Source organism: Ochlerotatus camptorhynchus, unplaced genomic scaffold (genome assembly GCF_037179485.1).
Source record: "Ochlerotatus camptorhynchus isolate MF236.1 unplaced genomic scaffold, CSIRO-AGI_Acam_v1.1 ptg000045l, whole genome shotgun sequence".
Classification (NCBI taxonomy): domain Eukaryota; kingdom Metazoa; phylum Arthropoda; class Insecta; order Diptera; family Culicidae; genus Ochlerotatus; species Ochlerotatus camptorhynchus.
The window spans coordinates 2965001-4010000 of record NW_027040536.1 but is presented as its reverse complement, the minus strand read 5'-3'; the positions used below and the strand labels follow the sequence as shown (position 1 = coordinate 4010000).

Sequence of the window (1045000 nt, the reverse complement as noted above, 5' to 3'; positions counted from 1 at the left end):
CTCTAGCAGATTTGTTGGTTGCTGACGTCCTGCAAAATAGAGTTGATTGCCCAGCTGTATTGGACCAAATGAACCTCAATGTGCAGTCGAGGTTTTTGCGGAACAATCTGATACCCCGCTTGCCACTGATTCGTACTAACGGACATAGACATAGTAGACTGATGATGTAGAGTTTGACCAGAACATTTTAACAAAACATTCAAACAAAGCTTATTTAATTTACTCCAACATCAAGCATTATACGATGCTGATAAAAACCAGAAAGCTCGTACAATCACACAAGCCCGCGAACAGAAAAGAAGAAACGTCCCGCTATTTAGAACATGAACAATGCATACCCACAAACCGCCTAGAGGAGATTACAAGATATGTACAAAGAGCTAGAACACAAGAGACAACCGTTACCAGTACAAACCGAGATATGAGCAGTCGATGTTCTGGTTAAGCACCCCGCTAATTTAAAGATGGAAAAAAATACACATTTAAGTCCGGGTGCCGGTGTTTATTAACGATCATAACAATTGCGCCAATTAAATGCTCACCTTTTCCAATCAAGCGACTTGTATGTATTTTAGATGGAGCATAGCTTCTCAATAAATTACGAAATTAGGAATGACATTTAGAAGACAAATGTCCCAAAACTGTTGGCTTGGTGTTCCATTCTACCACATTCTAAGCGTGAAATCATCGCGTGATTATCCCGATTATCCGCGCCAAAAGCCTAATTTTGCGCCATTCAAACAAATCGGCGTTCTAACTTATCAATTCTTCCTGTTTCCCAGGCAGTAGCAAAATTACTCAAGCGAAAAGAAACGATGACCATCATTATTGTGGCGTGAAAATTAACTCGATTGCTGGGAAACTTAAATCTACACCACCTTCCGGTCAATGGAGGAGCACTTCACCAAAATTGCGAACCATCCTCGCGGAAATCATGACTCGAAAATAGCACCTGGTGGTCCTCCTATCACTTTTTGCCAACGATGGCTTGTTCAAACATTGAAGTTGATAGCATGCTAGTGCATTTCGAAGCTCGATTACGCAAATTAGGGTGAAATATAACTAATAATAATTTCACTTTTCACGCGGCTATGGACTCGAAAGAAGCAGTTTTACTCTTGATTTCTTCTGGCTCGACGAGTTAAAAGTTTCAATTTCACTCGGCAGAGACTGCTCTAGGATCGGTCGGTTGGCCTGCGCATGAGCGCGAACTCTCGCAAGACCAATCTGGGCTAATGGCATCGGCCAGCAGAGAGTGATCTGCGAAAAGTACGCGCGTACATATGGCTTTGTCTATGCACGTGAACATGTGCAGATAAAATATTTTCACAAAATTTTAACGAAAAACAACACGATAAGTGAAATTGAGCGGCAATTTCCACGCATCCAATTACCTCCCAATGGCCATTATGAGCATCATCGCTTTGAGTAGTAAATAGTTTTGTTGGTACCACCGCTCGTGCGTTCATTCATGAGAAGAGATTTCGCCGTGTAATTCGATGATGGCTTTCAGAAGACGACAAACGATTTCCATGCTGCCATTGTCAACCGAAGAGAGTAGGTACCAGTTTTATGAACAATTTTATGGCCTATCAGATTCCCGTTTGGTTGATGACAATGACGACGACAGTGACGACGGAGCGACAAGCGAAAGTAAATCGTTCTCGAGACTGTAGCAAACGGACACCGTAGCACGATGGGGATTTGAATTAGATTATTAGATGCTACAATTTTAGGCCTATCGCTAACATTTTTTTCCATGATTTGTTTTCCGTCGATCTTGTTTTCCGTACTGAGTACCTGTGCTACCCACGCCAGGGAGGCAGCTCTCTCACCCGGACTATCCTATAACTGATGGAACGGGGACCAACGGTTTCACTTCCCTGATCAGAGATTGTATGCCTCAGAAAACCCCGACGGCGCCGCCTTCGATTGAACATCGCTAAAACTTAGACGTGCATTCTATCTGAGCTATCTACTAAGCTAAGATTAATATCACATCATATAAAAATAGTGAATCGATTAAATCCTATATTCCATACATAAATCCAAAACAAGCGAATAGGTCAAGAATACATTTCGAGACCCAATTCTGAACTTTAAGCAGAAATTTATGCAATTGATGCAATTCACACTGATGCGTTTTCAAAGTATACGGTGTCCCAGAAAGTATAAGCACACTTTCAACTCACCGCCATTTCTAACCCGATGCAGTTTATCAGCTGTCCGTCGATTGGTGTTGTTGTTTACTTATTGCTCAACAGCTTTGTGTGCGCAAAGCGCTTTTTTATTTACAAAATCATCAAAATGCGAGTCATTTCCTCGGAAGAGCACAAATGGTGCGCTATTCCCAACCTATCAGTAAGGAAGTTCGTGAAAGTGGAGGAAGTAAGTATCGGAGCAATCCAAACTGCCATCCGGAAGTTCGGTGAAAAAGTTACCTTGGAAGTGACTCATCGAAATCTGGCCATAAACCGGGACCGGCAGACCGAAAAGTGGACCAGAAAATCACCAAGCATTCGTCAATAAGAAAAGTGCCTCTGCTCTAGATTTGGCCAAAAAATTAGAACATCGAAAAGTAACGTCCAACATACCAACATACCAAGAAAATTTTCAAGAAGCAGAAGAAGCCGAAACCGAGTCATAAACAAGCCGCATTCGTCAAACCGAGGGCTCAGGAGGTTACATGATAGCCTGCCGTGTGGAAAATTGGCATGAAACAAACGTCAAATTTTACTCCAAGACGCTTCCGGGAGACCAATACTACACAATTCGTGATGGTCAGGAAGTTGACGATGCCGATAAGTCAATTTTTACCGAACAATTTCGGAAGAAGGCCATGGTTTGGCAAGCGATATGTGACTGCGGCCCATGATCCGTCAACCTGATGACCCAGTACTATTTTGGTCCGATTTGGTGTCAATGCACTACTCGAAAGACACGGTACCTTGACACAAAGCAAATAATGTGCAATACGTGCCAAAAGAGATGAATCTTGCGAATTGTCCGGAGGCCCGGTCAATTGAAACTTGTAGGGCCCTTTCCAAGGAATATCTACGGAAACACTTTAACGCATCGAATTCAATCGAAGAATTTGAAAAAGACTGGACAAAAGGGGCCAAAATTATCGCCAAGGTATCTGTCCTGAAGCTCATCGGCAGCGTCAGATCAATTAAAGGAACTGCGGATTATTTTCATCCAATTGAAAAAGAATACTATAGAGAAACATATATAGGAAATACAAATTTGAGTTCATTAACATAACGTTGTTTTATTCCAATAATAAACTGTGCTTATACTTTCTGGGAAACCCTATATACCCTGAGTTTCCAGTTAATAAATTATATTCCCTGAGATTCTATGATTTTCCAGGTTTTTCTAGATAGTACTCTAACTCCATGGATGTCGAGAAATTTTCCAACCCGAAAAATTCCAAGACCGGACCGGAAATTGAACCCAGCCGCCTCCAGCATGGACTTGCTTTATAGCTGCGCTTTTACCGACTGAGCTAAGGGAGGTCCCTTAGTAAAAATGTATGATGCAGAATTTGAAAACGTGTTGACTTGACTTCGACATTTCAAACCCTGGCAACGGTCTTTTAAGCAGGCTTACCGTCTCCGAACGCGTTTGGAATAACGAAAGCAAAGCATACATTCCTGAACGAACCGAACGGTGCCATTAACGTGAGTCTCCGTGAGTGACATGTGTGCGAAGAGCGAGATGGGAAATGACAGGGAGGTAGGAGCTCACGGTCTCCCAGTGTTGGTGAGTTCTTTGCCGTTAATGCTCACGAAAAGTTCACTATTTTGCCATACAGAAATTCAAAACAAAATTTTTTATCTATCTATCGGATTATGACAGTTTTTGACCTGTTTCATACGACCGGAAGGTGTATGCTAGGATTATATTTTTTAACATTTTCTTCCAACCAACTTTCACAACCCCCAGGCTTGTCATCTGATCACTCCAGGTGTGCAATGTACTGATTTTCTGAAATAAACAAAGTGAGAATCAGGCAAACACAAAGTTTGCTTGTCTTTCACCCTGTGCAAGTGTAAAGCAGCGGAGAAAAGAAGACAAACACACACCCAGGAATAACGAAAGCTCAATGTGTAGCTATCGCTCCGACTGCTCCGACGCAAAGAGCGCTACTCAGTGTAGGGTTGCAAATGGGAAACCCAGCAAAAAGACAAAATTCTTCTTCGTTATGCCCGAGGTTATGCCCTTCTTCATCTCCTATGCATGCAGCCGTGGTAAGCAAAGTCTGCAAAGAACTCAAAGAAGACATTAGCGCATGTTGTATTATATTCGCTCTCTGCGCCGCACGGAGTGTACCGCTCATTGTGTGGATAGCTTTCTCACAGATTAGTTGGAAAAGAGTGGGCGAAGTAAATGGGAGAACCACACACTCTTTGTCGAGTATTGTGAGATGCATGTACAAAGTTGCTTTGCTAACGCTCTGAGGTGCTTTCTCAATTCCCAAATTTTCTAATTCAAAAACCAACATTGGAATGTCAAGTTTATCGAACGCTTTACTGAAGTCAGTGTAAAGAGCTTCCATTTGGTTTTCTTTGTCCATTGCAGTTAATGAGTAACCAACAAATTCCAGGAGGTTTGTTGGGGTTGAAGGTCCTTTAAAAAAGCCTTGTTGTGCATTTGTTATTCTATGTTTTATTTGGCTGAATATATTTCTGTTTATGATTGATTCGAAAAGTTTAGAAATGTACGAGATGATGGCAATCCCACGATAATTTCGGATATCAGATGTTATACCGGATTAATAAATGGCTATTAAAAACGATTTTTTGTCATAAAATAAGCGTAAACAATTTTAGCTTAAAATGTTCATTAAATATTTGAACAGGTTTATGAAAGTATTTTTGAAGAAAAACGATTAACTTACTTTCTATACACACTTAGAAATGATTAGCGACTTCGGTCAATTTCACCGAACTTTCAACAGCTGAACCAAAGAAGAATACTAAGATCAAACAGTCCGAAGAAAAACTTTCTATTTTAGTGTCCTCTTTCACGGTCCCTTTCATCCAATGAATACCCCCCGTATGCAAGGTTATTTTGTGGCTTTGCTGCCCCCTCGATAGAGATGAAATTTTGCGCTCTTTTTTATCAAAACAATCTCACCAAAATGAGAGATGTTTTTTTTTTTTTTTTAATTTCTCGATTAACAACTAATCGATTATATTTTGTTCGCTGTGCTGTCATTTTTCCACCAATGAGAGCACAGCACATGTTTGAAACGATGGGTGATGATCCTCTGGAGAAGTTAATGCTTATATCGGCATGATATGACCGATTACAAATGTTTTACTTTTCGGTTTGTTAATCGATTAATCGATTGTTCGAATATAATCGGCCATCACCAGATCAACGTGAAACATCATTTCAAATATAAAGATCGTACATAAATTATGATACAATTGAAAGGGACCGGGCTAATCACAAATTACGTCCCCACGGTAACTGAAATAAACACCAGTGCTGACCGGTTGGCTGAACTGTTCGGTAAAAATCAGAAATTTTAATTGATTAGTTTTACAGTGTTCACTCGGCTGTCGACAAAAGCAGGCCACTCTCGATGTGTGCTACGCGATCGTCTGTTTACTCGGCAGCAACCATTGTGTGGTCCTCCTCATTGTTCTTCATCAGCAGTTCTTTCGGTCGATGCGTCGTCGACTTTGGAAAGCAACCGTTTCGTGATGAGTGTGTGAGTGCTGACCACGTTTTGCGTCCATTGCTGCAATGGACGCGCTCTGACCCTCGTTGGCGTACAACAATTTGCCATACAATGAAACTACTGGAAGCGGCTCCAGTTCTGATGGAGGAGGCTTTTTGGATAGCGGAAGATAAAGTGTTTATTGTGTTGTACCTTTTGACTATAGCTTTAAGATGTATTGTATAGTGACCATGAATCCTCGGCTCTGTTAAGTTAATTCGGTTGAGCCTTATCAAATAAATTAATATACAAAAAAAAAATTGATTAGTTTTAAGGCTTCAAAACAAGGAAAACTTCACCAGAATGGCAGGATACGATGATTTAAACAAGACTGACAGTGCTTTGAAATTAGTGAAACAGGTCATAGTTTTACCGATCGCTTAGCTATTCACAGCAAAAAAAGTTGTTGAATATTACATCGAAACTGCTGCAACCAGGTCAATCCATCGTTTGTGTAATATCACATTGTACGAAGTACATCGATTTTGCGAACCAAATTACATACATTGATGTAATATTGTATCTGCGTTTTGCTATTACATCATTATTTCATACATCAGCTTGAATTACGTTGATCGATATTACATTTTTTGTTGCTGTGTTGAATGTTCGGTTAAAAATTACCGAAGTTGGTAATAATTTCTAAGTGTGTATGTTTTATTTTTCTCACCCTTCTCTGCGCTGGTAGTATATTATGATATAGTATATTTATGAATTGTCTTTAGTATATTATTTTAGTTCTAGGCGAGTAAGAGAGGTGACACAGTCGGAAGAAGTGTTAGTTTGTTTACTAAAATGAACCATGCCCATGGCAAGTTTGCTATAAGAAATGCTCCTCGTGTTTATTAGCGAAATTCACATCAAAGATTGATTCATTGCGTAGGAAATCAGTTTGGCAAGGCATTTGTGACCACACACTTAGAAATACTTAATCTTACACGTGGCGGAATCCATCTTTGACATACAGGATGAAACGTAAACAAACATGTCATGTAAAAGTAAGTGCTCCGAGACTGAAAAGTTCGAAAGTACGTTTGATTGAGCCGAATTTCGCGTCTATTATGACTCAATTTTATGTCAAAATTGACGCTCGTATATGTCAGTCTCAGAGCACCTAAATTTACATCAATTTTTTTAAGTGTGTAGACCTAATATGCCTCTGCCAAAATTTGAAAAAAATATTTCCAAGCACTACGAAATCATAGATTATAAGTTATAATGTTATTATGTAGTCTACGTTTTTGAATGACGAGTAAATAAGTTAATAAATAAATAAATAAATAAATAAAAACATAAATTAATAAATCAATAAATAAATAAATAAATATATATGATCTGCAAAAATATGCTTACTATTTCAGCTAGCCATCCTATCAAACCGACCCCAACCTACGGTACCCACTCGGGTAAAATCCCTCCATGAGCGCAGGCACGTGGGGACACGATTTGAATATCAAATAAATGAAATAATGGAACAATCAAAGACATTTCTCCGCAGTCATTAAAACAGCTAATGCTCCGATATGAACGCCCATATGGTGGCGAATTCCCCGGCAAGCGGAGAGAACCACACATCAAAATCAATTTTTATTGGTTTCTTGATTAGATCGCGGAGCCTTTATTTACTACTCTATCACGATCGCCAGTGTGGTGGCTTCGTTTTCTGTACTATGTCACATCACCTGCCACACCGCGGCACCGTGCGCAAGTTAAGATTATGAGATGTTCATTAGCACGAATGTGTATGCTCTTTGGTTAGTTCGGAAAATGCCGTTGTTTGGGGAACCGCCCCTGGCCTAGCAGTCATCGAACCCGGCTACTACCCAGCCCAATTCCGTACGGAAACCGCACGTCTTCACCTCAACGCATCACCACCGGGGGATAGTGTTTGCTCGTAGTATGGGATTCACTCCAATTCAAAGTGAATAATTTCCTACTCCCATTCAACCAGTCGACTGGGACTAACTAACTAACGAGAAAAAACGAACACAGCAACGCAACCGACAAACATAATAAGTGAAGAAATTAGAATGGCAAGCAGGTGGAGCAATCATCAACCACAAGGAAATGAGAATGAGCGGTAACTCTTCTTTTTTCGACAGCAAGAAGACCTTCTTCCTACAAATCTAGGTACCAACGAATCGCTCAGAACGCATGCGTGACAAGCTTGAATGGCATTTTGTTTTTTTTGTTTTTATGTTGTGTTGTTTGAGGGGGAAAAAACAAACCCAAGCGACAGAAGAACGCAAGCCGTAATCTTTCTTGGAAAAATACGATTCCCACGGCATAACCGACTAACTGCACTTGGTTTGCAGAGCTATGCGACTTTTCCGTAGTGATCTATTTGTACTGAACATGATCTTAGGTTACGTTGCTCTTGAGCTGGGGCGTTGCTAGATTATCTAGAAGCGAGTGAGGTCAAGGCTCCCATATGTAGTTTGGAACAAATTTAAAAATGATTTATAGGTTATGGCGGCAAAATCTAATATAGCCACCTCGCACTTTGGTTATATCCCATGAAAGGCTTTACTTACCTCTTTCCAATGATATGCAACATTAGAGGTTTTCTCGAAGATTTCAGAAGAAATAGTGATTTAAATTAGAAGCGTATTAAGGCTCTGTATGCAAAGACTGTATTTCTCCATCGTAATTTGAACTGTATCTTATAGGAAAAAGTCTCAGCTTTCTAACAGTGAGTTTCTTTTCAAAATCGGTGGGAGGTAAGCTCATAAAAACGCATTTTAAGAAAAAATCCAATATTGCTGCCAAATTTTTAAACACGCTAAATGAAAGCCCTAACTTTCCCCTTTTCAATGATATACAGTGGTGGCCTTTAAATGAGCACAATAGGCCGATTTTCATGTTGCCACTATGGCATGTTGCCACTATGTTTTGTTATGATCAATTCTATATAGAGCTGGAATTAGGGCGTAACAGCTTTTGTAAACAATGACTTCTATCAATGATTTCTGGAACTCAAGGCACGCCTACGCAGACCAACATAACCATCTGATAGTCTTTCTCTACCCGATGAGGATGTTGGTTTGCGTGAGCGGGCCTTGAATTTCTAGAAATCATCGATAGAAGTCATTGTTTACAAAAGCTGTTAGGCCCTAATTCCAGCTCTATCTAGAATTGATCATAACAAAACATAGTGGCAAATTGAGCTAAAATTTTGACACAGAACTACAAATATCCTGTATTTTGCGTGTACGTAATATCCAGTGCTGAGAATTGTCATTGTCATTTACAGGCTTTCACGCGATATTGACCAAATTGTTCGTCACATAGTCACTGACAGACTTGATCCTCGAAAAAACCTTCGTCAAAATCTCATTCATTTTTTCGTCAATGACAAAGAATCACCTGGTAACAAAAACTGTAATTTCGTATATTCTGTGTCACATTACTGTTATCCAAGCAGTTCAGGACGTAGATGCTTGTTCACATTAACGGCTCCATGTAATTGTGTTGCTCAAGTCATTTAATTTCGTTACAAATTTAACTAATAAAAAAATATGTACATGTTCGTCACTGACAGAATTGTCACTGACAATTGACATAGTTGGCCTTGACTGTGACTCTTAGCTCAAATGAGTGACCAAAGCGGAATTGTCACTATCACCGTGCATTGTCGAGATTTTGCAGCACTGGTAATATCAAATTATTGGAAGTTGGAGGCGAACCAGCCTAAGGCTGAAAGCCTCCTAAATAAAGCTAAATAATAATAATTATTATTGGAAGCGCTTGCCGGAAATTGACGGGCTGTTTGAAAATGGCCAACTAAAATTTATAATTCAAAATAAATTTCCTAAGCACGCCGTCGTTTATTGGCAATTTGGTTGAACATTTTAAAACTTTAACACTTCGGAGCCTCTAGTTACCGAGAGGTTTATCAATTTGACCTTAACTGATCGTTTTTTCTCGTTTCATAACTAGAACTTCTGCAAGGATGTAAAAAAAAGTTGGTTTTTGAGAAGCTCGAACAAATAGTGGGTCGGATTCAGCGAGAATTGCTCATCTATTATTTTCCTAACTGAAACGCTTTCAGCAAAATTTTTATAATCATTAATAACAATAAATGTCAATCAAATTTTCAAAGTGCCACAAAGTCCACAATCCTACAGCAATATCAACATTTCTGTTGGTGTATCCGAATTTATCTGCTAGTTGCACTGCAACCTAAAATCATGTTAACCGAGCATCCCGTTATAAAATTTGGATAAGCATCAAGCATACGCCCACTTTACACGCGTCCCCGCCTAGATCCATCTAAACAAATCTTTAAACTTACCATTTCATTATCATAATTAGGAAATTCATATTAATCAACAACATCAGCTGTTGAACTCCCTCCGCATACCTACTGACAGTCGGACGGGACAGAGAATAGCGTGGTATCGTGGTATGGAATGATTATACGAAAACAACGAACGATTGGGTGTGGTACGGCGCGGAGGAAACTAGAATGTCTAAACTGTAGAGTTTTGTTCGGTAAATGAGGTTTTAACGAAAACGGTGCTTTACTGGGTGATTTCAAGAGCCTTTCGTGTCTTCACCATCGCAAGGTGTCTAATTATAACACTTTATGCTCCGCCGAGGAGCAATCTATTTTGATTAGCACAGTTTTGCTCTGCCTCTGGTTCTATGCTGTGCGATCGTCTTGGTAACATTTGATTAGTCGATGGTTACCTGTGAAGACTTACACAAAGTGCCGCTAGCCGCTAGTTGTTTTTTTTTTTCACAGCAAAAAAGGGAGGTTTTTTCGCACATCACTCTCGTGGAGGAAGTAATTGTAGAGTGCGCCGCGAGAAACGTGCACACATTGGCCCTTTTGCTCTCATCATCGACCATGATCTTCATCTTAATCCGCGGCAAGCTTCGAACTTCTAGGTATAGAGTTTGAGAAGTTCACGCGGGCCAGTCACGGTCTTTGCCGTTAACCAGATACACTCAGTTTTAACAGAAAGCAGCAGATGATGAGATGCCGGCTGGGGGTGCATTAAGATTAACGTGAACCGTTTGATATTAATGTGGAGAGGAAAGAAATCGACCCAAAACAAATTTTTTGTTTGATTCTTATGTTCCCATGATGGGGTCCGCTGTCTGCGAATGAGCTTGATACCAAAACTGTGGAGATGGGCGGTAACCACTAAAAAGCACTTTCAATTCCAACGAACGAGGATTAGCCGCTATCTTGATCTAGCATGAGTAGGTGCTCCGTGGTAGGTTAAACGGGAGATTTGTTTACTTTTTTTCCGGGAGATACAGACCAGTTGGCGTCTGACTGAAGGGAATAGCGGATCTGTCGAATTAATTATAAGCCTAACGATCTTCATGCTTTCATAAATACTGACGTCTTAAATCCTAACAAGTTAATAGAAGCTCCAAACGAGGTAAGCCTGAAGAAGTTTAATACAATTAATCGATCAGCAATAAGTATCTGAAGTAAATAATGATGTTAAAAATAGAAATCAACGATCGGAAGCCCACCTCAACCGTACAATCCGCAGCTTTCCGGGATGTGAAACCAGTACTGGGAACTCTTGGTGGCGCTTGAAACACCTTCGACCTTAAAAACCATCATTGTGCGGTTTAGTCATAAAGCTGGCTTCCTTTGAAGAGCCACTAACAATAAAGCGTGGTTAATTAAATGTAGCTGTAAAACGGAAAGCCTCTCTCTGTTCATCATGCATGTATCTTTGTCATGTGAGAGTATGCATGTGAGGGACGTTTTTTTGTTCTCTTGCAAACTGTGTTTTATTTTGCTGATATTCTGTTGTTGTTAGGTGGAGCGAATTACAGTAACTTTTTCAGGCTGTTGATGCTGAGAGAGATAATGCGCAAATCCTTCTAGATCGGGCCTACCCGAAAAGCGGGTTGATTCATGTTTGTGGATGTCGGTAACAGTTTTTCGGATAAATTTTTCAACGAGTGTTGGAGAGCAATTATCAATTTTAAATTTACTATTGAATATCTAAGATGCTGACCGCTGTTATCTTAAAAACTAACAAGAATAAATAAAAATATGAAGTTTGAAACATTGCTGAACCCTAGTAGCACGCTTGTCATAACATAATTGCAGAGGCATCTCTATGACTTATTTCAATTATAAACAAGTCGCTGCAATTTTGTATGATGGCAATGAGCTACTTGGAAAGATCCTTCCTTTGTTTTATTTATTTATTTTTTTAATTTTAATGCCTATTAAATGATACAAAAGTTTCTGATTGTGTAAAAATGAGGGAAACCGCGGTAGAACCGACAAACCGAGACCGATAATTTCTGAAACATTTTCATATGTTGGATTTTGGTAGCTCATGTAATGATTGCGTGCTAGGAACAAAAAACACATTTTTCATGTCTGTGGATTTACACCAAAAATTGTTAATATTTTTATGTGCGCATTTTTATTAATCTTGGCCCACATTATATAATGTGATGGGAAAATGTTAAAAACGTAACACGTAAAAACCGACTCCCAATGGAAATGGAAAGCTGATATGGATTCTATCATTTGGCCCCCGTTCAAAAACGTTGGGCAGGCCTGTTCTACATAGTGTACTTATAAGATGCACACTTAGAAATAACTAATTTTACACGTGACGGAATCCATATTTGACATAAAAGATGAGACGTAAACAAACATGTCATGTAATATTAAGTGCTCCGAGACTGAAAAGTACGTTTGATTGAACTATATTTCGCGTCTGTTATGACTCAAATTTATGTCAAAATTGACGCTCGTATATGTCACTCTCAGAGCACCTAAATTTACATGAATTTTTCTAAGTGTGTGGTTTAGTTATTAGACTAAGTCAAATTACGCATTTAGAATGAGAGAGAGATTTATTTTTGATTTAGTCACAGTTTTCATTCTAAATATTGTGGCACTCAATTAAAGTTCAGAAGTCTGACTTCCAACTTCTGAACCTACTTCCGACCTTGTTGGAAATCATGATTAAATATACACACTTAAAAAAATTCATGTAAATTTAGGTGCTCTGAGACTGACATATACGAGCGTCATTTTTGACATAAAATTGAGTCGTAATAGACGCAAAACTCAGCTCAATCAAACGTACTTTTCGTCGAGTACCGAACTTTTCAGTCTCGAAGCACATAATTTTACATGACATGTTTGTTTACGTCTCATCCTGTATGTCAAAGATGGATTCCGTCACGTGTAAAATTAGGTATTTCTAAGTGTGTAACATTGTTGTTGTTGTTATGTTTGGCACTTTAAACAATTATTTTCAGCACCACCAGTCGCGTCAGAAGCCAATTTATGCTCTAATTCTGAGGATAATTTCTAGTGAATTGTAAGGTAAATTTCAAGGGAAGTCTAAGAATATTGAATAATATCAAAGACCTGCTAAGAGTGTCCCAATGTAATTTTGAGAAGAATTGCAATGGAATTTGGAGGCAATGTATGGGGAATGTTTGAGGGAAATCCCTTGAAAGTATCAGGATAGTATTTATCAATTAATCTCTACACGCAAAACAAATTTCTCTTGCATCCAATTTAAGGCTGGATTTATTACATCCTCTGCATACGTTCCATACAACAAATGCAATGGCAGTTCTTGCAATGGACTGCAGGGGAAACAGCCCTATTGTTGCGGTACGTTAGCAGCGTTAGAAGCCTATTGTTATGTATGGAGGTCTCCATACACAACAAGAGGCTTCTAACACTGCTAACGTACCGCAACAATAGGACTGTTTCCCCTAAGTAAGTTTTTCTAAAGGGTGTTACGGTCAAAATTTGGTCAAGGGAAAACGCGTGTAAATCGGTGAAATCGTTTATTTAAAAAATCAAATTAAATTTCTTTTTCAAGTTCAATTAGTATAAAATTCAGGAAAAATATTCAGTTAGGCTTCCGCTTTTCCAAATCCGAATTGCCGGGCCTTACGCTTGACCCCTGCCATCAGATTTTGTACAGCCACCTTGTCCACCTTCTTCGCCGCAGAAAGCCAGTTTGCCTTGAACTGCTGCTCGCCCTTAGCAGTTTTTTTGGTCTTCTTTAGGTTCCGCTTGACAATAGCCCAGTATTTCTCAATTGGGCGGAGTTCTGGCGTGTTGGGAGGGTTCTTGTCCTTGGGAACCACCTGCACGTTGTTGGCGGCGTACCACTCCATGGCCTTTTTACCGTAATGGCAAGATGCCAAATCCGGCCAAAACAGTACGGAACAACCGTGTTTCTTCAGGAAAGGCAGCAGACGTTTATTCAAACACTCTTTCACGTAAATTTCTTGGTTGACAGTCCCGGAAGCTATGAAAATGCTGCTTTTCAAGCCACAGGTACAGATGGCTTGCCAAACCAGATATTTCTTTGCGAACTTTGACAGTTTCATGTGCTTGAAAACATCTGCTACCTTTCCCCTTCCTTTTGCCGTATAAAACTCCTGTCCCGGAAGCTGCTTGTAGTCGGCTTTGACGTAGGTTTCGTCGTCCATTACCACGCAGTCAAACTTCGTCAGCATCGTCGTGTACAGCCTCCGGGATCGCGCTTTGGCCGTCGTATTTTGTTTATCATCGCGATTTGGAGTCACTACCTTCTTGTAAGTCGATAGTCCGGCTCGTTTTTTGGCTCGATGCACGGTTGTAGACGATACACCCAGCTTATTTGCGGCATCTCGGAGAGAGAGGTTAGGGTTTCGCTTGAAACTACCGGCAACTCTCTTTGTCGTCTCAGCGGCTTCCGGTTTTCGATTTCCCCCCGATCCAGACTTCCTGGCTGTCGACAAACGTTCCCCAAACACTTTAATTACATTTGTAATTGTTGATTTGGCAACTTTTAGCGATTTTGCCAACTTTGCGTGCGAGTAGCTCGGATTTTCGCGATGCGCGAGCAAAATTTTGATACGCTGCTCTTCTTGCTTGGACGGCATTTTGACAACTGAAGAGTGAATTCCAAAATCAAAATAGGAGCAACATTCTACACACACACACACACCTTCAAAATGAGGGGTGTTCAGGTTTTTTAAATGCAAAATTGAAAGAAATACGTCAAGTTGATATTGACCAAATTTTGACCGTATCACCCTTTACAACGCACATTTTTGTATTAAGGTGATTTCCTGTAGCGTATTACACTTCGAAATTTTACATGTAAAAATAATAATGTTTCCGTGATTTCATTTAGCTGAAACTACTACTTGTTGCTTGCTGTCTGAAATTTGCAGATGTATAAACGTCGTAGATCTTGAGTTGTGTGCTCTTGAAATTGCGAGGTGTGATAAAAAAAATGAACTCTACAAGGAAGCACCTCAAACCTCCACGATATGATTTTCTAGAAGCAATGTATTTGGGGAAACAAACTTTGTTTGAAAAATAAGCTTACATAAAATTTACAAAATTATTATGAAGGAGACGAGTTTCGAACCCCTTCGGATACGGTTGTGTCTAAAGTTTGCTCTCTGTTTTGTGTGTGCTTTCGCTTTCATAGTTTTCGGCTGCATTTGCCGGATTAGCGCTGGCACTCTGCCTCCCGGACGGTTATACGTGTGTGGTGGATTGGTGATTTTCTCGCTTTCCGAGAAGTTTTAGAACCGGGAAAGAAAATATATGATTCATCATGTTTGCAAAATTGCAAACATCAGAAGATTTGGCGCTATTTGCGTGGTTTGATTTTTTCTCCCGGACTAGAAATTTGTGGCATCGCGAGTAAAATTTTAATTTCAGTTTATTTACGCGGTGATGAGAACGGCGCTGATCTATTGTTAGGGTTTTGCGATGTGCATTGCTTTTACGCACAGAGTGACTTGAAAAAAAAACGAAGAAAAGTGATATTTGGTTGTTGTGTGGTTGGAGTCGCTGGAGGAGGAGGAGGAATACAGATGTCTAGAGAAAAATATGCGTGGAAGCATCGGGAATGCGCTCCCGGGTGTAGTGATTTGGTGAGTACGTTCCAGTTGAAGATTGTTGAAAAGTGTATTTGTGGTGATGCAAATTATGGTTAAGATGACGCATGGCTTCAAACATTTTGTGTATCCAAATAAACCATATAACATACTAAATACGCACAGGGCATCGTCTGCTGACCATTGCCGCGGGTATATCGTGGGAGTCCCGGGTACTCGGTTCAAGCTTTAGTTGACGGCGGTGGCTCTTCTTGACCTTCTACCCCCTGAGTAGTTAGTGTGAATAAGGGCGTCTATGTGATGTTTTGCTGTACCTGTTGTGGACATCTAGTACATCCTGTTCCCTTAACTTGTTGAGGACACCCTGTCTTGTCTCAAAAGTTACCCTTTATGAAGTACTAGTCTTCACAACATAAAGGGCACCATTACGGAGCATGAGATTTGATCAAATTATTCGCAGTTCTACTTGTCCAACGCCCCCGGCTGGGTGAGGGATAGAGGATGACACACACACACACATAACATTTACAAAATTATTATAAAAAGCTTCCGGTGACCACATTACAAAATCTGTTCATGTCACGGAACATTGCAAATTGTACATACTTTTCATGCAAATATATAATAGAATCTTACATTTCCCGGTTGAGTGTAGAGGCATTCCAAGGAAATTTTGAAGAGAATTCCAAAAGATTTTGATGATAAATACCTAAGAAAATCTGAAGAAAGTTCCTAGGGAATTTACAACTGAATTTAAGGTAGTTCTGAGCATAATCTCCAGGCAATTCTGCGAAAAATTTTATGCTTTTCTCGTGAAGAGAAAAAATATGCAGTTTTTGCAGGTATGATTACAAATTGGAAGAGAATGCTAGAGTGCACTCAATACACTTTCCAATGAGTGAATTCAATGAGAGTGGCAGAATTACAAAACTTTAAAGAAAATACCTGAGAGAATCCTAAATTTATACTTAATTTTTTTGACATGAACTCTGAGAAAACTGTGAGATTATTCTAATTAAATTGTTGAGAGAACTCCATAGCAAATTTGTGAAGAGTTCCAACGAAATTATTAAAGTGATTCAGACATAGAAAAAAAAATATTAAAAAAAAACATAATTACCCGACATTCTTGAACTTCTAAAAATCAGAATTAATCCACCTATGGTGAGATCTGACCCATGTTACTAATATAAATTCCGAAAAAAGTGCTCATATGATGATGATACATTCTCATGCGACTTGAGGTATCACATGATGGATGTTTGGGCTTCCCTTAGCTCAGTCGGTAAAGGCGCAGCTACAAAGCAAGACCATGCTGGAGGTGACTGGGTTCGATGCCCGGTCCGGTCTAGGAATTTTTCGGGTTGGAAAATTTCCTGGGCATAGAATTATAATTTTACTTGCCACACAATCATACTATTGCAAAAATGGTACACGCATCGAAAGCTCTCGATTAATAACTATTGAAGTGCATAAAGAACACTAAGTTGAGAGCACGCAATAAGCCAATATGCGATAATCAATAAGCGAAGAAGAAGAAGAAGAAGAAGAAGAAGAAGAAGAAGAAGAAGAAGAAGATGGATTTTAACCTTAATCAGAAACCTACCACTTCTCCGGGATACCCGGAACAGGTCCGGACAGTGATGGATCGCTCTTTTTGGGCTTTTCATCACTTTTTGCTAACGTAATATCCAGTTGAATATTCAGTTAATTTTAGTTTAATGCTACCAAACAAACATTGAATGTTGAATATTCAGGCAAAAACAAGCTTCTTCAGCTAAAAAAAATAGCTTATTGATAGCTGTTGATCAACTCAAATTGAATCCTGATGAATGTGGGCATCTTAGTGGAATACCTGTATAAAGAGAGAGATAAAGATTAGTAATTTCCATTTAAGGGAGTGGAATTAAATGGAAATTACTAATCTTTCTCTCTCTCAACTCAAATTGTTTGTTGGGTATTAATCTCCCTAACAAAGTGAACATTTTTCGCACCGTAGAGCCACACTATATGTTTCCACTGAAGGTGCACTCGAGAGTGCTCTCAAGTGCACCTACAGTGATAACACAGATTGTGGCTCTGCGGTGCGGAATTTTCGATGGCTCCAAAAGAGCCATCCATTTCTGTGGCCGGATGCATCCAGCGTAGTCATGGACACTCTAAATGACTTCAATTGACCTGGTTTTTGAATTCTCATGTCATTTGATGATGTGACACATGAAATGACATGAGGTCAGGTTGAATTTAATTTCATGCTCCATACAAATTGGAACATCCCAAGTAACATTTTAAGTTTTATGAAATACTACAAAGCAACTATAAAACAACATTCATAAAACCATGGTCAAGGCTATTTTGTCAATAATGCATCCACCAAAACCTCATTAAGACTAGAACATGTCTAGTTGGCCCACCCTGAAGAAGGTTCTGAAGGGTGTATTCTCGAAGCTCTTCAAGATTGATTTGCTGCAAAAGGTTGTATTGCGAATGCATTGAGAACCAATTGAAAGCTACAATAAAAGCTATTTAGCAACAATAAAAACCCTTTCCGAGCCATTTCCCCTAGCCGCTTGCTAAATTCACTAGGAAAGCATCAATCAAGGTAGAAAAAGATTTATGAATCCGATCTTATCAAAATAATTAAAATAAAAACTGATGGTGTAAAAAACTTGTTGAATATCGAAATTAATTACAATACTTCTCTTTAAGTAGCCTTGTTTTATGTGCCTTATTGAATGTTACGTGAAATGTACGTGAAAACATCGAATAAAATAAGTCCGCCCTCGTAAAACTTCGATTTTACTAATTATTTTAAATTGTAAAAAAATTCTTCAGATCGAGCTTGGCCGAGATTTTTTTTTATGATTTTTGCATTTAAATGTTGGCTCCTTGCTAAATTTACCAAAATACAGTTATAACCAAGAAAATATAGATTGAAAATCGAAGATTGTAAAAAACAAGCAAACTAATTGTGGCGGTGGCATAAAAGTTGATTTTCATGGGTCATTTGTGAAAAAGTTGTTTTGCTTTCTAGAAATCCTTAACAAATTCATAAGGTTTCAAAATGGCTTTTATGAAGAAAACTTGCAGGCTGAATTGTATTTATCTAAAGCCATTTTGCTTGATCCTAACCCGTTCAGATTTATGGCAGCATTTAAAGTTAAACGTCAAAGTTTGTTTATCTTTCGATAGTTGCGCTGTGGGATCCAGGGTTTTTCCAGGCGGTTTTCACCCGATGGATTGGGAGCAGTTACTCAGATAGTTAGCGATACTGTTTTGCAACATTTCGCATTTCGAACAGCTGGAAACGCAATCGTTCCCGAAAAAGATCCCCTTCTTCCGGATGGTTACAGAAGTGCATTATCCAAAGATGCAGGGATGTAGGCTTGAATGAAATTTTCCAAGATTTGATTCTTTCGCCGAATAAAATCGCTACTATGGTTCGGAAACCAGCTAATCTCCGCTAACTAACAGTTTCAGTGGTTCTCTGTCGGTTGTTATTTCGATTGTCATCTATTCGCAAGATCTGGAGAAGGCTATTATGTTTTTAAACTTTCGATAATGTTTTATGAATTCGAGGGCCACGCCCACTTTACTCTTTTGCGCCAGATGGTGTGCTGGTTCTTGTAAAGAAGTAAATTTTGCTGAAATCGACTTGCATTTTTTATCCTACTTCGTCTATCCTTCGAGATTTCCTTGTCATAAATTTGGCTTTTATCAACTATGAGGAGCCATTTTTTAAGCTCAATTTGTAAACAGAGCAATTGGGGAGTTTATGATGCACTTTAAAAATCCTAAAAAGCAACAATAAATGCTTTTTGCTCTAATGCAAAACCTAATGGTTTTATGGTTACTTTTATAATAATAGAACACGTTTGTAAAGTATTATATCAATACATTAATAAACAATTGCTAATGATGTTTATGCTTGAATTACAGCACAGTTTTAAGGAGGAATTGAGAACTCTTTTAAATTTATTTTTAAAACAAGGCAGTTTTTGACTTTCTTGCCAGACTATAAAAGGTTTTTAAAACAGCAAAAAGCTGAATTACTAAGCAGGAACGTTTTACTCTTAGAAATGCTGTATTTAAACTAAATGAATTGTTCATTGCCGTTATAAAACCATCATAAATCAGAGTGGATGCCAAATGATTACTGAATTATTACTTGGGATATCTCGGCCATACCTCAAAAATATTTCGTAGTACCTTTTATTTGACGATTGCTGCATCCAATACGGTTCGCCGAAAAACATGAGTCCTTATATTTTGTTACACACGCACACACAGACATTTGCCGATCTCGTCGATCTCTCGAAATGTGACACTCGGCCATTCGGAGCCCGTTATGAAAATCGCACAAAACCATCGTTAATTTCGCAGAAGTTAAAGACAACAGTTGTTGCAACCCTATGACCGTTTGTTTAAATGCTATTGAACGTCCGTTAAATACAATTGAAAATTATGCCATAAAATCTTTTTTTTTTGTGACTCGCCATTTCTCAACAACTTTCTACGTGAACACTAAAAACGCAACGCATAATGATCACTATATTATTTTTCGAATTAATTTGCCCATTGATTGCACTGACTCATATTTTGGGGTTATGAATTAAACTGGAGGATGGCCTATAGGAAAACTAACAGTTTTTTTTTTTAATAAAGCACCCTAATGGCCATTTTACCCCCATTTGCCCTATTCATTTTCTCTTCATATGGTTTTATTGACTATGTCACATGGTGATGTGTTCGATGGGTAATTCAAATTTTGGTTTTTAAATGTTTGTTGAATGTGTTGACAACTTCTTATTAATCGCTTTCTCCTGTTATATTTTTCATTGCAACATATAATTTAAAATGATATATAAATCATATCTAGCAAAATGCTCCCTGGTCAAATTTGTAGTTACAGTTGTGAAGGAGTACTGATTTTTGATAAATTGACGCTCCGAACACGATGCGTCTGGTAAAATGTGTAACGGCAAACTGGCAATTGAAAAATTGAAAAATCATAGCCATTTATTGGCAAATTTCAAATCTAACGGCACCTTTCAAGTGATTTTTAAAATGTATTCGGTATCAAAAGATTTAAAACACGGATTGTAGGTCTGCGGTGCGGAAATTTCGAATTTTAATAAAGATATTCGTAGCACTAAACTATACATTTTAAGATGAAGATGGAAATTCAATTGGATTTATCTTAAGAATGCTATATTAAAAAAATACTTAAACAGCCCCAAAAGAGCTTCGGTATCAATAGATTTAAAATCTTTTGATAAATTGCTGAGCAATGATTTTTCATACATTGTCAATTTTCCGATACACATTTTATCGGAGGCGTCGTGCTCGGAGTGTTAATATAATCTGGTATTTAAGGTGCTCAAATCGAACCATGATAGTAAACTTTCAAAGAAGCTATAAAATGTTGAAGACGTAACCTTTCTAGTGGTCTAAAAACATTGGAAAACGAATAAATAGAATCCGAGATAAATCATTTCAAAAGTATCGACTTCATTTACAGTTTTGTAATCAAAGACTTAAAAAGTTCAATGTGTACTTGTCGAATGAGCTATGAAGAAGCTAAATTTGATGTAATTTGAATCAATCAAGAGCACCAATTTGGATACTACTGGGACATCACACATGAAATTGCTACTCTAAGTTTCATTGTTGTATGTTTTGTGGGATCTGATATTTCTTGATAGAGCTGGAATTAGGGCTTAACAGCTTTTGTAAACAATGACTTCTCTCGATGATTTCTCGAAACTCAAGTCACCCCCACGCCAACCAACATAACCAACGGAAAGGGGAAGTTTTCCCCTACACGATGGTGACGTTGATTTGTGTGGGCGAGCCTTAGATTTCTAGAAATCGTCGAGAGAAGTCATTGTATAAAAAAGCTGTTACGCCCTATTTAATTCCAGCTCTATCTAGATTTGTGCTCTTGAAGTTTCTAAGTGATAATGAGATCCATCAGAAATAAGGCTTTCTATACAATTTACCTTAGTTATAGATGCCTTACACTCAATTGATATGCAATTAAATGATGTGCTATCCGAAACCCACGTGGACAGTTTATAAGAGATTTTAGGCTATCCTCGTCCCTCTGCTAGGATAATGCAAAAATTAAAACTCTAATCCTTATTTCTTTCTTTTCCCCATATTTCATATTTTCCATGAAGATTTAGATGCTCACTAAGAAAGCATAGAACCCTAATGTGTGCATAAGAACTTGGAAACAACTTGTGCGGCATATTAGGGGTGTAATCACGCAGGTATTGTTCTGTTCAGTGCAATGTAATAAAATAATAAGGTACTGAAATATGGCATATTCATAGCACAAGTATACCCAATTTCAATACGATGACAGATGAGGAAGAAACTGATAAGCAGGAGGTAGCAACGAAATACAACGACAACATCCATATACTGCAGTGATTAGTGAATGTGAATTAGTATTTATAATATGAAAACATATAAATCTCAATCGCCTGTCTTGTCTATCTGGTCGTTTCTGCCTGGATACCTCTTCCCTAACATTTGCTATGGGTCACCAAACGACTGTCAAACAATTTTCTACAAACTTCGAGCCCCTTCAGGTCGATTTTCTTCTCTCTCAATCTCAACTAACCAACGGCTTAAAAGCGCCGAAAAGCGGTTATTCACGTTTTCTCATTTTCTTCGTCAAATTGAAGTTCATGATCATTATCTTCATCTTTTATTTTCGTTCACCTTTTTTTTCGGGCTCACGCTCTCGGACTAAACGAAACAATACAGCCGGCAACAAATTGCATCAATGGATGCGCGCGATAGCATATTTTCTGCTTGCTCTATGGCTCGCGATGTTCGGTCAGCCGGACGGATGATGCACTCAATTTTTCAGTGAAAACAACACGCAGCTCTTCAATTTATGTCTCAGCTCTCAACTGCGGGCATCGGTTCGACAGAATTCAATTTTCCTTTTGTTTGAGTTTTCCTTTTTTCGCAATTAACAATTTCGGAGAAAAGGAACGATTTGCGAGCGAGCTCATTTCGGAAAGCAAAAGACTCACCTTTGGGCTCTGGGAAAATGCTGGGTGCAATTGAGCTATTCGATTAAGGTTTCGAATGATGAAAACGGAGACCGCACACCTATAGGTTGATCCAGAAATCGCATTTTTCCCGCGCGTCAGTTCCTGTTTATGAAAGTAAGCCGATTTCACTTGCACTATCTAAATCGAATACGTGATCCGTTGCGAGACCTTGGACTAGAGGCGATCAACTTCTCTTAAGATATGCAAATCTAGCTCTTCCCGTCCAAAACTGGTTCCCACCTGGGTAAAAACTGGAGCAAGTCAAATGGGTCCACATGTACGGTAGGTGTTTACGGATGTGGACTCGCGTGATATCCAAGGGGCAATCTCACGCGCTCGCTGCGATGCTGTTCCGGTGGGTTTCCAATTATGAGGTATCATAATCGATTAATTACACGCTCTAGCTGCACAGGTTGTCTTCGATGAAGCATGCTGCTACCAGCAGCGGTGACCACAAATGCGGTAGCGGGAAACAGGGCTCGTGCCAGAACTAATTGCTGATGTGTTCGAATAAGTCAGATGTTTTACCTGTGGATTAAAATTTGATGCGACGCAGTGCAGTTCCTGTCATCGACCTGGATTCGTTTGCGACTCAAAGTCGCCACCGGGAAATGTGTTTTTTGTTCTCAATTTATGCACACGATAAAACAGGAAGGGCTTTTTTGAAATGTGGTTTTGTGCAACAGCCCAATTGTCATCGTTAGATCTGTTTGGCGGTTCCCTTCAATTTTGTCTCCCAATATGGATGTATTTGGTTGCAGCTTGAATTTACACAAGCACTCCAAAGATTATATGGAAAAACGTATGGAATAAGCCTCATTTCGGTAACGGTATTGGGCAGTATCCGCCTTTTTGATATATTATTGCTTCAAAGTTGTAAACGTAGGATGAAAAATGACGCCGAAAATTATGCAAAATTGTACAAACACTTTGTTCTACGAAATTCGTATTTATTTTAGTTGGTGTGCATCATCTTTTAGAAGAGCTCAAATAAAAAAATATCTGGCTTGATACAATTGCAAAACTTATCCTGGTGTTCAAGTTATATTGTATATATGAGTATAAAAATTGAAATATCACAACGGAATCTCCTGTGAAGACCAATTGAAGTGACTTGAATAGTTTACTTTTACTTAAGTTATACATGATGACCAGCAAATAGCGATTTCCGGATTTTCACAGAGTTTTTTCCCAACGATAGCATTTTTTAAAAGTTGAATTTGATTCTGCGTTCGAATGTTTGATAATTCGCTAAGAACTTTTCCCAGAACTTCTTCAGAATGATCTCAAGAACTTTTTTAGAATCATTCCCATTCTCTTAAACTTGTCTCAAAAATAAGCCTTTACAAAAATAATATTGCACTCATGAAATTCTTTGCAGAACAATCAACAAAATTAAAGTGGACATTTTATACGATAGATAAGGAGATGAAAGTAAAGAGTTGATAGTTCCGTTATAGTACGGCAGTGTGAAAATTGTATATAGCAAGTAGAAAGCGAGGAAAGGACAATTTTGAGCAAGGTACGAATCGATAGAGCATCTCCTTTATCAAACTCATCCGTTAATGAGGGATATTATTATTTAACTTTATTAGGGAGGCTTTCAGCCTTCGGCTGGTTCGCCTCCACCCTAATGAGGGTTAGTAAGGGGTGTTCCGTCGCGTTTTTCAAATATACCTTATACAATGCTTATTACATTTTTCTTAAACCCTCTTCTCCCCATAGAGCGCGACGTACTTAATGGGTCGCTCGTAAGGCTCAGGATCTTGAAATGCCTCCATGATTGAAATGTGTTCTAAGTCTAGGAACTCCAATAATTTTCTATGGCAAAAATCTATAAGTATTATTTTGAAGTCCCAAAATCTGGAAACATTAAATTTAGAAGACTTTCTCAGTATTAATTATGTATACTTTTTATTGAATCTGTAACAGAATCGTACATGTCCCGGCTGGGTGTACATTTGTGTTTACATATTTAGAACATTCATCTTAAATGTTCAAGTTCAAAACCTGGCAATTATGAAGTTATCATAAGTCATATTCGAAACTCGAGCAATATAGGATAAGCAATTAAGGGGGACACCTGTTGAGATCTCTAAAAACCCATTAGAATAAATGCACTTCTGGTTTTCAGTATGTTGTTAAGCAACATTTCAGCTTTATTTAAAAAAAATTGTATGTATGTATGTATGTGAAGGATACCACTTATTATTGCAGGGTGCAGCCAGTAGACAGTGGAATGTCCACCTCGTATGACTTGATCAAGTACGATACCTGTTTATATTCAATTTACCATTGTATGAAGGGCCAAAACCGGAGGGTGGATCCGTAATCAAAGACACTTACGAGTGATCCACGGGAGCAAGAAGAATCTTCTTCCAATGATAAAAATGTTTCAACCCGATACAGAACAAGCCATCATACGAGGGTATGTCCCAATGAGTGGGGAGAAGAGCCCACCATAAATTCACGAAATGTTAACAACAGGGAGTTGGTAATTCCACTCTCCTTATCCAAATCGCTTCAATCAGGCGATGATCCCATCCCTACCCAATGTATTTATATGTTTATATGAAAATATGTAGAATATAAGAATATAATACTACACATGATTTTTTGCTCAGTAAGCAAAACCTATCCTTCCACGGTAATCGAGCATCTCAAAGCCATAACACTCCACGACCAAATATGAGTAAGTTCTCGCATGGTAATTTGGTAACACTTTTGCGAGGCACCTCCGCTGGATCGTTGTGTCCATCATCTGTCACTGTCTGCAAAAATATCTAATAGCAATTACCTGTGTTGTGATACTTCCTTCAACGCAGCTATATTTTTGAAAAATTCAGATGAAGGCAATGTTTTTGTCGCTTGCGGGACAGCGTTGCTAGCACTGTAACATTGGAGAGAAAAAAATTAGTGTTTTGAGCTCTTCATTTAAATATCTAAAATCTAATAGGGTTTTCCGTTCTACTAAGCACAACCCACGCTTTACCTCTCTTTTCTGAACGAGTTTAAACAAAAAGTGGAATATTTATGTCGAAGATGACTTCTAAATTTATTCACCTTTCCATACGTACCGTTGGATTTGATAAAGAGTCACCAATTGTTGAGATATTGTGTAAAATCTAATACTGTGTCTTGATTCTAAATTCGTTCTACGAGTTTCAATTCCGTCCTAACGCATTGAAACGCCATCAGATTTTCTTCGTCCTGCGGATAAACGTATAGAAAATGGGGATTAGCTAGGAGCGCTTCTTTTGTTTTGAGAACAATGAGCGTAAATATTCAAACACTGCGCTCTAACAGGATTTGTGTTGTAGCTAATGAACTAACGCATCGGAACAAACCTATTATTGATTTGTACACGGTGAAATCATTGATATTATTGATCTTTTCTGATGGATAGAACGGAAATGGCCGATTACGACGAAATAGCCCTCTACCCTATCGATTTTTCGTTGAAAAAAGCGCTACTCAAATGCGCGTTGAAAATCAAAAATATGGAATATTTGAAAAATCCTATGTAAGATCTTAGATAATTCATTTTTACATCGTGGACAGAAGAATCAGCTAAATTAATCGAATAGTTTGAAAGGTAAAAATGTGGTTTCGAAAAAATGAAATGATGATGATGATGTTGATGATAGTGGTCTACCGATAGCGAAACTCATTGTAGCACAGAAACCGATAGCCTCACTGTTGAACTCGATTGACCTCTTATTGTCATCTGAAAATCGCTGTATGAAGGGCCAAAACCGAATGGATGGATTGATAAACAATTCCCCTATTCATTTCCTTGGGACAGTTAAGAATCTCCTTCCAACAACTTAATTAGCCATTTGGTCAGAAAACGAGCCATCCAACAGAAAGATGCCCCAATGAATGGGGAGAAGAGCCCGCCCTTTATCCACGAAATTTTAGCAACAGAGAGTTGACATCTTCACTCTCCCCATCCAAATCGCTTCAATAGGGTGGACTGATGGTCCCTCCTCATTCCGAATTTTTAATATATAGTAATATGTAATATAATAGGGGGAGGTAGCTCATCGATTCTTCCGGTTCGCCTCCTAGCATCGTGCTATAAGGTACCAGGCGATAACCAGGGTAGTTGATCGATAGCTCGATGACGTCATTTCGTTGGCGTCTGCTATGGGAAATTCTCATAGCAGGCGTTGACGATGGGACGTTGTCGAGTTGTTGAATAGCAACTATCGTGCTAACTCACCGATTACCTGTCGATCTGCCAAATTTGGAAAGACGTCTGCATTGAATTGTCTCATATAATAATATTCCGCCCACTATATCACACGAAATTGCGAGTAGTTGAGTGGAATGGAGATAAGTTAAGCATTGGGTACAGGACCAAGTCTCCCCTGGGTGGTGCCAGAAGATGAGCGCAATAGAATCATCAAGTTGCCATAAGGCACGGAATGAGACTATTGCATGGCTGGGTAGTCAAAGTCTTCCATTCGTTAGTCATTTCAGGTGGATTAGAACAGGTTTAGGTTTAGGGTGGGCGTTGGCCAGATTTGGATTTTTCAGATATAATCCTAAATAGGACCTAGATTATTTAATACACTAGTAACCTCAACTTCTGTCACAATGTTTCATTGTGACTAATCAACACTCAATGGGTAAAATATCAAATTTGCGGTAGATTTGAAAAAAAGGGAACTTGGAGTGTAGAGTGCACTGCCCACTGGACGATTCTGAAGCCTGACCAAGTGAGTGGGTTACGGGTTTATTTGATTGTACGTCATTTCCAAGTTATATATAGATACATTCATACCATTGGCATTTTGTATTTGAGATAAGACAGAGACAGGATGCGGAGGGCCCGCTTAGGGGGAGCGTAACCCATGTTATGGCTTCCATTTATTAAATAGTTCAGATTAGAGTCGGTGTATAATGAGTCACGCCAAGAGTGAAGCCAAGTCTACCTATTGAACTGTCAAACCGGCTACCTATCGTGCAAAGTAAATAAACATTACGATGCTATGAAAGGTCCGTGAAAGGTATTGCAATAAAATATAAAATATAATCGAAGAAATGAGCATAAACACGCAGTGAGTGTTATATTGTCATGGGATACGTTTGGTAGCGATCATTAATGAGAATTTCTACTACTTTTTGTCAAGATAATTTGACAAAATCACTGATATAATGATTTACTACAGCCGCAATATTTTTTCTCTTGCTAGAAGTCATTTGAAGTTGTTGTAGAAGTCCTCTGTTGCCAAGTGAAAAGAATGGGAATCGTTCGAAAACCGTGATGCGAGTTCAACTGTTTTTCTCTTGGCGTGACTCATTATACACCGACTCTAGTTCAGATAGGCTGGAAATGATAGGTTCATGGTGAGAAAATGTACCATATGGTGCCCGTTCACTGATCAAAATTAGATTCAAATCGTCAGGCCCTGCCCTGGAATAAGGGAATTGACGATGATTTGTCAAGTTTCATTTTGCATTTGCATATAATTGTAAGTTTAGGTTTGCTTTTGTAATTGTAAGATAGATAGTTTGCCTCAATTGAAACATTGAGTTAAACATGACGAATCATACCTCTAAAATAGTAGTAGTTACAGTGCCGCATTATCTAACTTTTGTTTTGTTTGTTTACATATAACTAATACTAATACCTCCTTGTTTTCTCTCTAATTTGTCTACTATGTCCCACCATCACGATGAGAGATGAGCTACCGTACATGGTACACGCTCATATACACTCCCAAAATAGTATGCCGCAAGTAAGTATATCACAGAGGCAACTAAAGATCCAGAAACAAAAACCGAAAACGCTGAACGGCAGATTGGTTTACAGTGGTCGACCAGGGTGTGTGCGGATAAATTACAAAATTACAATTAAGGTAGATGTACCAGTTATGGCTGTGCGTTCCTGTTGTGGTGTGTTCCAATCATGGCCTATGGAAATCCTATATGCCATGATTGGAACACATCATAATAGGAGCGTATAGCCATGACTGGTACATCTACCCTACATCATTATTCCATACATCAGCTTGAATTACGTTGATCGATATTACATTTTTTTTTTGCTGTGCACTACACCACCGGAGCCAGCAAAGTTCAACAATCCATCGTTGCTTATGCCTTTGTTGTCGTTTGGAACCAGTTTTGCGAGGTAGGTGACGATTGTGCGTATTTTTTGCGTAAATTTTGAAAAGGGCCTAGCCTGAACAATACGTGAAGAGCAAATTGAAACATTGTACGTCGCGTGAATGTGGAACTTAATGAAGGCCTAAGTACTTTTTCGTAGTTTTTAGTTTTCGGATTTGAAAGATCGTCGGTTACAGTGGCCTGCTTACTGAGCAGAAAAACGCGGTCCCAGGTCCTTACATATCAAAGAGATTTATAGTAAAATCGCTTGTGTATCGTGTATTTTGCGAAACTCGTTGTTGTCGTTGGTTCCGGGTTTGAATGGATACAAAAATTTGAGCAACGGTATTATGTGATATGAGGGGCTCGGTGGCCTTAGAGCAACCGTTTTTGCTTACTGAGCAGAACATCATGAGTCTAATCTCAGGCCCATCCACAATCAAGATTCGTCAATCGTTTTATTTGTTAATATGACTACATGGTAATAACAGCAACTCGGTGATTAAAAAGGTGCTCGTCTGCCTAGTGGCAAACGTTTTTGCTTACTGAGCAGAAGACCGTGGGTTTAGTCCCAAGCTCCTTCGCGTTATATGATCGTTAGGACATTAATTCAGCTTATCGTTTACCAAAACGAACCCTGCTGCAAACCCAACCCTCTTATCCAACATCCCAGTGATTCCTCGTGGAAGTGCAGAGGTGTTCTCGGCTTCCATCAAAGCGAGTGTCATGTCAACACAATCCTTCCCATTCCTTTCTTGACCTGTGTTCGGGCGCGGCCGGCGCTGGTATTGCCTAATTCAAGATCACCAGTTTTTACACATTGAGGATGATTGCTAGTCCCAAGCATCGTCTATTGGTTCTCTGTGTAATTACAGCTGATCTGGCAATAACAGAGTAGCAACCGTGGGCGGTCAATCAAGCTCAAGCAAGCTATAGTAATATGTAATATAATAATCAGATAAGCAGAAGCATAACGGCCACAAAAATATGCGAGTCGATTGAAATCTGCTGGCTGAAGGCTAAGTTAATTCTTAACATGGAAGCGTAGATGCATAGGTGAAAGATAAGAGAAAGGAGAGTCATGTATAATTAGAATTCGTCTAGATTGAATGCGCATGTTTAAATATCGTTGATCCAGCTACCTATCAGGTAAATTTGCATTACATCTAGTTATTATTATTGTCAATATTACTTACATTTCTATGAAGATGGTGCTACCTATTTTACCATTTATGTGATACCAATCATCATAGAAGCCAACCTTGAATCATAGACCATTAACAATACACTCATTCCGTGAAGGGGCTGTATGGTACCACTCATAGTGTATAGTAATCTTCTTCTTCTTCAGGTTCGCTTACCATCCGGAATGAACGCTCGGTGCATCATAGATTTGATATGGCTAGTAACATTAGATTTGATATGGTTAGTAGCAAACTAAAAAGAGATAGGGGAAATGTCTCTAATGTTGGCCTATGGATCTAAGATTGGGCCCATCGCTAAAAACCTGCTGTTTATCAATTGTATCTAGATGAACGCGTTATTGGGACGTTACTAATGGATATTTTTGGTTGCTATTGAAAATTTAGTCGATTGCTGAATTTTTGTATGGGCCCAAATTAGGGACCAGTGCTGTAAATTTTCATATCATTCGATTGAAGATGAACCACTACAACCATTCAATCAATTCTGTGTAAACGAATTCTCACATGACCATAATTTGAAGAGCCCCTTTCTCATTCGAAGCTCATTGTCACTGTCAATTGAGTCACTCAGTATCATTTGATATACGACAGTGGAGTATGGAAGAAATCCAGGAAAATGGTCCCGAACAGACAAGTCGACCCGATGTCGGATCAATGTAAGGCTAATTTAAGGTCGATGTCGACCCAATGTCGTGTTAATGTCGGGTCAATTTTGGGTTTATGTCGGGTCAATGTCGGGTCAATGTCGGGTCAACATCGGGTTGGGGTTTGATAGAAGTCAGGTTGGTGTCGGGTTGGCTTAGCTTTTTCGCCGGAATGTCGACCAGAGCTCCGTTTGTGTGTAGGTTACACTCAATCGAATGATATATAGCGTTTCTCAAATGAGAATGATCCATGCCTTCGTCAAATGACTAAACAACTGATATCACCCATTCGGAGGAGGTCCCCTTTGATAGCGAATAGCTACTTTTCTCATTTTCATCAAAAATGTTCAAATGATTTTGAGAATTTACAGCACTGTTAGGGACACTTAGGCCGACATTACCTGCATTTCCCCTACAACCAGTATTATAAAACAGCAAAAATGTTATCTTCCATTTAATTCCACTTAATTATTTTGGTATCTATTCTTCTTCTTCTTATTCGCATTTCAAGCTTATTGCTTAGCGCATATTAGCTTATTACGTGCTCTCAACTTAGTGTTCTAAATGCACTTCCACAGTTATTAATTGAGAGCTTTCGATGCCAATACCAATGCATGCATTTGTATATTGTGTGGCAAGCACAATGATATTCTATGCCCAGGGAAGTCGAGAAAATTTCCAACCCGAAAGATTCCCTCGACCGGACCGGGAATCGAACCCGCCACCTTCGGCTTGCTAATACCGTGCCTTTACTGACTAGGCTATGAGGCCCCGTTGATATCTATTACAGATACGTATTTCGACTACAATGTGCAGTCTTCATTAGTGTCATTCCCACTAAAGACTTATCAAAATCTAACCCCTTGAGTACTCATCCCCTAGTTAAAAATGTCAAGATTACAGGTATAAAAATGAAACTATAATGTGTAGAATCTAAACCTACCTTACTAAAAAACCAAAGATTTAAGAAAAGTGAAGGAGAAAACATTATACAACTCCCTAATAAAGAATAAAATCAACCAGGATTAGTTTTTTAAAGTAACCCGACCAGAAGGGTATAACAATAAAATAACAAGATTCTAACAAGCCTTGTTATGGATAACTGATTATGATGTAATTAAGTTAAGGAAACTTATCACCAAGAAAATAATATAACAAATCTTAAACAAATTTAAATGCATTGATTTTTTTATGATTTTGTAACTGATTCTTAACAAGATTTTATCACAACCAGATATTATTGACCAAACCCCAATAAAAAATCAAATATATTTTTTCTTGTGTCTTTCAAGCATTATATTTTCTATGAGTTTGATAATGTTTTGTATTTCTGTTAATCAATCTGAGTTTTTGATTTACAAAGTGAAATATATGATTATAACACGATTTGATATAATTTTGTAATAGCACAACAGAATTGTGTTGCAAAATTTGTTATGTTTTTGTTATGAAAGTAACATAGTGAAATATATTGTTGTTGTATCTAAAGGAAATTTTTGTTACATTTTTTGTTATTTTAACTACATCCGGGATCTTAAGTGTAACAAGCTGTGTTACAAATTATAGTGAAACAAAATAACACAAGCTGTAATAAATGTGTTATTCCCTTATGGTCGGGAATAGTTTCATCTGAATACCCAACTAGCCATATCGTTTCTCAGTGACATTGTTTCACTCTGAACTCACATTTAAAGATATTTTGTGATTTTATGGTTACTTCGATACTCACATAAAATGTTGTGCAAGTACCACAAGTTCAACAACGCCCAACTATGGGCAGCTCAATGTTTATCCCATTTATTCTTTGAATCAGCGAACACCAACATGATTATCTGCTAGGAAATACACAAATGATATACATATAGAGATAAAGCTCAAAAATACAGCTAACCCATATTGGACCTTGCCGACCCACGGCGCCTGCATGGTAATGGGGGCCATCAGAATGGTATTATCACCCATATGCCCGGCCACATCCGAAACCCATCCCCCACACAAAATCAAATAAAAAGGTTTCTGTATGGCAAACACGCGCGGATATAAACGAGAATAAGGGTATACATCTTCACTATCGCAACTACGGGTAATCATCGAAAATACTTGCATTTTACCGAAGACAACATATTAAGAAGACTGGCAACTTTGCCTGAATCTGAACGACAGACACAGTAGCGCTGCGCTCGAGATAAATGAGCAAACACACAAATCTTTCTTCTGAGGATGGAACCTTTGCTACCCAATTTGTTCGGAGTATTTACCTTTGAGCGGCAGATGATGCGATTGTGCCTGTGTCATACTGGTCGTTTGTAAAATACCGGTCGTTTGTAAAATACAGGTCGTTTGTGAGTTGGCAGTCTTCTTGATATGTTGTCTTCGATTTTACTCAGGCACTTTTGATCAAACTGCAATCACCCCCTCCTACTTGAAATGTGCCACGACCTGGCACAACGATGCCCTATACGGTCTCTGATCAAAGCACAGCGACAACATTCTAGAAGGTATAAGGTTGACAGAAATACAAAAATCAATTCGATTTTTGAAACCCACCCACAGGTGTCCACAGGTTGTGGAACTGAATGGAAATTACTAATCCTTCTTTATAATCTCTACGAAATTAATACTGAAGGTCATGTTTTGTCCGAGGGGGGCGACACATCTTAATCTCAAGTTTAGATGCTTAACAAATCTCCAACTAGCGAATCAATCTTCGAAAAATCTTATTTCATTTCTCGCATCTACTTGCATCGCGCATCATCTTTTTGCAGGAAATCTTCAGAATCATCGTCAATCTTCTTTCTATCTACTCAGCGTGCACGCAGCTAGCCACAGCAAAACACAATCTTTCCTGCCTCGTAGATAAAGTCGTCCACCTCGGTTTTGTCCATGCAGTACATTAGAAAGAGATTACAATGTTAAATTTCAATGTTGAATAGAGCCTTCTGAGGATACTTTTTTTATTATTATAGTCACTTTTACGCCATTCGTACCTTGTCGGAGGATGAGATTTTCCTGCTCTTTTGTTCAGTTAGGGTTAGAGCACGTTCTTCTAGGTTGGCCGAGGCAGATTTCATGTGTGAGTAAGTGATGACACTGGCCATTGTTATGTTCAATTAACTTTAAAAGGTGCGTTTCATATTTCACCACATGTAGTTCCAAAAAGCCTGAGTGAAATGGCAAAACATTGATACTAACGGATGTTCAATAAAAAATGAGAATGATTTCAGTGCCGTCCAGCGCTCTTGTGAGAGCATCGCGACTAAGTTGCGTCGTACGGCTTACCAGGGGCCCTTCTAAAATATTCATTGACGTTTTTTGAAGAATAAACATTATGTTATTAATAAAAAATACTGAATTCGTTGAAACTATATCACTGAATTTTTTACTAGCTATATGACTGAAAAATTCTCATTTTTTATTGAACACCCGTTATTTGTAGAAACACAAGTAAAGCTTCCAGAAATTAGTTAAAATAACATATTGAAAAATGGATTAATTTTTAGTCAAACAAATTAATGTTGCATTTAAATACTTTAAATGTTCCCTTATTTCACATCCGTTGAACCATTTTGAACGGCTATCCCGTTGTGGTTATATCACAGTCAGTGATGGAATTCTCACCAAAATATCATTTTCGCTTGCGATACGTTTTCTCTTGGGAACTTTCCCTCACTAGTTTCACACTCCAATATTTCCTGAGCGAACTTTCTGGGATGAGAGAATGAAATATCGCGAACTTTTTTAACTCGAATCACCAACGTGAGGATACGAAAAATATCAGATCATTTTTTCTCTCTATCTCTTTACACCACATTCGTTCTTGAAAATTGCACTGCACATTTCACAAGGGAAAGATTATAGACAGAAAGCTATCCCGAGTAAATCAATACAATCTCTAAACTGGCTGTCTACTGGCGCCTGTTGTTTAAAGTAGCCGTTATCAGGATGATGTGAACAGTTTTGTGCAACTGATTGATTGGTGCATTGGTTTCTGGCAAAAAAAAAATGAATGAATCAGCACAAGTGTCAACGCGACATTAACGAGGAACGGGGAGGGTAGTGTAAGATTTTGTGACTAGCAATTTTTATATTAAAACCGTTCCTCAGGATAGGGGGTTGCGGAAGGAGGAGCGCCTAATGTATCCTCATTTTCACGAAATACAGTTAATGCATGGCTTCTCTCATGACTAGTGTTCGTAATATCGTTCCTGTAAGCTCTTATGCAATAATTATATGCAGGGGGATGGTTGGGAATATAGGTGGTGGTGAACTTTTTTACTGTGCTATTACCAGTGCTGTAAATTCTCAAAATCATTTGAACATTTTTGATGAAAATGAGAAAAGTAGCTATTCGCTATCAAAGGGGACCTCCTCCGAATGGGTGATATCAGTTGCGGTCGACATTCCGGCGAAAAAGCTAAGCCAACCCGACACCAACCTGACTTCTATCAAACCCCAACCCGATGTTGACCCGACATTGACCCGACATAAACCCAAAATTGACCCGACATTGACCCGACATTGACCCGACATTGGGTCGACATCGACCTTAAATTAGCCTTACATTGATCCGACATCGGGTCGACTTGTCTGTTCGGGACCATTTTCCTGGATTTCTTCCATACTCCACTGTCGTATATCAAATGATACTGAGTGACTCAATTGACAGTGACAATGAGCTTCGAATGAGAAAGGGGCTCTTCAAATTATGGTCATGTGAGAATTCGTTTACACAGAATTGATTGAATGGTTGTAGTGGTTCATCTTCAATCGAATGATATGAAAATTTACAGCACTGAGTTACAAGTATCTACTATTAGCTGGTTGCATTGAGAACTAAAACTATAAATAAATCCGGAAAACTTTGAGATTAGGGCGTAATTTCTTTTGTAAACACACACTTAATTCGCCGATTTCTCGTGAATTAAAGTTCAATCTAAAAAACTAACAACACAGACAGGTAGAGGAATGATTCATTTGGTATAGTATAGTTCGCTAGATTGTGCTTTGATTCGTGAGAAATCGCTGAATGACGTGTTTGTTTACAAAAGCAATTACGCCCAAATCTCAAAGTTCTCTGGAAATGGTATTTAATGTGAAGGATGCGAAAAATATCTGTCGCCGCCAAAAGCTACTTTCTTCTCCGGTTAAGGAGAGTCTTTCGCTTTCAGGTCAGACACTGTTTCTCGATTCTAGGAGCTACTTTTTTCCCCGGTTAAGGAGAGAAGTTTTCACTTCTAGGCCGAAAGTTCTTTCGGATTCAAAAAAGAGAAGAATCTGGAGTAACCTATGAAACTTAATTTTATTCAACAAAATTGTACAAAGTGATCTTACAGCTACGTGTTGCATTAGCAACTTATAATTATGTAAAACTTTTACTTGGTTCGTCCAGGGTTTTACATATCCCTTTCAATACCGGACTTTTGACCTAATTTTGCCTATTCTATTAGCTAGGATTTCGATCGCCCTTGAAAGGGTAAATTTGTGTTATTTGGATCTTATATACTATGCCCTCTCAGATCTGGGATTTCTCGGGTTATCTTGTAAGTTTATTTCTTTTTGTAACTCAGATCTGATATGGCTCTACAAATAAGAATGAGACATTTGTAACGTTTAAACATTATAATTATATCCTTCGTTAAGGATAAACAGAGAGGGAAAGCTAAACGTAACCTAGATGCGCAAGCATGCCATGCGTGGGCGTGTTCATCCTACTTGAACGCAGAAACGTTCCTAAGTAAATACTGCAGTTAGATTATGTAAAACGAGCTCTCGCTCCTTTTGCCCTACTTTTCATTTCATATTCTTGGCCTTGGTATCAACGTCAGCTAGGGCTATGCAAACGGGATGCAACTGTGAGTATCTTATGGTTTTGGTTTGAAATTAATTGCCTCGCGGTAACATTCCGGAGCCCGTAAATCCTTCTAGGTTTACTTATATATGATCGTTATTCCGCGAGTGTTTCGTCATTTACTTTGTGTATCATTCCCACAAAGCAATCTTTTTTAATGATAGTTTCAACATCTTGGTGTTTCAACACCCGTTTTGATGCTACTTGTTCTTTTTTATTGTCTTCATTTGAAGAAGCTTCGCCTGGCGGCTCAACATCCATAATAGCCAATTTGACTACTGGTCGAGTGTATTCTCCAGAGGCTGTTTTCACAACAGCCGATCTTACCTGACCATCCTTGCCTACATGTGTTTTCAAAACAACTCCCTTTTTCCACTTTGCCTTTTGATCATCTTCCGCAATCAGTAAGTTTTAGCCATAGACTGCACTTTCTTCCATTGTTGTCTAGTGGCCTCTGCCTTCGACACATCATTCAATGATGGTTCGGCACCGCCGGCACAACCAATTAGGAAGTGGTTTGGAGTGAGTGGTTCGTCATCCGTGGCATCTAAAGATATTTTCGTCAAAGCTCTACTATTTATTATATTTTCGATTTCTGTTAATAACGCACGGAATGTGTGTTCTGGCATAGTTTGATTTGGTAAAAGACTTTTAACTTCTTGAACCAATCTTTCCCATGCTCCACCAAAGTGTGGAGATGATGGAGGGTTGAAATGCCATTCAATTCCTCTTGACGCAAGTCTGTGCTGAATCTTTTTTAGTTCATTGTCAGCTCCTACAAAATTAGTACCGTTGTCGCTATAAAGGAATTTTATTCTGCCTCGTCTGTTCTGCACTGAGTTCAAGCATAATAAAAATGCATCTGCAGACAGATCATGGGCTATTTCAAGATATACTGCCCTTGTTGTCATACATGTAAACAATGCTCCCCATCGTTTTTCTGTTCTCCGTCCGATGGACACATTGTACGGCCCAAAGTAATCTACTCCGGTATGGGTGAATGGTTTCACGAACGGTTGCAATCGACACTCAGGTAGAGGTGCCATTTTAGGGGTATTTATCTTCGCATTTTCATTTTTACAATGTTGACATTTTTTTATTGTCCTCTTCATTCCAGCATCTATTTGGATAACATGATATTTTTGTTGCACTGCTGCTATCGTAGCCTTCATTTTTTTATGTTTAAACTGTTCATGTTGATTTTTCAATATTAAATCAACTACATGATGCTTTGCTGGAAGTATGTAAGGATATCGAGCCGCATAAGGAACGCACTCTGCATCCTTATATCGTGTTTCTGATTTTATTGTACCATTTTGATCTAGGAATGGTGTTAGCGTTCGTATTTTGCTAGATTTGTCAACCGTCTGTTTAACATTGAGTTCCGTTAACTCATCTGGAAATGCATCCCATTGAGTTTTCAGAATCAGCAAAATTTCTGCCCTTTCCATATCAACAGCACTGATGGTCTTATCGAATCTCAATTCTTTGTTTGTTTTAGACCTAAGCCACTCTATATATTTTATTGTAATGCATACAGACCTCTTTAAACGGTCCCAATCCGAACACCATTTAACGTTCAGCCAATCTAAATTTGGTTTGCTTATGCTCTTTATCGAATGTACGGGACGTAATTCTTCATGACTTAAGTCTGAATTATGATTGTCCCCATTCACGGATGGCCAATGTTTCTCGTCCAGCTTCAAAAACGCGAGTCCTTCAATCCAAGACGATTTCGATTGCCTTACTTTAGTTCCTTCATCAGCCGGGTTTGCTGCTGAACTAATATATTTCCATTGTGATTCAACGGTGCTTTCGAGGATTTCACTAACACGGTATTGAACGAATTGTTTGAACTTTCTTAATTCAGATTTGATCCAACTTATGACTGTTTTTGAATCGGACCAGTATATAACCTGGTCTATTTGTAGTCTTAATGCTCTCTGTACTGTATTAGATAATCTTGTCCCTAATACAGCAGCTTGTAGTTCTAAACGAGGTATTGACATTATTTTCGTGGGAGCAACCTTTGATTTGGCAGCAACAATCGTTACATCAATGCCGTCTTTGCTTACTGTTCTCATATATATAACAGTAGCGAAAGCGTTCAGTGAGGCGTCGCAAAAAACATGAAGTTCTCGACGTATCACGCCTTTAAAATAAGAGTAACATCTTGGGATTTTTATCTTAGATAGGGAAGACAATCTATTAATCCAGGTTTGCCAAGTCTTATTTATGTCATCGGGAATTTTATCATCCCAGTCTATACCACGTCGCCATAAATCTTGCATTATTATTTTAGATTCGATTGTTATATGTGCGATTAACCCAAGAGGATCATACACACTCATAATAAAAGACAACACTTGTCTTTTTGTCGGTTCCAACATTACTAAATTGGGAATGTTGATTTTAAATGTAAGTTTATCGTTTTGCGTGTCCCAATACATACCCAGGACCTTTTCATATACATTTTCGTTATCATCCAGTTTCACTTCCTTTATTGGAGAGATTCTGTCATTTGGTAATTGCTTCAAGCAGGACTTCGAATTTGATATAAAATTCCTTATTCGGAAGTTAGCTTTATCATGTATCTGAATGATGTCTGATACAGTTTTTACAGCTTCTTTTACTTCGTTGAAGCTGTCTAAATAATCATCTACATAGTGATTTTTAATTATAGCCTCAACTGCTTTAGGTCTTTCATTTATGAATTGTTTAGCATTTTCATTCTTGACAAATTGCATACAAGCTGGTGAGCAAGTAGCTCCAAAGGTCATTACTTGCATTTCATAGATGTCCAATCTTGTATTAGGTTGCTTTCGAGATACCATTCTTTGTGATTCTCGATCTTCTTTTCTGATTTTCACCTGATGGAAGGCCTCCTGAATATCCCCGGTTATTGCTATTGGACCTTCTCTAAATCTCATCTTTATATCAAGAGCTGACTCTGTCATGTCAGGTCCTGCTAATAATTGTGAATTTAAAGAAACTCCATCAATCTTAGTTGCCGCATCAAATACCATTCTTGATTTAGGCGGTTGTTTACTTTGGTTGATAGTTATAAAATGAGGTATGTAAAAGGTTCTCGCAGTATCAATCATATACTCATCAGGACTTAATTTTTTAAGATATCCTTTCCTTACATACTCATCAATTTGTGTACTATACCATTCTTTTAAAGAAGAATCCTTCTCTAATTTCTTCTCTAATAACAGAAAGCGATTCAGAGCCGTAGAAAAACTATTTGGAAATTCGACCTTATCATTTTTCCACAAGAGACCGATTTCGTAACCCTTATCAGTTGGTTTCCATGTTTCTTGCATAATTTTTAGAGCGCGTTCGTCTAATTTTGATATTAATTCGCTCTGAGGTACCTTTACGCCAAAGGCTTCTGTAGAGAAGTAATCTGCCATTATCTCCTTCATTGTTTTTTCTTCTTCATTCACCTCATTCATTACAAACACATGATTTTTGTTTTCGGTGTTATTTCGGCTGGTACCGAATATAACCCATCCCAACTTTGTTTTCTTAGCAATAGGTTCAGAAAATCCACGCGATCTTTCTTCAATACCCTTAAAGAGATATGCATGTGGTAATCCTAATAATATCGTTGGGACTGCCTTATCGTAAGATTGCAGTTCTATTCCCTTTAGATATGGGAACTGTTCTTGTATTTGTTTTGAATCAATAGATTGCATGGGTAAAGCCAGTTCATTAATTGTACGTAAATCCTTAAGCAAAAACGATTTCTCGTTTTCACCTTTGATATGGACTTGAACGGTCATACTCTTAGTTTCTTCTTGGACCTCTCCGTTTGTCCAAGCTATAGTCATAGGCTTATTAAATCCTGAAATATTCAATCGTTCAACTACGCTATTATGAATTAAGCTTACCGATGAACCTGAATCGAAAAATACGTGAGTTTTTAAACTGTCTTTTCCGTTGTTCAAAGTAACAGGCAAAATTTGATAATACACCATGTTGTGTTTTTGTACGTGACAGTTTACTTTGTCAGACGCAATAGTGGTTTCAGAACTTTTCCTTAATTTTTCTTTTTTATCAGTTCTTGGATGTAGCAATCGATTATGTTTACTGGTACATCCGTCAATATTGCATGGTCGTACTACTCTACAATCCTTTAATATATGATTTGGATTGCAACATGAAAAACAAAGTTTCTTCTTCATTATAAACTGTCTTCTTTCTTCGGAAGACAATCCTCTAAATTCATTGCATCCTGTTAATCGGTGATTTTGTCCACACTTAAGGCACTTAGGATACCCTGTACTGTGGTAGTTCACTCTATCGGGTCTTTCCAATCTGGAAAACTTTTCATTTTTAATCCCCTTATCAGCTATCAACATTGTAGCCAGTTTTTCTTGGGGCTTTAACCATTCATAGAAATCACATAGTGTTGGAGCGATAAATGGATTTAATATAGTTGACAATGTCTTATTTTCATTTACATGCATCAACCATTGTTGATGCAGCCCATTGGGTAATTTTCCCGCCAGATCTCTAATTAATCTTTGATCATTTAGATATTCCTTATGATCAAGACACGTCATATTAATTACCAAATTCCCAATTGCAGAGATGAAATCCACCATTGTTTTTGGGGTTTCAAAACGAGGATTTCTAGTTGCAAGAAGCTCTTGCAATAATCCAGAATAAACCAATTCTACACTTCCAAATTGGTCCTCTAATTTTCGTATTATCAAATCCACATTATCGGAGTCGAGAAGAAGTGCGCTAACCGCGCGCAATGCATCTCCTTTTAGACTTTTCTGTATACGGTGTAAATTTTCAAGGTCCGAAAAATTTCCCCGCTGTGTGGTTTCGAGGTATGTTTTTTTAAATCTTGGCCAAGCTTTGAAGTTTCCATCAAAATATGGCAACTCCAGTAATGACTGTCTTAAAATGTATTTTTCCGTTGTGTTTTGTCCGCTAGCATTGATACCATTAATTTTTTTAATGATCGCTTCGAAAGCTTCTACTTGGCTATCTGCATTAGTCTTGTATTCTTTCCTGTTTTGAAGAGTTTGTATTTGCTCTTCCTGTGTAGCCAAATGGACTCTAATCTTAGTACATTTTGTACATGTCCAAGGCTCTTTTTTCTTCGGTATGTGATCTAATCCTACACAGGTCAGGTGGAACCAGCGATCGCAATCGTCGCAGGCCACCATGTTATCACTGTCGTCTTTCTCAAAACAAAGACGACAGTGTCCGTTTTTATTAACAACAAATTTTTCACTCATCTTGTTTTTTTTTTTTTTTTAATTTATAAATTTCTACCTGATAATATAATAGCGTCAACTCTGATTTTACTCACACTTTAATTTGAACTTTCGTTGATATTAATGGCCTAACAGCTCGCCATTGGTCTGCTCCTTGCCACTGGACGTCCTTCTAGGATTTCGGTTGGCCTATAGCTTTTGTGATATTTTCGGCCTTCAGCCGTGGGAGTCCGGATTTGATGAACTTGTAGCCTTGTTGCTTGTGGTCTGCTTCTGGCCTTCAGCCGTGGGAACGTGCGGCGTTTTATTACTCTGGCTTGAGCTACTTCTTTGTGGCGTGGTGTAAAGTGAATTTGCTAATATGTTGCCGGAACACTTTTTCTTTATCGGTTCCGCGCCACAAGGTCACTGGAAACGCCTTGCTTACACAATACACTCCCTTTGGAAAGGGTTCATTTAGCCACTTTTTATATTTCTTTACTTTTTTTAATTTTGCAACCTGAATGTCGATTTCGTTGAAATACTCGACCAATTCATCAATTTCTTTTTGCAAATCGTTCATGTCCACTTCCACCGATGTCCGGATTTTCTGAAACTTTTCAGATCACTTGGCTATAAGCCTACTTGGCTTTGACGAGCCCAAATGTTCGCACTATCTGACCTTTGTCAGATTTGCACTTTGGCTCAACGGCCCACTTAAAACGCCAACTTTGCGGTTCTTTGCAGTCAGATTTCGACTGACTGCTATTTGGCTTAACGCCACACTATTTGGCACAAAGGCCCACTGGAACTGCCAACTTGCGGTTCTTTACAGTCAGATTTCGACTGACTGCTATTTGGCTTAACGCCACACTATTTGGCACAAAGGCCCACTGGAACTGCCAACTTGCGGTTCTTTACAGTCAGATTTCGACTGACTGCTATTTGGCTTAACGCCACACTATTTGGCACAAAGGCCCTCTGGAACTGCCAACTTGCGGTTCTTTACAGTCAGATTTCGACTGACTGCTATTTGGCTTAACGCCACACTATTTGGCACAAAGGCCTACTGGAACTGCCAACTTGCGGTTCTTTACAGTCAGATTTCGACTGACTGCTATTTGGCTTAACGCCACACTATTTGGCACAAAGGCCCACTGGAACTGCCAACTTGCGGTTCTTTACAGTCAGATTTCGACTGACTGTTATTTGGCTTAACGCCACACTATTTGGCACAAAGGCCCACTGGAACTGCCAACTTGCGGTTCTTTTACAGTCAGATTTCGACTGACTGCTATTTGGCTTAACGCCACACTTTGTCAGATTGACACTTTGGCTCAACGGCCCACTTAAACCGCCAACTTTGCGGTTCTTTGCAGTCAGATTTCGACTGACTGCTATTTGGCTTAACGCCACACTTTGTCAGATTGACACTTTGGCTCAACGGCCCACTTAAACCGCCAACTTTGCAGTTCTTTGCAGTCAGATTTCGACTGACTGGAAGTTCGCGGGCTCAAAACGTCGGAAAACGTCCTCCAAGATTCCTCTCTGGAGCCACCATGAAATGTCGCCGCCAAAAGCTACTTTCTTCTCCGGTTAAGGAGAGTCTTTCGCTTTCAGGTCAGACACTGTTTCTCGATTCTAGGAGCTACTTTTTTCCCCGGTTAAGGAGAGAAGTTTTCACTTCTAGGCCGAAAGTTCTTTCGGATTCAAAAAGAGAAGAATCTGGAGTAACCTATGAAACTTAATTTTATTCAACAAAATTGTACAAAGTGATCTTACAGCTACGTGTTGCATTAGCAACTTATAATTATGTAAAACTTTTACTTGGTTCGTCCAGGGTTTTACATATCCCTTTCAATACCGGACTTTTGACCTAATTTTGCCTATTCTATTAGCTAGGATTTCGATCGCCCTTGAAAGGGTAAATTTGTGTTATTTGGATCTTATATACTATGCCCTCTCAGATCTGGGATTTCTCGGGTTATCTTGTAAGTTTATTTCTTTTTGTAACTCAGATCTGATATGGCTCTACAAATAAGAATGAGACATTTGTAACGTTTAAACATTATAATTATATCCTTCGTTAAGGATAAACAGAGAGGGAAAGCTAAACGTAACCTAGATGCGCAAGCATGCCATGCGTGGGCGTGTTCATCCTACTTGAACGCAGAAACGTTCCTAAGTAAATACTGCAGTTAGATTATGTAAAACGAGCTCTCGCTCCTTTTGCCCTACTTTTCATTTCATATTCTTGGCCTTGGTATCAACGTCAGCTAGGGCTATGCAAACGGGATGCAACTGTGAGTATCTTATGGTTTTGGTTTGAAATTAATTGCCTCGCGGTAACAATATCGGAGAACGAGAAGAAAACAAACAGACACTCTCGCATGATCATCGCCTACCTTTACTCGCTGGAAAAAAAGAACAAAGCTGAGGGGATATTTGGTTGGTTCGAATCACGAGTACGTGTGAAATGATGTGAGATGGAGAGACGAAAGATCTTTCGCGATACGAAATGAAAAATTTCTCTCGCTCTACGCTTTCATGAACTTTTTATCATCTCTCGTTCGCGAACTTTTTGTGAGAAGTTCCTTTGGGATTTATCTCTGCAATGAGCTGTGATAGAACTTTTTTTGAAAATGATTTTTCCAACACTGATCACAGTATTGCTAATAATTTATACATCTATATCTTTTCCGGTACCATGGCGTCAACAAAGTAAAAGTGAAAGGAGAGCAGCAAAATGGAGCACATGCGATACGACAATGGAGTGATGCTCGTTAAGGTTAAGAAAATACCCGAAGGCGGACACTGTATATTTTCTGCGCTGGTGTTACAGTTTTTTAACACACAAATATAATGGACTTACATCGAAATGTTGTGGAACACATCAGAAATAACACGGGAGACTTTCGGGAGACTTGCAGTGATTCTGACTGGGGAAATACGAATCGATAGAGAGAAAAAGTACAAGGGATTCCAAAAGAAGCAATAAATGGCCTCAGACGAGTGGCACATGGTGAGAGCTGTCCAATTATTCTTTACAAATTTAATATCAAAATCAAACTAAATGCGTGCCAGGTTTGAAAATAATATTTTCGAACCTGGAAGTGTGCATTTGACACCAATATCCATTTGATAACGGTGATCCATACATGCGGGACTTATTGTGAGTGAAAGTGACCTTGGAATGGGCGTGACTCTCCAGACATTCTGAAATGGGTTGCTGTGCAATAGAGCTATCACCTGCTAGCTCCCGGACTAAAGTTGTTTACAATTACCTTAAACAATAAATTGCAGATGCCTTTCTTCCATATACCACGGTCAGTGGAGGCTAGATTAAACACACACACACACATATTCTTAGCTTGTCCAGGAATGAGATTTGAGCTCGTGACCTTCAGCGTGAAAGGGATTGATGCTAAGTGCAAGGCCAGCCCATCCCAACACAAATTTTAATACATTTAATATTTGCATACACACTACTAAAAAGTCATAAGAAATGTATGTTCCCTGAGACCAACACATGTAAGCGACCCTTTTGACATAAGAATCAATTGAAAGAAACGAGAAAATCAATTCAATCAAACCTTCTCTTCATCGACTTGCTTATGTTTCGGTTTGAGAGCACTTAATTTTACATGAAATGTTTACGTGTAAACATAGTTATTTCTAAGTGTGTAATGCTTATCTGAGTATATCATAATTTGTTTATTCATTGCTTTAGATGATATTTGAGTGTTTTGCGTCATTTGATTGAATAACAGTTATTTTATATTAGAATAGAATTTTATTCTACAACTTCAGTGCAACTTCTAAAATTTAGTGCTTATTTTTTATGAAAATTTCTACAAGTTCCTGTTCCAGAAACTCAATCAAAGAGAAAGTCAAAACATTATTACATTGATCCAATTGAATCATCATTGTCCGTTCGAAGATCAGAGCGCTGTCTTTCCAAGTCACTGCTAACGGTACTGATAAATTTAATTCCAACGTCGTGACATTCCTCTCTGCAGGCCAAATCGCTGTAGAGACAATCAATCGGGATGACTCTCCAGAAGAGTACGTTGATGGAGCGCAAATAGTAATTTCTCAATATAATTACATCGACAAGCTATAAAAGTGACCTCACGGTGAATATTTCCTGTAAAACCATGACGCTCTGATTAGTGCTAGGTTTTTACCACGGATTACTCGGATGAAGATTTCATCTGGCTAAAGTTCCTCAAGTGGTAATTTCCTGCTTTTCTAGCAACTTTCAACAGGTGTTCACTGCCAAATGCGATGCTCGTGTTCGAAAATTGCTTTCACAAAAAGAGGAAGCAAACCTTTTATTTCGCATCTTGCAGCAGCAACCCATAACCCCGCAGCCGGTTGGCCGTGAACTTGGAAAACAATTTTCCATCCATTCAATCCATCGCCGATTGTGTTTCCCTCTGTTACCACTAATGAGAGGAAAACCACCAGATTCGAAAGAACTTCCACTCTTCAAGTGGAACAGAACCTAACCAAACAAACGATTATCTATCTAACAGTATTTGTCTCGGCTAGCGTGTTTTTTTTTCTGTTTCTTGAGGGCAGACACATGCGCGCTCCCCCAACACGGAATAAGCTTCTACAAATATTTCCGGTCACATCTCCATAACACCACACCCAGAGTATCTTTGGAGCCCTTGCTTTGTTCGTTAGCTGCCTTCATGTAGCGGCAGACCATCACCACCAACTGGAGAGACCACCAACGGGAATAAATCAGAGATGATTTAATTGATAAGCAAATAATGAGAAACAAACGAGCATGAAACATAATTTTCCTCTCATTTCCACCTTCATTCCATTTGTGGAACATCGGGCCAAAAATGTGGGCACCGCACCAACAGCTGGGTAAGCGGGCAATGATTGGCGAACAAAAGGTCTGCACAGAACGGGCAGGCTGCCCACCGCGACTAGATTCTTCACGGAAGTAGAATGGATATTTCTCTTTCTTGGTATTTTAACGATTGTGTACGTTCGGAACTGGCCTTCACAAGGGAGCCACGAGCAGACCCAACTGTCTGAAATACGAACTAAAGCTTGTAATGTCCATTGTTGATTTTGAAAACAAATTCAATGACAATGAATATTTGCCGCCATCACACCTTAATCCATATTTCGAAACTAGTTTGGAGATATGACGGCTATGGAAATTTTAAATGTTCGTAAAATTCGAAGATAATATTAGGTGTAAAAAGTTCATTAACTTAAAAGTTCACCTCGTCTTAGAACAATACACAATGAAATTTCAGTGATTTGCCATTTCCTCGACTTGACATATTTTTTTAACAAAATAGAACTACAGTTAAATACTCAATATTATAACAAATAAATACATCAGTAATGCCTAAAGCTTTCTCCTCAATTAACTGAAATCGATGCCCTATTCTCTACTTCTCTTTATTTGATAACGAAATTCCCAATGTCATCTAACCACCACCGACTTTTCTAGACCAAACTAATGGCATCCCAGTTTTTAGTGCGAACCAAATTTCCCCCATAATCATCAATCTAAAAGTAATTAATGTGAAAGTGCGAGTATTAGGCATTCAGTGGCCAACAAAACGAGCGAACAAAAAGAACCACTTCAGAAAAACACAATAATAAGCCCCAATATTAGGCCACTTCCAGCAGCATTTCGTACTGATTAGACAGTCAACAAATGTAAAATTTGCACGTCCACACCAGAAGCCCCCCGATTAAAGAAAATACACAAAGTAAAAAAAAATATTTTATTAGGTCAACAAAAGAACAGTTGCTCATAATCGCTCCCTCAAGTCGTGTGGCGTTTTGCTCAACCACCGAGCTCGTGATGGGGCAGTTGTAGTGTAGCACTTTTGTTTCGGCAATTTTTGGCAGTAATCAATCCCACCAACCAACCACCATGGAAGCGTCTCGTAATGTCGGATGCCCTCTTGGCGAACACAATGCAGGAGCGCAAAATTTTTGTGGTAACACCATCATTCATCCCGGTTGGTAGCAGAGTTCCCACAATTACGGCCCAATTTGACTCCGTGCGCCGCTCAGTCACTACTCTTTCATTTCGATGCCATTGTTGGTAGGTACTTACGCTTCCGTGCGGGGAATTGTTCCCGAGAAATATATGGGACTCCTGTGACCACAAGGCATCTTTTTCTAGCGTGTTGTTACATTTGTTTGGGCGCACATTGCAATGCACGACATCACCGTCACTCACCTGCGTGTGAGATCAGAATGCAAAATAGTGCTGTTAGTGCACCAGTCACCACCACCGTTGATGATGATGATGACGATGTTGAAGAAAATGATGATGTTAATTACCTACTACATCTTTGCCGCATCTTCCTCTTGGCACAGCTTTCCAGTGTTTTTTTTTTTCGCGCAATCTGTTGTAGATAATAGTTGCGGGGAAATTACTTCGCAGGAAGTGGCCGTGGTTTTGTTGCATCTGCTCACCTCTCGGGTGGTTGAAACACTGCTAAATGTTATGATGTGAGCAAGACTCAGATGGGTTGGTACGAATTTGTGTTGACAGCCGTCAGTGAAGCATTCTGCTGATTTACAAATTCAATGGTTAGTGAAAGATAATGCCTAAGGACAGCATCAGTATTCTTTTGAAGACTCGTCACCTGAATAGTGTCGCTAGCTCATTCCGATAGATATACGATACATTTACATAACCCCATAATTTGTCCTTAGGCGCTCGGTTGCTTTGTGGCTTTCGAGTGTCACCATCCGACGTCTTCTCATATATCGATAACGGTTCTTTCGCGCGCTAGCTTTCACCCTATAATAGAGGTGTCGTTTCATTCGAGTCTCGGTGAAATGGAATTGATGCATCTAAAATATACACTAAGAATGCTATTGAAAATATCTTTTCCATATACATACATGCTGGGAACAAGCAACGTTTATGATGCCTTCTGGTTTCAAAGACACCGACGAAGAATACCATCCCACACACCCTCAACATAATCCAATCCAAACCAGCCTGCTTACAATGTGTCGGGAAGCCACCCAACTGGTTCCCGTTGGATGCTTCCTAACCTATCTTTCGCTGGGTGAAAGAATTGATCTCGACTGTCCCACTCAGGCCCCTTTCCCTTATAAAATGGTATAATGCCTTGAACCGGTAGAAAAGACACTGTTGTTGTTCCAACTAATGACGCGCCTCTAAACTGCCACATCAGGAAATGCTCCTACAAACACACAATTGTGTCAACAACAACATCTTTAGCTGGCCGCACACAATACGTTCCACGGACGGGGGCTGTCTATTGAGGAGGCGGCTCAAGATTCGCTGGTGCGATAGACTGATACTATTCAAACCGGCGTGCTGCGGCACAGAGGGAAGAGAAGTGATTTTATCCATAAATTAAACGGACTGGAAGCGCGTTCGGAATTGGCAGACGGAACGAAGAGAGTATAAGTATCTATCTAACGACTGTGTAACGCGGTGACCGGCAGCATGATGACCTTTGAGTTTTGATTTAGGTGCTAATTGTTTACTTGTACCCCGGAAAATGGTGCAACCCACGGATGATCGTGCACAATCCACCTGGACCGGTTAAAACCGACCATTGGCTTGGCTTTTCGTAATTTGAGTTGATTTGTTGATCATTTTTTGATACACATACCTTGTAATAATGTTCGAACTTCAAGCTCAAAAATGAACCAAATTAAACTTGTTTTATACATTATCAGAATTCCTCTATTTTGATTTTGGATGCATCTGACGATTTGAAAAGAAATAATCATTGGAATTTTTTGTAGTGGGTTGAGTAACCTTAAATTTGTAGAACAAATAGGGAAGGAGGGGCATAATGAGCAGGCACGTAGCCATTTTATTTTTCATATTATATTAAAATAATTTATGGACGAGGCTACAGGCCTCTAGCCCCCTCTAAAATGAGACTCGGGCTGTACCTATATAGTGTGCATGAACAATTTATGTTTGCAGCGATTCTGTTAAAGATCATGGGACCATCGAGTTTTTATGAAAGATCAGCCTCGTTTCACTTCCGTAGGAACTAGGGTGTAGACCCAATTTGTAGCCTTCTAAACACAATCCGCACTGTACCCCTCTTTTTCAAGCAGGATTTCATACAAAATAGAATGTTTCTACAACAAATGACTTCTTAATTTATTTACCTTTTAATATGAACCATTGGATTTAACAAAGAGTCACACATTGTTTCTATTTAGATTTTAACTCTTTAATTGTTCAAAATTCAAAATAAATTACTTTTCGTTTTAACCTTATCTGCTGTAATTTTTATGATATAAATCTAAGTGATTTTACATTGTTCCTGCCTTAGAAATAAACCTGCATGTCAGTATAACAATTCACATCAAAACTAAAAACTAAAACTATATCTTATCTATTATAAAGGTAATTAATCGTTGCAATTGAAGATTCCAACGATTTTTCCCTAAAATTATTAATTATTTTGTTGGACATTTCTAGATAGAGCTGGAATTAGGGCATAACAGCTTTTGTAAACAATAGCTTCTCTCGATGATTTTTCGAAAGACATGGCTCTTCCTGGCAAATCAACATTACCATCGAATAGGGGAAGACTTCCCCTACCCGATGGATAAGTTGATTTGTGTAGGGGTGCCTTGAGTTGCTAGAAATCGACGAGAGAAGTCATTGTTTACAAAAGCTGTTACGCCCTAATTCCAGCTCTATCTAGATTTGTTCTAAAGTCTCAACATTCAAAATTCTATGTACTTCGGTAGTACCAACAATCAATACGAAACTGACGATTTCAAATTGGCTCACTACTTGACTACCCTATTGGTCCTAACCAAACGATTAACGTACCCCATTCTAGTCGAAATTCTAGTACTACTCAATGTTTGTTTTGATTCGCTATGAAATTTTGACAGATAAAATGAGGGGTTAGTGAATTTTCCTATGTTTCGAGGGGTGAATCGATTAGCTTGGGACCGAAGAAAGTACCAGAGCTGAGCCAAAAAGTTGAGCACGTTATTTCGGAACCTTCTAGTCTTAGAGTTACCTCTATGGTAGTACTGTACCAGGGAGGCAATTTCAAAATCATCTGCAGAACTTTGTTCTTAATCCTTTGAAGTTCTTTTTTCCTGGTAGTGCAAAATCTAGACCATATTGACACAGTATAAATCAGGACCGGTCTTAAAACTTATTTAAATATTAGAAGTTTATTCTTCAGGCAAAGTATGCATTTTCTGTTTATAAAAGGATACAAACATCTTATATATTTATTACATCAATGTGATCTTTCAACACAACCACTTTCAATAGGATTACAATCTAAATATGTGGACCTCATATCAGCTCTTAATCATGCGAACAGTATAATACAGGTTTTTAAGGAGAGACGAGCTGACGCTGAAGCAAAATTTGCTGAAATTTTTAATGCAACCTCAAAGCTGCATATGTCTATTTTCGAATGCGCAGTTACGACTACATCCACGTGCATCCAAGTAAACAATACGTGCAAATCAATCAGTAGAAACACCAGAGGAATACTATCGAAGAGCAGTTTTCATTCCATGACTCGATGGATTGATCCAAAACATGATGGGACATTTCACAAAAAATGATGACATGCTTCCGGTGTTCCAAATATTGTTGCCTGGTTTTACAGATATTGGAGAGTCATCCCAACTTGACAAACTTAACTGTTATCTCTGTGATTTCACCAGCGTGGTTGCCAGAGTTGCGACCTATCAAAATCACGATCGCCAAACAGTTGATGGTAGTAACGCTTTGTACATTCCTATAAATGTGCTCGTCAAAGCTGACCATCCATCAAGTTGACGAAAGAAGTAAAAAGCAACTGTTGAATGTCGTCTTCTGTTGTTATCCATCACCGATCTGGTCATTCCCGACAATCACGACACTCATCTGTGCTCGTTTTGAAGCAGTTGCTGGTTTGCTTGCTTATTTGAGTGTGTTGGTGAGTGAGCCCAACAGCTTCCGTTTCATGTTGCCTGCTTTGTTTGTAACTCACACAGTCGCACCTGCCGAGACGAACTTGGAATGCGTAGGCATTGTTTTCATTTTCTCCTGTCGCTTCGCTTTTTCTCATCATCGTACTGCAGAATTCTTCACTGTTTTCGTTGTGCTTTTCATGATCAACAGCGAGTGTAACGTTTTGCTTGTGAGCAGCGACCATTACTGGTGATTGTTGTTTGCCATAGCTTTAACTCTCAGAGCGTGACAAAACGATCTGTCAGCGATAGTCGGTTGATGCGAAGACGAGTGTCACGTGAGTGTCATGATATTTTGCATCACTGGTTGGTTGCAGGTAAAGGTGGAATACGAGCTCTGGTGAAGGACATCCATAAATATTAACAAGAATTTTGAGGCATTTGTGCTGCTTGATCAAGGAATCAAAAATATCCCCAAATGAAAAAATGACAAGCGATCAACGAACCGAATAATAACGCTATGTCAGAAGTTGAAAGCAATAATGATATAATCTTCTTTGTACTTTTTCATGACAAGCAGCCCGTGCGACACAACTCATTCGGGGCGGTAGAAGGAAACGAGCAAATTGTTGACAAGCTGCTTCACGAAGTAAAACCGAAGATGATACACGTATGTTAATGGGAATTTTTTTGTTATGTCTTTTCCCGATTCATATCAAGCTGTGTCCTCATCCGTGTATATTGCAACAAAGCAGGCAAGCAATATATCATTATCCTTCTACCACTCGGATCGAGCTTTGTTACAGAGTGAGTTTGTCATGGTAGTCGTAGCAACCGTTTTGTCTGTATCGTTGGTTGCTTTATGTGTTTGGATTCGCTGTGCTTGATAAATGTGACTCGACGTATTTTCCAACAATCAATGTTTTGTTGAAGATTTTGTTGACACTACCGGTCACTACAGCCAGTGTGGAAAGATCTTTCTCCACACTGAAACGAATTAAAACTAATGGGAAACCAGCGACTTTCGGTCTTGGCTATAATATCAATTAACTGCTTAGAGTAAAGCTAGAAGATTACTTTTGTAATAACCAGGTATAATGTCCAGGATATGGCTCTACGTTGTGTTTAATTTGTTTCTCAGATTTTTGGACAGCAGTTTGGAGATCGGCAACTGATTCAAATGAAGTAAAAGAATACATTTCTCATTCACTATTTATTACCTCTTTCAGGCAGCACCCTGATCGGAAGTCAAATTCAAACTTAATCTACTTGCATTAAATATTTGCACTTATATAGCTAACTGGAACAATACAAAATATCACAGAATAACGATCAATTCAAAAACAAAACAAAAATACAGTGATGCTAAAACAAAAACTTAAAAACGTACAGAATGATGAAGGCAACAATATTCGCTGTTCGTGTTTCGTGTGGATCACATTGCTACAACTGCATCGAGGGATGTTTGTTATTTACCGCCTTCATAAATTTAAATGAATTAGGATCCGGTGCCGGTGATTTTACGATTCAACACCATTAAAATCTTAAAATAATTATGTTTATAAAATATGTAACAAATTTTTAACTTTCTTAACAGAATGCAAATCTTGATCATCATTACCAACAGAAAACAATTAAAACTACAAATATTTTCTTGAATTTCATACATTTGTTTAACTTTTCTCATAACTGCGTATTAAAGAGTTTGAAAAATTATTATTTTACATTCTGATGGTTCATTAAAAATTCCGATTAAAGATTAAAACGAATTAAAAAAAAATGATGACACATGATTTTGAACGATTTTGGTTAAGGTAAAAAAAAACAGTGTATCAATCGATGTTCAGTTAGGCGCACATTTTATAAATCATTGAAGTTTTTATGTCATAAAATTAGCTCCCCCCGAAACCAAATGCTGGCTACGGGCCTGAATGAGCATCCTGTAGTTTTCGAATTGTTCTTAGCAAATTAATTGGTAGTAGGTTTAATATCAATATGATATTGAGCCTACTGAACAGTTGAAGGCAAAATAGCAAAAAAAAAATAGATTTTTTGAATCGACGTTCTCCAATTTGTATGAAACTTAGAGTAAATGTTTGTTATGAGAAATGATTAACATAAAATTGTCGTTATTATGATTTTTTTTATTTTCTTTACTTAGGCTAGTTCAACTCAGGTCATTGTTATGAGTGTTTTCTCAATGAGTATGTTTTTTTCATTATCAGTATTGTTATATGTATCCGTGGAAGTATTTGTCACTTTGTAACATATACAGTGTATCTCAAAATTGATCGTACAGCTGTACTTAAATTTTAGAAAAACGACTCTAAAAGCACAAGTTAAAAAGTATGTCTCTGAATTTACGACAGCTGACTCAGCATACATTTATCAATTATTGGCTCATTTTGTTGAGTTTACACAAAGTTAGAGCAATTTAAGAACAACGCCTTTTTTCTTGAAAAACCTTATTTTCTTGAAATATAATGATCTTCTGCAACTTCTTTAATTTTGCTCATTTTTAGTGGTAATAAAGATCATTGATATGCCACTAATTTTACTAAAATTCGTCCACTACGTAAAAAGTTAAAAATCGAGCAATTCACTAAAACAAATCTAACTTCATACAGGCTCTTCCAATAATGACCAAAACTGTAGCAATAAATCAATAAACATCTGTTCAACCACCAGCCACGATTTAAAAAAATATATCTATTCACCATGTTTCAAAAAATTGCCATCTAGGATGTACGATCAAGTTTGAGATACACTGTACATATGTGGATTATATATTCACCAAATGATTATACTTCTAGCTAATCTCTTACTTTAAACTGTGTTCATCAATATTTTACTTATTTTAGAACGTGGTACAAATTCATACCATAACATGTTTAACTTACCACCCTCGTCACTAATACTAAAATGCAATTTCAATTTAAAGGCAAAAAGTTCCTCAAAATAACAGCCCAATGTCTAAATAAGTACTAACAAATATTACCTAGGTCCAGGCATAGCAAATCATTTAGATTCATTTCGTGCATTCATTTACATTCATTTGCCTCTAACTTTTTTCATCAACAGAATTCCGTAAAAATATGTATGAAGCTTTTGTAGGTTTTGATATTAGCAACTACTTTTGTCAATAGCTTAAAGCTGCATCTGCCTGCCTAGGTATTCTCTAATCAGATCAAAGATGATAAAAACCAAATCTACAACCCTAGGCAACGTATCGATGTGATTGTAATTTGACAAGTGACTCTATTTGTGACCTCTCTTAGCTCAGTAAAGGATCAAACAACAGCGACGTGGCTAAAAGATGTGACAAAGGTACTCACCCCTTGGGAAAATGCCGAGCTTATTGCCCTGGACGAAAAAGAGGTCCCTCGTCAGGAAATATTTCACGCAGTCTTCCCACTAAGTGCAGACTTCAGCGATGAGAGGCTTAAGAGACTCATTGAGAGTCAAAATGATGGTTTAAGCACTAATGGCTGGAAAATATTGAATCGCTCCAACGCAAACCTCCATCATACAAAAGGTGCTACTGCTGTATTGAGTCGGAGGTTCAAAAAGGTGGAGCTGGGCATGACGCTCATTCAAGAACCATGGTCCAACAGAGAAAAAATACAAGGAATTGAAATAAACGCATGTAAGTTATACTATGACGAAAAGCAGACTTCACCTAGAACTGCTATTCTGGTTAATAAAACATTGAAATGCGACCCTATTACAGAATTCATCAAACGGGACATCGTCGCAGTCATGGTTGAGGTACCAACCACCAAGGGAAAAACCGAGATTGTAGTTGCTTCGGCTTATTTTCCTGGTGATGCTCCTGAGGTACCTCCTCATGAGATCGCCTCATTAGTCCAATATTGCAGATAATACAACAACTCGTTCATCATTGGCTGTGATGCAAATGCGCATCATACCGTGTCGGGTAGTACGGACATCAACAGTCGAGGTGAGTGCCTTTTGGAATTTCTCTCATCTTATAATATAGACATATGCAACAAAGGAAATGAAACTACTTTTTCAAATGCCATTAGACAGGAAGTTTTAGACTTGGCATTTTGCAACACTGCAATTTCTGACTTACTTACTTACTTACTTAAGGGTCCTGTGCAACACCAGCGGTGAAAAGGGCCAACGTGAAAGACTTCCATCCTGGGCGACTGCTCACTTTTGCCTTGACCTGGGCCCAGGTCAGATTCCTATCGACTTGCTTAATTTCTTTATTGAGGCTCCACCGCCATGAGCCCCTGGGTCTGCCTCTGCTGCGATGTCCCGCCGGATTCCAATCCAGCGCTTGCTTGCAGATTTCGTTTCCGCCCCGTCGAAATGTGTGGCCGACCCACCTCCACTTTCGCTCTCGAATTTCTGTTGCTATCGGCTTCTGATGACATCGACGATGGAGTTCGGCATTCGAGATCCAGTTGTGAGGCCACCAGACACGAATTATATACCGCAGGCATTGGTTGATGGAGACTTGCAGCTTTTGAGTGTTCTCCGCTGATACACACCACGTCTCGCTGGCGTATAACAACACAGATTTCTCGTTCGAGTTGAAAATTCGGATTTTGGTGCGTTGACTTATCTGGTTGGATCTCCATACGTTTCGTAAACTCGCAAAGGCAGCCCTAGCCTTCTAGATTCGTGCACCTATGTCGCTCTTGATCCCGCCGTCCGACGCTATTTGGCTGCCAAGATATTGGAAACTTTCGACCTTCTCCACTGCTTGTCCCGCTACCGTAAAGTTGGAAGGGTTGCATGTGTTGATATCCAACGATTTGGTCTTGTTGACGTTGATGGTGAGACCCGCCGCAGAGGAGCGTTCGGCTAGTTCATTGAGCTTACTCTGCATATCAGAGCGCCGCTGTGCTAGTAGAGCAACATCATCAGCCAAATCGAAGTCGTTGAGATGCTCCATGGTAATAGGCTGCCAAAGCAGCCCACGGTTCGGTACACGGTCAATTGCTCCGTTATGCAGAACTCTGCACGTAAAAGCCTCAAACTGCGCTTCGATGAGGTTGACGATTTTTTCCGGGACTCCCTTGCGTCTCAGGGCGCCCCACAGATTCTCGTTATTGAGACAGTCGAAAGCTTTTTCGTAGTCAATGAATACCAAATAAAGGGACTGCCAAATTCCATTGACCTGCTCCAGGATGATGCGGAGCGTGACAATATGGTCCACACAAGATCTTCCGGCACGAAATCCTGCCTGCTGCCGTCGGAGAGTCGCGTCGATCTTCTTCTGTATCCGATTCAGGATAACTTTGCACAGAACTTTGAGAACAATACACAGTAACATGATGCCTCGCCAATTGTCGCACAGAGTCAGATCCCCCTTCTTTGGGACCTTCACTAAGATGCCCTGCATCCAGCCGGCCGGAAAAGTCGCGGTGTCCCAGATATTACAGATGCAACATTTGTGCGGATAGCATGGGGTCAGCTTTGAGCATCTCTGCTGATACGCGATCGACCCCTGGAGCCTTGTTGGATTTCATGCTTCGGATAGCTGCTTCAATCTCCTGCAGTGATGGGGCCTCGGAATTTACGCGAGTGATGCGCCGCCGAAACTTGAAGAAGTTGTTCGAAGTGCTCAAACCAGCGTTTCAGCTGGTCAGTGAGGTCGGTAAGCAATTGTCCAGTCGTGTCCTTCACTGGCATCCTCGGGATCATCCTTGCTCCACTCAGGCGTCGTGAGATATCTTAGAGGAGGCGTATATCGCCATTGTTGGCGGCTTCACGCCGCTTCACGCAGAAAACAAGTAGACCCAATCTTGATACCCGATCCAGGTTGGAACTGAATAATAAACGAATTCGCTATAAGTTGAGAGCACGCAATAAGCTAATATGCGATAAGCAAAGCTTGACATGCGAAGAATCAGAATATACATTACTGATGCATAAAGCATGGCCTATTTCAGTTTTGATTTAACGGATTTGAAAACGATTTTCACTCATACTAGCTTATATTTTAGAAAACAAATACGAAACGAATTATTCGTTGCGGTTTCGAAGGAATTCTCGAACTTTTTCCTAAATACGACGCATCAAGCGGCGATTTTATCGCACCAATTTTTCATCTGAGCTGCCGTTTTGATGACTGTACCTTTTACCTTCAGTTTCCTCTTCATAATTGCCCAGTAGTTTTCAATGGGCCTGAACTGGGGACAATTGAGCAAATTGAGGGTTTTCGGAACAAACTGGACTTCGTTGTTATTGTAACTTTGTTGTACTTCCCGGCTGTAGGCCAAAATGTCATCGGATCATCATTCGGTTTTGTAAACCTTCGAGCAGTGATGGAAAAGTTCGCGAAAAATCACTATGAATCACGAACTTTTCCCATGGTGAACTTCGATAAATATCGCGAACTTTTCCAACACTGCCTCCGAGTTCATCATTTTCTCAGTGACGAAAACATTTGTCTTCTAACCGCAGCTGCAAATTCCCTGCCAGATCATATATTTGCGTGAGAATTTATCCGCAAAAACAAATTTGAATCTGCCACCTGGGGACACCTCGTCGAGCCTTCGCCTTGTAAAAATTTGGTCCTGAAAGCTGTTCGAAATCGTCCTTTACACAGGTTTCATCATCCATAAGTATGCACCTACCGGACTTGGTCAGCAGGTTGTCATACAGCTTTCGAGCACGGGTTCAAGCTACGGTATTCTGATTGAGTAATGGATTTCGTTGCCTACTGGCGCGGTATGATTGGAAACCTTAATGGTAGCGAATTCGCTGCACTGTACTACGGACTATTACCTTCATAACTCGGTATCAGGATCCTAATTATCAAGTTAGGTAGAATTGACTGCATTCAAAATTTAAAAAATATGCATTGTACCTATCCTCTAAAATCAGGCAAATAAATATGTTTTCAGAAATAAATCACAGTTTCAATGAAATAAACAGTTAACTGCTATCTTGACATTGAGATCTGCAATCGAATCACTTATTTATAAGACGGTGTTTCCTGTAGAGTCAATTTTTCCATCACACCTCGCAATTTCAAGTGCACAGAACTCTAGATCTACGAGGTTTATAGGTACATCTGCAAATTTCAGACATTGCTTGCTTCTCCGCAGCAAACAACAAGTAGGGCCTTATTACGGGTGTCACTACACGGTGATAAGGAAGTGATACTCAGAATAAGAGCCGTGATTGCCATACAAATCAAATGGGAATCACTTCACCGTGATGGCAAGTGACAAGTGTTCACCGTGAAATGACATCCCTAATAAGCCCCGTAGTTGCATTCACAGAAACCTTAATATTTTTACATGTGAAATTTGCAAAGTGCAACACATTCCCTACTTTTTTATTGAAAAGCTTTTGCTCAATTTGTATTTTGTTCGGTTTTCTAGGCGCCATTTTGCTCTCATTTAACGATGATCAGTTTTTAGGTTTTAGAAATCTTGTTGTTGACATGACAACATAAAAAGAATTGTGTTATAATAGTGACTAGTAGTGATTAAAAAAGAAAGCAATAAGCTATCTCGTTTCATGCACTTTATTCGAGCGAACGAATTTACATCGATTTATCAGCAAAAAATGGAAACTGTTGACCGATATTACTTCCATTTTGAAGAAAAGTTTACAATTGATAACTAAAACTTTTAAATTGTTTATTAAAATAATAAGCTTATGTTAACACCTATGTTGCAGTAGGATTTCGTCTGCAGGTCGATTTTTTTTTAGATATGATTAAAAATGCGACCGATGGCTGATTTTTTGGACAAGATAAAAGACACATATGCCATTCCGTTCTCGCAAGGTTCCATTTTTATGCAACTGAAAAACGAGAAGTATCTCCATGTCTGCCAAAACCGAAGCAATACTATAATTGCTTTAAAGCTTTTTTATGTTTACTTCTTTAATGTTTCATCCAAATCAAATAGAATCGATTCCGATTTTAAATTTTTCAACTTAAACGTACCCTACAAATATAAGAACGAAATACATAAATATAATCCAGAGTGCTCGTTGATAGCTGCGATCACATAATCACATTACGGTACATTCAACCTCATCCGACAAAGCCCTATTAGTCAATTATTGTGTATGATCGCAAATGTTCGCGTGTGAAACCACATATAGGCCGAGTGTGGTTAATGCTGATACATTTTTTCCCATTTCGATTCCGTTGCCCTTGGGGAGTAAGGCACTAGCCTCACGATCACGTCGCAGCGTGTGGTGCTGTGCTACCCGTCATGGCGTAGCATAACCAACCAGCTAGCTAGGATTGGTAATCCGCCAAATGCCGACAGCTGATAGATCTCTGCTGCTTTTTCTCCAACAACGGTTAGAGGGAATTTAAACTCTATCTGTAGGCAATCAATTAGTTTTGTAGTTTTGCAGTCAGGATAGCGATCGAATTTAAATTGAAACTGTACCATGCTTGTGGTTAAGTCCTCATTCAAATACATGTGTGGCACGGAATATCATGCAGAAACACACAGTACAAAATCAGAATATTACTTATGAAGTAAAAATCCATGTATGTAAACTTGTATTTCTTTCCACGTAATATATTTCATGAAATGTCTCATAACTGTGCATGGCATAGAATGTAAACTTGGGTCACAGACAAACAGAGGAAACTATTTGAATAAGCTTTTCTTGGAAACATTGTACCTCAAAAAATAGGACCTAAGTAACGACATCTCTCGAGCTCCTCGTGGAAAACAATGTTGTTCGTTAAATCGCAAACAATGTTGCAGGCAAGTTATACATAATATATAGAAATGTCAAAATCATCCCATGCAAACTTCACAGAAATGACAATATTCAAATCAATCGTTAAATGCGTGTACGATTATCCAGAATGAAGTGTTACATCTGTTTGTCTGTGCTTGGGTGATTTATAACGCTCCATATGCATTATATTTAACAGAAAATCAAACTACTTTTTCGAACTGTGCACGACAACCTAAAGTAATACTGGCGCAGTATTATCATTGGGGAATGCATCAAAGAAATGCGCAACGATTGCATTCACACATAAAAAATGTATGCCATATGATTGATAACCAAGTTCAAGTTCAAGTTAATCCAGTTTAGCGGTCGCCGCCGCAGTGATCCACGCTTGGTAGCTTTAGCCCGCTACTAAACCTGCTGATGTGAATCGGTAGGTATCCACTGCCACTTGCATTTTGTTTTGATTGCGGTTCGCTCTTTCCATAAGAAAATCTACGGTAGGAGCAAAAAGATGCGGTGGAAAGCTTGAAAAACTGTCGGTAATATTTCTTCTCGTTGTAGGTACCTACCTACATATAGACGACTATCTTCCCCAAGGGGTGGAGGGGGAGGTGGGGGCATTTCTTGTTGTTGTTCCATGCGAATTGCGTTGATGGGTCAGAGCGGGCGCAGATGAGTCCAACATTGCACCCCAAGTCGAGTGTGTGAACATTTTTACCGCTACAATGGACATGAATGCGTAGTGCAATGACGAACCCGCTGACTGAGGAGGAAATGTATCGTACAGCTGTTTTATTTATTAGACGCGAGTTTTATTTTATGCAACATTATGTAGATTATGTTCTTTTGCATAACAGTTGTATTCTCTTGTTTAATCGCGGTACAAGGGTATAACTAGTAGAATAGTAGGTCAGATATGGCCTACACATATTACCTACACAGAAAAAAAAATTACTTATGATCCATGTATGTAAACTTGTATTTTTCTTTCCATGCAAACAAGAAACTTTCAAGAAACGTTGCCTACAAAATTGTAGAATTTCATGGAATATTTTATATATTACATTAGATTAACTTTAAATGATATATAATGTAAAATTGGTTGATTACGTACGTTTTATTTAGCTGTATTTCTCGTCTTTTGTGGTTTAATGTGACAATATTGACGCTCATGTATGTCTGTCTCAAAGCACCGAAATTTACATGAGTTTTTCGTAGTGTGTACCATCATGAAGGCAAGAAAGCAATTTTTTTAATCGATATGATATCAACACTGCGACATGTCGCGTTCATTCTGCCGGCCGCCTAAATGTTTCTCCAACGTCCGTACATTTTTGCTACTTTATACCCTATAGGGGCACGCAATAAGCTTTGACTCTGACGCAGGCAAGAGATGTAATTCAATTAATTCCTTTAACTACTGCTTAAAGCACTGTAGTGCTTCAGATACATACTTCAGTATGATATTTTTTTTAAATTGCATCAATTAAAGCCAAAATTCCGTAAGAGTTCTTTGCGCACCACTCTAAAAATGAACTCGTCATTTGTTTCAAAACTGTTTATCTCGGATTCTATTTTTCCATTTTCTATAATTTTTACCATTCGAAAAACTACTCTCTCAATTTTTAATTATTTTGTTGATTATGCTACCTGTTATTGTCGTTAAATCGTAAATCCAATTTTTTTTATCAAACAGATTTCAGCGGTTAGTTCTCTTTCAGTAGTGCAATTAAAAATTTGGTAATGGACTATTCTATTACACATTTTTATAAGCTTCCCCAAGCTAAAATATGAAAGGGGAAATCAATCACTTGCTAAACTTCCAAGAGCGGCTTGTTTACCGATTGGACATAGATTGAAAAACCAAAAATTAAATTAATATTCGTATCTACCGCCATTTAACATGGCCAATTGTGGGTGTGTATAGTAGAACAATATTACATAAAGAAAATCATGAAATCTTCACTATTTTACTTTTTACCATTTGAGACCTGTTTACAAATAATCCACCGAGGGATAACGAACAAATTTTTGTATTGTATTTTTTTACCAAGAAATTATACAAGGCAGCATCACAAAGAAAATCCCTGAGCTCTCCGAAAACCGGTGGCCGCCATCTTTGATTCCAAATGACATTGGACATCGATTTTCGGCACCTTCGCATCGTCCCCGTTCTGATAATACCCATATTGTAGGGTATTTGAGACTTTTCCTGAGCCCGATGCAACATGGACTCCTGAATGGCCTCGTTAATTTAATTTTCGGTTAATATAAAATAACAATTGATTACTGCCTGCATATATTATAATCCGGATGCCATCCCTATCGGCAACCAGATACTATATTTTGATGCCTGACGACGAGACACGTGACAAGTCATTCATTACAAGTCTTTGCTTCAAATTAAATGAACGTATGAACTTGACGAACGAAACAAGCGATATATTATATTTGATAGGAAGAATGTTAATCGTGATTCCTGTCGACTCGATAACAAGAAATTCTTTTTTTTTTTTTTTGTTTCGAAAATGCAGACCCTGATATAAACCATTGAACCTCGAATGAACCGGCAATAATCAGTCCCATCCCTAGACGTAGATTTAAGTGATATTTGTATTGTGTTTTCTACGAATATTTAGACTTCCTCGACGAAATTTGGAAGCTGCCACAATCTTCTATGGCTTTTAGATCTCTTACCATTACAGCTTTTCCTTGACGTTTTCGCGCGCAAACGAATTCATCAGCTGGTTTTTTTTATGTAAACATGATCAGCTGGAAGCTTGAGAACAAAGGGGTCAAATGTTAACATCCGAAGAAGTGTAATTGAAGTCTAACTGGAGATAAAATTCGCAATAATGCTTCTAAAAAGATTCATCGGCTCCGTAAAGCTCCCGCCATAGAGCCATTTAAAATAAACAAATTTAAAAAAAAAAGTGTAGTATAATGTAAGGTAGACATACAACCTACTAGTATTACAAAAACTCATTACGGACTTGATCGGATTTCTCTAGTCGGTGATCTACCGTATATGTGCCCTTTCTTTTAAAGAGTGTGACTAATAAAATCACTATACTCAAATTTCATTTTCATTTCATTTTCATTTTGCAGCGTTTGGTGGGGCAATGGGAGCGCAAGTCAATCCAAAGCCGAGGATAAAGGAAGGGTAATGGCTGAATAGTCTATGCGGACCACTTGAACGCCATGGGAAAAGGAAGGGATTGAAAAGGTCGGTTGTTGGGGGGTTTTGAGGAAATGACACATAGTAGGGTAGATGTACCAGTTATGGTTATACGTTCCTATTATGGTGTGTTCCAATTATGGCCTATGGGAATTCCATAGGCCATAATTGGAACACACCATAATAGAAACGTATGGCCATAACTGGTACACTCACCCTAGTATAATTCCCTTGCAAACCCAAATAAATCTATCTGCGTAAAAATAAATAAAATAAGAGTGATTTGCGGCAAAATCCGCCAGTATCGCACCCAACGTCAGTGCCTATACGTAAGCGTACTACAACGCGGCTTTCAAATAAAGGAGTAACAAGTGTGATACTGACACTTCAGACTAGAACTTTGGTTCTCTTATGCAGTGGTTCATCAGAGAGGGGAAGCTCAGTAATCCTCATCGCATGCTATTCTGTCACGGCATGTGCCAACGATGCCGGACCTAAACCAACCGTCTCCAACGCACCACTATGAAGCATCAGATTAGGCCCGCCCACCAACGTCCTGGTTAAAAACTAGCCAAAATCACTATACTCAAATTTGGATGAAAATAACGATGCCAGTTAAACATTACATTGACGAGTTTTGCAGACAACCTGGACCAGATGCAGATCCGCCGGTGGACAATTATACCTAGCTAAAGTTGCCCCATGATCCACAGTAACACATCATACTCTAAATAATGTTAGTTCGTAAGCTACATTGAATTTCTCTTGAGCTGTGTCTGTTTTTAACGATTTATTGATTTATATTTGGCTTATTTTTAAGAGGTCTTCAATTAATTTAAAAATATCAAGTTCAGCACTGGGACCTTTCATTGCTTCATAAGTCCAAAGCAAACCTCACACACCAAAGGTTGAAAGTATGTTCCAGCAAAACGAATTGCATCATGTCCATCAAAATCTACACGGCCAATGAGATCAACCAAAATGTTAGTTCAGTTTACTCATAAATCGAAAAAAAAGTGCAGGAACTAAGCGATGAGTAAATTTGCCTTATGTTTTTCCAGGAAAAAAAATCCCAAATATGAGAAAAGTAAAGATTGGATTCTTGGTACTATACCTAGACTGAGTAAAATTTTCGTCAATTCTCCTCATTTTGTAGTTTTCCACTAGCCAGATTTTTGAGAAAACAACTCTGCACACGTCAATCAGTGCCGAATGTTTTAGCTGTGCCGAAGTATGCCAATGTTTGTGATTGTGCTAAAAAAAGAAGCTTGATGTTTCAAGATTCGGACCGTTCATCCCCAACAAAACAAGATTTCTACACACAACATAAAATGACGGCATTTTTTTAGCACTAACTTAGTGAATCGGACGGAGTATGACATTCTGTATGTCCTATTCTAGTTGTATATCCCATGTAACTACTGTCTCGAGTAAAGTCACAGAAGGTTTTTCATTGTTTTAAGATGCTAACATGTGTTTTTGAAAAAGATGCTAGAACAAAAGATGTATCACAGACAAACAGACATAACACTCTCAAGTTGTTTATCGAATAAGCATTTAACGGTCAATTTAAAAGTATCGTAGTTGGTAGTACCGCCACCTGTGGCGCGCATAGCCATTTTCCTTGCGTTTGACGTTTACACACTACCGCCATCTGTTCAGCGTACTACCCACCACAGTGTGCTCAACAGATGGCGCTAATGTTTCAGCGACGATGTTTTACAGTGAGAAATATTCAATGTGTTATGTCTGTTTGTCTGTGGATGTATCGTAATTCATGTAATACTGTAATCGTAATTCATAAAAAAAAAGTTTTTAGTCAAAATCAATAGTATTTTAATTGGTTTTCAATAGTTGCTCAGTTGAATTTTTATACATGTGTAAGCGAGAATAATGACCAAACAGAGAAGCTTAAATAAGTACTGATAAGTATTTAATGGTAGATTGACAAACATGAGACGGACCGAAAAGTTGTGGATCACCTGTGTTACCATGAGAAGTTCACAGCCAACAACAGACCAAAGTGTTACTGGAATACTTATCAGTATAAGAAAGTGAACGGGGAAGTCATCGTAGCGCATTCATTGCACAAGTATGTTCCTTATTTTTATTTTTTAACTTCTGTATTATAAAAAAATGAGGTACAACTTTCCCATTTCTACTTCAGTTTACATCCTACCTCCATTCGCCTTCGCTTGCGTTCTTGATAATCCTTGATGTTATCGAACTTCTTCTTGAACAGAAAAGATACCGAATCTACATAAGGCAGGCAATCGGATTCAGTATTACTGGTAAATGCGTCTATCATAGAACTTGAACTCTGTTCACTGAATTTGCAATTTTCCTTATCAAATTGATACACTCGTAAAGAAACCTTTTCAGTGCTCTTTGCAATGACCAATGTTAACAAATTGAATTTTTCATCAAATGCAAAGCTCGAAAATACTTCATCCTGTTTCAAGTTCAACGTTTGAATCGAATCACATTTCAAATTTTCCGCGTTCAGCTTCATGATTGCTATCTTAGTCGGTTCATAGCAAAGAATGGCAGCAATTACACTTCCGTCGTTAACCGATTTCGTCACGATGCGATTTCCGGGCTGATCCAACTCTGTTTTCGCCAGCTCTTTCCCATTCATATAATCCCAAAATCGCAATGTTTTGTCCCCCGACAATGACAGCAGATACGATTTCTCCCCTTTCATCAGAAAAGTCAACTGCGACACGAACTCCCCATGACCAAGACAAAACGTCTCGATCGTGTGGCACTCCGGATGGTTGGTAACACGGATCTTCTCGTCTCGATCGCATGTGATGATCAATCTAAAAAATCAAGAATATATATATTTACACATTGATCACTTTCCAACCCGGAAGCGGCTGCTACTTACTTCTCATCATCGGTGACAGCGACATCCAACACCTGACTCATGTGGCCCAACAGCCATCGACCCGGCTTCTTGCAGTCGTCACAGTCGTAACGGTAACAATCACCGCCCTTGTCACAAACGATCAAAAAACCTCCGCTTGCAGCGAAGCACATGCAGCTGGAAGCTCTCGATACCAACCTTCGCGAAAGGAACTTCAGATTCCCACCTGCACCATTAGTATCAATCTCGAACAGATACAACGACTTGTCACTGGTTGCCACCGCTAAGAGCGACTTTGTCTCGTGTACCTCCAAGGCAACAATTTGTACCTTTTCCGCTTGGTTTCCATTCGACTGTTGTTGTTCCGGCTGATTCTCTGAGCTCTTCTGTTTGGCATCATCATCATCCTCATCGCTATCACTGTCGGCGTCGAAATACTTTCGTGGACGACATTTTTCCAGCGGTAGATCAGGTTTAATTTCGTAAGACCAGCAGCTATCACCGTCCAAAAATAGCAGTTTTCTGTTGAATGCTGTTATAACAAATTGCTTGTACACTTTTATAAACGACATGTTTTCCACGCAGCTTGTTTGAGAGGTTTTAAAGATTACAATGTGGTCCGAGCGAGCGGATTGTTTTGTTTTGAATTTGCGCGATGGTACTCGTTGTCATTTTTTCACCTTTACACTGGAAGAAAAAGCTTACTGAAAAACGGGGGAGTGGTGAGAAAGAATAGAACGTGTTGTTTATTTACACACTGAAAACTAATTGAACTTTTCTCATTTTGCTTAATATTTAATCAATTTGACATTAAACTCAGTTAATTCGGGACCTTCTAGAGTTACCTCTATGGTACAACGGTTTAATCACATCGAATGATTAAACATTAATTATTTCTTGCTTAAAAAATAAATCATCTGATATTAAACCCAGCCTATAATCATGGTTGATTAAATCAAAAGTTATCTTGTGTGAATAAATGTTAATCATTTTTCATTCTGTGTTAATCAGTTTTGATTGAAATTTAATCTTTTTTGATTGAATTTTTATCATTTTTGATTATATACCGTTCCGATTCAAATTTCGGACGATTCAAATTTCGGACACTTTCATTTTTAATTAAATATTACATCCAGTTAGAAACAAAGTAATGATGTTAGATAATCGTGGAGGGCACTAGTCAAAAAAATTTAAAATTTACAAGACATGTGGATCATATTCGACCGAGATAATCAACTTTTAAAAGTGTCCGAAATTCGAGTTTAAGTGTCCGAAATTTGAATCGGCACGGTATTAATATTCTGAAAGAATAATATTTAAAACTGAAAAGAGAATTTTTTATCACAACCCGCATAAACGCAAATCATAAGTTGACCTCACCGGAAATGGTTAAAATTATTTATAATCCCTGCTAAACTTTAACTTAAATGGTTATGGAACTTAACATGAACGTTTGTGTGATAAAGTTTTAACCTCATGTATTGTTTTTTTTTTTTTAAATTAACCTTATAAATAATGGGTTGCTAAGAACCATTAACATTCAAAATACTTGTTTTCTCCATAAATTTTCGGAACTATATTAGAACCTTTTTACTGATTGTTTGAGAATTTTAATGGTTATGGTTATGGACAGTAAGGTCTATGGATGGTTTTGTAACATCGATCAACTTTATGTGGAATATATCGTGAATAGGTTGCCTATAAATTTATGATTACTACTCGCGATATATTCCACATACACATAAATAAAATCCATTGGGAAAATTACTATATTGATGGTTTAAATTTAATACCCCCACCAATATATATGTGCAGAAACGAAATTCATTTAATTTTACTATTTTTTTTCTATCAAAACTATACTATCATAGAGGTAACTCTAAGACTAGAAGGTCCCGAAGAAACGTGCTCAACTTTTTGGCTCAGCTCTGGTACTCTCTTCGGTCCCAAGCTAATCGATGCACCCCTCGAAACATAAGAAAATCCACGAACCCCTCATTTTATCTGTCAAACTTTCATAGAAAATCAAAACAAACATATGGTAGTACTAGAATTTCAACTAGAATGGGATACGTTAAACGATTTGCTTGGGACCAATACACGGATAGAAATCTCCTTATACCTTTTGGCAAATTTCTATTGCTGATTATTCATAAAATGTATAAGTCAACTTATAAGCAGACGCCTTGCAAAAAGTTAATGAAGATCATATGTCAAATGAAATGTGTAAGTGGTCACACATACCTTTTATGCATTCATATACGACCTATGTGGTTTGTCTTATGGAATGTAGAAGGCTGATGTTTTGGCAAAAATGTATAAGTGAAACACATGAATAAAATAATTGATTTTCGTTTCGTGTAGGCTAGTCAAGTAGTGAGCCAATTTAAAATCGTTAGTTTCCACCGGTTGCTTTTACTGTAGGACTTAAACCGTACCTAGTAATAAACCCTCCCTCCTGTGACCTTTGTGGCGACGCAGCGGTAAAAACGGTCCCCAAAATAACAAAGGTCATTGTAATATTCCTTCCTCAATCCCACCGGACTGCCAGGACTATTGGAGGTGAAAACCTAGCAAGGGAGAGTAATCACAGTAGCCTGGAAATAAATATATCAGAATAGATTCAAAGTGTTTTTATGTTACTTCATACGCGAAGTTTGCGATTTTCAAAGTTGGTTGGACATGCTATCTAACATGAAGCTTTAGTGTGATAATTTATGTTATGGTGGATAGTTCCGTTAGAGTACGGCAGTATGAAAATTGAATAGAAGTTCAAAATGAGCGAAGGGCTCCATGGTAAAAGTATGGACGTCTGTCAAAAGTTGTTCCAATCGAACCGTCAAAATGCACCGCTTAGCTCAATTCAGGCATAACATTTGATAACGGCACAAAAGCATTTGTAAACAAACATTCTAAGGCCCTTACGCGAACCAAAGTACGACCAACAAACAACGACCAACGAATACGAAACTAACGATTTTAAATTGGCTCACTAGTTAACTAGCCTATTGGTCCCAAGCAAATCGATTAACGTACCCCATTCTAGTTAAAATTCTAGTACTACGCAATGTTTGTTTGAGGGGTTATTGGATTTTCCTATGTTTCGAGGGGTGAATCGATTAGCTTGGGACCGAAGATAGTACCAGAGCTGAGCCAAAACGTTGAGCACGTTTCTTCGGGACCTACTAGTCTTAGAGTTAGGTACGACCATAGAGGTAACTCTAAGACTAGAAGTTCCCGAAATAATGTGCTCAACTTTTTGGCTCAGCTCTGGTACTCTCTTCGGTCCCAAGTCACGCAAACCAATACCACTTTCGGAAAGGTGATAGTTGCTCCTATCCGATGATGTTGATGGTTTGATTGGGCGTACTTTGGTTCGCGTGTAAAGGGCCTTAGAAAGTTTGTTTACAAATGCTTTTGTGCCTTTATCAAATGTTATGCCTGAATTGGAACAGCTTTTTTTCAGTTTTATGGTGACAGTCGTCCATACTTTAACTAGAGGGCTTTAGGTAGGGATCGTTCGATCAGAAATCACCTTGACAATTGATAAAGGTTCGGATATGATGACAATGTGATAAATTTCGACGCTAATGTGAAGGAGTTTGGGCCACGATATTTTGCTCAGTAAGCAAAACGGGTCACTATTAGGCCACCGATCTCCTTACACAACTAGGGCTAAAGGTGGTCACTTTTAAGTGACTGGCTCAAAATTGCAGAGAAGAATACGTCCACTCATATCGTACATATTACCGATTCTCATGTTCGAGAAAGTGGGTGTATGAATTTATGAGTAGTGTTAGTACAGATAAAAAGCATAATTGTCCCATATGGAAAAAGTAGACATTGAGAAAATAGCAGACGGGTGGGGATTTGAAATTCAATGTAATTATTTTAAAACAAATTAATAATTGTATTCATATGTTTTTCAAGTTGAAATCAAGTGAACCTTGAATGTTTTGGTTTCAGAGATAAACCAGCCGATGGCTGAAAGTCGCTTTAATAAAGAAAGCTACTTAAGATGCATGTTTTGTGATATCAGTGAAAAATGAAGCAGAACTGTAACTTGGCAACTAAATTTCAGGATGGGACTGATATGCGATTACTTTGCTCGATAGGACAAAATGACTTGATGTTTAATAAAAAGAGAGAGTGAGAAGGATTAGTTATTTCCATTTAATTTTTCTACCTTATTTGCTTATCCTTGACAGATACGCGTATTTCGTTTATAATGTGCAGACTTCTTCAGTATCTTGTACTAATACTCGACTCGAAATACGCGTATCTGTCGAGGATAAGCAAATAAGGTAGTGGAATTAAATGGAAATCAATTAATAATCCTTTTCTCTCTTTATACATGTTGTTTTTACATTTTTCATGATCTCCATAGTTTTATCAAATGAAAGCAAATGTCAATTGAAAGTGAATTCCGTTGTTATCTCAAAATTGGGATATATATGGGATTGATATGCGATTATAGGCAGAGTAGGAGGGTTCAAAAACAAATGCTTTTTTTTATCAATAGATGTTATAGCCGTTTATAGCGTAGATTATGCATCACTAGAGTGAATTGTGCGGCGTTTCCAAAATGCGAATAACTGTCGGAATTACCCCCCAAAGAGCCCAAGGGAATTATCCAAAACACAAAAATCAAAAACTCCGAAATTGTCTTACTCTACCAGAAGTAGTGGGACTTTATTTTCATATTTTTCTGCTTTTTCATGTTTATTATCATGTTTGTTTTCATATGCAATCCATTTGATTGGTATTCAGTATTTGTTTCATATTTCTTCGCCTTTTATTTTCAGCAGTAAGTAAGTAAATCGTACCTTAGGGAATATTCTTTAAAAGACAACTAAAAAACTATTCAAACTCTATTTTTGGTTGAGCCCGTGCCCTCGCGCAAAGCGTGCCGTGGTACTTTTTCTTTTCTTTTTTTCTTGTCTGGTTTGGGTTATATTTTCTTTTTGTTAAAGGTATTTTTATATAACTGGCGTTAAAACGTTGGATTTTTCGTTTTGATAAAATTTACTATTGTAAAAACAAAATACAGTGCTCTTAGGAAAGTATTTTGTGTTTTACTCTGCACACTTACTGAAATAACAGGTGCAACTTCCTACAAGTGAAATTTTAGCAAAACTTAAAGCACGCTAACATTTATAAGCAGTTACATTTGCTAGTTTAAAAAAACTTAAATTTTCTGTAGTTTTTTTTTTCTGATTTTTTTGTTGTACCACATCGCACCTTTCAACCATTCAGCGGACCGGAGTGTTTTCGAAATGGCTCTTTTCCACAAATAAATTCCTTTGCGTAAACACAACACAAAACGTGTATGAACATGTGAAAAAAATAAACTTCGTAGCGTGTGGATTATTGAGATTATTGAACTGAGGACAAGCCCAGGATCGATGCCGACCAGTTTGCCATCCGGATGTAGGTTCCAAAAGCATGAAGAACATGAAGAGGATCGTACAACTGGACCAGATCGGTGGCATCGGGGCCGCCACTTTGGAAAAGAAGTATTTGCATTCCTGATGATGAATGAAATAGTTTGCAAAGTGCTACTTTTTACGCACTATGAAAAAATATAATGTTCTACTCTGTGGCTTGCTGTGTGGCCCTAGAATTCAAATTTATGGATTTTGAATTCTAGAAGTACATCAACCTACAGAATGAGGAGATTCCATTACAGTTTGTGTATTGCTAAATCGGAGCAGCGTGTTAAATCTATTGAATGTGTTTTACACTATGATCTAATCAAAACCAAAACTGGCAGTTATTTGATACAATTCCGTTAATCTTGTCAGACCTGAGAGTACGGCTGTCCCATGGTTTGCAAATTGTGATGTCACCTTTAAGGCTTTATCCAATAAGCACCATTCGATTCTTAAACGTTATAAAGATATTGCCGTCATAAATGCTGATTTCATGTCTATGGATGGACACGCTATTTGATGTTAAGTGATAAGTTTGAAAGAACCAATTGAGTACTGATCACTGTTAAAGAGCATAATCCAGATTCAACGAAGTTTTACCTTGGCAAGTGTTTCATATTCTATATATTTTAGTTTCAAGCCTTTCTTCGATTCACGCTTGCAACATGGCAATGTCGAATCTTACGTACCTTCTCCATGTTTAATATCATGTCCCTAGAATCCATTCACCAAAAATATATATCACTATGAAACGTTTGAACTGATTCTTTTCACGTCATACAACGAATTTTGCAGCAGGCAGCACTTCCATAGGTCTTACGCTGGAAGCGCACTTGATGGGGTTCCTACTGTGGCCAACCGAATGATCTAGCTTTGCCGAAAATTCACGGGATCCATTTTATACCTAACCGCATCGAGCAGCGTATGTTTCTACTTTTTTTTGCTTTTTTACAGTTATTTTTTGTATTTGTTGTGTACTTTTTGTAAACACTATGTCACTTTTTTTGTATACATACTACTTTTTGTTGTTTTTCTCAATTTTGAAAGAGTGTAATGTATGTGTATGTGTTAGCGTACAAACTAATTGTAGAGACATTGTTGCGATTGTTACATTTTTCTTGCGGTGATTTTGTGTAAAGTAAGACTGGGGCTAACCAACGAACAAAGGCGGCAAGTGCGAAGAAATTCTTTTACAATTTTTTAACTCTATAGATCACGTTTCCTAAACTTTGTTTCCTACACGATTCGAATGTTCTAGACTGGCAATTTTGATTCACCTTGAAAAACTCATGTAAACTGGAAGGGTAATTTACCTCGCATAAAAAAAAATACAGGAATCACATTGCCACACAGACAAACATACACATTGAAAATATTAACTATTTTCTTGCGCATAAATATGACACTATCCGGCTTATTGACTCTGAAAGGGCAACTGAACTAATCTATCAGCGTATAGAACTTACAGCTGTCACGGGAACTTAAGACACTTACACTTGTAAAAAGAAAATCTGGCGAAAAACTTTGTTTAAAATAAACCCTATTCATGCTCGGTTATACTCTTAAACGTCTAGCTTGGCTTTTTTCGAAGCGACTGGTGCAACCTCCTCGCTGCTGTCTGCGGTATAAGAAGCGAGCGCTTCGCTCCTACTACCGCAACCAACGGTTGGTGCTGCCAATCAGTTCATCACCAATTCCTTGGGTTCCTCCCATGGGAAGCCTTCGCGTCCAAAGTGTCCATATGTGCTAGTACGCTGGTAGAATGGTGTCCTCAGATTTAGATCCCTAGGAGTAAGGAAAGATTATCAGAGTCGTTTGGTTGACTCACAATGAAACGTTGATAAGTCGGTACTCACTTGACAATTTTTCCCGGACGTAGATCAAAGTTCTTTGAGACAATGTTTAGCAGTTCCTTCTGGCTGTATTTGGAAGTTCCATAGTCGAATACTGTGATCGAAAGTGGTTCAGCGAGTCCAATTGCATACGCAACCTGCACCAAACAGCGCCGGCAGATTCCAGCCTTCACCAACGACTTGGCCACCCAACGAGCCGCATATGCAGCCGAGCGATCGACCTTTGTGAAGTCCTTGCCCGAGAAGGCACCACCACCGTGAGCGCCCCAACCTCCATAAGTGTCTACGATGATCTTACGACCAGTTAGGCCAGCGTCACCCTAATAAAAAAATTTGATTGTTAGTTCTCCAGCAGCTTCAGCAACACTAAATTTAACAAACCTGTGGTCCACCAATGATGAACAGACCACAAGGGTTGATGTGAACGATGGTGTTCGAGTCAAAGTACTTGGCTGGAATGACATCCTTGACGACCTTATCCATAATATTCTTGCGCAATTCATCCAGGCCGATCTTTTCCGAGTGCTGCAGCGACACCACAATGGTGTGCACTCGCTGTGGGATGCATGCACCCGATTCAAAGACGTATTCGGCTGTGACCTGGGTCTTGGAATCTGGGCGAGCCCACCAGAATTCACCGCTACGGCGCAGCTCAGCGATCTTTTCGTTCAGGCGATGGGCCAGCACAACGGTCAATGGCATGCATTCTTCCGTTTCATCGGTTGCATATCCGAACATCAAACCCTAGCCGTGGATTAGGGAGAAGGAGTACAGGTCAATGAAAATGGTTTGGTGTAGATTACCGCTTGTAGTGTGTACATGCAGTAGAGGCAACTAGGTATACTCGGCCCAAGTGCTAATCTAAACGTTATGTTAGTGAAAGCGAGCAGTGGTCACGATCATCGTTAGTGGGAAAGAACAATCTGTTTCATTGAATGATAAGCAATAAGTTGCAACTGCATTTGAACTGGAATCTACCAATACTGTCTCTATTGGATTTAGAAATAGGCCAACAGAAAATTTCTGTAAAGCAATCTGCCCTTTTCAGCATAGTTGTCCCATTCGTGAAAACAGTAAGCTGAGAAAAACGGCGTTGAATTTTTTTTGTTTTCTATATGGACTCTTATAGACGGGACAACGTACTATAGTTTTGGTATTATTCGTGATATTTTCTGACTGAAACTTTTCCTGTTCATTGTGAAGTTAAGGAACTCGACAATAGATTCCAATCCATTTTCGTCAAAAATGCTAATGAGAGTGTTGTGCCGCACAGCGCAGTAATGTAACGTACAAATGAATGGTTCTTTCTTGGAATTATTTTCCGGTGACATTAAAACTAAAGATCTGAATTTAGAAACGTCAACGGAAAATAACCACCCGAGCGGTCGATGTTTCCATCTGCGTCATCATTCTTCCCGACACTGATAATCAAAATTACACTATAATAATAAATTACGCGTGAAGCTTCGCTGATCACGGCCAGTAAACAAACCCCTCTGCAGGGGTCAGCAAATGAAGGTACCCATGTCGAGGCAATAGCCAAAACATTATTCAACAGATTGTTCGCCAAATGATGATTTGCTGTTCAAATCGATTCTGCTTCGACCACCTCGATTGATCGCAGACCACCACAAAGTGAGACCATATGATATTTTTGTTTATTTAGTATATGAGTGTGAGCATGATTTAGGTTATTATCCGTATTCAGCGGCATGAAGAATTTAAATGGAAACGTCTGTGCAAAGTCGATAGGTAGGTATGTTTACTTTTGGTCAAGCTTATTTCAAAACATGCGATCATTTTGAACCACCACAACCCGATCATGCCACGCGCCGACTTTATGAACCAGAGCAAGATTCAGTACGACATAGCGAAAGATCAACGCGTGTTTCTTTCTCTCGTGATTTGTTAATTTGGAAACGGAATTGAACCGAGATAACCCGAAACCGACAGTTTAATGACGCTGTAATACATGTCTTGAAGCAGTTGCTTGTCAGTCAGATTTCTTATCGCTAATAAATATAGAAAGAACTTTCTAGTAGGTTCGGAGAATTGTGAATGGTATGCAATAATAACTAGGTTACGCTAAAATGTCCTAACCTGATCTCCGGCGCCAACTTCCTCCTCCGAACGATTTACATGCACTCCAGCTGCAATGTTTGGTGATTGTTGATCCAGTGCAAGCAGTACGTTACATGTTTTATAATCGAATCCTGTCGTATGTTTCAATTCAAAAATGTGTGTGATTGTTACACCATTTTTTCCCAGGATGCATGCGATGGAAAAATAGGAAAATACGTGCAAATACAGACGATGAATAAAAGTACGTTATAAATCGACTGAAGATATACTGCGTTGTTTACGAAATCGGAATTGCACATCAGCTCGCGTGCCCTTAACATTAACAAACACTCCGAGGCGTCGAGAGGGAACGAACATTTTATGTAATTTTGATTCGCAGAAAAATACAACCATCAGCAAAACTACCGCTTCTCCGATGACCAGACGACCGATAACATGGTGAACTAAGATTCGATGACCGAGGTTTGCAAGTCGCCGAAAGACGAGGACGATGTTTATCCAAACCGTCTACCAAAGCGATACTTGATGCGAAGTGGCATAAATGGCTTCCTCGGAATCCAACTGCGGTGCATGGCAACAGGGCCACGAGGGAACACGTTTTACTGAACACACGAGTTTCCTCTCAACACGAGACATATAAACATAGCAACAATGGATTTTACCTACTGAGACGTTGAAGAAAACTGAGACCCGTGAAATCCGTTATGCAACCATGGAAAAGTGCCCTACTAGCGTAATTCTATTCTGCTAATAATTTCCAATTAACTAGAAAGCAAAGCGATAATCAGCGACAACGTGTGTCAGTTGGCTGTATTTTTTGTCAATGTTATCATGCGGCCATCACGTTAATCAACACTGTGGTGGGAATACCCTGAGAACTTTTGAAACCTGCTGAGGCTACACGCGCAAATCTACTCGCTGACGTGAACGGAAATTGAAAATACTTAAGTCATAGAATTGGAGACTAAAAATGAAAAAAAGCGTTTCAAAAGACGCTCTCAACTCAACAAGACCCTAGATGACTCTTTTTGTAAGATGATAACCCTGGTGGCACTTGGAAGTTGCACAACAACGCTGGTTGGAAGAAGCATGCTGGTGAATGGAGTTTGATGTTTACTAATCCTTATCGTCGCTCTTTACAGAATCCATGCAAAATTATCGCTTCCGTTAGTTTTCGTCACAGTGTCCAGCTATAGGCGTCAATGAGGATGATCATGATTAGGTGCGGATTGAGTTTCAAACACGACGATCACAACGAAATATATGAAAAGTCAAGGCCTTCATCCAATCAATGGGCCGATGTGCCACCACTAAACATCGATTTTCCCTAGCTGTATCCTATCAATAGACCAATGTAAGGTACCTGATCACCCGCGCCAACGTTATCCTCGTCGCGGTCAATGTGTACACCTTGGGCAATGTTCGACGATTGCTGTTCAATGGCGACCAATAAATTCAACGTACGCCAATCGAAGCCTAGGAGGAGGATTGCAATTTAACATCAAAAGGCATACACAGCCAATTCATCCCGAATCTCAATCGAGTTCAGATAAACCAACGAATGTGAATATACACGAGAAATGATGAGTCAGAATGATTTGAACCTACCTTTTGAGGAATCATCGTAACCGATGTGCTTGACGGTTTCACGAACTACTTTCTGGTAGTCGATGACAGCCTTTGAGGTGATCTCTCCGCACAGCAAAATCATTCCAGTCTTTGAGATGGTTTCTGGATGAAGTATGGACAAATTGTAAAAAAAAAATTTGGCTTCCAGACATGAAGTTTGAATCTTCTACTTACCACAGGCAACTTTGGCGTTCGGATCCTGCTGGAGATGTGCATCCAGAATGGCGTCACTGATCTGATCGCACATCTTGTCTGAAAATTTGGATGAGAAAAACAGAAATTGACATTAATTTCCATCATAAGCATGACGCTGCTATGTGTGGATTTCTTGATAAGCTTAAATTCAATTACATAACCAGAAAGTTGCGACCAGCTAGAGCACTTTGAATTCCGTTTCCTACTGGAAACAATGCGACTTTAAGGGCGGTTTAACATTGAATCCCTTCCCTGTTTGAATGATCTGCAAAATGTTTGCTTAGAGTCGAGTTGATTAAATCTGCTGTCGACTTCAAAGCAGCCGGACATTCTTGATCGAGATTTAATCCAAGGATAATACCGGTTGGAGCAACATAATTATTATCAATTCAAATTAGGTATCTATACCTAGCCCTAAAACCAGAAGAACATAACAACATTTTTCGTTTTCTCATTCTTGAGGTTTTCTCTATTTCCTCCCCTTTCGTACATACATCTCAGCCATATGCGATACACAAAACATCATGCCGGAAAAAAAGAAGAACCAAAACAAAACAAGCCGAATGCTGTGGAATGGGGCTCTGTATTGGTTTCCACGAAAGCCTTCACAAACACCCCGCGAATAGAGCGCGAAAAAGGTGAAAATCGATATCTATAGATGGATGACCGGCGCAAAGCGAGGTGAATCGCATGAAATCACACTAAACCATATATGTAGTTCCCCCGAATCAACAACCAAGCAGCATACACCATTGCACGACGACTACAAACAATACGTTGGAGCTGTTTGGCTTCATACCCTTCTCGGTCATGAGGATCAGTCCAGATTCTTACTGATAAAGACTACAACGAGGTGTCAAGCAGCAGCATGGACAATGTGTTTTTATTTTTATTTTTCAATTTCCGTGCCCTTTGTCATGGCGCTGCTGACGAAGATCAGTCTCATGCAAATGGGTTATAAATAGTTTTTCTACGAAAATAGCAACGAGCTAGAGCGCTTTGGATTCCGTGAATATAATTATTAATCGTAGCACACCACCACGTGGTTCCCATGCCGCGCGGCTTTTTTCGCTTTCATGGTTGGCACAGCAACGCGCGTGAGGAGCACTGAAAATCAATATTTTATTTAATGCATCCATCGTATCGTGCAGTGCAATTCACTACCACACTGCCCACTAGCACCGTCGTATTTTTCCATTGATGGCTGCGATAAGTACTTTATATACAGTGTACCTATATGCTCGAGAATCAGTGTTGCTAAAATAGTTTACAGGCTTTATGGACGCACTAAAAAGTTTATGCATCAGCGATGATTACTCAGCTCTTTTGATATGATTTTGATTTTTCACATGCTAATAAAAAAAATATGCGGTTCGTAATTATAGCACAGACAAACAGACATAAATCATTGAATATTTTGAATATAAAAACATCTTCGCTAAAACACTGCCGCCATCTGTTGAGTATGCTATGATGGATAGTACGCTGAACAGATGTCTGATTGTCTGTGATTATATCATGCGTGTCCATATAGTCATGTTTTAAAATTTTCTGTATTTACACCAAAAATTGTGTTTTTTCAAGTATTTAGTTTGATTACCTATGGCTTGATAGGTTGTATCGTTATCGAGAAATCGTTGAAAACGTACCATGTGAACTGCGACTCAGCGGTGCCAACCGTAATAAAAGACTTGAGTTATTATAATGGTCATGCTATCAATTTTTAGACTACTGCGAAGATTGTAGTTCACATGTTACTATTTCTCAATCATCACCTCACTGATCATGATCTGTAAAATGGAATTAAACCACAGTATTCATTTTGTTTTATTTGATTCCAGTAATTTAATTTAATTTTGTTGGTAGACGCAGCGTTCCATGCTCTTGACAGATACTATTTCCTAGTTAAACATTCAATTTCCTGTGTAAATTATTTTCATGTGAAGCGCTGCTTATGAGAAAAACAGATTTTTCTCCCAAACCGAATATGAGCACGATCCTTGGCCAGGAAAGTTTCAGCTGGATAGTAGGCGAGAGGCGAGCCATTCATTGGTTGGCGTTTGGTTTGCCTCAGATATAATTTTAATCAAATGGGATTATGGCACTTTCGGAATAACAACCAATGGTCTCCGTTAACTGCAACTTTTCCTTGACTTTGGCCTTTGAAAACCACGAAACAATACGAGAATTCTTCTTCACATGTTGCATCATCATTCTCAACATATTCTCAAACGAAGTAGATCGGAAGCCTCGGCACTTGATGATTAGATTGTAGCAACAAGAAGAATATTTTGAGGATGATGATGGAACATGTGAAGAAGGATTTTTAAGAAAACTGAACGTACCTATTTCGAATCGTTTACGCCAATCTCAACTAATTTTTTCCAATAATATTCTGTTCGAAACGTTGAATAAAATTTAAATGCAGTAAAACAATCACTTGAACACATTTTAGGTAACTAGTGACTTGTCAGGGGATGATTTTTGAACTCGTGACCTTTAGCGTGAGAGGTATGTTAGCCATTACGCCAGGCCCGTCCCCCGATTCCCGAGTAGAAAATAACAATAAGAAGTGACTTAATCAGGGTTTTTGATCCCAACATTTTGTGATCATAGGTTGCCTACATCCTCTTCGACTCCAACTCTAATGTGGCAACATTTGAGCGTAGATTTACTGAATTGCATTAATGGATCACGTGAGATTCGTTACTGTGAAAGATTAGTAATATTCCATTGCTCTTAAATTGTAACAATTATGCTACCTGTGTCTTTTTTTTTCGAGTCACCACTGCCGACGAGGATTGCTTCGGATGATGGATGTCCAGTGGAGCTGATTGAATTATAAGTTTTTATGTTTTGACTACAGTTGATATTTATGTTATGTTCACGGATGTGCTTGTTTTGTAATGTTTGTACTGTATGGGGTATGGGGTTTTTACGCCAGTTAAATTGGCTTTTCCCCATCACATTCATTCCGACGAAATTCAAACCATTAAAAAATAAGTTCCAATAGCTTTAATTTTTTTTTTTTTTTTTTTAAGTCCATGAAATTTTCTGAAATCTCGGCAGCAGTTGGTCCAGTTTAGGAACCAACCGAACTCAGCTGAAAGGTCTTGGTCACCTGAACTAATTTTCAGAATACACTTCGGAATACTTCCTGAACGACCAGGATTTTGAAAAATAGCTCATCCGAAAGTCCTCAATCAGCAGCACAAGTATATCGAAGGGAGTAACATTATAGATTGTTAGTTTGCGGATAAAATCTAGACCAACAATTGAAATAGGCGGAACAACCAAACGTAAACAATGGATTTAATCGCAAATTTCTCGAGAATCAAAACACATCCACGCAATCTAACACCACCATCTGATAGAGCAAATTTCCTTTATCGAATGATATTGTTAATTTGCATGGGTGTCTTTTGATTCTCCAGAAATTTGCGATTAAAGCCATTGTTTACGTTTGGTTGTTCCGCCTATTTCAATTGTTGGTCTACAAATCATGTTCATAATCAAAAATTAATCGGTGAAAAGAGATCATATACTTTTAGCGAATATGAGAATTTCGATTTGCCAGTTTGTCTGAGAAAGAGTTTTCTTACATGTATTTTAATGGTTGTTTCAAAATAAAATCTGCGAGGTGGACTAAGATATGGTCTTAGCCTGTCAGAAAGACAAGTCAAAAAAGATCTGTACGGGTGTTAGAAAATCACAACAAAATGCTGGATTCATGTATTATTTCGTACCTTTTCTCATAAATTTGTTCGCGTAAAGAGCCAAATGCTTTCAATACGAATTGGATTCATGGCCATCGAAATACTGGCAGCACTGGATGACATTTTGGGTTGTATTGACCACTGCGATATAATGCGAACGAACTTCTCCAAAGCACAACATCGCATTTATTCATAAGAAGATAGACAAACGGCGCAATAACGGATGTGTAGCCGATTCTGGCACACGAGCTGAAATTGAATCGAAAATAGCTCTCCCTCAACCCGACTATATTGATTAAGAGACCGCGAAGATGCAGTAAATCAACAAACACTTCCTACTTCAACCAGCAGACTGGATAATATCCGCCATGTTTTCTCACCTCAAAACAAAGTTTGTTTTCCGATGGTTCTGATTGGAAATACCAGTTTCAATCAAAATCGCTTTTCTAGTCGGAAATTGTTCGATCAAACCCACAATTTCCGCGTAGTGAAATCGTCCGCAATATTGCGTAATTAAATGCACTCGCGAGAAGCACATTTTTCAATACTATTACTGCGTGCTTGTAAAGTTTCGAACCGCGAGGAGCGCTCTCGCCCAAGAGGAAAAAATAAAGATGAAACATAACCTCCAATATGGCGAGGTAGAATTTGAAACTATACTGCTCCTTGCTATCTGCAGCTCTGTATCTAATGAGATGCGGGTCCTGCTATCTACGATGCATGGATACATGAATGGTATGAAAAGGTCAGGGTGGGTAAAAATTGCCTATGAATAGATGCCCTTGCCTGGTTTAGAACCTACCTGGATGACCCTCGCCTACAGATTCTGAGGTGAACAAAAACGAGCACCCGTCTTCCATTTCGTAGCCATTATGGCCATTGGAGGCAAATCCATTTGTTGCTTTGGTCTGCGGCATTTTCAGTCCGATTTTTCAATGATTTGCTTTCACTTGACTGATTAAAAACTGCAGCAGAACTTCTTCGACGATTACTCTTTTTCACGAGCACTTCCACAGGAGACCGATTATTTGGTAGTCACTATTTACGGTTTGTTTACCGATTTTTCTTCCTTTATGCACCTAATCACACGGATAGAAAAAAATACACAAAATCGATTAGAAAATTAATCTATTTTTAACACCAAATCATCCAACACTCACTGATTAATTACAGTAGGCAGACTTTTATCTCCTATTTTTTATATTTGAAAAGCACTCGCGGGAGCCTCGCTTGGGCCCGTCTTTACTTTGCAAAACTTTGTGGAAAAGAGACTGAGCCGAATGAAAATTCTTGACGGATAGCCAAAGAGAGCGGATGGACGATTCTCACCAAAATAGAAGCAATAAAATTACTCACCAGGCGAGAAACGAGAGCTTAATCGATTTTCTACACTCTAAATTTCAAACTGCCATTCCTCAAAGATTATTCACTTCCAATACAGAAAACGCACTATCACTTTCTAGTTTCCAGATCTCGAACACTTATTGAAATAATCAAAAAAAAAATACTAATGATCTTCAGCAATTGAACTCCTTCCTCCAGGAAAGCTACGGGCTGAAGCAGAAAATGCTGATGCTTTCAAATCCACGGATGATCACAAACTGACGACTGAATTCAAATTTGCGAGCATTTTGTATTCGCAAAACGTCTTCCAATGACGAACATTGAAGAAAACAAAAAAGTTCAAATATGGTGTGATAACCGAGGGGCACGCACAAATCTTTCAATACTACGCAGCTTAATCAACAATTATTTAAAATCTTATCATTGTTGTATTCATTACGTTAAATACACTCTCCAATTCAATGAATAATTAAAATACTGTCAAAAATTAGTTTTTAAAATACATTCAATGCCACACAAAATATTATTAATGACATTAATTATCACAGAATATTTGTTAATTATTTTCAATACTGCTTAAAATATTTTGTTTATTATTTCAATACCGCTTGAAATATTTTAATTATTAATAAATATTTGAACGGTATTTTCATTACCATGCAGTCAAATCGATGAGTGGGCGCCCCTCGGTGATAACACGTTACTGTTCTTATTTGTATTGCTGAAATAGTTTTTTAGAAAGTTCATCTATGTTATTAAAAAATATTAAATTATCTGCCAATTGACAAGCGAAATCACCATTCATTTGATCTCCGAAACTTAATCAAATATAATTGAACATTCACTCCTGTATTCACCCGCGTATTATCCTTATCCTTCGCAAACTTTAAGTGAATCGATCTCGGCTAACAACAACAGAATGACCAATCACAAATGCGCTTATCGCATTAACACGCGGGTCCTACCTAGCGGTTCCTACTTTACCCCCGTGCTCTAACGGCGATAGAAGCAAAATCTCGTGCTCGTGCCCACTCGCTCAAGCGATCGTTTGTCCTGAAGTCTGTGGTGATAAGAGCATGCGAACGCGCAGTTTCAGCTGAGTGATCTTAACGACGCGATCAGGCACGTTAGTTGTTTTCGTTTGGCGCGCGTTGTTGATGTCCGATAGTATTCAAAAAAAAAAATTGAATAATCATCTTTCGCGGATGCTGGGTGGCACACTGCCACGATTGTTATGAATTTTTACTTTCGCTGTATATAGCTTGATGGGTTTGAAGCATGTTTAAAGCGTTCTTTTTCCCAGCTAGTGAAGGTGCATCCACACGAATATAGTTTGGTTTACTTTTAGGTGTCTACAATTAAATTATCTACAATTAAGTTTAATTATAAAAATAAATTTGCCAAAAAACATTACGGTCATAATATACTAGTTTAAATAAAAAGAACCTTGAACTATGTCATGCATGCAAATCAAGCAAATATTTCAAAATTCTGTTTGATAAACATTTTGAATTTATCTGCATTTGTCAATAATCTGAAAATTGCACAACACTGCAGTGGTAGCTAATCGGATGCTGTAAGCTACCCCAATAAATTTCTTATGGTTATTTTACTTAACGAAGTGATCGGGGTATCATCCAAATAATTTGAGGAATATTTATATAATTTGGGTTATCATACGTTTATGGAATTTTTCATCAGGATACACTGACCAAACAAGCCCAATACTTACTGCACGCTTTACTGTTATCATTCTAGTTTTCATTGTGTGATCTCCTAGATTAGTAATCAAATGATACAACTGAAGTGGATTAGTAAGCATGATTCAGCAGCATCAGCAGTGATATTGCGGAATCCGAGGCAGAATCGATGTGTATAAGTCTTCGTTTAGACGTCATTCACTGGTTAGGCACAGCAATAACGTCATATAGCAATTTGTTTAATAAACGGATTGGAACTAGTTCCAACCCAGTTCGAACCCATACATTTTGTCAGGGCTTTGTTTGGTCTGAAATAGGTTACATACGATCAAACTGACATTTTTTAAATCAACCCGATCCAGATTGAAACTGAATCAAACACATATTTGGCTATAGTCCACGCTCGAGTCCACGTAATCAAAAACGTTTAGAGGCATAGTATAAACTATATAATTCCTAAGGCAGTGATAGCAACAGCAAAAAAAATCATTCAATGATCATTATATTATCTGTCCTTAAAATGTTATTACCTCATACAATGATAACTGGATTACATACTTAACATCGACGATATGTGATGTGTGCTGTAAGCATGCTTTATGTTTGTTTTGATTTTTTAGATTGGATTTGACAGTCAGATTAGCGATTCAAACTCTGAAAGTACGGCCATGATTTTGTCGGATGAGTGGGGGATTATTGTTTATAAAATGTATTCATATAATCCTTTAATGTAGTTTGGGTAACAAAAGTTGACTAATAGATACAATACATTTATAAGAGGGTTTCATGGTAGGTATTCCTCGAGGTATTCAAGGTCAGCAATAGAATGTGTTGTACATATTTTTCAATTTGATTGTCTATTAAGACAACAACCTTCGCTAGTAAACTTTTTCGCCATTCCACTGGCAAACCGAGTAGCATATTAGCCCCAATTTGGTTGCTGCTGTATTTTGTCTTTTGTCCAGCAGTGCACTCTAAGGGACCATGCACAGATAACGTAGTACATTTTAGAGCCATTTATAGCTGGTTATCACTTTGAGTAATACAAGGCCGGTCATATCTTGTGCTGACCCCTCCCCTGTTTTGTTCTTAATTTGGATTTTTATTATTATTTTGTCATTTTACGTTTAGCGTGCATATTTTGCAGGGCTGTACTAAAAGCTTCTCTCTTAATCGATTATTATGGTTTGCATGCGTGTTTCGTCAATCGTTATGTCATTGTGGTGTTTTATGTTTTTCTCGAAGCTGCAAATCGCGACAAGCCTTTCCCGATGATGGCCCCGTCAAAACAATATCGCTCGTCAGATGGAACAGTTTGCCCGTTTTATCGCTCGTAAAGTTAATAAATTAGTTCTTTCGGTCACGGTTGTCGGTGTGCCAGATTATACACAGTGAAGTGACTTTCAAGTGGAGCCATGCAATAGAAAATTTTGGCTGGATTCGAGTGGAATTTAAAAGCCACCCCAGAGCTCTACATTGTTCCCCTTTCACGAGCTATGACTCAGAGCTTCAAGGACGCAATGAAGTCGAGATTGATCTATTTTTTGCTCATTTGTGGATTTCTTTTCACCACTTTCTATAACGTTGCATCGGACGTTCAGCTCCCGACGGCTGGAAATGGAGGAGCCATTGGAAGTTTATCAACTGTTACTGTAGCGAAAGATCCAGATGTTAACCGAACGACAGTTCCAATCGAAGAACATCAGCCGGTCAAGGAGGATTTGGTGAAGGAACTCCCGAAAAATGCCACGACGACTATGTCACCGGAGAAGAATGCGGTCGAACAGGAACACTATAGTTCGATGTCAATATTTTTCGTTCTGTGCGTTATCGCGCTCGGGATCCTTTTAATTCACATGATGCTGCAGACCGGATTCCAGTACCTACCGGAAAGCATCGTAGTGGTATTTCTTGGGGCGTTGATTGGACTGATTTTAAACAATTCTTCCGTAAAGCACGTTGCCAACTGGGAACGAGAGGAAGTGTTCTCGCCGACGGCGTTCTTCCTGGTTCTTCTACCGCCGATTATCTTTGAGTCCGGATACAATCTGCACAAGGGTAACTTTTTCCAAAATATTGGATCGATTTTGGTGTTTGCCATCATTGGAACAACCATCTCAGCGCTGGTAATCGGTTCTGGTGTGTATTTGTTGGGCCTGGCGGAAGTCGCTTATAGGTTGAACTTTGTGGAATCTTTTGCCTTTGGTTCACTGATTTCGGCTGTGGATCCGGTGGCAACGGTTGCCATATTCCACGCGTTGGATGTGGACCCTATACTGAACATGTTGGTGTTTGGTGAAAGTATCCTGAATGATGCCATTTCGATTGTGCTGACGACAACGGTAATGCCAATGGTTTCCGGATCCGGCTCGGAGGGTACCGGGGAATCGATCATATCGGCTTTAAACACTTTCTGCCTGATGTTCTTCGCGTCGGCTGGCATTGGAGTGGTGTTTGCGTTGATGGGTGCTCTGCTACTCAAACACGTGGATCTTCGAAAGCATCCGTCGCTTGAATTTGGACTGATGTTGGTATTTACCTATGCACCGTACGTTCTCGCCGAAGGTATTCATTTATCAGGTGAGTAGAGATAAGAGCAAATTTATTAGTTTTGAGTTGATTGCACATACAGGGTTTATGAATTTATGTTTTCTCCTTTATAGGAATTATGGCAATTCTGTTCTGCGGTATCGTGATGTCCCACTACACACATTTCAATCTGTCCACGGTAACTCAAATCACGATGCAACAGACGATGCGAACGTTGGCCTTTGTGGCGGAAACGTGCGTCTTTGCCTATCTTGGATTGGCAATATTTTCCTTCAAGCACCGCTGCGAGCTCTCGTTCGTTATCTGGGCAATCATCTTGTGTCTGATCGGCCGAGCGTGTAACATTTTCCCTCTGGCGTGGTTGGTCAATCGATTCCGCGAGCACAAGATCACCAACAAAATGGCTTTCATAATGTGGTTTTCCGGCCTGCGGGGTGCAATTTCCTACGCGCTTTCGTTGCACTTGCAGTTCTCCAGTGAGGAAACGAGACATGTCGTGATCACTACCACCCTTATTATCGTACTCTTTACGACACTGTTCTTCGGTGGATCAACCATGCCACTGATGAAGTATCTGGCCGGTGGAAAGAAAAGCAGAAGAACTGTTCGCAGTAGCCGGTTGGGAAGGAAGAAGAAGGAGAAGGTTCTTTCACTGAGTAAGACGCGCGAATGGGGGCAAGCGATTGATTCGGAACATTTATCGGAACTGACGGAAGAGGAGGAAGTGAGCTTTACGCAGTCGAAGTTGGTTGGGTTCGCTCGGTTGGATAGGAAGTATTTTACACCGTTCTTCACTCGACGATTCACACACCAGGTAAGTGGACAATTCTATAATATTCAGATTACGACACGATTGTCCTTCATCTCTCTTGTAGGAACTTCACGATTGCAAGAGCCAGATGGCTGATCTGACGAATAAGTGGTACCAAGCGATCCGAATATCGCCGGATGATCTGGACGAGGAGGATGACGAAGATGGGGATGCTGTTTCCATTGCAGCATCCGACCGGTCGACCAACATCCTGGTCGACAGCGGTAGTGCTGTCCGAGGGAAGCAGAGCAATGCCACGACGGCATCCGCTGGTGGTCCCAGTAGGGCAAAATCCTGATTCCGACAGCAACTGCAGGAGCAGGATGACAGCTCACTGTACAACACCTCACTAGACGTGGGGTCGGAAATATTCCTGTGAACTTGCACGGGTCGGTAGATATGGTTATATTTATAAATATTTATCGAAAACAACATAAGCTAAAGAGGCCAAGTGAAACGATTAACTATTTTGGGCAAGTGTGCTGTGAAGAAACCTTTCAAGAGGGCAAACACAATGGGAAAGGGTCAAAGTTATATAACCAAAAAACAGTCACTCATCGCTGGTTGAACTGTAATTAATGTAATTTTTTATATCTTGTAGTTATAATGTTGTAAACAAATAATGATTCAACTTTTCTCATTCTGAAGTTACCTACAACAATAGACACTAATACTGGCGCTGAAGGGACAACATCCCGATAAATTATTAAAAACGTGATACGAAGTAAATCAAACTAGTCGAATGATCAGTAAAAACTGCACTGTTTTTAAAAAGTACTCCACTATTAATGAATTGATACTTAGTAGGAGATCATTCCAGCATACAAAGGTAAAGTCTATTTGCACAATACATCCAAACGGACGGAGGCAGTCTGGGGTTGGCTTGTATAGATAATGGCATAAATAGATAATTTAAACAAAGCAGTATCTTCATCACCTTGGAATGCCGCGATTTACGATAAATTTATCCTATTGTTTTATTGATCAGTGATATCAGCTGAAATCCTATGATGAGTTATGTTTGATCGTTGTTGTAATATACGATGTACTATTGTGGCGTGAACCTTGGCGTTTGTAGCAATCTTTATGTTTCGAAATCCTTGTTAAGTGGTCTCATATTCAAGAAGTTTGGATTTTTTTTCCTTTCTCGTAAACTTCATACGCGTAAAAGTCCCACGTTTTTTGACAAGTTCATAGAATATGGCACTGTTATGTGTGTAAATGAATTCTATGTGAAATAAATTATTCCTCTGGAAATTTTGGAACAAAATCACCTGAAACGTCAACGAACTCATAAAGGAATTTTGACAAATTCAAGGAAGCTGAGAGTTGCTCTTTTAAAAAAATCTGTTATCTGTTATAAATTGTGAATTTCTGTAAATTTGCTACCGTGCAGGAACCATACTTGGGCCCATGCATCAATTATGTCACGCTAAATCGAGCAAAAAATTACCCCGTCCCCCCTATCGTGGCGTTTTTCCTATACCTAATGCATTGCTTGTCACAAAATCGTAGACCCTCCCCCCTTAGAGCGTGACATAATATATGCATCAACCCTTTGCGCGGTTCCTAACTATGCACAATCACTCATTTTTTCATCAGTATTTTCGTAAATTTGCCACTGCAAACATGCGGATACAAGTATTACAAACTTATGGGAAGCATCTCATCAAAATCGAGATACATACAATGAAAAATACATTAGTGTGCAACCATTCGCAATCGCGCAATGTGTGTTTCAGGCACGTTGCATGACGTTAGAAAATATGTTTCAAAAGTGAGTAATTTATACATACCCATACAATTAATGGCTTTAATCACAGAAAAAGGCACAACACATTGAATATTATCATTCGTTAAAAAGATTGTGCTACCCGATTGTCGCTTCCCCGAACGCCATCTGCTTAAATCCCATTAGCCTGAATAAAAACGAGCAGCAATCAAAAGAAGGCAGAATCTCATTCATATTCGGGGAAGTGACATTCGGGGTAGCGAGCTTAATGTAAGCTCAACGGCAGAAACCAATAGGTTCAGTGAAGAAAAAAAAAATACAAATCAGCGCAGTTTTGATATGACTCAGTTGGGTTTCCAATTTTAATGAAACTACTCACGCGATACAAGAATGTAAACAAACTTTATTAAAGTCATGACGGCTCGAGTAGTTCTTGACCTTGGTGGGGTTCAAATTAAGAAGAGCAAAACAATTCGATACTAAGGCAATGGAAAATAAGATGATACATGCGACACCTGGCATGAATTATATAACGCAGGCAGCGATTGTTGAAAACAGTTTTGAGTGTTATCCGCTGATACACACCACGTCTCGATGGCGTATAACAACACTGATTCCACATTTAAATTGAAAATTCGGATTTTGGTGCGTTGACTTATCTGGTTAGGATCTCCATACAGTTCGCAAACTCATAAAATCAGCGCAAGCCTTCTTGATTCGTGCACCTATGTCATTATTGGTCCCTCCGTCTAACGCTATCTGACTCCTAATATATGAAACTTTCGACTTTATCCAGTGCTTGCCCCGCTACCGTAAAGTTGGAAGGGTTGCCCCACGGTTCGGAACACGGCCAACTGAACCTACCATAATCTCGTCGATAATATACACTGCGCTTCGATGAGCTTATCCGGGACTCCTTTGCGTCTCAGAGTTCCCCTCAGATTGTGGTGATTGAGTCGATCGAAAGCTTTTTCGTAGTCAATACCAATACCAGATAAAGCATGGTGGAGCGTGACAATTCTCTTTTGGTTTTTATAACAATGTATAAGATGCGGAGTTAGTAAGTGATCTTAGATGTAGCTTCCGGGACAGAGCATTCCTTATTAAGCCGCTGTTTTGCTTGTTGTGTTTACAAAAGCAGATACGTCTATTTAAAAATTCAACCTTAATTAATAATTGATCAAACCAATGTTGCTGTCAAATGGAACCAATTTTTGTTGACTTACGAGGAAATTAAAGGAATTGATTCGATAATAACTGGTTTAATGAACAACTTAAAAGAAACTTTATTGAACGTCTTTCTCTTCCGGTAGTACAGTAACGAATGAATTGCATCAGCCTACAAAATGGCTGATGTCGGTCGCTGCACGCATCGTAGTTGGCTGCGTCAGCAAAGCTGTCAAACGTGAAAAACATCGATTGGGCACACACTTATTACCAACAATTTTTTCCCTCCCGGTATGAAGAAACGAAAACAAGTAGGTTACAGTCCATCAATATGAAACTTATTCAAGTTCACCACGAATCTTTCTATTAATAAAGGGATATCGTGAACATGTAAGCCATATTATTACCACCGACAAACCGACATGACATTTAATTCTGCCTTATGCCCGAAAATCGTAAACGGCTGATTTAATTGTGCAGTGATCCGAACTGTCAAAACCATAGAAATTTTTTATCTAGATAAAAATAGTTTGTCCAGAATAGATTAGACACTAACCAATTCATAACTTTTGCATGCGGGTTCATGGCTTAGCTAAATATTTCCCGCAAACACGGAGCCAGATGTCAGTAGTGTGCTTTGGTCAACAAATTTATTGTTTTTGCTGTGGTCATTCATGTCGGTTTGTCGATGCTATGAATATAGCGACTATAAGTCTGTGGGCTGGGGTCAAGGGGCCAGCTAGTGGGATGCTATCCTCCTAAAGGCTAAAAACGTGCGGCGAGAATTTTTAGGTATTGAATTGGCGTTGACGGCAACTCTGTAGCTCTTTACTCCAATGGTAAAATCCATAAGCAAACGTCAGACTATGCGTGAAACATGGCGGGCTTCGTACTATCCTTTCACTCCACTGAAAATTCCCAAAAGAAACTGTCAATCTTTGCTAGAAGAGACGCCAATTTACTTATCGAAGTTTTTCCGTGTTTCGCTAATCTTTTTTTTTCACAGCTTATACCCTGGACAGACTATGGCTTATATCATGTAATATAGGCTGTCTTGCAATGAGCACTCATACATCTAGTTTTCACTGGAAATCCTATGTATGAGTGCTCATTGCAAGACAGTCTATATTACATGATATAAGCCATAGTCTGTCCAGGGTATTAGACATGAATGCTATAAGCTTTTCTATCTTTTTATCTGTTAGAAGTGGTCAGAATCTTTAGAACACTTTAGAACGATTAGCAACGGATGTTTTGGAAAGTTTCAGCTTAGATAAGGTTCTTCAAAATGATCACGGTTTTTAATATGTTCTGCCCGCTTTTCCAGCGAAACCAGTTGTGCCATCCCCTAGCATACGACAAATAGTTTTTTGATGAGAAAATTAAACAGCAGGCCCAAATGTTGCCTGTAGCTAGAGTAATCGGATGTCTGGTAGTTTTGTAAATCTCAATTTGTTTACATTTGTACTCCAGATTTGTTCCATAATACGATTTTAAACATGACTGAACATCGTGGACGTTACATCAGCCTGTCGCGCCTCACGTTCTGTTTGTTTCCGAAGGTTTTGACTTTGTCAGATAATCATAATAAATTTTTATGGATGCACAAAAACCACTGCTTATTTTCATAGGTACGTTTTTATTATATCTAACACGATAATGCATCCTATAGGCAATCTGCTGTCCTATAACAATGCATAACCAAACATTCCATTTTAGTGTATCATCGTCATCAGCATCATCATAGCTTATCAATCATCACAATTAAAATCTACAGAAAAATAAACAGAAACAGGGAGAGCGCGTATCCTAGTAGTTATTTAAAGCATCTTTTCCGTTACTATCAAAAATTTTACATTTCACCTTACAGCTCTCAATTTTGTCCTTATGCTTCACCTCTTGATCATCAGAATACGACTGTTAATTCAGACGGTGCGTCTATTAACAAATTTAATCCTGCTTCTCATACTGACCAGTTCGAAGGATTTGGTTACTATTTAAGTAATAGTCGTCGTCGATGCTCCTGCTTGACTGGCTCCGGTTTGGTCCAAATTAATCAAATCAACGGCGGTTGTGCTACTGGGTTTGCTCGACTCGGATTTCTGAGTAGACTTGCTGGGAGGAGGTGGCAATGGAATCGCTGGTCGATCGATTGTCATCGGGAAGGGTAGGAGACCCACGCCGCCGCCACCTCCGTGATGACCATGGCCGTGATGGTGCCCGTGATGATGGTGGTGATGCTTTCCAGAAGCACCCGTCTGAGGGAACGACTTGGGTAACGTGTTCAGACGACTAGAATCTGTGGTTTTGGATAACCGCTCGCTGAGAGCTTTCAAAGCGATTTGTCTGCAAAGAATGCAAGTTGATTACTTCCATTCGAACTAGAATTTGGCACTTCTAGCTAAATACATACCTTCTTCGTTCCATATCGTGAGGATCGACCCCCGCGAGCGAGTGGACGCTGACTGATTGTAGCGACGATGAATTGCTTTGCTGTGGTGTCAATCGCTTGACCATCCCGATCCGCAGACAGCCCTGGTAAACGGGGTTTGCAATTAGGCCTACAAACGGTTGCAGCACATTCGGAAAGAAGCTGGCGAAGCGAAAATTTTCCGCGCTATCCCCGCGAGTCCCGTTGGAGTGTCGTTGATAGAAGCGCAGGTACACCCACGAAACGTACAAGCCCGAGGCAAACATCGCCGGATACGTGCCGTCCAAAAGCCCTATTGCCCACATCAGTATCGATACGATCACTACTGTGAGGGGGACGTTTCTACGAAATAATATATAACATGAATTTCTATCATTCCAAAAGATGTGGCACTTTTACTTACCTATTAGAGAATTTTCCCAAAGGTGTGCGGGCAATTAAATGATCCGGCATAATTTGTGTGACAGCTACGCTAACAGCTGGAAAATAAAGTTCAGTTTACTTCTAAATGTGTCACAGAATTGATCTATAAATTACCTGCATTCATTCCAGCCAACCCATGGATGTGAACATCGAACAAAAACTCGGCGTCTTTGGTTATCATCGAGTAGAACAAGTAATAAAAACTGGTCAAAATCGCCACCCCCGTGTTGGTAATGGCAAAATACTGCAGCATCTCCATCCCACCCCAGGACGGTTCGATGAGCTTCCCGCACAGTCCTACCGTAATCAGATCCACTAGCACTTCCCAGAAATGCAGCTCGATGAAGCAAAATGTGAATATGGTCCATATCCAGAACGTTGGTGGCATAAGATAGCCTGGCGTCACGCTGAGGATGTCCACAGCTCGATCCGAGAAGGACAAAGCGTAACCGACCAGCGTCGAAATGCAGATAAACTTAATCGATGACGAAGTGTTTCCCAGCAGAGCAGAAAACTGCTGCCGCAAGTATATTGCGTTATTGCTGCTGCTGCTCGCCATGGCCAATGTTCGGAGATGCTCCGATGATCTTTACATGGAGAATAGAGTGTTTCGTTAATTTTGGATCCGATCAGTTGAATTTTGTCCTGCGAAAACACTACAATCGAAAAATTTCTCAGGAATATATTTTGCAAACGTGAATAAAAATAAAGGATTATTTTCCGTTTTGACAGCTCGCTGTTGCGCTCATGTCAGTCGTTTGCGTACGACCTCAGCGCCACACGTGGTGCCTAGTTGAAACATACTTTCGACCAGTTTAATTCACGGCCGTAAACAAGCCATAAGAAACCTACAGCGTTTGTTTACGTTTGGAACCAGTTTCATACAAGTATGATCAGTAGGCTGATTTGACAGTACGTCCCCCCCAGGTTGAAACTCACTAATATTAGATATGAGGATCAGGGGATTATCAGACTGAGTAAATTTTTACTCAATTATAAGCATACATTGAAACAAAATCCATTGGCAAAAATACTATATTGCTGGTTTGAATTAAATCGAAGACAACAAATCAAGAAGACTGGCCAGTTTGCTAGAATCCAAGCGACAGATACAGTAGCGCTGCACTTGAGTGAAGGTGGAAGCAACGCATAGAAAAATGAGCAAATACACAAACTTCTTGATTTGTTGTCTTCGATTAAATACTCTCACCAATAGATTTTTGCAGAAAACAAAATCATTTAATTTAACCACAAACGAAGTGGTGGTTTGTGGTAATAACATGTTATAACGGTTGTCAACTAATTGCAACACAGAAACCACCATCAAGATAGCACTATAACAAGTTATAACTCTGTAGTCTGAACGTACTATTGGCTTAATAAAAGAATATTGTTATTTTTACAAGAGTTGCAGTTGAAAAGTGGCTTATTAAAACAAAAATAATCTTATTTTGAATTTATTCGTACAAGTATTATCGAAACAATAAAATGCAATATAATTTCAACCGGATTTGTTTGTTTAAATACAAATAAAGTTTTTTTCTGGTTCAATGCAAACAATTTTGTCCGTGAATTTGTCGGATTAGCGGAGGCATACTGTATTAGCTCGAGAAACGTATACTAGTCTAAAACATTTGTTATGCTCCCATAAGTTTCCGTTCTTTCGATAGGGCAAGCTGTCAGAAGTTTCGTTCCGCGGGCTCGCAAACTGAAAGAGGAAGCCATCGCGCATTTTTGTTTGCCGAACGAGGTCCGCCGTACTGGCTTGTTAAAGTGAAAATTTTTGCTATAATTGCACTCTTTTTCCGCACAAAACGTAGCTTCCCGGTTGCTGGAAAGTCTTCCAGTTGTGAATTTGGTATTTTGAGCCGGAAGTGACTGAACGGTGAGTGTTCAAATACAAGCAAATATAGCGGCGTTCTGGACGGCATCTTCCTTTTTTTTTTTTTTTTTGTTCATGCTTTTTATTTCCTTCGTTTTCCAGACAGTTCAGCCTGTGCCAGTAGCGCCACCATCGATTTTATTTTCCACAACACCACTGACGCTTTGGAGGTGAGAAAACAAATTTATTTTATCGGAATACAAATTCAAAAAGATCAAATTCTACGTTACAGAATGGGCAAGGTTAAGGAAAATAAACCGAATTCTGATAGCGAGTCCAGCGAGGAGGAGGAGTATGTCGTAGAGAAGATCGTCGATCGACGAGAACGAAAGGGTAAGGTCGAATATTTCCTGAAATGGAAGGGATACGATTCGTCAGCAAACACCTGGGAACCGAGAGAGAATTTGGAGTGCCCGGAGTTGATCAAGGCATTTGAAGATACTCGCACTGCGGCAAAGAAAGAAGCCGCCCCCAAGGAGAAAGAGAAGGAAAAGGAGAAAAAGAAACCTGCCAAACCGTCCTCCACGAGTAGCTCGAAAAGAAAGGCCGATTCGGATGCCGAGAATGATGGATCAGACGATGATAAGGATGGCTCTGCGTCGACCAAGTCAAGCAAGTCGAAGACTGCTGCAGTCGATAATGATGCTGCTGCCAGCGATGATGGAATGAATGGATTCGAAAAAGGTTACGCCCCGGAGAAGATTCTCGGAGCCACCGAAGCAAACAATGAGCTTTTATTCCTGATCCAATGGAAGGACAAGGACAAGGCCCAGCTTGTGTCGTCCAAGGAAGCGCGCAAGCACTGTCCCCAGCTTGTCATAGACTTTTACGAGGAGCGTCTGATCTGGCAATCATCCGATTCGGCGGAGTAACTCGCACGAGTTCAATTTCCCTACTTTTTTTTTTTCTCCGTTACAAATCGAATGGGGCTGAACGTTTTCCTTGATGGATGTAAGCTTAGGATTTTCGTTTTAAGTATGTCAACAAATAATTATTACGACCCGGAACTATGTATGTCCAAGATAAATAAGGCTTTTATTTACTGATTTTGTAATTGATTGGCTTGAACTGTATTGATGGATATAATCGTAAGAAGCTTGTACGAAGTAATGCAAGGCCATAGAGTAACTTTACAGCAGAAAAATAAAAATTTCGGACAACCACAAAAGACCTGTAATCCATTATTACAATAGAGCATATTTTCTCGGATAATAAAGTTTTGGATAATTAGTATTAGATATCTACGGCTTGAATTTTATTGATCAGTAACAAGACTGCTGTACAGTTTTATTTATAACTGATCAGTTCATTCGAGTAGCTATTCTCGTTTTCGGTCAAACCGTTTTTCCATAAAAAAAGAACTGTTGCAAGACGGTGAGTAGCTGCCCATTTAATGTACATCAGATTAATTTTGCTACCTGTTTCCTTTTTTGTGTTCCCGATCAACTCTGCGATGACGATTTCGTAATTAAATTTTTCTTCCTTATTTCTTGTGAACCGAAGCTTGCCTTGCCAATAAGCAATCCCATCAGGCAGGGAAAATTCTCTGCTATTCGATAGTGGTGTTCGATTGGTTACGTGAGCTTCGGTATGCAAGATAAGGGCATTACAATTTGTTTGGTCCGCCCTTCGATGTTGTTGGTAGAGCTCGAAAATCTTTGTTCTAAACAAATCTATAGATAGAGCTGGAAGTAGTGCGTCGGCCCATGTGTGTTGAATGGGTGCGATATACTACGCAGGTGTGGAAGCTGCCTTTCTGCATATTCGATTACCGGCAATGGATAGCAATCGATGGAACAAAGACCGACATTAAATAAATAAAAGAAGAAGAAGAAGAAGTGCGTAACAGCTTTTGTAAACAATGACTTATCTCGATGATTACTAGGAATTCAAGGCACGCCCACACAAACCAACATTATGTAAAGGAAGTCTTCTAGAAATATTAAAAAAGAGGAACTGTATTCATCTTTGCCTTGGGTATAGTCGCTTCGAGATCACGGACTACGGTTTGAACAACCCTGGCATCCGGTGAACATGAGCATCGACACGGCATCTATGGTTTGGTCACGTTTGGATAATTGAAATATGAGCGGTAATTGGTACACTGATGATATATTCACAGACAAACAGACGTTACTCTTCTTTCTCGATCTTCACTCACGCATTAAATGACTGATTGGAATATTATCATTTCCGGGAACTTCTCACCGCAGCGCTGGCATCGAATTACAATATTTTCTGATTTTCGCGAGAAGCTCGTTACTGCCCAAGTAACTATAGGCACGTTATTTCGCCTTTTTGGCTATATACGGGCCTCATAAAAACTTGCAAACACAAAATAGAGCCAAAAAGGCGTGCCTATGATTACTTGGGTGAGGTCCTGTTTTTAGAGGTACAATGTTTACAAGAAACACTTATTGAAAGAGTTACATCTGTTTGTCTGTTGTATGTTGCCTCCTGGCAGGGTTGCTTCCACTCACTTTTCTGAATTTTGAAATCATTAGACGTTTTAATGATATTTTGTACTGGTTAGATACAAGAAGATGTTGAAAGGTAAGTATCTGACACATAAAACCTGTCAGTTTCACTTCCTTAGTGTTACAATCAGCGATTTTATGATTCGTGAACGTTCACTCAGAGTGAGCGCTCGCGAGTAGTATAATCGCTGATTGTGACTATCTGAAAGCGAATTTGACAGGCTTTATGTGTCAAACACTTGCCTTTTAACCTCTTCTTGTATCTAGCAAGTACAAAATATCATTATAACGTCTAATGATTTCAAATTTCAGAAATTCATTTTTTATAGCAAGTGAGTGTAAGAAAGCCTGGTTACTATTTCACTCTGCAGAATACAGTATTGCCCACAATACAGCTGCTTAATCATGCCATAAGATTATCGATCTGTTAATCAATTCATAAATATTTAGTTTGACGCTGGGCTGAAAAACGATTTTGTGCAAAGTTGTAGCTGAGAAGATTTCCTATAATAATAGCGATAGAACTTGTTAACAGTGCAATATGGAAAAAGGCTAGAAGACAGTGAACAAAAAGTTTCTGTCAGTTTGTCTGTCTGACCCTTATAGACTCGGAAACTACTGAACCGATTGGCGTGAAAATTTGTATACAGGGGTTTTTGGGGCCGTGGAAGGTTCTTATGATGGTTCGAGACCCCTCCCCCTTATGTAAGGGGGGGCTCCCATACAAATGAAACAGAAATTTCTGCATAACTCGAGAACTAATCAAGCAAATGGAACCAAATTAGGCATGTGGGGGTATAAGGAGATAATCATAGGGGGTAGCCCCTTAGATAATAGGGGTGGGGGGCTACGTACAATATAGCATGCTTTTTTTTAAATCGGCGCATAAACTCAAGCTAATATTGAATCCCGAGCAAGACCGGGCACACTCAGCTAGTTTCCATATAAATTTCAAATGGTTTGTGCCAAGTCAGTTTCTTACCAAATGAGTTTAAATTTCGGGAGGCTAATCAGGACCCTATTTGGAACCGTTTGAGCACTGTGGAACGAACATTTCAAATTTTGCATCAGTCTATTATTCACCCATATGCTTGTAGGAACCGTTTTTCCGTACACAAAAATATATGAAAAATACGGTTCGAACATAAGCAAGAATATGGGTGATTATGTATATTATGTATTGAAAACTTGAAGTATGAGTGCTCATTGAAAGACGCCTATAAACGTAGTATTAGCACCGGTTGGAAGCTAACGATTAAAAAATTGGCTCACTACTTGACTAGCCTATTGGTCCCAAGCAAATCGATTAACGTACCCCATTCTAGTTGAAATTCTTGTACAACACTATGTATGTTTTGATTCGCTATGAAAGTTTGACAGATAAAATGAGGGGTTCGTGGATTTTCCTATGTTTCGAGGGGTGATTCGATTTGCATGGGACCGAAGAGAGTACCAGAACTGAGTCAAAAAGTTGAGCACGTTTCTTCGGGACCTTCTGGTTTTAGAGTTACCCCTATGGTATTAGCGTATTAGAGTCTTTGATGTGGGTTTTTTCTCTATACCAATGGAAATTCAAACAGAGAGATTTCTCCAACATGTAACATTTTTATTTTCGTATTTTTGTTTCTTTCATTCCTGCGGCCAAATGGGAGTTTCTTTCTTTCGTTTACATCTTTGATAACATTCATGATAACATCATATGATCCCATCGATTTCCATAGAAATTACACTACCATTGGTTAACCATACCTTCAGAAGAAAATAAATAAAAAATGCGCAGCAGGCATAATTTACCTTCATTTAAAGAATGTGTTTCATATTTATGTTGGTAATGTTGTTGAAGTTAAAGTAATAAATTTAGTAAACATTTCTCCAACTGAAAAAAATAAAAATAACTCGTTTTTTAAACCAATTCAATGATAAGAAAGTTTTGAATGGGCATTTGGTCTATAAAAATAAATAAATAAATAAAAGGGTGAACCGAAACTCTTCTCAGTGATTAAGTGAAAATTAAAAAAAAAAACAAGCAGAAAAAATGTACAAAAAGCTAATTATTAAAATATATTTGTAAGTATTTTTAAATATACAATTAACATTAACAATGTGTTAGACTTAAGCTCGTACAATCTACTTTTGTTTATTTCCAGAGTACGACAAAATTCAGCTGTCAATACGTAACAGTTGGTTCTTTTCTATTTTTTTTCACTCGGAAGCCTTCGTCGAGTTTGGCACACAATAATGCAACCTCTATCCGAAGTCTTCTGCTTTGATGGCTTTAATCCTAATAAGCTGCGGGATGAAAAACCACACTAGAAACACTCTGGTAAACGGGAGCTGTCAATGATTTTGGCCGATTAGTTTCCGATGGTTGTTCATTATTTCACTATTGACTACATCTAGGTATGTATAACGAACATGATGGTGGTGGTGATGGTGACATTGTTGGTGGTGTAATTTCGTAAATTTCATATATTCGTCTTGTTCTCTACAATCCCCTTGGGGGAAAATGGCCTTCCGTATGTTTGGCGGCGATTCTGGCAGCACGTGGCCGAAGTGGCGTCGGTATGATGTGTTCGCTCTCTATACTTATCTAAATAGTTGTCGGTGGATCGTGAGTACCTGATTTTTTTTTTCGAACGTTTATCTCCACACCATGGGATGGTTTCTTTTTTTTGAGAATATCTTATCCGAAACTTCATTTCGGTTTGCAGATTGACTATAACACCTATAAGTTACACGCAGGGAGAATGAATATGATCTGGATAGAAGGGGTTCTGCAGTTCGGAAAACACGGTAAAGCTCGATGGATGAACGATTTTATTCTTTTTCATTGCAATCTTGCCGTAGCTCGACTAGTTCATGGGGTTCGGCGTCGTGCTGAAAATGGAGAAAATAGGATTAGATTGCTTTTAGTTCAGTTGCGAATTAGGCTCAATTTGTTAAAAAGAAAAAGGAACAAGACTAAATTAGTTTTACTCAAACAATAGGTCTGTTCCTGTACTTGCTTTTTTTTGCTTTTGATGTAAGTTGCTGCAGCTTTCTGTTAGTTGCTGTAAGAAAATAATATGATATTGCTGTACAGAATCTAACAGAAAAGCAAGTACGGGAACAGACCTTACCTTTTATACACTCTTGTTTTTTGTTAAACTATGTATTTGTATTAAGATGAAATTACAATAAAAAATGATAAACCGATTGTAAGCATATGTTTAGTGTGAGACAAACTACAAACTACATACCCCCGCTAATTCGAAAAAAAAATGTGTGGCCGGATTAGCCGGGTTGATCCGATAATCCGACTGTCAAATCATAAAAATCAATGTTACCAACCTAACAATGCCAAAAAGCACCATTAGAGACCGTGATGTCGGATTATCGAGTCATCGGATTAACAAGAACTGGATTATCGGGGAAATTGGTGTTTTTTTCCTTAGTCAGTAACTGTTCTGCAATCGAGGGCCAATTTCCGACTAGTGTCGATTGCCAATTGGTAATCAAACCAATTCCATGCAGTTCTTCACCACGACTGTTCAACAACATTTATTATTTTAAATGTTTCTATTACTTTAAATTGAGCCTTACTTTAGCCAAAGCTTGCAAACATGTTTGAAATTATCTGAGTAACATCAAAACATTTTTGTTTAGCGGAAATTTATATTACAACAAAGTCGAAGTCGAAAAAATGCTAGTTTTTGGTCACGTTGTCACGTCACGTCAGTATTTTACCTCTAGTGGCATCTATTAGTGGCTATATATTCCGAGATATTCATAACCTTTTTTCCTCTATCATAGAGGCTTTCAGCCAGAGGCTGGTTCACCTATTTAAAATAGGAGAGGGCTTCAAATGAGTGCCCCCTAGTGTTGATTATAACATTGTAACAAATTAACATAATAAGTTTGTCCACCTGCCATGTTGTGGGATAGCTTGATGTAACCGGTACGCAATCTGAAGAGGACCCGCTGGTCTTTTAGCTCTCCACATCCACCCTTTCACCAGTTTCTCCTTTATTTTTTAAGCAGTAAGGAGCTCCTATCATTGTGCCATTTAGCCCCATATGCACTCCAATCTACACCTCTGACCCATGTCATGATATCAGCTGCAGGGATTTCTCTTGTTGTGAGGGCAGACTCTCTGCCTAAAGCTGCCAGTCTGTCCGCTTGCTCGATTTCACAGTGACTAGGAACCCCCACGAAGGTTGTGTTTCGGTCGACTACTGTCCTAATTGCTTGTGCACATGGGTGACGGATTTTGGATTCTCTCAACACACTGGCTGAGTCAGAGATAATGATTTTCCAAGTGGGCCGGATTCCGTAACTGCCGAAAGAATTGCTGCGGCCGAAAAGATAGACGCAACGTTCGGTAATCTTTGATGGATGCTCAACTGGGGTCCCGATACTTTGAAACCTACTTTACCTCCAGCTTTGGATCCGTCTGTAAAAATGAGTTGTTGATCGCTAAATTTGTTTGCTACTAACTCGTTGAAGAGATGAACAGCTGTTGATATACTGCGGTCACTGCTCCTTATATGTTCCAGTGACCAGTAAATATGCAGTGGAATCCCACCCTTCGAATCCAGTGCTTTGGACCCTTTACACTGGAGGGGTTTGTTGGCATCCTTGAGGAGAAACACGCTCTCATCATTGATTGGTAACCAAAGTAAATCATGTCTACTTTCTATTGGTTCACATAACCTTGCCATATTATAAGACTTCCAAATCTGGAACCTATCCAACCCATCAACACATTTTTTCGCCTCACAAAAATCCCAATAACGTCGGCTGGGGATTGAACCTAGACACACTGGTATTAGAAAGCAGTCACGTAGTAAACTCAACCACCTTATGAAAAAAAATATAGCTGGTGCCAAGTTTTATCCTTCATGAAAAATCTGATTCACAAATGTTTATGATTTTGAAGAACAGCAAAACCGAGATGTGTACTTATTTCGCCAAATAAAAGCACTCATTGGGAAGTTAGTATAAAACGTGTTAGCTTGCAATACCTCATAAAGCACACTGATCTAATAGTTACCTAATCTCTATAAACTAGTACAACATTCATTTTTTCCCTTCTATTGGACTGTACGCTGCAATAAATTTTGAGAAAACGTCATTGTATTCCAATAGAGCTCAAAAAGCGATAAGTCGTATGATTTAGGCACCACATCCTGCTTCCATAACCGATATTTACAGTTTGAACTAAGGTTTGAACAATACTTACAATTTCATTCGGTACACCGGCTAAGTCATTCTTTGAAAGGGAATTCACTAGAATCGTTCCTAGGGCGTCACACATTACGTTGATGGTTGTGCGGAATCGGTCACTGAAAATGTCACGTTTATTTAATAATTCTTGTTACATTTCCATCAGCCGGACAAACTTACAGTAGCCAATCGACGGCAATAATGATAGTCACATCCTCGGCAGGCAGTCCCACAGTGTCCAATACCATGACCATAGTAATCAAACCGGCTTGTGGAATACCGGCGGCACCGATCGAAGCAGCTGTAGCCGTTACACTGAAAGTAAATCGCAGTTAATGTTTCAAGACAAACATTCAGAAATAGCGATAAAAAAATTGCACCAATTACCTCACGGCAACAATATGACCAAACGATAATGGGATGTGCCTCAGCTGGGCAATGAACAATGCAGCGACGGCTTCGTACAGGGCAGTTCCGTCCATGTTGATCGTAGCACCGACCGGAATCACAAACCGGGTCACACGTGGATCAATGCCCATGTTGTCCAAGCATCGAATCGTAATCGGCATCGTGGCTGAGCTGGATCCAGTACCAAAAGCTGTGGCAAGCACTTGGCTCATTTGAGCGATATAAGGGAACGATAGCTTCCGCGTTGTCATGAAGAAGATTACCGAAATAGTGCCTTTTCAGATGATAACGTAAACAGTTACATGCGGTACACAATTATGATTGATGAGGAATTCCTTACCGAATCCATGCAGAAACAATCCCAGCATCACAGTCATAAAGTACCAACCGAGCTGACCGAGCACTTCCATGAAGGATGCCATCTCGAGCAGTTTGGCAGCGACCAGGAAGAACACACCGACCGGCGAGATCCAAATCACCCACGAGGTAATGATCATCATGGCTTCGCTGAGCGTTTCGAACAGGGCCTGCAGGGGTTTACCAGCTTCCCGCATCTTGCCGATGCAAGCACCGAGCACCACGCTGAACATGACCAAACCGAGCACATTGGTGCCCTCGGTGAATTCGGAGGTGATTTTGTATGTATGTAGTGGAACTGGTGGTGAAATTGGATGGTTCAGTTTAGTAATTTAGCGAAATTGGATTTGGGTTAGTGAGAACGTTTCAGTTATGAGTAATGTTTTTCTTTACTTGCAAGTACATTTTCCTGTTGAATGATGACGAAATAATTTATTTACAAAAAACAAGCTCAATATTTCTCACGATATTGCGACAGCAGGTAAATAACTTTGAGCTTTTGAATGCATACCTTGCTAAAACTCTACCGGAACAACTCGTTATTAGAATTGCTCCTACACAACGCGTAATTTGAGCTGTAAAGCAATTCCAGCTCGCATTTACTAATACAAATCATAACAAAAAACTGCATAAATTAACCGTCAACAACGATTGATATTCACGATGCAAGCTTATACGATTCTGCTTGAACAAATCACCTACGAATGGAAAGCGTAAACGGGGCAATGATGTATGATTCTATCCAGTGGCATCATTTTTCTTTTAGCAATGTGCATCTCGACGCAGATTCTATGTGTATGTCACTTTGCGACAAATGGACATAAAATCGCTATTTAATTGCACCTCAATGGCATGAAGGGGTACTTGAGAATGAGCAGATTGTGCCTAACAGTTGTATGTACGTGATTTGTACACAGAGCTGCATCTACTCACTTCGCTATAATAAATGTTTTTCGGAATTATGAAGTCATTAGATGAAATAATAATATTGTGTACTTATTGTAAGATTGAAGAAGAGATTGCGAAGTATATAAAACCACAGACAAACAGAAGTAACTCTTCTCCGTTCCGCATTTAACGATTGATTTGAATATTGTCATTTCCGCGAACTATTGACGGCAGGTGGCATCGGATCATATTGACGTTTCTATGCAAGCTTGCACGCATTTAACGATTGATTTGAATATTGTCATTTCCGCGAACTATTGACGGCAGGTGGCATCGGATCATATTGACGTTTCTATGCAAGCTTGAAAATGCTCATTACAGCTAAAATGCAATTTTTCGGATTTATGAAGCTATGAGATATTTTAATGATAATTCTTATTTACAAGATGCAAGAACAGAAAGTAAAGTGTGTGTATGCCACATAAAACATGTCAATTTAGCTTTCAGAGGGACACAATAGCGATTAGCTGTAACGATGAGCAACGCGATGAGCGAGCAATCAGCGATCATAAAATCGCTAGTTGTGACCTTCTGAAAGCAAAATTGATAAATTTTATATGTCATATACAAATTTTACCACCTCTTCTTGCATCTTACAAATAAAAATTATCATTATAGTATCCTATTGTTTCATAATACCGAAAAATAGCATTTTAGCTGTAATGAACAATTTCAAGCCTGTTTCTATGTATGCATTCTGTTTAACTTGTCTGCAACAATTTTTGTGACTTAGCGAGCAAAATTGTTTACCGCGAAAAGCTCGAGAGATGTCGTTACTGACGTCCATTTTTTTAGGTACAATGATTTCAAGAAAAGCTTATTCAAAGAGTTAAGTCTGGTTGTCTATGATAAAACTTTTCAATTTCGCTTCCGGAGAGTCACAATTATCAATTTTATTATTCGTGAGCGCTCACTCTCAGTGAACACTCACAAATCGTAAAATCGATTATTGTAACTCTCTGAGAGTGAAACTGGCAGGTTGTATGTATAAAGAAAGAAGTATTAGTAACTTACATTTAATTCCACTTCCTTTATTGCTTATCCTTGACAGATACGCGTATTTCGTCTACAAAGTGCAGACTTCTTCAGTGTCTTATACTAATACTCGTCGTACTAATGGTAGTCGAGTATTAGTACAAGACACTAAAGAAATCTGTACATTGTATGTACCGTAAAACGGGGTATCTTTGATAATGCGGGTAACTTTGATAGTATAATATAAAGAATAAATTTACTCGCTGTGCTTTCTCCAAATAAAAAACATTGGTTCCATATTGTAGCTTATGGTATTTCCGTTGATATGGCATATAGTTTTTGAATAGTATGTGTCACATATTTTACAAAAATATTAAAAAATCAATTTCGTGTTTTTCGCCTTTTAGTAAAAGCACTCAAACCATCACTTATGAAATGTATTTCCAATACAGCCATCACAAATTCAATGTTGTATTCTTATTGCTTATGAAGTTTTCTGATTAAATACTCATTCAAAGTTTCATATTTAAAGAACTAAATTGTTTGAGTTTCATTCATTTTTTTTCTACATTCATCGAGCATTATCAAAGTAACCCCAAATCAAAATACTGAAGTTCGGTCACAAAACTAAAAAAAATAGTGCAAACGCTTTAATTTTTGTTAAACATATTACTAACAAATTGACTCTTGGATCCTCAGTACTTGTTTTAAAAATATGAAATTTGAAAAACAGTCATTGTTGTAAAAAATATTTAGAATATACTTTAAAAAACTATCAATGTTACCCCGTTTTACGGTATGTATGTAAGGTAGCCACCATCCCTTCGAAGATCTTGTCTTGAATGCAGCTCCACTTAATAGCACTGAAGAAGTCTGTACATTGTAGACGAAATATGCGTATCTATCAAGGATAAGCAATATAGGTAGTGGAATAAGATGAAAATTACGAATCCTTCTCTCTTTCTTCTACAGGTATTCCACTATAAACGCTCACATTCATCAGTATATGTTATGTGTCGAACACATAGGGGAAATGGCTCTAATGTTGGCCTATGGATCTAAGATTGGGCCCATCGCTAAAAATCTGCTGTTTATCAATTTTATCTAGATGAACGCGTCATTGGAACGGCAACAATGGATATTTTTGGTTGCCATTGAAAATTTAGTCGATTGCTGAGTTTATGTATGGGCCCAAATAAAGGGCATTTAGGTCGACATTACATCCATTTCCCCTACTTCACAACCTTTTTCTTGTAACTTATAAGTATACCATTATTACATGTAATGATTTCATAATTCGGAAAAACATGTTGTATAGCGAAGTGAGTGGAAGAAACCCTGTTGCACGTTGGTTGGGGTGTCGAACGGATTAAGCCAGACCTACCCCCCACTACTCCAAGCATGGTAAACACAATGGTCATGTTTTGCAGCATGATATGTAACATCGCATTTTAGGGCATCTTTTGAATTTGTTTTATCTATAGTTTGTTTATTTTAAAGGCTCAATAACGATAGCGCGGAAGAACGCGGTGGGTGGTCTATAAAAGCTCAAAATATTAATATTTACAACCATTGTTCTCGAAAGCAAAAGAAGCGCTTCAAAAGAATTAATTTTCCTAGCTTCATCCGAACGACGAAGAAAATCCAATGGTGTTTCAATGCGTGTGGATGGAATTGAAACCCGTATGACGAATTTAGAACCAAGAAAGAAAGAAGAGGCAAAACGCGAGTTTTGTTTGGTAGGACGGAAATCGGATCAATGGATGGGACCGATTACTCGCAGTTTACTCGAGGGTTAACTTTTTTTAGGAAAATATCAGGGAAGGAGCATGGGAATGAGATTTCGTTTGTCTCATCAGAGAGTAGCATCTTTTGGATAGGTAGTCGATTAATTTTCTTGAGAAAAAAAAACCGTGAGGCTTGGAATCTAAATTGGAATAGGGATTCGGGGGGCCTAAACCGTTTGTAACCCCCTAACCCTATCTGTGTCAATATGAATGGAATTGAGAATAAAAGGCACCAGGATATATTTACCATCAGTAGAATTTTCTGGTGGTACTAGAATGGTACGGAACTGAAATTAAAGACAAGAGACAAATAGTACCACGTTTAATGAACCGTAAAATTGTTGTTGTTGATGGCTGGAAAGGGGCCTACCTGGAACATTGTGGCCTGGATAATGTTTGGCGGGAATAAATTTCTGAAAAGTAGGGGGAAAGTTGAGACTACTGATTGTTGAAATAATAAAGAAGGGAATGGGGTTTTTACCGGATTAAATCTAGAAGCGTGTCGACAGTAAGGACTTGCCGAGTGGTAGCTTTACCCTTCATACTGCCAACATTATGCCCGGCACCGGGCCTTATCGTGCTGACGAGAATGATGCCCAGCACCACAGCACAGACCGTCGTTGTGAAGTAGTACACTATCGCTCTAAATGCAATCTTTTTCGACATGCTGAGATCCAGCGAGCCGATTGCACTGGTGATGGATGATACCAACAGGGGCACGATCAAACACTTCAGCATCCTGAAAAATGACAATGGATACCGGGTTAGGAGCAACCCTGCACGGATCAGTCGAATCTGGCGTGTTGTTACTTTGAGCCTACCGTAAGAACAGATCTCCTGGATACTGAATGTACATCACTTCACGCTGCGTCCATGGCGTGGTGGAGTTTTTGAGCATTAAGCCTAGCGTGGTGCCGCCGAACACACCTACCACCGTGAGGAAGGTGAGTAAGTTTGACTTGACAAAGCGCTTCCATCGTGCAGTCGGTCTGGCGCCGGTCGTCGTATACGAGTTGGACATAATATACTGTCAGCGGTGCCGGGGGAGGGTTTCTGAAAATAAAATAAAAACAAATATTAATAAACTGTTTCACTTGTAATTTACACATTCTTCCCAAATGCAATCACTGATAACATTTAGATTTGTTTACATTAGTTCTGAATGTCGAAGAGCGATTTTTTTTGGATTACATCGTTCTACGCTTCTGTGAAACTATCCCGCGTAGCAGCTCTACGGCTATAGGTCATATGTACTTCCATGTAAATAATAAACAATAAATAGATGAAGTCACAGCGCCGTAGTCCCTTCGACCAAACCGTACCAGCAAGTGCTAAGCGAGTAGACGGCAACAAGTTACAAAGCGCGGACGGAAGTTCACACCGCAAATTGGTACTAAAATGCAATCGACACGAGCGCTAGCGGCCAGTCAAACAAGATGATAATGAACAAATTGATTGCGGAACGACATTCTCCCGACGATAGTGAATGAGTGTCAAGTTCACTGTGCCATATGATCTCATAGTAGGTATTGATAGGTAGTGAGCACTTATTCCCTTTACGCTCTAGTTACGCTAATTTACGATTTGTATGCGAGCGAAGTCTATATGAACGTCCACGTGAAGAACGGGATGTACCTATATAAGTGATTAAAAAAAAAAAAAATCAAATATAGGTTAGTTTACTCATTTATGTCGATGATTGCCTCATTTTTGAACTTATTTAAATAATAAGGTCACTCCCCTGGGGGTACCCGCAACATGTCCGGATATGACCAATGTGGGCTGGGCACTCACTTTGACCCCCAATCAACTTGTTTTTCAATTCTCATGTGATTTGAGGTGTAGCATGATGGGGTTGGAAAGTTTTAGGTCAGTTCTAGTCTTATGACCTTTACTCACTGGAACATGTTCCGGCAATATTTCTTCAACCAGTTGACCGATTCCAAAAATATTCAATAGAGTTCTGTGAGACCATAAAACCTGGGTTGTTACATCGAATTCGTTTCAGTGTTTGCCGAGAAACACAACTTACAAATTTGTTGAAACACACCCACACACACACACACACACACACACACACTCACACATACAGACATTTTACGATTTCGTCAATCTGAGTTGGCTGATATATGACTCTCGAGCCGAAAGACCCAGTGACGTTGATAAGAGGGCTGGGCCAAAGGGCTTTTGGTGTTAATGAAATGAGCAAATTTTTAGTGGTGTTCGTAATTCATTGCAATGTTTATCTTTTTTACACAAAAGAGCTGTTGGCAGTGACGTATTTCTATCTGTTAGCAGTATGTTCAGCAATGTTTAACATTTTTTTAACTCTTGATTTGTTCCAAATTAAAAATAAATTACATTTCATTTTAACCTAGGTGCTCCAGCTACTACAGTAACTTACCAGCCTTAAAAGCAATGTTTACAATATTTTTGCTTCTAACACCAGAAAGCTGCCTGTTTTCCCAGACCTTGTATAAATGTCATTGCTAAAGACCTAAGATTGAAAGTAGGTTTTCCAAGCGGTATATGTACAATGACATTTATATAAGGTCAGGGCCAACAGGCAGCTGGTGTTAGAAGTAAACATTGCTGAGCACTCAAAGGACGACGTCACTCTACCATAACATTCCATACTGCGAATAGTGAGATTTACGTCATTGCCAACAGCTGTTTCGTGTAAAAAGATAAACATTGCAATGAAATACGAACACCACTATTAAGTACTTTCCCTCAATTCCGGGGTCCAGCCCAATAACCGAAATTTTAGTAAATCGCATATAGTAGTTTCCATTTAACGCCAGAAAAAATACCTACTCTTAAGTATATTCTACCCAAAATTAAGTTTAATTCACGTAAATTTGAGAATCTGCAATTTACTCAAAAGTAACTTATTGGGCTGAACTATATCGTTGGGTCGAATCTCTCGTTTCTTTTTTGACAACAATAAAGAGTGCAAGTGAGAGGCTTAACTCAATATTAAGTAAAAAGAACTCCAATTTTGGGTAGTATTTTTTCTCCGTGTACTTTTCTTTGTAAAAATAGTAGAACAGGTAAAACAGTGCAATTGAATTATACTCGCTTCTGCATAAATCAAGTAGTGGGACTTTTAAATTCAAACCATCAATATATTGCTTTTGCCATTTTTGCCCATGTTCTTGATATGAATGAAATTTTACATCGTAAATTGACTATTACGGTCTTATTTTTTAACTCTTGATTTGTTGTAAGTTCAAAATAAATTATATTCCATTTTAACCTAGGTTCTCCAGTTACTATAGTAACTTACCAGCCTTAATTGTTATGATATATTTCTAAGTGTTTTTACATTATTCCTGCTTTGGCAATTCAGTATTTTAAACAGGTTTTTTTTTTAAACCTGCATGTCAGTATAACAATTTACATCTTGACTATTACGGTTTGTTCACATCATGCTCATGGTGGTCAGTGAATTTTCATTATAAAATTCCCGATTTTTTTCGAGTTTTCTCGGTGCATACCTTGAAAACTTCCGGTTGTTCATATTCAACAAGAAACGATATTGTTGGAATAAACACTATCATTTTCTTTATCCTACCGAATTCTACTTCAACAGTTTCAGTGAGATTGACGCGCCCTTCTTTACAACTAATCCTGTAGGAAGCTTAATAAGTATTGCGAATTTTGCTAAATTCCCGTGGATTTCGTGTAAGTGTCTCTGCTTACGGGTCCGCACCTTCGTTTTTGGCCCTTCATACAGCGATATTGTGAATTCAGATCGGTAGCTCAAATTGATCTTGCTATTAAGTGGAGCTGCATACAAGACAAGATCTTTGAAGGGATGGTGGCTACCTTACATACCATACATACATACAGAAACGACATTGTTCAGTAGATTTGGGATTTAATAAAATTTGCAAGATTCGTTTACACACACGTTCAGAGTTTTAAAATATTTTAGAAAAAATCAATCTGGGAGAAAATAGTTAAAATGTAGGATCTTGAAAAAAATCAATATCCCTCCTAAAAAAAAAGACTTGAAAGAACTTTCAGGGATCTAACAATGATTTTCTTTAAAATTCTGGCGGGAATGTCTATGGAAACGTAGGGTAAATTTAAAAGGACGTAAAGTGTTAATTTCAAGGAAACCTGTTGAGAATTTAAAAAAAAACCTGGGCTAAATTCGAAGATATTTTTGAGATATAGTACGAAGAAGTTTGGAGATAAATTCCAAGGAGGAAAGGATGTTCAGAATTGACTTCCTAGGTTATTCTGAAGAGAATTGTATATCGTGAGGAGGATACCTGCCGAGATAGGCAACACCGAGCAGTTTGGCATTTTATTTTGCTGGATCTCAGTGAAAAACTAACAAACGTCAATTTTGCCGAGATCTCAGCTAAAGAACATAATTTTTGCTGAATCTTGGCAATTTTTTCAATGAGATTCAACAAAATAAAATGCCGAGCTGCTTGGTGGTGCCCATCTTGGCAAAAATCAAAGTGTTCAGATAAATCTCAAGAAGAATTCAATGAGATTGATAAACAGAAGTGAAAGGGTGTTCTGAGGATAATTTCAAAGGAATGCTGAAGAATATTCAGGAAAGAACTTTAAGGAAATTCTGAAAAAAAATATCAGAAGAATTATATTCTGAAGAAAAAAAAAGAGCGCAACTGAAATTAAAAACTTAGGAACGATTCAGGAAAATTCAGAAAAAAATTTCAGGATTTCTGAGGACAATTTTGTATTTGAAATGGATTTTTCCTTATTAGAGATTTGAATAGATTTTTCTCCTTTACTTTACTAAGACCTTTGATTATTATTAGTTAGGTAGGTTCCGATTCTACACATTGCAGTTTTATTTTTATACCTGTGATCTTGACATTTTTACCTATGGGATGAGTTCTTAAGGGGTTAGGTTTTTGATAAGACTTTAGTGGGAATGACACAGATGAAGACTGCACATTGTAGTCGAAATACGTATCTATCATGGATACCAAAATTATTTAAGTGGAATTAAATGGAAGATAACCCTTTTTTTGCTGTTTTATTTCAAATTGGTTACTATAATAATTAACTAATTGGAAAAGGAACACAACTTTATAACATTGGAATCTGAATTGCTCAGAAATCATGACAAATTCTTAAGTTTAACTTCGTAAACTTTAAAATAAGTTTGTGTTGAAAGAATGCATAGTAAAAAAAACTTGTGCAACCATAAAAAAATACAAGCTATATTTTAAGGAACCGACGACCATATGATAAGATTCAATGATTTTCCCCGGTTCTCCCATCGAATTCCTTGTTTTTTCCGGATTAATTTTGCATTTACCGGTTTACTGGCCACAAGACTGATGCAAATTTTTGAAATGTTCGCTCCACGGTTCCAAATCGGGTCTTGATTAGCCTCCCAAAATTTAAACTCATTTGGTAAGAAACTGACTTGGCACAAACCATTTGAAATTTATATGGAAATTACTATGGAAAACCCAAACTTTTTGTTTACTGCCTTCTAGCCTTTTTCCATATTGGACTATAAACAAGTTCTATCGTTATTCTTATGGGAAATTTCCTCAGCTACAACTGCCGAATATCGTTTTTCAGCGAAATATCAAATTCAATTGTTATTAATTGTTTAAGAGATTGATAATCTTTTTGCATGATCAAGCAGTTGTTCTGTGGGCAACACTGTATTCTGCAGTGTGACATAGTAGCCATGATTTTTGTGACCTATTAATCGCTCCAGAAACACCAATGTTGCATGTTGAACTGTTGATTGAGCATAATCATAAGACATCAGTGACTGGAATCATTAATAACTTATGTTCCTTACATTTAATCGAAAAGTGATCTTGAACAAAGTTGTAGCTGAGAAAATTTTCATCAAGCGCAGCTATCATTTTCTTAAACAGACTAAACTGGTGAATTTTGAGATAGATATGAACCAAAATTTTGGTTTTCCCATACTAATTTCTATATAAACTTCAAATGGTTTGTGCCAAGTCAGTTTCTTACTAACACACTTAGATTTTTTCGCCGAGATGGGCACCACCGAGCAGCTCGGCATTTTATTTTGCTGGATCTCAGTGAAAAACTTGCCGAGATTCAGCTAATAAACGGGAATTTTGCCGAGATCTCAGCTAACAAACATATTTTTTGCTGAATTTCCAGCAAAATAAAATGCCGAGCTGCTCGGTGGTGCCCATCTCGGTAAAAAAATCTAAGTGTGAAATAAGTTTAAATTTTGGGAGGCTAATCAGGATCCAATTTGGAACCGTTTGAGCACAGTGGAGCGAAAATTTCAAATTTTGCATCAGTCTACTGGCCACCCTGCAAGCTATTAACATCCTTTAGGATGAGTGGACCGATTAAAAAATGATCAGTAGGTAATATATCACTGATGACTGCTAACAAATTGAATTGTTTATGAGTTAGACGAATAAATCGTTACCTCCACGTCCCCCCATAGTCCGACCATAATTTTGCATGCACACAAATCGACAAACGATGGTTCATTGATTGCCATTTTAAGAATGAGACTCCATCACTTTATTTTGATGTCCACTTTTCAGAGACGACTAATCAATATTTGCACGATAATTGACAAACCGCACTTTCCAAACCGTAATGAAATACTAGATGCTTAAAACCACAACCGCCTTCTATAAATCACTTGATCATCAGTCGATAGGAATCCTCTTCTCCGGTATGTACAGTGCAATAGACGGTAAAGTGTTTGCGATTCAAGAACATATATTCCTCCCACACAGTATTGGAGAATGTATGCCCATTCCGGATCTTCTACTTGTGGGCAATTTACTTTATTTGTGGTGACTGGTTTGATTTTATAATTGCTGTTTGAAAAAGGGCAAATGCTTGATTATTCTATCTGACTCAAATCTCTTATCGGAAGATAGAATGCTTCCTTTTGTCGGTGTGGAATGATCTGAAGTTTGCAGTATAAACTGTAACCCACTGATATAAGATCAAAGTTGGCCGCGCTTCTAAATTAGCGTATTGTTTTGTTTTGCTGCGTGATTTTTTCGTGAAAAACTACAATTGAATTTGAAACAATTAATAATGTGGCGCGGAATTGTAAAAATAAATAGTGGAATTGTATGTGTATTGCATGACGGTGACCAAATGGAGGCCCACTCCTTTTAGTTGCTGGCGAATAGTGGAACTCCGGAAGATAGCAGTTTGGTCCAGCCGTCGCTGATTCACAGCTAAGTTACGTTTAAAAAAAAATTAACTGTTGCTCATTAAATACGCGTCAATCAAGAATAGAACTTCTGCTTGATTGTAAGTTTCAATACTTTATCAGTTGTTTATTAACATCGATAATGTATTGGGGCGGGGCTTATCGTGTGTGAAAATAGCTTCGAAATGCTTACGTTCTTTAATGCTTTACGCCCATGTTGGATCTGCGGTAGAGCTGTAACCTTCTAACTCTCGGATTCAAGCTTCTTGCAGTCATAAGACATGAAATCAGGGAGATTTTATCCATAATATCACTGTCAGACAGTGGGAGTTGGATTGTAAATACATACATACTGTATGCCACTGATATGAAATGTTAGATCAAATGATTTGATTCCTTGTGAAAAATAATCAATATTTCATATAGGAATTTGGTATTTTAAAAATTATATTATGCAGTGAACTCTCCTTAAATCTATATTAAAGCGACCAACAAGCTAGGATGTTTATATGGGTCCTGTGGTTTTCAGCAGAGTTGTAACCGATAGAATTACCCGTAAAACGAGGTAAACATAAATTAAACTTTCCGTGCCTGATTCCCATAGAAACATTACTTTGCAAGTAACCGAATTAAATTATTTTGACGTTGAACGTTGCGATGGGTAATTTTAAACACCCTCAGACACTATACAGAGATTATTAACGCATTGACCAACTTTAAAGTCAATGGGAAAGTCAGTTTCAAAAATCAATCAAAACCATTATCAATGCCGTCAGTTCCTCGTCAACTCGAGCAATCTTCCTGCCAGCAATAACAAAAAATTAACTTTCCTTCCAACTCGATTAGGATTCATCCATCTACTTTGATTCATTTGAGTCCTGTCTTTGTGTCTACCAACTTCATAGCAGAAAAAATCGACTATCCTTCGATGATTGAATGCTCACTCATTCGTATCGCCCAGTATCAAATAAATCTTTAGTCTCATCCTCCTTCAAATGTCCACACCATGGCCTCCCTCGTGTTTCACAACCCTCACAAATCAGCGCGCAAAAAATGGCGCGAAAAAAAAATCCCATCATATCTCTCCCTGCCAAGTGTGAAAAATTACACCCTCGCGTGCGACATGGATGAGGATGTGCATCATCCCGTTTCATCGTCGCTTCACATCCAACAACGGGCGAGGGCACAATCAGTCTCACTTGTTGAACGGTAGGCGTGCAGTCTGTGTTGAATGTTGTTATCCCTCGGTGGAAAAGCTTTTAGCTTTTCCTGTTTTCTTTGATTGCTGTTTTCTTATGTCGGTACATTTTCCACCAGATACGGCTCCAGCGGTCGTCCTCTCCTTTCACCCACGCTCTGTAATGGTTGGGAAAATGGAAGTTTATATTTTTCCGCACTCAAATCGCAAATCAGAAAAGTAATTCAAACGCAATCCGGAGCAGTTGTTCTTACGATGATGGGCCTTCGAGTCAAAAATGAAATGCAAAGAAACTAGTAGACGAAGTCAATTACGATATCATTAGTCGGCGAGCGTCGCTTCCCATTCATCCCCCTTTGGTGTTGATTTCCAATTTGATCTTCCTTGTCCGGCTAGGTCGGTTCTTGTCTTGAACAATTTTCCGCGAATTATTTTTCTCTTGCTGGAGGTGCATGTGATATTTCCAACAGACGCTAATTGATTGTCTATGGCCCAAGGTTCAAGTGAGATTGATTTGATTTGCACGATTACAGACAGCATTTCCTGTTTTTCATTCGTAATGCTCATTAGTTCCAACGATTAAAATAAAATGTAAAGCGAATCACCGTGCTGCTCCACCAGTGGAAACGAAACTTCGCCTTGTTACGTTGCCAAAAATCTACGAGTTCAAACACATAAACTGCACATTCCTCGCTAGTTTGGATTCGGGTAGCGACGGCGAATGTTGTTTAACTTTGACAATTTTGTTTTGAAAAATGGCGAACCTATGAAAGGAGACATGTAGATACTTTAACGATGCTCTGGGGCTATATTTTGCTTTTAGAAATTCTCAGAAAAATGTTTCATCTCTCCGCTACCGAATTTGCATGTTCGCAAACAACCAGTTAATGGTTGCGGGTAACAATTTACCACTGACAATCCGGTCCGGATTTCGCCCCGGCACCCCGGCCATGGAACCTGAGCAAATATTTTTTTCCACTAAAGCAAATTATTTTCATTTTACGTACAATCATAAAGTTTAGTTCTGAAGAAAAGTTCTCCGAAATAAGCCCGGGAAAGTGCTGATAATGTGTCCGTCGCGAGTTTTGGTGGTGATTCGGTGGCAAAGGTTGCCGTGAATCAGCAAGTTTCCCGCTTGCAACAGTGTTCGGCTGCTGGTCTCTTGTCGGTGTCGGAGATTGCGACTAATCTGAAAGATGCCTCGCTGGATACGCCCAAGACTAGATGGGGTGTAACTGGTGGCCGCGACCGGTTCCTGGGGAAAGCACTAGACGCGAACATCCTCCCAAATGACCATGGCAGTGCAAAAAAATTTGTGTTCGGAACTACGGAACCCATTGATTGGAGGGTCAAATTAACTTGGTAATACCAGTCCAAATACTTTTTTCAAAAAAAAAAAAAAAACACAAACTAAATACGTGCCAGGATTCAAAAGATCATTTTGAAACTGGAAGTGTGTGTGTAATACTAATATCCAATTGATAGAGGTAAAACAAACATGCGGGGCTTATTGTAAGTGAAAGTAACCTCGGAATGGGCGTGACTTTCCAGACATTCTGAAATGGGTTGCTGAATCTCAACCCATTTAACCCCGGTGATCAATTTGCCGCTGGATCACAGTAGGGTAGGTGAGCCAGTAGTGGAGGTACTAAGCCAATTTATCAATTAAAAAATAAATATACCATGTACACACAATTGTTATACGTCAATCTATAGCTTCCAACCTCAATTTTGATAGAAACATATTACATTGTAATGAAGTAATGAAATTGGGTTGTTAGCGGAATGCTTAAATAAAACAGCAAAAAAGGTTATCTTCCATTTAATTCCACTTAATTAATTTCGATATCCACGACAGATACGTATTTCGACTACAATGTGCAGTCTTCATCAGTGTCATTCCCACTAAAGAACTTATCAAAATCTAACCCCCTTAAGTACTCATCCCCTAGGTAAAAAAAAGTCAAGATCATAGGTATAAAAATGAAACTACAATGTGTTGAATCGGAACCTACCTAACTAATAAAAACCAAAGATTTAAGTAAACTAAAGGAGAAAAATCTATACAACTCTCTAATAAGATGGCTACCAAGCCGTTGGGGATTTTCCTTTAGTTGGAATGACACTGATGAAGACTGCACATTGTAGTCGAAATACGTATATGTCGTCGATATCGAAATTAATTAAGTGGAATTAAATGGAAGATAACCTTTTTTGCTGTTTTATTACATTGTAATAAAATTGCATAAAATCTTAGAAAGATCGACCTCCATTAATAGGAACACTGTTCCAGTAGTTGTGGTAGTTGCTAACTTTGGTTCCTATAATAGTGGAATGCGTTGGTTTCTTATGGGTTCCACTATTATAGGAACACTACCGCAACTATAGGTGCAAAGAAGTGAAAATCTTAATGAAAATTAATTATTTTCCGTCACTTTTGAGCATATTTTAAGTTTGAAATATGCAGATATGGTTTATTTTAGGAGAGCTACCGATGAAAAATAATCTTATCCGGATCCTCCTCACTATTCCGGCACAACCTCCATACCGCAACTAAAGGTACGCCACTATTACTGGAACACTTACCCTAGTTACATTTTTTTAATTTTAATGTGGCAAAATGTAGATTCCATATCGCTACAATCTCTCTAACATAGCACATAGCAAAAAAAAAAAGATTCCATATCTCTATTTGTTTTTTTTTTCTGAATTTTTTAAAACAAATTTATATATTGTCATATCAGGATTGTAGGAGGAAAAATACGATCTCGCATTAGAGATTCAAGCTTCGAAAACATATAATATGCCCCCTCCCCCTAAGGATAGCAGCCCCGGCCCCCAGAGCCTAAATCCGGCACTGCTGACGAGTAGCCAATATGTTGTAACTACGAAACTGGTTGTTATTTTTTCTAAAACTTCTTTGCATTATATCGCTGCCAGGAGCTATCAACATTTACCTCTAGGAAAAACTTCGTCTCACTCCACATAATCATTCCTCCCACATTGAATTAACGCACACCTCGTGTTGGAAGTAAGATGGGGGAAAAACTCATTCATCAAGCTCTGATGACTAGAGTGAGTTGTCACTCCTTGTCTTGCCGCGATGAGATGTAAATAGGTACTTCATCAGACTCACGCAGTATCGAACCGCGTTCGTTCACATTATTATGCTACGTCTATGTCTATCTACATATCTGCAGCCGCGTTGGTTTCTCTTTCGCTGTTGTTTTGGCAGACGGTGACCTATTTTCCGAGACACGGTTGTAAGCTATTGCAAGATTAGTTGTGAAAAATGGATGAGTATTATGACGACACCTGTTGCTTACACTAGTAGTTGGAGGGACATTGTGCTCAGTAGAATTGTACTAATACTGCGATTGGCTTACTATTCATTCATTTGGGTTCTGCGATGACATTTACATAAATGTAAATGTACTCAATGTACTTTTTCACATCCTCAACAGTCAACATATCTGTAGTGTAGACAACATATCTGTTCTCATGGGTTGTTCATAAACTACGTATGGAGGAGTTGACGAGTGTCTACGGTCCATATATGCATTTCTAAAAATGTTTATGGACGATTGTCTACGCAGGGGGAGGGAGGTCTAAAACCTCGGAGGTCTCGACATCCGCGAGAAAACTGTCCCGTTATTCTTGTATGGAGAACACATGTTTTACAGCAAAGCTAGTAAACCAGTAAACTACATAAAACAACGCCAACATCAAGCTCAATTTTTTTGTCTGCTCATGCGAGCTTTGTAATTATTTTTCAGTCGGTGGATGTGCAGACCAATGAACATCTAAAAAAAAAAATCATTAATATTTCGGAAATCATGAAGCGAGTGTAAAACAAAACATTTATTTAGTGTTTATCTTTACAGCCTAACCTGGTGAAATTTAATAGCAAGCCCATATAGAAATGATAGTACTGCAGGGTCATTCTTCGACCCGAATGGACAAGTACATTTCACAACATAATGTTGTGTTTCACACATGATCGAACATGTTATCGTTAAACAAACGTTGAACAGATCAAAGTTCTAGTCAAAACTATGACTTTAAGATTCGTAAACACAAAACAAACAAACGAAAATTGCTTCCCTTCCAGCAAAATGATTACCAACCCATTTCACATTTTGTTGGATTACAAGTTAAGTGCTGTCAAATAGGCACTGGATCAATTTTCTGGCCATTTTGCAAATATATTTTGCTGGAAAAATCGTTGGATTTACAGCTCAGCAAAATCTAGCAAAATTTCGCTGGTTTCCAGCAAATAAAAATAGGTGTGTAAGATGCTAAGAATTTATACACAAACCTTCAATATACAGTGTTTATTATACACTGTGGAAACATGACTTTCTAGGAGAGAATTTTTTATCATATTTGAAATTCTTGTGATCACGTGTCGTAAGCAAGATCTGTACACGCAAAAAAACGAAACACTCAAAAGGTCATATCAAACAAAATGTGTCGGAGGTATTTCAATGAATCTGGTTTTATTCATGTCCAAATAACAGAAACAATCTTCAGAGTACTCTGGGATGAATCTGTTAGAATTTTTCAGATCTCTGTCCGAGGAGGGGTATTGAAGAAGGCAATGGAAGAATCTGTTAAAACAATTTAAGATCTCTGCCCGATGACGCTTACAAATCTTGAACTAAGGAACATTTCCAAGATTTTCAATTCTCATCATTCTATCTATTGAACAAAACATTTAAGATGCCTTTTCATGGAAAAAACGGATCGCGTAATTGATCCTAATTATAAAGGAATCTCAATTTTCAATTTTTAATTTTTAAATAATGGAAAAACAAATTCGTGACATTGCATATGGAAACAATCTATGCTGTGGAATTTTTAGCCTGCGATTTTTTCATAGTTGATTTCTCATTCTTTCAAACATGAGCAGTTCTTTAGAGTTTAAATGTTTTCCCTTGAAGACATTACTAGTTGAAGATATTTCATAGTTTCTTTTTTGAAACATGAGCAGTTATATGAAGCAATAATTTTTGACATCTTGGATGAAATATGCTCCAACATAAATCCAATAATGTGTCATCGTTTTGCATTCATTATATTTTAAACTAGAATAATACAGATGCAAGATGATGAAAATGCCTAGTCCACTTTTTAACATCAAGCACTTCTTAATATCAGGAAAATTTTAAACTTCCCACTAGCTTTGAAAAAGGATACTCTTCAGAAAACTCACATTTTTATTCGAAATCCACTCAAACAATGTTAACGACTATTTTCATTTTGTGCAATTTTAGAATTTTGACAACAAATTGCAATACAATTGCCACGCTTGTATTTTTTTGCTAAAATATTTTAAGCTTTCGGTCTCCAATTGCGTCGGCTTTGAATGTATTCAACCCGTAGCTGTTGATTTTTCTGGGCAAAGTCATGGAAACCAGGAAAAACTTCTCATATATGAGGAAAATCCTTGAAAATTTTACTCAGTCTAGGAGTATACTAACAGAAAACAGTGAAACCTCTATCGATTTTCTTCATATTCCAGAAGTTTTTCCTGGGAAAGCCCGGAAAATTCAGCTCACTTTTGACGATATTGAGTCGACTCGACTACACTCGCTGCGTTGTCGTGCGTGACAGTCTATTTGTATTCGTACACTCATGCTCTACCGTCGTCTCACTTGCACAACGCAAACGGTAGAACAACATTCGAGAAAAACTAAAATTATAAAATATCTATCATGACAATGTGCGATTTTGTTTTATATCCTCAATTTTGTGTAAATTAAACCATTTCTGATAATAAATTTAATTACTAAAACATCGTTGCTTGCTATTTTCAGAAATTCCCACAAGCACAACATTACCATATATCTTATTATGAGAAAAACTAAAATACATAAAAACGTGACGGTCTTCGGCCACAGTGTCGTATGACCGAGACTGTCATATGACATTTGACTTTGGTACTGTACTTTGGTAGCTTGTTTTGCTAGTTTCGGAAGGAAAGGCAGTAAATTATCACAGAAAATGCGTCAACTAAGGTGACCGCTTACAAAACTGCCAAGAACACTATCAGGAAGAAGATAATTTTAAAACTTAACTTAAATTTATTTTCGTTCTTGGTCACAAGGCTAACTATTTCGACTGAAGTGTAATAAAGAATATCCGTCAAACACTTTCGAAAACATTTTTTGATATGTCAAACTCTAGAGCAACCGTCAAACTCTAGAGCAACGGCAAGCATCGGCAATTCTCGATGAACATTTCAAATGGTCCCATCTGCTTTGAACGATTCTCTTCATCGACTTTCTCTTTTGATAACCATTGCTATTCAAACAGGTTTTGCGCTATTTTCACCTCATAGTTTGTTAAAGGAGGATCTTATCTAGCGTCCCCAAAACGTTAAATACAACAGGGAAAGGTTGTGCAGCTGAGTTATTAACGAATGAGAAAGTCGACAAAGAGAAACGATCAATGCAGATAGGACCTTTTGAAATGTTTATCTAGAAATGAGATTTGCAATTGGCAAGAGAGTGAGAGCGAGTAATATTTTCTCTTCCTACGCGAGAAAAGGTGGAAAAAATTAACATTTCTAGATAAACATTTCAAAAGGTCCTGTCTGTATTGCTCTTTCGATAATAACTCAACTTCAAAAGCATTCCCTGCTGTGTTCAACGTTTCAAGTACAATAGTACCTTCAGCTATCAAACTATGGTGCAAAAATAGCACGAAAAGTGTTTGCGTAGGCACGGTTATCAGATGAAAAAGTCGATGAAGAGAATTGATCAAAGCAGATAGGACCTTTTGAAATGTTTATCGAGATTTTGAGAAAGCTTTCGCAATCCCTTTCTCTGTTCCTCTGTTTACCTACAATCAGATATCTAAGTGCACAGTGAGAAGTGCACGGTTTAGGCACCTATACATCACCAATGTTCTTCTAATTTAAACTCACACATTCAAGCTGTTTTGCAAAGTATGATACACGTCCAAAGCGTACCAGACTTCTGTTTCCGTGTTGCTCCCGTTTATCGCGTGCTTGTTTGAAAGTTTCAATTAAGACTAGTGGCGCAAACCAGGTATTGTGGACAATTTGTGGTATGTTTAAAGCATGATTTAATGTTATCTCCAGGGGATAGAAGATCTGGCAAACACTTAGCTTACAGCACAACTTGCCACCCACCAGTAAAAAAAAGCTCGCTTTTGGGTGCACTATTTAACGAGTTTTGTCATTGTAGTGATATTGACATTTTTATAAATCGATGCATTAGGGTCATCGGCAGACTATCCGAACTGAATTTAATTTTTCTTGAAGCAAACCAAGGTCGTACATTTAATTGAGCCACACTATAAAATAGTGTATTCATGGTAATTTCGCGGAATAGAGTAAATGAGAACGTCTCTGTTGTAATTGATGATGAGACTATTGATCGCGTTCGGGAGATTAAATATCTTGGCGTGATTATTGATGACAAACTTAAGTTCAACTCTCACATTGACAATGTCATCAAGAAAATTGCCAAGAAGTATGGAATTCTATGTCGATCGAAAAACGATTTAACTATTGCCAGTAAAATACAGCTATACAAATCAATCATCTCTCCTCATCTAGACTTTTGCCCTTCGTTTTAATTTCTGGCCAATGCAACACAAATATCCAGATTACAGCGTTTGCAGAGTAAAATAATGCGTTTGATTTTGAGATGTAATAGATTCACTTCCTCAAATTTGATGCTAGATGCTAGAATTGTATATTTGACTATGGTGTTCTACTTTTAAAATGAACACCATAGTCAAATATACAATTCTGAGTTAACGGTTTGCTGCCTCGATATTTGTGTGATCGAACTGAAAGAGGAAGTGACTTTCATAGATATAATACTAGAAATGCGGTTGAAATAAGAACACCACATTTCTTGACTTGTGCTTCACAAAATTCATTATATTATAAAGGAATAAATGTTTTCAATTCAATGCCTAGACATATCAAACGTTCACTGACACACTGCATTTCACACGTTAAAACTGTCTTTTGAACAGTTATCCAGTGATTTTGTATGAATTGACAAATTGTGTATCTTGACGAAGTTATCTCTAACGGATAGCTGTCATAACAACTTTTTTTTTTAAATAATTATTGTAGCACTGCAAAAACTATTTATGTTCGCCACGATGGTGATTATGGATTTTTAATCTTTGATTTAATAGTAGATTAATTTAAAAAAAAAAGTAGTCTACGAAGGTTTGAGCCTCGCGCGCGTATTACGGATATAGAGGACTGAATTTAACATTTGATAAAAAAAAAAATGCAATTTTGAAGCTTATTTGGAAGATAGTACTAAGTTTAGGGTTAGTTGGGGCAAATGTTGGAGGCTCGTGAGCATTCCTGAAAATTATGATAGCATCAGATTGCGGGGTTGCTAGTGTAATAGGATGCTTTGTTGATTGTTCATTAACTCTTGATTGCTTGTAATACTTATGAATATTTTAGGTGGACAAAAAGGCGAACTAAGAGGTGGATGCCTGAGCTTTTCCACAGTTATATCGCTGTGAAGTAACTGTAAACTCTAGAGGGAATATATATCTATAACTGTAACCAGTTCGATTTTGTTTGCAAACCTGGTTTAAAATGTCACATTTAATTTTCTTAAAGATAAATCGTCCAGCTCAAACCTTTGTAGGGGTAAGAGGTGGGACCATCATCATCATTATCATCACTTGTGGTCTGCAGCTAAGAGCGTTCCACTTCCTTTTGAAAAAAAATGTTTAAATATTCGAATCATGCGTTTTCTGACTTGTTATTTCAGTTTTTGAACTTAAGTATCGTTTCAAACGTACTATTGATTTGTGTACCGTGATACTCGATCGATAGGACGAGGACGACTGCAACGAAGCAGCGCGCTACCCTACTCCGATGACGTAGAGCTAATCGTTGGCCCAATCCACACTGTCTCACTCTTAAGGGCCACCCACAATGGCTACGTTGCGTTTGCGTTTGCGTGTATCAGCAGTTAACCCAACAGTCAACAAAACGAAAACGTATCCAGTCAATTCCGATGATATCGATATCGTCCACAAAACCAAGACGGTATCGTTACATTGCACACCAGCTCTCTTAATTGTTTCTTCGTGAGCAATGTTGAATAGTAACTTCGAAAGTGCATAGATCTGCTTCAAACCGTCTTATCTCCAGAATAGGACAATGATGGATTAATCAAATTGATATCTAATAACAGTTAATAGTTGAACGTTTCAACTAAAGTGTTCTTTAAAGCATTTGCACAGTTAATAATTGGGAGCTTTCTATGCCAACCAATGCAATGAATGAATTTATATATTGTATATGCACTCTATGCCCAGGAAAGTCGAGAAAATGTCCAGTCCAAGAGATGTTCTAGACTGGACCGGAAATCGAACCCGCCGCCTCCTGCCTACTAATACCGTCGCCTTAACGCTATTTATTCTTGCATTTGCTGAACAGATTGTATATTTAATTTAATTTAATTTAATTTAATTTTAGTTACAGTCGTATTAAATCAAGTTCAATTGAAAATCAGCCCATTATGAACGCTAATTGGAATCGTTGTTTGAAGCATTTTTAAACCATCCTGACAGAGCCTCAGTCTGGTTGTGCCTGAACAGCATTAGCTGCCTAATGATTCCAGGTAGCTGCTTGCAAAAAGCTTAAAACATTCGTTACAAAGCGTTATGCCCGGTTTACACTTGCGCTGGTGAGCCTGTCGTGCACAAAAATGGTTATCCTCATGATGTAAACACTTTTTTCGCAGCTTATTTATATTGCCGCATCAATTTCTGGCACACTTTTATCAGCTTTACGAACCAGCACTAGTGTAAACCAGCCATTAAAAATTCCCTTATCATTTTTATCTTGTTCCATCTCTATTATCTAATAAACTGCTGCTGTCGTGAAAAACAACGAAGTCAAATTGAATTTGCCCCTCCCATTACTAGGCGATGAGATAGGCGTAGGAAAATCATAGCTTGATTGTGTTCAGAACAATTTAAAGAGTAAAGTTCAGTAGTATGTATGAATGCCATAAAACTTGTATCTCTGTGACTTAAAGTTTTGGTCGAATGTTAAAAACTTACATTATAATCGTATGTAAACATAAATTTTAAAACCAAATGGAGCTTTATTTCCTTTTAATATCTAATCTCCATGAATTTCCACTAATCAATAATTAAGGCCAGAGCTGGTAAATAAATAGAAATTGTATGGGGGAAAAATGTCACGACATTTTTGCCCCAAACGTTTTAATAGGGACATGAAAAAAAAACAAAGCATCAGAGCAGCTCCAAGTCAAATGACAAAAAATAGACACATTTTTACCTACCAGAATTAAACGAATCTCCACATAATTGTTCACTAGGAGCAATGAACCAAGTTTGTGCTGGAATTCAACCATTTTGATTTTTCAAAATGGCGTGTTCGATGTTTTTCAAAAAAATTTATAAAACGACTCATCTAATCGAAATGACGTCTGAAAGTTGTAGGAAAATGGATTGCCTTTTCGGAAAAAAAATCACGCTGTAAAAAGATCACAAATGTTCGCCAAAAAATGAAAAAAAAACTTCCATAACAAAAATGTGCATTTTTATGGTTATTTGAAAGCTTATCAAATATGCAAATTTTTCTAAAATTAACACAACGGACTCTTCAAAATTGACCAAACTCGTAGGATATAAACTTTATATAAAAATTTAGAACATTTTGACCACTTATATTTTTTATTGTATTTTATGCATAGTTTTTAGTTCAGAAAATCGTTTCATGTGCACAACAGCTTTAAATGAATAAATTAAAAAAAAAAAACTCTTAAATGTGCTTCTCTTGTTATTGAAGTTTTTTTCATTTTTGACGAAAAGTTGTGATTTTTTTACAGTGAGTATTTTTTTTCTGAAAAGGCAATCCAATTTTCTACAACATTGTTACAGACATAATTTTGATTAGATAAGTCGTTTTCGTGTTATCATTTATAGAAAAATATAGAAAACGCCACTTTGAAAAATTAGGTCAGAGTGAAAATGGCCGAATTCCGGCACTAGCTTGGATCGTTGCCTCTGGTGAACAATTATGCGAAGTTTCATGGAATTCTAAGAGGACAAAATAAAATCGATTCGTCAGTTGGCGTGGAATAGGCAAACCGTTTCCGGTGTCTTGAAATAATCACCACTCTCTGCTGCTCGATTCACGTGATCCATTCCATTGACATAATCAAATTCCTATGCAAATCAAGGGAGGAGCAAATTGATTTGCCAGCGCAAAGGTGTAAGCAGATTGTTGGGCAAACTGACAGTAAAGAGATGGTGATGATAGGAGTAACCAACCGGTAGATGGATCTGACTTCTTTTCTGTACGTTCTTGGCAGTCTCACCTATACTTAACAATTCGCATCACATTCCGTTAGACATCGGATTTTGGATTCGCGATGTGGGAATATTTTTTAACTGTCCGCTTTGGCTGTTCTTACGCCTATTGAAGGTAATAATACGTCAGGTCCAAAGGGCCGAGTGCTGAGTGTCTTTCTATCGATTCAGCTTACCTAAATGATATGCGGTCTGTTTTTATGTGTATGTATTATAGAAATACCTGGATTATGTTAAGTGAACAAATCGATGTTCAAGACAAATGACCCACGTGTGTAACTTCATTTGCCACATGTGTAAGAATGGTCGGGTCTAACCGCAGATGGATTCACTCAGGGTGCTATTTTGAATCCGAAAATGTTGGAACGTCATGGAATATTACCAGTTACTTTCCATTGCTCGGAGATCAGATTTGTGGAGATTAGTCAAACACAAGTAGGTATTCACTGTGAGATAAAGGCTAATAAAAGGCTAATGAAGATAAAATTGTGATTATTTGCTCATTTGGATCATCACTGTCGCGGTCGTCGACAGTGCGTCTTGACTGTCATGACCAGGCTTTACTTATATATGATGACCATTTGTAAAGAACCTCCGCTTTGCATAAAGCGTACGATATAACAATGGAACCAGTTTGTGCGAGAAAATAAAAGTATGGTTAGACGTCATCGCGCGTTGAGTGTCGTCTTTCCACCATTCGAGGATTGCAGAAGATATTGCTAGGTACACTGGAAATTAATCTAAATTAAATAAGTCGTCGTCAAACGACGACAACGTCAACAAATTTGATGATTTGGATTTGTGCATCAGTCATTTCAGGAAATTTAATCTAAATGAATTCAATTGGTAAAATGCTTTTAGGATCTAGGCATAGGGTAATGATAAATTTCATGTCAATAAAATGCATGATTAGATTTTGAATTTAAGGTGTACTTAAACAACTTTTTCTCACACCCAACCAGTTAATGTTGCATGCAGGAAAAACTACTCAATTTAAGTTTACTAGATGCTTAACAATAAGCGCAATGCTGCTTGCCATAGGATATTTGGAGATATTTTGCGATTCTGGGACTCCTAGACAAAGAAAATTATTTCGCCTCTCTACAATTTAAAAATAGCCAAAAGTGTTGTCATGTGGCACATTTAAAACGAAGAGAATTAATTTTAATGTGACAAACGAAAACGTTATGAAATCGGTTATGGCAGTGTTTTCCAACGTTTCCCGAATTACGTACCCCTTCGCATGAACACAATCGGAGTGGTAGCGGCAAACGTTAAACTTATGATCAGTGTTTCAAATAAAATCCATTGACGCATCCATGGGTAGGTGAAACCACCGACCTATTTTATTTGTTTTTAATGGTGCTCGTTTTATTATCATCTTCACATAACTCGCGCAATTCAAAGAATAGTGCGAATAGGTCGGTTAATTTCCACGAATGTGTTTAACGATTGTCAATTTGGCTTACAGGGTTGAGCGTTGAAGCACCCATTAGTGGATGATTTTAATGGAAGTCTTGAAGTTAATTTACACGAAAGGACATCAATCATTGAGAATGAGATAGCTCAGCCACCTAGGAACCCGAGTAACGTCATAAATAATGCTTTGTTGAACATTTTAAACAATCATCACTTGTAAAGGTCTTCCTTTTCCACTTGTGTGGTACCTAGGTATAGAGAGAAAGGAAGCCAGACAAACAAATCTGTTAGCAAACAGTATGGTTCGGTTCACTTTGGATGGCCTCGGGGAGAGGTGATTCGATCTCCCCTCGACAACATTACTGCATGTGCAGGATACTGGCCAGTCATTCGAGAAATGGGACACACAGTAACAGTATCTCGCAAACAGTAAATAATTTTAATCCTGAAGGGAAAAAAAACGATTACACCCACTCAAGCATAGGAAGCTGTATATGGAATGTGCAGCCACAACGAATCTGAATTGCGTTGTGGTCGGTACAGTTTCAAAGACGACTCTTGAAGAGTCTTCTTCACCGACGTCGTCGTCGTTAGCATAATAACAAATCATCATGACGGATCTAGGTTCGGCCCAGATACAACAGGATGTGAATTTGGTAGTATTTTCATGGATTTTTATTAGAGCAGAAAATAGCTATACATCCCATTGAAGAGTATATAGAACTAAACACTTGTTGGTATCACTTCCTTCGTTCTGAATGGCAGTGGTCAGAGAAAATATTTAATCAAAAATATTATCAGCGCACTGCTCCGGACAATTTTATTATGAATGGAATAAATGTCGTTGAGTGCACTCCGGGTTTCACAGAATTAAAACGACAACAGGCAAGCTGGATGCCACCGATGATGACGGGAGAGTTATCAATTGCATTTCTCATACTTTTGTGTGTGGCAGTATTGCTTGCATCCTTTTTCACTAATAGCACTTAATGAGGCGTTACATTTTGCATTTTGTTATAATGATGATGACATGCATTGAGTGAACCCTCTGGGCGCCTCTGGAATGACAAATGATCTGGGTCAAGAGGTCTCTCGCTAAGCTGCCCTCTCGACGTTACTTTTCTGCAGTGTTGTACATATTTCAATGAGCAATTTCGAGAAGATTATATGGTTTGAAGTATTTGCTGGTTGAATTTTGCACGTTTGGTGCACGGATTCGAGAGAGAGCAGTAGGTTGAGTTTTTTTTAAACACTACTCTCATCGAGGGCATTTTGATATTCTATAAAACCTGGACATGCTTCATTTTGCAAAAGTTGTTTGCACTGTTGTCTGCGACCTTCAGCTTGATTCATTCAAAAAATGTGGACCTATGCTAAAAAAGGGTAAAGATGAATTAAGGCTTAGAGATTGTTCAAAAGGTTTGAAGTTTCTATACAGAGGTGAATTAATATGGACAATTTTGAGATTCCTTAAATACAGTCAACTCTCCACAGCTACCATGTTACAATTCTACAGTCCACTTAATCAATTAATCGATATCGTGTTATAGAACCACACAAAATAAGATTTTCATGGCTACTACGATGATTTTTTTTTTTAAGGTGAAGCTCGGAGTCAACAGTTTCCGCTTACTTATCAGAAGGTCGTGAGGTCAATCCCAGGCTCACATTTGTCATGATGCCTAATTCTAACCATGTAACTAGTCGTTTATCCCGGCAAGTTCAGTGACCGGAGTGACCGTGTCAAGAGGGAAATGCTCCTTACGGTTAGGGGATTCGACCCGTGCGGCTTAACGGGAGCCTGACAGTGAGGTTGGAGTTGGTGCGGTTAGACGTAGTAAACCGAGGTCTGCTACGCCGGATCGCATTCACCTGGTTGAGCTTCTGACCAGATAAACCGGCGGCTTCCGTCGAATCAACAGAATAATATAAAAGGTCCTTCTCTAATAACGGGAGGTATTTTCCTTTGCTGGATACCACTAATTTGGTTCTTCTTTCCTTGATCTCTTTGTTGTCAATCTTGTTTTCCGTACTGAGTATCAATGCTACCGACGCCAGAGAAGCAGCTCCCACACCTGGATCCTACCTATCGACCCTTCAACTTATGGAGCGGGGACTAACGGCTTTATGCCTCAGAAAATCCCAGCGGCGCCGACTGGGATTGAACCCAGGCCCTTTGGGGTGAGAGGCAATTACGCTTGCCATTACACTACCGACGCCGCTAAAATGTGGTTCTTGTGCACTTCTTTGTTGCTGATTGTGAGTTTTAGGTGGTGTGATTCACCCCATTTGTTTTGTACAAAATTCAAATTTTATACTAACCTACTAACATTTTTAATACCCTACTCCCTACCACCAAATATATTATGTTAACAATATGGTCCACTCTTTCATTCTGCATCAAAAAAAGCAGCTAATGTATTATTAAAACATTACGAGGGATGCTTCAATGCTTCACCAAAAAAGTAAAACCAAACGTGTTTGAACAAATATTATCATGTTCCAATGAGTATTTAGAGATCTTATTAACAAGCCAAACTTTATTCCTCGATTGTAATAAACAAAATAAAATCGTATGTTTGTAGCGTAATAATTGCTAATAGTCCCTGGGCTGTGATCAAACTCTTGCTGGGGACCTTTCCTGATGCTATATGGTGTTACATTTTTGTCAGCTGTGTGATGAATGGAAAAGTGAAGAGTGGACTATATTGTTAACATATTATATTTATTTGCCTACCACAGTGAATCAAGTTCAAAAATAACCCGACCTACTAAATAGCACCGCTATCCTTCCCATGACAATTGTGGAGATAAAAACTCGGTCTCTAGTAACAACAAAAGATCTTCCTCCTCCCCATAGGACAGTGAGTACATGGCCGGCACCGTTACTTATCTATAAATAGATAAAATCTGTAAAACTTGTTCATTGAAGATGGAAATTTAATCCCAAGCAGCTTCTATGTGGTTCTCTTTTTCAGTAAGGAAAAATCATAATCTGATATTGCGATTAGACTCCTGTGCAAAAAATAATTGCAAAGTAATATTTTCCCCCGGACCTTAAAATTTGAAAAATTTATTTTTTTGAAAGCAGTAGCAGTTTAGAACAGTATTGGCAAGCTATACTAATGAGTTTTTATAATCTAGACGTAATATTACTGTGTAGTACCGTAAACCGGGGGCAAATTGATCAAGATTTTCAGTACAGGTTGGACTCGATTATCCGGAGGATTGAAAAAAAAATTGAGCCAGTTTTTTTCGTTGTCGCTTATCAAGGACAGCCTAATAGATGATTAAAACTAAATGCACTGGATTTATGTGCCCTAAATGACGTGTTAAAACTACGTTGGTCATTTTTTCCTGATGATGGCTACATATTTATAATATTTGGAAAACAATTTTCGATCTACCCAATTTTCATCTCACTTTCTTCAACAATGAATGGAGCCACCCAAAATTTTGAGTGGATCTATGAACACTCTATGCGCTCATCTGATGCTTTGAAGCCACTCACAGTGCTAAGTGGATCCATGAGCACTAAGGTGGGTCAACTTAACAACCCTGCTCCCCACATCTATTCTGAAAATCTTTAACTGCCCAACAATTCAAATCACAGCTCTCAGATATTATTTCAACATATCAGGTTGCTCAGAAATAATGAAAACGACCTCCAGATCTCCAAAGAGTCTTCAAGATATTTATCAGTTTGATCAAGAATCATTCTGAAGATCTTCAACTGCCCAACAATTCAACTCACATCTCCCAGATATTCTCTCAATACTAGATTGCTCAGAAATTATTTCAAAGCCAGGTGATCATAGATCTATAAAAAGTTCTCATAATATTTGTCAAGACTTCAGCTTGATCAGGCATCATTAAACATCTCTAGGTGATCATAGATCTCCAAAAAGTCCTCAAAGTATTTCTTCAAGACTTCAGCATGATCGGGAATCATTCTGAAGATCATCAACTGCACATCAATTCAAATCATTTCTCCCAGATATCCTCTCAAGCCGGCGCTGGTTGTGTAGTGGTAAGCGTGACTGTTTTCCCATCTGAATCCCAGCTGAGGTCGGTGGGATTTTTCTGAGGCACGTCTTCCTTCGGATTGGAAGTAAAGCCGTTGGTTCCGGCCCATGTGTGTTGAATGGGTGCGATATCTTACGCAGATGTAGAAGTTACCTTCCTGCACATTCGATTGCCGTCAATGGATTGCAATCGGTGTCCGTCGGTGATTGGCTCTAGATTGCGGATTGCGGAACAGAGACCGACGTTAAATAAAGGAAGGATATGCTCTCAAGATACCAGGTTGCTCAGAAATATGTCCCATGTACATCCAAGTGATCATAGATCTCCAAAATTTCCTCAAGATTTTTGTTTTAGACTTCAGCTTCATCAGCTATCATTCTGAAGATCTTCAACTGCCCAACAATCTAAACCACATCTCCAAGATATTCTCAAAGATTCCAGGTTGCTCAGAAATTATATAAAATAACACCAAGTGATAAGAGTGAGATGATGTTTTTTCAAGACTTCAGAGTGATCAGATATCTAAAGATGTCCAAGTATTCCACAATCCATATCGCATCTCTTAGATTTCCTCTCATATGAAACACGGCAGTTTAGAAGTTATTCCAAAATTCTTCATGTATTTTAAGATCACCATAAAATCGTCTGGATATTTTTCAAGACTTCAGGTTGATCAGGTTCTATTGTACTGAAGATCTCAAACTTGTAATCAATTCAAATCACATATCTCGGATATTCTCTCATGATGTAAGGTGGTCCAATGACCATCAGGTGATCAAAGTTCTTTGTTTTCTAGGCTTCTGGTTGATCAAGTTTTGATCTGAAAATCATCATCTATGCAACAATTCAAACCAAATGTTCAACCAAGCAATGAGTTACTTGGTATGGTCACGTCATCTTACCTTTCTATATCCCGTTGTTTGTAGGTCCCTAAAACGTTTTCATCTTATTAAAATTCGGTGAGGTTGAGTTTATTTATTTGTTAAGCACCACACTAGGTCACGCTGAAAAACTGACGTGCTTAGTTGTTACAGAATTTTTGTTTTCTTTTGTGACGTTAAGATTTATAACTTAATTACATATGTGAATTGATTTTCTTACGGATCTGATTGAATTTGGCAAGTGCTGGAACCGAAACTGGATCCACTTGGCTCATTTTGATACATACTGAGCAATGCCGAGTCATTGTTTGATCTCGACGCACTACTTTCTGACAGCTGACATTTTCTCGCGGATAAGGAATCAGTCAGACAAACCGACACCAGCATCTGGTAGAGGAAGTTTGCTCTATAAGATGGTGTAGTAAGTTTGTATGTGTGTATTGTGATTCGTTAGCAATGGGCGTAAAGCTATTGCTTACGTTTTGTTCATAGACCCTTTTCACATAATGCTTGATAAATATGAACATTCAGATAGGGCCAATTAGAAAATCACTAGGAGCCAAAGACTGGCACACTTACGCTAGTGGCAAACTACTAATTACCGTTCTGATTCATAATTCGGTCAGCGTAAAATTTTATCTTCAAATAGCTGTAATTTAATGTAATATAATAATATAAACATTAAAAATATATCACGCTTGTTTCTTTAGTCGCCCCTCGGTTTTACAACCATATTTATCGATATAACTATAGAAACTACACAGCTAAGACAAATAGTGTAAATTTCCGTTACTATGATGCACATAAATGGAGCGTCATATATCATACAAGTTTAGATTATAGATCGTGTAAATTTATGAGACATGTCATGCAATATTCCCTATATTGTATGCAACTGTCCATTTTTGTTTGCAACATTTCTTGCAAGCTGCTAGTTAACGTGAAAAGGAAGTTTACGTGTATGAATGTTTGCATGCATGGATGTTTACATCGCCAGTAAAATTCAAAATTTTCTGGTGTGTATACAAAAAGTTGTTTTGGCAACCATGAAAAAAAAATATCTTACTAGCATCCACGAAAAATGTTCATAATAGAGCTCTACGTTGTACAGTTTTGTTTTTTTTTTTTGCATGAGGACGTCATGCTCCTTTGCCTACACTAATAGTGAATTTGTTTATTATTCAGTTCCAACCTGGATCGGGTATCAAGATTGGAACTGCTTGACAATCGTCAGTTTGATTGTTTGTTTTCAAAACCTACCTCAGGTTGAAGTTCGCACTGACAAAAAGTTCGGTTTCGGAACTGGTTCCAACCCCGATACTAAACAAATTCAACAGACAGTTCGTTTGGCTACATTCTACTTTGCCTCCGTTTATCTACACGCTAACTTGAAAGTACCCTTTAATTGGTAAAACAGATCCATTTTGAAGAAAGATGGCTTAACTCATTAAATGAGTAGATTTTATAACCATTAATGAGTATCTGTTACCCATTAATGAGTAACTGTTACTCATTAATGGGCAACAGATACTCATTAACGGGTAAACATACTCATTAATCAGTTAAGCCACTTTTTTACTCGTTAATGGTTAGCGTGTATGGAACCTTTAGTATCTGTAGCTATAACCCGTGCATAGTGTCCAAAATTTGGATCTTGGCAGCCCTGGTTAATTAACACTTATTCTCGAAAAGATTTGATTTTTTCAATAATAATGTGTTACCATCAATTTTAAGTCCGTTGTTTGAAGAACTTTCCTTAAGTGTCCGAAATATGAATCAGAACGGTACAACTTCTTAAAAAACCAATGATTTTCCTGCTTTAATCCAGCTTAGATTTTGTTTTAATTAATCTGCTGAACAATTTACACTAATCACATGTAATTCAATCTTACCACGTAATGAGTCATCAGATCACTGTATTACCTCACTCTATTATAATCGTTGAGTTGATATCCGTAGTTATTATTAGGTATGGTCATGATGCCAATAGAAACAAATCTTGCTTCGTGGGTGGTACCTACACCAGATATGAAACACCCTGATAATTTCAAAACACAGATGATGTAATGTGAACATGATGTTTGAATAAGTTGCTCAATCAACACCCTGATATCCTTGTCATTATACATTATTCTTCACTCGGTCTGGGTGCAAAATAAAAGCGTAAAATCCCAGGCTGCCCATTTCAATCATCACATGCGCTGGCGGAACATGCAAATATGCAAACTAATGAAGCCACCGCCGATCTAGTGCATCGAAGCATCAAAAGCGCACACGTCTGGTTTGATCAGGAATAATAGCGTCGTCGGGTCAGGGTTGCAGCCTGAGAGACACAACAAATATTGAATGATCTGCAACAGCTTACTCAGGTAAGAAAAGGTTTATTCAGCTTTCCAACAACGATAGATCAAAGAAAGCCCATAGTATTTTAGACGAGACATGCCAGTTGCAAAAGCAGACATAAATCGAGGGGAGCGACTCTATCGATAATGCAGAGATGATTATGTTTTGGTGTCGTTAGATGCTTTTTCGATGAGTAGATGGAATAAAGATTGATGAAGATTCTGCAGATTTGCAGCAAAAATATAGAACACGATGCGGGACATGGATATAGGCCCTTATTACCGATATCACTTCACGGTGGAGTGACAACTTATCACTCACGGTGAAGTAATTCCCATTTGATTTACACGACAATCACTTGACCGTGAGTGACAAGTGGTTACTTCACTTTGGCCATAGATGCGTGATTAGCTAGCGTGAGATTTTCGCGCATCGTAGGATTTAAACTTGGATGTGTCGTTCCCCTAGGTACAAATTAAACTTGGTTAATGTACAGGTTGCTTACAACATCGGTTGAACTTGAAGCCTTGAAGTCACTGAACTTTTTGTAAAATTCATAGGCCAAGGTCAACTTTTCACTGCGGTCCAATGAACAATGATTTTTATGGTTCATAAATTCAATGAATATGTGCATGAACTGAAAATCCTGTGGATGAATACAACAAAAAGGAGCACCAATATGACAACCATGAATGAACTCTGTAGATTCATGTGCATTAACACAATGAAGAGCAAAACAAAACAAGCAAGACAATGAACTCTGCGAGTACAGAGATAAAAAGAAGAAAATTGCGGACTGCGCATAATATGCACTGAAGTAATTTTGTATTCATATTCAATATGTTCTTTCGAATTTTTGCAACTCTGCCAAGGTGTTTAGGTTGACCTGTATGGACTTGATGACCAAAGCACCACAGTTGGTAGTTGACAGTACCACTCCGAGTTTGAGGTATGCTAGCCGTCATCATTGTATCTTGGTACTTTTACAGTACTCGGTATACTTTTCAGTATGGTGTTTTACATGAGGGAACCTAACGTTTCTGCCAGCTCAAATTCGGAACACTTTGGGTTTTCCAGACGATCGTGCACAAATACTTTTCTCCTACACTGACAAAAGTTTTCGCATAGTTTCTATTAGGAACGCACATCATATTTTTACAATAACAAATATGTAAGTAATAATAGGTTCATGTGATTTAGTGGTTCCATTTCACATTTATGGGATCACATGAAAATTATGTGTAATTCACTTGGTTATTTTCCACTTTTATAATTCGAAATATCCGAAGTCTATTATTTCGGAAATTTTTGACCATATCGTAAATAACTTTTTTAAACACACCGTCGTTTATTGGCAATATGGTTGAAAATTTTAAAACTATAAACGTCGGAAATTTTGAATTTTAAATGTGCTAATTTGTTGGCTATTTTCAACCAACCCGTCAATTTTCGGCAAGCGCTTCCAATAATTTGATATTACGTACACGCAAAATAGAGCATATTTGTAATTCTGTGCCAAAATTTCAGCTCAATTGATCGTAACAAAACATGCCAAAGTTGGCTAGTTTGTATGAAAATCGGCCTATTGTGCTAATTTAAACGCCACCACTGTATGTTCTACACCGGTAATAAATTTGGTATAAAGATTGAAGAAATGGAAAAAAAGAGAAATTTAAGAAAAGGTCAAAAACTTGCGCATTTACCCTATGCATCAAAGATCTTGTTGAGGAAAAAAGAAGAACTTTGGTACGTCAGGACTCATCTACAGCGCCAAGACTTGGACCCTGACTGCAATTCGTCTTATGGAAACGTCCTTGCCGCAAAACAAGTTGCTCCTCTATAGCGCTCCAACCATGTTACATGTAGAAGATGCAAGCAGGGAGAATCACCACATTCACGTTGCGGTTGGTAATGGTATAGTATCGAACCCACTTGTTGCTATGTTTACACTTGCGCTTCAAGTAGGAGATGTAGATGTATAAATATCGAACGCCGACAACGATGTTAATGATGACGCTCGGAAATAAATTTACTTTGCTAATACAAAATATGAATGTGGTCAGCAGGTAGTACTTAGTAGTTGCAGCCCGCAACGATTCAGAGCTTGATTGGATTTTGGAAACTATTTTAGGATGTACGTAATCTAATAGCCATAACATTTTTATCAGCCATCGCATTTCGAACCAACCTACATATCATTTTTGGAATCTGCTACGCTTGAGGCTTACTGCAAGCGTACCGGATCGTGAATGAATTCGACAGTGCCAAGTGTTCTAGACGCCTACGTGCGGATATTCGTGCCATGTACAAACCGTGTGCTCGTTGCACTAAGGATCGTGACCATTTTTGCAGTTTGCGTAGGGGTTTACAAACTCACTTAGATTGCACGTTCGTGATTTGGAATTAAATTTGCATCGCTTGCACAAATTGGTCAATTTCGAGATTGAAATACCGACCTGCATCAACAATATCATAAAACGAAGAATCATTCTGCTTTCGAATATGAAAGCTGATGCAGATGTTTTTTAACAGACACATGTGAAGCAAACGAAAACGACTGCTTCGAGAACTCCCATGAATGGAGCTTCCTTTATGACTAACAGTGCTGTGCAAAATGGTATAGATAGAAAGATCCATTACAAACACAGTCACAGTTTAGTGGGTCGTCTTGCAAAAATTCTTCCCGGTTCGGTAGTACAGCGTCGTCGTCGAGGATTGTCTGTTACTGTCACTTCGGCATATGTTAACTCAGGCACTTCAGACTTAAGGCTGAAAGTGTGCGCCGTTGATGGGCGTGTGGTTGGCGGTTGGGGATGTTTTGTTTACCCACTAACCGCCTAAGTCTACACGGGTTGGAAACTGCATTTATGGTGGTCAGTGCGATAGTGTGAATGGCTGTTTAACGAGCTAACACGATGGGTTATCACAATGCAGGTGGATAGTAGCACCTACCGTTGATAAATTAGTTTTATTAAAATAATCATTATTCAATGAATCCTGATGAATGTGGGCGTCTTAGTGGAATACCTGTATAATGAGAGAGGAAGGATTAGTATTTTCCATTTAATTCCACTACTTTATTTGCTTATCCTTGACAAATACGCGTATTTCGTCTACAATGTGCAGACTTCCTCAGTGTCTTGTACTAATACTCGATACCAATACCAGTCGAGTATTAGTACAAGACACTGAAGAAGTCTGCACATTGTAGACGAAATACGCGTATCTGTCAAGGATAAGCAAATAAAGTAGTGAAATTAAATGGAAAATACTAATCCTTCTGTCTCTCATTATTCAATGTCAAATGTCAGACTGATGTAAACTTTGAAGTTTCGCTCCACAGGGTTTTAGGATTTATATGGAAAATTACTATGTTCAAACCTTTTGAAGTTTATGCGGTGATAACAATTGAAAAACCTACTTTTTATTAGCTTTCTTTTCATCTTTGACATTTGTTTACATTACATACATATACTGATATTATATTTTCACGTTAGTGTCACTTAAAAGATTGTGTGGACCAAATCAAACCAAGTGACCAAACTGTTCGATTTTGAGTTTTTTATTCATGTACTTCTAACTTATCACCATATTGCTCTCAGGAAATGTTTTAAACTGAAATTTGAACTCATTTGATTAGAAGCTGGCTTTACAGATAACATTTGAGGATTATGTGCCAACTTATTTTCAAAAGTTACTTTTTGGAAAGAAACAATTGACGGCAACCGGAACCTACGGAACTACGGAAAAACCAAATAATTTCAAACGACAGACGCATAAATTTAAATTTAATTTTTTGTGTGTATCTTCACCTGATTAGTAGATTTCAACGATTTTTACACCTTAGCGAAAATCGCATTTAAAAAAAAATGCATTAGTTAATAAAATATAAGCATTTTAAAAATTCAGTCCCAAACCTCATAGTGAAAATTTTTGAAATCATCATCATGTCGATTGTTCTTATGTTCGCCACGAGTGCCAACTTTTACTCGTGAATTGTAAACTTCAAACAAACATTGACAGCATCCACAATCGAAATATGTTCGGTACCTATTCCTTTCAAACTATGAATGGGTCTTTTATAGTTGGTTAACGAGAATAAAATGCAAATATTTAGTCAGGCGCTGACACTTCTCAACGCAAACATCACCACAGCACAGCATCCCCTGCTGTATATGAATACAGTGGTTGACATTATGCGTGAAACGCAAATGAGCATTCAAAGTGATAAGATCTCGTGGCTCATAAAGCTACCGTTCTGTACGCATGGCAAGTAAAAACAATATAAACCATTGTTATACAAACTTTTCCGGTCGGACCAGAGACCCGTTAGTTTTCCGTATCACATCATGAGAATTGCGTGCCAGCGTACTATTAGGATAGTTTTCACAGCAATGGCATTAATGGATGAGTCAAGTTTGCCCATATTAATGGGATGCGATAGACGTCACTAATGGGTTCGCTAAAATCGTCAAATACAAAGCGAGTTTGGAGTGATAATTGGCTGAACAAAGAAGTGAGTTCAATTATCGAGTTTATTTTTATGATTTGATTGTTCAGTTCAGTTTGGGCCTCCTGTTAACATAATTAGTACGAAGAAAGCGGCGACTTCTATTACCGGTCCTTCAACAATTTTTTTTCGGGACGAAATATTTCTCGGAAAAAAAAAGTATCATACGTATGCAGAAATGGTATTTTCAATAAATAAGTGTAGAAATGCTCGAAGAACGCGTTACACGATGAGAGCGTAACGTTCCAGTTGGGACGTCACAACAAAGAACAAGATAACAATCAGTAGAAACCTTACCTTAGTTTACGGTAAAGACCAATTTTTATCGAACACCCATAAATTGATTCAATTCGCTATGCAACAGACCAACATCAAGAAATTACAATTGATGGGCCGTTATCGAACGCCACCCAAATCAAACAAATCAACGATAAGAAGACGAACACCCTTCATGCACTGCGGATTCACGGTTTCGCAATATCGATTCAATTCCGATCCGTTCTTGGTTTACCTTTTTTAATATACGTTTCAATGAGCTAAGCTTTCTAGAGATGTTTCTTCAAAAATAGTGGTCTTTCCTTAACCCATATTCAATTTATCTAGGGAGGTATTTGTTAAAACAAGGAAGCTTCCGCCCACTTCACTATAAAACATGTTTTTTTTTTTGAATTTTGAATTTATTAGATGTAATAATAATATTTAGTACATGTAAGTTCCAAGAAGAGGTTGTGAGGTATGTGCTTGACACAAAAAAAAACCTGTCAATGTAGCTCTGAGAGACTTAGAATCATTGATTTTACGATTCGTTAGCGCTCACGAATCATAAAATTGCTGATTTTGACTCTTTGAAAGCGAAATCAAAAGGTTTTATGTGTCAACCATATACTTCGTATCTTCTTCTTCTAACTTACAAGTACACAATATCATTATTACATCTAATGATTTTATAATTCCGAAAAACAATTTTTATAGCGAAGTGAGTGGATGCAACCCTGATCAAAACTTAATCTTTGTGAACATTGTCAGTATTAGTTGTAAATATTGAAAAAGTCTGCACATTTAATTCTAAATCCGCTTTATGCGCTCTCTCTTCATTAGAACCTAATATAAAAGTTCAAATATAGGGGAAATGGATGTAATGTCGACCTAAATGCCCCTAATTTGGGCCCATACATAAATTCAGCAATCGAGTAAATTTTCAATAGTGACCAAAAATATCCATTAGTACCGTTCCAATGACGCGTTCGTCTAGATAAAATTGATAAATAGCAGATTTTTAGCGATGGGCCCAATCTTAGATCCATAGGCCAGCATTAGAGCCATTTCCCCTATATATGTTTAATATTCGAATGTTATTTTACAAGCTGTTTTTATTTATTCCATGGGTACAAAGATGACTTTGTCTTACATTTATCATAGAATCACGATAAATCAAGATTCTTATGTACAAAATATGGAGCAAAGGAAAGTTCATGGTATGTTATAGTAGATTTACTTACTCGGATTAATCAATCTGCCTTCGAATATTGAACTGAAGCTCGATTGCCAATTTTTTCCGTTTACCGAAACACTTACGCAGGCAGTTCAAGTATAGGGGATAAATCACACAACCTTCCACGTTTTAGTCACTGATCCTCAGCGGCCTCTGCACGGTTTCGTTTGCTGAAAAAATTACACACACGACTTGCTGTGTCTCGATTGGTTCAGTAAACTGGGTTTACTCTTCCTTCCCTTTTTCACCACCAACCCATGAAGCTTGACGATGATAAAAACAACATTATTCGAATACGAACGATTTTAACAAAAAACAAAACTAACACCACACTCTCTTCGATGTGATCATCTGCTCATAAAAACAATGGAAAACGAAAATATAAACAATAAAGCGCCACACACCAAACAAGCCACAAATCCAAGTGTTTCGCAGATTTGATATATTTGAGTCTTATGACTGAAACGATTTTCACGACCGCACCAAGATCTGAGAAAATCCTTGTTACTTTCTGACGCTTTCTTGAATTTATTTTTATCGACCTTAGCACTATCGTCAAGCGCCGAAAGTAAAACTCTGTCACACACTGCCGAAACTCGGTCAACTCCCGCCGAAAGATTTGTTTTCAGCAGCCGGCGTTTAATCGAAACAAAAAATGAATAACGTAGCACCGGCTTGTCTCGTGTCACTTGAGAAAAATCCAGAAATATCCTAGAGACCTCAGTTCGATTCTATACTGAGCACACCGAGTGTAAGTTCTGCTGAACGACGATACCAGTAATAAATCCACCAACGCTAGAACCAACTGCGATGAGACACCAGCAAGTGAGCGAGCGAACACACCGAGAGCGACCAAATTCACTCTTGCCACGACAGCGATTAAATATAAACTGAAAGATTTTCAATGGACTTCATGCCGCTAGAGCTATACTCTTTCCGAACCGTAACGTTCGCGTACACATAATAAACTCTGCCCCTGCTTGCCGTGTGTTTTCGAATCGAAGCACCCAAAAGTAACAGGGAGCGAGCGGCTTCATTCGAAGCTTCTCCCATAGCAGCATGGCAAGTAAGTACGGACCTATGCACAACCATGTAGAAGCCCACGTACCTACCTACCTACCTATAGGATGTGAGAAGCTGTTGCTTCCCATCTATATAGCAGGCCCATCAACGGATTCGCATGGAAACGAGAGCGCGCGCTTTTAGAGAGTCATCATCATCTAGCCATCATCGCACACAATCATAAGGCAATCATTTTCAGCAAAGCCGGCGCGAAACTAAAACCACTAGATCCACGGTTTTTCCCTGTATAGAACGAGCGAAACGTTTCTTGCTGAGAGATTACCGGATCGAGTTGATCTGTTGGTGTTGAAGGTTCTCTGTGAAGTTGACTCTCGCTTCAGTGGGAGTAGTAATGTCTCGAGCTGTAAGATACTGTAAATGATTCGCTTATATTTCGAGCAATTTGATTGCAATAGACTTTTCCACCGTAGAGTGCGCCAGGCGAGTTCGAGAGTTCACAACGCAAATTGAAGCATTTTTCATTGAACATCTTGCTATTTCTATCGGTAATTGTCTTATTTTATGATTTTCCATAGATCTGAACTGATTTGTAGCTCAACTCCTACTCCTACGCTATAAGGAGAATGCAGCACACCAGAGCATCGCGTCAGATGGGAAACTTTGCCCTGGTACGCCCGCGAACAGAGTTTGGACGTAAGAGAATTACGTACCTAGGTAGCAAGTTGTACAACGATTTACCATCAACCTTGAAAAATCTACATCGAATTGATGTGTTCAAAAAGGATTTGAGAGCACACTTCAAGCGGAAAATCACACAATATATTTTTTGAAAATGTTCCTTTTATTTTTGGCATTTATTTCTGGTCGCACCTGTATGATATGGAGTTGATTCTTCTGTGGAGCAAGATTTAAAGTTTTCATAATCATCGATCGACGACACCCGTTCATAATAACAATCATCAAATCAACGTTTTGGCTGAACCCTGGTACTTAGAACCACCAACCATATAAATTAAAGTTTAAACTTAGTATCCACTTGTATGTGTTAGAATAAGTTTATTGTTTGAAAGTAGGCATCCCCTTTAAAGAGCCTTTGCTCACTGGGAGATGTATCATAAGCTAACCGATTAATGAGAACCACAGAGCCTAACCCCATCGGCATACAGAGAGCCCGGGGTAGGTGAAAGTTTCCAGCTTTCTTAGTTGGAAGTGCGAAAAAAAAATCTATATATATAAAAAAAAACTCTGGAGTGCATTTTGAAAAGATAGTATGTAACAAACGTAAACAAATTGACACTACCCGAGCAAAGTCGGTTAACAAAATGAAAGCAAATCGATATTAAAGTGTGCAGTTCCTATCATAATGAAAACTCATTTTAATTTCAAATGTTGCGACATAAGTCTGATATCATATTGTGCTTTCATTATGCAGTCAAGACGTTTTAAATGAAAGCAACTTAACTTGAAGTTCTGCTGTTTACGTCTTGTTTAAAATTTAATTGAAATTCATCTGTCGTTGAACTAATGATTATCGTTTATCTGATTTGTTTGACACATTTTAGGTCATTCGTGACTTGCCCGCGGTGAGATTGGAGCCTAAGTCTTTCAGCTTGAGAAACATGAATGGTAGGCCCGTATTCAGTTAAACATTATGAATGCAAAATCAGTAATCAAATTGATTTCATTGAAAGCAGGATTAGTTTTCCGTTTGCTTCAACAGTGTAAAATTTTGCTCTCATTTTTGCTGTGTTAACCGTTAAGTCAACCAAAATGAGATCAACTGGAGTATTCAAAATAAGTTACATCATAACAGCAAATTTTGATTTCAATTTGATGTTCAGCTTTGCTCGGGTACTCTGCTTACTCTTCCTAAAGGCAAAAACTGATCAACACATAGCTCAATGTTACATACGACACTTAAATTCTATGGGGATGTCAATCGTCGTATGTAACAAATTTTACAGAAGCGCGTAAAAACTGTCCATACGACCTGCTCTTTTTTCCTAATAATCTTCAATGTATTACGGTTGTGGGTGGTATATAAAATGTTAACTACGCTTTCCGTGAGGTATTACTCATAATAATACATTTTTAAACCACTAAAATGCACACGGTCGAATGTAACACCACAGCATGCAACAAGTCGTATAATATTGCTTGGTTGAAAAAGGTTTAGTTTTTAATAGGAACGCAATCAGTACTTCAACTACAATATTCCTGAACACCAGTAGGATCCTTGCGAAACGATACCGAATTACATTTTTTTCAACTATGGATCAAGCTTCTCAGATGAATCAATGTATTAGGAAAAGTGAAAAAGTGTTCCGTTTTCCAAGTCTCACGGCAAAACATTCAGCTTACAACACTCTTTTTGAGGTTCTCCTATTAACCAGCAGAGGTTAAATTGATCGCTTAGTTTCTATTCAAAACGCGCATAATTAGATAAAATCAACAAATTGCGCCCCAAATTTTAAAGATTTAGATTTATTTATATCGTTTTTCGCAAACGAAATTCAATACAGGGACTTATGTTCATCAAATCTCTGTTACACATAACCGAGTTCTATAGGCCAAATAAATTACCATTTGGCGATCACCATGTAAACTATCAACAAGATGCGGAATTAAAAAAAATACGATGGTGAGGCATAGGACAGAAACATTACAATGCTTATATTCTATAAACAAAATGTTACTACGGGAGATACATATGAGGCCTCAAATAGTCTATACTCCCAAGTAACACAAATGCATAGAATTAAATTGAGTAAACTGTTATAAAACCAAAACCAGTCATACAAAGGTTATATAACTGTTATATAACTGTTATATAACTTGTTTTCGCTGCAAAGTGACGTTCATCGAACATAAATTCTCAAAATTAAATTCATGTTTCCTGACATTTTTTTTTCATTAACCCTATCATAATTATCGATTGATATCAAATAGCGGTGAAAATTTACCCTTTTAAAAGCCCTGAACAGAAAATAGCTTCTCTTGGACCATTTTGATTTCGGTGTTTACGTCACATTACTGTTACATGGCAGTATAGCCAGTTAAGGGCCCGGTATTGCTATTCCGGATGACCGATTCTATGAGTGCATTTGTTCAATTTTTTTATTCTTTGGACCGAACATCAGTATTTTGATTTGGGGCTACTTTGATAATGCTGATAATTAATGTAGGAAACATGCGTGAAATTAAAACAATTTAGTTCATGAAATATGAAACTTTGAATGAGTATATTATCAGAAATCATCGTAAGAAATAAGAAACAACATTGAATTCATGATGACTGTATGGGAAACACGTTTCATAAGTAATTGTTTGAAAATTGTTTCGAAAATATGTAAGACATACTATATAGAAACCTATAGGGCAATACCCTATGCTACAATATGGAACCAATGTTTCCTTTTCGGAAACGATGCGGAGAGTAATTTTTTCTACTATCAAATTTGCCCGTCAAGGCTAACTCGTTTTACGGTATCTGTAAAAAAAAGTACAAGTATTTGGTAGAATCAGAGGTGAAATCAGAAATGCTAATCATTTGTTTGACCGATTATGTAAATTAAGATATCCTTAAATATGAATGCAGCCAAGTTATTAACGAAAGAGAAAACCAATGATGAGAAGCGAACAATGTAGATTTATCGATTTGAAAAGTGACCCAGGAAATGTCATTGCAAATTTACTATTTTCCGACTTTTGTAAATACATAAGAAACACCGAGGAACTGTAAAAACACTGAAGTTCAGTAATATTACCTCCATTTGCGTGAGAAGAGTTTGTGACAAGAGTGGAAACTGTATGTGCGAATTCGTAAAAATAAAAACAAGTTTGTTTTAAATAACCATATTATATGCGAACTGATTCAGATCCATATTGAGCATCCCCTGTAACTCGGGTCAAATCGCAATTCAGGAGAGAAAAAAATATCTCTGGATTTGTGCAAAATCTTCGGCTACGTCTCCCAATATGTCTGTCCCGTTTTGCAGTATTCATTTTCTATAGAAGGTAGTGATGATCTTTTTCAAAACCTTCTCGAATACTTCGCAGTCAACCAGTCACAATATCTCCCATGAAAGCTGAAATACACCTTACATCTCTGATAATAGAATCGGTTGATTAACAATACATAGTCACAGCATGTTTCATCATCTTTGTCCACGCGAAAAAGTTCATTGTCCTGATTTGCGAATTCAGCAGCATTTTTTGAATGGAATGCAACGGGGGTGGGTGGAAGGAGAGTTTCCTCACCCACGAATTGTCTTCTCGTCTTGTGTGTGCCATTGGACTAGCCCAAATCCTCAAAGAAAGAGGAAACATTCACATACGATGAAAAAATGTGTTTACAACCAACTGAAGGAGAGCTTCATATTTGCAGTAGCAGACGTATTTCATCAAGTTGCTTTTCAGTTGATGGAAGGGTCGATTTAATTCCAGGGCATTGAAGAAGTCAAGTACATATAAGGGTAAACGAAATCACTTACGTTGTGCGGATATTTCGGAACTTTTGAAAAGGACCAGCTATTTTCGCTAATCATATGAGGCAGCATTGAACATTAAACTCACATCAATAACTTGCCCATAATCAAGCTTAATGATTGAGGAGCGTCTGTAATCTGTCAGAAAAAGTCAAAAGTATTTAGAAATTTAAAATGAATATAGAAGCTAGGAAGTTTATGTTTGAAAGTCAGTAAAATTAAGTACATATAAGAAAAACATCAGTAAACTTAATATAATTAATTATAATCAGACAAAGGTAACTCAAAGCCTGAGGGAGAATCATTTATATCTTAAACGGTCGCATAGAGATTAACTCAGAATTAAGTCGAAATGGGTTTAAGATTGCAAAAAGTGGGGTTACTCAGTGAATGAGTAAAATGTTCGTCGGTTTTCTTCAAAAATCAGTTCGAATATAGTTTATAAGTATACTCATAGACTGACTAAAATATTCATCCTTTTTTCTGATGTTCGATGTGATTTTTGAGGAAATGTTACTCATCCACTTTTTGCCATTTTGAGTCGAACTCGTCGAATACTTTCGTCAGCCGTGTATAGTGCTACAAAATATCGACCATACACGGGGATATTGACAAAACAGCATTCGTAACGCACTCGAATTAAAGATTATCTTCATGCACGGATAGGAATCCCCTTATACCTTTTGGCAAATTTCTATTGCAGAATATTAATAAAATGTGTAAGTCAACTAATAAGCAGATGCGTCGCAAAAAGTGAATGAATATCATGTGTCAAATAAAATGTAGCTATATGGTTTGCCTTATGGAATGTATAAGGCTGATGATTTGTAAAAAATGTATAAGTGAAACACATGCATAAAATAATTAATTTTCATTTCGTGAGGGAAATCATGTCAATTGCCAGTAATAATGTAGTTAGTGACGAAAATGTGCAGTTTTTGAATCAACTAAATTTATAACGAAATTGAACGAATTATGCCAATTAAATCGGCTCCATGCGTCAAAGTGAACTAGCATCATTACGTTCGTCTGTCTGCCTAGATATCAATAATGTGAAAACAAAATATTGTACGAAATTGCAATTTTCGTTACCATATGAATCTTTGTCATTGACGTAAAATGAATGAGTTTTTGATAAAGGTTTTGTGAGAATCTATTCTTCCAGTAACAATGTCAAAAATAATTCTGTCGATATCGAAAACATTCAATGACTATAATAATAAATAACTCATCACTTTTACATAAACAGCACGAGTTTTCAGATCGTGCTCCATGGAGCACTTAGTATTCCACTTAGCATCTACTAGCGATCCATACAATTTGAGTACTCCGTTTCTTAGTAAAAAATGTCTTATTTTAACATAACAGATTTCAATTGAAACACATACTTTTCATCAATTCAATCATGCAGGCAAAAGAGAGAAAGTTTGGAGTAGATTTGAAGATTTTTCAAGATCATACAGAAACCCTTTGTGGTTCCTTTGTGTAACGATCTTCTATTAATCTTCTCAAAATTCAATCATCTATCCATGTCATTGAGACGTAAACATTCGTCAAGGACCTGATTTTTGTTAAATCCAGTCTTCATTTTTCAAATTCCAGTTTTTTTTTTCACCAGGTTCTTAAGATTTATTCTATTCAAACACCAAGTCTCACCAAGTTGTTTTTGCTGACCACTGAAGAATCCATCTTTTATCTACGAGTTATATACTAATCAATAGGTACTAAAAATCAGCAGGTATCCACTGCCATGTCACAATTTACCTAAACAGGTAAGACGGGGTAACATTGATAGTATTTAAAGCATATTCTAGCGGCGCCGGTGGTGTAGTGGTAAGCGTGATTATCTCTCACCCCAGCAGGCCTGGGTTCAATCCCAGTCGGCGCCGCCGGGATGTTCTGAGGCATAACATCTCTGATCACGCCTTCCTTCGGATGGGAAGTAAAGCCGTTGGTCCCCGGTTCATGAGTTGATGGGTCGATAGGTAGGGTCCAGGTGTGGGAGCTGCCTCCCTGGCGTCGGTAGCATTGGTGCTCAGCACGGAAAACAAGATCGACGGAAAACAAATCAAGGAAAAAAAAAAAAAAAAAAAAAAATAAAGCATATTCTAAAAAAAATTTTACAGCAATGAATGTGTTTTCAAATTTTATATTTTTAAACAAGTACTGAGAATCCAAGAATTAATTCGCTAGTAATACGTTGAACGAAAATTAAAGCATTTGCACTATTTTTTTTTTTAGTTTTGTGATCGAACTTCAGTATTTTGATTTGGGGTTACTTTGATAATGCTCGATAAATGTAGAAAAAAAATGTGTGAAACTCAAACAATTAAGTTCTTTAAATATGAAACTTTGAATGACTAAATAATCAGAAAACTTCATAAGCAATAATAATACAACATTAAATTTGTGATGGCCAATGCACTATGGTCCGAATCGACAATTTAGCAGGAAAAAATTGTTTTCTCCGTTGTTGGTCATTTTAGATGCTAAGTGTCGTGAAAAAAGTTGTTTGTTATCATATCATGCGTCTTTTGAGCAAAAATCCGGTTAGGGTGGTCCTCATTTAAATCCAAATTCAAGTTCTAACTTTTTTGTTTCAGGTTATAGGTAGTTACATTGCTGTGCAAAGTTGTAGAAAGTATTATTTTAGACAACTTTGCTCAACACACCATTTATCTATCTCTTAAGTTGACTGTTTTAAAGCATTTATTAAGTATTTAGTTAGGGTGTCCCTAAAAAAGCAGTTTTTTTATTCTATCTTTTTTGAACCATTTTCTTTTAGAAAATAATCTTCAAAAAACTTGTAGAACAAATATTGGTGCACGTTCTTGCTCAACAAAGCATGTTGATAAGTCTTAACGTTAAAACATTATAGACTATTTTGCTCAAAAAACCAAGTGGTGTTAAAATGCTTATATCACATGGAGTTGGATCGCTAAAATTTTTCTTGTGGTATCATCTGAAACGCCATACTTAAAGAAATATTTGAGGAAAAAACTGCGAGGACAACTTTCTTTAAATTTGAATAAATCAATTTTAAAAATTCCCTAAAAAAACTTGAAAATTACCTGTAACTCAAAAATGTCTAAACATAACAACATATTGTCTTCATCAAAATTGTAGGTTTTGAATAGATCTTAAAGTCTTCATTGCATAACTTTTTTGTAGAGGGTAAAGTAAAAGAGATAGAATTAATTATGTTTTTTTTTTCTGTGAGACACCCTATATCGAGTATACACGGATAGAAATCTCCTTATACCTTTTGGCAAATTTCCATTGCTGATTATTCATAAAATGTATAAGTCAACTAATAAGCAGACGCCTTGCAAAAAGTTAATAAAGATCATTTGTCAAATGAAATGTATATGCGGTCACACATACCATTTATGCATTCTAATAGGACCTATGTGGTTTGTCTTATGGAATGTATAAGGCTGATGCTTTGGCAAAAATGTATGAGTGAAACACATGAATTAAATAATTGATTTTCGTTTCGTGTAAATTATCATGGGGAACAACATTTTAGTAAACTGTCATTGTACGGATTGACTCTGAAAGCTTTAAATGTAACGAAGCATATATATTTACGAAACAAATATTATATTCTCGAGGCATATTTCACAAAAATAAAGAAACAAGCGTAATAACACTTAACGAAGTACCAGATGTTGAGCATTTTCTGGCAAAACCAATGTACTATTTCTTGTTCTTTTGTTAGTCAAGGGTACCACCGGGTTAGATGTGATCAACAGTCTTTTAAAAACGTCCTCGATGATACTCTGTTAAATTTTCGGGCATGATGTTCTCGGAACTTACGGATACTCTTGTTCCGTGTCTCTTGCGCCTCTTCGTTTAGCATGCCTATCGGTAAAATTGCATGTCTGATTATGGTAGATCCATGTACCAGCAATTTATGGGCGGTTGGCGAAAGTGGGTACCACCCATACAGTTGACATAAAGAGCCCTTGTTTCTTCGGAATTGCTTTGAAATGCCTCAATGTTTATGTCAGATCTACTGTTAATTATTGTGAGAAGCACATCAAATTGCTCCACTAATCTTTCATAAAGGCCATTGATTTCTGAAACGATTTAAAATACCTTAACAAATATTCGGGCAGTGTTGCCGTCATTAGAGTTTCCTCCAGACGTCATTGGTTCACTTATGCACAAACTCAACTGTTCCCTGAATGCAATTTTCATACTGAGCTCTCGTTTTTTTTTTCACTTTCTCGTTCAACTTGCTAACTCTCCATGTTGGTTTTTCCATGGCCAACCTGTTTGAAATTTTAAGCATCAATTCCATACACTGGATATATGCGTGGAGAGGGAACATCCCAAATGAATAGAGCATAGGATCGTTTGCATCCTCTTGCCGTACTGGATCGTTCAGCTTCTTTCCTGTAAAAACACGCGTGTATTTAGCACGGAGAACAAGATCGACGGAAAACAAATAAAAAAAATACAATCATTGAATATTACTGTTTGTAAGTTACAAAAAAAAACATAATTAATTCTATCTCTTTTACTTTACATTCTACAAAAAAGTTGTGCAAAGAAGACTTTAAGATCTATTCAAAACCTACAATTTTGATGAAGATAGTATGTTGTTATGCTTAGACATTTTTGAGTTACAGGCAATTTTCAAGTTTTTTTAGGGAATTTTTAAAATTGATTTATTCAAATTTAAAGAAAGTTGTCCTCGCAGTTTTTTCCTCAAATATTTCTTTAAGTATGGCGTTTCAGATGATACCACAAGAAAAATTTTAGCGATCCAACTCCATGTGATATAAGCATTTTAACGCCACTTGGTTTTTTGAGCAAAATAGTCTATAATGTTTTAACGTTAAGACTTATCAACATGCTTTGTTGAGCAAGAACGTGCACCAATATTTGTTCTACAAGTTTTTTGAAGATTATTTTCTAAAAGAAAATGGTTCAAAAAAGATAGAATAAAAAAACTGCTTTTTTAGGGACACCCTAATTAAATACTTAATAAATGCTCTAAAACAGTCAACTTAAGAGATAGATAAATGGTGTGTTCAGCAAAGTTGTATAAAATAATATTTTCTACAACTTTGCATAGCAATATAACTACCTATAACCTGAAACAAAAAAGTTAGAACTTGAATTTGGATTTAAACGAGGACCACCCTAACCAGATTTTTGCTCAAAAGAAGCATGATATGATAACAAACAACTTCTCTCACGAAACTTAGTATCTAAAATGAACAACAACTGAGAAAACAATTTTTTCCTGCTAAATTGTCGATTCGGACCATAGTGCAATGCCCCTAATTTTTTTTCTTTATTAATTTATTTGATAAGGCTCAACCGAATTAACTTTACAGAGCCGAGGATTCTTGGTCACTGTACAATACATCTTAAAACTATAGTCAAAAAGTACAACACAATAAACACTTTATCTTCCGCTATCCAAAAAGCCTCCTCCATCAGAACTGGAGCCGCTTCTAGTAGTTTCATTGTATGGCAAATTGTTGTACGCCAACGAGGGTCAGAGCGCGTCCATTGCAGCAATGGACGCAAAACGTGGTCAGCACTCACACACTCATCACTAAACGGTTGCTTTCCAAAGTCGACGACGCATCGACCGAAAGAACTGCTGATGAAGAACAATGAGGAGAACCACACAATGGTTGCTGCCGAGAAAACAGACGATCGCGTAGCACACATCGAGAGTGGCCTGCTTTTGTCGACAGCCGAGTGAAAACTCAATGCCCATAATTTGGACCAATACAAAAATTCAGCAATCGACTAAATTTTCAATAGCGATCAAAAATATCCATTAGTACCGTCCCAATGACGCGTTCATCTAGATACAATTGATAAATAGCAGATTTTTAGCAATGGGCCCAATCTTAGATCCATAGGCCAACATTAGAGCCATTTACCTAAATTGTTTATTCCGAAAAGTACATAATTAAACATTTTTGGTGCCTGTAAAACTTTTTTAAGCCTCACAACCTTGAACATTTAGATAAGTACGATAAAATTATTCTTCTGGGATTTTGCCTTTCATTCTAAATCCTGAATCTAACATTAAAGCCTTAAAAAGGGACCTTGAAAATGTTTGATAGTTCAGGATCTTTATTTCAAGTAGCTTATGATTTATTTTATTTTGACAGGACGTTCAAAAACCAAAAATTGATGTTCTACGATTTTATTAAATTTGGATCCAAAATTGGGCCTATTGCTAAAAATATGCTATTTTTCAATTTTATCTAGATAAACGCGTCATTGGAACGGTACTATTGGATATTTTTGGTCGCTATTGAAAATTTAGTCGATTGCTGTATTTATGTATGGGCCCAAATGAGGGGCATTTAGGCTGACATTACATCCATTTCTCCTACATATATATATATATATATTTTTTTTTTCAAGATTCAATATAACCGAATTTCAGAACAAATGTGATAGTGATACAAAAAATACCTAAGCAAAGTTAGTTTCAATCCAATTGGGGAAGGTTGCATCTGATCGAATCTTTTCTTGGCGTAGATATGCTCCCTGTGCTATATTCACACTATCTATCGCTGTCCAGAATCCACGTGAACAGTATTTGATAGATTTCAGACCAACTTTTCCCATATTTTTTTTAAACACAGAATGTATGGACACTTATCAACATATATACCAACACATCCCCCTCTCCACACCACAACCCCTTGATGTAATTTCCCATGTCCATAATGATTATAACATGTTACTACAAGGGCTCTAGTGCGACAGCCTGCGCATTCATAAGTCATGTTACGCTTAATATTACGCATTCAAATGTTTAGTTACTTGACTTCACCGTGACAGCGAAGTTGAATCTAAAATAAAGAGAACCATCCCCGTGGTTATGACTGAATTAATCCTATCCGGTTGCTCTTGATAAGGTTCAATTTATGCGGCAGCGCTTCAATGGAGCCAGTTTGAAGTCCTGTACAAAGTGCATCATCATTATGTTTTTTTTTTGGTTTTCACTCCACCCGGTACGGTTGCGAGAGGCAAGTTTGATGTATGTGTACCCGCGATACGGGAGATGAAATGTCACCCCAAATGGTAAGGGGATACTTGGTGATACGGTCCGTGTTAGGTAGATGCCAAAGCAGTTGCCGAGGTCCATATTCGGTCAAGTGGGAGATCGTATTCATCATATTTATGATGGACGCGTCCGATGGAGACGCACGTCACGTTGTAGGTACACTCGGAACGCGGTGTAGATACTCTTGATGTGATCTGAGAATAAGCCATAAATTATCCCGCATCTATAAATATGGTACAAATGATGTCAAATAACGACGTGATGATATAATGTTCTGCAAACGGTTTGAGTGCGTTACCAATTAATAAAACTTCACTTCATAGTAGCTGGATATCCCAAATGTGACGATAATGAAAGATACAGGAGGTGTGCTTATTAAGCCGCTGAATAATCATTAGAGCAATCTTCCCGGGAAATATGCGTAACAGTGTATGTAGTAGCATGTTGCATTCAGTGCAACTGAATGTATTTCAAGAGGCCATTAAATCGTAATGGAATTTCCTGTGACAGGAGATTAAACACTCGCCCTCCGTTTGATGAATGTGGGTAAATCGAAGATACCGTAAGTAGTAGTTTGTGTGGTTAATTTAATGTAATTTGTACGGTCCAATAGAAACAACGCATGGGTCGAAACATGCAGCTATGTCCAATGTACTACGGCGGAAGCGACCCTTCAAGCATATTAATAGAGATTTGATGAGCTGTGAATGGAGCGCATGAAGTTTGCCAAAATTTTAGATTGTCGCTAATACGCTGATCAGACGTGTTCAATTTTCTAATTTAGAACGTAACGTGTGGTGACTTACTATGCCATCCCACACAGTATTACAAATTGACGAAAATAGTTTAGTAGTTTGAAATCAGTTCACACGGATTGCGTCTATGTGAGTATTGAGTAATAAAAAAATTAAATGATAATTGAATTTATACAAGTGGTGTGACTTGGGGGTTGGTGGACTTGTGGGACAGAAAACCTATAAATTTCTTCAGATTGCCATTAGAATGTGTAAATTCGTAATGATCTTATTAAAAATACAGTTGAAGAAAATTGTAGCCAAACGCGATAGTATTTTACAAAATCACTGATTCGGAATCTTTAAATCGTATTTTATTGCATTTATTTCTGATGAAAAACTGCAATATTGTAAGATTGTTAAATAGAAGAATTATATATTCCACATACCATACGTTATTTGGGACCGTAGAGGTGAGTGGGATCAGGACAGAAACGAAGCTTTAAAAACCTTTCGTGGTAAATATACCTTGTATACAGCATGACTACACACCAAAAAATTCTGAATTTTACTAGCGATGTAAACATCCATGCATGCAAACATTCATACATGTAAACTTCCTTTTCACGTAAACTAGCAGCTTGCAAGAAATGTTGCAAACAAAAGTGCACAGTTGCATACAATATATGGAATATTGCATGACAAGTCTCATAAATTGACACGATCTATAATCTAAACTTGTATGATATATGACGCTCAATTTATGTGCATCATAGTAACGGAAATTTACACTGCTTTTTTTTAGCTGCGTAGGCCGCCGTTATCCGGTCGGTATCGACTTGCACTGGTGTGGCTTGCATTTGAAAAACAACCGACCCTTTTCAGGGTCACCTATTCAAAAACGGAAAGAGTTAAGTACTAAATGATCAACATATTTGTTCCGTCCACTGGTCGCCCTACGTCAAGCTTCCGTTCGCGCCCTTAGACACAGACCCTTCTGCTTTTTTTGACGTCTTACGGGAAGGTACTGGGTGTAAATCGAAAAACTAGAATTGCGACCGTCACGAAAAGGTGTAAGGTTTTGAGCGCTTATAACTTTGTTATTTATAGATGAAATTAAAATCTCTATACATCAATCGATAGGAAATAACTCTCACAATCTGCTACAATAAAGGCTTTTCCAATTTTCTCAACTAAAATCGTTGAAAAATGTACAAATAAAAAGTGATAATTCTATCACTGTTTCAATGAAATAAACGTTCTCCCCAAACCAAGCCGTCATAATCGAGTACCATTTGGTTGCGCATCGTTTTGCTTGAACCTGTAAAACTATATAAGAGCTCTGCTGTCGTTCCTTCGTTCATTAAAGCTTCGGACGGCGTGGCCATCAGTAGCAGGAGCACATCAGGAAAAAGTGAAATCTTTCCCTCTGTTTCTACTGAACATTGAGAGGAGAGGATGTGGAATTTGTGGAGATCGAACAATTGACCACACATATTTAACAGAAAGAATTATTGAGACTGTTTGCGGTCCCGTTCAAATAATATGAAACGCGACAAATGTTTTTTTTTATATAACAAACCCCCTCCCCCCCCCCCCCATCCTCCTATAACGACAGCCTAAAAAGAATTAACGGTAATTTTTTCACCTGTCAAAAGAGCCAAAAATTCAAGTTGAGAGATAATTTGCATGTCATGTATGCTGTACCTCTCACAGCTACAAAATAGTGTAAAACATGCCTGGTACCTCTTTATATACAATTAGATTAACATCTAAAGTCCATTATTTGTTTAGATATTCCACACAAAAGATACTTTCTGTCCCGTCCCATTTATTTAAAAAAAAAAACGGTGGAAGATCCTGTCAGGGGCGGGACTTAGAAAGTATTTTTTTAGCAGAATATGTAAAAAGGAGGGACTTCGGAAATTGTATACAAATTACAGATGCATTACTGTAAGAACTGTCAACATCCTACGCATTTACAAACTAGTGTTCGTGAGGTTTTGCTTGGCGGACTGAATTTTGTTGATTTTGGGCCGTCACTGTGTGGATGTGGGATTCAGAGGGACGGTATAAATTCATTTACATCTTTAAGTACAGCTTTACATTGCTGTTTGTTACAAAATGTATGCACCAAGTGGATTTGCGCGTTTCTGGGTGGTGCTGAGTTTAGTTCGGTCCAACAAAAATTAAACCTCTGAAAATGGATTGGAGCGTCTTTGAGTAAATGCCAGAATGGCAAAAAGTTAAGAGATATATTTCTGAATACTTGTAGTTCTAGTTCCTCATTATGTGCTTAAGTGGCGGATAAATTCTGACGTTAAGGTGTTTCCTTGTAGAATTCATTTTTCCATCACACCTCGCAATTTCAAGAGCACACAACTCAAGATCTACGACGTTTATGCATCTGCAATTTTCAGACATTGCTTGCTTCTCCGCAGCAAACAACAAGTAGTAGTTTCAGCTACGTGCATTCACATAAACCTTATTCTTTTTACATGTGAAATTGCGAAGTGTAACACGAAAAAGGACGCTACAGGGAATCACCTTAAGCAGAACATTTAGAATTATGATCTTGCTTGAATGGACGCATTTCTGAATGCTTGAAATAGCAAATTATGATTAAATATTGAACTCAGGGCCTTATGGACCAAACTTTCTAATTTTGTGAAAGCACAACTCTGAATATCGAATTTTCGATTATGCTGATGGAAAGAAAGTGAGGGGGCAATCCCAAGTAACCAACAAGCCTGCTTAGTAATAATCCTACTTATAATGCGCCAAAGCCCTGTATAAGTCGTATGTTAGCTTTATATAACAAAATCAATCCAAATAAGCGGGCTTATTGGTTACCTCCCAAGTAACAATTTAGGTATTATGATGGTACTGTAGACCATGATTTAGACTTGTATAGTGCTTTAAAACCCCAATAAAACTTACAATGTTACTTGGGCTGGGATGTGCAATACGTGCTTGTGCGATTTCCCACCGGAGGTATCCCACTGCGATCAAGCGTTTGGTTAAACGTGTTATCCATAACAAATGTTCAACGGAGATGGGATTGGCATTGAAGTATGCACGGGGAATATATGTTATAACGGAAGATTACAGGCAAGTGTTTCATATGCGGAAATATCCCTAACGGAATGTTCAGAAACAGTCAGAAAAATAACTAATATGGGTGAGGAAATTGACATGTCAAGGAGAAAAAAAAATGGAGTAAATTGAGGAAATAAGTTACTTCTACTGTATTTTAAATCAATATCCAGCAAGTTCACTAAACATCTCAACGTAGTCTACGTCAACCATGCGGTCGTGTCCAGACTCTAACTAATGAAGTCATTCAAAAGTATTATGACATTGTATTTTAATAATTTTAGTAAAACTGAAGATATTTAGAATGCATGATCGAAGTAGGCCACCCTGTGAAAATGACGAGTTTTTGTTTTGCTACCTCTTTTTTGCTCTTGTGAAAATGTTAAAAATGTACAATTTCAGTTTTAAAAAGTTTGAATAAAAACGACTGAAACAACTTCCCTTTCCGTTGCAGCAGATACCGTTTGTTCCAACTAACGCGTTGCAACGCTCAGCTAAGTTCATTTGCTTTTTCGTGCATCTATAGATTTTATTCAACTAAATTAAAACAATCATTTTAAAACTTATTATATTATTCGTCAATCAAGTATTGCTTGTTTGAATGTTTCAATGATGATTTTTAGCTGAATCCCAACTAACAATTTTCACAATTTTCGGGGCCCGATCTGGGGCCGTTTGAGCGCTGTGGAGCGGAAGTGTTGGATTTTGCATCAGTCTAATGGGCACTAAGAGAGTAGGTATATCCCATTATTCAGGTTCGTCTGGCATACGTCAGGTATAGATTGGACTTCGTCTTGTGTATTGATGTTGCGTTAATCGGCGGAGCGGCCTTTGATGATTCGAGCAGACGTTTAATATTTTGTGGACAAAAGTAAAACGTTGGTTCCAATCGTTAGGGCTGCTGCGAAGATTACCGAATTTACTTCTATTCATGTCAATGTCAATAGTAATGCTCGTCTGCCAAACAACGACGCTGTCAATGTCAATGTCAATTAGTTATATAATAAGCTTATTAATAGAAATGAGTGTTAGTCAATTCTAAACTTCATCTAACATTACCCAAAACACACCTTTAAAATTCTATACTAGTTAGTTTGTAATGTGTTTTAAGAAGGTATCATAAGCATAAATAAGAACAGGTAATAATAATTACCAGAATTTACAAATGATAAAAATTAGTTTCGATAGACTTTTGATAGGACGGCCTTTAATCATATGTTCATATGTTGGATTTTCATTTTTTTTTTCAATGACAAGCCTCAAATTTAACGCACTAAAGTTACATCTCGTATTAGATCATTTCTATAGGAACTTACTTATAAGCTTATTAATAGATATGAGTGTAAATCGATTCTAAACTTTATCTAACCTTACCGAAAACTAATTTTTAAAATATTATACTAGTTTGTAATATGTTTTAAGTAGGTATCATAAGAATAAACAAAAATAGTTAATAATAAATACCAGAAATTACAAATGATAAACTTTTGATAGGAGGGCCTTTAATAACATGTTTATATGTTGGATCTTCAAAAACAAGACTCAAATTTAATGCTCCAAAGTTACATCTCGTATTAGATCATTTTCTATAGGAACTTACATATAAATATTAGCAATATTTATGTTTAAGTATCACCTTCTTTCCTAGGTGATTTTTTTTTTCTCTGCACATGATTACAATCCATCTCACATCACATAAAATCTTATTTAATATCAAATCCAACAGCATCGTTAAAATAAGATGATAAATAGCATTTTGAAATCATCACCATCATTTACTCTCACATTGACTCCACATAAACAAAACATCAATCATGGTTACACTGTATTTCAGTTTTTGCATACTTTTAATTATGTTTATTATGATATTGATTAATGCTAATACTAATGTTATCTTTTGTAATTATTTTTATTATTTTTTTATGCAGTATAACTAAATAATTTCTCCTCAATATCATCTACCGTATAACACTACATCGACCAAATTGAATTTGAAATCGGTTGACCATTTTATTTTATTTTTACAGAACATTACAGTTTAATTAACACCCTTATTTTAGGACAGCGATCGAGGCCTCAACCCTTCAAGTTTATTTATCTACTTGGTCTTGTTGGTTTGAAAGTTACACTATTGTAGAAGTATGCAAATATTAGCAAATTTGTTGCAGTATAATTTGTATCTTTCAGATTAATGCCGATCGCGATGGAACCTTGAAGACACCTCAGCGGGAGTTCTGCCATGCCATCTATCGTACATGTCATCCATCATCTTGAATCTGCTAACTTTATTGCTTCCACTTGAAAAATGTTTTATTGTTGAAATTTGTAACTGATTATGATTTAAGTTGAAAAGACATAGAGGTTTTGTGCCTACGGGAGAAGAGGTAGTTAAATTATTTTCACTCCCGCGGGTTTTCCCCTCTATCAATAAAAAAAATATATTCAACACATCATAATTCCTTCCTATTATTCAGCTACGAATGTAACAACGATGGTGAGTTCACCATGTTATATCTTCATTTTATTCCAGCAGACAGCAATTTCAAATTTATAAAAAAAATCTACATATGCCAGCAACACTGACTGGGTGTATCCTATGGCTTACCTTCCCTACTAACATAATTCCTAAATTCCCGAGACATTTATGAGGGGTCGTAGAGTTCTCTGCATCTCTCTTAAGTAAATGTTGGACTAACATACCTTTCCTATCCTTACCAGTTGTAAGGACGTGGCCAGGACAATCCTTAACTGTTGGAGTGGGATGTTTCTTTATCTGGGAGATAGTATTTATTTCCTACTTACTATCTGTCCAGTTACAGAAATCCGTCTTGCTCTTAATAGTTTTGAATTCGTACCACCTACGATATTGTGCAACTTGTTCGATGCTAATGCTAATGCTAATGCTAATCCCAACTAACAATTTTCACAATGTAAACACTTTACTCATTTCATTTATACAGCCTCAAGCTGTATTCAAACGTTATACGATATGAGTAAACCTTTACTCAACCTCTATACAAGCAAATCTGGCGAACTTAGTGAGCTACTTATGGCTGTTGGGACGGTTGGGAGAAGCTCTTATCGCATATCGCTTCAATACATCTGTTATTCTGCTGTTTAGTTGTGTGTGAACTTGAAAGGCACTTATTCATTCTTTTCCCGTTTATCCAATAATCACTACACAGCTTGATCCTGAAGGCGGGTTTAATATTTATTGAGTTTATTTAGCTGGGAATCAAATTCATCGAAATAAGTTACAAGCACACCACCAACTTATTTACCCTGCAAACCTTGACACTAACAACTGTGCTACGCCATCACTTTGAACTGATGTAAAAAAATCAACATGCCCTTCTTCAACAAAACCGCTGAGTAGATAGGCTTTATAATATTTAGTGCACATGAATCATTTTTCTCGACTGGTTACTTAAGTTTTGTAAAGGAGCAGAGTAAAATAGCTTCCAGAGTAGCGCTAACACTCAGCTGTGTTGTTTAGTTGTTGAAAAACACTTTTGAGGTTATTCAGCAAGAGTGGTTGGTTGTGTAGAAACCATCAAATGAGTAACATATTCACTTTATTTACTTTGTTTTGCAGCTACAAGTTGAAAGTTGATTAGCATGTGTATAAAAGTTACATTAGCGTTTATTGGCTGTTGTTATACAGTGCGACTGACAAATTGAATAATGGTTGTGAAAAAGTTGATTAAACGCTCTCCAAAACTATTTTTCAAACTTCTGCTTGTAGCTGTATCTGCAGCTTTTATCTGGTTACTTTACAGCACAACGCTGCAAAAGTTGGCTTATAAAGCTGAAAATGTTAGTTGGGATATCACATAACATAATAAATTCCATGTGCGTAATCATATAGATTCGATTTTGTGGTGCAGTTTTCAATTATGAGATCACATTAAAGTTATGTAAAATTCACATGGCTATTTTCCACTGGTTATGTAATTTATTTTATGAGTGTTCAGTATCAATTATGTATATTAGCATCGGTAATGTATTGGAGCGGGGCTTATCATGAGTGAAAACAGCTTGGGAATGCTTGCGTTCTTGAAATAAGCTATTGGAGCTACGGTAGAACATTCACGTTCTTACTCCCGAGTTCAAGTTTCCTGCATTCATAGGAAATTATTGCAGGCAGAGTTACTAATATATGTATGCGATACGGCCTCAGATAGCCTGGTCAGTTAAGGAACAAGGAAGGAAGCGGGTTCGATTCCCGGTCTGGTCTAGATCTTTCGAGCTGGAAATTTGTTTAACTATCCTGGGAATAGACCATTATTGTTTTTCCACGCTGTATAGATACAAATTCATAAACTCGTTTAAGACTACATTGAAAGGAAGAAGAAGTGTGCTTTACTTATAGCGAATTCGTTCGTGCGAAACCAAACTTTTTGTCAGTGCGAACCTCAACCTGAGCTAGGTTTTAAAAACAAACGATCAAACTGACGTTTGTCAGAAAACAAGCAGACCCAATCTTGATACCCGATCCAGGTTGGAACTGAATAATAAACGAATTCGCTATTAGAGAAGATCGCCATAGAATGATGAACGCTGCATAGATTGACAAGAAAACGTAAATTACCCCACCTACTAATAACATCTAATAAAATTGAAATTTTCTGTATGCAGCGGTACATGCAAAACAAATGGCATGAACATCAAATGTAAGGGTCATTTACTTACATCACCTGCATTTTTCCTAACAACAACTGTAATGGCAGTTCTAACGACGGACTATAGCGTACAAGCAAGTTTTTCCAGAATTAATATTATCATATAAAACCTTCACGATATGCTTTTCTAGCCCCGTCCATTTGGGGAAACAAACTTTGTTCAAACATTTAGCAAACATAAAAATAACAAAATTATTTTAAAATCCTTCCGATGACCACATTACATTACAGAATCTGTTCATGTGATGAACCAATTCGGTATGCAAAACTGTAATAGAATCTTACGTTACCCGCTTGGATTTATGTACCTGAATGCGTTGAAATAAAAAGATTCCCATCATTTCAATCCCAAAGAATCGATATTATTATGAAAAGACTTACTTAGTATTGTCCAATAAATAACATAAGATCAGAGTGTCATACATTTTAAATTTATTGCAATCGCATCCAATCAATTAACCCCCAATAAATGGTTCTCTCATTTTATGAGTATTACAAAACATTTAGCTAACTGCCACGAAGAATGAGAGATCGAGCAGAGCTCACAGATGTCAACCGAAAAAAAGCCGCGGGTTCACAACCATGAACGCGAAATGATCCACCACCTCTTCAAAACGGGGTTTGCAATTGATGATGCGCTACGCTGTTATAGAATTTAGAAATAAATTGATTTAAATGGGCGGATGTGAACTTATAAGCGGTATCAACTGACAAGCAGGGTTATATTTTGAAGTGACATGTAGGGAAAAAGAGGTGGGTATGAAATTGAAACCCCACTTTGAGTTATGGAATATGCTTTAAGCTATATACTTACATTTTGTGTGCGGATGAATATGATCATTGGGTGCCACTCACCCGGGTGCCATTGGGGATGCTGAATTGAGCTATGAGCGCCGCCCATGCGGTGGTACCGCATTTTCGCATGATGATGGACATAAATGGATACACACGTACACACACATACAATGGGGCGTGTAAATTAATATCACGATCAAATTCCATTCAATTCCACGCTTATGGGTAGAGTTAGAGTTGTTGGACACATCAATTAACAATCTGAATTAATCTACATGTGAGAACTATTAACCACCCGTACTGCCACTGCACAATGGTCCCAAGGCCGTATTTAGGAAGTCATAAATGATTGCAATTAAACCACAAGTTTTAGGTAAATGGTATCTTCGGTAAAGTTGTTATATATTTTTGGCCAATCATTTGATATGAGTGAAATTTATTTATTAACTAATATCGACTTTTAAGTTGTTTGAGATATTCCAGCGCAATGTTCTACAAAGATGTAAAACAATTTAATTAAAGCAACTTTGCTCAAGAAAATAATGTTCTATTTCTAAGGGAACTCGTGTTATCCCTGGGCATTGGCATAACCGTGAGGATTGCTTAACTGCAACCAGGTCCCAGGGCTTGTCTGTATCTTTACATTTTGAAAGATGCACACTAGTGATGTCAGTTGTGATGTAGCGGCCCAAAAGTTTATTGGAATTTAACTACTAGTCAAAATTACATAATTAGCAGTGCCGGTGGTGTAGTGGTAAGCGTGATTACCTCTCACCTCAGCAGGCCTAGGTTCAATCCCAGTTCCTTCGGAAGGGAAGTAAAGCCGTTGGTCCTTGGTTCATGAAACGATAGGTAGGGTCCAGGTGTGGGAGCAGTCTTCCTGGCGTCGGTAGCATTGGTGCTCAGCACGGAAAACAAGATCGACGGAAAACAAACCAAAGGGGGAAGATTGTTCACTGAAATGGTGGAGTCCGATCCGAATACAAAGACTCGGAAGATACTCAATAAGTATATATGACAGTATACATTATCATTGCAACTAATTCATTTAGGCATACTCAATTGACCTGCATTGAGTTATTATTTTTCAGCATAGAGAGTGTATGGGAGCCGTTCTAGGGGTTGTTTGGAGCATGTGGTTCATTTTAGACATTATAGTTTGACATGATCATGTTCTGGAATGTGGCCTTGAGGCTTGAGATTTGTCCTTCATAAGACCCCCTTCTGTCTCGCAAAATAAAAAACAAATCAAATTTCTAATGGATCTTGTGTTATAAATCGTTAATAACTTTTCAAATAAAAGAGGTTGCTCCGACTAAAATGTGCACCATCAAAAGTTCTAAAACTGTCTAGAATAAATCATTTGCGAGGGGATTTCCAAGGGTCACCCTAACTTACTTAAAAAACCAGTATAAAACGAGCACCGTTTGAGCTTAAAAAATGCTTTCTGCAGGTGTTAACAATAAATAGTTAGGGTAAATGACGGCTTCGGCAATACCTTATTCTGTTATCGTCAGGGGGTAAACAAAGTCCTAGAGCACTCAAATTTGGCCAATAGATGCTTTGGAACACATTGTATCCACATGCCAAAATTGAGCTCTCAAGAATGTTGTTTACCCCCCTGATATTATCGTCATAATAGAATAAGGTATTGCCGAAGCCGTTATTTATCCTATTCAACATTGTCAAGCATTATGCTGGTATATCTTAAAATAGGGTGGTTCCCAAGGTTATTTTAAGTACAAAATACAATTATTTGGTAGCGGACCAAAGGGGTTGGATTTTGCTTTGAATCAAGGTGACTCAAAAGTGCATTTTGCTTGGTTGATCGGAACCTCATAAGAGCTATGACGTCGTAGGGCTAGTTTCAGCTGACTGTGAAATATAAATAAGTTGTGAATATTGAGGGGCAAATGAATAGGGCAAAGAAAAACACCGTTACATAATGCAGAATGTAGACGACAAGATAGGTATTGATTTTTTATAACATGCTCCAGCGAGATTACACTTGCATAAAAAAAAAATTGGTGGGCCAATATATAATTTTGTTGCTGAGGACACAATTTACCTAAATTTTAAGATTAGCGCAAACATTGTTGCCTTCCTAAAAACGGCTTTGGGACCATTGTCCACTGACAGGAGGGTATCGCCATCTGCATGAACACTTGTTTTTAGTCGATTCGTTATCTCCGATATCGCATCTCGCTGTGTAAATGCTGAATTGAGTAATACTGAAACAGAGTCAATTAAACATTAATTTAGACCCGCTGTCGTTCTTAATTGGTTTCAAGTATGCAAATTTAGTGGTGTCAAAAGTTTTATTTGTAAAATTATGTCACTGATGACTTCTAGGTTCTCATGCAGTACAACATAGGAAAATCAAAATCAAATGTCTGATTTTCCGTAACGTACCATCAAATCCGGATGCATTGTGCGCCGCTGTTTACTATTATACTACACGCGCAAATGTTCAATGACGTCAATGTCAATTATCATTATCAATATGCATATACATATTTACCAATATCTCCTATTAAACCAGCGAAATGTTAATGTAACGACTATAGCCATTAATCATCTCATTTGCGGAGACCTGTGGTGGAGACGATTAAGACGTTTGTGTATCGCATTTACTAAGGAAAGAGTGGAAGATTTTACCGACTGATAGTATTAGATGCTGCATATAATTCACGTTGAACAATGCATTAGGTCCTAATTTATGGATTCTCTTCATCGACTTTCTCTTTCGTTAATAACTTAATAAGTTAATAAGTAACTTTGGCACTGAAATGTTTCTTGTCGTGTCTCGTATAAATGCCAGATAATCACCCCTATTCTGTATTTCGTTCGAAACGAAATTCCTATACAAAAAATAATTTTTTTGTATGACAATTTCGTTTCGAACGAAATACAGAATAGGGGTGAATAGCTTGTTGCATCGATCTGTGTGCTGAAATAAGCTGGAAATGTCGTAACATGGTCGTGAGGATGCAAAGAGAAACTCGACGAAGAGAATCTGTCATTGTTACTTAGGACTTAATGCATTTTTCAGTTTTAATTGAATTTTACACGGTTTTTGACGCTGAAAATTATGTTCTATAATTGATTTCAATTAACGGATGATAATTTAATTACTGTCAGGTGCTGAAAACCGAAGCTTAGGCATTTATGCATTTCGACAGTGAGCTTTCATATTGGCCTAACTGCAATGATCGATTGTCTTGTTTGTTAATAACTCGCTTGGATGAACATTTCTCGATACGTTTGCTGTTACTTTTGATAGCAAAAACAACCTGTTACAGCATTGGACAAATGCCAGAAGATTGTTTCGTTTAGCTGTAGTAATTTAAAGAGAAAATCGATCATCGCAGTCGATTTCTTGTACTTATTGTATGACAGTAGCTGCAATAGATATAACTCCCAGGATGTAACCTGGATTTTCTCTCAAACAAGGGCCAGAAAAGAAAAAAAAACAATGGACCTTAAAAATTTAAAATGTTTATTAAAAGTAACTTACTTAGAATGATTGTATTTTTTGTTTCCATCTTTCTCAAGACAATAATAGGCACCCACACACTCATACTCTCTTCTTAGGCGGTTGCTGTTGGCAGTGAGACGAGCCCGCGGTGGAAATTTATCTGTACAGTTTTGTTTTTGTTTCAACCTAATTTGCTTTCTACCGCTGCTTGGCCCTGTGCCTCTGTTTTACGTTAAACATTTTGAACTATTGTTACAGGTAGAGCAATAGGTTCGCTATGTAATTTTTCGAATCCATAATCCCTACACCCTAATCAGCTGACGACAGTACAAAACACGGAACTTAACCTAAACCGACCGAGAGGGAAGCTATAGTCGCCCTAGCAGATTCCATTTGTACAAGATCATAATCATAGAAAATTTCCAGAATGTTCTAGGTATTTGAACTGTAACTGAAACACTGTAGATCATGATAGCGCAGTAAGCGTTACTTTTTTTTCCGGAATGTAGTGTCGTTACGCCGTCGTCTTCGGCCGTCGAAACAGTAGAATGTGAGGTTCTGGTTGATGGATCATATAGTGTATCCAGCCGCGGGATTGCTGCACACCGATTGACCGCCACTCATTTTCCGTCATTAGGTGGGTTTTGGGCACTAATTTTGCAATATCTTTGGGTAAGACAACGTGCCTAAAACCAGTATATAAGGATAATTTACATGTTATTGAGATGTAGTTCCAAGGACATCGACGCCATTAACACAGGTAAAAAAGCCGGTACTGATCTTACCTGTACTCGTACTCGTCGTCGTAATATTTATCAGAATAATAGATGTCTTTCACACTCATCTTAGGGGTAAAACTATGTCTAGCAACAATAATATACAACAAGACACGCAATAATCACAGAAAATTGCCAATTTCTCGTACTTTAAAGATCATTGAGTATTTGCCTGTTGCTTTGTTTAAGAATGTTTGAAAAGGTCCTTTAGCGGTGGCGGTTGATTTTTGTTCAGCCCGGTTAACACCAAACGCATCGAGAGTGCGTTTTTGAAATTAGACTTTTGACATAAACAGTGACAGAGAAAAGTTAGGTTGATATGACGGGTAAAATTCAAAACAGGATGCGTTTAATATTTTATTACGTAATGCAGTTTTCCTGTAGTTGATGGATGGCGTACGGCTCATTTTGGTTAGTTTTGTTATTATCGCCAGGAAAACTCACTGAATGAGATTAGAGAATAATGTTCTCAACACTGATTAGAGTAATAGAGAGCTGCACCGTCGGTTTAACTTAACATTTTTTGACATCTGACAGTGGTTTGTATACATGGACTTAGAAAAATTTAAAAAATGTATCAAATGTTTTTTTTTTGATTTTTTGGAGTGGAATATTTTTCATAGGAACATAGTCGGATATCATATGTTTTAGTTCTTTATATTTAAAACCTAAAATCCACTTGAATAGCCTGATCAAAAGGTCGTTTTGATATGACGGGTAAAATTCAAAACAGGATGCGTTTAATATTTTATTACGTAATGCAGTTTTCCTGTAGTTGATGGATGGCGTACGGCTCATTTTGGTTAGTTTTGTTATTATCGCCAGGAAAACTCACTGAATGAGATTAGAGAATAATGTTCTCAACACTGATTAGAGTAATAGAGAGCTGCACCGTCGGTTTAACTTAACATTTTTTGACATCTGACAGTGGTTTGTATACATGGACTTAGAAAAATTTAAAAAATGTATCAAATGTTTTTTTTTTGATTTTTTGGAGTGGAATATTTTTCATAGGAACATAGTCGGATATCATATGTTTTAGTTCTTTATATTTAAAACCTAAAATCCACTTGAATAGCCTAAAAAGCATAGGTAAACAAACCACCACTGGATGTCAAACTGATGAATGCGGGTTCATCGCGTTCATTCGTGACGTCAGCGTGCAGCATCCTATGTGAGCTCGAGCAGCTCAGAGGCCAGATTGAAGGTGATATCTCGGGTGAGATATTCCTGTTGCACAAACCGTTCACACTTAGAAATAAATACCCTAATAAATAAATACCCTAATAAATAAATACCATAAACGAACTGTACCCCGGATGGGTAAACTATCTCACAAATGGTTTGGATGATACCCCGAACACGTCGTTAAGCTCTCTTTTATGTGAAGAGCTTTGAGTGGGTTGGTTTATTTCCTTTAAATTCCGTTATAATTGCTTATCTTTTGACAGATACGCGTATTTCGTCTACTACTTGCAGACTTCATCAGTGCCAAGTACTCAACACCACTGAAGAATCCATCTTTAATCTACGAGTTATATACTAATCAATAGGTACTAAAAATCAGCAGGTATCTACTGCCATGTCAAAATTCACCTAAACAGGTACCTAAATTCAGTCTCCTGACTACCATAACCATTACCATTAATGTTCTCAAATCATAAGTAAAAACGTTCTTATATAGTTCTCTTTCTGAAAATGTATGGAGAAAACAAGAATTTGGAATGGTAATGGTTCTTAACAACCCATTATTTGTAAGGTCCATTTCCAAAAAACCATAATACATAAGGTTGAAACTTTATCATTAAACGTTCATGTAAAGTTCCATAACCATTTCAATTAAAGTTTAGCAGGGATTATAAACAATTTTTAACCATTTTAGATAAGGTCAATTTATGGTTCGCGTTTATGCGGGCGCTCAGAGGTGTAAACAAAATGTCATAAAGCGTGGTCACTCATTTTAAAAATCGAATTGTGGACAAACGAAATGCTCCAGTGGCATGTCGGTTCGTCGGTGCTATTACCATAGAGGTTACTCTAAGACCAGAAGGTCCCGAAGAAACGTGCTCAATTTTTTGGCTCAGCTCTTGCACTATCTTCGGTCTCAAGCTAAAGCCCTCGAAACAACTCGGGTATTAAAAAAAAACTAGAATGGGGGTACGCTTATAGATGTACTTGGGACCAATAGGCTTGCGAGGGGGGCGACACATCTAAATCTCAATTTTAGATGCTCAACAAATCTCACACTAGCGAATCAATCTTCGAAAAATCTTCAATCATTTCTCCCATCTACTTGCATCGCACATCCCCCCCTATTCTGCGAGTCACGTGACTCTCTCTCACCGGTGAGGTGACAATAGTCACCTCGTGTGAGGTGACTCTCCATTTGATTTGCATGGAGAGTCACCTCACACGAGGTGACAATTGTCACCTCACCGATGAGAGAGAGTCACGTGACTCGCAGAATAAGGGGGATCATCTTTTTGCAGGAAATCTTCAGAATCGTCATCAATCTTCTTTCTATCTACTCAGTGTGCAGGCAGCTAACCACAGCAAAATACAATTTTTCCTGCATCGTAGATAGAGTCGCCCCCTCGTAGGTTTGTCAAGTCAATATAAAATCGTTAGTTTCCAGTTTTATCGGACCGATAAATCTTAAATTGGCTTATAAACTGAAGATCGAAAGATTTAATATGTAACAAGTTTAAAAGAGTGATTCCCAAAGGACTTCTTTCGTATGGGAATAGCTTTTTTAAACAAGTTATACATCAATTCTGTCGGTAAGAAAGTAAGAAAGATCAATTCTGTCGGTGTTATTCACCCATATTCTCGTTTTCGTTCGAACCGTATTTTCCATACAAAAAAAAAGGTTTTTTGGATGATTATCATATTTATTATCCTTTTGACAACGAAAACCAACCTGGGAGCGTAGAAATCGTTTCTGGAATAAACCAGCATTAAACTACGTATGTATATTCAAAATATATACTATACCCCTTATACTTCTAGTTTGTACTAGGCTCGTATTGCTGGGGTCAACCAGGCGAATAGCGTTTTAGTGTGAATTACTACAAGACGAAGACTACATATCATACGAAGACTGATGTCTTCGCTTTTATACTAATTAGTTTAATTTTTTTTCTGAGTGTACAATAGAGTGATGCAAAATTTGAAATTTTCGCTCCACAATACTTAAACGATTCCAAATCGGATCCTGACTAACCTCACAAAATTTGAACCCATTTGGTGAGAAACTGAGATGGCACAAACCATTTGAAGTTTGTATGGGAATTACTATGGAAAAACCAAGATTTTTGTTCATGTCTATCTAATAATTCACCATATCGGTCTACTTCAAAAACTTTCAACTATGCTTGTAGGAAATTTTCCCAGCTACAACTTTGCTCAAGACCACTCTTTGATTAAATGCAAGGATCGAAAGTTATAAATGGTTCAATGCACTGATGTCTTATGATCATGCTCAATCAACTGCTCGGCAGGCAACATTGGTGTTTCTGGGGCGTTGAATAGGACACAAAAATTATGGCTATTATGTCACACTGCAAAATACAGTGTTGCCTACAGAGCAGCTGCTTGATCATGTCATAAGTTTACCAATCTCTTAAATAATTAATAACTATTTCCTGTCTCGTTTTACATAGAAACGATCTATAAGAATAGCTATCGAGCTGTCTTACAGCTCAATATGGAAAAAGACTGGAAGGCAATGAACAAAAAGTTGAGATTTCCCATAGTAATTAACATTTAAACTTCAAATGGTTTGTGCGAAGTCTGTTTCTAACCAAATGAGTTGTAACTTTTAGAGGCTAATCACGACCCGATTTGAAGCCATTTAAGCACTGTGGAGCGAAAAAGTCAAATTTTGCATCAGTCTAGTGTACAAGCTATTTCAAAATCACCCAAATTTGGGAGAAATCCACCCAGATCGATCAAAACTGAACCTACCCAAAAATGGGTAAACTGTGTTGGAAGTGACAAGTTGACAAATGAACAACATCGACATGAATCCGATCAACATTGTTCATTTGTCAACTTGTCACTCCCAACACAGTTTACCCATTTTTGGGTTGGTTCAGTTTTGACCGTTCTGGGTGGATTCTACCCAAATTGTGGAAGTTTTGAAATAGCGTTCTCGAGGCAATTCAGTTTTCAACACAACCACTGGGCACTAAGCTATACGCACGCTCGAAACCGAAACGCCAAGTTTAATTTTGTCAAAGTGTGATCGTAGCTGAACCAAGTGTGCGACTGCCACGCTCTCACGGTCGTCAGCTCGGCAACGTCGGTCTCTTTCGCTTCAAGGCACGCAAACGGCGTGTAAGTCGATTTTCGGTGTCGTGCAGAAAACCTAGCAGAAACATCCAAAATGGTGAGTTTCGTGATTTTTTCACGGTGAATTTACTATCAAACGACGGAATCTGCACGGGAATGGTGGAATATCGGTGTGAATAGTGAAAAAATCGTTTACGGTGAAAAGTGTTCTCATCGTGGTGGAATGCCTCGTTGCCAAATCAAAATGTCGGATGATTTGCAGACCGTATCAATGTGTGTGAGAGTGAGGGAGAAGGATATGGAGAACACTGGAGGTCTCTTTCTTTTTCCGGCCACCACAGATCGTTGGGCCAGACAGAGTATTCAGTCAGGCCTAAGGTTCGCTTGTATTGCGTTCCCTCACCGTGTCTCGTGTAGTGAAATAACAGTCATACATCGAACCGAACGAGAAGAGAGCAGTTCATAGTGCAAAGAAGAGGAAAACACGTTTTTCTGCTCCTGCTTTTTGCAACACGGGCGCAGTAAAAGTTGAAAGTTTTAAATTGGTTTTATCGAGTGGAATATCGTCACCTAAAAGCGGAACAAAATGGTAGGATTTTGCTTTGAATCAGGGTGTATCAAAAGTGCATTTTGCAAGGTTGATCTGAACCTCGAGAGTTATGACGTCGTAGGGCTAGTTTCAGCTGATTGTGAAATATAAATAAGTTGTGGAGGAAGGGAAGTCGGAGGAGGCGATATGGCGCAGGAACATCATCGTATGACGTGTAAAGTGTTCCCCCTCGGTACTGGAAACAAAGGAAAGGGCAAAGAAAAGCACCGTTACGTACCGAATGCAGACGACATGATAGGAGAAATTGATTTTTTTTTAACCATGCAGCTCCAGCGAGATGCATTTTCCCAGGCGCATGTTTATTGATTTTCTTCCTTTTTTCATCTCCTATCATAGGTTAACTTCACCGTTGACGAAATTCGTTCCATGATGGACAGGAAACGGAACATCCGTAACATGTCCGTCATTGCCCACGTCGATCATGGTAAGTCGACGCTGACCGATTCGTTGGTCTCCAAGGCCGGTATCATCGCCGGTGCCAAGGCTGGTGAGACCCGTTTCACCGATACCCGCAAGGACGAGCAGGAACGGTGCATTACCATCAAGTCGACGTGAGTATTGTACCAACTGTGCTACGCTACTTAACTGGAATCGTATGGAACTGCAGGATGCTACGTAGTTACATTCACTTTATTGTTGATCAATAATTATTATTCAGAAATGTTTCATTATTAGCAACAAGTACCAAAATTAAGATTAGTGTAATGTTTTATTCATGTAGATATTTCCTGCAAATTCCACAAGATTCCTTTAACCTTCGGACGTTCTTAATTTTATTGTTAATTTCGGACTTTTTCTCCTTTTACCGCTAGTGCCATCTCGATGTACTTCGAGTTGGACGAAAAGGATTTGGTGTTCATCTCCAATATCGACCAGCGCGACAAGGATTGCAAGGGATTCTTGATCAATCTGATCGATTCTCCCGGACACGTCGATTTTTCGTCGGAAGTAACTGCCGCGCTGCGTGTCACTGACGGTGCCTTGGTCGTCGTCGATTGCGTTTCCGGTGTGTGCGTACAGACCGAAACCGTACTGCGTCAGGCCATCGCCGAACGTATCAAGCCAGTTCTGTTCATGAACAAGATGGACCGTGCTCTGCTGGAACTGCAGTTGGAGGCGGAGGATCTGTACCAGACCTTCCAGCGTATCGTTGAAAACGTCAACGTCATCATTGCCACCTACAACGACGATGGCGGCCCAATGGGTGAAGTCCGCGTAGACCCATCGAAGGGTTCCGTCGGTTTCGGTTCCGGTCTGCACGGATGGGCCTTCACTCTCAAGCAGTTTGCTGAGATGTACGCCGTCATGTTCAAGATCGATGTTGTGAAGCTGATGAACCGCCTGTGGGGAGAAAACTTCTTCAACCCCAAGACAAAGAAGTGGGCCAAGGTCAAGGATGACGACAACAAGCGTTCCTTCGTCATGTACGTGTTGGACCCCATCTACAAGGTATTCGACGCTATCATGAACTACAAGACCGAAGAAATCCCAAAACTGCTCGAGAAGCTGAAGGTTACCTTGAAGCACGAGGACAAGGACAAGGACGGTAAGAACCTGCTGAAGGTTGTTATGCGTACGTGGTTGCCAGCTGGCGAAGCTCTGCTTCAGATGATTGCCATCCATCTGCCATCGCCAGTCGTTGCCCAAAAGTATCGTATGGAGATGCTGTACGAAGGACCACATGATGATGAAGCCGCTGTTGCCGTCAAGAACTGCGATCCTGAAGGTCCACTCATGATGTACGTGTCGAAGATGGTACCGACCACGGATAAGGGACGTTTCTATGCTTTTGGTCGTGTGTTCGCCGGTAGGGTCGCCACTGGTCAGAAGTGTCGTATCATGGGGCCGAACTATACTCCTGGAAAGAAGGAAGACTTGTACGAGAAGTCCATCCAGCGTACCATTCTGATGATGGGACGTTATGTTGAAGCCATCGAAGATGTCCCATGCGGTAACATTTGCGGTCTGGTAGGTGTTGATCAGTTCTTGATCAAGACTGGTACCATTTCCACTTTCAAGGATGCTCACAACATGAAGGTCATGAAGTTCTCCGTGTCTCCCGTCGTGCGTGTTGCCGTCGAACCGAAGAACCCAGCTGATCTGCCCAAGTTGGTCGAAGGTCTGAAGCGTCTGGCCAAGTCTGATCCTATGGTGCAGTGTATCATTGAAGAATCCGGCGAACACATCATTGCCGGTGCCGGTGAACTGCATCTGGAAATCTGTCTGAAGGATTTGGAAGAAGACCACGCCTGTATCCCACTGAAGAAATCCGACCCTGTTGTATCGTACCGTGAAACCGTTTCGGAAGAATCCGACCAGATGTGTCTGTCCAAGTCGCCAAACAAGCACAACCGTCTGTTCATGAAGGCCGTGCCCATGCCTGATGGTCTGGCTGAGGATATTGACAACGGAGACGTCAACTCGCGTGACGACTTCAAGGTTCGTGCCCGTTACTTGGCCGAAAAGTACGACTACGATGTTACTGAAGCCCGTAAGATCTGGTGCTTCGGACCGGACGGTACTGGCCCGAACATTGTTGTTGACTGCACTAAGGGTGTGCAGTACTTGAACGAAATCAAGGATTCGGTCGTCGCTGGTTTCCAGTGGGCCTGCAAGGAAGGTGTCCTGGCTGAAGAGAACATGCGCGGTATGTTTTTTGAACCCATTCTACATATTTTTTTTTAAGAAAACTATCTTTCAATGATGATATCTTTCTAACCACGAAAACAAATTTGATGGATAAACAATTTTTCAAGCTCAACAGGTCTGACGTAAATCGCACCTAGTTAGACCTTATATCGTACTTTGTATAGAACGGTAACGCTAAGTTTATTTTTATCCTCCAGCCGTCCGTTTCAACATCTATGATGTGACCCTGCATGCTGACGCTATCCATCGTGGTGGTGGCCAGATCATTCCAACTGCCCGTCGTGTCCTGTACGCTTCGTACATTACCGCAGCTCCACGTATGATGGAACCTGTCTACCTGTGCGAAATTCAGTGCCCTGAGGTCGCTGTCGGTGGTATCTACGGTGTGCTGAATCGTCGTCGTGGACACGTTTTCGAAGAAGCTCAGGTCGCCGGTACCCCCATGTTCGTCGTCAAGGCTTACCTGCCTGTCAACGAGTCGTTCGGCTTCACTGCTGATCTGAGGTAAATATATTTGAAGGTTGCTTATTTTTATCCCGAGGTTAGGGCAAATTTTGTCTCTTATTCCAACCAACTGCTCGATGGTGGTTGGCTGTACAAAGTTTGCCAGAGTAAAATGTTGTTCGAAAAACATTGTTTTTTCTTCCTTTGTAGAATTTACAATACCTGTCTTGCAAGACATTATTTTATCCTTGTGTCTGGAACGGGATTATTCAGTAAAATGTTTCATTGAACTAACCCGTGAAAATCCACTTTTTTTACGCTTTAGATCCAACACTGGTGGACAGGCCTTCCCGCAGTGCGTGTTTGATCACTGGCAGATCCTGCCAGGAGACCCAGCTGAGCCCGGAACCAAACCATACAGTGTCGTTCAGGATATCCGTAAGCGTAAGGGTCTGAAAGATGGTCTCCCAGATCTGTCACAGTACTTGGACAAGTTGTAAACGCATTCTTATTACAATATCTTTCTTACGATTGAAACACTAGAAGAATGAAGCGTATCCCAGCTCCAATCAAATTAATATAAACAAACATAATTTATAAATGTTTACAAGAAAATCCACACTACTTGACACATTCGTCAGCCAAACATCTGAGAGACAGAGAGGGACCCTCCCTTCGCTGGTTGCTTTCCATCAGTGCACTATTCCCTTCGCTTGTTTCGCGTCGTGCGTCGTTCTTTCCCCTCCAGTGAAATCGCAGCTGCAACCGTCGTGACACAAAACAACAACTAAAAGTTTACAAAACAATATAAATTCGGAATGGGATTAACACCAACTCAGATCCCCTCGTGAGAAATGCAAGCAAACATTGAAAACAGAAAAGTATGATCAACCACAATAATGGAACACAGTGATATACACATAACACAAGAGAATACAGAAGATGAGAAATCATGTTGAAAGAAAACTGAAACGGAAACGCGTGTAGTTTTACTTATTCTTAGTTTGAGTAAATTTGGATCAAATTTATGTTTTAGATGAGACATTACTATATTAGAACCTAACTCATCATACTCATTCGGTAGAGGAAGGTAGGCTTGCATTTTTTGTCAACTTCCAATTTTCGGATGATCGAAGAAAACAAAATCGGTTATTATAATTTTCATCTATTTTTATTATTTTGCATTGGAAAACATGATAATCTTTACATAATAACGTTTATTTTACATAAAACAGTGCGAATGGATCGTGTTGTTATTCCTATTGATTACAGCCAACATTCCTCTATTCAGTGTAGTATTATTAGCTTCGCCTGTCGGCAGAGATGATCGATGATGACCGAACTAAAAATCCTTGGGCGAATCGGAACCGGATCTTCAATGAGGTGAATATGCATTTTCTTAACAGAACAGTTACTTTTTGTTTATCACGTGATGAAAACTTGTCCTATGATCTATGATTATACCATTTTACAAGCTCAACAGGTCTGACTTACTTGTTAAAGCTATTCCGCGTATTATTAGATTTTGATAAAATTTATTTTTCTAATCAGTTCGTTTTCTCTTTGTTTTACAGTCTCTTGTTCGTTGTCGCGGAGTATTTTTTTCTTAAGGTAAGCATCCAAAACAATCTGAGATTTTCACATATAAACACTTAACTATTCTAAGTGATGATTCTTTATCCTATGATAAGTGATTATTTAACAAGCTCAACAGGACTGACTTTTCTGTTGGACCCACCTAACTTTAATAACTTGAGTAAATGTATTTTTCTAACCAGTTCTTTTTTTTATTGGTTACAGACTCCTGTTGTTTCCGAAGGGCAGTTTTGTTCACTTAAGGTAAGCATCCCGGACACGGGTTTACAATTGCCTAACCTACTACTTTGAATGATGCTAAAAATCATGGACCTGTTCTGATCAACCATGAATTGAAAAACCGATTGCTTCTGACACCTCTTCTGACATTGACCAACCAGAATATCAGTCAGCAATCCAATCTACACGAACGTCAACTAACGATTATTTGTCTTCACATTTTGCAGGTTGTATCTCGTTCTTCCTGGTCGGATCTCATCCCTTGGTGTTTTCTCTAATCGGTAAGCATTAAAAAAATTGAAATATTTTATATTAGTGGGAAAAAAATCACACGAATGATGCCAAACAATCATGGACCTGTTCTGAATCATAATAAGTTGAAAAACGATTGCATTTCTGACACCTCTTCTGACACTTGTTGATTTTTTTTTTGTTCGGTTCATCGAGTTCCCTTAAATTTGTACTTGCTGAATGTGAAGTTAATTTTTCGGTTTTCCATTCCTACATTTGCAGGTTTGTCGTCCATTGATTCACTTCGAAGTATACGACTTTGGGAGGATTGGTGTGAAAGGTGAGTGAACTCTTTTATTCGACTGCTGTTAAGAACAACGTTGTTCATACCAATCCCTGTGGTTTGCATTTTATCGTGATGAAATTAATATTCACGGACCTGTTCGTATTAAACCGTGACCGAGTTGAATTATTCTGAGCTTAATTTGCAAACCAACAAAGATTGTGTGTTGTTCAATCACATATGGACTGAGCCAGTAAACTAATAAGTATTTTTCAAATCTCTTTACAGGTCGCTTGGGTTCTGTTCCGTCATGGGATTGATTAAGATGTGGTGGGAATGATCGAAGATATCGACATTTCAAAATGTCCACCTGCTATTGAATGATGTCATACTGCAATTACATAAATCTGCAGGAGCTTAAAAAACGCATCAGGAATGTTTCAGGTTTTCGTCGGTCGATGTCTTAGTCTGGGGAAATAGGACAGGCCATGCAAACATGTCATTTTTTATATTATCATAGTCACTTTTAACACTGTTGGGTCATTCGTGACTTGTCCGGGGGAAGAGATTTGAATTAGTGACTTTGGCGTGAGAGGTATGGATGTTAACCACTACGCCGGGGCTGTCGCCTTTTTAATTTTTTCATTGCAAAGTTTCAATCACTGAGGCTGTTAATAAATTATGGAGATGACCAATCTAATATTGCCGGACTTGTCTTCCGTTTTTAGAAGGGGCCATGTATCATTTACGTAAAGCAGTTTTATGGATGTTTTTAAAGACATATGCTGAAATTTAGTTAAATTAAATTAATGTTCTATGTTCGAGTCCCTTAACCACCTTTATAAGAAAATTTCTTATGCTTACGTAATTGTTGCATGGTTCCTCAGTAAGATGGATATTGTTGCTGCTAATGCAACTTTTACAATGCAAGAAATGGCACAAATAAAAAGTAAATAAAATAATTATTATCTTCCTATCTTTAACAAAGCTATCCGAAATCCTTTTTTCCGAATATGGTGCACATTCCCTTTATGTTTTTTTTTTTTAGCTTAAGCCCGATTTAGCGTTCGACTTACTTGAACGGCGAAATTAACGTCCAGAAAGCTAGGCGATGTCGGATTTACTCTATTCGATGTCAGGTAAATTGAACGCCGACTATGAGATCAGGGTTGAATCAACTCATTTTAACCGTGCATTCGCGCTGAAAGAAAAAAGTAATGATGTTATGTTGTAGTTGCTTCTAGGTGCACAGTAGCAGTTTTTGGAACTAGAACTAGGGTAAACTGGGGCCACCCTAACGAAATTCCAATAAATTTCCACTATTTTGACCAGAAAACAAGTCTTTCCATAAGCTTACAGAAACCCTATGCAAAGAACAATTATACAAAATTGTTAAATTTTGATGAAAAAACAAAATATATTTTTGTGCTAGTTTTGCCAACACTACCATAAATAAATCGCCCAGTATGTTAATCTTTGATATTTTTGCAGTACAGTGCATGAGAATGTACTAACGAAGTGCCATATTGGGTGTTATTCCGAGAGTCGAAGTGACTTTTGTTATGATTGATAATAGCGCTATGTTTGATACTCACTTTTGATGATTGAATGCAGTGATGTATTGGACACAGAACATGCCGTAGCAATTTTTTCTCTTATAGTTTTGACCCTTGGGAATCTTCGAAAAATATAAAAGGGTGAGATTTCACTGAAATTTAAAGAACTAAAAATATTTATTGGATAATAGCTATGAAAAATGGACTTTTTTCAAAAATCTCGTCGGGGCGACCTCTAAACAACATTTCCCGAGTTGCCGCCATACAAAAGTTTGTTTGTAACACTCTTAGCTATTAATTTTGAGGTTGAGCCCCCAGATTTCCAGACATAGTGCAATTTTGGGACACCCTACTGTGGACTATCCTCGCTGTTCGACTTGATCATGTTTAATAATCGCTAATTGTACTCAACCTGCCATTGTATGAAGGGCCAAAAAGAGTTAAGGCCCACGCACATTAGATCCAGATCGGACGCGTTGCGGCAAAGTGACAGCTCAATCTATTGTCTAACTGTCAAATTTACGTCAAGGTAACGCAAACGGATCTAATGTGGGTGGCCCTTTAGGGTGAATCCGTGGGCAACATCGCACACGTGATGAATGAGAACCAGGATCATACAATTGGTCAAAAACAGGCCATCCAACAGGAGGATGTCCCAATGAGTTGGAGAAGAGCCCGCCCCTTTTTTCACGAAATGTTAAAGACAGGTAATTGGCATTTCCACTCTCTCTATCCATTTCGCTTCAATCGGATGCCCTCCCGTTCCCAGCATCTAATGTGTCGTATAATAATGTAATGAAAGTTAAGAGAAAAATAAAGGAAAGATCTCACCCGATATGTTGCAAAGGAATCCAAGACATCACGATGATTTCGAAGAGCTACCATGGATATGCTGCCGCTACTTCTTCAACCGGTGTTAAAAACAGCACTCTCGCCTTTCCTTCCTCACACATCAGCGTAAACCCCCATCGACCACAAAACACAGTCTAGCTGCTCCAACTAGAGTAGGGTTACCATTTGGTATCGTAAAGAAGGACATGTCTTCCTTCTTCAATATTTTTTCTACATCCTCCTTTTGCCGGAAAATGTCCTCCTTTTTAATCCTTGCATTTGTTTTTCCAGTAACACATTCATAAAATTGTTTTCAAAGAGCGTTGTTTGCAGAGCATGTTTGTTTAACTATGTCGTAACCTCATCTAGCAAATGCCAGTCGATACTGGGACTCGGAGTATACTACAGCTGTCAACCGCCCTACATACTTATAGATAGTTGAGTGCTATTAATCTCCCTATCAAAATTCAAAATATCCACACCGTAGAGCCACACTCTGGACCTTATTCTGCGAGTCACGTGACTCTCTGTCACCTCGTGTGAGGTGATTCTCCGTGCAAATAAAATGGAGAGTCACCTCACACGAGGTGACACTCTGTCACCTCACCGGTGAGAGAGAGTCACGTGACTCGCAGAATAGGGGGGTCTGTATTTTCACTAAAGTTACATTCGAGGGCTTTCGCTCGGTCGGTACAGGCGCAGCTACAAAGCAAGACCATGCTGGAGGTGGCTGGGTTCGATTCCCGGTTCAGTCTAGGAATTTTTCGGGTTGAAAAATTTCTCGACTTCCCTGGGCATATACAATACCACTCAATTATACTAATCCAAAAATGGTACAGGCATCGAAAGCTCTCAATTATACCTGTGGAAGCGCATCTAGAACACTAAGTTGAAATACGCAATAAGCTAATATGCGATAAGCAATAAGCTTGAAAATGCGAATAAGAAGAACACAAATCCGAGGGATTATTTTAAGCGCATGAGTCTATTTTGGTGCAAAATGCGCATTACATTTTTACCAATTAAATTAGTCAAAGATGTGGTTTAGAGATGATGATCTTACCCCATATGGCCATCTTACCCCCACCCCCTAGGGAATTTCAATCAGGCCTATTTTGCGCGGCGTGTGAAGTGAGGTGGTTTGCTGTAACTAGAGAAGTAACAATTATCACCCCGTGTGAGATGACTCCATTTGAACAGCACGGAGTTCGTAAGGGAATTCCCAAGTCAATTAACCGTGCGATACGCTGGCGCAATGGATATGCTGGGTCCACTTCCCTCTGGTGTATCCATCCTGGTTTTGATTGAAATGTATAAGCGATACAGAGTAACCGAAGTTCTTTCGACGACTACTCAAGTCAATTCCGTCAACAGTCACCTTCATACAACAGTCATAGCAAGTTGGTCGAGAACTCTGCGTGCCTGAAGAGATTATCAGCTCCTGGTGAAGAAAAGCAGAGCAGGAAGAGTGCTGATTGGGCAATTGTATCTTCATCAAGCCATGGAACGAGTACGCTAATCGTCAGATTGTTTCAGCCAGAAGTTCTGGAAGACCAAGACGTGAAATAAAGCATCCTCTGCGGTTTGACGAATACGAGATGTCGGTAGGCGCAGCTATAACGCAAGACCATGCTGGAGGCAGCTGGATTCGATTTTCGGTCCGTTCTGGGAATTTTTAGAGGTAGAAGTTTTCTAGACTTTCCTGGGTATATTTCGGTACTTTGCAAAAGTCAAATTCAAGTATATTTTCCTTAAACTTTATTTACATAAACAGATTAAGTGGGATTACTCAAATACTCCTGCATTATTTTCTTTCGTCATTACCTGAAGCCTACTCACGCATAATTGTAGATTCTTAGTTTTGTGAAAGGCAATTATTCGTCATTTACTCCAAACATATTTCTAAAGCATTACTTTTCACCCAAGTAACCTGTCGCTCGCGGAGACTACTCTGAAGGCTTGCCATCATTCCTTTTCGACACAGTTTCATAGGTTGTACTTTCCATGCCTTCTATCGGTTGTATTTGTTTCGACGGTCTTGAAAGACTGTTGTAGATTTGCAGGGCTTGTCCTACCATGGATGAAATGTCCGCGGCATTAGAAGGAACGATCAGAGTATTGTTTTCCTTGGCCAGATTTTGAAAAGCATTCACGTATTTTTCCGCCACGGCCAACGAAGCAGCATCCCGTCCGTGTTTGGAAAGTAACGATTCAGCAACGACTTTCAGTCCCTGGGCGCGGGCATCAGCCACCGCAATGAGAGCAGCAGCTTCACCATTAGCGCGATTGATTTCCTCTTGCTTCTGGGCTTCGGAGGCAAGGATCCGAGACTGTCGTTTACCTTCTGCTACGTTGATTTCCGCGGCCCGGACACCTTCAGATTCCAGAATGGCAGCTCGTTTTCTACGCTCGGCTTCTACTTGCATCTGCATGGCTTCATGGACACGACTTGGCAGTTTAATGTCACGAATTTCGTATCGAAGGCATGAGATTCCCCAAGCCTCCGAAGCTTTGTTGATAGAATCGACGATGCTTATGTTGAGCGATTCACGTTCCCGGAAGATCTTATCCATAGACATCTTACCCAGCTCAGATCGCATGGTAGTCTGTGCTAGCTGGGTGATGGCAAATTCAGGATCCTCAACGCCATATGACGCCAAATAAGGATTGAGGATCCGCAGGTACAGCACACCATCGATGCTAAGCGTGACATTGTCCGAGGTAATGGCAGATTGCTTCGGAACATCGATAGCAATTTCCTTCAGACTTTGAACGTACTTCACCCGATCTACTATAGGCAGCAACACGTTCAAACCGGGTTCTAAAATCCGGTGAAATTTACCCATTCGTTCGACAACCCAAGCCTAAAGCAAATAATATTTTTTAACTTTCTATCAATTTTGACAATTTACTCACATCGTACCTCTTGCTGCGGGACGAACATGATAATGGTGTTAATGGGTGTCGATTTGTATCGGACCTGAATCTCGGACAGTCTTTCATTGTAGGATTGAGGCTGCAGTAAGTGCTAAAATAAAAATTCGGTTTTGACTATTGGAGGAATCTTAACCCATACATTCTTATACTCACCGCGGCATAGTGGCCGGTTACGCCAGTACTGGCACTCCAACGTAGAAGTGGTTGCCGAATCGATTGTGACACTGCGCGGATCATGTCGCTGCAGAGGGGATTTTATTTCATGCGTTCGCGAAACGGCTTACAATAGACCGGCCGAGGTGACTAGTTCCGGTTAACTATATGCCTGAGAAATTACGGAAAATGTTGTGTAAAGCTGGATTCTTGCGAAACAAGTAAGTTTTTATCGGACGAAGAAAAGAAAGCAAATCGTGTAACTTTCAGATTTTGACGTTTGTTGGTTAGCGATCTGTCATGTACCGTGCAGTTACAAATGCATCAGTTAAGGGTAATCTGTTCTATATTGGCAGCGATGAATATGGTTATTCATCCGTCCATCTTAGCGTGTAGGAGATAGATCGAAACATCTATTTATTTTCGGTGTATTTTGAATTATTTTTCTTTTTAAATTTGTTCATGCAAACCTTGGAAGACCTTGGTGTCATGTGCGATTGATTAAAAATGAATTTTATTTCTTTTAACCTCTGTTCTAGTACTACATTTCACACTATTATCCATTTTTTAAACGCTGGGCCAATCGCGACCTTCGCGCCGATGTAAACATTCGACCCTAACCTCACTCTTCTTTCACTCGTGGTAAACATGTCAAATGCCATGTGCAGTTTTTGAGTGCAGTGGAATTCCAGATTTTTTCCTGTGTAAATTGTCGTAAAAAATCGCGAATCTATCTGCAAACCATGGCTATCGATACCATCCACAAGGCCGGTGCGTTGAAGCAAACCAACAAAGCGCACAAACATGGGAAACACGCATCGAAGCGAGCGCTCGATCGGGTCGCCAAAGGTTTGTTATTGTGCGGCGTTCGGGCTTGGGAAACATTGTATTTCATTTGCATCGTATCAATTTCAGGAAAAACTAATGTGAAAACTGCGACGAAGGCAGGAAAACGGGAACTCGGGCGGGAAGATCGGCGACGGCAGGCAAACCAGATTCGCAAAAATAAGCGCCATGAAGCGATCGCTTTGAAGAGGGCGATTGGAGGCGCTACGACGGCACCGTTTTTGACGTGCATCCTACCACTGAATGCTAATGTGGACCCAAACTCGGCACTGGCCATTATTGAAGGCTGCGATGAAGAGGCTACCGTGTTTAAAGTGTCCAATCGGATTCGGTACATGAAGTAAGATGTTAACATTTTTGAAAAATTGAAGGTTGTTAATTAAATGTCTTTCCATAGCGTACCTCGATTCCGTCAGCGGTTCTCCTTCATGACCCCGGAAGTTGGCCACGGTCATGAACTTTCCGTTTTAGATACACTGAAAGTATGCGACTCAACTATTCTGCTGCTTTCTGCAACCGAGGCCGAAGACGATGTCATCGACAAACATGGCGCCAAAATCTTGAATATGGCACTTAGTCAGGGCCTTCCCACACCGATGGTCTTTGTGATGGATTTGGAATCTATTGCCCCCAAAAAACGAGGACAGGTTAAAAGTAACATTCAAAAGGAAATTTCCGCTGTTCTTCCGGATGAAAAGGTCATGACTCTGGATTCCAACACCGATGGATTGAATCTGTTGCGTAGAGTCGGTGGTCAGAAAAGGAAAGTCCTGTACAATAAAGCCAATCGACCGCATTTATTCGGAGAGAAGGTTGAGTACGTAGCTGCGATGGGTGAGGGCAATGTTGGAACGTTGAAGGTTACTGGATTCCTGCGTGGAGTCCCGTTGTCGGTCAACCAGCTGGTACATATTCCTGGATTGGGAGATTTTCAAATGACGGAGATCTATGCTCCGGAAGATCCATACAAGTTACGAAAAGGTGACGAGGAAATGTCGTCGGGAGAGTGTAAGTTGTTGGCTAAAGCTGACGAACAGAAACAAACCAGTCTTCAGCGAGAAAATATTCCGGATGAGATGGATGCTGAACAGACCTGGCCAACGGAGGAAGAAATCTTAGCATCTAAAAATGAAAACAAGAAAAAGCTGATAAAGAGAATACCCAAGGGTATGAGCGAGTATCAAGCTGCGTGGATTCCGGATATTGAGGAAGTTTCCGAGAATGATGATGACGATGATGAGGATGAGGATGACGAAGATGACGAAGGAGATTACATGTCATGCGAATCGGACAGTGAAAGTAAGATTGGGGAAAAAGAGGAAGCGGAAGAAGATGATGAAGAGTATGAGGAGATCAGCATTTCCGATGGTCCAGTGTCAGCTGACAAGTACGACAAACAAATGGACATGGAAGAAGATAAACGCACGCTGGTAAAGATTCAAGCCGCCAAGGACGACGAGATATTCCCGGATGAAATTGACACACCGGCAAACATCCCTGCAAGAGAACGGTTCCGAAAGTACCGTGGTTTGGAATCCTTCCGGACATCGCCTTGGGATGTGAAGGAAAATCTTCCGTTGGATTATGCCAAAATTTACCAGTTCAAGAACTTTGATCGCACTAAGCGACGAGTCATCAAAGATGCTCAGGAAGTGGATGATGGAGTCATGCCAGGCTGGTACATTCAGATCCATGTGAAAAACGTTGCTCAGGATTCTTGGAATGCTTATATGTCAGCTGGAAACGGTAATCAGGTTGTGCTGTACGGTTTGCTTCCACACGAACATCAAATGTCCGTGATGAACGTCTGTTTGAAGCGAACCCCCAATTCAACCATCCCGATAAAATCGAAGGAGCGTCTTATCATCCAGTGTGGCTTCCGACGGTTCATAGTTAATCCAATCTTCAGTCAGCACACCAACGGCGACAAGCATAAATACGAGAGATTCTTCCGACCCAGAATGACCGTGGTGGCAACGTTTTTCGCTCCAATACAATTTCCTCCAGCTCCAGTGGTTTGCTTCCGGGAAAATCCAGACACTTCACTCGGAATGGTTGCTTCGGGAACTGTGATCAATTGCAATCCAGATAGGGTGGTGCTGAAGCGGGCAGTTATCAGCGGACATCCGTTCAAGATTCACCGCAAGTCGGCTGTGATTCGGTACATGTTCTTCAATCCGGAAGATATCGAATACTTCAAGCCATGCAAATTGCGAACCAAACTGGGTCGGTTGGGACACATCAAGGAATCGTTGGGTATGTTCCTAGGTTCGGCTGGGAATTGTTCTCGTTGTAAAATGTTTGTTTTATTACTATTTCAACAGGAACTCACGGTCACATGAAGTGCACATTTGATACACAGCTGAAATCACACGACTCGGTCCTTTTGTATCTGTTCAAACGAGTGTATCCAAAGTGGACTTACGAGGACTGTATTGTCTCGTGTGCTGCAAGCTCCGGTACCAATGCGGGATCGATTACAAGCCTAAAAGAGGATGAGGAAATGCAAGAGTAACGTAGATTTTCGAAGGTTAGTTTCTCTTTAGATGCAGGATATTGAATATACTATAACAAGTGTTAAAATCAAAAATACCATCATGCATGCCTTGTTGTGGATGCTTAGAATTTGAAGGAATTTCCAGAGATCCGTTAGCTTTAGTAAAATCAATTTCGAAGATTTTTTTTATAAACAAAGTTGGTTTGCATGTAGTTATTTTTAAATCAAGTTCAACACACATATCAAGATGCAAGTTCATCCAGTTTTCAAATGAATCGGTGATCAACGAAAGTTCACCATCAACCACAATCGTGTGTTGGTGAGATCAAGCAGCACTCAATACATCAACAGGTTAGTCCAAACCCACGATGGAAAATGAACAGGTGGGCAGGAACTCACAGTCTCCCAGTGTTGGTGAGTTCTTTGCCGTTAATGTTCACGAAAAGTTCACTATTTTGCTATACAGAAATTCAAAACAAAAATTTTTATCTGCGAATTTGAACAGTTTTTGACCTGTTTCATACTACCGGAAGGTGTATGCTGGTCACAAATGCCGTGCCAAACTGATTTCCTACTCAATTAATCAATCTTTGATGTGAAATTCGCTAATAAACACGAGGCGCATTTCGTATAGCAAACATGCCATAACAAAATGGGCATGGTTCATTTAAGTAAACAAACTAACACTTCTTCCGACTGTTACACCTATGTATTAGCCGTCTCGAACTCGTACTATCTAACATCAACAATAGTGAAGTATTGTCTTTGATAAGACCGATAAGCTGCGTGGTATGTTTTGCTAACTCATTTTCAGTCATAATTCATACAGCACCGAAGGAAAGTTGCCGTAATGAGTGAACAAATCAATTCGCCTTCGTTGATTAACCTCGTAGAGGAACACGATCGAGATTATGGTGTAAGGACTTAAAAAAATTTATTTTCAAATGAAAACAATTCATATGTTATTGTTTTTCCAAAGGTCCAAGAAGTGCGCATCCAGGTCCCATACGGTGAAATCGCCGGGAAGTGGTGGGGTCCTCAAAATATTCGGCCAATTCTGTGTCTACACGGTTGGCAGGATAACGCTGGAAGCTTTGACACCCTGATACCATTGTTGCCGAAGAATGTGAGCTTCCTGGCTGTCGATTTTCCCGGACACGGATATTCATCTCGCATACAAAATGGATTATCCTATCAGCCAATGAATTCCCTCAATTTGCTCCTGTCCTTAATGAATGAGTACGGCTGGAAGAAGGTTTCATTCTTGAGCCACTCGATGGGAGCCGTATTGCAGTACATCTTCGCGGCTGTCTTCCCGGATAAAGTCGACCTGATGATCTCACTAGATGCCATCAAACCGCAGGTTTCTTCCCCGGAAGCCGTAATCTTTCGACTAACCAACTCGATTCCGCAGCTGATGGTGGCGGACCTTCGCAATCAGCAAATGTCCGAACCGCCGTCTTACACTTATGATGAAATGGTAGATAAACTACATGAAGCCACGCATAAATCCATTAGTCGCGAGACTTGTCCGTATTTGCTTCATCGCAACATTAAGAAGAGTTCAAAATTTCCTGAAAAATACTACTTTACTCGAGATTCCCGGCTGAAGTACTCCATGGGAATGAACTTGTCGCAGGAGGTGAACGTCGATCTGGCCAAACAGCTTAATATGCCATTTCTGTTTGTGAAAGCTTTGAAATCGCCGTACTTCGAAAAGAAACAGTACTATGATCAGGTGGTTGATTTACTGAAAGCAAACAATCCGTACTTCGAAATACATACCGTCGAGGGAAGTCATCATGTGCACCTGTCCAATCCGGAACGTGTCGCACCCATTGTGACGGCATTCTTGAGCAAATACTGGAGCAAAGATGAGGATATTGTCAGTAAGCTGTGAAGTTTGACTATATGGGAAGTTTGCATTTTAATGGTGAAATTGTTCCTAAATTCAATTCCAAATTTCATTCGAAATTTTCAATAAATGAAATATACTGGTAATTATTTTTATTATTGGAAGGTACTTTGGATGGCCTAATCCATCAGTTTGTGAAATTTCGCCTCTGTATTTTTGTTTTCAATTCTCTATGACATATACTATCTAAAAAGAGGCTGTTCATAAACTACGTAGACAGTGGCATGGATTTTTGTGAAAATGAATAACAATTGGCACCGATTGTAAAATACCAGGATTTTACAATGTGCCCAAAAAATTACATTATTTTGTTCAGAAAATATCGTTTGTTTCATCGATCCAATACATTTTCAACGCTGTTTTCTTGACTTGCTGTTTATTCGAATGAGACTGACAACTGACATGCTTTATGGGGAGTACAAGAATTCACAAAAAAAACATCTTATATTAGCTTCCGATTGTACTAAAGTACTTGACTAATCACCAAAGAATGATTCAAAGAAGAGCAGTTGCTCCAAGAGATTTAATTTCAAGGATCGTGGGGTTATTATGGACTAGCAATGACACATAAAAGTGGTCACGTACAACATTTGAGTGTTGAATTACAACATTTTTGAGATTGTAGTAGTTGAGATAAGGGTGTGTATTTCGCGGATCAAAACGAAATAGGCAATTTATACACAAAAAACCCTAAAATAGTATTTGCTGCACGTGTAGATAGCGGATTCCAAGTCAGTATTCCTTTCATGTTGGATTAGTTCTAACTAAACTTCAAGTCAATTTTGTGAGTTCCGAGTAGAATTTTTAAGTAGCTCTGTGGAAAATTCCATAATGATTGTGAAGAGAGTTCCAGGATCCATGAACAATACCAAGAGAATCGAATTTTGAGGGTACCCAAAGGAATTCCGAGGATAATTCCAAGGGCATCTTGAAATGAATTTCTAGGGAATTTCAACGAAAGTGAGTTCTCCAAGATAATTCTGAGCAAAGCTTTAAGACATTTCTAAGTGAATTGCATGGGAATCCTAAAGAGAATTTTACCGATTTTTAAATAACATTATGGACGGAAGCTTCAATGAATTCATAGAAAAACTTTAAAAAACAAAGAGAAGCATAGGTTGAGTTTCATGCATTTTTTGGATTGTTCTGTAGAGAATTTATGGACTGTTATAAAGAAATTTTCAAGAGACTCCCAGAGAGAATCTCAAATTTGTTTTAGATTAATTCTGAATAAAAAGTAAGAGGTTGTATCCAAGACACGACCGTAGATTTGACGTAGGATTACGTGCTCGGTATCAATATTCAGCGACTGTGATAGGGAAACCTTTTTTTTTCATCATGGAAACGCCTCGTTTTCTGATGGCAAAATTACGCAGTTTTCGTACACAAAACGCACGGAATTTTCGGTTTATTCAATAGATAATAAAAATAATCGAAAATTGATTGGAAGAATTTCTTGCTCAAATTTTTCATTCGGGAGATATTCACGATCAATCATATAAATTCGAGATTTTTTTTGCATTTTTCTAGCGTCCTGGAGAAAACCTTACCTTAATTCGAAGTGTTTCTGGTTAATTGACAAGGTCATGTGGTACTCGGTCATTGCGAGAATTTGTATATACCACTTCAATACTGTTACGCATTTGACCACAAACGTTTGGTTGCTGGGTACATTATCAATGAACTTTGGAGGTAATGTGGCTGGCAGCAAGGCGAGTTAACGTGCAATTAAAATTAACTCTTAAAAGACATTAAAGAGTATACAGGAACTTCGATAATTTCTTCTTTCGAACATCCTCCGGAACATCGAACATAGGCTTGACAACGAAATATTCTTGCCCGGGAAGTTGACGGAAGTCGGCCTTGACGTAAGTTTCGTCTACCATCACGATGCAACAATATTTGATGAGCAACTTCGTGTAAAGTTTCCAAGCGCGGGTTTTCGCAGTGATGTTTTGCTTTTCATTCCAGTTTGGGGCTTTTTGCACCTTGTTAACATGTAACCCAGCACGCTTCATGGTTCATGGTTTCGATAGACACCTTGGACTTTTTAGTGACATCTCGAATTGACATGTTTGGACGGTTCTTGAACTGTTGCACCAATTTCCTGGCCATTTTACTTGTTCGATGATTTGCGCATCCCTACTGCGCTCCCCAACCGCAAGACTTTGGCACACCCTGTGCGATAACAATTCAATTACAACACACAGTCCTTTTCTGTTCTTTTGTTTGACCGAATAAAGTTAGTTGTGCTCCATAGTCATGAGAATCGAGACGCTTTTTATTAGATTGACTATTGATTGTTCGTAGAAACCGAACCCCCAAAATTTACAGTCCACTCGATACCGTTAACAAAGTGGTCCTTCGAGCCGGATCCTGAGAAACCGGTGGATTTCGACGCGGTTTACGTGAATAAAGTACGTGATTTCTAGTGAGGAATTTCAATCCGAGCATCGGTTTTGTACTGCGGTCGAACCGGTGTTAGTGACGCGCTAGCAGCTTGGCTCAAAGCGGTCGCTACATGTGAAAAGTGAAAGAAGAATTCCTATCTGATCCGTTCCGAAACGTTTCCGACGCTAAGGCGTTTTCAAGTGCATTAGTGCCCTTTTCTAAAAATTCGTACAGCTAAAGCGGGATTTTTTGCAAATGGCGGTTTAGTTGTGTGCGCGAGTGAAAAAGAAGATGCCACCAAAGACACCGAGAACGCCTGTACAGCCAGCTACACCTGTTGCTGAACAAAAAGTGGAGAAGAAAAAGAAAGAAGAAAATAAAAGGATGGAAGAGCAGCTCAAGGGGCTAGTCAATCAGAGAGTGGCAGTTCATGGCAAACTGGCCCGTGTTAACACTGCTTTGCAGTACAGTGCGGATCAACCGAATCCGAACATTAGAAACATTCATTTTCTTCAGTTCCACAAAAAGACTGTAGAGAACTGTTATAACGAGTGCAATAGTATTCAGAATCAGATTTATGTACTACCACTCTCTGAAGACCGCCAAGAAGAAGAAACCGAGAGCTACATCGAATTCGAGTCGCTATACAACGACGTTTCCGTTCAATTGTGTATGTTGATCGAGGCGGTGACGAAAACAGAAACTGATCTGATTCTCCCGGTCGGACATCCGAATCCAGTTCCACCGTTTCCAATCCATCCGTATCTCCCACCGCTACAAGTGCCCTTGCCGACATTCGACGGCTCTTACGAAAAGTGGTATTCGTTCAAGTCTTTGTTTACCACCGTGATGAACCGCTACCAGCAGGAGGAACCAGCATTGAAACTGTTCCATCTGCGAAACAGTCTTGTCGGGCAAGCAGCTGGCATCATCGACGAAGATTTGATAAATAATAATGATTATGATGCCGCATGGATGTTGCTTACACAGCGGTACGAAGATAAACGTGTCGTTGTTGACAAACACGTTGAAAATCTATTCAACCTGCCGAAGCTTAGCCAGGAGAACGCAGCGAACATGAGGAAATTGATCGACAGCAGCACCAAGAACGTGGAGGGCTTGCGGCATCAGAACTTACCGGTGGATGGACTCGGAGAACAGATGCTGGTGAATCTTATCGCAGCGAAGATGGATAAAAGGCTCCGGGTGGCCTGGGAAGCCCGTCAGAAGAAGAATGTGCTATCGACGTACGCTGCAACGATAGACTTTCTGCAAGAGCAGTGTCGAATTTACGAAAAGCTCGACGCGAGTATGAAGCCGTTGACGGAGAGTGCTAAACCGAAAGCGATGGCTAGGAGCCATACGCTAGTGACAAGTGATATGAAGAATGACAAGTTTGAATACAAATGTCCAGTGTGTAAGGCAAGCCATGAACTTTGGAAGTGCGAGGCCTACAAAAACAAAAGTGTCAGTGAGAAATACGAAGTGCTAAAAAGGTGCGGCGCCTGCTTCAACTGCTTAGGGAGAGAGCAGTGCATGTGCATCGTCACGTTCTTGTCGGGAATGTGGCAAGAAACATCACACTACGCTCCACGTTGAAGACGCATTTAAAAACGTGAACAGCTCCACTTCCTCAAATACGACTGATTATTCCACGCCAGTCGTAAAACCAGCTGGAAACCTGATGACCAGCACTACAGCAGGAACGTCAACAACCCTGTGTGCTGAGAATTCCGAGAAGCAGACCCTACTTTCTACTGCCGTTGTTTTGGTCAACGGCTTGTGCAGCACTCCATATCCATGTCGTGTGCTTCTGGATTCCGCTTCGCAAATGAATTTTGTGACAGAACGATTTGCGAACCTACTCTCACTGAAAATGGTACCTGCTAACTTCACGGTTAGCGGTCTGAACGGCAAGAAAACTAGGATTTGCCGTATGCTGCGCACCACGATTAGGTCTTGTCACGCTGACTTCACTACTGACCTAGATCTACTGGTTACCCCACGAATCACTGGTGATCTGCCGGTGAAATCATTCGATGTTTCGGAGTGGCCCATCTCGAGCGAGCAGGTGCTGGCCGATCCGACGTTCAACAATCGAGGACGTGTCGATATGTTAATCGGCGCTGAATACTTCTGGAACCTGATGGAGGATGGCCAAATCGAACTTGGTTCGAATCTTCCAATACTACGAAACACGAAGCTGGGATGGATTGCTGGAGGAATAATCGCGAGCGATGCACCTGTCGTTGCGCGCACTTTCTGTCAAACAACTGACGACGACCCGATCATCGATCTGCTGAAGAGCTTCTACAGGGTGGAGGCTTGTGATGAAATTCGCCCATCCGCTACAGCGGATGAAGTGAAGTGTGTCGAACATTTCCGTCGCACACACCTACGAAATGAGGAAGGGCGGTACATTGTGCGTCACCCCTTTAACGAACGCAAGCACGAACTAGGAGATTCACGTGAAATGGCGCTGAAACGCTTTCTGCACCTGGAGCGGAAGCTAGACAAGCAACCAGAATTAAAGGAGCAGTACTCGCTGTTCATCCGAGAGTACGAACAACTCGGGCACATGCGAGAGATTCAGGAGACAACGGAGGAACCAGGATCGGTGTACTATTTGCCACACCACTGTGTGCTGAGACCCACCAGTACGACGACCAAATTAAGAGTTGTATTTGATGGGTCGGCTAGAACGTCCTCGGGTGTATCGATCAACGATATACTGATGACTGGACCAAGTGTTCAGAGTGATCTCATCGCGATTTTGCTTCGTTTCCGAGGATTCCAGTTCGTCTTTACGCTGGACATTCCAAAAATGTTTCGTCAAGTTGGCGTACATTGGTTAGATACAAGGTACCTACGCATTTTTTGGAGGTACAACAAAGATGACATCCTGACCGTCCGAGAGCTGCAGACGGTTACGTATGGCCTGGCATCATCACCGTTCCAAGCAACGATGGCGCTCAAGCAAACTGCAGTTGATCACAAGGAGGAATTTCCGGAAGCCGCAAATATCGTCGAAAAAGGGACGTACATGGACGACATCCTAACAGGTGCCGATACGCTAGCTGAAGCATGCAAGCTCCAACGAGAAGTGACGGATCTGCTGGCGAAGGGATGCTTTGGCGCTCATAAGTGGTGTGCCAACCACCCCGATATTGTGAAAGGTGTTTCTGAAGAGCTACGAGGAAACTCGTTCGTAGTATCTGACGAAAATTCGAAGTCGATCGTGAAGACTCTTGGCATGACCTGGGATCCGGTCGACGATTGGTTTTCTGTATCGGTTCCGGAATACGACGTTTTGGATGAAGTGACTCGTCGCAAGCTTCTAAGCCAGCTGGCCAAGATTTTCGATCCGCTGGGCTTCTTCGGCCCCGTGATTACAACTGCAAAGCTGATTCTGCGAGAGGTTGGCGAAATGCAGATTGATTGGGACGAGCCAGTCCCTTATGAAGTGAGATCCAAGTGGCTAAATTTTCGCACAGAAATAGCCGTCCTTAACAAGGTGCGAATGCCAAGGTGGATTTCCTGGAATGGTGCGTTCAAGCTTGAGCTGCATGGATTTGCGGACGCCTCCGACGTGGCGTACGGAGCGTGCCTCTATACACGAGCAGTTTTTCCAGACGGATCCGCTCAGATGAAACTGGTTTGCAGTAAATCCCGCATTCTACCGATGAAGAGGGCGAAAACTAAGGCTGTCACGACTCCTCGTGCTGAACTGTTGGCGGCCTTGTTACTCGCCAAGCTGACTGTGAAGTTGCAGGACGCTACGGAATTAGACTTCGCGTCGACGAATCTGTGGAGTGATTCAAAAATAGTGTTAGCGTGGATCAGCAAACCACCGAACGTCTTACATACCTACGTTTCGAATCGTGTAAGTGAAATACAGAAACTTACCCCGAATTGCAGCTGGAAATATATTCCTACGGACGAGAATCCGGCCGACCTTATATCCCGAGGAGAGCGGCCGAAAAAATTACTCGAGTCTAAGATGTGGTGGACTGGCCCACCCACATTCAACGGTTCTGTTGTAGAGATGACAGATGTAGTAGCTATTCCGGATGAAGAGTTACCGGAAATGCGTGCTGGCGTAGTACTGGCTGTGACTGCTCTCACCAAAAGAATGCCAATGTTTGACAAGATTAGCGATTTCACGAAGGTTGTGCGTAGCACAGCCTACCTGGTACGCTTTGCGATGTTCATCATATCCAGGAAGAAGGAGTTGTTAAAGGGCCCGCTCACTGCTGAAGAAATAAAGCGGGCAACAATAGTGATTGTACGGTTGGTTCAACACGAAACGTTTCAACCAGAGATTCTCGCCCTGATGAGCGGCACGGACGCAAAGCATCGACTCAACGGATTGAAAGCGTTTTTGGACCCGGAAGACGGCGTGTTACGAGTCGGAGGTCGAATCAAGCGAGCGTTCATACCATACGATAGTCGACACCAGATGTTGCTGCCAGCAAAGCACCCGATCACGGAAGCACTCGTCCGACACCTACATCTAGAGAACCTTCACATCGGGCAGAAAGGTCTACTTGCCATCGTACGACAACGATTCTGGCCATTGAACGTGAAAAATACAATTCGCAAGGTGATTCGAAATTGTATGGTGTGCTTTAGAGCAAATCCGTTGAAGACAACTCAGATGATGGGTGACTTGCCATCATATCGTATCCGACCTGCTCCAGCCTTTTCGGACACTGGTGTGGACTACGCTGGGCCTTTTTGGCTTAAGTCATCGTCTACTGCTCGTAAGCCCTATATTACCAAGGCCTACGTGAGTCTCTTTGTGTGTATGCAAACCCGTGCCATACATCTGGAATTAGTCTCCGACTTGACGACGGCCGCGTTTCTTGCTGCTTTGAGACGATTCCACAGCCGACGTGGGTATCCGAAAACAATGCGCTCTGACAATGCAACAAACTTTGTCGGAGCCAAGACCGAGTTGCATGAGCTGTGGCTACTGTTCCAGAACCAATGTTCTACAGGAAAGATCGTGAGGTACTGTACCAACAAGGGAATCGAATGGTCCTTTATCCCACCGCGAAGTCCACACTTCGGTGGCATTTGGGAAGCTGGCGTTAAACAAGTGAAACATCATCTCAAGCGTATTGTCGGTGACCGGAAATTGACTTTCGAGGAGCTGTATACTACGCTGACTCAAATCGAAGCTGTATTAAACTCTCGACCCCTGGCGCCTAGCTCGGATGACCCAAACGACTACACAGCTATAACACCTGCTCACTTCTTGGTAGGCCGCGAGATGCAAGCCATTGCTGAACCGTCGTACTTGCATTTGAAGGAGAACACTTTATCAAGGTGGCAGCTCGTGCAGACCATGCTGCAGCACTTCTGGAAACGATGGACAGCGGAATACCTGCCGGAACTCCAGACTCGATCCAAGTGGCTGAAAACGAACGAAATCAAAGAGGGTTCGCTAGTATTGCTTGTGGACCAGAACGCACCGCCGCTGCAGTGGCCACTAGGAAGGATTTCAGCCGTGCACCCCGGACAGGATAGCGTGACACGTGTCGTTACGGTGAAAACAGCAAATGGAGGAGAGTTCAAGCGTGCTGTGACGGAGGTCTGTTTGCTGCCATTTGTCCATGAGACTTGAAATCGGCATTTCAACGCCGGGGAGCATGTTCGATGATTTGCGCATCCCTACTGCGCTCCCCAACCGCAAGACTTTGGCACACCCTGTGCGATAACAATTCAATTACAACACACAGTCCTTTTCTGTTCTTTTGTTTGACCGAATAAAGTTAGTTGTGCTCCATAGTCATGAGAATCGAGACGCTTTTTATTAGATTGACTATTGATTGTTCGTAGAAACCGAACCCCCAAAATTTACAGTCCACTCGATACCGTTAACATTACTATCTATTGGACCACTTTTACGACCTCAGACAGGGCACTCAGACGCTTTTTGAAGGTTCTTATTACACGAGACACAGTTCCGGAGAACTTCGAGATTTGGGCGTAATTGCTTTTGTAAACAAACACGTCAGTCGCCGATTTCTCGCGAATAAAAGCTCAATATTGGAATCAAATTACAGCACATGCTAGATAAATTATTCCTTTACCTGTTTGTGTTGTTAATTTTCTAGGCTGAGCTTTTATTCGCGAAAAATCGTCAAGTCAAGCGTTTGTTCACAAAAACAATTACGTCCAAATCTCAAATCACTCCGGAGTTGTATTTGCAATTCCAAGCTTTTTAGCAATCCATCCGTGGAATTGCACATTTGATTTTGATTGTAAGTGCACAACATTTTTTCATGGACAATTTCTTGTTTCGACAACATGACTGGAACTACTGTATCAAAAACTATGAAAATTCACAGATGTAAACAATGGTTGTGGTTGTGTACTGGGGAACAATGTTCAACGCCACGCGTCGAAAGCACTGCTGCTGTTGCTGCTCGATGACGACCGACCGGACACCACCACACACGGCGATACCGGATGGAATTCGATTTTGAAATCTGTGTTAGGGAAAGTGCTTTTTTGCAGGCAATTGGTGATAATTTTGATCACAATTGCAACAGTTGGACATTTGTGTAATTATCTATAGTGACCCATTGAAAATTTGATAAAGTGTTTAGTTTATCAGAATTGTAGAAAAATTTCCAATCGATTAGCTTGTTTTCATCTAAAATCCACCCGCTATTGACAGAGTTATAAGTGGTCAAAACCTGACCACTTTTGGTAACGCGATCGATTTTGGTTTTTTGAAATTGCATCCCCAATATGTTGCCGAAAGACGCAATCCTACGTCAAAAACTTTGTGAAGGGACATTCTAAGGGATTCGAAAGGAAATGTTTGAAAGCATTCCAATACAATTCTATACAGAATTTTGAGTGAATTTTCAAGGAAGTTAAGTTCAAATTTTTAACGCTTCGAACGCAGAACCATGTTCAAGATCCAAGAAAATTTGTGCTATCTTAGTAATGACTCACATTTAACATAGTGATCCCTTCTGCTTTCGGTTTTATGCTTAATTTAAATGTATTTACATCGCACAACCGCTAATCGGGATTCACTGGTGGTCACCATAAATATCGGAAAGTCCCAGTAGGGACGTCATAAAGTCAAAGAAGAAGAATATACAATGCACAATTCTAGATAGAGCTGGAATTAGGGCGTAACAGCTTTTGTAAACAATGACTTCTTTCGATAATTTCTAGAAAGTTAAGGCTCGCCAACGCATATCAACATCACCATCGGGTAGGGGGAGACTTACCGCAGCTACAATAGCCCATTTCAAGAACGCAAGCATTCCGAAGCTATTTTCAAACAGGATAAGCCCCGCTCCAATACATTATCGATGCAAGTATACACCATTGATAATGTACTGAAACTTTCAATCAAGCAGTAGTGCAATACTTGATTGACGCGTTTTTAGTAAGTTTTGAAATGATCATCTTGAATTAGATGGATATTTCCTATCGAGGAAAGAAGAACGAAAAGCTAAATAAACTTAGCTGAGAGTAACCACGCTTAGGTTAGAACAGTCGGGCACCACATGCAACGGATAAGAATATGAAAATGTTCACTTAATGCACTTTTCAACATCACTTCTGTACTTTCAAATTAACATTTTTTAATAATGAAATTGTAAATTTATAGCATTTTCACTAGAACGAAAACGACGCAGCAAAACAAAAACACGTCATTTTCGCAGCGCGGCCTACTTCGATCTCTCTCTCTCTCTCTTGCTAAGTTGACTATGCAAAATAAATTGTTTTCATGATTCTTACTAAGATCTCAATTTTCGTTAAGGCGAAAACGAAAAAAAAAATCAAATTATACGCGAAAAACGTCAATACTTTATTTTGCCTCCAATGCTGTTAATGTACATCTATTAAAACATACAATATTGTACAGTTTTGACATATCACCTACCGAGATTATATCTTTTATCTATTTTTTATCACTTTATTTGGATAATATTAAAAAAGTTTATAATTTACTGGCAAGCTTATCAGAATGTTTGATCCAATACTTTTTCAGAAATTCATTTATTATCGGTGCAACAAGTTCCGGATCGGTCAAATGCACGTGGTGAGATGCTTTCACAAATTCCACCTGAAACAGCGGGTTGTGCTCCTTCAGTACTGCCACCATAGGTTTGAAACCCTGCCAGGAGCCCGGATACGGTGAATCTTCCGCTTTGATCGTCAAATGTGGCACCTTCACCCGTTTACCCAAATCCCAGTTCACTTCGTCCGACCAACCGGGAATGTTATTGTATTTGACCTTGTTGTCACGGTCAAAGTAGTACTTTCCGGGGAACTTCTTGGATGGTTTTATGTTCCTTTGTAGTATAAATGGAGCGGTTTCTTTGGTCACAGACTCGAATGTAGCTTCGTGCATTTTATCCACCATTTCTTCGTAGGTGTACGAAGGTGGTTCCGACTTGTGACGATTCCTTTTGTCCGCTTCGACGAACTTCATCAGCAAAGGTGCTGCAAACTGTACGAACTTGCCGGGATAGTAGCTGTGAGGTTTTAAGGCGTCAATTCCGATGAGAAATTCAACCTTCTCGGGGAAGAAGGCTGTGAACATAAAAGCGATGATAGCTCCCATGGAATGTCCCATAATTGCCAACTTTTCCCACTTGTACTCGTCCATGATTTGCTGTATAAGAATCACGCTTTCCAACTGGTGATAGGCCATACCGTCTGGGACCCATGAAGAGTGACCGTGGCCAGGGAAATCGATAGCTAGAAAACTCATATCCGCTGGCAACAGTGGTATCAGACGATCGAAAGTACCGCAATTGTCTAACCATCCGTGAAGGCACAGTATCGGTTGAACGTTCTTCGGTCCGAACCATTTTCCTGCGATTTTTCCGTAAGGGATAGAGATTTCCACTTCAGTTACCTACAATAGAGCAAAAGAAGAAGAAGAAGTTACTAGCAATTAACCTACAACCTGGGAATCATTCGGCTTACATTGTGCTTCCTATCGTTCAGCTCTATATATCTAATCATGGGATGTAGATCAGTTGTGCGAAGTTCACTTTCCGATATCGCTGAGTTGTTGTTGCTAGTCATTCTTGAAATGTAATTGTGTCTAATCGTTTGAAGGCTAATTCTAGTGAATACAGATTATTTCGTCCTCCTTTGTACTCGAGTGTAGATTTTATACTGAATCATGGCGAGTGTTGCGCTGTTTTAAGTGAAACAGGCGAACGTCATATCGCAGATAGTGGATCCAAAAAAGTGATGGCCCTTGCAAATGGATTGATTTACGTATAGGTTTCCGTAAATGACTTGTAATTTAAACTAGATAATACGTTTACGTACAGATCCGTTTTTACTGTTATTCTGAAATTTGTTCTAAATTGGCTTTATACCATCAGGAAAACAAAAAAACATTACAATCTTTCATATTTCATGAACTGCTTTGATCACATCCAGTGCAACTTTTATACAAATCCATATAAAATACCGACTGTGTTATATTGAAAAATATGAATGAAGTTCATTCTACGATACCCATACTCATTCCCATGACCATGCTGTTTCTTGTATCGTATTAGTATGTACAGTTTACGAAACTCACGTGCTTACTGCGATTGTGTGAGAAGGAGTTTTTTTTTGTTAATACAGCTGTCAGTCAGGCAAAGAAATTTAGACAGGACAGAGTGAACAACTTTAATGTATGTTCATGCAGTTACGCGAAAGTTTCTGATGAAAAAAGTCTGACGATTAACGCAAGTTTCATTAGTGTGAACATTCGATTGAATTGGCTCGAATATCAATAAATATTAAGCTTGGTGCGTTTTGATACATTGGATAACTGGTGGAAGTGTTTGAAGTCTCCTTGCGCATGGTAATTACATGTTATTAGTAGTGATAAGCGAGAGATAAGGCAATCATCCCAAGTCGTGTACAACTTCCGCGTGCTAAATCAGATTCAAGGTAAGGGTTGCATCCGCATGGTATCTATTCAACAATTAAGATCCAATCTCAATACAACTTTCCGGTCGTAGACAAAAATGACTAAGTTTAAAGCTCTGGTGCCCCAAATCGGCTTCCTGGGACAGATGATTCGTGTACCCAATGTACCAGCGATGACCACGATAAGTCGGCGACTCGTACATAAACAGCAGGAAAGTGATGAATCGCACTGTATTGAGAAACGTGAGGTAAGAATAAGTGGAACGTCATGCTTTGAGGTCACAAGTCCAAAGTTCGATATGTACATTAATAACTCGCGTTATTCCATCAACAGGTTCAGGAAGTTCGGATTCCGGTGCCATACGGTGAAATTGCAGGCAAGTGGTGGGGTCCAAAGGACGTACGTCCCATTGTTTCACTGCATGGTTGGCAAGATAATGCAGGAACTTTCGATAGACTAATCCCGCTTCTACCCCACCATATGAGCTTTTTAGCATTGGATTTCCCAGGGCACGGTTTATCGTCGAGAATTCCAGACGGCATGACCTACCATACGCTTGATAGCGTTTACCTGATGAAGTTAATAATGAAGGAATATCAGTGGAAGAAAATTTCCTTTATGGCACACTCAATGGGATCTATTGTCAGTTTCATTTTCTCCTCGATCTTTCCGGACAAGGTAGACTTCAACATTGGTCTCGATGCCCTCAAACCGCACATATCGGATCCGGCCAAATTAGGTTCACGCTTGGAAAAACGAATACCTCAAATGTTGGTTGCCGACTTTCGTAACCGCGCGAAAACGGAACCACCTAGCTACACTTATGAGGATCTAGTTAATCGCCTTTACATAGGAACGACTAAATCTGTTACTAAAGAGGCTGCACCGTACCTGTTAAATCGTAACATACAAAAGTCAAGTATGCATCCAGACAAATATTACTTCACGCGCGATAGTAGACTCAAATACAGCGTTGGTGTAGGCTGGGGTCAGGACGTGAATCTGGAGCTGGCCAAAAGGATGACGATGCCGTATCTGTTCCTGAAAGCATTGAAGTCCAGCTACTACGAAGATAAGAAATATTTTGACGAATTTGTGGAACTTGTGAAGAAGACGAATCCCCTATTCGAGCTGGAGTTTGTGGACAGCACTCATCACATGCACTTGACCGAGCCGGAGAAGTTGGCACCGATAATTTCGAATTTTTTGTGCAAACATTGGAAGAGAGATGTCGATGGTAGGAAGGAACACGATAATTAAATTTTGTTGAGTTAAAATTGTACCCAAAAATGAGCTTTTTTTTGTTTTATTCCATAAAGTAAGCAACCCTCAACAATTATTGAAACATTTTTTTTCTGAAATTAATGTTCATTAAATGAAAAGAAAGATACATAAGTTGGCAGTGAGTCACATCTCGAGTACTGGGTTTTAACATTTTTCCCTTAACATTTGAAAGTAACGGACCTTTTCAAATGTTAAGCGAGATATTCGTTACACAGTAGTCATAAAATATCGTGACATTTCTGACCTGTTTTGTACCAGCGATAGAACATTAAATTTTGTAGACTATAAAAACCAGGGCTGTGGAGTAAGTGAACAATTTTCCGACTCCGACTTGACAATTTTACGGAAAAAAAGATTGATTGTTTTCAATATTAAAATATATAGGACAGAAAAATCCAACAATGTTTGACTATATTGTGATACCTCGGTTGTTTATTATTTTCCTCGGGTGCTAGCCTCAAGAACTGTATGGAACTCCATCTGAAAAAATGAGTGTGACAGCAGTTTGTTATGTATTTTCTTCGGATTTACACCACCGACGAACCGACATGCCACAGGAGCATTACGGTTGTCCACAATTCGAATTGTCAAACGAGCGAACGGCCTTTGCGTCTCAAACAAAGTGAAACCGATTAATGATTATTTATGAACATAGCCTTTCTATTCTTAATCATGATGGTTATCGGAAATGGAACCATTATGTAACAATGCGGTATGGGAAAAAAGCAAATGGTTAAACCATAGAGGTAACTCTAAGACCAGCAGGTCCCGAAGAAACGTGCTCAACTTTTTGGCTCAGCTCTAATACTATATTCGGTCCCAAGCTAATCGATGCACCCCTTGAAACATTGGAAAATCCACGAACCCCTCATTTTATTTATCAAACTTTCATAGCGAATTAAAACAAACATAGTGTAATACTAGAATTTCGACTAGAATGCGGTACGTTAATCGATTTGCTTGGGACCAATAGGCTAGTCAAGTAGTGAGCCAATTTTAAATCGATAGTTGCGTATTGATTGTTTGTTAAACTTTATCCACCTGAACAACCCTAATAAACAAATACCATAAACGAACTGTATCCCGGATGGGTAAACTATCCCACAAATGGTTTGGATGATACCCCGAACACGTCGTTAAGTTCTCTTTTATGGTTATTTTTATAAGGGAACTTTTTAACTTTGTCGATGGAAGCAGCTATCATTATACCGTATTCCGTTGCCTGGAGAATTTTAGTCAGTATTCAAAGGCTACACCCAACCGAGAAATGTTAGATTCTATTACAGATTTGGATGAAAAGTATGCTGAATTTACAATGTTTTGCGACATGAAAAGATTCTGTAATGTGGTCAACGGAAGGTTTCTAAAATAATAATTTTGTAATTTTTATGTTGGCCCTTATTACGGGTGTCACTTCACAGTGAATATGAAGTGAAGCGAGGGGGACGAAGAAGATTGATGACGATTTTTTGTACATCTAGAATTGAGATTTAGATATGTCGCCCCCTCGAAGTGAAGTGACAACTTTTCACTCACGGGAATAAAAACGGGGATCCCATTTGATTTGTCCGGGAATCACTTCATCATGAATGATAACATCAGGCACAAGAGCATTTGTAAACAAAATTTCTGATGCCCTTTACATGCGAACCAAAGTACGCCCACGCAAACCAATATCATCATCGGATAGGGGCAACTATCACCTTTCCGAAAGTGGTATTGGTTTGCGTGGGCGTACTTTGGTTCGCGTGTAAAGGGCCTTAGAAAGTTTGTTTACAAATGCTTTTGTGCCGTTATCAAATGTTCTGCCTGACATGTCACTTTACTTCACTTCACTACCCGTAATAAGAGTCGTTAGCTTGTTTTTCGAACAAATATTGTTTCCCCAATTGCATTGCGTCTAGAAAATCATCTAGTGAAGGTTTTATACAAAAATTAACATTCTGGAAAAACTCACTTCCATTGCAAGAACTGATATTACATTTGTTGTATGAAACTTTTAGATTTAAAAAAAAAACTTATAATGATCTTGTATTCTTTTATAAAAACTGAAATGATAATCGAATTGCTAAACAAAAATTACTAACCCTCTCATCGATAGTGAAGCATGTCAATAAGACTTTGAAGGAGTGCAATCCGTTTGTCTATCCAAGATTCACAAACCAGGCAACAAACTGCGAGATATAATTTTGGCAGAGGGTTCTCCTACTCATAAATGTTCTAAATGATTAGTAATCTACTCGTTTGGCTAGCAGTACACAGGATTTCTCAATTCAACTTCAAGTATCAGGAGATATTTAGAAACATTTAAAGTTTTTAGATTTACGATCGGATAAAATAGTGTTAAGGTGCAAGGGGCGCAGTACATCAAACAATTGAAAAACAGTTATTTTTTTCCTTGATTTGTTTTCCGTCGATCTTGTTTTCCGTGCTGAGCACCAATGCTACCGACGCCAGGAAGGCAGCTCCCACACCTGGACCCTACCTATCGACCCATCAACTCATGAACCGGGGACCAACGGCTTTACTTCCCATCCGAAGGAAGGCGTGATCAGAGATGTAATGCCCCAGAACATCCCGGCGGCGCCAACTGAGATTGAACCCAGGCCTGCTGGGGTGAGAGGCAATCACGCTTACCACTACACCACCGGCGCCGTTAAAAACTGCTTTTGAATTCTTGAAAATAAAACCGTCATCTTTTCCCTTATTTCATATGCTATCAATAAATAATTTGTGATCAGTATTATTTGTTTATTTGTTATGGTTGCATCAACAGACTAGAAATAGTCTCAATGATGTGTTGTAAAAAAAGTACAGATTATACAGACGACATACATATACTACAGTTACAAACGAAAATAACTTGGAAAGCATTGTCAAGTTACTAAAAATTTATAAGTCTTAAATTTTACACTTAGCTGTTGGGTATCAAGCGCCTTCGGTCAGCAAAAAAGGCAGAGAATCTTCGGCGAAGCATATTCCGTGTCAAGTGGAAATCGAACATCGACGCTACTCGGTTGAACACTAGCTGCAAGCCGTAAATAGCGCTCCCTATGCTATAATTAGTTCGAAGAAGTGGAAGTCTCAGCATAAGACTGTTGCGTAGTGATCGAGGTTGAACATTAATGTTCACTTGTTGCAGAATTGCTTCGCAGTCAATTCTTCCTTGCAGAGTATCGGCGACGGTTAAGGCTCTGAAAACATCTCTTCGGATACGTAAGGGCTCGATATTGATCAATTGGCAGCGATTCTCGTAGCTTGGAAGACGAAGTGGGTATCTCCAAGGCAGCTTACGGAGCGCGAAGCGAAGAAAACGTCGTTGAACAGATTCAATTCGCTCGGCCCCATTATTGTAGTTCGGGCTCCAGACAGCAGAGCAGTATTCCAACGTAGATCGTACGAGAGAGCAATAGAGCGATTTCAAGCAGTAAATGTCCGTGAAGTTCTTAGTAATCTTGAAGACAAAGCCAAGCGTTCTGGACGCTTTGTCGACGACATACGATATATGGTGTGAGTATGTCAGCTTTGAGTCTAGAAAAACGCCTAAGTCTTTCACGCAGTGCAACCGTTCGATAGTCGTGCCTAGTAGTTTGTAGTTGAAAATAATCGGTTGTTTCTTGCGTGAGAAAGTAACTGTACACTTAGCTGGGTTGACCACCAGTCGGTTTAGACTACACCAGTCAGCAAAGATGTCAATCTGATTTTGGAGAGAACGGCAGTCGGCGAGTGAGCGGATGCGCAGAAAAACTTTCAGATCGTCTGCAAACGATAATCGTGTCTCTGTGATAACATGGTGAACGTCGTCGAAGTAGAGGAGAAATACCAATGGTCCCAGATGGCTGCCCTGAGGTATACCGGACTTTGCGCAGAAGCTTGCTGAGCGACAAGTACCCAAAGTTACTGTCAATTGGCGCTCCGTGAGGTATGAACGAAACCATCTCAAAAGATTTCCACCGATCCCTAGCCTATCAAGCTTAGCGATCGCAATTTCGTGGTTCAGCTTATCGAAGGCTGCCGTAAGATCTGTGTAGATAACGTCCGTTTGGGTCCGAGCAATCAAACTGTCTGTGATGTAAGACGTTAGGCACAGCAGGTTCGTAGTTGTGGAACGCCCAGTTATGAATCCGTGTTGATCTGTACTTAGATATTGCCTGCAATGCGCATTTAGGGACTCTATGACAACCAATTCAAAAAGTTTTGATACAGCACCCAGCGACGTGATTCTCCGGTAGTTGTTTACGTCGCGTTTGCTTCCCTTTTTATGAACAGGAAACATATCCGCAGTCTTCCAGCAAGACGGAAAGATGCCGCTGGAAAGAGAGAGCTGGAATATGCGGCGCAGTGGATCTAAAAGACAAGTGATGTTCTTTTCAAGAATAATCGACGGAACACCATCGGGTCCAGCCTTAGTTGGAGTCTTAAGTTTAGATGCTGCTCTAGAAATCGTATCTGTAGTGGCTTCGACCATGCTGAGCGTTTGGTTGATCAAAGGAACATTACTGGCCGCGGAAGTAATGATATTAGCGGAGAGTTGCTCGGCTTCAAACACACTAGCAAATTTGGCTGAGAACAGGTTGCAAATGTCTTGTTGATTTCCAGCAGTTTCACCATTAAAAATCATGGAAGAGGGTAAGCCGACTTCCCTGCGTTGCTCATTTACGAAGTTCCAGAAGGATTTCGGGTGTGATTTTAGCCGCCGTTGAATCCTCCTTTGATAGCGTTGAAAACAGAGACGACTTAACATGACTTAACCGCTTATACTCGTGGTTGAGTCTGACATAGTAGCATTTCAGTGGCAGTGTGCGGAGTTTAGTAAATCTTCTGAGAGCAGCCTTCTTAGTTCTTTTCAACGAGCGAAGATCTTTCGTCATCCACGGGACGCGAGAGTCGATATGGATGATCTTTTTGGAAACGTGTCTGTCAATGACATATGCCAAGACGTGAGAAAAGGTTTGTGCAGCAATGTTGACGTCTACAGGATCTAGAATATGCTCCCAATCTAGATTAGACAGCACATGGACGATACTGCAATGGTCAGCTCTACGGAAGTCATATGACACAGCGTTTGGAGTGCTGGTGAAATCATGGACAATATTATTTTCGATCACGATAACTAAAGCAGGGTGATGATGAACTACCTTGACTAAAGGTTCGGGTGCCGTGGAGAGGAAAGGAGCTGTATCACGAGCACTCACAAAGCAGAGATCCAGGGTGCGGTTGTTTTCATTCATTTTCATGTATTGTAAAAGCATGGATTTTCAAAAATAGCTGTGAACAAAATTCATGCTGTTTTATTCCGGGAAAATTATCTTGTATACACCGGGGAAAAACCCGGAAATTTTTAAAAAGATCAACGGAAGGCTATCCCACACTCAAGACATTACACACGTCATCATCATCGTATGCTGTGAACCATGTCTCAACACTATTGATTCGGATTGTGACACACTTGGAGTCTAATGGCATGGCGATATCAATAGCATTGTACATCATAGTTCAATTTTCTACAATATTCTAAATCCTGATGAATGTGGGCGCCTTAGTGGAATACCTGTATAATGAGAGAGAGAAGGATTAGTATTTTCGATTTAATTCCACTACTTTATTTGCTTATCCTTGACAGATACGCGTATTTCGTCTACAACGTGCAGACTTCTTCAGTGTCTTGTACTAATACTGGACTTGCTATAACTAGTCGAGTATTAGTACAAGACACTGAAGAAGTCTGCACGTTGTAGACGAAATACGCGTATATGTCAAGGATAAGCAAATAAAGTAGTGTAATTAAATGGAAAATACTAATCCTTCTCTCTCTCTCATTATACAATATTCTACTTTATCGACTTCTACTTTACTACAAATTTGAATCGACAAATATATAAACAAAGCTGCCAGAAAGCAGAACTCACACATGCCTTTTTCTTGATGTGTCTGATTTGGGAATTTATCCTGAACTGTTGGGGTGTGCTGCTACCGTTGTCTTCGTTCGAGCTCACTGGGCCACGGTTGTTCTCATATATGAGGCTGGTTGATAAGGATGAAGTCACAACTCATGTTTTCGATGTTTACTTTACAGAACATGCCATTCACATAGCATTGAAATGCAAAACATTTCAAATCCATCTGTTTTGAACAGTAATGCAATACACTTGAATTGATAGAGAAAGATTATCAACATTTCAAAGTTTGAAACACTGGAAATTTATGTGTAGTGTGGTGAAATACACTTAAAATAAATGTGATTGTGCATATGAAAAATTCGATCAGACGTGTGGACTTTTTTGAGTGCATATATGTAATGATTTTTTAATCTCATATTCCCAGTATTAATAGAATAGAAAATCTTGGTAGCTTTCGTTCATCCATTTCGACTTCCCGTAGAATATTTCCACGAAGTTAAGTGATTTGGTTGATAGTTTTCACAGTGATTTTAAGTACCAATTTTTTCAAAGCCCTGTAATACGAAGCTTTCTAAGTTTTGAATGATAATCTCGAAAATTATTCAAATATCTTTCATTTATTGTCTAATTTCGAACATACAAACCAAAAGTGAAGTGAGGTAAACACAAACACTGATGTAGTTTGAATTACATGTTTTTTTTTCATGACAGGAACGCGCCAGATTTGTTGAAGTCCTACACATAAAAATGTTAAAATGTTAGTAATTTGCAAATTGTAATTTAATAGTCACTCACCAATCAAAACAAGTCAACATAACAATCTAATATCAAAACTGCATGGCTGCCATATTGAATCGCACTGATTTTTCATACTTGCAAATCAGTTACCATATATGAGAAATTATGTTAATATCATTGGGCTTGAAAATCACGTAACTTTGGTCTAAATTTCTTGTCTAAGTGACATCACGTTAATTCTACGTGGATCACGTACTTATTATGGACTTGAGTTTATCAAAGGCTACGTGATTTTTTGAGCGTAACAGGTAACTATCCCAAAGAAAATTGTCAGACCAGTTTTAAAGTCCAACATAAATACAGTCAACTCTCTCTAACTTGATATTGAATTGACCATCGAGTTTGGGAGGATATCGAGTTATGAAGGTAAATTTTGTTTTTTTTAATTGATCAAAGAAGTCTGGATTTCCATCGAATTAGGGAGATATCCAGTAAAGAAGAGTTGACTGTATTGAGCAGTAAGCATCAAACAACTGCAACAAATTTATATTAAATCGAAGCAGTTCACCGCTCAAATACATTTATTTAAACCTGTTGCATGACATAGTATGAAGAAATATATAACACATTTGGAAGTTAAATTATGCATAGCGCTTTATAAATGTATTTTTTTTTATAATTAGAGCAATACAATTGAAGATAGCACCACTAATCACCCAACTGCCTCACTAATGCAACTCACCAGATGACGTCTCTTCAAATTTTACTTTTTACTGACTTCTCAAAGTAACCAATATCATTTAGAAATTTTCCTATTTCGGTTGCTACCCGGTCAGCGTCAATCAAGTGGATGTAATGACCTCCGGTCATGTTAACCAGTTTAATAGGAACATTGTTGTCCTTTATCGAATTAACTATACGCATAAACTCTTCATCATCTCCATACGGTATAGAATCAGTTGCTTTGATAATCAATACTGGAAACTTGATCCGCTTTGCAGTTAATGCGCTCGCTTCCGTGGACCATCCCAAAATGTTTGGATATTTGGTTCGATTGTCATACTGGAAGCAGTAGCTCTCGGGCAGTAGCGTCGATTTGCGGATATTTCTCCTAAGTATGTGATGACAAAGATCCTTTGGAATTGTACAGCTTGGTAAATGGTGTATTTTATCAATCAGCTGTTCGTAGGTATATTTATTTGTTGGAACGTTGTTCACATAATCTTCGTCAGCTTGCATTGACCGGCTAATGAAGTTGGCTTGCTGATCAAGAATCTGTTCGAAGTGACACAGCTGCAGCGCATCCAGAGCAATAAACAGATCAACTTTTCCAGGGAACATTCCAACAAAGCAAAAGGAAGCCAAGGCGCCCATGGAATGGCCTAGCAAGGATACTTTAGACCATTTGTATGCCTTCATAATCCATAGGATGACTTGAGCTAAGTCAGCTACATGATACATCATACCGTTGGGAATTCGGGACGATTGACCATGTCCTGGCAGATCAATAGCCAGATAACTGCCGTGTGATGGCAGCAGCGGAATCAGTCGATCGAATGTACCGCAATTATCGCTAAGTCCATGGATGAGCAAGATTGGTCTAACATCTTTCGATCCGTACCACTTTCCCGCGATGCTTCCGAATGGCACGGGGATGTTAACTTCGAAGAACGGCTAAATCGACCATATTTGTAAATGCTTTCGGTTGTTCATAAGATGTTAGGAATACTTACGCTGCTACTTCCAGACATTGTCACACCTATTCAAGTTGACTTGCTCTTTGGGAAAGCTCAATCACAACTGCTGCGTCGTAAAGCATCTTAGTATGTACATTATAATATGCGTTTTCGTGGAAGATGTTATCGAAATCGCAACTACCGGGGTTCATATGAGGTACAAATCTTTATTGCCATGTGAATTGTGCGCAATTACATACCTCCCATGAGATCCGTAGTAGGCTACTGTCCTCTGTTTCCTGTTAGATGCTTGCTCGGCTAGGTAGCAGAGAAGTAGGCATTTGATTAGGCTTAATTTGCAAGATCGATTACAGTAGTAAAAGTGCAATCAAATGCCTTTCAGTAACCGTGGGTACAACATTCTCGGTCACGGAACATTCTACCACTCCATAACAAAGAGGAAATATATTGTAGTGTTTCGTAGTTGATACTGAATTTCAACAGCATGCGCACGGGCGGGATCCCCACGTTGTGTTTTTGTGGTGCGGATAGAAAGAAATATGTAAAACTCCGATTCTCTGGCCGTTCGGCCATGGCATTTTTTTTATTGTTTATCATTGGTATCATTTGTATCTGCTTGTTGATGTGAGTGAGTGTATCGCCGGTATGGTAGGTGAACCTATCTGCGGCATATTGTACAAACAATAGCTTAAACTCTTCAACGGATGTAAATTAAAATTTAGTACATACTTACTTAAGCATTTCGGTGCATTAATAATCCATAAGTAATAGACGCTTTTAGTATTTCTTTTTTATTGACTGTTTATCAAATCGTTTCCTTCAAATCACATACCGTGTTACGATTCAAAGTTGTTAAGTATTTCACTTGTAATTGCGTAATCCCTATCTGCGAGCTTCTCTACAATATCGAAGTGGTCCAAGTCGGGTAAAATGTGCAAAGAACTTGCGATTCCAAATTTGTTTAGATGTTTGTGCAAATCCTCCGACATTTGTTTGAACACGTTGCTCTCATTTTCAGCAACATATACATGAAACTTCATACCGCAGCCAGACAAGTGTTGATAATCGATGGTTACCGGCGAAAGATCCGTAACGTTTTCGTCATTCAAAGAAAGCAAATTGTTCTCGTTTACAGCTTTGGTGAAGCGCAACTCGTCCAAGCGAAACACTCCAGATATTAGATAGACATGTTTTACGAGCTGAATTTCGTCTCCAACAGTAGCAACGAAGGTACGGTCGAGCATGGCTGCCAACAGATGTGCCCCAGCGGAATGACCAGCGAATGAAATGTGTCTGGAAGTTAGTGAAAAGTTAATGCCCAGTGACTGTGGCTTCATTTTAGATATAATTTAACTTGACACGATTTTCCTCCGCGTAGTTGAGAATATATTCGCCGGCGCATTTCATTTGCCTCACTACCTCTTCCAGTGTTATTTTTGGACATAGCTCGTAGTCCAGTACAATCACTCGATAGCCTTTCTGAACGAGTGGCTTAACGCTGTAGGCGGAATCCTTTTTGTTCAACATTTGCCAATAACCACCGTGAACGTACACGAACAGGGGTGCATCTTCCGGTAGATCGTCACCGTAGATATCAAATTTCTCGCTGTCGTCACTACCATATTCTACGTCCAGTTCGCAGTTGAGCTCTTTCCTATTTTTGTCGCTCACTATAAAGAAGAAAAAAAAATACATTAATTACACACTGTTCGATACGCATCGATGCACGTGTCCACTATACCGTCGGTAACCAACTTCAAGTGGAAGTCTATGACCTCGGCTGCCGTGGAAAACCGTTTACTCCATTCGCTAGGAGAGTATTCCTTCTCCCACAGTGCAATTTGCTCAGCAGTTGGAATCATGGCACCAAAAATTTAAACAGCATCCAATCTTGTCGACCGACCGTGTACAACTCACTGTGGTTGCAATTTTCAAGTGTGATCACTTCTAGTGGTGCTTTGCGACAAAAAGAAAACCTTATCACTAAAAGATTGATGTATCGCTCGTTAGGAGAGAGTTCGGCAGTCAACTATGTACTGATGATGTTCCTTGTGTCCATGCGCTTTCTGTGTTGTGTTTTACCTTTTACTCGTGATAGAAAATATTTGTCGAGGAAAAGCGAGGAAGCCTTATAGATTATCGGTGAGTATAGAATATTTGAATGTGATTTTCGGTCGGTCGGCCAAAAGTATGAGGTTGCATGATTACGATTCATGGGGTCAGTAGGTACAAGATGAATCATTAATGTTTTATTATGACATGCATGTTGACGAGCGTTTTATGAAGCTTCATGTAAGATAGGACGAGTAAGTCATTATTGCACAATTCTATTCAAGATCATTACTACCCATAAACGAGTAACAGTTCCATTAGAACAGGAAATCAAACAAAGATGTGACTGTTATGCTTTTATGGGCTTATTAGGACGATTAATTGTCTTTGGAAAATTTCAGGATTAGCAAAGTAGAACGTTTAAAATACACCTTACCTGTCGTGATTTACTACGACAGAAGTCTAGTAACTTAATTTATTCCATTTACTGTATAGCACCACCAGGTCGTTTTAATCAAAGTTTTATTCTTAGTTCACGTGTTAGGTATAGGCTGTCAATTAATTAAATATTATTTGTAAATACACAGGCGTTCCAATATGTTACATACTAAGCTAAAGTTTGTTGAAGGTGGTTGGCTCAGTAGGTTCGTAGAATCCATCAACTTCCGGGTTCGGTCATAATCTTTTCTTGTGGCCAGTTCCGGATTTACGATCCGGGTACCCCCATATGATCTACTTTCGAAGTTTGAATTGCAAATGCTTGATATGTAAAAAAATATTTAAAACAAAATCAGAGGAAAATAAATTAAAGGTAGGGAATCTACATTTCGCCACGAAAAAATTAACGAAACAAATGTAAATATGATCCGGGGGCAAATTGATCACCGGGGTAAAATTGGTTGGTTGGTGAGAAATCTTGATAACATTTCATGATGAGACTCCAATGGTAGCTTTAACGAGTTTCTGGTAAAATGTTTCCAGTGTGAATATTAATGATATTCTGTGAATTTATCAATGATTTAAAAAATGCCTACATTTAGGCGCAACTGCATTAAAAAAATATTTCGGACAAGGATTTTGGAACAGCGGCGCCGGTGGTGTAGCGGTAAGATTGATTGCCTCTCACCCCAAAGGGTCTGGGTTTCATCCCAGCCGGCGACGCTGGCATTTTCTTAGGGATACAATCTCTGATCACGCCTTCGGAAGAGAAGTAAAGTCGTTGGTCATTGGTCCATAAGTTTGAAGTTGGTAGGGTCCACGAGTGGGAGCTGCCTTCCTGGTGTCGGTAGCATTCTTATCAGTACCGAAAACAAGATCGACGGAAAACAAATCAAGAAAAAAAAGAAGGATTTTGGGATCCCAAATTTAATGTCTCACAGAATGTCACTCGAAAGCCATTTTTTTTTTTTTTTTTTTTTTCCTCTGTTCGCGACATAAAACCACTGCGACCAGTAATTTGATCTATTGTAGTATATCCCGTGTCCTTAGTTTAGTGCATGTCGTATTACTCCACCACTATTGAGAAATGATGAAGTATTCGGTTTTGATACAGTTGTCATTCTTGCATTTATCGCAAGGAATCGATTCTAATTGAAAGGTCCCGCTATTTATACCCTTCGGAGTGTTGAAACACCCTCCAAAGGCGCGCCCCTTTGTCAGTCAAAATTGGATTCCTTAGCAAAAAAAAACAAGACATGACACCGATAATGACCATGCATCAGAACCCTAGTCTTAACCACTTCAAACTAGGAAACAACGAATAGAAGATTAGGAATCACATAGGTGAAGACTAACTAACTAATTTTTTCCTTGTTTCAAGATCATCCTCGGTCCACGCAACCCGAGGACTTATCACTATCAACAAGGCATAAAAAGTAACAAGGACTAAGATGTGTTCCTTTGATTACTGTAAAATCCTGTTCCCCTAGTTTGAAGTAGTCAAGACTAGGAATCGGTGGTAGATCTTACATCCCGTAATTTACCACGAAAAGGTGATCTACCCACGTTACGGGGCAGCCATTGGAGGAGTTTATCAATTTCCCCCAATATCACCCACGAGAGCCAATTTTTCGTGTCGGACCATGATTCTGGTCATACGGTTTAGCTGAATTCATTAATAATCAACACACTATTCTCGACGGATCCGAGCACTCTGTAAGGATAAATTCGACAGCAAATGAAAGCGACAGTAACTGCTTTGCATGTGATCCGAGGTCACGATTTCAGGAACGAAAATCACACTTGAGCACATGGATTATGACATCATGATTTTATTTTCTGTTTTCTGTAGCGTTACGAAATCGTTGGTCGCGCTGAGCAGACATGAACGTAGTTCATGGATTTGGGATTACTCAATCACGTTTACGGGAACTAAGTCATGAATTCAAATGAACTAGCAGTTCAGGATACCGTGATTTTTTTGTTCACGAATACCGGTTCGGGTTTCTTTGCGTGTAAGATCATATACGCATTAAATAAACCAACCAAAGAAAATCTGAACTCCCACACTGTGGTCCCGCGCTTCAACGAGCTAATTAGAACAACGCTGAATGGTTACGAGCTCATCTATACCGATGGTTCGAAAACAGCGAGCGAAGTCGGCTATGGCGTATTCGGTCTCAAGCTAGATACCAGCAGAGGCCTTCATACACGGATAGAAATCTCCTTATACCTTTTGGCAAATTTCTATTGCTGATTATTCATAAAATGTATAAGTCAACTAATAATCAGACGCCTTGTAAAAAGGTAATGAAGATTATCTATCAAATGAAATGTATAAGCGGTCACACATACCTTATATGCATTCTTATAGGACCTATGTGGTTTGTCTTATGGAATGTATGAGGCTGATGTTTTGGCAAAAATGAATACGTGAAACACATGAATAAAATAATTGATTTTCGTTTATGTAAGCCTACGTCAACCTTCTCGGTTGAGGCATCTTCTTGACCGTTACGGAGTTCAGCTCTTACCTGGAAGGCCATCATTACCGATTTGGCCAGTATTCCGCACAACCGACACCCGTTGGTGCAAGCAATTAGAATGGCTTCGAACAGTAACACCGGATATGTCTGGGTTCCCAGCCACTGCGGTGTCAGTTGAAACGAGACTACGGACAAGCTGGCAGCGAATGCTAGATCGAAAACCCCAGCGGAACCGGAAGTACCTGCAGCAATTTTTAAAATCTGGATCAAAACGATCATTCGGCACCTCGGAATGCACCCTTAATTCTATACTCGATGTTCGGTACTTTTTTAGCAGACTACACCCAACCGGGGGATGTAAGATTCGCTTACAATTATGTGGGATTCATCATCAGAGGATGTTAGTGGAGACCGCATGAACCGAGGATGCGATATACCTAGCTGCGGTCCAATGCAAGAAAATTGGAGACCGAAAACAGTATTAGCAATAATCAATACGAAAATAACCATTTTTAAATTGGCTCACCACTTTAGTAGCCTATTGGTCCCAAGCAAACGATTAACGTACCCTATTCTAGTCGAAATTCTAGTACTACGCAATGTTTGTTTTGATTCGCTATGAAAGTTTGACAGATAAAATGAGGGGTTATTGGTTTTTCCTATGTTTCGAGGGGTGAATCGATTAGCTTGGGACCGAAGAGAGTACCAGAGCTGAGCCAAAAAGTTGAGCACGTTATTTCGGGACCTTCTAGTCTTAGAGTTACCTCTATGGTATTAGTGAGGTAAATTAGTTATGTCTAAAAAAATAGAAATCAGATTGCCGGGACTGGGGACTCGAACCACGAACGCAACGTCTGATAATCGCAACGATTATCAGACCTGTGCTTTCTCCACTGCTCTCTCCATGCTTCTGATTTGGATAGCCCAAAAGCAAACATGAAGCGCTCATTTTCTCGCATACTCCACTTCGTATGCTTTTTCTGCTGGAGAGATTCGAGGCAAGTGTGTGCGTCGTTCTACAATGTTCTACAATGTGCGTCGTTCTACAAGCTTACTGGTATAGTCGAAAGCGTAGATAGAACACTAAATAAAAAAGACAAAAAACCATTACATCGCCTGCATGGTCAATTTCTAACATTCGTTGCGATGTTCATGAACAGAGGATGATAGGAAACGGAACTAACATTCATTGTAATAGATTTTTGGTTTGCGTGTATACTTAGCAAAGCTATTAAATTGCTACACATTCGGCTATGTTTCCATTTGAATTTCGAAAACAGTAACGTTATTGCTTTTTTTTTCCTTTGGTTTGTTTTTTCCGTCGATCTTGTTTTCCGTGCTGAGCACCAATGCTACCGACGTGCCAAGAAGGCAGCTCCCACACCTGGACCATACCTATCGACCCATCAACTCATGAACCGGGGACCAACGGCTTTACTTCCCATCCGAAGGAAATGTGTAACGTTATTGCTGAAGGTCAGTATTTTCTAAAATAATTTAATGTGTTCTGCTATTTTCTTTTATGATATGTTCTGTAAATTTAAATTCTCTCCTGTGATCAATTATTTCCGTAATATCACTGACAGACTTGTCAGTAATCATGTTACCTTTACTGAATGGTCATCATTTTAACACAGACAAACAGACATAACACATTGTAACACATTGGTACCAACAATCAATACGAAACTAACGATTTTAAATTGGCTCACTACTAGACTAGCCGATTGGTCCCAAGCAAACGATTAACGTACCTCATTCTAGTCGAAATTCTACTACTACACAATGTTTGTTTTGATTCGCTATGAAAGTTTGACAGATAAAATGAGGGGTTAGTGGATTTTCGAGGGGTGAATCGGTGATTTAACTGAGTTTTAGCTCTATGGTTTTAGTCATTCACCGTAAAGCTGTTATTTTACGGAAATTCAGTACTTAATTTTATCGTATTCAGTAGTTTGTCGCAAAAATTACTGAACATCAGTAGTTTTATTAAGAATAGCTAAATTTTTGGTATTTACTGTGATTTACAGATCGAAAACTGTAGAAAAAAATTACAAGGAAACCGTGATTAAGTGCGTACACACTATGATTTTTTTACAGTATACTGTAATTTTTTACCGAATATGGAACAGCTGAACATTCGGTAATCGATTCGGTATTTTTTTTTATTTACAATTCGTTCGGTTAATTTCTCTACACTCTTGAGCTGTCAAAAATTACTGGCCTGGACTGTGAATAATACTGAATGATTGGTAAAGCTTACAATAACGTTCAGTAATGTTTTTACCGAAATATCTGCAAATTATTTTCCTTTGTGGTTATATAAGTTACAATTTAACCAGCAATAATTACCGAACGTTTTGTTCCATTGATATGTCTTATTGTGTTTTCATCAAATTAAATGATTACAACAGAGCAAACGTTTTATTTAACACCAAAAAATCGATTATTTTTAAATATTTGCGGCGCCAAGAAAAGGGTTCTCCAGGTCCAGGTCCAGCAAGAAATCCAAACAAGGTTATCGAGGGCAACGTGCGCACACATGACATTGGCTTTTTACAGCTGAGGGAAACATTAGGTCACCTTAAGTCCAAGATGACTGGAAGCGATGGCCTAGGATTGAATTGAAAGTAAAATAATGATCCACTCCGTACATTCAGCGGACTAAAGCAAAATATTAAAGTAAGTACTTTTCACACAGGAGAACCAAAGAACACTCAACCTCGAAATAGCGGCAAAGCATGTTTTTGACAGTATGACATTTACAAATCTATTCCGTGACTTTTACAAGAATCTGGTACTTTACTATCGTTTGTTTTTGTAAAAGACTATTTTTACAGTACGTTCGCCACAGTATTGTAGAATTGCAGTAATTTACAGTTTAGATCAGTAATTTTTATTTACAGTTTTCGGTAATTTTCGGAAAGTACGGAAATTCATTATTATTTATTGCTGAAAGTTGGTACAGCAATATATTTTACAAAGCTTTCGGTAAAAATTATATTTTACAGAACGAATTCAGCAAAAAAAGTACCGAATGGAATTTAAGAAATTTGGTGTGTATGAGACTAGTACGAGGGGCTGTCAACTTGGGTATTTTCGACTTGAAAATGTGTATTTTGTATTTTTTCGTATATATGTATTTTAAGTTTTGCGTATTTTTGTATTAAAGTGTATTCAATTCATTATGAAATGTATTTTTCGTGTACGAAATATTTTCGAGGTATTTTTGATTAAATACTCAAGGGTATTTTAGTTTTAATCTGTACACATTTACGTATTTTTTGTGTATTTTCTGAAGTGTGTATTTACAATTCAGCTGATTTATGAAGTTCAACGCCCCTCGGACTAGTATGGAAATGTTCTATCGGAGGGTCTAGAACAATTTTTTTCTTCGTATTTTTCAATGTAAATCACGTCCAAAAATTAGCTCTCTCGACCATTGAAGCCCAAAAAAAGAAAGGAAAAATGAGAGGGTCATAGAATATTTTGAAATTAGTCTCAAACGAATGAAGGACACCTAACATTTCATTTAGTGGGTGTTTCACCGATACTGATTTTTTTATAACAATGTTTTCCTATCAGAGACACCGTGAGCCCCGCATAGAACATAAATTTCACTGCTTATCTGCCTTAGCCCATTTTCAGCATTCAGTAAACACAAAACATAAAAATTGAGGTATCTCACTATGCTGCACTGCACCCATACACAGATTTCCTTTGTACCTCAAGGCACTCAATTTTGCTCTTTCAGCCGTGCCCCCAGCATTCTTCAGAATAACAGTCTATCGCGCGACGCCTGTTTGCATGAAGCTCGGTGTTTACAAACAATCCGGTGCAATTCTAGACTGCTTGTGTTTGATTAAAAGTGGTTCTGAAGTGTGAAAAGTTCGCGTAAAATCTGTTTCTATTGAAATTTCGTCGATTCGACATCTCCGGAATGCTTTTGGTGCTAGACTTCATGGACCCATTAGAAGCAATTAACCTTAGCCTAATCCGTCACTGTCGAAACTTTGCTTCTGTGTATATGTTATTCAGCGCGCATTGAATGAGTGCCTGTCTAAATTCATTCATTCAGCACCATACAAATAAAAATCAGAATACATGAAGGCAAAAAAGAGAAGCTCTTCTGGTGTTATTACACATTAGTGCAGTAGAGTAGCAGTCGATGCTCGAATCGGCAGTGTATATGTCACAAGTCGTATGAATTTGTGCTAGTGAGACAGAGAAGCAGGGCGAAAAAAATCTGCAAGATTTTCGAAAATAGTAAATTTTAATGTCTACACGACTTCGTATTGCGTCGTATTAACGCAAGTCATTGGTATATTTTGTGAAGAATTTGGCTGAACAAGATGGATCCATCTTCGATAATCGTATTGGATTCCTCGGATGAGGAGGTAAGTGATGAAAATGCGATTGGGGGGAAAAAATTCTAGGCTTGCTTGATCGCGCTTAAAACACACACTCGGCTGGCGCTGGTGCTGCTGCTGCTACTGCTGCTGAAAACGCCAGTGTCAATTTGGTCGGTGTGCGAAGCAAAGTGAGAGAAATGGAAATGTCAGACTCGGAGCAAGAATCGGTGCGGCTACAGCTAATATTAATGGTTGTTTTCGTTTTGGTTTTTTATTCGATAACTCCGAAAGATTGACGACCTTTTGAAGAGATTTACAAACTTTGAGTGCAAGCTGATAACCGAGTCTTTTGATGACCCAGAAGGGTCAAATTTGTTATGTAAGGGAGATCATGCTGGACAAAATTTCATTAAGGGTAGGGAAAGGTGTTTTATTCAGCATTCTCGGGCCGATGTAGTCACAGAGTAATAAATAGCTGGTGCTTATGGTGCACCGTCCGAAGAGAATAGGTACCTCTTTGTTTTCCGGAACTGTGGGAATGTTTATTATGGAGTAGAGTGGTTCATCCCGGAGTTTAGATTAAGCGGTTGAATGTTAGTACATACCTACCTAGATTTTTTCGCCTTATCTGAGCAATTACTAGCAATGTGAGAATATCGTTAAATTAGTAGCATCTACCAAAGCGCAAGTGAATCTGCCAAATATTGCTGCAAGGCGAATAAGTTGACCCAGTTCTTCATGGTGGATTGCGTTTAGTGGTTCGATTCAATTATACAAATTGAGAGAATTTGTTATCTAAAGCAAACATTTTACCTTTCACAGCCTTTTAAAGTGCAAAGTTGGCATCGTGTTCCGCATACCTTACACCTCAAGTATTGATCACACAAACTTTTTTCAATTGCTTTGAGCATTTATTAAAATTTGAAGAGGTTTTAACAGTCGCAGTTGATTGTACAAGTGGCGGCTGCAAAACTACTAACGCTAGTAACAGATAGTGTTCTCAACAACGGTTGCGCACATGTAAAAAGCATCTGCGCAAATATAGAGTTAGTGATTATCTTGTGACAACCAGATTTTAATGTTTAGGTACATATTTTTTTTTTATTTGTATGCGACAGTCAATAATTCTTCCAGTGACAATGTCAACAATAATTCTGTCAACATCGCGTGAAAATTTTCAATGGCAATGCCCATTCTCAGCACTGAAAGCACCAAAATCAACGTGAGGTAGACGCCAGAAAGAATCGATCAATGTAGATAGGACCTATTAAAAAGATTTGGATATGACAGTCACAGCATAATGGTGCAAGCACCATATTCTGAACGCTCGAGAAGATCTCAACGTAAAATCTCAACGGATCTGAATGGAAACAATTTTGTTATTTATTATTTCTTCTCGTTGTCTTGTAGACTGAACATCTAAGTACCTACTGATGTATAAAATAAATCTGCATGCATAACTAATCCAATTTTATTAAGAAAAAAAAAACATTTAAGAAAGCGACCATGCGTTTCCATGCGAATGCTCGATGTTCAATCCCGCTCGGGAAAGCCTTTAGCGATACATTTTTTAAGAGAGATTTGTATGAAATACTTCACAGTAGCCCTCAATTGACTAAGAGCATATTCTTTCCATACGAAATTTATTCATTTTAGAAAAAAGAACTGCAGTTACTCATAGCTAATGAATAACTGCTGTTTTTTCCCCAAATATGAGTAAATTTCGTATAGAAAGAAAATACTCTGAGTCAATTGAATTCATTCGCTGAGTTGTTGTAGTTGGCCGTGCAGGTTTGTTGGTACTACTCCTAAAATGAGTAAAGTTTTCGTCAATTTTCCTCGTTTTCGGGCAGATTTTTGAGGTTTTCCACAGGAAACCACGAGGCAATTTTACTCATAGCTGCGTACCTGCACTTTTGGCCATTATGAGTGAACTAAACTCAACTTTGGGTCGTTCTCATTTGCCGTATAGTAGGCAAACAAGAGAACATGGGGTGGTTTGAGCGTTTGAGTGTGATGCGAGAATGGTGAATCAGACTTTCTTCTTTCAATAATTTCACATAGCACGCGTATCATTTAAAAAGGGTCTATAATTTTTGGTAAACAAAACTTGCTTAGGCCTATATTGCCGCTATTCGCATAACAGTCCCATGTAGATAGGAAATCAATAGGAAGTATACGCGCGAACGGAAGTACACCCACGCAAACCAACAACATCATCGGGTAGGGGAAAATCTCCTTCGGTTCATGCGTATAGGCCCTAGCAGTTTTGTTTACAACAGTTGATAGACCCTTTTCAAATGTTACGTGAAATTAACCTTAATTACAAATCATTTTCATTCATCTTCAAGATGGATGTTTAAGGTATACTTTGGTACAATAAGACGTCTGAAAAGGCGCATAGAACATTAGAACATATTTTCAAAAAAGAGGCTTACAAAATCGCGTCATTACTGTAGTGATAAAAATAGGGAAAGTATTGTCAATAATATTTGTAGTATTGATAAATTTCCAATAACGTTTACTAAAGGCAATAGGATGTTTACCCTCCCTACTAACGACATTTCTCCACTCCCTGGACACTTATGGGGGGTCGTTCACACCTGTGGGGACGTGGTCAGGACAATTCTCGACCATTGGAAGGTGAATCGCTTCCACAAGATGCAGTGAGGCCTATTCTGTGTCGCGAGTGGGGTGAGGCGACTCGCAGTCATTAGAATACCGTGTGACCAACTATGAGCATAAGCTTTTTTTTTCTCTGTTCGGGACCACTGCGACCAGTGCATATGAGAAATGATATTCGGTTTTGATGCAGTTGTCATTCTTGCCTTCATCGCAAGGAATCGAATCTAATTGAAAGGTTCTGCTATTTATACCCTTCGAAGAATGAGAGCACCCTCCATAGCGCGCCCCTTTGTTAGTCAAAATTGGATTTTAAATGATTAAGCTATGTTCCCATAGTTTGAAGTAGTCAGGACTAGGAATCGGTGGTAGATCTTACATCCCGTAACGTACCACGAAAAGGTGATCTACCCACGTTACGGGGCAGCATGAGCCTTATCTGTACAATAAAACTCATGCTCATCCATGGTCACACCTGTATAATAGTCGTTGTATAGTTTTTGTGTAGTGCTCATAATTATTATACAAATAATGCTCATGCTCATAGTTTGTCATACAAGTGTATCCGGGGCAGCAAGGTGACTACAGTCATCTCATGTGAGGTTACTTTTCGTGCTAAACAAATCACCTCAGTCATTATGGCGCAGATAAGCCTCAGTGATTAATCCTCAATTGCTGCCTATGAGATAACAGATGGACACCTTCATCACTCTTACGATAATCTAGGACTTGTACATACCACTTAAAATTTGTGCAACTTGGTTAATGCAAATAAACAAATAGAAACTAACAAGAAAGCTTTGAAGATTTCTAGACTAACATTTGAAAAGGGCGTAATTCCAAAATGACCATATCGAGAAAATCGCTTCTGAATTTTGATGACCTAAAAATTAATCCTATTTCACGACTTTCCATTTTCTGGATGATTTTATAAGCTTGACATATAGTTAATAGTGTAATCTATCATCATGCATCACTAAAAACTCAAAAAAAGTTTTCTTTGTCGTGAAATCGAGAAGAAAACATCATACGCCCTGATAATTTCATACATGTTGTTACCCCCCGGATCATCCACCCTTTGAACTGCCAACACTGGTGATACGCCGTGGAAGTACACCCTCGGGATATTTTGTTTGTTGTTCCGCCTTGGTTCTTCGTTCGCAAATTTTGTGAGAGTGGAATTACGCCCGGAGATTTTTTGGTCTTCTTTTTGTTCGTTGTTTACACGTGAACTATCAATCGGATGCATTTCAAATGAATCGGGCGTGACTAGATACTACATACTCAATACGTTTGGCATATTAAAACGATATAATTCGTAGTTCTGGTGCAAGGCGTAACAACCCGATGCATCATAGAGTTGAAAGTTTGAAATACGCCATGTAAGAAGAAACGTTTTTGATGATTTGAAGTGATATTTTCTTCTACATTTTCGTGTTTATCGAGTAGTTTGTGAACTATTCTCTCTATATGTGGCAAAATATGGTTTGTTTACATTTTGGCTCTTACGCCCCTTTCAAATGTTAGTCTAGATTTACAGTTTTGCACCTATATAAATAGACCTCTAAATCCGGCTATTTTGACAAAAGACTAGATGATGCAGGTTTCAAAATGTTGCACTGTAAAGAATAAGAGAGAAGTTTCAAAACGCTTATATTGTTCGAATGAAGTACCTTCAATTGGTTTGAGCGTTACTGTGGGGGATAAAAAGTCAAAATCTATCTATTCACCAATATTTTTTTTAAATTTAAATATTTAAGGTAATACATCCGCATTGTCGCTAAAACACTTCCGCCATATGTTGAGTACACTGTGATGGGCAGTACGCTCAACAGATGGCGGTAGTGTGTAAACGTCAAACGCAAAGGAATTTACTATGCGCGCCACAGGTGGTGGTACTACCAACTAAAACATTTAAATTGCCGTTAAATGCGTGTTCGATGAACAACTTGCGAGTGCTATGTCTGTTTATCTGTGATACAACTATTGAGTCGCCTTTGAGTTCTTATCCCGCGTAGAAAAAAATAATAAAAGCTTTTTATGTGATAACTAGATGCATTTTAAAATGGCTGAAATTTCAAGATGGCTTCAAAAAGACTTTCTTTTGATGGCCTATAACAGGCTTGCCCAACCTTTCTAAACTTGCTTTTTTGAATGGCTAGCGATAAACATGTTTAAAGCTTCAGTTTGTCAATTTCGCATTCATTCTGGGCTAAAATTCATAATGATGAACAAAATTGAATGATATCATTGCTGAGATTCAGAGACCACGTCCCGGAGCGCTGACCTATAAAGTATATTATGTGCGGGTCAATTTAATATATATATTTTTTTAAATTACTTTATTCTAGTCTGGAGAGCCCAAGCGGCGTAAAATAGCCCCACAAGTCCCGATTGGCCTGAATGGTGGCACACATCCAGTAAATAAGCCTCCCGAATCGAACAAAATAAGACGCATCAAGCCGACCACGATTGCCATCAACCTGTGCAAGGAAGCGGAAAACAATAATCGGACACCGGTCAACGAAAACTTTGCCATGATCAGTTTCTCGGATGAATGGGAAAAGGATCATCTGAAGTATCAGCAAATAATTAAAGATCATGAACAGCAGAGGCAACAAATGCAGGCTAAGAAGAAATTGCCGCTTTCGTCGCTGGCGGAAGAGGAAATCAACGATCGGAAGACAGCAACCCCGGGAAGCAGCATTACCGCCGATTCACACTCCACTAGCCGATCGTCCGAGAAGAAGGAGAAGCGTACTCATGTGGAGAAGAACCCTATTGGGAAAGAATTTGCCGATCTGCTGGACGCTTGTAGGAAAGCAGATTCATCGAAGGAAATGGAACTGCTCATTCAAAAGAAGCTGATCAGGTATTACGAGTGCGTTCATCCTGATTATATAAACTCCAAAAGCTTCCGGAAGACGCTAGCAGCCGTTACCCAGGATGTGATAACGCGTCCTGAGCTGGTCTATTTGAAGCTGTCCAGCATTGTGGAAGAATTGAACATTCGCAGAAAATCTCGGAACTCTGTGATAACGAATGAGAATGTTACCAGCACCGGAAGTGAGAAAAAAGACAATCAGATTAGAAGATTGAACCGCGCTCTATACATATTGAAGAAGCGTATTGCCAAGTTGGCAGAGGCGGAGGTGGATTTTGACGAGGACATCAATTCTGCGTACATGATGGAAGAACGCTACAAAAAGCGAGCGTTCGAAATCTACGAGAAGATCTGTGATATTACTGGAGAAAGCAAACACGCACATCGAATCACACGAAAGCCGATCAAATTTGACGGAACACACTATCCGGAGTTTAACCGGACGATTCAGACATTTGTCAATAGGACAAACACATTTCCCGATTTCTTCGACGTGTTGAAATGTTTGCAGCACTGTAATACGCAGTACGGCTACGGAATGCGAAGGGATGAGATGACAAAGATAGCGCAGGATGCTTTCATCAGGATCGGAAAGCTGTTGCAAAAACGGCGGAAGACCGATCTGTACGAAATGGTATCCTACTACAGTGGAACGGATAAGGATCCGGCAATAGTTGACAAGAAACTTAACGAGAAGTTGGAGGAAAACAAGAAACATTACGGGAAAATCGGAGACATTATCGACAAGTAAGTGATGCAGTTTGAAGATCTGCTAAGACGAATTAAAATCGTTACTATTTTTCAGATTCGCTCGAGTGCAAGACAACGACACGGACGACGAGGTGGAAACCAGCCACAATTCAAAGCCATCCAGTAGTAAAACAGCGACAGTTGTTAGTAATGATACCACAGCTGGTACCTCCAAAGAAAGCAGCGATCAAGCGACAAGTAGCAAACCATCATCATCTGAAGAACCTGCAGTCGATAGATCTAGTGCTAGTCTCACGATTGACAGCGAAAAAGAACAAGAAGATGCCAGCAGTTCGAGTAACAACAGACCTAACGCTGGTGACAGCATAAACGAAGGCGACAAGGGCTCTAAAATTGCTGTCCCAGAAGACTTGGACGATGACATTGAAGACGATGACGATGATGAAGATGACGAAGAAGACGAGATGTTGATCAAGGAAAATGTGAAGCCGGACACATTTGACGATATCGATATATCGGACGATGAAGAACTGATCGTACCGTCTTAGCACATGACACTGGCTACCAGTTGCTAGAAGAGGAAGAAATGTAAATAGGCATCCAGAATCTGGAAAATCAAGTCGCTTTACAGTGTAAGATATTTTATAAACGTTGCAGTTAATTTCTCACTATTTAGTAATACTGGTCGTAGTTTTAATATATTTTGATTTCACCCGGGCTGCTTTTGCCTCGAACACAAAATTTATCATAATCGTGTTAGGTATTTGTTCTTGTACAATAATTTCGATCTCCAAACAGTAATAGTTTCCAGCTTTCAGAAACATCAATGGTAATTCAATGTCGTCGTTATTTTTATGTTAGTTTTAAGGACCGTCTTGATCTATCAATGCGTTTTAAGAAACCGTAATGAGCCAGGCTAAATAATCACTAGATTGATGTAAATCACATACATAAGTCACTGTACATAGCGAAGTCAATAAACTACTAATATTTTGCATAAAACATCTGTGGGGTGTTTTCTTAGAGTTGTGCACCTGTAGTGTGTTAATGTACCGTAATTAGGGTAATATCGAAGACATCATATATCATGTTGTCTTCGGTAATATCGAAGACATATCATATCAGGTGAAACATGCAAGAAGGGTATAACTCGAATGGTAAACAATCACCCATATTCTTGTTTTCGTTGGAATTTTTTTTTTGTATGGGAAATACGGTTCGAACGAAAACAAGAATATGGGTGAATGACTTTGAACGTCGATTTCTCTTGCATGACCACACACCAACGGAATCTGATTACACTAGCTCATAGAACAAACATTAAATGAAATTTTCTCTGTCAGTTTAGTTAGTTTGAATGGGTATGTAGTTATTCGTTAGAAACCGACGATTCAAGTCATTGTTTACATTTCGAGTTAGACCCTTCTGACATGTTCTTATTTTTTTATTTGCGAGATACAAGAAGATGTTACAATTACAAAGTATGTGTTTGACACATACATAAATTCTTTTTTCCCTAGATTTGTTTTCCGTCGATCTTGTTTTCCCTATTGAGTACCAATGCTATCAACACCAGGGATCCTACCTATCGACCCATCAACTCATGGACCTGGGACCAACGGCTTTACTTCCCTTCCCCGAAGGAAGGCGTTATCAGATATTTTATGCCTCAGAAAATCCCGACACTGCGATTGAATCCAAGCCATTTGGAGTCAGAGGCAGTCGCGCTTACCACTACATCACTGGCACCGCTAACATAAAATCTGTCAATTTCGATTCCTGAATATCGCATATAAGCGTTGATTGTGATGCTTAGAAAGAAATTTTTGTCGAACATATACTTTGAAACCTCTCCTTGTATCTTACAAGTAAAACACGTGCACCCATATTCTGTATGGAAAATACGGTTCGAACGAAAACACGAATATGTGTAGTGATCATAACTGATCACGCCTTCCTTCGGGGGGAAGTAAAGCCATTGGTTCCCGGTCCATGAGTAGATGGGTCGATAGGTAGGGTCCAGATGTGGGAGCTGCCTCCCTGGCGTCGGTAGCATTGATACTCAGCCTTCTTCTTCTTCCGCGAATTTCAAGCTTATTGCGTATGGCATATTAGCTTATTGCGTGCTCTCAACCTTAGTGTTCTATAGATGCACTTCCACAGTTATTAATTGAAAGCTTTCGATGCCTGTACCATTTTTGCATTAGTATAATTGTGTGGCAAGTACAATCATACTCTATTGCCCAGGGAAGTCGAGACATTTTCCAACCCGAAAAATTCCTAGACCGAACCGGGAATCGAACCCAGCCACCTCCAGCATGGTCTTGCTTTGTAGCTGTGCCTTTACCGACTGAGCTTAGGGAGGCCCCTCAGTGATACTCAGTACCGAAAACAAATCAAGGAAAAAAAGTATATCCATAGACTAACACTAAAACCAGGGGGTCCCGAAGAAACATTCTCAATCTTTTGGCTCAAGAAGTAGCAGACCTTCGGTCCCAAGCTAATTGAAGCGCCCCTCGAATCGTAGGAAACTCCACGAACCCCTCATTAAATTGTCTTCTTCTTCTTATTTCCTTTTGTAATCAATAGGACGTCGATTGTCATGCATTGACGACAATCAAATGTGCAAGGGCGGCAGTGGTGGCCGTTATAATAGGACAGTAGGTCGATTTTAATACAAACTAGCCAACTTTGGCATGTTGCAACTACACGGCGAATGAGAACGACCCGTGTATGTTTTGTTATGATCAATTGAGTTGAAATTTTGATACAGAACTACAAATTTGCTGAATTTTGCGTGTACGTAATATCATATTCGTATTCAATTTCAACTGCTTATACTTCAACCATCTACTTAGAGAACGCAAATCTGTTTACTAACTACTGCTCTTTCCTTCTACATTTTGGCTTTCGGGAGAATGTAACACAATCTATGATACTGAGACGTAAGATTAGGGAGTTCTAACATTTTACAAGGGATCATCCAGTCTGAACATAACTTTAAGCGTCTATGTGATCAATTTGATTGATTGAGGATTGCTTATGTTGAATTCGGGGTGGTAGGTATAATCAGTAAATAATCAAAAATGGGATAATTTTTAAAGTAGTTATTTTTTATTCTTTATCCTTAGGATACAGACATTTAATAGTTCCTGAAACAAAGAATAAAACAAGTCAGTTAACATTTTGCCGCAAAACACCATATAAACAGTTTGAACTTACTTGGTCAATAGACCATCCTTCTTGGCGAGACGAACGATGCAGTCGTCCGATTCTCCCATACGGCGGATCTCACCGCAGATGGCGTACACCTTGGAGGTCTCCAGCATACGGCCAGTCTGGGGGTTCACATCGACGATGTTGATCTGGATGGAGGCGTGATCCTTGGCGTGGATGATTCGGTTGCTCGACGAGCTACATGAATGCAGATAGAGGGATAGTCAGTTAGCAACAAAGTGAGGTTAGGGCAGTAAACAAAGTGGTACGTGAGGATTGTCCTGGGATGTGGCTAGCAAAATTCGATAAAATCAACACTTTATGCATTTCAAATTATCTGGAAGTCTTTAGAACCGTAAGGTTTCCCAACTCCTGCCAATTTGAACCATATTCCGAACGACACGTGTTGGTAAATCGAGAGGAAAACATTGCATCAAAACTTACCACTTCCTCGGGCAGTACAAGTCAACGAATTCTCCGGCGTCGTTCTCCATTTTTGATAGCTACAAGAAAGTAAATCAATTAGATCACATTTTCCACGGGAAACATTCTATTTATCAGCAATATTCATCGAAAAAACTCACATTTTAGGTCTGAGCAAATCGTCGGACAACAAACTTGACACAATGGCGGATCAGAAAGAGAGAACGGGTCGGAATAGTAGTACTAGAATGACAGTCGGTTTGACAGCCGGACAGCTGACAGATGCACAGTGGGTTGAAAAATTAGTCTGGTGATGAATTTCCTTGAAGTCGAAATTGAGAAGAGGGACTAGCTCCCGGGAAATCAGAACCCGCATAATCCTAAACGGTAGATGGAAGATCCACAGAATCATACCAAAATGAAATGCATCATATTAGCAACAATCAATACGAAACTAACGATTTTAAATTGGCTCACCACTTTAGTAGCCTATTGGTCCCAAGCAAACGATTAACGTACCCTATTCTAGTTGGAATTCTATTACTACACTATGTTTGTTTTGATTCGCTATGAAAGTTTGACAGATAACATCAGGGGTGTGTGGATTCATGCCGAACATGCAGGGGTGAGTGAAATAGCTTGGGACTGCTTGGGACCGTTGTTCTGGTACTGAGTGAGCCAAAAATAATAATGATTTTCTTCGGGACCCAGTGGTCTTAGAGTTACCTCTATGATATTAGGACTTTAGATCGTAAAAAAACATTAGCTTATCATATAACAAATTGTTTAGGGTATCTCGTACACAGAAAAAAAAGTTGTTGAATATTACATCCAAACTGCTGCAACCAGGTCAATCCATCGGTTGTGTAATATAACGTTGTACGATGTACATCGATTTTGCGAACAAAATTACATCCATTGATGTAATATTGTATCTGCTTTTTGCTATTACATCATTATTTCATACATCAGCTTGAATTACATTGATCGATATTACATTTTTTTTTGCTGTGTATATGATAATCGGCAAAATTTTCATGTATCCTCCACTGTGTTATCTGGAGGTTCGGATTTTGATCCTTGTCTTTCAATCTCTCACAGGAACAGAAGAAAATGGAACAACATACGCCCTCCAGTTAGTGTCCAAAGCAAAGGATACATTTATTCATACAAACAGGCCGCCATTACCGAGCATGGAAAGCTGGATAGTTCTCATACAAAAACGTAAATTTTTGCAAACAGTTTTTTCCGAGGTTTTTTTGTTTCATTATACAGGATATTGTCAATATTGTAGGGTCTTGCCCCTGGATGTAGAGAGGGCTGAACTTGGGGAGAAAGGATGGAGAGTGTAAAACCGGCTAAAGCGGAAGGGGGAGGTGACAGGGAAGAGCGAGAGTGATCGGACGTGCGATTATGTGATATTATGAGAATAAAGATGGAAATGGAAAAACAGGGAATTGAGTGGTTGTATTCATAAGAAGATTAATTAATTAATTTATCTTTATTAGGGAGGCTTTCAGCCTTGGGCTGGTTCGCCTCCAACGTTCATAAGAAGACTCGACAGATATGATTTACATAACATTATTTTTCGTTGAGTAAAAGATCATACCTCATCATTAATTTAAAGTTGGAAGATTATTTAGAAGCAGCTGCCGTATTATCAACAATCAATACGAAACTAACGATTTTAAATTGGCTCACCACTTTAGTAGCCTATTGGTCCCAAGCAAACGATTAACGTACCCTATTCTAGTTGAAATTCTATTACTACACTATGTTTGTTTTGATTCGCTATGAAAGTTTGACAGATAACATCAGGGGTGTGTGGATTCATGCAGAACATGCAGGGGTGAGTGAAATAGCTTGGGACTGCTTGGGACCGTTGTTCTGGTACTGAGTGAGCCAAAATTAATAATGATTTTCTTCGGGACCCAGTGGTCTTAGAGTTACCTCTATGGTATTATCAACCGGTGCAAACTAATAATTTTAAATTTGCTCACTACTTGACTAGCCTATTGGTCCCAAGCAAATCAATTAAAGTACCCAATTCTAGTACTACACTATGTTTGTTTTGATTCGTTATGAAAATTTGACAGATAAAATGAGGGGTTCGTGGATTTTTCTATGCTTCGAGGGGTGCATCGATTAGCTTGGGACCGAAGAAAGTACCTGTGCTGAGCCAAAAAGTTGAGCACTTTTCTTTGGGACCTTTCGGTCTTAGAGTTACCTCTATGGTAATATCATAATTTCGTATTGATTGTTGGTAATATCATAGAGGTAACTCTAAGACAAGTAGGTCCCGAAGAAACGTGCTAAACTTTTTGGCTCACCTCTGGTACTATCTTCGGTCCCAAGCTTGTCGAATCACCCCTCGAAACATAGGTAAAACCAATAACTCCTCATTTTATCTGTCAAACTTTCATAGCGAATCAAAACAAACATTGCGTAGTACCATAGAGGTAACTCTAAGACCACTGGGTCCCGAAGAAAATCATTATTATTTTTGGCTCACTCAGTACCAGAACAACGGTCCCAAGCAGTCCCAAGCTATTTCACTCACCCCTGCATGTTCGGCATGAATCCACACACCCCTGATGTTATCTGTCAAACTTTCATAGCGAATCAAAACAAACATAGTGTAGTAATAGAATTTCAACTAGAATAGGGTACGTTAATCGTTTGCTTGGGACCAATAGGCTACTAAAGTGGTGAGCCAATTTAAAATCGTTAGTTTCGTATTGATTGTTGGTAGTACTAGAATTTCGACTAGAATAGGGTACGTTAATCGTTTGCTTGGGACCAATAGGCTACTAAAGTGGTGAGCCAATTTAAAATCGTTAGTTTCGTATTGATTGTTGGTAATATACCATAGAGGTAACTCTACACGAAACGAAAATCAATTATTTTATTCATGTGTTTCACTTATACATTTTTGCCAAAGCATCAGCCTTATACATTCCATAAGACAAACCACATAGGTCCTACAAGAATGCATAAAAGGCATGTGTGACCGCTTATACATTTCATTTGACACATGAGCTTCATTAACTTTTTGCAAGGCGTCTGCTTATTAGTTGACTTATACATTTTATGAATAATCAGCAATAGAAATTTGCCAAAAGGTATAAGGAGATTTCTATCCGTGTAAGCTATGAAAGTTTGACAGATAAAATGAGGGGTTAGGTTCGTGGATTTTCCTACACTCATAAAATTCGACACATTTTTATTGTAAAATTCCACATGATTTTCATGTGTCCACACATAAACAGACTCCACTCAGAAGTAAACATGAAATTTATGAGTGAAATGAATAGTATGTGTGGTTACACTTGAATTTTATTTGTACACATAAGAACTATGTGTCCAACACATATATATCATTTGTTTATCGCATTGCAGAAATTCATGTGTGGGACACATAAAAATAATAATTGAATTTATATAAGTGTATGTTTCAAGAGGTGCATCGATTAGCTTAGGATCGAAGATAGTACCAGAGCTGAGCCATAAAGTTGAGCACGTTTCTTCGAGGCCTTCTGGTCTTAGAGTTTATGATTGTAGCATAGAGTTAGCTCTAAGACTCTAATATCGTTAGTTTCTACCGGTTGATTGTAGTGCCGTTGTTCTTCTTTAATATAGTACGTCGACTTTGGTACTGGATTCACGCAGAAAAAAAACATAGTTCAACTAAACAAAAAAATTGGCCGGCGCCGGTGGTGTAGTGGTAAGCGTGACTGCTTTCTAACACCCCGATGGGTCTGGGTTCAATCCCAGCCGAGGTCGGTGGGATTTTTCTGAGGCATAAAAAATCTCTGGTCACGTCTTCCTTCGGAAGGGAAGTAAAGCCGTTGGTCCCGGCCCATGTGTGTTGAATGGGTGCGATATCCTACGCAGGTGTGGAAGCTGCCTTCCTGCACATTCGATTGCCGTCAATGGATGGCAATCGATGTCCGTCGGTGATTGGCACTAGATTGCGGAACAGAGACCGACGTTAAATAAAGGAAAGAAAAAAAAAAAAAAAACTAAACAAAATTCGTTTAATTTTTAACAAAATTTTGAATAGAATATAGATCAATAAAATTGATGGAGTAATTCAACAAAACATTGAGTTGAAATAATACTTCAATGTTTATTGAATGGAACACCTGTTTTTATTGATTCAAAAAAAAATGTTTGCTTGCATCAACTTGAAGCATTATTTAAAGTAATTAACGTTTTTAGTTGTCTGGAAACATTATTTTTATTGTTTCAGAATCAAATTTATTTAAATCCCCAGGTTAGGTTAGCTAGTCTTTATTGAAAAAGGAACCAATATTTTTTTATTTATTTATTTATTTATTTAATTATTTATCAATTAGCCTATTGCGTTGCACCATTTGCTGCGTGAATGAGTTTTAGAACGTGTTGTCCTTGTGTGCCTTGATGTGCACCAGGATGTCGATTTATGTGCACCATGATGTTATTGTTGGTGGTAATTTTGAAGCGATTCTTCTGCTAACTCGACTGCCACTGAGCTGCTGATGGTGACGATGCTGCTTTAATAAGGGATGGTTCTGTTGGATTTCCAGAATCAGACGTAGGTTGAAGTTGGCTAGATTCTGTTCCTCGAAGTTCGGTGAGACACAGGGGGTGCTGCATATGCATGCAGCGCCAAAGAACGAATCCGTCGATGTCAGCGTAGCCTTATTTCGCCCTATCACACGTCAGCGCTGAAATTGTAAATGCAAGTTAATAGATTGCTTGTCGAGTAACTTTATTAATCGACCTTATTTTTAAAACTAAAACTTACTTTTGAAGATCAAAGTTTAAAGGCAGCTTTTCCATAAGGAGGAACTTTTTAACTATAAATAGCAACGATGTCGATACAGACTGACAGTTTGAAACGTGCACTTTAAAATTATTTAGTTATAACAATGAAAACAGCTTTAAATTTTTTTATTGGTTTAATTTAAATGAACTTCTGCATTCATTTGAATCTTTTTAGTGAACTGAAGCAAATAGAAATTTCGTATTGAATAATAACAAAATATTTTGTTAATTTACGCCTCAGTGTTTTTTCTGCGTGTTAAAGGAGTACGCCTGATAAAGAGATTAAGAGATAAATTCCGAATATTTTATTAGGAAACTTTATACGGCTGGGCTCGAATTGTGTATAGCAGCAATAAACCTAAGTAGCAATAAACAAAGGCTACCGAATTTCCAATTTTCATAACGACTAAAAGTCGAAAATGTATTTATCTTGTTTTCCCGGAAACAGACACCACTTTTATTGCACACCGCTTTAGCAAACTTGCATTGAACCGCAGATTCGAGTCTCGACTTAAATGGTTCAGTGAAATGCCACAACGCTGCATAACTGCCAGGCGTAGTGTAATGCATGTGCGTTCTGTTGACATTTCCCGACCGTTCTTCAACACCCATTTCCACCACCCACTCGACCAGCTGTGTTTTCATCGTACGCCTGAATCGCGATTATTCTGTATCGGTGTGCACTCTTCGAGGAACAAGAAATGTAAATATTATCGAAAGAAGCTGCTTAAAAAGGCAATATAAATAGAGTTTGGTGATTATTGTCTGTAGATTGACACACCTCACACAGTTCGAAGGAATTGAAGATTTAACTGGAGTGTTTGTTGCACGACTTCTATCATAAAAGAAGGAGAAAATCCGAGGCAGACGAAAGAAGGTAAGCAGAAAAAAAATCAAGTGCATTCCGATGGAGTTTATTTTGTTTTCGATTTTTCCTTTCGTGTTGCCCCTATAAATAGGCTATAGAGGGTTCAGCGACAGCATACGATGCGAAAGGGGGATTATGTAAACAAGTTTGTTCTACATATCTGGCACTTGTGTTATCTTGTGGTTTGGATTGCTGAGTAAAAATTATGTAGTGTAAAATGGGGTAAGATGCACCCTCGGGGGAAAATGACTTTTTGGCGTTTAAAATACCTGTGTTACCTTTTTTTAAAGGATCTGTTAAGGAACATTACTAGTTCAATTTCTGAATATAAATCCACCAAAATATAATCAATTTTTTTTCTTCAAAATTTGAAGTCATTTTGCCCCGGGGTTTATCTTACCCCATCTTACCATACCTATCTTGACAATATTTTTGTTCAGTGGGACAGCACTGCGGAGAGAATGTGAGTAAGAAATTTCGATAAACTTATAGCGAATTCGACAGTGAGCATGCATAAGAGCGAATACGCGATGATCGATTCTCTTCATCGACTTTCTCTTTGCATTGCTACAGCTAAGCGAAACAATTTTCTAGAATTTGTTCAATGCACAGTAGTAACAGGTTGTATTGGCTATCAAAAGCAACAGCAAACGCACCGAGAAACGTTAAATCTAGCGAGTTATTAACAAAAGAGAAAATCGACGAAGAGAATCGATCATCTCGTATAGGCCCTTATGCATGCTCACTGTCGAATTAATTGATTATTCAGTTCCAACCTGGATCGGGTATGAAGATTGGGTCTGCTTGTTTTCAGACATATGTCAGTTTGCTCGTTTTTTTTAAGACCTAGCTCAGGTTGAGGTTCACACTGACAAAAAGTTCGGTTTCGCACTGGGTTGGAATTGGTTCCAACCCCGATAATAAACGAATTCGCTATTAGTAGACAATGCTTATAAGACTAGCGTCAGCTGGTTATGTTTATATGCTTTTATTTCATTCTGCTTCTTCCTTACTTATTTGTTTTCTTATCCGTATGGATATTATACCGACTCTCCAGGGTCGTAGTGGTAGGTAAACCATGTAAATGACGCTCCTTGCCTAATATTTTAAATCTAACATACTAAGGTTATAACTAGCAGGGAGGCAATATTTTTTTCAGATTCCTAATATTTCTTCACGTTTGAGATTCTGAATTTCGGCAAGGCCCAGGACGTGCCCCCTAACGTGGGTAGATCAAATTTTCGTGGTACGTTACGGGATGTAAGATCTACCACCGATTCCTGGTCCTAACTACTTCAAACAAGCGGAACAGGATTTTTCAGTAATCAAAGGAACATATCATAGTCTTTGTTACTTTTTATGCCTTGTTGATAGTGATAAGTCCTCGGGTTGCCTGGACCGAGGATGATCTTCAAACAAGGAAAAAATGAGTTATGTCGTCAACGACATCGGTGGTGTAGTGGTAAGCGTGATTACCTCTCACCCCAGCAGGCGTGGGTTCAATCCCAGTCGGCGCCGCCGGGATGTTCTGAGGCATAACATCTCTGATCACGCCTTCCTTCGGATGGGAAGTAAAGCCGTTGGTCCCCGGTTCATGAGTTGATGGGTCGATAGGTAGGGTCCAGGTGTGGGAGCTGCCTTCCTGGCACGTCGGTAACATTGGTGCTCAGCACGGTTTTGACTTAATATTTTAAGCCACCTTGGGATATTATATGAGGGACGAAATTTGAATTTTTGAACAGGGAAAGACATTCAGAATAATATTTGGTGTTCATAAGTCTTGAAAAATATCCCGAGTACTTCATTGAAAAAATTCGACCAGCTGGAAATCTTTATTATAAGAAGTAATCATCTCGATCAACCTGTCATCGAGGGAAAATATCTGTGGACGTCATTTAAATGTTTGAACAGTTGCATAAATTCAACTTCTGAATAAACTTCAACAAGCTGAAGTGTTGAAAAATCTCGGAATAAATATTCATTATTGGACATTACTGATACTTCCTGATTATTGATACTTGATATCTGAGAGACACAATTTTGTGCATTTGAAGATCTTCAGATCATAATTCCATTATCATCAACCTGAAGGCGGGCAAAATTTAACAGAAACAAATAATTCACATGATAATATCTGATCAACCAACAATCTTGGAATAATAGCTGAGAAACGTCGTTCCTTTTTTTTTTAAACAATTTAAGATCTTCAGAATAATACTTGATCGACCAGAAAATAAAATCACACAGACGAGTTAACTGAAATCTTCGATCAGCTGGAGATCTTTTGAATTCTCCCTGGTCATCCTTCCGTGTTGAATGAATAAAGTAAAGCCCTCAGATGGTGGAACGAGGAAACGAAGAAGGCCCGGCGAAAAGCCCTTCGACGAGTCAAACGGCTTCCCATAGATGATCCGGATAGGGAAAACGCACTCTGTATCTATCGAGAACGGCACAACCAGTTGCGCCAATTGGTCCGAGATGTCAAACGATCCAGTTGGACGGACTTCCTCGAAAGCATAAATGCCTCACAGTCTTCGGCGGAGCTCTGGGGTAAGGTAAACGCCCTCAGTGGCAAGCGCCGTACGGCCACACTGTATATACAGGTGCCACACTGTATATATCTCCGACCCCGCAATCGTTGCAGATAAGCTTGGCGACTATTTCGCTGACCTCTCTGCGATTTCCAAGTACGAGGCGACCTTTCAACGGCTAGCAAACCCATCGACTTCGTCCGTAAGCAGTTTTCGAGTTTCTCCGGACACGAACAACCTGAGGATCAATCACGATTCCGCCTGGCAGGAGCTTCAGTTCGCGCTTAGTAGAAGCAACGGGAAATCAGCCGGCCCAGACGAGATCGGCTACCTGTTGCTCACGAACCTGCCTATCCCGGGTAAAGTAAAAATGCTGGAACTCTTCAACCAGCTTTGGCAGACAGACTCGTATCCAGAGCATTGGAGGGAGAGCTTGGTTGTCCCCATCCCCAAAGCAAACGAGCCGACACGGGACGTGGCGAAGTTCCGACCCATTGCACTCACCAGCTGCATGGCAAAGGTGTTCGAGCGGATAGTCAACCGACGACTGTAGCAGTTTCTCGAGTCTGGCGACTTTCTAGACCATCGCCAACACGCATTCCGGCAAGGCCACGGTACATCCACGTATTTTGCGACGCTAGGAGAGCTCCTCAAGGATGCCAAGGATAATGGTCTCCATACGGTGTTCGTTTCCCTGAACATTGCGAAAGCCTTCAACCGTACATGGACGTCCGCGGTACTGAAGCGACTCGTCAGCTGGGGCCTTAGCGGCCATATCATCTATTTCATCCAAAATTTCTTGACTGGCAGCTCCTTCCGAGTCTCGGTAGGTAATACCAAATCTCGCACTTTCTGCGAGGAAACTGGCGTTCCCCAAGGTTCAGTGATCGCTATCACTTTGTTCCTGGTAGCCATGAACAGTGTCTTCGAGCGGTTACCAGCGAACATCTACATTTTCGTGTACGCAGACGACGTGCTAATCGTAGCCACAGGTCAAACTCAGGGACAAACGAGGATTAGAGCTCAAGCAGAGGTTTCCGGCGTAGTCAGATGGGCCACTTCGAAAGGTTTTCAGCTGTCTGCTGGAAAGAGCGCTAGGTGCCACGTTTGTCAGTACCGACACCGGGTCTGCGGACCTTTTATAAAGATCGGTAATCAAGCTATCCCATTGAAGAAAACTGTGAAACTGCTGGGGGTTGTCATTGACCGGTCGCTGAGTTGTCGCAGCAGGATCAACCTCTCCCGTCCCCACCGGTCCAACAACAGAGAAGTACGTTTCCGTGTTACCGACAAGGCAATACAAATACTCGCTCCGGTGTACAATAGCTACACGCGCATCATCTCCGGTCTCCTACGCTCGACGCCAGCCGATGCCAGCTGTGTCGAAGCCGACACTCTTCCTTTCCGGTACCGCATCTACGCAGCCATTGCCAACAAAGCCGCTTCTTTTTCAGCAAATACCGCCAGAAACGACAGAATCTGCCTCCTCAGCGAGGGGGTGCAGAGTTCTCCGTACTATCGCCAACGCAGAGCTCCCCCCAGTGGCCAAGATTCACTGGTACGGAGAAAAGAGTTGGCAATCTCCCGCACCAAACATCGACAGCCCGATAAAACCGGGGACAATTCCATAGCCCTTGGGAGATCGGTAGCAAAGCTGACCGGATTGTACCCAAACTACATGCATCGTTACACGGACGGGTCAAGATCGAGAGCTGGAGTCGGAATGGGAATCGCTGGTGACATTTCTCCAACGAGTAGAAGTCTGCCAAAACAATGTTCGGTGTTCTCGGCAGAAGCAGCGGCTATTCTTCATGCTGATCCTGTCAGACTCCCACAGTGTTATTCAGGCCCTTTCGTCGGGAGTCCCGGTCCACCCCTGGATCCAGGTCATCTTGAAGGTTGCACCACCAAACACTATACATATGCATGGATTCCCGGACACTGCGGGATCCCAGGGAACATCGAGGCAGACAACCTAGCCGGGTCAGGCCCATCGGGTCCTCGGTACTCGCACAAGGTACCGTTCCATGACGTGAAGAGATGGATCACTTGCACAGTGCGAACAGCGTAGGCAACGGAATGGTCCAGTGCCAGACTTCCGTCTATTAGAAAAATTAAAGGCGGCATCGGAAAGTGGACGGACCTTGCAAACCTGTGAGACCAGAGGATTCTTTCCAGACTTCGGACAGGACACTCCCTAATCTCTGTTACGTTTTATTTGATGCAAGCTTTTTGAGCAGAATCAGAGTAGTTTCGCTTGATCGTGCACATTAAAATTATGCTTCATGGGCAAACGTCACCAGTCAAATTGACGGATATCGCCGCACGGGCGAATGGAATAATAGCACTTCCGACAACAACACACGAACACAACTGCAGATGACGTCGCAACGAAGCCCGTCGCTCAAGCAGCAGCAAAGCAGCAGAACGTGCAAAAGCGTGGTCTGATTCGGGCGGCCATCGCCGACGCGGTAGTGAAAATCGCGAAAACTTTCGCGATTCGATCGCAATAGCTCCAAAAGCAACTGCGGCATTTCGAAGAGGCCATCGAGACAGTTGTGGAGACTGTGAGCGCCGAGTACGGCACGAAAAGTCATTTGCAGTCACTGCCCATATTTGCCGTCGTCGCGAGTGGATTCTTTTGACGGGTGCGCGCAGTATCAGCGACAGTCCATTGTCGGCAGGTTGAAGCGACGTTCGATTCCGACACGATTGCCTTGGGTAAGTAGGCAGCTGGTGGCAACAACATCGGCATCGACCAGAACCGCCGAGAAACGACGAGCGCTCACGCTGTGACCTCGGACGCCATCTTGTACATCAGTCTGCGGGATTCATCGTGCACATCAGACACGTGAGGCAACTTGGGACACGTGAACCACTGCGGGATTCGGGACTCGATATTCACTGCGCCCACAAGTCGGACGGAGAAGAAAAGTCGTGATTCGATACTAAAAGCGCATCTGCTCCTACATACAGTCGGTCGAGTGGGCCACGGCGGCTGGATACGGCCAGCCTCGGAAGACAAAAGATAAAAGCCTTCAATGCGAACTCGAATCGACGAAAGAATCAGCGACATAATAGTTTGACCAGCTCAGGGTACAGCGGCAACGCTGAGTGAACTCGGTCCGAAATTGAGTCGCCCCCTGGTCGGCACTGCACCGTCAAAGGAACTCGGCTTGGACCGTACGTGCCGAAACGTTGTCGTGCAAGGTGTGCGAACTGAAAGCGGACCTACATCGCCAGTAAGCGGGTGACGATCTGAACCCGATCGCTTTGAGGTGGACGCCAACCGTCATCAGGCCCTCGAAGCCGGTCGCGGTGGAGCATGCACGGTGCCTCCACGTCGGCACAGTCCGAAGATCGACGGTGATGAGCTGGGAACGAGAGGATGTGCGGATGTTCCGGTAGCAGTGAGTACACCAGTGAAGAGATGAAGCATTGAAGAAGAAGAAAAAAGAACTAGCTAGGCGATTCTGAAGAACAGGAGCTCAGGAGTTAGGTGTAACATGGGAGGGAAATAAAGCTTGCACTATGTTATCGTATATTTTGTTGTGGTAGTCATTCATGCTTTAGCCGGTACGACCAATGCTCTTGTCTCTGCAGAGGTCGTTTTGCAACATCTCACCGGATTTCATTGGAGGACCCTTCTGGAAGACCTGTGAATTCTGCCATATTCCTTCGACGGTGGAGCACGTGTTATGCGTATGACCACAATTCGAGCACCTTCGTTGCCTCCACGGTCTGCCTGCCAGCGAACGAGACACGCTAGCAGCAAGGTTGCAAATACTCATTTCAGCTAAAATAATGTTTTTCGGAATAATAAAACCAAAAGATGGTATGATGGTATGTTTTACTTGTAACTTACAAGAAGAGGTTACAAAGTATGCGTTTGAAATACAAAACCTGTAAATTTTGCATTCTATGAGTCACAATCAGCGATTTTCGGATCGCTGAGTGAGTGAGTGAGTGAGTTAGTGAGTTTGTGAAAAATCGTTGATTGTGACTCTCATGAAGTGAAATAAACAGGTTTAATATGTCAAACACATTCTTTGCAACTTCTTCTTGTATCCTACCAATTCAAAATATGATCATGGCATCTAATTACTTCATAATTTAAAAAAAAAACATTGTTTAAGCTGAAATGAGTATTTGCAACCTTGCCTAGCAGACGTGCAGACATTATAGTATTAATTCCAGTACTACACTATGTTTGTTTTGATTCGCTATGAAAGTCTGACAGATAAAATGAGGGGTTCGTTGATTTTCCTATGTTTAGAGGGGTGCATCGATTAGCTTGGGACCGAAGATAGTACCAGAGCTGAGCCAAAAAGTTGAGCTCGTTTCTTCGGGACCTTCTGGTCTTAGAGTTACCTCTATGCTTTTACCTTGTACATACATACAAAGTTCACTGTTGTTCTCTCGTTGTACTGCTTTAAGCTAGTACAAAAAAATTTACTTTTTGAGGTACTAGATTAAAGTAGTACAACCAACAATCAATAGGAAACTAAAATTTTAAATTGGCTCACTACTTGACTAGCCTATTGATCCCAAGCAAATCGATTAACGTACCTCATTCTAGTCAAAATTCTAGTACTACACTATGTTTGTTTTGATTCGCTATGAAAGTTTGACACATAAAATGAGGGGTGAGTGGATTTTCCTAGGTTTCGAGGGGCGAATCGATTAGCTTGGGACTGAAGATAGTACCAGAGCTGAGCCAAAAAGTTGGGAACGTTTCTTCTTGATCTACTAGTCTTAGAGTTACCTCTATGGTACAACGCTACTAATTTGTATGTCTGTCTGTGGTATTTAATTATATCCAATCCATGGAGCTTAACGGATGTTTCCAGTGCCCCTATGAAGTTCCCTGGGACCTATGGGCATGTTCTGCAGTAAACTGAAATGTACTTTATGGAAACACATTTTTTAATTTCGTTTCTTCGATACATTGCTGAAATATCTTTAAATTGAGCTATTTGAAATGATATTTTAAAGTAAATATCTGTAATTTCTTCCGATAATAGAAGAACTAATACAGACTATGTTATAGTTATAGCTCACAATGTCAAAAAAGGCAGATTAACCATGGGCGGGAAAGAGTTAATTTTCTATCACTAGCTTTGGTTTCCAATCCGATAATTCGAAGACGCATTTCTAACTGCTGGACTGGTGAGAGCGGACGTCAACTCCAAACGGAGTCCAACTTGGATTAGCTACTTGTGGTTTTATTGGCATACGTACGTACACTTCTCGTGGGGGACTCTCCGTACTTGATATGCACACGGTGTTTGTGCTCGTAGCACCAACTTTTTTCTACATGTAACAATAATAATTTAATCGGAGAAGACAAAGCAAAAGGTGAGTGGAAAGTCTGCCACCACCTAAGGTGAAAGAATTAGAAAAGCTGAATTGATGAAATCACTTAAACAATGTTTCGAGCTGATCATCCATCAATCGAACATTAAACTCTTTGCGGTGTTACCTGTAAAGGTGGTGAGGGAAATGCAAACAATAGAATGTGATTACACGATGTACATCAGCAATAATAACAGCAGACGATCATCCACCAGCAGCCAGTCAGAAGCAGAGAGGGGTAACTAATCAAGCAACAGATTGTGACTACTGAACTGAGTTGTTGTTGGTTTGTTGGAGGCAGAAGCGTGGCATGAAACAACACTCGGAATCAGGCATGCTCTCGTTACGCGCTGTCTGGTATTCCGGGGCTTTGGGTGCGCGCGCAGCTCGCGTGGTTATCGGAAGCTCCCTTTTTGCATGGTATCGACGACGATGATGAAGGAAAAAAGGAGGGATTGTTCAATCTTTACGTAGATTTTCCAACAGTCTGCAAGTGCTGTTCAGCTCAATGATGTTTAAGTTTCCATTGGTTTTAGTTCGATCGTGAATCGTGATTCGTTCGGGGGGGAAACGGACGTCCGTGTCTGCACAAGAGGCTCCTTCTGGTTCTCGATACGGTCGTAGTGTCAACGCATATTTCCGAATCAAGGTGCGACCAAAGTAAGCCGTGACGTTTTAACTGAATGCATCACGTCATATTATTGCATTCGAGTCGTTGGCTACACATAGTGGGCGATGATTTTGAGTGAATGTGTGCGCGCTCGGTCGTCGCCGTCGTCATCGGTTTGCTCCAGCAGCGTGTGAGCTAAGCTGAGCGTGTTTACTCACAAACTCTCGCGCGTCGGTGCGGTGCGACTAAAGTTTAGTCGCGATTTTCTTCTATTATTTTTTCTCGCTTTCCGCTTAGTTTTCATTTGGAGCTCCAGTTATTAGCAGTTTTCAAGTTCAATCGAATAGAAGCGCGGTGCGGTGTTTTCCGAGCTGTGCACCTTTAGTCGCAAGTGTTTTGATATCTGAGCGAGTGAATTTTATCGTTAAAATCGTGACCGCAATCGGCTAAATTGGTGTAACAGGAGGGAGTGATCGTGCGGTTAAGAACGTGTCCAAACTTCTTTCTCTCTGTCTCCTGTTTTTCAACTCTTTATTTTCGCTCTCGCGATCTTTGCTGACTCTTTTAATTCGTCGTCATATCACATAGTTCTTGTGCGTTTTTTTGGTTGCGTGGCCGACTTTGTTTTTGTTTACTGTAACTGTTTATACGAGTGAGGTAATTTAAGGTGCAAGCCAGTTGCATAACTGTTATCATTTATCATAGTGCCTAATACGATTTTTTTTACGTCTAATCCATTTTCAGAGCTTCGAAGCGGATGGAGTCAGCTGTTTGTGATTACGACACGATCGTCACTATATGTGCGAATTTAAGATACCAATGAAGTCAGTGTTTGTGTGCGTTGAAGTGTGTTATTGAAAAGGCAATCAAAACTTATCAAATTGTTGATAAAAAAATTTCAAGCGGAAAAATAAATTCCAAACCGCCCAAGTGTGACGATAGCTTGCGTCACGAGAAGTGCAACAGCGAAGAGTGAGAGGAGGACCCCGGGAAGTAAACGCTGCGAAAAATATCAATCTTCGATAATTAAAAGCAAGCAACACAACACGAGGAAGCACAAATAAAAATTGAATGGAAGTTTATGTGTGCAGAATTTAAAGCAGTTTTTCTATGAATCGTCGAAGTGAAGTGAAGTGAAGTGATACACCTTCGCAGCTGAATGGTAAAAGCAATATAATTAATTAAACTTCAGTTTGAAGTGCTCCGTCCTCGCTCGCGTCCCATCTACGTTTTATCCGTTTGGGCTTGGTTTTGTCGCTGCACTGAAATCGAAGAGTACTACGGAAATTTTCCCTTCTGCTACAAGTTATTAGAGTTATTGGATTCTGCTTTTGTGACTCTCTCTCTCTCCGTCTCTGAATACCGGAGGACGCTGTGTGACGATTGGTTCCCTTCTGGGCTGGTGCACAGTACAGTCACAGTACCAGCGGCGTCATCCACAGCACATCTACAAATCGGATCAGTGAATTGGAATGTCATTGAAGGTAATGTAACGATACTTGAGTCTTTCAGTGCTCTGCTTTCAATTACTGTTGATTAATACTATATTATTCATTTACCGGGAAGGAGAACCTTCCCCGAGGGAAGAAACATTCAAGTCGACAAGAAGGCAATGTTTCCCGTCTTGTGTTATGAGTTATTATGTACGCCTTCGAAGCGAGTAATAACAGTTTGTTCTACATACAGTACAGGTTGGAGGAAAGTAGTGTTCGCTGAAGGTACAGGTACACTCATACATACATGCAATTCATACTAGAAGCAAGCACTTTGAATCGATGGTCCGTGATATGGTTTTGCTGCTCATAAGATCCAGTCCGGTGGGTATAGAGCAGCGTTTTTATTGCTGCTCTTAAATCGCGTTTTCGCTTGCACTTTGCGTGCACTGGTGAGCCTTTTTTTGTAGCTAACGGAAGAATATTTGTGGTATTTGTTATGTTGCTTTACTTGAGATTTCAATTAATTTATTTCGTATGGTTCAACTGTCCTTATAACTCTACGGAGCCGACAGACTTTTAAATAATTTTGCCATTTATTTTCAACACTACTCCGAAACAGTACCGAGTTAGTTGTGTTTCCTGGCCGTCGATTTACCGTGTTTTGAAGGTTTGAAACATATTTATTTTTCTATAGTCATATGCTGTGTTGGGAAAATATCAAAAAATCAAATCTCACCAATGAACAAGATCACGCTTGATTTTGGTAGACAAAAATCAATAAGCACACAACTGCAGTTGATTTTTCAAGCTGTGATATCGCATTTTGGGACTCACCAACTGCAAATCTCAACAAACTGTGGTGAGATTGAGTTTCATGATTTTTGCTTTACACCCGAACGTAACTTTAACTTCCATAACGGCTGGCAGCAGTCACTTCGTGTCTGCCATCGGTGAACAATAAAAAGAGATAGCAAACTATACTTTCTCTTTCTAAGAAAACGATGCGCAACGGAATCATTTTTGTGTCGAGTCAACTCTCAGCTTGATGTTTGCGCGTGGTGAATAGTCTCGTAATATCAAAGGAGCTTGTAAAATCAATATCAGCATGATATTTTGTTTAAATATCACGCGTGATATTGAGAGCGTATGAGAGCAGAACAATATCATTTGATTGATGATATTGCCAACACTGGTCATATGTCAGGTTATCATGACTTTTGATCATTGAAAAAAAGGAAAGCAACCCCAAAGGGAATAATAATTTTATTATTATTTTTTTTTATTTGTACGAAATTTTTTAGTCGTAGACAAGTTTATCTCAGGGAAATAATAGGTCTACTTAATCATAATTAACTTAGATTTGTAAAATAAAGTAAATACTATTACCACGTGCGCTGAGATGTGAACGAGGTTGTACGATTTCTAAACAGTACAGTGCACAAACAGCTAAAATAAAAAAGTACCGATTTAGGTTAGCGACTGAAAGTCAATTTTTATTTGTTATATGCGACAGTTAGAAGATACTGAGAGGTTAGCACATATCATCGGCAAGAGACGTGCGTGTGAGAAAATTTGCGAAAAAATCTAAGGGCACCGGTGGGATACGAACCCACAATTCCCATTCAGTACACGGGTGCATTGCCAATGCCCTTAGATTTTTTCGCAAATTTTCTCACACGCACGTCTCTTGCCGATGATATGTGCTAACCTCTCAGTATCTTCTAACTGTCGCATATAACAAATAAAAATTGACTTTCAGTCGCTAACCTAAATCGAAAATTAATTTGATGATAAATCATCACTATGGCCCGGTGGTCGGAGGTGAGGCCAGCAGCTCATTGCTCTATTCATACTGCATTGGACATCCCGTATCCAACATGTGTGATGTAGAACAGAGACGAGTTGTGTTTGTTCACATCGACCGATACTGAGTGGTTGCGGTACAAGCACATATCGTCGGTAATAGACGATTGTTGTGTATTGAGAACGCTTGCGCAAAAAGACTAAGGGAGGGAAACGGATTCGAAACTCATATGTCATTAGCCAAATACATCCGTAGACCATAGGTCCACCGTTGTATAATTGGCAATGCACCCGTGTACTGAATGGGAATTGTGGGTTCGTATCCCACCGGTGCCCTTACATTTTTTCGCAAATTTTCTCACACGCACGTCTCTTGCCGATGATATGTGCTAACCTCTCAGTATCTTCTAACTGTCGCATATAACATAAAAAAGTACCGTAAACGGGATGAAGTTGATAATTGAGGTTATGTTACTACACCGTTCAATTTTCGTTTCGCAACAATCCTTGTTCATGATACTGTTATAAGATAATTTGTTTAGTATTTCATTGAGTAGGTTTAAGTAGTAATTTTGACACATTTTCCCTAACAAGCGATGCATTCTACTACTTTAAAGTACAATTTTGTGGAAGTGATGAAATAAGTAGCTTTTGAATGTTCCTAAAAATTCTATCAGAATTAGCATTTATTCTGGTGCGGTGTTTGACGTGATTACTTATTTTACTTAATTTTGCGTTGCCAAATCTGAATCTGAAATCATATTTCGTTTAAATTTAGTATAATAAAAAATGATTTTTTTTTGTGATAATTAGGTAACAATTGCCTACATTTACAGTTTATTCATAAACCAAACGTGTAAACGTGAAATTTTAACACTAGGTGATCCTGAATGATCAACTTCATCCCAGATTTAAAAATGTGCATTTTTAATCTAATGAGCTCTATCTCATTAGATCTCCGACCATCTTCGATTTACATGAACCTTTGCATAATTGTTTGTTATATGCAATGATCTAAATTTTTGCTGAAATTGGGCCATTTCGAGTTCAAAAATTTGACCAAATGTTTTTGTTTTTCGATTTTTGTCAATTTCCAAGTGCCCTAATTTTAAACATACCAAAAGATTGAATTTTTCATGAACTTTAAAAAAATCATCGATCAAATTATTAAAAACAATGTGATGTATATTTCTCCCAGGGAAACATTATTCCTCTCTACAACTTTGTCTGAGAAGTCTTTTCGATCAGTGCCGCTTCGTGCTGAAAATTTCACAAGATCCAAAATAACCAAATTTCAGTAAAATAGTGAATCATTTCCCATAACAAACAATCATGCAAAGTTTCTTGCAAATCGGAGAGGGTTGAATTTGTCCGATTCGTCATTTGGCTTGAAACTGCTCAAATTTTAATTCCAACAAATAAACCAAACACCCCAAGTAACACAAATTCATAGAATTATGTATACAACCAAAAGTAGTCATACAAAGGTTATATAAACTGTTATAGAACATGTATGTTGCTTGGGATGGGTCATTACAGCTCAATCCAAATAACATATATTCATGAAAGAGTAATGTTGAGTAAACTTCTTTACAACCAAAACCAGTCCTACGAAGGTATTATGAACTGTTATAGCACTTCTGTATTGCTTGTGAAGTTTATACAAAGTTGTGGTCAATGTCATCGATTTCAATCAAAAATTGTCAAAGTTCTTATTTTGATATTATAAGTAATCGTTGTTTTTCCTTTTAATTGTACTACCAAGTGATGAAGTAATGAAATTGGGTTGTTAGCGGAATGCTAAATAAAACAGCAAAAAAGGTTATCTTCCATTTAATTCCACTTAATTAATTTTGGTATCCATGACAGATACGTATTTCGACTACAATGTGCAGTCTTCATCAAAGTGGGAATGACACTGATGAAGACTGCACATTGTAGTCGAAATATGTATCTGTCATGGATACCAAAATTAATTAAGTGGAATTAAATGGAAGATAACCTTTTTTGCTGTTTTATTGTACTACCAAGATTTTTAGGGGAAAATTCAAAAAGCCGATTTCTTATTCTAAATTGATTGATCTGCGTTTTAGTAGAATAACTGTTCACCTTATTACGTTGTTTTTCCTTATAATTCTACTACTATTGTATCACTTTCCCTTTCACACATTCACTATTTACTTTTACTATAACTTAAAGAAAACTATTGTGACTATGGCATGACCAGACACTCCCGGGTAACTAGCTCAGTAGCATGAGACCCCTAAACTGTGTCGCAGGGCCGGCATGTTACTGGGTATTCGGAGGGGCTACGCGGACAAAGTATGAAACACAGGATTATTCACATTTTCTAACATTTATTTCCCTATTCTGTGGCGTGTGGGTGTGGGTTTTCACATATATGTGGCGTGTATGCGAGAGTTTATGAACGGTACGGTACTCACTGTTGCAACAAATTCTCCTTCGGCGTCGCGACGCTGGCGTTGGCCCACACGGCTGCTCCTGCACTACCGTGTGGCCGGAAACTTGCGGCGCGGGCTGCAGACAGTGTTGTTGCCGCTTTGGGAGAATGGCGGATTTGGTGGCGTTCATCAGATACATACGGCTCAGCAGGCGTTGCTGGCTCGTTTGGCTGGCAGGCGTCTTCCGTCGTTGACGGCATCGGCTGACTGTGGCATGGCCACCTTGGTCGAGCCGAGACGGGACCCTCCTTGGTAATTAAGGCCACCGGCCTGAGGGAATCGTCCCTGACGGACGATCGAGTATCATTTACTATTAGGCTCGGAAGCCATCTTGACTTCCGAGCCGAGCCGTGTAAGACCGTTTTATTTACGGTACGAGGTGTACAAGATGTACAAAAGCACAAGAGGTCCTGAACGGAGGTAGGCTTTCCAGCCCAAACCCAACAAAATGGGGGGGGGGGCAGCGCTGATTTTTATCTTTTCAGGTTCAAGCAGAATGATGTGCAACCGAACCTGATAGGATTTCCCGCCGTTTTTTATGAATGGGGTGGAACAGAAAGTTTCTTTTGTGCAGAATATGTAAAATAGGATGGACTTTTGATGTTAATATAAGTGCATATATAGAGGTACCAGATATGTTTTACAGTCAGTTGTTGGTAATCCATCGAGTGTATGTCTCCTGTAAGCAATTATTTTTTGAAAATGTTGGCTCTGCATGTAAAAAAATAATTGTTTATAGGGGAAATGTTGACTTCGGCAATACCTTAACCTATTATCGTCATGGCCAATAGATGCTCTGAAACACAATGTATCCACATGCCAAGATTGAGCTCTCAAGGACGTTGTTTACCCCCTGACGATAATGGGTTAAGGTATTGCCGAAGCCAACATTTCCCCTACATAATTGTGGTTTGCTTAAAATTTATTTCCCGGAAAAAAATGATCGTCAAAGTCCATGTCTTTTTCGGATTATTGTTAAGGGTTGATGCATATATTATGTCACGCTCTAAGGGGGGAGGGGGTCTAAGATTTTTTGACACGCAATGCATTAGGTATAGGAAAAACGTCACGATAGGGGCCCAACAAACATTGGAAGCTGCATAACAGCTTATTCAGGTAAAAATAAGCTTCTTCAGCTAGAAAATTGATTATTCCGCTCTTAATCAGCTCAAATTGTTTGTTGGGGGGGGGGGGGGGAGTTGTTAATTTTTTGCTCGATGTAGCGTGATATAATTTATGCATGGGCCCTAAGGGGGGAGGGAGTTTTACAAGCACGTTTTTTTAAGTCTCATTCCTCATTGTGGTGGACACGCCGTGATCAACCTTTAGCCGCTTACTGCAGGACCTAGTGCCACGTCGTCCGAAGCGGGAATGAGCTGAGGCAGGAGAGCAGCGCTGATTTATATCTTTTCATGTTCAAGCAGAATGATGTGCACCCAAGTGGTATTCGTTTATGATGACTGGGTTTGGGAAAAATGCTTATTTCATGAAATCAGTGATAAAATTATCATTTGTACATTTTCAATAGTTTAATTACAGAAAAATTGGAAAAATATTTTTTTCAGTAGGTTTGTAATGTAATATCCTATCGATTGGCATATTTGGATTTAAATTTCATCTATAAATGACAAAGTTACAAGCGTTCAAAACCTAACACTCCTTTACCACACATATTTTTTGATTTGCACCCCAGTATAGTCGACAAAGACGTAGTTCTACGTCAAAAGATTTGTTGAAGATTCTGCAAAGCGGTTCAACAAGCGCTCCAATGGTACGACAATACACTGCAGAAGGAATGCCATCTGGTCCAGGCGAGAAGGTACATTTCATTTTCTTGGCGGCATTAGTTACCATAACGGGCGTTATTTCAAAAGTGTTTATGTCAACAAGGTTTGAAGGCACATCTGAAACAGCCGAGACAAGTTCAGTCGAGGTGATGGATTCTGCGGCAAAAACCGACGAAAAATGAGCAGCAAAAAGCTCACATTTCTCCCCGCCTATCGACGATTCAACGTCGTTGAAAAAAACGCTTGCAGGCATTGTTGAATTTTTCCTCTTCGAGTTTACATAGCTCCAAAAGCTCTTGGGGTTTCGCCTTAAATTAGTTTGCACTCGTAAAACGTACGATTTGTAGAGCGAAGAGTTTAGATTACGGTACTCGTTACACGCCAAGTGAAAACTACGCTTATTTGCCAGGGAACGGTATCGCCGAAGTCTACGTTGCGAAGCATTTCTTTTTTGTTTTAGTTTTCGTAGCAAAGCGGTGCCACGCAGGAGAAACAGCAGGCCGACGAATCGGTACGTTTGTATCCATCAAATTATTTAGCACAGCACACAAAGTTTCAGCCATTTCATCAGCATTCAGTCCAACGAAAAGAAGATCCCAGTCAGTGACGGAAAGGAAGTCCATTAGAACATCGAAATCAATCTTGCTATAGTCTAACGCATGCTCATCACTCGCATTCAGCAGCAGTGCACCGTCATCAACTAGAGATGGTAAGCAGACGACTAGTGGCGGATGATGAAGATCAACTGGCAAGAGTGGTGAAACAGATCTCGAGATTTCCACAGGAAAGTCCGTATGGCAAAAGAACAAATCCAGGATGCGTCCTAAGTGGTTGCGCTCGAGATTTCTCTGATGCAGGTTGTGGAAATCCATGCCATCAATCAAGAATGAGCTAGCAACTGGTAAAGGAACAGAGTTCACAGGTCGAATCTCGCCATCAGCCCAACTCCAGGATATCCCAGGTTGATTGTAGTCACCGCATACCAGCAAGCAATCGCTGTCAGAGCCACTGTTACAAAGCTCTTGGATCGATTCAATATGCCCATTCAAAACGCTGAGATCCTTGCTCTTGTCTGGAGGAACGTAAATTGCACACAGCAATTGTCGCTTGGATCCAATCCTCGTCGATACACACACTTGTTCTATCGTTTCTCCGCTCGTTGCAACGACACTGCTACTGATGAAACGATGATGTACGGCAATTAGAACCCCTCCGAAACGAGATTTGCTGCTGTTTATATGGCTTCGGTCACATCGGTACACATTGTAGTTGCTTCCGAAAAGCTGCGTCGAATTGATAGCCTCGTTAAGCCCCGTCTCGATTAAAATGATGACGTCAAATTTGCACTCCAGGACGTTGCAGTAAAAGTCGTCGATCTTGATGCGCAGTCCACGTACGTTTTGGTAATAAACCCATAAACGACTAGCGTCACGGGTCGTGTTCTGCAACATGGAAATATTTGGCGCGGGAATATTTGGTGAATGGTACAGATACTCACCTCTGGTGGAAACCCTAGGGTTTCCACCGTCCACAGAATGTCGCAAAGAATGATTATTGATAATGGTGCTAACCCTAGGGTTTCCACCGTCCACATGATAGAGCCTTAAGTATTTGTCAGTGGATTGCCGTTGGATCCAGACTGGTTTTTTGAGTAGTCGGTGAATTCACGGAATAATATCCCATCAGGCCACGTAGAAGCGTCGAGAGCTAGTTCTTTCAGCGATGGATCCAAGCCAACTTTGAAGGAAATGAAAGTCAGCTTCGTCATATCCACTTCCTTGGGAACGAGACGCACGACGTCAGCAGGTGTTGTTAGATCCAAGCAGCGAGAAGTAATTTTTTGAATGTCCTCAGCAGTTATTAACGGGTGTAATCCGGACAGGTAGAGCCAGAACTTTGGAGGGGAGATCGGTGGTGTTAGACACGGTACAGACAAGTCACTGAGATCAATTGCATTGGTCCCACGCACAGAAGAAGTGCCAATCGGTCCGCCTTCATTACCACGACGACGTTTAACACCAAGTCTGGGCCAGGCACTTCCCTTCCTTGATCGATTCGATGGTCGCTCAGCAGGAATATCCATGGAAATACACTTTATCACTCAGCGATTCCACCAAGTTGAACAGTTGTTGAATCTGAGCCGGTAAGCCATCAGGTGAAGGAGTCGTGTCGTGTGCGAGCTCATCAGTAAAATACTGTTTCACACTTCTACCATTCATTTTATCCCGGCAATTTGAACAAACGAATACAGCCTTGCCTTGCGAGAATAGGTCTTTGCTCGCACGACTGAGGTTGAAACCACAACATTGCATGCTGATGTGGAAGTAAACCTCACAAAAGCCGCAGCGCAACGGCTCGATTTCGTTGATTTCCAACTGGCATTCTCCGCATTGTTTTTTCTCCATCCTTACAGCGAACAAAACAAAACTCAGTGAACAGCAACAAATGATAGCGTTAGCCCGAATACAGGAATGTGGTTGAAAATTAAATCCTTCGGAATCGTAGAAAAAAGCAAATTCACAAATCAACTCCACAATTTAGCGATGAAAGCAGGTCCAGATCGTCAACGTTGAAAAAACGATTAAAAACTACAGTCAAACGAATTAAAAATAACTTTTAGCGGACACAATGTTAACGCGAATGTAACACACAATGGAAGCGTTGCGATTTAATTATCAAAAAAGGTCCTTTTCATACCGCGCGGGATTTGTTGTTTTTTCAAGATATTGACCTGAGACTCCCTCTTCGTATTGGAAAACCTATCGCTTAGGAACAGTGTTCCGGAAAGCAAATGGCCTTGGCTTTACCAAAAGCTTGAGGTAGTTTAACTAGGCTACCAGGTCCCAGGGCTGATCTGGATCTTTACCACATTGGAAAGATGCATACTAATGTTGCCAGATCAGTGTTGATGCTTACCAAAAGTGCATTTGAACCCGCTTGTAAAAGCATATTAACTTTATCATCATCATCACCGCATTTATTTATTTTTGCTCTGATAATAAATGATTAAGCATAGCATTTGACTTTTTAGTGGGAATGCTAGATTTAGTTGCAGTAGAAATCACCTGTTTTTTTTTTAAATGAATCCTTTATTGAATTTAATTTATGTCTATGGGAATGCACGTTTGATCTATTTTAGAGTCAATTCGTAGAAAAATATATCGACAGACGAATCAAGCATTAAACACAAGATCTTCAAGAAAACTAACAACACGACGTCTAGAAAATACAAGAATATCGGGTGATACCAATTTAATTTTTTTTTATTCAATTGAACCTCTCTGGGCTATTATAATGATAATAATCTTTAAAGATTTTTTTTCCTAAATTTAGGGATACAAGGGTTTAAAAATTATATTTTTTGAATTCGGTGTTTAGAATCTAGACGAGCACGCTAAGAGAAGTATCGTCAGTTTTAAGTAACTTAAATTTGATTCAAAGCAGAGCAGAACTCTCAGTAATGAATTCATGTGTAATTAAATAACCTATTCAAATTTCAAATTATTTCCAGCTCACACATTCCATATCATATCGTGGCCAACGAAATAAAAAAAAACAACAAACCTCAATCTTATCATTATCCCTTCCCATGGCGATCATGTAGCTACCATGTGGTGAGTCAGCCATTACCTCTCCTTTACTATCGGCCTTGGATTTAATTGCACTCCTAAAGCCTCAGCCTACGCTGTAAAATGAAAATGAAAAATGGAAATGAGATTCCCTCCACATATTGAAAAACCTATCTAATAGAAATATTGTTCCGGAAAGAAAATGATTTGAACATATGGTTTATGAGATATGGTTGGATGCGTGACTAGGAAATTTTGAGCTTTTCGACCGGGAAATCACTAATTGTATTTTTGAATAGAGCTTATTCCACAACCAATCAAACTATGTAGGGTAAACGCTCCTATAGTTGCGGTACGTTAGAAGCGTTAGGTTCCTATAGTTGTGTATGGAGACTCCATACACAACTATAGGAACCTAACGCTTCTAACGTACCGCAACTATAGGAGCGTTTCCCCTATGTTCTTGACTCTCTATTTTGTTATGAATTTTCTGATGACCGTACATGTTGTAGTTGTTACTCCGTGATTGACAAGAACTAACTAAATTTCGGGGGCTTGAGCTAAGCTAATAATTCCGAAGGTTCATCAATGTGTACCGTCAATAACGGCACCAACCACGTCCTTACTGCCATCGGAGAAGGAAAGGGTTGTTAGCACTAAGTCCGTTGTTATTAGAGACGGGATACACCTTTGCATGTTATACGGTTTTGTTAGTGTGGAGGTTTAATTAGATCAGGGTTCACTTTGAAAAAACGATGCTATTTTATAAAATACTATACGATCCTTTCAATTCAGTAATGTAAAGGGGCTTGAGATAGAATCGAAGATCTTCTGCTCAGTAAGTAAAAACGGTCACCAATAGGCCACCGAGTTTCATTTTTCACAACAAACCATGGTGTCTCACGAGCTTCCCTTTCCTCTTGGCTTATGACGTTGATGTTCTTGACCAAGTGGAAGACAACCATCTTCGGCAAATTTAATTTCGTCACCAAGTCTTACTCAATGTTTAACTTCAAATCATTTTGCCCTTAACTTACATACTGTCGTTCTTTTTAGTTATCTCTAAGATGCCAAATGGGTTAAGTGGAACTTTTCAACTTCATTTCGGCGCAAGCACCGAAAAAGACCTTTCAGTGCGACGAGGATTGTACCACCCGACATGCTTGCTCTACCCATACCGGTTGTACTGTACATAGATTTACACTCAATGCTGTTTTTCAGCGATTTTTTGACGTCCTTATTTTTGATAGTGTGATCTCAATTTTCAATCAAATTCTGTCTAAAAAAATCGGGAAAATATGGTGTTCTTAAAATTTCTGTTCTTATTCTAAATGAGCATAAAACCGGAATAATGAAAATCGCGTAAAACAGAATTGAGTGTAGTACTTTCACCACACCGCACCGCACCGGTCTGATGACAGTCAATGTGAGGAGAATCTTACGTTCAGCTATCCATCGGCGTCCTCCTCATCGCTGCGCGGCTTTAAACCGGAAAACTATAGAAACGGCAGCGGTAAAAGCACAGGGAGCAACTATACCCATTCCATATATAGAGTGTGGGCAATGGGCATGGGTTTGCTTATATGTGCGCGCTCATATCGGTCTCAGCCGGCGCGAAAAAAAAAAACACATACAGAGAGAAAGAGGGAGTGAAAAGCCCTCGAGTTAGTCCAAGTCCAAGAAAAGCCTGAACACTGCGCTCCCCACAGTTTGTCGCTAGGTATGATAATCCGTTACATGCCTCCTTCTATCCGTGTGCAATTGCAAGCAAACAGCGACCCTCGTGGCGGTGGAGAGGCTGGTGTGACCCATTTATTGGCCAAGTTTCTGGTAGCAGGCTTAGTTCTACTTTTAGCTTCATTACATCGCCTTGAGGTATGCTTTCTTGCGACCATCACCCTAGTGAATGTAGCTGTCTACCATGGAAGGTGTCGAAGGAGATGCAAAAGCTCCTTTGAGCCTTGAACGAGCTCGTTTACATGCGTTGAATTTATTAGTGTTATCGCGATGATCGTCACCTCTATTTGCATCGTATCGAGAGTAAGTGATGAGTGAAGGGCAAAAGGTGCCCACCATTAAGGAGAACCGGCACCGGTTATTTAGTGTCGCTATCCGACACTTTCCCTAGGTTAAAGGAGAGAATTCAGATTGAGTCTGGAAAAATAACGCGAGAAGCTAGTAGGTATGTATAGCTTCTGAAAGCTTTGCGCCAATATTGACTCAAATGTTTGCTTTTTGCACTTTACGTTACGATTTTTCCTTTCTTCTCGAGGGAGCTGTAGACTGTTGACTGCCATGTCGCCGCGTGTCCCACTGCGACTGTGTGCTGGTATTGTAGTCATTGTTGACAGTGGTGTGCAGTTGGTGTGTTGTGCAATCACACGCTTTGATGGACCCGAGAGCTCAAGCCGTGGGGAGGCAGACTGTGCGAGCGACTGGTAATTCAGGTTTTGTTCTTCGCGGTTGTCGTTTGCGAACCTCTACGTACCTACTAGAACCGGTGCAGTGTCGAGATCGTTGGGGTGGGATCAAGAGCGCGAAAAGTGTCACGATGGGTTCTTGATTGGCACCTATGGGATTGGCAAAAGTAGGGCATCGCGTCGTCTAGTGGTGGGATGGTCTGGTTTTGATTTGATTGGGGATTGAGGTCAGGAGAGTCGGGGGATTAGTTGGGATTTTCTCTTTATGCCGATTGCTTCGACAAAACGGACAGATTTGTCAAACTACATTAAATCAATTGCATATTTTTAAATCGTGGTAAACTTTTCCTGCAGTACAGTACGTGTGATTACAAATTTAGAGCTTGTAATCAATCGAATTGCTCTAAGTTTTGTTTTAAAACCTCATGCTTACGGTTATTATCTAAGGTATGCAATCTTAAATTGATTATGAGTTCAGCAATTTTTATTGCATTGATTTTTTAGGACAAGATTCGATGCCAACATATCTTAAGTCAGAAAAGGAAACTGAATATTAAATATCACTGTATTGATTTTTTTAAATTCATTTATTTACCAAGGCTTGAAAGCGGAAGCTCTACGGACCTGACATTCATTCAGATGTTTTTTTTAACACTAGAGTTAGTACAAGAGGTTACGGGCTACAGTCTATTAACATGTAAGGAAGGGATCAAGGAAAATGTACAGAGAAATGCGATTGATATATTTATCTGCACCGCCGTTGAAAGGCTGCTCTCGACTATTGATCATGGAACCGTTTGATCTGTTATCTGTTATTATGTTATTTAATAAAAACTGGAACATTCAATGATATTCAAAACTTACCACGTCCTCAAAATGCGTTCTGATGGTTATTTTCCTCAAAGCAAAACTTACGTATTTTCAAGCAAAAAGAGTAAAACTGTGTTATAACACTATCCATTTTGAAAAATGTAGGTCTTCAGCAATAAATTCACAACGAAAGATGTTAAGATTTGGATTAAAATCGTCGTCTAATTTCGAACATTTTAAAAATATGCTCACCGATGGGGTAAAATGAACAGATATATGGGAGATTTTTTTTTATCACTCAATGCAAATGTGATTATAAGAACTGTTATTCATAGTGTCTGTACTTCCTATGAGTTGATACTCATTGTTAGTTAGTGAGAATTAGATGGTGGTAAGATGTAAGACGATTTACATGATTTACGCATTACATTGCACTTTTTACATTAGTGGGTTTGACGCTTACTTAGGGTATTTATAATGATGTAATGATAAGATAATAGGGGTTTCACGTAGCACATCATAAACATTTATACTATCGTAAAAATACCAGGCCCCATTGAAGTGTAATGGACTTTACGCAGTTACGACCCCCTCCTTTCTTCTTTGATGAATTTTTGGAGATTTGGGTTGGTTTTCACAATTCTCTGTATGTTTTGACATATTACATGTTGGATATGATACCGAGCCTTAACCGAGTAGCCTGTCGGAGGCATCTGAAGTCTTATTTCAGTTGTTTAACTTGAGATGATTTGATTAAACGGTGTTACACGACAAAACAACTTTTCAAGTGACCCATTGTAGGACGTTAGTCCAGTCGAGTACACCATGAAATTACATTTGAAATTTGAAACGCAATCATTTTTCAACCAATTTTTAATTTTGGAGGTGTTTGCACAATTTCAAATGTGGTTTGATGGTGTACTCGACTAGACTAACAGCCTACAATAGGTCACTGGCAAAGTTTATTATATTTATTTGTTACACTGTTTAAATCCAATATGGCGACTTTTGGTTACAAAGGTAGGATTATAGACTGGCCCTGCGTTCGGTCGTTTTTTTTTGTAGGACTGATATTAAGAAACTATTTCGTGAGTTTAAGCCGGTGTTAAATATTTTAATTTGATGGAAGTGTTAGCATTAAGTGAAATACAGTACAGATCAACGAGTTTTAGTGAAAACGGTGTCTAAATATGGACAGGAGTCCTAATTTATGTTGCTCTGGAAAGGGAAAGTTTGAGTCAGCCATATTTTTTTTTGTCTATACTTCGGATACGTGGATCGCAGTATAATAACGGGTGTGAGTGTGTGTATTGACAGCAAAATATCTCCTGATGCCATTTCTACCGTGAGACGAAGCTTATGCTCTGGCTGTGAGGAATGTTGTCTGCCCGGAGTATTTGGACTAAATATATAATCGCAAAGGAATCAGCTAAGTATCATGTTTCAAACTAAAATATTGTCAAAAATTCTCGAGTAGCTAATACTGTGATATTGTGAATTAGGCAGATACAAAATTCGTTATGAGTGTGTGATGTTTTGTTTTGTTGGTGTGCTTGATTTTTACTATCCTTTCTCCCAACTGGAAATTCTTATTAGAAACGGTCGATCTTTGCTGGAGTGGGAAAGTGTGAGTGCCGAAATTGTGTTTCGTGGTAGTGGTAGAAGAGCTCATCTAACTGCACTGTGCGCTGTCCTGGTCGGGCGTGTTTTGCGATGGTGTGAAAGAGTAAACTTGCTCTAGTTGCTTCTTTCATACCGGCGTGAGTGCCGGCCGGCGCACAGTGTAGGAATGTAGGAATGCTTTTCCCCTCAAGGGAGAACCGTTACGGGTTAAAGTGAAGAGCTGTGACATCTTTATTCTCGGAACCACTTCGAAACTTTACGTGAATTTTATTCTATGACTAAGAGTGTGAATGAACCCAAAATGCATGAGTGAATGTGAATGGGGCATACGTGATACCAGTATGTATTGTATAATGGTATTTTTACAGTTTGTACCGTTCTGATTCATATTACGAACACGCTCAAATTCTGAGCACTTGTGTTTTTGTATGGGACGGATTTTGAAAAATTTTCTTTTAGGATGTCCATATTACGATAAGTCGTGAGTTTAAATACATTCTGAGCGGATCAGCAATATTTTAGGTAGAAAAGGTGTTTTTCAAAGGATGATTTTAACGCACTGTTCGGAATTTGAATCAATACGGTAAATCGCGCGATGATCGAGACGTTTCCGTCGGATAAGATTATTTTGCGGCCGAGTGTCTAGGAAGCTATGGAAACCGAAATGGCTCTTGATTTTGTTTTATGCCCTTATAGTATAAACCACCATCGCACTTCGTAAGTTGCCCCAATAGAACCCTTGCTTTTGGTTTGAATCAGTACAAATTCGTTCTATTATATAAAAAAAAAAGAAGTATACATATTCATTTTCTTCCGAACTAAATAAACCACCATCACACTTTGTGAGTGTCCCCAACAGTATCCTTGCCGTTGGTCTAAATCGGGTCAAATCGGTTCTAATAATTATTTTATATTCAATCAAGTAAACCACCATCACACTTTGTGAGTGGCCCCAACAGCATCCTTGCTGTTGGTTTAAATCGGTTCAAACCGCTTATAATTTATGTCATTATTTTGGTCATTGATAAAATAAAATAAACCATCATCACACTTTGTGAGGGGCCCCAACAGTATCCTTATTGTTGGTTTAAATCGGTATACACACATCTAATAATGATCTACATCTCTAGACAGCCGGCTGTTTAGAGCATAAATCGAAAACACTTATAAATAACTACACAAAACAAAAGATCGCATCACTTATCAAGGTGAATCCTGATCCAACGAACCTAACCCACTAACAAAACCTCCTTCCTGTGACTTTTGTGGGATGCAGAGGTAAACACGGTCCCAAAACAAAAAAAAAAAACAACAAAAGTCACACACTAACATTCCTTCCCTCTCCCACCTGATTGCAAGGACGTGGCCGGTGACGTTATTGATCTTTAAAGGTAGGAGTCACTGGAACATGTACACTGAGAATGGCAGGTTATTCCCAAGCCCCATTCAGTTGATTCTTTGTACAATTTTACTGGTTCAGATCAATCACGGAGTGCAACTATCGATACGTGCAGTCAGACTAAGCTAAGCTAAGCTAATATGGCGACTTTTGGTTACAAAATGGGGAGTTGACAACCTGGAAGGAGCGGAATACCTACCTCTGGTCCTCACAAGTTCCTACTTTACGCACCCCGAGTCATATGATAACAAAAGACTACCAGCTGAGTGGCGTAGCCTGGGCAATGTTGCAAGTCCGGCAATAGCAAAGTGAAGAGGTGCGACGCGAACACTGGCGCGGTAACCATAGTACGGTGATAGAGGAAATGCTTCACCAAAGCCGAGCGTCTGTTCACCATGGAGGTGTGGCTCAAAACGTCTATTCTCCATGTTAGGAGCGGCTGATCACCGTCCTAGTACCAGCGTGGGACTCTAAACAGTGCTGGGGACAAAAGGTATGGAAAAGCGGGCATCGAGCAGCTACTTTCTACCAGACCTGTGGCACCACCAACGAGCTGGGAACCGGCTTTGTAGTGCTGGGTAAGATGCGCCAACGCGTGATTGGTTGGCAGCCGATCAACGCGAGGATGTGCAAGTTGAGGATTAAGGGCTGTTTCTTCAACTACAGCATCATCAATGTGTACTGCCCACATGAAGGGAGACCCGACGACGAGAAAGAAGCGTTCTATGCGCAGCTGGAGCAGCTGTATGACGGCTGTTCGCAACGGGACGTCAAAATCGTCATCGGCGACATGAACGCTCAGGTAGGACGGGAGGCAATGTATGAACCGGCAATCGGGCCAAACAGCCTGCATGCCGTATCGAACGACAACGGAAAACGATGCGTGAACTTTGCAGCCTCTCTGGGTATGGTAGTTCGAAGTACCTTTTTCCCCCGCAAGGATATCCACAAAGCCACCTGACCAACACACTAATCGACGGGAAATTCTTCTCCGACATTAACAACGTTTGCACGTACCGCAGTGCGAACATATATTCAGACCACTAACTAGTTGCAGTATGCATGCGTTAAAAACTCTCGACGGTGCATAACACCCGTCGAAGTTGAACGCCGCGACCCAACATTGAGCAATTGCGGGACGCAGCTGGAAGTAGCACTACCCACGGAAGAGCAGCTTGGCGCAGCTTCTCTTGAAGATGGCTGGACGGACATCCGTTCCACCATAGGTAGTACTGCTGCAGCGGCACTAGGTACTGCCATCCCGGACCGAAGAAATGACTGGTTTGACGGCGAATGCAAACTGTTAGTAGAGGAGAAGAATGTAGCATGGGCGAGAATGCTGCAACACCGCACGAGGTTGAATGTGGAGCGATACAGGCAAGCGCGGTTTTCCGAAGGAAGAAGCGTCAGCAGGAAGACCGACACACGGAAGTTCTACGAGAAGCTAAATAGTTCACGCAAAGGCTACGTGCTGCAAGCCGGTATGTGCAAGGACTTGGACGGTAACCTTCTCACGAACGAGTGTGAGGTGATTGAGAGGTAGAAGCAGTACTATGACGAGCACCTCAACGGTGAAGCAACAGAAAACGAAGGTGGCACGGCAACAGACCCTGGAGCACGCGCAGAAGACAACAGGCTACCGGCCCCTGATCTTCAAGAAGTTGAGGAGGAGATCGGTCGGCTGAAGAACAACAAATCAACTGGTGTAGATCAACTAGAAAGTGAGCTATTAAAAAAAATTTCGGCGGTGAAGCACTGGCTAGAGCGCTGCACTGGGTAATTACCAAGATTTTAGGAGGAGGAGATATTACCGGAGAAGTGGATGGAAGGTGTCGTATGCCCAATCTACAAAAAGGGTGACAAGCTGGATTGCTGCAACTATCGCGCGATCACACTGCTGAGCGCCGCCTACAAGCCTACCCAAATTCTATGCCGCCACCTGTCACCATTAGCAAGAAAGTTCGTGGGGCAATACCAGGCGGGATTCATGGGTGCCCGCGCTACCACGGACCAAATTTTCGCGCTTTGGCAGGTTCTGCAGAAATGTCGCGAATACAACGTGCCCACACCTCATTTATTCATCGATTTCAAATCCGCATACGACACAATCGATCGAGATCAGCTATGGCAGATTATTCACGAGTAAGGATTTCCGGATAAACTGACTCGATTGGTCAAGGCGACGATGGATCGAGTGATGAGCGTTGTTCGAGTATCGGAGACACGCTCGAGTCCCTTTGAATCTCGAAAGGGGCTACGGCAAGGTGATGGACTTTCGTGTCTGCTATTCAACATCGCGTTAGAAGGTGTGATCAGAAGAGCTGGGACAGACACGAGTGGCACGATCTTCAGGAAGTCCATCCAGCTTCTTGGCTTCGCCGATGACATCGACATCATGGCCCGGAACTTTGAGACCATGGCGGAAACGTACATCAGACTAAAGGCTCAATCTAGGCGGAGTGGACTTGCCATCAACGCATCAAAGACAAAATACACAAAAGGAAGAGGTTCTAGGGAAGACAATGTTAGCCTCCCACCCCGAGTTCAGATTGATGGTGACGGAATCGAGGTGGTCAATGAGTTCGTGTATTTGGGCTCACTGGTGACCGCCGAAAATGATACCAGCAGAGAAATTCAAAGACACATTATGGCATGGAATCGTGCCTTCTTTGAACTCCGGAGGACGCTCCAGTCGAATAAAATTCGCCGCCGCACGAAGTTGACTGTCTACAAGATGCTGATTAGACCGGTGGTCCTCTACGGCCACGAGACCTGGACTATGCTCGTGGTGGACCAACGCACCCTTGGTGTTTTCGAACGGAAGGTGTTGCATACCATCTACGGTGGAGTGCAGATGGATGACGGAACGTGTAGTAGGCGAATGAAACACGAATTTCATCAGCTGCTGGGAGAACCATCCATCGTCCACATTGAAAAAATTGGGCGACTACGGTGGGCTGGGCACGTCGTAAGAATGCCGCACGACGACCCAGTGAAAATGGTTCTAGAAAGCGACCCAACAGGAACAAGAAGAAGAGGCGCGCAGTGGGCAAGGTGGATCGACCAAGTATAAGGCGACCTGCGGACCCTTCGCAGACTACGAGGCTGGCGAAGTGTGGCCATGGATCGAGTAGAGTGGAGACGACTTCTGCGGACAGCAGAGGACAACAAGGTCTTAGCCTGATTGGTAAGGTATGGTAAGACTTTTGGTTATAGAAAAACTTAAGTTAAACAAGTTAAGATTTCAAAATGGCGTCAGACATCCCAAATCCCAAATAACAATTTTTTAACGCGCTAATTCGATTTATGAACCCTTAGTTTGGTTCGTAAATGGAGGTGTTAATGTACCAGATTATGGTTCTATATCGTCAAATTTGTTATCTATCAGAATCATAACAAGTGACATAGACATCAGATCACATCTACTCAACGAAATATGACCACATGGCACACAAAACATAAACCATAGAGACAAAATATCCTCCGTTCCGCCACTGGTTCCGACTAATCCGGATTATGGTTCTACATGGTTAAATTCGATATCTTTAAGAATCAAAACAATGTAACATATCAATTCACATCTACTCGACGAAATATAACCATTAGTGCACAAAACACCGTTGAACCGGTTCCGAATGTTCCGTGATGGAATCCATCTTAGCTTAGCTTAGCTTAGCTTAGTCTGTTCCGTGATGGAATCCATCTTTGACATAAAGGATGACTTGTAAACACACACATGTCATATAAAATTAAGTGCTCCGGATTACTCGGGTTCGTTACTCGACGAAAAGTACGTTTGATTGAGCTGATATTCGCCTCTATTATGACTCAATTTTATGTAAAAATTGATGCTCGTATATGTAAGTCTCAGAGCACCTAAATTTACATGAATTATTCTATGTGTGCTATGACTACCATTGCACTTGTTCCTGAATTTACATGTTATTTTAGTTGTCGTAGTATGAGTTTTGACTTAATTCAGTAATTGACCACAGCCAGCGCCGGTAGTGTATTGGTAAGCGTGACTGCTTTCTCACCCAATGGGTCTGGGTTCAATCCCAGTCGAGCTCGGTGGTATTTTTCTGAGGCATGAAAATCTCTGGTCACGTCTTCCTTCGGAAGGGAAGTAAAGCCGTTGGTCCCGGCCCATGTGTGTTGATGAATGGGTGCGATATATTACGCAGGTGTGAAAGCTGCCTTCCTGCACATTCGATTGCCGTCAATGGATGGCAATCGATGTCCGTCGGTGATTGGAACTAGATTGCGGAACAGAGACCGATGTTAAATAAAGGGAAAAAAGGTAATTGATCACATTCCCGAATGTACCCAAAACTTGCCTGGAAGAGGCCCGTGACAATATTTTCGAATTATAACGTGATCTGATAAGTCGCATGCTGGTTTTTGGACCAAGTCAGAAACTTGACATATCCCTAGAATGAGGAATGAGATCCTGTTCACCTTATTTGACTAAAATTGGTCTTGTTTTTTTTAATTCTAATGTGTTATGGACCCAGTCACAAACTGGCATTTTCCCAGTAAGCATCCGGAACATGCTCGGACGTGGCCAATAAGGTCTTAGGCCCTTCATTTGAAATTGATCTTGTTTTTGGATTCTAATGTTATTTGATGTGTTGAAGCTAGTCAGAAACTGATCACTTTCCTGGGGGCATCTGGAACTTGCCTGGAAGTGACCAACAAGGCCCTGGGCACTTTAGTTGATTGAAATCGATATTTTTTTTATTCTAATGTGATTTGATGTGTCAACCGATGGTTGAAACAAGTCAAAAACTGGCGTCTTCCCACGGCACTGGAGGTACCTGGAAATTGTTGGATGTTGCTAACATGCTCCTAAAGACTTTTTTTTTACTAAAATTTATCGTGTCAATCAATCTTCTTAATAAGAAAGGTAAAAAAGCTATTTATGCAACAAGTTGCAAACAGAAAAAAAAAATCAGCACGAGTTGTACTTTATCCAACGAGGCTTGCCGATTGGATGATTTAGGCTATATACAACAATTTTTGTTCTATAACTTTTTTTCAAAAAATATATTTTTCCATTTCAAAACAACGGAAAATCTTTTGGTTGGGAAAGGGTAAAAATCGAGTGAAAATAGAAAATGGAACATGTAACAAAATTATGAAAGATTTTGAACGTTAATAACTCAGCTGCCTCTGGACCAATTTCAATAATTTTATCACCATTCGATCAGAAATATTTCTACGCATCTGTTAAAATTAACACTTTATAATTTATCGAAATGTCACTATTGAAAATTGCATGAATGTGCAGCTGTTGCTATAATAGTTAAAATTATCACCGATTGCCAGTGAAAAGTGATTTCCCTAACACAGATTTCAAAGTTGAATTCCATCCGGTCTCACCAATCATCTTATTCAATCACCGCGTGGTGAGTGGTGGCGTTCTCCAGTACACAACGAAAGGCTGCCTGCAAGCAGCGAGCTGCAGCCAACATTAGCATCCATAGAAGAAGCGAGAAGACGCACCACTATTGATCAGAATCAAGCGCGTCATACACGGATAGAAATCTCCTTATACCCTTTGGCATATTTTTGCTGATTATTCATAAAATGTATAAGACGCCTTGCAAAAATTTAATGAAGATCATGTGTCAAATGAAATTTACCTTACCTTTAAAATACCTTTTATGCATTCTAATAGGACCTATGTGGTTTGTCTTATGGAATGTATAAGGCTGATGTTTTGGCAAAAATGTATAAGTGAAACACATGAATAAAATAATTGATTTTCGTTTCGTGTACTAAAGAGTATGAACAGAGAGAACCCCGCTCAAATTCCTATTCCTACACAAAACACAAGCTTCTGCTGCAGTTAACAAATAAGATTTATTATATAAGATCACGTATACCTACGTCACTATTGCGTACAACCCCATAGGACTGTTCCTTGTTGGTTTTTTTTTCAAAAACTGAGTCAATTTGCAAACAATTATAAGCGACGAACGTCATATGCAAAGGCAACCAAATTTGTGACATTGTTTAAATTTAGCTTTACATTTATTTATTTATTTATTTATTATTCTCTTCATCGGACTTTAGTTGTTTAAATGAAGATTGATGGGGAAAGCCTATTTGGCAAATATTTGCGCAAATAGGCGTAAAAACCCCATATATTTTCAAAATACAAGGAACAATATAAAAAGAACAGAAAAACACATCAATTATACAAATAAACACCGAATAATAATAATAATACTATGTTCTTCATCATAAAAAAATAACCCGTCGTATGTCATGGAGTTGTCCTTGGATCAGTCGAGGCCGTCATCGCAGAGTTGATCGGGAACAAAAAAGGAAACAGGTAGCAAAATGCATCAGATGTACATTAATGGTCAGCTACTCACCGTCTTGCATCAATTTGCTGATTGAAAGCAGTTGCATGTGTCGAACCGTATCGTCACCTATCCAGCAGACTACGTTGAATCCGTTGACGAAATGTTTCCACTGTGCAGTTGAAATCGAAATAAACATAGAATTCATTGAAACGGGCAGACATGAACCGTATTGGATCATGTAATCCGTAATTAGCTGCACGGGGTCCGAGATGCAGGAAACTTCTCGATCGTAGAACTCTTTCAGGTGCATAGATTTCGAATTCAGCCAAAATCCCGGGAGAGTCGATTTCGTTTATCAGCACTTTTGCTGCAAAAACTGCCTGGATAATCTTCCGCCTACGTTCAAGAGTTTCAATACCCAGTAGTTGGCAACGATCTTCGTAGGGTGGAAGGTTCGTAGGATCGTACAGGATCGTACCAAGGAAGGTGGCGAAGGGCGTAACGAACGAATTTCTTCTGAACAGACTCGATCCTCGCTATCCAAACTGTTTCATACGGACACCATACTGCTACACCAAATTCCAAGATCGATCGCACTAGAGAACAATATAGATCTGTCAGGCAGGTAGGATCCCGAAACTCATCAGAGATCTTAAAGATGAATCCGAATTGCCTGTTAGCTTTGGCTCATAGCCATATCCGTGTAATGTAGCTTAAATGTCAAAGCAGAATCAAGTGTAATTCCTAGATCACGAACGTTGTCCACACGCTGCAAAGGTTGGTTATCGATCGTATAATTAAATGCAATAGGTTTTAGCTTGCTATGGAAAGTGATGATATTGCATTTTTGAACACTCAACGTGAGAAAATTCCTAGAGCACAACTCTTCGAAACAATCGATCAGGTGCTGCAACCGCAGGCAGTCAGTGAAGCATCGCACAACCACGTACATCTTGACATCGTCTGCTTAGAATGACCGGCAGCCAGTTGCAAGTATCAAAACCGATTTCGTTAATGAATATGGAGAAGAGCAGCGGTCCCAAATTGCTGCCTTGAGGAACGCCTGAGTTGTTTGAAAAATATTCGGATTGATCAGACCCGATTTTCACACAAAACTCTCGATAGGTAAGATACGATTCAAACCAACGAGTGAGTTCATGAGAAACACCAAGCTTCTCGAGTTTGGCAATTAGAATGGCATGATCAACCCGGTCGAAAGAAGCCTTGAGATCCGTGTAGATCCGACGTCCACCTGTGCCCCTGCCTCCATATTCCGTAGGCATAGGGAAATGAAAGGAGCGAGGTTTGTTGAGACCGAACGTTTGGGGTGGAAACCATGTTGGCCAGGAGAAATACCATGTTTCTACAGCTGGCATAGTTGAAGATGCTAAGCGTCAAATAACAGACTTAAAGTGAAGCCCTTTAGTTAAAGTATGGACGACTGTCACCACAAAACTGAAACAACTTTCGACACGTCCATTCTTTTACTGTAGGACTTTAACTTAAAGTGGTCATTTTATACGATAGATGAGGAGATGAAAGTATAGAATTGATAGTTCCGTTAGAGTAGGGCAGTGTGAACATTGTATATAGAGAGTAGAAAGCGAGCAAGGACAACTTTGAGGAAGGCACGAATAGGGTTGATCATCTCTCTTTACCAAACTCTCCAGTTAGAGAGGGAAGCTGAGGGGTGCTCCCCTTTTAAAAAGGTACAAGTTAAACTATGACATTTCGCATTATATTAACATTTCTAAAGGTAACTTTCGGTCCTTTGTGAATCAATCAATGGGTATGGAACACCCATCACCCTTACAATAATAAGGGATTCATCGTCGCAGGATGTTAGTGGAGAACCATGAACGGAGGATGAGATATCTGCGGCGGATGATAGGAAATGCAACTAACATTGAATGTAATACATTTTTGGTATGAGTGTAGTGTAGTAAATTAGCAGAATTATTTTTTCTCAGCTGATGCATCGTCAAAATATGTAGCTGAAGAACACTTCCAGGAAAAAATAAACAATTTATTTTTCAATAAATCATAGCATGAAAATGGTGTGTCTAATCGAAATGACGGCTGAGACAAAGTTGTAGGAAACTACTTGCTGTTTCAGAAAAACTACACACTGCAAAAAATAACAAATTTCGACATTTGTACATATTTTTCCACACACAATTTTAAAGCATTAAAATTTTTGAATTCAGAAAACTTATTTTATTTTAAGAATTGTTTCCTATGCACAAATCAAAGAGTTGATATTCCACGATTTTACTCAATTTTGAAGTATCGGTTGTGTCCATTTCTAAAAAGTTACCAAAAATTTAAAAATCTTTAAAACAAACTTTTTTGTTAATGAGTTTGTTAAAAGTTTTTTATTTATTTTTTGACAACAATTTGTAATTAATTTTTTAGTGTGTTACAACTTTATCTGAGATGAGCTGTTTTCGTGTTATTTGTTTTTTTTCTTTATTATAGAGATTTTTAGCCATATGGCTAGTTCATCTCTTTTTTCGTGTTATGATTTATTGAAAAATATTGAAAACGCCATTTTGAAAAATTAGGCGAGAATCAAAATAGCCGAATTTCGACAAAAACTTAGTTCATTGCCCCTAGTGAACAATTATGCGAAGATTAACGGTATGGTATTCGAAGAGGGAAAATTAAAACAAATTCGTCAGTTGGCGTGGAACTGCTATGTAGCAGAATTTTCCTTAATTTGTTTCAACTTAAAGTGAAAAAGTTACTCCAGCTTCGATTGAAATGTGTTCATTTGTTACAATCATGGCACCATGCTGAAAGATAAACTGCACCAAATTGAAATGCCCTCCGGAAACTGCTAACGTCAGTGGGCTAGTTCGTGCGTTTAACCACTACTGGGGGCTGGTCGAAAATTGACCATAACAAGAGAGATATGCCGGCTTGCAGCAAGCTAAACCAGCACCACCAGCACCAGTAACACGTAGTATAAATCTATCCAGACAACTTAAACCACTCTATTTCCGCAAGGCGTAGACCCATTTCCCTTTCGTTTCCATTCCACAAATTGTGCCGGATAGTGGAATAAGAAAAATAGTTGCGTCTGTCGGATGATATTTTATATTTTGAGAAAATAAAATTACACACAACGACGGCCTAGGGGGTGCAGGGTGGTCCAGCAACGGCAACAGCAGAACGAGCAGATACGAATCCCATTTCATATATAAATCATCGGTTGGTGCGATTCAAGGGGCTGTGCATTCTCTACCCACGATGATTGCCCAAAAAGACACCATGGAGGTTGGTTATCTCCTACTGGGGAATAGAATTTGGAGCGGGTTTGAAAATACTCCCAATGCCATCGCAATTAGTCCATGATGTAATCCATTCCGATCTTACTTTTACCCATCCTTTCGTTATTATTTATTTTTCCTGAGAAGAAGAAAAATAATTCTTTAAATGAATCGAGTGGAGTTTGCTGAAAAAATAATCTTACGACAAGGGTCTTTTCTGCTCCATTCGAAAAAAAAAATTGGGGACAATATAGACGACACATCCGGTCTATCGGTGTGTCTGTGTCTGCCAGCTTCGAGGCAATTTCCTTATGCCCGGTTTACACTAGTGCAGGCTCATAATGTTGATGAATGCAGTGTCAGTGAGTGAGAAAATTTTTCCTCACTTTTCTGGGAAAAAATGCTTGAATATGAGGAAAACCGACCAACATATTACTATGTCTAGGTGTATACTAATTGAGTGAGTGATTTTTTTCGATTTTCTTCATATCCAAGAATTGATTTTTGGAAAGTCGATGAAAATTTTACTCATTCAATGAGTAACCCCACTGTTTGAAATTTTGAGACAAATGCAACTAAATTTTCAACTACTCCCACTGGCCGTGTGTAGCGACAGGTTCATCCGCACTAGTGAATCAGCATAAGTGTAAACCGGGCATAAGCGCTGCTGGATGCTGAACCACATTCTCGAGCGACTGATTAAATAAACATTCAAATGTCACAGCAAACAAGGAAAAATACTTCACCCTGTCACTTTCTGAATACGAACGTTACTGCCCTTCATGGTTCTAAGTGGGTGATGGGTTCGCGACGTCAGGACTATGGTAGGTAGGCTGGAGCGAGAGGACCTGAAAATGTTTACCTAACCGAACAGCTCTAACAGCTTTATTTCAGCGAGCTCCGGTCCTGGTTTGTCCCATCTCTTTTCATCTTCCCCCTGTTCGGGGATAAAACTTTGGTCCCGGGGTGAGCGGGTCGATGATAAATTTTTAATAATAAAAATGTATATCATCGCTCAGAATCCAGTCGCTAATTCACGTGGAAGATGGCGAATCTTTTTTTGGAACGAGTAGAGGCTAAATGTGAAATATTCCGACCGTTTTTGGACTGAATTTCGGGAAAGAAGGATGTGCGATTACCTTCATCAACTCTCGGTATACTAAACAGAGTAGTGGATGCAGTGGGTGTAGCAAGGATGTCTCTTAATGGAAAAGGTTTTTTTACCGACGATTTGAGAGTAAAAAAAAAAACATTTATCGGAATGAGGTATAGACGCCGAGATCCATTTAGCCCATCAAAATTACCCCTCACTATGACGCTGTTCATCAGTGTGCCGTTTCGGCAGAAATATGAACACTCAGCTTCCCGGTCAGCCAGCCAGACAGAGATATAGCTTCCGGGAAAAGTGGCGAGAATATTTTTCGCTTCCTTCGCTGTGAATCGTCCCACCAACCGGTCCGCCGTTCCAAGTATGATCGGCGATGATGGTGCTGGTGGAAAATTCGTTAGCGGGTTAGTAATTCGAGTGAATATATGGTCGACTGCGAAACATGAATTCTTGTTCGGGAATTTTGCGCTCCGAAAAAGTTTACCCATCCTCCCCTATCTACTAGGTACGTAACTTTTCCGAGCGTATGTCGTTAAGCTGTCACATTTGGGAGCGATGAAGTGTCAAAGCAGTTTTTGTGGATTATTACACGACCATCGTCGTTGTCGTTAGCGACGATGAGGAACAATGATAGAGCGAAGTTCAGGGCGTAAAAGTGCAGCTTTATATTGTTGGCGAATTGATGGGTGTCCATAGATATGAAGCATTATTTTGGCAAACTGTGTTTGCGTTGGTGTTTGTAATTGTAGTGTACATTCTCAAACCGTCAAACCACATTCTCTAGATCTCATCAATCATACGGTAATCCGATGCATTAAATTTTTCCATCATCGATCATCGTGTGATTTTTCATAAGCTCCTACGCTCAACAAACGGAATTATTGAAAATCTTCTGCTCAAGTTTCCTCCTTTCGTTAGCCCCAGAGTCACCGCACCATGCTATGCAATGTCGATACATTTTTGAGCACAAAAAAGTTATATTGAAACGAGAAAATGAAAACAGTTTGTACACTCAACTCGGTTCGGATCGGAGATAAAATAAAACCGATGATTAAGATAACTGTGATGTTGCAGAAACGGTCCCGAGGACTGCGTCCGGGAAATTTTTGAGCTTCTCTCTACAACAGATAGACTCGGTGTTGGCTGCTCGAGTGTTCATGGAAGCGAAATGAACCATGGCGGAAATTAAGATTAATTACTTATCTCTTAATTTCCACCGTCGAAAAGCAAACGAGATGGAAAACGGTGAGTGGTGGAACTGTCGACTATGATGGCGATATGGGCAACAACAATGTTGGGAATCGATGGCAACGTTTGCTTTGGATTTTGGATGCATGATGATGGTAGAATGTATTTGATTTTTGTTTATGATTATTAAAAACGGTACGTGGATTTTAATTTGGGGATTTAAATGTCATAAGTAATTACACTATTTTAGTAATGATAACAATATCCACGTAGTAGAATCTCTTAGTTAGCATGAATTTTCAATATATCTGCATTTATCAGTTTTTGAAAAAAAAATCGGAAGAAGTAGATCTTCGTTCTGATTCATAATTCGGACACTTAAGGCATGTTCTGCTGAAAACGGACATATACTTTATGGTAACACATTATTTAGTTTCGTTTCATCGATACATTGTCGAAGTATCTTTAAATTGAGCTAACTGAGATGATATTTTAAAGTAAATATCGAAAAAAGTGTTATTTCACTAGAGCTACCAAGGTTCAAACTTCGGACAATTGTCTTAGAGGATACAAATTTCGGACATCCAATTTTGTATATGGCTTTTAAGCTACGTACGATAGCAATGAATTTTATTCGTAAAAGAATATAACTAAATTGTCCGAAATATGAATCACTTTTTGTGACGGTGAAAAATTTTGATTCATATTCGGACACTTAATTTTAAAATACGGGCCTCATAGCCTACTCAGTAAAGGCACGGTAATACCAAGCCGGAGACGGCGGGTTCCATTCCTGGTCTAGTCGAGGGAATCTTTCAGGTTGGAAATTTTCTCGACATCCCTGGGCATGGAGTATAATTGTGATTGCCACACAATATGCAAATTCATGCATTGGTATTGGCATCGATAACTATCAATTAATAACTGTGGAAGTGCATTTAGAACACTAAGTTGAGAGCACGCTATAAGCTAATATGCGATAAGCAATAAGTTATTATTCAGGGGTGATAAATGGTTGGAAAACCACGGGCTGACTAAAGAAGGAGCAAGCTTGTTATATTTTTAATGTTTATATCGTATAGGTGTATAGGTATTTCAATATATAATTAATAAAAAGTGCACGAAATATGAATTAGAATGGTATGCAAAGATGCCTAAGTCGAAACCCAATTAGTGTCATTGGAATCTGCGAGGATAATGCCAACCACTGGTCGAGTTGGTGCGAAATTCGTCTTGTATATATTGGACAACATCCACTTGTTTCTCATCGGCTGAGTCTCCGTGCCTGAGGATGATTTTTTTTAACATATAATATGCAATCACGAAAAAATACATTTCGTAGCTGAACATCGTACCTAACATTCAAAAAAGGTCTAAAATAATGGTAATATATAATTTCCTATTTTAAAAAATTCGCAATAACTTGAGAATGGATGAACTGAACATATTTATATGACCGAATTAATGGGAAATCATTCTTAGAATCCAGTTTTGGTACTAAATTACTTGAACATGCAAAATTTGATTATGTTTTTAAATTTGATGAAGTGAAACATTATTAAAAAAAACTACAAGACCTATGGGGTTGTACACAATGGTGACGTAGGACTACGTGGTCTTATAAAATAAATCTTATTTGTTAACTGCAGCAGTAGCTTGTGTTTTGCGTAGGAATAGGAATTTGAGCGTGATTTTCTCTGTTTGTACTTTATAGTATGAAGCGCTTGACATAGATGCCCCACAGCGACTCACGAAGAGCTACTAATTCCGATCAATAGCGGTGCGGCTACTTCCTCCTTCTATGGCTGCTCATGTGGGCGCAGCTCGTTGTTTGCAGGCAGACTTTCGTTGATACTGGAGAACAATATTCAACGCCACGCCCGAAAGCACTGCTGCTGATGCCGATGACCGGAAACCACCACACACGGTGATTGGAACTGAATGCGATCAGCGGTTGAGGGCAGCCTTGATAGCTTGCTGCTTGCGGGGAGCCTTTCGTTGTGTACTGGAGAACACCACCACTCACTACGCGGTGATTGAATAAACACCGTGTGGTGAGACCGAATGGAATTCAACTTTGAAATCTGTGTTAGAGAAATCGATTTTCGCAGGCAATCGGTGATAATTTTAGTTATCATAGCAACAGTTGCACATTCGTGCAATTTTCAATAGTGACAGCTGAGTTATTAACGTTCAAAATCTTTCATAATTTTGTTACATGTTCCATTTTCGGTTTTCACAAAGTGTACCCCCATATTGAAATCACAGACGTAGTCCTACGTTAAAAAATAGTTTTAAGCATTTAATCCAACACTCTGCACCAGATTACAGGGCATAGCTTCAGCTTTCTTCACAAACAAAAAAAAAACGAATAAGTTTCTTTTGAGAAAATTTGCAGTTAACTTTTAAACATTATTTTACAGTGATTTTTCTTTCAGTGTGCAGTTTTTCGTCATTTTGATCAAAAATAGCATTTTTAAATAATTTTTTTTTGTTACACACGCTATTTAAAAAAATCCAAGAAAATTTACATTTTTTTTAATGAAAAATGCCATCTTGGGTAGCAACCAGCATAGGTACAAAGTTCCAAGAGAGTCATGTCTATTCGATTCGCTATTTGGTGTGGAAATGCTTAAAAAGCTTAAAATAGAATAGTTCCACGATAAATGACGAATCGGAAAACTCAACCTTCTCCGATTTGCATGAAACTTTGCATAACAATTTTCCCACCAATTGGCCATTTTTGATCTTTTCAAGTGTTCATGGTTTTAGATATGCCAAAAGTTTGCATTCTTCTTGTGCTTTTCGTAAATATAAAATTTAAAAAATTAAGATATACTCTTTAAGATATTTGAGTTTTAACACTTTTTTGGAATTTGTACAAAAAATTACTAGAAACAAATCAGTGTATATTTTTCCCAGAAAGACTTTACTTGTCTAGACAACTTTATCTCAGACGTCATTGTGAACAGAAGTGAAGATTTCGTGCTACAATTTCTTGAAAAATAACAAAAAAGCCGTTTTGAAAAAAATAAAGTCAAGATCCAAAATGGTCGATTTTTTTCCAAAAATATAAATCAAAATATTTATTTGTCTTATTTGGCCTGAAAGTGGTCAATAGTTTTAATAGCCAAAAACAAGAAGAAGACGCAACCTGGCTTGACGGCAGGCCAAATTGCGAAACATCTTTAAAATTACAAAGTGGTCTGAAAACACCAAAAGAGCTATAAAATCGTCTAAACGCTAAAATTGCATTGAAAACACTGATGAGAAAACCACACCCAAACGATGTTGAAAACGATGGAATGGCTGCAAAAAATTTCGAAATAGTTGAACTATCCGGACCATCATTACACGCCAATCTCATAACGCCATAGGAACACTAAAATGACCTAGAATCGCAAAAATGTCTACCACTCATTGTAGCACGGAAACTAAGTCCGATAGCAGTGGGAGCTCTTCACTGTTTGATTTGATCAAGCTTAATAACCTCTGATTTTCCTCAACATGTCACTGTCTCCCATGTTATTTCTGATGTGTTCTACGCTATTTCGACGTCCATTATCTTTGTATGATGATCGTGAGTTCCTAGTTGCGTCTTATAAAACCGTAACACCAATGCGGAAAATGGACAGTGTCTCCGGGTATTTTATTAACAAGCATCACTCCATTTTCGTATCGCATGTGCTCCATTTTGCAGCTCTTCTTTCGTTTTTACTTTGTGGACTCCATGGTACCAGAAAAGTTCTAGATATATACATTATTAGCCGTTCATAATGGTTCAACGGATGTGAAATGAGGGAACACGATTTAAAGTATTTCAATGCAACATTACATTTCCGGAGTGATTTGAGATTTGGGCGTAATTGTATTTGTAAACAAACACGTTAATCGCCGATTTATCCTGAATAAAGGCTCAATTTTGAAAACTAATAACACTATGCGGTAGAGGTATGATTCCTCTATCATTTGGTATAGTTTGTTTATAAGATTGAGCTTTTATCACGAGAAATCGGCGATTGACCAGTTTGTTTACAAATACAATTACGCCCAAATCTCAAATCACTCCGGATTTTTTTTTTTTTTTTTTTTTCCTTTGGTTTGTTTTTTCCGTTGATCTTGTTTTCCGTGCTGAGCATCAATGCTACCGACGAGCCAGGAAGGCAGCTCCCACACCTGGACCCTACCTATCGACCCATCAACTCATGAACCGGGGACCAACGGCTTTACTTCCCATCCGAAGGAAGGCGTGATCAGAGATGTTATGCCTCAGAACATCCCGGCGGCGCCGACTGGGATTGAACCCAGGCCTGTTGGGGTGAGAGGTAATCACGCTTACCACTACACCACCGGCGCCGTTGTCACTCCGGATTTGTTCACTAACAATTAACACATTTTTCAATATGTTATCGTAACTAATTTCTGGAAGAATTTACTTGTGTTTTATACAGTTAGTATCAATGTTCCGTCATATCGTATCTTCAAGTGATCATCGCAAGCATCACATTTCGTTCAAGCTCTTTGGAACTACATGTGATGAAATATGAAACGCACCTTTTAAAGTGAATTTCACATATCAAAGTTCATTACTTACTCACACATGAAATCTGCTTCGACCAACCTGGCAGAACGCGGCCTAACCCTCTCTGAACCAAAGGGCAGGGAGAATCGAAAAAAAAAGGCATCAAGATGCCAAAACTGACCATAGAAACGCCGCACTAGTCTAGAACCGCTATGATAATCTCAGCCAGGCCAAAACCCTCAAAAAATCCAAAAACGGCCCAAAAATCTCCCAATTACCATGAAAACGTCAAAAAGCTAAAAAAATAATACAAAAATTATCAAGGGTCACTTAAAAAAAATAAAACGCCAAAATAACCTAGAATCGTAAATGGCTTTAAGGGCTGAGGCCAAACTTCCAACGGTTTAAATCAAAATTGCCACGATTAACTGTTAAATAACCACGTGTTGCCTCTCTCAGAGAGTCTCAAAATATGTAGCGAGACCACCGACAAACCGACATGACAATTAATTCTGGCTTTTGCCCAAAAATCGCAAACGGCCGATTTAAATGTGCAGTGATTCGAACTGTCAAAACTATAGGATATTTTGATCTAGATAAAAATAATTTGTCATAAATACATCAGAAACGAACCAATTTCTAACTTTTGCATGCGGGTTCAAGGCTTAGCCAAATATTTCCCACGAACACGGAGCCATATGTCAGTAGTGTGCTTTGGTCAGCAATTTTATTGTTTTTGCTTTGGTCATTCATGTCGGTTTGTCGGTGGCGAGACCGCGCTGGCAGTGTTGCCAATATAATGGTAAAAAAGGCAACCATTATAATAATTACATTCAAATAGAAATTGGGAAAGCCAAGATCAGAAAGACCTTATCATACATGTTCCGAGTGCCTTCGAGGACATGGTCAGAACCTTATTTGTGTCAAAACTAATCATACGACCAATCAAACCATATGAGAATTTGAAAGAAGATCATTTTTGATCACATTTAGTCACCAGAGCAAAATGGTCACACACGCACATGTTCTGGGTATCCCCCGAGAATTGACAAGAATCTGATAACAAGATGGTTAGTGAAATAAGTTAGTGATATTTCGAGTGCTTCCATAGAAGTGACTCGATGATATTATATAATTCATATCAATATTCAATATCATACCTGATGATATGAATTCCCCCTCACCCCCCTTCAAATATGATAATGGGTACCCAGAACTACATGGACCATTATCGGACTGATGATTTCTTGGCTCAAATAAGAACAAAATCTAATTAGAGCCACGATACCATCGTTAAATTTCGAAAATTCAAAAAGAAGATCTTTAGCGACTGGACCTCATTGGGTGTGAAGTATTTACGGTACATGTCGCTAACTTAGGCCTAATATCGAGGTCTATCGATTGTGGTTTTGATCAAAAATATCTGAACTAATCATTGACCAGAAGAAATTCCAATGTCAAAATAAGTCTATCCTTTCCATAACAATAGATCATGAAAAGCATATTATCTTGTGGCGCGTATTGTCCCACCTTCCTCTGCTTTGAATGTCTCTCTCAACATTCTCTTCCTGCTGTGTTCTGACAGGTTGACGCGTTAAACTCTTCTTTTTTTTCCTTGATTTGTTTTCCGTCGATCTAGTTTTCCGTACTGCATTCCAATGCTACCGACGTCAGGGAGGCACACCTGGACCCTACACCTATCGACCCATCAACTCATGGAACGGGCACCAACGGCTTTACTTCCCTTCCCAAAGGAAGGCGCGATCAGAGATTTTATGCCTCAGAACATCCTGGCGACGCCGACTATACTTGTAGAGTAAGAGTTTTCTCTTATAACTTTCTACTATCGGTTTCTTCGTTGTTCACACCTCAAATGCAATTCAATCCACTTTAACAAAAAGGTTCAAAACATAACTTAATATAATACAAAACTACTTTTAAATACATGCTATTCCAAACCTCAACCCTTTGCTCATTCCAATCCATTCAATTCCCTCCACTGAACCAGTTCAAACTCTCACGGTAGAATCCTGCAGCTGATTATATAGATTGAATGTAAGTAGGAAGCTGATTCCATAGTATAATTGCACGAACAAAAAAGGTACTACCGTAATGAGTTATGAGGAGTTATGCTGCGGTACTACGAAGTGTCTTACTCGAGCGCTTCTGAATGGTTGTAATTTTTCATGAAGATAGTTTGGGCCATGATGTATAATTTTGAATAAGGTAGCACAGCTTCTCAGTTTAAAGAATTCATAAAATGGGCAGCCCAAAAGCTGCCGTTGTAAGTGTGTTACTCTAGCGTATCTTGACAAATTGAAAACCCAACGTACGCAGTGATTTAAGGCAACTCTTAAACGATCCAAAGCATTAGCAGAAGCATTTAAAATCAGTTCAAGTCCATACGAAAAATGTGGTTTCAAAAGAGAGCTGAAAAGCTTGATTTTGGTTGATACCGATAACATAGCAGCCGTTAGCCTTAAATGTCGTAATCCAGCATAAATCTTTCCACATTGGAAATTTACTTGAGAATCCCATTCTAAATCATTTTGTAATATTATACCGAGATTAGAAGCCTTGTTAACAAAGTCAATAATATCATTATTTATAAAAAGATTTGGTAACTCAATGCGTGTCTGCCGTCTGGAAATAAACATCGCTTTTGTTTTAGATGAATTTATCGGAAGCAGATTTCTTGAAGACCATAGCGATACACACTTCAAATCATTATTGATTAGACGAGCCATTTCTTCTACAGATGCATCAATTGAACAGAGGTATAATTGAACATCATCCGCAAACATGTGGATCAAACAGACTTGCAATACTGACGAAAGGTCATTGATGAATAATGAAAATAAAAGAGGACCCAATACTGACCCTTGGGGTACACCTGATAATATATTATTGGGAGCCGAAAGATTACCTTCAATATCCACCACTTGAGTGCGAGCACTTAAATACGAATTGATCAAAGAAACAGCTTCACGACAGAATCCGAACTGGTGTGATAATTTCTTCAGTAGTTTGACGTGTGAGACCCTGTCAAAAGCTTTAGAGAAATCAATCAAAAGTAAAAAAGCAACTCCTTTTTTATCAATTAATTTATGGATATCACCTTGGATACCTTAAGAAGTGATGAAGTTGTACTGTGCCCTGACCTAAAACCTGATTGGTAAGGGCTGAGTAAGTTAAATCGTTTAATATACTCTTGAATCTGAGATTTAAGAATCTTTTCAAAGGCTTTAGATAATGAACATAGGATACTGATTGGGCGAAGGTTATTCAAGCTAGTGCCTGCAGGCTTTTTCCGAATTGGAATAACTTTTGCGGTTTTCCATGCACGAGGAAATCTAGCGGTCGAAATGAACAAGTAGTAACAAGGTAGGAAATCGGAGTTATTACGAAGGGTAAAATCAATTTGATGAACTTTAAAGGAACACCATCCATACCAATCGCGTTGGATGAAATTGATAAAATTGCAGACAAAATTTCCAAATCAGTGCAAGGAGAAAAACGGAAACCTTCAGGATTCAGTGGTGGTATCGTCAGTAATTCAGGATCTATCGTAAAATTTTCACCAAAAAAGGCATTAACTTCATCACTAGTATTATGAATCTTCACACTGCTATTAGAGTTTCTGGCAACATTCAAATGTTTAAGTTTTTTCCACAGCTCTTTACTAGAGTTAGCAGCTTCCAAGCCACTGCTCAAAAAATTTGATTTAGCCTTATTTATCAGACTGGTTACCCGATTACGAAGTCTTCTAAACTGAATATGATACGATTCAATTCTACTTGATATCCAAAGTCGATATGTAATGTCTCTCGCAATCATTGCATTCAATATATCATTGTTGAACCACATCGCATTGGGATTGGACCGCACAGATCGCAGAGGAACGAAATTTTCGAAAAGATCAACTATATGTGCATTGAAGAACTCGAGTGCCAAGTCAGAATCACTAATACTATATAACGGGGACCAATCAAAATTTGTCAACGTACTTTGTAGTAGAGGGTAGTCAATACGATTATTTGTAGGAACGGAGTCATGGAAATATCAATGAAGGAATAAATGAAATTCGTAGGAAAGGGTTTGGTATAGACGGCTTTAATGATGTTGATGTTTGATCGATCCGTACTCCGCCAACTGGTCCACGTAGTAAATCGGCAGAGCTGGAACGTCTTCAGTCGGCTTCACAAAAATGATCCCATCCTTGGAGAAAACATGATGAATCTTCCCAGAACGTTTCAGCTTAAGAGCAGTCCCTTTGATGTAACGAGCTGATTCGGTGAGATTCTCATTTATGTAGATGCGTCTGTCAACGTCGTATCCAAGCTGAGTCAAGTTCAAATTCTTCCTAGCGAAATAGCGATGGAAAAATTCATCCCTGGATGCTCTGAAGGCAAACTGGATCAAAATCGGTGGTGTTGCACCCGCAACAATTAGGCTTTCTATGTGCACTCACACTATCATAGCATGCTGCATATCTTAACTACAGGCCGAAGATGCCTTCTACCGCTAGGTGCGCTAGTGTTCGCAAATGACCAGTGGAGCCACTTTCTGATTTGAAGTTCCACTCCTGTGCCATGGGGCTGTAGGGTACTCCAGTCAAAATAAGATCGTTTGATTTCGGCAATCTGTTAACAGCATCCTTGTTTTTCAGCACATCCAATTCCGTTTTTGCATGAGATTCGTTTAGCCGATTTAAATCACGGGCGTAGTCGGCCTTCAGTTGGTGCACCTCTTCACGCAGTGTAGCAATTTCACAAACAACGGCTTTATTGCTTGACTCGATCTTCTGTTCGATTTTCGTGTTTCCATCATCGATCATCTGTTTTATTCGCACCAACAGATTGTCGAAGGTTTCGTCTTGTTCTTCGGTCTTATCCAAGTCTTCCCTCGATCGTTTTTTGTTTTGGTTGTCACTTTTGGAACCGGTTGACAAAGCGAGCGTAGATTTACTCATCTTTGTAGTAACAGCACGAGTCACTGCTCTGTTTGTGTTCATCCAGTGAGTGTTCAAGGTTAAGTAGAATGAGGTAGCAGATGAACACAATTACGGTACAGAGCCAATATGGAGTATACTGAATAGGCACATTTAGAAATACGTTTTAATTTCACTAGCGTAGATAATGTTCTTGAACTCCACACTATTCAGGCATGTCTTCGCATAACGAGTCAGAATATCGAAGAGAAACGTTGCTTGAGGAGGTATTACAAGCCAAAAAAACTTCATTGAAACGCGACCACGAACAACTCACATGCTACCACTACCACTACGTATTTGGAACACCTTATTCCCTGAAGTTTAATTCATCTGGAATTTAAACCCTATGCTGATTTTCAATTCGCTTGAAAGTCTTATAACACTTCAAGGATTCTATTTTTCATTGCAAGGTTCTGAAAATGACCGATTAACGGGTGTTCAATAAAAAATGAGATTTTTTTCAGTCATATAGCTAGTAAAAAAAAAAATTTGTTTCAACGAATTCAGTATTTTTTTATTAAAAACATAATATTTATTCTTCAAAAAAAAAAAACGGCAATGAATATTGGAGAAGGGGCCTTGGTCAGCCGTCCGACGCAACTTAGTCGCAACTTAGTCGCGGCACTGAAATCATTCTCATTTTTTTATTGAACACCCGTTATGTAGTGTAAATCGCTAATTTTTCAATTAAAGAATGCAAACATGCAGCTGCTGTTTTAAATAGATGCTGCATAACTTAAGGATAACGCCATGATAATATCTTCAATTTAGTGGAAGATAACAGACTGTAGTGTAAATCGTTGACTTCACGCAGAAGTAATACTAAACAGAAAGTCAAAGTATGTTCAATTTATTAAGCATTTCTTGCTGCCTAAGCATGTATTTTTGGTATTTTTACTGCATTGTGTATTGGAACTAGTATTGAACAACCTTTCCTCGCCCTTTTCAGCGCAAACGTAAAGCCTTCGGCGGAGTAGTGCATTATTACGGACATAATTTTTATGCAAGTGAGTGGAATTATATCTGCTGCTGCTTTTTCCGCGCATAACTATTTCTCAAATTAAAACATGATTTAGAAACTTTTTGTTAATTTATTACATGAACATGGCAGAGAACAATTGTTCAAAATCTTTGCATTTCAAAATATTCATGTGAATCGATGAAACAAATAATTATTTCAATCTACAAAAAGCTGTTTATTTTTGACAGTTGCCTAGAAGATACATAAGGTAGCATAATTATACATATTTAAGGGTTTGTTTTAACCATTTGCATGAACAATATCAAATTGGTCGTCAAGTGCGCGGTATATGAATTTAAAAAAACGCCAAAAATGGCCGTTGATTTTCCAAGACGACCGAGAAACAGGAATATTACGAGAAATAATAGCTTAATAGAAATGGGCTGATGCAGTATGAGTCCATATCAAAATGAGCTCAAATTTAATGCAATGTGGTATAGTGTTCTTCGGGATTTTCCTACAAATTTCGTTCCGCTTTCCTAGAAATCGCCTGAACCCAAGGGACTTTTACGCGTTTTGAGGGGGTAATTTTAAATAGTTCAACTCTTCAAAATCACATACTGATGCAATTGATATATGCATTTTGAAGCCGTCGATAAATTCACATTGCTTTTAAAAATCCTAAATGCAATAATTTTCTCATTGATTGCTCTTTGAGCTACTAAATTGCTCATTGCATGTAAACGTTCATGAAATCAGTCATTTGTGGTGATTACACCATCGGAAAAGGCATTTTTCCTTGAGTAGATGATTTTGATGATTCGCCTTTCTTTTTCACATTGTTCGAATGCAATGCAGCATTTGAGGATAGACAGACAAAATGTATTGAGCAATAATTGCAGCGATGATTAAAAAATCACTGCGCTCGTGTTGTGCATATAGGCTGCACCAGTCAGTGCTTTTGATAAGCTAGGGATAGACGAATTTCAGTCGTGACCGTAGAAAACCGAAGCATGTACTGACGAGTGCGTGTGTGGATTAAGTGTGACTGCGTTTGTTAAAAAAAAAAGACCGTACCGAAACGACGATGTGAGGGCGATCACTCAATGATAGAGCTTTCGGCTACAGAAAACAAAATAATAGCACCAACAACAAGCCGGTATCATCGAAACAAAAAAAATTACACGCAAATTGTGTGTTCCCATAATTATAAACAGCAGAGCGGCGCCTTTTCATCGTTGCGCAATATGTTCCGACCCAACCCGTAAAAGTGAGGGTTAGAGAGGCGGAACGATGAGTTTGCTTTGAAAATTGACCCGTGAAAAATGTGGATGACTTTCTGTGTGATAGCGAATGCCGATGGGTTGTTTATACTTATGGAATTCAAATGAATGGTTATTGAATTCCATTCAACAAAAAATGCGGACCTGATAAATAATTATTACTGGAGAATTGTCAGCCATGTAATCGTTGGCATCAAACTGTTTGATTAAACTGTGGAACCAGTCGTCCATATGACTTTTAGCAGAACGTTGTGTTTAGTTACCGCACACATTTGGAATGAGGCGCGCAAACATGCACATAAAACCATTAGCAGCAAACAAGTCTTAAAATAAAGCCTTCCACTTGCAGCTGCCTGTTTCAGTTCACATCTTTGAATCGCCTGTTTGATGGTAATTTTCAAATTAAACAATCCAAAGCGAGTCGGCTAACCGCAGAGAATGGAGCACATGCCACACACACCGCCGAACATACAATCAAACAAACAGAAGAAAATCCACCCATTGACGACTGCAGGTATAGATATATTCCACAGCGCGGATCGTTATCAACACCTATAATTAAAAATCGTCGGAAAGAGCCACTTTCAAACGGCTCGGACTTTCGGGGGCTCAAACTTCAAGTATACGATGGAAGAAAAAAAAAGCTTGAATGGACGTGGACAAATTGCCATTGGAAGGCTCGCCTCAACTCAGTCAATCAGTGGTGGTGGCAGCGAAACAGAAACACTGAACGCAAGCGAGAGAACACTGGAAAATTAATACCTTTTAACAATGTGCAAAAATTGACAAGTTTTTTGCTTCCTTTATTGGCGCCTGGTTTTCCACTTAGCAAACTAACGAGGCGTTGTGAAGATTTTTTGTCTTGCGGTTGACTTGATGGATAAATTCACTTTTGCTGTCATGATGGGTGTTATTGTGCAGATTTTATGGGTGCATTGTTATTCGAGTGGAGGTTATATGAGCATTAGGATGGGAATGAGTTATTTTTATTTTTATAACGATGGCAACAATCATCTGTGTTGATGCAATCATGTCATGATATTTGTAGCAATATACTTGATGAATTTGATTGAGTGTTCATCGGAATGTTTGACGTTTATAGACCTTATATATAATTTTTAGCGATTACGCATCCTATTGCGAGATCAAGCAATGTTGTTGAGGTCAATATGAGGTCGTTGTATCTACAGTCGAAATTTGCTGGTTGGGCTTTTAATATTTGGGCCTCCACTGGTTGGGCCACGACCCAATTAAAAAGAAACTTAATGTCATAATCTCATATCAAATCGGATTTGACAATCAAACATAAATTCTTTCAGGGGGTGACCATATGCGTTTCGGAGTGCGAACCAAATGTAATGAATGTAAACATTTGGTATTTTGAAGTAATGAAATTGGGGTTATTACAAGGGGTGGTCACTCTACACACTTGTTTTGCGCCAACTTTTTTCTCAGTGTACCTCAGTGTGCCGCAGTTGTACCAACAATCAATACGAAACTAACGATTTTAAATTGGCTCACCACTTTAGTAGCCTATTGGTCCCAAACAAACGGTTAACGTACCCTATTCTAGTCGAAATTCTAGTACTACGCAATGTTTGTTTTGATTCGCTATGAAAGTTTGACAGATAAAATGAGGGGTTATTGGTTTTTCCTATGTTTCGAGGGGTGATTCGACAAGCTTGGGACCGAAGATAGTGCCAGAGGTGAGCCAAAAAGTTGAGCACGTTTCTTCGGGACCTACTTGTCTTAGAGTTACCTCTATGGCTGTACCGGCAGTGTCAAGAAGTCATTGAACTGACTTTTGATTGCTTGTGAATAATGCCTTGTTTGGCAACCCGGTATTTTAACAGCTCTTATTTTTGTTTTTTTTTCAATGTTTTCAAAAACGACACGGACTCCAGTTGGGACTACACACTGGATGCATCCGTCTCCAAGGATGCCTGCAACGGACGACGGACGAGCACCGTTGCTACACGATCTTTTCATCTTCGGCGGAAGGCCGACCCCGCTCAACGAACGTCAATCATTAGTCAACCAACCCTTCTGGGAGCCGGCGGAGGAAATGGATTAGCACCGAATTTTTCACCGCCCGAGTATCATCCGTCGGAAAACTGGAAACCAACACCGGACGGAACACACGTCGGACTGATGAAGAACGCACCGCTGATCCGAAACGGACCAGCCAATTTTCCAAGCTAAACTACTTGTCAGAGTCCACCAACCCGTACACCCTACAGGACAATTCGATCAGCTTCAAGGTCTACAGCGCCTCCAAGAACAATCGCTTTCCCGGTCAGCAAAAATCGCATTCTCCACTTCTTCAATAACCCACCCGTATGCCGTCCGAGGATCTGCTGCTGACTGCATTCACCACCAAGGACTGCCACCCGTCGCAAGTGCGAATTTTCCGCTGAAATCGGGAAGTTCCTCCTTCTGGATTGGTCGAATTCCCGAGCGTAGCCCTGGCGGTGAACGTCATCATGAAGTGCAACCACAGCGCGATGATCACAAATGCTCAAAACTCCAGTTCATTATGAAGCTGTGCTTCTCCTCCTCCAAGAAGATGAACGGTGCGAGAATACCGAAAACACGTTAGCTTTGAAAGAGCGGAAGCTTTTTTTTCTGAGAAAGGAAAGGATTTTCCTTTTTCTGTGTAGTTAATGTTATGATTCGGTATTCTAATTTCTTATTGTGTTAGTTAAAAGTGCAAAAAGGAACGAGAGTAAAAATTTGTCGAACTATTTGAGATTTTGCCAAGACGGTCCTCCAACATTATATGTTGGACGATTGAATGGTTGATGTAGCAGCCACCGCCATGGATGTATTCTAGCAGTTCGAATGGTCGGATGGTATAGTTTTTGTTTGGTTGTTGACTTCCCGATTAAAACTCAAGCACCGCTTGTCGTGACCGGCCCAAGATTTCCAGCGTCGACCACGGCTACACAAATTAGCGATGCAGCTCCCACGGCTGCGGCTGATTCCAATGCTGCTGCTGCTGCTGCTGCTGCTGTTCCTTCTGCTGGTCCATCTCCTCTAAAATTCGTCAATAAAGATGGACCAGCAGCAGCATTGGAAGCAGCCGCAGCCGTGGGAGCTGCATGGCTAGTTCGTGTAGCCATGGCTGGAAACCTCGGTCAGGTCAAGATACCGCTGTCAGCTGTTCTTCGTATGGGAGGAAATGTGGATGCGACTGCCGTCACGGGTGTAACGATTTTGAGAACCCATGGCGAGACTTGGTAGAGATTCACGGTTGTTTTGAAAATAATTTGACTAGGAGTGGCCACGTCAATAACACATTTTGACACATGCACACATGCAGAAAAAGTTCAGTGTTGCCAGTAACTTAGAAAATCATAAAAATTGTAACCATGGGTGCCAAACAACGTCAATGACTGCATCCGGGTGTGCCCTAGTTTGATTTTGGCACACTGTGTAGAGTGACCAACCCCTTGGGTTATTAGCGGAATGCTTAAACAAAACAACAAAAAGAGATTATCTTCCATTTAATTCCACTTAATTAATTTGTGTACCTATGACAGATACGTATTTTGACTACAATGTGCAGTAGACTGATGCAAAATTTGACTTTTTCGCTCCACAGTGCTTAAATGGTTTCAAACCGGGTCCTGATTAGTCTCCCAAAGTTACAACTCAATTGGTTAGAAATAGGCTTCGCACAATCCATTTGAAGTTTACATGTAAATTAATATGGGAAATCTCAACTTTCTGTTCATTGACTTCTAGCCTTTTTTTCCATATTGAGCTACGAAACAGTTCGATAGCAATTCTTATAGAAAATTTTCTCAGCTACAACTTTGCTGAAAATCGTTTCTATCTAAAACGAGACAGGAAAAAGTTATTAATTATTTAAGAGATTGATAAACATATGACATGATCAAGCAGCTGCTCTGTAGGCAACACTGTATTTTGCAGTGTGACATAGTAGCCATGATTTTTGGGTCCTATTCAACGCCCCAGAAACACCAATGTTGCCTGCTGAGCAGTTGATTGAGCATGATCATAAGACATCAGCGCATTGAACCATTGATAACTTTCGATCCTTGCATTTAATCAAAAAGTGGTCTACAGCAAAGTTGTAGCTGGAAAAATTTCCTACAAGTACAGTTGAAAGCTTTTGAAGCAGACCGATATGGTGAATTATTAGATAGACATGAACAAAAATCTTGGTTTTACCATAGTAATTCCCATACAAACTTCAAATGGTTTGTGCCATCACAGTTTCTCACCGAATGGGTTAAAATTTTGAGAGGTTAGTCAGGATCCGATTTGGAATCTTTTAAGTATTGTGGAGCGAAAATTTCAAAATTTGCATCACTCTAATGTGCAGTCTTCATCAAGTGGGAATGATACTGATGAGAACTGCACATTGTAGTCGAAATACGTATCTGTCATGGATACCAAAATTAATTGAGTGGAATTAAATGGAATATAACCTCTTTTTGTTGTTTTATTTGGTATTTGTTCAAAACATTTGAGTTTCATTTAAATTCTAGTAGAAAACAAATACAAAAATTGTGCTCATAATATGATTAGCAACTTGCTTCTATCCGCTGTGATTGAATCCGATTTTTATGAGAAATATTCTCAACCACACCAAAGGATGAGCACCCCCTTCCAACAAATTTTAGCCTTCTGTCAGTTGAGCCAACGAACGAATCAAATTCGTTGGTCGGGCCGAGTTGGTGACCCAACCAACGAATTTCGACTTAATAACTGCCGTAGGAAATATGGTGTTAAGACTGTTCGTGCGACACTCTAATCTTCAGGTTCCTTCAGACACACTATAAAATAACGCGGCGGACTTCAATTTACAAAGCTACTTTATTGCGCGAACAGAATACATTTATTTTTGCGGTACTGATAGATGTGTTGTACACGTGACGGTTATCTGCATCCCTTTCTGCTTGAAAGTTTTTAACAAATTTTGGACCCCGTCCAAAGAATTTCGCAACTGATGTTCTCGTTTGCTCAAAGTCCTTAAGTCTTCCATAATGAATCGCACTCTGCACTAGCATTACACTAATAATTCAAGATTCGTACTATGTGATTACAGGATTCACCTTTCTGCAATCTCACTGTACTGCACTGCCACACACCACAATGCACTACCGATCGACTCAACGTACCACCCACCGGACCTTACGACTTGACCAACCTTGGGAGAACCAACAAGCCGACCATACCAGTGAAAATTTAGACCAATATCGAAAGCTTCTCATGCATGATGCAACACGTCACCAACATGCACTACTCCCTGAATTTCCTTTGGCTCCGAATTACACGAATCGCTGTCTTCATCCAGTTTCCTATAGCCTCAAGATGACAATTCACTTGTTCCTGGTCCGATCCTATCCTTGAGGCAGCTTCCAAATGGCTTCACACTGCCAATCACGTGCAATTTCACGATGGCTCCTTTGGCACGAGATCCTGCTCGCGATGGCGAATCACTAGCGTCGAAAATAGTGACACTATTCACCGGGTCACTTATGCACACCGTCACAATAGTCTTACTATGGATCGTCGTCCATCACGATCTGCACACGATCTGTCCACCCGATGTCCGTGAACCTTCTCCGTAATCCGTAATCCGAAGGACCAAATGTTCGCGCGACACTCTAATATTCAGGTTCCTTAGGACACACTATACAATAACGCGGCGGACTTCAACTTCTATTTTCTATCCTCTATGTGCACTATCAGCTGACCGGCTACAGCTGTTGCCGATCGAGAAGCCATCGGGATAAAAGGCCTGTTCGCACAATACTGTTATCTATCGATCGTTTCCTAAAGTGAAACAGTCCGAGAGCCTACGTGAGATAACAAAGATAACAGTAGTGGCGAACTGTGTGGAACCAGTTTGGTCACTCATTTGTCAATTAACCCTGTCCTGCTTGACCAAAGGCATACAGTTGAGATATTCTTATTCTTGTTTGCGGACAACTTTGCTTCTGTTATGATGTATGATCTTGATTTACAGTTTAGTTTTATATCCATTCAATGGCATGAAAATTTCGAAAATAGATTTAATCGTTTTGATTTTTTTTAATTGTGTTAATGTAAGCTACAAATGACGAATCTTTGATAAATGTGGACTGTATATTTCTTAGGTTAATATTATTACTTGAAAAGATTAGTATAGTCATGTTCTCTATTTCATGGCTTCTTACATCAACATTATGGATCTTCACACCTACTCCTAAATTGAGTAGCGTTTTCAACTTCGTACCATAAGTGGATCGACAGTTGTGTGGTTCTGAATTTTCATATCTCTCATTCGTGTATCCTGAGTGTGGTGCGAAGGCATAACGTGACAGACTTTTATTCTGTGTGGCTATGGACTTGCTTGATTTCTTTGTTGAGGCACCATCGCCAGGAGCTCTAGGGTTTGGCTCTGCTGCGATGTCTTGCCGGGTTCCAATCCAGTTCTTGTCTGCAGATTTAGATTCCACCCTTGCGTGTAGCCGACCCACTTCCACCTGAATTTCGGTTGAAATTGGCGTCTGATGACATCGACGGTGGAGCTTCGCACTTGAGAGATCTAGTTGTGAGGTCACCTGGCACGATTTATGTACCGCTGGCAACGGTTGAAGCACTGTAGGGTAGACGTAAACTTGGCATCGTAGCATGCAATGCTGGAAAACTGCCGAATGTCTATAGTTCTTCCTAGACACTGATGGAATTTACGAACATTGGCTCGGCGTACTCGAATTGAATTTCGACAGTGACCGTCCAATGCCAGTAATTTCCACTTTACTGTCCCGCTTTGGAAGCCCACATCAGGTTAATTTGCTATTTGGAATCCAGAAGAGCGCTTGTGAGATATTTTCTTAACCATGCGTCCTTCAACTTTACTAGAAATACGTGTGATTTCGGCTGCCCCACCCAGGGTTGCCAGATATACCGATTTTCGAACTTGATACCGATATACAGCGAAAGTTTTTCAGAATACCGATTTTGGTAATGGTATACCGATTTATACCGTTTTTTTAAATAATAAAAATGATTATATTTCTGCCCCATTGAAGTCTTGATACAAGAGACTTTTATCTTTTTGAATATCTAAAAAAAAATATGTCTTCCTATAAAATTATTCATATTTGGTGTTATGCTTGATACTCTTTCGACTAATCATTTCCATTTCCACACCGTTTTTGGCTACCCAGAAACAGCTGAAGGCTCATCCCGGTAATTCCTGGGTATCGGGAAATACTTTTATTCAGTGAATAAATTGATCGATCAAAATGTCAAATCAATTATTTAACTTTCTAAAAAGTTTATTTAATCTTCGCTTGGAAGTTTCTTCCAACTTTCCAATGGAATTTTTTCCACCTTGCCCTGTAAGTTACGAATCTTCCTGGAAAGTTAATTCAACTTCCCTTGGAAGCTTCTTTTGGCTTCGCTCGAAAAGTTCTTCCGTCTTCTAACACCAGTTTTTTTTCAAGTCCAAAGAAGTTCAGAAAAAAATGGTTTTCAGGACAATTGAGATAGCTTTAGAGAAGGTATTCTGATGTTCCAATAATATCAAGAAAATTGAGAAAAAACTAAAGAAGTTCAGTAATATTCTAGAAACTTCAGGAAAATTGCAAGAACTTTCAAGGAGTTCCGAGGCATTATGGAATATTCAGAAGTGCATTTCATGAATGTTTCAAAAACTTCAGGGACATTGTGGAGTTTTGAGAGATATTTTACGAATATCAGATCCTCCGTATGCCACTCTTCGATTTTTTTTTCGGCTTCTATTGTCCTTCTATTTTTCTAGCTTCTGGCTTCCCTGGAAATGGCGTTACCTGTTAATTGCTTCCGATTTTGAAAACTTTTCTGGCTTCCTTTGAATGCGTTTCATTCCCTGGATGTTTTTTTTTCAGTTTCCGTCAGAAGTTTATTCAAACATTCCCTGGAAATTTCTTCCAACTGGCTTTTTAAATTTGGTAATCATTCTTGATCAAGGGTGCCGGGTCCCGCGGGGTGGTGCATTTTTTGACGTAGGACTACGTCTGTGATTTCTATATGGGGGTACACTTTGTAAAAACCGAAAATGAAACATGTAACAAAATTATGAGAGATTTTGAACGTTAATAACTCAGCTGCCCCTGAACCAATTTCAATAATTTTATCACCAATCGATCTGAAATATTCCCACGCGTCTGTTGAATATAAGACTTTATCATTTAAAAAAATCACTTTTGCAACTGTTGCTATGATAATTAAAAATACCACCGATTGCCAGTGAAAAGTGATTTCCCTAACACAGATTTCAAAGTTGAATTCCATTCGGTCTCACCAAACGGTGTTTATTCAATCACCGCGTGGTGAGTGGTGGTGTTTTCCAGTATACAACGAGAAGCTCCCCGCAAGCAGCTAGCTATCAAGGCTGACCTCAAACGCTGATCGGATTATATCGGATTATAGTTTTATATTTTGATGACGATCTAAAACTTGAAAGACATTCAAAAAATATTTTAACCAAAATTGTGTTAACAGCCCAGTTTATACCCTATTTTGTTTTTACCCTTTTGTGTAATTTTGAATCAAGCTATGTTAGAAACCTTCTATTTACCTAACAATAGTTGTTATAATTTTGCTACCGAGCAGTAGTTTTTTCGTTAGGTTTTTTGTTATTTTAACTCCAAGGGAGATATGAGTAGAATTATATGATAAGTCTGAGGAGAATTCCACGAGAAATTCTGAGGAGAATTTATAACGTATTCTGAGGATAATTTATATGAAATTTTAATGACAGCTCCAAGAGAAATCTTTCCAAAATCTCGACAAAATTCTGACATTACCATAATTCTAAAAGAATGGTGATAAGGATTTCAAGGGAATTTGAATTCAGAAAATAGTTTCAAAGATATTCTTAGGCCAATTCTGAGGATAGTTTCAAGATAAGTTTAAAAACATCGGAGAGCACTCTGAGTGAATTTTGAGGATAAGTTCGAGAGAATTTTAGAAAAATACTTAATAGTTTCTGAACAGGATTCCTAAGACATTTTCAGACGAAATTTAATGAATCCCTGACAATATTACATGGTTGATTTGTGAATAATTCTAAGACAAATTCTGGAAGTTTACTTAGGGAATGCTGAGCCGAGTTCTTAGGGGATTCACAGGAGAATTCTGACGAGATGTCCAAGACAATTCTAAGCAGAATTCCAAGGAATATTTAATGATTTTGCAGAAAGGTATACTTAAGGAATTCTGAAGAATATTTCAAGCAAATATTGAAGGGAACATTGGAAAATAATTTGGACGAGTTCCGAGTTCTAAGAAGCAAGTATTACTAATATTTAATTGGAAAAAGTTGCATAGAGAGCAATTCCAAGTCAACTGACGCATCGATTTTATTTTTCCTTCTACTCCATGAAACTAGTTAATTGTTCACTAGTGGAAATGAACCAAATTTTTGCTGGATTTCGGCAATTTTGACACACGCCTAATTTTTCAAAATGGCGTATTTGTATTTTTCAATAAATCATACCAGAATACCAAAATGGCGTGAATGATTGATTTCTGGCCTTTACATACCTTTCCCGTTCTGGAAATATGTACCCGTATTGTCCGGTGAACCTAGTACACTTTCAAGTTGGTGAAGTAAGGTGAAGTACACTTTCAAGTTTGTTTTCGTCATTTCGATTAGATGATTTATTGAAAAATATCGAATACGTCATTTTAAAGGCGTGAGTCTAAATGGTTGAATTTCAGCACAAACTTGGTTAATTACCCTAGTGAACAAGTTTCATGGAATTCTGAGAGGTAAGGGAGTAAAGCGGGATTTTGTGTATCGAACCATTAGAAGGTACCGTGATACTTCCTCGTTAGATGACCGGAAAAGATCCGGCCGAAGACGTTCAGCTAGGACTGAACGAGTGATTAAGACCGTCAGGGAACGAGTTCGACGAAAATCACAACGCTCTGTACGTAAAATGGCCGCTGATCTCAATGTCTCGAAATCGACCATGCACAATGTACTCAAGCAGGACCTGGGATGCCAAGCTTTCAAGAAACGTAAAGTTCACGGAGTTTCAGAACCTTCCAAGAAGAAACGGCTTGAAAGAGCAACTCTCCTACTATCGCGGCACGCTGGCCGAGACTTTGTCTTTTCCGATGAAAAGTTATTTGTCCTGCAGCAGTCTCACAATGTCCAAAACGACAGGTTGTGGGCGTGTAGGTCCAGGGACATCCCAGATAGGGACAGAAACATTCCACGGTTCCAAAGCGCCGCTTCCGTGATGGTATGGGGAGGTATTTGCAAGTGCGGCAAGCTACCGCTTGTTTTTATCGAGAAAGGGGTTAAGATCAACGCTTTATATTATAAAATGGAAGTTTTGCAGAATGTCGTGAAGCCAAGCTTAGAAAGAATGTACGGGGAGGATGATTACGTGTTTCAGCAGGACGGCGCGCCTTCTCATACAGCAAACTTGGTCCAAAACTGGTGTCGAGCAAATTTGACCGACTTTTTGGCCATTGGATATCGTATCGATAAAAACAGCATAGCCCTACTTTATCCGTAAGAAAAGTTTGCAATGGTTTGAACTTGAAGGCCTCTTTAAAATCGCTCCTTCTTTTCGATTTTGATGTTCTGTAATATCAAGTCGATGACCTCAGATAGTCTTGTCAGTTAAGGCATGAGATTACCAAGCTGGAGGCAGCGGGTTTTATTCGCTGTCCGGTTTAGAAAGTCAAATTTTCTCGACTTCTCTGAGCATAATGCTTGCCACATAATAAACATATTCATGCATTATTTGGCATAGAACAAGCTCGTGCAAGTGCGTCAAAGCCAGGAAGAAGAAGCAGGAATAGCAAGTAAAATAGCATAAAATCAATTACATGTAAACACGTTGATCATAAATTTAGTTACACAAGTTGACAAGTAGGGAAGCCTATTAAAAATGTTGCTAATTGATTTTTAGTTTTATGACGCTCCAGCCTATTTCCACATATCTTCTGAGATCATCGGGCTGCATTGCAGAAACGCCTTTCCAGCTGGTCAAATGTGAAAGTAAAACGTTTCATTTAGAATAAATTGGCAAACTGTTTGCGTTATTTGCAAAACAAAAAAGTTCGCTTTACGTAAATCATCAACCAAGTGACCGTTAACTCAATTACAGCATTTTACGGCCCCACGACAAAAAAAAAACCGTCCATTCATTCATCCATCAAACAACAGTTGCAACGGTGGTAGGTACCAGGTCACCAGATCTAAATCATCGCTGTGCCGTAAAAACCTACTGTGGGTAAGTATGCAAAAAGCAGCAAGAAACCCCGTCTGCCTCGATTATTGCTCGCAATTACACAATTCCACTCAACGATAATTTATCGTCCATTAATTATCAATAATAAAAACACTAAAGTACTACTGTGTGCTCGCTCGCGCTCTCTTAGCAGTAAAGAGGCCCAATTGTCCGGTTCACCGCAGTTCATCAGCAGGGAGCGAAGTGCGAATGGGCATCACTCAACTCGTGGAACGATTCCGGACTGATCTTCACCTTTTGCATGCATACCTACCTACCTACCCAAAACCGTTTAGCAGTTTGCCAGATAGCGTTGTTTTTGCGCTCATTGCAATGGGAATCAGATGGTTCGATCAATTCAACTAATAGACTATTTCAAGCTTCGGGAGCTGACCGTATAGCTTTTCCGTTCTCACAGGACGACAACGTACGTCAACTGGAACCGATCGTTGGCCGCTAGCTGGTGGGCTTGTACCACGTGTTCAACGTCATTGTGGGGAATGAGTTATGATCGTCTATATTTTACACCTCCTCACATTGCTGTTGTTGTTGTTGTTGGGTGGTGAGAGCGAGGATGGCCAAATTTGCAGATACCAATTATAGTTCCTATGCAGCAGTAGCAGCAGCAATAGTTCATCAGTCGCGTCGGCTGGTTGCGTTCCCATCAGGTATTACAGTGCATAGTGGGACGAATCCATTCAAAACCTGGAAAAACATCCAAAATGGGATCTAATGGACTACGAATGGCGCCTTTCGATCAGTGTCAAGGTTAAAAGTATTTTACCTTTCTGACACATCTGGTCATTGTCCCGGACAAGGTACTCCCATCCCATAGATGCGGTTAAATTCCTATGAAAAAAAATTGAATGTTTCGTATTTAACAAAATTATTTTGTTAAATCTCGATTATCGATGGTTGACAGGGTGCGAAAACTATAACATACAGGCTGCAAATTGGTTTGACTTCTATGCAAAGAGTTATTATTTTTAAACTTTACACCAAGTACACCACACATACCTACAAGCTCCTAGGCCAAAAAAAAACTGTTTTTGCACAGAAGTCAAATCGATTTGCGGTCTTGGACAAAGTTGTTCGGCTCAATTACTTGCTGACGCTTTTCTATGCTACCAATAAGAGTGTTGGTCAAGGACATCAAGTTGGAGATTGTCCGAGATTATAGATTGCACTGTTGGATACAACTTGTCATGCAGAAGACTTTAGAGAACTTTGGTCAAACAATTAAGGATCGAGATAGGTCGGTAGTATTCCACGCTGTGAATGTTACCTGACTTGAAGATCGGTGAATCTGGAATACGATCCGGGCCTGCATTGACCGAGCAAAGGGTTTTGAAAATAGCGTCATGGCTGAAGTTAACCTGCTGCAGACGAATGATGTAGTTCGATAACTGGTCGATGTACTGCTGCTGCGGAGGAGTTTAATCGAGATCAAATATTCTTCGGAAGAAGTCAGCGAAGAGGTTGGCAGAAATGGCATCGGTGGAGGAGCATTGATTACAGTAGGTGACGTCTGCCGGAATACCAGCTGATCTTTTGCGAGCGTTTACGAAAGACCAGAACGACGATGAGTTTTCTTTGAAGCCACTCTGGAGGTTATCGATATGCTCACGAAAGCGAAATTCGTGCAAACTGTTGTACTCGGCTTCTGCAAGCTGCGTACCATACATGTTTTCAGCAGTCCTGGGGTGATTACGCAATTTCGGATTCCACCACGGTTGTTGGAAATGCATAGAAGGTCTACGAGCCTTTACCGGAACAGTATCATGGATTACTTGATAAATATTGTCATAGAATACGGACACGGTGGCATCAATGGTAGGTAAGTTAATAGCGAATTCGTTTATTATTCAGTTCCAACCTGGAACGGGTATCAAGATAGGGTCTGCTTGTTTTCTGATAAACGTCACCCTTACAAAAAGTTCGGTTTCGCACCGATAACAAACGAATTCGCTATAAGTAATTGCACCCAATCCAACGCTGAGAACCTCGCATTAATAGCATCGAAATTACACCGTGTGAAATTGTACTCACTGCGTGCTGCTGGATACGATGACGGATGGTCGCTCGACGGAATATCAATTTTCAAAACTAACGGCTTATGATGGCGATCAACTTTCAAAATGGCAGATGGTGGCTCAAACAGCTCAATTGGGTCTGAATCACTGTAAGGACTCGACTACAGCCGTTCCTTTTCAGATGAAACATTGAGACGTAAGAATCCTCATCGAAGTCTCAAGCTAGATTCGGCAGGTTGTAATCATCCATAACTATACTGCCGTGAATCGTATAACTGTAGCATTTGGCATTTTATGGATTTCGAGCTGTAATATAAATATGTATATGTTTGTTCGAAAATAGTAATAAAAAATAGCAAGTTGTGTTATCACATTGCGTAATTAACCGCATAATTGTCACACTATCTTGCTATAACTAATGAACCATGATGGTTCTATTAATTATTGAGTTCTGGAGTGACATTATGCACGAGTTAAAAATGGCTCGAATCGTGTTCCGCAAAGAGCCCCCGCTCCCGTGTCATTTCGTTTTTCCTTGTTATCAGTCCAAACCAATAATCAAATTCAGCATACCTATATGTATTTATCCGAAACCAATGAAACAAATTAAAATCTATTTTTTTTTATCTCAGGAACATTAATCCAATAGGCTCTATCTTCATCACAAATAACAGGCAATACAGTTTGTAGCAAACTCCTTTTTCTTTTCGATTCGATTCCACGTGCAACATGATGTTCCAGTCTAAAATTATCATCATTGACGATTCGTTGTTGCTTCTTGGAAAGCAAACAGCAGCTCCTGACTTCTCCATCATTTCCCACTTCGCTTTGTACTGGAATATTAATGTTCCCCTTTTTAATGATTAGCTTTCTAATTTCATCGATGTATGGATGAGGTTCACATTTGTTCAACGTATACTGGGATACATTAATCAATGGCGACAGAAAATCGCCAGGTTTTATCTTCAATGCTTCGACTCGTTTTTGTTGCGTTTTGAACGGTGGTTTCAAAATCATCCATAGTAACTACAGGCTTCCCGCGGCTCATGCGAGCTTCCACTGCTGCGTGGAAACTATCAGCAGCCATGAAGGTGTGACCTGACTCAAAATATTTCAGTACCACCTCCTGTACCTGGATATTTTCTGAATTTATCTGCAGAATCAAGTACAAGAAAAGATTCCAGTTTTTATTTTGTGCCGAGCAGTTATCCAACCAGAGCATAATTTTGTCCTTATTGTTGAATCGATGAATTATTCGTCCAAAGCAGCTAAGTATTTCATTTGCTGATCTACCTGCAGTTGGTTCATCTCAAATGCAAGCAAGCACAGGAAATACCTTTGTGTAGCTTCCCACAGGAGCAAACGTTTCGTTGAAAACCAGCAACCTCTGGGAAAACACGATAGTTTAAACCCTTCGAGCCGAGGTATCTGGACAACCTAAATGAAATCCAAATATTTAATGAAAACGATTACATTTTTGAATTGTTCTTGATTTTTACCTTCTGTAGATCAACCGTTAGCACAACGCATCCGGTTTGAACTTCTTCACCATCACCACGATAAATATTTCTCGAACGATTTGCCAATTGTACATATGCATCCAAATCCTCACATATTTTACAGGCAGCTTCACCAGGAAGGGGATGCCATTCGTCGTCTGGCTCGAAGTGGTGGTGTCAAGCTCATCTCCGGTCTGATGTACGAGGAAACCCGAGGTGTGCTGAAGGTGTGCCGAGAAAATGTGATCCGTGATGCCGTCACTGAACTAAGATTGGGCCCTTCGCTAAAAATCTGTTATTTATCAATTTTATCTAGATGAACGCGTCATTGGCACTGTACTAATGGATATTTTTGGTCGCTATTGAAAATTTAGTCGATTGCTGAATTTATGTATGGGCCCAAATTAGGAGCATTTAGGCCGAAATTACATCCATTTCCCCTATGTGATATATTTTTTTAGTGTCTCTCCTGTTTCCAAGTTTGGTTACAAGATTACAACTCTGGAGAGCATTTTGTGTGGTTGTTGGGAGCGTGTGGTTCTGAATATGGCGATGAGTGTGCAAAATATGACGCAATTTCATCCTCCCTATTTGCATGCGCCCGAGGATCGGAGGCGAATGCCACTTCGACTTGTTTCGTCTACTTACTGCTCTCTGACGACTGTGCTAGGGAAGCAGCATATTTATGTACGTAATTGGTGGATTTGTTAATTATTTCGACGCTTTTGGACAATGCTTGACGTTTACTACTTTTTCAATAGTTTCTTGTTGAACATAAACAGTCAAAAGCGTTGATATCGATGCGTAACCGTAGCCCTGATCGATTGGTTATAAAATTATTGAAATTGGACCAGGGGCAGCTGCGTTGAAAATCTTTCATAATTTGGTTACATGTTCCATTTTCAGTTTTCACAAAGTGTACCCCCATATAGAAATAAAAGACGTAGTCCTACGTCAAAAAAATCTTCCACATCGGTTTGATTATTTGCAGAAAACTCTTCTTCGGATTTGCCCCGGAAGATTTTTCCGACATTTTCTGGAAGTTTCTTCCAACTTCCCCTTGAAGATTTCAACCAGCTTCTTCGGAAGGATTCTTATGAGTTCTCTGGGAGGTTTCGTTCGACTTTGCATGGATATCATGGAACATCACCCAGAAGTTTTTTAAACTTGAATTTTCATCAACCTTTTGTTTCAACAGTCTTTTCAGATTACCCTCAGAAGTCCTACTGGCTACCGCTGGAAGTGGACATTGATTCCCAGTTCACCCACGGAAAACTTTTCTGAATTAATCTGAAAGTTTCATCTGGCTGCCTAAATTTGAATGTGTCTTCTACCTCCATGAAATTTCTTTTAACTTTTCCTGGAAGCCACTTTTAACATCGCCCGGAAATTTCACATAGATTGTCTCATAAGCAGTCTTGTAAGCGGTCACGGTAGTCGACACATTTTCTGTGATAATTGACTGCCTTTGCCTCCGACACTCGCAAAACAAGCTATCATAGTACAGTACCAAACTACAATGTCGTATGACAGGCTCTGTCGTACGACACTGTCGCCGAAGACTGTCACGAATGTATGTATTTTAGTTTTCCCATAATAAGAGCTGCTGATGGTGTGCTTGTGTGAATTCTGAAAATAGCAAGCAATGATGTCCTAGTAATAATATTTCTGATCAGAAATGGTTTGATTTACGCCAAATTGAGGAATTACAACGAAATCACACATGTCATATGATAGCTATTTTGATAATTTTCTTTTAGCTCGAATGTTATTCTACCGCTCGTGTTGTGTGAGAGAGACGACGGTAGAGCATGAGTGTTCGAATACAAACAGACTGTCGCGCACGACATCGAAGCGAGTGTAGTAAAAAACTGTTTCAACCCCTGCTCATAAGAGTCTATCGGTTTTGTTTGGAAGATTTTTTGCCAGGAAGCTTTCCTAATTTCGCAATAAAGATTCATTAAACTTTCTCCAGAAATTTCTATCAACTGTCCCCATAAGTTAATTCAACTTTCTCCGAAGGTTTCTTCCAACTCCTAAAGACACGTTCGACTTTACTTCGATGTTTCTTCATACCTCCCCAAAAGTCTTATTGGTTTCCCCTGGAAGCGTCTTCCAATTTCTAATCTAATCTAATCTAACACCAACACAGCCAGTTCTTGAAAGCATCCTGGAAAATGGAAATATTTTTTCTTGTCTATTTGGTATATTTTGTACATCAGAGATGCACAAAATATATCAAAACGGCCTGGCCTACTGTGCAGCATTTATGGGACAAGATGATTCAGAAAACATCGAAGATTTAAACACGATGCTTCACAATCCAATAAATGGATGAAACGTGGACATCTCGTACCGTACGTTCCGATTTTGGTAATTATATGATTAGTTGGTTGTTGGAAGCATCAAAGCTAGAAAGGTTAAGTGATGCTCCATTTTCTTCTGACGGTTGGGACATGAGCACTAACTCTTGTCCTAGCCTTTTATGGCTTATGGCTATAGCACCATTACTCGCTTTCTGAAAAGAGAAAAGGGAAAGGAAAAGGAGAAGGACAAAGGGAAAAGGATTATGTAAAATCTATGAACATAGTCAATAATTTTGATTTAAAATATACAATATAGAAATGCATAACAGCGGTGGTCACTACTCGAGTCTTGTCACTATTATCAAGTCATAAAAAGTAACAACCACTAAAATGTAATCCTTTGATTACTGGAAAATCCTGATTCCTTAGTTTGAAGTTGTAACGACTAGGGTTCGGTGGTAGATCTTATACCAGTAACATACCACAAAAAGGGGAGCTCCCAACGCTACTGGTTTGAACAGATAAAAAATTACAAAATGGAACGAACTCACCAAGTTTAGCCAATTGAACATGAAGGCTGCCTGACATGTGTTGATGTAGAAGTCCAAATTGTAGATGAAGATCAACATGAACTAGTCCGGTTTATGGTAGTTGCGCGGAATGTCTTCCGTCGACTTGAGATAAACAAATGTTCGGATGTATGTAGTCGATTTTTGATGGCAAGCCTTTTCGTGGCCAATAGTCAGGTTCAACGCTGCTACTGAACGAATGATGGAACTAATGATGGGACGCCTCGTGGAGGTTCTACTTGTCTTCGGAACAGCTTCTCAGCGGCTAATAATAGGGACTGAGGAACTAGAAATTGTCTCCTGGGCCTGGTTTTGGCCAGATCAGCAACCGATTACCGATTACAACTCTAGACGTGTATTTTGGCTCCTCTGGATAGATTCGTATATTTTCCCCAAGGAAATCCTTGGTTGTGTGGTAATTTTTAATAAAAAAATAGAAAATTATGAAGATGCTAATTTCAAATAACAGACTGTAGTGGTAATTTTTATACGATAGATGGAGTAGATGAAAGCATAGAGTTGATAGTTCCGTAAGAGTACGGCAGTGTGAAGATTGCATATAGATATTAGAATAGCTAGCTAGGACAACTTTTAAGGTGATTCCCTGTAGCGTCCTTGTTCGTGTTACACTTCGCAATTTCACATGTAAAAATAATAAGTTTTCTGTGAATGTACGTAGCTGAAACTACTAATTGTTGTTTGCTGCGGAGAAACAAGGGATGTCTGAAATTTTCAGATGCATACACCTCGTAGATCATGAGATGTGTGCTCTTGAAATTGCGAGGTGTGATGGAAAAACGGACTCTACGAGGAAACACCTTAAGGAAGGTACAAATCGGTTTTTTCATCTCTCTTTACCAAATTCCCCCTTTGGAGAGGGATGGTGAGGAGTGTCCCCCACCCCCTGCCACCACTGGCAAAAAGAGATGAAAACCGACCGCTCAAGTACCAACGGTGTGTTTGAAACAGTTATACCGATTTTTTACCGCACTTCAGTTGTTATTTTGAAGGAAGGCATCCAGTCGTAGGTTTGGAAATTGCAACTATTGTTTACCCCTACCACGATATGTGTTCCTGTCATCGTCGACACCCCCCACCATCCCTCTCCAAAGGGGGAGTTTGGTAAAGAGAGATGAAAAAACCGATTTGTACCTTCCTTAAAAGTTGTCCTAGCTCGCTATTCTAATATCTATATGCAATCTTCACACTGCCGTACTCTAACGGAACTATCAACTCTATGCTTTCATCTGCTCCATCTACCGTATAAAAAATACCACTACAGTCTGTTATTTGAAATTAGCATCTTCAACTATGTAAATCGTTGACTTCACGTAGAAGTAATACTAAAACATATAGTAGAAAATTATGTTTCACATGGTTTTTGTACAAACATGACTGTTTCTTGGGAAGTCAAACTAGATTCCTGGGAATCGAGAAATGATATTTCTGGTAAATTTCCCGGGTCATTAGGCGGTGTGATTTCAAGACCAAGGATGCTGGAATTTAGCAAAATGTTTCCAGAAGATTCTTGTTAACTCATGAAAATTAATACTCAATCTCACAATATCGGTCAAAGAGGTTTCTCATCTTGTTGCGCTACATGCCTGAAATGAGGAAACTCATCATTAATAATAGGGGAAATGGCTTCAATGTTGGTCTATGGATCTAAGGTTGGGCCCATCGCTAAAAATCTGCTATTTATAAAATTTATCAAGATGAACGCGTGATTGGGACTAATTGGGTACTAATGATATTTTTGGACGCTTTTCAATTTAGTCGATTGCTGAATTTATGTATGGGCCCAAATTAGGAGAATTTAAGCCGACATTACATCCATTTCCCTTAATAATTAATAATTACGGTGTAACGTGATTTACAAAATTTTATTTACAAGCATTCATAACGGAAGAGGGATATAAAGTCTGAGTATATTTAGCTAGAAAAAGTCAGAGTTATGGTCAACTCTCTCCAGAAACATCCTTTGTTTCCCTGATACTCCTGCAGAAAGCCATCAATAGACACAAGTTGAAAAAGGGTGAACAGGAGTGGGTTGAATTTTCATCGCCTGATGTTGTTGTGATGATCCATATTTAGTACAAAAGGAACATTGTTAAATGCGGTCTTTTATTTCATTGTTCATCTCTGGTCAAAATAGGTTAGTTCTGGCCAACTTTATAGTTGATTCTATTCTGAAACTCATATGAAGTCAATAAGCGGTCGTCAAAGGGATGCAGGGACCACCACATCTTAATTTTTGATACTGGCATTGTCCAGAATCCCCCTTTGGATTGTTTGAAATCCCCCTGGACTTTAATGAATTCTCCTCAATATTGAGTGAAATCCTCCCTGGGATTGTCAAGAAACTCCCCTGGGATAGTGCATATTACCTCTTTGGATATTGTTGGGAAGCCGTGTTGGGATTGCCTGAAATCCCCCCTAGGCTTGTTTGGAATCTCTTCTGAGACTGTCATAAATCCCCTTTCTGATTGACTGCAATCTTCCCAGGGATTGTACAAAATCCCCCTGGGACTGGCACAAATCCTCCTTGGGATTGTCCGCCAGAATACGTACTATGCGGTTGCTAATGTTTGCAGTACTCGAACGTCATCGGCATGGCAGTAAAGCAAAACAGCTCTGACTATTCCGTAAGATCACCATAAAAATCTTCCATCGATTTTGAGGGGGCAGCTTACAGTTCCTTTCGTACATGTGCAATACGAAAATGCAATTCAAGCATAACTTTTCAAAAGGACGTATGTAACATTGGATTGGAAATAAGAAACATTGGATAGCAATGTTCATATGAGATTATTAAAACCCATTTAAAAGTTAATTCTTTTTTTGTTTTAATCTGTTTCTGCTATTAGTTGGATAAAGGGATTGCTGGTAAGGAAATTGTGAAAAATGTTGAGTTTTTGCAAACATGGACAATACTTTTTTTAAATCAAAATTACACACTTTTTACTTGTGTACTACTCACATACAGGCATGGAAAATCATTTGCATTCATTTCGTGCATTCATTTACATTAATTTTTTTTTGTCCATTAATTTATTTGATAAGGCTTAACCGAATTAACTTTACAGAGCCGAGGATTCTTGGTCACTATATAGTGACAATACATATTAAAACTATTGTCAAAAGGTATAACACAATAAACACTTTATCTTCCGCTATGCAAAAAGCCTCCTCCATCAGAACTGAAGCCGCTTTCAGTGGTTTACTTGTATGGCAGTTACGCCATCGTGGGGCAAAGCGCTTCCATTGCAGCAATGGGAGCAAAATGTGGTCAACACTCACACACTCATCACGAAACGGTTGCTTTCCAAAGTCGACGACGCATCGACCGAAAGAACTGCTGATGAAGAACAATGAGGAGGACCACACAATGGTTGCTGCCGAGAAAACAGACGATCGCGTGGCACACATCGAGAGTGGCCTGCTTTTGTCGACAGCCGAGTGAACACTGATTTACATTCATTTGCCCTTTACTTTTTTCATCAACAGAATTCCGCAAAACGATGTATGGAACTTTTGTAGGTTTTGTTATTAGCTACAACTTTTGTTAACAACTCAAATCCGTATCTCTTATGTATAACGAACCAAAGCGAACAGAAGCCACTACTGTTTTTCAGTGAATGTATTTTACATTCACTGAAAAACAGTTACAAGTTCTGCCCGCTCTAACTCGTGATGCATAAGAGATACAGATTTGGGTTATGAATAAAAGTTGTAGCTAATAAAAAACCTACAAAAGTTCTATACATCATTTTGCGGATTGCTGTTGATGAAAAAAGTTAGGGGCAAGTGAATGTAAATGATTGCATGAAATGAATGTAAATGATTTTCCATGCCTGCTCACATACACCTTGATTGATTCGTCGGTATCATACCTTGATCGTTACATACACCCTGCATGATTCGTCTATTTGACAGAACGGTTTTCACATACGTCAAATCAGATACACCGGGTTTTTGTTTTGCAGTGAAGATACGTCTCTCGAAACTTGCGGTCCGAACAGCGGGATCTTCTTTGGCAAGCGCGTTGTCTTTCTTCTTCTCGTCGGACACTACCTCTTGGCTGACATCTGATGTAGTTCGTGTTGTCGTTTTAGTTATTCCTTCTCAGCATCATCTCTGGGTGGCTACATCTAAAAAAAAAATGTATAATATATATGTTTTAGTCAAGAATATTTAACAAAACATACCTAGCAGTAGCTGAATCCCGTTGAAATCCATTTTGTATCTACTTAGAAACAACTTGACGCATCTGCTGATTGATAAGGGTTGCTTTGTTTTTTCACATACGACGCATCACTGTGAGCGTATCTGCAGTTTTTGAGTTATCATCAAATTTTAACAGTTAATTCATGTTGACAATAAAAGGGTGTATCAACACCATTTTAAAAACAATGAAAGAAGATCACATAGGGCGTTCATTACATATATTTTCCATAATTCATTAAAATTTCCAACCTTGTTTTTCATTAACTCGTAGGAAAAGCATGTATTTTCCATTGCCGAAAGATCTTCCCGGTTAAACATAGCAAGCGCAGCGTTTAAATGTTGTTAAAATACTTAAATTTGCTTTGCTTGACAGTGTCGGTTGTATTTGATGTTGAGCAACGCGACTTACTCAAAGTTACTCAAAATTAACTCCGATTTTACGAATGATCAAATTCAGTCTTGTCCCAATGTTTTGGCTTTAAAACTACTCATATCCAAAACATTTAAGGTGAAAACTGGACGAAGTTCTCTGAAGGAACTATGACAATTCGTTGCATTCTTTGAGCACAACAACCTAAAACGCTATTCGTTAATTTCGGAGGAAAACCTTCTAAAGTGCATACATGCACGACTTCATAAAAATGCAGAGAGCTTATTTTCCTTTCTACAGTTTTCATATTTTGGATGAGTATAAAAACATCAAAGTATTACAATCGCTTTTCATATTATTGGCCAGCATTCCCCCCACTGTGTGCAGTGTGTTATCGCCCGGTGCATCATCGGGCGAAGCAGTGAGCCACCTTTTGATTAAATGGCTGACTGCTTGTGCGCTCAAGCTGGCTGAATTTGGATGGGTGATGATGATAATGTGGCCTTAGCACCAACTACTCGAATGGATGGATTTGATGATGTAATTTTATATTATGCCAACTATTAACTTCAACTGCATGTTTGAATTTACGATGATGTTGAAGGAAGTCAAAACCGTCCGATGGCTATACGATGATGATGATTATGACGGGGTTTTTGCTTTGGCGGTTCAGATCTGTTGATTTTTGCTTAGCTACGATAGGGGGTTCGGGAGGGGTATTTGCATTTTGGAAAAATGCTAACGATGCGGTAGTAGTCTGCCAACAGGCAGCATTGTAACGTGCTAATTATTAGTGTGTGAGTCGCGTTGGATGGGTAGAACGAGTCAATTTGAAAAGTTTGCTGATGTAGATAAACGGGGAGCTTGTTTGGCAGGTTTCCAGTAGTTCGATGACATTATGAGGAAGGTTTTGTGAAGTTGAACTAATATTTACTTGCGTTGCTTAAAATAAAAAAAAGAGGAATAGTAAATACTTTACGTCTCATGCTGTGTCCAAAATGGCGGATTAATCAACATCTATGTACATCGAATTTTTCTTCGCCAAAAGTTAGTTTGGGTCCTCACATTCCTAAATCGGTTCATTTTAAAATATTATGTCAGGGGAAATTTGAATTATTCAATTTTATCATAATTTTTCATTCAAATAATAGGTTATGGCTCTGAAGAGCCAACATCTCCCGATACAAAAATTCACCAATAATTTTCTCCGACAATTTTTTAAAAAATCAATCGATTTAGGGATGTTAGCATTAAAACTAGCATTTGGTGAAAAAAAAATCGTATGTACATAATTGCGGTTGAAAAAAAGCTGCCATTTGTTGCCATTTCTGAATTCTTTAATTAGTTCAAACAAACAATCGTCGTTTTGCTTAGCTACAGGTACTTGTACCAAAAAGCGAAAGACGCCAAAGCTGGAGATACACACCTTTGATGAAGATACTTTTCCGGAAAGACATCTTAATTCACTGTCGACGAAAAGCAATCACGTTTCGCTCGCTGATGAAAATTTAGAACATAGCTACGATATGCATCGCGTGACAATGAAGTTGGGCTGTGTGGTGCCTCGTTAAGATAATTATAACTAGGGCAAGTGTACTAATGTTTTACTTTTTGTGTAAATACAAAATACAGAATTATCACGTTACTTCCCAACAGTAACTGTGGGCCTACACTTCTTTGATCGCTTTCACAGTTTTTAGTTAAGGCTCATACCGTTTATGCATTCTTATATTGTGTGACAAGCACAACATATTTCATGCTGGACCATCCGAAAGCCCAAGCTGCTACTCGGTCGTAAATTAACACACTTACCCTACATAGACAAGAGAGGTTGAACAAGAGTGCACCTCATCAATTAAAACACGTTTTGTTGATTTCACCTCAAATTTACGATTTATCTCGCTGGCATTTGTCTTCTTTCGGAAAGGTGCATATGAATTTAGCAACTTATTTCGTAGACTTGATTTTATAATGCCAGTAATCAAAAGCGCTAACCTTGTTAACAAATTTACTTAGGTACGGCAATAATGTTTCAGCGCATGTTGATTATTCAATTTACCTATTTGAAACTATTGGCATGACTAATAGCGAATTCGTTTATTATTAGTGCGAAACCAAATTTTTTGTCAGAGCGATCAAACTGACGTTTGTCAGGAAAAAATCAGATCCAATCTTGGTACCCGATCCAGGTTGGAACTGAATAATAAACGAATTCGCTATAAGGTGACAATATTCACTGCGTGACATAAAAAAATAGAGAGAGATAGAAGCGATGGCGTAGGAGAACAGCAAAGGAATTAGTATTAAGCTCGCTACGCACCGACAGAATCAGGAAGCAATGCCGATTGTGGTAGCAATCCATATGAAAAGAAAAAGAAAATCAGTGTAAACGGTCAAACACAGTATTGTTGGGTCGAATACGACTTGCAGTTTCCAGCAATTGCATTCAAACCAAACCCGACGCAAATCACGTCGCGTGACCTTTAATTGTAGCAACAAATTAACCTTCGTAATAACATAAAATTACCACCAATGAGCTTGTTTGCAAAGACTCAACAATCCTCGCCGAGGGTCCACGGGGGAGTTGCACAGAAGAAGTAAAAAAAAAACATCCATCACGAAGCATGGGTAGTTTTACCCTCGTCTTCCGCTCCAACTATCCCCGAAATGCTTGTTTTTCCTCTGACCCTAGAAGCATAGCTTTAAAAGTTGAATTATGCTCGTTTCCAAATCAACACTCGACGTGTTTTTTTCTACTTCTTTCGTGTGCTTGAACACTCAAGGAGAATGAGCGAGGTGCCTTGCGAGCAATTTGCGCTCGTTTCATTGTTTGTTTGGAATAATGTGAAAATTTCACACTCCACGAAAAACTTCTTCCTCCGCCGTCACGAAACGGAAGGTTTGATGGCCCCCACCGATTCCAGACGGAAGGAAAGGTGTAAGCGCACAACTTAGTGCCGGTCCTTGTCGCGGCGGCGGCGGATCGAGAAGCAAGTGAATGTTTCCACCCAAACAACAGATATTAAATTAGCGAGTAACATCTTCTTTGCATGTCTTGCACAGAAAACAGAAAAGAAATTTAATGAAGGTGAGCCGAATTTTGACTTCCGCACCATGTGTAGTAATGGGAAAGATGAACCGTGCTCATTCATTAATCTAATGTAAATGTGGCTTCGGGTGATTCTTTTAACTTTAAAATATCATAATGATTGAAAAGCGCGATTCTCTGGGCTGCCACCGGTTTCCAATTGAAGAAGAATAACAGTTGACTGCTTGAGTAACTTTATCTAGTTGGAATGGTATAGGCATTTTACACTCCTTTTGCGACCGTTTTTGCCGGCTCTCACCTTAGTGGTCTAGATGTACTTACACAGTTATTTTGAGAGCTTTCTAAGCCAACCACAACGGCGCCGGTGGTGTAGTGGTAGCGTGATTACCTCTCACCCCAGCAGGCCTGGGTTCAATCCCAGTCGGCGCCGCCGGGATGTTCTGAGGCATAACATCTCTGATCACGCCTTCCTTCGGATGGGAAGTAAAGCCGTTGGTCCCCGGTTCATGAGTTGATGGGTCGATATAGGTAGGGTCCAGATGTGGGAGCTGCCTTCCTGGCACGTCGGTAGCATTGGTGCTCAGCACGGAAAACAAGATCGACGGAAAAAACAAACCAAAAGAAAAAAAAATGCCAACCAGTGCAAGCAATTGTATATTGTGTGTGATACTCTAGGCCCCGGAAAGTCGAGAAAAATTCCAATCCGAAAGATTTCTTCGACCAGTAATCGATCTCACCACCTCCAGCTTGATGCTTGGTGCTTTTACCTCCCAGTGAATAATTCCATTATTAATTTCAAATTAAAGTTGGCTTCTTCCATCTGAACAGCATTGTCGAAGCTGTTAGCTGGTTAAGATGGTTTGCATAGGCGTGACTAGGAGGCAGCCCATATTTTGCACCAATAGAAACGATAAAATGTACCCTAACAATCAATAATTGACCCATAAAAAACGGGCAGATGTGCCAATATTTAAGTTTAACTGTTTCATACAAGTTCAATGTAGAGGCACCTTGAATAAATACAATTGCACCAGTAAAATTAAAAATACTCTTCATAAAACAAGGGAAATGATCAATCAAAACGATAAAATGTTTCCTAAAAATATTGAAATGTTCCATAGAAAGATGAAATGAGCCAATAAAAAATATGAAATGTTCCATGAACTTCGGTGATTTCGATGAAGCAGAGCATCTGTTTTATTGATACATTTTTATTTTAGTATTGCCTCGTTTTATACCTTTTAGGGAACATCTCATACTTTTTAGGGAACATTTCATCTTTTAGAAGCTTTTTTGGACGCTTGTCCGTCGCTCCGCTCCTCTTACTAAAAAAAAACACGGTCAGGACAGTAAATCAACATTTCAAGAAAAAAGATTAATTCCCTAGCTGATAAGACATATACAGTGAGGAGTATTGCTTTATCCTATCGCTCGTTTATGAGTAACGAGTTTTCAAAATATAGGATGATAAGGTTTATTGGAAAATGCGGATGAAGCTTAACGTGAAGTAAGGCATCTCTTTATATTTCACAAATTTTAGTTCTACCATAAACCTTTTTCACGTGCACAATTTAATGGATTGTTTTTATCTTTTTGCGAAAAAAATTAGGGTCGTATGCACAATTTAATTCCGAGATATAATGATTTACGATTAGTTCCAAAAAATAGGCATGATTTTTTTTTCTGATTTTATACAATTCTCGATATATTTATTTTCTTTTTATTAGGGGAAATGACGGCTTCGGCATGACAGACTATTTTCGGCAACACAAATTGAAACACTATTTTCACTGGATTTTCTTACGAAAACACTTCGCTGAATGCATGCAAACGATTCTTTATGCTTTCAGCTTCAATTTGACTATATTTTTACCACTGAGAAAAAGCAATCTAGCAAGGTTTTCTTGAAATGCAACACACGCACTACAAATTGTAGCTGATTTCGAGTTGCCGATAATAGAACAGAAGATTTACATGCAGTTCAAATGGAACGGTTGCCGAAGAAAAACTGGTTGCCGACAATACTCGCTCTCACTAGAGAAGATTGGAGCTTTGTAAAAGCGTTTCAAAACAGTTTTTGACAATTCTTTCGACTGAAATTGTTAGAGCAGCTGGCAGCAAAAGATTGTAAACAAACCAATACTGCATATGTGTGTGTTCCTGAGAGAAAAAGGCTATAGAAAGAAGGTCGCTGCTTAGGTTGCCGAGAATACGTAAATTCCCCTACTTCGGACAAAACAACGAGAGCTTTTTCCAATGTAAAGTGATGTCTCAGAGAAAACCACGTTTAATTTTTTTATTTACTCACTAGGTCAATTTCCCCTTAATGATTCAAAAAATGGTGGTAACGAAGAAAAAGTAGAAGGGTCTGTGCCTAGGGGCGCGAACGGAAACTTGACGTAGGACCATGCTTGGCCGTTACATTTGTTTTTGCGCTAAGCTCTCTTTTTTTATTTAAAAAGACCGTGTGTATTTTTTGTAGTTGCTCCTCCGTGATTGATCAGAACTAATGCACTTGCACAGAGAACCACGTAGATGGTGCATGGGATTAGCTTTCCATCTTCAATGTACAAGCACACTAATTCAATCTATTTATAGATCAATCACAGCGCCGGGCCACGTCCTCACGGTTTTTTGGGGAGGGAAGGATGATTAGTTCGACGTCCGTTGTTACTAAAGACCGAATACACTTCTGCATCTCCACGGCTTTCACGGGGAGAATAGTTGTATTTAGTGCGGTGGGTTAATTTTAGATCAGGATTCAACTGTGGTAAGTTGTGCGATCGGTTGGTTAAAGCAGAATTTGTTTTTCATTAAAATCTAGTGGGGATAGAATAAGGCAAAGTGAAAAATTACTCTGTTAGCAGAAACGGTAACCACTGAGCTACCAAGCCTCGTCATTTGTTTTTGCTCTAAGCTATTTTAATAGTTCAAAAATTAAACAGAGATGAAGAGCCCGGTAGGCTTATCAATAGAAATGTTAAATCAATGTACAATCATAATCAACGGAAATAAACGTAATTTTACTACTACTACGTATTAGGTGCTCTATTTTTAAATGCAAATATTTCTAGGTTTTTTGATTGCACTTACTTCCCATACTGTCAAATTCTAGGACACCCTCGCCTCAAAAGTGGACGTCCTATTTGAATGCGGTCCTGCTTGTTACCCACAGCATCGTTAGTAAATTTTCGTTCCAGGCTTTTTCAGAATTTTATGGGCTTGGTTACCGCTGTTCTTCTTCCGTTCATGTTTATGTGGTGTTTACATCTGTACTGATTTGCTAGCACTAGTGTCCTAGAACTGTATTAAAAATTAGCCAGCATAATGTGAACAGGGCGTCAGCATCTACCAGCATGAGATTTATGGGGTGTTTACACTTATGCTATTTCACTAGCGCTAATGAGCCAGCTGCTAGCAGAAAAGGTCACCAGCATAATGTAAACAGGGCATCAGCGTCTACCAGCATGAGATTTCAGGAGCAACTGAAATTCGTGCTAGTTGCGGGAAAAAAACGTAGTAGGCTCTGCCCACGAATGGTTGGTTTTGTTTTCGCTGGCACTGATTTCATCTGTTTTTCGCATATTTTTTAATTGTACCAAATCAAACAAATATTAGTTTTCGCGTGTGGATAAGTGTAAATTAAGGTCTATCACGTCTTAAGAAGTTTTTTTTTAGTGATATTGTAATTAACGTGAAAAATCTGGGACAAGAATTTGTTTCGAGTAGCTGTGTTGCTGTGGTGTCGCGTCGGTCGGTTTTCATTTCGCTTGTTTTTGGTGCTTTGCCTCCCTCCCAAGAAGAGTTTTACCGGGTATTTTTTTTTCTTTTCTTGGTGCTGGCGTTCTGCCTTCCAAGCAAAAATACGGTGCATATGAAAAACTTCGAATGTGATTCAAAATGTCGTGTTGGGTTGTAAAAAAAACGCGGAAGATTTTTTCGATTACCGCGAGTGAACAAACCGATCCTTTTTCGGAGGCAGAATTTTGTGAGATCCATCTGATTTATAATCAATCATAAATGCACATTTCCATATATTACTAAATACGCGCCAGATTTCGAAACATCACATTTCGAAATCTGGAAGTGTGTTTGCAGTACCATTATTCATATGATAACGGTAGTTTTACATGCGGGGCTTATTGTATGTGAAAGTAACCTCGGAAAGGCATTCTGAAATGGGTTGCCGAATCTGCAGTAGAGCTATCGCTTTCTAACTCCCGGACTAAACTTGCTTTAAATTATTACATCAAGGATTGTTGTAAGCAAATTTCTTCCATAATACCACTGCCGGCCAGTGGGGGTTAGATTGAATACACACACATACACACACAACTGAAATTCGTGCTAGTTGGCTAGTACACTAGCGCTAGCAAATCTACACAGATGTAAACACCCCATTAAGGGACAACTGAAATTTGTGCTAGTTGGTTGAGCTGGTTGAACTAGTGAACCAGCGTTTATGTTAACACTCCCTTAGTCTTTGAGCTGTGGAAGTGAATCTTTCTCAACAATTTGTACATCCCAGGAAATTTGCTTGGGCAGCGCTGCCCTATAGTAATAGGGTGTTTACATCTGTGCGGATTTGCTAGCGCTAGTGTACTAGCAAATTAGCACGTATTTCAATTTCTACTGAAATATCATGCTGGTAAACGCTGATGCCCTCTATACATTATGCTGGCTTCTTTTTTGCAGTGCTAGAAAATCGACACAAATGTAAATACCACAAAAAATTTCGTTGCAGGAATCTTTCCCTGTATAAGTGTTGGCTCTTAGTTTCAACTTGCTCAACTGTCTGGCTGTAAATGACGGTGGGAGCGATTTGGCAGTCGTTTTTGTGGACGCCGCACTTCGTCTTCCTCATTCTAGCGTTACTCTGAGCTCCGATCGACTCGCCAAAATGAAAACCATCGTTTGAGCATGAAACAGTGCGAGTTGGATTTTTGCATGGGCTGGAAAGTGATGACCGTGAGAGAGAACATGGAATCTTGCCTACCCCCGCATTTCTGATTTCTTCACGAAATATTCCTATCTTGTTTGTTAAATTTCTTAATTGTTTAACTCTTTTCACTATTGGTGAATAATGTATCCGTCGAATGACATATTGCATGACATATTCCCCATTAAAGATTTTGAGAAATATGCGTTTGAAAACACCCCCCCCCCCATTTTCGTTACATGCCACATTTTCGATTTCGTAATGTGACCCCCAGTATAGTAAAGAAAGCCGTAGTCGTACATAAAAAAAAAAGTTCGGCAATATGTACTACAATAGAGAAAACCTTTTTTAACCACGAACCACTTGCACTGTTAATAGGAATAATGCAAGTGAAAATAATTAGACATATCCAGGTTTTTCCCGGAATTTCGGAAATTTTTCTGATTGTGCTACATATATGCATTTAAATAAAGCATACAACTGAATGCAATTATACAGAAAGATGAATAGGTTAAATGGGGAATTGCTAAGACTTTAGAAGGATTTTTCCTAAATTACCATGAAAATTAGCCCTTCATTTCCTTTTGAATCAGTTTCCTTTCATTCAGAACTCTTCTAAAAAATATTTGAGCTCCTCTTTGGGAACCCCTAGAAAACTTCTTCATACCAATTCAATCTGCAGAACACTTCGAACAATTAATGAAATGCGTTTCTAAGATTCTTTTTGAATTTGATTTTTTCTCTCTCTCTCTAAAAAAACTTCTTACCATTTTTAATTAGCTTGAATTCTCCTTATGATGCACGAACACTTCATTCACCTCAGAATTTCAGGGCTGTTACAAAAGGCGATGATTTAACGAATTTTGTGGATTTCGCGATATTCACGGATATGTCGTGGATTTGAACATTCAGTCGTGAAATTCGCAGAAACATTAAATATGTCGCGAAAACTGCGAAGAGAGTGCTGTGCTATCACAAAAATTGTGGAATTAATTTTAAAGGCGCGAATTGCTTATAATATTTTTTTGGAAAAATTATCATGATTTTATTTTTATCGTGCATTATTATGTACCTTTGATGTACTAAGCAGTGATGCTAACATTCCAGTTTATATTGGATTCTTCCAGTTTTTTTTAAGAATTCATTCAGTTCTACCTAGTTTCTCGTGTGCGCTCTACATCGTAATATTCGTTTTCGGAAATAACCATCCAGCAAAAATTTAGTCTGATTAAAAACCGAACAAGATAAGTTCAAACTTAATAAGCCTCGTTTTACCTGAATAAGCTGTTTAACAAGCTATTCACCAAATGATTCGTAATAAGCAAATTTGTGTTTAATCGAGTCCGCATATTATTTTAGACTTGATGAAATATCTACGTCCACATCCGCTAATGCTCTCATAATCATATGAAAAATAACATACAGAAATCTTTTTCTAAAATTATATCTAGCATTTAGAGTCCTAAGTTTCAACCTACAATGGTTGATTCTCTCCATTGAATTTTTGTTTTGCTTATAGTTCGTTTGGTTTAAAATTCATCAGTAAATATGCAACTGTTTTGTTACCTAATACAACCCCAACACACTGGAATAATCGGATTTGTTTTTAACTAACTGAGGTTATCCAAACAGAAGCACTATAGAGAGAATCGATCATCGTAGTTAAGACCTTATGATTCTAATTGCTAGACATGTGCGTTCGCTGTTTGCTTCAAGTTCAATTCTCATTGGAAATAAGTAACATTGCGGCCTACAAATGAGCATTTTGTACAATTGATTGAGAAAACGAAAAGCTGATCAAATCATATGTAGTAATAAGTCGGCATCATGTAAATGAAATATGCTGCGAAGTTTTGATATTGAAATGACATTTTGAATTACGAAACAAGATTTTTCGAATTTCAAATGTTCAGAATCATTAGGGCCTACGATTTTCTCTTTTTTTAATAACTCGGTTAAATATGTATACATTCATCGATGTCTTACCTTTTGTTTTTGCTACCCAATACAAACTTTTACATCACTGTCTAGTCTACGACAAATGTCGGTAAAATGGTTCACTAACTCAAAGAGAAACCTGATTAAGGGAATAGATAAGATCAGGGTTACTTCCACTCACTTGCTATAAAAAAATGTTTTTCGGAATTATGTAATCATGAAATAGTTTAATGCTAATTAGTACTTGTAAGTTACAAGAAGAGGTCATGAAGTATATGTTTGACACATAAAATCTGTCAATATTGCTTTGAGTGCGCTACAATCAGCGATTTTACGACTCGTGAGCGCTCACTCTGAGTGAACGCTCACGAATCATAAGATCGCTGATTGTGACGCTCTCAAAGCGAAATTGACAGGTTTTATGAGTCAAACACATACTTTACACCCTCTTCTTGTTACTTATAAGTGCAACATAGAATTATAACTTCTAATGATTGCATAATTCCCAAAAATATTTTTTTATAGCAAGTGAGTGGAAGCAACCCTGGATAAGATTGTAAAGCCGTTGACTATGGGTTGTAATGGGTCGATAGGTAGGTTCCAGGCATGGGAGCTGCCTCCCTGGCGTCGGTAGCATTGGTACTCAGGAACACAAGATCGACGAAAAAGAAATCAAGAAAAAATATTTATTAATAACTACCTATTAAAATTTATTTACAAATAACTGCGAAACAGTAGGCTGCGGAATGTTGACGTCTTGAAAAGGTTCCGAAAACAACTTTTTTCAAGACGCCACATTTTCTCGAGAATGTAAGAGTAAAAAGTTAAATTTAGGCGTCATGTTTTTGAGTTTTGAAGATTTTTTTTTTTATTTTAATGCTCCTTATTATAATGAGAAACTTTGCTGCCAGGACACGGAAATGCAGTGGTGTGGTAAGCGTGATTGCCTCTCACCCCAAAAGCACTGGGTTCAATCCCAGTTGGCGCCGCCGGGATTTTCAGAGGCATAAAATCTCTGATCACGCCTTCCTTCGGGAAGAGAAGTAAAGCCGTTGGTCGCCGGTCCATGATTTGATGGGTCGATAGGTAGGGTCCAGGTGTGGAAGAAATTTGTCACTGAACTATGGTAATGCAAAAAAAAAAAAACGATAAGAAGTATCGATCATCGCAGTTAAGCCCTTATGATTCTGAACGCTAGAATTAGTTAACTAATGTCATAACTCTGTGGTATGAACATAGCTTTAGATGGAAAATTAGCTAACTCATTCAATATATAACACCAGTTTCCGTTTTTTTAAAACTATATAGAATTTATTCAAAATTCAATAAACCGCAAACATAACAAAAGACACCTCGTTTAAGCGAACTCAGATGAATATTTTTTGATATTGAAGGTCATGAAACCCAAAACACTCACCCGCGGGAATTTGTTTGCTTATCCGTGTGCATCGGCAAGGGCCGTCCGCTCTGCCCACAGTTTAATTTTCCATTTATATACAATCGTGGAATCAATCTAATCGCCGCTCCGTTCCGAAGTTTTTCTGTTTGGTTCCATCATTGGATAGGTAACAATTGCGCCACTGCACTTGCTTGCAATTGCTTGCATTTCCATTCACCTAGTTTTTATTCACACGATCCATTTCTACGGACTAACTCCTTCTTATTTCTCTTTGTTTTCTCTTCCTGCTCGTCTCAATTTGCAGAAAGAAACCTTATCAGATGTACAGCTGCACTTGGCTGCATTACGCGGAGACGAAATGTTGCTGAAACGAGTTTTGGATAGCGGCAAGGTGCATGTGGACTGCCGTGACGAGGTAGGTGTTACAGTACATAACGACCTTGCTATTGTAGGTTCCAATGGATATACATATATGAAACTGACTGCCTGATGGTAATCAGAATCAAACAATTTCCAGGATGTGTGACCGGCTTATGAATGTGTGAGTATGAATGCGGGAATAGTATTTGTCGGTTGGTGTTGTGTGACAGGTGCAAATCTATTCTATTCAAAGCACGCCTTTTCATAGGGGGTAGATTAGCGCAAATTAATCTACAGTTTTTTTTGTCGGGTCACTCGGTTCAGATGTGTAGTGAGAGTATTTGTCATTTAGAACAGTAGTGCGAGTAATGCCGCGGATACACTGGGATTATTCCCATATCAGTCACATATGGACCAAAGTAGGCAGGAGGAAATGGCAGTTGAAGTTACGATGCCATGTAAATATATGAAAAATGATAGAAAATTAATTGATAATTTTTTAAAGTTTTGTTAAATCATTGAAAAATATCGCGATCCAAAAAGCAGAACCGTAACTCGACCGCTGGACGGCCTTATTTCAGGATGGGATTGATATGCGATTTCTTTGCTTAATGGAACAAACTGACTTGATGTTGTTTTCACATTTTTCATCATAAAAATCCGTAGTTTTAATATGTAATATGAAAGCCAATTGATAATGGATAACGTTATTACCTTAAAATTGACAAAAATCCATATGGAACTGATATGCGATTATAGGCAGTGCACTTGTATGACAAACTATGAACAAGACCATTATTTGTGTAATAAATTATGAGCACATCCATGGTCACACTTCTATAGTTTTTGTATAGTTGTTGTATAGTGCTCATAATTAGTATCCAAATAATGGTCATTCATAGTTCATAGTTTGTCATACAAGTGTACTGCCTATAATTGCATATCAGTCCCATATGGATTTTCGTCAATTTTAAGATAATAAAGTTATCCATTATCAATTGGCATACATAACAGAACAACATCAAGTCTGTTTGTTCCATTAAGCAAAGTAATTGCATATCAATCTCATCCTGATCTTGATCCTCATGGTCATAGTTTGTCATCGAAGTGTGTCCACGGCATAAGTGGCAAAATTGTTAGATTTAAAATGATTCTCACATTCTGGAAAATTATCAAAACTACTGCAGACATGCCAATATGTTGGACTCAAACCAACACTCTGGACCTGAGAGGGGATGGCCATAAGCTACGTAGAAAGGATCTTTAGAGATTTTCGACCACGCTTCTCCTGCATAGTCATACAAATCGTTCAAAAAATATTTTAAAAATTTTTATGGATCGTAGCCACGAGCCAGCCCCCCACTCCTCTTCCTTAACTATCTATGTGGTTTATGGACAGTCCGTAATGGTTATCTTTTTTTGCTAGTATAGTATAGTCTATGAGTATACTCGAAAAAAATAATAAAAATGCATTTTCTTGGATTTTCGTCATATTCAAGCAGATTTTGGAATAAAATGGAGGATAATTAATGCTCATTCAGTGTATAGGAAGTAACTCCACTTTTAACGATTTTGATTTAAATCAGGCTAAATTTTGAGTTGATCTCATATGACGTGTAGTGCAGAGACATAAATTCCACTGAACATAACAGCCGCAGCCTACTGGTTGATTGCATTTTTTCAAATTGTAGCATGATGACACAAATCAGCTCTTATTCTCTTAAATATTTAAAGTCAAAACTTTTTTCAACCCTCCAGTGCACCCCAAAAAACAATCACCTATTGAAGAAACGACTTATTAACAATTTTATTCAAGTGCATTGTAATACTTGTACTATTTTTAATAATAACTTCTGTTCAGCCTTTGTTCACACACATCCGGAGAATCTATTCAGCCACAACACAGCATTGTATTTTGTTGTGTAAGTTTATTCGATTCGTGTTCAGCTGTAACAAAGCTTATTCAATCAGATTTTTGATTATTCAACGTTTATTAGACATAATTGCTTCCTCAAACAACGATGCTGTTTACCCTTGGATTCTCATGTGAAGTAACGTTTAATTAAAAAATGAACGGGAGACAGGGTTGGTTGTTTCTTTAGTGATTGTTTTCATGTTTCGGACGGGGAACGCACCACACAGATATAACACAATTTATAAGATATATACATGTCATCTGAGCTATCCTAGGATGCATCATATGGGCAGATCAATAGTCAATAAACGCTTGCTTGAAACTGAATACCTATCAGCACTCCCGATAGCAATTTTATAGCTATATCTCCTTCAAAGTCCAGTGGAAATGTTGTTTTACAGTAGACCAATTTTACCATTTCACCTCGCCAATTTCCAAGGAAAGGATGCGGGTTATTTTTTTTAACTAGATCAGTGAATTCATTGTCGTGAGTGATGTGATTGATGATTACGATTTAAATTAATTAGGCGAAGAACACAAATAAAAAAAAGGTTGAGCTTGGGATTGAACTCGCGACCTTCTACTTGGCAACCACTGATTTCGTCTTGTTTTTGGGCTGAGCCAGTATTGTTGAGTATTTAATCTAATACGTCGTATTAGGGGGGCAATACGTAAACAACGATATCGAATACGTTCCAAATTAATTAGGTGGCTTTTTGTTGCCGAGAGGAAGCATAAAGATTGTAACCCGACAGCCTTACGAGTTTCCCGTTTTTAGTAAAAATGGCTTAAGCGCCACTCTCGAGGGAGACCATCTACCGAGACTAGGGTTGCCCGACCGTATGAGACCTCTCAGGGAAGGTTCTGTTTTTTCCCAAATGAATGAGCGGGAAGCAAGTTGGCTGTTGATCGATTACGGTAAGGACGGGAATGCCCTCGACCTATGGTCGTGAAAGAATCCAATAAAAGAATGAAGCTCACGAAAACGATTTCTGCCACCGATGAATCGCTCTCGCGGATTTTATCATCACGGGCAGGCTTGACACAACACTACGAACGGATCCCGTTCGAATATAGATATATCCTGGTTGGTTTCGGGGCCAACTTCCCCAGTAAAACTCTGCAAAAACTTCAAAAGAAAACGACCGGAAACCTGAAAAAGCTTTACATTTGCTTTTCTAGATCACTTTGGGAAATGATGAACAAAAACTTTTTATCTGTAGTGTGTTGGTTTATTGAAAACGCATCCTATTCATATTCAAACTACCTCTTGTTCACCATGGTTTATTTTCGTACTCCTACGTTATCGACAATTTATTATTCTAGGCCTATCTCAAATTCATTCCCTCTAGTTAGCTATCCTTTTCTTCTTTCTTCTGGCGGTATTTATTTAGTGTGCTGTGCGACGAATGGTGTTCATTTTGTGTGTGCTACAAAAAGCTGTTTGGCGTTACCGACGCTTGCGCGGATCGGAATGGGTAACGGCTGAACGAACAGCGGCCACGCTAGCCGTTATGCTATGCTAGGGGCTTTAACTCACCATGCGCATGGGAATTTTGTGAACATGCATGTTACTCACGTTTTGGACTCGCTACTTGCGTGGAGGAATTGGCGGTTGCTCGATGATGCCGGTTGGACCCACGTGTACCACACGCGATACTCCTACGGACTCCGAAACTATGCTACTGCGGACTGCACATAGCCGATGTCGTTTTCCAACTACGCCTCACACGCTGAGTTGTGGTCTTCTACCTAGACGGGGTACGGCCGTCGCATCGATGGTCGTCACCGTCGACGGGAAACTGCGGAAAGTGGTTGCCGCTGGAGAGGAAGCCCACCGGTTCGAAACCAGTAGGTTGCTGCTCGCTGTGCCTATTGGAGGCGAACCAGCCTAAGGCTGAAAGCCTCCTAAATAAAGCTAAATTAATTAATTAATTCGCTGTGCCTAGGGCGCGGAAACCTTTTTGCTGCCCTTTTCCGGCCTTTGGTACCACCGGGAGTTCTTCGAAGCTGGAAAATGGGGTCGAAAACGGTCGCTGACTGATACTGATGTGGGTGGTGTGAAGAGCTTCGCAACTTGCCACAAATCTGCCAAAGAGAAATTCCGTCGCGTGGCATTCAACATCTGCACACTGAACAAAGTTATGCACACAAAATTACCTCGATTTCAAAACACCTTCGCACACTCCTAACCGCCGAACTAACGCACTAAGCGCTTTCTGCTATAATTTCGAAAACTAACGAGCTAATCGAGGGAATTTATAAAGAAAATCTAAATTAACAAACTTAAAGACAATTTCACGTTTACTAATTCACCTTTAAATTCACACCACGGTGCGATACCTGAAACTCGGACCGCTCTCGCCTCTTCCACAAACCAGAACGAAGTGAAAGAATCAATTCTGAAGGTCCTCAGATTAGGCGCAAGAATTGCAATCTTCGTCGCCGGAAATTACGTGAAATCAACGAAGTTGATTTTCACGAAGTTCAAAAAATCGCCTTCACGCATACTAGTTTTTTGTAAAAAACTACGAAGGAAAGCATTCTCCTTCTATCAAGTTAACGCATATGCCAATTCGCTTCCCACCCGAAGTGCATGAAAGGATGGGACGGGTCAACAAATCCTGAAAGCAGAATTGTGCAGGTCGATGTCCGTGCGTTTACGCGTGGTTTGCTTAGACTCTTCGTTTGGCTATCGAATTACGCTTTGGCGCCCGAAATGGTACAAAGGAACTCATTTACCATCTAATGAACATTTCGGTGAGTGAACTTTTTGCGAACGCTTCATGCGTCAAGGGGTAATTCGATGGTGTTTGAAAAATTTCAATTAATGTACAACTTTTTACATTTTGATTTTTATAATATGGCACCTGCAAACAAGATCCATACTCAAGAACTGAAAGAACGGTTGTTTTATACAGTTTAAAGCAAGGTTGTAAATACTCATTTCAGCTAAAATAATGTTTTTCGGAATAATAAAACCTGTAAATTTTGCTTTCTATGAGTCACAATCAGTGATTTTCTGATCGCTGAGTGAGTGAGTGAGTGTGTGAAAAATCGCTGATTGTGACTCTCATGAAGTGAAATAAGCAGGTTTAATATGTCAAACACATTCTTTGCAACCTCTTCTTGTATCCTACCAATTCAAAATATGATCATGGCATCTAATTATTTCATAATAAAAAAAAAACATTGTTTTAGCTGAAATGAGTATTTGCAACCTTGGTTTAAAGAGGTCTTCCGGGTGAGCACCACACCATGTCGCGGAATTTGATCGTAGAAAGTTGATCGTTTTGTTTCAAATACGTAATGTGGGTACCCCAAGTGCATCTTGACTCCAAACACTGTCAATTAGCTAACAGGCTATCCAGGAGTTCCAGATTAACTTTGACCTATCTCACTTGTTTGTCCTTGATTTGTTTTCCGTCGATCTTGTTTTTCGTACTGAGTACCAATGCTACCGACGCCAGGAAGGCAGCTCCCACACCTGAACCCTATATATCGACCCATCAACTCATGGACCTGTAACCAGTTGGTTACAATCCGTGGATTTTCGTCTGTATGAGTTGTTGTTTGGAAAATTCACGAATTTTAATTTCAAAGACAGAAGGCAACACACAGCAGCGAGAGGGTTAGTACCGCTGCAAAAACACTCGAACGATACTAAAGGGAGGAAAATCGTAGCCTTAAGCTTAGAATGGACACTGATCGGCAAAAGGCAAGCGACTGGCCATCTTCTAAAACAAAAACCTTCTAATGAGCAAAAGTAATCAGGCGTCCGTGTAGACCGGTATCGTAAAGTGAAGTACCATTTAGTGTACACACCCCCCCCCCCCCCCCTTGTGGGGTTTCTGGGATGTTGGTCTGCCTCCGTTCAGGAACTCGTACTGTAAATAAAACGGTATCACACGGCTCGGTTCGGAAGTCAAGATGGCTTCCGAGCCTAATCGCAAATGATCCCCGATCATCCGTCAGGGACGATTCCCTCAGGCCAGTGGCCTTAATTGCCAAGGAGATTTCCGTCTCGGCTCGACCAAGGTGGCCATGCCACGGTCAGCCGAAACCGTCAACGACGGAAGACGCCTGCCAGCCAAACGAGCCAGCAACGCCTGCTGAGCCGTATGTGTTTCATGAACGCCACCTGATCCGACATTCTCCCAAAGCTGCAACAACACAGTTTGCAGCACTTGCCGCAAGTTTCCGGGCACACCGTAGTGCAGGAGCAGCCGTGTGGTTCAACGCCAGAGTCGCGACGCCGTAGGAGATCCCGCTGCAGCAGTGAGTACAGTACTAAATTTTTTAAACCCTCGCATACACGCCACATATTTGTGAAAACCCACACCTGCACGCCACAGAATAGGGCAATACATGTTAAAGAAAATGTGAATATTCCTGTTTTCATATTTTGTGCGCGTAGCCCCTTCGAATACTCAGTAACATGCCGGCCCTGCGACACAGTTCAGGGGTCTCATGCTACTGAGTTAGTTACCCGGGAGTGTCTGGTCATGCCATAGTCACAGACCGGCGACCAACGGCTTTACTTCTCTTCCGAAGGAAGGCGTGATCAGAGATTTTAAGCCTCAGAAAATCCCGGCGGCGCTGACTGGGAATGAACCCAGGCATTTTGGGGTGAGAGGCAATCACGTTTACCACTACACCACCGGTGCCGCTGAATTGCAATTACAGATTTTTCACTGATGGCTCACGCATTGATGGATCAATTAATACTCAGCCACCTTCCGGAAACTTCCTTGTCCCGTTTATGTTGCTGAGTGGGCAACAATCAGGCCATACGCCATTACTTCATCTTCTTGGACAGTCTCAGTTCTATCAACAATCAATACGAAACTAACGATTCTAAATTGGCTCACCACTTGACTAGCCTATTGGTCCCAAGCAAACGATTAACGTACCCCATTCTAGTCAAAATTCTACTACTACACACTACACTGTTTGTTTTGATTCGCTATGAAAGTTTGACAGATAAAATGAGGGGTTATTGGTTTTTCCTATGGTTCGAGGGGTGAATCGATTAGATTGGGACCGAAGAGAGTACCAGAGCTGAGCCAAAAAGTTGAGCACGTTATTTCGGGACCTTCTAGTCTTAGAGTTACCTCTATGGTTCTATTGAGGTCCTCCGGTCGACGAAACCAGTGAGGCTGACCAGTTGGTTGAAAGATCATTTAAAATTACCTTTGTATGGGTCCCGTCGCATTGCTCAATAAAAAGGCGGACTCTGTAGCAAAGGTGGGTGCTCAAGAAGGTTAGATTTATGATAGAAGAATTTCACATGATGATTTTTTCCCATTAGTACGTCAAAGTTCTCTTCTAACTTGGCAGAACGATTGGACAAGTAATTCTCTTGAGCGGTGGTTGCATTTCATTATTCCAAATGTTTCTTGGAGAGAGTGGTTCAAAGGTCTGGATGTAAGTCGGGGCTTCATTCGCGTGATGTCTAACCACTACTCGCTAGATGCACATCTCTACAGAATAAACCTCGTCGACAGCAATATATGTAGGTGCAGTACGGGTTATGATGACATCGATCACGCAGTTTGGCATTGCCAGAGCTCGACTGTTGGATACCCTACCCTATCATTGCTTCAGAAGGTTTCAGCTTTCATCATCATCCAGGTATGATATTGTAGGATTTAGCTGAACTGATAATTCTGTATCTCTACTAGTAATGACACCTGCCAAATCATGGAGAAGCCTTCACATACATAGTCTAATCGTCGTAGCCCAAATTCGCGTGTCCATTAAGGATAAGCAATTAAGCTAGTTGAATCTTACATCTAATAGAATCTAATCTTTCGTGTGTATACCACCATAGACAATTTTAAATAACGTTGGAATTCTTCAAATCGGAACTGCCTTACTACACCAGCGACCCAGCACCAACCCACCGTCGGGTCGGTGTGTGATTATCAATCAATTTTCCTAATGCAAGAGTTTTTTTTTGTTTGCTTCGGTGTTCGTCGCGTGGCTCACCCATGTGAAATATTGCATTTTCCAGTTGACACCGACGCCGGCCGAGTGCCGCCGGTGTATATTTATAATCATTAGTGGAATTACGACAAGGGATGTACCTGCCAACATTCCCGAGCCCTCAGCCTCGTACTTCCGGTTCCTACTCGCTGTGCAGCAGTGTGTCAGATTTAGCGCTAGAGTGCATGTTTTGCTGTCAGCCTTCCGGAATGTGAAATTTATGATGGAACGTTTCTCTGTCGGCCGCTCCGGCGCGACACCCGGGAATAGTATCACAATTAGTGTGGCTCAAATTATCCTAGTTCTCGGTGTTCGAGTGTTTTATTGTTTGCACTTGTGACATTGTTTCAATACTCCTGTGTGTTGCCGGTTTGCTCTGTCGGTCTAATCAAATCGGGTTTCGACAGTAGGAACAGGCGGTGCATGCAGTCGGTGCTACCGCTCCTAATGCTAACAGAGCCTAATTTCACGGTTTCAAACCAAACAATAACACACGCGGATACCTTAGGGACCGGGTGGAGTTTGTATCACTAAAACTACCGAGTTCCGCTATGCACGGAACGGATATCATCGAAAGTTTGATCGCGGTTGTATGTATAAAGTGCAAAAATGTTTTCATAATTAAACTAATTTTTGAAATTTTTGCTCAAACATACCGATTTATAATGATTGCATTGCAAACAAAGTGAATGCATTGCATCATGGTGTGCACTGCACTCGGCGGGGGTGGGGTGAACAAGAGGCGACCGACGACGGATTGTTGCTCGCTGGTTCAGTCGCACAGAAGGGGGCAATCGAGCGGCCGCTTTCACGTTGTTGGTTGGTTTCATGTTTTGTTTTGCTGCTTCATACCAACCTGATGCGAGTAAATGCCCTCAAAGTATGCAACCATCCTGACCGGTGTTAAGGTGCTGTTTAATAGTGCGTTGAGTTATTGCATTCAGGCATCATAATGCTGAACGCACAATGCGATTAGATGATGGAACTCTGAATCGCTTGTAATTATATAAGAGAATAAAAACCAATAAGTTGGAGTCCAGACGATTACTAACATAAAAAAAAGCAGAGATTTGTATGGTGCGTCTAATTTCATCGTGTGTACAGCGCTTAATGGAGACGAATGGTTTCTTGTATAGGAGATTTTTGCTGGTGCTAAATTTTATCATTAATGGCAAATTCAAAAACATTTTTCTTATCAGATATCTGCAACTGACTGTGTGCCTACAAAGTCACAAACCGAAAAACATTTATACAGGAAAATGTGTCTGAGGGCACTCCCGGTGGGAGGAAGTATGATTTTTTTTGCATCACCAGGTTTATATAAATTACAAAGTTAAGTGAAGGAAGAAAAACTGTAAAACGACTTTCTTATACACTCGAAAGGATAAATCGAGCCCAGGGGATATGTTCGTTGGGTGTGAAGTGCGTGGCAAAAGACAGAAGATTTTCCGTTCGACTTGAGCTGCATCTCGCTCCCTTCTTGTGTAATTTTCCTGAGAGGGATTCTATTCGCAGTTCATTCACAAAACAAAACAAATGAATGGGGAGAAAATCTAGCCAGGTGTAATGATTTGAGATGGTTTTACGTAATTACTTGGGTGTGCGTCAGCTGAACTGTGTTTTAGCTTCGGTTGCTTATTCCTATAGGGATATTGTTTCTTTATTCGCAACCCAGCTCAGCGCGTTGACTTCCCAATATAACCAGTAATTCGTTTGTTCAAAGCAGCAACATGCGTTGGGTGTAGCGTCACACGCGTCAAGTGTCGACGTTACACATACGTAACGAGCACGGTACCAAGATTCATTAATTTTTGCGGTTATTTGAAGGCGTTGACGTTTCGGAGACGACCAGCAGGGTGAAGACGGTAGAGGTTTTATTATTTTAATGAGCTCGCTTGGTACACGACGGATCCAATTTAAATTTAAGTTTCGTTTATTAAAATTCGCATAAACACATATCACTTATAGAGTGAGTAAAACTTTCTTTGATTTTCCTCAAATATCTTCGTGATTATGAGGAAAATCGAGAAAAAAAATACTCAGTCCATGAGTGACCTGCGTTTTTGTGAATTTGAGTAAACGGAGCTCTAAAAATGAGTCAGATTCAAGGGCCGTGTAGACTGGCTACTCTTGCAAAGTAAGCTGCTTGACGAATGACAACCGACAACCATACAATACAACACGTGAAATAAATGTACAGAGATTGTTAGTTTCGCTTTTATCAAATACCTATTTAATGTTGTTTATATTCGTTTGCAAATAGTGCGTTTTTGTTATAAAATCCTTTCAGTGAAAAGCAACAACTGAAGTCTTTTTTACACGGTTTTTTTTACGCGATTTTTTTTTACACGGTTACGGTTTTCCACGATTTACACGGTACGTTTTTAACGATTTCTCGACAACGATACAACCTATCGACTTGATTCCAATCACATTATCCGTTTCAAGCTATTTGTAATCGAATGGCATACTTAAAAAAAATTCACAATTTTTGGTGTAAATACAGAAATTTTTAAAATATGTCTATATGGACCATATCATGCTTTAATTACAAATGGCATCATAATCCGATTTTTTAAAAACATTTAAGCATGCGAAAAATCAAAATCTCGTAGGTTTTTTTTTACACGGTTTTTTTTTACACGGACCGTATCCCCCGTGTAAAAAAAGACCTGAGTGTACATTAGTTGCCAACAATTTTCATGGTTCGGTTTACAATTTCAGAGGCTCGGAGTCATCATTTTGATTACACTTTTACGTCTCAATTGGATCTTTAGGGCAGACGTAGCTTGGTAATATTTGCAATGAAATTTTTTAACGCATACCGTATGCGTGATAATGTTTGCACCATCGAGCAATGTCAAAATTTAAAAAAAAAATTCTCAGAAATTTCGTTTTCGATGTTTCTCAGAGTCTTAAACTATGTTAATTATCTATCGAGTTTCCACTTGCTGCAATTACGGCCTCCACACGCCTCCGGAATGCACGGCAGGTTCTAATAATGTAGTCTGGATCCATTTCTCTCCAGGTACGGGTCAATGTTTGTCTGAGGCTTGCTGTACTCGGATGGCGTTTAGAACAGGCCTTGGCCTTCATGACGCGCCATATTGAGTAATCCAGCGGATTGAGATCGGGGCTGGATGGCGGCCACATATCCTTCGCCCAGAACGAAAGATGTTCCTGCAATCACTTCTGAGTGCGGTTCGAGGTGTGGCACGAAGCCCCATCTTGTAGAAATACAACATTTAAATTCGGACCGTACTGTTTTTTGATCCACGGAAGAACATACTTACTTAAAAATCCCGATGCAGACCTCCATGTTGACATTGTGACCATTTTTTTGCCAACGGAAGCCACCAATCCACACACTTAGAAATAACTAATTTTACACGTGACGGAACCTGTCTTTGACATACAAGATGAGACGTAAACAAACATGTCATGTAAAATTAAGTGCTCCGAGACTGAAAAGTTCGTTGCTCGACGAAAAGTTCGTTTGACTGAGCTATATTTCACGTCTGTTATGACTCAAATTTATGTCCAAATTGACGCTCGTATATGTCACTCTTAGAGCACCTATATTGAATTTAGGTACCTGTTTAGGTAAATTTTGACATGGCAGTAGATACCTGCTGATTTTTAGTACCTATTGATTAGTATATAGCTCGTAGATTAAAAATGGATTCTTCAGTGGTGTTGAGTACTTGGCACTGATGAAGTCAGTAGTAGACGAAATACGCGTATCTGTCAAAAGATAAGCAATTATAACGGAATTTAAAGGAAATAAACCAACCCACTCAAAGCTCTTCATAAAGGGATTCCGTTAAGAGGTTCGACAAATTTAAAGGATTATATTTACATGATTTTTTCTAAGTGTGCAAACACCATAACGCTAGCAGAATGCTTGGTCAGATACACGTTTTTGTGCTCGTCGGCCACGTCTTTTACCGGAAGAGAACTAATATACCTGTTGGTTCTGGAATTTGATACGGTATCGACTGTAAACATGCGCTCGTCGGTGAACAGGATTACCGGATTTTTTCGCTTAAGGAAGTTCAAGATTTTCTTGCATCGTTCGACTCGTAGCTCCCGGATGCGGTTGGGAGCTACGATGTGAGTTTTTTTTCCGTGCCTTGATTTTGCCCCGCAATCTTCTTTTACGATCTTCCGTGCCGTAAAGTCACTGATCCCGTGTTCCTTTGTCATTTTCCATATTGAACGCGCTGGATTCACGCGAATCTTCCTTTTGATAACAGCGATAACCCTCGGAACCCGAGCTGACCTCGGACGACCTGTGGCCACCTTCGTGGATAGTTGTTCTTTCTTTTCTTGGTCTAAAACCCTTTTGACGGTCCTCCGGGACACTCCCACGGCGATTGAAATGTCACGAATACGCTGCCACTTCGTCATGGTGCAACTGTCAAACTAAGTAAATCATTTTCTTTTATACACAGCCTACTACGGTATGGCCTATAGGTTACGTGCAAGCAACGAAAACCAAGGCATTGCATGCACAGGTGAAACGGGAACCTTATTGGTACGATGGTGCAAACATTATCACGCATACGGTACATCTCAAAAAACTTCCTCTTTTGACGTAGGACTATGCATTTGTCGAAGGCATAGGGTACCATTTCATCGCAGCAGTGTCACGAGATCATGTAAGGTTTTAATCGCTTATAACTATTTATGGATGCATTTACTTTGGTAATACTTATTTTAATGTTGATGGTCTTACATTACAAAGCTACGATTTCTGCAGATTAGTGGTATTGTTGGAACAAACTGGTCCACTACAGAGAAAATATTTACCTTGCTTAAAAATTTCGCTGAAATCCAATTTTCTTGGAATCATGCAAGAAAAAAAAACTATTTATTTACAACAATATCACTAATCCATCTGAAAAATGGTGTCCGGTTGATCAGAAGCAAATTTTTACAGCCAGAGATATCTGTATTTTAGTAAACAATCTTTTTAACGTGAAATATCGTTTTTTAGCTGTATCTAGAAAACTATACTACTGAGATTATTTTGACGACATTTTTTATGTGCTGATTTTACATAAGGCTCATAGGTCATTGAAGTTCATTTTTTTACTTTTATTTCTAAACTATAGTAGTAGCTGCCAGGGCAATACTTAGGGCTGGTAGTGAGTCACTTTTTAGTGACTTGGGCACTAAAAAGTCTCTTTTTTTTAAGGCCAAGTCACTAAAGTCACTTTTTCTTTAATCAGTCACTATTTTCAACTTTTTAGCGTGAATTTATTTCAATATTGACCATTCTTTGCTTTGTGGCGTTTAATCGTCTTTCTCTATATAAAGGGTGTCTACTCATTTTTCGAAATAGAATTACCTGAGTTTTCCAGGTTTTTTTCAGTACTTTAACGGATAAATTCCAGGTTTATAATAAGAAAGCTATTCTTTAAATACGTTAAAAATATGCTTTTTTTTGGTAGCTCAAAAACAACAGCAATTTACCCAAACTTTTTTTTTAAGACATGGCCATTACTTTTAAAGAAACAGATTTACAATCAAATCCATTGAATGTTTAAGTTTAACACCTACTTAATTTCTTACTTAATAAAGTAAAAAAAAAACTTACTTAATAAGTTTGGTATTCCGTGTTCAAGATATTAAAATTTTTCGAAGTGCCAGAATCAAGGAAAAAAAACCCGAATTATCCACCTATGGTGTGATCAGACCCTTCTTACTTATTCAAGTTTATTTATTTTATTGTCATTATCAGTGACCAAGCCCCCCACCCCCGTGTCATCCAGTGACGCTACGCCACTGCCTGGGGGTACCCGGAATATATCCGGGTGTAGTCTATTTGGTGAGGCTACCAATCACCTTATCATCGTATTTTAATGTGATTTAATGGGTTTTAATTCAATTCATATTCAAGCAACTTCCCCGGGGTACCCGGAACATGTCCAAGTGTGCCCAATGTGGTCTGGAACACTTAACACGACTTACATTGATCTTATTTTTGAATTCTGTAGTAATTTGATGTGTCGCATGATGGTTTTGATACGTTTTCCGATAAATCCAGCGTGAAGGCCCATATTCACCGGATCTTATTCCGGCCATATCTCCGGAACCGGTTCACCGATTCCAAAACCGTTCAAAAGCGTTCAATGGGACCCCAAGACCTATCATTTGGCGCCAAGTTTGTCCAAATCGGTTGAGCGGTTGCTGAGAAACGTGAGCGCATTCATTTCGTTACATACACACACACATACACACATACACACATACACACACACACACAGACATGTTCCGATCTCGTCGAGCTGAGACGAATGGTATATGACACTCGGCCCTCCGGGCCTCGGATCGATAGTCGGTTTTTCAAGTGATATCTATACCCTTCTTTGTAAGAAGCGTAAAAAATGATTTTTTTAAGTTCGTAATTGTAGGAACTTTGGAGAAGTTCTAAGTAATAAAAAGAAATGCTGAGCATTTCAGTAAAGCTCCATAAACAAACTGCAGGATCATATGGAAAGTTAATGTGCTGAAAATATGGGAAGCTTACTGGAAGCTTCAAGAACCTCAAAGCGGTTCTTTTAGCATCCGAAAATTTTCGGGAACTTTTATGAAGTTCCTAAAATTTCAGAGAACTTCACACGTGTCAAGCGAATTTGAGAAGTATAGAAAACATGAGGGGTATTGTGCAAAATTTTAAGAAGTTCTAAGTACCTCAGAAAAGCTAGATCTAGAGATTTTTTGAGAATTTCAAATAGTAAGAGCAGTTTCCGTAGCTTTAGTCCAAACTTTTGGAGCAGTTTAAAGATCTATAATCGTAAATTTAAAAAAAAATCAGAATAGTTTCATGATGTGCTGAAAAAAAAATCGAGAACCCTTAAAATGTTCCTAGAATTTCAGGGAAGCACAGAGTTCTTCAGAGAATTTATGAAAACTTAAGAAATATTTCAGAAATTTCACTGAAGTCCAGAGAATTTCAGGGAAATTTAAAAGTGTTTACGGGAATTCCATTTATTTCCGAGCAGAACCGAGATCTTCAATAGAATTGAGAGTTTTAGGGAAGCTTCGAGACAGATTAGAGAATCAAAGGGCAGTTCAAATAATTTCAAGGAAATTGTAGAAACATTAAAAAAGTTGCGAGAAACTCAGGGAATTTGCAAAGCTCCGAGCAAATTTCTGGAACGTGATAAAAATTATATGAACATCCGCAAAACGTGAGAGTATTTTAAGCTTGTTATACTATGGAGATTTCACTTAAAATTTTAAAAAATGCGAAAATTTAGCTAAATGGATAAGAGAAAATCAACGAAGTTCCAACTAAAAAAAATGCAAAAACTTTTATCAAGCAGTTATATCTTCAAGAAATTCAAGAGAACTTCTTATAAATTTAGATACTTTTATATAGTTTCATGATATTCAGCGAAGTTCCGAGTACTTCAAGGACGATCAGATAGCAGAATAATCCCATTAACGTAAGAAAATTTGCAGATATAAGTCTCTCTGGGGTATTCCATGAATTCTATGGTTGATCCGAAAACGTCAGTAGCTTCAGGGAATTATGAATATATATCAGAAAATTTGCCAATTTGCCACAAATTTAAAGAACTTCAGGTAACCATAGATAAGTTCAGGGAAAATAAGTGAGCGTTTATAATGGTTATAATACTTAAGGAAAATTGTCGAAACATCAAGGCAACGGTAGAAACATTGAGAAAACTTTATGAAGTCCTATAAAGTTCAGGGAAGTTTAAGAATTTGATGAGAAGTATTGTGAGCATCCGGCTAGTTTCTCAAACTACAAAAGAATTTCAAGGCAGTTTCATTAACTTCAGGAAAAAATTGGGAACTTTTAAGTAGTTCATGTTTGGCATACACAGTTTTGCTCACGAACTGCTCATTTGCTAATAACTTTGCACAGAGTTGACGAAACATAGTTCTGTTTGAAGCAGCCGATAGAATAGAGTTTAAGTTTTTTATGTATGGTATGGTATGTAAAAAAAGGAGATTTTAATTATAGTAATGAACTGTATTTGATTTTGCGTTGCAAAAATGAAGTGAGAAATGTTCGCTGCAAATCTCGGACTTTAAGTGTAAAAATTTATTGGTGTTGATTCAAATGATATGATTTACCTACTCTTTGCATGTCTACAGTAAACTATGATCCTAATCTATTAATTACTTTAAAGAAAACTAAATTCCAACAACTGAGTAAAAGCTATTAACAAATTAGCAGTTGGTGTGTACAACTGTACATGCCAAGCATGGTTCTGAAGACCTCAGTATAGTCCATTCTGATTATCTATCCTCCTAATTCAATTTTGGAATTCTACTCACATTGAAAGTCTCATAAGAATTCAGAGGCATTTCTCCTCACAAATTCTTTAAATTTCTTCTCATAATTTGTTTGGCAAACCCTCCTGAATTTATTTTCCGAATTCCTTTAAAGATGTTCTGGAGTTGTTCTCAGATTTAATTGTAATCCTGCTTTTAGTATTTTCAAAAAGATTCCAAGGACTTATGCTCCGGTTTCGTTTTCTCACACAACTGTATAAAATTATTCTCAGAAGGCCCTTAGAATTTTGCTCTGAAGGAGTTGTGCTCCTCAGAAAAGTTTTCATTAAAATAAGCTTTTAATACAAAACAGGGTTTCTTGAAATTCTACTCAAATCTTTCAGGCTTTACAAGAAATCTAAAATTCCTCAGAACTACCTTAAAAGCAGATTGCATTTGATGTTTTTCTGAAAGGTTTTTCCCCAGATCTTCCTTGAAATAAGGTCCTTAGGAATTATAATAAAATTAAACGAGCTTTTATAACTGTGCATGGATTTTGGCTCCAGATTCTTGAAAATTTCTTGAAGTATTATAACTTTTAAGTCCAAAACTGGTTCAATTTTAAAATTTCAAAGAAATATGCATATTCCAAACCCAAAAAAGTAGAAGGGTCTGTGCCTAGGGCACGAACGGAAGCTTGACGTAGGACCGCTAGTGGACGGAACAGATGTGAACATTTAGTTCTTTTAATTGATCAATCATCAATTATCTTAACTCTTTCCGTTTTTTATTTGCAAGCGTATCAAATTTGTAGTATTTATTTCAAAGAAAAAGTTGATGAAGAGAATCCAAGGAACTGTCAACTTGAGTATTTTCGATTCATCTACCCGACTTTAAAAGGTGTATTTTGATTTTTTTTTGTTATTTATGATTTTTTTAAGTTTTGTGCTGTTTTGTATTAAAGTGTATTCAATTCCCCCCTCACAGGATTTCCTTCCAAATTATATGAATGGGGCGGGGCGAAAAGTATCGTTTGTGCAGAATATGTAAAAAAGGAGGGGCTTCGAGAGATTGAACTCGTGAGAGCTAATTTTCTCACAAATTTGATTTTATTGACTTTCTGGGGACTGAATATACATCCAAAGCGAATTATTCCCACTTCTCTCCAATTCTATATGGATTTTTAACACTTCCTACCAGCGTATTCTAGAAAAATGGTCGGACGATGATTAATCTCACCATTACATTCGGGCCTACAAATCCACACCTTCTATAGAGACCAGATTGAGCCTTGATAGCTAGTTGCTTGCGGAAACTGATGACCTTAACAAATGTCCAAATAATACTCTTAACAATTTTATGGTGGTCCGTTTCACGACGAGCTACTGATTCCGATCCTAGCCTAGCGGTGGGACTTCTTCCTCCTTCTCTATGGTTGCTCATATCAGCTCTGCAGCTCGCTGCTTGCAGGCAGCCTTTCGTTGTTGTTGTTGAAAGCACTCCTGCTGCTGCTGCTGCTGCTACTACTGCTGGACTGGACACCACCATTTACGGTGATTGAATGGGCACCGTTCAGTGGGACTGCATCGAATTCGATTTTAAAGTCTGTGTTAGGGAATGCGCTGTTTTCAGACATTCGGTGATAATTTTGATCACCATTGCAACAGTTGAACATTTGGTATTTTTCAATAGTGACCTTTTTGAAAATTAACTAAGTGTTCATTTTAGCAGATTGGTAAATAAATTTCCAATCGTTTGGCTTGTTTAGAATTGAAATCTATATGCTATTGGTCGAAACCTGACCTCTTTTCGTAATGCTGTGCATTTTGGTTTTTTTTAAATTGCGTGGATTCTATAGATCCTGTGGAGATCTATCTAGCCCTGATGTATGTGTTGGTAGAGGGAAAAATGTAAACTTTGCGGGAAACGATGTCTTAACACTCGAAAGTAATTTTGTGAAATATGAAGTAAAGCAAATCCTAGCTAGTTCTGCATGATGATTTTGTTTGATTTTATTTATTTGTAAAGTCGTCGGGAAATACCAGCTGGCGATTTGTTTTTTATGATAACTCCTTACTTGAAAACAGACAAAAACTCACAAACAGGCTGCTTTTTCATGGTATACAGTGTGATAACTCAATAATCAATAAATTATCTCAACATTTAGTGGCAAACCATTCATAAATTTTGGTAGCATACAAAAAATTCTATAATCCACATTAAATTTCATATGTAAGCGCCGATTGAAACAATCATTTCGACGTCACTACAAGAGTGATTGATTAAACGAAAGAAACGAATCGTGCGGAATGAAAGCCGAGGAAAAACTAATTGCACCAATACATTCAGGCCTACAATTCCACACCTTCTATAGACAGGTTGAGCCTTGATAGCTAGCTGCTTGCGGGAACTGATGACCTTTGACCAATGTCCAAATAATACTCTTTAACAAATTTTTGGTGGCCCTGAAAAGGACCGTTTTGTAGTGATGGTTGAGTAATTCTGAGCTGGGTGTTCAACACGGATGAGGCTGTCGAGCTGTATGTCGTTTGGAGCGAGGGTGACACGCTTGGCATAGATAACCGACCCGCAACGACTCACGAAGAGCTACTGATTCCGATCCATAGCATAGCGGTGCAGTTTCTTCCTCCTTTGATGGTTGCTTATGTGGGCTCTGCAGCTCGCTGCTTGCAGGCAGCCTTTCGTTGTTACTGGAGAACAATTTTCAACGCCACATGCCAAAAGCACTGCTACTGCTGCTACTAATTTTGACGACCGAACACCACCACACAGTGGTGTGGTCGTTGGGAGCGTGTGGTTCTGAGTATGGCGATGAGTGTGCAAAATATTACGCAATTCCATCCTCCCTATTCGCACGCGTCCGAGGATCGGAGGCGAATGCCGCTTCGACTTGTTTCGTCTACTTACTACTCTCTGACGACTGTGCTGGGGAAGCAGCATATGCATGTAGGTAATTGGTGGATTTGTTAGTTAATTCGACGCTTTTGGACAATGCTGGACATTTACCAGTTTTTCAATAGTTCTTGTTGAAAATCAACATTCGGAAGCATTGTTATCGATGCGTAGCCATATTTCTGATCGATCGGTGATAAAATTGTTGAAATTGGACCAGGGGCAGCTGAGTTATTAACGTTCAAAATCTTTGTTAATTTGTTACATGTTCCATTTTTGGTTTTCACAAAGTGTACCCTCATATAGAAAGTCCACTGTGGATCTATTAAGGTCAAAGTGTGAATGAAAATAACAAGAAAAATTAAATGCTAGTAAAGTTCTGTCCAGTTAGAATCCGGAATCACTTATTGTGTAGCAATGGCACGGAAAGTGACCGCTGCAAGAATTATTTTACAGCGGTTTGTTTACCTAGGCGCCTACTTTCTGTGGTATAAATTTCACGGTGTTTCGTGCAGTGAGTCAAAAATTATTCCAGATGGAAGCCGAGAGGAGAGAAAAAATTCTGCACACCCACGTTGATAATCCAACGTGGTCCGCAATAAAAATCGCAAAAACGTTGAAAATCGCCAAATCAACCGTGTATGATGTGCTCAAACGTTTCAGGGAGCGAAAGAGCGTGGATCGAGTGCCTCAAGGTAAGCGTCGTAGTGGAACATATGACCGCAAGCTGAACCAGAAGGTGTTGAGAACCGTCAGAGCAAACCCTGGACTATCAGATAATGAAATCGCACAAAAATACGCTGCTGCTCGCAGTACCGTTCGAAGAATTCGTTTGCGAGCAGGATATCGTTCTTATCGAGCCAGCAAGCAACCAAACAGAACGTTGAAGCAAAGTCACCAAAACTCGAGCACTGAATTTTTACCAGCAGGTTTTGACGAAGTACCAAGGATGCCTGCTCATTGACGATGAAACCCACGTCAAAATGGATTTCGGACAGCTTCATGGCCAAAAATTCTACATGGCGACGGCACGAGGAGATGTTCCTGCGAAGTTTAAGTTTGCTTTTATGGAAAAATTTGCCAAAAAAACTGATGATTTGGCAAGGGAAATGCAGCTGCGGAGCAAAGGCCAAAGTGTTCGTGACGAATGGACTCGAAGCTGTACAAGGAAGAATGCCTCAAAAACCACGTACTATTTTTCATTAAAGCCCATAAAGGTCCCGTGAAGTTTTGGCCAGATTTGGCGAGTTGCCACTACAGCCGGGAAGTCATCCAGTGGTACCGCGATAATAACGTAGATTTCATCGATAAAAAACATAAATCCACCCAACTGCCCGCAGTTCCAGCCCATCGAGAGATTTTGGGCAATAATGAAGCGGAAGCTTAAGAAAAGTGGAAAAAACGGCTCGGGACGCGATTCAGATGACCAAAATGTGGAACAAATGTGCCAAGGAAGTTGACTCCGGAGGTGTGCAGCGTTTGATGGGAGGAATAAAGAAGAGAGTGCGAATTTTCATTGGAAGCGAAGAGAAATGATTTGTATGTATTGATATTTTTTTTAAAAGTACATTGAATTACCTTTGTTTTGATGTATTTACCTTATTTGTACGTCAATCCGTTACCGAGATACATATGATTTTATTATTCCGGACTATTTTTTAAACTATAAGTTACTATTTGGTCACTTAAATCACTATTTTTGACAGCAGTGATCGCTACCAGCCAATACTATAAAAACTAAACCGTCATAATTGTAGCAACTTAACCGATTTTTTTTCCTCTTTTCTAACAGCACTGCGACCAGTAATTTGATCTATTGTAGTATATCCCGTGTCCTTAGTTTAGTGCTTGTCGCATTACTCCATCACTATTGAGAAATGATGAAGTATTCGATTTTTTTTACAGTTGTCATTCTTGCATTCATCGCAAGGATCCAACTCTATTTGAAAGGCCTCCTATTTATACCCTTCGGAGTGTTAAAACACCATCAAAAGGCGCGCCCGGATTCCTTAGCAACAAAATTAAGGAATCACGCCGATAATGACCATGCATCAGAACCCTAGTCTTAGCCACTTCATACTCGGTGGGCAAAGCCGAGCTTTGTCTCTATCAACAAGGCATAACAAGTAACAAGGACTAAGATGTGTTCCTTGGATTACTGAACATTCCTGTCCCCCTAGTTTGAAGGAGTCAGTACTAGGAATCGGTGGTAGATCTTACATCCCGTAACGTACCACGAAAAGGCGATCTACCCACGTTACGGGGCAACTTTACTGATTAGAGTAGGTTGACTCCTGCTATGCTGACCATTATTGACTTTCCAGTATTTGTTAAACTTCGTTGGATATTTATAATGAACAATCTTATGATTATTATTGATTATTTATGATGATGGGTCAATGCAATTTCACTGCTTAGCACTTAAATAGTGATTCTAGGACAAATGTGTCACTGTAAATCCCTTTCAATCAATGCCACTAAATAGTGATTCCAGTGTAAATACCATTCCATTTACGCCAATCTTAGGATCAGTGAAGGAACGATTTTTCTCCAAATTCATTGTCATGTAGAATCCCATTTAATTGCAAGCCATTCCTATTCCATTCACCGACTGCTTTCAAACAATCAATTCTCCGATATGTAGCTCACAGTCTTGGGTTACAATTCCATTAACCTTATGGGATGTTCTGGCACGTTGGTTGGCTGAAACTATTTTCCAACTACCATGCTGACCAAGATAAGCATGTTGCTGAGGACTGAGCCCGACCGAATGATACTATTTTCCCAGAAACAAAGTGGAGCCACATTGAAATTGAAATGTCGTTACCAGAGGGTTCAGGCAGCAGCATCACCATCAGGGTACAAAATTTCCCCATCAAAAACCCACATCGTTGCATTGGACAAAGAAAGCAGAAAATACACACTCACTCAGTCACTATGTGGGGCGACAACAATAGTGAGGTAGAGAGAGAGAGAGAGAGAGAGAAATTCACAGGGAAAATACAACGACCAGTACAGTTCAGTTGGTTAACCAGATTGACCATTTAGACACCGGTAGGTATCTCTTTCGTACACAACAAACAAACAGTTCAATGTGTCCTGGCAGCGGATGTGGATTCCGAGAGGAAAAGGGTCACCTGGCCACAGCAATAGATCGAAAATAATGCACTTTGTTGACCGAAGCTGCCGGCACACCTGATTTCCCATCAAAAGCCAGGCATATATAGCGATGCAGCCACCGGCATCATCAGCAGCACCATCGTCATCATCTTCACAAACACAGCCCATTGAATACGGACAAATAGGCTAAACAATGAAACTCGATTTTCAAGTAAATTAATAATAAATGCTTCGATAAATACGGCATTCGATTTCAAATGTCTCCATTCAGGTTCGAACAAGCACCCGCACAAACTCACAAGTTCAAAAGCAAGTTATCCCACTTTCCAAAGCTGGAAGTCATCCCTCCACATGTTTATTATATAGACATTTGGGGTTTTCACCTAAAATTAGTCCGAATTGGCCGTTGTACGATGGATTAGAACCTATCGTTCAGTGGCTTGCGATGATCAACGATTGCATGTGAACTTTATTACGGATCATAATCATTTACCTGCTCTGCCTCACCCTAGATTCCCCTAACTATATCCAATTGAAACCAACCAACACATAATGATTTTGCAAATTGCGATATGGGAAAATCAGTTGACCGTCAGCAATTTCATCATTGGCAGCCTGACTCTCGGAATGAGCATGAGTCCGTACCGGTCTGGCCCAAAAGCAGCTTTCTGATACCATTATTTCCATGTCCATCAACTGTCAATCTGCAAAAAGGTCCCAGCACCGGTGAACCACATCCCTTCACTCGTTTTCCCATGAATCCATAGTAGCGAAAGTTTCGTTCATTTAAATAACAAATCCGAAAAACTATTAATATTTTCTTTACCATACCGATATGTCAGGCGGGGAACAAAAAGTCCTGATGGGAGAACAAATGCACCCAACCCCAAGGGAATTTCACAAAGCCATCCGGAAAAGGCACCCACAGTGAGTATTTTTTTCCCACCTCTCACCCTCACACCCCTATCAGATGGAAAACCACAAAGAACCAAATTGCTAAAACAAATTGCTTTCCCAGGGATCCGTTGCGATGGCGCAACTAGCTCCCGGTCCGACAGTAACAACCGATGGTGAATTAGTATGGGGTTGTGTGTGTGTGTGTGTGTGTTGGTATGTATGTATGTTTGTATGTGCTCTAGTTTTCTATAGTCTCTAAACTAAAACCGCATTTAGTATTATTTTTCCTCACTCACCTTCTCCAATGAAACTTTCAATTAAGCACACCGAATTCTATGAATTGTGTGTCCTGCTGAGTTGGACATTCGAGTGGTTTCAGTTTTGATTTATTTGTTGGAGATATTTTCCAAGTGAACTTTCGGCAGATGGTTCCCTGCGGGGGTGTAATGGTGTGGATACTGAAAATTAATCTGCTGGAATTCATTATGGAAGTATAAACAACCAAAAGTTATTTCCGTTCAGAGATTTTTTTAGAAGATTTTATTTACTATGTGGTCAATTACATTTATCAAAATAATCATAGCTTGAAACGATGATGGTAATAATTTAAAAGAAAATGCTTCTCTCAAAACTTCACACAAGCATCAAACCCCACAAACCAGATTCAATATCTGTAATTTTTGCTCAGGCTCATAATTGTGAGCTTTGGATCAATTTTTTTTTTTTGTTTATTAATTTATTTGATAAGGCTCAACCGAATTAACTTTACAGAGCCGAGGATTCTTTGTCACTTTACAATACATCTTAAAACTATAGTCAAAAGGTACAACACAATAAACACTTTATCTTCCGCTATCCAAAAAGCCTCCTCCATCAGAACTGGAGCCGCTTCCAGTAGTTTCATTGTATGGCAAATTGTTGTACGCCAACGAGGGTCAGAGCGCGTCCATTGCAACAATGGACGCAAAACGTGGTCAGCACTCACACACTCATCACGAAACGGTTGCTTTCTAAAGTCGACGACGCATCGACCGAAAGAACTGCTGATGAAGAACAATGAGGAGGACCACACAATGGTTGCTGCCGAGAAAACAGACGATCGCGTAGCACACATCGAGAGTGGCCTGCTTTTGTCGACAGCCGAGTGAACACTGATTTGGATCAAAATGAAACGTTATATTACGAATGTCACAAAAGAGTAAGAGTTTGATTTATTTTCAGCAGGAAATATATTTTTTAGAGCGGAAATGTGTCAACCGGACGTGATGTGTTTTCTGTTGTCTATTTTTTTTTCCTTAATTCAACTAGTCTTTATTGATCATATTGAACTCCTTAAAAAAGTGGCGTCGGTGGTGTAGTGGTAAGCTTGATTACCTCTCACCCCAGCAGGTCTGGGTTCAATCCCAGTCGGCGCCGCCGGGATGTTCTTAAGCATAACATATCTGATCACGGAAGGAAGTAAAGTCGTTGGTCCCCGGTTCATGAGTTGATTTGTCGATAGGTAGGGTCCAGGTGTGGGAGCTGCCTCCCACGGTACTGGCATTGGTACTCAGCACGGAAAACAAGATTGACGGAAAACAAATCAAGGAAGAAAAAAATGAACTCATTAATTCAACAGATTGTAGTAAACACAATACATTCAATGCATTCAAAATGGCAGCCCTAAGTATGCACCTTTGGAATTGATTTTTTTCCCTTTACTATATTTAAATCTTTTGTTTCTTTTAGTTAGGTAGGTTCCGATTCTACACATTACGTACGGTACGAGATGTCCACGTTTCATCCATTTATTGGCTTTTTAAAGCATCGTCCGATGCAAGGCCCGATGTTTCAGAATCATCTTGCCCCTTAAATGCTGCACAGTAGGCCTGGCCGTTTTGATATATTTTGTGCATCTCTGATGTACAAAATATACCAAATAGACAAGAAAAAGGATGGAGGTATATCTATCATTTTCCAGGATGCTTTCATGAACTGGCTGTGTTGGTGTTACATTAGATTAGGTAGGTTGCAATTCTACACATTGTAGTTTCATTTTTATACCTGTGATCTTGACAATTTTACCTAGGGGATGAGTTCTTGAGGGGGTTAGGTTTTGAACATACCAAATCGATAAGATAAGAAACTCCGATGTTATTTCAGTTTGAAACTATACTTCCATTAATATGATTGAGGGGGCTGGAGAGGTTGTTGAAAGCCAGAGACGAACCAGCCGAAGGCTGACAATCTCTTTAATAAAGATATAAGAAAAAGGTTGTTGAAAGCCACCCCCTATCTACTACGTATTTGAAATAGAGCTATTGTTTTCGAATATTTCATCTGAACACACCAAATCGATACGATAGGTCCGATATTATTTCAGTTTGGAATCCGACTTTCATTGGTACACCGGCAGTGTTGCTAGGAAAGGTTATTTTTTGTATTTAATTCTAAACATCGATCTTTGAATAGTTATACCTTGTGTGGAGACATGTTAGCACCGTTTATTCTTCAGCAAAGTTGTTAGGCGCGTCTTGAACTTCTTCATTAGATGGATGGTTCAGGCAAAATTGTGGTCCCTAGGAATGAAAATGCAAAAAACTAGGTATACCCATACAAATTTCAAACGCTATGCGGAAAGCTGGGTTACAACCAATCGTCCCCAAACTTTGTTGTTTATGGCCTCAAATGGAACCAAAACAACATTATTCTGAAAAAAAAAATGTTCATGATGACCCAACCAATATACATGTACATGTAAAAGATATATTTTAAAATTAAATTTAAATTTTGAATTCATAAAGAATATCTTAAGTACGTTATCCCTAATATTTGACATAGAATCTTGAATAACATCAAGCTCAAAATTCTTAACTTTTCCTTAGTTTGGGATACCAAAAATTTAAGAGTTAGATCTAAAAAATAACAATGCCCTTGAGTTTGACTATATGTTTTTAGTATTACTTCTACGTGAAGTCAACGATTTACATAGTTGAAGATGCTAATTTCAAATAACAGACTGTAGTGGTAATTTTTATACGATAGATGGAGTAGATGAAAGCATATAGTTGATAGTTCCGTTAGAGTACGGCAGTGTGAAGATTGTATATAGATATTAGAATAGCGAACTAGGACAACTTTTAAGGTAGAACTGTTTCAAACACACAGTTGGTACTTGAACGGGTCGGTTTTCATCTCTTTTTGCCAGTGGTGGCGGGGGGGGGGGGACACCCCTCACCATCCCTCTCCAAAGGGGGAGTTTGGTAAAGAGAGATGAAAAAACCGATTTGTACCTTCCTTAAAAGTTGTCCTAGTTCGCTATTCTAATATCTATATACAATCTTCACACTGCCGTACTCTAACGGAACTATCAACTCTATGCTTTCATCTACTCCATCTATCGTATAAAAATTACCACTACAGTCTGTTATTTGAAATTAGCATCTTCAACAATGCCCTTGAGTTTTGCTAAGTTTTCAAACCCAAGATGGTGATATTTTTTGTAAATGGTTAAGGGAGAATCGTTAATAATTTATAAACCTTGAACACGTAATTATTTGTCAACTTTTGCACTCTCCAAATGTCGGCCAACGTCAGAATCTTCTGGAACGCTACTCAAATTTTTTAGGAAATAATAATCTAACTTCACTTTGAAATCTCCTCTTTAATACTCTTTCGAGATCTCTTTAGAATTCTTTCGAAATTTTTATGGATTCTCATAGAAATTTCCTCAAATCCAACGTTTTTTCAGTTATATTCAGCATTAGATTCTCTTGGAATTATTATCGAATCCCCTGGGTTTTCTCCGTAGAATTCTTTTTTTTTTTATTAATTGATTGATTGATTAACATTTAAGAGATTTTCTAGGCCCTAAGTGATCATTAGGAGTAGTGTCAATTTTTTTTCATATCATAATTATGTTTGTAGTAAGGTTAGTGCACTTTGAATTCTCCTCCCGAATATCTTTAACGGGTGTTCAATAAAAAATAAAGTTTTTTTTCAGTCATGTAGCTAGTAAAAAAAAATTCCAACGAATTCAGTATTTTTTCTTAAAAACATAATGTTTATTCTTCAAAAAAAAAAAACGTCAATGAATATTGGAGAAGGGGCCTTGGTCAGCCGTACGACGCAACTTAGTCGCGATGCTCTCACAAGAGCGCTGGACGGCACTGAAATCATTCTCATTTTTCATTGAACACCTGTTAAAATGCTGCCTGGGCTTCCATCTATTAACGTCCTTTTAAATAAATCACCTTGAAGAGGTGGATATAGCTCATTCAGGATGGCTAAATCGTAACCAGCACCAAGCCGATTAGCATCCTCAGGTAGCGATAATCACGGGCTACTTAGAGTTGACTAAAACCTATCTATTTGCTCTGTCATCATCATCACTGACACTAGCGACTTATAAACAATAGTGCATTAGTGACGAACGATGATCCCCCGTTCTTGTTCGCAACCCCACCGGGCACCGCGTGGAGGTAAGAATCGGAGTTCAGGTGCACAGAGGTAGCAAATCGCCGGTCAGGGCAGAACCCAACAACCATTGATAGGCGTTCTTATGCACCTGCTTCAGAATTTTCTGGAATTCTGGTTATTATCTTTAAAAATGTCACTTCTGAACTACCTTGTTATTCCTAGAGACTCTTTAGTAGAGAGATAGAGAATTGTAACGGGTGATAGCTAAAAAATGGGAATAGCTTCAACTCTCTCATACCAAACCACAAATCTTCACAAAAAAAAGACAGCTTATGGAAATCAATGCTCTCGCTCTCTCCATAAAACTATAGAATTTTTTATTTTGTTTTTACATGCTCATTTGTAGGATTGGGCGATCTTTAGTAAAGAGCAATCTTGTAGGATCGATCTTATTTACGGAACTACAATCGATCCATCGATTTAATCAGTACATTAGATCGATCTTTTCTTCATAATGCACCAAATACCGGATGGTTGGTTAACCCGGACATTTCAATCATAATTAAATATTACGTCTACTTTGCAAGATAACTATTTAATATGTGCGATTTAGATCGATATTAAGAGGAGGTTCTCATTCAAATGGCCAAAAAGTAAGCAAAGTTTGGCATTTTTTGTGGGTCAATGAAAAAACATAGAAGGACGCGGTTTTTTTTTTTATTATAGTCACTTTAACACTCTTGGGTCATTCGTGACTTGTCTGGGGGTGAGACTTGAACTCGTGACTTTGGCGTGAGAGGTAAGGATGTTAACCACTATGCCGGGGTCGCCCCCAGAAGGACGCGGTTTTGAAATTCTAAGAGCTTAGATTTTGTCTTTATTTCTAAATTTTTACAAGGTGAAAAAAATGGCACTTATGGTCACGTTTTGAGTAAGGTAGTGTACGCCTGGAATTGTCAAACTGCGCACAGCCTGGTACCTCAGGATTGATCTGAAACACAACACGATTGTGAACAAAATTTATTTGAGGAATGACCGAAGAACGGTTAAAAAACTTCAAATTTGACGAAATGGTGCGATCCCAACCTTTTTGGTCGATTTATCACCTCTTTATCCACTTTAAGGCTTCAGAAAAAAAAACAGTGAATACAAAGAATTCGTATATTGCATAGGGGTAATTCCAGCTCAAGTGGGTACACCACCTGTGGTCGATGTCACCGATTTGAGCCAAAATTGGCCAAAATGCTTATTTTGGCATTCTGAACAAACTGGGCTACAGGCAAGGATTTTCGAGGTTTTTAAAAATTTCAACTTTCAGAAAGATTACTCCGCAACCAAATAAGCTATTCGTGATCTTAGAATGTCAATTTGAAGGTTTTTTTTTTAATGTAGATTCTTATATTTGTACCCAAACAACGAAATTGTTTACAAGATAGCTTAAAATATTGCTTATTTAAGCGATATTGCGCTGAAATTTATGCCAAATCTAGCGTTCGTTTCATGTGCGCTATATCTCGCAGAAATTTCCAAGAGTTTTTTAAACGGTATATAATAAAAAAAAGCATTCTTGCTCGCGAGATTGTATCTAAAAAATAAATTAATTACTCAAATAAGGGTATTATCGAAGACAACAAATCAAGAAGACTGGAAGCTTTGCCAGAATCCAATCGATAGATACAATGGCGCTGCGCTTGAGTGAAGGTGGAAGCAACGCATAGAAAAATGAGCAATTACACAAATACTTCTTCTGATGATGTTATCTCTGCTATCAAATTCGTTCTAAGCATTTACCTTTGAGCGGCAGATGACGCGATTGTACCTATCTCATAGCGTTCGTATGAGAAAATGGAAGAGTTGCCAGTCTTTTTGATTTGTTGTCTTCGGTATTATTCAAGTAGCAGCTGTCATCCACAACTGAAATTTTATATACCTGCTAATCTACCTGATTCCATCGTAAGCACAAAGTTTGGGTGTATCCCATAGGAAACTCTTGTACGGCCACCATTAAATTAGGAACAGAAGTAAATAAATGAGCTTGTTATGATTCCATATAATAAGAATCCTGCCCAGAACGTGTGAAAAATATCATTTAAATATAATTGTGCCATCGGCGTGAAGGAATTCAAGAAAAAAATAAAAAATACTATATTATATAGCATTGATTTTCCACTAGAAAAGCTTAAAACCCCAACTCACTCGCCTGAAGATATCTCAAAAACTGTTTTTCCAAATCATTTGCTCTTGGAAGAGTAGAGTAGAAGAGTTTTCCAAAGTGTGGTGAAAATTTGAGACCAAACTATTAAGAAATAAAAAATCCTGCCTATGGTGAAAATACCCAACAAACAATCGTCTATTGAAGAAACGACTTCTTGCCAATTTTATTCAACCGGAAGCTTAATAGTACTTGCACTATTTTTAAGTGGCCATTTTTTGGTTACCTGCTGGTAATCAGCCTATTTACTATAATTACTATAACAAAAACAAAATGTGGGTACATCTATGAGAATCTACCTTAAAAAACCTTCAAATTGACGTTCTTAGATCACGAATAGCTTATTTGGTTGTGGAGTAATCTCTACTGAAAGTTGAAATTTTTAAAAATCTCGAAAATCCAGGGTTGTATCCCAGGAGGATCAGGGCACTTTAGAGGAAAATCAAAAAGGTATTTGTTCACAATGCCAAAATAAGCGTTATGGCCAAGTTTGGCTCAAATCGTTGACATCGACCACAAGTTTTTAAAATTCTGTACCCACTTGAGCTGGAATGACTCATATTCTAATTGTTAGCTCTGGGCCAAGATTGGAGTGTGCCTTAAGTGCTGAAGGAATTACCTGTCCCAACTTGCCCTATTGAAAAATAAAGCGATTTGAAACTTTTCGGTCACTATGAGAGATTTCAAATCGATTAAGCAGGCTTAGGCGGACAATAATTTCCATCGATTGGTTTGCGACTTTTAAAAAATTATTTGGCTGGTACTATCAAAGGAGGTTGTTTAAAAACATCTTTGCTATATTTCAGGATCAGCTATCAAAAAAGGTTTGAGTTTTTGCACAAAAGAAGTCCAAATATTTTTAAGCTATGTTATAGCTAGTATCAATTATATGAGGCTCACTGTTTGATGACAGTAGTAGCTACCTGTACATATGTTTCATTTTTATATAAGTACCTGCGCTATGACGATTATGGGTTTAATTCATGGGTTTAATTCATTCCTAATCTTGTATTTAAATTGTGTAACCGTTCATGACCAAGACGAATACGAAGATATCATATCAAGAAGACTTTCAACGTTGCCAGAATCCAAGCGACAGATACAATAGCACTGCGCGTGAGTGAAGGTGGAAGCAACGCATAGAAAAATGAGCAAATACACAAACCTTTCTTTTGAGGATGTAATCATTTACCTTTGCGCGGGAGATGACGCGATTGTACCTGTCTCAAAGTGAACGTATGAGAAAATTGAAGAGTTGCCAAGAAGATTTGTTAACGGTGCCGGTGGTGTAGTGGTAAGCGTGATTACCTCTCACCCCAGAAGGCCTGGGTTCAATCCTAGTCGACGCCGCCGGGATGTTCTGAGGCATAACATCTCTGATCACGCCTTCCTTCGGATGGGAAGTAAAGCCGTTGGTCCCCGGTTCATGAGTTGATGGGTCGATAGGTAGGGTCCAGGTGTGGGAGCTGCCTTCCTGGCACGTCGGTAGCATTGGTGCTCAGCACGGAAAACAAGATCGACGGAAAAAACAAACCAAAGGTAAAAAAAACAAAAAGAAGATTTGTTGTCTTCGATGAATAACAGAACCATTATTAATTTGTTTGACGTGAAATTAACACATAGGGAAAAATACTCAAAGAGCAATTGAATTCATTTGTGAACTGAATACTAGCTAATCGCACGAAAGAGCGATTTGAGTCGTGTTTTTAGAAGAGGCCTAATGGAGAATTTGGCATTGAGGAATTTATTGAACAGGAGTTGATGCCAAAGCTGACACCATCGAAAAATTAAAAAAAAAATCAAACTAGACCTGAAATTATACCTACTAAAAAATAAAATATCTCTTAAAATAAATAAAAATATTTCCAGAAAAAGTAAATATTTATTTTTTTTCTATTTAACGGTTTACTTTCTATAAATTAAAGTCAAGAGGAACATGTGAAAAGGGCCTATCAGCTTTTCATAATCAAACCTTTGTATGACCCTGTCGTGCCAACCAAAGGTCGCCCACGCAAACCAACAACGTTATCGGGTAGAGGAAACTTTCCCCTTCTTTTAACTGATAGGCCCTTTTACACATGTTATTCTTGAATTGTAAGTTGTCTATCTCCTATAGATTTTATTTTCTAAAATCAAGCTTCAAGCTGTAAGTGATATATTTTTATTATTATTATAATCACTCTTGTGTCATTCGTGACTTGTCTGGGGGTGAGATTTGAACTCGTGACTTTGGCGTGAGAGGTATGGATTCTAACCACTACGCCGGGGTCGCCCCCCAAGTGATATAAAAATGTGTGATTTAAAAATTCAAGCCCTTTTCAAAAGTTGGTCAAGAAAAGTTTTAAATTTTTTATGAACAACGTTTATTGGTGATGATAATTGCAGAATTTGCGTGAAAATGACGGACATATTTTTGTCTGCTTGCTTTTATGCAATTCCCCCATAGTGCGTCGGGATCACAAAAGCATCCTCTGTTTAAAGAGAGAGAGAGAGAAGGATTAGGAATTTCCATTTAATTCCACTATCTTATTTTGTAATCCTTGACAGATAAGCGTATTTTGTTTACAATGTGCAGAATTCTTCAGTGTCTTGTACTAATACTCGACTTAGTACAAGACACTGAAGAAGTCTGCACATTGTAGACGAAATACGCGTATCTGTCAAGGATAAGCAAATAAGGTAGTGGAATTAAATGGAAATTACTAATCCTTCTCTCCCTCTCTTTAAACAGGTATTCCGCTAAGACGCCCACATTCATCAGGATCCTCTGTTGTTATCGTTGGTCCCATTGAATAACGTTGACGAGGCTACGTGAGTAGAAGACACTGACGGTGAAGACGTCGAGAGCTTTGTTGTAATTGTGGCAAGCGTGTCGTTAGTAACTTGACATTTCAATTCAGCGAACTCGAACTCTACTGGTCTGGGAAGTGATACTGCCGGCGCAAGTTGGAAATCAGCTGAACACCCATCGCATAGCCAAAATCACTTTCCGACAGAGCACTCACTTGATTTATTAGGAAGCCTGCACACAATGCGTGATATGATTTGCCACATAACTGCATGTAGTAAACACATTTTCGTTTCGATTGATACGACAAGGGGGCAACTTGCATAGTCCATTATTTCCATGACGCTTTCCATGTTGCATGGTTTGATTTTCTGCGGATTTTAAGATCAAACGTTGATAATTGTTTTCTCCATCAACAGTAAAACGTAGGACGGGGGAGGGTGTTTCCACTAAAGAATAATTTTACTATTGAAGCGACCGAAAACTGCGGATTTTTCGCCCAAAAGAAAGCAATAGAATAAAACAGCATACGGCGCAAACGGCAATACAACGTCAATGTTATATGTTTTCAAATTCAAACTTGATTGGTTTGTGACATTGTGAAGAATTTATTATTAATGCATGTTCATAGATGTTGGTGGATTATATCAAGTAGTAAGTATAAAATTTCAATTCAACCATACCCTGTCGCTGACGGGTCGCTCAAACCAAGGTAATGAATTCCTTTTGAGCGTTGAGATCATTTAAAGCCTTTACAATCCACTCGGGAAACAATCAACCTGTACCCCATAACTAAGGGTCATTTTTAATTGGCATTTGTCTGAAACAGCTTATCCTCGATGCTGGGGCATACGGCCGAACCCTGACCGGTCCGTCCGTACCAGGCCATCTCGTAAGCAGCTCCTTCATCCTATTCATAGCCAAGTTCTACGTGCCTTGAGGCATTGCTCTATGTTGCATACTATGCTCCGCTGGACATTTATATCTCTATACTATGTATTCACCCATTTTAGTTAGGATAAGAATAAGAAGACCAAGAAGCAGTCGTCTTTACACACACACACACACACACACACTTGAGTGTGACATGAATCGAAAGCTTAATAGGACTTGCTCAGTGCAACCGAGAGGAATGCATTTGCATACATGTGTCAGGCATCTTCCTTCGTACATCTTTCTATTGCACATGGAAAACACAGAAATAATTAATGAGAAGCAAGGCCTTGCTCAACGTAAAGAGTTGGTTCTTTTTTTTTGCAAAGCAAAAGAAAATCCTCCCAGGTTTCCAGTGCACCATGTTGCCGTAGGTAAGTGCGTAGTTCACCCACTCTGAACGAGAGTGAGGGTTGTTTTACATCCAACCCTACTCCTTTTTCACCTTCAAGGGAGGCTGGGCTGAGCTACGTGACTTACGTAACTTTCCGGGGTTGGAATGGGGGTGGTGCACTGTGTCTGTTGCGAAGCCGTGCTTGGATTTGTTGAGGTTGAGAAAGTTTCTGCTAGTACAACGTGGAATGGTTTTTAGCTGTGAAAGTTAGAACCCATAGTCACCTGGATGTTGGGGGTACTTGTTTTACTACTTGAGAGAAATGTCAGTTGTGCTATTAGTTGCGAAAAGTTTGAGCACGGCCACTAAGGAGCAAGTTTGGCTTTCACACATGTTGCTATACCGTGTACCATTTCTAGTGATAATAATAATGATCAGAAAACCTGATTTCCACTTCAAACATCAAAGAATCATATATGTAGTTCAAAGAAATCTCCACTTTGAGGGGATTGTGACATATGCGTATGCACTTGAGTGTTCTTTTCGCAATGCGTTAAAAAGCTCTTGTGAAAAATTCATATTTTCTTCTTGACAGCGCGCGGGTTGGCATCTTGGGGTGCTGCTGTTGACGTAAAAAAAATACTTGGAGGCGTATATTTTTCATATTTTTTCTCTTTGGATGAAGTAATTTATATTAAATGAGAGGGTTGCTTGGGATGATCTGCACTGGTAAATGTAACATTATATGTGTTGACGTAAAAAGTGGTTGAAAATTCATAACAGCATGCACCGAATGAAATTATTGGAAAAATGTTGCTGTTTCCAGTTACCTAAATGAAAAAAAAACTGACAATTTACATCTTTGTCCCGAAGGCTTTGGCCAAGTGGATTGAACTTCTATATGAACATTACAAAATGTCCTATCTGTTTTCATTGATTATCTAAATTGACTTGCAAACAGAATTCGTGCCATTTTTTGGGAGGTTCTTAACTAGCGTCCTAAACATCAAACGCATCAGGGAAGGTTTTTGCAGCTGAGTTATTAACGAAAGAGAAAGTAGATTAAGAGGAAGGGGCGCAAGAGGAGCGAGTCGATCGCAGGTATAAAAATGAAACTACAATGTGTAGAATCGGAACCTACCTAACTAATAATGACCAAAGGTTTTAAGTGAAATTGGGACCTTCTAACTAATAATAACCAAAGGTTTACAAAAACCTTTGGTTATTATTAAAGGGTGATACGGTCAAAATTTGGTCAAGGGAAAACGCGTGTAAATCGGTGAAATCGTTTATTTAAAAAAATCAAATTAAATTTCTTTTTCAAGTTCAATTAGTATAAAATTCAGGAAAAATATTCAGTTAGGCTTCCGCTTTTCCAAATCCGAATTGCCGGGCCTTACGCTTGACCCCTGCCATCAGATTTTGTACAGCCACCTTGTCCACCTTCTTCGCCGCAGAAAGCCAGTTTGCCTTGAACTGCTGCTCGCCCTTAGCAGTTTTTTTGGTCTTCTTTAGGTTCCGCTTGACAATAGCCCAGTATTTCTCAATTGGGCGGAGCTCTGGCGTGTTGGGAGGGTTCTTGTCCTTGGGAACCACCTGCACGTTGTTGGCGGCGTACCACTCCATGGCCTTTTTACCGTAATGGCAAGATGCCAAATCCGGCCAAAACAGTACGGAACAACCGTGTTTCTTCAGGAAAGGCAGCAGACGTTTATTCAAACACTCTTTCACGTAAATTTCTTGGTTGACAGTCCCGGAAGCTATGAAAATGCTGCTTTTCAAGCCACAGGTACAGATGGCTTGCCAAACCAGATATTTCTTTGCGAACTTTGACAGTTTCATGTGCTTGAAAACATCTGCTACCTTTCCCCTTCCTTTTGCCGTATAAAACTCCTGTCCCAGAAGCTGCTTGTAGTCGGCTTTGACGTAGGTTTCGTCGTCCATTACCACGCAGTCAAACTTCGTCAGCATCGTCGTGTACAGCCTCCGGGATCGCGCTTTGGCCGTCGTATTTTGTTTATCATCGCGATTTGGAGTCACTACCTTCTTGTAAGTCGATAGTCCGGCTCGTTTTTTGGCTCGATGCACGGTTATAGACGATACACCCAGCTTATTTGCGGCATCTCGGAGAGAGAGGTTAGGGTTTCGCTTGAAACTACCGGCAACTCTCTTTGTCGTCTCAGCGGCTTCCGGTTTTCGATTTCCCCCCGATCCAGACTTCCTGGCTGTCGACAAACGTTCCCCAAACACTTTAATTACATTTGTAACGGTTGATTTGGCAACTTTTAGCGATTTTGCCAACTTTGCGTGCGAGTAGCTTGGATTTTCGCGATGCGCGAGCAAAATTTTGATACGCTGCTCTTCTTGCTTGGACGGCATTTTGACAACTGAAGAGTGAATTCCAAAATCAAAATAGGAGCAACATTCTACACACACACACACCTTTAAAATGAGGGGTGTTCAGGTTTTTTTAAATGCAAAATTGAAAGAAATACGTCAAGTTGATATTGACCAAATTTTGACCGTATCACCCTTTAGTTAGGAAGGTTCCGATTCTACACATAGTAGTTCCAGTTTAATAACTGTGATCTTGACATGTTTACCTAGGGGATGAGTACTTAAGGGGGTTAGGTTTTTGATAAGTCTTTAGTTAGAATGACACTGATGAAGACTCCACATTGTAGTCCAAATACATATCTGTCATGGGTACCAAAATTATTTATGTGTAATTAAATGGAAGATAACCCTTTTTAGCTGTTTTATTTTAGCATGCCGCTAACAACCCAAAAATTAAGTAATTGCACGAGAAAACTCATAGTTAAAACATTAAATGACTCACTTATTAAAATCATATATAAAATATACCTGGTCAGTGAAATAGGTGTGTTGCATGAAACTATAGTATAGAAAGCTTTCAAATAATCGTATAAGTTTTATTAGACTAATGACGCTTAGTAGCCGCTGTGCCCTCCTTGTTCAGTAGAACCTTGTTCGATCTTCTTGGCATTGACCCAACCAAGCACTGAAAAGTTTCATTTGGTATAGCATACCACTCTTTTTGAACTGTGGTCCATAGTTGATCCTTATTTGAAAATGCTTGACGAGATAACTTTCTTTTAAGCTCGTTCCATAAATTTTCGAGGGGGTTGATACTAGGCCATGAAATAACCCACACTTTGTTTGCACGAAACCATTCCTTTACATACTTAGAAGTGTGTTTCGAATCGTTGTCTTGCTGAAAATGCCATGTAAGAGGAATTTTCTCTTCTGCATAAGGGAGCATAACCTCCTTCATGATTTCTTTGTATTCAAATGGGACCAACTCCATACCAAGAAAAACAGCCCCAAATCATGATGCTACCACCTCCATGCTTTAGGGTCTTTACCGTGTACCGCGGATCAAACTCTTTACCGGATGGTCTACGTGAGAATATAGTAAATAACTATTTTGATATGGAAGTTTTTGCGCAGTATTCTTGATTAGGTAAGTGATTTAACAGGTTATAAAATTCGTTTTATTGGCATTAAATAAAAGATTTAAAAACGAAAGATTAACATATGAAACAAAATGATTAGATGGTCGGAGTGTAAAAGCAGGTAAGTACGGAAAGTACTTCATTCAGGTATCCCAAAACTCATCCGAGAGGGATCCCAAGAAAGCTTTTTGAGCCATGCGTTTTGCATTGAGCCGATATCGATATCGATGTGTGGTTTCACCAGTTTTGAAGAATAGCCTCTCTGACGGAACACTTGTTACCATTCTTGATAGATAGTCTCGAGCAATGGGGTTTACATGGGGATATACAATACGGATTTTCTCCCATCATCGAAAACAATCGACAGAATGTTGGAAAACAGGCTGATGCAAGAAATTTTGTAATTCTGCCGAAATGCCCCGATGGCGATCCAGTTCTGACATAGCAGAGGACTTATGAACCTGAAGTATGTCATAAGAAGTGAATGTTTGTACATATGTAGATTAATAACTTTCTTTACCATTTCGTCATGAATATCCCACAGGCCTCTGGTTGGTTTTGGTGGGGGGAAAGATGTGTGCAATCATCGAATACTCTTTCGGTACTATAGATCTGCTCAGACACAATTTTACCTGCTCGAGCGTGAGCTGAATACTCCAGATACAGATCAATATTAAATTGCAAATGCAAATGCACTGGCATTTTGTTGTTGCTGGATCGAAACAAAAATCGAATGAAAACGATCGATCCAGTCGATTTTTGTCGTATTTCAGATCGATTAAAAAAATCGATTAATCGAACCAAAAGATTCGATCTTTTGTGTTTCAATCCAAGATCACCCATTGCTAGTTATGATATAATAGATAATTGCATCTTGACGACAGCGATACAATTTTAACTACCGTAATACCGAACCTGCAAGATACTTGGCGATGCTGAGAACAAGATCGCTCCTCGAGAATAGGACAGGCGTGTTGTGTCACAATATAGATACGCATTTAGCAGGTTCGGTGTTATGGCTGTTAACAGTTCGAGGAGCTTACATCAGAGCGATCGTCGCTGCTGAGGATGCATTTTACTTTAAAAAATGTAGACAAGCCTACGTAGAGATGCATAGATTTCTTCAAAAATCTGTATTCTGTAATACAGATTTATGCATAGAAAATTGTACGATTCCAGAAGAATGATCCTGCTAGGTTTCTTAAAAATTCCGGCTTATGCGCCTGATGAAGAAGTCGTCTGTCGAGAATTGCAGATATATTTGCCCAGTTAGCAGTTTTTTCTCAACCCATTAGAATCCACCTATCAGTCTTTTCCCAACAACTAAACATCTACTCAATTCCCAAGTCCAAAATCTTTAATCCTTTCAATGAAATTTCCAATTTAGAAACCGTAGTAAGTCTTCCAATTTGAGTGATTAACTAGTGAATATGGTGCTCGAATGAATTTATAAAAATCAAGTTGAAAAAATATTTTAAACGTAAGAATACGAGTTGTAAATTTGATGTAAATTTTCCAGGTTTCATTTTAATTTTGTTGGTTTTTGCTTTTTTAAATAAACGAATTTACCATAGAATTTTTCTCTACAGCTTCACGATTTAGCTACATGGGTCTCCCCCAGGGCTCATGTTTAAGCCCCCTTCTGTATAATTTCTACGTCAGAGAAATTGACAATTGTCTAAGTGACAACTGCACGTTGAGACAACTTGCAAATGACGGAGTAGTGTCTATGACAGGGCCCAGAGAGGCCGACCCTTACAGGATACCTTAGACAATTTGTCTACTTGGGCTATCCAGCTAGGTATCGAATTCTCCACGGAGAAAACTGAGTTGGTCGTTTTTTCTAGGAAGCATAGCCCAGCACAACCAAAGCTTCAACTTTTGGGTAAACCGATCACTCATTCTATGTCCTTCAAATATCTTGGGGTCTGGTTCGATTCAAAATGCACCTGGAGATCCCACATTGAGTATCTGAAGCGGAAATGCCAACAAAGGATCAATTTTCTCCGAACAATTACCGGAACGTGGTGGGGAGCCCATCCGCAAGATCTTCTAACGTTGTACCGGACAACGATTTTATCGGTTTTAGAGTACGGTAGTTTTTGCTTCCAGTCGGCGGCTAAAACGCACATCATCAAACTGGAACGGATCCAGTATCGCTGTCTTCGTATCGCGTTAGGATGCATGCACTCGACTCATACGATGAGTCTCAAAGTGTTAGCGGGCATGTTGCCACTCTCTGATCGGTTTTCGGAATTATTCCTCAGGCTCCTCACCCGTTGTGAAATTATGAAACCACTGGTGATTGCAAACTTTGAAAAGCTTCTTGAGCTGAACCCTCAAACTCGTTTTATGTCATTGTACTACGTGTACATAACACAGGATGTCAGCCCTTCGCAGCATACTCCCTATCGTATTTGCTTCTCCGACTTCGTCAATTCTGTTCATTTTGATTTATCCATGACGCAAGAGATTCGCGGAATCCCAGAGCATCATCGTTCCATGATTGCTCCGTCAATTTTCGCTGCAAAGTTTGGCCAAGTTGATTCCGCAAGATCGTTCTTCACAGATGGATCACTAATAGAGGCGTCCGCTGGTTTTGGTATTTATAACGAATTTCATAGCGCCTCTCGAATGCTTCAAGCTCCTTGTTCCGTATATGTTGCTGAGCTGGCGGCAATACATTGTACGCTAGAAACGATCGCCTCACTTGCACCAGATCATTATTTTATTTTTACGGATAGTCTCAGTTCTGTCGAGGCTATTCGCTCCATGAGGCCGGTAAAGCACTCCTCGTATTTTCTCATGAAGATACGAGAGCTTCTAAGTGCTTTATCTTTAAGATCTTTTGTCATCACCTTTGCATGGGTCCCATCTCATTGTTCGATTGCGGGCAATGAGAAGGCGGACTCGCTTGCAAAGGTGGGCGCTATGGAAGGCGATATTTACGATCGACAAATCGCCTACGACGAATTTTTCTTCATTTATCGTCAACAGTCACTCGCCAGCTGGCAAAATAAATGGAGTGAAGGGAGTTTGGGACGATGGTTGTATTCAATTATCCCTAAGGAGTCGAAGTGTCCTTGGTTCAAAGGTTTGGAGGTGGGTCGAGACTTCATTCGTGTGATGTCTCGCCTCATGTCCAATCATTATTCACTAAGCGCTCACTTGTTCCGTGTTGGGCTGGGGGACAGTAATCTCTGTGAATGTGGACAAGGTTACCAGGACGCAGATCACATTATTTGGTCTTGTGCTGAGCACCGTGGAGTCAGATCCGAGTTGTACGATTCCCTTCGGGCTCGAGGTAGACAACCTAATGTTCCAGTTCGGGATATTTTGGCCAGGAGTTTATGCAACTCACATATGTTTTCTTGAAGAATATTAACCATAGATTGTAAGTTTGATTAACCTTGTGTTTAGTTTGTATTTTGTATGTGTGTGTTTTTTTTGTAGATTTGTTTCTGTAATAATTGTATAATTACAGAGTTGATATAACGTCGATAGGATTAAGTATAAGTTTTAGAAATACTGAAAATTTTTGAATTATAAATCATATTCCAAATCTCCTTTTCCCTCTCCCGATCCAAACAATTGTCACCCACTAACCTCGAGAAGACCGCGAGTAATCGGTTCAAATCCTTTAATTTTAGATTTAAGACATTTATAATGTATAAAGAAAATGATAACTTGGCTCTGTAAAGTTTATTTGATTGAGCCTGTACAAATAAAGTAATTAACAAAAAAAAAAAAAAAAACCATAGAATTTATGAAAAATCGGCGAAAGATAATATCCGAGAAAAAAACAGATTCTGGACCTTGGAAACATTTAAGAAACTCGTGCTGAATTGGATTCAGGCTCTCTGCAACATCCAAATTCCATGATGTAGGAACGGTGCGTCACAGATGACAAATCGAAAAATATTTAAAGTACATAAGCGATTCAGTCAAGGGTCGTTTGGGGGTGGTCTGATTTTAATCCCAACTCATTTTGTTAGTCACTAGAAATAACCCAGGTTGCTTGGTTATCCATTTGTATGCCTCTTTTCACACCTACTCGATAACAGTCCCGTGGTTTCACAAAATCGCCATTTAAAATGTTGAAAAGTGACAAGTTTCAATGCAAGTATTTCGGTTAAGGGTCACGTGGGGGCGGTCTGGTTTCTTCACCATTTCATTGCGTTTTCTTGTACTTTCAAATGCTTAAAGAATGGCCTGCTCGTTTTTGCCCGTTTAGAAGTTATTGGTATTGGAAGTTGGGTAATTTTCAACCAAAAAATGTAAATAACTTTTCAAATATTAATGATAGCAATTTGCAGTTTTCGTTAAAGATATGTGATTTGATATTTCTATCACCTTTGTAGAACATACCAAACATGTAGAAATATTGCAAAAACAAGTTACAGGTACAAAATTGATTTTAACGATGTCTTCACAAAAAAACCTTTATATCTCAGCAGTTATAAGAACTAGAAAGTTATAGTCTTGAGCAAAGTTGTTCACAGTAATGTTCTCTACAGCTTTGCGCAATACACTTATTTTGTATCTCCTCATATTAAAAAAAATGCGTATCACTTTTAGGTGGATTAATCTTTGATTTTCTTTTACTATAAGAAGGAGTGTTCTTACCCGAGAAACTTCTCAGAAGATACCTAGTACCTTTAATCAACCATTTCAGCGTAAATAAAAAAGCGTGTGTTTTGGCACCACTGTGCTACGCCAGGGAGATAGTTCCCACACCTGGACCCTACATATCGACCTATGCCTCAGAACATCCCGGCGGTGCTGACTGGGATTGAACCCAGGCCTGCTGGAGTGAGAGGTAATCACGCTAACCACTACACCACCAGCACCGCTAAATAGTAGTTGGTATAGTTTGTATTAATATTAAATTGTATTGCAAAAGAAACCTAGAGACAATTATCGACCAATTGGGAGCAACATTACGAAAGTCCCTTGATCACTACTATCGGTTAGGGGGAAGCTACCGTGGATGCTGCGTGGACGGCCAAAACAAAAGCTGATAGGGCTGGTATCTCATTTAATTGACGGTGTTATTTTGAATTTGAGAATTAGCGGTGAGGAAATGTCTTGACAATTTAAAATCAATAAAAACTTTTATGTACAATGCATTTTTGAAATATGTAATGCTCTTTTCTATATTTTTTAACGATAAATGTTGTTGGCAATGAAGCAATGCTTTTTATAACAGCAATGATTTTTCCAATTCAAAACTAATTGGTCCTAGTAGGGGAATAGGTAGTAAAATGAAGAATTGAACTTTTAATCGTAGAAATAATTTAAATTATATGAATGTATGTAATTATAAATTAAAATGTAAAAGGTATATTGATTGAAAGACCTGTACATTGAATTGATTGATATTTAAATGAATAAGCACTTCAATTGTTCATTTTACCTCGTATGCAAATTTTACCCCCCCCCCCTATTTACATTTCAGTGAAGGGTAAGATTAAAAATTATTCAAAGCGAAATGTTGAGAATTCATGTTTAAAAACTGAAAAATTGTAGTTAAACTTGCTAGTAGGTCAGGGTAGTAGGCCTGCTTTTGGATGAAGTGGTAGATGGAAATTTATTAGGGTCATGAAATGGATGGGACAGATTTGGATAACTTGAGCTAAAGCGCAATGCTACACCTTCCCCCTAAAGGATGAATGGTGCAACCATTCTGGATAGTTGATTGGAATGAAATAGAATCTTGAACTTCGGTTGCTTAGCCATGTAGTTTTTACTCTATTGCTTTTCATATGTTCTTCAGTTAAATTTGATTAATCGTGATTTATGAAAAATCCATACGTGGTTCTGTGATTTTATGACTGATTTGTGCATTTGTTTCACTTATTGCTACTACTGTATATGGGTCTTCTTGTACTCTGTCTAACTTTTTCTTCCTTCTACTTTTAGATAAACCTCATCTCGTATTTCAATATTTGTTTCATCTATTGGTCTATGTGCCACGTATGTTCTATTCGATTTTGTTTTATGTACTTTTCCAAGGGTAAATTTGTGGATTGTTTGAAGTTTGTATTTAAGTTCATTTACGTACGATAAATGATTATAAACAGGTTCTATAGCTGCCAAACTAAATATTTTGGAACTGCCGTATTTATTGTTATTCTAGACAACGCGTCAGCGACGACGTTGCTCTTTCCAGGTACAAACTCCACTTCGAAATCGAATTCTTCGAGGTCCAACCTCATTCGTGTCAATTTCGAAGAGGGATTCTTCATTCCGAAAAGATAAATTAGAGTTCTATGGTCCGTACGAACCACAAACATACGACCATATAAGTAGGGTCGAAAATGCATAATAGCCCAATGTATGGCTGCTAACTCTTTTTCGATTATGTGTTTATTTGTTTCACATCAATACTATAACGGAATGTGTTTATAGTACTATAACGGAACTATTAACTCTATACTTTCATCTCCTCATATACGGGAAATGGATGTAATGTCGTCCCAAATGCCCCTAATTTGGGCCCATACATAAATTCAGCAATCGACTCAATTTTAAATAGCGACCAACAGTGATGTCATTTCACCCAAATGCGACTCTCGCGTACGTATATTTTGCCTCCTCTGAGGATGTATGCATTGCAACTCATGCGAGCAAATCACCACGTTTGCGGTGAGAGCACGACAATCCAAGTGTGAGAGAGTGCTTATTGAGAACTTCTGTGGTGAAAACTAAAATTACTCTCTCTAGATAAAAATGAATTTAATGTGCTCTCGAGTTCACTCATCTAAAAGCTCTCGGGGGTTTACCTCTCGAGAGATATCACTGCAGAGCCCACTCTCCAGAGCATAAGTTTGAGCGCTGACACAAACCAATTCCACCAAGGCGGTCATTTTCTAAACAGGCCCGATAGGACTAGGAGCTGTAATTAATAATAATTGAAATTTCTAAGAATTAAAGTTGAAAAAACGCATCTGCGTCACTTGATAAATCATACATATAAACCACATAAATACAAGAAATAAAGATCATTTTAAGTCAAGTAAGTTACTATATATGAGCGTTTCGCGTCGTGCGTAGGGTTACCATATGTTACCAAATTGATTCCTGGTCTGCGAGAAATAAGTCTGGTACAATAGCATGTTTATTTGAAAATGTCCTTTCTGTCAAATTTAAGTTAAAATTCACCAACACAGCCACACAGATTGAATCCATCATTTGTTTGATTTTGACGTTCTGGTTCGATGGGATTTTAGGTATTTCAATCGTCGATTGAAGAGATTGTTTACAGAAGCAGATACGTCGATTTGAATAGTTACGCTAGATTTGTTTAGACCGCTGCCATACTGAGAGCAAAGAGGCAAGTGAAGCGTGAAATCGAATGTAAGGGATAATATCAATAATAGGAATTCTTTTGTATAGAACGCTAAGCGCGCCTCTTCGCTCTCACTATGGCAGCGGCCTTAGAATCCCATGCTGAACCTATGGTAAAATTAACAGGCTGCTTAGATGTTCCATGTTGGTTTCAATCAACGATTACATGTATCCTGATTTTTGTACATGATAAAAGTTGGGATGGTTTTAAGGCTGTAAAGTTGAAAATAACTGGTAACTACTACAAATGAACAATATCAATTGAACCTTTGTAAATCATGTATTTTGTGATAGCGCACATATTATTTAAACGATTGATAAAAACTCATTGTCGTACTTTAATGTTAAGAAAAGTAATCATTGTCCTTCTTAATCTCCAAACCTCAAATGAAATGTCCTCCTTTTCAAGTTTTTGATATGGTAACCCTAGTCGTGCGTGTCTGTTGTGAATTTGGTCTGAGCGTGTAATTGACAAATAAGAAAAAGTGGCTGACTAAAGAAAAAGGGTAGATGTTGTGACGAAAATTAGATTTTCTTATCTTGGTCTTGTGTGATGAGGCTGGTAAACCATTTAAATGTGATTCTTTGTTCAATTTGTCCCGACATTTATTAATCAAGCATAAGCAAGAAGCGGAAGATAGTAGAATTAGTGCACTAGAAGAGCAAGTGATCGGAGGAGATGCTCCAGTGCCTAATCGAATTACTTGTCATATCCATAAGGCTCAAAGTGAAAAATATCTAGAAAAGCGTTTTTTTTTCAGTTTGCTGCTTGGACAATTTGCTGAAAAGGGCGGTTTTGGGAATCTCCAAAAATGTTTCAAATGGGGTGTAAATATGTTATGCTCTTTAATTTTACCTATAGCATTTCATATGCACCATTCTAATTTCACTGCTTCGGAACCATGCACGCAAGATTGTTGTATGATCAATTTAAGAGTTTTCATAAAATAAGAAATTGTAAAAAAAAAAGTTGTCAAACCCGTTAATTACGCTTTGCCATCGCTGCCCAATAGCGATAGCAGCACGCGAAGCGTTTTTATAAATAAAAATCCACTTGAGTTTGCGGCACGGTAAAATACACACAAGACACCCGCAAATTTATGCCAGAACATAGATCCCTATGAGCATGAGCATGAGCATGATTGACCGCCCACGGTTGTTACTCTGTTATTGCCAGACCAGCTGTAATTACACAGAGAAACAATAGACGATGCTTGGGACTAGCAATCATCCTCAATGTGTAAAAACTGGTGATCTCGAATTAGGCAATACCAGCGTCAGCCGCGCCTGAACGCAGGTCAAGAAAGGAATGGGTAGGAAAGTGTTGACGTAACACTCGCTTTGATGGAAGCTGAGGAGTCCTCTGCACTTCCACGAGGAATCACAGGGATGTTGGGTAAGAGGGTTGGGTTTGCAACAGGGTTCGTTTTGGTAAACAATAAGCTGAATTGATTTCCTAACAATCATATAACGCGAAGGAGCTCGGGATTGAACCCACGGTCTTCTGCTCAGTAAGCAAAAACGTTTGCCACTAGGCAGACGAGCTCCTTTTTAATCATCGAGTTGCTGTTATTACCATGTAGTCATGTTAACAAATAAAACGATTGACGAATCTTGAATGTGGATGGACTTGAGTTAGACTCATGATGTTCTGCTCAGTAAGCAAAAACGGTTGCTCTAAGGCCACCGAGCCCCTCATATCACATTATAGCGTTATTCAAGTTTTTATAACTATTCAAACCCGGCACCGACGACAACGAAAAGTTTTTCAACATACACGATAAACCAGCGATCTTACCATACATTTTTAATATGAAAGGACCTGGGACCGCGTTTTTCTGCTCAGTAAGCAAGCCATTGTAACCGACGATGTTTGAAATCCTAAAACTAAAAGCTACGAAAGAGTACGTAGGCCTTAATTAAGATCCACTTTCACGCGACGTTCAATGTTTCGATTTTCTCTTTGCGCATAGTTCAGGCAATCATAACAAGCTATGACCGACGTGACGATTGTTGAAGACTTGGTTAAACAAGCTATTTAAATGAAATTACGTTCTCTACTTTCACTTGGCATGTAATGAACAACAGAAATACGCGATAATTCATATTTTCAGCGGTTGATGCTTAATTTTAAATATACTAACGGTACTGCCTACGACTACGACGGCGCCTACGACAACGACAACAGAGAATTTGCAACTTACCATTTGTCAAGGATAAACACCTTCGCCCGGCACCTCCACTGGTTTTTCATGTCCGCTATCTGTCGCTGTTTGCAAAATATCTAATAGTCATTACCTTTGTTGTAATACTTCCTGTATTGCCATGGTCATCTGTGAGGAGGCTAGCATCTAGTGCTTTCCCCAGGAACCGTTTCCGGCGACCAACTACCGCCCGTCCAGTCCGACACTCAATGCAAATCGCAGGCACACTTACGCTAGTTACAAAAAAAAAACACACCCGTGCAAAGAAACGGATCCCATAAACGTCACTCTCGCGAAAGCACACCCGTCGTCGTCGAACGGCAAAAAAAGGAATCGGTGGTCAATTTTGTGATACGGATTTCCAAAATCAACCGGAAATGCACGAATTTCACCACACCCAACTGCGAAACACGTTTAGAAGCACGTTTGGTACACTTTCGTTCGAAAACACTTAATTTTTTTCAAAAATAGTTGCGAGTGAACCAACATCATCACCGCGTAAATAAACTAAAATTAAATTATCACTCGCGATGCCACAAATTTCTGGACTGGGAGAAAAATCAAACAACGCATATAGCGTTAAATCTTCTGTTGCTTGCAAACATGATGAATCATGTTTTCTTTCTCGATTCTAAAATTTCTCGGAAAGCGAGAAAACCACCACTCACACACGTATAACCGTCCGGAAGGCAGAGTGCCAGTGCTAATCCAGCAAATGCAGCCGAAAACTATGAAAGCGAATGCACGCACAAAACAGAGAACAAACTTAAAACACAACCGTATCCAAAGGCGTTCGAAATTCGACCCATGCCAGAACATAGATCCATGATAGAAACATGCACGGAAGATTGTTGTATGATAAATTTAAGAGTTTTCATAAAATGAGAAATTATAAAAAAAGTTGCCAAACCCGTTAATTACGCTTTGCCATCGCTGCCCAATAGCGATAGCAGCACGGTAAAATACACACAAGACACCCACAATTTCATGCCAGAACATAGATCCCTATTTATTATTAACTCTCCTTTGTTCTCAGCAGAAACTACCACTCTTTATTCCCATGGTGAAACTTCATAAGTTAACTGTAAATTTACATGAAAAGTCGGTGTCTTCCACACGAATAAAGCACAAGGATGACACGCATTGATCAAAGATACCGGTATTGGTGATGACGAGTGTGTTGATTTTGTATACGGTTTTACGTGAGAAGGTGAAGGAGAGAAGCGTTTTTACTTTTTATTCACACAATAGTAAATAAGAAACACCGTTGGAGTAAAGATAGTCTCCCGACTCAAATACAGTCTCCAACGTTAATATCGAATGGAAAATTGGTAAATTATTCACAATTGCACAAAAACTACACGCACAGTAAGGGTGTAGTGAATGTAGTGCTCTTTCTAGAACGAACAGAGCGAGAAGATTAGAATGTTAGCTCTTGTCTCTCACAGAGGAGAATGACAAGTATGGCGACTAAAAATATATCCATAAGTACCGTCCCAATAACGCGTTCATCTAGATAAAATTGATAAATAGCAGATTTTTAGCGATGGGCCCAATCTTAGATCCATAGGCCAACATTAGAGACATTTCCCCTACCGTATAAAATATCCACTTTAAGGGGGTAGTCCACTCTGGAAATTTCAAAAAATCTTTTTTTTTTGGCTTAAAAAATACTTTGGAATGTCTACTTTGACATAGACTTGACCGCAAGTCCGCAAGTGACATCGTTCCAAAGTTATAGGCCGATTAGTGGACTCGTGTCCAGACGCTCCAAGCGCGCTCAGGTGAGCGCTCGGAGTACCCGCCCGTTACCGGCGAAACGGCATGTCTTAGTAGTTTCAACTGCTGCCACGATTATCTCTAAACGATGTTTTCAAAATTGGCGGGCGCTGTATTTTAGAAACGGCTCATTCGATTTAAACGGCGATTGAATTTTCGAGTTAAGTACCTTTTTTTCTAGTCTTGTACGTAGCCGATTTTCAAAAGAATCAAAAATGGATTTTTGGTGCAAGCTTTTATCGCCAATTTTAGGGTACAAAAACGGACTGTTTTTTTTCAAAACGACGCCAAATTTTTATTTTTCAACCAAATCAAAAACGGCTACGTACAAGACTGGGTCATCTATCAGAGAATAACCACAAAAAATTCGTTGTTCCAGCTCCAGTGGTGTGACCGCCAGACGTTCCGCCCCGCGACGACTCAGACGGAAGGTCTGCTGGAGAACCTGGTGCAGCGGCTACAGGAGACATCCAATCGCGCCGAAAAAACATTTCAATTGACAAAACCATGCATTCCTTTTTTTGAATTGATCGTTATTTACCCTCAAAAATAATCGTGAAAATGACCTATTTTTCATGCCGCCAGAGTGGACTACCCCCTGAAGTCTAATATTGACGTTAAGCATCTCTTCAACTATGTGAAGCATATGATTAAGAATAATTATTTAAGATTAATCGTTAAAAAATCATGATTAATGATGATGATAAATCATAGATCATATTCACAAATCATAATTAATGATTAATTTTATGATTAATCACCAACGTTCTGTTAAGCATGAACACATTTTATTTTTTTAAATCTTATCTTCTTTGTCTTGATTTTCCACGCAATGTGGCCCATATATGGCCATTAGGGTGTATCACAACACCTTGCTCCCCACTGCTCTTTCCATCTATCTTGAGGTCCTCAACAACTGTGCCAAATTTAAACGAATTTGGTTACGATCTGAGGTTGCGGGAAAACTATAACAGAGTTGGTTGAAAATGCTATCTAACATGAAGCTTTTATGCGATAATTTATTACCTATAGAATGGTCTTAGAAGAGGGTAGGTAGATAGTTCCGTTAGAGTACGGCAGTATGAAAATTTAAAAGAAGTTGAAAATGAGCGAAGGGCCATTAATGCGACAGTGCAAGTCAAACGCACACTTCTTTGCCTAACTCGTACGATTGAAAATCGCAAACTTCGCGTATGAAGTAACATAAAAACACTTTGAATGTAAGAACTTCAAACGTTAAGAATGGGAAACGGAGTGATACTATTCATTTGCTTGTCAAAAATTCATGCATAGCTCAAAAATGCGCAATCTTGACCAATTCGTTCAAATTTGGGGTAATTCAGTGGGTATCAGAGTAAAGATGACCCACCCTTATGGCCATAGTATACAATGTACAATGTATTCCAAGCACACCGACTGAGTATGTATCGCGAGATAATTATTTTTACATCGCAAGTTATGTCATTGAAAACCACGCCGGGGCTTTAAGTTTGTTCACTTCCGTTCTCTGCGGTCGGTTGGCATGCATATTTTCCTTTTATCTGAAGCTTGCATAGATTCCTTTCCATCTTGCTGTTTTGCTATTTCGTAGCGGAAGGAAATGTGTGTCTAACCATCCTTGAAAAGGAAACTCATCCCGCAGAGTCATAAGTTTCTCGAAGCAAACCCCCCCTGATCCTCTGGTAGGTTTACTACTAGTGCACATACTTAATTCGAGTGGAAGTGTGGGTGGGAGTGACGGTTGGTACGTGCCATCATCACAGACTTTCTTCTTTGGTGCGTCATTTTTTTTGAAATACAAGCGATCCCGCACGAGAGTCAGTCAATAGGTAAATTGGGTTGGGGAAGGCACTGTGGGGTCCCCATCAAAGCGAGAAAAATATTGCAGCTTTGAAGTTAAATTCTGTAATAACAAGCTTATCGACTTGGAGTGGTTTCCCGCAATGCGTGTACCCTCTCGGCAGCAGGCAGTCACAGTCAGTCACTCCCTTCATCATGAATTATTCCGCGGGAAAAGTTGCTCCCCGGGCTGTGGCGCACGAACGCACGCATTTGTTCCTTGTTTGCCATGCTTGTTACTGGCAAATCAAGACAAATTGAAGTGAGTTTATTGTGCCGGGATTTTCCTTGGTTCCCTCCCAGCAAACGATTCAATGCACTTTGTACTCGTATTATGCCCATTTCACGAGAACGATGAATTGAAAAGTAGACGCAGCAGCTGTTAATTTTAACACTTTGCGAAAAGTGCGAAGTCGCTTTTCACACCATACAACCGGCGGTTATCATCTTCTATCGCTGCGAGAGTGCATGCAATATCGCTCATTTGCTGCGTGTCATTTGTATTTTATTTCTTTTTCGCTCTTTCATGCGTCCTTGCACATCATTTCGCTGCATCGTGTGCGCACAGCTGCACTTATTGCATATTGCATCACTCTCGACAGCCTGCAGCATCTCGGTTCAATCCTCTAGGAACATAGGTATATTTATCCACTCACTCTCGCTTTGTCGTCATCTCAATCATATTCCATATTCCAGTCTGGTAGGGTAGGGCACGATGTTGTGAAAAAGTATTGTCAGGATATTCAGTACAGTGGATTTGTCGAGTTTGCACTCCCACAGGGATATCTGGTTGGGTAAATAATTGTTTTTGATGAGTCATGCCGTAGCATTTTTGTGGATTACGAGTCTTTTTTTTATTACGAAGCACTGAATGATCTTCCATTTCCAATTTTGAGTACACAATCTGTTGTTATTGTTTTGTAACTTTGACACTTTTTCGGAGCTTTTAAAGCTTTCTTTAAGTCTGAACTATAGTTTACTAAAGTTAGATAGACGATGCAATTTTAAATCATGGGAGATATACAAACCCTTGATTTATTTTGCAAAGGGTGTGGAAGTGGTTGAATCCACTCACTCACGTTCTCGCTTTCCAGATTAATGATTTTAGTGAAATCGCGCGTTCCAAAACGCGTTTTACTGTTTTCGTCCCAATTAAGGTGAACCCTGTTTCTCCACTAGGATTCATGTGCATTCGTTTGGCGAGCACGACCGACGATGACGAGTTTCGCTGCCAAATGAGGTGCTACAAAAGGATTCCTCATCTCTCATTAAAGAGTTGTGAATGTTTCATTTATTTAGCGCAGTTTTTTTTTGTTTTTGTTCATTCCCGTTCAAAGCCCTAACACTTATGTGAACGATATTTCATGAGTCCTGCCTGGCGTTGATTTAATTCAAAGGCAGAAACAGCCGACGCCTGTGGCCATAAAAATCATCTTCATTAGTTTGTAGCCGTCGTATGTAGGTATTCACCCAACACACAACCGGGTTCGACGATGATGGCTTGTGACGGACGGCATATCAGCTACACAGGGCATAAAACTCTTAAGTTGTTGCAGAGGAGAAAATCGACTGCGAGGGCTCATAAATTTGTTGCATTTTGCGCGAGCGCGCTTTGTTAAACATTATTGGTGGATGGTTGAATGTATGAAAAAAATTGCATAGCCCGTCCGAAATACTTTGTTGCGAGCAATAAACGAGACTTGGGCTGGAATCTCTTGGCAAGCAGAGGCACTTTTCGGTGATTTTGAGCGATAACGACTGTAATCAAGCTCTCGGGGAGAGACGGAGCCAAGGGTATATAATGCTTGTGTGTAAAGCGAAACTCGTTATAAAATATGGTCATGAAGTGGTTATCGGATCGCAAGCATTCAGTGTAAAACGGGCCATTTCCGTGGACGAAATGAACCGATCACGAACGGGAAGAGTTTCCTACTGACATTAGGGGAATTGGAATGTGCTGGGCTTGCAACAATTCCTTGAAAAAAATCAGACTCTGCAAAACAGGCATTTTCATCGCAGAATATAAAATCAAATGGAATATTCTGAATATAGTTTTTTTTTTTGCTCAAACGTGGCTCACCAAGTTAAACACCAGGAGTGCCAGGTGTTTTCAGCAAAAGTCTTCAATGAGATTCATAAAATGTCTTCAAATGTCTTCACCGTTAGTTTCCTAATTGCTGAGCGGGACTCTATTTTGAAGAACTTTCTTAACCTATCAGGAAAACCGGAAATCCACTGACACATTTTTAAAAACGTCAAACTAATGTCTGAGACATTTCTTAACATGATTTTGACATTCTGATTCATGAATTGTTTTCAGATGCATACTGCCGCTTCTGTTTCACCCTTGCCTCCAGATTAGACGAGCCTTCGCGAGAGTTGACGCTGAATTTGCCAGACTCGTCGGTTTGTTTTCGGTTGCAAGGCTGCTTCTTGGTGTCATTCTGCTTCTGGTACTCCAGGGCCTTCTCTTGACAGGCTCTACTTTGGCAGTACTACCTTTTCGATAGTTGCCCCTCTGCGATTCCTATACAGCGGGTATGGATCCAACCGAAACATCCGTCACAACCAATCATTTGCTCATCGGATGTTGATGGACCACAGATTCGACATGGAGTTTCCGTTAGATTTAGGACGATTCAAAAATTCATTTCTTTTTTGCCTGGAACTGTTCTATAGTGATGAGCTAGTCTAAGGTGAAAAATCACTTTAATAAATTATTTAAAAAATCTTTCTAGACACACTGGTGGTGTTTATTTATGTCAAAGGATCAGTTCAATTCAACCTTCATATTAACTACGTAATTAATGGTTTTTTGGTACGTGGCATGAGGTGGAGTAATTATGGTGTTTTGTATTATTCTCCCAGTTCTAGTGATCGGTGCTTTGTTGAATTTTAAGAGAATAGACATTTTCTTGTTTCTAGTCAATTACATATATTGGCTGGTGATTTTTATATTCTTTGGCGAGATTATTATAATTTGAATCATTTGAAGTGTTAAGAAATTTTGATGTAGAACTACGTCTTTGTTGACTATACTGGGGTGCAAATCAAAAAACATGTGTGGTGAAATAGTGTTAGGTTTTGAACGCTTGTACGCAACTACACCAATCGATAGGATATTACATTATTTTTTTTAAATTTTTTCACAGAAAGCATTTGAAAAATGTACATATGATCATTTTATCTCTGTTTTCATGAAATAAACGATTTTCCCTAACCCAGTCGTCATAATCGAGTACCATTTGGTTGTACATCGTGCTGCTTGAATCTGAAAAGATATAAAATAGCGCTGCTGTCATGCTTCTGCTTATCATTCGCTGCCAGACTGTTGAGCAGTTCAGTCGATTTTAATTCTCTCTAGTTTCGTTCGTTCGTTCGCAAGTCGAATTAGCTCCGCGTTGTATAGTGACGCTCTCGCTGACCCAGCCATGGGTAAGAAATCGCGCGGTAACGCGAGTGCCGGCTTACCGGGAAAACAGACTCTCCCAGGAGACGGCGCGACCACCGAGCCAGCTCAGAAGAAGCAGAAGAAAACCCCATTGCCCGTCCCGACAGGCGTTGCGGACCCGCAGCCGGGGCCTCCCGGAACTAAACGACCCAGACCTGAAGACATCAGCGCCACCGCATCGGCAGCAAAAAAGCTGCTGAGCAACAATCCGTTCTCCGCCCTGCAGAACGGAGCCCAGCCGCAGTCGGACCCTGAGACGGTGCCTAAAAAAGTTAAGTTGCCACCCTTCTATGTGAAGGGCTTCCCTCCCGGGCTATGGGAGCAGCTGGATTTCTACATTAAGCAGGGCCTTCGCTGCACCATTCAACGGTGCACGGAAGGCTACAAACTGATGGTCTCGGCCGAAAATCACTACAACGCAGTCCAGGCCCTCTTGGACAGGATGAAGCTGGAGTACTTCTCCCACGACGTCGAGGCCACCAAGCCGCTGAAAGTGGTGCTGCGCGGGCTCCACGACATGGACACCACCACCTTAATGGACGAGATTAAGGCGAACGGCCTCAAGCCGGTCGAAATCCACAAGATGACCCGCAGCAAGGCCATCAAGTATCGTGACCAGCCCTACTTGGTCCATCTGCAGAAGAACTCCACAACCGTGAAGGATCTCCATACGACACGCACACTGTTCCACATCGTAGTGAAGTGGGAGCGGTATAAGCCAACCCACCGTGGCGTCACTCAGTGCTCGAACTGCCTATTGTTCGGGCACGGCACCAGGAACTGCCGCATGGCCAGCCGCTGCATCAAATGCGGCAAAAACCACAAGATCGACGACTGCGACAGCATCGAGGAAGCCGCTCCCACATGCGCCAACTGCGGTGCTGCCCACAAGGCCACGAGTAAGGCCTGTCCGAAGCGGGCCGAATACGCCGAGATCCGGAAGAAGGCCTCGTCCAACAACCAGCCCGGTCGCAAGAAGGTCCCGGAAAACAACGCGCAGAACTTTCCTCCGTTATCACCGGTCCAACCACGGCCAATTCCAGTGTTGGCGCCGCTCCCGCTCAACCAACAGTTGGCTGCTGCCGCTGCAGTACCCAGTCAAGCCTCCGGCCCATCGACGGATCCCCCTGCTCCGGGATTGGCCGGTACAACCGGTGAAGCTACAGACGATTCTCCGCTGTCAACGGATGAGATCGTCACACTGTTGGCCCAGGCCATCATCATCAAGCGCACCTGCGCAACAAGAACACAACAGCTCCAAGCTATCATCTCCTTCGTCGCTAATTATGGACCGTGAACCCATAAAGATCGCCAACTGGAACGCTCGCTCCGTAGGGGCGAAAAACATTGAGCTTGCAGACTTCCTCCGCAAGCACGACATCGACGTGGGCCTTCTCACCGAGACCCACCTCAAGACCGGTGACAGCTTCTGGCTGCCCGACCACAGCATTGTCCGGCTTGACCGCACCAGCTCCAGGGGGGGCGGTGTCGCGGTCATCATCAAGAAAGGCATCAAGTACTGCACCCTACCGCACTACCGCACTTCCATCATCGAGGCCGTCGGCGTTGAGGTGGAAACATCGACAGGAAACGTCCGGTTCATCGTTGTCTACTGCCCCCGGCAATGTACCGTTAGCAATGGTACAGCACAGCAGTTCAAGAACGACCTTGCCATCATAACCCACACCAATGCCCGCTTTGTAATCGGAGGGGACCTGAACGCCCGGCACGAGGCCTGGCGGAACTACCAGCAGAACCAGAACGGCCGCCTGCTATTCGACCATTCCCAGCATGGTCTCTATTCCGTCTGGTTTCCGGACGAACCAACCTTCACATCACCGACGGGCAACCCATCGACGCTGGACCTGTTCTTGGCAAACACCAGATTAGCCAAGCCGGTTGCCGTCAACGACCTGAGTTCGGACCACCAACCGGTGCTGACCGAGCTGGGCTACAACGTGGCCCCTGCACCGTGCCAGCGGAAGGACTACCATCGAGTCAACTGGGTCCAGTTTCGACGCGTGGTCGACCGCCACATCGACGACAACCCACCGCTCGACACAGTGGATGACATCGACCGGGCCCTGGAGGGTCTCCATCAAGCCATATCCGTGGCTGACGAAGAGTGCGTTCGACGAGTTCCTGTGAGGGGTAAGTTTCAAGCAATTGATTCCCACACCAAACTCTTGATTCGGCTCAGAAATGTTCGTAGACGCCAGTTTCAGCGGACTGGGGATCTGCAGCGTAAATACGAAATGGTCGATCTGAATCGGCAGATCGCTTCCAGAATGGTCTCAATCCGGAACGAGAGTTTCGGGCGGCTCGTTCAGAACCTGGACGACCGTTCCAGACCATTCTGGAAGGTTGCCAAGGTGCTGAAGTCTCACCCCAAGCCCATTCCACCACTTAGAGTCAATGACGAACGGCTTATCACCAACGAAGAGAAGGCCAATGCAATTGGGGAGCACATTGCCCAGTCGCATTTGCTTGGCTCTACAATCCCAAGTCCACTCGAGAACCAGGTTGTGCAGTGCGTCCAGACGTTAGATGCCTCCCCTTGTGCCGTCCCTCCAGAAGAACGGATTACAGAGGAACAAATTTGCTCAGCGCTGAAATATAGTAAAAACATGAAGGCTCCCGGGTTTGACGGAATATTCAACCTAGCGTTGAAAAATCTCAGCCCGAGGGTCCACTCGCTGCTGGCTGCCATCCTCAACAGATGCTTGGAGCTGCACTACTTTCCAAGCATCTGGAAGGTGGCAAAAATCATCCCGATCCGCAAACCTGGGAAAGACCCTTCACTACCGTCAAGCTACAGACCGATTAGCCTGCTCTCAGCGCTGAGCAAGCTGTTCGAAAAATTGATCCTCAGCCGACTAAACAAGTTTGTGGAGGAACATGACATTCTTCTTCCGGAACAGTTCGGGTTCCGCAAGGGGCATTCCACCAATCATCAGCTAGTGCGGGTGATGAATAACATCCGAAGTAACAAAGCTGTATCCAAGTCCACAGCCATGGCCTTGTTAGACGTCGAAAAGGCGTTTGACAATGTCTGGCACGACGGACTTATATACAAGCTTTGTAACTCCAACTTTCCACCATACCTTGTGAAAATCACCCGTAACTATCTCCAGCAAAGGTCGTTCAGGGTGTCGTTGAATAGTTCCCTTTCGGGACAATTTCCGATCCCAGCAGGTGTTCCGCAAGGGAGTCTGCTGGGACCACTGCTTTACAGCATCTACACGTCGGACATCCCTCCTCTAGGAGACGGTTGCGTGTTCTTTCTGTTTGCAGATGACACCGCGATAGCCGTCAAGGGTAGGATGCCTCGTGAAATTACGAACAAGCTCCAACGATGCCTTGACACCTTTACTGATTATGCCACCACATGGAAAATCAAAATCAACGCCTCGAAAACCCAAGCGATCATGTTCCTTCACAGACAATCACCAAAACTTAAACCGTCTCCCTCCTGTACCGTAATAATGGATGGTACAAGGGTCGAGTGGTCCACTGATGTTACTTATCTCGGGATGTTGTTCGATGAGAAGCTCCTGTTCCGCTCGCACATAGAGAAAACCCTAGTTAAGTACTCCGCCTTGGTTAGGTGTTTGTATCCGCTCATTTGCCGCAGATCCCGCCTCTCAAGGCAAAACAAACTGGCTGTTTACAAACAGATCATAGCCCCCGCGATCTTCTATGCCGCCCCGGTGTGGGAATCGTGCGCTCAGACCCACAGGAACAAAATCCAGGTTGCACAGAATAGAGTGTTGAGGATGATCCTAGATCGTCCATTCGACACAAGAATAGCAGACCTCCATCAAGAGGCAGAAATTCCCAAAGTAGATTCCAAAATTGATGATATGACAACTAAATTTATTCAAAAATGCAATCTTTCTGAACATGCTTTAATAAGCAATTTGTACATAGTAGGTTAAGTGTATATAGTAGAGTAGGTTAGTTTTAAGCTGTAAATAGTAGTATTAAGTAGTTCCTCTTTAAATTCTAAAAACAAAACAAACCAATCCCACCAAGGTGGTCGACCGTGTACTAAGTCTAGGACTAATTCTGTAAAACAAATTTTGAATTTTGCCCATACCTAAAGATGAAGAAAGCAATTAAATCACTTAGTAAAAATTTATATGGTAATCGTCCAAGTTAAACAAAAATAAAGATCATTTAAACTAAACTGCTTCTGCTTATCATTCTATGCTCGACTGTCGAGCTGTTCAGTCCGTATTTTCGCTCGAGTTCTCGATTCGATTTTTGTTTGAATGAAGACAAACTGCGGCAAGTGTGCTGGAACTCACTAAACTGCGTCCTGTGAGTAAGTCGATGACATCGAGCTAACGTGTGTCAACTGCGGTGGAAACCACCAAGCCTCCAATCGCGGATGTCCCAAGCGAGTGGAGTTCATTAATATCCGTCGGAAGGCCACAATCAACAACCAGCTCGGTCGCCTCCGTAATCATCGTTCGCCTCCTGTACTCGTACTCCTGTATGTGCAGTCATTGTAGTCGAAATACGTATCTGTCATGGATACCAAAATTAATTAAGTGGAATTAAATGGAAGATAACCTTTTTTGCTGTTTTATTTAGCATTCCGCTAACAACCCAATTTCATTACTTCATTATGATGGCTACCAAGCCTTTGGGGATTTTTCTTATTAGAGAGTTGTATAGATTTTTCTCCTTTAGCTTACTTAAATCTTTGGTTTTTATTAGTTAGGTAGGTTCCGATTCAACACATTGTAGTTTCATTTTTATACCTATGATCTTGACTTTTTTTACCTAGGGAATGAGTACTTAAGGGGTTAGATTTTGATAAGTTCTTTAGTGGGAATGACACTGATGAAGACTGCACATTGTAGTCGAAATACGTGTCTGTCATGGATACCAAAATTAATTAAGTGGAATTAAATGGAAGATAACCTTTTTTGCTGTTCTGTTTAAAATACTGAATTGCCAAGACAGGAAAAATGTAAAAATACTTAGCTATATATCATAACAATTAAGGCTGGTAAGTTACTGCAGTAACTGGAGCACCTGGGTTAAAAATGAAATGTAATTATTTTAAACAAATAAAGAAATAAAAAAAAAATGTATCCTCCGTATTCGCACACGCCCGAAGATCGGAGGCGAATGCCTCTTCGACTTGTTTCGTCTTCTAACGACTCTCTGATGACCAGTTTTTGGAAAGCAGCAATGGTATCGACATGTTTAGTCTAGAAGCGATTCTCTGATGATCGTGTTGGGGAAGCAGTATATCCATGTACGTGGATTTGTAAGTTATTTTGACGCTTTTAAACAATGCTTGTTATTTCCCACTTTTTCAATAGTTTTTACAATCAATGCTATCAATGCGTAGAAATATTTCTGATCGATTGGTGATAAAATTATTGAAATTTTTCCAGGGGCAGCTGAGTTATTAACGTTCAAAATCTTTCATATTTTCGTTACATATTCCATTTTCGGCTTTCACAACGTGTACCCCAATAAAGAAATCATAGACGTAGTCCTACGTCAAAAGGTTCCGACGAATTCGGCGGTTCTAAGAATGTCAGAAAACAATCCCGCAAAAATGATATTTGCCTCGAATTCGGCTATTATAAGACAAAGAGGAGTGCAGTGAGTTGTGTTGCTAGACCAAATGGAGTAGGATCTGGGACGCTCAAGAAACTGGAGACAAGCAACCCCGAACCGAGTTAGTTGGCGTAATATTGTCAAGCAGGTGAAGTCTCACCCAAAGACGTTGAACCAGGAAAGGTAAAGTAAGAACAAACTAGGCAGTTGAGAGAATTATTGGTTGCAAGCATGTTGCAACGATAGACTCTATCATGCAATTTTACAAATATGTCATGAGTTGTCTTATAATTTTAAACTACCCCCGTAACGTGGGTAGATCACCTTTTCGTGGTACGTTACGGGATGTAAGATCTACCACCGATTCCTAGTCCTGACATCTTCAAACTAGGGGAACAGGTTTTGTTTCAGTAATCCAAGGAACATATCTTAGTCCTTGTTACTTTTTATGTCTTGTTGATAGTGATAAGTCCTCGGGTTGCCTGGACCGAGGATGATCTTGAAACATGGAAAAAATTAGTTAGTTAGTCTTCACCTATGTGTTTCCTAATCTTCTAATCGTTGTTCCTTAGTTTGAAGTGGTTAAGACTAGGGTTCTGATGCATGGTCATTATCGGTGTCATAGCTTGTTTTTGTTGTTAAGGAATCCAATTTTGACTGACAAAAGGGCGCGCCTTTGGAGGGTGTTTCAACACTCCGAAGGGTATAAATAGCAGAACCTTTCGTAGTGTTGACTGGATCTTAATCAAATGCTTTAAAACAACAACACCAACGAACAAGGAACAAAACTGGTGAACAATTTTGTATTGATGTAGGAACTGTACTGTGTGCGAGAAGGTAGTCCAAAAAAGCAAACTTCAATTCAAGCTGAATCGAAAATCGATATACCCGTTTTGGGAATACGGACGGCCATCTGGCAAAGTACAGCGCACAGATGCATTTGCCTCTCGTAGTCGGAGAGGTTCGTAAGAGCAAAAAATAATACTGCAATTGCATTAACTGCAGCAGCTCTTGACCGCACAGAGCTTGACTTCGAGTTCAGGTGAAACGACGTGTGGTGGTACCAATTTGGTACGCATATATGTATACAAAAGAGTTTGGAAAACAATTGTTCCACGGTGCCTGTGAGTGCACAGAGTAAAAGTGGAAAATTACATGCAACGAGGTCCACGCATCCATGAATAACAATGACGCCGCGAGTCGGGCAAAGTGAGAATGCAATTGCATTTCCGCCCCAGAATAATTGTTGAGTACCATCTATGCCTCTACGATGATGCACGGAAGTGTGAATTGTGGTCGAACACATAACAGCTCTGCCTACATCCAGGCGCAAAAAGTCATCTTCTTAGTTCATTGAACCTAACACCTATTTAGAATAAATTACACGGTGCTGCTCGCTATTCTCCGATTTCACAGCAGGGGAGCAACGACGACGAAAAAAAAAAAATTATGTGCGTATGTGGCTGACGAGATGGAAGATGATGCTTAAAAGCGCAGAAATATGCGTGCTTGTCGAGTCGAGTCAGCTTTAACAAGATTCCCCCTGCGTTTTCCGTTTGTCAGCTTCTGCTTCTTAACGGCGCCGGTGGTGTAGTGGTAAGCGTGATTACCTCTCACCCCAACAGGCCTGGGTTCAATCCCAGTCGGCGCCGCCGGGATGTTCTGAGGCATAACATCTCTGATCACGCCTTCCTTCGGATGGGAAGTAAAGCCGTTGGTCCCCGGCTCATGTGTTGATGGGTCGATAGGTAGGGTCTAGGTGTGGGAGCTGCCTTCCTAGCACGTCGGTAGCATTGGTGCTCAGCACGGAAAACAAGATCGACGGAAAAAACAAACCAAAGGAAAAAAAAAAAAAAAAAAAAAGCTTCTGCTTCTTGGATCAATGCATGCGCCTACATGCAGGGTGATTATGATGAATGATGATGACGTACGAGAACGGAGAGATGAATAGTCGAATGCGAAGATGAAGGCGAAGGAGAACTTGGCAATTGCAGCGACCACCAACCTGCCACCCGTGCCTTCCGAGCTCGATCCATTGCACTAGTCAACGGCTTATGCAACTCCAACATCCTGCACAGGGGAACCCTAACGTTAATATGCCCTGCAGTACAGATAAAATGCAAACGCATTTTTCTTTGTTTCTTTTGTGTGCGAAACAGGCTTTACACATCCCTTCAGTTTACTTTTCTTCTTCTTTTTCCGCCTACTTTCAAGTGAGTATGTGCTACACATGGAACCATATATCACACACAAAAGACCTGGAAAATTCTGTGGGATGAAAAGCCTTGGCGACGCTCACGATTACGACCACGGTGTATTTGTGTGAGTGGATGTATTCTGTGTAGGGGAGAACAGTCCAGAATGTACCCCTAGGATAAAATGACCCGGCGTGGTTTTTCTTTGCGTTCCCACAACTAATTCTGGGGTTTTATGTGCCAGAATGGTAGTTCATGCACTGAACTAGCAAATTCACGAATTTATTTATTTAGGCTTTCACATCTGAACAACCGTAGCCAGTATTCCCACCAGTGTAGTGTCAATTGGAACTTAATATTAATTGACAATCGGAAAGCTATGAGAACAGCGCGGGGGTGCGTTTTAGACCATCCTACCCTACAAGAGCTGTGATGTTAATTTTCCAGTCTCCCCTAGTCAACACCAGACCAGCAGGAATAAGGAAAGGCCATCATAACTCTGGTAGCAGCTCGGGAACATGTAAGGCTTCCTTACACCATAAGCCACACGCTGCAGGTCGGTCAACAACGCAAATAGCGGACTAGTCAGGAGGTAGGAAAGGATGGACGACCGTCAGAGATTATGAGGGCTATCTACCACCTCCACCACCATCACCACCATCATCGGGGGATCGAATTCTCCTGGGGATTCCACAAGAAATTGATTTCGGCTTACGATATTGCTCCTGTGTGGTAGATAATGACGATTTAATAATTTCCTTGCTTACAAAAGATAAGACCTTATCATACTTTAGTGAATAAGATAAAAGTTGTGAAATCATAGAAAGCCATTCAAAGAAACAGGGGGGGTGCTTATGTCTTATGATTTATATTTTAAGACTTCTACCGATTCGATATCCATTTAAAAATTTTCTTCTTGTTGAGCAACGAGAATCGTAGAAGTGCAGAAAATTTTGCAGAAGCTTAACGAATTTCGTAGAAATTGGAGCGAATTTATAGGAACTGCGTATAACTTCAAAGAAGTGCAGGGAATTTCGCAGAAGAGTAGAGAAAATTCGAAAAGTTCCGAAAGCTTCTAACTTCAGGGTTCTTTGTTCCAGTTTAGGGAACTTTGTAGAAGTTTGATCTTACTACAAAAAAGTTCCTGGAAGTTTTATGAACTTCTTTAAATATCAGGGAACTTCTCAGATGTTCAGGAGTATTCGTAGAAAAGGATGTAGGTTTTTCTAGAAGTTCGGTGAAGTTGATGATAGATGTTCTAAGATGTTGGTAGATTGATTCGATTTCTTAATTATAGAGACTTTCAGCCGTTGGCTGGTTCGTCTCTGTAGATCTTGGTAGAATTAGGTGAGCTTTGAACAGAAATATTAAACTTCAAAGTTTTTTTTTAGCTTAATGGAATTTTGTATATGTTCTCTTCAGTGCTGAAAAATTTCGGTAATACACGGCAATATTCGAAATTCTGCTTTGGTCAATTATTTGAGCTAACAATCATCGTAAATGCAAACCATGTCAGTTTTCAGTGACAATGCTGTCAGTGACAAACATGCGCAATTTTTTGTTAGCTAAATTTGTGCCGAAATTAAGTGACATGAGCAAAACAATTACATGAAGCCGTTATAGTGAACAAACATCTACGTTCTAAACATGGATAAAAAATAATGTGATACAGAATACACGAAATTACAGTTTTTTTTTTTATCAGGTGAACCTTTGTCTTTGACGAAAAAATTGATGAGATCTTTGAGGATCAAGTCTATCAGTGACTATGTGAAAAACAAAAGTCTGTCAATGACAATGACAAATCCCAGCACTGGTTCTGTTATATGTTATGTTGTAGAAATTATAGAATATTCTCTCATATATTTTACATAGACGGCAGGTTCTTCGGGAATTATTCAAAAGATCTCTAAGTAGACGAAAATTTCAGTTTAGTCTCTGCATGTTTTTTCAAGAGGTTGATTAAGTATATGGGGCCTCCTTCAGATCAGTCGGCAAAGACATAGCTAAAAAACACGACCATGTTGGAGGTGGCTGGGTTCGATTCCCGTTCCAGGAATGGAATTTTTCAAATTGGAAAATTTCTCGACTCGCTGTTTATAGAGTTTGATTGTACTTGCTACAAAATTATACTAATGCAAAAATAGTAGAAGCATCGAAAGCTCTCAATTAATAACTGTGGAAGTGCATCTATTTAGAACACTAAGTTGAGAGCACGTAGTAAGCTAATATGCGATAAGCAATAATCTTGAAATGCGACGAAGAAGAAGAAGAAGAAGAAGATGAAGAAGAAGAAGAAGAATAAGATGATCAAGTAGTATTCTGAGGATCTCCAATTGTTCTTAAATACAAATGACATCTTTCAGATATATCTCCAAGACAGCCGGTTGATTAAGAACTATTGAAAAGATCTCCAACTGAACGAAACTTTCAATAAAGTCCTCTGGAGAAATATAATCAGGATAATTGTTCCGAAAATCTTTAACCATAAGCTCTAATGACGTCTCTAAGATATTCTCCCAAAATGGTATGTTGGCAAGTAACACCTCCAGCTGATCGAAGGGTTCAGTAAAGTCCCTTAGATATTTTTTTTCTTCAATAAATAATTAACAATAAGTTTATTGTTGCCATACATCAACAGGCTGGCTGTAGCCCAAATGATGTTAATAATACTAATCATAATAATACTAACAGTAAAATTACATGTCAAATAATCACAAAAAGAAAAAACAAAGTAACATGGTCAGAATGTAAAAAACATAAATGGAAATACGCTAATTTTCTCTGTCAGTCACTGCGGCCGGCGAAAACAGATGAGAATGTCCGACGAAGCGCATCACGTGTGAGGTGAAAGTCGAATACAGATACGACTCTGTTGAACACACGCTGTAGTCCGCAAATCGCACCATATGCCCCATAGTTCGTGCAACGCAGTGGCAGTTCCAGCATGAGGTTGTTACGGAGTGGTCGGGGTTGCACGTTTAGGTCAATTTGCCTCAGAATAGCCTCACAATCTATTCGTCCCTGTAGAGTGTCGGCGATAACCAAAGCTCTGCTGGTGTCCCTTCTAATCCGGAGCGGTTCAAGGTTTATCAGTTGGCAGCGACTCTCGTAGCTGGGCAGCCGAAGCGGATCTCTCCAAGGCAGTCTACGAAGCGCAAAACGAAGAAAGCGACGATTCGATTCTCTCGGCACCATTGTTGTAATTCGGATTCCAAACCGCAGAACAATACTCAAGCGTCGATCGTACGAGGGAGCAGTAAAGAAATTTTAAGCAGTATACATCGGTGAAATTCTTAGCTATCCTGAAGATGAATCCTAAAGTCCTAGACGACTTATCGATGACATAAGAAATGTGTTGCCTGAATGTTAGCTGTGAATCCAACACCACACCCAGGTCTTTCACCTGATTCACGCGTTCGAGTGTCGTTCCAAGCAGGTCATAGCTGAATACAATCGGTTGCTTTTTTCGTGAGAACGTTATGGCAGAGCACTTTGCTGAATTCACTACCATTCGATTTAAAGTACACCAACTGACGAAGACATTAAGCTGATGTTGAAGATTGTGGCAGTCAGCGATCGAGCGAATTCGTAAAAATATTTTGAGGTCGTCTGCATATGATAATCGAGGTCCTTCGATAACCAGATTCACGTCGTTGAAGTACAGTAGAAAAATCAACGGTCCCAGATGGCTTCCCTGCGGTATACCTGATGTGGCAAAGAAGCTAGCTGATTTGCAATCTCCTATAGCAACCATAAGTTGGCGACCAGTAAGATACGAACGGAACCAACTCAAGAGATTACCGCTCACACCAACCCTGTCGAGATTAGCAATCGCAATGTCATGATTCAACTTATCGAATGCCGCGGATAGATCGGTATATATAACGTCCGTCTGTACCCGTTCAGTCATACTATCGGTAATGTAGGATGTGAGGCATAGCAGATTGGTGGTTGTAGAGCGACCGCCAGTAAACCCGTGTTGATCAGCACTCAGATACTGCTTGCTGTGAGAGAGCAACGGTTCCATAATAACAAGCTCGAATAGTTTCGAAACAGCACTCAGTGATGTAATTCCACGATAGTTATCCACGGCTCGTTTGCTTCCCTTTTTGTGGACAGGAAACATGTGTGCAAATTTCCAGGAGGATGGAAATATACAACTAGAGAGGGACATACGGAATAGAAGGTGACGTGGAGTTAACAAGCAAGCAATATGTTTCTTCAAAAACACGGACGGAACTCCATCGAGTCCAGGGTTGAAGGACGATTTGAGCTGCGTTGCAGCGTTAGAAATCATCTCAACGTTGACATCAATTGCACCCAGCGTTTGACCATTTAGTGGGATGTTCCTGGCTGCGAGGGAAACATGGTCGTCACTTAGTCTCTCATCAGTGAGCACACTGGCAAAATTGACAGAAAAAAGGCGGCAAAATCCTGCGGAGTGGAAGCGACTTCACTGTTCAATTCCATTGACGATGGGAGCCCAGATTCTCTGCGTTGCTCGTTCACGTAGTTCCAGAATGATTTCGGGTGTAGTTTAAGGTTACGCTGAATACCTCGTTGAAATCGCAGAAAGCATCGACGGCTGGCTGGCTGATACTCGTGATTAAGCCTCACGTAGTGATGTTTCAGAGGAAGCGTGCGATACTTCGTAAATCTTCTCAATGCTGCTCTCTTGATCGACTTCAACCTACGCAGCTCAATCGTCTGCCAGGGAGGGTGAGAGTCTTTGCGTTGAATTCTTTTCGGGACGTGTCTGTCAATGACATATGCCAAGACATGAGAAAAAGTTTGCGCAGCGGCCTCAACGTCGTCATGATTGAGAATGTTCTCCCAGTACATGTTTGACAACACATCTACAATGCTTCGATGGTCGGCCTTTCAAAAGTCATAAGAAACCGCAGCAGGAAGACTATCGAGATCACGAACGAGATTGTCCTCAACAGTGACAATCAGAGGAGGGTGGTGCGGAACAAGCTTAACTAGTGGACAAGGTGCTGTGAAAATGAACGGAGCATGGTCCTGAGTGCTCACGAAGCAGAGGTCCAAACTACGGTTGTTCTCGTTGACTACGTGGTTAATTTGAGAAAGCGTAGCTACACTATAGTTATCGAGAATGCCGATAATTGATGCATGAAATACAGAACATTCTGGATCTGGATAGAGGAAGCCGCTATGGGATGGTCTCCACGAAACGCCTGCTGGGTTAAAGTCCCCAAAAATGAATAGCTCATCAATTGGAGTCGCTCTTTCCATTACTGTGAAGACTGATTGACATTGAGTTTCGATGAGTTCAAGATCACGAACTCGATCTGGAGGCATAATGTGCGATCGCCCAGTTTAATGGCTGTCCAAACCTGTTCCACACTGTTCCACGATTCATTCAATAAAACCGATTTGTACCTTCCTAAAAGTTGTCCTAGCTCGCTGTCTACTCTCTATATGCAATTTTCACACTGCCGTGCTCTAAACGAATCTATCAATTCTATACTTTCATCCCCTCCTCGTCTATCGTATAAAAAATACCACTTTAGTCTGTTATTTGAAATTAGCATCTTCAACTAAATATACAAGTTATATTTTGGAAATGGAGTATTTTTTTTTAATCTGGTTGCTGCTACGGTGGAAATTAAAATGAAATTAAATGTTAGATATTAAATGTCTATTGTATAGCCCTTGAGTTTTCTACTAACGTAGTAATAATTAGATTTTATCAAAATAATATGTACGCAAAATAAATGCATTTATAAGATTGTACTTGTTTACCTTACACAGCAAAAAAATAATTTTGATATCACGTCAAAGTGGATGCACTACAATCATGTCGAAAATATGATGTAATATTACTTGCTAAAAAGGACAAAATTATCATTAATACAATGCATGAACTGACATTACGCTGCTTTTACTGCATTTGTTTATTTATGTGGTCATAAAAATTACATGAAATTTTCGACATGATTGTAGTGCATCCACTTTGATGTGATATCAAAATTATTTTTTTGCTGTGTACCGTGCAAAATATTGAAATCATCATCACTTTCATAGTTCTTCTATTCTACACGGAGACCAACTTTGATTTTCGAATAGAAACTGAGCGATTTATTCAGCCTCTAGTGGTGAATAGAAGAACCTAGAGCTGAGCTTGTCATCCACATTAATAGTAAAATGTATTGTTATTCCATGGATGCTGCTGTTTTTGATCAATAACTTATGAATAATAGTTGATTGTCTATCAAAGTTTTGAATTGATTTTGCTGCACACACATGAATTCTAAAAAAAAAAAAATAGAATTCATGTGTGTGCAGCAAAATTAATCCAAATGTTTGGAGCATCACAAAAAAAGACAACCAACTATTACCCAAGCTCTTAATTCTAACTTATTTCAACCTTTTCTGAGGCAGTTAAGCATTTTTTTTTTCGATATGCAAAAAATCGTTATTTCATGAAATTCTCATCACTAAGAACTTATCTGCAAAACGGGTAGCTCAGTAGCTCAGCAGATGTGCAAAAAGTATCCGTGTTTGTCAGTACTTAAATGGATACCAAGCGCATACATTTCAAGGTAGGTAGGTATCTACATGTGACTACCAGCAGAATCGGCTTCCATCGATTATTTGCTATGAAATATGTTGATGCAAACAAACGATTTGGTCACGAAGCAGAGGTCCAAACTACGGTTGCTCTCGTTGACTACGTGGTTAATTTGAGAAAGCGTTGCTACGCTATAATTATCGAGAAGGCCGATAGCTCCTGCATGAAATACAGAACGTTCTGGATCTGGATAGAGGAAGCCGCTATGGGATGGTCTCCACGAAACGCCTGCTGGGTTAAAGTCCACAAAAATGAATAGCTCATCAATTGGAGTCGCTCTTTCCATTACTGTGAAGACTGATTGACAGTGAGTTTCGATGAGTTCAAGATCACGAACTCGATCTGGAGGCATGTACAATGCGCCCAAAAATAATGTGCGTTCGCCCAGTTTAATGGCTGTCGCAACCTGTTCCACACTGTTCCAAGATTCATTTTCGATTGCACTCGCCTCCAATCCGGAACGGACAGCCACAAGAACGCCACCACCAGTAGATTTTCGGCTGTTGTTTGGATTCCGATCGCAACGAAAAACCTCATAATCGGATCCGAACACCTGGCTGGAACGCGTTCGTGAATCGAGCCACGTCTCGCATAGGACAATCACTAAGTATTCACAATCAATCATAATCTTGATTTGGAGGCTTGAAATTCAAAAATTCTTCTCAAGTCTTCTTAAATTTCAAATGTCAAATATTCACAAAATGTGAAATCTCTTCAAAACGGCTGTGAGAAAAATTTGTTTTTAACAGAATTCCAAATGTCTTCAAGTTTCTTCTGGAATCTTCATTTAGAAGCCTTTTCTTCAGCAGCTTCTTTTAGAGGCTTATTCTAGACGCTTGCCCTTTGCTCCGCTCCTCTGACTAACAAAACCACGGCAGGACAGTAAATCTGAGTACCTACGCAGTATAAGAGCATTTTTCCAACGTTTAAGGAGCATTTGATCGTTGTAATCAGCGTAGGAAAAGTTCGTGATATTTCATGAACATCACCAAGGGAAAAGTTCGCGAGTCATAGTGATTTAGTGTGAACTTGTCCATCACTGGTTTTAATATTGCAAGACTTTAACTCAAGGGACAATGCGGTCAAATATGATTAAATTGTGTTGTCCTTGAAAAAAAGAAAACAATTTGTCACACAGATTAATTCATACAAGCGCCACAACTTTGCATACTGGTTTCTGCTCAGCATTAATCATGCACCAGCCTTCTGCTATCAGCAGTATCCGTCGGAAAGCAAACAGCAAACCTGAACACATAGATTAGTAGTCAATTTTTACGACCGCTGTCGTAGCCTCCCACCCAGCGCGAGGAACCTAAAGAATCAATAAAACTCCTTTATTACGAGTCCGTTATTGGTCGTTTCGCACCAAATTGGGTATCGCAAAGTGGAGCGCACACCGGCCGCGACAGATAATAATACTTCAAAGCACTATTTTACGACTCGGTGGAACTTGTTCGGGCTCCTCAGTGCTGCCGAGTGAAGCGCGTCGCGTGGCACTTTCGACCGGGTGGCCTTTAATCCTCTAATTTGGGCCGTAAAATACTTTCTTTTATTAGTCGACCTGTGTCTCTCTGCCTGTTCCTTATTATGGGGGATGCATTCCTCCGCAATGCACGCGCGTCAAAATTGGAACATGACCAACACCAAATGAGATGTTTTCGTCAAACGATGATCCACGAGAATTACCTGATGACAATATTCAAATTCAAATGGATGAGGTGAAATAGAGAAATTTCAGCATCAGTTCATCAGCTATGCGCAAATACCGGATCATTTTATTGCTTTTCCAACGCCCCGGTCTATTTTTTATGGTTTCAGCTTTGATTTTTAATTGCTGCTTTTTGAACACATCCAGCACCAGCAACAGCAGCTGGAAAGTGGCGCAGATCTACCTCAATGATCAAAGCGTCGTCGTCGTCGTCGTCGCCGTATCAGTTGTACCGAGTGATGACCAACCACGGACGGACGGGCCAAGTCCAAGTCACCACTCATTTGATTTTTCAACTTAATTAAAAACGAAGAATTTATTACGAATCTTTATCTCGATCTTGAGCCATAAAACAAGGTGATTATTTCCCTTCGCCGGTTGAGCCGTTGTCGTCGGTCGTCTCCCGTTCAATTCTTAACGTAAGGCTTTCGGCTTGTTTCTCCGGTCGGAAGGTATAGTTGCGCGCGCTACACATTTACCAATTTGCGAAGCGTGATACAGTGGGATCGGGCGGGACAGTTTAGGATGAATATTGGTTGCTTGTGATCATATGTTCAAAGTAGCGGTTGATAATTTTTTTGGCAAAATTTTAAAGCTGAAGAATTAACAATCAAATCAATATAGGGGACTGACGGCTTCGGTACTTCGTTACCTATTATCGTCAGGGGGTATATGAAGTCTTAGAGTGATAATTTTATGCTAAACGATGCTCTGAAAGATGCACCTTCAAGCAAAAATTCAGCACCCATTGACTTCCGATTCTGCTCAAGGAAGCCGATTCTGCTGGTAGTCACATGTAGATACCTACCTACCTTGAAATGTATGCGCTTTGTATCCATATCATTTAAGTACTGACAAACACGGACACTTTTTGCACATCTGCTGAGCTACTGAGCTACCCGTTTTGCAGATAAGTTCTTAGTGATGAGAATTTCATGAAATAACGATTTTTCGCATACCGAAAAAAAAAAAATGCTTAACTGCCTCAGAAGAGGTTTTTTTTTTTTATAATCCATTTATTTGTCAAGGCTCAAATGCGTTAGCTTTGCGGAGCCGAATATTTTTTACATTATTGTGTGTGAATATCATTTTCTTACAACTAATGTTAGTAGAACGGGCGCCGATTACTCGCGGTTTACTCGAGATTAGGGATTACATTTATTGATTATTTGGAGGGAGGACAAGGGAAAGCATTTTGAACTAATTTAAAACTTAAACGTAAAGGATGACTAAAACACAAAACATTAAACACATACATCAACAGCTTTAAGAAAGTCGTAAATAAGCTTCATAAAGTCGATATCACGGCAAGCCAAGACGTCTCTAATTTGCTTAAAGGGTTGTTTTCCTCGGACCCTAAGGGAATGACACAGAACGGATCTCGCCTCATGATGCAAGGAGCAGGACCAAACAACATGCTCGATGTCGTGATAACCGTTTCCACAGGTGCACAAGTTGCTGTTGGCAAGCGTAATACGGAAGAGGTGGGCGTTTAACGAACAGTGATTGGACATGAGCCTGGACATTACACGAATAAAATCACGACTCATATCCAACCCTTTGAACCAGGGTTTGATCGACACCTGTGGGACAATAGAATGTAACCATCTTCCCAGATCACCATCATTCCACATTTGTTGCCAGTTGGCGAGGACTTGCTGACGAGAAATCGTGAAAAATTCGTGGTAGGCGATTTGTCGCTCGTAAATATCGCCTTCCATAGCGCCCACCTTGGCCAGCGAGTCCGCTTTCTCATTGCCCGGGATAAAGCAATGAGAAGGGACCCATACCAAGGTGATGATATGCGAGCTGTTTGATAAAGCACTCAATGACGATCGTATTTCCTGGAGGAAATACGCCGAGTGCTTTATCGGCCTCATTGAACGCATAGCCTCCAGGGAGCTTAGGCTATCCGTAAAAATGAAATAATGGTCAGGTGGAAGTGAGGCAATACGCTCTAACGTGTACGATATAGCTGCTAGTTCAGCAACGTATACCGAACACGGCTTTTGAAGCTTGTATGAGGCGCTATGACGATCGTGGAATACTCCAAAACCAGTGGAAGCATTTACCACCGACCCATCTGTGAAAAATCTCTTCTTGGTGGGGACGTGGCGGTACTTGTTCGCAAAAGTAGTTGGGACAATCAGGGAACGGTGAGGCTCTGGAATTCCTTGAATCTCCTGCCTCGTTGTGAGATCGAATCTCACGGAAGAACAACTGAAATGATGGGAGACAGCGCGATTGGGGTTGAACGAGGAGGGGCCGATGTCCAGAGTCATGTACTCGTAGTACAAGCTCATGAATCGTGTATGAGGATTCCGCTCTAGCAGCTTCTCAAAGTTTTCGATCACCAGCGGGTTCATGACTTCACAGCGGATGAGGAACCGGAACGATAAATCCGCAAAACGATTTGTTAAGGGGAGGACGCTCGCAAGAACTTCAAGACTCATGGTATGCGTCGATTGCATACAACCTAGCGCGATTCGAATGCAACGATATTGAATCCTTTGGAGCTTCAATACATATGTGCGTCCCCGCCGCCGATTGAAAGCAAAAGCTACCGTACTCCAAAATCGAGAGAATGGTGGTCTTGTAGAGTCCCCATGAAGTGCCGGTAATGGAACGAAGGAAATTGATTCGCTGTTGGCATCTCTGCCTCAGATACGCTATGTGTTTTCCCCAAGTGCACTTGGAATCGAACCAGACACCTAAATACTTAAACGACATGCTGTGAGTGATTGTTCTACCCATAAGTTGAAGCTGAAACTGGATAAAGCTTCCTAGAAAAAACAACCATCTCTGTTTTCTCCGGAGAGAATTCGATACCCAGATTCATTGCCCAGGTAGACAAATTATCCAAGGTATCTAGCAATGGTCCTTGCAGGTCCGGTGCTGTTGGTCCCACCACGGAAACCACGCCGTCATCTGCAAGCTGCCTTAGCGTGCAATTTTCAGCCAGACATTCATCAATGTCTTTGACATAGAAATTGTACAGGAGGGGACTTAAACATGAGCCTTGTGCAAGACCCATGTAACTGAAACAGAAGAGGTTGTCATCTATAAGAAATAAGTTAGAATTAAGAGCTTCGGAAATAGTTGGACAATCAACTATTATTCATAAGTTATTGATCAAAAACAGCAGCATCCGTGCAATAACAATGCATTTTACGATTAATGTGGATGACAAGCTCAGCTCTAGGTTCTTCTGTTCACCACTAGAGGCTGAATCAATCGCTCAGTTTCTATTGGAAAATCAAAGTTGGTCTCCGTGGAGAATAGAAGAACTATGAAAGTGATGATGATTTCAATATTTTGCACGGTAAGGTAAACAAGTGCAATCTTATAAATGCATTTATTTTGCGTACATATTATTTTAATAAAATTTAATTATTACTACGTTAGTAGGAAACTCAAGGGCTTTACAATAGACATTTAATAAATAACATTTAATTTCATTGTAATTTTCACCGTAGCAGCAACCAGATTAAAAAAATACTCCATTTCCAAAATAAAACTTGTATATTTAGTTGAAGATGCTAATTTCAAATAACAGACTAAAATGGTAATTTTTATACGATAGATGAGGAGGAGATGAAAGTATAGCATTGATAGTTCCGTTTAGAGTAGGCAGTGTGAAAATTGCATATAGAGAGTAGACAGCGAGCTAGGACAACTTTGAGGAAGGTACAAATCGGTTTTATCATCTCTCTCAACTATGTAAATCGTTGACTTCACGCAGAAGTAATACTAAACATATAGTCAAAGTACTTGTATATTGCCTATAACGTATATCAGTCCCATACAGAAAATGTAGGCATTGAGAAAATGGCAGTCAAATTTATACGAAGTGCAATTCCTATGTAAATACTTGAAAAATCATAGTTAATTTATTGATATTTTGACGTAGGACTACGTCTGTGATTTCTATATGGGGGTACAATTTGTGAAAACCGAAAATGGAACATGTAACAAAATTATGAAAGATTTTGAACGTTAATAACTCAGCTGCCCCTGGACCAATTTCAATAATTTTATCACCAATCGATCCGAAATATTCATACGCATCTGCCAAATTTAAGATTTTACTATTTTAAAAATGTCACTATTGAAAATTGCACGAATGTACACCTGTTGCTATGATAATTAAAATTCTCACCGATTGCCTGCGAAAAGCGATTTCCCTAACACAGATTTCAAAGTTGAATTCCATCCGGTCTCACCAAACGGTGTTTATTCAATCACCGCAGTGGTGTTCTCCAGTACACAACGAAAGGCTGTCTGCAAGCAGCGAGCTGCAGCCCACATGAGCATCCATATAAGGAGGAAGAAGCTGCACCGCTATTGATCGGAATCAGTAGCTCTTCGTGAGTCACTGTGGGCCATCTGTGTCAAGCGCGTCATACTAAAGAGTAGAAAAAAGAGAGAACCTAGCTCAAATATCTATTCCTACACAAAACAAAAGCTCCTGCTGCAGTTAAAAACAAGATTTATTACATAACACCACGTAGTCCTACGTCACCATTGCGTACAACCCCATAGGGCTGTCCCTTGTAGTGTTTTAAGTTACAATCAGCTAATCACCTAAACTTTTTTGAGATGCGAAATTGCGAAATGTAATGCGAAAAAGGACGCTACAAGGAATCACTGTGAAGATATAGTAAATTCGAGATTCTAAAGATTTGATAAATCCGAAGATTCTTTAACCCTTTGTCAGTACCTTGGGTTCAATACACTGGAACCACCAGTTATGAAACAAACCGGGGGTTCGTAAATCGAATTAGTGCGTAAAAATAACGTCGTTATTTGGGATTTACTTCGTAAGAAGAGGTTTTGAAAATAATGTCAAATACCCCACAATATGCGTATTTTTGGAATCAGGGTGACATTTAGGATCTGAAAATCCATGTCTGACGCCATTTTTAATCTAAGATGGTGGTATCCGGCAGCAAAAAAACATTCTAAATATACCTATATTGTGGGGCAGAATTTCCATGTTTTTCTCTAATCGGAAGTGGCCATGTTGGATTTCAAAATGGCGTCAGAAATTGATTTTCGGTCCCTACAAGTCACTTCGATTCCAAAAATACCCGTATTGTGTGGAATTTCCAAGTTTTCTGTACCCGGAAACCACCATCTTTCATTTCAAAATAGCTTCAGACATCAGTTTCTGGTCCCCACACGTCACGCCGATTCCAAAACTACGCATATTGTGGGGTATTCGACAGAATTTTACAAGTTTTTCTGTAACCGGATGCCGCCATCTTGGATATCAAAATAGTGATCGACATGAATTCCCTACACGTCAATCCGATTCCAAAAATACTCATAATGGGAGCATTTCACAGAATTTCTAAGTTTTCTTGTAACCGAAAGCCACCATCTTGGATTTCAAAATTGCCTCAGACATGGGTTTCTGGTTCCTATACGTCACTCCGATTCCAAAAATACCCATATTGTGGGGTATTACACAGTATTTCCCAAAATCTCAAAGAAACTCGTTATTCGGGATTTACTTCGTAAAAAGAGGGACGTAAATGAAATACAGCATAAAAAAGACGGAGGTTTCAGTGTGCAAGTCAATCTTCGAAATATTGATTATTCATCAAAACACTACTATTTAGGCACTAATCTGTAGCATTGTTTTAAAATATATTTTGTTTTCCTTTTATTTATTTTTTAAAAATGATTTAATAAAAATTGCTATTTATTCGATAGGTACACCCTTCTTATAGAGACTATGATTCTTACAAATGGATAAGAATGCCGGTTAATAATCTGGTGAGAATCGTTCTCGAAATCGACCTGTGAACTGCGGAATTAGGCAACACTTGCCCGAATGACAAAATAGCTCATGTTTAAAAAAAATCATCAAATAAAATGATTATGTTCCCTCCTTTACAACATGAACAGTTCTTTAATTTTTATACTATTATACCAAACTATCTGAATGATCAGCTCAAGTTTAATGGAAGGGAAAACATTCATTTATTGGGTATTTTTTCTTGCATTAACCATGGGAATTAGTTTAAATACTGTGATTGAAATTCGCATTCAAATCTTTGAGATTTTAAAATGAGCATTTCAAACTTTGGAAAACTTGTGAGTTCAAGAATTTGAGCAATTGATGAAAAATCAAAATAAACTATTTTTTTCCTTTTTTTATACAGGATCAGCTCTTTCGATAAATTTCGAGATACTAAGATGATTAATTGGAATCTCATATTTTTCAGAGGTTTTCCTTCTTTTGTAAGTGAGCAGTGCTCTAATGAAAAAAAAAAAAAATCAATGCAATTCACTCTTCTTTAAAAAGCACTCACTCTTAAAAAACATGATTTTGTTTTTGAATTTCGACCATTTGTCCCCTTCGACCTTTTGTCCCCTTCGACCTTTTGTCCTTTCGACCTTTTGTCCTTTCGACCTTTTGGCATAGATCCGTCTTCAATGGCTATAAATCAATACCATGAAATTTAGCACCTTCTGCCATTGCTATTTTTCAGAAAATTGATTTTTGACTTTGACTTTCATATAAAGATGACTGAAAATGATGATTGACGCTTAACATCCTAAAACTCAAACAACATGGTCTCAAAAGTTGAAAATGTAATTCAACTGAAAACTCCTCAGCCCACTGCGATCCACAGGTGGGCCTGATTTACCATTCGAGTACGTCAGCGCATCCTCTCACCCTTCAATTTGTTTGTGGCCATTCTTCTGTTTTCGGGTAACCAAGGCACAGTATACCCACAATCCAGCAGTAATACTTGCAGTGAGTGGAAAGATCCCCCCGAATTCGCTTCTTTTGTTGTTACCTTTCCTGAAAGCTGACGCGTTATCACCCAACCGTAATCTCGTGAATGGTCGCTCCTTCCCGGGGCAGGCAGGCAGGCAAGCCCACCGCATCACATCCATCGGTCAGTCGGAAAGGTTTAAAATTACAACCTTTTTCGCAACCGGTTCAATAGCTTATGATTACCAACTTCTCACCCAAACTGCATTATAAACTGCTCAAAAGCAGCAACAAAGCAAGAGAAAGATAGCACATGGTCATTTTTCCTCATCATTTGCGAGGAACTTTCCGTACCATCTTTGGAGGGCCTGTGAAACTTGCCGATCTGTGGTGTTTTTTGTTGTTGTTGCTGCCTGTGTGTGATGGATTTCTCACCGAAGCCTCGCGAAAGAAAATCCTGGCTATTAAAACTGAAGAGCTATATACTTTCATCCGGCTTCTGGCTTAAGCCCAGTTAATAATTTAGATTGAATAAGAAAATTAATCACTAACCATTTATTTCCGAGCGTGCTCGCGCCCATCCTCGTCGCTGCTGCCAAACGAGGGAGGGATATCATCGTAACCGAGTCCTCCTCAGAGAAAAGGAACGACCAGTCATAACAAGAGCAAAAGTAAAGAAAACGCAGCCTAGCGTCCGCACTCGTACTCGAATGGGGATACTTCCAGACCATCATTTAAGTAATCATTTTCACAAATCGTCGGGAATTGAATGCACGACGACGTCGTCGACGTCGACGACGGACGGTTGCCGTTGCCTCCCAATTCTGGCGACTAGCGAAAAAGATACAAAAATCGAGGGACGAAACCCCATTTTGTCCCTTGACGAATGTCCGTCGATTATCGTCATTACGATTATTATCCCCCGTGTCGACGGCGCAGAAAGAGAAAATCGGCAGCCTAGCCATTTCCAGAGGAGGGAGGAGTGAGAGATATGCTTTCACTTGAAATGGCCAGCCGTCTGTTTTTCATCGTACTGTGCCATCAAATGTCGTTAATAGCGGGTGGGTCTTCCTTCATTTTTTATGATGAAAGATTTCGTAGAAGCTCAAGAAAATTTGTCAAGGAGGATAATCACTTCTCCTAAGTAAAGAACAATTAATTAAAATTTATTAGGCGCTGCTGGAGTTGGGGTAGATCTATACCAAAACGTATTTAGAAAACATCTAGGAACTACCTGTCTTCGAATTTCAACTGAAACAAACGAATGCATTTCGTTGAGGTAGCTCAACTGGAAGTAAGCGAAGCAAGGATACCAACAGGTATCAATAATCACCGGTTCATAGGATTCGTAAATTTGCATTTATACCTAATCCACAAATAAATCTAACATCGCCCATCTTCGGAAAGCAGTTAATTTTAAATCTATTAGAAATCAACAATGTCTGTCAACACTATCGCAGGAAACTTCCCTATCGAGATATTGGAGCTGGTGTTCGACCATCTGGATCCCGCCACCCGTCAATCGGCTGCGCTGGCCTGTCGGTACTGGAGCAGAGTGCTGTGGTCCGATAAATATATCAGAAACAGAGTGCTTCTCGTTAACCCTGAAACCTTGATCGACGATAGGACGCTGCAACAAATGAAACGTCCTTTTCAAGAAATTCACATAACATCCGGAACTATCGCATCCGATGGCTGGAAGACCGTCTACTACAACCGAGTGAAAGATCTCATCACATCACCAGTAATCACCCAGAACGCGAAGGTTATCAAAATCGATGCCAATGTCAAAGTTCTCAACTATTTGTTTTACGACCAGCCCAAAATTGCCACCTACAGTCAGCTCGAGGAGTTTTCTTTTTTAACCAGAGTGGAAAACTTGTGCAGTGGAATAGTCAACATCAATGCTTCATTTCCAAAGCTCACCGTTCTGAAGCTTGATTCCTTCAGCCGTGGAAGCACCAGACTGATTCGGCTATTTGCGAAGCAAATCACCAAATTGGTGATCCGAGTTGCTTACAGAAGGCAGCTACTAGCGATCCTAGCGATCCGAAACATGGAGAACCTGACAGAGCTGGCCATTGGGACATTTGTACACAGCCGTTCCGATTCAGAATTCCTATCGAACGATGACTTCGACACCCAGCATCTGGCACTTTTACGTCGCCTGCAACGACTGGAAATCAATGATGCAGCCAACATCTTCGTCTTCACATACCATTTCATTCTTGGTGAGATGCTCAACTTGACCCACCTAAAAATAACCGGAGTGGAAATGTTTCCAAACGTACTGATCGTAGTCAACCAGCTAGTTAACCTGGAGTTCCTCCAACTACTTGCTCGTTCCCGGAACAGAAACTGGATTCCGTTGGTCCGATTCACCCACCCGAAGCTTAAAACCCTGCATCTCGCACCGGAGCTGATGGCTTGTGCTGGACATCTCCCGCGATTGAGAACCTTGGCAGTCATTAACCATACCGATGAGAACGTAAGATGGCACCGATATGCCGGACCTGGAGCTCTACAATCTTTCACCACCGTTCCAACACTGCGAAAGCTGCACATTCGTGGAATTTACTACAGTTCCAACAACCTGCATGTCGTGATGCACTTTCCACGGTCGTGCAAGATATTACTGGAGGACAAGGATGGCTTCGATATCGGCACTCTGCACGTACGAAAGTCGATAGATTTTGATAAGCTGCGTTGTCAGCACCGTGGAGAAATCGATGATCTTACCATCAGAACGCCTACAGTTAGGGACATCAAAAGTGATCACGATATTTCCGAATTCATGAGAATGCACGACGGCGGTTGTTTGGCGCAGTTTGAGTTTGGATTCCTACAACGGTTGGAGAAGTTTGGAAAGCGGATTCTGCAGGACTACAAGTCGTGCAAGCGAGCTATTCAACGGAATAACCTTTACAACTACACGAAATTTGGTTGTGATTGCGATTGCTACTATTTTAGTGTAAGGTAAATAAAGTGTGAGAAATGTGACCTATCATATTAAAAAATAAAATCAAAACTGGTACTAAGCATTTTTCTATGTTTGATGTACAGGGTGTGGCGGAAAAATGGGTAGTTTTTAAGCTAAATGTTGACAGTTTTCATAATTTGTGCACATGTAAAACCCTCTTGTGCAAGGTCGCATTAGAAAATGGTTGGTTTTTGTTTGTTTTGTTGATCTACAAATGGTCGGTAAAGAAGTGGCTACTATTATAGCGTTAGCCCAAAGAAGCTGCGGCACAGTAAAAATTTTGCTGAGCTTTCCCATAGGAATTCCCATATAAAATTCAAAGAGTTAGCAGTTAGCAGTATGGGATCGTATCCCAATAAGCTTAAATTTTGGGAGAGTTATCTATTAGCTTAAAGGTGAACCAAACAAATAAAATAAAAGGTACACACTTAGAAAAAATCGTGTAAATTTAGGTGCTCTGAGAGTGACATATACGAGCGTCATTTTTGACATAAATTTGAGTCATAACAGACGCGAAATATAGCTCAATCAAACGTACTTTTCGTCGAGCAACGAACTTTTCAGTCTCGGAGCACTTAATATTACATGACATGTTTGTTTACGTCTCATCTTTTATGTCAAAGACTGATTCCGTCACGTGTAAAATTAGTTATTTCTAAGTGTGTAGATTACATCTGCCATCCTTTTTTACATGCCACATTGGCAAATGACAGGAAATAATGTGCAGATTAGCGGGGTTAGAACTTAAACATTGTCAGAACGGTCAGATTATCGGGGGTCCACGGTACAGGTTATAATCTAACATCTACGTAACTGTTAGAATGACGAAGTTTCTGAACTTTGAAAATCTTTTAAACTCTTTTTTTTTTTTTTTAACTCTTTATTTGTTCCAAATTCAAAATAAATTACATTTCATTTTTAACCTAGGTGCTCCAGTTACTGCAGTAACGTACCAGCCTTAATTGTTATGATATATATCTAAGTGTTTTACATTGTTCATGTCTTGGCAATTAAGTATTTTAAACAGGTTTTTTAACCTGCATGTCAGTATAACAATTGATATCTTAAAACTAAAACCTAAAACTAAATCTTATCTAAGTGTAAAGGGAATTAATCATTGCAATTGAGGATTGCAACGATTTTTGCCTGAAATTATTCATTATTTTGTTGGACATTTGTTCTAAAGTCTCAACATTCGAAATTCTATGTACCTCGGTAGTACTGTACCAGGGAGGCAACTTCAAAATCATTTTCAGAACTTTGTTCTGAACCTTTGAAGTGCTTTTTTCCTGGTAGTGCAACAACTAGACCATATTGGCACAGCGTAAAGCATGGCCGGTCTAAAAACTTGTTTAAATATTAGAAGTTTATTTGTCAGGCAAAGTTTGGATTTCCTGTTTATAAGAGGATACAAACATTTAATATATTTGTTACATTTGGCTTGAATGCCCTCAATGTGATCTTTAAAAGTTAATTTTTGGTCAAGTATTAATCCAAGATATTTCACTTGGTTTGACCAGGAAATTGGAACTCCGTTCATAGTGACTATGTGACTACTACTAGGTTTCAAAAACGAAGCTCTAGGCTTGTGTGGAAATATTATAAGTTGAGTTTTGGAAGCGTTGGGAGAAATCTTCCATTTTTGTAAATAAGAAGAGAAAATATCTAAACTTTTCTGCAGTCTGCTGCAAATAACACGAAGACTTCTTCCTTTAGCGGAAATGCCTGTGTCATCAGCGAACAAAGATTTGTGGCAACCCTGAGGCAAATCAGGGAGGTCCGAAGTGAAAATGTTATACAATATAGGCCCAAGAATGCTACCCTGAGGAACTCCTGCTCTAACAGGTAGTCGATTAGATTTGGAATTTTGATAATTTACCTGCAGAGTTCTGTCAGTTAAATAATTTTGAACTAATTTCATAAGATAAAGTGGAAAATTAAACTTTTTCAATTTAGCAATCAAACCTTCATGCCAAACACTGTCGAATGCTTTTTCTATGTCTAGAAGCGCAACTCCAGTTGAGTGGCCTTCCGATTTGTTTGAACGAATTAAATTGGTAACTCTTAAGAGTTGATGAGTAGTTGAATGCCCATGGCGAAATCCAAACTGCTCATCTGCAAAAATTGAGTTCGTATTGATGTGAAGCATCATTCTATTCAAAATTATCTTTTCAAAAAGTTTACTTATTGAAGAAAGCAAACTTATTGGACGGTAGCTAGAAGCTTCAGCTGGATTTTTATCCGGCTTCAAAATTGGAACAACTTTTGCATTTTTCCATTTATCAGGAAAGTATGCCAAATGGAAACATCTGTTAAATAATTTTACCAAGAAAGACAAGGTACTCTCTGGGAGTTTTTTGATGAGGATATAGAAAATTCCGTCATCACCTGGAGCTTTCATATTTTGAAACTTTTTAGTTATAGACCTTACTTCGTCCAAATCAGTCCCCCAGGAATCATCAAAAATATTTTCCCGAGAGAAAATATTCAGATAATCCCGAGCAACCTGATTCTCAATAGGACTAGTAAGACCCAAACTGAAATTATGGGAACTCTCGAATTGCTTAGCAAGTTTCTGAGCTTTTTCCAAATTTGTGATCAAAATTTTACCACCTTCTTTAAGCGCTGGAATAGGCTTTTGAGGTTTTTTCAAAATTTTTGTGAGTTTCCAAAAGGGTTTGGAACTCGGGTCTAATTTAGAAATATTATTTTCAAAAGTTTTGTTCCTCAGGGCAGAGAATCGCTTTTTAATTTGTTTTTGCAAATCCCGCCAGATAACCTTCATGGCAGGATCGCGTGTTCTTTGATATTGTCTCCTACGGACATTTTTAAGACGGATCAAGAGCTGAAGATCGTCGTCTATTATAATTGAATCGAATTTAATCTCGCATTTTGGTACTGAGGCAGCTCTTGCTTCAACTATAGAAGTAGTCAGAGATTCAAGAGCATAATTAATTTCATCTTTGGTTTGCAAAGGAATGTTTGGATCGAAGTTATATTCCATAAATGTTCGATACTGCTCCCAATCAGCTCTATGGTAATTGAAAGTAGAGCTGTTGGGATTAGAAATTATTTCTTGGGATATTTCAAAAGTTACTGGAAGGTGATCAGAACCGAAGTCAGCATGGGTAACCAATTGGCTACAAAGTTGACATGTATCAGTTAAGACCAAATCAATAGTTGAGGGATTTCTTGCAGAAGAAAAGCATGTTGGGCTGTTTGGATATTGAATAGTGTAATAACCTGCAGAACAATCATCAAACAGAATATTACCATTGGAATTGCTTTGAGCATTATTCCATGAGCGGTGTTTTGCATTAAAATCACCAATAATGAAGAATTTAGACCTATGACGGGTAAGTTTCTGGAGGTCACCCTTTAGAAAATTCTTTTTCTGGCCTACGCATTGGAATGGCAAATAGGCAGCTATAAACGTAAGTTGTCCAAATTTTGTTTCAACAGAAACTCCCAAAGTTTCAAAAACTTTGGTTTCAAATGAAGAAAGAATTTTATGTTTGATTCGTCTATTAATAATGATGGCAACGCCACCACAGGGTCCATCAAGACGATCATTTCTATAAATCAAGTAATTTGCGTCCTTCTTAACCTTATGGTCAGGTTTAAGGAACGTTTCAGTTATAACGGCAATATGCACGTTAAGAACTCGCAAAAAGTTAAATAGCTCGTCTTCATTATCTTTAAGAGATCGAGCATTCCAATTTACAATATTTAATGCTTTAAAATCCATTACTGAATTTTAAAGTCATGACAATATTATTAGCAAATTTTACTCCAGTTTGAATAGCATCAAACATGGAGTTAGATTTAAGCATATCAGAAATCATGTCAATTAATGAATTCTGTAAAAATTCCATTTTAGGAGCAGTAATGCTTCCTAAGTCAAAATTGTCAAAATTTCCGTTAGAACGTTGGTTAGTATTTTGATTTCTACCCGCTGCAATAGCAGCATAGGTAGCTCCATTAACTCGCTGAACATTGTTAGCAGCAAGGGGAGTAGGTACAGATGAAACATTTGAAGCAGGGGTGATATTTGTACCTACGGGTACGAATGTAGAATTTGTTCCTCGCTGACCGTTGTTAACAGCAGAGGAATTTGTACCTGGTCGGAAACGTGGAGCGTTTCTTACCTGTCGGTTAGAACGAGATTGTAGGATCGCTTTGCGAGTCTTACATTCCCAAAAATTGGATTTGTGGTTTTCACCACAATTTGAACATTTAAATTTCTTAGGATCTTCCTTCACAGGACAGTCGTCCTTTGCGTGAGAGGAATCACCACAATTCATGCATTTAGCTGGCATGTAGCAATTTTTAGTTCCGTGACCCCATCCCTGGCACTTACGGCACTGAGTGAGGTTTTGGAAATTTCCTCCAGTCTTCCTGAAGTGTTCCCACTTCACTCGGACATGGAGCATAAGGCTAGCTTTTTCTAAGGCCTTAAGGTTGTTTAGTTCACTAGACTTGAAGTGAACTAAATAAAAATCATTAGAAATCCCGTTGCGCGAATCGCCAGGACGGGATTTCATTTTCATTTTGATTACTTGGAGTGGCACAACTCCAAGTAATTTTGCCAGTTCATCTTTGATCTGATCCAGGGATTCACCACTGGGCAGTCCTTTCATGACAACCTTGAACACACGTTCAGTTTTGGTGTCGTAAGTAAAAAATTTGTGCTTCTTCTCAGTAAGATACTTGAGAAGACATTTAAATCCGTCCAAGGTTTCAGCCAATACACGGCATTCACCCCGACGTCCAATTTGTAGTGAAAACTTAACATTCACGAAATTCAAAAGTTCCATGCGAAGAGCATGGAAATCGGAAGTGGTTATCACAATAGGAGGAATCTTTTCCTTCTTGGCATTAAGCCGGGAAAGTTTACTAGAATTTTTCTTGGATGATGGATCATTCTCATCATCCGTGAGCAAATCAAATTGATTACTCAAATTAATTTCATCAGAAGGGGGATCAAGAGTTTGACCCTTTCTTTTACGTTTAGGCGCCATGGCGGCAGTAAATTTTTATCCAAATCGACTTCCAAGCAGATTACTATAAGAATCTGAAGGATCGAAGAGGAATTTTCTAAATCGATATCCAAGAAGGATTACCTCGGGTAGGGTCCAAACAAGGATCGAAGAGGAATAAGAGTTGAACAAGGTAGAAAAATTTTACAGGTTGAGCACTGAAAAGTGCTGTTTAAAATTGTTGTAGCTTTAGGTAGTAGTAACACTTCCTTAAGCAAAAAGCAAATAGATCCGCACGGCAAGAGAGCACGATGCGGACTGATTTTTAAATTCTTAACTTTTCGTAGTAGCTTATGTAGTAGCGCATTTATGTCCGAAGTCTATTGTTGGTTGTGAACCAATTTACAAAACTCATTCAAAGGCGCATCTATATGGTTAGGCATGCGATACGATATCCCTGCTTGGGAATTGCAATGTTGAAATCCATTTCGAAAACTCATGATTAATCACCTTGATAGAGCCTGGAGGAGCCAGTCGGATGAGGTTATGTTTGATATAGAGCTTCTGCAGCGGGACTCGGCTGATCATGTCTATCAACATAGGTAAAGTTTACCCGGATAGAAACCATAAACACGTCGGCACCGGTGGTGTAGTGGTAAGCGTGACTACTGTCTCACCTCAATGGGTCTGGGTTCAATTCCAGCCGAGGTTGGTATGATTTTTCTGAGGCATAAAAATCTCTCTGGTCACGTATTCCTTCGGACGGGAAGTAAAGCCGTTGGTCCTGGCCCATGTGTGTTGAATGGGTGTGATATTCTACGCAGGTGTGGAAGCTGCTTTCCTGCACATTCGATCGCCATCAATGGATGGCAATCGATGTCTGTCGGTGATTGGCACTAGATTGCGGAACAGAGACCGACGTTAAATAAAGGAATAATGAAGAAAACATCAACATCTGAGTAAACTTTACCCAGTTTTATTCAAAAATATGTCTACCCAGATCTGGGTAAATGCATGTTTACCCATTTTGACCCAACTGAACCGAACTGAGTAGATTCTACCCAATTTTAAACAGTTTTCAAATTGCGTGCAGGCTTTTAAGGCCTTAGTGTGCATTTTTCTGGCTCTCAAATTAAAACAGATTAAACATAACATATTATTTTATGTTTTTCCATACACACTTAGATTTTTTCCAGAAGCCAGTATTTTTTTTACTGGGTTTTTGAAATACGGAAAAACTCGGTTAAAATTCAAATGATCGTATAGCTTGGCTTCCCGAAGGAAAACCAAGAGGGCGTCAGCAGCGGGCGCGTTGTCTCCGAGGAGGTTCCGGATGCTCGAGGTAATCCCGTAGGCCTCCCTGAGGTTGTGGAACTCAGGGCAGACGCAGAGGATGTGCTCGACGGTCGCTGGAACTCCGCAAATCACGCAGCTTTTCTTGAAGGGTCCTCCGCCGAAATTGTGTGTCCGGTTCGGAGCCTGGTCAACACTTTTAGATCCGGTTAATTCCGGAGGTCCGTCCATGCCTCCGGGCTTCCTTTAATCTTCCGGATAAAAGGTCCCCTGGTGCCGAACCACGGATCGTTCCATGCCTTTCGAGTTGTGAATTTTACCCATCGCTTGATGTCCTGCAACGGCACCTTGTCAGTGAACCTGGGACCAGATGGTCCAGATCCAGCAAGGTTATCCGCTGCCTCGTTGCCTGGTATCCCACAGTGTCCAGGTATCCAAGTTGTACTATGCATCTTCCTGATCAATCAATTAGTAGAGTAAAGCGTATCCACAATTCAATTTACAAACGTTACCGTTAACTCACATTTTACTTCATTCATATCCGCATAGTACCGCGATAGAATAAGGACGGTCAGTAATGCATGCATGGTGCGATTGCACATAGCGAACGAACCGAACATGTGTTTTGCTGAGTTTCCTTTTTCTAGACTCGGCGCACCAAAAGGTTTCGAACTAGTAGAACCAGAAAGGGCAATAAAAAATGTCCAATATCACAACACTTATATCGATGAGCGCGTAAAACCAAATCAGCCAAAATTGTTCAATGTTTGTCAACACCTTCCCAGGCGTCTCTTTCTATCTCTTTCTATCTCTTAGATTTAAGGAAAAGTCAATTGTAACCGTAGAAAATATTGAAGCCGTTTTCGGCTATATAAACTCTGTAAATCTTATGAAATAAGGTTAGTCTTGTTCAAGCACGACTCTGACTTCAATGCGATTCCCTTTGGGAAGACCGCAAACTGAAGAAAGCCATTGGCTAGTGATCTACGGTCCATCCAGTAGATAACACTAAGTCTAAGTCTTGAACGTCCGTCGCGACTATTCACTTTCGTATGAAACAAGTTCTACCACGATAAACCACGGTGCTGTTGTGTGATGTAGTTTTGTAACACGCCAGCATCGTATAAAGTATATACATTGCTGCCCGGGCGAACTTCAAGGTGGCCTGGATCCACGGATGTGACGGAGCTGCCGAACGGAGTTCCTGTATGGCGCTGTGGAAATCCGTCAGGATGAGGATAGCAGGTACTGTGGCTGCATGGAAGATTGCAGCGGCTTCAGCAGAGAATACGGAGCATTGTGGCGGTAGGTTGTTACTGGCAAGTAAACCACTTCCGGATACTCCGATGCCAACGCCTGAGCTGGATCGGGAACCGTCAGTGTACCGGTGTGAAAAATCGGCATATCGTGAACTAAGGAGTTCGGCTACAGACCGATGCAAGGCCTGGGAGTTGTCACCTGCCTTGAACCGGCTCTTAATCCTATGGTCTATGTTGGTGTCGGAAGAGAGCCAACTCCTCTCTCCGTGCCAGTGGGTCCTAGCCACCGGGGGGAGGTCGACGTTGGCGATCGTGCGCAGGCATCTGTTCCCTTCGTCGAGGAGGAAGATCCTGCCATTTCCAGCTGTTTTAGCGACAAATGATGCGGCTTTGATGATGGTTGCGTTCATAACACGGTACCGGAATGGCAGGATCCCCGCTTCTAGGCAGGCCGAATCGGCGGGAGTAGAGGGTAGGAGACCGGAGATAATTCGGATGCTGTTGTTGTATGTCGGACCAAGGATTTCGTTTTGTTTTCCGGATGCGAGGCACGTTAGCTTGGTTCCGTAGAGCAGGCGGCTGTCGACGATGGCTTGCACAACCCGGAAGCGGACCGCTCGATTGTTGGATCGGTGGGGCTTGGAAATTGTTTTAAGTAAGTTGATTCGGCTACGGCAGTTCCGTTTGACCTCGTGGAAGTGAGGAACGAACGATAGTTTGCGGTCAATGAGCACACCCTGGAGAGTGTAACCTCCAATTTGAATAAAATTATAATATAAACTATATAAAAAGTAGTGTAAATTTCCGTTACTATGATGCACATAAATGGAGCATCATATATCATACAAGTTAAGATTATAGATCGTGTAAATTTATGAGACGCCATGTAATATTCCATATATTGTATGCAACTGTCCACTTTTGTTTGCAACATTTCTTCCAAGCTGCTTGTTAACGTGAAAAGGAAGTTTACATGCATGAATGTTTGCATGCATGGATGTTTACATCGCCAGTAAAATTCAGAATTTTTTGGTGTGTATGACCGTTTATTAGAATGCTCATATTGAATGCTATTAAACGTCAGTTGAATAAAATTGAAATTTAAACAGTAAAATCTAATTTTTTGTTATGAGAATCTCGTCAAAGCAATCATTTTAGTTTCATAATGAAATGTGACAACGTGACAACTGAAAGCGGAACCCATAATGATCAATTTGCCCCCGGATTACATATTTTTTGTGAGATACAATCGAATCAGTGTATTCAATCACAACAAGCCAACTAGAGTTGCTGTGTAGTTTTAAATGGCAAATTTTGTTTACCTATTCATTATCAATTTTGGCAACGCTGCATCTACCTGTGACCGATGCTACCATTCATTCCAGCTCGTGCGTAAATGTCTTAATCATCAGGCAGTCTTGCCACAGCTGCCGTGCGATAATCAGTGAACACATTTCTATTTTCCTATCCTCAAAATGGTAGACGTGCTTCCAGTGGAGCTGCTGCAGCTAATTTTTGACCTCCTCAGTGCAGTGGATCGGAAATCCGCTTCGTTAGTTTGCCACCGTTGGCGTCAAGTGCTGTGGTCTGATCGGTACCTAAAACGCATGACTGCCATTGTGACTGGCAGGACTCTGTGCTCTCAGTGGGCGTTACAGCGACTGCAACGTCCCTTCCGGAAGATGAACATCGAAGAGGATCTCGGCCTGCAGGAATCGGAGCGTAAACGTTTTCTTACCAGAGTGCGAAAGTTGATATCATCCCGAGTGGTTCGATCCAGCGTGCAAGAGCTGCGGTTAGTGATGAGCCATCCGTCATTGAACGGGATTTTCGGTCAGCAGGTAGCAGTTACCTTTCCGAAACTGAAGGAGCTGTCGTACTCGCCTGGTTCGAGGCTGTTAAATCATGATGATGTGCTTGCCAGAATCAATGCTCATGCACCGCAGCTGCGTGTGTTGAAAATCGATGTCTTCACCAATTCGGCCGTCGAGTTGATTAGGATGGCATCTCGACAAATTCACTCACTATCGATGCGGTTCTACGATAAAAGGACATTTTTACGCGTGATTGAAATTGAGTCGTTCGATTCGTTCCGAGAGGCTACGTTTCTGACGGTATTGAGTGGACAAGAGGATTACGAAATGTTACACCCGACTGATTTCAATGCCACCCATAGGATGAATTTGGCTAAGCTGGACAAACTGGAGATAAGAGATGCGGCTAATATGTTCAGTCAAGTGTACGATATAATCTTCCGAGCCTCAACCAGTTTGAGTCAGCTGAATGTGTTTGGCACGGACATATCCAACTCGGCGCTAGCTTCCATTCATAGCATGAAGAAACTGAAGCGATTGCATCTGTATCTGTACGGTAATAATGGTTGAATAAATGATTTTAGCTTATTACGGTCCATTATGATTGTTGAGAGAATTTTGCGATTTATATATGTTTTACACATAAGAGACGATTGGGAAACCTTGGTAAAATGGATTGATTGTGGTTAGGCTCTAGTTTTGGGATTGTATTTGGGGACGATGAAACGATGGATTCCACATGATAATTTTTTTTAACCATTCCACCACTAGATCTAGCTGAGATTATAAATGCACGGACTCCATTTAAGAACTTTTTTCTCCTTTGGTTTGTTTTCCCGTCGATCTTGTTTTCCGTGCTGAGCACCAATGCTACCGACGCCAGGACCCTACCTATCGACCCATCAACTCATGAACCGGGGACCAACGGCTTTACTTCCCTCCCGAAGGAAGGCGTGATCAGATATGCTATGCCTCAGAACATCCCGGCGGCGCCGACTGGGATTGAATACAGCCCTGCTGGGGTGAGAGGTAATCACGCTTACCACTACACCACCGGCGCCGCTTCATTTAAGATCTTAATTATGATAATTTGATGGGAGGTGTATAAATTGAAATTTGCAATTTTCGTTTGCATGGCAAATGGTTTAAAGATCTACTAGCCAGCAGCTGATCGATTTGCTGCTGAAATTAAAAATGGAGGCTCTTTTTTTTATTTGAAAACATTTGGAGCATCATTGGATGGAAGGATGGAACGTGACATTTGCTTCAATATGCACTCACGGATCCCAGAAACCATTCTTTTACAATTTATGTTGCTGCCCTTTATTTTTTTTTGGGATTCGTAATGACTTTAACAAACGCAAAACAACCGTTTCCCTCGTGAGTAGATGGAAGAAGAGCTTTGTTTTGTGAGGCATCCTCCTAATTTTTCGAAATCATCCCAATCGATGGACCATCCCATTCAATCGGGAGATAAATGACGTCACTAATACAGTATCGATTTCGCTGGAATCTCATCTGCGGGGACGGGATATATTGCTCAATCATGCTTAGTACCTATCTACCTACCACTTTTGCCGGCGAACGTGTAAGCGTGTATGCGAGAAGGTGTAATGAGGAGACGAAACTCAGCTTCCCGCTGCAGTAGAATTGGGCTAGCAGAACGCGCAGGCAACTGCGGCACAGGGTAATGGAAGGCATGGAAAAATATGGCTATCACAAATTCTCGTAAGCCCATTAGTGTCACTCTATTAAGGCCCGCTCATTCGTTCGGGTTGGTTCAGCTCTCGGTTGGCTGGCACACGGCATATAACTTCATTAAAAATTGAAACCATTATATTTTATGAAAAACTATCCACCAATGCCTCGCCTCGAGAGCTCTGGGCCTCCGGTTGTCGTCCGTTGTAGTGGGATCCCTTGAATCCGGATTGCATACACAGTAGCAAGTACCATAATGGGATTGCATAAGCCGAAAAACCACAAAAAAATATAATATCAAATGAAACCTAAGACAATACGGCACTTCATGCCCCCCGCGAGTGCATTTCAGGTCCATGGTCGTCGGTGGTAAGCTGCACGAGTTGCGGTTTCTGCCATTCGTGTCGAGCTGACTCAAGGATGCTTTTCTGTATTCGAATTTGGCTTTGCATGATGTCAGATATTTTTGTCATCGATATTTTTCAAATAGAAATTGATCCAAACTAGTTTCAAATGTCATTAGTCGATTAGATATTTCCTGTGAATAAACTGAGTACGTTTTGATTAATAGTGCTTTATTTGATGCAGCGTCGGAAGTTGTAGATACATTTTCTGGCAACACTGCACTGTCATCGCGGGTCACATGCAGAACAATTTGTGAAATTATGAGAGACTCTTGCTACGTTCGGGAGATCGCGCGACGGTTTCTCGGTAAAAGTCTCGGAACGGAATGTTGTTCATACAAACAGCTTAGCTTGTCGCCATATCGTGTAGCTACGTTTCCCGTGCAGGATTAGCAAGATATAGAGGGACAACGACGACGACGACAACGAAGTGGGACATTTTGGGTATGGCTCGCGGGATCTGCTCTCTCCGTGATTTCGGTTGGCTTATGAGATGGCTTGTTAGTGTACCTTTGTTGCGAGAATGTCAAAACGTATCGTTGTTTCTTTTTGTACACTTGGCTCTTAGTGTGTGGGACTTATTAACATTGGGATCCTAAGGGTGGTAGGGGGGGTCACTCAATAGCTTCGGAATAGGTGCCACCGAAGAACAATAACAGGAAGGAGATTGGTTTTCTTTTCGGTGTGTTATGATGCAAAGCCAAGTCAAGCACGGAGCAATCAATGGGAGGAGTGAGGTGATACAGTGAAGGATGTGGGAACCACGTTTGAGGTTTTGGGCTTCTGCTACCGTCTTCGGTCGTTTCTCAGATAGAGAAAGAGTAGCACATAATCCGAACACCTTGTGGAAGTGGGCATGGGTGCAAAGCTTCTTGTCACGTTTTTTTTCCTTCAGAGCAAAATATAATAATAAACCTTTGGTTAGGTTGGTTGTTTTTGTGCTTCTGTTTTGGTGTTTTACGTACTTTTAATAAATACGTGAAAAACTGAATGGATTATCAGGCTCGGAAGAGAAGTGCAATGAGGGGCAATGGATCGCAAAAAGGTGTTGTTCGTGGTTGGGACGGATCGATTGGTTGGCTTGAATTTTTGCGCCCCTTCTGCTGGATAAGTGTATTAGAAGTACCTCTGATGAAGTTATGTGGCAAGTAGTGCTGTTGATGGTGCGCTTTTTCCTCTTGCTAACCGCAAATAATGAGATTAAGCGGTTATTACCAGATGATTACGACTTCTAATAAGCTTTGCAGATGCTAACCGGGCCGTGATGTGTGAAGAGTTTGATTGATTTTTTAATTGAATGTGTCGGATGCAGACATAATTGAGTTAATACACGGCGAAACGGTCGACTTGGAAGGGGAAATGAATTCGATTTGTGGTTTAAGGGATTGATGAACAATATTGAGTTTAAAGGTTGTTGAGTGTGCATAGCGTTTTATATCAATTTTTAATGGAAGGAAGATAATTGAAGGTTTGGACCAGTAAGAGGTGAGGTGATAGAACATTTTGAAGGTAAGGTCCGAAAATTGCAAATACCACTCACGATAGAGCGATTCCAGGGCAAATAGCAAAAAAAAAAGAATTTCAAACTCTACCTTATCCGGTTAGCTTAGCTTAGCTTAGACTGACTGCACATATCAATGGTTGGTACTCCGTGATTGATCAGAATCAGTGAAATTGTGCAATGAATCAACTGAATGGGGCTGGGAGTGACCATCCATTCTCATTGTACAAGTTTCAGTGACTCCATATTTTGTAGATCAATAACGGCGCCGGCCACGTCCTTGCAATCAGGTGGGAGTAGAGAAGGAATATTAGAGCGACCTTTGTTGTTTGTGGGCCGTGTTTACCTCTGCACCCCAACGAAAGACACAGGAAAGGAGATTTTGTTAGTAAGTTGGGTTCGTTGGATCAGAATTCACCTTGATAAGTGATGCGATCATGGTTTTAAATGAATCAGTGTTATCATGCATTATACTTGGATTTTTCTGAAGCCTAAACAAAATGGTGGATCATTATAATATAAATCTGAAGACGTTCCATCATCGAAAAGCTGAAAATAAACTTAGAGCATAAGCATGAGCAAAATTGACCGCCCGCGACTGCCAACACCAAAGAGCTGAAAACCAATTCAAACAAATCAAATCAGCAGACAAACCCAGGGTGAAAGTATAAATCTAATGATGTTTTGTTATCGAAGAACTGGAAGAAAAGTTAAATAATTTAAATCAATAGATCCAGTCTGACTGATGAATCTGAAAAAAAGAGAATTATTACACAGCAATTACCCCATTTTGTCAGCTAGCAAAGTATTTGTATCTTAAACATCCATCTTGAAGGAGGAAGATATGAAATCACAATTATGTGGAGTTAATGAAAAATAACAGTCTGATGCGCGGAGAGGCTGACAGGATCGGGTCATAACTGGAATGTAGATATTAGGAAGATTTATCATCATCATACTATTCTTGAATTAACATGGAAGAATGCTTGTGAATAATTGTTATACAGATAAATTAAATTGATAAATTAAATGGTTCAAACAACAGCTCCAGTCTGTAGAAAAGCTGAAAATAGGGAATCTTTACAATGTGGATCCTACGCTATTCCACTATCGATGGGTTGAAAGTATTCAGTATAGCTATTTGAACCAAAACCGGAAAAGAAAAAAAATATATACGAATCAATTCCATCGTAGTAAAGATGTACCACGTACCAAGCCATGTGTTCGTCATATAAACGTTAAACATACACTAGAAAAAAAAATCAAATGATGTTACGTTGCATCTTCCAGTTGTGATTCTGTTTTAAATATTTATCATTGAATATATAATAATAATATAATAGGACCTGTGATTTATTCAAACTCAAACTCCACGGTGGTGCCCTTTCCTTGTGTAAGCCTCTACTACCGATGAAAAAGTTACGAAAAAGCGCTTATGCCTTCATTAAATTCTACTTTTAAGTGACTTTCGTTGTTTCGATTTGGTCTTTACGTAAGACGGGAACAGAATCCATAAAACTTTCACATTTTGGGTTACCGTACCCCTTTCTTCACGCTTGCCGATTTTACCAGCGTACACATATTGCACATCTTTTAAGCTATCTCGACCGAACTCTATTGCGTTTTAAAACGACTGTTTTCTCTTTCATATTTCGAATGTAAGAGATTTCGCGTATTGAGAGAATAATATAGTAATCGAGTACAACATACTCAGGGGAATACAATACCTCCAAAAGTTTAAAAGCTATTACTTGTCACATACCTCTACTTTTACTTATTTCCTAAACTATTCCTCTCCTTGTTAATCTGCTAAATGCTATTGATCTGCCTGCGTTTTCTTTTTAAAGTTCAAGACTAAATAAGAAGATTTATTCTACAACTTTAAAGGTTAGTTGCCTCCATAAGCGGACCCCCCGCATCCTAATTCTTTTGTTAATCTACTTAATGTCATTAGACTTTCTGAAGTTTCTTATTTAAGTTCATTTGATGATTATGATATTTAATAAATTATTAAAAGCTCTAATTCACCTAATCAAGCATAACCCATGCTTTATTAAGTTCCTGTACTTGTGCTTGTAATCTAAAATTAAACGTGTTTCAAGTACTTTTGATTTTGACCTATACCTATTTATTATTCGACCCAGGTAACACCTTCATGTGACTAAAAATGCTTCATTTTGAAGTTAGTTTCCTAGCTGATTTTTAAATTATATAGGGTATATGCTCCAATTACGCTCTCACGTTTCCACTATGTCGCACCACAAAAATACAGATGGGTATGTCACAATAGAAGCACACCACAGTGGAAATCTCGAGCCATAGTTCAAACACTTATCCCAAATCAAAATGAAGCACATATAAGATTATACGCATTTCGCGCCAAATCGAATCGAAGCTGGTAGCACCCTCTCAGATTTCAATAAAATTTTCTGGATGTGTAGACTTTGACTAAATAAGCACTTTTGCATACTCAGTTTTTCCAAAATTTATCTAGACTAACATTTGAGAAGGGCCAAAGGGAAAAATGACAACTCCAATAAAAATATGTTAAATGGATGACTTTTAGGAATTTGACCAAATTATCGAAAAAAAAAAAATATTGAAAAAATTTCATTTGAGACCTACACTGAAAAAAATCGATTTTTAAAATTTAAAGTCGATTAAAAAAATGGCCATGTTTGATTTGGATGAAACTTTGCCTCAAGATAGGTAATTATGTTTACTACCATCCGTCGATACATCGCGAGATGGGCACTTTTAAGGAAAAAAAGTTTTTCTTACAAAAACTTTTTCATGTCTGAACTGATTTTTTTTAACGTACCATTTTTACACAAAACTAAACCAGTGAAGCTCAAAATCATCTCAGAACCCAATGAAGCTCCATTTGTGATTTAATTTTGTCTAATCAGCAACTAATCACTTGGATTAATCGAGAATTCCATATGAAAAGGGCTTATATCATTAGAAAATAATATTATTGATTATATTGTCTACTACCTAGGCAAAATCCGATACTCCTATAGCAACTTAGAATTCTTAGCTACTAGTATACATAATGTATGTATTTATACAATTCATGAAAATGTAAAATTAATGATCAACAGTTTAAGAATTATGTCACAAGATGCAGTAATAGAAAAAATGCTTTGTAATATTTCTACTCGAACAACTGATTGCTTTTTCCGTACTTGCAAAAAGTGTGCTTCCAATGAACATATTGAAGAGGAACTTACTTTGCTATTAGAATCAAATAACAAACAAGATGTTGTGTTTCAACAGTGACTGAATACTGATCGTTGTAATTTGGAAACGATTATCAAGCCTGTTGATGAATTTGTTCCGTATCTCATTGATAAAATTAACAAACTTATAACTCATGACTTTATTTACAAACAACAGTCATTTTTTCTAAGAAAAAAAAAATCATTAAAAGAAGGCGAAATTCTAGCAATTTGTAATTTTTCTGAAAATTATTCATTCATTATGAAAACGCTGCTCAAGGATATCACTGGAATAATTCTCAAGCAACAATACATCCATTTGAAGTTTATTATAAGAAAGACAATAAACTTGAAAATGTTAGCTTCATTATCATATCAGAAGTAATGACTCACGATACAGTTGCAGTTCAGTTGTTCATCTCAAAAATGACAGATTTTATTAAACAATCGATAGATTTTTCTAAAATTACTTTTATGTCAGATGGTGCAGCATCACAATACAAAAATAAAAAAAAAAACTTTGCTAGTCTGCGTAGATTTCAGTCAAAGCATGGATTAAAAGCAGAATGGCATTTTTTTGCAACGTCTCATGGAAAAGGTCACTGTGATGCCATTGGTGGCACTCTCAAGCGAATGGCAAAGAGAGCTAGTCTTGCTCGAGATTATGGAAACACCATAACAACTCCACGAGAATTATATAACTGGGCAGTTGAACAAACAGATAAAAATATCACAAAACTAATGTCAGAAGAACTCGAAGAACTATATAACAGCACAAAGACAATATCTGGCACACAGAAATTCCACAGTTTTGTGCCTATAACTGGTGACAAAGTAGCGGCAAAAAGGTATTTTAATTCAGAAGATGAACCAAAAATATTTAACTTGATTGGAAAAAGGAAAAAATAGCTTGTATGAAAATAGGTTTAAAACATTGAAAATATATAAATAAATGATGTATGAAATTTTTTGTCTTTATTCTCTCACATATTATCAAATTTTGCATCAGTAGTAGACAACAGAATAAGGGAATGATATTTTTTTTGACAAGGTCTACATGTCTAAATAGTTTTATTGAACTCTGAGAGGGTGCTGCCAATTCAAAAAAAAAAAGATTTGTCGAGAAATGCATCATGAGCCCTTTTCATATGAAATTCTCGATTAATCAAAGTGAACTTAAGTGCTGATTAGACAAAATTGAATCGCAAATTGAGCTTATTTGGGTTCTGAGATGATTTTGAGCTTCAATGGTTTAGTTTTGTGTAAAAATGGTACGTTAAAAAAATCAGTTCAGACATGAAAAAGTTTTTGTAAGAAAAACTTTTTTCCTTAAAAGTGCCCATCTTGCAATGTATGGACGGTTGATAGTAAACATAATTACCTGTCTTGAGGCAAAGTTTCATCCATTTTTTTTAAATCAACTTTAAATTTTAAAAATCAATTTTTTTTCAGTGTAGGTCCCAAATGAAATTTTTTCCAGTATTTTTTTCGATAACTTGGACAATTTTCTAAAAGTCATCGATACAATACATTTTTGTAGGAGTTGTCATTTTTCCATAATATTTTTTTGAAAAAAATCGGCAGAAAAAGTTTGGCCCTTCTCAAATGTTCTACTTCTTCTTCTTCTTCTTCTTCGCATTCCAAGCTTATTGCATATCGCATATGAGCTTATTGCGTGCTCTCAACTTAGTGTTCTAGATGCATTTCCACAGTTATTAACTGAGAGCTTTCGATGCCTGTACCATTCTTGCATTGATATGATTGTGTGGCAAGTCCAATCATACTTCTATGCCCAGGGAAGTCGAGAAATTTTCCAACCCGAAAAATTCCTAGACCGGACCGGGAATTGAACCCAGCCACCTCCAGCATGGTCTTGCTTTGTAGCTGCGCGATTAGTGGCATATTTAGTCAAGGTCCACACATCCAGAAATTTTTTTATTGAAATCTGAGAGGGTGCTGCCAGCTCCGAATACGATTTGGCGCGAAATGCGTCTAGTTACAATACCATGTACAAAAATGATGTTTAACATTGTTTCCTGAGTAATACTTCAATGAAAACAACAATGAAAGCTTGTCACGCAAATAGAAGGAGCACCGTTGGGCACTTTCTGAAATATTTCAATAGTATAATCCCTTGCAAACCCAAATAAATCTATCTGCGTTAAAATAAATAAAATAAGAGTGATTTGCAGCAAAACCCGCCAGTATCACACCCAACGTCAGTGCCTATACGTAAGCGTACTACGACGCGGCTCTCAATTAAAGGAGTAACAAGTGTGATACTATCACTGCTAGACTAGATCTTTGGTTCTCTCATGCAGTGGTTTATCAGAGAGGGGAAGCTTAGTAATCCCCATTGCCTGCCCATGACGCCATTCTATCGCGGCATGAGGCAGCAACGCCGACCATAAACCTACCGTCTCCAACACTCCACTATAAAGCATGAAATTAAGCCCGCCCACCAACAGCAAGGTGCAAAAACTAGCCAAGGGGAGGGAGAATTTCAAACTCTACCTTATCCGATTCTAATGAAACTTCTTATTCTACTAATAATAGTTTGTTATGGTCAATTCCTCAAAAAGTTTTGAGGAAAAATAATTCCTATTCAGGAAAAACTCACACGGTAAAAAATATCTATTATTTTGGGATAGAGATCCAAAAAAATGCTGAAATTTAAGAAAAAAAAAAACAAAATAACCCCTTTGATATATTTTGAACATTTTTCATTTAAGATCTTTTGAAAAATGCTACCTGGTGTGAAACTTTTAAGATGGATACTTAAGAATTAAAAAAATCTTCAATCAACTGCTTTTGAACAAATGATTGACCTGTTTGTGAAATATTGGACCGAAAACGATTTTAAAGTCTAAAACATGGTTTCCTGTGCGCAATTTCTCAAACAAAGTAAAAAAGTGCATTCTTTTGTTCAATAGCTGTACTTTAAAGAATTTTGTTAATTTTTAAGTATCCATCTTAAAATTTTCACAACTGGTAGAATTTTCCAAAAGATGTTAAACTAAAAATATTAAAAAAAAATATTTAAGGGGGTAAATTTTTTAAAACTTAATAAAGAAAAAAAAAAAATCAAAACTTCTTGGATTTTTAACTTGAAATAATTGCTTTTTTCAACCATTTGAATTTTTCCTGATTAGAAAAAATGATTTTTTGCTTAACTTTTTTCTCAGACGTCATTTCTATTGTAAATGACGTTTTCGTGTAAGGGTTTGTTGAAACATATCTCGAATACACATTATTTTTGCTGAGATTTGCACAGCCGTGTGCTCGGCAATCCGTTTGGTTGCTGAGTCTTGGAAAATGTTTTGCTGAATCTCAGCAAACAAATATATGTTTACTGAGATCTCAGTAAAACTGATTGCCGAGAGCTCGGCTGTGCAAATCTTGGCAAAAAATTGCCGAGCTGGCGAACAAAAAAGTATATTTTTTACAGATACTGTAACAGTTATTTTGGGCGAAGTGAAGACGTTCAAGAGTAGAATCTAATAGCATGTACTAAACCATATTGACATTCATACTGTTTTGCATAAAAGTATACCTTGAAAACGTCGGAATGCAATCTTCATAGACTCGCCCAACCTTGGCATGACGCTTTCGACCTTGGGATGGGAAACAGTATAGCGGCGCATACATTGCTTTTTGGATGCGTCGCAGAAGTCATACGGCGGATGTCTTTACCAGGACAAGGATGGAAACGTCAAGGTGTAACTTTTAACCTCCAAATCTAAGGTTGCTCCTTTAAAATTTGAGTTATGTGGCGCGCTCCGAGTTCGAATAACGCTTTGGGTGGGAATTGGTCTGAATTGTCTCCAAATCCAGTTCCTACACGGTACTGATCCGACGCATAGCAATATGGCATCGCCTAATTCGTCTACAGCGGATTCGCAGGGAAGAGCGTTCGAGTGGATTCCTCACGTCAGAAGAACTACGTCTAGCAGAATTCACTCTAGTAAGAAGGGTCCATGAAGAAGCCTTTCCTGATGAACTGAGAGCGGTCAGGGAAAATGAAATGATTTGGTTCCTAGGAGGTCACCATTATGCTGGTATAGTCCATTTATATGCAAAGACGGACTCTTGAAGTATTCGGAAGAATCTGACGACAGCAAGCATCCAATGATTTTGCCAGCACGTCACCGTGGTACGAGGATGATTGTATCAAGCAGTACCGTCTTCGCATGTTACATACTGGTTTGCAATTGTTATTGAGATCAATCCTCCAACGTTACTGGCCGTTAGGAGGAAGAAACGTTGCCAAGCAAGTTGTGCAGCATTGCCTGAAGTGCTTCAGGTCAAAAGCTAAGCTGATGCAGCAGTTTATGGGAGAGTTGCTGGCATCAAGAATCATGGTCTCTCGTCTATTCTCGAAAACCGGAGTGGATTTTCTCGTCCGGTTTATTGTTACCCGCGGGTAACATTGTTTTCATATGTTGTTTACTTCACGGGATATGTGTTTATATTAGGAAGATAGTTCAATCGGAAACGGTCAATTTGAATTCGTGGGCGGGTGGCATAAGTGGTCAGACGATCCAACAGCTAAACGGTGAGTGCAGGATGGTGGTGGCGATATCCACTGAAGAGGGTGTGGGCGGAAACTCTCCCTGGAGAGAGTGACTGAGACCATGATGGAGGAGAGTAAGCAGATAACGGAGGCTGGGGAAGTCAGTAGAACCACCGAAGTAGCAAGACGTGTGATCGTGTCTCGTCCCGCGGTCAGTCACTGCTAGTGCTTGTTAGAAATCGCGAATTGTGCGATAGTGACGATCACTCAGCTATCAGTGACCACGTGCATTGCGAGATCACCGCACCTACCCTCCGATCGAGCTCCGGTCATAATCCGTCCACCGACGGGCTGCAACTCAGCCGCCACCCGGCCACCGCCCGGATGCCTTCCAGCTGTTCTAAGTAACCGGCCACCCGGCCGTAGCTCGGTCTTCATCCGGCCGCACTTAGCCGCCCCCTCCGACCGAACTCGCCTTCATCCGGCAGTATACCCGGCCGCCGTACAAGCGCCATCCGGCTGCTACCGGTGACCATCCGGGCGCTACCAGACACCACCTGGTCGCCTACCGGACGTCATCCTACGGCCACCCGATAATCACACAATCTCTACCTGACACCACCAAAGCCCAGCCAGGTTTGTTGGCCATCAATCAATAAATCGTTTAACCGTTGACCGTAGCGTTTGATAGGATCCATTGTCCGAATACTCTCCCACGCCCGTACGCCTTGAGACCCGGAACTATCAGAGGTCGTGAGTGCCCACCCCGGGAGCTGTCGTAGGCTTAGACCGGCAGCTTGGGGCTTTGGCAGGTCCTCCTCCAGGTCCTAGCGGTTCCGGGGTCTAAAAGATGTCTTATATTTGGCGCCCAACGTAAATTTCCTTAGAAAGGTTCTCAGGAGGGAACAAATAACTCCGGATATTTTTCCCTTCTGTGCGTTGGTGGAGTTTTCGAGAAATAGTAATTTCTTCTCAAATATTATCCACTCTGGTCGTTTTTTTTTATAAGAAATCAGTGGTTTTTTGGTTAGATTCGCGGTGGTTAGGAAAGCTAAGCCACGTGGTGAAGCCGATTGCTCATTGTTCTGTGACACGAGTGATCCATTCTCAAAGTCACCTTTGATCGCTCAAGGATTGTTGCAGTTAACAGGAAACAGTTCTGGATGTGATCGGTGTTTGAATAGACGTTAGTGATTCTTTCGGTATCAGAGGTAGAAAGTTACATTTGTGTTTTCAATGTCACGAAGGTCCACATCTGGCCCAGATTTCGATGCACTCTACCGCGGCATGCTTGTTGACCATCTTGACCCTGGAGGGCTCGATTATGAGCTGCTCCTCCGTAACATAGTAATCGGAGACGATAAATCACGCTGTAAACGTCGACACAGGTTGAAACAGATCCTGAAAGACGACCCAGAAATCGATTTAGGTATGTACAGAATGATTTTCACAGAACTCCGGCAAATTCTTAGGTCCACACCTCGAGGTCAAACAGAATTTTGCAAAGCGCGCAGCTGGTGAGCTAAAAAACACAGAGCAACGAAGAATTTTCTAAAACCTTACAGTTATTTTCGGAATATTTTTGGGCAGAGGATAACTTCTTTTCCACAGCTGGGGAAAGTGATTCTGAATCGGGTGGATTATTAGATGAAGCGGCAGGAGGTATTCCAGTAGCCACGTCGTCCGCCTAGCTGACTTTAACAGAAGCTATTCCTAAACAACAAAATCTCTCTCAATTTGTGACGACAGCTGATTTCAGCAAAGCGATGACTGACATCGGTAGTCTCATCAAATCACTAGCTACTCAGGTCAATGCGTTAAGGCAGGAGATTAGAAAAAACCACCCACAGTTTCTTCACCTCCAAGACCCAGTTTCAACAGGACTAACCCTTTTTGATTGACGAGGATAATGCTCCACCTCCGAGTATTCCAACAACCTCGTATGGGATTACCATATTTGAGATCAATAGGTACGTCAACAGTAATCACCGAGACCGTTACGGGAAGCGTGCCATATCCAGCCCCGGTTTCACACGGAGCGGGTGAGTATGATCCATTTCACAATTTGGTGGACCGATTAACGTTGAGTATCATTAGTTCAGTGGATGACAACCGATTGCCGAATCCCAACAATAATTATCCCAATGTTCCACATCAACAACCTGTTGTTTCGTTATTACCACCTACCGTACCACCGTATAAAGTGACGCTAGTGTCGCAATGGAAAATTAGAAAGTACTCCGGCACGGATCAGGGGTTGGGGCCAGTGTTGGAAAAGTTCGCGATATTTCATGAAGTTCACCAAGGGAAAAGTTCGTGAGTCATAGTGAGTTTTCGCGAACTTTTCCATCACTGGTTGGGGCTCAATGATTTTTTGTCCCGTGTTCAGCAACTGACCACCGACTCTGATTTATTCGATTCGGCAATCCATCTCTTTGACGGTCCCGCTTTGGGCTGGTACACCAAGAGAAGAAGCAAATACTCGCTGAGAGAAAAAGGAATTCAGACATCCAGATCTTGACTCGGTACTTCGAACCAAGATCTACCAAACCCGTCAACAAAGAGCAGAGACTTTCCAACAATATTATCTCCAAATTAACCGACTCTTCCAAGCCATGAGCTATCCCATGGCGGAGGCCGAAAAGGTCGAGGTCCTCAAAACCAACTTACATTACGATGTCCGTAAGGCTTTGGTAGGTAAAAGGGTAACCAAGCTCAAGGATCTGTTGGCTATTGGTAGGGATTTAGACGCAACTGATGTTTCAGCTTTTTCGAAGATGTTCGATTCGAACAAATGGGAGAGCTGTGCGATCAATGCAGGCAGTGCAACGTATTCGGCGGCTAGAACATTCCCCCCCCCCTCCTTCGAAAGGAAAAAAGCCATACATTTTCGATTGGATTCAAGTACGGGGACTGGCGAGGCCACTCTAGCAATTTGATGCATGATCCGCGGAAAAAATGTTTGCTTTGGATCGTTGTCTTGTTGAGAGAGGAAGTTATTTTCAAGCCCAAGCTCAACAAGGATGCTTCCAGATTTTCAGAGAGAATTCCAATGTCATAATTCCGTCGGCACCAGTTCTCCCACTACTGACCATGCAAAACATCTCCGCTCTATGATGCTGCCATCAGAATTTCACAGTTTTAGTGTACAGTTTACATTACAGTACATTCTTCTTCAGAAGTTCCTCGTCTGGTTTCACCCAAACTCTGGACCGTTGTTTGGCTCCAAATAGCTCGAATTTACGTTCATCTGAGCATACGTTCTTCCAAAAAGAGATGGGTTTTTTTTCCTCTTTTCGGGACCTAACACCACTGCGACCAGTAATTTGATCTGTTGTAGTATATCCCGTGTCCTATTACCCCATCACTATTGAGAAATGATGAAGCATTCGATTTTTTTTACAGTTGTCATTCTTGCATTTATCGCAAGGTTCCGACTCTATCTGAAAGGTTCCGCTATTTATACCCTTCGGAGTGTTGAAACACCCTCCAAAGGCGCACCCCTTTGTCAGTCAAAATTGGATTCCTTAGCAACAAAATTAAGGTATGATACCGATAATGACCATGCATCAGAACCCAAGTCTTAACCACTTCAAACTATGGAACAACGAATCGAAGATTAGGAATCACATAGATGAAGAGTAACTAACTCATTTTTTCCTTGTTTCAAGATCATCCTCGGTGGGCAAAGCCGAGTCTTGTCACTATCAACAAGGCATAAAAAGTAATAAGGACTAAGATGTGTTCCTTTGATTACTGAAAAATCCTGTTCCTCTAGTTTGAAGTAGTCAGGACTAGGAATCGGTGGTAGATCTTACATCCCGTAACGTACCACGAAAAGTTATGAAGTTAGATTTATTTTATTAAAACGCTCGATTTTCAACTTTTTATCTAGTGGAAGAATTTTAGAAAATTTAGTCACAGGAGTGGAACTTCGGATCAGAAAGTGGCTCCACTTGTCATTTGCGAACACTAGCGAACCTAGCGGTAGAAGGCATCTTCTGCCTACAGTTAAGATAGGCAGCATGCTATGATAGTGTGAGTGCACATAGAAAGCCCGTGTGGAACGCTACCACAACACATAGCTTGTTGAGCAGAAAAACGAACCATTTTTGATTCACCGATTTGTTTGCACTTCCCCTTCTGTTCTGTGATTTAGTGGAATATTAATGATCTTTATTATGACGAAAAATGAGCACAACTTCAAGAAGTATAGTTCATCGTAATTCATGATATTAGGGTATTTCAAGAAAAAAGCGTTTTTCTAAAACAGCTCTTACTTTTAATAAACGCAACCAAATAAGCTCAATACTGTACCAATAATTGATAAATGTATGATGATTCAGCAGCCAAAAATTCAGAAACGTATCTCTTTAAATTGGGCTTTTACAGCTGTTTTTCTAATAGTTAATGACATCTGTACGCTCAGATACACTGTATATTAAGCATTCCCTCCTAATAAACCAATATAAAATAAAATAGTTTAGGTGAGATATAATTAAATTTGAAAATAATTTAATAATGTTTACAGTATTTTTGACAGTATTGTAGATCTTTACTCCTGTCACTTCAAAAAGTTGTCTTGAATGTTTTCAAAATACTTGACCTTAGGAAAATTTGAACTTAGAAAGTTTATTGACGTACCATAAATAAAAAAAAAATTATAACTCACAGATTTATCAGTTCAGAGAGCGTTCAGATTATCCTGATTTTGTTTTATTATTCTTATTTATTAGTTTGATACATCAAGCATCATTAATCAGCCCATTCACGGTTACATTTCCTAACGGTACCATCATCAACCCGTACTACTAATCAACCATGAGAGTGTATTTCCCGATGTGCACCTAATGCATTAATTAACATACTCAAGTGTTTATACGGAATCAATTGTCTATTGAATGGGCAAACACATAACGCTTCCTGCGAGCATACTTTCCCGTCGGCGAATATTTTTTTCGTTTGGTTTTCATTATTTTTGTGTGAAATGAAAAAAAAAAAAACTCTGCAGTGTGATAAACCCCCTCATTCTCCGAGCTATTATTTAAAAAAAAGCCTTCTCGCGGTGCGTCTTTCATACGACCGATGTGTACACATAGGACGCTAGAGGTTTCACACATATTTAACACCTCCTGCAGTCTTCCCTCAGGAAGCCCTCCCAAGATATGCACACGACTGTGCTGCACCATTTTTTCATCTTCCCACCCCACGATCCTCACGCTCTGCATGTCCTAACTGGATCAGCGATACTCATTAGAACACCTTGTTTTCTCGTTTGCACAGCACGCATTAGTGTGGCACTGCTACCGCTCATTTTTTTAGCAGCCCTCCTGCCATATCAATGTTCTTCTACATGGATAAGCTTCATCCTTTCGATTTGCAACCGAGAATGCAACGAACGCGGTACATACAACACGCAGAAGTCTGATGCACTAAATAGTGCTGCAGAAAATGCCCAGCAAGAGAGAGAGAGAGAGAGAGAGAGTGAGTAAGAAGGAGTTAACAACACATACAGCGGTACGCAGCTTTGCTTGCACAAACACAAAACATCTTTCCCAACTAATGACATGACCTAGGAAGTTGTACGCCGTGAGGAATTGAGGCACCTACGGTTAAGGTTACCAGATTTGAAAGTAAATTTTGTCCACGTTTTGCACATTATTCTTGAGCAAATCTGGTAAGCCGATCTACGCACATTCTTCTTGCATGTTAACATTGCCGAAGCAGTATTGGTGCATGTGTGTGCATACAACGGTACCGGTACTGCTCGGGATATCAAATATCATTTCACTTTAGCGAATTTTCAAAAGAAGCCTTAGGAGCTCACATAATTTACGTTGTTCCTTGCGTAACTTGTAGGTACTAACTTTACCATTAACGTTGCACTCTCACATTCACCGTAGCAGGCAAGCCACGGAACAAAATGCAGCAGCACAGCAGTGATGTTCATGAAGGCAGCTGAACGGGTGCATCTTGCACCATGCTGCTAGACGGAGGAAGTTGTTGGGGAGGACCACGTGGAAAAACCGCGTGTGCGGGGGAGTAGTGCGTTCTTTGCAATCTGCTTTGAAGCACTTTCTTCCGTTAAGCTGTGGGCATACGACGAAGAAAAAAATATATCTCAAAGCATTTTCATTCATGTGTGCAGGAGCTGGTGCGGATTTGCTCGGTAGTCAACTACATCCTTGAACCCTTGGTTGGAGGCTTCGTGGCTTGGTTGGTAGGGAGGAGGATGCAGTATACTACCGGATGTGCGATATGTTTGAGGGTGGTCATGTGCGTATGGGGTCACTATGGGCTGCGTTTTTGTATGGTTTCGAGTCGGTTGGGAGATGTTATGATGAATGGAGGGTTTTGAGAATCTGACCATTGCGTGAACATATTTATTATAAGTGGTTCATGAGTAAAGCTGCTTAGTATTTTGACTGTGTCTTAGTCTAAGATTTGCTAAAACGTCTGCAAGCAAAAAGTTTTCCATAACACTAGTTTTAACAAAAATTCTCTTTATATACAACACATTTCCTACTGTAAAGACGGTCCTAATCATATGCTTCTTTGCAAATTCGGCAGGAAAATGAATTAGTATCTAGAGGGTACAAATCAGTGAAAGCAGGGTGTTATCAAGTTCAATGAAGGTGTGTTTCTCGGCAAACACCGAATGAACAAAATTGGACGCAACAACCGCTAAAAGGGAGGTATCTCATAGAACAACTTTGAATATTTTTGGAATCGGTCACTAGCTCCGGAGATATGGCCAGAACATGTTTCGGTTTGTATGGGCCTTGATATTACCGTATGCGTAATAATGTTTGCATCATCAAACATTGTGAAAACAAAAAACAAAATCTGAAAATTTTCGGCGTGAAAATAAATCATTCATTTAAAAGGGATAAGTTTTTAAGAATTTAAAACTATGTTGATCATCGATATAATTTCCATTTGCCGCAATTAAGGCCTCAACACGGTTCAAAAATGCTTGCCAGTTTCTGATAATATAGTCCGGATCCATTTCTCTCCAGGCGCAGCTCAATGTTTCATGAGGGCCTTCAAGGGATTAAGATCGGGGCTGGATGGCGGCCACATAGGGGAAATGACGGCTTCGGCATGACAGACTATTTTCGGCAACCCAAATTGAAACACTATTTTCACTGGATTTTCTTACGAAAACACTTCGCTGAATGCATGCAAACGATTCTTTATGCTTTCAGCTTCAATTTGACTATATTTTTACCACTGAAAAAAAGCAATCTAGCAGGGTTTTCTTGAAATGAAACACACGCACTACAAATTGTAGCTGATTTCGAGCTGCCGATAATAGAACAGCAGATTTACATGCAGTTCAAATGGAACGGTTGCCGAAGAAAAACTGGTTGCCGACAATACTCGCTCTCACTAGAGAAGATTGGAGCTTTGTAAAAGCGTTTCAAAACAGTTTTTGACAATTCTTTCGACTGAAATTGTTAGAGCAGCTGGCAGCAAAAGATTGTAAACAAACCAATACTGCATATGTGTGCGTTCCATAGAGAAAAAAGGCTTTATAAAGAAGGTCGCTGCTTAGGTTGCCAAGAATACGTAAATTCCCCTATATTTCGGCTTCTTGCTCCAATTCTGCGTGCGGTTCGAGGAGTGGTATGGTGACCCATCTTGCAATAAATCGGCTCCGATCCATAATGCTCAGTAATACACATCACATCAAAACACAACGTATATTTCAAATTAAGTATCATCCTCAGAAACTATATGAATTATTGCGTATCTCTGTCGTTCATTATTGTCGCCCTTATGTTAAATTCTCATTTGGTGACGGTCGAAGCGCGCCGCTCATAAGCGCGCTGCAACCCCGCTCATAAGGGTTCTACACAGGTGTCTAACTTAGATAGTTTTTTTTTTATGGCGGCGGCTTGAGGAGCGAATCCTGGATAAAGAACCGCCGTATGTTAAATGTTCATTATGATGGCTACCAAGCCATTGGGATTTTTGACTTATTAGAAATTTGAATAGATTTTTCTTAGGTTCAGATTCAACACATTGTAGTTTCATTTTTATACCTGTGATCTTGACTTTTTTTTAACTAGGGATGAGTACTTAAGGGGGTTAGATTTTGATAAGCTCTTTAGTGGGAATGACACTGATGAAGACTGCACATTGTAGTCGAAATACGTATCTGTCATGGATACCTAAATGAATTAGGTGGAATTAAATGGAAGATACCCTTTTTTGCTGTTTTATAAAAACTTAAACTAAATTTTACCTAAATATAAAAGGAATTAATCGTTGCAATCGAGGATGGCAACGATTTTTACCTGAAATTATTAATTATTTTGTTGGACATTCTAAATTCTATGTACCTCCGAAGTACTGTACCAGGAAGGTCACTTCAAAATCATCTTCAGAATTTTGTGCTGAACGCTTTGAAGGGTTTTTTTTCGTGGTAAAGTCTGTTCCATTTAGAATTTGGCCGCACAAAATAGGTAATTTCTCCAAGGGGAAATTAAGTACAAAAACGCTAAAGGTATTTTATAGGATTTTTATTTAACTTTAAGAGAAAAAATACAACAAAAATTAATCATCAGTTTTTCTGATGAATTTTTGAGCTTTTCGCGGAATACCTCTTATCATGTCTTCCACAGTAGTACTGTAAACCTCATCTACCATCCTTTTCCACCACTTCTCCAAATCAGATGGTGTTTTGATTGTTTTGTCCCATTTCTTCAATTTGCAATTGATAATTATTGCCCAAAATTTTTCAATGGGATAAAAATCTGGACAATTTGGTGGATTGATACTTTTCTCAATAAAATCAACATTATTCTGCTTATACCATTCAATGGCAACGCGGCTGTAATGGCAGCTGGCTAAGTCAGGCCAGAACTTTACGGGATCTTCGTGTGATTGAATGAACGGCAAAATTATGTTCTGGAGACACTTCTCCTTGTAACGTTGTGCTCATAGTCGTTCCAGTGATCAAAACCTTTGTTTTCTTTCCGTAACTGCAGATGCCTTGCCAAATCATCAACTTGCGAGCGAATTTATCTGCAAAGACAAATTTGAATTTATCCGAAGCATCCCCGTTACGTTTAGCAAAGTAAAATTTTTGGCCCGAGATTTGTCCAAAGTTCATTTTTACGTAAGTTTCATCGTCCATCGTTTATAAGATGATACAAACATTTTATATATTGGTTAAATTTGGCTTGAATACCCTCAATAAGATCTTTGAAAGTTAATTTTTGGTCAAGTTCTAATCCAAGATATTTCATTTGACTTGACCAAGAAATTGGTACTGCGTTCATAGTGACTATTTGACTACTATAAACTAGGTTTCAAAAAGGAATCGCTAGCCTCTAGCAATCTGCTGAAAATAATACGAAGACTTTTTTCTTTAGCTGAAATGCCTGTGTCATCAGCGAACAAAGATTTGTGGCAAATCACACCTCCCGAAATGAAAATGTTGTACTATATAGGCCCAAGAATGCTACCCTGAGGAACTGCGGCTCTAACAGGTAGTCGTTCAGATTAGAAATTTTGATAATTTACCTGCAGCGTTCTGTCAGTTATATAATGTTGCACTAGTTTCATAATATTGAGCGGAAAATTAACCTGCCAAACAATCATCAAATATTACCAATAATGAAGAATTTAGACCTGTGACGGGTATCACCTTTGCGAATAATCTTTTACTGGCCTACGCATTTGAATGGCAAATAGGCACCTATAAACGTAAGTTGTCCAAATTATGTTTCCACAGAAACTCTCAAAGTTTCCTAAACATTGGTTTCAAATAAAGATAGAATTTGCCACCATCAAGTCGATCATATCTATTGACTATGATATTAGCCAACTTTACTCCAGTTTGGCTAGCATCAAACATGTTATGGAGTTAGTTTTTAGCATATCAGTAAACATGTCGATTAATGATTTCTGTTAAAATTCCATTTCAGGAGTAGCTAGAATTATGTTGGCTAGAATTTTGATTTCGATTTCTACCAGCTGCAATAGCAGCATAGGTAGCTTAATTTACTTGTTGAACATTGTTAGAAGCAGTTATAGATGAAGAATTTGAAGCAAGGGAAATGTTTGTACCTATGGGTACGAATGTAGCATTTGTTCCTCGCTGACCGTTGCTAACCGGAGAGGAATTAGTACCTGGTTGGGGACGTATAGTGTTTCTTATCTGTCGCTTAGAACGAGATTGAAGGATTGCTTTGCGAGTCATACGTTCCCAAAGTTTGAATTTGTGGTTTTCACAAACATTTAAATTTCTTAGGAGCGGCGCCGGTGGTGTAGTGGTAAGCGTGATTACCTCTCACAACAGCAGGCCTGGGTACAATCCCAGTCGGCGCCGCCGGGATGTTCTGAGGCATAAAATCTCTGATCACGCCTTCCTTCGGAAGGGAAGTAAAAGCCGTTGGTCCCCGGTTCATGAGTTGATGGGTCGATAGGTAGGGTCCAGGTGTGGGAGCTGCCTTCCTGGCGTCGGTAGCATTGGTGCTCAGCACAGAAAACAAGATCGACGAACAAACCAAAAGTAAAAAAAAAATCTTAGGATCTTCCTTCACAGGACAGTCGTCCTTTGTGTAAGATGAATTTCCAAAATTCATGAATTTGGCTGGCATGTAGCAATTTTTGTTCCGCGACCCCATCCCTGGCACTTACGGCACTTGGTGAGGTTTACTAAATTTCCTCCAGTCTTCCTGAATTGTTCGCACATGAGCATAAGGCTAACCTTTTCTAATGCCTTGAGGTTGTTTATTTCACTAGACTTGAAGTGAAGTAAATAAAAATCATTAGAAATCCCGTTGCGCGAATCACCAAGACGGGATCATTTTCATTTGGTTACCTGGACTGGCTCAACTCCAAGTAATGTAGTTAATTCTTCTTCGATCTGATTTCAAGACAACCTTGGACAGACGTTCAGTTTTGGTGTCGTAAGTGAAACATTTGTTTTGCTTCTCAGTAAGATACTTGAGAAAACGTTTCAGCAAATACTCGGCATTCACTCCGACGGCCAACTGAAGTGAAAACTCGAATTTAACGAATTTCAAAAGTTCCGTGCGAAGAGCATGATTTTTTTTTCCTTTTTGGCATTAAGTCGGGAATGTTTAATGGAATTTTGCCTGGATGATGGACCATTCTCATCATTTGTAAGCATACCAAATTGATTGCTCAAATTCATTTCATTAGAAGGGGGATGAAGGGGTTGCCCTTTTCTTTTGCGTTTAGGAATCATGACTGCAAATAAAGTTTCTCCAAATCGACTTCCAATCAGATTACTTTAATAATCTGAAGGATTGAACAGGAATTTTCCAAATCGATATCCAAGCAGGAAGGATTACTTCGGGAAGGATCGAAGAGGGTTGTTTTAATGGAGATTTATACTTTTTCTCCAAATCAATTTTCAAGCAGATTACCATAAGAATCCGAAGGATCGAAGAGGAATTTTCCTAAGCAAGGAATAAGAACCACACAAGGTAGAAATTCTGCAGGTAATATCAAAGATGAATAGGGTTAACTTTACCATTTCCGGCCTAAGAAGCACAACCCGCACTTAGTCTTTCTTAATCTAGCGTAGTTTAGCACCAAACGGAATGTTATTATCACTGATGGCTTCCAAATTTATTTACCTTTCCGTACGTACCATAAGATTTGATAAAGAAAAACAAATTGTTGAGATATTGTTCAAAGTCTAACACTGCTTCTTGACGCCAAACTCGGCCTACCGTTTTGAAACGCCAATGAATTCACTTCGGCCTATCGGATGAAGATAAAGATTGATTCGGTCGGAGCGCTTCATTTGTTTTTGAGAATATTGGGTGCAAAAATTCATATCACGCGTTCTTATTAACTTCGTTCGGTAGCATTTGATCTAAAGTATCGTACTAAACGCATAATTGTCCTGTTAACGCCGAAATCATGGATTTATTTGATGTTGTCTGCTAGATAGGCCCAAAATCGGCGCATAGGCCGAAGTAGTTCTCTACCCTACTTAGATGAAACTGTTGGAAGAAAAACTTTCTATTTTAGTGTCCTCTTTCACGGTCCCTTTCATCCAATGAATACCCTTCGTATGCAAGGTAATTTTGTGGTTTTGCTGACCCCTCGGAAGAGATGAAATTTGACGCACTTTTTTATCAAAACAATCACACCAAAATCAGAGACTTCCCATTTTTTAATTACTCGATTAACAACTAGTCGATTATTTTTTGTTCGCTGTGCTGTCATTTTTTTCCACCAATGAGAGAGCAGCACATTATTGAAACGATCGGTGATGATCCTCTGGAGAAGTTAATACTTATATCGGCATGATATAACCGATTACAAATATTTTACTTTTCGGTTCGTTAATCGATTAATCGATTATTCGAATGAAAATCGGCCATCACTAGATAAATGTAAAACGTCATTTCAAACATAAGAACCGTACATAAATAATGATACAATTTGAAAGGGACCGGGGCTAATCACAAATAACGTCCCAACGGTAACTGAAATAAACACGTGTGTTCACCGGTTGGTAATTTTGAGCACTGAAAAGTACTGTTTAAATTAGTTGTAGCTTTAGGTAGCAGTAACACTTCCTTCAGCAAAAAAAAACATATAGATCCGTACGGCAAGAGAGCACGATGTGGACTGCGTTTACCAACAAATTATTATGAAATGCTCCGTAGGCTTCCTTCCACCTGTTTACTCCATCTTATCGCAATCCTAGACTCTTACCTATATAGGGGAAATGGATGTATTGTCGGCCTAAATGCCCCTAATTTGGGCTCATACATAATTTCAGTAATCGACTAAATTCTCAATAGCGACCAAACATATCCAAAAGTACCGTCCCTATGACGCGTTCATCTAGATAAAATTTATAAATAGCAGATTTTTAGAGATGAGCCCAATCTTAGATCCATAGGTCAATATTAGAGCAATTTCCCCTGAATATGAGCAATTGATTAGAAAAACGTAAGAATTTTAACCAATCTGCTTTCCTTTTTTCTTTACAGGTTTGTGCTAAGTCGATCATCTCTAATCCAATCGCTTGTTTGATTTATTAAAAATACAGCCAATGCCTCATTATCTTCTATGGATCAATTGTCAGGTTAGCATTAATTTTAGTATTCCTTTTTCAGTTTGTTCGGGAAATGATCATTAACGACTTTGGACATTTTACGGATGAGTTAATATGTACTTAATTTACTTTTCCTACACAGCAATAAATAAATTTTAATATTACATCCAAGAGGATGCACGTAAATCATGTCGAAAATATCATATAATTTTAAGGCCACAAAAATAAACAAATGCAGTAAAAACAGTATAATGTCAGTCCATGCACTGTATTAATGATAATTTTGTCCTTTTTGGCAATTAATATTAGACCATATTTTTGACACGATTGCAGTGCATGCACTTTGATGTGATATCAAAGTTATTTTTTTGGTGTGTAGTCCGACGTTCCTCAAGATTTGACCTGCATAACAATGTTGCGCACTTACTCGATCCCTGGCTGCTTGTGTCCAATTCCTCGAGCGTCCCACACTTTCTAGATCTTGCTCCACTTGATCCAACCACCTAGTACGCTGTGCTCCTCTGCGTCTTGTTCCGGCTAGATTTGTGGTAAACACCATTTTTGCGGGATTATTCTCCGGCATTCTTACAATGTGTCCCGCCCATTGTACCATAGAGTTGCGCCAGTTCGTGGTACATTCTTCTCCTCCAAACACCGTTTTCATATACCCCACCAAAGATGGTCCTAAGCACGCGTCGTCCGAAAACTCCCAGTGCTTGCAGGTCCTCCTCGAGCATCGTCCATGTCTCATGCCTGTAGAGTCCTACCGGTCTTGTCAGCATCTTGTACATGGTACACTTAGTGCGGAGATGAAGTTTACCCGACGTAAGGGTCTTGTGGAGCCCGTAGTAGGCACATCTTCCGGCAATAATGCGTCTCAGATTTTCTCTACTGCAGTTGTTATTTGACGTCACTAATGATCCTAAGTATACAAATTCATCCACCACCTCGAACTCATCTCCGTCAATGGTCACACTTCTGCCACTGCGAGCCCTATCGCGCTCGGTTCCTCCACACAGTTCGAAAAAGTAGTGTAAATTTCTGTTCAATATGATGCACATAAATGGAGCGTCACATATCACATACGTTTACATTATATATCATGTAAAGTTCTGACACATTTCATGCAATGTAGCAAATATTGTATACAAAAGCACATCTTTGTAAACAACATTGTTTGCAAGTTGCTCGGTTGCGTGAAATGAAATACAAGCCTACGTTAATGTATGTTTACATCACAATTAAAATTCAGAATTTTTATCTGTGCAGCTAACAGGTACTTTGTCTTCGACGTATTCACCTTCAATTCAACCTTTTCAGCTTCACGTTTCAGCCTGGCATACTGGTCCGCCACCGCCTGAAACGTTCTTCCGACAATGTCCACGTCGTCAGCGAAGCAGATGAACTGGTTGGACTTATTGAAGATCGTGCCCTGCATGTTAAAGCCCGCATGTAACATAACATTATTATTATTATTTAGCTTTATTTAGGAGGCTTTCAGCCTTAGGCTGGTTCGCCTCCAATGTAACATAACACCTTCTAGCGCAATGTTAAATAGGAGACAGGAAAGTCCATCACCTTGTCGAAGTCCTTTGCGTGTTTTTTAAACGGGTCGGATAGAGCACCCGATATCTTCACGTAACACTGTACACCATCCATCGTAGCCTTAATCAGTCTCGTCAGTTTCCCGGGAAACCCTTTGCCGTCCATAATATTCCGTAGCTGTTCACGGTCAATTGTATCGTAAGCGGCTTTAAAATCGATGAAAAGGTGGTGTGTAGGACCTTGATATTCGCGACATTTTGGAGGATCTGCCACCGGCTTGATAACTTCCCACAAATCTGCTTGCTAGCGGCGATAGACGTCGGAAGATGATCTGGGAAGCAGTTTGTAGGCTGCGTTGAGAATGGTGATTGCTCGGTAGTTCTCACATTCTAACTTGTCACCCTGCTTGTATATTGGCAAAGATATCTAATTAACAATATATCCCAATAATCAATTCCTTGAACAAGGCAATGGAGACTCCACCTTTATGTGGTCGCAGTGCTATCTGGTGAGTGCACATTGAAACTGTTGGAAGTCCCCCGCTAGCTTTACCACCAGGGCTCAATAAATGACAGGTGCCCTAGCAGATTCCAGTATGACAGATGCCAGCGGGGACGTTGATGATCAGCCGAGGGAAGAGGACGATATCATTCTCGATGGCATCATCATTATAATACGATAGCAAGATTCTCACGTTTATGTGATTGCTCCGAATTTCAATCATCACCACTTTATACGCAACACAAACTCTTGTGAAAACAATGACACATCCAAGCTCGCATTATGATGGGCTTATAGGTAATATATTTCGGTTTTAAATTGTATTCGTTTATTATAGTTTTCATGGTTTGTAGATAGAGGTTTCAATATGTTTTTATTTTTTTCCTTAAAAGATTAGGCTTTTTTACACAACATATCAAAAAATCAACGATGTGTTGTTTTTCGTTAGCTGATGATCAAAATTTCATCCTTGAAAAACTGCGCGTTTATCAGGCAATGGCATTTATCAAGCACCTACAATGGCGACCAGCGAATCCAAATTGCGTATGCCGAGTCGGCAGCCACCCAATTGCGTTTCCTCATAGCTGATTTGAGGCAAGGCTGGATTGTTTGACAACCGGTATATCTCATACGTTCAGAAGTTTTCTAGGAGAAAGCTGTGTCAGACATAATTTGCAAATTTTTATGAATTTCTTTTTTTTTTAGGTGGCGAACACTCATTTTTACCCTGCAGATGCCCTCGATCACATTTCATAAAGGAAGCGTAAAAGAGAAAGAGATATTAGAAGAAATTATTTCTACTATACCTGTTTTCTAAGACATAGAGTGGGAGTTGTTCAACCAAAGACCCGATGAAACAGCTAATAGAAGTTACATTCAAATTAAAAGCCCTGTTTTTCCTTGATTGCATTGAGCTTCGATGAAATTCTTCGAACTTTCTTGATGTTCTTTGACCGTCTCTGAGTTTTTTATCCTGAAATTCTCAGTTATTTCTTAAAGTTCACAGTACTTTCCTAATGTTATTAAATTTTCCCTGTAGTTCACATACCATCCTAAAGTTTGCCAAAATTTCTTCACGTTTAAAGAACTTTTGCAGAGCATCATTGAAATTCATATAATGTTGCTATAGTTCACAGAACTCTCTTGAAGTTCGTAGAACTTACCAGAACGACATTGAACTCCCCAGAAGCTCACAAAACGTCTCTGAAGTCGGCAGAATTTTCCTGAAGTTTATAGAGCTTCTCTGAAGATCGAAGCACATCTTTAAAGTTTTAATAAATTTCCTGAAGTTTGTAGAACTTCCCTGGAGTTCAATGGACTTATCTGAAAGTTGTTGAATCTCTCTGCTTTATTGGATGAAATTATTTAAAGTTTGCAGTTCTTTCCTAAAATTCACTACAGTTCCAAATAGTTCGCAGAATTTCCTAGAAGGTCGCTGAACCTTCCTGAAAATTTCCATGGGAACTGCAATGAAGCTCTAGCAACTCTGTAGTAATTCACGGTGAGGGCTACCTAAACTCACTGGGTAAGAGTAACTAACCTCATGAGAGTTTCATTCCTGTATTATCGACATTATCGGTTAAACGATTTTCAAAAAATATCGTCATGGTTGCCAGAATTTATTTTCGATCTCACCGTTGAGTCAAACATATCTATTTATTTTTAAAAATCCAAGCAAATTTTCCGCCCATCAGGATGATTTAGTGGTAAATACCACCTTCACCAGCTGCTGAGTACAAGACACAAAACTTTCGGATACCTACTATCTCCTTTATTGATCTCCGGTAAAAATCTTTCAACGATCGTCGCACTAAAGTGGCTTCATTTTTTTTACAGAGTCGCTTTTCGAAGCACGACAAGTGAGCTCCCTATTTTCTTCATGAGATTTTTTTAATTTTTTCAGATTTTCTACACGATACATCCATAAAAAAAACACTCGAAATAGGACGAAAACCAATGCCTACTATGATTACGTGGCTGTCTCGGACTGTCCTGCTCGTTTTTTTTTCTCTTTTACTATAATGAGGGAAGCGAAATTAAGCAAGATATTGTGCTACACACAAATATTAATTGATTTATCACAAAGTCGACGAAACCAATATGGATCTTACTTGGAGTCAAAGAAAACTTCTTTAATGCCATTTGGATTAATGCAATCAACTTTTGAACCTTATTTGACTGCATTTGTTCAATTCGTAATAGTTGTATGGTCAATAGTCCATATACGCATTCATAATCGGCTTTGTAAACTTCAAAACACTTGTTCTCAAAAAACCCAAGACGAAATATTTTAAAACCATCACAGATTTGATTGTTAGGATCAATACTTACATCCTGTGAATTAAAATCTGAGGTACATGATTGTTGCAAAAAAGTGCCTTCAGACATAGCGTGTGGTGTGGGTTTGCACATTCATTCATGTGTTTTCTTCCAACGCTGCAGTTGTCTCGTCACAAACCGTTTGGCTGCCTCTGTAAATTTTAAAGAGTGAAGGGGGTCTGATATTATATGCCCAACATTCCCTCTTTCCACCCCTCCGGTAGCTGTTCTGTATCCCAGATCCTGACTATCAGTCGGTACAGACAAGTTGCCAACTTTTCTGGGCCCATTTTGATAAGTTCCACTCTGATACCATCGTTCCCAGCTGCCTTGTTGTTCTTTAGCTGTTTGGATAGCACACACTTTGAAATAACTACTTTTACGCGAGAATGAATACATATTGGACGTAAACCATGGAACGTAAACAAACATTTCATGTAAAATTGAATGGTCTCACACCGAAACATAAGCAACTCCACGAAGACTTTGTTTGATTGAATTGATTTTCCGTTTCTTTCAACTGTTTCTTATGTAAAAAGGGCCGCTTACATGTGTCGGTCTCAGGGAACATAAATTTACATGACATTTTCGTAGGGTATATCCTTAAGTTCACTTATCGTGGGAGTTTATACTTGTACTTCATCCGCCGCACCGATGAAGCCATTCCTCCTGCTGTCTTGGATCTTCGCCTCTGTGCCATTAAGTTGTTCATCGTAGTGCTGCTTCCACCTTTCGATCATCTCACGTTCGTCCGTCAAGATACCTCCAACTTTATCGCGACACATATCGGCTCGCGGCACAAAGCCTTTACGGGATACGTTGAGTTTCTTGAAGAACTTGCGGGTCTGTTGTAAACGATACAGGTGTTCCATTTCTTCGCACTCTGTCTCTTCCAGGCGACGCTTCTTATCCCGGAAAAGTTTGCTGAGTTTGCTGTCTACGCTTCTGTTTATATCGCTTCATATGTTGGCGGATACCTTGCTGCAGCATCATCTACCGCGTTGCATTCTTCTCGTCTAACCAATCGTTTCGTCGATTCCGTTCCAAAAACCCAATGGCACATTCTGCTGCGCTGTTAATGGCTGCTATTACACTATCCCAGCAGTCTTCATGGTTTTGCGCGTAGTCAGTTGCGACTTCGGGTAACTTGAGTCGTTCCAGATTTATTCCGTGGCGGGCGTCGCGTCGGTACCGAATGTTGTTGACAACGGAAAGTCTTTGGCGCACTTTTACCATTACAAGGTAGTGGTCCGAATCGATGTTTGCGTCTCCCATCAATCAAAATGTGGTCAATTTGTGATTCTGTCTGTAGTGGTGATCTCCAGGTTTACCGATCTATGAGTCTGAGGCCTTTGTCGTTCGTAAACTGGTGAGCGTTGAACTTTCCGATAACCGGTCTAAATTTATCCTCTTGGCCAACCTGAGCGTTTAGATCTCCAATAAAGATTTTGACGTCAATGTTTGGGCAGCTGTGCCCAAAAAGCGTCTTTATCATCATTATCACTTCCTAGGTGAGGGCTATGCACGTTTATTATGCTAACATTGAAGAAACGGCCTTTGATCCTCAACTTGCACATTCTGTTGTCGATTGGCCACCACCCAATCACGCGCTTTTGCATTTCACCCATCACGATAAAAGCTGTACCCAGTTCATGCGTGTTGTCGCAGCTCTGGTAGATGGTAGGGTAGAGAACTACTTCAGCCTAATCACCCATTTTGGGCCTATCGAGCAGAAAACTTCAAATAAATCCATGATTTCAGAGTTAACAAGTCAATTATGCGTTTGGTACCATACTTTAGTTAATAAGCTACCGAACGAAGTCAATGAGAACGGGTGATATGAAGGTTTGCACCCATTATTCCTAAAAACAAAAGAAGCGCTCCGACCGAATGATTTTTTATCTTCATCCGATAGGCCGAAGCGCATTCATTGGCGTTTCAATGGCGTTTCAATGCATTAGGCCGAGTTTAGAATCCGTAGGCCGAGTTTGGCATCAAGAAGCAGTAGAAGACTTTTGACAATATCTCAACGATTGGTTTCTCTTTATCAAATCTTACGGTACTAACGAAAAGTTAAATAAATTTGGATGCCATCAGTAATAATAACATTCCGTTTGGTGCTAAACTGAGCTAGATTAAGAAAGACTAAATGCGGGTGTGCCTAATAGGCCGGAAATGGGGTAGTTAACCATATGTACCGACGATCCCTTCCAGCAAACCTCCTGCAGCGCTACACTTAAAAAAATGTACACGTCACTATTATGTGGTTCACACTTAATTTTGCGCAATATGTCAAACACATGCATTTCATGTGTGAATCTTATGATATGAATTGATTTTTGAGCACTAAAAAGCTACTTGTGACACATTTAGATGTTATGTACCTCACTTATTGATATTAACAGTCTCACTCACTACCGTAAAATGATCTATTCTTGAAATTATACTGTAAATCATAACTAATTTGAGTGCCTTACATTTTGGTATTAAATGTAGTTTATTTTGAAACGAAGTTTTATTTTCCAATGTTTATTTGCTTATTGTGAAAGTAGATAATCATAGTAGATAGATCGGGGTTTAATGATATTGGGGGAAGTATGTTAGAAATATATTAATTTTCCATCCGACATAAAGTCGATTCCGATAGAATTGATCGGCAAATAAATCCTGATGAATAAAGAAATGAGTGTAAACAAAATCAAATAACAATTCCTTTTAAGCATTTCCTGTAATATGTCACGAAAATCATAGCTCTCAGAATATTCTCCGAAACCGATTTCTCCGTACATCAATCGACTACTCCACCAACAAACTGAAAATAAATCAATAAACATACTTTTTCCACTAAAAACCCATACCTTACAACACTTCTGGATATATTGGCTGCAAACGTCCGGCCACGGGTTCAAAATTTAACATTTACCAATAGTTGTAGACATTTGGATTCAGATCCAAACCAGGGTTTTTATCTTGCTCTCTTGATAGGTTGATAGGTTGAAAACCAAAAATATTATTGTTTACTTTTGCTAAGCAAGCATCCTCTTGAAATGCAAAACACTTTGAGTTTGTATGTTTTCAATGTAGCGCAGATTCATGAATATTTTAATTGTATGTAGCGTACAATGCACTTGAATTTATTATGTGGGATCTTTCATCATTCCATAGTTAGAAACATACGAAATAAGTGTGTGTTGTGAGTTTTAATCAATGTGGAAAACACAAACAATCATTGAGATTGATCAATTGAACAGACAAGTGTTAAAACACATGAATCTGACGTGCACATTTTTTTGAGTGTACAATGTCAAACTTGCGGTCCCTCAACAAGTCGGAAGGAATGCGGTTACTACCCAAAAAATTGAGAGACTTACAGTTCCATGTTCCGAGTTTCCAATCGCTAGTCCGTATTCGTTGTCTGGGTATGTGCCGATTGTTCCGGTCCGTATTTACATTGTTTGCTTCCAGTACTTTTTGAATTTTACGGTTGGGTTGTAGGGCCTGCACCAATCCCCTGTCTCGCCGGAGGACCATCTGTCCCAAGCTGGCACTAGGACGGCGATCAGCTGCTCCTAACATGGATAACAGACACCGTTTTGAGCCGCCTCTTACATGGAGAACAGACGATTCTATAACATTCCCCAGAAAACCATTCCCCAGAAATCCATTCCTCAGAATTCCATTCCCCAGAATGCACCATTCCCCAGAAAAGCATTCCCCAGAATGTAACATTCCCCAGAAAAGATGATGAAATTAGTAATTTTTACTTTTCTTTTTTTTTTACTATTGATAATACACTATGTTTACTTTTATGGACCTATGTATTTATCATTTCCAAACCATTTATTAGCTCTTTATAAAATGACAACCTTCAAGTTTTCGAACACTTCGTTCATCATTTAATACGTCAAAGGGTCTATTATGCAATCCAATTCAACCAGTCGGAAACTATTAAGCCTTATCGAAAAATTGTTCGACCTGAGTTGAAAAATTTCTCGCGATGGATTAAAAAATCGGTGCATGGAACGTTGAACTACCGATTACAAATTTATAACATTATTCCACTCGTTATTATCCCAAATGGTCATGACCCCGAATCCCTTGCGAAAAGCTATTGATTATATATTTTCCTTATATATTAAAAGATGGGAATATTCCCTTCTTTATCATACATCCAAAGAATTAATTATTTTATCTTTTATATATTCAAAGAAGGGAATATGCCCTTCTTTATCGCATAATCAAAGAATTAATTATTTCCTTTATATTTTCAAAGAAGGGAAAACCCCTTGATCCATTTAGGTCTCCCAAAACCCCTTGACCCATTAAGAAGTTTTTTTTTCTTCTTTTAATATACACGAAAGAAGATTCCAGGAGTGACTATAAACAAAAATAGTAAATCTTATATATGTCATAATTTTCTGGGGAATGGTTCATTCTGGGGAATGGCTTTCTGGGGAATGTTATAGAACCGAATAGACGAGTTAATATGTGGTTGGGTGTAGTATTTTCAAGATGCCTTGCCTCCAGAAGCTGTAGCCAAATATTACATTTCATATTTGTTTGAACGTTATGCTATTACTGATTGTCCGATTTTTGCAACTTTTCGATGCTCTGTAGCGTGCGTAATTTAATCATTGATTTTATTTTTTCAATGATGTCCGTTGTCTACTTCAGTCAGTAGACCCACAGTTGCAGTTTACGGGGGGGACAAACCATCTCTCATGTGTGTGCGTATAGAGAGAGGTTGGTTGGTTCGTCGGCTTCATTCAGCATGCTCCGCTTACCACGTATACTTTTCTTTTGCTCCTTAACTTAAGCTTGAATCCAGTGTGGCAGGATGAGGTGATAAGGAAGCGAGTGAATGGATTTTTTTTCAAAGAAAGCCCATTAAGGACGTCAAATATGCATATGCACTTCACATACGGCGAACACACCCACATCCACACACTTACGCATGTTAGGTTCGTGAAAGGGGTTGCTGATGAGCTCAAGACGGAAGAGATATAGTGGAACAGAGGGTGGACGCGTACGTGGTGGCCATGTGTGAAAAATGGGATGGCGTGTATGCTCATCGTGAAAGATGTAGAGGAACATAGAAAATAATGCGATACGACGAGGGAGAATGTAGAACATAGCACAAGAACCCACCCATGGAAAGGGGTTGCTCCCTAGCCATGTGCAATTGCATCCATTCTCCTTCGGTTGCTTTCGCTTCATTTTCGTTGGTTCACACATGTGTGTATTTTACGCCCTTTGTAACCTGCATGAAAAAAAAAACACAAATTCGAAAAAAAAAGAAATGGTGGTATGTGAGAATGATGGCGGCTCGTTTCTTATATCGTGGTGCACCTTCGTCGAGTTTAGCAGAAGTAATAAAAAAGCAGGGGATGTTGTTAAAATGAGGAAGTATAGTTAGCAAAGAAACATGCCTCAAGAGAAAGGGAAAGAACTGCGTGTACGTGTTGTTATTTTTTGCCACACATAGCTTCACTCTCTCTTGGTTTTTTTTTATTTTTATTTTGTTGGACTGGTTCTGCCTAAGAAAGTAAAAATATGTGAGGGGATGCAAGCCGACAGCCATTTTTCCTTTTTTTTTGCTCCGTTGACTCCCTCGTCCGCTACAAGTAGTTTTTCTTCGCTTGCGTGAGCCTACCAAATTGCGACATGACCTTCTGCGGCATGAATGCACTTGTTCCCGAGGATTTTTCCACGAACATGCTGTGGGCGTTTTGATTCGATGTGCATGTTTTACGTGAAACTTTAATTGAACATGATATGACTTTTGGCTTATTGTTTTGCTTGCTTATCATATGAGAAAGTTTCGTTGCATTACAATGGATGAACGATGTTTGATCTGTTGTTTTTACAGTGATGCTTTACAATGTAAGGATTGACACATCAATGACTTCGGAACGAAAATTGAATGAAATTAACGGCGCCGGAGGTTGAGTGGCAATCATGACTGCTTTATCACCCCAGTGCACAGTGCACAGTGGGGTGAAACCGGTCGTAAAGCAATTTTGTTTATGAGTTATTAATTTTTCAATAATTTTGTTGGATTCACAGATATATTTTAACTTTGGATGCAAAGTTTCAACACGATCCGACAAAACTGAATTGTTTGCTTGGCGACCAATTGCGCGTAAATTAGGTATGAACTATTTGAAAGGATTGTTCAAGATCTTTCTAAATATCTTATCCTCATTTTGTGCATGTTTGCGCTTCAATGTTAAATTTGATTATTTTTATTAGACCTCTTGGAAGTAGACGCTTGGTTAATCATAAGTCGCTCATTTCTTCAACACATTTCAGCCGAATTAGCGGTTGAGTGACAGCCGTATCCATAGAGATGACAATAACAATGATAAAACACAGTTGGACATGAATACAAATCAATCTTGTTGTACTTGAGCTAAGAGGAAGAGGAGACAACTGGCTTCTTACTCTTTTATCTCTATGTCTATCTCAATCTATATTTATCTCTATCTCTATCTTACGCACTTCAAATCGGTCAATCACGAGCTGGTTCACGTTTGACAGAAAAGTGGTTCGTTTTCGCTCCCGTATTGTCTCCTCTTCCTCTTAGTACTTGAGCTCCGTTAACGTTTAAGAAAAATCCTTTGTTTTGTTGTGATTTTCAATTTGCTTGCTCTAAACCTCTTTTTAATGTATGGAAAACGCCGTGGTAAGGAAGTTTTAGAAGCACTTTTTACACATGTTAATCTTTAACCATAAAATTAAAAAGAACTTTCATCTTGAACGCCGTAAACTTTTACGTGGAGCAACAGCACGGAAGGAAGCTATTCAAATGCTCATTTTTGAAAAGTGTCGAAGCAAAATTGATGTACAAAAATCCACAGTAGAAAGGATTGATTCACATTTTTTTTTCACATCGAAGAAGAGGAAACTGACAAAAAAGAAGAGCCGGAAAGAGAAATTGCTTAGCGCCGCAACAGTAAGAGAGTTCAACGCAGAAAAACTGAGGAGATCAGGAAGAAACATACAGCATATGAGTTGGCATTTACAGCGTAAGTGAATTACAGAGCTGAAGGTAACATGAGCACTTTCCCCGTAACGTGAGTAGATCATCTTTTCGTGGTACGTTACGGGATGTAAGATCTACCACCGATTCCTAGATGGAGTAACTCCAAACTAGGGGAACAGGATTTTTCAGTAATCCAAGGAACACATCTTAGTCCTTTTACTTTTTAAGCCTTGTTGATAGTGACAAGACTCGGATTTGTCCACCGAGGATGAAACAAGGAAAAAAATGAGTTAGTTCGTCTTCATCTATGTGATTCCTAATCTTCGATTCGTTGTTCCATAGTTTGAAGTGGTTAAGACTAGGGTTCTGATGCATGGTCATTATCGGTGTCATTCTTTAATTTTGTTGCTAAGGAATCCAATTTTGATTGACAAAGGGGCGCGCCTTTGGAGGGTGTTTCTACACTCTGAAGGGTATAAATAGCGGAACCTTTCAATTAAAGTCGGATCCTTGCGATAAATGCGAGAATGACAACTGTAAAAAAATCGAATACTTCATCATTCATCAATAGTGATGGAGTAATACCATAGAGGTAACTCTAAGACTAGAAGGTCCCGAAGAAACGTGCTCAACTTTTTGGCTCAGCTCTAGTACTCTCTTCGGTCCCAAGCTAATCGATTCACCCCTCGAAAATCCACTAACCCCTCCAGTGCTGCAAAATCTCGACAGTACACGGTGATATTGACAATTCTGCTTTGGTCACTCATTGGAGCTAACAGTCATAGTCAAGGCAAACCATGTCAATTGTCAATGACAATGCTGTCAGTGACGAACATGTGCAGATTAATTTATTAGCTAAATTTGTAACGAAATTAAATGACTTGAGCAAAAAAATTACATGGATCCATTTTAGTGAACAAGTATCTACCGTTCCGATTCAAATTTCGGACGATTCAAATTTCGGACACTTTCATTTTTAATTAAATATTACATCCAGTTAGAAACAAAGTAATAATGTTAGATGATCGTGGAGGGCACTAGTCAAAAAAATTTAAAATTTACAAGACATGTGGATCATATTCGACCGAGATAATCAACTTTTAAAAGTGTCCGAAATTCGAGTTTAAGTGTCCGAAATTTGAATCGGCACGGTACGTCCTGAGCTACTTGGATAACAATAATGTGACACAGAATGTACTAAATTACACTTTTTGTCACCAGGTGAAGCTTTGTCATTGACGAAAAAATGAATGAGATTTTGACGAAGGTTTTTTTGAGGATCAAGTCTGTCAGTGACTAAAGGGTGATACGGTCAAAATTTGGTCAATATCAACTTGACGTATTTCTTTCTATTTTGCATTTAAAAAACCTGAACGCCCCTCATTTTGAAGGTGTGTGTGTGTAGAATGTTGCTCCTATTTTGATTTTGGAATTCACTCTTCAGTTGTCAAAATGCCGTCCAAACAAGAAGAGCAGCGTATCAAAATTTTGCTCGCGCATCGCGAAAATCCGAGCTACTCGCACGCAAAGTTGGCAAAATCGCTAAAAGTTGCCAAATCAACCGTTACAAATGTAATTAAAGTGTTTGGGGAACGTTTGTCGACAGCCAGGAAGTCTGGATCGGGGGGAAATCGAAAACCGGAAGCCGCTGAGAAGAGAGTTGCCGGTAGTTTCAAGCGAAACCCTAACCTCTCTCTCCGAGATGCCGCAAATAAGCTGGGTGTATCGTCTACAACCGTGCATCGAGCCAAAAAACGAGCCGGACTATCGACTTACAAGAAGGTAGTGACTCCATATCGCGATGATAAACAAAATACGACGGCCAAAGCGCGATCCCGGAGGCTGTACACGACGATGCTGACGAAGTTTGACTGCGTGGTAATGGACGACGAAACCTACGTCAAAGCCGACTACAAGCAGCTTCCGGAACAGGAGTTTTATACGGCAAAAGGAAGGGGAAAGGTAGCAGATGTTTTCAAGCACATGAAACTGTCAAAGTTCGCAAAGAAATATCTGGTTTGGCAAGCCATCTGTACCTGTGGCTTGAAAAGCAGCATTTTCATAGCTTCCGGGACTGTCAACCAAGAAATTTACGTGAAAGAGTGTTTGAATAAACGTCTGCTGCCTTTCCTGAAGAAACACGGTTGTTCCGTACTGTTTTGGCCGGATTTGGCATCTTGCCATTACGGTAAAAAGGCCATGGAGTGGTACGCCGCCAACAACGTGCAGGTGGTTCCCAAGGACAAGAACCCTCCCAACACGCCAGAGCTCCGCCCAATTGAGAAATACTGGGCTATTGTCAAGCGGAACCTAAAGAAGACCAAAAAAACTGCTAAGGGCGAGCAGCAGTTCAAGGCAAACTGGCTTTCTGCGGCGAAGAAAGTGGACAAGGTGGCTGTACAAAATCTGATGGCAGGGGTCATGCGTAAGGCCCGGCAATTCGGATTTGGAACAGCGGAAGCCTAACTGAATATTTTTCCTGAATTTTATACTAATTGAACTTGAAGAAGAAATTTAATTTGATTTTTTAAATAAACGATTTCACCGATTTACACGCGTTTTCCCTTGACCAAATTTTGACCGTATCACCCTTTATTTAATTGTAGTTGTTTCAGAAGCTTTCCGGGCAGCTTCCCGGACAAAAGTTCTATAAAACCACTGGTCGAGGTGATGTCCTTAGCAAGTTCAAATTCGTTATTGCCGATAAATTTGCAAGAAAGCTTATGATATGGCAAGGTATTTGCAGCTGCGGACAAAAACCCAGCTTTTCGTGACAAACAAGACTATGGATTCCAAAATGTACAAGCAAGAGTGCCTGCCGACGCCGGTGGTGTAGTGGTAAGCGTGACTGCTTTCTCACCCCAATGGGTCTGGGTTCAATCCCAGCCGAGGTCGGTGGGATTTTTCTGAGGCATAAAAATCTCTGGTCACGTCTTTCTTTCGGAAGGGAACTAAAGCCGTTGGTGCCGGCCCATGTGTGTTTGAATAGGTGCGATATCCTACGCAGGTGTGGATGCTGCCTTCCTGCACATTCGATTGCCGTCAATGGATGGCAATCGATGTCCGTCGGTGATTGGCACTAGATTGCGGAACAGAGTTGTTTTCGTGATATACAAACATATACACAAACAAACAATTCGTATAGAATGCAAATAAATGGCTTACAAAAGTGGAGGCTATATACGTGCATATTTTAAATTAATTTTAAAATTTACGATTTAATTTGTAATAACAAATTCAGTTTGAAAAGGATTACGATGTAATCCGATTTAATTTGCGATACAGTACGACGGAAAAATGAGTCATCGCATATAGGTCGGAAATTTGCATTCTATACGATTTAACTTAAACATAATGCGAGGTATGCCATTCTTATATGCGATTTTGACTTTAACTGTAGCAATTTACGATACTGTGTGTACATTGTTATATGTACGACTTCTGGTTGTCTGGGCCAGGAGTGCCTGAAAAAACGTATTCTTCCGTACATTAAAGCTCGCAATGGACCTATACAGTTTTGGCCTGATTTGGCAAGCTGCCACTACTGCGGAGAAGTTCTACAGTGGTATCGAGACAACGGGGTAGATTTCTTCGAAAAGGACATCAATCCACCCAACTGTCCTCAATTCCGCCCAATTGGGCAGTTGTCAAACAGATGTTGAAAAACAGTGGAAAGGTGATTCGGGATGTGACAGAGATGAAGTGATGGTGGAACAAAATGGCCGCTAAGGTTAGCCAACGGAGTGTCCAAAATATGATGAGTGGTATTCGAAGAAAAGTTCGAGATTTCATCAAAACCAAATCGGAATAAATTTTTTCGCAATTTTTTCTTTAAAGTGCAATAAATTACCTTCAGTTTGAGTACTATTTTTTTTATTTCATTAAGATGTTTCCGTGATACATTCGTTTTTTTTTGCGTCCAGATATGAAATGACTCAAGCTTAACGTTTGTATATGAAAATAAAGTAGAACCACCCTACATTATGTAAACAATCGATTTTACAATATTTTTCATAATAAGTAATGAAATTGGGTTGTTAGCGGAATGCTCAAATAAAACAGCAAAAAAGGTTACCTTCCATTTAATTCCACTTAATTAATTTGGTATCCATGACAGATACGTATTTCGACTACAATGTGAGTCTTCATCAGTGTTATTCCCACTAAAGAACTTATCAAAATCTAACCCCTTTACGTACTCATCCCTAGGTAAAAAAGGTCAAGATCACAGTTATAAAAATGAAACTACAATGTGTTGAATCGGAACCTACCTAACTAATAAAAACCAAAGATACAACTCTCTAATAAGGAAAATCCCAAAGCCTTTCTAGCCATCATAATAAGTAAGAAATGAAAGTAAGATTTTTCATACAGATTTTTTAAGCTGAAATTCGAAAAATATGAGTGAAGCTTAAAATACACATGAAATATGTGGCACCACTGATTTCAAGCCTAATATGTTAAACATAATTGATCGGCTTTTGAATAGAGCCGCACGTTGCGATGGTTTCTACGTGTGCTATCACATTTAAAATTGACTGCAAAATGATAAGCCAACATATGTAGGATACTTGAATTACATCGAAAAGATATCAATCAAGTACAACATAAAACAGCTAATCGAAGATGCTCAAACTGTGTTGAGTATGTAAAATCGTGGTATGCTTCAAGCAGGAATACATTTTAATGTAATAGCCTGTCTGTCAAATGTACGGAATAAATCTATGACAGCAATCTCAAATTCCTGTTTCTATTATTCAATTGTTGTTGTTGTTGTCTTGTTGTTGAAATTTCTAAATTGCCAGGTAAATGGCAGCTTTGAAAACTTGTCAGTAAACTTTTTTAACTAATCTATTGATTGACTCAATTTTAGTGATCCATAACCCATATTGTCAATCAAATTATGCACCATCAAAACCGCTATTATATTAGGTTACAAAAATTCTATCCTAATTTTTCTGACAACTCCCAGCATACAACGATCCCTCATTATAACAACTCACCCAGGGTGAATAATTTGGCTGTTGATAATGGGAAACTCAATCCACGCCTGGATGGTAAAACTCGGTTTTAAAATACCAAGCTGCACACAGAACTATTGCGATCCGGCCAACTTTTTCCGGCCAAGCATTGTTCCATCGAACCAATTATTAAAAGCCAAAAATTAACATAATTATCAGCCGAATAAATTCCGTCTCATTTGCAGCCGAGGCTCGTTGCGGCTACTGTCTGTCAGTCATCGATCTGTTGTTTGACTGGTTGGAGAGAGAGGCTTTTTGGGCTGCCAATTTTCTATCAAAGGCGGAACCGTGGAACGGATCAAACCTGCAGAAGGGAGGGAGACGGTAGGATGTTATTGTTTATTTTATCGCGAAAAGGTTTTCCCGCTTCGTTTCGTTTTCAACTCCGCACCCGTCCGCCTCAATCCTCCGACACGTGTGTCGGTCGGCCTGAGAGACATTCAATCTTGCTGATCAACCGATCCACTTGTGCTCTGGCGATTAATCGCGGAATACCTCTGTGAATGAAATGTTGAAGCGGGGGCCAAAGTTGGCTGCTGGTGGGTGGCTCCCCGGGTAAAAGGCAGATACCACGTACCTACAGCGCGATACACGCGAGATCTCTTTCAGCTTCAGCAAACTCATTTGTTTGAAAAATTAATTTGTTGAAACTGATATTCATGCATGTTTGAAATATGTAGGCATCGGATTGCTCGCTGTCTCGCTCCGGGTTTCTGACCCGTTCCCTCGCCCTCGGCTCGTGTTTGCAAGTGGTTGGCTTTTTCTATGGGAATTCATGTTCCCGTTCGCGTGTGTATGTCTTGTTTCCGTCAGCATGTGCGAAATGGAAACAATGGATAATGCTGAAATCGAATCCAGGTATAATTTAATGCAAATTAAAGGGTCAATTTTCATTAATACTGCACTGCAATTCGATTCGACAGAGATTAAAATGAGAATTATGAGTATCAAAGATTTACGATATTGACAAAAGTCATTGACAAATGATTTGTTGGGAATAATGATTGATTATGATTAAAAATGGATCAAACTTGTGAAACGTTCCAGTCGTTGAGCGTTATTCTTTTACGGGACCCTGAAGCATGGTGATGCTCTTTTTTGAAGTATTGAAGATGAAGTATTCGTTTTTTTTTACAGTTGCCACTCTGGCATTTATCGCAAGGATCCGACTCTAATTGAAAGGTCCCGCTATTTATACCCTTCGCAGTGTTGAAACACCCTCCAAAGGCGCACCCCTTTGTCAGTCAAAATTGGATTCCTTAGCAACAAAATTAAGGTATGACACCGATAATGACCATGCATCAGAACCCAAGTCTTAACCACTTCAAACTATGGAACAATGAATAGAAGATTAGGAATCACATAGATGAAGACAACTAACTCATTTTTTTCCTTGTTTCAAGATCATCATCGGTAGACAAAGTCGAGTCTTGTCACTATCAACAAGGCATAAAAAGTAACAAGCACTAAGATGTGTTCCTTGGATTACTGAAAAATCCTGTTCCCCTAGTTTGAAGTAGTCAGGACTAGGAATCGGTGGTAGATCTTACATCCCGTAACGTACCACGAAAAGGTGATCTACCCATGTTACGGGGCTTGTTGATCCAATATTGACACTTGTAGCCCCTTGGTCGCTTCCTGGATTTTTTGTTTTAATTTGTACTCCACTAATGTGCATGCCGTTTGAATTAATACATTTTCATGGAATGGCGTGAAACCATAAGGAACATTGTGAAATTAAATTCAAAATGGGCGGTTATTGAATAAATCCTAAAAGTAAGATTACATTTTTGAAATTTGAAAATCAGTTCCTTAATTATTCATAATTAGGTTTCAAATATGTTTACCCAACTATCGGAAACATTCTAATGAGAGAGAGAGAGAGAAGTATTAGTAATTTCCATTTAATTCCTCTACCTTATTTGCTTATCCATGACACATTCGCGTATTTCGTCTACAATGTGCAGACTTCTTCAGTGTCTTGTACTTATACTCATACTACTACAAGACACTGAAGAAGTCTGCACATTGTAGACGAAATACGCGTATCTGTCAAGGATAAGCAAATAAGGTAGTGGAATTAAATGGAAATTACTAATCCTTCTCTCTCTCTTTATACAGGTATTCCACTAAGACGCCCACACATTCATCGGGAACATACTAATGTTAGTAATGGTAAAACAACTTTAGAAATCAATGTGACATCACAAATATTTACGTTGCAGCATTATGACAGACAAGTGGCCTTCAACTGCAACGAATTTAAGTTAACTTAAATTTATTTTATCTTTACCAGTGTTAAATAAAAAAATCTATAAAATAGCAAACGTTGTTATTGATTAAATGGAATGTTAATTTAATGGTTACATTGTAGTAATTTAAACTTCCAATAGAATGGATCAAACCCCATGTATGGGCTCTACCGGAAAGTTGTTAGCAGATTTTTCTTTCCAAATCCATAAAAAGTATTTTAAAGTGAAAAAAAAAGGTTCCTTAATTATTTATGTCATGCCTTTCTTAAGAAGTTAAGTTCACAAAAACAAAAAAACACTATTCTTTTAGGTACTTTTATGATATTTGATTGTGGTCTTCTAATAAATTTTAGATAGTGTGACAAAACAGGTTTTTCGCACTTTTTGTACACATCGAACAATTATTTTTTTAAAGTTGTTACATGTTTCATATTAGTAGCTTTAGCATTCATTTAAAAGGCTGTTAAAAAATACATCAATTCTTAATTTAATTTGATTGATGAGCGTTTTAGTAGAATAATTGTATACCTTTTTTGTCGATTTTTCCTTTTAATGCTACTTCTTTTATATCACTTTCAATTTCAATAATGCACTTTCATTATCACTTTCACTATCACTTTGAACTATAATAGATACGTATTTCGTTTACTACTTGCAAACTTCTCCACTCTATGACTAGACACTTAAGAAGTTTGCAAGTAGTAAACGAAATACGTATCTGTTCAAAGTGATAGTGAAAGTGAATTAGTGAAAGCGAAAGTGATTTAAAAGTAGTAGAATTAAAAGGAAATATCGACGAAAAAGTGTTTAATTGTTTTAGCCTTATTTGACATCAGTCATTCTAGTTGGAAAAAGAAAAAAAATAGACCTTTAGATTTTCGCCGAGACTCAATTCAACTAGTTCGCAACTAAAACCTACGCCAATTTTTAATTCAAATTTTATAAAGAGCAGTGTTTCAGTGCAGTGCAGCTCGGCATTTTATTTTGATTTTTTGTGAGAGCGAAGCTGGTAAATGTCGTATTAATTATAAGGAGAAAAAAATTCACGACCGTCACTTTTACATTCGAATGAAGAAATGTCTAAAAGCGTAGGTCACTCTCAGCACTTGAGTAACCTACGCTTTTAGAAATTTATCCATACGAATGAGTAAAAGTGAATCACTCTCTAAGTACCGTATGCGTGATAATGTTTGCACCATTGAGCAATGTCAAAATTAAAAAAATTTACAAAAATTTCGTATTCGAGTTTTTTTTTATTTATTTAAAGAGGGGATGTTTCTCAGAGTCTCAAACTATGTTAATCATCGATCGAGTTTCCACTTGCTGCAATTACGGCCTCCACACGCTTCCGGAATGCACGGAAGGTTCTAATAATGTCGTCTGGATCCATTTCTCTCCAGGTACGGGTCAATGTTTGTCTGAGGCTTGCTGTACTCGAGTGGCGTTTAGAACAGGCCTTGGCCTTCATGACGTGCCTTATTGAGTAATCCAGCGGATTAAGATCGGGGCTGGATGGCGGCCACATATCCTTCGCCCAGAACGGAAGATGTTCCTGCAACCACTTCTGAGTGCGGTTCGAGGTGTGGCACGGAGTCCCATCTTGTTGAAATACAACATTTGGCTTCGGACCGTACTGTTCTTTACTCCACGGAAGAACATACTTACTTAAAATCCTGATGTAGACCTCCGTGTTGACCTTGTCGCCTTCTGGAATGAACACCGGGTCCATTTTTTTTGCCATCAAAAGCCACCAATCCAAACACCATAACGCTAGTAGGATGCTTGGTCAGATACACGCGCTTGTGCTCGTCGGCCACGTCTGCTACCGGAAGACCGGGACAATCCCACGGCGATTGAAATGTCTTTTTGCGACATTTACGCGTGGGACAAATCACGACTACGCTGCCACTTCGTCATCTGTCAAACTAAGTAAATCATTTTCTTTTATACACAGCCTACTATGGTATGAGCTATAGGTTACGTGCATGCAAACAAAACCAAGGCATTGTATGCACAGGTGAAACGGGAACCTTATTTGTACGATGGTGCAAACATTATCACGCATACGGTAAGATTAGTTTTCGGTGAACCTAGCTAGTCAGCGGTGTTAATCTCGGCAATACAATCTTTGTGTACACGGCGTTTAAATTTTGTAAGCTTTTAACCGATTCAAGGGAAAAATGGTATATTATTAATTGGTACAATAGTGCATGAAACCGACGAATTATTGATCTGAGTAAATTTGCCAAAGACTACAACCTTCCATCTAATGGAGATGTTAATTTAAAGCAAACAATAGGTAGCCAAATTGAACTTTTGTGGCGCTCAACTGAACTGTCCTCTATTTAATAAGCCATAGTACATATAAACATCTTTGCTGGTATCCTTCAATTTTTTGGGACATCTGATATCTCGTAGACCTACAATAGCGCCAAACCTAAGACCTATTTATAGAATGCCCACCTTGGTGAGATTGGTTGGTTTGAAGTTGGAAAAAGGAGACTACTTATAACTAATATTTACAACTACAACTAACCTAAAACTACTATATACACCAACCAACTTTATACAAATTACTTATCAAAGCATTTTCTGATGTGTTGCATTTCTGCACTAACCTAGTCTTAATGCCAGCAATTTAAAAATCTAATTTTCTAACGTTCGCCTCTAGGTGGAGTTCGAAAATTCTTGTATCGAAAGGACGATCAAGGACCATCCTCAAAACTCTATTCTCCTATAACTCCTAAATCTCTTAACACACACTTTGAACAATTTGATAACCTTATGTAATACGAATATCTGGCTTCATTAGTTTTCTACTGTAAGTTATAAGATTACATTTTTTAATATTTAGTTCCAACAAACTTTTACAACACCACGTATTAAAAACATGAACTTCATTCTGAAACGTTTTCATATCATCATCATTTCTTATCTCTAAAAATAGTTTCATGTCATCAGCATAAATAAGCGTTAAATATGACTTAATCCATGTGAGGAGTTTTATCTCAGTTCCCATTTTTTTATAATTTAAAAATCAACATTGGAATGTCAAGTCTATCGAACGCTTTACTGAAGTCAGTTTTAAGAGCTTCTATTTGGTTTCCCTTGTCCATTGCAGTTAATGAGTAATCAACAAGTTCTAGGAGGTTTGTTGTGGTAGAACGACCTTTAAAAAAGCCGTGTTGGGCATGTGTTATTCTATTTTTTATTTGGCTGAAAATATTTTTGTTTATGATTGATTCGAATAGTTTAGATGATGGCAATCCCACGATAATTTCGGATATCAGATTTTTTACCAGATTTATACAAGGATATTAAAAAAGATTTTTTTCCATTCTTACGGGAATGTACCAGAGTCAAGTGACATAGGCAGTATAAAGGGGTATGAGCTCAATTGCTAAATTTTTCATGAAAGCTGGTGGGATTTCAGCTGGTCCTTAGCCTTTAGTGGCGTCCAAATCTTTTAGACCAGTCAAAATATCTTGAACATAAATATTTCTAACACCAACATTACTCGAAAAGTCAGGAAAGTATGAAAAATTTTCATAATCACGATCATAATCCGAGAAATCGGAGAAGGTCTCTTGAAAAAATGTTGCAAAAAGATTACATATATCTTCTGAATTATTTCCTACTTTTTCGTCTAAAGTAATTTATGATGGAAAGTTGCACGAATTAATTTTAGTTTTAACGTTATTGAAGAAGTTTCTTGGACATGATTTAATTTCATTTTCAGTTTTTATATTGTACTCATTAAGTGCAGCAGAAACAGCGAAGCAAAACTGGTCACAGATATTCAAATACTTTTCCAAATTACCCTGATTATTCTGTTTTCTATATATTTTGTGAGCCTTTTGTTTTCGATTCTTCAAATTAATGATTTGCTTATTGAACCAAACCGGATTTTTGGAGCGATAACTACGCCGTCTTCTTCTTAAAGGAATTTCCTCTTGTGTAATTTCAATTAAAATTTTATAAAAAAAACGTCTACTGCACAGTCGACATTCTTTCGATTTCTCAAAACTGATTTCCAATTAATTGTACTCGATTTATACTTAATATTGTCATAATTAGCATTATCGTAATCAAAGACATCTTCGTAGTCACAGTCGGTAGGATGGTATGGTAGGAGTGTATTTTCCGACTTCTCTGGAAGATCTTTCCTAACTTTCCAAAAAGTTTACGCCAGCTTCCACTGGAAATTAATCTTCAGCATCAGTATTTGGCATTTAATAGGTTGAGCACACAACTGGGTAATGTAAGATTTTATTATAGATTTGTATGAAATGTTTGCAAAATTTGCAATGCTACGCCGCATGAACAGATTCTGTAATGTGGTCGCCGAAAGGTTTTTTTTTTAAATAATTTTATAATTTTAATGTTAGCATAATTTTCGAACAAAGTTTGTTTCCGTTCCGTTTGCATTCCGTCTAGAAAATCATCTCGTGAAGATTTTTTGCGAAAATATGTATTCTGGAAAAACTTACCGGTATGGCTGTAGTCCATTGGAAGAACTAAAGCGAGAAACATGATTTTTGGAAAAAATAGAGGTTTCTAGGATGTCACTGGCATTCCAATAATAGATGGATTTTTTGATTTACACCAGTTTTACAAAACCTTTCCCAGACCGAAATCCTGGCTCTTACAAGCATTCGATAAAATTTGGATTTTTTTTATAATTTATCTTCATAGTTTACTCCTATCACTGTCAAATCCATTTTCTTTGTCTTCAGATGTAAGAACGAATCAAGTTTTCTAACTCATAAGAATATGAAAAATAGTTAATGATCATTATCACACTACAAAACAGTAATAGTGCCACTGTTTCCTCATTGTTTCCGATACAATATTATCAAAGCAATCGGGCACATGTCAACCATTCCCTGCAACCTAATTTAGGTAGGCGTTGATTTATGAATGTCAAGCTCCTAGGAAACGCTCAGCTATATGCTCATTTCCAACAGTAGCTCTAATAGCATCGAACAACAAAATGCATCCACGCAGAAGGAATCAAACAAAAGGCACACCGAGAACCAAAGTGGAATATTATTTATGCGCATACATCTGAATAACCTACTTAATATTCCGGTTAAATTTATACACCTTCGGATTGTGAAATATTTATCATCCCATTCACTCCGGGCTCGTTCCGTTCTCACCCGAGAAGAACACTCCATCGAGAAGGGAAGGGAAGAAAGGATGAGGATGACGGCATATCCACAGCATTCGTATGGTGTGAACCCTTTCTCGGCTGAAGGATCATTCGAAAAGCCGGGCTATTTTGCAATTCCTCAAAACAACAGCAACAACAACAACAGCTCGAAAGGAAGCTAGTTTGCCACGTTTTTGTCCATTCTTTTTCCTCATTCGATTCCTGCTCCTTCTGGACATTTATGCAAAATTATACGAAAAGGCACCAGATATGCATATATGAATGAATGCGAATGAGAAGAACCATCCGCACTATGAAGAAGCAGGAGCGCAGAAATCCACGAAAACGTCATCGAGATAACGAAAAGGAAATAACACCGACGACACTGAAAAGTATGCATTTCATTTCATCGATACGTCTCTCACGAGGCGCGTTCTCCGGAGGTTGATGGTGTGATTTTTGTGGTGCCAGTTTTTTGCTGCTCCAGTCAAGGGGAAGGTTTGTTTTCCTTCTTGTTTGTGTGCGACAATCGTCTTTTAAGCTCTTGTTCCACGGTTCCATTGCCGCCAGAATCCCAGGGATATCACGGCGGCTCGGCTGCCCCATAAGTGAGTGTTTTCCTTCTTGTTCTTTAAGCCCTCCGTCGGAGCTCATTTCAAGCGCCTCGTTTCGACACATATTTTGTGTCGCTTATGCTAGCTGAGCTGCAAATCCGATCAACTTCATATGGCCGTCGAGATGGGATCTGAGTTGGTTGATGAAGCGAAATCTGGCATCATTGTCGCTAGGGTTGGCAGTTGATAATTAGTTTCACTGCATATGTGTTCATCAATACGGTATAAGCCAATTTAATCTCAAAAGTACATCAAGTCACTTTTATCAACAATCACTCCATACCTTCATCGCAAGTGCCATTCCAGTGCCGACAAATGACCATCTCAAGAACAAATTAGCTCAAGTACCTATACTGCCCGAAAAAAGAATCTCCCCCTCTCTGAGCAGCATCCCACTCGTCGGGACTTGTGCGACCGCGTGTTATCTCTCTTTCCATCCGGGCTGATCCGGCCAGCTTATTTTGCTTTTACAAACTGCCTTCTCACGTCGTCATCGTTGTCTCCGTTCCCCGCGATCTTTCCACCGTCGCGATTCCCAAAAGGAAAGAATCAACACACGAAAAAAAAAGCATCGGAGACACGAAAATAAAAACGCGCGGGTTGACACATTTAAGTCAACTTGTTAAGCTGATGTAAGACACATACTTAACAACGGACGACAAACAAGGGAAGACCTCACCTCACTCACTTGCCTACCCGTTCCCTCACTTCGTCACGCGTGCTACCGGTGGAGCTTCTCCTTCCCGCGGGGCACTCGCTAAACCCGAAAGAATTCCAACACTGAAGAAGAATCACTCGGGCCTATCTTCGTTGGGCGCGGGGAGTCGACTTTGGAGAAGTTTTGCCAACTTCTCTAACACCGTTGATGCTGCTACTGCTGGCCGGCTGATGATGGGGAAGTAAAACAGAACAAGACAGGAGACACCACGTAAAAATTTTCGACAAGCGACGGCGATGGCACGGCTTCTCCCCAGAGGCTGTCAACGGAGGTGCAAAAAAGTAAGAACGAACTAAATAACACAACAGCGACAATCCGCGGATCGCGGTAGTAAAGAGCGGAGCACGAGAATAACCAAACAGGCCTAGGCCTACATCTCCGGCCCAGAACAAAGCGCAAGAAAAGATGAAAGGGGGAACCTCGAGCTATTATATGTATGCGATAGAGAGATAGAGAACCTCAAAAGCAACACTTGAACGACAAGGTGCGACGGATTGAACGCGGGAGGGGGCGGCCTATGTTGGTATGCGCTGTAGCCCCGTAATAAATCACACCAGACTCAATTGAATGCACGCTATTATTGGGGAGGGGGGACTAATGTGCGATCGTCTAAATGCCACGTTCGCACCGATATTGCCCGTTCGGCTGAAATCCGATGAGCGGTTTGGCTGGCAGCACTTTTTTCTCTTGCTTCGCAAGTGTAACTTCGCATCGCAGCTCACTCGCGACTCCGGATTGGTGGTGCGAGGGAAATATATTATGCCGAAATAGGTCTTCTTTGTCCGGAGCTGTCGGATGTATAGTTTTCGTAGAATTATAAAGAATTATTACCATTGATTTGCTGGTCTCTGTAGAGAATGCCTAAATGTGATGATAATTTGAATGAAATTCGGCTGAATAAATCTTCGTTCAATTACTGCTGCAGGCATTGCAGTTTATTTTGGAAATGTTACAGAATTTTAAGTTTTAAGTATTTAGTTTTAAAATAAGCATTAGTTGCAAAAAAAAAAATTGATTTTTGAGCATCAACCGCCTTTTAACTTTGAAATGTATTTTAAAATACCGTGATGGTATTGGGACCTTTGCCTCACATAATGATTATCTTCACTAAACGGTTAGTTTATATTTTTTTTGTTTCTTAAGTTAACCACTGAAATTCATGTCATGTTGGAAATAATTAGAAGATATTAAAGGTAATTGGTAGTGTTGCCACCGGTAGCACACTTTGACAACTACAATGTAGTTTGTTGTGTGGACACTACCACTATTTGTTAAGCACAGTGCCCTCTAAAGTGTAGTTAAAATATTCACAGTATTATATGTATCACTTGAATTTTCCTGCCCAAATTCCTCTTTGTTGCACAGTGTTATTTTATAAAGAACACTTCAAGATTGGGTTTTCATAATTTTAAAAGTAAGCTTATGCCTTTAAAAAAATGCTGGAAGGAGAAAAATGTATAGGATGATCAGTGAGATAGATTCCTGCTCCGGTCTGGGAATTGTTCGAGTTGAAACATATCTTATCTTCCCTGTGCATAGAGTATGAGCACAATCACGGCCACACAATTATACCAAACCAAAAATGGTAATCGGATTAGAATGCTCTTAAATAACATCAGTGGTAGTTAGGCAGGGCCACAAAAATAAAATTTCTAATTTTCCACGGGCTAACCCCTAGATTTGCTCCTTTAGGAGAGAAACCATTACCTGAAAGTTTTAGCTCATTTTATTCCAAGATGAGCTGCTGCTTTTAGTTTGAATTTTATATGGAGAATTTGGATAAAATACACGAAATAATGACACTCTATTGATCATAGAAAAGATTCCTTCTTCTCGAGTTTGATTCAGATTTTAAAAACTTGTAGTTCAAATAATGAGTAACAACTTTGCTGGAGATTGCATCATCAATCCAGTTTGTTTTATTGAGATATTCGTTTTTGAATGTACATGAGTATTTTGTGTATAGGGTGTCCCAGAATATATAGGCACGATTAAAAAAAAAAAAAAAACGATAACGTAACTCTGTTTACAGCAAATTCGATTTTTATTTCGTATTCATGTTCTCTATGGTATTCTCTTACAGTTCAACGTAGAAAATCCGAGATCCGATCAGTCGTAAGCCAAGGAGCGGATTTTTGATCTCAAATTCATCTCCTTGGGATTCATCTCCTTGGGTACAAATTGGACCTTGTTGGCTTTATACAGGCTACCGTGTCCTTGGAGTAATGAAACGACGCCAAATCCAGCCAAAACAGTACTGAGGCGTCGTGTTTGCGGATCATGGGTAACAGACACTTGTTTAAACACTCACGCACGTAAACATCGGTTGTCATTGTCTCCGTTGTCACACGATTGCTTGCACGATTTTCCGTTCCAGAGTTAGGTCAACAGGGTTCGGTTTACGTCCAGATTTTTGCTTGTCCTGGAAAGCTACTTCATCACCATACTTCCGAATCGCGTTTCGAACGGCTCCGATGCTTACACCTTCCAATTTCGCTAATTGACTCAAAGAAATGTTGGGGATAGTATACAATTTGTGCACGATCTGTTTGCGCTTTTCCGGAGAAATGCCTCGCATTGTCGTGGAAATGTAAAGAACCGACACTTGCCATACACGAAACTGTTGTTCGAAATGTAAACAATGATTCAGCGTGATAATCAGCTGTCATCTGAAACAAGCAGGGGTTTTCCATAGTCGTGTTCAGACATTCTGGGGCACCCAATATGAACATTTCAACCAAAACTCCCGTGAAACGTCAAAAAGAGCTGAAACATTCAGAAAGTGGTTATCGCACTAAAAGACACGAGGCTGGATATGAGCTTTTATTTTTTGTGGTAATCTAGTTGATGCGTTGCAGAATGCGCATAATTAATTAACATCTCCATAATACTAACTTTAATCGTGATGCTGTTTTCAGCAAAGTTGTTCCTTGTAGTTTAAGCTACGTATGATGAAATTCTGAGCGTAATCGAGTTTGCTGAACCAGTTCTATGCGCGAAAGAGTGAAGGAATATTATTTCTCCATACATTGCAACCAGTATAAAATTTAAATCAAAGGCGCCAGTTCGTGATCGCAAAAAGTTTATTTATTAAAATACAAATATCTCTGGCTGTTATGAAGCTATACCAACCTGTCAAGCTAATGGAATTAAATAAAAAAAATCTGTGTTTTGCATGAAACACAAAAACACATTGAGAGTTTTCAAATGCTAATCAAAGTTTGGCAAGACTGTTCCAAAAATTCTATTTCCAGATTCATTGGGCAGTTATCATCTTAAAGCATTCAAATGATTAGGTCTGCTTTGGATAATGCCGCAGCAACTCAAGGGGTAATCAACTCTGCACACTGTGCCAAAACACAGCATGGCACGTAAGGGCACACGTTGATAACTATAATGCACAATTCTATATAAAACAGCAACACTGCTGAGCAGTGATGGAATTCTCACCAAAATATCATTTTCCCTTGCGATACGTTTTCTCTTGGGAAGTTTCCCTCACTAGTTTCACATTCCAATATTTCCTGAGCGAACTTTCTGGGATGAGAGAATGAGATATCGCGAACTTTTTTAACTCGAATCACCAACGCGAGGATACGAAAAATATCAGATCATTTTTTCTCTCTATCTCTTTACACCACATTCGTTCTTGAAAATTGCACTGCACATTTCACAAGGGAAAGATTATAGACAGAAAGCTATCCCGAGTAAATCAATACAATCTCTAAAGCCTGATAAGTCTGGTAGCTGGCTGTCTACTGGCGCCTGTTGTTTAAAGTAACCGTTATCAGGATGATGTGAACAGTTTTGTGGAGCTGATTGATTGGTGCATTGGTTTCTGGCAAAAAAAAAATGAATGAATCAGCATGTAAAACCATAAGGTATGCGGGACTGCTGCACTGCTGAACTTAAAAACGCTTTACTTGCTGACCAAGGATCTGACAAAAACATCTTTTTAGTGTGCATTTTAGGATGATAAAAAATTTAAACAGGTTATTCAATGTCCATTAAAACTGTAAAAAATATAGGCAGAAAAAAAAGAAAACGAAAAATTAATCAAAGTAACCATGTACCTTGAGCTTTTGATATAGTGACAGATTGAGAACGATCTAAATTTTTCATGCACAAGTATTGCAAGACTTGAAATTAATGACAATCTCAAAATACTTTCAACTTGCGAAGTGATGGATTCCCAAGTGAATTCACCTGCTGAATAGAAATTATCAAGTAAAATATTTTTTTAGAATCGATGTTTAATAGATTTTTTTTTGCAGTTTGAGATCCATGAAAAAAGCTACAGTAGCTTTATGGCACCAGTGACCAGCAAATTTAATATTTTCATTCAAGGTTGTGTGGAAAGTCAAGCTACCGGGCGAGCTACTGGGTTACATTGCTGCCCTCTACCTAATGCAGTCGAGTGATCAAATCAGAAAGTTAGCAGATTAGAAATCAATTAATAACTAATTTCCTCAACGTTCAATTAAAAAGTGGTCTTTAGAAAAAAATGTAGCTGAGAAAATTTCCTATGAGTACACAAGACTAACTTATTGGTAGATCATTATGGCGAAATTTAAAGACGAGGTGAACAAAATAATCACTTTTCCCATATACCTTTATAAATTTGAGATGGCCAGTGCAGAATGAGATCACAACCCAATAAGCTCAAATTTTGGGAGAATTATCTGGACCTTAATCGATTGAGCTTAGTGAAGCAAAGCCGATATTTTGAACCACCCTAATAAGCATGTTATCAATGCAGTAAGACTAATCAACAGAATGCTTGCTAGCTTACACTAAACATGTCTAAGCGCCAATCTCAGTGGTCTAACTGTACTTCGCACTAATAGCATAGTTCTTCTTGTCGAAGAGTACAGCCACAAATGATGATTTGGTCAACAAAGATTAGACTCTTGGTGAATAGTTACAAGTATCCACTATTAGCTGGTTGCATTGAGAACTAAAACTATAAATAAATCCGGAAAACTTTGAGATTAGGGCGTAATTTCTTTTGTGAACACACTTAATTCGCCGATTTCTCGTGAATTAAAGTTCAATCTAAAAAACTAACAACACAGACAGGTAGAGGAATGATTCATTTGGTATAGTATAGTTCGCTAGATTGTGCTTTGATTCGTGAGAAATCGTTGAATGACGTGTTTGTTTACAAAAGCAATTACGCCCAAATCTCAAAGTTCTCTGGAAATGGTATTTAATGTGAAGGATGCGAAAAATATCAGAGAACGAGAAGAAAACAAACAGACACTCTCGCGTGATCATCGCCTACCTTTACTCGCTGGAAAAAAAGAACAAAGCTGAGGGGATATTTGGTTGGTTCGAATCACGAGTAAGTGTGAAATGATGTGAAATGAGAGACGAAAGATCTTTCGCGATACGAAATGAAAATTTCTCTCGCTCTACGCTTTCATGAACTTTTTATCATCTCTTGTTCGCGAACTTTTTGTGAGAAGTTCCTTTGGGATTTATCTCTGCAATGAGCTGTGATAGAACTTTTTTCGAAAATGATTTTTCCAACACTGCTGCTGAGTGTTGACGTTTTGCCAATCATTGTTGTGGTTACTATAAAGTTTATGCCAAAGAGAAAACTACAACAGTGAAATACAATCCCTTGCAAAGTGGACTTCCGATAGGACCCAAAAGACTAATGTTCCGATCGAGTGGTCTGTATAGAGTCTTCTACATGAGATTCTCTAGTAAGCTTTTTTAGTAGAGTTACCTATATCGTAGCCGGTTTCGTAACAGGGAGTTACAGGAAAGTTGTTTATTCGGTTGTTTAATTATATAATATGATCAGGCAGGAACAGAAAACGGAACATTCAGTCGGCTGAAAAGGATACTTGCAACCGTTGTTGATTAACATGAGTAGCAGCAACAAGAGGAACAAAATACTAAAAAGGTGAAGTTGTCTCACCAAGTAATCTACAACCAACAATACAACTAGATATTGCTCCGATATGCACTGCGTGAAATTGAGGAATATTCGTATAGTGAACCAAAAGCACGATGAAGTCGAAGTTTTGGTGCTCAAGTAATTGAATATTGGACCCAGGTCTTATTTATTTATTTATTATTATTATAGTCCATCTGACTTGATAGTCTCAATGAAACACTTAAATCTAAATGTAGTCACTCATTAAAAATTAAAAATTGGCCGACAGCAAACGATGACGAAACCTGGAGGCATTGATGTCAAAGTCAAATAGGTCAGAGGCTTCGTTGAATTGATGAATCATGGCGACAAAGGAACTGTTTGCAGCATAGTTGGTTGCATGTACTACTTCATGTAGCAAGGTTCTCGGACGGAGTGTTCGGGCAGGAGCATACAGATTAATTTTGGCCAGTAACTCAGGAACATCATATTCTGCGAGTAAAACTTTAGCAACGAAGGCGATACGTTTCGTCGCTCAGCAAGAGTATCTAAACCCAGTAAACGACAGTGGTCAGCATACGGTGGTAAATTCAGCGGGTCAGTGCAGGGAAGATAGCGCAGTGCGTATCTGACGAATTTGCGTTGAACAGCTTCGAATCGTGCACTCCAAACTGCTTGGTAGGGATTCCAGACAACACACGCGAATTCCATTAGTGAGGGGCTTTAAAACACAGAGGATCACGGAATTCCTTAGAGATCTTGAACATGAATCCAAGCTGACGATTAGCTTTGTCGATCGTGGTTGAGAACTGGCGAGTGTATGTGAGCTTTTCATCCAACATGACACCGAGGTCTTTAACGTGATCGACACGTTGAACTGCAGTCCCAGCAACGTTATGCCAGTGTTCAGATAAACGGTTAATGAAGTTGATCAAAATAATCCAAAACATACATACCTATTCAAATTTTACTAATTTGTTTTTAATTTACTACTGTTCATGATCCATCGCGTAGTATTATCATAGAGTCATCTTTAATTCAGTTCAAATGTAGACGCTGCTGTTGATTGTTTCTAAAAAGTAATATTCAACCTTAGGTGACACCATCCGGCAAAATCCATCGTTTTTTTTTCTCCCAAGCCACTGAAAGTGTAAATACCTCATTACAAACTGGACAGCTCTTATTCCAACCTTCTCTGCTTATTTATGAATTTCTTCGATGCATGTGTCTAAACACTCCTAGAGTAATAATTTCCTTTCAAAGAGCTTCCGGGCAGACGTAATACCTTCGACTGGAAGATGATCGTCAACATTTGAGAGAATGCAGGAAAGAATGTCATCGCGTATATGGACGCGCAGTTCGAAAGTCTCGGTCGCCCTTAGGATTCTGGTTAGGTTGGCCATGTGAAGTTGTCATGGAATGACTCATTCGGTCAGCTGTATAGAGACAAAAAGCATTGTTTCAATTGAGTTCTGAATTGTAAAGGAATAACACTTACCTACTTCAACATTTTTTAAACTCCTCTAAACAGAAATCCAATATGAACATAAACAGTCACAAAAGTCATTATAAATTCAGGGTTGCCAAACTAATGACTTACTTTCGCATGTTTGGCACAGCGCTAGGCACAACTTTAGGCACTGCTAAAGTATTCAGCTCAGATTATAGTGTGCAGTTAATCCATCTTTCGTAAAAAAGACTGAGTAACACGATAGTCTTGTCAAAATACATATTATATACAAATATATCCATAAAAATCCCATTAAACTTTTTGTTTGGAAAATTAAACTTGAATTTGGCAACACTGTGATTATTTTTGAGAGTTGCATACAACATTTTTTGCAATTTTGAAAAATACCCTTTGAGTTTTAATTATTTCTGTCTGTATCAAGATTAACTGCAAATCGACATCCATGCATATGTTCAACGCTTTCTGATTCAGTAGGTTATAAAATATGACTGTTACAATTGTGCAAGCTCTCGGTTGGTAGACGAGAGACAAGGCAATGCTCAAAAGCGTGCGCAAAAGTTACTTTTGCACAAGTGCTATTGGGGCGAGGCCGTACTCACTGCTACATACCTCCAGAACCGGTTACCATCGAGATCGGTTCAGTAGACTCCTTACGAACTGTGGTGCGGACGGAAGCCGGAATTGGGGCACCTACGCTTGTTCGGTAGTGTGGCCTACGTCCATGTGCCTTCAGTGAAGCAAGGCACGAAAGCAGGTTTTTGTCGGCTATACGAACGAGCACAAAGGCTACCGATTCGATGATCCGGAGTCAGACGCGATTACGATTAGTCGCGATGCTAAGTTCGTGGAGTTTGGCAACGGAACATCGTCAGTGGAAATTCCTGTGGCGAGTGAACCTTCGTGCGTAGAAGAGTTTGCTGATGAAGATGAGGACAAAAATTCTAAAAATCACGACAACAATAGAGCATCGGACGACTCAGTGCAGGATGATTTCTATGAAGCGGATGAACAAGGTCATGAAGCTGACGCTGAGATACGGAGATCCCGAAGACAGAATCAATCCGCCGCGGTATCTCGAAGATTGCGTGTTGGATGAAGTCGTCGGATTTGCGCCAGTGCTTACGAGAAGCCGAAAAACTACTATGAAGGAACCGAAGTGGCGCAGAGCCATGGAGGACGAGCTTGAGTCTCATCGGCGCAACGGGACGTGGGAGCTCGTGGAGATACCCCGTGAACGGAAAGTTGTCGGATCGAAATGGGTTCTGAAGATCAAGCGGAACGAAAATGATGAGGTGGTCAAATACAAAGCACGAGTGGTATCGCAAGGCTACACCCAACAACCGGGAATCGGTTTTGATCAAGTATTTGAGCCTGTGACACGGATTGCAACCCTACGGATGTTTCTCGTACTTCAACGTTAAGACTGCCTACCTTTACGGTATACATGACGAAGAGATATACATGAGGCAACCGCCCGGATTCGAAGTACATACCTGGAAAAGAGGAGAGAGTCTGCAAACTCAAACGCAGCAATAACAGCAAAGCTGAAGCAGGTTTTGACCAAGCTGGGATTCACAGCTTCAACTGCAGATCAATATTTGTTCGTAAGGGGATCTGGACAAAACCAATCGTTTTTACTGGTGTATGTCGATGATGTCCTCACGGATGCAGAGATGAAACAGATCAGTAAAGGGTTGCAGGAGGAGTTTGAATTGACATTTTTGAGTGAAGTGCGACACTTCCTAGGGATGGAGATAATACGAGAAGCATTACATCAACAAGCCACTGGAGAAGAATGCAATGGATCAGGTAAAAATGTCGAAGTCTCCAATGGATCGAATGTATTTTAAAACTGTCGGCGCGGGAGAAGTCTTCGAAGATCCTACCAAATATCGCAGTCCGTGCTGGTACGCCCTGATATCGCAGTATGTACGGCAATATTGGGAAGACAGTTTAATGCTCCAAGGCAAGGTGATTGGACTGCTGCTAAACGAATGCTCCGATACCTCAAATCGACGAAAGACTGGTATTTGCTACTGGGAGGCTATGGGGATCAACCACAAATTGGACATTCGGATGCCGATTGGGCGGGAGACCCGGAATGCAGTAGGAGTACATCTGGATTCGTATTCGAATTTGGAGGAGGAGTCATCTCATGGGCGAGTCGTCGTCAGTCCTGTGTAACGTTGTCGTCTATGGAGGCTGAGTTCGTCGCTCTGAGCGAGGCCTGTCAAGAGGTCATCTGGATGAGGCAGTTGCTCAGCGACTTCGGAGAGAAACAGGTACAGCCTACGTTGTTGAACGAGGACAACCAAGGTTGTCTAGCATTCGTACGGACAGAGAGGTGCAACCGCAGATCGAAGCACATCGATACTCATGAGCGCTTCGTCCATGAATTGTGTGAAGGCAAGCAGATCGAGCTTAAGTATTGTTCGACGGAGTTGATGGCAGCGGACATATTAACAAAACCACTTGGTCCGCAGAAGCATGAGCGTTTTTGTCAAATGCTCGGGCTCAATAACAGTGAATGAAGTCGCGTCTCATTGAGGAGGAGTGTGGAGTGACAATGAGCATACCTTCATATGTAATGTGCATTGGCACACCCCTCATCGATTGCTATACCTCCGTGAGCGCAAGGTACGAAAGAGAAGAAGAACGCAGTGCCAGCGCTGCCATTTAAACAGATTTATCTGTATTATACAGATTTTTTAATCTTAATACAGACCCGATACAGAATACAGATTTATCACAGATTTTTAAATTACAATACAGATTTATACAGATTTTTATAAAATGCTTGAGAAAAAAAAAATTAAATTTATAAAAACAAAATAACTTGCTCGATTTTATCAGCGTACCCCCTTCTCTCCAAAATTAATTGTTGTGCTAAAAACCATATTTTTTGCAGTGGGATCTGCTCGAGGCGTTGCTATTTCTTTTATGCTTATCTCACTCCCTCCAACGGAAAACGCAGTCACGCCCGTCACGGTAGTTCGTAGCAGTTCGACGTGCTACAATTTGCTTTTCCGTTACGTTTCCCGCGTTTCATTCAAATTTCTGTTGGGTCGCTCGAAAGTGCAAGTGCTGTGTAAATTAAATCGAAAGCTGTATTTTTTAGAATGCCGAGGAAAAAAATGCCAAACGTGGCCTTCAGTACGGAAGACGGCAGCGCCGGAACAAGGTTAGTTTGTTGTACCTTTTATAGCTTTCAAAAGTTAAACCAATCTGTTACCCCAATTTTCAACTACAACTACAGACTGTAAATTTTAAATTGGTTCAAATAGATTTTCTTATTTTGCAGAATGCTCTCTTGATGTGATTAGCAGTGTTAATACGCCAAAACATGATCCGGTTGTTGCTAGCAATTCGGAGACGATGTCAGCAGATCAAGGTTAGCTTTATTTATATTATTGTGACTTTTTCTTAAATTTCCTAGCGTTTGCTAACTACGTTCCATATGCAGTCTGAATACCAGATAGTATTAAAGCTCACAATTATTTTTCAGAAATTTCCAAATCGAAGCAATGTGATCCGGATATTGCCACTTGCTCGATGACGTCGGAGGAAGGTTAGTTATATTAAAAATTTCTTGAAAATAGGGCCGTTGATCAATACTCGATAAAGTCTGCGTTATCATCTGAAAAATGGTGACTGAAGACGCTATCGCATTGATTAATCACCCTGCTCATAAACTATTAGCGTTCACGGCATTAGATAAGCCTGGTCTCTGTACTCCACACTTCATTACATGAAACCTCAAACAAAATGATCATTGTCTTCAACTCAAATTCAATGTTAACATAATTTGTTGCGTTATTTATTTTGTTTGAAACCATTGGCTTCGATTGACATGGATTTTAACTTTAATTTTTTTCAGGAATTTCTCCCGATGCTGAATCAGGGTCAACATCAGAAGCAAGTGGCTCTGATTCTGATGATCATTGTGAACCAAGTAAGTTTTTGACATTTATTTATACATCAAAAAATATTTCAAAAAGATATTATCACCAGAGTATTCAGTAAGTGGCGAAGATAGCATTTTCCAGCAAAAAAAAAAAAAAATAAAAAAAATCTGAGATTCGGAAAAATTAACAATTTTCATAAAGTGCCAAATCATTTTCATCTTCCAATTACCATAATCATGTTTATACAGTTCTTCACAAGGCTTTAAGAGAAATCTTGAGACTTCTTTAAGAAATTTCTTTAACGACTAGGTTAAATTAAGATCCCAAATCTTTCAGTAAGATCCTGGAATTTCAATGTAGTATATTGAACTCCTTTAGTATTTATAATTAGCTACGAAATTCCCTGGAATTTAACAAAGCTTACTAAGCTTCTACAGTTTTGGCAGACTTCCAGAAAAATCTTGAAGTAAAAAAAAATCCAGCACTGTTTTTTTTTGAACTGTTGCACAATTTACATGACTGTTACATAATTTCATGAAGTTTTATGTAGTTTATATAATTTTTACGGACTTTAAATAAATCCAGTAAACTCTACCAAAACTCACGAAGCTGAAAGAACTTTTATTAATTTTCTTAAAACAAACATCCAGTCTTACATACTGTTTTGAATTGTATGAAGTTTTCCTGTTAATAAATTGTATTTAAAATAAAATAGGTACCATGAATTTATGCAAAACCCTCTACAGCAACTCCATTTGTTGATATTGTTCAAACCTTGTATATTTGTTCCTTATCGAAATTTTTTAGACAGGTATTTTTTTTTAATTTGTTATCTAAATAAAATATCTATATCAAAATAAGTTATCAAGCAGTTCTCACTAATATCAATATATGTTATAATTTTGATGTTCTTCGCATATCTTTTAGCTCTCATTTTTGTTCTGTTAGCCATGAACTCTATCAAAATGAAATCAATTTGAGTTATCATTAATAATGAAAACAACATAATTCTTGTTTTCATTTTGTTCTCACCCTCTGCTCGGGAACCTATCAAATTTCCATCGACAATTAATCATGTTATGGTGTTTTTGACTGCATTCACAACCAGAGGACCAACCGCTTTCGTATGCATATGGAGCTGGTAGTAAACGATTTGAGATTGTATGGGGATTTACAGTATTAATTGAATATTTCCAATATAAGCATGTATGTTAAATACAAGAAAAGTGCCAAAGCACATTAAAATGGTACAAATACAAGTACTCGTAAACATTTTACTTGCATTGAAAATGTATTTCATAAGAAATTGAGGATTTTCTGATATTCTCCATACTGCAAAAATGATTTTACCAGCACTGGCGGGGCGACACCTCTCGACTTTTCGGTGTAACTACCACACAAATGATGTAATTGATTGTATTCACCTATATTAAAAATATCAAATAGTAATGAACTCGTGCACTTTTTTGCATTTAAAACTGCTTATCAGGAAGATAATGAATAGAAACTAAAATCTCCATACATTTTCAAACGGCTTCATATCACTCTTATAAATAAGTACGGACGATATCACAAATGGCGCAATTATATCCCGTATGGTTAGAACGATAGCCTGAATAGGCGGTTAAGCACTTTTTATGGTTATTTTGTATGCACTGTATTTGTAAAACAACAAAACATGATTAATTAAGAAAAAAATCGTCAATACAGAAAATACAGATTTTTTAATAGAGTGGATACAGATTTTTTATAAAACCACCTGGCAGCTCTGGCAGTGACAGTGAAACCGAACTAATACAGAACTGAGTAATCGTCGCTCTAAGACTGTATAACGTATCACCTGAATTAAACATTTTCCATTAAAGTATTTTCTCCGCGTGTGTTTAATCCACCCTGATTCCGAAAGTCCTCACCTGTGTGTCCACTGTCCGCCCAATCTGCCATCAGAATAAGGGGGTAACAGCTTTTGTAAACAAAGATTTCTCTAGATGATTTATCAAAAGTCATGGCTCTCCCTGGCAAACCGACATCGAGTAGAGGAAGACTTCTCCTACCCGATGGATATGTTGGTTTGTGTAGGCGTGCCTTGAATTCCTAGAAATCAACGAGAGTTGTCATTGCTTACAAAAGCTGTTACGCCCTAATTGCAGCTCTATCTAGAATTGATTAATTTCTATGCCATCCTATGCATGTATTTGTATATTGTGTGGCAAACACAATGACACTTTATGGCCAGGGAAGTCGAGAAAATTTCCAACCGTCTTCGAGCTGACCAGGCTATCTGAACCTCACAAAAATGAATTTTATACAAAATAAAATCCACCTTTTACGTTACCATTGCATTACGCTACGAAACATACCCTTACCGCTGAACTATAAAATTCTTTAAGCAACACTACAATCGAATTTTGGTTTCGTTAAGCTTCACCCTAACGCGATCTCAGCACAAAGGGAAATCCCTAACCCCATTTCGTACAGTCTCCTGAAGGATCCCAAGCATCCCGTGGTAAAGGGAGCCAACAACGAATACACACATCCCTGTGCTCGAGTGAAAAGAGGAGGCTGAAAGATGTTACGAGCTTGTTAGACAGATAATTGGTCCTATATCGGTGGAAGAAGAAGGTGCGATAATCATCACGCTTTTTGTTTTTACCGTGCTTCTTGGCTCCACTCACGCTGACTGTATGCACTTCTCAAAGGCTTCCTTCGCTATATGTGGTGCCATCCAGTAGGTAAAAGGGGAAGAAGATAAAAAAAATCCTTCATTTCCTCTTGCCACCGGCGGCGGTCCTCAACCACACATCCACAGTCATGGCATTTTTATTCCTTCCTTTCTTCCTCGTAGCGCTTTTTAGTTGAGAACTTCCCACTTCCAGCTTCCTACTTTGGCCCCCATCCCTTTGTTGTATCCTTTCGAGATTCTAACAAGCGCGAGAACGAAAGGCCACGGATTATTGAGCGAGAGGCGTCCGTTTATTGTTTTGTATCATCCTCATCCGCAAAACGTCGAGCTCGTACCTTAACTAGCGGCAGTCGGTCGGCAGCAGCAGAGGCAAGAAGCATCACCTCTAACTACACGACTGGCCCGGCTATCTCATCTCACCACCATCGAGTCGGGCGGTCTTTCGGTTGGTCGGTGGTGTGATGTGGTTTCTGATCAGACCAAAGCTATGTGGTGGGGAACTTAACTCTCGGCGCTTAATGATTATAATTTTATTAGGGCAACAAAACTGTTATAGGTGTAGAACCAGGCTCATTGCCGTGTCGGTTTTCGGGGAACGGTGCCGCTGCCAAAGTGCTGCCAGATTGCATGCAGATGCTGCGATTGGTGTGATGTGGTTGAAGGTTCTGCGTTTCTCGCCTATGCTAATCTAATTTTTGACTACCATCGCCAATGGTTGTCTTCCTGCAACCGTTACGTAATCCGTTACTCACAATGACGACTTTGACCATGCTTTTGAATTAGTTATAAGTAACTCCCATACTTCCGAGAAATTCTGCCATCGCTTCCTGCTTCCAACCAGCAAATCGTCGACAGGCTCCACAATGCTACAAAACACGACGTATATCGGTTGATACGATTAACAGAAAAACTTGTATCGGCCTTCACGCCATAGAGCAGTTCCAGGAAAAATAGCGAAAAGAAATTGAACCTTTGCGTAATTGTTTGTTGTGGGCAATAATTCACATTGTTGCTAAAATTCGGCCATTTTGGATCTTGTACAATCTTCCACATGGCGTCTTTGAAATTTTTCAAAAAATTGTTGTACGCAATCGGCATTTTTGATTTAAAATGACGTCCGAGGTAAAGTTGTAAAGCAAAATTATGTCTTTTTGGAAAAAATAAATAAACAAGAAATGGTTTCTTTTATTTTTTTTAAAAGAATTAATAAAAAAAGGTAAATACACATATATCTCAAAATGGGTATGCTCAATTTAGGATTTTTTTTTCTAAAAAAAAAGGCTTTTTAAGGAGAACATTTTGAGATATTTAGTTTAATTTTTACTAGAAATTACTAAAAACATTTGTTCTAAATATTTTTCCCACAAAAAAAAAATATAATAAGTTTGCCTCAGACGTCATTTCGATCAAAAGTGTCGTTTATGCGCTACATTTTTTCAAAAATTTCAAAGACGTCATTTTGAAAATGGCACAAGATTCAAAATGGCCGAATATTAACAACAATGTGAATCACTGTCCATAACAAACAATTATGCAACGTTTCATGCAAATCGGAGAAGGTCGAGTTTTTCCGATTCGTCATTTGTCGTGGAACTGCTCCATACCAAACACGCGGCTAACCAAAGGACTACAAACTCGACAATAGACAGTGGGCTGGCAGAGAGCCATTCGGAATTCCTGAGCACACTCACTCCGGCAATCACGATAACAACCCGACACCGACGAAATTCGGTATTTAGAACTGTTTACCAGCAAAACGCTGATGAGGCCCCAACGCGGCACAGCAAGACGGAAAAGGGGTAACAACTGTGAAGAACAATAATAAGCTCTATTTAGGCGTCATTCTTGCCGCCATTACACTCACTCCCATTCGGTCCACCGCCAATCGTTTCACCAAAATCTCGATCGCTGTTGGCTGGGGTCTACGACAAGCCTTCTCGCTCTCCGCTTTCCGTGTTTTTGTATCTTGTTTTCCAAGTAGGATTAGAGAACTGGCCCGATCCAACCCGCAACGCAGTGGCACACAGCGTACAAGGCACGAGATTAGACGACGAGACAGGGAATCCTATAAACATTTTAAACATGTTTATAAAGCAAAGTATCATCTTGTCCATCTCGTTGCGGTACGTTCTCCTTGTATCCGTTCCGCAAGGTTTCAGAGCTGTGGTCATAACATCGGGAAACGGTGTATGTGTGGTATGTTTCGCGTGATCGGAGTACTGATTTTCAGACCTCGGTTTGGACTCGCACAAACTTCTAAGTTGACTGGGATTTACCATTAGCAGGCAAATGTAAAAGGAAGATGAGAAAGTATCGATATTTGCCGAAAAGGTTCCGCCACGGTAATTCTTATTGTTGTCTGTAGTAACAACTTTTGAACCGCTCGCTGTTGGTCATTGGTGTGGGGATTGATGGTGCTAACGAGCCGTCGCTCGTCCGGGCAGTCAACATCCGTTCAAGTAAGAAGTAGGGACAGGCAAAAAGAACAACACACACACAAAAGAAAACATAATACCATTTCGTGGTAAAGCTGCTTTGTGTTCTCGATTCGTACAATTAGATTGCAAGATTCGATAAAACCGACCTTAACGAGATGACGAGCGCGGGGAACAGGGTCAAACGGAACTGACGGTCTAAGATCATTCAGTGATAGTTGAATTTTAATTTTTTAACGCACTTGCTTTACCCTGCCAAAAGTAAGTCACAAACAAAAAAGGGGTTTCAGCCATTACATAACCTGTATTTGATCTTGTTCTGATCCAATTTGTCACATTGAGTTGAAGCAGAACGATGTATTTTACATTTGACTATACAGCATCCCTTTAGAAGGAGCGATTAGGAGAGCTGGTTGTCAGAGGAACGGTACCATACCCGAGCAAAGTAAAATATCAAATTGATGACAAGTTCAATTACCCGGTTATCAATTTTTGATAACTGAAAATGTTATAATTATGGTTGAACTAACAGCCAACATAACAAAAATGATAACAAAAACTTGCTCGTTGGATATCACAAAAATAACTAATTTTGTTATCATTGATAATATCTTGATAACAAATTCTGTAAGCCATACAAATTTATTCCATAAATTTCAAATCATGTTACCATTTTGATATCAAAGCCTTACACTGATAACTGCAATATGATTAGGGATTTAAAGCACTATTTTTTATTGTTTCAATGCGAATAATATTTAAAGTTTTGAACTAACCTTGCATCGTTAATAATTATATAGTGCGTTTTTCATGATAACAACTGATAACAAAATTAGTCGAGGTTGATAAGTAAATTAGTTTTGTGATAACAATTGAAAACAAAATGATATCTGGAATAACAAAACTTGTTTTCAGGATGATATCAGGTTGTTATATTCCCGAGCAAATGATTATACCAGATTGATAACAAGTCCTGATACCCGGTTATCAAGATTTGAATATGTTATCACTGTGGTTGAATAAGCAGCCAACATAATACAAATTATAACAAAAAATTACTCCGTGGATATCAAAAAATAACTGATTTAGTTATCATTGAAAACATCTTGATAACAAATCCTGTGATCAATGCAAATATTTTCAACAAATTTCAAATAATTTTTTCGATTTGGTATTAAAGCCTTACGTAGACTATTGAAACATGATAGGCAGTGTGTTTTTTTCTTACCATGCGGATAATATTTGAAGATTTGGTATAAAAGCCGTTAGCTGATAACTGGAATATAATTGGCAGTGTATTTTTTTGGATAATATTTAGAGATTTAAACTAACCCTTCATCATTTTCTATTCTTTCATGATAACAACTGATAACAAAATTAGTCGAGGTTTGTAACTAACCAGGTACCTAAATTCAGTCTCCGACAGGTAGATGCATGCTACGATGTGTTGTTTTAGGTAGCGTGCTAAAGAGTCTCTAGTATCTGTTTCCTTGATCTCTATTAAGCAATGTTGATGGATTATATTAAAATATTTCTAAACTTTCTAAAGTTTAAAGTTTAGAAATATTTAAACATAATCCATCAACATTACTTAATAAAGATCAAGGAAACGGATACTCGAGACTCTTTATCATGCTACCTAAAACAACACATCGTAGCATACATCTACCTATCGGAGACTGAATTTAGGTACCTGGTTAGGTTAAATTGTGACATGGCAGTGGATAACTGCTGATTTTTAGTACCTATTGATTAGTATATAACTCGTAGCTAAAAGATGGATTATCCAGTGGTGTTGAGTAATTGGCACTGATGAAGTCTGCAACTAGTAGACGAAATACGCGTATCTGTCAAAAGATAAGCAATTATAACGGAATTTAAAGGAAATAAACCAACCCACTCATAGCTCTTCATAAAGGGATTCCGTTAAGAGGTTCGACAAATTTTAAGGATCGATAACTAAATTAGTTATGCGATAACAACTGAACACAAAATGATATCTGGAATAAAAAGACTTGTGTTCAAAATGATATCAGGTTGTTATTTTACTTTGCTCGGGATACTCCTAGGCTATGGGGACGATATCGATATCAACGGAATTGCTGAAAAGTGGACAAAAGGTTGAAGTGGCGAAAGGTCGAATGACCAACATGGTCAAATATACCTTACTCAGTTTACCATGTAGTCATGTAACAATGCACAGATAGAATCGTAAATTTTGACACATTACGTCATCATTGACTGATATTGACTCATATAAGACTGGCATACAACGCAATATGTCACACTTTAATCGCATTTAATGCAAATTTTCGACTCTTATGTAATGAATCGTTTTGGTATCCTTAAGTCCTCAGGACACCTAATAGCTGTATTCACAAAAGTCAAATTCGATTTGCTGTCTTCGACAAAGTTGTACCGCTTAGTTTATCCTATCTTTATCTTAGGTACAGTGACCTCACAATTATGGATCACTTCCAATTGATTAAGCTTCTTGTATGAAATTTTCTAGTTTGAAACATAAAAACTTATCAAAATCGTAGAACTGCAACTTTTGGAAACTTGTTATTTTTTTAAAATAATTTTCGTGAAATTTAATTTTGCTGTTGTTGTTCTATGATTTTTTTTTGCAATTTTAATTTTAATCTTTTACATATACACTGTTTTCCTGCACATAAATTACTTTTTCCTACAACTTTATCTCAGATTGGAAGTGACGATTGGAAGTGACGTTTTCGAGGTATGATTTGTTGAAATATATCGAATACACTATTTTGAAGATTTTTGTGCTCAAATGTTAGATTGACCATAGCTGACGATTATGCAAAGTTTCATGCAAATCGGAGAAGGTAGAGTCTGAAATTAATTTGTTTTGCTGTTTGGTGTGGAAATGTTCCATACTAACTTAGTAATTCTCCCGTAAAGCCAGACAGCAACCAAATTTATTGTAATTTGGCTGTCTATTTTGAGCCTCACACAAATTTAAAAGAGTAGGTGGGGAGCGATGGGTTGTACAGCTTTAGGGTAAGTCAACATACTTTGTACAAAAAAAAGGTAAAATAACACTGCTAAATTATTAATTACCATGATCAAGATTACTACCAAATGAATGTCAGCTACCTTGATTATGAAAATACTGTTTCAAACATATTTTTAAAGTACTGTCAACTTCTTCAAAACGCTTGGAAAGTTAAAATTCAGTTTTTGACAACTGAAAACTGAGAAACGTGTTGCCAAAAACGGTACTATACTGTATAGTTATTTTAAAGGATGGCTGCAGTATGTATTTAAAGTTAAAAGACCGGGATTTGATCAAGATATTTAATTTTTTTCTAATACTTGCAGTGTAATCTATTATATGACGTCATGATATAAAAAAGAGAGATAAATGACTTTCCTTGTATTTGCCGTACGGTTATTCAATAGCTTATATTGGTCAGAGAGCTGCTAATGTTTTAAATAACTACTCCGAGCGACATCCAGTTGGTATCCAGTGCAAATGACAGTTTTTCGTAAACGAGTTTACATAACTAATTTATGACAAAATGATTAGTAAAATATATTACAACGCGCTTTGCATGAGGTGGGGTCAATATATATCATAAGTGAAGTTTGATATGATTGACTTTCGTTGCAATGCAATGCTTTGAACATGTTGTAAATGCATTTCATTCTTCCAACGCACAGTGAGCAAAATTTTTCAAAATTGCGACTAAATTGAATATCTCGGTTGACAAACGGTTTCAGCCAACATGTTCTACACATTTTTAAAGGAAAAACTCTGCTGAATCATTTCGTGGCTGTCTCATTGGTCGGAGATTTTTGCCTGTCAATATAGAGAGCTCCCGGTAAAATGGGAAATGCCACTATCTCTCGAAATAGTTTTACATCTTACTTCTGGTATATTACTGGAAATTGATATTACTAAGTATATATGGTGTAAAAATACCATATATGCCCTCAGGAAACCTGTACTGGCCCAACGATCCTGGATGACCGATAAAGTGGTCACATAACTGTCCTAGAACTTTGCGATTTTTAAAATATTATTCAGAATCACACACAGCCAAAAAATTATTTGAATACCACATCAAAGTCGACGCACCTCAATCGTGTCGAAAATATGGTGTAACATTACATGTCAAAAGGACAAAATTATCATTAATACAGTGCATAGATGTAATTTTAAAATTAATTTTTTACTGTGCAAGATCAAAGTGTTTTTCATATGGAATTGATAAAAAAGGTTATCTTCCATTTAATTCCACTTAACCTAGGTAAAAATGTCAGATCACAGGTATAAAAATGAAACTATAATGTAGAATCGGAACCTACCTAACTAAAAAAACCAAAGATTTAAGTAAACTAAAGGAGAAAAATCTATAAAACTCTCTAATCACAGGTATAAGAATGAAACTACAATGTGTAGCATCGGAACCTACCTGAATAAAAACTACAAGAGTCAGCCCTATGGGGTTGTACGAAATGGTGACGTAGGACTTGATACTTGATACTTGATGGGCTACGAATCGCCAGGTTGATTCAACGCCGAACGAAGTACTCTTCTCCATTGGACTCGGTCCTGAGCCAATCGCTTCCAGTCGCCATGAACGTTTAGCGACCTGATGTCCTCCTCAACTGCAAATAGCCAACGTGTCCGAGGTCTACCCCGGAGTCGACGACCTCTACCGGGTTTTCTGCTGAATATAATATTTGCTTGTCGTTCTTCCGGCATCCGCACTACATGCCCAGCCCACCGTAGTCTGCCGTGTTTTATAAGCTTCACTATATCCGTACGGTTATACACTTGGTACAACTCGTGATTCATGCGACGCCGCCAGATGCCATTCTCCTGTTTACCGCCGAGTATTGTTCGCAGCACCTTACACTCGAAGACACCAAATGCTCTCCGGTCAGACTCTTTTAACGTCCACGATTCGTGGCCGTAGAGGGCTACCAGAAGTATCAGCGTCTTATACAGAGCGAATTTCGTTTTCGTTTGCAGGCTACGGGACTTCAGCTGGCTACGTAATCCGTAAAAGGCCCTGTTTGCAGCTGCAATACGTCTCTTCACCTCGCGGGTAACATCATTATCGCATGTCACTAGTGTTCCAAGATACACAAATTCTTCCACTACCTCAAATTGTTCACCATCTAACAACACTACACTACCAACACCACTATTGCTCCCACGCTGTCTACCGGCTACCATGTACTTCGTTTTGGTAGAACTTATCGTGAGCCCAATCCTCGCCGTCTCCCTCTTAAAAGGCACAAACGCCTCTTCCACTGCTCTACGGTCAATTCCGATGATATCGATGTCGTCCGCAAAGGCAAGGAGCATGTACGATCGTGTGATGATGGTACCGTTCCTCTGCACACCAGCTCTCCTAATCGCTCCTTCAAGAGCAATATTGAACAGTAAGTTTGAAAGTGCACCACCCTGCTTCAATCCATCTAAGGTCACGAACGAGGTCAAAATCTCATCTGCAACCCTTACACTTGATTTCGATCCATCTAGCGTTGCGCGAATCAGTCTAATTAGTTTCGCCGGAAAACCATGTTCTAGCATAATCTGCCAAAGCTCATTTCTCTTCACTGAATCGTATGCTGCTTTGAAATCAATAAACAGATGGTGAGTCTGCAAGTTGTACTCCCGGAATTTATCAAGGATTTGACGCAGGGTAAACATTTGATCCGTCGTTGATCGGCCCTCACGAAAACCAGCCTGGTATTCACCGACGAAGGACTCCTCAAGCGGTCTCAATCTGTTAAACAGAACGCGTGACAGTATTTTGTACGCCGAATTCAGAAGAGTTATTCCTCGATAATTGGCGCACTCGAGTCTGTGCCCTTTTTTGAATAATGGGCAAATGAGGCCATCCAACCAGCTAGCAGGCAGTTCTTCGTCCTCCCATATCTTCGTTAGAATACGGTGGATTGCTTGATGCAGCTGCTCACTTCCGTGTTTGAAAAGTTCGGCCGGGAGCTCGTCCTTCCCAGCAGCCTTATTATTTTTCAGCTCACGTATTGCCTTTTTAACCTCGTCTAGCGTTGGAGGCTCCACAGCTTGATCGTCGTCTGCGATGTTTACTCTGTTCCTCGATACTCCCTCACTCTCTCCATTCAACAATGTCTCAAAATGTTCTTTCCACCTGGCAGCCACCATTGTTTTATCTGTCAGCAAATTCCCCTCAAGGTCATTGCACATGGCGGGAGATGGCGCTGTTTTACTCCGCACACCATTGACAGTCGCGTAGAACCTTCGCATATCGTTCTGTTCCATACTTTCTTGCGCCTCAGCAATCACGCGTTCTTCGTATTGCCTTTTCTTTCTGTGGTGGGTTCGTTTCTCAACTGCCCTTGCTACCTTGTACCGCTCTCTGTTCAGCCGGGTACCAGACACTAACATCCGGCATCTGGCAACGTTCTTCTCATCCGTCAACCTCTGGCACTCCTCATCAAACCAGCCATTACGTGGTCGTCTTTGAGCTGTACCTATCACTTCTTGTGCTGTTGTGTTTACCGCTCCGTGGATTGTGTTCCACAGATTGTTGAGGTCCTCGTTCACGTTGATTTCGCTAATCCGCTCATCAAGCTTCTGGCGGTACTCTGCAGCAACACCTTCTACTGACAAGCGATGGATATTGAAACGCATCGATCTCCGGTTCGTTGAATTCGTAACGGTCGATAGACGCGCCCGAATTTTGCAGACAACAAGATAATGATCTGAGTCAATGTTAGGCCCCCTAAAAGTCCTTACATCAATGACATCTGAGAAGTGCCGGCCATCCACCAACATGTGATCGATCTGGGTGCAAGTTTCGCCATTTGGGTGTCTCCAGGTGTGCTTTCGGATATTCTTGCGTGCAAAGTAGGTGCTACTGATGGCCATACCTCTAGCAGCGGCGAAGTTTATCAGTTTCAGGCCGTTATCATTGGTTACTGTATGTAGGCTCTCTGTACCAATGATTGGACGAAAGAAATCTTCCCTCCCGACCTGCGCATTTGCATCTCCGATTACAATCTTCACGTCGTGTTTTGGGCACTCATCATAAGTTTTATCGAGACTGTCATAAAACGCGTCCTTCACGTCATCGGATTTATCGTTGGTTGGCGCATAGATGTTGATCAGGCTGTAGTTGAAGAATTTGCCCCGAATCCTTAATACACAGATGCGGTCGCTTACCGGTCTCCACCACATAACACGCTTCATCTGCTTCCCGATCACTATGAACCCTACTCCATGTTCTGCCCTATCGCCACCGCTGTGATAGATATGATACTTGAAGGAAGTGTTGGCGATGGGATCCACCGCCCGGAATTCACGTTCTCCGGATCTAGGCCACCGTACTTCCTGAATAGCAGCTACGCTCACATTCACTTTTTGCAGTTCACGAGCCAAAAGGCCCGCTCGTCCAGGTTCATTTAAGGTTCTGACATTCCAAGTACCGAGTTTCCATTCATTGTCCTTATTTCGTTGCCGGGTCGGTTGCCGAAAATTCCGTTCGTTGTTTTATCTTTCTTCGTTTTTCTGAGTAATGTTGGGGGTTTCAGTATGCTACCTTACCGGGGTCGCGATACCTACATCATGTTGGTGGGGCTGCCACCTTAGGTGTAGCTGACGTGATACAGCATTTCTTATTCAGCCGCTCGCTCCGAGACAGACGCTGTTTGAGCCGCACCTCCATGGTGAACAGACGCTCGAGGGTCGCACCTCCTCACTTTGCTATCACCACGATCCGGATCCATGTTTTTATCGTGGTGACATTGCCCAGGCTACGCTACCAGCATCTTTTGCTGGCGGTCTTTGTCATCGGCTGACCCGTGGAAGCGTGAGGTAGGAACTTGTGAGGACCAGAGCTGTTGGGACAACACTCCTTCCAGTTTGTCGACTCACCATTTGTAGCCCGTGACGTAGGAGTACGAGGTCTTTATAATATATATAATTTATTAACTGCAGCAGGAGCTTGGGTTTTGTGTAGGAATATGAACTTGAGCGGGGTTCTCTCTTTGTATACTCTTTAGTATGACGCATTTGACTCACAAAACGCTACTGATTCCGATCAATAGCGGTGCAGCTTCTTCTTCCTTTTATGGATGCTCATGTGGGCTGCAGCTTGCTGCTTGCAGGCAGCCTTTCGTTGTGTACTCGAGAACACCACCACTTACCATGCGGTGATTGAATAAACACCTATTGTGAGACCGAATGGAATTAAACTTTGAAATCTGTGTTAGGGAAATCGCTTTTCGCAGGCAATCGGTGATCATTCTAATTATCATAGCAACAATTGCACATTCATGCAATTTTAAGCAGTGACACTTTGAAAAATGATAAAGTCTTAAATTTAACAGATGCGTAGAAATATTTCTGATCGATTGGTGATAAAATTATTGAAATTGGTCCATGGACAGCTGAGTTATTAACTTTCAAAATCTTTCATAATTTTGTTACATGTTCCATTTTCGGTTTTCACAAAGTGTACCCCCATATAGAAATCACAGACGTAGTCCGTAGACTGCACGTTATTGTCGAAATACGTATCTGTCATGGATACCAGCATTAATTTAGTGGGATTAAATGGAAGATATCCTTTTTTGCTGTTTTATTTAAGCATTCCGCTAACATTCTAATTACATTACTTCAATATGGAATTGTTATATATTTAATTTTTATATTTACATATATTTAATTTGAGTAGTGTAATTTTCAAATATGTTTTTTTTATTTGTTAAAGACGAAGGATTATCAATGTTCTTTTTAAAGGTACAAACAACGATAAAGAGTTTTACATTTCCGGAGTGATTTGAGATTTGGGCGTAATTGCATTTGTAAACAAACACGTCAATCGCCAAAGCTTATAACACTATGAGGTAGAGGAATGATTCCTCTATCATTTGGTGTATATTGTTTATGAGATTGAGCTTTTATTCAAGAGAAATCGGCAATTGACGTGTTTGTTTACAAAAGCAATTGAGCCCAAATCTCCAATCACTCCGGATTTGTCAAATCAATTCAAAAATCTCAAATTTTGATAAATTCATTAGATTCTAAATTGAAAACCCTTCAAGATTGTGGACCAAGAACAAATAGAACTTGTTTGGCTGCGGAGTAATCTCTATGCAAGGATATAATTTCTTTAAATCTAAAATATTCCAGGGTTGCAGCCCAGGGAAAGCAAGCTTATTCGGCCAAAATTTGCTTCTTCAGCTAAAACATGGTTTATTCAGCTCTTAATCAGTTAAATCCAACCGATTTGTACCTTCCTTAAAAGTTGTCCTAGCTCGCTATTCTAATATCTATATGCAATCTTCACACTGCCGTACTCTAACGGAACTATCAACTCTATGCTTTCATCTACTCCATCTATCGTATAAAAATTACCACTACAGTCTGTTATTTGAAATTATCATCTTCAACTATGTAAATCGTTGACTTCACGTAGAAGTAATACTAAAACATATAGTCAAAGTAAAGTTCAAATTGTTTGTTGAGATTGATTACAACTTTGTATACACTTGAGCTGGAATGGTTTTAACCAAATACAATAATTTATAATTTTGTTTTAAACAGGTAATTCAGGAGTGAAATACCAATATAGAACTTCAAGAAAATTAGTGCCTATCAGAAATTTTGAATACTTCTCAAATAATAGTATTAAAAGTTTTATTATTGCAATTCATATACATCCTAGTTACAACTGCGGTTTCTATGCTTTTTCATGGAAGATGTTGCAAGTGTTATTTCGGATACACGATATTCAATATTTCGTTTAATTTGCGATATTATACCCAAGCAACACAACTTGTTGTAAAGGTGTGTACAATACTGCCTAATGATATATATAAATGTTTAGATACATTTTATAATACTTCATTTCATACTTTTATACAACTGAAAAAGCGCAAGTTTCGAAGCGTTATTAAAAAAGTTCATATAAAATGTTTTGAAAAACATCGTCATAATCAATCAAATCAAATGGCAACAAGTATTCTCCTTATCAAAAATAAGACAAAATCGAACAGATATTCGGCCTGCTAGGTTTGTTACTTCTCTAGAAGACCAACTCCGCTTGTTGGTAAACCATTTATTACTATCCATCAAGTTCTCACATACGACAGAAAACCAAGTGAGAGGAGGAGCTTGGTAAAATACATTATGGTTTTATAGCATGTTTTGGAAAACATCAGAATAACCAGTGAATTTTAGTGGCAAAATAATAATAAAAACCATTGAGCATGGGATTCGAACACTGTTCCTTGGCGTGATAGATTTGATACTTCTTGACTAGACTAATTCTGAACGATGACAATTATCTATGATGTTCTCGACAATGGAAGGAAAATCATATTCTAGAACAAATGCGTTTGGTTCGTCATAATATGTTTTGAAAAGTACTAGAAGCGTGATCTCAATTATAATTTCAACTCCTTTATGACACCCGACACTTTTCAGTTGACTTAATGTATAGAAATAGTGAAAAAAATGTCAATAATTATTAAGTTAATTTGGAATCTTTTCATGTTTTGTAGTGGTATTATAAAAGTACGATGCACCCTTATATAGCTTTTAAATCAATGCCAAAAATTATCATATTGAGTGATGAAAAAATCTGAGAAGTAGCAAGAAAACATTTACCGAGCTCTTTTAAACACGGGATGTTTTCTGCATCACGAATTCACTTATATTATTATATATTTTGTGTGTAATTTGGGTACATAGGGGAAATGGCTCTAATGTTGGCCTATGGATCTAAGATTGGGCCCATCGCTAAAAATCTGCTATATATCAAGATGAATGCGTCATTGGGACGGTACTAATGGATATTTTTGGTTGCTATTGAAAATTTAATCGATTGCTAAATTTATGTATGGGCCCAGATTAGGGACACTTAGGCCGACATTACATACATTTTCCCTATGTATAATGATTCTGAACGATACTATAAAATTATGATACAATGTACGTGATGTTTTGAGCATGATAAGCTATGATTATCAATTTTTTAAGAGCCTGGATTTGTGGAATTAGTGTACAGATTACGATGTATTACAGTATGTAGCAGTAGCAATTTAAAACTTAATTTTTGTTTTCAGTGGTTGTGGTCGAAATCATCGCATCCCCTTTTCAATTTTATCTACTTAGCGGCGCCGGTGGTGTAGTGGTAAGCGTGATTACTTCTCACCCCTGCAGGCCTGGGTTCAATCTCAGTCGGCGCCGCCGGGATGTTCTGAGGCATAATATCTCTGATCACGCCTCCCTTCGGAAAGGAAGTATAGCCGTTGGTCCCCGGTTCATGAGTTGATGCGTCGATAGGTAGGGTCCAAGGTGTGGATGCTGCCTTCCTGGCGTCGATAGCATTGGCAAATGTTATCTACTTTCACGCAATACAGCGAGGGCACGGCGAAAAAAGTGATTGGGCTGGATCAGCGGAATCTTCCAATGTGCAGCTCGCCCTATTAGATAGGAAGCCAATTCAAGATCCATGAGGCAACTTTTTGTAAATTATGACTACTGCGAGTATTTCCACTGCAGTCCCGCTTTAGAGTTTCTTCTTCCGGACTTCTTTTTAGTTTCCCAGACCAAAAACAAAAACAAAAAAAAAATGCGGAATGTAATAGTTAAATAGGAAACATTTTGAATATAAATTTCTCTTTCTAACTGTAAATGTTTCAGCTGTGTGATTTTTGGCCAAACGACATTCGTCCTAATGACTCATAATCACTCTATTGAGCATCTACCTAAAATTGGATCACTTCATGCCGTGGACCTGTAACCTGTTCGGATCCACATCAAATAATTCAACATCCACCCTTGCACTCTTTCGATGCGCCAAAATATTCACCCTTCACCAGTTCACGCCGCGCTGCGCACAATGGAACGCGTTTTAATTAGCAATGACAACCGCGGGTTAAGACACAAACCTTCGCACCATTCCGCCTCTGCCATCGCCTTGCATTGGTTCGGACAGTTGCACGGAGTTCCGCGAAGTCACTTTGCTGAGCGGCACGGCAGCTTTTCTCACTTCTTGCGCGAGCGCGGTCCGGTTTCAAGTGATGCAAATTTGAGCAAATCTTCGCCTCTCCGGGCAGACCTACCGACCGACCGACACAGGACCAAGCTGGTATCGGGTAGATTGAAATGGGATTGGATTTGTGCCGAGGCAAATGAAGCCGCGACAGATAGACAGATTTCATTCGGTTTAATTTGATCCTGTCGTTATGATGAATCACCTTCTTTTTGGGTCTTGGCTGCGAGAAGCTAGGGTTGCTGTGCGTATTTTGGACCGGTGATTGCAATTATGGTCTGCAGGTTGCACTGGGAGCGGAAAAGATAAGATCAAATGCACATATAGGTAGGTTCACTGCTTCAGGTAGTCGAGAAGTAGTTTGGTCGTTTTTTGGAAGTTTTGTTTTTCTCGGCCATTCGTCTGCACTTTTCAAGCAAAACGCGAAAAATAAGTCAGGCGTTAATGTTTTGGCGAAAAGACACACCGGCAAGCCAAGCGCAGAGGGAAGTAAACAGGCTTTTACGTGGAACCTATAATTTGCCTGATGCCCGTTTTTCAGTCCAGCAAACAAGGTCTGCCAAGATTCGGTTACAAATATACATCAGAGGCTCGTCAGGCGCTAGTCTACCATAATACCAGAGTAGGAGGCCATCAGGGATGCGAAAGTGTGTATGCTAATTTCAGTTTGCCTTTTGCTCATTGGCTTCTTTGAACTTTGAGCCAAATTGTTCGATGCACCGCCACAGTCGGCGTTCACGGTCGATTTACGCTCTCCTTTACCTGGAGTGGGTTCGGAGTGAAGTGAGAAATTATCGCCATTCTAGTGATTTGGTAACTCAATACTTTTTGCCGTCAGCGAAGCGTCAAATTGATGGGACGAACTTCGTGCAGGTTGGAACTCAGGAACGTCAGAGTATTGATAATCATTCTCTTCGAATTCATCTCTACGATCATCCCTTTGTCTCCTGGTCCGCACCCTGTTGGACAGGAAACCGCCATCGCGAGAAACCGGTAGCTCTACCGTTGATGTACATTCTCTCAACCGAACGTGGACAAACATCGCTCAAGCATCTCGGAGCAATTAGTTTGACCTATAGCCGAAAACGACATGCGTGCTACTCACACATTTGCAAGCAGATGAGATAATTCGATTTTTCCTTCGGCTCTGCGGTGAATGCCGGTGCCAGTGATGATAACATACATAAGGTGCGGTAATCGGTGGTCAGCTCCGTTGTGGGTAGATACTGAGGAGTGAGGAAGTTCAACTTCATCGCCAACACCTTGGTAATGAAACATGTTCCCGCATCAACACTGGCAGCAGCAACAACAGCAGCAGCACCGGAGTGAGATCTCTGCAGGAATCGGTTGACAGCCGCGAGTAAGCATTTCCATCTCATCAGTCCTTACGATCCGTAGGATCAGCATGAAAGCAGGTCAGGGAGAGAAGGTGGGAGGACACGTAGGGAAAAATGTAATCATCATCATCATCCATCATAATTTACATCGGTTCGTTGCGAGTCGGTCTTAACATATAGCCAAATCCAGGACGACTACACAGCACGACGACGACGACGACGACGACGACGATGATGACGGACGGGGAGGGTGTACCATGACCAATGCAATGAGTGGCACATAGTGTTACGTGTGCACGACTCGCGGTTGGTGATGTTTAAAAAATATATTAAAATGGCGCACATTGCTCGATGTCTGTACGTTTTAATTCCCATCGTACCAATCTGAACGATGATGAGTGTAGCAGATCAGGAACAGCACTCAGCGGTTCTGCAATCAATGTCAGCACGCTGACGGTGGGGCGAAGTGTAAATAGTACAGTTAATAAAAATTTGTCCCATTCTCAATCTGAGATATCGAAAAGATTTTGATGTACCAGAGTTTCATCAGAGACATAGACTTCAACAAGGTCTTGATAATTTTGAACCCAAAATCTAAAGTCTCAGACACGTGCTTGCAATGTCAATACCGTATCCAAGTTTAGAGAAGTATCAAAAAGGATAATATTGGTCAATTATGCCTATAAGGATTCAATTAAGTTATTAATCATTTCATCTTACTCCATGCATGGGGTTAAGTTGAAACACATATATAAGTTATCAAACGTATCTCCAAATAAGATTCGGGACGAATCTTCTCTAAGGGAAGGTCTAGTTATCAAACGTATCTCCAACCCTACGTAAGCAATATCATCATACTAGCACCGGCTAAGTCCAAAAGCTAATTGGTCAACACATATCGATCAGCTCACCAGCATATTGCTACATCAACATTTCAAGTGCACCGAGTATCATACTGCAGCATAAACACCTTGCGTGCAGTAAACCCAACGAGGGTATTGACATCATAAACCCATCGAACCATCCACGCATCGAGTCAGCATTCTAACCAGAGCGAAGTCCATCGACCACACGACATCGTTACCAAGGAGGACGGAAACCAGAGTCAGCAGAATGGATCACCACAGCCACGCGCCTTTGATAGGAACCATAGCTTAGCTTAGGGAATATTTCAATTAATAAAACCAGTCTTAATCCATCAGTTACTTGAGTCAGTTCCTTTTTAAAAACGTATCCGCGGTCCCCTAACTTTTAATTTATATACTTTTTTCCTTTGGTTTGTTTTTTCCGTCGATCTTGTTTTCCGTGCTGAGCACCAATGCTACCGACGTGCCAGGAAGGCAGCTCTCCCACACCTGGACCCTACCTATCGACCCATCAACTCATGAACCGGGGACCAACGGCTTTACTTCCCATCCGAAGGAAGGCGTGATCAGAGATGTTATGCCTCAGAACATCCCGACGGTGCCGACTGGGATTGAACCCAGGCCTGCTGGGGTGAGAGGTAATCACGCTTACCACTACACCACCGGCGCCGTTAAAGCACATATATAATACAGTAGTTTTTCAATGCAAATACCTTTTAATTTTCCTTCATAACTTGGAGGATTATTAGAACTCCGCTTGGTGGGAATACAGGTGTCTTCCGATGAATGCGGTTGGTGGTGCAGTTCACTCACCGGCGTATGGAAAATCATTTACATTAATTCACCTCAAATTTTTTGAATCAAAATAATTCCGTAAAATCATGTATGAAAGTTTGTTAAAACTCTTATACATGACGAAGTAGAGGGGGCAGAACTTGTTCTTGTTTTTCAGTGAATGTAATTTACATTCACTAAAAAACAATGGTGGGTTCTGTTCACTCTAGTTCATCATGCATAAGAGGTACAGTTGTACGAGAAACATGGGTAGATTTCTGGAGGTAAATTAATAAGGAATATTTACCTACCCAAGGGATTCATACACAATCGGTTTCATTGCCCTCACGAAACATTCTTTTGTGTATCTAAAATTCAGTTAGCTGTTTCTGGACTTGCCTGATGTTTTTAGGCCTTCACAGTGGTCGGAAAATCATTTTCAAATCTCATTTTTTGAGCACCCCTAAGGGGATAAACACGTGTGTAAATCTGGCAAACAATTCTCACGCTTGAGATTCTTATGCAATTTCCCTTACTCAAGGGCAAAAAAAAATTCGCTCAAACATCAATTGATAGCATCCATCCACAGATGCAAAATCAGCAGTCATAACATTGAATTAAGCCAAAATATAAACCAATGATTTTTTGAACATAAAACTCATCGGTGATTTTTGAGCATATTAATTTTACAAGGCAAAGCTCATAGGTAGATAAACTCACGTATGAGATTTGAGTTTTCCTGTTTTCCCGAACACTGTAATCCAATCAAAAACTACCCTATATTTTCAAGAAATTCACAGAACTTCAATTATGTTTCATATTTTTTTCAGATGCTCATAGAACTTCTCTAAAGAGCCAGCATTTTATCAGACATTTGTGGAACATTCCTGAAATTCTCGTAATATTCCATAAATGTTCGGTACATCATGAAAGTTCCTGCAATTAACTGATGGAACTGCTCTAAAGCTCTTTGATCTTTCTTGAACCACTACGACCATACTTGAAAATAATGAAACTTCAAAAAATTCGATGAAGTTCTCTACATAAGTGATGATCTAGCCTCAGATAGAAATCTGAAGTCCTCCAGACTTCCCTGAAGATTTCGGAACATTGCGCTGACATTTTCGGAAATACCCTGAGCTTTTCGGATATTCTGTAAAGATCCTACCATTGCGTTGATGTTAATTGAACTTCCCTGAGGTTCTGTTTTTTTTTAATTTATTTATTGGCTTGTATTTTTTTAAATCGATTATCTCAGTAGAGCAAGCCACAAGAATATATATAAATAAGTAGAAGGGTTTATGACAAAGGGCACGAACGGAAGCTTGACGTAGGACCGCTAGTGGACGGAACAAATATGTTGATCATTTTGTTATTAACTCTTTCCGTTTTTGAATTGGTGGCCCTTTGTTTTTCAAATGGTGGCCACACCAGTGCAAATCGATGCCGACCAGATGACAGCGGCCTAGTCATGCTTCCTATTTCGGGAAACCTTTCTTCCGGTGGATGTGGATGCTTTCGTCGTCGTCTCAGTGATGCCACATATATATTATATTATATTATATTATATTATATATATATATATATATATATATATATATATATATATATTTCGAGGTCTTTTAAATAGAATAATTCTTTAGAAAGCAAACTTAAGTCATTCTTTAAAATTATAAACTATGAACAAACTATTTCCGAACTTCAAATAAACTGAAAGTATATTTACAACGATCCGCAATAAGATCATTTTATAGAATTTATACAAATTTTTTGTCAGCCAGAAACAGATTAAAAAAACTTTTTACGATGAAAATACAGATTGAAAATGAAAATAATTTGGCAACACTGCGTCGTCTGCGTATTGGTGCGATGCGTGCTGTTCCTCTCCGACGCTTATCCGTCCGTTGCTCGAAAGCAAATGACGAAGAAAACGATTTGGCAAGCGTTTTTACTATCGCTGTTTTTCTCCTTCCTTCCTGTCATTGGTGAAATGGTGAGCGATCATCCAAGTTTTGAGCTCGCTTATGTGAGCATGTGCAATGTGTCGTTTGTTTGATTTGCACTCTATCGTTGTGTCCGTGTTTGGGATTTTTTGTTAAATGTCTGAATTTTTATGTTTTTAATGTGACCCCCAGTATAGAAATTGAAGACGTAGACGTACGTTAAAAGTGATATATTTATTCACCCTCCAGTTTGATAACTTTAAAAATATGAGTCTGTGTTAGAAATGGTAAAGATTGATGAAAGTTTAGAGGTCGCTGAAATGGTTTGAAATTGGTTTGGGAATTGCTATAGGAGTATTTTAAATTTCACTTATTATCACATCCAAATGCTGAGAAAAATGTGACGTTTGGACAACTTGAATCAAAGTTAGAGCGATGTATGTGAAATTCAATAATTTCCCATAATAATTTGCAAAAATCTCCATATAAACTGCAAACCATTGGCCTTATCTCTAAACCTTTATGAATCTTTGCCATTTTATTTATTTTTTATTTTTATTGCAAAGACTCATAGTTTGGGGTTATGGTTCAAACTAGACCTGAGCGCCGCCGAAGATTTTCATACGCCGCCGCCTCCGATGAAATTGAGCCGGGCGCGCCACCGCAGTAAAATCGTTCACGCCGCCGAATAAATTTATGTCACGCCGCAACACCTTTTCGGTAAAATGCATCTTGAACGCGTTGAAATTAGAACTTGTGTGCACCCTAGTTCAGGGCTACTCAAAATTGAGTGAAAAACGACTCAATTTCATTAAAACCGGATCTACTTTAAATTTAGTAATAAAGGGTGATACGGTCAAAATTTGGTCAAGGGAAAACGCGTGTAAATCGGTGAAATCGTTTATTTAAAAAATCAAATTAAATTTCTTTTTCAAGTTCAATTAGTATAAAATTCAGGAAAAATATTCAGTTAGGCTTCCGCTTTTCCAAATCCGAATTGCCGGGCCTTACGCTTGACCCCTGCCATCAGATTTTGTACAGCCACCTTGTCCACCTTCTTCGCCGCAGAAAGCCAGTTTGCCTTGAACTGCTGCTCGCCCTTAGCAGTTTTTTTGGTCTTCTTTAGGTTCCGCTTGACAATAGCCCAGTATTTCTCAATTGGGCGGAGCTCTGGCGTGTTGGGAGGGTTCTTTTCCTTGGGAACCACCTGCACGTTGTTGGCGGCGTACCACTCCATGGCCTTTTTACCGTAATGGCAAGATGCCAAATCCGGCCAAAACAGTACGGAACAACCGTGTTTCTTCAGGAAAGGCAGCAGACGTTTATTCAAACACTCTTTCACGTAAATTTCTTGGTTGACAGTCCCGGAAGCTATGAAAATGCTGCTTTTCAAGCCACAGGTACAGATGGCTTGCCAAACCAGATATTTCTTTGCGAACTTTGACAGTTTCATGTGCTTGAAAACATCTGCTACCTTTCCCCTTCCTTTTGCCGTATAAAACTCCTGTCCCGGAAGCTGCTTGTAGTCGGCTTTGACGTAGGTTTCGTCGTCCATTACGACGCAGTCAAACTTCGTCAGCATCGTCGTGTACAGCCTCCGGGATCGCGCTTTGGCCGTCGTATTTTGTTTATCATCGCGATTTGGAGTCACTACCTTCTTGTAAGTCGATAGTCCGGCTTGTTTTTTGGCTCGATGCACGGTTGTAGACGATACACCCAGCTTATTTGCGGCATCTCGGAGAGAGAGGTTAGGGTTTCGCTTGAAACTACCGGCAACTCTCTTTGTCGTCTCAGCGGCTTCCGGTTTTCGATTTCCCCCCGATCCAGACTTCCTGGCTGTCGACAAACGTTCCCCAAACACTTTAATTGCATTTGTAACGGTTGATTTGGCAACTTTTAGCGATTTGGCCAACTTTGCGTGCGAGTAGCTCGGATTTTCGCGATGCGCGAGCAAAATTTTGATACGCTGCTCTTCTTGCTTGGACGGCATTTTGACAACTGAAGAGTGAATTCCAAAATCAAAATAGGAGCAACATTCTACACACACACACACACACCTTCAAAATGAGGGGTGTTCAGGTTTTTTAAATGCAAAATTGAAAGAAATACGTCAAGTTGATATTGACCAAATTTTGACCGTATCACCCTTTATAGCCAGAACTAAATTTTGAGTAAAACGGTGAATATAGGCAAATATTCCGTTTCTTTTCTTTTTTTTTTCTTTATGATTAATAAACCAAAAACTGAAAAGCATTATAATCAAGCATTTTATTTAAAATAAAATTTAACTTTGCGCAGTGGCGATATCGTAACCAATGAGGTACAACCGAGGTGCGATTATTGCTAGTTGAAAACTAATTTAAAATAAAACAAAATGCGAAACAATTACCATTTAATTTGCGGTACGTTTTTATATCCACGGCGACTGTAATTTGCACCATTTTCGAATGATTTCTTCAAAATTTTCAAATTTTCTTCTACGACAGAAAGACAAACTTCGTATTTTTACATTCTCACAATCAGGGCTGAAAAATCTCATTACAGCAAAATGCCACTTTTAGAAGTTATGAAACTATGAGATATTTTAATAATAATTTTCATATGTTAGAAATAATATGAGGAAAAGTTTGTGTATGACACATAAAACCTGTCATTTTCAGTTTCAGATTGTCGCAAAGGGATCTTTGATGGTATGGAGGTGAATGCATATTCGTAATCTGCATTAAAAATAGAATACATTTTTAAAAATTAAAGAACCCAATTAGCTGTTAGTTATAACGAAGGGTACTCACTGATCGAAATATCTCATTTCAACTAAAATTGCTAATTGTGACCAGGCATGGAAAATCATTTACATTCATTTCATGCATTCATTTACATTCATTTGCCTTTAACTTTTTTCATCAACAGCATTCCACGAAATAATGTATAGAGTTTTTGTAGATATTGTGATTAGCTACAACTTTTTCCCGTATTTCAAAACTGTATCTATTTTGCATCACGAACTAGAGCGGGCAGAACTTGTTACTGTTTTTCAGTTAATGTAAAATACATTCACTGAAAAACAGTAGTGGCTTCTGTTCACTCTGGTTCGTCATGCATAAGAGATACGGATTTGAGTTGTTATCAAAAGTTGTAGTTAACAACAAAGCCTACAAAAAATCTATACATTATTTTGCGGAATTCTGTTGTTGAAAAAAATTAGGAACAAATAAATGTAAATGAATGCACTAAATGAATGCAAATGATTTTCCATGCCTGATTGTGAACCTCTAAATGCAAAATTTACAGGTTTTATGTGGTCTACACAAACTTCACCTCATCTTCTTGCATCTTACATTTAAAATATTATTATATTATCTCATAGTTTCATAATTTTGAAAAGTAGCGGTTTAGCTGTAATGAGATTTTTCAGGCCTGCTCACAATTCCATTTTGGTTTTTTTCTGAGTCAACAAATGGGCTGAAAACTCAAAATTGAGATAAACCTTTATTTTTTTATTGTTGCGTCAATGTTACTCATATTCAGAAATCTCAACTACTCATGCTTTGACGTTTCAAAAGAAGTACACCTAACTCATGTTTAAGTAACCTCAAACATTGACATTGAACAATTAAGCTTCATTCACATAAATGTTAGATTTGTTGCGCTACAAGATAATAATGAGTTTATGTTCAACACATGCGTACATTTAGGAATCAAATGTTTATTGTACTTTAATTTTTTTTTAATTCGGCATGCTAATAATATTAATAATATTCACATTTTATGATTTTTCATCGTAAACGTGCACACATAAACATAACATAAAAACTGTAGGCTACAGAGCTGACACCACCAATGGTGGCGGCTTCAGCAACCCTCCTTCTTGGCAGAGGATTGGTCTCGCTTCAGTTACCCATTTGATTTTTGACGTGTTGTTTCTCATTCACGATGACTTCCGCAATGTCGAATTTGAATTTAAATCAAATTCCTTTGAATTTTCTGTCGATTGATACTTCGAGAGGAAAAAACCTTTCAAGAGATTCGTGGAAATACTTTGGAAAAATTATGTATACTAAGAGTGACGTGAAAATACCAATAATGAAGGAGAAAGTGTTCTGCTCGTTATGCATGTCAGAGGCTGAGAAGAGGCCAGGTGATACCGAGGTCCGGAATTGTAAGTCGAACTGGATAAAATAAACAGATAAATCTTAACCGATATCGAAGAATCTGGAGATTGGCTTGATATGGATGAGCAATACCCGTTATCTAGTATGGAGGAGGAGCTAGATGCTCAACTTGCGAGTTTGTGTGTTGTAACATTGTATCCATGTTCAATTTGACGGTGGACCTAAATAAGCCCCAACACTTGAAACAATCAGCGTAACACGTTGGCATTACTTACTTAAGATGATGAAAAGTCTCGAACTAAATAGAGCTGGCGCGAATGCTTTATTGAATCGTCTTAATAAGCGCGATCTCATATTCACAGAACATGAGTGGGCGCTAGTTGAAGACTTGCGAAACTTTCTTGAGCTTTTTTTTCCTTGATTTGTTTTCCGTCGATCTTGTTTTCCGTGCTGAGCACCAATGCTACCGACACCAGGGAGACTGCACCCTCACCTGGACCCTACCTATCGACCCATCAACTCATGAACCGGGGACCAACGGGATTACTTCCCTTGCGAAGGAAGGCGTGATCAGAGATGTTATGCCTCAGAACACCCCGGCGGTGCCAACTGGGATTGAACCCAGGCCTGCTGGGGTGATAGGCAATCACGCTTACCACTACACCACTGGCGCCGCTTAAACTTTCTTGAGCTGTTTGAGGTGATTTTTTTTAAGTCGTGGTTTTGAAACTATAATTCTAGATAGAGCTGGAATTTAGCGGCGCCGGTGGTTAGTGGTAAGCGTGATTACCTCTCACCCCAGCAGGGCTGGGTTCAATCCCATTCGGTGCCGCCGGGATGTTCTGAGGCATAACATCTCTGATCACGCCTTCCTTCGGATGCGAAGTAAAGCCGTTGGTCCCCGGTTCATGAGTTGATGGGTCGATAGGTAGGGTCCAGGTGTCCAAGATCGACGGAAAACAACTAAAGGAAAAAAAAGAGCTGGAATTAGGGCGTAAAAGCTTTTGTAAACAATGACTTCTTTATTAATGACAATGACTTAAATTTTCAAGAAGTTTTCCCCAGGAAAGTGTTGCAGAATGTATTCACACTATGGATGACCTACGTTATAGTGATTTTGAGTAATCTGAACTCAAATGTGGGTAGCATTTTTTGTACATGTGCGATTAGTTTGAAAAGATTTTTTTCTAAATCATTAAAAATAAACTCAAGCCGACCCACGCCGCCACGCCACCGCCGCCGAAAGCAAACGGCGTGACGCTGCCACGCCGCCGCCGCCGGCAGAAAATAACATATCACGCCGCCGCCGTAAATATTTTGATCGGCGCACAGGTCTAGTTCAAACTAGGGGGTGGTCAATAAGAAATTCAACATTTTTTTCAAAACCCTATAATCAAAGTGCCAAACAATTTGTACTGGTGGTAAATTAAATTCCAGTCCTATACCACAGTAAATTAAAAAGTATGGTTCTTTAAGTGGTTGTTTTTTGATTTTCTAAGGTTTAAAAACTACTAGACTTTTGATATCAGTTGTGATACTAGTGTCAAACTAGCAACTCTGAAGTTGGTGCAAACATATGTACCGAAAAGATTTATAGTAGCTAGCATTTGAACCTTTATCATCGAATTGCAGTCGTCACTCATTCCATCACAATGTTTAATCCTGGGTGGTCGTCAGATTGTTGCACGGAAACAAATTTTAGATTTTGCCTCTCAGAATTCTATGAAACTTAAATAATTTTTCGCTAAGTTTGTCATTTTGACTCACGCGATGACTCACGCCTATTATTTCAGAAAGGTGTATCGATATTTTCAATAAATCATACCACGAAATCGGTGTATCAAATCGGAATGACGTCTGATACAAATAAAAAAACTGGATTGCGTTTTTAGAAAAAAAAAAACATACACAACATACAAAACATACATTAATAAATTCAATAACTTTTTTTCACGCATTGGAAACGATTTTCTGAAATGAAATAATTTTTCTGCATTAAAAACAATAAATATTATTTGTGGATAAATATTCGAAATTTGTACTAATAGTTGCTCCGGTTTTGGTAAATTTTAAATTGTCCAATGTGCCAATTTTAGAAAGGTTATCATTTTTTATTAGCTTTCAAATAAACTTTGTACTTTTTTTTGCCATTAAAGGTTTGAACATGTTTTTCTAATTTTTATTAAATTTTTTTAATTTTTTGTTCAGTGTATAATTTTTTATTTTCGAAAATGCAATCGAATTTTTTACAACTTTGTTCAGGGGTCATTTTGATTAGATGAGCCGTTTACGTGCTATGGTTGAAAATATGAAAAATATCGAGTACGCCACTTTGAATAATTGGGCGTTAGTCAAAATGCGTGAGCGAAATTTCATGGAATTTGGAGAGGCAAAAATAAAATCGATTCGTCGGTTGGCGTACGTGACGCAGTTCCTCTAAAGTGAATCGCAGAACCATCGAATCACTATTCTATCACGTGTAATGAGCTGATCATAAACATAATAGAACTGTCAGCGCTTACGAACCCAAACGCCAGTTCTAGATTTTCAACCTGCACATGAGACACTAATGTATACCAAACCACCTAGTGATAACCGCGTTGAACGCGAGCCTCATCATCAGCAACAGCATCCAGCATCCAGTGTTTATTATGGATGGCTTAGCGTGCTAGGTAGGTGACGAGTAGGAGTGCACAGAGTTTTGCAAGCCCTTTTGAAGACATAATCCTAAACTGTTATCATCAGCGAAGCGGTACATAGGGGAGAACAGTCACTAATGCAACCCCTGGGGTAAAATGGGCCCAGCGGTGTTTCATTGCTTTCCAATTTCCATGTGCCAGAATGCTAGTTTTTACTCACGAATTGACCATCGGAGTGCTATGAAAAACAGCGCGGTGCGTTTTAGATCATCCTACCCTACCCAGCCTCAATGATCCTGGTCCGGGATGATGATTTTACTCTCACGTTAGCCGCAGGCAACCGTCATAGGTCAGCAGACAGAGGCTCGATGCGGCATGATGATGACGACGACAACGACGACGACGACGACGACGACGACGATGGTGACCTTCTCCGGTGCGTGTTTCGGGTTTGAGCGCGAGAGCAAGAAATGATGTATTACTTAGTACGGGAATGAATTCATTAGACGTGCCTTGTAGACGTGTCGGGAATGAGGCGCCACAGAACTGAAATCGGCCCACATGGTCTCCCGGTAATTCCGTTCATATAGCCGGCACCGTCATTCGGATGTTGGTAGGAAGGTACATGGAAGGAGATGTAGGACGAATTAATAGAGACATCGCTCCACTGCAGCAGGATTGAAAAGCGCTCATTTATCATCCTTATGAGATGATCGCGTAAGCATCAGGTATCTCAACCAGGGTTTGCGCAGTCTGAAGCTGCAACACGATGACGATGATGGTGATGGTACTGATGGTTGGTCGTTGGTGTGATTGTCTAGTATTTGTGCACTTTGTAGCGATGAGAGCAATTCACGGTAGCACTTTACGATTCCGGCTGTTGTTATTATAGCTCCAACACATAAAACTGTTCGTTTGTCGGTTCGTCGCGTCGTCGACGGCGGTGGCAGCTTGTACGATATGAATCTCGTTAGAGTGTCAAGTTAATGCATTTCCATTTATTTCCCCGCGCGCGCAATAACTTGAAGAACGGCGACGTGAGACAGAGATAGTGCTACATCAATCATATGTAGCTGAGCATAATTTCCGCCATATTCGATGTCGCTCACTCCACGAGATTACGGGCTCCGGAAGAGCAATGGCAGCAGTAGTTGCCGGTGATAATTGTGTAGTCTTGTCGCCATGCCAGAGGATACAATTTGCTTACATTCTAGCAGACAAAAGTGGTTACCGCTGTAAAATGTCGCGATTTAACAGCTGAGACATGTTTATGCAAATTGGCAGCGTACAAGTGATACCATAACCCAGTGCCTGGCAAAGTGGTTGGCACTCTTGACGGCTCGTAAAAGGCGATGTTTCTGCGGTTCGACTCTTTTTGATAGTTGCACCATTTCTCCGTGCTCGTAGCTGTAGACAAGATTACAGCGATTTTTCGACAGTTGTGAAAAGGCAAATGGCGAGGGCTGGTGATTGTAGCTTATTAAAGTTTGATGATATCATGGAGTGGCACGAATGTGGGGACAAATTGCTGGATAATTATTGCATGGTTCGAATGGTTTGCGAGTTCATGTTGATTTAAATTTCTGATCTGTACAATCTGTCGTACTAAATGGAATTACTTTGCAATGTGGGTTGGTAGGCATTCTGCCAAGCCGTGCTGAGTGCCAACATAATGAAAATCAAGTTATGTACATTGCTAAGCATTGTGGATAAGACAAGAGTTGATTGAAAATATCTCCAAGCTCAAGGAAATAACAAAATCTCTGATCAAAAAGCACATGAAAGCTTTTTTAACATTGAATTGCGAATGGAGAGTTATTCCATGTTTTGTTGGTTTGAATCAAGACTTAAGATCGGAGTTTTGAGACCGGGTGCATCTCCAAATGTGTAAACACTTGCTAGATAACCACAAGTCGTTTAGCAAAGTACAGATATTATCGTAAATTTGCTACGTATGTTTAGGTTAAATCGTATAGAATGCAAATTTACGATCTATATGGGAAAAACTACCCTCGTGTTGTTTAACATTTTAAATTGGATTACATCGTAAGGCTTTTCAAATTGAATTTGTTATTACAGATTAAATCGTGTATGATGTCAAATCAATTTTTAAGCATTTTATAAGTTTTTTTTTTAAATATATTTGTTTATCTTAGATTCAACTTTGAAAATACGTCTGGGTTTTTAGTGCAATTCAGGTGATACTCTATGGAAGCCTTAGCGTGATACTTCAAAAGCACAAAAGTCAGCTTCTACAAAACATACAAATACGAAATTTCTACTCCTTGTTTGCTGCGCTACTATAGACTGTTCGCTAATTATAAAATGTGTAGTGTTAGTGAATTAAATTAAACTAGTGTAAAGTTTTAGGCCATTTATTTTCCAATGTTGTTCACTATCATGTTTTCTTTCACACATCAACTAAATTTGCAGGATTTTATTGAGAGTAGCCGAGTTTTCTAACTTTTCCATTGACACTGCACATTAGCTTTTCACAGTACCTTCGCCTGCCATTTTTACCACTTTAGACCAACCTTTCTTGAATTTTTCAACTCTATCCACTAGTCTAACATGTTTCCTAAGCTTTGTTTTTGTCATAGCCCAGAAAGTTTCGCTGGGCGAGCTTCAGGGCAATTTGGCGGATTCATCTTTTTTGGCACAAATGTGAGATTATTGTACCACTCTAGCGAATTCTTGAATAGTACAAGCAAGATCAGGCCAAAGGATTACAGGTTTGTCATGCTGCCTGATGAAGGGTAGTAATCTGTTTTGCAAACATTCCTTTACGTAAACTTTGCCATACATTGTGTCTGTCGTTATAAATGGTCGAGAAATGTTTCCACACTGGCATATCGCCTGCCAAACCATAACCTTCTTGCCAAATTTTTCGGTGTAAATGGCTTTGACCGATTCAGAAACATCCTTTCCTTTGGGCGAAGTGTAGAACTGCGGTCCTGGCAGATTCTGATAATCGAGTTTCACGTACAGTTGTGTTCAATAAATTTAAGCAACCAATTATTTATATGCATACACGGGAAAAAAAAGAGTTCCCATATTCGTGAACCACAGCCGTGAACCAGAGTTCACGGTGTATATTTGAGAAAATTTTGTTCTGGATAGTTGGCCGTGATTTTTAGTTCACGGTCCGTTCCCGTTTTCGGGAATGGATTTTTTTCCGAGTACTAGTGAAATCTCCTTTTAATATGAGACACTGCTTGTAGCGTTACGATTTCTCTTTGTTTACATTTTGATTTGAACCTGTTGCAACGTCCATTTTAAGCTGTTCAAAAAAAAAAATAGCAGTTGTGATTGTTTCTAGCTAAATTTTATTTTCATCCATATTTTATGAAAGTTTATTCTACGGTTAATCAGTCAATTAGTATGCAAAATCATAATATGGGATTGAAAATGTGTCACTTTTATCCCTAATATAGCATAATGGGCCGTGGAAAGCATTGTAGCGAGGAGCGGCGGAATTAGATAAAAATGTTAATCAAGCAAGGTAAGGATACAGAAAACAGTGGGATGCTCCGCTAAAATGATAAGCAATGCATTAAAATGGAAAGCCAAGGCTGAAACTCGAGACCGGAAGCGTTGTACTTCCCACAGAATCAACAGAAAGATAATAAAACTGGCACGGATTGATCCAACTACGACCTCCAGAAAGTTTAAAGATGATCTGAACCTTAGCGTGAGCAATGTCACTATTAGCCAAACTGCCAAACTGTATGCCCGTAGTCCCCGGAAGGTACCAATGTTGACAAAACGTCATGTTGCAAATCGCATGAAGTTTGCTAAACTCCATGTCGACTGGTCCAGAGAAAAATGGTGAAATGTTTTGTGTTGTGATGAGTCCAAAATAGTGCTATTTGGGACAAAAGGTCGTCGTCAATATGTAAGACGTCCACCTGGCACGGAATACCAACCACAGTATACGGTGATGACAGTAAAACATGGCGGAGCAAAAATTATGGTTTGAGGATGTTTTTCCTACTATGGTGTTGGACCGGTATATCTTATACCTGGCATTATGGATCAACATGGGTGCATCAAAATCCTTGATGAAGTAATGCTGCCTTATGCTGAGGAGGAGATACCACTGAAATGGTTATTCCAGCAGGACAACGATCCAAAACACACAAGTAAACGTGCTAAGACATGGTTTTAAGCGAAAAAGATTGTGGTTATGGAGTGGCCAGCGCAATCTCCTGACCTCAAGCCAATTGAAAACCTGTGGGGAGATGCCAAGCCAAAAACTGGGGAAGAGTTGTGGACGGTAGTTCATGATTTCTGGCCCGCAATGCCTGTCTCGCAATGTCAAGCACATGAGGATTCAATGCAGAAAATATGCGTGACCGTTATAAAAAACAACGGTTATGCTACAAAGTACTGGTGTATTCGTAAGTTGAAAGACGTTGATAACCGATTACCGTTGTATTTATGGTTTCCTACTGTTGAACTGAACTACTGCTATTTTTTGAACAGTGACTATTTTGAATGTACTAAAATTCTGATAACAAATAAATGAGTTCTTTAAAGTGAAACCCTGTGTCAGTGTATTAAAACTTCTGTAAATGTTGACTTTGAAATAAATTTCGGAATAATGCATAAACTTGGAACTATTCCACTTTTTATTTGTTTAACTAACAAGTGTTATTTTTTGAACATAACTGTATGTCTCATAATCCACGATTATACAACCCGATTTTTTCCCCAGCATTGAGTCGTACTGTTTTCTAGCTCTCATCTTCACAAATGCAGCTTGCTTTTTGCTTCGTTTTTGTGACTTCTGCTTCCGATGGGTTTCCAATCCCAATCCCAAGTAACATTTTAAGTTTTATGAAATACTACAAAGCAACTATAAAACAACATTCATAAAACCCTGGTCAAGGCTATTTTGTCATTAATGCATCCACCAAAACCTCATTAAGACTAGAATATGTCTAGTTGGCCCACCCTGGAGAAGGTTCTGAAGGGTGTATTCTCGAAGCTCTTCAAGATTGATTTACTGCAAAAGGTTGTATGACGAACGCATTGAGAACCATTTGAAAGCTACGATAAAAGCTATTTAGCAACAATAAAAACCCTTTCCGAGCCATTTCCCCTAGCCGCATGCTGAATCCACTAGGAAAGCATTAATCAAGATAGAAAAGGATTTATGAATCCGAGCTTATCAAAATAATTAAAAATAGAAACTGATGGCATAAAAATCTTGTTGAATATTCAAATTTATTACAATAGTTCTCATTAGGTGGCCTAGTTTTAGTGCCTTATTAAATGTTATGTAAAGCGCACGTGAAAACATCGAAAAAAATAAGTACGCCCTCGTAAAATGTCGAATTGACTCATTATTTAACATTAAAAAAAATTATTCTTCCGATCGAGCTAGGCCGAGATTTTTTTTATTTTTTTCGCATTTAAATGTTTGCTCATTGCTAAATTTACCAAAATATGGTTATATCTAAGGACATATAGGGGAAATGACGGCTTTGGCATGCCAGACTATTTTCGGCAACCCAATTTGAAACACTATTTTCACTGGATTTTCTTACGAAAACACTTCGCTGAATGCATGCAAACGATTCTTTATGCTTTCAGCTTCAATTTGACTATATTTTTACCACTGAGAAAAAGCAATCTAGCAAGGTTTTCTTGAAATGAAACACACGCACTACAAATTGTAGCTGATTTCGAGTTGCCGATAATAGAACAGCAGATTTACATGCAGTTCAAATCGAACGGTTGCCGAAGAAAAACTGGTTGCCGACAATACTCGCTCTCACTAGAGAAGATTGGAGCTTTGTAAAAGCGTTTCAAAACAGTTTTTGACAATTCTTTCGACTGAAATTGTTAGAGCAGCTGGCAGCAAAAGATTGTAAACAAACCAATACTACATATGTGTGCGCTCCTTAGAGAAAAAGGCTATAGAAAGAAGGTCGCTGCTTAGGTTGCCGAGAATACGTAAATTCCCCTAGATTGAAAATCAAAGATTGTAAAAAACAAGCAAACTAATTGTAACATGGCGGTGGCATAAAAGTTGATTTTCATGGGTCATTAGTGAAAAAGTTGTTTTGCTTTCAAGAATTCCTTAAAAAATTAATAAGGTTTTAAAATGGCTTTTATGAAGAAAACTTGCAGGCTGAATTGTTTTTATCTAAAGCCATTTTGCTTGATCCTAACCCGTTCAGATTTATGGCAGTATTTATGGAGGCAAACTTGCCTGCAAAAAGTTAAACGTCAAAGTTTGTTTATCTTTCTCCCGATAGATTGGGAGCAGTTACTCAGACAGTTTGCGATACTGTCATTTCCGAAAAAGATCCCCTTCTTCCGGATGGTCACCATCCACACCATCCAACGATGCAGGGATGTACGCCTAAATGAAATTTTCGAAGAGTTGATTCTTTCGCCGAATAAAATCGCTGCTATGGATCGGAAACCAGCTAATCTCCGCTAACTAACAGTTTCAGTGGTTTGCTGTCGGTTGTCATCTTTTCGCAAGATCTAGAGAAGACTGGTATGTTTTTAAACTTTCGACAATGTTTTATGAACTCGATGGCCCCACTCAGTTTGCTCTTCTCCGCCAGATGGTCAGTCGTTGATGGTGTGCTGGTTCTTCTAGAGAAGTAAATTTGGCTGAAATCGACTTGAATCCTACTTCGTCTATCCTTCGAGATTTCCTTGTCATTAATTTGGCATTTATTAACTATGACGAACCATCTTTTAAGCTCAATTTGTAAACAGAGTAATTAAGGAGTTAATAATGCACTTTAAAAAGCCTGAACAGCAACAATAAATGCATTTTGCTCTAAGCAATACCTAATGGTTTAATGGTTGCTTTTATAATGATAGAACACGTTTATAAAGTATTGTACCAAGACATTAATAAACAATTGTTAATGACGTTTATGCTTGAATTTCAAAACAGTTTTAAGGAGGGATTGATAACTGTTTCAAATTTATTTTTAAAACAAGACAGTTTTTGACTTTCTTGCCAGACTATAAAAGGTTTTTAAAACAGCATTAAGCTGAATGACTAAGCAGGAATGTATTACACTTTGAAATGCTATATTTAAACTAAATCTCGATGAACATTTCAAATGGTCCTATCTGCTTCGATCGATTCTCTTCATCGACTTTCTCTTTTCATAACCATTGCTATGCAAACAGATTTCGCGCTAATTCTACCACATAGTTTGATAAAGGAGGTTCTTATCTAGCGTACAAAACGTCAAATACAACAGGGAAAGGTTTTGCAGCTTAGTTATTAACGAAAGAGAAAGTCGATGAAGAGAATCGATCAAAGCAGATAGGACCATTTGAAATGTTCATCGAGAAATGGATTGTTCATTTCCGTTATAAAACCATCATAAATCAGAGTGGATGCTTAATGGTTAGTGAATTGTTACTTGCGATATTTTCTTGGCCCGCATGACATTTGTTGCCGAAGTACGGATCTTTTTCGTCACATCTCGCACTGATGCTGATGGATGCTGCTTAAAACGATCTCTTATCTTCCAGTCGACTGCAGGGTCAACGGGGCCAGGTTTTCTTCCATGCCTCGGAGAATCTTCGAAAGTGCATGATTCTTCATACTTCCGTATTTAATGCGGTTTGTACTGCTCCAACGCTCACACCCTCCTCCTTTACCAGTTTTCTTAAGGAAAGTCCTTTCACGGTACACCATTTGTGCACAATCCGTTTTCTTTGTTCAGGAGTAAGGCCACGCATTTTTCATCAGGATGCAGCCATAATTTTGTGAAACATTTCACGCAGTTTTAAATGACGGTTCATCGTTGGTGTATTTATAATTATCGGAACGGTCTTTACATACAGAGAGTACTAATTTCATAATTGTAAATTTTGTTGAAGCTAACATTGCTATACAGAGCTGGAAAAAGGGTTTATCAGCTTTAATCGATTCTCTTCATCGACTTTCTCTTTTGTTAATAACTTAGCTGCAATAACATTCCCTGTTGTATTTGACCACTTGAACGATAGATAAAAACCTCCTTTATCATGCAATGTGGCAAAAATAGCACGAAAACTGTTTGCATAGCCGTGGTTATCAATAGAGAAAGTTGAAGAAGAGAATCGATCAAAACAGATAGGCCATTTTTCCAGCTCTGTATAGATCTGTGCTTTTGAAGTTGCATGGTAAGGCTTCTTTAGAGAATCACCTTAAAGGTTATCTAACAGGCAAATGCATAATATTGTAAAACCTCTTAAATACAACAACAACAGCAACAGCAGAAACAATAAAAATTAAAATTATTTTGAATAAGCAGCTGTTCTTACAGTTTGTTATTGAAACATTTTTTCTTTGTGTTTTAAAGAACAATAGAGCTGTTCCACATTAACTGGAACAAGATTCGTTTGGAAATTCTCCGGACATGAGCTTGTTATTTTAACAATCGTGTCGCTTGTTCAGATGATTAAGAAGTTTTGGTATTCTTGATCCAAGGAAAAACAGATCTTATAGGGGAAATTTCCGAGGTAAACATAGTCCTTGTGTGCTCAAATTTAACCAATAGATGCTCTGAAACATGATGTATCGTCATGCAAAAATCAGCGCTCAAGGACTCCATGTACCCCTCTGACGATAGATTTAGCAGTAAGACAAAAAAAATGTAGCTCTCATTGTTACAAAACGATCTACTTTTGATTGACCACAAATAAATAAATAAATAAATAAATAAATAAATAAATAAATAAATAAATAAATAAATAAATAAATAAATAAATAAATAAATAAATAAATAAATAAATAAATAAATAAATAAATAAATAAATAAATAAATAAATAAATAAATAAATAAATAAATAAATAAATAAATAAATAAATAAATAAATAAATAAATAAATAAATAAATAAATAAATAAATAAATAAATAAATAAATAAATAAATAAATAAATAAATAAATAAATAAATAAATAAATAAATAAATAAATAAATAAATAAATAAATAAATAAATAAATAAATAAATAAATAAATAAATAAATAAATAAATAAATAAATAAATAAATAAATAAATAAATAAATAAATAAATAAATAAATAAATAAATAAATAAATAAATAAATAAATAAATAAATAAATAAATAAATAAATAAATAAATAAATAAATAAATAAATAAATAAATAAATTAAATAAATAAAAATTAAATGCGAAATCCTTCAGCTACCCTACCTTCTCAAATAAATTCTCTTAGTATGTTGCAACCAGGGCTGGTAAATCTCATTTTCACTGAAAAAATCTCACGTGATATTTACAGAGAACCCAGCAGGCCTGGGTTCAATCCCAGTCGGCGCCGTCGGGATGTTCTGAGGCATAACATCTCTGATCACGCCTTCCTTCGGATGGGAAGTAAAGCCGTTGGTCCCCGGTTCATGAGTTGATGGGTTAATAGGTAGGGTCCAGGTGTGGGAGCTGCCTTCCTGGCACGTCGGTAGCATTGGTGCTCAGCACGGAAAACAAGATCGACGGAAAAAACGAAAAAAAAAAAAAAAAACTTACAGAGATACTTCTGTCACTATCATCGGATGAGAAAACGGTGATAGATATTTTTATCAAAATCTCATCGAATTTTTTGTCATGACAGAAAGTGAAAGTTTTGTGGTCATCGTAATATCTAGCTTATTTATTGTTATTAAAGTTAATTGTACCGAGAAAATCTTAATTATATATTCACTCTACTACACACGGTTGCTTGCTTAAATTAATCTAAATCAGTTAGAAATGTTGATGTGAAAACCGCATAAGAATTATTCTCATGAGTGCTTGATCATTGGAAAATGACAAGGAATCTCGTGATACGTAGTTCCGTCTCGCGATAGTGAGAGGGCCTGTTTTCTCACTGTCTCATGACGGTCGTGATATTTACCAGCTCTGGCTGAAACTTTGATTTTTTTTTAATATCTTGGATTAAGAGATCCTTTTAAGATTATGAACGAGATTTCTGAATCAGATTTTATTCCTAATCTCTGGTATAGAAAATCACAGGCTTAGACAAAACATCACAACTCTATGACATGACATACTCTTCGAAATCTCGGATGCAGATTTTTTTTTCTTTGATTTGTTTTCCGTCAATCTTGTTTTCCGTACTGAGTACCAATGCTACCAATGCCAGGGAGGCAGCTCCCACACCTGGACCGTACCTATCGACCCATCAACTCATGAACCGAGGACCAACGGCTTTACTTCCATTCCGAAGGATGATCAGTAGGATGGGTCATCATGATCGTTTTTTGAGAACAATGTTTTTTTGGTTCCATTTGGGGTCCCAAACAACTGTGCAAAATTTAGGGACGATTGGTTGCAGCCCGGTTTTCCGCATTGCATTTGAAATTTGTATGGAAATTAGTATGGGAAAACCTACTTTTTCCGTCTTTGTTACTAGGGATCACAATTTTGCACAAAACACACATCTAAATACTTAATCTATAGCCCAGGAAGTGCCTAACAACTTTGCTCCAAAATGTATTGTACTAGAATGCCCCTAAAAAAAAGTTATAGTTGTTCAAAGATCAATGTTTCGAATTAAATGCCAAAAATCCCTTTTTCTGCCAACACTGCCGGTGTACTAATGAAAGTCAGACTCCAAATTCGAAGCTAATTATTTTATCATTTTGGTATGTTCAGATGAAATATTCAAAAACAATATGGGGGGCTTACTGTATGCTTTCCGGCGCTCACTTATATCAATGAAAGTAAAGATAAAGACTAAAATAACATCGGAGTTTCCCATCTCTCGAGTTGGTCGGATGGGTTATTCAAAAACATTAGCTTAATCTCATAAGAGCAGTTGTAAAGCGAGTAATACCATTCTCTTCCCTACTCTTTTGGTGCAATATACAATATGAGATATATTCATATAAATGTCATTGGATTGTAATGATTATATTTCATTTTAATATATTCTACGATTTCTCAGGGTACTCTTTTCGATGCTGTTCTATCCCTTGAAGCAAATATTGCTGTTGAACTAGGTTTCGGGTGGATTTCTTGATAAGTCAGAAATTAGCTTCACCCCTCATTCAGCCATATCGTTGACAACCATCAAGGAAGTAACTCGTTGTATCGAATTGAAATAATCTAACTTGAAGTTAGCCCAGCAAGCGAAATCCGACTGTACCTGTGTCTGAGACGAAACTGGTGAAGGCAGTTTTCGTTTTCTCTTGTGTTTGGTTCTTGATGTACGACTACTTCTGTGTTTTCTATATGCCATTCGGATTTTAATATTTCAAATAAAAGCTCTGTATAGAAATTAGAAATTTCCCAGCTGCTAATAATTCAAACATCTCCTCACTAACAAATGAACCGACAAGTTGATATTAAATATTTACACTACAACAATTTTCGTTTTAAAATCTGCATACACTGAGCCCCCCCCCTCCCATCCCCCCCCCCCAGCCCGCTGTCTAAAAACGCTTATGAGATAGAGCAAATGTTTTTGAATAATTCATCCTGAACATACCAAATCGATAAAATAAGAAACTCCGAAATTATTTCAAACTGAAACTATTGATATGAGTGAGGAGGATGGGGTATGTTTTTAACACCCCCCCCTCCGCCTCCTCTCCAACTACACATGTGAGAAAGAGCATTGTTTTTTGAATAATTCATCTGAACAAACCAAATCGGTAATATAAGAAACTCCAATATTATTTCAGTTTGGAATCTGACTTCCATTCGTACTGGCAGTGTTGGCAGAAGAAGGGATTTTTGGTGTTTAATTCAAACCATAAATATTTGAATCGCTATAACTTTTTAAGTTACATTCTAACCCCGTTGGGAAAGTTGTTACGTACCTCCTGGACTATATTTGTACATAATAAGTTGGACGATCAATGCAAAATTGTGGTCTCTAGGGATAAAAATGCCAAAAAGTTGGTTTTACCATACTAATTTCCATGCAAATTTTAAACGCAATGCGGAAAACCGAGCTACTACCAATCGTCCCCAAATTTTGTACAGTTGTTTGGGACTTCAAATGGAACCAAAAAAGGGTTGTTTGGCTCGATTGGTGCGGTAAAGTTTGCGTGTTTCCATATAACGATGGCCCACTCTAATGATCAGAGATGGGATGTCTCAGAACATCCCGGCGACGCCGACTGGGAGGGTGCAGATAAATTTTAAAAATTTTGGACGTGATTCCTGAACGAAGCCGAATTTTTAAACTTCCCGGACCCTCTCTAAAAATTTCAGATCTACGTGTAGACAATATCATCAACAAAAACAGCACATTTTACCACTCTACATATCTAACGAATTACACAAATAAATAGCAAAAACTGAGCACAATCACCTGGATCTAATATTATGAAAGTATTGAATTTCCCCAGCAAGACCGCGTAGTGAAGCAAAAATAGAAAAAAGGCGAAAGCTCACAACCTTTATATCTAGGATTGAAGTGTTACTGTCAACTTTGAAATTTCATAACTTATTAAATACTGAACCGATGTTCGATCTTTTTTCAGCAAATGAAAAGTTTTTAAAAAGCTTTTGAGAAAAAAATAAATAAATTGATGGTCTAAAAACACGACATTTCCGAGAAATTTGCTGGATGTTTCAGATAGAAAGCTTCGGGATTTTTTTTTCGCAAAAACCGTTTGCAAGAAGTTTGATAAACTTTCCACTGGGTTGGAGGCGAACCAGCCTAAGGCTGAAAGCCTCCTAAATAAAGTTAAATAATAATAATAATAAATTTCCACTGGAAAGCAGATGCTCTTTGAGAATTAGCTGGAAGGTCACGCTAACCTTTATTTTTAGTCGATGAGTTTTCCACCGAAATCAGAACCCTATTAAACAAATACCATTAACGTACTGTATCCCGGATGGGTCAACTATCCCACATATGATTTGTAATGAACACCTCGTTAAGCTCTATTTTATAGTTAATTTTATTAGGGAAGGAACTCGGAATAATCTTAATGTAGAAGTCGAATAAAACCAATATTCCAGGGGAAGTCAGAATTCTTGAATAACCTTTTGTGAGTTGCATGAAATTTCCTAAGGTAGTTTGAAGGAAATTTCTGGAGAAAATCAGTAGCAGTACAGAGATTTGTTGCTATCATTAAAAGACTTCACGCGATATTGACGAAATTATGTTTGACATCGTCACTGGAAGAAATGATACCCAATAAAAAAAAACCTTCGTTAAATCTCATTAATTTTGTCGTAAATGACAAAGATTCATCTGGTAACAAAAAGTGTTCTTTCGAGCATTCTGGGTCACATTATTGTTATCTAGACAGTTAAGGACAGAGGTTCTTGATCACTTTATCGGCTCTATGGAATGGTTTAGCATAATAACAAAAGCTGCACATGCTCACCATTGAAAGGATTTTAACTAACAATTGACACGGTTTTTTGAAGATGTCTTTTAGCTCGAATGAGCGACCAAAGATGTTTTGTCAATATCACCGTGTGTGGTCGTTATTTGCAGCACTGGTCGGAAGAACCATCTGGGTGATCACCGTTTGAAAAGTTCTGTGCGATTCCTTGGGCATGTGACAAGTCACTCCATTCGTTCATTCAGTCCATAGTATTCTTTCTACGAATGGGGATTTATATATGTGTATAGAGGAAAAATCATAAATAAAACCTTAGCTAGCTAGATATTGACTTAATTCAAACTAAAATAATAAATATTAAAGATATATTAATAATAAAGTTCATGCAAATAAATAAACTAAACTAGGTATCATGCAAAAATAATCTAGAAGGCAAAAGACGGCTAACGACTAAATTAAAAAATACAACACACTGCGAAGGTATTGTACACAGCCTCAACAACACGACACACCCACAGTACACCCCTAAACGCTGGTAATTATGGTAGCAGTACTGCCTGATGGGTGGTTGCTACCTACAACAACCACAGAAAAAGGCCTATTCGCCAGATCCTGAGGATTGCAAGTAGATAGGCTCGGTGACTTGCTTGAGCACCAGGAAAGCACCCACACCTTAGCTCACGAAGAAAAAGCTGGTGAAGGAATTTATTCTCCATAAAGCGGTGGAAGGGTTCTACGAAACCACCAGAGTCGTCACTGCCATACAAAAAACGGTAAGCTGACATAAGTGGACGAAGCGAGACTCTAAACCTGCGAATCCAAGAGAACGAGACCAGTGTGATCCGTACAATCAGCGTAATCGACGCACATGGTGGAATCGGGGCAGTCGGCACGATTGTCACGAACGATCATCACCAGATATCGGGGAGGCCAGATCGGCGCAATCGGGGCAATCGGCACGATTGGCGCGAACGGCGAGGAAGGAGACCAAGGATTCGACTAGGCACGGAGACATCGGCAATCCGTTGCGGAACCAACCAGCGAGCGTTCATCGACGGGCCTGACACTGACACCACACACAAACAGAAACTGTGAGTAATTATTGATAGGAAGAGATAGGGCTGTTAGGGACCGTTAGGGCAAAAATTCAATAAATCGCCGTCAGTAAGAAAATTAATTATTTCATGGTTTTTCCTCTAATTTCGCAAAACTCGGTGAAAAGAAGCCGACCCAGAGTGTGGTTAGAGTCACTTGTGGGCTGAGCGGGCGTAACAAAAGGGAGTGTTACAGGTATTTGGTATAAATTTGAATGGGAGATCGCAGTCTGCTCGCGAACGGTTGAGTTTCTTGTGCTGTTACACTGAAAATAAAATTTCGTTTATACAACGAAATCGCTGGTTTGTTCTACGAATTTATTCGTTGTTTTCTGCAACGAAATGGATTTGTACATTGTATGAAGCTAGTTTCGTTAGAACTGACACACTCGCTATCGCTACACCCAACCAGCGGTCCACAAGTGTTGGTTGTGGAAACCGAAAAGTGTGGAGTGTGTTAGTGAGGATGGGTAGAAATAACTTCATCATTGGAAGGAATAAATATGACAAAAAAAATAAAAATAGGCTTCAGACCGAACTCGACTCATGAACCTTGCGATCGTCAGATCTGTGCTTTATCCATCGCTCTATCTGTTCTATGTGTAAAAGTGAAGCTAAAGGCAATAAGAAGCACTCATGGAGCGGTACTTCGATTTCTCTTGCTTTTTCTACTGCTTGCATGTATTTTTTTTTTCTCTAACATAAAACCACCGCGATGATTTATTGTGGTAGCTTGCATGTATTGGTCGTATTGGTATTTCTAAAAATAAATCCCATCTCCAACACAACAACACACTTTAGGAGACAATAAGCGCAGCTGTTGGTTTGATTGTACGAAGATGTATTTGTATATTATACGAATAAGGCGTAATATTTACATTGCGCCAGATGACAGGAAAAACAAAGCTTTCGTACCATTTATGAAAGATGTGTTGTATGTACGATATTCATTTTTACGAAACGGTTTTCAGAGAAATAACGAAAATACATTTTCAGTGTACGAATGTCTTTAGCTTTTCTGCGTGTTTTCCGTGTAAAAATTCAATTTTGTTGTGTGATTCTTTGAAAATTAATATTTTTCATTAATAAATTGATGAAGTTTGTGAATAGTTCTGGTGTTGTATTTTGCATGCGGCAACATCTATCACTGATAGAAGTCCGGGAGATAATTTAGCAGGCCAGAAATGTAGATCTGTATTAGATTATTGTTTTAACTGCGAGAAAACGAGAAAAAAAGTGTTATAATCAGGGCATACTAAAAAAAAGTTCATGTTTGAGCAGGGCATTACAGATAGTACTCCACGATGCACTTAGTGCAACACCAAGTCTTAAAAGAATTCCGTAAATCAGGTAAATAATAAAAAATCATAAAACATACATGAAGATTTCTGCAGAAGAGTTTGCTATGAGAGGTCGAGAAAATATGTGTCGTGTCGTCAATATGAGTCATTTGGCTAAGTTTTTATTCAAGTGAGAGTGTTTTCGAAGAAAATAGAAACCGTTATTTATCAGCTACACGGCAATGCGGTGCTAGTTTTTTTTTTACAGTATCTTGCAACCGAGAAAATTTCAGATAGAGAATACATCGTTTCATTATACCTGCTGTGCGTTATATCGAAGACATCAAATCAAGAAGACTGGCAACTTTGCCAGAATCCAAGCGACAGATACACTAACGCTACGCTTGAGTGAAGGTGGAAGCAACGCATAGAAAAATGAGCAAATACACAAACCTTTCTTCTAAGTTTGTAATATTTGCTATCAAATTCGTTCGAAGCATTTACCTTTGAGCAGATGTTGATGCAGATGTTCCGTGTTCATATTTAAGTACAGAATTTGTGTATTAGCTTTTAAGTATTCATCCACCCTCCGAGCAGACATCATGCCTCTCGGAGAGGAAATAAATAGTACAGTGAGTAGTAAAGGATAGCTGTGAATTATTTGTGCACCGAAAGTGACTTATCCGCTGAACCTATACCCTCTGCAAGTCGCAATTCACCGTAGACTGGAATCCGGACTAAAGAAAACAAATACACAACGTAGGGACTCACCATTAGACGAATCAGACAGTTATTTGTCTCATAAATTAATGTGACACGCCAGTAACTGTATGAACTTCTCATGATTTAAAGAAGAAAAAATAATTGAGAGTTAACCACCCATTTTATCCTCCAACGATTTGACTAGTTCATTCGACTTTTTGTCCATTGCGCTTTTTGTCCATTTCGACCTTTTGTCCATTTCGACCTTTTGTCCATATCAACATTTTGTTCTTTCGACCTTTTGTCCTACCACCGTCTACGACCATGATCATAGATTTCCCAGGTCCCTGATTTTTTTTCCATGATTGGGATTTTGAAATTCTTTTGAAGTCCCAACATAATGTTAATTGTTGTATCTGCTGCAGACCAAACGGGATAAATTTTTTTTTTGACGCGGCTTATTTACATGAAACTTTGCATAATTGTATGTTAAGAGCAATCGTTAATATTTCTACAAAATATCAGTCACTCTAGATCTTGTAATGATTATCATCGTCTTTGACATTTTTCAGTATATTGTAGAACGAAAACGTTAAAAAAAAATATGTGCGTGGAATGTCATTTTCAGTAGGCTGAGATCAGACTGCACTGTTGAGAAGCATTCTATTTTGACAACAAATAGACCTAGCACCATCTGAACGGTGTGATGTAGAACTAAACTAATGAAGTCAAAGGATTGCCATTATCCACCTAAAAACTTTTCCGAAGACATCAAACCTCAAACATGCATGGGGATAGAGTTAGATATGGGCGATCCGCTCCCGAGCTGTTCTGAAGACCCGATTCACTAAAGTGAGCTGATAACCCGCGGTTCATTTTTTAGGAATGCAGCTCACTGATATCCCAAGTCTAATGTGGTGTTTATATATAAGCTGGTTCACTAGCGCTAATGTTGTAGAACTGTACTAAAAAGTAACCAGAATAGGGCGTCAGCGTCAGCAAGAACAACTGAAATTCACGCTAGTTGACGCTCTCCACCTCACAGCTCAGCTCTGGATCCGAATCATCGATACAAATGATTCACTGGGAGCTGTTTAGCTCTCGGATCCATCTAGCTCTTCGGATCTATTTGCCTCTTGATTCTTCACGTTCAGCTCTGGATCCGGATGTGTAGATCTCTCCCACACATTTTTTGCTTTTACTGATATGTTGATGGCACATTTTGCGTTCATTTTGGTTTACGGGGTGGTTCTTCAGTTGTTGAGCTAGTGGCGTTTTCAATTGAAAAGTAGAGTCATGTTGTAAGCTACGAATTTATTGGTTCAAACTACTTTTACGATTTTATGTACTTTTCAGCTTATGGGTTATGCTCTATTGGTTTTGGGTCACCAAAAACACTTATTTCTTTGACGATTTTGAATGTGTGTCAAAATTTCTCCCCTTAGTAAGCTGAATGGTTCTGATCCGCTCAGCCAGATGAGCTGTTTTTCCCTCCTTTGGATAGAGTGCTAAGATTGTGTAGATCTCTCACAATTTTTTTTCATTTTACTGATATATTATTGGCACATATTGCGTGCACTTTAGTTGTTCAGTTGTTGCGTTAGTGGCGTTTTCAATTGAAAAGTAGAGCCATGTTGTAAGCTACGAATTTATTGGTTCCAACTACTTTTATGATTTTACGTAGCTTTAAGCTTATTTTGCTCTATTGGTTTAGGATCACTTAAAAACACTTATTTCTTCTCAGATTTTGAATGTGTGTCAAAATATCTATACTTTCAATGTGAGCTGAAGAGCTTTTCAAAAAAATCGGCTCCTCTTAGTGATTTCTGATCCGCTCAACCAGATGAGATGTTTTCCCCTCCTTTGGATAGAGTGCAAAGATTGCATAGTTATCCAATAAGTTTCATGTTCAAGAAATGTAACTTGATAAGATTGTTTTAATTAAGATTGCACGCTATCTAATTAAGATTCCAGAATCAGTTTTTACATTGTTCAGTGTAAATGTTTCTACACTAATCTTAATAAAACTTGACGATGACGCGATTGTAACTGTCTCATGGCGTTCGTATGAGAAAATGGAAGAGTTGCCAGTCTTCTTGATTTGTTGTCTTCGGTTATATTCTATATATTGCGCATTTCACATGAATCAGGACAAATTAGCACTTTTCTAACTATTTGAAAAGCATAATATAAGTTCGAATTTCCGTCTTATCGTCTTGGTGTTTTTGATGCACCAACGATGTCCAATTTTCTTTGCTGGAGATACCACAGAGTATCAAATAAATGACCCTATTTTGACGGTGCTCAGTGACTGAGGTTAAGTCTGCCATTTCCCACTGGAAGGATCTAAGTAATATTTTGGTTAGATCGTTTCATTATAATTTGTTCTATATTGCATATACCGTAAGACGGGGTGACATTGGGCCAAAATTTAAAAATGTTTATTAGTGCGAATATTTTGAATATACATAAAATCATAACTAGAATATGTTTCTTGAACTCCTGGGGTAAAGTGTAGATAGCATTGACTAATATTGACCCGAGGTTAAACTGAAATTCCATAGCTTATCACATCCACACATTCACAATTTAAGTCATTAAAAAGTGACCAGCAACCACCAGTGCCACAATTTTATTTTACGAAACTTTTGTTTAGGCTTGCTCTCGAATATGTAGGAAATGGTTTGAGTTGTTGCTTGAAATTTTGTCATTTGTTTCACAATATTGGAATCATTTTGACTGTTACTTATTGTGTAATCTAATTCCTCGATTTCATTAAATAATGCCACAATGCCACGTTCAAGAAGCAGTGCTAGAAACATTTTCTTAATGAGTATTCGGAAATCAAAACGAATCAATCAAAACACTTCCGCAATACAATGGTTAAATATCCACTATCATCCTACTCATAAAGTCTTAAACACCAACCGTGAATCCTGCGTCCAAAATTTGATCGGCAATTCACAACTGCAGTTTCCACGCCCGACTCAAGCATCTATGTTCAATTCTGCGAAAGCTCGCAACATTGCACCGTGTGTACATGGGCATGTTTACCTCATTTCGTGCACCAACTCGTTAACTACTAGCCTCCGGGTGTCGATGAGGTAAACACTCACTCAGTTAGTTGTCCTCGCCTAGCTAGTACTAGGCAGTCAGACAGATGATGGTTTGGTCGTCCGAATTTGGAGCTTAAGTAAAACTACTTACACCTGGCCTGCGGTTTCCTGATCGGTCGGACGGTAGTGCTGGTGGCGGCTGTTGTTGGGTCAGACATCCACACAACAAACAAACCACCGACCGACCGACCGACCGACCACTCCATACACATACCGCAAGAGATTGTGAGTCTGCACATTGGCGAAAGCTTCAGCTAGAGCTTGGCTCAACATTCCCTGGCTGGCAGCCTGTCGGAGGTGATGTTAACATACAATGCTCCCGGGGATACGAGCCAGAGCAGTTTTCGATAAGCACCATTCATAGAGTTCTCTTTGGTTACCCCCGGATGCCTATGGCAACAGTCTATTGTGCGTCCAACAAAGTACAAGCCAATATTCCAGTTGCTTCACCATCATCGTGTAAATAAACGCATCGACAGATCAATAGACAGTGAGTGTGTAAACTGGGAAAAATTTTCATCCAGTCTGTGTTTTGCCAGCTACGGTCTAGTGCAACAACGATGTGGGTCTGCGTTGGCTAGTTCGTTTTATCGAAACTTGGAAAAAGCTATCACCAACAGAACAGAAGCCAACAGAGAGACCCGAATGAAGCTACTCGGAACGACATCTCAACACCAAGGGTCGAGCTTTTAACACTTTTGAACACCTCCAGAGAGCTGAGGCTCGGTAAATCTATTTTCAATATCGTTTGTGATGCATTTGCCATGTTTGTAGTTGTTATTTTCGCTGCGCTTTGACTCCTGGAACTCCCCATCATCCCTCCCATAGGTATATCACCCACCCGTTCCACATCGATCCATGTTCGACTGCTGGCAGAGTTCAGAGCTCAGTGAAATTATTCCCGATTATTATTAATGACTTTACATACCATTGTTTTCACTCGCGTTTGCTGGTTCGCTCGTTTTGTCTGCGCCTCACCATCCGACGACCAGCAGACCGTGCTCAATATCAGTAGCACCATCAGAAGCACGGAATAAACCATCCCCGGTGGATCGAACTGTCTGTATATGGATTTAAAACCCAATAAACGAACGCAAAATTGGAAATTGAATAAATTGTATGCTAATGATGTTAACTTGGAAATTAGAATAAATCGCACCTCTCACTATCGGGCGCTTGCAAGTGTAGGTATGTAGTGTATGCAGTGCGAGTATGAGCAATGTTGGTGACGACGCGGGAAAATTTTCGCTGATTTTCAAACTCGTTGGATGCTCCTCATGCAGCAAACAATACGGCGGAGGGCAACAGTCAGGGTCGAGGGTTAAGCCCTGAGTATTCCGTTGTGTGCTCAACGAACCGATAGATGTTCGATGATCACGATGTGCTCCCAGCCGTGAATCGAAGCATATGATAAGCGCGTGAATTAATTCGGAATCCAATTCGTCGAATTTTCAATGGAACCAGCACCAGGGACGGAAATGGTGCGAGTCAGTCGCGCGATCGGTTTCCCTTCCCGGCGTAGCGGCTTTCCACGGAATATATCCGTGTGGTTATCGCTAGGCGTCGTCGAGTGCGGACCGCGAAGTTAAATTCAATTACATGAAAATTAAACATTTTAAAATTAAAATGTTTTGTAATTTATTCGCCTCCGGGTCCCGTTACCGTAATTGCCTGTTAAAATCCATGAAATGAACCATATGCGAAACAACGCACGTCGCGACGGCTGTTGGTGGGTATTTTCGGGGCTATTGTTAATGCTTCCGCGGGAAGCTCTTTTTGATTATGTTGACTTTTTTGATTTTGGATATATATCAGCGAAAAAAAAAACAAATTTTGATGCGGTTTTCGCACAGGTTCACAGGGAATTGTCTTTTGTATGTTTTTAAATATTCAAAAATCTCTAAAACTTATTATAATTTCGGTCAACTACGTTTCTGAAAGATGTCTAAAACCATTTTTTTTTTTAATTGGGAAGACTTGCTCCCCATTTGATGACATTTTTTTTTAAATGAAGGTGGACTCAGGGGCCTTAGTCAAAGGATTTTTTTATTCTCACGAGCTTCTGACATGATATATACATTCCTAAATGTACGGTTTTCTAAAATATGCTTGGAAACGCAATTTTAAGAATTGGGGGACGCTTGATCCCCCCTTTTGAAATATGCATTTGAATGTGAATTTTTACACGCATCTTAACGTCAAATGTACAAACATTCTGGGTAGTGTTTCCTACCCGGAACAACTTCTTCTTCTTCCTCGAATTCCAAGCTTATTGCTTATCGCATAATATTATTATTAGCTTATTGCGTGATCTCAAATTAGTTTTCTAGATACACTTCCACAGTTATTAATTCAAAGCTTTCGATGCCTGTACTTTTTTTTCATTAGTACATTTATGTGGTAATTACAATCATACTCTATGTCCACGGAAGTCAACACATTTTTCAACCCAAAACATTCCTAGACCGGACCGGAAATCGAACCCCTGGAGGTGGCAGGTCTTCCCAAGCAACACCATTTGTTTCTCAGCGAGTAACAACAACCTTAGTGTGACTAATAGACGGTCTAAATTAGGGACAACGCACCGCATATAAAACTTCATTGTACCTTAAAAAGCGCAGAAGGTGGAGTCTCTTTGCAACTTATGTTTGTGGCATAAGGTGTTGCAAATAAGGTGCATGTAACATGATATTTGAATGACACAAGTTTTAAATGAGGTTTCAACTGACTTAACAGCAATGTTTCACTGAAATATTTAAAACTGTACTGTGATGTTTTCGAATACATGTAAATGACATTCAAGTTAACCACATAAATGTTTAGGATATTTTTGTGAGGTGATGCGGGAAAAGCAAACTGATGTTTTTATTCAGACTGCAAAATCAGAGATGACAATCGTAGAAAAAGTCATTGAATAAAAGTATGATATTAATTACTTTAAAATATTGATAACTAGTCTTTTTTTTCAAACGCATCTAGTTTTATGGTGAAATTACACTTTTTGCTTCGATTAAATATATACGCCTTCAAAACTTATAAATTGATGCCACAAATTTGCAGCTTGAAAATATGTCGAAATAAAAATTGATCTGTAAAATAAAATATTTATATTCAAACTATTGGAAAACATTCCAGCTGTAATAAGTATTTTATGTTTTTATGTTAATAAGGAGTGAAACATTAATAAATTGAAAAATAAGTTTATTATGTTTATTTCTGGTTAATTACATATGGCTGCCAATCTTACCAACAGCATTCTAATTGTGTACATTGCGGGTCAACATGTTCAGTACAACCATTGTTGTTTATTTGTATGTGCGGTTGTGTTTGCGAATGTGACTATTTTTTGGTTTCATTCTAACCGAATTAAATTAGCATTATGATGAGTTCTTAAAACTCAAAATTATTTAAAAAAAAGTAATAATCAATGGGATGGTCAGCGGTCACTCTACATAATGTACCCAGGCACTTTTTCGGCTCTCTAAGGCAAGGCAGCGCTCTGTTATGAGCCGATCACCGACAAGATATTTTGACAAGCTGGTAGATGCCACACCCCGTCACATCAGTGGGCAACTAAAACACACTTACCAGACCCCTATTTCATGAAGTGTCCGCAAAACTAAATTCTAATCAGCATACCCAAGTAACCACCAAGCCCGTTAATTACCCGAAAATCGCCCTATTTGCGATATAAGGTAAATATAGGGTTTCCGAACTTTATATCAGTCGTATAGCAGCCTTATATACCAAAAAGGGCGATTAACGGGCTTGTTGGTTACTTGGGTAGTTAATTTAAAATAAATACTTTACAAGTAACAATCAATCAAGGCCAAATAAGCGTTTGTTTTATGCAGTACCGATAGATCCTATTAATTTTATTTTTTTATCTGACAGAAAGTTTATTGAACGCAAAAATGCTTAAAAACTAATTTGAAGAAGTATATTATACATATATTTAAACTTAAACATATTTTTTAAATAAAATAAAATGTATTAATTTTTATCAATTTCAAAAATCACATTATCAATAAGTAAATAAATAAATGAAATAAAAATAAATTAAAATAGCCGCAAACCCCAACTGTCTGATACTGAACAATGATAAAACTTTCATAATTTCGTCATTTTTGAACACAATATTTCTATCTATCCATTGCAATAGAACTGCAAACGTCTCAAGTTTTGATGAGCATTGCAGTATTTAAAAAAACCTTTTGATTCTGAAAATATTATGAACTGAAATAGTGTAAACTTTTGATTTGGGGGTTTGAAAATCAAACAAAAGTTTACCAGTTCGATTTTTTTGATTTTTCTAATAGGTAACCATCCACAAATTATGTAAGGGTTTTTGAATGATCATTAAATCCCCCTCCCGTCCTTGTAAGACTCTGTAAAATTTGCAGTTCGCAACCCTTCCCCCGAAAGTCTTGTTCAGAAGATCGTTAGATATCGATTTGGGTAATTTTTTACATGCATTTGCGCATTTAATGTATTTGGAGGTGTTTTGGCATTGAATCGCTTAAGAAAAATTAGGTTTTACACCTACTAAATTTTATGAATGAAAATGGCAAGCCTCCTCTCCCTTCATTCCATTACTAAATTTGTGGATGATCCCAAATGTTGAAAAAGATATAAATAATCCAAGAAAATCATTTTTTCCAAAGATTTCATAGAAAATTAGCATGTAACAATACGCTTTCAATCTCGTCGAAGAAAGTTGGACTCCCAACAAAACCGAAAGGTTGATTTTCTGCGGCTTTGAGTCCATCTTTGTGCCATGATGTCTGAAAAAAAAATGTAGTTACCCGCCAATATTCTCTAAAAAAAAAATGAAAAAACTTGAGCGGTTACAGATTCCAAAGACGGTCGTTGGAGATCAGTTGTGGGACTCGTATGACTCCCGGAGACAAGAAACAAAAACTCAACTCCAAATTAATATACCAGCTAGCTGCTGCGTATCATCAATTTCTGGTCAATACATAAATCCTTGCTTTTTTACCCCTTGGTGGATCATAATATTACTATCAAATAATTAGTAAATGGGATCGATATTTCAACGCTTAGAGTTCATACTTCAAACCCTAAGGATTTAAACTCCCAGTTTATTGGGCGAGAATTAAAGCGATTTCACTACGTCGATTACGCAAACCGTTAGACTTCTTTTAATAATCATCTAGTCATCATTCACTGATCTTATTATTATTATTATTATTTAGCTTTATTTAGGAGGCTTTCAGCCTTAGGCTGGTTCGCCTCCACTTCACTGATCTTTTAAAAAATAGCTTATAATTATAAAGCAAAGATTTCTATCGAAATTTTGACGAAATACAAATCAAAGCCTTCACCTGAACAATGTTACACCTTAAGAAAATAGAGTCAACCAAAACGGAGAACTTAATATAGTTCTTTAATGTCCTGCATCGATTACAAATCAAAACGCCCTCTCATAACCTAACAAGTGTAAAATTCTGAATTGATTTAATTTTTTAATGTTTGGAATATTTGTGAACATTTTCCATTATAGCTACATAATTTCGGCTGGCAGTGTACGGTTCGTTCAGATATAATCCATCTCACTGAACTGTTGCAAACATGTTAAATAGTACGTTACAATAATGTAGCTATTTTTCAAGACATCATGAAAAGTTTACAACAAGTATTTTTTACGTTGCAGATGAGTGGATATTAAAATTAATGATTCATATTGAACTGCAACAACACCGCAACGATTTGTCAACATAACTGCACCATTACGTATTATCGATGGTATCCATGTTCCAGTTATGTTGAAATTAAGTAGCAAATGCGTAGTTTGAACAATCATAGAATTTGTTGAGTATGTGCGTGCTTTAAACGTCACTTGTCAGTAGCAATGTGACATCGAGTGGTAGCAGCATCGGTGCAGCTCCTCCGCCAGCAGTCATCAGGTTTCAGCATTATAAGCCACTAGTTCTGGCGATCCACCCGCTATTTGGTGCTGTTTCCAGTTCGCCAGCAGTTCCGGCAAATACGAGCTCCGTCTCTAACGGATCCTTAACGGCCACATCTCCGTTCGGCGGTATCAATATATTTGCTGCCCCCAGCTCATGCAACAACCAATCTATCGTCTCTCAGGCTTCTCACCGTTCTATTTAGCTCTTTGGAACACCCGCTTGGTTGAGAGACTACGGCCACGCCAGCCGCTGTTGGTATCGTCTTTAGTCACCATCGTCCCCCGCCATCCGTAATCCTATCGTCCTCGTCGTGGTCTTCCATTTCTTATGCAGATGTTAGCACATGCATTACGATTTCTCCGCTTTTGCCAATGTTGTCCAAAAATGTTTTACAACATCAAAGTGACAAGACATATTTGAGCCATGGTAGATACTAGATGGTTACAACAATCCTTTACAGTGACAACTTGATTCAGTTGGTTGCAAAACGAAGTTTGAAAACTTATAGATTCATACGCTTAATTGGAACAAGATTGCAAATGGGTTCTTCAACACATCTTGGTTCGTCAACTTTTTAGTAACATTTCGAAACAGTTGCTCAATAGGTACAAAAAACATATAGTTCACACCCTGTTGCACCAAAGTTTTAAGAAACATAATGTTTTATGGAACTCCCATTCAACAAACACAACACAAGTTAGATTTGTTGCTCAAGTGTTTCATACAATATCACGTAGCATATAACTTCATACCAATTTGAGTGTAACATGTTTGCTCCTCCCATTTGAGGCATGATTTGACAGGTCATCCAAGCAGTACATTGAAACAGTTGAGTTTCATTATTGTGACCTAAAGTAAATGAAGCAACAAAGTTGAAACTTTGTCGTATCAAGATGTATTCCCTGTACCATTTAAGGGATTTCTGGGCAACTTAAAAAGAAAAATAAAAGAATTGAGATGTTTTCTGTGTTGCTTGGGTTGCTTTGTACCTGCGCCTTTACCGACAGAACTAAGGGAGGCTTCACCCGGGACATCCTTAGAAACAGTTCCCGGAAAACTTACCATAAATCATGTTTCCCGATACCCGGGAATCGGTATCAATTACCAGGTAAACAATTTAAAATAATTAAAGTTATATAAAATTTCTCATAGAAGGCAACAGGAATTTCTATGAAGAAAGTTTGAAGAAACTTCAAAAGCAATCTCAAGATCTTCTAAGGGAAGTCGGAATAATGTTCCAGAAGATATCGGAAGAGTTTTCCGAGGGAAGTCAGGAAAAAGTTTCGGGGAAATAAGAAATTTTCATGTGAATCCTATGATACTCATTAGGGAAGTCGGAAAAAATTTTTCTTAAGCTTAAAACTTCTGATGTAGTTAAAAACGATTAATATATACCGTCAAACGGGTTATCTTTGATAATGCGGGCAGCTATGATAGTAGAATATAATTTTTAACCATTTGTCTGTACCTCTGGGGTAAATTTGACCCCTAATTCAATTTGCCGTATCTTAACAAAATTTCAATGGATTTCTGAAATTTAAATGATTTTTAAAGCAAATATAGTGGACCTTCTTTAAACAGACTTTCTTGGATGAGCGGATCCCTCGAGGGAGGGGTGATTGTAAGAATTTACCCATGAAGAGGCATATATTGATATATTCAACTGATTCTTATTTCAAAAGGGTCGCTTACATGTGTCGATCTCAGGGAACCGAAATTTACATGAATTTTTCGTAGTGTGTATTAAAATGGAATTTTCATGTTTTTCGCCTGTTTGAAGGCACTGTAACAATTACTCATGAAATGTATTTTCAATATAGCCACCCCAAATCCATTGTTGTCTTCTTATTGCTTATGATGTTTTCGGATTATATACGCATTTAAAGTTTAATGTTTGTTGAACTGAATTGTTTGAGTTTCACGCATGTTTTTCTACCGTAAATTTTTCTAAGATTATTAAATTTGTTTCGAAATCCAAGATCATTTAATCAGATTTCACAAAATCATTAAAATATTCATGCTCTTTGTTTTTTTTTATTTTTAGTTTAATTTTTATAACGCACTCGTGGTACCCGATGAATTCTATATTCCGATTTTTTTTGTTAGGCCCAACATAAGTACAAAATATTCATTGGAATCTTCAGTATTTTCTAGAGTATGAAATTTAAGTACACAGATCGAAAAAGTAGTGCAAAATTCTATTACTTTGATGCACATAAATGGAGCGTCATGTTTACATTTTAGATCGTGTTATGTTATGAGACATTTCATGAATCATTCCAAATATTGTATGCAACCGTCCATCTTTGTAGACAAAATTTTTTACAAGTTGTTAGTTTACGTGAAAGGTTTTTTACATGCATGAATTTATGCATCACCAGTAAAATTCTGATTTTTTTACTGTTTATAAACAGACTGAGGTATCGTCGAACGACCGGGCAGGCTACCTTCCTACAACCCCAAAGCCGTATACAATGGAACACAAGTAGATGTACCACGAGAAGCACTTACTTAGTTTAGGACCAAAATTCGAACTCCCAATCACAAGCACCCAACAACTCCCTGCTGGCGGACGTAGAATGCGTGATCACAGCCAACCCGATACAGAAATTCAAGATCGAACTAGATCCGCCGTTGCCAACGCAGTACTAAACTACATACACATAAATGAACACGAAGAACCTTCCACAAAAGTTTGCAAGAACGCGGAAACCATCATCCGAAGATTTCTAAGAGAGAATCCTTACGTTACGTTACGTGCTCAAATCGGACAAAGGCAACAACATGGTTTTGATGGAGGCGGACGACTACAAACGGAAGATGCTAGAACTGCTAGATGATAGAAACGTGTACATCCCAACCGCAACAGATCCTACGTTCAGATTGAAAGGCGAAACAACAACTTAGTAAGAAGACTCCGTGACTTGGAACCACAGCTAACCACGTACAGCCCGGTATGTCCGAGAATATATGGCCAACCCAAAGTGCACAAACCAGGATTACCGCTAAGGCCGGTTGTACCAAGCATATGACCGCACCGTCTCATACCGGCTATCGAAATGCGCGTGCATAATCATAACAATCACTGGTAAGCTCGTGAATTTATAAACAGTGTAACCCTCCCTGCGAACCATGTGCTCATTTTACTGGACGTGAAAGCACTGTCCACGTCAAAACCTAAGTCGTTAGTGTCCAACAAGATTATTACGAGATGGAACGAAATCAGTCTAAACACCAACATATGTTTAGCATCGACTCTAGCTATTTTAAATTCAACGGTCAACACTACGAAAAGGTATTCGGAACGGCCATGGGCAACCCCATCTCACCGGCTATTGCAGATTGGGTGATGGAAACACTGTTAGACACTCTCATCCGTATGTTTAACATTCCATTACCGCAAATACGTCGATGATCTGACCACGGCTATTGCACTCGATCAACTGCAACATGTACTTGACAGCTTCAACAGCTATGACGTCCAATTCACCCATGAGTAAGAAGTGGATAACAAATAACCCTTCTTGGATATGCTCCTAATACGACAGAGCGATCAGAAGATAAAAACACAATGGTATCAGCAACCCATTGCTATCGGAAGATTTCTGATCTACCAATCGTTCCATCCAATGAGCCAAAAGTTGAACATGGCCAACAATTTCGCTAGTAGAGGTAACCAGCTCTCTTCTAACATCGATGATCAAACGAAGGCCAAATTCATCGACAAACAATTTTGCCTGAACGATTGCCCAAAACCACTCAGGAACAGACTCATAAATCGTATGAAAGAACGGCAAAACCAAAGACCTGGACCTGGAATATACTTACCGTTCGATACCATTCATACCTCCCCTGTCAAATTTGGTTCACAAGGAACTCCGCCAGAACTGCAACAACATAAAAATAGCTAACCACAATGTCAGAGAAGTAGGCAGCCTTTTCACTAAGGTGAAAGATCCTGTACCACCAGAGCACCGAACAAACGTTGTTTACAACATTCCGTGCAGCAAATGTGAAGCCTGCTATGTTGATATGATAACTAAACGTCTCAAAACACGGATGAACGGACACCAAACTCACTACAACGCAATTCACTTGCTGAAAGAACTGCTCTAATGCATCACAGAATTGCCGAAAATAGACAGAAACAACAAAACACAAACACTACAGTTCCTAGAGATGAGTCACATAACAAACAGCAGGAACTATGTAAACCGTCGTACAGATACTAATGGTCTACACTCAATCTATGCCGGTATCTTATACAAAATAAAGAACATTCAAGTATTTTCTATGGTGAATTCCATAACATAGAATTACTTTCTATAATATTTTTGAAGGAATAATTAAAAATTTCATGTTTATCTTAAACTGCATTTAATTTTGCTAGGAGTGTCCTGCATACAATTTCTGAACTGTCATAAAGAAAATTTGAAGTGAGTTACAGAGAGATTCTTCAATTTGTTTCGAAAAGAACTTTGTGAAGGGTAATGATTTTAAAGATGAAGTAATGAAATTGGATTGTTAGCGAAATGCTTAAATAAAACAGCAAAAAAAAAGGTAATCTTCCATTTATTTCCACTTAATTAATTTTGGTATCCATGACAGATACGTATTTCGACTACAATGTGCAGCCTTCATCAGTGTCATTCCCACTAAAGAACTTATCAAAATCTAACCCCCTTCATTACTTTATTATGATGGCTATGTGCTGTTTTATGATTTTAAAGATAATTCATGCGACCATTCCAAAGAAATTTCGTGTAGAGTATTACACGTTTGCAAGGTAGTTAGTTCACAGAAAAAAATGGCTATCTGTGTAATGACTCATCTAATCTACTTATCCTTTCGGCTCAATCGCATTTGGTTTCATGCTTAATTTAAATGTGTATCGCTTAAATGATTTGTTTTTAATACTTCCGGTAAGAGATTGGAAAAAATGCTGAAGCAATCTTGAAAATTACTTATGTAGTTTGGCAGAAGTTTTACTTTCGGTAAAATTACTCATTTGACCTAGTGACCTCAGCCTTATCACGTTCGGCCTAATGGCATTCTGGCCTTATCACCCGCCCCTATTTGGAAACCTGGCTACGCCGTTGGATATAAAAGTTGTTTTTCGATGGATTTTTTCAGCAATCCCAATTTTATATAAAACTGAATCCAATCCCTTAGTGGTCTTCTAAGTGGAAAGGGTCCATGAACAGAAAATTTTCCCTTAATCACACTTGTCAATTGCTGGAAAAGTTCGTCGAGGGTAATCGTAATAAGAAATCCGGAAGATGTTGGTGAAATAATTAGAGGCAGCTCGGCACAATTTTCCGATGGTTGCAACAATATTTAAGTTTTGTGGTTAAACTATTTTATACCTTATAAATCGTTAAACAGTAAGTTAAAAAAAAAACAAGCTTTCTGATGAGTGTTTTGAATTAAAATTAATGCAATTCTGCCTTCTTAACTAAAACATTTCCCGATTCCTGAACATTCCCGGCTATTTCCTGTTTCTGGGGAAACAGCTCTATGAACAGAGTTTTATTTTTTCACATTGATATATCAGGTTTAAATGTGTGTAGACATTGAGGGGATCAACTGTACCCCTACTGCATTTTGTAGTTAGTTGCTCCTTCGTGATTGATCAGAACTAGGGAACTATATAATTCAATCTATCTGTAGATCAAAAACAGCGCCGGCCACGTCTTCACGGCCTTTTTGGGGAGGGAAGAATGATTATTACGTCGTTCGTTATTACTAGACACCAAATATACCACCTCTGCATCTCCACGGTAAGGGTAGCTTAAGGGTGGATTCTCTGTGGTAAGTGTTGCGATCAAATCTATTGGAATAGAATGAGGCATAGTGACAAGTGTGAAAGGGGGCGGGCCTGGGATTGAAACTCCCGACCTTCTTCTCGGTATCCAGAATCGGTAACCACTGAACAACACCTAGTATATTTACAGATTTGGAGCAGTATTTATTGAGTTGAAGTTAGAGCAAGTGGCACCGGTGGTGTAATGGTAAACAATTATCTCTTACCCCAGCAATCCCAGTTGGTGCCACCGGGATGTTCTGTGGCATAACATCTCTGATCACGCCTTCCTTTCGAAGGGAAGTAAAGCCGTTGGTCCCCGGTTCATGAGTTGATGGGTTGATAGGTAGGGTCCAGGTGTGGAAGCTGCTTCCCTAACGTCGGTAGCATTGGTGCTCAGCACGGAAAACAGGATCGACGGAAAAAAAAATCAAGGAAAAAAATGTAGTCAGAGAAAGGCCTTCTTAATAACACTGGGCTTTAATTTAATCAGTTGTGAATAAAAAATTTCTTTCAATGCTATTCGGCTCCGACTAATAATTCAAATAAAACAAACGAACTATAGGGGTTTATTAATTTATTTGGTAAGGCCCAATCGGATTAACTTTACCGAGCCGAGGATTCTTCTTCTTCTTTTTTTGCTTTATTATATAGACTTTTAGCCCTTAGCTGGTTCGTTTGTCAAAAGGTACAAAACAATAAACACTTTATCTCCTCCAGCAGAACGGAAGCCACTTCCAGTGGTTTCATTGTATGGCAGTATCGCCATAGAAGGGGGGAGGATAGGCAAAACGTGGTCAGCACTAACTAAGCCGAGTGAACACTGAAATAAATATCCCCGTGTTGAATACCGGTAGAGTAAGAATAGATCCACGGGTCGTCCTTCCCTGTCGTAAAAGGCGACGATCTGGACAAGCACTAGAACAAAGAAAAAGAAAAATTATTAAAGAAACAAAACAAGACAACCACGTCAGAAACCAAAAAAACAAAAGTAATTCAATTGAATATTTGCGGACTTAGAAGCAAAATTCCAGAACTACAGCTACTGACCAATGAATATAAACCCGACATCATAGCACTTCAAGAGACAATGTTCAAATACGTGAAATACGTGAAAAGACAACCAAGTACAAATGGTTCCTAAAACCAGATCTAAACCCTTGCAAGATACGGAGTAGCCCTAGCCATAGAAAAATCTATACTACACGAAGAAATAATACTAAAAACCAACCTACAAGCGCTAGCATGTAGAACCAAAAGAGAAGCGCCCACGACATACACATCTATATACATACCATCAAGAAAACAAACACCCACAGAAACGAAAAAAAACAACTACAAGACCTAATCGATCAACTACCTAAACCATTTATACTCATGGGAGACTTCAATGCCCACAGTACACAATGGGGTAGGCCCACAGAAGACTAATAACGGAACTAGAAGAAAATTGAAGACTGAACCACAACCAATTCGCTTTTCGACCTGGAAAAAGCACTGATGACTACTTCATCGATCTAGAGAATATATTAATGAAATCCACCCGAAAGGGCAAACATGTGGAATGTGCCTTTCTGGACAACTCAAAAGCATACGACAGAGCATGGCGTAGACCAATAATCGATAAACTATGTGAGTGGGACATAAAAGGTACCACGGCACAATACATACAGAATTTCCTAAATGATAGAACATTCCAAGTAGAAGTGGGAAACACGCGATCAAATACTAAAACCCAAGAAAATGGCATACCCCAAGGAACAATCATATCAGTAACGCTATTCCTAATAGCCATGAACTCAGTCTTTGAACAAGTCAAAAACAACAAAAATATCAAGATACTAGTCCACGCAGATGACATTGTCATAATTGCAATAGGCATAGTTAAAAAGAAACTAAGAACTACACTACAAAGCACAGTAAACAAAATCGTAAAATGGGCAAACGATATTGGTATCACAATAGCCCCACATAAGTCCAAGATAATCCACATACGCACATACATCTGGCTAACAGCAGACCACATCATAAGAGAATGCAAAGCGTATGATGCTGAAAGAGAAAAACACAAAACCTCAGAGATATCAATGTACAATAACTCACAAGAACAACCTAATAAACTTCCTAAGAGAAACAGCAACCTTCCACAGAATGTAAAATACAAATTAGAACAACATATGCAACAAAAGCGGTAGCAAATCAAAACACACACACACAGGGACACAATAAAACAATATCTCTTGGGCCTTACTTACACCACAAACACTCACGCGTAACAAATAGAAACACAAACCGAAACCACAAAAACAGGGACGTGGCCATCAAACAGACTAACTAGGCCAGGACCAGCCGGACCTTCCATGGCCATCCCGTGTGCGCCTTTCCAGCTGTACCAGGTTCCGTTACAATTACCAATTACCAGTACCCTCACGGAGACACCCTTGACGAAATTACTCTAGGAGTTAAAAGTCAAGTAAATGTTAATGCCTATCCTAGCCTGAAATAAATAAACGAGTTGAAAATGCTTCAAAACTGTTTCAGCCAAATTTTACCCAAAACACATATTTCGGCTACTTTGACAGAACGAAATGTCAGTTCTGTTTCTCTGTGTTCCCGTTGGTAACTAAATCCGAACGACTAACACCAAAAGTAAGTGGTTATCCATATCGTTGAAGAAGTTCTCTCTTCTTACCTTAGCTGATCGAAACTATTCCATATTGATGAAATTGTAATGATTGAACATTCTTTCCGATTATTCCAAACTCCCCTCCCAAATGTACTCTTATTCATTCCACAGTTCCAAGCTAGAAATTCTCCAATCCTAGTTTCACACACGACAAATGGCTCATCCCTACATATCGGGAAGACTAGTTCAAACGATTATTGATTGGATGTCGGAAGTTGGCCTTTCACCTCCGCACTTCCTTCCATGGTGATGTCTGGTCTGCCTGCGATTGCTCTGTACCGGTGTAAGTGAACCACCACCACCATCACCACCACGCGACGATGATCTTGCGGAAAATACCAAAAGCCAATCTGGAAAGTATGTTAAAAAGTTAAGTGCACACAGAATGTGCTAATATTTTCCACTCCCATGGCGACGGGGCGGGCAGTGGCGGCCGCTTTTCCGCTTCTCATCGAACAGGACATACATGTTCATGCGATTCACGCCGGGTCGAAAGTAGGTGTCCGTGTGCCTTGTTTTCCATTCGATTTTTCACCTCATCCTTCATGGAATCGAGCATTGTGGGAGTCTCTCCGGGTTAGATTACCGTGTATAAGGGAAAAAAAAAATGATTGTATGATGGAAACAAAATAGCATTAGAACATTTTTCGTTGGCTCATCGGTTTAGTAAATTGAAAGCATACATTCCACCTTCCTGTAGCAGCAGCACCCATCCATGTTGGCCAGCCTTTTGTTCGGTTTGCATTCCGGATATATGCTGCAGATACACCCGAACGGACGCAAAAACTTCCTACAAGTCATGGTGTTACAATCAATTTTGAATTTTACCCCGCAACCTGCTTGGTCCAGTTCATTCACTGGATGCGAACCTGCAAGTTCATAAAAAGGCTCGCTTCCGCACCCACTAAACATCGTCACTTCCGGTTTCGTCTCGACCAGTTTTTATGCCCACATCAGACCAAGAACCCTGAAGTGTAACCATAACCATGCCACCGCTCACTGGAGGAGGAAATTCCCCAGACACCAACAGAGGCTTTTTGTTCGCCCTCTGCAACCCGTAGCAGCCAGCGCCACAGGGGGGAAGGGTAGGTGAGATCAAAATTTTATTAGATTACACTTGAATTACAAGGAAAAATTATAGAAAACATATTTTCCTACACCCTTCCAGTCGTCCTGGTGGCATAGAAGGGGGGTGGGGGTGAGGGGCGGTGTTCTGCTTCCACTGTGGAATGCAGGGATACCGAAGCTTTTGTCGGGGAGGGAGTTGCCCACCCTCCGAAGCTTTCCATTGTGTTCGATCGAGAACGAAAACGAGATACATGTTTTTCCATCAGGACCGGGGGACTACACCTGGGCTTGGTTGTCGGGGAAAGTATTCTGCAAGAAATATGATGGATGTTTGAGGATGAGAAAGCACACTGTATTGGATTTTTCCCCCGTCTGTCGGCAGGGTGTTATCTAACGGATCTGGTATGAAATGAAGTTGGCGTGAAAAATTTCTCTTCGTTATGAAGTTTTTCCCCTCTGCTTCGAGAAGGGAAACAAGAACTTTGTAGCTTTTAATTTGTAGAACAAATTTGAACACTTTTTTTGCGGAAAATATTTCGGTGACAGTACGGATGCCAAACGAAGCTCTCATGCTCGGTACGAGTCGGATGCAAACTCATACTTGAGTGCGTGTGAGTTTTGTTGTTTTTTGTGCTTGGAAAAAAACTACACACGAATTCCTACGTGAAAGCGTAGAACGAAGTGAACTTTGTGCTAACAATTGCTCGTCACCTGGAAATATGCTACTACAATGCAATCGACGTCGTCATATGTACGTCTGCCACATATGAGTTTACCGTCGACGGTAGCGCGGCTGACGACAGCAATGGTGATGACCGTAAAGGGAAATCCACCGTGACGTTGGTTATAATTTCTTCAGGACCACTACACGACCAGCAGTTGAACAGAGGGCGGTTAAGACGACGACGACGACGACGACGCTACATGGCACAGAAAATAAAAGTCACCAGAAAAGCAACGGTGACGTTCGTAAGATGTATCAATTGCTAATGGTATTCTGGATTTAAAACATGTCGTGTTCTAAAATGCTAACCAACGTTGGAAAGGGTTCATGCGTTTGGAAGTGACGTTATTAATATTCTTCTAGGTAACCTACCATGATGGTTCTGGTTTATAAATAAAATACCTGAAACCTAATGTGGGTATTGGGGAAGGAAATTTCATGATCAAAATAATCTATTCATGTATATTCAAATTGATCTTACCACGAAATGGTTTAATGAGGAACCGTTTTTAGTTTTGAATAATTAATAAAATGGTGTATGATTAATGATATTATTCTGAATGCGTCATGCACGGCACATTTATTAGTTGCTACTCCGTAGTTTGCATTAAGAACCATATGGATGGGGTTATACTGTCTAGGGGAATAACGGCGCCGGCCACGTGCTTATGGTCGTCGGGGAGGGAAAGGATTGTTAGTTCGACACCCTAGATCTCCACGGTTATCACGGAAAGGACCTTTTTTAGTGGAAAGGGTCAGTAAATGATGCAACCCTATCAACTCAGTAATGTACAGGGACTCGGAGTTCTAACTCACGATCTTCTGCTCAGTAAGCGTAAACGGTCGCTCTACGGCCCTACATCTCAAAAAATTATGATCGACAATCGATTAAGCTCGGTACAAGAAGCTATGCCAACAATGTACAGTGATCCAGAAGGAAAATCTAGCGGAACGAAATTAATTTATTGACTTGGAGTCTTTGGCAATATTTTACTGATTTTGCTATTTTGTTTAGTCATATCGGTTAAGTGATATTGAAAATGTATATTTTTAATTATTCGTTCTGGAGGGTTGGTGTTTTGGACAAATTTGTTTATTGGTCATAAATATGAAACTTTAACGGAGACGCCATAATTACAGCGGCCATAGTTCTTGAGATGTTTGTTTTTTTTTTGGAAAAACGGCGATAAAACATTTTTTACGTAGCCTTCGTCTTACAGGAAGGTGCATGAGTAAATCAAAAATCTAAAACTGCGACCGTCACGAAAAGGTGTTAGGTTTTGAACACTTATAACTTTGTCATTTACAGATGAAATTTAAATAAAAATCTGCTTATATAAATACTTGTTTTAATTGCCATAAAAAAAACTTTCAGCACTTGTTCAAATAAAAAGCGTTAATTTTATCACTGTTTTCATGAAATAAACGTTTTCCCTACCCAGTCATATAATCAAGTATCACTTGGTTGTGCATCGTTCTGCTTTAACCTGTAAAGCTATTGAAGAGTGCTGCTGTCCCACATCCGCTCATTTTTGCATCGGATGGTGTGGTGAGTGGATCGCTGAAGGTATCAACAGCAAGCAGTAGGAAGTTACAAAAACTTCCTTGCCGTGGACCGCGTGATGAGTGAATCACCTTGACAACCAGCGTTGGGTTACCTCTTACATGTTAAATCTACCGATTGAGTTAAAAAATCACTTAATATTGTTTTTTTAGATTTCGTGGGTTTTGTAAACGCACATCCATTATTTTGCTTAAGTAAACGGGGTGTTTTTGTGATGGGAAAAAAGTGGTTTCCCTATCACAGTTTACAGATTTCAGCACGAAGCTGAAATTATCAGACGGTACCTCTATTTATACTTTTAGATAAGCATTGTAAGTCCCTCCTACTTGGATAATTATGCTATGGAATGGCTTATAGTTTCCCAGCTATTTTACTAATGGGGGTGGGGCATAGCAAACCATTCCATTGCATAATGCTCCAAGTAGAAGAGTCTTACAATGCTAATCATAAAGCATAAATATATGTACCGTCCAGTTTTTTTTCAGTACTAGGTACTGAAATTTGTAATTTGCAAAATTGTAGACCCCGTTTTTTGGTGTGCATTTTTTTTTTTGCGTTCTGTAGGTGAATCGCTGGGAAAACCCTATTTCTGGTCAATCTCATTACCACCTCAAAATTTCAAGAACACAAATATCAGCCCTCACATAACATATAACTGGAACTGGAAAATGGAACTTCACGCTTGCTGCAGCGCAGTACACAAGGCGTTCCAATGTCATGAGTGATGTCCAAACAGCGTCCAAGATTTATACTCTAGAAATCTTGAAGTGATAGGGAATATCAGCCATCATGACGGGCATTGTTGGTCGCTGCAAGGAATCACCTGTGCTGTCAGTTTAATCCAGGATATTTATTTATTTATTTATTTATCTGTGCATCGTTAATCATTACAAAACAGCGTATCATTACTTAATTGGGCTGCATCCAAAATTAACGAACTTTTGAGTTTACTCCAGCCATGAGAGTTAGTGCAGACATATCTGCAACTGTTTTGATGCCTTTGTCCAAGATTTACGAAATTTCATTGTTGTTTGCACTGAGCTGTCTCTTCACGAGAACCCAATATCGCTCGATAGGACGTAACTCCGGGCAGTTAGGTGGATTCGTCTTCTTCGGTACAACATGGACTCCCTTCACTTCATTTCGTTAAATATTCAATTTTGTTTTTCGCGATACAACTTACGAACATGTGTTTTGGCCATCACATTCTGCTTATAATTGCGGTTCACAACAGCAGCAGTACGCACCGAAAGATTTGATCTACTCCGTAATATTAGTTTCACCTTCACGTCCTTCTGGTGGTTCCTGAAATCCGTTTTTGTTTCGATTCCCGTCTTCCTAACTGTTGTCAATCGAGCATATAACGATTTAAAACGCTATGAACACTGCTTGCAGGAAAACCAAGCTTTGTGGCAAGTTTTCTGTTCGAGAGATTTAGATTTTCATTGCGGCAGCACACAATTGCTCTTTGGACTTATTCTTCTTTCGACATCATTTTCGACAAAGCTCTTCTAATGTATACAAAGGTTGTATTTTCAGAAAGAACAGACATACCAGCGTTGCCAGATTGTTTTCTAGCTTATCGGTATCAAATGTTTAAAAAATCGGTATTTATCGGTATTCACTATTTTAATTAATTTTATATTTCTGCCTTTTTGAAGGCGAAATTTTAAACTAAGAACGAAAAATGTGCTTTCGAGGTTCGAAGAAATTTCCGGGGAATATTTGAATTAGTCTCTTAATGATACAGGAAAAACTTCCAGAGAAAGAATGAAGAAGATCTTGTGAAAGAAGTTTGCAGGACATTCTAAGAAATGTCGGAAAAACACCCGATGGAGATCTTCCAAAACAAATTCTGAGAAACGTCTGGGAAAAGTCTAAGAAACTTTCTTAAAAAATTGTATGACTTACCCAGAGGAAAGCAGAATTTTTTTGGAAATCCGAAGCCAGTTCCAATACAAGTCGGAAAAACCTACGGAGAAGGACATATGGAGAAGCTTCCAGAGGACGAAAAAAACTTCTGGGAGAACTTGATAGATACATCCGGTAAAAAGTTTATTGAACTTCCTGGAGACACTGGGAGAAACTTCCTAAGGTAGATTGGAAGAGACTTCTGGAAAAGTTGGAAGCCAGAAGGCTTACGGAACAGATGCACGAGTACTTCAAGGAGAAGGTGGGATAAAATCTGGAAGAAATAGATTTCTGGTTGGCACAACATCCCTTACATGTTCAAATGATCCAGCAATACACATGGGCCGGGACCAACGGCTTTACTTCCCTTCCGAAGGAAGACGTGACCAGAGATTTTCATGCCTCAGAAAAATACCACCGAGCTCGGCTGGGATTGAACCCAGACCTATTGGGGTGAGAAAGCAGTCACGCTTACCACTACACCACCGGCGCCGGCCTGAAAATCGGTATAAATACCGATAAATCGAACCACTATGTGAAATATTTCACTCGTTGAAGAGATATTTCAGGAGAAGTATGTGATGGGGGGTGTCCAGATTTTGTCGCGAACAAGCTTTAAATCAATATCAAGAATAATTCACGAGGATTTAACTGAACAGCTTAACGTAGCCTACGCCAACCATGCGGTCGTGTCTTGTGCCCAACCCCACCATTTTTATCAACCTAAGTTGTAGCATTTATATATTTTTTCAAATGTAATCCAACAATATCGAAAACTTTTCTCAAGAAATTAAGCTGTTTTGGCTCTTAGATTTTGAGATACTGAACAAAAACCGTTACATTTGCCACATCTTTCAACAATCATTTCTACGAAATCGCACAAAATCGTACTTGCAATTTTCACGAATAAATGTATTGTGTAAAAATCTCCGCTACTATGGGTAGGCACAATTTTACACAGGTAACATACGCTAATAGAGGACTTGTTTCTCTTTCGTTGCGTCTAAAAAGAAACGGGTAAGTCTGGCAGCCCCCGTCTCTGAAAAATAATTATATTTTAATTGTTTGCTGGGCATCGTGACTAACATTAAACAAAAGTATATAATGTAGGAAATATATAGTATCCTATTGTTGCGCCCAATGCTTTTACGGTGTAATGTAGTTGGTATCAGGTAGATACGATGTTTAATAAGAGACGCGCGAAGACTGAAGCCAAAAGTTCCAAACTATTCTACAAATGGTTTGAATGAAACACGTCGTTAGGCAACATAAGTATAACAATTTCATTATAGTTGCGTATGAAAAGTGTAATTGGATACTATTTGACTTTTGGAATACAAATAAAACGCTAGTAAAATATGTGGAGACTAATTGTTTATAATTTACATCAATGTCAAAAAGCAAATATTTTTAAAAAATTACAAGGCCGCTGATCGACTGTCAAGTTTTTAATAACAAATGAATTTGGTGAAAGACTTCAGAAAAGGGATTTCTCGATTACTTTTTTAAATGGACGTATCTGTTTTTGTAAGCAATGCATTTGATCGTCGCTCGGCGTAATTGGTAGCTCACCCACGCATACTAACACCACTATCAGGTAGTGATGGCAGTGTTCGCATGCGTGGGCGAGCTACCAGTTAAGCCAAATCGACGAGAAAATGCATTCATTCGAGATTTCATTCATACAGGGTAGGGAGCATGAACCGCAGATTGCATAATTTTGCGCAACGCTCTGTAAAATATCCGCTCCAATATGGTATATTTGGTTTTACTCTGTGTTATCAAAAATTTATTATTCAAATACTTCGTTACTACCAAAACGATCAAAAAAGTATTCGCTCAAATTAAAAGTCACTCGAAGTAGACACAAAATTGTGGGCTGCCAAACCTGGCCGACAAAATAATTTAGATGGCCGTGCAACCAGAATTACTTTTATTCTCTCCACGCGTCTCTGGTATCAGGTAGCCGAACCCTGTTAATTGATAGATGTGAGTAGCGCTTGCATCAACACAAGCGCACACTAGCAGCAGTAAAAGTGGGTTGGATCGTAGCACAACCTTTTTAGTGTAGTTAGTCGCAGTTTGATCGTAGCACGAAATAAAATCATTGCATGGAACATGAATTGTTTCTCGGAAGATATTAGGGAAAGAAATTGAAAATTCGGTTGGGTTTTAAACGTGCGTGGATCCGGAAAAATATAAACACACAACGTAGGGCCTGGACAGCCCTCGACAGTACACCTATATATAAAATTCACAATATCTTGAGAACGGCTGGACTTAGGAAAAACATTTATCGAGGTTAATTTGTTTAAAATGATGCGTAGAATCAATTTTTAGCATGGTTTACAAAAAACTGTACAATTCATATAATGAGAGAGAGAAGGATTAGTATTTTCCATTTAATTCCACTACTTTATTTGCTTATCCTTGACAGATACGCGTATTTCGTCTACAATGTGCAGACTTCTTCAGTGTCTTGTACTAATACTCGACTGAAGAAAAACATCGCATTTACCGAATATATATTAACACAGGTACATTTTCACTTAGAAACTAGGTAAACTTAAATTTAATTTTCTATAGGAACAGGTACTCCGCTGCTTACTCGTTGATGTGTCCTAGGTAGTAACTTGAAAAGCCATGTGTGTCCGTTTCCTTGATCCCTGTTGAGTAAAGTTGAATTACGTTGTTTGTTGATCTCGAGGCTTTCTGCAACATCCAATTTCCATGGTGTAGATACGGTTCTTAAAATCGTTATGTCCTCCGTCGATAGTTGGTGATCCTCTGTGAAGATGTGTTCTGCAACCTTTGATTTGAAATCATATGTTAGGCCTTTTTCTTCTTGCTTTTTGGCCTTATTAACCTCCGCTATATGTTCTTTAAATCTAGTTGCTAAAGTTCTCTTGGTTTGTCCTACATATACTTTGTTACAATGATTACAGCTTATTTTATATACACCTGCTTTACCTAAAACGGACACACATGGCTTTTCAAGTTACTACCTAGGACACATCAACGAGTAAGCAGCGGAGTACCTGTTCCTATAGAAAATTAAATTTAAGTTTACCTAGTTTCTAAGTGAAAATGTACCTGTGTTAATATATATTCGGTAAATGCGATGTTTTTCTTCAGTCGAGTATTAGTACAAGACACTGAAGAAGTCTGCACATTGTAGACGAAATACGCGTATCTGTCAAGGATAAGCAAATAAAGTAGTGGAATTAAATGGAAAATACTAATCCTTCTCTCTCTCATTATACAGGTATTCCACTAAGACGCCCACATTCATCAGGATTGTACAATTCAATTATGTTCTAAAATTTAATAAAAAATATTGAAAAAATATTTAAACAAATTACCGGATAACACTTTGCACCAACTTTCATTTCAAAATTTTAGATTTTTACACAAAACATATTACAAAATTCCAAGAAGGAGGAAGAGGGTGGGGGATTCTCAGAGAGAGTCAACGTTTTTTGTGTACTGACACGAATTTATTGATTTTTTTCTTTCAGTGTATTTTTAATCTCAAAGAACATTTTGAATTACCTACACTCGAAAAAGTCCACTCGTCTGATCGAAGCGTTTAAACACTTGATTTGTCATATTCATAATCACATTTATTTTAAGTGCATATCACCATGTGTTCTACACGTTGATTTCAAGGTTTGAAACTTTGAAATGTTGATCATCTTTCTCTATCAATTTAAGTGTATAGTACATTGAATCACTCTACTGTTCAAAACAGGTGGATTTGAAGTGCTTTGCATTTCAATGCGATGATGAATGGCTTGTTCTGCAAGGTAAACATCGAAAACATCCTTATTAACCAGCCTCACCTGCCGGCGCCGGTGCGTAACTTCTCTCTCACCCCAATGGGTCTGGGATTGAATCCCAGCCGAGGTCGGTGGGATTTTTCTGAGGCATAAAAATCTCTGGTCACGTCTTCCTTCGGAAGGGAAGTAAGCCGTTGGTCCCGGCCCATGTGTGTTGAATGGGTGCGATATCCTACGCAGGTGTGGAAGCTGCCTTCCTGCACATTCGATTGCTGCCAATGGATGGCAATTGATGTCCGTCGGTGATTGGCACTAGATTGCGGAACAGAGACCGACGTTTTTTTTTCCTTTGATTTGTTTCCCGTCGATCTTGTTTTCCGTGCTGAGCACCAATGCTACCGACGCCTGGAAGGCAGCTTCCACACCTAGACCCTACCTATCGACCCATCAAACTCATAAACCGGGCACCAACGGCTTTACTTCCTTGTAAATCTTGATCAGAGATGTTATGCCTCAGAACATCCCGGCGGCGCCGACTGGGATTGAACGCAGGCCTGCTGGGGTGAGAGGCAATCACGCTTACGCTACACCACCAGCGCCTCTAGAGTCTGACGTTAAATAAAGGAAAGAAGAACCACCCTCACCCATGAGAACAACCGTGACTCAGTGATCTCGAACGAAGACAACGGGAGCAGCGTACCCTAATAGTACATTCAGACTATAGCTGATATATAATTTAATATAGGCTATCTTGCAATGAGCACTTATACATAGAATTTCCAGTGAAAACTAGATGTATGAGTGCTCATTGCAAGATAACCTATATTACATGATATAAGCCATAGTCTGTACGGGGTCAGTCCTGGATCAATTCCAAAATCAGACCCAATAAAAAAAACGGCTTGTGTAAGCACTGCCTTCTGGTAGGCTTTGTTTATATATTTGTCGATTCGATTTTGGAGTCGATATAGTAGAAGTCGATAAAGTAGAATATTGTAGAACAATGAACTATGATGTGCATAAGATTCACACATGAAATGGATGTGTTCCACAATAGGCAGGTGCTCACTTAAGTGTGAGACACATGATTATGACGCGTGAGTATAAAACTTCTTCCCAGATGCCATTTTGATCAGATAAGTCGTTTTTATATTATGATTTTTGAAACATAAAATTCATTTTTAGATACGCCGTTTAGAAAAATACTCTTAAGAAACATCACATTAAAATGAAAAATGAGCAGTTTTAGGCCCGCTGACGAATCGGAAAAGCTCGATGTGCATAACATTTTGCATAGTTTTTTGTTATAGGCAATCATTCTCATTTTTGCAAAAAATCGGCCATTTTGGATTTTGTATTTTTTTCAAAATTGCGTCTTTGATTTTTTCAAAATCAATTGTAGCACGTAAACGTCACTTCTGACCGAAATGACGTCTGAAACAAAGTTGTAGAGAAAAATAAAGGATGTCTGGGAAAAATATACATGGTATTTTTTTTTTTGTATTTTTGAGTTATCATTTTAAAAAAGTGTTAAAATCTCAAATTATTTATGTACAGGGTGATTCAGAATAACTGTCACCGATTTCACAAATATGCAATTCTCAATGGGTAAAATGGGTATATGTTCAAGTATTTTTGTTTTAAGTGTGTACAAATATCAGCTTGTATTGATAGTAGGATTTGAAATTTCATTCGTTTGTGATTTCAAGCAGCCATTGACGTCAAAATGGAGAATGGCATAAATCTTTAAAAAAAACCGTGTGTTATCTTTTAGAAACTAAAATCTCTTCGAAAGAATGTAACATTTATGTTTGCATCATTATAGAGGTACAAAGGAACCATGCTTGGAAAATCCGTTCAATATCAGAGCTTAAACGCATCACCAGGACTCAAAAAGTGCTGGAACTAAAGCGTGCGTGCCAGCTGTGGTTAATTTTCATGACAAATGTGGCTGATAATTAAGGTAAAGGGAGAGAGATTCGAAATAAACTATGCTTAGTTGAAGATTATATATGTAGAATATCTGGAATATAATGATATCAAAAATTCATGCAAGCGTTCAATCGTTATGACCATTTTAAAAAGGGACAGTTATTCCGAATCACCCTGTACATGGGAAATGGCTCTAATGTTGGCCTATGGATCTAAGATTGGGCCCATCGCCAAAAATCTGCTATTTATCAATTTTATCTAGATAAACACGTCATTGGGATGGTACCAATAGCTATTGTTGGTCGCTATTGAAAATTTAGTCGATTGCTGAATTTATTTATAAGCCCATTTTCCCTATTGGATTTAATATATTTTTTAAATAAAGCTCACAAAAAATACAAACTATATAAAACCATGTACTCTTGCAAATTGACAAACATCGTTGAGCAAACACTTTTAGTCTAATTGTTGAACTTTTTGCTAGAATGGAACTCTGTGGAGCTGTCGTTGGTGCTCATTTATATGACCGGATAAAGAAAGCTATAAACATTGACGTCGCTGTTTCGTTCTTTTGGTCGGACTCTGCTATCACGCTTCAGTGGCTCCGTTCCTCTCCTAACACCTGGAAGACATACATCGGTAATCGAGTTTCCGAAATTCAGCATTTCACTCACGGCTGCGCTTGGAACCACGTGGCTGGATACGAAAATCCTGCGGACCTGGTGTCTCGTGGTATGACTGTAGCAGATTTCATCAACAGCAAGCTATGGTGTAACGGACCCGATTGGCAGGCACGTTCGAATGAATATTGGCCGAATACAATGCATCTGGCGGTCCCCGAAGCAGACCTCAAAATTCGCGCTGTGTCAGCAGCAGTTACGGCAGTTCCATCGATCAATCCGTGGTTCCTACGCTGGTCCTCCTACCCTCGCATGCTCCACGTTGTCGGTTACTGCCTATGTTTCGTTACAAATGTTCGTGCGAAGGCTCGTACGCAAGTATCAGACATCATCAGACCTAATGCAATCTCCCTATCCCCCGAGCAGCTAGAGAGCGCCAAAACATTGCTGATTCGATTCGCACAAGAGGATACTTTCGCTGACGAAATTCGTGTATTGGAACAAGAGCATGCAGTCGGAAGACGTTCCCCCCTCCGAAAATTGAGCCCATTTTTAGATTCAGAGAGAGTGTTGAGAGTGGGAGGTCGGCTAAATCTATCCCAGTTACCCTATCAAGCTAAGCACCCTATCCTTCTTCCTAAAACTCACCCATTTCCTCGCCTCATCGCGGAACATCTGCACAAGAAACTTCTGCACGGCGGTGGGCGTACACTTTTGACGATTCGAGAGGAGTTCTGGCCACTTGACGGCCGTAGGCTGGTCCGCAGCATTGTACGAAATTGCTTCAGATGTTACCGCCTGAATCCAGTACCTGCTCAGCAACAAATCGGTCAATTACCAGCACCACGAGTCATCCCCAACCGCCCATTCAGCGTAGTAGGAGTAGATTATGCTGGTCTCTTCTACCTAAAGCCAATACACAAACGAGCCGCTCCAACAAAGGCGTACCTGTGTCTCTTCGTATGTTTCGCAACGAAAGCAGTGCACTTGGAGCTGGTATGTGAGTTGTCTACGTCTGCATTCTTGGCAACTCTTAGACGATTCATTTCCCGTCGTGGCCGTCCGACGCACATTCACTCGGACAACGGCAGGAACTTCGAAGGAGCAAAGAACGATCTTGTTGAACTATTCGCGATGCTATCCGATGCCAACCAGCTCGACCAGATCCATTCCTTCTGTGCCTCTGAAGGAATCACTTGGCATTTTACGCCACCCAAAGCTCCACATTTTGGCGGTCTATGGGAGTCGGCTATCAAGGTGGCCAAGAAACATTTGTACCGAGAAATTGGATCCGCACGGCTCTCTTATGAGGATTTGCACACTCTCCTGGCGCAAATTGAGGCCATTATGAACTCCAGGCCTCTTCTTCCGCTGACTGAAGACCCCAATGACTTAGTCGCATTAACGCCAGCACACTTTCTCATCGGTACTTCGATGCATGCCCTGCCCGATCCAGATCTACGCAGTGTTCCGACCAGTCAGTTGGATCACTACTGGAAACTTCAAGCTCACATTCAACGATTTTGGATTCACTGGCAGAAGGAATATCTCCAGGAGTTACAGAAGGACACCAAAAACTACATGCGCAACGAGGATATCTTGCCTGGTAAACTCGTTATCATCGTCGACGAACAAAAGCCATCAACCCGGTGGCCTCTGGCTCGCATCGTCGAATTGCATCCGGGAAACGATAGCATCACCAGAGTCCCCAACAAACATTGAATATTGAATAAGAGCTTATTCAGGCAAAACCAAGCTTCTTCGGCTAAAAAATAGCTTAATCAGCTGTTGATCAACTCAAATTGTTTGTTGGGTCGTCTCTCTTCGAACCACTAGAGGAATCATCAAGCGTCCAATTGCCAAAATATGCATCCTGCCGTTTGCTCCAGCGGGTTCCTGACGAAGAAGTATCCATTTCGGTAGATGAAGAACTCCAACAAGTCCAGCGTGCACCAGTTCTAGCAGAAGAAATCTTATTAAGAAAATAATGTTTTCTCTATAGATGTCAATGTAAATAATGTATCAGTTAATGTTAATGTTTACATTTGAATGTCATTCAAGGTGGCGGGTATGGTCGATATAGCAATAACGCAACCAACTTGCATGCAATCACACAGCAGCTCTCGCACCACCGGTTCAACCGTATACATTCACCTGGTTGATCTGGCAGCGCTGCAGTGTCGATCAGCTGTTCGTAATTTTCTCCCAACCGACCGACCTTTAGATTAGTTTTGACAGTGCTACTGCAAGGAAGCAAATAAAAGTGAAAGTGAAAATATTACCTGTGTGTTCTCCGTTCTTCTGCTCGATCAGGATACTTACCTTGCCGGTTATCTGCTGCTTTGCACCAATCCAGGCACATGGAAATAAAAAAAAAAACCACACAACGTAGGGAGACGAATACGGACGGCGGTAAAGAACGACCATTTACTTTTCTGAACAACTTTGTCTCAGTTGTCATTTCGATCAGAAGTGACCTTTTCGTGCTATAATTTATTTGAGATATCAAAGACGCCATTTTGAAATAAAATTCAATATCTAAAATGGCAGAATTTTTGCAAATATGTGAAACATTGCCCATAACACCTAATTATGCAAAGTTTCATGCAAATCGGAGTAGGTCAAGTCGTCAGATAAATTTTTATGCTTTTTGGCCTGGAACTGCTCAAATGCAACCCTGGGTAGTAACCAACATACAAGCAAAGTTTCACACAAATCGGAAAAAATCATGCCCAACCGGTTTGCTATTTGGCATGGAAATGCACCATAGATATATCTTCAACATCAGACAGGAGCACTAAGCACTAGCCTCCTCCATCTATTACTGAATTGAATTTCAGTTTGATAGATTTCAGAATTCTAATATTCAAATAAACTCCTCCACATGCCACGTGGAGCAACAGGTAGCAATTTCAAATATATCAGGTTAACCACGTAGGCTTCAAAGGTGAATACATAGAAATGGGAGTTTGATTCAATATGACTCTTTTTTACCATTCTATGGAATATTTTCTTACGGTATTGCTATTACCGTGGAATCCCGTTAATCTGAACGACACATATGCTTATTATTAATGGGGTTCATTTTTAATTTGAACTTCTAGTAACCCTACGAACAACAGAAAAACGAGTTTCTGTTAGTCTTATTTGCTGTTTTGTTTTGATTCTACTTTCCGCTTCGCATCGTTCCATTCCGCTTTACTCCATTCCTGTGAGCAATTTTTAGTTTGCTCGGCGTACAGATTAGCGGAATTCAAATTAAAAACGGTCAGATTACCAGGGGTCCACGGTATTGCCTTGGAAATCTGCCCATAACCATGCCGATTTTTCGATACCAATACGGATCTAATAATTGAAGTCATTCATTGGTTCGTGCGAATTTGTGAACTGCCACTCCGAAAGTCAATTCTTTCTTTTTTATTGCCAAATCACATCCGAAGAAGAACTGCAAAAGGGCACCATGTGTAGAATGATGACTTGGAATGGAAGGGAAGAGGTTCCCAGTTGGTAGTGTTTCATCTGCAGATGTGCCACTGTTGTTGCCGTTGGTCGTTTCCTACAACCGGTATCCTAGGAAACCCCCCTTTGCTGGCTATGTGAGGATTCCAGGGAACCGAACCCATCGGTTTTTCTTATTTTTAAATTGAACAGATTTCTTCTGGTTGCTGTTCCGGTAAATTGTGCTATAATGGGATTTGGATGATGCGTGCTATGATGTCGATGGTGGTGCCCTAGTCAGTCGTCGTCGCTATGCCAACGTCCCGCACTTGTGTGCCGTCGGTAGGCACTTTAATGAACGGGAAAAATCATTTTCCAGCTGACACGACACGTGATTAATTTACGGGATTTTTTTCCCCTGCTTGGTTATGGTAACCATAGAGTGATGTCTTACTTTCGGCATGTGTCTGTTAGTCTCTCTATCATCAAGGATGACGACGACGTCGACGTGACGTTTGACTAAATTAGCAACTTTGCGCTGAAAAGTGTACACATTTTTTTCCATCCCCAACTTGATATCTAAAATTGTATTTTCCTCTCCATCTCTGATTCGTTGCAGGTAGGTAAAATGGCAAGCTGAGGAGGAAATTGAATTCGGAGCGATTCGATTTTTATTTCCATGGAAGTGGTACAAAGGACCCTCCGATCAGGACACGCGTAGGTAAATCAAATGTAAAATATCGATTGGTTCACATTCGATTTGGTCGCTTTGATTGAATGGAAAGTAACGAAAATATTTCGTATGGCTTGAAAAACCAGGTATCACTGATTGATTGCGAGGAGAAATTGTTCAATCAAATGTTGTAGTTGATGTCATTGGCGTAACTACAGGGGGTTATCTTTAACTCGTAGTTGAAAGTGATAGATAGAAAGCTATCAAATAACCCTGTTATCCGAGCGTGGTTATTTATGTCAGAGAAAAAATGTTAGATTTTGACAACTGTAGCTGAGTTCTGTTCGAAAACCGGTCGATCGTCGGTACAAGGATTTTCGAACATTGAAAATAACTTTCTAAATGTTACATTTAACTTCGAGTTAAATTTAACTCGGCAATCGGGATACAGCCTTAATGTTGTCCAATCAGCATCTCATATATTCTTCAAATCAGTAATTTTTTGTTAATTTCCTATGTCAATACCATTCAAATTTTGATAATGAATGTATTTGACGCTTAAGGAATTTGGATTTTGTAGCTTGCTTATAAAATCTTAACGAGAAGCTTATAGCGCCCAGCGATGCCGGATATAAAGATTGATCGGTATTTGTACCGATTTTTTTAACTTGATACCGATATACAGATAAGGTTTCTCAAAAATAGTATTGTTCTGAAAAAGATTGTATTGACCAGTACCGATCGAAGAAAAATTATAAAAATGTTCATTTGAACAATTTTACAAAACATAATACTAAAAAAACGTGAATTTCAGATAAATTTTACAAAACTTCATATTTTGCAGTTATTTGAGGATGAAAAGATTTTATGTTTTCGGGAACTTTTGATGCCATTGAAGTTAAATATTCATAGCTATTGAATTTCGAGCAATGTGCATGCCTTTGTAATAAAAAATTACAGTTTTTAAACGAACTTTCATCTTTATCGCTATGTATAAAATTCAGTTCTTGTCGTATTATCTTGAAATGTTGCATATGAGACTAAAATTTACTAGGAAATCTGAAAAAAAAAAAAAATTATAAAAATAAGGATGTGTAAGGGTGCAAAGTACGTGGCAATGCTGTGACGCGACACGCCTGTCCCATTGCTGAGAAGCCTGCTCGTTCACAGCATCGCCATGCATTTTGCACCTTTGGGGTGCTGTAAATGAAAAGTGTACCCACTTGAATGCTTAGGGTGGCCCCTCTGTGATACAGGTAGGCTTGTGGCTGATGAGTTATATATTTGAAATATAATAAATGATCACAATTATCTGTGTTAACAATTATTGTTTTCACTGAATGTCAGTATAGAAGATTTCACATCCTTAGGGAGCATTGGGCTTGATTCAACAAATTCATGGAAACTATGGAATTGTAAGTGCTCCTGTTGTAATGTGAGCCAGAAAACATTTGTTGAAGGAATCTGTTCTAATTTATTGAAACGAATTTCAATACCACGGTTCGACGATAGCATGCTACATTTTACATGCTATTTTGAACATAGTAAACATTGATTATCAACTTTTATAAATATCCGGATTTGTTGACTAAGGATGCTCCAAGCCGTACAGATTTAAATTGGATATTGTAAAGTAATATTACTAACTTGCTATACCCAGGAACTTTGTGATGCAATAGTAACGCACATAGCTACGCAGCTCTTCAACCATAAAACTAGGGCAGTTTTATATTGTGCTCTCTATCAGTCCTCCTCTAGTATCGGCTTATTTGATCTATGTAAAAGAAATCCACTTGGTGCAGTGGGGAAAAGTTTATTTAAGTTGTGTTTACTTCTTGGTAATTGCTTTCTCGTTGAATAAATGTGGATGAAATAACAACGGACAGAAGAAAACGAGATCTCTTCATTTACTGACCACCTTCTATATAACGAACACAAAATCAATAGTAATATCATAAAAGTGCAATCAAAGCAATGGAATATTACTGCATTCCAAGAATGGGCACCCTCCACTATTTGCCCGTCTACGTATGTGTGCGCAATAGAAGACAAGTGGCATGGAAAAGTGCATTGCTTAAGAGGGTGGCAAATCGTCATGGCAATGATGCTGCGTGATCCCTTCTTCTTGGTTGGGAGAAAATTAAATGCACAGGCAAGCGAAGATAAAAAAAAGGGGGGAGAAAGATATAAATGACGATGGGATTTATGATTATTGTGATTCCCTCGTTCTTTTTCTCTATTTTCCCGGAACCGAACGGTGAAACTGTCCACTCGAAGTTGAATGGAGGAAGAGGGAGAGAGAGAGAAATATAGTGCCAAGCTCGTAAAAAACCTCCGACATGCGAAAGGCACAAAGGTCGTCCAGGGGATCAACGAAAGCAACTCGGTCGAATCCGTCCACGGCGGGGAAAAAGTACGCTCCCTCTAGACGGTGAAATGGAGAGGCGCGAGCAGAAATGTTTGCAATTTAACAAGAGTAGAAAAATTATAAAGTGTTTACTAACCATTTCTAAGCGGACCTGTCGGTCATAAATATAAACTCCGGCACCAACTTTAGTCCGACCGCCCGACCGACGATTGGCCAGGTTCATACTGACTAGTCGACACTCTTTCACTTCCAGGGCTTCGTAAAGTTTTTTTTTTCTTTGCATCTCTGTGGATTTTCGTTCACAGTATCTGGGATATGGAAGGTTTGTGTTTACTGTTATTATTAAAAACTTTCGCAGGAAATCTAGCCAGGTGAGCATTGAATGCCATACTTTTTTTTTATATTTATTTACCTGATGCGGAGAAGATGTTTTTGTGCGAGCTCAAATATCATGAGACGCTCAGTTTGTTGCGTAAATCGTCTGATATCCTGCTGGTTAAAAGGTAGTGAAATTATATTAGTCGCTTTTTTTTTATTTGTTTTATTATTTAGTGTCTCAAGCATGAGAGTGACATATTGACTCCTGGTGCAAAAATGATCGCTGTGCGTAGACAGATGAGCCAATTTTTTTCTTCATCCAGATGTCCTCTTTGCATGTCTGCGAGGGCATTTTTTTTTATTAATTGTAGGAGGCTTAAAAAGGGTTATTAAAGCGGCCGCCTTATATCTAACTTAAAGAAGGGAAAACCCCCATCGATTAATGCGAAATTAACAATAAAACTGCCTACTCAGGAGTAATAAACTATTGCAAATGAGTGTAAAGAAGCAATTAAAAATTAAAAAGATGCGTAAGAATTTTTTTTTTCGCCGATAAACCACAAAAAACATCATTACATTGAACAGCTTCATTAGAAAATTCAAAACAGCAAGAGAAAACATATGCTAACTAATCGATTAATTTACAATTGAACATCTGAAAGTAGAAATAAATAAATCAAATTAGCAAATGAGTGCTAATAAAAAAAATTAAAAAGTGCCAAGAAAACCATCAAAATTTTCCCATAAAAAATTATTTTGGCTACTAAAGGGTGATACGGTCAAAATTTGGTCAAGGGAAAACGCGTGTAAATCGGTGAAATCGTTTATTTAAAAAATCAAATTAAATTTCTTTTTCAAGTTCAATTAGTATAAAATTCAGGAAAAATATTCAGTTAGGCTTCCGCTTTTCCAAATCCGAATTGCCGGGCCTTACGCTTGACCCCTGCCATCAGATTTTGTACAGCCACCTTCTTCGCCGCAGAAAGCCAGTTTGCCTTGAACTGCTGCTCGCCCTTAGCAGTTTTTTGGTCTTCTTTAGGTTCCGCTTGACAATAGCCCAGTATTTCTCAATTGGGCGGAGCTCTGGCGTGTTGGGAGGGTTCTTGTCCTTGGGAACCACCTGCACGTTGTTGGCGGCGTACCACTCCATGGCCTTTTTACCGTAATGGCAAGATGCCAAATCCAGCCAAAACAGTACGGAACAACCGTGTTTCTTCAGGAAAGGCGGCAGACGTTTATTCAAACACTCTTTCACGTAAATTTCTTGGTTGACAGTCCCGGAAGCTATGAAAATGCTGCTTTTCAAGCCACAGGTACAGATGGCTTGCCAAACCAGATATTTCATTGCGAACTTTGACAGTTTCATGTGTTTGAAAACATCTGCTACCTTTCCCCTTCCTTTTGCCGTATAAAACTCCTGTCCCGGAAGCTGCTTGTAGTCGGCTTTGACGTAGGTTTCGTCGTCCATTACCACGCAGTCAAACTTCGTCAGCATCGTCGTGTACAGCCTCCGGGATCGCGCTTTGGCCGTCGTATTTTGTTTATGATCGCGATTTGGAGTCACTACCTTCTTGTAAGTCGATAGTCCGGCTCGTTTTTTGGCTCGATGCACGGTTGTAGACGATACACCCAGCTTATTTGCGGCATCTCGGAGAGAGAGGTTAGGGTTTCGCTTGAAACTACCGGCAACTCTCTTTGTCGTCTCAGCGGCTTCCGGTTTTCGATTTCCCCCCGATCCAGACTTCCTGGCTGTCGACAAACGTTCCCCAAACACTTTAATTACATTTGTAACGGTTGATTTGGCAACTTTTAGCGATTTTGCCAACTTTGCGTGCGAGTAGCTCGGATTTTCGCGATGCGCGAGCAAAATTTTGATACGCTGCTCTTCTTGCTTGGACGGCATTTTGACAACTGAAGAGTGAATTCCAAAATCAAAATAGGAGCAACATTCTACACACACACACCTTCAAAATGAGGGGTGTTCAGGTTTTTTAAATGCAAAATTGAAAGAAATACGTCAAGTTGATATTGACCAAATTTTGACCGTATCACCCTTTACTGCTGCTAACCAAGTTTTGCTATTGTAGTGAAGTTTTTGTTATATACTTATTACATAACCATAAAATAATTAAGTTTAACTGTCTAAATGTAACTGAACATATCAGCAGTTTAGATTTCGGTACAAATTACCAGAATCGGTCATATTTTTTAAGAGTGTATATTAATTTATTAAAGATAACGTTTCAAGTTTTGCACTTCCTAACCAATAGGAATCACCTTGTACCACCTCGATGAAATTAGATCTTCTGAATAGGGTAACTGATGATGGTTGGACCTATTTAGGCCGGTTTCACACGACGTCAACATTCATGGCGTATTTTTTTATGAATTCAACATATAATTATGAGAAATGCGTGATTAGGGGAAAGATCTACCTTTCTTGTTTCTAATAATAACATAAAAAGTTAAATATTATGAACAAATGATTTTATAAAACGTTTTTATTCAGCAAAGAATTATGATGTTGGTTGGTCCTATACTGATCTTGGTTGGACCTAAAAAATGATGATGGTTGGACCTATTTTTGCAAATGCTAGTTTAGCCCATATTTGTTCAAAAACTTTGTTTAGAGCTTATTGGTATCATGAAAAACCCTTTTTATACAGTTTTTTTTTATGAATTTGCTTTTTAAAAAAAAAATCAAGAAATTTGAGTTTAACTTCGTTTTTAAAAAAGTTCACTTTTCCGCATTAGCTATTCATCATGGCTCATTTTCTCGGAAATCATTGACCCGATTTGGAAATTTTTTAACGTTAAGCTATAGGTTTTGTGGTCCCATTTTAAGCTATCAAATATTTTTGGAATCGGTCAACATGAACCTAATTTTGGAAGGAATAAAACCTATCATGCAACACTTCACATTACTTCCAAATTCGCTAACAAGATCAATAACAAAATTGAGTGCCTTGGACCACATTGGCCACTTTCGGACATGTTCTGGGTGCCTCCGGGGAATTTAGGGGCTCAAAATGACAAAATATTAGAAAACCGGAATTAGTTTTATAGTTTTTTTTTTTCTTCTAGGAGTTTTTTTTTTCGAAAATAAGTTTCCGTTAGCAATTTTTAGTTTGTTAACATTTTATTTCATTTTAATTCACACTTAACTCACACATAACTCATACACCTTGAGAAGTGCTTAATGTAAATTCATATTAACAGATTCTTTCGGCGCTTTCGTGGTAGTTCGGAAATCGGTGGTTACCCTTTCAGCCAACCTGATGATGGAATTCCTCCTTTAAATTTACGCCCAACTAGTGACGCAATGTCTTTAGCAGCTTCCAAGATCTTTTTGGTCGTCTGGGGACTGCCAGAAGCAGCGCACATACAAACCCAATCCCCTAGCTGGTTCTCCAAATCAACACTCAACACTATTTCCCTTCCATTTTTCTTGCCGTGGCTTCCCTTAATTTTTGCGTGAAGTGTCGTTTTCGGAATATTGTACCTTTTCTGTGCCTGATACGCGGTAAGTGATTTATGTCTTGCTAAAAGAACAGCCTTTTGAAGATTTTCGATAGTATAACTCTTTTCTTTAGCCATTTTTTCAATCGAAGAAACTGAAATCGAGTTTCAAACCAGCTGCGCATGAAGGATGTAAACAAACCGAAGCGCACCTAGCGGCCGTCTTAGGAAACACATAGGTCCAACCATGATCATATTTATCTGTTCGAATTTCGTCAATTATTCAAACATTTCAGTGAAACCAATGGATAAATGGCGTACTAACGTGTTGTTTACACCTTAAAGCAGTATTTTACTGCATGAAAATAAAAATAAATGTAAAAAATATTCCTTTTTTGTATGTTTGAAAGTAAGACATGATGACGAGCTAATGCGTGGAAAGCGAACTGTTTTGAAAACACATTGAAACTCAATTGTTTTGAAGTTTTTTCAACAAAACACCCATGCAAATTGAAGAAAACAGAGTTTTTTATGATAGTAAAGTGATCTTTGAAAATAAAAAATTAGCGAAGATTGACTAAACTAGCGATTGAAAAATAGGTCCAACCATCATCAGTTTTTGGATAGGTCCAACCAGAATCAATAACCCTACTCATATTTTATTAGGGAATTGTTTTATCATGTTCAAAGAAAATAATCACTTTTTTTCACGGTGTCTTATTTTGCTTGTTAGGATCATCGATGTGTTCTTTGATGGTGCCAATTAATCATGCTACCATGCTTCTGCGTTAATTTTCCTTCAGATGTCACTGCTGTTCTTAATGGTGACATCTTTCAGAAATTACGCATACACTTCCCAAGTAGCAATTCAGTAACCATTTGACATTTACTCTGATTTATGATGGTTTTATAACGGCAATGAACAATACGTTGTGTTTAAATACAGCATTTCAAAGTGTAAAACATTCCTGATTAGTAATTCAGCCTTTTGCTGTTTTAAAAACCTTTTGTATTCTGGCAAGAAAGTCAACAACTGTCTTGTTTTACAAATAAATTTAAAACAGTTTTGAATCCCACCTTAAAACTGTTCATTAGCAATTGTTTATTAATGTCTTGATGAAATACTTTAAAAACATGTTAAAACATGGTTCCTCAAATTTATGACAAGGGAGCCTCGAAGGATTCGTCTAGGATGAAAAATTCAAGTCGATTTTAGCAAAATTTACTTCTTTAGAAGAACCAGCACACCATCAACGACTGACCATCTGGCAGAGAAGAGTAAAGTGAACGTGGTCTTCGAATTCATAAAACATTGTCGAAAGTTTAAAACCATACCAGCCTTCTCCAGATCTTGCGAATAGATGACAATCGAAATAAAAAGCAAACCACTGAAACTGTTTGTTAGCGGAGATTAGCTGGTTTCCGATCCATAGCAGCGATTTTATTCGGCGAAAGAAGCAACTCTTCGAAAATTTCATTCAAGCGTACATCCCTGCATCGTTGAATGGTGCACTACTGTAACCATCCGGAAGAAGGGGAACGATTGCGCTTTCAGCTGTTCTAATTGCGAAATGTTGTAAAACAGTATCACAACTCCCAATCCATCGGGAGAAAACCGCCAGGAAGAATCCTGGATCACACAGCGCAATTATCGAAAGATAAACAAACTTTGACTTTTAACTTTTTGCAGGCTTCTTTGCCTCCATAAATGCTGCCATAAATCTGAACGGGTTAGGATCAAGCAAAATGGCTTTAGATAAAAACAAGTCAGCCTGCAATTGTCCTTCATAAAAGCCATTTTAAGCCTTATGAATGTGTTAAGGATTTCTTGAAAGCAAAACAACTTTTTTACAAATGGCCCATAAAAATAAACTTTTTTTTGCCACCGCCATGTTACAATAGGTTTGTTTGGTTTTTAAAATCTTCGATTTTCCATATATATTTCCTTGTATATAACTATATTTTGGTAAATTTAGCAATGAGAAAACATTTAAATGCGAAAATCATTAAAAAAATCTCAAGCCTAACTCGATCGGAAGATAATTTTTTTTAATGTAAAATAATGAGTCAATTCGACATTTTACGAGGGCGTACTTATTTTTTTCGATGTTTTCACGTGCACTTTACATAACATTTAAAATGGTTCACAATGCGTTCGTCATACAGCCTTTTGCAGTAAATCAATCTTGAAGAGCTTCGAGAATACACCCTTCAGAACCTTCTCCAGGGTGGGCCAACTAGACATATTCTAGTCTTAATGAGGTTTTGGTGGATGCATTAATGAAAAAAATAGCCTTGGCCAGGGTTTTATGAATGTTTGTTTTATAGTTGCTTTGTAGTATTTCACAAAACTTAAAATGTCACTTGGGTTTGTTCCGTTATGTGTTAACAGAGGGTAAGGCGGTCAAAACATGAATGATATCTCTATATATACAGTTAAATTAAAATCCGAAGTTCCTCCTTTTTAACATATTTTACACAAAACATAATTTCTAAGCGCCGCCCCTGACAGGATTTCCCGCGGTTTTATAGGAATGAGGCGGGGCAGAAAGTGTATTTTGTGCAGAATTTGTGAAAAAAAAGAGGTATTTCGGATGTCAATCTAAATGCATATAAAGAGGAACCTTACATATTAAGCAGTAACAGGTACTCTATTGTGTAGTCTGTGAGAGAGAAACAACAAATAGAGTGTTTTCAGCATACATGGCATGTAGAGAGATTGGCTCTTGAGAGCGAATTTTCTCTCTCACATTATATTTTTTGGCTCTCTGGAGACTGGTAGTAAAGCAGTTAAAATAGTATGGGGAATTTTTTTGATTGAAATGAACGACAAAGTCTACGAATGATGTCTTTATGCTGAATACTTATGTACCAATAGAGAATTATTCGCACTTCTCTCAATTCTTGTAAGGAGATTTTTAGTACTCCCTACCAGCGGAACAGTTCCATCTCTGTGGGAAAAGACCTGACGATTTGATTAATTGTCTTTTTTTCTACGGACCTTCTACTGAACTGAATATCTTAATCTTATCTTAATCAATCTGAAGTTTGGATTCCAATTTTCCCGGGAATCAACTTCCTGAGAAACTGTAAAGGGTGTCTCACATCAAATTGCATCACGGAAAAAACGCTCTAGAAACTTACCTAGTTGACCGATCCTTTTTAAACTTTCAGATAGTCCCCAAAATATAACCCATTAGTAAGCTTTGGGCATATTTATTTCATTCAACTCAATACCATAACCGTACTCTCTCACCTTACGCTGAACTTCACTCATTAGGTTCTGTACAACATCTGGCTGCAGCTTTTCTGTACGGAAACCCACTTTTTCTTCATCTCTTCCTAAGATTTGACCTCCTTGGGATGCTTCCGTAGTGTTTGCTTCATAATAGCCCAGTATTTTTCGATGGACCTTAGTTCCGGTGTATTTTGCCGTTCGTCATGATTTGGAGCCTTCTGCACTTTGTACGTATGCAGTCCCTCCCGGTCTTTGGCTCTCTGAACGAAAGTCTTGGACAGATTCAACTTTTTGGCCACATCCCTGACCGAAGCATTGGGATTCCGCTTAAACGCTTTCACGACACGTTTGTGATCCTTATCACTGATAGAACATCCATTCTGAACGCATTTCTCCTTCCGTTCGATGCTCAGAGTTTCGTAGCAACGTTTAATCACACGATTGACTGCACGATTCTGAGTTGTTTTCCGGTGTCTCGATGAAAGAGTTGAGGATTTTCCAGGTGTTTGCGCAAAATCAATTCGCGACGTTGCTTTTCGGGTGACGCAATTTTTTTTTCAACTTACAAAAAAACTGACAGCGATAAAAATACAGTGTAAACTATACACTCTAAACTACTTCTACCCAAATTTCCAAGAGAAAATGCCCAATGGGTAATTTTCTACAGCGTTGTTTTTTCCGTGATGCAATTTGATGTGGGACACCCTTTAAATAGAATGATGGACATGAACAAAAAAAATGGAGGAACATCATCCTTTAGTTATGGTACAATTTCAATTTTAAGGGAATTTTTATTCATTAGGTGCAATTTATAATGTTTGTGGGTATATTTTCTATTTTTTGTGGTAAAAGAGCTACTTATTTTTGGTACTTGGGACATTTTTTATGGGTGCGAAATCATTTTTTTATGGTAAATTCTACATTTTATTGATACTTTAAATCAAAGAAGAATAATAAGATGAAACAGCATAAAGAAAAAACTTTCAATTTCAGTGTCCTCTTTCAAGTCTCTTTCCAGATACCACCCCCCGTATGCAAGGAGTTTTTTCTTGTTATGCTGTCCCTTTTTTGGAGTTATCACTTTTATTAAAACAATCACACCAAAAATCAGTGATGTCTCATTTTTTAAATTAGAAATTTACAAATAATAGATTATTTTTTTGTTCACTGTTCTGTAATTTTTTCACTATTAGAGGGCAGGACATATTTGAAACGCTGGGTGATGAGAAGTTTTTTTTTTTCCTTGATTTGTTTTCCGTCGATCTTGTTTTCCAATGCTACCAACGCCAGGGAGGCAGCTCCCACACCTGGACCCTACCTCTCGACCCATCAACTCATTAACCGGGGACCAACGGCTTTACTTCCCTTCCGAAGGAAGACATGATCAGAGATGTCATGCCTCAGAACATCTCGGCGGCGCCGACTGGGATTGAACCCAGGCCTGCTGAGATGAGAGGTAATCACGCTTACCACTCTGGGGAAGTTAATACTAACTTGGCATGATAAAACCGATTCCAAATACTTTACTTCTTGATTCGTAAATCGATTAATGTGAATCGTCATTTAAAATATGTGGGCCATTCATAAATAATGCAATAATTTGGAAGCGACCGGGGCTACTAAAAATGCGTTCCCACGGTAATTCAAAAATCCCCGAGTGCTAACCGGTTGATTATATCCAATGTGTTCATAGGAGTAAAAAAATAATTACCGGAATAAATTAGGTCACTGCCATAGGATTTTTGATTAATGATTAATGATTAATGATTAATGATTAAACTGTAGCAAAAAAGCTGTCATTAGACCAATTCCACGCCAAATCGGTCAGTCACCAAACTTGACTATCTTCGATCTGGATGATACATGGCACATATTTTCAGTATGATAGACCAAGTATTTTCCGCAGGAGAGGAGACCCTTTTGACTCAAGGGTATTTTTTGAAAAGGGCCTATGTGTTTTTGCACACATACTTAAAAAAAAATGTAGTTCGAAAACAGTTGGTTGTAGAAAAAAATTACTAAGAAGGAGTTGTAGGAAACTAATAAGGCTTTATAAAAAAAAAAGGAATTTTTTTTTTCGTTTTTTTTACAAAAAAAAATTAAAATAAACCTCAAAATTCAAATAACAAAAAAAAAGTATTTTTGATTTTCTTTATATTTTTTTAATAAAAACTTGAATAGAAAGCAAAAGTTTTGAAAACAACTCCAGGATGGACACACTTTTAATAAAAAAGTTTTCTAAGAGCAATTTTAAGGCATTTTTGAAACTTTCATTATTTACGGCAAAATGCTCAGTTTGATGTCAGTATATACTTATAAAAATCATTTTAAACGATAATGCTCATATCGATAAACTTCCTACATGTAACAGTTTTCGAGATATTTCAAATTTACTTTCATCATAATAATTTTTTTTGTAGAAAATATGCCCTTTTCATAAGTTATACGTGATTGTCCATCAAATATGATAAGTTTTGCAAGATATGCATGTACTTACCTTCAACTTAACCTTGCACCAATAGACTATTGGAAAATTGGTTTTAAACTTATAAGATAAATAAGATAAATAAATGAAATACCCATGCGTTTTTATTTGCATCTTACATTTATAACTTTCAATCGTCTTTAATAATAATAATTTGTACATAAACCTTTTCGTTGGATATATTTTTATTTGATGAACTTTTGATTGGCATGTTTTTATATGTTATGAATGGTGCTTTCTTCGTCATTCGAAAATAGTTTCGCTGATATTTTATTTTCGGAAATCGGAACAATACAGTGATATTTTCTTGTACCTGGGATCGTTTTGGCCTTTTCAAAAATGCTTTTCCATTCTGCAGCCCCCTGTTCGTATTCCTTTTGTGACACAAAACAAAATGACATTTTTGTTAAATAATCATTACTCTTCTGGTTAGCCCATGCATATAACTCTGCTGCACTTGTGATTAGATGTTCGTGTTCTACAGCCACAGTTGCGTTCCTTGCCATTCGTTTTAATGTGCCACCAATCACGTCACATGGTCCCTTGCCATGCGAAGTGCCATTCAACATCAATATTGTACTTCGTTTTAAATTTACAAAGACTTGCAAAATTTTTGCAATTTTTATATTGGGATGCAGCTCCATCAGACATAAACATCGCTTTTTTTACTTGTATTTTTGTTTGCAAAAAGGTCAGTAATTTTGAAATAAATACTTGCACCGCAATTGTATCGTGTTTTAAAACTTCAGAGATTACGATCAAACTTAAATTTTTAATTATACCTGATTCTGAATAATAAATGCAAAAAGGATGAATAGTAGCTTGTTCATTATTCCAGTAACTACTTTGGACAGCATCTTGAAGAACAAATGAATAATTTTCGGAAAAATCACAAATTATGACAACTTCTCAATTTTTAAGAGTATTTTTTGTATTTCTCAAGAAACTAGACTGCTGAGTTTTAATATAATCATGGGATATCCAGTTTATCCAACTTTTCGCAAAAATAAGGAACAAATCCATCTACTGGTTTTACAAGTTTCTCTAAACTACATCGATCAGTTGAAACCCATTGTTCAAAACATATTTCAGACATACCCTGTTCCTCGAATTTTTCTGAAAAACTTCTTTCAAAATCTGAGAGACCTGGACAACGTTCGCATTCGTGGAGATAACAATGTCTAGTTTTGGATGATGAGCTGTATAATATTTCTTCAAAATAATGGTTGAAATCTTTTTCGAATGAATATTTTCTAAGACAATGAAGCATTAAATTAATATTTTCATGGATGGTACAAACACAAATATTGTGAGAACCTGAACTACCAAGTAATTTGCAATGCTTTGGTTTTAGTGCTGCAAATTAACTAAATCCAATGCTATTTTTACTAACTTCTTGAAATGTAATAAAAGCTTCTCGCAATGTACAAACTAAAAGTCGCTTTTGAATATGAATCTTCTTACCTTCCTTCTTCACTGAAACGTAATCGTTTAGTCCTGGCGTGGCTCTGCTTATCTGGTCGCTTTCGAAGAACTGCAATACCTCGTTTTTAATTTCGGGATCCAAACCGTGTCCTAACCTTTTGTTGGGGGTGGCCAATACTCCTTTCTCGTTTGCCAAGCATCGAGCTTGCAATACAATGTATTTATTTGTTTCAAATTCGTCCATTACCGTTTGCGTTGACCAAGATTTCGGCAAAATCGTCAGAATCCTTATTTGATCGTCTCTCGATGAACCTGGATCAGCAAATCTCTCCTTCAGTTGTCCGATCATCTCATTGTGTTCCGCAGCTTTCAATTTTAGTTGCTCCAGGTCATCTTTTTCCGCTTGAAAACCGAAGATGCGTTTCTTAATGCCATTGGTAATGTCCATATACTTTCTCCGGGGATAGTTAACATTCTGGAATTTTTTTTTGTCGATATTGGCGATACGTTGATACCAGCTATGCCCTTGTTGAATAGCTCAATGTTATGCGTCCTGGAAAATTGTTGCTCTCCACTATCTTGAGATGATGCTGTTGTTATTGACGTAGTTGATGGTATTTCTTCGAGGCCATGTCGAGATGTAGATGACTGCGGCTCCGCGATGTCCATGACTGACGGTTGCACTTCTAGTTCCAGATTTTCAGCACATCTTTCGATTCTATTTAAATTCAAGCGATACGTATCACAGGTTGATAGAGATGTATCCAAATTAAATTTCCACTCTAGGAACTTATGTTTTTCAATCAAATTTTCGGATAATTTACGAAGCTTTGACGAACACCGTTTATTAGGAAACGGCTTGCAACACTCGACCTTCTTGAATTCCATATTCAAATTATACTTGTTCAATCAAAAAGATTTTTTTTAGTGATGTTTGTTTTCAAAAGGATGGTCATGCTTATATACAAACGTAGGTACCATTTGGATATTCAGGTATAAATATTGTTTTGGTATTGAAGCTACTCTAACAGAGAAGCTCTTTTGGAATGCCATGGAAGACATTATAATGTACCTAAAATAATAAGATGGATAGGTACATCAATATTACCAATTTAAATAGGATGAAACTACGCTTGATAATGAAAATAAGTGCAACATAACTTGTGTTGGTTTCAATATTTAAAATAATAGTGTTTTCATTTCCCCTGTAAATTCTAAACGGGTTGTCTGATCGTTCAATCGTCAAGAGACAAATTGAAGGTAAATATATGTGTATCTTGCTAAACTTATCAATGCTGATGGAGAATCACGATTAACTTATGGAAATGGCTTATTTTCTACAAAAAAATGATTTTGATGAAAGTAAATTTGATAAATCTCGAAAACGGTTATATTTAGGAAGTTTAATAATATGAGCACTATCGTTTGAAATGATTTTTATAATCATATACTAGCATCAAACTGAACATTTTGCCGTAAATAATGGAATTTTCAAAAATGCCTCAAAAGTTGCTCTTAGAAAAACTTATTTATTAAAAGTTTGTCCATCCTAGAGTTCTTTTCAAAACTTTGGCTTTCTATTTAAATTTTTATACAAAAAATATAAAAAAAAATCAAAATTTTTTTTGTTATTTGAATTTTGAGGTTTATTTTTAATATTTTTTGTAAAAAAAAATAAAAAAAAAAACGCGTATATTTTTTTTATAAAGCCTTATTAGTTTTCTACAACTCCTTCTTAGAAAATTTTTTTCTGCAACCAACTGTATTCGACCTACATTTTTTTAAGGTATGTGTGCAAAAACACATAGGCCCTTTTCAAAAATTATCCTTGAGTCAAAAGGGTCTCCTCTCCTGCGGAAAATACTTGGTCTATCATACTGAAAATATGGGCAATGTATCATCCAAATCGAAGATGGTCGAGCACGATTTCAGGTTTTTTCAGCTCATTCTGAATGGAATCCCTCAGTAGTCTGTGGACTATCCTCACTGTTTAACATGATCATGTTTAAAAACCTCTAATTGCTCTCAACCTGCCATTGTATGAAGTGCCAAAAACGGTTTCCAACTACAAGATCATACAACCGGTCAAAAGACAGACTATACAAGGAGGATGCCCCACTGAGTGGGAAGAAGAGCCCACCCTCTATCCACGAAATCTTAAAGACAGGGAGTTGATATTTCTACTCTCCCCATCCATTTCACCATAGTGGACCATCCCGTACCCTGCATATAACGTTTCATATAATAATGGAATGAAAGCTAAGAAAAAAAAAAATAAAGAAAACTTGGAACTGTGATATAAGATAGAATTTATGTTTGTGACATAAACATGGACTCGGATTGCCAAGGGACCGTCTTCCAGGAGATTCGGAACATCAGTAAAATGGTTAATCCATGAAACTGATCCTAGAGCTCCGTATTTTTTTAACACTGTGAATATAAGAAAGAATCTTGGGTTGTGACATACACATGAACCCGAATGGCTCTGGGAGCGTCCTCCGGGAGATCCGGAACATCCATGAGAGTGCTAATTCCATGAAACTAATGCTAGAATTTCGTGATTTTTTTAAATCGTCTCCTGAAATGTTAACATTTTTCGATCTACCAACACATACATGAGGGCTAGATCTCCACATCTTATATAGACCAGGTTGCACGAAAACAACTGTATTGCTAAATGAGCACACACACACACATGCACACGATCCCAAATTCTTTCTTATATCACAGTTCCAAGTGTTTTCGTAAAAAAAAACCGTGGATGACCTTTCCGTTTTCTCCAGGATCGATATAAAGGAACTATGACTGTATTCAGGCTAATTATGAACATGAGCGGCGCCGGTGGTGTAGTGGTAAGCGTGAGGCCAGCAGGCCTGAATTCAATCCCAGTCGGTGCCACCGGGATGTTCTGGAGGCATAACATCTCTGATCAAGTAAAGCCTTTGGTCCCCGGTTCATGAGTCCAGGTGTGGGAGCCGACTCCCTGGCGTCGGTAGCGTTGGTGCTCAGCACGGAAAACAAGATGGACGGAAAACAAATCAAGAAAAAAAAAAATAAATAAAAATTATGAACACTTGTGCCCATTAATCTTAATTATAGATCTTATACCACTTGCAAATCCCAAAAACCTATGCAACGTCTCTTTTCGCTTTTAGAAAAAGTAGACGACCCTTTTTATGAATCTTTTTACAATCAAAATAATCTTCAGACCCTACTTAGGAATTCTAAAGGTACCACAATTTTTCAAATTCAACAAGAAATGGCTAAGTTATGTCATTGCAAAGTTGCCGTTACACGTTTTTCGGAGGACTCGTAGTCGGGGTAAAGTTTTTTACCCACTAGATTTGGAGTGTTAATAGAATATTGCAAGCAATATTGTACGCAACCGCCTTTTTTTTGTTAGAAATATTTCATGAATCCTGGTATTTCTTAAATTAAAAATTAAATTTCCAGTAATATTCAGATTTTGTGTGTATATAAGCTAAAAGAGACTCAGGCGGACTAGGAGAGTTTACTGTCGATGATGTAGTGCACTGCTGAATGTAAGTAAGAATGCATGATGTGTTTGAGCAGAATGTTTGTAAAATTGCTATTCAATGGTAATGGTATCGTGCAGCTCGGGCTATGTACATTGTAATGTATATTGTCGAGTGACTCACCGATTATTCATTTACGGAAAAGAAGCACTAAACTATTCAGGATGTATCGATATACACTACCGATCATAAGTTTAAGGACACCCCCGAAAACCATGCAAATATGTTTTGTTCAATGATCTCTCATTCTACGTTCAATTTTCGATCTCCAAAGGTTATTTGAATAGTATGAAAGGTATAAGCATAAGTGTTCTACTACTACTTTTATATCAAAATTTGGCCAACCCAATTCTGAGAAAATCAGTCACGATTCTTCAGAGTAAATTTTGAAAAATATTGCAAAACAAAATTTAAAAATTATATTGAACAATTGCCTACGAGGAAATATGACATGACAGACATATGAACATAACAAATTTGTCATGTTTTTTTGGGGGTGTCCTTAAACTTATGATCGGGAGTGTAGTTCCTGGCTGGATTTTATGTGAGTAATTTTAATAAACCGTATCTGTTTAGATTATCGTATAAACATGCTATTTATTTTTCATTACATTGATTTAAAAAAAAGCTTCAAGTTTTCTAAATTTACTCAGTGCATTCGGTGTTCTGTTTATTCTTTATACTGGAGGAATGGTTTAACTTAACATTCAGCCTAAGTGTGTGATCCCTCGGGCTGAACATTAAAATTTACCGTATCTCATCATCAACATCTTTTTCTTTTCCACGTATCTTATTGCAAATTCCCCCGCCCCCTTGAACACTTTCAGCATCCAATGCAAAACTCAATATTTTCCAATAAAATTGGATCAACATCAATCATTCAGGCTTTTAAATGCTAATCTTCTGCTAAGCCGTGGTTCCTCCACGGCTGGCTGGTCATCAAGTTTTTTTTTTTTATGACGCCCCCACCTGAGAAATCGGTTATGGCTTCGTATTAAATCCATCGCATTGAATTTGTGCACCACCGACCGTACCAGGAGAATCCAAGAGCAAGGGAGATGTTTATGATTATTAAAACCAACTTCACCTACTGTGCCCGATTGTCAGCAGGTCGTCAACGTCGCTGTCGTCGCCATCACCACCGTGTTGGGTTCTAATTCCTTTTATGGGCCCTTCCTGTTGTATCGCACTGACGAAAATAAAATGCATTAAATTCTTTGCCTCGCTTGGCGGGCTCGATTTACCGGATTTCGGATGCAGCCGGCTTCTTATTACTGCCATACCGAGCCTATCGCAATTATGCTTAAGCCTAGCCGCAAGCCGGACGGTCGGTGGCATGAATCTGCAAACGTTCCTTCAAGAGCTGACCATTAATAAATCTCGTTATGGCCCAGTGGGACTTGTAAAAAAAAAACACGGATCCGGGAGGTAATATCCGACGAAAAGGTGAAGTGGTAGAAGTGAAAGAGCAGTAAATTATAAACAGGGGAAAAATGAAACCATATAAGACTGGCAGGATTCGTATGCCTAAGATGTTGCGTTATCGGGCAGGCCGATTCCTGGAGAACACTGCACTACGGTGGAATCGTTTTCCGAATGCGTGTTTGAACTTCACGGCAATTTTCCGCGGTTCAGGCATAGTTAGTGAGGTATGTGTTTCAAGTTCATATGTGAAACTGAATCGCAGCTCGATTCGTATTCTTCCTTTTCTGGAGCAGCAGCGAGCTCTCGCGCTGCTATCACTTCATTTCTATCCCGGCAGCGGTTTCACTCCATGCTCCGGTCAGTTTCAGAGTGTGCAGATATTGTACACACCATCTACGTTCGTTTTTTTTTTCGTTGAGGAGCGAAAAGCAAGGGTTGTTAGCTGAGACCTTTCGTGCCGAAGTGGCCTCACCGATTTATGGTCTTCTTTTGCAGTTTTTCGCGCCTTGCTGTTGCTGCTGTCCCTTCCCGACTGCCTCTTGTAGACGGGTAGGCATTTGGTTCCATAGGCATGCGAAGGATAGGGCGCTTCTAGCAGGAATCAAATTTTAAATGAATTTAGTGTAGCAAATGTTCAATCTCTCATTACACAGCTTATCTTTATTAGTGTATTTAATAATTGTTCCCCTTGTTATCAATGATCCTGTATACGTCTGTGAAGATCTCAGGGTATCCGTTTAAAAAGAAGCATATCTTCCGCATAGCGTTGCGTTTCACAAGATTCCCTTAAATTATGATGTGAGAAAATTTAGCATGTTCATATAATAAGTTTAGCGTGTTATGCAATTTATTTCATGATGAATAATAATATATAGGCATCAGTTGCGGGATGAGTGCAGATCTTGCTGATCCGGAGGCGAAGGATGCTGGGTGTAGTTAATATTTCATGTTATGATTATCACCTACGGCTACCACCATAGGGATGGGCATGTAGTGGCTCTTAAGATTCAATACATCATCGCTTTGGCACCTTCAATGTTTTGCTATGGTTCGCCCACATCACCATCGCATTGAGAATCGAACGATGTGTCTATTGTTTGCTATAAATTTTCAAATAATCGTTTTGCTTGCATTAAGCTATGGTTTCCATTTCGGTGAAAATCGATCGCTCCCCGCCAGTCTACTTTTATTTGCCGGTGAATTATTGGAGGAAATTGTTATTGAAATTTATGAACCGACCAGTTTCCCCCTCTCCTACTTCCCCAATATCATCTTCGTTTATCTTTGACCATATTTTAACGCTTTTCGAGCGCAACGTTCCCGTGACCTCCTCCGCCTCAAGTCGATCCCGAAACACCTCCCTCGTCGTTTGTCAGCCCCATTCCCGTTCCATCGCATGCCAGCTGCAAGACCCGGAGTCAGAGAGTTACCTCGAAAAACCGACCGTCACCTTTTGACTCATCAACTTTTCCTCGCTGTCTGTGGCTGACCGGGCGGTCGTTAGCGGCGGTGGCAGCAGCGGCGGCAAGGAACACTTTCATAATGTACCACTCTGATGTGGAATGCAATCAACCAATCGCGCTAAGCAGAGTGTGTACCAAGGCAGCGAAGTACCTACGACGGAGATATGCACTTGGATTCTGCTTCTACGCTGATCCCACCACGATATCGCTCTGTTGATGCTGTTGCTGGAGAGTGAACCCTGCCATTAAACCGTGAAGGAGGTTTAGCACCGGCCATCAGCGCTGGACCAGCAGCTCCGGCAACACGGCACTTATCGTGTGACCGAAAAGCGTTTGCGATGTTTTCCATCTTTTCCTCTGTATGGTTTGATTTTCACCCCCTATCGTGTTGAACTTATAGACGGGCAGTGATCCGCGGAGCGAGGTGCTGGTGCCGATCGCGTGAGCTTTGCAACTTTTTCCGCCAATCGTTTTTCCTGTTTGCAGATTAGGAGCTACGACTTGATGGATGCAGGGATGACGTTAGGTTGTGTGCAGAGAGGTTGATTTTTCCTTTCTTTTGGAATCTTTTTTTCTCACTCAATCTTTTGGAATAGGATTTTGTTGTTTACTCTTTCTTTAAACTGAGTCGATTTGTGAATGAAAATACGAGATAATAGTTCAATTTTATTCAATCTTTCAAGTACGAATAGGGTAGGTGTTCCTGTTATGGGTGTATGCTCCTACAATGGTATGTGCCAACTATGGCATATGGGATTCCCATAGGAATACACCATAATAGGTACGTATAGCCATGACTGGTACATCTACCGTATTCTATATTTCTTTTAAAATTTTATAGAGATGCAATCCGTTTGTTTCCTGACGGGATGACCTCGATCGCGCGTGATCTATTTTACGGTTTAAGATAGAACATAAGAAAAGCAATACTGTCGGTACACACTTCGAAAAAAAAATACCGACTTCGGTAATTCATTTACCGAATTCTTAACAGCTGAACGGTAGGTAATATTTTCGGTAATCGAGAATATTGCCGAAAAATCTGTAAACTGAATCAGCAAAATTAGCTGTCAAATTTACCGACCGATCGGTAACGTTTACCGAAAAAACAAGCTTGATTTGTAGTCGACTTTACCGGAGAACTGCAATTTTTGAGTCGATATGCAATTCGAAATTTACCGAAAGGTCCGTAATTTTTTTTAAAAAAGTTACCGAATCAATTGTTATTTGCATTATGTATCAAGATATTTACTTGGTTTTAACAATTAAATAAAATACATTATTTCTTAGTCATTTTTTTACGGACGCGTTTTAAGTAAATCGCATACCAAAAAACTTACATTATACTGGTGGTCACTGCAAGCCATGCACAAATTTAGCTGCAGTCGTGGTCAATATGTCACAATTGCTCCACTGATGAACAAAACGAAGTTTTTGTCGGAAGGATTCGGCGTTACACTGAAAACAGGGAAGCATTGGATGGAGATTCCAAGTGCTGTTTTCAGGTCGTCGCCAACTGGAATGGAACTTGCGACAGCAAAAACAAGTAACAACATCGGCAGTCTGTAGCAATGGGTAGCCGGAAAACAAACGATTCGCTCATCTTGGTATTTCAGTTGATATAGAACAGCCTCCATCATTTAAATTTTTATTTTTCATAACACACAGTTTCCACTTATGGCGGATAAGACGTTTCTCACTGTGACCGTTACCGAACTCGGTAATGGAACGCGTCGTTTTCCGATTCTTCAGTACAATATTTCACCAAAGTCAGTGAAAATGTAAAAATGTTTACCATTTTCGTTAAATTGATTGGTGATTTTACCGAAATTCTGTCATTTCATTAACAATTTTCTAAAAATACCGGAACAACTGTAATTTGTAGGATTACCGATCTAAGGTGCCATCCGAGTGCAGGAACATAGTTGAGTCTTGTGGGGAAAATACATTACGATTTATCCCAGGCCACTATTGTAGAAACTTGTACCACCAATTGTAGATCATGGGCGGAACGCTTCGGAATATTTAGAAAAATAGAGTGCACGCTTGATCCAATTTAGGATACATTATTGACTGCTCTCAAGACCGTAGTCTCACTTCGTTTTAACATCGCGTTTAATCAGGGCCTTAACAATCGTTACGTCGGTCATAGCTTGTTATGATGTAAGAGACACATAGCCTGCAAATCGCAATCGAACGTCGCGTGAAAGTGGAACTCAATGAAGGCCTAAGTGCTTTTTCGTAGCTTTTAGTTTTTGAAAGATTGTCGTTTATAATGGCTTGCTTACGAGGTTCTTTCATATTAAAAAAAAAAAATTATGGTCAAATCGCTTGGTTATCGTGTATTTTGCGAAACTTGTCGTCGTCGGGTTTGAATGGTTACATGAACTCGAGTAAAGGTATGATGTGATATGAGGGGCTCGGTGGCCTTAGAGCGATCGATTTTGCTTACTGAGCAGAAACTCATGAGTCTAATCTCAGGCCCATCCACATTCAAGATTCATCAATCGCTTTATTTGTTAAAATGCCTACATGGTAATAACAGCAACAAAATGATTAAAAAGGAGCTTGTTTGCCTAGTGACAAACTTTTTTGCTTACTGACCAGAAGATCGTGGGTTCAATCCCAAGCTCCTTCGTTAGGACATCAATTCAGCTTATCGTTTACCAAAACGAACCCTGCTGCAATCCCAACCCTCTTATCCATCATCCCAGTGATTCCTCATGCAAGTGCAGATGACTCCTCGGCTTCTGTCAAAGCGAATGTCATGTCAACACATTTAAAAATAAGTAAAAATAAGTCTTTTTGATAACGGCGCCGGTGGTGTAGTGGTAAGCGTCATTACCTCTCACCCCAGCAGGCCTGGGTTCAATCCCAGTCGGCGCCGCCGGGATGTTCTGAGGCATAACATCTCTGATCACGTCTTCCTTCGGATGGGAAGTAAAGCCGTTGGTCCCCGGTTCATGAGTTGATGGGTCGATAGGTAGGGTCCAGGTGTGGGAGCTGCCTTCCTGGCACGTCGGTAGCATTGGTGCTCAGCACGGAAAACCAGATCGACGGAAAAAAATAAACCAAAGCAAAAAAAAAAAGTCTTTTTGATGAAATTGTAGGTAGGGTAGACGTACCAGTTATGGCTATACGTTCCCATTATGGTATGTTCCAATTATGGCCTATGGAATTCCCTAGTAGTTTTTTATTAAATTTAATTTTTTCTGCAGAAAATACTTTTTCCGTTTAATATTTTTTGCTAAAGCTGTTCATTATTGACCCTTCATAAGTCCTTATGAGATCAGAATATTCTTACCGGGTGTTTATTAGGGCGCTCATAGCATCCCAATATGGTGCTCATTTTACCGTTACAAAACGATTTTTTAAAATCTTCTTTCATACGAGTATAAACAATTTTTTTCACATTCAATTTGTATTTATGATGTACCGTTCGGATTTATATTTCGGACACTTAAGGCATGTGCTGCAGAAAACTGACAAATAATTAATGGTAACGCATAACTTAGTTTCGTTTCTTCGATACATTTCGGAAGTATCTACGAAAGGACTACCAAGATTCAAACTTCGGACACTTGTATTTGAGGAGATACAACGATTCTCAACAATATTCCGGAGGAGCTATGGGAGACATCCACTGAATTAGAGCTCGATCGATCACCAGCAGTCGAAACTTTGGGATTATTGTGGTTCCCGCAGCAAGACGTGTTCAAGTTCAAAGTCCCTGTGCTACCAGATCTTGACATCGTTACCAAGCGAATAGTGGTGTCGGAAATGTCTCAACTTTTCGACCCACTTGGACTTCTTGGACCCGTGGTTGTAAACGCTAAAATGTTCGTACAAAATCTTTGGGCCGCACATCTGTCGTGGGATTCTGAGCTTTCCGCAGAATTGGAAACATGGTGGAAGAATTATCGTAGTGATATCTCCAATCTCCAGTCACTCGAAGTTTCAAGACGTGTCCTTTGGAATACTCAACGCAAGTATACGCTACACTGCTTCTGCGATGCGTCGAAGAAAGGGTATGGATGTTGTGTTTACATCGCTTCCCCAGATACGCACGGAAATTTACAGTCCGAATTGCTCACGGTGAAATTACGTGTCGCTCCTTTGCGTGGACAGTCGACCTCACGTCTGGAGCTGTGTGCAGCTCTCCTCGGTAGTCAACTGGTCGACAATCTTCAAACAACCACTGATTTTACCGGACCAGTAGTATTTTGGAGTAACTCTACAATTGTCCTACACTGGATAAAAGGTAAGTCAAACTCCTGAAAGATCGAGTCGCTGAAATTCAACGTCTTACGAAGAGTTCGCAGTGGAGACATGTATCGACTGAAGTCAATCCTGCTGATCGAATCTCCCGAGGGACACATGCAACCCAGATCCTTAACGACAAGTTTTGGTGGCATGGGCCAACATTTGTTACCTCTCCCATCGAGCATTGGCCTCAGGAAGTAATTTCTTTGTCATCTAAAAAAGAGCTGGAGGGAGAGATGTGTCCAGTAGTTTCGCTGCATTCAGTCAACGTCGATTCAACCATATTCGACAGATTCTCGGAGTTGGCGAAACTAATACGAACTGTCGGATACTGACTTCTATTCTACAACAATTGCAAACGTAAGAAACACCAACGAAACGTTTCTGATCTGTCGCCAGAAGAAGCCAACGTTGCTCTGAAAACATTGATTCGCCTCGCTCAGCTCCAAGAATTTCCCACGGAAGTTCGCCTGTACGGAAAAATACAAACGGAAACGTCCAAATGGCGTCGAAGTCACCGCTCAAGAACCTTAACATAACCATGGACGACTTTCGTCTTCTTCGTATTGATGGGCGCCTGAGAAACTTGGATGCACAATTCGACACTCGCCAGCCAGGCATGGAAAATCATTTACATTCATTTCATGCACTAATTTTTTTTTTTGGGTGTTAAGCTGTAATCCCCATTGCCTGCCCATGACGCCATTCTATCGCGGCATGAGCCAGCAACGCCGACCATAAACCTACCGTCTCCAACACTCCACTATAAAGCATGAAATTAAGCCCGCCCACCAACAGCAAGGTGCAAAAACTAGCCAAGGGGAGGGACATTCATTTCATGCACTCATTTACATTAATTTGCCTCTAACTTTTTTCATCAACACCATTCCGCAAAATGATGTAAAGAGTTTTAGTAGGTTTTGTTTCCATTACTCAAATCTGTATCTCTTATTTATCACAAATTAGAACGGACAGAACTCGTTACTGTTTTTCAGTGAATGTAAAATACATTCACTGAAAAACAGAAGTGGATTCTTTTTACTCTGGTTTGTCATGCATTAGAGATAAGGATTTGAGTTTTTACAAAAGTTATAGCTTATAACAAAACCTACAAAAACTCCATACATCATTTTGCGGAATTCTGTCGATGAAATAAGTTAGGGGCAAATGAATGTAAATGAATGCATGAAATGAATGCTAATGATTTTCCATGCCTGCTCGCCACCCCATACTACTTCCAGCTGATCACCGATTAAGCTTGATGATCATGAGGTCCATACACTCGCAAACACTCCATGGAGGACCTTCACTATTACTCGCTACGATTCGGCAAAGGTTTTGGCCACTCTGGGGTCGAGACTTGGCTCGCAAGGTTGTACGGATGTGCGTAGTCTGCTTTCGCTGTAGACCTACACCAACAAGCCAAATCATGGCACCGTTACCATCCACTTGCTTGAAGCCAGCCCGAGCCTTTACCTATTCTGGGATGGATTACTGTGGGCCCCTTTTCGTCCGTCCATTGAGTGGGAGAGGAGAGTCGGTCAAAATGTACGTCGGTTTATTCGTATGTATGGTGGTGAAGGCCGTGCACCTCGAGGTCGTCGCTGATTTGTCGTCCGCCGCGTGCATAAATGCCGTTAAACGATTTTTCGCGCGTCGCGGTTGCGTCCTCGAGTTGCACTGCGATAACGTGACCGCATTCGTCGGGGCGAACCGCGAGCTACGATCGTTGCGCCAACAGTTCCTGCAGCAATTCCATGACAAGCAATGGGGCGATTACTGCGCAGGAGCTGGCATCATCTTTCGGTTCATTACTGCACGTTCTCCTCATTTTAGAGGGAGGGAATAAAGTCCTTTAAGTATCATTTTCGCCGTATTATGGGACAAAACTTTTAGTCGGTGGACAAGTTTCTCACTGTCGTAACGCAAATTGAGTCTATACTAAACTCGACCTCTTGCTCCCGTTTCTGACTCTACACCCGCTTGCAGGATATGAAACGCTCGATCCAGCATCTGCGGCGTTGCTGGTCCCGTGGCTACGTGAGTCAGTTACATCAGCGTAGCAAGTGGAAACACCCATCCGTGGATATCCAGAAGGGTCAACTAGTACTGTTGAAGCGTGACAATTGCCCTCCGTTGCAATGGCCACTTGAACGGATCGTAGACACTTTCACCGGAAAGTATGGAAGAGTTCGCGTAGTGGTGGTTAAAACTGCCACTGGTCAATACAACCGGGCAGTTCTCCCAATCGAGCCCGAAAGTGCAAACGAGAAGGATGACTCGGATCTGGTTAGAATTGCTCCAGCAACATCATCGTGAAACAACAAAGAATCATCGGTTGAAACGGACGGCTTCAACGGGGCTGGCATGTTAGGAAACGTATTATACTAACCTGCAATAGGGTAGATATGGGCAATATGGTCCCCCTAAGAAAAACACATCATAACACATGAAAAACATTCATAAATGTATGATAGCTGTAATCATGCTCATGCTTTGGAATATGTTTGATAATATACATTATTCAAAATATGGATAAAATACGATGGACTCAATATATTATTATGTTTGAAAAATTTCAGCTTTTGCTCCGATCGGGGCAATATGACCACCCTAGTAAAAGTTAACGTTTTGACCTAACAAAAGAGGTGACAATACGGGGGCAAAAATGAACCACTTTTCTGTCAAACGTGAACCAGCTCGTGATTGGCTGATTTGATGTGCGTAAGATAGAGATAGACATAGATAAAGATAGAGATAGAAATTAAAGAGTAAGAAGCCAATTGTCACCTCTTCCTCATAGGTTTTGACAGGTTTTCACTAGAAAATAACATTCAGGAATCATGTGAAATAGAAACATAAGTTCTTTTAGCAACAGTTATTGCTCGCTGTTGAACCAGCGGATCAGTAAAATGTAATATAGTGAATGCAATATTCTTGAGATTTTGAGCTAATGTTACATTTCCATTATTATCTTAGACATGTAATTGAATTTTGATACGGTTTTCATGGAGATGTATATTAGAAGCATTTTCAACAAGTTTGTAAAAAAATTAGATTAGACTAAATAGGTATTATGCCCAAACGAACGGTGGCCCATCTCGCCCCGTATGGTCTTCTTGCCCCATTCACCTTCAATTCGAACCACTTACATAAATACCGGGCTCATTATTTTACCTATGTCTTCAACCCTGCGCGCTAAACGAATGCGCGAGAAGCGTCAACGAAGTCACCGTCGAAGCAGCGGTGCCAGACATACCGATTTCCGAACTAGATACCGATATACAGATAAGGTTCCTCAAAATACCGATTTATACCGATTTTTTAAATAATCAAGATCAAAATTTTTGTGTGAGACTTGTATCTTTTTGAATATCTAAAAATTTTTGAGTCTATAAAATTCAATAAAAAAATCATCTTCTAAAAAAAATCATCTTCAAAAAGATACTCTGTCAATTAATGTTTCAATTTCCCCACCGTTGTTGGCTTCTCATGAATCGATAAAAACTCGATGGCTCTTTCTGGTAATTCCGGGGGAATCGGGAAATACTTTTTAAACATTATTTGACGTCCTGGATTTTTTTCGAACTTTCCCCTGGAATTTTCTATTCAGTCTTCGCTCGAATGATTCATCCCGGAACTTCTAGATTTTGATTGCGGATCCACACTAGCCGCAGAAAATTTTAAAAAAGTTCTGAAACTTCAGAAAAGTCCAGACTTTTGAGTAAGTTTCGATAAATTAAGGAAAGTAGCTTCTGTTAAAATTCTAAAACCCGGTCCAGCGAACTTCAGTGAACTTAACGAGACATCACAAATGTTTTGGATACTTCACAAGGCCAAAGAACTTCTGGAAAATTTAATGGGTTTCAGGACAGTTCCATTAGTTTCAGGAGAATTGAGAGAACATTAGGAAGCTCCGAGAACATCAGGACAATCAGATCAGATCAATAAATTTCAAGGAAATCGCTGAAATTTTAAAGGAGTTCCGAGAAACTCAGGCAATTGCCGAAAACTTCAGCGATGTTCCGAGGGGCTCATACAAATTCAAGAAACGTAAGGGAAGTTACACGAACATTAGAACGTTGTGAGAACATTTTATGTGAAGTTCCGTGCTTATTGATGGCAGTGTCGATAGCTTTTTTTAAATTAGCAAAATCGGGAAGATCAGAGAACTTCAACGCTGATGTTACAATAAATTCAAGAAAATTGTGAGAGTGCTTTAAAAATTTCGTAATCTTCAAGAAAGTCTAGAAAGCTTCAAAGTTGATTAGAGATATTCTGGCAGTCTCATTATAATCAGGGAAGTTCCAAGTATTTCAACATCCCCCAAGAGCTCTTTCTTCTGGAATTATGTCCTTGTTTCTTTCGACTGTTCCGTAAGCACTCTGGCTTCCGACTTCCTCAAAAAAAAAAAAAAAAAATCCAATCTACCTTAGGAAGTTTCTGCCAGCGTCTCCAGGAAGTTTGGTCCGTCTTCTCCAAGAAGTTCAATTAAACTTCTCGCAGGAATTTTGTTCGTCTAGTTCTGGAATTTTGTCCAGTTGGTTTTTTTCGACTTCTTTCGGAAGGTTTTTCCGTGGGGCACTCAATACAAAGAACCGGTGCGTTGAAGTTAAAATGCAATCATAAGTACATAAAGTAATTCATGCGTTTTGAAGTATTACTGACGGTAATTAAAACTGTCTATCCGTTATTAATGTAATTAAAAGTATTGACAATGTAATTAATGTTCTTTAATTACGAAATTTCAACTGTTGGAGTTACAGGTTATTGCATGCCCCTAGGGTTTTTCCGAGCTTCTTCTGGCTTCCCCTGGTACTGGCTACTTCTGGCATTTATTTCCGGTTTCCGAAATTTTTTTGCCTTCCTTTGAATGTGAAATCCGATTTTTTTTTCTGAGTTTCTTTAAATTTTCGCCAGAAGTTTTTCAATTTATGTCTTGGAAGTTCCGCGGATGTGTTTTCCGACTTCTCTCAGAACCTTCCTCAAATTTCCTCCAGGAGAGTTTCTTTCTCTGGCTCTTGTTTTCAGCTTCCTCCAGAAGCTAATTCAAACATTCCCCGGAGTTTTCTTCCGGAATGTTCCAATCATAGTCCAAAAGTTAAAATTTTGGCTTTCAAAACGCCAAAAAATATAAAATTAATTAAAATAGTAAATACCGATAAATACCGATTTTTTAAAACCATTGATACCGATAAGCTTTAAAACATTCTGGCAACGCTGCGTCGAAGAGACACATTTGACACATTGTTGTTTTTTTCTTTCGCGTACCTAAAATTTATTGTACGAATCATACGTAATGTTGTCATTGTGAAAATTATAGAAAAATCGTAGATAAACGAATGGCATTTTTACTTAAGAAAATTTTCGAAAAAAGTTTTTCAGTGTTGATATCTCTAAAAAAAATGGTTTTTAGTGCTCAGTAAATGAAAAGCTTAATTCCCCTGGTTTTAAAAAGAAGCCTTAAGTTTTGCAGTTGAAACTTTACTTTTCATTATTCTAAATTCCATTCAGACATATGTGACACATATTTGAGTTAGTTGAGAACATTTAATATTACGTTCATTTTAAAGTCTAAAGTCCAACCATATCGAATTTCCTAAATTATAAAACAATGTTTCAAATATTATGCTGTGCAATTATCAAGTTGGGAATATGTGTTATTTTTCTCAATAAACAAGCAAACAATTTTTCAAGAAAATAGTTTCCCTAGAAGCTCTTCAATTTAGTGAAGAGGAAGAAAGTGCTGAGTGGTTGCGATGATGCGCGTTGGTGTAGGTAAGTCGCTGCTCTCACATCACATTTAATTTAATTCTTATTGGATTTTGGTCTCAAGATGACGAAGCATGAGTTTAGGGACATGGGGAGGTTCTTAAAGAAAACGGTTTTATTGTCTAAGGGATTACGTTTGACAGTACAGTTAGATTGTAAACCGACTAAGATCACCAAAAAGACATTGGACCAAATAATTAGTAAGGTAGGAAGAGGCAACGTTACAGAAGAAAATGTGGCAGACTTTGAGATTATAATTTACGGATTGTTGGTGGATTTGGAAAGGTTGTACGACGAAAAAATAGTAGACTCTCTTCAAGAGTTTATAAATACATGTGATAATTACATGAGCAATGATGACACAAAAATTCTATGGTCAATTTCTTACATTCTGGAGTGCGAAATAAAAATCTTCCTGCTAGGAGGCAAAGTAGGAGTAGTTGGAAAAGGGAAAGTAAATGAATTGTTTGGTACACTTGAATTTTTTGTTGAAGAGAAAGGAAAAATTGAAAACGTTGTGGAAGTTAGCATTCTATCAGATAAATCAGAAAATGGTTTAGGGCAAATTAATATTTTAGGGGATGTAAATATGGATGGAAATACAGATGCTGATCCTGATAAAAAGCTGCTCCAATACACAGGTGACCAGAAGCAAGACAATACAAATTGCAATATTGAACTACTTCCATACACATTAATTGATAACGGAATCAAAGAAGTTGAATTTATGCGGGCAAATGATGGTAATTTAAAGGAGGGATTGATTCACAATGCGATACAGAAACGGGAAATAGGAGAAATAGGAGAAGCAGATTTGAAAGACATATGAGATCTTATTGATAAGTTTTTTGAACACAACAAGGAAGAAATAAGTAGGGGTTGGAATGAGGTGCAACAAATATGGAAAGTTCTAAGCAAACTGGCAGCTAGATTAAATAGAGAAATAATTATATTCACGAGCGGTTTGGGAGAAGTAGTGCTAGGAGTAACAGAGAGAAGGTTGAAATTGTCACCTTTCAAATTAATTGCAGAAGTAAGTGGAAACTGGATTGATTATTATGCGATTCAAAGTTATGAAGAATTGCAAGACTGGAACTCAATAGATTATTGCGTGAACCTAGCAACAGATATATGCGATGAAACACCGGAGGTAGAAAAATACTCCGTAAAATTCAGGCAAGTTAATGAAGTAGCAAAAATCAAAAGAATTGCAGGAGATGGTAACAAGCTTTGCTTGACCAGATTGGAAGGGTAAATAAAACTTATCACATGTCCAACTATAATGTCCAGAAGTTAAGAAATATTATTGCAGACTACGTAAAACACAATAGAGAAAGATTCGAAAAGCCAAGGAAAGGGATCATGTGGATTAAACTTTCATTAAGTGGGTCAAAATTGATAATCATAAATGTTCATGCGCCGAATTCTAATCAGAAAACTTTTCTTGCCAGTCTTAGTGAGCTGATTGCTGAGCACGATCGTAAAACCTTAATTGTGTTAGGAGACTTTAATGCTCAACTTGGCTTAAAAGATCAACAACCAGAAGATGAAGTATGGATAGGTAAAACACTAGTTCATGACTATTGTAATGAAAACGGAGAGTTATTCAAATGTTTCTTACACCTTCCGAGGCTCAAAAATGTATTGTCCAAGATAGGAAAGGATGTTAGCAGAACATGGAGAAGCAAGGATAAAAGTAGCCAAATTGATCACGTATTAGTATCACAATATACTAAATTCAGAGTAAGATATATTAAGGGATATTGGACAAATTTGAAAACGGATCATAAATTAATAAAAATAGGTTTGTTATTCGACAATTATTCCAGTAAAACAAGGAAGGGAAAAGAGACAACTAAAGTTCAAATTGATTTGTTTAAAGATCCAGGAATTAGAAAAAATTACAGGGAAGCATTATCAACCTTGCCTACTAAAACAGACGTTAAAACAGACACAATAGATAAATGCTATGAAGAACTAGCTAGTAGAATGAGAATAGCTGCTCATAAAACCATTAAGATTTCTAGAATTCCCAACACACCACGTAGAAGAAAAGCCTTAGACAATCTAAGAGTGGCGATAAAGGTTTCTCATAAACACCCAGATATGCAGAATTATAAGTACAGAGTTGGAAATCGTAGACAAGAGTATCAGCAGGCAGTCAAAGAACATAATGAAAAGGAAGTCATGAAATTTTTCAGAAACCTTAAAGATTTTGATGCAGGCATAAGAATAAGACAAACCTACAATTATCTTAAACAGTTTGTTAAGCAAAAGAAGAGGAAATCTGCAATAATTAGTACTAGAGTTTGGGAAGACATTTTAAAAACTTGTGAGGGCCCAGAAATAGAATTTGGTTCAAACAATGATTATACACCATTGCCAAATCCACCAACATTATATGAAATTGAGAGCATACTTTATGCAACTAGTGATGGTAAGTCATCAGGAGCGGATAGAATATTTACGGAATATATTAAATATGCCGATGAAAATTCAATACAAAGATTAGCAGAGATAATACAGGAAGTGTATATTAGAAATGAAATGCCTAACGAATGGAAGAAAACAACGCAAATACCCATTCCCAAGAAATCAGGAGCTACAGAAGCAGATCAATTTAGAAGAATATCCATGTGTAATGTAGCTTACAAAACTTATGCTAAGTGGATAGCTAATCAGCTAAGGAAATATGCAGGTGAGCCAGGATTGCATCAGGCGGCTTTTACTGCAGAAAGGTCTACAGATGATCATATATTCGTAGCTAGACGTATTATGGAAGAGTATTGGAACGCAGGTCAGGATCTTTATTTACTAGCTCTAGATATTAGCAAAGCGTTTGATAATGTAAAATTACAATGTTTATCAGAAGTTTGATTAAGATTGGAGTTCCATCGAGACTAATAGATAGAGTATTATTATGTGTTAAAGATGAGATTACAAGAGTTTTGTGGCAGAATCAATTTTCCAAAGAAGTAACGAGAGGAAAATGAGTAAAACAGGGCTGCCCTCTTTCACCTCTGCTGTTCAATTATATAATGCAAGATATTTTAAACAGAGTTGTTGCAAAAATACCGGAACTAAAATTGTTGGATATTAATCAATTAAAACTTCCTTTGCTACTTGTTTTTGCAGATGATATTCTAATTATAACGAAGTCTAAAGCAGAGATGGAAGAGATACTTAAAGAATTAGAAATCCAGCTGGAGGTCGTAGGACTAGAAATAAACTGCAAAAAGAGTCAGGTATTAATTAGATATCCTAATGATAAAGTGCAACATCCTAACGAAATCATCTTAAACGGCAAGTCATTTAAAGTATGTGACAGTATAACATATTTAGGAGTTTGTTTAACATCTACATTGAACAGAAAATTAACTTGCAGGCAGAGATGTTTAAAAGCGGTTAAATCATCTAAGATTATAGTAGAATTTTGCAAAAAGTTTAAACTAAGCTGGGAATTAGGTTAATTAATGTATAAAACAGTGATATCACCGTCCTTACAATACGGCACCAAAGTAGCAGTTTTGACAAAGGAAAGTAGAATTACAATAGCTAATTATGAGAAACTTATTTTGAGGAGTATATACCAGTACTGCGTAAAACCTAGAGAAACTAAGTTTAATGCAAGAAAGCTACTAGACGGTAAAACTATTAATAGGATAATTAGGGTGGGGCGTATTAGTTACTTTGGACATGTTTTGCGAAGGGATAAAAATCACCCTTTGAAGTTAGCAAATAATTTAAATTTTGAAAAGAAGAAAGAGGGTCGACCTAGTATAACTTGGAAAAAATCGTTAGAGCAAGACTTCCAAAGATTCCAGAACATGGACAAAATAAGTTTTGAGGAGCTTTCAAAGGATAGAGAAAAAATGAAAAGAACATTAAATGAAGTATACAATAATGAAGAGAGTGAAATTTCCGATGGAGAGTCATCAGATGAGGACAATAAGGGAAAGACGTACAAACATTGGAAGAAGAAAATAAGAATGTGATGGGAGAGCAGCGATTTAGTAAAGTGGGATATGAGAAGAATAGCAAACAGTTGCAGTTATTGAAGATTTTAATTGTTTAAAATTGTGGCTGCTTAAAAAAAAAAAAAAAAAAATCACGTCGATTTAGGTTGGCCAAATGTTGTAAAGGATCGTGATTGGATTTACCGGGAAATACCGATTGGAGCTTATGACCATTAAGGACAGGTAAGTAGTTGGTCCATCAAAGGTAAGATAAATTAATAAACATATAAAGTATCCGTTTGATTTTGACAACACGTCCTCAGTATATTTAAACTGCTTGTGCTCTGCAGTTATATTATTAAATTGTAAAATTGTGGAGCTTTAAACGTCACCTGCAGGCCTGTTCTGCGAGTAGTATGGCTCTCTGTCGCTAGTAGGGTGACGGTGGTCGCCTCGGGTGAGGTGACTCTTCATTGATTGCACGGAGAGTCACCCCACTAGTGCGTGACTTTTGTTGACTCATTGGTGGTGGAGATTCGCACGACTCGCGGAATAGGTCAGATAGAAAGATTTGCATTTATTAAAGATTTTGAAAAGCTAAGAAGTCAAAATGGTGTTGACAAAATCTAACGGGTAATGCCGTGTATCTGCTTACGGGTCCGCCCCTCCGTTTTTGGCCCTTCTTACAATGGTAAATTGAATACAACCAGGTATCGTACTTGATCAAGTCATACTTGGAGGATGATCCACTGTCTAATGGCTGTGCCTTGCAACAATGAGTGGTATCCTTTACATTACATACATTACATTACATAAACAAGCAAACAATTTTTTTCTTCAACCAACTTATTTGGCTAAATAAATTGGTCAAACAGGGTTAGGGTTTTTGATCTAATTTCCGTCCTACTAAACACAACCCGCACTTAACCTATCTTTTTCGAACGGATATGAATCTAAAACTGGATTAATTCTACTATAGATTACTTTCAAATTTGTACCTATACGTACCGTTGGATTTGATAAAGAGTGCTAACAATAAGTATCAATGTTCATACAACGCGCTAGTATGTTTCTTGCTCGATATAACGAAAATGGACGCTTACGACGAAGTAGCGCTCCACCCTATTGCCTTAAATTTCATGCTTAGATGATTAATTTATATCGATCCATGCTAGCATTCATCTTCATCTTGCTCAAAATGATTTCCATGGGAAAAGATCTTCCCCAAGCGTGCAATGAACTTGACTCATCCCCATTAAAATACCGAAGAAAATCAAACAAGGTGTTAGAAAATGGCCAAAGTGGGATTATCCTCCTAATCCAGACAACGGCTATCCCAGGTGAACTGCAATGGGATGGAGTTCAGTTTCCCGATTGCTGCACTTACATCTGCACTTCACACGTTCCTGGTGCTGTTGTTGGTCCTGACTGCTTTGGAGGCCAGTCACCCGGGGGATGTTGTAAAGCTACTTTCTTATCTATTGCCGGTTTTTCAGTCCGGTTGATTCCCATATTGACTCTCCATTGGAAGAGAGTATGGTGTGTAGTAGGAAACACTGATCTCTTCGTCAAAGATTGCCCCTTGCACCGACCGATGGTCCCCGTTTTTGCAGATGACGGATGCGATGGATGGCGAACGATGCCGGCCGTGGTCATCGTCTTCTGGTCAAGGGGTGAGTGTAGTTGTTATCTTGAAAAATGACTTTCTTGACCGTGTTGTGAGCGAGCTCTGCAGAACGGAGAGAAAGAAGCCAGTGCGAGGTGTTGGAAATAACACTTTTTTATTGACGCTCTTTCGACCGGCTTAGCATGGACCCAGGTCGGTGGTGGTTGGTTCCGATTCTTGGTGAGGATTAAAATAAGAGGGTTCGAAAAAAATATGAAATAAAAAATATGGGCGCAAAGATCGCTACGAGGTTCATTTTTCCTACAGTTCGGAGATGTACAAGGTGGGAGAGAGAAAAAAGATTTCCGCTTTACTTTTAGGGGAAGAAGGGTGTGCAGTGTATAAAAACACTGACCACTAAAATAGCGAATGATCGGTTTCATGACGGGGATTTGCAAATACCGACGCGACTTTGCGTGGCGATGCACAATCGGTCGTGGTCGTTGTAGATTCTTTACGTTTCTAATGGATTGAGAGAATTTAATGGCACTTTCTTAATGCAATTTTTATCGCCATCAGTCGTCGTGAGTCAAGCAGCCATGTTCGTCGTTGGTTAAATCAAGGAGATTACCGGAATGGAATGGGCACTCTTTTTTGCATAAGTTCGATGAACCTTGCGTTGTGCTTAATGCAAAAGTTCACGATTGAGTTGTTTTATGGCAAAGAAAAAAAAAAAAAACGTTTTGCAAATGACGACGCAACATCTCTTCTTGGAAGCAGTTCCATTTTGGAAACGATTTTCTCCCATCCAATCGTTATGTGAGTTAAATTAATTTTTCACCGATTCAAATTGGCCGACCAATTGCCGTCTCGTTCTTGTGCTCGCGAAAATGATCTCTTTCCTGGTGGTGCGATTCGCGGGCGCGAAAACCAGCGACGGCATGAGAGAGAGAGAGAGAGAGAGAGGAAAAAACCATTTACCAGTAATTTTAGTTGAACAAAGCTGTTTTCCTTTTGGTTCTCTGGGCATTGCCGGTGCAAAACACCTATATTTAAGAGGTGTTAACAACATACTCGGTTCCCTTTGGTCAGCTTTCAGCTCTGCTGACCGTGTACTCGGATGGATGGGAAGGGGATAGTAGGGGGCGGTGGAAGATAATCGGCGAATCGATTTCGAGCAATTGAGATCTTGTTTGCGGTGGGGAATAGAAGAAGCTGCCGTGAAACGGGAGGCGGGAGTTTGGTGTTTAAGCTAATTCCAATTTCATTTAACTCGTCGGCCATCTTCTGGCGAAGGCTTATTGGTGGAATTTGTGGAGAAGGAAGGTATTGTGAGGGGTGGGTTCCTTTTAGTTTGTAGATATTATTTTCAATTTCCAACGTTAATGCCTGTTCATTTGCACACCACTTCATTTTGGTGGAAACTGTAAAAGTAAATTAACTATGGTTGAGTCTATGTGGATAGCTCTTGAAGTGATAATTGATTATAGTTTAAACTGCACTGATTTCAGTGGGTTCAGTCTGCTTCCGTTTTTTTTATAGAAGCTGCTATTGCCAAAATAAAGAATCACCATTTTGAGTTTAGTTAAATATATAATTCCTTAGATTCCTTACTGCGATGTTAATTTGTCCGAGATTTTAACAATACAGTGTAGTAGTCCTTAGATTCCTTACTGCGATGATCCATTCTCTTTATTAGCTTTGTCTTTAGTTAAAGTTAATTTGTCCGAGATTTTAACAATACAGTGTAGTAAGAGGTTGTGCTGGTTGAGCATCTTCAAACGCATAGAAGAAAAACTAACTTTTTTTTAAATGGTAGTAATAAAAGCATGCAAAGTTGCTTGACTAGGAAAAGTTTTCACGTCCACAAATTTTAATTGGAATCGGAATGGGTTGTGCCAATCCCATAGATGCTTTAGGATGAAATATGCGTTCCGAGATATAGACATGAAACATTTTTGTTAGAAAAACTTTGTGTCTATAAAGAGCCCATCTTGAATTTTGGTCGACTTGTAGATAATTAACTGGTCTTTCTAGATTATTTCATTTTATGTATATAAAAAATGAACGTCCAGAATAACACGGAAGTTTGGTAAGTTCACAGAAATTTTGATGAAAATTTTCTCAGAACTTCCCTTAAGTTTCACAGAATTTCCTTGAATTCGAAAGAACGTTATTAAAGTTTCCTGAAGTTCCGACGAGAAATTCAGAGTATTTCCGTCGAGACGTTAAAAGAGCTTCCGATGACAAGTTTAGTGAACTTCCGACTAAAAATTTACAGAACTTCAGACGCGAAGCTCAGAGAACTTCCGCCAAAAATTCACAAGTCTTCGGACGAATTTTCACAGAACTTGCGTGGAGCAGCTCTCAGAACTTCCGGCGAAAAATTCGCAGAACTTCATTGCATTTAGTAAAGTGTACAGTGTAAGTACAGTGAACTTCCGTCGAGAAGTTTGGAGAACTTCCAACAAGAGATTCACAGAACTTCCATCGTTCAGATAGCTTCCGAAAGAAATGCAGAGAACTTCCGACAAGAAGTTCAAAGAATTTCCGAATAGAAGTTCACAGAAAAGTTTTAGAGAACTTTCATCGAGAGCTTCAGAGAACTTCCGACGACAAGTTCAGAGACCTTCTAAAGGGATTTTCCAAGAAATTCACAGAACTTAATTTAAATTCCCTGAAGTTCCAAACTTCCGATATGAAGTAAACAGAACTTTTGACGAAATGTTCACAGAACTTCATTAAAATTCCCTGAAGTTCCAATGGAAAGCTCAGAGTACTGCAGTTGAGAAGTTCAAAGAACTGCCGAAATAGGTTCTGAGAACTTCCTACAAGGAGTCCAGAAAACTTCCGATGAGAAATTCTAAGATTTTCTGACGCGGAATTCATAGAATTCAGCAAAACTGCTTGAAGGCACGTGAGAAAATCGACGATCATCTCTTTTACCAATGGTGGCAGATTGAGATACCCTTTATTATACCTCTTGCTCGCTTTCTATATAGAATTTTCACACTGTCATACTATAACGGAACTATCAACTCCACTTCAAGTCTGATATTTGACGTTAAGCATCTCCTACTAAGAAACTCTTAGTACTTAGGGGAAATGGCTCTAATGTTGCCCTATGGATCTAAGATAGGGACCATCGCTAAACATCTTCTTTTTTTCAATTTTATCTAGATAAACGCGTCATTGCGGATTATCCGGAGAGCCAGGATATGGCCACTTTATCCTGATGAATGTGGGCGGCTTAGTGGAATACCTATATAATGAGAGCAAGAAGGATTAGTAATTTCCATTTAATTTAAATGGAAATTACTAATCCTTCTCTCTCTCTTTATATTATATTTTTTATATTAATTTATTTGTACAGGCTCAATCGAATAAACTTTACAGAGCCGAGTTATCATTTTCATTATACATGATTATTGTCTTAAATCTAGAGTTAAAGGAATTGAACCGATTACTCGCGGTCGTCTCGAGGTTAGTGGAGATTTACAATTTTTTGGGTGGGGAAAGAGAGAAGGAGGTTTGAAATATGATTTATTATACAAATATTTAATTAATCCTAAAACATGAACTTATTTCTATTCATCTTGAAAACAAACATTAAAAAAAAAAAAACACGCACAATACACAAACTAAACACAAGGTTAATCAAACTTACAATCTAAGGTTAGTATTCTTAAAGTAAACATATATGAGTTTCATAAACTCCAGGTCACGTCTAGCCAAAATATCCCGAACTGGAACATTAGGTTGTCTACCTCGAGCCCGAAGGGAATCGCACAGCTCAGATCTGACTCCACGATGCTCAGCACAAGACCAAAGGATGTGATCGGCGTCTTGGTAACCTTGCCCACATTCACAGAGATTGCTGTCTCCCAGCCCAACACGAAACAAGTGAGCGTTTAACGAATAGTGATTGGACATGAGGCGAGACATCAGACGAATGAAGTCTCGACCCACATCCAACCCCTTGAACCAAGGACTCTTCGACACCTTAGGGATGATCGAATATAGCCATCGTCCCAAACTCCCTTCACTCCACTTATTCTGCCAGCTGACGAGTGACTGTTGACGATAAATGAAGAAAAATTCATCGTAGGCGATTTGTCGATCGTAAATATCGCCTTCCATAGCGCCCACCTTTGCAAGCGAGTCCGCCTTCTCATTGCCCGGAATCGAGCAATGAGATGGGACCCATGCAAAGGTGATGACAAAAGATCTTAAAGATAAAGCACTTAAAAGCTCTCGTATTTTCATGAGAAAATACGAGGAGTGCTTTACCGGCCTCATAGAGCGAATAGCCTCGACAGCACTGAGACTATCCGTAAAAATAAAATAATGATCTGGTGCAAGTGAGGCGATCGTTTCTAGCGTATAATATATTGCCGCCAGTTCAGCAACATATACGGAACAAGGAGCTTGAAGCATTCGAGAGGCGCTATGAAATTCGTTAAAAATACCAAAACCAGCGGACGACTCTATTAGTGATCCATCTGTGAAGAACGATCTTGCGGAATCAACTTGGCCAAACTTTGCAGCGTAAATTGACGGAACAATCATGGAACGATGATGTTCTGGGATTCCACGAATCTCCCGCGTCATAGATAAATCAAAACTAACTGAATTGCCGAAGTCGGAGAAGCATACACGATGGGGATTATGCTGTGAAGGGCTGACATCCTGAGTTATGTACACGTAGTACAATGGCATAAAACGAGTTTGAGGGTTTAGCTCAAGAAGCTTCTCAAAGTTTTCGATTACCAGTGGGTTCATAATTTCACAACGGGTGAGGAGCCTGAGGGACAATTCCGAAAACCGATCCGATAGTGGCAACATGCCCGCCAACACTTCGAGACTCATCGTATGAGTCGAGTGCATGCATCCTAACGCGATACGAAGACAGCGATACTGGATCCGTTCCAGTTTGATGATGTGAGTTTTAGCCGCCGACTGGAAGCAAAAACTACCGTACTCCAAAACCGATAAAATCGTTGTCCGGTACAACGTTAGAAGATCTTGCGGATGAGCTCCCCACCACGTTCCGGTAATTGTTCGGAGAAAATTGATCCTTTGTTGGCATTTTCGTCTCAGATACTCAATGTGGGATCTCCAGGTGCATTTGGAATCGAACCAGACCCCAAGATATTTGAAAGACATGGACTGAGTGATCGGCTTACCCAAAAATTGAAGCTTCGGTTGTGCTGGGCTATGCTTCCTAGAAAAAACGACCAACTCAGTTTTCTCCGAGGAGAATTCGATACCTAGCTCGATAGCCCAAGTAGACAAATTATCTAAGGTATCCTGTAAGGGTCCTTGCAGGTCGACCTCTTTGAGCCCTGTCATTGACACTACTCCGTCATCTGCAAGTTGTCTCAACGTGCAGTTGTCACTTAGACAATTGTCAATTTCTCTGACGTAGAAATTATACAGAAGGGGGCTTAAACATGAGCCCTGGGGGAGACCCATGTAACTAAATCGAGAAGCTGTAGAGTTTCCATGAGAAAAGCTCATATGTTTCTCTGACAGCAAATTGTACAAAAAGTTATTAATTAATGGGGAAAGGCCACAAGCGTGGAGTTTGTCTGAAAGGACTTCAACCGATACTGAATCAAAAGCCCCTTTAATATCCAAGAACACAGAAGCCATTTGCTCTTTTTTAGCAAAAGCCAACTGGATTTCTGTGGAAAGCAAAGCGAGACAGTCGTTCGTTCCCTTACCCCTACGGAAACCAAATTGAGTATCTGAGAGTAGGTGGTTCGTCTCAACCCATTTGTCGAGGCGAAAAAGGATCATTTTCTCCAACAATTTTCGAATGCATGATAACATCGCGATGGGACGATACGAGTTATGATCTGACGCGGGTTTTCCAGGCTTTTTAATGGCTATAACTCTCACTCGCCTCCAATCATCTGGAACAATATTGAACTCCAGGAACTGACAAAACAAGTTCAACATGCGCCTCTTAGCGACGTCTGGGAGGTTCTTCAACAAGTCGAACTTGATCCTATCAGCCCCCGGAGCCGAATTGCGACACGAAAGGAGCGCGAGTGAGAGCTCCAGCATTGAAAAAGGCTGGCTGATCTCGTCTACCGAATTCGTCGTTTCGCGAGGAATCATCTGTGCCGGCACGGAATCAGGACATACTTTTCGCGCGAACTTGAGAATCCACCGATCCGAGTACTCCTCGCTCTCGTTGTTTGAAGACCGGTTACGCATCCTTCGCGCCGTGTTCCAAAGCGTATTCATCGACGTTTCGCGCGATAAACCGTCCACGAATTGCCGCCAGTATCCGCGTTTCTTGGCTTTGATGAGGCTCTTGAGTTCGTGTTCAAGAGTCGAGTACGCTTCGAAATACTCGGGTGTTCCGCGTTTCCGGAAAAGCTTAAACGCGTCGGACTTTTTACGATAAACCTCAGTGCATTGCTGGTCCCACCAAGGGGTAGGAGGTTTCCTACGAAAAGACGTTCCTGGAACCGGCCGAGTTTGAGCTCGAAGCGCGCTGTCCAAGATCAGATTGGAGAGGAAGTTATATTCCTCCAACGGTGGAAGCTCTTCTACCGACGACACGGCTTCATCTATCGCGGTCTTGAACGTTGTCCAATCGATATTACGGGTGAGGTCGTACGCGACGTTAACGGATTCCGACGGATTGAACCCACTGGCAATCGAAATTTTGATCGGCAAGTGATCACTACCGTGGGGATCCTGGATCACATTCCACGTGCAATCCAACGATAATGAATTAGAGCAAAGTGTGAGGTCTAATCTACTTCCATTTGAGGATGGACCAGCCAGACGTGTTACTTCTCCATTGTTAAGAATTGTCATATTGAAGTTATCACAGAGGTCATATATCAAAGTAGAACGGTTGTCATCATACAGTTCCCCCCAGCCTGTACCGTGGGAATTAAAATCTCCCATAATCAACCGTGGAGTAGGAAGAACTGAACAGATATCTGAAAGTTGTTTTTGACTAATCGAAACTCGGGGAGGAATATACACAGAAGCAATACAAAGGCTCTTGCCTTTAACAAAAGCCTGACATGCGACAACTTCAATACCTGGAAATTGTGGAAGATTCACTCTATAGAAGGAATGGCACTTTTTGATCCCCAAAAGTACTCCTCCTCCACGCGAATCCTCACGATCCAGTCGAATAATGTTAAAATCATGAAAAGGAAGATCGATATCTGAAGAGAGCCAAGTTTCACACAGAGCAAATGCATCACAATCATTATTGTGAACCAAAAACTTAAACGATTCTATCTTAGGAATAAGACTTCGACAATTCCACTGTAGAACAGTGATCAAATCCCCGACCTCGTTTGGAAAATTATCCATCGAAGGAGATGATTGCTGCAAGGAGGGGCCACTTCAATGTCAACTGCTTCAAGAGGGTTTTCACAGTAGGAAGCATTGCCAGAACAATGCTTTTCAGAGGATCAGAAATATCGAGGTAATTGAGGATACTGTCCACAATGTTATCAAATGAGAACAACCCAGATGAAGAAGGGGCTTGTGTTCTGAAAATTGGGGCATCGGGGGTTTTGGATGTCCCCGGGAGAGGTGGAAAATCCTGGGTATAATCAGTTCTGCGGAATCCAGGAGGAGTAGAAGTCTCCTTTTTTCCACCACTCCTTGATTTGGGCAAGCTGATTTGGGGTTCTTGATCTGCAACTTTCCGCGAACGGATGCGTTTTCGTTTCCGGGCAGAACCTTCCGGAAAACTGAAAGAAACTCCCTCCTCAGCCAAGTCAGAGCCAGACTCGTCATCTGACAAAAGAGCGAAGGGATTTGTTTCGTTGGTCGATGGCTTGGCTGTCTTAAGCATTTCTGCAAAAGACCGCCTGGAACGTTCTTTAAGAGAGCGCTCTAGTTTTTCCCCGCGTTGTTTATACACCGGACACGACGAGAGACCATGAGGAGGAGATCCTTTGCAGTACACGCATTTTGGTGCCGTGACTGTGCAGGCGCCATCCTCGTGCTTCTCCCCGCATTTGGAACAGCGTGCCTTGCTGCCACAGTGAGAGGCCGTATGTCCCAACTGTTTGCAGTTTTGGCAGATCATGACCCGAGGAACAAACAAGCGCACAGGTAGCCGAAGTTTTCCCAACTCGATGTACTGAGGAAGGGCTGAACCAGAAAAGGTCACGCGAAACGAGTCTGTGGGGGTAAAACTCTTTTTACCCTCGCTGAGAGATACTGAGCCCAGTTTTTGGACATCCAGTATCTTCACCGGGGGGAGCAAGGGGTTCTTGAAACGGCCAACCGCCTGCTTCTCCAAGATCTCGGGGGTCAGACTCGCTTCGGTGACCACACCTTCGATCTCCACATCACGAGCTGGTATGTAAACCCTGTACTCAATCGTAAAGAGCTGGGAGGCAGCAATCTCGTTAGCCTGCTTCAGGTTAGAAACGACAACACGAAGTTTATTATGCCTAACTTTCGTGATTTCGGTCACGGCCGAGTATCGCTTCGTCAGATCAGTGGAAATTTGCATCAAGTTCAAAGGTTTGTTTTTGGGCTGAAAGTAGACAACCCATGGCCCAGTCGAGTCATCTGGATAGGCTCGCGATCGGGGGCTTTTCTGAGACGAACCATGAATGACAGGACGTTTTCGTCTTTTCTTGCCATCGAGTGGCAAACTGGTTTCATCTTCCGACAAAATGTCCATATCGTCTTCTGACGAGACGTCCATTTTGCCGTACTAGTGGGAGCGGTAAACGCTCTACCACTGAAACGATGCTTAAAACCACACAGACACAATAAACAGAAAAAAACTACAAACACAGAAACACAAAATTAAATTTAACTGATGGGCGAGAGAAAGAAACAGGAAAAAAAAAACTTATCTGCTATACTACTACCACCGAGTGATTACACAGCAGCAGCGGAGCGACGCGCAGCGTGGGTGACCTTCGATGCGCGTGTGCGGGCGATCTTTGTAGTGGTGTGCTTGTATTAGGCTCGGCACTCAGCTGGACACACGATGATGGATGACCGGTATAAATGCGGAGGCAGATGCTGACACTCGATGACGATGATCTGTGTGCAGGTATGCGTGATCACGCACCGATGGCAAAATGGTTGGCGAATTGGCAATCGCAAAAACAATTTTCCTTCCGATGATGCCGAAAACACACTTTCTTCTCAGAAAAAAACTCACTTTCAGATAATTGTTTAGCCGGGTACTATGCCAGTAATCACTAAGCGAGAAAAAACTGATAATTTAAACCAACCGAATACCGAGAAAACTTCCGAAATACCGGAGCGCGAAACAAGTCGACTGTACTTCTTGCTAGGTCGCAGTGGGATCTGTTTTATATTATATGGCCACTTTACCCTAAAATTTAAATTCGCTTTGATCTCATGATTCTGAACAAATATAGAAAAAAGTCGCAAGGTTCTAGGACAATTAGCATAATGTGGCCACTTTATCGGTCAATCCAGATTATCCGGTTATCCAGGATATGGCCACTATATTCCAAAATATGTATTCCAAGGTAAATACGCTTTGATCTCTTGATTCTGAACAACGTTTATAATGTTGTCAATTTATCGGTCATTCTGGATCCTCTTTTAGGCCAGTAGAGTTTCCCTGAGGGCGTTTATGGTGACTTTGCACCATGTATACTTAGTACTATCAATTTCCAGTAATATACACTAAGTAAAGTGTATAAAATTATGTCGATAGATAGTGGCATTTCCTACTTTACCGGGAACTTGGGTTGATCCCAGCTCTTTATCTCGGTACACAAAAGTCTCCGGCCAATGAGACCACCACCAATCGATTCAGCAGAGAATATGTATAACATGTTGACTGAAACCGTTTGGCAGCCGAGATATTCAATTTAGTTGCGGTTTTGTCAATTTTTGCTCACTGTGCATTGGGACGGTACTAATGAATAGGGCATTTCAATTGTTTTAGAAAAAGTTTGTGAACTTCAGTGAAGATCTATGAACTTCAGGGAGGTTCCATTTCATTTTATGAAAATTCTAGGAACTTTACTGAAGATGCCAGATCTTTAGGAATGTTGCGTAAATTCGACTGCGGGAGTTTCAGGAAAGTTCCAAGAACTTCAGGTAAATTTTAGGTCTTTAGAGCAGTTTCATAAAATTCAGAAAAAAATGCGACGACCTTCAATGAGTTCCCAGTTCTTGAGAACATAAGGAAAGTTTAGAGAACTTAAAAAAAATGTCCGAAACTTCATAGTAGTTTGTATAATTTCAATAAACTGCAGAAAATGTGGGGAAGTCTAGAGATCTTTCAGGAAGTTTTATTAACTTCAGAGAAACTGTTTGAGGTGCTTCAAGGATACCCAGAGAACTTTAAAAAAGTCTAGTAACCTTCAGATTATTAAGAAACTGATTAAATTCTTAATCTGTTTACCCTCTTTATTAATTTGCTGGAATTCCAGAGAAGTTCACCCAAGGAACATTGCTAGTTTTATCGAGGTTTTAAAGCACTCTACAAGTATAAATCATGGTCTACAGAATCCTCATTAAACCAAAATTGTTAATTGGGCAGAAATGTACCGAAAAAAAAAACTTTAGAAATATTGTGAACTTGAGTTTTTCAGCCAAGTTTAAAGATTTTTTAAGCTAATTGAGCAGTTCTTCGCCAAATGACGAATAGATCTGATGTGACTTTCACCGATTTGCATGAAAGTTTGCATAATGGTTTGTTATGGTCAATCATTGACATTTGAGCTAAAAGTCGGCCATTTCAAATCTCACAAAAAAAAAAAACTGAAAGCGGCGTAATCGATTTTTTTTTAATAAATCCAAACAATCGGAAACGTCCCTTCCATCGAAATAAAATCGGAGAAAAAATTGTTGTGGGTAAAAATAATTCCTTTTCAGGAAAAATATACACGATATAAATTTTGAGAAATTTTCAGTACGAAATCCAAAAATGTTTTTAACTTAAATAACAAAATATGACTCTCTTTAATTTTTTTCGAGCATATTTCACTATCCTTTCAATACTCGCTATAACTAGTTAAACACGGGCCCTCGTGCGTTGTTAAAAATACAACAGCATGTTATTTTCATCTAAAGGATTCTTGAATCCTGATATTCTCCAAAATAATCTTCAAGTATTGGTCTATTGGCCATGGGTATTAAGTTGCATGAAACATGTTCAGTTTCACGTTGAATGATTTTCAAAGTCAGTAAAGCTCATGAAAGATACTATCTTCTGTGAAACTTTCAAGTTGGACACTTACAAATTAACAAATATCATTGAACACTTTTTGTTAAATTTGATGACCATAACAAACAAGTTTGCAAAGTTTTAGTCAAATCGGAGAAGGTCGATTCAGAAATTATTTTTCGCTGTTTGGCCATTATTTTCAGGGGAGTACTAAGAACTTCCGGAGAACTGTGATAGCTCCAGGGTAGCTTCGTAAAGATTAGAGATCCTTAAGGGCAGTTCAGTTAACTTCTCGGAAATTGCAGGAACTTGACTTCCCATAAACGAAGAAACGGCTATTACACCACCCATGTCAAATCACTAAAAACAGCATGACGTTATAGGTATGATTTGTATTCATGATCGTGTGGTTGAAGATTGCTTCAGAACTAAATAAATTGAAATTTTAATTACAACGGAATGGCTTCCAGAACCAGTTCTATCAATTATTTTAGCTTTATATACAACGATGGTTTAGTAATTCAATTGATTTATTGCCTGATACATTTAAACCCCTTTCAATTCAGAATTGTGTTTCTGGCATATTAGCCATATCGTCATTTATGAGCAGTTTACAGAAGTTCAAAGAAATTCAGGGAATTTTCAGAACTACAGAAAAGTTATGACATCTTCAGGGAAGTCCACAGAACTTCGGAGAAATTTAAAGATTTTTAAGCAGTTTCATTATTCACAGGGATGATCCTATCCTTCGACAATGTATCCCTCTAACCTCAGGTAAGGCCCAACTCCTACTAGGTATAGAAATAAGAGAATGTTGTTACAAACAATGAACAATGAACTATCGGCCCCGTAAAGCTAACGCGATTGAGTTCCAAATAAACGATCTAGATAATTATTTACAGAGATGTTCTGAGTTCTTCCGGTTGGAGAACTTCTGCGAAGTTCCATTAGCTAATTGCAGGAGCTTTCAAGAAGTTCCAAAAATTATGAAACATTCCAAGAATTTCAGAAGTGTTTCAAACATTTCTGGAAATTTTCACGGTCTTCAGAGATGTTCCATGAATAGCAGGAAAGTAAAAGAAGTTCCAATAACTACTTGAAAATATAGGGAACTTCTGGTAAGTTTGGGAATATCAAAGGGGTAATTCATATTACCTGATACCGCTTCAACTTCTAGCTCTTCCTCGGATCCAACGCACCCTAAAACAGACACTGAGGAAGCTCCCGAACCTCCCGACCCAGCTGCGCTTGCTGCAGACATCCGCCATCTTCATCGTCCCGGTTCTGTGGTCGATGATGGTATCGGGGGCTTCCGGCCTGCAACATCAGGCGAGTATGTTTGCGATTCCGAGCTTTCGGTACCTGATGTCCTTTCGATTTCCAGCTCCCGTGATTGCTCCTCGAATGGTCTTTGGATTTACTACCAAAACGTGCGTGGGCTGATGACTAAAATCGACTCGTTTTTCCTGGCTGTTGCGGACGCCGAATATGATTTGATTGTGCTGAAACGTGGCTGGACGACCGCATTTACTCATCGCAACTTTTCGGGTCACTCTACTCCGTCTTCAGAACTGACGAGGCTCGGTAGCTCAGTGGTTACCGTTTCTGCTTACTGAGCAGAAGGTCGGGAGTTCAATCCCAGGCCCGTCCCCTTCCTTGCAATTTTTCACTTTGCCTTATTCTATACCCACTAGATTTTAATGAAAACAAATTCTTCTCTAACACCGATCGCATCACTTACCACAGTGTGGGTCCTGATCTAAAAATAGAAATTGGATGAGTGCACGCGCGCGTGTGTGTGTGTGTGTGTGTGTGTGTGTGTGTTTGTGTATTATAATCACTCTACCAAAAAACGATCCCTGCGTGTGCGTGTGCAACCTTTCCCCACATCCAACAACTGATTTCTCGTGGAAGCGCAGAGGATTTCTCGGTTTCCTTCACAGCGAGTACCACGTCAACACATTCCTTCCCATTCCCTAGTTGACCTGCATTCGGACGCGGCCGGCGCTGGTATTGCTAAATATTAGATCTCCAGTTCTTACACATTGAGGATGAATGTTAGTCCCAAACATCATCTGTTGGTTCTCTGTGTAATTGCAGCTGATCTGGTAATAACAGAGCAGCAACCGTGGGCGGTCAATCTGATTTTTTGATTTGATTTTTTACTCCGTCTTCAGAACTGACCGGTCTCCTCTAAACAGTCAAAAATCGCGCGGTGGTGGAGTCCTGATTGCAGTATCAACGAGACTAGCCAGCTACGTAAGTACGTCACCCATTTCCAGTCAACTGGAACAGCTGTGGATTGTCGTAGAACTTTCACAAAGCAAGCTTAGTGTAGGCGCAGTCTACCTGCCCACTGACCGCAAAAACGATTGCACGATCATCCGTGAGCATGTGGAATCGTTAGGCTCGATTTCTTCTCAATTAAGTCCCTGCTCCCCGGTTTCGTATTTGGCGACTACAATCAAGCTGGTTTGCATATGCCGGTTGCTTGCTAAGCTCTTTTGGACGGTTTTAACTTTTACGGGTTCACACAAGCGAATACTTTTCCAAACCGAAATGGACGTTTGCTAGATCTTGTCCTGGCAAATGATTCCGCATTACCGGGCACTTCTGTTTCCATGCTGGTCGAGCCGCTGATCGATCTAGATGTTGATCATCGCGCTCTCATCGTGTCATTTAGTTTACCTTCGCCGATTGTTTTTACGCCGTCATCTGAGTGCTACTCTTTGGACTTTAGCCGAGCTGATTATGTTGCATTGAACAATGCGCTTGCGGAAATTGATTGGTAATTTATCGAAACAGACGCTAGCGTGAAAGATGCTATTTTCCGCATTGTCCCATCACGACGGCCCCCGCAAAAGCCTCCATGGTCTAACCCACGCCTACCCTTGCTAAAACGTCAACGCTCTGCTGCCCTCCGTAAGTATTGTAACTCTCGCTCGCCGTACTACAAACGACTGTTCAATTTTGCGAGTTGTAGTTATCGAAATTCCATCGTTTTCATAATCTACATGTGAGACGCACGCAAGCGAACCTTGGCACGAATCCGGAAAGTTTTTGGTCGTTTGTCAACTCTAAACGGAAGGAATCTGGGTTGCCTTGCTCCATGTTTCTCGGCAATGACTCGGCTAATAGCGAAAGAGAAAAAGGCGACTTGTTTGTTCGTCATTTCAAGCAAGTGTTCCACGATTTCTCCGCTTCGCCGACACAAGTGCTGGATGTTACTGTTGGGATGCCACGTGGTGTGTTTAGTTTCGATATTCCGCGCATTTCAGAAGACATGGTGATAGCCGCAACACGCAAACTGAAGCTCTCGTTCGCCGCCGGACCTGACGGCATTCCGTCATCAGTTCTAAAATGTTGTGTAGCCAATCTCTGCCTTCCACTTGCGAGGCTATTCAATCTCCCGGCACAGCAATGTGAGTTCCCCTGCCGCTGGAAACTTTCCTATCTGTTCCCAGTCTACACAAATGGAGATAAACGGAATGTCGCAAATTATCGTGGAATCACCTCCCTGTGTGCCTGCTCAAAACTGTTCGATGTTATCATAAATGATGCACTGTTCGCGTGCTACAAAAATTATATCGATACAGAACAACACGGCTTTTACCCGAAGCGCTCCGTGTCCACGAACCTGGTGCAGTTTACTTCTAACTGTTTGAAATGCATAGATTCAGGATGGCAAGTCGATGCAGGGTATATGGATCTAAAAGCTGCATTTGAGACGGTGGACCATAATATCTTGCTTGCCAAGCTGGAGATACTTGGCGTCTCGTCAACGGCTGTGGATTGGTTCAGATCTTACTTGGTGAATCGCTAAGTACGGGTTAAGATTGGCGCGTCGGAATCGGATGTTTTCTCAAACAAATCGGGAGTTCCGCAAGGCAGTAACCTACTGGCAGCTACTGTTTTCGATCTTTTTAAACGACGTCGCCTTTCTGATACCATCAGGATGCCGCGTTTTCTATGCAGACGATACGAAAATCTACAAAATTATTTAAGGTCTTTAGGGCTGTTGGGATCTCCAGAATATGTTAGGTATTTTTGCTGACTGGTGCTCAAGAAATTTGATGATTCTAAGCATCGAAAATTTCACATTATTTACTATTACCGAAAAATCGAACCAATCATGTTTGACTATGTTCTCTACGGACGCTGTATTGCTCGTGTAGATCACATTAGGGATCTCGGCGTTACCTTGGACTCTGCAGGCTCACTTTCAGAATCCACTACAATGACATCATCTCCGGAGCTAATCGATAATTGGGCTTTATTTTCAACATTGTCGACGAGCTCCGTGACCCGCTATGCCTCAGGTCACTCTACTGCTCGCTTGTGTGATCCTTATTAGGGTCAAGTTTAGTTGTTTGGTGCCTTTTCCATGCTAGCTGGATCACTAGAATTGAATCCGTTTAACGCAAGTTTGTGAGATATGCTCTTCGTTTACTCAACTGGCGTGACCCAACAAACTTGTCATCGTACGAGGAGCGTTGCCGTCTCCTGGGAATCGAACAATTAGAGGTGAGACGGACGGTCGCTCAAGCTATGTTCGCTGGAAAGCTGCTTACGGGTGACATTGACTGTCCAACACTGCTGGCTCAGCTAAATATGTATGCCCTTGAGAGGCTTCTTCGTCAACGCGACTTTCTGTTTTTTTTTTGGAAACACGGCGCCGAAATTATATACAACACGAGCCAATTCGAGCAATCAGCCGGCAATTCAACAACTTCTTTTATATGTTCGACTTCAATGTATAAGCTGACGTGTTTCGTCATCGGTTATTTGGCCTTTTCCTTACCATTGACCGTAATTATTTAGTTTAAGTTTTATTAATTTAAAAAAAAATAAACAAATTTCCAGCAAGGGCGGAGAACTTCTGCGAAGTTCCATTAGCTAATTGCAGGAACTTTCAAGAAGTTCCAAGAATTATGAAACATTCCAAGAATTTCAGAAATGTTCCATACATTTCTGGAAATTTTCAGGTCTTTAGGAATGTTCCATGACCAGCAGAAAAAATGTTTTTTTTTGTTCATTAATTTATTTGATAAGGCTCACCCGACTTAACTTTACAGAACCGAAGATTCTTGGTCACTATACAATACATCTTAAAACTATAGTCAAAAGGTACAACACAATAAACACTTTATCTTCCGCTATCCAAAAAACCTCCTCCATCAGAACTGGAGCCGCTTCCAGTGGTTTCATTGTATGGCAGTTACGCCATCGTGGGGCAAAGCGCTTCCATTGAAGCAATGGACGCAAAACGTGGTCAGCACTCACACACTCATCACGAAATGGTGCTTTCCAAAGTCGACGACGCATCGACCGAAAGAACTGCTGATGAAAAACAATGAGGAGGACCACACAATGGTAGCTGCCGAGAAAACAGACGATCGCGTGGCACACATCGAGAGTGGCCAACTACTACTTGACAAGATAGGAAACTTCTGGTAAGTTTGAGGATACCAAAGGAAGTTACATGAGCTTCAAGGAAGTATCGAAAACTTCATGAAAGTTGTGGGAACTTATGAGTTTCAGAGCTTTTTCCTATTACTTCAAGCAAGCACCGATTTTTTTTCAAAAGGTCTAGATTTGCGGAAGTTACAGTTTTATCATCATCAATGTTTTGATCTTCATCAGGCCTAGATTTAGTTTAAGATCGTAAAGATTTTTGCGCTGAACGGAAGACGGGACAACTTTATATCTCATGAAGATGACTAAATCCAAAGACCGAATCGTCCGGTTTAAACATTTATTTATTTATTTATTTATTTATTTCGTCAACCAACGTAGACTAGTACATATTCGAATACAGTTTTGTTTTCTTAAATTTATTTATTAATTTTTTTCGTCAACTTTGGAAAAGAGGTTAAAAGTATAATTTTGTCGTTAATCAAAATAAAGCAGTGTCATATAATTATAACACCATATGATGCTGCAATATTCCAGTATTGATGTCTTCTTGATTTTTTATTTCTTAAAAGAGCTTCATGTTGTTGGCATAAATAAGCAATTTAAGTTTTTTTTTTAGAATGAAAGAAATGTCGTTTACGTATAGAATAAAAAGAAGAGGTCCCAAATGAGAGCCTTGGGGGACGCCTGAAGTGACAGGAATTGAACTCGATTTCTTTCCGTCGAACTTAATTATTTGTTGGCGGTTTGTTAAATATGATTCAAGCCATTTTAGAAGCACTGACTCAATTCCATTTTTTTGCAATTTAAAAAGTAGCATTGGTATGTCTATGCGGTCAAATGCCTTGCTAAGGTCTGTATAGAGAACTTCAACGTGGTTTCCATTATCCATCGCATTCAATGAATAGTCTATAAATTAAAGTAAATTTGTCGAGGTTGAGCGACCCTTGAAAAAGTCGTGTTGCATGTCAGTAATTCTTTTTTTTTTGATTTGGAGAAATATTTTTTCGTTGACAATCGCCTCGAAAAGTTTAGGAATGCAAAAGATAATGGCTTTACCACGATAATTACGGACGTCAGATTTTCGGCCAGATTTAATGAGCTTTTCCAAATTTTTGGGAAGGTTCCAGATTCCAGGGACATATTAAAAAGTCAAAACAATGGGGCAGTGAGTTCCATTGCTAGAAATTTAATAAATACTGGAGGAATTCCGTCAGGGCCAGGACTAGGCATCATTGTTGATCCATCTCTAAACTGACAAGCAAATACACGCACTATTTAATATTTTTAAGTTTCATGGAGTGCTGATAGCAGAAAAGATTAGCCGTACCCTAGTTTTAACAAGAAATTGTGTTTAAATTCCGAAATTACAATTATGGATGCTCTTCAAATTGGGCACATATGAAAAATCAGTGAGTAACCAGCTCTAAATTTACTAGTGACTTTCAAATGGGTTCGCTCACAATTTCAGTTAGTATAGTTAAGATTTAGAGGCGGATAAAACTTATCAAGACAGTGATGTATATTGTACTACTGCAAACAGAAGTCTGCTATATTTAACCAAACTACTTGGAATACTCCTTCTACCATTACCGGTTTGACTTCAAAACAATAATAAAATCATTCGCCTATAATTAAAAAACTACCCTTTGGCTAGGACGATCTAAATTATTCGATGTTCTACAACCTCCCATAATGCCTTCACCAAAGCTCCAATTCTCTCAGGGGGGCAGTTGCTTTTGTTGTGGTGGCTTCGTGAAAAGCTCGCACCCATCTGTTTTGTTCATTGTTCCTTTCAAAGGGCCAGCCAGAGAACGAGATCCGAAGCCAGCCAAATGCCAACGTAGCAGAGAGGACGCTCAATTAATTAATTAAGTTAAAATATGTTAATTGTTTCCCGAGCGGAACAATGACATGCTGAGTGGGTAGAGAACGCGTCCTCTCCATAGCCATCCCACGCGTATGAATCTACATGTGGGAGCGAGGTAGCGTATCTGGAGGAATTAACCTTTGGTGGAGTCCGGCCACGACGACGACAACGACGCAGGAATGTAGGGCATGATAGTATGCGCGAATGGTGAGGTATGTTTACGGCGGCGTGCAAGAGCCACGGAGTCACGTGCATGAACTTTGATGAGGTCGTTCGCCGGTCGCTCGGTGTCGCATATTTTCGGACGAGTTACGGCTGATGGCTCATTAGGGGCTGATTGTCACTGGATCCTGCGTGTGAAGTGTGGATTGGGATGAACGTTTTAAAGCTAAGAGGAAGATTTGATTGTAACTTATGGCAGTCCAAGCACCCCATAATTATCCACCTACTAACGATTTTAGGAGTAGGGCTACATTCCTTTGTTTTACGATGTCAAATTTTCCTTTAAAATACGTTGGTAATTACTGTTTGTCAAGATACCATTGCAACGACAGATAACACCCAGCTGAAAATGGATGGAGCAATTCAGCATGTGTAATTCAACTGATAAAAATCCGGTGATCTGTGTGACCAACATCGTTTTCGTTCCTTTGGAAAGCACATGTCATTTCTGCTCTTGTATCCTTTGCGTTCGGCGGTCAGTCAGTCATGTCTATCAACTGCTGTACAAGCACCGAGAATAAGTTGTTCATTTCGTTATCGAATGAAGCGAGATATTTCATAACAACCGCTAATTAATTTGATGAAATCTCTTGAGAAATATCTTCAAATCTCGTTCTCATTCTGTCGTTGACTTTTTTGTTTGTTTCTGTACACGGCCGTCGTTTGTGTGTTTCCTCCTAACGAGGCGCAGTGTAGTTCGAGCCAAGTTATGAAAGTGCAAACAGTCCATGCAGATTGTGACTCGTCGCCTTTTTTTCCGCAACTCAGAGAGTAATAAACATAATTTTTAAAACTTTCCGATAAGATCAAGTGCCATTCTGGCTCACTCCTTTTTCCTCTTTCCGTGTCTCGAATTTTCGAAAGCTCGTGAATGTCCTCCAGTCAGTCAGTGTTGTTATTTGTTCTCTGGAGGGGCAGAATGTTAATTTCAAGATCGCTTCATGAAAATCTACGCTCTGTTTATTTTTACTTTACTTCGATCGACGACGGCGAGGACGGGCGGCTTTAGTCGACGATGGTTGAACATTTTTCGTCAGCCACGGGTTAGTCCGTGGTGGAGATGCAGAGGGAAAAAATCGGATCAAATTTCCTGCTTGCTTAACTTGGAACCGGTGCACGCAATGATGATTATGAAGATGACGATGACCGTCGACCGTGCTGGAAGGCGCAACTTGCACCACACCACCATCGGACAAACTGTGGGGCAAGGAGCGCAGAGTTTTGATCAATCTACCAACTCTTGCTGGCCCTCGTTGTAGCTCGAGCAGGGAGCCAAAGGATCAATTTATGCACTAAGGTTTTTTTTAGTCCCATAGGTTAACAATGATCAGGGTTGGAGTTTGAACATTTTAAAGTGAGAATGCCGGACGGATTAGTCTATGGTGACCAAATAAACATCGGGGTATCGAAATCAGCTCACAGAATCTTCTTAAAAAAAATGTGAGAATCAGTATTAGGTAGGGTCATTGTCATTGTCGACGTCTTTACGTTTGTCAGTGCCATTGTTATTATAAGTGTTTTTTTTTCGATTTATATGTTCATGTAAATATTGCTATTTTTAACTATGTTTGTAAGTGTGTTTTCACCAAATGATTATATTTCATCCTCATCTCCTACTTTTAACTACGCTCAAGAATATTTAACTTTGAAAACCCGCAGTGAAAGTTTATACCATAACATGTTTAACTTACTATCTACATTTGTTGACTAATACCGAAATGTAATTTCAAATTTTTTGACGATAAGATTCTCAAAATAGCAGCCCGTAATTCCGAACCAGACTCCACCTTCAATTCAATGCCTATTGTGGATTCGTAGGTGGAAAGTTGTGCTAAAAGCTAAATAGTTACCTAAAAATACAACCTAAATTGTTCCCGACAAGAGCTGGACCTCTGATCAATACCAAAACTACAACCTCATACGACGTAGAGATTTTTTTCCCATAAGGACACTCCGCATCCTGTACTTGCTACTGATTCAGTTAGTTTTTTAGGTATCCAAATTGGCTGAATTATAGCGTGGTTCAAAATATCGATTGATTTTAAATCAGATTCTGATATTTTTTTTCCCAAATTTGAGTTTATTTGGATATGAAATCATACTGCACTGGCCCTTTGAAGTTTATATTGGAATTACTATGGGAGACTCGAACATTAAGTTCTCATCGTTCTAGCACTTTCCTGTACGTTTCAAAGGTAGTAAAACCAACTGAAAGCTAATATTCAATCTCTTGTGTCGTATTCGTGTCGTTCTATACAACAATCTATTCAATCGTTTCAAAAAAAATCTCACAGTTTAAGTATGTAAAATCTGGAACGCCCAAAAATTGGTAAACTTCAAATTGGTGTATTTCTGTTAAAAATGCATTAAAAAACCTGAAAAGCTGCATTTGGAAGTTGAGTGTAAATACAATGGTTACTATGATGAGTCTCACCGTTTGCTCTCCAGTTTTCAAAATGACGTCCAAGCAAAAGGAGCAGCGTGTCTAAAATTTTGCTCCCGCAGCAAGAGAATCCAACGTTCTCACACGCCAAGTTGGCAAAATTGCTGGATGTGGCCAAATCGACCGTGACAAACGTTTAAAAGTGTTCGGGAAGCGTCTGTCGATCACCAGGAAGCCTGAAAGCGGCGGTAATCGTAATCCGGACGTGGCAGCAACGACGAAGAAGGTGCCGGTGAAATATAAGCGGAATTCTAACCTCTCCATCCGGGACGTCACTGGCAAGCTCAATATCTCCCATACTACTGTGCAGCGGGCCAACAAACGAGCCGGGTTATCGACGTTTATGAAGGAGAAGGTGGCAAACTGAGATTACAAACAAAACACGTCGGCAAAGCAGTGGTAACGAAAGCTGTATACGAATCTGCTCACAAAGTTCAACTGTGTCGTCATGGACGACGAAACTATCGAGGTTCCCGAAACAAATATCTCGTCTGGCAGGCCATATGCCCGTGTGGTCATAAAAGCGGCATTTTCATTACTACGGGAACCATCAATCAAGAGATCTAGGTCCAGGAGTGCCTGGAAAAGAGGCTCCTACCATTCCTAAAGCTTGGCGAGCTGCCACTATGGGAAAAAGGCAATCGAGTGGTACGATGTGAACAACGTGGTTGTGATACACAAAGACCACAACCCTCCCAACAGCCTAGAACTCCCCCCTATCGAACGGTATTGGGTGGTTGGTTGGTTGGTTGTCTTCATTAAGGAGATTTTCAGCCAGACGCTGGTTGATCTCCGCGAACGGTATTGGGCCTTGGTCAAACGAAATCTCAAAGAAACTAATAAATCCATGGAAAACGAGCAGCAGTTTAAATCTAACTGGCGTTCGGCGGCGAATAAGGTCGATGACACCACTGTGCAACATTTAATGGAAGCGGAAGGCACGGCAGTTCGGATTTGGCAAACCAAAAGAATAAACGAACATTTTTTCCTTAAAATATATGAATTGAACTACCAAAAGAGAAATAAGAAGATTTTGTGATATGAATTTTGACTGAAAGAAACGATTTTTTGCTGACCAATTTTTGCGCGTTCCAGTCTTTATATGGATACCAAACGACAAATGCATTATTGTCACTTTAACACTTTTGGGTCATTCGTGACTTGTCCAGGGACAAAATTTGAACTCGTGACTTTGGCGTGAGAGGTAGGGGTAGGTAGGTCTTGGTAGACATAAGCTATCGTAGCAGTAACGACAGGCGCTGAAACGACATGCTGGTAGGCGACCCAACACTGTTTGATTGGCGCTGAACGTCTGGTGTCGAATTATTTCTCGAATAATTAGACGTCCAAAAACGACCAATTTCGAAGACGGTTTTGGAAGAGCCGAGACGTATTCTTGCGCATCGTGGATAATGTTCAAGCTGCCAATGTGTACTTTGTCCATCGAGCTTATACAACTGGAAAGGTTGGTGTAACCATTCTCCTGAATTGCACAGCAGCAATTCGCCAGTTGGCCTACGGAACCCCCGCACACGCAATTTATATATTATACTAGCTGAGTTGCTCGGGATGCAATATTAGCTTGAGTTTGTGCGCCGATTAAAAAAAGCATGCTATATTTTTCTGTTTCATTTGTATGGGAGAGGGGAGGGGTCTCGAACCATCATAAGAACCTTTCCCGGCCCCAAAAACCCCTGAATACAAATTTTCACTCCGATCGGTTCAGTAGTTTCCGAGTCAGACAGACAGACAGACAGACAGAAATTCATTATTATATAGGGGAAATGGCTCTAATGTTGGGCCTATGGATCTTAGATTGAGCCCATTGCTAAAAATCTGCTATTTATCAAGATCTAGATCTATCCATTGCTGAATTTATGCATGGGCCCAAATTAGGGGCCTTTAGGCTGACATGACATCCATTTACCCTATTTATATTAATATAGATTTATATTCATCGGTCTTAAGACAAACATCAACTTATCTTTAAATCATCTTTAACAGATAAACTTATCTTTGCTTTAACTTCAACTCAATATTAGCATAACTTTAACTTAATTTTGATCTTATTTTAATATATGAGTCAAGAAATTTCCTGACACTCTCAGAAGAGTTCCAAGAGCTTCTAAAAAGTTCCAAAAACATTCAATAAATTCCATAAGCTTTTAACAACTTCCATGAAGTTCCTTGAACTGAAGTATCCCTAAAATTCCTTGGAAATGAATTTAACATAACTTAAACTTAACTTTATTTTAGGTTGTATATAACTTAATCTTAACTTTAACAAATATTTAACATATCTCTAATTTAACTTTAACTAAACCTTCACTAAACTATACCTTAACTTAGACTTACTTTTTACTTAACTTTAATTTATCTTTAACTAAACTTTAACTTAATTTTGCTAAACTATAACTTATTAACTTTACTAAACTTGCTATTAACTTAACTAAACGTTGACTCAATTTCAATTGAACCTGATTTTATCTTAAACTAATTAACTTAGCTGAAACTTTAACTAAACATAACTTTGACTAAACGTTAACGAAAATTTAACTTAATTTTACTTAATTTCAACTTAACAGAACTTCCAAGAAGTGTCAAGATTGAAGTAGTTTCAAGAACATCCAAAAACTTTCAAAAATCCAACAATATGTATAAACTTCCAAGAGATTTTCCTGAAGTTCTCTGGAAATAACTTTAACATAAGTTTAACTAACTAACCAACTACAACTTTGAACAGTGATCAATGAGGTACAACTAAGGTGCGATTATTTCTAGTTGAAAACTAAAATAACTTCAACTATACTCTAACTAAACTTATACTAAACTTTATCTTATTAGCTTAACATAACTTTCAGTAAAACATATCTTTAGCACAATTTTAATTTATCTTTTTCATAACTTTTACTTAACTTTTCATTATCATTAACATATCATTAACTTTAAGTAAACTTTAATTAACTTGATTTTATCTCTAATATAACTTTAAATTAATTTTTACTAAACTTTCTCCAATCAACTGATTTAACATAGCCTTAACTTAACTTTAACTTAACATTTACTTAACTTCAACTCAACTTTGTCTTAACTTTAACTAAACATAAACTTAAATTTAACCTAATTTGTATGGATCTGGCTTCGGATTCCCTGTCGGGATCCATCTTCGGATTCCCTATCGGGATCCATCTTCGGATTCCCTATCGGGATTCATCTTCGGATTCCCTGTCGGGATCCGGTTTCTGATTCCCTATTATTGAGATACGGCTTCAGACTCGTTGTTGGGATCCGGCTTCATTTAAACATCATATTAACTATCACTTAACTTTATATTAACTTAAATGTAACTTAACTTTATCTTAACCTTCACTAAAGTACTTTGACCATATGTTTTTTTTTAGTATTACTTCTACGTTAAGTCAACGATTTACATAGTTGAAGATGCTAATTTCAAATAACAGACTGTAGTGGTAATTTTTATACGATAGATGGAGTAGATGAAAGCATAGAGTTGATAGTTCCGTTAGAGTACGGCAGTGTGAAGATTGTATATAGATATTAGAATAGCGAAATTAGCATCTTCAACTATGTAAATCGTTGACTTCACGTAGAAGTAATACTAAAAAAAACATATAGTCAAAGTACATAACTCTGGATGGGAGCATACCATCAATTACTGTCAATGGTCGAAAGGTACAGTAGCAACACCTACCCCACCCGTGTCCCCTCGAGATCGTCAAGTCGACGATGACAGGAGCACATATCATGGTAGGGGTAAACAATAGTTGCAATTTCCAAACCTACGACTGGATGCCTTCCTTCAAATAACAATTGAAGTGCGGAAAAAATCGGTAGAACTGTTTCAAACACACAGTTGGTACTTGAACGGGTCGGTCTTCATCTCTTTTTGCCAGTGGTGGCGGGGGGGGGACACCCCTCACCATCCCTCTCCAAAGGTGGAGTTTGGTATAGAGAGATGAAATAACCGATTTGTACCTTCCTTAAAAGTTGTCCTAGTTCGCTATTCTAATATCTATATACAATCTTCACACTGCCGTACTCTAACGGAACTATCAACTCTATGCTTTCATCTACTCCATCTATCGTATAAAAATTACCACTACAGTCTGTTATTTGAAATTAGCATCTTCAACTATGCTTCACTAAAGTTTATCAAAACTTATACTCAACTTTAACTATATATAAATTTATTTATATTTTACCAAACTTTAACACCACGTACATACACTTCCACTTCGAATTTTCAACAACACACATCTCGGAAATTAGTGCCGAATTACACCTGAAATTGCTACTTCATGAATGCTGCAGAACAGCAAACGTCTTACTCCAGTTTCATTGTGGTACGTATCGTAGAAGCTGATATTTGTGCTCTTAAAGTTTCGAAGTGGCTATGAGAACAAGGATCTCACAGCGAAACACGTTAATGCACGTCTAATAACGACCAAGGCACACTTTGATCTTAGACAAATGATTCTCTAACGGATTTGGTATTGAACACCCAATCATTTGTTTGTCTAGCAGAAACAGTTTCCACTAGCATACCGATCCGATGATTCCTCATTTAAGCCCTTTATTCATCCCAAAACCGTCATCGGAAATCGATGCAATTTTGAGTCAAATTGTTCGCAAAGTATCCTTGTGTTTGCATGCACCGTCCCCTCAATAAAAACTCTAATTTATCCACCATTGACCCGCTGTTATGATCCGGTGGCCCGGTAGTACCCGCTCAAGTGTTTTCAAAACTCCTTTATCACATCGTTTACCCACCGGGGGTGATGGCGGATTGTGACTTGCATCGCTCTTTTTCCTTTCTGATTTCCATCGTACCCGACTCGAGTCTCGGTTCTCTCCGGCGGAGTGTGTTTTGTCTTATTTCTCGTTTCCTTCCAGCCACCGAACCGACCCGTCCCATCGTCGACCGCCAATCGAGCAGTGTGATGTGTTTACAAAGTAAGATATCAAATTACAAATATTAAATTAATCTACGGTGACAAATTACCGTAGATAGTGATACTTCATCTTGTTCGAATTGGCGAGAGGAGGTTTTCGACAAAATCTCAAAACGGCCCCCTGTTTATGGACAGCTGCGAAGGCGGGAAGGGTGCGCTCAAGCCACCCGGATTGACACTATCAGCAACACTCAATCATCGTTTGTTGGGCTGTCTTTGGTCAATCTCCTGTCCTCTCTGCATTGGGGTCTGCCGGATGAGTTTGAATAAAAAAAAAAAAAACTACATTCTACGAGATTGTTGAGAAGAGTTCAACAACCCATCAATTCATGTTTTGCATTTCGTGTACAACAGCTTGCAGAAACACAAAACCCGTAGAGAGGATGCGGAGAGAGTTCAAATTGGTTCTCCTCCTTCTTATGAGGCTGGTGCTGCTGCTGTTGATCTTGCTAGTCATCGGAGAATGGCATGTGTGCATATTACTGCTAAGTGAACCTACCTGATTGGGTGAGTTTTTGCTTACCCATGATGATGAATTCACTTGTTGATCGATCAAATTGACCTTCTGTCGAACACGGTCGGCCGGTGCCCGAGATGACCACACAAATGAAGGGTTATTAATTGATTTACTTGTAAATTTTTGGCTCATCTTAAATTTGCGAACCGTACTCCGAAAACATGCCTCCGAAATGTTCGCAGTTGCATTAGCACTCATATGGAATTTATAACGCATTTTTAAGAAATTGATATTACGAAGCATAAATCCATTTGGACAGTCCATAAATACAAGCATCATTATCATCTAAACCAAATTGGCACACCAATGATAATACCACAATAAATCTTACTTAATCGTAAGTCCAATACCTAATTTGTGGCCGTTGTTAGCACCTCCCGGCATCATCGCTTACTTTCCGGCGAGGAGCGCATCGCTGCCTGGCTGGCCCCAAAAGGTGGTTGGTTTCATCCTGTGCGCATCTCCTTCGTTACCGTGTGTCCGGTTCTACTCTCACGTGCCCCGTACACCCTCACGCCTTCCACGATAACCCAGATGACTCAAAGTGCTTTTGTGTATATCTTCCCCATAATCCGACATTTTATTCTTTTCATAAATTTTAAATATTGAATCAGCTCGCACCTCGGGTCTCGACCGCACGCCACAAAGGCGCACACCACCAGGAAGGCAAGGGAAGCACAAGACAAAAGCCCCAGAAATTACTATATTCGCAAAACGCCGATGACGACGACCGGTGAACTCGACGACGACGCTGAAACGTGCAAACAAGTACCAAATGCGCCATACCCTTGGCCTGACCGTCCCGTGTTCCCGTGGATGAATATTCCCGTTGTTTCGATTGAGGCCTTTTCGCGCTTATCTCCCCATATAAACCTTTTTACTCGTTATTTTTGTTTTGCATCTGAAAGACAGAAAGAGACAGAGCAAGAGAGCACTGCGCTGCTGTGACCAAAATGGACACAACGGCCTCAGGAACCACAGCAGCGCAGCGTGGACAAAGCCTCACTACTGTGATCATCGGTCGGCGGACCACCGGGTACTGGAAGGGGCTTAGGGTAGGAAGCGAACGCGAAAATCAAATCAGCTGAATATAATCTGAATGGAAATGTAGGGTGGGGTGCCCGATTGTTGTCTTCACGGATTAACTTCCCTCAAGTATGTGGGTGTGGCGATATAGAACCAAGGAACGATGGTGGTGACCAAAGACTGTGATTGACCCCGCGAGGTGCAAAGAATGACCAGCTTATAATAATAATACCCTACCGAATCTCACACCATTCGAAGGCAGCCAGTCAGCTAGTCAGGAAAGCAATGACACGAAGGCGACGACTTTGCATTTGGGTGCAGCAGCGCAAAAGCTGAGAAGAAAAGTATGCTAAAACCTGATTTACAAATAAAAAATAAGTAAATCCATATGTATGTAAACTCTGCTTAACAAACAAGTCTACATTGTATCCGTCGTCATCGTCGTCGTCGTTGTCATCCCGTTCCGTTGTTGAAAGTTGTATTCTTCCGTTTGGGATTCGTTTGATGTCATTCATTCAGCAGCAATTGCATATTTTTCCTCTGGATGGATGGATCGAGCGCCTTAAACTGCATCACGAAAGGTATGCAGTGATTTGCATTGGCTAATGGGAACTTTTCGCCCCAAATCCGGTGACCTCTGAATGCATTTTATTACACAGTGCCTTCCGTGTTTTGGTTGGTCCTGTTCAAGACCACTAAAATCGACAACCTAGATAGACTAACTGAACCTGTTTCTTGTTTTTGGCGTTATTACGTCCCTACTGGAACTTTATCCCGGGTCTCAACTTTGCGTTCTTTGAGAAGTACTGTGGAAGTTACAGTTGTGAATTGAGGGTATTAGTATTAGTATTATTATTTCCGTCGATCTTTTTTTTTTTTTTTTAACTCTTTATTTGTTCCAAATTCAAAATAAATTACATTTCATTTTTAACCTAGGTGCTCCAGTTACTACAGTAACTTACCAGCCTTAATTGTTATGATATATATCTAAGTGTTTTTACATTGTTCCTGTCTTGGCAATTCAGTATTTTAAACAGGTTTTTTAAACCTGCATGTCAGTATAACAATTGATAGCTTAAAACTAAATAACTAAAACTAAATCTTATCTAAGTATAAAGGGAATTGATCGTTGCAATTGAGGATTGCAACGATTTTTGCCTGAAATTATTAATTATTTTTTTGGACATTTGTGCTAAAGTCTCAACATTCGAAATTCTATGTACTTCGGTTGTACTGTACCAGGGAGGCAACTTCAAAATCATTTTCAAAATTTTGTTCTGAATCCTTTGAAGTGCTTTTTTCCTGGTAGTGCAGCAACTAGACCATATTGGCACAGCGTAAAGCATGACCGGTCTAAAAACTTGTTTGAATATTAGAAGTTTATTCGTCAGGCAAAGTTTGGATTTCCTGTTTATAAGAGGATACAAACATTTTATATATTTGATACATTTGGCTTGAATGCCCTCAATGTGATCTTTAAAAGTTAATTTTTGGTCAAGTATTAATCCAAGATATTTCACTTGGTTTGACCAGGAAATTCGAACTCCGTTCATAGTGACTATGTGACTATTACTAGGTTTCAAAAAGGAAGCTCTAGGCTTATGTGGAAATATTATAAGTTGAGTTTTGGAAGCGTTGGGAGAAATCTTCCATTTTTGTAAATAAGAAGAGAAAATATCTAAACTTTTCTGAAGTCTGCTGCAAATAACACGAAGACTTCCTTTAGCGGAAATGCCTGTGTCATCAGCGAACAAAGATTTGTGGCATCCCTGAGGCAAATCAGGGAGGTCCGAAGTGAAAATGTTATACAATATAGGCCCAAGAATGCTATCCTGAGGAACTCCTGCCCTAACAAGTAGTCGATTAGATTTGGAATTTTGATGATTTACTTAAAGAGTTCTGTCAGTTAAATAATTTTGAACTAATTTCATAATATAAAGTGGAAAATTAAACTTTTTCAATTTAGCAATCAAACCTTCATGCCAAACACTGTCGAATGCTTTTTCTATGTCTAGAAGAGCAACTCCAGTTGAGTGGCCTTCAGATTTGTTTGAACGAATTAAATTGTTAACTCTTAAGAGTTGATGAGTAGTTGAATGCCCATGGCGAAATCCAAACTGCTCATCTGCAAAAATTGAGTTCGTATTGATGTGAAGCATCATTCTATTCAAAATTATCTTTTCAAAAAGTTTACTTATTGAAGAAAGCAAACTTATTGGACGGTAGCTAGAAGCTTCAGCTGGATTTTTATCCGGCTTCAAAATTGGAACAACTTTTGCATTTTTCCATTTATCAGGAAAGTATGCCAAATGGAAACATCTGTTAAATAATTTTACCAAGAAAGACAAGGTACTCTCTGGGAGTTTTTTGATGAGGATATAGAAAATTCCATCATCACCTGGAGCTTTCATATTTTGAAAAATTTTAGTTATAGACCTTACTTCGTCCAAATCAGTCCCCCAGGAGTAATCAAAAATATTTTCCCGAGAGAAAATATTCCGAAAATCCCGAGCAACCTGATTCTCAATAGGACTAGTAAGACCCAAACTGAAATTATGGGAACTCTCGAATTGCTTAGCAAGTTTCTGAGCTTTTTCCAAATTTGTGATCAAAATTTTACCACCTTTTTTAAGCGCTGGAATAGGCTTTTGAGGTTTTTTCAAAATTTTTGTGAGTTTCCAAAAGGGTTTGGAACTCGGGTCTAATTTAGAAATATTATTTTCAAAATTTTTGCTCCTCAGGGCAGAGAATCGCTTTTTAATTTGTTTTTGCAAATCCCGCCAGATAACTTTCATGGCAGGATCGCGTGTTCTTTGATATTGTCTCCTACGGACATTTTTAAGACGGATCAAGAGCTGAAGATCATCGTCTATTATAATTGAATCGAATTTAACCTCGCATTTTGGTACTGAGGCAGCTCTTGCTTCAACTATAGAAGTAGTCAGAGATTCAAGAGCATAATTAATTTCATCTTTGGTTTGCAAAGGAATGTTTGGATCGAAGTTATATTCCATAAATGTTCGATACTGCTCCCAATCAGCTCTATGGTAATTGAAAGTAGAGCTGTTGGGATTACAAATTATTTCTTGGGATATTTCAAAAGTTACTGGAAGGTGATCAGAACCGAAGTCAGCATGGGTAACCAATTGGCTACAAAGATGACATGAATCAGTTAAGACCAAATCAATAGTTGAGGGATTTCTTGCAGAAGAAAAGCATGTTGGGCTGTTTGGATATTGAATAGTGTAATAACCTGCAGAACAATCATCAAACAGAATATTACCATTGGAATTGCTTTGAGCATTATTCCATGAGCGGTGTTTTGCATTAAAATCACCAATAATGAAGAATTTAGACCTATGACGGGTAAGTTTCTGGAGGTCACCCTTGAGAAAATTCTTTTGCTGGCCTACGCATTGGAATGGCAAATAGGCAGCTATAAACGTAAGTTGTCCAAATTTTGTTTCAACAGAAACTCCCAAAGTTTCAAAAACTTTGGTTTCAAATGAAGAAAGAATTTTATGTTTGATTCGTCTATGAATAATGATGGCAACGCCACCACAGGGTCCATCAAGACGATCATTTCTATAAATCAAGTAATTTGCGTCCTTCTTAACCTTATGGGCAGGTTTAAGGAACGTTTCAGTTATAACGGCAATATGCACGTTATGAACTCTCAAAAAGTTAAATAGCTCGTCTTCATTATCTTTAAGAGATCGAGCATTCCAATTTACAATATTTAATGCTTTAAAATCCATTACTGAATTTTAAAGTCATGACAATATTATTAGCAAATTTTACTCCAGTTTGAATAGCATCAAACATGGAGTTAGATTTAAGCATATCAGAAATCATGTCAATTAATGAATTCTGTAAAAATTCCATTTTGGGGGCAGTAATGCTTCCTAAGTCAAAATTGTCAAAATTTCAGTTAGAACGTTGGTTAGTATTTTGATTTCTACCCGCTGCAATAGCAGCATAGGTAGCTCCATTAACTCGCTGAACATTGTTAGCAGCGAGGGGAGTAGGTACAGATGAAACATTTGAAGCAGGGGAGATATTTGTACCTACGGGTACGAATGTAGAATTTGTTCCTCGCTGACCGTTGTTAACAGCAGAGGAATTTGTACCTGGTCGGAAACGTGGAGCGTTTCCTACCTGCCAGTTAGAACGAGATTGTAGGATCGCTTTGCGAGTCTTACATTCCCAAAAATTGGATTGGTGGTTTTCACCACAATTTGAACATTTAAATTTCTTAGGATCTTCCTTCACAGGACAGTCGTCCTTTGCGTGAGAGGAATCACCACAATTCATGCATTTAGCTGGCATGTAGCAATTTTTAGTTCCGTGACCCCATCCCTGGCACTTACGGCACTGGGTGAGGTTTTGGAAATTTCCTCCAGTCTTCCTGAAGTGTTCCCACTTCACTCGGACATGAAGCATAAGGCTAGCTTTTTCTAAGGCCTTAAGGTTGTTTAGTTCACTAGACTTGAAGTGAACTAAATAAAAATCATTAGAAATCCCGTTGCGCGAATCACCAGGACGGGATTTCATTTTCATTTTGATTACTTGGAGTGGCACAACTCCAAGTAATTTTGCCAGTTCATCTTTGATCTGATCCAGGGATTCACCACTGGGCAGTCTTTTCATGACAACCTTGAACACACGTTCAGTTTTGGTGTCGTAAGTAAAAAATTTGTGCTTCTTCTCAGTAAGATACTTGAGAAGACATTTAAATCCGTCCAAGGTTTCAGCCAATACACGGCATTCACCCCGACGTCCAATTTGTAGTGAAAACTTAACTTTCACGAAATTCAAAAGTTCCATGCGAAGAGCATGGAAATCGGTAGTGGTTATCACAATAGGGGGAATCTTTTCCTTCTTGGCATTAAGCCGGGAAAGTTTACTAGAATTTTTCTTGGATGATGGATCATTCTCATCATCCGTGAGCAAATCAAATTGATTACTCAAATTAATTTCATCAGAAGGGGGGCCAAGAGTTTGCCCCTTTCTTTTGCGTTTAGGCGCCATGGCGGCAGTAAATTTTTATCCAAATCGACTTCCAAGCAGATTACTATAAGAATCTGAAGGATCGAAGAGGAATTTTCCAAATCGATATCCAAGAAGGATTACTTCGGGTAGGGTCCAAACAAGGATCGAAGAGGAATAAGAGTTGAACAAGGTAGAAAATTTTTACAGGTTGAGCACTGAAAAGTGCTGTTTAAATTTGTTGTAGCTTTAGGTAGTAGTAACACTTCCTTCAGCAAAAAGCAAATAGATCCGCACGGCAAGAGAGCACGATGCGGACTGATTTTCCGTCGATCTTGTTTTCCGTACTGAGTACCAATGCTACCGACGCCAAGAAGGCAGCTCCCACACCTGGACCCTACCTATCGACCCATCAACTCATGGACCGTGGACCATACCTCAGAAAATACCGAGGGCGCCAATTGGGATTGAACCCAAACCTTTTGGGGGTGAGAGGCAATCACGCTTACCACTACACCACTGGCACCGCTAGCTCATTTTCAATTTCTATTAATTTTTCATACTGCCGTACTCTAGCGGAACTATCTACCTACCCTCTTCAGACCATTCTCTAGCTAATAAATTATCACACTAAAGCTTCATGTTAGATAGCATTTCTAAACCACTCTTCACTGTTGATTTTTTGTTCTTGTCACTCCCAAAGTTGGTACAGATGTAATAATTTATCATCCCGAAGCAAACCTAATTCTTCAAAAGCATGATCAAGTTTTGTGATTGCTTGGGGGAGAGATTCTGGTTCTAAAAAATCTTTCAAACAAATACCAAAGCTCGAAAACATCACTTCCAATTGAAATGACGTCTGACACGAAGTTGTCGAAAGAAAGGTAATTTTCAGGAACATGTACACGATAAAGTGTGAAATATCCAAAAATGTGTTTAAATCCTAAATAACTAAAAACTTCCATAGGGGTTATTTTTTCCCATCTGACAAAATGGGGCGAAATGGCTCAGAAATTAATGAAATTCTGTCCACAGAGTTTATGGTTTACGAACAAAAAGAAAACATCATAAAAATAGGGGTGGTTATTTTTTTTATTCGAAATTTTACGTACTTTGAAAAATCATAACTCATGAACCAAGCACCGTACAAAGAACGTTGTGTAGCAAAATAGGGAAATTATCTCAGCAATTCAGAAAAAAATTATAATCTGCACATTACTCGCATCGAACATTTTCACGTAGCAGGCCAATCGCAAAGAAAATCACTAGGAAAATCATGAAGAACAATTTTCAGGGTAATGATTTTTATTTTTCAAATTAAAAAAAAATCATATCTCTCACAAGTGAAAATTTCATTTTTACCTCTTACCGTTTTTGAGATATGACCGAAAAAAATAACGACCAGTCATGGGGTATCATTCAAACCATTTCCCACAAGTTCTATTTGAGTTATCTTTCGTTGATGGTTTTTGTTTATCAGGAGTTAGCAGAAAATCTCCTAAGAGAAATCATTATAATTGACAGTCAATGAGTAGCCAGTGATTAACAGATACAGTTTTTGTTATCGATTAAGTTTGTACTCAAATTGAATGATGTCAAGCTGAACATTTCATTAGGTCCTATGTAACATTGACAAATTATCTTCGTCGACTTTCTTTTGCGTCGACTTTCTCTCACGTGATCATAGAACCGTTTCCTAATGTGTTTGTCATATTAGATGCTAGATAAAAGCTTCTTTTATCGATTTGTGTGCTGAAAATACCAGGGAATGTCTTTACGTGGCCGTGGGGATGCAAAGAGAAAGTTGACGAAGAGTCAATGTTACTTAGGACCTAATTCAATGTTCAGCTTGATGTATGCAAAATAAATCCACAGAGTCGTCAAAGTGAACTACCAGGTAAAGGGTGTCCACAGTTAAATTGCATCAATTAGAAGTACTCGCCCAAAATAAGTCTCTCATCCGATTGTCATGTAATTTTCAGGGAATGTAATACTATCAGCGAATCTCAACACATAAAGCAACCAACGATACAGACAAAACGGTTGCTACGACTACCATGACAAACTCGCTCCGTAACATAGCTCGATCGGAGTGGTAGAAGGATAATGATATATTGCTTGCCTTCTTTGTTGCAATATACATGGATGAGGACATAGCTTGATCTGAAACGAGAAAAGACATAACAAAAAAATTCCCATTAACACAAGTGCATCATCTTTGGCTTTACTTCGTGAAGCAGCTTGCCAACAATTTCCTCGTTTCCTTCTACTGCCCCAAATGAGCTGTGTCGCATGAGCTGCTTATCATGAAAAAGGAAGAATATTATATCGTTATTGCTTTCCACTTATGACATGGCGTTATCATTCGGTACGTTGATCGCTTGTCATTTTGTCATTTGGAGATATTTTTGATTCCTTGAATAGTATATATAAGCTTGGTTAACGTATCTGTTTTTCATTCTATTTGTTCCAAATGCCCGAATTTTCTTCTTGATTCACCCATATTGTCGATACAGGATTTGATGAGCTGGCCACCCTGTCAACTGACGTTTCCAAAGGGAGCGCGGTGGCTGTTAAAGCGCCGCTGCAATGAGATTGACAGACGTAAACGCTGGTGCTCGAGCTGTCAACGGCAGTGACAGGGAAACCGGGAAGAAAATTTCTTTTTGATAAAAGGTTCGCGGCGAGTTCGGCAGTATATCTTTTCATATCGCTATAGTTAAAATTAAAGTTATTAAATAACTATATTAGGGAGTGATAGGTCTAAATGTTTGCATTACAATCTTGTAAAGGAGGTACAAAGTTAAAACTATTAAATCTAGACTTAAAACGAAACTAATTCTTAACTTACCTAGGACCCACAAGCTAACCTAAAACTAAAAGCGTAGGGAGAGGCCCCACGCTGCAAAGAATTACCAAATTTGTAACTAATGAAACTAAATGGTTGCAGCGAAGCAAACGTTAAAGCAAAAACTAAGTTTGCTTTCAAAATAGATTCTCTGGCCTTTCCCCCACCTCGTTTTGTACAACGGTTGAATCGACATTTTTTCTGCTTTCAACCATGATTTCAACATTTCCTGCTCCGTAGTGACAACTTTAGGATGCATACGGAGTTCGTGCTTCATTATAGCCCAGTATCTTTCGTTCAGCCGGAACTCCGGTGTATTTGGAGGATTGAGATCCTTCGGCATGAAATTGACCCCATTCGTCTTGTACCACTCCAGAACGTCCTTGGAGTAATTACAAAAGGCTAGATCCGTCCAAAAATTGTAGGAACGATGTGTAATTTGAGAAACGGAAGCAGTTGTTTCGTCAGGCACTCATTCATGTAGACTTGGCCATTTACGGTTGTAGTTGTTATGAAAGGCTTGCTCCTTTTTCCGCACGAACAAATTGCCTGCCAAATCATGAATTTCTTGCAGAACTTCGGCACTTGCTGTTTCCTGAGGAACTTTTAAACATCGAACTTGTCTTTGGTAGTGGTTTCCCGGAATTTGTTTGAAGTCTGCTTTTACGTATGTTTCATCGTCCATGATCCAGCTGTGTTGTTTTGTCAAGCTTACGTGCCCGTGTTCTAGCTGTCCTTTGCGGTTTGGTGCTTTCTGAACCTTGAATGAACGTAGTCCTGCTTGTTTCTTGGCTTTCTGCACGAAACTTTTTGTCAGGTGCAGTTTTTTCGCGACATCCCAAACGGAATAGTTGGGTTTGCGTTTGAAGGCAGCAACCACCCGATTGTGATCTTCAACGCAGTACGGAACATGTTTTCTTGAACTCACTTTCTTCCGATCAACAGTTAAACATTCTCCGAAACGTTTTATGACATTCCCAACATCTTTCCGATGGCTCCGTGCGAAAGATGTGGGTTGTTGAGGTGAGTGTGCAAAATTTTCTCGCGCACGCACTGTTCCATCGACTCAATTTAAAACTACTATTAATTTCAAAATGAAACTCACGCAGTGTAAACAATACACGCTGAGGCCATCTCAGCCAAAGTTTCATGAACCCAAAGGAAAAAAAAATGTTACATCCTTATGAAACTGATGAAATTTAATTGTGGACACTCTTTAGGTATGTTTAATAATAATTTAGGGACGGTTGCTATACAAAATACTTAATAACTTAAAAGTCTCCCGAAACTGTCTTGAAAGAGCCGAAGTTAGATTAAACTGGCCCTTATTTACACTATCTTAACATTCTAGGTCAGTTGTTATTGAGCAGTCCGGAACTGCTCGATTGGTGCTCTTTGGTGAAACTTTCCTAAACTGAATTTGAAATTTGCGTAAACATTGTCAAAAATCGGCGTTACTCGTTACTACAGTGCTGGCCTTTAAATTTGCACAATAGGCAACTTTGGCAACATGTTGCAATTATGTTTTGTTATTATCAATTGACATGAAATTTTGACGCAGAACTACAAATATGCTGAATTTTACGTGTACGTAATATCAAATTATTGGAAGCGATTGCAGGAAATTGACGGGCTGGTTGTATATGATCAACTAATTAGCATATTTATAATTCGAAATTTCTGAAGTGTTATAGTTTCACAATTTTTAACCATATTGTCAATAAACGACAGCTATTTACGATATGGGAAAATTAAGAAATCCGAAATAATTGGCTTCGGAAATTTCGAATTATGAATGTATTAATTAGTTGGCCATTTTCAACAAGCCCGTCAATTTCCGGCAGGCACATCCAATAATTTGATATTACGTACACGCACAATTCAGCATATTTGTAATTCTGTGTCAAAATTTCAAATTATTAAGCTGCAAAATATGCAGTACAAACGCAAAATCCGTATATGCTGTTGTTGTTTGTTTTGGGCCAGCATGGCTAGTTTACGCTGCTCATCAACATGATACTCTTCAATAAATGTATGTGAAATTTTGGGGAGCGTCATATGGGTCCAAATGTTTTCCTCTTTTTTAAAATATCTTTTTCGGTACGGTTTCCGTCTCTCCCAAAAAAAATATCTAAATCGTTTCAGATTTGAATTTGTATCAACCAATTTGTTTCGTGTTACAATATTCGTTTTTTGCTTGTTGCCCAAGATCCCACCAAGGGTGTTCTTTGTTTGTGTTTGCAACCCCAAAACGCACCGTAAAAGATGATTTGCAAAAAAAAAACTCCCAACTCAACGCATGAAGAATGCCCAAATGCGTAGCGTCGCGATGAGGCTTCTTCCTTTCTCCCGGCTCTCTTGGCTGGGATTAAGGTGACAAAAGCAGAGCGCAGAGCCACACAATGGACGGCAGCTGGAAGAGCAGAAGCAGCAACAACAACGAGGTACACCTCTTCCAACAGAGGAAACAACGACAAAAAAATAACACGATGCCATAAAAAGTAACACATAATTACTTAATGTGGCAAAAAGCGGAGCAAAAAAAGAAGAATGGACCAAAGTCACGCATCACGCAATGTCTTGCTAATTAAAATTTATAATGTACACACACTGGGCGACTGACGACACCCGACGCAGGATCCTTGGACTCCTACTGACGACGATGACGACGACGACGGCGAGACGGGGCGTTCCGCGTCATCGCACAGTGCCAGTATGGGATGGGATCGGATTTGTATGTGCGGGTCCTTGTTTGGACAAGGGCGCAGCGAGTTGGGAGTCCTATTGCTCCCCTGCTGCTGTTGGCATTGAGCTAAGCTCTGTAGGTGTAGCGTAACAGCACCCGACACCTTGTAGGACGTGGTGACCCGAATATGCGTTGGAGTTGAAACCGATGAAGCACTACACGATGACGACGGTTGTGGCGTTTCGGTTGGATTATGCCTTATTCGGCTGTTGGTACACGACGCTGCAGGGCTACTCCCTTGCTGGTGGGCTACCGCTCTGTTGCAATCGAGTTAAATTGAGCGGAAGAGATTCCTTTTTATTTTTTTCGGATATTTTTAAGCTACTGAAATTTGCACTGCAAATTGATGGACAACTTTGTTGCTGATTTATTCGGTGAGTTTTTTTTCTCGTTTGATTCGTGATTTGTATTTTCTTAATTGAAGAGAAATGTGAATTTGTTTTTCTTGATTTCTAGAACATTCATTGAACGTTAGATTCGCATTGTGATTTTACTATTTTTTTTTGTGTTTTTCAAGAATCAACTGACATTTCTTTATTTTATGATGTACGGGAATATTTCCGAATTAATGGAAGGTTTTTAAACCAAGTAAATGGTAAACATTTCCATGATTTTCTTGGGTTTAAAAAGTTCGATGGTCTTTAGTTTGCTTGATTTATCACATTTGGAATCTGTAGATGAATTTGCCAACCTTTAGGCAATGCCTCAGCCAACCGCTAACCTTACTAAACCAGCCAAGCTAGAAACAAGCGGTGAAGAAATAACAACTGTAAAACCCCATTGATCATACCAGCAGTCGTTTAATTACAACCTGGCACGTAGGGGAACAGAAAAGATGAACTTTGATTTGCGACTCATTGCATGAAAAACGCAACCCATTGAAGAACAGGCACCGGGCACCGAAATCGGCTGCCTCCGATCGAAATCGACAAAACTTACAAGCCCGGTGCCCGGTTGTTGCAGTTGTACCGAGCTGCCGTACACATTATTTCCCTCCCCGAATGCTTTTCACCAAAACGGAGCGACATATCTGATGAACTTCTTCGCCGTCGCATGCCGGCTCGACTCTGTGGTTGCATGAGGCCTTTCCCAGCGGTTTTGAAACGGTTGCAAGCTAAACGCCCTCTACTACATGGGGGACCGGAAACGGCGTTTGGCCATAGAGCAGGGATTCGATGCACTGTTTTGCTTCAGTCCTCGTCGTCGTCGTCGTCGTCCAGTGGTTCTGGTCAGCCGGTTGTGTGGACCAATTGTAGATCCCTATCCGTACAAGCAATTCTTCAACGATGTACAAGGCGTTCGCCCTCCTTCCGAGAGCGTGGACTCAACTCCACCGACCGAGAGCCAAGCGAAATCTTCCATCTTTGCGTCCTCCCAGAAGGTACGCAACATCGAGTGGAAAAAAAACCTCCAACAATCTTTCGCAACAAAACGCGATGCAAAATCCCAGAGACCCCGAAATGCCTACGGAGGGCAAGTTACCATCTTCGTTCACATTACTTATATTTCTCAGCGGAGCAGTCCTCTTGCATAACATTGCACCATTCGCTCGGTGGTGCGCATAAATCCATCCAGCAAGCAAGCAGAATGACTGCGCTGGCTGCAAAAGGTACCTTCGGAGGACGACCCTCCCCTACGGAAGACGTCAGCAGCGTGTGGCGGTGCGAGAAAAACGCGAGAAAACGAAATACGAGATGAAAATCTAATTAAAGAATTCGCCTGAAATCGATCTGATTAGCGCGTTTCTTTACTGGTTTCTCGCGGTGAAAGGTGCTTCGCTGTCGAGCAGGGTTGGAAGTTTTACGGAATGTGGTGTTGAGTACTTGGCACTGATGAAGTCTGCAAATAGTAGACGAAATACGCGTATCTGTCAAAAGATAAGCAATTATAACGGAAAATTAAAGGAAATAAACCAACCCGCTCTTCATGTTCATTGAGACTGAGAAAAAAACAATGTCATTGATTATTAACAATGCATGTACATTCAATTTCTTGAACGATCAATGTATCATGCCTTAGTAAAAATTTAACAGTTTTCCAAAGAATTTTCATCTTTACCACAATGCCCAAAATTCAATTCCTCGGATTATTCTGAGAATCTGATTCAATTACGACCGGTTATGCCCCACTTCGGTGGTAAGACGGTAGTATGACTTAACAGAGAATTCAAATCGGGGCAGTACGTTTACAAACCCCTTCTCCCTCTAATTTTGCGTGACAAATTACTTTATTTCACTAATTTCACGTGAATGCATCTACCGTATGTAAAGTGTCAATAATAAACAACAACAACTAGTGATGTTGCATTGGTCACCTGTACATCTGTTGTGAGGAACCATTCCAGAGTCAATATTGTCGTACATAACCTTCATATTTTTATGATGAATGTTTTGAACGGTGAAATAGAGAAGTCGGCTCTTTTTTTTGCTCTTCAGAATGTTTTAGGCATTTAGACATTTTCTATCATCTTCTAATTTTCCGTTACTTGGATATTGAAAATAGCTTCCTCTATTTTCGGCAACACTGCGTCGGCAGTGCACGATAACAAACCCACGAAGGCAAATGAAACACGCACCTCCCGGGCTATGTTTTCCTTTTTCCTGCCCACCCCCTCCGTTCCAAGCCTAGCAGCATTGAGGGCCTCAACTAAGAGCCATGTGCAGGACGCATTTTCCCGCAGTGCAATTGCACCAAGGCGATTCCGGGTGAAGACGGTCGGTCGTCGTCGGTGAGAGCACTGAGCTCAAAGTGCGCACACACTCTGTAATTGATGATTATAGTTGTGCAATGCATATCAGGCATCTCTCATCTCTTTCTCATTTCTCGATATGCGCGCGAACAGTTTTTTTTTATCCATCGGGGTCCGTCTCTGTCGGTTGGCCGGTGCTGGCCGATTCCAGGAGATCTCTTTCTTTCTCGTTCACCCCCTCTCGGTATGGTACAGTTTTCCATTTGTGCACAAGAACCCTCGGTTCGTACAGAAATAATATCAACAGCAACAACAGAGCAGAGATCTCGTCTTGATCGGGGTCCTCCGAAAGCAGCCGAGAATGAATTGTATAGTATATGTATATGATTTATATGCAGACTGTCCCCCAGTGCCACCGCGGACCACCTCCACCCCACCCACTCAGCAATCGAGCTGGCAGGCGATGCGATGGTGGTGATGGTCGAGCGGCGGTTTCTTCTGACGAAGGAGAAGGCAGATTCTGGTGAACGGCATCAGCATCATCAGGAATGCATTTCTGTGGAAGGTTGCATCGGAATGTGCGCGCTTTGGCCAAGTTGTGCTTGCATACATGTTTGTTCCCCGAGCTGATTGGAGGTGCGATATACGCGCCCGCGACTGAGCAGATCAGTATAGATGTGGGTATGTATATGCTTACCATTTTTTTTTCTTTTGCGCTGAGCTCTCATCGGACTTTCAAGAAAATAACATACCAAAGCTTGAAACGGTGTTGGCATCTTTTTCGGGATGACGACCACGACGACGACGATGACGGTAAGCTTCAACACCACGTGAAGGGAGGACCAGTTGAATGGCTTGTCATTTGCTTCTCAACACTTCTTTAGCAGGAGAGGAATCCATCGCAGGCCAAGAGTGCCCACCAAGGTGGAGGATGGTGGAAGCAGGTTCTTCATTCCCAAAAGATCGCTCGAGAAAACAAATTGCAAAACATTTCGATCGCAGGCGCAAGAATCTTTGAAGTTTTTTTCCGGTGGATTTTTGGGCATGCAGGAATTCGAAGGGGCTAAAAGTTGTAGAATGCACTCATTGCTTGTTGGACACGAATATTCATTGGGTTTGAACAATGGATAGCCTGCGAAACTAATGTGGCTGGAGGTTGAATTTGAATTGGAGATTGTTTGGTTCTGGTAAGTCATCGAAAAGTTTTCTCGGTTACTGAACTTGTCGAGACGGACAAATGTTTAATTTAAGTTCTCAGAAGTAAGATGAATGAAGTGAACTGGTGTGTTTCCGCTGAAGGCAAACATTGTAACACAAATATCGATTGCTCTTGAATACATGATACATACTGAAAATCTTATTGCTGCTTAGGTTGCCGAGAATACGTAAATTCCCCTATATATGTATTCGTAATTTTGCAAACCATACTGAATTACGTAAAATCATTCACCGGTCGGTGAGCCCTAGTTCCAGCTTCTTCCTCTTATTATAATTCATTACGTCTATACGCCGGTCCTCAACTTTGTGTTGACAGTTCTTAATTGAGAGCTTTCAGCCTGTACAAGTTTTGCATTAGTATAATTGTGTGGCAAGTTCAACCCTTTCCCAGAAAATCGAACCCAGTCGCCTCCAGCATGGACTTGTCTTTACCCAAGAGTCTTTACCAACTGAGCTAACAGCTTATATAAGGCAGAAATTTCCGTATGTAGCTAATATTTATCTGTTTAAGCTATTCTGAAATAATCTTTAAAAAGTCTAAATGGCCCCAAATCAATTCAACTGATCGCAATTTTAAACGAAAATGTTTCTTTTCTAAAGATTATTACCTTAGTCTGTCGAAGACAAATCGCAGTCACCTTGAGACTTCTGCTCAATGCCCCTAATATGGGCCCATACATAAATTCAGCAATCGAAACGAATTTTCAAAAGTGACCAAAACTATCCATTAGTACCTTTAGTTAAAATTAATAAATAGCAGATTTTTAGCGATGGGCTCAACCTTAGATCCATAGGCCAACATTAATGCCATTTCCCCTATCTCAAAAATGATCGTACACCCTAGAAGATTTTTTTTTTCAACCATGGTTAATAGACGTATTTTTTAAATCGTGGCTGGGGATTGAACAGATGTTTATTGATTTATTGCTATAATTTTGGTCGTTATTCGAGGAGCCTGTATGAAGTTAGATACATTTTAGTAGAACGCTCGATTTTCAACTTTCTACCTAGTGAACGAGTTTTAGTAAAATTAGTGGCAGATGTATGATCTTTATTACGACTAAAATTAAGCAAAATTTCAAGAAGTTATGTTCATTTCATTTCAAAAAAATAAGGTTTTTTTTAAGAAACTTTTTGTAAACTCAACCAAATATGCCCAATACTGAGCCAATGAATGATAAATGTATGCTGAGTCAGCTGACAAAAATTCAGAGACGTGTTTTTTTAACTTGTGCTTTTAGAGTTGTTTTTTTTTTTCTAGAATTTAAGTATTGCTCTACGACACTGTATATAGGGTAGAGAACTACTTCGGCCAAATCGCCCATTTTGGGCCTATCGAGCAGAAAACTTCAAATAAATCCATGATTTCAGAGTTAACAAGTCAATTATGCGTTTGGTACGATACTTTAGTTAATAAGCTAGTAAGTGATATGAAGGCTTGCACCCGTAATTCCCAAAAACAAAAGAAGCGTTCCGACCAAATCAATTTTTATCTTCATCCGATAGGCCGAAGTGAATTCATCGGCGTTTCAATGGCGTTTCAATGCGTTAGGCCGAGTTTGGCGTCAAGAAGCAATGTTAGAATTTTGACAATATCTCAACGATTGGTTTCTATTTATCAAATCTTGCGGTATGTACGGAAAGGTAAATAAATTTGAAAGCCATCAGTAATAATAACATTCCGTTTGGTGCTAAACTGCGCTAGATTAAGAAAGACTAAGTGCGGGTTGTGCTTAATATGCTAGAAATGGGGTAGTTAACCCTTCCATAGCCCACGACAACGAAGCGAATGTAGTAAAAAGCAATCACCGTTTACACTTCTAGGTGTAGATTCAGATGAATATGACCCATATTTGGGTAAATTGTAGCTCAAATATGAGCAAATGTCACTCCTATACGAGTAAATGCCACTCAAATATGAGTGACCTTTAATCGCTTTTGCGAATTTGAGTGAACGGATCCCAAATATGAGTTAGATTTATATGCCGTAAAGATACAAAAAAGATGTTAAAATAAGTGCTACGATTACAGATAAACTTCACTCCCAACTAACAATTTTAGGTGCAGATTAGTTTATACAGCCTAAAAGCTGTTGATACAACTAATTTTTGTCTGCACTTTATTTAAACTTTAACTAATTACCTTAAAGTAACTATTTCTTTAACATAACTTCTACTTTACATTAACTTAACATTAACATAGCTCTAAGATATCGAAACTTTAACTTAAGTTTATCTAAACCTCCACTAAACTTTATCTTAACTTTAACTTATCATTGGCTAAATTTAAAATCAACTTGATTTTATCTTTAGCCAAACCAGGGCGCAGCAGAGTGGTGCTAAGGGTATCAAAACACGTGCTTTTTTATTTACGCTGAAATGGTTGATTAAAGGTACTAGGTGTCTTCTGAGAAGCTTCTCGGGCTACAACACTCCTATGGTAAAAGAAAATTAAAGATTAATCCACCTAAAAGTGAGATGCAATTTTTTTTTAAACTATGGTATTCGGCAAAGCTGTATAGAACATTACTGTGAACAACTTTGCTGAAGACTGTTCTAGTGCTTATAACTGCTGAGACATAAAGGTTTTTTTTTGTGGAGACATCGTTAAAATCAATTATTAAATATCAATTTACATATCTTTTAAAAAGACTGCAAATTGCTATCATTAGTATTTGAAAAAGTATTTACATTTTTTGGTTGAAAATTACCCCACTTCCAATACCAATAACTTCTAAACGGGCAAAAACGAACAGGCCATTCTTTGAGCAATTGAAAGTACAAGAAAATGCAAAAAAAAAAAATGGTGAAGAAACCAGACCGTCCCCACGTGACCCTCAACCGAAATACTAGCATTGAAACTTGTCTTTTTTAAGAATTTGAAATAGTGATTTTGCGAAACCACGGGACTGCTATCGAGTAAGTGTGAAATACAAATGGAAAACCAAGCAACCTGGGTTATTTCTAGTGACTAACAAAATGACCCAGGATCAAAACCAGACCACCCCCAAACGACCCTTGACTGAATCGCTTATGTTCTTTAAATATGTTTCGATTTCGTCAATAAACAATACCAAAATCATTCATGTTTAATGTTTATTACGTTCCTATTGCAATTGGCCCGGGCGATCCGTCTCTAAAAACGTGTGGTTTAAGCGCCACTCCACAAGAGAGACCACACGCCCAATTTAAATTTACCCGGTTGAGACTCTCCTAAGGGCGAGTCCATTAAATTTCCTAGAAAGGATTTACGGATCAGGCAAGCCGGCTTTCAACTAAACGTCTAAAACGAAAAAAAAACCCTATTATCCCCATTAAATCACAAACACGATAGTCACTCAGAGAGTCGGTGAGAGCTCACCCATACCTAAAAACCTCTACAAAAGAGAATTTTTCATCATCGGCAGTCTCGTCACTTGCCACTAGACGTCGCCCCGATCTGGAAGTGGATTACTCTCCCGAACATTCAAACTCTCAACATGAGGACGGGACACGAAAACTACAACGGAGAACGCAAAGTGATGTCGAATACATTCAATTAATTAAAGCTAGGGAGATGGTCATTTTACGACAACATTTATTATTACGGAACTATTCAGGCGGTATATTTAGTGCATAACGGGTGTTCCAACATCAAGACGGTTTTATGACAGGTGGGCAGGAACTCACGGTCTCCCAGTGTTGGTGAGTTCTTTGCCGTTAATGTTCACGAAAAGTTCACTATTTTGCTATACAGAAATTCAAAACAAAAATTTTTATCTGCGGATTTGAACAGTTTTTGACCTGTTTCATACTACCGGAAGGTGTATGCTGGTCACAAATGCCGTGCCAAACTGATTTCCTACTCAATTAATCAATCTTTGATGTGAAATTCGCTAATAAACACGAGGCGCATTTCTTATAGCAAACATGCCATAACAAAATGGGCATGGTTCATTTTAGTAAACAAACTAACACTTCTTCCGACTGTGGCACCTATGTATTAGGCGCCGAGTTCCAACATTACTTATCCTACATATATTTATTTACATGTTCCAATTCATTTCAGCTTACTTGTGTTTGTTCGCTCCGATCTCCTATGTGTGTGCGATTTCTCTCTCCCTAACTAACGTGCTCATGTGCGCTACTTGTTCATGTGTGTGACGTCACTTTATCGGCAACTCAGCTCCAAACGAGTCTGCGCTCCTGGTGACAACGACGTTGGCGTTGAAAAACGTTACTTTTCAAAGGCGGGAATGCCACATCACGAGTTCCGGAAAAGCGTGTAACGGAAACTCGGCGCTACTCGCTCATCAGTCTTAGACTGGCAAAAATCACTCCATTGCGCCCTCGCCGGACGCCACACTCCAAAAATAGAAAAGGCTTGACTCACCAGATGATGTTGATGACCTATCGACGGGTTCGACGCACTCTTTAGTGATCGTCGATGGTGATCCGATGACAATGGCGTTTCATACGCCGATGTGATGGCGGTTACTCTGCCGTGCCGGTAGGTTGACGAACCGGCGGGTGGACCGTGTCCACGTGGAGATCCCCTGAGTCTCCTCGGACCGATTACGTAACGGATCCGTCCACTTCCGGCCGGTTGGCGATTGCCGGGAAATTCCGTCCGTTGGGGAGAAGTTGCTGCGTTTGGGCACGGTGAATTGCTGCGAACGATTTAACAACACGACTACACCAGAACAGTGAGCACAAGCACGAGCACGGACATGGACAGCACATATTGAGCACATCAAAAATTACCTGTATTTCTCTAGCCTTTCTCCTGATCGCACACAATTTCTACCCGTACACTTATTCTACTAGCTAAAGGAACGAACAAAAATCTTTAATTAATTTTAAACACTAGACATCACTTTAAATTACATACTTTAACTAGGAAAAACGACCACGAACAAACGCGCACACTTCAAAAACGTTGGGAAATCACGGACGAAATGATCGAGACCGTGAATCCTCAGATAAAAGAAAGTAAAACTCGGACGAACCGGAAGTCCATCATTTCCCGAAACCCTTCGTGTCCTATCGTGAATCTAAAGACACGAAAGATAACTTGACTCGTTTAATTGTTCGACTGTCCCTTTCCTACCTTATCCATAAATTAAATGGACCCATCTTAGGAAAGATTTCAGCAAAAATGCTTGCGTCTTCCAACTGCCTACCCTTAGGAATTTAATTCAAACAATTTAACCTTATCAAAATATATACAAATTTATACTAAATTCCTGATCGTTACAATGAATCCTTGCAGTTTGCAGTTTCCTCTTCGTCGATTTCACTGTTCTCGCCGTTGTCATCTGTGATGGGGCCAAAAGCTTCAGAGCATCCCCGGAGCAAACCTCACTTTTGTTTTTCGGTAGTTCTCTAATGTTGGAAATCAACGGATCGGAGGATTCCAGAAGACGGTGAAGAAGATCTGTATTCGTGGCTTCTCTGGAAAACTTTCTTGTATGGTGGGTTCTGTATTGCTTGGTAGCTTTGTTTCTGCTTTCATGGGCCTGTTCAGATAGTTGCCCAATGGGTATTAGAAACGAAGAAATCACTTTATGAACAGACAAGGGGAGATAGTACCATGGATATAGATCGTCTAGATTACCTGCCGTTTCTATTCCGTAGCTTTCAAACCTCTCCTAGTTAATTTCGTAGCCTGATGTAGTTCCCTAGTAGCACGCTTGTCATATATCGGTTGTAGAAACTTCTTTACGACTTATTTCAGTCATAAACAAGTTGCTGCAACTTTTATTAACGGAAGTGTGCTACTCGGGTTATAAGAGTTATTAGTTGAATATACATTTATCCAAGTATTCATATGATTTATTACCTGACGTGTGTGATAAACGTGGTTTTATAAAATGTATCTGAAGTTCACGCTTTTCTTCCTTTGATACTGATCACTCCAATCTTTTCTAGATCGCTATTATTTTTAAAGTACTGAAAAATATATATCACAAGAAATTAATAAAAAATCCATAATTTTCTAAATTAATTTTCAAAAAATGCGCAAGTGAAAGCAAATTGTTATCAATTATTTGTACATTTTGAATCAAATACCCTTGAATTCCTCAAAATATTTTAAAGCTGTATTGATATATATCTGAGATATTAGGACCTAACTCATGCCAAATATTTTATCGCTGTGCCATCTTTGCGGCGAAATCTTGAACTATTTTTATACACCAAATTGTAGTTCTAATTAATCCAAGAAGTTCCCTTAAGATGTGAACTCAATTGGATACAATCCCAGAGTGTTATTAATTTTTTCTTGCTATATTTAATTCATTGTTTGTATTTCTTTATTTGTACAGGCTCAATCGAATAAATTTTACCGAGCCAAGATGTTGTTGTTAATTAATTTATTTGATAAGGCTTAAGCGAATTAACTTAGCAGAGCCGAACTATAATCAAAAGGTACAACACAGTAAACACTTTATCTTCCGCTATTCAAAAAGCCTCCTCCATCACCACTGGTGCCGTTTCCAGTGGTTTCATTGTACGCCAACGAGGGTCAGAGCGCTTCCATTGCAGCAATGGACGCAAAACGTGGTCAGCACTCACACACTCAGCTCTAAACGGTTGCTTTCAAAAGTCGACGACGCATCGACCGAAAGAACTGCTGATGAAGAACAATGAGGAGGACCACACAATGGTTGCTGCTGAGAAAACAGACGATCGCGTGGCACACATCGAGAGTGGCCTGCTTTTGTCGACAGCCGAGTGAACACTCAACAGAGCCAGGTTATTTATTTGAGTTTTACATAATTAATGTCTTAAATCTAGAGTTAAAGGAATTGAACCGATTACTCGCGGTCGTCTATAGGTTAGTAGAGATTTTCAGTTTTATGGATGGGGAGAGAGAGAAGGAGGTCTGAGATATGATTTACGATAGAAATATTTCACTATTCCTATTCAATTTGGTATCAACAGTGTAATTGTACTGATTTAATTCCTGACCCCAGGGGTTGAAACGGTTGAGGTTTTTTACTACACTCATTCCCAAGCAACAATTTTTTTTATTGAAGTTTTATAGCAGTTGATATAACCAAATTTTAAAACCTTCACTGACGACCACATTGCTTTAACAACCTCCTGAGAACCGCTGTACAGCCATGTCATGGCCAATTGGCCCAGTTTTAATGCAATCATTAAAACTTGATATGCGAACTACCTTAGGAGCATAGGTTTTAGGTCAGTTTTATCACACTCTACACGTGGTTGTTAAAAATAAAAACATTAAACCTCCTCCCGGTCAGAAAGTTTTAACAACCTTTTATAGACTACCATAAAACTATATTACAACCGCATAAATCGCTCCTGAAGAAGTTGATAAAACATGATACGCAAAACATTTTGACAACCTTGAAGATTTTAAGTTGGGGTTTTTTTGATGATAGTTAATATTGAGAAATATTTTATTGTTGTTTTATTCCTTCGATTTTTGATGTGAAATCATGATCCTTGTCAGTTTATTATCAATTATTGCATATTGAAAATAAGACGACTTTATTGTAATTTTAAACCAATTTTTATATGCTTCACAGCATGTCGTGCAATATTTATGGTGATTATTATACCAAATAGGAGCATAAATTTAGTGCTCCATATGAATACTAAAATATAGGGATATTTTTAATTTGTCTGCATCAGCACCATGCATTAAAGATTCATTAGAAGATTATCTATTTAGTACAAAACTGTTACTACTGTTGAGCAATAACCAGTCACATATTATCTTAATATACATAGATGTATGAAAGTGTTTTTTTTTTTTTTTTGTTCATTAATTTATTTGATTAGGCTTAACTGAATTAACTTTACAGAGCCGAGGATTCTTGGTCACTATACAATACATCTTAAAACTATAGTCAAAAGGTACAACACAATAAACACTTTATCTTCCGCTATCCAAAAAGCATCCTCCATCAGAACTGGAGCCGCTTCCAGTAATTTCATTGTATGGCAAATTGTTGTACGCCAACGAGGGTTAGAGCGCGTCCATTGCAGCAATGGACGCAAAACGTGGTCAGCACTCACACACTCATCACGAAACGGTTGCTTTCCAAAGTCGACGACGCATCGACCGAAAGAACTGCTGATGAAGAACAATGAGGAGGACCACACAATGGTTGCTGCCCAGAAAACAGACGATCGCGTGGCACACATCGAGAGTGGCCTGCTTTTGTCGACAGCCGAGTGAACACTGAAAAATGAAAGTGTTTTATCGCCTATCAATTGAAGCGTAATTATTCATACTGTGTGAAATTTGTTCATACGGCGACATTTTTTTCGTTATAACTTGCTACTCCTTAAAAATACCTCAATATAACATATTCTCCTAGATTGGAGTTCTATAGCATGACATAAACCTAATGGATGTATCTTAGCATTTCGTAGTCCAAATTGGGAGCATTAAGTTATATTTAAGCTCTATAACTAGCTTGCTGGTTTTATTCGATACAGCGAATCAAAACAAAACAAAAACCATGGCAACCTGTCAAACAGTCAACATTCCAAGCGATCCTCCTATTTTCTCTTGTAATCAAGATGTAATAAATGCTTATTGGATCCACTAAAAGCTTTTTCAATACAAGGTTTAAAGCCATGATGCCAATACTGGCCATCTCCAATCGGATTTACTGAAACTGTCTTCGTTGTTTTAAGAAGGGTTCGTGGATCTTTCGGAAGTGTATCGGAAAGCCGCTTGTTAAATATTTTAAAGAGGTCCTTCACCGCACTGTGCCTTATGTTATATGAGGGAGCCCATAACTGTAGATCCTCCAGGAGTTTCATATTGGCGATCGTCTCATCTTCATCGTTTTCAAAATCACTGCAGGGGTTTTCATTTCATGTATCTGAATAGATTTGTTTTTTTTTTTTTTTATTGGTGACAATTTTCAGAGTAATTTTTGTTATTGTTGTAGTATATTTCTTATCTGTGAATCTTAGGCCTCTGATAAAGATAAAAGTTGTTATGGGGCTTTAATGAAGGTCTAAGACTGTTTCAAGTTTTATATCGGCCATAAAAAGTATGCCATAAAACATAATTATATGTTTTGTTTTGGTTTTATTCTACAGTTATATGTAGTGATACAGAACCACATTAGAGCTACCGTTAAAACTAGTCTGAGTTGAAGTCTGAGTTTGAATTTAGTAGTCATAAAACAGTTTTATAGATGAATTGACGGCCTGATTTTATGACAAGCACACAAAACCGTAATACAACCGCAGGCTGCAAGGGATGCTATGATAAAACAATAATAAAATAAGGATAAATCTTCCAAGCATTTATATTGTTACTTGGGATTACTTTGTCGTGCGTGACAGTCTGTTTGTATTCGTACACTAATGCTCTACCGTCGTCTCTTTTATACAACACGAACGGTAGTATCGAGATGGAAGATGACAGGTGGGCAGGAACTCACGATCTCCCAGTGTTGGTGAGTTCTTTGCCGTTAATGTTCACGAAAAGTTCACTATTTTGCTATACAGAAATTCAAAACAAAATTTTTTATCTGCGGATTTGGACAGTTTTTTACCTGTTTCATACGACCGGAAGGTGTATGCTGGTCACAAATGCAATACCAAACTGATTTCCTACGCAATGAATCAATCTTTGATGTGAATTTCGCTAATAAACACGAGGAGCATTTCTTATAGCAAACTTGTCATAACAAAATGGGCATGGGCAAACTAACACTTCTTCCGACTGTGGCACCTCTCTTACTCGCCTGGCGGTAGTATAACATTTGAGCTAAAAGAAAATCATCAAATAACTATCGTATAACATATGTGATTTCGTTGTAATTCCTCAATTTGGTGTAAATTAAACCATTTCTGATCAGAAATGATATTTTTACAACATAATTGCTGGCTAAGGAATCACACAAGCACAACATGAGCAGCTCTTATTATGAGAAAAACTAAAATACATACATTCGCGACGGTCTTCGGTGATAGTGTCGTATGACAGAGCCTGTACTATGATAGCTTCACACTTAGAAATAACTAATTTTACACGTGATGGAATCCGTCTTTGACATAAAAGATGAGACGTAAACAAACATGTCATGTAAAGTGCTCCAAGACTGAAAAGTTCGGTGCTCGACGAAAAGTACGGTTGATTGAGCTATATTTCGCGTCTGTTATAACTCAAATTTATGTCATCATTGACGCTCGTATATGTCACCCTTAGAGCACCCAAATCGACATGATTTTTTCTAAGTGTGTTGTGTCGGAGGCAAAGCTAGTCGGTTATCATAGAAATCGTGTCGACTACCGGGACCGCTTACAAGACTGCCTGACCTATTGAGCAGCGGGAATGACACATCCTTATCCATCCGCATCCCACATCCATTTTATCCTCAAATCCACATCAATCCATATAAATTTAAAATGACTTGTCACACATTTCCGGGACCCTATTTGAAACCGTTTGGGCACTGTTGAGCGAAAATTTCATATTTTACGTCAGTCTTATAATCATTTTTCATCACTATCCGATGCCAATAAATGTATTTTTTTTTTCTTTTTTGTATTTTCATTTCAGGTTCGTAGAACAGCTTGATGCACATTTTAACTAGCTAGTAAGCAAGGAAGTTGACATCAAGTCAGGTATGTTCAATATTCTGATGTTTTAGAACTTCTTCAGTACAATCGGCACACTGGAAGTATCGTTTTTTTTCTAGCTACTTGTGCTTCCTATTATTGTACTTCCCATTATTCTATCTTTTCGAATCTGTATACTGAGTTATACACGGTTGACTGTATGTGCTTTCCATCGACCGTTTCACTGATGCTACAAAGTATAATAATACATTCTACTTTTTATTTCACTTGACGAGACAAGTACCGTACTTACATACCAACAAACCAATTAAACCATTCTTGCCATGCGCTCGATTCCCAGTTGATTGTCTTGTCGGGTGTCGTCAGCACAGGGAAATCTAAGATACTATCCTCGTCCCTGCTTTACAACATCTCACTTCACTGCAAATTTGATATTCGTTTCCACTCAAATGAAACCCAAGCCGGTAACATTTGTCGAGCAAATTCACACGCCCGTCCTTTTCCTCACGAGGCCGACTCCGGCAAGACTTTACACGTTTCGAAACGCATTTGTCGAGCAAGCTAAAAACCAATCTTGCCTCCATTATCCTCCTGCTGCCTTCACGTCTTGCTGTCGCTCTGTTGTTTGCTGGCTGATGCTCCTTCCGGAACTGTGCGAGAACACGACCCGTGTATCTTCTTTGTGCCATGTATGCATCAATTAGAAATTCTATATCTTTATAAATGCTATCTATCTTTTTCTACACAACCATCCTCTTTGATAGAGGCGCGGACGGGTAGGGGGATCCACCCACTTGGCTACCAATTTCTTAGCGCGCTATATTTGCTGCTCGTGACAGGCACAGAGCTGTTGATATTGAGACAAGGAAGTCACCCGTCCACCGCCACCGCACCCATCGAGTGTGATTTCAGTTGGCATCCATCCCACCCACCAACACGAGCCCGAACCGAGTCAGGCAAGTCAAAGTGCCAACCAACAACGTTGCTGGTCCTTCGCAAAAGGAGGGTAAATGTTTATTGGAAAGATTGTAGCAAAGTGCTGCTGCTGCTGCTGCTGTGGAACTTCAATCCCGTCAGTCTACGGGATGTGGGGCCACAGAAAACAAATAATGTACATTTGCGGTTGTCGAGAGATCTACACCAGAGGATGGCGAAGTAAAGAGTACCGATGAACATACGTATGGATTTAATAGACATCATGATAGTGAAAGAAGTACGGCGAACGGAAAGAAATTGCATCAGCAGCGAGGGTAGGATTTGGATTTTTGGGAACTTCTTCTTGAACATCGGGCGCTCCTTGCTGAGTGTGTGGCGCTTCTTCGTCTGCTGGTGCTACTTCTCTTGGATGTCACTTTGTGAAGGCGTGATGTTGGCCGGAGGTGACGAGGAGTATGAAATCAAAGTTGTAGGGCTCTTCTCGCTTATGCGGTCTGGCACATACATTAATTTAGATTTTATTTTCATTTTATTTGAGATCTACTTTTTTACCACTGAGGCAGGAATGAATCACAGTGGGCTTGAGTTCAATTGTTATGGTTTGAAAATGTGTAACTTTGCAAAAAGGGCGATGTAAGCTGTGTAGGAAAATTAACATGACGCACACCAGAACTGAATTATTTTGATTTTCCATATGCGGATTTTAAAATATCTGTGGAGTCCACAGCTACCAACTTAATTTTCGGATAAAATACAAAATCCGGCACTAATAAGTCCACCGCATCGCTCTGCCCAACATTTCTCGAAATCGTTCGGACCACATGAGTGACTTCTCCGCTCCGTTGCTGCACCCAGAAAACCGAGTTCCGTGTGTACTTTATGGTATTCCTCGTCTACCAGAATGCCATGTACATCTCATTTATCAAGATAAACACTTAGCACAAATCAAGTAGCGCTCCACCCGGCAACGATTCCACGCTCATTTCACAGGCATCCGATCCAAGTGTCCTTTCCCCCCTCGGTCTCCAAGTATCGAGTCTCAGGCCATGTCGTTTCATCAATAAAAACCAACATTATAACTCTTTTTCGACTCTCGTCGATCCGTACTGCACCCACCACAGACCGGACCACAGGCTCACATAGTATAGAGCCACAGTCTGCCGGATAGGTTTCCAATTACATACGTACATAGAGGAGGGACGTTATGGGATGGAATCGACATGGAATGGTTCTTCCTAAAGTTGAATCGGCAACGTCACGATGTAGAAATCTCACGCTATCCATTTATGGTGCTCCATATCGGTACACATTAGAAATAGGTGTATGAGGGGATGAAAAAATATTGCCTGGTTTTTTGCTGCAGTCCATTCCATTGAATCTCGGTACTTCACATATGAATTGAGAGGACTGTAGTACTGCTGGTCCATATCGTAAAACATTTTTCATTGGGATGAGGTCCATCAATGGTGATGGATGATCCAGCAGCGAGTAAACAAATCGCCCAGTGGAAAATGGTTTAATTGCACTTCCATCATCATCATCATCATCATCATCGATGGACGCCTCCGCGATACGCTAAACTTCTATGAATAAGATTATGTGTCCACTTTCGATTGCTCAAACGTGTATGAATTGTTCATTCAAAACATTTCCATTATCGAACCACTGCATATCGGATACGAAGTTTTGGAAACTTTAGCTTTGGTTGATAACGCTTTTCCAGATCGTGCACGCCCACCGAAACTTCCTGCGGCTTTTGCCATCTTGTAAAGTTTATCCCAGTAATGTCTACCACCGATACCGAGGAAAGTTCGATCCATGTCCCGCTTTGTAGCCGGTTATTGGTATCAATTTCACGTAGCAATGGATACCGGGGCAATAAAAATCAGAATCGTAACGATAAAATTATTCTACTTGTACTTACGGAAGTACATGCTGGAGGACCACCCGCTTGGATGCAAAGTTCACATTCGAAACATGGAGTAAAAAAAACTTTGACACATTTCCTAGCATTAATTGCACTTATCGGATGGCTTTTCCCGGGGCCATATCGCTTACCTTACACTAACAGGCGCGTTTGTCTGGCGTAGGTTTATCGGTGCATTTGATTTGGCCTGTAGAACCTGTTATTTAAATGGAATATGTTATGTTTTACTAATTATAGCACATTGTATAAGTTTTTCTGTATTAGGGGCAACATTAGAGTGTTTCAAAATAGGTCAATCCTGGAATTTCAAACTCAACCCCCTGGTAGTTTGGAGGGTCAGAAACACCCTGCCAAAATTTAAAATCATTTGGTTCACGGGAACCTCTCGCTCAAAGGGCTTGAAGTTTGTATGGGGAAAATCGACAAAATGTATGGGGGGACGAGCCACTTTCACATTCACGGCTCTAGGTGGCGCTGTAGTTGATCGATTATCTTCGTGTACAAAAGGTAGAACTTTTGGCTAAAGACCGGATGTAAATCCGAGCTACCCCCGAACAGTTATTAGCGTTTCAAATGAACTTAATTCCGAAAGGGATAAACCGTTTATCCTGGACAGATACGTGTATTTCGTCTTCAACGAAATTTCTTCAGTGCGGATTCTTGACTCTCTCGCATGTTAAAAAATGGTGGGGTTGGGTGCAAGACACGACCGCATGGTTGACATTGACTACGTTGAGATGTTTAGTGAACTGCTCGTGCATTTTTCTTGATATTGATTTAAAATACAGTAGAAGTAATATATTTCCTCAATTTACTTCATTTCCTCTCCTTGACATGTCCAGGGCCGGATTTCGCGATTTTCGCGGAGTTGTCGCGGATTTGAACTTTCAGTCGAGAAAATCGCGGAAACATTAAATGATGTCGCGAAAATCGCGAAGGAACTGATGAAATTGTGGAGTTCATTGTAACCTTTCCGTGAAAATGTGAGACATTTTCATGGATTTTTATTTCCAATATGAACATAACATTTTTCGTTATCCAATCATAAGCGAATCTTTATATGGGAGTAATTGCCATGTAGGTTCTCTAAATCATCCTGGAGTTCAATTTATTTATTCTACTATATCAACCAGGACTGCAATAATGTCTGATAGATCAATAGATCACCCAAGACTAATTCAATAACTGTAGTATCGAAATATGTGCAAACAAATTTGCAGTGTCTATGTGGATCATGCCAACCTATTTCCGTGTATGCCAAATGTTCAAGGATTTCCAAATCGACATTTCAATACTACCAATATTATCCCAGTCTTTGTTGATCTACTAAAACAAATCATCTGAACTGCAGGACGATTTGGAGGATTAGATCGTCTGGTATACATGGAAATAATTAAACATTATCCATATAGACACTATGAAACTGTTTGGATATATTTCGATACTACAGACTTTATACAAGTCATGGTTGATCTAGTAGAATAATGAACTCCAGAACGATTTGATGAACTTAAAATATATGGTATACATGGCAATAGTTCGTGCATGATCCACAAATACACTGTGCATCTGTCTGGAAATATTTCGATACTAAAGACATTGTCCCAATCTCGGTTGATCTAGTAGATAAAATTATCTGAACTCCAGGACGATTTGAAGAACCTTGAACATCTAGATTACTCGGAAATAGATCATGCCATGATGCTTGGAGGCAAACCAGGCTGAAAGCCCCCTAAATAAAGATAAATCAATCAATTAATCAATCAATCATGTCAAGATCCACATAGACACTTTGAATCTGATTTGACATTTTTCGATACTACAGACATTATTGCAGTCTTGGTTGATCTAGTAGAACAAAACAAATGATGTCCTGGACGATTTGAAAACCTATAATTTCCGGTAAATATAGTAATAAGTCGTGCACGATACACAAAGTCACATGTATACGATTCGGTTATGATTTGACAACGAAAAGTGCTAGGTTCATATTAGAATTTAAAAAATATCATGAAAATGTCTCACCATTGGACAAACCCCAAGGTATATCCGTTTAAATACAGAATCGCGACGTGACCAACAAGTGTGACTTATGAAACTCTGGTAATTTCTCGATTATGTGCAGGGTGTTTGGTGCGAAAAATGAGAAAATTAGAGCCAAATGAACTACAACAATTAAGAACAACAATATACGTCAGAGACGCAAAGGTTAATTTTCAAGATAATTTGCATTTCAAATGAAAATGCAATATTATATTTTAATTATTTTTCATCAAATCTAGACCGATATTAATCAATAGAATCTCATAAAGTAAGGGTGTTTTATTATATTCACTAATTACTCAGAATTTTTACTATACATAAATAACTGAGGATGATACATTGTTTTTTTTTCAAAGGTTACAAACGATACTCCTTTAGCTCAGTCGGTAATGGCGCAGCTACAAAGCAATTCAATGCTGGAGGCGACTGAGTTCGTTTCCCGTCCGGTCTATTAATTTTTCGGGTTGGAAGATTTCTCTACTTCCTTGGGCATATGATGGTACAGGCATAGAAAGCTCTCAATTAAAATGTGAACACTAAGTTGAGAGCAGGCAAACATCTAATATACTATAAACAATAAGCTTGAAATGCCATTTTTAGGTAATGAAAACAGTTTTATTTTGTCGCGGATCAGTATTTGAAGTCGCAGATTTCCTTAGAAAAACTTGTATCAGCCCTGCATGTCAATTTACTCACCATTATTAGTTATTTTTCTGACTGTTTCTGGACTTTCCGTTAGGGATATTTCCGCATATGAAACACTTATCTGTAATCTTCCGTTATAAAATATATTCCCCGTGCACAGTTCAATGCCCATCCCATCTCCGTTGAACATTTGTTATGGATAACACGTTTAACCAAACGTTTGATTGCAGTGGGATACCTCCGGTGGGAAATCGTTCACAAGCACGTATTGCACAGCCCAAGTAACATTGTAAGTCTACAAGCCCAATCATGGTCTACAGTACCCCCATAAAACCCAAATTGTTACTTACCAAATAAGCCCCTTAATTTTGATTGATTTTGATATATAACTTACCTTACCAATCAGGCTAAGGCCTTGCTGTCCTCTGCTGTCCGAAGAAGTCGTCTCCACTCTACTCGATCCATGGCCACATTTCGCCAGCCTCGTAGTCTGCGAAGGGTCCGCAGGTCGCCTTCTACTTGGTCGATCCACCTTGCCCACTGCGCGACTCTTCTTCTTGTTCGTGTTGGGTCGCTTTCTAGAACCATTTTCACTGGGTCGTCGTGCGGCATTCTTACGACGTGCCCAGCCCACCGTAGTCGCACATTTTTTGTAATGTGGACGATGGATGGTTCTCCCAGCAGCTGGTGCAATTCGTGGTTCATTCGCCTCCTCCACGTTCCGTCATCCATCTGCACTCCACCGTAGATGGTACGCAACACCTTCCGTTCGAAAACACCAAGGGCGCGTTGGTCCTCCACGAGTATAGTCCAGGTCTCGTGGCCGTAGAGGACCACCGGTCTAATCAGCGTCTTGTAGACAGTCAACTTCGTGCGGCGGCGAATTTTATTCGGCTGGAGCGTCCTCCGGAGGCCCAAGTAAGCACGATTCCCTGCCATAGTGCGTCTTTGAATTTCTCTGCTGGTATCATTTTCGGCAATCACCAGTGAGCCTAAATACACGAACTCATCGACCACCTTGATTTCGTCACCGTCAATCTGAACTCGGGGTGGGAGGCCAACATTGTCTTCCGTAGAACCTCTTCTTTTCATGTATTTTGTCTTTGATGCGTTGATGGCAAGTCTGATCCGCCTAGCGTCAGCCTGATGTACGTTTCCGCCATAGTCTCAAAGTTCCGTTCAATGGTGTCGATGTCATCGGCGAAGCCAAGAAGCTGAATGGACTTCCTGAAGATCGTGCCACTCGTGTCTATCCCAGTTCTTATGATCACACCTTATAACGCGATGTTGAATAGCTGACACGAAAGTCCATCACCTTGCCGTAACCCCCTTCGAGATTCAAAGGAACCACTAGCGTGCACAGGAATCTTTTTAAGGAGGGGCAATTTTTTTATGGTGCATTTAATCTGGGGATGGGGAGTACTCCAAAGTACGTGGGAGATTGTGCTGTCCACCCACCACTGGTTCCGTACTGTTTAATTTAGCTAATTTTATTTGTTTTTTGCTCCGGTGGTGGTTCATCTTCTTCAATGCAAACTGCGGAAATTGGCAATTTAATCGCATCGACGATGATGAACCGTCCCAAAGTACCGTCAGTCGGGGTGGCAGGAAAAGATGCCGAACATTCAACATGTTTTAAAGATGATATAAAAGACAAACCCGAATTTATTGCAACGCACATAAACAGCTGTAACTTTTTAACCACGGTAACAAATGACTTGAAATTTTCTTCTTAGATTCTTAGACGTATTTTTAGTAAAAAAAAAAAAACAATATACCAAGGTTCAATGGCAAACTAATACCCACTTTTCAATTAGGGAATCCAAAAGCTGTCTTTAAACTTTGAACAGTTGCGAAAAAGTCCATCCTCAGAATTCCTTGAGGTTCTTTTAGAAATGTTTAGAGCTCTATGAGCTCTTTTGAAATTCTTCTCAGAAGTCATGTGGAATTATTTTTAGAACTCTTCTTGACTTTTACTCAGAACACCTTGGAACTGAAATTCCCTTAGAGTTTCAGAAGAATTTCCTAAAAAAAATGTTCCTGGAATGAGCTAGAAATTAAGGGTTTAATATTCTGGTATTCTTTTCGGAATAACTAAGAACTATCTGCAGGATTCACTAGAAATTAAACGCAGAATTTTCTTGGAATACTCCCCAGAAATCCTTTGAAACTGCCCATTTTTTTTCTTGTAGAGATTTTTAGCCATACGGCTAGTTCATCTCTTAGATCTGGAACTGTCCTCAAAATTCAATATCCTTGAGGTTCTTCTCGGATTTTTTTTAGAACTCTCGTAAGAGCTCTTTTTAAATTCTTCTCAGAAGTCCACTGGAATTATGTTTAGAACTCTTCGTGATTTTTTCTCAGAACACATTGGAACTGAATGAGCTAGAAATTATCCTCGGAATTCTCTTGAAATTTTGCTTAAAATCCCTTAGAAACTACACTCAAAATTGGATTTTCTCGGTATTATTTTCGAAATTATCTTGGAACTATCTGAAAAATGCACTTTGAATTCTCTCCAGAAATATGTTGGAACTGTCATAGGAATTCAATATCCTTGAGGTTCTTCTCGGAATATTTTAGAACTTTTTTATCTCTCAGAACACCTTGGAACTGAAGTTCCCCTAAAGTTTCAGAAGAATTTCCTCTGCATTCTCCATAAATTCTTCCCAGAATTAGCTTTAAATTATCCTCGGAATTCCCTTGAAATTTCCCTCAACTTTTCTTTGAAATTTCATTCAAAATTTGATTCTCTCGGTAATCTTTTCGAAATAATCTTGGAACTATCTGCAGGATTCATTAGAAATTATTCGCAGATTTTTCATGAAATCATCCCCAGATTTTTTTTCTTTTGGAACTGTCCTCAGAATTCAATACCCTTTAGGTTCTTCTCGGAAATCAAGTTTAATTTGTCCGTCCATTCGCCAAAACGTTGTAGTTTTTCTACCAGAAATGTTCAATAAAGCTTGCCCCTCCTTTCACCAGAACTGTGTATTTTTTACATCAGGCCTCTCCATGCAGCAGATTGTTGCAAATCTTACACCAGAAATTTTCTTTAAAACTTGCCACCAGAAAATTTCAATTGGTCAGAACGATGCAAATTTACCACCGTTAATGTTCAATAAAAATTGCTTCTCCAATCTTCTGATTGGTGCAGATCATCAGAATGTGGCAGGTTTTCCACCAAATAAAGCTTGCCCCTATTTTTAGATTTTTCATCATAAATTTTCAGTAAAGCAGCTTCCCTCCAATTATCAGAATGGTGCAAATTTTACACCAGAAATTATTATTAAAGTTTGTTTCTCTATTCAGCAGAAGGATGCAAATTTAAGACCAGGAATTTTCCGAAAAACTTGCCCATCCGTTCATCAGAACGGTGCAGATTTTCCATCTGAAATTTTCATAATAGCTTAATTTTAAATAAAACTTGTGCCTTCATTTACCAGACCAGTGCAAGTTTCCACCAGAAATTTTCTGTTAATTTCATTTATCGGTGCGATGCAAATTTTGCACCAGCTATTTTCAATGAAGCTTACTCCTCCATTCACCAGAACGGTGCATCAAAAATTGTCAGTGAAGTTTGTTTCACCATGCACCTTTGTGATGAAATTTTCTTGCCTCTTCATGCACCAGAATGCTGCAAATTTTCCACCATAAACTTTGAATGAAGCTTGCATTCATCAGAACGATGCAATTTATGCACCAAAAAAATGAATAAATCTTGCTTCTACATTCACCACAGTGTAGCGATTTTCAGTTAAATGTGCATCTCCAAATTTTTAGCGTGATTCAATTTTTCCAATTTTCATTTTAATTAGTCCCTCCATGCACCACCTTGATGATATTTTTACACCAGAAATATTCAATAAAAGCTTTTTCTTCGATCTACCATCAGGGAGCTGAATTTTTTCAACCTTAAATTTACCCTCTTTTTTTACTTCATGTTTAACTCCATGAACCCCTTGAAAAAAAACAATTACACCAGAAATTTTTTGATTGCACCACTGTCGTGCAATATTTTGACCAAAAAATTTCATTGAAGTTTGTCCCTTCATGAAACCTTTGTGGTGCAATTTTCAGGGACCATCTCAAAGGAATTGACGGAATAAAAGGTTTTCAGTGCTCTTATATTATGAAATGAAGTTATTTTACCTTCAAATCAAGTTATCAAGAAATCAAGTTATTTTATATCATAATTTTGTAAATGTGGAAATAAAGATCTTATTTATAAAAAGAGGGCAATTGCCCCACCCTGTGCACGCCAGTGAAAGGAACTCGAAAGTGGCCCGATACTCGAAAAACGCACATCACTCGATCAGTTTGTCCGGAAATCCGTACTCGTGCATTATCTGCCATAGCTGATCTCGATCGATTGTGTCGTATGTGGATTTGAAATCGATGAACAAATGATGTGTGGGCACGTTGTATTCGCGGCATTTCTGCAGAACCTGCCGAAGCGCGAAAATTTGGTCCGTGGTAGCGCGGGCACCCATGAATCCCACCTGGTATTGCTCCACGAACTCTCTTGCATATGGTGAGAGACGGCGGCATAGAATTTGGGAGAGTACCTTGTAGGCGGCGCTCAGCAGTGTGATCGCGCGGTAGTTGCAGAAATCCAACCTGTCACCCTTTTTGTAGATTTGGCATACGACACCTTCCATCCACTCCTCCGGTAATATCTCCTCCTCTCAAATCTTGGCAATTACCCAGTGCACCGCTCTAGCCAGTGCTTCACCACCGAATTTTTTTTTAATAGCTCACTTTCTAGTTGATCTACACCAGTTGATTTGTTGTTCTTCAGCCGACCGATCTCCTCCCCAACTTCTTGAAGATCAGGGGCCGGTAGCCTGTCGTCTTCTGCGCGTGCTCCAAGGTCTGTTGCCGTTGCACCTTCGTTTTCTGCTGCTTCACCGTTGAGGTGCTCGTCATAGTACTGCTTTCACCTCTCAATCACCTCACACTCGTTCGTGAGGAGGTTACCGTCCAAGTCCTTGCACATATCGGCTTAAAGCTAACATACGACTAATACAGGGCTTTGGCGCATTATAAGTCGGATTATTACTCAGCAGGCTTGTTGGTTATTTGGGATTGCCCCCTCACTTTCTTTCCATCAGCATAATCGAAAATTTGATGTTCAGAGTTGTGCTTTCACAAAATTAGAAAGTTTGGTCTATGTGACCCTGAGTTTAATATTTAATCATAATACTTCAAGTAATCAAAAATTCGTCCATCCAAGCAGGATCACAATTCTAAATGTTCATTGGATAGCTTATCGTCCAAATTTATCCGTCTCTTAAGCACATGATGAGGAACTAGAACTACTAGTATTCAGAAATTTATCTCCTAACTTTTTGTCAAGAATGGCATTCACACAAGGACACTCCAACCTATTTTCAGAGGTTTAATTTTTGTTGGACCGAACTAAACACAGCACTACCCAGAAATGCGCTAATCCACTTGGTGCATGAATTTTGTAACAAACAACAATGTAAATAAATTTTTATCGTCCCTCTGACTCCCACTTCAACACAGGGATGGCCCAAAATCATCAAAATTCAGTTCACCAAGCAGAATCTCACGAACACTAGGGTATAAATTCATAAGATTTTGACAGTTCTTACAGTAATGCATCTGTAATTTGTATACAACATCCGAAGTCCCTCCTCTTTTACATATTCTGCACAAAAAATACTTTCTAAGCACCGCCCCTAATATGATTTCCCACCGTTTTGACGTAGGATTACGTTTTTCGGCAACATATTGGGGGTGCAATTTCAAAAAACCAAAATCGACCGCGTTACGAAAAGAGGTCAGGTTTTGACCACTTATAACTCTGTCAATATCGGACGGATTTTAATTCTAAACAGGCCAATAGATTGGAAAATTTTCTGCAAAGCTGCTAAAATGAATACTTTATCAATTTTCAACAAATCACTATTGAAAATTACACAAATGTCCAACTGTTGCAGTGGTGATTAAAATTATCACAGATTGCCTGCAAAAGGTGGTTTCCCTAACACAGTCGCCAAATATTGATACCCAGCACGTAATCCTACGTTAAATCTACGGTCCGGTCGTGTCTTCTATACAACCTCTTACTTTTTTATGAATGGGTATCTTTTGTAATATGTATGTAAAATATGCAACATATGTAAACACGGATGGACTTCAGATGTTAATCTAATTGCGTATAAAGAGGTACCAGACATGTTTTACACTATTTTGTAGCTGTGAGAGGTACAGCACATGCAAATTTCCTCTCAACTTGAATTTTTGGCTCTTTTTACGGGTGAAAAAGTTAACGTCAATTCTTCTTAGGCTGTCGTTATGGGAGGATGCCCTCCCTTTCTAATATATACTCCCCGGGTTGTAATATAAAAATAACATTTGTCGCGTTACATATTATTTGAATGGGACCGAAAACAGTCTCAATAATTCTTTCTGTTAAATATGTGTGGTCCTGAAAAGGACCAATTGTTCGATCTCCACAAATTCCACATCCTCTCCATCCCATCGTTGGTTGTCATCGATCACGTTGACTGCTGCTGTTTTTTCACACCGTCCGAGCGATGTGAATATGAGCGGATTCACAACAGCAGCAGTACTCTAGCCCGACTGCGGTAATGTTCAGTAGAGGCAGAGGGAAAAATTTCACCTCTTCCTGCTTGCCACGCCGTTCGAAGCTTTAATGAGCGGAGGAATATAATAATTATAATAAAATTCACGTTTATTTGCTGGTTTTTTAAGTTTCGAAATTTGGTTTTACATTTCAATTGGTTAGCCTTTAGCTCTTCATCTTTATTCTAGTTAATTAGTTATTCTAATGTGATGATTTGGTGTAGCGCTAATTTACAGGATACGCTTTTATGGGATTGTTTTCGATTGAATTTAAAAATTTGATAAGTAGTCAAGTAGGTAGAGCACAGCAACTTACCTAACCACTTAAACTAGGTTGCCAAATCACGAATGATCTTGTGGTTTGATCGCAGACAGGCGACTCTGAACCTTTCCAGCGTGGACGTCTTTCATCGAGTGTTTGAAGACCGGCCAGGTGGTGAATCTCAGAACTACGAGTTCGCGGTGGACTGTTAAGGATCATTCTGAGGATCTTGTTTTGTATCCTCTGAAGCTATAGTGGCACTTAGAACAACTCTCCCATATTTAAATATCATACTCAATAGCCGGCAGAATGATCTACTTGTGGACAGCAAGCTTTTTTTTGAGGAACAGGGTGGACTTCCTGTTTATCCAGGCCTGATTGTAGTTTACTTGCCAGAGCATGGATCACTCGACCCTTATAGATGATGGAGGTGAATGAGCGGAGGAAGTAGTAGTAAAGTTATGTTTATTACTGTTGATTATGATAGTACATTGATTTAACATTTTAATTGATTAGCCTACCTGGCTCTTCATCTTTGTTTAATTTAATAGTCATATTTAATATTTGCGTTTTTCAACTTGTTTAAAGAATACCCCTTTGGGGGTGTGTTTTTTTTTAATTGAAAAAAGTGAAAACCTACCTAACTACGAGCATAACTTAACTTAAAGTGCTAGATCATGTACACGCAAACCAAAAATCTATTACAATGAATGTTAGTTCCGTTTCCTATCATCCTCTGTTCATGAACATCGCAACGAATGTTAGAAATTGACCATGCAGGCGATGTAATGGTTTTTTGTCTTTTTTTATTTCGTGTTCCATCTACGTTTTCGACTATACCAGCAAGCTTGTAGAGCGACGTACATTGTAGAACATTGTAGAACGACGCACACACTTGTCTCAAATTCTCCAGCAGAAAAAGCATACGAAGTCGAGCATGCGAGAAAATGAGCGCTTCATGTCTGCTTTTAGGCTGACCATATTCAGAAGCATAGAGAGAGCAGTGAAGAAAGCACAGGTCTGATAGTCGCAACGTCCATGGTTCGAGTCCAGTCGGCAACAATTTTTTCTATTTTTTTCGACATAATTAATTTCACTCACTAATACACTCCACATTTTTCGGTCTCCAATTTTCTTACATCGGACCGCAGCTAGGTATATCGCATCCTCGGTTCATGCGGTCTCCACTTACATCCTCTGATGATGAATCCCACATAATTGTAAGCGAATCATACACCCACCGGTTGGGTGTATGATTTGATGATTTGATCTTAGACAGGTGTCTCTGAAACTTTCCATGATGAATACTCTCCGTTCTTCTAATGTCTGAATTCCAGCCAGGAGGTGGATCTCAGAATTTCTAGTCCGCGGGGGACTGTTTAGGACCATCCTAAGGATCTTGTTCTGGATCCTTTGGAGTTTAAGGTGATGGCATGTGGCGCAACTCTCCCAGATAGGCATCCCGTATTCTATTACGGGAACGATGATTTGTTTGTAGACAGCAAGTTCTATTGATGAGTGGATACAGTGAACTTATCAAGATGTTACACTTGCAAAATCAGCTTGCTCTCTAGTGTTAAGCCGAGGTAGACTACCTCTTTTGACCATTCCACCACTGTACCGCAGATCTTATTATTCACCGACGGAACAAGTCTGGGAGATTAAGAGTGTGAAAATATGATGACCTGGGTCTTTGCCGCGTTGATACGGATCTTCCAGCTGTTGAAATATTCAGACAGGACGTCCAGGCCTCTCTGGAGTTTGGCAGTCAGAGCTCCGATTACCCTACCCTTGTAGGCGATGGATGTGTCATCTGCGAACAGAGACAAAGATCCACCATCAGGGAGAGCCGGCATATTGGAGGTGAACAGGTTGAATAGAATGGGGCCAAGGATGCTTCCTTGTGGAACCCCAGCACTGAAAGTTACTGACGATGGTGGAGTGAACGCCAGACCGGCTCAAGCGGGTGGGAGAGTCCGGCGCTATTATAATCTAGGGAGCCTCTTGCAGGTCGTCGTTCAGGATTGTGCCGTTTTGGTTGCGTCGACTGTTGCCCCAAGCCTCTTGTTTGGCGTTCAGGTGTCTCTCCGCAGGTCTGCTGCCAACCCGTCCCTGATGATGACTTGTTTGGGACAGTAGGCTGCAATGATGGTAATACGGCCGACAGGAGTGGAGACTTCCACACCCACCGCTTCGATCATCTTCAGCTGGAAACCCGGTAGCAGTCGACAGCCAATATTTCTCCTTAATGCGATAGCCACTTCTCCTCCGCTGGAGTTGGTCCGGTCTAGCCTTACGAGTCGACAATCGGGGAGGTGAACATTTATCTCCGGCTTCAGGTGTGTTTCGGTGATGACAGCGATGTCTATGCTATGTTCATTGAGGAAATCAACGAACTCAATGATTTTGCTCTTGAGAGAGCAAGCGTTCCAGTTGGCTATTTTGATGACTTCACAGTCCATACTTTTGCACGGGGGCCTTACTGCACGAAGCTGTTCAGGTAGTGTCTTGGTGGTGCGCAAGATGATGATCACCTCAGTCACGAGGATCACTAGTTCGTCGCTTGTGAGTGGAGAATTTTCTTCTGACATGAGCGGATGAACGACAGCAGAGCTCTTATATAGTTTTACAGATTCAATCAAAACGATGCGCAACCAAATGGTACTTGATTATGACGCCTTGGTTTGAGGAGAACGTTTATTTCATTGAAACAGTGATAACATTATATGTAAATTTTTTAACGATTTTAGATGAGAAAATTGGAAAAGCATTCATTGTAGCTGATTGTGAGAGTTATTTCCTATCAATTGGTATATTTGGATTTTAATTTCATATATAAAATGACAAAGTTATAAGCGTTCAAAACTTTACACCTTTCCGTGACGGTCGCAATTCTAGATTTTAGATTTACCCCCAGTACCCTCCCGTAAGACGTTGTCTACGTCAAAAGAATCACACTTTCTCATCAAATTTCTTCTCATTTAAACTCCTCAATTTATTGATCCACCATCCTTCAGAACATGATCCAGCTTTGCTCAGTAATCCTGAAGTATGCTGATGATGATCTAGTCCCATCATCGTTCCCAGACGTATAGAAATGAAGAGCTCAACATTTTTTGATTCCACTTTGTTGTGAAACCCAATCTCTTCCCATAATCCGTTTAGAAAAACAAAATTATGCACAAGCCACACGACGCGGCCGTCTTATAGAAACAAAGGGCTTATTCCCGCATGCGCGCGCGGTCGATTATGGGAATCTATTCACAATTGATCCACAGCCGCCACGTTGCGTCTCGGAAACTCGTACAGTCACGATCCATCGCTGGCCTTCCCATATAGATGAAACAGCGTGAGATGACTGCGTCTCCAATTTCGGGGTCTCAAATACCGGATCTACACCGTCGGTCGTGCGCTCACCGGGGAACACTTTTTGTATGCACAAAAGTCGATAATTTTGACACATGGCTTGACAAGATAATTATCAATTGTGTGACGCTCCGAGATTTCCGCTTCGCGTTCGATTTCAAAGCCTCACGCGCGCTCAATCTACAGATGAAGTTGTTTCCCGACATGGCCAATTTCGGTTTCGTACTCCGACGACGACGTGACGGGTTGGGATGTTTTGATTTGAATATTTCTCTATTAGATGGTGAGGCGCGCTCCTCGGATCCAGTCAGTCCCGCCGTCGTCATCGCGTTTATTTCAAGACTCATCACAATAAATTTCGTTATTAACGATGGCTCTTGCGGTTTTCTTCTTCGGCCGCTTCAAATGCTCCGCACCGTAAGTTTCTTCTCGCATTCCTATTTAGCATTTTTCCTAAATCACGTTTCGTTTTTGTTATTTCTACGATTTTTTTTTTTGGACTGCTATAGAATTTTTTGTGTATATTATTATTGATCTGATATTGAAGAAATATTATTTTTGTGGGTTTCTTCTTGCTGGTGGCAGGGTGAGATTTTGAACAACTTATCGACACGATTCGACGTCATAGGCTGTTCCGTGGCTCGAAAGTTTATCTCTGTGGATATTGATGTGATGTTATTCTTTATTTTTGGCTCCAGTCACTAAAGGCGATTCATAATATTGCTTAGTAATTGGGATTCGTGATTTGGCAATTGAATGGCGGCCATGGGAGATTTGTCATCGCCGAAGAATTCCGGTGGATGGGATTTATTAGGACGATCGAAACTGCAGAATCACGCCCCGTGGGGGTCCAATGAGTCGTGCATAGCTTTGTGTTGAATTGATTGATTATGTAATCAATTATATTGGCAGTGGATGTGCGGTCCAATCAAGAAATCAATCAGAATAAGTAATTGCGATCAGCTATAGAAAAGTGAATATATTGTATCTTTGAGCATTGAACACTTTTTATCGACATTTATTCGTTGACATTCCTTCACCATTAGCAAGTGAAAGTAATTAGTCTAAACCAGAAACGAAGCCGAACTTTTCCTCTAATCCCTCATTTAACCCACCATTCCGGGGAACTGATTAAAAATTCAGTGAAATCCTAGAGTTTATCCGTGCTATTCCTCTAATTGGAGCCCGGTCAGTACCGAGAGACCGCATCATTCTCGGAAAGCTGATACACACGGTTCGGGCACTTTTCCGCAAATTTGTGGAAGAGATTAGGGAAAATGGGTAATATTTGGCTACCTCATTCTCCTGTTTATCCTTTTCTCTCCGGACCACCGCCATCACCACCATCATTTCGAAATTGGGCAAACAGATTAAGCAGAAAAAAAAAATGGCAGCTCGCATTATACTTTACCTCGAAAATTGATGGATCCAAAAAGCGAGTGTAATGAATGACTTTCCCTCCACAGCTGCTCTTCGCACCGAACCATTCTCAAACAAATCACCCGACTTCATCGCATCACGTCACGCAAATTTCGAATCATTCTCCATGCCTTTCGGAAAAAAAGGATAGCTCGGACCCTCATTCCATCATCAGGGGTAAAGACGTGAATGTTCCATCTCACTCTCTGTCTATTTGATAAGGTAATTGAATATAATGGATAATGTGTCGGTCTATCTGTATGGTTATCACTGACATCATCATCATCATCATCATCATCATCATCATCATCGTCGTCAATGTTGGAGTTGGTTTCGGGTGAGGGTTGCTCTTGGATTCTGTCCTGCTGATTTTCCAACCGATGCCAAACCACATCAACAACTATCAGTTTCGCCATCGACTGGTCAGTAGTTGGTCTCGTTTTTGGGATAGCGAACGTCCTGATAAGCCCCGTTGGGCAGGATAGCAGAGGGAGGGGGGGACAGCAACCACAATACTCCTATCTATTTCTGGTTTCCCCTTTGTGTTCTTATCAAGATATGATTATATAATAAGATATCTTCTCCTTTATTGGCCGGGATCATCCACTAGGGCAAACGAGAACGTGTGTTAGGTGAAGGATGAATGATACGGATGTGCGTCTACACGAATAAATTTTGATCCATGATGGTGCTCCGAGTGGAAGAATCAATCTGTGAAATAGAGTTAAGCAAACTGACCGGTATGTGTCAGTGTGTTCGTAACATGGGAGGGAAACAATAGTTTGACGGAGATAAAGTGAGGCCAATCACAATCAAATGAAAATCAAACATAATTAAAGTGATGTATGTTTGAATCTGCGCTCATGCGATGGGTGAATGCATTTGATGTCGTCAATGGAGATGGGACGTGAAAGCTGCAGCACAGTGGTGCACTTGGATTTTCGAACGATAGGTATTGTGCATATTTGATGAATAATGCAAACGATATCGGAGCCAGCTCAGCGTCAACTAAATGCATAGTTTTCGTTTTGTAATTGTGAAATTTAATGTATTTTCTCTCCCTTAGCTCAGTCGGTACAGACGCAGTTACACAGCAAGACCATGCTGGAGGTGGCTAGGTTCAAATCCCGGTCCGGTCTAGGAATTTTTCGGGTTGGAAAATTTTTCGGCTTCCCTGGGCATAGAGTATGACTATACTTGCCACTGCCGAAATCTCTTAATTAATGATTGTGGAAGTGCATCTATATAACACTGCGTTGAAAGCACGCAGTAAGCTAATATGCGATAAGCAATAAGCTTGAAATGTGAAGAAGTAGTAAGTAATGTCTTTTTACGCTTATTATAAGCACTTACGTTTTATAAGCACTTACACAATGATTCATTGAGAGTTTTCTATGACAACCACTGCAAATGCGGTTTAGGTTAGGTAGGATAGGTTACTTTATTAAAGAGACTTTCAGCCATTGCACACTGGGCCAAAAATGCAATCTGGCGGAGCGAAATTAACAACTCCGAAACGAAGCATTTCCGCGACTTGGTGTCTTGGGTAAAGTTTCTCATCATAATAAGGACCATCTATTGACATAAACAAATATTTCAAAACTCTTCCGCAAAGATGGCACCACAGTCTAACTTCTTTCTCTGATGTTTTGGAGACTTGATGTCTTCGGCAAAGTTATTTGTCTTGACAAAATAAACAACTCTTTCCAAGACGTAAAATTTCCACACCCTACTGGTTCCGAGTTATATGAAGTCAAAGAAAAAAAATGTCGAAAATGTGATTTTTTCTTTCTGTTTCGGTTTTTTTTTTTGCTGACAACCATATGTTCTCATTAAATAAATAACTTTTACATACATACTGGATTAAGCTTCAAATTTTAAAGAAATTGTTGAAAAACCGAAAAAAACAACAATTTTTGAACTTTAATATCTCCCAAAGCGCAAAAAAACTCAACCTGACATTTTCAGCAAAAGTCAAGCAATACTTAATAAACAAAATATTGAGAGAGATATATTTTGGTGTTTTTGAGATTCCATCATTTTATTAATTTTGCTCCGCTAAATTGCATTTCTGGCCCAGTGTGCATTGCACAGCGGGGATTTTGGCAGCAAAAAGGCTTGAAGTTGTCTGCCGCTCAAACCACACATTGTAACATATAACTTCCTTTGGGGAAAATGTCAAGAATTACATTCTGCATATTTTCAATTGGCGCACGCTGTGATAAGTGCATGTTTGGAGCCTATTTTTCCCCAAAATCCCATATTTCTGTAGCTCCTTCCCATTATGATACTTCACTGATTCAAATAGTCAGTATTTGTGTATCAAAAGTAGCCAATTTGTTTTCTAGTTGTCAGTTTGTGCCTTTTAAAAAATATTGATAACATTTATAGGAAAGCATGGGGTCAAATAAGCCAGAGTTTGAAAAAAATAAAGGTTTTCTGAATTTAAACTCAATATTAAAAAAATAAAATGATATGCTCAGAAAGTGGATTACAATAGTCTAAGAGACCAAACTGATTCAAGTGTATTTTGTCCCGGTATCTCATATCAAAACAGTTCACTTTTTTTCAAATCTTTCTTTTTTTTATCTAGTTCGTTTATTTGGAAGGCTCAATCGCGTTAGCTTTACGGAGCCGATAATTCATTGTTCACTGTGTGTAACAAAATTCACTTAATTCTATGTCTAGTAGGAGTTGGGCCGATTACTCGCGACTTACTCGAGGTTAGAAGGGTACATTTTCGAAGGATAGGATCAGGGGAGGAGCTTGGGGTAGGGTTTCGTTGTCTCATCAGAGCGTTGTCGCCAGTATGAACGGTAGTGCTGTTCTAGCTTCGTCCGGAGTTCGACCGGCTATGGTGGGTGACCAGTGGGCGACGATGAGACTCATCGAGACGGGGGGACAAGACAAACAAAAACTAATAAAGAGAGACAAAAGACAAAAGGAATTAAATTCTTATACTAGACATTTGAAGAAAAACATAAACAGACTGCATATAAAGGGTGTCCACGATGAAATTGCCACACTATGAAATTGCTCTAACTTTTTAACCGTTGGGTAGAATTTAATGAAAATTTGGGTGGATTTAGTTCATAGTGCATTATTTACATCCTGCAAGTTTTAAAGTCCTGTGATCAAAACTCGCGGAAATGGAGTCGAAAGAACAGCTCGTGCGTGATAAAATCTTGCGCATTCATCACGAGAACAAGGATCTCTCGCATCGTTCCATCGCTAAAACGTTGGGAATCGCGAATTCCACGGTGTCGCGAGTGATTAAGCGGTTCGAGGAACGGTTGACCACCGATCGGAAGCCCAGAAGTGAAGGAAAAAGTATTCCGTACAACACCAAAAATCACAACCGCGTAGTTGGGGCCTTCAACCGAAATCCGAACGCCTCCGTTAGGGATGTGGCTAAGAAGCTGCACCTAAGCCGAAGTTTTGTCCAGAAGGCCAAAACTAAGGCTGGGCTTCGAACGTTCAAGGTACAAAAGGCCCCTAATCGCGACGAGAAGCAGAACAAGTCCGCCAAAACCCGTGCCAGGAAGTTGTACCTCAACATGCTGACGAAAGTTGAATGCTGCATCATGGACGACGAAACATATGTGAAGGCCGACTTCAAACAGATCCCCGGCAACCTGTTTTTCACGGCCAAGGATAAGTTCAGCGTTCCGGAGCATGTCCGCACTCAGAAGATGTCCAAATTTGCGAAGAAATTCTTGGTTTGGCAAGCCATCTGCACGTGCGGGAAGCGGAGTGCACCTTTCGTGACCCAGGACACGATGAACGGACAGGTGTACATAAAAAAGTGCCTCCAGAAGCGGCTGAAGGCCCACAACGTCCCAGCAATCTTCTGGCCGGATTTGGCCTCATGCCACTACTCCAAGGACGTGCTGAAGTGGTATGCGGACAATAAGGTCAATTTCGTGCCGAAAATGTTCAACCCTCCCAACACTCCGGAGCTCCGCCCCATCGAGAAGTACTGGGCGATTATGAAGCAGCACCTTCTTAAACGACCTAAGGTAGTGAAGACAGTCGAGGAATTGAAGAAAGTATGGGTTTACATGCAAAAAACGGTTGATTCACAGGTTGTGCAGAATCTTATGGCCGGGGTTAAGGCCAAGGTGCGGGCATTTGCATATGGACTGTAAATAAAATACGAGTAAAATGGTAAAATGAAGTTTAATAGTTATTTCTCAATCCCTGAAAATTTGATGGCAATCGGATGAAAACTCGAATTTTGCGAATCAATTTTGTGTGTGGCAATTTCATCGTGGACACCCTTTAGCAGAGGTCACGGGTTGCCAACACGTCTCTGAAAGGAACATAGGGTTGTCTTCCTTGGGCCTCGAGGGTATTCAAAAGTCGCTCTCTGGCGGCGTCATTATCCGTACATTGCCAAACTGCGTGTGCGATGTCATCGTAACCGTTTCCACACCGACAGATGTTGCTGTCTACGAGGTTTATTCTATTGAGATGAGCATCTAGCGAGTAGTGGTTGGACATAAGTCTACTCATCACGCGAATGAAGTCACGACTTAAGCCCAAGCCTTTAAACCACGCTCTCGAAAAAAAACATTAGGAATAATTGAATGTAACCACCGTCCAAGATTTCCAGTGCCCCAATCGGTTTGCCAACTCGAAAGGGTACTCTGACGCACTAAATGGTAAAATTCATCGTGTGAAATTTGCCTGTCATACAATTCGCCTTCCTGCGCGCCCACCTTTGCGAGAGAGTCCGCCTTCTCATTGCCTGGGATTGAGCAATGTGAGGGGACCCATACAAAGGTAATCATATATGATCTTTTGACCAGCACACACATCTGCTCCCTTACCTTTGAAAGGAAATAAGATGAGTGCCTACTTGGTTTCATCGACCGAATAGCCTCAATGGAACTGAGACTATCCGAGAAGATGAAGTAATGGTCTGCGGGCATGTTGGAAATCATCCCCAATGCGAAGTTGATTGCTGCCAGCTCAGCAACAAAAACGGAACAAGGTTCCTGAAGTTTGCGGAAGGCGCTAGAGTTTTCATTGAAGACACCGAAGCCAGTGGATCCATTGAGACGGGACCCGTCTGTAAAATATCTTTTCATGCAATTGACTTGTTGGTACTTTTCAGTAAAAATACGCGGAATAATAATAGGTCGAAGTTGATCGGGAATCCCATGAGTTGCTTGTTTCATGGTCAGATCGTATTCAATTGAGGAACTGCGATTGGTGAAATGAACACGGTCTGGAGTATAACAAGGAAGACACATATCTGATGATATGTAGTGGTGGTAGATTCTCATAAATCGAGATTGTGTGTTCAGCCCTAGAATTTCTTCAAAATTAGCAATTATAAGTGTGTTCGTCACTCCGCATTTGATTAGTATTCTGAGAGAGAGCTCCCATTAACGGTTCTGGAGGGGTGTTACTCCTGTCAGAACCTCGAGACTCATGTTATGCGTTGAGTGCATACAGCCTAGAGCAATACGCAGACAACGATATTGAATTCGTTCCAATTTTATTAGGTGACTTTTTCGTGCCGAGAGAAAGCAGAAAGAGCCGTACTCTAGAACAGAGAGAATAGTTGTTTTATAAAGCGTTAAGAGGTCTCCCGGATGAGCACCCCACCATGTGCCGCAAATTGAACGGAGAAAGTTGATCCTCTGCTGACATTTTTGCTTCAAATACGTAATATGGGCATTCCAAGTGCACTTTGAATCAAACCAGACCCCAAGGTACTTGAAAGACAATGATTGGGTAATGTTTCTGCCTAAAAGATTAAGCTGCATTTGGGCTGGGTACCGCTTTCGAGTAAACACTACCAGTTCAGTTTTCTGCGGCGAGAATTCGATCCCTAGATTCCTAGCCCAAGAAGACAAGTTATCTAAGGAATTTTGCAATGTTCCTTGCAAGTCCACGGCATGTGGACCTCTTACGGAAACCACACCGTCATCTGCAAGTTGTCTTAGCGTGCATTGTTCTGCCAAACAGTTATCGATATCTTTGACGTAAAAGTTATAAAGAAGAGGGCTGAGACATGAGCCTTGGGGCAGGCCCATGTAACTAATTCTGGAAGTTGTCAGTTTTCCAAGAGAAAAGTTCATTTGCTTTTCTGACAACAAATTGTACAAGAAATTATTTACAATTCCAGAAAGTCCACATCTGTGCAGATTGTCTGACAGAATTTCAATGGAAACTGAATCAAAAGCCCCCTTAATGTCCAAGAATACTGAAGCCAATTGCTCCTTGTGTGCAAAGGCCAGTTGAATATCTGTGGAAAGCAGCGCTAGACAATCGTTTGTTCCTTTGCTCTTGCGGAACCCAAACTGTGTATTTGATAGCAAGTTATTTGATTCGACCCAGTGATCGAGTCTCCGAAGGATCATTTTCTCCAACAATTTCCTAATGCACGAAAGCATAGAAATCGGACGGTATGAGCTATGGTCAGACGCTGATTTGCCAGGTTTTTTAATGGCTATTACTTTGACCTGTCTCCATTCAGGCGGTACAATGTTGTTTTCTAGCAAGGAATTGAATAAATCTAGCAAGCCACCCTCCACAAGGTGTTCATTGAGGTTTCTCGTGAGAGTCCCTCGACGAAATTGCGCCAATAAGTTTTTTGCTTTGATTAATTGTGTCAGCTTTGTCTCAAGCTTTGAATATTCCTCGAAGTAATTAATTAATTAATTTAACTTTATTAGGGAGGCTTTCAGCCTTGGGCTGGTTCGCCTCCAGCCTCGAAGTAAGTGGAGGTTTTGTGTCTTCGATCAGATTTTTCTACATACAATTTTGTGCATTCTTCGTCCCAACCAGGTGTGGCTGGTCTCCTCTTAAAGGGTGCACTTGGAACTTTTCTTTTTTGTGCTTCCAGTGAGCTTTTGTAAATCAAATCGGCTAGGAATCGATATTCTTCCAATGGTGGAAGCGCATCTATTGATTCGACACCGATTGTCACCGCCGTTGCATATTTCTGCCAGTCGATGTTCCTTGTAAGATCAAATGGAACCCGAGATGGTTCTGCAGAGTGAGGGCCACACTTTATTGAAATGATGATTGGCAAATGATCGCTACCATGGGGATCATTGATAACCTTCCACTGACAATCCAATGATAGCGATCTTGAACACAAAGATAGGTCGAGTCGGCTTTCTCGAGCCGGAGGTTTTGCTATACGTGTCGCTTCACCAGTGTTCAAAATAGTCAAATTGAAATCGTCACATAAATCGTAAAAAATAGCCGCTCTATTGTCGTCATATAGATCGCCCCACCCAGTACCATGGGAGTTCATATCACCCAGAATTAATACTGGGGATGGAAGAATCGAAACTAGATTCCAGAGTTGACTACGGCTAATGGAGGTTCTTGGTGGAACGTATACTGAAGCTATGCAAAGATCTTTGTTCTTCACATTTATTTGGCAAGCGACGATTTCGACGCCTGATAGAGCAGGAAGGGAAATTTTGTAGAAAGGGTAGCACTTTTTGATCCCTAAAAGTACTCTTCCATAAGAATCGTCTCTATCCAGGCGTATAATGTTAAAATCGTGGAAGTTGAGTTCTTTATCGGAAGAAAGCCATGTTTCACAGAGAGCAAATATATCACAATCAGAATTGTGAAGTAAAAATTTGAACGAGTCTAGTTTAGGCACTAGACTACGGCAGTTCCACTGTAGCACAGTGATCATATCTTCAACCTCGTTCGACGAATTATCCATCGAAAGATATGATTGATGCAAGGAGGGGCCATGAAACAGTCAATTGCTTAAGATATGATTCTAATGTTGGAAGCAAGGTAGAAACTAAGCTTCTAAGAGGGTCTTGTATGTTGAACATATTTAATATGAATTCCACAATGTCCGAAAAAGCTAGCAAACCGCGTTCGGACTTGGATTTCTTTTGAGAAGTTTGAGAAGCAGCTTTTTTGTTTTTCTTTTCTTTGTTGAGTAATGGCGGAAAATCCTTACTGCAGCCAGGAAGTGGAGCAGTAGGAGCCTTCGATTTAATTTTTTCATCCCCATTACCCTGAGAATTTTGCAATCCTCTGGGAGTGACTTTAGTTTTCTTACGGCGCACTTTCGGGGAGGAGCATTTTCGTTTTGAGGATCCGTTCGTTTTCAAAGGTGCGTGTACCACCGTAGAGTCACCCTCATCGAATGAGTCAGAGTCCGATTCTTCAGCTGACAAAATCGAAAATTGATTTTCATCTTGGACGGCTGATGCAGCCTTCACCATTTGTGCATATGACTGCTTGGAGCGTCCAGAGATTGAACGCTGCAGTTTATCGGAGTGCTGCTTGTACATCGGGCACTCCTGCAAGGGGTGAGGATTCTCGCCACAATAAGCGCATTTTACTGATTCTTTGTGGCAAGAATTCTCTTTGTGGTTTTCACCACATTTGCCACAACGAGTTTTGTTGCCGCAATGGCTGGCCGAGTGTCCCAGCCTTTTGCAGTTGGTACAATTATATACCCTCTGTACAAACAGTCGCACCGGAAAAAAGCACCATCAATTTTAACAAAGTTAGGGAGAACTGAACCTGCGAAAGTCACCCGGAACGAGACTGAATGTTTATAAACTTTTTTACCGTCTAGCAAAGATGCTGAATGCAGTTGCCTTACATCCAGTATCTTCACTAGCGCGGTAGCGAATGTCGAGTTTTTAAAAGTTCCCGAGGCATGTTTCAAGTCCTCGACAGTCAGACTCGCGTCGGAGACCACGCCTTCTATCTCCACATCTTGAGAAGGGATGTAGATGTTATACTCAACACTAAAAAGCTCGTGTTCAGCAATTTTATTTGCCACATCATAAGTCGGTGCTTCTACCCGCAGTTTGTTGAATCTTTCCTTGTGTACCAAGATTCCCGGATACTTCCGCAGCAAATCTCTCGTAATGTCGAGAGTTTTCAAAGGTTTATTTTTGGGCCGAAAAAAGACAACCCATGGTCCTTTCGAAGACGGTTGATAGTATCTGGTTCGCGCAACGTAGGCATCCGAAGATGCCATAAGTGTTGCGCAAAAGCGGTGCGCAACCACTTAAGAAGGAAAAAAAAAACTTAAGAATAACTTTCACCAATTAATTTACTTAACTACTAGTTGTTAATATTTCGTTGCCATGCAACCATACAAAAAAAAATATTATCAAAAAAAAAAAAAAAAAAAATTATATGCAAAAAAAAAATAACTTTTTACTAATTGCAAAAATGCCCCACCCTATTAGGGAGAGCACACTGCCACAAGGCAACTTTGCTATACAATAGCAAGGCAATCGAAAAAACTATTCTACTATACTTATGCCGTTTGCTACTGCTTGCTTGCAGCTGCAGGTGGCGATACAATGGAGACGTCGATAACTGCGATACAATGGAGACGTCGTGATGATGGTGATCTTTCACCGGGATGGGTAGAGATGGACACTCGAAATAAACGGGCTCGCCGAATTTCGGTGCTTCCGAGACACGCGCGCTTATCACCTGGACACTGCACTGTGATGCGAAAAAACCACGCGGGTGGAAAAAAAATCACAACTAATACTTTATGTCGTGTGAGAGACCGGGACCGTGTTAACCGACTCAGCGCTCGATACGGAATGATTTATTTTTTGTTGTGTAGAATTAAATGTAATATTGGGAATAAAGGGAAGTGCCGTAAAAAAAACCGGCTTGTGGAGTAGAATGAGGAAGTTTGAAAAAAAAAATCCGTTAAAACAGCTAATATACTATATCAGTTATGGGTATAATGTTCTCAAAATAGTCAAGTTCACAACCTTAAGCAATGATTTCACTGAAAATTTCTTGTACACCCACAAAAACCAACAGTTTCAGTGAACCAATGGCATCTTCCTTAAATGCCAACCTAACAGTTCGTTTTCAACTAATAACTCTATAAATGCTCGCAAACACACAGGGCACACAAGGGCTGCAGCACAGAACAGATAGGTAACATGGGAATCAGAAACGGAGCCATTTAAATTTCAATTGGTAGTGACACCTAGCGGTGGAGAGAACGCTTTTTACACTCAAAATTTATTTACACTTATACCACCTTTTACCATTTATACCAAACATACCCAAGATTCATATATTGAAAGGTGTGTACACTTCTGTTGGTGCTTATGTATAGAGTGTCTTTAGGAAAGATGAGAAAATCTTATTTATTTTTTAGATTATATGCTTGTTTTGAATTCTTCTTCTTCTTCTTCGGATTTAAACTTATTGCTTATTGCATATAAGCTTATTGCATGCTCTGAGCTTGTCGTTTTCGTTTTTGCGGTGTAGCACTGGTGTAGTGTAAGCAGGAATAAGCACGAGTCTGTGACAGCTCAGATCACTTCCTACCCACAGATTTCATCAATGCTTCCTGCAAAAGCAAAGGGTAAGTAAAATGCTAATTGTGGAGTGAGACGATCACATAAAAGAAAAACTGTATTTATGATTGTTTTGCTAATTCTAGTACGATTATCATAATTCCGTACACTTTGATATTCAAAAACACAATTAGAATAAGACATATCCAAAGTTTAACGATAGGAAATATTATCATCAGCGGGTATTTATTTGCATCATGTTCCAATGTATTGTTCTGCAAACAATTAACACTCTAAGACTTCATTTACCCCCGTTGCGATAAAAAGGAAAGAAGTGCCGAAGCCGACACTCCCCCTAATTAAAAAATATCCAATCTTTCATTCATCCTGAATTCTCAAAACTATATTCAATACACATGCAGATCGCTCTACCTATAGGATTAGAAAATATCTTGGGTTGTGAGAGGATATGTCGAAGGAATGGCAGGGAAACTCTTTTTACTCCAATGGCATTTCTCATGGCCGTGTGCGTTTGTGTTAAAAAGCAAAACATCTTCCGTCTTTCACTTTTTATGCGTAAAAACCGTCGTCCAGAAAAAGTGAAATCATAATGCATTTCGTCGTAGAAAAAAATCGTTCCATTCACGACGGATGACCCCATTGTTTAAGATTTATGAGAGGGAAAGCGAATACGAGCTTATCAGTCATGTAGCATATAGTAACATGCCGTCTCTTTTGTTCTATCAGTCCTCCTGGTAGCAGTTAGTGGGACACTACACTCGATATAGGCAACTCAGTGGCGCCTTGTTGCTAGTTTTCCCAGACTTTTCGATTCGTTGCGTGTGTAATAATATTTTTTGCATTCCTTTGCTTAACGCCTTTGATGTTTTGATCGAATAATTCAATGAAATAATTAAATAAATGTTGTCATGTTTCTTTTACATGTAACATTTGAATGCTCATCAGTTCATAGTGGCTTTAGCATTTTTTAATTCCAAGGTTAGTTGTGTACTAGGATTTAATATATTTCTTTCAATCTGGCATTGCTGGTACTGGTATAATGGACAACAAGAATCGTACAGTACTATCCTAATATTTTGATCGTGTGAATCAAATGAAAACTGTACCGTTTCATTAAAGTACGTTTAATTATTTTTTTTACTAAAGATTGCTAGTATTGAAAAGCCAAACGCAACGGATTATAATTATATTATGCATGGACAGCTTATTTGACCCATGATCTTTATTAGCATATTTGTATAGCTTTAGCTTATTGGTGGACATAAAACATTTGTTTCATGCGAAATTAATGGAACGCACCCTAATTACACGCAACAGAACAACGGCTCTCTAAACAAATCTTTACACTTTTAACATTGAAATCAGTGGTTATGTAAGGAAATTGGTTTAGTTTTGTTGCTATTAATTCGTGGAGCTTTGCTTATTTCTTAGACAAATATTGCATTTTTTTAATGTGCTATGAAACTTTCAGAAATTTTGGTTGCAAAATAAGAAAGTTATTTAATTTTTTGAGTTTGTGGTTGAAGCAAAATAAACCGTTTAGAATTGTCTCCGAAAAAAGTGCACACACAATAACAGTTGTAACTTTTTAATCATCATTTTCAGAGAAGATTATTGTGTACATATTGCAATTTTTTGACGAACTAGAAGGTTTTATACCAAATTACAATGGAGTGAACACACTTCTCTCAGAAAAAAATGTGCACACTATTCCAGGCCTCCGCTGTTCGGTAAATTTTTGAACTACGGTTTGTTTAGTAAAAGTTTACTAATCAGTGAAAAATTCAAAAAATAATAAATTTATACGGAACATATACATATATACAGACTTTGTTTAGTTAACCCCATTTAATAATAAAAAATAAAATTTGTCAATTTGACTGATTACTCACCTGTAACGGAAATTTGAATATTTTATCGACTTATTTAGATGTTCAAAAATTCAGTAAAATTCTACCGGTCTCATATATAAAATCAGCGGTACTAAATTTGATGTTATGATTTCGCTGATAATGATTACTCAGGTTGCTGTCGTTTTGGTCGTTTTAACGGTTAAAATATCAAAATTGAGAGCAAAAAAATCTTCCTGTGACATCACATTGAAAACTATTTCTGCTATCAGTGAGAGCAAACTGAAAACTCAATTTGATATCAATTTTTCCTGTTGATAACAAAACAAGTAATAAATTTGATGTTATGCTAAGGCAATGAAAACAAATCCGCAACAACATATTTTTGTAGAGCAAATGTACAGCAAAATGAAAACGAAATTTATCAATTGCATAAACTGAAATCAAATTAGGATTTCAGTTTGATGTTGATATCAAAATTTGATTTCAATTTGCTGTCATTTCTTAGATCTTCTCATCATCAGCGAAACGTCTTCGTTCAATTTCGAAATCTATAGGAAACCAACAAACACAAAGAGAGTAATACCAAGCACTTCAAACCATTCCCATCAACACAAAATGACCGCTTTTCACCACATGGTTCACAGGATGCAAACTCTTCCTCTTAGTCATAAAGGAAAATCAAAGGAAATAGCTCACATGTTTGAAATCGCTAGACTTAATGGGTATCAAGAAAAAACAATTCAAGCAGTAATCGATAAAAGAACCAGGGTTCATTTTTGGCGTATTTCGACAACTCTTACACCAGTAACTGAGGGTCTAAAACGGATAGCGGTGAATTACGACAAAAACATTACCAAACCATTGATTTCAAAGTTTCGGAGTTTTGGCCTAGATTTAGTATTCAGCAGCAGGACTAATCAGCTGAAGTCACTGTTAGGATCAATCAAAGATTCAATAATGGAGTCTACAAAATCTCTTGTCCAGATTGCAATAAAATCAACATTGGTCAGACGAAACGGACTTTGAAAACTAAGTTTAAGGAACACATCACAGAGGTAAAAAAGGCTAACAAAGAGATGGATAAACGATTTCTTTATGAATTTAAATGAAAGGTTGCTGAACATATCGTTACAAAGGGGCACAATTTGACAAAGGATAACATTAATATCCAGCGGACTGTATCTTCGGCTTGGAAACTAGACGTAGCTGAAAGTTTAGAAATATTTAAACATTATCCATCAACATTGCTTAGTAGAGATCAAGGAAACGGATACTCGAGACTCTTTAGCATGCTACCGAAAACCACACATCGTAGCATACCTCTACCTGTTGGAGACTAAATTTAGGTACCTGCTGATTTTTAGTACCTATGATTAGTATAAAACTCGTAGATAAAAGATGGATTCTTCAGTGGTGTTGAGTACTTGGCACTGATGAAGTCTGCAAGTAGTAGACGAAATACACGTATCTGTCAAAAGATAAGCAATTATAACGGAATTTAAAGGAAATAAACCAACCCACTCAAAGCTCTTCATAAAGGGATTCTGTTAAGAGGTTCGAAAAATTTAAAGGACTTATTGATTTGTTAAGGAATTCTTGAAAGCAAAACAACTTTTTCACAAATGACACATGCAAATCAACTTTTATGACACCACGATGTTACAATTAGTTTGCTTATTTTTTACAATCTTTGATTTTCAATCAATATTTCCTTAGATATAACTATATGTTGGTAAATTTAGCAATACGCAAACATTTAAATGCGAAAATCATAAAAAAACCTCGGACAAGCTCGATCTGAAGAACATATTTTTTTTTTAATGTCAAATAATTAATCAAATCGACGTTTTTTCGATGTTTTCACGTACATTTCACATAAAATTCAATATGACACTTAAAACTAGGCCACTTAATGAGAACTATTGTAATAAATTTGGATACTCAACAAGATTTTTATACCATCAGTTTCTATTTTGATTATTTTGATAAGATTGGATTCATAAATCCATTTCTATCTTGATTGATGCTTTCCTAGTGGACTCAGCATGTGGCTAGGGGAAATGGCTCGGAAAGGGTTTTTATTGTTGATAAATAGCTTTTATTGTAGCTTCCAAATGGTTCTCAATGCGTTCGTCATACAACCTTTTGCAGTAAATGAAGAGCTTCGAGAACCTTCTCCAGGGTGGGCCAACTAGACATATTCTAGTCTTAATGAAGTTTTGGTGGATGCATTAATGACAAAATAGCCTTGACCAGGGCTTTATGAATGTTGTTTTATAGTTGCTTTGTAGTAATTCATAAAACTTAAAATGTTACTTGGGAGAGTAGCAACCGTGGGCGGTCAACTACCCTCATGCTCATGCTCATTTGACCTTATAATGCCTTTGGTTGATGATAACACATATAAACGCTATAACGTATACTTCACCCGCCCAAAGATGTTATCTTTGTAAATCAACATTGGTAGAGTGCAATGACGTTGACAAAATGTTGAAAATCCTGTCAAAACCTGTAGCCTACACAGTTGGATTAGATGATTTGAGTGCCTGTTGCACATTGCTTATAGGCTCAGTTTCTGCAAATGGGTGAAAACGGTTCATATTGAACAATTCAACAGCATCAAACAACGTATTTAAAATGGTTTTATAGCAGACAAGCCGCGTTCTGGATTTGTTGCCAGCAACAATTGGAATACGGTAAGACGATGTTTTTGCCAATGCTGAAGTTTTGTTAGAGATCAAAGGAGTTGATTTATATTTAATACTTCGATCTCGGACATTTCTAACAGCAACTTCTAGTGGAGAAAGGATTGATGATACAAAATTAAAATTATTTGCTACGGAAACAGCCTTCTACTACGTACAAGTGTATAGTTGGTATCACATGCAAACAACTGATGCACGGATGTGAAATAATCGAACCATCTTCGATTTCCATCGGTAAACTTTCTGATGAAGCACAAGAAAACATGATCAAAGAGATTATAAGAACATGTGAAAGTCATGCTGGGAAAGGATTCATAGGTCTTGTCACTGGCCTGGACTGAACCGAAAAGAACGGGAAAGTATCGACATTTACCAATTCGCTACGTGCCAATATGGTCTTGTTGTTGCACTACCAGGAAAAAAGTACTTCAAAGGATTCAGAACAAAGTTCGGAAAATGATTTTGAAGTTGCCTCCCTGGTACAGTACTACCGAAGTACACAGAATTTCGAATGTTGAGACCTTAGAACAAATATCCAACAAAACAATTAATTATTTCAGGCAAAAATCGTTGCAATCCTCAATTGCAACGATTAATTCCCTTTATACTTAGATAAGATTTAGTTTTAGTTTTTAGTTTTAAGATATCAATTGTTATACTGACATGCAGGTTAAAAAACCTGTTTAATATACTGAATGTCCAAGAAATGAACAATGTAAAAACACTTAGATATATATCATAACAATTAAGGCTGGTAAGTTACTGCAGTTACTGGAGCACCTAGGTTAAAATGAAATGTAATTTATTTTGAATTTGGAACAAATAAAGAGTAAAAAAAAAAGGGTCTAGAAGCAAAGGGGTGCAAGTCAATTCTCTTCATCAATTTCCTCTTTTGCTGACCATGACTTCACTAACCTATTTCGCAGTATTTCTGCTATGCACTTCTATCATCCAGAACAACAAACGTGAATGTGTTTGTCGTCGAGTTATTAACGAAACAGAAAGTCGATGAAGAGAATCGATCAAAATTCGCAAATTTCATGGATTTCGCGGATTTGTCGCGGATTTGAACTTTCAGTCGCGAAAATCGCAGAAATGTTAAATGATGTCACGAAAATCGCGAAGGGACAGATGTGCTGTCACAATATTGTGGAATTTGTTTAAACCTTTCCGTACCGGATTATTCTGCTGTCATAAATTTTGTTGTTCATTTGGTTCTAAAATGTTTACTGTTTCAAACCAAACACCCTGCAAATAGTGGAAAAATGATCTCAACTCCATAAGTCACACCGGATTTACACGGAAATTCCCTGGGATCTGTCCAATGTGAGACATTTTCATGGTTTTTTATTTCCAATATGAACATAACATTTTTCGTTATTAAATCATAAACGAATCGTATATATGCGAGTAATTGCCATGTATACCGGATATTCTAGTTTCTCCCAATCGTCCTGGAGTTCAGTTGTTTTGTTCTACTAGATCAACCAAGACTGCAATAATGTCTGTAGTATCAAAATATGTCCAAACAGATTCAAAGTGTCTATGTGGATTGTGCCCGGCCTATTGCTACGTATACGAGATGTTATGTCATTCTAGAGATCATATTATTTTTCTACTAGATCACCCAAGACTGATTCAATATCTGTAGCATTGAAATATGCCCAAACAAATTTGCAGTGTCTATGTGGGTCATGCCAACCTATTTCCGTGTATGCCAATGTGCTAGGATTCCCAATTCGATATTTCGATACTACCAATATTATCCCAGTCTTTGTTGATCTAGTAAAACAAATCATCTGAACTGCAGGACGACTTGGAGAACCTAGATCGTCTGGTATAAGTAGAAATAATTAAACATTATCCATATAGACACTATGAATCTGTTTGGATATATTTCGATACCTCAGATTTTATCCCAGTCATGGTCGATCTAGTAGAATAAATCATCTGTGCTCCATCTGGTATACATGGCAATAGTTCATGCATGATCCACATAGACACTGTGCATCTATCTGGAAATGTTGCGATACTAAAGACATTGTCCCAGTCTCGGTTGATCTAGTAGATCAAATTATCTGAACTCCAGGACGATTTGAAGAACTTTGAACATCTGGATTACTCAGAAATAGATCATGCATGATCCACTTAGACACTTTGAATTTGATTGGACATTTTTCGATACTACAGACATTATTACAGTCTTGGTTGATCTAGTAGAACAAAACAACTGATGTTCTGGACGATTTGGAAAACCTTTAATTTCCGGTATACATTGTAATAAGTCGTGCATGATACACAAAGTCACATAGGGGAAATGCTGGCTTCGGCACTATTAACCTTATCGTCAGGGGGGTAAACAAAGTCCTAGAGCACTTAAATTTGGCCAATGGATGCTCTCAAACACAATGTATCCACATACCAAAATTGAACCCTCAAGGACGTTGTTTACCCCACTGACGATAATAGGTTAAGGTATTGCCGAAGCAAACATTTCCCCTATATACGATTCGGCTATGATTTGACAACGAAACAGTGCTAGGCTCATATTAAAAATAAAATAAAAAATATCATGAAAATTTCTCACCATTGGACAGACCCCAAACCGCTGGCGCCGGTGGTGTAGTGGTGACTGCTTTCTAACACCCCGATGGGTCTGGGTTCAATCCCAGCCTAGGTCGGTGGGATTTTTCTGACGCGTAAAATCTCTGGTCACGTCTTCCTTCGGAAGGGAAGTAAAGCCGTTGGTCCCGGCCCATGTGTGTTGAACGGGTGCGATATCCTACGCAGGTGTGGAAGCTGCCTTCCTGCACATTCTATTGCCGTCAATGGATGGCAATTGATGTCCGTCGGTGATGGTACTAGATTTCGGAACAGAGACCGACGTTAAATAAAGGAAAAAGGACAGACCCCAAAGAATATCTGTGTAAATACAGAACCGCGACGTGATCAGCACGTGTGACTTATGAAACTCTGGTAATTTCTTGATTATATTTTTTTATTTATTTATTTATTTATTATTGTTATCGATCATCTGCCATCGTGGTCTTAATGAAATATTCTTAATCCTAGTTTAATTAAATATATGCAGAGATCGTAAACGTTGTTTAAAAGTGTTTGTCGACATTTTTTATTCTTTGTTTTGTTTTTTTTCCTTCGATCTTGTTTTCCGTGCTGAGCACCAATGCTACCGACGAGCCAGGAAGGCAGCTCCCACACCTGGACCCTACCTATCGACCCATCAACTCATGAACCGGGGACCAACGGCTTTACTTCCCATCCGAAGGAGGGTGTGATCAGAGATGTTATGCCTCAGAACATCCCGGCGGTGCCGACTGGGATTGAACCCAGGCCTGCTGGGGTGAGAGGTAATCACGCTTAACAATACACTGTTTGTAGACATATTAAAATCAAAAACATTATACCCTTCTTGAAACCGTCTGCTTAAAGAGTTCAAAGGGTCATTGGAGCCATATAAAGTATTCCTCGGAGTTGGTTGGATTAGTTGTCGTGACCGCAACACTCGCTCTGAGGCATAAATCCTCATACGATTCAGTAAGGCTGAACTATCAATCTCTGCGCGAAGTATCTTAACTCCAAATACAGCTTGATCCATCTTACGACGATTTGCCAACGGTTCGATATTCAGCAAGGCACAGCGATGCTCATAAGGCGGTAGGTTTACTGGGTCACGCCAATATAGACTTCGTAGTGCAGCCCGGACAAATTTACGTTGCACAGATTCGACACAGCTTCATACAGTGACCAAACAACCGATGCAAATTCTAGTGTTGATCTAACTGGAGAGCAATAAAGAGCACGCAAGCAAAGTGGATCATTGAAGTCTTGCGCGATTTTTAGAATGAATCCTAATTGACGGTTGGCTTTGTCAACAACAGCTGAATAATGCATCTTGAATGTAAGTTGGTGATCCAGCAACACTCCAAGATCCTTCACTTTATCAACGCGCTCATGTTCCTGTCCATCGATCGTGTAGTTGTTCAGAATAGGCTTTTTGCACCGCCGATACGAGATGATGCAACACATAGATACACTCACTTTGAGGAAGCTGGAGCACCAATGAGCGAATCGATCCAGTAACACTTGAAGTTGCCTGCAATCGGCTCCATTTCGTACTACGAGATAAATTTTCAAATCGTCTGCATAAATCAGCAGTCCCCCATTTGTTAAAAGGATCGTCACGTCATTGAAAAATAATACGAATAACAATGGTCCAAGGTTGCTACCTTGAGGCACACCACAGCACGGAGTAAACGGAGCAGACACTGTTGATCCAATTTTAACAACGAGTTGCCTGTTGCTTAAGTACGAACGAAGCCAATTGCATACTCTGCTGGAAACGCCTAGTCGAAGAATATCGTGGTTCATGGTGTCAAAAGCAGCCTTTATGTCGATGTATACAGCATGCAGGGTATTTGGTTTAAATTGGTTAAAAATTGAGAAAACTAGAGCCAAATAAAGGTTAATTTTCAAGAAAATTTGCATTTCTAATGAAAATCCATTATTATTTTTTAATTATGTTTCATCAAATCAAGACCGATATTATTCAATAGAATCTCATTAAGTAAGGGTGTTTTATTAAGTTCACTAATTACTCAGAATTTATACTCTACATAAATAACTGAAGATGAAACAATTGGTCCAGAGGCAACTGAGTTATTAACGCTCAAAATCTTTCATAGTTTCGTTGCAATGTTGTTTTGTTTCTTTAGAACGACAACAGCCCACTCAAAAAATTGTTTAGCATTGTTAATTTCAGCACTCGTTCTTATACTTGCATTCCTAGCTGTTGCGTACGCAACGAAAGAAAACACTTCCGGAAATTTAACTCGTTTATTGGGCAACCGAGCGGAAACCGAACGGTTAAAATTCTCCTAGAGATAATATCAACACGGTTAGTTTTTATCTTCACACAATAGAATAGAGGTTAACTTACGTTTCTGCGTTTCTTAGGGTCGTCACCCGGATCTGCCTACAGAGATGGGCTCGAATGACCACGTTATTAAACCTACATGTAAATGTTTGTGTCAAATAGTATCGTGAATCCAAATTTACATGTTTTTTACCGTATTCTTCTCGTTAAACGTAAACTTCTATGTAGTGTGGTGCTGTACAATGATTTGTAAGTGGACCTAGATGTGTTTATATTCAACGTTCAATGTTTAGTCAACAAATTTACAGTATAATTGTAAATTCCTCACCTTATAGTGTAATGATGATTTTAAATACAAATTCAAAACTAATTTAAAGTAGGTTTAATTGCAATTCAAATTTATGCACCAAAGTTGAATTTTAGGAGTGATTTGCACTTCCTTTTCTCACGGCCGAATTGACAGCTCCGTATACCATTATGCCGCTGTCAGCTTCAATGCGGCGCCGCTGCATCCATGAGATAGATTAGTAGGTGTGGCGTCGCACGAGGGGCGCACGCAACATGTTACCGCCAATGCCATCACAAGGACCGTTTCCATGTGAAGTTGGAACAAAGTGTCATTCTGTTCTGATGTTAAAATCCTTGTCATGGCTACACAAGTTTTTTAAATTAAATTTGTTCTTATACTGCAGCCCTTGTGTGCCCTGTGTCTTTGCGAGCATTTATAGAGTTATTAGTTGAAAACGAACTGTTAGGTTGGCATTTAAGGAAGATGCCACTGGTTCACTGAAACTGTTGGTTTTTGTGGGTGTACAAGAAATTTTCGGTGAAATCATTGCTTAAGGTTGTGAATTTGACTATTTTGAGAACATTATACCCATAACTGATATAGTATATTAGCTGTTTTAACGGATTTTTTTTTTCAAACTTCCTCATTCTACTCCACAAGCCGGTTGTTTTTACGGCACTTCCCTTTATTCCCAATATTACATTTAATTCTACACAACAAAAAATAAATTTTAATATTACATCCAAGAGGATGCACTTAAATCATGTCGAAAATATTATGTAATTTCTTGGCCACAAAAATAAACAAATGCAGTAAAAGCAGCGTAATGTCAGTTCATGCATTGTATTAATGATAATTTTGTCCTTTTTGGCAAGTAATATTACACCATATTTTCGACACGATATTAAAATTAATTTTTTGCTGTGTATTCACCTGTAATTTGTGCTGGTTTCCTCTGCCAAGCCGTTCAAAGCTTTTCCTCTAATTGGGTTACTATGGCACCCAATGGTAGCTATAATAAACAGCATCCACTGCCCATGGACCATTATGAGGCCAAAATATTTGGCAGATTCTGGGCAGCCGTTCAGTTTCAGGCTCAACCTAGAGAAAAAAGTTGGTCACCAACTGCCATAAAATTCTGTACGTTGCTCATATACAAATAAGAATGAACCGTACCGATGCGGCCTGTTTCGGGTACATCAAAAGAAAAGTTTCAGTGGTTCCCCCTTCTGCACGTATAAATCACATGTGTGTGAGCTATGGGAAGCTGATGACGGAGCTAATGCTGCCAAAGAATAATTTCGGCACCGGCCAGACTCTCCACCGAGGTCAGGCAGGAACAGGAACAGGCCAATACGCAAACTGATAGGGCCAAAACTAAAAAAAAAAAAAAAACGAAAATCAAGGCATCGGAGAAATAATTCTGGATCAAAGCGGAGCCGTGAGTGAAAACAAAATGCAATTAGTTATTGGTTTATGATAAAGTCAAGTTTCCGGACGCCGGGAGTGTTTTAGCTTTTTTTTTTTGTTGATGATGTTGTTTGAAACATTGTTGGCTCCGGTCCTAGCCAGCGGGGCGAACAAGATCGCTTCTCTAATGAGCCATAATTATCGGTTATTGTTTTGGGAGGCACAGCGTACGTATTATGGAGCATGCCACATATCATGGAGCGCTCTTTGGCTCATTGTTTCAATTCTGTGAGCATTGTACCGACATGCCTGTCCAATGGGCTTTGAAAATCTGTATTGTTGTTCTTTAGCGGGTCGGATGAATCGAGTCCGAGACAATAACGTTATGATGGATATTGAAAATGCTTAGACAGGCATATCGTGTTCGCTTGGGTGCGATATTTAAATTAAGCCAGCTGACTGAATAGTACTTATACGCTCAATTAACACTCACTGCAGCTTGGTGCGTTGCTTCGCCTCGGAACAAGAGAATTTCCACTCTCGGAGTCCTTCACAATACGCCTGGACTATGGGTATTATGTTGGCCTGAAAGGGCAATGATGGTTATTATTGCGGTGTAGTCTTGTGATTATACATCTAGTATACCGGCGAGGGGAGAGGTGTGTTATTAGTTCATCCCTGTCGAGACTCTATGCCGAGAAATCTTGAACTGTTGGCACTGAGAAATATTTTCAATCGAAATGATTTCTTGACTTTGGTGTAATTTATTTTGTATGAAAGCAGCTCCAAATAAGGTATGTGATTAATTGTGAAATGACTCACAAAATAAGCTAACAAAAAGCAGCGGTGCACTCATCAGCCTCTTTCCAGGAACAATCAAGCCAAGTCCCTACTGTCTACGGGAGCGCTATCCTCGGAAGTGGAAGTCGATTAAACTGACTTGGAAGTATGTTTATACTAATCAATTAAGTTAATTGCAAATCCATAAGGCAACCGACCGACTATCTCGAGCAGGAACCCGAGTGCACTCACACAAATGCACGGCAGCTTTGTACCACAATGCTAGTCTGGCAGTCATTAGCCAGGGCTGAGATATCAAACACGGGTGAATGGGCAGAAACTTCTCTCTCGGAGATTGCGGTTATAATAATAGTAATAATAGTTTAATTTAATCGATTTACAGCTCTCCTAATTTATTTGCTTAGCAGAAATTACTGCAATTTGATTGCCATCATGGAAATGGTCTGAGGTGTACAAATCGGAAGGAGTTTTTTGAATATCCGGTTGATTCACATTTATCTTGTTTTGTGTGAGATATGTAAATGGTTTGGGGGCCTCCCTTAGCTCAGTCGGTGAAGGCGCAGCAAGACCATGCTGGGGGTGGCTGGATTCGACTTCCGGTCTGGTCTAGGAATTTTTCGGTTTGGATAATTTCTCGACTTCCCAGGGCGTTGGGTATAATTGTACTTGCCACACAATTATACTAATGCAAAAATTGTACAGGCATCGGAAGCTCTCAATTAATAGCTGTGGAAGTGCATAAACACTAAGTTGAGAGCAGGGTTGAAAAAATCATGAAAAAATCACCAGCATTCACTATGAAATGAATTTTTCATCCATAGTGAACTTTGATGAATTTTAATGATTTTTTCAGCCCTGGTTGAGAGTACGCAATAAGCGAAGAAATGCGAAGAAGAAGTTATAAATGGTTTGACGCGGGTGGATCAGTTTTCTATGTTTCTTAAAAAAGTGATACCTACTTCAGTTTTGCATGACATTTTCGAGATCGCAGTAGGCCGCGCTTGAAAGCTGACGTGTTTTTCTTTTGCTGCGTTTTTTTCGTCAGCGAATTAAACTTTTTTTGCTTTGAATTTGTTGATTTGTGTGCTGAAATTTAGTTTCAAGTGTTCATAAAGTTATCATTTAGTGATATATCGTGTTTTTCCTTTGTTGAGGCGTCCAGTTTTGAAGCCATATTTGATTTAAAAAAGAGTAGAAAATAGCAAGAGAAAAATAGAAAAATGCAGTGATAAAAGAAATAAGCAAGAAAATAGGTCCGCCTTGATTCGGTTGGCCTTGAATTTAACCTCCAAAATCTACGTCGCAGATTCAGTTCCATTGTTTGGTGTCGGTTTCATTGCCTACCGGGAGCCCGGTTCTTCGAGTTCGGATGCCACACGTTCTATTGAATTCCGTGTAGTTCTATTGAGAGATTCGTCACCGTGGACGAGTTTTAACCCGGTCCGGTTGGTGAATTAAGCCGGGAAAGTGCTGATAATGTGTCCGTCGCGAGTTTTGGTAATGATTCGGTTGCAGACGTTGCCGTGAATCAGCAAGTTTTCCACTTGCAAAAGTGTTCGGCTACTGGTCTCTTGCCGGTGTCGGAGATTGCGACTAATCTGAAAAATGCCTAGCTGGATACGCCCAAGACTGGACGGGTGTAACTGGTGGCCACGAATGGTTCCAGGAGAAAGCACTTGACGTGAACATCATCCCAGACAAGAAAATTTATGTTCGGAACTACACAACCCAGGGATTGGAGGATCAAATTAACATGGTGAGACCAGTCCAAATACTTTTTGCAATAAAAAAATATACTAAATACGTGCCAGGATTCAAAAGAACATTTTGAAGCTGGAAGTGTGTGTGTAATACTAAAATCCAATTGATAGAGGTAATACATACATGCCGGGCTTATTGTAAATGAAAGTAACCTCGGGATGGGCGTGACTCTCCAGACATTCTGAAATGGGTTGCTGGATCTGCAATAGAGCTATCACTTTCTAACTCCCGGACTAAAGGTAATCGCGGTTGTAGGATTTTATCAACTATGCCATTTCCTATGGAAAACTTTCTGATTAAATCTAGCTTTAGGGCAACAAAGAGAAACATATGCGTCTTAATTCAGAACAGTATCCATTCCAATTTAGTAAAACACGAATTTGAACTGTTTAGCTCTCCATGAATTAAACAAATTCCACATCTGGAAATTATGCGGACCATCTACGAAAAATATTAAACAAGTATTCAGGTGTCTGAACAAACGCCATCCAGAAGCGATTGAATTAACATAGACAAAACGGGAGTGGCTGGAGATTCACTATTAAAAGTGCCAACTGGAAGCGTTGTATTGATTTTTCTTCTTTACTTTACTTAAATCTTTAGCTATTAATTATGTAGGTCCGAATCTGCACGTGTCAGTTTCATTTTTATACCTGTGATCTCAAAATTTTTGCTTAGGTGATGAGTACTTAAGAGGGCATAAAATGGAAGATTACATTTTTTTTACTCGTTTAAAAAAAAAATCTGATGGGCGTAGAATTGTTGTTATGATCCTTGTATGTCTACAATGTTTCCATAGTGTTACTTTCTGAAAATTTTCTCATCTTCTACAAGCTGCCATCACTTCCAAGTTATATATTTGTTCCAAGTTCTCTCAATTATATCAAGATGATTTCCAAACTCCAAGGAATGACCTTGAACCTTGTCTACGTTTTTTCTGATCTGATTTGATCTGAGATCTGAGCGAAGCAAAGTTCCAAAAGCTTCCAGTAAGTTCCTAAATCAAATCCTGCATTTCTGAAGAACATGTTTAACTTCTATAAAGTTTGCTGAGCTTCTACAATTTTGGCTGAATGAAAAACAAAATCCTAATATCTATGAAGTTTCATGAAGTTTCTGGAATGTCTACGTAATTCGCTTCAATTCTAAGAGGTTCCTATAATGTTTATTAAGTTAGCTACATTGCTACAAAGTACCCTGAAGTTCTTAAAATTTTTACAGAATATCTACGGAACACTGAAGCTAAATGATTTTTTTATAAACTTCTTTAAACATTTACAAAATTCCCTTAAATTCTCCGAAGTTTCCCAAACTTTTATGAGGATTCCAGTTGTATGAAGTTTTCCCAAATTTCTCCAAAGCTCCCCCAGTTTCTTCGATTTTCTTTGAATTTATTCTCTCCTAAATTCTCCAAACTTCCCATAAATTTCCTGAATTTCGAAGATCTCTAATGAGATTAAAAACAAACCGCTAAACTTTCTTGATAGTCTACACAATTCGCTGAATACCTTCAAAGTTCGCTATTTTTTTCATAAAATTTGATGAAGTTCTACAATTTTTTCTGGACAACTACAAAACTTGCTAATTTCTACACATTTGCCGGGTTTTAATAAATTTAGCAGAATTGTTTGAATTGCTGCACTTCTAGAGTGTTTTAAGAACTTCAACGCAGTTCAACGAATGTCTACGAAGTTTACAAAAAATCTACGATGCTTCATGCAGGTTTATGAAATCTATGAATGGAGATCCTAACAACATTTTGGGAAACTTCTGTAGTTAAGGGAAATTGGTTTAATTTGCATGTAGTCAGGAAAATCTTTGAACATTTAGAAAACTTTTAAGAACTTAAAAAATTTCACAAAAAACAAACAAAATACTAAAAAGATTAAAAAACTTTGCAGGAGTGCTGCGACGCTAATTGGAATTCTAAGAACATTATCAAGAGAATTATATACGTAGCATTTCCAGAAACTTTCCATAACTTCATACTGCTGTGATTTTCTAAAAAGTTTTAGGAACTTCTTACAAATGTATGTAATGTATGTAAGGTAGCCGCCATCCCTTCAAAGATCTTGTCTTGTATGCAGCTTCACTTAATAGCAAGATCAATTTGAGCTACCGAGCTAAAACGGAGGTGCGGACCCGTAAGCAGAGACACTTACACGAAATCCACGGGAATTTAAGAATCTCCTTCCAACGATACGATCCAACAAATCGAATAACACAATTCGCAATAATTATTAAGCTTCCTACAGGATGGTTTGTAAAGAAGGATGCCGTCAATCTCACTGAAACTGTTGAAGTAGAATTCACACCACCAAAATCGAATCGGTAGGATACAGAAAATGATAGTGTTTATTCCCTCCTAGACTCCGTTTGTCATATCACTCAATCGTCCAGTCTCAGGTCAAATGATACCCTGATGCTCCCTCCCAACCCAGTATTTATTTATATATTGAAAATATATGTATTGGAGAAATGAAATAAATCAAAACATTAAATAGGAAATAATGAATATAAATTTAAATAGATAAAATATTTGATATTCTGCAATGAAAATAATAATTATTTTACATATTATGATTCCTCAGCTCACAATATTAAGTGGATGTAACACTGAAATTTCAAGGTTATATTAAGCAAATATATATTATTATCTCTAAATACTAAAAATGTAAGGATGTAAATGTAAAGTGTAAAGTGTGATGTATAATTAACATGACTAACAATAAAATGGGTTGTATGAGGTGGCCATGTTACTTACGAAAGTTTGAGAGCTTGCGACAGGCGTTAAACCCTTCAATCAATCCCTATAACACAATAAAATGGGATTACGAGAAAAATAAAGGAAAAATCTCACCCGATATGTTGCAAAGGTATCCATGGTATCACGATGATTTAGAAGAGCTCCAATAGATATGCTGTCGCTACCTCTTCAACCGGTGTTAAAAACAGGACTCTCGCCTTTCGGTTCAAGAAGGATCTCAGCAGAGAAAAAAAGGACTGCATCCACTTTTCATCACCAATCACTCGCGTTTAAGGAACTTCTTACAAATTCTTCCAAATGTGTATGAGTTTAGATAATTTCGTTATAGCTCAGGCAGTATTTAAGACATTCATCATCCTTTTTAAAACCTTAGGGTTTGACTTAAGAATTTACTGGCAGTTTTTGGGATCATCATTTCGAAATTTATAGGAAAGGTTCATGGTCATTTTTGAAGTTCGTAGAAGGACAAAGATGTTCTTAGATCTCGGACGAATTGAGAGAACGTAAAAAATCTGATTATAAAACTTAGAAGAAGTTGATGGGAATTTCCCTTTTGAATCTGCCCTGATGCTAACGCTTAAGCTCTTTTAAAATGTTCTCGCATTTCCTGATGTTCATGAAACTTTCTTGGAGATCTTGGAGTTTTCGTGAAGTGCTTCCTAGATATTTTTTTTTGAACCTCTATGTAGTTCCCGAACTTCTTTGGAAGTTCTAGAATATTTCCTGGAAACTCATAGCTTTGCTGGATTTTTTTGAAGATCCCTTAACACTTAATTTTTCTTAAAGCAAAGTAATATATGAAGTATTTAAATTTCAGCTAAGTTCTCTTAATTTTCCGGATATACATGGAACTTGCCATAAACTCTCGGATCGAATTCTTTAAGATCTTAGATATTCTCCAAAGGTCTAGACTATCCTTGATGTTTTATGTGTTTTCCTGATGTAATTTGTGCTGCCCGAAATATCTATCAACTTCTTTAAAGTTCTGTGACCTTCCCAGAAATTTGCAAGTATTTAAAAAAAAATCCCATTATTATTCTAAAGTTAATTTATTTGGTATGCAATTCGTTGATCTTCCATGAAGTTACCTTAGTATTCATGAAATTTAGGAACCTTCGTTGAATTGTGCCAATGAATTATATGAACAACCCCAATACAAAAGATGAAATGTACCACAAATTTCAACGATTTCTATGGAAAATTTAATATATTATATGAAACATTTCAGTTTTTTTTTTTGGAATCATTTAATCTTTAGAAGCTTCTTTAAGACGATTTTCCGTCGCTCCGCTACTCTAGCTAAAACACGAGCAGTACAATAGTAATAGTCTGAGTAACTTCACAACAAGGATGACATTTTCCCTAAAATGTACTGGAATCACAGACAAACTCAGCTGAATAATTAAGGTCGTACTCTCGATTTGTTTTTCGCACCTGAGAACAGTTGTGCTGTACTATATGCTACGGAAGAATCTCTGCTACCCATAGATCTTCACCACCCCTCACTCACAGTGATGTCAAAAAATCGCTTCTAGCGATCAATGATTACGCACACACCTGCTACAAGATTTTTTGGCATCATCATAAGCTAACGATGAACTCTGACTCTTAAAGCAAACCCCACACGTATCAATATATTGACGCGAAGGGGAATTATTGACATTAATATTGATGATGTGAATACAGAAATATTGTCAATACCGATGTATTGACGTCAATATTGAATGTATTGACAATACGATTATTGTCAATAAAAGCAGTCGTGTAGGGTCCACATAACACTAATCCGCAGAGAGCATTTCGAACAGTGAGTTACCAATATCTCAAGAGAGCAAGACGATAACAACATCATTGCTGTGTGCACTCACGATACATTACTTATACGCAAGGCTTGTTGTGAGTGCACGCTACAAACTAAAGATCTCAATGCGTAAAGCTGAGTACAAGAAGTTGTTCGGATTATGTACAACTGATACACAACCGTGATCAGATCATGATCATTGCCATAATGATCGTGATTTTTTTTTTTTTTGCTTTTTCTAGTCTGTGAATTAGGAAAGACGCATGTATTTGCCTTAACAGCATTGGTCCTTTCGGTGGAGTGAAAAAGAAAGGAACAGTTCACCGTGTTGACAGAACTATTCGATCAACTACCGAGCCAAATGTGCGCTATTTACAGGTGAGGTGCAAGGAAACTAGACGACTCTTTCATTCTCATCGCGTTCTAATACAGCAATAGACGTTACATCACGTCTGTTGCTGCATTCGAAGCCGAGAGAACGAAAGAGTCGACTTGTTTGCATCCTCCTCACCTATAGAAGCCGCACATCGCCCCGTTTCAGCCTTCGTGTTAAAAGTTAGGATAGGATGGTTCAAAACGCACCCCTGAGATAAAAATTGTATTTGATCGTACGTTTTTATAACCTGGCACGGGTCGATTTTCACGCTGACAAAAAGTTCGGGTTTGTACTGGGTTAGAACTGGTACCAACCTAAGAATAAACAAATTCGCTATTGCTCTGTGACCCCAAACTGCAAAAGCATGCTACTCATATAGAGACACTCACTCTCTCCACTCACACATGTTGCGATTTGTGGATATAATGAGCGAAAAGGGTAACTCACATCTCTGAGCTTGACTCAGTCTAACAATGTATTTGTTATCTGTGAGTTGCCTACGCAATAACGTATTTTCAAGGTGGAAGAGGACTAATCGTTGGTCGTACTTTGTACAGATCACGATCTATACAGTTTACGACAAACTGGAAATCTGATCATGCTCGCTTGATTTCCATCACTGCTCACTCAGCATAAGCATTAATGTTCCAGTCGAACGTCCTAGGTCACTCCTGGTCGCGAATGAATACGAAAGAGCACTCAACTACCCCAAAATCGATTTCGACGGACTTAGTGCTCATCTGTACGGGAACAAATTCGTTTCCATTTCCATGACATAAAAATCATGAAATAAAAAAAAAAAAACTTGCCATTCCATGAAATCATGACAATGAATGACGATTGATCATGATGGAAATTCATGATTTCATAATACAGCGGAATCAGGACCGCTACAAGCGTTACGCGTACCTGGAAAACCGGGCTCATAAGACTCACTACACTGACAGCTCTTCCTTCCGTCTTATGCAAGTTCTGATAGTATGGGTTTAATGATCCCGAGGTTCTCAGTTCGATTCCAGTCTGCGGCAGTGCTGTGTTCCTAAAATTTGAGCTGAGTACCCAAGCAACCAAAAGTTCCGCATTCAACACTTCCAAGTTCCATGAAGTTCAAATAAAGTTCCGACAGATCATTCAAGTTCCATAAAGTTCGAATAAAGTTCTGACAGAACCTTAAAGTTCCATAAAGTTCAAATAAAGTTCAGACAGAACTTTCAAGTTCGATAAAGTTCAAATAAAGTTCCAACAGAACTTTCAAGTTCCATAAAGTTCAAATAAAGTTCTGACAGAATTTTCAAGTTCCATAAAGTTCAAATAAAGTTCCGATAGAACTTTCAAGTTCCATAAAGTTCAAATAAAGTTCCGAAAGAACTTTCAAGTTCCATAAAGTTCAAATAAAGTTCCGACAGAACTTTCAAGTTCTATAAAGTTCAAATAAAGTTCCGACAGAACTTTCAAGCCACATGAAGCAATCCGCACAAATCTTTTTTTGTAACAAAATTTGATGTACGTAAATATGAAATAATCAGTGGCTCGAATAAATCATAATTCTTATATTTATGCATCATTCTATCCAAAAATAAAAAATAAAATAAAAAAGTAAGTTCCTGGATTCGAACCCGCGTATTCGGCATGTGATCTACAATTGCTAACCACTGCGCCACAAGTGTGTTGGAATACCATGCGGGCAAACACCAATTTAAATTCATCAAGGTGTTGTGTTTCGTATTCAAGTCAGTCATCTGGCTCAGAAAACTCCAACAATAGGCGGGACAACAGCTCACTTTAATATATTTCAGATTACGTAGTGGTTCGTGCTGAGACTCTCACGCAGAAGGACTGGGCTTAATTCTTCAAACAGCTCCATTACTGCTACTTATGCTGATAAATCAATACACATTTAAACCTGCCTTTAGAAATAACTTTCATAAAAGTGCGAACTAAATGTGTTTAATTTATTTTCTAAAAGTTCCGTTCAAGTTCCGCCAGAGGCTGCTTAGAATGCTCTTCAATTATGGTGCTGGAACATTCAAGTTCTTATAACGACTTAAAAATGAGGCTGCTTAGAATTTTATAGACCACCTTCAACCAAGGTGCTTAAGCCATAAATAGCCTTTTATCAGAACTTTTGGTTACTTGGGTAGTCGCACCCAATATTGACCAGCACCCTTCCAATATAATTCTACCTAAAATAACGATGCATCCGCCTCCGACGTTGATGACGTTGTTTCAAATAGTGTATTATGTAGTTATGTAGTGTTTCCTGAATATCTACAAAGTCCCTTTATCCTTTCTTTTTGAAATTATGATTAGTTTCCGAACGTTTTGTCAACATTTTCCAAGCACCATAATTTGTGTTTTCTTATTTATCTCATACTTGACTTTTTCCTAATTTCATATTTCTAAAATTTTCCTAAACATTCGTGGGCAAAACAAAGTTCCCAAAACTACCATTATGTTATCAAATCAAAACCTCCGCAGTATAAAGCCCTTACTGCGCTAACCGAAGCAATGGCGCAACGGACTTTTGTTTCTCCGAGGCCCCCTTCGTAAGTCACAAGTACTAGTTAAAATCAAAAACCAAAAATTTAGATACATAAAAATGGATTCGCTTTATGCGTTTTACTCCGACTACCTCTGGCGTTTTACAAATCATTACCAAGTTGGTTTCTATGTTACTGTTCAATTTATGCTGGAGGTGGTGGATTTGTGATATCTTGAGTAGTTATAAATTGTGACTGCTGTTAAGGTAGCATAAAAGAACAGCAACCAAAAAAATGTATGTAGAATGATGCAAATTGGCACATGGTAATCTTATGTGGCTCTCGTACGAGAAACCTTACTTTCGTAAAGGAAACTTTTATCTAGGAAACCTCGTGAACCCAACCTTTGCCACTTTTAGCAAAAGTGGAATGCCAAACTCCTCGAGCATGTGTGCGTGTCAATAACGCAATCGTCACTACGAAAATCTTTGAAATAAGAACAAGAGATGTTAGTGCTGTTACAATTGATGTTACATTTGGAAACCTTAATAGGCAATACGTTTACTGTTTCAGTGCCAGGTTTTAACGTTTATATCAGGTGCTTGATTTAGACGTTCCCAAGAACTCGTGACATTACTGCCGAAAGTGTTGAATCAGTCCAGAGAATTTAGTACTTTCGGAAGTGCGTCTATCTTTGAGTGATTCAACATTTTCCCTACTGAACTCAAGCTTTTCTGAAGTTATTAAATATGTTATGAGCTGAATACACGGATCTAGTGTTTCCAATTTTTCCAAAGTGATTTAAAACTTTTGTAAAGTTCAGTACTGTTCGAAGTTATTCTGTATGTGCTATTTTTTTCTGAAATGGTCCAGTACTTTCCAAAGTGATCCTCATTCAAGTTGTGGAGAGTTGACTGCACTTCATCTATGTTGCCAAAATTGAGACCTTTTTCGATGTGATAAGAATCAATACTCCCTTAAGTGAATTCTGTTGCAAAACTATTTAAAAAAATCGTGGAAGTAAGGAGGATCGCTCGCTTTTAGACGGTCCAATTGACCTACGTTTGGAAGTGGCCAGCGCTGTTATTGCTTACCTTAAAATATGAGATCACGAGTTTTCACACATAACAGATGCATGCAAGTCCAACGTATCGTTTGTTGCTTCTCTGTCAGGTTATTTGGTAATAACGGAGTAGCAAACGCGAGCGGTTAATCATTCTCATGCTCAATTATGTCTGCACTATTTGAAAATATTCAGCACTTTCTGAAGTTTTTTTGCAGTAATTCAGTACTTTTCAAACTGATTCCGGGATTTTCTTAAGTGTTTCAGTACTTTCAGAAGAGATTTTGAACTTTTTTAAATGATTCTGTGCTCCCCAAAGGGATTCTGATTTTTCTGAAGTGATTAATGTGAAGTGATTTGGAAGGGATTCCAAACTTTTCGAAGTCTTTAAGCTATTGAAAAGTGATTCAGCTCTCGAAGAAGTGACTGTTATCTTGAAAGAATTGATACAGTACTTTCCAAAGTTGTTCAGTTTTGTTTTCCGGAATTATTTAGTTTTATGGAAGCAACTACAAACTTTCTGGATAAATTATTCTTTTTCCAACATTCAGAAATTTTCTTAAGTCACTGAAAACTATCCGAAGAATTTCAGAGCTTTTCTAAAGTGATTAATTACTTTCAGAATTGATTTCAAACTGTTCAAAAGTGATTCAATTCTTTCTAAAGTGATTCAGTACTTTCCGAAATGAGTGCTTTCCGAATTGATTATGAACATTCGGAAGCGATTCAGTATTTCCAAAGGGATTCCGAACGTTAATGAAGTGATTAAGTGCATTCCTAACTAATTAAATTATTTTCGAAGTGATTCCGTTCTTGCGAAAATGATGATGACTTTCTGGGATGATTTCGTACATTCCAATATTAATTCGAAATGTTCTGAAGTGATTCAATATTATCCGAAGAGATTCCGAGCTTAAAGTGATTCAATAATTTCCGAAGTGATGCAGTGCTTTCTGAAACAATTCAGTACTTGCCGAAGTGATCATGAACTGTTCCAAAGTGATTCCAAACATTCCTGAAGATATTCAGTATTTTCCGAAGTGATGCCGAACATTTCTGAAGTGATACAATACGTTCCTAAGTGATTCAGTAGTTTCCGAAGTGATTGAAAACATTTCTGAAGTGATTCAGCACTTCCGAAGTCAGTTAAAACTTTTCTAAAGTGAATCAGTACTTTCTTAAGTGATTTCGAACTTTTCATAACTTTCATAACGAACTTTTCTGAAATGATACAGTACTTTTCGAAGTGATTCCGAGCAAGCATGGTGAATTCGCGCGAGCACCACAGAATCAAAATAGCCATCCTCACCTCTTCCAACCAAGTGACTCTGCATGTCGACTCAGAACTGACAGCGATAGAATAGAAGGATATACTTAAAGGCAGCCGAACAACTTTCTCTACCGAGCGAGAATCAGTTTGAATGCGCGTAAAATCCAAATGCTTACGATTTTAAATAGCCGAATCAGATAGTTTTTGACTCACCGATTTAAATCAGTTGAATTGGACACAGCAGTTTTACGATATTTGCAGTGACGCTGATGTTTATGTGTTACAGTATAAAAGTTTTCTCGATATTAATAGCGGTTTAAATGTGTCAATGTATGTTTAAAGCTAGAAAATAAAAAGTGATTCTTTCTGCAAAATTCTCATTCAGCTCACTCAGCAGAATGCAATCGTAAAAGGCTCAGCATCGAAAAAATAATAAGAGAGGAGTCATCCATACTACTACACTCAGAATCAATCATGTTACGCTCAGCTGTCTGGTTTGCTCAATTCTGCGTTCATCAAAGAAAATAGAAGCATTGCGAATACGAATGAAATCAGTGATGTTGTATGCGTGTGAGTGAGTTGTAAATGCAAAATGAAACGATTTTTACCATGCTTGATTCCGAGGTATTCTCAAGTGAATCAGTACTTTCTGAAGTGATGTTGATCTTTTTATATGATTCCAAAATTCTTTCCCATACCTCACCGTGAAAGAATTCTGAAAGTATCATCATGTCAAAATTTCTATCTTACGCCACTAAGTAGCGCCAACTTCTGTCCACCGATCAGGATTTGCACCGTTAGTGGTTAGCCTCAAGCAGATGAAGTCCACTGGTTTTTTTTTCCCCCGATCAGGGGTTCAGGCCACTTCAGTTTTACCATTTTTGATTGATTGTTTCCGTAACATGTCAAGAGCGCAAGCCATTTCAAATTTAACATTTTTTTTTTTAATTTCTTCCTCAAATTTAAAGATTTTTTATCAATTTTTAAGATTTTTTTTCCCTGCACATGTCTACCAGAGACGCTAGCATTATACATTTTTTTATGTTTCCTTGATCATATTTGGATCAATTGTGTGAAGCTAGTGCCCCGCAACAAAAACATCGAAGAATGTACATTCGTTTCGTTTAAGCTCTCCGTATCTGACGATTTGGCTTCTATCGTCGGTGACGCTTTCTACTGGCCAGAGGAAGTAGAAGTTAGAGAATTCCGTCCAAAAAATGACAAAGTCCAGATCTCCACCAAACCGACATGAAAGTAATGAATACCGATGTACCTATTAACTCTTGCCATTTTCCTATTTCTACAATTTCATTTCCTGTTGATTCAATTTTTGAACCGAGCGTAAAACAACACCATTTAAACTATGGGGATATCAAAACTATAGTTTCAAAACATTCGATAAACTTTATGAAGCTTGCTTTGCATAATGCTCGCAGCCTCTGTAGTAACTTAGACAATTATCGACTACTGTTCGAACAGTCAGAATTGAATGTTTTGGGGTTAGTTGAAACATGGCTCAAACCTTCTGTCACCAACAAATCCGTTGAATTGCAGGGTTATAGAATAATACGATCCGACCGGAAATGACTACATAAAACTTAGAATGTGTATTCAAACTTTTAAAATTTTAAACGAAAGTCCGATACATCTTCGAAACTTCTTTATAAACTGACAATCTTCTAGGTCAAGTGTTTTAATTATTCCAAGATACTCGACACATTTTTTAAGTGAATCAATGCGCTATCGTTCGATTCGATTATGGAATGAACTACCGAGGGAATGCAAGACAGCAAGAAGTTTAACAACATTCAAAAACTTATGCATCGGTAGTGTAATAGTAGCATATACTCTGAAAACCATTAGTAGATTACTTGTGCTATTATTCTGGTATTGTATAAATAAATAAATAAATAAATAAATAAATAAATAAAAATTTCCAAGTGACACAAGCCATTTAAAATTTAATATTATTTTTAAATTTTTCGTGGATCATGTTTACCATAAGGGCAAGATATTTTAAATTTATTTTATTTATTTTTTTGCAAACCTGTCTACCAAGAACACTACATATTTCACATTTATATATGTTTTTAAATGTTTCTCTGATCATGTTTAGCAGTGGTGCAGCCACTTCAAATTTAATTATTTTAATCAAATTTTACCTGCACATGTTTACCCGAGGTGCAAGCCATTTCAAATTTTACATATTTTTCATTTTTTTCTGAATTTGGTGCAACTTATTTTCAATTTGACATATTTTTTTAATCAAATTTTATAATTTTTTTCCAGAACATGTTCATTAGGCGCAAACCATTTTAAATTCAACGATTTTGTATCGCTGATCAGGTATATCAGGGTTGCAGCCCATTTCAAATTTCTACCTGAACATGTTTACCAAGTGCACTAGCTATTTCCAATTTTCACCCAAACTTGACTACCAGGGGCACAAGTCACTTGAAATTTAACATTTTCATTCAATTTTTACCATAACTTGTCTAGCAAGCTATTTAAAATTATATATATATATATTTTTAAAGATTTTCCAGATTTAATTGTTTTCATTGAACAAGTATGTTAGGGGCGCTATCCACTTTAAATTGAACGATTTTAATCATTTACACATGCTTACCAAAATGCCGCAAGCCATTTCAAATATATATTTTTTAAATATTTTTCAGAACGTGTTTATCAAGGGCGCAACATATTTCAAATATTACGATATTGATAATTTTTCTCTGAATCAAAATAAACTTTCTATGCACCTACTCAGCAACTCTGAAATCGAAGTTAATTTGCCATAAACCATCATCGCACAAATTATGCAAAATATCGGCCATTAAATCGCATGATTTCCTCCTACAATCAATACTGCGAAACCATTGACTTTACAATGTCTCGGTATAAGCTTAAAAAATATTTTAATTCCATACGGAATCATAACTAATAAGATGAAAAATAGGAAAGCAGACACTGCTTAATTTTTATTTTTATACAAAATTGTGCTTTTTAATAAATTCGAAAATCTTAAATTTCACCTGGTGCACGCGTACTGCCACGGGAAGAAAAGCTTATGTGTATTTTTCTTCAGGTCACCAAGTGGATAAAATGTTAAAAAACTGTTTAAAACCTGTCCTGAGATGGTAGCCTCATAACAGGATATTTTAGAAGAGTTAACCTTCTTATCGTGGCACTTACACGATGAATGATCGGTGTGATTGCCAATCCTCAATTCAGAATAAATAATGAGAATTAAGAATTTAATATTTTTAAGAGATGTTTCCTTCGCGTATTTTTAGGTCAGACTTACTCAAAAAAAATCATCCACTTTCAGTATGGAATCAGCGCAACAAATTGTTTACAAATCTGCTCGCAACGTAGTTAATCCCACCAGGTGAAACATAATCCATGAGCCCTGAAGCGGCAGAGCAATATAAACGAAACGTTATGTGGGCACCCACCTAGGAGGCAACATTCGGTTCCGCTTCCACCTGTAATTAAATCATTAAAAATCTTGACACCCACACGTGACGTTGACTGGTTGGTGGTTGGCCGCATATAACAAATGGGCTCTGCAATCAAGTCATAAACTAGCACCATTAATTCTTCGTCCACCGACCGCCCCAATGAACGTCAAACCGTTCCACGCTCTCACACTCACGGCGGCGAGATGATGATGGAAGCGAAAAAAAAACAAAACTTTGTGCTTTCTGATTCCTCTAATTTTTGTTGGGCGGTCGAGTCGGCAGCAACCGAAGAGACGAAGTATCGCAAAGTCGTGAGTGAATGCGGTCAGAGGACATGAATCTCGGGCCAGCCTCCTGAATCGAACGCCATGTGGAACGGTCGCTCGGTTGTTCATGTGTAGCAATAAATAGATAAAAATTAATATGTTAAACAAGCTGTTAAATTAGACACAAATTAATAAAAACACTCCGCACCGAGCTGAAGTGTTTCGTGAGCATAAAATTATCATAAATATTAGCATGTGGATACGTCCGAAGCATGATTGGAATGTGGCGCTCTGCATCGTTCGTTCCAGCATACCGAAGTATTTTTTTGCACGTTTTGATGGGTTCATTCGTAGATTAACATTGCGGTCTCTAATGGATGAAGATTTAATGAACCTCCACATTGTATCAGGTTGGTTGATTGAAATTTACTGCTGCCAACGTCGACTTCATCTATACATTGCATTTGAAATACATTGTTCGGTTTACAGCATAGGACATGGATCAACTTCCAATGTCAGAAACCTAACCAAAAGCATCACCCGAAAGTTATCCGGATAACGACAATGCTAAATGCATCCACATTTCACTGAATTCGCGTCGGCTTCCTGTATCGCACGGTGTGACATGGCTGGCGAAATGCTTCGATGTTCTTTTCTTCCTATATTCAGTAGCTTCAGTTCCACCCCGTTGAACGCACATCAACTATTTATGTACGAAATGTCTCTCAAAATGACAACCTCCCGAAATGCACCAGCGCCCACCTACACCCCCGTTCGGAGTCTGCCGCGCGGGAAACTGAAAAAGCAGTCTTCAGAATGCCCGACGTTTTGAAGGAAACATTTTCCCTTGGAGCACTTCCAGGCCAAATAACAAAAATAAAATGTATTTCAGACTCGGCCTTCTCCGATTTGCATAACACTTTGCCTAACTGTTTGGTATGGGTCAGCATTTTCATTTGTGCTAAAATTAGACCATTTTGGATCTCGTCAAAAATGGCGTATTAGATATTTTCCATACGTCGAATACGTCGCTTCCAATCGAAATGACGCCTGATACAAAGTTGTAGGAAAAAAAAACTGCTTTTAATATGGCAAAAAGTAATTTTGAATAAAAAATCGAAAAAAGTAACATGAAGCTTTAGCGTGATAATTTATTGGCTAGAGAAAGGTCTGAAGAGGGTAGAGGTGTGCGCCGATTCAAAAATAGTAGGCGTGTGGGGGTAATTATGCTCGGCGGCGGCGTGAATCGGCGTGGCATTTTTTTGCGCCCAATAGTTCTTTTTTTTTACAAATTGAACAATGAATATGCACGGTCAATATAAAAATAAACATCCATTATCTAACCTATCCATGAGGATCCGCTGACATCGATAATCATGAACACATGCATCAACCGTGACGTCTCATCGTCATATTTTTTTTAGTTTTAATTTGTGAGATCTAAGAACACGAGCAAATTGAAATGAGTCTAATTCGATTAAAATCACAACATTTTAACATCAATGGAATTGGAAGCATTCGTTATGCCTGTCATCTGCCGCAATACTAATAGGGTTTAGAGCTAATGTTTGGCCTATTAAGCGCATTCCGCACTTTATCCCTCTTTTTCAAACTGATTATTTTTTTTCAAAATTCAATGTTTCCACTATAGGTAGCTAATAAATGTATTCACCTTTCCATAAATACTGCTAGATTTTATGAAGAGTGATAAATTGTTGAGATATTGTTGAAAATTTAACATGAGCATAATTGATGATGTATAAACATTCAAATCACGTGTTCTTACTGACTGCGTTTGGTAGCTTTTGAACTAAAATTTTGTACCATACGTATAATTGTTTCGTTTATGGGGTAATCAAAGATATATTTGATGTTTCCTGTGCGATAGGCCCAGAATCCAGCCAACAACTGCTCTTATGGTGGTAAGCTCCAACCGGTATTATCCTCGGATTAAATCCCGATCAAGAATGTCCGACTGCTTTGATGTTGACGTCAGAGTTATTCAACACGACTTTATGCAAACATTTTGTAGATCATCCAAACAGGGACGGTATTAAAAGTTAATCAGAGTTGGAGCTTTGATGTTGTGATGTTCACTTGAAATATTTTCGGTTTTACCAATACAAGCAAGCGTGTTAGTCGTCGCGGCAATAGTTTCCTTTTCTGAGAACAACAACCACGGCAACGTTTATACACTAAACTAATGACAGTTTTTTTACAGCATTTATCACTGGAGCGACAGAAGCTTTTGGAGTCCAAATCAGGCGTAACATTTGATAACGGCTCAAAAGCATTTGTTAACAAACTTTCTAAGGCCCTTTACTCGCGAACCAAAGTACGCCCACGCAAACCAATACCACTTTCGAAAAGGTGAGAGTTGCCCCGGATGATGATGTTGTTGGTTTGCTTGAGCGTACTTCGGTTCGCGTGTAAAGGGTCTTAAAAAGTTTGTTTACAAAAGCTTTTGTGCCGTTATCAAATGTTACGCCTGAAATCGTCTGGACTTGGCCGGCTGTGTAATGGTAACACTAGTTTACAAAACAACATAAAAAGTGTGAACTTTAGTGGTTGACCAACGTTTCTAATGCAAAATCCTACGCTGAATTCAATGCCGTGGTCAGAAAAAATTAAAGTAGAGCTATTTTTGAGATATACAAAAAATTTGATTTTTTGAATTTTGGAAAAAAGTACGATTACTAAAATGTCAATAACTTTGGAATTAGTGCACCAATTTTAAATCTTTTTTTATGAAAATAAAGCTTAACAAATTTGCTATCGTTCACTAGAATATTGTGCCTTAATTAAAAATTTAATTTTGAAGTCATTTAAAAAATTACAGCATTTTTTTTATTTTTCCTGCGAATTTTCCATAAAAATCTTGTATTAATCAACATTTTTAATGGGATAAAAAGATTCAAAAAATCATTCCATAATTTATTCTTAAAGTCCATTTAAAATTGGAGAAAATGAGCCTTTAATGGATGAAATCCGTTGGAAATTGCCGAAGTTATGAAATTTTTTGTAATATCATGGAAATTGAATTTCCAAGATTGGCCGTTGTCCCGCTCCTAGGTTCATGCACCACTTCCAGTAAGCCTTTCTGCGGACGTGTACGCATACGGTGCATTTCACTAACACTAGCAGCTGTCACGCAAAATTAAATGGGATATTTTCAACAATATAATTTACGCTAGTGTTTGTGAGACCGCTCGGCGAGAACCTAACGCAACCAACTCAATTTGACAGCTTTCTTTCTTTAACATTGCTTAACGATGTATACGACAAAACGTGGATTCAAGTGTAAAAATGATCCTCAAAAGTTTTGTTACGCGTGTGGCAACTATATATTTACAAAATCGGTCAATTTAACTGCTTCGTTGCAAACTGCATACAGGCTTTATTTTAAAATTGATCCTGGAGACTTTGACAAACCGTGGATTCCAAAAGTATTATGTAGTTCGTGCAAAACGTGCTTGGCTAGGTGGATGTCAGGCGCAAGGTAAATTGATTTTTTGAATAACTTTCATATAAACAATTTATGTACAGCATGGTAGTGCTTTGTTCTTTCCTGATCGACATTATCTTACTTCATCTATTTTTGATAAGTGTTTATGTCTTACTTACTAACTCACTTATTTGTTATCTGTCAGTCGCTATTTTTCCTTTGACATGCCCACGATATGGCGTCGACCGTTTTGTCATGCAACGGATTGTTATTTCTGCTTGACAAAAGTTAAGCAACAAGGACGTCACAAAACAGTTGAGTATCCACAAATGGCTTCTATGACAAAACCTGTTCCACATTCAAGTTCGGTCCCGTATCCTGTTTATCCAAAGCGGAAACGAGCGCCCTCTGTTGAATCGACCGTTACAAAAAGTGAGGAGGAATTCAAGGAGGAATGCGAGGAAGACTTCGAGGTGGAATTGGAAAGAAACCCAAAACTGTTTACACAATCCGAATTTAATGATTTGGTGCGAGATCTCGACTTATCGAAGGAGAAATCCGAATTGCTGGCATCACGCTTGAAAGAACACAACATGCTGAGCAAGGAGGTCAAAATTTCTTGTCACAGGAATCGTCACAAGAAATTTGACAAATATTATTCTACAAAGGACAAGGCATGTTTTTGCCATGACGTAAACGGCTTGTTTGAAGAGTTTGGTGAGCCATATGATCCAGCTGAATGGCGTTTATTCATCGATAGCAGCAAGTTGAGCTTGAAAGCCGTTTTACTGCATCAAGGGAATGAGAAACCTTCTATTCCATTAGCTCATGCCGTTAATATGAAGAAAACGTATGAATCAATGGCTCTATTGCCCAATTTGATAAATTACAATCAACACAATTGGAAAATTTGTTCCGATCTTAAAGTGGTTGCCATGTTGACTAGATTGCAACAGGGATACACAAAATATATGTGTTTTTTGTGTAAATGGGACAGTCGAGCTCGTAAGAAACACTACCATAGAGGTAACTCTAAGACCAGAAGGTCCCAAAGAAACGTGCTCAACTTTTTGGCTCAGCTCTGGTACTCTCTTCGGTCCCAAGCTTATCGATGCACCCCTCGAAACATAGGAAAATCCACGAACCCCTAATTTTATCTGTCAAACTTTCATAGCGAATCAAAACAAACATAGTGTAGTACTGGAATTTTTACTAGAATGGGGTACGTTAATCGATTTGCTTGGGACCAATAGGCTAAGCAAGTAGTGAGCCAATTTAAAATCGTTAGTTTCGTATTGATTGTTGACACTACGTCCGAAAAGATTGGCCAAAACGGGATAATTTCACAATTGGTAAAGACAACGTTAAAAATGATCCTCTTGTGGTAAAAGAACGCATAATACTTCCACCACTACATATAAAACTTGGGCTATTCAAAAATTTCGTCAAAGCGTTGCAAAAAGAAGGGCCGGCATTCCAGTACTTGAAATCAGTATTTCCAAATTTATCTGACGCAAAGATAAAGGAAGGTGTATTTGTTGGCCCACAGATCAAAAAACTGCTCAATGATTCCGCATTCAATACAGTTTTGACACCAGATGAGGAAGAAGCGTGGAAATCGTTCCAGCGTGTTGTCACAACCTTTTTAGGAAATTTCAGAAGCCCAGATTATGAGGAAGCCGTCGATGAATTACTCAAAAATTATGAGAAAATAGGTATAAATCCAAAATATTGTGTTTGTTACATATAATTAATTTCAAATCCTTTTATTTCACTGAACACAGGTGTGAATATGTCTTTGAAGATACATTTCCTACATTCTCACATGGATTTTTTCCCGGAAAATCTTGGTGACGAAAGTGATGAGCACGGCGAACGTTTTCACCAACAAATGAAGATGATGGAACGTCATTACCAAGGGTTTTGGGATGAAGCAATGATGGGTGACTATTGTTGGTTTCTGATTCGAGAAACAAGTTCAAAGCATCGAAGACAATTAATCAAATTGATATGCAGAGAAAAGAATCTCCCATGAAAACTTTACATGCGATTTGGATGCTTACAACGACACCTAGAAAAGGAACTCTAAAGCTGTTGTATTTCAGCAACATTTTTAAGTGTTTAACAAAAATGCTCATAACTTCGACAATTTCCAACCGATTTCATCCATTAAAGGCTCATTTTCTCCGGTTTTGAATGGACTTAATGAATATATTATGGGATGATTTTTTTAATCTTTTAATCCCATTAAAAATGTTGATTAAAACAAGATTTTTATGGAAAATTCGAAGGAAAAATAAAAAAAATGCTGTAAATTTTTAAATGACTTCAAAACTAAATTTTTAATTACGACATAATATTCAAGTGAATGATAGCAAATTTATTAAGCTTCATTTTTATAAAAATAGATTTAAAATTGGTGCACTAGTTTCAAAGAGATTGACATTTTAGTAATCGTACTTTTGTCCAAAATTCAAAAAATCAAAATTTTTGTATATCTCAAAAATGGTTCTACTTTAATTTTTTCTGACCACAGCATTAAATTCAGCGTAGGATTTTGCATTGGAAATGATCATCACCTTACCGAGTTCAAAAATGCTGTAAACTAGTGTAATGGAATAGCGTGTTTGACGTCACACTCGCTGTTGCATTAGAACAGTAGGAAAATGAAAGAGACGACAAATTCACATCGCCAGACCTGTTCTACTTGATATGGGACAGTGAATCGAAGAGTCCAGAGACGATGTTAATACGAGACGCGCGAAGACTAAAGCCAAAAGTTCCAATAGAATCGTCAAACGCGGTTCCAATCGAGCAATGTAAATAAACACGAGCGCTTCACGAAGAAAAGCGTGGGAAGTATTGAGATTGGGGTTGAATTTAATTTTTGAGGTTTGTTGTCTTTATTAAGGAGATTTTCAGCCAGATGCTGGTTAACTGTTGAGATTTAAATAATTATAATTAAGTTTATGTATGACGAGTGAAATTGGACAGGGAATATTATTCTTATTCACCAGCTGAATTCTTGTTGCGTTCTCACGAAATATTTGCTCCAGCACAACGAAATACATCTACATAGGCTCTATTACAAAGATCGGTGTGATTTTTCAAGATAGTAAAATTTGTGAAAGACTTTCAAAGAGAGATTTCACTCATACATGATAGAAAGCTACAATTGCATTTTGCACACCGCTCTGTAGAATATACCCTACAATGTGGTATATTTGGTTTCACTCAGATTTGTCAAAAATTGAGTCTTCAAATACTAGCGATACTACCGATACGGTTAAAAAAGTATTCATTTTACCATGATGCTGAAGCAGACGACAGTCGCTCAAATTAAAAGTCACTTGAAGTCAACACAAAATTGCTGGTTGCAACCTTGCAGAAAAAGAATTTAGATTGCCGTGAAACCAGATTTACTTTTATTCTCTCCGCGTGTCTCTTATATAACATCGTCTCTGGAAGATACTATTCGTTTAAAGTGATATATCAAGGTGTGTATGTAAGGTATGAAAAAAAGAAGAATACGCCTTCCTAAGAGCCGTATGAACTGTAAAATATTGACCGTCGTCGTGGGAAATCGTAGAGCGGCGGCGTGCCTATTTCCAAAGAATCGGCACGCCGATAAAATTGTGCCGACGGTGGCGCGGCCCAAAAAGTGCCGGTGGTGTTGCCGTGGCGCGGCGGCACACACCTCTAGAAGAGGGTAGGTTGATAGTTCCACTAGAGTACGGCTGTATGAAAATTGAATAGAAGTTGAAAATAAGCGAAGGACCATAAGTACGATAGTACAAGTCAAACGCACATTTATTTATCTAACTTATACATTAATGGATGAGGAGACTTGAAGCATTTCTTCAAATATACAGGCAAAAGAGTGCGCGTTTGACTTACTCATATACAGTCTGTGGCAGTATAATAGTTCTAGTGACGTTTTATTCTTTATTAAAATATTTTCTAAAAAATGCTATGTTCTGTGAAATTACATATTGGATCTTTAAAATTAACAAAAACTGCAGACAAAAATAGTTTTGGTAATATTTTTGAACTTTCTGTTTATAATTTTTTATTTGTAAAATTTTGCACAGGAAACGATTTTTTTCTGTGAAAATTTTACAACGAATGTAATAAACAAAATGATGACCAAATTTTGTTGCTCAATGATTTTTGTTAATTTTTAAGAGTCTTACTTGAAAATTTCACAGGGGATAGCATTTTTCGTAGGCTATTTATTAAAAATTATTTAAACAATATTGAAGAGGGTAATTGTTTGTTATTTAAGTTTTGAACACTTTTTTATTGTTTACCCGAAATTATTTGAAATTTCTTACGGTGTAAATTGTTTTCTACTGAAAACAAATGATTTTTTCCTACACACTTAGAAAACTTCATCTAATTTTAATTCTCCGACACATGTAAGCGACTCAAATTCCATGCAATTACGTCCGTTAGTATTTTTACAAGGTGTAAAATGAAGCAAAATTGTAATTTCACTCGTTCAAGTTTGTTGACATTGCTGCCAACTATGCTTATGGGAAAAGCGTATTACATTACAGTTTTAACTAAATCTGCAATTGGCAAATTCTGGCACAACATGTGAACAATGAGTTTAAACGTCGATGATTCGAGGATTAAAATTCATTCACGTTAATCGACAGTAGCTACTGGTAAAGTACATTTCGTTTACCAAATGCTGTTGTCGATTTACCTGGATGAGTTTTAATCCGTGAAAAATTAACGTTCATTGCCGTTTGTTACATATGGCTGATTGACTCTTTTCATATGTTGTGCCAGATTTCGTAAAGGGTGTACCGTTTAAAATCCGCACACACAAAATTCATTCTGAAAATTCGAGTTTTTATCCGATTATCACCAAATGTTAGAGTTAGTTGTGGCATCATTCATTTAAGTTATTTCGCCTTTATATTCGAATGCGCGAGCCTTGGCCTTAACCCCAGGTATAAGGTTCTACGCGACCTCAGAATCGCATATTTTTAGCATATTAACCCATGCCTTCATCATTTCTTCTACATTCTTCACCACTTTAGGTCGTTTTAGAAGGTACTCTTTCATAATGGCCCAGTATTTTTCTATTGGGCGCAGTTCCGGAGTGTTGTGGGTGTTTAGATCTTTCGGCACTAAATCAACATCATTCGCCTTATACCACTCTAGAACGTCCTTCGTGTAGTGCCATATTGTAAAATTCGGCCAGAAGATCGTCGGACCGTCGTGAGCCTTCATGAGAGGGAGAAACCACTTTTGGAGACACTCTTCGAACTACACCTGTCCATTCATGGTGCTTGCGGTAACGAAAGCTGTACTCCGCTTTCCGCAAGTACAAATCGCTTGCCAATTAAGAACTTCTTGGCGAACTTCGACATCTTCTGTGTCCGGAGGTTCTGGGGAACATCACACTTATCCTTGGCAGTCACATACAGGTTTCCTGAAATCTGGTTGAAGTCCGCCTTCACATATTTCTCGTCATCCATTACGCAGCAGTGCAACCTTTTAGACACATCAGAACTGAGGCGTTCGGTTTCCGTATAAAGGCCCCAACCACGCGTTTGTGATCGTTCTCGTTGACCTGAAGGCTTTTTTCTTCGGATCTTTGCTTCCAATCAACAGTCAGACGTTCTTCACACCGCTTTATGATATCAGACACCGTGGAATTCACGATTCCCAACCTTTTTTCCGATGGCACGATGCGACAGATCCTTATTCTCAAAGTACTCGTGCAAAACTTTTTCGCGCACATACTATTCTTTCGTCACCATTTTCAAAACTGTTGCGCACCTGATGAAATCAACTCACAGACTTTAAAATATCAAACTATGTCTACGCAAAATTTCAATTGATTTTACCAAACGGATCAAAAGTTAGAGCAATTTGAGCGTTTGCGGATTTTAAACGGTACACCCTTTAGACCTTATATTAAAGTTAATACAAACAGTAGTTAAGCACGGCATGATGTCAAACAATTATTTAAATAAACATGCTTTAGCTTTACAACGTTGAAGTTTCCATTAGTCGATTTCGGGACATTTCATTTGTATGTCTTTTTTTAGAACAATTTTGCGCTGATGGAGGTGTATCTTGTAGGCCGCAAATGATTTTAAAACCACCGTGCAGTCGTCAATAGCACTCAAAATGGTTATGATTTCTATGCAGCCGGACATGTGTAATATAAAAATCTATGTTTTCGGTAGTTACCAGTATTAGAAAAGTTCGCGATATTTCACGAAGTTCGCCAAGGGAATAGTATGTGAGTCATAGTGAGGTTTCGTGAACCCTGATAATTACATGACAAATTTTTCACTTTAATACTATTTTTCAACCGATTTTTACCTCACTTTACACGAACCAACGACACACGACCCACGACGTTTTTGGCTTGCGTTGGGCCAGGCTCATTCGTGTAATTTTAAGTCATCCCACACAAAAATGAAAGCAACAATCAATACGAAACTATCGATTTGAAATTGGCTCACTACTAGCCTATTGATCCCAAGCAAATAGATTAATAACGTCAAAATCATAATGTTTTGGTGTGTAAAACTTTCTCGTAGACGTCATTTCGATTGGAAGTGACGTTTTCATCTCATGATATGCTCAAGAATATCGAATCCGCCATTTTGAAGGATTTGTACGAGATTCAAAATAGAAGAATTTTAGGCCAAATGTGAATGATTGACCATACAAACAATTATGCAAAGTTTCTTGTTTCGCTTCATCGTGTGGCGTGGAACTGCTCCTTGGAGGCATGCTCGCTGAAAATATGTTAAATGCTTCATTAGCGTCTACATAAATTAGTTGGATCGATGGAAATTTTATTATGCATAGACTCTGCTCACGAGAGAAAGAGCGTCGGGGTGTGAAAAAGAAGGCAAGTGAGTGTGAGATGCATGTGAAAGTGTTGTGCTGTTTCGTTTTCCGAAAATTCCTATAAGCTGAGCAAAGAAGGATCAAAAAGTGCACTGAGTTTGGGAAAGCTAGAAAACGAAAGATTTCCCAGGGTTTGGGAGATAGAAAGAGTAACTTCTATTCAGGTTACGTAGGTTAAGTTACGTAGGTCTTAGTAGAACTTATTTTCGCTCTCTAAGAGAGTTTGAATTAGTTTCAGGTTTTGTAGAGCTTTGAAGTTACTTATGTAGGTATGAATGTTGTATTGTAGCTCCCTAATAAAATACCATACCAGAACAATTAACCCAAATGATTGAACTATTACACAAGTGGTTAAGCAAAATAATCGTTCAAATTTTATTATGGGTTTGCTATAATTCCTTACATTTATAATGATTTAAGAGTAAAATATGTTGCAAATTTTTTATCTGAATGTTGATATATAATGAAAAATTATATGATATATGCATGAATTGTTACAATTTTGTAGACATAACTTTATTAAAAACTGTAAGCTGTCCACCTCTGGTGAGATCTGACACGCCATGGCTTTTAAAATTCTTTCAATTGCTCAAGTTCACATTCAGATAAAAGAAGTGGGATATTTTCTGAATGATGTGTGCATCTGGGTGTAATAATATAGATTGATATGCATAGGGGGTCTCAAATAGCCTAATCTATGCACTGCAACCCATTGGTTGCTCCTTGCTGTCGTGGGAATTTAAGTTTTCTGGAACATTACAAATTTTTTTATGCCGATTTAAATCTCTTAACGGAATCGAATTCCTTTGAATATATTGTCACTTTAAAATCATTTCAGATTTGCACTGACATTTTGAGATCAATTACTAATTTTGGCGTTTTCAGTACTGTTGTATCATTCAATTTCAGGAAGATTCCGGCGATTTCCCGTTATTTACGAGATTTCAATGCCATTTCAATTCGCGTTTGGCTGTCAACAGTAGCAGTTCAGCTCGTGGCTTGCTCTGTGACGTGTATGCCTTTGATTTCTCCCCTTCGCTCAGCGTTGCCAGATTGTTTTCATGATTATCGGTATCAAATGATTAAGAAATCGGTATTTATCGGTATTCACTATTTTAATTAATTTCAATTTTTTTTTTTTCAAATTTTTGGACTTAAATCGAAAGATGAACTTTCCATGTAAGTTCAAAGCAACTTCTGGGAAATATTTGGATTAGTCTCTTAATGATACCGACAAATTTCCAGAGGAAGACTAAAGAAGATCTTGTGGAGAGAGTTTGAAGGAAGTTCTAAAAATGTCTAAAATACAACCAAGACAAATATTGAGAAAGTCCCGGCAAAAAAAAAAAAATAAAAATAAAAATAATTCCAGAAGCCAGAAAAGTTTGGAAATCGGAAGCCAATCCCAGAGGAATGATTTTCAGAAGAAGCTAGGAAAACCTTCACATTAATCGAAAAAAAAAACTACGGAGATTGATTTATGGAGAAACTTCCAGAGGAAGACAAAATAAATTTCTTGGAGAACTCGATAGATACATCCGGCAGAACTTTAATTGAACTTCTTGGAGAAGACGGAATAAACTTCCAGGAGACACTAGGAGAAACTTCCTAAGGTAGCTTGAAAGAAAATTCTGGAAAAAGTCGGACGCCAGAGGGCTTACGGAACAGTCGAAAGATACTTCAAAGAGAAGATGGGAAAATATCTTTAATAAATAGATTTATGGAGGATGCTAGCACAATATTCCCTGAAGTTCCTCACATGCTCTATTGATCCAGCAATTTTCGTGATATTCATAAAACATCCTACGATGTTCCTGAAGTTTTCGGAACATTCCTTCCTGCACTTCGGAATATTCCATAATTCTTTGGAACTCCTTGAAAGTTCTTGCAATTTTCCTAAAGTTAATGGGGCTGTTTTGAAGTTCTCTGACCATCCTCGAAGTACTCGTATCTTCTCTGATTATTATGAAACTACCTGGATTAGCGCATTCATTTTTTTTTTTCAAATTAATGCAACATTAAAGTTCTTTGAACTTCCCGATTTATTTTTTATTTTTTTTTAAGTTCTAGAAACTGCCGATAAAAAAATCAGAACTTCCCTTAAAATGTTCTCACATATCTAATGTTCAATTAACTTCCCTTACGTTTCCAAAACTTTCATGAACCTCTCGGATCTTAACTGAAGTTTTCGGAAATTCCCGAAACTCATTCAAGGTTCAGAAATTTCTTTGAAATTATATGTCCTAAAAAAAATTCAACTAATTCAGTTTTCTTCAAAAAACGTCAATGAATATTGGGGAAGGGGCCCTAGTCAGCCGTACGACGCAGTTTAGTCGCGATGCTCTCACAAGAGTGCTGAAAGGCACTGAAATCATTCTCATTTTTTTTTTATTGAACACCCGTTAATGGAACCGCAATAAAACTCTGGAAGCTTTTCTGAAGTTCTGGGGAAGTTGAAAAACTGACGGGAGGAGACGGAAAAACGTTTCGAGCGAAGCCAGGAAGTTGAAATAGCTTTCCGGAAGGAATTGGAAAATAATTTACAGGGTAAGGTGGACGGAAATTCCTAGGGAAAGTTGGAAGAAACTTCGGAGGGAAGGTAAAAGAAATTTCAGGGAGTTGAAAAATTAACGTTTTTATGGACCTATTTTTCCACTGATTTCCAAAAATTACTGGAATGAGCCATCAGCTGTTCCTCGACTTTTTGGTAACCAAAGGAAATGGAAGCATTAGTCGAAAGAGTATCAAGAATAAGAGATTTTTGAAAGATGAAATTTTTTTAGAGCAGACTTTTAGAGCAAAAAGATAAAAGTCTCTCACAATTGTTTTCCTCTGACAATTCAGTGCGGACAGGCAGTAATCTTTTTGTTTATTAATTTAAAAAATCGATATAAATCGGTACTATAACCAGTGCTGCAAAATCTCGACAGTACACGGTGATATTGACAATTCTGCTTTGGTCACTCATTGAAGCCAGCAGTCATAGTCAAGGCAAACCATGTCAATTGTCAATGACAATGCTGTAAGTGACGAACATGTGCAGATTTATTTATTAACTAAATTTGTAACGAAATTAAATGACTTGAGCAAAACAATTACATGGATCCATTTTAGTGAATAAGTATCTATGTCCTGAGCTACTTGAATAACAATAATGTGACACAGAATGTACTAAATTACACTTTTTGTTACCAGGTGAATCTTTGTCATTGACGAAAAAATGAATGAGATTTTGACGAAGGTTTTTTTGAGGATCAAGTCTGTCAGTGACTATGTGACGAACAATTTAGTCAATATCGCGCGAAAGTCTGTCAGTGACAATGACAAATCTCAGCACTGACTATAACTCAAAAATCGGTATTCTGAGAAATCTTATCTGTATATCGGTATCAAGTTTGAAAATCGGTATAAATACCAATAAATCGGTATATCTGGCAACGCTGCCTTCGCTTGCTGTGTACTAGCGTTCCGCCTCCCGTACGAAAGGCGCTTGTCAAACGATGTCGTCTTCGTGTTTGTGCATTTATGTTATTAGACGCGTTTTTTTTTCGATCGCTGGAGTTGTCGATTCTTATTTCGGCGTTGATCGCGAGTTGATTCGCCTTCCTCTAGTTGGAGCAGCTAGGGTGTGTTTCGTGGTTTTTGGGGATTTACGCGGCTGTGTAAGGAAGGAAAGGCGAGAGTGCTGTTTTTTAGCATCGGTTTAAGAAGTAGCGGCGTCATGGATTTCTTTGCAACATATCGGGTGAGATTTTTCCTTTATTCATCTCTTAATTTTCATTCCATTATTATATGAAACATTATATGCTGAGTATTGGAGGATCCACCAGGGCAACCGATTGAAGCAAAAATGATGAGGAGAGTGGGAATGCCAAGGTTTTTTAAGGTTATTAACTGTTTTTTTAATATATTAACTGTTTTTTAAGCGAGATAAAGCCATTTTGATAATTTTTGGCTGATTTAACGATTGTGAGATCATTTTTGTAATTTTTACGTTTTTTGAGGTTATTTTGGTGCTTTAACGATTATAAGGCAATTTTTGAGGTTTAAACGATTTTTAGTTTTAATACTACTCTCTTGTTATATGGCTACTCATGCTTTTCGATATACGTTTAGGTGTTTTCCAACCGTTTTAGGTCGTCTTTTAACTGATTAGGCGTTTTACGGCAATTTTATGGTTTTTACGTTCTTGTGCTTGCTTGGCTTTTTTTTGGGAAAATAACGCAGTTTGGACGCTTCGATACTATTAGGTTTTAGGATTTCATGTAATCATGAAATTGTAAGGCTTTTTCTGCCATTTAAACTCGTATTATTTGAAGATGCTAATTTCAAATAACATACTGAACTGGTAATTTTTATACAATAGAGTGAGTAGATGAAAGTATAGAATAGATAGTTCCGGTTAGAGTACAGCAGTGTGAAAATTGCATTTATCATAATTTTTGTATGCGCTACGAAATGGTTTGTGGTGTTGAGCACTCATGCATTTAAAGCTCATGGAATTGTAACTGTTTTCACGAAGGTTGGATTTATTAAATCACGTTTATGGTAATCAAATCATGAATGCAAAGCAGATGTAAGTTTACGTTGTCGTGATTTTTTGTTCACAAAAATATGAATGCTTTTTGCGTGTATCAATCACAGCGCCGTCCACGTCCTCACGGTCTTTTGGAGAGGGAAGGATGATGATAAGTTCGACGTCCATTGTTACTAGAGATCGAATACATCTCTGCATCTCCACGGCTTTCACGGGGAGGATAGTTGTGCTATAGTGTGGTGTGTTATTTTTAGATCAGGTTTCAACTGTGGTAAGTGATGCAATCGGTTGGTTAAAGCAGAATTCCTTTTTATTAAATCTAGTGGGGATAGAATATGGCAAAGTGAAAAATTGCAAGGAAGGAGACGGGCCTGGGATTGAACTCCCGGATCTTTTACTCAGTAAGCAGAAACGGTAACCACTGAGCTACCAAGCATCGTCGCCTTGACTGTCTGCTCGCGTTGTAGATTAACGTCTCCCAAAGCATAGCCAAAATGGAAGAGTGAGCGTTTGCGGCCAAATGAGATAACCGAACATTTAAAAACGTTCAGCGACATTCGATTAATATGAAACCATTCAGCGAAGGCTTGCAGTTGTTGCTGCAGAAAAAGCGTGTATTGTGGTTGCTTAATCGTGTAGTAACGCTTCAGGTCATCGACATACGAGAATTTTAGGCAATTTCAGATGAAATTGACATCGTTAATATACAGCAAGAATAAAAGCAGGCCGGAATTGACTTCCTTGGGGCACACCAGACCAAACAGGAAAGGAAGGCGAAACGTGGTCTCCAATTTTGACGGACATACTTCGACCGGTTGGGTAGATCAAAGCCAGGAAAGCAAGTTATTGTTCATTCCCAGTTTGTCGAATTTAGCTACTGCAATTTGATGATTCAGTTTTATCAAACGCTGCGAATATGTTTGTGTAAATAGCGTCTATCTGTTGACCATTTTCTATTCGGCGGATCACAAATTAGTGGCCGTCATCGAACGGTTTGGCATAAATCCGAGCTAATCCAGCGATATTTGATATTGATGATATTGGTGGGTCGTGAGCTTATGGAATTTATTAAAGTAGGTCGTCGTCAAAATAAGTTTGAGAACCGCTGGCCTAGCCAGTATTACCAAGCTGGTAGGCAGCGGTTTCGATCCCCGGTCCGGCCAAGAACATCTTTCGGGTTGGAAATGTTCTTGACTTCTCTGGGCATAGAGTATCATTGTGATTACCACACAACATTCAACTCCATGCAGTGGTTGGCAAAGAAAGCTCTCAATTAATAACTGTGAAAGGACCGGAAAAACGCACACTACAGAAGCGTAAAAAGCTGCGACGAAGAAGAAGATTATGTATTTAGATTGCTCTCCAAGTCTTCTAAATCACTAAATAGAACAACAACAAATCTTAATCTTAATATTCAATGTTATACAAACGGAAACTGCTTGACGAAGTGGTTCATTTGTAAAATTATTGAAAGAAATTAAAAATATCAAATTTGAGATATTTTGGAAAAAATTCCAAACTTCGGAAAGATGTTTAAGCTTTCTTCGCTTCGGGTAGGTTGATCGCGGGAGAAATGCCTAGCAAACAACATGGCAAGAACAATTTCGGATTAATTTCATTGCCATGAAGACTTCAAAGCGACCGTATTTCATAGAAATGAATAATTCGAAGAAAATGGGTTCTCTTGATCCGGAGCTCGGCTTGAAGGGCTACATGACGTCAAGAGCAGATTGTAATTGAACAATAACTCGACCAGCTCGACTCGGTCCACAATGTAAACCACCTTATGGATTCCGGTACCGTGAAATAATCCCTCCACGGTTTCGTGGCATCCAATCATTGGCGCTTCCACCAGCAAGACTAGCGCAGTAAGCCTGCTCGGCTATGTAGAATCCTTATTTCAACGAAAAACCTACAAACGAGATGGTAAATGGGTTCCGCCTTCGTGCTCCTTAATTTAATTGTGTCTCTAAATCTTTTTAAAGCACTTTTCATTAGCAGCGAAAAATCGGTCCTCATAGTCGTCAGCAGTTACGGCGGCAACGGCAGCAGATTGCGTCAAGGACAGAAAAACGGGGTTCCCGGTCGGTGTGGTGAGCGGAAGAACAGCATTTCGAGGCCACGCAAAGTGGGTTAGTTCCGGTCGGATTTAACGGTATAAATAGAGACACCCCCGGCTTTGGTCGGTTTTCAGATTCGGTACTCTGCGGAAGTCAGCAGCGGCGGTGGCAATGGCACAAATTAAAAACCGGCAGTAGCGGTGGAGAGTGAATAAATTTACGTTTTTGAATTATTAAATTTTGGTCGTTGGATTTGGCTGGAGGCAATATCGCGTGAAAGGAAGTGGAATGGAAAAGCATATCTCATTTTACGGAAGAAATTTACGCCTAGTTCCTACGTGGGTGGCCCAAAGGATCAGTGAAGGACTTTTAATTGGACCGTTGGGGCGATGTCGTAAAATTCAAATGATGGCATTTACTGCGATTGGAGTTTATCAGGGCTGGAGCATAATTTCAATAACGATGGAACATTCCACGCTGCGTTGTGGCATTCAAGTTGGGTTCAACAGATTTGGGATACTCAGCAATGAAGGTTAACAATTTCTCATACTATACAATGACATGTTGAATGGTTCAAAATACCGTAATTGAGATACACATCTTTTTTTTTTTTCGAGAAACAAATTTTTCCGACCTGGTCGTGACCCGATGAGTGTGTATCATTGTTGATTTATACGGTTCGGCATTCGATATCCCACAATTAGACAATACTTTCAACTCAACACAATTCGACCATCTCATGCATATAAGGTCTGTTCGCAAGGGGGAAATACACAATTCGATCCGGTCCAGCAAAGGCCCGATGATCGAGTGGAAAGGAGATAGAGAGACAGAGAAATCTCCATCCAAATCATTAACGAGCTACAAACGTATCGTGATGTTACATTTTGAACTATCGGAACGTGACGGGACCTTAATCACAAAAGAATGCTATGAATCATCATCAGCTCTGCGCGTCCAAATGGTGCTGGTCGCTCCAAAACTAGAAGGTATCACTTCCTAAATGCATGTATAATAAATATCAGATCGAATCGGTCGCTCTTTTCTATCCTTCCTTGGAATCCCCCGTCCAGCTCCAGCGCGCTGGACAAATAAAAAGAATGGACTCGATAGAAGACCCACAACGCGAAGCGAGAGAAAAAAAAAATGAATCCATCCGAAAAAAGAAACGATATTTCAAAAGAAAGCAATCAATAATTTCTGTATTGTGTACACTTTCACACAATAGTATTTTTCCTTTCCTTTCATCTAGTCCAACACGGATCGCGAAGCAATATCTTGATCAATTCGGGCAGCACAACTGTGACCCACCATCATCCGCATATTGGACCTTCTCCTCATCTCGGTACGAAATCCAGATTTGTTGCAAATGACCACCACCAACAACAACAACTACAACGGGCAGTTCGCAAAACAGAGCTCTTTATCTCTCTTGTTGGTGTTGATGCTGTAGCAATTGGTCACCCTGCCTGGATCCGGAATAGAAGGGCTCCGCGGAATAACAATCGAAATATCGTGATGAAGAATTTGAATAACTGCTTTCGGTGCGGTTTGTTTCTTTTGCACTTTTTCTTATCGGAATCGTTGGAAAGTTTGTCTCGTTGTCCACATTGAGTGTGGTGTCCAATCGATGACATTCTACTCATTTTCAGTAGGTTTACTGTCGTCTAAAAGAGAATTTGATTTTTACCGTCGTTGGACAGTCACCGGTTTGATTGAGTAAAATGATGATTTTGAGAGCAACCTGTCTATTTAATATATTTTTGAGCTGATAATTTTCTCCGATTTTTTAAAAGATTGCCTTGAAATGTGACAAAACTTATTCACAAGAAAAAAAACATAACTTTGTACAAACGAAAAATTTCAGGCCAAGCATCAATTTAAATTCATTTTTTGAACATTTCGTCTAAAAAGGGTGGACACTAGGGTGGGTCAAGTTTTTATGGTTGATCACTATCTCCTGTTCCGCACTGCTCTTCCAATTTGTATTGAGGCCCCCAAAAACGGTGTCAAATTTGAACGAATTTGGTTATGATCTGGATTTTCAGGAGAATTCTAAATTTTGAAATATGAAACTTTAGTTTCAAGATCCATAATTTAGATTAATGGGCACAAATGTTCATAATTAGTCAGAATACAGTCATGGTTTCCAAGAGATAAACTAGCCTTAGGCTAAAATTCTCTAAAATAAAGATTAAAACAAAAAAAAGTCATGGTTCCTATATATGGAACCTGGAGATATCGGAACGGTCCTCGAAAGATCCGGAACATCCGTAAAAGTGGTCTATCCATAAACTCCTGATGCTAGAACGCCGTGTTATTTCGAAAACATTAGGAACTGTGACAAAGAAATAATTTGGGTTCATGACATAAACATGGATCTGGATGGCCATCGGACCATCCTTCGGAAGATCCGGAACACGGTTTTTTTCGAAAACATTTTTAAATGTCATATATAAATTAATTAGATGCCAGAGATGCCAGATTTTTTTTTCAGAAGTCTGCGACAAATGTTTGTGAATTTCAGAAATGTATGTAGTTGAGCTGCATAAAATAAGAAGAAATTTTGCGTGTGACGGTGTGGTGTGGGAGTGGGGGGGGGGGGTTGAGTTATATGTCATGAAAAAGATTCAAAATTTGAAATGTCATGTTCGAGCAAAAAAAACCCTGCGCAGCAAAAAAAAAATCTGCATTACAATTGTGATGTAAGCATTCATTCACGTATACTGTATTTCATTTCAAGCAAACGAGCAATTTGTAAGCAATGTTGTTTACAAATATGGGCTTTTGAATACAATATTTGCAATATTTCATGAAATGTCTCGGAACTTTACAAGATTTATAATGTAAACTTAGATGAAATGTACGCTCCTTTTATGTGCATCATAATGAACAGAAATTTACACTACTTTTTCAAACTGTGTGCTTTTAACAAATTGAACCTTATTGGAGTTTGAAATGCATCCATTTAGTTCGTATACATTAAAAGCAATTAATAAAACGATAAATTACGATTACACGACAGATGAGGTCGACTCAAAGTTGAAATTAGTTAACTCATATTCTTGAAAACGTAGTTAACTCATAGACTGAGTAAAACTTTCTGAGCTTTAACAGGAATTTGTTTTCTTATATGAGTAACATCTCGGTGTGCATATGAAATTATTACACGGAAAAGAAGTTTTCATGTAATTTCCATTGGGAATGAACATAATTTTTTTTTTCTAAGCGGCGCCGGTGGTGTAGTGGTAAGCGTGATTACCTCTCACCCCAGCAGGCCTGGGTTCAATCCCAGTCGGCACCGCCGGGATGTTCTGAGGCATAACATCTCTGATCACGCCTTCCTTCGGAAGGGAAGTAAAGCCGTTGGTCCCCGGTTCATGAGTTGATGGGTCGATAGGTAGGGTCCAGGTGTAGGAGCTGCCTCTCTGGCGTCGGTAGCATTGGTGCTCAGCACGGAAAACAAGATCGACGGAAAATAAATCAAAGGAAAAAAAAAAAAAAACATAATTTTTTTCCATCATCAAAACCAATGATATCTATATAAATTTCACATAACATTCATGTCATGATGAGTTCTAAATGATTAATCACTTAAATTTTATTTGACACATAAGGTTTATGTGATTTTGTGGTGCAATTCCCAATTATGATATCCCATGAATGTTATGTCATATTCGAAAAGATTTATGAGGCTCGGAAAATTTTACGTAGTCTACAAGTCAACTACGTTTTCTAGAGTTTGAGTAATTTAAACTTAAATTTGAGTTCATCTTATATGCCATTTAGTGTGAAAATCCGTAAGTTACTTAATACTGGTCCTTTTGGACGCCAGCAGCTGGGGAACGAGCACATCTTAGAGAGGGATTCAACTTTCCACCACCTAAATATGGAGAAATCGACAATCAAATAAGCAATACGATTCTTAACACTTTGTGCTTAACGGCGCCGGTGGTGTAGTGGTAAGCGTGATTACCTCTCACCCCAGCAGGCCTGGGTTCAATCCCAGTCGGCGCCGCCGGGATGTTCTGAGGCATAACATCTCTGATCACGCCTTCCTTCGGATGGGAAGTAAAGCCGTTGGTCCCCGGTTCATGAGTTGATGGGTCGATAGGTAGGGTCCAGGTGTGGGAGCTGCCTTCCTGGCACGTCGGTAGCATTGGTGCTTAGCACGGAAAACAAGATCGACGGAAAAAACAAACCAAAGGAAAAAAAAAAAAAACACTTTGTGCTCAAAAAGTGTTGATGAATCAGGATCATGGTCACTAGCGTGCACAGGAATCTTGTGAAGGAGGGGCAATTGTTTTTTCTATGGTGCATTTAATCTGGGGATGGGGAGTACTCCAAAATGCATGGGAGATAGTGATGTCCACCCACCACTGTTTCCCTACTGTTCAATTTAGATAATTTTATTTAATTTTTACTCCGGTGGTGGTTCATCTTCTTCAATGGAAACTGCTTTCAGACAGCCAATGGAATTGGCAATTTAATCCCATCGACAATGTCGATGATGATCAGTTCGTCAAATGGTTGCAATAGTAGGGCTTTAACTGAAATGATACATTTGCTGCAATGTTGTTGCCTTGGTGGTTGGATTCAGCTGAAGTCACGTCAGATGGTGGTGATAGCACCTACAAACCGACATGAATGACCAATAAGAATCACATTCTCTGTTCGGATTTCTTCAGATTATTCTTTGGAATCACCGTTAGCTAACAGCTTATAGCAAACGGTGATTCCAAAGAATAATTCCTGAAGAAATCCGAACAAAAATCAAAGAATTTAGATTCCAATCCGTCTCCCTCTTGCAAATATATCTCGCTTTACTTTAGTGCAGATCGACAGATCGATTCCTGTAAACTAATCGTGTATCTTCACACTTTATATCTTAGGTTAGGTAGCCTAAAGCTGACTGATCGACCGGTACTTGTACTATAATTATTCTAACTAATTTTCAGTAAATTAAGATTTTATTTCATCGTTATACTATTTAGAGGAATTACAATGTTTTAATTAAACCACGCTACCACGTTCGGTGAATAATAATTGTTTTTTGTTTGTTTTGATTACGGTCTTACGTATGCGCTTTCTTGTTCATGCTGCTCCGAGTTGCCAGTATTGCTCCACTTCGACTTTGCTTCTGCTGCTTCAACCAGAACTGAACCTTCTTCTCGAACGACATTTCCTTCTCACACTTCAATTTGTCGCCTTCAGCGATGACCTTCTTCACGTCTTGAAACTGCTCGTGCATCTTCTTACGCTCACTAGCGAACTTGGCTTCTTCTTCCAGCTGTCTCTGCAGCATCTCCCGTTCCTCCTTCAGTTGTTGCTGTTTCAACTTCCTATCTTGCAGCAGCTTCTTTTCGAGGAACTCCTTCTCCTTCTGCCTCCGCTTTTCCAGAAGAACACGCGTTCTATCTCGAGGTGCTTTTCTCGCAGAATCATCTCATCATCCAAAGCCTTCTCCTTTGCGCGCTGTTCTTCCTCCATCTGGCGTATTGCATCGTTCAGACCCATGGTCGAGTCCGAAATAGATGTTCCACCTTCGCTTTTGGACGTCGAGCTCCCTTTCTTGCTTCCGGTATTTTTCGGTGCTTTCGGTACCTGGAGTTCTTTGCTGCACTTGTCACAGCTCCAATCTGCGTCCTTTATAACGTCCGTCACTCCGACGCAGGAGAAATGGGCTCACAATTGGCAAGTATCGCACTGTACCATGTCGCTTATTTGGTTTGACTTTCTGCATTTCATGCAATCTCCCACGGTCGAGTCCATCCTTTAAAGTAGTAGTAAATTCTTTGATTTTTGTTCGGATTTCTTCAGGAATTATTCTTTGGAATCACCGTGTGCTAATAGCTGTTAGCAAACGGTGATTCCAAAGAATAATTCCTGAAGAAATCCGAACATTCTCCTTTCGCATACACACTACGTCGACAAGTACAAGCTTCAAACAGTGCTCATAGCAGTGAACAAACAGTATATTGCTCTTGATCAATCCAATCTTGATCAGTGGTGTTGAGTACTTGACACTGATGAAGTCTGCAAGTAGTAGACAAAATATGCGTATCTGTCGAAAGAAAATAAACCGACACGCTCAAAGCTCTTCATAAAAGTATATTGCTATTTTCGTCCTTGCACTTGGCTTGTACTGCAGCAGTGCTGCCAGCCATTGGGCTATCGGTACTCTCTTCAAATTTTCCTCAAAATCCTTTTAAAAATTCACTCAAAATTTAATTTTCTCGTATTCTGTTCTGAATTATGTTGGAACTATCTGCAGGATTCGCTAGAAATTATTCGCATAGTTTTCTTGGAATACTCCCCAGAAATCCCTTGGAACTGAACACAGATTTTTTTAGAACTCTCCTAAGAGCTCTTTTGATATTCTTCTCAGAAGTCCAATTGAATTATGCTTAGATCTCTTCATGATTTTTTCTCAGAACACCTTGGAAGTCAAATTTCTTTAGAGTTTCAGAGTTTTTTTTTCCCGGAATGAGCTAGAAAGTATCCTCGGAATTCACTTGAAATTTTGTTCCCTTTGAAATTTCACTCAAAATTTGATTTTCTCGGTATTCTTTTCGAAATTATTTTGGAACTATCCGCAGGATGCACTAGAAATTATCCATAGAATTTTTTTAGGATTCTTCCCAGAAATATTTTGGAACTGTCCTAAGAATTCAATATCTTTGAGGTTCTTCTCGGAATATTTTAGAACATTTTTTTCTCAGAACACTTGGGAACTCAAATTCTCCTTAAGTTTCAGAAGAATTTCCTCTGTATTCTCCAGAAAGTCTTCCAAGAATTAGCTTGAAATTATCCTCGGAATTCCCTTGAAATTTTTCTCAACATTCTTTTGGAATTTCATTCAAAATTTGATTCTCTCTGTATTCTTTTCGAAATTATCTTGGAACTATCTGCAAGATTCACTAGAAATTATTCGCAGAATTTTCATGAAATTATCCCCAGAAATCTTTTCTTTAGGAACTGTCTTCAGAATTCAATACCCTTTACGTTCTACTCGGGAATCAAGTTTAATTTTTCCGTCCATTCACCAAAACTTTGTAGTTTTTCTACCAGAAATGTTTAATAAATCTTGCCTCTCCATTCACCAAAACTGTACAATTTTTAGATCAAGAATTTTTAGTTCAGCTTGCCCCTCCATGCAGCAGAATGTTGCAAATCATACACCAGAAATTTTCAATACAAACTTGCCCCCAGAAAATTTTAAACCAGAAAATTTGAATTGACCAGAACGATGTAAATTTTCCACCCTTGATGTTCAATTAAAATTGCTTCTCCAATCTTTTGATTGGTGCCGATTTCCTTTTTCCATTTCCACCAGACATTTTCAAATAAAGCTTGCCCCTATTTTCATATTTTCCATCATCAATTTTCAGTAAAGCAGCATCCCTTCAATCATCAGAATGGTGCAAATTTTACACCAGAAATTATTATTAAAATTTGTTTCTCTATTCAGCAATTAACACCAAAAATTCACAAAAAGGTTGCCCTTCCGTTCACCAGAACAGTGCAGATTTTCCACCAGAAATTTTAAATTTAGCTTAATTTTAAGTAAAGCTTGTGCCTTCATTTACCAGACTAGTGCAAATTTTCCACCAGAAATTTTCTGTTCATTTCATTTAACAAAGCAATGCACATTTCGCACCAGAAATTTTCAATAGAGCATGCTCCTCCATTCACCAGAATGGTGCACCAAACATTGTCAGTGAAGTTTGTTTCACCATGCACCTTTGTGGTGCAATTTTCAGGCTTTGCCTCTTCATGCAGAATGGTGCAAATTTTCCACCATACATTTTCAATGAAGCTTGCATTCATCAGAACGATGCAAATTATGCACCAGAAAAAATAATAAACCTTGCTTTTATATTCACCACAGTGTTGCGAACTTTCCACCATAAATTTTCAGTTAAATGTGCACCTCCAAATTTTTAGCGCGATTCAATTTTAGAACCAGAGTTATTCATTTTGATAAGTCCCTCCTTGATGACATTGTTACCCCAGAAATATTCAATAAAAAGCTTTTTCTTCGATTTACCACCACGAAGGTGAATTTTTTTAATCTTAAATTTACGCTTTTCTTTCAACGCTCCATGAACAACCTAAAAAAAAAATTGCACCAGAATTTTTTTGTATTCACTTATGTGGTGCAATTTTTTGGCCAAAAAATTTCATTGAAGTTTGTCCCTTCATGCACCTTAGTGGTGAAATTTTCAGGCACCATCTCAAAGGAATTGGCGCAATAAAAGGGTTTCAATTTTACCTTCAAATCAAGTTATCAATAAATCTAGATATTTTTTATCATAACTTCGAAAATGTGGAAATAAAAATCTTATTTATAAAAGGTGGGGCAGTTGCCCCACCTTGCCCCACCCTGTGCACGCCAGTGCATGGTTGCTGAAACGATTTATATAGAAGTAATATCTAAATAAAGATCATCGATAAATGTAGAGTACAGTACAACGAAGAGACGCACTGGAAAATTTCTGTCAAAACAGCAGCATGGTTTTGGAGGGATCTTTTGACAATGTCACTGGCAACCATGTTTCTTCGAGTGGTTTTAAATTACTTTCATACAGTGCCACAATGCTGTTGAGAAAATTTGAACGGTCGAGCGAATACGAGAGATGACAGTCGCTCCATGACAGTAAAACCATAGAGGTAACTTTAAGACCAGAAAGTCCCGAAGAAACGTGCTCAACTTTTAGGTTCAGCTCTGGTACTCCCTTCGGTCCTAAGTTAATCGATACACCCCTCGAAACATAGGAAAATCCGCGAACCCCTAATTTTATCTGTAAAACTATCATAGCAAATCAAAACAAACATAGCGTAGTACTAGAATTTCGAATAGAATGGGATACGTTAATCGAATTACTTGGGGCCGATAGGCTAGTGAAAAACTAACAATATCAAACTAACGATTTTAAATTGGCTCACTACTTGACTAGCCTATTGGTCCCAAATACATCTATAAGCGTACCCCATTCTACACGGTAAAAAGTTATCACATCTAATCCAAATGCTCTTGCACTTGACTCAGTCTGTTATGCGGCACTACGAATCAAAGTGATTTATCATTGATTTTCAAGTTATTTGCGTTTTGAAACAAAGTGATTTGTCGTTGAAAACTATGTACTGTATAACACCTTTAAATCAATAATATTGAATCGGCACCACTGTTTTCATCCATTAAGCTTGATTAGATTTACTCTTGGAAGAAAATGTCAAAACGCACATGACAAACATTATTCGCGAAGATGGCAAGTCAACAACAAATGAGAGAAGCGATAATTCTCCATCTCTACCCGAAATACTTTGCATTCTAGAACGTGACTTATACGAAATTGTTGCTGTGGCCAATAATAGTGTATTATTCAAATAATCTTTATTCAAAAAAGAGTGTCAATCCTATCATATTTGTTGCTCAATGTATCGCCTTGCTTCTACTAAAAGCCTTGCGATATTGTTCAATGTCACTTGGAAACATGTGATTTGGGTAGTAATATGATATGGTCATATTCTGAATAACATATAACAAGGCTTGAACTATGAATAAGGCTATAGATTTATTTAAAGCTATTTTCAGCAAAAAATAAATGCAAGGTTAAATTATTGAAAATTAAAGTCATAGATTGTTAATATCAGTATGGTTGACATTTCGAGTTCAAAGCACAGCACATCAACAACAATGTGCAATACAATCTAAAATAAAGTGATTTGCTGTAGATTTATCGAGCTTCGATATGATACTTCCAAGGGATTTGCACATCGAATTGCAATTTTTGGCAAGTAGTGCAAATCACTTGACATGAACATGATGTTTTTTTTTACCGTGTAGTCGAAATTCTAGTACTACACTATATTTGTTTTGGTTCGCTATGAAAGTTTGACAGATAAAATGAGTGGTTCGTGGATTTTCCTATGGGGTGCCTCGATTAGCTAGCGACCGAAGATAGTACCAGAGCTGAGCCAAAAAGTTGAGCACGTTTTTTCGGAACATTCTAGCCTTATGGGGTGGGTGTTCTCGATTGAGAAGCTGAGAAGGAATAGGATAAAAACACATTGTCCGTTTCATTCACTTTTTCAGTGACAGTGACTATAGACAGTCAAGTTATGGACCGGCCAACGTTTTGGATACAATATGACAGCATATTGACAGGTCTATAACTATGATCGTTGACAGCTCGTTCGTATGTTGGACTTGAAAACGCGCAAATATCTCATGCATGTTGCAAAATGCAGCGCACGTGTAATTAGGTTAAAAATGTAAATCAGTGGTACCAAATAAATAATAAAATTTTCCCTTGATTACAAAAGTCTGTAAATATCTGTGAAAAAACAAAAAAGTCTGTAAATGTGTGTAACGAAAACAATTTCTGTGAAAAAAAAGTCTGCAAATTCACAGACATGTCTGTAAATCTGGCATCTCTGGTCATGACATAAACACTGGAACTGGAACATCCTTAAAAATGGTCAATCCATGAAATTGATCCTAGAACTCCGCATGTTTTTTTCGAAACCATTAGGAACTGGGGTATAAGAAAAAAATCTTCTGAAGATCTGAAACATCCGTAAAAGTGGTCAATTCATGAAACTGATCCTTGGTTCATGTTTATGTAACGAATAAAAATTCATTCTTATAACACAGTTCCTAATATTTTTTTAAATAAACTGCGGAGCTCTAGGATAAGTTTCATGCATTTACCGTTTTTAAGGATGTTCCAGATCTTCCAAGGGATTCCCATAAAGGTCCATATTTACGTCCTGACCTAATATTTTTCTTATATCACAGTTCCAAGAGATTGTAAAAAAAAAAACTGCTGAGCTCTAGAATCAGTTTCATAGATAAACCAATTTTACCAATCTGAATCTTCCGAAGGACGGTTCCATAGCCATCCGGGTCCATGTTTATGTCACGACTAAATTCTTTCTTATATCACAGTTCCTAATGTTTTTGAAAAAACCGCGAAGTTCTCTAGGATTTTAAGGATCTTTCTGATCTTCCGGAGGACGGTCTCATGGCCATCCAGGACCATGTTTATTTCACCACCCCAAATTATTTGATATATCACAGTTACTAGTGTTTTCGAAAAAAAAAAACCGCGGAGCTCTAGAATCAGTTTCATGGATGAATCACTTTTACGGATGTTCCGGATCATTCGAAGGATGAGCCCATGGCCATCCGGGTCCATTTTAATGTCACGGACCAAGATTCTATCTTATATCACAGTTCCAAGTGTTTTCGAAAAAACCGCGGAGCTCTAGGATCAGTTTCATGGATTGACCATTTTTACGGATGTTTCGGATATTTCGAAGGATGATGGCATGGCCATTTGGGTCCATTTTTATGGCACGACCCAAGATTCTTTGTTATATCACAGTTCCTAATGTTTTCGAAAAAACCGCGGAGCGCTAGGATCGGTTTCGTGGATTGACCAATGGATGTTCCGAATCATCCGAAGGACCGTTCCGTTGTCTTTAGGTCCATGTATAGGAACCATGACTGTAAAGGGTGTCCACGATGAAATTGCCAAACTATGAAATTGCTCTAACTTTTTAACCGTTGGGTAGAATTTAATGAAAATTTGGGTGGATTTAGTTCATAGTGCATTATTTACATCCTGCAAGTTTTAAAGTCCTGTGATCAAAACTCGCGGAAATGGAGTCGAAAGAACAGCTCGTGCGTGATAAAATCTTACGCATTCATCACGAGAACAAGGATCTCTCGCATCGTTCCATCGCTAAAATGTTGGGAATCGCGAATTCCACGGTGTCGCGAGTGATTAAGCGGTTCGAGGTACGGTTGACCACCGATCCGAAGCCCAGAAGTGAAGGAAAAAGTTTTCCGTACAACACCAAAAATCACAACCGCGTAGTTGGGGCCTTCAACCGAAATCCGAACGCCTCCGTTAGGGATGTGGCTAAGAAGCTGCACCTAAGCCGAAGTTTTGTCCAGAGGGCCAAAACTAAGGCTGGGCTTCGAACGTTCAAGGTACAAAAGGCCCCTAATCGCGACGAGAAGCAGAACAAGTCCGCCAAAACCCGTGCCAGGAAGTTGTACCTCAACATGCTGACGAAAGTTGAATGGTGCATCATGGACGACGAAACATATGTGAAGGCCGACTTCAAACAGATCCCCGGCAACCTGTTTTTCACGGCCAAGGATAAGTTCAGCGTTCCGGAGCATGTCCGCACTCAGAAGATGTCCAAATTTGCGAAGAAATTCCTGGTTTGGCAAGCCATCTGCACGTGCGGGAAGCGGAGTGCACCTTTCGTGACCCAGGACACGATGAACGGACAGGTGTACATAAAAGAGTGCCTCCAGAAGCGGCTGCTTCCTCTCCTGAAGGCCCACAACGTCCCAACAATCTTCTGGCCGGATTTGGCCTCATGCCACTAGTCCAAGGACGTGCTGAAGTGGTATGCGGACAATAAGGTCAATTTCGTGCCGAACATGTTCAACCCTCCCAACACTCCGGAGCTCCGCCCCATCGAGAAGTACTGGGCGATTATGAAGCAGCACCTTCTTAAACGACCTAAGGTAGTGAAGACAGTCGAGGAACTGAAGAAAGTATGGGTTTACATGCAAAAAACGGTTGATTCACAGGTTGTGCAGAATCTTATGGCCGGGGTTAAGGCCAAGGTGCGGGCATTTGCGTATGGACTGTAAATAAAATACGAGTAAAATGGTAAAATGAAGTTTAATAGTTATTTCTCAATCCCTGAAAATTTGATGGCAATCGGATGAAAACTCGAATTTTGCGAATCAATTTTGTGTGTGGCAATTTCATCGTGGACACCCTTTATTCTGGCTAATTATGAACATTTGTGCCCATTGTTATTTATGGATCTAAGGTCACTTGCAAAACCCATAAACACCCCTTTTAAATAAAACGTGTAACGACTCTTTTCGCTTTTCAATAAAGTAGACGATCATATTTGAATTTTTTTTTGCAATCAATATAATTGACAGACCCTAGAAATTCTAGAAGTACCACCATTTTTGAAATTCATCAAGAAATGGCTAAGTTATGCTATTGAAAACTTGGCGTTACACGTTATTCGGAGGCATGTAAAAGCTTTGAAATTTCCACAAAGACGCCATATGCTGAAAATAGATAAGTGTGCCGCAAGTTCGTTAAGTTTTTAAGTCTTTACCATGATTAAATGACATACGACACTTGAGCCAAATAATAATGGTTGTTTAGTTACAGCAAGCAACAAAGACAAAATTGTTTCTTTTCAAAACACTCGGTTAATTGCATAGCCTGATCATTTAACTTCCTCAGTTCCGATTAAGCTATGTTGCAGAGAGAGTTTGTCATGACAATCGTCACAAGAGCTTTGTCTATGATGCACTGGCTGTAATTGAATGTGTTTTACAACATGATTAATCTTATCTAAAACATTGTTATTGCAAAACTCTTAATTTAATAATTCGTATAAAGTCGATCTGTATTTCGTTTCATCTGCATTTTTTGAATATCTGTGCTCGACTGATATTTGTTTAAAATCATATTGCTTTACACAAGATTTATGACCGGGGCTTTGCCACTCAGCAATTACTCGCAAATTTCACAATAATAAAAAAAAAACTCCCTTATTACTCCGTAGCACCATATCACAGCATTACGGTGCATTTCACATTCACACAACAACTACCCGTCACTCACTGTCATTAAGCCGAGCAGAGGATGGAAGGAATCGTCCCATCACTGCGTCCTGAAACGATTCAAACGCTTATCCACCGCAGCCGCAGAAGAAACTTCTGGTGTCTGTTTGTTATTATGGATGATTTTTCAGCGCCATTAGATTGATGACATAATTCTGTTTTTGTGTATCTTCGAAAAATCACTCCCCCAACTCGGAGTTTCCGAGCAAACAAAAAAAAAATCATTCAACTATGATGAAATTTTCCTCCCGTCACAAGCTGCTATGGCCGATTTTGCTTCCTATTGTGTAGCCAAAAATGGATCCGCTTACAACAACGGCGAACGATATGTACATAAAGTGACATTTTTAATAAAAATTTTCGTGAACTCGTGATTACATCAAACATCGATCAGGCAAGGCAGCCTGCTACTGTTGCTGCTCGCTTTCACGGAAACTCTATTGTATTTAAATTTTTCATCAAACCGAGCAGGCTATGCGGAGTGGTTTTGCGCTGAATCATCTCCCCGCCTGCCTCCTAAGTGGTAGGTGAGAGATTGCCCTTTAAACAATTACTTAGATTTAATATTTTAGCTATGTGTTGGAAAAGTTAGCTTGATAATATGTATTGCAAAATGGATAGTTAAAGTGCTATTTATAATTCCACCTTGCTATTACTCATCAATTGATTCTAGTCTCGTGGCAAATTTTATCCTAATTCCCACAGCTGAAGCTGCCTCAACATACTCCCATTCGATGCCACGATCCGCGAAGAGGCGAAAAACACGAGGCTTGGTGGTAGCCACGAAAACGAGACGATATCCAGCAGCGTTTGCTCGAAATGTAATAAATTTAAATTTTCCTCCCCCTACCACCCACTTTTCGTCACCTCGTGTGATGTTTTTTTTTTTTTCGTTCCCTGGGCCTATTCAAGCGACGCGATGGAGGGCACACCGCGCTGCTGAAAACCAGAAGGTATATGAAATGTCATCTTTTATCTTTCGCGAGCGTGATTTGATATCGGGAGAGGAGAAAAGGAACAACAACAAGCTGAACATGCTTCGGTACACGGTGGTTGTTTGGTAGCTCGTGGAAAAATAATACAACATTCGAGAGCACAAGGGAAAAAGAATAACTATAACGATATGCAGCAACACGGTGGTAGCGAGGACTAAAGGTAGGTACGTGCGTGCTGCTGCTGCTGCTGCTGCTCACTGTTATCAATAGCGACGATGAGGACGACGACGAGATACATGTTTTAATTTATTGGCTCCGGCGAAAGTGAAGTTTCGTGTAGTGTGCTTGTGTGTGCTCCCGCCAAGTGAGTGTGAAGTTGTATCACGCGTCGTTATAAATTAATTGGAATGGATATGATCGAATGTGCAGCGGGGCAGCACTGCGTTCAGGGTTAGGGGTTGCACAAGCGAACGTGTTTTGCGTTATCAAAGCTTCCCTGAGTGCTATCAAAGTGGGGAACATAAAACACCTAGCTGAGAGTGTTTTCAGCATTGAGCGATTTTGCACTGATTTATACGTGAAAAAAAATCAAACATTGCGTTGTTTTAGTAAACTGATCTGTAGTTTATGAAATGAAATCAATATTTTAGAATCAATTTTTTATAAATGAAAAGTAACGGTCAGTGCACGTATTAGCTGACGTTGTAATGTTTGGAACTATTTCTAGCGTAGACTTTAAGTAACCAATAAAATAACACACATACATTAGAAACACACAGTCCATCCTCGAGATATCCGACGAGCTGGTCGAGTCAAATGAAACATTAGACTGCCACTGGGCCTGATGTGATCCCCGCTTGCATCCTGAAGAAATGTTCTTCCCCACTTACCATGTCATTAACAAAATTGTTGAACCTCCTGGTTGGTGAAAGCAAAGGTGAAACATTGCAAACTATCGCAGAATCACTTCACTCTGTGCCTGCTCTGAAGTATTCGAAATAATCGTTTAGTACGCCTTATTTGCAAGATGATCACACTATCCTGCTAGTTAAACTGGATAAGCTTCGTGTGTTCATTCGTTGGTTCAAGTCACACTTGACAAATCGAGAGCTCTGCGTGAAAATCGGAGCAGCATAATCAAACTCTGTAGATAGTGATAGGTGTAGTAGATAGAGTTAGAGTTGAATAAATACTTCAAGTCTCCTCTGTCGTGACCGGACCGGGGTTTCCAGCCTTGGTCACGGCTGTACGAATTAGCGATGCAGCTCCCACGGGTCATTTGTATATGGTGCTGCTGCTGTTTCTGTTGCTGCTGTTTCTGCTGCTGGTGGTGGTCCGTCACCTCTAAAATTTCTTTTGCTGCTGTTTCTGTTGCTGCTGTTTCTACTGCTGGTGGTGGTCCGTCACCTTCAAAATTCGTAACAAGAATGACTTCAACGAGTGGTAAGTAGTAAAATTTACGTTTATTTTCTGGGTTTTATGTTTCAACATTTGATTTAACATTTCAATTGGTTAGCCTTTGGCTCTTCATCTTTGTTCTAGTTAATTGGTTATTCTAATGTGATGATTGCGTTTAGCGCTAATTTACAGGATACCCTTTGTGGGATTGTTTTGGTTTGAATTTAAAAATTTGATAACCTACCTACTTGAGCACCTAACTACTTAAACTAGGTTGCTAAATCACGAATGATCTGGTGGTTTGATCGCAGACAGGCGACTCTGAACCTTTCCAGCGTGGAAGTCTTTCGCTCCTGTTTTGAAGAGCGGCCAGGTGGTGAATCTCAGAATTACGAGTTCGCAGTGGACTGTTAAGGATCATTCTGAGGATCTTGTTTTGGATCCTCTGAAGCTTTAAGTGGTGGCACTTAGCACAACTCTCCCAGATTGGCATACCATACTCAATAGCCGGCAGAATGATCTGTTTGTGGACAGCAAACTTGTTTTTGAGGGACAGGGTAGTCTTCCCGTTTATCAGAGGGTAGAGCGACCTGATCAGGATATTAAACTTGGTTGATGTCTTGTCCACATGGGATCGGAATAACAATTTGTTATTGAGGGTGAGGCCAAGGTAGACTACTTCACTCGACCATTCAATGGGAGTGCTTTCAAGATGGACCTTGACGTTAACAGGTCAGAATGGTTTGTGTTTTAGCCGCATTGATACAATTCTTCCATCTCTTGAAATAGTCGGACAGAACATCCAGGCCTCATTGTAGTTTACTCGCCAGAGCACGTATCACTCGACTCTTTTAGATGATGGAGGTGTCATCTACGAACATAGACAGGATACCACCACCTGGCAGGGGAGGAACGTCTGACGTGAAGATGTTGAATAGGATAGGCCCAAGCAGGCTACCTTGAGGGACCCCTGCATCAACGTTGAACGTATCAGAGGAGACATTGTTCAAGTAGACCTGGAATGATCTGCCCGACAAGTAGTTTTTGATGATCTTCACGAGGTAGTTCGGAAAGTTGTATCGATGCAGCTTGTACACTAGACCATCATGCCAGACATTGTCGAACGCCTTCTCGACGTCCAACAATGCCATGGCAGATGTATTGGAAACGGACTTGTTCCGCTTGATGATGTTAGTAACCCGTGCGAGTTGGTGGATGGTAGAGTGGCCTTTCCTAAACCCGAATTGCTCTTTGAGAAAGATGTTATTATCATTTGAAAACACCAACAGACGGCTGAGTATCAATTTTTCGAATAGCTTCGAGATGGAGGACAAGAGGCTGATGGGGCGATAGCTTTTGGCACTGGTAGGGTCTTTGCCAGGTTTGTGAATTGGAATCACTTTGGCTAACTTCCAGCATGCAGGGAAGTAGCCAAGCATTAAACACTTGTTGAAGACCACTGCAAGGTGCTTGAAGAAGTTCAGCTCGAGGTTGACCACTCCATCGACACCAGCGGCCTTCATGTTCTTTGTTGATTTAATCGCTGCTATCACCTCATCAGCCGATATTCTACTTTCGTCAGGGACAACTACGGGGGTGGCAGCGACACTAGCCATTGCCTGTGATACTGCAGGCTCGTGGGGACTCACCATGGCGTGGCCAAGGTTATGTGAATTTTCAAAGTGTTGTCCAAGAGCATTGGCCTTTTCAAATGGGGTTATTAGTAAAGATGGGTCCGAATTTTGGTTAGGAGAGGTAAGGGGAGGAATGGGCCTCGGCTTAATTTTCAAAATCTTTGCCATTTTCCAGAATGGCTTAGCACAATCTGGGAGAGAGCGAATCTTGTTTGCAAAATCGATATTTCTGAGATCCACCATCCTGGCTTGGATGATTTTGCTCAAACGGTTGCAATTGGTCTTCAGATTAGGCAGCCCAGTACGCTGGTACTGCCTACGGATCGTGTTGCGGAGTCTAATGAGGTCTTTAGTAGGCCTGTCAAGGTTCAGAGTGTTACTCACCTGTCTGGATACTGGCACATGTAGCTCCCTGGCCCGGGAAATTGCTTGATCGATGGAGCGCAGACACCGGTCAACATCTTCGGACGATTCCGGTTGGACATTGTAGTCTACAGCGGTGTCGACGCAATGTTGGAACTGACCCCAGTCAACACGATGATAGTTGCGCCGGAAAGCTTCAAATCGATTTACGGAGGATCCCACCTCAGTCACCACCGGGTAGTGGTCCGAGCTGAGTTCCTGATAGGTGATAGGTTGAGCGATGTTGTTGCCCATGTTGCTGATGAATATATCGATGGTAGCGTGAACACCGGACCGACTCAACCGGGTGGGAGTTTCCGGACTCAAGATGTTGTACTGCGCTTCCTGCAGGTCGTTGTTCAGGATGGTGCCGTTTTGATTGCGCCGATTGTTGCCCCAAGCTTGATGTTTGGCGTTCAGGTCGCCAGCGATGATAAAGTTTTCCCGTCGTCGTGTTAGCTTGATAATATCTCGTCGCAGATCTGCTGCCGATCCGTCCCTGATGTTGACTTGTTTGGGGCAGTAAGCCGCGACGATGGTGATGGGGCCGATAGGAGTAGAAACTTCCACCCCTACGGCTTCGATGATCTTCAGCTGAAAGCTGGGCATCAGTCGACAGCATATGTTTCTCCTTATTGCAATAGCCACTCCTCCTCCTCCAGAGTTGGTTCGATCTAGCCTCACGAGCCGGAAATCGGGAAGGTAGACGTTTGTTTCAGGCTTCAGGTGGATTTCAGTTATGATGGCAATGTCGATGTTTCGTTCATTGAGAAACTCAACAAACTCGATGTTTTTGCTCTTCAAGGAGCAAGCGTTCCAATTTACGATCTTGATGGCTTCACGGTCCATACTTAGTGACAAGGGACAGGGCAGCATGAAGCTGTTCAGATCGAGTCTTGCAGGTGCGCAAGATGATGATGACCTCGGCCACGAGCGTCACAAGTTCCTCTGAGGTGAACGGAGAATCGTTGACAGGCTCACCTGAGACAACACCAGCGTATGATAAACCAGGGGCGGTGGAGGGACCTGGCATTGGCTGGGCAGCAGCAGCAGCGAGACGATGCTGGACTGTTCGATTGTTAGGAATACTCACATGCTTGACTTGTTGGTTGTTGAGCGGAAGTGGTTCTAAGTTCGGAACATGTCGACGGGGCTGGAGAGCTGGGTACTGGACTTCCGTGCGTGCAGGAGGCGAACGATGATTACGGAGGCGACCGGGCTGATTATTGATCGTAGCCTTCCGACGGATATTCATGAACTCCACTCGCTTGGGACATCCGCGATTGGAGGCTTGGTGGCTACCACCGCAGTTGACATACGTTGGCTCGATGTCATCATCTTGCTCACAGGACGCAGTCGAGTGAGTTCCAGCACACTTGCCGCAGATAGTCTTCATATGGCAGTTTTTGGTGCCATGGCCGTAGGAGAGGCAGTTCATACACTGCGTAACATCACGATGTTGGGATTTGTAATGCTCCCAACTGATGATGACCTGAAACAGGTCCCGGATTTTGGATCTCAGAGCCGCTAGACTGGTGGATCCCTTCGTGAAGTGCACCAGGAACAACTGGTCACGGAAGTTGGTGTTGTGGTTGGAACGCCGGTTTATTGGGAACACCGCCTCAGGTTTGAGCCCAAGCCGCTCCAGCTCGGATTTAACCACAGCCGCCTCGAACGACGGTAATCCACGCAATACCAGCTTCAGTGGCTTGCTCGATGGCAGATCGTGCGTGAAGAAGTCAACGTTGTTTTCCTTTAGGAAACATCCTGTTTGATTGTACTCCTCCAGGCTGGAGCACATGATTTTGGTGCCGATGCTGCAAAGCTTGAAGCGAGGCAGCAGCTTGTGTTTTGCCAGTTCAGCACGCAGCTTGGCAACATCCTTCTCCGGCGTGAAAAGCGGGGGAATCCGCTCTCTTGCAGCGATGGGAACGACGTCACCATCGCCATTTTCTTCGGGGAGCACCGCAAACTGGTTGGCTTGCAGTACCCGTTTTCCGGCGTCATCCTGCGACGTGCTGTGCTGGATTACCACCTTCTTTGAAGGGCCCGCTGCTGAATCATTGGTACGTTTACGCACCATTTGTTTCGTGTTGGCAAGTTGCAGTAAACTTGCCAGAACGCGCGAAGGTGGCGACGCTTCCACGGCGCAACGCGACAGCACAAACCGAATCGAAGCGAGAACTCGAGCGAAAAAGAAAACGAACTGAACAGCTCAACAGTCGAGCAAAGAGTCGACTTCAACGAGCTTAGGTACTTCATATTTATACCTGCAAACCTATCAAAATTCTCTAACTAATGAGATTCCGTTTACATACGGACTATCACGCTTCACGCTCACTCGATTCTACTCATTATTTATTCGACTCTAACTCTATCTACTACAACACGCTTCGGTGATTCTCTGCTTGAACGTCAAGCAGTACAGTTCGGTCTTTGCTCGCTCTGTCGAGTTGTTCTAAAGTTTCTAGTTTGTTCCAAACATTCGCAGTTTAATCGCGTCGTCAGTAGTGTCGGTCGCTTCGTGTGATGGGAAGACAGCGCTCCCGGAGCAGGCTCCGAGAGAAAGCAGATAAGAAGAACAGCGGTGAGGGTAGCTTGAGTGTACCTGTTTCGAATAGGTACGCTACTCTTTCCACCGATGTTGGGAATACCACCTCAGCCACGGTGAAGCGGTCAAAGAAGAGGAAGAAAAATCAAGGCCAGTCCGATGGTGCGAGTGGACGGTACGACGCCACCGCGGCGAACGTCAGCGTCATTGGTGATTTCGGCGACGCCGTCGACAACGAAACTGCTGCCAGCTTCCTCCACTGGTGGTGAAGCAAGTCCCACTCAACACGCTGATTGGCGATCTTTCATCGCTGGGCGTTGCAGCTGAGTTTAAGCTCAGCAGGATCGGCACCAAGGTTTGGTCCGAACGAAAGCGGAGTACGAAGTGGCCGTGAAATATCTGAAGGATACCAAGGCGGAATTCTTCACGCACGACATCCCCGGTGAGAAGCTCTTCAAGGTAGTCATCAGGGGTCTACCAAACTTCGACCCCAAGATGGTCGACGGTGACACTCAATGCGCTACAAGCCATCCGATCGATCTACTCCATCATCGTACGGTGGGAGCCATACCGTGGCGACCATCGTGACGTAACGCAGTGTCAGAGGTGCCTCAATTTTGGACACGGTACCGGCAACTGCCACATCAAGCCACGCTACAGTAACTGCGCTCAAGAACACGCCACTTCCAACTACCCTGCGGATGGAGCCGTGGCGTTAAAATGCGCTAACTGTGGTGGTGCACATCAAGGTTCCGACAGACAGTGCTCCAAACGCGAGGACTTCAAACGCATCCGAAAGCAGGCGTCAAGCAACAATCAACCAGGACGCAAGAAGGACAAAACCCCAGCATTCAGGACGGAGGATTTTCCGCCTCTTCGTGCTCCCCAGCAAAGGCAAGCGAATTCGTGGCAAGCGAATTCGGCCCCCCTCAAGAAGCTTCCGGTGATTCTGCTGGCCAAAGCTCTCCATCCCCCCTGGATTCTGGAAACAACCAACAGCGCAAAACAACAATCCCGATCTGTTCTCAGCGGATGAACTGATGGAAATTTTCGTCAACATGTCCGGTGCCCGAACAGATCCAAGTGCTCGGTAAGTTCATCATCCAGTATGGCGTCTAAACCGCTAACTATCGTCACCTGGAATGCTTGCTCTGTAAGAGCAAAAGAGATTGAGCTTGCTGACTTCCTCCTCAAGCACAGCATCAACGTGGGCCTTCTAACCGAGACCCATCTAAACTCCGGCGACAGCTTCTGGTTGCCTGACCACAACATTATTCGCCTTGATCGCACCAGCTCCCGGGGGGGGGGGGGGGTGTTGCGGTCGTCGTCAAGAAAGGAGTAAAATACCACACTCTGTCCCATATCCGCACCTCTATCATCGAGGCCCTTGGTGTGGAGGTGGAATCATCGACTGGATACGTCCAGTTTATCGCCGTCTACTGCCCTCGACAGTGTGCCACCAGCAGTGGACTAGCGGCTAAATTCAAGAAGGACCTGTCCACCATCACCCGTAACGGTTCCCGCTTCGTAATAGGAGGAGATATAAACGCTCGCCATGAGGCCTGGCGGAACTACCAGCAGAAACGGTCGTCTGCTGTTCGACCACTCACAGCATGGGCTGTACTCCGTTTGGTTTTCGGATGAACCAACATTTATCTCAACGGCGGGCAACCCATCGACGCTAGACCTGTTCCTGACAAATATCGGCTTGTCCAAGCCGGTAGCCTTGAACGAACTCAGCTCCGACCACCAACCGGTGGTGGCTGAACTGGGCTGCAACGTGGCTCCTGCTTCAAGCCTGCGCAAGGACTGCCATCGCGTAAACTGGGCCCAGTTTGGACGCGTGGTAGACAGGCACATCATCGACAATCCGCCGCTTGACAACGTGGAGGACATCGACCGAGCGTTGGAGGGACTCCACCAAGCCATAACCGTGGCTGACGAGGCGTGCGTCCGACGAGTTGCTGTGAAGGGTAAGATTATTGCCATTGATTCCCACACCCAACTTTTGATTCGCCTGAGAAATGTTCGTAGACGCCAGTTTCAGAGGACTGGAGATCTAGCGAGAAAACGTGAAACCTTGGCCGATCTGAACAAGGAGATTGCTTCCAGAATGGTCTCACTCCGGAACGAAAATTTCGGGTGGCTTGTCCAGAATCTGGACGACCGCTCCAGACCATTCTGGAAAGTTGCCAAGGTTTTAAAGACTCACCCTAAACCCATTCCACCACTCAAAGATGAAAATGATGACAATCGGCTCATAATCACCCCTCAGGAGAAAGAAAATGCGATTGGTGAGCATATTGCCAAATCGCACTTGCTTGGCTCCAACATCCAAAGTCCGCTCGAAGTTCAGGTTGAGCAATGCGTACTCAACCTTGATTCCTCCCCTTGTGCCATCCCTCCGGAGGATAGAATCACAGTGGAACAGATTTGTTCAACGCTGAAACGCACCAAAAACATGAAGGCCCCCGGGTTTGACGGAATATTCAACCTAGTGTTGAAAAATCTCAGCATGAAGGTTCACTCTCTGCTGGCTGCTGTCTTCAACAGATGCTTGGAACTGCACTACTTTCCAAGTATCTGGAAGACAGCGAAAATCATACCTATCCGCAAACGCGGGAAGGACCCAACGCTAGCTTCAAGCTACAGACCAATCAGCCTCCTTTCAGCGCTGAGCAAATTGTTCGAGAAACTTATTCTCAATCGTTTGTTCAAGTTTGTCGAGGAACAGTTCGGGTTCAGGAAGGGGCACTCCACAAATTATCAGCTAGTACGGGTGATGAATAACATCCGAAGTAACAAGGTTGTATCCAAGTCTACAGCCATGGCATTGTTAGACGTTGAGAAAGCGTTTGATAATGTCTGGCACAATGGGCTTGTATACAAGCTTTGTAACTTCAACTTTCCTTTGCATCTTGTTAAAATCACCCGTAACTACCTTCAGCAAAGGTCGTTCAGGGTATCGTTGAATGGTTGCAATTCAAGCACATTTTCCATCCCAGCAGGTGTTCCGCAAGGAAGTCTAGCCGTTCTGATCCTGTCTCGGTAACATCGATTTCTTTCAGCATCAGTTTTCAGTTGCTTCTTCGGAGGTTTGTCCGCTTGCAGTTCCTTTTTAGTGCTTACGTGATCCGCGTTTGTATTGTGTTCAGGGCGTCACAATATCAGCTTCAATCGACCAAATCGATGCGACGAAGAGACTTCTAGCTTTCTTTTTCTGTTAAAGTCGAACAGCTTCGCAGCATTCTAGAACCTCAGTCGGCGTTCACAAACAAATGTTCAATCGCTTGTCTCTCTTTCTCCCGTCGCTCCATTGGTCTTCCTTTCAAGCTTCGGATGAGCGAAACAGCGCTCGACTTTGATAGTTTTCTCTTTCATGAAACACATCAACAGAGGTTTCATGACTTATATGACGGAAAATGAAATAACACATTTAAAGCATTTCTCACGTGAAAACACTTGAAGATTACACGTAATATGTTTAATTTATCTTCCATCCACATATTTATCTAAAAAAAATTAACGAAAACGGGACATAACGCTTTTTGAACAAATTGAAAGAGGGGTGATAGAGTGTTCGTGAAAGGGGATTGAAAGCCATAATGAGGTTTCGTTTAACTTGAAAATCGACGTTACTTACATTGAAAGCGATGAGCAAAGCAAAGACGAGAAGATCCACAGCCAGCGTTTCCTTCTAAGCGTGCTTCTTTTTCATTATCATTTCTTGCTGATAGTCTAGCAAGGCGTTATAGAAATGAAGCGTTGAACACGTTTGTATGAGAGAAACAAAACTCGAGTTCATTTTAGAGCTTCGAAAATGTAGAGCCCTGATTGTGTTACCAAATGCTGCGACATGGCTTTATCGATTAACTCACAAACAATTTCTCAAATATCATTTACTTCGTACTACAATTGTAGAACTTTGAAGAGATTGAACTGCCTATTAGGTTTGGTATTCGGAAATTAAATCAGTGTTAGAGAAAAAAACATCAATCACAGAATCTGAGCATACCGGACGGTACCTACGTTTATGCTTTTTGATGCAAATTTTAAGATCCTCTTATTAAGAACATAGATGATTATTTTAACTATCATAGCAACAGTTGCGTATTCGCGCAATTTTCAATAGTGACCTTTTGAAAATTGAAAGTCTTAATTTTAACAGATTCTTAGAAAATTACCTATTGATTGGTGTGTTAAGAATTAAAATTCATCATCTCTGGATAAATCAGACCACTTTCATGATGCAACCGACTTTGGCTTTTGAAATTGCACCCCCAATGTTGCCAAAAAATACATGGTATGTGAGATTTACACATATTGAAACTAACATCCAATTGATGACCTTGACAATTCTCACGTCACTTTTGAAATAGACCATTGATCGATTATCTTCATTCACTATCTCTTTCGTTGATAAGTTGGCTGCATTCATATGTCGGGCTAATGTTTCTACAGAGTCTATTAAAAGAAACTATTAGTACGCGTATTAGACCATACAACAGCTGAACATGTTTTTGGAGCCGAGCTATGTATTTACGAAAGAGATAGTAGCTCAATAGAATCGATCAATGTAGATTGGTCTATTTGAAAGGTAACGCGAGAAGTATCCAGAAAATAATCTTTAACAAATTTATGGTGGTCCTGAAAATGACCGTTTTGTCGTGATGTTTGAGTAATCCTGTGCTATTAAGGTGTTTAACACAGATAAGGCAGGTGAGTTGTATGTTGTTTGGAACAGTGATGCGCTTGACATAGCTGGCCAATAACGGCTCATGACGGGCATCTGAAATCCGATCAATAACGGTGCAACGTCTTCCTCATCCTTCAGCGAACGGACCACTCAGTGGGCTGCAGCTCACGCTTGCGGGCAGCCTTTCGTCGTGTACTGAAGAACAATCTACCACGCCACGTGCCGAAAGCACTGTTGCTGCTGCTGCTGCTGCTGATGATGATGACAACTGAACACCACCACTCACCACACACGGTGATTGAATAAACACCGTTCGGAGAGACCGGAGTGAATTCGATTTTTAAATCTGTGTTAGGGAAAGCGTTTTTCGCAGTCAATCGTTGATGATTTTAATTATTATAGCAACATTTGTAAAATTTTCAATAGTGATCTTTTGAAATTTGATGAAAAATTCATTTTAGCAGATTCGTAGATGACATTCCAATCGCTTGGCTTGTTTAGAATTCATTTCCATCCGCTATTGACAGAGTTATAAGTGATCAAAATCTGACCACTTTTCGTAACGCGGTCGATTTTGTTTAATTGAAATTGCACCCCCAATATGTTCCCGAAAGACGTAATCCTACGTCAAAAATCGTACGTTATGCATTACACCACCTCCCGTGGAACGATCCTGTCAATCTCCCACCATACGAACATCGCTGGAAACTTTTGTGCCTTGATGCATTAAATCGTAGACGCACTATCGCTCATATTTACATATTTTTCTTAGCAGGCCATGATACATTTTTGAAATTTAAAAATTGTGGGCAATGCTTATAAGAACATTTTCTTTGAATTCACTTTTTAGATTAAGTCAATAGTTAATACACAATTCAATTAAGTTTGTGATTTTGCCATCTCTGACCAACCCTACGTGACGTTTTGGACATTTCAATATTTTAGCTTCATTATTTTTTTCAGTGTGTTTTTTAACGTAGGTCTACGTCTTTCGGGCAGGGTGCCAATTCAAGAAAATGCAACGAAAATTGGTCATTTCGAACAGTTTAGATAACCTTGAGAGAAGGCTGATTGGTCGATAACTTAAAGAAGAGGACGGATCCTTCTCAGGTTTCCGGATGGGTATGACTTTAGCTGACTTCCAACACGAAATGGGGAAGTAGCCAAGTCGGAGGCACAGATTAAAAATCAGTGCCAGATGGTTGTAGAATATGGAACTGAAGTGTTTGAGTTCCAGATTCAGGATGTTGTCGAAACCTGGGGCTTTCATGTTTTTAGATGATTTGATATAGGCCAACAGTTCGTCAGCCGTAATCTCGGATTCCTCGGGAAAAATATTAGGAATCTGATGGAGGTTGGTTGCGTTTACAGCAACCTCAGCTTCGTGAGGGCTGACGATGTTTCGTCCAAGATTATGGGAGCTTATGAAGTGTTGACCTATAGTGGCAGCCTTCTCTACAGGAGTTACCAGATGAACCACTGGGTCGCCGGGACTATCCAGTGGGGTCAGTGGTGGAATGGGTCTTGGCTTATTTTTAAGGATTTTGGTTAGCAATCCAATCCTGTTAGCAAAGTTCTGATTTCTGAGGTCCACCATCCTAGCTTGGATGGTTTTTGTTGACGATTACAGTGGGCCTTCAAGACAGGCAAGCCAGACAGCTGGTTTTGCCTTCGAATGGTGCTACGGAGTCTAATGACATTTTTGGTAATTCTATCAAGGTTCAGAGTATCTGGATACTGGCACGTGTTGTTCCCTGGCCCGGGATATCACTTTCTCGATGGAACGCAGACACCGGTCAACGTCTTCGGGCGTCTCCGGAAGGACAGTGTTGGAACTGATCCCAGCTGACGCGATGGTAGTTGTGTCAGAAAGCTTGGAATCGGTTGACGGATGAGCCCACTTCGGCCACCATCGGATAGTGGTCCGAACTCAGCTCCTGGTGGGTCACAGGTTGCGAGATGTTGTCTCCCATGTTGCTGACGAAGATGTCCATGGTGAAGTGTACGTCAGACCGACTCAAGTGGGTGGATCCGGTGCTATTATGGTGTAGTGAGCCTCTTGAAGGTCGTCGTTCAGGATTGAGCCGTTTTGGTTGCGTCGACTGTTGCCCCAAGCCTGGTGTTTGGCGTTCAGGTCGCCAGCGATGATGTACTTCTCACGGCGTCGAGTTAGTCTGCTGCCAACCCGTCCCTGATGGTGACTGGTTTGGGACAGTAGGCTGCAATGATGGTAATAGGGCCAACAGGAGTGGAGACTTCCACACCCACCGCTTCGATCATCTTCAACTGGAAACTCGGTAGCAGTCGGTAGCAGTTTATCTCCGGCTTCAGGTGTGTTTCGGTGATGACGGCGATGTCTCTGCTATGTTCATTGAGGAAATCAACGAACTCAATGATTTTACTCTTTAGTGAGCAAGCGTTCCAGTTGACTATTTTGCCGGCTTCACGGTTCATACTTTTGCACGAGGGACATAACTGCACGAAGCTGTTCAGGTAGTGTCTTGGTGGTGCGCAAGTTTATGATCACCTCAGTCACGAGGATCACTAGTTCGTCGCTTGTGAGTAATTGTCTTCTGACTCACCTCACACAGCACGGGCGTACGATAATCCCGAGGCAGTAGAGCCATGGCTCGGCTGGGCCGCAGCGGCAGTGAGGCGATGCTAAACTGAATGGTGGCTGGGACCCGCTTGATCTGATGTTGGATTCTCAACGGGGGGCACTGGTTTAGTGGAAGCGGTGCTAGGTGCGGAATGTACTGGAAACGTGTCCATGCTGACAACAGGAACACGATTATTGCGGTGTCGACCAGGTTGATTCCTCGTGGAAGCCTGTTATCAGATCTGGATGAAGGCCGCTCGCTTGGGACATCTCCTATCGGTGCCAAGATGGTTGGAATCACAGTTCACGCATTTAGGTTTAGCTTCTTCTTCCTTCTTGCAGGCGGTAGTTTTGTGAGCCCCAGCACATTATCCACAGCGAGCCTTCATGTGACAATTCTTCGTACCGTGCCAAAATGACAGACGATTAGTGCACTGTGTCGCGTCACGGTGCCAAGGGCGATACTGCTTCAACTTAATCACGATGTTGAACAGTGCGTGAATCTGCCGCAGAGCAGCCACACTGGTGGAGTCTTTATCGAAGTGCACCAGGTACAACTGGTCCCGGAATGCACTGGTTTCATCACGTCTCGCAATGGGAAAAATGTTGATTGGTTGCAGATGAAGGTGTTCCAATTTCGTTTTAATCTCCGCAACAGGGAGATTTGAAAGACCACGGATCACCATTTTCGGTGGTTTGCTTCCAGGGACGTCGTGTGTGTAGAACTTAAACCGGTTCAGCTGAAGAAAAGTGCCAACAGCATTGTACTCCGCCAACGTCGAGCACAAGATTTTGATCCGCGTGCTGCACAACTTGAACAGCGCATGGATTTGATTTTTAGCCAGCTCGTTTCTAAGCAACGCGAGTTCCTTCGTCGAGGTGAACAGTGAGGGCACTTTTCCCGTTTCTCAACTGGATCTATATCTGCTTCTTCGGGGAGTACCGAGAACGGATTACTCTGAAGCAACCTTTCCGTGTGGTTGCTGGACCAGCTTTCTTACGAGGCCTTTTCGGGGCATCTTGAATGGATGCGGTTGCATCCAAACTTGGGCGACCCATCACCATTCAATTGTTGCTCCACTACCGCCGATTTAGCGACTGCCACAAGAGAGGCAAGTACTGACGACATGTTGCTAGCGAAAATTCGTGACGGGTACCACGACCAAACGACCGACTTAAAACACCGAACGACTCGAGAGAGCAAGCGAAAAGAAAATCGAACTGTACAGCTTGATAGTCAAGTAAAATACAGAAAAAAGGAGGGGCATAGAATGCTAATCTAAATGCTTAAGTAAGGGAAACGTAGAAAGTTTGACTGCAGCCATCGTTTGACTGCCGAGTGATAAACAGGGGTGTTCATTGCGTTGTTTACTGAAAAAGAAACTAACTCAGTGATCTACTTTTACTGATTTGTGCGTCATTTTTACTCATTCGTATGGAAAATTTTCTTAAAGCGTAGGTTACTTGAGTAGCCTAAGTTTTTAAAAATTTCTTCATACGAATGAATAAAAGTGACTAACTCTCTGAGTAAGATTCTTTTTCAGTGTACAACGCAACGAACACTCTTGTAAAGAGTTGAGTTATGAAATTCACTTTTTTTTTCAAAACAATATCGGAAACAACAAACTAGAGAATTGAACAAACATTTCGTAGTCCTACGCCAACAAAGCGGTTGTGTCTTGTACACCACCCTCCAACTTTTTTTTTTTAAGATAATACAATTTCCTACTATTTTTCTCAGGCGTCATTTCAACTTTGGTTCTTTGCCTCTAGCGGAAACTTATCCAAAGACACTTAGGCCGATATTATGGACATGGCAGAGTGAAAGCTGGTGACCGAGCTGACCAGCAAAAGGAATAATAATTATTAATAAAATCATTTGTCACATCGATCACCAGCTTTCACTGTGCCAGGGGCCTTATGGTTTTCAACCTTGATCTGGTTCATCTCCTTATAGAGACATCAACCCTATGTAACGTTTTGGATGTTTCAATATTATGTTTTTTTTTATTTCATCGATAAGGAAATCCTCGATCCATCGTAACATTTCTAATCAAAAGTCGATTCTCACCGTACCGGAGGAAATAACCTGAGGTTAAATTACTCTTGCCACTTTTTCTTGAAGACTTATTTTGTGGATACAGTCATCAATGACTGGAAGCCTCAAAAGTCATAATTTAATGTTTCGCAAGTTTTCAACAATGCGGAAAATCTGGACATTGTTCCCTTCCCAGCATTATTTGTGACGGCTTAAATGTTCCATTACAATTCTTTACCCTTGCCTTGGTTGTCGCAGAATCAAATGAAAATGAATCCGCCTTTTTCCACGCAAAACCATTGCCGCTGGTGAAGAATGGACTGTTTTGTGTGCACTTCTTGAATTATTTAAAATGTTTAATGGGAGCTGCTCTCGTGTTCGTCACATTTTCAATTCCGGCAGTAGGCCCTCCTGCCGCGCTCGCTGCTTCGACTCCGGTCGGAGAGTTAATTTAATTTAAAAGTGCTTGCCCATTGAAGATTCTCAACAAACGGCACTAAGAGTGCTGCAGAGAGTGTTCGTGTGTATTGCTCAAGAAGGCGGAAAATTTTAAAAAGATATTTTCATTTTCTCTCCCTCTGTGTCGTTGCAGGACTACACAACGCCACTAATTTTGGCTGCCGCAGGAGGACACACAGCCTGCGTCATAGAACTGTTGGAGCAAGGAGCGGACCCCAACGCGAGACGAGTTGTAAGTATTGCAGTAGGTACATAGCCTAGGAAATCACATCGTCATTGCTGCAGTTGGTTGGTGCCCATACCTGGCATATTTTGCGAGTTTGTGTACTCGAGCTAGACTCACCAATTGGTGGTGGTGGTTTGATGGGATGGGAGGAACAAAATTCCAAATTGTCTAAATTAGCTACAGTTCTCGAGATGGCCCTCGAGCTCAAGTGGCTGGCTACCGGTTTGAGGTTCACGTAATTTGTAGAATACTTGTGCTGCATGAATTATTCATCATCATCATCAACGGACGTTTGATTTTGGGTAATTTAATTTCTATTACATGTGCCATTAAGTGCTCTAGTGGGAAGTCTTAGCTGAGGCGGTGATGTCTCTATTTTTGAGAAGTGCTTGTCATAAAGATATTATCATTGCAGTTGTGGAGAGTAACTGTCAAAATGGTTGTTTCTATTAAATCAATTGAAATTTGACTAATCGTTTTACAGAAAATATTTATTTAACCCTACATAAGATACAGTTCCTAATCCTGGCATTTCATCGCACCATAGAGCTGAGAACCTTTCGCAATACAGTCATCACATAGACCAGGATAATTAGAACAAGAAACCAAAAAAATATGATCGAATCGACGACGAGGTTCAGGCACATGATTACCACTGGCGAAGATCGATAGCTTTTGGCAATCCGGTTGTCTGTGTCTGAAATTTGGCATCGACCGTTTAGATATCGAAGCCCGCTGAAGAAACTCATATCTTTAGTTTTCTCACAGTAGAAGTCATTCCCCAGGAAGCACCGCTCGATTCGTAGGTATTGCAACTTTTTCAATGTGGTGACTATACGGCGGACGTCATATTGATCCTGTTGGTAGGGATAGAAAGATTAATGAAAATTCCAATTACAAGCATATCAAACACTTACAACATCGACGCCAACCATTCTTAGGCTCTTCAGATTGATAAGCGTGCATATATGACTGACAGCAGTTTTATCAATTTCAACTTCATCTAATACGAGCGTCTCCAAGCAACGGTTTTGACAAAATAGTTTTAAATAATTAGCCAAAACTTTCTCCCTACTACGAATGTATCTTTCACCAAAATGTGTAGGATTTCTCACGGTTAACGATCTTAGCTTGGGAACTCTTCCCAACGGTGCTAACGTTCCATAAAATGTAGTTAACGTTTCTAACTGACGAAGCGAAAGTTTTCTGCTGAAACTTGACAATTCAATGTACACCATCAGTGTCAGTTCCCTCAATTTGGTGATACGACTAATCTCACCAAACGCTTCCTCGGTCATGTTGATACCCTGTATGATCAGTGTTTTCAAGTTCTTTGCCACCTGGAATATGCTCCTGTAAGCCAAGTAGAAGAGATTACTATCGTCGACGATTTTCAGATACCGTAGCTGACCAAACATCTGCAGATGAGCAGTGGTAAAGTCCCTACCGCGAAAAAATCCTCCATATCCGGCCGACAGGGTTAAGTTGCGGAGATAGGCAAAGTTGGCTGTACCGAACAGTTCGAAAAATTGTAACTGACTCACGTTGGTCACACTCAAGAGTTCAATTTGATCACGAAAGCAATCCGTCAGCGAGGTATCCGTTGTGCAAGCATCTCCGATCAGGACGTTCCGAAGATTAGGAGCCCGTAGTTGATAGTGAATCACGTTACGCACACGATTCCGGGGATACAATCCTATCTGGCGTAGTTTTGGCATGTAAAATCCTTCGTGGTCACAGGCAAGCAAATCGGAAATTGTGAACCAGTACAAATCCAGTCGGAGCTCTTCGATGTTTTCCGATACATCCTTGCAGGTGAGAAACTTTCGTAGCGCCTGCAGAAAATGATTCCTGTTGGACATCTTCGAATCCTGGATCTTGAACGCTCGGTAGCGTTTCATTTGCTGGGTAGAAGTGGCGTTGACTTTGCATAGATTTGAGCAAGATAAAATCAACCGGCTGTGACGAATGTACTGGTCACTGGATAGAATGTTGCACCAACGGACGCAGGCAAGCTTTGCAGTCAGTTGCTGCTGATGGTTCAGGTAGTCGAACACTTGGCACAGTAGTTCGGTTGGAAGACCGTCGATAGGATTTGATGACATTGTTGAATTTCGTTGACGCACGCTTGTCGCAAATCGAGACTGAAGTGTACTATTTGAGTTCGGTATGATAGTGGTGGCAACAGATGCAGAACGAAACTGGTTAGATGTCAATTTGAGAATGATCGACAAATGTTTGCATAGTTTCTTTTTTGCATTATGTAGGTAGAAACGGTGGTCAACATTTTTTGTGGATCAGTACCTGTCTGTTAGCACGGTGCATGATTTGTATGTGTATTTCATGAGTCATTACTACCTCATGTGGGTACAATGATTTGTGGATACAAAATATGTCAAGGGTATCTACCTACAAACGACATCAATACATTTATTTGACCTCGAGACCATCGGTTCCTTTTTAGTACAGCTGAGGCCGCTGAGACTAACGCAGTGAGAGAGTCATTTGTTCTCAGTTGTATGATAAATTTCTAAAAACGTTGGTCACATATACTGCCTATAATCGCATATCAGTTCCATTGACATCTACTTTTACATTACGTGATGAAATTACGGTATTTGATCATCAAAAATGTGAAAACAATATCAAGTCAGTTTGTCCCATCAAGCAAAGTAATTGCAAACCAGTCCCAACCTTAAATTCAATCGTCCAGAGGTGAAGTTACAGTTCTGCTATATGAGTTGTCATATTTTTCACTGATTTAACATAATAAGCAAGCTTCTATTCAACTGATTTTAACTTGACAAAAATATTGATAAATTTATAATATGCAAGCTTCAATTCAACTTATTTTAACATGACAAAACTATTTATAAATTTAATATGATTTCTCAAACATTTGCGTGGGAATCACACTTCGTATAACGTCGACTGCCATTTTCGCAATGCCATTTTTTCTATATGAGACTGATATGGGAATAAAGGTAGTACAGATGCAGTGTGTGACCTGCATTTTTATATATTTCTTATACAACTGAGTACAAATTACAAAATAGCCACCTTATTTCGAACTTGTCAGTGATGCCAGATCTTTTTCAGGTCAATTTAGTAGATATCAGTTCTTGAAAATTGCAAGAGGTCCAAGGCATCCCACTGGAGGCACATACCACTTACTAATCGTAAGAATACAGAGTTGATGAAACATTGCACATTGGCCATTCCACTTGTTGTGTAATTATTACAAGGCTATTTTGATGACGTTTTACTTGTTTTTTTTTTTCCTTTGGTTTGTTTTTTCCGTCGATCTTGTTTTCCGTGCTGAGCACCAATGCTACCGACGTGCCAGGAGGGCAGCTCCCACACCTGGACCCTACCTATCGACCCATCAACTCATGAACCGGGGACCAACGGCTTAACTTCCCATCCGAAGGAAGGCGTGATCAGAGATGTTATGCCTCAGAACATCCCGGCGGCGCCGACTGGGATTGAACCCTGGCCTGCTGGGATGAGAGGTAATCACGCTTACCACTACAGCACCGGCGCCGTTTTTTTACTTGTTGATAATTATAAAAAAAAAAAAAACCATTGTAACAAGACATTTGCCAATTCTCAACAAGAACGAAAACCCTTCGTGCGACACATCAAACTTCATGGTTTTACAAAACTGGGCCGCTAATTGCCTTATTAGGAGACCACGGTCACATTGGCCATCCCGGAAATTTCTCAGAGCCCTCGGAAAAGTGGTCAATTCTCAACAAGAATTATAACTCGTCGTGCGATATGTCAAACATCATGATTTTATAAAACTCGGCCGGTGATGGCCTTATTGACAGTTCACGGTCACACTAGCCCTCCTGGGCATGTTCTGGTGCCCCCGAGGAAGTGGCCAATTCATGACAATAAATAAAACCCTCTTACCCCATTAAGTACTCATACCCTAGGTAAAAATGTCAAGATCACAGGTACCACAGGCTACCAAACCTTTGGGAGTTTTCCTTATTAAAGATTTGTATCGATTTTTGTCCTTTAATTTACTTAAATTTTTGGCTATCTAGGTTCCGATTCTACACATTGTAGTTTGAGGATGATTACTTAAGAAGGGTTAGTTTTTGATAAGTTCTTTAGTGGGCAGGACACTGATAAAGACTGCACATTGTAGTCGAAATATGTATCTGTCATGGATACAAAAATTAAATAAGTGGAATTAAATGGAAGATAAGAATTGTATGTTTGATTCGTCTATGAACAATGATGGCAACACCACAGGGTCCATCAAGACGATCATTTCGATAGATGAAATAATTTGCGTCCCTTTCAACCTTCTGGTCAGGTTTAAAGAACGTTGCCGTTATAACGGCAATTTGCACGTTATGAACTCTCAAAAAGTTGCTCGTCATTACCGTATGCGTGATAATGTTTGCATCATCGTACAAATAAGGGTCCCATTTCACCTGTGCATACAATGCCTTGGTTTTCTTTGCATGCATGAACCTATAGCTCATACCGTATTTAGTAGGCTGTGTATAAAAGAAAATGATATACTTAGTTTGACAATTGCACCATGACGAAGTGGCAGCGTATTTGTGATTTATCCGATTTAGTCCGAGAAAAGAAAGGACAACTATCCGCGAAGGTGGCCACAGGTCGTCCGAGGTCAGCTCGGGTTCCGAGGGTTATCGCTGCTATCAAAAGGAAGATTCGGGTGAATCCAGTGCGTTCAATAAGGAAAATGGCAAAGGAACACGGAATCAGTGACTTTACGGCACGGATCGTAAAGGAAGATTGCGGGGCGAAGTCGAGGGCACGGAAAAAAAACTCACATGATTACCAACCGCATCCGGGAGCTACGAGTCGAACGATGCAAGAAAATCTTGAACTTCCTTAAGCGAAAAAATCCGGTAATCCTGTTCACCAGCATGTTTACCGTCGATCCCGTATCAAATTCCAGGACCGACCGGTATATTATTTCTCTTCCGGTAAAAGACGTGGCCGACGAGCACAAGAACGTGTATCTGACCAAGCATCCTGCTAGCATTATGGTGTTTGGATTGGTGGCTTCCGATGGCAAAAAAATGGACCCGGTGTTCATTCCAGAAGGCGACAAGGTTAACACGGAGGTCTACATCGGGATTTTAAGTAAGTATGTTCTTCCGTGGATCAAAGAACAGTACGGTACGAAGCCAAATTTTGTATTTCAACAAGATGGGGCTCCGTGCCACACCTAGAACCGCACTCAAAAGTGGTTGCAGGAACATCTTCCGTTCAGGGCGAAGGATATGTGGCCGCCTTCCAGCCCCGATCTTAATCCGCTGGATTACTCAATATGGCGCGTCATGATGGCCAAAGTCTATTCTAAACGCCACCCGAGTACAGCAAGCCTCAGACAAACATTGACCCGTACCTGGAGAAAAATGGAACAAATGAAAAAAACTCGAAAACGAAATTTTTGAGAATTTTTTTAATTATGACATTGCTCAATGGTGCAAACATTATCACGCATACGGCATCTTTAAGAGATCGAGCATTCCAAATCAAAAAATTTAATGATTTAAAACCCATTACTGAATTTCAAAGTCATGAACATTTACATGAGTATTGTGCACTGAAAAGTTGTGTTTAAATTTGTTGTAGTTTTAGGTAGCAGTAACACTTCCTTCAGCAAAAAGCAAATAGATCCGCACGGCAAGAGAGCACGATGCTACGTTAATTCTACTACTATTGTATCACTTTCACTATCCACTATTCACTTCCACTATTTACTTTCACTATCACTTAAAAAACTATTACAGATGCGTTTTTCGTTTACTATTTGCAAACTTCTTCAGTGTATAGTCCATGACGATGAACGTATTAATTATAGTTTTTTTTTTATAGTTGAAGCAAGGGGAAGGACACTCCTCACAGTGTGCCTGTTTCGGCCAACCAATAGGCATTCAACCTGAAACGAATTAAAATGATTAATTACTTAATACTAAAAAATCTATCTAGAATTAGTCTTACTACCAAGCGACTGCAGCAGCAGAAAATTAGATTTGTTTTGATTCTGCTGAGTTGACAGCAACAATATATGCTCTACAATAGTAGTAGTAGTTTAGTATTAGTAAAATAAGATGAATATCGACTGAGTTACATGGGTTAACAATGAGTTCACACTCGGTCAAACACTCAAAACTTGCATGCAAGTTATTAGAAAAGGAAAGAAGACAAGTTTAGATGTGTGCATTAAATTGGCAGTTGAAGAAGAGCACATGTAAATGGATTATAATTGTGCTTAAATTAGGGGACAGATGAAGGTTGAAAAACAACTTAAATTTGTACAATAGCCTAAAAGGCCACAAAGGCTTCCATATGAACCCATGAGGAGAGAAATGATATAAAAACGGACCAGGATTGCAATATAAGATCAGTTTACAAACTATCTCCAAAAGTGAAATATATCTTTCAAACCGTCAATCAACGCGTTATTTCTTCACATCGAACCATAATCCAGTACCAGTGAACCATTGCCGTAGTCTAGTGAGTTGTATCCAAGTCAGTGTACCGACGTTGCAAGGTTATTGCGATAACATTTGGCGCTGTAGACAGGATGTCCACCTCGTACACCATGGACCAGCTGAAGCTACGACGATCTGCGGTAGATGGGAAGCTGAAACGTTCGGCTTACAGGGTCAGCAAGTTCGATGCCGGAGCGGTCTTCATCGACGACCTCAATGCTGAACTCGATCACCTGCACCTACTTTGGCAGGATTTCCGTGAAGTGCATAGTGGTATTCTGGATCTGTGCACGGATACCGAATCCATCGAGCCTCATCTCGACGAGGAAGCGGCTCTGGAAAGGCGCTACCTTTCGCTAAAGGCATCGATCAACCAGACCGTACGAACGGCGGCCATCCGAGACAATCCAACTCCACCGTCGGTTCCCGGACAGAGCATGATTCCCGCAGCGGGATCAACTGCTACGCTAGTTCCCCCCGAGCTACACCTCCCGAAAGGAATACTTCCCACATTCTCGGGAGACTACGGGGAGTGAAATTCATTCTACGATTTGTTCATCAGCTCCGTACACAACAATCCTCGTCTGACGAACGCTCAACGGTTGTTCTATCTGAAAACCTACACAACGGGAAGAGCAGCCGCCCTTCTAAAGTACATCAAGGTCGAGGACAACGCGTATGAAGGAGCCTTGGACATTCTCAAGAAACGCTTCGATCGGAAGGACCAAATCGTAAATCACCATATCCAACGGTTCTGCGAGATTCCGAGTACCACCGTGCCGTCAGTTTCCGGTCTACGCAAGCTCCACGAAACCGCCGACGATGTCAAGCGAGCTTTGCAGGCTATTGAACGAGAGGACCGAGACTGTTGGCTAGTCTACCTTCTCCTGGCAAAGGTGGATTCGGAAACCAGACAGCAGTGGTCAGATAAGATCGCCACGAACCAGGATCCACCCAAATTCGAGGATTTCTTAGAATTTCTCGAACAACGGACTTATTCGCTGGAAACCGCCCAAACTCACACTCCAAAGTCAACTATGAGGCATGTAATAAGATCGCAACCATGAAGTTCAAGTTTCGTCACCACCAACGAACAAGCTAAAAATCCATCCAAGTGCTCTGTCTGCAACGAAGCTCCGCACCGGCTATACTACTGCAAAAGGTTCCAGGAAATCCCAGTTACCGAGCGAATCCGTTTGGTTAATCAGCTGGGTATTTGCAAGAACTGTTTGTGTGCATCCCACGGTAAAGCGTCTTGTACCGCTGGGGATTGTCGCAAGTGCAAGCAACGTCATCACACTCTGCTCCACGAAGGACCGTCGTTGGACTCCGTTCCGGCGAAGGGTAGTCAGCTCTCGTTCGGAGTTATCAATCAACTTTCCTACGGTGATTGCTTCACGTCGGTATTCCTCGCAACTGCAGTAGTCAATCTCGTCGATTCCAGTGGGCAGCAACACAGCGCCCGCGCATTGTTAGATTCCGCGTCACAAGCCAACTTCATCACGGCCAAGCTGTCAAAGAGGCTGGGACTGAAACCGCACCGAATCAACCTGCCGCTCAAAGGAATTTCTGGGTTGACAACGAAGATCACCGAGGCCATCGAAGTCGACATGCAATCGAGAACTTCGGATTATGAGGTCCGTATAGACTGTGCAGTGCTGCCAAAAATATCTGATCCGAATCCACACCAATTCGCCGACATTTCCGACTGGGAACTTCATCCCAGCAAGCCGCTGGCAGACGATCGATTCAACATTCCCGGCGAAGTGGATCTACTACTTGGGGCCAGCGTGTTTTACAACCTTCTGCATTCCGATCGCATGTCGCTGGGACCTGCCAAGCCAGTGCTACAAGAAACGGCTTTAGGCTGGGTGGTAGCTGGTTTATACGAGTCAAAAAACTCCGCATTACAAGCTCCACTGTGCTTCGTGTCGCATGTTGACCCCGAGGACGAACCTTCCTTGAGCCAGCTAGTCTCTAAGTTCTGGGAGATCGAAGATTTCAAGCCCAGTCAGCATCTAACGAAGGAGGAGCAGTTCTGCGAAGAGCTCTACACTCAGACTACGGTGCGCGATGCCAGCGGACGCTACATAGTGAAACTGCCGTTCATCCGTGATCCTACAGCGATAGGAGAAACCGGCTACTCCGTGTTGGCACAGTTTACGGCAATGCAACGGCAACTGCAGCGGGATCCGGAAAAGTACGTACTCTACCACAAGTACGTGGAAGAGTTCCTGGAAAACAACCACATCACGAGAATTGCACCCGATCCAAATCACCCGAAGATCATTTACCTGGCGCATCACGGCGTCATCAAGGCTGAAAGCTCCACTACGAAGCTTCGAGTGGTGTTCAATGCAGCAAAGAAATCGTCGAACGGACTGTCGCTCAACGACCTGTTGGCGACCGGACCCATCGTGCAGGATACGTTGTATAACCTCCTGATGAACTTTCGATTGTATCCGGTCGTACTCACCGCAGACCTTACGAAGATGTTTCTTCAAGTGAAGGTGACCGAGGAAGACAGTGAACGAATCCGCATACTATGGCAAGAATTCGGACAACCTATGGCGGAATACGGACTAAACACCGTCACGTTTGGCATGTCCTGTGCTCCTTTCTTGGCAACCAGAACGTTAAATCAGCTAGGAGAGGACGAAGGCACCGAATTCCCGCTGGCCAAGGAAGCAATCAAAGATTTCTATGTTGATGATCTACTCACCGGTGCGGCAACACGCGAGGAAGCCAAGCAAAAACGTCAGCAGATTACTGAAATGATGAAGCGAGGAGGATTTGAGATCCGAAAGTGGGCGTCCAACGACAGGGAAGTGCTAGACGATATACCGCCAGAAGACAGAGCAGTCAGCGTAGTTCACACGGTAGACAGTCAGGAGACCATCAAGACACTCGGCGTCCAATGGCAACATCGGGAAGATCTCTTCACCTTCAAGGCATCCGATGATCCCATCAAGGAGTGCTTCACGAAGCGAGAAGTACTATCCACCATCGCCAAGATCTTCGACCCTCTTGGACTCATCGGGCCAATAGTGGTGATTGCAAAAGTGATGATGCAGGAGTTGTGGAAAATCCAAACTGATTGGTCTGAGCCGCTGCCAAATCAGTTCAACCACCGGTGGCGTATATACTTGGTGCATCTACGAAATATCTGGCAAATAAAGGTCCCACGGCGGTGTATAAGCGTTCCACAGCCGGTACAATATCATCTCCACGGGTTTTGTGACGCCTCACTCGAAGTATATGGAGCAGCTGTATACTTACGAGCGATCGACGAAAACGGCGATATCAGTTCCCACCTACTTGGGTCCAAATCGCGCGTGGCGCCCATCAACAGACCGTCGCTACCTCGATTGGAGCTGTGTGCAGCAACCTTGCTCGCGGAGCTAATCAAGGCCATGAAGTCCACCCTTCGGATTCCGATTCATCAAACCCTGGCATTCAGCGACTCAACCACGACGCTAGCCTGGATTGCAGGAGACCCAGCCCGGTGGAAAATATACGTCGCCAACCGGGTAGCAACCATCAATACGATCATCCCGGCCTCGGATTGGAGACACATTCCCACGAAACAGAACCCGGTGGATCTCCTCACGCATGGGGTAGCACCGTGTGTGCTTGCCTTGTCGAAGCTGTGGTGGCACGGACCAGATTGGGAACCTAGCACTACCACGGAGGCACCTATACCGAACCCAACACGCAAAGAAGAAGAAGTCATCAACACCGAAGTCAGGCGTCAACAGCCCATCCTGGCATACACACTTAAGAATAACTATTTTTACACGAGACGTGATCCATCTTTGACGTAAATTATGGAACGTAAACAAGCATGTCATGTAGAATTAAGTGTTCCCAAACCGAAAAATACGCAACTCGACGAAAAGTATGATTGATTGAATTTATTTTCTCGTTTCTTTCAACTGATTCTTATGTCATTTGGGCCGCTTGCATGTGTCGGTCTCAGGGCACGGAAATTTACATGACTTTTTGGTAGTGTGTATACCTCATGACATATAGGGACGTCATCGAGGATATACTCCACAAATACTCGTCCTACACGAAACTTCTCAGGGTGACAGCTTGGATCATCCGATTCAGCGAGAATTGCCAGCTGGAACGAGCCCAACGAACTGTCGGACCGTTATCCGTCATCGAAATCAATGCAGTAAAAAGGTTGCTCATTCGCTACACGCAACACCAATCATATGCGGCAGAGATTTCAGCACTAGAGAAATGCAAACCGTTGCCGGATCGAAGCAAGCTGCTACCGCTAAGCCCGTTCGTCGAAAGCAATCTCCTCAGGGTGGGCGGCCGGCTCGCCAGATCTAACCTGGAATACACAGCAAAGCACCCACTGATCATCCCGGCAGAAAGTAGATTAGCTGCCATAATATTCAACCACGAACACCTTCGTAACCACCATCTCGGAGCGACTTCGCTACACACTTAAGAATAACTATTTTTACACGAGACGTGATCCATCTTTGACGTAAATTATGGAACGTAAACAAGCATGTCATGTAAAATTAAGTGTTCCCAAACCGAAAAATACGCAACTCGACGAAAAGTATGATTGATTGAATTTATTTTCTCGTTTCTTTCAACTGATTCTTATGTCATTTGGGCCGCTTGCATGTGTCGGTCTCAGGGCACGGAAATTTACATGACTTTTTGGTAGTGTGTACTGTCCGCAGTCAGAGAAACGTTCTGGGTTCCACATGGAAGGAAATTAGCCAGAAACACCATCTGGAAATGTGTCCCATGCCACAAGAACGCCCCAAATCGTGGCATGTTGCAACAAATCATGGGGAAACTTCCGGAAACTAGAGTCACACCAGCACCGCCCTTCTTTCACTGCGGAGTGGACTACGCAGGGCCAATCACACTGGTGGAAAAGCGCACAAGAGGAACACCCACAATCAAAGGCTACATAGCAATTTTTGTTTGCTTCGCGACCAAAGCAGTACATCTCGAGGCGGTCTCCAAGCTCTCCACGAAAGCATTTTTGGCAGCCATGCGACGATTTGTGGCTAGACGAGGTCACTGTGGGCATATGTACAGCGACAATGGCACCAATTTTGTGGGAGCAGACAACGAAATGAGATATTGGTATCGGAAAATCAGTTCATCCGACCACAACAATCGTGTAGCGGACTTCCTAGCGATGGGTGGTACACAGTGGCATTTTAACCCACCCGGCTCGCCACATATGGGAGGACTTTGGGAGGCAGCAGTCAAATCGGCCAAACATCATCTAAATATTGTGACGCAGAAAGCTCGGCTCACATTCGAAGAGTTCGGAACTTTGTGAACTTGTCGTCACGGTGATGTGATTCCCATTTGATTTGTACGGTAATCACGGGCCTTATTCTGAGTATCACTTGGTTATCACCGTGTAGTGACACCCGTAGTAAGGCCCGGAGAATTGTCATTGTGCAGAAGAGATAGAAGCAGCCATAGGAGAAAAAATACAACTACCACGATACCGCACGATACTTCACTCGTTGGATAACCTTCCAGGACAGGTACCGAAAGCTCGCGGATACAATATGTAGGCGGTACTTCATCAACTATTTCTTCATTAAGATGTCTGGTCAGTTATTAGTAAGACCGTATCAAAGACCAGTGGGTAATGATTCTAAAGGAATTCCTAAAGCCAGACATTCGCAGTTTACACGGAATATTTCACGCACACCCAAAATAAGTAATTTTTTTTTTGAGGATCCAACGATGGCAGGTGCAAGCAGATTAGACAATTGACAGGCTGAGCCTACGGTCCAGGAGATGAGCGAGCATCTGGAAGCAGCATGTAAGATTCAGAGCGACTTGAATCATCAGAAGGGGGGGTTTGCGGATGCAGAGGGAAATGTCGCAGTTTGGAGGGTATTTGTTGAACACAAAAAGACCCAAAATGGGCTCCAGGAAGTGTTGGATAAATTGACTGTGGATTTGAGATATACTACCAGACTATCAGGGTGCTTTGAATGACATTTTTTGAGATAATTGTATCGCATAACGCATGGGGCTGCCTTAGTTTAGGGTTGTCTTTTATTAAAGAGAACGAATAGAGCTCGATCTTATATGATTCTTAATTCGGTTCTGGCCAGGAATTTGGTTTGTAACAAATGAAAACAATGAAGCTGTCAAAATACCGGGTTGCTAAACATGCAAATTTTCACAAACAAGAAAAGTCGTCACGATGTCATGGCACTGTTGGCACAGTTGAGGCACACTGAGAAAAAAGTTGACGCAAAATGCGTGTGCAGAGTGAGTGAGAAAGTGAATAGCGAAAGTAAAACAATAGTAGTAGAATTAAAAGGAAAATCAACGTAATAAGGCATAGGTCCGACTCCATAACATACACATAACATCATCTGAATCACAACTGCAATCAGTGGAAAACCATGTCTAGATTGGCTTAATTACAATTTGGTGTACAGATCAGTTTCTTTTTTTTTTATTTTTTTTTATTTTTTTTTTTTTATAGTTACTTTAACACTCTTGGGTTATACATGTCTTGTCCGGGGGTGAGATTTGAACTCGTAACTTTGGCGTGAGAGGTATGGATGTTAACCACTACGCCGGAGTCGCTCCCCCCCTTATGTCGATGATGGAGCCGCAGCATTCGCATAAAGGTGGGTCTGTTCTGTTGATCAGGAACTCGTGGGTGAGCGGCTACTACTTTTGTTAACAAGTCAAATCCGTATCTCTTATGCATGATGAACCAGAGCGAACAGAAGCCACTACTGTTTTTCAGTGAATGTATTTTACATTCACTGAAAAACAGTAACAAGTTCTGCCCGCTCTAGTTCGTGATACATACGAGATACAGATTTGAGTTATGAGCAAAAGTTGTAGTTAATAACAAAACATATAAAAGCTCCATACATCATTTTGCGGAATGCTGTTGATGAAAAAAGTTAGAGGCAAATGAATGTAAATGAATGTATGAAATGAATGCAAATGATTTTCCATGCCTGGGTGAGTCTCGTATGTCCTATTCTCAATCGGGTTAGGACCCGTTGGTCTGCGGGGTTCGCGCTGTCCTTCTATTGGCTTGTGTAGGATTTTATCTCGCGGAGCCTAACTTCCTGCGAATTGAACCATAGTTGGTTCCATCGTTCTCGTAAAACGCTTTGGACTTCTCTTACTGCGTCCATGGCTGGTATTGGGATATCATGTGGTTCGTTCTTTCTAGCTTCACCCGCTAGACGGTCTGCAGAAATATTTACTTGAGTACCAGCATGACCAGGAATCCAGCAGAATTTTATGTTTTTGTTGCGAAATGCGGTTTCAATACTTTCGACCCATGGATGTGTAGACCTACCAGACTCGAGAGCATAAAGACAGCTGGCTGAGTCCGTTAGGATAGCTATTGGCTTTTTGGATGAAGTCTTGAGTGCCAGGTTCAGGGCATAGGCCTCTGCTGAGTACACGCTGTACTGACGAGGGATGGCTACGGATTTGCTAACGCCAGCTCCAAAAAGGCCTGCGCCGACTGTATCGTCACTCTTGGAGCCATCGGTGTAAAGTATGGTGTGTCCTTGAAAGTGTCGTTCGATTAAATCCTGTACTATGGGTCGTACTTTTTCTGGCGGGTCTCCAGCCCTAATAATCTGTTTAACGTCCCAGACGATCGTAGGTTTTGGTACATTCCAGTGCCATTCTGTGATCCTATTGCGCTGACAGATTCTGCGAATAGTTGAATTGGTTTTTTCGGTATATAGCTGTAATGTTCTTTGAATGACTGGAAGATCGGTGGCGTCACTAATTTTCTCTAAAAGCCGAATCGTCACCCGTGCTAACGATTGTAGTACCAGAAGGTCTAATGGTAGCATGCCAGATTCAGCCATGATAGCGAGTGTAAGGCTTGTGACGAATGCTCCAGATGCGAGTCTAATCATCCGGTTGTAGGTTAGGGAGAGGATTTTAAGGGCCGTATGGCCTCCTCTGCTAACTAGACCTATTCCGTACAGAAGGCGTGACCAACCATGGTCAGGATTCGTAGTCGCGTGGCGCAGTTTTTGACATTATGGATACAGTGTGCTCTAAAGGTGAAGGTCTGGTCTAGCGTGACACCTAGAATTTTGAGCCGCTTTGGTACTGGGATGCGATCTATGGTTACATCTTTCTTGGGCTGGCCTAATGCTCGTCGCCACCGTAAAGATGTTTGATTTGCTAGATGATATAGAAAAACCAATGCTTATCGCCCATTTGACCACCGCATTGACAGCAATTTGAAGCTTTCGACCTAAGTTTTGATTCTTTAGGCCTACTACGATCAAAAGGATGTCGTCGGCATAAAGAAGAACCTTGACACCATTTGGAACCACCCGAAAAATCGGTTGCATAACCACGAGGAACAAAGTCACAGACAGAACCGAGCCTTGTGGGACTCCATTCTCCAATGTAGACAGGTGTGAAAATACACTTGCAAATATCCTTCGTTTTGCCATAAAATCCTGAAGTCAGGCACTTAAAATAAATATGTTATCGAGTGGCAGAGCGCATCGAGACAAAAATTGGAAAAACGCGACGAAAAATCTAAGACGAACAATTTGACAACAGGAAAATTTTCGCGCCTGTTTAGAAGCAGGGCACACTTTGATCACGCACAAAGATTTAAATAGGACGGTAATTTATGTAAATTTAATCATGTAAAGACGGTAATTACACACAATTATCCGAGATTTTTACGGCCAGCTTTAACCGCATCTCTATAAACTCGAAGAGGTGTGCTTCAATTGGGAAGTTTGAAATAATTGGCAAATAGTTTTGCATATATGTCATTTGAGCTGTCAGCTGAGATTTGAAACACCTTACCTGGAACATTTTAACAAGTCAAAACATAAACGACGTTTTATAGCTAAAATATGCTGTGTGCCTGGCTACCCACTGAAGCATAAAAAGCGAGCTTACAGTCCACCAGAAACATAAACTTAAGAGTAACCATTTTCTCCCACCCTTCCATCCATCCATTGCAGACCGGGACGACGGCGCTTTTCTTCGCTGCCCAGGGCGGTTACGTGGACGTTGCTAGGATACTGCTCAAAGCCGGAGCACCAGTGGACTGTTCCTCGGTTGTAAGTAGCCACGTCTTCTCCGGCTTCCGATACAAAAGAATTCCCTTACTCCTTCCTGTCAATCGCATTTTTAATTTCGAAGATTGCTTTCTACTAATACCCCGTAGCTGTTTTACTTCTAAATGCACTTTTTTGTTTTAACTTTACCGTCACCGGTCGACGGTAGGTAGGTTACCTACGTAGTTCGTTTTATTCACTAACACTCACTGTCACTCTAAACTCTTTCTCCTTCATCATCATCGTCGCCATGGCCGCCGTGATTCATTGTGTAAATGAATATTTTTTAATTAAATCCTTTTACTTTCTTCGTATTTTTTTTCGTTCTTTCTGCGTCGTCGCTCACCTTCCGGGACTTTTGGTGTTATACAATTTCCGGCATTCGAAGGATGGTGGTACGCCACTGTTCGTCGCCTGTCAGGGCGGTCACGAGAACATGGTTAGCGAGCTGCTCAGCTATGGAGCCGGCGTTCATGCCTGCATGAAGGTGAGTATTTATAATTAGTTTTTATTATTTCACTGGGTTATTAATAAATTCCTCCTCTTCCGCTGGATGGATACAGTTTGGCTCCAAAGAATTCTTCGGAAGAGCTTTGCGGTGGAAGTTTAAGCATATTCTAGTTGAATATTAACCTGGTTTGTACATATTAACAGGGACGGTTTAGCAATGTTTATCCCTGAAAGCATTTTCTGTACTCATTTTCAAAAGTCACAATTCAAGTCTACAATGTCAGTTGCAAGACATCTGTATCGTTTTGATTTATTTCGTGCAGAAAGTTTGCCGTTGTGTTCTGCGTCTGACAAGCTAAGGTGAAAAATCACCGCATTCTTGGATGAACAGAACATCGGAGTCAACTAGACTGTTACGGGGGAAATTGCCCTCGAGGGATGTGTCGTCATGCTAGTCATCCCCAACACGCGTTCGTTCACAGCGTTTTGACAGCACTGCTGTGCCGTCAAGAAGCTGTTAAATTTTTTGGCACGTGTGTAAGTGAGGAGAAAATTGCTAGGAAGGTGGAGTCGAGGGTGATTGAGTTGCGACTGCAAAGTTCATCAAGTTTGCAAAATTACAATCTGATTAGGAGGATGTTTGCAGATGACAGAGTGCTCGATATTCAATCAGTTGGAAATGCTAGCCATCGGATTAACTTCGAGGGAAATCCCGATTTCTGCCTAACATTTGTCTATTATGACTTTATGGTTTGTTAACCTACTTTCACGGGTTGATACCCAGATCAGATAGAGTTAAAAACAGCAGCAACTAAGTCCAACTTCCCCGAAATCTACTGCTGCACGAAATCTTGGAGACCTACTTTGCCTTCTTGGAAACCGAATCCTTTCACAGTTGTTTTTGTCTCCTTTATGCATATAAAACCTTTCCGCTTTCGGTTACGGCACGGTCTCAATCCATTCTTTATCGCTTTTGAACCGTGATTTTTAACACCGTGCCATTTCGATAGGGGAAATGAAGTGTAAAAGATGCCATCATGCTATTTAACATGAAGCTTGTGATATGGCATGGATCGCGATATTAGGCCATTATTATTCCATCATTATTCTCTTTATAACATAAATCTACTTCTTTCCCAAAGCAACTGAAACCCATCGACCGTAACTTGTAAGGAACCCAACGTCAAAACAACCGTGCAATGTTTTGGTCGCCGTGGATCACTTCACGTCTTGTTGTTTTGATAACATTTTTTATCCTACCATAAACTCTTCTCGACTCCTCAGAACTCGACTGGTTTACTCTCTTATAGACCGAACTTTTTTTTATTTTAGTTTTCGTTTTCGTTCCCAGCTTGTTCCACGCCCATCGAATTTTTTTACTTTGGATTGCACTTCTCAGTAGACGAGCTTCGGTTTTTTTTTTTTTACTTTCCTGCTTTTGCACTCTTCCCAAACTTACCGGGTGTGTTTTGGCCCCCCATCATCATCAACGAGGTACTACCAACAGCAGCCCTATGTAGAAGTGATTTTAAAGTGATAGGTATTTAGTTTCAATAAGTTTTTGTTGCCCCTACTTTACGCTGCCCGTCGTCTTCTTTTTCTGCTGCTGTAGGACCCACGAACGGACCATGATTGCTACTTCATCAAACAACTTTTCAGGCTACTGTGTTTATTATTTTAAAAACATGATTAAGTTGCTTGCGCGAATCATGGTAGGCGAAGAATTTCATCGATTCACCCATCAGTCACATGTGTCCGCTTGCCTATGCAGAGGCAACTCATTGACTCACTAGCCAAACCGTGCGTCACGGCTGGCACTAACTAATATAAACATAATGAAATGAAGATAAATGATGCATGTAGACAATTTAGATTTAATGGAAGTTTTGCTTAATAGGTCGTAAAGAGAGCGATATATGCGCAGCTTCGTGAACTTGCAGCACACCTCTTCCTCGCCATTTCGAAAACGAAGTGACATCAGAATATCGGGAATGCAGTTCCAAGCTAACCCCTGAAAAGAAGAGTGTTGAAGTCTCGTTTGTGATTACGCTTCGGTGGGTTTTCTTTGGCCAATTTCGCTTTCCGTACACAACCAATGCCAGTCGTGGCAGTTATGTGTATGATGCTTATAAAGCATATGGGTTACTTCGCTTCAGGCAGAGTGCAATATTCCCATATTGGGCTTGACCTGAATTGGCTGGAAGTAACGAGGCAGACGATACGGGCGACCACACCGTTCGTCGGTTAAGATAAGCGCTCTCAATGGGACCTTCCGCGAATTTGCTACTGTATGGTTCAGAAGATGGGTGAAATGTGCAAAATTTATCATTGAAGGGGGTTTTTAATTTTATTTTTGATATAATTTAACAGTACTGTCCAGAAATCAGGCCCTGACAGTGTATCCTTCAAGTTTTTTGAGGTTAGTGATTGCCTCTTCAGTCTTGGGATGGATCGAAACTTCTTACACAGTAAACATTTTACAATTCAATATTGATGATTGATATTTTAAATGCTAGAAATCGGAGACTGAAGAGAACGGTCAAGCAAGCGGAAGTCAGGCTCAGCAGTCGGAAGCAAACAGCAACCAGTTGCTTGCATGGAAAAAATGATCTCATAAATGATTTATTATAATTAGAAAAAAGAATGGGTCAGTAAAACTAACTCGATTGAGTCTGCCATATAAATGAATGAAAAATACAGAATAATATACGCCTATTGTTGCTCGTTTTTAGTAATTCACGGTTTTCTGGACATAGGATAGTCATATTTTTGCATATTTCCTTCAATGTCTATATTTCTTTGCAAGGCCATACAAAAACTCTCAATAATAGGAGTTTTTGGGGATAATCAAGTAAATATATCAAAATAGAACTATTTTGAGAGTTATTCAATTTTTGGTGCTTATGAATATCAGTATGTAGATCAAACTCGTTCAAGAGTTCAGCTAATCCCAAGTACAGGGTGAGGCAGAGCAGTTGTCACTGATTGCACATGTATACAATTCTCAATGGGCTAAATTAATATTTGTTCAAGTATTTTTCTAACTGTGTATAAATGTTAGCATGGCTCCGACTTCACGCAATAACTTTTTAATTAATTTCCGAAAGAAAATTAAATATTTCGTAAAAATTTCAACCATGTTTAAGCAATCTTTAACAATATATATTAACATTTTTATCAAAATCGGTAACAAACTTTCGCAAAGAAAATTGACAGCTAAATATTCGAAATTCGTCATAATTTCGAGTGAGTTTCATACAAATATGAAAATTTGTTTTGGCATTTGTCACAACTTAGCGACTGTTCATAAGCTACGCTGACAGGTTTTGGGCAAGTTTGGTCCCCCCTCAAACCCACGTAGACCATCTGTTTTTTTTTTCCTTGATTTGTTTTCCGTCAATCTTGTTTTCCGTGCTGAGCACCAATGCTACCGACGCCAGGGAGGCAGTTCCCACACCTGGACCCTACTTATAGACCCATCATCAACTCATAAACCGGGGATCAATGGCTTTACTACCCTTCCGAAGGAAGGCGTGATCAGAGATGTTGTGCCTCAGAACATCCCGGCGGCACCGACTGGAATTGAACCCAGGCCTGCTGGGGTTAGAGGCAATCACACTACCACTACACTACTGGCGTCGCTGACGCGTAGACAACCATCCACACATTATTTTTTAAATTTGTATGAATCGTGAACCTGCATGAATTGTCAACCCCTCAAGGTGCTACGTGGCTTATGAAGAGCCCCTTATAACAAAATTGGTTACAACCTTCAAATCATATATTCCAATCAAATTGTCAAACAAAACAAAGTTTGCTCCATCCCATCCATCCATTCAAATGTTCATAATTTTTAAAAGATATTGACGAAATGTCAACAGAAACGTTTAACAGCTTTTAGCTAAATGGATCACAATTTTTCTATAATTTCAGCAAAATGAACATAGCTTCAAAGGCTGTACTCGAAACAAATGAAACAGACAAAAATGATCACCAAGTCAGATATTTTTGAAAATCTCAGGGAATAAATAAACATATATTACCTATGTTTTTGAATAGTTGGTTTATTCTACCTTCTCACCTAGGCTAAATGCCCGCACCTTGGACTTAACGCTACTTAACAAATCTTGTGCAACACTTGCGCCACCTTTCATACACACTTTCATCCACTCTTTCTTCAAATCCTTGTCGTTTTAGAAACCTTCCCTGTTTTCCGAAGCTTACCCTTCATAATTCGCAGAATTTTTCTATTGGGTGAAGTTCTGGTGCGTATGGCGTATTTGCCTTCTTCAGCACAAAAACAACATCGTTGGCTTTGTACCACTCACTGGTTTCGCCTAATTAAATTAAAACGTTTAGGTATGACAAGTACACTTTTAAAATGGCTTGGATCATACTTGACAGAAAGAACACAGATGGTCCGCTTTAAAGAAAAAATATCTTCGCCAGTTAATGTTACCTCGGGAGTTCCATAGGGATCTCATTTAGGTCCTTTATTATTTATTTTATTTGTGGATGACGTGAAGTTTGTGTTAAATCTTTTAAATGTGCTCATATATGCTGACGATATGAAACTGTACATGGAAATCTTTAACAATTCTGATTTGCTACATTTTCAAAATGAAATTGATGTTTTCTACAATGGGAACGTTAAAGTCTGCTGGACATTAATGTTAAAAAATGCAATATTATATCTTATTCCAGAAAACACACTACTCTAGATTTTACATGTACTCTTGGAAACTAGCTGGTTGTAAGGTGCGATAAAATTAGAAACTTAGGAGTAATTCTTGACTCGAAATTGACATTTGTAGATCATGTGAATACCACAATTCACAAAGCAAATAATGTTAGGATTCATAAAAAAGATTTAGTTATCATTTTAAAGACCCATATACCATCAAAGCACTTTATATAGCTTACGTGAGATAAATCCTCGAATATTGCAGTGTGGGCTCCATATCATGAAACTTATATAAATCGTATAGAATCAGTTCAAAAACAGTTTTTGTTATTTGCTCTTAGGAAACTAGGCTGCACCTCTTTTCCTCTTCCTTCTTATGAACCCCCATTGCATATTGATAAACATTGAAACACTTAAGAAACGAAGAAAAATTTCCATGATTTCCTTTGTTAATGATATTATCTCACAACGCGTAAATTCAGAAAAAAAATATTAGCAAGCTTAAATTTTTACGTACCATAACACATGTTAAGAACTCGAAATGTATTTCAACTGCCACCTCACAGAACAAATTATGGTAAAAATGGACCAATCAATAGAATGATGAGAGTTTATAATAATTATTGTGAGCGTATAGACCTAACGATGTCTAAAGATACAGTAAAGAGAACACTAACTGCTAGGATTTCTATGCCAGATTCGGCCTTCGTGAGACCGAAGGAAGGACAACAGGCGCTTCTGGAGGCATTCTTCTGTATATATTTGGCCGTTGATGATGCCAGCTTGCTGAATTTGCCACACCCACAGATCGCCTGCTTGGCAAACTTGACGACCTTCTTCTTCCGGAACTTCTCCAGAACATCGGGACTTGCCGACGAAAAACTCTAGGCCAGGGATCTGCTTGGCGTCCGCTTTAATGTACGTCTAATCGTCCATTACGATGCATTTTGGTTGAACCAACCTGTCCCGGGAAAAGATGGTCGTATTCGGCAGGCAGACGTCCAGACGATTGCAGGAGTTCTACGGCGTCCCGTGGCGAAGCTCGCCGTGATTGATGTACTTCCGACAGGTAATCCTGCTGGACCGGAGCAACATTTCGTTTGGAACGCTGACGCTTGTAACGCCTCCCGCTACATCCCCCTCTCCGTAATGCTGCTCCGGTCCAGCAGGATTACCTGTCGGAAGTACGTCAATCACGGCGAGCTTCGCCACGGGACGCCATAGAACTCCTGCAATCGTCTGGACGTCTACCTGCCGAATACGACCATCTTTTCCCGGGATGACCTTCACTACTTTACCACGAGCACTGAATACAACCAACTTAATAATCGTTTGTACAACGCATATCAGGACCATTTGCAAAGGCGCTTCAAGACAAATCCCAGAAGTTTTTGGCGTTACATCCATGACCAACGGATGGAATCCGGACTGCCCTCTACGATGACCAACGGATTGTTCGAAGCTGATTCCACCACTGACATCGCTGACCTGTTCCGTTCTCAATTCAGCAATGTTTTCACTAATTAACACATCGACCCGCAGGATGTAGCCGTCGCCACCAGAAATGTTCCTCAACTTTCGGCCTCTGGGCTACAGTTCGTGATCACGAACGATATGGTTATATCGGCCGGAAAGGATTTAAAATCCTCCACGGGATGTGGTCCGGAGGGGATTCCATCGCTTGTCCTCAAATGCTGCGCGGATACACTTGCAACACCACTAGCAAGAGTATTCACTAGCTACTGGTGTATTCCCAAACTGCTGGAAGCAGTCGTATGTTTTCCCAGTTTTCAAGCAAGGCTGCAAGCGGATTGTTTCGAACTATCGGGGCATAGCTGCGTTGAGCGCCACTTCTAAGCTGTTTGAGGTGATCGTTCTGCATAAACTGGTTCAGAACTACGCACACTACATTTCGGTTGATCAGCACGGATTTATGCCTACTTGTTTCACTTCGTTCGTGATCCACCAAATAGAAAATGGTCAACAAGTAGACGCTATTTATACAGACTTATCCGCGGCGTTTGATAAAATGAATCATCAAATCGCAGTTGCTAAATTCGACAAGCTGGGAATGAACAGTAACTTGCTTTCCTGGTATGTCCGTCAAAATTGGAGACCACGTTTCGCCCTCTTTTCCGGTTTGGTCCGGTGTTCCCCAAGGAAGTCACTTGGGGCCGTTTCTATTCTTGCTGTATATGAACGATGTCAATTTCATCTTGAAATGCCTAAAACTCTCGTATGCCGATGACCTGAAGCTTTACTACATGATTAAGCAACCACAAGACGCGTTTTTTCTGCAACAACAATTGGAAGCCTTCGCTGAATGGTGTCATATTAATCGAATGTCGCTGAACGTGTCCAAATGTTCGGTTATTTCATTTGGCCGCAAGCAATCATTCTTCCATTTTAGCTATGCTTTGGGATGCGTGAATCTACAACGTGATTCGACAGTCAAGGACCTGGGGATTCTGGTTGATTCATAATTAACCTTCAAGGATCACGTCGCGTATGTTGTGTCTAAAGCCTCATCGCAACTAGGATTTTTATTTCACTTTGCATAAAAGTTCAAGGACGTTTACTGCCTAAAAGCTTTATATTGCTCAATTGTGCGCCCTATCTTGAAGTATTCGTCTATCGTCTGGTCTCCTTATTACCAGAATGAAACTCAACGCATCGAAGCTGTTCAGCGAAAATTCGTCCGGTTCGCTCTACGTCATCTTAGGTGGAGAGATCCATTCAACCTGCCCAGTTATGAAAGCCGTTGTCTACTTATAAATCTGGAATTACTAGAAGCAAGACGCAACGTGGCAAAAGCGTGCTTTGTTGGGGATCTTCTGCAAGGCAACATTGACAGTCCTACGCTTCTTAGTTTCTTGGACATCAACACACGTCGTCGCAATCTTCGGTCGCACTCGTTTATCACCATCCCTCCGGCAAGAACTAATTATGGCTTTCACGAACCTTTGCGAAGCATGTCCCGTGTATTCATTCGATGTTATTATGTGTACGATTTCAACGTGTCACGAGAAACAAACAAGCGTAGTTTTAAACAAGTTTTATGTTAATTTATGTTATTCGTTAGTTTTGTATTTAGTTGTAGAACAGGTGTCATTGGGGTAAACATTTTACCTGTTGACTGATAAACAATAAACAATAAAAACAGAGGCCATTTATTCCGGACGGCTTCACCTACGATGAAGACTACATTCGCATAATAAATGGATTCGCTAAAAGAACCGTGACATCTACGTCTGCGTCTCGTGCACCAACACAACCACTCGCGGTACAGCTTCCTAGCGCGGGATTTGGCCACCGTATTCTGTTTATCGGTTCGGTTAGGCGCCTTTTTTACCTTGAAAACATGAAGTCCTGCCCGCTTCATTGTCTGCTGGACGAACCAGACGGAAAAAATTGACCTTCTTGGCCACGTCCCGAATCAAAAGGTTCGGATTGCGCTTGAAGTAATCCCTCACCTTTCTTACGTTCACCGGTTCGGTCGTCTTCACTTTTCTTCCGCTGCCAGCTCGCCGCTGGGTCCTCTGGGTCTCCTTGAACGATTTCACCACACGGGACACGGTCGAATTGTCGATTCCAAGCTGTTTCACGATCCACCTGTGGGACTGGCCTGGATTTTCCACGATCGAATTAACGTTCAAAAAAAGCTTTGTTTGCTATCGATTTAAGTCTACTTCACTGAAATAAACAATCGGATTTGTTGTATTATGTGTAGATTTCTTCCTGACATTATCTTAGTGACTGAAATTTAACGTGAACATCCACTGCTTTTAATTACATGGGCCTGCCCCAAGACTCATGTAAAAGTAGTAAAATTTACGTTTATTTGCTGGTTTTGTTATGTTTCAACATTTGCTTTAAATATTGCAATTGGTTAGCCTTTGGCTCTTCATCTTTGTTCTAGTTGATTAGTTATTCTAATTTGATGATTGCGTTTAGCGCTAATTTACAGGATACCCTTTTATGGGATTGTTTTTGTTTGAATTTAAAAATTTGAGAACCTACCTACTTGAGCACAGGAAACCTACCTAACTACTTAAACTAGGTTGCCAAATCACGAATGATCTGGTGGTTTGATCGCAGACAGGTGACTTTGAACCTTTCCAGCGTGGAAGTCTTTCGCTCCTCGAGTGTTTCAAGATCGGCCAGGTGGTGAAGCTCAGAATTACGAGTTCGCGGTGGACTGTTAAGGATCATGCTGAGAATCTTGTTTTGGATCCTCTGAAGCTTTAGGTGGTGGCACTTAGCACAACTCTCCCAGATTGGCATACCATACTCAATAGCCGGCAGAATGATCTGTTTGTGGACAGCAAACTTGTTTTTGAGGGACAGGGTAGTCTTCCCGTTTATCAGAGGGTAGAGCGACCTGATCAGGATATTAAACTTGGTTGATGTCTTGTCCACATGGGATCGGAATAACAATTTGTTATTGAGGGTGAGGCCAAGGTAGACTACTTCACTCGACCATTCAATGGGAGTGCTTTCAAGATGGACCTTGACGTTAACAGGTCAGAATGGTTTGTGTTTTAGCCGCATTGATACAATTCTTCCATCTCTTGAAATAGTCGGACAGAACATCCAGGCCTCATTGTAGTTTACTCGCCAGAGCACGTATCACTCGACTCTTTTAGATGATGGAGGTGTCATCTACGAACATAGACAGGATACCACCACCTGGCAGGGGAGGAACGTCTGACGTGAAAATGTTGAATAGGACAGGCCCAAGCAGGGTACCTTGAGGAACCCCTGCATCAACGTTGAACGTATCAGAGGGGACATTGTTCAAGTAGACCTGGAATGATCTGCCTGACAAGTAGTTTTTGATGATCTTCACAAGGTAAATCGGAAAGTTGTATCGATGCAGCTTGTACACTAGACCATTGTCGAACGCCTTCTCGACGTCTAATAATGTCATGGCAGATGTATTGGAAACGAACTTATTCCGCTTGATGATGTTAGTAGCCCGTGCAAGTTGGTGGATGGTAGAGTGGCCTTTCCTAAACCCGAATTGCTCTTTGAGAAAGATGTTATTATCATTTGAAAACACCAGCAGACGGCTGAGTATCAACCTTTCGAATAGCTTCGATATGGAGGACAAGAGGCTGATGGGGCGATAGCTTTTGGCACTGGTAGCATCTTATCCCGGCTTGTGTATTGGAATCACTTTGGCTAATTTCCAGCATGCAGGGAAGTAGCCAAGCATTAAACACTTGTTGAAGACCATTGCAAGGTGCTTGAAGAAGTCAACACTCAAGTTTTTCAGCTCGAGGTTGACCACTCCATCGACACCAGCGGCCTTCGTGTTTTTAGTGCTTCTAATAGCTGCTATCACCTCATCAACCGATATTCTACTATCATCATGCATTACTACGGGGGTGTCAGCGACTCTAGATATTGCCTCCAGTACGGCAGGCCCATGGGGGCTCACCATGGTTTGGCCAAGATGTGAAATCACAAAATGTTGGCGAAGAGCATTGGCCTTTTCAACTGAGGTTATGAGTAGGGATGGGTCCAAGTTCTGGTCAACAGAGGAAAGCGTAGGGATCGATCTCGACTTATTTTTAAAAATTTTGATTATCTTACAAAATGGTTTTGCACAATCTGGGAGAGAGCGAATCTTGTTGGCAAAATCTTTATTTCTGAGTTCCATCATCCTGGCCTGGATAATTTTGGTTAGCCTGTTGACATTGGTCTTCAAGTGGGGCAGCCCAGAACGCTGGAACTGCCTACAAATGGTGTTACGGAGCCTGATATGATCTTTGGTTGGGCTGTCAAGGTTCGGAGTATGACTCACCTGTGTGGATGCCGGTACGTGTTGTTCCCTTACACGGGATATCGCCTCTTCCATGGTTTGCAGACACCGATCAACTTCTTCGAACGACTCCGGTAGGACGTCATAGTTGATTGCTGTGTCCACACAGCGCTGATACTGCTGCCAGTTGACACGATGGCAATTTCACCGGGAAACTTGAAACCTATTGGCCGAGGAGCCTACTTCGGCCACCACCGGATAGTGGTCCGAGCTCAGTTCCTGATAGGCCATAGGTTGAGAGATGTTATCGCCAATGTTGCTGGTGAAGATGTCGATGGTGACATGAGCTCCGGATCGACTCAACCGGGTGGGAGTGTCCGGACACAGGGTGTTGTAGTGGGCTTCCTGCAGATCGTTGTACAAGGTTGTGCCGTTCTGGTCTCGGCGACTATTGCCCCAGGCTTGATGCTTGGCGTTCAGGTCGCCAGCGATGACGAAATTTTGCCGCCGTCGTGTTAGCTTGATAATGTCTCTGCGAAGGTCTGCGGCCGAGCTGTCCCTAATGTTGGTTTGCTTGGGGCAGTAGACCGCGATGATAGTGATTGGATCAAGCGATGTGGTCACCTCAACTCCGATGGCTTCGATAATTTTCAGCTGGAAGCTTGGTAGTAGCCGGCAGCTGATGTTCCGTCTCGCAACCGAAAGTCGGGAAGGAAGACGTTCAGCTCGGGCTTCAAGTGATTCTCGGTGATGACGGCTATGTCGATGTGCCGTTCGTTGAGAAAGTCAACAAACTCGATGATTTTGCAAGCAAGCATTCCAATTTACGATCTTGATGGCTTCACGGTCCATACTTAGTGACAAGAGACAGGGCAGCATGTAGCTGTTCAGATCGAGTCTTGCAGGTGCGCATGATGATGATGACCTCGGCCACGAGTGTCACAAGTTCCTCCGAGGTGAACGGAGAATCTTCGACAGGTTCACCTGAGACAGCACCAGCGTATGATAAACCAGGGGCGGTGGATGAACCTCGCTGGGCTGCAGCAGCGAGAGGATGCTGAACTGTCCGACTGTTTGGAACCATTTGGATACTCGCATGATTGGCTTGTCGGTTGTTGAGCGGAAGTGGGGCTAGGTTTGGAACATGTCGACGGGGCTGGAAAGCTGGGTACTAGATTTCCGTGAGTACAGGAGGCGAACGATGATTAGGGAAGCGACTGAGCTGGTTGTTGATTGTAGCCTTCCGATGGATATTCATGAACTCCACACGCTTGGGACATCCGCGATTGGAGGCTTGGTGGTTTCCACCATAGTTGACATACGTTGGCACGATGTCATCATCTTGCTCACAGGACGCAGTTGAGTTAGTTTCAGGACACTTGCCTCAGTTTGTCTTCATATGGCAGTTTTTGGTGCCATGGCCATAAGAGAGGCAGTTCATACACTGCGTAACATCACGATGTTGGGGCTTGTAATGCTCCCAACTGATGATAACCTGAAACAAGTCCCAGATTTTGGATCTCAGAGCCGCAAAACTGGTGGATCCATTCGTGAAATGCACCTGGAACAACTGGCCACGGAAGCCGGTCACAACACCACGCCGGTTCATCGAGTACACTGCATCAAGCTTGAGCCCAAGCCGCTCCAGCTCGGACTTCACCGCAGCCGCCTCGAACGACGGTAATCCACGCAAAACCACTTTCAGTGGCTTGCTCGATGGCAGATCATGCGTGAAGAAGTCCACGTTGTTGTCGTTCAGGAAACATCCTATTTTTTTGTATTCCTCCATGTTGGAGCACATAATTTTGGTACCGATGCTGCAAAGCTTGAAGCGAGGCAGCAGCTTCTGTTTTGCCAGTTTCGCACCTAGCTTGGCAAAATGCTTCACCGGCGTGAAAAGCGAGGGAATCCGCTCTCTTCTTGCAATGGGAACGGCGTCACCATCGCCATTTTCTTCCGGGAGTACTGCATACTGGTTGGCTTGCAGTACCCGTTTTCCGGCGACATCCTGCGATGCGCTGTGCTTGATTAGCACCTTCTTTGAAGGGCCCGCTGCTGGCTCATTGGCACGTTTACGCACCATTTGTTTCGTGTTTGGAAGTTCAAGTGAACTTGCCAGAAGGCGAGAAGGTGGCGACACTTCCACGGCGCAACGCGATAGCACAAAACGAAATAAAATCGAGCGAAAATACGGACTGAACAGATCAACAGGTCACCATAACCGGTCGAACTCCAGACGAATCTAAAACCACACTACCGTTCATACTGGCGGAATCGCTCTGATGAGACAACAAAGCTCCAGCACCAAGCTCCTCCCTTTATCCTTTTCTTCTACAATGTACCCCTCTAACCTTGGGTAAGCCACGAGTATTCGGCTCAACTCCTGCTAGACATAAAATTAAGTAAATTTTGTTGCAAACAATGAACAATTAATAATCGGCTCCGTAAAGCTAGCGCGATTGAGTTGTAAATGAACTAGATAAAAAAAAAATTAGAGTGAAAGCCAAAAGGCTGCTAAATTGTTACTTGGTATAGCTGCCATATTTAACACCTGTTTCAAATACTCCTTCCAAGATTATTAACGCTTCGACTACTTTCTGCTTTCTGAACTAGGACCGTGCCACGCCGCTTTTCATTGCCGCTCAAAATGGCCACAACGCAGTCCTGAAGCTGCTGCTGGCTGCCGATGCCCAACCGGACACTCCTCGCAACGATGGTGCCACCCCCCTGTGGATCGCTTCTCAGATGGGTCACGACCACATCGTTAAAATCCTTCTGCTGCATGGAGCCTACGTCGATGCTGTCCGATGCGTAAGTAGCCTTAAGATTCTCGTTCGTTAAGCTCTTTACACACCCCACTGAAACAATGGATATTCACCTACTCAGGATGGCGCCACCGCGCTCTTCAAAGCCGCCCACAAGGGTCACAGTTCGGTGGTCCATGAGCTGCTAAAATACCGTCCAAATCTGGGACTGATTCCGAATGGCGAAACCGCTCTGCACGCGGCTGCTCTTTTCGGGCATCTGCCTATTGTGAAGCAGCTAATTGCTGCCGGTGCCGAAATCTCCATCAAGAACCAGGAAGGGCTAACGCCTCTGCAGATCGCCCGTCAGCAAAAGTATCACGCCGTCTATCAGTATCTGAAAGATCGCGAGCACTACCTGCGTCATCAGAGCGCCTCGGTGGGCGGCGGCAAGGGTCTGGTTACGGCAGTCACGACCACGGGAACGACCAGCAGTAGCAGTGCGGTCGCGATCACCAGCTAGGCGGAGGAGTTTGTTGCCGATTGGGGCAACAATGCCAGTTGAAGCAGCAACATTTTTGTTTGGGTTGTTATCGTTTCCCGCACATGTTATTATTATTATTATTGCATCCTATGCCTGTTCCGGCCTTGATTCCAGCCAGTCAGCAGTGTCTCTCGAAATAATGTCGTTAAAGCTGTTTATAACGTGTTTTTTTTAGATTGTTCGCCTTTCTCGAACGCCACGCACATATTCACTATACTACCGCTGCTCTTGTGCTAAGTTGTAGATGGAATGTCGTGTATAATTTATTCAATGCAACAGATTAGAAATTAGACTAACAAATTAGAGGTAATAAAAACACTAGGGAAATTCCTTTCGCAGCGCAGTATGATTGAGATGTGGCGCTGAGTGGTGGAGATTTGGTTTTACTCCAAGGAAATCAATAATTAACCAACTGCAAGAAAATCACACACCACCATCGGATTATAATGAGAAGCCGCTTTCAGCAGCAGAAGAAAGCTTAAGGCACACTCGGACGAAAAATATCATTGATGAAAGTTAAGGTTTGAAAACGCGTGAAGGCAGCCGAAAATGGAGAAAAGAAGGTTAAAGCATAATCTTAATCAAATGTCAAAACATTTAATTATTGATTAACAAACGAGAGGTCAGAACACTAATTTGCTGGAGAGCGTGCATGCGGTATAGTGATTAGGGTGATATGCACTTAGCCCGACAAAAAAAAAACAATGTCAGATAGTTTTCAAGTTTAATGTACAAGCAGTATAAGCACCAATCTCTGCAATAATAGTGCATATCATCCTGCATCGCCATCCACCTGCCACGCAGGGAACCAATAAAACGCTAGAATCTCCCTCTGACGAAATAATCCTACCAGTATACAAGCAAGCCCATAAACCAGTGAAATCCACTAATAAATACCTAGACAACATATATCTCTGATAAGTATGCAAATATAGCCAGTGCTTCTAAAAAAAAAAAACTAACCCATTCGACGCACAGCAGCCAACAACCGTTCGATTTTGATTTGTATCGATCGCACGCGACTGCAGTCTCTCGCAGCCAATACAGTAGCCATGTAGTCCTACGGAAAAGAAGAAAAAGTAATAGATAAAGCATAGAAAACGAGAAAAGCTTTCAATATTAGTAGTTATGCGTCTGTAGATAATATATCGATGATTTCTTTATGAATAAGTTGATTCGCTTTTTGATTGATACGCAGCAAAGCCTAGGTGATTGTTATCGTGTTAAAGTTATGACGTCGAAGGCGCCCTTTCCCTCGCTTCTTGTTGTTGCTGTTGTTATTTATAGTCGTAGTTTGTACCTTTTACCCAGAAGACCCAGTTTCGGGCTGGCGTTTCATTGATTGCTCCCTAAAGCTAGACGATAAATATTTTGATAGATTAGTAGGAAGTGATTCTTGCGCTCGGCAACCAACGACGAGCAGTTGAGAGACGATGCGAGCTCAAATATAAATGTTAAATAGTAATAAACTTTGAACGAGCACTCCGTTACAGACTCACTCACGCAATGAATCGCGCACGCAAATGCAGCACAAATATACGAATAAAAAAAAAATACTGCACAATCGAAACAATAAAAATCAAGTTCGACTGAAAGCAAGCGAAAGAAAGTAAAAAAAAAAACTGTACAATCTCTGGTCAAGTCCTCGATATCCGAAAGCCATCTTTATGACCTTTCACCGGTGCCGGTCGTGGCCAACATTTCCCTGTGTGTTCAGCACCAGGTTGGATCGATGTGCAGTGTAAACCTGTTCGCCACGCTCCTCTGGTACTTCCCACTCTGGGAGGCATCATCGGAACGGAAAAATCCAAATCGATCCCATCAGGGTCATGAATAGTAATTACCGGGTCCCGGATCGCTTTTCCACGAGCTTCGACAATCCCATCCCACACTGCGGTGCCTCTTGGGGAGGGGCACGATGGAAAGCAAAACCAAATTCCCTTTGATGCCGTTTGACGCTTTGGCGCTTAAATTGAATTTCAATCGTTTTTGGCTCCATGACAAGGATTTAGTCGGCCAATGGGTTGCGGAGAATTGGCAACGAAAATACCTTTAAAATATACATGGAAACAAAATTTTGTTTTTTGCCGACGAGCATAATAAGTTATATCAAAAGAGGCTTTTTCTTTTCTCTGGAATTCACTTCCCAACATGAACCTTAGGGCTGCTCTTATCGAACTCTTTCGGGACGATTTTTTCCTTTTACATGTTACATATAAAAGTTATTTTTTTTTTGTTTCTTACAAATAGCAAAACATCGACTAACATTTTTTTTTGGGATTTCCTAAGCCAGTGTTTCCCAACCGGTGGTCCGCGAGGGTCTTGGTTTGTTTGGTCTAAAAAAATATGCCAAAAGTGACAATATCTTGACTAAAATCAAAACATTTTTTGAATCGGGTGGCTTACAGTGGGAAAAAGTAAGTGGAGTTAATATCGATGGCGCTCAAGCAATACTTGGTAACAAATCGAGATTTCAGAAATAGATTATAGAGCTTTCTCCATACACCACAGGTTTCCGATATGCCCTCGTTAGCAAGAGCAAGACTCTGCCGGAACTAATGTTAAAAGTACTTGATTCTGTCATCAAAATAGTTAATTACGTCAAATCTGGAGCTCTGAACACTCGTTTATTCAAAGAACTCTACAAGCAAATTAATTCCGATCATGTGGTTCTTCTTTTCTACACTGTTGCTTGCTGGTTGTCCAAAGGCAATGTTCTCAACCGTGCTTTTGAATTTAAGGAAGAAATCAAAATGTTCTTGGAAGTTGATGATGATGATGGTCCCACCTCTTACCCCTACAAAGGTTTGAGCTGGACGATTAATCTTTAAGATAATTAAATATGACATTTTAACCAGGTTGGCAAACAAAATCGAACTGGTTTCAGTTACAGATATAAATTCCCTCTAGAGTTTACAGTTGCTTTACAGCGATATAAATGTGGAAAAGCTCAGGCGTCCACCTCTTAGTTCGCCTTTTTGTCCACCTAAAATATTCATAAGCATTACAAGCAATCAAGAGTTAATGAACAATCAACAAAGCATCCTATTACACTAGTAACCCCGCAATCTGATGCTATCATAATTTTCAGCAATGTCGGGAATGCTCACAAACCCCCAACATTTTCCAGAAAACTTACTACTAACTCAAGGTATCTTCCAAATAAGCTTCAAAATCGCATTTTTTTATTATCAAATGTTAAATTCAGTCCTCTATATCCGTAATACGCGCGCGAGGCTCAAACCTTTGTAGACTACTATTTTTTTTAATACTACTATTAGATAGATTACAAGATAGTTTTTGCAGTGCTACAATAATTATTCAAAAGTCGTTATAACACCTATCCATACAAAATAATCCGTTAAAAATAACTTCGTCAAGATACATAATTTGTCAATTCATAAAAAAAAAATCACTGGATAACCGTTCAAAAGACAGTTTTAACGTGTGAAACGCAGTGTCTCTTAAATTCTGCTAATGTTGTTGAACGTTTAATGTGTCTAGGCATCGAATTGAAAACATTTATTCCTTTAAAAAATAATGAATTCTGTGATGCACAAGTCAAGAAATGTGGTGTTCTTATTTCATCCGCGTTTCTAGTATTATATCTATTTTTTTTTTATCTAGTTCGTTTATTTGGAAGGCTCAATCGCGTTAGCTTTACGGAGCCGATAATTCATTGTTCACTGTGTGTAACAAAATTCACTTAATTCTATGTCTAGTAGGAGTTGGGCCGATTACTCGTGGCTTACTCGAGGTTAGAAGGGTACATTTTCGAAGGATAGGATCAGGGAAGGAGCTTGGGGTAGGGTAACGTTGTCTCATCAGAGCGTTGTCGCCAGTATGAACGGTACACACCAAAAAATTCTGAATTTTACTGGCGATGTAAACATCCATGCATGCAAACATTCATACATGTAAACTTCCTTTTCACGTAAACTAGCAGCTTGCAAGAAATGTTGCAAACAAAAGTGGACAGTTGCATACAATATATGGAATATTGCGTGACATGTCTCATAAATTTACACGATCTATAATCTAAACTTGTATGATATATGACGCTCCATTTATGTGCATCATAGTAACGGATATTTACACTACTTTTTTTTAGCTGTGTAGTGCTGTTCTAGCTTCGTCCGGAGTTCGACCGGCTATGGTGGGTGACCAGTGGGCGACGATGAGACTCATCGAGACGGGGGGACAAGACAAACAAAAACTAATAAAGAGAGACAAAAGACAAAAGGAATTAAATTCTTATACTAGACATTTGAAGAAAAACATAAACGGACTGCATATAGCAGAGATCACGGGTTGCCAACACGTCTCTGATAGGAACATAGGGTTGTCTTCCTTGGGCCTCGAGGGTATTCAAAAGTCGCTCTCTGGCGGCGTCATTATCCGTACATTGCCAAACTGCGTGTTCGATGTCATCGTAACCGTTTCCACACCGACAGATGTTGCTGTCCACGAGGTTTATTCTATTGAGATGAGCATCTAGCGAGTAGTGGTTGGACATAAGTCTACTCATCACGCGAATGAAGTCACGACTTAAGCCCAAGCCTTTAAACCACGCTCTCGAAGAAACATTAGGAATAATTGAATGTAACCACCGTCCAAGATTTCCATTGTCCCAATCGGTTTGCCAACTCGAAAGGGTACTCTGACGCACTAAATGGTAAAATTCATCGTGTGAAATTTGCCTGTCATACAATTCGCCTTCCTGCGCGCCCACCTTTGCGAGAGAGTCCGCCTTCTCATTGCCTGGGATTGAGCAATGTGAGGGGACCCATACAAAGGTAATCATATATGATCTTTCGACCAGCACACACATCTGCTCCCTTACCTTTGAAAGGAAATAAGATGAGTGCCTACCTTGTTTCATCGACCGAATAGCCTCAATCGAACTGAGACTATCCGTGAAGATGAAGTAATGGTCTGCGGGCATGTTGGAAATCATCCCCAATGCGAAGTTGATTGCTGCCAGCTCAGCAACAAAAACGGAACAAGGTTCCTGAAGTTTGCGGAAGGCGCTAGAGTTTTCATTGAAGACACCGAAGCCAGTGGATCCATTGAGACGGGACCCGTCTGTAAAATATCTTTTCATGCAATTGACTTGTTGGTACTTTTCAGTAAAAATACGCGGAATAATAATAGGTCGAAGTTGATCGGGAATCCCATGAGTTGCTTGTTTCATGGTCAGATCATAGTATTATATCTATGATAGTCACTTCCTCTTTCAATTCGATCACACAAATATCGAGGCAGCAAACCGTTTACTACTTTAAAAATGAACACCATAGTCAAATATACAATTTTTTGCTTCACCGACAACCATTGTAAGGCGTCTAGCATCAAAGTTGAGGAAGTGAATCTATTACATCTCAAAATCAAACGCATTATTTTATTCTGCAAGCGCTGTAATCTCGATATTTGTGTTGCATTGGACAGAAATAAAATGGATGGGCAAAAGTCTAGATGAGGAGAGATGATTGATTTGTATAGCTGTATTTTACTGGCAATAGTTAAATCGTTTTTCAATCGACACAGAATTCCATACTTCTTGGCAATTTTCTTGATGACATTGTCAATGTGATAGTTGAACTTAAGTTTGTCATCAATAATCACGCCAAGATATTTAATCTCCTGAACGCGATCAATAGTCTCATCATAAATTACAACAGAGACGTTCTCATTTACTCGATTCCGCGAAATTACCATAAATTTAGTTTTACTTGTATTCAATTTTAACTGCTTACACTTCAACCATCTACTTAGATACTGCAAATCTTCATTCAAGTGTGTGACGGCAACTTCTAAATCCTTAGCTGCAATGAATAACACAGTATCATCTGCAAAAAGATTAATGTCGCAAAACCGTAAAACACGTCGCAAGTCATTAATATACATAATAAATAAAAGGGGCCCTAATACATTTCCCTGGGGCACTCCAAGGTTGTTCCCCACGGGACTGGAAACAGAATCATTAAAACAGTCCGTTGAGTTCTGTCAGACAAAATAGCTTTCAAACCATTTATATGCAGTACTCGTAATTCCAAAGCGCTTGATTGTACTTAACAGTAAGGACCTAGAAATTGTTTCAAAAGCGCGTTTCAGATCCAAAAAAAACAGCAACAATCGTATCTTTACGCTCCAAGTTGTCTTTCCACTTTGCTAACACCAAATTCAATGCAGTTTCACAAGAATGCCCTTCCCGATATCCCGATTTTTCTGGTATCAACAAAGAGTTGCTATTCAAATACTCCAACAGCTGGCCTTTTACAACAAGTTCTAAGATTTTCTCTAAAGTGTGCAACATGTTGATGGGACGAAACTCTTCGGCTTTAATCGTTCCAGCAACTTTTTGAATAGGAACCACTAAGGATTCCTTCCAAATTTGTGGTACATGTCCATTCTGCAATGATTTATTAGTAAGGTCCAGAAAGATGTGGTCAATGACATGAAAGCAATCTTGAATAACTCTAGCATTAACATTATCTACTCCAGCCGATTTTCCTAATGAAAAACAAATATCTCTAAGTTCATCTAATGTAATTGGGTGAAAAACTTCAAATCTGCAACTACTATTAACTGGCTGTTTTATTTCGTCAAGTTCATCGACCAATTCAATAGATTGATTAATCAATGAAACACTGTCTACGAAATAATCATTAAACTTAGATGCAATTACTTGTTCTGACTGTTCTAATGTGCCATTAAAAGTTATGGACCGCGGTTTGCAATTACTAGGTTTTAATAAAGATTTCAAAATTTTCCATAACTCTTTGCTGTTGTTTTGATGCTGATCAATCTTCCTTTGAACATATTCACAACGAGTTTTCTTTATCGATTGTGAATACTTATTACGCGCGATTGTGTACCTAGTCCAATGATTGTCATTATTAGATCTACAAAACTTGTTGTACCATTTGTCCCTTTTCCGTTTAAGACGCAAAAGATCCAAATTGTACCAGCTGTTTGAGTTTTTCAAAGAAACAAACTTTTGCTCAACTAGTTTATTGGTACACGTTTTCAAAGCGTTATTAAGTGCAGCTGTAGATTCATCTAAGTTACCGTCCGCGAATGGAAAATCCAGGCTTCTCTCAACAAGGTTTGAAACAGCTTGCTTCGAATATTTCCTCCAGCACTTCAATTTTACAAAATTATCGTTATCGTTAACATGGTCTGAGACATTAATCACTAAGGTCTCATGATCGGTTATTTTCAAATCAGTATCCGTAACTGAACAACTGGAATCAAAAATTGGAATAAACGTGGTCAATTAAAGTTCTACTGTGCCTGGAAATACGCGTATATTCATTTACCGTTTGCTTTAAATTAAAAAACTCAGCTTAACGCTTCAAATGATTCGAATTATGGTTATCACGCCAATTAATATTAAAATCACCAGCCAATATATTTAATTTACTAGAATCAAGGAATGTCTCGAGCCAGTTCTCTAAAACTTCAACAAAACGCTGGTGACTAGAACTGGGAGAATGATACAAAACACCATAATTACCCATCTTCATGCCACGTACAACTGTAATGCCCAAGAACCAGTTGCCATCAATAACTTCGTTGGTACGAAGGTTGAATTGAACTGATTCTTTGACATAAATACCAACACCGCCAGTGTGTCTAGAATGTGATAAACAAGCAGCAACAATATAGCCCGGAATACTATACTGATCAAAAGCTTCAGTTTCTAAAATATGAGTTTCAGATAATAAAACTAAAAGAGGACGTTTTTCCTCAACAATCTGACGTAATGCTACGTAGTTTGTTGACAACCCCGCAATATTCAAGTATAAAAAATCGAATTGATTCACATTCCTGGAACTTGGCTGCTATTAATTGAAGCGCAAGCTGCTTTTCTTCTGATCAAAAAGTCTTTTATAAAGCAAACATTCCGAGCTAAATGCGGCATGGTTGACATGCAAGTTCATTTTTCAATACAGTTGACGTACACTCCGACGTTTTGTGTTGTTGGTTGCACCTAGAGCATCTATCACAATTTTTGCAATCCATGCTCTTGTGCCCAAATTCTCCACATTTGAAGCATCTCAACACATTAATCGCGGGAAATATCGAGCACCGATCGCACATAACAAATATTTATAAGTATCGACATCGACTTCAACTACAACACTAAACGTGGATTTTCAAACATGTTCACTGCTTTTACATCATTAATAGCGATGTCTTCATTTTGACTTTTTAAGTAGTCAATAAAGACATCGGAGAAAAAACTGATCGCCCTTGCCCACTATTTTCAATCTTGGCACCGAAGTGGGAACAACAGCACTATATTTTTCAACCAGATTGCTTTCAATACCATTTTTTACATCACTTACTTTTGCTCCTGTTGCACACTCAACAATAATGTAGCCACATACAAACAGACATAACACTTGCAAGCTGTTCATCGAACAAGCATTTAACGGTCAATTCAAAAGTATCGTAGTTGGTAGTACCGCCACTTGCAGCGCGCATAGTCAATTCCTTTGCGTTTGACGTTTACACACTACCGCCATCTGTTCAGCGTACTACCCACCACAGTATACTCAACAGATGGCGGTAATGTTTTAGCGACGATGTTTTACATTGAGAAATATTCAATGTGTTATGTCTGTTTGTCTGTGATGTAGCCATCTTTACCATTCCTAAAATTACTGATTTTCTGTGTTTTTGGATCCAACTGATTTTTCAAAAACTTACGAATATCTTCGCAAGGTTGTTTGGACTCTTTCGGTTTAATCACAATGACCGGACGAGGCTTACGATTATCTGGTTTATTACTTTTACTGTTACTGTTACTATTAGTTTTACTTTGACTAGCAAGACTATGTCTTTTTACAACATCCGCAAAACTCGCATTTTCTTGAAAAACATCATCATCATCATGATCACTATTACTAATATAATAATATTTTTCAAGGCAAAAATGATTTCATTGCTAATTTTAGTGTGGAAAGTTGGCATAAGCGTCTCGCTTGTTCAAAAAATTTTTAGGCATCAAAATACGCTGGACTTGAAAATACGGGGCCAGTAAACTTTTTTTTTTAATACTTTATTAATGAGATTTTTAGTCGATGGGTAGTTCATCTCAGAAGGCTAGAAAACCCATCCCAAGTAACAAATCTAGAGCTGCTTGGCTATATTCAAAATTTATAAATGTTTGATTGCAGCTGCAACCATTACCTACAGCTTTATCACGGTCATATACAATGCAAGTCATGAAACATTCTTATAGCTATCTACAAAACCCCTATAAAGCTTATTAAAAAACCAACTGATTCTTATGCTATTTTCACTTATGAAAGGTTTTATGATTGCTTTGAAGTATACAAAAAAGTAATATGAATTGCCCTTATAAAACCAAAAAATAAATTTTTTCGTTGCTTTATAAGTAAGCGCAATAAAACTAGTTGGCCATGAAACAGTTATTTTAAAACAATTATAAGCATTCAGTTGCAAGTTGTCAGAAATGGACGTAGTGTGCGTAAGAAAAACGTCAGCAATCTCCATGATTCTTCCGTTCTCGCTCGCATATACATGGGGTGACACGGTCGAATCTTGGTCGAAATACATAGAATGGTGACAGTCCTAGGGCAAAAAGGTTGAAATCACGCATAACTTTTCATAATGGTTAATGTACCATTCAAAACTTTTCTAAATGTTTGTAAAATTCATCGGTTGCACCCGTAGAATAGGAATATACATTTGCCCTCAAATAAAAAAATGAATTCAAGCTGAACATTGCATTAGGTCCTAAGTAATATTGACAGATTCGCTTCGGCAACTTTCTCTTTGCATCCCCACGGTCATGTAAAGACATTCCCAGGTATTTTCAGCACATAAATCGATAAAAGAAGCTTTTATCTAGCATCCAATACGACAAACACATCAAGAAACGGTTCTGTGAATAAGTTATTAACGAAAGAGAAAGTCGACGAAGAGAATCGATCAATGTTACTTAGGACCTAATGCAAAGTTCAGCTTGAATTGCTCTTGTAAAAAGAAAATAGTTCTCGTAATAAAATCATGCATTATGCTTTTCTGTTCTGCTTTCATCCCATGCACACTGGGCCAGGAATGCAACCTAGCGGAGCAAAATTAATAACTCCGAAACGAAGCATTTCCGCGACATGGTGTCTTCGGCAAAATTTCTCGTCATAATAAGGACCATCTATTGACATAAACAAATAGTTATAAAAAAATAATGTTCCATTAAAATGAAGAAATCTACAAAACACCAAAATATACCTCTCTCAAATTTTGATATTTTGTTTATCGAGTATTGCTTAATTTTTGCTGAAAATGTCAGGTTGCGATTTTTTGCGCTTTAGTTGATTTTAATGTTCAAAAATTGTGTTTTTTTTTCTCGTTTTTTCAACAATGTCTTTGAAATTCGAAGCTTAATCCAGTATGTTTCTTAACAAAAGCTATTTATTTAATGTATTTGCATAAGAGAAAAATATAACATTATAAAGCTGTAAGCAAAAAAAAAACGAAACAGAACAAAAAAACATATTTTCGACATTTTTTCTTTAACTCCATATAACTTGGACCCAGTAGACAGTGGAAATTTAACGTCTTTGAAAGAGCTTATATGTCAAATGAAATTTAAGTGATTTATCGTGGGGCTCTGTGGGGCTTTAGATTTCTTCCGGAAAGAATCACCCCTACAAACCGTCTTCTTTTTTTTTTTCTTTTTTTTTCCTTTATTTAACGTCGGTCTCTGTTCCACAATCTAGTGCCAATCACCGACGGACATCGATTGCCATCCATTGACGGCAATCGAATGTGCAGGAAGGCAGTTTCCACACCTGCGTAGGATATCGCACCCATTCAAACACACATGGGCCGGGACCAACGGCTTTACTTCCCTTCCGAAGGAAGACGTGACCAGACATTTTTATGCCTCAGAAAAATCCCTCCGACCTCGGCTGGAATTGAACCCAGACCCATCGGGGTGTTAGAAAGCAGACACGCTTACCACTACACCACCGGCGCCGGCTGGTCATTATCGGTGTCATAGCTTATTTTTGTTGCTAAGGAATCCAATTTTGACTGACAAAAGGACGTGCCTTTGAAGGGTGTTTCAACACTCCGAAGGGTATAAATAGCGGGACCTTTCAATTAGAGTCAGATCCTTGCGATAAAAGCAAGAGTGGCAACTGTAAAAAAAATCGAATACTTCATCATTTCTCAATAGTGATGGAGTAATACGAGATGCACTTAACTCAGGACACGGGATATACTACAATAGATCAAATTACTGGTCGCAGTAGTGTTATGTCCCGAACAGAGGAGAAAAAAAGCAATAGTTCGTATGCCTCCACCATGGAAGGACGGCCAGACAATCGTTCGTATTTTGATTTATAACACAACGTATGAAAAGGTTCTGCCCGTGCGCGATCTGTTCCACATGCCGTTTGTATTTTAATGGTTCCGGAGATGGAACAAATAAAAATGGGGAAGTCCTCAGAGCCATGGTAGCGGTGTGGCTTTGCGGGGAGACGTGGTATGCTGATTGGCACAAAACTTTGGATTTTTTAGTTTTACCCCAAAATAAGGTGTCCGGTCATTTGGCCGAATGCCGTTTCGCCAAATACTTGAAATGAGATTTCCAATTTTTGAAAATTACTATTTTCCCTAATAAACAAATACCATAAACGAACTGTATCCCGGATGGGTAAACTATCCCACAAATGGTTTGGATGATACCCCGAACCCGTCGTTAAGCTCTCTTTTATGGTTATTTTTATTAGGGTTCCTAAATGCTGTGGATTTTGTTTTTACTTATGTTGTGGATGGATTCCCTATTATTTTATATCGATACAGCAGCCGCTCGCTATAATAGCCTTTTGCGCGACTGTGTTTGTGCTTCAGTACCGAAGTGCCAACCTCCAAGAAAACCGCCTTGGTCTAACGCTACTCTCCGCAACCTGAAACGAGTGCAATCTAGAGCTCTCCGTGCTCTCACTCATCGACGATGTACCCTTACCAAGCGAAATTTTTCAATTGCCAGCAATGATTATCGCCACTACAACAAGCTTCTTTACAAGAGGTATGTAATTCGTACTCAACATAATCTGCAATGCCACCCCAAGGGATTCTGGTCGTTTGTGAATATGACGTAGCATTGACAACTGAGGACAAATGCAGCCTATTTGCTAGGCACTTTTTAAGCGTCTTCTCGAATGACTCCCCATCGCAAGCAGAAATTGAGCGAGCCGTCCGTGATGTGCCAACCGACGTCGTAAACATGGATGTTTTTGCCGTAGATGTACAAATGGTTCTCTCTGTGATGAGTAAAACCAAATCATCATTTTCACCAGGTCCGAGTGTTATTCCATCTGCAGTCCTAAAAAAATGCTCCGATATCTTAGCTGCTCCGTTGTCCTTGCTGTTCAACCTGTCACTTCGTCAACAGAAATTTCCCGCACTATGGAAACGGTCTACTATGTTCCCTGTTTTCAAGAAAGGAGACAAACGCAATGTGGAAAACTACCGTAGGATTACCTCGCTTGGGGTTGAATCTAAGGTGTTTGAGTCGCTGATAAATGAGAGATTGTTTGCTTCCTGCAAGCATTACATAAGTACATGTCAACATGGTTTCTTTCCTGGCCGCTCCGTGGAAACTTATAACGTTGCTGGAACTGCAGTTCAACGTGTCGATCACGTTAAAGACCTCAGTGTCATGTTGGATGAAAAGCTCACATACACTCGCCACTTCTCAACCACGATCGACAAAGCTAATCGACAGCTTGGATTCATGTTCAAGATATCTAAGGAATTTCGTGATCCTCTGTGTTTTAAAGCCCTTTACTGTTCATTGGTACGTTCACTACTGGAATTCGCGTGTGTTGTCTGGAATCCCTACCAAGCTGTATGGAGTGGACGATTCGAAGCTGTTCAACCCAAATTCGTCAGATACGCACTGCGCTATCTTCCATGGAGTGACCCGCTGAATTTACCACCGTATGCTAACCACTGTCGTTTGCTGGGTTTGGATACTCTTGCTAAGCGACGAAACATATCGCAGATCGTCTTCGTTGCTAAAGTTTTACTCGCAGAATATGATGTTCCTGAGTTACTGGCCAAAATTAATCTGTATGCTCCTGCCCGAACACTCCGTCCGAGAACCTTGCTACATGAAGTAGTACATGCAACCAACTATGCTGCAAACAGTTCCTTTGTCGCCATGATTCATTAATTCAACGAAGCCTCTGACCTATTTGACTTTGACATCAATGCCTCGAGGTTTCGTCATCGTTTGCTGTTGGCCAATTTTTAATTTTTAATGAGTGACTACATTTAGATTTAAGTGTTTCATTGAGAGTATCAAGTCAGATTGACTGTAATAATAAATAAATAAATAAATAAATAAATAAATAAATAAATAAATAAAGATAAACTTTTAGTTATGCAATGTGTATTTTTTTAGAAACCCTTTTTAACATGAGAAGCTCTTTGGGGTTTTGTTGTTCTGAATTCAGCCAAACGACTCATTTGGCCAAATCGCATTCGGTCAAATAACCCGGAACCGGAAAATAAGTAGTTGTAGCAACCGATGGAAACAAAGGATTTTAAATTGGGTCACTACTTGACTAGCCTATTGGTCCCAAGCAAATCGATTAACGTATCCCATTCTAGTCGAAATTCTAGTACTACACTATATTTGTTTTGATTCGCTATGAAAATTTGACAGATTAAATGACGGGTTCGTGAATTTTCCAATGGGATGCGTCGATTAGCTTGGGACCGAAGAGAGTACCAGAGCTGAGCCAAAAAGTTGAGCACGTTTCTTCGGGACCTTCTGGTCTTAGAGTTACCTCTATGGTTGTAGTATGTTCAAATCGGAGAAGGTCGATGCAACTGCTTGGTCACTTGAGATGGAATAACCCATATTGTATTAATTAATTTGCTGTACTTAACCAAATCAATGTTAGCATTTTATCTGGATTTGTTTGAAAATAATCATTCTGGACAAGGTAACTGATTTTTTGCAGAGACTGTAAGAAATTATTTTAACTTACATTTATATGAGACGCATTTCGAATGTTTTGTTCCATGCTGCTTGAAATAAAAAAAAACAATTATTCCACACAAAAATGCAGAACTCGTTAGCGATCTCCTTAGGCAGAGGTATGCAATATGTTCCGAAAGAAAACAATTTTGGCTGCGAAAGAAAATCGACATTTGATACCCTTCTGTTGGGTCTCGTTATTCAATTATCCGGAGCACGAAAGTCTTCTGCCATCCACCGCCTTGCCCACCAAAAAGTGCGGTGATGAACCACACGCACAAGAAAATTGAATGATGTCCAAAACATGAGAACAACGAAGTGCGAAAAGGATATGAATGCTGCGGCTTCTGTTGCCACGAGAGGGGTTACCTACCGTCAGAAAATAAGAAGCGAGTGGACCAACACTCGAGCAATAGCTCTTAATTTGTCCATTCAACCATACTCATGGTTCCAGCATTGCTTCTGCTGCTGCTGTAAGAAGTGGTAAAAGATGGATGGACGATCAATCGGAGGGGTTCTTTGTTTTCTTGGGCCACGGAAACGGTTTTCGCACCTTGCAAAAGGCGGTACAGGTACGGGGCAGGATGTTGTGAGATATTGTCGTGTGAAACAATGCAGGCATTGACGACGATGCTGACCACGGTGACGACGGTCAAACTGACAGTGATGTGTGAGAAATTTTCCGAAAGAGGAAGTTGCTGAGAGATTGGAAAATAGCGCAAAAAATGTTTGGATAATTCCCAGACGGATTTTTTTTTGGAAAACCAAAAATGTTAAAACATTTCGTTGTTGGCGATTAAAAGATTTTGATTTTATTTTTAGTGAATGTGGAAACTTTTATGTTTGTACATAAACTGAGACCATCACATTTTGCTACATAAGGGGGCTTACTAAATATACACTTGAAAAAAAGAAATGTTTGCCGGCATTTTACGTGTCAATCCACAATTAAACCTTTACCTAAACCAGACTCCAATAGATTTTGCAATTCAATGCGCACACAATCACTTGGGGGGCCCTAAACACATTTCCTGCATTATTGGTCAGAAACGGGCCACTCAAAAACAAACACTCCGAAAAACGTGGGTTCATAATTAATTCAATTTCAATTTTTGATTTCCCATGCACTCTCGATTTGAATTAGTTGGAAACTCGGGCATCGAATCGAACCGAATCGGACCCCCATTGAACATGTGTCAATATTCAAACATTCCGGCGAAAACAGCATCGCATCGGTCCCGTCCATCGTCCGTCCGTTGTCCGTCCGTCAGTCGAGTCGGTGCTGATTGAGAGCAGTCACATAAAACTGGAGTTGGGAAAAAGTTGGATGCGTTTTAGCTTTTAGTCGTTTTTAGGATTTCGTCCCGCCTCTTCTTCTCACGTGTCGACCCTTAAACAATTCAGCAGTGCACAGTCAACAACGACTCTCTCGGAGAGTGGTAATAAAAATTTACAGACAATTGTTGTTCGATCGATCGATCTGTGGATTTTCCAGCAGCAGTCCCCCAGTGAGTGCTTCAATAATGTATAACAGTTTCAAACTGTGTGGTTTATTGTTTCAATTTGTTTGAGGCTTAAAATTAATTATTTTGCCATGCGGTTGATAATTATGAACGGTTGTTCTGTCTGCATTAGGCAGAAATGGTATTGAATGTGAAAGAAGGAAAAAAATAAACTACACCAAAAACTGTGGGAACAATTATTGGTTTTGGGACGTTGATTGACGATAGCAATTTCATTCGATTTGACGAGGGTTTGGTCTGGTTTTACTATGTAGCAGTTTGAATGCCTTTAGCATGGAAGTTGTCGTCAATTACATCAAGGGAGTTTTGATTTTGATTTATAACAAATTGTGTTCACTGTATTTGAGTATGACTATGATAATTCGTTGCATGAAGACTGGTAAGTCTTAGGCTTTCAGATAACACCAACAAAAATAGACACAATATCACCATCTATCGCTCAACGGAAGGATTCTGGACAGTTATTAGACATCTTGAAATGTTGTCATCGGATTAGGTCAATGCAAACAATTTGATAAAATCAATTCTGAAGAGCTTTTCATCCTTCGTTCACATAGTTTGGTGATTAATTGGATATTTATAATGCAAAGATTCTCCTTTCCCATTTTTTTTTTTTTTTGAAAAATGTAGGGGAAATGAATGTAATGTCTGCCTAAGTGTCCCTAATTTGGGCCCATACATAAATACAGCAATCGACTCAATTTTCAATAGCAATCAAAAATATACATAAGTACCGTCACAATGACGCGTTCATCTAGATAAAATTGATAAATAGCAAATTTTTAGCGATGGGCCCAATGTTAGATCAATAGGCCAACATTTTGAGCAATAATAACAGTTCATTTTTTTTTCTTTGGTTTGTTTTCCGTCGATCTTGTTTTCTGTACTGAGTACCAAAACACCAGGGAGGCAGCTCTCACACCTGGACCCTACCTATCGACCCATCAGCTCATGAACCGGGACCAACGGCTTTACTTCCCTTCCAAAGAAAGGCTTGATCAGATATGTTATGCCTCAGATCATCCCGGCCGTGCTGACTGGGATTGAACCCAGGCCTGCTGAGGTGAGAGGTACTCACGCTTACCACTACACCACCGGCGCCGCTAACATTTTATCTTATATTAGATGATGTAAATTTTTGGCAATTTCAATGTAAATATTTAACGGCGCCGGTGGTGTAGTGGTAAGCGTGATTGCCTCTCACCCCAGCAGGCCTGGGTTCAATCCCAGTCGGCGCCGCCGGGATGTTCTGAGGCATAACATCTCTGATCACGCCTTCCTTCGGATGGGAAGTAAAGCCGTTGGTCCCCGGTTCATGAGTTGATGGGTCGATAGGTAGGGTCCAGATGTGGGAGCTGCCTTCCTGGCACGTCGGTAGCATTGGTGCTCAGCACGGAAAACAAGATCGACGGAAAAAAACAAACCAAAGGAAAAAAAAAATGTTAATATCTGAAAAATTAGCATTTTGATAAGCATAAAAAAACGTATGTATGCAGCATTTTCAATGAATGTTAAGACTTTTTCGAGGAAATGTGGGAGTTGCCAAATTAAACAGTAACGCTGGTAGATAACCCTTTTCGTGGTGCGTTACTGGTATAAGATCTACCTCCGAACCCTAGTCCTGGCTACTTCAAACTAGCGGAACAGGATGTTTCGGTAATCAATGGAACACATTTTAGTCCTTGTTACTTTTTAAGCCTTGTTAATTGTGACAAGACTTGGAGAAGTAGCCTGTTGAATTGTGAAGTTCATTTAAATTTAATTTAAAATTAAAATTAAAATTTCTTGAAAGAAGGGATACTTTTGGATAAGCTGGGTAAATTGTTCAGCGCTTAACTACTATAGTGCAAGGTAAAAGTGGTTGATGCTGATATTTCTAAATGAATTCCAATCTTATTTTATAAAATGCTATGTGCGCGACAGGGAAGAAAAAGAAAAGTTTTTTCATAAAATTGATGCTTACAGATAATTTCACTGTTTATAATGTGTTGTGATTCAAAGAGATCGATGGAGGTTTTATGGTTGTTGGTTATGCATTAGGGTTGATGCATACATTTTGTCACGCTCTAAGGGGGGAGGGGGGGTAGTCTAAGATTTTGTGACAAGCAATGTATTAGGTTTGGTAAAAACGTCACGATTAGGGGGGGGGGGAGGGGGTAATTTTTTGCTCGATTTTGCGAGACATAATTAATGCATGGACCCTTAGAGTGAGTGCCATGTTCCCTGTTTATGTGTTTTTGTGTGGTTGTGTATTTTATTCATTTTCATTCCTTTCGAAATTTACCAAAATTTGTTTAAGGTTGTGTTGGTGCTGTCGGTAAGGTGTGCACCTGAGTGCAAGAACTTAGTTGAGTCTTGTGAGAGAAAAAAAAAACATTAAGACTTATCCCACGCCGCCGATGAAATTGAGCCGGCGCGCCGTCACAGTAAAATCTTTCACGCCACCGAATAAATGCATGTCACGCCGATGAAAAATCCGCAGCACCTTTTCTGTAAGATGCATCTTCAACACGTTGAAATTAGAACTTGTGTGTGATGCAGCGATTGTCATTTAGTTTTTTGACGTTTGTTCCGAGGGGGACGACCCTATCTACATTGCAGGAAAGATTGTGTTTTGCTGAATAGATAGAAAGAAGATTAATGACGATTCTAAAGATTTCCTGCAAAAAGTAGATGCAAGTAGATGCGAGAACTGTAAGAAGCGTTTTCGAAGATTGATTCGCTAGTGTGAAATTTTTTGAGCATCTAGTATTGAACTTTAGATGTGTCACCCCCTTGGGTTTGTTCGCAATTTCTCGATCTAGCACTCAGGAATGAATCATTCGGATCGGATTTAAATAAAGGTGAATAAAAGTCACTTATATTATTAACAACCCGTTGATTTTTGACATCTTACAGGTCCAAGTTGTGCGGGACTCTATGAATATCTGAAATACATCATCTTCATCTAATCTAATACAAACGCAGCCAGTACGAGAAAGCATCCTGGAAAATGATTATGTTAGATGACACCTAATCATTCTTCTTGTCAATATTGATGTTGGCAGCATATCTGAGATATGATGCAAACATCTCAATGACCAGGCCTACTGCGTTGCAGTTGCCGCAAAGATGATTCTTTGAAATGATTTGTGTTTAAATAAAAACATTCAAACAACAAAGCATTTCTTGAATCCTCAGGGGTGGAAGGATGCGTGGACATATCGTACTAAACGCTCCGAGTTATATAAATGTAATAAATGGTACATAAAATGATAATAATGGAATACGAATCCAATGTATCCAGTTATCCTGTCGAGCTACTGGTATATATAAAATACAAAACCGAACGATCGTAGCATGTAAGTACTTCATTGAACAGTTTATGAATCATCGCATGGATTTCACCATATCATACACAGAACATCATTAACCGGTGCAAACACTACACACATATTATTCGGCCATTCCACTCCCTGGAAATACCTAACTTCCAATGGAATACCGGTCAAAAATGCACTTGAAAAATCCTTCTTTCAGCCACAAAAACAAAAACTGTTCTTCAAAAAACATCGATTTTCAAAACTGGCAAAACATCTTCAGATTAAATTTGGAAAACCGTGACGAAAACATAATATACGAGCAATTTGACAGCCTAATTTTTGTGTGTGTCTGTTTCGATGCAGAGCACACTTCGATCTTGTCTGAAATACATCATCTTCAATTACGTAAACAAAAAGTTATATGACTACAATGCGTGTACATTCAAATATGTATCGGAGTTATAAAAGCTTATTATTTATTGCTATCAACATACTAATAACGGGTAATGCTCGATAAATGAAAGAATTCCCCATTAAAATATCACGTAATGCATCAGATTGCTTTTAAATACTATTCACCCCTACATAACGTATTTACTACGTATTTACTGAAATCTTAACAAGCACTTGACGTACTTTTCTAACAAATTCCGCTTGCACGGCCAATGAGAGCAACTCAAAATTGAGCACGGCTACTCATATTTGAGTTCAGGTTGCTCAAATTCGCGAAAACGTAGGCCAATCATAGAATTAGTAAATTTTCCGACGATTTTCCGAGGAAAACTTCTCGAATATGACGAAAACTGATTGTGGTTTTAGACTTTCCACTTGTACACTTCTAACCTGTTTGCTTTTTTTTTTAATTTTCTCCATATTCAAGAAGTTTTCCCCGGGAAAGTATCGAACATTTACTCGAACCTACGTGTGTGTGAGTGACTTAAGTTTAAGTGATTTTGAGTAATCTTTTGGGTAATATTTTTTGTCCATGTGGTTGGTTTGGAAAGTATTTTTTTCTGAATCATTAACAATAAACTCACGCCGACCCACGCCGCCACGCCGCCACGCCGCCACGTCGCCGCCACCAAAATCAACCTGCGTGACGCTGCCACGCCGCCGCCGCCGGCAGAAAATAACATATCACGCCGCGGCCGAAAATATTTTTATCGACCCACAGGTCTAGTATCAAGATGTTGGGTTTGGAAAATTAATGAAATATCTGATAAAGACTGGAACGCGCAAAAATTGGCCGACAAAAAAATCGTATCTTTCAGTTAAAATTCATATCACAAAAATCTTCTTATTTTTTCCTTTTGGTAGTTCAATTCATATATTTAAAGGAAAAAATGTTCGTTAATTCTTTTGGTTTGCCAAATCCGAACTGCCGTGCCTCCGCTTAACCCCTCCATTAAATTTTGCACAGTGGTCTCATCGACCTTATTCGCCGCCGAACGCCAGTTAGATTTAAACTGCTGCTCGTTTTCCATGGATTTATTAGTTTTTTGTTTTTTATTTTTTTGAGATTCCGTTTGACCAAGGCCTTACATCGTTCGATAGGGCGGAGTTCTGGGCTGTGGGAGGGTTGTGGTCTGTGGGTACCACAACCACGTTATTCGCATCGTACCACTCGATTGCCTTTTTCCCATAGTGGCAGCTCACCAAGTCCGGCCAAAACAGCAAAGGTCTATTATGTTGCTTTAGGAATGGTAGCAGCCGCTTTTCCAGGCACTCCTGGACGTAGATCTCTTGATTGATGGTTCCCGTAGTAATGAAAATGCGGCTTTTTAGACCACACGTGCATAAGCCCTGCCAGACGAGAATTATTTTTCGGGAACCTCGATAGTTTGATGGTTTTGAAAATTTCAACCAGCTTCCCTTTTCCTGATGCGGTATGAAACTCCTGTCCTGGAAGCTGCTTGAAATCCGCTTTCACATAAGTTTCGTCGTTCATGACGACACAGTCGAACTTTGTGAGCAAATTCGTATACAGCTTTCGGAACCGCTGCTTTGCCGACGTGTTTTGTTTGTAATCTTGGTTCGCCACCTTATCCTTCTTAAACGTCGACAACCCGGCTAGTTTGTTGGCCCGCTGCACAGTTGTATGGGAGACATTGAGCTTGCCAGCGACGTCCCGGATGCAGAGGTTAGGATTCCGATTATATTTCACCGCCACCTTTTTCGTCGTCGCTGCCACGTCCGGATTACGATTGCCACCGCTTCCAGGCTTCCTGGCGGTCGACAGACGCTCCCTGAACACTTTTAAAATGTTTGTCACGGTCGATTTTGGCCACATCCACCAATTTTGCCAACTTGGCGTGTGAGAACGTCGGATTCCCTTGCTGCGCGAGCAAAATTTTGACACACTGCTCCTCTTGCTTGGACGTCATTTTGAATACTGGAGAGCAAACGGTGAAAACTCATCATAGCAACCATTGTTTATACACTAAACCTCCAACTGGAGCATTTCAGGTTTTTTTTAATGCATTTTTAACAGAAATACACCAATTTGAAGTTGACCAATTTTTGCGCGTTCCAGACTATATATAAGATTCAATATCTTTGGACTTTAGTAGATCTTTAGATTTTAGTTGATTTCTGGATTTACTTATTTTTGATTGAACTAACTATAAAGATTTCAATATTTGTTGGACATGATATAATGTAATGGGATTTAATTTGGAACTATGGATTTGAAGACTGTGACCATCGATCAAATATATCTGTTTTCAAATTTTGACTGATGGATAGCCCATTTAGACGATTTTTTTTCCTTGATTTGTTTTCCGTCGATCTTGTTTTCCGTGCTGAGCACCAATGCTACCGACGCCAGGGAGGCAGCTCCCACACCTGGACCCTACATATCGACCCATCAACTCATGAACCGGGGACCAACGGTTTTACTTCCCTTCCGAAGGAAGGCGTGATCAGAGATGCATTCCGGTGGCGCCGACTGGGATTGAACTCAGGCCTGCTGGGATGAGAGGCAATCACACTTACCACTACACCACCGGCGCCGCTATATTTAGACGATGTAAAATTATATTTTTGGTGGTTAATAAACCGAAATCTGTGAAATTTTACCGAAATCTCAACAGCTGAACGTTCGGTAAACAGTTCGGTGACTTTTCACAGATTTCCTGTAATTTTTCACCGAATACCTGTGAAAAATTACAGGAAATCTGTGAAAAATCACCGAACTGTTTACCGAACGTTAAGCTGTTTAGATTTCGGTTAAATTTCACAGATTTCGGTAAAATAATCTAAGTGTGTAGCAAAGCACAATAAATTGTATCTTATTTAATTTCGCTTTCGAACCCAAAATCTCACGCTTTCCATTCAATACCTTTCATGGGGTGTTCTACAACGTCATGTCCGATTTTTATCTGTGTATTTTTTCATGCGTTGCACATCATTAGTTCAACTTTGACTATTTTGGAATGCAAGTACTTCTTGATTGGTTGCAACTATTTGGGGATTTAAATTGGATGCAAATGGTGAATGGTAATTTAGTGTTTCCCAGCATTGATTCCATCTCTGACGGAAAGTTTGACTGTATATGTGCCAGTTCCCTAAATTAACCCCATTAAAATGAGATCCGCAAGATTCGCAAAACGCTAAAAAATATGTGATATTAGTTGGCACATCTTTTAGATGAACAGCTCTTAATTAAATGTCCTACAGGTAAACCTGCTGTAATCCAACAGCCGCTCAAACTTCAAACGGGACGCGGTGTGCACTCATTCCAAACAAGACATCGAGACTTGAAAGTGCTTAACGCTGATTATGTTGCTGTCCATTCTGGTCGGCATCGATCTTCATCATCGCCGGTTTCACCAGCGTCGTCACATCCTCTTCCATCATCGGAGTTCTCAACAAACTCCATTTGGGCCCATTGGTCAAAAACGACCATCCGAAAGGAAAATAAACGCTAACAAGATCGGAAATTGGTGAGTGATCCCCGTTGGCGAATTCGTGCACTTTGAACACTGGGCCAACCAGTACACAGCACGGCGAAAGCGATCATCGGTCCGAGCCCGGAAGGACGATAATCACCAAACGGTTTAATGGTGTCATTTCGTTAAAAATCGAGAACATTTTACGATGCTGCTGGTGAGCACCGTCCTCCTCTGTTGCCGCCCGAAAAGGTGTGTATTTTACGAGCGAGTTAATACAAGGAGAAAAGATGTTTGACTGCACCTAAACGTGGAGATTCCGGCAACGCTGCAGCAGCAGTGACACACTCATCGTCGAGCGTGGACTTTGAGGGTCCGAGGGTGAGGTGCAGAGTTGCAATTTGCAATTATATGCGCTTGTTTTTCCTCCTCTGATGAATATAATTTAATTAAAGGGAATTGTTAGCACGGACTGTGTATAGAACTGCATATTACAACAACGGTTTTGGGTTCGGAGAAAAAATACCTTTGGCGGTTTAACTCCTCGTGCTTTTTTTTTAAATTTTTGAAACGCGTTAGCACACACCGGTCGTGGTTCGCTACCGGAGGTACTTTGGCACCTTTTCGAAGTTTGATTTGTCTCCGCGTTTCGGCCTGCAAGGCACTGCGATTCTTCAGGTCTCCCTATATATGAGTGAGTATGTGATGATGGAGTGATTGGAAGCTCTTAAGATCGGAGTCACGATAGCAATCGGCCTTCCATGGACGATAAATTGAGACTAATTGTCTTGAGGTGGTTGTTTTCTTGGCTGTTGAGAATGGTGACATGAGAAATGTTGGCAGATTGTGTGTAATTGTTATACCTTGTGTTGTAAATTAAGACCTGGTGATTGATTCATCTTTGGTGAGAATGGAATGGTCGGTGCCATCTAAGGAATGGAAAAATTAGGCTTTCAAATCACAATGAGACAGGGCTTTGCATCAATCAGAGTAACCTTTCTTTTGTAACTAAAGAAAATCTTGTTTGATGTTATCTGTCACTTATTTATTTTAGAACGAATCAAGGCTCTATACAATTAATATCTCATGACACTTTAATGTTTATTGCCTGAGCATCCCACCTTTAAATTTGATGTGGTTGGCGTTTGATTAACATGTAGTAACAGAGTTATGGTGGAGATACTCTTTTCACCAATTCTGCACCCACCTCCAAACGTACCACGTCGCACAACAGCTAGCCTCATGGGCCAATGAAGTCATTCTTCCCCCAAGTAGTCAGCGCTCACCAGCAGGAAATGTTAGCATCTTATCTTGGCATCCCTAATGGCAATCTGCAATGCAATGGTTACTTCCTGTCATCGTTTCCGTTCTGATCCAGTCCACGTCACACCCCATTCCGCACTGAGCTATAGGGGGTTCCAATTTATAGGCACGACGCGACGATGAAAATGAATTTGCTGTTGTTATTGCTCAATACCAGCAGTCAGTGGCAGTAGGCCGGGCCAAAATTATCGTTCAGCTTAGCAGCCTTCGCTAGTAACGTAGACCGACTGTGCGAGTGAGTGAGTGAGTGAATGAATGCGATTCGTTTTTTCGCACTTGCTGCAACGATCGAAAATTCCTTCAATTGCTTGTATGCTAACTTGACTCTTCCTTCTTGGGATATCGTTGGCAAAACGCATTCAGCTAAACCCTCCCTTCCGTTGGCCGTTGCAAAATACCGTCGGGGAAGGGTCCAACAGCGACTGCTGCAGTCTAGAGGGATCGTTTTATTTTTATTTTTCGGGGGGGGGGAGGTAGAGTTACAGCGAATGAAGCAAAAGGCGAAATAACACTAATGCGACTCCCATTCACGCGATGAACTCCATCAGCACGAGAGGATCGAATTACACATTTTTATGCACTCGTTTATTTCTTTTTCGCAGCCTTCTGGACTCATCCTATGCTGTGTGTGTTTGTGTTCTACGATTGAAGAGAAGGGGAAGCACCTTGGGACAATAAATTTGACTGATAATCACATGCGCACTTTCATTGATTTAAACCATCCCGTCTTTGGTTGACGTCTTGTCTTCATCGGGGAGCCCCTCGTTGAAGAGTGTTCACATTTGCATTATGTGTTTTAGGTTTTTCTGTGCCACTCATCCTCGCACTGTTGGACAGCCATTTGTGCATGACAAGGTTCCCATCGTTCCCAGCCCACCACCTTCCCTTGTAGCCACGGCATCGAGAATAGGCGTTCGTTAAAGGGATATGTGAGGATATTTGATTCTTTTTCGGTTCCAAGAGGGAGCCAAAGTACCTTTTCACACCTTTCTCGGGCCACCGCATTGTAAATGAAGGACTTTTCAAGCGAGAAGGATTATTATGTTTTATGCTTTATTTAGGATTATGATTTTTGTTTTGTATGTTAGCAGTACAGTGATGGCTGTGACAAGTGTATTGTTTGAGTGTGAAGTGATAAATCAATAATTCAAACGTGAACAATGTTCCTGCAATGCACCTAAATCAAGAAGATGCTCTATATATGTGTGTATGTGTATGTGTGACTGGCTGCGGTATTATGGAAAGAATCTGCCTGCAATTAACATATTAGGGGTAGTTCGGAACAGCTTTAGTTCGGGAGTTAGAAGCTGATAGCTCTACTGTTGATCCAGAGACTCATTTCAGAATGTCTGGTAATTCACACTCATTTCGAGATCACTTTCACAAACAGTAAGCCCCGCATGACTACTAGACTGATGCAAAATTTGAAATTTTCGCTCCACAGTGCTTAAACGGTTCCAAATTGGGTCCTGCTTGGCCTCCCAAAATTTGAACTACTTTAGTAAGAAACTGACTTGGCACAAACCATTTCAAGTTTATATGGGAATTACTATGGGAAAACTTATGTTTTTGTTCATATCTATCTAACAATTCACCACATCACTATGCTTTTAAAAATGATAGCAGTGATTCTAGCAAATTTTCTCAGCTAAAACTTTGTTGAAAACCACTTTTCAATCAAATGTAAGGAACAAAAGTTATTAATGATTCAAATCACTGATGTCTTATGATTATGCTCATTCAACTGTTCAGCAGGCAACATTGGTGTTTCTGGTGCGAAGAATAGAGCACAAATATCATGGCTACTATGTAAAAGTGCAGAATACAGTGTTGCCCACAGAACAGCTGCTTGATCATGCCATAAGATTATCAATCTCTTAAACAATTGATAACAATTTAATTTGACATTTGACTGAAAAACAATATTGCACAAAGTTGCAGCTTAGAAAATTTCCCGAAAGAATAGTTATAGAAATTTTCGAAAAAGCAATATGGAAAATGGGTAGAAGACAAAAAACACAAAGTTTGGTTTTCCCATAGTAATTCCCATACAAACTTCGAATAGTTTGTGCCAAGTCATTTTCTTACCAAATGAGTTTAAATTTTGTGAAGCTAATCAGGACCTGATTTGAAACCGTTTGAGCACTGTGGAGCGAAAATTTCAAATTTTGCATCAGTCTAATGACTACAGTTCCGATATCAAATGGATTATGGAACTGCAAGTACACTTCCAGATCTAGAGCAATGCTTTGAATCCAGCGCGTATTTAAAAAAGCATGATGTTTTTTACTTTATTTTTACAGGCTCAATCGAATAAACTTTACAGAGCCAAGTTATAATTTGCGTTTTACATAATTAATGTCTAACATCTTGAGTTAAAGGAATTGAACCGATTACTCGCGGTCGTCTCGAGGTTAGTAGAGATTTACAGTGTTATGGATGGGGAGAGGGAGAAGGAGGTCTGAGATATTAATAACGAAACAAATATTTCATTATTCCTAAAACATGAACTTATTCCTATTCAATTTGGTATCAGCAGTGTAGTTGTACCATTGTTACAAAAAAAAACATAAAAAAAGCACGCACAGACACACACATACACACACACCCACACACACACACACACACACACACACACACACACACACACACACACACACACACACACATACACACACACACAAACACACACACAAACACACACACACACACACACAACCTGGGGACCACTGCGAGTTCCAGCAGCAGCAGCAGTAAGTCTCAAGAAGAGCAGCCAGGCGTTGGGCTAAGCCAGATATTGACACCAATATCCAGCAGTAGCAAATCTCAAGAACTGCAGTTCGGGAGAACCAAAATGACGGAGGTCAGGAGGAAGATCGATGAACTCTATGTGTTCGTAAAGGATAAAAACAACGTACACAAAGAGATCAAGCAACTTGTGACTGGAATCAAATCCGGCATAACAGTGGCAGATCGGGAATTCCAAGAGTGGAGAAAAAGAGCTGAAAATGCCGAAAAGGCTCTCCTGGAGGCCAAGGAGAGCATAAGACTGGCTAAATCACATGAGACGCCAAAGGGACCCACAAATCCACGTCCTGAAAAGAGCGATAGGGACACGCTAGGAGATGAGGAAGAGCCCAAAAACGTAAGGACGAGGAAGGCATCAAGGAGATGGGAGAAAATGGTGGGTGGCGTAAAGTCGAGAACCAGAAGGAGAGGAAGAAAAAACAGAAGGAAGGTGAAGTGCGGAAGAAGGAAGAGGAAGCGAGGAAGAAAGAAGACAGGAATAATAAGGAGAAGCCTAGGCCTCGGAGGGAGAGAAGCAAGGGTGGTTGTTGAGGCAAAGGACAAAACGTCCTACGCAGCACTCCTCCGGAATGTGAGAGAGGGTCCGGAGTTGAAACAACTAGGCAAGAACGTGGTGAAAACCAGGCGAACCCAGAAAGGCGAGATGCTATTTGAGCTGAAAAGGGATCCTACGGTTAAGAGCGCGAAAAATCTCTTGGTGGGACGGCGAACGTAAGAGCCTTATCCCAGGAGTCAGTGGTCGAGTGCAGGGATCTGGACGAGATCACAACAGAAGACGAGTTGAAAAGTGCGCTGAAGGTGCAATGCAACCTGGGAGACGTACCGATGGCAATTCGGTTGAGGAAGGCGTATGGTGGCACTCAGACGTCGTCGATACGACTTCCTTCGGACGCAGCTAACGAGCTGCTGAAGACAGGCCAAATCAAGGTTGGGTGGTCAGTGTGCCCGTTGAAAGCTATTCCTCGGGTATCTAAGAAAATGGAGAGATGCTACAAATGCATGGGCTTCGGTCACCAGGAGAGGGGAGAAACTGCAAAGGCCCAGACAGATCTGTTCTGTGCAGGAAATGTGGAGAGAAGGGGCACGTTGCAAAAGACTGTACAAAGCAACTGAGGTGCATGCTCTGCAAAAAGGAGGACGGAAACGGCCATGCGACGGGAAGTTTCAGGTGCCCAGAGTTCAAGAAGGCGATGGCAGGCCAACAGTAATGGAGGTAACCCAAATAAACCTCAATCATTGCGACATTGCTCAGCAACTGTTGTGGCAGTCGACAACAGAAACAAAGTGCGACGTTGCAATCATTGCGGAACCGTATCGAGTCCCTCCCGATAACGGTAACTGGGTTGCGGATAGAGCTGGGATGGCAGCTATACAAGTTATGGGCAGATACCCCATTCAAGAAGTGGTTGCGAGCTCATACGAAGGCTTCGTGATCGCCAAAATCAACGGAATCTTCATGTGTAGTTGTTACGCACCCCCCAGATGGACGATGGAGAAGTTCCACGAGATGCTTGATGGACTTACCGAAGAGCTGGTCGGACGACGACCGGTAGTCATCGGAGGAGACTTCAATGCTTGGGCAGTGGAGTGGGGAAGCAGGTGTTCCAATGCAAGAGGGCACAGTCTGTTGGAAGCTCTGGCAAAACTGGAAGTTATGCTGGCCAATAAAGGCACCAGCAGCACTTTTCGCAGAGATGGCCGAGAATCCATTATCGACGTTACTTTCTGCAGTCCGTCGCTGATGGCAAACATGGATTGGAGAGTGTGCGAAGGATATACCCATAGCGACCATCAGGCGATACGATATGGCATCGGTCAACGGAATACTGTGGCAGTACGGAGGACGAGAACTTGTGACCGAAAGTGGAAGACGAAAGCTTTCGACAAGGATTTGTTCGTTGAGGCACTTCGTGTGGACGGGAGTCCCGTAGATCTAAATGCGGACGAGCTGACAGAAACGTTAGTGAGAGCATGTGACACGACCATGCCGAGGAAACTGGAGCCAAATAACAGACGGCGTCCAGTCTACTGGTGGAACGAGGCACTTAGCACTCTCCGCGCTAGTTGTCTCAGAGCCAGAAGACGTGTTCAGAGAGCAAGAACGGAAGCAGACAGAGAGGAACGAAGAGAAGTGTTTCGAGCGGCCAGGGCCGCTTTTAAACGAGTAATTAAGCAGAGCAAGTCGAACTGTTTTAAGGAGCTGTGTCGAGACGCTGATGCCAACCCCTGGGGCGACGCATACCGAGTCGTGATGGCGAAGATCAGAGGTCCAACGATGCCCGCTGAAATGTGCCCAGAGAAGCTGAAAGTCATCGTGGAAGGACTTTTCCCGAAGCACGACCCAACAACCTGGCCACCTATACCGTACGGAGAAGGAGAGGGAGATAACGTCGAAATCACCAACGAGGAGCTCGTAGTAGTGGCGAAAGGATTGAAGGTGAAGAAAGCTCCCGGTCCGGATGGAATCCCCAACGTAGCGTTGAAAGCGGCGATCCAGTCATCCCCGGACATGTTCAGGATGGTGCTGCAGAAATGCCTGAACGAGGGTCACTTCCCTGACAGGTGGAAGATACAGAAGCTAGTGTTGCTGCCGAAACCAGGAAAACCGCCGGGGGATCCAGCATCATACAGGCCTATATGCCTGCTGGATACACTCGGAAAACTCTTGGAGAGGATCATCCTAAACAGGCTGACGAAATACACGGAGAGTGAGCACGGATTGTCAGAGAGGCAGTTCGGATTCCGGAAAGGGAGATCGACGGTGGATGCAATTCGGACAGTGGTCGAGAGAGCTGAAAAGGCGTCCAAACAGAAGCGGAGAGGAGATCGATATTGCGCCGTGATAACGATCGACGTCAAGAATGCGTTCAACAGCGCCAGCTGGGAGGCCATCACCGAAGCACTGCATAGAATGAGGGTCCCTGACTACCTGTGCAGGATCCTGAGGAGTTATTTCCAGAACCGGGTTCTGGTCTACGAGACAGACATGGGACAGAGATCGATTAGGATCACAGCGGGAGTTCCACAAGGCTCCATCCTTGGTCCAACGCTCTGGAACGGGATGTACGAGTTGAGATCGTTGGCTTTGCGGACGACGTCGTCTTGACGGTAACAGGCGAGACGCTGGAAGAGGTGGAAGTGTTGTCAACCGAGGCAATCGACATGATTGGTAACTGGATGAAAGGAGCGAAGCTGCAAATAGCCCACCACAAAACGGAAGTGTTATTGGTCAGTAACTGTAAAGCGGTACAGCGGGCAGAAATCACCGTCGGGGAGCACACCATAGCCTCGAAGCGTGTGTTAAAATACCTGGGAGTGATGATCGATGACCGGCTAAACTTCAACAGCCACGTCGAATATGCCTGTGAGAAGGCTTCGAAGGCCATCAACGCGATAGCTAGAATCATGCCTAACAACGCTGGTCCCAGCAGTAGCAAGAGGCGTCTTCTGGCCAGCGTGTCATCATCGATACTGAGATATGGAGGTCCAGCCTGGGTTCCAGCGCTGGAAACGAAGCAGAACCAAAGGAAACTGAGCAGTACGTTCCGGCTCATGGCCATGCGAGTCGTGAGTGCGTACAGAACCATCTCGTCGGAAGCAGTATGCGTTATCGCCGGTATGATCCCTATCGGCATCACCCTGGCGGAGGACAGCGAGTGCTACAGGCGGAGAGAAGTCGGAAGAGTACGGAAAGTTGTGAGAGTGGAGTCATTGGCTAAGTGGAAACAGGAGTGGAACACGACGGAGAAAGGTAGATGGACACATAGACTAATACCGATTCTTTCGACCTGGGTGAACAGAAAACACGGAGAAGTCAATTTCCATCTAACGCAGTTCCTGTCTGGCCACGGCTGCTTCAGGAAATACCTGCATCCGTTCGGACACGCAGCGTCACCCCTCTGTCCGGAGTGTGGCAACGTCGATGAAATGCCGGAGCATGTGATCTTTGACTGTCCAAGGTTCGAGGCAGTGCGAACGGAGATGCCCGTCCTTAACGTGGAGAATGTCGTTGATGAAATGTGTCGAGAGGAGGACTCTTGGAATGCCGTCAGCAGGGCAGTCACACAGATTATGTCAGAGCTGCAGCGTAAATGGAGAGAAGAGCAGCGATCTAGCAACGCCAGCTAGCGCTGAGAGTACGACAAGTGCATGAGCACAGCCACCCCCCGAAGTAGTCGCTTCACAGTGGTCCCGGGGGTATCCAGGCAGAGGAGAGAGTAAGGAATGGGTTTTAGTGGAGCTACACTAGGAAACTAGTGGATACCACACCGTGTCAACTTCACTACAGGCCAGGCTTCTTGAAGCTTTCCTAAACCTTACTATAAAAAAAAAAACACGCACACACACACAAGGTACAAACTTAACACAAGGTTAGTCAACCTTACAATCTAAGGTTGATATTCTTATGTTAGGGAAAGGCCTCTACCCAAGCAGCACCATTTGTTTCTCAGCGAATAACAACAATCTTAGTATGACTAAATGAAGGTCTAAATTATGGACGACGCATCGCATATAAAACTTCATTGTACTTTAAAAAGCGCAGAAGGTGGAGTCTCTTTGCAACTTATGATTGTTGTACAAGGTGTTGCAATTCAGTTGCATGATATTTGGACGACAAAAGTTACACATAAAGTTTTATCTGACTTAACTGTAATGTTTCACTGAAATATGCGGAAAAAGAATACTGATATTTGTATTTGGACTGAAAAATCAGAGATGACAATCGTGGAAAAGTCATTTGAATAAACGTACACACTACGAAAAAGACATGTAAATTTCAGTGCCCTAATACCGACACATGCAAGCGGCCCTTTTGACATAAGAATCAGTTGAAAAGGACGAGAAAATCAATTAAATCAAACGCACTTTTCGACGAGTTGCATATTTTTCAGTTTCAGGACACTTAATTTTACATGCCATGTTTGTTAACGTTCTATGATTTACGTCGTCTTTAGTCACCATCGTCCCCCGCCATCCGTAATCTTATCGTCCTTGTCATGGTCTTCCATTTTCAATGCAGATGTTATCACATGCATTACGATTTCTCCGCTTTTGCCAATGTCTACAAAAGTATTTTACAACTTCACAGTGACATGACATATTTATTTGAGCCATGGTAGATACTAGATGGTTGCAACAAACCTTGACAGTGACAACTTGATTCAGTTGGTTGCAAAACGAAGTTTCAAAACTTACATATTCATACGCTTAATTGGAACAATATTGCAAATAGGTTCTTCAACACATCTTGGTTCGTCAACTTTTTTAACATTTCGAAACAGTTGCTCAATAGGTACAAACAACATATAGTTCACACTCTGTTGCACCAAGGTTAAAGAAACATAATATTTTATGGAACTGTCATTCAACAAACACAACACAAGTTAGATTTGTTGCTCAAGTGTGGCATACAATATAGTAGTAAAATATACGTCTATTTGCTGGTTATTTAAGTTTCAACATTTGGTTTTACATTTCAATTTGTTAGCCTTTGGCTCTTCAACTTTGTTGTAGTTAATTGGTTATTCTAATGTGATGATTGCGCTTAGCGCTAATTGACAGGATACCCTTTTATGGGATTGTTTTCGTTTGAATTTAAAAATTTGATAACCTCCCTACTTGAGCACAGGTACCTACCTAACTACTTAAACTAGGTTGCCAAATCACGAATGATCTGGTGGTTTGATCGCAGACAGGTGACACTGAACCTTTCCAACGTGGAAGTCTTTCGCTCCTCGAGTGTTTGAAGACCGGCCAGGTGGTGAATCTCAGAATTACGAGTTCGCATTGGACTGTTAAGGATTATTCTGAGAATCTTGTTTTGGATTCTCTGCAGCTTTACCATACTAAATAGCCAGTAGAATGATCTACTTGTGGACAGCAAGCTTGTTTTTGAGGGAAAGGGTGGACTTCCTGTTTATGAGAGGGTAGAGCGACCTGATCAAGATGTTACACTTGGTGGATGTCTTGTCCACATGGGATCGGAATAGCAATTTGCTATCGAGGGTGAGACCAATGTCAATGGGAGTGCTTGTCGTTAGCATTTGGAACAAGCCGAGTGTGGAAACAAAATGGTTTGTGTTGTAGCTCATACAATACAATATCACGTAGCATATAACTTCATACCAATTTGAGTGTAACAAGTTTGCTCCTCCGATTTGATGCATGGTTTGACAGGTCATCCAAGCAGTATATTGAAACAATTGAGTTTCATTATTGGGACCTAAAGTAAATCAAGCAACACACTTTGAACTGTTTCTTATCAAGATGTATTTCTTGTACCATTTAAGGGATTTCTGAGCAAATTAAATAAACAAAGAAAATAATTGACGATATTTTTTGTGTTGCTTGGGTACTTGCATGAGCAAAATATAAATTTTGCCCATTTTTTTTAAAAATAAAGTTCTCTTTAAAACACACCGTGTGTGGCTTAGTTCAAAGTGCCAGATTAAATCTAATGTGAAATGTGCGTCGGAAGATCGAAAAATATAAGTTCACCTTCAAAAACGGTGATTTTAGTAATTATTTTTAATTTAGGATTAAAAATTTAGTTATTTTTTACATTCATCATTGCGCCCAGCCGAGATAATTAGATGGTTTTCGTCATTTCTATTACTTTTTTTCCTTGATTTGTTTTCCGTCGATCTTGTTTTCCGTGCTGAGCACCAATGCTACCGACGCCAGGGAGGCAGCTCCCACACCTGGACCCTACATATCGACCCATCAATTCATGAACCGGGGAACAACGGCTTTACTTAACTTCCAAAGGAAGGCGTGATCAGAGATGTTATGCCTCAGAACATCCCGGTGGCGCCGACTGGGATTGAACACAGGCCTGCTGGGGTGAGAGGTAATCACGCTTACCACTACACAATTGAAAGCTTTCTATGACCAACAAATGCATGGATTTGTATATTGTGTTGCAAACGAAAAAAAAAGTTTTCAATTAATTACTGTTGAAATGTATCATAGAAAACTAAGTTGAGAATAGACTAAATCTCATATAAAAGCATCAAAGCCAGTGAGAAGACGAAGGAGAAGAAGAAGAAGAACAATGATAATACACGAAGAATACACGAATAAGACAAAAAATATTAAGAAGAATAAAAATAATTTATTCAATAGTAACATTTTTGTGGATTTCAGTCAAACCAACTAATTAATTAATTAATTTAGCTTTATTTAGGAGGCTTTCGTCAAACCAACTAGTCAATCACACACAGCATAATAAAATCCACAATATTCCACGCTCGTTTAAAGTGCGTCATTCATTTACTAACATGCACTTCTCTGTAGTCTGACGCCAGTTTACTGTGTAATGGAAAACTTGATGTAAATTTCCGAAAATCAATATCTCGGCGATATTAAGAAACTGATTAAGGATGCAAACTATCATGAATCATGCGATGTTGATGATTAAATTAAATTATACCTGGTTTTGATGGTAATTTTATGATAATTTCCTTTTCCCGCCACCAGCAGCGATGACGACGCCGACGACGACGACGTTGGCAGCGGTGATGAGTTCGACGCCATCCTCAAGTCAACGCCGACTACGACGAATTATGGCGATGAAAACGACAACGCCGCCTGCTGCCACTATCGCCTTTGTGCGGTGGCATTGATGATGACGAGCTGTTTGGAACTCCTTCCCTGTTGTGGTTTTCCTTCTTCATTTCGACAGGTAAATCACAACAAAAAAAAAAAACAGCACAAGGTGTGATAAATGCGGTAGCACTGAAGCCAGTAAAATTCGATTTGACGAAAAACGGAAAACAACAAAACAATCTCCGAAGGCCAAAGTTACCCCGTTTGAGAAGCACTATGGTTCGAGGAAATAGCTCGAAGGAAGCAAATTAGTTCCTTTCTGCCGAGGAGCCTGGTCAGCGTGAATGGGAGTGGGAGTAGTAGAATTGCAGTATTTTTTTTTTGCTCGCCCCTCTGGGTCCGTACGGTGCAGAACGTATCAGGAAACTCTGCGAAAAACTATTATCGCCTTCAACACAATCCAAACAACTGTTTTGAACAAGTGCAAATTTGCATCGAAATTAAACGGTCTCAAAACGGCGGTGGCGGCGGTGAAATTGCTGTGCTCCGTGTGGCTCCAGTAAACTTTGCAAAAACCCCCGAACGAAAGGAACTTGGTCCGCTGCTGTTACTTTGTGCTTCGGTGTTTGTACATTGCAGCAGCAGTGATACTTTCCCAGCCCCATCGGGAAGCACCAAAATGGTTTCCGTAGTTGCAATGTTTGCGAATATTTTGCAGAGAGTTCAAGAAATAGTTAAAAGTTTGATTGAATCCGTACTTTTAGGAAACCGGTTAATTGGAATAATTGATAGTTCTCCATCGGAAATTTGAGTCATTTGTTTGAAGTACTGCCTTGGTCACGATTGATGAAAAATGCCATTGAACAAGGAAAGATCAAGCTTTGCTAGTGTGTAGGCTAAAGCCATCATTGCAGTCGAGTTTTATATTACTTATAAATTAATTTTATTTTAAACTGGTATAAGGGTTCGACTGAAATGATATTTCAATGTCTTGAAATATAGGGTAACGGGATGTAATGTGAACCTTAGCCTCTCACGTCGACCTATCAAGCAAATAACTCAATATTTCAACAATAATACACAATAGTAATGAAAAACTAATACCACATCTGCTGCAAAATTGTAATCCGTAAATCAATTGCCTACTGTTGGGACAAACTTTGAACATTTCTTGCTAATTTTCAAAGAAAAAGATTGGTGAAATTTTCATAATTTTAAATTTTTGCCGTACTATTGCACTAACGAAAATCTACACTTCGGTGGTCATAAAAAATCTGATAATTGCATGAATTGAATAGACTTACCTTTTTGTAACATGCTAGCCTAATAAATCAATATCACACTTTTCGCTTTTATTGCACATTTAGAAGATTTAACGCTTTTGCGCTTTATAACTATGGACCGAACACCAAACATTAGGAACGTATTTTTTTTTTCTTTTGGTTTGTTTTTTCCGTCGATCTTGTTTTCCGTGCTGAGCACCAATGCTACCGACGTGCCAGGAAGGCTGCTCCCACACCTGGACCCTACCGATCGACCCATCAACTCATGAACCGGGGACCAACGGCTTTACTTCCCATCCGAAGGAAGGCGTGATCAGAGATGTTATGCCTCAGAACATCCCGGCGGCGCCGACTGGGATTGAACCCAGGCCTGCTGGGGTGAGAGGTAATCACGCTTACCACTACACCACCGGCGCCGTTATTAGGAACTTAATTTTGAGATGTGTTCCTAATTAAGGGCTACGATATTTATTTGACAACTTTCTTTTGGTATTGATGAAACCATTCGCGTTGATGCCGACTCTACAACTGTTCACTCCTATAGGAAAACCCCATAAGAATGTCAAATTTTGTGAAACATAGCGGATCGTTTCTTATCCTTTCACTCCACTGAAAAATCCCTTAGGCAAAATGTTAACCTTTTCATGGTATGAAAAAAGTACCCAACATTAATGAAGTAATGAAATTGGGTTGTTAGCGGAATGCTAAATAAAACAGCAAAAGGGTTTATCTTCCATTTAATTCCACTTAATTAATTTTGGTATCCATGATCTTGACTTTTTTACCTAGGGGATGAGTACTTAAGGGGGTTAGATTTTGATAAGTTCTTTAGTGGGAATGACACTGATGAAGACTGCACATTGTAGTCGAAATACGTATCTGTCATGGATACCAAAATTAATTAAGTGGAATTAAATGGAAGATAAACCCTTTTGCTGTTTTACCCAACATTAAGTTTATATCACCCAACTAGGTACTGAAAAGCGGGAAGTCAACAGTAAGTCAAGTCCCATGTTCTTTTTTTTCACTCTTTATTTGTTCCAAATTCAAAATAAATTACATTTCATTTTAACCTAGGTGCTCCAGTTACTACAGTAACTTACCATCCTTAATTGTTATGATATATATCTAAGTGTTTTAACATTGTTCCTGTCTTGGAAATTCAGTATTTTAAACAGGTTTTTTAAACCTACATGTCAGTTTAACAATTGATATCTTTGACTATATGTTTTAGTATTACTTCTACGTGAAGTCAACGATTTACATAGTTGAAGATGCTAATTTCAAATAACAGACTGCAGAGGTAATTTTTATACGATAGATGGAGTAGATGAAAGCATAGAGTTGATAGTTCCGTTAGAGTACGGCAGTGTGAAGATTGCATATAGATATTAGAATAGCGAGCTAGGACAACTTTTAAGGAAGGACAAATCGGTTTTTTCATCTCTCTTTACCAAACTCTCTTTACCGCCACCACTGGCAAAAAGAGATGAAAACCGACCCGCTCAAGTACCAACTGTGTGTTTGAAACAGTTCTACCGATTTTTTACCGCACTTCAGTTGTTATTTGAAGGAAGGCATCCAGTCGTAGGTTGCCCTACCACGATATGTGCTCTTGTCATCGTCGATTTGACGATCTCGAGGGGACACGGGTGGGGTAAATCGTTGACTTCACGTAGAAGTAATACTTAAACATATAGTCAAAGTACATAACTCTGGATGGGAGCATACCATCAATTACTGTCAATGGTTGAAAGCTACAGTAGCAGCACCTACCCCACCCGTGTCCCCTCGAGATCGTCAATTCGACGATGACAGGAGCACATATCGTGGTAGGGGTAAACAATAGTTGCAATAGAGTACCAGGAAATCTGATTTGGTGTAGCTAATAAGGAAATATATGGCAAAGTATAAAACAAGTATTTTTTCATCTTTTCAGGAAAATGTTCCTCTTGTGTAAAACTCATGATTCCCAAAAAAAAAACAGATTGACGCAATTCAAGATATTTTTACAATTGATTTAAGGAATTTCTGATGAAAAGTTGTGGTTTTTCATATATTTTTGAATTTTTGGACCACCCTAATGAAGAATAATTGGACCACCCTAGTGAATTATTTCGTATTAGATCCTAAGTGGTGGTTTAATTCGATATATAAGCAGGTTGGAGACAATTGTGAACAGTTTTAGAAGCCGACTCATCAATCTTCTATATGCCATATAGAACTCATGAAAAAAAATTCTAAGTCCCAGAAAGTTGATTTTAGAAAAAAAAAAAAATCGAGGTAACACCAAATCTTGACGTTTCATGCATTTTTAAGACATTTGGCATCAAAAAAAAAATTTTGATTTCCGAAACTTCATGTACCTCCCCCTTGGGAGATTTCCGAGAGTGAAAAATGTCCAACTTTGACGCGTTTGCGCCACCCCTAAATGATGTCCGATTGAGCTCAAATTTTGCATAGGGTCATTTTTCGAGGCAATAAATATTTTGTATATGGTTTGTTAGCGAAATTAAAAATTACCATTTTCGCTGGCAGTCTAAAAACCATATTGGCACAGCGTAAAGCATGGCCGGTCTAAAAACTTGTTTAAATATTAGAAGTTTATTCGTCAGGCAAAGTATGGATTTCCTGTTAATAAGAGGATACAAACATTTGATATATTTGTTACATTTGGCTTGAATGCCCTCAATGTGATCTTTTAAAGTTAATTTATGGTCAAGTATTAATCCAAGATATTTCACTTGGTTTGACCAGGAAACTGGAGCTCCGTTCATAGTGACTATGTGACTACTACTAGGTTTCAAAAACGAAGCTCTAGGCTTATGTGGAAATATTATAAGTTGAGTTTTGGAAGCGTTGGGAGAAATCTTCCATTTTTGTAAATAAGAAGAGAAAATATCTAAACTTTTCTGCAGTCTGCTGCAAATAACACGAAGACTTCTTCCTTTAGCGGAAATGCCTGTGTCATCAGCGAACAAAGATTTCTGGTAACCCTGAGGCAAATCAGGGAGGTCCGAAGTGAAAATTTTATACAATATAGGCCCAAGAATTCTACCCCGAGGAACTCCTGCTCTAACAGGTAGTCGTGAGTATTTGGAATTTTGAAAATTTACCTGCAGATTTCTGTCAGTTAAATAATTTTGAACTAATTTCATAATATAAAGTGGAAAATTAAACTTTTTTAATTTAGCAATCAAACCTTCATTCCAAACACTGTCGAATGCTTTTTCTATGTCTAGAAGAGCAACTCCAGTTGAGTGGCCTTCAGATTCGTTTGAACGAATTAAATTGGTAATTCTTAAGAGTTGATGAGTAGTTGAATGCCCATGGCGAAATCCAAACTGCTCATCTGCAAAAATTGAGTTCGTATCATTCTATTCAAAATTATCTTTTTAAAAAGTTTACTTATTGAAGAAAGCAAACTTATTGGACGGTAGCTAGAAGCTTCAGCTGGATTTTTATCCGGCTTCAAAATTGGAACAACTTTTGCATTTTTTTTCATTTATCAGGAAAGTATGCCAAATGGAAACATCTGTTAAATAATTTTACCAAGAAAGACAAGGTACTCTCTGGGAGTTTTTTGATGAGGATATAGAAAATTCCATCATCACCTGGAGCTTTCATATTTTGAAACTTTTTAGTTATAGACCTTACTTCGTCCAAATCAGTCCCCCAGGAATCATCAAAAATATTTTCCCGAGAGAAAATATTCAGATAATCCCGAGCAACCTGATTCTCAATAGGACTAGTAAGACCCAAACTGAAATTATGGGAACTCTCGAATTGCTTAGCAAGTTTCTGAGCTTTTTCCAAATTTGTGATCAAAATTTTACCACCTTCTTTAAGCGCTGGAATAGGCTTTTGAGGTTTTTTCAAAATTTTTGTGAGTTTCCAAAAGGGTTTGGAACTCGGGTCTAATTTAGAAATATTATTTTCAAAAGTTTTGTTTCTCAGGGCAGAGAATCGCTTTTTAATTTGTTTTTGCAAATCCCGCCAGATAACTTTCATGGCAGGATCGCGTGTTCTTTGATATTGTCTCCTACGGACATTTTTAAGACGGATCAAGAGCTGAAGATCATCGTCTATTATAATTTAATCGAATTTAACCTCGCATTTTGGTACTGAGGCAGCTCTTGCTTCAACTATAGAAGTAGTCAGAGATTCAAGAGCATAATTAATTTCATCTTTGGTTTGCAAAGGAATGTTTGGATCGAAGTTATATTCCATAAATGTTCGATATTGCTCCCAAACAGCTCTATGGTAATTGAAAATAGAGCTGTTGGGATTACAAATTATTTCTTGGGATATTTCAAAAGCTACTGGAAGGTGATCAGAACCGAAGTCAGCATGGGTAACCAATTGGCTACAAAGTTGACATGAATCAGTTAATACCAAATCAATGGTTGAGGGATTTCTTGCTGAAGAAAAGCATGTTGGGCTGTTTGAATATTGAATAGTGTAATAACCTGCAGAACAATCATCAAACAGAATATTACGATTGGGATTGCTTTGAGCATTATTCCATGAGCGGTGTTTTGCATTAAAATCACCAATAATGAAGAATTTAGACCTATGACGGGTAAGTTTCTGGAGGTAACCCTTGAGAAAATTCTTTTGCTGGCCTACGCATTGGAATGGCAAATAGGCAACTATAAACGTAAGTTGTCCAAATTTTGTTTCAACAGAAACTTCCAAAGTTTCAAAAACTTTAGTTTCAAATGAAGAAAGAATTTTACGTTTGATTTGTCTATGAACAATGATGGCAACGCCACCATCCATCAAGACGATCATTTCTATAAATTAAATAATTTGAGTCCTTCTTAACCTTATGGTCATGTTTAAGGAACGTTTCAGTTATAACGGCAATATGCACGTTATGAACTCTCAAAAAGTTAAATAGCTCGTCTTCATTATCTTTAAGAGATCGAGCATTCCAATTTACAATATTATGCTTTAAAATCCATTGCTGAATTTTAAAGTCATGACAATATTATTTGCAAATTTTACTCCAGTTTGAATAACATCAAACATGGAGTTAGATTTAAGCATATCAGAAATCATATTAATTAATAATTTCTGTAAAAATTCCATTTTAGGGGCAGTAATGCTTCCCAAGTCAAAATTGTCAAAAATTTCCGTTGGTTAGTATTTTGATTTCTACCCGCTGCAATAGCAGCATAGGTAGCTCCATTAACTCCCTGAACATTGTTAGCAGCGAAGGGAGTGAATATAGATGAAAAATTTGAAGCAGGGGTGATATTTGGACCTACGGGTACGAATGTAGAATTTGTTCCTCGCTTACCGTAAGGCAGCAGAGGAATTTGTACCTGTTCGGAAACGTAGAGCGTTTCCTACCTGACGGTTAGAATGAGATTGTAGGATCGCTTTGCGAGTCTTACATTCCCGAAAATTGGATTTGTGGTTTTCACCACAATTTGAGCATTTAAATTTCTTAGGATCTTCCTTCACAGGACAGTCGTCCTTTGCGTGAGAGGAATCACCACAATTCATACATCTAGCTGGCATGTAGCAATTTTTACTTCCGTGACCCCATCCCTGGCACTTACGGCACTGAGTGAGGTTTTGAAAATTTCCTCCAGTCTTCCTGAAGTGTTCCCACTTCACTCGGACATGGAGCATAAGGCTAGCTTTTTCTAAGGCCTTAAGGTTGTTTAGTTCACTAGACTTGAAGTGAACTAAATAAAAATCATTAGAAATCCCGTTGCGCGAATCGCCAGGACGGGATTTCATTTTCATTTTGATTACTTGGAGTGGCACAACTCCAAGTAATTTTGCCAGTTCATCTTTGATCTGATCCAGGGATTCACCACTGGGCAGTCCTTTCATGACAACCTTGAACACACGTTCAGTTTTGGTGTCGTAAGTAAAAAATGTGTGCTTCTTCTCAGTAAGATACTTGAGAAGACATTTAAATCCGTCCAAGGTTTCAGCCAATACACGGCATTCACCCCGACGTCCAATTTGTAGTGAAAACTTAACTTTCACGAAATTCAAAAGTTCCATGCGAAGAGCATGGAAATAGGTAGTGGTTATCACAATAGGGGGAATCTTTTCCTTCTTGGCATTAAGCCGGGAAAGTTTACTAGAATTTTTATTGGATGATGGATCATTCTCATCATCCGTGAGCAAATCAAATTGATTACTCAAATTAATTTCACCAGAAGGGGGGTCAAGAGTTTGCCCCTTTCTTTTGCGTTTAGGCGCCATGGCGACAGTAAATTTTTATCCAAATCGCCTTCCAAGCAGATTACTATAAGAATCTGAAGGATCGAAGAGGAATTTTCCAAACCGATATCCAAGAAGGATTACCTCGGGTAGGGTCCAAACAAGGATCGAAGAGGAATAAAAGTTGAACAAGGTATACAACTTTTACAGGTTGAGCACTGAAAAGTGCTGTTTAAATTTGTTGTAGCTTTAGGTAGTAGTAACACTTCCTTAAGCAAAAAGCAAATAGATCCGCACGGCAAGAGAGCACGATGCGGACTGTTGTAGGATGAATGTTGTACTGCTTCGTGATGTCATAACATTTATAGGAGAGCATGGGGTCAATAAAGCTAGATTTTGTAATAAAATATAATAGTTTTCCGAATTTAAACTCAATATGAAAAATAAAAAAAAGAGATGCTCGGAAAGTGGATTAAAATAGTCTAAAGGACTAAACTGATTCAAATGCATGTTTTGAGCGTATTTTGCCCCGGTATCTCATATAAAAACAATTAAATTTTTTGAAAGATTTCTGATGTCTGTAAAGTTTCTGCCGCTGTGCTTGTTTTCGCACTGTGAACGGACAAATATATACATGCTTAGCGCCTGATTTACCCCAAAATCCTCTATCAATTGAAAGCATTTAAACTGGTTTATTGGCTTAAATAGAACATAACTTTCTGAATATACCATTTAGAAGCCAGTAAGTGAGCTTTGATTAACTATTGAAAACATTTATAGGAGAATATGGGGTCAAATAAGCCATGTATCAAATATACAAGTTTGCTCATGTTGAATGGCATATTAAAAAAAATAAATATGATCGCTGTACAAAATGCTCAGTAAATTGGTTGCAATAGTCTAAAAGACCAAAATTAGGCATGTTTAAGTACCTTGAATGAATACAAACCGCCCAAAAATCGGGGGCAGTGGGAGTAGTAACAATGGTAATACTGCGAGAAAACCATTATCAGACCCAGTCAAGTTTGCTGAAGTACTGACCGTCGACCTGAATTTAGTTGAAAATCTTAGATTTATAAGCTGTCTCGCTTTATCAGACAGAACAACTTGATCCGAATAATGTGGCCCACCTGTACGCAGAATTCGAACAGCAAGTCTTACAGGAGTTTCCGTTTGTGCGTAACCTGTCGCCATGCATCCACAAATACCAACATTTAGCGGAGTTCATAAGACAACTGGTAAGCTTAGTAGTATATCTTAGTCTATAACTGTTTAGGATTCTTTTTCAACAGCCTCTTCCTATGAATTTTGTGGATGAGCAGTCTGGAGAACGCTGCCATAAAATTTATAAACAAATCAGACCAAATCTGGCACGTCAAGTTTCTCCTGAGGCAAACCTGACAGATATGATAAAGACGGCCCTAGCCCGATGAGATCAGAAGATCGCGTGTAAGGTGGTACAGCATACGGTCCATCGGAGGACACAAAAGTCTGATGATGCATTTGAGGCAAAACTGCAACAGTTCATAGTAGATTCTGATGTTGGAGTGGCCTATGCAGAAAACTATGGTGATGATGATGACCATTCCGATTGGATCAGTGACAGCGATGATGACGATGATCCAGAGTAACAGAGAACCGCAAAGTCCCAAATAATTATTTTATTGATAATATCACAAATTAGCTTGTGGAAGGTCAAGAGAAATTGTTTTCAATTGCACCATATTCGCCAAATAAAGTCTGCTGCTTCAGTTTTAATCCGCACACAGAAAACAGTCGATGTCGAGAATGGTTTGAAGTAGACGAAAAACAATCGCATTAGATGGTTTTAAATGAACTTTCAACTTGCCAGAAGATTTTCCCAATAATTCCCAAAAACTTACGTTTTCATTCAAATTAAGCATGAAGATTTTTTTAACACCCCTCCAACCAAGCCTCTAAAAAAAGTGGAACGGCAAACTTGAAATGTTTTCAAAATCATAGCTGAGCCATTTTTTGACGAATTTCACGATGCCGCTGAAAATTACAAACTTCTTCTCCATGTTAATGATTTATTAGCGAGATTTCTAGACTTTGGCTGGTTCATCTCGAATAATCATGAAATGATTTATATGCTCTGCCAATCAAAGATGGTTATCACTGCTCAGTGACAGCATAGTCTAAACATATTGCTAATTTGATAGACTATTGTAACCAATTTACTGAGCATTTTGTACAGTGATCACATTTATTTTTTAATATGCCATTCAACATGAGCAAACTTGTATATTTGATACATGGCTTATTTGACCCCACATTCTCCTATAAATGTTTTCAATATTTAATCAAAGCTCACTTACTGGCTACTAAATGGTATATTTGGAAAGTTATTTTCTATTTAAGCCAATAAACCAGTTTAAATGCTTTCAATTGATAGAGGATTTTGGGGTAAATCGGCGCTAAACATGTATATATTTGTCCGTACACAGTATGAAAAAAACCACATTTGATGCTTAGATTTCTTTTTACCACAAGAAAACCTAAATCTCGTGTTAGCATTTCAGTGGCAAAAACTGTTCAGATTTCTGATAATCTTTCAAAAAAAGTTAATTGTTTTTATATGAGATACCGCGACAAAATATGCTCAAAACATGCATTTGAATCAGTTTTGTTCTTTAGACTATTGCAATCCACTTTTTGAGCATCTATTTTTTATTTTTTAATATTGAGTTTAAATTCGGTAAACTTTTATATTTCATTACAAAATCAGGCTTCTTTGACCCCATGCTCTCCTATAAATGTTATCAATAGTTTTTAAAAGGCACAAGCTGAATACTAGAAAACAAATTGGCTACTTCTGATAAAGGGTACTGACTATTTGAATCAGTGAAGTAACATAATGGGAAAGAACTTCAGAAAAATATGGGATTTTGGGGCAAAATAGGCTCCACACATGCACTTATTACCGCGTGCGCCAATTGAAAATATGCAGGATGAAATTCTTACATATGTTACAATGTGTAGTTTGAGCGGCAGACAATTTCAAGTTTTCATGCTGCCAAAATCCCCACTGTGCACTGTATTGCAAACCAAAATTGACGACTAGGAGAAATGGCTCTAATGTGGGCCTATGGATCTAAGATTGGGCCCATCGCTAAAAATCTGCTATTTATCAATTTTATCTAGATGACCGCGTCATTGGGACGGTACCAATGGATATTTTTGGTCGCTATTGAAAATTTAGCCAAATTAGGAGCATTTAGGCCGACATTACATCCATTTCGCCTATATTTAATAATCACTAATATCGTTTAAAACAAAACTCATCGCCTCAAATTGGTAGACAATCCACATCCCCAAAAAGTGTGTGATATACTAACCCCTCCATATATGCGTTGGGTGGTGCCGTCCACACACCGAAGTTTGTTAGCTATCCTTCAACCAATAAGGCTGATTTTTTTAATGTAATTATTGCCAAGCATAACCTAGTTATCTACAGAAAATCAGCTTAATTGGTTGAAGAACAGCCGAGAAACAGCGGTAAGTGAACGGTACTACCCACCGCATATGTTGAGGAACTTCTCAAGCTAGTCCCCACCTACACGTCGCTTGACTCACCGTAAAAATCCATACATTCATTTCCGGCTAAATAAAGCACCTCTACTGCCAACTGCCAGGCATCTTCTTCGACGCGTTTATTACCGGCCTCCAGCAGCACTGGTGATGATGGAAAAGCTGCACTAGAACCGTGAACATTATGAGGAATGGTCTTATATCCAATCCGACGCTATTTACTGTAATAATTACAGGTTTTATCGTACCTCTAAAATCTCCTATCATTCTCCTCCAGGTGCATCCTGAGATTCCGTCATCGTCATCGTCGGAGCCTACGGCAATGAACTACCTGCCATTTTCTTCCACATAGTGAAACAGGTATGGTGCTTTGATCCACCTTCAAAAAAACCTGGTGCAAATGTTCCGCCTCTAATCGGAAGATCGATTTTTATTAAATCAGGTAGGGGAAAATGGTGTAAAATGCTCCAGTGGGATAATACGTGCCTCCATGATATTTCAACTAATAGATACTTTGATCTGATTTTTCACCAACAGGTAGTATTTTTTGGGTTTAATGCTATTGTAATCTCAAAATTTACTATTCTTGCTCACAACAACAAAATATAAAAATAAAAATGTATTTGAGTGCGATTTTTAAGATTTTTCATAGACAAAAATAAGAGCATTCCTAACATTCGATTCATGAATCAACTTGCTGCATTAACAGCTTCGTGATCTCTATGAAAACAAAAAGTTTTTCGATCACAAATTGGCGTTTTTAATGCACAATTATTAAGTTGAGGGTACGGCAACATGTATCGTGTGGCTTGGTAACTCCTTAACAGCCGTTGACGTTTAGATTGCTGTTGAGCTACAGATACCGTAGAACCCCATTAGTTTGAATAGCTAAAATAGGATTTACACGGCGATCATTTAGAATTTGTTTAACTGGTAGCCCAACACAGGTGCTCAAAGCCATTGAGCACCTATGTATGTACCAGTTCAACAAATTCTAAATGAGCGTCAAATTCTAAATGAGCGGGAACCTTATAACAATATTCAAAATGCAACCTACATTAATTCTTCCCACAATAATAGCGCACGAATGGCGCATAAATGTATGCAAACTACATAACATCTAGCAAAAAGTAAATCACTTACCTGGTGGCGCAAATACCCTTACCAGTTGCGCATTCCGTAGAACCCCGTTAGTTTCAAGAGCAAAAATCGCAATCAAACGGCGTTCGTTTAGAATTTGTATAACTGGTACCCCTAGAGAGGTGTCGAAAGGCGCTGCGCACTTGTATCAACAATCAATACGAAACTAACGATTTTAAATTGGCTCACCACTTTAGTAGCCTATTGGTCCCAAGCAAACGATTAACGTACCCTATTCTAGTTGAAATTCTATTACTACACTATGTTTGTTTTGATTCGCTATGAAAGTTTGACAGATAACATCAGGGGTGTGTGGATTCATGCAGAACATGCAGGGGTGAGTGAAATAGCTTGGGACTGCTTGGGACCGTTGTTCTGGTACTGAGTGAGCCAAAAATAATAATGATTTTCTTCGGGACCCAGCGGTCTTAGAGTTACCTCTATGCTTGTATAGAGTTCTCTACCACCGTTAGTATTAGTGAGCAGTTTCACTAATACAAGCGTTGTACTGGTTGAAAAAAAAAAAAAAACAAACAAACCGCTGTCAAGCCGAACACTTTGACAGCTGATTTCGTGGTTGAAAATAATAAACAAATCGATTTTACACGGCTGCACTAGCAACGTTGTATTGGTGAAATCTTGCGGCAAGAAGTCAATAGGAGGACCAGTTAAACAAATTCTATATGAGCGTTTGTATATTACGATTTTAGCTGTTCCAACTAACGGGGTTCTACGGTATTACCCACCGAAAAATAAAATCGCTATTTTGAGAAGATTTTTTTGCAAAATCATGTTTTTGGTGATCAATGAAAATTTTCACATGGTGTTTTCGGTAACATCAAGAAGATTATTCAGACTAATGAGTGCACTGAATTTGAATGTTGATGTTTGAATAAATGTAGTGAAAATAGATCATTTCCTTAGGGGGTGCGTATTTCCCCACGTTCGCCTACTTTGCGTCTACTAGCACAACTCTCAACATGATGAGGGAAATCCTTATTTCTCAGACGAAAATTTTCCGAATCGATGACGGACAGAAGCGTGCATAGAGAGCGTCTCCGTTGTCCGTTCATCTATGCATCCTCACTGTAATTGTAAATGCACATGGAAATCGGAACGGCAGAATCGGAGACATCGTTCGTTAGTTGAATTAGTTCTGGAGCCGAAAAGGCATTTCTCCTTGTTTACCGATAAAATTAGCTTCCTATCGAAAATTGTATTTGCTTTTGCCTCGTTTTCCCTGATTATAGACATTATACGTTCCTCCCATTTACGTGTGTGTGCGGAGAAAGAGGAGTACGAGTTCGACCAAGGTGAATGAAGGATTATGTGGATTTTACCTTCTCGTCTGGCTAAAACTTTCCCTGCTTCAACGTACACACACTCCTTAATACTCATCAAGTCGTTTTCGTCGAGTGGAGAGGTCGATGGTCGACGGTTGATCCTTCGTCCTTCTAACGAAGCGATGGGTGGTTTCGAGTGGCGCTGTGGTCAGGGACCAGACTTCCAATTTTCCGCCGTAATTGCAATCCTTCTTAAATGTTTTATAAAATTGTGTATGTTTAAGGGCCGTCTGGATTTTCTCCGGGGGTTGATTTTCAACTTACCACGTCCATCGTCCTACCGCCACCATCATAGGACCGAGGTCTAGGCAAAGCCTTTTTCCAGTCAATTACATCAATTTATTATGTCGATCCGCGCGCGTACTGTTATATTTACGAGCCGAGGCCAAGAAGGTAAAATCCATCATCAAGAAACATGGAACCCTGCGAACACTTTCACACACCTTTCTCGCGCTCTGTCCTGTGTGAGTGTGAGGGATGTGGGTTGAGTAATGATGATGACCGGGACTAGCCCTCGATATGCTATTTCAGAACTTAGGTGCCTTCAAGATTTTTGCAGAACGGTAGGCGTCTCACTGTTGTACTAATGTACAATGGTTCTCAAACATTTGATGATTGCGTCCCACTTTGAGAAACTTCATTTAGTCGTGACTCACAAATAATTGAAACACATATTGTAAGGCCAAAATGATCTTATAAGTGCTAATTGGGCAAAAAATTACCAAATGAAATCATCAAAATGCAAAGCGGTCTTGAATCGGTTAATTGCAGTAGAATAAAAAACTATGAATTAGTTTGAAACGACAAAATTGGACTAGAACAGCGAGAAATAGATAAAAAAAATGCAATCAATTTGTTTTAAAAGTCGTAAAACGATAACATTGCATTAAGAAACTATATAATGGATGAAAAACCACAAAATCGTTCCAAACTCCAGAATACCTAAATGCGATCAAATAGACTTAAAGACACATACAAGGAAGAAACTATCTGAAACCCCACAAAATATGATTCAAAACCATCATAACCGTTAAATATCCTAGAATTACCTAAATGGTTCAGTTAAGTCTCTATAATAAAAAAAATCAATCAATCAACCAAAATGGTTCATAAAACGCTAAAATGACACAACAGCCACAACAATTATTAGAAACTTTGATGATAGCCACTCTAACAAAGTTTCAAAAACAACCTTGAATCTTTTAGTAGCCTAAAACCACAACTGATTAAAATCCCTCAATCTCGCAAAATACCGTAAGTGACAATGTGCCTAAAAATTATAAAAGTTCGTTCCCTATCTTAGAAACATTCACGTTTTAGCAAGAAAAAAAATTAAGCATGTGAATATATTCATCAATGATATATTTACGACTCTCAAGGAAATGGTTAATTTTTTTTCCTTGATTTGTTTTCCGTCGATCTTGTTTTCCGTGCTGAGCACCAATGCTACCGACGCCAGGAAGGCAGCTCCCACACCGGGAGCCTACCTATCGACCCATCACAACTCGTGAACCGGGGACCAACGGCTTTACTTCCCTTCCGAAGGAAGACCCGATCAGAGATGTTATACCTCAGAACATCCCGGCGGCGCCAATTGGGATCGAACCCAAGCCTGCTGGGGTGAGAAGTAATCACACTTACCACTACACCACCGGCGTCGCTAAAAATGGTTGATTGAAATTGATATATTATTTTACTAAAATTAAATAAAAAATAAACCAACGAAAAACCTTTAGTGGGGTGACATAGGACCAAAACATAAATTTGTTTAAATTACATAAAATATGAAAATGTATCGTAGCTATTAGAAGTCAATTCAAGAGCCATTTAGTAAACAAACCTTCTCATGCTCTTTTCTCGCCAACCGAGGCCGAGGGTCGTCCACGCAAACCAACAATATCATCGGGAAGGGGAATGCTTCTCCTACCCGCTAATGTTGATGGTTTGCGTTGGTGTCATATGGGTGGCGAGGAAAGGGCATAAGAAGGTTTGTTTACAAAAAGTTTGTATGCCCTTTTCACATGTTGTTCTTGAATTTGGTTTTAATCTCAATGTACACGGTGTTGAATTAGTTTGAATACAACTTTTCATCATGCAGTCTGTGTATTAGTATTGATGTCAGCCTTAGCCTCATATATAGGCTAACCAACGCGCACGGTGTCGACTTGCTGTCATTTGTTGTTTGTTTACCGCGCACAATGAAGGAGAGTACCGCGAAGTCGTAGTAAAGTTGTTTGCGAGAGGTGAGCAACCCGGCGACATATTCCGGCGGTTGAAATCCCACCGGCTGAAGCGGAATGTCATCTATACCACCATCCGTCGGTACCAGGAGACGGGCTCGCCAAAGACCATGCGGAATCCGGGCGGCCGCGTTCGGCGAGGACGCCAGCAGCCATCAAGAGCGGTTTCGTCAAAAGATTAACCGCTCGATCCGGAAGACCGCTGCTGACCTGGATGTGTCGATTGGGATTGCCCACATCATCATGACGAAGGACATGGGATACAAGCCGTACAAGAAACACAAGGTTCACGGGGTTCATGACCGATTGTGGGCGCCAAAGTTGACCAAGATCCTTATTTACCTTACCAATCAGGCTAACGCCTTGTTGTCCTCTGCTGTCCGAAGAAGTCGTCTCCACTCTACTCGATCCATGGCCACACTTCGCCAGCCTCGTAGTCTGCGAGGGGTCCTCAGGTCACCTTCTAGTTGGTCGATCCACCTCGCCCGCTGCGCGCCTCTTCTTCTTGTTCCTGTTGGGTTGCTTTCTAGAACCATTTTCACTGGGTCGTCGTGCGGCATTCTTACTACGTGCCCAGCCCACCGTAGTCGCCCAATTTTTGCAATGTGGACGATGGATGGTTCTCCCAGCAGCTGGTGAAATTCGTGGTTCATTCGCCTCCTCCACGTTCCGTCATCCATCTGCACTCCACCGTAGATGGTACGCATCACCTTCCGTTCGAAAACACCAAGGGTGCGTTGGTCCTCCACGAGCATAGTCCAGGTCTCGTGGCAGTATATGACCACCGGTCTAAACAGCGTCTTGTAGACAGTCAACTTCGTGCGGCGGCGAATTTTATTCTACGGGAGCGTCCTCCAGAGTCCAAAGTAGGCACGATTTCCTGCCATAATGCGTCTTTGCATTTCTCTGCTGGTATCATTTTCGGCGGTCACCAGTGAGCCCAAATACGAGAACTCATCGACCACCTCGATTTCGTCACCGTCAATCTGAACTCGGGGTGGGAGGCTAACATTGTCTTCCCTAGAACCTCTTCCTTTCGTGTATTTTGTCTTTGATGCGTTGATGGCAAGTCCAATCCACCTAGCTTGAGCCTTTAGCCTGATGTACGTTTCCGACATGGTCTCAAAGTTCCGTGCAATGATGTCGATGTCATCGGCGAAGCAAAGAAGCTGGATGGACTTCCTGAAGATCGTGCCACTCGTGTCTGTCACACTTTCTAACACGATGTTGAACAGCAGACACGAAAGTCCATCACCTTGCCGTAACCCCCTTCGAGATTCAAAGGGACTCGAGAGTGTCCCCGATACTCGAACAACGCACATCACTCGATCCATCGTCGCCTTGATTAATCGCGTCAGTTTGTCCGGAAATCCTTACTCGTGCATAATCTGCCAGTGGACGTTGATAATGTCGGAGAAGAATTTCCCGTCGATTAGAACGTGATTAATTTGGTTTTCTGTGTGTTGGTCAGGTGATCTCCAGGTGGCTTTGTAGATATCCTTGCGGGGGAAAAAGGTACTTCGAACTACCATACCCTGGGAGGCTGCAAAGTTCAAGCATCGTTGGCCGTTGTCGTTCGATACGGCATCAGCCTGCGGCCCGATTGCCGGTCTATACATTGCCTCCCGTCCTATCTGAGCGTTCATGTCGCCGATGACGATTTTGACGTCCCGTTGCGAACAACCGTCGTACACCTGCTCCAGCTGCACATAGAACGCTTCTTTCTCGTTGTCATGTCTCCCTTCATGTGGGCAGTGCACGAAACGGCCCTTAATCCTCAACTTGCACATCCTCGCGTTGATCGGCTGCCAACCAATCACACGTTGGCGTATTTTACCCAGCACTACAAAGCCGGTTCCCAGCTCATTGGTGGCGCCACAGCTCTGGTAGAGGGGGCGACCCCAGCGTAGTGGTTAACATCCATACCTCTCACGCCAAAGTCACGAGTTCAAATCTCACCCCCGGACAAGTCACGAATGACCCAAGAGTGTTAAAGTGACTAAAACAAAAAAAAAAGTTGGAAGGGTTGTATACTAGATACGACCGCAGGGTTGGCGTTGGATAACGTCTGTTATGTGTTGTACTTAATTGTGTATATTATATTTTAGGAATATTCCTTAATAACTCTTTTGCGAAAGTTTGGTGGCCCTGAAAAGGGCCGTTTTTTTTGGGCTGATGTTGTTGGGTTTGCTCTACTCTGTCGCCCTGGAGGAGCTTTGGAATGATGTTGGTAGTTCGAAGACAGACAGCATCTCCCCTTCCAGCGTTCTCACACCCCAGTATAGTCCCCAAATTTAAGTGTAACTGTGATATTCTGGAAAGAAATTGTCTTCAAAACTAACTCTTTGTCGAATTATTGGTGGTCCTGTTGTTTCCTGGTACTGCTGCTCTGCTGCTGGGTCGACGATCGGATAGACAATGATGGAACGGGTGACCTTGTTGGACGCTTATATAGTAGAACAGAAAATATCAGAGGTGTCAGATACTCGCATCTGATGTCTCGGTTGGAGAAAGTATAAGAATATAAAAAAATCAATCGATTTTCACCATCTTTAGACAATGGTTTACTTTTAACCATTTTTCAATAGTTTACAGAATGAAATCAATAGTTTTGAAACATTCAGCAAATTGCTAGAAATATTTCCAATCGATTGATGCCATTATCTCGTCAATCTATCGAGAGACGGTTGAGTTATTATCGTTCAAAATCTTTTAATTTTTCGTAACGCATCCAAAATGACTGTTTTCAATTTTGTACCCCCGTATGTTGCCGAAAGACGTTATCCAACGTAAAAAAAGCTCTGGTAGAAAGTAGCCGCTCGACGCGCTGGCACTAGGACGGTGATTAGCCGCTCCTAACATGGAAAACAGACGCCGTTTGAAGCCGCACATCCATGGTGAACAGACGCTACGCCACCCAGCTGTTTCCATGTTTCAGCTGGTAGTCTTTTGTTATCAACCCCACGAGAGCTTTATGACTGGGCAGGTAAACAAACAGAGAAAAGCATCACAAAATTGAACTTCTGTTTTATATCTACTGAGCAATACGAAAAAATGTCAGAAGAACTAGAAGATTGGTTTCACCACGCAAAGACGATATCTGGTACACAAAAATTTCACAGTTTTCAGCCTATTGCCAATAATCAAATTGCAGCTAAAAAATATTCTAATCCAACGGAGCATCAAAAAAAAAATTAAACTTTGTTTGACAATGTTAAGAAATAATAAATATAAGTTATTCTCTAAATAAGATCACATTTATGAAATAAAACACCATTTTTTCATACTCTGCCAATTAAACATAACATTTAAATTAAATTTTCTATATCATTCACATTAGGATTGAATACGTCTTCAATATCTTTTTTGGTGTACCTTTCATTTGGAGCTTGTTGAGTGAAAATGGTGTGCCTATCTGTAGAAAAAATATCCGATTTTAAAAAAATTGTATTTTTGAGAAATCTTAATTTTAAATTTTAAACATTTTTTTCTTCAGTGTGGCAGTAAAATTTTTAATGTTTTGGTATTTTATCATGCAAGCTCATTTATTTATCTACAAATAATTTTCTGGCAACATTTGTGTAGGACTTGACATTATTGAGTCATATTTTTAAAAAAAAGTATTAATAAAAAAAAAGTTCCGCCCTTTTTAAATGTTGGTCTAGCGTTTAAAAAAAATAAGTATGTAAAGTTGCTAAAGTAGACGAAATCTGCACACCAACAAAGTTTCATTGAAATCTGAGAGGGTGCTGCCAATTCTTTTGTCGAGTTAGCGTGAAATTCGTCAGCCATCTTAAAAACTAAATGCAAAATTCGAAAATCAACGATTGTTATTTTTGAAAGTGCACACTTAACAGAAATGCACCACCTTTATTTGTATTTTTGTTTTGTTTATTCATTTATTTGATAAGGCTCAATCGAATTAACTTTACAGAGCCGAGGATTCATGTTCATTATACAAAACATCGCATAACTATAGTCAAAAGATACAACACAATAAAAACGGGATCCGCTTCCAGTGGTTTCATTGTTTGGATGTATCGCTGACGGGGGAAAGGGCACCTCCGTTGCAGCAATGGACGCAAAAAGTGGTCATACCTCACCCACTTATCACGACACGGTTGCTTTCCAAAGTCGACGACGCATCGATCGAAAGAACTGCCGATGAAGAACAATGAGGAAGACCAAACAATGGTTGCTGCCGAGTATTGCCATAGAGGTAGCTCTTGCTTCAAACTTACTTCAAACTTTCATATCGAATCAAAACAAACATTGCGTAGTACTAGAATTTCGAATAGAATGGGGTACGTTAATCGTTTGCTTGGGACCAATAGGCAAGTCAAGTAGTGAGCCAATTTAAAATCATTAGTTTCGTATTGATTGTTGGTATTGCTGTACTATATTTGAGTTGACTACTTTTTGCTCGTTCCACCCTTTATGTTTAAAAAAACGTTTTTCCTTCTATCAATCAGTTTTCACTAAATTAAAAAAAAAAGAAACAACGAATAGGATCTTATTTTGTCAATATTTAAGCCCAAATTTGATTATCTCATCATAATTTTTAAAATAAATAATTGTTCTTACAAAATTAAAAACGTAAAACCCGAATTAATCCACAAAAGGTTAATAACATAAATAATAATAAAAAAAAAAGTTTGGCCACTCTGATACATTTGTGGCCATCGCAAGATCCACCGGTGGGTCGCCAACCATAGATTGAGAAACGCTAGTCTAGAGTGCTAACATTCATGGGTAGGTTTCGCAGATACATCTCAATGACTCAGATAATGTACATTATTTTTTGTAGAGCCAAGTTCTTTTTTTCTGAAATTTTGGAAATGGACCAAGTCAAGCGTAACTATTCAAATCGACGTATCAGCTTTTGTAAACAATCACTGCAATCTAAATTTCTAACTCACCCACGCAAACAAACACCATAAATCTTCACCTACTCGCTGGTGTTGTTAGTGACCTAGCAGTTGCCAAAAATCGTCGATTGAGGTGATTGTTTACAAAATCAGATACGTCGATTTGAATAGTTACACTTGAAGTATCCTCACCAGGAAAAAGATGAAGGAGGCTTATTTATTATGTTATCAAATTGTTTGATGCAGATATCAAAAACAAATCGCTATTTCCAATGCAATTGTTTATCAGAACGTTTTGTCACATTTAAAAAAAAACCTTGATAATTCCCCCTACCAGTGACAAGTGCCTTTCTCGTATAATATTGAATAGCTTCAATCCATCTTCTGGTCAGTTTTATCATATCAGCCCGAACAACACTAGTCCGAATATCACTGCCCCGAATGTAACACTTGCCCGAATGTAACACTTGCCTGAATGTAACACAAGCCGTTATCGTTTGTAATCATGTTACCATCAGAATAGCAAAATTTTCTAGGATTTGAAACTTTGATAAAAAACTACAAGGGACAACCCTATGGGGTTGCACGCAATGGTGACATAGGACTACGTGGTCTTATATAATAAATGTTATTTGTTAACTGCAGCAGAAGCTTGTATTTTGTGTAGGCATAGGAATTTGAGTATGACTATGATTTTCCTGAAAAGAACCTTTTGATAAGAATTTAAGTTTGGACATGTTCCCAAACATCCACCCAGCTAAAGCTCCTCCTCATTTTAGTTTTTCTCGTTAAACTCCTTCTCTGTAACTGGCATTCGTTCTCGTTTGATTTGGTGCAGTAGAGAAAATAAATAAATGTATAAATTTTTCTGAACAGGCATAGAGAAGAACCATGGCGTGAAACCGGATCATAAATTCGCCGAAAAAAGTGAAAAAGCGTCTTTCTGCTAAAGGCTAAGATTGACCAACTTGTTGTGTAACCCAACCTTAGTTTTCATTGCTATGACGAAGACTGAATTAAGGGGCTTAGAAGCAGAGGAGTGAAAGTCAATTCTCTTCACCGATTTCCTCTTTTTATGACCATAGCTTCACTAACCTATTTCGCATTATTTCTGCTATGCTTTTCTATTATCCAGAACAACAAACGTATCAATGAATGTGTTTGCCGTCAAGATATTAACGAAACAGAAAGTCGATGAAGAGAATCATGTGCATGTACGTAGTTGGTGGATTTGTTAGTTATTTCGACGCTTTTGGACAATGCATGACATTTATCACTTATTCAATAAATTCTTTTTTTTTAAATCATCAGTCGAAAGCATTGCTATCGATGCGTAGAAATATTTCTGTTTGGTTGGTGACAAAGTTATTGAAATTGTTCCAAAGTGTACTCCCATATAGAAATCACAGATGTAGTCCTACGTCAAAATCAGAATCCAAGATTTGTTTTTTTTTTCCTTCTTTTTGGCATGAGCTGTCCTTTCGAGAACTTTGGAAAATTTGTGAGTTCTAGGAATGAACAGTCTGATAATAAGTTAGAGTCTACATGGTTAGCGGTATCGGTGGTGTAGTGGTAAGCGTCATTGCCTTTCACCCCAAATGGGCCTGGGTTCAATCCCAGTAGGCGCCGCTGTAATTTGCTGAGACATAATATCTCTGATCACACCTTATTTCGGAATGGAAGTACAGCTGTTGGTCTCCGGTCATGAGTTTTTGAGTCAATATGAAGGATCCAGGTGTGAAAGCTGCCTCCCTGGCGTCGGTAGCATTGGTACGGAAAACAAGATCGTGTGAGTTTGTGAGTTCTATTCACTAGGAGCGTACACGGTGGTACCCGGGACGGATGGTTTGGGTGTTACCCTCCTACTGTCAAGCATTTTTATTCACTGCCAAGACGAGAAAAGAAAACTAATCCTGCAGATCATCAGTTTCCGGGTGAATTTATCGGCGAAAACAAACTCGAATTTGCTGGGAAACATCACCTCCATGCTGTGGCCAGATAAAACTTTTGTCGGTTCCCGGAGCCTTGCTAAGTATCACTGCATCTTATGGAGGATGTGCATTTCGAAGAATTACCTAAAAGCATTGCAATATCTCATATTAGGTAACTTGATAGAAGCTTTCATAAAGATTATTGAAAATTATTTCAGCATCCATGCAAGATTTGCATTGCAACTGCCAATTGGAGCTGCAGTTCTTTAGAAATCTGGCGTAGGATGCTTTATTACTAACTAAGCAAACAATTTCAAAATTTTCGCCTCTGTAGTTCTACCCTGTTAAGCACAAATTGCAAGTGTTGAATCGTGTTGTATACAGTATGCATACCTATGTAAACAATTTATTATCTCGGAACTATTCAACCATCGCATCGCAATAAATTCGAAACCCTCCGCAGTCAGCAATCAGATGACTAACACCGAGTGCAATAACAATTTCGACTCTGCCCCACGTTACCGGTAACGCCTGAGGCAACTAACCCGGTATAGCAGGACCAAAAAGCAAACCCAGAAAAAAATACATATTCGTAACAAATCTTAACTTGCCATGTCTACTATCATCATCCAATGTAGCAGCCACCGACCGACGGACGACGAGCGTGGGCAAAAGAAGCGACATTCCCGTCGGCTGCTGCAACTCTGCAAGCAAGCGCCCCGAAAACGGAGCCCATGAAAAACATGGTTCACACATTCCTTCTAGCATGTGACGTCACGGCGAGTTGCTCTGGCATGAATCACTCGACGTCTCTCCTTCATTCAAGTTGGCGCTACCAAATTATCATCGCAAAAACATCGCTTCCTATGTGGCTACCACCGCATGATACTAACAGACACTAACACAGCGAAGTGTGGGAAAGCAGTGTCTGCACCTGGTTTTTCTCGTAGCTGATGAGCTGATCGGACTGCCGCAGAGAAATAGAGAGAGAGAGCGAGAGTGAATAAACACAAAAATATGGTAGACAATGGCTGCAAAACCGGTTGGTAGCTCCTACACAAAAGGTTTTCATTCGAATCATTTGCTCTCGAGAGAGGGATTTTCAGTGAGAGCGGGAGAGTGCAGAGAGAGGTGGTACGGAAATTGTTTGTGTGTATCGAATGATTTGGATATGTGTATCGCAGATTGGTGGAAAGATGTTACCAACACATACGCGGGAAATGTTGCGTGATGGATGTGGGACCTTGGTGAGGAAGGGGTGCGAGCAGTCGACGATAGCTGGAATTTGTTAATTTTGAGTTAAAGGTTGACAATTTTGGGGAAATTTTGTAATTTGAGGGAAGTTTATGGATTGAATTAAGGTACAGGAGGGATAGTTGTGTTCAGAATGGTTAGAAAAGTTAGGAATTTCCCTAATGGAAACCCAATTATTCTCTTGCTCACTTACATTCTTCGAAGCCACATTGGTGTGCGTGTGTTGTGGTTGCATAAATTTGGTAGCACTTGCTCGCGGTTGGGAATTTTCTCTCTCGCTCACAGAGCGCTTCTCGTACAATTTTTTGGTGAATTTGCTGCCTCTGATGGCTTGCTGGCCGTGACGGAGTGGTCTTCGTGCTCAGTATGCGTTTGTATTGTGATCCGAAATGAATTGAAACCAGGTTCGTCCGCGCTGCCATCGACGGGATTTTTTCTATGAGTGGTGTGTCTCAACAAACCCAAAAGAAAGCATCTTTTTCAAGAGCTAGCGAATTAACTCTAGTTTCACGGATGGCTTTATGTACATGAGCTCTGAAGGTGAAGTCGTGTAATGGTGCCCTGGTGATTCGTGCGTGAATTCGATGTGAATGATTTGATTGATTCATGGTCTCGGGAAGACACACGGTGCAAGAGACGACAGAATTCAAGTTTTCTTCCTTGAATTTCGAAGGACCAGGTTCAGCAAGAGGGAAGAACTATCGGAAGAAGAAGCAGACAGCAGCAGCAGCAGCAGCAGCAGTAGAAGAAGAGAAGTCTGGTTTCTCTCGCTCCCGCACTCACTTTTGAAGTGTTTTTCGCTTCCTTCTCTCGGGCGAAGCAGAAAATATGTGTTTTTTACGTTGATTCTTTTTTTTTCGGTGTGCCCTTACACGAAAAGAGCCTAGGCCTGCTTTGATGGCGAGCCCTCAGCAGAGTGTTTGAATGAATGGAGAATTTCTACTGAAAAATCAAAGTGCTATTTTGCTCTTGCTCTGGATGGTGCTCGGTGTGCGTTTGAGACGGGAAAGCGCACCCCGTCCTCTCGAGATGTTGATCGCTCGAGGTGCAAATGATTTATGAGAAGGAACGAGCGAAAGGAATTAGTCGAAGAAAAGTATGGTCGAAATGAGAAATATTGGGTGATTTTCCTCCCGTACAAGTCGCAACACGCAGCAGTAACTCCTGTTCTGGGAGTTTATTTTTTGGGATGGTGAATGTGTGTGCGAACGTAATTTGTGTATTTTCGCGCTGGTGACGACGGAAGAATAATATGAAGAATTTTCTATGATCAATTTTCCACACGGTGTTGTTCCGAGACGAGAGGTTTGTTGTTATTGTTGTTGTAGTTTGAAGAAGGAGCCAAGGAAAAGCTGATAGGCAAACGAAGAGCGAGTAGGAGAGAAAACGTATGCGAGTGAGCAAGAGTGCGCACACTGTGGTTTTCGAATAGTTCGATAATTGAGAGAAAGAAGAAGAAGAAGAAAGTGCAGCTGGAAGAAGACGGAAAGAAGAACCGGGGAAGTAGCAAAAACGTACACACGAGAATCAGTTTTTTTTTTCGTTTGTTAGAAGAAAACCAGAGGCTCCTCAAGAAGTGTGCAAGCCGAGAAGGAGCAGGAAAAAAAATGTAAATGAACAATCAATATCTTGTACGTTCGAGTCGGGAAGTTGCTGGCTTTTCTGACACAGTGAGTGAAACGAAGGGAAAATTACGACCATTACGGTTTATTGCCGCCGTATATACTAAGCCGAGCAGTCTGAGTAATAATATTCCCATCCTCTCGAGAGTGTTTTACGGCTGCTGTGAAGGAGGATCATTTCGGGGGTGCTTCGCAGCCAAAATGCGGAAAGAATTATGAGGATTATTCATTAATCATGAAGACAAGTAAATAAAAGCGAGAAGGACAGCCGGGTGTGATCCAAGCGAGTGCGTGTGTATGCTACGGGATTAGAGAAGGAGAACCAAAGTTGAAGTGGTGAAAATCGGTCGCGACCAAAATATACCCATCGACGGAACGGACAGACGTACGAGGAGGAAGAAAACAAGTCAGGGAACGAACAAATACAGACAATGTAAGTGGCTAATGGTGCTGCTTCTTAACTTTATGTGGTCTGTTTTTCTGGATTCGTTGTCGTCGTCTTGAGCGCGTTCGACACGCGGAGCTCCTTGACTGGCACGACACAGACACGGTCAACCAGTTCCAAAGCCGAATCCAAAACCAAAGGCAGACGGAGAAACCGACCGACCAAGAGAGAGAGAGGGAGAGAGGAAGATGAAGAAAAAGTGATACGTTATAGTGGTTTGACGATAATTTAAATAAAATAAAGATTCAAACAATTGACGGAAAGATTTTGGAGAGGAAGCAGAAGGCTATATATTATACTTAACCAAATTTAAGACGAGAAAGAGGGAGATAGAAGGCGAGCAGTTTCCAGATAGGAATACCATGCAAAAAAGATGAACAAGTTCAGCAGGAAGAAGAGCAAAGGTGACGTCACCGAGGTGAATCGTCACCATCAACGACTACAGACTGCCACCAACAGTATAACTACGAAACGACGAAAATATCGGCTAAAGCTGCTGCCAAGCATCCGGACGACGTCGTATCTAACCCTAGGGCTGATCGTATGCCTTCAGCTGTTGATGATGTCCACCGTACTACACTGTGCCAAAACGTTCTACATGCACTGGAACACGACGAACAGTATATTCCGGATCGACAACACAGACCACATCATCGATGTCAACAAAGGCAACTCGGCGTTCGAGTACGATCAAGTCCATATCATCTGCCCGGTGTACGAACCGGGCACGTTCGACAACGAGACGGAGAAGTACATCATCTACAATGTCTCGAAGGTGGAATACGAGACGTGCAGGATCACGAATCATGATCCACGCATCATCGCAATCTGCGATAAACCGAACAAGCTGATGTTCTTTACTATCACATTCCGGCCATTTACACCGCAACCCGGTGGTTTAGAGTTCCTACCAGGGAATGATTACTATTTTATCTCAACTTCGTCTAAGGACGACCTCCACCGGAGGATAGGTGGACGATGTTCCACCAACAATATGAAAGTAGTATTCAAGGTATGCTGTGCCGACGAGCAGCACCAGCATCCGAATGTAACGTCTAGTAATAACAATATTGCTTCGTCGACGTCGATCGACGGTGGCAGTTCGCCTAGTGGTGGCGGCGGTAACAGTGCAGTCAGTGGTAGCAGTGGTGTATCGATCAACACTAATGCTAGCGGTTCGATGGATAATTTCGATCCATCGACGAGGTTACTTCCGTCCTCGGCGGTCAACAGCAGCCAAGGCAACATTGTGCAGAGCACGGTGAACTGGCCGGTGTGGAATGGTGGCCAACAGCGGCCAGTGCCGTCGACTCCATCGGTCAACAACGGTGGCAACGGTCGCCATCAACATCACTACACTCCATCGCCCCCGCGAACGGCCATCAACAACTACAACAACTACGGCGGCGGCAGCGGTAGCGGCTCTGGTGCTCATAGTAATAGTAATAATTATAACATTAACAATCCACCGTCCAATGCACATCAGAACAATAAGCCGACAAAGAAGACGAACGAGTACGACAAACACCCGAACGAAGTCGTCAAGAACGAGGAACTCACCTACAACAACGGGGCCTCGACGAGGACCGCCACCAGCAACCGAGGTTTGCTAGGATTAGTACTTTTAGCAATCCTGCTCAGTAGCAGCAGTAGGCTCTGTGCGGCAGGGTTGCCAAATACGATGCCATTGACGAGATAGCACGTAAGCCGATTCCTAACACGATGCTAATCATGACACATACACACATACACACTTCAATACACACAGACACACACACATTTGTAATACGAGAGACTCTTGAATCCGGATTTTTTTAAAAGTAATTCGTAAATCCGGGGGAAACATACCGCTTTCCCTTGCGGCGACGAAATCAACGATACTTGTAAAACAAGACAGAGCAAACAGCAGGACAGAAGGAGAGTCATCGAGATCGTAAGTTGTATCTTTGTTCGTACACATTAAAAAAGCAAAGTGGAAACAAATATCTAATAGTCCTTATATAGTGTGTAGTAGTGAGTGATATTAATTTAATGAACAAAAACAAAAACAGCAAGGAAAAATCACACATTTTTATTAGAAGGTAAACCGAAGACTGAGAGATTTGACCGCTGGAGCGAGTTTAATGAAGAAAATAAAAAAAAATGGAAAACGAATCGAAATAAAGCAAAACAAGTTCGGACGCAATGACTAAGAACTAACATTTACACAAACACACGTCTTGTCTACAAAAACATTCTTCACCCCGAACAACCAGAAATTCACCTTTCCCAATCTGACTGAGCCTGACCGTACATATTTCTCGTTTTCGTTGAGCTATTTTCAATTTAGAGAGCTGTCGTTCCTTTCCAATGATAGTTTGCGTTTTCCTGTCGAGTTGGGTAGAGGTTTTGCAATTAGCATTGCTCCCAGGATGAACAGATTAAAAATTTTGGCTTTGTTGAACTACTTCCCGAAGCATCTCCAAGCGTGAAGGGGAAAATTGGATGCAACTGCAACTATAGCTCCTCTCGAGTTGAAAGAGGCATGAGGAACCGAGACGTTATTTGGCTTGGCAGGTGGAGTTGTGTAATTCAAGAGATTTCAAATTTTTCGGATATCTGCCTTTTCTTTGTTGGTTGTTGGGTTGTGCACATTTACACGTAGGTGCCTGTTGGCTTCCATCAATTCGGATGAGAGGCTTATAACGATGGCTGCAGCTTGTCCGTTCCGAGTTGCTTGTTGTTTCCTATCGTCAGCCGTTGCACCGACCATCAACTATGTGTGTTATCACATTTTTGAGTGGCTGGATGAAGCTTTTCATCAGTGCATTGTTATGCCACTTTTGTGATGGGGTTATTCTGCGTTGGTTCTCGTCGTGACGGTTTTCTTCACTGCTATCGGTGTTTTGGATTTTTGGCCGAACGGGGTGCAGCAGATTAGGTTGGTAGAATTTTGACGGAAAGGATTCTAATGGAAGGTTTCTCTGACATATGGTATCAGTTCTATCTATTCAAATCTATAGCGATTTAAAAACTACAATTTGTGCTTTTGGAATTTAAGGTTTGAAGATTTCAACTTCCATTAATCGTTAAAGCGAGTACTGGGTTTAGGGAGAATATTAAGGTCTAATGTTTAATGGTTTAAGAATTGGAATAATGTATAAAAACTATTTTTGGAAATTAATGCAATAAATAATACAAAATAGGCATTCAATTTGAAAACACTTCTAAAAGAAATTCTGAATATCAGTAGTATACCATATTGTAGCACATGGCTCTGATTCAGTGGTGTAGTATAATCTACGCTTCTAGCACAACAAAGTATTTCAGTCCGAGCATTGTACATAGAAATTGATGACGCTTCCCAGTACATTGCTATTTAAAAGTTTTGGATGAAACATTGTTTTTCAGCAGAATACATCGGATTTCGAAACATTTCCTATTTTTGAAAGTGTAACGGATGTTATTTAGATACTGGTTGGTTTAGAATAAAATGTTATGAATTTATTGTAGTTTAAAGAAACAATATGGGTTTTGCTATTTTTACTCCTCTCGAATGAAAATTTGAACTTTGGGCTTGATCTACTGGTCTACCTCACACACTGTTTTTTTTTTCAGTATCTGGCCATCTAAATAGCATCCTTAGCCGTTTTCCCACTCTTCTTCAGTTAAGCTTCGATGATACCTCAATGCATTTCGATTGGGCGGTAATCCGAGCAGCTTGGGGGGTTCATCCCTTTCTCAATTATTGTGATACCACTGTTGCGCATTCTCATACTCCGTACAGACTACGGCTTATATCATGTCATATAGGCTGTCTTGCAATGAGCACTCATACATCTAGTTTTCACTGGAAATCCTATATTTCCTATATTTCATGATAAAGGCCATAGTCTGAACGGGTTATTACTGTAGTGGATACTCGTCAAATCTGGCCAAAACTTGGCGATGCCCCAGTGGGACCTAATGAACGGGAATACACGTTTCTAAAGAGATTCTTTGATGTATAACTGTCTGTTCATATTGTTGGTTGTGATGAAAATCGAAGTCGTCTGGCCATAAAATTGTCCACAAAAACAAATTTATGTTTCTTCGGAACATCTCCGTGACCCCTGGCTACATAAAACTTCTCCGGAAGCTGTTTGAAGTCCAATTTGACATACGTTTCATGGTCAATAAGGATGCATCCGTTGAATTTGGTCAGCACCGGGTCAAACAGTTTTCGGGCCCACGTTTTGGCCGTAATGTTCAGCTTTACGTCCGGTTCGGTTGTTTAGTTGTCCAATACTTGAAGACACCTTCCGGAATGCGTATAGTTCGAACTGTACTGCAAACAGCACGTCCGAAAGTCCTGGATTCGCTTTGAAAGCCTTCATGCAGTTTCCGGTCTACTATGCCGCTTCGACGTCTTGATTGCACCTTCCGTGAAACATACTAACGTTCCTTGAAACATTTTAGCACTGCATGCAATTTAAAAAAAAAAAACATAAAAAGACATTGTAAATAAATTTCTGCCAAAATATTCCAGAAACGACCACTAGGAGCGCTGTACCGGACGAAAAGAAGCGTACTGATTCTAAATTGGCAGGGCTTTACTAAGCATCACAAGCTCAGTGTGCACACATGGATGGCACATTTGTTAAAATTTATTGAACAAATTGTTATTTTTATCATACTTGGAACATCTGTCAAAAACTTCAAAAGCGCATAATTTGCACGTCGCCAGCCCAGCATTTTTATGAGGCCCCGCAGGTCGCCTTCCATCAGGTCAACCACTTTGTCCGCTGTGCAGCTCTTCGTCTCATTCCAGTTGGGTCGTTATCGTGAACTATTTTCACCGACCAGACGTTCCCAGCCCACCGTAGTTACCTGATTTGTGCGATGTGGCTTCCATTTGTCTTCCAATTGCACTACACCGTAGATGGTACGCAACAAGTTCCGTTCAACACACCAGGGCGCGTGGACCCTCCACGAGCATAGTCCATGTCTCGTGGCCGTAGAAGACTACCGGTCTAATAAGCGTTTTGTAGATAGTCAAGCGATGGCAAATTTTATTCGAACGGAGCGTCCTGCGGAGTCCAAATTAGGCACGATTTTCTGCCACACTACGTGTTCGAATTTCACTGCTGGTATCATTTTCGGCGGTCAAAAGTAAGTCTCACTGATTTATGGGCTGTTTACACTTATGGTAGTTCACTAGCTCAGCCAGCTCAACCAACTAACACGAAAATCAGTTGTTTCTGAAATTTCATACTGGTAGATACTGACGCCCAGTTTGCATTATGCTAGCTATTTTCAGTACAGTGCTAGTACACTAGCGCTAGCGAAAAATCACAGATGTAAACACCACATTATAGTATAGAAAGCTGGTTTATAACCGGCTGAATACAAGGTTGTAGCGCACGCATCCAATTTCTCACCCTTATTCTACATCAATAAGTGAGCTAAATTTCAGGATAAACAGGTTTTTGGACAGGCTGCAATGAGTTTGATCAAACTCGGTGAGCGCAGTGAGCGTGAGTGTGAGTTGTATTCCACAAGTGCTAAATTGAAATGAGTAGAATTCATGTGATGTTGTAGTAATATGCCAGCACTGCATTCAATCGTGATCTCAGTATTCTAAACCCGTACATATTCAAGCTCGATCGCTCTAGCATATTTTTAACATTTAATGCTCTGTTCAGTGTTGGGAAAAAGAATCCTCAAGCAAACAACTCCGGTTGATAATGCAAGCTGTGATATCGCAACTCGGAATATCAAGCTATCAAAACTCATCAGCTGAAAGTCTCACCGAACTGTGGTAAGATTGAGTTCCATGATTTTTGCTTTACATTCGAACGCAACCAAAGCCTCCATAACGCCTCCATAGCACTTCGTATCTGTCATCATTATTAAATCTTCTCTTTCTAAGAAAACGCTCATTTCTGCGTCGATTCAACTCGCAGCTACAACTTTACACGTTGTGAATAATTTTTTTTAACTTTATTTTTGAGATTTTTGATCTCGTTTTGTGAATATCAAAGGAGCATGTAAAATATCATGCGTGATATTGAGAGCAAATGAAAGTGGAGAAATATTGTGAACTGTTGATTGAGCAGTGCGACTACTGTAATTACGAGAATTTGTAGCGCTCGCTCATAAATTCATCTCCTGGGGAGGATATCGAGCCAAAGATTTTAAATTTTGGAAATTTGTATGGTAAGAGTAAGGTAAGGTGAGGTACCATGGAGAAATATGACCAACATCGCTTATTTACGTGTTTTTCAAAACAAATTCGACAAGTTTCAATCAAAGTTCATGTTACTTCATACGTGCAGTTTACGACTTGAGAGTTGGGAGGAAATGCTGTACACACCATATTCTGAGATCGAGTTCCAACAAAACGAATTTCTGGACAGCTTTCCAGTAAAATCGTAATGTACTGAGTGTTCAGTAAACTTAAATATTTTGCTGGATAGCCTAGTAAACTGTGTAGCCTGTCAGTTCATTATCGACCACGCTCTCACAAATTTTATTTACTTTCTAATTTAAGCAGGGTCAGATAAAAAAAAACATGGAATACATGACAATACCATTGGAATAATTAGCAATTTAGTGTACTTGATAGTTGGTGAAAACAAAGGCCATTAAATGTTAATTTCTAGCAAAATATATAGCCTAATCAGGCATACAACAAAGGCAGGAGCTGATGATGAACCAATGGAATCATTTATCTACATTTGTTTCAATAAAACTGTGGTCAAATTAAATTAAGATTGATTTTATTTCAAAAAGCTTTTCCTGATCAAACAAATTACTGAAATTACAGCAAAAAAGATTGAATTTCCATTGTTAAATGCTGTTAATTTTACGTCAGATTAATTTGATGGTCGATCAGCAAACATTTTTTGCTGGAAGGATAGCTGGATTTCCAGTTCGGAAAAATAATGCAAAAATTTGCTGCTTTTACGGCAATAAAAAATGAGTGTGTACTAATACAAAAATGAAGCTAAAGTGCAATAATTTACTAGCTAGAGAATGTTCTGAAGAGGATATGATTGATAGTTCAGTTAGAGTGTGAAAATTGAACAAAGGTAGAAATTGAGCGAAAGCTTATTAATGAGGCAATAATAACACTACTTTTCAAATAAAAGTTAAAAAAAAACTTCAATGTTTGATCTCTGATTCTCATGTTAAATCGTGCGTTGAATCCAAAAATGCAGTCATAAAAAATCGCAGTACCAAAACACAAATATCTTCGACTGTGATGAAGCTATAGCAATTATTCGAACGTCAAATTAAAAGTGAGAAAATTTTATTTCGATCCGCTGAACAGCATTTGTCAGTGAGATAAGTGGTATCGTTGTTAATTAATCGTTTGTTTAATTTGTTTTAATGTCTTACACATTTCCAAGAAAAATTGGATTTCAGAAAAAAAAATTTAAGCAAGGTAAATACAAATGTTTGTAATGGTTGTGCCAACAATACCACTAATCTCACTGAAAAATAGTATGCAGTTGATCAAAAGTAAATTTTATCACTTCTAATTTGGCATTAAATTAATTGATATAGCTTCATTACAGCCGGAGACATTTGTATTTTAGCAAAAAAAATTTTATTAGGTGAAATCTCATTTTTATGCTGTATCTTGAAAACTAAACTATTGAGATTTTTTCTGACTACATTTTTGGATTCAGCGCATCATTTTACATGGGAAATGACCATCAGCGTACAAATTTCAAATATGCTGTATACTAGTGTAATCAAATGCGCACTCCTTTGCCTAACTCACTTGATGGGTGAGGGGATTTTGAGTTATTTCCTTAAATCCACAGGCAAAATAGTGCGCGTTTGACCTCTGGTCATGACCAACCTAGGAATTTCAGAGAGAAGCTGTGGGGTAGTGTTGCCTGCTGTACCATCATACTTTGACGGTTACTCCTGCCCTGAGTTATTACATTCAAGCAAAGTGTTTGTTACTTCACACGTGATCTGCTTTGCTCGGTTTACAAAGCACCAACTTTTCAGGTTTCTGTTATGTTCTTGTTCCCACCGCCTAGAATGTACTCGATTTTATCTTTAAAATAAAGCATCCAAGGGAGAGGGTTTGTAAAGTTGTGCATTTTAAAATATTGATGAATGCTGCCCAAGATATCATCCCAAAGCCTATGATTTACAAAAGGCTGACCTACATTAAAAATACTGCATTAAAGCGTATTAACATTTTGTTAAGTATATATGTGAAAGTCTAGGATCGCAATACCTTAGGGTAGCGATTAGAAAGAGCAACCAGGTGGAAGGAAACCAATGGAGCATTCTGTAATAATATATTGGTAATCCGTTTCTTGCAATTCTTGAAGCACGAACCAATCACGTTGGTGAAGATTGTGATCTACATTGAACTGTTTTCTGTAATGTTCACGTTGGGTGTGTTTTTTTTTTCAATGTACTATGACTAGAAAGTCATCTCGTTTGTTTTTAGTCCGCCAGAAGTAAAAGCCAGAAGAAGATGAATTGTACACTGAAAATAAAATTTAGTAGATACAACGAAATCGTTCGTTTGTTCCACGAATCGATTTGTCGTTATCTGCAACGGAATTGCCTCGTACGTTTTATGAAGCTAGTTTCGTATAAAACTACACACTCGTTTCTGATTGGCAACAACTGTTAAAAATACGAATTATTTGTGAGAAAAGAATCCATGGATTTGAAATACACATGCGTATATTATAGGAATACAATACAAATGGACTTGCAAATATCGTAGAAAAATAGAATCATATTTCTGCATATCGTTGAATGTATGAAAACATTTCGAATAATACGAATTATTCGTTTGAAAAAAATATCTATTGATTGAAAATAGTGCGAAACCTTCGTATATCCTTAAACCAACATAAGTACATGATAAGAGAGAATATAAAGGGGCACAAACATTTCGTAGAAAAACAAAATCGTCTTTCTGGCTTCCTTCGATGTACGAAAACATTTCGTATGGTCTCGCTTTTAAAAATTAATACCACAGCCGGTGGTGTAGTGGTAAGCGTGATTACCTCTCACACCAGCAGGCCTGACATCTCTGATCACGCCTTCCTTCGCCTTCCCCAGTTCATGAGCTGATGGGTCGATAGGTAAGGTCCAGGTGAGGGAGCGGCCTTCCTGTTCTCGGTAGCATTGGTGCTCATCACGGAAAACAAGATCGATGGAAAGCAAATCAAGAAAAACTAAATTAATACCACAAATGAATTCATTAGCCTTCAGCGCGTTTAATGAGAATTGCCACGTTTATCACACAGGTCCATAGGAACAATTCTGCAAAACTCTGCATTCATATCAACTCAGCGGTTCTGCCTTTCCGGATACTGGTAAAAGCAAACTCTTCATACCCATCAACTCATCAGTATCTGCTATACACGCTATTTCAAAACTACCCAAATTTGGGTAGAATCCACCCAGATCTGTAAAACTGAATCTACCCAAAAATGGGTTCAACTGTGTTGGGAGTGACAAGTTGAAAAATGAACAACGTTCGTCGGATTCATGTCGATGTTGTTCAATTGTCAACTTGTCACTCCCAACACTGTTTACCCATTTTTGGGTAGGTTCTGTTTTGACCGATCTGGGTGGATTCTACCCAAGTTTGGGTAGTTTCGAAATAGGGTGTAAACAACAAAACAACAAAAGCAGCAACAAAATTATGAATGCTGGATCAACAATAGAAAAGGGCCCATCAGCATTTGTGAACAAACCGTTCGAAAGCCCTTTACTCACAAAGCGAAGGCCACCTACGTAAACCAACACCATCATCGGATAGGGGAAACTTCTACCTATACGATGATGGTGTTGGTTTGTGTGGGCGGCCTTCGATTTGTGAGCAATGGGCTTTGGAATGGTTTGTTTACAAATGCTGATGGGCCCTTTTCTATTGTTGATCCAGAATGGGCTAATGAGAAGACTGAAATGAAAATCATCTCTTGAATCCAGTTGACAGATAGCGAATCATTTTCGTACCGGTCGATACACCACCGACAAACCGACATGAATGACCATACAAGGTACCATCAAATTTCTGATCAAAGCACAAAACTGACATGTGCCGCCGTGTTCGCGAAAAATGAGTATCCTATCCAAGAACACGCACACAAAATGTATAAGTTGGTTCTCGTCTAATCTATTCCGTGCGAATTATTTTTATCTAGATAACAAATTTATATGGTTTTGACAGATGGGATCACTGCACATTTGAATACGCCGTTATGGATTCTGGATCAACAGTTAAGTTTAAGTTTCATGTCGGTTTGTCGGTGGATACACACTTTCTGGCGTTGATGTTGTTCTCAGGGCGGCTTTTAACTTGTAGCTTCCAGTTGGTTAATAAACACCACCAACACTGCCGAAATGTGAATCGAACTCCTATAAACGAAGTGTTTCGTAGTGTTGCTAATTCAATAGCTGGTACATTAGACTGATGCAACATTTGCCTCTCATAAGTTGAACTAATTCATTACGAAACTGACTTGGCACAAATCATTTGAAGTTTATGTGGAAATTACTATGGGAAAACCAAATATTTTGTTCAAATCTATCTCAAAAAATTCACCAGCTCACTCGGCTTTTGAAAGTGATAGCTGTGCTTGTAGCAAATTTTTTCAGCTACATTACTTTTTGATTGAATGTAAGGAACAAAAGTTATTAATGATTCCAGTCGCTGATGTCTTATGATTATGCTCAATCAACTGTTCAGCAGGCAACATTGGTTTTTCTGGCGCGTAGAACAGAGCACAAAAAATATGGCTACACTGAGGCAAAAAGACCTAAGAATTTCATAAGGCGCGACTTATGAACAACATATATGAATTTCATAAGCGTGACTTAGGAATGATTTTCGGGTAACATGAGGTAGCTCTTATACGCCTTTAACCATTTCGTTTTCCCAAGCGTTGAAGTGGTCAACACACGGGTCCCCTAACCTCAACGTCCATTTTCCGGTTCCAGTCTGCTCGGATTTATTATTTTTTGTCAACATTATTTTTCATAAGGCAAATCAATGAAATTCACACTAATTTCTTATGGCTAAAATTCATAAGTGTTTCTTATGGAATTCTTACGTTCTTTTGCCTGCGTGTACTATGTCACACTGCAAAATACAGTGTTGCCTACAAAACAGCTGCATGATCATGCCATAAGATTATCAATCTCTTAAACAATTAATAATTATCTAATTTGACGTCTGGCTGAAAAATGATTTTCTGTAAGGTTGAAGCTGAGAAAATTTCTCACAAGAATAGCTATTGCAATTTTTAACAGTGCAATATGGAAAAGGCAAAAATACAATGAACAAAAAGTTTGACTTTCCAATAGTAATTTCAATATAAACTTCAAATGGTCTGTGCCAAGTCAGTTTCTTACGAATTGAGTATAAAATTTGGAAGGTTAATCAGGACCCGATTTGGAACGGGTTGACCACTGTGGAGTGGAAATTTCAAATTTTGCATCAGTCTACTGGCACATACTATATATATCTGGAGGCCTCATAGCCTAGTCAGTAACATAACTTTTTCACTGACACTGCCGAAGTTATTGTTGTTCCGCTGATGATAAACACCACCATGCTGGCAATGGTTTACAACACTGCCAAAATGTGAATCGAAGTGTTTGGTAGTGTTTCTAATTCAATAGCTAGTTTATACGAATGATTTTCGTATTGTGTTAAAACTTTCATAAGAAATTCAATTCATGAGTTGTGCGTAATATTGGCACTTTATCTCATGGCATGTAATACGAATGTTTCGTACAATTAACGAAAATATTGTTTGATGTACGAAACGCATTTTTACAAAATGAGCATGAGAGAATTAACAAAAGTATATTTTCATGGCACAAACTAATTTTTGACATGGATTGAACCCTAGTAGTATTGCAAGTTTTATCAAGGTTTAGATCATTCTATAAGTCCAAATCATGGGCAACAAGCCTGTGATAATACAAAATGTTTCCCAAGTGTGATGTGAATGGATCCACCAGCAGTGCAATGATTACCAATGTCTGCAGATACTTTACCGGTTGTAAAGTTCTGCCTGATGGTTTGTTGCAGCAGGGTGAATCCGCTTCATTGGAAACCTTTGGAAGACAAAACGACAAGATGGCCATCTGTTATCACATGACAAGGGACTGGCAAGTTGAGTCAAACGAACTGTCAAAGCCCGAGCCAATCGAGCAGCGGCTATCTTGATTGCATTGGCAGTGTTGCTAGAAACCACCTAGGCATAGGTTGCCAAAGCGTTTTGTTTTGAATCCGCTCCTCTCTTGTACTAGACCCTCTCTAATTTACAGTAATGTTCAACCAAATTCTCAAAAATGTACAGACAATCCATTTGGCGTTCAAAGATGATTTCAAAGACTTAACAAATGAGATAGAAAGAATTTGTCAAATTTAAGAGAATCATGTATTTAAGTTCAAATAGATAAAATCAGATACGATCTCACCAAGTTAGTCCAAATGAATCCACAGGAAGCATCGGTGCTATTGTTGCATTGTATTTTCAATCAAAGATGGTTCGCTTGATGGGGATCAACATAAACTAGTCCCGTCCTATGTAGAACCTGTTTGAAGTATCCAAATGTGTTGATCCAAGTGGGATTAAAGATAATCGGCTGTAGTCAATTGCTGGATTCGAGTGTAGGTAGCCAAGTATCAGGTACAGAAACTTGCAATTCCTTGACGCGAATACGACGAACAATGGAATATCTTGGTTCCAATAAAGTTCTTGCAGGACTTCTTCTGCGTAGATGGTCTGATTCCTTTTGAAATGGATAATCACGTTTTTGGCCATCTTCGAAAATGTTTACCGGATTTGTAATCGAATAAGCATAAAAAAAACTCCGATAAAAAACGACCGTCATGTTCGTTTAAGGGCTGAACACAATGCCAGCGGCATTGCGGTAAAGCAGCACAGCGGCAAACGCGCATTGTACTAAACCGCTTTTACCGCTTTGCCGTATTTCAACCCACAATGCATGCGCAAATAAACCTTCCGATTTTTATTCCACTTGTCATCGTTCGTAAACAAAGAACTTCTCGGTCTGTGAAAAGTATTTTTTGAACTAGTTTTCTCGAGTTTTCCTGTGTTTCCTGTGTTCAAGTTAAAAATGGAACGCATTTCAAATATTGCGAAAATTGTGCAGGATGTGCGGGAACTGAGGTATCTGCAGGATATTTCCTCGCAACATCGTCGGTGGTGGGTGAGACCGTCCAATAAAGTGCAGGAAAGTAATTTGCATCATAATTTATTTCTTTTCGCTAAACTATGGCTTTTTGAAAGGATTCTATGAAATAACTTTCACCCTGATGAAGGAAAAGGACCCCGAGTACTTCGTCAGGTCAGTTCGGATGAATCCAGAAACGTTCGAGAAACTTCTGCTGATTCTGAAAGTGCACTTGGAAAAGCATTCGATTAGGAAGCCAATAAATCCGGAGTGTCGACTGTTTTTAACGTTGATGTAAGTCAGTGGTACTCATGCCTATTTTTCAATAGATGTATCTTTGTTCGATGATCATATTTAAAGTTGAGTTTTGCGTATTTAATAATCATTTCGGCCATACATGCGAAATGTAAAACGAAAATCAAGCTGAGGATATTGCCGTAGAGATCCAAGCATCACGTGCGGACCACGGGCCACACTTTGGCCTTCTCAGGGAGGAATCTACGACAAATTCAAGAAAATTTAAATAAAAGGCTTTCTCTTGCTCACCGCACAATTGAAAACACTTTCGGAATCACTGTCGCAAGGTGGAGGATTTTGAAGTCACCGTTGTTCATGTCACCAGAGTCGACAGAAAACATTTTTAAGGCTGTAGTGGTGTTGCATATTTTTTTGAAAAATCACAGTAACCAATCGACACTGTAGGAAATGTGGTTGATGGAGAATGGCGCTCATATGTTGATCCCGAGTCGAGGACATAATGCTCCTCGGACTGCATTTGAAGTCCGCAATATTTTAGCGCAGTATGTATCGGAGAATTCTCGTTACGAGCATATTGATTGATCAGTTATTTAAACAAAATTATTTTGTAAAACAGCATGGGGACAATAAAACCATTCTAAATATTTATGAGTACCATTCTTTTTTCTCAAGGTTCACAACTAAAAATACACAACCGAAATACCATTTATTCAAAACACCCACACGTATTTAAGGAGAAAAATCTATGTTCTAGGATCTGTTTCATAAACTAACATGTAGCAACAAAACAGTTTAACAATTCCTCTTCGGAAACGTCTTCCACGAGATCCATTTTCTTTACGTTGAAAATTTCAATGTTTTGATTCCGCAATGCCGTGCCGCACTTTTTTCAAAATATTGGAAAAAAGTGCGTTTTAGTACAACGTCGCGTTTGCCGCTGTGGTGAAAAATAAATTTAGGGATGCTATTAACTAGACTTAACTGATAACTGATCATGAATAATGATGAAAATTGATATCAACCAACGCAATGACAAATTGGCAAATATGAGGAGTCGGTAACAGCTCTAGTTCATTCAGTTTAAAAGTGTGTTTAAAGTGATTTCTTGTAGAGTCCTCAAATGTCCGCCACGTAGGCTATATGCACTTCCACTTCGAATTTTCAATTACACAAATCTCGGAAATCGGTGTCGCATTTCACCAGAAATTGCTACTTCATGTTTTCTGCACTGCAGCAAACGTGAAGTAACAATTTGAATGTTGAACGTGTCGTCGTAGCTGATATTTGTGCACTTAAAGTTTCAAAGTAGTTCCGAGAAGAATGATGTCACAGCGAATCACATAAAATAAAAGCAGGTTAGAAAAATAAATTTAAACGAAAAAGGATTGTTGTAAGTACCGTAAAACGGGGTATTTTTGATAATAATAATACAAAGATTAAATTTACTCGCTGCGTTTTTTTCTAAATTAGAAATATTGGTTCCATATTGTAGCTTAGGGTATTTCCGTTGATATCGTATATAGTTTTTAAATATTCGAAGAACTAAAATGTTTGAGTTTCACGCATTTTTTTCTACATTCATTTAGCATTATCAAACTAACCCAAAATCAAAATACTGATGTTTGGTCACAAAACTAAAAAAATAGTGCAAATGCTTTAATTTCCGTTAAACAAATAACTAACGAATTAACTCTTGGATCCTCAGTACTTGTTTTGAAAATATAAAGTTTGAAAAATATTCATTACTGCAAAAAAATGTGTCGAATATACTTTTAAAAATAATCAATATTACCCCGGTATTACGGTACCTATTTTTATTTCGAATATACCAGAGGTATTTAAGACGGCCCTGGAGTTAGAGGACTGTATTTATGGATTGAAAAGCTTGTAAATACTTTAGCAACTCGAGTGCAGCCAATTTTACACTCAACTCGTTTTAGCGCGGATTTTATTGTATTTCCCCATATAAAATAAAGATTAAAAGATTTATCCTTGTTAACTGTCCGTTGATGCCTCAAATTTTCAAAAAACACTCACTCATTTTCCACCAGCCTATTTACTTGGCCGCGGGTAGCACAACCAAAACATCAACCTAGGGTCTCTCCACCGAGCGTTCGTATCCCACCTCCAGCCAGAGCGGGTGACGCCACTATGGCAGCATGATGTCAGTTTGACGGCGAAAAAAAAATATACTAAAAACTCTAAAATACAATACAACCCAACGAGAGGTTCCTACTTTTGCCCAGACCATTCCTGCGGAGCCCTTACACAACCATCCCGGAACAACGGTCCAAGTCAACCACTGGCACTGCATCCGGAATGACGCCGCCGGTGCGGAAACCTTTGCGCACAATAATAAATAGAACGTTGAGGCAGTGCACGGTTTTCGTCGGACCAAGGAAGCTGACAAAAATTATTAAACCCTCTGTCCTCGGCCTGGCTTCATCAACCGACTACCTGCTGCTCGGCTGGTGCACACCACCACTGCTGGTGATAATGATTGGTGGTATTGCAGTTCGTTGCTGCGTGCTTAATTTGGGGAATTTGCCGGGATCTTTTTCGTATAGAAATGCCCAAACAAATTTGAAATGCGGCAGCAGCCATGCAAGGATAATGCAAAACTGAGCCTGACGTTATCACTTTTAGACCTGTCTGCGGCAGACATGTGGGATATACCGCCCGGATTTGGGTTGGAACATTTTCGAGACAACAAACAAAATTTGACTCGAAAAGCCTTTTGGTTGCGAGGGGCCAGCAATCAGCACTGACCGTCTGCACACTCTGTGCGCACCTTGTGGGCATACCGTACACAGAGGTAGGGAGTTTGTTTTTTGCTCCTAAGCAAAGTGGGAGATGACTCTAAAAAAGAGCACACGTAGTTCACGTCGTCGCCGTCGTCATCGGGGACCCAAATAGTAATTGGTCTCCGGAGTGATTTACAACGTTTTTTTCTAACGAAAGCTGATGGCTGCGGCGTGGCGAGCCCTCGATGTCATCTCCGAATGTGAATGTTGTTGCCGATGCTGCTGCCATTAATTCGAGCTCTCTGTAGTTGCTTTTAACAGTTCTTTTTTTTCTGGCTATGTGGCTTTACGAGTCACAGCAACATTCCCCACCCGGGTTGCCATCAGTCACACAGTATGGGATGATGGTATTCCATTGGGTCCCAGTAGTCGGTCGACGAGTGGCTTTTGCCTACACGGGAGACCCAGGGCGACGCACGGCTAGGGCAGTAATTTTGGCAATGGAGCACACCAACAACGGCAGAGCATCAAAGTGAATAACAGAAGTGAAAAAAAAAGACATCCAAGAGAGAGAGAGAGAGATGGCCGCACGGTGCCCATGTTATGCATGTACGGTATAGTCAATTTCGGTATTATTATTTTTAATGATTTTGGTGTTTTTTCGGTCTACCGATATTTTCCTGGCTGGTTAATTAGTATATGGAAATTTCTCATGGCAGACCGAAATCCTGTTTGCTGGTTGACCAGCGATCGGTACGGTGCACGGCATCCAAGTGAGTGAGGGTAAGCATGCCCACTGATACTGATGGTAGGTTGCTGCCTAGAGTAGTTGTTGGTCGGTTGTTAAAGAAGAAAGTAATTAAAATACATCGGGCTCACGCAGTGTGTTAATTTTTTTTATTAAATTATTAAATGGCAATTAACGGCCAGGACAGCTGGAGTTTGATTGTGATTTTGCCATGTTGAGTACCTCTATATTGAGTGATTTGTGCGAATGCGACCGTGTCGTGAGGGCCCCGGTGGGGCGGTGTTTATTGTTTGCAATGAACATAAATTGGGATTGCATGAGGCTTCATTAAGATTCTAGTACATTAGAAGAAATTATGCTGAAGAGTGGAGCGCTAATTGTTATTTAATAAATAATGACACGTTCGACAACACCTGTTGAACATCTTCTTCTGTTGCGTCTGAATTTGTCACATTTCTTGTGTTTGTATTTTGTTATTCCTCTGATCTGAAAGACTTCCTGTTTACCACTCTCGGTGTCTTGGTCTAATCGACGTTGGTTTGCAGTGGATTATTGGTACCAGTGCTGAGATTTGTCATTGTCATTGACAGACTTTTGCACGATATTGACAAAATTGTTTTTCACATAGTCAATGATTGATCCTCAAAAAAATCTTTGCCAAAATCTCATTCATTTTTTCGTCAATGACCAAGATTCACCTGGTAACAGAAAGTGTAATTTCTTGCATTCTGAGACACATTATTGTTATCCAAGCGGTTCAGGATGTAGATGCTTATTCACTTTAATGGCTCCATGTAATTGTTTTGCTCAAGCCATTTAATTTCATTTCAAATTTAGCTAATAAACAAATCAGCACATGTTCGTCACTGACAAAAATGGTACTGACAATTGACATGGTTTGCCTTGACGATGACTGTTAGCTCAAACGAGTGACCAAAGCAGAATTTTGAGTATCACCGTGTATTGTCGAAATTTTGCAGCACTGATTGGTACAGCTTACTTGGTATGTTCAGACAGGTGAATCCATTGGTTTCGGTTTGGTTCTGAAGCGTCTGGCAGTGTTAAAAACTGATGGAGAATCGTATTTGGATGGAGCTTAAGATTATTAATCGCTTTTGAAATTCGTCTTGGAAAACACTCATGGCGAAACATGATGAATCAATATTCTTGGAGTTTGTATTTGTATTTGAAATAATTCATCTGGCAATTTAGTCTTAATGAATAAAATTAAAGCTAATTTAACCCGATTTGCAGAACGTCTTCGACAACCGTAAACGCATGAATACACGCTGAGATTGGTTCGTTGTTTGTAAACATGGTTCGGTGAAAACTTGGTTGCAGTAACGTTGTATTCCGAAAAAATCTGCTCGACACACGAAAGTTCAACATTGAAAGCAGTTCGGGGGCATCAGTTCCACCATTCAACAGCTGAGCAATAAGAAACGATTGCTGTACTATCCGTCGTCGTTCCAATGTGTCTAAGCCCAACAGTCGGCATCTATCAGGATACGGCGCACACTGGGGCAGATCAGTGATTTTCTCGGAAAAAATTAATAACTTTTGAACAAAGCATCCAATCAGAATACTGTCTTGGGTAAAGTTGTTTGTATTAGTTAAGCGCTTCTTCTGAATAAATTAATTAGTTCGCAACTTGGTTGTAGAGATGGCGCGCCAATCTAACTTTTGAATAAAGCATCCTAGACGTATGATGTTTTGAACAAAGTTTTTTATCTATTAAAATGAAGGAAAGTTGCAGAAGACATAAAACTTCCATAACCTTTAGTTTCGGAGATATAGGGTGTATTGAAAAATATGATGCCAAAATTCTTATTTGTAATTTTTTTTGTATATTTTCATATGTTTGCTCTGGTTTCCAACCCTCGAGCCAGCGAACAAGACCTGGCTGGCGGCCATGTTTTTGATGCTATTATCTGCTTTTGACTCTCTGCTTACTACACGATTATCCGTCCCTTTCCACCATGTATACGTCAGCTCAATCAGCTGCATTACCCAGGTAAAGTTGTATATGTGACATCATCGTACAAGCTGTGTGCTGCCGTGCCAACGTGATCGTGTACAACGTACAATTATCGATTACTTTTTCGAAGAGACGTATCAATTTTTGTAAACAATGCATTTGATCGTCGGTTTGGTGTAACTGGTAGCTCATCCACGCATACTAACACCACTATCATGCAGGAGAAAATTTCCCCTATCTGATGGTAGTGTTAGTATACGTGAGCGAGCTACCAGTTACGCCAAACCGACGATCAAATGCATTGTTTACAAAGCTGATACATCTCTTCGAAAAAGTAATCGAGAATTATTAATGTGCGTCAATGTTTCAGTAGTTGGTATCCATAAGCGTGAATTTTTTTCTCGTCTCAGTTCAGTGATCAATTTCCGGTGTTGAGCAATAATCCACAAAGTTGCTATAATGGATTCACCTTCAATGTAAATTTTCAACAGTTGTTTATTCTATGCCATATGCTGCATTTCGTTTAGTGGTGTCTCAAAATTAATTTTAGTAAAGATAATAGATCACACAAGCACATCAAACTATTTTTACAACCAGATCCATTAATTACAAGTCTGCGAAAAAGACCGAAAAAAATTCAGCCCAATTAATAAAAAAAAATAGCAAGGTATTGGCATTATTACAACCACCGGATTCATTTGACAAATAGTGACAATTAAGGACAACTGATTTCTAAATACTTCAACTTAAGAGATAGTTTAAACTTTAAACCATTACTGCTTCTGCAATTTAAAAAGTTTAACGAATAAAAATTATACATAACTGACAGCTTTCCTTATTAGTAGAGATACTTGTAACGGTTTACAAAAGGTGAAATTAAAAAAAAATCATCGAATATCATGTCTTCAGTTTTCTGGTATATGTTAGACCATTACATGAGCTAGCAAAAGAGACAAAGTCCAGCTGCCCTTAGCTGCCCCTACGAGAATCCCACCCACCTAAAATAGAGGCAAAATATCATGTTTTTCGAGAATATTTCACTAAAACCACTATAAATTCCACAAATAGTGCAATGAAAATTTGCACCTAGTTTGTTTTCGTTGGAATAAATGCAGAAACCGGAGCAAACATATGAAAATATACAAAAAAAAAATTACAAATAAGAATTTTGGCATCATATTTTTCAATACACCCTATATCTCCGAAACTAAAGGTTATGGAAGTTTTATGTCTTGTGCAACTTTCCTTCATTTTAATAGATAAAAAACTTTGTTGAAAACACCATACGTCTAGAATGCTTTATTCAAAAGTTAGATTCGCGCGCCATCTCTACGACCAAGTTGCGAACTAATTAATTTAGTCAGAGGAAGCGCTTAACTAATACAAACAACTTTACCGAAGACAGTATTCTGATTGGATGCTTTGTTCAAAAGTTATTAATTTTTTCCGAGAAAATCACTGATCTGCTCCAGTGTGCGGCGGCAAATTGTCAGAATCCACCAGACTATGAATATAGCGACTATAAGATACACAACCCTCAATCTTCACTCAAAATACACGCTCTGTAAAGCTGGGTTTAGACTAGACAAGTGAAATGATCAACTCAGTTGAATTCAATTGGCTTGAAAAGTTGAGCCTGGTTCAACTTTTTTCAATTCAAGTGAATTGAACAAGTCAGTTGAATGGCATGGATTACACTTAAGGGTGTTAGATTTTGATAAGTTCTTTAGTGGAAATGACACTGATGAAGACTGCACATTGTAGTCGAAATACGTATCTGTCATGGATACCAAAATTTATTCAATGAAATTAAATGGAAGATAACCTTGTTTTGCTGTTTTATTTAAGCATTCTGCTAACAACCCAATTTCATTACTTCATTATGATGGCTACCAGGCCTTTGGGATTTTTCCTTATTAGAGAGTTGTATAGATTTTTCTTCTTTAGTTTACTTAAATCTTTGGTTTATATTAGTTAGGTAGGTTTCGATTCAACACATTGTAGTTTCATTTTTATACCTATGATCTTGACTTTTTTACCTAGGAGATGAATACTTAAGGGGGTTAGATTTTGTTAAGTTCTTTAGTGGGAATGACACTGATGAAGACTGCACATTGTAGTAGAAATACGTATCTGTCATGGATACCAAAATTTATTAAGTGGAATTAAATGGAAGATAATGTTTTATGGATTACACGTTCAATTCGCGTTCAAGTCAGTTGAATTCAATTGACTTGCTCTGTCTAAACCCGGTTTAAGGTTGGATTCCAATCAAAAAACCAATTGCATAGAAACTCCAAGACGAGATACCTTGTGTAGCAGTATGATCAATTTTATCGAACACCCTTCAGATCGCTACAAATTACATTGACTAGCGATGTTGTTGATTTAGGTGGCTCCGGGCGTCATAAAAAGTGGGATCACAATCCACTTGGAAGCAATCCGTTTGATTATAATATATGATTAAATTTTTACGTAGATCCGAATATCGCTCACTCTGAGTGAATGCTCACAAATCATTAAATCGCGGATTGTGACCAAAACGACATTGACCGGTTAGGACGTCTTTCGGTTACATATTGGGGGTACAATTTCAAAAAACCAAAATCGACCGCGCTACGAAAAGTAGTCAGGTTTAGGCCACTTACATATCTGACAATTTTTTTTTTCCTTTGGTTTGTTTTTTCCGTCGATCTTGTTTTCCGTGCTGAGCACCAATGCTACCGACGTGCCAGGAAGGCAGCTCCCACACCTGGACCCTACCTATCGACCCATCAACTCATGAACCGGGGACCAACGGCTTTACTTCCCATCCGAAGGAAGGCGTGATCAGAGATGTTATGCCTCAGAACATCCCGGCGGCGCCGACTGGGATTGAACCCAGGCCTGCTGGGGTGAGAGGTAATCACGCTTACCACTACACCACCGGTGCCGTTTTATATCTGTCAATAGCGGATGGATTTTAATTCCAAACAATCGATTGGAAATTTTTCTCACATGAACACAAAGTGTTTCAACTTTGACCTATTAAAAATTACACAAATGCAGAAATTTTGCAATGGCGAACAAAATTATCTCCGATTGCCTGCAAAAAGCGCTTTCCCTAACACAGATTTCAAAATCGATTTCCATTCGGTCTCGCTTAACTGTGCTTATTCAATCACCGTGTTTGGTGACGTCCGGTCGGTCGTCGTCAGCAGTGCTAGACCGAATACCACATGACCTTGTCAAATAATCAGAAATGCTTTTTTATTATCTATTAAATAAACCAAAAATCCGGGCGAAAAAGCGTAATTTTGTCATCAGAAAACGAGGCGTTTCCGTGATGGGAAAAAGTGGTTTCCCTAAGACAGTCGCTGAATATTGATACCGAGCACGTAATCCTACACACCTAGAAATAACAAATTTTACACGTGACGGAATCCAACTTTGACATAAAAGATGAGACGTAAACTAAATGTCTTGTAATATTAGGTGCTCCGAGACTGAAAAGATCGTTGCTCGAAGTACGTTTGATTAAGCTTTATTTTGCGTCTGTTATGACCCAAATTTATGTCAAAATTGACGCTCGTATATGTCACTCTCAGAGCATCTAAATTTACATGATTTTTTCTAAGTGTGTACGTCAAATCTAAGGTCGTGTCTTGGATACAACCTCTTACATTTTTTGTCAAATAGGTACTTCACGACTTCTTGTAATAACGTCAGTACAAAATATCATTATAACATCTATTGGTTTCATAACTCCGAATAACATTTTTTTATAGCAAAGTGATCCTGCCTATTTTAATAGAATTCTCTTCAATACTCCTTAAAATCCTGGAATTCTATGATTTTTTTTCCAGGTCCCCTCTTTTCCAGTTCCTACGCATTCTTCTTAAATTCTCATGGAATAATTTGAAACTCGAAATTCCCTAGGAATACTCCTAGTATTCCCTTGATATTCATCTGTATTCAGACAGTCGCCAAGACTGTAAGAGCGTAGTGGGCAGGACATGTTGTGATATTGCCAGACAACTATTCCGCAAAACCGCTGTTAACCTCACATCCGGTCGGTACAAAGAGAAGCATATCAGATTCTGAAAATTGAAAAAGTGTCGTTATCGAAAAATTGCAATAAATGACCCAGTATAAAATTTCACGGAAACAGGAACTTGCTATCTTGAATTCCAAAATGGTTGTGGTTGTCAGTTTTCATCCTCAATATTCTTGCTTTCGGATGCATACACGGTTAGAAAAAAGTACAAAAAGTAAGTTCTTTTCACTCATCTCGGCAGGAACCCAAAAGTAAGTAAGGCGGGTCAAAGTAGTTTTCACTGACTTGTGTGCAATTCGTATGGAATTTTCCACTAGGTTTCAACGCAAAAGTAAGTTAGTTGTACCCAACAGTAGGTAAATATGATTATACTCAACGTTGGGTTCCCACACTTTACTACCCCTGTTGGCTGGTTTTGCTCCTCCGTTTTTGACAACATTAGAAGAAGAAAAGGAGACAAACTAGTCAAAAGTAGGTAAAAGTGAACTGGCCGTTTGGGTACTTTTTTCTTACCGTGTACCAGTCAACGTTTCAGGAGCTAGAGGTCACCATGATGGATTGAAAAACAGAGAAACCTTTCCTCTACTCTTGAGGAAGGGGTTGAAAAGTTAGGTTAGGTTAGGTTTCTTCATTAAAAAGACGGGTTGGAAAGTGCCTACGGCTCTACGGAAAGTTTGGGCAAGTTTTAAACGCCACCTTCTAGGATTTCACAGTCATCACTTCATATTTTAAAATGGAGTCATTCGTCATCCTCATTTTAAATATAGCCATACAGTTTTATATCAGACACCTTTCGGAAACCGTAAGTACATACTCATCTTGGATTCCAAAGTGGTCTCCACTCGTCATCCCCCTCTCATATTGTGAAGTATCTGACCCTTTTGAAAACTTAATGTCAGTATCTTGGATTCAAAAATCTCTGAATACTAGAGATGGGCAATCAGATGCAGATGCGTTGAAAAGATCCGGATCTGAATGGAGAGTGAATCATTGAGTGTTCACCACAAATACTTCCCGAGCAAATACTGATATCGAATTTGAAACTTAATTTGATGTTGTGATGTTGCTGATAATGATTGCCAAAATTTAGAACAAACAATTGTTCTTGTGACAGCAAATTGAAAACTGATCAGTGAGCTATCAGTGGGAGCAAACCGAAAACTTGATGTGCATTTTTCCTGTTGATAAAAAAAATGCGTATTCAATTTGATGCTCTGCCAAGGCTTAAAACATCATATTCATCAATCGTTAACTGAATTAAAATTATGATTTAAATTTAATGTAGACATCCAAATTTGATTTCGATTTGCTTTAGTTTTGGACTCTGTTATGGTATGGAGACACACATATTTTTGTGTATGAATTAATTTAAGTTTTAAAAAAATATTAAAATTTTCTTAAAATTTGAATACATTTGCATACATATCCGCTCTTACACCACTAATACTTAAAATTTTGTCATAATTTGGCATGCTCTATCTGAAAAAAAAAAAACTAAAAGGACAGCCCTATGGGGCTATAACCACTGGTGACGCAGGACTACGTGGTCTTATATAATAAATCTTATTTGTTAACTGCAGCAGGAGCTTGTGTTTTGTGTAGGAATAGGAATTTGAGCGGGGTTATCTCTGTTTATACTTTTTAGTATGACGCGCTTGACATAAATGGTCCACAGTAACTCACGAAGAGCTACTGATTCCGATCAATAGCGGTGCGGCTTCTTCCTCCTTCTATGAATGCTCATGTGGGCTGCAGCTCGCTGCTTGCAGGCAGCCTTTCGTTGTGTACTGGAGAACAATGTTCAACGCCACACACAGAAAGCACTGCTGCTACTGCAGCTGATGCCGACGACCACACACCACCACACACGGTGATTGGAACTGAATCCGATCGACGGTTGAGGCCAGCCTTGGTAGCTAGCTGCTTGCGGGGAGCTTTTCGTTGTGTACTGGAGAACACCACCACTCACCACGCGGTGATTGAATAAACACCGTTTGGTGAGACGGGATGGAATTCAACTTTGAAATCTGTGTTAGGGAAATCACTTTTCGCAAGCAATCGGTGATAGTTTGAGTTATCAAAGCAACAGTTGCACATGCGTGCAATTTTCAATAGTGACATTTTGAAAAATGATAAAGTCTTATATTTAACATATGCGTAAAAATATATCTGATCGATTGGTGATAAAATTACTGAAATTGGTCCAGGGGCAGCTGAGTTATTAGTGTTCAAAATCTTTCATAATTTTGTTACATGTCCCATTTTCGGTTTTCACAAAGTGTACCCCCATATAGAAATCACAGACGTAGTCCTACGTCAAAAAAATAAGTCTCATTTTAAAGCTCAGAATAAACTGCCAGCAACCTGAGTAACCATTATTAGTTACAACAAAAAATCAAAATTTGGTTTCAATTTGATCGTACACTTGCTCGGGTATTGCGATCTTCATTTGTGATTAATAATAATGCCCAGATCTTTGAGAAAAGATGCTGGATCGGCTTTTCGCTTATGTTACGGAGTGTCCATTAGCTACGCAGACGGTTTATGAGCGGTTTTAACTTCCTCCCTTAGTGTAGGTAGATCTTTAAGCAATACTAACAATTATGGACCGTAAATATTCACCCTTTCTTTAGACAGTTAACATGTTTTTTTTTTTTTTTATTATTAAAGTCACTTTAACGCTCTTGGGTCATTCGTGACTTGTCCGGAGGTGCGATTTGAACTCTTGATTTTGACGCGAGAGGTATGGATAGTTTAGTCAAGATAGTTTATGAACCACCACTTATAAAGTTTGTGAATATTGTAGAAGATTACACCGGTATCAGTGTTATAATATTCCACATCAAGTGTGATGTGGCCAATACGCACTACAATCTGGTGGAGCAACCAGGGATGAGTAGCATAAGGAAACTTCATTTTTGAATATCAATGAAACCTATTGCTCCTGAACTCTCGAAGCTATCAAACCAATTAGACAGTTTCTTTTTGCATCATTGTGTTGGGAGTATTGTGATTGAGACAATAACTCAATAACGGAAATGTTTAAACGTAAATAAAAACAAACATTGAAAGCCATAATGATGACTAATACTCATCACATGTAGTAGCTCTTAAAAGCAAAGAACACTCAATACATAGCTCACAACTGCTTTCCACCCCCATTTGACCGCTTAGAACACCGAGAAGCATGTTAGTTTTTATTTAATTCCATTGCCAACATGTTTTCCGACTTTTGATTATCCCGCGGACTCGCCCTCTCCCCATTTTACGGTCGTGGTCGCAGTTGCGTCTGTGACCTGTGTGTTCCCAATAAGTCTCTACAAATACCGTACACAACATGCCTGGCACCTCGATTGGAGCCGGTCACGTTACGATAGGATTACGATAATCTGCCCCGGCAAAACTAGGTACGTGGTACGGGAGACCGCGATTTCACACTTGAACAATCGCCAACCGGTGCTGGTTTTAGAAATTCAATCCCCGTCACGATTCGGAGATAAAATACGCGGTGAAATTGGGACATCTCTTGCAGAAATCAATCTTCTTTTCTTCGGTTATAAAATGGATTACCTTGACACACTGCCCATGTTGTGAATCGTTTTCAAGTTGCCCAATCCTTCAACCCCTACAAATTAATTCAATGCTCATTCCTTCGAACTCCCTGATATGCGGAAAAGCCACTGAACAGCGTCGAAGATATATTTCTATCGATTCCCTATCACCAGAAGCGCTGGGGACGAGAGGACCTTTTTCAGTCTCGAAAGAGAAACGACCATGAACAAATTCGATTCGAAAAGGACGAGCCAACCGAAGGCATTCCTGGAATCTCTAGTTAAAGGGGACAAACAGACTAATGACACAAGCTTCGAAGACGTTTCATGCCGGCCCAGGTTGATGCGATCATTGATACGCTCACAACGGCATCATGGGGAAAGATTATTCAGAGGAAATCCCACAATCGACGCATCGTCGTTCGCCGGAAACTGGCTCACAGCCAATCCGTTTTCCCCGTACTGAACACGGTGATGCCGTCGAAGCGTGAATCATTTGGTCGGGCTTTCTGGCCGGCGTTGGAATAGTAACGAACGACTCCGCATCACCGGAGAGAGCGAAGCGAGGGACCGAGAGATATTTATAAAGCGATTTAATAAATTATTTCTTCTTACAAGGAAAATATTTTATTGAATTTGCGACAGAGAGCCGTTCCTTCTTGCAATCCTGTTGCCAAAGTGGATGCAAGACGAATTATATTTCTCGGGCTTTTCCCTTTTCTATGAATATTTAAAGCCGTCTTCTTCATGCCATACCGAGCAACGAACGATTTCCCATCTTCCTGGAACATTGGAGCTGATAGATTCGTGAAAATGGGGGGAACGTGGAGGGAATTTCCGTTCCGGGTGAGAGCATCTAGGGTAGTGGGGAATAGGTGGTGGAGGAGGGGGTAACTGAACAGGAAATAGGAAAACGTCAGAAAAAGTGACAACGGTTTGGGATGGCATACACACTCACATACAAAGGCCAAAAAGGAAGTGACTGAAGAAGGAAAATGTCTGGAGTGGCTTCGAGAAATGAGCGAACATGGAAGGCATTCGCAGTGAGCGAGTAGGAGATGACAAGACCGGGCAAGGACTCGCCGAACAAAAACGACGACTCATAGGGTTGTGAAGGCTGTCGTTTTCTTTTCATGGATACAAAAGTGACGTATGAGATACATGTCGCTGCCAAGAGAAGCAATTATCACGGACATTATTCCAGAAAAGCACAAGGAGTGAACCATTCATGATTCAAAACAATCCAAGTAGTATATTAGCGAAGCGAACCGTGCACGTGAACGTGAGTTCGAGCACTTACATCATTTATGCAGTCACTTGTAGCTCGTCGCAGTAGGCTGTGGGGAGTTCGTTTCCATGTTGTATCCTGGTTGGGAAAAGCTGAAATAAGACCACCGTTGCTTCTACGAAGCAAGCGGAAATTATGTGATAACGAAATTCATGTTATATGCCAACAGACATGAACGTTACTCTCTCGCACACAAATACACACACACAAACGCGGGCAGACGGAGTAGGCGCTCGATGTTGGGTTGCTGCGATGCGATGAGAAACGAAACCGGAAAATGCGGGCCGACGACGACGTGGGGAAGATGATGGTGGCGCCGCACGTATGGGGATTTCCCTAACGCTTTTCCGACGTGTGACGGTTAGAAATAAAGGAAAAAAAGATATGGGCAAAAATGAGCGGTGCCGCTGCTGATTCAGACTTCCAGGCATAGCGGCGCGGCGGAGCCAAAGCCACTCGGACACTTTGTGTGTGCGCTGCTGGTGAAACATCAAGGAGGAGTAAATAAGCACACACACACCATAGTAGGATAGTGTAAAGTGCGACAAACAGGAGGGGGGATTACGCACTCGAATTCATATGTTATGTTGAGTCTGGATGTGTCTAGAATAATGTGGTTATGGGATTCTGTTACTGTGCATCAGATGAGTTTATTAGAAGAAAAAATGTGATTTATAGTGAAATTTCGATCTAAATGAATTGTGATTGTGTTAGTTGGAGAAGCTTTTTTTTAATTCGACTCCGATTTATACAAAAAGCACAATCACTGAACGGCTTCTGGGGTTCCGATTTCAATCTGAAACTCAACCAGAATCAATCATGCGATATCCAGTGACAGACCCGTGAGGATCTAGCGCATCCTCCCACCGTCGCTTTCCCAACTAATATTTTCAGCTTCATAAGCCAACTTTTCCAGCGTTGTGTTGTAAAGTAGCTGAAACAAAGCTGCAGATACAGCTTCAAGCAGAAGCTAGCAAAATAGTGTTGGAAAGCGTTTACTCAACTTTTTCACAACCTTTATTCAATTTGTCAGTCACACTGAATAACACCAGCCAATAAACGCTAATGTCACTTATATACAAATATTAATCACCTTTCAACTTTTAGCTGCAAAATAAAGCTAATAAAGTGAATATATTACTTATTTGATGGCTTGTACGCAACCAGCCACTCTTGCTGAATAACATAAACATCAAAAGTACTTTTTCAACAACTAAACAACCTCAACAACTCAACTAATAAACTGTGTTGGCGCTACCTAGGACGCTATTTTACAGTCAACTAGGTTTATAGACGTGTGCAATTTTACCGCTTTTACGCTGCTCATTTACAAAGCTGAATTGACTGGCTGAGAAAAGTGATTCATGTGCACTATTATAAAGCCTCTACTCAGCGATCTTGTTGTAGAAGCGCATGTATTTTTGTTTACGCCAGTTCAAATTGTTGGCATAGTGGATTTGGTAGTATAAAGGTTCGCCAAGGCGGTCGTCTCGAGTTCGATTCCAGGTTCCGGCACAGCGTAAATAATTTGGTGGTGTGGTTATAACTAATTTCGATTAATTTGATTTGCAGTAAAATAAACTTGATAGATTCCTCAAAAAAAAAAAGCATGAATAATATTTAACCTGTCGTCAAAATGAAACTGTGTAGTGATTATTGGATAAATCGGGTAAAGGTTGAGTAAGCGGCTTTCAAGTTCACACACAACTTTAGCAAGATAACAGCTGTATAGAAGCGTTAAATGGAAGTGCAATAAGAGCTTGTTCCAACCGTACCAACAGCCATATGTAGCTGACTAAGTTCACCAGATTTGCTTGTATGGAGGTTGAATAAAGGTTTCCTCATATCGAATAATATTTTAATACAGCTTGAGGCTGTACACATGAAATGAGTAAAGCATTTACATTACTAAAATTGTCTGTTGGGTTCTTACCATTGGAATAATTGAACTAGTAAGCAATAGCGCGCAAATTTACCAGTTTTAAATATGTTAGTATTACGGCTAGTGAATTAGCATGTTTGTTTGTTGCTTGAGTACTGAGATTGTAAGTGATCAATAAATAAAAAATTAAATTTCTACATTAAATGGAATTGACAAACTTTTGGAATTAAAATCAATAGCTATCTTTCTGGTGTTTTGTTTATTTTTGAAGACATTTTCAAAACCTAATGGAATGGAACTTTAATTGAATTAAAGCCGATGTTGAAGCGTCGGAGTCAGAGTCAGAGTCAGATAATTTCAAATCAGAGAATTCGGAGTCAAAGTCGTTCGGTCGTTTTCTTCCAATGCTACAACCCTGAAAGGCTCAAATCTTTTTTGTTTATCAATTGAACTATAAATGATTTCATATTATATCCTTGCTCTAGACAAAATCAATGGATTTCTGAGATGATAAACAACTTTCAATATTGAAGGTTTACAAAATCAAGAGTTGACGCAATTGGGTGAAAAAGTTGATCGACAAACATGAGTAGACCAGGAGAAACCATGTTTGGAAATTAATGAAAATGTAACACTTCTCTAAAATGCGACTTTCAGAACTGAAGACCGTTAGGTTTTGACGTAGTCTTCATACATACAATTTGAGCTGATTAAATGCTGAATTTGCTATTATTCAGCCGACGAAGCATTTTTTTACTCAGCGGTCAGTATTTTTCGCATCAATTTATGGAAAAACAATTGGCAGATTAACATCAATGATGGTTAATCAACATTGTGTTCCAGCATTCTTTTAGAAGCTTATTCTAGAATATTATTTTTTAGATGCTTAGCTAAGTAACAAGACAAGTTTTAAGGAGGTTTCAATGCATTCTACAAGTCTAAGGCATGTTCTGCAGAACCGTCATAAATTCTAAATTTTGACTTGGATATTCTAGAAGCTACTTTTAGAAGTTTATTCTAATAGCTTCGTTTAGATGCTTATTCTAGACGCTGAAAAACAAACACGGGCAGAACAGTAAATCTGAGTAGCTGAGCAGTAAAGGAACAATTTAACAAGGATTATGGATTAAAATTAAAAAAAATATATTATATCCAAAGCTTCATACCTTTACTTTTTAGTGTGCAAACTTGATTTTCCATGAATCAATTTCGTTAGTTGTTGTTGAACATTTTATGGATAATTTGCAATATGATTATGGGTAATTTTTATAATTTCAATGCTCATTCTTTGGAAATTTATCGGTACATTTTTACAATTGTACTTAATTTTTCATAAAATATGGATCATAGTCAGAGCCCTGCAAAGTCACTTTCAATTGAAAAGCGTCAAGTGACGACGAAGCTGTCAACCATCAGTTTCAATTGAGAGTCATTCCGTCATCTCAGATTCCTTTCAATCTCAGCAGAACCACTTTCGATCAATTTTCATGCTGTTTGTTTTGGCTTGACTCGTGTTCATTTCGTATTTCTTTGTCAAATGAACTTACTTTCGCATTGAAGCGAAACTGTTCGATCCACATTGACGCAGATTTTCTGGCTTTGGTTGATTGTTCACTCATTTAAGCGCATGTGCACGAGGATATTAAATGTATCATTGACGGGTGGTTTGTTTACCAATCAATATGTGTATTTTTTTTTAAGCGGGGTTAAGTCTAGAAGCCGGAAGTCGATATCCGATGCCATTTTGAAATCCAAGTTCAAGAAAATGTGAAAAATACTGTCAAATACTAGAGCTGCACTATTTGGCCTGGTATTCGGTGTTTACATGTGAAATTTTGCTAATATTCGGCCATTTTCTTACAAATGAGTGGTCCACAAAACGATTGAGTGAAATTTTGTTAGGTCTATGGCGGCCGAATATTTGGTGCAGCACCATCAAATACCCATCAATATCTGTATTTTAGGAAACGGGATGACGTCTAGTATTTAAAAAAAAAGTGGGAAATACTGTCAAATGCCCATCATCATAGGTATTTTTGGAAGCAGATTGACGTCTAGAGGCTGGAAGTCATTGATTTTTTTTTTTTAAATAAAAGTTGGAAATACTGATGCCAACCCATCCATATGGGTATTTTTGGAATCGGTATGACGTCTAGAGAATAAAAATCGATATTCGACGCCATTTTTTAATATAATATGGTGGCTTCTGATTTAATAAAAAGTGGAAAATACTGAAAAATACCCATCAATATGGGTATTTTTGCAATCGGGGTGGCTAGAGATTGGAAAATGATATGCGACACAATTTTTTTTTATTCAAGATGATGGCTTCCAGTTTAAGAAAACGTGGGAAATACTGTCAAATACCCATCAATATGATAATATTTGGAATCGAGATGAAGTCCAGCGAATGAAAATCGATATCCGACGCCATTTTGAAATCAATGACGGCGGCTTCTGGTTTAAGAAAAGTGAGACATTATATCAAATACCATACATATGAATCAGGGTAACGTCTAGAAACCGGAAATTGATATCGTCATTTTGAAATCCGAAACGAGGGCTGTCGATTTGAGAAAAGTGTCAAATACCCTAAAATATGGGTATTTTCAGAACGGGGATGACACGTAGAGGCCGAAAATCGATGTCAGATGCCATCATACAATCCCAAATGGCGATTTCTGGTTTCAGAACATGTGGGAAATACTGTCAAATACCGATCAATGTGGGTGTTTTCGAAATCTCAGTAACTTCTAGCGGTCAGATACCAATGTTTGACGGCATTTTAAAATCTTATTCATAAAACGAGTAAAATGTTGTCAAATACCGATCAAAGCGAGTATTTTTGGAGTCGAGGTGACATCTAGAGGCTGGAAATCGATGTCGGACGCCATCTTGAAATTAAAGATGGTGGCTTCCGATTTCTGCAGAAGTGTCAAATTCCCTACAAATGGCATCGGATATCGATTTTCGACATCCACGCGTCGTTCCCGTTTCGAAAATATCCCTATTGAAGGGTATTTGACACTTTTGCTGAAACTCGATGGCCGCCATATTGGATTCCAAAATGGCGTTGGACATCTAATTTCGGCATCAACGCGTTGTTCCTTTTCCAAAAAATACCCATATCTTAGGGTATTTGACGCTTTTCTGAAAACCGTTCCGAAAATAACCACATTGTTGGATATTTGACACGTTCTCTGAAAACCGATGGCCGCCATCTTGGATTTCATATCGATTTTCGCCATCTACGCGTCGTCCCCGTTCCGAAAATACCCATATTCTAGGGAATTTTTGGCTTTTGCTAAGCCCGATGACCGCCATCTTAGACTCCAGAATGGCCTCGTTAATTTAATTTTCGTTTAATATAAAATATCAATTTATTACTAAATATAATCCGGATGCCATCCCTATCGGTAACCGATATTGACTATCTGGATACTATATTTTGATGCCTGATAACGCGACGCGTGACAAGTCGAATGAGCCCTGAATTGAAGCGAAAGTGGAAAAAAAACGAAGGAAGCAGTTTTCGAGTCATTCATTGCGTCGTCAATTGAAACAAGTCTTTGCTTCAAATGAAATGCACTGATGCACTTGACGAACGGAGGAGTGTTCATCGTGACTTAATAACAAGAAACACAATGACTTACACGAAAATTATATTGCTCGAAATGAAGCGATTCTGCGGAGAGGTCATTTTCTTTTCTTTGTTTCGAAAATGGATAACCCTGATCATATTGATGTTTCTTATGGATAATTCACTCTGTTTTAGGGATTTTCGCCGTTGATTTACGGATCATTTGGGAAATTTAGAGCGCGTTTTCATTTTATAGGGATAGTTTCATCAATGCTAATTGTACATACATAGGGCTGCCAATTAATATACCATCCATTCGATTTTTAAATACAGTCCAAGTGTGGAAGCTTCAACAGTGTAGGCAGAAGAAGAATGCGCCATACCATCCATTTCACTTTACTTTTCGCACGTTTATATCCCATGGTAAATTACGTGATTAAACACACGGCAGTAACTTACAGAACATGGAGTGACGACTCACACCACTTGCTTCTGCTACTCAACAGTCGAAAACAGTTTAAAAGATCGTTACTAACTTAGCGAATTTCGAGAACGTCATTTCATAAAAAAAAATATCATCAACCGTTGAATAAATCAATCTGCGAAAATTAATCAAAACAAAAAAATAATGCGTCTTTGTTGAAATGAATGTTTAGCTAAAGTCCTACTCATGGCTACCTTAAAATCAACTTAACATTAGGATATTTTCAAAGATCTGAAGCATTTTGAATAAATATTGATGGAGGTTCTTTTAAGCATTCTCTACTGTTGACTGACATGAGCAAGAGAATGTTTATTATTTTTCGATGAAAGTGAAGAGTAGACGAAAACACGGGGAAGTGTAAAGAATTCAGTGTTGAGAAAATCATTCTCAAATCTCATTCATTGGGCCTCCTTGCGAGAGTAAACTCGCTTGCGAATGCGGATAACAAAATTCACGCTTGAGATTCTCATGCATACTCACGCACTCACACTCACAAAGCCAAAAATCATTCCAGCTCTAAGCTTATAAAATCCTCTCAAAAGTCAATTGACAGCATGCTTATTAGACTGATGCGAAATTTGACTTTTTCGCTCCACAGTGCTTAAATGGTTCAAATCGGGTCCTGATTAGCCTCCCAAAGCTACAACTCATTTGGTTAGAAACAGACTTCGCACAAGCCATTCGAAGTTTACATGTAAATAACCATGGGAAATCTCAACTTTTTGTTCATTGCTTTCTAGTCTTTTTTCATATTGACAGAAACAACAGTTCGATAACCATTCTTATAGAAAATTTTCTCAGCTACAACTTTGCTGAAAATCGTTTCTATGTAAAACGAGACTGTAAAAAGTTATTAATTATTTAAGAGATTGGTAAACTTATGGCATGATTAAGCAGCTGCTCTGTAGGCAACACTGTATTTTGCAGTGAGACATAGTAGCCGTGATTTTTGTGTCCTATTCAACGCCCCAGAAACACCAATGTTGCCTGCTGAGCAGTTGATTGAGTATGATCATAAGACATCAGCGCATTGAACCATTGATTACTGTCGATTCTTGAATTTAATCAAAAAGTGGTCTTCAGCAAAGTTGTAGCTGGAAAAATTTCCTACAAGCAGGGTTACTTCCACTCACTTCGCTATAAAAAATGTTTTTCGAAAATTTGAACTTGTTAGAAACAAGAATAGGTTGGAAGCTATGTATTTGACACATAAAACCTGTCAATTTCGCTTTCAGTGCGTCACAATCAGCGAATTTATGACTCGTGAGCGTTCACTCAGAGTGAGCGCTCACGAATCGTAAAATCGCTGATTGTGACGCACTGAATGCAATAATGATAGGTTTTATGTGTCAGACACCTAGTTTACAACCTTATCTTGTGACTTACAACTACTAACTATCATTATAATATCTAATGATTTCATAATTCCGAAAAACAATTTTTATAGCAAGTGAGTGGAAGCAAGCCTGCCTACAAGTACATATGAAAGCTTTTGAAGCTGACCGATATGGTGAATTATTAGATAGACATGAACAAAAATCTTGGTTTTACCATAGTAATTCCCATACACACTTTAAATGGTTTGTGCCATCTCAGTTTTTCACCAAATGGGTTCAAATTTTGAGAGGCTAGTCAGGATCCGATTTGGAATCGTTTAAGTATTTTGGAGCGAAAATTTCAAAGTTTGCATCACTCTAATGCTTATGCATGTTGTGTTAGTTGTCCAACCCCTGATGCACAAACAATAGTAATAACAATAAATAGCGCCAACATATACATAAATGAATTTTTGAGCCTGAAAACTCATCGGTGATTTTTGCGACGTTGAATTTTGGAAGGTAAAACTCATAAGCGCATAAACTCATGCATGAGATTTAAGTTTTTGAGTATTTCCGAACACTGGTAAAGATGCACCCAAGTAACTACCAAGCCCGCTAACTACCCGATAAACGCCCTTTTTGTGATATAAGGTAAATATAGGGTTTCCGAACTTTATATCAGTCTTATATACCAAAAAGGGCGATTAACGGACTTGCTGGTTACTTGGGCAAGCTACTGTGAAGACTAGCTTATTTTTTAAAAAAGAGTAATTAAATCACAATGTAAGTGAAGAAAAATGGCAGTCATTGAATTTGAGTACTGAGTTTTCATATTTGATAGCTCGTCCTTTCTACACTCAAAAATTATACACGATTGATCGAAGTGTTTAAACCCCTCAATCGCATCTACTTTAAGTGTATTTCAGCTTGGTTCAATGTGTTATACACGTTAATTTCTAGTGTTTCAAACCTTGAAATGTTTTATACTATCTATTCAAGTGTATTGCACATTGAATCACACAACTGTTCAAAACAGATGGATTAAAAGTGTTTTGCATTTCAAAGCGATGTGAATTGCTTGCTCAGAGAGGTAAACATGGAAAACAAGAGTTGTGACTTTATCCTATCAACCCGCCTCATATATGAGAACAACCGTAGCACAGTGAGATCGAACAAAGACTCCAGCAGCAGTACACCCCAACAGTCCATGATCGAATCCCAAATCAGACCCATTAAAAAGATATGTTTGTTTTGTTTATATATTTGTCGATTCATTTTTAGAGTCGATAAAGTAGACTATTGTAGAATATTGAGCTATGATGTGCAAAGCTATTGATGTCACCATATGAGGCACATAGAATCCAAGTGTGTCACAATTCTAATCCATAGTGTTCAGGCATGGTTCAAAACTTAAGATTCATACATGAAATGGATGTGCTACCTTGCTTTTGGGGATGAGTACCACTAAAACTATGTTACTGAATTATGCACTTTCGGGCTGAACAAATCACTTTATGCCTGAATTATGATGTTATACAACTGTGAGTTGGGCAATGCATACTCATTGATGAAGTATTGGATGTTGGCTCCTATTTTGAATATTTCGTAATCCAATTTCTATTCAAGGAAGTATCCACAAACAGCTGAGTCTAATTTGTAAAATAAAATGTCTACGCCAAGGAGAGGGGATAAATGCATTGAAACACTGCCTACGTAGTTTATGGACAGCGCCTAAGTAAAGGGTGATACGGTCAAAATTTGGTCAATATCAACTTGACGTATTTCTTTCAATTTTGCATTTAAAAAACCTGAACACCCCTCATTTTGAAGGTGTGTTTGTGTAGAATGTTGCTCCTATTTTGATTTTGGAATTCACTCTTCAGTTGTCAAAATGCCGTCCAAGCAAGAAGAGCAGCGTATCAAAATTTTGCTCGCGCATCGCGAAAATCCGAGCTACTCGCACGCAAAGTTGGCAAAATCGCTAAAAGTTGCCAAATCAACCGTTACAAATGTAATTAAAGTGTTTGGGGAACGTTTGTCGACAGCCAGGAAGTCTGGATCGGGGGGGAATCGAAAACCGGAAGCCACTGAGACGACAAAGAGATTTGCCGGTAGTTTCAAGCGAAACCCTAACCTCTCTCTCCGAGATGCCGCAAATAAGCTGGGTGTATCGTCTACAACCGTGCATCGAGCCAAAAAACGAGCCGGACTATCGACTTACAAGAAGGTAGTGACTCCAAATCGCGATGATAAACAAAATACGACGGCCAAAGCGCGATCCCGGAGGCTGTACACGACGATGCTGACGAAGTTTGACTGCGTGGTAATGGACGACGAAACCTACGTCAAAGCCGACTACAAGCAGCTTCCGGGACAGGAGTTTTATACGGCAAAAGGAAGGGGAAAGGTAGCAGATGTTTTCAAGCACATGAAACTGTCAAAGTTCGTAAAGAAATATCTGGTTTGGCAAGCCATCTGTACCTGTGGCTTGAAAAGCAGCATTTTCATAGCTTCCGGGACTGTCAACCAAGACATTTACGTGAAAGAGTGTTTGAATAAATGTCTGCTGCCTTTCCTGAAGAAACACGGTTGTTCCGTACTGTTTTGGCCGGATTTGGCATCTTCCATTACGGTAAAAAGGCCATGGAGTGGTACGCCGCCAACAACGTGCAGGTGGTTCCCAAGGACAAGAACCCTCCCAACACGCCAGAGCTCCGCCCAATTGAGAAATACTGGGCTATTGTCAAGCGGAACCTAAAGAAGACCAAAAAAACTGCTAAGGGCGAGCAGCAGTTCAAGGCAAACTGGCTTTCTGCGGCAAAGAAGGTGGACAAGGTGGCTGTACAAAATCTGATGGCAGGGGTCAAGCGTAAGGCCCGGCAATTCGGATTTGGAAAAGCGGAAGCCTAACTGAATATTTTTCCTGAATTTTATACTAATTGAACTTGAAAAAGAAATTTAATTTGATTTTTTAAATAAACGATTTCACCGATTTACACGCGTTTTCCCTTGACCAAATTTTGACCGTATCACCCTTTAATCACTTCACTTCTTGTGGTCTACTGTAATTGTGTCGGACTGTTAAAGGTTTAGTGTGATGGCATATCTTGAACTAGTTTCAAAAGTACCTTGAGAAGAATGTGTAGCTGCATAATTTTAGACTTTTACAGTATTGATTGGACGATAGGTTCATTAATAAATGAGGCTCCAAAATTCGATTCATGCCACACATGGTCACACCGATATCAACAAACTACCCCGAAACGTGAACATGACCCACTTTACAAACCCCGTACTGTTCTACGCCGTCAGCGAAATCAAAACAGCTCTAACAAATCCCATTCAACACATTGTAATCCCGAACTCATTAGGCAAATTGAACTCAAAGATCCGACAAACGCCTCTCGCACTGTGCGTAATCCGACGGATCCATTTTCGGAACGCTCGCTCTGTATGGAATGGAACGAAGCGGACCGGCTGATGATCACGAAGATGAGTCTGATTAGCGAATAGATTATTCATTTGTTTTCTCATCGTTCCCGGTCGTTCGGTCGCTTCCCGAAAACGTTCCGCCCCTCATCGCAGTAGCAGAACAATGGGAGTAACAAATGTTGCCGCATGTAAAAGAGTTTCCCCCGGCACGTCCACAGCAGACAGGAAGCCCCCACCACCCTGGAAAACTCGAATGCAGCACTTTGTTATTGCTTCCCTTACATACATAGCTGTACTCACTCAATTTGAGAAATGAAATATTTGTCCGTCCGATCGGGTTGGACTCGACGACTTCAGCAGGTTCGTCTCTTTCTTCGAGCCCTGGTGATGGTGCTGGCAGATGCCTACACAATTTCACACTCACACACGAGGCCTCCGCTCGCTCGATTCTTCGCTTCGTTCGTTCACTCCGCGAAGAAGCTGCAAAGGTGGAAAGAGCGATGCTGGCTGGCCAGGCAGGAAATATATCAGTTCGAATTCATCTGCATGCAAGGTGAAGCAAGAAAACGAGCCACGGCACGGCATCATCAGCAGTTCTCCATCTTTAAGACATTCTTTCGAGCCGAGAAAGGTAAGAAACGCGTGTGCGGGTTGGGTTGACTGACTTGGCACTTTGCTTTGCAGCAGTAGTAGGTTGGGTGGCCGTCGAAAATTGTTACTTTGTTTTTCTTCGGTCACTTACAGGTGCTGGGATCGATTCCGTTCATTGTGAATGGTTGAATCGAATCCGAAAAAAAAAACGATCCTAACCAGGAAAAGACCAAAGGTTACTGCCGGTCAAATGACCATAAATGCAAAAATAAATCTGCTGCTCCGCTCCAGTCGCTTCCCTTCACTATTGCAGATGCACCACCCTTTTTCGGAGATTGGCGGAGATTCCTGTTGACGACAAGAATCCTCCGCCAATTCCGCTGCTGGAAGCTGGTGGAAACGAAAAACCAAGAACAATTCCTTTGTTATCTGGCTTCGGTCCACAAAGCGGAGGAATGCATAATCAGTCTCCTTTTCATTTGTTTTCGGCTGGGGTCCTCTGCCTTTCCCTGGGTGTGTGCTCACCCGGCGGATTTATATGTGCTCAGCCGGGAAACTTTTTTATCATTCGATTAGATTCCGTTTCAACAATTCCTTTGCTTTGTTCCGAGCTGAGGTTGTTGGTTCCGAAGTCACTACGCTCTATCGTTTGTGAACTGCCGCCACCGCCCCGCCGTCGTCGCCAGTCGGTTCTTCGTTCTGTATCAGTTACAGTTTTCCCCTTTTTCATTTGTTAGTTTGCTTGCAGCAGTGCACAGTAGCACTTTTGGTGACATTTTCCATCAGCGCAGGCCCCTTCCTGTGGTTACACCCGTTACCCGTCACGGTCCATCATTTGCAGGGCAAGGAAGGAATTTTCCTCGCTACATGTCGGTTCGGTTGACTTTATGAAATACACGTTCAATGAGGCCGGGCCGGGTCGGGCCAGGCCCAGCCGGGAGGGAGCATTTTATGATCCTGACGATGCACCACCAGTCACCAGTCGATGTCAAACTCGACTGAGTTTTCCACCCTTTGCTGCTTACGGAACGGATCACCGACAACAACGAACAGGAGGGGGTTAGACAGAAGCACAACTTTTTCCATGTAAAAATTACAATATTTTCCGCTGTCGCTGCCGGGTCCTGACGACGTCGACGGTGGGGATATGTTTGTATGCATTTACTGTGCACATACACGCATAACCATAATGCACACATGCATTTGCATTCATGAGATGTGATAGGTGCGGTGTTTTCCATTCCATACACCCACGCAGTCACATCGAAGCGATTCCGTGTGATTTCCGTGCTCATGTCCTAATCAGAGTTTCCCCTCTCGGAAGGGTTGACAGGTTTAATTGTGGCGTAACCGTTGTCACGTCGGAAAATCAAACCTCCGAACGGAGTGGAAGATCATGGATGGGTATAGTGTTTGTGATTTTTAAGCGTGGCACAGCTAGAACGGCTTCGGGCTTGAAGTTGAACAGTGAAGCAACTTTTTAAGCTGAAATTGGTAACTGCTCACCAGCAGTAGTTTGATGGATGCATACGTTTTTGGCCCCGGATGTAATAGGTGTTAGCTCTACTGTAGATCCAGCGACCCTAATTCGATGAAATGAATTGCATGTCAAATACTTTCGCACCAAAACTATTTTTTTTATTATAGTCACTTTAACACTCTTGGGTCATTCGTGACTTGTCAGATGGTGAGATTTGAACTCGTGACTTTGGCGTGACAGGTATGGATGTTAACCACTACGCCGGAGTCGCCCCCAACATGGAAAGTTTAACGGTAAGGGTCTAAACGTTTCTAATGAATTCCAGCATAATTTCGACCTTCACCTGAATTCTCATTGGTACCGTTAAACGGGGGAAGTTGATCATTTTTTACCGATAAAACTGAATATTTCCATATGTTTGGCATTCGATTTTTTTGAATTAAAGTTAGATTCAAAATGCAAATGATCAATTCTGGGGCGAAAGTTGATCGTGCAGGTTTTTATACAATGCAATTATCAGAATTTATACTTGATTTGTGTTCGCAAAATAGAAAAAGTAAACCTAAATGTAAGCAATTAACAGCAGTTTTTCACATAACATCAGTTTTATGATATTAAATCGTTCATTTAAAAACAATTATGATGATCCAAAATAAAGAAAAAAAAAAAGTTATGTCCCCGAGCACGGTACTAGAATAAATGTTGGCTCTAATAGGATGTATAGAAACAGTTAAAAATAGTATATTTTATCACTTTCACAAAATTGTACATTTAGAGTGATAGAATGCATCGCTTGCTAGGGGAAACGTTTCGAAGGTATTATTTTAAACTACCCAAGTTGAGAAACGAAAATTGATTAACTTCACCCCATTTTACGGTAACTGTTCCGCAAGTTAAACCTTTCCACTGATATTCGAGTTATTTGCCAATTTATTTCGAATCCAGGAAGCGTGCCGCTTAGTCTGATTTCAATCACGCTCAAGCGTTGGATGTTCTGTCAGACTAGGCGATAATGCCGGCAGCATCAGAGATCCAATTTCATAACACTACTAATGTGAATTTCAACCAGATAATATTGAATCTTCCCTGAAGTGCCGATTACGTTCGGCAAACTTTCCATAATTTACGCCAAGTTCACTGCCTCCCCGACCAAATACATTTAACCTTTTCCGACACTTGCCAGCAGGCAAAAATGCAGATGAGTTCGGGTTTCTTCCCACGCTCCCTCGGCGCTGCAGAACCGTTCGTTTCGTCGAGTGCTTTCTCAGCAAAGATTCTACTAATTAATATTTTCGCTCCAACAATGATTGAATCAAAAAAGAAAAGTGCCCGGCGAGTGCCTCTTCGCCGGTCATCAGCTGGTGGAACCACGGAGAGCGTAAAAATTGAAAAATAATAAAGCGATTCAACTTCATTTCAACTATCATACTGCCAAAAAAGAATGGCCTGAGACCTGTGTCTGGAAAAAAAATTGTAGCGGTGCAAGAAATTGTTTTTGTTTTGTTTTCCGCCTCAACTAGCCCTCAAGTGGAGGGCATCTCGCAGACTATGGGGTAGAGCGTTAATAAAAGCTTTCTGTGTACATTAAACCTGCTTGTTACCAGCTGGCTGTAGGGAGAAAAATTGAAGAAATTACGCTGGAAGCTCCATTTGGGCAGGCGAAAAACGAAAAAATTAAAAAAGCTGTTCATTTCGCTGTGTGTGCAAACATATTGAAGATGATGATTCTATTACGATGCCCGCAAAGTGGATGATATGCTAATGGATCCGAGAAATATCCGCCCCGTCGCCATCGTCGTCATCGCCGAAGTGTGGTCCAAATGGATGAAGGGTACAAATTGGAGTTTTGTTCGTAAGGGGTTACCAACCAGACTTGGTTGACTTACCGAAGAGCGCACTCATCATCGTGGGCAAACAGAAAGCGAATAGTTGAGTGATTGACTTTCAATTACACGACCGATGCAGGAGAGATGATGTTTTTAGACGGAATGGACTTTTACAAATTAGTGTGAGCAGTTAAACCTAAAAGCATCCATTAGCATTTGAACCTTAAATGGCCAAATTAGCATTGGTAGCACTTAGACAAATGTTGAGTTCAATTACTCATCACGTACTCGCGCGCGGTAAAGCACAAGCCAGAGTGGAAATGCTTTTGACACATCCAAATGTGCCTGGGGCACGGAATCCGGGTCACTCAAAACACTCGGCTCGTCCGGTCAAAAGCGAAGTCGAAATCAACGATCGGTCAGCGAAAACCACTTTGCTGCTAGCTCACCCTCCACGGTTTGTAGGTTTCCCTCCCGAAGGTTATCATTTAGCAAACATTTTAATGGTCAGCCAGACGACTAGCCAGCCAGCTGCGTGTGGCTCTAATAACAAGTTCCCAGACCTTTATCAGGAAAAACTTCAAAATTGTTATTTACGAAAAACCATCCCACTACTCGCTCGTCTCGTCTCGTCTCATAAGGTCATCACTAGAGCCGGCCAAAGGAAGGCCCACGAAGGGAGTTGCAAACATATGTTTTAATGCCTTTGATTCCGTTGGACGCTGAAAGCGCGAGACTCACTACCCGTCAGGGTTCCGGTTTTTGAAGAATCCAGTTTTGCATAAAGCAATACCCACAAACACCACCACCAAGAGCCGATAGCCCCACGGGGCGAGAAACATGGGCGATGAAAACAAAAATCTAATAGTCATGCCTAGGCAAAAGTCTAGAGCTCTAGCTTCGTCTGGAGCCTCGTCGACCGGCAAGATAGGGCAGAACAGAAGAATCTCTGCCTTCAGGTTCTGCTTCTCTCTGGAGGCCTTCATATATAGATAGATGGTATCACGGATGGGGACGGCGAGGTTGTTTGCTGTATAACTTTGTAGCACGCTGCTGCTGCTGCTGCTGCTGCAGTAACAACATCAACAACCGGAGAGACCCAGCCCGGGAAGGCCAAAAGACGAGATTCTTCGCTTTCTTGTTTTGCTCGAAAACCTGCTCCAGCACAGAGTCTCGTTTTCTCAAAGGCACAGGAGAGCAAAGAATACACACAGATTGATGATGCTGGATGGTCCAGGGGTGGTTGCTTGGAGAAAAGGGGAACAAATTAAGTGAGATTGTGCATGTGACGAGTGATAGATGTGTGTGCTCGTTCGAAAAAGTACATGTGTGTGGGTTCAAGGCGGGAATGAAATGGCGGCGTGAACTCGCAACGCTTGAAGGTGTGATGTATGAAACGTTTTGAGCTCACGAGGCGCGTTTAAAGAGCGAGGGATATCATCCAACCAAGAGCCGACATGGTACACCTTGGTTCGTTTGGTTTAGTGGGGAATTAGTTTCAAGATTTGCCGTCGTACTACTGAAATTTTCGAGCACACTCGAGCCAAACTTCAAGCTCCTTCCAAGTAGGACTTGACGCAGCATCCATCCATCACCAAGGCACAGATGTGCGTACTCACTGCATTGTAATCTCGTATGTAGAGATGTGTAGAGCGCGCTACTCGGCAAGAACCCGGCACGTCATCACGCTAATGAAAATTACAGATTCAGTTCAAGCGTTAATAGGTGGTATTTCGCTCGCTTGTTCGTGAGATTGGATTTTCTCTCCTTTCGTCTCCAAAACAACACAAAGCAAAACGCCAACGGAAAAGGCTTTGCATCCGAACCGCCAAAGTTTCGTTCCTTGAACGAGGCTAATTAATCAAATGATATATGGTGAAACGATGCGAGAGGCCGGTAATTTTCTTAAAGTGGCCTTTCGCAAAATTGGCAGACACACTCTCGTTCCCGGGGACGACCACCACATCATACACTGCCTACCTACCTACCTACACTGTATGTGTGTGAGCGTAAGCCGAGAAGCGGTGGATATTTCTTTTGGTGGTGTCGATGTTTCTTGGGCTTCTCGATCGCCACCTTCATCTCCAGCGGGCTGAGGGCCAATCGAAAATTGTAGGTCGCTTGCCACCGCAGTAGTCAGTAGCCGCCGCAGTAACAACCAGGCAGCGCGCGGTGGTGGCTTTCACCTTAATTTGAATTCTTCACACGGCACCTCGAGTCGAATGCTGCTGCGGCCGATGTGATGTTCTGTGAGTGTGATCGGTGTTGAACTGTAAAAATGTGCCCAATGGAGCCACGCAGCAACAGCTGCTGTGTTTATTATGGTCATATCTGCCGAAAATTGGTCGAATTTTAATGATATCGATTCATGAGATGATGATTTATTGGATGAATATTATTGTTTGTAGCATAGGTAATTTGCAAAGGAGGCAGATGTTTAAAAATACCAGGAACATTTATTTCGAAATGTCTATCATTACAATGCCAATTTGTAAATTCGACAAGTGAAAATCGAAACTTTCTAACTCATTGGGTAGCATTTCAACGAATGCAACTGGTTGTTATGCTTTAAATGGCTTCAGGATTTTATCAACAAATGCTGCTGCCCTTGAGCAAAAAATACAAAGATATTCATAGTTCTTTTCAGAATTAAAAAATAAACTTGAGCTTTTCACTGGTATTCACTCAAAATAACCGTCAAGAACACTTCAATAAATTCCTGAAATTCAACCTAAGATTGTTTTAGAACTTATAATGAGTCTCCCAAGGAGTCGCTGAAGTTTTCTTCCATAATTTAATCTAAAAATCATTTGAATATTTTTTAGAATCTCACTGTCATTCATCTCAAAAATCTCTTATAATTCCGCTAAGAATTATCTTGGAGTTGTTCTCTCGATTCTTGAGATAATTCATTTTAATTCCGTTTAGAATTTCTGTAGAATTCTCTCAAAATTCTCTAAAATTTCTTCTCTCAATATCTTGAAAATACATTTGAATTTTCCTTGAAACTCTTTTTACAATACTTTTGGATTTATAACTTCAAAATTTGATTTCCTTAGGTCCATCATTTTTGGAATTGAGCATGACCATTGCAATTCTGTCATTACCAGATCTGCTGTAATTGCACAGAGAACCAACAGACGATGCTTTGGACTTGAATTCATCCTCAATTTGTAAAAACTGGTGATCTTAAACGAGGCAATACCAGCACTGACCGCACCCGAACGCAAGTCAAGAAAGGAATAAGTAGGAATGTGTTGACGTGACACTCGCTTTGACAGAAGCCGAGGAGTCATCTGCACTTCCTCGAGGAATCACTAACGATCATATAAAGCGAAGGAGCTTGGAATTGAACCGTCGTTCTTCTGCTCAGTAAGCAAAATAGTTTGCCACTAGGCTAGAGGAGCTCCTTTTTAATCATCGAGTTGCTGCTATTACGATGTAGTCATATTAACCAATAAAACGATTGACGAGTCTTGAATGTGGATAGGCCTGAGATTAGACTCATGATGTTCTGCTGAATGAGCAAAAACGGTCGCTCTAAAGCAACTGAACCCCTCATGTTACATCATACCGTTACTCGAGTTGTTGTAACCTTTCAAACCCGGCATCGACGACGGCGACAAATTTCGAAAACTACACGATAAACAAGCGATTTGACCATAAATATTTTTAATTTGAAAGTACCTTAGACCGCATTTTTCTGCTTGGTAAGCAAGCCACTGCAACCGACGATCCAATATTTCAAATCCGAAAACTAAAAGCCAGTTAGGTCTTCTTCAACTTTCATGAAACGTTCAATGTTTCGATTAGCTCTTTACGCATTGTTCAAGCTGTCATAACAAGCTACGACTGACGTTACGATTGTTAAAGCGAAATTACGTTCTCGACCGAGGTTATCCCGGCAGGTAACCAACGGATTGTTTTTAACTGGAACAAGTTCACCAAATACAATCACCATGGCAACACCAACACAACCTTAAACAATTTTTTTCGTTAAGAAATATCAGTAACAACCACTTTTACCTTGCACTATCTACTATGGTGCTGAGCAATTTACCCAGTTAAGCTTATCCAATAGTATTCGATCTTTCAAGAAATTTTATTTGTATTTTTAATTTGATTTAAATTAGTATCACAATTTAACAAGCATATTGACTACTCCTCCTAGTCTTGTAACCATTAACAAGGCATACAATGTGTTCCTTTGATAACTGAAAAATCCTGTTCCCCTAGGTTGAAGCTGTCAGGACTAGGGATAGGAGGTAGATCTTAAACCAGTAATGCACCACGAAAAGGTGATCTACCAGCGTTACTGGCTTTTAGTCTCATTATTATTGGAATTTAATTGAAACTCTCTTTGGAGGAATTTCCTTTGGATTTACCCTAGGAATTCCTTTGGTATGCGTCACAGAATTCGCTTGTTACTATGCTCACAATTCAGTTCAAGTTCTTCTCGGGATTTCTTGAAATTCTCATCATACTTCTCTTACAATTCTTCACAGAACTTATTAAGAATCTTCTTTAGATTTGAAACCTGCCTCAAATACTTCGTCACTAATTATTCACGTTCTGCTTGCTTGTGAACAACACAAACGGTGTCGATATTCAAGAATCTCTCGCTTAATCTCGTTCCCGAATCTAATACAACTATCAGGGATCAGGGGCGTATTCAACTAACTATTTAATTATACTCAACTCTGTAAAATCCTGCTAACAAACTAAAAGTGCTACTCAGAATTCTTCATAAAACTCACTTGGAGCTATTCTCACAATTACCTTGAAATACTTCTCACACTTGCCTTGCAGTTCTAGTCAGTAATCCTCTGGAGTTCTTCCCAGAACTATCTTGGAATTATTCTCTTAAACATCTTGATCCCTAGAATTTCTTAAAAAATATATTTATATTGAATGGGAAAAATCCTGAAAATCCAACCCTTGCCAACGTCCTAAATATTATTTTTATTTCTTTTTTCGAAGAGAGTTCGAAACATGAAAATCTCACCAAAGCACAAGATCAAACAACTGCGGTTGATATTGCAAGCTGTGCTATCAAGGTTCGGAAGCTAACAAAACTCACCAACTGCAAATCTCACTAAGCTGTGGTTAGATTGAGTTTCATGAATTTGCCTTTATACCCGAACGCAACCGAAACATCTATAAAGCTAGTTTTAGACAGGGCAAGTCAATTGATCAAGTCAGTTGAATTCAACTGACTTGAACGCGAATTAAACGTGTGCACCATGCCATTCAACTGACTTGAAAAAAGTTAAACCAGGCTCAACTTGTCAAGCCAATTGAATTCAACTGAATTGATCAATTGACTTGCCCTGTCTAAACCAAGCTTAACGGCTGGTAGCAGTCGCTTTGTGTCTGCCATCGGTGAAGAGAAAAATGAAATAGCATTATTATACCTTCTCTTTCTAAGAAAACTAGGTACAATGGAATCATTTTTGCGTTGATTGAACTCTCAGCTTCAACTTTACACGGTGTGAATAGTCTTGCAATATCAAAGGAGCTTTCTAATCAATATCAAGCAGTGACTCACTAGACTGATGCAAAATTTGAAATTTTCGCTCCACAGTGCTTAAAATATTCCAAATCGGGTCTTGGTTAGCCTCCCAAAATTTGAACTCATTTGGTAAAAAAAACTAGCTTGGAAATTACTGTGGGAAAACAAATGTTTTTGGTCATACCTATCTGACAATTCGCCACATCGCTCTATTTGCAAAAATCGCAGTAGTTGTATGAAATTTTCCCAGCTACATCTTAAGGCCGTTCGCAATGTTGAGTTTCAAAATTGTTTCAAACTACTCGACAGTTCTAAAATTTGAAACTGTAAAAAATAAAACTGCAACGCGATCAACGAAATGCGCAAAAGGTGTTTGGTACTCATCCCTACATATGTGTGCGTATGCAAATTTTGTGTGCTTCTTTGATTCGTAGTTCAGCATCAGGTAACGAGTTCGAGCCCAAGTTCGAGAAGAGGTCCCGGACGATTCTACTGTCGAAAAATGTAAAGAAAGTAAGATTATTTATGGAGATCGCTGATCACCTGATGGTCTTTGAAACAGTTTATGGACAACCTGGTATCGTAGGTGAATATCTGAGAGACGTGATTTAAATTATTGAGCAGTTGTAGATCTTCAGAGTTATACTTAATGAACCTGAAATTTTTTTAACGTAGGACTACGTCTGTGATTTCTTTATGAGGTACACTTTGTGAAAACCGAAAATGAAACATGTAACAAAATTATGAAAGATTTTGAACGTTAATAACTCAGCTGCCCCTGGACCAATTAGAATAATTTTATCATCAATCGATCAGAAATATATCTACAATGCGTCCGACTGTTGATTTTTAACAAGAAACTATTGCCCAATGTACAATAAAAAGTGATAATTTTATTACTGTTTTTTTTTTCATGAAATAAACGTTCTTCCCAAACCCAGTCGTCATAATCGAGTACCACTTGGTTGCACATCATTCTGCTTTAACCTGACAAGATATAAGAGAGCGCTGCTGTCTAGCCTCAACTCATTTTCGCTTCGGACGGCGTGGTGAGGAGGCAGCAGAAGCATCAATAGCAGCAGTAGGAAGGTGGTAGCAGGTTAGGTAGTCCACTCTTATACCCAACAAGCAACAATGACTGGTCGTGGCCAAGGAGGAAAAGATCTTTGTAAAGGAGGCGTCATGCGTCATCGCAAGGTTCTTCGTGATAACCGCCATCCGTCTTCTGGTTCGCCGTTGCGGAGACATACATATCTCCAGTCTGATTTACGAGGTGTGATGATAGTGTTCCTGGAAATTGAGATCCGTGATGCTATTACCTACACTGAACACGCCAAGCCTTAGCGACCATGAATGTCATCTTGTAAGCGACAGAGACGCACTCTGTACGGTTTCGGAGGTTAAATCATCACCAACTTTGGCAAAAAAAAACAGCCCTTTTCAGGGCCAACAAGTTGATTACAGTAAAGAGTTCTCTTCTGTGCCTGTTTGTCCATATTCAGAACCACTACGCCAACAATTCAAAAACGGAAAGAGTTTTAAGAGATAATAGATGATCGGTCAATTAAAAGAACTAAATGCTCTTCACATTTGTTCCGTCCACTAGAGGTCCTAAGTCAAGCTTCCGTTCGTGCCCTTAGGCACAGACCCTTCTACTTTTTGGAAATCTATGATCACCTGAAGGTCTTTGGAATATTTTCTGAGTCATCTGGTATCAGTTTGATATCTTTATCAGAATAGTACCTGATCAACCTGAAGTCTTGAAAAAGTATTCAGAGGACTTTAAAGAAATCCTACAACACATGGAATAATTTCTGAGCAGCGTGGTAGTATATGAGAGAATATCTTCACAAGCGCTTTCATAAAATTCTGTGAAGATTCATAGATTTCCATGAAGTTCTATAATATACTATGACATTTCCAGAGCCACTATGCTGTTATTCGATCTTTTATGAAATACGTCTCACTTCTTTGAAATTACCTGAACTTCAATGATACTCCCTGCAACTGTAAAAAAAATCCATACAGTTTACTATTCTCTATGAAGTTCTCCAATTTTTTGTGAATCTCTTCGTTATTTTAATGAAGTTCTCAAAATTACTGTACAATTCCCAAATTTCTATTGAACCTTCTCAACTTCTATGAAGCTCTCTGGACATTTATGAGAAACATTAATAAATACAACCAAAGGAATTCGGAACAGAGTTCCATTCGTTTGAAACACCCGCTCAAAAATAAAACCGAATAATCGAGCAGTTTTAAATATGGTGCAAAATATTGCTCGAATAAAAAAACTGCAATTCAGCATTGCGAGGGGTGCGTTTCTGTTCTAGTTTCAAATTGAAACAGTCCATATAAAATACAACAACCTTGCGAACGGCCTTACTGAAGATCACTTTTCAATAAATATAAGGAACAAAAGCTATTAATGATTCAACTACCTGGTTTCTTATGATAACGCTGAATCAACTGCTCAGCAGACCACATTGGTGTTTCTGGCGCGAGGAATAGAGCACACAAATCATGGTTACTAGGGTAAATGTCGGCTTCGGCACCCATTGACTGTTTTCGGCAATCAAAATTTAAACGTTAATTTCACTATGTTTTACCATCAACACACTTCCCTGAATGTATCCAAATGATTCTTTAGTCTTTCAGCTTCAATCTGATTATATTTGTAGGACCGAGCAATCCTGTTATGCCAGATTTTTCTTCAAATGAAGCATACGTGCTGATGCAAATGGGGCTGATTTCGAGTTGCCGATAATAGAACAGCTGGTTAACACGCAGTTCTAATGGGAAGGTTGCCGAAGAAAAAGAGGCTGCCGACAATAGTCACACTCACCTGAGAAGTTTAGAGCGTTGTAAAAACGCTTTCAAACAGTTTTGAAGAATTCTGTCGATTGGAATGGATAGAGAAGCAAGCAGCAGATGAATTGAAACAAACAGACACGTCATATATGTGCGTGACGCTGTGAAAATGCTAATAGAAGTGCGGACGCTGCTTAGATTGACGAGAATACGTAAATTCCCCTATGTCACACTACACAATACAGTTTTGCCAGCTACACAGCTGCTAGATCATATTATCAGAGCGTAAAATTATTGACTGTATAGGTTGAGTGTAAAAGCACTGCACTATTCAATCCATTGCTCTGTGCAGACCGTTGTACCAAAAGGCAAAGGACGAGGCAATGAAAGAGCCAACAAAAACATTCAGTCACTCAGGAACAGGCAACTCACACCGCTTGCCTTCGCTCACACAGCATGTAATTGAGGCATTTTTCCATAGAAAATGTTCGCTCAGTCATTCAAAACAAGTATTGGGTACCATCACGGAAGAATTAACCACTTCATTCGAGCAGTTAAAATCACGTTTACTACCACTCGAACTTTGAAATAAAACATTATTTTGAATTTTTTTCTTCTAGAATCACGAGAAAAGTAGTCAACATTTGTGCGTTTCATAAAAAATAGAAATTAGTTGGTTCAGTTTTGTGAAATCGCTGGTAGAAAGTCACGCCAAAACTGCTTGACAAAGTGGTCAATAAACGTGCTGATTGAGCTACTGACTGAGTGCTCGGCACTGTCACGAGACAGTGAATGATGAGGCAGATGGCAGTTCATATTCATATGAAGTTGACTGTTTTGCGCACTGCATGTCATACGATTATCAATATCTCAATTTTGTGGATAACTACTTAATAATACTGCTGAAAAATTCTAGAGGATTGGCTAATTAGGATAGTTTCAAAAAAGTGGAGAGGCTTTCAAGCATATTCGTAGAAGAATTAGACGAAAAGTCAAACGATAATTCCTTCGAGAGTTCTGAGAAGATGTTCCAAATTAGTCGTTTTCTGAGGGCTGTTCCAAAGAAAAGTATAAAAAAATAATAAAGATTTTTCACAAGAACTTCGAGGGGAATTCCAACCGGTAATTCCAAGGAGAGTTCAAAGGGAATTCAGAACGGAATCCTAATGCAATGCTGAAGATATAGGATTCCAAGAGAGTGCATAGAAAAGTTTGCAGGGTATTTTCAAGCAATTTTAAGCAACATTCAAAGGAAATCCGTAGGTGCATTACTAAGTGAAATCCAAGTAAATTTTGACTTGAATAGGCCAGAGGAAGAGGTTCATATAAAATAAAAGTTTTGTTGAGAGAAAGTAGATTCGAGCAAACACATCGTATATTTAAGATGTTCCAGTTTCTGACGTACCTCTTAAACATAAGCACTGACATATTTAAGAAAAATGATGTGTATCGTAATTTGTGCGTTTGGCATAATAATGAATTAGCATTCATAGAAACTTCCCATTACATCGTGAACTGTAATTTGGCCGTTTACCCACTAATCGTAAAGAAAAAGTTTACAATTCACTGTCGTGATTTCCGTGATTTCCGCGATTTCCGCCATTCGGAAATAGACCGTAATCCCTGGGCAGCATTTTGTTAGCACAAAACTTCACACTTCATTTTCAAAACTGCCTCGCTGAACCGGTTGCAAAGCTGTCCAGGCCCGTCTCTCGATAACGCGGAAACGAGGGAGAGTTAGAGAGAAATAGAGCCGAGAAAGTCTCTGAAAGAGAGGCTTTGTTTTGATTATCCCACTGTCACAGGGTTGTCCTCGTACCCATGTTCACACACTAAATGAAAACTATTTAAATGAACTCTTAAAGCGAACGAAAGTTATCTCACTTTCCTAGCCCAGTTCCATCCATTCTCTACATTCACGTTTTCCGCTGGCCTATGAGAAGAATTATCAGGGAATTGTGAGGAGAACTTTTTAGGCGAAGTCCAAGGTTGTTCTGTGTAAACTATACCGGGATTGAAGATTTTAAAAATCCTACTGGATGTTAAGGTTTATTCGAACGGATAATTTCAAAATAAAATTGAGGTTGATTTCAAATAAATCGAATTATAAAATTAGTTAAAAGGAATTTATAAGGAAGACTACAAGAGAACTCTAAGGCTGATTTCGAGAAGAAATCCATTGGAATAAAATCATCTCAAAATGCTGACGATAATTTTAAGGAATTTTCGGAATATTTTAAGGGAATTCTACTCCAAGTTAGTCAATGAAAGATTTGAGCGGCATTCAAAGAAAATCCAGAGGTTAATTAATAGGAAATTAAAAGGAAAAATCCAAGGAAATTCAGACTTGAATTGTTTGGTGATTCCGGGAAGAATTCTAACGGAGTTGTGAGATTTTCATGCAGAATAACTTTGCAAAAATTTCGAATTTAAAAATTGCTCGCAATTTTCATTGAGAATTCTTAATGAATTTTGATGAAAATTCAATGAGGATAACTTCAATACTGAGGAGAAATTTAAGGGACTTGCCTTTTGAGCATAGTTTCTAAAGAATTATGAAGAGGCATTCAAGGATATTCACAAGAATTTCGAGAGTAATTCCAACCGGTAATTTTTAGAAAAGTTCCAAGGGAATTCAGACCAGAATCCTAACGAACATAATTTCATTGAATTTCTGGTAGGGGGTCGTCCATTAATGATGTCACACATTTAGGGGGGAGGGGGATTTTTGAAAACTGTGACGAGCAATACAAAAAAAAATAAGGTCCATACAAAAAATGTGACAAAGGGGAGAGGGGGTTTAAAAATGGGCCAAATTTGCGTGACATAATTAATGGACCATTCCTAGGATTTCAAGGGAGTGCATAGAAAAACTTCCCATCACATCGTGAACTGTAGACAATTCGCGTCTTCCGTTGGCCTATTCTTATGTGAGTATGAGAAGAATTATCAGGGAATTGTGAGGAGAACTTTTTAGAAGAAGTCAAAGTTAGTTCTGAGTAAATTATACCAGGATTGAAGATTACTGGATGTAAAGGTTTATTCCAATGGGTAATTTCAAAATAAAATTGAGGTTGATTTCAAGTGAATCAAATTGTAAAATTAGTTAAAAGGAAATTATAAAAAGGATTACAAGGGAACTCTTCGGCATGTTCCAAAAGTATTTCGAGTGGAATTCCATGGTGATTTCGAGAAGAAATCCAATGAAATAAAATCATCTCGAAATGCTGACGATAATTTTAAGAAATTTTGTGAATAATTCAAAGGAATTCTACTCCAAGTTAGTCCATGAAAGATTTGAGCGGCATTCAAAGAAAATCCAGATGTTAATTAATAGGAAATTCAAAGGAGAAATCCAAGGAAATGCAGACCTGAATTTTTTGGTGATTCTGGGGAGAATTCTCACGGAATTGTGAGATTTTCATGAAAAATAACTTAACAGAGGTTTAGACTTTAAAAATTGCTGGCAATTTCCATGGAGTAATCTTAATGAATTTTGATGAAAATTCAATGAGGATAATTTCAACACTGAGGAGAAATTTAAGAGGATTGCATTTTGAGTATAAATCCGAAGGAATTCTGAAGAGACATTCAAGGATATTCTTAGAAGAGTTTAATGGATTCCAGTTGAGGATTCCAAATAGTGTTGCAAGGGAATTCCAAAAGAAGATAGCAATTACGTTTTGAGGATAGTTTTGACGGAATGTTATAGAATGTTCCAAGAGAACTCTTAGGAGAGTTTCAAATGAATTCCGAGAAGAACTCCACAGTCATTGCGAGTAGATTTCACTCCACAGTCATTGCGAGTAGACATTCTGATGAAAACTGCATATTCCAATATTCCAAAGGAATTGTAGTCCAAGTTTTGAGCTGAATTCAAATAAAATCCTACAAAATTCAAAGGAAAAAACCAAGGAAACTCTGACTTAATTTTTTTTGGTCATTCCTAGAAGAATTCTAACGGAATTTTGATATTTTCATGAAGAATTTTTTAGATATTCCTAAAAAGAATCATACTCCAAGTTAGTCCTTGAAAGTTTTGAGCTGAATTCAAAGAAATTCCAGATGTTAATTGAAAGGAAATTCAAAGGGAAAATCCAAGCAATTCTGACTTGAATTCTTTAGTGATTCCAGGAAGAATTCTAACGGCATTGTGAGATTTTCATGAAGAATAACCTAACAGAGGTTGAGAATTTGGAGTAATCTAAATACTGAAGAGAAATTGAAAGGAATCGAGTTATGATGATAGTTCCGAAGGAATTCTGAGCAGAGCTTCAAAGATATTCATATTAAGATTTACTTAAAATTCAGAGAAGGATTCCAAATAATGTTGCAAGAGAATTCCAAGTGACAGAAATTGAATTGTGAGGATAGGTATCATACGAGAGAACATCTGAAAGATGTGATTTAGATTGTTGGATACTTGGATATTTTTAGAATGATACCTGATCAGTCTTGAAAAATATCTTAAGCACTTCATGGAGATTTTAGAACACCTGAAGATCATTGGAATAATTTCTGAGCAGCCTGGTAGTATATGAGAGAATATCTTCGCAAGCGCTTTCATAAAATTCTGTGAAGATCTATAGATTTCCATGAAGTTCTATAATATACTATGACATTTCCAGAGCCACTATGGTGTGCCCCGATCTTTTATGAAGTACGTCTCACTTCTTTGAAATTAAATGAACTTCAATGATACTCCCTGAAACTAAAAAAAAAGCAATTTCCATACAGTCTACTGTTCTCTATGAAGTTTTCCATTATTTTGTGAAGCTCTTCGGTGTGTATATGAAGCTCTTCGAACTTCTATAAAATATTCTCAACTACTCAGAAGTTCTCAAAATTTCTGTAAAATTCCCAAATTTGAAGATATGAATTATGACGATAGTTTCGAAGGAATTCTGAGCAGAGTTTAAAGATATTCATATTAAGATTTAGTTGCAAGAGAATTCCAAGTGAAAGAAATTGAATTGTGAGGATAGTTTTCAAGGAACGTTATAGCGTACTCCAAGAGAATTCTCAGTAGAGTTTGATTTGGATTCCAAGAAGAACTCCATAATGATTCCGAGTAGATTTTCAAGAAAATTTTGATAAAAAACGAATCAAATGCTAAAGAGAATTTAAATGAATTTCGGGTGATGTTCAAAGGGAATCCACAGGAAAATTCCAAAGGTTTTTAAGAGAATTTTGATTAAAATTTTTAAGACAATTTAGAAAAGAATTTAAATGAACTCTTTGATGAATTCAAAGGTTATTTTAACAGCTTAGGTGTAGAGGTACAGAAAGTTCTGTAAATTTTTCCAAGAAAATTATTAAAATAATTGGGGAGATAATCTTAAGCAATTCTTATGAAAATTATGAAGTTGTTCAAGTGAAGGGCAGAACGGATACCAACAATTTTCCTGGTAAAAACAATTAAATTATAGCAGATCACATTTCAACTGATCATATTTCAACCAAACATCCCATTAAGCTTCAGAAAATCATTTCCAGCCCCCTCAAAAAGGTAATCCAAATCTTATCGATCTAGAATGACTCTCGTACAGCAAATAAAGAAACACAACCATTATCCTGCCTGTCAGCAATCGTCGTTGACATTTCCGTTGTTTCGGAACAATGACACAGCGCTGAATTATTGAAAACCTTTCCAAGCCACCCCACCCCCTCTCAGAATCTTCACCCAACTCCGGGCACCTATCCATTACACAATCGCCTCAATAGTTGGGCCCGTAAACATTTTTCCATTAGTCATGTTGACTTCTGGCCCAGTTTTTTTTTTTTCAATTCCGGCTTTCTCATGCCGTGCCTCCATCGTTCTGCCACTGACAAATACCTCGCACTAATTGCCGACATAAACATTGTCCCTTTTCTTATTAGACTCAACCCACTCCACTACACTGCTATGGCGTCACACCGCGTCCTCGCTGTTGAGAAGAAACTCTGTTTTCGATTTCCAAAACATAAGGCCATTAAAGCAGCTGACTTTTCCGCCAACGCTTGTTCCCGTTTTCTTTTGCTGCTTCCTTTTCCGCTGTCAGAAAGGAAAGTCTTCCGTAGCCAAAACTGGAAATTCTTAGCTACTCGCTCGCCAGGAGAATATTCTTCAGAGTTCAATCTCGATTTATAGTCCATACATGTGACATGTTTGTCCCGGTACTTCCGGACCGAAGACGACGTGTGGGACACATACATTACGGTTTCCGTCCCATACACCACCGGTCTTTGGGACCGCAAAACTCTTCCGAACTCGGGCGCACACCCACACACCGGCGAATGATTAATCATTTTCATTCATAATTGTCATAAATCTTGGGTGTCCGCGTCCGTCAGTGGCACCCACACGGCCTGGTCCTGGTCAGCTAGCTACTGCGCTGAATATGAGAGTATACATACATGTGAAGGCTCAGGCTTACACACAATTTATGGCCTAGTTTTCCGCTTGGTTCCGACGACGACGCCGACGATGACGCTTTTGGACGTTGATGGGCTTCCGTGCTCCCCAATGGGGAGCACGAGGTGGGCGGAAAGAGAACATTAGCAGCCACAGTTGGGGCAGAGGCGTCGTCCTGCGTGCGAGCGTCGAGGGTGACTTGAAAGTACCATGTCATTCACTTATTATTGGACGTAGGGAATGGGATTTTGTTGTGGGAGCTAATGGCCGCTAAATATTGTCTTCACGGGTGATAAATGAGCGATTGTCATATCAAATGTAGATTTGCGCAAGAGGGTGGTGGCTGATAAGACGAATAAATCCAAAAGTCATACCCAACTTTAGCGTCATTGATTCAGTAGGGCTGGCTCCAACGTCAACGGAAGTTGGAGAATGGCATTCTTTGTCGGAAGCACAGGGTGGTGGCCGGATTTTTGCCAAGACTCGGTGACTTTGTTCTATGTCAGTCACAGGACAAATGGGGGTATATTTGTTTGTGTATTTGTGGGGAGTTGCGAGATTGTTATCGAATTAGGTTCCCCGGAAGCGTTTGCATATTTTCCGAATGGTTGTGAGTGAACCGAACGGTTGACTTATATGAATTATAGCAGTATGGAAAAAGTTCGGTGCTTGGAAGCTTGGACTTTAGTTCTTCTGTGTTTTCCAAGTATTGTTTGATGGATTTTCAGTATATTTCAGCATGAACTTGCTCTAGTTCAATCGAATAAATTGTCGGGACAATGATACTCAATGAAAAAGTTTTGGAATAAATTTGTTTATCTCATTGATCCGCATGTTTTCCCAGTCCCGGAAAATGAGGCTTTGTTATTCCTATATGATCGAAAATGTCTTCATACATTTTTAATATTACAGTTTGATGTTCGCTACACAAATGATTGACGTCTCAAATTGAAGGGTTTTTATTTAGTTTTCAAAGACATTTTGTTTATCTTGAAAACAGACCTGGAAGGATTACCCTAGTGTTTGTGTAGGATTATTTTTCATATTTCAGGTTTTATGATCTATATAACTTTAAAAAGTGTCGATCAATATTGATGAAATTTTCACCAGTTAAATGTCAAAGTATTATAAAAACAAAATTAAACACAAATTTTCTGGTTCATATTTACTTTTAACCAGGCTTTGTTAATTTCCAAAGTGTATCGAAAGAACGAAACCTTCAATTTGATCAATCTTATATCTTTTAATGGGTGAAACTGAAAGATTACGACGTATTTAAGATTAATCCAATGCATTAATAAGCGTGGGACAGTTACAATCGTTTGCAATGATTGTTTACCATTGATTGCCGACCATTTTACGGTGGAACGTTGACCTGAAAAGTTCAACCTAAGCACTTAGAAACTTCTACAAAAGGGGAACATCAATCTGATTGCTTTCCGGGAAACACTTTTCGCTAGAGCAACTTTGCAGCAGTTGACAATTTTCGCACCAACCTTAAAATTTGACACAGGCTGGTGATTGATGACGGCGTAATCTTTCCTCCGGTCGTTACGCACTCGTTCGTTTGTTCGTTCGTGCGCTCGCTTCCCGGAATGCAAATTTAATCGTTCCGAGCAATTTTCCACAAAAAGCCACACCAAAGATAGCTTTAATTTGCAAAAAGCGCGAACCTTTTGCTTGTCGCTTGTGGGGACGTGAAGGAATCGAAAAATGACCAGCGAGACCCGTCAGAGACAAGAGAGTGTCATTTTTGCCTATCTCGCCAGCTGTCCCATTGTAAAAAAAACTGTGTTTGAAAGTACACACAAACCGTGTGAGAAGTTTTCTTTAATTTAAAACACCTCCTTTTTTAGTGTGCTTCTTGCAGCACTATTCTCCTGGTGACCGCACCGTCCTCCGTTCCGCCTGCACTTTTTCTTTTCTAACGAGTGAAATCACATCATCATCAACCTCAATGACTCTGACGACGACGACGACGACGATGACTATGAGAGTACAACTCTGGGACAGTTACGGAGACGTCGTCGTCGTCGTCGTCAACGACAACGGCGTTGATTGATGTATGTATAGCTGTGAACACTCACGCGCCTTTTTTCCACTCCTCTCATGTTCTTCTATGGTTGGCTTCTTCTGGACATTTTTTTTTCGCTCCATTCGTCGAGTTCTGCTGCAGCGCTCCCTAGAGTGGTCTTCCGTCCATAATGGAAGCCAGTCAGCCAGTCTTGTTTCGGGCGGTCGCTCTTGCTCGCTCACTCGTTCTATCTCCGCTGAGAATGAGGATTGTGTGCCATCAAAAGAGCCTGCCAGTGCTTGTTTCAATTACCGTATTCTTGTCACCTTTTCTGGGATTCTTATTTCACACCACTCGCTCGCTTCCTAGTGACCGCGGTATCGGCTCTCCAGGCTCTTTCGTCACTTTTTCACCACTCCGTTTCGAGCAGTGTGTCCTAGCGCTCGGATGTACAGTGGTTGCTCGATTTTGTAGATCATTTTGTTTTTAATTATTCGTTTTACCATGCATCTGCGTAAAATTTCCCTTAGATGTCACTGCTATTCCGAATGGTGACATCATTCGGAAACTACGGATACGCTTAGATCCGTTAATTGTTAACAGAGGGCAGTGCGGTCAAAACATGTATGGTAGTTCTATATATGCATTTAGATTAGCATCCAGAGTCCCTCCTTTCTTACATATTCGACGACAAATATAGTTGTCATGCCGCCCCTGGATGGGAAATCTTATTGCATAATTAAGGGTTCCAAAATTTTTTCTGGGATAGGTACTATATTTTGTAGTCTGTGAAAGGGAAATCTCATAAAAGGGGGAATCAATATATATGGCATGTTGAGAGATTGAACTTCGTTTCGTTTTTTCCAGGATTTTTTCGTCGCTGGTTCCCATCTCGGCAAAAAAATCCAAGTGTGCACTTTTCTTAATTTCTATATGGGGATTTTTATTGCTTCCTACCAGCAGAACAGCGCCATCTGTGTGGAAAATGGCCATGACGTTCATTGGGATGGCATGGAAATTGGAATCAATAAAGTGACTTCTAAGAGGAAATCAGGAAATGCTAAGAAGTGCATCCGGGACAAAATTTCGGTTCAAAACTGTGAACTTCCTCCAGTTCCAGAAATTGCACTTTTCGTTTGAGATTATTTTTTTTTTTTTGTTTATTAATTTATTTGATAAGGCTCAACCGAATTAACTTTACAGAGCCGAGGATTCTTGGTCACTATACAATACATCTTAAAACTATAGTCAAAAGGTACAACACAATAAACACTTTATCTTCCGCTATCCAAAAAGCCTCCTCCATCAGTACTGGAGCCGCTTCCAGTGGTTTCATTGTATGGCAAATTGTTGTACGCCAACGAGGGTCAGAGCGCGTCCATTGCAGCAATGGACGCAAAACGTGGTCAGCACTCACACATTCATCACGAAACGGTTGCTTTCCAAAGTCGACGACGCATCGACCGAAAGAACTGCCGATGAAGAACAATGAGGAGGACCACACAATGGTTGCTGCCGAGAAAACAGACGATCGCGTAGCACGCATCGAGAGTGGCCTGCTTTTGTCGACAGCCGAGTGAACACTGTTTTGAGATTATGTCTTAACGGGAATTTAATTGCACTTGTCGATTGCCGATCCGTATTATTAGCAAACAAAACGAAAAGTGAAGAAACAAACCCCAGTTTTTGGTGTCTTTAAATCGCCAAATTACGCGATGGAATGTGCTCGTTATATCGCTCGCAGATCGGCCAGATGTTAATTCATCCCATGTACACGCTATAACCGGGAAAGATGTTGCATATTTTCCAACGGGAGCAAATGTCTGATTAAATACCTGCAATCGTCGCGAAAATATGATTGTTTTAAGGCCTCCAAGTCTAGGAAGCTGAATCACCTAAATGGCCCTTACGCTTGCATTTCACACAGGTATGAGACTGGTAGGGACACTCCTTCACATAGTGTAAATCCCCACAGAACCAGCAAGGCGTTTTTGGTAATTTCTCCTTCCTTCTTGTTGAATGTCGAGATATTGCAATAACAACAGATCTATCTGAGTAACCTTTCTCGATCATCTTGAGGTTGATAATGCGGTTGCACTCCTCAACCAGGTTTTCAAGCTTCAGCGTTGCACCATCAGCCGGCGGTGCGGTTTCTTCTGCCTCCAGGTTTCCAATCAACCTGGTCCAGATGTGCGAATCACGCGGTGACTGGAGACCGCATACGAACCTGAGCGTCTTGAATTGGTCGCTGGAGAGCTTCTCGGTCAGGAACGCTTCACAGTGCTTGTTCACCGACGCTGCATAGGACGAAAAATCATCAGCGTCGTTTTTGATGTGCTGAAAATACTGATAACGTCCGTTGAAGAGGGACTTTTGGCGTTCGAAGAGCTTCTTAAGCTTCTTGACGGTTTCTTCGAGCACAAAATCCCGTAGATGATTCGGCAAATCGCTATTCACGTAGCGTTCGTGGAATTGCGTGCCGATTTTCCTCAGAAGCAACCTTAGCTTAATCGTCCAGATGCTTCTCGTCCTCCTTAATACGTCCTCGTATCGAGTGTACCACGATTCAAAAAATAGTCCTCCGTCTGGATCATAACGAAACTCGTCAATTCCGGTGGAGAGTAACTCGATGATCTTCACGCTTCCAACTTGATTCGCGTTGACCTGTTGAAGGGCTCCAATCTGCTGCTGCTGGTTGGCGATCATTGCCGTCAGCCGGAGAATTGCTTGCTTCAGATCGTTGTCGGACATTCTTGATTTCGTAGTGATTTGAGGGCTTCAACGGTAAAACAGGAACAGAGCTTGATGGTACTTCCGAAAAATCGTGGGAACTTTACCTCGTTGCTAAAATGTGTTGTGTTCTCGAAGAGAAGGAAACTAGTTTTAGGTTTAAGAGCTGTATATATGTCGACTTGTCCCTTCGGTAGTTGGAACTAAACTGACAAAATATTTTTAGTTTGTTTTTTTTCGTACCATGGTTATAAATCATGGCCTACCAGGTAACATATTCTTCTGATGTGTACGCCGATGGTACAGTTCGGTAAGCATTCCGCAACATTTTTGCAATCCTTAAGTGATCATCAAACCTTATGCATGATGGACAAGTATCTTGAGTAGTCTAAGGATGACCTGAAGTTTTACAATGTTGGGCACATTCTTCCTTCCCCAATTTCACTAACGAGATTTCGCATTTTCTTGCAGTAGAGAGCATAAGTAGCTTTGAGTTCGTGCGTTTCCTGAAAATTATCGTACATAGACTTCTCAGTTAGATCTGATAGAAAATACAATCAGTTTGGAACGTGCTTTACATATTTTGGTTAAAAGCTAAGAGTTAAATTTATGAATTTAGTTCATGATTTCAACTCGGATGATTCATGATTTCGGGAATCTTGGGTGCGTTACGCAAGCATAGCTCATGATGCCATGAATATTATTCATGGTGTTCTTTCATAACATTTTTACGCTATGTTCATGAAATCATAAGTCTGACTTCTTCTGATTCACATTTTCAAGCTTATTGCTTAGCGCATATTTGCTTATTGCGTGCTCTCAACTTAGTGTTGGAGCAGTTCCACAGTTATTAATTGAGAGCTTTCGATGCCAATACCAATGCATGAATTTATATATTGTGTTGCAAGCACAATGATATTCTATGCCCAGGGAAGTCGAGAAAATATCCAACCCGAACTCCCTCGACCGGACCGGGAATCGAACCCGCCCGCCTCCGGCTTGGTAATACCGTGCCTTTACTGACTAGGCTATGAGGCCATTTTTCTCATTTCGGAGATTAGATTTGTTCCCGTGCAAGCTTATCAAACATCATTCAATATTTGGATCGCTAAAAACATGAACAAGAAAATCACCTTTGACCAAGCATTTAGGCGGCCCTTCCATCGGAGGTTACGAAAATCAAGACTGCACCGTATATGCGTTTAGGGCAGGCCATCGCTCCTTACCGCATCAGACACGTCCGTAAAAATGCACTGATCTTGACGATGACGACCAAAGTGGTGACGAGGTTGACACATGCACATATGTGACAGTCTGTGTGTGGTGCATGGATAGTAGAAGCAATGTGTGCAGTGTGGTGCAGGCAAATAAGGAGTGACGAAGAATCACCTAGTGGCATTCCAGTCAAGGGCCCAGCCACGATTGACGGGCGGTACGAAAAAAAAAAGAACGGAAGGCTGAGCAGTGAAATTGCAACATAGCGACCGTCTCCGGTACACATGTTTTTCCAACCTTCCACTACTCTGCTGCTCTGGGGAACCCTGAGAACCGTGCACGAATTTTTCCACTCTGTCATGGTTTTCCCTACACTTTTAGGTCGGTGCATTACCGGGGTTTGTCCCCCAGTTTTCTTTTCTTTGTTGTTCCATATGAACAGACGCGTCCCACCATGTGTGTGAGTGTGGGTGTACATGTGAGGCAGCTCCGAGCTTATGCTTTATGCTGTGCTATCATCGATCGAAACACACCTCGTTTGTTTGTTACGAGTCGCTGCTTTATGTTCCTTCTAGCGGGACACTTTTGGCTCGAGGTTCTCCGGGGGTTTGTTCACGGATGGTAGGGGTGGATTTAAAGCATGTTTTGACAGCAGACATCGACAGGAAGACTTGAAATTTCACACATTTCGTAAGGTCACACGTCTGCACGAATGAGGATAGATGTTTGGATCACATTTGTTGACGCGCCGGAGTACGGATTGAAGGTCCAATCCTGCCGTGGCAAGAATCAATAATAAATTAATAATTAAAAACTGACTTGGGGGAACCCCTGCGGCGGTCGCTGCTCTGCCACCCGCTGGAGGGGAGCGACACTGTGGACTGAAAATATGAAAAATAGGGTCGACACTTGCTTTTCTTCACGTCTGCCATCGTACTGAACCCAGGGGACGTCCAGCAACGGTGGCAAACTTTTCTTCCTCCTTTGCTCCGGCAAATAATGGCACCAACCAGCGTCGTCACTTGGAAGGACTTTGTCGCTCTGTGTGAGTACGCTATTTGGCATAATTTTTGCCATTTTCTTGGCGTTCGTTCGATTCTTGGCTTCTACGACAGTACGACAAAGAACCGATAGCTCCTGCTATAATGTCTTTCCTCTCTGTCGACTGTCCCTGTGAGAACAAAGACGGAAACAGAGTTTTCCGGAATTTCCCTGTCCTCCCCTTATCCATCGCTACCCGATAATGATATTGCAGTTTGTGATTCGATTGGTGGAAATCCAATAAAACGCTGAGACGACTTGCACAAAAGTCCCCAAGCTGCCAGTGATCTAAATCCTATTTTCCTCCACCGAGAACCGTGCCTCGAGGAAAGTTGTGATCATATTTTCCAGAGTTCAGCTTTAAGCTTACTTACCCGCCTTCGGCATGCTTTTCCTATTGGTTGAAATTTGAGAAAAATCCACTTTCAATCACTTTTTTGTTTACCGTACTCAAGTTACGCAGCGAGCTCTAACAAAGTCGATGTAGACATTACAATATGGAGAAACTTCTTTTGTAAACAACTGCTGCAACCACCGATTTTTCGTGAATAAAAGCTCACCCTCTCAGACTAACTTTACCAACTGGTGGTGCAAACATTCCCCGTTATTAGACGTCGTTTACAAAAGCAGTTTCGCCCAATTGAAATATTGATAACGAACTGCTCGAGCCGAACGACAACGCACACTTTGATTGAAATGTCAAAATAAAAACTTGACAGCGTCTTGGTTGGTAGGCCTTAGTGGCCAAACGAGGCTGGCCTTCGGCAACTGGCGGGTAATTTCCTTATTGGAGGGATTTTTTTAAACAAAATTCAAATCATTTAAATTGGAAGAAATTTGAAAACTTGTTCACTACCCCCAACCCTCCTCCATCGTTTGTTGTCGATGAGATTGTCTTCTTTTATCAATTAAAAAAAAAAACGAGGAAACTTTTCCTGTTTCCCATTTTCCCAAACAACGACGTCGCTGATGACAAACTTGTGCTGGAAAAAGGGGGACTGTACTTCGGATTGGGAGACAGTTTCCTGCTTGTTGGCTCGATTTTCCCAATAAACTGGGGGACCTAGTTTTCTTCGACTCTCCGGAATGTTGTTGATGAATAATAACAATGCCAATTGACATATTCTAGTTCGTTTGACGCCGTCTTGTAGAATCTAGTCCGGACCGAACGAAACGGTGACAATGGGAAGATTTTTGACAACGTTTGGTCTTTTGCATAACAATGGCTCCCGGGATTTAGGAGGGGATAGGTATCGTTCTGTGATGTGAGTTGATTTCTTTTTGTTCTTCCTACGTCCGGAGTAAACTTTAATGAGGCGATCGGAAAATGTACTACGATCTGGGCGTGGGTGGGAGCTCATTTCCATTGAAATTTGTTTGCCCTGAAGGGAAAAACTCGAACGTGTACACGACAGTGATTCGATAGGTTTTTGCGAGAAAGTTTCAAATTATCGTTTTTCGAGGAGGGGTTGATGAATGGCTCGGACCTGGACGCGGGGGATCAGAATGACAGCTCACAGCAGCCGTAGCAGTAGCAACAACAGGGTGGTCGTTAAAATTTAAATGAGAGATGATAGATCGGCTGGCAGGTAGGCAAATATCAATCAGCTAATCTTGATCGGACATTATTACGAAAGTGCTCATTACGGCATACTCCTGTCATTTCGGACATCTCAGGAGCTCCCTGGAGAATCCGGGGCCAACGAGTGCGGTGAGAGGTGGAGGACAAACAACTTGGACTTCTGTGCAGCAGTGTGTAGAGCTCTTTCAGCTTAATGTTGATCGACGTGTACACATCTATTCAATTTGCATTTCCAACCGCCCCTCACTCACCAACACACACTGACTATAGGTCGTGTGAGCGTGGTTTCCCTTTTCGCATTCCTCGCAGTACCCCCTTTCGTTCTGGCATAACAACGGCACTGGCCATATGCGGTGTCGGCGGCGGCTTAGCAGTAGCAATGGCATCATCAGCTATGACCGAGGTTCGGACGGCCGGGAAATGAAAAGATGAATAGATTATTTATTATTAATTTTAATTAAATGTTTATCGCATCCGAGATGAAGACGCAGCCATACACACACCTTGCCGACGGCAGAGCGTCGAAGGCTGGAAGCTCCGGTAAGTCCATCCATTTGGACTAGCATTACAATTTGAATATTTTAGCTCACCCTCGGCTGCTAGGAGCGAGTGTATGTTTGTATGAGCGGGTACATATTTGAGATTTACTCAAGGGGACCGACCGGTTCAGCTAAACCAAACATATCCTGGCCCTTTGGTTTTGGGAACTGCTTCGGTCGAGTCGTTTACGCAATTTGCTACGGAGTGCGTTTGTTTCGGTCCATTTAATGTAGATTTTGCAGAGGTGGTGGATCTGTTACTTGATTGAATGGGAACTGGGGAAACGGAATGGTTTTATGATTAAATTAGATTCGAATGAAGGACCGGTTTGAATTGTGTAAATCATCACTGCTATAGCTCGGGCAGGACTGTTTAGGAATTGAGAAATTTGCATGGTTTGCATGAAAACGGCAAAGTTAGCTTGGAGTAAACAATGATCAATTATTTTTAGAAAATGGTTTGTTGACTTCAAGAAAGGAACCTATTGAAAGGATGATGGTTTTGCAAATTAAGGTGAACTAATTTAGGGTAAGGAAGGCTATCTCTAGTGAGAATTATAACTAATAATCATGGATAAATTAGGCTTCAAGCGACGTTATTTTAGTAGAGCAACATGTATTACATTAGAAGACAACATTTGAGTACATGATTCGTCAAATCAGGAGCTTCAAACTGACTTCCAAATATTGCTTCTATAATTGGACCATTTTCTTAGCCATATGGTTGAAATTCGGAGCTTTTTTTACAAACTATTTTTTTACAAAATGAACTAAATTTATATGATCTTTAGACTCAAATGTGATATAAATAGTTCAATTTTAACTATGTAATACGAAAAAGTAAGATTTTTCACTTTATTGCATGGTTTAACAGTGCAGCCAAGACAAACGATCTTTGATTCTGCAGTTTGGACAAATTTTACTAGCTTTGATAGTTGTTGAGTTATTGATTCACTGGAAACTTTAAAAGCTCCATGATTATGTGACAAAGATGTTGTCAAAACTTGGCGAAACATGAAATATATTCGATAATACTGGTTTTCCACAAAACCTGCAGTTAAAACATACTAGCTTCAAATGAACTGTAAATCAAGGGTCTAAGAGCGAATATTGTATTCTTTGTATAAAGGGTACTGTGTTTGGAGCCAGAGTGATATCAAATGCTAGGAGTAACGTTAAAGTTTCGTTTCACCATACAGTATGTGATATTTTTGCATAAGTTCATGTGAGGGACTCATTAATTCAATTTGACAAATCTGCGCATAGAATAATGCGCTAATAGAATGCTAATAGAAGAGTTACGCAGGGTGAAGCTTGCAACACTGGTGTCGATCAATGGCTATTTTTTTTTAAATTGGGTAACCTTTGTTTTTGTTTACACCTCGGATGACTTTACTTGGTTGTGAAAGTTTCCTCTATTTTCCATAGCAATACTTCCAACGCAACAGAGGCAGTTTGTCTACTTTTTCTCGACAGTTAAGAGGGTCTTGTATAAGAGAAGAGCGGACTGGCTGGCTTTGAGCGAAACGAACTGTCAAAGCCAAAGCCAATCGATCAGTGCCTTGGCCTTGAATGCATTGGCAGTGTTGCTAGAAACTATCTAGACATAGGTTTATTTTGAATCCGCTCCTCTTTCATCCTAGACTCGATAGGTAGATGGTTTGACAGTTTTATAGGTAGATTTTGGTTTCAATCTGCGTAACTATCAACTCTGGGGTCTATGAATCAGTCATGGCTTTACGTTCCTATGATAGCATATGGAATTAAAAAAGACTTCTATTTACTACGAGAGAAACAACTTTTTATTTACAGTGCACTTTATGTTTTCATTAGTCTATGTATGGTTATTACAAATAAGTACAGAGGTTTATTTTGAATGTGATGAATCGAAAGATTTTCAAATCTATAAGGGGTGACTGGGACACAGCCTAAACGTGTATTCTCTCTCGTTATACCAAGCTATACTTAGGTCAGGAGAGTCGTGATTTAGCGTAATTTTTAATCTATGGTAATTCGTTTAATTGTTGGTAATTTTTAACCATCCAAAAGGAGGTGAAAGTAGACCACGTTACAGCAAAAATTGTGTTGCAAGGTGGGTCGAAAAATCATTCCTTGCTGAGTCATTTTGCTCGGGTATTCATAAGCAATCATAAATGTAACATTAAACGGTTAGAACCTGTTCAACTCCATCCGAAAGTAAGCCTGTGGCGCCAATTGAATTGAGTGGTTAGTAGACAAAGATTGATCAGAGTAGCCAAGCAATGCTTACTCCCTTGTGGGCTTTGGTAATATTCGTTAGTGCCCGAGCAAAAAGTGGTAGTGTTGCTCGGTAATGTAAAATATAGATCAATAGCTCAATTTATTGACCTACCTTGCTGTACAATTTTTTTATGCAAATGTGGTCTACTTTTACCTCCATTCGGGTGTAACACGAATAACCATAGATTAAAAATTACGCTAAATCACAACTCTTCTGACCTATGCATAGCTTGCACTGAGGCAAATAGACCTATGAATTTCATAAGGCTCGACTTATGAACAACATACATGAATTTCATAAGCGTGAATTATGAATGATTTTCGGGTAACATGAGGTAGCTCTTATACGCCTTTAACCATTTCATTTTCCTAAGCGTTGAAAGACGAGTGGTAAACACACGGGCCCCCTAACCTCAACATCCCTTTTCCGGTTCCAGTCTGCTCCGATTTATAATTGTTTTTGTCAGCATTATTTTTCATAAGGCAAATCAATAAAATTCAAACTCTTTTCTTATGGCTTAAATTCATAAGTGTTTCTTATGGAATTCTTACGTTCTTTTGCCTGCGTGAAAGAGAGCGAATACCCACTTTGGCTGTGTTCCAATTGCCGAGTTAAATTTAACTCGTGGTTAAAAGTGACAATTCGATAGCTACTTTCAATGTTCAAAAATCCCGGTGTTATCGATAGATTGGTTTTCAAACAGAACTCAGCCACGGTTGCCAAAATTTAACTTCTAATCTGTCAGAAATAACCCCACTCGGATAGCAGGGTTATTCGATAACTTTCCATCTGTCACTTTGTTTTTAATTTTCCACTGCTTAGAAGCAAAAATTCATGATAAGAAAAACATAAACGAGCTTTATTTCAGTTTTGATTCCTATACAAACGATGAAATAAGGAATTTCTATGCAAAAAGATAGATGCTGTATCAAGTCAGCAATGACTGAAACGGCAGTAATCATTTGGTGGAGTTCTTCTATAGATGCTGCATGGATCCTTGTTACGTTGGCATCGGCATTATCCGAACTGGAGTGCCACCGGACTGCGATGCATCTGTTGATCAAAGAAAAATCAATTGCCATTCCGTCTACTCAATCTCCTATCTTACTCTGGAAAAGTCTTCACCGCTTCGTACAGAATCAATCTCCCCAAATAAACTTTCTTTCTGGAGCTGAAGTCACACCAACTTCCACCACACAAGTTTTCTTTCTTTTTCTTTTTTCAACACTACTCGCGATTGGAAACTGGTATTCTATCAAGGGGTAGGTTAATACGCACACCAAATCTCGGGTCAACTTTTTTTGTCAGTGTGCCACAAGTGTGCCACAAGTGTGCCACAAGTGTGCCACAGGTGTGCCGATTGTACGGGCATAGAAAAAGCTGCGATTGTTTGGAAAACACGAATATTAGAGGTATATTTGGTAACCCAGTATCTCTGACAGCTTGAATATGTTGGTTTTGGTCTAACGGCAAAGGAGGAATGCAATGTCAAAAAAAGAAATATCATTGAAAAATACTAGGAAAGAGCACCCACCGGGGCCTCATAGCCTATTTAGTAAAGGCACGGTATTACCAAGCCGGAGGCGGCGGGTTCGATTCCCGGTCCGGTCGAGGGAATCTTCCGGGTTGGAAATTTTCTTGACTTTCCTGGGCATAGAGTCTAATAAAGCTCTCAATTAATAACTGAGGAAGTGCATTTAGAACACTAAGTTGAGAGCACGCAAAAAGCTTATATGCGGTAAGCAATAAGCTTGAAATGGGGATAAAAAGAATAAGAAGGAACCACCGTCAGATGTATGTGAATAAAAATTGCTTCCATAAAAGTGGATGTGGTTACTACCTCATGGGAACTGATTGAACCTGATTCTACATATATCTGATCGGTTGTAGATGATGTGCCAACTCGTAATATTCGTTCACCAGTCCATTGAGGATGACGAGGGAGGTGGTGGGTGTGGGAAATTTTTCTTGTGCTCATAGGACAATAAAAGCCGTGCGTATTAGACTTATGTAATGGCCTCAATGGCAAACCAGATGCTAAGCCTTTAGTGAAATGAAACGCAACGGTCTATCAGCGGCCAGAAAGAGTTGGCATCGGTGTAGAACATTATTGGAGACCGAACATAGGGGATGATGAGTATTTTTTTCTAAAGTTTGTTTTGTGTGAGTTGCAGCATTATTTAATTTAAGGGTACTAATGGGTTTTGATTAACTGCCGCTTTGTCTCGAGCCCACGGTAGAACCTATATTTTGAATTTAAATCTATAAGTGAACCGAGAATTGATCTGCTGGTCTGTGTTTCACTGGTATATTCAATTGGAGGATGTTCCTGAATATACAGTCAAACATAACATAACGTTGTGAACAACTTCAATGGAAGTTGTCCAGCAGTGTTACCATTTTATTTAATGATCAACCCAATGCCTATGAGATTTTACTGATGGATGTGCCCAAGTTGTGCCGAAACTACTTTCAGCACACTGCACTGAATGACTTACCCCACAGGGCAGCATGTAGCTGTTCAGATCCGGTCTTGCAGGTGCGCAGGATGATGATGATCTCTGCCACGAGTGTCACAAGTTCCTCCGAGGTAAATGGGGAATCGTCGACGGACTCACCTGACACAGTATAGGCATACGATAAACCAGGGGCAGTGGAGGGACTGGGAGCCACTTGTTCTGTTGGAGAATACACAGCGGTGGTGCTAAGGGCTCGTTGATTGTTGAGGGGAAGTGGTGCTAGGTTCGGGACCAGTCGACGGGGCTGGATTGCAGGGTACTGAGCATCAGTGATGGCCGAAGCGCACGATTATTGCGGTGTCGACCGGTCTGGTTGCCTGTTGCCGCCTTTTGGCGAATATTAATGAATTCCGCTCGCTTGGGGCAGTCGCGAGTGGACGCACGGTGGTTTCACCTTGTTGTCCATCAGGATACTTCCGATAGCCTTGTACTCCTCCAGGCTGGAGCACATAATTTTTGTTCCGCCACTGCAGAGCTTAAACCGAGGCTATAGGTTGTGATCTGTCAACACAGTCCTAAACTGGTCGACATCCTTCATTGAAGTGAAGAGTGGGGGAATCCGCTCCTTTTTTTGTGATGGCAACGGCGTTGTCATCACCTCCATTGTCTTCCTCGAGCACTGAGAACTGGTTGTTTTGCAGCACACGGTTTTCAGCGTCGTTCATTGACGCTCTGGTCTGCGTTCGGGCCTTCTTCGTAGGGCCCCCTACTGCTGATGCGCTAGTACGCTGACGCACCATCTGGTTTTTGGTAAGTTGAACCACCGCGTGAAGCGAAGTATGAAACAAACTAAAACCGAACAACTCGAGAAGGCCAGCGGGAATCCGAACTGAACTGAACTGCTTGACGGTCAAGCAGAGAATCCCTAGCAGAAGCACGACAGCAGCGCTGTTTTATATCTTTTCAGAACGATGTGCAACCAAGTGGTACTCGATTATGACGACTGGGTTTGGGAAAAACAACTATTTCATGAAAACAGTGATAAAATCAACATATGTTCTCTTTTCAAAAGTTTAATTACGGAAATTGGAAAAATATTATTCAAGCAGATTTGTAATGTCATATCGTATCGATTGGCGTATTTGGATTTTAATTTCATCTATAAATGACAAAGTTACAAGCGTGCAAAACCTAACACCATTTCATCACACATATCTACGTAAAAAAAGTGAGGAATCATCCACACTACTACACTCAGAATCATTCATATTAGGCTCAGCTGTCTATTTTGCTCAATTCTGCGTTCATCGAAGAAAATACATAGAACCAATGCGATTACGATTGATTGATTTATCTTTATTAGGGAGGCTTTCAGCCTGGGGCTGGTTCGCCTCAATGCGATTACGAAAGAAATCAGTGCGGCTCGCATAAACTGCTGTTCATTTCTGATGTTGTATGCGTGTGAGTGAGTAGTAAATGCAAAATGAAACGGTATGTCCTATGCTTGCTTGTATTCTATTTACTATGAAATTTTTACTAGACATTTTAGAAGAATATCTAGCATAGTTTCCAGTAGGATGCTCATCTTCTCCTTGTTAAAATTGGCTCCATGGTTAAAATTGAAGTTAATTAAAATTTACAACAACAGCCTGTCAAAAACAGTCGTGGAATGCACACGTAATCCGTAATCTATATTGGACGTAAATCTTGGAACGTAAACAAACATTTCATGTAAAATTAAGTGTTCTCAAACCGAAACATATGCAACTCATTGAAGAGAACGTTTGCTTGAATTAATTTTTTTCGTTTCTTTCAACTGATTATTATGTCAAAAAGGCTGCTTACATCTTAGTGTACTGTGAGCAAATTTCACAGCGATATTCGGACTTAGTATAATGTTGAAGACAATGTTTATTTATTCCTTTATAGGAATAAATGGAACAGTGACCGCTGCTTGCTTTGCTTTAAGGGGGACAAGGATTAAATCTCACGTAGATTCTACCCAAATAGTCCTCTCAAGCATTGGAAAATGGTCAAGATACTGTATCACGTGAGACAGGCTACTCTCCCATAAACTGCACACTTAGAAAAATTGATGTAAATTTAGGTGCTCTGAGACTGACATATACGAGTCACCAACTCCTATTTTCACAATCTTCGAAAATCTACGCCGGGACATTCTAATACATAGATATATGTTTTTCATAATCATACAAAAAAAAAACTTCTTATGCGTCCTGATCAATACGGAAAACAACAAAAGAAAACTGCTGCGGCTACTTTGTTCCAGCAGTTGAATGACATTTGGTTTTTCGCGATTCCATGGCAAACATTAATGAGTTCCCAATTTTATTTTCCCGCGCTAAAGTAAAATCAAAAGGCACTCACCCCGCCATTACCGAGTGCAAAATACTGGATAGATTTACTCAACTAATTTCAATGAGTTCCGTGTTGAACAATGATGTTGCTCTCCAGAAGTTTTTTACACCTCGATTCCAATGAAGAATATATTTGCCTTCTGTTGGAACTCAAGGAGTTCTGCTTTTCCAAAAATAACTCCCACATCAGTTTTGAGTGTTGAAATAAAAACTTTCACTTCCAAAAACCCGAAAACGAATGCACCCTTAAAGACCAAAAGTACTCCAAACAATATCCTGCCAGCACTTGTAGGTGATGGTTATTAAAATTGAATTTTTATTCATCGACCACAATCGTTGTGATCGTTCGCAAGAATCGTAATCAATGGAAACGGACGCACATCCCCGAAAACAATTTCACCCATCTCAAAAAGAACACCGTCCTTACCTCTCACGCATCCACCAACCGTCGTCGGCGTCGTCGTCGTTGTCTCTCTCACCATTCATTTGCTGCAGGGCAGCCTTGAACAAATATATTTATGACCCTCTCATCCCTTCTGGCACTTCATGATTTTCCTATTAAAGCCATTCAAAATTTTATGACTGTGCTTGAGAAAAGAAAAGGAATCTGCACGGGGTCTATGTGAATACCTTTCCACTTTCTCTCTCTCTCTCTCGCACTCTCTCTCTTTCCAGCGCACACACACACCACAGCATTAGAAGAAGTCCCTCTCGCCACTTGACCTGCTTAGGTTCGTTGGGAAGGGCCTGCAGGGCTGCTATTTTCCAAAGCCTACTGGGAATATTTACAGCACCGAACCGGCGATACCCATTGCCGAAAAAACGAATTATAATTGAATTGGCTTTCCACTCTGTTTGTGTTTGAGATTATACACACTGTTTTTATCTGCTCGACCGACGACAACGACGACGGCGGCGGCAAAGGATCCGGATCTACTTTCCTACCTGCTGCGTTCGTTGGGTGTCCTTTTCTCCTACTGCCACTGCGATGACGAGAACGATGATGATGAAGATGGCTATGGGAGACTCTCGAGAAATTCCAAGAAATCCGGCTGTCAATGAGCTGCGTTGAGCCGGGGCGAGCTGTGTAATTTTGAATGAATTGAAAATGATAGGCAGATGAAGTGCCAGCTGCTGCCCCGGGGTTCCAACTTCAAAGAATTTCCCTTTTCTGCAACCTGGATTTCGAGTGGTTTAGTACCGAATAGCTTCTCTTTCTTTTCGGTTCACCGGGGACCGACACCGCTGTACACGTGCTTGTCCCTAATCGAGTGACTGCCATCTTAGAAAATGGGATTTTAATTACAAATTTATGGGATCGACATCTCTGCGGTTTTGTGGCCGGTAATTAAAGGATCAATGAAGGATTATTGGAAACGAATTTCTGGTTTGATCGATACGACACATACCAAGACAACAACAAACAAAAAACGACTGTTGTGACGTTTCATTTGACCACCACTTCGATGTCTATCACTATCACCTGTTCTCTACTTAGTAGATGTGTATATTTAGACTAAGCAACCGTGAAACTGGTAACACTTGCAACATGAAAAACCGTACGTACACGCATACACTTACAAAACGATACATACATACATACACATGCAGTCTTGGAACAATGGAAGAAAACCCTATCCCGATACAAAGTGTTTGCAATCATTGATGAATCGAAATGAACATTATGGTTTGTGTAAATAGCTAGATTGTAGGTATTAATAAATTAAATAACCTAATCTTAGTAAAACTGAAATGGAAAAACACACACACACACACCCACACATGAAAGTAAGTCGATTATTATTGCAAATAAACGAAACGCAATGGTAACAATTGTATTTTATTACTGAGCAGTGCGAACAGAAAACTCGATACAGCAAACAAGTGCGTGGGCAAACGAATCGTAGCGTGAAACACTTTTTTCCTACTTTGAAAATGAAACTGTTTTCAGGCCAAAAACATGTAAATCACGGAAAAGAATACTAAACCGTCTAAAACGGAAAACAAATTGTGAAATCACACACACACACACACACTCATACCCACACACACACACATACTTTTAAATGGAAGAAACAAAAGAAAACCTAGGCTAAACAAATTTAGGAAAAATGAAAGAAACCCGAAGCGAAAGGAGAAAAAGAAAACCACGTGTGATTGCGAATTGAAAATAAAACAAAAAAACTGGAAACACTTTGTAGATGAATGCAGGAGAGTACTTGTATAAGCATATAAGTTATGTTACTAAGTAAGTAAAAACAATTCGAGCGATTGTGATTTGTGAAAAGTACTGATGATAAGGAAGACAAGCGAAAGCGAGCGATAGTAATTAGCGAACGTGCGACGGTATGATGCGAGAAATCGGTGTGCTATACAAAATGGAAATAAACAAAAAAACGACTTGTATGCGAGCGAATAAAAATTGCCTTCAAATTTTACTACGGCCTGATTTGGCAACCCTGAGTGAATGCATAATAATGGTAAAGTGAAATAATATTTAAAGTAAATAAGGCAGCGTGGAGCAAAAGCGGGAGGGAGACAGTCGCGTGAGTCGAGAGGGGGAGTAAAAATGCAACTGAAAAATAAATGTGTATAAAGAGTTAAATGAAAAATAAAAATAATTGAAAAATGAATCTATGGTTACCCGAGCAGTTGAGCTTACCTTCGAGAAAGAACAATGCCTTGTTTCAGGTTGAGAGCTTATGGGCGGTGAGTATAGCTGGTTTGCATGATTGGCACAACTATTGAATAAATAATCATCGATCGATTGAGAAGTTTAACGGGTTTTTCAGAAACATTTGCTTGACGAACAAAGTATATGAGCAATGGTTCTTTTGCAGTAAAACTGGGAGACTTGATAATTCGAATATTGTTTTGAAAAAATGATTTTATGTTTCGAGCTTTGATTCGTCCAACATATAGAAAGGTTTCCATGACCTACGATTTATCTTGTGTATTCTATCCTAGGCATAAGATTAAACCACTACTGGACAAGCTGCTGGAATTTCTTACTTCTTAAGCATTAGACGGATGCAACATTTTAAATTTTCGCTTCACAGTGCTCAAACTGTTTTGAATTGGGTTCTAAAAATCCTGCCAAAATTTGTACTCATTTAGTAAGAAACTGACGTAGGACAAACCATTTGAAGTTTATATGAAAATTACTGCAATTTTTTTGTTCACATTTATCGAACAATTTACCTCACTTAACAAACAATTAAGAGCACCTGAGTTGATCAAACGTTGAATAATAGCTGCCAGAGTTGAACCTACGATACCTTTTATAGCACCTCAGTTAAACCGATTTACAAGAGCTGTATAGGACGTAGCATAAAAGCATTATAATAAAAAAAAAGTCTTCTATTGTGCAACACTACACACTTAGAAATAACTAAGTTTACACGTGACGGAATCCTTCTTTGACATACAAGATGAGACGTAAACACGTCATGTAATATTAAGTGCTCCAAGACTGAAAATCTCATTGCTCGACGAAAAGAACGTTTGATTGAGCTATATTTCACGTCTGTTATGACTCAAATTTATGTCAAAATTGACGCTCGTATATGTCACTCTTAGAGCATCAAAATTTAGATGAATTTTTCTAAGTGAGTTAAAAAAAAGTACTGTAAATTTCCGTTTCTATGATGCACATAAATGGAGCGTCATATATCATTGTAGTTTACATTATAGATCGTGTAAATTTATGAGACATATCATGAAATATTCGATATATTGTATGCAACTGTCCATCTTTGTAAGCAACATTTCTTGCAAGCTGCTAGGCTACGTGAAAAGGAAGTTTACATGCATGAATGTTTGCATGTATGGATATTTACATCACCAGTAAAAACCAGATTTTTTTGCTGTGTATGTATGAGCTTAAGGTTATACGGTTCGTCATGCAACAATGGCTGTCTACACAATAATTAAATAAACGTGTTTTGGTATGCGTACAAAATACGTCTTCCCACAAAATAGTAAATTACTCATTACATACCTTAAAAATGGGTCAGAATTATATGAATAGGATCAAGATACATGTTTTAACACTCTTCCACCAAAATATTGCCAATTCATTCACGCATTCTTAATATTTGCATTAAAAAGTATGACCACTCGATTTTGTTCTGCTCAGGGCATGAAATTTCAATACCTGTGTTTACTAGCTTTCACTTCTCAGAACCACACTAAACTCAATTACCACACACAGGCATGGAAAATGATTTACATTCATTTCGTACATTCATTTACATTCTTTTGCCTCTAACTTTTGTCAGCAACAGAATTTCTTAAAATGATGTTGAAGCTTGCGTAGGTTAACGTAGGACTACGTCTGTGATTTCTATATGGGGGTACACTTTGTGAAAACCGAAAATGGAACATGTAACAAAATTATGAAAGATATTGAATGTTAATATCTCAGCTGCCCGTTGACCAATTTCAATAACTTTATCTCCAATCGATCAGAAATATTTCTACGCATTGATAGCATTGATGCTTCCAACTGTTGATTTTCAACAAAAAACTATTGAAAATGTTAAACATTGTCCAATGTACAAATAAAAAGTGATAATTATATCACTGTTTTCATGAAATAAACGTTCTTTCCAAAACCAGTCGTCATAATCAAGTACCACTTGGTTGCACATCATTCTGCTTGAACCAGAAAAGGTATAAAAGAGCACTGCTGTCTAGCCTCAACTCACGTACACTCCACCATCGACATCTTCGTCAGCAACATGGGAGACAACATCTCGCAGCCTGTGAGCTCAGTTCGGACCACTATCCGGTGGTTGTCGATGTGGGCTCATCCGTCAACCGATTCCATGCTTCCCGACGCAACTACCATCGCGTCAGCTGGGATCAGTTCCAACACTGTGTCGCCTCCACTGTCGACTACGGTGTCCTTCCGGAGACGCCCGAAGACGTTGACCGGTGTCTGCGTTCCATCGAGGACGTGATATCCCGGGCCAGGGAACAACACGTGCCAGTATCCGGGAAGGTGAGCAATACTCTGAACCTTGATAGAATTACCAAAAATCTTATTAGACTCCGTAGCTCCATTCGAAGGCAAAACCAGCGTTCTCGCTTGCCTGTCTTGAAGACCCACTGTAATCGCCTAACAAAAACCATCCAAGCTAAGATGGTGAACCTCAGAAATCAGAACTTTGCTAACAGGAGCCGCTCTCTCCCAGATTGTGCAAAACCCTTTTGGAAACTAACCAAAATCCTTAAACATAAGCCAAGACCCATCCTCCCTTAGCTCAGTCGGTAAAGGCGCAGCTACAAAGCAAGACCATGCTGGAGGTGGCTGGGTTCAATTCCCGGTCCGGTCTAGAAATTTTTCGGGTTGGAAAATTTCTCGACTTCCCTGGGCATAGAAGTATGATTGGACTTGCCACACAATTATACCAATGTAAAAATGGTACAGCCATCTAAAGCTCTAAATTAATAACTGTGGAAGTGCATCTAGAACACTCAGTTGAGAGCACGCAATAAGCTTATATGCGATATGCAATAAGCTTGAAATGCGAAGAAGAAGAAGAAGAAGAAGAAGAAGAAGAAGAAGAAGAAGAAGAAGAAGAAGAAGAAGAAGAAGAAGACCCATTCTACTACTGACCCCACTGGATGGTCCCGGCGACCCAGTGGTTCATCTGATAACTACAGTAGAGAAGGCTGCCGCGATAGGTCAACACTTCGTCAGCTCCCATAATCTCGGACAAAACATCGTCGGCCCTCACGAAGCTGAGGTTGCTGAAAACTTATATTTTTCCCGAGCAATCCGAGATTACGGCTGACGAACTGTTGGCCTATATCAAATCATCTAAAAACATGAAGGCCTCAGGTTTCAACAGCATCCTGAATCTGGAACTCAAACCCTTGAGTTCCATATTCTACAACCATTTGCACTGATTTTCAATCTGTGCCTCAGATTTAGCTATTTCCCCTCATGCTGGAAGTCAGCTAAAGTCATACCCATGCGGAAACCTGGGAAAGATCCGTCATCTCCTTCGATCAATCAGCCTTCTCTCAGGATTATCAAAACTGTTCGGAAGAGCAGTCTATCACCGGCTCCTATCATGTGCCGAAGAAAACATCTTGTTACTCGAGTTTGGTTTTCGGAAAGGACGTTCCACCGTCCACCAGCTGACTCGAGTAAAAAACAACATGCTCAGACGGAACAAGTCCGTTTCGAAAACATCTGCCATGGCGTTGTTGGACGTTAAAAAAGCGTTCGATAATGTTTGGCATGATGGCCTGGTGTTCAAATTGCAGCAGTACGGTCTTCCAATCTTCCTAGTAAAGATAATAAATAACTATCAATCGGACAGGACGTTCCGAGTCTCTCTGAATGGCTTTCAACATCGATGCCGGGGTTCCACGAAGAAGCATCATTGGCGCCATTTTATTCAACCTGTTCACGTCCGATATGCCAACTCTCCCTGATGGTGGACCGTTGTCTCTGTTCGCAGATGACACATCCATTGTGTACAAGGTTAGGGCCATCGAAGCTCTGGCTGCCAAACTACAGAGAGGCCTGAACGTCCTGTCTGAATATTTCAACAGCTGGAAGATCCGTATCAACGCGGCAAAGACTCAGGTCATCATCTCCCTGAAAATCAGCTTGCTCTCTAGTGTTAAGCCGAGGTAGACTACCTCTTTCGACCATTCCACCACTGTGTCGTTCAGGCAGATCTTATTATTCTCCGACGGAACAAGTCTGGGAGATTTAAATTGCACACTCTAAAGATTTCAGTGTGCAATCTAAATCTCCCAGACTTGTTCCGCCGGAGAATAATAAGATCTGCCTGAACGACACAGTGGTGGAATGGTCGAAAGAGGTAGTCTACCTCGGCTTAATACAAGACAGCAAGCTGATTTTCAGGGAGCACGTTGATAAAACGAAAACCAAGTGTAACATCCTGATAAGATCCTTGTATCCACTCATCAACAGGAGGTCTACTCTATCCCTGAAAAATAAGCTTGCTGTCTACTAATAAATCATCTTTCCCGTAATAGAATACGGGATGCCAATCTGGAAGAGTTGCGCCAAATGCCATCACCTTAAACTCCAAAGAATCCAGAACAAGATCATTAGAATGGTCCTAAACAGTCCCCCGCGGACTAGAAATTCTGAGATCCACCTCCTGGCTGGAATTCAGACATTAGAAGAACGAAGAGTATTCATCCTGGAAAGGTTCAGAGACTCCTGTCTGAAATCAACTCATCAGATCTACGTGATCTAGCACGTTTGGTTAAGTTATACTCGTAGTTAGGTAGGTTATCACTTTTTTCAATTCTAACATAACACATCCCCCAAGGGGTATTCTGTAGATTAGTAGAAAAGCGTGAATACGTAAATTAGAATAACAAATTACACAAAGGTGAAGAGCCTGATTGGCTAATCAATTTAAATGTAAAAACAATGTAAAATCATCATTAACAGAAATAAACGTAATTTTACTACTACCAGCCTCAACTCATTTTCGCTTCGGACAGCGTGGTGAGAAGGAGACAGAAGAAGCAATAGCAGCAGTAGGAAGGTGGTGGCAGGTAAAGTAGTCCACTCTTCTACCTAACAAGCAACAATGACTGGTCGTGCCAAAGAAGGAAAAGGTCTTGGTAGAGGAGGTGCCAAGCCAATGAGCTGGATTACCGAGGTGAAGCAGTCGGTTAAGTTGTGTGCGTAAAACCCCTGTACGATACATGCTATTAGTGACGTCACTAATTGCGTTTACGTTGATTTTTTGGATTACTAGACAACCATATTTCACGATCTGCTTCACCTCTCTCTGTACCTCATGGGTACCAAGCGTCATCGAAAGGTTCTTCGTGATAACATTCAGGGTATACCAACCCGAGTAAGGTTGGAGATCAAATTTTTTCAATTTAACTTAATTTGATGTTGTGATTTCGCTGATAATTATTACTCATGTAACTGTCGTTTTGGTCGTTTTAAGGGTTAAAATATCAAAATTTAGAGCAAAACAATCTTCCTGTGACATCACATTGAAATATAATTTTGCTATCAGAGAGAGCAAATTGAAAACTCAATTTGATGAACATTTTTCCTGTTGATAACAAAACAAATATTCAATTTGATGTTATGCTAAGGCAATGAAAACAAACTAGCGACACATATTTTTAAAGAGCAAATGTACAGCAAAATGAGAACACAATTTGTTATCAAATTAGTCAATTGCGTAAACTGAAATCAAATTATGATTTTAGTTTGATGTTGATATCAAAACTTGATTTCGATTTGCTGTCATTTTGATGCTGGACTTTGCTCGGGAAGCCCGGCATCCGTCGTCTGGCTCGCTTTGGCGGTGTCAAACGTATCTCCGATCTGATCTACGCGAAAACCCGAGGTGTGCTGAAGGTGTTCCTGGAAAATGTGAGTCTTATGCTTCAGAACATCCCGGTGGTGCCGACAGGGATTGAACCCAGGCCTGCTGAGGTGAGAGGTAATCACGCTTACCACTACACCACCGGCGCCGCTATCGATTGTCTTCATCGACTTTCTGTTTCGTTAATAACTCGTTAATTGCTCTTTGCTATCAAGGTAATTCTTGTTCAAAATGACGTTACTGTAGGGAAACTAGGGGCGATAAGGTCACCCGGGACAAAATTGCAAAAAATATTATTATTATTATTTAGCTTTATTAAGGAGGCTTTCAGCCTTAAGCTGGTTCGCCTCCAAATTGCAAAGAAAAAAAAAAAAATACTTAGTGTATTGAAAAGCTAGTTTTTATAAGAATAAGGCATCATAAAATAACAATAACAATTTTTTCAGCATTTCTGCATTGAAAAGTAACTATTTTTGGATGATTGAAGCATTACTTACATTAAATTATAATTTTTTTCCAATTCATCCAAAGATATGCTCCTAAAAATAAAATGTATACGGGAAAAGAGTGCCACCGTAAAAAAATGTTCAGAAATGAACCATTTAGTCAAGGCTATTTTTCACGCAGATGGCGCTGTCCCAATGGTAGTAAGGACAATTCATTAATGAAAGTTGACTCCTGTTTCTTAAGGGAAAATATTTATTAAGTTTACTTTATATAAATGAAAATCAGCATATATATGACCGATTTCACGTGATTTCGAATGTTTACTTCTCAATCCTGAAGAACGCTCGGACTTTTCTCTTGATACTGCCCATTATATTCTGCACAACTTTCTTCTTAACTTTTCGTTGTGCTGCAGACCAAATTTTCTTGAAACAGTCAACAGAACTTGCTTCTCTTCCATCTTTCTTAAGATGCCGTTTAATTCTTGTCCAGTATCTTTCGATAGGACGCAGTTCAGGGCAGTTTGGGGGATTTTGGAATTTTTCGACAAAATCGACTTTTTCCTTCTTGAGCATCTCCAACGTAGCAGAAGCATAGTGGGCAGATACCAGATCCAGCCAAAACAAAAGATGATCCGTATGCTTTCGGTAGGTGGGTAGAAGCCGTTTTTTGTGCATTTTTTTCTGTAATTTTCACCATTGATTGTGCCCGTTGTGAAATACGAAGAACTCTTCAAGCCACACCAAAACCTTCTTTCCAAATTTTTTGGTTCGAATGTATCGCACATCATCAGGCACATCTGTCCTCTGCATAGCGGTGAAAAATTGCGGTCCGGGAAGTGTACTGGTATCCAATTTGACGTACGTCTCGTCGTCCATAAAAATGCACCGGTTCGGCTTTTGAAGGAGAACGTCATACAAGTTCCGTGACCGTATTTTCGAAGAAGCTTTCTGTGAATCCGTCCTTTTGGGTGCTTTTTGCTTCTTGTAGGTTCTGATATTGTTACGTTTTTTGATTTTCTGCACAGTTTCGACGCTAATGTCCAATTTTTTTTGGCAATATCACGAACGGAAAACGGTTTATGCGATTTCAAAAGGCGTACTGCTGTCAGCTCCTTTTTCTATTCCGATGCCCCCTTTTTGCGCCCAGATTTCGGTAAATCTTCAAGAGAACACGTTTCTCCAAACTTCTTAACAATCTTAAACACTGCCCAACAAACAATTTTAACTGCAGCTTAGCTTATACATGCAAAAATTAGCTGCATAAGGCAAATTTTGGCTGTTTAAGCTAATCTGCAGCTAAAATTGTTTGTTGGGTGTAGGTTTAGTGCACTTCACGCTTTTTGCCAATGCTCGAAACGACAACTTTTCTGAAAACCATTTGTGCAGAATTAATCTGCGAATTGATAAGCTGATGCGACCCATCGTTTGGAATTTCTCACTTTTTTCAGGTGTGTTGCCAAAATAAACAATGTTTTTACACACTGAGTGAAAATTCACAATTTTTCGCTACTTTTTACCCTAAGCCATTGACAAACAGGTGTCCACTTTCTTTAATGAACAGTCCTTAAGTAATAAAAATCCCAAAAAATAAAATTGTAAAAGTTAAGCGGTGCCGGTGGTGTAGTAGTAAGTGTGAACATCTCTGATCACGCCTTCCTTCTGGAGTGAAATAAAGCCGTTGATCTCCGGTCCATGAGTTGATGGGTCGATATGTAGTGTTCAGGTGTGCGTGCTGCTTCCCTGGCTTCGGTAGAATTGGAGCAAGCAAAAATAAATTGTGAAAGTACATATAATACGCTTTTTATGCATATTCCGGTAAAAAATAATATATGTACTTTTAATGCATATTCCGGTCACCGCGTGGTGAGTGGTGGTGTTCTCCAATACACAACGAAAGGCTCCCCGCAAACAGCTAGCTCTCAAGGCTGCCCACAACCACTGATAGGATTCAGTTCCAATCACCGTGTGTGGTGGTGTCCAGTCGTCGTCAACAGCAGCAGCAGCAGTGCTTTCGGCGCGTGGCGTTGAACAGTGTTGTCCAGTACACAACGAAAGGCTGCCTGCAAGCATCGATAGAAGGAGTAAGAAACCACACCGCTATTGATCGGAATCAGTAGCTCTTCGTGAGTCGCTGTGGGCCATCTATGCCAAGAGCGTCATATTAAAAAGTATAAACAGAGAGAACCTCACTCAAATTCCTATTCCTACACAAAACACAAGCTCTTGCTGCAGCGAGGGGCACCAAATACAAAGAACCGGTGCGTATAATTTAAAATGCAATCAAAATTAATTAAAGTAATTAATGCGTTTTGAAGTAGTACTGCCGGTAATTACAATTTTCTATCCGTTATTAATGTAATTGAAAGTATTGAAAATGTAATTAATGTATTTTTTTTTTTTTTTCCTTTGGTTTGTTTTTTCCGTCGATCTTGTTTTCCGTGCTGAGCACCAATGCTACCGACGTGCCAGGAAGGCAGCTCCCACACCTGGACCCTACCTATCGACCCATCAACTCATGAACCGGGGACCATCGGCTTTACTTCCCATCCGAAGGAAGGCGTGATCAGAGATGTTATGCCTCAGAACATCCCGGCGGCGCCGACTGGGATTGAACCCAGGCCTGCTGGGGTGAGAGGTAATCACGCTTACCACTACACCACCGGCGCCGTTGTGTAATTAATGTAATTTAATTCCGAAATTTCAACTGTAATAAATGGAGTTAAAAAGTAGTTAATGTTCTACATTGTGCAATTAATGTAATTAAAGCAGTAGTTAATGGAATTAATTTAATTACTGCCGTTGCCTGCGTTGGAGTTAAAGGTTGTTGTGTGCCCCTAGTGCTGCAGTTAACAAATAAAATTTATTATATAAGATCCCGTAGTTCTACGTCACCATTGCGTACAACCCCATAGCTCGAGCAGGAACCGATAGCTAATCGATAACAAATGAATATCTTAATGTGGTATGATAACAGATTTGGTATGCTTGTGGTATAAAACCTTGTTTTTAAAGTATTCAGTTATCGAAATATTTTGAAAATACCAAATGAATATCAAATGAATACCAACGGCGCCGGTGGTGTAGTGGTAAGCGTGATAACCTCTCACCCCAGCAGGCCTGGGTTCAATCCCAGTCGGTGCCGCCAGGATGTTCTGGAGGCATAACATCTCTGATCACGCCTTCCTTCGGAAGGGAAGTAAAGCCGTTGGTCCCCGGTTCATGAGTTGATGGGTCGATAGGTATAGGTAGGGTCCAGGTGTGGGAGCTGCCTTGCTGGCGCGTCGGTAGCATTGATGCTCAGCACGGAAAACAAGATCGACGGAAAACAAACCAAAGGAAAAAAAAATCTAAAGGATACCAAAATAACAAAATAATATCTTTCATTTTTAGACAATAACTCTTTTTTTTTATTGAATTGGTATTAGAAGACCTTCAAAATAACAAACTATGGTATTCTTGCATCCAAAAAAGCGTCTGTTATCCTAGCTGTTATCCGTTTGTTATTGCAATAACTTAATTAGCGGAGACGAACCAGCCCAGGGCTGAGAGTCTCCTTAATAAAGATATATAAAAAACTTAATTATTTAATAGTTCGTTATTCGTTGAATATTTTTGAGGTATTATTTTTGGTATTTAACCTCTTATGTCAGCCTCACTAATACCATATTTAGGTTGCCAGTTATGCTATTTTCATACCTGAATTTGGTATTAATAACTTATTTGTTCCTGTTTGGGAGGGCTGTCCTTAGTGGCACCGGTGGTTTAGTGGTAAGCGTGATTACCTCTCACCCCAGCAGGCCTGAGGCATAACATCTCTGATCACGCCTTCCTTCGGAAGGGAAATAAAGCCGTTGGTCCAGGTGTGGGAGCTGCCTCCCTGGCGTCGGAAGCATTGGAGCTCAGCACGGAAAACAAGATCGACGGAAAACAAAGGGAGGGCTGTTCCTTGTAGTTTTCGAATTGATACATTGAAAGTAAACCAATTTAAAAAAAAAGAACCCTTGCATAACATTTTTCTAAATCACACCGTTTTCGAGATGTAGCGGTTTAAACGTAGATTTTTTTTAATGTTGTTGGTTTTTGGCAAGTTTTGAAAGCATTTTGCTGCCCCAAAGGGCCAATGCCTGTGTTCAATCCCAGTTGGCGCCGCCCGGATTTTCTGAGACATAAAATCTCTGAAATCACGCCTTATCACGGAAGGGAAGTAAAGCTGTTAGTCCTCGGTCCATGAGTTGATAGGTCGATAGGTAGGGTCGAGGTGTGGGAGCTGCCTCTCTGGTGTCAGTAGCATTGGTTCTCAGTACGGAAAACAAGATCAACGGTAGAAATCTTAAGATGCAAAATGGCATTTTCGGTCATGATCATGGATGAAACTGCCAAGTAACATTGCAGGTTTTATCGCGGTTTTATAGCATTCTACAAGTCCAAATCATGGTCTACAGAACCCTCATAAAAACAAAATTGTTACAAAGGGAGGAACGTTTTTGAAAATTTTCAGCCAAATAAAAAAAAGGATTAGTGAATTCCGGTCACAATATCAAATACCCCCTCCACCGTCAAATGCTACGTTTTTATGCATGTGTACTAAAGAAATTAAATTATAAAGCCAAATAAATCCATGGAGACGTTAAATCAAACAAGCATCTGCGTTCTTAACAAGAATATTAAAAATAATTCATTCCTTCAAACTTTTTATTTAGCAGGTATCAGGTGAATGTTTGCCATAGAAGAAAAACAAATTATGAAATTTTAACAAAAGTTACCTTACAGTGGCAATGTCAAACATAATTTTACCAATTATCGTTTGAAATTGGTCAATGGAAATGACAAAGATCACCACTGAGTAAAAGTTAGGGGACGTAAGCTAGCCTAGTCGGATTCTCAGTCTAGTCTAGAAAAATCATTTGGGTTTGGAGTTTTCTCAACTTTCTAGGTAACAATGCAAGCTGAACAGTATAAACAAAGACTAACAAAGACTGGCTAATTTAAGGTTTATACAACTGATTAAAACTTCTCTTGCGCAGAAATTTTTCGCCACACACCCTGTAGTGGTTTTCTTGAAGATTGCTGCTCGGTCCAGTATTCATCGTAGATTTGGAATCTATCGTACCGGTCGAAATGGTTCGAATATTGAATAATGGCAACAATGCTAAGTTTCCGATGTAATGCTTATCCTCTTCAGTATCTTCCATTACCTGATGAATGTTGGCGTCTATAGCGGAATGTCTGTACAAAGAAAGAGAGAAGGATTAAAATTTTCGATTTAATACCACTGCATTAATTGCTTATCTTTGAATTGACAGATTCGTGTATTTCGTTTTCAAAATCCAGTCTTTTTCAGTGTCGTGTACTAATAATCTTCCATTTCCTTTTCGTCCTGTCCCTACCGTAGTTGAAAGTCCAGGTACTGTTCGAAGAGTTCCGACTATAATTTAACATCTTAACCTTTGAAATCTTAACGCATCATGAGGAGCAGCCATAGACAAATTGAAACCTACTTGCTCTGTTGGTCCCGACTGAACTCTTGCCTGTGAATTGAAAAAATTTGTTCGGATGCTCTTGTCTACCAGTTGACTGTTTTATACTATGCTTTTTTGGCGCAACGTAAATTCTCTTTTTGTTGGAAAATTTCTATCATGTTCCCTGTATACAAGAAAGGTGATAAGGCTAATATTGAAAACTATCTTGGTATTACATCGCTCAGTGCTTGTTCGAAGGTGTTCGAGATTATTGTAAATGATACTTTGTTTGCCAGCACTACGTCTCCGCTGAACAACACGGATTCATCCCAAAACGATCTGTCTCGTCGAACCTAGATCAATTCCTCTTCATATGCATACGAAGCATGGATTCTGGTGCCCAAGTCGACGCTGTTTATACAGATCTCAAAGCCGCGTTCGATCGTGTTGACCATGGAATATTACTAGCTGGACTGGAAAAAATGGCATGTCTCCTGCTTTTATCTATCTAGTCACACGCTGTTTGTCAAAATCGGACCTGAACTATCTGAAACATTTTCCAACACTTCCGGAGTTGATAAGATCTACATTATAATTAGGAGTCAACTAGATTGTTTGGAGCTTCAGAGGATGGTGGATTGCTTGCTGAAATGTGGTGTTCTCGTAATTTCATAACAGTTAGCATGTCTAAATGCAGTCATATTTCCTTGCATCGAAAGATCAAACCGTTTGTTTTTGACTACACTATTACAGGACAGCCTCTGCAACGAGTAACTCAAGTACGAGACTTGGGCGTTATGCTTACATTTCGAGTACACTACAGCGATGTAATATGTAAAGCAAATAGGCAGCTTCGATTAATCTTCAAAATTTCTTCAGGGTTCCGGGATCCTCTCTGCCTACGATCCTTGTATTTCTCGCTGGTACGATCCATTTTGGAATCAAGTGTGGTTGCCTGGTATCTGTATCACGCTAATTGAATAGCTAGGATCGAAACAGTGCTGTAAAAATCGTTCGATACGCTCTTCGCACTTTTCCGTGGAATGATCACTCCAACTTACCGCCTTATGAAGAACGTTGCCAACTTCTAGGACTAGAGTCGCTCGATAACTGTTTGCAATGTTTTATGTTTAAAAAGTTTTTTTTTGTTCGTCTCTTGTTAAGATTTCATTATTGATTTATACCACAAAAGGGTCAGATGAATAACTATAAATAAATAAATAAATAAATAAATAAATCTACGGTTCTTCACAATCCCGCACTAAAGTTTGAATAATCCAAATGCACTGTCGTAATTTGGTGTAAATGATAAAAATCCTACTGCATTTAGCGGAAATACTGATCGCTGTACTGATCGGGGGGGGGGGGGCTGAAAGGTGGGTTGCAAATGTCAACGGTCCATACAAATTTCCAAAAAAATGTATGGGTTATTATCTACGCGGGTGGAGGGAGGGTCTAAAACCTCTAAAACTCGGTCTACATTAGTTGAATTTCGGTGTACACGAAATGTCCAAGAGTTGTCGATTGGTTGGTTCCAGCAATACCGGGTGGAAAATTGAGATCAGCTCCGTTTTTCGGAAGTAGAACGAACCCAGAGTTCCATTCTGTCTGTTTGATTTTCCACTGACAGGAAGATAAAAATAATTACTTCTCTGCATTTCAACCTTATTGCTTATCGCTTTTAGCTCATTGCGTTCTCTTAATTTAGTGTTATAGGTGCACTTCCACAGCTATTAATTGAGAGCTTTCGCATTGTGTGGCAAGTATAATCATACACCGAAAAAAGATTTCATGTAGCTTCCATTGGAAACGCACATGATTTTCATCCATAATCAAAATTAATGGAATTCATCTGAATTACACATAACATTTATGCAATCACATTAATTGTATGTGATTTTTCATATGAATTTCATCGACCTCATAATATTCATGTGATTTTGTGGTGGGATTTGCTGCTATGTGATCACAGAAAAGCTATGTGAAATTCACATGGATTTCATCCATTAGATATGTGATAAATTTTTTGAGTGTACTCTAGCCCAGGGAAGTCGAGAAATTTTCAAACCCGAAAAAAACCTATACCGGACCGGAAATCGACCCCAACCACCTCCAGCATGACCTTGCTTTAGAATTAGTAATGTTCAAATAACATTCTTTCAGCAAGCTATCAAGTGTTCCATACAAAACAAATCAGCTTTTTGAGCAGTCACGTGACAGTCAGGTGAAGTGACAGTTATATACCCCAAGATTATTTTTTTCCTTTTTTAAAAACTGCTCGTAATAGTTCCAAAACTTTGTATTGTAACAAAAATGAGATGTTATCGAACGATTAGACATTTTCCATGCCTAATCCCATGTGTTCTGTTTGCGATAACTTTTGTGACAATATCCCATTTCCTCATTTTACTCGAACATAACCCCTGCTAGACCTACTGGTACCAATGCTCACTACCCAAATTGACAGGAAACTACCAAATGAGCGGAACAAGAAGGAGATATTCAGACTCTTCCGTTCTACCACCTCGTCACCACCCCTGTGTGCCAATCGCACATATGCTTCCGATGGATCCGAGCAACACCGAAAACAGAATCGTTGTCTGCCTGTTTCACCCTCCCCCCCCCCCCATCCAGTCACCCCGGAATAAGAGTGCCTGATATCATCCTCAAACTTTACTACTTTTCCACATTTGCCAAGCCCAAGCCAGGGTCTTTGCGTTTGCTCCTCCAACAGTGCGCTCTAATGAGAACGTGAGAGTGAGATTATTGCTAATGTTTATATATCTGCCAGTGTGTTAACGTGGGCGTGAACCAATGGGACTCGGTGTGTATTAATAAAGAAAGAAAAAGGCTTCGATGGGAGGCAGTGCCAGTACTTTCCTTCCCACCCCGCCAGCAGCTGCCTAATCTCTCCATAATGTGCCGATGGAGTTGGTTGTTTTTCTTCTTCTTCTTTTTTTGCATCTCCCAACAGAATGTGTGATTATTATGTAATTAGCTTAATGACATCAATGATAATACAATTTTGGGGTCTGCTTTGCGATGCTCGCTCCCAGCTGGAAAGAGAAAAGCTGCTGATTGCGGCTACATTGTTTGGGCTGGAAATTTGTGACAAAATAATGTGTGCTTTCTTTGGATTATGGTTCAGCTCATTAAAGTTGCTTATTTAAGAACGAATTTAGGCAAAGTCTGTTAAAGCTAGATTACATTGTTCGACGCGTTACGTTGGAAACTTGGTTGAATGGAAGTCATGAGAAACAACGCAACGAAGCGTACGCTGACATCGGATCGGGTTTCAATTCTGTCCATTCAAATTCAAATTCAAATGCGTCTTGGTCAAAGCCAGCAGCTTTCGAAGTCTCCCCAATTAGGCGCTTCGAATCAGCAGGGAGCGACAGAAAAATAAGCAGTTCATTCATAACTGATTTGTGGTGTGCCACATTTTGGGGCCAAGAGCGTTGGCTTTTGACAGCATCATTACCATTCTTCGCTGTTTATTAAGCCGGAGCGCTGTTGGTGTACCTACGGTTTTCGAAGGGCCCATTTTGGGATTATTTTCCCGCCTTCATTACTGTGCGTGAGCCACCCGAAAGCATGATGAGGAATGGTTCACGTACACGCTAATGACGGCGTTTATTCATATTTTTTCTCACTTTTCGATCCGCCACGTGAGTGAGTGAAGCAAAAGAAACAGCTTTGAATGTTCAAGGGAGCCCACAAGGAAGGTAAAATATCACCCATTTATTGCTTGCACGCCCAGCTGGCTGCCTAGAGGTGTATTGTTCAGGTGTGCTGAAAGCTGACGCGGAACCTGAATAGACTGAGAGTTTTTGTGCTGTCGATATCCCAGACCTCTAGCCCAAGACCCACGAGGCCCGCACATGAGTAATCAGTCGTGAATGAAAAGCTTTGTGTTGTATGACTGGCTGTCTGGAATAGTTTTGTTCACGGTGTGATCACTTGAGTCGTGGTCATTCTGGCCTAGTTTCTGACTTGCGTAAGTGATATGAATTGTCATGAAATTGCACAACTATTATAGTTGGCACGCAAAATTTACTTGGTTTCGTAGTGGTGGTTCAAGCTATGCTTCTGAAAGTATTTTTCGTTGCCATCTTAGAAAATAAAGCATTGCATCGAAAGTGGATTTTTGATTTCCAAAATCAGATAAAGTGTACTCACGATAGCCATGTTAGTAATGGCGTGATTAAAAAGGGTGATTGGCCTCAGTCATAAGGCCGAATGGGTTACTTGGTCAAAAGCGTCATCAGGATCAAATTAATTGATAATCGTTCACTTTTCATCGTGATGTCATATGGTTAGATGTGGCATGGGTTTCTAAAAAATGAGCAACAAAAGATAGCAAAGAGCACCTTAAAAATATACTGCTGCATAGTTCGTCCAAGGTACATACCCTGAACAACCGATTGCGCTGATTTTTCAAGTGATTCAAGGGAAACAGCCGTTCACAACCGCATCACATTGTTGCGTTTTCACCACTACCTACACGGTCACCATCATCCACACATCAAGATCATCGTCACCAATTGTGTAACTGTGTGCTAGCGTGCCGAGATATTTGATTTCTATATGGGGGTACACTTTGTGAAAACCGAAAATGGAACATGTAACAAATTAAGAAAGATTTTGAACGTTAATAACTCAGCTGCCTCTGGTCCAATTTCAATAATTTTATCACCAATCGATCATAAATATGGAAACGTATGGCAACGAAATGATTTTCAACAAGAAACTATTGAAAAACTGGTAAATGTCCAGCATTTCCAAAAGCGTCGAATTAACTAACAAATCCACCAATTACCTACATGCATACCCAAGTAACAATCTAAATGCTTGGAAGATTTATTCTTATTTTATCATTGTTTTATCATAGCATCCTTTCCAGCCTGTGGTTGTATTACGGTTTTGTGTGCTTGTCATAAAATCAGGCCGTCAAGTCGTCTATAAAACTGTTTTATGACTACTAAATTAAAACTCAGACTTCATAGTTTTTTTAGGTTTTGCATCACTACTTATAACTGAAGAATAAAACCAAAACAAAACATACAATTATGTTTTATGGTACACTTTTTATGACCGATATAAAACTTGAAGCAGTCTTAGACCTTCATTAAAGCTTCATTACAACTATCATCTTTATCAGAGGCCTAAGATTCACAGATAAGAAATATACTGCTACAACAAAAAATACTCTGAAATTTTTTGTCATTATAAAAAACAAATCTATTCAGATATATGAAATGAAAACCCCTTCAGTGCTTCTAAACACGATGAAGATGAGACGATCGACAATATGCAACTCCTGGAGGAACTACAGTTATATGATCCCTACATAAGGCAAAGAGCGGTGAAGGAGATCTTAAAAATATTGAACAAGCGGCTTTCCGATACACTTCCGAAAGATCCCTTACACTTCCACAAGATCCCTTCTTAAAGCAACACCGACAGTTTCACTAAATCCGTTTGGAGATGGCCAGTATTGACATCACGGCTTTAAACCTTGTATTGAAAAAGCTTTTAGTGGATCCAATAAGCATTTCTTACAAGCGAAAATAGGAGGATCGCTTGGAATGTTGACTTTTTGACAGGTGGTCATGGTTTTTGTTTTGTTTTGATTCGCTGTACCGAATAAAACCAGCAAGCTAGTTATATAGCTTAAATATAACTTAACGCTCTCAATTTGGACTACGAAATGCTAAGATACAACCATTAGGTTTATGTTATGCTATAGAATTCCAATCTAGGAGAATATGTTATATTGAGGTATTTTTAAGGAGTAGCAAGTTATAATGAAAAAAAATGTCGCCGTATGAACAAATTTCACACAGTATGAATAATTACGCTTTAATTGATAGGCAATAAAACACTTTCATACATCTATGTATAATTAAATAATATGTGACTGGTTATTGCTCAACAGTAGTAACAGTTTTGTACTAAATAGATAATCTTTGAATGACTCTTTAATGCATGGTGCTAATGCAGACAAATTAAAAATATCCCTATATTTTAGTATTCATATGGCACACTAAATTGATGCTCCTATTTGGTATAATAATCACCATAAATATTGCACGGCATGCTGTGAAGCATATACAGATTGGTTTAAAATTATAATAAAGTCGTCTTATTTTCAATGTACAATAATATCAGCCATTATTACCAACTGACAAGGATCATGATTTCTCATCAAACATCGAAAGAATAAAACCACAATAAAATATTTCTCAATATTAACTATCATCCAAAAACCCCAACTTAAAACCTTCAAAGTTGTCAAAATGTTTTGCGTATCATGTTATATCAACTTCTTCAGGAGTGATTTATGCGGTTGTAATATAGTTTTATGGTAGTCATTAGAAGGCTGTTAAAACTTTCTGACCTGGAGGAGGTTTTATGTTTTCATTTTTAACAATCACGTCTAGAGTGTGATAAAACTGACATAAATCCTATGCTCCTAAAGTAGTTCGCATATCAAGTTTTAATGACTGCATTAAAACTGGGCCAATTGGCCATTACATGGCTGTATTGCGGTTCTCAGGAGATTGTTAAAGCAATGTGGTCGTCAGTGAAGGTTTTATAATTTGGTTATATCAACTGCTATAAAATTTAAATAAAACAAAAATTGTTGCTTGGGTATGCTGCTTCCCCAGCACAGTCGTCAGAGAGTAGTAAGTAGACGAAACAAGTCGAAGTGGCATTCGCCTCCGATCCTCGGGCGCGTGCGAATAGGGAGGATGAAATTGCGTAATATTTTGCACACTCATCGCCATACTCAGAACCACACGCTCCTAACGACCACACCACTGTGTGGTGGTGTTCGGTCGTCGAAATTAGTAGCATCAGTAGCAGCAGTAGCAGTGCTTTCGGTGTGTGGCGATGAAAATTGTTCTCCACTAACAACGAAAGGCTGCGTGCAAGCAGAGACCTGCAGAGCCCACATAAGCAACCATCAAAGGAGGAAGAAGCTGCACCGTTATGCTATTTATGGATCGAAATCAGTGGCTCTTCATGAGTCGCTGCGGGTCGGTCATCTATGCCAAGCGTGTCACCCCCGCTCCAAACAACATACAGCTCGACAGCCTCATCCGTGTTGAACACCCAGCTCGGAATTACTCAACCATCACTACAAAACGGTCCTTTTCAGGGCCACCAAAAATTTGTTAAAGAGTATTATTTGGACATTGGTCAAGGTCATCAGTTCCCGCTAGCAGCTAGCTATCAAGGCTCAACCTGTCTATAGAAGGTGTAGATATATTGGTGCAATTAGTTTTTCTTCGGCTTTCATTCCGCACGATTCGTTGCTTTCGTTTAATCAATCATCGTTGTAGTGACGTCGAAAAGATTGTTTCAATCGTCGTTTACATATGAAATTTAATGTGGAATATAGAATTTTTTGTATGTTCCCAAATTTATGAATGGTTTACCACTAAATGTTGAGATAATTTATAGAATTATCACACTGTATACCATGAAAAAGCAGCCTGTTTGTACATATCTCCAGCTGGTATTTCCCGACGACTTTACAAATAATTAAAATCAAAAAAATCATCATGCAGAACTAGCTAGGATTTGTTTTACTTCATATTTCACAAAATTAATCATTTTGTTCGACTATTTTCCACAGAGATGGCGCTGTTCCGCTGGTAGGAAGTGATAAAAATCCTCATATAGAAATTGAGAGAAGTGGGAATAATTCGCTTTCGGTGCATATTCAGGTCAACAACAACATAAAGAAATTAATTAGTGACTTTGTAGTTCAGTTTTTTTCCCGGAAATAATTGTTAAACAAGCTACAATTGAATAAAAATGATTTTTCCCCATACAGTTTTACCTGATTTACTACCAGCTCCCATAGAGGTACCAGACATGTTTTGCACTGCAGTGTCATCTGTGAACAATTGTAGAAAAACAAATTGTGTCTAGTTTCCGATAGATGTCACCGCAAACAACAGCTGTGACATCTGATGGAACATGAATGCAAAAGCTTGACAAAATGATCAATTGCTTTCGAGTGTTAAGACATCGTCTCCCACAAAGTTTACATTTTTCCCTCTACCAACACATACATCAGGGCTAGATAGATATCCACAGGATCTATGGAATCCACACAATTTTAAAAAAAAACCAAAATGCACAGCATTACGAAAAGAGGTCAGGTTTCGACCAATAGCAGATAGATTTTAATTCTAAACAAGCCAAACGATTGGAAATTATCTACCAATCTGCTAAAGTGAACACTTAGTTAATTTTCAGTAGGTCACTATTGAAAAATACCAAATGTCCAACTGTTGCAATGGTGATCAAAATTATCACCGAATGTCTGAAAACAGCGCATTCCCTAACACAGACTTAAAAATCGAATTCAATGCGGTCCCACTGAACGGTGCTCATTCAATCACCGTAAGTGGTGGTGTCCAGTCCAGCAGCAGCAGTAGGAGTGCTTTCAACAACAACAACAACGAAAGGCTGCCTGCAAGCAGCGAGCTGCAGAGCTCATATGAGCAACCATAGAGAAGGAGGAAGAAGTCCCACCGCTAGGCTAGGATGGGAATCAGTAGCTCATCGTGCTCAGCTCAGAATTACTCAACCATCACTACAAAACGGTCCTTTTCAGGACCACCATAAATTTGTTAAGAGTATTATTTGGACATTTGTCAAGGTCATCAGTTCCCGCAAGCAGCTTGCTATCAAGGCTCAAACTGGTCTCTATAGAAGGTGTGGAATTGTAGGCCCGAATGTATTGATGAGATTAATCATCGTCCGACCATTTTCCAGAACACCCTGGTAGGAAGAGTTAAAAATCCATATAGAATTTGAGAGAAGTGGGAATAATTCGCTTTGGGTGTATATTCAGTCCCCAGAAAGCCAATAAAATCAGATTTGTGAAAAAATTAGTTCTCACGAAATCAGTCTCTTGAAGTCCCTCCTTTTTTACATATTCTGCACAAATGATACTTTCCGCCCCGCCCCATTCATATAATTCGGAAGGAAATCCTGTGAGGGGTGAATTGAATACACTTTAATACCAAAATGCACAAAACTTAAAAATTCATAAATAACAAAAAAATCAAAATACACCTTTTAAAGTCGGGTAGATGAATCGAAAATACTCAAGTTGACAGTCCCTTGGATTCTGTTCATCAACTTTCTCTTTGAAATAAATACTACAAATTTGATACGCTTACAAATAAAAAACGGAAAGAGTTAAGATAATTGATGATTGATCAACTAAAAGAACTAAAAGTTCACATTTGTTCCGTCCACTAGCGGTCCTACGTCAAGCTTCCGATCGTGCCCCTAGGCATAGACCCTTCTGCTTTTTTTTATGAATTGATTTATTTGTACAGGCTCAATTGAATAAACTTTACAGAGCCAAGTTATCATTTTCGTTATCCATACTTAATCCTAATCTTAAATCACAGGGATTGAACCGAATACTCGCGGTCGTCTCGAGGTTAGTGGAGATTTACAATTTTATGGATGGGGAGAGGAAGGAGGAGATTTCAATATTTCTAAGAATGAACTTATTCTATTCAACTTGTTAATAGATACGAAATTTGAAATTTCAGTTGAAACCATGTTAGAGCCAAATAGACCTGCTTTTAACGAATTGATTCTTATTAGAGTTGGGAATCATTGAAAGCAATTAAAAAAGATAAATTATGATAAAAATACAAATGAGATGCTTTAAGTTGAGATTAGTTCTTTTTATTTTATTTATTTATTTCGTCAACCAACGTAGACTAGTACATATTAGAATACAGTTTTGTTTTCTTAAATTTATTTATTTATTTCGTCAACTTTGGACAAAAGGTTAAAAGTATAATTTTTTCTTTAATAAAAATTAAGCAGTGTCAGCTTTCCTATTTTTTATGAGTTATAATGCCTTATGGAGTAAAAATATTGTTTTAGTTTATGCCGAGACATTGTAAAGTCAATGGTTTCGCAGTATTGATTGTAAGAGGCCATCATGCGGTTTAATGGCCCATATTTTGCATAATTTGTACGATGATGTTTTATGGCAAATAAATTTCGATTTCGGAGTTGCCGAGTAGGTGCATGGAAATTTAATTTTGATAAAAGTTCTGTGGAGTCAATGCGTTGCGAAACGATATTGTTTACAAATGAAACCATTGCATATTCACGACACTCTTTTAATGTTTGTATGTTTATAAGCATGCAGCGTGCTTCATATGATGGAAGAGGAAATGATGTCCAACCTAATTTACGAAGAGCGTATAATAGAAATTGTTTTTGTACGGATTCTAATCTTTCTTCGTGCGTGATTGAAAAAGGAGACCATACAATGCTGCAATATTCCAGTATTGACCTCACATAGGCGATATATAGTGTTTTAATTGTGTATGGGTCCTGAAAGCTATAGCAAAAGCGCTTGATTAAGCCTAGCTTTTATCTAGCTAGTTCACTCATATTCTTAAAAACGTAATTAACTCATAGACTGATTAAAACTTTCCGAGCTTTTACAGGAATTTGTTTTCTAATATGAGAAACATCTCCAAGTACATATGAAATTTCTTTACTTCTAGAATGAGTAAATTGATCGTCGATTTTTATCATATTCGAAAAAAAAAATATGAAGCTCGGAAAATTTTACTCAGTCTACAAGCAAACTACGTTTTCTAGAGTTTGAGTAATTTAAACTTAAATTTGAGTCTATCTTATGTGCCATGTAGTGTGGAAATTCGTTAGATACTTAGTACTGGTCCATTTGCACGCCAGCAGCTGTGGAACGAGCATATCTTAGTGAGAGTTTCAACTTTTCACCACCTAAATATGGAGAAATCGACAATCAAAAGAGCTATTTATTAGCTTAATAATACGATTCTAAACACTTCGTGCTCAAATAGTGTTGATGAATTAGGATCATAGTTGCTGAAACGATTCAGATAGGAAGGAATATAGAAATAAAAATCATCGAGAAATGGAGAGCACTGTACAACGAAACCAAGTACGATGAATTGGTGCTAAACTGTAACCAGTTGGTTACAATCCGTGGATTTTCGGCTGTATGAGTTTTTGTTGAAATTTCATGTTTTGTTAAATCTAAAACAGTAGACACACACAAGAGAGAGAGAGGGCTTGTGCCGCTGCAAAGAACAAGAACGTAACGTTGCTGAAGGGAGGAAAATCTTGGCTTTAAAATAACGAGCCAGCAACGCCTGCTGAGCCATATGTCGCTGATGAGCACCACCGGATCCGCTGTTTGCAGCCCGCGGTGCAAGTTTCAGGTTACACGGTAGTGCAGGTGCAGCCGTGTGGGCCAACGCCAGCGTCGCGACGCCGTAGGAAATCCCGCTGCAGTAGGAAGTACTAAATTTTAAACCCTCGCATACACGCAAAGGGCAATAAATGTTTTAGAAAATGTTAATGTTTCTGTGTTTTCATACTTTGTTCCGCGTAACCCCTCCGAATACCCGATAACATGCCGGCCCTGCGACACAGTTCAGGGGTCTCATGCCACCGAAGAACCGACATGACAGCTCATAGAAGCTACTTTCAAAAGACGCTCAAGGCGCCATATTAAAAATACGTTAAACACTACCGCCATCCAGGGTTGATTCCACTCACTTGCTAAAAAAAATATATATTTCGGAATTTTGCGATCATTAGATGTTATAATTGTATGTTCTTCTTTTAAGTAACAAGAAGAGGGCGTAAAGTATGTGTTTGACTCATAAAACCTGTCAATTTCGCTTTCAGAGCGTCACAATCAGCGATCTTATGATTCGTGAGCGTTCACTCTGAGTGACCGCTCACGAGATTTTATGTGTCAAACATATACTTCATGACCTCTTCTTGTAACTAACAAGTACTAATTAACATTATACTATTTCATGATTTCATAATTCCGAAAAAACATCTTTTTATAGCAAATGAGTGGAAGTAACCCTGCCGCCATCTACTCATCCGACATATCCGACATATGAGCAAGCACACCACTATGGGGCATTTTCATACAACCAGGCGGTCAAAAATATTTCTATCGTTTTTTCACAATTTCTGCTATTATTCTTGCTTTGTTTCATCAATATAAGGTGTGTGTTATCACTTTTCAACATTTTCACGACCAACTTTTGAAAAGGGCCTAACTTTTGATTAATTAAAATTTAATTTTTATGATTTTATAACGGTTACAGTTTCAAGCTTGTTTTCAGAGAATAAAATCTATTGAACAAAGACAACCTACCATGGTTTTATTGGAAGGAACACCGTAAATATAGAAAAAAAACCTTTTTTTAAATATGTTTATTTTTTCAACAAATCTTCTGTAAAAAAATACAAAAAGCCATGATACAATAATCAAAATCAAATATGTTTCAACGAATTTCTTTTTATTCCTCTGTTACAATATCATCATGAACAAATTCTTCTTCAATTTCATCGACTGCTTTCATAAGTTCCTCCAAGGCATTGAAGTTATTAGTATCGACTACTGAATCACTTACAGAATTTTCAAATATCATGAAACTTTTCACGATGTCGGGATAATCCAGGGATACTTTTTTCTGTCGTCTTTTTGCCATCCAAATGGAACTGATCAGTGGGTCCGATTCATTAATGGCACGAATAAAGACATCATGTAAATTTTCCACTCTTGATCGTTTTCTTGCATGATGGGTTCGTTATTTTTTCAATTGTTTATGTTGACTTTCTGCTGCCTCTTCCGCTAATGAACCAAGTGGTGCTGGTGAATGTATGATTATTTCTGCGGCATGAGCGAGAACTTTATGCACGGTTGCAGGAATTTTGTACCAATCATACAATTTAAGATAGAGCCTATATGTTTCCTTGCAATATGCATCAAATTTTTCCAGGTTTATTGGCTCTTGACAGTTAATCACAATTAATATATTCCGGAATCTGAAAATTAACTCTTCATCAATGTTCAGCACGGTGCTTAAAAGCTTGGGATTTCCAAATGCTCTTCGACAAACATTTCCTGTAGTACTGGTACCTGCTCCACCCGATCGTGGTTGATCTACTCTTACTCCAAATTTTTCGTAAAGCTGTGTCGTCACATGTTTTTTTCTTTGTTCATATAGTTGATTGCTACTGATGGTGACTCTCTGCTGAAATGAGTGACCAGGGTTGTTTTGTTATTATCAGTTTTTAATGTCGAAATTTTGCAGCACTGGTTATGATCCTTTTCCGTCAGTAAAAAAATCACGTCGATCGGCTTCGATTTGGTCAAGTTATTAACAAAAGAGAAAATCGATGAAGACAAATCGATCAATGCAGTTATGCCGTTATGATACTCAAGGCGAAAAATAAATCATTAAAGCTAGTCGAAAGGATTATTTTTTTTTACTATGTTTCCATTATTTTTACTGAACACATATCAACATCGTTAACTAAGTTGAACTACATTTTTTATACTGCAGGGATGAATATACTACAAAATAAAACATAATTTTCTTTGACTAATTGACATAATAAAATTTATTTAATAACTTTCTCTTAAAACTAAATTAAATTCACAAGCAATTCTACTCATTTTCTACATTTTCATCAAGACCAAAATCATCATCCAGTTGTTCAACATCATCCATTAATGCATCTAGTGCATTGCCTTCAGTGTTTATATTTTCAGAGCTGTCAAGATCTTCGAATACTAAAAGTGATTTCACAACATCTGGATATTCAAGTGATACCTGCTTTCAGATTCTATTACCTAGATTTATTGAACTTATCAAAGGATCAGATGAGTTCATAGCTCGAATAAAGACGTCATGTAGATTATCAACTCGTGACCTTTTCCTAGCATGATGGGTACGACATTTTTTTAGTAGTTTATGTTGGCACTCTGCTGCTTCCTCAGCTAACATGCCAAGAGGAGCAGGTGAATGGATTATTATGCTTCCAGCGTGAGCGAGTACTTTATGCACTGTTGCTGGAATTTTATACCAATCTTACAAATTAAGATACCGTCGATATGTTTCCTTACAATAGTCATCCATTTTTTTAGGATTGATCGGGTCTTGGCAATTGATTACTATAAAAATATTACGTAATCTAATAATAAGCTCTTCGTCGATATCCAAAACTTTGGAAAGTAATTCAGGAGTTGAAAATGCTTTTCAACACACATTTCCTGTTGTACTGGTCCCAGCTCCGCCTGCCCTGGGTTGATCAACTCGTACTCCGAACGCTTCGTACATTTTTTGAGTAACGAGTTTTTTCCGTTCAAGATATTTGGCCTTTAAATCCTTCGTGATCTTCCGCGTTTTAATTTCCATCCTATAGGAAACATGTAATAAACACTCAAAAAAAAATCGCATCCAAGCGTACAGTGGAGATATCCCAACAAACAATTGCCTATTGAAGAAACGACCTCTTGACGATTTTATTCAACTGCATGCTTAATAATATTTGTACTATTTTTAATAATAACTTCTGTTCAGGCTTTGTTCACACAAATCTGGAGAATTTATTCAACCACAACATCGAAATATTTGGTGTTGAATAAGGTATGTCGAGAAGCTTTTATTCGACTTACAAGAGTTGTAACAGAGCTTTATTCGATCAATTTTTTGATTATGCAGCGTTTATTAGACATCATTTACTTCCTTAAACAGCGATGGTATGAAGGTGTATTTAAGACGCTTGATTCTCATGTGAAATAATGTTTAATTGAACACTATTTTACCGTTTATTAAACGATTATTCAACTACGGGATAATTAATCCGAAAATTAGAACGGCACAGAAGCAGGGTTGTTTTTCTCGTTCGTGATTGTTGTGTCATTAATGCCTTCTGTCGAAGCACGCACCCACCACACAGATACTAGAAAATTTACTACATACATACACACACATGTCGATAGATGGGATTCGAACCATGACCTTCCGTAACGCTAGCTAATTTAAGGAGATTCATAGTTGTTTAACATAAGACCAACGTTACCTCTCCATCTTTCTAATTTCGATGGAAAGGATGCTATTCTTTTCGATAGATCTATGAATTGGTTGTCGTGAGTGATACGATCTATGATTACGATTTAAATTAATTATTGAAAATAAATAAAAAAAAACGGTTGATGTTGGGGGTTTGAACTAACGACCTTCTACTTGGAAAGCGGAAACGGTAACCACTATGCTACCAATTTCGTTTTGTTGTTAGCCTGAAGCAGTGTTGTGGAATAATGAATGAATACGCCGTTTGTAAAGCATTTACAAAGCATGACATTAAAACATGGACGCATAGTGGTATAAGAGCTATTATGCTGACTGTATTCACCTTTATTCAGCAATATTGGTAAGCAATGCAATGGAATCTAATAATGGAGCTAGAAAACATTTATTAGACGTCTAATAAGGCATTTTATTAAATCAATTTAAAACAGTCGAATTAAAGCGTCAATGTATGTGCAAATTACACTTATTCAGTATGTTATTAGATCAAGCTTCTAGTGTTGAATCAGGAAGACAGTCATCGTTTGTATTGCTTTTAATAAGTATATTAATCAAATCAGAGAAATCAGCGGAATAGTTTTTTGAGCACATAATTTTTACACTGTTATAAAGCATTTATTCAATCTATGTGCTGATTTGTGACTCTGAATTGCTTGTTGGACAGTGTTGTGCAATAATGAAGATAATACGCCGTTTATAAAGCATTTACAAAGCATGCAATTAAAACATGGACGCATAGTGGTATAAGAGCTATTTTGCTGGCTGAATTCACCTTTATACAGCAATATTGTTAAGCAATGCAATGAAATTTAATAAAGGAGCTGGAAAGCCGTCTAATAAAGCATTTTATTAAATCAATTGAAAACAGTCAAATTAAAGCGACAATGTATGTGCAAATTACACTTATTCAGTTTATTATTAGATCAAACTTCTGGTTCTTAATCAAGAAGACAGTCAACGTTTATAAAGCTTTTAATAAGTAAATTAATCATATCAGAGCAAACGGCGGAATAAAGGCGCATCTGTCGATCTAAATGAGCTTTTTTCAGCACATAATTCGACATCCTGTTTTATTCAGCATTGTACACTGTTATACAGCATTTATTCAATGTGTATGCTTGTTTGTGACTTTGAATTGTTTGTTGGGATGCCGTAATGCAGAGCATCTTCGTTCGAATCGTATCCTGCTTCAAACTTAGGTAAAGTATAAAAAAACATTGTTATTTTTATGGCCCTTAAAATTTGAAAAAAATAAAATATTACCTCTATATCACTCAGTGCATTCGGAGTAGCTCCACAAATTGGACAGTTGGACATGGAAGAAGTATCAGTTACATAATTAAGAACTTTGCCGTCGATCATACTCATAACGAAAATAAAATCAACCAAAACATATTCACCATTCGATAATTGGATTTTTACTGGAACAAGCTGACTTATTTGATTTTCAATATATCTCTTGGTGTTAAGCACCATCTCTTTTGACTCTTTGATAAATTCCAGCATAATTGGCCTACAGAACCGAATGCTTTGGGGTGTTAAATTATGCCACAAAATGTTTTTCTTGTTGTTCTTATAATAAAGTTGTATAGGAGTAGTTGTCACTGAAAAGACGTCACTGTCATCTTTTTGATTTGGCGTTGATAGCGCTTGGTTGTATTGTGAGCCTGTTGAGCCATCCATACCCAAGCTGCTTTAAAGCACTAGCTCTGTGTCATCGTTGATATTCATTTGTTGGACGATTTCCGCATCGATGATTTGAATGATTCTTTCTGTTGTATGATTCATGAGTGCCTGTAATTTGACCTGAAAACAAAGAAACATTTAAATTGGTGTACTGGAAAAATATGTGGATATTTATGTCTACCTGAATTTTTGATGATGACTCTTCGATTGACTCGGCTGAAGGTGAGCATACTTTTTTCATACTCTTAATTACATTGTAGCTCGGAAATCTTGATGGGTTCTTTTTCACTGTTTGCTCATATGCATATTTAGAAAAATCGCAGTCTAAAAAATATTCGAACGCCTCATCATTCCATGCGAATCTTTGAGAGTCGTAAACATTTTAAATGCACTTTCTCGATTTTTGAGAACATGGCCAATCAAATTCACCATATTTGAATCCCCATGTCTATACGCAATTTGTCTTGTGAGTAAAAGAGCCCTGTCTATAGTGCCAACATTACCGCCAAATATTTCATCGGTTTTCCTTCGCTTACTTCTATCACTAAGCTCATCAAACTGTTTTTGTGGACGTCCGCGTCCATCATGGCCAGTTGACGTTGAAGGTGTTTCTGCGATGTACTCTGCAAGTTCCAAATGACTATCGAGCCAATCCTTATTGTATTTCTCAAAGCGCTCTTGTAGGCGGTGAGCCTTTTGCCACGCATTGTAAAAATGTTGTGCTACGTACTTCAACTTTTTAAGAAGTTGTTCTTCTTTGGCAAGATCGATATTATATTTTTTTCTTGATATATTCAAATGCTTTTGTTGCATTGACTACTTGAGATTCTTTTGGATCAAAAAGTAACACGATGCTCCTATGATCCATATTATCACAAAAAATTGTTTTCAGATTTTCCGATTAAACTACTGCACAATATTGTTGTTAGCACACACACGTTGTTAGCGTTAAAGCCGAAAACAAACTAATGATTTGAAAATATTGTCCTCGTCTTTTAAATGTTAATAAACCGTGTAACCTTATCAACATACCCATCTTTTAAAAGTAGGTAACATCAATAATAGTTTTACCTAAGTTTAGTGGGTAGAAATTGTAAAATGGCACTCGAACAGGTAATTTTCTTTTGGTAGTGGTCTTTCTTTTTCCGTTGGTTATTATGTATTGAAAATATCAAAAGGTTATCGTGAAAACATTGAAAACTTTTTAGTCCAGTTGGGTAGATACGGTTTCTATATGTAATGATAATTTTCGGTCTGTTTTTACCCATTTTTAACAACAATAATAATTAAGTGTGTAACATTTTTAAGACCAAATTTGACATTTAACAGTTTCACTTTTCAACCAGTGTTTAATTTGTACGATTTTTTTGGTTAATGCTCGTATAATCGATATAGGGGAATTTACGTATTCTCGTCAATCTAAGCAGCGTACGAACTTCTATTAGCGATTTCTCAGCGTCACACACATGCATGACAGGTTTGTTTGTTGACATTTATCTGCTGCTTGCTGTTCTACCAATTCCAACCGACAGAATTGATCAAAACGGGTTGAACATGTTTTTACAACGCTCCAAACTTCTCAGGTGAGAGTGACTATTGTCGGCAGTCTCTTTTTCTTCGGCACCCTTTCCATTTGAACTGCGTGTTAACCAGCTGTTCTATTATCGGCAACTCGAAATCAGCCGTATTTTGTAGTATGTATATTTCATTTAAAGAAAAATATGGTATAACAGGAATTCACAGTCGTAAAAATGTAATCAGATTGAAGCTGAAAAGGTAAGGAATCGGCTTAATACATTCAGCGAAGAGTTTTGATGGGAAAATACAGTGAAATAAACGTTTTAATTTCGGTTGCCGAAAACAGTCAATGGGTGCCGAAGCCATAATTTACCCTATGTAATTAACAAAAAAAAAAACATTTAAAAAATCATTTTTACGACTTTGTGCCAAAATGCTATAGCTATACGCAGCTGGCTCCTTGTTCCGCAGATAGTATAGACCCTAAACTAAAACGTAGTGGTGGTCTCTTGAGACTGCTCGGCCCTGCTCGTTAGATATAGTCCAACTTAGGCAAAAAAAAACATTTTTCTTCTTCAATAATTGCCCATTTTTAATCAATTTTAATAAACCGTGTAACCTTATCAACATACCCATTTTTAAGTTTAGACAATTAGGTTTCCAACGGTGTATTAAATTCAATGTTTAGACCGTTATTCGCTGAGAAAATTGCATTTGTTTCAAATGCATTTTTTCTACAATTTTCAAAATTTTCCTAAGTCTGATGTCTGTGGCGCAATGAGTTTTCATCACAGAGGGCTGAAATTTTGGGCATCTAGGTTTGAACTATCTGGCTATCAAATGGTTTACAAGAAACGTCATTCAAAGAAAGTCAATTTTTCGATTTTTGGCCACCACTTTCCCCATAGTGCGATGACGCGACGTTTTCCTCTTTCACTCAAATCCAAGAAAGGTTTTGAAGATCGTCCACGTTTTGTTTCCGAGGCCAAGGTTGAGGCAACACATTGCTCCTGTTCGATGAATTCCTCGATGCCAAATTCTCCATCAAGCCAATTCCGAAAATACGACTCAAATCGTAACGCTTTTATGGATCTTTTCATCGAGATGTTTACGTTTTTCCACCGAGATGTTACAATTTTCACAAATGAATTCAATGGCTCTGTGAACATTGTCACTATGGCTTAATTTTGCGTCTAATAGATTAAAAATGGTTCTATTATCCATGCTCTCACTTGGTCTCAACCGTAAATTTGAATTACACTGTAGTAGTTTAAATAAAAGCTACACAAAATACACTATGGCTTCAAATTGACACTACAGTAGGTTAAGTACAGACTTAGGTATAAATTAAACTCATCCGCGCATATGCGTAGGTACATACTTACGCATATGCTTCTATAATCGTCATAACCCAGGTACTTACTTTAGAATAAAGCATAAACGAATGTAGTTTTACGTTCATCCAACAGTGAACTTTATGATAATGATGACTTCTTTTTGTACAAAAGCTTAAGCCCTTTTAAAAAGTTGGTCATGAAATATAAGAAAATGTTTTTTAACAATATGTTTCGACTACACCAACCGAATATAACTCCAAAAGTTGCAAAATAATTGTTAAAAAAGTTTGTTTACAAGCCAGCTCTTGTACAATTTGAAATCTCCCATAATAACCGAAAATTTTCAAATCGCTTATATTTCCAATGGGACAGGTTGGGGCAGGCAAACTCTTCAGTACTTGTTAGGTACACTCAAAACTTCATCCAGAGTTGAGAATTAGCCTGGGAATGTGCGAGACTCGAAAGTTTGTGATCAATAAAGTTAAATTTACATTAATTTTCAATTTTTTTTTTTTTTATTTTTAAATGTTTTTGTCTCCATCAAATTTCCAAATGGATTTTACGATGTATAATGATGTGGTAGTTATATGATAAATAGTGGATGAAATTTTATTTGAGTGGTAGTGTATTTTTGCGGCAAAATTTGTACTTTTCTTACTCTTTTTTGACTTCGACATCCGATATCTCAGAAACTAAAACTGCTAAAAACTTGAAACTTTCAGATTCTCTTAGTTGAAATGTTTACTATCGACCAAAATAACGAAATAAGGATTAGTGAAAGTCAATTTTTTGATTTTTGACCGCCTGATATCTGATAGTGCACACGTTAAATTTGGACAGATCAAATCGTTCATTTGACTAATCGAATTGCGGACTAACGAAATGCTCCAGTGTCATGTCGGTTCGTCGGTGCTCATGCTTCTGAGTTCCTTAAGAAACTGAAATATGTTTTATAATAACAACCAAAGAACAAGCTATGCCAGGAACGCGCCTTTAAATAGAATGATGTCATGTTATAATGAACATTATGAAACAATTGATTTGACAATGAACAAAAATGTTTTTAAATAACGTTTCTTGTCGAGGTTAGTCAGAGATTGAAAATTAAAATAGATGTTAAGTGTTTTTGTAAATTAAACAGGTCTACATTTGATTGACGACGAATAAATAAATTTAAAAATCGTAAAACAGTAACTTTAATTAAAAATTTTGAACTATTTGTTAGTACCGTAAAACGGGGTATCTTTGATAATGCGGGTAGCTTTGATACTATAATGAAAAGATTAAATTTACTCTCTGTCCTTTTTCCGAATTAGAAATTTTGGTTCCATATTGTAACTTAAGGTATTTCCGTTGATATCATCTATAGTTTTATATAGTATGTGTTACATATTATACAAACATATTACATAACAATTTTCGTGTTTTTCGTCTATTTTAAAAAATACTCGAACCATCAGTTATGAAATGTATTTCCGATAAAGCCATCACAAATTCAAGGTTGAGTTCTTATAGCTTATGATGGTTTCTGATTATGTACTCATTCAAAAATTCATATTTTTAAAACTAAATTGTTTGAGCTTGATACATTTTTTCTACATTCATCGAGCATTATCAAAGTAACACCAAATCAAAATACTGATGTTCGGTCACTGTTTGAGCCGTTCGCAAACGCCGCGTATGAAGGAAATTATTTGACAGTGTATCACCCGGCCGCAGCCAGCTGAGATGCACGAATAAGCAACGTACCGCTACACGAACGTCGAAACCAAACGAGAACGAGATACCTAGCACGAACGGAAGGAGAAATTCTACGAGGAGATGGGAAGCCATTATCGTCCGAAGCTTCCACCGAGTGAAGATCATGTTTGGTCATGTGAGAGCAACAGTAGGAAATAAATGTAAATAAGTGTAAATATAGTGGTTTAAAGAACAGTTAAAATTAATATGCGTTTTCATCCGAGATTCCGAAACCCTGATAGGAAATGGTGGTCTTTTGGAGTGTCCACCAGTTTACATTAAGAAAAGGTTAAAATCATACAGTCCACTCGCGAACAGTCACAAAACTAAAAAAAAAAACAGAGCAAATGCTTTAATTTCCATTAAACATATTACTAACAAATTAACTCTATTTAGGATACTCAGTACGTTTTTTATGTACTTTTTCACAGTTGTGATTTTAAATGTCTCAAATATTGTTTTCTGAATGTGAATTACAAAAAAAAAAAAAACGTTTCAGCAAAAACTTTAACTATATTTACATACACAGCAAAAAAATAATTTTGATATCACATCAAAGTGGATGCACTACAATCATGTCGAAAAATTCATGTAATTTTTATGACCACATAAATAAACAAATGCATCCTGATGAATGTGGGCGTCTTAGTGGAATACCTGTATAATGAGAGAGAGAAGGATTAGTATTTTCCATTTAATTCCACTACTTTATTTGCTTATCCCTGACAGATACGCGTATTTCGTCTACAATGTGCAGACTTCTTCAGTGTCTTGTACTAATACTCGACTCGAAGTCGAAGTCGAGTATTAGTACAAGACACTGAAGAAGTCTGCACATTGTAGACGAAATACGCGTATCTGTCAAGGATAAGCAAATAAAGTAGTGGAATTAAATGGAAAATACTAATCCTTCTCTCTCTCATTAAACAAATGCAGTAAAAGCAGCGTAATGTCAGTTCATGCATTGTATTAATGATAATTTTGTCCTTTTTAGCAAGTAATATTACACCATATTTTCGACATGATTGTAGTGCATCCACTTTGACGTGATATCGAAATTATTTTTTTGCTGTGTAGTTGAAGATGCCAATTTAAAAAAAAAAAACAGACTTCAAGTGGTCAACTGGTCATTTTATACGATAGATGGGGTGATGAAAGTATAGAGTTGATAGTTCCGTCAGAGTACGGCAGTATGGAAATTGTATATAGAGAGTAGAAAGTGAGCAAGGACAACTTTGAGGATGGTACGAATCGGGATAATCATCTCTCTTTACCCAACTCCCCTGTTGGAGAAGGCGCTTTTCTCTACAGCTTCGTGAACGATCCATTCTGCTCAATTCCTTTTCAATGATCAGTTCCCCCTTGAACGTTAGAATTTGAAAAATGGCGGTATTAATATAATTACAAATTTTACATAAACCAATCTATTCAATCCGTTCAGCAGTTCTTCCATTATAATTGCCTTTCCGTTCATTCATACATCACAGCTCCACAGATCCAAGCTTATTCACATACCACCACCTCTAGAAAGCCCTACCAAACAATCCCAACGTTTAATGGAGACATTCAAAACATGCTGCCCGTCCTCGTCGTCGTCGTCGTCGTCGTCGTCGTCGGAAGGCGGTGCCCTTTGAGGACGGGTGATGATTTGTGGCTCCACCAGCCCCATGCTTCGTACTGCGCTGCTGTGTTAATCATCAAAAGCAACCGTGCGTCTCCACCCAGCAGCAGCAATCGCACCTTCTGTCGGCAATGGTGAACCGGACGAGTACGTGTGAGTTGAATTCGAAATTCAATATTATGATGATGATTATGATTATTATTTTGTGCTTCGCGTTTACTCTCGATTCCGAAGGTGCACCCGGAGTGCGTCCCGTCGATACAGGGGGGTTGGTCAGAGGGAGTGAAAGAGAAAGCGAAACATTAATGACATCGTCACCGGGTGCTTTCCGTGTTTGTGCTCGGAAGGTCGCTCTCCGGTCTCTGTCTCTTCGCCATCGTCGCCCAGCGGGACCGGATTCAGATTGCATTCAAATGAGGCCCTAATGGAACTTCCGGGATTTGTTTTCCTTTCGTGGATGCCGGGGTGGTTCGGGCTGCGTGTGACGATTTATGGGACGTCGGAAAATCGGAGAGGATCTTTACATTCCGATCATGGATTTCTGCCTTTTTCCCACATACATACACAAACAGACTCCCGTTTCCCCGCCGACATCGATCAAATCGAATGTGGGCTAATGTTATGTAATCCCAATACCGTGCCCTCTCCCTGCATTCGGGTGTTGATAATCTTGTTAACCCAGAATCTAGCGATGTTGAATAATTTATACGAACATGATGTGAGAATTTACCATATTTCACTTCACAACGAATCCATAAATGCATGAAACAGAATCTTCAGAAAACGGTTGGAAGGCTGATTCATTACTATTCGCCAGTCTCTTCTGAAACTGCACATTGAAGCGACAATGACGAATGCAGGTTGAAGAAAAAGTCGTTTTCTTCATCATAGAAAGGCCCCCTTTTGGTTGGCAGCCCGCACACCTCAGAACGGGCACAACAGTTCCGCCTGCGTAAAATGTCTGCACTTATTTTTAAGACAAACTGGAAAATTGAAGCGCAATTTTCCCTTCTTTGCCCAATTTTGCTATAGTGCACCTACTTTCCCGTAGAGAACGATGCGGAAAGAACTTTGCTCAAGCCCTACTTCAAATAAGTTTCTCCTTCAGAGTTCTTGTTCTCGCACTAGGAGAGTTCGAGTCGAATCGAGTTGCAGCAGCTCTTTGAACTACTTTTGCCACCCACTTTTTCATGGAAAATGGCTCCCAATGTAAGACGATGAAAATGGTAGAAGGGGATTTGAAATTTGCGTCCTTGGAGAGAAACATGATGTTTGATGCCTGTGACGGTCTGTCAGTTGGATGGTTACCGTGAAAACAGGAGGAGAAAACTTTGCGCAATCCAAACTGCTAGCAAAAGGCGAATTTAATACAATCCTGTTACTTTTGGTACGAGTTTCTCGTTTGGATGATTGTCTCAATTTTGGAAATTTTATTCCTTGTGCCAAAGTTTCTGAATCGACAAGAGAGTGGTCTACAATCGTAATTCAAGCAGCAAATACTGAGGAAAGAAGAGCACCAAAGGTCAACTCCCAGAACACAATCGAAGCAACCGTGCTCGACACGGTAAATCCCCATTAGTACAAAGTAGGCCTTGTCGTGGCGTCCAGTAATGGGATAGCAGCACGTGACGCACACTCACATATGTTCGAAAACCACACCGCAAAGCCTACTGCTTCTGTAGGGAAATCCTCCTAAAGAAAAATCTTCCATGCGCTTTCTTTTTCCGCTTGACGACCGTTTGAATATGGTAACAAATTCTAATCTTTCGTCCATTTCCACCTCTTACACCACGCTACCCGCAGCCAGCGTAAAGGTAGCATCTTCCCATGAGGACAGGAAGTGGGTGCAGAATATGGCATTCGCACACACACTTCCATTCCAAATAACCCCATCTCACCTTTCTTTGGCTACGCGGAATGTGCCATACAACTGGAGCTCTCAGAATTACACCCAGGCAAACCAACCATTGCGCATCGGTATGCACGTAGGTGCCGCAGCTGCTCATACCTAGTTGCTACACTAGACTTTTTCCCGTGTCTCATTTTCACCGTGGAAACGGAAAATTAATTAAATTAAATCAAGTAATAATAAGTGGTTGCTACTACTAGCACTAGCACTTCCACTTCCACTCGAGAAGGCTTTTTCACGCTCGCACAGTTCTTCTTGCAGCATTTTTCGGGATGGAAGCATGAGCTCATTGCAATGTGCTATCCCCTCCCCTCCCACTCCCGGTTTCTTTGGAAGAGAGCTGACAAGGAGGATGGTGAGTAGAGTAGGGCATCTAGCGAAGTGCTCTCGATGGCATATGATTATAGTGGGTTCCGGAAATGGTGGCTGTACTAGGCGCCACGATAGGGTGCTAATCCTCGTTTCAAACTAATTAATATCATTTTACGGCTTTATCCGTAATGTGATTGCCTTGGGTGTGGTAACGTAACGTGGGATTTTACCGATAATTAGAGGGAGAGTGTTTAAGTTGGAAAAGACGTCAGAGCACGGAATGCCTTTATACTGAGCAGCTCAAGAAAGTATACATGCAAATGCATCAAATTGAAACGTGCAGGGTAAGAATATGATGTGGGAACAGATTGGTTTGAAGTTCTCGGAGAGTATGGACAGTAAAACTAGCTGTATCAACAATTGTTTGAAAGGCATTAGAGATAGGTTGCAACAAAAAAAAATGCAAAAATTTGCAGGGTTGCTCCCACTCACTCGCTATAAAACATTGTTTTTCAGAATTAAAGGCTGACTACAAGTAAATTGGTACGCCTCTCGCACGCCTCCAGTGTTGGGAATCGAAAATCTTTGACAGTAGTTTGTTTATCCTTCTATAGAGAATAACTGGTGCAAGTTTGATCAAAGTAGTCGATCGCATTCAGAAATAATGTCAAATGGAAACTCGAAACAAGAAATTATACACAAACACCTGGAAAATCCGGAGTGGTCCGGTTCCAAGCTAGCAAAAATGCTGAAGATGCCAAAAACAACAGTTTTTCGAGAGCTCAAAACCTACAAAGAAACCCTGAGTGTGAAAAAGAATCAGTGGACCAAAAAAAAAACTGGAACCATGGATCGTCAGCTTCGCAGGTTCGTTAGAACCAACCCCGGTCTTTCGATCCGAGATATGGCCAGAAGGTACAACACCAACTTTCAAACGGTGCGGAACATCCTTGCCAAGGAAGGATAAAAGTCGTACTAAGCCAGTAAACTTCCAAACCGGCACATGAAGCAGAATTCCGTGGCCAAAAAGCGTGCAAGGCTCTTTTTCGACCGTGTTTTGACGAAACACAAGGGCTGCACTTTGATCAATGACAAAACATACGTCAAACTCGATTTTAAGTAGCTTCCCGGTCAAAAATTTTACATCGCGATTGGACGTGGGGATGTTCCGGGGACATTCAAGTTCGTGTTCGCTGACAAGTTCGCGAAGAAGGCCATTATTTGGCAGCGATTTGCAGTTGTGGCCTGAAAACGGAACCATTCGTCGATGACATGTCCAGTTTACATCGAAGAATGCTTGAAAATGCGTGTATTGCCGTTCATCCACTAGCATAGGGGCAAAGTCATCTTTTGGCAACTACTTCAAGGTGGTTCTGGAGCGGTATGCTGCCAACAAGATCGATTTTGTCCCCAAGCTAATGAATCCTAAGAATTTCCCAGAATTTCGAACAATCGAAAAAAAAAAACTGGGCGTTTTCAAAGCAGTGAGTTCGACGAAGCGGCGGAGCAGTCAAGTTCATCTAGCAAATGCGGGAAATATGGAAAAAATGAGCTGATTCCGCTTCCGTTTCTACTGTGCGGGCGCTGATGGGCTCCATCGAGAGAAAGGTTCAAGATTTTGTTTAAACTGGAGAAATGTAACCATCTAAAGCTGTAACTTAGAAGTTTTAATAAAAGCTCTGTAAAGCAACCATTAATGAATTTTTTAAACTTATTGAATCACGAATCCATGTGCGTACCAATCTACTTTTGGTCAGCCTTTAAGTAACCATTAGATGCTATAATGATGTTCAGTACTTGTAAGTTGCAAGAAGAGGCTGTAAAGTATGCGTTTTACTCATAAAACAATCAATTAATCACAATCAGCGATTTTATGATTCGTGAGCGATCCCTTAGAGTGAGCGCTTATGAATCATAAAATCGCTGATTGTGACGCTCTGAAAATGAAATTGACAGGATTTGTGTGTCAAAAATCATACTTCACAACCTCTTTTGTAACTTATATGTACCAAATAAAATTTTAACATCTAAGGGCTTCATAATTCCGAACAACAATTTATTATAGCAAATGAGTGGAAGCAACCTTGAAAATAGGAGATCTTTACGAAAAGTTAAAGGGACAGATTATTTTAAGGTGAAACCTTGTTCGACTCTTATCCCTCATTGATCCTTGTTTGGAACCTCCTGCTTGGCCATCGAATTGGAAAATTCCTCTTCGATCCTTTAGATTCTTATAGCAATCTGTTTGGAAATCGATTTGGAGAAACTTCGATCTGCCGCCATGGCACCTAAGCGCAAAAGAAAAGAGCAATCGCTTGATCCCCCTTCTGATGCAATTTAATTGTGCAATAATTTTGATTTGCTCACGGATAATGAGAATGATCTGATCATCATCCAGGAAAAATTCTGATAAACTTTCCCGGTTTAATGTCAAGATGGAAAAGATTTCCCATATTATGATAACCACTTCCAATTTTCATACTCTTCACATGGAATTTTCGAACTAAAATGAAGAATACACTTTACGAAGGTCAAATTTGCCTTTTGAAGGGTTTCCATTTAAAATTTACCTTTTAGCCTAATCCAGGGTATTAAACATATCGCAAACCAACTAAATGACCTTAGACGAGCACTTATCTTGACTCTTCTTCAAATTTTTAATTTTGATTCCTTTGTTGCAACTTTGTTTTGAAAATACAACTAGTTGTTGAACTCGCTTTAGAAACTGGATTTCGCACATTGCAGTAATGTCTCTTAAAGCGAAGTGTGAACAAGAACAAATGAAATAGCGGTAAACAATACTTCAAACTGTAAATAATTAGCCGTACAGACGCTTGGTTTTCTGAAAGTAAACATGAAGATGTTTGTTTAGCGGTGCCGGTGGTGTAGTGGTAAGTGTGATTACCTCTCACCCCAGCAGGCTTGGGTTCAATCCCAGTCGGCGCCGCCGGGATGTTCTGAGGCATAACATCTCTGATCACGCCTTCCTTCGGATGGGAAGTAAAGCCGTTGGTCCCCGGTTCATGAATTGATGGGTCGCCAGGTAGGGTCCAGGTGTGGGAGCTGCCTCCCTGGCATCGGTAGCATTGGTGCTCAGCATGAAAAACAAGATCGACGGAAAACAAACCAAGGAAAAAAAATGAAGATGTTTGATCCAGAAGCAATAATCGGTTTCATGCCGGTCTAGGAACTTCTCTCAGCTACAATGATTCTCCCAATGCGTCATAGGCGTAAACAGAGGGGAAAGGGGAGGGGAAGTTGCCCCTTAAACTCAGCAACACAAAAGCTTTCGGTGAAATGGCGTTCGGTGAAATGGTTTTCGGCCAAATTTTCCATAGTAATTTTTTTTTCACCCCTCCCTAGCTCGAAACCTGGCTACGCCCTTGGAAGGCGTCACAGATTCTTCATCACAATGCTTTTGGTTAAGAAATGGATCCTGGGGATTACTTGCATTCTTTAACATCCATAAATATCAGAATTTTCCAGGACGTTCAGGGAACTTTTAAAAGCTAAGAGTTGTTTCGAAGGGGTCAAAAGCTTTAAGAGAGTTCATTGACCCCCTCGGAAGTTTAGGAAACTTACAAGAAGTTCAACAATCTTTAAACTTCTCTGGTATCACTTGAACTTTTCAGATTATCTTTGAGTTTCGCGAAAGTTCTCGTATGTTCTTTGATGTTTTATGATTAACATATTGTCCCTGTTCTCTGCCCCTGTTTTGGGGTTTCTCTTAGTTCCAAAGGGAAGTTATAGATCTTCAGAATAATTCTTGATCATCCTGACACATTAAAATATTCAGAATCTCCTGAATCCTGAAAGTCTATTGAATTATTTTTGTGCAACCTGGTGCCATCAAAGAAAATCTGGGGGATGTAATTTGAATTACTGGATTAATGTCTGATCATCCAGAAGTCTTGGAAAATATTCAGAGGATTTTTTACCGAAGACAACATATCAAGAAGACTAGCAACTCTGCCAAAATCCAAGCGACAGATACAGTAGCACTGCGCTCGAGCGAAGGTGGAAATACTGCATAGAAAAATGAGCAAATACACAAACCTTTCTTCTGAGGTTGCAATCTTTGCTATCAAATTCGTTTGAAGCACTTACCTTTGCGTGACAGATGATGCGATTGTGTCGGTCTCATAGCGGTTGTATGAGAAAATGGAAGAGTTGCCAGTCTTCTTGATTTGATGTCTTCGATTAAAGTATGCTAAGTTGAAGGTAATATAGGATTTGTTTTTTTAAAAAATAGCTGTTAAACGACTTTATCAAACGTATCACTTTTACGGTTGTTTCGTATTTTACCGAGGACCGGCATGTGACCATGGAAGGCGCAAATGCTGATGGTACTTCGTAAACAATTTTTTGAACTGCAGAAGCCATTTTGAAAACGAGTGTATCAAATTGATCACTTTAACGGAGGTACCAAATCTTTCGAGGGATCAAAATATGGCCATGGGAGGTCCAAATGTTAGTTGAACTTCGTTTCTTTTTGATGCAATGAGTATAACTTATAACTTATAAAATGAGTTTCATTAAATAGTAATCCGGACCGGGGGACCATTATGGGCGGTTCAAATACTGAATGCACTTTGTAAACAATTTTTCAAGCACAATAGGAACCGTTTTGAAAAAAAAAATCATTGAACTGTAAAACGAGTTTATCAAATTGATCACTTTTACGGATGTTCCGGATCTTCTGGAAGGGACTCATGTGTCCATGGGAGGTCCAAATTTTAGTAACACAGTAATAAACTATTGAAAAAATCGCGGAGGTTTAGAATGAGTTTCATGAATTCACCATCTCTAAGAATGTTTCGGATCTTCCGCATGACCAGTCTATGGCCCCCATATGGTCAAATAATGTTCGGCAGTACCACATTGGTGTAGCCATAGTTCACTTTTAGAATAATTTCATCTCAGATTAGTTATTTTCCATTTATCCGGATTTACTCCGGATTGTATCCGAGTCCGTGTGACCATAATGACTAAATAGCATCCAGACCCCTGGAATGGTAAGATGGAGCATGTATCTCGTCAATCATGCAGGTAAATTGAGGATCTAAGTAAAAATATTAATTTTATAGCAACCACAATCTTGGGTCTAAGAAACCCGAGAGCGTGATTGCAGCCTTTTTTGAATACCGTTACCACGTCGAAGTCACCGTTCATAATAAATTATCAGCTTATGAGTTTCTATTGTTTTATTTAAAATTAAGCATTTATGAATCACGATTTTTATTTGATTAAATCAAATAAATATCGTGAATACTAAATTGTGAATTATTATCCAAAAGAAGAATTAATTGAACATAATGCATAGTCGTACTTGAACTATGCAGTCCTGTCTTGAACAAAACCCTAACTTTTGTATTATATCTCCAGCCAGAATAGAATCATAATCAAAAAGCTGTGCGTTTGATACACAAAATCACTCAGATCAATTTGTAAAGTGATAATCTACAGCATCAATTGCCCGTCACGATAAACTAACATCTGGCATTTCAATTTGACTCGCTCTCTCTCCCTCCCTTCCGTAACCACAATTCAACCTTCACGATAAAAACAACAGTTTCAACCACTAAACATCAAGAGTGGTAAAAGCCCACTCGTCGAGTCCGGCTGACCCTTGTCTTGGTGTGCATGATTTTGTATTACAGTTGCCCTTTCCTCGAGATCCCTCAGTTATCCTGGACGTCCTCATTGGACCAAGAACGAAGCACATTTCCAACCACTCGAGCAGCTGCCGTTGTTGTTATTGCTGCTTCCACCGCGCTGAGACCGGCCGCTTGTATTATGTTATGATTTAGTGAAAGCAATTTCCATCTCTTGTCAAGTGCACACTTCCCCGCAAATATTTATATCGGAGCTAAATAAAATAAAAATAAATCTACCACTACCGTCACTCCCTCGGTCTGTCGGGTGAATATGAATGTGTGTTACTGCACTGCCGCAAAGTGTTTCTCTTCCGTTTTCCAGCTGACGGATGGCAGGAATCCCCAAATACCCCAAACAACATCCGGCGCTGACAGCTTTCCCCTCACACATTTTCATCGTCCTCAATCCAGTGGAGAAGACATTGCCATCCTAGTGCGCGTCTTCAGGGGGTGGGAAAATCATCCATCAAGGGCTTGAGCCATGGCTGCCACCAGCGAAAATATTGTACTTTTTAGTGCCACTTGTACCCGGGGGGTGAAGGAATTCGCGTCCTCAAGTATCTTGGAGTAGAAGGACTTTTATGTCTCGTCCACTGCTGCGGCACTCCTTGGCGAGGTTCTTGTCCATAGTCATTAACACCACTTTGTCAAAGCTTGTTCCAGCAGCACTCATCATCACTCTGGTGTTACACACTGCCAGCCCGGTTTGAAGATTGAAGCCGGGGATAAGCGGTTGATTATGAAAGAGAAAAGGGGGACTCGTGCTAAATGGAGACAGATCGGTTATTGATGGTAGTTGGCTCCACGAAAAAGCTCCTCTTCACATGTGGAAGCTTAATGGGCCCGGAAATGGGGTCAATCTATCCCGGGGAAAAGTAATGGATTGATGCTTGCAACGAGATATTCATATCTCGCATGTGATTGTGTGCTTGAGCAATAAAGGATGTTTTTCCTGATTTAGAGCACACAATTCATGTTAACCATCATATTAAGAACCAATCTAAGGGCATTATTATGTTATGCTCGTGCTCTCGATCAAAGGATGATTTCCGTAATGCCACAATTTTTCACACCAGCAAAGATGCATGCTAAATTCTCAAACAACAAATCGGTCAATTTTCCTATAAGGTTTTTGTTTTGTCACGGCTCGATGCTCACAACGACAATCCAGTGTACAATTTGTTGATTCAGGTTTAGATCATTGGCAAAACAGGCCAACGAATAAAGGGCGTTACACGCGTCCGTCGTTTTCTTCATCATTCGCATACCGAGGCAGGCGATGAGGTAATTTCAGTTCAAATCCATGGTTACCTATTCTGTTAATTCTAGCCCCGACCGTTGGTTGAAAGAGGATCCTTCCAATTATAGGTTACCTATCGTTGCTGTGGATTCAACCACATAGCTACATCGGGGTTCATCTATCTCTTGCGGTAATCTTTCTCTCCCATAAAGCCGAGCCCACCCCGAAAAGTGAGAGTGTTTCTGCAGTTCCGTTTCGGTATTCCTAGGTGTATTTTTTTTCGACGTTGCTTCCCTAGTTCCTACTTCCATCCCATTAGGCGGCGAGAAGAACCCAATAGTACCGGTACCAATCGACCATGCGTTGCCGCTGGAAACTCTTCGTGATGAAATGGGTACGGAGGTTGATTATTAGTAAATTATATGTAATTATCATTCTCCAAAGGGAGGAAATGGAAACATGTTGAGGGAATCAAAATAAATGCCAGATCATATGGCAAGAGGGTATCACGGTTGGAACTTTTTAATAAAGCTAATGAAGCAAACCTCCCAAAGCGAAAACTCATCGCCTGGATAGCGATAAAACCGACCGATCCGAAGTCAACGAAACGTAGAAGCACAAAGTAGAAAAACAAGTTTTCCCTAATGCCAGTATCACAGCTTTTATCCGAAAATTTATTATGAAACCAATCCTGACACGAAATGCGAAACGGCATTTTGTCGAGATATGAAATTAATTTCTGCCCCGGCTCACCCCCCCTTATGGTGGTATTCGTTCATATTGCAACTAACTGCTTCCTTGCTTTATAGAACCGAAAATGACCGCCAACCATGCAGGCAGCAGACATTTTCGACTGCACTTTTGCCAGTTCCACATCCGACAACTTGCTAATAATAAAAGCACCCGAGGACGGACCGATGCGAGGAAAGCGCTTTTGTTTCCAGCTATTACCCGAAAAATATTCGCACAGAGGGCAAAACTTTTCCACCCGAAAATTCTCCGCTTTGTGCATATGCATATGCGAAGCGTCGCCGGCGAAAAATGCAACCCAAACCCGAAAGCTGGAGGATGTGCGTATGTGTGTGTGTGTTTAAAGATAGGCTTGTTCGTGATTGAAAGGATTGGAAATCTTGCCATGGTTTTTGGACAATTCATAGATTTTATGCGTTAATTTGAATAGCAATACACTGAAAATATATTTTCGTTAATACTATTAGGCTCATTTCGTAAATATGGGTTTCGTAGATAAAACAAATATTTCCTCAATTGTGCAAAACATTCGTATTGCATGTTTTAAGCTACAATGCCAACATTACGCATAATTCATAAAATATACGAACTAGATTTCGTACATTCGCTCCGACGTGGAGTAAAACGTCAAAAAACGTAAACTAATGCAATCAAGTCAAACAAAAGTAGTGAAAAGTTTCCTTAGTGCGTGAACACAAAAGTGCAACCAAGATGGTTCCAATTATATTCCGTGACTGGTGGGATGACATCAAGGATACTGTAATACGTACTTCTTGAATTCAAGACCAACACTTTGGTAACGGAATCAACTCGGATAAGCTGATAACGGTAATTTATCAAGAAACTTGTCGAATATTCCACTTCAGTGACACTCAAACTACATTGTTTTATTTCCTCTCTCAGATATTGGCGCTCCATCAGGACATTGGCAAAAATTGATGGGTAACCTATTCCATCAAATTCGGTCACGGGAAGGCGATACAATTCCGCATCGACGGGAACCAAACTTCACGCTCGGCTCTTCAGAACCTTAGACGGACCATGTATATTCGAAGGAGGCTCAATTTCAGCATCAGCGCAACAGGAAATCGGTCGTCGGTCAATAAAAGGCCCTATGAAGACTATAAATAGGATGTTGTGTGTGCAGTTTACAGCTAACAGAAATGTCGATAAAGGCTTCCTAAAACAGCATCATCAGCATCGAGAAGAAACAGGACGAGCAAGGTTGCATTTCGAGTTATCACATTCGGTGCAACATCCTTCGGTTAAGCCACAACGCCTTTAAGATCAAATCACTGAATTCTATTTTAATTACCTTGCCCTAAGAATAATAATTGCAACTGTAAACATTGTTTTGACAGGCAAATTTGCTTGAGTCAAGCGAATTTGAAAAAAAATTCTAATTGATTTCGTTCTCCGAGATCTTTTCGTATATAACACGAAAGCCAGAGAGACGGTTTTATTCTTCTACGAAATGTTCGTACAGTGTATACATGATGTTTTATTGGTAAACGAATATTTCGTGCTATTTACAATGCTTGTACTTTTTGTCACGAATAATTCGTATTTATTTTATGATACATTCGTAAAATACAAGAATGTTACGAAGTGAATGATTTTTATATTTAAACTACACTAGATTCATATATAGTACGAGTCTATTTCGTTGCAGATAACAACGGAAAGATTCGTGGAATAAACGAGCACTTTTGTTATATGTACTACATTTTATTATCAGTGTATAGATTTCTTAGTCGTTACTTTAAATAATGTTCCTTCTTTTATAATTTGCTCAATTAACTTACTTACATAAAAGGGGCAAAGTGAAAAACCTCCATCTCGGTCCCTGGTCAATTCCGGTGTTTTGTTAAAAATGTTAAACGTTGTTGCCGCTAAATCAACTCGATTTATCTCTATGCTTGTTACTTAATAATTCATAGATTTTGGAGACAGTAAAGTCTTTTATCCACCGAGATTTAACTGCCATTTTAGAAGTTGCTACCAGGGATGTATTTTTTACCTGGATTTGTTTTTCATCGATCTTGTTTTCCGTGCTGAGCACCAATGCTACCGATGCCTGGGAGGCAGCTCCCACACCTGGACCCTACCTATCGACCCATCAACTCATGAACCATGAACGGCTTTACTTCCCTTTCGAATGAAGGCGTGATCAGAGCCTCAGAACATCCCGGCGGTGCCGACTGGTATTGAACCCAAACCTGCTGGGGTGAGAGGTGATCACGCTTACCACTACAACTACCAGGGGTGTAAACGGAGATTGCTTTTTACTACATTCGCTTCGTTGTTGTGGGCTATAGCCTTTTTATTTTCGTATACTCATGCTCTACCATCACCTCTCTTGCACAGCACGAGCGGTAGAACAACATTCGCGTAATAGGAAAACTGTCAAATAATTTCAGATGAACAAATAGGGGAAATGTTGGCTTCGGCAATACCTTCACCTATTATCGTCAGGGGGGTAAACTAAATCCTCGAGCATTCAAATATGACTAATAGATGCTCTGAAACACAATGTTTCCACATGCCAAAATTGAACTCCCAAGGAGGTTGTTTAACCCCTGACGATAATAGGTTAAGGTATTGCCGAAGCCGACTTTTATACTACTTCAGGTTCATCAGATACTATTCCGAAGATCGTCATGTGCCCAGAAATCCAAATCTCATCTGTCATATACTAATTTACGGTGAAGTATTCCTTCATACAATATGCATATGTATGCAAGTATTCTCTCATAATATGATGTTGTTCAGAAATTATTTCAAACATCTTAAGGTGTTTAAAAATCTCTGTAATATCCTCTGGATGTTTTCTCAAGATTTCAGGATCATCTACATTTCACCAAATATAATATATTACATTTGTTACTACAGTAACATAGGTATTAAAATCGGATTTCACACGTCTTGCCGTCTGTAACCGATAGCCATCAAAACAAGCTGTATAAAACATTCCCAATCGATGGATTTCTGCTCGATCTGAAAAATGAAAATTCGACCCGGCTAGATGAAATTAGCTGATGTCTGTAGTTTCATCTAGGCAAGCTTTTTTCGAGATGGCTTATGGTTGATACCTGCGTGTCGTATAACCCCGTTTTTTTCTAGTCAGAGGAAGGCATTATGTTTAGTTTGGTCGTTATCATTTGAAGAAGAAATCGTACGCATTTGTACTGTGTACTAGACACAGAGTTTTCTATCTTTATAATAGGGGAAATGGCTCTAATGTTGGCCTATGGATCTAAGATTGGGCCCATCGCTAAAAATCTGCTCTTTATCAATTTTATCTAGATGAACGCTTCATTGGGACGGTACTAATGGATATTTTTGGTCGCTATTGAAAATTTAGTCCATTGCTGAATTTATGTATGGGCCCAAATTAGGGACATTTAGGCCAACATTACATCCATTTCCCCTATATCTCAACAAGACCAGTTGGATTTTGTCCCTTTGAATTTTTTGCACGGCCAATGAGATGGACCCAAATTTGAGTTCAGTTTATTTTTAAACGCAAAAAAGCAGGAATTCTGCGATGAGTAAATTTGCTACATGTTTTCATGTGGAAAACTTAAAATATCTGCCAGAAAATGTTTAAAATTGACAAAAAAATTACTCAGTTTAGGAGTAGTACCAATAAACTGAGAGAATCCAATATTTGCTTTTATCATATTCAAGATTTTTTTTCCTGAAAATACCTGGAAAAACTTGAAAAACATGCGTTAAATTTACTCATCTCTAAGTTCCTTCACTTTTTTGCGATTTATGAGTATGCTAAACTCAAATTTGGGTTGATTTCTTTGGCCGTGTACAGTGAGTTTGTTCTATTTTTATGCACACGTGATTTCTAAACAATCCAAATTTAAGTAAGATCTACTCATTTCCATTAGTAGGGCTACCCAATATTGATCAAACAAGGTTGTAACTGACAAGATAACAAATTAACATTCGGATTCAGTTCGAATCCCAAATTTGTATACTCATCCTCATCCAGTAGATCCTACTGAAATTTGGATTGTTTGGAAATAGCGCTGTTTTTGTCCGTAAATTGAGCAATTCGCATAAGCTTGGAATATAAATCTAAAGCGGACGTTACACCGGTCAACATATTCACAAAAATCGTATTTAATTCAATTTATTCAATATTTGGAGATTGAAATAATAATGACGGTTTAAATTTATGTCATCAATATTTTGTAGACAATATATCTCCTAATTTTGTTATCAATATATTGATAAATGTACCAGGTACTTTAAATCTTGATCTATACATCATACTCATTCTTACAATCGCTATCAGAACTGGTACATCACTAGATTGAAACATTCAGGTTGCTTAGCTTACTCTCCGCACTTCTATCATCGAGGCCATTAGTGCGGAGATGGAATCACCAACCGGAAACGTCCGGTTAATCGCTCGTCAGTGTACTGCCAGCAACGGCCTAAGGATAAAATTCAAGAACGACCTCACCGCTATCACTCGCACGAGCTCCCGATTCATTGTTGGGGGCGATCTGAATGCTCGTCACGAAGCATGGTGCAACTACCAACGGAAGCAGAACGGTAGACTACTATTCGACCACTCGCAGCATGGGCTGTATACGGTGCAATTTCCGGATGAACCGACATTCATCTCTCCGGCGGGAAACCCTTCCACGCTGGACTTCTTCCTGACAAACTTCGGGCTATCCAAGCCGGTGGCAATCAACGACTTAAGCTCCGATCACCAACCGGTGGTGGCTGAGGTTGGCATCAACATAGATCCTGCTCCAATCCTACGAAAAGACTACCACCACGTAAACTGGGTCCAGTTTGGACGTGTGGTTGACCGGAACATCAACGAAAATCCGCCGCTTGACACCGTAGAGGACATCGACCGGGCTCTGGAAGGACTCCACCAGGCCATATCCATGGCTAACGAGACGTGCGTTCGACAAGTTCCTGTGAGGGGTATGTTTGTTGACATTGATTCCCACACCTAGTTACTGATTCGCTTGAGAAATGTGCGTAGACGCCAGTTTTAGAGGACGTGTTGTCCAGAATCTGGATGACCGCTCCCGTCCATTCTGGAATGTAGCCAAGGTGCTGAAAACTCATCCCAAACCCGTTCCACCTCTTAGAGTCGAAAATGATGACAATCGGCTAATGAACCCACAAGAGAAAGCAAATGCGATTGGCAATCATATTGCTGCATCGCATTTGCTTGGCTCAACTATCCAAAGTCCGCTAGAAAATCAGATGACGCAATGCGTTCAAAATGTAGATTACTCCCCTTGTACCGTGCCTCCGGAGGATAGAATTACGGTAGAACAGATTTGCTCAGCGCTGAAATATTCAAAGAATATGAAGGCCCCCGGTTTTGACGGCGAATTTAACCTAATCACAAAAAGGCTTAGCATGAAAGTCTATGCAGTTTTAACTGCCATCTTCAACAGATGCTTGGAGCTGCACTACCGTCCAAGCATCTGGAAGATAGTAAAAATAATACCGATCCGCAAACCCGGTAAAGATCCAGCATTGCCGTCAAGCTACAGACCGATAAGCCTCCTCTCAGCGCTGAGCAAATTGTTCGAGAAACTCATTCTCAATAGATTGCTCAAGTTTGTGGAGGAAAACAATATTCTTCTACCGGAACAGTTTGGGTTCAGGAAGAGGCACTCCACCACTCATCAACTAGTACGGGTGATGATCAACATTCGAAGTAACAAGGCTGTATCCAAGTCCACAGCCATGGCCTTGCTAGACGGCGAAAAGGCGTTTGACAACTTATACACAAGCTTTGTAACTCCAATTTACCGTTGCATTTGGTCAAAATTACCCGTAACTACCTTCAGAAAAGGTCGTTCAAGGTATCGTTGAATGGTTGTCTCTCCGACAAATTTTCCATCCCGGCAGGCATTCCACAAGGCAGTTTGTTGGGCCCCTTGCTCTACAGCTTATTTACTTCTGAAATTCCTCCCCTCCGAGACGGTTGGGTGTTCTTCCTGTTCACAGATGATACCGCGATATCAGTCAAGGGCAGAATGCCTCGCGAAATTACAAACAAACTACAACGATGCCTTGACACCTTTGCTGACTATGCAAAAACTTGGAAAATCAAAATCAATGCCTCCAAAACCCAAACTATCATGTTCCTGCATAGACAATCACCCAAAATGATACCGGCACCTTCTTGCACAGTCGTCAATAGTCATGGATGGCACAAGAGTTGAGTGGTCTGCTGAAGTTACGTACCTTGGAATGGTATTCGATGAGAAGCTCCTGTTCCGCTCGCATATAGAAAAGACGTTAGTTAAGTGTTCAAGCTTAGTTAGGTGTTTGTATTCACTGATTTCTCGCAGATCTCGCCTCTCTAGGGTTAACAAACTGGCTGTCTACAATCAAATCATAGCACCTGCAATTTTCTACGCTAAACCGGTGTGGGAATCAAGTGCTCAAACTCACAGGAACAAAGTCCAGGTGGCACAAAACAGAGTGCTTAGGATGATCCTCGATCGTCCTTTCGACACTAGAATAACACATTTACACGAAGAGGCAGACATTACAAAAACATATTCCAGAATTAACGAAATTAAGACTAAATTTGCACAAAAATGCAATGTATCAGAGCATGCTTTGATAAGCAATTTGTATATAGTAGGTTAAGTGTATATAGTAGTTGTAGTTGTAAATAGTAGTTATAAGTAGTTTCCCTTTTCCAATTTAAAACAAACCAATTTCACCAAGGTGGTCATTCTTAAAAACAGGCCTGATAGGACTAGGAACTTTAAGTAATAGTTAAAAATTTCAAAATGAACTAAAGTTGAAAAGACGCATCTGTGTCACTTGTTAATTCATACATGTAAAACCACACAAATACCAGAAATAAAGATCATTTAAAGTCAAAAAAAAAGTGCTTAGCTTAGACACTTTTATACATTTATTAAACTATTATTCAACTACGGGAATAATATACGAAAATAAGAACGGCACATAATCATATACTAACATCAACTGAACATTTTGCCTTAAATAATGAAAGTTTTAAAAATGCCTCAAAAGTTGCTTGTAGAAAAACTTTTTTATTGAAAGTTTGTGCATCCTAGAGTTGTTTTCAAAACTTTTGTTTTCTATTCAAGTTTTTATAAAAAAAAATGAAAAAAAAAAATCAAAAATACGTTTTTTTTTTTGTTATTTGAATTTTGAGGTTTATTTTTACTTTTTTTTTTGTAAAAAAAAACAAAAAAAAAATTCCGTGTATATTTTTTTATAATGCCTTTTTAGTTTCCTACAACTCTTTCTAAGTAAATTTTTTTCTACTACCAACTGTTTTCGAACTACATTTTTTTTAAGTATGTGTGCAAAAACACATGAGCCCTTTTCAAAAATTACCCTTGAGTCAAAAGGGTCTCCTCTCCTGCGGAAAATACTTGGTCTATCATACTGAAAATATGGGCAAAGCATCATCCAAATCGAAGATGGTCAAGCACGATTTCAGGTTTTTTCAGCTCATTCTGGATGGAATCCCTCATTAGTAAGTCTACTTACAGACATAGAATTCGACACCTAGCCTAGAAAATATCTGTACAACATTATGTTGAAGATTTAATTAAATAAATAATTAAATAAATAAATAAATTTCTGTTCAATATGATGCACATAAATGGAGCGTCACATATCATATACGTTTACATTATATATCATGTAAAGTTCTGACAAATTTCATGCAATGTAGTAAATATTGTATACAAAAGCCCATATTTGTAAACAACATTGTTTGCAAGTTGCTCGGTTGCGTGAAATGAAATACAAGTCTACGTGAATGAATGTTTGCATCACAATTAAAATTCAGAATTTTTATCTGTGTATGTATTGCATAAGATGAAAATACATCACATCGCCTCTCTCATGTCCCCCCTTTAGTATCTCTTTTTTATTTTCAGTAGTTTTATGAATAATGTTTTTATGCATAGAATTCAATTTTAAAGTTTAATAATTTTACCATACCGTACTATTGCTCAGGTATTTTATACTATGTTTTTTTTTTCATAGATAAGAACTTCAAATTTAGATTCCTATGCTGCGAGCTTTTGATTCTACTTGAACGACGTACACTTTGATATAACTTTTGATTGAAATTTTGTCCTGTTCTTGAAGAGTTCTTGCTTGTGCTATTTTTTTTTTATCTATTGCTTTGTTTTCTGGTTATTCGGGAGAAGAATCAATGTACTTTTTTAAAACAAAGGCTGATAGTAGGAGAAATGGCTCTAATATTGGTCTATGGATCTAAGATTGGGCCTATCGCTAAAAATCTACTATTAATCAATTTTATCTAGATGAACGCGTCATTGGGACGGTACTAATGGATATTTTTGGCCGCTATTGAAAATTTAGTCGATTGCTGAATTTATGTATGTGCCCAAATTAGGGGCATTTAGGCTGACTTTACATCCATTTCCCCTATCTCTAATAAGTCAAAAAAAGAATATTTATGTAACATGTTGCAAAAAGAAGATTTTTCAGCACGAGCTGTAGTTAGCAAGCCTCGTTGGATAATTATGACGAGTGCTGAAAAAATCGAGTTTGCAACGAATTGCATACGACATTGTTTGCACAAAATGGGAGCTACACTCGATTGTCCCAAAACGTATCACGAACCAGCCTGCTGCGAGAGTAAAACGTTTCCTGGAAAAATAGCGAGGACCACTCCCATCCTTGAGGAGTCGTCCTGAGTCCTGCCTGAATTCTGAGGTTGCACATTTTTCGGAGACTGCTGGGGGTAGCCTTGGTATAGGCATGGAGAAAAATCTCCCAAAGAACTATGACCTGGCGAACATCGCCTGTCTGCTAAAAGTTTGCCCTCTTTTCGTCCTAAAGCAACCAGCAGAGCTAAAAACTAGGGAGCTAGCACTTTTTCTGATGTTTTCCAGAGTGCATAACTGGATACGGTACTGCGCCATGACGGGGGTGAGGTTTCTATTGTGGGTGTTGTTGTTGGCTCATTATTTATACACGCCGGAAGCAAATCCTTACCCCCTCTCCCCCCATCACCTTTTTCAAACTCATAATAGTTTCTGTGAAACACAAAAAGCAAATGCAGCCGATTGATCAGCATTTTCTCGCCTTCGATGAGTTAGTCAGAATGCAAAAGTTTCCTGTAAGCTTTTGTTCCATTATTAGTGATTTTCTGACTTCGATTCCTCCATCCTGCCGGATTATGGTAGCTGTTGGTTGGACCAATGCAAATCTACGAAAAATAAAAAAGTGAAGTTTGCCTGTTCGATTAAAATAGCTAATCAGCTTATTGGGTGATTATTGGTGGTCTGTAGGCGATGATGGAGCTTTGAAAAAGCTCTCATTATTTGCCCATTAGAATAATTCATTGCTTATAGTTAAAGCAAATTGAACCGGATACTGGGCTGGCTCAATGCTTGAAAATATCACAAAAAATCATCTCCAATTGTATTGAATGTCGGAAGTTCACCAATGCCAAGTCCCACATGCAAGCAAACCAAAAACCTTTCGCAAAGGAACAAGGTTTTGTACTCTACGTATAAAAAGTGGTTCCAAACTATCGTGCCCTACTTTCGGGCAATCCCTTTCTCATTGAACATGCAAGATCTATTGCCATTCGAAGGCCGGATACGAGGAATAAAAAAGGAGACACCCAGTTGGTGGTAAGCTGAATCGGGAAGTAGGGGACGGTCCATGAGGCGTGGAATGTTTTGAGTGATTTTTTGCGTCTAAAATCAAGGATCAAGCCGAAGATTTTTGGGTGCCAGTCGGGTCGGTCGTCTGCAGCAAAAAGAAGGAAGAAAGATGGCATACTCGTGTTGCTTCTCAACACCCGTGGCGAAGGATTCGAACGTTTGTGGCTTATTCTTCTGTTCATCTATTGTACCCCCTTTCCTGCAGAAGATTTACTAGCTTCCTTCATGGTAGGTACTCTTCTGTCCCTTCATCACACACGGTAGGTATGTATGTTCGATTGATCCAGTTGACTGCTGTCGGAGGCCGTTCCTCCATCCTAAACCGCATGTTTCAATTTTCGTCCTGAATTTTATCCTCCCATAGAGAGCTGCTTTTTATTGCATTTTTATAGTATGTTAATAACTTCTTTTATTTTATTTTCAGACGAAATGTTCCAATCAGTGTGCCGGCGAGGGTGCCATGAGTGATTCAGCTAGCAGGTTTTAGATTTTACTATGTGAAAGAAGAACAGTCTCCATAGAGTACTTTATTTACTTTTGCCACGCCCAGACGATACTTCGGTGAATTACTCATGCTTATTGGGCTTATTGAATTGACTTGACGGTCTTCGATAGATAGTTAATAGTACTTAATTCTGAAAGTTCGGAAGGCTTCCAGTACAAATCTTGAGTAGCGTTGCTTAATCTTAAGCACGTGTTCCATCTGTGGGTCTTCATCAGTCGTTAGGTGGATCACACAATTTAAGGCTAAAAGATTGCAGGGCACTGCCATTCATATGACAAGGTAAAGAGCCATGAATATCTGGAATATGACAAGATTTAGGGCTTATGACTAATTTAATCTATTTTTCATGTGTCATGTGGGTTTGGCAACAACCTGGTCTATTCAAACAACTGGGTACACTGTTTTGACGTAGGACTACGTCTTTGATTTCTATATGGGGGTACACTTTGTGAAAACTGAAAATGGAACATGTAACAAATTAAGAAAGATTTTGAACGTTAATAACTCAGCTGCCCCTGGTCCAATTTCAATAATTTTATCACCAATCGATCATAAATATGGCTTCGTATGGCAACGAATGTTGATTTTTAACAAGAAACTATTGAAAAACTGGTAAATGTCCAGCATTGTCCAAAAGCGTCGAATTAACTAACAAATCCACCAATTACCTACATGCATATGCTGCTTCCCCAACACAGTCGTCAGAGAGTAGTAAGTAGACGATCCTCGGGCGCGTGCGAATAGGGAGGATGGAATTGCGTAATATTTTGCACACTCATCGCCATACTCAGAACCACACGCTCCTAACGACCACACCACTGTGTGGTGGTGTTCAGTCGTCGAAATTAGTAGCATCAGTAGCAGTAGTAGCAGTGCTTTCGGTGTGTGGCGATGTAAATTGTTCTCCACTAACAACGAAAGGCTGCCTGCAAGCAGAGACCTGCAGAGCCCACATAAGCAACCATCAAAGGAGGAAGAAGCTGCACCGCTATGCTATTTATGGATCGAAATCAGTAGCTCTTCGTGAGTCGCTGCGGGTCGGTCATCTATGCCAAGCGTGTCACCCCCGCTCCAAACGACATACAGCTCGACAGCCTCATCCGTGTTGAACACCCAGCTCGGAATTACTCAACCATCACTACAAAACGGTCCTTTTCTGGGCCACCAAAAATTTGTTAAAGAGTATTATTTGGACATTGGTCAAGGTCATCAGTTCCCGCAAGCAGCTAGCTATCAAGGCTCAACCTGTCTATAGAAGGTGTAGAATTGTAGGCCTGAATATATTGGTGCAATTAGTTTTTCCTCGGCTTTCATTCCGCACGATTCGTTGCTTTCGTTTAATCAATCATCGTTGTAGTGACGTCGAAAAGATTGTTTCAATCGTCGTTTACATATGAAATTTAATGTGGAATATAGAATTTTTTGTATGTTCCCAAATTTATGAATGGTTTACCACTAAATGTTGAGATAATTTATAGAATTATCACACTGTATACCATGAAAAAGCAGCCTGTTTGTACATATCTCCAGCTGGTATTTCCCGACGACTTTACAAATAATTAAAATCAAACAAAATCATCATGCAGAACTAGCTAGGATTTGTTTTACTTAATATTTCACAAAATTAATCATTTTGTTCGACTATTTTCCACAGAGATGGCACTGTTCCGCTGGTAGGAAGTGATAAAAATCCTCATATAGAAATTACGAGAAGTGGGAATAATTCGCTTTCGGTGCATATTCAGGTCAAACAAAGTGAACGACAACCTAAAGAAATTAGTTAGTGACTTTGTAGTTCAGTTTTTTTCCCGGAAATTATTGTTAAACAAGCTGCAATTGAATAAAAATTATTTTTCCCCATACAGTTTAACCTGATTTACTACCAGCTCCCAGAGAGTCAAAAAATTCAAATTTGAGAGAGAAAATTTGCTCTGACAACCTCAATCTCTCAACATGCCATGTATTTTGTTAACACTTGATTTGTGATTTCCCTTTCACAGATTACAAAATAGAGTACCTGACACTACAAAACATATCTGGTACCTCTATATATGCATTTTCTTTAACATTTGAAGTCCCTTCTTTTTTACATATTCTGCGCAAAAGATACTTTATGCCCCACCCCGTATATAAAAATCGGCGGGAAATTCTGTGAGGAGTGAGCTATTTTGTGTGCAGAATGTGTAAATAAGGAGGGACTTCGAATAATAATCTAAATGCATATATAGAGGTACCAGACATGTTTTGCACTGCAGTGTCCTCTGTGAACAATTGTAGAAAAACAAATTGTGTCTAGTTTCCGATAGATGTCACCGCAAACAACAGCTGTGACATCTGATGGAACATGAATGCAAAAGCTTGACAAAATGATCAATTGCTTTCGAGTGTTAAGACATCGTCTCCCGCAAAGTTTACATTTTTCCCTCTACCAACACATACATCAGGGCTAGATAGATATCCACAGGATCTATGGAATCCACACAATTTAAAAAAAAAAACCAAAATGCACAGCATTACGAAAAGCGGTCAGGTTTCGACCAATAGCAGATAGATTTTAATTCTAAACAAGCCAAACGATTGGAAATTTATCTACCAATCTGCTAAAATGAACACTTAGTTAATTATCAATAGGTCACTATTGAAAAATACCAAATGTCCAACTGTTGCAATGGTGATCAAAATTATCACCGAATGTCTGAAAACAGCGCATTCCCTAACACAGACTTAAAAATCGAATTCGATGCGGTCCCACTGAACGGTGCTCATTCAATCACCGTAAGTGGTGGTGTCCAGTCCAGCAGCAGCAGTAGGAGTGCTTTCAACAACAACAACAACGAAAGGCTGCCTGCAAGCAGTGAGCTGCAGAGCTCATATGAGCAACCATAGAGAAGGAGGAAGAAGTCCCACCGCTAGGCTAGGATCGGAATCAGTAGCTCATCGTGCTCAGCTCAGAATTACTCAACCATCACTGCAAAACGGTCCTTTTCAGGACCACCATAAATTTGTTAAGAGTATTATTTGGACATTTGTCAAGGTCATCAGTTCCCGCAAGCAGCTTGCTATCAAGGCTCAACCTGGTCTCTATAGAAGGTATGGAATTGTAGGCCCGAATGTATTGGTGAGATTAATCATCGTCCGACCATTTTCCAGAACACGCTGGTAGGAAGTGTTAAAAATCCATATAGAATTTGAGAGAAGTGGGAATAATTCGCTTTGGATTTGAATAGGATTAAGTTCATGTTTTAGGATTAATGAAATATTTGTATCGTAAATCATATTTCAAACCTCCTCCTCCCTCTCCCCATTCATAAAACTGTAAATCTCTACTAACCTCGAGATTACCGGGAGTAATCGGTTCAGTTCCTTTAAATCTAGATGTAAGACATCAATTATGTATAACGCAAATGATAACTTGGCTCTGTAAAGTTTATTCGATTGAGCCGGTACAAATAAATAAATAAATTAAAAAAAACACAAGTATAGTACATTTAAAAGTCGAGAAAAAGTCCCCAGAAGAGTGATGCATTCCGGGTACCAGTGGTCGTCTAATAGGCCATATCTGAAATCGAATATATTTTTATTCTTCACAAAAGTTTAGAACATATATTTTGCCACGCACATAAAATTATCAAATTTTTATTTTTCAAATTTGAGCGATTCCTAATTATTTCAGCTTCAATCTGATTAAGTTTTTAAGGCTGAGCTAACACATTTTGCCAGGTTTTCATTAACCCTCCGTTACTCGCGCCAACTTTTGTAACACGAGTACTCGCGCGTTTTACTTTGTACAACAGTGTGAGTTTTCCATTGCCATTTTACAGCCGAGCTACCAATCGATATGAAACTAACGGGTATACCTTAAAAAAAAAACTTGTTTTTAACTAAACAAGCTAAACTTTTATCACAGTTAACCCCCAAAAAATGCGAATAATAGAGAAAATGTGAATGGTGTCCGTACTACGCGGGATTTGACTTAATTGGTTACAACATGGAAAATCTCAAGATCCAGACCAGATAAAAAGTTACTGTCTAGGGCAAAGTTGTTCTAGAGATCATAACCTTTTCGCTGGTGGAGAGTAGTTCAGAATGTTCTCACTACGTAGCGCTAGATTACATGTGAAATTATCGCATACGTGATATATCTCGAGATCATGACCAGATAGAATGTTACTGTCGTCGACAAAATTGTTGATGAGATCAAAGCCTATTTTTTTTTTTTTTAACTAATTCGTTTATTTGGGAGGCTCAATCGCGTTAGCTTTACGGAGCCCATAGTTCATTGTTCTTTGTTTGTAACAAAATTCACTTAATTCTATGTCTAGTAGGAGTTGGGCCGAACACTCGCGGCTTACTCGAGGTTAGAGAGGTACATTGTCGAAGGATAGGATCAGGGGAGGAGTTTGGGGGTAAGGTTTCGTTGTCTGATCAGAGCGTTGTCGCCAGTATGAATGGTAGTGTGGTTCTAGATTCGTCTGGAGTTCGACCGGCTATGGTGACCAGTGGGCGACGATGAGACTCATCAAGACAAACAAAAACTATTAAAGAGAGACAAAAGACAAAGGAATTAAATTCTTATACTAGACATTTGAAGAAACACATAAACCGACTGCATATAGCAGATATCGCGAGTTCCCAACACGTCTCTGATAGGAACATAGGGTTGTCTTTCTTGGGCCTCAAGGGTATTCAAAAGTCGCTCTCTGGCGGCGTCATTATCCGTACATTGTCAAACTGCGTGATCGATGTCATCGTAACCGTTTCCACACCGACAGGTGTTGCTGTCTACGAGGTTTATTCTATTGAGATGAGCATGTAGCGAGTAGTGGTTGGACACAAGTCTACTCATCACGCGAATGAAGTCACGACTTAAGTCCAAGCCTTTAAATCACGCTCTCGAAGAAACATTAGGAATAATTGAATGTAACCACCGTCCAAGATTTCCATTGTCCCAATCGGTTTGCCAAATCGAAAGGGTACTCTGACGCACTAAATGGTAGAATTCATCGTGTGAAATTTGCCTGTCATAAAATTCGCCTTCCTGCGCGCCCACCTTTGCGAGAGAGTCCGCCTTCTCATTGCCTGGGATTGAGCAATGTGAGGGGACCCATACAAAGGTAATCATATATGATCTTTCGACCAGTACACTCATCTGCTCCCTTACCTTTGAAAGGAAATAAGATGAGTGCCTACTTGGTTTCATCGACCGAATAGCCTCAATCGAACTGAGACTATCCGAGAAGATGAAGTAATGGTCTGCGGGCATGTTGGAAATCATCCCCAATGCGAAGTTGATTGCTGCCAGCTCAGCAACAAAAACGGAAGCCTTTTTCTTGGTACACAATAGTTCAAATTTTTGACGTTGGATAACGTCTTTCGGCAACATACGGGGGTACAAATTGAAAACAGTATTTTTGGATGCGTTACGAAAAATTAAAAGATTTTGAACGATAATAACTCAACCGTCTCTCGATAGATTTACGAGATAATGGCATCAATCGATTGGAAATATTTCTAGCAATTTGCTGAATGTTTCAAAACTATTGATTTCATTCTGTAAACTATTGAAAAATGGTTGAAAGTAAACCATTGTCTAAAGATGGTGAAAATCGATTGATTTTTTATATTCTTATACTTTCTCCAACCTAGACATCAGATGCGAGTATCTGACACCTCTGATATTTTCTGTTCTACTATATAAACGTCCAACAAGGTCGCCCGTTCCATCATTGTCTATCCGATCGTCGACCCAGCAGCAGAGCAGCAGAGCAGCAGTACCAGAGCAGCGGAAGCAGAGCAACGGCAGCAGAGCAGCGGCAGCAGAGCCTGGGGGCGAAAGGGCAACTACGCCGAGTGCGTTGGTGCCAGCGCTCCGGTATACTGGGCCGCCGTCATGGAATGCCCAGCTGCTGCAGTTCTCAGTCGGTCGTATTCACCGTCTGCTCCGCAAGGGCAACTACGCCGAGCGCGTTGGAAAAATGGCCTTTTTCAGGGCCACAACATTATCAAGAAAGAGTTTAACGTACGTATGCGAGTGTTTATCTGACACCTCTGATATTTTCTGTTCTACTATATAAGCAGCCAACAAGGTCGCCCGTTCCATCATTGTCAACAACATCAGCCCAACAAAACGGCCCTTTTCAGGGCCACCAAACTTTCGCAAAAGAGTTATTAAGGAATATTCCTAAAATATAATATACACAATTAAGTACAACACATAAAAGACGTTATCCAACGCCAACCCTGCGGTCGTATCTAGTAAACAACCCTTCCAACTTTTTTAATTTCTTCCTGAATTTAACGATATTGATCAATTTTTCCCTAAGCATGTTTATAAGGGCAAAATTTAAAATTAAAATTTTACATGTTTTTAATTTTTTTAATTTTTTTCAATTTTAACCTGAACATGTTGAACAGAGGCGCTAGCTATTTGAAATTTAAATATGTATATATTTATTTCCTGATCGTGTATATAATCTAGACACTTCAAATTTTACGATTTCGATAATTTTTCACCTAAACATGTTAACCAGGGGCGCATTCATTTAATTTTTGTTTTGCATGATCATATTTAGCAGCTAAAGCTCAGTAGTTATCCACAACCACAGAGCTAATTTGAAGGATACTTTTGAGAAGAACTCAAGTAGCACAATTCTGTCCCAAAAAGTTGCAGCAACTTGTTTATAACTGAAAAAAGTCGTTTAGAAGTTTCCAAGACCAATTTATAACAAGGGTGCTACTAGAGAAACTCATTGAATAGTTAAATTCTTTTCAAGAAATTTTCTAAAGATGATGTCAACCGAACAGGCCCGTAGCCAGCATTTGGTTTCGGGGGGAGCTAATTTTATGACATAAAAACTTCAATGATTTATAAAATGTGCGCCTAACTGAACATCGATTGATACACTGTTTTTTACCTTAACCAAAATCGTTCAAAATCATGTGTCATCATTTTTTTTTTTTTTTGTTAATTCGTTTTAATCTTTGATCGGAATTTTTAATGAACCATCAGAATGTAAAATAATAATTTTTTAAACTCTTTAATACGCAGTTATGAGAAAAGTTAAACAAATGTATAAAATTCAAGAAAATATTTGTAGTTTTAATTGTTTTCTGTTGGTAATGATGATCAAGATTTGCATTCTGTTAAGAAAGACAAACATTTGTTACATATTTTTTAAAACATAATTATTTTAAGATTTTAATAGTGTTGAATCGTAAAATCACCGGCACCGGCACCGGATCCTAATTCATTTAAATTTATGAAGGCGGTAAATAACAAACATCCCTCGATGCAGTGGTAGCAATGTTATCCACACGAAACACGAACAGCGAATATTGTTGCCTTCATCATTGTGTATATTTTTAAGTTTTTGTTTTAGCATTACTGTATTTTTGTTTTGTTTTTGAATTGATCGTTATTCTGTGATATTTTGTATTGTTCCAGTTAGCTATATAAGTGAAAATATTTAATGCAATCAGATTAAGTTTGATTTTGACTTCCGATCAGGGTGCTGCCTGAAGGAGGTAATAAATAGTGAATGAGAAATGTATTCTTTTACTTCATTTGAATCAGTTGCCGATCTAAAAAACTGCTGTCCAAAAATCTGAACAACAAATTAAACACAACGTAGAGCCATATCCTGGACATTATACCTGGGTATTACAAAAGTTATCTTCTAGCTTTATTCTAAGCAGTTAATTGATATTATAGCTAAGCCCGAAAGTCGCTGGTTTCCCATTAGTTTTAATTCGTTTCAGTGTGGATAAAGGTCTTTCCACACTGGCTGTAGTGACCGGTAGTGTCAACAAAATCTTCAACAAAACATTGATTGTTGGAAAATACGTCGAGTCACATTTATCAAGCAGCCCAAATGCCTCAAAATTCTTGTTAATATTTATGGATGTCCGGCACCAGAGCTCGTATTCCACCAGCCAGTGATGCAAAATATCATGACACTCGTCTTCGCATCAACCGACTATCGCTGACAGATCGTTTTGTCACGCTCTGAGAGTTAGTGCTATGGCAAACAACAATCACCAGTAATGGTCGCTGCTCACAAGCAAAACGTTGCACTCGCTGCTGATGATATAATGCACAACAAAAACAGTGAATACTTCTGCAGAACAATGATGAGAAAAAGCGAAGCGACAGAAGAAAATGAAAACAATGCCTACGCATTCCAAGTTCGTCTCGGCAGGTACGACTGTGTAAGTTACAAACAAAGCAGGCAACATGCAACGGAAGCTGTTGGGCTCACTCACCAACACACTCAAATAAGCAAGCAAAGCAGCAACTGCTTCAAAACGAGCACAGATGAGTGTCGTGATTGTCGGGAATGACCAGATCGGTGATGGATCACAACAGAAGACGACATTCACCAGTTGCTTTTTACTTCTTTCGTCAACTTGATGGATGGTCAGCTTCGACGAGCACATTGATAGGAATGTACAAAGCGTTACTACCATCAACTGTTTGGCGATGGTGATTGTGATAGGTCGCAACTCTGGCAACCACGCTGGTGAAACCACAGAGATAACAGTTAAGTTTGTCAAGTTGGGATGACTCTCCAATATCTGTAAAACCAGGCAACAATATTTGGAACACCGGAAGGATGTCATCATTTTTTGTGAAACGTCCCATCATGTTTTGGATCAATCCATCGAGTCATGGAATGAAAACTGCTCTTCGATAGTATTCCTCTGGTGTTTCTACTGATTGATTTGCACAAATTGTTTGCTTGGATGCACGTGGATGTAATCGTAACTGCGCATTCGAAAATAGACATATGCAGCTTTGAGGTTGCATTAAAAATTTCAGCAAATTTTGCTTCAGCGTCAGCTCGTCTACTGTTCGCATGATTAAGAGCCGATATGAGGTCCACATATTAAGATTGTAATCTTATTGAAAGTGGTTGTGTTGAAAGATCACATTGATGTATTTAATAAATATATAAGATGTTTGTATCCTGTTATAAACAGAAAATGCATACTTTGCCTGAAGAATAAACTTCAAATATTTAAATAAGTTTTTAAACCGGTCCTGCTTTATACTTTATACTGTGCCAATATGGTCTAGATCTTGCACTACCAGGAAAAAAGAACTTCAAAGGATTAAGAACAAAGTTCTGAAGATGATTTTGAAATTGCCTCCCTGGTACACTACAACCGAAGTGCATAGAATTTTGAATGTTGAGACTTTAGAACAAATCTAGATAGAGCTGGAATTAGGGCGTAACAGCTTTTGTAAACAATAAATTCTCTCGTCGATTTCTAGCAACTCAAGGCACCCCTACACAAATCAACTTATCCATCGGGTAGGGGAAGTCTTCCCCTATTCGATGATAATGTTGATTTGCCAGGAAGAGCCATGTCTTTCGAAAAACCATCGAGAGAAGCTATTGTTTACAAAAGCTGTTATGCCCTAATTCCAGCTCTATCTAGAAATGTCCAACAAAATAATTAATAATTTTAGGGAAAAATCGTTGCAATCTTCAATTGCAACGATTAATTACATTTATACATAGATAAGATATAGTTTTAGTTTTTAGTTTTGATGTTAATTGTTATACTGACATGCAGGTTTAGAAGACCTGTTTAAAATACTGAATTTCTAAGGCAGGAACAATGTAAAATCACTTAGATTTATATCATAAAAATTATAGCAGATAAGTTACTACGTGGCTTGAGCACCTGGGTTAAAACGAAAAGTAATTTATTTTGAATTTTGAACAATTAAAGAGTTAAAATCTAAATAGAAACAATCTGTGACTCTTTATTAAATCCAATGGTACATATGGAAAGGTAAATAAATTAAGAAGTCATTTGTTGTAGAAACATTCTATTTTGTATGAAATTCTGCTTGAAAAGAGGGGTACAGTGCGGATTGTGTTTAGAAGGCTACAAATTGGGTCTACACCCTAGTTCCTACGGAAGTGAAACGAGCCTGATCTTTCATAAAAACTCGATGGTCCCATGATCTTTAACAGAATCGCTGCAAACATAAATTGTTCATGCACACTATATAGGTACAGCCCGAGTCTCATTTTAGAGGGGGCTATAGGCCTGAAGCCTCGTCCATAAATTATTTTAATATAATATGAAAAATAAAAAAAAAAAACCTTACCCAGGTAATGGATATCTATTACCTGTACAGTACAGGTAACAGATATCTATTATCTTGGGTCAGATTTTTTTTTCACATGATTATAATAATTTGAGGGGGGGCTTCAGCCCCATAGCCCCCCCCCCATGGCTACGCGCCTGCAACCGAATTTAGACAGAATATTCAAGGAATAGTGAGCTGTGTTCCTAAGCAATCAACAGGAAAATTATTTGGACAATTCAAAGTTAATTCTTTGCATAATGACTGTTGCGCAATTACATAACACTTTAAGCGTTTTTGAAATATTTGATCGTTCTGCGGGCATACATTCCACAGACTGAAAGCATTCCGCGGGCAGCACTAACTAACCAGGCAAAGCTTTTGGAAAGGTTCATAACAAATTATTTAAAAAAAAATGAACACGTAGAATAAATGATAGCAACTGGTCTGTTGTGAATATAACAACAGTAACACTTTTCTCCACAAGAGCTCCCCAAAAACAGTAGCCATTTATCGGCTATTGAAGGCTACTCTCCCCCCAAAAAGTAACACAACCAATATCAGGATTTTTTACGAGTCTGCCCTAAATATGGAGGAGGGTGGCATGAGTTAGAACGAGGCAAGCTTCCAACAAAGGATACCCGAAGAAACGGCAAGTGCAACCGTTTCAATCATCCTCCAACCCGGGAAGTAAAAAGAAGCCGATGTGAAAATAAATTCCACCCACCATAACCTGGCCAAACGGCTTGATTAGGATTCGATTTTTCTTCTTTATATGCCACTTGCACACAACCACATCACCGTCATCATCATCATCATCATAATCATCGTCTTCGACTTCTTCTTCGGTGAAGCGAAAGGCTTCGCAAAAGGTGGTTCCGATATTTTTCCCGATAAAATTTATTAATATTGGTCTCGCTACACGGCCGGCGCTCGCTGCCTCACCGACGACGTCGTCCCGCCAAGTCGTTGCAGTGAGTTATTGGTAGGAATCAAATTCCTGACGCTTCCGAATGAGTCGCAGGCGCCCGCGAAGGCACGTGTTGTGATTTTTCTGTTTATGCGATTGCGTTCATCCAATTGGCCTCACCGAACCAGCACCAGCAGTGGCAACAACAACATCAACGGAAATACCACCGGCAGTCCAACAATGTTTTCTAGTCTAAGAAGGGAGAGTTTGCATGCTTTGATGCAATTTGGAGGAAATAATAATGTAAATATGTTTCCAGTTGGAATACGAATGGTGCGTTTGGTTGGGAAGGAGTTGAATGTTTCATAAGGCTAAATAAGGGTAGCTTTTATGACGACGAAAGGTGGCGAATGGTGATTGGATGATGGTTTCCCTTTCGTTGACGGTTTTCATGGACTATTTTAAATATGAAACTAAATACTCTTGAATCTTTTCAAGGATTTCAGGACACCAGCTTCTTTAGCTCATATCAACCTGATTTTAATCCCTCTTGACTTGCCAATGAACCTGACACTTGAAAAACCTCAAAACTGACCCAGCGATGCCATCTGCGCGTACTCTTCCATCCGTGCCGGCCAAATTAATCCATATTGAGCCACTTTCGTTCGCATATCTCATCGCTCGGTGTCCCCTCGAGAGTCTCCATCACCAGCTGGCAGATGATTATACGACGGCGGCGGCGGCGGCCACGGCAGCAAAGATTTACATCACCACGTGGGTAAGTGGTACATGTGTTGTTCGGGCGCGCGCGTCTTTATACGCTCTCTCACTCTGCCCGGTTCCCTTGGATGGGAAATGAGCGATAAGCGCGGCGGAATCGCTTCATCACGCACTTCAAAATATGACGGCGGCAGATGCAATAAAAAACTGAACCCGTGTACTACAACACCAAGCTATCATGTAATCCACTTAAGAGCATCCGAGAAGATAGACCCCTTGCCCTGTTCCTCGGTACCGGTGCGTGCTGCTGTGGACGTGTCTTGCCGTCGTTGCCTCAGTTCCGCCCGAAACGTGCTAGACCGAAACTAGATGGAAATTCGTTTTAAATTGAATTAATTGACTAATATTCATAAATAAAAATTAATCATCGCTTTATCACTCACACTCGCTCGCAGAGGTACGCAGTACGCATACTTCACTTTCGAGAACTGCCCTAATTCGGTGCTTCCTGTAACATACTAAAGGAAGGAGAGAAAATGGACTGCTGCAGCTGAACCCTGTAAATAATAAAAAAAAACATACACGCGGGAATAAAAAACCAAGTGTAAAAACGATTTCTGTCCCTTTATGCGATTGCTGGCTAGCTGGTATTAACGATTTTAACGATTGTAGTAGGAACATGCGTTTTATTTAGGAGAGGGAAGATTTAGTTCAGGCGATTTCACGCCATCATAATCGGAAATTGGTTGTTGTCCCAAGGGATTCCCTCCTATACTGTATATGTTAACTTGGTTGCTGGAGCCAGAAATTTGACTGCTCGTTAAACTGCTGCTTGAATCTTGGCGAATAAATAAAAATATCATATTTGGATCAAATGTTTTAACATGTCTTTGTTTTAGGAGATCATGCATTTTCCAAAGGTCAAGATATCATTTCGACTCTTGGCTTATCTTTCAAATGATCGCAGTGTTGCCCGAGAAACAGCTCATTTTTGGGCATTAATGTATATAATCGTGATTTTTTTCTCATTTTAAAAGTTTAGAGCATCATTTCAGGCATAACATTTGATAACGGCACAAAAGCATTTGTAAATAAACTTTCTAAGGCCCTTTACACGCGAACCAAAGTACGCCCACGCAAACCATCAACATCATCGGATAGGGGCAACTATCACCTTTCCGAAAGTGGTATTGGTTTGCGTGGGCGTTCTTTGGTTCGCGTGTAAAGGGCCTTAGAAAGTTTGTTTACAAATGCTTTTGTGCCGTTATCAAATGTTATGCCTGATTTCTTCAGAAGCACATACACACTAGACCTGTGCGCCGATCAAAATTTCGGCATGCGACATGATATGTTTTTTTCTGCCGGCGGTGGTGGCGTGGTGACGTCACGCCGTTTGCTTACCGGCGGTGGCGGCGTTGATCGGTGTGAGTTTATTTTTAATGATTTAGAAAAAAAATTACTTTTCAAACCAATAGCTCACGGACACAAAATTCTACCCACATTTGAGTTCCGATTACTCAAAAAACTGAAAATTATACACAGGTCAGAAGTGTACTAGTAGACAGACACAAACCACAATCAGTTTTCCTCGTATTCGAGAAGTTTTCCTCGGAAAAGCGTCGAACAATTTACTCATTCTATGAGTGACCTACGATTTCGTGAATTTGGGTAACCTGAACTCAAATATGAGTAACTTTTACTTAATTTTGAGCGTTTACAGCTTCCATCCTGGACGGCTGCTCGCTTTTGTCTTGACCTGGGTCCTGGTCAGATTCCTATCGACTTGCTTTATTTCCTTGTTGAGGCTCCGCCGCTGCGATGTCCTACCGGATTCCAATCCAGTGCTTGCTTTCAGATTTCGTTTCCACCTTGTCGAAGTGTGTGGCCGACCCACCTCCACTTTCGCTCTCGAATTTTTGTTGCCATCGGCTCCAGATGACATCGAGGATGGAGCTCGGCATTTGAGATCCAGTTGTGAGGCCACCAAGCATGAATTATATACCGCAGGCATCGGTTGATGAAGACCTGCAGCTTCTGAGTGTTCTCCGCTGATACAAACCACGTCTCGCATGCTTTTAACAACACAGATTTCACGTTTGTCATGCGTAAACTCGCAAAGACAGCCCTAGCCTTCTTGATTCGTGCACATATGTCGCTCTTGGTCCCGCCGTCCGACGCTATTTAGCTGTCAAGATATTGGAAACTTTCAACCTTATCCACTGTTTGCCCCGCTACCGTAAAGTTGGAAGGGTTACCCGTGTTGACATCCAACGATTTGATCTTGTTGACGTTGATGGTGAGACCTGCCGCAGAGGAGCGTTCGCCTAGGTCATTGAGCTTATTCCGCATATTAAAGCGCCATTGTGCTAGTAGAGCAACATCATCAGCCAAATCGAAGTCGTTGAGATGCTCCATGATGATAGTCTGCCAAAGCAGCCCACGGTTCGGTACACAGTCAATTGCACCCACCATGATCTTGTCGATTACGATGACGAACAGTAGCGGTGATAGTATAATTCCTTGTCTCACACAAGCGACTACCCGTATAGGGTCCGACAAGGCTCCGTTATGAAGAACTCTGCACGTGAAAGCCTGATACTGCGCTTCGATGAGGTTGACGATTTTATCCGGGACTCCCTTGCGTCTCAGGGCGCCCCATAGATTCTCGTGATTGAGTCGGTCGAAAGCTTTTTCGTAGTCAATGAATACCAAATAAAGGGGCTCTTGGAATTCATTTACCTGCTCCAGGATGATGCGGAGCGTGACAATATGGTCCACACAAGATCTTCCGACACAGAATCCTGCCTGCTGCCGCCAGAGAGTCGCGTCGATCTTCTCCTTTATACGATTCAGGATAACTTTGCACAGAACTTTGAGAACAGTAACATGATGCTTCGCCAATTGTCGCACACAGTCAGATCCCTCTTCTTTGGGACCTTCACTAAGACGCCCTGCATCCAGTCGGCCGGAAAAGCCGCGGTGTCCCAGATATTACAGAATAGTTGATGCGACATTTGAGCGGATAGTATGGAGTCAGCTTTGAGCATCTCTGCTGCTATTTTGGATTTATGGGAATGTGTAGAAATAACTCATCAACAAATACCTAGCCATTTCAGTCAAAATTCGGTTTGCAGTAGATTTTCATTTAAATTTTAGTAGCCACAAACAAGCGTGTACACATGTTCTAATTTCAACGTGTTCAAGATGCATTTTACCGAAAAGATGTTACGGAATTTTCATCGGCGTGACATTAAGTTATTCGGTGCCGTGAACCATTGTACTGCCGCGGCGCACCTGTTCAATTTCATCGGCGGAGGCGACGTGGTGCTGTGGCGCACAGGCCTAATACACACCCTATTTTTTCTGCATGCCAATTCACATTTCTCATCTTCCACATATCCTCTCTTTCACTGGTAGGAATGGACCCTGCACGCCAAACACTATAAATCAGATCCTTTCTCGTGTAACAATGTTGGATTTATGACGGTTATGAAGATCATGATTTAGACTTGTAGAATGCTATAGAACCTCCATCAAGCTTGCAATGTTACTTGGGTCTGTGATGGAATCACCACACTATAAATGGCTCAAACCCTTGGACATATGCTATTGGGCGACATATCGTCATCAGCTGTAATGCGTAAATATTGATGACAATTAGAAAATCCCGTTATTGATAAACCATATAGAAAATGTCCATCTCCCTCCAGAAAACCTCTTCCTTAACCACAGCGCATGTGAGTGAAGAACTATTGCAGGCCGATCTATTAGTGAAGTTGCTCTCATTTGATTGAAATCCTAGAATTTTAAATAGGAAATACTATGAGAAAAGTTAACTTTTTTTCTAATATTATTAATAATAAAGTAGCCTAAGCCTAATCTACCCTAAGTTGTAAGAAATTTATCATTGCAATTTTGTCAGGTATTACATTTTCAGTGATCGATAGAATCTTTAATATAATTTCATAACTTTAATGATTGGCTTGATGAGTTTCCATAACAAAATGTTATTTTTTATTGCATAAAATTCTATTTTATTGAGTTGACGTTCAGCAGCAAACAATATCAACATGCGAACAAACGATCATAAGGCTGCCACGATTGCAATTTTCTCTTGAAAATTTGGTTCGAAGTAGCTTAGAGTGTATTATTATCACTGTATTTTTATCGCTGTCAGTTTTTCGAAAGTTTTAAAAAAGGGCGTCACTCGAAAAGCAACGTCGTGAAAAGCAACGTCGCGAAAAGCAACGTCGCGGTACCGACGCCAGGGAGGCTGCTCCTACACCTGGACCCTACCTATCGACCCATCAACTCATGAACCGGGGACCAACGGCTTTACTTCCCATCCGAAGGAAGGCGTGATCAGAGATGCTATGCCTCAGAACATCCCGGTGGCGCCGATTGGGATTGAACCCAGACTTGCTGGCGTGAGAGGCAAACACGCTTACCACTACACCACCGGCGCCGCTGGTTTAGACCTTGACCTTGTTAGAAACAGAAAAAAATACAAACAATATTTTTGAAGCAGCATGTAGATATTTTTTAGGAAATTTTAAGAAGAGTCAGATATTTTTTTTATATTTTGTGAAGTCAGATATTTTTTTATTTCAACTCTTCTAAAATAAGATACACAACAGTGCGGTTCGATGTGTGGCACGGAGCCCCATCTTGTTGAAATACAACATTTGGCTTCGGACCGTACTGTTCTTTGATCCACGGAAGAACATACTTACTTAAAATCCCAATGCAGACCTCCGTGTTGACCTTGTCGCCTTCAGGAATGAACACCGGGTCCATTTTTTGGCCATCGTAAGCCACCAATCCAAATACCATTACGCTAGTAGGATGCATGGTCAGATACACGTTCTTGTGCTCGTCGGCCACGTCTTTTACCGGAAGGGAACTAATATAGCGGTCGATTCTGGAATTTGATACGACGGTAAACATGCTCTCGTCGGTGAACAGGATTACCGGATTTTTTCGCTTAAGGAAGTTCAAGATTTTCATGCATCGTTCGACTCGCAGCTCCCGGATGCGGTTGGTAATCATGTGAGTTTTTGTTCCGTGCCCTCGCCTTCGCCCCGCAATCTTCCATTACGATCTTCCGTCCCGTAAAGTCACTGATACCGTGTTCCTTTGCCATTTTCCTTATTGAACGCACTGTGTTACATATTCGAGATTATGCAGACGAAATGCGCCAACAATCATCGAAACTACCCTATACTTCGAGATCAATAAAAACTAGATCACCAATCATCAACTCTTCTTGTCGCACTATGTCACTAAAGCAACCGATAGGAAGGTGTGAACGAACAATTGGTGGCAATTGTGTCGATAGCAGGCATGTTATAAGCCTCGGACATTAAAATTTTAAGGACTCCAGAAAGGCACGTTCCAGACCAACGAACAAGAGGTCTAATTCGTCAAAAGTGCGACGACTCACTTCTTCAACTACACTTCTTCGATCGAGACGTAGACGCTATACCTGCAAATTGGTCCATCTTCGTATGTACCTTTGAGACCTGAACCAGCAATAAGTCAAAGCCGCCAAGTGTGACAACCCACTTCGTTGAATATTCTTCAGCAACGTCAGACTGTACAACGCAGAATACACGAAGGCCCTCTACAGAGGGCCTTTATTTACAGGTCTAAATCCGCTGGTTCATCGACGTGACGCCAACGCACCCGACCGTGTGAAATAGGCCGAGCAACTCTACCTTTCCCACTGTTTCCCAGCCGCGTTTGGCAGATCGGTTGTCCCTGACGACCCTCGCTAGATTGAGCTACAAGGCCTTGAAAGTGCCCTTCGAAGGCTGTACAAAGGCTGTGACGTGCAAGTTGAGGGAGAAAGTGAGAACGGCAATACGGTAGGACGGATTCTAGCCGTGCGACAAACGTCGCGTAACAGTGCGACGTCGGCTGTTCGAGCTACAAGTCGGTGAGACTCATCACCAACATTGCGCCAAATCTTGTGGTGCGATAGGTTCCAGTGCATCGAAGCTACAGCAACGCCGCACACTGTAGTGCAACCAAGGTCGATGACCTTCGACCTGTTCTCTTCCGCAATATCGATGCCTATAATTAGCACGGTAAATTGACTATGTTTGCCGATATCTTAACGACATTAGGTCAAGATCCGACAATTCTCCAGTCTTAATCGGAAATTGTCACAACTGGATTCACCCGAATCTTTCTTTTGATAGCAGTGATAACCCTCGGAACCCGAGCTGACCTCGGACGACCTGTGGCCACCTTCGCGGATAGTTGTCCCTTTTTTTCTCGGTCTAAAACCCTTTTGACGGTCCATCGGGACACTCCCACGGTGATTGAAATGTCTTTTTGCGACATTTGCGCGTGGGACAAATCACAAATACGCTGCCACTTCGTCATGGCGCAACTGTCAAACTAAGTAAATCATTTTCTTTTATGCACAGCCTACTACGGTATGAGCTAAAGGTTACGTGCATGCAAAGAAAACCAAGGCATTGTATGCACAGTTAAACGAGAACCTTATTTGTACGATGGTGCAAACATTATCACGCATATGGTAATTTTTAGGAAATTTTTAGGAAATTTTAAATCACATGTGCTCTAAAATGCCTTTGTTATACATATTTCAACATAACTTGAAAACCAGGATACATTTTGGAATTGTGTCAAGCTAGATATTTTTTAATTCAGCTCTTCTAAAATAAGATACACACCAACTAAAATGAATATGAATCATAGTGTTAGTACGATTTTGCATAATTTTCTGGGTCATGTTTCGTCCCCTCCTATATTGAAAAGTTTTCTAAGACCAAAATGTGGAAATTTATTCTCAACTGAAGTCTCAGAATTTTGTCATTATGTGCTAATTCTGGGTCTTAATTTGCTGTGTATGGAATCTAAATCTTAGCTGGATTATTTCTTTTGAAACATATCTCAGGATATGTTTGCACATTTCTCACGGATTTCTTTAAATCATTTCAATAGGTCGTTAAAATTACATCTACTTTCTGGGTTCTATCCGATAACCCCTAGAAAGTTTTTCCATTAAAGTATATTTTGGTATCGTGATGAATGTGGGCGTCTTAGTGGAATACCTGTATAATGAGAGAGAGAGAAGGATTAGTAATTTCCATTTAAATCCACTACCTTATTTGCTTATCCTTTTTTATTTATTTTTGTGCAGAATGCTCTTGGATTTTCCTACAGAAAACTCTTGAAATTTGCTCTAGATTAATCTTGGATTTCTCACAAATGCTCGCGAGGAATTTCTTTCAATTATTTAAAAATCTCGTGGCAAGCCATTTAGAATTTGAAAAAAGTATATCCTTATAATTTTTTTTATTATTTTTCGTCAGAACTCTATGAAATGCTTCTCAAAATGCTCTTGAGGAGAATCTCTTGGAATTCTCTTGAACCTCTCCTAAGAATTACCTTCCAGCAAAATCCCTCCAATCTTTTTTTATATTTCTTAAATATTATTTATTTTTAAATTATCTTCTACTAGCCAAAAATTCTGCAAAGATTGTCGATTCACTTAGAATTATTATCCATATTTCGTTGCAGATCTCCTCAGAATTTTTCTTTGATTAATAAACTGATGAACATATAACATGTTTTCAGCTGTAGATGATTGTTAGATGTTGTTTCAGGATTGTAGTCATATCATCAATAAATTTACCTCATTTTACGTTGCCATTTTTCGTATTTTCTTAGGTAGACTATAAATATAGTCCTGGCGACTAGGACCAGGGATGCCAGATGTTTAGCTGTGCCTGTAAGTTTGGGTTTTTTTTCTTTTGGAATTGCAAATACAACTGTGTCTCGTGTGATAAGAAACTTCAAGTAGCATCTGAGTGTCCGAAGGAAGGAAGGGAGTGGTCGAAAAGTGGTCCAGTGGACAGTACAATAGCCAGGAAAGTGGTGCAATAGTTCAAGAACCGTCCAAACATGTCAATTCGAGATTTCGCAAGGTGTCAGTCGGTTTTGTGCAGAAAGCCATGAAGCGTGCTGGGTTACATGTTTACAAGCTGCAAAACGCCCCATACCGGAATGAAAAGCAAAACATCACTGCGAAAATCAGCGCCCCGGAACTTTGCACGAAGTTGCTCACCAAATTGTGTTGCATCGTGATTGATGACGAAACTTACATCAAGGCCGACTTCCGTCAACTTCCTGGGAAAGAATATTTCGTTGTCAAGTCTAAGCTCGATGTTCCGGAGGATGTTCAAAAGAAGAAATTATCGAAGTTTGAAAAGAAATTCCTGATCTGGCAGGCGATTTACGGATGTGGTGAAATAAGCGGTCCCTTCATCACTTCCGTAATAATCAACGGTGCGAAATACACGTAAGAGTGTCTTGCCATTCATAAGGAAGCACAAAGAGTCAACTCTGGTTTGACCTGATCTAGCCCTGCCACTACGCTCGAAACGTGATGGAGTGGTACCGAGCCAACGGAGTCAATTTTGTACCAAATTCACCGGAACTTCACCCAATTGAAAAATTCTGGGCAATTATAAAGATGGAGCTTCGCAAACATCCCAAAACTATTAAAACAGAGCTGGAGTTGAAGAAGCTTTGGGTAAAACAACAAAAACACAGGAAAAATCGGTTGTACAAAATTTGATGGGTGGAGTGAAAAGGAAGGTGCAAGCATTCGGGATGGCAGCCAACATTGAAGAAAACAAATTTTGTAAACCATAACTAATAGTTTTTCATTCCCTGAAAATTTCAAGAAAATCCTATAATCGGTTTAATTTTCTTGAGTACATTTGTGTGTGCCATTTTTATCGAATACACTCTTTAAATTAATTGATATTTTTTTCAAGTTGAAACCACTTACAATGATGCTTTCATGCTTTGTTATATCCATGGATTTATCACACAACTAGCTGACCCGGCAAACTTCGTACTGCCTGTTAATAACATTGAATTGTTTTGAATCACATTTTTTTTTCTCCAATTTTTCAATCTTTTCCTTCCATAAATTTTGTTGAGGTTAGGCTTAGTTTTCATTTCAGTTCTAATAAAATTTTTCAAATACTAAGTCTTAATTATTAACAACAGTGGAATAACTATTATATGCAAATTTCATTGCAATGCTTTTTTGTTTTGCCGTTTGGAGCATATACATACAATGCCGATGGTTTGCCGGCACGTGAGCATGCTACGTATAGTTGGCCATGCGAAAAGCAAGGATATTCTAGATTTATTCCGTAAATTTCCAATGACTGTCCTTGGGCTTTGTTGATGGTCATGGCGAATGCAAGCCGCACTGGAAACTGCAATCTTTTGAAATCAAATGGCAAATCTGTAGGAATTATCGGGATGCGCGCAATTAGAACGACTTCACCTTTGTACTTTCCTTTTAAAATTAGTGCCTCAATGACGTTGTTCATCAGCTTTGTAACTGCCATCCTGGTGCCATTGCATAGTCGAGGGGGATTGATATTACGCAGCATTATGATTGCTGTTCCCACTTACATTTGCAAATCATGAGGGGGCAATCCGGGCAAGTCCAAAGAGTTCAAAAATTGTTGACGATATCGTCTTGACTCGTCACTGAGTCGACCGATTTGTAAGATTGTATATCTCCAGCAATTTCACTTTGAATAATGATGTTGAACTCGTTTACATCCTTACAAATTCTTGTGATTCTTAAGCATTTTTAACATTTATGTACCACAAATTTGTATTTGAATAATATACCTTGTCAATGTGTTCTATTTTTGATTCAGTAAAATGACAAAAATCCGCAGGAAATGAAATTTGGCCGGAAGTCACATCTACAGGGATTCTCCCATTCCCAATTTCTAGCAATTGCTTTGAGAAAACCTCAGCTGAGCGGTCATTCTGCAAAGCAACCCGCATGTTCGTAGTTAATTTTAATGTTTGCACATGTGCCCATATGCTTGACGACTTCAAGCACGCGTTTAATTCATCCGCTGCAGTCGATCGTGGTATTACTGGTAAAGTTTGGCGAAAGTCTCCGGCTAACAAAATCATGGCTCCACCGAAAAGGTTTCTATTGTTGCGCAAGTCCTGTAACGTTCTATTTAACACCTCTAAAGACTTTTTGTGAGCCATTGCACTATTTCTGGAAATATTGCACATTGGATGTTCATTGACTGCCAAATTCAGTGGTAATTTAAGGACGGAATGTGCCATTGCAGCAATACCAGATGAAGTGAGTGCCAATACAATTTGGTTTTCAGAGCGGATAGTTGCCATGATTAACGACATCAAAAATGTTATGTTTTTATACATAGATAGATGTTTTATATTTGTGATATTGAACACTTTTGATCTCTATCAAACTATTTAATAAATAGATTTATCTGTTATGGGATTGATCATCTTGATTGAGAAATGGTATCCATCTTCCCCTTGCCAAAATATTAATGGATATTGCAATGCATCATATGATCGATGTGTCTCCTTCACTCGCTGTAGTTGTTCATTTCGCAGATGTAACACAATATCGCGTGACTCCAAATTGTCTCCAACAACAACTACGGCAACTTCATCGATCGTTGGCGCATTATATCTTCTCACGTGTTGTCCTGCTGGAGTTTTATCAGCTCTTATTACTACTCTGAGGTCGTCGGTTGGCATGCGGTCAAGTGCATTTTTAAACATTCTAACCAGTTCATTATTCAGGTGTAAGAAGTTTTGGAGTTGCTCCACAATATCTCTTCTGACCGATGGATTGTTTACACATCGCTGATCTACTTCTTCACCAGAATTTCCCATAAAATATATTTGAAGAAATTTTTTGTTCTGCATCGGGCTGTGGCAACAATGAACCAACTCTATGATAGATTTGGCCTTGAATCTATAATTTTGAATTATAATTAATCTTTTCTTACCAAGGTTATTATATCATTTTGTCAATTTATTGGTTGTACATTGTAATAGATTTTTTTTTAATCGATTTGATCTCACGGGGCTTAAGGTGAAATTGAATAGAACTTTGTATGTAATTTTTTTTTTAAATACTTGATTATTCTTTTTTTTTTGATTCGGTATCTTCGAATTCCAGAGCTCAGTTTCATTTAATTATTTTGTTGCTTTGAGAAAAAAAATTCTAAGCGATTCCGTAAACACAGTTTGAGACGCAAAATTTTAATCTTAAAGTTATTTTTTTGTAAAATAATTATGATCGAATCGGTTAAATGTACTGTTTTAATTATTGAGTTTTTATTTTTTTAATTCACCTTTAATGTCGGCATGAAATTATCCCTCACAATATTTGTTGCTCGAAATGATGTCATCTGGAAGCAATTGTTGTACAACGTAATATTTTTAAGGAAATGCTTCGATTCAGTATCTGCTCAGATATCAATTTGTGCAATGGCTCTGGAGGTGGATTCAGGACTGGCAATTTAATTTTTCCACTTGCGCAACACAATCCATTTGTTTCCTTTGGAAATATTAGAGCTTTGCAGAATTGGCAAACCACCGTCATAGATCCTATGTCCACTGATGAAACAGCAGAGTACACTGGAGTCGCTTTTTACGCGGTTTTTTTTTACACGGTTTTTTTTTACGCGGTTTTTTTTACGCGGATTCCGGAATTTACGCGGTTTTTTTTTACGCGGATTCCGGAATTTACGCGGTTTTTTTTTACGCGGATTTTGGTTTTTTTTTACGCGGTTTTCAGAATTTACGCGGTATATCGCTTTTTACGCGGTTTTTTTCTTACACGGTCTTTTTTTACTCGGTTTTTTTTTACGCGGATTTCGGAATTTACGCGGTTTTTTTTTACGCGGATTCCGGAATTTACGCGGTTTTTTTTTACGCGGTTTTTTTTTTACGCGGGACGTATCACCCGCGTAAAAAGCGACTCCAGTGTAATCTTTCGTTGGATCGTAACGAAATGCCATGCGATCTAGAGCATTCGAAGAGATTGGTCTGCCCTCTTGGTTGTTCAAATGATTTTGATTTCTAATATTTGCTGAGCTATTTATTTCTGCCTGAACTTGTTCAACCTCATTTTGCGATGCGATAATGATTGATATTTCTTGTGAAACATGTCGGTTTGTACGAATAATTCTTTGATTTCGGGTATTACGGGTATGACGACCTATGTTTCTTTTTACCTTTGGCATTTCTCTCTGTTGAATAATGGAATGTAATGCATATTTTTAATGCAATAATGCTGAAGCATATAATGGATATTCAGTTCATTCTTAGGTCTTTTTCTTTGTTGGGGTAATTTACGGCATTTTTCCGCATAAAAAACACGTCATGCAGTATACAAACCCATGAACCCCTCATTGCCTTTTGTAGAAGTTGATGATGGGTAGCAGTGGAAGTTGAAGGCGATGGTATTTGATGCTGAATGGCTGTGATGATGGTGATCGGAACCTGGTATCTGGATGGCTGTTGTTGAAAGTGGCTTTCGGCGAAGGTTTCCGGTGACTGGTGACAATTAATCGGTTTGATTACGCTATCCTCGACAGTTTTTTCACTTTCTTCGTTATGGAAGTTATTTGCTGGTTATTTACCGTTATAGGGCTGCATTGAAATGTCTCAAAATCAATGTCTCTCTCTTAATATGTTTATTGTTTCTAAGTTATACTCACCTTTTGAAGCCGATGATGAGAAGCTGCACTGGTTATTAAGGTAGGTATTGGACTACGGAAGTTGGTGGGTTTTATGCCGGTGGCAACGGCAACCGTCGATGGTTGCCGGCGATAGATTACAACTTGATTTGAAAAATGCGTGATGGCGGTAATATGCGGAACGGACGTTCGAGATTGGAAGCGGGATGGCAATTGGTTTTTTTTCTGATAACAGTTGTGTATGGTTTAGGTTTTATTTGTTGCACAACGGATGACTGATTGCTGCATAGCCTTCTAGATTGTTTCGCATTCGTCCCTGCAAGCTCCCTTCTGGTTTCTCGTAAATTCGGGTTTTCACGGTTTTTCGAATGTTCCAGTGCCTTTCTCATTGCATTTGGTATCATACAAACACAGCGGAGGTCAAGACGAACAAATCCATGTAAAAATGCTTCTAATCCGTTCACCCGTTCTTGAGTTTTGGAGTGACAAAGGAAACGCAAACTCATTTTTATATATATAGAAGATAGATAGATAGATATGTAAGTAGATGCCAATTGATAGTGGATAATGTTGTTATCTTAAAAATGACGAAAATCCATATGAGACTGATATGCGATTATAGGCAGTATAGGTACACCACATTACTGGAACACCTACTCCACCTACCTACATCTACATCTCAGTTTTTGTGCTTCTCGTCACGCCGCTGGCTGCACCGCGTGAAGCTTCTTCTCGTCTTCTAACCAGTGTTTCCACCTCCCGACAACATTTTGGCACTCTTAAATTTGATAGCGGTGGTCTCTCATCAACTATTAGGTACGTTAACAAGGCGAATGGACCAGGCAAAGTCAAGCAGCAGCAGCCACTTTTTTCTCCATCGTGAGATGGACGGTGGCTAACTTCTTCTTGTCTCTGCTGTCTACCGCTCGCTGATGGCCGTCTCCGCCTGACTATGTATAACACCGGGACTCGGTGGGACTATGGGTGCGAAAGTCATAGCATGTTATTTGAATGCATAGGGATGGTCACACATGGAATTTGCCTTCAGGTCAAGCGGGGAAAATTGCTTTTTGAACACCTCGTCACGCAACCGTTCTTGAGAATTTTGGCCTTCCGTGTCCCGACATCAGTCGAGTACCCCCCAGGACGGTTCCTCCCATATTCAAACTCGGACGCTCTCGTCGAACATGTCATCATCACCATCATCGCCGCCGTCGCAGTCGTCGTCGTCGTCCATCGAAGCCCGTGTCTGGCTGTATGTTGGGTGCATTTTGGGCTAAGTAGGAGGACAGATCGTCCGAACGAAAACTTTCACGGAAGTCGTCGGTAGGATGGATCGACATCATTATTACTGCCAAGTGACGAGCAGGAAAATAAAAAGCTCCAACACCGGAGCGGTGCTCAAGTGCTTTCTTCTGTGATGGGAATGGGCCATCAAGTTCGGGACGATGCGGTTCGGACCGGGAGCGGGAGTGATGTGCGTTATGTGGATGTGTTTGTGTATGTGCGAGTTGGATGGTAAGCGTTCAATCCATTAATCATTCATTCATTTCTGCGCACACGGTTCCATTCAGGTCTGGTGGCTGTTGGTAGGAGCTTTTGGGATGGATTTGGGCAGAAGCTATTTTCTAGATTGGGTTTTACCCTCCTGGGAATTGTGGAGGTGCGATCGATTGATGAGGGAGGCCTAAAGGTCATACAATTACACATATAGGTACTACGGGATAGTGGGCTGGTGGATCTAGCATTCGTGTTGGTAACAATACAAGTTGATATTATGATACGCTATAAGTGCAGAAATGATTTGATTTTTTTTTTGTTACGTCTCGTGTGTTGTCGGGAGACGTCCATGGTGTTAATTTACAAAACATCCAAAATTAATCAGTAGAAAAACTTGCATTTGCTTCTCAGATGACTTTATTAAGGTTTATTGGTTCAACAAAAACAAAAAAATATTAATTATAAATAATCTAATAATAGTATGAATTTGTCTGTTTGGTTAATGCCCAATTTTGCACATACATCTAAAAATCTGCTAATTAAAGCACATCACACCAACCTGGAGTTCCTTCAGATTTAATCTTATAAAGCTTTATCAAGGCATCAGTGCTCCATCAAAAAGAGCAACGAACAAATCAATCCTATTACGGTTCAATAATCCAGATGGGATGGAACTAATTCCAATGGATAAACCCACTTTCAAATCTGAATAGCACATTCACATGAAATCCGATTCCAAGTGCCACAACGAGGTCAATCCTCTGCTGTTGCAGTGCACCTTACCTCAAACTCAGCAGAGGCAAATGGCAGTCGGAGAAGGATGAAATCTAATTTTCAAACAAAGTTCCGTGAAAGAAACTGCAATTGGAACCATTATTGTAATCTGCTTTCTCCTGGGTGACCGAAAGACGAATGAAATGTAAATCACTCTTGCTTTTCACCGGATTCCATTTCACAAAGCTGCACCAAGACCAACTTATCTGGCCACATGCAAAAGAACCACGTTGGCTTCCGTTTGGTTATATCATCCTGAGGTGGCACTCCTTTTCTTCCGGTCATTCGCGTCTTGTGCTGTGTGTACTCTTCTTCTAAATGACCCAGAACTAACCTCTAGTCGGTGCACCCTTCCTCCCATCAAGAACCACGCCCCCGTACCAAAACTAATGGCAATAAAGTTTAAACAAAGTTTCTTGATTCCTATCGTCCAACCAAATGTAATTGGATGGAAAACAGCCAAAGCCCAAGAAAGACGAACCCTTTTCCTTCCTGAACTCGGTCATCGTTGTTGGTGGGTGGGAGGAACCCACCTACTCTGTACCGATATACGTTGCAGACGTTTACCTTAAGCAGATCATCACTGGCGCAGTTCGGGCGCCGAGCACAACCATCGACGACGTCGACGAAGCAACTGGACGCAGTCTCGGGCTGATTTAATATTTAATTTCCTCGTCCACCTCATCCCCAAGCCGGATCCCTTGGGGGAGACCTGTCAAAGCTCCGACAAGAAAGCTTACATCATATTACACAAAATACTTTTTTATGACTCAACCGCTTCGCTGACGCTGCTAGTCCGGCGGATCAGCGAGCGAGTCTCGTACAATTAGCATTAAAAAATAAAGCTACCACATTCTTTTTCTTCGCTGCGGCTTCATCATCATCGTCGTCATCGTCGTCCTATCCTTCATCTCATTCTACCTCATCGCTTACCGGGTCGTTGTTGCTGGGATCTCGATTCTTGACTGCATTTGTACGGTGGACTTGAAATCACTTGCAATGCAAATCAGTTGGAAATCCCAGTTGGAGGAATAAGGAAAGAGAAGGGGGCCGACGCTGTATTGACGTTCGACTGTGCGCGTTGTCGTTGATTTGTTTTACCCACCCCGGAGAGACTTTCCGTTTTAAAAAATTGATTTCTACCTTTCTGGGATTCTTCATGGTAATGAATCGAATCGTTTAGCCGGCAAGTACCTACCAGGAATGGATTTTCAATTTTGAAGTGCTTTGGATTTGCAACTTGAGACAGTGTGTCGATCGGAAAAGAACTGAACGGTATCTTTTGTTGCATAGGATGGAATAGATTTCTCCCAAATGTTCAATCAGATGGGATCAATTAAATGTATTAGTTTTAACATTTTTAGGATCAATGAAATGATAAGGGAACTCCCTTAGCTCAGTCTATAAAGGCGCAGCTATAAAGCAAAACCATGCTGGAGGTGGCTGGGTTCGATTCCCGGTCCGGTCTAGGAATTTTTCGGGTTGGAAAATTTCTTGACTTCCCTTGCCATAGAGAATAAGTGTACTTGCCTCACAATCATACAAATGCAAAAATGGTACCAGGCATCGAAAGCTCTCATTTAATAACTGTAAAGTAATTGGAGCACTAAGTTGAGAGCACACAATGAGCTAATATGCGATAAGTAATAAGCTTGAAATGCGAAGAAGAAGAAGAAGAAGAAGAAGAAGAAGAAGAAGAAGATGAAGAAGAAATGATAAGTTTTGTATTACTGAAAACATTCAAGATGCTAATATTATGATCACTTTGATTAAGGTTATTCTAGATTCCATAATTTCAAGGAATAAGATTTTACTAGGGTTGTTTAAAAAGTTTTAGGATAATATCGTGTCATTCTGCAAATCCAAAATGCTGGTTTTCAAACTTTTAAAAGAAGGTTGTTCCGATTATTTTTAAATTTTATGTTTATTAGTTAAATTAGGTTAACTCTAACTGTGTTACTGTAACATTTCTACCTTGACTCTTATTCCTCTTCGATCTTTGTTTGGACCCTACCCGAGGTAATCCTTCTTGGATAGCGATTTGGAAAATTCCTCTTCGTACCTTCGATATCTTATAGTAATCTGTTTGGAAGGCAATTTGGAGATACTTGGTTCTGACGCCATGGCACCTAAGTTGTAAAGAAAATGGCAATCGCTTGATCCCCCTTCTGATGAAATTCAATTGAGCAATCAATTTGATATGCTTACGGATTATGAGAATAATCCATCATCCAGGCAAAATTTCATTAAACATTCCCGGCTTAATGCCAAAAAGGAAAAGGTTCCCCCTATTGTTGTAACCGCTTCCGATTTCCATGCTGTTCGCAAAGAACTTTTGAATTTCGTACAATTTAAGTTTTCACTTCAAATTGACCGTCGGGTTGAATGCTGTGTATTGGCTGAAACCTTGGACGGATTCAGTCTTTTCAAGCACCTAATTGAGAAGCAACATACATTTTTTTCTTATGACACCAAAACTGAACGTCTGTTCAAGGTTGTCTTAAAAGGTCTGCCCAGTGGTGAAGATTAATTGACTAAAGTGCTTGAAATTGTGCCATTCCATGTATTTTAATTTTATTTTATTATTTTATTTACTCGTCGTCAATCAAATGTAGACCAGTTTATGTTACAAAAAACTCTTAACATCTATTTTAGTTTTTAATCTCTGACTAACCGCGAAAATAAACGTCAAATCAATTGTTTAATAAAGTTCATTATAACAAGACACCATTCTATTTAAAGGCGCATTCTTGGCATAGTTTTTTCTTTGGTTGTTAATATAAAACATATTTCTGTTTCTTAAGGAACGAGTGGGAGCATAAAAATTTAGCTTTTCTAAAATCTCTGTGGCATTCACTATTTGTGCTACAAAATCGTTCATAAAAGCTATCGTTGCAAACTGCCTTCACTTCTCAAGTGCATCCAATTTGATCAACATACATCAAGACTCATAAGATGGTAAGGGTAAACTCGTACAGCCTAGCTTTCTTAGAGCAAATAAAAGAAACTGTTTTTGAACTGATTCAATGCGGTTTATATGAGTATCTTGATATGGAGCCCAGACTATACTACATTACTCAAGGAGGGGCCTAACATATGCAACATATAATGTTTTGATAGTGTATGGATCATTGAAATGAAAGCTAAACCTTTTAATAAACCCTAGCATGTTGCTTGTCTTGTAGATAATGTTAATATTATGTTCAACAAAGCTTAATTTTGAATCTAGTATAACACCTAAATCTCTTACTTGATTGCACCTTTCAACTCTGTTTTGTCCTATTGTTACATGTTCTTGCCTTATAATTTTCTTTCTTGTAAATTGAATGAAATTACATTGCTTAACATTTAGCTTCAATAAAATTTTTTTGCACCAAGTAAGTTATCGATTTCTTGTTGAAATACTATAAGATCAGACGTTTCATGTTTTCAGGAAAAGTTTTATGTCTTCGGCATATATTGAGACATTCAGGATATTCAATATGTGCTCAACATCATTAACAAATAGAATAGTCCTACCGGTCAACTATGACTGAATCCACTTTAATAAATGTTTACTAAAACCTAACTTAGATAATTTGAATATCAAAAGAGGGATATCAACTCTATCAAATGCTTTACTGAAGTCAGTATGTAGTGCCTCAACATAATGTAGATGTAGATTAGTAGTTGTTGAACGTCCTTTAACAAAACCATGCTGTTTGCCTGTAATTAAATGTTTAACTAATGCAAAAACACTTTGATTTATTATAGATTCAAAGAGATTAGGAATGCAGGACAATATAGCAACTCCACGGTAATTTTTTGCGTCTGATATTTTCCACTTTTGAAAATTGGAATCAAATACGATTCCTTCCAGAAAACAGGAGAGAAGAGTTGAACAACCAAAACAATGGCAGGAGATAGGCGATACTGATTTCAAGAATACTGGTGGCAATCCATCTGGTCCTGCACCCTTTGATACATCGAATGTATTTAGAGAATGTAAGATTTCGTTGAGGGTAACATTATTAACTAAAGTATCTCTTATTGGCTGAGGAAGGTATGCGAAATACTGGGAATTCCGGTCTTGGTCATCATGGCTTGTGTAAATATCCTGAAAAAAACTCAGTAAATAAGTTACTGATCTCGCTAGTATTTTTTCCTGTTTTTTTGTCTAGGTAAATTTTCGAAGGATGACTTCTGTTTGTCTCTAACATAGTTAAAAAATTATTTTGGGTTTGATTTAATGTTGTCTTCATCCTGAGTGTTCTACCATTCGTATGCGTTTTTTTTACAGTTATGAAGTTCAGTTTTGTTTCGACTTTGGCCCTTTCTTTCTTTCTATGACTGATCTAATGCATGCTGATAGGCAGATAGTAGGCTATGCAACCCATCGATTCATTGGTTATCATGGATTCATAAGATGCCATGACAGTTTGTGGGCACAATCTCATGTTGTCGTCTAGCATGATCTTTGCGTTTACGTCTGACAACAAACCGTCACATTCAACGTAGAACTCTTCTACATTTCTGTTATCTTGTCTTAGGTTTTGTTAAGAATTGTTGAAAAGTCACGTTTGTCACCAAATCTTTCGTTGAGCTTCATTAGCAGGGCCTAATTTACTTTTCCCGTTATTTTATCTCGAATAAGCAAGTGTGAAATTGGCATCACTAAGTCGAGTTTTTCTTCAGGGACTTCAGTTTATTTTCAGTAATCACGTTTCTAAAGGGTGACCTTCAGAAACATACCCGTCATAGGTCTAAATTCTTCATTGTTGGAATAATGCTCAAAGCAATTCTAATGGTAATATTCTCTTTGATGATTGCTCTGCAGGTTATTACACTATTCAATATCCAAACAGCCCAACATGCTTTTCTTCTGCAAGAAATCCCTCAAATATTGATTTGGTCTTAACTGATTCATGTCAACTTTGTAGCCAATTGGTTACCTACGCTGACTTCAGTTCTGATCGCCTTCCAGTAACTTTTGAAATATCCCAAGAAATAATTTGTAATCCCAACAGCTCTACTTTCAATTACCATAAAGCTGATTGGGAGCAATATCGAACATTTATGGAATATAACTTCGATCCAAACATTCCTTTACAAACCAAAGATGATATATATTATGCTTTTGAATCTCTGACTACTTCTATAGTTGAAGCAAGAGCTGCCTCAGTACCAAAATGTGAGGTTAAATTCGGTTCAATTATAATAGACAATAATCTTCAGCTCTTGATCCGTCTGAAAAATGTCCGTAGGAGACAATATCAAAGAACACGCGATCCTGCCATGAAAGTTATGTGGCGGGATTTGCAAAAACAAAAATTAAAAAGCGATTCTCTGCCCTGAGGAACAAAACTTTTGAAAATAATGTTTCTAAATTAAACCCGAGTTCCAAACCCTTTTGGAATCTCACAAAAAAATTGAAATCACATCAAAAGCCTATTCCACAAATTTGGAAAATGCTCAGATATTTGCTCCCATAATTACAGTTTGGGTCGTACTAGTCTTTTTGAGAATCAGGTGGCTCAGGATTATCTGAATATTTTCTCTCACGAACATATTTTTGATGATTCTTTTGGGACTGATTTGGGCGAATTAATATCTATACTCTACTAATAATCTACTGGATGCCTTCCTTCAAATAACAACTGAAGTACGGTAAAAATCGGTAGAACTGTTTCAAACACACAGTTGGTACTTGAGCGGTTCGGTTTTCATCTCTTTTTGCCAGTGGTGGCGGGGGGGGGGGACACCCCTCACCATCCCTCTCCATAGGGGGAGTTTGGTAATAAGAGATGAAAAAACCGATTTGTACCTTCCTTAAAAAGTTGTTCTAGCTCGCTATTCTAATATCTATATGCAATCTTCACACTGCCGTACTCTAACGGAACTATCAACTCTATGCTTTCATCTACTCCATCTATCGCATAAAAATTACCACTACAGTCTGTTATTTGAAATTAGCATCTTCAACTATGTAAATCGTTGACTTCACGTAGAAGTAATACTAAAACATATAGTCAAAGTAATATCTATATCTAAAAAATTTCAAAATTTGAAAGCTCCAGGTAATGATGGAATTTTCTATATCCTCATCAAAAAAATCCCAACCATTATTTAACAGATATTTTCATTTGTCATACATTCCTGATAAATAGAAAAATGCTAAAGTTGTTTCAATTTTGAAGCTGGATAAAAATCCAGCTGAAACCTCCGAGCTACCGTCCAATAAGTTTGTCTTCTTCAATAAGTAAACTTTTTGAAAAAAATAATTTTAAATAGAATGATGCTTCACATCAAAACGAACTCAATTTTTGCAGATGAGCAGTTTGGATTTTGCCATGCGCATTCAACTACTTATCAACTCTTAAGAGTTACAAATTTAATTCGTTTAAACAAATCTGAAGGCTACTCAACTGGAGTTGCTCCTCTAGACATAGAAAAAGCATTCAACAGTGTTTGGCTTGAAGGTTTGATTGAAAAAAGTGTAATTTGGCGGCGCCGGTGGTGTAGTGATTAGCGTGATTATCCTCTCACTTCAGCAGGCCTGGGTTCAATCTCAGTCGGTGCCGCCGGGATGTTTTGAGACATAACATCTCTGATCACACCTGAAGGGAAGTAAAGCCGTTGGTCCCCGCTTCATGAGTTGATAGGACGATAGGTAGGGTCCAGGTGTGGGAGCTGCCTCTCTAACGTCGGTATCACAACAAATCAAGGAATGAAAAAGTATAATTTTCCACTCTATATTATGAAATTAGTTCAAAATTATTTAACTGACAGAAATCTGCAGGTAAATTATCAAAATTCCAAATCTAATCGACTACCTGTTAGAGCAGGAGTTCCTCAGGGTAGCATTCTTGGGCCTATATTGTATAACATTTTCACTTCGGACCTCCCTGATTTGCCTCAGGGTTGCCACAAATCTTTGTTCGCTGATGACACAGGCATTTCCGCTAAAGGAAGAAGTCTTCGTGTTATTTGCAGCAGACTGCAGAAAAGTTTAGATATTTTCTCTTCTTATTTACAAAAATGGAAGATTTCTCCCAACGCTTCCAAAACTCAACTTATAATATTTCCACATAAGCCTAGAGCTTCGGTTTTGAAACCTAGTAGTAGTCACATAATCACTATGAACGGCGTTCCAATTTCCTGGTCAAACCAAGTGAAATATCTTGGATTAATACTTGACCATAAATTAACTTTTAAAGATCACATTGAGGGAATTCAAGCCAAATGTAACAAACATGTTAAATGTTTGTATCCTCTTAAAACAGGAAATCCAAATTTTTTTCGGAAGAATGAACTTTACACATGCTTTACGCTGTGCCAATATGGTCTAGTTGTTGCTCTACCAGGAAAAAAGCACTTCAAAGGATTCAGAACAAAATTCTTAAGATTATTTTGAAGTTGCCTCTCTAGTACAGTACTAGCGAGGTACATAGAATTTCGAATGTTGAGACTTTAGAACAAATGTCCAACAAAATAATTAATTATTCCAGGCAAAAATCGTTGCAATCCTCAATTGATTTGGTATAAGTTTTAAGATGAAAATTTCAAATAAAAGAGATAACAACATAGTTGCTTGAACAAAAATATGCTTCATAAAAAGTTCTAAAAGTATCTACACCAAAGTTTTTACGAGCCCAACTCCTACTAGACATAGAATTAAGTGAATTTTGTTACAAACAAAGAACAATGAATTATCGGCTCCATAAAGCTAACGCGATTGACGATTAAACGAACTAGATAAAAAAAGTTTTTACGAGAAATGCACGTATGAAAAGATATTCAAAGAAAATCGATTTTTTAGAAGTCACCCTAACCTGCCTGTTTAAAATAATCATAACTCATGAACCATAAAAGATAGAAATTTGAGGTCTGGAGCAAAACTGCTTCAAATTGATTGTTCTTCAACTATTTGAAACAGTACATTGGTCTACCTCAAATAATAAAAAAGGGTAATATTTTCAATTCAATCCAGGACGTGCAGGAAACCACTCCGAATAATATCCATATAACCATAAGCCATAGAAGACTAGCACAAGAGTTAGCGCTCATGTCCCAAACGTCAGAGAAAAACTTAACCTTTCTAGTCTAGATGCTTACAACGACCAACCAATCATATGATTACCCAAAACAAAACGTACGGTGCGAGATGTCCACGTTTCATCCATTTATTGGATTCTGAAGCATCGGGTTTAAATCTTCGTTTTAAACAGGCCCGATGTTTTCTGCACCATCTTGCCCCTTAAATGCTGCTCTGTAGATCTGGTCATTTTGGTATGTGTGACGCATCTTCGATGTAAAATAATTATCAAATAGACAAGAAAAACGCATTCTAGAACTGGCTGTGTTGGTATTAGATTAGATTAACATAGCTTACTTTATTGATCAATCCCAGTCACTTTGAACCACATTTGGATGTTTAAGGCTTTTTAGATTAGATTTTTAAATAAAAATACGAATAGTAGTGAAACTACCGAATGAACTGCTACACAGATAAAAATTTTGAATTTTAACTGTGATGTAAACATTCATTCACGTAGACTTGTATTTCATTTCACGCAACCAAGCAACTTGTAAGCAATGTTGTTTACAAAATTGGGCTTCTGTATGCAATATTTGCAACATTGCATGAAATGTGTCAGAACTTTACATGATATATAATGTAAACGTATATGATATGTGACGCTCCATTTATGTGCATCATATTGAACAGAAATTTACACTTTTTTTTTGAATTGCATAGTTACAAAAAGAACCAAAAACTTTTTAGTCGCTTCGAAACTCAATAGAGATCTCTGAAATGCTGATTTTTAGAGCAAACACGCAAGTCACAAATTACCTAAAGATTAAAAGTTACGGTTAGAAATAATGATTTATGTTTTGAAATTTGATGCTCACCAATGCAATGCTTCTACTATTATAACTTAATAAAGCAAAAACTTACTTTCGATAAGTGTCCACCATGGAATAACACATATCCTACTTGTTTGTGACAATCGTTTGAAAATATTCTCGGAATTAAAACTCTCCTATCCATATATTGGAAACCTCCTCAAAAACAAAGAACGTAAGCCAGCTCACGGCTGCCATTTATGCAAATCAGTCCAGTAGTTCAAGTTTGACGGATTAGAAATGAAACAAGTCTGTCCAGCTGAATTTGGAGTAGCGTACATTGATTGATTTGCCGATCCCCCAGTTGACACAGATTTATATCCCCACATGACACACATAATGCATGACGAACGGCACTCTCCACACGAGGCGGTACGCGACGTTGGATCAATGGCAGTTTCGCCACCGAAAATTGAACACCATACGGACAGCCTACACCCCTCCGAGGCGAACAAAATCTATCTCGCGACACTCGCCTCGAAAGACAATTCCCAATAGCAGCCCCACAAGGCAGACATTACGTCGCACTCTTCAAAGTCGTTTTGTTGATTTAATTTCGGGATAACATTCCAGCGATTTGTACGACACACAACAGACCAAACTGCTGGCCTCGCCTCGCCTATGGGTTGTTGTACGGATTATGAATAGAAAGACCGTATGGCATTTGCCCAGGCCAAGAGAGACACTGTGCATGAGTCAAAGATCGAAACTAGATGTACACCTCTCCAATCCATCGTAAAGAGTGAGGCCAAGGTGCGAGCGCATTTTCGCTGTATGATAAATTAACCCGCTCTCCTCGCCCATCCCGATGCCATCATCTCGTCTCCTTCATTGTGGGATCCCTATTGTTTATCGGCACTGAAATTGATGATGCTGTTGATGACTGCCATAATAGCGGTACCCACACTGCTGGAGGCTCGCGAAAACACTCTGGTCGTCTCACGGTGGAGCACTCCTAATCTTCTTTCTGCTGCTGATGACTGTCAGAGATTCATCATTAGCAAAAGTGTTGTTTCTGTGTGCTGTGCTACGTGGTCCCAGTCTGACAACTCTATGAAAAATGGATTAGAAACAACAGCATTCACTCCGGCGGAGGAAGGCTCTGATGCTGTGCTGTACGTACGTACGGAAAGTACAAACTCACATATCACCTCCTCCCGGGAGATGAGATATCTACGGAAACAGAAGACGCGTGTGAAGTGCTGCTCGGGTCGCGCGCAATCAGTCCGGATCTAGTCCAACACTGTGTGACACCGCGCACCGAGCAACTCTTGGCCTTGTACGGATGATTCGACTTGCAGGAGATATGAATTAATCATTCGACACGTAATTGTTCTGCTTCGACCGGCACTGGGCGATCCGGGTGGCCAGATGTTTTATTCCATGGTTGCAATCACATCTTGATTGAATTATTTTGTGATTTAAATTACATGCCTGCAAGTAACTGCAATATGAAGACTGTAATTGACTATTGCGCCAAATATCGAATCGATCAGACTTGACCTTCTCCGATTTTCATGAAATAGGCCATATTAAATCTTGCAATTTATTTATTTTTTCAAATGGCGTATTTTTCAATAAATTATAGCATGAAAAATTCATTTCTGAGCGAAATAACGTCCGAGGCAAAGTTGTAGGGAAAACATTTTTTTATATTAATTTCGACTTGTTTCAGTAAGATTGACGCGCCATTCTTAACAAACCATCCTGTAGGAAGCTTAATAAGTATTGCGAATTGCGTTATTCGATTTGTTGGATCGTATCGTTGGAAGGAGATTCTTAAATTTCCGTGGATTTCGCGTAAGTGTCTCTACTTACGGGTCCGCCCCTCGGTTTTTGGCCCTTCATACAGCGATATTGTGAATTCAGATCGGTAGCTCAAATTGATCTTGCTATTAAGTGGAGTTGCATACAAGACAAGATCTTTGGAGGGATGGTGGCTACCTTGCATACGTTTCGACTAGGAAATTTAAAAAATCACATAGGGGAAAAGTTGGCTTCGGTAATACCTTAACCTATTATCGTCAGGGGGGTAATCAAAGTCCTAGAGCACTCAAATTTGGCCAATAGTTGCTCTGAAACACAATGTATCCACATACCAAAATGGAGCTCTCAAGGACGTTGTTTACCCCCCTCACGATAATAGGTTAAAGTATTGCCGAAGAAAACTTTTCCCCTATATAAAGACTAACTAACTCAATTTTCCTTGCTTCAAGATCATCCTCGGTGGACAAAGCCAAATCTTGTCACTATCAGCAAGGCATAAAAAGTAACAAGGAATAAGATCTGTTCTTTTGATTACTAAAAAATCTTGTTCCCATAGTTTGAAGTTATCAGGACTAGGAGTCGGTGGTAGATCTTACATCCCGTAACGTACCACGAGAAGGTGATCTACCCACGTTGTGGCAGATGCCTTGTATTATAAACAGCTACAAGGGACAGCCCTATGAGGTTGTACGCAATTGTGACGTAGGACTACGTGTCTTATATAATAAATGTTATTTGTTAACTGCAGCAGGAGCTTGTGCTTTGTGTAGGAATAGGTATTTGAGCGGGGTTCTCTCTGTTTATACTCTTTAGTATGACTATGATTGACCTGAAAAAAAAACCTTTTGATATGAATTTTAGTTGGGACATGTCCAGAAATTTAACAATTTTGGAAAATCTTGGTGGCCCTGTAAAAGGCCGATGGTAGTACAGGCTGTATGCCTTTGGAAGATTGGCACTCGCAAGAGTCTCGGCCCGTCTGCTGCTGGACAGGGGTTGAACTGGTGTCTGTGACAGGTTGGAAGGCCACAGAATATCAGTGTCCACCCAGCTAAAGCTCCTCCCCTTTTTAGTTTTTCTCGTTAAACTCCTTCTCCCAACAAGTTGGTAAATCTTAGCCTTTATCAGCAAGACGCTTAATACTTTTTCGGTGAATTTATGAACCTTATTCACGTCATGGTTCTTCTATATGCCTGTTTCGATAAATTAGTACTTTTATTTATGTTCTCTTCTGTGCTAAATCAAACGAGTAGAAATAAGAAGGGATATGGGTAACGTGCTCGAATAATTGAAAATTTGATAAATATTTAATCAAATAGCTGAAAAACTCTTTACGATTAATCGTTAATCGAATTGAATAATTGGACTTTTAGGCATTCCTAGAAGGTAATGAAATTTTATGTTTTTGGCGGTCCTTCAAAAATGTCCAACAGCAGAATTGCAACCAACAAGAACCAAAAGCGGTGCGATGCTATTTTCATTGCTTTGACGATGGCTGAATTAGGGGCTTAGAAGCAGAGGGGTGAAAGTCAATTCTCTTAATCGATTTCCTCTTTTGATGACCATGGCTTCACTAACCTATTTCATACTATTTCAGCTATGCTCTTCTATCATTCAGAACAACAAACGTATCAATGAATGTGTTTGCTGTCGAGTAATTAACGAAACAGAAAGTCGATGAAGAGAATCTATCAAAATCGTTTGGTTACAAGATTACAACTCCCGAGAGCATTTTATGTTCCGAATATGATGTCAATCTATCCAGCAGACCACTTTTCACAAAAGTTGATAAAATTATGTTTTTCGTAGTGTACCAACTGCGTACCATAGCGTACCTTCAAGGATTTTGAACGTACCTAGCAAACTCCTTGTTTTAGGGTGTCCTGCTGAATAGACGGGTGATTTTTCGAAAATCTTCATTAAACCTTCCAACACCTTCAACAATGTAGTGTACCAATAGCGTACCTTCCGAACCTGAGGTTCATTTTTAACGTACCTCAAAATTTACCATACTTACTTATATAAAACTATTTAAAATACATTATATGTAAAATTTGACTTCGGATTTGGATTCCTCGTGAAATTTTAGCCCGATTTGACTAAAAAAACATATTACTTAAGTGTATTCTACGCTCTTTTATGACCAAAAACGTGATTTTATAACAAACATATCCAAATACTCTTGAATACCTACTTCCAACTAAGCATTATGTTTACCCCTGAAAGTAGATATCCACCAAACATGGAAAATGGCATTTTTAGATATCTTTAAGCAAACTTTATCAATCTGTATGGGTACAGGTTAAACGTACCTCAAGGCAACTCAAGTTTATATGGATAGAATGGATGATTTTCTAAGGAAAATTGAATTTTTATGATTATTTTAGAAAGTACGTAGTTTTGTGAAAATTTCGTGGACTGCTGGTGATTAAATCATCTCAAAATATTCTCACAGGTTCCAGAAACAATGTGCATGGGTACAGGTTGAACGTACCTCAAGGCAATTCATGTTTATATGGATAGAATGGATGATTTTCTAAGGAAAATTGAATTTTTATGATTATTTTAGAAAATACGTATATGCGCATATAAACTTGAATTGCCTTGAGGTACGTTCAACTTGTACCCATGCACATTGTTTCTGAAACTTGTGAGAATATTTTGAGATGATTTAATCACCAGCAGTCCACGAAATTTTCACAAAACTACGTATTTTCTAAAATAATCATAAAAATTCAATTTTCCTTAGAAAATCATCCATTCTATCCATATAAACTTGAGTTGCCTTGAGGTACGTTTAACCTGTACCCATACAGATTGATAAAGTTTGCTTAAAGATATCTAAAAATGCCATTTTCCATGTTTGGTGGATATCTACTTTCAGGGGTAAACATAATGCTTAGTTGGAAGTAGGTATTCAAGAGTATTTGGATATGTTTGTTATAAAATCACGTTTTTGGTCATAAAAGAGCGTAGAATACACTTAAGTAATATGTTTTTTTAGTCAAATCGGGCTAAAATTTCACGAGGAATCCAAATCCGAAGTCAAATTTTACATATAATGTATTTTAAATAGTTTTATATAAGTAAGTATGGTAAATTTTGAGGTACGTTAAAAATGAACCCCAGATTCGGAAGGTACGCTATTGGTACACTACATTGCTGAAGGTGTTGGAAGGTTTAATGAAGATTTTCGAAAAATCACCCGTCTATTCAGCAGGACACCCTAAAACAAGGAGTTTGCTAGGTACGTTCAAAATCCTTGAAGGTACGCTATGGTACGCAGTTGGTACACTACGAAAAACATAATATTATCAACTTTTGTGAAAAGTGGTCTGCTGGATAGATTGACATCCGAAATGGCGATGAGTGTGCAAAATGTTACGCAATTGCATTCTCCCTATTCGCACACGCCCGAAGATCGGAGACGAATGCCACTTCGTCTTGTTTCGTCTACTAACGACTCTCTGGTGAAAGTGTTGGGGAAGCAGCATATGCATGGTTTTGTTGGTTATTTCGACGCTTTTGGACAATGCTTGACACTTACTGCTTTTTCAATAGTTTCGTGTTAAAAATCAATTATCGAAGCGTAGAAATATTTCTGATCGATTGGTGATAAAATGATTGGAATTGTTCCAGGGGTAGCTGAGTTATTACGGTCAGAATCTTTCATAATTTCGTTACATGTTCCATTTTCAATTTTCACAAAGTGCATATAGAAATCACAGACGTAGTCCTACATCAAAATCAATATATTGTAACCGTTTGGTCACAAGTTCATAGGTTTTTGTCATTTATATTCAGAACCTTCACGTTTCTTGTGCAAGAACAGCAGTATACCACAGAAGTGATAGGGTTCTGTACCGCTGTGAAAATGTTGTGCAGTTACGTTATGTCCACCATAGAACAACAAACAACCATACAAAACTAGGATGACGGGATGAAGGAAAATTGGGAGAAGAACGGCCATTGCCCAAAATCGGCCTCTTTTAATATCAGGCGTCCGTGTGCTAAGACGCATTTTTAATTAACTAAGTGCAGTGGTTGCTGTTTTTGAACAAGAACCAGGACCCCTCCTAGCAGCAGCTAGTGTGCGCTAGGGAAATTTAACGTTCAGGTAACTAAATATCCTGCACCGAAAACCGTAAATTAATTACGTATTCGTTGGACTCTTTTATGTTGGACCTTAAAAAGGTCATCCGTCAGCACACGGCCACTTGGCTGTCGACAAAAGCAGGCCACTCTCGAACCACGCGATCGTCTGTTTTCTCAGCAGCAACCATTGTGTGGTCCTTCCCATTGCTCTTCATCAGCAGTTCTTTCGGTCGATGCGTCGTCCACTGTGGAAAGCAACCGTTTAGTGATGAGTGTGTGAGTGCTGACCACGTTTTGCGTCCATTGCTGCAATGGAAGCGCTCTGACCCCCGTTGGCGTAACTGCCATACAATAAAACCACTGGAAGCGGCTCAAGTTCTGATGGAGGAGGCTTTTTGGATAGCGGAAAATAAACTGTTTATTGTGTTGTACCATTTGACTATAGTTTTAAGATGTATTTTATAGTGACCAAGAATCCTCAGCTCTGCAGTGTTAATTCGTTTGAGCCTTATCAAATAAATTAATAAACAACAAGCACACGGCCGGCTCGGAAATTGGAAACAGTTTCCGAGCCTAATTGTCAAGGACCAAACACTATTATCTAGCCAATCGTAGGCCATCATCCCAAAGGAGTTTTCCCTTCTCGGCTTGACCAAGGTTGCCTTGCCACGGTCGGTCGATCGTACCAACAAAGGACGACGCCTGCTATCCTAGCGTCCAGCAACACCCGCTGGCCCGTCATCCGCTCGCTTCACCATTCTAGCGAGAGTTCCGGCCGCAGAGTAGAACAGGAGTTACTGTGCCGGCCACCCCGATTCACCATCAACGGCAGCAGCGGTATGTACCGGTACAGTGAACAACGCGATTAGACACGACTACACGACACATATTACACGAAATTATGAACACAGAACAACACGCACATAATACAGAAAGTGACGACTAAATGCGTTTAAAGAAAAGTGAAAGTTCTTCGGTTTTGTATCGCGAAACCCTCTGATTACTCGGTAGCTAGCCAACCCTGGGTGTTCCGGAGCTTGCTCTTGTCCCCTGAGTCGACCATGTTTGATCTCCGAGTAGGTAGTTGGTGAGTGCTGAGTTTCAAGCCCCATCGAATTACCCCTTGTTTAGTTTTCACACATGAAGCGTTCTCAAACAGTTCACTCACCGAAATGTTCATTAGATGGTAAATGAGTTCTCTGCACCATTTTGTGCCCAAAAAAACCGGCACATTTTGCTTTTGTAGATAAAAATTTACTGTTTTTTGTTTTAGATGCGGTAATTTTTTTTTAAATTACTGATTACTCTTAGTACTATAACAATTAGAATACTTTTTTAGGCTTTATTTAAGTTTTTTTTTAATTCTCAATAAATCTATTTATCATCTATAAGCTTAAGTGGTGTACAAATTAGTTTTGACATTTAAATCATTATTTTATTTTATTTTTTTAGACGAATTTCATTCCTCAATTCATCTGACTATACTAAAAACTGTTTCTCTCGCTTTAAAAGCCACAATATGGAAAACTTGAATCAAGAAGAAGCAGGTTCTGAACTTCTTATTCATGGCGAATTAGATGAATCTGTCGCTGCACTTGATCTTGCAAATAAACAAAGACATCTCAGAGCCCTGTTTAATCATGATATTACAAATTTAAAAAAAATACCCGTCGCCATACAATATTATGGACGAACATGATCACATTGAAGGCAGGGTTACGGATTTGTTGAAATCAATTAAGCGTGATGGTTTGGGAGCACGGTATATTTCACGATTACTTCACTACTGGTAACGGCATCCAGGAGTGTTGTGTCAAGTCTGCCTGAAATGATAAAATTCGCGAGAGTATGCATTCCAGTCCTTACCGTAATCAATCGACAGCCAACTTGCTTCCCACCCATTCACTTGGGAAAAAACAGAACCATCCTTGAAAGGTCGCATATGGTCGGGCAACCCTAGGCTCGGTAGATGGTCTCCCTCGGGAGTGGCACTTAAGCCATTTTTACTAAAACGGGAAACTCGCAAGGCTATCGGGTTACAACGTTACAGGGTACCTTTTAGGCTTAATACTAATTATGGTTAACTTGGTATATATTATTAATAATAAAGCGAAATGGACATTCACTTATTCTAGACCAGGGTTGTTAATCGATGACTTGATAATGTCCTTAAGTTAATGTCTGCAATGGGAAATCCGTATAGAAGGCGTTAACGAAAAAACGTTATAGAGTTATCGATTAACAACCCTTTTCTAGACATTGTTATGAAATGTGTTGGAGAATCAATAATTTGGATTGTAAAACTGATATATATCTCAAATGATTGATTACAGATTTGCGTAATTCATTCCATTTCACATGCTTAAAATATTTTGAAATATTGTATGACCAACTGGGAAAAATACTGGCAACACATCCCACAAGGAAACAGTTTCGTCAAAAGAAGAAAGCAGTTCTTCTGGAGCTGATTTGTATCTGCAAAGAAAGTATTTACTGTGGCAACAGCAACTACCAGGCACCGAAAATGGATCGCTGAGCTTCCTTGCCTCTTTTACACCTTTCCCGATCCACTTAATAGTCCGTCTTGCCGACACCCAAAAACGTACGGCTAGAGGATAATTGAGATTGAAGTGATTAAACGGGCAAAACAGCAGCCAGCGGTAAGGAATTTCCTAAAACGTTGAATATGGAGTCAATTTTTCTTCGTTCACAATTTTCGCAGCGAATGCTGAATGGGAAGTCGTCGTCGTTGGGCCTTGAAAGACGATAAATCTGGAGCATCATTTCTCATGCACATGGATACATCTGCTCCTGCCTTTGAGATCGGGGTGCGGCCCTCCTCGGATCTTGTTTTGGACCGTCTGTTTTCCGTTGATACATGTGTACGATAGATTTCAATTTCTTTTGTCTTGAATACACGCCCAATCAGTGACCGGTGCTGGTGTGGTGGTACGGCAGCAGCACGCGGTCCTCAAAAAGCCAAACGAACGGCTCTGGAATGACGAGATAAGAGGATTACAATATGTAGAGAACGTACTTGTAGGACCGTATCCGTAAAACCCAAAGGGGCCATATGCAGCGGCCACATCATCGGGTGGTACTGATGGTGCGGTGGTCGGTATCGATGGACTACATCTCAGCGCCAATCTTCTTACATGATTGGTTGATGTTTCCGATTCGATGAACACACACTCTTCATACAGTACCGGACAAAAGTATATCACCCCGAAATTAATTTCTGGTTTGTTCTGAAATGGTGATAAAAATCCAACTGTTATTACTTTTTGTTCGTACTGAACGGATTTTAGTAAAATCAAAACCATATAAAAGTTTCAAGTTATGATTACAAATTTGCAAACATTCAGCTTAATTTGTAAAGAAAATAATCACGAGGTTATATACTTTTGTCTGGTACTGCATATACCTCACGACACGCACGCTGGCTGCTGGTCCCATGTTCCTCTCCGTTGGCTTCAAATCCGAGATCCGTGGGCTATTGGAGCTGAACGGTTATCAACAATCGGACAGCTGGACGACATCCAAGTGAATGTCTTTGCAATCGGGAAGGTGGATTATTGATGTCTCTGCGAGCAGGTAGATGGAAAGGTTTATTGATGGAGATAAGGTTAATGCAAATTTAATTTTTTTATTTTAAATTTTATGTCAAATTACAATTTTTTTTTTCAATCAAATTACAAACATCTAAGCTCTTTTAAAATCTTTAATCACTCTGCGTTTTCGCATAAAACAACAAATACATACTAACTGTCTTCATGCTGAAAAAACAAAACAAAAAAACTCGTAAAATTGTTTTATTATAGGAACGAACGAATGCTTAATGCAAAGAGACAAACATTTCATTGTATTTCAGAAATATTTAAGAATCACGATATGTGTAGCATTTTATGATGTGGCTCACAGTTAAAAATTGGTTTAAAAAAAATCACTGCGCAAAAATTCCTAATCGATCTTTCTATACCTCAGTTCTGGCCTCGGTGTCTACACAGTCCATGGGTCACACAGTAAGATTTTGTTCGTTACCGAAGAAGCGCTTTTGCTGAGCCATTTGGCACACTGTGCGTAATATCGTAGAAACTTGATAATATAAGACTCTTTCAGCCCGGAACCGCTTAGATTATAACTGATGTTAGAACTCAGCACTCACCAACTACCTACTCGGAGATCAAACATACAGCTCAGGCGACAAGAGCAAGCTCCGGAACACCCAGGGTCGGCTAGCTACCGAGTAATCAGAGGGTTTCACGATACAAAAACGAAGAACTTTCACTTTTATTTAAACGCATTTATTCGCCACTTTCTGTATTATGTGCGTGTTGTTCTGTGTTCATAATTTCGTGTAATATGTGTCGTGTAGTCGTGTCTAATCGCGTTGTTCACTGTACCGGTACATACCGCTGCTGCCGTTGATGTTGAATCGGGATGGCCGACACAGTGACTCCTGTCCTACTGTGCGGCCGGAACTCTCGCCAGATTGGCGAAGCGAGCGGATGAAGGGCCAGCGGGCGTTGCTGGACGATGGGATGGCACGCGTCGTCTTTCGTTGGCACGATCGGCCGACCGTGGCAAGGCCACCTTGGTCAAGCCGAGAAGGGAAAACTTCTTTGCGATTATGGTCTATGTTTGGCCAGATAATATTGTTTAGTCCTTGACAATTAGGCTCGGAAACTGTTTCCAATTTCACGAGCCGGCCGTGTGCTGACGGATGACCGTTTTAAGGTCCAATATAAAAGGAGGTCCTGAACGTTAAATTTCCCTAGCGCACACTAGCTGCTGCTAGGAGGGGTCCTGGTTCTTGTTCAAAAACAGCAATCACTGCACTTAGTTAATTAAAAATGCGTCTTAGCACACGGACGCCTGATATTAAAAGAGGACGATTTTGGGCAATGGCCGTTCTTCTCCCAATTTTCCTTCATCCCGTAATCCTAGTTTTGTATGGTTGTTTGTTGTTCTATGGTGGACATAACGTAACTGCTCAACATTTTCACAGCGGTACAGAACCCTATCACTTCTGTGGTATTCTGCTGTTTTTGCACAAGCAACGTGAAGGTTCTGAATAAATGACAAAAACCTATGAATTTCTTACCAAACGGTTACAAGCTGCTGGTCTTAACCAACGGCAGCTCCCAAAGCACTCAAGTCCATTGTACACACTAATTTTATTTCGCTGGAATCCTGCAAATTTTTGTTGGATTTTGCCGAGCTCGATTTCCAGCAATAAATCCAGAAAAAAATGAACTTTGCTGACATTTAAGCAATTCAGTTTGACAGTTACTTTGCTGGATTTTCAGCAATTATTTTAACGACAGCAGTAGGATTTTGCTGGACATGTTCATAGATAATTGATTTATAAGAGATGGTGTATATATTCATATTGCAGCGTGTTTTATGATATGGGCATGGCTGATTGATGTTATTTGGGATTAACACAATGTATGATGGATGAACTCCAACTAAGCAAATAAAGTAGTGGAATTAAAAGGAAAATACTAATCCTTCTCTCTCTCATTATACAAGTATTCCACTAAGACGCCCACATTATGGCCTTTGCGCACAAGGAGCAATTGGCTTCAGTCTTTTTGGATATTAAGGGCGCATTTGATTCGGTTTCCATAGACATACTGTCAGACAATTTGCACAGTAGTGGATTACCCGGTATTTTGAATAATTTTTTGTATAATTTGCTGTCAGAAAAACAAATGACCTTCAATCTAGGTCAACTGACAACTTCTAGAATTAGCTACATGGGCTTACCCCAAGGTTCATGTTTAAGTCCCTTACTTTATAATTTCTATGTCAAAGATATTGATAACTGCTTAGATAATCTATGCACGCTTAGACAGCTTGCAGACGATGCCGTGGTTTCCATGAGAGGTCCACGTGCGGAAATCTTGCAAAGACCATTGCAAAATTCCCTAAATAATCTGTCTTTCTGGGCAAGAAATTTAGGGATCGAGTTTTCACCGCAAAAAACTGAATTGGTAGTGTTTACAAGGAAGCGGTTTCCAGCCCAACTGCGTCTAAATCTTTTGGGCAGACACATTACCCAATCTTTAACCTTCAAATACCTTGAAGTCTGGTTTGATTAAAAATGCACTTGGGGTACCCATATTACGTATTTGAAACAAAAGTGTCAACAAAGGATCAACTTTCTACGATCAATTTCCGGGACATGGTGGGGTGCTCACCCGGAAGACCTCATTAAACTGTATAAAACGACTATTCTTTCAGTTCTTGAGTATGGCTCTTTTTGCTTCCACTCGGCAAGAAAAAGCCACCTAATCAAATTGGAACCTATTCAATATCGTTGTTTACGTATTGCCCTTGGCTGTATGCATTCAACACACAATATGAGCCTAGAGGTCCTAGCGGGCGTAAAACCCCTGCAGAACCGTTTCTTGGAGCTCTCATTAAGAATATTGATTAAATGTAGTGTCAGTAACAACCTTGTGATTGAAAACTTCGAAGAAATGCTCGAATTGAGCATCCAGTCTAGATTCGTGCGAATCTATCTTAATTATATGTCATCGGATATTAGCCTTCCTTGCTATAACCCCTCTCGTGTATGCTTTACTAACTACAGTTCCCCCATTGACTATTATCTCTCCATGAAACAGGCTATTCAAGGAGTTCCAGATCAACTTCGACCTATCTTAATTCCCCGCATTTTTGCTGAAAAGTACCAACAAGTCAATTGCAATAGAAGATTTTTCACTGATGGATCACGCATTGATGGATCCACTGGCTTCAGCGTCTTCAATGAATACTCAACCGCCTTTCGGAAACTTCAGGAACCTTGTTCCGTTTATGTTGCTGAGCTAGCAGCAATCAACTTCGCATTGGGGATGATTTCCGATATGCCGTTACTTCATCTTCTCGGATAGTCTCAGTTCGATTGAGGCTATTCGGTCGATAAAACAAGGTAGGCACTCATCTTATTTCCTTTCAAAGGTAAGGGAGCAGATGAGTTTGCTGGTCGAAAGATCATACATGATTACCTTTGTATGGGTCCCCTCACATTTCTCAATCCCAGGCAATGAGAAGTCAGACTCTCTCGCAAAGGTGGGCGCACAACAAGGCGAGATTTATGATAGAAGAATTTCACATGATGAATTTTTCCCACTAGTACGTCAGAGTTCTCTTTTAAGTTGGCAAAACGATTGGACAAATAATTCTCTTGGGCGGTGGCTACATTCCATTACTCCAAATGTTTCTTCGAGAGCGTGGTTCAAAGGTCTGGATGTAAGTCGGTGATTCATTCGAGTGATGTCAAGACTTATGTCCAACCACTACTCACTAGACGCACATCTCTATAGAATAAACCTCGTTGACAGCAATATATGTAGGTGCAGAACCGGTTATGATGACATCGATCACGCAGTTTGGTATTGCCCGGGTAATGACGCCTCCAGAGCACGACTATTGGATACCCTAGTGGCCCGAGGTAGACAACCCTTCCGTGAAGTAAGAGATGTATTGGGAACACGTGATCTTCCCTACATGCAAGCGATCTACGAATTCCTTTGTTTGTCTGATGTTAGAGTTTGATGTGACTATCCCCTCCTTTCCAAACAATTTCCCGCCATTGTGTCCCAGTCTTATTATCCTCCTGTTCCTGTGCTACTTGCCCCTGCCCAGCCAGGATTTAGTCAACCGTCCGAGAGTAGTATCTGAAGGAGGTTTCAGAAACCAGTTTCCTACCTAGATCCTTCCAATTGAAATTGTTACCTATTAACCTCGAGCCCGCCACGAGTAATTGGTACCCAATACTAACCTAGAAATACTGCTATTTAAAATGTAAATCAAACATTACTGATTTTGGCTCCGCAAAGTGTCACACACGACTGAGCCTAGTAAATAAACGAACTAGTTAAAAAAAAAAAGATGCCCACATTCATCAGGAGTTAGATAAATATTGTATCAATAATATTGTCACCTGACTTTAACAACTGTTTCCCAACTTGTAATTCACGTGAAATAGTTTAACTCTAACTGACAGATAGCACTTGCATATTTTACTGGTTTCCAGCAATAAAAATTCGTTTACTGATTTCCAGCACTTCAAACAAAGCGTTGCTGGTATCCAGCAAATGGCTGGACATTATTCAGCAATTCAAATTGCTGGAAGGCGAATTCAAAATTCGGTGCGTAGGTTCCGGGTCTCAGGGCGTATTGGCGTGGGAGACTTTTTGAATGTGAGGAGCAGTGTCTGTTTTTTTGACGTAGAACTACGTCTTTGTCGACTATACTGGGGTGCAAATCAAAAAATATGTGTGGTGAAGGAGTGTTAGGTTTTGAACGCCTGTAACTTTGTCATTTATAGATGAAATTAAAATCCAAATACGCCAATCGATAGAATATTACATTACAAACCTTCTGAAATAAATATCTTTCCAATTTTTCTGTAATTAAACTTTTGAAAATGTCCAAAAGATAATTTTATCACTGTTTTCATGAAATAAGCATTTTTCCCAAACCCAGTCATCATAAACGAATACAACTTGGTTACACATCATTCTGCTTGAACCTGAAAAGATATAAATCAGCACTGCTCTCCTGCCTCTGCTCATTACCGCTTCGGACGGCGTGGCACTTAGTCCTACAGCAATCATGACCAAGTCAGCGGCTAAAGTTGGATCACGGCGTGTCGAATAAATTTTAAGCAAAACCGCAATTATTAGTAAAACAAAAGTTTTTTCGTTTATTTCTTCCCGCACCAAAACTTTCAAATTTAAGAATAAAATTACTTGAAAGGTATATTCGATGATTTATGTTGGTGAATTACACACAGCTGACTGTAAAACATATCTGGTACCTCTATATATGCAATTAGGTTAACATCCAAAGTCCATCCTTTTTTACATATTCTGCACAAAAGATACGTTCTGCCCCGCCCCATTCATAATAATGAGTTTAATAGTCAAAAATGCATGCCAAACATCAATTTTGCGTGGTTCTACGCCATACTGCGGTTGTGTCAGGACACAACCCTTTAATATTTTTTCTCATATACCCTCACACGCACTGACTATCGCTTCTACCCAGTGTAGATGAATTGCGATTGTTTTGAAAATCTTCGCTGTCAGCTTACGAGTGAAATAAACAAATGAGTTCAGTATCCATCGACGAATACACGTTTGTTGATATTCATCAACGCTGGAGTTCCCAACCCATGTTTGTCAAAATCGGAAACAATCCTCAAAAACAAAAACAAAACAAATTCTTTTGGCCATAAATGATTATTTTGAATATAATCGATTGTACAATTCTACACAAGGCAAAAAAACAGTGACAAAAACGTTCCACAAAGGTATATTTATTAGTGTAAAACGAAAATAATCATTTCGCATTTGATACTCAATATCATCCCCACCAAGAGGATTATGAATATTGATATGACAACAGAACAGGCGATAATGAATACGCATCTTTGAATGAACAAAAACAATTGTTGACTTCGAAACTCAGCGGTTGCTTTGATCAAAAGCATGTTGGCATACCAAAATTCAAATTCATGCAGGTATTTGGTTTATCTGTCAAGATTGCCGTCATTTTCAGCTTATTTGAGTGTAAAAGAAATGATTTTTATCAGCACTGGCAGCATCGAACGGTGATCGGCTGGTGGTTTGGCCTAGAGTCGGTGTATAATGAGTCACGCCAAGAGTGAAGCCAAGTCTACCTATTGAACTGTCAAACCGGCTACCTATCGTGCAAAGAAAACAAACATTACGATGCTTTGAAAGGTCCACGAAAAGTAATGCAATAAAATATAATATATAATTGAAAAAATTATCATAATCACGCACTGAGCATTAAATTGTCATGGGATACGTTTGGTAATGATCAGTAATGAGAATTTCTACTATTTTTTGATAAGATAATTTGACAAAATTACTGATATAAGGATTTACTACAGCCGCTATTTTTTTTTTCTCGCTAGAAGTCAATTGAAGTTGATGTAAAAGTCCTCTGTTGCTAAGTGAAAAGAAAAGGAATCTTTCGAAAACCGTGATGCGAGTTCAACTGTTTTTCTCTTGGCGTGACTCATTATACACCGACTCTAGTTTGGCCGATCTTAAACGGTGATGATGGCCAGGGGTCCATCCGACCCTAGCCGGAAAACGGTGCTGATAGCCGCCCGGGTGATTTTGCCCGTAATCCTGAAACCAAAAACCATCAATGTCTCAACCCAACTAACAATTCAAGCTGAGCAGTAAGAACAGAAGCTGATTATGTTGATATTGATTTAAGGTGTTCAAAGCTGATTTACAGCAGGCTGAATATACAGGGTGTTTGGTTCCGGGTTTTACATATTTTCAGGGTAGATAGGGCTCCTAAAGTTATGAAAAAATCCCCATGGAACATAGGGTCGGAAATGACTGCTAAGTGAGTTATTCAACATTTTATGTTTTTTTGTATTGCCAACTTTGGTTAGCTATATTTTTTTTAATATTAATGTGGTTTTCTGATTTCAACATACCAAATGAAAGATTAAAGTCTTAGCTATCAATGCTTTCTAGAAAAGAACTCGATTAAAGTTAATTATCATACATTAAAATTGAAAAGTATGTTGAAAGTACCGAAAAAACTGGTGAAATTTCATACATTTTAGTGTTTTTAAGTTGAAAATTTTCATTTCTGTTTATTTAGTTGTTCTACAAAACAGGTAGTAACCTTGTAGGCTTTATGGTTTCTTCGTAATTATTGATTTAAAACAGCCAGAAAAACTTGTGACGTTTTCTTAAAATGCGCTATAGTCACCCTATTCGTTCGTACGTTCGGCTGTTGCAATGGACTACGCACATGAAAATTTGGTAGAATGTTATTGTAAATGTTTAGCTATATTCTTAACTTTTGATTACCGCACATCTCCTGCGCCGAAAGAAAACATAACTGCGGAGATGTTTCGCGGTATCGAATATTGCTCAGTCTCAGCAGAAAACACAACGAGAGACACCGAATCGGCGAATTCTGAGAGCGGAAGGGAGAGAAGTAGGTAGTGGTAATAAGTCGATGTCCTTTTTATTTCAGCTCAGCTGCGGTGCTGTTTCAATGGAGGAATGTGGAGCTCCGCTGCTTCTGTATACACACTTAGATTTTTTTTACTGGAGTTAATATTTTTACTGGATTTTTGGATTACTGACTCGGTTAAAATTCAAATAACTGTTATTCGTAAAGATTGGATAAAATCGAAAATGTTTATTTTTCATCATTACACGGGGTTAACAGAAGTTAGTCTGTAAATTTTCGTAACACATTTTCTCAACTTTGAATTTTTCACAGGTTTTTTAAAATTTTACCAAAGAGTTTCGCAATTCAAAAACTCGGTAAAAATTACTGACTCGATAAGTGTGTAGGGTAATTGATTCTAGTTGGACCTATCCAAAAACTGATGATGGTTGGACCTATTTTTTCAATCGCTAGTTTAGTCAATCTCCGCTAATTTTTTATTTTCAAAGTTCAATTCACTATCATAAAAAACTCTTTTTCTTCAATTTGCATGGGTGTTTTATTGAAAAAACTTCAAAATAGTTGAGTTTCAATGTGTTTTCAAAACAGTTCACTTTCCACGCATTAGCTCGTCATCATGCCTTATTTTCAAACATACAAAAAAGGAATATTTTTTACATTTATTTTTATTTTCATGCAGTAAAATACTGCTTTAAGGTGTAAACAACACGTTAGTTCGCCATTTATCCATTGGTTTCACTAAAATGTTTGAATAATTGACGAAATTCGAATAGATAAATATGATCATGGTTGGACCTACGCATGATGATGGTTGGACCTATGTGTTTACTAAGACGGCCGCTAGGTGCGCTTCGGTTTGTCTACATCCTTCATGCGCAGCTGATTTGAAATTCGATTTCGTTTTGGCCGAGTGATCAGTTTCTTGGATTGAAAAAAAAGGCTAAAGAAAAGAGTGATACGGTCGAAAATCTTCAAGAGACTGTTCTTTTAGTAAGAAATAAATCACTTACCGCGTATCAGGCACAGAAAAGGTACAATATTCCGAAAACGACACTTCACGCAATAATTAAGGAAAGCCACGGCAAGAAATATCGAAGGGAAATAGTGTTGAGTGTTGATTTGGAGAACCAGCTAGGGGATTGGGTTTGTATGTGCGCTGCTTCTGGCAGTCCCACCAAAAAGATCTTGGAAACTGCTAAATACCTTGCGTCACTAGTTGGGCGTAAATTTAAAGGAGGAATTCCATCGACAGGTTGGCTGAAAGGGTAACCACCGATTTCCGAACTACCACGAAAGCGCCGAAAGAATCTGTTAATATGAATTTACATTAAGCACTTCTCATACACCTTCTGTGTGTGAATTCACTTGAAATAAAATTTGCTAACTGAAACTTATTTCCGAAAAAAACTCCTAGGAGAAAAAAAACTATAAAACCGGAATTAAGTTCTGATATTCTGTCATTTTTAGCCCCTAAATTCCCCGGTGGCACTTAGAACATGCCCGGAAGTGGCCAATGTGGTCCAAGGCACACAATTTTGTTATTGATCTTGTTATCGAATTTGGAAGTAATGTGAAGTGTCGCATGATAGGTTTTATTCCTTCCATGTCAAAATTAGCTCCATGTTCCATATACCCTGGAACTTGTTCCAGCCATATCTCCGGAACCAGTTGACCGATTCCAAAAATATGCAATTGCTTCCAATGGGGTCACAATACCTATAGTTTGACGTTAAAATATTTTCAAATCGGGTCAATGATTTCCGAGAAAATGAGCCATGATGAAAAGCTAATGCGTGGAAAGTTTTTTAAAAACGAAGTCAAACTCAAATTTCTTGATTTTTTTGAATAACAAATTCATAAAAACTGTATAAAAAGGGTTTTTTTTTTTCATGATACCAATAAGCTCTTAACAAAGTTTTTAAACAAATATGGCCTTAACTAGCATTTGCAAAAAAAAGGCCAACCATCATCATTTTTTAGTTCCAACCAAGATCAGTATAAGTCCAACCAACATCATAATTCTTTGCTGAATAAAAACGTTTCATAAAATCATTTGTTCATAATATTAAACTTTTTATGTTATTATTAGAAACAAAAAAGATAGATATTTCCCCTAATCACGCATTTTTCATAATGATATGTTGAATTCATGAAAAAAATACGACATGAATGTTGACGTCATGTGAAACCGGCCTAAATAGGTCCAACCATCATCAGTTACCCTACTGATGTATGGTTAGTGAAGAGGCTAGCATGTGGAGGGTATACTCGGGCTAGTGAATGCCACCCATACCCACTTATAATTCAGTAATACACTATTTTGTAACCGTTCTGTTACAAAGGTTCAATACAATATTTTAAATATGCACCATGTGATCGAGCATTCAAATAAATTTGTGTAACACTTGCGGCGAAACCCACTGGGCAGACGATACGGCCATGCTTAACGGCCGACTGCTGAATAAGGCGCGCATGGCCGCGGCAAAATGGTGACACGGGGTCACGGGTGATGAGCTGAAGGGTTCTGCGATGCTTAGAGAACGGCCATCGTTCACTTTATCTCAGGCAAGCGTGTAGACCAGAAGTGTCTGTGGAATACATGTTAACAGAAAACAGTGCGAGTAGTGAATCAAGGTGCAGTGGAAATCACCAATTCAGCTGATTCAGGACCTTTCTTTTCAACCAATCAAATGGTTTTCTGGTTGGCGAGTCAAGGACCGCCATTGCACGCTACGGTCTAGGTGACATTTAGTTACCTTGACCTAACCGTAAAGGACATCGTTCTCGGGCTGAAGGCCCTAAACACCAAGGAGAATTTCCCTTCCCGGTTCGACAGAGGGCGGCCTTGCCGTCGTCGACCGGCTTCGTCAGAAGGAAGCGCCTGAGCATCGAAACCATCTCCACAAACCGCTATACCAGCCCGGTAAAACCAACCCGCCATCGCACAACGGCCGACGTTCGGTCAGCCTCGCTTCATCCGCCATTGTAGGAATTGTACCGGAATTTCACCGAGCGGTGGTACCGCCATCTTGCTGACAAGGTCGGCCTTTAAGGATCTTTCCGGAACCACAGCGAGCGCTCGCTGGTCTGCAGTCGTCGTAGTCGCCATCGTCATCAAGGGTATGTGCCAAGAAAATCGAACACAACACCACACAATCCACACAATCGGTAATTGGAGAAATACAGTGTTTAAATTGATCCGCGTTGTGTTTCAGTTTAATTGAAAGCTTGAGTGCCTTTTCATCCGCGTAGCCCCTCCAGTTTGCCCAGTAGTGCGCCGACTCTGAGACACAGTTCAAGGAGTCTCGTGCTGCTGAGTTGTTGTCGGGCAGAACATTAGTTTCAATTTATTCATTTCTGTTTGATATGTTTTCAAAGTTTACAAACAGAAATTACCATTACAGTGTAGTTACTAATTTTCCAAGTCATAGACTTCAGATAACTGTTCAAAGTCCCAGATTTTTTATAACGGAATCATGAACAAGAAACCAAAGACCACTATGACAAAAGTGATCGGTCTGAAGGGATCTTTACATAGAAATTGTTTTAAGGTGATACGATCCAGAACCTCTGGCTCTGGTTCCACTTCACTTTTTCCAGGAGTCCATTATCTGCTACCGGAAAACATACAATAACAAAACTGTGATGACAATTTAGTGCCTGAAATCACAATAGTGCCCGAGATTAACTCCCTAGAAAACTCGAAGTTCACGATCACGTTTGTCATAGTGGTCTTTGGTTTTTTTCATGATACCGTTATAAAAAATCTGGGACTTTGAACAGTTATCTGAAGTCTATGACTTGGAAAATTGGTAACTACACTTCAATGCTCATTTCTGTTTGCAAACTTTGTACACATATCAAACAGAAATGAATAAATAGTGTATTACTGAATTATAAGTGGGGATGGGTGGCATTCACTAGCCCGAGAATACCCTCCACATGCTAGCCTCTTCACCAACCATACATCAGTACACACTTATCGAGTCAGTAATTTTTACCGAGTTTTTGAATTGCGGAACTCTTTGGTAAAATTTAAAAAATCTGTGAAAAATTCAAAGTTGAGAAAATGTGTTACGAAAATTTACAGACTAACTTCTGTTAACCCCGTGTAATGATGAAAAATAAACATTTTCGATTTTATCCGATCTTTACGAATAACAGTTATTTGAATTTTAACCGAGTCAGTAATCCAAAAATCCAGTAAAAATATTAACTCCAGTAAAAAAAATCTAAGTGTGTGTATACAGAAGCAGCGGAGCTCCACATTCCTCCATTGAAACAGCACCGCAGCTGAGCTGCGAGTGCTATGAAATAAAAAGGACATCGACTTATTACCACTACCTACTTCTCTCCCTTCCGCTCTCAGAATTCGCCGATTCGGTGTCTCTCGTTGTGTTTTCTGCTGAGACTGAGCAATATTCGATACCGCGAAACATCTCCGCAGTTATGTTTTCTTTCGGCGCAGGAGATGTGCGGTAATCAAAAGTTAAGAATATAGCTAAACATTTACAATAACATTCTACCAAATTTTCATGTGCGTAGTCCATTGCAACAGCCGAACGTACGAACGAATAGGGTGACTATAGCGCATTTTAAGAAAACGTCACAAGTTTTTCTGGCTGTTTTAAATCAATAATTACGAAGAAACCATAACGCCTACAAGGTTACTACCAAAGGCACAAATCTAGGGAACTGCATGGAAAATGTTTTGTAGAACAACTAAATAAACAGAAATGAAAATTTTCAACTTAAAAACACTAAAATGTATGAAATTTCACCAGTTTTTTCGGTACTTTCAACATACTTTTCAATTTTAATGTATGATAATTAACTTTAATCGAGTTCTTTTCTAGAAAGCATTGATAGCTAAGACTTTAATCTTTCATTTGGTATGTTGAAATCAGAAAACCACATTAATATTAAAAAAATATAGCTAACCAAAGTTGGCAATACAAAAAAACATAAAATGTTGAATAACTCACTTAGCAGTCATTTCCGACCCTATGTTCCATGGGGATTTTTTCATAACTTTAGGAGCCCTATCTACCCTGAAAATATGTAAAACCCGGAACCAAACACCCTGTATAGTTGATTAGTAATGCATGAAGCTAATTGTATCCCCATAATTCAAACTTAATAAATTAAGATTGAACAAGCCTTATTTAAGCTTAACACTACTCCACAAATCAGCAATGCACTACACATATTTTGATAGCCTGATTTATTAAATCAAGAGCCACATGTGAAAAGGGCATACAAGCTTTATGTAAACAAACCTTTGCAGACCCTTTTCTCGCCAACCGAGGGTCACCCACGCAAAGCAACAACATCATAGGGAAGGGGAAAGTTTCCCCTACCCGGTGATGTTATTGGTTTGCGTGGGTGACATGTGCGTGGCGAGAAAAGGGCATAAGAAGGGTTGTTTACAAAAATCGTGTATGCCATTTTCACATGTTGTTCTTGAAATGTAGTTAGTGTCACTCATTGCATTTCTGGCATTTTACTTCTTCTAAATTCACTGCCTACCTTTCTAATCCCAAACAGAGGCAGCAGTAGAGACAAGGTAGAGGAGCTTTTCAGAAGTAGGCTGCGACGACGTCGGAAGTATTAACATTTGTATTTCTGTGTTTTGGCTGCTTTATTGCACGGAATTTTCAGACAGTATTCAAAAAATATAACTCAATTATGGCACTAGAAATACCTTCCACAAGACCATCGAAATAAATCGCGCACTTGTGTCCACATTGTGTTGTCTACGCTTGAAAATGAGAGGAATATTTTATTCTCACCAGTTGTTGTTTACAATTCTGCATTGCTGTGCAATACTCGTCCGGTTGATGTTATTCAACTTAAATTTGACGTATTTCAAGTTAATGATCATACCTTTTGTCACACGTATGCTTAAGTGGTTCAGTAGGTATGATTAATGCCTGTAAATTAGTGACTGCCGGTTCGAATCCCGAAATGCAAAGGTAATTTTTATACTTATGATAACAATTCAAATATGTAAATCCAATTAGTAAGCACCTTGTAGTCTCATAAAAATATACAAGATATGAAGCGGTCTTGCATTATTATTTTTCTAAATAAAACTGGAAGGCTGAACAGACTAGGAGGGTTTGGAGAAGATTGTTTTTTAATTCATTGAAAAGCTTATAACTTATATAACTGTTTAGCTTTTGGCTGATTAAAATCACCAGATTTAGATGTTCAAAACTGAACAAAGGTTAACATGGTCTATCCAGAACAATTATTCAAACTAAGGCTGAATTAAAATCTATTTATCAACACTTGTTAAGCATCAAATTTTTATCTGGGAAGTCCATTATTCTAATAATTATTTTCACCCCAATTTTATATTCTAATTGCATCTTCAATTTTTTTTTTAATTAATTGATTAAATACGGTGCACATGAAACAGGTTTTTTTTAAAATCTAGTTCAGTAAATTGAAATTCAATTTAACGAAAAAACTAGTTTTGAAATTTTCCAAAAATCCATTTATGATTTGCTTGTTTAATTTTTTTTTTTGTTTTTTTTTATTCAACCCTGCTCTATCTCTCTCTTCTATTTGTGGCGTCACTCCCCCTTTCTTGATCCGCTGTGAGTCGTTCTAATCCATAGACAAGCTTTGTTCCCCTACTAAGAATAATTCAGGGTCCCTACTTGTTAACACTCCGAACACGATGCCTGCGGTAAAATGTTTAACGGCATATTGGCAATGTTTGAAAAATCATTGCTCAGCAACTTATCAATAATTTTTAAATCTATTGATATCGAAACAATCTTCAATGTCTTTAATTTCAAATGGCGCCAATAGAATTGAAAATTGTCAATAAATGGCTGAACTATGATTTTTCAAATATTGCAAGTTTGCCGTTACACATTTTACCGGAGGCATCGTGTTCAAAGTGTTAATTGGTGTGATTGAGTGTGTGAGAATAATGGTTCGCGTAATTAGATTTGCTGTTCAATGGTACCTAGTCGGGCCACACTCGCCGGGGGAAACCAATCTTGTCCTGACCGGCTCGATGATTCTCGACGGTTCGATGCCGAGGTGTTCACCGCGACCATGGGTCTTGGAGATGAAGATACGGCGGTCTGAGATTGCTATGACCGCAACCATCGTTCGGGTCAGACAACGCCGTGTTCTATCCTCAAAAAGGGAAACGATGAGAGAGCGGCGCCAGAGTGGTGACCAATACCGTGACGGGCACCGTTCTGGGCGTATGTCGTCGAATGGCGTTTGATGGGCGTAGTTCGCTAGACACAGTAATTCACCGTTTGGAATAGATCCAGTGTGTGTGCACTAGCTTCGATGGACGGTTTTCTGTTAGGTGGTATCGTACGGTTGGCTTATTCAAATAGATCAAAAAGTTTAACCATGGCCTGGAATCCATAAAAGATTTTCTCTACACTTTGATTTGATCCTGTAATGCTTATTGATTGATTGAATTAATGCTGTTTCATTTAGTGGAGAAACACTAGAGGTTCGTTCAGGCCGTTGGGGTCTCAGATAGCCTAGTCAGTAAAGGCACGGTATTGTAAAGCCGGAGGCGGCAGGTTCGATTCCCGGTCCAGTCCAGAAAATCTGATCATAGAGTATCATTGTGCTTGCCAAACAATATTCAAATTGGTTGGCATATAAAGCTCTCAATTAATAGCTGTGGAAGTACTTCAAGAATACAGGTGAGAGAAGGTGAAATCTAGTGTATTTAAGAGCGTCAGGCCAGGAAGAAGTAAGTTCGTTGAATTTATGGGAAGAATTATTGGAAAGCATCAGAATGGTTTAGGCACAGATAAACAGACGTAACTCTTCATTGTGTATCTTGGTTCACGCATTTAACAGTTGATTTTAATATTATCAGTTCCACGAACTACTCGCCGCAGCGCTGGAATCGGATCACTTGGACGTTTCTATACATTCTATAGAAGTTTTATGCAATATTGTTTGCAAGTTAGCGAGCAAGCTTGTTTTCCGCGAGAAGCCTGAGAGATGTCGTTACTGAGGTCCTATGTTTTGAGATACTATGTTTTCAAGAAAAACTTTTTCAAAGAGTTACGTCTGTTTGTCTGTGTTTTAGGGTTCAATGCCATTTTCTGTCAAATCTCGTTGAATACATGGTATGAATGTACAGACTTGCCGAGCATAAACATGTGAATTAGGGTGGTTCAAAACATCGATTTTGCTCAATTGATTCTTAATTGGGTTCTTATTATTCTCCTAAAATTTAAGTTTATTTGGATCCGATCACACACTGCACTGGCCTTGAAGTTTACTTGGGAATTGCTATTGGAAAAGTGAACTTTTTGTTTTCATCGTCCTAGCATTTCGCCATAATGATTCACGGAATAGCCGGCGCCGGTGGTGGGATTTTTCTGAGGCATAAAAATCTCTGGTCACGTCTTCCTTCGGAAGGGAAGTAAAGCCGTTGGTCCCGGCCCATGTGTGTTGTGAATGGGTGCGATATCCTACGCAGGCGTGGAAGCTGCCTTCCTGCACATTCGATTGCGGTCAATGGATGGCAATCGATGTCCGTCGGTGATTGGCACTAGATTGCGGAACAGAGACCGACGTTAAATAAAGGAAAGAAGATTCACGGAATAGCTTGCTATCTGCTATGTGCTGAAATTTTATCAGCTACAACTTTGCTGAAGACCGCTTTTTGATTCGACTTCAAAGTAATTAACTTAGAAGACGACAACTATATGATATGATTAATTGACTGCTTTCAAAACAACACTACATCGGGCAATTATGACATGCATGGTAGCCTGGATTGGTTGTCCTTTTCGTTGCACCAAGCAAGACCAATGCTGCCTGCTGAGAAGTTTATGGAGCATGTCAGAAAAATAAATATCAATTTTCAAGTTAATTCATAACTAATTATTCTGGCGTTCAATTCAAATACGGTATTGCGCATAGTAAACTTTTCTGTAGATCATTACAGTGAAAGGCCAGAACAATGAAAACAAAAGGTTCAGTTTTCCTATAGTAATTCCCATAACGGCCAGCGCAGTATAGGTTCGCAACCAAATGAACTCAAATTTTGGGAGAATTACCAGGACCTGATTTGAAATCAATTGAGCTTGGTGGAGTAAAATTTATATTTTGAACCACTCTAATGTCGAGTTTCCTGATTTCCGATGCGTTAGAGCAAGAAAAGAACGTTACTCTTCTTTGACTATATGTTTTTTAGTATTACTTCTACGTGAAGTCAACGATTTACATAGTTGAAGATGCTAATTTCAAATAACAGACTGTAGTGGTAATTTTTATACGATATATGGAGTAGATGAAAGCATAGAGTTGATAGTTCCGTTAGAGTACGGCAGTGTGAAGATTGTATATAGATATTAGACAAGCGAGCTAGGACAACTTTTAAGGAAGGTACAAATCGGTTTTTTCATCAAAGGGGGAGTTTGGTAAAAAGAGATGAAAAAACCGATTTGTACCTTCCTTAAAAGTTGTCCTAGCTCGCTTGTCTAATATCTATATACAATCTTCACACTGCCGTACTCTAACGGAACTATCAACTCTATGCTTTCATCTACTCCATCTATCGTATAAAATTACCACTACAGTCTGTTATTTGAAATTAACATCTTCAACTACGTTACTCTTGTTTTTTTGTTTTTCGTCGATCTTGTTTTACGTACTGAGTACCAATGCTACCGACGCCAGGGAGGCAGCTCCCACTCCTTAACTCTACCTATCGTTAGTTTAAGGCACCAACCCTACCTATCGACCTATCATCAAATCATGGACCGGAAACCATGGCTTTACTTCCATTCCGAAGGAAGGTGTGATCAGAGATTTGCCTCAGAAAATCCCGACGGCGCCGACAGGGATTGAACCCAGGCACTTTGGATTGAGAGGCAGTCACGCTTACCACTACATCACTGGCGTCGCTTGGTTAGCACATTTTAGCTTGGTTAGCGGGTTTAAAGTATCAAGAACAGAATGTATCGGATCTGGAGATTGAAATGTTTATTTTGAGTATCCTGAAACTTGTCCACATTTCGCGATTTTTCTTCCCGGGACATCATAAGATGTAAGCCTTCTAATAAAAGTTATTAACTAATCAATTGCTGTGTAGTTGTGTAATCATAAATCAAGACCCATGCTCAAATCGCGCGCCTCTACGGTAATGCAAATATGGGAAATTAACAATTTTAACTGAGACAAACTGCATAAATATAAAATGCTACCCAGCTGTGTGCCGAAAGCGTCGCTTGGCAATCAACGTGTTGGGTAACAGTAATTATCTGTTATTTTACAAATTATAAAGTGACTTTCTTTCAAATTACCAAAATCGACAAACGAAGAAAACCATCTTCATTACAAATTCGGAATGGGATTTCACTTCGCTCTGAATACCTAGCAACAGGGATGGATAGCTATTTGAAGCACCGTTCATCACTTTTTAGTATGGGAAGCTAACTTTGAGACCCAATAGTATTCTACCGACCAAACTTCAAAAATTTCACGCCGTTGAGCTGTAATCTATGTTTTCCTAGAATATTCACTATGGTGCGCACGCAGGTGTTTGAAATCTAAATTAAAATTAACGTTAGCTTTCTATATAAAAAAATGAACGATGCTCCAAAGAGCGATCCATCCCTGCTAACAATTCATCATGCGTTGTTCCAAGAAATTGCCATTCAATCCCTAAAATTCGTTCGTCAGCTTTCCATTCATTCACTGCGAAATGACCAACTGAACAACAACCAAAATGGACCGCTCTTCATCAACGTATCGGTCAAAATTCGCACGTCTTTGAAAGCGGTCTTTCACCCCCTTTCTTCACCTTTATCGTACGATAGTCGACCGGCTGCTGGTGGACCACATTTGGAGTTCGCGTCACTGTTGAACTATGAAATGATTAACGATTTTCTATTGTTGTTATACAATCTCTTGCAGACTCTCACACACATTCACACACGATATTCCATGCTCGAATTGCATCGTCCGGGGCCCAAAGCGGCAACCTTCGGAGCTCAGCAGCATGCCTTGGTCCAGGTCAGGTTCGTCGGACCATGTTTTGTTTTGCTGTGACTCTGGCTGTAGCTTGTTTGCCAGCAGCCACATATCATCTGGGTTTGCTTTCAAACCAAAATTTGTTCCAAAATTGGAGAACCTCACGCGGTGCGCCATATTTCGAACGAGCGCGCTGTTTAGGATGATTGTTTTCGGCTCACTAGTGGGTCACATGGATTCGAACAGGAAAATGAACGGTGCATGAATTATCAAGTTGAATTTTCGCAGAAAGAAGGGAGATTTGATTTTCAACGATCCATCGTCTTAACTATCTTTGCCGTGCTGTGTGACGATTCTAAACAAAAGAAGATGGTTTTGTAAATGTTGTTCCCGTCATATGACATATGGTCCTAACGGTATTTCGAGTCATACCAGCAATTCCAATGCAAATCGCACAAAGTTCGGATTCTTACTCCAAAAGGCAATGACAACGATCTGTACGGAGCAATAAGACAAATCCGGGTGAAAAGTGACTACCCGATTGGGATTTCCAGATTTTAATGTTTTTCACTCAACGGGTGAGTCAAACCGATCCGCGCGAAATCCGGAACACAAAAGAATAGCTCGCGTTCCGCTGAATGGAGAACAAAAAGCTCCCTTGTGGCCCGATCCGACAGCAAAACAAAACAAAACAGAAAACCTGACTTATCCAATCCGAGCATGCCTCCGAAAAGGCGAAAGAGCCGCTCCTCACACACAAACACAATTCGACGCTCGTCTTCGTGATGATCGTGAAAGTCTTTTCTATTTATAAGTTAATTAAATAGTACTAATTTAATTTCTCGCTATTTTGAGGTTTCACCCCTTCTCGTCGGTCCCCGGTCGCTCACTGCAAGGGGGAAAGATGTCAAAAATCGTAAAAGAACTCGTGGCGGGGCAGGGTACATGCAAAGAGCCGCCATGCCGCCTCAGTGAACCGTAAAAATCTCGCGCGTACTGCCCGTGGGGAAGAAGAACCGTTCCGTTAACGAGCCAACATAATTTTTGCATATGTCAAAATAGAACAAAAAAGAGCCCGCGCACCGTGCCAAGAGAAAGAGCAATAACTGGCTAAAGAAAGCAGTCCATTTTAATCCCGCACACTCTCCTTCTCAGCGGACAGATGGACGACGACGACGACGGATGGTCATCTCGTTAAGACCCTGGGCTTGCAACATTTTTTCTGGCACCGGACCGCAACAAATGACGCTCGATCCGACGAACGGCTGATGTAGGTACCACTACATGCGCCGATGTCGACAACTGATTCGGCGGACCGTTCGGACCTATTCGACGAAACTCCACAAACACGCTGTAAAACGGCTTATTTTTATCGTTTTATGTTTTGATAATCTAATTTCTTATTACGCATTTTTTGACGCCTCGTTGCTAGTGCCAGTCAGTGCCGAGAAAGAGGGAAACGGCTTCCATCCACGCTAAACATTGGCTAGCACTGACCGTTGGTCGGTTGGTCGGTTGGTAGTTTTGACGCCGCCTTGCCATTCGGTTCTGGTTAGCAATGTTTTGCGTGAAAGTACCGTCACGAGGGGTTAGATTGTGATATATTTTTTTGGTACTCAGTATTGAAAAGAGTAACTTTTCGACACTCTTTTGAATAACATAATGGTCTACTTTTCCTAGCTAAAATAACAATGTCGAAACGCACTACTTTTTAGCAGTGTCGAGAAATTCTATTTTTCAACACTCTTTTGAGTGCATAGAAATGTTGTATGAAACTCGTTGCAAAATTCGATTATTTCGGCACTCGTCATAATCATCCTACGACTCGTGCTGAAAAAATCTTCTATTTGCAACTTGTTGCTACCCAAGTAACACTTGCAACATCTTGCATGAAAAATAAAAAAAATCAGTTGTAAATAAGTTATATATTAATTGCTTTTAAAACATCCTGTTTTAGACGCGTTGTATTGTTGTTTGTGAAGTATTCAACCTTTCTGACAAGCACTTGTTGTCTTAAAGTTATAATTCGATATTGCATGTCTCAATTACCGGTTTATAACACATTTATAACTGATTGTATTTGGTGAAAACTGGCTAGCCTTATGTACAACATGTTTTCATATGTCATTATATGAAACATGAATACATCTGAGATATAACTTATTGATAACATGTTTTTAATAAGTTATATAAGTTATATATGTTGTTTATAAGGCTAGCAAGTTTTTATAAAAACAATCAGTTATAAAAGTGTTATAAATAGGTAATTGAGAGTAGGTTGCGTTATAGTCATAAATAAGTTGCGCAAGTCAAGCATATGTTATACATAAGTTGTATATAAGTGACTAGAAGTAAATGATTACCGCTGATATTGTCATAAATAAGTTATGTAAACCCATCTAGGATCAATTGTGTTGCTTGGGTATTGTTGAATTTGGAATCCTCAGCTACATTTCTATGTCTGTTCATCTTGATTATTTCTCCAAATTATATTAACCTACACGTTCTGCCTCGATAAATAATGTATGCAGGGTTGACATGCTCATTTCTTCACAAATTTCTCTTTTGTTAATAACTTTTAGTCAGTTGATGAAACTTGGTTTAATTGATAAAGTAAGAATAGAGTTCACTGTAGACACGCATAGAGTAGTTAAATCACAACATCAATTAGTTTTTTCATTAAAAGTCTTAAATTAACAGCGATTATTCCTCTATTCGTTTTTGTGACGCACAATTTTTTCGCCTGAATACAAATATACTCTGTTGTACGTACCTATAGAAATCTCAAACTCGTTTCTAATAATTGTTTCAAGAAAAACCATATTGTGTCAAGTTGGTGTAGAGTAATTAATGAATGAGCGATTTGTGTGAAAAATTGAGCCTGCCAACCCTGGCTGGGAAGATGCTGATTTCTCATCATGGTTACTAATCAAAGAAATATTCTGACCAAGTTACAAAATCTGCATCTGCAACGCACACCTCCACAGACAAAAAGAAGGAAACTCTTCAAATAAATTTTCCATCAAAATATCGTCACGCACTAACGACATCTCACGAGCTATTCGCAGATAAAATCTTGCTTGCTTTTCGTACATTGATTTATTCCCTTATACAAACAGTATCCATTTGCACAATGTTATTATCCAGATGAAAATACAGCACAAAACAATAGCAGCATCCGTGTAGCCGCCGCCGCTGCAGCAGCAACGGCCTTAACAATCGCCACCACCAGCACCGGCTTGCGACGACGCCAGCACGCCCGCCGGGATCCTCCGATGGTCTGAGCGTAGCGGTAGCCCTTGCCCAGTCCACGGCTGCTCTTGCCGGCCGAGGTAAGACCACGCAGTTCACGGTGCTTGTGCACGGCCCGGGTGATACAGTTGATCTTAGCATCACGACGGATGGCATTGTGGGCGATGTCGACCATGATGACCTCGAAGTACTTGTAGGCGGCATCCTGGGCAATCCAGTAGGAGTTCAACACACGGAGACCTCCCACACGACGGCCAACACGTTCCTCAGCGACGGACTGCAGACAACGTACGGCTTCAGCTGGTTGACACCATGGCTCTTGGGCTTACCGTAGGTGCAACCCTTGGTGACTGGGCGCTTGCGGCCACCACGGCGCACACGGATGCGGAAGATCGAGAAACCCGGCTTGGCCTTGTAGCCCAGGCGACGAGCCTTGTCCGGGCGGGATGGTCTTGGGGCACGGTGGAACTTAGTCAGCTGGCGGTACTGCCAGACGCGGACACGCAGCAGATAGCGCATGACATCGCTCTGCTTCTTACGGTACAATTCCTGCACGTAACGATAGGCTCCCATCTTTAGCTAATGAGTGAGGATAGACCCTGACTATCCTTCTGAACGATTCGGTGACAAAAAGGCCGAGCCTCAAAGAATGTCGTATTCTAGTTTTTTTTATAGAATGTTTAGAAACGCCAAAGGGATCCGAAACCAGTAAGGGATTCGCGAAACTAATAATATTTCAATTGAACATTATATACGTGCACGACGAATTAGCAGAAAGAGTTAAGTCTGTTTGTCTGTGATTTGATACTCCTTTCCTTCCTTCGCATTTCAATGATGAATCTTCATGAAGATGTTATGTCTGTATGTCATTACTATCGAGAATTTTTTACAGAGGCTGGTTTATCTGCCCTTGAATAATTGCTTAGTTCATGTTGTTAAAGTTCTTCATAGATCTTGTTTTGGGTTTTCTTAAGAATTTCTTTCGAATCATCCCATAGCTTTCAAGGAGTTTATGTTAATATTTCATAAGAATATTCTTTGTACTTTCCATGGTGTGCGTGTGTGTGTGTTTTTTTTTTTGCAAGCAGGAAACCTTCAAAAGGCCATCATTGAGTTCTCCAAGCAGGATCTCACGAACACTAATCTAATAATATAATTTTACACACACTAGCGTATACTGCCATGTACACGGAAATAATCAAACACCCATTTATGAGTAAAAGTTAACCCATTGTCAATAAAAGTGGCACTACTAATTAATGAGTAATTTATTATGCCAATTAAGTAGTAACTGTTAGCTACTGTTAGCAGAAACTCATTGTTGTTAAAATAATTTAGTCATAAATGAGTAAAGCCACTTTTATTAAAAATGGGTTAACTTTTATTCATAAAAGGGTATTTGACTGTTACCGTGCAAGCGTAGGATTTGTTTTCGTTTTGTTGTTTATTTTTACTTTAGAATGACAGTTCTTACAGCAAACAAAAAATTTCTCACAGCTAACAAAAAATTTCATCTCACTAACACACGCAAATCGCACCAATACGAACCCACCTGGAGAGGACTATGCCACCGCTTGACGACCGGGCGCACGGTCACGGTGACACGGTGTGTGGGATTCTTACCGCACTAAAACCTCCTTGGACGCCTTGCCCTTTTCCCCCGGAACCACTTGTCGCATTATTCGGAGGGGGCTATGCATTACGCACCTCAGCTAACTGGCGCTTCAACTTCGCTAATCGTCTTTCCAATTTGTGAGCCATTTAGCTCCCAGCGTCGCGTTCTACTCGGTTAACCCCGGTGGTGGATTCAGCCTACTATGACGGAGAGTTCTCTCGGCTTCGGCTTTCACTTCGCACTTGTGTGAGCACATTACTACTTTCTAGCTGGTCTTCTCGTCATTTTCGCTGCAGCGCTGACATGATCTGCGTTACTGCTCTGCTGACAGCGTTAAAGGTGCCCTCTTTTCGACACATTTCTTCGACGACATCCTCCGCGCTAAGGGCGAGCATATCCTCTCACACAGAATCAAATCTAGGACATTCGAAGACCACGTGCTCTGGTGATTCTTCCACATTCCCACACTCCGGACAGAAGGGTGACGTTGTGTGTCCGAACCGATGCAGGAACTTCCTGAAGCAGACAAGAACTGCGTCAAGTGGAAGTTGACTTCGCCATGCTTTCTGTTCACCCAGGTCGAAAGAATCGGTATTAACTCTCTCACTACCGTTATCTGCTGCATCCCACTCCTGCTGCCACTTAGCCATCGATACCGTTCTCACCATTTTTCGTACTCCTCTGGTTTCTCTCGTTATATAGCACTCGTAGTCCTCCGCCAAGGTGATGCCAATAGGGATCATACCGGCGATAACGCATACTGCCTCCATCTAAATGGTTCTGTACGCACTCACGACTCGCATGACCATGAGCCAGAACGAACTACTGAATTTCCTTTGGTTCTGCTTCGTTTTCATCGCCTCAATCCAGGCTGTACCTCCGTACCTTAATATCGATGAGGACACACTAGCCGGAAGACGCCTCTTGCTGCTGCATGGACCAGAATTGTTCGGCATGATTCTGGCAGTTGCGTTGATGACCTTCGCCGCCTTTTCGCAAGCATATTCGATGTATCTGTTTAAGTTTAGCCGGTCGTCGATCATCACTCCCAGATACTTCAGCACGCGCTTCGAAACAATGGTGTGCTCTCCAACGGTGATTTCTGCCCGCTGCACTGCTTTGCAGTTACTGACCAACATCATCTATCTGCAGCTTCGCTCCTTGCATCCAGTTACCAATCGTATCTATCGCCTCGGCCGCCAGCATTTCCACTTCTTCCAGCGTCTGACCGGTTACCGTCAAGACGACATCGTCCGCAAAGCCAACGATCTCAACTCCTTTGGGCAGCTTGAGCGTCAGCACGCCATTGTACATTCCGTTCCACAGCGTGGGACCTAGAATGAAGCCTTGTGGAACTCCCGCCGTGATTCCAAATGATTTCAGCCCCGTGTCTGTCCCGTAGACCAGGACCCGGTTCTGGAAGTAACTACTTAGAATCCTGCAGAGGTAGTCTTGAACCCTCATTCTATGGAGCGCCTTGGCGATGGCCTCCCTGCTGGTGCAGTAGCGATTTCCTCTCCGCTTCTGTTAGGAAGCTTTTTCGGCCCTGTCAATCACTGTCCGAATTGCATCCACCGTTGATCTCCCTTTCCGGAATCCGAACTGCCTCTCCGACAACCCGTGTTTGCTCTCCGTGCATTTCGTCAGCCTGTTCAGGATGATCCTCTCCAAGAGCTTTCCGACAGTATCCAGCAAGCATATTGGCCTATACGATGCAAGATCCTCCAGCGGTTTTCAGGGCTTTGGCAACAGCACAATCTTTTGTACCTTCTACCTATCAGGGAATTGACCCTCGTCCAGACATTTCTGCAGCACTATCCTGAACATGTCCGGGAACGTATAGATCGCCGCCTGCAACGCCACGTTGGGAATTCCATCCGGGCCGGGAGCTTTCTTCGCCTTCAACCCTTTTGCTGCTGCTAGGAGACTTGTTCAACGTTGTCTCCATCTTCCTCGCCTCGGCCAGGTCGTTGGGTCATGCTGTGGGAAAAGTCCCTCCACTATGACTTTCAGCTTGTTGGGACACATTTCAACCGGCATCGTTGGACCTCTGATCTTCGCCATCGCGACTTGGTATGCGTTGCCCCAGGGGTTGGCATCGGCATCGGGGCACAGCTCCTTGAAACTGTTTGACTTGATCAGCTTTATCTTTCGTTTTAGTGCAGCCCTGGCCTGTCGGAACACCACTCTGCATGCTTGGCATACACAGTTTTGGTCACGAACTGCTCATTTGCTTATAACTTTGCACGCAGTTGACGGAACATAGTTCTTTTTGAAGCAGTAGATAGAATAGATTGTAAGCTTGTTATAGATATGTAAAAAAAAGTAGATTATAATGCTAGTAGTAAACTGTATTTGTTTTTGCGTTGTAAAAATGAGGTGAGAAATGCTCACTACACCTCTCGGAATTTAAGTGTTAAATTGATTAGTGTTGATTCAAATGTTAAGCTTTACCTAATCTTCGCATATCTATAGTAAACTTTGAGCCTAATCTATCAATTACTTAAAAGAAAAATAAATTTCAACATCTGAGTGCAGAGTTATTACCAAATGAGCAGTTTGTGTGTCCAACTTTGCATGCCAAGCATGCCACCCTGCGCTCCTCTCTGTATGCTTTCTCTGAACGCGCCTTCTGGCTAGTAGACAACTAGCACGGAGCTAATTTTCTCGTTCCACCAGTAAGCTGGACGCCGCCTGTTTGGTGGTTCCAGTTTTCTCGGCATACTTGTGTCACATGCCCTTGCTAATGATTCGATCAACTCGTTCGCGCTTAGACCCGGGATGCTGCTGTCTACCCTTAGAGCTTCGATGAAGAGATCCTTATTGAATGCCTTCGTCTTCCACTTCCGCTCGCTTATTTTCGTTCTCCGCATTTCAACCGGTGTCCGTTCACCGATACTGTACCGGATCACCATGGGTGTACTCTTCGCACACTCTCCAGTTCATATTTGCCATTAGCGACGTACTGCAGAAAGTGACGTCGATAATGGATTCCCTACCATATTTGCGGAACGTGCTGCTGGTTCCTAAGTTGGACAGACTGACGTTCAACTTTGCCAGAGCTTCCAGCAGGCTATACCCTCTTGCGTTGGTACACCTACTCCCCCAATCCACTGGCCAAGTATTGAAATCTCCTGCGATGACGACTGGTTTCCGTCCAATGAGCTCTCCGGTGAGCTCATCTAGCATCTGATGGAACTGTTTAATTGTCCATCTCGGGGGGTGCGTAGCAGCTACATACACAGATTCTATTGCCACCGCTTGTTGAATGGGATACCTGCCCATAACTTGTATGGCCGCCATTCCTGCTCTATCTGCCACCCAGTTACCATTATGGAGAGGGACTCGATATGGCTCTACAATGATAGCAACGTCGCACTTTGTTTCCGTTGTCGACTGCCACAACAGTGGCTGTGCTGTGTTGCAATGATTGAGATTTATTTGGGTTACCTCCATTATTGCTGGCCCACCATCGCCTTCTTGAACTCTGGGCACCTGAAACAACTTCCCGTCACATGGCCGTTTCCGTCCTCCTTTTTGCAGAGCATGCACCTCGGTTGCGTTTTACAGTCTTTTGCAACGTGCCCCTTCTCTCCGCATTTCCTGCACAGATCAGATCTGTAAGGGCCTTTGCAGTTTCTCGCTTGGTGACCGAAGCCCATGCATTTGTAGCATCTCTCCATTTTCTTAGATACCCGAGGAATACGAACGGGCACACTGACCACCCAACCTTGATTCGGCCTGTCTTCAGCAGCTCGTTAGCTGCGTCCGAAGAAAGTCGTATCGACGCCGTCTGCGTGCCACCATACGCCTTCCTCAACCAAATTGCCATCGGTACGTCTGCCAGGATCTCGTCCAAATCCCTGCACTCGACCAATGACTCCTGGGATAAGGCACTCGTTCGCCGTCCTGCCAAGAGATTTTTCGACAAGCTCCTTAAAAGCTGCGCTCTTAACCGTAGGGTCCCTTTTTAGGTCAAATAGCATTTCGCCTGGGTTTCGCCACATTCTCGCCTAGTTGCTTCAACTCCGGATCCTCTCTCACTTTCCGGAGGAGTGCTGCGTAGGACGTTTTGTCCTTCGCCTCAACAACCAGAACGTCACCCTTACTTCTCTTCCTCCGAGGCCTAGGCTTCTCCTTGTTCTTCCTTTCTTCTTTCTTCTACTTTTCCTTCTTCCTCATTTCCTCTTCCTTCTTCCTAACTTCATCTTCCTTCTGTTTTTTCTTCCTCTCCTTCTGGTTCTCGACTTAACGCCACCCACCATTTTCTCCCATCTCCTTGATGTCTTCCTCGTCATCCCTGCGTTTTTTGGGCTCCTTCTTATCTCCTGCCCGAGCAAAGTAAAATATCAAATGGATAACAAGTTTTATTACCCGGTTATCACTTTTTGATAACTGAATATGTTATCATTATGGTTGAATTAACAGCCAACATAACAAAAATGATAACAAAAAGTTGCTCATTGGATATCACAAAAATAACTAATTTTGTTATCAGTGATAATATCTTGATACCTTATTCTGTCAGCCATACAAATTTATTCCATAAATTTCAAATCATGTTATCATTTTGATATTAAAGCCTTACGCTGATAACTGAAATATGATTAGGGATTAAGAGCACTATTTTTTATTGTTTCAATGCGAATAATATTTAAAGTTTTGAACTAACCGTGCATCGTTAATAAATATATAGTGAATTTTTCATGATAACAACTGATAACAAAATTGAGCAAAGCTGATAACTAAATAAGTTATGCGATAACAACTGAAAACAAAATGATATCTGGGATAACAAGACTTGTTATCTAGATGATATCGGGTTGTTATTCTACTTTGCTCGGGTGGCGTGTCCTTATCACTGTTTTCAGGACGTAGATTTCAACCAGTTTAATGCTCTCCTTGGTCTCCAGGAGAGCCCTTTCGGCATTTGGGCTCTTTTTCTCCACTCTTGGAATTCCCGATCTGCCACTTTTTTTTTTTATTTGTTCCAAATTCAAAATAAATTACATTTTATATTAACCAAAGTGCTCCAGTTACTACAGTAACTTACCAGCCTTAATTGTTATGAAACATATCTTAGTGTTTTTACATTGTTCATGTCTTGGCAACTCAGTATTTTAATCAAGTTTTTTAAACCTTCATGTCAGTATAACAATTGAAATCTTAAAACTAAAAACGAAAACTAAATCTTGTCTAAGTATAAAGGGAATTAATCGTTGCAATTGAGGATTGCAACGATTTTTGCCAGAAATTATTAATTATTTTGTTGGACATTTGTTCTAAAGTCTCAACATTCAAAATTCTATGTACTTCGGCAGTACTGTACCAGGGAAGCAACTTCAAAATCATCTTCAGAGCTTTGTTCTGAATCCTTTGAAGTGCTTTTTTCCTGGTAGTGTAACAACTAGACCATATTGGCACAGCGTAAAGCATGGCCGGTCTAAAAACTTTTTAAATATTAGAAGTTTATTCGTCAGGCAAAGTTTGGATTTCCTGTTTATAAGAGAATACAAACATTTTATATATTTGTTACATTTGGCTTGAATGCCCTCAATGTGATCTTTAAAAGTTAATTTATGGTCAAGTATTAATCCAAGATATTTCACTTGGTTTGACCAGGAAATTGGAACTCCGTTCATAGTGACTACTATTAGGTTTCATAAAGGAAGCTCTAGGCTTATGTGGAAATATTATAAGTTGAGTTTTGGAAGCGTTGGGAGAAATCTTCAATTTTTGTAAATAAGAAGCGAAAATATCTAAACTTTTCTGCAGTCTGCTGCAAATAACACGAAGACTTCTTCCTTTAGCGGAAATGCCTGCGTCATCAGCGAACAAAGATTTGTGGCAACCCTGAGGCAAATCAGGGAGGTCCGAGGTGAAAATGTTATACAATATAGGCCAAAAAATGCTACTCTGAGGAACTTCTGCTCTAACAGGTAGTCGATTTGATTTGGAATTTTGATAAATTACCTGCAGAGTTCTGTCAGTTAAATAATTTTGAAATAATTTAGCAATCAAACCTTCATGCCAAACACTGTCGAATGCTTTTTCTATGTCTAGAAGAGCAACTCCAGTTGAGTGGCCTTCACATTTGTTTGAACGAATTAAATTGGTAACTCTTAAGAGTTGATGAGTAGTTGAATGCCCATGGCGAAATCCAAACTGCTCATCTGCAAAAACTGAGTTCGTATTGATGTGAAGCATCATTCTATTCAAAATTATTTTTTCAAAAAATTTACTTATTGAAGAAAGCAAACTTATTGGACGGTAGCTAGAAGCTTCAGCTGGATTTTTATCCAGCTTCAAAATTGGAACAACTTTTGCATTTTTCCATTTATCAGGAAAGTATGCCAAATGGAAACATCTGTTAAATAATTTTACCAAGAAATACAAGGTACTCTCTGGGAGTTTTTTGATGAGGATATAGAAAATTCCATCATCACCTGGAGCTTTCATATTTTGAAAATTTTAGTTATAGACCTTACTTCGTCCAAATCAGTCCCCCAGGAATCATCAAAAATATTTTCCCGAGAGAAAATATTCAGATAATCCCGAGCAACCTGATTCTCAATAGGACTAGTAAGACCCAAACTGAAATTATGGGAACTTTCGAATTGCTTAGCAAGTTTCTGAGCTTTTTCCAAATTTGTAATCGAAATTTTACCGCCTTCTTTAAGCGCTGGAAAAGGCTTTTGAGGTTTTTTCACAGAAACATTATTTTCAAAAGTTTTGTTCCTCAGGGAAGAGAATCGCTTTTTATTTAATTTGTTTTTGCAAATCCCGCCAGATAACTTTCATGGCAGGATCGCGTGTTCTTTGATATTGCCTCCTACGGACATTTTTCAGACGGATCAAGAGCTGAAGATTATTGTCTATTATAATTGAACCGAATTTAACCTCACATTTTGGTACTGAGGCAGCTCTTGCTTCAACTATAGAAGTAGTCATAGATTCAACAGCATAATTAATTTCATCTCTGGTTTGCAAAGGAATGTTTGGATCGAAGTTATATTCCATAAATGTTCGATATTGCTCCCAATCAGCTCTATGGTAATTGAAAGTAGAGCTGTTGGGATAACACATTATTTCTTGGGATATTTCAAAAGTTACTGGAAGGCGATCAGAACCGAAGTCAGCATGGGTAACCAATTGGCTACAAAGTTGACATGAATCAGTTAAGACCAAATCAATAGTGGAGGGATTTCTTGCAGAAGAAAAGCATGTTGGGCTGTTTGGATATTGAATAGTGTAATAACCTGCAGAACAAACATCAAACAGAATATTACCATTGGAATTGCTTTGAGCATTATTCCATGAGCGGTGTTTTGCATTAAAATCACCAATAATGAAGAATTTAGACCTATGACGGGTAAGTTTCTGAAGGTCAACCTTGAGAAAATTCTTTTGCTGGCCTACGCATTGGAATGGCAAGTAGTCAGCTATAAACGTATGTTGTCCAAATTTTGTTTCAACAGAAACTCCCAAAGTTTCAAAAACTTTGGTTTCAAATGAAGAAAGAATTTTATGTTTGATTCGTCTGTGAACAATGATGGCAACGCCCCCGCAGGGTCCATCAAGACGATCATTTCTATAAATGAAATAATTTGCGTCCTTCTTAACCTTATGGTCAGGTTTAAGAAACGTTTCAGCTATAACGGCAATATGCACGTTATGAACTCTCAAAAATTTAAATAGCTCTATAGCAAAAAGTCTTCATTATCTTTAATCCCGATCTGCCACTATTATGCCTGATTTGATTGCAGTCACAAGTTGCCTGATCTCTTTGTTTTCTAAAAATTAACAAAACATCCAATATTATAAGAAATCCTGCAGGACGATGGAGCCCTCATAGCTACTGATTTAAATACCATTAGTTTTTCAATTTAGTTTATTGTAGAAATTTATTTATGTACGTTAAATAGTGATCAATTTATTCCCGGATTACAGTATTCAAAAGTTTTCCAGCTAATTGAATTTGATGAAATCTTGAATGATGAATCATGATTTAATGGACATGTTTAAACATTCTCCATAGGAAAGACCCGTGCCTTGGTAACTTAGCTATTTTCGCAAGAATTAGCTCTCCAGCAGCTGAATTCCGGGCATAAATTTTAACGAAGAGATGGAAATTTCTACATATATCTAATATGTATAAATTTCTTTCTTTTCGATGAAATTTATGCCCGGAATTCAGCTGCAGGATAGTTTAAGGTGATACTCTAAGGAAGCGTTAGCGTTAAACTTTAAAGGTACAAATGTCAGCTTCCACAAAACATACAAATTTGAAATTGCTACTCCTTGTTTGCTGTGCTACTACAAACAGAGAGTAGCAATTTCAGATTTGTATGCTTTGTGGAAGCTGACATTTATGCCTTTGAAGTTTCACGCTAAGGCTTCCTTAAAGTATCACCTAAGGCATTTATTAGCACATAAAAAATTAAGGTTACAAAGACTCATTTCAGCTAAAACAATGTTTTTCTAAATTATGAAATAATTAGATGCCATGATCAAATTTTGAATTGGTAGGATACAAGAAGAGGTTGCAAAGAATGTGTTTGACATATTAAACCTGTTTATTTCACTTCAGGAGAGTCACAATCAGCGATTTTTCACAAACTCACTCACTCACTCACTCACTCACTCAGCGATCAGCAAATCGCTGATTGTGACTCATAGAAAGCAAAATTTACAGGTTTTATGTTTCCAACGCAAACTTTATAACCTCTTCTTGTAAGTTACAAGTAAAACATGCCATCATACCATCTTTTGGTTTTATTATTCCGAAAAACATTATTTTAGCTGAAATGAGTCTTTGCAACCTTGTAAAAAATCCGTGCTTTTGGTGTGTAATTTTGGACTAAATAAATCAAGAACACTGAAAAAGCTCGTATAAATAAAATCCAAATGGGTACAACCAAAACGAACTTCATTTAAAATTAAAAAAAAAAAATCATTATCTAGTTACAAACGGGGATACAATCATGCAAGTAACGAGTTTATTCCTTTCGATTATAATTAGAGTTAAATCTTGATTGACTCCGAATGTTAGTTAGTCCGATGCATCGAATAAAAAAATGTCCGGAATAAATGCTTTATTACTCATTTGTCTCTTCAAATATCAGAATCATGACTAATTATAACCAGATTTTTCAATATTTTTCAAAATTTTTAAATCATTATCTTGCACTAAACATGCCTGTTTGGCTTAAACATAGTCCTAAATGGATAAAATTTATTCTGTGTGCATTTTAACATGTTTTAAATTCATACTCCTAGAGTTTAATTTTGGTTCCTATGTCTGAGATTGTACTGATGATGAAATAGGTTAGGATAGGTTTTCTTTATTAAAAAAGCTTTCAGCATGGGGCTGGTTCGCCTACATGATGATGAAATATTCAGAATAGCTAGTTGCAAAATTCATGGAATTACCTAACTCTGAGCATTCTCTTAAGTTTGAGAAAAATTATGACATCCGGACGCTATGTGATTTCATTAAAAAAATATTAACAAAGGATCATTTAGTTGAAGATGCTAATTTCAAATAACAGACTGTAGTGGTAATTTTTATACGATAGATGGAGTAGATGAAAGCATAGAGTTGATAGTTCCGTTAGAGTACGGCAGTGTGAAGATTGTATATAGATATTAGAAAAGCGAACTAGGACAACTTTTAAGGAAGGTACAAATCGGTTTTTTTCATCTCTCTTTACCAAACTCCCCCTTTGGAGAGGGATGGTGAGGGGTGTACCCCCCCCCCCCCCCCGCCACCACTGGCAAAAAGAGATGAAAACCGACCCGTTCAAGTACCAACTGTGTGTTTGAAACAGTTCTACCGATTTTTACCGCACTTCAATTGTTATTTGAAGGAAAAAAAAAAGGATCATTGCTTCTTCAAATTCAGTAAGCTATTAAGCCGGCGCCGGTGGTGTAGTAGTAAGCATGACTGCTTTCTAACACTCCAATGGGTCTGGGTTCAATAATCCCAGCCGAGGTCGGTGGGATTTTTCTGAGGCATAAAAATCTCTGGTCACGTCTTCCTTCGGAAGGGAAGTAAGGCCGTTGGTCCCGGCCCATGTGTATTATGAATGGGTGCGATATCCTACGCAGGTGTGGAAGCTGCCTTCCTGCACATTCGATTGCCGTCAATCGATGGCAATCGATGTCTGTCGGTGATTGGCACTAGATTGCGGAACAGAGACCGACGTTAAATAAAGGAAAGAAGAAAAAAAGTAAGCTTTTAAGGCTCCCCAAATCTAGGTCCCAATCATTGCTATGAAATAAATATAATCAAATTTATTGTTTCACCATTAAAATAAAAGGCCCCCTTCAGATAAATTTTCTAGCTACGCCAATGTTCAATTGTGAAGCAAATACTGAAGAAAATGGGTGGACCTGCAACTGACCTGAAGGATTTCAAGCGGAAATGAAATTTGGCAGTCAAACAAGTGGGAACAGGGCTGTTGCAAAAGATGATGGGCCGTGTACGAAGAAAAGTTCGAGCAATAGCCTTAGCCAACGTATAGTGTAGCCGAAATCTATAAATATTTAAATCCGGAATTTCATATATTTCTGCCTTAGTTAGTAAGTTAATTTAATGCGCAACTTAAATCACATCCAACGTGGTTTCATAATTTTTTGGGTTAGTACTCTAGTAGTATAGGTACAAAATAAGTTTGATTTGCTGAATCTCGTTAATTTCGGCTCCGCCGAGCAGCTCGTAAATATATTTTACTGGGATTTTAGCAAAACAATGACGTTTGCTTGCTGAGATTCATTAATCAAACATTTCTTTTGTTGAAATCTCAGTAAAACTTATTGAGCAAATACATTAAGACTTCCTGCTTCGGATATTATTTAACTAAAAAAAAAAATCCATTCACAAATCTAAACATTTTCTCCATGGCTGAAATTTCGGACAAGACTGACGCTGCGCCGGTAGGATCATAACTTCACAGTGCCTTCAACCAATCTTCCAATTAGTAGCCCATCGGATTATTCAACTGCCCAGCTCTGCAAATCACAAGAAAACAGTTTACATCCATAGCCGCTAATATGTTAGTACCTCATTAAATCGGCAACATTTGCAGACTGTCATGTCCATTCACGCGACGCCCACCAGGGTGACAGGGGAGCCCATCCGGATTGGTTTTCACTACCAGAAGCAAATTCCCTCCCGGTCACGGTGTCCCAACCGAACGAGCATGGCCCTAGTCCAACCTGGTGAATGTGTCAAGAATAGTGAAATGAAGTAGGATGCAATAAACTCGCGCTCGACGGGAGAAGTACGAATCGGAAAGAAGAAGAAACCCCGTAAGAAAAATAGCTCTAGAAAGTAACAAAGTAAGAATAATAAAAATGTACTTAATTTTAGTGTTTCTGCTGTCGTAAATTTATAGCCACAGTCAGTGAGACCCTCCCGGTGTGGTGTTGGTGTATTCCGGCCCTCCTATGGCCGAATAGTTCAAAAGTTGGGGACGAACGAGATGCGAGAGCTCTCAAAAAGTATGTGTGCATGAGGTGGCCTGGCTGGTCCAAAGGTGTGCACTCTTGCCTGGACGAGTGTCTTAAACGAGCAGCAGCAGCAGAGGGCAGGCAGACGGACGAAAACGACGACGCGTATAAAAATTGAAGCAAGGTGAAAGGTTAACATTTGACGGATTGATTTAACGCTTTTTATAGCAGTTTCCCTATCGTCCACTTCGAGGTGAAGTAAAACTGAAATCTCATTTATTATTTATAACAACATGCGTGAGTTTATGAGCGAAAACATTTCCCACCCCCCGATCATCCTCGATGCCATGTGGTCGATTTTTAGAGCCCCGGAATGTAAAACAAGATTAATTCAAATTTGTTCCTTATTTAGGCACCATAGAGAATGCCAACTGCTTTGCTAGAACCCCCGCATCAAAAGAACGATTCGAATCGACTGAATCTTCTTGTATGATGTGTGTTCTTTTATGCTATGGCTTAAGTGCTGGTGGAATAAAGTTATTGTCATTATTTTCATTACATATTGCGTTCAATAGCACTTCCATTTGAATTTGTTTTCTTTCCTGGAGTTGCCTATTTTGTAGTTTGCCTTTTTCGTCGGATCCCAATCCAACGAGAGACCCACCAAAGCCGATATTGATTTGAAGCGCATGACGATGACGATGACTGCCAATTCGAAACAGAACGATGATGATGAATTAGAGACACGATGCTAGAGAAGATGAAAAAAAAAAGCACACATCTCCCTTCTTTCCGACTTTGTCTCAGCATCGAAGAACGACTCTTCAACCAGCGCGCACTCATTGATGGTGAAGATTTATTGTGCTTTTTCATCCCTGTCTCCTCTTTCTCCTCGGTCATCACGGTTCGAGCGTTCCAGGGGCTGATGGCGATTAGCGCCTGGTCATCTTCCACAACTCAGCCAACATCGACATCGAGTTTCGAAACCTTTGTAGCTTGAGGAGATCTTTTTCGGTTTAGGACTTGTTTTACACACCTCAAAGCCATGGTGGTCGTTAACACAGAGAAGCTTTAGATCTTTGCGAAGATCTGCTCCAGGGAGTATGACTTAAATCATTTTTGAAAACGTTTAAAAATATACCTATGAAGACCTGAGTACAGCGGATGAACGAAATTGGCTGTTATGGCAGTATTGTTTCATTGTAACGTAACTTCTATAGCCAATCCATCAGTACAAATTAAAAAAAAAATACCTCGAAACTGAACATAGAATTCGAATTGTTTTACGTATCATAATGCATGAATCATAAGGGTCTTACTGCGATGATCGATTCTCTAAATCGGTTTTCTCTTTTGTTAATAGCTCGACTAGATTAAGATTTCTCGATACGTTTGATGTTACTTTCGCTAGCTTATTTCAACCTTTCACTACAGTGTATTGTGAAGTGTGAGTGAATATTACATATTGAAATTTTATAATATAACTTCAAAATTCAATCATTCAAATTAATTATTGTAATATAATAATCATCATCATCATAATATCATCATCGAAGAGCTGAAAGCAAGCTTATCCATACATCTAGCATGAATGAAATCTTAAAAAGTGTGTTATTATTTTGAAAATCTAAGATGTCATTCGAATAGAGCTGAAAATAAACTTTATTTAAAACAACGGATCTAACCTGAGTGAAGACTGAGAAAAACTAATCATTACGATATGATTAAGTTTTCATTTGATATGTAATGAACAACAGAAATACGCGATAATTCATATAGTTTCAGTGGCCGGTGTTAAGTTTTAAATACACTAACGATACTGCCTACGGCGACTACGACGGCGACAGCAGCGAATTTGTAACTTACCATTTTTCTAGGATATAACACCATTGTCCGGCACCTCCACTAGAGCTTCATGTCTGCTATCTGTCACTCTTTGCAAAAATGTCTAATAGTAATTTCCTTTGTAGTAATACTTCCTTCAATGAAAACAAATTTTCTTGCATTGCCATCTGGTCATCTGGGAGGAGGTTTGCGTCTAGTGTTTTTTCCCAGAAACCGTTCACGGCCAACAAATGCCACCCGTCCAGTCTTGGGCGTATCCAGCGAGGCATCCTTCAGTTTGCTCACAACTCAGACACTTGCGAGCAGAGTTGTTTCCACTCACTTGCTACAAAAAAATGTTTTTCGGAATTATAAAATCATTAGGTGATATTATGATATAATTTGCTTGTAAGTTAAAAGAAGAGGTTGTAAAGTATGTGTTTGAGACATGAAGCCTGTCAATTTCGCTTCCAGAGTGTCACAATCAGCGATTTTATGATTCGTGAGCGTTCACTCAGAGTGAGCGAATTTGACAGGTTTTATGTGTCAAACACTTGCCTTTCAACCTCTTCTTGTATCTAACAAGTACACAATATGCGAAAATTATTTTTTTTTATAGCAAATGAGTGGAGATACCAAATGAGATACAACAGACGAGCACTTTTGCAAGCCGTTAACTTACTGATTCACGGCAACGTCGGCCACCAAATCACTATCAAAACTCGCGACGGACACATTATCGGCACTTTTCCCGGCTAATTTGCCAACCGAACCGTGTTAAAACTCGCACACGGTGACGAAACTCTCGATGGAACTACACGCCGAAAAAGTCCTCCTGCGAGGCAATGAAAATCACCAGCACACTTCACACTTACACACCGCTGGTTACAAAAAAACACACCCGTGCTAAGAAACGGATCCAATAAATGTCACTCTCTCACGAAAGCAAACCCGTCGTCGTCGAACGGCAAAAAAAAAGGAACTCGGTGAACAATTTTGTGATACGGAATTTCCACTGAAGATCAACAGGGAATGCACGAATTTCACCACACCCAACTGCAAAACACGTTCAGAAGCACTTTTGGTACACTTTCGATATCGATTTCAGTCGAAAACACTTAATTTTTAGCAAAAATAGTTGCGAGCGAACCAACATCAACACCGACCGTGCCGAGCTCTCCATTCTGATAGCATTTTTATCTTTGTAAACAAGCCGCTCTCCAATCGAGGTTAGTTCGAAAATTCCATTATTTTTGTCGATCCTAAATCGCACTGTTCGAGTGAATCGTCCATATCCAGCAATTTTAGACAAAACTTGAAGAGAAATTCACTCAAATTTTATGGAAGGAAAAAACTTTTAACTCCGTGCTTCAAATTTATATTCAAAGCCTTTATTCACCGACGAACCGACGAGCCAGCTCATAGAAGCTACATTCAAATTCTTGCTCAAGACGCCATATTTAAAATACGTTCCGTAAACATCAAGCATGAAGTAATAAAACGCTTTGATTGAATCTATTTTTTCTGCCTTCATCCGTATGCCGAAGAAAACCTAATGCACAACAGTCCCAAAGCCGTATTTAGGAAGGCAACACATCTTTTACTTTTTTTATTTTTTTATTTATTTATATGACTGAACATCAACAGGCGTTATTTGCCCCAATGATGTAACTTAAACTAAACATGAAAAGTACTAAAATAAAACATCAATAAGTACATAGATAGTCATCTCGTAAAAAAAGGAACATTACTAAATAAACAAAACTGATCTAGAAAAAACGAACTAAACCTCCGGCGAAGCAGCTGGCGAGTCAGGTCAAAATCAAACAGTGCGGAGACCTTATTGAAGAGTCTCTGTAAACCACCGATTGCACCAAACATGCTATAATTAGTTCGCTGTATGGGCAGGCGCAGCATTGAATTATTCCGTAAGGCCCGGGGTTGAACATTGATGTCAATTTGCTCAAGGAGGACAGGGCAATCGGTGCGTCCTTGCAAAATATCCGCAATAAGCAATGCCCTTGCTGTTTCTCTCCGGACCGACAGGCGCTCCAGATGGATCAGTTGCAAACGATTTTCGTAGCTAGGCAATCGGAAGGGATCCGTCCACGGCAGTTTACGTAGCGCATATCTCAGGAACCGTCGCTGAAAAGACTCAACTCTTTCGACACCGTTGTTGTAGTGAGGAGTCCAGACAACCGAGCAGTATTCTAATATGGAGCGAGACAAGGACCAGTACAACGATTTAAGGCAGTAGATATCCGTGAAGTCTTTGGCAATCCTGAAGATAAACCCTAGAATTCTGGAAGCTTTGTCGACGGCGTGCGAGATATGCTGCTTAAAAGAGAGTTTTGTATCCAGAATCATACCTAGGTCCTTAACTTGGCAGATGCGCTCAATTTCAGTGCCTAACAAAACATACTTGAACATAATAGTCTTTTTCTTGCGCGAAAAAGAGATAACCGAGCATTTGGACGGGTTAACCTCCATACGATTCAGAATACACCAAACAGCAAAAGCATTCAGCTGACGTTGAAGGAAGCAACAGTCTTCAATTGAGTGAATTCGGAGGTAGAGTTTAAGGTCATCTGCGTAAGATAATCGTGGTCCCTCAATTGCCAGATTCACGTCGTTGAAATAAATCAGGAAAATCAGCGGTCCCAGGTGACTACCCTGGATCCGAGGTAGCTACGCGAAAATTGTCGACATCACAGTTGATACCACCTGTAGGGTTTTAGCATACAATTTCTTCCTTCAATTCTCACTCGTCTTCCCAGCACGCACTCACGTACCGTGTTCTTCAATGGTTGCACTACTTCTCCATCCCGTATCTCACTCAGCCGAACATTCAGCTCAGTTCGTTAAACGCTCGTGCCGTTAATCAAGATAAATACATAATCAAGGTTTATACACTTCGTCTCAAATCCTACATTCCTCCCCTTCTTTATTTAATCAACTGATTCTTCGACATCAATATGTTACATAGTCTTTAAGCAACTTTGATTCTGCCCTAATCCTTTTCGACGCTCTAACTACCTTTTCTGTCAAACCACTCTCCATCGGAAGTGATGCTGTCGATTCTACAGCCTGTTGATTTGAATGAACTGGTGGGTTAAAACCCTGATCTGCACTATCGATCTTTGCAGGTATGACTTTCAAATGGGCTGCACTTCTTCTGTATTGTTTACCAGATTCAGTCGAGCGAATAACTACTTCGGCATCCCTCTTCTGGACTACAGTAAATTCTTCCGGGGCAAATTGGGAGCTCAATTTATTGTCCTTCTTCATTCGTTTTGCAAGCACGTAATCACCCACCTCAATAGAACTAGGCTTTGCTCTTCGTCGAATATCCGCATACTCTTTCCCCTTTTCTTTTTCCAATCTGTCACGATCCCTTACATATTCCGAATCCATTGTTTTCACTGGAACATACGGTAGCTTTGTTCGCATTTTACGGCCAAACATCAATTCCGCTGGTGCCTTTCCAGTTGTTGTGTGACTTGATGAGTGGTACATCATCAGATATTTGCGTAATTCCTGTCTCCAATCCTGACCAAGCTCTTGAGCTATGCGCAAGCGCTTTAAAATGGATCGGTTTTGTCGTTCCACCTCTCCATTCATCTGTGGCCAGTAAGGAATAGTGCTCTCTAGGTGAAAACCATACTCATCACAAAAATTTCGAAACTCTTCCGATGAAAACTGCGGTCCGTTGTCAGCTCGAAGGATTTCAGGTATCCCATAGCGGGAAAAGATAGTCAAAAGCTCACAAATTGTAGCTGATGCAGGAATTTCCTGCATCTCTACTACCTCAAGATATCTGCTATAGTAATCAACACAAACCAGTAAATTCTCTCCATTTGGCAGTGGACCAAGAAAATCTACAGCAATTTGTTCCCAAACTCGACTCGGGAGCTCTTTCCGCATCATTGGTTCCGGTGCGCTAGGTGATGATACCAAGGAACATCCTCGACAAGCCTTGACAAATCTCTCTACATTCAAGTCCATTTTAGGCCACCAAACGTTCCCCCGAAGATGAGTTTTCATAATCCTTATACCCGGGTGACCTTCATGGGCCAGCTCTAGAATTCGTTGGCGTAGCTTGTTGGGCACCACAATCTTATCACCCCGCATCAGAACATCGTTGACCATACACAACTCTGATGAAATTATTTTGTATGCCAGTGGTAAGTTATCAATCCTACCTAGCCTCAATGCTTCACCTATCTCCGTGATCTCTGGGTCTTCTTGACTCATCTTCTCTATCTCATCCCATTTTAGAGCCATCGTCTTCGCAGCAGCGGTTACTATTTCGTTTACTACTAATTCCTCCGTCTCATCAAAAGGAATTGGATGGAAAGTCGATAGGCGAGATAACACATCGGCAATATTAGTATGTCCTGAAATATGTACGACTTTGTATTGGAAACTCTGGAGGCGCAATACCCATCGCTCGATGCGTGCACATGGACGTAACACGGGAGTGAACAGGAAAGTTAAAGCTTTGCAGTCTGTTAATAAGTCGAACTCTTTACCGATCAAATAGACCTGGAATCTTTCTACGCTCCAAACTAACGCCAATGCCTCCTTTTCCGTCTGACAGTACCTTCTCTCAGTATCTGTTAGTGACTTAGAAGCATAGGAGATGACGCGTGAATTTCCACTTCTATCTGTTTGAATAAGTACACCACCAAGAGCATGTGGACTTGCGTCGGCAATGACAGCAGTTCTATCTTCTAACTTATAGAACCCTAACCTTTGAGAGCCTGCTAATCTTTGTTTTATGGCACGAAACGCTGATTCCTCTTTTTCACCCCAGTGAAACTTCACACCTTTATGAGTTAGTTTTCTGAGAGGTTCATCCATGGCCGCCAAGTTTGGTATAAATTTTCCCATGTAATTGGTGAGCCCTAGGAAACTTCTGACTTCACTTTCATTGTATGGTTGACGGAATGACAAAATAGCATCACGTTTCGAATCTGAAGGCATGAGTCCTTGTGGGTTGATATGGTATCCAAGAAACTCAAAATCCGTTACCCGTATCTTGCACTTCTCCCAGTTGAGAATAACACCTTTTTCCTTAAATCTTTCAAGAACCTAGAGCAATATTAGAAAAAAATAAAACAGTGAAAACCAGCATCAATTCAATCAATCAATATTTATTCCGTCCACTTTTTAGTTACATACCTTTTTGAGCCTCAAATCATGTTCTTCAACAGAGCTTCCCTCTACACCGACGTCGTCCAAGTACCAATATGTACCCTCGCAATCGGCCAGAATC

The 1045000-nt window shown here is 39.6% G+C and overlaps 22 protein-coding genes, 1 long non-coding RNA gene and 2 pseudogenes across 29 annotated transcripts; 13 read left to right on the top strand and 12 right to left on the bottom strand.

The window, feature by feature from the left end:
- Positions 1–65631: 65631 nt before the first annotated feature.
- Positions 65632–67001, bottom strand: wuho (tRNA (guanine-N(7)-)-methyltransferase non-catalytic subunit wuho). Its single transcript, XM_065238318.1, has 2 exons — positions 66403–67001; positions 65632–66334 (listed from the first exon to the last, which is right to left on the bottom strand). The coding sequence occupies exons 1-2, from the start codon at positions 66951–66953 to the stop codon at positions 65671–65673; spliced, it is 1215 nt and encodes a 404-aa protein (XP_065094390.1). The 5' UTR covers positions 66954–67001; the 3' UTR covers positions 65632–65670.
- Positions 67002–71043: 4042 nt separating this feature from the next.
- Positions 71044–82634, bottom strand: Sam-S (S-adenosylmethionine Synthetase). Of its 2 annotated transcripts, none has more exons than XM_065238369.1 (8): positions 82449–82634; positions 82091–82367; positions 77552–77629; positions 77357–77479; positions 77112–77224; positions 74048–74410; positions 73670–73986; positions 71044–73598 (listed from the first exon to the last, which is right to left on the bottom strand). In XM_065238369.1, the coding sequence occupies exons 2-8, from the start codon at positions 82203–82205 to the stop codon at positions 73493–73495; spliced, it is 1215 nt and encodes a 404-aa protein (XP_065094441.1). In that variant the 5' UTR covers positions 82206–82367; positions 82449–82634; the 3' UTR covers positions 71044–73492. The 2 variants fall into 2 exon arrangements, with proteins under 2 accessions (XP_065094441.1, XP_065094438.1); XM_065238366.1 differs by lacking the exon at positions 77112–77224 and adding an exon at positions 75767–75879.
- A 2958-nt stretch (positions 82635–85592) lies between these two features.
- Nhe1 (Na[+]/H[+] hydrogen exchanger 1) lies at positions 85593–88406 on the top strand. Its single transcript, XM_065238315.1, has 3 exons — positions 85593–86912; positions 86996–87696; positions 87758–88406. Exons 1-3 carry the CDS (start codon positions 85829–85831, stop codon positions 87989–87991), a joined length of 2019 nt encoding a protein of 672 aa, XP_065094387.1. The 5' UTR covers positions 85593–85828; the 3' UTR covers positions 87992–88406.
- A 3805-nt stretch (positions 88407–92211) lies between these two features.
- LOC135714890 (transmembrane protein 115) lies at positions 92212–94129 on the bottom strand. Its single transcript, XM_065238305.1, has 4 exons — positions 93561–94129; positions 93427–93502; positions 93006–93365; positions 92212–92938 (listed from the first exon to the last, which is right to left on the bottom strand). Exons 1-4 carry the CDS (start codon positions 94003–94005, stop codon positions 92590–92592), a joined length of 1230 nt encoding a protein of 409 aa, XP_065094377.1. The 5' UTR covers positions 94006–94129; the 3' UTR covers positions 92212–92589.
- Positions 94130–95168: 1039 nt separating this feature from the next.
- On the top strand, positions 95169–96566 carry LOC135714879 (chromobox protein homolog 3-like). Its single transcript, XM_065238298.1, has 3 exons — positions 95169–95331; positions 95431–95498; positions 95561–96566. The coding sequence occupies exon 3, from the start codon at positions 95562–95564 to the stop codon at positions 96198–96200; it is 639 nt and encodes a 212-aa protein (XP_065094370.1). The 5' UTR covers positions 95169–95331; positions 95431–95498; position 95561; the 3' UTR covers positions 96201–96566.
- Positions 96567–99843: 3277 nt separating this feature from the next.
- Eaat1 (Excitatory amino acid transporter 1) lies at positions 99844–142797 on the bottom strand. 2 transcript variants are annotated; one of them, XM_065238566.1, is made up of 12 exons: positions 142671–142797; positions 141903–142158; positions 108307–108538; positions 107967–108224; positions 107856–107898; positions 107733–107772; positions 103759–104073; positions 103398–103692; positions 103191–103325; positions 103027–103129; positions 102838–102892; positions 99844–100682 (listed from the first exon to the last, which is right to left on the bottom strand). In XM_065238566.1, the coding sequence occupies exons 3-11, from the start codon at positions 108504–108506 to the stop codon at positions 102878–102880; spliced, it is 1404 nt and encodes a 467-aa protein (XP_065094638.1). In that variant the 5' UTR covers positions 108507–108538; positions 141903–142158; positions 142671–142797; the 3' UTR covers positions 99844–100682; positions 102838–102877. The 2 variants fall into 2 exon arrangements, with proteins under 2 accessions (XP_065094638.1, XP_065094632.1); XM_065238560.1 differs by lacking the exon at positions 102838–102892.
- Positions 142798–167248: 24451 nt separating this feature from the next.
- Positions 167249–168211, bottom strand: Cks30A (Cyclin-dependent kinase subunit 30A). Its single transcript, XM_065238288.1, has 2 exons — positions 168030–168211; positions 167249–167930 (listed from the first exon to the last, which is right to left on the bottom strand). The coding sequence occupies exons 1-2, from the start codon at positions 168086–168088 to the stop codon at positions 167759–167761; spliced, it is 231 nt and encodes a 76-aa protein (XP_065094360.1). The 5' UTR covers positions 168089–168211; the 3' UTR covers positions 167249–167758.
- A 4083-nt stretch (positions 168212–172294) lies between these two features.
- On the top strand, positions 172295–176994 carry eEF2 (eukaryotic translation elongation factor 2). 2 transcript variants are annotated; one of them, XM_065238348.1, is made up of 5 exons: positions 172295–172410; positions 173260–173474; positions 173736–175570; positions 175770–176076; positions 176342–176994. In XM_065238348.1, the coding sequence occupies exons 1-5, from the start codon at positions 172408–172410 to the stop codon at positions 176514–176516; spliced, it is 2535 nt and encodes an 844-aa protein (XP_065094420.1). In that variant the 5' UTR covers positions 172295–172407; the 3' UTR covers positions 176517–176994. The 2 variants fall into 2 exon arrangements, with proteins under 2 accessions (XP_065094420.1, XP_065094428.1); XM_065238356.1 differs by lacking the exon at positions 172295–172410 and adding an exon at positions 172779–172902.
- Positions 176995–177641: 647 nt separating this feature from the next.
- Positions 177642–179316, top strand: LOC135714956 (uncharacterized). Its single transcript, XR_010518915.1, has 4 exons — positions 177642–177855; positions 178059–178112; positions 178345–178402; positions 178634–179316. It is a non-coding gene; the product is annotated as an uncharacterized LOC135714956 (long non-coding RNA).
- A 3202-nt stretch (positions 179317–182518) lies between these two features.
- On the bottom strand, positions 182519–184077 carry Stoml2 (stomatin like 2). The gene is made up of 3 exons (XM_065238278.1): positions 183823–184077; positions 183656–183760; positions 182519–183596 (listed from the first exon to the last, which is right to left on the bottom strand). Exons 1-3 carry the CDS (start codon positions 183904–183906, stop codon positions 182679–182681), a joined length of 1107 nt encoding a protein of 368 aa, XP_065094350.1. The 5' UTR covers positions 183907–184077; the 3' UTR covers positions 182519–182678.
- Positions 184078–184446: 369 nt separating this feature from the next.
- Tsr1 (Tsr1 ribosome assembly factor) lies at positions 184447–187257 on the top strand. Its single transcript, XM_065238269.1, has 4 exons — positions 184447–184671; positions 184738–185008; positions 185066–186924; positions 186993–187257. The coding sequence occupies exons 1-4, from the start codon at positions 184566–184568 to the stop codon at positions 187181–187183; spliced, it is 2427 nt and encodes an 808-aa protein (XP_065094341.1). The 5' UTR covers positions 184447–184565; the 3' UTR covers positions 187184–187257.
- A 638-nt stretch (positions 187258–187895) lies between these two features.
- On the top strand, positions 187896–189092 carry LOC135714856 (probable serine hydrolase). The gene is made up of 2 exons (XM_065238254.1): positions 187896–188081; positions 188145–189092. The coding sequence occupies exons 1-2, from the start codon at positions 188016–188018 to the stop codon at positions 189063–189065; spliced, it is 987 nt and encodes a 328-aa protein (XP_065094326.1). The 5' UTR covers positions 187896–188015; the 3' UTR covers positions 189066–189092.
- A 2763-nt stretch (positions 189093–191855) lies between these two features.
- On the top strand, positions 191856–197100 carry LOC135714581 (uncharacterized). Its single transcript, XM_065237969.1, has 2 exons — positions 191856–192938; positions 192994–197100. Exons 1-2 carry the CDS (start codon positions 191856–191858, stop codon positions 197098–197100), a joined length of 5190 nt encoding a protein of 1729 aa, XP_065094041.1.
- A 2212-nt stretch (positions 197101–199312) lies between these two features.
- On the bottom strand, positions 199313–200643 carry LOC135714853 (probable serine hydrolase). The gene is made up of 2 exons (XM_065238238.1): positions 200442–200643; positions 199313–200370 (listed from the first exon to the last, which is right to left on the bottom strand). The coding sequence occupies exons 1-2, from the start codon at positions 200541–200543 to the stop codon at positions 199447–199449; spliced, it is 1026 nt and encodes a 341-aa protein (XP_065094310.1). The 5' UTR covers positions 200544–200643; the 3' UTR covers positions 199313–199446.
- Positions 200644–201164: 521 nt separating this feature from the next.
- Positions 201165–202677, top strand: LOC135714844 (probable serine hydrolase). Its single transcript, XM_065238224.1, has 3 exons — positions 201165–201413; positions 201485–201640; positions 201727–202677. Exons 2-3 carry the CDS (start codon positions 201491–201493, stop codon positions 202651–202653), a joined length of 1077 nt encoding a protein of 358 aa, XP_065094296.1. The 5' UTR covers positions 201165–201413; positions 201485–201490; the 3' UTR covers positions 202654–202677.
- Positions 202678–210007: 7330 nt separating this feature from the next.
- LOC135714837 (probable serine hydrolase) lies at positions 210008–211450 on the bottom strand. Its single transcript, XM_065238212.1, has 2 exons — positions 211049–211450; positions 210008–210989 (listed from the first exon to the last, which is right to left on the bottom strand). The coding sequence occupies exons 1-2, from the start codon at positions 211064–211066 to the stop codon at positions 210072–210074; spliced, it is 936 nt and encodes a 311-aa protein (XP_065094284.1). The 5' UTR covers positions 211067–211450; the 3' UTR covers positions 210008–210071.
- Positions 211451–211802: 352 nt separating this feature from the next.
- On the bottom strand, positions 211803–213037 carry KFase (kynurenine formamidase). The gene is made up of 3 exons (XM_065238201.1): positions 212754–213037; positions 212367–212682; positions 211803–212305 (listed from the first exon to the last, which is right to left on the bottom strand). The coding sequence occupies exons 1-3, from the start codon at positions 212872–212874 to the stop codon at positions 211849–211851; spliced, it is 894 nt and encodes a 297-aa protein (XP_065094273.1). The 5' UTR covers positions 212875–213037; the 3' UTR covers positions 211803–211848.
- A 6753-nt stretch (positions 213038–219790) lies between these two features.
- On the top strand, positions 219791–227554 carry LOC135714809 (daxx-like protein). Of its 2 annotated transcripts, none has more exons than XM_065238182.1 (3): positions 219791–220385; positions 225314–226593; positions 226652–227554. In XM_065238182.1, exons 1-3 carry the CDS (start codon positions 220341–220343, stop codon positions 227103–227105), a joined length of 1779 nt encoding a protein of 592 aa, XP_065094254.1. In that variant the 5' UTR covers positions 219791–220340; the 3' UTR covers positions 227106–227554. The 2 variants fall into 2 exon arrangements, with proteins under 2 accessions (XP_065094254.1, XP_065094262.1); XM_065238190.1 differs by lacking the exon at positions 219791–220385 and adding an exon at positions 220530–220567.
- A 2095-nt stretch (positions 227555–229649) lies between these two features.
- On the bottom strand, positions 229650–230453 carry RpS21 (ribosomal protein S21). Its single transcript, XM_065238682.1, has 4 exons — positions 230358–230453; positions 230218–230276; positions 229780–229971; positions 229650–229709 (listed from the first exon to the last, which is right to left on the bottom strand). Exons 2-4 carry the CDS (start codon positions 230265–230267, stop codon positions 229700–229702), a joined length of 252 nt encoding a protein of 83 aa, XP_065094754.1. The 5' UTR covers positions 230268–230276; positions 230358–230453; the 3' UTR covers positions 229650–229699.
- Positions 230454–235679: 5226 nt separating this feature from the next.
- Positions 235680–769108, top strand: LOC135715218 (ankyrin repeat domain-containing protein 29). Of its 3 annotated transcripts, none has more exons than XM_065238581.1 (8): positions 235680–235882; positions 245114–245853; positions 319208–319318; positions 737643–737741; positions 753229–753327; positions 753713–753811; positions 766839–767036; positions 767112–769108. In XM_065238581.1, exons 2-8 carry the CDS (start codon positions 245842–245844, stop codon positions 767490–767492), a joined length of 999 nt encoding a protein of 332 aa, XP_065094653.1. In that variant the 5' UTR covers positions 235680–235882; positions 245114–245841; the 3' UTR covers positions 767493–769108. The 3 variants fall into 3 exon arrangements, with proteins under 3 accessions (XP_065094653.1, XP_065094655.1, XP_065094651.1); XM_065238583.1 differs by having other exon boundaries at positions 235680–235902; positions 245133–245853; XM_065238579.1 differs by lacking the exon at positions 235680–235882 and adding an exon at positions 244645–245026.
- Positions 407895–408828, top strand: LOC135714800 (uncharacterized). Its single transcript, XM_065238170.1, has one exon. The coding sequence runs from the start codon at positions 407917–407919 to the stop codon at positions 408823–408825; it is 909 nt and encodes a 302-aa protein (XP_065094242.1). The 5' UTR covers positions 407895–407916; the 3' UTR covers positions 408826–408828.
- On the top strand, positions 493379–493510 carry LOC135715416 (U4 spliceosomal RNA; annotated as a pseudogene).
- A 57019-nt stretch (positions 769109–826127) lies between the features above and the next one.
- Positions 826128–830024, top strand: Ephrin (ephrin). Its single transcript, XM_065238573.1, has one exon. The coding sequence runs from the start codon at positions 828183–828185 to the stop codon at positions 829506–829508; it is 1326 nt and encodes a 441-aa protein (XP_065094645.1). The 5' UTR covers positions 826128–828182; the 3' UTR covers positions 829509–830024.
- A 58755-nt stretch (positions 830025–888779) lies between these two features.
- On the bottom strand, positions 888780–889652 carry LOC135714570 (uncharacterized). Its single transcript, XM_065237958.1, has one exon. The coding sequence runs from the start codon at positions 889650–889652 to the stop codon at positions 888780–888782; it is 873 nt and encodes a 290-aa protein (XP_065094030.1).
- A 135038-nt stretch (positions 889653–1024690) lies between these two features.
- Positions 1024691–1025465, bottom strand: LOC135714791 (large ribosomal subunit protein eL15-like; annotated as a pseudogene).
- Between the last annotated feature and the right edge of the window lie 19535 nt (positions 1025466–1045000).

What these genes read in the sequence shown, in the direction of transcription:
- LOC135715218 (XM_065238581.1), top strand. An exon ending in CAGTGGACTGTTCCTCGGTT is followed by an intron (nt 753,328 to 753,712) that starts GTAAGTAGCCAC and finishes CGGCATTCGAAG; the next exon opens with GATGGTGGTACGCCACTGTT. An exon ending in ACGTCGATGCTGTCCGATGC is followed by an intron (nt 767,037 to 767,111) that starts GTAAGTAGCCTT and finishes TCACCTACTCAG; the next exon opens with GATGGCGCCACCGCGCTCTT.
- Ephrin (XM_065238573.1), top strand. Translation starts at nt 828,183, where the DNA reads ATGAACAAGTTCAGCAGGAAGAAGAGCAAAGGTGACGTCACCGAGGTG.
- Tsr1 (XM_065238269.1), top strand. Translation starts at nt 184,566, where the DNA reads ATGGCTATCGATACCATCCACAAGGCCGGTGCGTTGAAGCAAACCAAC. An exon ending in GCTCGATCGGGTCGCCAAAG is followed by an intron (nt 184,672 to 184,737) that starts GTTTGTTATTGT and finishes TATCAATTTCAG; the next exon opens with GAAAAACTAATGTGAAAACT. An exon ending in ACACATCAAGGAATCGTTGG is followed by an intron (nt 186,925 to 186,992) that starts GTATGTTCCTAG and finishes CTATTTCAACAG; the next exon opens with GAACTCACGGTCACATGAAG.
- LOC135714809 (XM_065238182.1), top strand. Translation starts at nt 220,341, where the DNA reads ATGGATCCATCTTCGATAATCGTATTGGATTCCTCGGATGAGGAG. An exon ending in TGGATTCCTCGGATGAGGAG is followed by an intron (nt 220,386 to 225,313) that starts GTAAGTGATGAA and finishes ACTTTATTCTAG; the next exon opens with TCTGGAGAGCCCAAGCGGCG. An exon ending in ATCGGAGACATTATCGACAA is followed by an intron (nt 226,594 to 226,651) that starts GTAAGTGATGCA and finishes ACTATTTTTCAG; the next exon opens with ATTCGCTCGAGTGCAAGACA.
- LOC135714890 (XM_065238305.1), bottom strand. Translation starts at nt 94,005, where the DNA reads ATGGCGAGCAGCAGCAGCAATAACGCAATATACTTGCGGCAGCAGTTT. An exon ending in GTTGGCTGGAATGAATGCAG is followed by an intron (nt 93,503 to 93,560) that starts GTAATTTATAGA and finishes TTTATTTTCCAG; the next exon opens with CTGTTAGCGTAGCTGTCACA. An exon ending in CACGATATGGAACGAAGAAG is followed by an intron (nt 92,939 to 93,005) that starts GTATGTATTTAG and finishes CATTCTTTGCAG; the next exon opens with ACAAATCGCTTTGAAAGCTC.
- LOC135714570 (XM_065237958.1), bottom strand. Translation starts at nt 889,652, where the DNA reads ATGTCCGACAACGATCTGAAGCAAGCAATTCTCCGGCTGACGGCAATG.
- LOC135714853 (XM_065238238.1), bottom strand. Translation starts at nt 200,543, where the DNA reads ATGACTAGCAACAACAACTCAGCGATATCGGAAAGTGAACTTCGCACA. An exon ending in TGAACGATAGGAAGCACAAT is followed by an intron (nt 200,371 to 200,441) that starts GTAAGCCGAATG and finishes GCTCTATTGTAG; the next exon opens with GTAACTGAAGTGGAAATCTC.
- Sam-S (XM_065238369.1), bottom strand. Translation starts at nt 82,205, where the DNA reads ATGCCGCAGACCAAAGCAACAAATGGATTTGCCTCCAATGGCCATAAT. An exon ending in GAACGCCAAAGTTGCCTGTG is followed by an intron (nt 77,480 to 77,551) that starts GTAAGTAGAAGA and finishes TACTTCATCCAG; the next exon opens with AAACCATCTCAAAGACTGGA. An exon ending in TTACGATGATTCCTCAAAAG is followed by an intron (nt 77,225 to 77,356) that starts GTAGGTTCAAAT and finishes TCCTCCTCCTAG; the next exon opens with GCTTCGATTGGCGTACGTTG.
- Stoml2 (XM_065238278.1), bottom strand. Translation starts at nt 183,906, where the DNA reads ATGATCCGCGCAGTGTCACAATCGATTCGGCAACCACTTCTACGTTGG. An exon ending in TAACCGGCCACTATGCCGCG is followed by an intron (nt 183,761 to 183,822) that starts GTGAGTATAAGA and finishes TTTTTATTTTAG; the next exon opens with CACTTACTGCAGCCTCAATC. An exon ending in TGTTCGTCCCGCAGCAAGAG is followed by an intron (nt 183,597 to 183,655) that starts GTACGATGTGAG and finishes TATTTGCTTTAG; the next exon opens with GCTTGGGTTGTCGAACGAAT.
- LOC135714856 (XM_065238254.1), top strand. Translation starts at nt 188,016, where the DNA reads ATGAGTGAACAAATCAATTCGCCTTCGTTGATTAACCTCGTAGAGGAA. An exon ending in AACACGATCGAGATTATGGT is followed by an intron (nt 188,082 to 188,144) that starts GTAAGGACTTAA and finishes GTTTTTCCAAAG; the next exon opens with GTCCAAGAAGTGCGCATCCA.
- LOC135714581 (XM_065237969.1), top strand. Translation starts at nt 191,856, where the DNA reads ATGGAAGAGCAGCTCAAGGGGCTAGTCAATCAGAGAGTGGCAGTTCAT. An exon ending in AGGCCTACAAAAACAAAAGT is followed by an intron (nt 192,939 to 192,993) that starts GTCAGTGAGAAA and finishes TCAACTGCTTAG; the next exon opens with GGAGAGAGCAGTGCATGTGC.
- LOC135714844 (XM_065238224.1), top strand. Translation starts at nt 201,491, where the DNA reads ATGACTAAGTTTAAAGCTCTGGTGCCCCAAATCGGCTTCCTGGGACAG. An exon ending in ACTGTATTGAGAAACGTGAG is followed by an intron (nt 201,641 to 201,726) that starts GTAAGAATAAGT and finishes TTCCATCAACAG; the next exon opens with GTTCAGGAAGTTCGGATTCC.
- Nhe1 (XM_065238315.1), top strand. Translation starts at nt 85,829, where the DNA reads ATGACTCAGAGCTTCAAGGACGCAATGAAGTCGAGATTGATCTATTTT. An exon ending in CGAAGGTATTCATTTATCAG is followed by an intron (nt 86,913 to 86,995) that starts GTGAGTAGAGAT and finishes TCTCCTTTATAG; the next exon opens with GAATTATGGCAATTCTGTTC. An exon ending in CTCGACGATTCACACACCAG is followed by an intron (nt 87,697 to 87,757) that starts GTAAGTGGACAA and finishes TCTCTCTTGTAG; the next exon opens with GAACTTCACGATTGCAAGAG.
- LOC135714879 (XM_065238298.1), top strand. Translation starts at nt 95,562, where the DNA reads ATGGGCAAGGTTAAGGAAAATAAACCGAATTCTGATAGCGAGTCCAGC.
- RpS21 (XM_065238682.1), bottom strand. Translation starts at nt 230,267, where the DNA reads ATGGAGAACGACGCCGGAGAATTCGTTGACTTGTACTGCCCGAGGAAG. An exon ending in TTGTACTGCCCGAGGAAGTG is followed by an intron (nt 229,972 to 230,217) that starts GTAAGTTTTGAT and finishes GCATTCATGTAG; the next exon opens with CTCGTCGAGCAACCGAATCA.
- KFase (XM_065238201.1), bottom strand. Translation starts at nt 212,874, where the DNA reads ATGATTCCAACTGCTGAGCAAATTGCACTGTGGGAGAAGGAATACTCT. An exon ending in CTTGAAGTTGGTTACCGACG is followed by an intron (nt 212,683 to 212,753) that starts GTATAGTGGACA and finishes TCTTCTTTATAG; the next exon opens with TGAGCGACAAAAATAGGAAA. An exon ending in GCGGAGGAAAATCGTGTCAA is followed by an intron (nt 212,306 to 212,366) that starts GTTAAATTATAT and finishes ACTAACTTCCAG; the next exon opens with ACACATTTCATTCGCTGGTC.
- Cks30A (XM_065238288.1), bottom strand. Translation starts at nt 168,088, where the DNA reads ATGAGTGTGAAAGACATCTATTATTCTGATAAATATTACGACGACGAG. An exon ending in GACGACGAGTACGAGTACAG is followed by an intron (nt 167,931 to 168,029) that starts GTAAGATCAGTA and finishes TACTGGTTTTAG; the next exon opens with GCACGTTGTCTTACCCAAAG.
- Eaat1 (XM_065238560.1), bottom strand. Translation starts at nt 108,506, where the DNA reads ATGTCCAACTCGTATACGACGACCGGCGCCAGACCGACTGCACGATGG. An exon ending in CCAGGAGATCTGTTCTTACG is followed by an intron (nt 108,225 to 108,306) that starts GTAGGCTCAAAG and finishes GTCATTTTTCAG; the next exon opens with GATGCTGAAGTGTTTGATCG. An exon ending in ACCAGAAAATTCTACTGATG is followed by an intron (nt 104,074 to 107,732) that starts GTAAATATATCC and finishes TTTCACCACCAG; the next exon opens with TTCCACTACATACATACAAA.
- wuho (XM_065238318.1), bottom strand. Translation starts at nt 66,953, where the DNA reads ATGTCGTTTATAAAAGTGTACAAGCAATTTGTTATAACAGCATTCAAC. An exon ending in GCTGTCACCGATGATGAGAA is followed by an intron (nt 66,335 to 66,402) that starts GTAAGTAGCAGC and finishes TTGATTTTTTAG; the next exon opens with ATTGATCATCACATGCGATC.
- LOC135714800 (XM_065238170.1), top strand. Translation starts at nt 407,917, where the DNA reads ATGGTAGACGTGCTTCCAGTGGAGCTGCTGCAGCTAATTTTTGACCTC.
- eEF2 (XM_065238348.1), top strand. An exon ending in TGCATTACCATCAAGTCGAC is followed by an intron (nt 173,475 to 173,735) that starts GTGAGTATTGTA and finishes TTTTACCGCTAG; the next exon opens with TGCCATCTCGATGTACTTCG. An exon ending in GGCTTCACTGCTGATCTGAG is followed by an intron (nt 176,077 to 176,341) that starts GTAAATATATTT and finishes TTTACGCTTTAG; the next exon opens with ATCCAACACTGGTGGACAGG.